Below are 1,153,433 nucleotides of genomic sequence, written 5' to 3'. Positions count from 1 at the left end.
ATCAGTTGATGGAGAAAAGACAAGAAGTTCTGTTTTAGAAAGATTTTGTTTCAGATATAAAGATGACATGATGTCTGAGACAGCAGAGAGACAGTCACTGGTATTCTGTAGGAGTGCAGGGGTGATGTTGGCGGAGGAGGTATAGAGTTGGGTGTCATCAGCGTAGAGGTGGTACTGGAAACCAAATCTACTGATTGTTTTTCCAATGGGGGATGTGTAGAGTGAAAAGAGTAGAGGACCCAGGACCGATCCCTGGGGAACCCCGACAGCAAGGGGAAGAGGAGAAGTAGAGCCAGAAAACGAGACACTAAAGAAGCGGCCAGAGAGATAGGAGGAAAACCAGGCAAGAGCAGAATCCTTGAGACCGATGGAGCGGAGACTACTGAGGAGGAGTTGGTGATCCACAGTGTCAAAAGCCGCAGACAGGTCCAAGAGAATCAGTAAAGAGAAATTGCCATTTGATTTGGCCGTCAGAAGATCGTTAGTGACTTTGGTTAGGGCCGTTTCTGTGGAGTGAAGGGAGCGGAAACCAGACTGTAAGGGGTCAAGGAGAGAGTTCTCGGAGAGATAGCGGATAAGGCGGGAGTAGACCAAGCGTTCCAGGAGTTTGAAGATAAAGGGGAGATTTGAGACGGGTCGATAGTTGGCTGCACAGGACGGGTCCAGAGATGGGTTTTTTTCAATAGTGGGGTTATGATAGAGTGTTTGAAGGAGGAGGGAAAGACCCAAGAAGAGAACATATCAAGGGTTATAGTGAGTACTTACACCTCACATGTTTTTTGAGCAGTGGGCTGTAAAAGTTAAAAATTTGATTTTTAACACTGAATTGCTGGTATTAACCAATATTTTTTTAGTTTTACAACTAGTAAGAGAAAGAAAGCTCCACAAAATTTGTAGCCCAATTTCTCCAGAATAAGGAAATATCCCAAATATGGTGGTAAAGCACTATGCGGAAGCAAAACAGGGCTTAGGAGTGAGACAGCACTGATGAGATTTGAGGCCTAAAGTGTTGATTTGCAATGGTTGAGGTTCTGACTTAAATAGGAAAAAAAAGAAACCCGGGCAAGTGACCACAATTTTGAAACTACACCCCTCAAGGAAGGTAACAAGGGGTTTAGTGAGTACTTACACCTCACAGGTTTTTTTGAACAGTGGGCCGTAAATTGAAATTTTTTATTTTTTATACACTAAAATGCTTGGGTTACCCAATTTTTTACAAGGGGTAATGGGATAAATTGGGTTACAAAGTTTGGAGGGCTTTTTCTCTAGACTATGGAAATATATCCACATATGGGGTAACGTGCTGGGCGGGCGGGCGCACAACGAGGCTCAGAGGTCTGTTTTCATTTGTGGCCTATGGCATATAAGTAGCTGACTATTACATACATTCAGAGGAAAATACAAAAATGAAACACCCACATGACACCATTACAGAAAGTACCCACCCTGAGGAATGGTTTGAATGCACGGGTATTTCCTAAATTTATTTTTCAGGAATGGATGAAGAGTAGCTTTTGAAAATTGCAATTTTCAACCTATGCTCTGCGTCATCTTTCTGGGAACAATTAACATGTAACTTTGATTTGTCTCTTGGAAATACGACAGAGCTCATGAGAGAGAACTCCGCATTTGAGGCCTATGACACCTACATGTGAGCCTATTACAAACAGTAGGTGTGTAGCAGTGGCGTTGCTAGGGTTGGTGTCACCCGGTGCGGTAGAAAATGGTGTCACCCCCATACCTACCCCCTCCCCCCAGTAAGTTTTTAGCCTGTTGTGACAGATACCACTAGTGTAGCGCATTGTGAGAAATTCCAGTATAATAATCAGATATACCAGTTGCCACAGAGTGGGAAAGTGTTAAAGAAGTTTTCACCATTTAAATATACAGCTACCAGAATTACTTAAAAGGGGTACTCCACTGGAAAACATTTACTTTTATATCAACTGGTGCCAGAAAGTTAAACAGATCTAAAATCTTAATCCTTACAGTACTTATAAGCTGTTGTATGCTCCACAGGAAGTTGTGTAGTTCTTTCCAGTCTGACCACAGTGCTATTTGCTGACACCTCTGTCTATGTCAGGAACTGTCCAGAGCAGGACATGTTTGCTATGGGGATTTGCTCCTACTATGGACAGTTCTTGACATGGACAGAGGTGTCAGCACAGAGCACTGTGGTCAGACAGAAAATAAATTAAAAAAGAAAAGAACTTCCTGTGAATCGCTTATACAGCAGCTAATAAGTACTGGAAGGATTAGGATTTTTAAATAGAATTAATTTACAAATCTGTTTAACTTTGTAGCACCAGTTGATTAAAACATATTTTTTTCCAGTAGAGTACCCCTTTGAGCAGTGGTGAGGTTATTTTGGGAGTTGTAGTTTCACTGACCTAACTATAGAACTGACAAGCGACTACAGCTCTGATAGGACACAGAGAGGAGAATGTACAATGATATCAGTGACTACAGGTGACATCTTCTCTATAGTGAGGACAATACACAATGATATCAGTGACTACAGGTGACGTCTTCTCTATAGTGAGGACAATACACAATGATATCAGTAACTGCAGGTGACGTCTTCTCTATAGTGAGGAAAATACACAATGATATCAGTGACTACAGGGGACGTCTTCTCTATAGTGAGGAGAATACACAATGATATCAGTGACTACAGGTGACGTCTTCTCTATAGTGAGGAGAATACACAATGATATCAGTGACTACAGGTGACGTGTTCTCTATAGTGAGGAGAATACACAATGATATCAGTGACTACAGGTGACGTCTGCTCTATAGTGAGGAGAATACACAATGATATCAGTGACTACAGGTGACGTGTTCTCTATAGTGAGGAGAATACACAATGATATCAGTGACTATAGTCTTCCCTTATCTAATTCAGATGGTACATACCGCCTGGTCCAGCTAAAACTTCTGTCTGTAGAATGTGACGCCCAGACGTCTCCTCACTATGTCAGCACATTCTCATCCTCTATATGAAAACAATTATTATTATAAACCTGCCAGACACTGTATCCTCTAAATATAATACTACTATACACTACACTCTTTGATTATAAACCTTCCATACACCATACCCACTGAATATAATACTACCACACACTGTACATTCTGAATATAATACCAACACATACTGTACACTCTGAATATAAATCTGCTACATACTGTACCCCTGAATATAATACCGCCACACACTGTACCCACTGAATATAATACTACCACCCACTGTGCCCTCTGAATATAATACTACCACACTGTACATTCTGAATATAATAACAACACATACTGTACACTCTGAATATAAATCTGCCACATACTGTACCCCTGAATATAATACCGCCACACACTGTACCCACTGAATATAATACTACCACCCACTGTGCCCTCTGAATAAAATACTACCACCCACTGCGCCCTCTGAATATAAATCTGCCACATACTGTACCCCTGAATATAAATCTGCCACATATTGTACCCCTGAATATAATACCGCCACATACTGTAGCCTCTGAATATAATACTACCACTCACTGCGCCCTCTGTATATAATACTTAGAGATGAGCTAACTACAGTAAATTCAACTCGTCACGAACTTCTCGGCTCGGCAGTTGATTACTTTTCTTGCATAAATTAGTTCAGCTTTCAGGTGCTCCCGTGGGTTGGAAAAGGTGGATACAGTCCTAGGAGACTCTTTCCTAGGAATGTATCCACCTTTTCCAGCCCACCGGAACACCTGAAGGCTGAACTAATTTACGCAGGATAAGCATCAACTGCCGAGCCGAGAAGTTCGTGACAAATCAAATTTACTGTAAGTTCGCTCATCTCTAATAATACTACCACAAACTGCGCCCTCTGAATATAATACTACCGCCCTCTGAATATAATACTACCACCCACTGCGCCCTCTGAATATAATACTACCACCCACTGCGCCCTCTGAATATAATACTACCACAAACTGCGCCCTCTGAATATAACGTTGCCATACAGTGCACCCTCTGAATATAATACCACAACCGCAGTAACACCCCTCAACATCAGTTAGCTGATGCTATTACCACGGGAGGGGGGTATTGGTGGTGTTGCTAGTGGATGATGGGGGTGCTACTACTGGGGGGGGGGTGTTGCTGGAGGATGATGAGGGTGCTACTGGCCATCCCCCCTGGCAGTATCACCCCCATCATCCATCGTCAGGATCATCCTCCTGGCAGGAGCACCGCCATCATCCACCATCAGGATCTGCTGATGGAGGTGCTGCTGCTGGGGGGGGGGGGGGTGTTGCTGGTGGATAATGAGGGTGCTACTGCCAGGGGGGGAGCATTAGGTATGCAGCAGTTCCCCCACATTAGGTAGGCAGCAGTTCCCCCACATTAGGTAGGTAGCAGTTTCCCCACATTAGGTAGCATCTTTTCCCCACATTAGGCAGCATAGATTCCCCACATTTGGTACCAGTTCCCCCACATTAGGTAGGTACCAGTTACCCCACATTACGTAGCAATTTCCCCACATTAGGTAGCACAGATTTCCCACATTAGGTAGCAATTTCCCCACATTAGATAGCACAGATTCCCCACATTAGGTAGCAGTTTCCCCACATTAGGTTGCATAGATTCCCCACATTCGGTAGCACAGATTCCCCACATAAGGTAGCACAGATTCCCCACATAAGGTAGCATAGACTCCCCACATAAGGTAGCATAGACTCCCCACATTTGGTAGCACAGATTCCCCACATTAGGTAGCATAGACTCCCCACATTAGGTAGCATAGACTCCCCACATTTGTTAGTAGTTTCCCCACATTAGGCCGCAGGTTCCCCACAATGGGTCAAAGTCTCCCCACATTAGATCGCTGGTTCAACCCCCCCCCCCCACACACACACACAAAACACATACAACACAGAGAGACACACACACAAACACACACACAGTCAGAGAGACACACAGACAGACACACAAACACACAGTCGCACAAAAACACACACACAGAGTCACACACACAGAGTCACACAGTCACACACACAGAGTCACACAAACACACAGAGTCGCACAAACACACACACAGAGTCACACACAAACTCAGAGAGTCACACAAACACACACAGTCACACACACACACACATAGAGTCACACAGTCACATACACACAGTCACATACACACACATAGTCACATACACACACAGTCACATACACAGAGTCACACACACACACACAGAGAGTCACACACACAAACATAGATAGAGACAGACAGAGAGACAGACACACACACACTCACCCATCCAGCGCAGCGCTCCTTCTCACCGGGCGCCCTGCGAGTGACTGACGTCCTCCTGCGCGGCCATGAGGTGTGACGTCAGGCCGGCGCAGACGTGGGAATGGAGGCCGGGCACAGTGCTGGTGAAGGTGAGGGGGGGGGGTGTGATGACGGACGGACGCACCGCACACACAGCGCAGGTGAAGGCGGGGGTGGGGGGTGTTGACGGATGGGAGGCCAGTCGGGCACAGATGGGGGGTGGGTGCTGCGGAGCATCTTGGTGTCACCCCATTAGGTTGGTGTCAACCGGTGCGGGCCGCACCCGGGTCACAACGCCACAGGTGTGTAGGAGTGAATTGGACATTTGGAACAGACGGGTGTTCCCTAAATTTATTTTCCAGCAATGGATGAATTGTGGTTTCGGGGAACTGAAAGTTGGAACTTTATTACTGATATGTCAATTATTTTCCCAGAATGATGACCCAGAGTATAGCCGAAAGTAAAAATTATGCCCGCCCCAAACCCTATGCTCTGAATCATCATTTTGGGAATGTGATGTGTGTTGCCGTCCCTATTCTGTTACCTCAAAAGCGCACCCCGCTCAGGTGGGAAGAGAGCGCTGCGCATTTGAGACAACTTGCAAACTCCCAATTTTGTACTCTGGACTGGTACATTGGAGTAGAATTCTGGGGAATTAAAATTAGGGAAAAGGATTAAACATGGGAGTGTGACACTCCCTGAAGCAATCTCTAATGCAGAGGCCCGGATGCTCGGGGCAACTGTCACACTGACTGGTAGTGTCCTTCCGAATACCCTCCTTTGACACTCTGCATTTTTTCTGGGATCATCGCTTCTTTCCAGTGTGGGAATCCTCACCTGGAAAGTGTTAGCTTGGGATGATCTGAGGGCCCACAGTTCCAGAGGTGCTCTGACCCGCTCTTTGGCGGTCACCAAAGATTAGGGCCTTTAGAACTTTAGAAAATGGCAACCTGTACCAAGTAAACCGCAACTTTTTGTACCATACACATGTAGGGCTGCAACGATTAATCAATTAAAATCGATAACGGGATTTGTTGTCGACAAATCCCGTTATCGAATAATTGCCCGATTCGTTGTCTGCCGTCAGTGGCGGCAGTGAATGAATGAAGCCGACATGTCCCGCATATAGGCTACATTCGTTTATTCACCGCCGCCCGACATGTCCCCGCAGCTGCCCTGCTCCTAGTGCAATCAGCGCAGCGCGGGGACGTGCTGCTCATCTCCGTCGGGTACAGAGATGAGCAGTAGAAAATAGGCATGTCCCGGCGGGGCGCTAGGAGCAAGGCAGTGGCAGTGACATACACGTAACTCCACTCCTCCCCTGCGCCCGGCGTAACGTTACGGAGGAAGCAGAGTGACGTGTATGTTACATGCTCCTCCATAGGACTACATGATGCGGACGCTAGAACTGTGCAGCAGAACTGCAGCCCCGACAGAGGAGAGCTGTAGGTGAGCGGTCTACAAGGGTGGGAGCTGCGGTCTAAAGGGGGGCCCTGCTGTCTACAAGGGTGGGGGCTGCAGTCTAAAGGGGGGCCCTGCTGTCTACAAGGGTGGGGGCTGCGGTCTAAAGGGGGGCCCTGCTGTCTACAAGGGTGGGGGCTGCTCTCTATAGGAGGGGCCCTGCTGTCTAAAGGAGGGCCCCTGCTGTCTAAAGGGGGCACCCCTGCTGTCTAAAGGGGGGGCCCCTGCTGTCTAAAGGGGTCTGTAAAAGCAATGGTCTGCAGTCTGCACATACACATGTGTATAGGAGTGCTATATTAAAAAAAAAAAAAAAGTAAAAAAAAAAATGTAAATTTAATGCTCCCCAATAAAAAATTAGTTCCCCTTTTCCTATTGCTATACAAAAAAAGTAAAATGTTTTTTGTTTTACATATTTGATACTATCGCATGGGTAACTGTCTGAACTATTAAAATATTATTGAATCATTAAAAAAAAATTTTTATAGTTCAGACAGTTACCCATGCGGCAATATCAAATTTACGCTGGTTTCTGTACAGGATCATTAAAAATGACAGCAACCGGTGTAAACGTAAAAAAGAAAAATCCAAAATTGCTGCTGTTTTGTCACATCACATGCTAGAAACTTTTAATATGGCCAGTGTACATAGTTTTTCAAGTAGAATCAGCTGAACCCCTTTTTTTTGGCATTTTGACATTTTTTTCAATTCATCGATTAAATAATCGACAACTAATCGATTATTAAAATAATCGTTAGTTGCAGCCCTAAACCCGTGTTTTCCGTATGGCATTCGGCTTGACGACTTGATCAGACAGATCAACTCCCCCATATACTGATTGTAGTCCAAATACAATTAGGCTTGAGGACCGGTCCCACTGTACCTCACACAGGGACAGGCGTGCTGCCCTTCCCATGAATTGTGGTAAGCATAAGGGCATCCCTCTTATCCTTATACCTGACCAGCAACAGGTTTTCATGGGAAAAGGCAAGAAACTCACCCCGGGGGTTAGGAGTCTGGAGGGGATAGGTAGGAAGGCCTCTTTGATTCTTCCACACTGTCCCACAAGCGACCGTGGATCTGGTGGCAAGGGATGTGAAAAAGAGGGATACTGGTATAAAAGTTATCCACGTTAAGGTGGTAACCCTTATCCAGCAATGGGTGCAAAAGGTCCCAAACGATTTTCCTGCTAACACCCAGAGGGTGAAATTCTGGGGGTTTAATACGGTAATTTCGTCCCTCATATACTCTAAACTTGCAAGTGTACTCTGTGGTACTCTTGCAAAGTCTATACATCTTCACACCATACCTCACCCGCTTGGTGGGAATGTACTGGCGGAAGATGAGTCTTCCCTTAAAGCTGATGAGAGACTCACCAGTAGTCTGAGCAGAGGGGGGATGTGTGGCAAGGAAAGGGTGTATTTCCCTTGCTAACTCTGGAGAATCCTCCACCTGTGGCCTAAATAATGAGGTATCAGAAAGGGGAGGTGTGTAAAAGGAAAGGAAACAGAATAATTGGGGCTCTACCTGGGAAACAGCATGTAGGGGGAGACACACAGACACTGTTGAGGAAACATACAGCGAGAGCTGTGAGTGGTCCAAGAAGTGGTGTGAACTGTGAGTAAATCAGGTTGCAGGTGGCACGTGTTTTGCTGGCTGAGGGTAGCTCACCAGTTAGTAGTCAGGGCATGCTTACATGTGTAGTCAGTGACCAGACAGTCTAGGACTTTGGTTTGTTCCTGTGTTATATTTTGTTTTACCTGCAGCCTGTGTAAATAAAGCTGGTGAGGTGCCAGACTTGTATGTTTAACGGTTGTCTGGTGAGTTATTGCGAGGAAACGTGTCCCGTGGTAAGTGACCAGGATGATCCCAGAGCTAATCCACAAGGAGGAATCCTTACTATATATATATATATATATATATATATATATATATATATATATATATACACACACACACAATACTAAATATTCACCGAACATTCTCTATTGATTCATTAGGCCTCTGGGGTTTCAATGTGGCAAGCTTAAAAATCCAATAGGATTCACGGTTAATTCGTTTTTGATAACGGTTCGGAGTTGTTTCCAGGATAGTTTCTAAGATGATAAGATGTAAATCATTAATGTCATTATTATGTACACTAGAAAAATGATGGGATACACTATATAATAAAAAGTTGTTTTTAATATTGGATCTGTGTTTGCACATACGTAATAGCACAGTTTGAATCGTGCGACCCACGGATCCACTTTTTTCTACTTCTTGAAGTCTTAGAGCAGCTACTACTGCAACTATGGTAAATGTATGTAGGGCCAAAGAAATTCCAAATGGGAGGGCTACAAAGGGAAAGTGTTTAAGAACTCCTCAGACTTGTACCAGGATCCTTAAAGGACATGTCCGGTGCTCACTTTTCTTATTGTATCCGTTCCGGGATGCAAAAAAAAAAAGAAAATAAGCTTTCTCTTACCTGCATACGCTCCCCCTGTGCTCCGGTACAGGCGTTCGGTCCCCGGGCTGTATTCTTCTTACTTCCTGTTAGCCCGGCACGTCACACGGAGCTTCAGCCTATCACTGGCCGAGGCGGGACATCGCTGCGGCTGGTGATAGGTTGAAGCTCCGTGTGACGTGCCGGGCTAACAGGAAGTAAGAAGAATACAGCCCGGGGACCGAACTACTGTACTGAAGCACTGGGGAAGCCTAGGCAGGTAAGAGAAAAATGTTTTCTTTAATTTTTCAGCCCAGAACGGATAAAATAAGAAAAGTGAGCACCGGACATCTCCTTTAAGAACTCCCTGGAAGAAGGATGGATAGGAACGTGGAGATAAGCATCCTTTAGGTCTAGGGTAGCCAGGTAATCCCCTGGCCATAAGATGTTAACCAACGACTGGATGGCTTCCATACGAAAGCGCTTGTGCTTTATGTACTGATTGAAATATCTCAGATCTATAATCATCCACCAGTCTCCTGTCACCTTGGGTACCAGGAAAACTGGGGAATAGATCATTGCCCCTGTTCTGAAGGAGGAACCTCTTTTAGAGCACCTTTCTGGATATTAGGGGTATGAATCGGCAAGAATTTGGCGATACGATTCGAATCGCTATACCAGTGTGGCGATTCGATATATTCCGATATATCACGATACCGTCTAAGTGACGATACATCGCGATATATCCCGATTCTAACTCAAAAACTGTCTTTTACACTTTTATTAAAACTTTATTTTTTAACACTTTATTAGACTTTTAGGAGGAATCATTAGATTCCTCAGACAGATGAATAGAGTTCTATTGAACTCCATTGATCTGTGATCCATTGATAGAGCCTAGTCAAGCCAGGCTCTATCAATGACAGAGCCACGGGACATCAGGAAGCAGAGGTAAGTCCTCCGGCTACCTCCACAGAGGATCCCCCGCCCGCGATCGCGCTGTGGGGGGGGGGGGGGCGATCCACCCCACTAGCCCACCAGGGAGCATTCACAGATCCCTTTCGACGCCGCTGTCAGCCTTGACAGCAGCAATCTAAAGGGTTAATAGCCAGCATCGGCGATCGCCGCATGCTGGCTATTAGCGCCGGCCCCTGGCTACTGAGAACAGCTGGGGGCTGCAGAGTACGGAGCGGGCAGGAGTCTGGAGCCCTCTCCATGCACCCCTCTGAGCGCCGCATGCTGGATATTAGCGGGGGTGATGCATCAGCGGCCCCCAGCTACTGAAATCAGCCGGGGGCCGCAGAATACGGAGCGGGCACGAGTCGGAGCCCGCTCCATACACCCAGAGCGACGCCACATCAGATCCGGCCTGCCCGACTCCACAAATGTGGAATTTGTATCTCCTGACGCCCGGGACATGCTGTTCTGGGCGTCAGGAGATAACAAATTCCACATCCCTAAAAGGATCGATTCAAAAATATTTTGAATCGATTCAGTATCGCCAAATGAAAAATCGCCATAATTGCGCTAATCGATTTTTTCTTACATCCCTACTGGATATATTCCAGAATATAAGCTTCTAAAGGCATCTGCTTGATTGGAGGAAGCACTCTTGTCTTCACAAACTTGCTGTGAGGAATAGACTCAAGATCTATGGAATACCCATGCCAAATTATCCTCAGGATCCTTGGGTTGACTGGATTCAGGCATCTAGAAAATGGTGTAGGTGACCGCCTACAGGCAAATGAGGTGGAAGGATGAAAAATTGGCATGGTCATAATGACAGGTATCCCAGAGCCTCGGGGAGGACCAAAGTCAGGACTTCTTGTCCTTGGTGCCACAGGTATGCTTGGTACTTCGGTACTGGTTCCCCCAATCCCTTTGGGAACCGGATTGGGGAGCATATCTACCACCATAACGTCAACTCAGCCCTCGGAAAGACTGCTGGGGAAGGGACTTGCCCTTTTTATCAGATAAACCCCTTTATTATCCAATTAAGCTTTGTGTCGAAGATCCTGCCAGGCTCAAAGGGGAAGGCATAGAGGGAATTGTGCTGTGGAGCAGCATCAGAAAGAAACTCCATTGCCAGATTGGCTGTTTTGAAGGCAGCCTGAATGTCAACCCTAGAGACCCCCTGGTCTAGATCCGTCTGGATTTGATTCAACCGGGTCTTCAGGAAGTTAGCTACTTCCGTAGATGCAATTGCCGAAGATGCAGAATACGTGCGTCTAAAATCAGAGTTTGCCGTCCTATCCATGAGGACCTGAAGACTCGACCTATCGTCTGCAGGCACCACCTTTCTCTTTGACGAGTTCACAATTGCTATATCGACTTTGGGGACAGGGCCCCAGGAGGATAATTGGAGGATCTTTGTTAAGACAGGACCTTTTTCTGGTTTCTTCCACTCTGTTCTTATTATGGAGATTAAGGTCTTATCCACTTTAAAGGCCCTAGGCCGCTTAAAGGCAGATGTGTAGGCTTCCCCTGCGTCAACATCCTGGTCCTCCAACTGTATAGACTTTAATAAATGCTGGGTCTTCTCCAGTAGGAAGTATTAATAGGAATCTTCTCCCTCAGAGCAAGAGGATTTAAACGCATCACAGGCAGCACCAGGATCCAGGGAGGTTTCCATTGGTCTTGGCGGATACCCCAGCCTTGTTAGCTTCTGAGCAAATGCTTGTTTAAGCTCCTCCACTGACACATTTATAAAAGACATGCTGGAGGATTCATAATCCCTGACCCACACATATATCTCTTGGCTTGTGGGTTCTTGCTGAATCTGACTTTTGGCTCTATACAATGGACTTCTGGAAAACTCATAGGAGTCTACCAATGGGGCACTGCGATCATGGCACACCAGGTTTCTTCATTTTGCCATAACTTTCCTATGCAGGTCACAGTCCGCAGAGCCGTTACGGGTAGACATCCCTAGGAAAGAGATTAGAAGGTGTAAATTGGCATCATTGGTGGCAAAAAAAAAAAAAGGCCATGCCCCTTTGGGGCAGGCTAATATCTGCAGAGTTTTTAATAACTGCAATATTTATATTGTGAACCCAGAAGAAACAACAGCTCCTGCACAGCCCTATATGTCTCCAAGTGAAAAATCCTAGTACAACGTGGTTTAATATGGCAGGTATGTCCTCTCCTATGGGTGGTGCTCTACACCAATAACACAGGTAAAAGTAATAAACACAGAAAAGAGTAGTAGTAGCGGAGCAACTCACCCGGTATGATGGAGGTGATTCAAACGAGGAACATCGCGGTCAAGCGAGGGTGCAGCGGGAGGCTGAAGGTGTTACGGGGGGGAAGTCAGGCGTCGGGCCACAGCCGTATCGCACCTTTTGGTGCTTCATCAGGCCCCAGCAACGTCATCATGTTCCCTCCGGTGGTTTTTATCTGCTGTGTCACATGATTGCAGGTGAGTAGGTGTGGGCGACCATTAACTCTTTGTGCGCTCAAAAGAAACAAAAGAAAAACAGTGAATTAAAAACTGTGAGAAGGGAACTTGATCCTGCATGTGAACAGGTACTAAGAGATTTTGATATCAAATTAGAGCACCTAACTCATTTTTATCGTTTAGACCCAATGGTCCTAATGCGTTAAGTCGTATAATCCATCTGGATTCTTTCTTTGATGTTTATTTTTACCTGGAATAGGAGATTCAGTTCTTTCTAATGCACCAACTTTTTAACACGGAACTATCACCTCCATGGACTTTAATCATATGATCTATAAATTTAGGAGATCCTTTTTTTTGTAATTAATGATCTAATGTGTTCGCGTATCCTATGAAATAATGGACGTTTAGTTTTTCCTATATAGTGACCCCCCGACATGCGATGGTCCCGACATATGATCAAATCGACATACGATGGCCTCTCAGAGGCCATCGCATGACGATGTCAGCATCGACATACGATGCTTTTATATGTCGGGGCCATCGCATTAACTGCTATCCGACAGTGCAAAATGCTTAAGCTGCTGTCAGATAGCAGTTTAAGCATCCCGGACAGGTTCACTTACTATCCCTGCTGCTCCGGGTCCACTTTGCGACCCTCCGGTGTCTTCTGCATCTTCTGCCGTGCTTTCCGGCGTCGTTATTACGTCGCTGTGCACGCCGTGCGTAATAACGTCACCAGAAAGCGAGGCCCGGACCCCGGAGAAGATGCAGAAGAAGCCCGAGGATCCCGAAGAAGACGCCAGAGCAGCGGGACAGCATCGGGAGCGGTGAGGACGCGGTCCGGAGCGGTGGGGACAGATGAGTATTAAATGCACTTTTTACATTGCACGAATCCCTCAACATACGAGGGATTCGACAAACGATGGGTCGTTTGGAACGAATTACCATCGTATGTTGAGGGACCACTGTATAGAAAAAGCCACATGGGCAAATTATACTGTATACAACATAACTCGATCTGCAAGTAATGGGTTGTTTAATGTAAAATGTATAACTCCCTAGTTTAATGATTTTGCTTTTTATATTCAAATGACAGTATGCGCAGGTGCCACATGCATGATTACCAATCAGTCTTGTATCTGTTAACCATTTGGATTTAGTTTGTTCAATATTTCTCTTGATGTTGCTTGAAGATTTTAAATAATCAGAGATAGTTTTATTTTGTGTATATGTAATGATCGGTTTTTGATAAAAAAAAGGTCATTTATATCTGGATCAGTTTGTAATATGTACCAGTTGGAATGAATTGCGTGATGAATTTTATTATTCATTGGAGTATTCCCAAAAAATAAAAGAGGCTCTTGGGGACTGTTTTTGGGTTTTACGATTTTTTGTTGATTCACTATTTATTAATGTTTCTCTTGGAATGTTGTCAATCCGTGCTTTTGCTTGAGTTATAATTTCTTTGGGGTAGCCCCTGGCAGTTAATCGTTCAGCTAAATCTTCAACTTGTTGGAAAAATATTTCTGGTTCACTGTTGATTCGCTTTAACCGGGCCATTTGGCTGTATGGGATACTATTCTTTGTTTTTACCGGATGGGATGATTTGTAATGTAATGCAGTATCCTTCCTGAAGCCCGATGTATGGATCTGATTATCATGTATTGTAATTCTCACATCTAAAAAATCAAGGGTGTCAACTCCAAAAGCAAATGTGAAAAACATATGCATGTCATTGATGTAATTAAGATACTGCATGAATTCTTTAAATTGACAGGATGTACCTGACCAGATAACAAAAATGTCGTCGACAAATCTGAGAATTTTTTCAATGTATTGTAAGAAGGGGTTGAGTGGTGTGAAGATGTAATTTTTTTCAAATATTGCCAAGTGTCACGATGCCGGCTGGCAGGAGGTGGATCCTCTGTGCCAGAGAGGGATTGGCGTGGACCGTGCTAGTGGACCGGTTCTAAGTCACTACTGGTTTTCACCAGAGCCCGCCGCAAAGCGGGATGGTCTTGCTGCGGCGGTAGTGACCAGGTCGTATCCACTAGCAACGGCTCAACCTCTCTGACTGCTGAAGATAGGCGCGGTACAAGGGAGTAGACAGAAGCAAGGTCGGACGTAGCAGAAGGTCGGGGGCAGGCGGCAAGGTTTGTAGTCAGGGTGGATAGCAGAAGTTCTGGTACACAGGCTTTGGACACACAAAACGCTTTCACTGGCACAAGGCAACAAGATCCGGCAAGGGAGTGCAAGGGAGGAGATCAGATATAGCCAGGGAGCAGGTGGAAGCCAATTAAGCTAATTGGGCCAGGCACCATGACAGCAGGGGACGGGAACGGGTAAGTGACCTGGGATGCGATTCGCGAGCGGGCGCGTCCCGCTGTGCGAATCGCATCCCCGACGGCCATGACAGTGCAGCGCTCCCGGTCAGCGGGACCGACCGGGGCGCTGCGGAGAGAGAGACGCCGTACGCGCTCCGGGGAGGAGCGGGGACCCGGAGCGCTAGGCGTAACAGTACCCCCCCCCTTAGGTCTCCCCTTCTCTTTGTCCGGTAACTGCCTCCCCTGGGATGAGGACACCGGGAAAGGATGGAGGGATTCCTCAACGGCAGGCAGTACAGCAGGAGTGGGAATGGGGAGGGAGAGCAGAGGGCGAGGCCTGGCACGGGGCAGTGTGACACCAGGACGAGGGCCATGAGGAGGCACCGAGGCTTGCCTGACTGGACTGGGAGGGGGGGAGAGGCACTTCTTATGACAGGCAGAGTCCATAAAGACCTTAGGGAGACCGGATACAGGGGGAACCACAGGGTCACGGCAGGGAGTACTGGGAACCGGTTTAAGGCAGTCCTTGAAGCAAGAGGTACCCCAGCTCTTGATCTCCCCTGTGGACCAATCCAGGGTTGGGGAATGGTGTTGAAGCCAGGGTAGTCCAAGGAGAATTTCGGAAGTGCAATTGGAGAGGACCAAAAACTCAATTTTTTCGTGATGAGTTCCGATGCACATTAGGAGGGGCTCCGTGCGGTAACGCACGGTGCAATCCAACCTGGCTCCGTTGACCGCGGAAATGTGGAGTGGCTTGACGAGACAGGTCACCGGGATGCGGAATTTATTCACCAAGGACTCCCGAATAAAATTCCCAGAGGCACCAGAGTCCAGGCAGGCCACGGTTGAGAGGGAAGAGCTGGCTGAGGGAGAAATCCGTACAGGCACCGTGAGACGTGGAGAAGCCGACTTAGCATCAAGAGACGCCACACCCACGAGAGCTGGGTGCGAGCGTGCGTTACCCAGACGTGGAGGACGGATAGGGCAATCCACCAAAAAATGTTCGGTACTGGCACAGTACAGACAAAGATTCTCTTCCTTACGGCGATTCCTCTCTTCCAGGGTCAGGCGAGACCGATCCACTTGCATGGCCTCCTCGGCGGGAGGCCTAGGCGCAGATTGCAAAGGAGACTGTGGGAGAGGTGTCCAGAGATCTAAGTCTTTTTCCTGGCGGAGCTCTTGATGCCTCTCAGAAAAACGCATGTCAATGCGAGTGGCTAGATGAATGAGTTCATGCAGGTTAGCAGGAGTTTCTCGTGCGGCCAGAACATCTTTAATGTTGCTGGATAGGCCTTTTTTAAAGGTCGCGCAGAGGGCCTCATTATTCCAGGATAGTTCAGAAGCAAGAGTACGGAATTGTATGGCGTACTCGCCAACGGAAGAATTACCCTGGACCAGGTTCAGCAGGGCAGTCTCAGCAGAAGAGGCTCGGGCAGGTTCCTCAAAGACACTTCGAATTTCCGAGAAGAAGGAGTGTACAGAGGCAGTGACGGGGTCATTGCGGTCCCAGAGCGGTGTGGCCCATGACAGGGCTTTTCCAGACAGAAGGCTGACTACGAAAGCCACCTTAGACCTTTCAGTAGGAAACTGGTCCGACATCATCTCCAAGTGCAGGGAACATTGCGAAAGAAAGCCACGGCAAAACTTAGAGTCCCCATTAAATTTGTCCGGCAAGGACAGGCGGAGGCTAGGAGTGGCCACTCGCTGCGGAAGGGGTGCAGGAGCTGGCGGAGGAGATGGTTGCTGCTGTAGCAGAGGCAGAAGTTGCGACTGAAGTTGCTGCACCATGGTGGACACTTCCGACAGCTGGTGGGTTAGATGGGCGATCTGTCGGGATTGCTGGGCGACCACCATGGTGATATCAGAGATATAAGGCAGAGGGACCTCAGCGGGATCCATGGCCGGATCTACTGTCACGATGCCGGCTGGCAGGAGGTGGATCCTCTGTGCCAGAGAGGGATTGGCGTGGACCGTGCTAGTGGACCGGTTCTAAGTCACTACTGGTTTTCACCAGAGCCCGCCGCAAAGCGGGATGGTCTTGCTGCGGCGGTAGTGACCAGGTCGTATCCACTAGCAACGGCTCAACCTCTCTGACTGCTGAAGATAGGCGCGGTACAAGGGAGTAGACAGAAGCAAGGTCGGACGTAGCAGAAGGTCGGGGGCAGGCGGCAAGGTTCGTAGTCAGGGTGGATAGCAGAAGTTCTGGTACACAGGCTTTGGACACACAAAACGCTTTCACTGGCACAAGGCAACAAGATCCGGCAAGGGAGTGCAAGGGAGGAGATCAGATATAGCCAGGGAGCAGGTGGAAGCCAATTAAGCTAATTGGGCCAGGCACCAATCATTGGTGCACTGGCCCTTTAAGTCTCAGGGAGCTGGCGCGCGCGCGCCCTAGAGAGCGGAGCCGCGCGCGCCAGCACATGACAGCAGGGGACGGGAACGGGTAAGTGACCTGGGATGCGATTCGCGAGCGGGCGCGTCCCGCTGTGCGAATCGCATCCCCGACGGCCATGACAGTGCAGCGCTCCCGGTCAGCGGGACCGACCGGGGCGCTGCGGAGAGAGAGACGCCGTACGCGCTCCGGGGAGGAGCGGGGACCCGGAGCGCTAGGTGTAACACCAAGAAGATGTTGGCGTAGGAACAAGAGACATCGGTCCCCATTGCGGACCCCTGTGTTTGCCTATGCCATTTGCCATCATGTTGAAAACAGTTATTGGTCAATATCAATTCCATCGAGTCCACAACAAATTTAATAAAATCCTCTGATTTATCAGTAGAAGATAGAAAGACACGGAGAGCCTCCACTCCCGCATCATGGGGGATGCGGGTGAAGAGGCTCTCCACGTCAATGGATGCCAGGCTGTACCCCTAGTTCCATTTAAATTCCTGTAGGGAAGTAATAAGATCACCACTGTCCCTCAGGAAAGTGGGTATCGATTTTAGTAGGGGGGAAATCAGCCATTCGACATAACTCGATAAGTATTGGGTGGGTGATCCAATCCCAGCAACGATTGGTCTGCCTGGAGGTGGGTTTATTTTCTTGTGGGTTTTAGGTAATATATAGATGTGCGGCTTAAGATTTTTTTCTCTACATTTTTTCTGAGTAGAGTTCTAACTTTTTCTATAATGTTTGAGGTCGGGTCTATTGTAAGTTTAATGTATGTTGATGTGTCATTAAGCAGTTTCATGATCTCATTTTCATAATCCACAGTCCACCATACAACAACCGCACCCCCTTTGTCAGCTCTAGACACCGTTATATCTGTACTATTTTTCAACCTATTCAAACCCTTTCGTTCCTGTTCAGTTATATTACTTTGTGCTGAGGGATATTTCGGATATTTCAATGCCCGCATATCTTTCAGGACGGCTTTATAAAAATAAATCAATAGGGCTGCCTGGTATAATAGGGGGGGGGGTAAAAGTTGATGGGTTCCCGCTATGAAAATAATCATGTGTATTGCTGTCATCTTCACTTACTGTAAATTCCCCTTCTTCCTCATCCAATAGACTGATTAAATCTCTAGTTACTGCATAGTCACTTGGTTCTCCTCTCTCAATAATCCAGAAACCCAATGGTTTGATGGTACATGGCGATTCACCCTCCAGAGGTGCATTGTGCCTGTTTTTATTTGATTTTTGTTTCTGCAAAGTGGCAAAGAATTTTTTTAAATTAATTTTCCTGATAGCTTTAAATAATTCTTCTTCAAAAATGGAAAAATGTAATTCTTCATTCAGTCCAAAATGTAACCCTTTATTTAATACTGTTAGGCATTCAGGAGGTAATTGTACATCCGTTAAATTGGCCACTAAGGTCTAGGTGGCATCAGCCAAGAAACGTCACTGCCTCAAAATGGCACCGGCCAAATGGAGATGCTGAAGCTAAGCCAGAGGAGTGCACAGAAGCAAGAGAGTGCACATAAATAAGGTAAGTCGGAGAAACCTGCCTGACAAAGCTCGGAAGCGCTAACTGAGCGCTACAATGTAAAATAGATCAGATAAACAAAATCATGTGTGAATCTATTAACAAAATAATCACAGGAGAACATGAACACCTAGGGCAGGAGTAATCAACTATTTTTAGTGAGGGTCCGCTTTTTCAGGTCTGTCATCCGGTAAAGGTCCAAGCTGAACACTAAGGCCTGGTTCACGCCTAGCAACCTCAGTGCCATAAAGAAAATAGCAAACCAGAGACTGAGGTGTGGAAGATGTGTGACCTGAATACTGCCACACACTGTACCCCTGAATACAATATTGCAACACACCGTACCCCTGAATACAATACTACAGCACACTGTACCCTCAGAATATAATAATGCCACACACTGAGCCTCCGGTATATTACTGCCACACACTGGGCCCCTGGTATATTTCAGTCACACACTGTGCCCCCTGAATATAATTCTGCCACACACTGCACGCCCTGAATATAATACTGCTACACACTGTTCCCCTGAAAATAATACTGTCACACTGTGCCCCTGAAATAAAACTGCCACACACTGTGCCCCGGTATATTACTGCCACACACTGTACCCCTGGATATAATACTGCCACCCACTGTGCCCCTGAAAATAATTCTGCCACACACTGTACCCCCTGAATATAATATTACCACACACTGTGCCCCTGGTATATTACTGCCACACACTATTCCCCTGCGATATTACTGCCACACGCTATTCCCCTGCAATATTACTGCCACACGCTATGCCCCCAAATACATTTTCGACAAACACTGTGCACTGTACTGACGATTTGTACCTCTGTGTCTCTAAAACAATTAATGACACCACTGTGACCCCACAATGAATGTTGCCACTGTGCCCTCACAATGAATGATGCCACTGTGCCCCCACAATGAATAATGCCACTGTGCCCCCACAATGAATGCCATTGTGCCCCCACAATGAATGATGCCACTGTGCCCCCACAATGAATAATGCCACTGTGCCCCCCACAATGAATAATGCCACTGTGCCCCCACAATGAATGCCATTGTGCCCCACAATGAATGATGCCACTGTGCCCCCACAACGAATGATGCCACTGTGCCCCCACAATGAATAATGCCACTGTGCCCCCACAATGAATAATGCCACTGTGCCCCCACAATGAATGCCACTGTGCCCCCACAATAAATAATGCCATTGTGCCCCCACAATGAGTGATGCCACTGTGCCCCCAGAATGAATGATGCCACTGTGCCCAAAATAATTAATGATGCCAATGTGCCTCCAGAATTAATGATGCCACTATGCCCTGACAATAAATGAGGCCACTGTACCCTCAGAATTAATGATGCCAATGTGCCCCAGAATTAATGATGCCATTGTGCCCCAAAGAATTAATGTTTCCACTGTGCCCCAGAATTAATGATGCCACTGTGTTCCACAAAGTTAATGATGCCATTGTGCCCCACAGAGTCAATGATGCCACTGTGCCCCCATATAGACTTTGTAACTGTGACTCTCCAGCTGTTGCAAACTACAAATCCCATCATGCACAGACAGAAGGTCATGATGGGAGCTGTAGTTCTACAAAAACTGGAGAGTCACAAGTGGGGGAACACAAATTTTTACCTGAGAGCTTGGCTCCCATCCCAGGTCCTGCGCTGCTCCACTGATCTGGCCTCTTCTAGTCAGGCCACAGCGTTTCCTTGCTCTGGGCCACAGCTATTCATTCGTATCTGCGTCTTTAAGACAGCTGCAAATTAATAAGGGGAGATCCGGTGGGTGGATGACTGGTGGCTGCGGTCCGGATCTGGACCATGGTCTGCCAGTTGAGTACCCCTGACCCCTGGGGGATAGAAAAATAAAATCCTCAGGCAAAGAAATAAAGAAAAAAGGATCCACTCAATCAGAGGGGATCATCGACCAGTCCTACTGTCTGGAAGACAGAAAAGGGACTGGAGGAGATCGCCTCCTTTATGGGGCTGTGTGGGTGTATTTTCACTTTTAAATAATTTATTATTTAATAAAGTTCCATCGGTCCTACTAGTTTGCAGGGGGTGGAATACCCCATCTGTGCTGCTGGTAGGATGTAAGGGAATGATTAATGTCTGATAAGAGACTAAAGGGGTCTGAGGATATAGTCATCACACCCCAGCATTATTCTTAACACATCTGAGGAGTGGTATTGTAGACTTTAGAAAAGTCTCTGCCTGGCGAATCCTCACCAAGAGTGTCTGGAAAAGAAATAAACACTTTTAAGTTTAATAATAGTTCTTATTACTGTGTGCGGTTAAATAGCTCCTGAATCAGATCATGTCCCTCTTCCACATGTTTTTGAACAGCAGGTTTTTATCCTGACTTTAGGAGCTAGTCATCTAAGTGAGAGACATTGAAAACTCTCATTTCTTTAAGAAAGGCCACTATTACAGAAAATGCCTTTATGAACACAAAGAGGGCAGCAGAAATCATGAAGTTCTACCGACTATTGATGTTTCACAGATTCCTGAATGAAAGCTACTATCCTTAAAGGGGTACTCCGGTGCTAAGACATCTTATCCCCTATCCAAAGGATAGGGGATAAGATGGCTGATCGCGGTGGTCCCGCCGCTGGGGACCCTTGTAATCTTGCACGCAGCACCCCATTAGAATCAGTCCCCGAAGCACATTCGCTCCGGGTCTGATTACTGGCGATCATGGGGGCCAGAGCATTGTGACGTCATGGCCCCGCCCCTGTGTGACATCACGCTCCGCCCCTGAATGCAAGCCTATGTGAGGGGGCGTGACAGCTGTCACGCCCCCTCACATAGGCTTGCATTCAGGGGGTGGAGCGTGACATCACATGGGGGCGTGACTAACCTCCGCAACGCGAAAACAGCGTTCGGAACATTTAGTTCCACGCTGGCCAGTGGAGTACACCTTTAATCAATAAGACATAGTACTGTTCTGCTTCTCATAGACTTGCATTGAGGGAGCATGGCCGTGATATCACAAGGGGGGCGTGGCCGACCCATGTAACACAAAAATAGCATTCGGAGCATTTAGTTCCACCCTGGCCAGTGGAGTACCCCTTTAAGAAGTGGGAGCTAGGACCAAACACAGTTTACACCCAGCACACCCAATAAGGAACATAGAGGGAGAGTCATCAAAACCTGTGCAGAGGAAAGGTTGAACCAGTTGCCCATATCAACCAATCAGATTGCTTCTTTCATTTTTAAAAAGGCATCTGAAAAATAGAAAAATCAATTTGACTGCTATGGACAACTTTACACAGGTTTTGATAAATCTTCACAATAGTTCCCACACAGAAAACCTCTTTAGGGTCCATTCAGATGGCTCGCATTATGCTTAAAGGGGTAGTCCAGTGCTGAAAAACGTATCCCCTATGCTAAGGATAGGGGTTAAGTTTCAGATCGCCAGGGGTCCGACTGCTGGGGCCCCACGCAATCTCCTGTAGAGGGCCCCGGCTCACTGGCCAGATAGTGGGTGTCAACCACCACACGAAGTGGCTGCTGACACGCTCCCTCAATACATCGCTATGGAAGAGCTGGAGATTGCCGAAGACAGTGCTCCGGCTCTGCCATAGAGTTGTATTGAGGGGGTTTGTCAGCAGCCACTTTGTGCGGTGGTCAACACGCCCCCTTCCAACGGGCTGCTGAGGCCCCGTACAAGAGATCACGGGGGGCACCAGCGGTCGGGCCCCCGCGATCTGAAACTTATCCCCCTATCCTTAGGATAGGGGATGCGTTTTTCAGCACTGGATATCTTATTTAAATCTTTTCTTTTACTCCAGCAACAAAGATATTAAATCCTGTGCATCAAATCCTGCGCATCAAATCTGCGCAGGATCCTGAATGCGTGAACATACCCTTATGGTGTATTCACATATACAGTATTCTGCACAGATTTGATGCGCAGGATTTTCTGCTGCAGATTTCAATGTAAACCAGGGGTCTCAAGCTCAAATTATCCGGGGGAGGTAGCACTGGAGGTAGCAGCTGGGTGAGGCTGGGCCGCATGGGTCCCTTACATATAATGCCCCCATCATACGCCCCTCACATATAATGCCTCTATCAAGCGCCCCTCACATATAATGCCCCCCTCATGTGCCCCCACATATAATGACCCCATCATGCGCCCCTCACATACAATTACCCCATCATGCGCCCCTCACATATAATGCCCCCATCATGCGCCCCTCACATATAATGCCCCCATCATGCACCCCTCATCATCCACCAGAAACACCCCCATCATCCACCAGCAACCCCCCATTCCCCCTACCCCCGTGTGGTAATAGCATGAGCTGACAGATGATGGGGGTGCTACTTCTGGGGGTTCCCCACATTATGTAGGCAGCAGGTTCCCCACATTAGGTAGGTAGTAGCAGTTTCCCCACATTAGGTAGCAGCAAGTTCCCCACATTAGGTAGTAGCAGGTTCCCCACATTAGTTGGTAGCAGGTTCCCCACATTAGGTAGTAGCATGTTTCCCACATTAGGTAGTAGCATGTTCCCCACATAAGGTAGTAGCAGATTCCCCACATTAGGTAGTAGCAGGTTCCCCACATAAGGTAGTAGGAGGTTCCCCACATTAGGTAGAGTAAGGTTCCCCACATTTAGTGGTAGCAGGTTCCCCACATAAGGTAGTAGCAGGTTCCCCACATAAGGTAGTAGCAGGTTCCCCACATTAGGTAGAAGCAGGTCCCCCACATTAGGTAGAAGCAGGTCCCCCACATTAGGTAGTAGCAGGTTCCCCACATTAGGTAGTATCAGGTTCCCCACATTAGGTAGAAGCAGGTTCCCCACATTAGGTAGAAGCAGGTTCCCCACATTAGGTAGAAGCAGGTTCCCCACATTAGGTAGTAGCAGGTTCCCCACTAGGTAGAAGTATGTTCCCCACATTAGGTAGAAGCAGGTTCCCCACATTAGGTAGTAGCAGGTTCCCCACATTAGGTAGTAGCAGGTTCCCCACATTGGGTAGTAGCAGGTTCCCCACATTAGGTTGCATTGTCGTTGCCCCCCCCCTCCTCGACTCCCACACACACAGACAGACACCCACACATGCTCACACACACAGACAACCTTACCTGTCCTGCGCTGTGCTTCTCTCCGGCGGCTGCCTGAAGAGTAACGTCACTGATGTCCTTCTGTGCGGGTCTGTGGAGGGACGTCACATGCGCGACGTCCCTCATCAGACTCGAGCCGGCCGACCAACCGAAGACAGATGGTGCGGGCCACAAACTTTCATTCCACAGGCTGGGAGTTTGAGACCCTGATGTAAACTAAATGACTGAACGCAGCTTCAAATCCTGCACATCAAATCTGCTCAAGATACTGTACGTGTGAATAGACCCTTAAGCATAGACATGTAGACATGAGCTGAAACTAAGGGCATTCCTGCCCCAATCTGCAGAATGTGCCTTTGATTGCCTAGAGAGGAGGAAAAAATGTTAGCTGCATTAGTGCAAATAACAAGCTAAAGCATGCAATAGCAAAAAGCAGCAGTGTTACAGCTTGAGAATCCAGCAAAGAGTTAACTTTGTCTTGTACCCCTTCAGCATAATTTAAAAAGTCCAGCCAGATAAATAAAATAAAAAAATAAAAAAAACTGAAACAATAAGCAAACAAACAGCAAACCATCTGTCCAAGACCACAAAGAACAGAAAAAAAACACAAGGTGGCATTGGCTGGACATCCTTTTGTAGGGTAGGAGCTGTAGTTTATTAGGGTTCATTTCATTACAAATCACATCTGTCCTATTAGTACGTAACCCAAAACTTGTCTGAGACTTGCTCGAAACTACAGTGATCAGTATATGGATGTCTAAAGTCTCATGCAAGTTTAAATCCTTCCGTCAGAATGTGATTGCAATTACGATTTAAAAGGGGTTATCCAAAATAGGGTGACTTTACTAATTACCTGTCAGTCAGTAATGTACTTGCTTACCAAGAATCTATGCTTTTGTTGGTGGTAAATGGCCATGTCCTGTGTCCCCCATTACGCTGCTGGCTTGTTTGTGTAGAATGGCTATTTCCTGTTTCTGTGCCCTTTCTCTAACTAGAGTCCGATGGATCCCTTGTTTCTAGGTGGAAGGTGACTTATGTCCCTCCTACACATCAACCACCCCACCAATTGCAGCACAGCTAGGCTCCCTTCCATGAGTGCTGTGCTTGAAACTACAATTCCCCGCAATCCTGTGGATCTCCCTCCTACCCACCGGTAGCTCCACCCATAACAGCACAGACACACTCCCTTTCAACACCTGACTAGTGATTGCACATGACTATTATAGAAGTACTTTGCTGACTAGAATTTTCTCGCGCCGCAATGCAACTTGGGAAGACCTAAGACAACACTCATTTTGAATGCTGCTAAAAATGAACATCAAGACAAAGATCACATAAGAATTGCGAGGCCAGCCATCAAACACAGGTACAGACACTATATTATCAACTACACTAACTCTGTACCGCAGTTTAATAAAAAAAAAAAAAAAAAACAGACTACCCCTGTGGAGACCATGACATCTCCTTGCTGAAGAGGAGGAAGGACCAAAAGAATAACTTCCATCGACGGTCTAGTTATCACAAAGAGCCTTCAATGAAACCTCGGTGCTTTTACTTGAGGAACTAATATGGAGATGCCCATGGATATTAATTCCAGAAGGAATTTAGTGTTTTACTGTGGAAATTATGGCTTTGAAAAGAACTCCTCCAAATGGACCTGAAGAAGCATATAGGTGTAGATAGAGATGAACGAACTTTTGAAAAATCTGATTCGGCCAATCTGCCGAATTTTTCAAAAAAATGTGGTTCGATCAGAATTTATTTGCGGCTAATCTATATTAAAAACGGCTATTTCTGGGTGACAGAGAGCCTCAATAGGGGTGTAGAACACTTTGCTGTGTTCTAACACGCATACGGAGTGTGCTGTGGTAGTGAAATTATACTGTTATTCAGTATGACATGCAGATTACAGGCATCGCTACTAGAATCACTGCCGCAGAGCGGCTCAATGACAGAGCCTGGAGGTGGCATCAGTATGAGGAGACCATATAGTGGCTGAATGACACAGCGTAGAGGTGTTGGCAGCATGAGGAGACCATATAGTGGCTGAATGACACAGTTTGGAGGTGTTGGCAGCATGAGGAGACCATATAGTGGCTGAATGACACATTGTGGAGGTGTTGGCAGCATGAGGAGACCATATAGTGGCTGAATGACTCAGCCTGGAGCTGGCAGCAGCATGAGTAGACACTAGGGCTTCGCAATCCCTAAGATTAAAAGATTAATTTTGAAATTTAAATTGAAGATTTATGGTAGCTTGTGCTACCATACTTTTTTTTTTTTTAGGTCCAGGCCCAGCAGCATCAGTAAACCATATATTGGCTGAATGAAACAGCCTGGAGGTGGCTGAAGCATGAGGAGACCATATAGTGGCTGAATGACACAGCCTGGATGAGGCTGAAGCATGAGTAGACACCAGGGCTTCACAATCTCTAAGAACAAAAGATGAATTTTGAAATTTAAATTGAAAATTTAGGGTAGTTAGTTCTGCCATAAAACATTTTTAGGCCCAGACCCAGGCCCAGCAGCATCAGTAAACCATATATTGGCTGAATGGCACAGCCTGGAGTGGGCAGCAGCATGAGGAGACCATATAGTGTCTGAATGGCATAGTCAGGAGTTGGCAGCAGCATGAGTAGACACTAGAGCTCCACAATCCCTAAGAATAAAAGATGAATTCTGAAATTTAAATTGAAGATTTTGGGTAGCTAGTGCTACCATAACAAAAATTTTATTCCCAGGCCCAGCAGCATCAGAAAACCATATATTGCCTGAATGACACAGCCTGGAGTTGGCTGAAGCATGAGGAGACCATATAGTGTCTGAATGGCACAGCCTGAAGTTGGCAGCAGCATGAGTAGACACTAGGGTTTCACAATCCCTAAGATTAAAAGATGAATTCTGAAATTTAAACTGAAGATTTTGGGTAGCTAGTGCTACCATAACAAATTTTTATTCCCAGAACCAGGCCCAGCAGCATCAGTAAACCATATTTTGGCTGAATGACACAGCCTGGAGTTGGCTAAAGCATGAGGAGACCATATAGTGGCTGAATGACTGCCTGGAGTTTGTGGCAGCATGGGGAGACCATATAGTGTCTGAATGGCACAGCCTGGAGTTGGTGGCAGATGAGAAGACAATAGGGCCTCACAATCTCTAAGAATAAAAGATGAATTTTGAAGATGTATGGTACTTAGTGCTACCATAAACATATATAGGTAATGTCCTAGGCCCAGCAGCATCACTAAGCCATGTAGTTGCTGAATGACACAGACTGGAGCTGGCTGAAGCATCAATAAACCATATATTGGATGAATGGCACAGCCTGGAGGTGGCTGAAGCATGAGAAGAGACCATATAGTGGCTGAATGAGACAGCCTGGAGGTGGAAGCAGCATCAGGAGTCCTGAAAGATACCCGGTGACAGAGTGGTGCGGTGGGTGGCAATACCAGTACCAGGTGACGAAGGTGGGTGAAAAAGGTGTGATGCGGAGGAATGTTTTTAACTGGGGAGCAGCGCCTTAAATCTGTTTGCCACTATCCATATTTGTGAAGTGTTGGTGTGACACCATGGTCAATCTACTCTCATTCATCAGGCATTGGTGGTTAGAAATCCTGGCTGATCCATGCCTGATTCATCTTCACAAAGGTCAGTCTCTCCACATTTTTTGTGGACAGAGGAGTTCTCTTTGGGGTGACTATGGCCCCGCCGCACTAAACACCCGCTCTGATGGCACACTACAGGTCAGGCAGGACAGCTTGTCCAGGGCAAACTCTGCTAGTTGCCACCACAAATCAAGTTTGGCTGCCCAGAAGTCCAGCGGATCTTCAAGGTGTGTTGGCATGGGCATGTCAAGGTATGCCACCACCTGCTGGATCAAGTCCTGCTCCAGGTGTACCTGCTGCTGATGAGTTGCTTCGCTATGCAGGTGAAGAAAGCTACTAATCAGCGACTGTAGACTCAGGATGCTGCTGATGGAGCGGGTACTGCTCCTGCCACCCCACCCCTTCACAGCAGCCATGGCAGTGGAAGGTGAGCGCCAGGGGGCCCCCGATTCAGAATTGCGAGAGGATGGACGATGGCGCCGATAGGCATCGGCCAACTGACTACATAGGATGCCTCTGTAGAAGGTCAGTTTATCCTCCCTCTCAGTGGGTGTAAAAAAGTCCCCTATTTTGTGGCAGTAGCGAGGGTCCTATAAGGTGGAAATCCAGAAGTCATCCCACTGCCGAATGGTGACAATTCGGCTGTCACTACGCAAGCAAGTGAACATGCAGCGAGCCATTTGTGCCTCCATCTCCACTGCATACTGCCACGGTGTGTCTGGGTCCTCTGTCTCACCTTCCTCATAACCCTCTAGCTCCTCTGGCTGCTCCTGCTCCTCCTCTCCTATCAGATTACTAGAAAAAAAGCCCATTTGGCGAAACCTAAATTGTGCTCCACTGTGCCCCTCCCCTCCTCCAGGTGAGCCCCCACAGTGCTCATGTGGCCGTGAGATGTAGGCGCCACATCTCTAGTGGCCTGACCAGCCATCGTTTCCAACACATGTTGTAAGAAACTAAGCAGTGGAATGACATTGTTCATCCCGTAATCCTGGCGACTTACTAATAATGCGGCTTCCTCAAAGGGCCTGAGCAAACAGCAGGTGTCACGTATGAGCTGCCACTGGTTCACATTGAAGTTACACAGGGGAGTCCCCCTATCCGCTTGGATCAACAAGAAATTGGTGATGGCTTTTCTCTGTTCGTATAATCGGTCCAACATACGGAGGGTGGAATTCCAAGGTGTTGCAACGTCACAAATAAGACTATGTTGGGGATACTGTTCTGATGCTGCAGCTCAAGGAGGGTGTGCTTTGCGGTGTACGAGTGGCTGAAGTGCATGCAAAGTTTCCTTCACATTGTTAGGATGTCTTGCAAATGGGGGAACACTTCAGGTACTGCATTTAGGTGCACTACTGTGGTAGATGTAAACAATGACATTGGCTAACCCTCAAAACTGATGTCAAAATTTAGACATTAGCCAGTATATCATTATATGAAGGACACCTGAGCCCACACACCAATGCCAAGGTTTCTCAAGTGGCACGGGACCTAACACTAACCTACCTCTGCATGTTGAGCAAAACCAGGGGCCAGTGGGCAATTACAGCAGCATTAGGTCCGACTCACAGCCTGCTCCCAGGTTACCTCCAGTGTGGCTGGGCACACATACAATGGGAGGAGGGAGGCAGACTATAAGCCCCACCCAAGTTGGCTGATATGTTGCCGGCCTCACAGGTGGACCTTAATGCTGCTTTAAAGGGGTACTCCAGTGGAAAACTTTTTTATTTTATTTTTTTATATGAACTGGTGCCAGAAAGTTAAACAGATCTGTAAATTACTTGTATTAAAAAATCTTTACCCTTCCTGAAATTTTTAGCAGCTGTGTGCTACAGAGGAAATTCTGTTCTTTTTCAATTTCTTTTTTGTCTTGTCCACAGTGCTCTCTGCTGACACCTGATGCCCGTATCAGGAACTGTCCAGAGCAGGAGAAAATCCCCATAGCAAACCTATGCTGCTCTGGACAGTTCCTGATATGGGCATCAGGTGTCAGCAGGGAGCACTGTGTACAAGACAAAAAAGACATTCAAAAAGAACAGGATTTCCTTGGTAGCATACAGCTGCTAAAAAGTAAAGGAAGGGTAACAATTTTTTAATAGATTAATTTACAAATCTGTTTAACTTTCTGGCACCGGTTGACTTATAAAGACCTATAAAAAAATGTTTTCCACTGGAGTACCTCTTTAATAGTGATCAAGGCACATTAAATGTGGAGTTTTTACACCTCCAAGTATAAGATTTAAACAACAACAAAGATGTGGTCTCAAATGGCAGGAGGTGCTCAACCCCAAATGCAGTTGTGCATTTATGCTGGGGGAGCAGATCCTGCACTTGTAGTCTGTTGCTAGGGGCAATCCCCAGCATAAAAATGCATACAATGAGGGATGCCTGCAGCAGACTACAAGTGCCACAATGGCATCCTACACCAGATAAACGGTGTGGATGTGTAACAATTAGAATAATACAATACAATAATTTAGGTGCATTACTGTGGTAGACCTCAAAACTGATGTTAAAATTGGGGTTTAGCACCTCCTGCCATTTGAGACCACGTCTTTGTTGTTGTTCACAACCAGATTGAACATGTGTGCCATGCAGGGTGGAGAAAGTAGTTTTCGTGGAGTAAGCCATGCTCCGATTTCTTTATGAATGACTTTTAGCAGTTCCTCCCTGTGTGACTCTTTTCGCCAAGGCTAATCATGTGAAGAACAGCATGACACCGCTGTGCCCTGTACACATGGTATGCTGAAGGGCCACTGAGCCTTGCCTGGGCAGTGGAGGCTGAGGACACGGTGGAGGATGAGGAGGCGGAGTGGCACATTGTCACACGACTAACAGCCTGAGAGCGTGGAGGAGGAAACGGTGTGACCTGTCCAAGTTGGTGTTGTGGCTGTGCAGGAAACACATTCACCCAGTGAGCCGTAAAGGACATGTATTGTCCCTGACCGTAGTTACAGCTCCAGACGTCGGTGCTGCCGTGCACTTTGGTACACACCGACAGGCTCAAGGAATGGACCACCTTCTCTTCCATAAAATTTTGCAGGGCTGGTACTGCCTTCTTTGCAAAGAAATGACGGCTTGGGACTCTCCACCTCGGCTCGGCACAAGCCATTAGTTCTCTGAAAGGTGTAGAGTCCTCTACATCACCAGCAACTTAGACAGGAGCACATTCAGCTTATGCGCCGCTGGATGAGTGGACACATACTGTTGTCTCTTGGACATGGCTTTGCCGATGGATTGTTGGCGGAATGACTGACTAAAAGTAGGAAGAGCAGGAGCATCTGGAGCAACAGAAGGAGGATATGACACACAGCTCCCTTCGGCTGAGGTGGTGGTGGAGCCTTGGCTGGCTGAAAGAGGAAGCGGCGTGCCACTGGGTGATGCAGCAGGCTAGACCATTACATCGGAGCCACGGTTCTCCCAGACCGCTTTATGGTGGCGAAGCATACGTTGACGCAGGGCTGCCAACATTGGGACCCTGGCCACACTTCACCTTCTGCCGACAAATCTTGCATGTGGCTATGTGAATCTCCTCCGGATGCTTGATGAAAAACTGCCACACCGCCGGGCACATTTGGCTCCAGAATTTCCACTTCTGCCACCATGCTGACTGCCAACCATGCTACCACCTTGCTGGCTCAGCTGCTGCCTTACGGGAAACCTGCAACTTCTTCTCCTGATGATGATGAAGCACCTTCTGCTCCCGGCTCCAAATTGCGATCGGCTTCATCATCATCATCAACAAGTGTCTGCACATCACTGATGTCCTCCTCAGATTCCCCAACAGTGTCCCAAACGCTGGCAACACCGGCTCCCACGTCCCTCTCCTCATCACTACTTGCCCGCATAGTGGGGGAAGCAGCACATGTCTCCTCTACTTCTTGGCTGGGCAGTAGCTGCTGACTGTCCTCTATTAGATCGTCCTCACTGAATAGTGGAGCTGAACCCACAGCATAAGATACTTCTTTAGGGGAGGGAACAGCATAGGACAGAGGCAATGGGAGGACAGAGACTGCTCTTGGGCCATGCGAACGGAGGGTTGTGTCTGAGGAAGCCACTGACTGTTGACTGGGAGTGTCAGATGTCACTTGTAACCAATTGACGACGACAGATGGGTAGCTGATAACGGGAGCTCAGGTGTCTCGCTGCGATGACTGCTGCCACTCGCCCATAGTCTGCTGCGACCTCTGCCTGAAGAATTTAGGCCTCTACCACTCATCTGTGCACGTCCTGGCACTTCCCTGTCTGATATACTTAGTGCGTATATGAGGGGAGTACAATATGATTCATAGTTACATAGTTACATAGTTAGTACGGTCGAAAAAAGACATATGTCCATCAAGTTCAACCAGGGAATTAAGGGGTAGGGGTGTGGCGCGATATTGGGGAAGGGATGGGATTTTATATTTCTTCATAAGCATTAATGTTATTTTGTTCCATAAATGTATCTAATCCTGTTTTAAAGCTGTTAATTGTTCCTACTGTGACCAGTTCCTGAGGTAGACCGTTCCATAAATTCACAGTCCTCACGGTAAAGAAGGCGTGTCGCCCCTTGAGACTAAACTTTTTCTTCTCCAGACGGAGGGAGTGTCCCCTCGTCCTTTGGGGGGGTTTAACCTGGAACAGTTTTTCTCCATATTTTTTGTATGGGCCATTAATATACTTATATACGTTTATCATATCCCCCCTTAAACGTCTCTTCTCAAGACTAAACAATTGTAACTCCTTTAATCGCTCCTCATAGCTAAGATGTTCCATGCCCCATATTAGTTTAGTCGCGCGTCTCTGCACCCTTTCCAACTCCGCAGTGTCCCTTTTATGGACAGGTGCCCAAAACTGAACAGCATATTCCAGGTGAGGCCGTACCAATGCTTTATAAAGGGGGAGTATTATGTCCCTGTCCCTTGAGTCCATGCCTCTTTTTATACATGACAATATCCTGCCGGCTTTGGAAGCAGCAGCCTGACATTGCATGCTATTCTGTAGTCTGTGATCTACAAGTACACCCAGATCCTTCTCTACCAGTGACTCTGCCAGTTTAATCCCCCCTAAGACATACGATGCATGCAGGTTATTAGTACCCAGATGCATAACTTTACATTTATCCACATTGAACCTCATTTGCCAAGTGGATGCCCAGACACTTAGTCTATCCAAGTCATCCTGTAACTTATGCACATCCTCTATAGACTGTACCGTGCTACAAAGCTTGGTGTCATCTGCAAAGATAGAAACAGAGCTGTTAATACCATCCTCTATATCATTGATAAATAAATTAAACAACAGCGGGCCCAGTACTGAACCTTGGGGTACACCACTAATTACCGGGGACCAATCAGAGTACGAATCATTGACCACCACTCTCTGGGTACGATCCATGAGCCAGTGTTCAATCCAGTTACAAACTAAAGTTTCCAAGCCCAAGGACCTTAACTTACCTGTCAGACGTCTGTGAGGGACAGTATCAAATGCTTTGGCAAAATCCAGAAACACTATATCCACAGCCATTCCTCTGTCAAGGCTTCTACTCACATCTTCATAAAAGCAAATTAGATTGGTTTGACAACTTCTATCCTTAGTAAACCCATGCTGGCTATCACTTATAATACAATTATCCTCTATGTATTCCTGTATGTAATCCCTTATAAGTCCTTCAAACAATTTACCCACAATGCACGTTAAACTTACCGGTCTATAGTTTCCTGGGGAAGACCTAGAGCCCTTCTTGAAGATTGGCACCACATTCGCCTTGCGCCAGTCCCTTGGCACAATACCAGACACAATAGAATCTCTAAATATCATGAACAGGGGTACAGATATTACTGAACTTACCTCTCTAAGAACTCTTGGGTGTAGTCCATCCGGCCCTGGGGATTTGCTTACATTTATATCACTTAACTTACCTTGTACCATCTCTACATTAAGCCAGTTCAGTACATTACATGATGTGTTACCAGCACTGACCTGGCCAATGTCAGCTCCTTTTTCCCTAGTATATACAGAACTAAAGAACCCATTCAGTAGCTCCGCCTTCTCTTGATCGCCTGTGACAACCTCCCCATTATCATTATTAAGGGGTCCTACATGCTCTGTCCTTTTTTTTTTTGCATTTATATATCTAAAAAAATATTTAGGATTAGTTTTGCTTTCTTTGGCCACCTGTCTCTCATTTTGAATTTTTGCTGTTTTTATTACATTTTTACAGATTTTATTAAGCTCTTTGTACTGTTTAAATGTTATCGCTGACCCATCAGATTTGTATTTTTTGAAGGCAATTTTTTTGTTGTTTATTGCTCTTTTAACATCATGTGTCAGCCATGTAGGATTTAATTTTAATCGTTTATATTTGTTCCCCTTTGGTATATATTTAGCTGTATAGTTATTTAGAGTTGATTTAAAGATGTCCCATTTACCTTCTGTATCAGTATTTGAGAACACTTCCCCCCAGTCTATGTCCTGTAGTGCAGCCCTCAGCCCAGGGAAGTTTGCCTTTTTAAAGTTATATGTTTTTGCCTTCCCCGCCTGTCTTTGTTTTCTACATTTTAAGTCAAAAGTAACTATATTGTGGTCGCTATTACCAAGGTTTTCCCGCACAGTTACATTACCAATCAGCTCTGCGTTGTTGGAAATGATCAGATCCAACAAGGCATCACTTCTTGTTGGGTCCTCCACAAACTGGCCCATAAAATTATCCTGCAATAAATTTAGGAATTGTCGCCCCTTTGTAGTTTTAGCCAACCCCGGACCCCAATCTATATCTGGATAGTTAAAATCTCCCATTATTACCACTGTACCTGCCCGGGTGGCCCTCTCTATTTGTTTATGAAGCCGAACATCTATCTCTTCAGTGATATTAGGGGGTCTGTAGATTACCCCAAATATTATTTTTTCAGTATTTCCCTCCTTTTGTAATTCTACCCACAGTGATTCCACCTCCTCAAAATCATCACACACTATGGCATCGTTCACACTGACTTTCATACCACTTCTTACATACAGACAGACTCCACCACCTTTTCTGTTCATTCTATCCTTGCGAAACAATGTAAACCCCTGCAGATTGACAGCCCAGTCATGCGAGGAGTCCAGCCATGTCTCAGTGACCCCAACTATATCAATATGTTCCTCCAGTATCAAGGCCTCAAGCTCCCCCATTTTATTTGCTAGGCTTCTGGCATTTGTGAACATACACTTTACATTTCCATCCTTTATGTTATTGGGGTTAATGGGATTCAAGGGTGTAAGTTTTATTTTCCTATGAAGCCTATTCCTATTAACTATTCTAACCCCTCCCTCCGGTCCACCCCCAGGTACATTTATAATTCCCACCTCTCTATCTACACTATCTTCCCCCTCTTTGCTGTAGGTTCCCTCCCCCCAAGTCCCTAGTTTAAACACTCCTCCACCCTTCTAGCCATCTTCTCCCCAAGCAAAGCTGCACCCTCCCCATTGAGGTGCAGCCCGTCCCTACGGTAGAGCCGGTAACCGACAGCGAAGTCAGCCCAGTTCTCCATGAACCCAAACCCTTCCTTCCTACACCAGCTTCTGAGCCACTTGTTTACCTCCCTGATCTCCCGCTGCCTCTCTGGTGTGGCTCGTGGTACTGGTAGTATTTCAGAAAATACTACCTTGGAGGTCCTTGCCTTAAGCTTGCGGCCTAAGTCCCTGAAATCATTTTTAAGGACACTCCACCTACCTCTTACTTTGTCATTGGTGCCAATATGTACCATGACTGCTGGGTCCTCTCCAGCCCCGCCCAGCAACCTGTCAACCCGATCCGCGATGTGCCGAACTCATGCGCCAGGCAGACAACACACTGTTCGGCGATCCCGGTCTTTGTGACAGATTGCCCTGTCTGTCCCCCTAATAATTGAGTCCCCCACCACTAGTACCTGTCTGGCCTGCCCTGTACTCCTCCCTCCCTCCTTACTGGAGCAGACACCCCCCTGGCGGTCAGAGGCGGTATCCTGCTGCAGTTCTGCTAGCTCTGTAATGGCATCCCCCTCATCTGCCAAGCGGGCAAACTTGTTGGGGTGTGCCAGTTCAGGACTAGCCTCCCTGACACTTTTTCCCCTACCCCTCTTTCTAACTGTAACCCAGCTAACTGCCTGACTGTCCTGCAACTCCGTCCCACTGTCCTCCCCCACCTCTATTCCCGAGAGTGCCTGCTCAGTGAGCACGAGACTCCTCTCCATGTTGTTAATGCTTCTCATTGTTGCCAGTCGCCCCTCTAGATCCAGGATCTGGGCTTCCAAACGGACAACTAGCACACATCTCGCACAACAATATGCACCCTCAAACTGTTGTTCAAGGATTGCATACATTGAACAGGATGTACATTGGACTGCATTTTCCAACATGGAGGCCATCTAGTTATGGGGATTTCACAAATGTATAGGAAAAAACAGACAGTCAAAATGACACTTAAAATTTTTTGTAGACCTTGTGGGTTCAGAAATTAACACTCACAGCGATCTCAACCTCCTGCTTTCAAACTCCTGTTTTTGTAACTCCTCTTTCACGCCCCCTCTTACACAGCAACACTCAGAAGAGCAAGCTCTCAATAAGAGTCCCAAGCTAAGATTTATACACCTGTGCCCAATCTACTCCTCCTCCCCCTAGAGGTGGAACAGAGAAAAAAAAAAAATGAAAAAGGGTGTTTAAACTCTAACAGTTATCCCACTATGTGCAAAAGAGAAAAACTTACCCAAAATATGAATGTAGACTATAGGCAGTCGCACCCACTCCACAGATTCACTCCGCACAACAGATAATCACAGTTTTTGTAACTCCTCTATCACGCCCCCTCTTACACAGCAACACTCAGAAGAGCAAGCTCTCAATAAGAGTCCCAAGCTAAGATTTATACACCTGTGCCCAATCTACTCCTCCTCCCCCTAGAGGTGGAACAGAGAAAAAAAAAAAAAAATGAAAAAGGGTGTTTAAACTCTAACAGTTATCCCACTATGTGCAAAAGAGAAAAACTTACCCAAAATATGAATGTAGACTATAGGCAGTCGCACCCACTCCACAGATTCACTCCGCACAACAGATAATCACAGTTTTTGTAACTCCTCTTTCACGCCCCCTCTTACACAGCAACACTCAGAAGAGCAAGCTCTCAATAAGAGTCCCAAGCTAAGATTTATACACCTGTGCCCAATCTACTCCTCCTCCCCCTAGAGGTGGAACAGAGAAAAAAAAAAAAAAAAAATGAAAAAGGGTGTTTAAACTCTAACAGTTATCCCACTATGTGCAAAAGAGAAAAACTTACCCAAAATATGAATGTAGACTATAGGCAGTCGCACCCACTCCACAGATTCACTCCGCACAACAGATAATCACAGTTTTTGTAACTCCTCTTTCACGCCCCCTCTTACACAGCAACACTCAGAAGAGCAAGCTCTCAATAAGAGTCCCAAGCTAAGATTTATACACCTGTGCCCAATCTACTCCTCCTCCCCCTAGAGGTGGAACAGAGAAAAAAAAAAAAAAAAATGAAAAAGGGTGTTTAAACTCTAACAGTTATCCCACTATGTGCAAAAGAGAAAAACTTACCCAAAATATGAATGTAGACTATAGGCAGTCGCACCCACTCCACAGATTCACTCCGCACAACAGATAATCACAGTTTTTGTAACTCCTCTTTCACGCCCCCTCTTACACAGCAACACTCAGAAGAGCAAGCTCGATTCACTATGCTTAAAACAGTATTTGTCTAGAACAGCAGCAGGTGTGCACTTTTGGCTGGCCTTTCACAGTATGTAGGCCCTTGACAGATTAACAGGTACAAAATAGTACACTACTTAGATATACGTATGCGGTATGCACTTATGAGGGCAGAAAAATGTGCTACAGTACCCTTAAAAAATGGACTGCTGGATATTATACCGTCTACAGACTAGTATAACCAGCAGATGATTTTTTGTGGAACAAAGAAACTGAATTGCGCTGAAAAATTATTCCTGCCTCCTCTGCTAAGGTTTATGAAGTTGAGGCAGCTTGTTGAAATGTATGAGGCAACACAGCTATGTGCCCCTCTCTGTAATACTATGTCGAAGAAAGTGATTGGGAGGTTAATGCCTGCAGCTGCAGTAAAAATCCTTTTCAGTGAAAAAAACACTGCTCTCCATCCACGAGAACACTGATGTGACTAGGATGTTAAACGCTGCTGGACTGCGCTTTTCTCTGCTGTAACACACACACAGGCTCTGCGTCCTACGATCCTTCTGCAGTGTATTGTAATGAAGTGAGGAGACGGAATTATGGCTGCTAATTATATAGGGCTGTGACATCACAGGGGTGACTGGCTGCTGATAGGCTGCATCCTGCATGTGATTCAGGGTCCTCCCTCCTACTTCCCTTCCCGCCTTCCTAGCATTCCTTGCCCCATGTACTGACATGTGGATCCGCCATTTTAGATGCCCTGGAGCCTGCATCACAGTAAATGGAGTTTAATGAAGTGATTTGCGCTATAGAATCGCGGCGATATTTGTATTTGTTGCAAATCGAATATTTCTGGAAATTTGTAACGAATTCGGGTTCATCAGCTTCGATTCACTCATCTCTAGTTGTAGATTTAAAATGCATTGACTATGCAATAGCAATAAAGTGAGTTCTTATTACAGGGAAACCTCACCAGAAGACCACCCTCTTAACCAGAACAGATTATGTATGACAGATTTTCTGTCTACAATACAGTATACATAGGTATTTTCTTTGAGGAGACCGCCCACATAGAAAATCACTTTTTGATGCAATTTTGGGTGGTCTTCTCAAAGAGGTTCATATGCATCTTGAACATGTCTCGGTAATTGGCTATTTGTGGCACACATTTAGTCAGTGTAAAAGTTTGCACTGAGTTATCATTTTGTAAAATGATAATACACCTTAACCCCTTAAAGGGGTATTCCGCCCCTAGACATCTTATCCCCTATCCAAAGGATAGGGGATAAGATGTCAGATCGCCGCGGTCCCGCTGCTGGGGACCCCCAGGATCCCTGCTGCAGCACCGCACTATCATTACAGCACAGAGCAAGTTTGCTCTGTGCGTAATGACGGGCGATACGGGGGACGGAGCAGCGTTCCCTTAATGCAAGTCTATGGGAGGGGGCGTGACGACCGCCACGCTCCCTCCCATAGACTTGTATTGAAAGGGGCGGGCTGTGACATCACGAGGGGCGGAGCCGTGACGTAACGATGTTCCGAACTCGCTCTGTGCTGTAATGATAGCGGGGTGCCGCAGCGGGGATCCCAGGGGTCCCCAGCAGCGGGACCGCGGAGATCTGACACCTTATCCCCTATCCTTTGGATAGGGGATAAGATGCCTAGGGGCGGAATACCCCTTTAAGGACCAAGCGTTTTTTCATTTTTGCACTTTAGTTTTTTCCTCCTTACCTTTTAAAAATCATAACTCTTTCATTTTTGCACCAAAAAATCCAAATGATGGCTTTTTTTTTGCGACAACAATTCTACTTTGTAATGACAAAGAGTAGTACGGCACTGCTACTAAATAAATCTCGGAAGGACTTCAGTTAAGATATTGTAGGAATCTGCTGTTCGTAGGTGCGGTGGTGCTCTAACTTGTTCAAGACCATAGGACACTTGCATATATAGAAGAAATTAAATAAAGTCGCCAACTCACCACGGTATCTTCTCTCTTCTAGTTTATTGAGAATATACACTCACATATACAGGTACAGATTACGGAAAGGGACAAGTGTGGGTGAGGGGAGGTACCACTAGGCAACAATAACCGTTTCGCACAGATCAGTGCTTCATCGGGCCTGATAAAGTACTGATCTGTGCAAAACTGTTAGTGTTGCCTAGTGGTACCTCCCCTCTCCCGCACTTGTCCCTCTCCGTGCCTGTTTATGTGAGTATATGTTCTCAATAAACTAGAAGAAATAAGATACCGTGGTGAGTTGCTGACTTTATTTCATTTCTTCTATATATGCAAGTCTACTTTATAATGATATCAGTCATTTTACCCAAAAATATACGGCGAAACGGAAAAATTAATAATTGTATGATAAAATGTAAGCAAAAACTCCATTTTGTAACTTTTGAGGGCTTCCGTTTCTACGTAGTAAATTTTTCGGTAAAAATGACACCTTCTGTTTATTCTGTAGGTCCATACGATTAAAATGATCCCCTACTTATAAAAGGTTTGATTTTGTCGTACTTCTGGAAAAAATCATAACTACATGCAGGAAAATTAATACGTTTAAAATTGTCATTTTCTGACCCCTATTACTTTTTTATTTTTCCATGTATGGGGTGGTATGAGGGCTCATATTATGCGCCGTGATTGAAAGTTTTTATCGGTACCATTTTTGTTTTGATCTAACTTTTTGATCGCTTTTTATTCATTTTTTAAAGTGACCAAAAATACGCCATTTTGGATTTTGGAATCAGCTTTTGAGCACACTTCACAGATCGGGAGCCGGCCACGGATGTAAATATACGTCCGTGGTTGTTAAAGGGGTACCCCGGTGGGAAAATTTTTTGTCAAATCAACTGGTGCTAGAAAGTTAAACAGATTTGTAAATTAATTCTATTTAAAAAAATGTATCCTTCCAGTACTATCCAGAGCAGGATAGGTTTGCTATGGAGATTTGCTCCTGCTCTGGACAGTTCCTGACATGGACAGAGGTGTCAACAGAGAGCACTGTGGTCAGACTGAAAAGAACTACTCAACTTCCTCTGTAGTATACAGCAGCTGATACTACAGGTACTGAAAGGATTAAGATTTTTTAATAGAAGTAAATTACAAATCTGTATAACTTTCTGGAGCCAGTTGATATGACATTTTTTTGTTATCTACCTGAGTACCCCTTTAAAGAGGACCAGCTCGTATTATAATCATGGTCCCCCGTACCTGACAATGGGACTATATCGTCCTTTATGTCCTCTCTAAAGGGAACCTGAGGGGAATTTATCATACCATATAGACTGCTTTTTTGTCTAAATTTGTTGCAGGAAAAGGCCGTCTGGCTCCCTGCAACTTTTTCTGCAACATTTCATCTAGACTGTATAAATTTCCTGACCATGACGTCTTCTTATATCACTTTGTGCAGTGGTCATTAATTTATCATGTATGACTTTTTGTGAAAAGTTTAACAAAAGTAGCACAAAACAAGACAGGGCCCCAACACACTGTAGTGTGACATGCGCCAGAATATTATCCACTAGAAGTAAACAATGGAGACTCCTATGATTGCAGGCAGAACAATGTTATTGTTCCAGGAATTGTTATTGATTCCAAATATATTGGGAAATGTTATACAATGTTTTATTGTAAATAAACAATCATTGTTTGCAAGAATTACCCATCTTTTTCTTCACAATATTTGTGAAATTTTTTATGTTTATTTCAGGCGTTCACAAAGAATACAGAAGCACATTGCACCATCTAGTGGTACTTTAGTGCAAGTACATGTTGTATTAGTAGTGATATTTTTTGAAGCAACAATTATATTGGAAGAGTCTATGTATGTAAAGTCATGTGGTGAATAAGAAATGTAAAAACGCAAATGCAGAGAGTTATCTTTTGTGCAGGTTCCTGGGCAGCTCAAAACAGCAACAGCTAGGGTTGGAACCTGCATAGGCAGCCATGTTAAAGACGCTTCCTCTGTAAAGACCTCATGGATTTCCAGAATGGTGGAAACTAGCTACATAAAACTTTGGGGTAAAATGGCAACTTCCCTCCTAGAAAAGCTTTATTTTTCTGAAGGGTACTGTTATTTTTTACATTGTGCAAGTAGCACCCTCACTTACTGGAATTTGTCCATGCTTGTGCTTCAGCTTGGACAAAGATTATGCTGCAGCCAGACAGGACTATGTTCTGGACAGTATGAGGACCCCTAGTGGTGTTTTTTTTTTATAAGCTATGATTTCTATAAAAAGGAAATAACATTTTTTTTATATTTCAACTTGGTTTTTATTAAAGGATTTTTAGAATGTAACAAAGGATAAACAAAAGACAATAAATGGAATAATAATGCTGCAGACATGACATATAATGGACTCACAATAACCGCACCGATCTGATGTAGCGGAAGGTCCGGACTGATCTCCAGTATGAACATGGTAATAGGGAAGATATAACCAGAAGAGTCGTCCAGTCTGTGGGGGAATATAATGGTGTATACACGTCCATATACACGATGATCTGTGAGATCCTGGGTTATGTAGGATTTGTCAGCAGTGTAAATAATGGGGTATAATAAGGGGTAATAGCAATACCACCTAACTGTATATCAACAAAGAACACAATGTTCAGTATGAGACCTTCATGTTCTAGTAAACAATAGATATGGAGATTTAGTACTACAATTATATTATAAACTATTATAGGAAACGCCACGAAATCAGAGTAGTTACTATTATTATACTCACTATTATTATTGATATGAATGGGAATATTCCGGATTCACCAGGTGCGTCCACATCTCCAGTTTTGCTATATTTAAGCTCAGTGTGTGATGTCATATGTAATACACGTAACTGTCCCTGATCCAGTATCCAGGTATTATATATTGGTCCAGCAGTGATGTCATGTGTGATGTCATATGTAATACACGTAACTGTCCCTGATCCATTATCCATGTCTTATATATTGGTCCGGCTGAGGTATAGAGCAGAATTTACGTGGAACCATCACAGAAGTTATTGGCCGATTGAGGGAATTTTGTAAACCAGGATTTCCATTTGTGTCTCATCTTTTCCCCACACCTTTGTTGATTTGCCAGAGCCCATTCATATGACCCATTGGTGGAGACGTTATCGATGACTTCTTGGATGTTTGGGATATTTGTAGTTTTCCAGCGCCTCGTAATGAGGAGTCTGGATACATGAAATATGTGGCATATGGGGATTCGCTGGGGGAATGGAATATTCTCTATGTCAATAAATAACAGGGCCAACTCAGGGGTTAATGAGATCGGGGAGATCGATAAATCATTAATCAATTAATTTATATTTGACCAAAAGTGCTTTAGCTTTGGGCAGCTCCATAGAATGTGTTTGATGGATCCGATTCCACCACAGTCCCTCCAGCAATCCATAGAAGCGGAAGGATACATTGTAGATAGACGGAGTGGCGTATAATGCCATCTCATTAACACTTTAGCGTACGATTCCCAGTGGGAAGCACATCGGGTAGACTTCTTAGCCCAGAAGAACGCTTTCTCCCATCTCATGGAATTCAACGTTAATTTGAGATCGTTCTCCCACTTTCCTAGATGGGAGAATTTTGCCTCATTACATCCGTTTTCATTGAAGACGGTTCCCTTCAAAAAGATCTGAGACATATTTTATTTGCTTATCTGACCTGGTGGAGACGTCCTGCAGGGAGGTGTATAGGACGAGGGAGGAGAGGGGAATATTACATTGGGAACCAGAATGGGGATTTCTCTCTGACTTGCTGTAATCTGCCCACAGTTTTAGCGTTGCTTTGACTGGTGGTAGAACAGTAAATCTTTTAATAGAAAGCAGTTTTCCTGTGACTAGTAATACATTTGACCAATTGTCCACATTTAGCGTCTCTTTCTCTACATGTTGCCAACCAATGTTGCCACGTTCTGGTATTAACCAGGCTTTGGTTTGGGATAATATGGTGGACTTCCAGTAAGCCTCTATATTTGGTAAACCAAATCCTCCATCTTTAATGGGGCCTAGTAAAATCTTTTGTGCGACTCTCGGAGGGGAACCCCCCCATATAAATTTCCGGAGTTGTTTCTGCAGAGCATTGAATATATATTTGGGAGTTGGGATAGGTAGGGCTCTGAACCTATATAAGATTTTCGGTAAGATAAACATCTTATATAAAGTCAACTTACTCAGCCAGCCTGTCTCATTCTTACTTATATCATCTAATTCTTTACCCAGGGATGTTATTAAGTTTGGGTAATTACTTTTAATAAGATTTCTTGGATTGTTAGTGATTTGGATACCTAAGTAGGTTAATGATTCTTCTTCTCATTTGTAAGGAAATTTTTGACCAATGATGTCCTTCTCCTCCCTTGACATATGTATACTCAATAAATAACATTTATTCTCATTTAATTTATAATAGGAGACTTTACCGAAGTCATCCAGAAGTTTTTGAGTTGTCAGGAGTGAGGAGAGTGGGTCTTATAGAAGAAGAACGACATCATCAGCGTAGAAGCTGATTTTATTTTCACTGATTGAATGATCAATTCCTTTAATGCTGGGGGATTTGCGAATTAGAGAGGCGAGGGGCTCCATCACTAAAGAGAAAACTATAGGGGAGAGGGGGCATCCCTGCCTTGTGCCATTTGATATTGGGAAAGGTTTAGAGAGGAGGCCATTTACAAATACCGAGGCTGAGGGGAATGAGTAGAGTGCCATTATAGCTGATTGCAGAGAAGAAGGGATATGAAATCTTTTGAAAACCTCCTTCATGAAAAGCTAGTTCACTCTATCAAACGCCTTCTCTGCATCTAGTGACAAGAGCAGAGAAGGCGTCCGTTTATGATCTGCTAGAGCCACTAGGTCTATTACTCGTCTGGTGCCATCATAGGTTTGATGGCCTTTAGTAAACCCAACCTGGTCCTCACCAATGATGAGGGGCATTATTCAATGTAAACGGTTGGCTATAAGCCTCGCATACAGTTTGATATCTTCATTTAATAATGATATTGGTCGTAGGGCTGAGAGCCAGGTGGGGCTTTTACCAGGTTTGGGTAATGTGACAACATGCGCTGACAGCATCTCTTTCGGAAACTTACCGGACCTCATAGCCTCATTAAAAACCTTTTCCAATAGAGGCACCAGGGTATCTGCAAAGGTTTTATAATAGAAAGCAGAATAACCGTCCGGGCCAGGGGATTTATGGAGTTTGGCTTGTCCGATTCCTCTATGAATTTCTTCTGAGGAGAACGGCCGTGATAAGAAGCTATGGAATTTGCCAGGAATTTGAGGGAGATCACATCGGTCTAGGAAGCTGTTAATTTCTTCTAGGCCTGGCTGATGAGTATTGGGGTCTTTATTCAGATTATATAAGTCATAATAATATTTACTGAATTCATCTGCAATTTCTTGGGGGTGATAAATTTTGTTTTTTGTGGAGGGATTTTCTAGGTGACTTCATCTAGTTTTAATTCGCATTTTATTTATTCTGTTTGCCATTAATTTTGATGATTTATTGAAATCATTATAATAGAGTATTTTAAGTCTCCTCGTTTGTTTATCGAATCTTGAAACTAATAATTGGCGTAGATGTAGTTTAATCTGTCTAAGTTCAGTCTCTACTTGTTGGGAGGGTTTCTGTTTATGAGATGCTTCTATTTGGGATAATTTGGTTAGAGTTTGATTTATTTCAGCCTCATGTAGTCTTTTTTGTTTTGAGGTGGCCTGAATGATGAGTCCCCTGATATACGCCTTACTTGAGTTCCACAAGAGGAATTGATCATCAGTTGAAGGAGAATTTATGGCTATAAATTCTGTAAATTTTTCCTTTATGAGCTTTACAGTTTGTGGGTTGTCCAACACAAAATCATTACATTTCCAGATGTACGTATTGCTAGGGTGGTTTGGAATATGAATTTTTTTAAAAATGGGGGCGTGGTCAGACCAAGTGATTTGAGATATTGAGCAGTCTTTGACATAATTTAAAGCGTCTTTTTTCAACAGAAAATAATCTATTCTAGTATAGATTTTATGTGCAGCTGAGTAAAATGTATAGTCTCTTTCGTTGGCATGAGTGCACCTCCATATATCCAGGAATTCGTGTTGGGCAAACCATTGTTTTAGTTGAGTAGGTGGAGTGGAGCTCTGTGAGGTGGTATCCTCTGAGCGATCAGCAATCACATTAAGATCCCCCACAACTATTAGCTTCCCCTTAGCTATACGGTTTATTTTTTTGATCAATTTGTTAAGGAAATTAACTTGTGAGTTGTTTGGGCCGTATGCGTTTACTATGGTGAACAACTGATTATTAATCTCACATACAATAATCAGATATCTCCCATTGATATCCCTTAGTATTTCTATTAGGTTGAAGGCGACAGAGTTTCTAACCGCTATTGCTACTCCGGCTGACTTCTTTTTTGAGTTGGCCAAAAATATGTTAGAGAAATTTTTGTTTAAAAAATTAGGATGATCGCCCTCCTTAAAATGTGTCTCTTGTAAACACAAGATGTCAACCTTATTTTTCCTCGCCTCTGTCCAAATTAAGGAACGTTTGAAAGGGCTGTTAAGTCCTTTCACATTTAAACTCATAAATTGGACTGTCATGGTGGATCAGTAGTGGAATGATGTGAGTGAGTAGTGTTTACCTGAACCCTTTTGAGGTTCTGAAGGAGCTCTTTGCCTTTCTCCACTGAAGCAATAGAATAGGTTTTCCCATTTCTGGTCAGTAGGATTTTAGTTGGGAACCCCCACTTGTAGGGTATGTTCTCCTGAAGAGCTCTGGTGATTGCTTGTAAGTTTCTTCTTGATTGAAGAGTGAATTGGGAGAGGTCGGTGTATAGAGACAGGTGCTGGAATGGTTCTGGTAGCTTTTTTAGTTTCCTGCATTCAGCGGGCAGTTGTTCTTTGACATGGAAGTAATGGATCCTGGTGATGATGTCTCGTGGTATCTCTTCCGGTAGATCTTTTGGTTTGTATAACCTGTGAGCTCTGTCCACAGTCAGTTCTATGGTGTCCACTGTGGGAATCAGTGTTGCTATGAGGTGTTGGACATATTTTTTCAGGTCCGCATCCTTAACAGTTTCGGGTACACCTCTGATTTTGACATTATTTCTCCTCCCTCTATCCTCCATGTCTGGCATTTTGATTTTCATGGCAGAGATTTCCTCTTGGAGAGAAATGACTTTGTCAGTGAGGCCGTTGTGATTGAATGCAACTTCTTCAATTCTCTCATCTATTTCAGTCACTCTTTCTTCTAAAGTGTCCAATCGGTCAGAGATTTTTGTTATGGCGTCATTGAGATCTTTTTTTTTTTATAGATTTTCTGAGGGACAGCATCATCTCTTTCATGAATTCTTCTGATGCAGGTGAGGTTTTAGATGCTTGAATTTGTGTAATGGGGTCGTCAGAGTCATCTTCCATATCAGATGGAGTAGAAATGTTGTTTCCGTCGTCCCATCTCCCTTTGTGTGTTTCTGGGCTCGCCGTAGCTGATTTATTGCCAGTTGTATTTGGTGCAACTGGATCTCTTTCTTTCCGTTTGGCGTAAGTAGATCTTTGAGGTAGTGCATCACTTGGTGTGACACTTTTTTTTAGGGGATTTGTTCCGAATTCTGTTACCTTGTTCTTTTTGAGAACCATGGGAGGTTCCCTGTTTTTGTGACAATTTATCAGATTGCAATAGTTCCATTTCAGTACGGCATACGCGTTAATTTTTAACGTAAATTTGTTTTCCCTTAGTCCTAACAGCAGCACAAGTGGGGTGTTCTGCCCCTGTGAAGCTGGCAGGACGGTGGAATTTTTAATTCCGCCCAAGTAATTAAACATTTAATTAGTACCCCATATAAGGCCTCCTCCCTTAGGCCACATTGCTTTATAACAAGTAACAAACAAAAATATATGGGCGGGAAATTTGTGTGCTGCTGTTAGGACTAAGGGAAAACAAATTTACGTTAAAAATTAACGCTTCCCTTACGTCCTAACCAGCAGCACAAGTGGGGACTTAGCAAGTAACAACACAAATAGGGAGGGACTACGGCAGAGTGGCACTTAGGATTGATTGCCCAAAGGCCAACTCTTCCGATCGTTTGGCATTGACCCTGTAATGACTAATAAACGTATTATGGGTGCCCCAAGAGGCAGCCGCACAAATTTGATCAAGAGGAACAGCTTTCCTTTCTGCAAAGGAAGTAGAGACTGCCCTAGTAGAATGGGCAGTAACAAAGGCAGGAGGAGTTAAGTCCTGGGCTACAAAGGCCTCCCGGATTGCCTCCTTAATCCATCTACTCAGAGAGGGTTTAGAGGCTTTAAGACCCTTGTTCTTCCCTGAAAACGAAACAAGAAGGTGCTCCGATCTTCTAAATTCTTCAGTTCTGGAGATGTAGACTCTGAGAATTCTTGAGATGTCCAGAGTGTGGTCAGCAACTTCCTCAGGAGAAGCTGGATTAGGGCACAGAACTGGAAGGGATATGACCTGGTTGGTGTTGGAAAACGTCAGAACCTTAGGAACAAAGGTGGGTAAATATCTCAACAGGACTCTGTCCTGGAGAAACAATGTATAAGGCTCAAGGGACGAAAGGGCCTGAAGCTCGCCAACCCTTTTGGCTGAGGTTATGGCCAACAAGAAGGTGACTTTAAGGGACAAATACCTAAAGTCGACCTCTTCTAGCGGTTCAAAGGGATGAGAGCATAATCCTTTAAGAACAGTAGGCAAATCCCACTTGGGAATGGGTCTGAGAACTGTAGGTTTAAGTCTTTCAGCTCCCTTAAGGAATCTTTTGATTAGAGATTCTTGAGATAAGGACCTGCCTAAAAAGGCAGAGAGTGCTGAGACTTGTACCTTTAGAGTGGATGGGCTAAGACCCTTGTCAAGGCCATCCTGAAGAAACCGTAGTATTGCAGAAAGAGGAGGATCTGAGGTTACTACTTCTTTCGTAGCACACCATTGAAGGAAAATCTTCTTTATCCTGGAATAGACCTTATTTGTAGACTCTGCTCTAGAGTGTGCAATGGTTCTCAAGACCTCCGCAGGAAGCCCACTACTTAGTAGGGTCCTGTCAATCTCCAGGCTGTCAGATTGAGTCTCCTCAGATCTAGGCAGGAGCCTGTGTTGTGAGACACAAGGTTCTGCACGTGGGGAAGCCTCCAATAACAACCCTGACTCATCCTCATGAGTTGGGTGAACCAGGACCTCTTGGGCCAGAATGGTATGATGGCAATCACTGAGGTCTGGTCTTGCCTGACTTTCATCAATACCTTCGGTATCATGGAAAGTGGATGGAATATGTAGGCCAGCCTGAACCTCCATGGAATGGACAGAGCGTCTATCGCCACTGGGTTGTCCTCTTTGTAAAGAGAGCAGAATTTGTTCACCTTGGCGTTCAGACGAGTTGCCATGAGATCTATCTCTGGCAAACCCCACCTTAAGGTTATCTTCTTGAAGATGTCTTCGTTCAGGGACCATTCTCCTTGGACCGGAAGCCCGCGACTTAGACGATCTGCCACTATATTGAGATCCCCCTTGATGTGGATCGCAGAAAGGTGGGTTAGATTGAGCTCTGCCCAAGAGAGGATCAGTCCGGTCTCCTTGAGGAGCACTTGGGACTTCGTGCCACCCTGTCTGTTGATGTAAGCCACTACCGTGGTGTTGTCTGACCGGACTCTTACCGCCTTCCCTAGAACAAGAGGCGTGAAGTGGAGGAGAGCTAGACGAACTGCCCTCAGTTCTCTCATGTTGGAGGAGAGAAGTCTCTCCTGAGGGGACCAGGTACCTTGTACCGGTATCTCGTCCAGGTGGGCTCCCCAGCCCAGAAGGGAGGCGTCCGTTGTCAAAGTGATCCAACGAGGTTGAATCAAGGACTTCCCATCTGTCAGATCCCTCCACCATCTGAGGGATGCTCGGACTTCGGGCGACAGGGTGCATTTTCTGTCCAACCCTCTGGGGTTGTGGTTCCAGACAGTCAAGACCTGATCTTGTAGAGGTCGTAGATGCCATAGGGCCCAGGGAACTGCCTCTGCAGATGCTGACATGTGACCCAACATCTTCATCAGAGTTCTGATGGATACCCTGCGAGGGACCATTAGAAACTCGGCGGCTCTTATGACTCGTTCTCTTCTTTCTGTAGTGAGGGACAAAGTCATCTGAGAAGAGTCGAGAACGAAGCCCAGAAACTTTCTGGAGGTGGCAGGGATTATTTCAGATTTTTCCCAATTTATAATCCAGCCCAGACGCTGGAGAAAATCTAGAGCCAGATGAAGATGGGAATGTAGTACGTCTAGAGTAGCGGCCTTTAGAAGCCAGTCGTCTAGGTAAGGTATAATCTCTAGACCTCTTAATCTGAGGGCAGAGACTACCGGAGCCACCACCTTTGTGAAGGTGTGGGGAGCAGAAGTGATGCCGAAGGGCAACACAGCAAACTGGAAATGCCTTACCACACCTCTTATGGAGAGAGCAACCCTCAAGAATTTCCTGTGGGCAGGAAAAATAGGAACATGAAGGTAAGCATCCTTCAGGTCGATAGTAACCATAAGATCTAGAGGAGCCAGAATGCTGATGACAGAGCGAATGGTCTCCATCCTGAACCTTCTGTTCCTTATGAACCGGTTCAAAAAACGCAGATCTATGATCATACGCCAATCGCCTGACGGTTTCGGCACCAGAAAGATCGGGGAGTGTACCCCTGAACCCCTTTGATCGGGGGGAACGTCTTCCAAAGCATGCTTTTCTATGTATTGGAGAACAGAGTTCTCTAGAATAGCCTGCTTTGGCTGAGGGAGTAGTTTTGTTAACACAAATTTTCTTGGAGGAAGGGATGTAAACTCTATTTTGTAACCTGACTGGATAACATCCAGTACCCAGGGATCTTGGATTTCTTTCATCCAAGCTGGAAGAAATAAACTTAAACGACCTCCTACCGGAGGGGGATCGGTAGATGACTTCTCTACCTGACATAGAAGGGAAGGGAGAGGGGAAACGTTGGTGGGTTCTAGAGGAGAGTCACAGCTCGGCTTTTCGATCTTTACCACGGCCACGGCCCCCTCCACGCTTCTGGTTGGACTGGCGCTTTTGGGATCTGGAAGGGCCCTGGTACCTCCCTCCCCTTGCTCTGCCCTTACCCCGAAAGGATTGGACAGGTAAGGATTTTCCTTTTCTTTCCGCATATCCTTCCATAATGCGGTCTAATTCGGACCCAAAAAGCCAATTGGGCTCAAGAGGCATACCACAAAGATTAAATTTGGAGGTATTGTCCGCCATCCAGGGGCGTAACCATAAGGGGTGCCTACTAGCCGAAGAGAGTCCCATAGACTTGGCCGCAAGCTTGAGGTGCTGTTGGGTCGATTCACAGAGAAAGTCCACTCCTAGAAGCAGTGTTTTAAAACTGTCCAGGATATCTTCCCTGGCAACATTTCCCTCAATCTCGGACTGGATCCGAAGAACTCTATCCTTCACGAATTCAGCAACTTCGTTAGAAGCAATAGCCACAGTAGCAGAAGCTGAAGCCGCAGTGTAACTGCGCCTCAATAATGAGTCCACCTTTCTATCAAGGGGATCCTGAAGGTTGCTTCCATCGTCCGCTGGAACAAGGACCCTCCTAGATAGTCTATTGACCACCATGTCGACCTTAGGTGGAGGGACCCAGGAATCTAATTCAGCCTCCGGCAATGGGTACATGAGTCTGAACCTCCGGGTGAGAACTGCTGGCTTGTCCGGATGTTTCCATTTAGTTTTCATTATTTTCCTGAGGGTATCATCCACCTTGAAAACCCAAGGCTCCCTAGCGGTGGATGTTGAGGCTTCCCCCCGATCAACATCCTGGTCCCCTGACCGGATGGATCTAAGTAATCTCTGAATTTTCTCTATTGGAAAAAGTGGTTGAGAGACTACTTCTTCTACAGATAGCTCCGACTGATCTCCCACTGACATGGCGGGGTCTTCTACAACCGAAGGAGGGCTAGATGAGGTTCTAGGCCTTTTGGGAGCTAAGGAACTCTTTATTTCTGAGATAGAATTGCCCATAAACTCTTTCATCCATACAAACATGTCATGGACAGTGGGCTCCGCAGGGTTAGCAGGTGGACGACACCCAGGACACCTATTGTACTCATAGGCATCCGGTAGCGGGGTGCCGCAATCAGCACATGTCAAATGACGCTTCTTAGAGGCGGATTTGCGACCTCCAGACAAATGATCACTCAAGGAAGGAGTAGACATTGTCTAAGAGAAAAGAAATCAAAGGGTTAGAAACAATTCTACCTAACCCTGTTGCAGAGCAACCTACAAATAAATACCTATTAGGTAAATAGTTTTGCTCTAGCAAAGAAAACTCAAGGTATAGCAGAGGTTTAACCAGTGCAAGTACTCCAGCTAGGGTAGCAGCAAGAGACACACTAATGGTCCAGCTGCTTTTTATAGGGGAATGGCGCCTAGATTTAAGTTAAGCCCCGCCCCCTACAGGATGTGATGTACAATACCGAACAAAACATCCAATTCATGGAGAAATGCAGATTATACAGGATGTGATCCTTCCCACCCTTGGAAGGGGCACATGCACAACAGGATTTGCGAAAAATCCTAGAAATTAAGGTAATCTGCGCTTTAGAAGCGCAGACGCCGGACCGGAAGTCGTCAGACGACGCACTTCCGGTCCACGGAGCTGCCGCAGCGATGGGGCGGCACAGACAGCGCTGCCAAATAAGGTAAGGGCGGACTTAGCCCAAACAGAGAGGCATCAGCGGACCCCTAACAGTTAGGAGGGGCGCACAGAGCTGCTCACGCCAACTCTCGCAACTTCGGTCAGAGACCGAAGTCGCGGACCGCTGAGCTTGGGACAGAACGCTGTCCCGCAGTAGAAAAAGATAAGAAAACATATATATATATATAAAAAAAACTCTCCCCCTAAGACTTGGGAAGGGAGAGGGATCCATGCAGGCTCTGCTAAAAAGCAGCAGAGCCTGCACCGTCCTGCTGTCCGCACAGGACAGAAAAAAAGCAATGTGGCCTGTTCTCAGATGTTTTTTTAATAGAAGGATTGTTGGAGGTTTTCCATTTATTTTGAAGATTGGAGGCCATTTTGGTGTAAGTAAGATGAGATATAAAGACTGTCCACTAGAGGGCGCAGTGAAGTTGTGACACTTCAGGGGTAATTGCACTTTAACCATCAAACAATGAAGCTTTATTGGTGATATGCATAAGAACATATTAAAATACAATGAAAGAGAACAATAAGCCCGTAGACCCAAAAACATATAACAATATCCAGGTACATAAGGTAAAATTACAATATAAGATTGGAATACACAATGGAAGCTATATAGGCATATGACACCACATTCTCCCGCTGGCCCCGATCACAGCTACAGGTAACAGAGAATATAAAACCCAATATTCCCCCCTAACGCCACATCAGTACAGTGTGAAGGCATGAGTCATATCTGGGCAATAGGTAGAAGAGAGCCAAGGCTCCCACACTCTAGTGAACAGGTCCACCGAGTCTTCCCTGATGGCTGACAGTTTCTCATTAAGCATAATGGTATTAATCCTGTTAATTACCCCTGCCACCAAGAGGTCCGTCCTTCTCCACTGGGAAGCTATGTAAATACGGGTAGCCAAGAATACGAATTGTAACAACTTAAACGTACGGAACGGCATCCTTGCAGGCTTATGACCCAGCAAACAGTACACCGGGTCCCTCGGGACTCTACCAGGGAGGATATTGGAAAGAATGCCCAAGACCTCTGACCATAGATCTGTTACCTTAGGGCAGCTCCACCAAGTATGATACAGCATTCCCCTGACAGTGCATCCTCTAAAACACAATGGAGATACCTCTGGGAAAATAGCGTGAAGTACCGTAGGAACCCTGTACGTCCGGTGCATTAGTTTGATAGAAGTCTCAGACAGGGAAACCTGCCCCTTGCTAATCACGGTACAACACTCCCTCCACTGTGACAAGGTAAGAGATATCCCTAAGTCCTCCTCCCATTGCGTCATATATTTAAGCTTAGCTTCCGCCGGTGGGGCATTAAAATGTGCGTATAATATGGAAAGAAGCCCAGTTCTTTCAGGAGTGTACAGCATGTGTCTTTCAAATGAGGTAGGATCAATTAATCTACCAGATATATTATGTGATCCGTAGAAAGACACTATTTGTCGTGCCCTAAATTGTTCTGAGGCTGGCACACTGAACTGTTGGTGTAGCTGTGTCAAAGTCGGGAAGGTGCGACCTACCAGAAATCTAGAAAGGTAAGTAAGGTTCTTGTCCGTCCACCATTGAAATGCAGTCGGTGAAAGGCCAGGAGGGAAGAGGGGGTGCGAGAGAAATGGAAGTAAAGGGGAGGGGGAAGATTGCAGTAAGAACTTAAAGCGAACCCAACGCCAAAGAGACAATGCATGTAGAGTTACAAGAGCTGAAGAAGGTAAGTACACTGAAATCGCCTGACCTGACCACATGAGCGCAGTCAGGGAGTATGGTAGCACCAGGGCCCCCTCCAATTCCACCCACCGTGGAGCGCCCGTTACAATATTAACCTGAGCCAGCTGAGCTATGCGCGCTGCGTGGTAATATTTAATTAAGTTGGGTACTGACAAGCCACCTAAACGTTTATGGTAATGCATTATAGGTTTACATATCCTAGGTCTTTTATGGGACCAAACGTAAGTCATAATTTCCTTCTGTAATGCCATTAGGTCACTTTTGGGAACAGGGATGGGCAGTGCGCGAAAAAGATACAGTATCCTGGGCAAAACCACCATTCTGACCACATTTATCCTGCCCACCCATGAGATATAAGGATAATCCCATCTCTTCATGTCAGCCTTAAGTGAGTTATACAATGGAACATAGTTTGCCTCGTAAAGCGACGAAAACCTTTCTGTCAATTTTATCCCCAGATACTGCAAGCCACCAATGGCGTCTCTAAATCCAAAGTTCAGTGAGATGAGGTGTCTGACTTGAGTGGGGACATTACAATATAACGCTTCAGATTTGGCCACATTAATGCGCAGACCCGATACAGAGGCAAATATATCCAAAATCCTCATCAAATTAGGCAAGGACACTAGTGGATTAGTGACTGTAAGCAAAAAATCATCTGCAAACAGACTACATTTATATTCCCCCCCCCCCCACCCTCACCCCCCGGATATCCTCCAGTTGCCTTATGTGTGCCACCAAGGGTTCTATCATTAGAGCGAACAGGGCAGGTGACAAAGGACACCCCTGTCTAGTGCCTCTACAAATATTTATAGGGGTAGGCTTGGTGGAAGGCAATTTAAGATAAGCTATGGGATTGGAATATATGTGTCGGAGTATATGAGGAAAGATCCCTGGAAACCAAACTTACGCAATACTGTAAACATATATGGCCAAGCTACACTGTCGAAGGCCTTCTCTATGTCCAGTGCTAGAGCCACTAGCGATGTAGATGTGGTATGAGACCAGTGCAATAAATTCACTATCTTGCGAACATTGTCCGGGGCTTGACGGCCCGGGACAAAGCCCACCTGGTCAGCTTGTACTAACGATGGAAGAAACCGGTTCACCCTCCGAACCAATATGGAAGTTAACAATTTGGTATCTAAATTCAATAATGGGATCAGCCAATAGTTGGAGACCTGAAGGTGATCTCTATGGGGCTTCGGGAGCACCGTGATATGGGCTTCTAAAAAATCATGGGAGATGGGATCGTTTTTACGTAGTGAGTTAAATAAGGCTGTGAGATAGGGAGCCAGGACGGTGGAAAATTTTTTGTAGTAAGCAGCCGTGAAACCATCTGGTCCCGGCGACTTACCATTCTTAAGTCTGCTAATGGCATCAGTAACTTCTTCTAGCGTGAATGGAGCATTGAGCGTCTCCAGGGCGTCGGGCTCTATAGAGGGAAGAGAAACATCAGAGAGGAAGGAGGCAAGAGTAGGAATATCAGAAGAAGAAGAAATAGGGCCAGAGTAAAGCGAGGAATAGTATATATGAAAAGCCTCATAGATTTTGTCAGGGTTTGATGTACGGACACCCGGGCGCAACTGTAGAGCATGTACTTTATTAAAAGAAGCCGTATTACGCAACATAGATGCCAACAGACGGTCCGGCTTATTCGCAAAGCGATAGTAAGTGTTCGTCCAACGAACCGCCTTCTCCACCGCACAAGAGAGTATAGCATCAATTTGCGTCCGGGTGTCACACAGTGCCTTATATAAGTATAGGGAAGGGGACTGTTGATGGGCAATCGTCAGTCTATGCAACTTAGCCTCAAGTGCCACTAGGGTTTTATTACGATCCCTCTTAACCCCGGTCGCCATGGAAATGATACGACCCCTCATGTAGGCCTTATGGGCCAGCCAAGTCCATCGAGGGTCACTGCCTGTGAGGAAAAATCCTGTCATCCAACTACAGATGGGAATCACCTGACAGGACACTACAGAGCGGAGTCTACTAGGCCGAAACTTTTGATCCACAATAAGTCTGTCAAATCTAACCAAATTTACTGGAGAGCTTCTCACTGATGTCCCAAAGGATTGTGAGAGGTTTGGATCCAAAATTCTCCCGGAGAAGTAGCTTTTTGTTGCTTTATGTGAGGAACCATAGAGGAGCTAACACAACATGCGACTACTCTCTCTCAGCGCTTGCAACATTTTTTTATGAGGTACATTGGAAAGGTCAAAGTTTTGACAATATGTACAACATATAAAAATATACTAATTGGTTTAAGGTTAAAGGGGTACTTCGGTCCTAGACATCTTATCCCCTATCCAAAGGATCGGTTATAAGATGTCTCATCAAAGGGGGTCCAACTGCTGGGACCCCGCGATCTCCGACCCGGCATCCAGGCATTCTGAAGATTTATGCCGGTTATGCTATGCTTCGGAGCGGCAGTGGTCATCATACCCACTTCATTCAAGTCTAGGGAGAGATGGAGATACAGCAAATGCGTATCTCCGGATCTCCCATAGAGATATATGGAGGAGACGGGGGGCGGCCACAGCTTCGGTCTTTTTTTACCAGAAATATTTATTACCACCTTTGAAAATAAAAACATTGGGGCACATAAGCTCAGCAGATATGTTAGTTGTTGGCTAAGATTTGTCGATGAAATAGTAATATGTAGTCATTTTCTCCACATGGGCTTAATAAGGCCTTTCTCTGTAATTTCTTTATTTAGTTTTCAGCTCGGTTTAGACCTTCCGATCAATCGATTACTGCCCATATCTTGCGTCTTCCGCCCAAAAATGTGCAATAATTGTGTTATATCGAGTGGAGGTTCTCTGTTATCCGACACCTTCTACTACATCTTTTTATATAGCCTGTTACCTGTTCACTATTGCACGGTCCCTGTATATATTGGATACTTTAGCTGTCTGTATCTATGAGTAGCCATTTAAAAAATATGGAGTCAATTTCAGTCGGATGTTGTTGTTCCACATACAGTAATGTACGCTAGCATTATATACTTATGTAAAACATCCCTCTTGGTATCCCAGTCCCTCTCGGTTATCTCTATGAGAAGTTTTCTAATACTTTCTCAGATGCCAGGAGATATATACTATGTGCTCTAAATTTCGTTTATTCCATTTTATTGGGTGACAATAGGGGAGATTTATCAAAATCTGTGAAGAGGAAAAGTGGAGCATTTGCCCACAGCAACCAATCAGATTGCTTCTTTTATTTTTCAGAGGCCTCTTTAAAAATAAAAGATGCAATCTGATTGGTTGCTATGGGTAACTGGTCAACTTTTCCTCTGGACAAGTTTTGATAAATCTACCCCAAACGCTTTTTCTTAACAATTGCTGTGTTCGTACTCTCTATTTGGACAGCATTCTGAAGGGCTGGCATTCATATGCTGGCTTGCATTTTCTCCTGTGCATGTTTTCTTGGTTACCAGGATGCTAGAGCCCGTAAGACCCGGAGCACAACATCACTTCCTGCATTTTACACTCAAACGGGGCCCATACAGGGTGCGTTTCAACACTGGCCAATGAGAGGTTGGGGGGTGTCATCCTCCAGTATTTAACCAGCCGGCATCTGTATCTTATGGCCACTACTCAGAACCTTATTGGCATTCTCTTCTGATGATCTCTTTACTGATAGAAACACATTGAGAAAATTGAAGCTTAATTACGTACTAAAGATATCCGCATATTACATAATACAGATATCCACATACCTGCTCTTTATATATCTGGTCACAGTGTACGATACCGATACCTGCGTCTTTGCACTCTATTTCTAAATGTGCATTTAGGCTGCGGCTGTTTCAGGCAGATGATAGGCAGATTATATTATGATGTCATTTGTCTGGTATGTACAAGATGTTACCATACACTTTGTCAACTTGGTGACTCATATTTTATTATTGTGTCAATTTGGTGACGTATGTTTGTTCATTGTGTATGGTGGCGCTGATGTCTGATATGACACAGCTATGTCTCCTCTGTGACTCATCTATATTGCACTAGTTTGATTGCTATTGTATTTAACTACTGTGCAGACAGATTTTATACTTACACTCTGAGTACATGCAAACTGTTGTCATACTGAGGAGATTCATCAAGAACTGTGCTGAGGAAAAGTTGCCCAGTTGCCCATAGCAACCAATCAGATTTCTTCTTTTATTTTTCAGAGGCCTTTTCAAAAATGAAAGAAGGAATCTGATTGGTTTCTGTGGGCAACTGGTCTACTTTTCCTCTGCACAAGTGTTGTTGAATACACCCCCCCCCCCCACTGTTTTTGGGATAAGCCTGACTAGATTTACCCCTATTATATTGTTCATGTTGCAGTGCAATACATGTTCTGACCTCATAGGGACTTTGTCCTCTATATACATCACCCAACTGCCTTCATTTTTTGTTTAATTTGGGGATCTGTGTAGGGTCTATGGGGGAGATTTTCCAAACCTGTCCAGGGGAAAAGTTGCTGAATTGCCCATAGAAACCAATCAGATTGCTTCTTTCCTTTTTAACAAGGCCTCTGAAAAATAAAAGAAGGGATCTGATTGGTTGCTATGGGCAACTCAGCAACTTTTCCTCTGGACAGGTTTTGATAAATCTCCCCCAATCTGTTCTTCCCCACTTTATGGATATTGAACAGGAGGATTGGGAATTGTAGGACTGGCCCTGATAGTTACCTAACATACATCCTTTGCTATTAAGTGAGTGTGTATGTAGGGATATTTGACTATGCTACAGGGCAGGGCTGGCCCAATCCATTGTGCTGCCTCGGTTGAAATGATGGCACAGGGGATGAGAGGGGGGGGGGGGGGAATGGGAATTGAAACGGCACAGGGGGATAAGAGGGGGGGATTGGGAATTGAAATAGCACAGGGGGATCAGAGCGGGGGTTAAATGGCACAGGTGGATGGGGGGGGGGTGAAATGGTACAGGGGGGATCAGAGGGGGGTTGGGAATAAAAGTGGAAAAAGGGGGACTGGGTGGGGGGTTGAAATGATACAGAGTGGATCAGAGGGGGGTTGGGAATTGAAATGGCAAAGGGGGTTCAGAGGGGGGATTGAAATGGCACAGAGAGGATGGGGGGGGGGGTTTGAAATGGCACAGAGGGGATCGGGGGGGGGGGGGGGTTGTCAGAGGCTGGGGGGATTGGGAATTGAGGTGGCCCCTTTGATCCTCCTGTGCCATTTAATTATCCCCCCCCCTTCTGATCCCCCTTTGCCATTTTAATTACCCCCTGTGCCGTTTTTATTACACCCCCCCAAAGCCAATTTAATTAACAGTCACATGGTAGGGCTCGGCCCTGCACAGGGGGATCAGAGGGGGGGGGGGGGAATTAAAATAGAACAGGATCGGATCGGATTGAAATGTCAGAGGGGGGATTGAAATGGCACATGGGGAAAAGAGGTGGGATTGAAACGGCACAGGGGGATAAGAGGGGAGGGGGGAAATGGGAATTGAAATGGTGCAGGGGGATCAGAGGTGGAATTGAAACAGCACAGGGGCATAAGAGGGGGATTGGGAATTGAAATAGCACAGGGGGATCAGAGTGGGGGTTAAATGGCACAGGGGGATCGGGGTGGGGTGAAATGGTACAGGAGGGGATCAGAGGGGGGTCGGGAGTAAAAATGGCAAAGGGGGGACTGGGTGGGGGGTTGAAATGGCACAGGGGATCCGAGGGGGGATTGAAATAGTACAGGGTGGATCAGAGGGGGGTTGGGAATTGAAATGGCAAAGGGGGTTCAGAGGAGGGATTGAAATGGCACAGAGAGGATGGGGGGGGGGGGTTGAAATGGCACAGAGGGGATCAGGGGGGGTCAGAGGGTGGGGTGATTTGGAATTGAGGTGGCCCCTCTGATCCCCATGTGCCATTTAATTATTTAATTACCCACCTTCTGATCCCCCTTTTAATAACCCCCTGTCCCCCTGTGTTGTTTTAATTACACCCCCCCAAGCCAATTTAATTAACAGTCCCATGGTAGGGCTCGGCCCTGCACGGGGGATCAGAGGGGGATTAAAATAGAAGGATCAGGGGAGGGGGGAATGGAAATTTAAATGTCAGAGGGGGATTGAAATGATGGGTTCAGAGGGGGGGATTGGGAATTATGGTGGCCCCTCTGATCCCATCCCCCTGTGCCATTTCAATTCCCAATCCCCCCTCTGATCTCCCTGCACCATTTTAATTACCCCCCCTGTGCCATTTTATTTGTTGCTTGCAGAACCCCTCCTCCCCCCCATCCCTCTGTGCCGTTTTATTTGTTGCAGCACCCAACCGCAGCACATGGGGATTGGGGGGGGGGGGTGCTGCTACTACAAATAAACTGCACATGGGGAGCAGGCAGCTTAATAAAAGTGGCCGTGGCGTAGGCCCAGCTGACTATTAAGCAGTACGGGCTGCGCCGTGGCTACTTTACATCAGCCAGGGGCCTGGACCGTGGTGGCCCAAACAAAAAAAAGTACGGCCTTGGACCAATGGTCCCACCTGGTCCCATGGTAGGGCCAGTCCTGCTACAGGGCCTGTAAAGTTAGTGTAGTTCATAGTATAGTGTTTGTATCTGAGTTGATGGTGGTCTAGCAATTCTTCTGTGATTTTAACCCCAGGGTTTATTTTTAACAGCATACAAAATGACTGTTTCAGATTTTCCCAGGTGCGGCTGAAACGTTACATCACTAGTCAGGTGTTCAGAGGGAGCCTGTCTTTGCTTCAGTGAGTGGAGCATCCGATGGGTGGGAGGGACATAGATTTAGTGAAATCTTCAGATTCATATACTGTAGGGGACAGACAATAGGAAATCAGGCGCTTTAGCCCCCATTGTCGGAGACAGGCTATAGTGACAGCCCAGTCAGCAATTTACAATATGACAGGCGTGGCCAGGGCACTGATTCAGCCACTCATTTGCCCAGTGGGCTGTCAATGAAACCCGTCTCCAAGGGTCAGAGCCAGAGCACACTGAGAAGTAGCTGGCCCCAAGTGAGATTGCGAGGGGCCCCAGCAGTTGGATATCCAATATCAGAAACCGTGGATAGTGAAAAAGTTGTATTTCCCTAGATTACCCCTTTAACCTCTGGAACTGTCCAGAGCAGCATATGTTTGCTATGGGGATTTTCTACTACTCTTAAAATGGACAGAGATGTCAGCAGAGAGCTCTGTATTCCAAAAAGAAAATAATTTCCTCTGTAGTATTCAGCAGCTAATAAGTACTGGAACGATTAAGATTTTTTTATAGAAGTAATTTACAAATCTGTTTAACTTTCTGGCACCAGTTGATTTAAAAAAAAAAAAGTTTTCCAATGGAGTAGCCCTTTAAGGAACAGGCCCATTTTGGCCTTAAGGACCAGGCCAATTTTTTTTTTGTTTTTTCCTCCTTACCCTCTAGAAATCATAACTTAAATCATAACAAATTTTGGAAGTTTTTTTTTTTCATGCTGTACACTTTACGGTAAAAATGACATGTTTTCTTTATTCTGTGGGTCAATACGATTAAAATGGTACCCATGTTATATACTTTTCTATTATTGTACCGCTTTAAAAAAATCTCAAACTATTTTAACAAAATTAGTATGTTTAAAATTTCCATATTTTGACCACCTATAACTTTCTAATTTTTACGTATACGGGGCGGTATGAGGGTAATTTTTTGCGCCGTGATCTGTAGTTTTTATTGGTTTCCCTTTTTGCTTTTATTTTACTTTTTAACCACTTTTTCTAAAAAAAAAAATTTGGAATAAAATGTGACAAAAAAAGCAGCAATTTTGGACTTTTTTTTTTAACATTTACACCGTTCACCATACGGTTTCACATACATTATATTTTCACATACATTATATTTTGATAGTTCAGACATTTACGCATGGGGCAATACCAAATATGTTTATTAATTATTTTTTTTTATGCTTTTTGGGGGTAAAATGGTAAAAAGGGACGATTTACATTTTTATTGGGGAAGGGATTTTTCCAAGTTTTTTTTATTTCTTTTTTGTACACTTTTTATGTCCCCATAGGGGACTATTTATAGCAATCACTTGATTGCTAATCCTGTTCAGTGCTATGCATGTGCTCGATCTCAGACCAGAGCAGAAGACCCCTGGAGACGGTTGGAGGCAGGTGAGAGGACATCCAGCCGCCATGCAGGATGATCAGATCCCTGCGGCAGCGCTGCGGGCGATCCGGTCATTCATTTTAAGTGCCGCACTGCCGCAGATGCCGTGATCTGTATTGATCACGGCATCTGAGGGGTATATGGCGGACATCAGTGCGATTGCTGATGTCTGCCATTGCCAGCAGGTCCCTAGCTGCTGATAGCAGCCGGGACCTGCCGTGCATGACGCTACCACTGGTCCAATGCTCGCGGTCATCACGGAGCATATACGTCAATGGTGCGTTAAGTACCACGGCACCATGACATACATTTACGTCCATTGCTGGTAAGGAGTTAATTGAAGAAATGAGAATTGATGTTCATAGTATAAATGGTGGTGGGTAAGTGCTGTTAACAGCAATGTTTCGGGGTCCTTTCCTTTCTTAAAGGGCTGCTCCAGGGTGTGGCTGTAAAGCCAGACAAGACAGAAACCACGTGGTGTTTGTCTTTGAGGAGGATGGGGGCTAGTCTCAGTGAGGGCTTTGTACAAAGACAAGGCTGATCTGATAATGACCTCTTTCTCTCACTCCCTGCATGTAAGTGAGAGCTGAAATAGGGAAACTGTTCTATATGAGAGGGAAAGGATGGGCTATGGGATTAGTTCCTCGGAGTTGGCCTTTAAAGGAGTATTCCAGGCAAAACCTTTTTTTATATACATCAACTGGTTCGGAAAGTTAAAAAGATTTGTAAATTACTTCTATTAAAAAATCTTAATCCTTCCAATAGTTATTAGCTTCTGAAGTTTTCTGTCTAACTGCTCAATGATGATGTCACGTCTCGGGAGCTGTGCATGATGGGAGAATATCCCCATAGGAACTGTACAGCTCCCGGGACGTGAGTCATCAGAGAGCAGTTAGACAGAAAACAACAACTCCACTTCAGAAGCTAATAACTATTGGAAGGATTACGATTTTTTAATAGAAGTAATTTACAAATCTGTTTAACTTTCCGGAGCCAGTTGATATATAAAAAAAGTTTTGGCCTGGAATACCCCTTTAAGCCAGCAAAGAGTCATAAAACTCTATACCCCTCTAGATAAAAGATCAGCAATATACCTTATGTGATCATGCTCTGGTCTCATCACAAGGATCCAGACAAGTGGAAGACACCCATGGAAAATCTGGAATGCATACAAGCTTGCTCGGCTATCAGGAGGATCTGAGACTCGATTGGGACAGTGCAGTGAAATGTTTTTGTATATCCGTATGGCATGAACTTTTTATGCTTTTTATTTTAAGAATTTCAATCATTAGCAAGTTTACTGTTGTTTACGTGTGCTTTCATATATTCTATTGGAGGGTTATTTTATGCTGTTTTACACCATAACTGGTCAACTGGTAGCATTCACCACTGTTAGATTGTAGTTAATAGGATTTGTGGTGTTTATAATACTTTTTTTTATTTTCTCCCATTATTGTTCATTTTTATCTAATGGTCAGCTATACTTAGGGTGCTATTATGGGGCAATTATTGGCCGAATAAGCCGATAAACACCCTGTGTAATAGGCCCAGTGATCACACAACAAGCAAGAACTCATTTGTAACATGTTTCAAATACAGTTTTGAAACTGGATAGTTTTACACTGAAACAGCATAACAGGAAAATTTATAAGGCTGCACACAATGGGTTTAATGGCCCTGTTGGACAGAACTCAACTTGAGGGATAGTGTGCTACAGGAAAATAAAATTTCAGGAGCAAATTGTCCTCTTCCTTGGTGTCCTTTGGCAGCACACATTGGAAATGCAAAACAATAACTCAGGGTGGGAGGTAGATCCAGCCCAAAATGCAGTAGTAGCTGGGTTAAATGGGCTTTTATTTGCATAGGTGATGGTTGGCTGTGCTCTTATATAGTTGTAGCAGTAACATATAAAAGCATTCATCCTTCCAACATGGATGACCAGGAGCAGAGCCAACGGTAATCCTTTACAAAAATGAAAGGTCCAGCGGACCTTTATTTGATATAAAATCACAGAAGTCCACACAACACTGTTAGATCTGACATGTTTGGTCATCAATGACCGTAATTATATGTCTGTATACTGCCCTGTTTTGGTGCTCTGACCGATGCTTTTGCGCTTCAGCTTAGGCTAGGGCCTATGGGCTATAGCAGTAGTTCCCCCGGATGGGGTGGCAGTGATCACAGCACTGAAGCTGATCAGGTGCGGAGCTTCAGGCTGTCCTGTCATTCATGCTCGTCCTTCTGCTCCATTACACAACAGTGACGTGCCTGTCCTTGCAAATTTAAAGTAGCCGTGGCAGAATAACTGTGACATTCCGGTGTCCTGTTTTTCGTGACACAGGGATGTTTCAGTTATACTTAAATCCTGCCAGCGGGAAGTGATCAACGTTGGTCGTGGGGCCCTGGCGCCCCTGGGAGCCCGAGCCTCTTACTGGGGTATTGCCTCTACCCCCCTAACGGCGGCCCTGGGTGGAAGTTCCCCTTATGATATGTGCTGGCAAGTGTCATGCTTGCCATATGGGATGCCTTATTTTTCTCAGTAAACTGCAAACAAGTGAGCACTGGAATGGAGGGGATACAAAAATATAGAAAAAGGAATAAAAGGATTGAAGTATGGGGAGCTGAGCTAGAAGCAAGAATGGGTAAGTATGCATTTTTTTACACTTCTCTATAATTGAAGGGTTAAAATGGTAAATTGATTTGAATCTAGAGTCTACAGTGGGGCAAAAAAAGTATTTAGTCAGCCATCAATTGTTCAAGTTCTCCCACTTAAAAAGACGGTATACCTCAACTATGAGAGACAGAATGAGAAAAAAAAAATTCATAAAATCACATTGTCTGATTTTTAAAGAATTTATTAGCAAAATATGGTGGAAAATAAGTATTTGAAAGCATACACAAACAGAGAACAATATATGCGGCGGCACCACTCACGGACCTCTTCAATACACTGTGATATATGAAAGTATGGTAGACTGACCTGGTTCCCGGTGCGGGGTGAAGAACATCCAGAAGCAAATGCAAAAACACTGAGTAGAGAGAGAGACGCACTCACCAGTCCAGGGAACTAAGAAGACTTTATTCAGTAGCATCAGCGTTAGCAGACAGCATGCCAGAGACAGTTCCTAACAGCCTCAGGTCAGAACAGCGGGGTGGGTGGAACACAGGTGTTGGGCATGTGAATCAAGGCAACTAGTCGTTTCACCTCATGACTGACGCTTCATCCGGCCTACCTGAAGGGGATGATCCCTGGGTTTTTATACATGTGCTTTGGTGGGGGGAAAAACCCTTAGCAAAAACAAAAAAAACTAGAACATAGCATGTTAATGCATGATTAAGATTAAAAATATCACAAAACAGGGAAAATATCACATTTCGTAAGACATGCATTGTCAGGCTTAAAAGTTACCATCTCAAAAAGAGATTATGTAAATTATAGAAACTGGCAGAAATCATGGGCGTAGCCTAGCCGCAAACCACAGCAGTCGCATGCTCGCTTAGCTCCGCTGTGAGACGCTCAGGGACTCACTTTAGAACCCTTTTAGCAGCTGAAAAATGGGCAAACACGATAAGGAGTACTTCAGAGAACCCACCGAGACCCCGAAAAAGGCGAAATCTCAAGGGGACTTGGCTAAATTCTTGAAGAAGAAAGGTGCGGGTTCCCCGGCGGGAGCGCCCAAGATGGCGTCGGCGCCATCTTCCCTACATGAAGCGGGAGATGATTCAGACAAGGACAGCACAGCAAGTGAATACAATGACCAGCTCACTCTGGCGCTGATGAAAGCGCTTATGAGGAAAACACTGACACAAGCTATCAAACCTGTCCTCGCAGAACTCGCGGAGATCAAGTCTGAGATGCAACATGTGGGCCACAGGGTTGAAACCCTTGAATCCACGTATACAGACCTCCACTCGTGCACCTCGGCACTGGCGACACGCTCAGACGAGCAAACCACGCACCTAAACAAAGCTTTCGCCATGCTAGAGGACCAGGAGAATAGGAGTAGGCGAAGAAACATCAGGATCAAGGGGCTCCCAGAAAGTTGGGCTGCTGCGACCTTACCTCAAGTTGCTTCCGAGCTCTTCGCATCTCTCCTGGGCGAGGAGAGAGCCTCCAAGATTACAGTGGAACGGATTCACAGAGCGATGAGGCCTAAATCCTGGCCGGGAGAGCCCCCTCGAGACATTATTTGTGGCATTTTGTCCTTCGTGGACACGTTGGCAGTCCTAACAGCTGCAAGAGAACAGAGACCCATCCGTTATGACGGTGCTGAGCTTCAGTTCTACCAAGATCTCGCTCCCTCAACTCTAGCCAAGCGCCGCATATTGAAATCCTTCCTGGAGGCACTCCGCGCTAAAGACCTACAATACGCCTGGCTGTACCCCTTCAGGATTTCAGTGTTGAAAAACGTCCGCCGCATCATCATACATACCCCTGACGACCTTGATGGTGCATGGTCCGTGCTGGACCTGGAACCGCTCCAGATCCTTTCATGGCTCCCGATCACGGAGGTATCCCCACTCCCGAACCTCCCACCGCAGGAACCCTGGAAGCTGCCTCGAAGGCCAAATCCTTGAAGGGTAACAACAAGAAGACTCCGGTGAAGGACCTACCGCCTCCGGTACAGTGAGTACTGTCTAGCCTTATACTGACTCTTGTTATGCACCTTCTTCGGTGAAGGGCTTTTCTGCTGATACCGCCCATCACTGTTGCATTACTTAGTGACTGTGCCGGGCTGCGGGAAATGGAAGTGCCCTGTTTTGCTTTGAAACTTTACTTCTAAGTTCTCCGTTACAGTATGTTGACTGTCTCATGCTCACCATCATAGCCGGCTGGACTATGTGACTTGTTCGCTCCCTGAAGTGCCTGACAGATACCCCCGGACGTCTGGCTGACCCTTGGAACTTTTGCTCCACTGACCCTGAGACTGTTACCTTCATGTCACCTCTCCTAATACCCCCCCCACCATCGACTCCCTTCCTACCCCTATGTGGATTTTCACTACTGTGATCTACCTTGAGATGTTGTTATGAGAAGATTCTGCCTCAGACTCCCCTGCTGTGAACCATAAGAGATCTGCACAGCACTCTGCCCCTCAGGTCTTGAGAACTCAACCACACACTCCCTACCTCGCCTTTCCTCCCCACTCAGCCTGGATACCATAACCCCCTATACCACAATCCCCCTTATCTTCCTTCTATGGCCCTTTGAGTTACAACCCTCCACCTGTGCCATCGGACTTCCTCAGATATTTTCCTATTGGTGTTTTTGATCAAGATCTATCTGTTTAATGCTTTATATATTTCTTGCTCTACGCATGCCCTCCAGATCGCACAGTGGATTGCTGTATGATGATTTTTGATTGCTTATGTTATTTTATGTTGCTCTCTTACTGCTCCCTCTCTCCCTTCATCTATGTTACTGTTTCTGATGCGCATCATACTAATTAAGCCCAAGCCGAAGGGCAATTTGTCTAGCCCTGTGTATGACTCCTATTTACCTTCCCGTTCAACCTGTAACCTGGGGCATGGGTATTTCCCTGTTATCCACACCAGACTTTGCTCCCATCCTTAGTTACTGCTCTATTGTTTGTACCTTCTACACATGAGGCTTCCACATCACACTGCACTGTCTCTCCCCTCTTCACTCTACATACCCCCCTTATGACCTATATACATTACCACGCCATGTTCTTTCCTTCCCTCTCCCCCCCCCCCCCTTCCCTCTTCCCCACTCTCCGGGTCCTCAGTTCGGCTACCTACTGGCCCTCCAGCTGAGTGTCCCTGAGCGTCATGGCTAGTGCATTGGTTTCTTGAAACTCCACCCCCGCTGATCTCTCTTACCTGTGCTGCACTGCAATTCGTTTGGTGCGGTACGGGACGGATTGATCTCTACATCTGTCTAATAAGACACTTTTGTGAATAGTTCACCCCCCCCCCTACCCCCCCCCCTTTTTATTTTTATTCCCCCCCACCCGCACCCCCCTCCCCCCCCCACGCTTACCCACTCCAGTTCTACATCCCGCTTGTTCCACCCTCTCCCTTACTCTCTCTCGATCCTACCTTCTCCTTTCTGCCTGGCTCCTTATAAGCTGCTTATTATTCCTATCCCCTTACCTTTCCCCTCTACTTTTCTTTTTCTTGCTCTTCTTCTCTCTCCCCTCTACATTTCCTCTCTAGATCTTTCACTTTACACTGTGGTCTTTTCTTCTTGCTACTACTCAGTAAATGATGTCAGATATTCTAATAACATCTTTTAATGTCAAGGGCCTCAATAGTCCCAGTAAACGTTCACAAGTATTTTCTATCCTCCGTAAATTGAAAACTTCTATTATCTTCCTACAGGAGACGCATTGGAAGGTCTCTAAAATCCCAAAACTACCCACATATTATTTCTCCCATTGGTACCACTCTGGAAGCGCGTCCTCGGCCTCTGGTGGTGTCTCCATTGCAATTCACAAGACGGTACCGTTTAAGCTTATTGGTGAGTACTCTGACTCGGATGGGAGATTCCTTTTTCTCAAAATTTCAATAGCATCACACATTTATACTCTAGCTAAAATATATGCCCCAAATGAAGGACAGATCCATTGGATCCTAAAAACACTAGATGATCTCTGTCTCTATGCTGAGGGACCCATCATATTGGGTGGAGACTTCAATATAGCTCTAAACCCGTTAGTGGATACTACACTCCGTAGATCTAATATTTCCCAGGCCGCCCTGCGCAAGCTCCACTCCACCCTACAAGACATGCAACTCCAAGACACTTGGAGAACTCTCAATCCCACTGCCCTGGATTACTCTTTCTATTCCAAAGCACATAATTCCTATCCCAGACTTGATTACCTCTTTACCCATAACTCATTGCTACCCATGATCAAGTCAGCAGGGATTGGTGTTATTTCAGCCTCAGACCATGCACCAGTGACCATATCTCTCACACTCTCTCAGCTTCCTGCAAGTGAGTAGAGGTGGGGACTCAATGAGAGCTTGTTGGACAGGACACTGGTGAATGAGGATGTTTCCTCTCACCTTTCTACCTTTTTCCAGCAGAACTCTGAGTCAGTCGCCTCCTTCCCCTTGGTATGGGAAACTCATTAGGCCTTTGTGCGCGACCTCTTTATCTCTTGGGGATCTCGACTAAAGAAGGCATCCCAAAAAGATACATACTCCATTATGCACCAGATAGCTGCCATTGAACGAGTCCACAAACAATCTCAGCTCATGACTATGCTTGACCAGCTCACCTCACTGCGCTCTAAACTGAAAGATATATTGTATGCTAAATCGACCAAAGCCTATCTACACTCACGACAACGCATATACACTCATGGAAAAAAGGGGGGGAGGATTATGTCTTCTCTCATCAAAAAAGCCAGAGAGAAAACTTTCATACACTCGGTCAGGACATCATCGGGCTCCCTGACCACTTCCACCCCTGATGTTGCCTTAGCCTTCCAACGTTTCTATTCGAACCTCTATGATCTCCAATCATCTGAGGGTACCCCCGCAACTGCTTCAAGAGCCACGCTGATTGCTGACTTTCTACAGTCTATACACCTCCCTACATTAACCCAAGAGGCGAGCTCTGTGCTCCTCTCGCCGGTGTCAGAGGATGAGCTCCTCAGGGTGATCCATAGTTTCCTCCCAGGTAAAAGTCCCGGCCCGGATTGGCTCCCCCTCTCCTACTACCAAAAGCTGAAAGGCACACTACTACCACACCTTCTCCGCACCTGCAATGCACTATTGTCAGGCGAGCCACTTCCCATACACACCCAAGAAGCCCATATAGCTCTCATACATAAAGAGGGTAAAGACCTCCTGCAATGTGGGAGTTACCGGCCAATTTCTCTCCTAAATCTTGACCTAAAGATTTGGGCTAAAATGCTTGCTTTGAGACTACGTGAACTTATTCCCTCTTTGGTCCAATCGGATCAGGCTGGGTGTGTCCTTGGTCGTGAAGGGAGGAACAATACGGCGAAACTGTTTCAGGCCATACATGTCGCTAAACTTAGGAAAATGCCAATGGCTCTCCTAGGGATTGACGCTGAAAAAGCTTTCGATAGGGTGGGGTGGGACTTTATGAGGGCCACATTGTTGGCGTTTGGCCTCCCCCCACCCTTCGTTCAGGCTGTCTTTCCCCTCTACGACCAACCTCATGCCAGACTAAAAATTTATGGCACACTCTCGCCTAGTTTTAATATAAAAAATTGAACACGACAGGGTTGCCCCCTATCCCCCACCCTGCTCATCCTAGTTATGGAAACCCTTCTACAGAAAATTAGAATGTCCACAGACATTTCAGGCATACGCATACGGGTCTACGGAATTGAAAGTACTGGCCTTCGCTGATGATTTGCTATTTCTAGTCACTGACCCAGCCTCCTCGCTACCCGCTCTCGAAGACTCATTATGCCACTATGGTTCATTATCGAACTTTAAGGTTAACCTAACTAAGCCGGAGGTACTGGATGTTTCTCTAGACCCACGCATTAAGTCTTCCCTGAGACAGAGCTTATCTTTCGCATGGGCGCAATCTAGTATCCGATATCTAGGTATCCGTGTCTCGGGGGATCTTCAGAACTTATTTCAACTAAATTACACAGCACTTCTAGCAGAGATTAATACACTTCTGAAGGACTACGACTTGCCCATCATATCGTGGTTGGGTAGGAAAAAAAACTACACAATGCCGAAAATACTGTACTTCATGACTATGGTCCCAATCACTCTCCCACAGTCTTTCTTTAAATCCGTACGCGCTCTTTTTTCAAAAATTTGTCTGGCGCAACAAAAGACCCAGGTTAGCCCACTCTCTGCTTATTAAATCTAAAGGAGGCATTGGATTACCTGACCCACACACCTATTATAAAGCTATCCAGCTTCAGAGATGGACGGAGTTGGTGGCTCCCACCCCTCCGTCTTTTCTTTGGGAATTGTTTACGTTATCACACCCTAGCTCCCTGATCAGAGACCTATGGTTCCTCCCACGCTGTACTTCCCGTAACACCGACCTCTCACCCATGCTTAGAGGTTTCTTTGAAGTATGGAAGACCCTTTCTACTACACTTGTCCCCTCTCCCTCACCCATTATGCCAGCATCATTAATACCCTGCATGACCAAACATGATACTCCTACTTTTCGATCAATGTGGGACAAGCTCCCGACACACACATTTGTCCTCCTTTGTCGACTCGAACAGACATGTAGACACCACCAAGGTTTCTCAGTCACTGAACACTGATTCACGATCATTCCTACACCAAGCTCATGTGAAGGCTAGCTGTGATGGATTGCACGCTACCCAGGCCTTGAGGCTTTCACTTACCCCTCTGGAATCACTACTTATTAGGTACACTACACGCAGGTTGAAAATCTCCAAGCTCTACCACCTCATAAAGGAACCTCACAAACTCATTAAACCATCTTTCCTCCTTGCCTGGGAGAGAGAGCTGGATATCTCCCTATCCGAGTCAGAGTCTGCACTTGTCCTGCGTAACAGTCATGGTTTTTCTAGGTGTGTTCGGCTCCAAGAGAATTCTTTTAAATTAACTTCTAGATGGTACAAAACTCCCGAATGGTTGTTTGCTTACAAACTGTCCCCTACAAATGTCTGTTGGAGGTGCGAGGCCCACCCGGGTTCCTATACCCATATTTGGTGGACATGTCCTCTAATCACTGCATTCTGGAAAAGAGTTGAGGAGATTGTGCGGGAGGTCACTTCAAGCACTGTTAAACTCTCCATGCAATTGTTGGCATTGAATATACCCACAGAGAACTACACTCCCTCTAAAAATGACATTGCCACCCACCTTATTGCTGCTGCAAAAACACTTATACCCCTCTATTGGAAACAAACATGCTCCCCCTCCGTAGAGGAGTGGAGAAATAAGATTAATCAGATCTGCTGTTTTGAAGAATTGATCAGCTGGACGAATGGAACTCATGATAGGTTCATGAGACCACGGTCGCCGTGGCGCGCTTCCAGATATTACACCTCTAAAATACCCCTACCGTTATCACCATAGGTATCTCCTTCGCCCTCCGAGACCGAGTTTCCTGTGTAAGCGATTATTGAGATGTTTTTTCTCTCTCCTTCTCCATTCCTCTCTATCTTACTCTTTAGCTCTTCTTTTTCTCCCCTCTCTTCATTCCTTCTCTCCTCTCTTTTCTTCCCTCTTTGCCGACCCCTTCGAGTCCCTCCCCTCCCCCTTCTGCCCACCCCCACCTCTCCCTATATCCCCCCCCACACCGTCCAATATTGGACCTACCTCTCCCAGACGCCTCCTATGGATTACCTAGGCTCATTAAGCACCACAGTATACACACTGTCACGTTTTACCCTCTTCGACTCCCCCCCCCACTCATGATTTCAAAATAGAGGTCTCCACTGTGCCAGCGGGTTTGTCTACATTGCCCCTTGTTGATTACTCTGACTTCAATGCTGGATCTGTTTGGAGGACCAAAAAAACCATCTATTGGTTTGTCTCCTTTGTATTTTGTCTCTGTTGCTTAAGCACTGTGTATGACCTTGTTGTTGTTATGAAAAAACTAATAAAAAAATAGAATAGAAAAAAAAAAGAAACTGGGAGAAATCCCTGCGCCCGTTTAACCCCAAAGCTCCAGTGGCATCCAATAGGATGATCCAAATAGAAAAGGATTTTCCTACGGCACTACAGATGGGCAGGATCACAGGTCCCTGGTCTAGAAAAGTGCTTTGCAGATGTCATGACGGTGGTGCTCTGGTTAAGAAGAGCGCAAAATACATTTAAGTGAAGAAAAGGAAAACCGGCCACTCACCATGTTCATCTTCTTTTATTGCATAAAATACTCACATACAGACATAAGGGAAATGGAAGAGGGGTACAAGCGGCAACAAGCTCCGTTTCGCACTAAGTGAAGTGCTTCTTCCGGCCAATTGGATGATCCACTTAGCTTCTTGTTGGAGCAAACTAGTGCTGCGGTCAATCCCAGCCTCTGGAAAAACTCTCTCAAGTCCCATGAATTTTAAGTCATCAGAACTACTGTTATGACTATCTTTGACATGGGCAATGAACTGAGTAGCTCCTTTATCCGTTCGCAGAGAATAAAAATGCTTGCGAATGTGCTGAAACAGGGGTCTAATCGTCCCCACATAAAACCTCCCGCAGGGACAAAAAAATGCAGTATACTACGTGAGTGCTTCTGCAGGTTATCAATTGGTTAACTTTAACCTCATATCCACCTATTCTAGGGTGACATTTCCCTGCATTATGCTGGCCAAAAGAGCAGCTTCTGCAGGGAAAATTCCCTGTGGGGACAGTGTTCTGTAACCAGTTGGTAGAGTTATTGTGGATTTTTTGTTTTTTCTTCTTTTTGATGTAATCACCTATGGTTCACGTTCTTTTAAAAGTAAGTATTGGTTTATGGATAGCAACAGACTGTAAGTCTGGATCATTCTGGACCATGAACCAATGTTTACTGATATAATTTTTTATCACTTGGTTGAGTGAAATAGAACATAAACAGATTGCTACCGAACTTTGCAAGGCTAAGTTAGAGTTACGCTCCCACACCACAGATGAAAAAACATTATCCAAGTTCTTTTAAAACATTGGACAAGAGGCTATTGCATGTTCAAACTGAAATTTAAAAGGTTAAAAAGGAAAAATTTGTACCTGATAAGAACGATTATGAGCATCATCACGAGTTTACTTGGGCTAAATTTAAGAATTCATCCACTGCTTACAAAATGAAGAATAAGTCTGTCACTACCGAGTCTGAGGGCAACACGTCTGATGACCAAGAAATGCGTTATTCTAGTACATCTTCTACTAATAAAGGGATGTACCCGCTGAGAGACAGTCAGCCCCATCAAACACGTCGTTCCAGCTTGGTCTTAAAGGAGTATTCCTGCTCCGTCCTGCCTGGGCTGCAAAAAAAATGAACCATCTCTCACCTTCTTGGGTTCCCGCGGAGCGCCACTACAACTGATCGGTCCTCCGGTCCATCCTCTTCATACTTCTGTGTGTAACAAATCATCACATGGCGCTCAGCCTATCGACGGCCGCCGCAATGTTCTGCCTCGGCCGGCGATAGGCTGAGCGCCATGTGACGCTTTGTTACACACGGAAGTATGAAGAGGATGGACCGGAGGACCGATCAGCTGTAGTGGCGCTCCGCGGGAACCCAGGAAGGTGAGAGATGGTTCATTTTAATTTTTTTTGCAGCCCGGGCAGGACGGAGCAGGAATACTCTGCACCAGAGTACTCCTTTAACTAATAGAGGTCCTCACCCTTTAGGAGGAGGAAACGGAGAGGAGGCCCAAACAACCGGAGAAAAGGGAAGAAAAGGAAATCAGTGTCATGGCACAAGACTTAGCAACAGACAATGTGATCAATTTTACTTCACTTACCCTTTCACCTGACTGCACAAAAGCACTATCCAAGGGACTCAAAGGGGTTATCCAGCATAAGGGGATTTTAGTATGTACCTGGCAGACAGTAATGGACATGCTTAGGAAGGATCTGTGCTTGTCTTGGGCTAAATGGCTATGATGTGAGATTACCATAACCACTGTGGCTAGCTTTGTATTTCCTGTTTTCAGTTTTCTTGTTTGCCTACAAATCCCATGATTTCATTTTCCTCCTTCCCACACATCAGCCACCCCACCCATTGAAACATAAATGAGCTGCAGACCTGTGGTTTTCAATCAGGGTGCCTCCAGCTGTTGCATTACTTGCAGATTGCTCTCTCCACCCATTGAAGCAGACAGGCTCCCTGTCATCAGCTGACTAGTGAGTCAGGTCTCGACCGCATTGCAAGCTGGGAAAAATCCAAGACAGCAGTCATTTTGTATGCTGTTAAAAATAAATATTGGGGTGAAAATCACATAAGAATTGTGAGAAAACCGTCACACACAGGTACAGACACTATATTATGAACTACACTAACTTTACAGCCCCTGTAGCATAGTCAAATAAACCAAATTCCTGGAATACCCCTTTAATTTTGGGTTAAATGAGGCTTTTTTGTTAGAGCATTTCAAAATAGTCCAGAGAAAAGAGAAAAGAAAACCAGGGCAACTCACCAAATACGTAAACTTCAAGCTTCTTTATTAATCCATGAAGGGTATAAACAGTGTAAGACACGGGTGGACAGAACACAGGGGGACGTTCGTTCGGGGCTACGGTGCCGTTTCGCAAGATATGCTTCAACTGGCCCACAGCCGGAAACACATTTAAATAACCCTCCCCTCCGTTGCCATAGAAATGAACCAAACAAAGGTAAGTGCAATTAAAAATGTTAAAAACAACTGTGTGATTCACACAAGATTTCCATTTATGTTAATAATGCACTGAGCTCAGTACGTTCATTAAGACCTAGAGGCCCCATTGCTTCTAAACGAAGAATCCATTTTGTTTCATTTCTTAATAGTATTTCTTCTCTATTTTTCCCAGCATAACCATGTTCGATCCTTTCCAGCCCGGCAAAATGGAATCCATATTTTTCTCTAGAATGAAATTCATTAATGTGTTGAATAAATCTAGTGGCTCCAATGCCGGTCCTGAGGGATCGAACATGTTCGCGGATTCTGTGAAATAAGGGCCTTTTTGTCTTCCCAATATAAAATAATTTACATTTACATACCAATGCGTAAACCACATGAGAGGATCTGCATGTAATACATTGTTTCACATTAATAATATTACCTGCTAATTCTACAATTCTACATTTCATATTTAGAGAGCAAAATGAACATGAACCGCAAGTAAAATTCCCTTTTGGGCGTAATTCAGACAGCCAATTCTGTTCCGATGCGTTTTTTCCTTTTTTCAATAAATCTCCAACTCTTTTAGTTTTTCTATATGTAACAATCGGTTTTTCATTAGTAATTACTGCTATATCAGCATCTTCTTGTAAGATATACCAATTATTCGTTATTGCTTTTTTCACTACATTATTAATAGGAGTATTTGAAAAAGAAAAAACGCAACGTTTGTTATTTTTTCTGTCTTTCGTTTTCAGCAAAACCTCTCTTGGTACTCGATCTATTTTCTTTCTTGCATCTAGAATTAAATTAAGAGGATAGCCTCTCTGTTCCAATCGATACTGTAAATCATCTGCCGGTTTTTGAAACAGTATGGGGCTGCTATTAATTCGTTTTAATCTGACTAGCTGACTGTATGGTATACTATTTTTAACCTGGGGGGGATGGGATGATTGATAATGTAACAATTAATTTTTGGCAATCGATTTTCTAAAACCAGATGTCACTATATTGCTATCCACAATATCTATCTGTACATCTAGAAATTCAAGATGTTGATCTCCAAATACATATGTAAAAAACATATTAACTCCATTCACTTGGTTAAGATACTCAACAAAGGCAGCAAATTCATCCTGTGACCCATCCCAAATAATAAAGAGGTCGTCCACATATCTGAGAAAAAGTTAAATTTTACCAATAAAGGGGTTCTTGGATGTGAACACCCACTTGTCTTCCAACATGGAGAGGAAAATATTGGCATAAGCACATGAGGTAGGAGACCCCATGGCTGTACCATGTGTCTGTCTATACCAATCCCCTACATATTGGAAGACATTATTACTCAACACGAATGTAAGGGCTTCAGTAACAAACTCAATAAAGTCAGATGACTTGCCTGTTTTCCGTAGGATAGAGGTCATAGCCTGCACACCCGAATCCAAAGGGATTCGGGTGTATGGGCTCTCCACATCCACGGAACACAGTTTTAAACCAGGTTGCCAATGGAAATTATTCAAAATTTTGATTAAATCTCCGGTGTCCCTGAGATATGAAGGTAATTCTCTCAATAAAGGTGACACTAACCAATCAACATAACTGGACAAATATTCAGTCGGTGACCCAATCCCAGAGACAATGGGACGCCCCGGGGGCTGGGTCACCGACTTGTGGACCTTAGGCAATATATACCAAGAGGGTTTTTTAATGTTCCTAGGGAAGAGACGTTCAGCACTTTTCCTAATGATAACCCCTTTTTCATGAAATTTCCGAAGTAACGATCTCAGGTTGTTAATTATCTGTGGACAGGGATCTTTTTTTAATTTACAGTAGGTGTTCTCATCTCCTAACTGTCTAAGAGCCTCTGTGTTATAGTCAGTGGTTTTCCAAAGAACTAACTAAATGTGTTTCCGGCTGGAAGACGATGTGGGCCAGTTGAAGCATATCTTGCGAAACGGCACCGTAGCCCCGAACGAACGTCCCCCTGTGTTCTGTCCACCCGTGTCTTGCACTGTTTATACCCTTCATGGATTAATAAAGAAGCTTGAAGTTTACGTATTTGGTGAGTTGCCCTGGTTTTCTTTTCTCTTTTCTACGGATTATTTGCATTGGACTTTGCTATTACCAGTGAGCACCATCAGACGTGGTTGAGCCAGCAGAGGCATTGGATGTCAGGTGCTAATAATTAGGCAAGCAGTGCCGAGTTTTTCTCTCTATTATTGAATATTGTCTATGGACTGTTGTTTCTAAACTCTGAGCACGCTACAGCCGCTATAATAGCACATTCTATTATGGAGATGGATTCTCCTAATACTGCCTCAGAGACGGCTATCAGTGCAGACCGGGTGGACGCGGGGATGTTCTTCGCGTCTTGTGAATACAAAGATGAAATTTCACTGTTAAGCACCAAATCACTGTTCAAAGTTCAATCCCTGGCTGAAAAAGAGACCAGGCTCTTTTGGACTATTAACTCATTAGAAGCCTACGTGACCAATGTACGTGTTCCCAGAGGATTGCGTGTATACAAAACTCCTTCACAGTATACAGATGATCCCGAATTTATAAAAGCATGGGATGAGTTACATCTGCAACATTCTCTGGAAATCCAGAAGCTAGTATTGGAGAGAAACAAAACTGAATATGAAATGGTAACAGCAGACCTTTGCAAAACTAAATGTGAATTAAGAACAAGACTCTCTGAACTGTTATTTAATATTTTCCTGCAAAACTTAGAGAAAAAATTGGGTCTAGTACAAGAGAAAATTAAGATTATAAAGCGGGACAAATTTATAAGAGACAAAAGAGACTTTGAGAACCACCAGGTTTTCACTTGGAATAAAATGTCTAATGCTAATCGAAAAGTCTCAAAAAATGTTCCGGCGAAGTCAAATTTAAGCAGGAATAAAAATAAAAGTTCGGACTTTATGACAACTGACACAGACAGCAGTGGTTCGATAGAGTCGACTGGAGACGCAGGGAACATCAAACAAAAAGCTGCCGGAATCCCTTTGGACCCAGAACCCGAAGAGGGAGAGGAAAATCAAAGAATTCTGAGAAAACGCGTACCCAAACGCAAGAATGTAACTTGGCGCAAGTAATTCCTGAAAATATAGTAGTGAACCTCACGGATGAGGATTTGGATGAGGACACGATCTCATTATTGAACAAAGGATTGAACTTTGGCCTTAGAGAAAAATTCGACTATGTCCAGTTCCAAGAGGACTTATTCAAGGGTGTCAAATTAAATTTAAAAAAAGTTTTTTCTGCAGTAAAAAATGAAAATAAAAATGTAATCGTACTCGAAGGTGAAACTAGCTGTAAAATAGGGCCTTTAGTGTTTTGTGTACCTAGTGAATTTAATGATGAGGAGCGGGAATTAATCACGTTCCTTGCTGATATTAGTGATCAGGTGTCTGATGGAACAGATAGTACGAGTGATAAGTTTTTTTCAGGAGGTAATCCCTCGTTGTTTAATCCTCCTGTTACACCTGGGAGTCCACTTGATATATTCCAGAAGTCAGTTCTAAAAGAAGTTAAAGCCCTCATTTACCCGAAGGTCCAGAGCAACATCTTAGATAGAGAACAAAGAGCCCTAGATAAATTAATAAAAAGGGAAGATATTGTTGTTACCAAGGCTGATAAGGGTGGGGGTGTAGTTCTTTAGAAAACCACTGACTATAACACAGAGGCTCTTAGACAGTTAGGAGATGAGAACACCTACTGTAAATTAAAAAAAGATCCCTGTCCACAGATAATTAACAACCTGAGATCGTTACTTCGGAAATTTCATGAAAAAGGGGTTATCAGTAGGAAAAGTGCTGAACGTCTCCTCCCTAGGAACATTAAAAAACCCTCTTGGTATATATTGCCTAAGGTCCACAAGTTGGTGACCCAGCCCCCGGGGCGTCCCATTGTCTCTGGGATTGGGTCACCGACTGAATATTTGTCCAGTTATGTTGATTGGTTAGTGTCGCCTTCATTGAGAGAATTACCTTCATATCTCAGGGACACCGGAGATTTAACCTCTTCAGGACATAGGGCGTATGGATACGCCCTGCATCCCGAGTCCTTAAGGACCGAGGGCGTATCTGTACGCCCGTGGGAATTCCGGCCCCCACCGCTAGCCGGTTGGGGACCGGAGCCGGATGCCTGCTGAAATCGTTCAGCAGACATCCCGGCATATCGCCCAGGGGGGTCATTATGCCCCCCCATGTCGGCGATCGCCGCAGATCGCTGGACAATTCAGTCCAGCGATCTGCGGCGATTCCGGGTCAATCGGGTCTCCAGTGACCCGATGACCCGGAATTACTGGCTGTTCGGGGCCGTCTCTGACGGCCCCGAACAGCCAGAGCCAGCAGGGGTGAGGTGGCACTGGTGCCACCTCACGATCGCCCTGATTCGTCGGCCGGATTACCGGCCGACCAATCAGGGCGCCTGCTGCGGGTGTCACTCCCGCACCCGCTCCGCCCCTCTTCCGGAGGACGTGAGCGGGTGCGGGACGTGCACCCCGGGTGCTGGGGACCCCGATCCCCGGCGTTAATGTTGGGATCGGGGCCCCAGGAGCAGCGGCGGCGGCGGGACTGACCTGCAGCGTCTGGATCGTTGGAGGTGAGTGACAGCCTCCTGCTGTTGCTTATCAACAGCTCCCAGCATGCAAAAAGGGCATGCTGGGAGCTGTAGTTATGCAACAGCAGGAGGCAGACCACCACAACTCCCAGCATTCCCTTATGGGCATGCTGGGACTTATGGTTTTGCAACAGCTGGAGGCACATTCTTTCTATGGAAAAGTGTACCTTCAGCTGTTGTATAACTACAACTCCCAGCTTGCACAAACAGCTAAAGTGCATGCTGGGAGTTGTAGTGGTGCATCTGCTGGTTGCATAACTACAACTCCCAGCATGCCCGTTGGCTGTCGGTGACTGCTGAGAGTTGTAGTTTTGCAACAGCTGAAGGCACACTGGTTGTGAAACTCAGAGTTTTTTTTTACCTAACTCAGTGTTTCACGACCGGTGTGCCTCCAGCTGTTGCAAACTACAACTCTCAGCAGTCACCGTACACCATGCACCGTACATGCTGGGAGTTGTAGTTTTGCAACAGCTGGAGGCACACTGGTTGTGAAACACTGAGTTAGGTCACAAACTCAGTGATACATAACCAGTGTGCCTACAGTTGTTGCAAAACTGCAACTCTCAGCAGTCACCGACAGCCAACGGGCATGCTGGGAGTTGTAGTTATGCAACAGCTGGATGCCCCCCCCAATGTGAACGTACAGGGTACACTCACATGGGCGGAGGATTACAGTAAGTATCTGGCTGCAAACTTTCTGCTGCAGCTCAAATTGCCAGCGAGAAACTACTGTGAACCCCCGCCCGTGCGACTGTACCCTAAAAACACTACACTACACTACACTAACACAAAAAATAAAATAAAAAGTAAAAAACACTACGTATACACATACCCCTACACAGCCCCCCTCCCCAATAAAAATGAAAAACGTCTGGTACGCCACTGTTTCCAGAACGGAGCCTCCCGCTGTTGCAAAACAACTCCCAGCATTGTCGGACAGCCGTTGACTGTCCAGGCATGCTGGGAGTTTTGCAACAGCTGGAGGCACCCTGTTTGGGAATCACTGGCGTAGAATACCCCTATGTCCACCCCTATGCAAGTCCCTAATTTAGGCCTCAAATGCGCATGGCGCTCTCACTTTGGAGCCCTGTCGTATTTCAAGGCAACAGTTTAGGGACACATATGGGGTATCGCCGTACTCGGGAGAAATTGTGTTACAAATTTTGGGGGGTATTTTCTGCTTTTACCCTTTTTAAAAATGTAAAATTTTTGGGAAAACAAGCATTTTAGGTAAAAAAAAAAAAATTTTTTACATATGCAAAAGTCGTGAAACACCTGTGGGGTATAAAGGTTCACTTAACCCCTTGTTACGTTCCCCGAGGGGTCTAGTTTCCAAAATGGTATGCCATGTGGGTTTTTTTTTTGCTGTCCTGGCACCATAGGGGCTTCCTAAATGCAGCATGCCCCCAGAGCAAAATTTGCTTTCAAAAAGCCAAATGTGACTCCTTCTCTTCCGAGACCTGTAGTGCGCCAGCAGAGCCCTTTTCACCCCCATATGGGGTGTTTTCTGAATCGGGAGAAATTGGGCTTCAAATTTTTAGGGGTATTTTCTGCTTTTACCCTTTTTAAAAATAAAAATTTTTTGGGAAAACAAGCATTTTTTTTTTTTTACATTAGCAAAAGTCGTGAAACACCTGTGGGGTATTAAGTTTCACTTTATCCCATGTTACATTCCCCGAGGGGTCTAGTTTCCAAAATGGTATGCCATGTGTTTTTTTTTTGCTGTTCTGGCACCATAAGGGCTTCCTAAATGTAACATGCCCCCCAAAAACCATTTCAGAAAAACGTACTCTCCAAAATCCCCTTGTCGCTCCTTCCCTTCTGAGCCCTCTACTGCACCCGCCGAACACTTTACATAGACATATGAGGTATGTGCTTACTCGAGAGAAATTGGGCTACAAATACAAGTAAAAATTTTGTCCTTTTACCCCTTGTAAAAATTCAAAAATTGGGTCTACAAGAACATGTGAGTGTAAAAAATGAAGATTGTGAATTTTCTCCTTCACTTTGCTGCTATTCGTGTGAAACACCTAAAGGGTTAAAACGCTGACTGAATGTCATTTTGAATACTTTGGGGGGTATAGTTTTTATCATGGGGTCATTTGTGGGGTATTTCTAATATGAAGAACCTTCAAATCCACTTCAAACCTGAACTGGTCCCTGAAAAATACTGAGTTTGAAAATGTTGTGAAAAATCGGAAAATTGCTGCTGACCGTTGAAGCCCTCTGGTGTCTTCCAAAAGTAAAAACACGTCAATTTTATGATGTAAACATAAAGTAGACATATTGTATATGTGAACCAAAAAAAATGTATTCGTAATATCCATTTTCCTTACAAGCAGAGAGCTTCAAAGTTAAAAAAATGCAAAATTTTCAAATTTTTCATCAAATTTACGGATTTTTCACCAAGAAATGATGCAAGTATCGACAAAAATGTACCACTATGTTAAAGTAGAATATGTCACGAAAAAACAATCTTGGAATCAGAATGATAACTAAAAGCATTCCAGAGTTAATAATGTTTAAAGTGACAGTGGTCAGATGTGCAAAAAACGCTCCGGTCCTTAAGGCCAAAATGGGCTCCGTCCTGAAGGGGTTAATCAAAATTTTGAATAATTTCCATTGGCAACCTGGTTTAAAACTGTGTTCCGTGGATGTGGAGAGCCTATACACCCGAATCCCTTTGGATTCGGGTGTGCAGGCTATGACCTCTATCCTACGGAAAACAGGCAAGTCATCTGACTTTATTGAGTTTGTTACTGAAGCCCTTACATTCGTGTTGAGTAATAATGTCTTCCAATATGGAGGGGATTGGTATATACAGACACATGGTACAGCCATGGGGTCTCCTACCTCATGTGCTTATGCCAATATTTTCCTCTCCATGTTGGAAGACAAGTGGGTGTTCACATCCAAGAACCCCTTTATTGGTAAAATTAAACTTTTTCTCAGATATGTGGACGACCTCTTTATTATTTGGGATGGGTCACAGGATGAATTTGCTGCCTTTGTTGAGTATCTTAACCAAGTGAATGGAGTTAATATGTTTTTTACATATGTATTTGGAGATCAACATCTTGATGTACAGATAGATATTGTGGATAGCAATATAGTGACATCTGGTTTTAGAAAATCGATTGCCAAAAATTAATTGTTACATTATCAATCATCCCATCCCCCCCAGGTTAAAAATAGTATACCATACAGTCAGCTAGTCAGATTAAAACGAATTATTAGCAGCCCCATACTGTTTCAAAAACCGGCAGATGATTTACAGTATCGATTGGAACAGAGAGGCTATCCTCTTAATTTAATTCTAGATGCAAGAAAGAAAATAGATCGAGTACCAAGAGAGGTTTTGCTGAAAACGAAAGACAGAAAAAATAACAAACGTTGCGTTTTTTCTTTTTCAAATACTCCTATTAATAATGTAGTGAAAAAAGCAATAACGAATAATTGGTATATCTTACAAGAAGATGCTGATATAGCAGTAATTACTAATGAAAAACCGATTGTTACATATAGAAAAACTAAAAGAGTTGGAGATTTATTGAAAAAAGGAAAAAACGCATCGGAACAGAATTGGCTGTCTGAATTACGCCCAAAAGGGAATTTTACTTGCGGTTCATGTTCATTTTGCTCTCTAAATATGAAATGTAGAATTGTAGAATTAGCAGGTAATATTATTAATGTGAAACAATGTATTACATGTGGTTTACGCATTGGTATGTAAATGTAAATTATTTTATATTGGGAAGACAAAAAGGCCCTTATTTCACAGAATCCGCGAACATGTTTGATCCCTCAGGACCGGCATTGGAGCCACTAGATTTATTCAACACATTAATGAATTTCATTCTAGAGAAAAATATGGATTCCATTTTGCCGGGCTGGAAAGGATCGAACATGGTTATGCTGGGAAAAATAGAGAAGTAATACTATTAAGAAATGAAACAAAATGGATTCTTCGTTTAGAAGCAATGGGGCCTCTAGGTCTTAATGAACGTACTGAGCTCAGTGCATTATTAACATAAATGGAAATCTTGGGTCAGGGGTGTGGAAATTTAAAAAAAAAACTACTTGTCCAAGGGACTAAAGCGGAACACAATCTACTTGTCCCTCAAGAAAATCCACTTGTCCTGGTAGATAAAATAATTTCATCCAAAATAGTACGATTCCCCCCCACTAGACCACCAGGGATGGATATAAGATCCCTTTAGACACTGCTGACAGCAGCATGCCGGGCTATTAGCGGAGGGAGAGCTGTAGCTCCTCTTACACCCGAGCCCAGAAAAGTCTAGATATAACTTTTTGATCACCATAAAAAAATTCTAATATGAAGTGACCAAAAATGAACAATTCTGGACTATTATTTACATTTACACCGTTCACCGTACGGTTTAATTAACAGCATATTTTAATAGTCTGGACATTTCCACATGCAGCGATACCACTTATGTTTATTTTTGTACATTATTTTTATTTAAAGAAAATTGGAAACTTTTATTAGGAAAGGGGCTTATTCACATGTATATGCACTTTTTAAAATATTTTAATCACTATTTTTCAGTCTCAATAGGGACTTATGTGTTACTGGGGGGGGGGGGGGGGGTTCTGCTTCTCCAGTTTATATGGTGCATTTTGTGTCAGAAAATGCTGGAAGTTGCATTTAGTTACTAGATAACTACAACTCCTAGCATGCCCTGATGCAGCCTATGGTTGTGTGGGTGTTGCAGCATGTTGCACTGTATAGTATTACAGTTAAGGTTATTTTGTAACATGCTGGGAGTTGTAGTTTTGGTTTGTGTCAGCTGAAGAGCCATAGGATGTGTCAAGGAATACAGGGAATTGCAGTTAGTAACTACAACACCCAGCATGCCCTGATGCAGCCTATAGCTCTGCAGCTGACCCGAACCAACACTACAACTCCCAGCATGTTACACTTTATAGTTCTACAGTTTAAGTTATGGTCCAACATGCTGGGAGTTGTAGTTTTGGTTCGGGCGTGTTTGCGTGCATCCGTGGGGCTCTTGGTTGGTGGGTGAGTATGAAGGGCGGGATTCTGGTGGTGCAATTTAGTGCGGGTGCCACTAAAAATAAATAAAATTAGATGGCACAACTGCCCTAATGCCCGACGTGACAGTCCGCTCATATACAAAACATTCATGCATACACATATCATACATGCACCAGCCACTGCCCCCATATCATTCATACACACACACACACACCCCCACCACTGCCCCCCCCCACATCATACATTACATATACACATACACTCACACCATACATATGCACACATCATACATACACCCACCGCTGCCCCCCCACACATCATACATTACATACATACATACACACATCACACATTACATACACATCACACATAGACAGACATCATACACACATTATCCATTACATACACATCACACATAGACAGACATCATACACACATCACACATTACATACACATCACACACAGAGACATCATACACACATCATACATTTCATACACATCACACATAGACATCATACACAGATTATACATTACATACACATCACACATAGACATCATACACAGATTATACATTACATACACATCACACATAGACATCATACACAAATTATACATTATACACACATCGCACACAGAGAGACATCACATACACATTATACATTACATACACATCACACACAGGCAGACATCATACACACATCATACATTACATACACATCACACACAGACATTATACACACATTATACATTACATACACATCACACACAGGCAGACATCATACACATATCACACATACACTCACACCATACATATACACCAGTGTTTCCCAACCAGGGTGCCTCCAGCTGTTGCAAAACTAAAACTCCCAGCATGCCCAGGGCATGCTGGGAGTTGTAGTTTTGCAACAGCTGGAGGCACCCTGGTTGGAAAACACTGAAATACACCATACATATGCACACATCATACATCACATACACTCACCATACATATACAACCACCCTTCCTGTCGCCTGCATTGTCGGTCTCCTCACCTGAGCCGCCATGAGTGGACATCAGAGCTGTAGTCCCGGCCGGTGTGAGGTGAGATTTCCGTCCTCCCCCTCCTCCTCTGTGTTTTCCCCGTGCAAACTAGCAACTGCCCCGTGGTGGATTAGGTCCTGTGAAGACAGAGCAGGGGGGAGGGGGAGGGATAGAGCTGTGTGCAGGGGATGGAGCTGTGCACGGAGCTGTCTACGTCCTTTCTCTCACCCTGCTGTGTCTTCTGAGCTGCGTCCTCCGGGAGGGGAGATAAGGGGGCTCTGCAGTCAGCTGGGGGCCGCCGCCGCCCCCTCCATACACTCTGAGCACCGGTGTGAGGTATAGACTTCCATCCGCTCCTGCGCCTCACACCGACAGTAAAGAAAAATAAGAGAGAAGTCTGTCTGTCCCTGCTAGCCCGATACAGGGCTAAATCTATAAACAATTCACCTGCCCGGCACCCAAAACTACTTGTCCCGGGCGTCGGGCGATAGAATTTCCACATCCCTGGAGTATCTTGTGTTATTCTAACAGACCACAAAAACACATATTTCCCTATATTACTTGCAGCCAGAGTAGCAAGCCCAACAGTATGTACCTGGACCACAACTGAGGGTTTGTTACAGTGTGCCAGGACGTGAGTGATTGCATCAAATTACCTTTCCTGCTAATGTACCCTAACCCTGATGAAAGCCACTGGGTAGACGAGCTCTGTCCGCAATATTAGCAGAGAAGGGTTTTGGGTTGATTGTCAGGTGCTGTCGCCGCGCTGACACAGTTTCCCGATCCTTACCAGCAAGCCTGGGCAGCAGGACCAGGTTCTGAGTGCAGCGCAGGCCGTAAGTGTAGCCAGGCTGGTTGATCAGCCTGCACCTGTCCATGCTGCTAATGCCCTCTCCTGTCCGGAAGGCAAAGCCATGAGATATGGGGACTCCCCGTGATCTCCTGTCCCGAACCGGACTGACTCTCCTCCTGCCTTGCCGAGTGCTGACCTAGCCACCGTCCATACTGGCGGCCGCTCAGCATCCTCACATCCCGAGCATCGAGGAGACGTTCCTGGACACCCTGGCTGCAGCTGACTTCCCCATCCCTCTATTCCCCCATTGTAAGACTATAATGCATAACTGTGGCAACCTCCGCACTGAAGGTAAGCCGCGGCCTTACCACCGCAGATGACAGGCAGGATCAAGTCCCGAGACACTGCCACATTGATATGCGGTAACCCAGCGAGGCTCCAAGAGGGCAAACGGCCATTGGAGCTTCCACGTTGACGGGAAATTCAAAGCACCTCCCCTTCTGGTAAGACAGACCGGCGTCTCGTAAAATGTACGACACGCCCCATGTAAGTAGGTGGGCATTTATATACTCTCGCCCCTCCCACAAACACAGCCTTAACAGTCTTACACATACCCCTGCAGCGCTATGAATGAAAAGTATTTCTATTATAGCAGCGCATTATGCCAGCAGCTGGCTGCTGGCACTATGCGCTGCTAATAGAACATTAGCCTGTTCCCAGTTCACTCCAGTGTGACTAAGCACACACACAGTGGGAGGAGGGAGGAAGGCTATGAGCCCCACCCAAGTAGGCTGATATGTTGCCGGTTTCATAGGTGCACCACATACAGTGGGAGGAGGGAGGAAGGCACCTGTGAGGCCGGCAACATATCCGCCTATTTGGGTGGGTCTTATAGCCTGCCTCCCTCCTCCCACTGTATGTGTGCTTAGTCACACTGTAGTGAACTTGGAACAGGCTGTGAGTTGGACCTAATGACGCTGTAATTACCCACTGGCCCTGGTATTGCCCATACGGCACAGGTAGGTTTAGTGTTAGGTCCCGTGCCACTTGAGAAACCTTGGCGCTGGTGTGCGGGCTCAGGTATGTCCTCCATATAAGGATATACTGGCTAATGTCTCAATTTTAACACAATTTTGAGGGTTAGTCATATGTCACGGTTTACATCTACCACAGTAGTGCACCTAAATTTATGTATTATTCTATATGTTACACATCCACACTTCATCGGCTGTAGTGCCATTGTGGCATTTGTGGTCTGCTGCAGGCATCCCCCATTGTATGCATTTTATGCTGGGGATTGCCCTTAGCAATGGACCACAAGTGCAGGATCTGCTCCCCCAGCACAAATGCAAAACTGCATTTAAGGTTGAGCATTTCCTGGCATTTGAAACCACGTTTTTTTCTTGTTGCTCAATAGCCAGATTGACCAGAGCCATAGGCAGTTCAACAGGCAGTAAGCGGTAGAGTTGGAGCTGGGACTTTGGTACCCTGCAGAACGATTTTTCATGCCCTTCTGGTATATCTATAGAGGTAATCCCAAAGTGAAATCTCACTATATTAATTATAATTTATATTATAATATATATATATATATATATATATATATATATATATATATATATATCCAAAGCAAAGTAGAAGCGGCACTCCAACATCACACAAAAAACGTTGTTTATTCACTCATCTGTTTACAGTGACCTTTCGGCTTATCAATAAAGCCTTTATTGATAAGCCAAAACGTCTCTGTACACAGATGAGTGAATAAACCACTTTTTTGTGTGACATTGGAGTGCCGCTTCTACTTTGCTTTGGATACTACATTGGGGGTAGGTCTGCTCCTGAAGCTGAGCACCCAAACGGATCCAGAATCCTTGTTCACGGTGCTTCTCCTTCCTCTCCTTTGTGTGTGTGTATATATTATATATATATATATATTATATACACACACACACACACACACACACACACACACACACACATACACACACACATATACACACACACATATGCACTGCTCAAAAAATTTAAGGGAACACTAAGATAACACATCCTAGATCTGAATGAATGAACTAATCATATGAAATGCTTTCGTCTTTACATAGTTGAACGTGTTAAAAACAAAATCACACAAAAATTAGCAATGGAAATTAAAATGTATTAACCCATGGAGGTCTGGATATGGAGTCACACTCAAAATCAAAGTGGAAAACCACACTACAGGCTGATCCAACTTTGATATAATGTCCTTAAAACAAGTCAAAATGAAGCTCAGTAGTGTGTGGCCTCCACGTGCCCGTATGACCTCCCTACAACACGTGGGCATGCTCCTGATGAGGTGGCAGATGGTCTCCTGAGGGATGTCCTCCCACACCTGGACTAAAGCATCTGCCATCTCCTGGACAGTCTGTAGTGCAACGTGGCGTTGGTGGATGGAGCGAGATGTGCTCAATCGGATTCAGGTCTGTGGAACGGGCGGGCCACTCCATAGCATCAATGCCTTCGTCTTGCAGGAACTGCTGACACACTCCAGCCACATGAGGTCTAGCATTGTCTTGCATTAGGGCCAACCGCACCAGCATATGGTTTCACAAGGGGTCTGAGGATCTCATCTTGGTACCTAATGGCAGTCAGGCTACCTCTGGAAAGCACATTGAGGGCTATGCGGCCCTCCCAAAGAAATGCCACCCGACACCATTACTGACCCACCGCCAAACCGGTCATGCTGGAGGATGTTGCAGGCAGCAGAACGTTTTCCACGGCATCTCCAGACTCTGTCAAGTTTGTCACATGTGCTCAGTGTGAACCTGCTTTCAGCTGTTTCGAGCACAGGGCGCCAGTGGCAAATTTGCCAATCTTGGTGTTCTCTGGTAAATGCCAAACGTCCTGCACGGTGTTGGGCTGTAAGCACAACCCTGACCTGTGGATGTCGGGCCCTCATGGAGTCTGTTTCTGACCGTTTGAGTGGACACATGCACATTTTTGGCCTGCTGGAGGTCATTTTGCAGGGCTCTGGCAGTGCTCCTCCTTGCACAAAGGCGGAGGTAGCAGTCCTACTGCTGGGTTGTTGTCCTCCTACAGCTTCCTCCGTGTCTCCTGATGTACTGGCTTGTCTCCTGGTAGCGCCTCCATGCTCTGGACACTAAGCTGACAGACACAGCAAACCTTCTTGCCACAGCTTGCATTGATGTGCCATCCTGGATGAGCTGCACTACCTGAGCCACTTGTGTCGGTTGTAGACTCAGTCATACTACCATTAGAGTGAAAGCACTGCCCACCATTCCAGTGACCAAAACATCAGCCAGGAAGCATAGGAACTGAGAAGTAGTCTGTGGTAACCACCTCAGGGATGTGGAGTTCCGGGCGCCGGGCAGGTGAATTTTTCCGGCCCTTAGCCCGGCTTCAGGGAAGCAGGGCCGGACCTGACAAGCAGCAGTCTGTATGGAGCGGACTCCTGCCCGCTCCATACTCTGCAGCCCCCGGCTGTGGAAACTTGCGTCCTCCGAATGCAGAGCAGGGAGAGGGGAGTTGAGAAGCTGTGTATGTCCTATCTCCCCTGCTCTGCCTTCTTTCTCCACGTGCAGACCTGCGTCCTCTGCCTTCGCTCCACACAACTCTAGCTTCAGAGAGCTGAGGGGAAGAGCTGACACAAGTCTGCACGGGGCGCAAGTTTCCACCTCACACCGCCGCTAATAGCCAGCATGCGGCAATCGCCACGGCTGGTTATTAACCCTTTAGATCGCCGCTGTCAAAGCCGACAGCAGCGTCTAAAGGGACATGTGAATGCTCCCTGGTGGGCTAGTGGTGTGGATCGCCCCCCCGCAGAGTGATCGCAGGGGGGCGATCCACTATAGAGGTAGCCGGAGGGCTTACCTGTTTCCTGCTGTCCCGTGGCTCTGTCATTGATAGAGCCTGGCTACACCAGGTTCTATAAATGGATCGCAGAGCACACAGATCAATTGAGTTCAATATAACTCTATTCATCTGTATGAGTAATCTAATGATTCCTCCTAAAAGTCTAATAAAGTGTAAAAAAAAAAAAAAGTTTTAATAAGAGTTTAAAAAACACAAATTAACCCCTTTTATGTTAAAAGTTCAAATCACCCCCTTTTCCTATATAAAAACATGCAAACATAATAAAAACATATTTGTTATCGCTTCGCGCGTAAATGTACGACCTATTAAAATATAACATTATTTATCCCATACGGTAAATGTAAAAAAAAAAAATACCAAACCACAGAATTGCAATTTTTATAATATCCCCAGAAAAAAAGTTAAAAAGCGATTAAAAAGTCAGATCAATACCAAAATAGTACCGATACAAAAAAATGATTATGGCACAAAAAATGAGCCCTCATACAGCCTGTTATGCAGAAAAAAAAAAGCTACAGGGGTCAAAAAATGGCAAAAAAATAAAAAAATAAAAAAAATTGAAAAAGTTCTGAATTTTTTTTAAATTAGTAAAACATGACGTAAACTAAAGAAATCTAAAGTGTGAAACTAACATGTTATCTGACCACAAGGTAAATGGCGTATAAAAGAAAAAACACCAAATCTGCAAAATATTATTTCAATTTCACTTCACCTAACATATATACATACATATATATTATATATATATATATATATATATATATATATATATATATATATATATATATTTGGTCCAGGAATATGTTATTGAAAAATTAAAAAGGTATCATTATACAGTGGTCCCTCAACATACGATGGTAATTCGTTCCAAATGAGCCATCGTTTGTCGAATCCATCGTATGTTGAGGGATTCGTGCAATGTAAAGTATAGGAAGTTATACTCACCTGTCCCCGCCGCTCCCGATGGTGACCCCGGCCTCCGCTGGGCTCTCCGCTGTCTTCTCCGGTCCTCTGCGGTCTTCTCCGGCCCTCTTCTGTCTTCCGCAAGGCCTTACTGGGCCTGCGTAGCGACGTCATTACGCCGCTGCGTACGCCATTCCTATTGGATGACGTGCGCAGCAGCGTATTGACGTAATCGGAGAGGGCCGAGAAGACACCGGAAGACCAGCGCTGGACCCGGAGGGCACCCCGGAGCATCGTGGAGGGGTAAGTAATACTTACAGCACCACACGGGGAACATTAAGCTGCTATCCGGCAGCAGCTTAAGCATTTGGCGCTGCCGGATAGCACTTAAAGCGATGGCCCAGACATAAAAAAGCATCGTATGTCGATGCTAACATCGACATGCGATGGCCTCTGAGAGGCCATTGTATGTCGATTTCATCATATGTCGGGGCCATCGTAGGTCGGGGGGTCACTGTAGTAGGTAATTATGGCTATTCTAGGGCGAGGAGGAAAAAATTTGAGCGCAAAAGCGAAAATTGGCCAGGACAAGTGGATCGTCATGAGGGACAAGTAGATTTTGCTCCATTTTAGTCCCGTGGACAAGTAGTTTTTTTTTTTATAAAATTTCCACATCTGTTGCACCTGCAGAACCACTTCTTTATTGGGGATGTCTTGTTAATTGCCTATGATTTCCACCTGTTGTCTGTTCCATTTGCACAACAGCATGTGAAATTGATTGTCAATCAGTGTTGCTTCCTGAGTGATTGACTTGGAGTTACATTGTGTTGTTTAAGGACCAGGGGTTTTTCCATTTTTGCACTTTCGTTTTTTCCTCCTTACCTTTAAAAAATCATAACCCTTTCAATTTTGCAACTAAAAATCCATATTATGGCTTATTTTTTGCGCCACCAATTCTACTTTGCAGTGACATCAGTCATTTTACCCAAAAATTGACGGCGAAATGGAAAAAAAAATCATTGAGAAACAAAATTGAAAAAAAAAACAAACACCATTTTGTAACTTTTGGGGGCTTCTGTTTCTACGCAGTAAATTTTTCGGTAAAAAGGACACATTCTCTTTATCCTGTAGGTCCATACGATTAAAATTATACCCTACTTATATAGGTTTGATTTTGTTGTACTTCTGAAAAAAATCACAACTACATGCAGAAAAATTTATACGTTTAAAATTGTCATCTTCTGAACCCTATAACTTTTTTATTTTACTGCGTATGGGTCGGTATGAGGGCTCATTTTTTGCGCCGTTTTAGCGTTACCATTTTTGTGTTGATCGGACTTGATCACTTTTTATAAATTTTTTCATTATATAAAAAGTGACCAAAAATACACTATTTTGGACTTAGGAATTTTTTTGCGCGTACACCATTGACCGTGCGGTTTAATTAACGATATATATTTTTATAATTCGGATATTTCCGCACGCGACGATACCACATGTTTATTTTTATTTACAGTTTTTTTTTTTTTTTTTTTTATGGGAAAAGGGGGGTGATTCAAACTTTTAATAGGGGTGGTATTAAATGATCTTTATTCACTTTTTTTTGCAGTGTTATAGCTCCCATAGGGACCTATAACACTGCACACACTGATCTTTTACATTGATCACTGGTTTCTCATAGGAAACCAGTGATCGATGATTCTGCTGCTTGACTGCTCATGCCTGGATCTCAGGCACTGAGCAGTCATTCGGCGATCGGACACCAGGAGACAAGATAGGAGACCCTCCTCGTGTCTAACAGCTGTTCGGGACGCTGCGATTTCGCCGCGGCAGTCCCGAACAGCTTCCTGAGCTAACCGGCATGGTTTCAATTTCACTTTAGACGCAGCGTTCAACTTTGTGGCCCCGCGTTATAGAAAGGGAAAGGACTCAGGATACGTCCTTGGTCCTTAACCCCTTCATGACCCAGCCCATTTTCACCTTCATGACCTGGGCATTTTTTGAAAATCTGACCACTGTCACTTTAAACATTAATAACTTTGGAATGCTTTTACTTATCATTCTGATTCTGAGATTGTTTTTTCGTGACATATTCTACTTTATGTTATTGGTAAAATTTCACTGATATTTGCATCCTTTCTTGGTAAAAAATCTAAAAATGTCATGAAAATTTTGAAAATTTAGCATTTTTCTAACTTTGAAAGTCTCTGCTTGAAAGGAAAATGGATATTCCAAATAAATTACATATTGATTCACATATACAATATGTCTACTTTGTGTTTGCATAAAAAAATTGACAAGTTTTTACTTTTGAAAGACACCAGAGGGCTTCAAAGTTCCGCAGCAATTTTTCAATTTTTCTCAAGATTTTCAAAATCGTAATTTTTCAGGGCCCAGTTCAGGTTGGAAGTGGATTTTAAGGGTCTTCATATTAGAAATACCCCATAAATGACCCCATTATAAAAACTGCACCCCCCAAAGTATTCAAAATGACATTCAGTAAGTGTTTTAACCCTTTAGGCGTTTCACAGGAATAGCAGCAAAGTGAAGGAGAAAATTCTAAATCTTCATTTTTTACACTCGCATTTTCTTGTAGACCCAATTTTTGAATTTTTACAAGGGGTAAAAGGAGAGAAATCACCCTAAAATGTGTAACCCAATTTCTCTCGAGTAAGGAAATACCTCATATGCGTATGTAAAGTGTTCGGCGGGCGCAGTAGAGGGCTCAGAAGGGAAGGAGCGACAATGGGATTTTGGAGAGTGAGTTTTTCTGAAAGGGTTTTTGGGGGGCATGTCCCAATTAGGAAGCCCCTATGGTGCCAGAACAGTGGACCCCCCCACATGTGACCCCATTTTGGAAACTATACCCCTCATGGAATTTAATAAGGGGTGCAGTGAGCATTTACACCCCACTGGCGTTTGACAGATATTTGAAACAGTGGACTGTGCAAAACAAAAATTTTATTTTTCATTTTCACAGACCACTGTTCCAAAAATCTGTCATACACCAGTGGGGTGTAAATGCTCACTGCACCCCTTATAACATTCCGTGAGGGGTGTAGGTTCCAAAATGGGGTCACATATGGATATTTATTGTTTTGCGTTTGTCAGAACTGCTGTAACAATCAGCCACCCCTGTGCAAATCGCCTCAAATGTACATGGTGCACTCTCCCTTCTGAGCCTTGTTGTGCGCCCCCAGAGCACTTTGCGCCCACATATGGGGTATCTCCGTACTCACGAGAAATTGCGTTACAAATTTAGAGGGTCTTTTTTCCCTTTTACCTCTTGTGAAAATGAAAAGTATAGGGCAACACCAGCATGTCAGTGTAAAAAATAAATTTTTTACACTAACATGCTGGTGTAGACCCCAACTTCACCTTTTCATAAGGGGTTAAAGAAGAAAAAGCCCCCCAAAATTTGTAAGGCAATTTCTCCCGAGTACGGCGATACCCCATATGTGTCCCAAAACTGTTGCCCTGAAATACGACAGTGCTCCAAAGTGAGAGAGCGCCATGCGCATTTGAGGCCTGAATTAGGGATTTGCATAGGGGTGGACATAGGGGTATTCTATGCCAATGATTCCCAAACAGGGTGCCTCCAGCTGTTGCAAAACTCCCAGCATGCCTGGACAGTCAATGGCTGTCCGGCAATACTGGGAGTTATTATTTTGCAACAGCTGGAGGCTCCGTTTTGGAAACACTGCCATACAAGACATTTTTTATTTTTATTGGGGGGGGGGGGGGGGGGGGGCAGTGTAAGGGAGTGTATATGTAGTGTTTTACCCTTTAACAGCTGGAGGCTCCGTTTTGGAAACAGTAGCATACCAGACGTTTTTAATTTTTTGGGGGGAGGGGGGCTGTGTAGGGGTATGTGTATATGTAGTGTTTTTTACTTTTTATTTTAGGTTAGTGTAAGTGTAGTGTAGTGTTTTTTAGGGTACAGTCACATGGGCAGAGGTTCACAGCAAGTTTGCCGCTGGAAGTTTGAGCTGCAGCGCAAAATTTGCGCCATCTCAAACTTGCAGCACTCACTGTAAACCTCCGCCCATGTGAGTGTACCCTGTACATTCACATTGGGGGGAGGGGGCAAACATCCAGCTGTTGCAAACTCGGAGCATGCCCTTTGGCTGTCCGTGCATGCTGGGAGTTGTAGTTTTGCTACAACTGGAGGAACACTGGTTTGGAAACACTAAGTTAAGTAATAAACTTTCAAGTGTTTTGCAACCAAACTTAGTGTTTCCAAACCAGTGTGCCTCCAGCTGTTGCAAAACTACAACTCCCAGCATGCATGGTCTGTCAGTGCATGCTGGGAGTTATAGTTTTGCAACAATTGCAACAGCTGGAGGCACTGAGGTAGGAAACGGACAATGTTTCCCAACTAGTGTGCCTCCAGTTGTTGCAAAACTACAACTCCCAGCATGCCCAGGCATGCTGGAAGTTGTAGTTTGGCAATATCTGAAGGATCAGATGTTGCCGAACTACAACTTCCAGCATGCTTGGGCAGTCTGGGCATGCTGGGAGTTGTAGTTTTGCAACATCTGGAGGTCCACAGTTTGGAGACCACTGTATAATGGTCTCCAATCTGTGCTCTTCCAGATGTTAGAGAACTACAACTCCCAGCATGCCTGGACAGACTGAGCATGCTGAGATTTGTAGTTTTGCAACATCTGGAAGAGCACAGATTGGAGACCATTATACAGTGGTCTCCAAACTGAGGACCTCCAGATGTTCCAAAACTACAACTCCCAGCATGCCCAGAAAGCCAAAGGCTGTCTGGGCATGCTGGGAGTTGCAGTTTTGAAACTCTCAGAGGCAGCAGTGAGATCGCTTTACGGGCATCTCACTGCTGCCAATGAAGATGCCGCACTGCTGCTGCAAACTCACCTCCGGGACGCATCGCCGCCGGGACCGCATGGAGGACGCCGGGACCGCTCGGGACACCGCTCGGACGGGTAAGTGACGCCGGGGGACGGATCAGGGACACTTAGCAGAGCGGTGTGTCCCCCGATCCCCGTGATCGGGACTCACACACCGCGCTGCTAAGTATTTTCATAGCGAAACGCTGCTATCAGCTAGTCAGATTTGACTAGCTGATAGCAGCGATCGCTGGGGGGGGGGGGGGTCGCATGGTAAGATGGCTGGCTATCAGTGATAGCCACCATCTTTCCGGGCGCTGCGGGATGCCGCGAGTAGCGGCAGTAATGTTCATGACGTACCTGTATGTCATGGGTCGGGAACACCTTGCCACCCATGACGTACAGGTATGTCATAGGTCGGGAAGGGGTTAAAGGGGTACTCCAATGAAAACCTTTTTTCTTTTAAATCAACTGGTGGCAGAAAGTTAAACATATTTGTAAATTACTTCTATTAAAAAATCTTAACCCTTTCAGTACTTATTAGCTGCTGAATGCTACAGAGGAAATTCCTTTCTTTTTGGAACACTGATGACATCACGAGCACAGTGCTCTCTGCTGACATCTCTGTCCATTTTAGCAACCATGCATAGCAGATGTGTAGCAGATGTATGCTAAGGGCAGCATGGTGGCTCACTGGTTAGCACTGCTGCCTTGCAGTGCTGGGGACTTGGGTTCAAATCCCACTAAGGACAACAATAAATAAAGCGTTATTATTATAATAACGTCAACAGAGAGAACTGTGCTCGTGATGTCATCAGAGAGCATTCCAAAAAGAAAAGAATTTCCTCTGTAGTATTCAGCAACTAATAAGTACAGAAAGGATTAAGATTTTTTAATAGAAGTAATTTACAAATATGTTTAACTTTCTGCCACCAGTTGATTTAAAAAGAAAAAAGGTTTTTTACCGGAGTACCCCTTTAAATGTTCTTTATTTTTCTGAGCAGTGTATATAACTCAACTTGTGTGTGTATGTATGTGTGTGTATGTTCCAGCATCACTTCCAAACTGCTAAAGATAATAACATGAAACTTGGTACACATGTTCCTTATATGTCAACTACAAAAACAGGACAGATATATTAATCCTAACCCACCCCTATTTGCGACAGTTGGGGCTTTTGTTTAAAGTACCATGCAAGTCTATGGAAAATGAATATTCCAGCAACTTCCAAATGGCTGGAGATATTTTGATGGAACTTTGTACACGTTAATTTTATGTCAAATAAAAATATGATAGTTTAATTAACCCTAACCTACCCTCTTACGTTAAGGATGGAAATTTTGTCTTAAGTCCCATGCAAGTATATAGGAGTTCCAGTACCTGACTCCACAAACTCTGCTCTTCATCTCCTGGTGAGTGCTTAAGTCAGGCCACACCCCTCCAGCATGCCACACCCCATCTCACAAAGCCACACTCACAATTTAAGCCACACCTTTTATTTTTCTAATCTTTTTGTGCATTGGTCCATCTTGCAAGTCATGCCCACTTCCACAAGCCCACGCCTCCTATTTTCGGCCTACAATCTCTTCATTACAACTTTGCCCCACCTGAGGATGGGATATGAGGATGAGATAGGACGGGATATAAGAGCGGGAGATGACGGGATATATGAGGTCAGGATATGAGGACAGGATATCAAGAAGCCTTTTGCACTGATTATACTTCCGTCACTTGGGCATCTGGGTCTAAACAACGCCACTTCCAGTCTCCCACACTGCTGTGCTAGAAGAAACACGCCAGGATGAACAGCTTAACACCCACACTGTTTATCAGACTATGCTGTGCCCAGACCCAGCCACATGACTGTCCAGAGGACCGTCAACTATGCTCCCCTCACTTAACAGGCACCTATGGCATTTTGGTAGCAGTGTGGCAGGGAAAACTGGAGCCAGGCTAAACTCTCCCCAATCAGAGGAGTCTGATGAGGATTCCAGAGCCCTGCTACTTCAGGGTGTATATCGCCAGCTGTGTATAGAAATCTGACCTGAGACATGGACTACTACCTCAGACCAGGCCTTCAAAAAGGGACCAAAAAAAAAAAAAAAACACTGAGGAGACTGTTTGCTTTTCGCCTCCAGGTTTTCTATTACTAGGGGCCCTCTTTTAGGTGGTGCTGTCATTGCTATCCAAAAGTAAGAGTACAAAATAAAAAGGTCCTATATGTCCCTACAGGGAATCTACACTGGGCCCTGAAGCCTAGGCGTGGTGGCCGCCCTAAAATGGGCAGTCCTGCACTGGAACCTCCTGTCATTTCCCTAGTGGGCCCTGTACTACAAGGTGACCACTAGCTCCTCGGGGCTGGCTACAGTGCTCCCTAACTTTGGGTGTACAGCCAAGAGTGTTCTGACTTGGGACCTAATCTCATTCCCATTTTTCTTTTGGTGCTGTCATTGTGAAAGAGAAAAATTGGTTCTTAACCTACACAAAACAAACCAACTGTGTAAGCTACATACATAGTGAACAAGTAAATGACTATTGATTTCTACAATCTAATTTTTGCATAAATAAAAAACATAAAAAACATATTTTGCATAGAAGAATAGCAGCTGAAGTGAAATAGAGGCAGTGCTGAGCAGCACAATTGATGTACAGGCTTTGCTTCTGGCATGGAGCCCAGTATGTCAGTCAAGGCATGCCTGATTTGGCTTGCCATCGCCTTTGTGGCACTTGAGCCATCAGCAAACAAAGGTATTTTTTTTTTATGTCCTTATGACCTATCCACTGAGGTCTGCAGCTCCATACATGGTCCAACAAAAAAAAAAAAAAAAAAAAAAACACTTTCCATATCCAAAGTCAAGCTTTTTGACTGCACAGCCCCAAGCACACAACTTTAGACAGAAAAAAGCTGAGAAAGGCTCTCCCCAATAGACACCTAAAAGAGGCACTATAAGGGTATGTTCACACGGGTGGATTTTTTAGCGGGTTTTCCGCTGCGTATTTGAAAGTGGGCGGGCTCTTCTCGGCTGTCCGCAGAAGATTTTCCACGGGGCAATTTACGCTGCTGAAAACCCGCCGCAGTCCCTACTGACTTCAATGGGGCTTGCAGCATATTTTCCGCAGCGGAAGTTCCGCAGCAGACAGCCGAGAAGAGCCTGCCCAAATACGCAGCGGAAAACCCACAAAAAATCCGCCCGTGTGAACGTACCCTAAAACCTGATTTTAGCAAAAAGAAAAGAGTTCATATAACAAAACACAAGAAAAACAGTCCAGATGTAACAAACTTTATTTACTTTTTTTTTTTTACATGTCGTTGTAAAACAAAGTATGGTATATCAACTTTCTACTGACCTGTTTAATTACTGTGAAGATTATTATTATTATTTTTTTTTTTTTTGTGAAAAATGGATAGTCAAAACAGGTTGTTTCATATAACAATCTTTATAATAAAAGCAGAGCCATCTTTAAAGAGTTATGTAAATTTCTTTTAAACTGCACATTTACAATAAATAAAAACTCCTTAGGGTACATTTCCACCTACCATATCTGCTGTGGCGTTGAACTATTTATATTGATTTAACAGCATCAATTCCACAGCAAATACAGTATGTGTGAATGTACCCTTAATAGGAATCCTCAAAAATGTGTAAGCCTAGGAATAATTTGTAACTTGTTCTTACAATATGCCTGTGTAAACCACAAGTAGCAGTATTGTATAAAGAATCACAAAGAAAGCCAATATATTCAGCGCACACCGCTACAAAATGCTGTCTTCAGTAAACTGGCTGTCAATATTAAATGTATTCAAGCTATTCAAGCAGACCATGAAGAGTCAGTTCTATTGAGATTGGACTCTTCACTTCTGTAGTATTTCTGTATCTGTATGGTTGCGAGAATTATAGTTACTAATTTACTTTAAATTCTATATTAGTACACCATCACACCGTAGGAAGGAAAGACAAGCATTGACTATGTTAGCCTATGATCCTTAAAGGACTATCTCAATGTTGGCAGCATACTGCTGTCCGGTTAACTGGGATCAACTACTGTTCCAACACCTTATTTTTAACAGATATTATATACAATGCTCTCCAAAAGCATTATGGCACAGAATTATTTATTCAGGAGATGGAGTCTTTAAATCTCAATATGCATTTGATAGAATTCCACCAAATTTTTGAGAAAAAGGCTGACTAATAGTAATTTTACTTGCAAACCAAACATTTGAAATTAAGAAAGGATTAACACCCCAAACAGAAAGTTGTCCATACGTTGCTAAAACACAAGACAAAGCAATAACCAACGTTTGGTAATTGCCTTTTTTGGTTTGTTCCATTTTTGCATATAGGGAACGGACAAAATAACTAGAACACCCCTAATATTACATAATCAGGTGGAACTCTTCCTGACAACTACCATCACATGTAACACATCCTATTTTCCTCCGTCATGAAGGTTATAATTCTGCTAATAGTGCTAGAAGTTTATCAACAGCGATATAAGCTACAAGACTGAAGGAAAAAAGGTGGCGTTACCTGTGATGGCAGCTGTGTCAGGTAGAATTCATCCTGACTATGTAAAAAGAAGAGATGACCTGTCATTAGTCAGTTAACACACTGACAATTTACAGCCAATATGACTGTTCTTTTGGTTACTTTTGCAAAAATAGCCAGGACAGGTAAATAGAAAAAGTTAACAGTTACCAAAGTTCTGGCTCTAACTTCTGATTTCCTTATACATGCCAATTTTTTGTGAAATTCTGATTATATAGATGAGCAGAATATCAATAATGACCAATTTTAACACTCCTATTAGTTACTCATCTCACCAAAAGCGGCAACCTTCTGTCAACCTGCCTTGAAGAGTGAACATAAAACAAAAAATGCTTCTTGGCAGAACTTTATTGCCTGTCATCCAATCAGTTTTCAATTCCAGTTTCTGGTTAGAAAGAGGTTGGATAAAAGGCCTGAGTCCAAACAGGATTTACATCTAGATGTAAGAGAGACAGATCTTTTGGGGGTATAATGTCCTGTGAAAAACAAAAATAAAAAACTTAATGAACAATATATGTCACTTTTATTTGGAAAATTAACGGAATGGCTAAGCCAAATCCAAAACTGCAGACTATCCATAATAATATAAACCGAAATATGGGGCAGTAATCTGAGTGGATGACTGGGACTACTGCTAGCATTTTCCCAGCTTATTTCCGCAATAGGAAAATAGGATATTGCCCAGGCAGATCTGCTCCAATGAACTATACATACTTCTAGAGCTCAACCACAAACTATTGGGGCGATAACCAGCAGCATCCACACAAGTATTGGCTTCAATAGTGTAAAACACATGTGTGCTGGACTATGGAGCATGGAGACTGTCTGTTTTTGCTTATACAAACCAATTACAGCTCGGCTTTTATTTCACCAGAGCTTGTTAAGATATGAAAGCAGAGCTGTGTTTAGTTATTGGAAAATCCAAACAGTTCTGGTTTCAGGTAGACTGATAAATCTGGGCGTTGAGAACTATGGCCATTTACTCGACTAGCATTTTATATACCATTAAATAAAACAGCCAATATCCACCAAATGTATGAAAAGGCATAGTTCATTTTAACTTATTGTAAAGTCATAAAACAAAATCTTATCTGCTATGAGCAGCGCTTTAACCACTGGACGACACAGGGTATACATGTATACTCTGATCGTGGCCAGGGGTATAAAGTGCGCTCACAAGCTGACAAAACATATCGCTAATGCCGGGCATTGGTGAACTCACCAATGTCCGGCATTAACCTTGCAGATGCCACAATCAAAGTTGTCTGTGGCATCTAAACTGGGTAAAAACACATCAATGGTCATTTAAGAAGGCTGATCTGGACCATGGTGCATTTGCGAGGTCCCATTCAGCCTGCATGAAGGCCTGAGGGTCCCCACCTGCCTCCGTGCTGTCCAGTTGATGCTCTGCTTCTTCAGCCAGCTTCTACAGACGAGAGAAGCAGAGCATCGATAACCCTGATCAATGCTGCGCTGTGCTTCCTCCAACGGGGCTCCTCTCCTCCGAGTGCTTCACTGACTGAAGCAACGGTGGAGGAGTTGACCCGCAACTGTCACTCCTTTTGGTCAGTCAGTACTGATGGACAAATAGGAGCAATCGGTGGCCAGGAAACATTTTGATTGATCCCTGGCCGACTTCAGGGATGCTTGGCTGGGCTGTAGAGCTGAGCTTACTAAACTCACACCGCTTGGCAGCGTGGTGCAATCCCTAATTTAGTCCTCAAATGTGCATGCCGCTCTCTCACTTCGGAGCCCTGTCTTAATTCACGGAAACAGTTTAGGGCCATATATGGGGTATTTCTGTACTCGGAAGAAATTGCACTACAAATTTTGGGGGTCCTTTTACCCCTTATGAAAAGGAAAAGTTGGGGGCTACACCAGCATGTTAGTGTAAAAAAAATTTAAAATTTTACACTAACATGCTTATGTGGCCCAATACTTTTTAATTTCACAAGCGGTAAAAATTTGTAACGCAATTTCTCCTGAGTACGGAAATACCCCATATGTGGGCGTAAAATGCTCTGCGGGCGCATAACAAGGCTCAGGAGTGCAAGCGCACTATGTACATTTGAGGTCTAAATTGGTGATTTGCACAGGGGTGGTTGATTTTACAGCGGTTCTGACAAACGCAAAAAAATAAATACCCACATGTGACCCCATTTTGGAAACGACACCCCTCACAGAACGTAACAAGCGGTATATTGAGCCTTAACACCCCACTCGTGTTTGACGATTTTTTGTTAAAGTTGGATGGGAACATTTTTCACTAAAAGGCAAAAAAGCCCCCCAAAATTTGTAACTCCATTTCCCATATGTGGATGTAAAGTGCTCTGCGGGTGCACTACCATGCTCAGAAGAGAAGGAGCGCCATTGGGCTTTTGAAGGGAAAATTTTTCCGGAATTGAAGGCCATGTGTAAAGCCCCCATGGTGCCAGAACAATGGACCCCCCCCCACATGTGACTCCATTTTGGAAACTACACCCCTCATGCAATGTAATAAGGGTTGCAGTGAGCATTTACGTCCCACAGGTTTCTGACAGATTTTTGGAACAGTGGTCCGCGAAAATGAAAAATTTTATTTTTCATTTGCCCAGCCCACTGTTCCAAAGATCTGTCAACCGCCAGTGGGGTGTAAATACTCACTGCACCCCTTAATAAATTCTGTGAGGTGTGTAGTTTCCATAATGTGGGGGTGGGGGGGTGGGGGCACAGTGGACCCTGACTTCCATTCCAAACAAATTCTCTTTCCAAAAGCGCAATGGCGCTCCTCCTCTTTGAGCATTCTAGTGTGCCAACAGAGCACTTGATATCCACACATGCGGTATTTCCATACTCAGAAGAAATGGGGTTAAAAATGTTGGGGGTATTTGAGGGTTTTCTCCTATTACCCCTTGTAAAAATGTAAAATTTGGGGAAAAACCAGCATTTTAGTGATTTTTTTTCCCCCTAATTTACACATCCAACTTTAACAAAAAGTCGTCAAACACCTGTGAGGTGTTAAGGCTCCCTGTACCTCTTGTTATGGTCCTTGAGGGGTTTAGTTTCCAAAATAGTATGCAATGTGTTTTTTTATTTTTATTTTTTTGCTGTTCTGGCACTATATGGGCTTCCTAAATGCGACATGCCCCCCAAAAACCATTTCAGCAAAATTTTCTTTCCAAAAGCGAAAGGTGACTCCTCCTCTTCTTAGCATTGTAGTTCGCCCGCAGATCATTTTAAGTCCTTACATGGGGTATTTCCATACTCAGAAGAGATGGGGCTACAAATTTTGGGGGGCATTTTCTCCCATTCCCCTTTGTAAAAATTGTAAATTTGGGGAAAAAACTGCACTTCATTTACACATCAGACTTTAATGAGAAGTCATCAAACACCTGTGGGGTGTTAAGGCTCACTCGACCCTTTGTTACGTGCCTTGAGGGGTGTAGTTTCCAAAATGGTATGCCATGCAGTTTTTTTTTCTGCTGTTCTGGCACCAAAGGGGCTTCCTAAATGTGACATGCTCCCCAAAAACCATTTCAGAAAAACTCACTCTCCAAAATCCCATTGTCGCTCCTTTCCTTCTGAGCACTCTACTGCGCCCGCCAGACACTTGACATACACATGAGGTATTTCCTTACTCGAGAGAAATTGGGTTACACATTTTGAGAGGATTTTTCTCCTTTTACCCCTTGTACAAATTCAAAAACTGGGTCTACAAGAACATGCGAGTGTAAAAAATGAAGATTTTGAATTTTCTCCTTCACTTTGCTGCTCTTCCTGTGAAACAACTAAAGGGTTAACACACTTACTGAATGTCATTTTGAATACTTTGAGGAGTTCAGTTTTTATAATGGGGTCTTTTATTAGGTATTTCTAATATGAAGGCCCTTCAAATCCACTTCAAACCTGAACTGGTCCATGAAAAATTCCGATTTCGAACATTTTGTGAAAAATTGGAAAATTGCTGCTGAACTTTGAAGCCCTTTGATGTCTTCCAAAAGTAAGAACATAGCAACTGTATGATGCAATCATAAAGTAGACATATTGTATTTGTGAATCAAAATACAATTTATTTAGAATGTCCATTTTCCTTACAAGCAGAGAGCTTCAAAGTTAGAAAAATGCAAAATTTTCAATTTTTTTCATCAAATTTTGGAATTTGGAAGCATCGACAAAATTTTACCACTAACATAAATTAGTATATGTCACAAAAAAAGAATCTCGGAATCAGAATGAAAGGTAAAAGCATCCCAGAGTTATTAATGCTTAAAGTGATAGAGGTCAGATGTGCAAAAAACGCTCTGGTCCTACAGTGAAAATTGGCCTGGTTAAGGGATAAGACCAACAACAGGGATTGTTTTTTGTAAAATTGTATAGGTATTCTACCATCACTCTGCTATACCATAGCAACTGAATAAAGTACAGCACTTGTCCATGCAAGTGAACAAAGCAGTAGTCCAGTATATGTGCTGCTCCTCTATACACTGAGGGTAAAAGAGATATCTGTTTTTTTGTGATCAGTGGGGGAAGTGTGTAGAAAAAAAGAGGCATTTTTTTATAATAAGATATAATACAAAATTTCTTAACTTGCTGTTCCTACCAGTTAAGGGAACAAACTGAAATGATTGTTATTCTACCATAAAAACAGAAGAACAGCAGCATACAAGAAATAATAGTCACAAAAAGGGTTATTAAAAATGCCCCATGTCATACCTGACCATTAGTTGTCACGCCATCTGCCTTTACGGGGAATCAGGTCTCTTTCGCTGTCTTTCTTCTCCTTAAAATGCTTATACCTCTCAGCCATATCTATAAGCTCCTGTGGAACTTCCTAATAAAACATATAGTTGTATTGTGACTTATGTGGAAAGCTATTCCTCCTCACACATATGCCGACTGGGCTCCTCCCCCCTCCCCAATATTTGCCATCAGGGGAAAATAAGGACATTCTCACACAAACATTGACCTAATGTTTATAGACACATTCAGGAAATAAAACAACCCTAAACTTATAAACATTTCTTTTCTTCAAAAAATAACAAACCTGATCTGAGCCTATTTTCAAAAAGTACCTACTTGTAGCTTTGCAATAGCTGGAGAGCCACAGATTGGAGACCACTGTAATAGATTATATTTTTTACTCTACAGCATATTTTTGAGAAATCATACTACTTTGACCAGTGCTAAGTGATGAGCAAGGGAAGAAGCATCCGCTTAGTGCCCCCCTACTGATTCTCACAGCCTGGAACAGCTTTAAAAAATATAATATTATATATAAAAAGTATTTGAAAAAATATATCCTTACTTGGTTTGCACGTTCCAAAATGGTTATCAGTTCTCCTGCAACTCTCCAGTCTTTTCTCGACACCAATGTTACAGATATACCTGAGCGACTGAAGGTAAAAGGTGAGATTACACACCAAGTAGGTTAGTGCTCCCCATGTATACACTGAAGGTATAACTGCATATGTACACAACTATATAGCATCCATACTTTGCCATTTGGCACTCACAATATACTGTGAAGTTATACATTTTTTGCACATTCACCCTGTGTGGAACACATAGTTGTAAAGTTAAACTTTTTTTTTATTGGAAATAAGTTAAAACCAGTGCAAGAAAAACGTGTAACCCATCGGAACCAGTGACGTATTAGCATTTACTTTTAAAGACCATATGGGTTCATTCTTATCCTCTTAGAGGTTTAGTTTTTATGGTTGGGCAACACCTTTACCATTTGGATAAGGGATAAGTGTGTGTGGAACTGACTGCAGGTACCAAAGGAGTAGCTATCATTAACTAAACTTTCCCTAATCCCCCTCCCCATCTGTCCCTGACACTAACTACCTCTATCCCTGTATTTATTTTTATCTAAAACCCCATTAAAATACCTTTTATATAGCCTCTTCGGTAGCTCAGTGTTGAGCTCTCTGCGGAGGGCAGGAAGTGGGCGTGGCCCCGCAGGAGCGACGTCATCTTAAGCCTAGCCCCTCTGTTCCCTGCACTGAGAAGAGGGAGATGCAGGGGGCAGGGAAATTAAAATTACAGGCGCCGCGCGTGCACAAGCTGAACGGAGAAGAGTGAGATGCAGGAGGCGGGGATATTTAAATTACGTGCGCCGCGCGTACGAGCACTGTGATCGCTCTCTGCCCGTTTCATATACAGGCAGAGAGCGAGCTGAGAACGAGCATTTCGGACCACGCTGCCCGGCCAGCAGTGGTTCGAACGTGCTCAACGTGAGGGGGGGGGGATGGGTGTTGGGTATTTGCGGCGGTAGGATTCCTGAGCCATATAGGGTGACACCTAGTGGCCAGCTTTTCCAATGTAAAAAAAAAAAAAACTGAAAACTTTTTTTATTAACATATATTAGAAAGATATTTATTTTGCCATAATCTTTTTAATAAAAAAAAAAATAAGTTTAATGAGATTAGCCATATAAAGTCTATCACCAGAATAAAGCAGAGGACACGAGTGCCCAATGCCACACCATTCACTAGTCTATGAGAGTCTTTTACAGCAGAGAGACTGTAAAAAGGTGATAAGTATTGATGTAATAGTAGTGTTTAGGATGTCACTAAAACATACAATTGGTCCCACAAAAATCAAGCCTTCACACTTCACTGTCAATGGGAATATAACAGGTAGAACAAAAGTTGGCTGGGTCATTATGGAGTTATAGACAGCTGCTTCACTTTTCTTTCATGTAACTGCAAATGGCCCTACTGAACAACACGATGACATAAGATAAAAGAATCTGTATGACAAGCATTGTTAACTGAGGTCATAGCTGAAGGTACATTGGGTACTAGATGGAAAGATAACATCAACTAACCCAGCTCGTCCAGTCCGACCAACTCTGTGGACATACTCTTCAATATTACGTGGAAAATCAAAGTTGAAAACATGGGTTATATCATGCACATCCAATCCACGAGAAGCTAAATCTGTTGCTATTAATATTCTTACGTTGCCTAAAAGAAAAAAAGTAACTTTGTAAGATTGTGAAGAAACATGGTTTCTGAAAGCATTAGCATTCCAAGACCCCCTGCCCACCTGTTTCATATAAAACCAGAATGTATAAACCAGTTACTAGTCTAACATTGTGTATCACACATATCTCATACCTAAAATAAGACTACATGTTATAGGTTTGAAATACCAAGTTTTTTTTAAAGTTTTTTTTATAAATCTTTATTATTTTTCATTGTACATATATATACAAAAAAAAAACAAACACAAAATTCTATTATTCCTTTATCCATTACAATTTTTATCCCACCCACCCCGTGAAAACGTCCAACTCCCGGGGAAATTAATTTATTTCTACTTTTCAGGATTCATATTTATTTATTTCTCTCTACTCTCTCATCCACCCATCCCAGATCTTCTTTAACCTTAATTCTTGTTTTTTTGTTTACCGTTACACGATAATATTTCAAATTTCTAAATTTTTTCTACAAAATTATACCAGTGCCCAAGACATGGGACCTTCGAGGACATCCTGACCCTCATAATAAGTAACTTAGCACAAAAAAAACCTCCTTGTTCCATACTGCCTTCCTGAATATCCAATAGCACCTGAAGGGGGGGGGGGGGGGGGGGGAGGAACTTGTTCTCCAGCTGCAGTCTAATTTTAATTTCCCCCAATATTACCTGCCAAAATTAATTCATCTCCAAACATGACCTACTATGAACAAAATCTGCTCTCTCTACCCTACATTTGGGACACTTATCCTCTCTCCAGTGACCTACTTTCTTTAAACTTACCGGAGTGAAATATACACCATGCTAATTTTTTTATTGAAATAACCTATAGGAATTATTTATTGAGACAGTATTAACATTCCTTAACGCTGCCTTCCATTGTGTCTCCGTGATTAACCCCAGTGAGTCTTCCCATTTCTTTTTAAACCTACCTTTTAAGTTTTTAGAGACTTCAAACCGTAATTTTTTTAATATAATCTAACCATACTTTTCTTATCTGAACAAATGTTCTTAGCGCATCAAATATAGTATATTTAATTGTGAAAAAAGCTAAATCTTTAGTGGATCTATGTGTACTTTGTATCTGAAAAAATCTAAATCTATTTCTCTTAGACCAAATTCCTCCTGAAATTCTTTAAAAGATTTCAAACCCTTCTCCCCAATACTGTGCCCCAATTCGTTAACTCCTCTAACTTCCCAAAACGCCAGGTCAGGAACAGTCAAAAATTCACTCAACCTTGGGTTATGCCAAATAGGAGTAAATTCCATGCCCCCTTTTATCTTACACATTTTTTTCAGATATTTCCACCCACTCATCATCATATTAGCATAGGAAAATGAGGGTGAGAGGGTGTCCGATTCTAATAGTACTCATAAATCCCCCTCTATCTCTCTATTTTTTGCATTTAGTTTTCCCACCCATTCCCATTTTCCCTGTTTTATAGCATAAAATACTCTGGCTATAAAATATAGCCGAAAGGACGGCAAGGCACATCCCATTTCCTCATTAGGGGCTACTAATTCCAAGTATTTTAATCTTGCTCTTTTCCATCCCCACAAAAATTAATTCATTAATCTTTTGATTCTAATGAACCATTTATCCACTATCCAAATAAGGAATGCATTTAAGAAAAAAAGACCTTGGGGCAAAACCCCCATCTTCAGTACCACCATCCTATCGGCCATATTCAATGGCAGTCTATTCAAGATTTCAAATTTTTTTCCGGTTTATTCAGCAAAAGTTTTAAAAATTCTCCTTAAAGTAATCTAAAGGATTAACCGTTCCTTTAATTCCCAAATATTCAAGGGAGCCCATTTCTCCCACCACTTGCATACCCAACTCTAACAGATATCAGCCTATAAATTTTCCACCTTAACGACAAAGGACGTATATTTACGTCCTGCGGCAGCTCCCGTGATATGGCGCGGGGTCACGCGGTGACCCAGCGTCATATCCGGCAGTCCCAGCGGCCATCAACGGCCGGGACCTGCGGCTAATACAGGACATCACCGATCGCGGTGATGCCCTGTATTAACCCTTCAGACGCTGCGACCAAAGCTGACCGCCGTGTCTGAAGCGAAAGTGAAACTATCCCGGCTGCTCAGTCGGGCTGTTCGGGACCGCCGCGGTGAAATCATGGCGTCCCGAACAGCTTACAGGACACCGGGAGGGACCCTACCTGCCTCCTTGGAGTCCGATCGGCGAATGACTGCTCTGTGCCTGAGATCCAGGCAGGAGCAGTCAAGCGCCCATAACACTGATCACAGGCATGTTAATACATGCCAGTGATCTGTGTAAAAGATCAGTATATGTAATGTTATAGGCCCCTATGGGAGCTATAACATTGCAGGTAAAAAAAAAAAAAAGTGTTAATAAAGATCATTTAACCCCTTCCCTAATAAAAGTTTGAATTACCCCCCTTTTCCCATAAAAATAAATAAATATGTGTGGTATCGCCGCATGCGTAAATGTCCGAACAATAAAAATATATATCGTTAATTAAACCGCACGGTCAATGGCGTAAACGTGAAAAAATTCCTAAGTCAAAAAAAGCTTATTTTTGGTCCCTTTTTATACCATTAAAAATGAATAAAAAGTGATCAAAACAAAAATGGTACCGATAAAAACTTCAGATCACAGCGCAAAAAATTAGCCCTCATACCGCCCTGTACGTGGAAAAATAAAGTTATAGGGGTCAGATGAGGGCATTTTTAAACATATACATTTTCCTGCATGTAGTTATGATTTTTTCCAGAAGTACGACAAAATTAAACTTATATAGGTAGGGTACCATTTTAACCGTATGGACCTACAGAATAATGATAAAGGTGTCATTTTTACCGAAATATGCACTGCGTAGAAACGGAAGCACCCAAAAGGTACAAAATAGCGCTTTTCTTTGATTTTGTTGCACAATGATTTTTTTTCCGTTTCGCCGTGGATTTTTGGGTAAAATAACTGATGTCACTGCAAAGTAGAATTGATGACGCAAAAAATAAGCCAGAATATGGATTTTTAGGTGGAAAATTGAAAGGGTTATGATTTTTAAAATTAAGGAGGAAAAAACGAAAATTGAAAACTAAAAAACCCTGCGTCCTTAAGGGGATCCTTATTCTTTTTAAGGATCAAACACCTCCCTAACTCTTTTATTAGGCTCAAATGGTAGACCATCTGGTCCAAATGCTGAACCCTAGGGGGAAGATCTTATAACTTCTACAATTTCTTCTAATGCTATGGGTAAGTACATGTACTTTCTTTCGGAATCTGTAAGTTTAGGGAGTCTAATTTGATCCAGATACTCCTCAATTCCTTTATCCAAAGCCTGCAACTCAGAGGTGTACAATTTGGGAAAAGAAAGAAACAACAATCTTTTCTACCTGTTGAGGGTCATTAATTACCTGTCCCATTTGATTCGTAAAACTACTTATTACTGGTCTCTCCGCTTGGGCTTTTATTACTGTAGCAAGAAGTGCCGAAGGCTTCCCGTTCTCAGCTAATTGTCTCGGACCTAAAGAAAACTACCGATTCTGTGCTTTTTCTACCTGATATCTAGCTAATTCCTCTTGTGCATTATTCAATTGGACAAAATTCTCATTCTTCAAAATTTTTATATTCCACCATTTGGGATTCCACCTTTCCTTGAACAAAACCCCCCGCATGTAGGCTTTAAGAGTATCCCACACCACTATTGTACTTGCCGATCCACATAGACGAGGCAGCTGTACAGGACACAAAAAAAAAAAAAAAAAAATCAACAATATAAACTAATTTAAACTATCCCCTGTTGATCTAACCATAAATCTTATCCTTAAATATCACTCTAAGTCTAGAAGGGAACAAATGTGAAAACGTAATATTGTCATCATGCAGTTGTTTCTTAACCATTTTGAACCCCGCCCGTTTTATCTGGGTATCTCTTGCAAAATCGGGGAACAAAGAAATTTTAGAGCCATTAAAACTAAGGTCAGGCATAAATCTTGCTCCTCTCAAAATGTTATCCCTGTCTTCTGATAGGAGCACTTTAATAAAAAATGTTCGAGGAGGGGCCCTCGGAGGGAGGGCCTTTCATGGAACCCAGTGCGCCCTCTCAATGGCAAAAAGTGATGATAGTCCCAGATGATTGAACTTCAACAGCCATTTCTGAATAAACCCCAATGGATCTGGCCCCTCAGCACCTTCAGGGAGACCTAGAATCCGAATATTCGACCTCCTCGATCGATCCTCTGAGTCTGTCAGCTTCTGCTTTAAAAAAAGAGATTTCCTGTTTTGCCTCCACCACCTCCTGTTTAAGTTTAGTCAGGTCTTGATTGATATTAGGGATGACTTTCTCTGTCTCCACCACTCTAGCACGTAAGGTATTCATATCTTCCCTAATTAGCATAATGTCCATAGACAAACCTCCGACTTGCATTTTTAGATCTTTCAGTCCTGCATTGCAAAGCTGAGTCTCTTTCAGGATATGACAAAAAAAGAGAATAACAGAACACACACTATGAGCTAAGAAGCACACCAAGATATACTTAAATAAATAACAATTTTATTTGATTTGAAAAAGAGAAAAACACACCAAATTCATGCCATACATGATAATGTGGAGAGATGCTCTAAAATCAATTAAAAAGACTCCTCAGCGCCACAACCCAGTCCTAGCGAGGGCCCATGAACCCCCTCAACTAGTGTGGTGCCCGTCCAGAACCTAAGATGTCACACATATGGAACAACCATCCGTACCGCAAGTGAGTTAAGATAGTAATAGATCTGAATAGGGATAGGCAAGTAAACACTATAAAATAGCTAGAAATCGTGAACCTTCTTACACAGAGTTAATAACATCAAAGAGTATAAATACATATAGACCAAAAATAGGATACACTGGTTGCGATTGCACAATCCCTATGTAAATAATATGTAACATGCATAAATACCTATGTGAACAATGCCAATCCCTCTAATAATACAACCTGTCAATCAACTCTTCCCTGCGGCCGGAATGGAGATGGTCAGACAAATTAATTAGGATAAAGCTGGACGGGGCCAGTGAAGCCCCACGCGTTCCGTCGATGCAAGGAGACTTCCTCAGGGGTACTGTGTTGTATGAGTTCTCCCCACCTTATATAACACCATGAATCAAAAACAAATACCTTGCAGGTGATATGGAGCCACTCCAAGCCCGAGCGCCATGGCCCGGCGTATACTTCCGGTATTCCTATCTCCACGAGTCGTGGAGCGCAACACATGACCCGTGGAACGCACCACCAGCCATAGTGCGCATGTCTCGTATAGTTCTCCTCTCTGCAAACGCCCTAATGGGGTTTGAAGTGGTCCTATAGCGCATGCGCTAGTTCTCACCTATTCATAAGGAGCATGCGTTAAACTCAGAATGATTCGTGCTCTCAAATACAGCTCTATTCCCACAGCGCATGTTCTGGTCACAAATGGTCGATAGGATACTGTGCACACGCGCGGAAAGATAGTTTGTAACAACGAGTAAATTCATGGAGAACTAACAAAGATGCAACATTCATTCAACACATCGCTATGCGCTATGGTTACCACAGATCACCTCGCACTGTGCTTGCTGTGCTGATCACAGCACAATCAGGAAAACAATTTTATAATATAAAATAAATTGGTCAAGAGCTCCTGTGCAAGGGATCTGCACACACATGTAAGAATATGTGTGCACACACACTATGCGCTCCACTTGGACTATGGCTCCCCTCCCATCCGCAAGGACCCTGCAATCTTAACCCAATATCTACGGTAAGTATTTATTCAAATTAATATGTTTAAATTTATCCTATAATACTGAACAAAATTATTATTAAATCATTCATTGATTGAATCCTAGTCAAATCCCAAAGTTCATATAGGCTGACCTCAGTCAGTCCCTTCATATCTGTTGATCGTATACCAGCAAGAGGATATGGGCTAGGATATTTATATTTTTTTCCGGATCCACTGTCTCCTCCTCCCAAAAACCTAGGATATTTATATTTTTTTCCGGATCCACTGTCTCCTCCTCCCAAAAACCTTTCTTCTGCAGCGTTAGAGAGTCTACAAAAGAGAGGTCTACAAAAGAGTCTACAAAAGAGAGGTTTCTCTTCTCTTTATTGTCCTTAGGCTTTACTCCACTCCCCGGGGAACCAATGTATTTATCAATTTTCCCAGACATTGATTTATCCTTGTGAGGTTACGATTTTTTTTGGCCCCATTTTAACTGCAGTTACACCTACCCCAGATTAATTGAGACAGGTACAAAAATTCAACCTGCAGCTTGAAGTAACAGTACTGTCCAGGGTCTGCAAAACAACCGAGGCCTACTATATTTCTGTCCGGGCTCCAATACGATATATATTGGGTTCAAAGATGCAATAAAATTGAGTTCAGTTACCCAATCTTACTGTGCTTCTGATCGTAGATAAGGTGAAGGCAAACAGGAAAATCCTAGTAATCAAATCAACCTTCGTCACCATCTCCTCCTGCGGCTGCACACCCGAATGGCTGGCATCTCTAGGGGCAGATCCGAACCTGTCCCTCTAGGGGCCGATCCCCACTGCGGCTTGTAAGACCCGGCATTCGCCCAGGGAGGGAGAGGAGGAGCCCCAGGGGAGCCGGAGCTCTGCGGCCTACGTCATGCTGCATGGAGGCTCTCCGCAATCATGACCCATACTTTGTTAAAGGACATGTCCGGTGCTCACTTTTCTTATTGTATCCGTTCCGGGCTGCAAAAACAAAAACAAAATAAGCTTTCTCTTGCCTGCCTACGCTCCCCCGGTGCTCCGGTACAGGCGTTCGGTCCCCGGGCTGTATTCTTCTTACTTCCTGTTAGCCCGGCACGTCACACGGAGCTTCAGCCTATCACTGGCCGAGGCGGGACATCGCTGCGGCCGGTGATAGGTTGAAGCTCCGTGTGACGTGCCGGGCTAACAGGAAGTAAGAAGAATACAGCCGGGGGACCAAACACCTGTACTGAAGCACCGGGGGAGCCTAGGCAGGTAAGAGAAAAAAATTTTATTTTTCAGCCTGGAACGGATAAAATAAGAAAAGTGAGCACCGGACATCTCCTTTAACATCAATTTTCTCAGTATTATTCCAAGCCATCATTTTTACAAAAAAAAAAAAGAAAAAAAAGACCCCACCAACTTCCACTGGATTTTTAAGATCACATCACCATCTATGACACCAAGTCATTTGTATGTTTGCAAAGAGTCAACAGCAGCAAGATTTGATGACCACAAATAACACCACAAACTGCCAGGTACTTACCTCTAATATTTAAAGGGGTATTCTGATGTTAAATTAGCAATGCCATATTTTCTAATTTTTTTTTAGCTATCTGCCCTGTTCTGAAACCACCAAAAATCCATTTGTGTTGTTGCTCTGTAGTTTCCCTCTTTACACCAGATCATAACTACTTCCTGACTGAGCAGTTGCTCAGTTAAGGAATTTTCTTTCTTTCTTAATTTAGTTTATCAATACATTTGTGGATTATATCAGTAAATAGTGGATTATGTATCTTACCCTTTTTGAAATCATCCAAAGCTTGTTCTCGATCACATTGCTCTCTATTACCGTGTAAAGCCTGCACAGGGATTCCCTGAAGGCTAAAGTCACTTGCTAAATCATCAGCGCTGAAATAAGATGAAAAAGCATTTATAAGCATATATTATATACACCTAAAGAGAGCATGCTTAAGCAGTTATGGTCATAAAATACTATAATAAGAAAATAAACATTGATGGCAAATCTTCATAATATCTCTGATTTGACCACTAACCTTGAATTCACATTGGGAGATATTTATCATTGTTGCTTTGGTAAGCAAGTTCTGAAGTGATTTTTCTTGCTTTATAGTTTAGCTTATGTGCTACATATTTATCATACTAACACAGGGGATTAATACATTTGGAGCACATAAGCAAAAAAATAAAAATAAAAAAAGTTGCAACTGAGACTTTTACAATTTGCTCACGTACGGGAGTTTTGTACGCCAGGTCAGACCTGGAGCAGACTTGAGACTTTTTGTAAGGGGTTTGCGACTTCATAACTACCTGACCAATGCAAAGTGAACATAGAAATTTGCTTAGGTAAGACGGTAACATTTTGGTTTCTCACAAAAGTCACACAAAAAAGTGCTTAGGTGCATGTGCAACTTTTTATGCGACTTTTGTAAGCAAAAAAAAAAAAAAAAAAAGGCTCTTAACCCCTTAAGGACCCATGACGTACCGTTACGTCATGAGTCCACTCCCGTTCTATAACGCAGGGCAACGGCCGGGCTAACCCACGGCTAATAGAGCGCAGCACTGATCGCGGTGCTGCGCGCTATTAACCCTTTAGACGCGGCGTTCAAAGTTGAACGCTGCGTCTAAAGTGAAAGTAAAGCAATGCCGGTTAGCTCAGGGAGCTGTTCGGGATCGCCGCGGCACCCCGAACAGCTTACATGACAGCCGGAGGGTCCCTACCTGCCTCCATCCTGTCTGATCGCCGAATGACTTCTCAGTGCCTGAGATCAAGGCATGAGCAGTCAAGCAGCAGAATCATCGATCAGTGGTTTCCTATGAGAAACCAGTGATCAATGTAAAAGATCAGTGTGTGCAGTGTTATAGGTCCCTATGGGAGCTATAACACTGCAAAAAAAAAAAAAAAAAGTGGGAAAAAAGTTAATAAAGATCATTTAACACCTTCCCTAATAAAAGTTTGAATCACCCCCTTTCCCCATTTAAAGAAAAAAAAAAGTGTAAATAAAAATAAACATATGTGGTATCACCATGTGCGGAAATGTCCAAATTATAAAAATATATAGTTAATTAAACCGCATGGTCAATGGCGTACGCGCAAAAAAATTACAAAGTCCAAAATGGTGCATTTTTGGTCACTTATCAATGCAAAAATGGTACCACTAAAAACTTCAAATCATGATGCAAAAAATGAGCCCTCATACCGCCCCATACGCAAAAGAATAAAAAAGTTATAGGGGTCAGAATATGACAATTTTAAACGTATTAATTGTCCTGCATGTAGTTATGATTTTTCCAGAAGTACGACAAAATCAAACCTACATAAGTAGGGTATCATTTTAATCGTATGGACCTACAGAATAAAGAGAAGGTGTCCTTTATATCGAAAAATGTACTGTGTAGAAACGGAAGCCCCCAAAAATGGCGTTTTTGTTTTCAATTTTGTCTCACAATGATTTTTTTTTCCGTTTCACCGTAGATTTTTGGGTAAAATGACTGACGTCATTACAACGTACAATTGGTGGTGCCATCATATGTATTTTTAGGTGCAAAATTGAAAGAGTTATGATTTTTTTAAAGGTAAGGAGGAAAAAACGAAAATGGAAAAACAGAAAAACCCCGGGTCCTTAAGGGGTTAATACCTTGTCCCCCATAGAAGCTAGAATCACAGGGTAATCACATAACCAATTATCAGTCCAGCTGGGGATCTTCACAATTCTTTTCTCCTTGCAGAAAAGCAGTATGTACATTCAGAATAACGGAGTATAGATGTTACGGAGTAAGTCAATTGTCACTTTGTGAGTTTCCTTTAACCCCTAGAGGACACGTGACGTACACGTAGGTCCCTGTGGCCTGGTATTTAGCGCACAGCACTGTACATGTACATCGGGAGGTTATGCGATGACCCTGTCTCCCAACCTGGTGATCAGACAAGCCGGCTGCTGTTATCGGCACCTGGGACCTCATTGATATTGGCAGACATCAGCAATCACACAGATTTCGGCAATTAACCCCTCAAAGGGGTACTCCACCCAAAGGATAGGGGATAAGATGCTAGGGGCGGAGTACCCCTTTAAGGACGCAGGTTTTTTCCGTTTTTGCACTTTCGTTTTTTCCTCCTTACCCTTTAAAAATCATAACCCTTTCAATTTTGCACCTAAAATTCCATATTATGGCTTATTTTTTGCACCACCAATTTTAATTTTCAGTGACAGTCATTTTCCAAAAAAATCCACGGCAAAAGGTAAAAAAAATTCATTGTGCGACAGAATTGAAGAAAAAATGGCATTTAGTAAATTTTGGGGGCTTCCGTTTCTATGCAGTGCATTTTTCGGTATAAATGACATCTTACCTTTATTCTGTAGGTCTATACAATTAAAATGATACCCTACTTATATACCGTAGGTTTGTTTTTGTCTTACCTCTAGAAAAAAAAAATCATAACTACATGAACGGAAATTTACCGTATATACTCGAGTATAAGCCGAGTTTTTCAGCACGATTTTTCGTGCTGAAAACACCCCCCTCGGCTTATACTCGAGTGAACTCCCCCACCCGCAGTGGTCTTCAACCTGCGGACTTCCAGAGGTTTCAAAACTACAACTCCCAGCAAGCCAGGGCAGCCATCGGCTGTCCGGGCTTGCTGGGAGTTGTAGTTTTGAAACCTCCGGAGGTCCGCAGGTTGAAGACCACTGCGGCCTTCAACATCATCCAGCCCCCTCTCACCCCCCTTTAGTTCTGAGTACTCACCTCCGCTCGGCGCTGGTCCGGTCCTGCAGGGCTGTCCGGTGAGGAGGTCGTCCGGTGGGATAGTGGTTCCGGGCTGCTATCTTCACCGGGGAGGCCTCTTCTAAGCGCTTCGGGCCCGGCCTCAGAATAGTCACGTTGCCTTGACAACGACGCAGATGCGTCGTTGTCAAGGCAACGGCTCTATTCCGGGCCGGAAGCGCGGAGAAGAGGCGCCCCCGGTGAAGATAGCAGCCCGGAACCACTATCCCACCGGACGACCTCCTCACCGGACAGCCCTGCAGGACCGGACCAGCGCCGAGCGGAGGTGAGTACTCAGAACTAAAGGGGGGTGAGAGGGGGCTGGATGATGTTGAAGGCCGCAGTGGTCTTCAACCTGCGGACCTCCGGAGGTTTCAAAACTACAACTCCCAGCAAGCCCGGACAGCCGATGGCTGTCCGGGCTTGCTGGGAGTTGTAGTTTTGAAACCTCTGGAGGTCCGCAGGTTGAAGACCACTGAGGGCGAATGATGAGAAGAGGATGATGAAGGGGGGGTGTGGGGATGATGAAGGGGGGTGGGGATGATGACAAGGGGATGATGAAGGGGGGGTGTGGGATGATTACAAGGGGATGATGAAGGGGGGATGTGTGGGATGATGACAAGGGGATGATGAAGGGGGGATGTGTGGGATGATAAGGGGATGATGAAGGGGGGATGTGTGGGATGATAAGGGGATGATGAAGGGGGGATGTGTGGGATGATGACAAGGGGATGATGAAGGGGGGGATGTGTGGGATGATAAGGGGATGATGAAGGGGGGATGTGTGGGATGATGACAAGGGGATGATGATGAGGATGTTAATGACGGGTCTGGATGATGACAGGGGGGGATGAGGTATTTCCCACCCTAGGCTTATACTCGAGTCAATAACTTTTCCTGGGATTTTGGGTTGAAATTAGGGGTCTCGGCTTATACTCGGGTCGGCTTATACTCGAGTATATACGGTATACGTTTAAAATGGTCATTTTCTGATCCCTATAATTTTTTTTTTCCACGTACGGACCAGTATGAGGACAAATTTTTTGCGCCATGATCTGAAGTTGTTATCAGTACCATTTTTGTTTTGGACTTTTTGATCTCTCTTTATTAAATTTTTTGTGCTATAAAAAGTGCTAAAAAATACATTTTGGACTTTGGAATTTTATTGTGTGTACACCATTGACTTTGCGGTTTAATATTTTTATAGTTTGGACATTTCCGCATGTGGCGATACCACGTTTATTTTTATTTACAGTTTTTTTTTAAATGGGATAAGGGGGTGATTCTTACTTTTATTAGGGAAGGGGTTAATTCATAATTAGTAACTTTTTTCTCACTTTTCTTTTTTTTTTGCTATGCTATTGCCCCCTCTAGGGGGATAGCGTAGCACTGATCAGTGTTCTCGGCACTCTGCTGCTCCATGGAGCAGTAGATCGCCGATCGGACATCGGAGAGGCAGGTGGTGACCCTCTCATCAGCCTGTAAGCTGATCGGGACATTGCGATTTTGTCGCGATAGTCCCCTTTCAGCCCCGCTGAGCTGCCGGGATTCTTTCACTTTTGTTTTAGATGCCATCAACTTTGATTGCAGTGTCTAAAGGGTTAATGCCAGGTGCTCGGCTTTAGCCGTGGGTCCTGCCTGAAGCAACTGGGACCCACCGGGTTTAACACATTCTCCACTGCTAAGCAAGGTTTAAACCCACTAAACAGGATCAGGGTTTACAGGTACGCCCTGAGTCCTTAACCACCACGGATGTAAATGTACGTCCTGGTTTGGCGGTACTTCGCGCACCAGGACGTACATTTACATCCTGTGTATGACTGCGAGTATCGGAGTGGTGCTCGCGTCATACACGGCAGGTTCCGGCTGCTATTAGCTAATAGCAGCCGGGGACCTGCCAGTAATGGCCCACATCCGCGATCGCGCAGATGTCCACCATTAACCCCTCAGATGCCGTGATCAGTACAGATCACGGCATCGCGCATGTTAAAATAGATGATCAGATCGCCTGCAGCGCTGCTGCGGGGATCCGATCATCTGTAATGGCGGACATGGGTCCCCTCGCCTGCATCCGTCCGTCTCCCGGCGTCTCCTGCTCTGGTCTGAGATCGAGCAGACCAGAGCAGAAGATAGCTGACAATACTGATCAGTCCTATGCATAGCACTGAACAGTATTAGCAATCAAATGATAAAAAGTGTAAAAATAAAAAGTTGAATAAAAAGGGAAAAATCCCCTCCCCCAATAAAAATTGTCAGTTTTCCCATTTTACTCCCAAAAAGCGCAATTTTTTTTATAAACATATTTGGTATCGCCACATGCATAAATGTCCAAACTATCAAAATATAAATGTTAAATGATCCGGTGAACGGCATAAATGTAAAAAATAAAAAAGTCCAAAAATGCTGCTTTTTTGTCATTTTATTCCCAAAACAATTAATAAAAAAATGTTCTAAAAGTTTTATATCTGCAAATGAGGTATCGATAAAAATGTACAGATGACAGCACCAAAAACGAGCCCTCATACCGCCCTATATACGGAAAAATGAAAAAGATATAGATGGTCAAAATATGACGATTTTAGATTGTATTGATTTTGTACAAAAAGTTTTAGATTTTTTTTTAAGTGGTACAAAAATAGAAAAGTATCTAGCCATGGGTATATTTAATCGTATTGAACCACAGAATAAAGAACAAATGTAATTTTTACCGTTAAGGGTACAGTGTGAAAACGAAACCCTCCAAAATGTGCAAAATTTAGGTTTTCATTTAAATTTTATCCCTAAAATTTTTTTGGGGGGGGTTTGCTGCACATTTTATGGTAAAATGAGGGGTTTCATTACAAAGTACAATTTGTCACGCAAAAAACAAGCCCTTATATGGGTCTGCAGATGGAAATATAAAAGTTATGGATTTTAGAAGGCGAGGAGGAAAAACTGTCAAAATGGACTTGGTCCTTAAGGGGTAAAAGGGGAGCTCCGGTGGAAACAAGTAGAAAACAAAATTTCAAATCAACAGGTGCCTGAAAGTTAAACAGATTTGTAAATTACTTCTAAGAAATAATGTTAATCCTTCCAGTACTTATTAGCTGTTGTATAAAACAGAGAAATTTGTGAATTTCTTTCCAGTCTGACTGCAGTGCTCTCTGCTGACAGTCCGTGTCAGGAACTGTCCAGATTAGAATCATAACCCCATAGAAAACCTCTCCTGCTCTGGACAGTTCCTAACACGGACAGAGGTCGGAGAGCACTGCAGGCTGGAAAGAACTTTACTAATTTCTCTATAGTATATCTGTAGCATACAACAGCTGATAAGTACTAGAAGGGTTAAGAATTTTAAATAGAAGTGATGTACAAATCTGTTTAACTTTCTTGCACCAGTTGATATGGAAAAAAAAAAAAAAAAAAAAAGTTTCCACCGGAGTACCCCTGGTACCAGGACATCAGGGCGTACCTGTACGCCCTGCATCTTTAAGGGGTTAACCCTTTAGATCAGCTTTTTTCAAGCGCGGTCCACTCAATAAACAATAATTATATTAACTGTGAAAGACTAAGGAAATCCAGAAAACATGACCTGTTGGGGGGTCTTGAGGACCGCACTTGAGAAAGACTGCTTTAGATGGAGTGATCAATACTGATCACTGCATTTAAAGAATTAGGGCCCCTTGCAGTCGTGCTGCAGGTGGTCCGATGAGTCTCACAACGCCCTCCGCGTTGCGAGACTCATCGGACCACCTGCAGCATGACTGCTGGGTTGCAATGAGTCAAGATGGCGGCAGGGGCTCTGCTAACCTGCTCCACACTGCTCTGCTGCCATCCACTGGTATGATCTGCCTTCTGGCAGATTATGAAAGTGGAACGCAGATATTACTGATCAGTGCTATGATTATGCATAGCACTGAACAGTAATAGCAATCAATAGATGCCCCAATAAAAAATTAAACCCCTTTTCCCCCATTCTACAAATACAACAATGTAAAAAAAAAAAAAAAAATAGGCATTGCCACGTGCAGAAATGTCAGAACATTTAACCTCTTAAGGACGCAGGGAGTACCTGGACCCAGGCTAATAACGTGCGGCACCGATTATTGTGCCGCACACATTAACCCTTTAGACGCGGCGAATAAAGATGATTGTCGCATTTAAAGTTGAAAAAAAATTACATCCCGGCAGCTCAGACGCGCTGATCAGCTAGGATCCTGGAGGAAGGTCCCCTACCTGCTTCCTCAGCGTCCTATCGGCGATTGACTTCTCCATGCCTGAGATCTAGGCAGAAGAAGTCAAAACCCGATAACACTGATCATCCACATGTACAGGGTGGGCCATTTATATGGATACACCTTAATAAAATGGGAATGGTTGGTGATATTAACTTCCTGTTTGTGGCACATTAGTATATGTGAGGGGGGAAACTTTTCAAGATGGGTGGTGACCATGGCGGCCATTTTGAATCCAACTTTTGTTTTTTCAGTAGGAAGAGGGTCATGTGACACATCAAACTTATTGGGAATTTCACAAGAAAAACAATGATGTGCTTGGTTTTAACATAACTTTATTCTTTCATGAGTTATTTACAAGTTTCTGACCAATTATAAAATGTGTTCAATGTGCTGCCCATTGTGTTGGATTGTCAATGCAACCCTCTTCTCCGAATCTTCACACACTGATAGCAATACCACAGGAGAAATGCTAGCACAGGCTTCCAGTATCCATAGTTTCAGGTGCTGCACATCTCGTATCTTCCCAGCATAGACCTTTGCCTTCAGATGACCCCAAAGATAAAAGTCTAAGGCGGTCAGATCGGGAGACCTTGGGGGCCATTCAACTGGCCCACGATGACCAATCCATTTTACAGGAAACTGTTCATCTAGGAATGCTCGGACCTGACACCCATAATGTGGTGGTGCACCATCTTGCTGGAAAAACTCAGGGAACGTGCCAGCTTCAGTACATAAAGAGGGAATCACATCATCATGTAGCAATTTCGCATATCCAGTGGCCTTGAGGTTTCAATTGATGAAGAATGGCCCCACTATCTTTGTACCCCATATACCACACCATACCATCAATTTTTGTGTTCCAACAGTCTTGGAGGGATCTATCCAATGTGAGTTAGTGTCAGACCAATAGCGGTGGTTTTGTTTGTTAACTTCACCATTCACATAAAAGTTTGCCTCAAACTGAGGGTTCTGTTCCAATTTTTGTTTTGCCCATTCTGCAGCACCTGAAACTACGGATACTGGAAGCCTGTGCTAGCATTTCTCCTGCAGTGTTGCTATCAGTGTGTGAAGAGTGGGAGAAGAGGGTTGCATTGACAATCCAGCACAATGGGCAGCACATTGAACACATTTTATAAGTGGTCAGAAACTTGTAAATAACTCATGAAAGAATAAAGTTACGTTAAAACCAAGCACATCATTGTTTTTCTTGTGAAATTCCCAATAAGTTTGATGTGTCACATGACCCTCTTCCTATTGAAAAAACCAAAGTTGGATTCAAAATGGCTGGCTTCAAATACAACTAATGTGCCACAAACAGAAAGATAATATCACCAACCATTCCCATTTTATTAAGGTGTATCCATATAAATGGCCCACCCTGTAGTTCTAGAGGGGGCTATAACATAGCATAAAAAAAAAAAAAAAAGTGAAAAAAAAAAGTTACTAGTTATGAATTAACCCCATCTCTAATAAAAGAATCATCCCCCCTCGGCCAATAATCACGATTTTGGGCATTATCGGTATCGGCAATTACCTTGCCGATAAGCCGATAATGCCCCGCCCCTCGCAGCGCCCAAAAAAACCTATATTGGTCGATCCCTAAAAAATATATAGTTAAATAGTCACATCCAACAAAAAATTTGTTTTTAATATATCACTCAGTACCTAATCCAGACCATGTGCATCTAATTTTTGTGTCCAGTACCTTTATTTTTTATTACACTTTTAATTTAGTTCACTAGTCTGAATTCCTCTCAAAGGGAGGGGGCGTGGCCTCACTGCAGGTCTCCGCCCCCTCGCTCAGTATGCCGTCTGCTCACATCTCCCCTAGCATTAGCAAAACTACAACTCCCAGCTTGTCCTCACTTACAGTAGTGGGACACAAGCGGACATTGGGAGAATTTTTCCTCCAGCTGTGAGCCCTGCGTTCACAGCTGTCAATCAAGGTAGAGTGTCCATGACGTAGGTGATGACAAATGGACACAGCAGGACTAGTATGTGTCCAAGCAGGCAGGGTGGGCAGTAGTTTGGCTTTTTCAGTATGAAATACAGAAAATTTTCGAATGAAAGCAATTGCAAAGCCTATTGGTTTTGCATGCTTTACAACATATCAAAAGTTTTTGTATCTGACAGTTTCCATTTATATAAATCGCATGGTCAATAACGTACACGCTAAAAAATTCCAAAGTCCAAAATAGCATATTTTTGGTCACTTTTGATAGCACAAAAAATGAATAAATGAATAAAAGGCTATCAAAAAGTCCAATCAAAACAAAAATGGTACCGATAAAAACTTCAGATCACGGCGCAAAAAAAATTAGCCCTCATACAGGCCCAAAGGCGGAAAAATAAAAAAAGTTATAGGGGTCAGAAGATGACAATTTTAAACAAATTTATTTTCGTGCATGTAGTTGTGATTTTTTTCTAGAGCTAAGACAAAATCAAACCTATATAAGTAGGGTATCATTTTAATCGTATGGATCTACAGAAGATAAGGCATAATTTTTTACCAAAAAATGCAATGCGTAGAAAAGAAAGCCTCCAAAAGTTACAAAATGGCATTTTTTCTTCAATTTTGTTGCAAAATTATTTTCCGTTTCGCTGTGGATTTTTGGGGGTAAAATTACTAATGTCACTGCAAAGTAGAATTGGTGGTGCAAAAAAGCCATAATATGGAATTTTAGGAGCAAAATTAAAAGGGTTATGAATTTTAAAATGTAAGGAGGAAAAAAAACAAAAGTACAAAAATGGAAAAAACATGCCTCCTTTAGGGGTTAATTAAGGATGAATAAGCACCTCCCCTAAAAAGTTTGAATCACCGTCCTTTTCAAATAAAATATTTTACACAAAATTAACATATTTTGGTATTGCCATGTGCTGAAATGCATTTAACTATAACAAAATATATAAATGCTATGCATAATGATCAGTGTTATCTGTGATCTATTTCTTTGGTCTGCTCGAAGGCATACCAGAAAAGAAGACCCCATGATGATGGCAGGAGGCAACTGAGGAGACCTCCATCCACCATCTTGGCTTATCTAATCCTCAATGTCGTGGCGCGGGTGATCAGATTAGCCATCGGAACCGCCATCACAGATGCTGTGATTAATGTTGATCATGGCATTTAAGAGGTTAATGGGGGACATCAGCATGATCACTGATGTCCACTATAACCGGTGCGTCCCTGGTTGCTGAGAGCAGCTGTGACCCGTGGTCTATGATGTGAGCGCTTTATAGCCACGACGAGACTTAGGACTTACAGATACATCCTGGTGAGCTAAGTCCCAGGCACCCAGGGCTTACCTATATGCACTGTGTCCTCTAGGGGTTAAGTCAGCTACATTTTCCAGTTTTCTGGAAATTTGTTAACAGCATAAACAGAAAAAATACCAAATGCAAGAAATACTAATTTCGCCAACAAATTTTCTGCAGGTAACTGTGCAAAAAATGAGCCATCATGAGCTATCACCTCAATAGACTAAAAAGTAAAAAAAGTGTTATAGGGGTCAGAAGGTAGTGATTTAAAGCATTTTTATTATTTAAGTTAAAATCTTTTAAGTTGTAAAACAAAAAATATATAAAAAAAAATGGGTATTGCTGTAATCATTGAACAGGCCAAAACTAAATTCAATTTCAGCTTTCCAATTTTTTTTCCGCAATACATTTTATAGTATAATGAAGGGTGTGTTTAGAAACTATAACTGACCATGAAAAAAACAGGCCCTAGTGTAGCTCTAAGTGGAAAAATAAAAATATATGGCTCTTAAAATATGAGAAGTTACAAACATAGCAAAAATGGTGGGGAAAGAGGTTATTGTTTTTTTCTACCTATCCTATACTTTGTGGATGAGCTGCTGCTGGAGTGTCTTTATTACCCTCTACTCCTGGAAAACACATGCATGCTTGGTGAAGTACAGCATCTAACGCAGATGTTAATGTAACTAAATTGAACACCGGTTTAAAATCAACAGCAAATCCTGTATATGTGAATGTGCAATGATCCATCAGTCTGCACAGGCTACAGTAATGCTACTAGAGCAATATTGTACACATGCTATTGTACAGTTTTTTCTTTGGCATACACGGCACAAATCAGCATTTGTCTGGTAACATGGTTGAACAAAACAGTTACAGGATTCAAAACATTTCTCTGACAGCAAGGCACATGCACACATCAATATAACAGTTTAACATTTATATATCAGAATAGGTTTAGTGCAGCACACATACATCAGTTTCTTTCCCACAAATATAATGACTTTATCATCAGGTTTTAAGGAATCAATGAAATTGAGAGTGAATGCTCTTTTCTCCTCTTCTGCAATAATTAGGACTTGCTGATCTACTGTATTAACAGCCTAGAAATAAAAATAAAGATGAATTCACTTTGAAATAATAAATGTTTTATATATATACACATACACACACAATATACACACACACACACACACACACACACAAAATTATAAAACAAAGTCACAAGTTTTATTCAGTGCCGAGACCTCTATTGACCAGGAGAAAGAGCAGGGAGAATAACACACATTAGCACAATTCACTTCCCGACTAGTAGCAAATTTTTTAAAACTTGTCTGGCCACATCATAAGTATGACATGGCAAAAGTAATTAAAGGGTACACTTCAATTCTACATTGTTTAAATCAGGCACATAACCCCTTAAGGACCAAGACAATTAGGTCTGTACGCCCTTTAACCCAGATAACAACCATGGACTACTATACTCGACCAATGGCAGTTACCGGGGTATGACGTGGGCTCCCGACTCGAGCCTGCGTCATACCGGCCGGCCCCCAGCTGATTCCTGTAGCTGGGCGCCGGCATTAATAGCCGACATGCGGCGATCGCCACGGCCGGCTATTAACCCTTTAGATCGCAGCTGTCAAAGTTGACAGCGGCATCTAAAGATGCCTGTATTCAGTCCCTGGTGATCGCGGGGGAGCGATCCACTACTGAGGTAGCCTGAGGGCTTACCTCTCCTGCTGCGGAGGCTCCGGGGCTCTGAATGATACAGCCTGGCAGGGCCAGGCTTTATCAATCGAGCGCAGAGCACACAGATCATTGTGGTTTTATGAAACCACAATGATCTGTATGAGGAATCTAATGATTCCTCCTAAAAGTCCCCTAAGGGGACTAAAAGTGTAAAAAAAAAGGGTTAAAAAAAGTTTTAAAACACACACATTAACCCCTTCCTTATAAAAAGTTTAAATCACCCCCCTTTTCCCAAATTCCATATTAAAAATACGTAACCATAATAAAAATAAACACGTGGTATCGCCACATGCGTAAATGTCCAAACTATAAAAATATATCATTAATTAAACCGCACGGTCAATGGCGTACACGCAAAAAAATTCCAAAGTTCAAAATAGCGTATTTTTGGTCACTTTTCATACCATATAAAAAGGAATAAAAAGCGATCAAGAAGTCCGATCAAAATAAAAATGGTACTGATTAAAACTTCAGATCACTGCGCAAAAAATTAGCCCTCAAACCACCCTGTACGCGGAAAAATAAAAAAGTTATAGGGGTCAGAAAAGGACAATTTTAAATGTATACATTTTCCTGCATGTAGTTATGATTTTTTCCAGAAGTACGACAAAATCAAACCTATATAAGTAGGGTATCATTTTAATCGTATGGACCTACAGAATAAAGTGTCATTTTTACCGAAAAACGTACAGCGTAGAAACAGAAGCCCCCAAAATTTACAAAATGGTGTTTTTTCTTCAATTTTGTCGCATAATGATATTTTTTTCTGTTTCGGAATAAATTTTTGTGTAAAATGACTGATGTCATTACAAAGTAGAATTGGTGGCGCAAAAAATAAGCCCTCATATGGATTTTTAGGTGCAAAATTGAAAGGGTTATGATTTTTAAAAGGTAAGGCGGAAAAAACGAAAGTGTAAAAACATAAAAATGCTTGATCCTTAAGGGGTTAAAGACCAAGCCTGTTTTTTCAAATCGGGGAGGTCTGACTATTATTTTTTGCTGTTTAAACACTAAGGCTGGGTTTACATCACGTTTTCAGCCATACGGGACCACATACGGCTGGGGGGAGCTAAAAACCGGGCGCTCCCCTTATCCCTGCCTTATGCCGCCGGTATGTTGACGGCGGTTTTAGGTATGGTGGGAAAACCGCATTCGGAGCAAAAATGAGCTGACCGGAGTCAGCGTTTCACTCCGGTCGGCTCATTGAAATTAATTGCATACAGGCGGCATACAACAGGGATACGGGAGTGCCCGGTTTTACCCCCCCCCCAGCCGTATGCGCTCCCGTATGGCTGAAAACGTGATGTGAACCCAGCCTCATATGTTGCAGATATCTATGCTTATTGAGTAAATAGTTTATGAAACTTATATTTTCAGATGTCTACTTTATTTTGAAAACCTATTTTTTTTATTAACATTTGCAATGAATTAGAAGCCTAACAATTTTACTTGAAATATTGAAAATGTTAGAAATTTAAAAAGTACATCTTTTTTATGCGCTATGCAAGGTTTGCAGAAACTTTGAGGTGGTAGAACATAGGACCCCCGCCCAAATGACCCCATTTTAAAAACTACACCCCCAAATGTATTCACTTTGGTTAAGGCCCCTTTCACACTACAAAAATTCTCTGTTTTTAAACATCTGTACGACGTTCCGTCTGAAAACCAGCTGAAAACGGCAGTAAAAAAAATCCTATACGTCCGTTAGAAAATCCCGTTAGTCTATGTGATTTTTCTAATAGCTGTTTTAACTTTTATTGATAACGGACGTTATTTTATGAGGAAGATAGTACGGAAGAAAATAGTTCATGAAGAGAGGAGCGCCATTTGGATTTCAGGATATCATTATACAAATTAAAGGCCGCACTTCATCTTGTAAAGCATTCTAGCTGTCAGAACAATATCGCACCCCCAGAAGTGACCCCATTTTCTAAATTAAACCCCCTAAAGTATTCACCTAGGGCAAAAGTGAGTACATTGAGACCTTATTGTGTGGCTGGAATTATTTCCAGAGGAAAAAAATTGGAAATCCCACAAATGCTTTATTTGTGGGACATCATTTTGGTACATTGCTTCTGAAATTGAGAAAATGCACCCCATATTTTATTACGCTATTCGTACCGGGCTGGCCAGTATCCCTACTTAGGCCATATTTGGTTCCCTGAGTGCCTGGTAGGACCCAGAAGGAAAGGAGCCCCCTTTGGCTTTCAGGGCATCAATATATGATTAATAGACCTCACTCCATGCCTGCAAAGGATCGGAGCTGTCAGAACAATACCAAACCCCTTCACGGACCACAAGATTTTTGTCTCGGAAAGAAATGGTATTAGCCGGACCAGGGATCCCGCTGATCGCTCCTTGGTCAGCTAGCAGTGACGCAAAGCTGTCATCCAACATCTGCACTTCCTGATGGATATATCAGTCATGTTGTGGGAACAAGCACCCGCTCATGACTAATCACACTGGGCGTTGACAGTCCCTATTCATACTGCATTTCTGCAGTATGTTACAGGTGTCCGATGTCGTGTCAAAAAAGGGATGCCACCATATACTGTAGCAGTCTCATTCGGAAATTAATGCGATAAATGGACACACAGAGCTACCCAGCCGCGGCATGGAGCTCATTATTGTGATTGCTGGTGAGGCATCCGCAGCATGTAATATGCTGCGGTGCGCTCTGTGTGACCTTACACATTTGTGTATTTTTAATTTTTTTGTATGTAAGAAATGTAATATGCAATTGAAGAAAGTGCTGTCCAGCGCTTGACTCAGGCGACCAATATTTTATTCAGATGCCATGGAGAACAAACAGGTACGTAAAAAGTGACGCGTTTCGGCTCAAGTCACTGAGCCTTATTCATACAATGTATTGGTTACACGAGTTGCCTTTTATGTGTGGGGTCATCAGGTAAGGAACGCCCACCGTGCGGCCGCACCTGATCCACACCACACATAATTACAAAGTAAGTCCACAAGAGAGCAGATTAATGGTCCCAGTACAAAAATAAACAGCATGTTCAGACCTAAGCTCTTTACAGAAAAAAACGCAATCATTAAACTGTGGATACCTTAGCTATGCATTAAAAAACCACAAACAATACGAATAGTTTACAGAGTGATCGGGCCCATACATCTCTATTGTTTCAAATTTGTACAATATATTCATGCTAAGATGTATGCCTGATCATGGCAGGGGAAGATAACTGTGCAAAATGTTAAAATCTATAGAGCCAATGAGCCTAAAGTAAATGGACGTAGCTAAAAGAAAAGAAGGAGGGGGAAACAAGTTTGTGTTTTTTTTAATGCATAGCTAAGGTATCCACAGTTTAATTATTGCGTTTTTTTCTGTAAAGAGCTTAGGTCTGAATATGCTGTTTATTTTTGTACTGGGACCATTAATCTGCTATCCTGTGGACTTATTTTGTAATTGTGGTCGTAGCTCCTGCCCGAGAAGCGTACCTACCTACCCTACTACTGCTGAATACTAACCCCTAACTAACCATGCAGTCTGAGGTGTGCCATAACTGCAATGTATATAATATGCCTTGAGAAAAAGAGGGCATACCCTGCAACTGAGTAAATGAAAATTAGGGGAGGGTGGGTGGGACCGAAGAACCCACAGCGTCCGGATGTGAGGTGGCCGTGAGTTCTTAAAGGCAGCCCGCTCCTCCCACAAATTCAGGCCAGCTGCGCAGGCCTTTATACTTGTGGTCGTAGCTCCTGCCCGAGAAGCGTACCTACCTACCCTACTACTGCTGAATACCAACCCCTAACTAACCAAGCAGTCTGAGGTGTTCCATAACTGCAGCGTATAGAATATGCCTGGAGAAAAAGAGGGCAAAACTATAATTGCATAAAAGTACATTTACAAACCAACATTTCAAAAGCATTAGCCATCTCTTTTCAACATGTAATTATGTAATCCCTACAAAGCTATTGTAACTACGGCCATGCCTCTGCATGTAATTCCCCTAACCTTAGGAAATCATGACAACTGAAAAACAGCGCGGCCTCTAACGATGAGCTGTCCTGATGTCCCGATGGGGAATTACCTAAGTGTCAGCTGACCAACTAACTAGGTCAGCTGCTAGAGCTGACGGCTGCTAGAGGGCTCGCAACCTCCCTATTCGTATGCGACGTACCCCTCCTGCAGGCGTGGCAGGCATAACAGGTATACTCCACCTATGTGTCATAATGTCGTTGCACTGAAGATGTGTAAGTAACAACAACTGCAATGTATCCCCCTGCAGACGAGGCAGGCATAATGGGTATACACCACCTATGTGTCATGTTATTGTTGTGCTGAAGTCGTGTCAGTAACAACAATAATGCAATGTACCCTTTCTGCAACGTGGCGGGCTTAATGGATAAATACCGCCTGTGTGTAATGTCAATGTAGTTCTGAAGACGTCAGTAACAACGATAATGCAACGTACCCCGTCTGCAGCGTGAACGGTTTAATGGGTAAACACCGCCTGTGCGTCGTGTAATTGTCGTTCTGAAGACGTGTCAGCAACAACAACTGCCATGCATCTCCCTGCCTTTATACAGATGTGTACAGAACGACTATGTGCCAAACTGACGTAAAACAGCTATGTGTGGCTGTACCACCAACTTGATGAACCTATACTCGGGCCAACTATATGCGCGTATGCACCACCAGCGAACGCATATATGGCTAACCACAACCAATGACAAAAAATATGCAAGCATGTAGCAACTATTATGACCAGATAACTGCATACAGGGCCACACACCCTTGCGCTGAATGAGCATGTGCGCTGCACAAACGCTGCGAGCGTGCGGACTTCACAAACACTGCAAGCGCATGTACAGAACACATGCCACGAGCGCACGCGCAGCATGATTCCCACGAGCACACATGTAATATAACCCTACAAACCTGCGCGATACAAGTCCTGCCACCGGGTGTGCCGCACAATCCTTATGAGTGCATGTTCAGTATTAATCCTACGAGCGCGAGAACCGTGTAATGCTATGAACGTGCGTACAGTATAACTTGTGTGAGCGTGTACCCAGTGTGATTCCTATGAGTGTGTGTACAACATGACTCCTACAAGAGCGTGTTTAGTATGAACCCTGCAAGCGTGTATACAGCGTAAAACCTACGAGCAAGTGTACAGTATGGATGCTACAATCGTATGTACCGCATGAAACCTACAAGAGTGTGTACCGTATGAACCCAACAAGCGCGTGTACAAAATAAATCCTACAAGCTTGTCCAAGCGAGTATACAGTATAAATGCTACAAGCGAATGTATTGTATAATCCTAATGTGTAAAGTATGAATCCACCAAGCGCGTGTACAGCATATCCTACCAGTGTGTGTACTGCAGAAAACCCTACAGGTGTGTACAGCATGAATCCTACAAGTATGTACACAGCACAATCCTACAAGCATGTGTATAGTATAAATGCTGCAAGCATGAACCCTACAAACGTGCACAAGCGTGAGTGCAGTATAAATCCTACAAGCAAGTGTACAGTATAAATCCTAAAAGGTGAGTGTACAATATAATCCTACAAGCGAGAGTACAGTATGAATCCTATAAGCGAGTGTACAGCATAAATTCTACAAGTGTGTGTACAGTATAAACCCTACAAGCATGTGTACAGTATGACCCTACAAGCGTGTGTACAGTATGACCCTACAAGCGTGTGTACAGTATGACCCTACAAGCATGTATACAGTATGACCCTACAAGCGTATGTACAGGATGAGCCCAACAAGTACAGCATGAATCCTACGAGCGTGTGTATAGCATAAATCCGACAAGCGTATAAACAATAAGAAACTCCTGAATCCTACAAGCTTGTACAAGCGTGTGTACCGTATAAATGTTACCAGCATGAATCCTACAAACGTGCATGAGCGCGAGTACAATATAAGTCCTACGAGCGAGTGTACGGTTATAAATCCTACAAGTGAGTGCACCGTATAATTCTACAAGCTTATGTACAATATAAACCCTACAAGCGTATATGCAGTATGACTCTACAAGTATGTATACAATATAACCCTACGAGCGTATGTCATACAAGTACTGCATGAATCCTATGAGCGTGTGTATAGTATAAAATCTACAAGCATATGAATAATGAGAATCTACAGCGTGTATATAGCATAAATCCCACAAGCGTGTGTACAGCAAAAATCCAACCAGCGTATGTACAGCATAAATCCTATAAACGTATGTACAGCATAAATCCTAGAAGCAAGTGTACAGCATGAATCCTACAAATGTGTACAGCATAAATCCAACCAGCATGTGTACAGCATGAATCCTACCAGTGTGTGTACAACATAAAATCTAAAAGCGTGTATACAGCATGAATCCTACGAGCGCGAGTACGGCATGAATCCTACCAGGATGTGTACAGCATGAATCCTACCAGCGTGTATACAGCGTGACTCCTATAAATGTGTGTATGGTATAAATGCTATGGACGTGTACAACAACACGGAATAACAATATGATCGAATGTGTAGAACAAATTATAAGAGCGAACAAATTATATGAGAATGTAAAGACCAACTACGTGCACAGACCATAACTTATGTAAATTAACTCATAAGAGCGTGTACACCGACAACTATATGAGCATATGCGTAGAAAAATGAAGCGTATGCCCGGCATAACTACATGACCATCTATGTATAAGAAATGTGTGCATGAAATGACTAAATGAGCGTACACATTTTATTTTTTTTAATAACATAGCGAAACGCATGAAAAGTGTAATTTGTGCAAATGACGTGTTGAATAAATAGAAATTGTGAACTGACAAGCCCCAAACCTAAACAATACACCTTTCCCGTTTATTAAGGACAGAACTCCCACCTGAATTGGCGCTTCAACTCAAATCGATTGCAGTATAAGTGAGAATTGTAGCTCCGCAACAGCCAGAGGCACACCGCCCGGAAACCCTGAAGTATAAATATATGAAAGGAAATCCCATGTGAATACCACACTATTAATTGTGCCCCCTCAAAATGTATAATCCCCAGGGCTGGACTGACTGAGGTTCCCCCCGAAGCTGCGGCTTGTCTCTGGAGCGAGGAGGTCGCCGCCGCACACCTCAGCCAGTCCCAGCCACTTACCCACACCGGCTCCGACTCCAAACGAGCTTCCGATCTGCTGACCCAACAGTCAGCTAATCGGGGATGACGTGAAGAACCCGCGGCGGTTAGGTGCGAGCGGGTTAAATGCGATTAGATGTGACCGAAAAAACTCATGTCACACACCTGGTGCCGCATTCCGTGGCCTCACGCCGTGCCCGCGACGCGGCCCCAGGTCCCCATAACATTGTTAATCGTGTGCCAAATAAAGCATATAAACACCAGGGCTGGACTGACTGAGGTCCTCCTGAAGCTGCTGCTTACCTCCGGAGCGAGGAGGGCGCCGCCGCATGCCTCAATCAGTCCCAGCCACTTACCCATACCGACGCCGACCAAACTTCCGGTCAGCTCAACTTCCGGTCAGCTGACCCGACGGTCAGCTGATCAGGGATGACGTAACAGGACCTGCAACCGAAGAACCCACAGCGTCCGGATGTGAGGCGGCCGTGATTTCTTAAAGGCAGCCCGCTCCTCCCACAAATTCAGGCCAGCTGTGAAGGCCTTTATACTTATGTGTGATGTGGATCAGGTGCGGCTGCATGGTGGGCGTTCCTTACCTGATGACCCCACACATAAAAGGCAACTCGTGTAACCAACACATTGTATGACTAAGGCTCAGTGACTTGAGCCGAAACGCGTCACTTTTTACGTACCTGTTTGTTCTCCATGGCATCTGAATAAAATATTGATCCCCTGAGTCAAGCGCTGGACAGCACTTTCTTCAATTGCATATTTCCTGGGGCAGAGTCCACGCCTTGTCCGTGCGCAGGTTACGAGGGTGAGCTGCTGTGAACGTTGCTCATATAAGAAATGTAATGTATTTATTTTATTTATACTTTTTTTTTTTTTTTTTACACACCTTTATTTATTTTTAACACTTTTTATGCTTTGGAATACTTAGTATTTCAAAAGCACTGTAGTTTTATGCTGCCTGCCTCTGGTACGTCCTGGCAGGCACTTACAGGGGCAGGCCTGGGAGTGTTTGTAAGACCCCTGGCTGCCCAGGTAACATGCAGCACCCAGTGATCATTGCGGGGTGCTTCTGGAGAGCGCGGCTGTAAAAGGGTTAAACTGCCGGGACCAAAGCTTACTTCAGTCCCGGCAGTGTGGCAGGCCCCCGCCTGCCGGAGATCACATGCAGCACCCTGCAATCGCGCTGCAGGGAAGACAGAGGGAGCTCCCTCCCTCTGTCAAAACACTTACAGCTTGCGGTCACTTCCGACCGCGACTGTAAGTGTTAAAACTGCTGGGATCGAAGTTTACTTCGGTCACATCAGTGTGGCAGGGTCCCGGCTGTGTGATACAGCCGAGTGCCTGCAATGATCTCGTGGGTACACTGAGCAGTACCCACGAGATCAATGGACATGTATACTCGTCCAGGTGCGGGAACGTGCATCCCGCCTGGATGTGTACACACGCCCATGGTCGTTAAGAGGTTAACGGAATAGTAAATAGTATGTAATCTTAAACTAGCTAATAGAGTTTACATACTTGTCTACTAAGCAAATGGAAAGTTACTGGCTAGCTAAATTGGCTATATTTTTTTTTTATCCTATGGTAGCAAAGGGGTTCACTGAAGAGCAGGAAAGAAGACCTATATGTCCCAGGCGCTGCCGTACTCAGCCAACATCAAGGATGGAATGACACTGGGTCTTTAGGGTCCAGGGCTGGACTGTTTATTAACAAAATAATAAAACAATAAAAGCAGGATGGCGTGTTTCAATAGGATCCCTCCATTCCTCAGATCAGTGCAAATTAGCATAGGCCCATTTCATTACCGTATATACTCGAGTATAAGCCGACCCGAGTATAAGCCGAGACCCCTAATTTCAACCCAAAATCCCAGGAAAAGTTATTGACTCGAGTATAAGCCTAGGGTGGGAAATACCTCATCCCCCCCCTGTCATCATCCAGACCCGTCATTAACATCCTCATCATCATCCCCTTGTCATCATCCCACACATTCCCCCTTCATCATCCCCTTATCATCCCACACATCCCCCCTTCATCATCCCCTTATCATCCCACACATCCCCCCTTCATCATCCCCTTGTCATCATCCCACACATCCCCCCTTCATCATCCCCTTATCATCCCGCACATCCCCCCTTCATCATCCCCTTATCATCCCACACATCCCCCCTTCATCATCCCCTTATCATCCCCACACCCCCCCCCTTCATCATCCCCACACCCCCCCCTTCATCATCCTCTTCTCATCATTCGCCCTCAGTGGTCTTCAACCTGCGGACCTCCAGAGGTTTCAAAACTACAACTCCCAGCAAGCCCGGGCAGCCATCGGCTGTCCGGGCTTGCTGGGAGTTGTAGTTTTGAAACCTCCGGAGGTCCGCAGGTTGAAGACCACTGCGGCCTTCAACATCATCCAGCCCCCCTCTCACCCCCTTTAGTTCTGAGTACTCACCTCCGCTCGGCGCTGGTCCGGTCCTGCAGGACTGTCCGGTGAGGAGGTGGTCCGGGCTGCTATCTTCACCGGGGGCGCCTCTTCTCCGCGCTTCCGGCCCGGAATAGAGCCGTTGCCTTGACAATGACGCAGAATTACGTTGGCAATGAACGCACCTCTGCGTCGTTGTCACGGCAACGTGACTATTCTGAGGCCGGGCCCGAAGCGCTTAGAAGAGGCCTCCCCGGTGAAGATAGCAGCCCGGAACCAGTATCCCAACCTACCACCTCCTCTCCGGACAGTCCTGCAGGACCGGACCAGCGCCGAGCGGAGCTGAGTACTCAGAACTAAAGGGGGTGAGAGGGGGCTGGATGATGTTGAAGGCCGCAGTGGTCTTCAACCTGCGGACCTCCGGAGGTTTCAAAACTACAACTCCCAGCAAGCCCGGACAGCCGATGGCTGCCCGGGCTTGCTGGGAGTTGTAGTTTTGAAACCTCTGGAGGTCCGCAGGTTGAAGACCACTGCGGGTGGGGGAGTTCACTCGAGTATAAGCCGAGGGGGGTGTTTTCAGCACGAAAAATCGTGCTGAAAAACTCGGCCTATACTCGAGTATATACGGTAAACAGAAGCAGTAAAAAAATGCAATATTATACAAACATTACACTCAAATACAAAACACAGTATAAAAGAGGTCTTACAATTATAACTATAAAATGTTGCAGATCCAGTAAAGTGAATCTAGTAGGTAGCATATAACGCACTGTCTGATGTAAACAAGTGGACCAGAATGTTATCGCGTCCTCTGCTTTCTGTAACTGGGGACGCGTCGCTAGGGAGCGAGATCACATGACAAGCAGTAGCGAATCCTATGGAAGGAGGCAGTTTTGAATGTCAGTGCTGAAAACCCTTGTTGAGAATTACTAGGAGAGAGGCGGTCACGTGCCCCACTCTCTCCATGGGCTGAAAGCTTTGGAAAATAGACTTGTATAGACAGGCCAAGAGGTTTAGTATTTAATATTTCAATTTTGCACCTAAAAATCCATATGATGGCTTATTTTTTGCGCCACCAATTCTACTTTGTAATGACGTCAGTCATTTTACCCAAAAATCTACGGCGAAACGGAAAAAAAAATCATTGCGAGACAAAATTGAAAAAAATCCAAAACCCCATTTTATAACTTTTGGGGGCTTCCGTTTCTACGTAGTAAATTTTTTGGTAAAAATGACACCTTATCTTTATTCTGTAGGTCCATACAATTAAAATGATACCCTACTTAATATATATAAGTTTGATTTTGTCGTACTTCTGGAAAAAAATCATAACTACATGCAGGAAAATTAATACGTTTAAAATTGTCATCTTCTGACCTCTATAATTTTTTTATTTTTCCGCGTGGTATGAGGGCTAATTTTTTGCGCCGTGATCTGAAGTTTTTGGTGGTACCATTTTTGCATGGATAGGATTTATTGATCATTATTCATGATATAAAAAGTGACCAAAAATTTAAAAGGCATGTAGTACGCATTGGAAACACAGTGGATGCATTAAATGGGCATGTCAGATAATGTATAAAAGGAGATTTTTTACACTTACCGTAAAATCTCTTTCTCGAAGGATCCATTGGGGGACACAGACCTTGGGTATATGCTGCTGTCTCTAGGAGGCTTGACACTATGGTAACCAAAAAGTCGGCTCCTCCCAGCAGGATATACCCGCCTCCAGGAGACAGACCGGTCAAAAGGAAAAAAACCTGAACTGTCCGAGAACCAGAAGAAAAAATAACTGAACACTCCCTCGGACAGATAACCGAATAGGAACCCCAGAAAAGAGCGGGAGCTGTGTCCCCCAATGGATCCTTCGAGAAAGATTTTACGGGAAGTGTAAAAAAAAAATCTAATTTTCTCTATCGGCTCCATTGGGGGACACAGACCTTGGGACGTACCAAAGCCGTCCCTTGGGTGGGCAGAGAAAAAGGGTCAGGCAGTCGGCTGTACCACCGCCGCCTGCAAAACTTTACGGCCCAGATCAGCATCAGTCGATGGTAGAATCTCGAAAAAGTGTGCAAAGACAACCAGGTGGCCGCTTTACAGATCTGCGAGGCCGAGGCCTTGTTTCGGAGAGCCCCGGATGCTCCCACAGAACGGGTGGAATGATCCAAAACTCTTAAGGGTGGGATCTTCCCCTTGCAGCGGTAAGCTTTCGAAATAGCACATCAGATTCACCGAGAAATGGTGGCCTTGGAAGCAGGCTGTCCCTTTCGACGACCTTCCATAAGGGCGAAAAAAGAAACGCACTGATGAAATTAAGAGGTGACAGAAAGACCGAAAGTCTGAACCGCCCGTACCACATCCAATTGAAGGAGCGGGACAAAAGGACGGAAGGACGATGTCCTCGTTGAGAGGAAAAGCCAAAACAACCTTAGGTAAGAAGGACGGATCTAGACGGAAAAAAACCTTGTCCTGATGAATTATCAGGAAAGGAGAACGGCAAGAGAGAGCTGCCAGCTCAGATACTCTCCTAAGGGAATTAATGGCTATAAGAAAAGCCACCTTCCAGGATAGGAGGCGAAGAGGAACCTCTTGGAGCGCCTAGAACTAAGTTCAAGTCCCAAGGGGGAGAAGGGGACCAGTACGGAGGGACAGAGTGTGCCACGCCCCGAAGGAAGGTCCGGACAAGCGAATTGGAAGCAAGAGGACGCTGAAAGAGAATGGAAAGGGCCGAAACCTGACCCTTAAGGGAGCTGAAAGCCAGCCCTTGTTCCAACCCCGACTGCAAAAAGGAGAGGAGACGGGGAATGGAAAAGGTCTGAGTTTTGCACCAACGAAAGTAAGACCGCCAGGTACGGTGATAAATTTTTGCAGAGGAGGGCTTGCGCATGGTGCGAATTACCTGGGAAGAGAAACCGCGGGCCCTTAGAACCGCGGTCTCAACCACCACGCCGTTAAATGCAGCGACTGTAAATTGGGGTGGAAAAAAGGACCCTGTGACAGTAGGTCTGGACGAAGTGGAAGACTGAACGGAATGTCGTCCAGGAGCCAGACCACGTTGGCGTACCATGCCCTGCGGGGCCAGTCTGGAGCTACCAGAATGGCGGAGACTCCTTCCGCCGTGAGCTTCCTCGGAACCCTGGGAAGGAGGGGAGGGAACAGATAGGGTAGGACAAAGCCCGACCACGGAATCACTAGGGCATCCACTGCTAGAGCCAGGGGGTCCCTGGACTTCGACACAAACGTTGGAATTTTCCGGTTGTGTCGAGACGCGAAGAGATCTACGTCTGGGGTCCCCCAGAGGTCGCAGATCTGTGCGAAAACCTCCAGAAGAAGAGACCACTCTCCGGGGTCGGCTGAGGACCGACTGAGGAAATCTGCTTCCCAGTTGAGCACTACTGGAATGTGAGTCGCCGAAATGGCCAGGACTTCGTGTTCTGCCTAGAGGAGGATCTTTGTCACCTCGGACATGGCTGCTAAGCGGCCAGTGCCGCCCTGCCGATTGATGTACGCCACGGACAGGGTGGCCCTGAAGCAGGGACTCCCAAATGCTTCAGACAAAGATATATCGCCCTCAGTTCCAGGATGTTTATGGAAAGAAGGGCTTCTTGGGGAGACCAGAGGCCTTGAACCGTCTGATCCCTGAAAACACCTCCCCGGCCTGACAGGCTGGCATCTGTCATGACCACCTGTCAGTGGAGGGGAAGGAACAAACGTCCCTGAAGAAGGGGGGAGCGGAGCCACCAGCGCAGAGACCGACTGGTCCGAAGAGGGAGAACAATCTTGCGATCGAGAGAAAGAGAGAGAGGAGACCTGTCCCACCGGGCAAGAATCGCAAAGTCCCTCTATGCCCCAGACTAAGAGGGACTTTGTCCTAAAAGGCTTAGGCTTATTTTAACCCATAATTACTTTGAAATCCGTAACAAAATTTAAACTCAACACACTGAAACAGCTATGGGGTCTAAAGTAGCACTCAGTTTCCCAACCTCTTTGTAGGTCTCTTTGAGGATAACTTTATCTATCCACATCCCATTTTTAAATATTGTGTATATATTAAGCATTTTATAGATTATATACATATTTTTTGGAGCTGGAATCCTAGCAAACTAGAAGATTTTCTGTCATATGACTACTAACACTTGGGGCCTTCATTGTGTTTTTATAAACTATGCTGAAGGTTTAGATGTGGTTGTTTATCCCAATACTGGAGGTAGTCTATGTACTTAAACCTTTTTAAAAAAAGATAGCAATAGTTACCTAGATTTTTCGAGTTTTAAAAAAAGTTATAAAAAAAACGGCTCTGCAACATACCTTATGGCGTATTAGGAGAAACTGTCCCTTTTAATGATTTTAAAGAACAAAGTATTAAATTAAAATCAAGGTTCAACGCCAAGAATTACCCAAAGGCAATTGTGGATTTATATAAGAGAGCATGTGTTCTTTTGCAGGCTGGAGTATAGTGACTAAGACCATGGGTATATGCTGCTGTCTCTAGTAGGCTTGACACTATGGAAACAGAAAAGTTGGCTCCTCCCAGCAGGATATACCCGCCTCCAGGTCACTGAACTAATCAGTTTTAGTCCCAGAGCAATAGGAGGAGACAGAAAGGTCAAAAGAAAAGAAAAAATAACTGTATACTCCCTCAGACAGATAACCAAAAAGGGTGGGAGCTGTGTCCCCCAATGGATCCTTCGAGAAAGAGATTTTACGGTAAGTACAAAAATCTCCTTTTCTCTATCGGCTCCATTGGGGGACACAGACCATGGGATGTACCAAAGCCATCCCTTGGGTGGGCAGAGAAACAGTCAGGCAGACCGCTGTACCACTGCCGCCTGCAGCACTTTACGGCCCAGACTAGCATTAGCCGATGCGAAGGTATGAACCTGGTAGAACCTCGAGAAGGTGTGCACAGACGACCAGGTAGCCGCTTTACAGATCTGTGAGGCCAAGGCCTTGTTGCGGAGGGCCCAGGATGCTCCAACAGAACAGGTGGAATGAGCCAAAACCCTGAAAGGTGGAGTCTTCCCTTTGCATGGGTAAGCTTCCGAAATAGCAGATCGGATCCATCGAGAGATGGTGGCCTTGGAAACAGGTTGTCCCCTGCGACGACCTTCCGTAAGGACGAAAAAGGAATCGCACTGACGAAAGGAAGAGGTAACAGAGATAGGGCCTAACCGTCCGCACCACATCCAGTTTGTGGAGTAAACGCTCCTTGGGATGAGAAGAAGCGGGACAAAAGGACCGAAGAACAATGTCCTCATTGAGATGAAAAGCCGAAACAACCTTCAGTAAAAAGGAAGGATCCGGAGGGAAAACAACCTTGTCTTGGTGAATTACCAGAAAAGGAGAGCTGCCAATTCAGACACCCTCCGAATGGAGGTAATAGCTATAAGGAATGCCACCTTCCAGGAAAGGAGGCGAAGAGAAATATCTCTAAGAGGTTCAAAGGGTGCGCCTTGCAGGGCACCTAGAACCAGGTTCAAGACCCAAGGGGAAGAAGGAGACCGATAAGGAGGGGCAGCATGCGCCACACCTTGGAGAAAAGTCCGGATATGAGAATTAGATGCCAGAAGACGCTGAAAAAGAATGGAAAAGGCCGAAACCTGGCCCTTAAGAGAGCTGAGAGCCAGCCCCTGTTCCAACCCCGACTGCAAAAAGGAGAGAAGACGGGGAATGGAGAAAGTAACAGGAGAAAAAGCTTGAGATTCGCACCAACGAGGATCGGCTGAGAAAGTCCGCTTCCCAGTTGAGCACTCCCGGAATGTGAATCGCCGAAATGGCCGGAACCTTGCGTTCTGCCCAGAGGAGAATCCTCGTCACTTCGGCCATGGCTGCTGAGCTGCCTTGCCGGTTGATGTACGCCACGGCCGTGGCGTTGTCTGATTGGACACGGACAGGGCGGCCCTGAAGAAGGGACTGCCAATGAAGCAAACAGAGATGGATTGCCCTCAGTTCAAAGATGTTTATGGAAAGAAGGGCTTCTCGGGAGGACCAGCGGCCTTGAACCATCCGGTCCCTGAAAACACCGCCCCAGCCTGATAGACTGGCATCCGTTGTGACCACCTGCTAGTGGAGGGGAAGGAAAGATCGTCCCTGAAGAATCAGGGGGGACCGGAGCCACCAGAGAAGGGACTGACGAGACCGTAGGGATAGAACAATCTTGCGGTCGAGAGACAGAGGAGACCTGTCCCACCGGGAAAGAATCGCCAGTTGAAGAGGGCGGTAATGAAACTGGGCAAAGGGCACAGCTTCCATGGCTGCCACCATTCGACCCAGGACTTCCATGCAAAGACGGATGGAGACTGGGACCGGCTTCCGAAGAGAGCGGACTCCCAACAAGAGAGTCAATCGCTTGTCCGGCGGAAGGCGAATACGAGCAGTGGCCGTGTCGAATTGAAGTCCCAGAAAGACCAGGGACTGAGTGGGGGAGAGCACAGCTTCCATGGCTGCCTCCTTAGACACTAAGCTAAAACTGATTAGTTCAGTGACCTGGAGGCCGGTATATCCTGCTGGGAGGAGCCGACTTTTCTGTTGCCATAGTGTCAAGCCTCCTAGAGACAGCAGCATATACCAATGGTATGTGTCCCCCAATGGAGCCAATAGAGAAAAAATAAGTTTTTTCCTGGAAAACCCCTTTAAAAACCACTCCTTACTCTATTTCCAACAAGACAGGCAAAAAATGTCATATCAAAACCTTCTTAAATTGTTTGTCTCAATTTATCATTTAACTCCTAGAGTGCTCATGTGGGCTACAGTATGTAGGACTATACGTTGCTTAAGAGAGAGAATGGGCTTCTTCTCCCCAGCATGTCAAGATATCTAATCGAGAGTCATAATCGAGATTTCAGCTGTGTAACAGTAATCCCAATTGAGGCATCCCTAATGAAGGTTCATTAAGAAAAATGGATAATTACTGAAAATGACTGAATATACAAACTCCAGACCTTAGCACCGTCAGGACTCAATGAGATGATTGAGTGCACCTCAATGTATATTTTAATGTATATTTGTAATATAGAAGCCCTATGCACTCTAATTATCTGGCCCGGTGCACCATGTAGTATATTTTGTAACTCTAGGGCTGCACATGCTTATTATATTTTTTGATCCACTCCTCTTTGCTTTTATTTGTCTTATCTGCATGTTGGCTACGGTTTTACCTTTTACTGACATTCTTACTAATATTTATGATACAGGTACCTATTCAGTACGCTTATTCGTTTTTTTTTGTCGTATTTTACATGTCTTTTCATTTTATATATGCACGTTTATATATTTATTCTAAACTTGTTATTGTACTCTACCTTGCCATGGGGGTGGAATTTTATATAGCCCCCACATACTCTGGGTACTTTCTCTTTATATATACATTAGAGATGCCAATTTTAGGTCTGTCTACTATCATCTTCATTACGATGAGCTGTGGATTATGTCTGTAATTAGTATATTACTTTAAATTATTGCATTTCTTCTATGGATTTCCTTAGTGACAAGCACACTGTAATAATTAGCTATTAGTCTTACAGTTATGTCATGTAGGTAATTCTTATGGTACTCTTTCTACATCTATTATTGTGTCCTCTGTTCATAGTCCAACTTTTATTGGTCTACATACTGTCTCTGGTACCCGGTCTCTATATCCAGATCTTATTCAATGCATCCACTGTGTTTCCAATACATACTACATGCCTTTTCTACTAACCCTTTTGGCCTGTCTATACAAGTCTATTTTCCCAGCAGGTCACGTGACCGCCTTTCTCCTAGTAACACATCTTTCTCAACAAGGGTTTAGCAGCACTGACATGGAGGCCTGCCTCCTTCCATATGATTGGCTACTGCAGGTCACGTAATCTCTCTCCGTAGCGACACATCCCCTAGTTAAAGGAAGAGGAGGACGCAATCGCATTTTGGTCCACTGGATTACATCATACAACGCATTATACGATATATACTGGATTCACTTTACTGGATCTGCACCATTTCATAGTTATAATTGTAGGACAACTTTTATACTATGTTTTGTATTTATGAATGTAATGTATAATATAGCATTTTTTTTTTTTTACTGCTCCTGTTTAATGAAGTGTGCCTATGCTAACATGCCAGATGGCTCATCCTGTGGGTATTTGGAGTCATTTTGTGTTCTATTTAAACCTTCACTTGTGTATGATTGTATACTGATCTGAGGAATAGGGGGATCCCCTCAAAACAAGTCATCCTGCTTTATTGTTTTATTATTTTGTTAATAAACAGTCCAGCCCTGGACGCTAAAGAATAATTCAGTGTCGCCCCATCCTTAATGTTGCCTGAGTACAGCAGCACCTGGGACATATAGGTCTTTCCTGCTCTTCAGTGTTCTTCTATTCAGGACAGGGTCTCCTGTTTCCTTTGACCGTACGCCAGCAGCACATCTCCACACACTAATTCCACTGCGGTGATAATTTAAGGTGAATGGCTATCCTTAGGGGACTTTTGTCTCCCCCGCACCACGGTCTTCATATTCTTATGGGGGAATAAATATATACACAAGGTGCCATCCTTTGCGGTCTTTTTCTACTTTACTACTAGCACAGGGGTTGGAACTCTGAGAATATCAAAAGGTAAAAAGATGATTGTTGCCTGCCCCTTATATCCAGCCAAAAGTACAAAAACTTACAGCTAAATCCAGAGTCCCCACGTATACCATCATTGGGTCTTTCAAATAAGATTTGGACAAACGACGGACTCCTTCTGGCCATGTGGCACTACAGTTAGGGAAAAAGAAAAAAAGCCATGCTTACACATTAATACCTAAACAATGTCATGATTTGAGCTATGCTTCTAGTAACCTTATGGCAATGCACAGAGGCCACACTGTACCCTAAAGTTACACTCCCATGTGCAGCTCCACAGACTCTGCTGCATGTGTGAAAAGAGATCCCGCCCTAGAAGCATGCAAATACACACACACACACACATTATATATATATATATATATATATATATATATATATATATATATATACACATACATATACACACACATATACATACATATATATAGCAGTTAAGTAAGGCCCAATACACTTCTTAAGGCACTGTTTGGCATGAAGTTCTTTACAACATGTTAAAGTAAGGGGGCCAAATGTTAGCAGTCACTTTTAAAGACATGTTACACCATGGATCTGTATGCCTACATACTATATATATCTCCATCTCTCGCTCACTCCATCTTTCTCTATGTATATTTATGTATTTCACATTCATTTTGAATCCAGTCTTGGATATCTATCTATGCTCAAAAATTGCAGTGGTGTTTAAAAAAAATAAAAAAATAAATAAACTAGTGTGTGTGACAACATCCTTATAGCAATTCTAGTATGATGGCTGGTTGTCAACAAGAAGCAAAAGCCAAACTGTACATACACCTGGATGGGGATCGACCGATATCGTTTTTTTAGGGCCGATACCGATAATCGGTGGAGGTTAGGGCAGATAGCCAATAACTTATACCGATATTTCGGTATAAGTTATCGGCTATTTATCCCCCCCCGCAACACCGCTGCAGATCATTGATTTAAAGCGGGCACTTTAACCCCTTAAGGACCAGGCCATTTTATACCTTAAGGACCGGAGCGTTTTTTGCAATTCTGACCACTGTCACTTTAAACATTAATAACTCTGGAATGCTTTTAGTTATCATTCTGATTCCGAGACTGTTTTTTTCGTGACATATTCTACTTTAACTTAGTGGTAAAATTTTATGGTAACTTGCATCCTTTCTTGGTGAAAAATCCCAAAATTTGAAGGAAAAAATGAAAATTTTGAATTTTTCTAACTTTGAAGCTCTCTGCTTGTAAGGAAAATGGATATTCAAAATAAAACATTTTTGGGTTCACATATACAATATGTCTACTTTATGTTTGCATCATAAAATTTATGAGTTTTTACTTTTGGAAGACACCAGAGGGCTTCAAAGTTCAGCAGCAATTCGGAAATTTTTCACAAAATTTTCAAACTCGCTATTTTTCATGGACCAGTTCAGGTTTGAAGTGGATTTGAAGGGTCTTCATATTAGAAATACCCCATAAATGACCCCATTATAAAAACTACACCCCCCAAAGTATTCAAAATGACATTCAATAAGTGTATTAACCCTTTAGGTGTTTCACAGGAATAGCAGAAAAGTGAAGGAGAAAATTTACAATCTTCATTTTTTACACTCGCATGTTCTTGTAGACCCAATTTTTGAATTTTTGCAAGGGGTAAAAAGGAGAAATTTTTTACTTGTATTTGAAACCCAATTTCTCTCGAGTAAGCACATACCTCATATGTCTATGTAAAGTGTTCGGCGGGCGCAGTAGAGGGCTCAGAAGGGAAGGAGCGTCAAATGGTTTTTGGGGGGCATGTCACCTTTAGGAAGCCCCTATGGTGCCAGGACAGCAAAAAAAAAAACACATGGCATACCATTTTGGAAACTAGACCCCTCAGGGAACGTAACAAGGGGTAAAGTGAACCTTAATACCCCACAGGTGATTCACGACTTTTGCATATGTAAAAAAAAAAAAAAAAATGTTTTCCCTAAAATGCTTGGTTTCCCAAAAATGTTACATTTTTAAAAAGGGTAATAGCAGAAAATACCCCCCAAAATTTGAAGCCCAATTTCTCCCGATTCAGAAAACACCCCATATGGGGGTGAAAAGTGCTCTGCTGGCGCACTACAGGTCTCAGAAGAGAAGGAGTCACATTTGGCTTTTTGAAAGCAAATTTTGCTCTGGGGGCATGCCGCATTCAGGAAGCCCCTATGGTGCCAGAACCGCAAAAAAAAACCCACATGGCATACCATTTTGGAAACCAGACCCCTCGGGGAACGTAAAAAGGGGTAAAGTGAACCTTAATACCCTACTGGTGTTTCACGACTTTTGCATATGTAAAAAATAAAATAAAAAAGGTTTACCTAAAATGCTTGGTTTCCCAAAATTTTTGATTTTTAAAAAGGGTAATAGCAGAAAATACCCCCCATAATTTGTAACACAATTTCTCCCGAGTACGGCGATACCCCATGTGACCCTAAACTGTTGCCTTGAAATACGACAGGGCTCCAAAGTGAGAGCGGCATGCGCATTTGAGGCCTAAATTAGGGATTGCATAGGGGTGGACATAGGGGTATTCTACGCCAGTGATTCCCAAATAGGGTGCCTCCAGCTGTTGTAAAAGTCCCAGCATGCCTGGACAGTCAGTGGCTATCTGGTAATACTGGGAGTAGTTGTTTTGCAACCGCTGGAGGCTCCGTTTTGGAAACAGTGGCGTACCAGACGTTTTTCATTTTTATTGGGGAGGGGAGGGGGGCTGTGTAGGGGTATGTGTATATGTAGTGTTTTTTACTTTTTATTTTATTGTGTGTTAGTGTAGTGTAGTGTTTTTAGGGTACAGTCGCACGGGCGGGGGTTCACAGTAGTTTCTCGCTGGCAGTTTGAGCAGCGGCAGAAAATTTGCCTCAGCTCAAACTTGCAGCCGGATACTTACTGTAATCCTCCGCCCATGTGAGTGTACCCTGTACGTTCACATTGGGGGGGGGGGGGGGAAGAAACATCCAGCTGTTGCAAAACTACAACTCCCAGCATGTAGGGTCTATAAGTGCATGCTGGGAGTTGTAGTTTTGCAACAGCTGGAGGCTCCGTTTTGGAAACGGTGGCGTACCAGACGTTTTTCATTTTTATTGTAGGGGTATGTGTATATGTAGTGGTTTTTTTACTTTTTATTTTATTGTGTGTTAGTGTAGTGTTTTTAGGGTACAGTCGCACGGGCGGGGGTTCACAGTAGTTTCTCGCTGGCAGCTTGAGCTGCAGCAGAAAATTTGCTGCAGCTCAAACTTGCAGCCGGATACTTACTGTAATCCTCCGCCCATGTGAATGTACCCTGTACATTCACATTGGGGACGGGGGGGGGGGACGGGGACACATCCAGCTGTTGCAAAACTACAACTCCCAGCATGTACGGTCTATCAGTGCATGCTGGGAGTTGTAGTTTTGCAACAGCTGGAGACACACAGGTTGTGAAACACCGAGTTTGACAACAAACTCACTCAGTGTTTTGCAACCAGTGTGCCTTCAGCTGTTGCAAAAGCTACAACCCCCAGCATGTATGGACAGCGGAAGGGCATGCTGGGTGTTGTAGTTATGCCACAGCCGGAGGCATACTACTTTGGCTGGGGATGCTGGGGATTGTAGTTATGCAACAGCTGGAGACACACTGGTTTGCTACTTAACTCAGTGTGCCTTCAGCTGTTGCAAAACTACAACTCTCAGCAGTCACCGACAGCCAACGGGCATGCTGGGAGTTGTAGTTATGCAACCAGCAGATGCACCACTACAACTCCCAGCATGCCCTTAAGCTGTTTGTGCAAGCTGGGAGTTGTAGTTACACAACAGCTGAAGGTACACTTTTCCATAGAAATAATGTGCCTCCAGCTGTTGCAAAACCATAAGTCCCAGCATGCCCATAAGTGCATGCTGGGAGTTGTGGTGGTCTGCCTCCTCCTGTTGCATAACTACAGCTCCCAGCATGCCCTTTTTGCATGCTGGGAGCTGTTGCTAAGCAACAGCAGGAGGCTGTCACTCACCTCCTGCTGCTGCTTGATCGCCACACAGGTCAAACCCGCCGCCGCCGTCGCTCCTGGGGCCCCGATCCCAACATTAACGCCGGGGATCGGGGTCCCAAGCACCAGGGGTGCACGTCTCGCACCCGCTCACGTCCTCCGGAAGAGGGGCGGAGCGGGTGCAGGAGTGACACCCGCAGCAGGCGCCCTGATTCGTCGGCCGGTAATCCGGCCGACGAATCAGGGCGATCGTGAGGTGGCACCAGTGCCACCTCACCCCTGCAGGCTCTGGCTGTTCGGGGCCGTCTCTGACGGCCCCGATCAGCCAGTAATTCCGGGTCACTGGAGACCCGATTGACCCGGAATCGCCGCAGATCGCTGGACTGAATTGTCCAGCGATCTGCGGCCATCGCCGACATGGGGGGGCATAATGACCCCCCTGAGCGATATGCCGCGATGCCTGCTGAACGATTTCAGCAGGCATCGGGCACCGGCTCCCCTCCGGCTAGCGGCAGGGGGCCGGGAAAGGACAGGACGTACTCCTACGTCCTCGGTCCTTAAGGACTCGGAAATGGGGGCGTAGGAGTACGTCCATTGTCCTTAAGGGGTTAAATCAATGCACTGCAGTGGCTTTTGCAATGCCATAGGCTGCCGCCGCCACCGCCACCCGCTTCTCACCCCCTGCCTGTCCGGGGGTCCTGAGACCTATCACCGCCACCGCGACCCCCCCCCCCCATTCCCGGTTTTATAATTACCTATTCCCGGGGTCCACTCCACATCTGGCTCCGGTGACGTCCTCCTGAACTGTCACTGTGCGCACTGACTGTGACGTCACGTTGCGCACGTCACGTCACTCGTCATTGCGCACAGCGTAACGCAGGACGCAGCAGGAGCAAGAAGTAGCGTGGGCTCTGGGAACAGGTAATTATAAAACCGGGGATGGGGGAGGCAATGGGGGCATTATCGGCAAGGTAATTGCCGATACCGATAGTGCCCAAAACCTGGATACTTTTTAATTATTTGTATTAAAAATTACAAATGTGTGGACAATTGAAGTGAGAACTAAGCCTAATAAATAACCAGTTAAAGGGAATCTGTCCTGTCTCACTACATGCCTCCGATCTGTCACATTCCCAGTTCTTTAAGGGAAAATAATCTGCTGGGTGCCTTAGGGGTGGGGAGTCAATCCTAAACTCCACTGTCACAGTAATGTCCGGCCGACATGTTCCTATTAATGCTACCTTCCCTGTGCTGAGCCTCTGCAGAGTGAAGCTCCATGCAGAAGTAGAGGCCCAGCATAAGAGGGAAGGTGGTAATAGAAGGATGCCGGCCGGATGTAACCATACACGTAGAGCCGCCTGGGAATGAAACCTCCTCCCGGAACGGAAGGAGGGTACCAGTAAATATCACTGTCATCAGTGTCAACCGCACTAAAAGCCTGTACAACATGTAAGTGAGGGGGATACTGATGACAGGTTCTCTTTAACTGTCAAGCAGAAGAAAGCGAGTGCAAAGCAAAGCAACTGAATGCATTAATAATAATGACATAACAAAAGGTAAATTGATGCACTTACCTAGTCATTACGGTTTGCCTATCAGGACGAATGTCAATAAGTATTTTCATAATTTGTGGTTCAAACCCCATATCCAGCATTCTATCTGCTTCATCTAAAACCTATTGGGTATGAAAAAAAAATTATAATAATTTTGTACATTGTCTGAAGCCTAGAAACATTTTGGAATACAAATTGCTAGAGCACAGAGAAAGTTTGCAAATATATAACTCACCATTAAAAGAATTAAATAAAATCTGTAACCAGAAGAGCAGCTTTTCATTAAAAGAGGTTATCTGAGCTTTTTTTTAGAATTGAAGGCCATCAATATTACATTGACATGGGTCTAACTGGACCCCCCATGATCTCCGTGCAGCACCCATGCGCACCCGGCATTCTAAACAGTATGTTTAGAACGATGGGTTTCCGCAGCCCCCGTGATCAGACATCTTATCTCCTATCCCAAGAATAGGGGATAAGATCTCTGTGGGCGGAGTACACCTTTAAGCAAACGCCATCGCATCTTAAAATGTTTACCAGCACTTGCAACTGTATCACTATACTATTGGTAGTGGTGGTGCAAGGAAGAGCACATGTAAAACACTAAAGAGGCAGTGGCACTCACCCGAGCACTTTAGCCCCTTCAATCTAATATGGATGTCCTGCCCTGAGGACAGGCCATCACATTTTAAAAACACAGATAGTCCCTTTATGTTTTATAGATTGTGACACTGATAAACAGATTAACAAACTCCGGATCACTCTACAAAACAATATATTATAGTAACATACATCAGTAAAATACAGTGGTGTTAAAATAGAACTGTCCAATATGTTTAGTAAGGTGTGCCAAATTAAGGAACCACATCAAACACTGATAACATTGGTAAAACTTGTGGTATTTTCGCAGTCCTATAGAATGATTCCTCTCAGACAATATTGATACGTCCTCACCTCACTGTCTTCAAAATGCAAAATGCTTATGGTGCGCCAAATTTCTTTTTCCATGCATATGTGAAAGAGGCGCACTAGTTGTTCTCTTGATGTATGTCTTATATATGTTGCTTTAGTAATTAATTATTTTCTGTTTTCAGCAAAGATGTCTCGTATAGCTTCTTTACAATTTTTTTTTTTTACTTACCAAGTAGGTTATACTTTTAAGAGTAACAAAGTTGTTCATCTGCAAATCATGTAGTCTCCCTGGAGTAGCAATCACAATATCCACTCCTTTTGAAACCACATTTATTTGGCTCTTACGATCACCACCACCATAAATGCAAATGCTAAAGTATAAAAAGTTGCAAAAATTGACAATCAGTAAAATTAGACAATTACGCTAGTTTCATGGCATAAACATAAAAAAATATATATATATATATATATATATATATATATATATATATTTATTAGTTTTGTTTTAACACCAAATAAAAATGTAACCTCGTCCTGAGATGGCAAGCAGTGTATGGCGCGGGATCATGACTCAAGCCCACGTCATACCGGCCGGCCCCAAGCTGATTCTTGTAGCTGGGGGCTGCCGTTAATAGCCGACGACGCGGCTATTAACAACGGGCCTCGGCAGGCTATTAGCCCTTTAGATCGCTGCTGTCAAAGCTGACAGCGGCGTAAAAAAGGGACCTTTAACTGCTCCCTGGTGGTGTAGTGGGGTGGATCATCGCCGCCACCCATACACCCTACAACAGTGTTCTGTATGAGGAATCAAATGATTCCACCTAAACATTTCCTAAGGGGACTAAAAGTTTTATAAAAAAAAAAAAAGTTTAATTAAAAGTTAAAAAATAAAAATAAAAATAAAAACACACACTCATTAACCTCTTCCATATTAAAAGTTTTAATCACCCCCCTTTTCCCAAATTCCATATATAAAAACGCTGAGTGCGTAAATGTCCGAACTATAAAAATATTATGTTAATTAAACCGCATGGTCCATGGTGTACACGTAAAAAATTCCAAGTCCAAAATTGTGTATTTTTGGTGACTTTGTATACCCAAAAAAAAAAAATTAATAATAATAATAATATGTATAAAAAGCAATCAAAAAGTCCCATAAAAACAAAAATGGTATCGATAAAAACTTCAGATCGCAGCGCAAGAAAATTAGCCCTCATACATCCCTGTATATGGAAAAATAAAAAAAGTTATAGGGGTCAGAAGATGACAATTTGAGACACTCATTTTGGTGCATGTAGTTATTTTTTCCAAGTAGTAAAATCAAAACCTATATAAAATTAGGTAACCTTGTAACCATATGGACCTACAGAATAAATATATGGTGTCATTTTTACAGAAAAGTGCACTGCATAGAATCGGAAGCCCCCAAAAGTTACAAAATTGAGTTTTTTCCCCAATTTTGCTCCATAAATATTTTTTTTTCTGGTATTGCCAAAAATGTTGTGGTGAAATGATTGATGTCCTTATAAAGTACCATTGGTGGCACAAAAAAATAAGCCCTCATATGGGTCTGTATGTGCAAAACTGAAAGAGTTATGATTTTTAGAAGGTGATGAGGAAAAAACAAAAGTGCAAAAACCCTTAAAGGGTTAAAAGCAAACCAGCAATCCTGCAATTTTTTTTTGTTAAATTGGTATTCTGAGCTTTAAAACTTGGATAAAAATTGTTAAATGCGGAAAGATTAGTCACCTTCTAATGTGATGTCCTAATAGTAGGACAGAATTGCAGTTCTACTTTATACTTTGTTTCAGAGAGGCATCCAGACAGCTGTAAACAGAGGCAATGTCTGTGAAAGGGAAGATATATTGTCACTGTAGGTGGTAATCCCACCCACAGCAAGCCCTGGCACCATTGAAACGGTGCTTTAAATCCCAGGGTAAGATAATAAATAATAACATCTAGTATATGATGGTAGTATCTGGTGACCAGATAAAATATATATTTTTTTTAGTATTTCTAATAAGGCTGCATGATATAGCGCAATCCCAATAAAATAGCGAAAATTGGGGAATGCGATATGTCGATGCAGCCAGTTGCAAAATTTTGTGATTAAGCACTAATGTGAGGAGAAACAGTGGGCCACACAATGGAGGGGCTGCGCCGCACTGGAGCAGACAATTAAACAAAGGAGTAGAGACTGGGGCACACTTTTCTTCACTACACCACCCGTAAGCTTCCATGCTCCGATGCAGCGCGGCCCGGCTTAGTCCCTTCAGTTTGCGGCCGACTGTCTCTCCTCCCAGCAGTGCCTAGCGCTGGGAGAAAAGTTAACCCCACCACGGCAGGCCACCGTTAATAAACGGCACAGCCATGAGGCGGGTGTGTGAAGAGAGCTCATGATCAGGATCCAAGTGATGTCCGGCATTAACCCTTTAGACGCCGCGATCAAATTGACTGAATCGTCTAAAATGCCAAAGTAATTGCCAGTAGCTCAGTGGAGCTGATCGGGACACTCGCGGCAGAATGCCTCCGGGTCCCAGTCAGCTGAGAGGACAGACTGAGGTTCCCTACCTTCGTCTGTCCTGTCCGATCGGCGCTCTAATAATGCTGGCAGCCTCAGAAGCCTCTAGTAATGGAGCAATGATAACACTGATCAATGCTCTGCCTATGGCACAGCATTGATCAGTGTCTGCAATCACAAGATTGCAGGTAGTAGTGTAGTCTCCCATGGCAGTTTTTTTTTTCCTAACAGGGTGCCTCCAGTTGTTGCAAAACTACAACTTCCAGCATACCTGGAGATCCTTTGGTTGTCCGGGCATGCTGGGAGTTGTAGTACTGGCAACAACTGGAGGCACACTGTTTGGCAAACTCTGTCCTATGGGGACTAAAAGATTTCAAAAGAAAATGTAAAAAAAATGTTAACAAGGCCCTCCCCTAATAAAAGGTTAAATCACCCCTTCCCCCCCATTTTTATATAAAAATAATGTTAATAAAAATAAACTTATTTGGAATCGCCGCACGCGTAGATTTTCGAACCAGGAATGCAAATTTTTGTCTATATACAGAAAAATAAAATTATAGGGGGTCAGAGATTCTGTGGTACAATGAGCAATGTCATTACAAAGTACAATTGATGGTGCATAAAACAACCTCATATGGGTATGTAGGGGGGGGGGGGGGGGTAGTTAAAAGAGCTATGGCTGTAAGAGGGAAAAAACCCACCCCCCTTGTTTCCCTCCCAGGTGGCACTGTAAAGCAAAGCAACAGCGCCGGAGAGTGTGCGGACCCACACTATACCTGGCCAGATATAAAATGCAGAAGAGGAATTGGGCTCTTTTCTTCCCATTTCGTATCCAATCCCTTCAATTTTATGTTCAGACAATGAATGTGAAATGGGGGTGCTATAGGAAATGAGGGGATTGGACATGAAATAGGAGGGAATTCACTATTTATTATATCGAAATCGCAATATTTATCTCCATAATTGCAATCGCAAATTTTCCCCAAATCGTGCAGCCTTAATTTCTAATAGACATGTAGAAACCCCTTTAAAATGGCTTAATCAGAAATAGAAATACAGAGCAAATTTATTCCAAAAACAGAGCCAACCCTGTTCTCAGGTTGTGTGTCTTATTACTTGGATTCTTTCACATCAATGAAACTAAGGTTTGGCGATGAACAGAAATTCGGCTCTGTTTTGCTATAGCTGGATAACCCCTCTTATCTTCCTCGCTGCATTGCCACTGCAGGAATAAGGAAAGTATTCCTTTTAACCCCTTAATGACGCAGGATGTAAATGTACGTCCTAGTGAGGTGGTACTTAATGCACCAGGACATACATTTATGTCCTATACATAACCGCGAGCATCGGAGCGATGCTCTGGTCATACGCAGCAGGTCCTGGCCGCTGATAGCAGCCAGTGACCCGCCAGTAATGGCCGACGTCCGAGTACTTTAAGTAACTGCCACAACGCACCCTCCCATAGACATGAATGGAGGGGGCGTGGCGTGACATCAAGTCTCCGTCTCGTAAGCTCGGCGGTTTCCGAAACTGCAGACGCAGCTATGTATAGAATGCGGGCTGCTGAAGGGAGATCACGGGGGGTCCCAGCGGCGGGCCCCCCGAGATCAGACATTTTATCTCCTATCCTTTCGATAGTGGATAAGAAGTTTTTTCCCGGAATAACCCTTTAACCCCTTAAGGACCGAGACCTTTTTTCACCTTAAGGACCAGAGCATTTTTTGAACATCTGACCACTGTCACTTTAAACATTAATAACTCTGGAATGCTTTTACTTATCATTCTGATTCAGAGATTGTTTTTTCGTGACATATTCTACTTTAACATAGTGGTAAAATTTTGTGGTAACTTGCATCCTTTCTTGGTGAAAAATCCCAAAATTTGATGAAAAAAATTGAAAATTTAGCATTTTTTCTAATTTTGAAGCTCTCTGCTTATAAGGAAAATGGATATTCAAAATAAATTTCTTTTTGGTTCACATATACAATATGTCTACTTTATGTTTGCATCATAAAACTGATGAGTTTTTACTTTTGGAAGACACCAGAGGGCTTCAAAGTTCAGCAGCAATTTTTCAATTTTTCTCAAAATTTTCAAATTCGATATTTTTCAGGGACCAGTTCAGTTTTGAAGTGGATTTGAAGGGTCTTCATATTAGAAATATCCCATAAATGACCCCATTATAAAAACTACACCCCCCAAAGTATTCAAAATGACATTCAGTCAGTGTTTTAACCCTTTAGGTGTTTCACAGGAATAGCAGCAAAGTGAAGGAGAAAATTCCAAATAATTTTTTACACTCGCATGTTCTTGTAGACACAATTTTTGCAAGGATTAAAAGGAGAACATTTTTACTTGTATTTGTAACCCAATTTCTATCGAGTAAGCACATACCTCATATGTCAATGTAAAGTGTTAGGCGGGCGCAGTAGAGGGCTCAGAAGGGAAGGAGCGACAAGGGGATTTTGGAGAGAACATTTTTCTGAAATGGTTTTTGGGGGGCATGTCACCTTTAGGAAGCCCCTAGGGTGCCAAAACAGCAAAAAAACTAAACAAAAACACATGGCATACCATTTTGGAAACTAGACCCCTTGAGGAACGTAACAAGGAATTAAGTGAGCCTTAATACCCCACAGGTGTTTCATGACTTTTGCAAATGAAAAAAAATATATATTTTTTTACCTAAAATGCTTGTTTTCCCAAAAATTTAACATTTTTAAAAAGGGTAATAGCTGAAAATACCCCCCATTTCTCCTGATTCAGAAAACACCCCATAAAGTGCTCTGCTGGTGCACTACAGGTCTCAGAAGAGAAGGAGTCACATTTGGCTTTTTTGAAGGAAATTTTGCTCTGGGGGCATGCCGCATTTAGGAAGCCCCTATGGTGCCAGGACAGCAAAAAAAAAAAAAAAAAACACATGGCATACCATTTTGGAAACTAGACCCCTTGGGGAACGCAACAAGGGGTAAAGTGAACCTTAATACCCCACAGGGGTTTCACAACTTTTGCATATGTAAAAAAAAAAAAAAAATGTTACCAAAAATGCTTGTTTTCCCAAAAAATTTACATTTTTACAAAGGGTTAAAGCAGAAAATACCCCACAAAATTTGAAGCCCAATTTCTCCCGATTCAGAAAACACCCTATATGGGGGTGAAAAGTGCTCTGCTGGCGCACTACAGGTCTCACAAGGGAAGGAGTCCCATTTTTTGCTTTTTTGAAGGAAATTTTGCTCTGGGGGCATGCCGCATTTAGGAAGCCCCTATGGTCCCACATGGCATCACATTTTGGAATCTAGACCCCTCCGGGAATGTAACAGTGTTACAGTGAGTACTTAATCCTCACAGGTTTTTTGAACAGTGGGCCGTAAAAATGAAATTTTTTTTTTTTTTGGCACTATTTTGATAGTGTTACCCCAAATGTTTCATTTTCACATTGGGTAATAGGGCAAAAGGCGCCCAAAATTTGTAGAACAATTTTGTCTGAGAAAAAAAAAAAAACATATGTGGATGTAAATTGCTCTGTGGACGCACTGCAATGCTCAGAATAGAAGGAGTAAAAAAAATTTTTGAAATTGAAGTCGGGGGTCATGTGCATTTATAAAGCCCCCAAAAGCAAAAATAAACCCACATGTGATACCATTTTAGAAACTACACCCCTCAATGAACGTAACAAGGGGTACAGTGGGAAATAACACCTCACAGGTTTTTTGAAAAGTGGGCCATAAATTGGAAAATTAGATTTTTTTACACTAAAATGTTGGGGGGGGGGGGGGGGTTACCCAATTTTTAACATTTTCACAAGGGGTAATATGAGGAATTAGGTTACAAATTTTGGAGGGCTTTTTCCCGACTATAAAAATACATCCACATATGGGGTAACGTGCTGGACAGGCGCACAACAAGGCTCAAAAGTCATAGAGGTCACTTTGTATTTGTGGCCTATGGCATATCAGCAGCTGACGGTTACATACATTCCGAGGAAAATACAAAAATGAAACACCAACATGTGACACCATTACAAAAAAGTACCCACTCTGAGGAATGGGTATAGGGGTAAAGAGGACATTTTGAACGCACAGGTGTTTCCTAAATTTATTTTCCAGGAATAGATGATGGGTAGCTTTTGAAAATTGCAATTTTCAACCTATGCTCTGCGTCATTTTTCTGGGAACCATTAACATGTGACTCCGAATTGTCGCTGGAAATACGACAGAGCTCAGCGAGAACTCTTCGCATTTTAGGCGGATGTTTGTTACGGACCTAATAGTTACATACATTCAGAGGAAAATACAAGAAAGGAGCACCCACATGTGAACCTATTACAAACAGTATACCCCCTAGGGAAGGTGTATAGGGTGAAGTAGAGATTTGGAACAGACGGGTGTTCCCTTCATTTATTTTCCAGGAATGGATGAAGTGTACTATGGGGGGGGAAGAAAATTGCAATTTTAGTACTGATATGCCAATTATTTTCCCAGAATGATGACCCAGAGTACAGCCAAAAGTGAAAATGATGTCCGCCCCAAACCCTATACTCTGAATCATCATTCTGGGAAGGGGATGTGTGGGGCCGTCCCTATTCTGTTACCTCAAATGTATACTACACCAGTCACCATCTACATCCGGGTCACAGGGTCACACGTGACCCTGATGACCCAGAACCGCTGCAGAACGCCGGTAAGTAGTTACCGGTGTCCTGCAGCGATCGCCGGTATAGGAGGTCCTCCGGACCTCCTCCGGCACACTGCCGGGATGTCTGCTGATTGAAATCAGCAGACATCCGGCTCCAATCCCCGCCCGGCGAGCAACGGAATCGCAGCACATCGCTCGTCTGAATTGACGAGCGATGCGATCGCCGACATGGGGGGTCATCATGACCCCCCTGGGCGATATGCTGGGATGCCTGCTGAATGATTTCAGCAGGCATCCGGCCCCGGCTCCCCTCCGGCTAGCGGCGGGGGCTGGGAATGCTCAGGGCGTATCCATACGCCCTGTGTCCTTAAGGACTTGGAAACGGGGGCGTATGGATACGCCCTGTGTCCTTAAGGGGTTAAGGCCAAATAAGGCTCAGTCCTTAAGGGGTTAAATAGAAGAAGATCACCGGAGTACCCCACTTAAGTTACTGATTAGCAAATACATGACAGATGGTACAATTCATTGTTTCAGAATTGCTGATCTTTAGTCATAGATGAGGGAGTACAGGAAAGGCCAGGAGTTGGGCCCACGCTGTAACCGGCAAATGCCCGCTGCCATCAGGACATCGGAGATAGCTATGATGTCTGTCATTTAAAAGGTTAAAAGGAAATCTGTCATCAGTATCACCCGCACTAACCTGTCATACAGGCTTGTATTGTGGGTGATCCCAGACATTTTTCCATTCAATTGCTTTTAAAATCATAAATATGTTTAAAATGTAATATAAAAAATGGCCATTAGGTGGCTTTGTTCTGTTCCCTTCCACAATTAATACGGTGAGTTTGGTCTCCTCCCGACCTGGCAAGAGTCCAAACTCAGTGCTTTTCTGCACAGAGCTTGATTGACAGCTGCACAGAAAATGAAAGCTCCACAGATTCTCCAAGAAAGCTGCACAGACTGAAAGCTGCAGAAGAACCTCACTGATAGCAACAAAGGCTGAAACATGCACAAAGCCTGAGGTCTTCTATTCATCACAGCACTGCAACCATGTGAGGGCGGAAGTGCTCCCCCAACAGGCTTCAGTGATATCATGCCTTCTGGGAAACACCCACTTTCTCCGGCTGGGAGATTGAAGAAAGGTTTTTAACGCTCTGATTTTTTTTTTTTAACCTCTTAAGGAAGCAGGGCGTACCTGTAAGCCCGGTCCCGGTATTTAAAAGGGGTCACGCCGTGACCCCACATGATACCGGGTATGTCCCAGCGGCTAATGATAGCCGGGAACCTAGGGCTAATAGCGTGCGGCACTATTAACCCTTTAGACGCGGCGATCAAAGTTGATCGCCGAGTCTAAAACTAAAGTAAAAGCTTCCCGGCAGCTCAGTCAAGCTGATCGGGACTATCGCGATAAAATGGCGATGTCCCGATCAGCTAGGACGCGAGCGGAGGTCCCCTTACCTTGCTCAGTCACGTCCGATCGGCGTTTGATTGCTCCAAGCCTGAGCTACGGGCTTACGCAATCGACCCCCTATAACTCTGATCCATGCAAAGCCATGGCTTTGCAGGGATCAGCGTAAAAGATCAGTGTGTGCAGTGTTATAGCCCCCTATGGGAGCTATAACACTGCAAAAAAAAAAAAAAAAAAGGGAAAAAAATAAAACGTTAATAAAGATCATTTAACCCCTTCCCTAATAAAAGTTTGAATCAAACCCCTTTTCCCATAAAAAAAAAACGAAATAAAAATAAACATGTGGTATCGCCGCCTGCGGAAATGTCCCAACTATAAAAATATATCATTAATTAAACCGCACGGTCAATGGCGTACGCGCAAAAAAAATCCAAAGTCTAAAATTGCGTATTTTGGTCACTTTTTATATCCTGAAAAAATGAATAAAAAACTATCAAAAAGTCCGATCAATACAAAAGTGGTACCGATAAAAACTTCAGAACACGGCACAAAAAATTAGCCCTCATACCGGCCCGTACACGGAAAAATAAAAAAGTTATAGGGGTCAGAAGATGAGAATTTTTAACGTATACATTTTCCTGCATGTAGTTATGATTTTTTCCAGAAGTACGACAAAATCAAACCTATATAGGTAGGGTATCATTTTAACCATATGGACCTACAGAATAAAGATAAGGTATAATTTTTACCGAAAAATGCACTGCGTAGAAACGGAAATTTTTTTCTTCAATTTGGTCACACAATGAATTTTTTTTCCGGTTCGTCGGGGATTCTTGGTAAAATGACTTACCGTATTTTTCGCCCTATAGGACGCACCGGTATATAATACGCACCCAATTTTAAAGGTGCAAAATCTAGAAAAAAAAAGATTCTGAACCCAACAGTGATTTTCAACCTGCGGACCTCCAGATGTTGCAAAACTACAACTCCCAGCATGCCCGGACAGCTGTCAGGGCATGCTGGGAGTTGTAGTTTTGCAACATCTGGAGGCCCGCAGGTTGAAGAACACTGGTATAGGAGGTAATACTCAAGTGTCCCCACCTCCCCGGACCCGTCATTGCTGCCCTGGATGTCGCTCCATCGCTGTCGCCGCGTCCCCAACGCTCCGGACGTCTTCTTCCCCGGGATCCACGCTCTCCGTCATCACGTCGCTACACAGCACGCCGCTCCTATTGGATGACGGGACGACGTGATGATGTCGAAGGAGAGCGCCGGCCATGCAGGGGATCTCGGCACGGAGCAGACACAGAGGAGGCAAGTAAGGTCCCTCCCGGTGTCCTGTAAGCGGTTCGGGACGCCGCGATTTCACAGCGGCGGTCCCGAACAGCCCGAATGAGCAGCCGGTTAGTGTCACTTTCGCTTCAGACGCGGCGGTCAGCTTTTATCGCCGTGTCTGAAGGGTTAATACAGGGCATCACCGCGATCGGTGATGTCCTGTATTAGCCGCGGTGTTTTTCGTACAAAGTTGTGTTTTACCCATTATTTGTGAGACAATTTGTGAGGAGGAAAAGAAAAACCAAAAGTTCAAAAATGTAAAATCCTGATTTCCTTAGGGGATGATTGTACATTTCTATTCACCTCTGCACCCAAGCCTTCTTGGATACAACTTTATTTCTAGAGACCAAAATTACAGTAGCTTAATCCACAACATACTCGCAGCACTATGTTAATACCTTTCAAACCCTTTATATCTGTATTTCGAACACTCTGCTTTCACTTGAAGAGCTAACTCTCGTGTTGGTGCAAGAACCAACATTCCAGGTCCTTCACGTTCATGTCTGGGACTACAATTAGAAGGTAAAGTATTGGAACATACAAAAGATCAACAATTAGTGGACATAATAAGTACATGCAATTGATCCTATAGTTATAAAACACAGTCTCACTCTAGTGTCCTATGGACTATGCATTTTTACAACACAAAGTTTTAGAAATTGAAGTAATACTTTTAAACAGCTACTGTGGGTGTTGCCTAGTTAAATATTTTAGAAACAATGATTCAACAAATAAGGATTCTATGTTCAGTAGCTTCTTCTTTTGGCCTGGTAACGTTGACCACCTCAGGTGGCAGCTACTTCAGACTTTCTAAATAGGTGATGTCCTTTTAGCATACATTGCATAAATTGATAGTACAAGCAAATAAAGGAGAGAAATTGATTATCAGCTCAACAAGGATCGGTTACATGTTAAATTCTGTAAAGAGTGGAAAGAAAAGTCCAATGAAAGACAGAAAAAGCTGCTTCAGGCTAGAGTAAAGTTTTCTACTATCACAAGTGCTGGCTTGTGCCTAAGAAACAGCTGTAAGAAGACTAATGCATGAATGAGCATTGTTACTTTAAGCCCAGCACTGGGGTGAGACAGTAAAACACTTTAATAGAGCCAGCCACATCTTTGTGTCACTGTCTCACTACACCTCCCTTCTCCGCCGCCCCTCTTCAGACTTTTATGGGTCTTATGTTACCTTGTATAGCCATTATTTTGTTATAGAAAAATGAATTACTAGTTATCACCAGCTTCCTCATGCATACCAAATGAATCAGCATGTGTCTGATAACTGGATCACTGATAGTAACAGAGGATTAAATGGTATATAAATCGCAAGGTGGGAAGGAGATGAGTTATAAATACTGAAACAAAATGACAGTCTACTGTTTGTTCTTGTTGAGCAAGGAGAGTAGGGCAGGTTAAATATGCAAAAGTAGTAATTTATAGTTATTAATATGACAGCAGTAACTCACACTGGTTGTAGATCTAAGTGTATGAATCCTGGCAATAAATATGCTAGTGTTTTTCCAGTGCCTGTTTGTGCAATCCCAATCAGATCTATTCCTTGAAGGATGATGGGCCATGCCTGAGACTTCAAAATAATATAAAGAGAAGAAGGAAAAGAATGTTACTTAACAATGACATAAACAAGCATTTAAATATAAAACCTTACTAAAAAGAAAAACCACATTTCTTTCATACAACGGAATTTTGGCTGCAGCAGCCTCCCATTGTTTTCAATGGGATTCTGCTGCACCATGCATAATTTCCAAAATATGTTTGCACTGCAGAAAATCAAATCCCAGACTCTGCTGTGTGAAAGGGCCCTAATAAAGAAAAAAGTTCAAAAGGCTATGGACACCTTCAGTTTTCTTTTGGTCCATATAAGGCTTTCTCCCTCCCAGTATTCCTGTATTGTCATCAATTTCTTCCCATTTCTGCTGCAGCCCTTTATTTCTTTCCTTAGACCATCAAGCTGCTGACCAGAAAACTACATGTCCTAATGCATATACATGAGTTCAGCCTATCCCACCCATCCTCTGCGTATTTATAGTTCTTTGCCGTCACTAGGACCTAAGAGAGAAGAATTATAAATATGAAGAAAATGGGAAGGCATAGCGCAGCAAATGACTCAGCAAGCCAGCTCCCGCTTCCATTATGCAAAATACAAAAAAATCCTATAAATGGCAGCAAAAGCTCGAAAATGTCTGGAGTACCGTATTTTTCGCCGTATAAGATGCACTTTTTCTTCCGCAAAAATGGGGGGGAAAAGTCGGTGCGTCTTATACGGCGAATACACCCCTATCGCGGCGGTCCCTGCGGCCATCAACGGCCGGGACCCGTGGCTAATACAGGACATCACCGATCGCGGTGATGCCCTATATTAATCCTTCAGACGCGGCGATCAAAGCTGACCGCCGCGTCTGAAGGGAAAGTGACACTAATCTGGCTGTTCAGTCGGGCTGTTAGGGACCCCGCGGTCCCGAACAGCCCGACTGAATAGCCGGGTAAGTGCTTACAGGACACCGGGAGGGACCTTACCTACCTCCTCGGTGTCTTCTCCGTTCAGGGATCCCCTGTATGGCCGGCGGTCTCCTTCCTCGTCATCACGTCGTCGCGTACGTGCGTAACGACGTGATGGCGGCGACGGAGAGCGAGGATACCCGGCCGGCAGCAGAGAAGTGACGGGGACGCGGCGACAGCGATGGAGCGACATCCAGGGCAGCGGTGACGGGTCCGGAGCGGCGGGGACACGTGAGTATTACCTCCTATGCAGTGGTCTTCAATCTGCGGACCTCCAGATGTTGCAAAACTACAACTCCCAGCATGCCCAGACAGCCAACGGCTGTCCAGGCATGCTGGGAGTTGTAGTTTTGCAACATCTGGAGGTCCGCAGGTTGAAGACCACTATTGGGTTCAAAATCTTTATTTTTTTAGATTTTGCACCTATAAATTGGGTGCGTCTTATACGCCGGTGCGTCCTATAGGGCGAAAAATACGGTAATTGCAATAGGTTCAACATCTTTTTACTCAGCTTTTGGTGGCTAAACTGGAGTCACACAAATATTGCTGGCGAGTTAGCATTATATGGACAAAAAACTAGAATGCATCTTTATTTTTGTTTAAATTGACACTTTTAAACTTAATCCACCTGAATTGGTGTAGGTCTCTCAAACCCAGCATGTTCTAGTGCAGCCATTACTTCTGGAAATGGTTGAAATGCTTCTTCAAAATTACGTACAGGATTGGGAATGTGTCTCTTTTGTCCTTCCTTTAAGTCATCACAAATAATGTTATTGTTATCCTTCCTGCAATAACAAAACCAAAATAAAATAAGGTTAACTAAACCTAAAGAGCTATATTTGCAAAACGATATTTTAGTTTTTTCTCCACCAGAAATAAGTCCCAAATAGATTGGTCTTCTGGAAACCAAGGGGATGCAGTCTTTTTAACCCCGTAAGGACATGCGCCGCAAGTGTTCGGTGCTGCAGCGAGTAGCTACGTGCACAGCGCTGTACATTTACGGCACAGTTACTGCTCTCACTTCATCCACGGCGGGTCTCAGCGGCTGTCAGTAGCCGTGGACATGCCGGTAATGGCGGACATCAGCAATAGCGCTGTTTTCCATTAACCCCTCAGATGTCGTGATCAATACAGATCACGGCATCTGCAGCAAAGTGGCACTTTAAATGACTGATCTGATCTCCTGCGACAATGCCACGGGGATCAGATTAGCCAAGATGGTGGACGGAGGTCCCCTCACCTGCCTCCGCCGGTCTCCCGGGGTCTACTGTTCTGATCTGCCTTTCAGCAGACCAGAGGATCGCCAATAATACTAATGAGTGCTATGCCCTATGCTATGAACAATATTAGAAATCTGATGATTGATGTACAAAGTTTAAGAAAAACAAAATGTAAAAAAAGGGAGAAAAATATAAAAAAGTGAAAAAGCCCCTTCCCCAATAAAGATTAAAATCACCCCTCCCCCCCACACATTTTAATCAAAAGAGCGTAGAAAATAAACATTTGGCGTTGCCACGTGCGTAAATGTCTCAACTCAAAAAATATAATTTTCATGATCCTGTTCGGTGAACAGCGTAAACGTAAAAAATAAAAAATTAGCAAAAGGCTATCAAAAAGTTATATACGCAAAAGTGGTACTAAAAAAACTATAGATCATGGAGCAAAAAGTGAGTCTTCACACATCCCCGTATACCGAAAAATTAGAATGTTGGAGGTGGTCAAAATAGGGCAATTTTAAACTTACTGATTTTGAAAAAAAAAAAAAAAAAAAGCTTGAGATTTTTTTTAAAAGCCGCACAATAATAGAAAAGTATGTAAATATTTTATTCGTATTGACCATCAAAATAAAGAAAACATGTCATTTTTACTATAAAGTGTACAGTGTTCAAAATTGTGATAAATATATATTTTTTTAGGGGGGTATACAATACATTTTAGGGTAAAATGAGTGATGTCATTACAAAGTACAATTGTTCGAGTGCCGGGGGCCGATCCACTGCTGAGGTACCCGGAGGGCTTACCTCTCCCCTCCACTGCCTGCTCCTCCACTCCTAATGATAAGGAATCTAATGATTCCTCCTAAATGTGAAACTAAAGGGGACTAAAAGTATAAAAATATAAAGTAAAAAAAAAAAAAGAAGTTTAAAAAACATACACATTAACCCCTCCCTTATTAAAATTTTAAATCACCCCCTTTTCCCAAATTCCTACAATTGTGGGCAAACGGCCAGGAGGATCCGGGTAAGGTAGGGATCATTTTAATCAGCGTCTCCCGCACTATCCACCACTACTGTGGATAGTGCGTGAGAAAATATCTGACAGTTTTTCTTTAATATGTTTAAAATGTGCTCTTCTGACCCCTATAAACTTTTTTTTATTTTTCCGCATACGGGCTCATTTTTTTTGGTATAAAAAAAAAAAAAAAAAAAAAAAAAAAAAGCTATTTTGGACTTTGGAATTTTTTTTTTTTTTTTTTTTTTTTTTTTTACAGGCAAGCCATTGACTGTGCGGTTTAGTTAACAATATATATTTTTAGAGTTCCGACATTTACGCATGCGGCGATACCACGTTTATATTTTTTTATTTACATAGTTTTTTTTTTTTATGGGAAAAGGGGGGTGATTCAAACTTATTGGGGAAGGGGTTAAATGACATTTATTAACACTTAATTTTCATTTTATTTATTTTTTGTGCAATGTTATAGCCCCCATAGGGGACTATAACATGCAATACTTTGATCTCTTACACTGATCAATGCTATGCCAAAGCATTGATAAGTGTTATCGCTGCTCGACTGCTCCTGCCTTGATCTCAGGCATGGATCAGTCATTCGGCGATTGGACACAGGAGGCAGGTAGGGACCCTGCTCGCGTCCTGCAAGCTGACCGGGACACCGCGGTGGTCCCAATCATCCCGACTGAGCTGTCGAGAAGAAGTTTTTAACATTTTAGATGCGGCGATCAAAGTTGATCAAACTTTGATCGCCGCGTCTAATGGGTTAATACCGGACATCACCGTGATCTGTTATTTCTGGCATTAGCGACGGTTCATGACGCAGGGTCATGGCATGACCCCACCTTATAGAATGGGAGCGGGCGCAGGGCATACAGGTACACCCTGGATCCTTAAGTGGTTAAAGGGGTACTCCGGTGGAAATTTTTTTTATTTTTATATCAACTGGCTCCAGAATGTTAAACAGATTAGTAAATTACTTCTATTAAAAATCTTAACCCTTCCTGTACTTATCTCCTGTATACTACAGAGGAAGTTGAGTTGTTCTTTTCTGTCTGTCCACAGTGCTATCTGCTGACACATCTGTCTGTGTCAGGAACTGTCCAGAGTAGGAGCTACTCCTCGTAGCAAACCTCTCCTACTCTAGACAGTTCCTGACATGGACAGCGGTGTCAGCAGAGAGCACTGTGGTCAGACAGAAAAGAACTACTAAACTTTCTCTGTAGTATACAGCTGCTGATAAGTACTGGAAGGATTAAGATTTTTAAATAGAAGTAATTTACAAATGTTTAACTTAAAAGGAATCAGTTCATTTGAATAAAAAAAAAAATTTATATATATATATATATATATATATATATATATATATATATATATATATATACATATATATATATATACATATATATATATATATATATATATATATATATACACACACACACACACATCTCCTACCTCCAAGCTGTTACCTCCTCTTCAGACATTGATGCAACACTTGCTGCTTCCTTGTAGAAAGCCTTCTGAATTGGAAGCATATCTTCGAAACAAAAACAAAAAACAACACTGCCAATATTAAGCAGCTTTAGCTGAAAGAGATGGTAGCAATACCTAAGCTCCAGAGCAACTAGAGAAGCAGCAACAAGGATTGGCTCTCTGACATTTCCCCTTAGATGGTTTCATCCTGTGTGAAATGCATGGACTTGGAGAGCATGCAGTGGACAAGGGCGCAGAGGCACTGCTATGGCTATGAAGACGTTATCGCTAGGCTAATTGATCAATATGTGATAGGTGTGTGGACATTTTCTATCCTAAAATTTAACAGACTCTGACACTCTCTAGGGTGCATTTACCCCTCAGCCTTTTTTCATAACAAACACTCCTGTCCATGATAATACATCTCAACTCCACAGACTTCTGCTATTTGTAGGTTGATGAAGTTGCACTACAAATAGAAGTTAAAAAAAAAATAAAGAGAAAAAGCATAATCCCTTGTTAGGTAAATCCCTGTCTGGCTACCAATCCAAGCACATCCGATCTATATGGGTCAAAAAAGTGTTTAGCCCATTGAGTCCATGGCAGAGCATCACATACTGGAGGACTAAAGTCTCATATTTATAATTTTTTGGGAACGTCCCAATACCATTTTTTTTTTTTTTTTTTTAAGTTCGAGTACAGATACTTTAATTCTAGTACTCGCTGATACCAGTTAAGAGTACTTTTATTTCAAAAGGGAATCTGACACCAAGGTGACCCGGTCTCTGGCGCTGCTTACCGTGCTGATATGTGGGTTCCTAGTTGTGTGCAATAGAGGCGGCTGCTGTAGTATGAGCCAAGATTTCTCTCTTCTCCATTGGGCAGAACAGAGAATTTGCATTGGTGGTAAGACCAATGTCTCCGAAGCGACTGCGCTAATGTTCACATGGTGAGCAGTGGTAGAACTGGGTCACCTGCACTATCTACATATAAATTGAAGTTAGTGCAGGTGACTCTGCTGTAAGATTGCCTTTAATAGTAGCCAGTATCCCCTTGTAGGTAGTATAGATAGTTGCAGACATTAGCAGCAGCTCCCAATAGACAGCGCTCACCTGCGGGTGTTGCCACTCCGATGTCCCGTTCTCCTGTCTGCATCATGGTGTTCTGAGGAGGATCATGCAACATACACATCACTCTGCTTCCTCCGTAGCATTACGCTGGACGCAGGGGAGGAGGTGGAGTTAAGTGTGTGTCACATGCTCCTCCATGGGACACCATGACGCGGACGGAACGACGGGGCAGCGGAGCCGGGCCGCACTGCAGCAGGTATCAGACATGGTATCGGGGACATTAAACGAGTCCCAGATACCATGCAATTGCTGAATTGCTGGGTATCTGCCCCGATACTAGTATCGGTACATCCCTACAATTTTTCTCATCTTATTTTTGTATTGTTCTATTTGACATAGTAAGTTGAAAGATTCACAGAACAAACATATAATAATACAAATATATACCAAAAACACAAACCTGCCCATTTCATTGCTTCATATTTATCTTTATTTTCCCGAAGTAAAGTCCAGTTTATTGCAGGTCGTTCTTCATCTTTACCCTCGACAGCACTAGAGGAGTAACTGTCCTTGTACCCCCATCCTGCATTTAGAAGAGATTACCTTTTTAGCAATGTCAAATAAAACAAAAAATAAATAAAAATAAAAACTAGAGTTTAAGATATTAAAGTTATTTAACAGATAGCATGTGGCACACGTCAAGAACCAGATTCTCCAGAAAAAAAAGCTATACTTTATGCAACACCTACAGCAAAGGCAAATAAGAGAAACCGTGTCTCATTCTGTTACCTCAGACCCAGGGCTGTGGAGTCGAGGAGTCGGACGAAATTTTGGGTACCTGGAGTCGGAGTCGGCAAACAATGCAGCGGCACCGACTCAATTTAGATTGGAATAAAAAAAAATAAAAAAAAGTTTAAATGTGCCAATTCACAAAAAGTTATAATTAATGACTTCTCTACTGTAAGACTAAAGACAAATGCATGCAGTGCCTCACGTAACCGCAAAACGAACACGTTAAGTGACCGTGAAGAAGCATACTTTTCATGTGCTTTACTATATGGCACACAACGCACAATTAGGAGCAGCAATACTTATACTTTCCATAGTGTTGTGTTCTGCTGTTACAGGGAACCCATGGGTAACCTAGCCTCTCACTGATAAGGGATTAAGAAAATATGTTTTTTGCAGTACTAGAGACACTTGTATAAGTGAAGGGAATGGAGGGTCAATAGTTCAAGACTGAAGCTGTAAACCATTGGAAAAACTGCTGCCATTCAGCTAAGGCTATAAAAACTTGTAAACTCGATTGTTAGCTTAAAGGGGTACTCCGCACCTAGACATCTTATCGCCAGATCGCCGGGGTCGCACTGTGCGTAATGAAGGGTGATACAGGGGCTGAAGCATCGTTACATCATGGCTCTGCCCCTCGTGATGTCACGGCCAGCCCCCTCAATACAAGTCTATGGGAGGGGGCGTGGTGGTCGTCAAACCCCCTGCCATAGACTTGCATTAAGGGGGCGGGCCGTGATGTCATGAGGGGCGGAGCTATGACGTTACGCCGCTCCGTCCACTGTATCGCTCTGTATCAGTCCCCCAAACTCGCTCTGTGTAGTAATGACAGAGCGGTGCCGCAGCGGCGATCTCGGGGATCCCCAGCAGCGGGACTCCGGCGATCTGAAATCTTATCCCCTATCCTTTGGATAGGGGATAAGATGTCCAGGGGCGGAGTACCCTTTTAAACTTTAAACATGACTATGGGATTCTACTAGGGAAATCATGTTTTATAATAAATGCCCCTTCCTTGATCCTCCCACTGCCCTATCTTCAGCAGCAGATCAGCACACAAACTGTTCAATACAGTAGACTGTTGGCTTCCCAGCCAGTAGTCCTGTGGTAATGACAGGTATGTTACCTTTCTTTCCTTCAAGGAATGTATAAAATACATTCGCATATTAATACAGAGGAGTCGGAGACCCCCCCCATTCCTGAGACCCCCCCATGTAGGCAATCACCGCAAATCTTCGGTCAATTCCGAACAGTAATTCCGGGTCATACGGGTCTCCGGTGATCAGGAAAATAAGGGGGATCGGGGCTGTGATTTGTAGTTTTGCAACAGTTGGAGATCACTAAGCAGTAGTCTCTAAACTGTGGCCCTCTAGATCAGGGGTCCTCAAACTTTTTAAACGGGGGGCCAGATCGTTGGAGGGCCGGACTATAGATAACAAAACATGAATAAATTCCTATGCACACTTATATATCTTATTAGTGGACTACCACTTTAAGTACACAGCACAGTTCCCCCCACATTAGGTTACATAGTTACATAGCTAGTACGGTCGAAAAAAGACATATGTCCATCAAGTTCAACCAGGGAATTAAGGGGTAGGGGTGTGGCGCGATATTGGGGAAGGGATGGGATTTTATATTTCTTCATAAGCATTAATGTTATTTTGTTCCAGGAATGTATCTAATCCTGTTTTAAAGCTGTTAATTGTTCCTTCTGTGACCAGTTCCTGAGGTAGACCATTCCATAAATTCACAGTTCTCATGGTAAAGAAGGCGTGTCCGCCCCTTGAGACTAAACTTTTTCTTCTCCAGGTTGGCAGTATAGATCCCCCACATTAGGTTGTAGTTCCCCCACATTAGGGTTGGCAATAGTTTCCCCACATTAGGGTTGGCAGTACAATTCCCCAACATTAGGTTGGCAGTATAGTCCCCCACATTAGGTAGTAGTTCCCCTACATTAGGTTGTAGTTCCCCCCCACATTAGGTGCAGTATAGTTCACCCACATTAGGTTGTAGTTCCCCCACATTAGGTGCAATATAGTCCCCCACATTAGGTGCAGCATAGTTCTCCCACATTAGGTGCAATATAGTCCCCCACATTACGTTGGCAGTATAGTTCCCCCACATTAGGTGCAATATAGTCCCCCACATTAGGCTGGCAGTATAGTTCCCCCACATTAGGTGCAATATAGTCCCCCACATTACGTTGGCAGTATGTTCCCCCACATTAGGTGCAATATAGTCCCCCACATTAGGCTGGCAGTATGTTGGCCCACATTAGGTGCAATATAGTCCCCCAGATTAGGTGCAGTATAGTTCCCCCACATTAGGTGCAATATAGTCCCCCACATTAGGTTGGCAGTATAGTTCCCCCACATTAGGTGCAATATGTTCTCCCACATTAGTTGCAGTATGTTCCCCCACTTTAGGCTGGCAGTATAGTCCCCCAAATTACGTTGGCAGTATGTTCCCCCACAGGCATACAGCCTCCAGCCATAAAGTATGGCTGGAGGCTGTATGCCTGTGTACTGCCCCATTTCAGTGTTCCGATCACCGCTCCTCGGGTCCGGCCATAGCAGGACCAGAGGATCGGTGGTCAGAACACCGAAGGGACGCGCCGCTGGTAAACACTTACCTACTACCAGCGCGCGCGTCCTTGCTTCTTCTCCGCTGCTCCGCGCTCGGTTGCTTCTTCTCCGCTGCTCCGCGCTCGGTTGCCTCTTCTCCGCTGCTCCCGGCGGTCCCCGCGTTTTTAAAGTAAACGCGGGCCGCAGGTACTTAACAGAGGCATCCTTGTGTTCCGAAAGCATCTTTCGGAACACAGGGATGTTCTAAGGCAAAAACACCCGGCAGGCCGGGTAAATGCGCTCCGCGGGCCGCATGTGGCGGGCCGTAGTTTGAGGACCCCTGCTCTAGATCCTGCAAAACTACAACTCCCAGCATGCCCACACAGCAGTTTGCTGTCTGGGCATGCTGGGATTTGTAGTTTTGCAACATCTGGAGGGCCACAGTCTGGAGCTCACTGTGCGGTGGTTTCTAAACCATGGCCCTCTAAATCTTGCAAAACTACAATTCCCAGCATGCACGAACAGCAAACGGCTGTCTCGCCATGCTGCGAGTTGTAGTTGCGTACCTCCAGCTGTTGTATAACTACATCTCCCAGCATGCCCTTCGGCGATCAGTACATGCTGGAGGCACACTGGTTGGAAAATAGAGTTGGGTATCAGAACCTAACTGAAGGTTTTCCAACCAGTGTGCCTCCAGCTGTTGCAAAAGTACAACTCCCAGCATACACGGTCTGTCAGTACATGCTGGGAGTTGTAGTTTTGAAACAGCTTGAGCATTGCAGGGTACATTCATTCACACGGGCGGGGATTTACAGTTAGTTTCAAGTTTGAGCTGCAGCAAATGTTCCGCCACAGCGCAAACTCCTAGCGGGAAACTCACTGTAAACCCCGCCTGTGTGAATTTACCCTAAAAACACTAAACACAAAGTAAGGGGTAAAACACTACATATACACCCCCTTACACTGTCCCCCCCAATAAAAATGAAAAACGTATCGTATGGCAGTGTTTCCAAAACAGAGCCTCCAGCTGTTCCAAAACAACAACTCCCAGCATTTTCGGACAGCCACTGACTGTCCAGGAATGCTGGGAGTTTAGCAACAGCTGGAGGCACCCTGTTTGGGAATCACTGGCATAAAATACCCCTATGTCCACCCATATGCAATCCCTAATATAGTCCTCAAATGCGCACGGTGCTCTCTCACTTCGGAAGCCCTGTCTTATTTCAAGGAAACAGTTTAGGGCCACATATGGGATATTTCCGTACTCGGGAGCAATTGCACTACAAATTTTGGGGGGCTTTTTTTTCTCATTTTACCCCTTATGAGAAGGAAAAGGTGGGGGCTACACCAGCCTGCTGGTGTAAAAAAAATAAATAAAATTTACACTAACATGCTGGTGTTGCCCCATACTTTATTTTCAGAAGAGGTAAAAGGGAAAAAAAAAAAAAAAAAAAAAGACCCTCAAAATTTGTAACGCAATTTCTCCTGAGTATGGAAATACCAAATATGTGGATGTAAAATGCTCTGCGGACGCACAACAAGGCTCCGGAGTGAGAGCGCACTATGTACATTTGAGGCTTAAATTGGTGATTTGCACAGGGGTGGCTGATTTAACAGCGGTTCTGATATAAACGCAAAAAAAAAAATACCCACGTGTGAACCCATTTTGAAAACTACACCCCTAACAGAACATAACAAGGAGTATAGTGAGCCTTAACAACCCACAGGCGTTTCACAAATTTTCCTTGAAGTTGTATGGGGAAAAAAAAAATGTAAAAGAAAAAGTAAATTTTTTACTTTTTTTTTTTTTACACTAAAATGTTGGCGTTACCCTCAATTTTTCCTTTTCACAAGGGAAAAATAGGAAGAAAAAAAAAGCCCCCCAAATTTTGTAACCCCTCTCTTCTGAATAAGAACATACCCTATATGTGGATATAAAGTGCTCTGTGGGCGAATGACAATGCTCAGAAGAGGAGCGCCATTGGGCTTTTGGAGAGAAAATTTGTCCAGAATTGAAGGCCATGTGTGTTTACAAAGCTCCCATAGTGCCAGAACACTGGACCCCCCCCCCCCCCACGTGACCCCATTTTGGAAACTACACACCTCACGGAATGTAATAAGGGATGCAGTGAGCATTTACGCCCCACAGGTCTCTGACATATTTTTGGAACAGTGATCAGTGAAAATGAAAAATGTAATTAAATGCCAGTGGGGTGTAAATGCTCACTGCACCCCTTATTAAATTCTGTGAGGGGTGTAGTTTCCAAAATGGGGTCATGTGGGTGGGGTTCCACTGTACTGGCATCACGGGGGCTTTGTAAATGCTCATGGCCGCCGACTTCCATTCCAAAATAAAATTCTCTCCAAAAGCCAAAATGCGCTCCTTCTCTTCTGAGCATTGTAATGCTGCAGCAGAGCACTTGGCGTCCACACATTTATTATTTATTTATTTATTTTATTTATATAGCGCCTACAGATTCTGCAGCGCTTACAATTATGGGGTACAAACAAAGACAAGTATCAGACTTAAAATTACACAATAATTATTCAAACAAGAGGTGTGGGGATATGTTGGGGAACCGATGCAGCACGAGTGAAGTCTTGGAGACGGGAGTGAGAAGTTCGGATTATAGAAGATGTTAGTGTGAGGTCATTAGCAGATCGGAGAGAACGTGTAGGATGGTAGACAGAGATGAGAGAGGAGATGTAGGGTGGTGCAGCATTGTGGAGAGCTTTGTGTGCGAGACTGAGGATTTTGTACTGTATTCTGGACTGAATTGGTAACCAGTGTAGTGACTGGCACAGGGAGGAGGCGTCGGTGTAGCGGCTGGAGAGGAAGATGAGTCTGGCTGCGGCATTAAGGATAGACTGGAGAGGAGAGAGTTTGGAGAAAGAAGAAATGGGGTTACAAATTTTTGGGGGCATTTTCTCCTATTACCCCTTGAAAAAAAAATGTTAAATTGTGGGGGGGACTGCATTTTAGTAAAATTTGTTTCTCTCTTCATTTACACATTCGACTTTAACGAAAAGTCGTCAAACACCTGTGGGGTTATAAGGCTCACTGTACCCTTGTTACTTTCCTCAAGGGTTGTAGTTTCCAAAATAGTGTGCCATGTGTTTGTTTTTGTTCTGTTCTGGCACCATAGGGGCTTCCTAAATGCAACATGCCCCTCAAAAACCTTTGCTTTCCAAAAGCCAAATGTGGCTCCGTCTCTTCTGAGCATTGTATTGCGCCCGCAGTGCACTTGAAGTCCACACATGAGGTATTTCCATACTCAAGAAATGGGGTTACAAATTTTGGGGGGCATTTTCTCTTATTACCCCTTAATAATTCATACACCGGAACTGGCCAGCACCGGTGGGTTATGTGTTACAGACAACACTGCCAGAATCGAAAATGGTATACTTGACAGTCAAGTTGGGATAATGCTGGACGGTATGACCATCACCGGGAGTGGGCCCTCAGTATAGTGTCAGGTGCTCGGGGGTCCTCGACATGGTACCCGGGGTCTCGGTCAGGCCACCTGGTAACTCACCTCCATGTCTCCGCAGTTCTGCTCGAGTTTCCCGTACCCGCCTGGAAGTCACATGCCCGCTGGGAGTTGTAGTCCCCTCCCAGCTCCTCAGAGTCAGTTCAGTGAGGCTCGGACTACACTTCCCAGAGACGCTGTGCAGCCGGACGGTTCTCTACACCATCAAGCATTGGAGTTGATTGCGATGAAACAGTATTGCGGTATGTGAAAAATTTGTATGTACAGATGTGAATAGCAGTGACTGCAGACTCAGAGGCCCTGGGTCACTGAACTATGCAATGCTCTGCACATAGCTGCCCTACAGGGATGTATGAGGACTATTTTTTTTTTGCCGTGGTCTGTACTTTTTATCGGTACCATTTTTGTTTTAATGGGACTTTTAGATAGCTTTTTAATAATTTTTTATGTCATATGAAGTGACCAAAAACACACAATTGTGGACTTTGGTATATATATATTTTTTACGTGTACACCATCGACCATGCAATTTAATTAACATTATTTTTTTAATAGTTCAGACATTAAACACATGCAGCGATACCACATACTTTTTTAGTATTTTTTTTTTTTTTACATTATCTTAGTTTAAAAAAAAAAATGGGAAAGAGGGGGGGGGGGATTAAAGCTTTTATTAGGGAAGGGGTAAATGGGAAAGAGTTAAAAAAAAATTTTTTACCATAATTTTATTACACTTTTTCACTTTTTGTTATAGCTACCATAGGGTATGTGCAGATTGCAGAGAATTGCACCCTAAGGTCTGTAGAAGACCCTACGGTGCAATGCTCTGCAGTCTGCACATACCCCCATGTGTATAGCAGTGTGTGTACATTCCTATAGAGGTGGGGGTATGTGCAGAGAATTGCACCCTTGTCTGATGTACAGACTAGGGTGCAATGCTCTGCACACATACTCCCACCTGTATAGAAATTTACACACACACTGCTATGCACATGGGAGGGTATGTGCAGACTGCAGAGCATTGCATCGCATCCTAAGGTCTGTAAAAGACACTAGGGTGTAATGCTCTGTCTGCAGTCTTCTCTGCACGTACCCCCCCATGTGTATAGCAGTGCAGAGCAGACTGCTGACACAGATGGGAGGATCGCCGACCTCCGGGGCCGGAGCATAGCGCACAGTGGGTGTGTGCTCTAGAAGATTTTTATTTTTACCTATTGAAAGGGGGTGGCAGCGTTGGCGGCTGAAGATGGCAGTCCAGGGCAGGCTGAGTGGAGGAAGGAATGGCTGCACTACGGTGGGAGGAGACCATTAGGAGGAGCAGCAGCCCCACCTTGGAGTGATTGGTGAATGTACTTTGAGGGCGGGGCTGCCACTGAGTCTGCTGCAGAGTCTGCTACGGGATTTGCGGGACCCACAAGCATAGCGCCTGACCGCCCCAGCCTCCTGACCGGTATATGAAAAATTATTGTTTATAAATTAAAATAAATAAATAAATAAATAAAAAATAAAAAAGTTTTCGGTATACCGCCCAGCACTAGGTTGGGGTATGTAGGCCTCATGGTGAGTGCTTAAACCCCTTAAGGACTGAGCCCTTTTCCGCAATTCTGACCACTGTCCCTTTACACATTAATAACTCAAACGCTTTTACCGAATATTCTGATTCGGAGACTGTTTTTTCGTGACATATTCTACTTTATTTTGGTGGTAAATTTTCGGCGTTACTTGCATCCTTTTTGGTGAAAAATCCCCAAATTTCATTAAAATGTAGCATTTTTCTAACTTTGAAGCTCTCTACTTGTAAGGAAAATGGATATTCCAAATAAATTTAATTTTTCTTCACAAATACAATATGTCTACTTTATGTTGGCATCATAAAATGGACATATTTTTACTTTTTGAAAAAATTAGAGGGCTTCAAATAGAGCAGCAATTTTCAAAAATTTCATGAAAATTGCAAAATCTGAAGGCACAGATGTTACAGAACTACAACTCCTAGCATGCCTGGGCAGTATAGGCATGCTGAGAGTTGTAGTTTGGCAACATCTGGAGGGCTACAGTTTGGGCACCACTGTAACAGTGGTCTCCAAACTGTGCATGCTATAAATTCTGCCGGGTGCCGAAACTTTTGCAGACGCCATTGTTTTGTTTTCTGTTATTTTGAAAGTGTAAATGATGGAAATAAAATCTAACTTTTGTTGACATATTATAAGAATGTTTAATCTGTAATTTGATGCCTTTTGGAGATTTTTCCATATTTCCTTGGCTTCTTTATGCACATTAATACAAATTTTTACCTGGGGTGCCAGAACTTTTGATCCCTACTGTATGTTGCTCAACTTCAAATCCCCATTGCAGCCCAATCAGACTTCCTTAAAGGACAACTGCAGCGGAATTACACTTATCCCCTATCCACAGGATAGGGGATAAGTGTTTGATCGCGGGGGTCCGACAGCTGGGACCCCCCCCCTCGATCCCCCTAATGGGGTGCCGGCATTAGCGCCCATGGTGACATAACGTCGACCTAGAGGTCGACTGTGATGCCCCGTCTCCTCCCCGTCCCCATACAGTTCTATGGGGGATGCGGGGAGGCACGAATGCTGCCTCCCCGCCTCTCCCATAGAGATGTATGGAGGAGGCGTGCCGGCCGCAACATCATGCTGCGGCTGGCACGCCCCCTGCACGGGAGAGCCGCAGCCCCGTACAGGAGATCGCCGGGGGCCCCAGCATTCGGACCCCCCGCGATCAAACACTTATCCCCTATCTTGAGGATAGGGGATAAGTGTTTGTACCGCTGTAGATGTCCTTTAACTCCTTAAGGACGCAGCTCATTTTCACCTTAAGGACCGAGCCATTTTTTGCAATTCCGACCACTGTCACTTTAAGCATTAATAGCTCTAAGATACTTTTACCGATTATTCTGATTCTGTGATTGTTCTTTCGTGACATATTCTACTTTATGTTTGTGGTAAATTTTCGTCGTTACTTGCATCCTTTCTTTGTGAAAAATCCCAAAATTTCATGAAAATTTAGAAAATTTAGCATTTTTCTAACTTTTAAACTCTCTGCTTGTAAGGAAAATTGATATTCCAAATACATTTTATATTGATTCACAAATACAATATGTCTACTTTATGTTGACATCATAAAGTTGACATGTTTTTACTTTTGGAAGACATTAGAGGGCTTCAAAGTATAGCAGCGATTTTCTAAATTTTCATGAAAATTTCAAAATCTGAATTTTTCAGGGACCAGTTAAATATGAAGTGGATTTGAGGGGCCTTTCTGTGAGAAATACCCCCTAAATGACCGCATTATAGAAACTACACCCCTCAAAATATTCAAAATGACATTCAGAAACTTTGTTAACACTTTAGGAGTTTCACAAGAATAGCAGCAAAGTGGAGGAGAAAAATCAAAATCTGCATTTTTTACATTAACATGTTCTTGTAGCCCCATTTTTTTTCCTTATTAAAAGTGGTATTAGGTGAAAAAAAATTGTATCCCAATTTCTCCTGAGTACGGAAATACCTCATATGCTGGCATAAAGCGCTCTGTGGGCTCACAACATGATTTAAGAGGGAAAGAGCAACAAATTTTGCTGTCATGGTTTTTGGGGGCCATGTTGCATTTAGGAAGCCCCCATGGTGCCAGAACAGCAAAAAAACACCCCACATGGCATACTATTTTGGAAACTACACCCCTCAAGGAACGTAAGAAGGGGTATAGCGAGCCTTAACACCTCACAAGTGTTTGACGACTTTGCGTTGAAGTTGGACGTGAAAATGGAAAATTTGATTTTTTACACTAAATTGATGGTGCTACCCCAAATTTTTCATTTTTACAAGGGGTAATAGGAGAAAATGGACCCCAAACCTTGAAGCCCAAATTCTCCCATTTTAGAAAATGCCCCATATGTGGACGTTAACTGCTCTGCTGGCGCACTACAGGTCTCAGAAGAGAAGGAGCAAACTTTGGCTTTTTGAAAGAGAATTTTGCTGAAATGGTTTCTGGGGGGTATGTTGAATTTAGAAAGTCCCCGGGGTGCCAGAACAGCAAAAAAATAAAAATAAAAAAATAAACACATGGCATACTATTTTGGAAACTACACCCCTCAAGGAACATAACAAGGGGTATAGTGAGCCTTAACACCTCACAGGTGTTTGACGACTTTGCGTTGAAGTTGGATGTGAAAATGGAAAATTGGATTTTTAACCCCTTAAGGACCAGGCCATTTTACACCTTAGGACCAGAGCGTTTTTGAACATCTGACCACTGTCACTTTAAGCATTAATAACTCTGGGATGCTTTTACCTATCATTCTGATTGCGAGAATGTTTTTTCGTGACATATTCTACTTTATGTTATTGGTAAAATTTTGTCAATACTTGCATTGTTTCTTAGTGAAAAATTCAAAAATTTGTAACTTTGAAGCTCTCTGCTTGTAAGGAAAATGGATATTCCAAATAATTATTTTTTTTAATTCACACATACAATATGTCCACTTTATGTTTGCATCATAAAATTTACGTGTTTTTACTTATGGAAGACACCAGAGGGCTTTAAAGTTCAGCAGCAATTTTCTACAAAATTTCCAAAATCACAATTTTTCAGGGACCAGTTCAGGTTTGAAGTGGATTTGAAGGGTCTTCATCTTAGAAATACCCCATAAATGACCCCATTAAAAAAAACTGCACCCCCCAAAGTATTCAAAATGACATTCAGTCAGCGTTTTAACCCTTTAGGTGTTTCACAGGAATAGCAGCAAAGTGAAGGAGAAAATTCACAATCTTCATTTTTTACACTTGCATGTTCTTGTAGACCCAATTTTTGAATTTTTACAAGGGGTAAAAGCAGAAAATGTATACTTATATTTGTAGCCCAATTTCTCTCGAGTAAGCACATACATATGTCTGTAAATTGTTCGGCGGGCGCAGTAGAGGGCTCAGAAGCGAAGAGGAGATTTTGGAGAGTACGTTTTTCTGAAATGGTTTTTGGGGGGCATGTTGCATTTAGGAAGCCCCTATGGTGCCAGAACAGGAAAAAAAAAAAAAAAAAAACACATGGCATACCATTTTGGAAACTAGACCCCTTGAGGAATGTAACAAGGAATAAAGTGGGCCTTAATATCCCACAGGGGTTTCACGACTTTTGCATAAGTAAAAAAAAAATAAAAAATAAAAATGTGTGTTTCCCCCCAAATTTCACATTTTTGCAAGGGTTAATAGCAGAAAATACCCCCCAAAATTTGTAACCCCATCTCTTCTGGGTATGGAGGTACCCCATAAGTTGACCTGAAGCGCACTACGGGCGAACTACAATGCTCAGAAGAGAAGGAGTCATATTTGGCTTTTTGAGAGCAAATTTTGCTCGGGGGCATGTCGCATTTAGGAAGCCCCTATGGTGCCAGGACAGCAAAATAACCCCCACATGGCATACCATTTTGGAAACTAGACCCCTTGATGAACGTAACAAGGGGTACAGTGAGCATTTACCCCCCACTGGTGTCTTTGATCTTTGGAACAGTGGGCTGTAAATTCTCACTGCACCTCTCATTACATTCCGTGAGGGGTGTAGTTTCCGAAATGGGGTCACACGTGGGGTTTCGTTTTTTTTGCGTTTGTCAAGACCGCTGTAACAATCAGCCACCCCTGTGCAAATCACCTCAAATGTACATGGCGCGCTCTCCCTTCTGGGCCTTGTTGTGCACCCCCAGAGCACTTTGCGCCCACATATGGGGTATCTCTGTAGTCTGGAGAAATTGCATTACAAATTTTGGGGGGCGTTTTTCCCTTTTAGCTCTTGTCAAAATGAAAAGTATGGGGCAACACCAGCATGTTAGTGTAAAAAATTATTATTTTTTTTTTACACTAACATGCTGGTGTAGACCCCCAACTTCACCTTTTCATAAGGGGTGAAAGGAGAAAAAGCCCACCAAAATTTGTTAGGCAATTTCTCCCGAGTACGGCGATACCCCATATGTGACCCTAAACTGTTGCCTTGAAATACGACAGGGCTCCAAAGTGAGAGCCCCATGCGCATTTGAGGCCTGAATTAGGGATTTGCATAGGGGTGGACATAGGGGTATTCTACGCCAGTGATTCCCAAACAGGGTGCCTCCAGCTGTTGCAAAACTCCCAGCATGCCTGGACAGTCAACGGCTGTCCGGCAATACTGGGAGTTGTTGTTTTGCAACAGCTGGAGGCTCCATTTTGAAAACCGTGGCATACCAGACGTTTTTCATTTTTATTGGGGAGGGGGGCTGTGTAGGGTTATATGTAGTGTTTTTTACTTTTTATTTTATTTTGTGTTAGTGTAGTGTAGTGTTTTTAGGGTACAGTCACATGGGCGGGGGGTTACAGCGAGTTTCCCGCTGCGAGTTTGAGCTGCCGTGCAAAATTTGCTGCATCGCAAACTTGCACCCTGATACTCCCTGTAAGCCCCCTGCCCATGTGAGTGTACCCTGTACATTCACAGGGGGGGACCTCCAGCTGTTGCAAAACTACAACTCCCAGCATGCACAGTCCATCAGTGCATGCTGGTAGCTATAGTTTTGCAACAGCTGGAGGCACACTGGTTGGGAAACAGACAATGTTTCCCAACCAGTGTGCCTCCAATTGTTGCAAAACCACAACTCCCAAACATTCTCAGGCATGCTGGGAGTAGTAGTTCGGCAACATCTTTAGAGCCAGATGTTGCCGAACTACAACTCCCAGCATGCTTGGAGTTGTAGTTTTGCAACATCTGGAGGACTACAGTTTGCAGACCACTAATACAGTGGTTCCCAATCGGTGTCCTTCCAGATGTTGCAAAACTACAACTCCCAGTATGCCAAAACTGTCCAGGCATGCTGGGAGTTGTAGTTCTGCAACATCTGAAGGGCTAGCTATTACAGAAATACAACTCCCAGCATGCCTGGACAGTAAGGGCATGCTGAGGATGTGTAGTTTTGCAACATCTGGAAGGGCACAGTGGTCTCCAAACTGTGGACCTCCAGATGTTGCAAAACTGCAAGTCCCAGCAGGGCTGTCTGGGCATGCTGGGAGTTGTAGTATACAGGGTCCCAATACAGCAATGCATGTCGCTTTACGGCGACGTGCATTGCTGTAAAGGGCCCGACCGCGGCTGAAGAGGAACTCACCTGTCGCCGCTGCCGCCGTCTTTATCGCCGGGATCCGGGTCTTCAGGGACGAGGTAAGTACCGGGGCCGAGCCCCAGCACTCCCCCGTCCCCCGCCGCGTCCTCCGGTCTTCCTCCCGTCCTCTCCGGACTTCCAGGGGCTGGGCAGGACGGGAGGAAGTAACCCCCCCCCCCCCCCCTTGCGATTGGTCGGTTAACTAATCGAAGAATCGCAGGGGATCGGAGGAGGTGGCAGGCTTGCCACTTCGCTCCTATACTTTAGCATGGTCCTGGCTGTCTGTGACAGCCGGGATCATGTAAAATTACCGGGCGATCGGGTCCCAGAGACCCGATCAGTCCGGTATCGCCGCAGATCGCAAGGGCGATTTCCCTTGCGATTTGCGGCGATCGCCGACATGGGGGGCCTACATGGCCCCCCTCGGCGTCTGCCCTGGATGCCTGCTGAAGTATTTCAGCAGGCATCCGGTTCCGATCTCGGCCCGGCGAGCGACAGAGACCGGAAAACACCATGACGTTGTGGAACGTCATTGGTCCTTAACCCCTTAACGACGCAGGACGTATATTTACGTCCTGCGCCGGCTCCCGCGATATGAAGCGGGATCGCGCCGCGATCCCGCATCATATCGCGTGGGTCCCGGCGCTAATCAACGGCCGGGACCCGCGGCTAATACCACACATCGCCGATCGCGGCGATGTGCGGTATTAACCCTTTAGAAGCGGCGGTCAAAGCTGACCGCCGCTTCTAAAGTGAAACTGAAAGTATCCCGGCTGCTCAGTCGGGCTGTTCGGGACCGCCGCGGTGAAATCGCGGCGTCCCGAACAGCTGATCGGACACTGGGAGGGCTCTTACCTGCCTCCTCGGTGTCCGATCGACGAATGACTGCTCCGTGCCTGAGATCCAGGCAGGAGCAGTCAAGCGCCGATAATGCTGATCACAGGCGTGTTAATGCACGCCAGTGATCAGCATAGGAGATCAGTGTGTGCAGTGTTATAGGTCCCTATGGGACCTATAACACTGCAAAAAAAAAGTAAAAAAAAAGTGTTAATAAAGGTCATTTAACCCCTTCCCTAATAAAAGTTTGAATCACCCCCCTTTTCCCATAAATAAAATAAAACAGTGTAAAAAAAAAAAAAATAAACATATGTGGTATCGCCGCGTGCGTAAATGTCCGAACTATAAAAATATATCATTAATTAAGCCGTACGGTTAATGGCGTACGCGCAAAAAAATTCCAAAGTCCAAAAAAGCGTATTTTGGTAACTTTTTATAACATTAAAAAATGAATAAAAAGTGATCAAAAAGTCCGATCAAAACAAATATCATACCAATAAAAACTTCAGATCACGGCGCAAAAAATGAGTCCTCATACCGCCCCGTACGTGGAAAAATAAAAAAGTTATAGGGGTCAGAAGATGACATTTTTAAACGTAAAAATTTTCCTGCATGTAGTTATGATTTTTTCCAGAAGTGCGACAAAATCAAACCTATATAAGTAGGGTATCATTTTAACCGTATGGACCTACAGAATAATGATAAGGTGTAATTTTTACCGAAATATGCACTGCGTAGAAGCGGAAGCCCCCAAAAGTTACAAAATGGCGTTTTTTTTTCGATTTTGTCGCACAATGATTTTTTTTTCCGTTTCGCCGTGCATTTTTGGGTAAAATGACTAATGTCACTGCAAAGTAGAATTGGCGACGCAAAAAATAAGCCATAATATGGATTTTTAGGTGGAAAATTGAAAGGGTTATGATTTTTAAAAGGTAATGAGGAAAAAACGAAAGTGCAAAAACGGAAAAACCCTGAGTCCTTAAGGGGTTAAAGCCCAGGGTGCCATGACGTTCCACAATGTCATTGGTCCTTAATAGGTTAACACTAAATTGATGGTGTTACCCCAAATGTTTCTTTTTCACAAGGGATAATAGAAGAAAATGGACCACAACATTTGAAGCCCAATTTCTCCCGATTAAGAAAATGCCCCATATGTGGATGTTAAGTGCTCTGCTGGCGCACTACAGGTCCCAGAACAGAAGGAGCGCCATTGGTCAATTTTGCTGAAATTGAAGTCGGGGTCATGTACATTAATAAAACCTCCCATGGAGCCAGAACATCAGAAACCCCCCACATGTGACACCATTTTGGAAACTAGACCCCTCCTGGAACGTAACAAGGGGTACAGAGAGTACTTACACCTCACAGGTTATTTGAAAAGTGGGCCGTAAAAGTGAAAATTTAGATTTTTAATACTGTATTGCTGGTATTAACCAAAAATTTTTTCGTTTCACAAGTCGTAAGAGAAAAAAGGCTCCACAAAATTTGTAGCCCAATTTCTCCAGAATAAGAATATGCCCCATATATGGCGGTAAAGCACTATGCGGGTGCAAAACAGGGCTTAGGAGTGAGACAGCACTGATGAGATTTGAGGCCTAAAGTGGTGCTTTGCACTGCAATGCTTGAGGTTCTGACGTAAAAGCTAAAAAAAATAAAATAAAAAAAACGCAAGTGACCCCAATTTTGAAACTACACCCCTCAAGGAAGGTAACAAGGGGTACAGTGAGTACTTACACCTCACAGGTTTTTTGAACAGTGGGCTGTAAAATGAAAATTTTTATTTTTTTTACACTAAAATGCTGGGGTTAACCAATTTTTAACATTTTCACAAGAGGTAATTGGAGATATTGGGTTACAAATTTTGGGGGGCTTTTTCTCCTGACTATGGAAACACATCCACATATGGGGTAACGTGTTGGGCAGGCGCACAACAAGGCTCATAAGTCATAGAGGTCTGTTTGCATTTGAGGCCTATGGCATATCAGTAGCTGACTATTACATACATTCAGAGGAAAATACAAAAATGAAACACCCAATTGTGGCACCATTACAGAAAGTACCCACCCTGAAGAATGGGTATAGGGCTAAAGAGGACATTTTGAACGCACGGGTGTTTACTAAATTTATTTTCAAGGAATGGATGAAGGGTAGCTTTCGAAAATTACAATTTTCAACCTATGCTCTGCTTCATCTTTCTGGGAACAACTAACATGTGACTCCGAATTGTCGCCTGGAAATACGACAGAGCTCATGAGCGAGAACTCTTCGCATTTGAGGCCAGTGTTTCTAACAGACCTAACAGTTACATACATTCAGAGGAAAATACAAGAAAGGAACACCCACATGTGAGAATATTACAAACAGTACACCCCCTGGGGAAGGTGTACAGGAGTGAAGTGGACATTTGGAACAGACAGGTGTTCCCTAAATTTATTTTCCAGGAATGGATGAAGTGTACTATTGGGGGGGATGAAAATTGCAATTTTAATACTGATATGCCAATTACCAGAATGATGACCCAGAGTATAGCCAAAAGTAAAAATTATGCCCGCCCCAAACCCTGTGCTCTGAATAATCATCCTGGGAATGTGATGTGTGTGGCCGTCCCCAACCTGTTACCTCAAATGCACACCTCGTTCAGGTGGAGAGAGAGAGCGCTGCCCATTTGAGGCAACTGCAAACCCCCAATGCTGTTGACCCATTTTTTGGGTGGAAAAAAAAATAATAATAATAATGATAACAGGGGTATTAGGAAAGAGGTTTTGGGAATTATTTTTTTTTTTTTTTTGGGGGGGGGGGGGGGGGTGTTTTGGCTTTAAAATTTGGAGGACAATGTACTCTGGACTGGTACATTGGAGTTGAATTCTGGGGAATGAAAATCAGGTGAAAGAATAAAAAATGTAGTACTCCATGGAAGTGTTATACTCCCTGAAGCAATCCTTAATGCAGAGGCCTGGATGATCGGGGCAAGTGTCTTATTGAGTGGTGATTTCCTTACGAATCCCCCTCTTGCGATACACACTGCATTTTTTCTGAGATCGTCCCTTCTTTCCAGTGTGGGGGACCTCACCTGGAAAGTGTTGGCCAGGGACGAACCGGGGGCCCACAGTTCCAGAGGTGCCTCTGACCCGCTCTTTGGCGGTCACGAAAGATGAGGGTCTTTAGAACTTCCTCTTAAAACTGCAGGAATGTCCCTGTGCTGCCAGCGTACTGGGACAGTACAAAAGCGTTGTACATGGCAACCTGTACCAAGTGGACCGCAACTTTTTTGTACCATACCCATGTTTTCCGCATGGCATTATATGGTTTCAGGACTTGATCAGAAAGATCAACTCCCCCCATATACCGATTTTAGTCCAGAATACAATCAGGCTTGAGGACCGGTCCCACGGTACCTCGCACAGGGACAGGGGTGCTGCCGTTCCCATGAATAGTGGTGAGCATAAGGACATCCCTCTTGTCCTTATACCTGACCAGCAACAGGTTTTCATGGGAAAGGGAACGGGACTCACCCCGGGGGATAGGAGTCTGCAGGGGATAGGAAGGAAGGCCTCTGATTCTTCCGGACTGTCCCACAAGCGAGCGTGGATCTGGCGGCGAGGGATGTGAAGAGAGGGAGACTAGTATAAAAGTTATCCACGTAAAGGTGGTAACCTTTATCTAGCAATGGGTGCAAAAGGCCCCAAACGATTTTCCCGCTAACACCCAGAGTGGGGGAACAATCTATGGGGGTCAATACGGGAATCGTCCCTCATACACCATAAACTTGCAAGTGTACCCCGAGGTACTCTCGCAAAGTTTATACATCTTCACTCCATACCGCGCTCGCTTGGTAGGGATGTATTGCCGGAAGCAGAGTCTCCCCTTAAAGCTGATGAGAGACTCATCAATCGCGACCTACCTTCCAGGGACATAGGCCTCCCAAAATTTGGCCCCGAAGTGACACCAGTGAACTTGGCCGGGGGGCTTTACTAGTATGAGCGCCAGGGGGACTCATACTAGCATGGGGCACAGGGTCAGGAGTAGAGGAGGTTTGCGGCCTCGCTTGGCGGCGTCTCCGCCGCTTTGGTGGCTCATCATCAGAAGATGATGGAGGATGAGGAAATAAGGAAGGTGGGATCTTCCTCGTCCTCTAAGACGCTTTCAGTGTCGGAGGCCAGTATGGCATATGCCTCCTCTGCTTAAAACACCCTGCGGGCCATTTCCCTACTCTAATGGGGGTTAAGTGTATATATGTGGGGGGAAAAACTTTATTCGTGCGTGTGCTGTGTGTGGTGTGGTGCGATAATACCTCCCTAGCCTAACCTAACTAACTCCGCCCTAACAGAAAAAATATAAAACTAAAAAGGGGGGGAAATGTAAAAAAAAAAAAAAAAAGGACTTCTAGCGCAAAAAAAGCCCTGCGCCAAAAAAAGAGCGTGTACCTAATCAGTGGTGTGCACACTGATTAGCGCTTGGTGGCGACAGGGAGCGCAGACATCAGTGGGGGGTCCAGCCACTCAGCCCAGAACAGTGGCTGGTGGCACGTACACAGACCCCCACACAAAATACCCGAAAAATTTAATAATAAAAATGCTTAACCCCGAGAAAAAGCACCCGCCTGAACCCCAAAAAAAAACAAAACGATGATCAGTGATAAATCACAGACAGCGGTGGGGCAGGCCTCACACAGAGGTACGGTCTGTCTACACAGCACAGGCCTGCTACCAGTGGCACGGACCGACTATAGGTGCAAAAATAAAAATGCCGCTATAACCCGAAAAAGTGCCTGCACTTAAAAAAAAAAACGCTGATCAGTACTACAGGACTGATCAGCGGCGGGTGGGCGGCTTTAACTAATGGTGGAGGACCGCTCTTTTATAGCTAAGAGGGTCCGGCCACACGTTAAGCAAAAAAAAAGGTCTGCGCAAAGAAAAAAAAAGAAAAATAAAACGTTGGCGGCAGACCGCAGCAACCCAGTAGGGCCGGGGTCACGCAGCTAAAGGTGCTACGGCCCCACGGACACGCTGCAAAATAAAAAACTTTGTTAACTCCTAACTGTCCCTACCTAATCTAAAGCTAACCCTTACGTCTTTCTGTGCCAAGGGGCCACAGAAACACGGCAAGGGGGCACTTTTAATTATTATTATTTTTTTTTTTTTACTTTTTTGTGTATGAGGGGGGAGATGGAGGAGCAGAGCTCCGTCCTGCACACCAGATGAGAAGAAAATGGTGGGCAGAACGGAGCATCGTGCTCCTGATCCCATCTCCCCCCCTCCCCAAACTGCAGTGATTGGTGCGGTCACTGCGGCCACCTAATCACTGCTGTACTGGGGGATAGCAACAGTGCCGCCCCCCCAGTACGTTATGGATGATGATTGGTGGTGTCTGTTACAGCGGTGACCGGATCACTTAAGATAGCACGGCCGGTCACTCACCGGCGTGCTTCCTCCTGCGGTCCTCCTGGTCCTGCGCTCCTCTACCTCTATGGTTGTAGGCACGTGACGTCACTGACGTCCCGTGCGTACAACCATAGAGACGGAGGACTGGACCGCAGGAGGACCGAAGGAGGATCGCAGGAGAATGGTAAGTGAGCGGCAGACATCCTTATGTCCCGAAAAGATTTTACGGGACACAGGGATGTCCGGCATAGGAATACCTATGATTATCTGCCCGAGCCGGTTCCCGTGTGTGGCTGCAGGCGGGGGCCGGCCAGAGCAAGTAAAAACTAATACTGTACACTAAAAACCAGGGGGCCTCCAGCTGTTGTAAAACTACAACTCCCAGCATGCCCGGACAGCCTTTGCCGTGCTGGGAGTTGTAGTTTCCCAACAGCTGGAGGCACCCTGGTTTTTAGTATACAGTATTAGTTTTTACTTGCTCTGGCCGACCCCGCCTGCAGCCACACACGGGAGCCGGCCTGGGCAGATAATCAGAAGTTTTCTGATCCCGGACCTCAATACCCGGCGTATAAGACGACCCCCCGACTTTTCAGAAGAAAATTCAGGGTTAAAAAGTAGTCTTATACGCCGGGATATATGTTATTCACCGGCGGACTGTGGCAATCGCCTGTATGAGGGGATCTCAGGATCCCCTTCGGCGATGAGACGGGATGCCTGCTGAATGATTTCAGCAGGCATCCCGGTCTGGTCCCCACCCTGTGAGCGGCGGGAACCTGAATCGCAGAAAATCGCATGTCTGAATTGACATGCGATTTTCTGCAATCGCCGACATGGGGGGGGGATTCTCGGGGACCCCCCTCTGCGATGTCCCGGGATGACTGCTGAATGATTTCAGCAGACATCCTGGTCTGGTCCCCAATGGCTAGCGGCGGGGACAAGAATTCCCAGGGGCGTATGCATACGCCCCACGTCCATAAAGGGGTTCTCCGGTGCTTAGACATCTTATCCCCCTATCCAAGGGGATAAGATGCCTGATCGCGGGAGTCCTGCCGCTGGGAACCCCCGGAATCTTGCAAGCGGCGCCCCATTTGTAATCAGTCCCCGGAGCGTGTTCGCGCCGGGTCTGATTACAAACGACCACAAGGCCAGCGTCGTGTGACATCACGCCTCCGCCCCCGTGTGACGTCACGCTCCACCCTCAATGCAAGCCTACGGGAGGGGGCAGGACAGCTATCACACCACCTCCCGTAGGCTTGCATTGAGGGGCGGACTTGACGTCACACTGGGGCGGAGCGTGATGTCACACTGGGGCGGAGGCGTGGCGTCACACGGGGGCGGAGGCGTGGCGTCACACGCCACCGGCCTTGTGGTCGTCTGTAATCAGACCCGGAGCGAACACGCTCCAGGGACTGATTACAAATGGGGTGCCGCGTGCAAGATCCCGGGGGTCCCCAGCTGCGGGACTCCCGCGATCAGGCATCTTATCCCCTATCCTTTGGATAGGGGTTAATATGTCTAAGCACCGGAGGAACCCTTTAAGGACTCGGGATGCAGGGCATATGATACGCCCTACGTCCTTAAGAGGTTAATGACTTGAATAGCCACGTGGAGGACCTGGATAATAGGGGCAAGCGCAACATCATCAGGGTCCGCAGGCATCCGGAGGCCACACAGGCAGAGGATCTTCACGCCACGCTGGAAGCCATCTTCAACCTGATACTGGGTGAACCTCCATCTCAAAAGATTAAGCTTGATCGAGCTCATAGAGCCCTTCGGCCTCGACCCACAAATGGACCTTCTAGGGACATTATATGCTATGTTGCTGATTTCCAACTAAGAGCGCGGATTATGATGAAAGCACGCTCTCTCAAACACTTTGACAGTGCCCCAATCCAGCTATATCAGGATCTTTCATGGATCACCTTGAGCAAGAGATGGATGTTGCAACCTTTATTATCTGTCTTAGGCTAAGCTCAAATCTCGTATAGGTGGTCCTTCCCGTATGCTCTCCAGGCCAGTTATGATGGGCGCTCTTCACTGACTTGCTGGCCTTTTTTGCTGCCACCTCTACCCCGTGTGGCTACCAGTGCGTGAAAAATGCCCTCGTTCCGGCTGGAAGCAGTCTTCCACGGGTCAGCGGAATGCTCAGTCTGACCCCCCCCCCCCCCCATGAAGTAACTATTTTGGACGGTTGCTATATTTACAACTGTTACTTGCTGGACTTTTTGTCTGCATTTCTTCCCCATTGTATTTTGCTAATTATTTACCAAGTTGCTGCATTCATTCAGAGTTCAAAAAGGGTCTGGATGCATATTTGGAGAACAACAACATCGCTGGTTATGTATACTAGATTTATGGGGACAGAATGTTGATCCAGGGATTTATTCTGACTGCTATATTTGGAGTCAGGAAGAAATTTTTACCTCTAGTATGAGGGTTTTTTGCCTTCCTCTGGATCAACTCAGTAGGGACTTATTAGGAGTAAAGGTTGAACTTGATGGACTCTGGTCTTTTTTCAACCTTATATACTATGTTACTATATTTTGTTATTGCTTAGTTATCTGTGTTTTAGGGCACCTCCCTTGCTTCGGCCTCGGTGTGGGGACCCTAGGGATCTGGGTTGTCTCCCTTCATGAGGCGTTCTTCTACTTCCCCCTTTGAGGCTTTGGTGTTGGAATGATTTTTGATGGGATACCCGATTCCTTTCTCGCACCCTAGTCTCCTCACTGGCCAATGTGCCAGTGGTACATTGTTGGTATTGTTTTCCCCATGCGTTCTCCCCTGTGTCCCTGTTCATTTGTCTTTAGTCCCTTTCTTCTGTCCGATGTGTCTTCGCTCTTCTCTCTGTTGCATTTCTTGTTTTTTTCTTTTTCTTCCCAGGTGCGGTCAGCTGTCGCCGCAGCCCTCTCAACCTCCAGTGTCTCCCTCGGTCTCAACAATTCCTCTGGTTATTTTGAGTGAGTACCTCCCTGCATTTGCGCCTTCTCTCTTTTTTTTTGGCCTCCCCCTTCTAGACGGCAAAAAGAGCTGGTGTCGCTAAGGGCTGACATAGTTTACCTTCAGGAGACTCATTTTGACTGGACGAGCACCTTTCAATTTCTTCACCACATGTACCCTCAGGCTTTTTGGCTTCTCCGGATAGAAAGGTAGCGGGAGTGGCTATTTTAATTTCTAGGTCCTGTCCCCTCAAAGTTTCTTCCTCCTATGCTGACCCCATTGACCGGTTCCTTATAGTTGAGGGATCTTTAGGGGGTAAGCAGTTGCTCCTTTGTAATGTGTATTCCCCCAACACCTCTCAGATACCTTTTTTTGCGGTGGGTACTGTATCAGTTACATAAGTATCCCCCCTCTGCTTGGCTCCTTGGGGGTGACTTTAATCTTGTTTTTTCACCCTCTATGGATCGCCACTCTGCTATAGGTGTGTTCCTCTCTCTCGCAGTTGCAACTGTCCTCGATTTTTCGATGCTTTATTTGCACCTTGTTGTATGACCTCTGGCGCATTAACCACCCCACGGATCGCTCTATTACTTTCTACTCTCACCCTCACAATCTCCATACTCGTATTGACTATTTCTCTGGTAATCTCCCTATGATTCGCATGCTCTACTGCTTCTATTAATCCTATTTCTTGGTCTGACCATTGCCCAGTCTTGCTTTCCTTCTCCCTCTTTTCTACCCACCCACGTCGCTATCATTAGCGTCTCAATGACTATTTGCTTAAATCTCCTCCCCAGAAAATCGGCATGTATACTCAAATATTTTGCTAATAATGAAGGTTCTGTGACCTATCAGGTGACTCTTTCGGAAGCACATACATCTGTTATCAAAGGTTATTGCATTGCCCTAAGTTTGCGCCTGAAACTAGATACGCTAGCTCGCTCCTGGGAATTTCATACTAAGATCTCTCCACTCTGACCTGAAGCTGAACCGCCTTTGTTGTTTTCTTACCGCCCTTGTGCATAAGGATCAAGTGGGATTTATTCTTTGCCGACAAGGCAAAAATACTACAAGGCGGGTAGTGGGTCTCATTGATTTGATCGGAGGTCATGTCAGGCCCTAATTCTTAGTTTAGACGCAGAAAAGTCCTTTGACAGGCTCGGTTGACCGTTCCTTTCTCCCACCCTCCAAAAATTTGGTATCTCTGGTAACTTTCTCACTACCCTGCGGGGTCTCTACTCCTCTCCCACTGCTTCTCTCAAACTTCCTCATGCTTCTACTTTTCCTTTGTTTAATGGCACTAGCCAGGGCTGTCCGCTATCCCCCTCTGATCTTTGCCTTATGAGTAGAGCCTCTAGTAGAGGTGATACTCTTCATGATAGGGAATTTAAGATTTGCTTATTTGTGGACAATGCCCTTCTTATACTTACTAACCTGAATAGGATCCTTCACTCTTATGGTCGTGTCTCGGGCTACAAGGTTAACCTTTCTAAATCTGAGGCTCCACCTTTGAATCTTCCTCCCCCTTTAACTTTTCTTTTGAGGGCAGACTATTCCTTTAGATGGTCTCCTTCTGCTATCAAATATTTGGGTATCCTATTCTCTCCTTGATACACTACTCTACAACTTTCCTGTCCTTTTCTGTGACTTGCGGGCCCTTATGGAAAAATGGAGATCAAAATATATTTCCTTTTTGGGTCGTATTGCAGCGGTGAAGATGACTATTCTTCCCAAATTGCTTTATTTTTTTGAAACTATACCAGTTTGAGTACCCTTGGCCGCCCTTCGATATTTTCAATCAGCTATATATTATTTTGGATACTAAACGTCACCATCTTCCTATGTCAGTTATGCTGGTCAGCAAGCACATGGGTCCCTGATGTCACCAAATATTGGGCAAGTCATTTGCGCTATTTGGCTGCTTGGTTAACCTATCATGCATACAGTAAGTGGATGGAACTGGAGAAATTATGGTTGGCTTCAGTTTACTCTAACACTCTCCTATGGTCATCACCACCCCATGCCCCTCCCCCCACCCCCCTACAGTTACATGAGCCAATGGGAAGAGAATCATAATATGTCTATAACACTTCCTCAATGGCAGATCATTTAGGAACGGGCTTCCAAGGCATCTATATGTAAAGCATATAAGAAGACCAAATTTAAAATGCTAATGGTATGTATCATACGCCGGTCCTGTTGAACAAATTGAATCCTGCCATTCCTCCCCAATGCTGGCGTTGTGGAGTAGGTTTGGGCACTGTTTTTCGCATATTTTGGTTGTGTCCGCGTATTGTGACCTACTGGATGGTCCAGCAACTCCTTTATGCTGTCTTGGTCCCCCTGATCTATCTTTTGCACCTTTCTATTAGAGTACTTTCGAAGAAGGAGTTTAAGCTCTCTTCCTCCACGTGACCCTGGCCGCTAAGACTCTTATTGCCAAACATTGGAAGCAGACTCTTCTGCCATTGGAGGATGACCTAATTGGTAGGGTCCGTGAGATTCACTCACTGGAATCTCTTACGGCCTCCCTGAATAATACGATCCCTCAATTCGTGTCTGTATGGGAGCCTTGGGATAGTTTTTAACTGATAGACAGCCTCAGTGACCTACCTTCAGTTGGATGTGCCCTTAGTCTCTGTTCTGCTTTCTCTTTTCCTTTTTTCTGACTCTCTGAATCTTCTCCCTCTTTGTTTCTTTGTGTTTGTCTTGTGGTTTGTCCCCTTACATCCCTTCCCTCCCAAACACCCTTTTTCTAAATTTATATGACTATTATTTGGTTGAGTTTTTGGGAGGTTTTCCCCTTACATAATGGATGAACCTTGTTTAATTTTCTATCTTACTACTCCCCTCGCGGGGGATTTGTTCTTCTCTAGTATTATATTTGTTGATTAATTTTGCTGATTTATATGATAGTTTGCTTATTATTGCTGTCTTTTGCAATTTTTCTACTGTGTATTTTGGTTTAAAATAAAAAATTAAAAACAACCCTTAATAAAAATTTACAGTTAAAAAACTGTGGGAGTAATTATTAGAAAATAGAAGACATACAAGCCCAATGATAATCTTCCTCAATCTAGGACTCCACGCAAGATCTCACCCATGGTGTCAAAATGATCACAAGAACAGTGCGCAAAAATCCCAGAACCACACGGGGGATCCTGGTGAATGACCTGCAGAGAGCTGGGACCAAAGTAGCAAAGGCTATCATCAGTAACACTACGCCGCCAGGGACTCAAATCATGCAGTGCCAGACGTGTCCCCCTGTTTAAGCCAGTACATGTACAGGCCTGTCTTAAGTTTGCTAGAGAGCATTTGGATGATCCAGAAGAGGATTGGGAGAATGTCATATGGTCAGATAAAACCAAAGTAGAACTTTTTGGTAAAAACTCAACGCGTATTTGGAGGAGAAAGAAAGCAGAGTTGCATCCAAAGAACACTATATCTACTGAGAAGCATGGGGTGGAAACCTCATGCTTTGGGGCTGTTTTTCAGCAAAGGGACCAGGTTGACTCATCTGTGTAAAGGAAAGAATGAATGGGGCATGTATCGTGAGATTTTGAGAGAAAACCTCATTCCATCAGTAAGAGAGAGGAATCGTGGCTGGGTCTTTCAGCATGACAATGATCCCAAACCGCCCGGGCAAAGAAGGAGTGGCTTTGTAAGAAGCATTTCAGGGTCCTGGAGTGGCCTAGCCAGTCTTCAGATCTTAACCCCATAGAAAACCTTTGGAGGGAGTTAAAAGTCTGTGTTGCCCAGCGACAGCCCCAAAAAATCACTGCTCTAGAGGAGATCTGTATGGAGGAATGGGCCAAAATACCAGCAACAGCGTGTGAAAACCTTGTGAACACTTAGAGAAAACGTTTGAGCTCTGTCATTGGCAACAAAGGGTATATAACAAAGTATTCAGATTAACTTTTATTATTGAGCAAATATTTATTTGCAAATTATGGTGGAAAATAAGTTCTTTAAAAATCAGACAATGTGATTTCATGGATTTTTTTCTCATGATGTCTCTCATAGTTAAGGTATAGCTATTATGAAAATTACAGGCGCCTCATCATAAGTGGGAGTACCTGCACATTTGGTGGCTGACTAAATACTTTTTTCCCCCCACTGTATGTTTATTTTTTGTCAATAAGTATACACAAGGGGTAGCGAGGAATTGCTTCAGCTGAACAAGCCACCCTAATTTACCACCTCATTTAGGTACCAACTCATTTCAGTACTTTAGATACTAGCCCAAATGCTTACAGCAGATCAGATTAAAACATACAACAACCACAGCAGTGTTCTTGGAAACTATTCAATATTTCACATGAACAAACAATTCTGAATTTTAGTGCAACATTTGTGTTTTATTTTCATGTTTTTGGTCACTAAATCTAACAAGAAAAATAGAATTTTGTTGGTGCTGTTGCAGAGTTGGTAAAATCAGATGTGTACCCCATTTGTAAAGTGCAAATGTGCATTTTTTTTTTTTTAAAGTAAAGTAGCTTACATTCCTGACTGTTTAGTTTCTATCTATCTATCTGACTATCTATCTATCTGGTGATCGTATCAGTGGTCACCAGCTTTAGGTGTTCATTCCTGATTTGTGTGGCTTATTGGTGGATCAAATGCTTTTATTTTAATTGACACTTTTTTTCATGAATTTTCAGCTTCGATCCTGTTTCTCTCTTTCAGACATAATTTTTATCCATCCTGAGGATTCTTCATATTTCAGAGTCTTGCACCCATCAAGTTATATTGTATATTCTAAGCGCTATATTTCATACCCTGGTACCCATTTTCCCTGGGTCTTCCTGCCTTGCACTTTGATACCATGGGGCACGTTTCATGCCCACAATTCTTTTCCCAGCTGTATGTTCCCCATTAATCTGGATATACCTTTTTTTCTGTGATATTTTACACTGCTCTATACTCAACCTGTTGGGGACGAAGGGCGTATGGAATTTCACCATAGACCCGTAATGATCCGGAATCGGCGCAAATCGCAAGTATGAATTCACACACACTCTGATGACCCCCTGGGCATTTGCGCGGGGTGCCTGCTGATCGATATCAGCAGTCACCCCAGTCCGGTCCCCGCCCGGCAGGGACCGGACCGTGATGACTGCTGATATCTATCAGCAGGCACCCCGCGTAATTGCCCAGGGGGGGTCATCAGACCCTCCCATGTCGGCGATCGGCGCAAATTGCAAGTGAATTCACACTTGCGATTTGCGCCAATTGCAGGTCATTACAGGTCTATGGTGACCCAGAATATAAGGGGGATCGCGGTTGTCTAAGACACCTACAATCCCCCTGAAGGGATAGGAGTGAGGTGGCAGGGGTGTCACCCCTCCTATCCCTGCTATTGGTCATCAGAAGCGACGACCAATAGCATATCGGGGGCGGGGGTTAACTTTCGTTCTCCCAGTCCTGCCCACCCACAATAGGCGGGGCAGGACGGGGAAGCGACAGAGGACCGACAGCAGAAGATCCACTTACCCATCCGGAGGCAGCGGGCAACGGTGATCGGCGGGCAGCGATGTCGTGCGGAAGAAGAGGACGGCTCCCTGGATCCTACGGAAGCCGGTAAGTTGCCTAGCAACATCTGGAGGGCTACAGTCTGAGATCACTATACAGTGGTCTCTAAACTGTATCCCTCCAGATCTTGCAAAACTAAAACTCCCAGCATGCCCTAACAGCTGTTTGCTGTCTGGGCATGCTGGGATATGTAGTTTTGCAACATCTGGAGGGTCACAGTTTGGAGATCACTGTGCAGTGGTCTATAAACTGTAGCCCTCCAGATGTTGCAAAACTGCAAATCCCAGCATGCCCAAACTGCAAACAGCTGTCACAGCATGCTGGGAGTTGTAGTTGCGTACCTTCAGCTGTTGCATAACTACATCTCCCAGCATGCCCTTCGGCGATCAGTACATGCTGGGAGTTGTAGTTTTGCAACAGCTGGAGACACACTGGTTGGAAAATACTGAGTTAGGTAAGGGAACCTAACTGAAGGTTTTCCAACCAGGGTGCCTCCAGCTGTTGCAAAAGTACAACTCCCAGCATGCACGGTCTGTCCATACATGCTGGGAGTTTTGAAACAGCTGGAGGTACAGGGCACATTCACACAGGCAGGTTTACAGTAGGTTTCCTGCTTCAAGTTTGGGCTGCGGCAAATTTTTTGCGGCAGCGCAAACTCCTAGCGGGAAACTCACCGTAACACACCAGTGCGAATGTACCCTAAAAACACTACACTAACACAAAATAAAGGGTAAAACACTACATAAACACCCTCTTACATTGTGTCCTAACATGGGGTATTTCCATAATCAGAAGAGATGGGGTTACACATTTTGGGGGGCATTTTCCCCCAATTACCAATTGTAAAAATGGTAAATTTGGGGGGGGAAAACTGCACTTTAGTGAAAAAATGTTTTCTAACTTTCTAACTGTGACATGCCCCTCAAAAACCATTTCAGCAAAATTCACTCTCCAAAATCCCATTGTTGCTCCTTCCCTTCAGAGCCCTCTATTGCACCCACTGAACACTTGACATACACATGAGGTATGGGTTACAAATTTTGGGGGGGGGCTTTTTCTCCTATTACCACTTGTAAAAATTTAAAAACTGGTCTACAAGAACATGCGAGTGTAAAAAATGAAGATTTAGAATTTTCTCCTTCACTTAGCTGCTATTCCTGTGAAACATGTAAAGGGTTAACACACTTACTGAATGTCATTTTGGGGTATTTCTAATATGAAGGCCCCTCAAATCCACTTCAAAACTGAACTGGTCCCTGAAAAATTCCGATTTTGAAAATTTTGAGAAAAATTGGAAAATTGCTGCTGAACTTTGAAGTCCTCTGATTTCTTCCAAAAGTAAAAACATATCAACTTTATGATGTAAACATAAAGTAGACATATTGTATTTGTGAATCAATATATAATTTATTTGGAATGTCTATTTTCCTTACAAGCAGAGAGCTTCAAAGTTAGAAAAATGCTAAATTTTCACATTTTTCATCAAATATTTGAATTTTTCACCAAGAAATGATGCAAGTATCGACGAAAATTTACCACTAACATAAAATAGAATATGTCACGAAAAAACAATCTCGAAATCAAAATTTATAAGTAAAAGCATCCCCGAGTTATTAATGCTTAAAGTGACAGTGGTCAGAATTGCAAAAAATGCTCTCGTCCTTAGGGTCATAATGGGCTCCGTCCCCAAGGGGTTAAAGCATACATGTCATATCAAAGAACAAAAATGTTTATATATATTATTCACTAGGTCATGTAGATTCTTACATGTACAAATAAATCCCTGTTCTGCTGCTGACTAATTCTGAAATTCATTGATCGGGCACTGAGCTTACCCTCACTTAACATGTATTCACTTCTTCCCTGAGTCTGCTGTGTTGCGCTATGCTTCTTCATCCAATTACTTCAGACTGCTCTGTAACCCCATCCTTTCTGCTTTCAGACAAGAGTCTGATAGGCAGTACAGGAGTGAGCACAGTGCTGTGATAGTTACACCTTAACTTTTTGGACTTTGTCCCAGCCTGTGCTTCAGCTGGGACAAAGATGATGCCGCGATCTATCACTTATGGGGATAAGTTATTTTGAACTACAGTATTCCCTTAAGTAAGTAGTCACCCTTCAGGTAGGTATGTCCCTTTATCATTATATTCCCCACCCTCTGATGCACCCTGCGCCATTATATCCCCCCCCCCGATGCCCTCTGCCCAATTATATCCCCCCTCTGAAGCCCCCTGCGCAATTATATTCCCCCCTCTGATGCCCCTGCAACATTATATTCCCCCCCCTCCTCTGATGCCCCCTGCGCCATTATAATCCCCCTCTCCGATGCCCCTGCGCCTTTATATTCCCCACCTGCGCCATTATAACCCCCCCCCCCCCCACCGGATGCACCCTGTGCCATTATATTCCCCCTCCCTTCTGATGCCCCCTGCATCATTATATTCCCCCCGAGTCGTCATATTCCCCTCCTGATGCCCCTGCATCATTATATTCCCCTCTCCTCCGATGCCCCCTGCGTCATTATATTCCCCCTCCCCTTCCCCTCTGATGCCCCTCGTGTCCTTTTATTTTTCAGCCCAACCCCCCCCCCTCCTCTCCTGTACCACATTATTTACTAAACCTCCCCTCCTCTCCGATCCCCTGCTACCTGTACTCCGGCCCCATGTGTGCTCCAGCAGGCTCACAGGCTCGGCGGTCCGAACGCGCAATAATTGACGTCATCGCACGCGCCTACACAGGCACGCTGTCATCCTGCGCGGCTTACTATAGGCTGCAGCGCACAGCTGCAGTCTATAGGAGTTTAGTTACGGGGCAAAACTGATTGCCCCTTTATATGTGAATTCTTTAGGCATTTAGCCCTGCTTGCCCAAAGCAGGGCAACATGCCTGAAGAATTCACCTGCCCGGCGCCCGGAACTGCATGTCCCAGGCGTCGGGCGATACAATTTCCACATCGCTGCTCTTTCATTTTTGAAAAAGCCTCTGAAAAATGAAAGAAGCAAACTGACTGGTTGCTATGGGCAACTCAGCAACTTTTCCTCTATCCAGGTTTTGATAAATCCCCCCCCTATAGGCTAGAATTCCACTGAGTATTTTTTTGCAAAAACGCCGTAAAAAAACGCCAATTTTCTCGCATGGCGTTTTTTCAGCAAAAAAAAAAAAAAAAAAAAACCCACGTCCATATGTTAGCTGCAAGTCAATAGTAAACTGCAAAATGGCAGATCCACTTGGCGTTTTTCAGTTTGTTTTTTTTTTTTTTTTTAATCCTTTTGGTGTTTTTTCAGCAATTTTGGGCTCAGAGGCTGGTTTTTCAAAACTCCCAAAGTTTTTTTTGCACAGAAATCGTGGCGTTTTTCCCCCATAGAAGTCAATGGGAGAGCAAAAAACACCAAGAAAAACACCATGTTGGTTTCAACTTTGGCGTTTTTGTCGGCAGTTTTTATTTTCTTTTGGACTTTAGCGATCCAAAAAAGTGATGGAGATACGGTACTTTTTTAATGAAAATTTCGTAGGGTACCATTAAAAAATAAAAAAAGATGGTGATGGAAAAAAAATAGTATTTAACAAAATGTATTTTTTTATAACAAAATTTTTATAAATTTTTAAATAGGGATGAATTTATGTGGGCGGGCAAAGCAATAAAAATGTAGCAGACAATAATAAAAATGTAGAGTGTGTGCGCTTTTCACTTATTTTAATTTTTTTTAGGTAGTACTACTACTCCCAGCATGCAACACTGTTCCGTGATGGGAGTAGTAGTACATGTACTAATTGACAGCTCGCCCTGGGTCCATTGCGATCCTTCTGTATAGATGCGGCTGGCTGCTCTTCTATGGTCCCCTGCAGAGATGCAGAGCGGCTTTCTCCTGCGCTCCGCAACTCTGCACTATACTCCGGCCTGTGCGAGATGGAAATTAGCGCCCCGTGCAGACTTGCCTCCGCTCCTCCACTCAGCTCTCGAAGATTTGCGAGGCTAGAGCTGGGTGGGAGGGCAGAGCAGGGGATGTACACGTCCCCCTCATCTCCCCTCCCCCTGCTCTGCCTATGTTCACTGAACAGCAGGATAACAAAGTGCATGCACTGGGGATGTATAGACTGCAGGGGCTGGGGAATAAATCCTGGACTGGGGATGATTTCTATGTGTGAAGGGGGGTGCTTGTGTTTCCCAACCAGGGCTGAGTTATATTAGTGTGTAGAATGCAGGTTTCCACCTCACACCGGCCAGTGATATGAATAGAATATCACTCATTCATATTTCCCTCTGAGATCTGCGATTGGCTACAACCATCCAGCCAATCCCCACTCTCGGCAGAAAATATGAATGAGTGATGTTCTATTAACATCACTGGCCGGCCGGAGTACAGAGCAGAGATGCGAGCGCCGTATCTCTGCTATATTATGGACGATCGCATCGGGTGTCAGGAGTGACACCCGAGACGATCTGTCCATTAGTACAGGAACTACTACTCCCATCATGGAACAGTCTGATTCATGCTGGGAGTAGTAGTACTACTACCTAAAAAAAAATTAAAATTGAGAAAAGTGAAACAAACTATTAAAATGAAATTAAAATTTTGTTCTAAAAAATAAAAATTTCGTTAAAGGGGTACTCCGGTGAAAACATTTTTTCTTTTAAATCAACTGGTGGCAGAAAGTTAAACATATATGTAAATTACTTCTATTAAAAAATCTTAATCCTTCCTGTACTTATTAGCTGCTGAATGCTAATGAGGAAATCCCTTTCTTTTTGGAACACTGATGACATCACGAGCACAGTGCTCTCTGCTGACATCTCTGTCCATTTTAGCAACCGTGCATAGCAAATGTCTGCTAAGGGCAACATGGTGGCTCAGTGGTTAGCACTGCTGCCTTGCAGTGCTGGGGACTTTGGTTCAAATCCCACTAAGGACAACAATAAATAAAGTGTTATTATAATAACGTCAGCAGAGAGAACTGTGCTCGTGATGTCATCAGAGAGCATTCCAAAAAGAAAATAATTTCCTCTGTAGTATTCAGCAGCTAATAAGTACAGGAAGGATTAAGATTTTTTAATAGAAGTAATTTACAAATATGTTTAACTTTCTGCCACCAGTTGATTTAAAAGAAAAAAAAGGTTTTCACCGGAGTACCCCTTTAAATAAATTTTTTCCATCTCTACTGCCTATTTTTTTTTATACCGAACAAATTTAAAAAAAAAAAAAAAATTTAAAAAAAACGCCAAAAGGGGCCAAAAAAAAGGCAAATTCCACACACAGGTAAAAATGCCCGAAACCCCCCCCACCACCAAAACGCAGGGTAAAACAGTGGCAGTTTTTCTGGCGTTTTTAAGCCTAAAAAAGCGCAGTGCAAAAACCTCAGTGGAATTCTAGCCTTATGTATGTTTTTCTTTACATGTAATATAATTTGATTCATTTGTTTGCATAAGTTTTGTGGTTGCAGTTTTAATTTCTGGGGTTTAACTAACATTCCTGTTTAACCCCTTAACGACGCAGGACGTATATTTACGTCCTGCGCCGGCTCCCGCGATATGAAGCAGGATCGCGCCGCGATCCTGCATCATATCGCGTCGGTCCCGGCGCTCATCAACGGCCGGGACCCGCGGCTAATACCACACATCGCCGATCGCACCGATGTGCGGTATTAACCCTTTAGAAGCGGCAGTCAAAGCTGACCGCCGCTTCTAAAGTGAAACTGAAAGTGACCCGGCTGCTCTGTCAGGCTGTTCGGGACCGCCGCGGTGAAATCGCGGTGTCCCGAACAGCTGACCGGACACCGGGAGGGCCCTTACCTGCCTCCTCGGTGTCCAATCGACGAATGACTGCTCCGTGCCCGAGATCCAGGCAGGAGCAGTCAAGCGCCGATAATGCTGATCACAGGCGTGTTAATACACGCCAGTGATCAGCATAGGAGATCAGTGTGTGCAGTGTTATAGGTCCCTATGGGACCTATAAAACTGCAAAAAAAAAAAAAAGTAAAAAAAAAAAGTGTTAATAAAGGTCATTTAACCCCTTCCCTAATTAAAGTTTGAATCACCCCCCTTTTCCCATAAAAAAAATAAAACCGTGTAAAAAAAATAAATAAATATACATATGTGGTATCGCCGCGTGCGTAAATGTCCGAACTATAAAAATAAATCATTAATTAAACCGCACGGTCAATGGCGTACTCACAAAAAAATTCCAAAGTCCAAAAAAGCGTATTTTGGTCACTTTTTATACCATTAAAAAAAATGAATAAAAAGTGATCAGAAAGTCCGATCAAAACAAAAATCATGCCAATAAAAACTTCAGATCACGGCGCAAAAAATGAGTCCTCATACCGCCCTGTACATGGAAAAATAAAAAAGTTATAGGGGTCAGAAGATGACATTTTTAAACGTATAAATTTTCCTGCATGTAGTTATGATTTTTTCCAGAAGTGCGACAAAATCAAACCTATATAAGTAGGGTATCATTTTAACCGTATGGACCTACAGAATAACGATAAGGTGTAATTTTTACCGAAATATGCACTGCGTAGAAACGGAAGCCCCCAAAAGTTACAAAATGGCTTTTTTTTTCGATTTTGTCGCACAATGATTTTTTTTTCCGTTTCGCCGTGCATTTTTGGGTAAAATGACTAATGTCACAGCAAAGTAGAATTGGCGACGCAAAAAATAAGCCATAATATGGATTTTTAGGTGGAAAATTGAAAGGGTTATGATTTTTAAAAGGTAAGGAGGAAAAAACGAAAGTGCAAAAACGGAAAAACCCGAGTCCTTAAGGGGTTAATTCTTCTCCCCGTGGATCTGTCAATTTCCTGCTTTCTTTACTGAACTTTGATCCAGCTGTTGCCATGCAATAGAGCCACTCTTACCCACAATCCCACTTGGTTACCAATGGTGTCAAAAAGTGTGAACTAAAATGGAAAAATTTGGCCACAGAAACCAATCACAGCTAAATATATATCTAAAACAAACCTTTCTGAAAATTTACTTTTAACAGAAAAGCAGAGAAACAGAAACCAATCACAGCTCAGCTTACACATCTTAAAGAGCTCTGGTAAAGTGAAAGCTGAGCTGTGATTGGTTTCTGTTTCTCTGCTTTTCTGTTAAAAATAAATTTTCAGAAAGGTTTGTTTTAGATATATATTTAATTTCACATAATGAATCAGGTCAGATCTATAATTTTTGTTAATTGGAAAAACCCGCTAAGGATGCAGTCTGTGTTGTTCTGACCTTTCTCTATAAAAGCAGTCTGCTTGCAGCCCACGCCTCCCTCTAAAATAGCAGTATGGCTAATGCAGTTTGCCTAGAAAATTCACAACAAATCCAAAGCCTGATGGCTGTTATTGGGGGCTTGTGTTATGGCAATGTGTAGTACCACCTAACATGCAGAACTGTTCAGATTATCATATACTAGGAAACAGACAAGGACTCCAGGTGACAGTATATTTAAAGGGAGTCTAACAACAAATCACCAATCCTCATTGTTAATATGCAAATGCTCCTGTTCCTTTAGCAATGTTCTTCCTGTCCCATTTAGTATGGGACAGGAAACTTATTTCCTCCTCCTTTATCAATATTCATATCCTTTTAACTCTCATGTCAGCGAGGACGTGAGAATCTATGCACAAGTGGCCATGGAGTTTAGTTCCCAATGCGCAGGTGCCACTAACTGCTATAGCCAGATGTCTGGTGCATAGACTCACGTCCTAGCTGACATGAGAGTAAAAAGGATATAATATTGTGAAGGGGGAGGGGCTATTTGGCCACAAGGGATGGAAGAACCAGAGCACAACTCCATTGCGTACAAGGGAATATTTGAATATTAGCAATAACAATATCTCAGAATGGCTGCATGCATTTTAATCAGGATCACTCACACTATAAACCTATATATTCAGGTATAAGTGCAGATGATCCTGCTGTCAGATTCCCTTTAACGCCTTAAGAACCAAGCGTTTTTCTGTTCTTTGCGCATTTGTTTTTTTTTCCTCCTTACCTTTAAAAATCATAACCATTTCAATTTGGCAACTAAAAAAAAAAAAAAAAACGAACATGAGGGCTTTTTTTTTGCGCCACCAATTCTACTTTGTAATGACATCAGTCGTTTTACCCAAAGTCGATGACGAAACGGGGAAAAAAAAATAATCATTGTATGACAAAATTGAAGAAAAAAAGCCATTTTGTACATTTTGGGGGCTTCCGTACATGCACGAAAATTTATACATTTAAAATTGTCCTCTTCCGACCCCTAAAAACTTCTTTTTTTGCGTACGGGGCTGTATTAGGGCTCATATTTTGCGCCATGATCTGAAGTTATTAGCGGTACCATTTTGGTTTTGATCAGACATTTTGATCAACTTTTATTCATTTTTTTAATGGTATAAAAAGTGACCAAAAATATGCTATTTTGGACCTTGGATTATTTTTTTCGTGTATGCCACTGACCGTGCGGTTTAATTAACAATATATTTTTATAGTTCGGACATTTACGCATGCGGTGATACCACGTGTTTATTTTTATTATGTTTTTATATTTTTTATATGGAATTTGGGAAAAGGGGGGTGATTTAAACTTTTAATAAGGAAGGGGTTAAAGGGGTACTCCGGTGCTTACACATCTTATCCCCTATCTAAAGGATAGGGGATAAGATGCCTGATCGCGGGAGTCCCGCAGCTGGGGATGCCCGGGATCATGCACAGGGCACCCCGTTTGTAATCAGTCCCCGGAGCGTGTTCGTTCCGGGTCTGATTACCGGCGACCGCAGGGCCGGCGGCGTGTGACGTCACGCCCCCGTGTGATGTCACGCTCTGCCCCTCAATGCAAGCCTACGGGAGAGGGCATGATAGCTATCACGCTCCGTGGATAGCGAACACGCTCCGGGGACTGATTACAAACGGGGTGCCCCGTGCATGATCCCGGGCGTCCCCAGCTGTGGGACTCCCGCGATCAGGCATCTTATCCCCTATCCTTTGGATGAGGGATAAGATGTGTAAGCACCGGAGTACCCCCTTAATGTGTGTATTTTTTTACACTTTTAGCCCCCTTAGACCAGTGGTTCTCAACCTTTTTTGCCTAAGAACTCCTTGACAGCCCATTCCCAAAAAAATTGTACCCCCATATTAGAGACATTTTGTAATGATTATATTATAATTCATATGCTTTACTTTCTTCTATACCAGGCCCCCTGTTCCTCTCCCTACTTATATAGGTTTGATTTTGTCGTACTACATGCAGGAAAATTTATACGTTTAAAAATGTCATCTTCTGACCCCTATAACTTTTTTATTTTTCCACGTACAGGGCGGTATGAGGGCTCATTTTTTGCGCCGTGATCTGAAGGTACGATTTTTGTTTTGATCGGACTTTTTGATCACTTTTTATTGGAATTTTTTTGCGCGTACGCCATTGACCGTGCGGTTTAATTAATGATATATTTTTATAGTTCGGACATTTACGCACGCGGCGATACCCCATGTTTATTTTTATTTACACTGTTATTTTTTTTATGGGAAAAGGGGGGTCATTCAAACTTTTATTAGGGAAGGGGTTAAATGACCTTTATTAACACTTTTTTTTTACATTTTTTTTGCAGTGTTATAGGTCCCATAGGGACCTATAACACTGCACACATTGATCTTCTACACAGATCACAGGCGTGTATTAACACGCCTGTGATCAGTGTTATCGGCGCTTGACTGCTCCTGCCTTATTCTCAGGCACGGAGCAGTTATTTGTCGATCGGACACCGAGGAGGCAGGTAAGCGCGACCCCGCTTCATATCGTGGGAGCCGGCGCAGGATGTAAATATACGTCCTGTGTCGTTAAAGGGTTAATAGGAGACAAAGAGTAGAAGTATCCTCTCCACTACTTACCGCAAAAGCACTTCGGTTAACTCAATCCTGTGTGCCCGCTCGTGTCACCCACCGCATGTCATTAAAAACATGCCGATGGGTGAGATGATACGGGCACGCAGTAATTGCACTACCGACTCGGATTTCCTTAAAGAGACGGATTCCATACAAACACAATTACGTTGTAGGGATTATCCCCAATGGTCCTTGGATAGGGCTAAACGTATTGCCCTAGGCAGACAACGATCGGATCTACTACATGGTCCAGCTGCCAAACAACCCAAAGTTGAGAATGCTAGGCCCTGATCTATGTCCAATCCCATTGTTTTTTCTACCTCCTATAGCACTGACTTCTCATCTATATGTAAAAATCATTAACACTCATATGCATATGATCACATCTGATCCTCAATTTCATAGTGTTAAGGAGTCAGGCTACAGATTTATAGCGAAGCGAGCACCCACGATTGGTCAAAATGTGTCCCCTAGTTTATTTTTCAGCTCTCGCCCATCGTCTTCCACATGGCTGTCACACCCCGGTTCCTATAAGTGCGGACATAGAAGATTTATCTGCTGCATGGTCATGCATGTAACCAGATCTTTTATGTCCTTTGTTAACAATACTACTTTTACTATTAAACAATACATTAATTGTAATACCACATACATGGTATATCTGGTTTCATGCATGACCTGCCGCCTACAATACGTCGGCTGCACAACTAATCCATTAAAGGTTAGACTCCGCAAGCACCTCTCTGACATTCCACATTTCTGTTCAAAAAATGTTTCAGCAGTATATAAACACTGCGCTGAGAAGCACCAAGGCAGTTTCTCTTCTCTTCAATTCACTGCCATAGAAAGGGTTAATCCATCAAAGAGAGGGGGAGACCATAGACAGAAATTGCTGAACAGGGAAATATTCTGGATTCTGAAGTTTTCAACTCCTGTACCTACTGAATTGAACAAACGCCAGGATGTTATATTACATTATTTAAAGAAAAAAAAAATGATTTACATATTTCTTGCATCCATGTTCATATATTGGGTTTCATTATCACCCTGAACAGGTTCTTTGTTTGATCCCGTGGGTTCCTCACCAGTGATATACGTTTCTCTATGCCAACTCATGTACATTGTCAATATCATTTTTTGTATTTATATTGATCTGTATATGGATAACTGAATTGTTTTTCCAACATGTTTTTTTTGGCATTTAAAGTGACATTATGTGCCTCCATTCATTCTTTCTTTCTGTTTTAATCTATTATGTCTTATTGGTTTTTAACCTGACTAATGTATTGTCCATTTACACATCTTGTGCAATTTGAAGACGTTTGTAAGGGGTTAAAATACCACCGGATTGCAGTTCCTGCACTCAGCTGGGATTACCCCACCTATATATACCAGTCATCCTTTAAGTGTTGTATGACAGAGCGTTTGACGCTTGAAACGCGTAACTGCCTTCTTGTTCCTGTCTGTGTCCCAATTAATTGGATTTTATTTGCATTTGAGCTGGATCCTACCGTCCTTGTTTTCTCCATTGTGTGGTGTTGTCCAGCACCTGGATCCGTGCTCCTTCTGTTCCAGGTTGGGTGAGCTGGCTGGAGTTTCCTCCTTCCTTTCTTCCATGTAGACAACGGTGCACTTCAGCAGTCACTTCGCACTAGCAGTGGGGTACCGGAACTTCAGAAGCAGATATAACAGCCCTTGGAGAAGCGACAGGCGGCAGAGGAGACCATGCAGACCACTGTGACTTACTGGTATGGGTCCACATAGACAACCGGTACTCCAGCGGTCACCTCGCACTAGTAATGTGGTACCGAAATACAGTCGCGGACGTGACAGTGGTGAGATGAGTGACAGGTGAGACTGGTCCGATTCCCCGTCCAGCAGCACGGCCGTCCGGCACCCGAGTATGGCGGAGCTATCTTTTCCACCCGCATAATGGCTGCTGGATGAGGAGATACAGAGAAACTGCCAGGTCCCACTCTAAAAGGAGAGAGGACAGGGGCTGAGCTACGCTCCGAGTCAGTGTCTCTACCAGGGCTGTGGAGTCGGTAGATAAATGTTCCGACTCAGCAGTTTTTTGTACTTCAGACTCCTCTGTATTAATATGCAAATGTATTTATAAACACTTACAGTTGAATCCAAGAAGCGGTTCCACCAAGTCCTTCTAAGCTCTTCTAGCAGAGAGAAGTAGTTGGGCAGAAGCTGCTGCCTTCTCCTTGCTGAAGATAGGGCAGTGGGAGGATCCAGGAAGGGGCATTTATTATAAAACATTATTTCCCTAGTAGAATCCCATAGTCATGTTTAAAGTTTAAGCTAACAATCGGAGTTTACAAGTTTTTATAGCCTTAGCTGAATGGCAGCAGTTTTTCCAATGGTTTACAGCTTCAGTCTTGAACTATTGACCCTCCATTCCCTTCACTTACACAAGTGTCTCGTCCTGCAAAAAACGTATTTACTTAATCCCTTATCAGTGAGAGTCTAGGTTACCCATGGGTTCTCTGTAACAGCAGAACACAACACTATGGAAAGTATAAGTATTGCCACTCCTAATTGTGCGTTGCGTGCCATATAGTGAAGCACATGAAAAGCATGCTTCTTCACAGTCACTTAAGGTGTTCGTTTTGCGGTTACGTGAGGCACTGCATGCATTGGTCGGTGAGGGGGGAGGGAACATACTCACCCATCTTCACATACTCACCTGGAGATGTCTTCAGCCAGCTTTTTAGTCACCTGCATCACGTCAGGCTGTGACAGTGGTATGAGCAGGTAAAATAGGGGGACCTGGACCCAAGGTGCAACCCCAGGTGCTTGCCGTTGGTGGGAAGGGGTTAACAGTGCATACTTTTATGTCCTGTGCCCCTTAGCCTTATATGGGGGAACAGTTGGCGCCATGCTCCTGAACCCCCAAATGAAAAAAAGGAAACAAAAAAAGGAGTAAAGAACCTGACTAAACAGCCCTTACTAGAAAATAATTTTAATCAAAAAAAAAAAAAAAGTCTGGGGAGCTCCCAGACCTGTGTCTTGCCTCCTGCTGACACTAGCTTTTTCTTTCTACCATCAGCGCCTCCTAGTGGCAAGAGCATATACCCATCAGTATAGGTGTCCCACCATGAAGAAGCGACCAAGAAATAGCTGTAGGCCCCCAAACTGCCCCCATATATAGATGTAGGCCACCATACTGTCCCGCTCCACTGCTCCTCTGGTCTGGGGTCCTATTGCTATGGCTCATTACTGATTTTTTTTTTCAAGCACCCCCTGAAGGACTGCTAAGTACCCAGGTTGAGAACCACTGCATAAGGGGAGTTTTAGGAGGAATCATTTCATTCCTCATACAGATCAATGTGGTTCCATAAAACCACATTAATCGGTGTGCTCTGCTCTCGATTGATAAAGCCTGGTCCTGCCAGGTTTTACCATTTTCGGCGTAGGAGCTGGCATACCCCGTTAAAGGCACACTGACGAGTATAGACGTCAATGGTTGTTAACAGGTTAAGCGTATTTGTTTTTTTTTTTAAGGTAACTGTCCATGAGCATGTTCATGTACAGTACTAGTCAATAGTTTAGCTGTTCTTAAAGAAAAACGGGAATTACTTTAACCCCTTAACCCCTTCAGGACCAAGCCCATTTTGGCCTTAAGGACCGGAGCGTTTTTTGCACATCTGACCACTGTCACTTTAAACATTAATAACTCTGGAATGCTTTTAGTTATCATTCTGATTCCGAGATTGTTTTTTCGTGACATATTCTACTTTAACATGGTAGTAAATTTTTGTGGTAACTTGCATCCTTTCCTTGTGAAAAATCCTAAAATTTGATGAAAAATTTGAAAATTTTGCATTTTTCTAACTTTGAAGCTCTCTGCTTGTAAGGAAAATGTATATTACAAATAAAAAAAAAATTTATTCACATATACAATATGTCTACTTTATGTCTGCATCATAAAAGTGACGAGTTTTTACTTTTGGAAGACACCAGAGGGCTTCAAAGTTCAGCAGCAATTTTCCAATTTTTCACAAAATTTTCAAACTCACTATTTTTCAGGGACCAGTTCAGGTTTGAAGTGGATTTGAAGGGTCTTCTTATTAGAAATACCCCACAAAAGACCCCATTATAAAAACTGCACCCCCCAAAGTATTCAAAATGACATTCAGTCATCATTTTAACCCTTTAGGTGTTTCACAGGAATAGAAGCAAAGTGAAGGAGAAAATTCACAATCTTCATTTTTTACACTCGCATGTTCTTGTAGACCCAATTTTTAAATTTTTACAAGGGGTAAAAGGAGAAAATGTATACTTATATTTGTAGCCCAATTTCTCTCGAGTAAGCACATACCTCATATGTCTATGTAAAGTGTTCGGCGGGCGCAGTAGAGGGCTCAGAAGGGAAAGAGCGACAAGGGGATTTTGGAGAGTACGTTTTTCTGAAATGGTTTTTGGGGGCATGTTGCATTTAGGAAGCCCTTATGGTGCCAGAACAGCAAAAAACCCTCACATGGCATACCATTTTGGAAACTAGACCCCTTGAGGTACGTAACAAGGAATAAAGTGAGCCTTAATACCCCACAGGTGTTTCACGACTTTTGCATATGTAAAAAAAAATATTATTTTTTCACTAAAATGTGTGTTTCCCCCCAATTTTCACATTTTTCCAAGGGTTAATAGCAGGAAATACCCCCCAATATTTGTAACCCCTTCTCTTCTGAGTATGGAGGTACCCCATAAGTTGACCTGAAGTGCACTATGGGTGAACTACAATGCTCAGAAGAGAAGGAGTCATATTTGGCTTTTTGAGAGCAAATTTTGCTCGGGGGGCATGTCGCATTTAGGAAGCCCCTATGGTGCCAGAACAGCAAAAAATACCCACATGGCATACCATTTTGGAAACTAGACCCCTTGAGGAATGTAATAAGGAATAAAGTGAGCCTTATTACCCCACAGGTGTTTCATGACTTTTGCATATGTAAAAAAAAAAATAATAATTTCCACTAAAATGTGTGTTTCCCCCCTAATTTCACCTTTTTGCAAGGGTTAATAGCAGAAAATACTCCCCAAAATTTGTAACCCCATCTCTTCTGAGTATGTAGGTACCCCATAAGTTGACCTGAAGTGCACTATGGGCGAACTACAATGCTCAAAAGAGAAGGAGTCATATTTGGCTTTTTGAGAGCAAATTTTGCTCGGGGAGCATGTCGCATTTAGGAAGCCCCTAAGGTGCCAGAACAGCAAAAAAAAAAAACACATGGCATACCATTTTGGAAACTAGACCCCTTGAGGAACGTAACAAGGGGTACAGTGAGCATTTACCCCCCACTGGTGTCTGACAGATCTTTGGAACAGTGGGCTGTACAAGTTTTCATTTTCATGGACCACTGTTCCAAAGATCCGTCAGACACCTGTGGGGTGTAAATTCTCACTGCACCCCTCATTACATTCCGTGAGGGGTGTCGTTTCCGAAATGGGGTCACATGTGGGGTTTTGTTTTTTTTGCGTTTGTCAAAACCGCTGTAACAATCAGCCACCCCTGTGCAAATCACCTCAAATGTACATGGTGCACTCTCCCTTCTGGGCCGTGTTGTGCGCCCCCAGAGCACTTTGCGCTCACATATGGGGTATCTCTGTAGTCGGGAGAAATTGCGTTACAAATTTTGGGGGGCTTTTTTCCCTTTTACCTCTTGTGAAAATTTAAAGTATAGGGCAACATCAGCATGTTAGTGTAAAAAATAAAAAATGTTTACACTAACATTCTGGTGTAGACCCCAACATTTCCTTTTCATGAAGGGTTAAAGAAGAAAAAGCCCCCAAACCTTGTAACGCAATTTCTCCCGAGTACAGCGATACCCCATATGTCGCCCTAAACTGTTGCCCTGAAATACGACAGGGCTCCAAAGTGAGAGCGCCATGTGCATTTGAGGCCTGAATTAGGAATTTGCATAGGGGTGGACATAGGGGTATTCTACGCCAGTGATTCCCAAACAGGGTGCCTCCAGCTGTTGCAAAACTCCCAGCATGCCTGGACAGTCAACGGCTGTCCGACAATACTGGGAGTTGTTGTTTTTCAACAGCTGGAGGCTCTGCTTTGGAAACAGTGGCGTACCGGACGTTCTTATTGGGGGAGGGGGGCTGTGTAGGGGTATGTGTATATGTAGTGTTTTTAACTTTTTATTTTATTTTGTGTTAGTGTAGTGTAGTGTTTTTAGGGTACAGTCACATGGGCGGGGGATTACAGCGAGTTTCCCAGCGCAAAATTTGCTGCATCTCAAGATGCGAGAAACCCACTGTAAAAGCCTCGCCCATGTGAATGTACCCTGTACATTCACGGGGGTGGCGGGGCGGGGGGGGCTTGCATCAGCTGTTGCAAAACCACAACTCCCAGCATGCATGGTCTGTTAGTGCATGCTGGGAGTCATAGTTTTGCAACAGCTGGAGGCACACAGGTTAGGAAACACTGAGTTAGAAACAGACAATGTTTCCCAACCAGTGTGTCTCCAGTTGTTGCAAAACTACAACTCCCAGCATGCCCAGACAGCTGAAGGGCATGCTGGGAGTTGTAGTACGGCAACATCTGAAGGGCCAGATGTTGCTGAACTAAAACTCCCAGCATGCCTGGACAGTCAGTGCATACTGGGAGTTGTAGTTTTGCAACAGCTGGAAGAGCACAGATTGGAGACCATTATACAATGGTCTCCAAACTGGGGCCCTCCAGATGTTGCAAAACTACAACTCCCAGCATGCATGGTCTTTAGTGCATGCTGGGAGTTATAGTTTTGCAACAGCTGGAGGCACACAGGTTAGGAAACACTGAGTTAGAAACAATGTTTCCCAACCAGTGTGTCTCCAGCTGTTGCAAAACTACAACTCCCAGCATGCCCAGACAGCTGAAGGGCATGCTGGGAGTTGTAGTTCGGCAACATCTGAAGGGCCAGATGTTGCTTAACTAAAACTCCCAGCATGCCTGGACAGTCAGTGCATGCTGGGAGTTGTAGTTTTGCAACAGCTGGAAGAGCACAGATTGGAGACCATTATACAATGGTCTCCAAACTGAGGCCCTCCAGATGTTGCAAAACTACAACTCCCAGCATGCCCAGACAGCCAAAGGCTGTCTAGGCATGCTGGGAGTTGTAGTTTTCAGACTCCTAGAAGCAGCAGTGAAGATCTTCACTGCTGCTTCTGAGGACCATATACTCACCCGTCGCTGCTCGTCCACGTGGCCGGTCCCGCGCTGCTCCTCGGTCCCGCCGCTGGATCAGGTAAGTCCGCCGGTCCCCACGTGTTCCCCCCGAATGCCGCAGGTCCCTGCAGCCATCGTCCCCCGTTCTGCCCGACTTCCAGGGGCGGGCAGTGCGGGGGATCTGAACTTTCACCCCAGATCACTGTGATTGGTCCACAGGGACCAATCACAGTGATCGCTGACCAGGACCATCAATTGATGGTCCTGGGGGTGAAGCAGAAGTTGTCCCCTGCTGGAAACAGCGGGACTTCTGCCAGTTAACCCGTGCGATGCTGCGCATCGCCGGGTTAACTGCATGTCATTTATAAACGCCGGGATGCGCGAACGCACTGCACAACCCGGCGTTTATATATGACATTCTGCGGGAAGGGGTTAAGGATATAGCCCATTTTGACCTTAAGGACACAGCCAATTTTATTTTTGCGTTTTCATTTTTTCCCCCCCTCGCCTTCTAAAATCCATATGAGGGCTTGTTTATTGCGTGACCAGTTGTACTTTGTAATGACATCACAAATTTTACCCTAAAATGTATGCTAAACCCCCCCCAAAAAAATTTATGTGAAGGAAATTTAAACAAAAATCATAATTTTGCAAATTTGTTATTTTTTTCGTTTCCAAACTGTACACTTTATGGTAACATTTTCACGTTTTCTTTATTCTATGGGTCAATAAGATTAAAATGATACCCATGGTTACATACATTTCTATTATTACACTGCTTTTAAAAAAATCCCAAACTTATTTTTTACAAAGTCAGTACGTTTAAAATTGCCCTATTTTGACCACCTCTAACTTTCTTATTTTTCCGTATTCAGGGATGTGTGAGGGCTCATTTTTTGTGCCATGATCTGTAATTTGTTTTAGTATCACTTTTCCATATAAGCGACTTTTTGAACGCTTTTTATAGAAAAAAATTAACTGTTTGATGTGACAAAATTTTTTTTTTAAATACGTTTACGCCGTACGTCATGAGGGATCATTAACCCCTTGCCGCAGAATACCGGGTTTTTATGGCGCTGCGGCATAGGAGGGTTATGATGTGAGCTCAGGAGCTGAGCTCGCATCATACCCGCATGGTCCCGCTGCCATCAGCAGCCAGGGCCCATGGCTAATGCCGGACATCGCCATTCCGGCAGATGTCCGGTATTAACTCTTTAGACGTGGCGATCAAAGTTGATCGATGCGTCTAAAAGTGAAAGGAAAACATCTTTAGTGATCACGGCATCTGAGGGGTTAATGGCGGACATCAGCACGATTGCTGATGTCCACCATTACCAGCGGGCCCCCGGCGACTGACAGCTGCCAGGACCCACAGTGAATGAAGATTGCGCAGCTCATGCACTCGCAGCAGAACCGCGCCGTAAGTGTACGCTAAGTAGCGTTATGCAGCGCCATACATTTACGGTGCGTGTCCTTAAGGGGTTAAAGAATCTAAAATATAAAACATTCTGGTTTGTTTACCGTTTCATTCCAGTCGAGAAAAAAAAAAGGTGTGTCTAAACTTTTGACTCTTACTGTAGATCAATATGTTTTCCCCAAAGAAGTAGAACACATGAAAAATAGAGATCAATACCAGAGCTTGTAACACCCCACTGCTACTAACTTTTTAACCTCATACCTATAAACAGTTTACTCACCCTTCTCTGGTCTATCACTTCTCTCTACAATTTCATCAATCAATGCTTTGGCTTTGATTTGTTGTTCACTATTTCCAAGTATTTTTACTAGTGAATCGTACTCTTCCTTCACAATCTAAATAGAAGTAAAGCATGACAAGGTTTTTTTTCATGCATAAACTTTGTTCAAAAACTAAATAATTAAAAACATTAATAATGCATTTTTTAAAGGGGTTGTCCAAGAATAAATAAAATAAAACTGTCAACATGAAAAAAAATAAAAAATAATAAAATAAAATAAAATGTAGCAGCAGCAAGCCATTCAAATAGGGGACAAACACCTTTATTGTCATCAATGACAGTCCCAGTGGTGGGGCACCCAGTGATCAAACATTTAAAGCCTAATCTATGGAAAGATTTGAGTGTTCTTCATGGGAAAAGCCCTTTGATTTTGGGACAACCCTTTCATACTCCCCAAAGATCTAAGGCATGGTGGCTCAGTGTTTAGCACGGTTGTCTTTGAGCACCTAGGTTAAAAATCCCACCAAGGACAACATCTGCAACAAGTTTGTATGTTCTCCCGTGTTTGCATGGGTTTCCTCCCGAACTCCAAAAACATACTGATAGGTGAATTTAGATTGTGAGCCTCAATAGGGACAGGGACCAATGTGAACATACAGCACTGCAGAATCTGTATGCACTATATAAATAAAGAGTTATTATAGTAGATATTTTTCTTAGTTATATAATATCTTTCGTAGCTTTAGAGCACCATACCATACATTTTGTAAATTGTACTTTGTGAAATTATTCTAGTCATTGAGCTTTAAAGGAGAAGTATCGTGCAGAAAAATGTATCCCATATCCTTTGTTTCAGATTGCGGGGGGGAGGGGTCCAACCGCTGGGATTCCCCATGATCTTCTGAAAGTAACTGCTGCGCTCCCCGGAAACGAAGCGTGACGGCCGTGCACGAAGAGGGGCAGACATGCCCACTTCATGTATCTCTATGGGAGAGCAAGAGATAGCTAAACACTATCTCCAACTCTCACATAGATTTATATGGAGGGGTGTGTCGGCCACAGATGGTGCGGGGGTTGACATGCCAGTTCCCAGTGAGACCCAGAGTCCCGTGAAGGAGGTTGATCAGACACTTATCCCCTATCCTTTGGGTAGGGGATAAGTGTTCATGCACAATAGTTCTTCTTTAAGTTTCCTTATTGTTCTTTCTTACAGTGGGGAGGGAGAGCAATAAACAGACATTTAGAGACCCAAAATCACTTTAATGCAAACTGCTGTCCAATTTCTGAATTCCATGTCTAGCAGCAGAGACAAGATGGGACACAGGAAGAGGGAGGTGCGGCCTAAATGCACAACATCACTACTTACCTTCGCCAAATGTACAGTATACAGCACTGAAAAGTGTGGCGCTGTATACTGTCCCTGCTTCTAGCAGGGCTCATCTGTGCCCACAGCTGGAGGCCCCCTGTTTGGGAAAACATGTCTTTATGCACTTTTGAGGCACTCTACTCTGTAAAGAGCACCATAATATACTGACCCATTTTTTGTGTTCTTTCCTTAGTTCAGATATGTGTATGTGGAGGACTACAACCATGACCAGCATTTTTTTTTAACAATTTCAATAATACTGTTAACAAGGGCTGTGGGGCAGGGATTTATTTTTATACATTTTTTTGTAATAAAGTTTTTTATTTTTTTTATTTGTGTTTTCATATATTTACGTTACAGGCTTAGAAGAAAAAGCCATCTCATAGACAGAGTCTATTACTAAGCTGGAGCCTAGTGCTAGCCCCCAAAACAGCTATTGCAACTTTACTCTTAATTCAGGGCTGGCACATAGCGCTGAGCCGAGAAAGAGGTTACAGTAAAGCAGGATCTAAAGAGATCAATGGTTTACTGTATGTCCCTGCTGGACAGTACTGTATACTCTACAGCTGGCAGAGGTAATTAGTGATGTAAAGCATCACTAATTACCTCCTTAGATGCTGCCATTATGGATTTATTTATTTTTTTGACTAATGCTGTGTTTTTTGGAAAAAAATCAAGTATGAAGAAGTTGGACCGGAGGACCGATAGCTCCGCGGGAACCCAGGAAGGTGAGAGTTGGTTTATTTTCATTTTCTTTGCAGCCCGGGCAGGACGGAGCAGGAGTACTCTGCACCAGAGTACTCCTTTAAGGACCAAGCCCATTTTGACCTTAAAGGGGTTATCCAGCATAAGGTGATTTTAGTACGTACCTGGCAGACAGTAATGGACATGCTTAGGAAGGATCTGCGCTTGTCTTGGGGCTAAATGTCTATGTTGTGAGATTACCATAATACTGTGGCTAGCTTTTTGTGAACTGGTATTTCCTGTTTGACTTTTCTTTTTTTCTTCCTCCCTCCCACACATTAGCCACCCCACCCATTGAAATATGAACGAGCAGCATCCATTCAAATCAGTGTGGTTTTCAATCAGGGTGCCTACAGCTGTTGCATTAGTTGCAGATTGATCCCCCCACGCATTGAAGCAGACAGGCAACCTGTCATCAGCTGACTAGTGAGTCAGGTCTCGGCCACATTGCAAGCTGGGAAAAACAGTCATTTTGTAAACTGGTAAAAAAAATATTGGGGGGAAAATCACATAAGAATTGTGAGAAAACCGTTACACACAGGTACAGACATTATATTATGAACTACACTAACTTTACAGCCCCTGTAGTATAGTCAAAAAAAAAAATTCTGGAATACCCCATAAAGGACCAGGCCAATTTTATTTTTGAGTCTTCTTTTTTCCTCCTCGCCTTCTAAAAATCATAACTCTTATATTTCCATCCACATACGAGTATGAGGGCTTGTCTTTTGCGCAACCATTTGTCCTTTGTAATGACATCACTCATTTTACCATAAAATGTATGGCGCAACCAAAAAAAATACTGTTTGTGTGGGGAAATAGAATTTTTTTTTTAAACGATAAAAATTACAATTTTCTTTGTTCTATGGGTCAATCGCAAAATTGCAAACTTTTTAACCAAATTAATACGTTTAAAATCCCTCTATTTTGATGACCTATAACTTTTTCAATTTTCCGTCTTAGCAGCAATATGAGGGCTCATTTTCTGCGCCATGACCTGTACTTTTTATTGATACCACATTTGTGAATGTAAAATTTTTTTCTTAAAGGGGTACTCCGTTACCTTGCTGTTGGAGCTCCGCTCTCCAGCATCCGGAAGTCATTGTTCCGAACGGTGTGGGCGCGGGCTTCCGTGTTCAGGGCCGCCCCTCGTGACGTCACGCCCGCCCCCTCTACGAAAGTCTATGGGAAGGGGGCGTGGAATAAAATGTGACAAAAAAGCAGCAATTTTCTACTTTTTTTTTGTTCACCGTATGGGGTCATAAACATATTTTAATATTTTGGACACTTACGCATGCAGCAATACCAAATATGTTTTTTCTTTTTTTTTCTTTAGACTTTTTGGAGGTAAAATGGGAAATCAGACAATTTTAACAATTACATTTTTATTGGGGGAGGGGATATTTCAAATTATTTTTTTTTCTTACACTTTAGAATAGGGAACAATTTATAGCAATCACTTGATTGGCAATGCTGTTCAGTGCTATGCATAGGGCATGCTTAGTATTATTGGCTATCTTCTGCTCTGGTCTGCTGGAAGGCAGATATGTGCAGAAGATGCCGGGAAGGCGGCGGAGGCAGGTGAGGGGACGGACCTCCGTCTGCAATGTTAGCTGGTGTGATCCCCGCGGCCGTGCCGCGGGCGATCAGATCAGTCAGAACTATAGCCACACTGCTGCGATCTGTATTGATCACGGCATCTGAGGGGTCATCCTCACGAAATGCCACGGGTGAACACAGCCTTAGGGAAGTATGAGGTGTGTTTACAGAATGCCAACTTGTGCTGAAGAGAGCAGATGGAATGGTAGAAGGCACAGACACCTCACAAATGCTATATGCTTCTGCAGTATTTCCCCCCCCCCCCCCCCTGATTTCAGGATATCCCTTTTAACCCCTTAAGGACCCGAGCTTTTTCCGTTTTTTCATTTTCAATTTTTCCTCCTTAACTTTAAAGAATCATAACTCTTAAAAATTTTCACCTAAAATTCTATATGATGGCTTATTTTTTGCGTCACTAATTTTACTTTGTAATTTTTTACCCAAAAATCTACGGTGAAACGGGAAAAAAAAATCAATGTGCGACAAAATTGATGAAAAAACACTATTTTGTAAGTTCTGGGGGCTTCCGTTTTTACGCAGTACATTTTTTGGCAAAAATAACATATTATCTTTATTCTGTAGGTCCATACGGTTAAAATGATACCCTACTTGTATAGGTTTGATTTTGTATCACTTCAGAAAAAAATCATGAATACATGCAGGAAAATTTATACGTTTAAAATGGTCATCTTTTGACCCCTATAACTTTTTTATTTTTCTGTGTTCAGGGCGCTACGAGGGCTCATTTTTTGCGCCGTCATCTGAAGTTTTTAGCAGTACCATTTTTGTTCTGATCAGACTTTTTGATCACTTTTTGGACTTTGGAATTTTTTTTTGCGCGTACGCCATTGAACGAGCGGTTTAAAAAGCAGTATATTTTTATAATTCGGACATTTCCGCACGCGGCGATACCACATATGTTTATTTTTATTATTATTTACATAATGTTTTTTTTATTCTTGGAAATGCCGGGTGATTCAAACTTTTATTAGGGGAAGGGATAATTGAAAGGGTTAATAATTTTTTTTTACACTTTTCTTAGGCAATATTATAGCTCCTATAGGGGGCTATAACATTGCATTAACTGATCTTTTACACTGATTGATTCATCTCCATAGGAATGGATCAATCAGTGTTTTCGGCGATTGAATGCTCAAGCCTGGATCTCAGGCTTGAAGCATTCATTCGGCGATCGGACTGCAGGAAGGAAGGTAAGAAGACCTCCTCCTGTGCTACAGCTGTTCGGGATGCCACGATTATACCGCGGCGATCCCAAACAGCTCCCTGAGCTAACCGGCAACTTTCACTTTCATTTTTAGCCGCGCGGCTAAAGGGTTAATCGCGCGTGGCACATCAATTAGTGCCGCGCGCTATTAGAGGCGGGTCCCGGCTTCACTATGACGTCGGGCCCGCCGCGATATGATGCGGGGTCACCGTGTGACCCCGCGTTTTATCGCAGGACCCATACGTCCTGGGTCCTTAAGAGGTTAATATAACCAACCATGCAAGTTTAAATTTTTTTGAAAGCACCTCTGTAGTCACTTTAGCTGAGACATCTCTGCAGTTTCATACACAAAATACGTACACATATTGCAAGAGAAAATAACACTGTTTACAAAACAAGTTTTAGTCTTGTGATCTTCTTTACCATCAAAACCTGTCAATATAGTATTGTATTTTGGTATTTTTGGTATGACTATGAGCGCTTGTAGCGCTTGAAACGCGTAACCCTTGTGTTCCTGCTTCTGTCCACTAATAAATCGGATTTTACTTGCAACTGAGCTGGACTCCATCTTCCATTTTCTACAGTACTGTATTTTGTTTGCTTACCTGTATCCTTGCACTAGATGCCTCTTCTAGCTCCCTGATTTTAGCACCTCCTCGCCCTGAAAAAGAATGTGAGAAAAAAGAAAGAAAACAGTTGCTGTAAGCAAATAAAAAATAAATTAAAAAATAATAGACCAGAGAAGTAGATCGCAGATAATACTGATCAGTGCTATGCATGCGTAAATGCCTGATCCTCTGATCCTTTGGATAGGGGATCAGATGCTTTCAGCGGAGTAACCCTTTAAGGAGTTAAACTTTTTTGGGGAGGGTGGAATTCACATTAAAATTATTTCCTTCACTTATTTTTAGTTCTTATAAGGGACTATTACATGCAATACACTGTTTAACGCTATCCAATAGGTGTTACTGGCGTTCTGCAATAGCATTGCACTTGTACAGCCCTACGGACTATACAAGGGGATCCCCAAAGACCAACATGGAGCAGGAGAGAAGACCTCCAGCTGCCATATTCACTTATCGGACCACTGCAATCACCACTTATCGCCCTGTAACTACATTAGATGCTGTGCTCAATACTGATCACTGCATCTAAAGGGTTAATGGTGGGCATCAGCATGATTGCTGTGATGACACCCACTGTCTATTTAGCCAGTGCAGCTCCTGCGCCTGCTTTACAGATTGTACATGCTGCAAATATATGTACGCCCTACTGCACTAAGTTACCAGGCGGCCAGAGCGTTCATTTATGTCCTGCATCTTCAAGGGGTTAATAATGGTAAAATGTTAATTTTTTCTCTTTTTAACTGCTGTGCAAGGGGCTCCATAAGAATGGCAGCCACAGGGAACTATGGGGGGGGGGGGGGGGTTAGTATAGCATTTTGGGGGACATTTATCAAAACTTGTGCAGGGGAAAAGTTGCTTATAGCAACCATTCAGATCGCTTCTGTGGTAGTGGGGTGTGATGAGGGCAGATGTTGTTACCCTAGGGGCAGATGGCATTAACCCCTTGTATTCCTGATGCCAGGGCATGGTTTAGCCTAAAACCACCCGAAGATATACCGCTGGATCCTTGGCTAGGCACGGGGGCAATAAAGACTCCAACACCAAGTTACGGACAACGGTAGCTTTACTGAGGGTAGACAGTTTGTAAAGTGTATACAGTTCAGCCAGGGCCCAAGGAGGTGACCAGTGACGCAGATACCTTAAGGGCTTGCTGGGACTTTTAGTAGGACTGGACAATTGAATGTAGATCGTGTTGACTTGACAGACTACAGGGACTGACTTGACTCATAAAGCTGTGACTTTAGCTTACTTGATTTGATGGTGGCTGCAGGACTAGACTTTGAGGCCTCCAACACTCTGGACACGGAAACACACACACGGACACACACACACGGACACACACACACACGGACACACACACACACACAAGGCACGACTGCACTGGACCTCAGCAGGAAGCAAGAGCTCTAAGCTCCAAGAGAGAGAAGCTAGCTCCACCCAGGGCTTGTATGGGGGGAGACTAGCAGGGAGCCCATAGGCCACTGGTACCTCCTGGGTAACAATCACATGACATAACTCTTAAAGATACAACACACTGCAGAACATATGCACAGGGGGAAACAGGTGAGAGGGGCCCTGGGGACACTGAAGGAGGCTGCCTGACAGGACAGCAAGGGTATGGGGTAACATTCCCTGTACTGGGCCACCACACTTTCATTTTTTTTTTTACAAGGTCTCTAAAAAAAATTTGATTGGAGCACAATCTACTTGTCCCTCATGAATATCCACTCGTCCTGGTAAACAAAATAATTTTAACCAAAATAGTATGTAAATAAGCTCTTTATTAGTTAATTTATTTTGTCTTTGCACTTGTTTCCTCCTCACCCTATAATAGCCTTACCGTATATACTCTGGTATAAGCCAACCCGAAAATAAGCCGAGGCCCCTAATTTCACCCCAAAATCCCAGGAAAAGTTATTGACTCGAGTATAAGCCTAGGGTGGGAAATACATAATCCCCCCCCTGTCATCATCCAGACCCCCGTCATCATCCCCCCTTCATCATCAGCACCGCCTGTCATCATCCCCCCTTCATCATCAGCACCGCCTGTCATCATCCCCTCTTCATCATCAGCACCGCCTGTCATCATCCCCGCCTGTCATCATCCCCCCTTCATCATCAGCACCGCCTGTCATCATCCCCCCTTCATCGGCATCATCCCCCCTTCATCATCAGCACCGCCTGTCATCATCCCCCCTATATCATCACCGCCTGTCATCATCCCCTTGTCATCATCACCACATGTCATCATCATGGTCTTCAACCTGCGGACCTCCAGATGTTTCAAAACTACAACTCCCAGCAAGCCCGGGCAGCCATCGGCTGTCCGGGCTTGCTGGGAGTTGTAGTTTTGAAACCTCTGGAGGTCCGCAGGTTGAAGACCACTGCGGCCTTCGACATCATCCAGCCCCCTCTCACCCCCTTAAGTTCTGTACTCACCTCCGCTCGACGGTGCTGCAGGGCTGTACGGTGGGGAGGTCGTCCGGTGGGATAGTGGTTCCGGGCTGCCATCTTCACCGGGGAGGCCTCTTCTCCGCGCTTCGGGCCCAGAATAGAGGCGTTGCCTTGACGATGACGCAGAGGGACGTTGGTAATGAACGTACCTCTGCGTCGTCGTCAAGGCAACGTGACTATTCCGAGGCCGGGCACGAAGCACGGAGAAGAGGCCTCCCCGGTGAAGATGGCAGCCCGGAACCACTATCCCACCGGACGACCTCCTCACCGGACAGTCCTGCAGCACCGGACCAGCGCCGAGCGGAGGTGAGTACAGAACTAAAGGGGGTGAGAGGGGGCTGGATGATGTCGAAGGCCGCAGTGGTCTTCAACCTGCGGACCTCCAGAGGTTTCAAAACTACAACTCCCAGCAAGCCCGGACAGCCGATGGAGGTCGCAGGTTGAAGACCACTGAGGGCGGAGAGTTCACTCGAGTATAAGCCGAGGGGGGTGTTTTCAGCACGAAAAATCGTGCTGAAAAACTAGGCTTATACTCGAGTATATACGGTAACTCTTGGCCAATTACCAATTGTAAATTGTACTGACATCTTTCATTTTTCCGTAACATATGCTCTGAAACAATAAAAATAATTTTTGCCGTGAAATTGAAAAAAAATTTAAAAAAAATGCAATTTAGCAGTTTTCTTTTTTTTACGCTATTCATCTTGTGGTCAAACTAACATGTTATTTTGATACTTTTGGTCGCCCTGATTACAGCAATAATAAATTTGTTTAGAATTTTTTTAATGTCTCTTCATCATTCCCCCTGTCTCATCATCCCCCCCCCCCCCCCCATCATGTTCCTCCTGAGTGGTCTTCAACCTGCGGAACTCCAGATGTTGCAAAACTACAACTCCCAGCATGCCCGGACAGTCAACTGCTGTCTTGGCATGCTGGGAGTTGTAGTTTTGCAACATCTCGAGGTTCGCAGGTTGATGACTACTCTTCCCCTTTCCTTACCTGGCGGCGCTTCAGCTGTCTTGCGGGCTGCGGTCAGTGAAGCAGATGAATGACGTCCTCTCCTGGCTCCTCTGCGCGGCATCAGGGATGTCACTTTTCGGCGGCGACTACAGGAAATGAAAAGTGATGTCACTGATGCCGCGCAGAGAAGCCGGCAGAGGACGTCACTCATCTGCTTCACTGGCCGCAGCCTGCAAGACCCGCCTGACCTGCCAATGCACAGCCAGGTAAGGAAAATAAACAAAACTATGAAAAGCGGGGGAAAAGGGGGAATGATGAGGGAGGGGGAGGTAGGCAAAATGAAAAGTAAAACTGTCACTTGTCTTCTCCCGCACTATCCACAGGTACTGGTGGATAGTGCGGGAGACGCTAATTAAAAGGTAGGGCAGATCCAGACAAGGTGGGGCTCATTTTAATCAGCGTCTCCCGCACTATCCACCAGTACCTGTGGATAGTGCGGGAGAAAACAAGTGACATTTTCCAGAGCGGGGAGAAGACTCCGCTGGTCACAGATTTAAAGTGGCTGCGGCCGTGCTGCTAATACTTAACAAGCAGCCGCTGCTGCAGCTGCTTTAATTAAGTGACCAGAAGATTTATCGGCGTATATCATGCAGGCAGGCTTTTTGCCTTAAATTTAAGATTTAAAAGTGCGTGTTATACGCCGATAAATACGGTAAGTTTCAAAATCTGTCCTGAAGTACATTTGAGGGTCTTTATGTTAGAAATACCCCATAATGGACCCCATTATGAAAACTGCACCCCTCAAAGTATTCAAAATGACATTCAGAAAGTTTGTTAACCCTTTAGGTGTTTCACAGGAATGGCAGCAAAGTGGGGGCAAAAATTCAAAATCTTCATTTTTTACACTAACATGTTTTTGTAGACCCATATTTTTTATTTTTACAAGGGGTAAAAGGAGAAAAAGCCCCCAAAATATGTAACCCAATTACTCTCGAGTAAGGAAATACCTCATATGTGGATGTAAAGTGCTCTGTGGGTGCACTAGAGGGCTCAGAAGGGAAGGAGCGACAATGCGATTTTGGAGAGCGAATTTTGCTGAAATGGTTTTTGCGGGGCATGTCACATTTAGGAAGCCCCTATGGTGCCAGAACAGTGAAAAACACCCCACATGGCACACTATTTGGGAAACTACACCCATCAAGGAATGTAACAAGGGGTGCAGTGAGCATTTACACCCCACTGGCGTTTGACAGATCTTTGGAACAGTGGGCTGTGCAAAATTACATTCTTCATTTTCAAGGACCACTGTTTCAAAAATCTGTCAGACACCTGTGGGGTGTAAAGGCTCACTATACCCCTTGTTACCTTCCGTGAGGGGTGTAGTTTCCAAAATGGGGTCACATGTGGGAATTTATTTTGCGTTTATGTCAGAACCGCTGTAACCAGAAGCCACCCCTGTGCAAATCACCAGTTTAGGCCTCAAATTTACATAGTGCGCTCTCACTCCTGAGCCTTGTTGTCGCCCACAGAGCATTTTACACCCACATATGGGGTATTTCCGTACTTGGGAGAAAGTGTGTTACATATTTTGGGGGTCTTTTTTTCCCCCTTTTACCTCTTATGAAAAGTATGAGGCAACACCAGCATGTTAGTGTACATTTTTTTTATTTTTTACACTAACATGATTGTGTAGACCCCAAGTTTACCTTTTCATAAGGGGTAAAAGGAGAAAAAGGCCACCAAAAGTTTGTAGCATGATTTCTCCCGAGTACGGAGATACCCCATGTGTGGCCCTAAACTGTTGCCTTGAAATACGACAGGTCCCTGAAGTGAGAGAGTGCCATGCGCATTTGAGGCTTACATTAGGGATTTTTATAGGGGGTGTACCCGGATGCAAGCGTTACACATGCCTCCGCCACCAAAAATACTGTACGTCAGTTTTCACCAAAGAGGGTGCCTCCAGCTGTTGCAAAACTCCCAACATGCCTGGACAGTCAAAGGCTGTCCGGCAATACTGGGAGTTGTTATTTTGCAACAGCTGGAGGCTCCGTTTTGGAAAAATGTACGTACTATATTTTTATTGGGGGGGGGGGGGGGGTGACAGTGTAAGGGTGTAGTGTATATGTAGTGTTTTACTCTTTATTTAGGGTCAGTGTAGTGTTTTTAGGGTACATTCACACGGGCGGAGATTTACAGTGAGTTTCCTGCTGCAGCAGAAAATTTGCCACATCTCAAACTTGAAGCGGGAAACTTGCTTTAACTCCGCCTGCATGAATGTACCCTGTACAATCACATGGGGGAGGGGTGGGGTGGACAAAACTAAAACTCCCAGCATGCACTGAAAGACCATGCATGCTGGGAGTTGTAGTTATGCAACAGCTGGAGGCGCACTGGTTGGGAAACATTGTCTGTTTCCTAACTCAGTGTTTCCCAACCTGTGTGCCTCCTGTTGTTACAAAACTATAACTCCCAGCATGCACTGACAGCCGAAGGGCATGTTGGGAGTTGTAGTTATGCAACAATTGGAGGAGAACAGTTTGGAGACCACTGTGTAGTGGTCTCCAAACTGTAGCCCTCCAGATGTTGCAAGACTTCAACTCCAAGCATGCCCAGACTGCCAAGGCATGCTGGGAGTTGTAGTTCAGCAACATCTGAAGGGCCAGATGTTGCTGAACTACAACTCCCAGCATGCCTGGAGAGTCTCGGCATGCTTTGAATTGACATCTGGAGCGCTACAGTTTAGACACCACTGTATAGTCTCCAAACTGTGCCCATCCAGATGGTGCAAAACTACAGTTCCCAGCATGCCGAGACTGTCAAGGCATGCTGGGAGTTGTAGTTCTGCAACATCTGGAAGGACAGTCGTCTCCAAACTGTGGCCCTCCAGGTGTTGCAAAACTACAACTTGCAGAATGCCCAGACAGCCATATCTGGGAGTCGTAGTTTGAAACTCCTAGATACAGCAGTGAAGATCACTTTACGGCGATATTCACAGCTGTATCTGGGAAACCGCCGCCGCCTCCACTTGCCTGCGCCTCCTGTCAGTCGCCGATCCCTGGTCCTCGGTCGCTGCGTGAGCCTAGGTAACCGGCGCCGGTAGTCCCCGTAACAGCCCCCACACATCGCCACCATCTTCCACGACATCCAGGGGAATGTCCTATCCTTTATAGGATAGCCACGAATCGCCGATCTGAATTGATTTGCAGCGATCGCCGACATGGGGGTGGTTCTCAGGACCCCCCAGGCATTTGCACAGGATGCCGGCTGAATGATTTCAGCAGGCATCACGTTCTGATCCCCGTCCGGGATCGAAATTCCCACGGTCGTACAGGTACGCCCTTGGTCCTTAAGTACCAGGACGCAACGACATATCCATACGCCCGTGGTCCCCAACAGGTTAATAACGGGTTAAAACGACTATTAGAAAAATCCCATAGACTATAATGGGATTTTCTAACGGCCGTTAGTGATTTTGTACTGGCCATATAACTGACGATTTCCAGGCTTTTTATAACGGGCGTTCATAGTGTGAAAGAAGCCTAAAAGTTATATGTACTCCAAAATGGCCACTAATATACAACACACAAAACAAGTCCAGGAAAAACAAAAAATGCTTTAGCCGACAGTAGGGGGAGCTCTAGTGCCTGGGCAGAAATTTAGCTGCCATGTTCTCACACCCTGTAGTCACTTACCGATCACTTGTCCGATCACCGAGCTGTCAAGGCGGAAACACATGGGATTAGACGTGGCGTCCTGCCCGCTCTCCCTGCTCCTCCTGAACTCCATGGCGCCTCTGCCCGCCTGTCTGTTGGAGCGGAAACCCTGGTTACTGACATCCTCTCTGCTCCATCTCCGAGGTTCTGGCCTCCTCCATGCTGGCTCACTCCAACTCCGGGCCGGCGGCGCCCATGACGCGCTCTCTGAGGCCCTCGGTACACTCCCGGCGCCTCCGCTGTCTTCGTCTTCCTCCCAGTCAGACATCTTCCTCTCATTCACCTAACCGCCCGTGACGTCACGCAGCGGCTCCAGGCGAAGTACGTAGGGACTTTTCCGCTCTTGGGGAGGCGGGGCTTATAGTCACGTGTGCGGTTCCCGCCTAAGCGGCGCTCTAGTATGGCGTCCAACCAGTACCGTAGACGAGGCCATCAGGAGCTGTATTTTTCTAGCAGCCTCTGCTGTCTGGATGTCAAAGCAGTTCTATAAGAAAGTAATTTATTCTATACAAAAATATACACATGTAACCAGAGCCACAAGCAATTGCTGTAAGATTTAAAGGGGCAGTCTGGTTCCTAAAAATGATGTCCTATTGTACTGGGTCTAGCATGAAATTAAAATAAATGTTATTAATAATAATAAAATAAAAACCATATACACGGCTACCTCGCTCCCTTCATACTGGCTGCAGCACATCAGGACATAATAAAAAAACAAAACAGAATACCCCTTTAAGCACTAAAGCCCGAAGAACTGTGACTGCAGCTCAGAACTATTCAAACCTGGCAGATTTTTTTAGTAGGAAGGTATGCTACTGCTCCAGTCAATTGAATTGGGTTTCTAGCAATCCATGCACAAGCTACAGAAATACCTCATTACAAAATCACCACTCTCTGCCATTGGCTGTCTGGGCATGCTGGGAGTTGTAGTTTTGCAACATCTGGAGGTTCACAGTTTGGAGATATTGGATAGTTAAAGTCATGACAAGGCTATTCAGCTTTATATAAACAATAGTCATATAGTGAAACACACACATATATATATATATATATATATATATATATATACATATACATGTTAGGGCTGCACGATATGGGAAAAATGTGCGATTGCGATTTTGGGCCTAAATATTGCGATTGTGACATGCAATGCGATATAATAAAAAAAATGGTGAAATCACCCCATTTCATGTCCAGTCGCCTCCATTACCCATTTTATGCCCACTGCCTATTTCACATTCTCTCCCCTTGTCACATTCTCCCCCGTCACATTCTCCCCCCCTGTCACATTCTCCCCCAGTCACATTCTCCCCCCTTTCACATTCTCATCCGCTGTCACATTCTCCTCCCATCACATCCCCCCTGTCACCCCCCCCCTTTGTCACATTCTCCTCCACTTTGTCACATTCTCCCCCGTCACATTCTCCCCCCATCACATTCTCCTCCCCTGTCACATCCCCCCCTTGTCACATTCCCCCCTTGTCACATCCCCCCTGTCACATTCCCCCCCTTGTTACATTCCCCCCCTTGTCACATCCCCCCCTTATCACATTCCCCTCTTGTCACATCCCCCCCTGTCACATTCCCCCCTTGTCACATTCCCCCCCTTGTTACATTTCCCCCCTTGTCACATTTCTCCCCTTGTCACATCCCCCCCTTGTCACATCCCCCCCCCCTTGTCACATTCTCCTCCCCCTTGTCACATTCTCCCCCCCCCCCTTGTCACATCCTCCCCCTTCTGTCACCCCCCCCCCCCTTCTGTCACATTCTTGTATTGTACTGCAGCAATATACCGGGTGGATTTCAAATCTTCTGCGGGACCCGAGAAACCTAGTGTATTACTGCAGAACAAGACCTTTCTCCATCAGCCAATCACTGGCTTGAAACGTGACACCACTGCGGCCAGTGATTGGCTGAAAAGGGAAAGGTCCTACTGTACTAAGAAGAGAGGAAACTCTGTAGCGCACGGAGACGAATCTGCAGGGACCGGGACTAGGTGAGTATAAGGTTTTTTTGTTTTTCTCCCTGCGCCCTTAGCTCAGTGTTTTTCTAGCAGGGTGCCTCCAGCTGTTGTGAAACTACTACTTCCAGCATGACCGGACAGCCTTTGCCGGTCCGGGCATACTAAGAGTTGTAGTTTTGCAACAACTGGAGGCCCCCTGGTTGGGAAATACTGACTGAGTATTTAAATTAGTTTTTACCTGCTCTGGCAGCCCCCCCCCCCCTTGTCACATTCCCCCCCTTGTCACATTCCCCCCACCTTGTCACATTTCCCCTCCTTGTCACATTCCCCCCTTGTCACATTTCCCCCCCCCCCCTTGTCACATTTCCCCCCCCCTTGTCACATTCCCCCCTTGTCTAATTTCTCCCCTTGTCACATCCCCCCCTTGTCACATTCTCCTCCCCCTTGTCACATTCTCCTCCCCCTTGTCACATTCTCCCCCCCCCTTTGTCACATTCCCCCCTTGTCACATTCCCCCCCTTGTCACATTCCCCCCACCTTGTCACATTTCCCCCCCTTGTCACATTTCCTCCCCTTGTCACATTCCCCCCTTGTCACATTTCCCCCCTTGTCACATTTCCCCCCCTTGTCACATTTCCCCCATTGTCACATTCCCCCCCTTGTCACATCCCCCCCGTTGTCACATTCCCCCCTTCTGTCACTCCCCCCCTTGTCACATTCCCCCCCCTTCTGTCACATTCCCCCCTGTCACATTCCCCCCCTTGTCACATTCCCCCCCTTGTCACATTCCCCCCCTTGTCACATTCCCCCTCCCCTTGTCACATTCCCCCCCTTGTCACATTCCCCCCCCCCTCGTCACATTCTCCCCCTTGTCACATTCTCCCCTTGTCACATTCTCCCCTTTGTCACATTCCCCCCCTTGTCACATTCCCCCCCTTGTAACATTCCCCCCCTGTCACATTCCCCCCCTTGTCACATTCCCCCCCTTGTCACATTCCCCCCTTGTCACATTCCCCCCTGTCACATTCCCCCTCCCCTTGTCACATTCCCCCCCTTGTCACATTCCCCCCCCTCGTCACATTCTCCCCCTTGTCACATTCCCCCCCTTGTCACATTCCCCCCCCCCCTCGTCACATTCTCCCCCTTGTCACATTCTCCCCCTTGTCACATTCCCCCCCTTGTCACATTCCCCCCCTTGTCACATCCCCCCCTTGTCACATTCCCCCCCTGTCACATTCCCCCCCTTGTCACATTCCACCCCTTGTCACATTCCCCCCCTTGTCACATTCCCCCCTGTCACATTCCCCCTCCCCTTGTCACATTCCCCCCTTGTCACATTCCCCCCTTGTCACATTCCCCCCCTTGTCACATTCCCCCCCTCGTCACATTCCCCCTCTCGTCACATTCTCCCCCTTGTCACATTCCCCCCCTTGTCACATTCCCCCCCTTGTCACACCCCCCCCCTGTCACATCCCCCCTTGTCACATTCCCCCCCCTGTCACATTCCCCCCCTTGTCACATTCCCCCCCTTGTCACATTCCCCCCCTTGTCACATTCCCCCCTGTCACATTCCCCCTCCCCTTGTCACATTCCCCCCCTTGTCACATTCCCCCCCTTGTCACATTCTCCCCCCCCTTGTCACATTCTCCCCCTTGTCACATCCTCCCCCTTCTGTCACATTCTTGTATTGTACTGCAGCAATACACCGGGCGGGTTTCAAATCTTCCGCGGGACCCGGGAAACCTAGTCTATTACAGCAGAACAAGACCTTTCTCCATCAGCCAATCACTGGCTTGAAGCGTGACACCACTGCGGCCAGTGATTGGCTGAAAAGGGAAAGGTCCTACTGTACTAAGAAGAGAGGAAACTCCGTAGCGCACAGAGACGAATCTGCAGGGACCGGTGCTAGGTGAGTGTTTTTCTCCCTGCGCCCTTAGCTCAGTGTTTTTCTAGCAGGTGCCTCCAGCTGTTGTGAAACTACTACTTCCAGCATGCCCAGACAGCCTTTGCCGGTCCGAGCATGCTAAGAGTTGTAGTTTTGCAACAACTGGAGGCCCCCTGGTTGGGAAATACTGACTTTTAGTATTTAAATTAGTTTTTACCTGCTCTGGCCGGCCCCCGCCACGGGAGCCAGCCCGAGCAGATAATCGGATGTTTTCCCGGGGGGGCCGTATCGCCATATCACAAAAAGCAAAAATCGCGATTCGATTGCTTTTGCGATATATATGGTGCAGCTCTAATACATGTATATATGTGGCATAGTGATGGTGTGGGCTGGAGATGTGCCAATACCGTACATAAACCCAGCTATTTTACCCCGTGTTATTGGCAACAATGTCTTTGGCACGTAAATACTTACACATAGGGGCTTGACTCCCTTGTCAGTACATCAGCCTATGCCTTTATCTGGTTGAAGGGTACAGGGAAGTTGCTTTTGTATTTGGGGGTCAGGACTACCGTCACAGGCATTCATGCATTGGAACACAGGTTTCAGAGGTCACACCTCCATTGATCATGTGATGGCAAGTCCTAGTGGTCTGGTATGACTTTACAGGGTATATTAGGGCTGGGCGATGTAATTAATTCACTATTTGAGTCCATCTCAATTGATATATATAAGAATCTTGAATTCTGCTTAAGCTCCTGTGGGCAGAATTAAAGGGGTACTCCAGTGGAAAACATTTTTTTTTTTTATTAACTTGTGCCAGAAAGTTAAACAGATTACTTCTGTTTAAAAATGTTAATCCTTCCAGCACTTATCAGCTGCTGTATGCTCCAGAGGAAGTTCTTTTCTTTTTTAATTTATTTTCTGTGTGTCCACAGTGCACAGTTACAAGGTAAACAATATTGTGCATTACTTCTATTAAAAAAATCTTAATCCTTCCAGTACTTATCAGCTGCTGTAAGTTCTAGAGGAAGTTGAGTTATTCTTTTCAGTCTGACCACAGTGCTCTCTGCTGACACCCCTGTCCATGTCAGGAACTGTCCAGAGCAGGATAGGTTTGCTTTGGGGATTTGTTTTTAGTCCGGACAGTTCCTGACATGGAAAGAGGTGTCAGCAGTGAGCACTGTTGTTAGACAGAGAATAATTTCCTCTGGAGCATACAGCATCTGATAAGTACTGGAAGGATTAACATTTTTAAATAGAAGTAATTTACAAATCTGTTTAACTTTCTGGCACCGGTTGATAAAAAAAAAAAAAAATTCCACTGGAGTACCCCTTTAAGCCTTTAACCCCTTAAGGACTCAGGGTTTTTCCGTTTTTGCACTTTCGTTTTTTCCTCCTTACCTTTTAAAAATCATAACCCTTTCAATTTTCCACCTAAAAATCCATATTATGGATTATTTTTTGCGTCGCCAATTCTACTTTGCAGTGACATTAGTCATTTTACCCAAAATTGCACGGCGAAATGGAAACAAAAATCATTGTGCGACAAAATCGAAAAAAAACGCCATTTTGTAAATTTTGGGGGCTTCCGTTTCTACGCAGTGCATATTTCGGTAAAAATTACACCTTATCATTATTCTGTAGGTCCATACGGTTAAAATGATACCCTACTTATATAGGTTTGATTTTGTCGCACTTCTGGAAAAAATCATAACTACATGCAGGAAAATGTATACGTTTAAAAATGTCATCTTCTGACCCCTATAACTTTTTTATTTTTCCACGTACAGGGCGGTATGATGACTCATTTTTTGCGCCATGATCTGAGGTTTTTATCGGTATGATTTTTGTTTTGATTGGAATTTTTGATCACTTTTTATTCATTTTTTAATGGTATAAAAAGTGACAAAAATACGCTTTTTTGGACTTTGGAGTTTTTTTGCGCGTACGCCATTGACCGTGCGGTTTAATTAATGATATATTTTTATAGTTTGGACATTTACGCACGTGGCGATACCACATATGTTTATATATATTTTTTTTTACACTGTTTTATTTTTTTTCTGGAAAAAGGGGGGTGATTCAAACTTTTATTAGGGAAGGGGTTAAATGACCTTTATTAACACTTTTTTTTACATTTTTTTTGCAGTGTTATAGGTCCCATAGGGACCTATAACACTGCAGACACTGGTCTTTTACACAGATCACAGGCGTGTATTAACATGCCTGTGATCAGTGTTATCGGCGCTTTACTGCTCCTGCCTGGATCTCAGGCACGGAGCAGTCATTCGCCGATCGGACACCGAGGAGGCAGGTAAGGGCCCTCCCGGTGTCCAGTCAGCTGTTCGGGACGCCGCGATATCACCGCGGCGGTCCCGAACAGCCCGACTTTCACTTTCACTTTAGAAGCGGCGGTCAGCTTTGACCGCCGCTTCTAAAGGGTTAATAGCGCACATCGCCGCGATCGGCGATGTGTGGTATTAGCCGCGGGTCCCGGCCGTTGATGAGCGCCGGGACCGAAGCGATATGATGCGGGATCGTGGCGCGATCCCGCTTCATATCGCGGGAGCCGGCGCAGGACATAAATATATGTCCTGTGTCGTTAAGGGGTTAAGGATGCAGGGTGTACATGTACGCCCTGCGCTTCCTCCTGTCCTATGACGCATGCTCATAGCAGGACATTGCCTTTCACTTTTTTCAAAAAAATTTTATGTTCTGGACTTGTGCCCCCTCCCCCCAATCATTCTGCACTCTATACCTCGTAATGAGAATCAAAGAAATCTTTTCAATTTATTGGAAAGAAAAATCTAAAAATACTGCTTTACATAATTATTCAGACCTTTTATTCTGTGCTTAGTTGAAGCCTTTTTGGCAGTGTTTACAGACTCCAATCTTCCTGGATATGATGTCACAAGGTTTGTACACCTGGATTTGGGGATTTTCTGCCATACTTCTCTACAAATCCTCTTAAAGGGGTACTCTGGGGGAAAACATTTTTTTTAATCAACTGGTGCCAGAAAGTTAAAAAGATTTGTAAATTCTATTTAAAAATATTAATCCTTCCAGTACTTAACAGCTGCTGTATGCTCCAGATGAAGTTGTATAGTTCTTTTCTGCCTGACCACACTGGTCTCTGCTGACACCTCTGTCCATGTCAGGAACTGTCCAGAGTAGGAGCAAACCCCATATCAAACCTATCCTGCTGTGGACAGTTCCTGACATGGACAGAGGTGTCAGCAGAGAGAACTGTGGTCAGACAGAAAATAAATTAAAAAAGAAAATAACTTCATGTGTAGTATACAGCAGTTGATAAGTACTGGATGGATTAAAATTTGTAAATTCAACTTTCTGGCACCAGTTGATTTAAAAAAAAAAAATTCCACCGGAGTACTCCTTTAACCCGTTAAGGACCGGGGCTTTTTCCGTTTTTTCATTTTAAATTTTTCCTCCTTAACTTTAAAACATCATAACTCTTTCAAATTTTCATCTAAAATTCTATATGATAGCTTATTTTTTGCACCAGCAATTCTACTTTGTAATGACATTAGTCATTTTACCCAAAATTCTACGGCGAAACGGGAAAAAAAATCATTGTGCGACAAAATTGAAAAAAAAATGCCATTTTGTAACTTTTAGGGGCTTCCGTTTCTACGTAGTACATTTTTCAGTAAAAATTATACATTATCTTTATTCTGTAGGTCCATACGGTTAAAATGATACCCTACTTGTATAGGTTTGATTTTGTATTACTACTGAAAAAAAATCATAAATACATGCAGGAAAATTTATACGTTTAAAATTGTCATTTTCTGAGCTCTATAACTTTTTCATTTTTCCATGTTCAGGGGGCTATGAGGGCTCATTTTTTGCGCCATGATCTGAAGTTTTTGTCGGTACCATTTTTGCATTGATCGGACTTTTTGATCGCTTTTTATTCATCTTTTCATGATATAAAAAGTGACAAAAAATACGCTATTTTGGACTTTGGAATTTTTTGGTGCGTACGCCATTGAACGTGCAGATTAAAAAGCGGTATATTTTGATAATTCGGACATTTCCGCACATATATGTTTATTTTTATTTACACAGTTTTTTTTTTTTATTCTTGGAAATGCCGGGTGATTCAAACTTTTATTATGCCATATTATAGCCCCCAGGGGGGGCTATAACATTGCATGTACTGATCTTTAACAATGATTGATGCATCTCCTTAGGAATGCATCAATCAGTGTTTTCGGCGATTGAATGCTCAAGCCTGGATCTCAGGCTTGAATCATTCAATCGGCGATCGGACTTCAGGACACATTTTACTTTCACTTTTAGCCGTGCGGCTCAGCTTTGAGCGAGCGGCTAAAAGATTAATAGCGCGCGGCGCCGCGATCGGTGCCGCACGCTATTAGCGGCGGGTCCCGGCTTCACTATGATGCCGGGCCCACCGTGATATGATGCGGGGTTACCGTGTAACCCCGTGTTATATCACGGGAGCGGGACCAAGGGCTTAAGTTAACGCCCTTGGTCCTTAAGGGGTTAGGCTCTGTCAGTTTGAATGGAGAGACATTTTCAGCTCTCTATGGAAATGTTTGATTGGGTTTGAGTCAGGGCTCTGGCTCTGTTCCCCCGCGTGCCAAGCGATCTGTAAATGTCTCATCTTCTAAAAGCCATAACTCTTTTTTTCATGCACAGCACAATATGAGGGCTTATTTTATGCGCGACCAATTGCACTTTGTAATGACACCTTTCATTACCAATGTAAAAAGAACAACCTTTTACACATTTTTAAAGAGTACCAGTCATCAAACCATATTTTCTAAACTAACTCAGATTATATTTCCTAACTACTCCTAACACCCCTCCTGCCCTTAATTTTTTTAAAAAAAAAAGCTCTGTATCATACCTTTCCCCTTGCTCACAATGTGGGAGCTCCCAGCAGGAGAAAGTGGGTGTTCCCCAGCAGGCATGACATCACTGAAGCCTGCGAGAGGTGTGCCTCGCCATGCCCCGCACACGCTTCCTGAGTTTGGTCTCCTGCCAGGCCAGGAGGAGAACAAACTTACTGTTTGACTTGTGCAGGGAACAGAACAGAGCCACCTAGTGGCCATTTTTTTCAATCACATTAAAAGCATATAAAGGTTGAGAATTTTAACAGCAAGTAAAAAAGCAAAGTGTCTTATAATTACATAAGGAACAATATATTAAAAGTTTAGTTTGGTGACAGGTACTCTTTAAGTCCCCATAAGGGACTATTAAAAGCTATCTTTTGACTGCTATTACTGTTCAGTGCTATGCATTGACATAGCACTGTTCAGTAATATCGGCAATCTACTTGTACAGCCTGCCTCTGTGGGCAGACTATACAAGAAGATCCAAAGGGCAAAGGGCAGGAAAGCTGAACTCCGACCACCATTTTCACTCACCAAACCCTGCAAGCATGCTGTGTGTGGTCAGATGAATGAATGCAAGCACTGCAACTGCTTTAGATACCATGATCAGAATTATTTTATTTTGTAGGTTTATGTGTTAAGATGTCTGATCGCAGAGGGCCCGCCGCTGGGACCCCCCCGCGATCTCCGTGCAGCACCCGCATTCTATGCAGGGCTGCATCTCCAGTCTCAGAAAGCTCAGGAATGGAGGGGGACATGGTGTGACGTCACGAGGGGGTGTGGCGTGACGTCACGTCTCCAGTCCCCGAAACAAAGAGCTTTCCGAAACTGGAGACGCAGCCCCGCATAAAATGGAGGTGTTGCTCTTTGGTCAGATAACCCCTTTAACATATACTGGTTATTAGAATTATACCATACAGGCTTGTAGTGCGAGTGATACTGATCAAAATTATACTTATGGCGACCGGAACCGCCACGCTGTTCCACTGTTATTACTCGTTTTCGAGGTGTGCAAATTAGGTCCTTGGGGCATGGGCGGAGCTTGGGCCCGAGCTCTGGAAATTCTCGGCTGGGCCGGCGCTCTTCCCTGCTCATCCATATGCATAACCCCCTCCCTTCATGTGCGGCCGTGCTACTGTACAGTGCATGTGCCTCTCAGTAGCATGGCCACATGATCAGGGAGGGGGTTATGCATATGGATGAGCAGGGCAGAGCGCGGCCGAAGATTACGTCACAGTGCACGGAGCTTGGGTCCAATCTCCACCCATGCTTCAAGGACCTAATTTGCATACCCCAAAAATGAGCAATAACAGCGGAACGGCATGACGGTTCCGGACGTGGTAAGTATAATTTTGATCTGTATCACACGCACTACAAGCCTGTATGACAGGTTAGTGCGGGTGATACTGATGACAGATTTGCTTTAAAGAGGATTTTGGGCTGGCTATCAATCACTGATCAACACCCCACATGTAAACAGGGCCAGAAGCCATGCATAGTTCATTGTGTAGTGGGGGTGTAACGTTAATGTAGCCTAGATTCTATTACCTTTAATAGGAGCCAAGCTGTAGTAATGCAGCACCACCAAGTTACAATGAACGGTGCTTGGCTTCTGTCTTTGTTTACTGTGTAAAGCCAAACTGCTGTGGGTGTCCGTACCTGGCTGAAATGCATTTAAATTCATTTCAGCCTGGATAACCCCTTTAAATAGTTACTATTTTTTCAAACAATGTCCCTCTATGATTACTAACTGTTTTGTAAAGCACATAGAGGGGCATTTATCAAAACTGAACTTGCTTTTAGTTCAGTTTAGATTTAAAAAAAAAGTTGCGGGCAAAGTGACGTCTGTCTGCCAAATTTATCAAATGGCTCACGGACATGAATTCCCACTGAACTGCTCTGTTGAAATGTCATGGGACAATTGTAGTAAAAGTCACACGGACCTTAATATAATTGTCGCATGGAGACATATAGGGTAGGTTAAATTAGTGACCACTGCACAAAGTCATCTAAATCAGATCATTTCGTGGTCATGAAAATTAAACAGTGTAAATATAATGTCGCAGGAAAAGTTGCACGGGACCAGCTTGCGACTTTTTCTGCAACAAATTTAGATGAAAAAAGCCATCTGAATTGTTTGATAAATTCCTCTCTTAAATGGGCACTGTCAGATATTAAAAACTGTTTATATGTTGTACAACTTGGCAAAACAATAGTTTTTCTAATATACTTCTTTAAAAAATGTTCACATGTTCTTAAAGAAAACTGCCTTTGAAAATCCCACCTCTAGGGGTCCCCATACTTACTGGGACACTGATGAGTTCCACAGCAGCATGAGTGTGTCCAAGGGTCATGGACACAAGATGATTCACAAGCCTGCATGAGGAACACAGCCTGCAGCAACGCTGCTGTAACACAGAGTTTTAACAAACATGTGCCTCCAGCTGTTGCAAAACTACAATTACAAGCATGCCTGGACAGTCAAAGGATGTCTGGGCATGCTGGGAATTAGTTTTTCAAAAGCTGTAGGCACACAGCTGGAGGCAACACTGCTGTAAAAACAGTTCTTCAAATACTGTACCTCCAACTACAAAAAAAAAACTACAAAACTACAAGTCCCAGCATTACAGGACTGCCAAAGGATGACAGACATGAATGACATATGAAGATCTAAGTTATACACTAACCTTATTGGGAGAAATTTATCAAAACCTGTCCAGAGGAAAAGTTGCTGAGTTGCCCATAGTAACCAATCAGATAACTTCTTTCATTTTTCAGAGGCCTTTTCAAAAATGAAAGAAGCAATCTGATTGGTTGCTATGGGCAACTCAGCATTTTTTCCTCTGGACAGGTTTTGATAAATCTCCCCTATTGTCTTTGGTGGTAGAGTACTGGCAATCTCCAATAATCATTGTGTGTGGGGAGGGGGGTCGGAGTCATCAGTGCAGGCAAGAGATAAACACACCCCCTCCCCTTGACAAGATGGAAAAAAACTTTGAGCAGCTATAATATGCTATTGTTTAGTGAAATATGGGTGACATAAAAAATTACATGTACATGATCAGGATGAGGTACTGAGTAATAGTGTTGAGCGGCATAGGCCATATTCGAATTCGCGAATATTCGCGAATATATGGGCGAATATTCGTCATATATTCGCGAATATTCGCATATTCGTTATATTCTCGTTTTATTTTCGCATATGCGAACATTCGCGTATGCGAAAATTAACATATGTGAATATTAGCATATACAAAATTAGCATGCACGACAATTCGCATATGCGAACATTAGCATATGCTAATTTTCGCATATGCTAATTTTCGCATATGCGAATTTTCACGCGCCAGTCTCACACAGTAGTATTACAGCCTTCTTTACACCACACAAGCTGGAAGCAGAGAGGGATGATCACTGTGATGTGTACTGTGAAGAAAAAGAAAAAAAAAAAACGAATTTTCGTAATTACGAATATATAGCGCTATATTCGCGAAATTCGCGAATTCGCGAATATGCGATATTCGCGAATAATATTCGAATTGCGAATATTCGCGAGCAACACTACTGAGTAACATATAACAGTTTTGTTTTATTTGTGGGATCTGACAGGTACGCTTTATTGTACAAAAAAATTACTACTCACCCCATCCTTCCCTGCAATCTACTGTCCACTGATTGTTAGGGGAAATTAGCCTCTAGTAATAGCCTCAGTAAGATGGATTACAGGATGTGGGCATTATTTGAAGGGAAAGTTGAACTCTAATTGGTTGCTATTGTTAACAAAGAGAATCCTACTGTTCAACAGCTTGACAAATCTCCCCGTGTACCTGCGTCGGTGAGTGTCCAGTGGATCTGCACTGTCCGTGCAAGGTAAATCAAGGCTTTCCTCTCATCTTCTCAGCAGCAGTGCTTAGTGTAACTCTCTCTTGCTTGGCTGCTGCTATTTCCTTTCTGCTCATAACACTTTGCAAAGCCAATACATCAGTAACATGGCCTAACTCCTCTTCAGCAGCAGCCTAGCTCCCAGTTGCCGGCTCTGGAGTGCACCTCCCAGCACTCTATAGTACAGCAGTGGAACCACATGGGAGGTACAATGCTGAAGCTGAGTACTGTATACATGAAATGGGGAAGGGTGAAGTTCATTCCTCCCCATTTCATATCCAATCCCCTCCATTTCTTGTTCATTGAATAACTATTTAATCGAAGGGACTGGACATGTATTGGAGGGGATTGGATATTAAATGGTAGGAATGGACATGAATGAAGGAACATGGACATTGAATGAGGGAGAATGGAAAGAGGGGGATAGATATGGAATGTCCCTTCTCCATAAAGCAGTCTTACATTCAGGCCTTTTGTTTTTTTCTTTCAGTAGCATCCAAAGTTTGGGGGTCTTCTTATAATAAGGATATATACAGTGGGGATCAAAAGTTTGGGCACCCCAGGTAAAAATTTGTATTAATGTGCATAAACAAGCCAAGGAAAGATGGAAGAATATCCAAAAGGCATCACATTACAGATTAGACATACTTATAATATGTCAACAAAAGTTAGATTTTATTTCCATCATTTACACTTTCAAAATAACGGAAAACAAAAAAATGGCGTCTGCAAAAGTTTGGGCACCCTGCAGAATTTATAGCATGCAATGCCCCCTTTGCAAAGCTGAGAGCTGCCAGTGTCATGGATTGTTCTCAATCATCATCTGGGAAGACCAGGAGATGTCAATTTCAAAGGCTTTAAATGCCCAGACTCATCTGACCTTGCCCCAACAATCAGCACCATGGCAGTCATCAAGAACAGTGGAAGTTAAAGCAAGATCTGGAAGACCAAGAAAAATATCAGACAGAACAGCTCGCAGGATTGTGAGAAAAACTATTCAAAACCCACGTTTGACTGCACAATCCCTCCAGAAAGATCTGGCAGACACTGGAGTTTTGGTACACTATTCCACTATAAAAAGATACTTGTACAAATATGGTCTTCATGGAAGAGTCATCAGAAGAAAACTTCTTCTACGTCCTCACCACAAAATTCAGCGTTTGAACTTTGCAAATTAACATATAGACAAGCCTGATGCATTTTGGAAACAAGTTCTGTGGACCAATGAGGTTAAAATTGAACTTTTTGGCCGGAATGAGCAAAGGTATGTTTGGAGAAGAAGGGGAACAGAATGTAATGAAAAGAACCTCTGTCCAACTGTTAAGCATGGGGGTGGATCAATCATGCTTTGGGGTTGTATTGCAGCCAGTGGCACAGGGAACATCTCACGAGTAGAAGGAAAAATGGATTCACTAAAATTTCAGCAAATTTTGGATGCTAACTTGATGCCATCTGTGAAAAAGCTGAAGTTAAAGAGAGGATGGCTTCTACAAATGGATAATGATCCTAAACACACCTCGAAATCCACGGGGGATTACATCAAGAGGAGTAAACTTAAGGTTTTGCCATGGCCTTCACAATCTCCTGACCTCAACATAATTGAAAATCTATGGATAGACCTTAAAAGAGCAGTGCGTGACAGACAGCACAGAAATCTCAAAGAACTGGAAGACTTTTGTAAGGAAGAATGGGCAAAGATACCTCAAACAAGAATTGAAAGACTCTTGGCTGGCTACAAAAAGCTTGTTACAAGCTGTGATACTTGCCAAAGGAGGCAGTACAAGATATTAACTCTGCAGGGTGCCCAAACTTTTGCAGACGCCATTTTTTGGTTTTCTGTTATTTTGAAAGTGTAAATGATGGAAATAAAATCTAACTTTTGTTGACATATTATAAGAATGTCTCATCTGTAATTTGATGCCTTTTGGAGATTTTTCCATCTTTCCTTGGCTTCTTTATGCACATTAATACAAATATTTACATGAGGTGCCCAAACTTTTTATCCCCACTGTAATTGAGCAAATATGGTATTTCCAAAAATCTTAAGCTTGATGTGCCATACATGTTTTACTTCCTTAGTTAGCTACATAAGCTAATAAATTCATATATTTTTTATTTATTTATTTGCTTTGTGTTCTGGGCATTATTGTCCAGCTCTATCCCTTTTACCACCATATGTGAGCTCTTGGTCAGGGATGCTTAATCTGTGAGTAATCAATCTTCTCTACCTTTTTTGATACATTACAGTTTGGCAGCAAGTATATAAGTCAGGATAACATCAAAAGTTATTCAAACATATACCATGGCATAGCCCAGGAGCTCAGTTGATTAAATGTAGTTGCAAAGGTTTAGCGGAGGTACTGCAGAGAAAAAAAATGTTTTCAAATCAACTGGTGCCAAACAGTTATACAAATTTGTAAATTACCTCTATTTCAAAATCTTAATCCTTCCAGGACTTATCAGCTGTTGTATGCTCCAGAGGAATTTGTCTAGTTCTTTCCAGTCTGACAACAGTGCTCTTTGCTGCCACCTATGTCCGTGTCAAGAACTGTCCAGAGTATGAGTAAAATTCCCATAGCAAACCTCTCCTGCTCTGGACAGTTCCTGACAGGTGGCAGCAGAGAGCACTGTGGCCAGACTGGAAAGAACTACACAACTTTCTCTGTAGTATAAAGCAGCTGACAAATACTGAAAGGCTTCAGATATGTAAATAGAAGTCATTCACAAGCAGTTAAACATTTGCTGCAATATAAGCCAGTTAACAAACAAAGGTTTGCTAAGGAAAAATTACCCTATTGAGGCAGCAAATGCTGGATATTACATAAAGTAATGAATAATTATTCTAAATTAAAAAATTTTTTTTTTTGATCATTGGGGGTCAAATCGCTGGGATGAGAATGGGGATTGTTTGGCAGCCCCAAACGTTCAGACCCCCACTGATCAACTTGTTATTCTCTGTCTTGTGAATAAGGGAAAACATCATAAGATGAGAATACCCTTTTAAGACCTACATAAAAGAAAATCATGCATAGTTTATAAGGCAACAGGTCTTCATAATCAGTCTTTCCTCTTCCTTTTAGTTCTGCATATTGCAGTGTACAGATTGTGCACTAATGTTGCATTAATTCTGCCCCCTACATTTACTTCATGTAATATTAGGTGTTAGCATATTCTACTGAAGAAAAATTCACTGCTAAAAAAAAAAAAGGGAACACAAAGATAACACATCCTAGATCTGAATGAATGAACTAATCGTATGAAATACTTTCCTCTTTACATAGTTGAATGTGCTGACAACAAAATCGCACAAAAATGATCAATGGAAATCAAATTTATCAACCCATGGAGGTCTGGATATGGAGTCACACTCAAAATCAAAGTGGAAAACCACACTACAGGCTGATCCAACTTTGATGCAATGTCCTTAAAACAAGTCAAAATGAGGCTCAGTAGTGTGTGTGGCCTCCACGTGCCCGTATGACCCCCCTACAATGCCTTGGCATGCTCCTGATGAGGTGGCATGTGGTCTTTTGATGGATGTCCTCCCAGACTTGGACTAAAGCATCCGCCAACTCCTGGACAGTCTGTGGTGCGTTGGTGGATGGAGCAAGACATGATGTCCCAGATGTGCTCAATCAGATTCAGGTCTGGGGAATGGGTGGGCCAGTCCATAGCATCAATGTCTCCCTCTTGCAGGAACTGCTGACACACTCCAGCCACATGAAGTCTAGCATTGTCTTGCATTAGGAGGAATCCAGGGCCATCTGCACCAGCATATGGTCTCACAAGGGGTCTGAGGATCTCACCTCGGTACCTAATGGCAGTCAGACTACCTCTGGAAAGCACATGGAGGGCTGTGTGGCCCCCCCCCAAAGAAATGCCACAACAACATGTGAAATTGTCAATCAGTGTTGCTTCCAGAGTGGACAGTGTGATTTCACAGAAGTGTGATAGACTTGGAGTTACACTGTATTGTTTAAGTGTTCCCTTTATTTTTTTGAGCAGTGTATTAGTCTAGAATCATGCCTAATGCTTCTGTAATCATGTTAATGGCTATTCTTCTCTAAAGTTGTAAAAATGTAAATGTCAGGACTTAATGGCCCTATCAGTAGAGGGTTTCTTTAAAGCAGGCTAACAAATCTGCTGACAGGCTCATAAATAGGTAAGAGAGTCCTTATATACGTTATGTCTTGATCGTGCAGCTTGCTCCCTTTAAGCGTTCGGATCACATTGACACCTTGCAGGACCTTATGCAGACTAAGGCTGCTTTCACACTGCAGTTGTGCCTAGTCCTTAAATGGTTGTCAGGCTCTTTTTGTTTTTTTCCAGCCTTTATCTTATCGGGACAGGGCACAATGGGCAATAAAGGATCCGGATGGATTTCATTTACTATAATGGGATCCATCGGGCGCCGTTATTTTGTAGTGGGACTAGTGGGAGAAAAAGACGGCAGGAGCAGTTATTTTTCTCCCGCTATTTCCCCGGGTTCCCCCGACGGCCATCACACTGCCATGTGCTAACGTCAGTGTGAAAGAAGCATAACAGTGATCATCAGAACCCTTGAACCTCAAGGGCAAACAATAGACCTGTTTACAATAAGTTTCAATTAGGGAGTTTTATCATAACCTGTGCAGTGAAAAAGTTGACCAGTTGGCCATAGCAACTAATCACATAGCTTCTTTTATTTTTAATAAAGCCTCTATGAATAAAATAAATAAATAAATGAATGAAGCGATCTGATTGGTTCCTATGGGCAACTGGCCAACTTTTCCTCTGCTCAGGTTAAATAAATCTCCCCCAAAGTTTCTATATTGCAGTGTCCAAGTTCCAAAAGAAATGTGAATGGCACCACCTCTCAATGAAAATAGCAAAAGTCCAGACGATTAATTAGAATCCCGCAGGAGATGTATCTCTGATAAACATAAGGTGTACTGGCTGGTAAGTCCATGACATAATACAGTAAGTGGTGATGAAGAAAGACATACTCACCCTTCAGTTTATGTTCATATGTGAAAGGATCCTTTATTTCATATCGAATCCTTGGGAAAAAGGCAGAATATGGATGAGGCCAGAGGCTGAATCAGCGACATTTCACACGGTGTGTGAAACGTCGCTGTCTTTTTCTCAAGGATTCAATATGAAATAAAGGATCCTTCCACATATGAACATATACTGAAGGGTGAGTGCGTCTTTCTTCATCTCTTACTTACTCAGTGCAGTGTGACTGCATTAAACCCTTCATTCCCTTTATATTAAACTGTAATACAAAAATATCAGGATTGTAAAAAACAAACAAACTAAAACATATTTGTGTTTTATTACGTCTTTCAGAAAAAAATATTCCATATATTATCTTATATATGATCCATAGAATTGCGCAGTTATGTGCACAAAATTTTATTAAATAAATTAAATTAAAACTAGTAAATTTCAAGCTCTTAAGCATTTCATTTAAGGCAAATACAGTATACCAAGTTATTTGTGATCATTTACCAATAAAATAAACTAAGGGTACCTGCATTGTCTAATGATGGAGAAAATGTAACAGAAACAATTTTTTTCTTTTTTCTTTTTAAATAAAAACTTGTTTTTATATTTTGCAATCATCTATTAATCAAAATGCAGACCTATGAGATATGGCAATGTACAATGAAATAAAGGCACGTGAAACATTGATTAAAATAAAATGAAAGGAAAACTTGTATAGTTGTATACATTGTACAATACTTTTCAATGTACAGAATAGTTATTTGGCTAAACGGATGCAGACATTCAAAATAAGTTATTTCTAATACGAGCTGAGATGTTGAGCTACCTTAGATAATGTCACAAAATTATTATTAGTAAACAAGCTTTAGTAAGAGCAAAAATGTTACTAATGAAATGGTACCCCGAAATGCAATCTGAAATGGCAAACAGTAATAAGGTTTTGTGCTTCAGACATCTTTCAGAATTGATCATTCAATCTTTGTTCATGTCGGAGAAACAGTAGAACACAATAATTCATTTGCAACAACGTCATCTCAGTATAGGGAGAGGACTTTCTGTCATCTACCCCTTAATAAAAGAATATATTTCAATATCTACTAAGAATGGCTTTGTCAGAACGTAGCCAACCGAAAAAAGAAATAATAAAAATAAAAGCAATATGAAATTGGCTTTAGTTCTTATCAATTTGTTTTCTAAATTGATGTCCCTTGAAGCAGGTTCCTTAGACATGGACACCATATATACAATATACAGTATGTAAGTACGTTCACATAACAAGCCTATCATTTAACATCCAAGAATACTTTAAAAAGAAATGTGGAGGCAGAACATTTTTTTCATAGTAAACAGGTCACGTCCTTCATGAAAGAGTTTTTACAGCATTTAGTATGGTTAAGACTGCAGTGATTTGTTTCATGTATTATAAATCTTCGTAGCAAAAGAATGTTCCTATGACAAGAAGAACCTGAACGTGATGTGCCAACTGTATGCTTGTCACAACACTATTTCACCCCAAAATATACAGAAATGAACATTCTTGTTATATGTGCATTAAATGACTGAAATGAATGAATGTGTATGTGTCATCTTGTCACAACTAGCAGCGGTTAAGGTCCAATGTTACTGTTTTCCTTGGTAAAATGCTAGCAGCTGTAACATCCTTTTCTTGTAAACACGACCATATATTTCTAGTTTTGGACAGATAAAATAGTTTTTCCATCTAGATTCAAAGTGCTTTAGATTATGCAATTTGTGAACAGTACCATAAAAATGTAGGGCTCCCAAAATATTACTTTTAAATCACATTAAAACATTTGGTGTCATTGACTTTATAGGTGAGTGGGCATTTAAACCAACCACTGTATACAGTATTCAATAGTTTATAGGGTTAAAGATACATACATATCTTCATTACATTTCTAGCCTTTATGTAAAACATGCATTTTCATGCAACCAGGAGAGATTGGCTCATAGAACTTCCTTTCAGGTTCTTTTTCCGATTCTTGCACTGCTAATTGTAAACGCGCTCCAAACAGATCATGCGGTGATATGAATGACTAAAGGAACTGTAAACTCTATAAAAACGTTATTTGTGTTTGACATGTGGAGGGCTAAGGGTTTGTGTACCATCCCTAGTTTTGCTAATGCTTTGAGATGATCTTGCTATTCCAGTTCTCAAAGAGTCAGATAACAATGTAGTTTGCACTGTTGGCTCAGAGGCAGCGTCAAATGTTTCAGTCTCTGTCTCCAACTCTTCATCTGCAATAAAAAGTTTTGACTCCCTCCATTGTTGGTATGTTTCCTGGCTGCCTCTTGAGACACTTGAGTCACTGCATGATAGCTGTTCATTTAGTTCTTCTGTGGATTGAATCAGATTTTGCACAGAAATTGATTTGCCAAAATCCTTGTGTGTAAAAGGAACTGAAGACAATACCCCACTATTTGTTTCAAGGCTTTTCCGCCTTATAAAATTTTTAGTTAAACTGGGTTGTGCAGGCTGTACGCTTTCTTGTGAGGCAACAAGGCAGGAGGTAACATCACAAACATCCTCTTTTGTAGTCATAGGAATAATATGAATTCGTTCTGGTTTGTTGATATGTTTCAATGGAGATACAGCTGGTATCTGTAGTGTTGTTGGTGCTGTTGGCTTTGAGGCCTGGCTTATTTGGTTTGATATATTGTTTGTTACCACAGTTACAGGTTCACTTACAGGTCCAGGAACAGTTACGTTTGCTGACAACTGCGTTGCTTGGCTGTCCAAGGTAGGACTAAATCTATAATAAGCAGGTGCATTAAATTCATTTGGTGTGAGTACAAACTGTAACCCCCGAGGGATGTTGGCACTAGCTGATCTGGTTATGTATCCACTGTTCTGTGCAGAATTTGACAGATCTTTGCTGTCTATTGGACTTTGATAATCTGAAGTTTGTTCACATTCAAATAGGGGCATCTGAAAGGATGCCAGTGTCAGTGCTGAGGCAGATCCTTTCTTTAAGACCTGTTGGTAAATATCAAGTAGGCTGTCTAATTTTGACTCAATCGACTGTACCTACAAAAGAAAAAAAAGATAATAATAATACAAACATATAACACATCAATACTTGTAAAACTAGTTATGGATCTACTGTATATCTTCATTACATGCCCAGGGACATAGTTAAGTGGCAACTAGGTAGCATTAGGAGGGTATACTACCTTGGTTAATGCTATCTTAGTATCCACTTGAGGCTTGGGGGCCCACTCGGGAATACAGGAGGGCCCAAGTTTACCCACAGATTTAAAGGGGTACTCCAGGGGAAAACTTTTTTTTTAAAATCAACTGGTGCCCGAAAGTTAAACAGATTTGGAAATTACTTCGATTAAAAAATCTTAATCCTTCAAGTACTTATTAGCTGCTGAATACTACAGAGGAAATCCTTTTCTTTTTGGAACACAGTGCTCTCTGCTGACATCACGAGCACAGTGCTCTCTGCTGACATCTCTGTCTATTTTAGGAACTGTCCAGAGCAGCATATGTTTGCTATGGGGATTTTCTCCTACTCTGGACAGTTCTTAAAATGGACAGAGATGTCAGCAGAGAGCACTGTGCTCGTGATGTCAGCCGAGAGTACTGTGTTCCAAAAAGAAAATAATTTCCTCTGTGGTATTCAGCAGTACTGGAAGGATTAAGATTTTTTAATAGAAGTAATTTACAAATTTGTTTAACTTTCTGGCACCAGCTGATTAAAAAAAAAAGTTTTCCACCAGAGTACCTGTTACGCCGAGCGCTCCGGGTCCCTGCTCCTCCCCGAAGCGCTCGCGGCGTTTCTCTCCCTGCAGCGCCCCGGTCAGACCCGCTGTCCGGGAGCGCTGCACTGACATTGCCGGCGGGGATGCGATTCGCATAGTGGGACGCGCCCGCTCGTGAATCGCATCCCAAGTCACTCACCTGTCCCGGTCCCCGGCTGTCATGCTCTGGCGCGCGCGGCTCCGCTCTCTAGGGCGCGCGCGCGCCAGCTCTCTGAGATTTAAAGGGCCAGTGCACCAATGATTGGTGCCTGGCCCAATCACCCTAATTAGTTTCCACCTGCTCCCTGGCTATATTACCTCACTTCCCCTGCACTTCCTTGCCGGATCTTGTTGCCTTAGTGCCTAGAGAAAGCTTCTTCTGTGTTTACCTTTACTGTGTTCCTGACCTCCTGCTATTACCATTGACTACGAACCTTGCCGCCTGCCCCGACCTTCTGCTACGTCTGACCTTACTCTTGTCTACTCCCTTGTACCGCGCCTATCTCAGAAGTCAGAGAGGTTGAGCTGTTGCCAGTGGATACGACCTGGTTGCTACCGCCGCTGCAAGACCATCCCGCTTTGCGGCGGGCTCTGGTGAATACCAGTAGCAACTTAGAACCGGTCCACCGACACGGTCCACGCCAATCCCTCTCTGGCACAGAGGATCCACCTCCAGCCTGCCAATTCGTGACAGTACCCCTCTAAAATTGTCCCAAAACTGATGTTTCCAATTACCTTGGCATAAGTGGTTAAAGTACCTGTGCATAACAGGTCACATGGCAATCTGTATGCAGGTCCTTTTACTGTTGAAATGGCAGAGCAGCAAGGCTAATGAGACAAGGGTAGCTGATTGATAAGGGTATGAGTTCTGGTGTGGGGAGCTTTATTAGCTTAGGGGATCTGGCATCTGTATCTAGATGTTCTTTTTTGAGTATTTATTTAGGGGTCTAAATGTATTTAGGGTTTCTGGGGTCTATATTTATTCAGATGTAGGTCCATCAAGTTCAACCTATAATCCTAATAAGTCCCTATTGAGTTGAGTTGATCCAGAAGAAGGCAAAAAACCCTCATACTAGAAGTAAAAATTCCTTCCCGACTCCAAATATGGCAGTCAGAATAAATCTCTGGATCAACCTTCTGTCCCTATAAATCTAGTATACATAACCAGTATTGTTATTACTCTCCAAAAATGCATCCAGCCCCTTTTTGAACTCTATTAGGCTGGGTTCACACTACGTTTTCTCCCATACGGGAGCGCATACGGCAGGGGGGAGCTAAAAGCTCGCGCTCCCGTATGTCACCGTATGCGCTCCCGTATGTCATTCATTTCAATGAGCCGACCGGAGTGAAACGTTCGGTCCGGTCGGCTCGTTTTTGCGCCGTATGCGCTTTTACAACCGGACCTAAAACTGTGGTCCCCGCGCTGCACTGACATTGCCGGCGGGGATGCGATTCGCATAGCGGGACGCGCCCGCTCGTGAATCGCATCCCAAGTCACTCACCTGTCCCGGTCCCCGGCTGTCATGCTCTGGCGTGCGCGGCTCCGCTCTCTAGGGCACGCGCGCGCCAGCTCTCTGAGATTTAAAGGGCCAGTGCACCAATGATTGGTGCCTGGCCCAATCACCCTAATTAGTTTCCACCTGCTCCCTGGCTATATTACCTCACTTCCCCTGCACTTCCTTGCCGGATCTTGTTGCCTTAGTGCCTAGAGAAAGCTTCTTCTGTGTTTACCTTTACTGTGTTCCTGACCTCCTGCTATTACCATTGACTACGAACCTTGCCGCCTGCCCCGACCTTCTGCTACGTCTGACCTTACTCTTGTCTACTCCCTTGTACCGCGCCTATCTCAGCAGTCAGAGAGGTTGAGCTGTTGCCAGTGGATACGACCTGGTTGCTACCGCCGCTGCAAGACCATCCCGCTTTGCGGCGGGCTCTGGTGAATACCAGTAGCAACTTAGAACCGGTCCACCGACACGGTCCACGCCAATCCCTCTCTGGCACAGAGGATCCACCTCCAGCCTGCCGATTCGTGACAGTACCCCTCTAAAATTGTCCCAAAACTGATGTTTCCAATTACCTTGGCATAAGTGGTTAAAGTACCTGTGCATAACAGGTCACATGGCAATCTGTATGCAGGTCCTTTTACTGTTGAAATGGCAGAGCAGCAAGGCTAATGAGACAAGGGTAGCTGATTGATAAGGGTATGAGTTCTGGTGTGGGGAGCTTTATTAGCTTAGGGGATCTGGCATCTGTATCTAGATGTTCTTTTTTGAGTATTTATTTAGGGGTCTAAATGTATTTAGGGTTTCTGGGGTCTATATTTATTCAGATGTAGGTCCATCAAGTTCAACCTATAATCCTAATAAGTCCCTATTGAGTTGAGTTGATCCAGAAGAAGGCAAAAAACCCTCATACTAGAAGTAAAAATTCCTTCCCGACTCCAAATATGGCAGTCAGAATAAATCTCTGGATCAACCTTCTGTCCCTATAAATCTAGTATACATAACCAGTATTGTTATTACTCTCCAAAAATGCATCCAGCCCCTTTTTGAACTCTATTAGGCTGGGTTCACACTACGTTTTCTCCCATACGGGAGCGCATACGGCAGGGGGGAGCTAAAAGCTCGCGCTCCTGTATGTCACCGTATGCGCTCCCGTATGTCATTCATTTCAATGAGCCGACCGGAGTGAAACGTTCGGTCCGGTCGGCTCGTTTTTGCGCCGTATGCGCTTTTACAACCGGACCTAAAACTGTGGTCAACCACGGTTTTAGGTCCGGTTGTAAAAGCGCATACGGCGCAAAAATGAGCCGACCGGACCGAACGTTTCACTCCGGTCGGCTCATTGAAATGAATGACATACGGGAGCGCATACGGTGACATACGGGAGCGCAAGCTTTTAGCTCCCCCCTGCCGAATGCGCTCCCGTATGGGAGAAAACGTAGTGTGAACCCAGCCTTACATAGTTCACCATGACCACCTCCTCCGGGAGAGAATTAAAGAACCCCCATCTGTGCTGGTGTAGAAACCTTCTTTCCTCTAAACGTAGAGGATGCCCCCTTGTTATAGATACAGTCCTGGGTATAAATAGATCATGGGAGAGATCTCTGTATGGTCCCCTGATATATTTATACATAGTTATTAGGTCTCCCCCTAAGCCTTTTTTTCTAAACTAAATAACCCTAATTCTGATAATCTTTCTGGGTACTGTAGTCCTCCCATTTCCCGTATTACTCTGGTTGCCCGTCTTTGAACCCTCTCCATTTCCACTATATCTTTCTTGTACACTGGTGCCGAGTACAGTACACAGTATTCTATGTGTGGTCTGACTAGTGATTTGTACAGCGGTAGAATTATTTCCTTGTCGTCAGCATCTATGCCCCTATTGATGCACCCCATGATTTTATTAGCCTTGGCAGCAGCTGCCCGACACTGGTCACTACAGCTAAATTTACCGTTAACTAAGACTCCTAAGTCCTTTTCCATGTCAGTCGTCCCATGTCTATGGTCTATATTTATTTAGTCCTTTTTATGGTTTTTATTTATTTAGGAGGGCAGGCCTGAGTTCTGTATTTATTGAGGGGTTTTATTCTATTCTGGTTTATACACAATATTGTGTAGTTAAGGCAGGGATCTATATTCATGTTGGTAGTCAAGTTTTGTTCTGAATTTATTTATGCTGCTATAGAAACTGTATGGAGACGAAAAACCTACAATCAGTATAGACACTCATCAGACCTCACCTGTAAATAAATGGATTTATAGAGGATCAGTTAGTGTTAGGCCAGTTGTATGGATAGTCTGCACCAGTGATTCCCAAACAGGGTGTCTCCAGCTGTTGCTAAACTCCCAGCATGCCTGGACACTCAGTGGCTGTCCGGAAATGCTGGGAGTTGTTGTTTTGCAACAGCTGGAGGCTCCATGTTGGAAATACATTTTTTAAATTTATTGGGGGGACAGTGTAAGGGGGTGTATATGTAGTGTTTTACCCTTTATTGTGTGTTAGTGTAGTGTTTTTAGGGTACATCCGCACTGGCGGGGGTTTATGTTGAGTTTCCCGCTAGGAGATTGCGTCGCGGCAGAAAATTTGCCGCCGCTCAAACTTGAAGCAGGAAACTCACTGTAAACCCGCCCATGTGAATGTACCCTGTACATTCACATGGGAGGGGAAAACCTCCAGCTGTTGCAAAACTACAACTCCCAGCATGCACACACAGACCGTGCATGCTGGGAGTAGCACTTTTGCAACAGCTGGAGGCACACTGGTTGGAAAACCTTCAATTAGGTTCTGTTATATAACTCAGTATTTTCCAACCAGTGTGCCCCCAACGGTTGCAAAACTACAACTCCCAGCATGTACTGATTGCCGAAGGACACGTTGGGAGATGTAGTTATACAACAGCTGTAGGTACGCAACTACAACTCCCAGAATGGTGAGACAGCCTTTTCCTGTTCGTGCATGCTGGGAGTTGTAGTTTTAGATTTAGAAGATTTAGAGGGCCAGGGTTTAGAAACCACTGCGCAGTGATCTCCAAACTGTGGCCCTTCAGATGTTGCAAAACTACAATTCACAGCATGCCTAGACAGCAAACTGCTAGAGGGCCACAGTTTAGAGACCACTGTGCAGTGATCTCCAAAGTGTACCCTTCTAAATCTTGCAAAACTACAATCCCAGCATGCCCAAACGGCTGTCTGGGAATGCTGGGAGTTGTAGTTAGGCAACATCTGGAGGGCTACAGTTTAGTGACCACTGTATAGTCGTCTCCAAACTGTAGCCCTCCAGATGTTGCTAGGCAACTACTCACCGGCTTCCGTAGTCTGTACCAGGGAGCCGCACGTCTTCGCCGCCACGATCACAGGTAAGGGACCTCCACCTCTGCCGCCAGTCACACTACAGTTCCCCCGTTCTGCCCAGATTACCGTCGGTGGGCAGAACGGGGGAACCAAACTTTAAACCCCCCCCCCGCCCCTGATCTGCTATTGGCTACTGACCGACCAATTGCAAGGAAAGGAGGGGTGGCACCCTCACTCCTATCCCTTTAGGGGGACCGGGGGCATCTTGGACACCCCTGATCCTCCTTATTTTCTGGGTCACTGGAGACCCGTATGACCCCGAATTGGCTAGCAGCGGGGAACGGAATTCCCACGGGCATACCCATACGCCCTACGTCCTTAAGGACTCAGGATGCAGGGAGCGTTTGCATACGCCCTGCGTCCTGAAGAGGTTAAAGGAATACTCACTTTAGTGCAAAATAACATATTCCCATAAGTGATAGATCCCAGCAGTCGGGATAAGTTATTTTGCGCTGCAGTATTCCTTTAATGGGGCGGACTTCCACCTAATGGGCTGACATACTGGTCTGCCTATTAAGTTTTTATTAATGAAGCAGAGAAACAACAAAGAGATAGATCAGCTCACCAAAGTCCATAGGTGTCAAGCATCAGGCAATAGTCCTGGAGCACGGAGGCAGGGAGCCGCCACTCCCCGTGAAACTGAAGAAAGAAAAGTGGAAGGGGTCCAGCTCCTGGGTAAAGGTATCCAATAAAACTTAACCTTTAATGGCAACTATTAAAACATTGAAAATCGCCACTAGGTGGCAAGTGACATGTCACTTAAAAATGAAAACAAAAAGAAGGTGAAACGCCGACGCGTTTCGAGCAGTTGCTCTTAGTCATGACTAAGAGCAACTGCTCGAAACACGTCGGCGTTTCATCTTCTTTTTGTATTCATTTTTAAGTGACATGTCACTTGCCACCTAGTGGCGATTTTCCATGTTTTAATAGTTGCCATTAAAGGTTAAGTTTTATTGGATACCTTTACCCAGGAGCTGGACCCCTTCCACTTTTCTTTTTATTAATGAAGACCTTATTTACATACTATTTTGGTTAAAATTGTTTTGTACCAGGACAAGTGAACCGTTATGAGGGACAAGTAGATTCTGCTCCATTTTAGTCCCTTGGACAAGTAGTTTTTTTTTATTTCCACACCCCTGTATGTAAATGATTACACTTGTGGTCTGATTAGATACTGGGTCTGCTTAAGAAAGGGTGTTAAAGTGCTTTACCTGCTGCCTGATAAAAAGGCTTTTAGAGGCTTCCTTTGGGTACTGTGCCTCTTGTTAAAAAACCATTGACTGCTAGACCTGTCTCTATGAAGGATAGGGTCACACGAAGCACACCTGCAGCGTATTTGACACTGCAGATGCGCTACTGCCCGTTCTTAAAGTGTGCCTCCAGCTGTGCCCATGTGTCCTGCTCGCAGCAGCAATCCGCCACTACAAGCAGACACAAAGGGAGCTGCGAGTCGCGTGTGGATGTGCAGCTCTTCAGACATCGCAACCACTCCCCCAGTTCCCTGAGCTTGGCCGAGAGTGGCCGCAATGTCTGGAGTACACTGCACATGCGTGCAGGCAAATAGCAGCTTCCTCTATGTGCCCCTGTGCTGCGAGCAGGACACATGGACAAAGCTGGAGGAACACTCTAGGGACGGGCAGTAGCACATCCGCAGCACCAAATACGCTGCGGATGCACTATGTGTGACTAGACTTTGACGGCGGCACTTCACTGGACAGAGATAAGCAGATGACAAATTGCCCACCACCTAGACTGTTGTGACCCAGCTGTTAGAAGGTGGTGGGAGCAGTGGTTACACAAGAGCACACACACACACACAGCGAACAGGCTTTGAACGGCCTAGACAGACCACCAGTAGAGAGGATTGTTTGATCCTCTGACAAGTATGAGTAGCTTTTACTTGTTTTACAGAGTCTGAGCCACATGTTGCATGGCTGTAAAAAAAAAAAAAAAAAAAAGCATTTGCCCCTTTCCTCATTTGTCACACTTAAATGTTTCAGATCATAAAACAAATTTTATTTTTACAAAAATAATCTATGTAATCCCAAAATGCAGACTTCAAGCGAACATTTATTATGGAAAAAAAATATCTGAGCCTTCATAGCCACCTATGTTAAAACATAATTGCCCCCGTATTAAATCATGAATTACTGTGGTTAATAACAGTGTTTTGAAAGGTAAGTACAATTTCACTATCCACAGCTAGGCCTGATAACTGATCACTTAAATAGAACCTGTCTGATAAAGTTAAGTAGGTCAAAAGATCTCAAAACAGCAAGACATCATGCCACAATTTAACAAAATTCAGGAACAGATACAAAACAACGTAATTGTCACCTATCTGTCTGGATATGGTTACAAAGCAATTTACTAAAGCTTTGGGACTCCAGCTTACCATGGTGGGAGTAATTATACACAAATGGAGATAATTTGGACTAGAGTGAGCCATGACAGGAGTGGCCTCTCTACCAAAAGTACCCCAAGAGCACAGAAAAGAGTCATCCAAGAGGTCATAAAAGAACCCACAACAACAAAGTACTGCAGGCCTGTTTTGCCTTAGTTAATGTTTAAGGCAAAAACTACTGCTGACCAAAAAGAACATGAAGGTTTGTCTTGCTTTTTCCAAAAAACATCTTGCTGATCACCAAGACTTTTGGAAAAATATTCTGTGGACTTTTCTGAAGATATGTGTTCCATTACATCTGGCGTAAAAGTAGCACAGCATTTTAGAAATAGAATATCATATCAACAGCTAAATATGGTGTTGGTAGTATGATGGTCTAAGACTGCTTTGTTGCTTCAGGGCCTGGATGATTTGATATGATTGATGGAACCATGACTTCTGCTCTCTACTAAGAAATTCTGAATATCTGGCCATGTGAGCTAAAGCTAAAACACACCAGCAAGTCCACCTCTGAATGGCTTACAAAACAAAATGAAGGCTTTGGAATGGCCTAGTCAAAGACGGGACTTGAATCAGATTAGGATGCTGTGGCATGACCTGTAAAACCCTCCAATGTGGCTGAATGAAAGCAATTCTGCAAAGATGAGTAGGCCAGCCAGAATTCATCCACAGTGATATGCAAGACTCTTTGTAAGTTATCGCAAACACTTGATTGCTGTTGTTGCTGCTGAGGGTGGCAAAATCTGTTATGTGTAGGGGCAATTACATTGTCACATAGGGTCAAGAAGTTTTTTCCCCATAATAAATTAAATTATCACTTGAAAATTGCATATGTAGAGAAAAACTTCAGCACAGCACTCACCCTTTAGTTGCCAACGAAGTGTAGTTTATCAACAAGAAATAAACTTTCTTGCGCTTCTGGTCTGGAAGAAGCGCCCGGAGCGGCGTGAAATAGCTATTACCAACATGATCTGTACCTGGTACGACGTGGCATGAAGATCTGCCCCGCTGCTGTAAAACCTTCTCAATAAAGGTCGGAATGGAAAAAGACTTGTGAGTGCCCCTTCAGTTTCTTTCTTGTTGATATTGTTGCCACTTTAGCTTCTATAGAGGGAAAGCACCTCAGGACACTTTCAGGACTATATCCACATCACAGCGCTGATTATTCTTACACTGTGCATTGCCAATGCCTGATTCTTAAGCCACTTGTGCCGGCAGCTCTCTCTTTTTGTACGGAAGTGTAGTTTATGATTCACTGTACTGATGTGTTCTTTTAAATAAACTACACTTCATTGGCAACTAAAGGGTGAGTGCTGTGCTGAAGTTTTTCTCTACATAAGTCATTTTGTACCCGTGTCTATAGCGCAACGCACCTCCGAGCTTACACTACAGTATCCCCGACACCATTTTAACGCAGACCACTCATCCCTCCATTGCCGAGTACTCGCTTCTCTAATAGTAATTTACACTTGAAAATTGAATCATGTGTTTACTTTGGTTATCTTTGTAATATTAAAATGTGTTTGATGATCTGAAATGTGCAAAAAAAATAGGACATCAAGAAAGGGGCAAATACTATTTCACAGTACAAAAGGTTTTATTTACATACAGCCTCTTTATTTGTAACAAAATAAAATACAAAACATTATTTATTAATCTTTACCTGCTTCTCCACTTTAACTACTCGGCCTAACATGCTGAGGTCATCTCCTGCTTCAATTTCCTGTACATTTTTTTCTCGACTTTTTTTATCTGTTGTTATTTGTCCTTTTCCAAGAATCTGATCAACCCTGTACATGAAAAATAAAGCATAACATAATTTATTCAGTATAATGGAAAATTAAAAGACAACAAAGTTTAACCCCTTAAGAATGCAGGGATTTTTCATTTAGCAAATTTGGAGGGTTTAGTTTTAACACATTTCATTTTGTAGTAAAAATGACTTCTATATTGAATACCTATATGTCCATATGATTACAACAATAACCAATTTATATAGGTTTTATTTTACTACTTTTAAAAAAATTATAACTTTTTGTAAGAAAATTTGTATGCTTAAAATTGTCCACTTCTGACCCCTATAATACTTTTATTTTTCTATATATGAGGCTGTATGAGGGCTCCATTTTTTGCTCCATGATTTCTAAATTTCAACGTTATCAGTATCAACTTTTTTTATGGAACTTTTTGAACACTTTTTATAAAAAAATTTTATTGGTATATAAAATGATCAAAATCAGCAATTCTGGACTGGTATTTTTTTAAGTTTACACAATTCACCACACAGTTTCATTAATGTTATATTTTAATAGTTTGGACATTGCTGCACATGGCTATGCCACAAATGTTTATGTTTATTTTTGTATACATTATTTTACCGGACCTACAGGGTATGAAGCGCGCTCAGCTCCTGCCTCGTCACATCTGCAGTTCTGTCAAGGGGAAGTTTGTCAGAGACACAGCACCGATAACGGAGACTGACTATGTTATTAGTCATTCTTGGCCCATTGCTAGAAAAAAGTTTTCATCAGACAACCCCTTTAACCTTTTAAGGATGAAAGGCATACTGGTACACCCTTGTGTCCTGGTACTTAAGGACCAAGGACGTATCTGTACGCCCTGAATCTTTAAAGGGGTTCTCCACTGCCTTAACCTACTTTTGGCAGTTACGGTAGTTAGTTCTGTGGCTATATGTTATTATGGCTTTTTTTCATGTTGCTAACGGTTCTGTATGTGGTGTTTTACTTACCTTTTTTCCAGACCCGGAAGCTGGTTTCTTCATTTGCTTCCTGCCTTGCATCGACCACTTTTTTTCTTTTCTTCCGCCGCCATCTTGCCATCGGGACGTCACCGTGGAGGGTGGTGTGTTGGAGACCGGCTTGCTCCACGCTTCGTACGTGCCCGCTTCCCGCGTGACGGAATCCTCTAAGCTGAATGCAGATTGAGCTGCTTTCGGAGAATCGGATGCCGTGATGGGCGCATGCGCAGTTGGTCCTCTTGCTCCGGAGGATCATCTGTGCATGTGCCATAGTGATGTCAGCATCGGGCCTGACGCGCTGGAGGATTGTTAACCCTAACCTGGCCAGAGGTGAGTCCCGGAGCGCTGGACAGCTCCTGAAGGTTTGTTATGGCAGTGTTTCCCAACCAGGGTGCCTCCAGCTGTTGTGAAACTACAACTCCCAGCAAGCCCAGACAGCCTTTGGGCTGAAAGTAAGGTGGGTGCGCGCTGATGATGACTGAGGATTCCGCCGCGCGGGAGGCAGGCACGTACGGAGCGAGGGGCAGGCCGGCCTCCAACACACCACCCTCCACGGTGACGTCCCGATGGCAAGATGGCGGCGGAAGAAAAGAAACAAAGGGTCGAGGCAAGGCAGGAAGCAAATGAAGAAACCAGCTTCCGGGTCTGGAAAAAAGGTACCGTATATACTCGAGTATAAGCCGAGTTTTTCAGCACGATTTTTCGTGCTGAAAACACCCCCCTCGGCTTATACTCGAGTGAACTCCCCCACCCGCAGTGGTCTTCAACCTGCGGACTTCCAGAGGTTTCAAAACTACAACTCCCAGCAAGCCAGGGCAGCCATCGGCTGTCCGGGCTTGCTGGGAGTTGTAGTTTTGAAACCTCCGGAGGTCCGCAGGTTGAAGACCACTGTGGCCTTCAACATCATCCAGCCCCCTCTCACCCCCTTTAGTTCTGAGTACTCACCTCCGCTCGGCGCTGGTCCGGTCCTGCAGGGCTGTCCGGTGAGGAGGTCGTCCGGTGAGGAGGTGGTCCGGGCTGCTATCTTCACCGGGGAGGCCTCTTCTAAGCGCTTCGGGCCCGGCCTCAGAATAGTCACGTTGCCTTGACAACGACGCAGATGCGTCGTTGTCAAGGCAACGGCTCTATTCCGGGCTGGAAGCGCGGAGAAGAGGCGCCCCCGGTGAAGATAGCAGCCCGGACCACCTCCTCACCGGACCACCTCCTTACCGGACAGCCCTGCAGGACCGGACCAGCGCCGAGCGGAGGTGAGTACTCAGAACTAAAGGGGGTGAGAGGGGGCTGGATGATGTTGAAGGCCGCAGTGGTCTTCAACCTGCGGACCTCCGGAGGTTTCAAAACTACAACTCCCAGCAAGCCCGGACAGCCGATGGCTGCCCGGGCTTGCTGGGAGTTGTAGTTTTGAAACCTCTGGAGGTCCGCATGTTGAAGGCCGCAGTGGTCTTCAACCTGCGGACCTCCGGAGGTTTCAAAACTACAACTCCCAGCAAGCCCGGACAGCCGATGGCTGCCCGGGCTTGCTGGGAGTTGTAGTTTTGAAACCTCTGGAGGTCCGCAGGTTGAAGACCACTGAGGGCGAATGATGATAAGAGGATGATGAAGGGGGGTTGTGGGGATGATGAAGGGGGGTGGGGATGATGAAGGGGGGGGGTGTGGGATGATTACAAGGGGATGATGAAGGGGGGATGTGTGGGATGATAAGGGGATGTGTGGGATGATGACAAGGGGATGATGAAGGGGGGATGTGTGGGATGATAAGGGGATGTGTGGGATGATGACAAGGGGATGATGAAGGGGGGATGTGTGGGATGATGACAAGGGGATGATGAAGGGGGGATGTGTGGGATAAGGGGATGTGTGGGATGATGACAAGGGGATGATGAAGGGGGGATGTGTGGGATGATGACAAGGGGATGATGAAGGGGGGATGTGTGGGATGATAAGGGGATGTGTGGGATGATGACAAGGGGATGATGAAGGGGGGATGTGTGGGATGATAAGGGGATGTGTGGGATGATGACAAGGGGATGATGAAGGGGGGATGTGTGGGATGATGACAAGGGGATGATGAGGATGTTAATGACGGGTCTGGATGATGACAGGGGGGGATGAGGTATTTCCCACCCTAGGCTTATACTCGAGTCAATAACTTTTCCTGGGATTTTGGGTTGAAATTAGGGGTCTCGGCTTATACTCGGGTCGGCTTATACTCGAGTATATACGGTAAGTAAAACACCACATACAGAACCGTTAGCAACATAAAAAAAGGCAAAATAACATATAGCCACAGAACTAACCAACTGCCAAAAGTAAGTTAAGGCAGCGGCGAACCCCTTTAAGCATCTTTTAAGCAAGCACAGGAGCTGTGCTCTCTTCAGAACAGTGACTGTCATCTACTATCTGCTAGTCACAGACAGTAATGATTCCGCCACTGCTGGTCATTAACCCTTTAGACGCCATAATCAATGCCGATCACAGTATCTAAAGTGAAAGTAAAAGCTCCTTAGTAACTCAGAGGGGCTCATGGAACCCCTGGATCATGTCTGTGAGCAAAAACGGAGGGTCCCATTACCTGTCTCCTGCCACCAATTGCCTATGGGGACTATTCAAGTGTAAAAAAAAATAAAAAAAAATGTAAAAGTAAAAGTTAAAAAAAAGTGAAAAATCCCCTCCCCCAATAAAAAAGTAAAACGTCAGTTTTTTCCTATTTTACCCCCAAAAAGCGTAAAAAATAAATTTTATAGACATATTTGGTATCGCCGCGTGCGTAAATGTCCGAACTATTAAAATAAAATGTTAATGATCCCATATGGTGAACGGCGTGGACGAAAAAAAAAAAGTCCAAAATTGCTACTTTTTTAATACATTTTATTAAAAAATAAATTATAAAAAATTTGTTAAAAGTTTTTTATATGCAAATGTGGTATCAAACAAAAGTACAGATCATGGCGCAAAAAATGAGCCCCCATACCGCCGCTTATACGGAAAAATAAAAAAGTTAGAGCTCATCAAAATAAAGGGATTATAAACGTACTAATTTGGTTAAAAAGTTTGTGATTTTTTTTAAGCGCAACAATAATATAAAAGTACATAATAATGGGTATCATTTTAATCGTATTGACCCTCAGAATACAGAACACACGTCATTTTTACCATAAATTGTACGGCGTGAAAACGAAACCTTCCAAAATTAGCAAAATTGCATTTTTCTTTTTAATTTCCCCACAAAAATAGTGTTTTTTGGTTGCGCCATACATTTTATGATATAATGAGTTATGTCATTACAAAGGACAACTGGTCGCGCAAAAAACAAGCCCTCATACTAGTCTGTGGATGAAAATATAAAAGAGTTATGATTTTTAGAAGGCGAGGAGGAAAAAATGAAAACGTAAAAATTTAATTGTCTGAGTCCTTAAGGCCAAAATGGGCTGAATCCTTAAGGGGTTAATGACGAAGGACATAAATGTACGTCCTGGTGAGGTGGTACTTAATGCACCAGGACGTACATTTACGTCCTATGCATAACCGCGAGCATCGGAGCGATAGCAGCCCGTAATGGCGGACATCTGCGATCGCGCAGATGTCCGCCATTAACCCCTCAGATGCTGTGATCAATACAGATCACGGCATCTGCTGCCGCGGCCATCCGATCATCCAGCATGGCGGCCGGAGGTATCCTCACCTTGCTCTGGCCGTCTCCCGGGGTCTTCTGCTCTGGTCTGCGATCGAGTAGACCAGAGCAGAAGATGACCGATAATGGTGATCAGTGCTGTGTCCTATACATAGCACTGAACAGTATTAGCAATCGAATGATTGCTATAAATAGTCCCCTATGGGGACCATTAAAGTGTAAAAAAAAAAAGAAAAAAAAAAGGAAAAAATTTTTTAAAACCTCCTCCCCCAATAAAAACGTAAATTGCCCCATTTTGCCTATTTCACCCTCAAAAAGTGTAAACAAAATATTTTATTTACATATTTGGTATTGCCGCGTGCGTAAATATCCCAACTATTAAAATAAAATGTTAATGATACTGTACGGTGAACAGAGTGAACGTAAAAAAAAAAAAGTTCAAAATAGCTGCTTTTTTATAACATTTTATTCCAAAATAAATTAATAAAAAAAAGTATTAAAAGTTTTATATAAGCAAATATGGTATCAATAAAAAATACAGATCACGGCGCAAAAAATGAGCCCTCATTCAGCCGCTTATACGGAAAAATGAAAAGTTATAGGTCTTCAAAATAAGGGGATTTTAAACGTACTAATTTGGTTAAGCAGTTTGCGATTTTTTTTAAGCGCAACAGTAATAGAAAAGTATATTTTGATGGGTATCATTTTAATCATATTGATTCAAAGAATAAAGAACACAAAGAACACATGTCATTTTTACGTAAATTGTACAGCGTGAAAACGAAAACTTCCAAAATTTGCTAAATTGCGGTTTTCTTTTTAATTTCCCCACACAAATAGTATTTATTTGGTTGCGCCATACATTTTATGGTAAAGTGAGTTATGAGTTATGATTTTTTGAAGGCGAGGATGAAAATAGGAAAACGTAAAAATAAAATTGTCTGCGTCCTTAAGGCCCAAATGGGCTTCGTCCTTAAGGGGTTAAGCCTTTAAATCATTTAGCACATATCCTTAACCAAATATTACAAAGATGTTTTGGAATATTGAAAAGGGTTGTCTTGATAACAATGTAATAACATTACAGTTTTAGATATATAATATTATTACTTGAAGACATTTTTAAAAAGGAAACATGCTTTTTACAAACCGTGTTTGGAGGCTCTTTATCCTGCATAACATATCCAAATGGCCAGCAGAATATTGCTCAATCACATCTTTCACATCATATGGGCGCAAAGTTTCCTTAAACTTCCTCTTTGCTACATGGAACTTCATGATTCTGTAGGAAAAATGGTAATGTTATTTATTTTTTTCACTAACTTTACTTGTCCCTCAAAGAGGTTATCCGTGAGAAAAAAAAACATATCCCTTATTTACAGTCTCCAAAGGTGGGGGCTGGGGCACTCAGGAGACTGGTAAAGTGAGTAGCTAGAACCTGCGGAGATCCCAGTGTTCAGGGTCCCAGTGGTTGGACCCCCAGCGATCAGACTATTATTCCCTATCCTGTGGATGGAGTTTAAGTTTTTCCCCTGGATAACCCTTTTAACCACTTAGGGACCACAGGCGTACAGGTACTGGTACAAGTACTGGTATTTAAGGACCAATGCCGTACCTGTACGCCTGTGGGAATTTTGGTCCCGCGCGCCGAGCAGGGACTGGTTCGGTATGACTGCTTATATCTATCAGCAGGCATCCCGTGCCAGTGCCCAGGGTGGTTTTAAGACTTCACACCGGCGATTTGTGGCGATTCCGGGTCATATGGGTCTCCGGTGACCAGGAAAATAAGGGGGATCGGGGTTGTCCAAGACACCCAGGATCCCCTTGAAGGGATAGGAGTGAGGTGGCAGGGGTGCCACCCCTCCTATCCCTGCTATTGGTCGGTCAAAAGCGACTGACCAATAGCAGATCGGATGTGGGGGGGAGTTAAAGTTCAGTTCCCCCGCTCTGTCCAGCCACTGTAGTTCCGGGCAGAGCAGGCCAACACATTTTGGGGGGCTTTTTCTCCTTTTACACCTTATGAAAAGGAAAAGTTGGGGTCTACACCAGCCTGTTAGTGTAAAAAAATAAAAAAATTTACACTAACATGCTGGTGTTGCCCCATACTTTTTATTTTCACAAGCGTTACAAGGAAAAAAAAAGACCCCCCAAAATCTGTAACACAATTTCTCCTGAGTACGAAAATACCCCATATGTGGGAGTAAAATGCTCTGCGGACGCACAACAAGGCTCAGGAGTGAGAGCTCAATATGTATATTTAAAGCCTACATTGGTTATTTTGCACAGGGGTGGCTGATTTTACAGCGGTTCTGACATAAACACAAAAAAATAAATACCCATGTGTAACCCCATTTTGGAAACTGCACCCCTCACAGAATGTAACTAGGGCTATAGTGAGCCTTAATACCCCACAGGTGTTGGACAAATTTTCGTTAAAGTTGGATGGGAAAATGAAAAAAACATATTTTTTTTTAACTAAAATGCTGGTGTTACCCTACATTTTTCATTTTACAAGGGAAAATAGAAAAAAAGACCCCCAATATTTGTAACCCAATTTCTTCTGAGTAAGAACATAACCCATATGTAAAGTGCTCTGTGGGCAAACTACAATGCTCAGAAGAGAAGGAGCACCATTGGGCTTTGGAGAGAAAATTTGTCCGGAATTGAAGGCCACGTTTACAAAGCCCCCATAGCGCCAGAACAATGGAACCCCCCCCCCCCACATGTGACCCCATTTTGAAAATGACACCCCTCACATAATGTAATATGGGGTACAGTGAGCATTGCTCAGAAGAGGAGGATCGCCATTGAGCTTTTGGAGAGTGAATTTGTTTGGAATGGAAGTCAGGGGCCATGTGCATTTACAAAACCCCCCGTGGTGCCAGAACAGTGGACCCCCCCCACATGTGACCCCATTTTGGAAACTAAGCCCCTCACAAAATTTAATGAGGGGTGTAGTGAACATTTACACCCCACAGGTGTCTGACAGATTTTTGGAACAGTGGTCTGTGAAAATGAAAAATGTAATTTTTCATTTGCACAGCCCACTGTTCCAAAGATCTGTCAAATGCCAGTGGGGTGTAAATGTTCACTACACCCCTCATTAAATTTTGTGAGGGGTTTAGTTTCCAAAATGGGGTCACATGTGGGGGGGGGTTTGTGCAAAAAGTTTTAGATATTTGGTATCACCGTGTGCGTAAATGTCCAAACTATCAAAATATAATGTTAATGATCTCGTACGGTGAACGACGTAAACGTAAAAAATGTAAAAATGTCCAAAAATGCACCTTTTTTTGTCACATTTTATTCCCAAAAAATTATAAAAAAATTATCTAAAAGTTGTTTATATGCAAATGTGATATTGATTAAAAGTACAGATGACAGCACAAAAAATGAGGCCCATACCGTCCTATATACGGAAAAATGAAAAAGTTATAGATGGTCAAAATAGGGCGATTTTAGATTACTGATTTTGTGCAAAAAGTTTTAGATTTTTTTTAAGAGGTACAAAAATATAAAAGTATCTAGCCATGGGTATCATTTTAATCGTATTGACCCGCAGAATAAAGAACACGTCATTTATACCGAAAAGTGTACAGTGTTAAAACGAAACCCTCCAAAATGTGCAAAATTTTGGTTTTCATTTAACTTTCCGCCCTAAAAATTTTTTTGGGGGGTTTGCTGTACATTTTATGGTTAAATGAGAGGTTTTATTACAAATTAACGCAAAAACGCAAAAAAACAAGCCCTTATATGGGCCTGTAGATGGAAATATAAAAGCGTTATGGATTTTAGAAGGCGAGGAGGAAAAAACGAAAAAGCAAAAATAAAATTGCCTCATCCTTAAAGGGGTATTCCAGGCCAAACCTTTGTTTATATATATCAACTGGCTCTGGAAAGTTAGACATATTTGTAAATTACTTCTATAAAAAAAAATTCATCCTTCCAATAGTTATTAGCTTCTGAAGTTTTCTGTCTAACTGCTCAATGATGATGTCACGTCACGGGAGCTGTGCATGATGGGAGAATATCCCTATAGGAACTGCACAGCTCATCAGAGAACAGTTAGACAGAAAACAACAACTCAACTTCAGAAGCTAATAACTATTGGAAGGATTAAGATTTTTTTAATAGAAGTAATTTACAAATCTGTTTAACTTTCCGGAGCCAGTTGATATATCAAAAAAAGTTTTGGCCTGGAATACTCCTTTAAGGTCAAAATGGGCTTGGTCCTTAAGGGGTTAATGCTTAAAGTGAGAGTGGTCAGATGTGCAAAAAATGCTCTGGCCCTTAAGGACGGAGGGTTTTTCAGTTTTTGCATTTATGTTTTTTCCTCATCACATTCTAAAAATAATAACACTTTCAATTTTGCACCTAAAAATCCATATGATGGCTTATTTTTTTGAGACACCAATTCTACTTTGTAATGACGTCAGTCACTTTACCCCAAAATCTACGGCAAAACGAAAAAAAAATCATTGTAAGACAAAATGGAAGAAAAAACTAATTTTTTAGTTTTGGGGGCTTCCGTTTCTACGCAGTACATTTTCCGGTAAAAATGACACCTTCTCTTTATTCTGTAGGTCCATACGGTTAAAATGATACCCTACTTATATAGGTTTGATTTTGTATTATTTCTGAAAAAAATTATAACTACATGTAGGAAAATGTATATGTTTAAAATTGTCATCTTCTGAGCCCTATAACTTTTTTTTATTTCTCCATGTACGGGGCGGTATGAGGGGGCATTTTTTGCGCCGTGATCTGAAGTATTTAGCGGTACAATTTTTGTTTCGATCAGACTTTTTGATCGCTTTTTATTCATTTTTTAATGGTATAAAAAGTGACCAAAAATACGCTATTTTGGACTTTGGAACTTTTTTTGCGCATACGCCATTTACCGTGCGGTTTAATTAACGATTTATTTTTATAGTTCGGACATTTACGCACACGGCGATACCACATATGTTTATTTTTATTTACACAGTTTTTATTATTGGGGAAAGGGGGGTGATTCAAACTTTTATTAGGGAAGGGGTTAAATGATCTTAATGAACTTTTTTTTTTTTCATTTTTTTTTTTTGCAGTGTTATAGGTCCCATAGGGACTATAACATGCAGTACATTGATTCAATACACTGATCACTGCCATTGCAGTTATCGGCGGTTGATTGCTCAAGCCTGGATTTCAGGCTTGGAGCAATCAATCGCCGATCGGACGCGCAGGGGGCAGGTAAGGCACCCTTCTGCTGCGTCCTAGCTAATCGGGACATCGCGATTTTACTGTGATCATCCTGATTAGCCCGACTGACCTGCTGGGAAGCTTTTACTTTCACTTTAGCTGCGGCGATCAACTTTGATCAACGCGTCTAAAGCGCTAATGCCGGACATCAGCCCGATAGGCGATATCCGGCATTAGCCACAGGTCCTGGTTGCTTATAACAACCGGGAGCCACCAGGTATGATGCGCGCTCACCTGCTGAGCGTGCGTCATACCTCAGGAGACGCTTATGGAGGTCCATAAATGTCCATATGCGTTAAGGGGTTAAAGGGGTACTCCGGTGGAAAACTATTTTTTTTAGGTCTTTATAAGTCCACTGGTGCCAGAAAGTTAAACAGATTTGTAAATTACTTCTATAAAAAAATCTTTACCCTTCCTGCACTTTTTAGCAGCTGTATGCTACCGAGGAAATTCTGTTCTTTTTGAATTTCTTTTTTGTCTTGTCCACAGTGCTCTCTGTTAACACCTGATGCCCGTATCAGGAACTGTCCAGAGCAGGAGAAAATCCCCATTGCAAACCTATGCTGCTCTGCACAGTTCCTGACACGGACAGAGGTGTCAGCAGAGAGCACTGTGGACAAGACAAAAAATTAATTAAATTAAAAAGAACAGAATTTTCTCTGTAGCATACAGCTGCTAGAAAGTACAGGAAGGGTAAAGATTTTTTAATAGAAGTTATTTACAAATCTGTGTAACTTTCTGGCACCAGTTCATAAAAAATTTTTCCAACTGAGTACCCCTTTAAGGTGAAAATGGGCTTGGTCCTTAAGGGGTTAAGTCATTCGCTGAGCTCACTTTAATTGGGACTTTTAGCATACATGCGCATTGAGCTCATAGTCAAATACAAGTAATATTCTATTCTTTTTTTTATATCACTGTGATGTTGATACATCCTCATCCTGACAATCTCTGTGACTTTACAAATATTGACAACATCATAATGCATATAATATATCACATAATATCATATATACTAATATCATAATTAATTGCATGTTTTTTCATTTTTCTATATTTTTTAGCATTTGCATTACAGACTGATCTGATTAATGTAATTTTAAACAAAACATTATGCAAATTCTGTACTTTATCGATTGCTTAGTTTGTTTTTTAAAATAAACTACCACAAGAGGGCAGCATACACAAGACAATATCTAACATCTCTAACAAAACCCAGCCTTGTAAGGAGTCACTGAATGACTGCAAACCAAATAAATGATGGCACAGTATTAGAAATGTCTTTACAGCCGGAAACACAGACATGGCTATGTTCAGAGTAGAAATAGAGGTTTGTATTTTATTCTGAATGCACAAATTGTGGTAAAGACCTCCTTTTTATCACCAAAGTGCAGTAAACATACTCCAAAATGTCATCAAAATGCAACATGGGAAGATAACCTTAAGACTTTAAATCTTAATAAAACCCCTCAGTTGTGATTATAGGTCAAATCACTTTAGCCTCATGAATGAGAAAACTCATCAATACTGTTAATAACATGAACTGACCCCACCCTACTGATAAATCTTAGGCTGCAGGAGTCTAGCCATGTAATTAGATCATCAGATGCTGTGCGGAGACTCCACCCCTTCTCTCTGCAAAGTTCAATAATTACGGATTTATGGGAAGTGTAGGCTGAATTAGAAAATCATTTCAGTTATAAATTAATATGGGATTAATATGGCTGAAAGTTCCTGCCTACCACATCAGATTGCTTCTTTAATAACCTGGGAAGGGAAACGGAAGTATTATATGCCGGGGTATACTATGTTAAACACAGATGAGCCCACCATAGCGTTTTTGAGTTCTCTATAGAATGAGATAAGGCCAATTGTCCATTTTGCTCCGCCGTCTAACAATCTGGCTCGGAACTTATTCCCGTCTTTTATATCTTGGATGCAGCATGCAGCTTAAATGGCTTTACAGTTAAATATTAGAGAAGATCACTTGCTTTCTCTAAATGATTCTGGTTAGAATCAATTATCGCCTATTCACTAAATAGGTATTAACAGCTGTGATAATGGGGGTTTGACTTTTAGGACCTCCATTGATCACCCTGATCCCGATTTCCATTCAGCCACAAGACCATGGCAAAGAGGAGTGGCGGTTAAGAATGCGCATTTTTTCCTCAGTGACATACACATAGATTGAAGCAAGAAGATGAATGCTCACCCGCTCTATTCAGAATCCCCCTAGATACAGTCTTACGGCTGGGGAATGGTCCCCAGGGTTTCCCGTTCCTCACCATTGTTACTCCCTTTTTAACAGCAGCACAACTTTGAAAGTGTTGTATTGAATAGCATAGATTTTTACTAAAAAAAAAATAAAAAAAATGCATGGTCTTCACTATCTTTACTTGTACTGTATATACAGTGATCCCTCAACTTACAATGGCCTCAACATACAATAGTTTCAACATACAATGGTCTTTTCTGGACCACCGTAAGTTGAAACCAGACTCAACATACAATGCTAAGGACAGTCCAGATCTGTGCAATGTGTCATTGGCCGGAAGAACCGACCAATCAAAATGGGCATTCACTGGTAAAACCCCTGTATTACTGAAGCGTATGCACTGACTGGTGTCTCGTAGCGCCCCCTACAGTACAGGTAGGTATTACATGTTCTGTATTCTTTACCTGTATTACTGAAGTGCATGCACTGACTGGTGTCTGGTAGCGCCCCCTACAGTACAGAGTGGTATTACATGTTCTGTACACTTTACCTGTACCAGGGTTAGCTGCTCCTTTGGACACCAGGTAAGGGCGACTCCACTACTTTTTTTTACTTACAGGACCCTGAAGAAGCTCCTGTCCTCTACATAGACCAGTGTTTCCCAAGCAGGGTGGCCCCAGCTGTTGCAAAACTACAACTCCCAGCATGCCCGGACAGCCAAAGGCTGTCCGGGCATGCTGGGAGTTGTAGTTTTGCAACAGCTGGAGGCTCCCTGCTTGGGAAACACCGATATAGACAGTGATTACAGCTCCCAGCAGATCTTTATTACTTTTATATGTAAGGATTTGCTTTATCTATATTAGTTATCTACTTATTTTTCTTTAATCCTCACTTTTTTTCTTATTTTTGGATGACATTTTGGGGCTTCAGAACCAATTACCAGATTTCCATAGAGTTCTGGTCTCAACATACAATGGTTTCAACATACAATGGTCGTCCCAGAACCAATTAATATTGTAACTTGAGGGACCACTGTAATGGGTTGCTGGCAGGCAAAGCCTCAAACTCTAAAATAAATCAGTGAAATGATCCTACTTAGGGGAATCTAAAATACTTATTTGTGATTATCTGTGCTCCTTCTTAATACTGTTACTAGGCTGGTGCTTTTAACGTTCCTATGCATTATGCTCATACTCAAACATATTATAGAATTTCCACCCAGTTATGAGTCAAATAGACAAATTACTATCTAACTAAACTGAAAACACACAAAGAGTTGTAATGGTTAAGTATTTTATTAAGCATCCTGACCAAACACCCACAGTGCAGGGGCACTTTAAAAATCTGTAGATCCTCCTTTAACAGCCATCACTTCTACCAAACACTTCCCATAACATAACAGTGGAATCTTAATTGAAGATAATGTGCATTAATATTTGTGAAATTACCGAATTTTAATATTTGTGAAATTACTGAATTTTTCCGCAGAATTCCCCACGGAATTTTTGCTATATGAACATAGTCTCACACTCTCTCTCCCTTAAAGGAGTACTCCGGCGCTTAGACATCTTATCCTCTATCCAAAGGATAGGGGATAAGATGCCTGATCGCGGGGGTCCCACTGCTGGGGACCCCCGTGATCTTGCACGCAGCACCCCGTTTATAATCAGTCCCCGGAGCATGTTCGCTCCGGGTCTGATTACTGTTGATCACGGGGCCGGAGCGTTGTGACGTCAAGGCTCCGCCCTGTGTGACGTCACGCTCCACCCCCCCCTCAATGCAAGCCTATGGGGGGGGGGTGACAGCTGTCACGCCCCCTCCCATAGGCTTGCATTGAGGGGAGGAGCTGTGACGTCACACGCTGCCGGCCCTGTGGTCGCCGGTAATAAGACCCGAAGCGAACACGCTCCGGGGACTGATTTTAACTGGGGTGCTGCGTGCAAGATCACGGGGGTCCCCAGCAGCAGGACCCCCGCGATCAGGCATCTTATCTTATAAGATGTCTAAGGGCTGGAGTACCCCTTTAATCGATCCTTTACTACCCTGCAAATATAATCCATCCCTTACTTTGTTTTTTTAAGTCATTGTCCAGCAAAGTTCAAATACTAACAATGACATAGAAAGTAGCCCACAGCCAATACCCTCATATAGTTCTGCCAAAATCCCCTAATCTCTCAATATTTCTTTCAAGCAACTGCTTGTTCCCTAATAAACCTTGTTTTCTGTCCCTCCTTTGTATTCTCCTTCCATCTATATCTCCAGTATGTCTCCAATGCATCCCACATTCTATGAAACTCACTAACCCAACACATGAGACTTTTTTCTACTATGCAAACTTTCAAAAGCAACTTGAGAACCAACCTCTTCCGAACAGTTGACAATCGGCAATAAGCTATGTCTGGACTACGCAACTACATTAGCAGCTTTTAACCCTCACCTGCTGTCTCCCTCCCTTGTCACTTATAATCCCACAATTGCATGGCTCTTTTCTCCAGCACTAGTTTGTTAATAAGTAGTCCGTAAATACAAGATATGCAAAATGTATGTGGCACTCACCACTCCTAAAGACTCCTTTATTCAGATCCTGTATTTATGTGAACCATCTGAATAATAAAGGAGTCTTCACGAGTGGTGAGTTCCACATTCATTTTGCATATCTTGTAATCTATACAGTGCAGAGCACCACCAGCGTGTAGAATGTGGACTCGATTTACACGTGTCCCATGTGCACACCGTGGCTATACCCCTACATCAGCGACAGACTCTTCCACTGTAAAGACTTGTTACTAAGTAGGCTCATGATTATTGTACAAATTGCCTAATTTATGGTTGGTGAACAATAAAACATGAAAACATGCAAGGGAGTAAATACTTTTTATAGGCTCTGTATACCAAGTCTCATTTCCTACCATATAAAGTATAGGTGCAAAAATCTTTATAGATCCTAATGCATTGTAACAATTTCTGTTGCTCTACATTGGGGTTTCCCAACAATGGTGCCTTGAGCTGTGGCAAAACTACAACTTCCGGCATGCAGGGAGCTGTAGTTTTGCAACATCTGGAGGCACCTTAGTTGGGAAACACTACTCTACAGAGTTAACATTAGAATAACGTAAAGGTAACCTTTAGAATATGAAATAGTGCCCATATAATGGATAATATGCTTACTGGGGAAAGGCACTTGTTCATGAAATCAGCAGCATAAAATGAATTATTTTAGAAGTAGTCACATGTGAGTCATATGGACCCTGATCAAAAATGATTTTTTAAATCAACTGGTGACAGAAAGTTAAACAGATTTGTAAATTACTTCTATTAAAAAATATTTACCCTTCCAGTACTTTTTAGCAGCTGTATGCTACAGAGGAAATTCTTTTCTTTTTGAATACATTTTTTTTCTTGTCCACAATGCTCTCTGCTGACACCTGATGCCCGTATCAGGAACTGTGCAGAGCAGGAGAAAATCCTCATAGCAAACCTATGCTGCTCTGGACAGTTTATGACATGGACAGAGGTGTCAGCAGAGAGCACTGTGGACAAGACAAAAAAGAAATTCAAAAAGAAAATCCTTTCCTCTGTAGCATACAGATGCTTAAAATTACTGGAAGGGTAAAGATTTTTAATAGAAGTCATTTACAAATCTGTTTAACTTTTTGGCACCAGTTGATTTAAAAAAAAAAAAAATGTTTTCCACCGGAGTACCCCTTAAATTGTGGTTGCATTGAGAGAATAAATGTATTTTCTACTGCAGTTTTTTTTATCCTGCTGATTTCTTCAACATCTCTTGAGGATGTGAATAGTGAGGCTTCTTTGTACTACATATTCTGTTGACAGTGAACCTATACCTTCTTTTCTAAAAAATTACAAGCGATTGTTTCTCAATGGAAACATCATTTTTTCTGAAAAGAATCAGTTCTTTTGTTGAATCATACACAATGGGGTTTATTTACTAAGAGTGGAGTGGAGTTTTCTTTGTGGGTTTTGATTTCCGACAGGTATTTTCCCAAGGTATTTACTAAGGTTTCCCTGCATTTTGCACTTTTCCCTACACTTTGCTTTTTTTTAGAACTGTTCTGATCGGTCGGGTTTTCCTCAGCTCAAATCCACCACATTTTCTGTGGAAACCTTAGTAAATATGTTGGGATTTTTCAAAACTGTTGGGGACCACGCCCCTTTTGTCAGGACCACGCCCACTTTCTCCCATAACCACGTTCCTTTTCTGGGTTTTCTTGTAAAAGAGAGGGTTTCGTTTTTTTTAGTCGCAAACTGCGTCACATGGAACGTGCGACACAATTTGGGTGCAAAACCCGAGAAAAAATAATCTGGATCACATTAGTAAATAAACTCCACTGGGTTTTATTTACTAAGAGTGGAGTGTAGTTTTCTTTGTGGGTTTTGATTCCCGAAAGGTATTTACCCAAGGTATTTACTAATGTTTCCCTACATTTTGCACTTTTCCCTACATTTTTTTTTTTTTTTTTTTTTTAAACTTGTTCTATCTGTCTGGTTTTTCCCAGCACAAATCCACCACATATTTCTGTGGAAACCTTAGTAAATATGTTGGGATTTTTCAAAACTGTTGGGAACACGCCCCTTTTGTCAGGACCACACCCCCTTTATCTCGTGGTTATGCCCCATTTTCAGTTTTTTTTCATGTAAAATGAAGGGTTTTGGCTTTTCTGGTCGCAAATGATGTTGCACAGAACGTGTGCCACAATTTGGGCGCAAAACCCCAGAAAAAAGAGTCGTGATCACGTTAGTAAATAAACCCCACTGAGTGTTTCCGTGCCTATGTTCACACAACAGATTTCCGTGTGGAATTATGCTAAAATGTACTGCCCATAGACTTTAATGGGATTCCATTGTCCCCTTTACACAGCATATTCTGCCTTCCGCAGAATTCCGTGACAGAATGCCATATGAATTTCAGCAGAATTTTGTGTTGCAGTTCAATTCAGCAACATTTGCTGAACGGAATTTGTGCAGGATTGGGGAAATTAATGCATAATGCAGTTACTCCATCCATTAAGCACAGCTTTACAGTTTGATGAGTACCAAATGTTTATTTACTTTACATTTTGGGCAAAAGAGATATTTTTTCCAGTCTAACAGTGCTAAGTGTGGCATATAATTTGATCTAATATTTTAGCATTATCTTGGAAGGATAGATAAGTATCAGATCCACATTTTCTTAATAAGTGACGCCAGTCTTGGCTCTAATATTTTTGGCCCAGTTTGGATACAATGGATAGGTGCTAGCTCTAGCATATTTAGTTGTGGCATCAAATCCAACATGTTAGGTTACTGTTAGTAAAAGAAAATAATAATATATTATATCAGGCATGCATTCTAACTGGTATTCACTTGTATAGTATGTATATAATATCTGCTTAGTTCTGTGTGAGGTTCTGTTCCATGGATTAAAGGAGATCTGCAGAGGTATATAACTTATCCCCTAAGTGTCTGATCGCAGGGGACTCCTACAATCTCCCATACGGGGACGCGGCACTGCAATGGCTCTGCGCGGCAAGTGCTTGTGTCGTCGACCTCACTGAGGTCAACAAACATGCCCCCTCCATTCAGCTCTATGAGAGAGGCGGGGATGTACGAACACTGCATCTCTGCCACTCCCATAGAGATACATGGAGGAGGCATGTCGGCAGCGGTGTCATGCTGAGGCCGACACGCCTCCTGCACAGGGAGAGCCACAGTAGAGCCGGGGCCCCGTACAGGTGATCGCAGGGGGTCTGACCGCTGGGGGATAAGTTATATACTGCTGCAGATTTCCTCTAGAAGCACTAATTCACATAGGGCATTACTACAAGACAGCTCACATGCACCCTTAAAGGTTTACTCTGCTCCCCATCGTCCGGAACATTGAGTTCCCGAACGCTGTGTGCGGCCTTCCGTGTTCACGCCCACCCCATAGTGACGTCACTCCCCGTCATGTGACGTCACGTCTCGCCCCCTCAATGCAGGTCTATGGGAAAGGGTGTGAAGGCCGCTGCGCCCCTTTCCCATAGACTTTCATTGAGGGGGTAGGCCATGATGTCACAAGGGGGCGGGCGTGAACACAGAAGCCCCCACACAGCGTTCAGAAACTCAATGTGAACATTGAGTTCCTGAATGCTGGGGAGCGGAGTAACCCTTTAAAGTGTTTACTCATATGGGTTTCATTTATTTCAAAATCATATTTTCTCAGTACATGGCAGAGCTTGAAGCCTTGGCTCTTTGCCCTACAGTTTGCTCCACAGGTCATTGACCACTTCAGACATGCGGCTTATGAGGCACTGAGACCATGGCACAGGCTGGTCATAATGTCCATCTATGCTATGCTGCTGGCATGCCAGAACACCTAACATATGAGAAAGTAGATCACCTGCCAGTACATTATTTGGAATGCTTTGTGTGGAATGGAGATCTCTAACAACTTAGTGACAAATAGCAAATTAGAAGTCATGAAAGCTCTGCTAATTTATCTTTAAAAAAAATGTAGCTGCTACGTGTACTACTATATTGCAGGTTGCATCTTTTATCAAGATGCAATAAGTTTTAATTACATCTATCTGATGTAATATTATTTGCGGCTGTTGGACAACACCTATGAGAAAGTGGATGCAGTATTCCAAAATACTATGAAAAGTAAATGTTAATTTTTTTTTCTTTTTTACTAACCTGATAGCTCGGATGACCGTTTTAAGAGCTGGGGTTAGATCTTCCACTGATACATCGCAGTGACACACTTTGTCATCATGTACTTCCTCTGTTCCAAGGTTGACATCGGCTAAAAAGATAAAGTCACACTCATCTAAGAAAATATTAATAGGAATTTCAAAGCTCTATCCTTTTATGGTTAAGGCCTAAAATAGCATGTTTGGTATATGATTCGGTTGTATGAAGTACCCATCTGATTGAATGCTGCTCACCAACGGAGATTTATATTTTGATGATTGCTGATCTAGTAAAATAATGATTTGATTACTTACTATTGTTACTAATTTTTGCATTGGTCCCTGTTATGTCTAATGAGAAACTTTGCCCCTGATCCACCGTCCACTTTTATCCCGGAAGACCGAGATCCCGTCAATGACATGGTGTCCTATGGAGGAGCAGGTGACCATAACATCATTCAGCCTCCTCCGTTGAAACACTCTCTATGAAATCAGTGCAGTCCCAATGGAAAAGGATGAGTAACATTTTGGTCATATGCTCCTCCATAGGACTCATTGTCATGGACTGGATTTCCATCTACTGGGGAGATAGAGAAGATAAAGGGGTGTTCCTATTTGCTATATAATTGATTCTCAGGCACTGGCACAAAGAACTGTTGCCTGTATACTTGCAAATCAATCAGAAAGTTATACAAATTTAGTAAATTGCTTTTTAAATACTCAAGCCTTCCAGCTGCTATATGACAAATAATTTGTAATAAAGAAAATCAAAAGCTTAAAGGGGTATTCCCCTGGAAAATATATATATATTTTTTAAATCAACTGGTGCCGGAAAATAAAAAGTGAAAGTACTTATCAGCTGCTGTTATGATGTATAGGAAGTCCTTTCCTTTTTGAATTTCCTTTCAGTCTGACCACAGTGCTCTCTGTGGACACCTCTATCCATTTTAGAAAATGTCCAGAGTAGGAGCAAATCCCCATAGAAAACCTATCCTGCTCTGGACAGTTCCTTAAATGGACAGAGGTGTCAGCAGAGAGCACTGTGGTCAGGCAGAAAGGAAACTCAAAAAGAAAAGAACTTCCTGTGGATCATAACAGCAGCTGATAAGTACTGGAAGGATTAAGATTTTTTGTTAGAAGTAATTTACAAATCTGTTTAACTTTCTGGCACCAGTTGATTTAAAAAAAAATGTTTTCCAGTGGAGTACCCCTTTAACCAACATATATACTTTACAACTGTATACTTTACTCGTCTTTTTTCTTTCTGTATTAGAAGCAATTCCGTTATAATAGAGCTTTTTTAATTTAGTTTTAGTGCATGTTCTAATATTTTTTGGAAAGCCCCATATGTTCCAAAGTGAATGCCATCTATTATCTTTATGAGCAAATCTGATTTCATCTTGCTATAGATTTTACTAACATGCAATGTAGCTAATTTATAATACAATATTAAACAGCTTTTAACTAACTAAATGTAGAGGAAGCTTTATTGCACTATTCTGCGGAGTATGCATGCTTAATCAGAAGCAATGGGAATGTGTCAGGTTTGGCAATATACTTCTAGCTGAAGTTTATCTATCGTAGGGCTGCACAATTTGGAGGAATTTGCAATTTTTTATGGAGGTAAATATTGCAATTTCGAGATGCAATTGCAATATAATAAACAAATGATGAAATCCCTCCTATTTCATGTCCAATCCCCTAATTCCATATAGCCACCCCCCCCCCCTCCCAATTTCATGTTCATTGACTGAACATAAAATAGAAGGGATTGGATATAAAATGGGAAGAAAAGAGCCTAATTCCTCCTCTGCATTTTAAGTGCCTGGCCCGGTATAGTGTAGTCCCTATTCTCTCCGGTGCTGTTGCATTGCTCTATGGAGCAGCACAGCCTCATGGGAGGGAGCACTGGGAGTAAGTGACTTCCTTTTAGAACCAGAAGAGGGGGAGGGGTTTCATTTTTTCCTCCTTGCCTTCTTATAGCCATAACTCTTTTCATTTTCTACCTGCAGACCCATATGAGGCTTGTTTTATGTGCCACCAGTTGTACTTTGTAATAACATCACTCATATAATGCATTATCTTTATTCTGTATGTCCATATGATTACAATCATACCCAATTTATATAGGTTTTGTTTTATATTACTGCTCTTAAAAAAATATATAACTTTTTGTAGAAAAATGAGTATGCTTAAAATTCTCCTCTTCTGACCCCTATAACGTTCTTATTTTTCTGTATACAGGGATATATGAGGACTTATTTTTGATCTGTAGTTTTTATCGGTTCCTTTTTGTTTTGATGGGACTTTTTGATCACTTTTTATAAATTTTCTTTCTGGTTTATGAAGTGACCAAAATCTGCAATCCTGGTATTAGATTTTTTCTTTTAAACGTTTACACCTTTGAATGCATGGTTTCATTAATGTTATATTTTAATAGTTCATTACTTCCAGTAATATGTAAATCCTTTTTAATACTTGTAAGGAACTGAAGGGTTAACTTGCACTGAGAGCTTTTGTTTGGTCTTGTTGCCTTGGTTACGCCTGTCTGCTGAGACTGGTCAGCTGACCTTGACTGAACAACTGGTCTGGACCTATTTAAAGGGGTACTCCACCCCTAGACATCTTATCCCCTATCCAAAGTATAGGGGATAAGGTGTCAGATCACCGGGGTCCCGCTGCTGGGGACCCCCGGGATCTACCATGTGGCACTGAAAAAATATAATTTCCAATCTGGAAGCCATAATCCTCTCCTTCCATCCTGCACCAAGAACCTAGCGTACTTCTTTTCTTTTTGGAACACAGAGCTCTCTGCTGACATCATGACCACAGTGCTCTCTGCTGACATCTGTGTCCATTTTAGGAACTGTCCAGAGCAGCATATGTTTGCTATGGGGATTTTCTTCTACTCTGGACAGTTCTTAAAATGAACAGAGATGTCAGCAGAGAGCACTGTGGTCATGATGTCAGCAGAGAGCTCTGTGTTCCAAAAATAAAATAATTTCCTCTGTAGTTTTTAGCAGCTAATAAGTACTAGAAGGAATAAGATTTTTTCATAGGAGTAATATACAAATCTGTTTAACTTTCTGGCACCAGTTGATTTAAAAAAAAAAAAAAAGTTTCAACCGGAGTACCCCTTTAAGGCGGACTCTTTTTCGACCCCATATTAATCTTCCCAGGACAATCTCAGTCCTTTTATACCATTTGTTGCTAATCCAGATCGGGAAAGCACTAAAAAAAATAAAAAAATGGTGGAGGAAATTAATTATTGGGGAAGATCAACCATTTTAATAATGGTTATATACATGTATATACAGTATTAACATGTTGTAGGGAATAAAGAACATCCCAAGAAAATTCATGAAAAACCTAAAAACAATCCCCAGTGACAGGTTAAAAACGTTAGAAAAACTACAAAAGTACGCCCATATCATTTCTGTTGTTTAGCTCTAATAGGCCCATTGCATTAGTTTCAATAACCCATCTAACCTCCTGTTGTAAGAGAAGCCTCTGACAGTCCCCTCCACTGGCTTCTCTTTCTAATCCAGCAAATGTAATGGATGCTATATCTCTTTTGTTAACCTCTCTAACATGTTCAATCAACCTCGGGCATCCCACTCCTGTTTTTATGGACCTCACTTGATCCCTGATCCTCACATATAAGCTCCAACTAGTTTTTCCTATTTAATAATGTCCACAGGAGCAAACGATTACATACACACAATATTTGGTTTTACAAGTGATACAGCTTTTTATGTACCATTCTGTCTTGTATATACCTAGCTTCCATGTTGAGACTACACTTTTGGTTTCCCCTTGGGGCTGCTGTGTCTAACCAATTTTCCTGGATACTCTGAACTCATTTGTGCCTAACACACTACCTAAAGTGTGATTCCTGTCATGTGACACTATATATATATATATATATATATATATATATATATACTTAGCTTCCATGTTGAGACTACACTTTTGGTTTCCCTTTGGGGCTACTGTGTCTAACCAATTTTCCTGGATACTCTGAACTCATTTGTGCCTAACACACTACCTAAAGTGTGATTCCTGTCATGTGACACTATAACCCTCATCATCCACCATTTACTGCTTATACAACCCTTCTCCTGGCATCACAAACTTTACATTTGCACAACTGAAAGCTAAGCCAAGTATCCTTCCACCAGCTGTTCAGCATCACCCTGCACTCCACATCTTATGTTCTTTAACCCCTTAAGGACCAAGCCCATTTTAACCTTAAGGACCAGGCCAATTTTATTTTTGCTTTTTCGTTTTTTCCTCCTCGCCTTCTAAAATCCATAACTCTTTTATATTTCCATCTACAGACCCACATAAGGGCTTGTTTTTTGCATGACCAATTGTACTTTGTAATGAAACCTCTCATTTTACCATAAAATGTTCTGCGAACCCAAAAACAAATTATTTTAGGGAGGAAATTTAAATGAAAAACACAATTTTGCACATTTTGGAGGGTTTTGTATTCACACTGTACATTTTATGGTAAAAATGACATGTGTTCTTTATTCTGTGGGTTGATATGATTAAAATGATACCCATGGCTAGATACTTTTATATTTTTGTACCGCTTATAAAAAATCTAAAACTTTTTGTACAAAATCATTAATCTAAAATCGCCCTATTTTGACCACCTATAACTTTTTCATTTTTCCGTTTATAGGGCGGTATGAGGGCTCATTTTTTGCGCTGTCATATTTACTTTTTTTTTATACCACATTTGCATATAAAAAACTTTTAGATCATTTTTTATAAAAACATTTTTTTATAAAATGTGACAGAAAAGCAGCATTTCTGGACTTTTTTATTTTTTACATTTACGCCATTCACCATAAGGGATTATTAACATTATATTTTCTTAGTTCGGACATTTACACACGCGGCGATACCAAATATGTTTATTTAAAAAAAAAAAAACGCTTTTTGGGGGTAAAATGGGAAAAACTGACAATTTACATTTTTATAGGGAGGGGATTTTTCACTTTTTTTTTACTTTTTATTTTTACATTTTCAACTTTTTTTTAACACTTTTTATGTCCCCATAGGGGACTATCTATAGCAATCATTTGATTGCTAATACTGTGCAGTGCTATGCATAGGACACAGCACTGCTCAGTATTATTGGTGATCTTCTGCTCTGGTCTGCCCGATCTCAGACCAGAGCAGAAGACCCTAGGAGACGGCCGAAGCCAGGTTAGGGGACCTCCGGCCGCCATGCTGGATGATCTGTAAATTACTTCTATTAAAAAGAAGAGCAGAGAGCACTGTGGTCAGACAGAAAAGAAATGTAAAAAGAAAAGAACTTCCTGTGGAGCTTACAGCAGCTGATAAGTACTGGAAGAGTTAAGATATTTTAATTGAAGTAATTTACAAATCTGTTGAACTTTCTGGCACCAGTTAATTAAAAAAAATATAGTTTTTCACCGGAGTACCCTTTTAAGTTCAGTCCAGGTCATTAAACAGCAATTTATTTATTTGAAATATTTGTAATTAAATTCTAAATAGCAACACCTTTGATGATTATTTTTGTACTATATTAAAGGGGTTATCCATCATAAGGTGATTTTAGTACATACCTGCCACAACTGGGTATTTCCTGTTGGATTTTGTTCTCTAAACTACACATCCCATAGTTCCATGCTTGCAAGTATGAAGTCACTTTCCTCCCTTCCACACATTAGCTACCCCACCCATTGAAACACAGTGTTTTCTAACCAGGGAGCCTACAGCTGTTGCAAAATTGAAGCAGGACTGGCTCCCTTTGATCATCTGACTAGTGATGTCCGGTCTTGACGCACTGCAACCTGGGAAATCCCGAGACATGAGTACTTTTGTATGCTTTTAAAATAAAGATTGTGGCGATAATTACAGACACTATATTATGAACTACACTAACTTTACAGCCCCTGTAGCATAGTCAAATAAAAAAATCCTGGAATACCCCTTTAAGACATGAATAAATATGTGTATACTCACTCTTGTGTTTAGTTGTATTCTAGTCTCATATAAGATAGGCTTTATTATCTGTCATGTTTGCTTAAGCATGAGGTCTAACTTTTCTGCACATTTTGTAATACCCCCTTCCCAAACCCCTATCCGTTTTTTGCTATATTTTGTACCCTTTACCCCTTCTGTTATGTTTGAGAAATCCTAAGTAAAGTATTTATTTTCTAAACAAACAAAGAAACAAACTGCATCTTGTTAATAATTTGTAATAAACTTCTAAACAGTACAGTTTGATCTTTTCAGAACTACTGAGACAGCTAATAGTATAATAGACATTCCCTATGATTTCCTACCAACCCCACTGAGCGACTTACAGGCTGCTGTCATTTTGACTATATCTATAGAAACAGGGGTAGCAGGCCCTGACCACGTTAGCACCAGCTAGAACAGCCTTTCTGACTGTAAGTGCCAGTCTGTGTCTCATTTCCATTTTCTGCATGTTCTGCTAGCTGGCTAGAACAAGGCTTGGGTGCTGCATATGTATATATAGCTTTTAACCTGGCAGCGTATGCAATAAAACTGTAGCTGTATATAGGTGGGAATGTTCTGTATGATGTAGTCCGTGCAGTAAATAGTCCCATTTTCTCTAATAAGAACCTTTTATGTCTATGAATGAGTTTAGTTATCAAGACTCTATGTAGTTAATTAGAATACTGGAACTATATTTTATGGGGCATGGACGATTTATGTATGCCTTTGGCATCTGCGTTTTACCAGCATTGCCTTATTCAGTAATGTTTTTTGAGTGTTTCTTGACAACACTCTTTGCAGGCAGTGGGACTATCACACCAGCCTAATCTTGCATGTAGTGTCGTTTTAACAGTATTTATGATATCTTCTGATTACTAGGGGAAACTAGCTGGCTTTTTCTTCTTTATGGTACTTGATAGTATATCCAAAGTAATCATATATATACAGTATAACTATAAAGTCTCATCATAAAACATTATGTGCGAAGTCTTATTTGCCATCAGTTGAGTTGTCAAATTTAATGAAAAATAGAAAACAATCCACACAATAGAGATGACAGAAGTAAAATCACAGTCTCCTTATGTTTTAACTACTGTATACTTCAGTGGTCGATCTAAACGTGAAGTTACAGTAGAAAGCATCTGGCAGTACAGATGAGAAACGTCACAGATCAGCAAGCTTGGAAACAAAAAGTACACTGAAAAGGAATAGCAGTACGGTAATTTAAGAAGATAATAAACCACAGTTTATATTAACCATATCCTAACTGTAGGCAAACCTCTCTTATGTTCATTAGGACAATTATTTATATTGGGTATTGAGAAGGCGTTTTTACAGAATTATTTTCCTGACAAAACACAAGGGCAGTATACAGTATGGACAAGGAAAGGGCAAAAAAGCACAGACCTCCAGCTGCTCCACTTGAGAGGTGAAAAATACGTAAAACTTGACTTTTAATCCATCAGGTTAAAAACATAGGATATCCATGGACATACAACACACAAAGAAGAAGAAACCGACGCATTTCGAGCCTAATCTGGCTCTTAGTCGTGGCACGACTAAGAGCCAGATTAGGCTCGAAACGCGTCGGTTTCTTCTTCTTTGTGTGTCATATGTCCGTGCTTTTTTTGCCCATTCCTTGTCCATTCCATTCCGGGACCCGGCCCGCTGTTTGCCTGCCCTGCTCTCCGCACCTTACAGGACTTCTGATCTTCCAGCGTCGCAGAGTGGTGAGCTGAAATTCTTCTTCTTCCTTTTTCTCGAGTATTCAGTATGTATGTTGTATTGCTGCACATTGGTCTGTAGGTAGATGGGTCCTCTAGATTTAGAATAGTATACTAATATAGATATTTAAGGCAACTTAATGAGAATGGAGAACATGGGTGACCTTTACTATCCATGTCTGGCCATAAAATCTTAAAAAACACGACTGCTGATTAAAACTTTTGAGAATTCAGCCAAACGCCATAAACAGCTAAAATTAGAAGTTAAAATTCTCCTGAAAGAAGGTGGAAACTAGCCCATATTTTTTGAGCATGCTAATATAACATTAAGAAGAGGGGCCTATAAGTAAAATAAAAATATTTCAATTTAAAAATGCTAATTTTCTTAAAGGGGTACTCCGGTGGAATTATTTTTTTTTCTTCTTCAAATCAACTGGTGCCAGAAAATTAAACAGATTTGTAAATTACTTCTATTAAAAAATCTTAATCCTTCCAGTACTTATTAGCTACTGAATACTACATAGGATATTCTTTTCTTTTTGGAACACAGTGCTTTCTGCTGACATCATGAGCACAATGCTGTCCAGAGCAGCATATTTTTGCTATGGGGATTTTCTCCTACTCTGGAAATTTCTTAAAATGGACAGAGATGTCAGCAGAAAGCACTGTGCTCGTGATTCAGTAGAGAGCTCTGTGTTCCAAAAAGAAAATAATTTCCTCTGTAGTATTCAGCAGCTAATAAGTACTGGAAGGATAAAGATTTTTTAATAGAAGTAATTTACAAATCTGTTTAACTTGCTGGCACCAGTTGAGATTAAAAAAAAAAAAGTTTTCCACCTAAGTACTCCTTTAACGACCATGGATGTAAATGTACGTCCTGGTTTGGCGATACTTCGCGCACCAGGACATACATTTATGTCCTGTGTATGACCGCGAGCATTGGAGCGGTGCTTGCGTCATACACGGCAGGTTCAGGCTGCTAATGGCCGGTAATGGCCGACAACCGCAATCTCGCGGATGTCCGCTATTAACTCCTCAGATGCCGTGATCTGTACAAAAACATATAAAAGTATCTAGCCATGGGTATCATTTTAATCATATTGAACCACAGAATAAAAAACACATTTCATTTTTATCGTAAATTGTACAGTGTGAAAACAAAATCCTCCAAAATGTGCAAAATTGTGGTTTTCATTAAAATTTCCTCCCTAAAAATATATATTTTTGGGCTCACCGTACATTTTATGGTAAAATCTGAGGTTTCAATACAAAGTACAATTGGTCACGCAAAAAACAAGCCCTTATATGGGTCTGTAGATGGAAATATAAAAGAGTTATGGATTTTAGAAGGTTAGAAGGAAAAAACTAAAACACAAAAATAAAATTGGCCGGGTCCTTAAGGTAAAACTGGGCTTAGTCCTTTAGGGGTTAAGCTAAGGGTATTGCTCTACTTATATAGATGGAAACTCCAACTAGGCCTGGAAAAATGGGTGCTACATCTTGTACTAGGCCAGGGCTGGTGCCCACAGTACTGGTACTTTTCCTAAGGTTCAGGACAAACTGTGTGTTACGCCGAACGCTCCGGGTCCCCGCTCCTCCCCGGAGCGCTCGCTACACTCCTCTCACTGCAGCGCTCCGGTCGGTTCCACGGACCCGGGGCGCTGCGATACCGCCTCTGGCCGGGATGCGATTCGCGATGCGGGTAGCGCCCGCTCGCGATGCGCACCCCGGCTCCCGTACCTGACTCGCTCTCCGTCTGTTCTGTCCCGGCGCGCGCGGCCCCGCTCCCTAGGGCGCGCGCGCGCCGGGTCTTTGCGATTTAAAGGGCCACTGCGCCGCTGATTGGCGCAGTGGTTCCAATTAGTGTTTACACCTGTGCACTTCCTATATCACCTCACTTCCCCTTCACTCCCTCGCCGGATCTTGTTGCCTTAGTGCCAGTGAAAGCGTTTCCTTGTGAGTTCCTAGCCTGTGTTCCAGACCTCCTGCCGTTGCCCCTGACTACGATCCTTGCTGCCTGCCCCGACCTTCTGCTACGTCCGACCTTGCTTCTGTCTACTCCCTTGTACCGCGCCTATCTTCAGCAGCCAGAGAGGTTGAGCCGTTGCTAGGGGATACGACCTGGTCACTACCGCCGCAGCAAGACCATCCCGCTTTGCGGCGGGCTCTGGTGAAAACCAGTAGTGACTTAGAACCGATCCTCTAGCACGGTCCACGCCAATCCCTCTCTGGCACAGAGGATCCACTACCTGCCAGCCGGCATCGTGACAGTAGATCCGGCCATGGATCCCGCTGAAGTTCCTCTGCCAGTTGTCGCTGACCTCACCACGGTGGTCGCCCAGCAGTCACAACAGATTGCGCAACAAGGCCAACAGCTGTCTCAACTGACTGTTATGCTACAACAGTTACTACCACAGCTCCAGCAACCATCTCCTCCGCCAGCTCCTGTACCTCCTCCGCAGCGAGTGGCCGCTTCTGGACTACGACTATCCTTGCCGGATAAATTTGATGGGGACTCTAAGCTTTGCCGTGGCTTCCTTTCCCAATGTTCATTACACTTGGAGATGATGTCGGACCAGTTCCCCACTGAAAGGTCTAAGGTGGCTTTCGTAGTCAGCCTGCTGTCTGGAAAAGCCCTGGCTTGGGCCACACCGCTCTGGGACCGCAATGACCCCGTCACTGCCTCTGTACACTCCTTCTTCTCGGAAATTCGAAGTGTCTTTGAGGAACCTGCCCGAGCCTCTTCTGCTGAGACTGCCCTGTTGAACCTGGTCCAGGGTAATTCTTCCGTTGGCGAGTATGCCGTACAATTCCGTACTCTTGCTTCTGAATTATCCTGGAACAATGAGGCCCTCTGCGCGACCTTTAAAAAAGGCCTATCCAGCAACATTAAAGATGTTCTGGCCGCACGAGAAATGCCTGCTAATCTTCATGAACTTATTCACCTAGCCACTCGCATTGACATGCGTTTTTCCGAAAGGCGTCAGGAGCTCCGCCAAGATATGGACTCTGTTCGCACGAGGCGTTTCTTCTCCTCGGCTCCTCTCTCCTCTGGTTCCCTGCAATCTGTTCCTGTGCCTCCCGCCGTGGAGGCTATGCAGGTCGACCGGTCTCGCCTGACATCTCAAGAGAGGACACGACGCCGCATGGAGAACCTCTGCCTGTACTGTGCTAGTACCGAACACTTCCTGAGGGATTGTCCTATCCGCCCTCCCCGCCTGGAAAGACGTACCCTGACTCCGCACAAAGGTGAGACAATCCTTGATGTCCACTCTGCTTCTCCACGTCTTACTGTGCCTGTGCGGATGTCTGCCTCTGCCTTCTCCTTCTCTTCTGTGGCCTTCTTGGACTCTGGATCTGCAGGAAATTTTATTTTGGCCTCTCTCGTCAACAGGTTCAACATCCCAGTGACCAGTCTCACCAGACCCCTTTACATCAATTGTATAAACAATGAAAGATTGGACTGTTCCATACGTTTCCGCACGGAGCCCCTTCTAATGAGCATCGGATCTCATCACGAGAGGATTGAACTTTTGGTCCTCCCCAATTGCACCTCGGAAATTCTCCTTGGACTTCCCTGGCTTCAACTTCATTCCCCAACCCTGGATTGGTCCACTGGGGAGATCAAGAGTTGGGGGCCCTCTTGTTCCAAGGACTGTCTAAAACCGGTTCCCAGTAACCCTTGCCGTAACTCTGTGCTTCCTCCAGTAACTGGTCTCCCTAAGGCCTATATGGACTTCGCGGATGTTTTCTGCAAAAAACAAGCGGAGACTCTACCTCCTCACAGGCCTTATGATTGTCCTATCGACCTCCTCCCGGGCACTACTCCACCCCGGGGCAGAATTTATCCTCTCTCTGCCCCAGAGACTCTTGCCATGTCTGAATACGTCCAGGAGAATCTAAAAAAGGGCTTTATCCGTAAATCCTCCTCTCCTGCCGGAGCCGGATTTTTCTTTGTGTCCAAAAAAGATGGCTCTCTACGTCCTTGCATTGACTACCGCGGACTTAATAAAATCACGGTTAAGAACCGCTACCCCTTACCCCTCATCTCTGAACTCTTTGATCGCCTCCAAGGTGCCCACATCTTTACTAAATTGGACTTAAGAGGCGCCTATAACCTCATCCGCATCAGAGAGGGGGATGAGTGGAAAACAGCATTTAACACCAGAGATGGACACTTTGAGTATCTGGTCATGCCCTTTGGCCTGTGCAACGCCCCTGCTGTCTTCCAAGACTTTGTTAATGAAATTTTTCGTGATCTGTTATACTCCTGTGTTGTTGTATATCTTGATGATATCCTAATTTTTTCGGCCAATCTAGAAGAACACCGCCAGCATGTCCGTATGGTTCTTCAGAGACTTCGTGACAATCAACTCTATGCTAAAATTGAGAAATGTCTGTTTGAATGCCAATCTCTTCCTTTTCTAGGATACTTGGTCTCTGGCCAGGGACTACAAATGGATCCAGACAAACTCTCTGCCGTCTTAGATTGGCCACGCCCCTCCGGACTCCGTGCCATCCAACGTTTTTTGGGGTTCGCCAATTATTACAGGCAATTTATTCCACATTTTTCTTCCATTGTGGCTCCTATTGTGGCTTTAACCAAAAAAAATGCCGATCCCAAGTCTTGGCCTCCTCAAGCGGAAGACGCCTTTAAACGACTCAAGTCTGCCTTCTCTTCGGCTCCCGTGCTCTCCAGACCTGACCCATCTAAACCCTTCCTATTGGAGGTTGATGCCTCCTCAGTGGGAGCTGGAGCTGTCCTTCTACAAAAAAACTCTTCCGGGCATGCTGTTACTTGTGGGTTTTTTTCTAGGACCTTCTCTCCGGCGGAGAGGAACTACTCCATCGGGGATCGAGAGCTTCTAGCCATTAAATTAGCACTTGAGGAATGGAGGCATCTGCTGGAGGGATCAAGATTTCCAGTTATTATTTACACCGATCACAAGAACCTCTCATACCTCGAGTCTGCCCAACGGCTGAATCCTCGTCAGGCCAGGTGGTCTCTGTTCTTTGCCCGATTTAATTTTGAAATTCACTTTCGGCCTGCTGATAAGAACATTAGGGCCGATGCTCTCTCTCGTTCCTCAGATGCTTCTGAAATTGAACTCTCTCCTCAACACATCATTCCTCCTGACTGCCTGATTTCCACTTCTCCAGCCTCCATCAGGCAAACTCCTCCAGGAAAGACCTTTGTTTCTCCACGCCAACGCCTCGGAATCCTCAAATGGGGTCACTCCTCCCATCTCGCAGGTCATGCGGGCATCAAGAAATCTGTGCAACTCATCTCTCGCTTCTATTGGTGGCCGACTCTAGAGACTGATGTGGTGGACTTTGTGCGAGCCTGCACTATCTGTGCCCGGGATAAGACTCCTCGCCAGAAGCCCGCTGGTTTTCTTCTTCCTCTGCCTGTTCCCGAACAACCTTGGTCTCTGATTGGTATGGATTTTATTACTGACTTACCCCCATCCCATGGCAACACTGTTATTTGGGTGGTCGTTGATCGATTCTCCAAAATGGCACATTTCATCCCTCTTCCTGGTCTTCCTTCAGCGCCTCAGTTGGCTAAACAATTTTTTGTACACATTTTTCGTCTTCACGGGTTGCCTACGCAGATCGTCTCGGATAGAGGCGTCCAATTTGTGTCTAAATTCTGGAGGGCTCTCTGTAAACAACTCAAGATTAAATTAAATTTTTCTTCTGCATACCATCCTCAATCCAATGGACAAGTAGAAAGAATTAACCAGATCTTGGGTGACTATTTACGACATTTTGTTTCCTCCCGCCAGGATGACTGGGCAGATCTTCTACCTTGGGCCGAATTCTCGTATAATTTCAGAATCTCTGAATCTTCCTCCAAATCCCCGTTTTTCGTGGTGTACGGCCGTCACCCTCTTCCCCCCCTCCCTACCCCCTTGCCCTCTGGTCTGCCCGCTGTGGATGAAATTTCTCGTGATCTTTCCATCATATGGAGAGAGACCCAAAATTCTCTCTTACAGGCTTCTTCACGCATGAAGAGATTCGCGGATAAGAAAAGAAGAGCTCCTCCCATCTTTTCCCCTGGAGACAAGGTATGGCTCTCCGCCAAATATGTCCGCTTCCGTGTCCCTAGCTATAAGTTGGGACCACGCTATCTTGGTCCTTTCAAGATTTTGCGCCAGATTAATCCTGTCTCTTACAAACTTCTTCTTCCTCCTTCTCTTCGTATTCCTAATGCCTTTCATGTTTCTCTTCTTAAACCACTTATCATTAACCGTTTCTCTCCCAAATCTGTTTCCCCCACTCCTGTCTCCGGCTCCTCGGACATCTTCTCCGTCAAAGAAATTTTAGCATCTAAAAAGGTCAGAGGGAAAACCTTCTTTTTAGTGGATTGGGAGGGTTGTGGTCCAGAAGAGAGGTCCTGGGAACCTGAGGACAATATCCTGGACAAAAGTCTGGTCCTCAGGTTCTCAGGCTCCAAGAAGAGGGGGAGACCCAAGGGGGGGGGTACTGTTACGCCGAACGCTCCGGGTCCCCGCTCCTCCCCGGAGCGCTCGCTACACTCCTCTCACTGCAGCGCTCCGGTCGGTTCCACGGACCCGGGGCGCTGCGATACCGCCTCTGGCCGGGATGCGATTCGCGATGCGGGTAGCGCCCGCTCGCGATGCGCACCCCGGCTCCCGTACCTGACTCGCTCTCCGTCTGTTCTGTCCCGGCGCGCGCGGCCCCGCTCCCTAGGGCGCGCGCGCGCCGGGTCTTTGCGATTTAAAGGGCCACTGCGCCGCTGATTGGCGCAGTGGTTCCAATTAGTGTTTACACCTGTGCACTTCCTATATCACCTCACTTCCCCTTCACTCCCTCGCCGGATCTTGTTGCCTTAGTGCCAGTGAAAGCGTTTCCTTGTGAGTTCCTAGCCTGTGTTCCAGACCTCCTGCCGTTGCCCCTGACTACGATCCTTGCTGCCTGCCCCGACCTTCTGCTACGTCCGACCTTGCTTCTGTCTACTCCCTTGTACCGCGCCTATCTTCAGCAGCCAGAGAGGTTGAGCCGTTGCTAGGGGATACGACCTGGTCACTACCGCCGCAGCAAGACCATCCCGCTTTGCGGCGGGCTCTGGTGAAAACCAGTAGTGACTTAGAACCGATCCTCTAGCACGGTCCACGCCAATCCCTCTCTGGCACAGAGGATCCACTACCTGCCAGCCGGCATCGTGACACTGTGATTCAGTTAGCTATATTTGGTTAGCTTAACTTACCTTCCTTACATACCTGAGTAATGTTTGGAAATACAATGGAAAGTGAATGCAGCGAAGACATGCATGCATGCTGCTAAATTCACTTGAGGGACAACAGATCTGTGGATAGATGATAACTCTCAATCTTGGGATCATCCCTGAATCTTGGGATTGAAACCCACTATCGGACGCCTGTCAGCTGCATGTATCAGCAGACAGCCCCCACTATTAGCTGGCATGGAGAGATCTCCGTAGCCCGCTATTAGTGATTTACATGCCACTGTCAAGACTGACAATGGCATTTAAATATTGTTCTCTGCTCATCATTGGTGGTGCATTGGCTGGATCTGCTCACCACTATGTGATAGTGCAGCTTGTCACTGGATTCAAAACTGGCTAAAAGACTTGTGGTGTCAGCGGGGTGCAATGTAGGGCAGATGTTGTAACCCTGGGGGCAGATGTTAATAACCCCTTCTTGTCGTGACGCCAGGGCATGGTTTAGCCTTAACCACCTGAAGGTAATACCGCTAGTCCTGGGCTAGGCACGGGGGCAATGAAGACACCGATGCCAAATTATGGACAACGGTAGCTTTACTGAGGGTAGACAGGTGACACAGTCTAGGCAGTACAGCCAATATCCCAAGGAGGTGACCAGTGACACAGGGGGACCTCGCAGGCTTTCTGGGACATGCAGTATGTAGAGACACTTTAGTGCAGGACACGGTGACTATATAGAAGACTTGACTTGACTGACTTGATAATTGACATGAAGATGAATTTGAGCTTACTTGAGCTGACTTAGGTCAATTGGGGGGTCACCTGGTCACTAATGCCTCCGTAACAATCACATGGTCATAGCAATTAAAGAAACTTTTAATGTATAACATATGTACACTGTGGGTAACACTGGAGGGGGGCCCTGGGGACATGAAGGGACACTGCCTGACAGGGCAGGAGAGGTACGGGGAAACACCATCCCGTACTGGGCTACCAAAGACCATGGTTTTCAGTCCAGCAATAAATGAGCAAACCAGAGCCTCTGTCTAACTCCATTCAGCTCATTCAAAACCTGGGCAAAAGGAAAGTGGACCAGTTGCCCATAGCCACCAATTAGATTGCTTCTTTTATTAAAAAAATAAATAATAATCTGACTTGTTTTTTATGAGCAACTGCTCCACCTTTCCTCTGCAGAGGTTTTGATAACTCTCCCCCATCATCTTGAACTAGAAAATGTGTGGCTCCTAGGGAACCAAAATTATCATTTTACAACTTTCTAAAGCACTAGTGGGATTAATATATCTTGAGTATTCAGTCTAATTTTGGACATCAGTTAATAAAGATATCAGAGAGCTGGATTGGGTTCAAAGAAAGGCAGCCACATTAATAGGAGGTATGACAGATCTTTGTTATAAACGCAAAGATTATCAAAACAAAACTAATTACCCTAAGAGACGGCTTAGGGGCATATGATAAATGTATGTCAATATGATAATGGCCCTTATGAAAACAATGCAATAAATTATTATGTAAGGAAGTACAGTTTCCCTAAAATTTTAAAGCATTACTTTACTGCGTGAACTGTTATGGAAATTGCTTCTGCAGGATTTGGCACAGGCTGAAGTGTGGCTAGTTAGATATCTTCCTTGTTAAGCACAACATACAGGGAGACTGGTATTAAAGGGGTACTCTGCTGTAAACATCTTATCCCCTATCCAAAGAATAGGGGATACGATGTTATATTGCGAGAGTCCCGCCGTTGGGGACCCCCGCGATCTCGGCTGCAACACCCCTGTCATTCAGTGCATGGAGCGAACTCCACTCTGTGCCTGATGACTGGTGATGCCTGCCGCCGCGACCCCTCCATTCACGTTTTTTGGAGGAGTCGTGACGGCTATGTACTTGCCATCACTCCCCTCCCATAGACATGAGTAGAGGGGGAAATGCGTGACATCATGAACGCGGAAGCTACAAACTTCCGTGTTCCGGACTCCACTAGATACCCCCACGATCTCCGGCCAGCAGCAGCGGTGCCCGGAACACAGAAGCTTGCTGCTTCCGCGTTCGTGATGTCACGCCGTGACCCCTGCGATCTTACATCTTATTTCCTATCCTTTGGATAGGGGATGAGATGTTTACAGTGGAGAACCCCTAGAACAGTGGTCTTCAACCTGCGGACCTCCAGATGCTGCAAAACTACAACTCCCAGCATGCCTGGACAGCCAACTGCCCTAGAATGTGAAGAATGTGGGAATGTAGAATGTGGGATCTGTCGAGCTGCTTGTAAGAGTAAAGGCAAATTCAATCTCTGCCTGGAAATGAGTTGTTTTATGTCTACCTCTAATTTGACAGGAGCTTGATAGGGTGTTATAATAACAAAATTAACTGTTTAATCCCAGCTCGTCACACGATCCTCCCAGTTGGCTTCATTTACTTTCCTGCACCGATGAAATGCTTGGGGTACCCTGAAGCTAAGACTAGAAATTGGCTGTGGAGTGCCCCAGAAAGATCATCAGAGAGTGTGTCATCCAAGAAATTACACCATTGACAGATGTAATTCTTAAGGCACTCCCTTTAACGACACACAAAAAAAAAAAAAAAAAATAGTGCCATTTGGTTAATCGTGACTAATAGATAATTCAATGGACTCATAATTTTCATGAAGGAAGTAATTTTCCTACTCTGCCAATCACCCTTAAAGGGGTACTCTGGTGGAAAACAAATGTTTTCATATCAACTGGCTCCAGAAAGTTAAACAGATTTGTAAATTACTTCTAATAAAAAAAAATCTTAATCCTTCCAGTACATATCAGCTGCTGTATGCTCCAGAGGAAGTGGAGTTGTTTTTTTCTGTCTAACCACAGTGCTCTCTGCTGACACTCTTTTTATTAGAAAAATACAAAACTTATCAAATACAAAACACAAAGCAAGCTTAACCAGCTATAACATAAATAAGAAATACTCTAGAACCAAAAACAAAACCTCATAAACAAAACCCTGCCTAACCGGCCAGCCCAGCTTTATTGAGATACTAAAATACTAAGATATTAAAGTATGCCCAAAATATCTAATCAAACACTCACACACTTACCGAAAATGAACATAAGAAAAATAAATAAATAAAATAGCACAACTTGGCTTGTCAAAATATAAACATAAAAGTTATCATTATCCGACTATAACTCAAAACCATCCATACTTGGGAACACGCAACAAGAAAACTAAACAGAAACGTAGCAAGCACACCTCAAAAAAAAAAAAAAAAAAAATTATTATATTTTTTGTACATATACATACATACAAACAAAAACTATAATAGTAATAATAATAATAATAATAATCATCAAAATAATCATATCACACATACATTCACTTACAAAACGTCCAAATTAACTGGATCCTCTATCCGGGACTAATGAAAATACCAAAGAAAACATAAAACAGACCAAATAACTGAAATAAACTAAATAAACCACATATCAACACAGCAACTGGTCCGGCTACCATAACGCTGAAACAATATGAAACAATATAGATATAACACAATATAGGTACAAAATTACTAAATATACTATATAAATAAAATATAATATAAACAAAATATATGCACTACAGAAAACCCCTACAAAATCAATAGAAAACCCTAGGAAAAACCCTACACTAAAACTGTACCCTCACCCACACCACCCCTCCTGTACATGGGTCAGAGTCCATACCGTTCTTACAGTTCACAAAGTCCAGTCCTTAACTGACCCATGTCAGGTCCCCCAAAGATGAACACCACCACCCACAAGCACACCCTCCCCACCTAGCACTCCTCCCAACCAACTTATACACAAACTTATACAAACTGAACCACAACCCACTTTAGGCCCAAGTTTGGTCGCCTGTAAGCCCTTCATACCATATCAGCTTAAAAACAAAACAAAAAACTAGCGTGCACATGCATCAGCCCACCACCAGGGAGAAGGATGGCAGATTTGATACATTCAAAATAATTTTACACTCTTTCCCTAACTCCCCCTACAATTCTCCCTAATCCTATCCCTTCATTCAAACTAACCCTGTTCTCATCCTATCTCTGTCCCTCTGACACTGTCCCCAACCAAAATAAAGGTACTCTACCCAAAAGGTCTAGTACCTAGGGCACATCAAAGGAAAACCCTCTCCATAGGAGAGAAGCCCTACTGGTACCAAGACTGCCATACTCCAAAGACCTGATCTTCCCAAGGTCACCGGTGATGTTCCTACAGACCTCCACCTCGGAGAGGATTTTCTGTTGGGTCGACACTAAACACCGTGCATTCCACGTGTAGTACCTAACCACTAAACTGACTAAGAATAAAGTGCCCCGATCTCGGCCACCCAGGTTCCTGAATGCCCCATAAGCCCACTCCTGATAGGTAAGGCCGGCAAGTTGACTCCAGCCGATGGAAGCGCCCACCCTGTTGTAAACTCCTATATTAAAGGGACAATGAAGCAGGAAATGGTCCATGCTTTCCAGCGTGTCCCCACACTCTTCTCGGGGACATCCCGGTCATCAGAGTTCCTACACTTCAAATTGTCCCTCACATATAGCTTCCCCTGAAAGCAGCGCCAGGCCAAGTCCCAAAACTTCTGGGGGATCCTTTTCATGTTTAAAAGGTACAATCCCGACCTGGGCAGTCCCTGAGCGCCAGAGGCTTCTGGAAGTGGGTCAACAGAACCCGTTTGTCAAGGAACTGCCTTGACTGGGTCCTGATCTCCCACACTCCCAGACCCCACCGACGTATCGCCTTCAGAGTCGGGGTAGCGTAAGCCGGAAGATATCCATGGGGCATACGGAGGTCCTTCACTTGCCCTCCTGTCTCCCATTCCTGGAAGAAAGGCCGAAACCATTCCCTACAGGAGAGTACCCACGGAGAAGCCCTCTCTGACCAGAGGTTTGAGATGTTAGCTTTCAAGAAGGTGTTGGTTAAGAACACCACAGGGTTTACCATAGATAAACCCCCTAGTCTCCTCGTGCGGTACGTAACCTCCCTCTTGACTAGGTTCATCCTGTTCCCCCATAACAGTTGGAAAAACAGGCTGTAGACCCTAGTGTAGTAAGCCTCTGGCAGGATACATACGCTGCCCAGATAGATAAACAAGGGGAGCAGGTACGATTTGATCAGGTGTACCCTTTCCCTGAGGGTCATAGACCAACCCTTCCACTGGTCCACCTTCTGAGTGGCATCCTGGAGCTTACCATCCCAGTTTTTGGTGGGATAATCATCCTGGCCGAATATGATGCCCAACACTTTTGCTGACTCTTGGGGCCCTGGAAGGGTGTCCGGGAGATCAAACGTGGGGTCTCCCCCTCCCAGCCAGAGACTCTCACACTTATCCCGGTTGATCTTAGACCCGGATGCCTCCGAGTAGCGGTCCACTTCCGACATCACCACATCGACCTCCTCTCGCGAGGACACGAAAATGGTGACATCGTCAGCGTACGCCACCACTCTCTGGGCGACATCCAGCTCTGCCAGGTTCATCCCGACTCCCGCCAACGGCCCACAATCTACCCTCCGGACGAAGGGATCGATTGCGAACACGTATAATAGCGGGCTCAAAGGACAACCCTGACGGACTCCGGACCCCACCTCAAAAGAGCGGCCAGACCAACCGTTCACCAGTGGGAAACTCTCTGCCCCTGCATACAAGATCTTAAGCCAATTCACAAAAGTACTCGGTAAGCCATATCTCAGGAGGACGGACCAGAGGTACTCGTGGTTCACCCGATCAAACGCTTTGGCCTGATCCAGGGACAGCAAGTACCCCTTCCAGAAACCCGCACTACTCCTCTCCACTGCCTCCCTGACACTAAGGACCGCACTTAAGGTGCTTCGGCCTGGAAAAGAGCAGTGCTGAGCTCCTGAAAGGAGCCGGGGTGCAAACTTCACCAGCCGATTAAACAGTATCTTGGCCAGAAGCTTCCTGTCCGTATTGAGAAGAGCTATGGGCCTCCAATTCTCAATACGGCTGGGATCTTTACCCTTTGATAGAAGAATCAGGGCTGACCTCCTCATTGACTTCGGCAGAGTGCCCGAGGAGAGACACTCATTGAATACCTCAGTCAAGAGGGGAGCTAAAGACTCCTTAAAGGTCCTGTACCACTCGGATGTTAAGCCATCCGGACCCGGCGACTTCTTAGGGGCGAGCCCCTCGATCGCCAGTCTCACTTCCTCTTCCCTGATTCCTTCTGCCAAAACATCAAGAGTGGGGTCTACCCCTGGCTCAGGAATGGTTTCAGCCAGGAAAGCCGACATCTTGTCTCGATCTAGATCCTTCCTCCCCAAGAGGTGCGAGTAGAAGGATCTGACGACCTCCAAGATCCCTGATCTGGACCGATTCAGAGATCCTGTACTATCAATCAGTCCTGAAATGACTTTACTACTCACTGACATCTTACAGTTTCTGTAAGGGTCGGGCGAGCGGTACTTCCCGAAATCCCTCTCAAAAACCAAAGATGCGTGCCTATCGTACTGACACCTCATCAGCAAGGATTTCACTCTGGAGATATCCTCTCGGCTACCTCCAGTCGAGACGAGAAGCTCGAGTTTCCTCCTCAGACCCTGATACAGGCGATACCTGTTCAGGGACCTGAGGCTCGAGAGCTGGCGGAAGAACCCCGCAACCCGCTTCTTGAATATCTCCCACCACTCTGACTTACTACTACATAGGCCCAGTAAAGGTACCTGACTCTGAAGAAAATCCTCAAAGGACTGTCTTATCTCCGCTTCCTCCAGGAGGGACGAATTCAGCTTCCAATAACCTTTTCCCATCCGGGGGGTCTCTGAAACATTCAGGGAAAACAAAATCATACAGTGGTCGGAGAACTCCACCTCAACCACGGACACTGCGGAAGAGACGGCTTCCTCCTTTAAATAAAACCTATCTATCCTAGACCTGCGACTACCTTGATGATAGGTGAAACCCGTGTGGCCTGAGGGGCTCCGGATGTGGGCGTCCTCTAGGCGAGCTTCTCTAGCTATGCTAATCAGTGCCACACTATCGCAAGTCAGCGGACCATTGGAGCCTCTCCTATCTTGGGACCTCGTGACATTATTGAAGTCCCCTCCAAAGATCACTTGCCGACTCGTAAAAAGAAAGGGCTTAATCCTCATAAAGAGATCTTTACGGCCCCGCTTAGTTTGTGGGGCGTAGATGTTAATGAGCCGGAGCTCTTGTCCCTTCATGAAGACATCTAAGATCAGGCACCTCCCCATTTCTAACTCAATAACCCGTCTGCATTCAACAGGAGCGGTAAAAAGGACCGCCACGCCACTATACGGCTCAGCCGCAAGAGACCAGTGGGAGGGACCGCGCCTCCACTCTCTTCTGGCTTTTACCAGGGAGGCTAAATCTGACAACCTGGTCTCTTGCAGATACAAAATGTCGGCTTCAACACGGCCGAGAAAATCAAAGGCTGCGAATCTAGCCGTATCAGACTTTATGCTGGCACAGTTAATAGATGCCAGTGTCAGTGGGGTGAGTGCCGCCATCCTGGGTGATTGAGTTAGATGGCCTCACCCTTTAAACCTTCTTCCTCTCCTTCCCTCCACCCCCATCTGAATCGGAGGAAGACCCTTTGCCTCTTTTTAAACTCAGGGATATATCCATCCCAGGATCTTTACCTCCAGCATCTGGTGTTACCTCTCCCCCTGAGGAAACTGCCCCAGAGGAAGGAGGGTCGGCACCTCCTGGAGGCCGCACTGCCTCCGGACCCTCGAGAAGAGGAGGGGAGATGGTATCCCCAAGGGCCTCATATCGATTTGAAAGGACGATCAGAGGGTCAGAGACTGAGTTGTTCCTTCTATGGTCTGAGGCTACAACTGAAGAGGAGGACGGCGCTGCCTTACTCTTACCCTTCTTCCTCCTCTTCTTCTTTTCCTGGCCACCATTTACTGTCTGCCCCTCCTTCTCCTCCTCATCCACAGTTTCGGATTCAGAGGCATGACTGGAGGAAGGAGCATCTTGACATTCTTCCCTACGCAGTCTCCCTATCTCCTCATCCAGTTCGGCCCCACCCAAAGCCTCAGAGTTATTCTGACCTCCTTCTGAGCCAGTGTCTGGAGTGGGACCCCGAGCTACCCCTGGCACCTGGGCATTCTCAAGGGCCCTCTCCAACCTGCGCTTCTCCTCTCGCCTCCGCATAGAGGGGGTCTTATGTTTTTCCTTCACTGGCTTTGGTGCACCCTCTCCTCCACCAGTCCCCTCCCCCGCTGGGGCAACCGTTAGGCTCTCCCCAGCTGGGGCGGTCACAGTGTTGGAGAACGAGCGTGGACACCGGCTGAACGGGTGACCTAAGTCACCACACAAGTTACACCGAATCTGCCCACAGGTGGCCGCCAGATGACCCACCCCACAGCAGAGGGCGCATATCTGCTGAGTGCAGTTGGCACTAAAGTGGTTTGGGTCACCACACCTGTGACACAGCCTCGGCTGCCCCTGGTAGAAGATCTGAATCCTGTCGCGTCCCAGAAAGGCGGCCGAAGGGATGTGGGTGACCGTGTTCCCTGAACGCCTGAGACGAACGGAAAACGTCCAGGCCCCAGACCATATATTGTGCTCGTCAAAGTTCTTCCGGGGGACGTCCGTCACCTCCCCGTACCTGCCCAGCCAGGTCATAATGTCATAACAAGAAAGTGACTCGTTACGGGTCAAAACGGTCACTTTCTTTACCATACTCTGGCGAGATACCGCTTTTACAGCGAAATCTCGCCATCCGGGCTCGTTTTTCATCAGCTCATAATTAGACCAAAAGAGATCTAGTCCTTCCGGCCTAACAAAGCTGACGTCAAACTCGGAGGAGCCGAAGGGGTGAATCAGGGCAAAGATGTCCCCAGCCCTGAAACCCATCTGGAAAAGAAGCTCCACCACCTTGCCCCTTTGGGGGCACGCATCTTCGCCTTTCCAGACCAAACGGGCCACATTCCTGCGACCTACCTCCTGCCCGTGTGTCTGGAGGGACCATACAGTCTCCCCATTCCTCTCTCGGAACGCTCCCAGACCATGTCTCTCCACCCAAAAAGACAGGTCCATCTCCTTTCCCTCTACCTGGAGCGTCCTTTCTCCTCTCTTTAGTGCCTCCAGGAGACGCCGTTGCAACTGACCTTCACCAGATGCAGGAGGTAAAAATCCTACTGAACCCCCAGCCGCCACACTTGCATAACTCCTGACGACCGGGGGGGCAGCCGGACCAGACACCGTCCCTACATCCCCGCCTAGGCCACCTGTACTGCCACAAAAGCCACTCTTATTCCTGCCATCCACACCACTACTACTACTACTCTCATTCACACAACTACTCCTCCCATCTGCACCACTACCACTCCTCTCATTCACTCCACTATCACCACTCTCATTCACACCACTACCACTCCTCCCATCTGCGCCACTACCACTCCTCCCATCTGCACCACTACCACTCCTCTCATTCACTCCACTATCACCACTCTCATTCACACCACTACCACTCCTCCCATCTGCACCACTACCACTCCTCCCATCTGCACCACTACCACTGCCACATACACCCCTCTCATCCACAGCACTACCACTCCCATCTTTCACACACCTTGTATTAACATTGCTTTTATTGACAGTATTTTTGGGATCAGCAGCTGCTTCACCCACTACCTCTGGGCTGGCCTGGACATGCTTTAGCTTGGCCTTTTTGTACATTCTCAGGTCGCCGGCGGCTGTCATTGTCGGCGACGCTGACTCCTCCTCCATTCGAGATGTCACCGCCGACATCACCTCCCGAAGCTGAGGCTGCCCCTCCAGGCGCACCTCCACCACTCCTCCTGCCACTGATGTGCAGGGACTCCCCTCTCTCACAGGGGAGATCCCTGCAGTGCCTGCGCCACACACTGTGCCCAACCGCACAGGCTCAGCAGCAGGTTCTGACACCTGGACGCTCCCCCCCCTCTCAGGGGAGTGCCCCGCAGCACCGACACTACTATCAGCGCCCAGGGGACCGCCCCCCAAGCAGAAGATCTCACCACACACCTCAGGCGCCTGGACACTCCCCCCCCTCTCAGGGAAGTGCCCCGCAGGGCTAGTAACATTGCCCACAATACTCGGGGAACTGCTCCCCTTGCAAACTGCCGCATAACTATTGCCCACTATTAGCCTGTCCTGCTCTTCCCTACCAGCAGGACGCGTGACTGTAGCACCCGCGGCCATGTTGGATGCAGCACTGTACCCCCCGTGCTGGTCCCGTTCCACAGCAGAAGCGGGATCTGGCAGGGTGGGGGGCCCAGCAGCCTGAACCAACTTTTCAGGTGGCCCAGACTGCTGGATAGGAGAGAAAACAAACTTTATCTGCTTCTCAGCCTTTTTCTTCTTCTTCTTCTTCTTCCTCTTCCTCTCCTCAGGGCCCAGGTCCTGGCCAAAACTGAAATTTTCCAGACGGGTGGGTGACTCCTGCATCACTATGGCCCGCAGGAGCCCCCCACAGACCAGTCCACTGTCACCGCCATCATTACTGTCACTTTCCTCAGAGGTGGCTGGTAGGGCGACTTGGGCAGGGTTGATGTAATCCGCACTCGGGGTGACAGAGGTCTTAGGGGTACACGGGGTATCACACACATCCCCCTCACTCTCATCACCCTCACTGCCGCCATCTCCCTCACCACCTTCCTCCATCTTCTCCTCCGTGACACACAAGCACTCTTCCTCCCCCTGACTATCCTCTTCCTCCTTCACAGGGGTCCGCATGGTTTTATAGCGGTCTTCATTCTTTAATTTTTCTTTAAACATGCCTGCTCCCTCTACAATCAGCATTCGGGCTCTCACCACCTCCTGCTCCTCTGCCTTCAGCTCACACACCCTGGCAGCAAACTTAGCCCTCATAGCCTTGGCAGAGTTATCTGTTTGGTAGCGAGCAAACTTCAGGTCTTCCCTTATGATTTTCAGCTTTTTCCCCAGCTGCTCATATTCTACAAGATTTACCTGCATGCGGGAACCGAAAGTAGCTAGCGACTCCCTGGGACCCTTCACCCCCCATTGCTGGGGTTCCATAGTATCAGACACAGTCCCCGAAGACATAACCATAAGCTTCTTACCGGACGCCTTGCGGTTTCCAGCGAAGGACGGGGGAGTGGGCTCCACATTACTGCGGAGCCTGCTGGATCTTCTCACCCTGTCCTTGGAATCGGCCGTAGCTCTCTCACTCCCACCCCCCTCCGGCCTAGTTCGAGGGGTGGAAGTCTGGGGCTCCATAGCAGGAGGCTCTCCCAAGGAAGCTGCCACCCTCCTGGGGAAAAGGCTGTAGGAAACACTGCTTCAATCCTCTCTCTCTGGAAGTCAGACACACCCAACAGCTGCTGTGTTCCACAGGAAGTGCTCTCTGCTGACACCTCTGTCTGTGCCAGGAACTGTCCAGGGTAGTAGCAAATTCCCATAGCAAAATTTTCCTGCCCTGGACAGATCCTGGCATGGACAGAGGTGTCAGAAGAGAGCACCATGGTCAGACGAAAAGAACTTCTCAACTTCCCATGGAGCATACAGCAGCTAAGTACTGGGAGGATTGAGATTTTTTAATAGAAGTAATTTACAAATCTGTTTAACTTTCTGGTACCAGTTGATTTGAAAAACATTGTTTTCCACCGGAGTACCCCTTTAATAGTGGCTGACAGCCTGCTGTGTATTTGCATGCATACATGGTAAACCAGTGGTGTAAAGGGGGGAGAGAATTGTTAGGCTCATGAATACAGAAGACCCATTACTATGTGTACACTATTTGGCTGTGACGTGTATAGGATACTAGTAGAGTGGCCCTTTGCTGCCTTTATATATGGCAGTATAGCATGATTACAGCTCCGCTATAAAGGGATCCTGTTAAGTCCCCAGAGCCTCACTTGCTGCCCCCAGTATCTTAAATAGGAAAAGAACAGTGTATGGAATGCATGCAGTATTCTAATTATTGTTAAATAGTCACAGGAGAAACAGTGCATAACAGCCATTAGCATGCAGTACGCCTACGGAACAAAATCATTTTTTTTTACAGATTGTGGCATCGCAGGCAGCATAGGAGGAAAGTCTCACAAAACTCTAGGGATCTAATCGCTTCTCCTTAAGGAAAATCTTGTTAGTGAAGCATTTTTAACTATCGTATTTTTCGCCGTATAAGATGCACTTTTTCTTCCCCAAAACTGGGGGGGGGGGGAAGTTGGTGCGTCTTATACGGGGAATACACCCCTATCACGGCGGTCCCTGCGGCCATCAACGGCCGGGACCCGCGGCTAATACAGGACATCACCGATCACGGTGATGCCCTGTATTAACCCTTCAGACGCGGCGATCAAAGCTGACTGCCGTATCTGCAGGGAAAGTGACACTAACCCGACTGTTCGGGACCACGACGATTTCACCGCGGCGGTCCCGAACAGCCCGACTGAATAGCCGGGTTAGTGCTTACAGGACACCGGGAGGGACCTTACCTGCCTCCTCGGTGTCTTCTCCGTTCAGGGATCCCCTTTAAGGCCGGCGCTCTCCTTCCTCATCATCATGTCGCCGCGTACGCGCGTCGGCGTGCGAAAAGACGTAATGGCAGCGACGGAGAGCGAGGATACCCGGCAGCAGAGACGTTCCGGAGCGACGGGGACACGGTGACAGCGATGGAGCGACATCCAGGGCAGCGGTGACGGGGACACGTGAGTATTACCTCCTATGCAGTGGTCTTCAACCTGTGGACCAACGGCTGTCGGGGCATGCTGGAAGTTGTAGTTTTGCAACATCTGGAGGTCCGCAGGTTGAAGACCACTATTGGGTTCAAAATCTTAATTTTTTTAGATTTTGCACCTATAAATTGGGTGCGTCTTATACGCCGGTGCGTCCTATAGGGTGAAAAATACGGTATATTGAAATCTACAATAATCATGGAGACTATATTAACAAAGATAAAATTCATATATTCCCCATTATTCTCTTTTCATGTAACTGGCACCTCATCAATATATCAGTTAAATTACTATATTTATCAGACAGGGCAAACTAAGCCATGATAGCTACTTACATGACAGATTTTTACAAAGCAAAAGTAGCTTAGCCATAGACAAAAAGATAAATACTCTACAAAAGATATAGACAAAGAATAAAAAGAGTAGAAATGGAGTAGGATGTCTACCTAACAGCTGCATTAAAGATGATACTGCTGCCTAGAGATGAGAGAACTTACAGTAAATTCGATTCGTCACGAACTTCTCGGCTCAGCAGTTGATGACTTATCCTGCGTAAATGAGTTCAGCTTTCAGGAGCTCCCGTGGGCTGGAAAAGGTGGATACATTCCTAGGAAAGAGTCTCCTAGGACTGTATCCACCTTTTCCAGCCCACCGGAGCACCTGAAACTGAACTAATTTACGCAGGATAAGTAATCAACTGCCGAGCCGAGAAGTTCATGATGAATCGAATTTACTGTAAATTTGCTCATCTCTACTGCTGCCAAAGAGTTGTACAGTGCTGAAGTTATAGCAGTCTGACCTCAACCAAAACCTTTAGAAGTAAAAGAAAATTGTGATTTTCCTTCAAGCCTTTCAGCAATCAGTATGAAACACTATCCATTGCTTGTCATTTTTTCTTCTATCCTTTTTTCATCATAATGTTCTGTTATAAAAAGACGCTACGATTATATCTTGATTACAGTAATAGTTAAATATATCCCACAGAACAAGTCTATGCACGTAGAAGAAATGTGATATATGCCTTTTATGAAGAAAAATATATATCTTGTATATACAGTGATCCCTCAACTTACAATGGCCTCAACATATGATAGTTTCAACATACAATGGTCTTTTCTGGACCATTTTAAGTTGAAACCAGACTCAACATACAATGCTACATACAGTCCAGATCTGTGAAACATGTCAATGGCCGGAAGAACTGACCAATCAGAATGGGCATTCACTGGTAAAACCCCTGTATTACTGAAGCGTATGCACTGACTGGTGTCTGGTAGTGCCCCCTACAGTACAGGGAGGTATTACATGTTCTGTACACTTTACCTGTACCAGGGTTACCTGCTCCTTAGGACACCAGGTAAGGGCGACTCCATGTTACTTTACTCCATGTTACAGTACTGCGTGTACTGTACAGGACCCCCAAAGAAGCTCCTGTCCTCTACATAGACCAGTGTTTCCCAAGCAGGGTGCCCCCAGCTGTTGCAAACCTACAATTCCCAGCATGCCCGGACAGCCTTTGGCTGTCCGGGCATGCTGGGAGTTGTAGGTTTGCAACAGCTGGAGACTCCATGCTTAGGAAACACTGACATACACAGTGATTACAGCTTCCAGCAGATCTTTCTTACTTTTATATGTAAGGATTTTCTTTATCTATATTAGTTATCTACTTATTTTTCTTTAATTCTCACTTTTTCCTATTTTTGGATGACATTTTGGTGCCTTTAGAACCAATTACCAGGTTTCCATAGAGCTCTGGTCTCAACATACAATGGTTTCAACTTACAATGGTCATCCTGGAACCAATTAATATTGTAACTTGAGGGACCACTGTATAGTAAAAGATATTTGGTAGACAGCGTGGGACTGCTGCCCCTTCCATGTGACAAGGGGTAGCATATTTGAGGGTGCTAGTGGGTGACTTTGGGGGGGGGGGGGGCATCCGTATTCTATGTAGGAACCAGTACGCACTTTAGGGCCCTTTCACGCTGCACATTTTTTTTAAGAAACCATCTTCAAAATTCCGCTAGGAAATTCTGCTATATGATTTCCGCTGTCCCATTCATGCAGCAGATTTCCTGCAGCACAATTTTCACTATGGTAATTCTGAAAAAGAATGAACATGTGAATTATTTTAGCAGAATATGCTCGGAAATGCATAGCCCGCCCAATGGCGATGGCGCATGCCCAAGCGGTTCCAGTGCCGACTGATATCGGCAGCTGCGTCTGGATACAGAAATTCCAAAAAATAAAAAAGGGCCCTTAGGCTGGGTTCACACTACTGAATGTCCTCCCAGAAAGATTCTGGGCCGGAAGTCTGTGCGCAAGGGCACTTTATTCAGTTGTGGCTAGGATTGATTAGATACATGCAGTCACCATTGACAGCAATGCATATCCAATCAGATCCACCAAACAGAGGACAGTTTCATTCTTTTGTCCAAATTCTGAATTTGAGTTTCCACAGGGGAAAGTCTGTAGTGTAAACCCAGCCTAAGTAATCTGATGCAGATTCCAACAGAATTTCCATGTGGAATCAAAGCTCAGTTAATGTCAATAGAAGTTCATGATGGGGATTATGTTTTGCTCAAGAATAGACATTTTAGTGCAAGTTGCGAATGTACAAGCCTTCTCCTGGTTTATCCTTACAGCAGTATCCCCTCAGAAATGCATTTCCGTCTATGGAGAATTTTCCCAGTGATCCTAGAACCAACCTAGCCTTAGCGCCATCTGCAATTTGTTTACAATGAGAAATAGTGTTGAGCAGCATAGGCCATATCCGAATTTGCGATATTTCGCGAATATATGAACGAATATTCGTCATACATTCACTAAATTCGCATATTCGTAATATTCGCGTTATATTTTCGCATATGCGAACATTTACATATACATAAATTAGCATAAACAAAAATTTGCATGCGCAAAAAATTTGCATAAGCGAAATTTTGCATAAGCGAAAATTCGCATATGCAAAAATTTGCATTTGCAAGTTTTACCATATGCGAAAATTCGTACGCCAGTCTCACACAGTAGTATTAGAGCCTTCTTTAGACCACACAAGCTGGAAGAAGAGAGGGATGATCACTGTGATGTGTATTGTGAAAGAAAAAAAAAACAATATTCGTAATTACGAATATTTAGTGCTATAAACGCAAATATTTGGGAATTCGTGAATATGCGATATTTGCAAATAAAATTTGCATTGCGAATATTCGCGAGCAACACTCCTGAGAATATGACGAAGAAAATCTGAAATCTACTTTTCCATGCAGGCTATGTTCACATGCCATAATTTCAATGCAGAAATGCTTTCAATTTTGCACCAATAAGGACTTGTTTTTTTTTTTTTGTGTCACCAATTGTATTTTTTTATGAAATAACTTATTTTATAACAAAATCTGCAGCGGAACAAAAAACAATTATATGTAAGGTGAAATTAAAAAAATATGCCATTTTGTAACTTTTGGGGGCTTCCGTTTCTATGCTGTGCATTTTCCAATAAAAATTACACCTTATCTCTTATTTTGTAGGTCCTTACGATTACAATGATACCCAATTTATATAGGTTTTTATTTTATACTACTTTAATTCAATTTGAACTACCAAAATTAGAATACTGAAAATTGTCCGCTTCTGACTCCTATAACTTTTTTTTTATTTATCTGCATACGTGGATATGAGGGCTAATTTTTTTTGCACTGTAAAGTGACCAAAAATGCAAAATTTTGGCCTATAGTATTTTTTTTTTTTTTTTACGTGTACGCCATTGTGCATTTTTATTAACATTATATCTTAATAGTTAGGACATTTACGCACATGGCGGTACCACATATGTTTATTTTTTATTACATTATTTTATTTAAAAAATAGGAAAAGGCTGATTCAAACTATTATTACGGAGGGGGTTCATTCACTTTTATTAACTCTTTAAAAAAAAACAAAAAAACTTTTTCCTTTTTTATTTTTTTTAAATCCCCATAGGGGGTTATAACATGCAATCTTGCGCTAGCTTGCAGAGCCTGGCTGGGACATTGGACGTTGAGGAGGCAGGTAAGGGCCTTCCCGCCATCCACTCAGCTGATCAGGACCTGGGATTTCATTGTGGATGTCCTGATCAGCTCCGCTGAGCTACTCCGCAATCAACTTTGATCTTTGGAAGGTTGGCCCAATGGGCGAAGTCCGGCATTAACTGTGGGTCCTAACTGCTGAAATCAACCGGGACTCACTGGATATACAGCTCGTGAGCACGCTTCAAAATATGGTACGGGAACTAGGGTATACAGGTATGCTCCTGGTCCTTAAGTACCAGGCGCAAAGACACCCTTCATCCTTAAGAGGTTAAAATGATTTGCTGCTTTAAAAGGGAAATTAAAGTTTCAAATTGTTTTGCAGTGAAATGGAATAATAAAAGACCTTTCACTGGTGAGTTTCATTTTGGCCAATTTTAGAACATGGTTTATGTGTTTGTGACAGAAATAATGTCGGACTATCTGTTCTTATTCTTTCAGATGACATAAAAAGCAAGAGAAGCTGAAGGGAATCATTTTCAGCATAGGAGCCATAGTAAATAACAATACTAAAAACAAATACTGGAAAGGTTTCATGAGATAAATCTGTATTTGTATTCATAATTATAAACCTACTCAAATAAGGTAAATGCACATGGGACAGGTTTGCAGAAAATTTCCCTAAAAAATCTCTAAGAAAATCCACAGTGACAAATTCATACTAAATCGTGTGGATTATGGTGCAGATTTACCATTGTTGGCCTTTGATAAAAGATACAACATTTTGACAAGAAGCTCATCAGAAAATTGCATCTTTTATAAACTTTAGTGATAGCAGACGGTGTAGAACAAATACTAACCTTTTAAATAAAGACTTATAGAAAAAGTGTTTTCTACCAGTAAAAAAACAAGAATAAGAAATGTTTTTCAAAGGTGTCCATGACCTTTAAAATCTATGGTGCTAAATAAATGTACTACGTACGGTATATTCATTTTGGTTTGTTTTTCTTATTACATATTTTGGGTCAGTAATGATTTGTTCAAAACTCAGCCTGCTCTTGGTATGCCATTTTTCTGATGTTTTTTTCCCATAGGACTGAAAAACTGCTGAAAAAATACATGTAGAAAATGACACTAAATAAAAAATTACACCAAATCTGCCACTTTTTAAATAGCCATAAAAGAATACTCTAAAAGAACCCTTAGAACATTTACCTACAGAGTAGATATATTCTATTGTAATTTGCTCAATAAACATGTGAATGCAGTATAATGCATCACTTAATGTATAATAATAATAATAATAATAATGTATATGTTTTACACTGCTATTATAGTTTTAGAAAAGCAAGTGTTCTTACGATCAGTCACTGGTTTGGGCTGTGAACTCTTCAATCTGAGAGAAGGTCTGAATCTTGTTCTGTCATTGAAGCTCCAGCTCTTCTGTACTTTTGTAGGGCTTGCTTCTGAGGTCACATCAGTACTAGGGGAACGTCGATCTCCAACTGATGTTTGTCTGCCCTTAATACTTTGACCTCTTGGGCTTGCCATGCGTACTCTCTCCTTGAAGCTCAATTTCTGGCTGCAAAAATGAGATTATAGTTATTCAAATTTGTTGCCAGATCCACCTAAGGCTTTCTTAGATGAACAATGAATAGTTAAAGGGGTTATCCAGGAAAAAAAACTTTTTTTTTATATATCGACTGACTCCAGAAAGTAAAACAGATTTGAAAATGACTTCTATTAAAAATCTTAATCCTTTTAGTACTTATCATCTGCTGAAGTTGAGTTGTTCTTTTATGTCTAAGTGCTCTCAGATGACACCTGTCTTGGGAACTGTCCAGAGTAGAAGCAAATCCACATAGCAAACCTCTTTTACTCTGTGCAGTTCCCGAGACAAGCAGAGATGTCAGCAAAGAGCACTGTTGCCAGACAGAAAAGAACAACTCAACTTCCGCAGCTGATAATTATTGGAAGGATTAAGATTTTTTATTAGAAGTAATTTACAAATCTGCAACACAAAAAGAGAAACACAGCCGCACATCCACCATTTGTAATTTGATCTACTTGCTTCTCAGCATAATTTCAAAAACTAACAGTTTGTTAGTATACATTTTGATCAAAAAGTACAAGCCCACTTGCCACGTCAAGGCCACCTCGCTAGAGTGGATCCCTAACCTGACACTGGCGTAACCCCCGGCGGCGACCACTGCATCCGAGACCCCTTGCCCAACAAGGGGAGCGACCCAGTGGCCAGGCAGCCCCACTACTGCCCGACCAAGCACCTGGCTCTGGGCCACTCCACCCCATAAACAAAGCATCACAGAAACAATGGCCTCCACAGAGAACCACACCAGCATGAAACCTACCATATGCTCCCTGCCAGAGGGCTGGGAGAATGGTAGGAGGAAACCCTTATGCAGTTTCCTGCTAATTAAAAACACCTGGGCCAAATGGGTGGAGTGGAGTGCTGGCTGTGGAAGAAGGTTAGGGACCCACTCTGGATAGGTGGCCTTGACGTGGCAAGTGGGCTTGTTCTTTTTGATCAAAATGTATACTAACAACCTGTTTGTTTTTAAAATTATGCTGAAAAGCAAGTAGATCAAATTACAAATGGTGGATGTGCGGCTGTGTTTCTCTATTTGTGTTGTACATTTGTAGTCTCTCTTTTCTTCCATGGCCAGCACTCAACTCCACCCATTTGGCCCAGACATTTTTAATTAGCAGGAAACTGCATAAAGGTTTCGTCCTACCATTCTCCCAGCCCTCTGGCAGTGAGCACATGGTAGGTTTCATACTGGTGTGGTTCTCTGTGGCAGCCATTGTTTCTGTGATGCTTTGTCTGTGGGGTGGAGTGGCCCAGAGCCAGGGGCTTGGTCGGGCAGTAGTGGGGCTGCCTGGCCACTGGGTCGTTCCCCCCCGTTGGACATGGGGTCTCGAAGGTAGTGGTCGCTGACGGGGCTACGCCAGTGTCAGGTTAGGGACCCACTCTAGCGAGGTGGCCTTGACGTGTTGAGTGGGCTTGTATTTTTGATCAAAATGTATACTAACAACCTGTTAGTTTTTGAAATTGTGCTGAGAAGCAAGTAGATCAAATTACAAATGGTGGATGTGCGGCTGTGTTTCTCTTTTTGTGTTGCCCATTTGTAGTCGCTCCCTTCTTCCCTAGCCAGCACTCCACTCCACCCATTTGGCCCAGGTGTTTTTAATTAGCAGGAAACTGCATAAGGGTTTCCTCCTAGCATTCTCCCAGCCCTCTGGCAGTAAGCACATGGTAGGTTTCATACTGGTGTGGTTCTCTGTGGTGGCCATTGTTTCTGTGATGCTTTGTCTGTGGGGTGGAGTGACCCAGAGCCAGGGGCTTGGTTGGGCAGTAGTGGGGCTGCCTGGCCACTGGGTCGCTCCCCCGTTGGACATGGGGTCTCGGAGGCAGTGGTCGCCGCCGGGGGCTACGCCAGTGTCAGGTTAGGGACCCACTCTAACGAGGTGGCCTTGACATGGCGAGTGGGCTTGTACTTTTTGATCAAAATGTATACTAACAACCTGTTAGTTTTTGAAATTATGCTGAGAAGCAAGTAGATCAAATTACAAATGGTGGATGTGCGGCTGTGTTTCTCTTTATGTGTTGCACATAATTTACAAATCTGTTTAAATTTCTGGAGCCAGTTGATATAAAAAAAAAAAGTTTTTCCTAGAATACCCCTTTAAATGGACACTGTCACTTTAAAACATGTCCTGGAGACATGTCAAAATACAGCCGGGAGAAGCACTCAACTAGGCGCTCCCCAGCTTGCTGCCTCGCTGAAGGAGATGGGCTTTATTGTAATTTTATCAAGACTGAATCAGAGCGAAAGAAGCGATTAGCTAAGCACTTTTTCTGGCTGTATCTAAGTAATGGTCTCTAGGACATGTCAAATTGACAGAGACACTTTAAAGAGAACCTGTCACCTTAAAAATTCTATCTACCCTATCGGCATTATGTTATAGAAAAGAAGTTAAGCAGACTGGTATACAGCTTTTCCTGCTCTATAACATGATGCCGATAGATTAGGTAACATTTTCATTGTAACAGGTTCCCTTTAATCTTACACGTAAATTTTATGACTTGATATGCTGAATTTATCCAATCAACTTAATAAAGAAATGAGAATAACTTTATTACAAACAAAATGAGTGAGTAGACACATTATAATCACAGCAATGTAAAGACAAATCCGGTTAAGACTCACAATGCAAAAAAAATATTTGTTACATGTATTACATGTAAAATTAGCAAATAAACATGCAAGTTAGTTCACAGCAAGCAAATTGTCAATTTACTGAAAACGCATCCTCATGCATGTGCACATCTTCACTATGCAGACAAGTTATATTTGTTGTCTTATATACAACTGGATCATACAACTTACAATATCTCACATAAGTGAGTACAGCCTTAACATTTTGGTAAATATTTTATTATATCTTTTCATATGACAACTCTGAAGAAATTACATTCTGCTACAATGTAAAGTAGTGAGTATACAGCCTGTATAACAGAGTTGAATGTTGCGTCCCCTCAAAATAACTCAACACACAGCCATTAATGTTCAAACCATGGCAACAAAAGAGAGTACACATCTAAGGGGAAATGTCAAAATTTGGGTCCAAGTAGCCATTTTCATTCCATTCATGTGACTTGTTAGAAGGTCTCAGGTGTGAATCGGGAGCAGGTGTCTTAAATTTGGTGTTATCGCTCTCATACTCTCTAATACTGGTGACTAGAAGTAAAACATGGCACCTTACAACAAATAACTCTAAGAGGATCTGAAAACAGGAATTGTTGCTCTACATAAAGGTGGCCTAGGCTATAAGAACATTGCTAAGACCCTGAAACAGGCCTCACCATGGTTGAGCAAAGAAATAGAGTGCATGTTCTCAGTGCCATATCCAGAGGTTGTCTTTGGGATATAAGTGCTGCCAGTATTGCTGCAGAGGTTGAAGTGGTGGTGGTGGTGGGGGGGGGGGGGTTGGTTCAACCTGTCAGTGCTCAGACCATACACCACAGTCTGCATCAAATTGATCTGCATGGCTGCAATCCCAGAAAGAAGCCTCTATTAAACATGATGCACAAGAAAGCCTGCAAACAGTTTGTTGAAGACAAGCAGACTAGGACCATGTCATGTGGTCCAATGAGTGAAGGCAACCAGTCACCTTGCCTACAGTCAAGCATGGTGGTGGGAGTATAATGGTCTGGGCCTGCATGAGTGCTGCTGGCACTGTGGAGCTACAGTAGTGGCATACTCATGTCCTTTCTCCCATACGGTTCATCATACCCTCAACATGCACTTACTTATCCATACACTGTACTATCAATTCATTTAGTCCTAAAGAACCTGTATTTTTATATATACAGTAGTACACCATGATAACAACCCTAAACACACCTCTAAGACTAATGCCTTGCTATAGAAGCTGAGGTGAAAGGTAATGGACTGGCTAGGCATGTCTCCAGACCTAGACACTAATGAGCATCTGTGGGGCATCCTTAAATGAAAGGTGGGGGAGCGCAAGGGCTCTAACATCCACCAGCTCCATAATGTCTTCATGGAGGAATGAAAGAGGACTCTAGTGGAAACCTATGAAGCTTTGGTAAACTCCATACCCAAAAGGCTAAAGGCAGAGCTGGAAAATTTTGGTGGCCACACAAAATATTTGGACCCAATTTGGACATTTCCACTTAGGGGTGTACTCACTTTTGTTGCCAAGGTTTAGACATTATTCACTGTGTGTTGAGTTATTTTGAGGGGACACAACATTATACCTTGTTAAACATGCTGCACACTCACCACTTTACATTGTAACAGAAAACCCTTTCTTCAGTGTTGTCACAGGAAAAGATATAATAAAATATTTATAAAAATGTGAGGAGTGGACTTATTTATATCAGATACTGTATTTCAAATGTATATATTTCCCCCCTAAAAAAGCTTGTAATATTTTCATGATTTTCAGTGGAAATTATGTTATTTATTACAGTTAGTAATGGTGTTCTTTAAAACAGAAAATATTTAGACATTTTGTATTGTCGTATGACATTTTCGTTAAATGGTTTTACAGGAATTAATGCATGGGAAATGTATCATATTTCGAATGTATGAGAATTCCTGAAAGCATATTGTTTGAAAGTTACATAATTACTGATCTCCGGTGTACCCGCTTTGCTTTGATAACTTGTTGCCCTAACCAACTAAGATGATTTCATTTGCTCAGTTCAGTTGCAATCACTTGATCTGTCACCTGGCGTTGGCCGGCAGTCTCCACTGATTATGCAGGAAAGTGGCATTGTGGGAAAGTGTTGAAGGTCCAATCCATGACCAAAGTTCAGAGAAGAAACTAACTTTGCTTAGTGGAAAATATCAAGACTTCCCGAAGCTTGTGCTCATATTTTACACTGCAAAAACTGGGATATTTTATGCTAGGTCTACAAGGAATTTCATGCTCTTGCTCATAGTTTGGATGGAAGTCTTGCCATGGCAATGTGCAATGATGCAACTTTAGAGGGACATCCTGTCACAGCTTAGGGTGTGGTGCACTGTGTTTAAAAGGAAACTGACAGCAGGGTCCAGCTCATTTACTAGAATATTCAGGTAGATAGTGTGAGTGATTCTGTTTCTAATGCATTTTAACACGTGAAAATCAGTAGAGTCAGTCAGGAGATATTCATCTTGTTGCTAATATTGTATTATGGTATTTTTTTTATATGTGCGTTCCTTTTTTTACACCCACTCCGGAAATAACCCGGCCCCTTCATAAATATTCATCCCTATTTCTTAACATGCATATGAACAGGCAGAGTTAATGGCAGAATGGGGTGGGGCTATCTTCCATAGAAATGTACAAACAGGGCTACCTGCATTTTCTACCTGCTATTGGTTTCCCAATCTGTCCAGTGGTTTCGTAGTACCAAGTAGGAGTTGGATTTATGAACTTCTGCTTCTTAGCTAAAGATTTCATGAGCAGCAAGAGACCACAGGTCAGGACTGATAACCTGAGAGCCCAGCATTTCCATCCTTATAGACCAGTGATGGCAAACCTATGGCACACATGTCACAGGTGGCACGCCGTGCCCCCTCGTGGGCACGCGGCCATAGTTCGCCATCAGCCCATTGGGGACATCCCTGTGTCCTGAAAGATCTTTTCAGGACACAAGGATGCCCTGGTTACCTTTCTGCGGCTGCGCGTTAAAGGGTTAGTCCAGTGGTGAAAAACGTATCCCCTATCCTAAGGATAGGGGATAAGTTTGAGATCGTGGGGGGGGGGGGGGTCAGACCGCTGGGGCCCTCTGCGATCTCTCTGTACGGGGGCCAGGCTCTCCGGCCAGATAGCGGGTGTCGACCACCGCACGAAGCGGCGGCCGACAGGCCCCCTCAATACATGGCTATGGCAGAGCCGGAGATTGCCGAAAGCAGCGCTCCGGCTCTGCCATAGAGTTGTATTGAGGGGGCGTGTCGACCGCCGCTTCGTGCGGAGGTCAACGCGCCCCCTTCCCGCGGGCTGTTGGGGCCCCGTACAGGAGATCGCTGGGGGCCCCATCGGTCAGACCCCCGCGATCTGCAACTTATCACCTATCCTTATGATAGGGGATAAGTTGTTCACCACTGGACTACTCCTTTAACTTTAAAAACGCAGGGGCCGCCGGGAGGTAGCGCATGCAGGGACGTCACTGACATCTTGTGCGGGCGCCCATAGCAAGAGTGCAGCAGAGCAGTGAGGAGGACGCACGCACGCATGGTAAGTTACCTGTATGTTGTACGTCATCTTCAGTGTTCCGACCACCACTCCTCCTGTAGGCCATAGCAGTTGATTGTGACCCCGGACCGGAGGAGCGGTGGTCGGAACACTGAAGTGGGGCAGTGCACAGGCATACAGCCTCCAGCCATACACTGTATATGACTGAAGGCTGTATGTCTGTGGGGGAGCTACACTGCACCTAATGTGCGGGAACTATACTGCACCTAATGTGGGGAACTATACTGCACCTAATGTGGGGGAACTATACTGCACCTAATGTAGGGGAACTATACTGCACCTAATGTGGGGGAACTATACTGCACCTAATGTAGGGGAACTATACTGCACCTAATGTGGGGGAACTATACTGCACCCAATGTGGGGGAACTATACTGCATCTAATGTGGGGAACTATACGGTACCTAATGTGGGGAACTATACTGCATCTAATGTGGGGGAACCATACTGCACCTAATGTGGGAGAGCTATACTGCACCTAATGTGGGGAGCTATACTGCACCTAATGTGGGGGAACTATAGTACCAACCTAATGTGGTGGAACTATACTTCACCTAATGTGGGGAACCTTACTGCACCTAATGTGGGGGAACTATACTGCACCTAATGTGGGGAACTATACTGCACCTAATGTGGGGAACTATACTGCACCTAATGTGGGGAACTTTACTGCACCTAATGTGGGGAACTTTACTGCACCTAATGTGGGGAACTATACTGCACCTAATGTGGAGGAACTATACTGCACCTAATGTGGGGAACTATACTGCACCTAATGTGGGGAACTATACTGCACCTAATGTGGGGGAACTATACTGCACCTAATGTGGGGGAACTATACTGCACCTAATGTGGGGAACTATACTGCACCTAATGTGGGGAACTATACTGCACCTAATGTGGGGGAACTATACTGCACGTAATGTGGGGGAACTATACTGCACCTAATGTGGTGGGAACTACAACCTAATGTGGGGGGACTTATACTGCCAGCCTAATGTTGGGGAACTGTGCTGACAATCTAATGTGGGGGAAATATAAACTATCAATAAAAAAATAAAATAAAATTTGGATCATTAAACTCTGTTGTGTTCTTCTTTTAAAACAAAAGATGTTAATTAGTTATGGCAACTGTATGAGTTGTTTTTTCTAAACTTGAACCTCAGTATTCTGATTTAATTGCAGTGCTGGCACTTTGAGGAAAAAAAAGTTGGTGTGCTTTACAGTTTGGGCTCAAAAAGGTTCACTATCACTGTTATACTGTCAATTGAATGCAGGAGAAAGAGGGAAGCAGCAATAGAGGATGGAAATACTGGGTATTTGAAGCAATTGATACTACCCTGTGTACCTTTTGCTGTACATTTGCATATATTAAAAAAAATGCTTGTCTTACATGCAGAAGTTTGTAAATCTAAAGGAATGTATTTGAATGTGCCTTGAACCTGGCTCTGTGCTTAGTTACACTACGTGAAATCCCCCAAAAGATTTCCTTATCATTGGGCCATGACAAGATGTCATATTCCAGCACGTCAAATGTTGCTGTGTATAACAATCTCAACAACCCAATTTCATCTAGCTACATATCTATGTACAAAACATAAGAATTGGCATCTCCAGTTTAATATAAGCAGAAACCTTTAACCTTTAACCTTTAACACAGTCCATTTTGGCCTTAAGCACACAGACAATTTTATTTTTACATTTTCATTTTTTTCCTCCTCGCCTTCTGAAAATCATAACTCTTTTATATTTCCAATCACAGACCCATGAGGGGGCTTGTTTATTTGTGTGACCAATTGTACTGTGTAATGAAATCAATAATTTTACCAAAAAATGTATGGAAAACTACAAAAATGTTTTTGGAGGGTTTCATTTTCACGCTGTACATTGTATGGTAAAATGGACATGTTTTCTCTATTCTGTGGGTCAATACAATTAAAACGATACCCATGATTTCATACTTTTCTATTATTGTACTGCTTAAAAAAAAACTCAAACTTTTTTTTTTTTTTTTTTACAAAATAACTATGTTTAAAATTTTTTGGGGATCACCTATAACTTTCTAATTTTTCCGTATACAGGGTTATACCGGGGGAAATTTTTTTTGCACCCTGATCTGTAGTTTTTTTTTTATACCATGTGTATATGTGATTGATATGGAGGCAGATGAGGGGACCTCTGTCCGCCATCTTGGCTGATCTGATCTCTGTGGCCGTGCCGCGGGTCATCAGATCAGCCATTACAAGTGCCACATTGCTACAGATGCCTTGATCTGTATTGATCACAGCATCTGAGGGGTTAACGGCGGACATAAGCGATATGGCTGATGTCAACCATTACCAGCGGGTCCCTGGCTGCTCATAGTAGCCGGGACCTGCTGTGCATGATGTAATCATCGCTCTGGTGCTCGGGTCATGTACAAGACGTATACATATATATATATATATATATATATATATATATATATATATATATATGTCCTGGTGAGATAAGTCCCAGCGGATCAGGGCATACATTTACGTCCGTTGTCCTTAAGGGGTTAACTGAGGAAGTACTGTCCATTGAGAAGCCATTAACTCTACATAAACTTGGATTTAGGATATTTTTACACAGGTGTAATTAATATTTTTCTTGGATATGGAGCCACAGACCCCAGCAGTTAGGAAATAGGGAGATAGGAAAGATGGTACCTATATTTACTGTTTGTAAACTTATAACACAGCTGTATTTGCGGCAGCATGCCTATTCCCTACCCTACCCTCCTCCCATGAATGGAGGCCTGTACAGGGTGGGAAGGAGCCTCAGCCCACCTTAACAACAGTTCCACTGAATCAGAAAACTGACACTTTATAAGTTAAACTGCTGCCAAAGTGACCAAAGGTAAGGTCTCTCTTACCTCAATATGCCTTAACTGCTGGGGTTTCCTTTTATATTTCCTTTTATATTTATTTATATATTTAATTTTATATTTATTTATAAAAAGTATATCAATACTGTTATTACGTGTAGTTGTTTATTATATTTATGTTAAAGGAGTTTTATCAAACTGACATTAATCAGCTACTCACATTATAGTAGAAATATGTCTGATCTCCAGGAGCACTACAGTCATTATAATGGAGGTCCTTAAGCATCCTTATCATCCATTCAGTGTGTATGGGGTTAATAGAAACAGCTGAGCACTGTATTTCCTGTCTTCATCGGTCCCATAGACTTTGAATGGAGTTGCATGCTCAACTGTTGCAGCATTCAAATGCATGACTGCTGCTCCATGCAGTGGAGAGGACAGTAACAGGGGCTCAGCATCCCTTTTTTCTATGATTAGTGGGTGGTCCCACCAGTGGGGACAGAAGTGATCAGTCATCATGTTGGATTATTTTATATTATTTTGTTTCCCAAGATACCAATGTTTCAATTAACAAGTCTCTTGATGGGGCCATGTTTTCTTTCAACACACAGTGTATTACAAAACACATGGAAATTTGTAGATCTGCTAGATTTTAAATACATAGGTTTTATTTTAAACAAACATTAAAGTGTACCTGTCATCAACAAGAATGTTTTATATAATGTAGATAATACCATTATATGTATATTTGTAATATACATTGGTTAAAAAATGTGTACATTTTTGTCCCTACAGCTTTTGTTTGTGTGTCTCAATGAGAAGTCCAAATACAGGAAGTGAGGGTGGACAAGCAGGGCTCTGTGCATTTAGGACAAGCAGGGCTCTGCACACTGAGGCTCTATGACATGCCCCTGGCTCACACAGCTGGATGATTAACAAGCCAGGAGTCTGCACAGAGCCCTGCTTCTCCTGTCCTCACTTCCTGTATTTGGACTCCTCATAGACACACACAGGCAATAGCTGCAGGGACAGCATTTTTCCCCCCAAAAATATACACATTTTTTTAATCAATGTATATTACAAATATACATATAATTATATTATCTACATTATATCAAAAGTTTTTGTTGGTGACAGGTACACTTTAAGATATTCTGCTCTAAAATGTGGGTTGTAGATGCTGTGAGCGTTGCTAGGTGGTACTAGACGCCTATGTATTTCTGAGCAAATTGGCCGAAAGAATGAACATTCATACGGCAGATCCGCTCAGAAATTCATTGCCGTCTATGGGGATGGCAATGCATTCCGTATGGTCCTAGCGCCGCCCTCATGAAAACTGGACAGAGATTCTGTTGTGTGAACCCCCAACAAATTCACATGTTTGCAGAGATTATACAGATTTTCTGATGACAACAATCTGCAGCATTTCTGTCCCATGTAGCAATACTCTTGAAGGACAACTATCAAGGGGTAACAAGAAACTAAGACAGACTACCTTATTCCAATGAGCAATTATTTAAATCATAGTTTTAAAACCAGGTCTCTCCCTATTTGTATATAAAGAGAGATCTATCGAGTGCAGCAGGGAAGGGAGAAGCCACCAGGGCAAGGACCCTACCAATAACCTTGAAACTCTGTTCCAAACCAGTTTAGGAAACTATGTTTTCTCTGAAATGACAGCTTATTGTAATGAAGGAGCCTGTTTCTGTTTCATGCTACCTATGGCTTGGGCAGCATGAAACCCCTGGCAAGTTCCCCTTTAAGTTGTACAGTGATCCCTCAACTTACAATGGCCTCAACATACAATAGTTTCAACATACAATGGTCTTTTCTGGACCATTGTAAGTTGAAACCAGACTCAACATACAATGCTACAGACAGTCCAGATCTGTGAAACGTTTCAATGGCTGAAAGAACCGACCAATCAGAATGGGCAATTTACTGGTAAAACACCTGTATTACTGAAGTGTATGCACTGACTGATGTCTGGTATCGCCCCCTACAGTACAGGGAGGTATTACATGTTCTGTACACTTTACCTGTACCAGGGTTACCTGCTCCTCTGGACACCAGGTGAGGGCGGCTCCATGTTACTTTTTTAGGACACTGTGTGTACTGTACAGGACACTGAAGAAGCTCCTGTCCTCTACATAGACCAGTGTTTCCCAAGCAGGGTGCCCCCAGCTGTTGCAAAACTACAACTCCCATCATGCCCGGACAGCGTTTGGCTGTCCGGGCATGTTGGGAGTTGTAGTTTTGCAATAGCTGGAGGCTCCATGCTTGGGAAAACACTGACATAGACAGTGATTACAGCTTCCAGCAGCTATTTCTTACTTTTATATGTAAGGATTTGTTTTATTTATATTAGTTATCTACTTATTTTTCTTTAATTCTCACTTTTTCCTATTTTTGGATGACATTTTGGTGGCTTCAGAACCAATTACCAGGTTTCCATAGAGTTATGGTCTCAACATACAATGGTTTCAACATACAATGGTCGTCCTGGAACCAATTAATATTGTAACTTGAGGGACCACTGTATTCCCCTTTAGGGTGCATTCCCACGTGACGTATTTTCCTGCGTATTTGCTGCTGCGTATTTTCCTACCCATTGACTTCAACAGAGAAAATAAAATACGCATCAGCAAATACGCAGCAAATACGCCGTGTGGGAATGTACCCTTAAGTTGTATTTAGTAGGGAAGCATTTGTTTTAGACATAATTTCCTGACTAATGTTTCCATACTTTCTGTTGTTTGTAACAGAACAATTACATAGACTGCCAACACACTGGAAATTTTACTTTGATTTGAGCTTTGAGAAGTTAATGTGGGACTCATTAAAGGAGTAGTCCAGTGTTGACTCAGTGGTGAGCAACTTATCCCCTATCCTAAGGATAGGGGATAAGTTGCAGATCGCGGGGGGTCCGACCGCTGGGGCCCCCTGCGATCTCCTGTACGGAGCCCTGACAGCCCGCGGGAAAGGGGCGTGTCGACCTCCGCACGAGGCGGCGGCCGACACGCCCCCTCAATACAACTCTATGGCAGAGCCGAAGCGCTGCCTTCGGCAATCTCCGGCTCTGCCATAGAGATGTATTGAGGGGGCGTGTCGGCCGCCGCCTCGTGCGGGGGTCGACACCCGCTATCTCGGCGGAGAGCCTGGCCCCCGTACAGAGAGATCGCAGGGGGCCCCCAGCGGTCGGACCCCCCGCGATCTCAAACTTATCCCCTATCCTTAGGATAGGGGATAAGTTTTTCACCACTGGACTACCCCTTTAAATAAGCCTATTATTATACCAGCCGGGACTCTAGGGACATGTAGCGGTCATATATGGGAAAGGTTTCACATACAAAACTGGGTAAAGAATGAATGTAACAATTTAATGACTTCATGGGGGTTTAAGCTATTGGTGACCAATCATTATGCAATACAATTATCATTAAAGTCATTTTGTATCAAACTGCCAGACTACAACAGTGACGTTAACATTGGCTCCACACAGTTTGCTTACTTTGCTTCTTGTACTGTTTCTTGCAATTGTAAAGTTTTATTTTAAAAATGTAAAAGCTAAAAACATTTTGTGCGGGTATATATAAGCCAGGCTTATACTACAGAGGTCTAATATTTATAATAAAGATGATGGATATACAAAATGATGATTGGCTATGTATCAGACTTTAACCAGACCAAACATTTCAATAAGATAATCAATGCAAACATATTTCCAATTCACTGGAAATGCAATAACCTTTGGTGTTAATTCAGGCAGTGGTAATGTTTGTCACATCGGTGCCTTGGATTTCTTTATTGTGTTTCTTTTTCAGTTAGGTGTCTTTTTACACCAAGTTAAGCACCCGTATTGGAAAGTGTGGTGCAGAGAACACACAATAGATCTATAGGTCAATCGATGAATTTCAGAACTTATCAAACTTTAATCAGCTATTATAATACAATGCTAAAGAAGTATCCCCATTAGAAAACACTACCCATTACTAGGGGTTTAAACTCCTGGGACCCCCACAGATCACAAAAACAAAGGGCAGATGTCCTCAAATAAAGGAAGCCGCATCACATCCAGCCCTTCATTTATTCTCTATAAGGCTTCCATACTTTGCTGAGTGCTGAGCTTGACAATGTTTGGAAGTACCATAGGAAATGAATGGAGTGCTGGCTGTGTGTTCGTGCTGCCACTTCATTTATTCACTAGATATCCCTTATCTTGTGGATAGGGGATAACTTTTCATAATGAAAATAACTCTTTATTTCCAGCTTTTGCTTGAATAGAGGTACTCACTTTACCCCTATAGTCTCACTTACATGGTTCCCACTGATCCAGAGATCCATAGGTGTATTCCCACAGGCCTCTCCTGCAGCCTGCCTGCATGTTCAGATCCTGGACAGCTTTTGTCATGGAACCTGTATAGGAAATAAGTTACAGTGTGCGCAGTGAGTTATTTCCTATGCAAGTCACACAGTGGGTCATGACAACCGCTGCCTGGGACTTTCATACAGACAGATGCAGAATGATCTGCTTAATCTGGGGGTCTCCTAATTGGTTAGACTTTGGGGCTGTTCACCTGCACATATATTCAGCTTTTGCCCACTGAATCATTTTAAAGAGCTTTTCCCATCTTTCATAGTTATGCCCTATCTACACGGTGGGAATAACTAGCTGATCACAGGAGGGCTGACCATTGGGGCCTCTGTGATCTCAAGAATGGGGATCCTAGTCTTCTGTTAGAGTGGAGCTACGGGCCTCAGTGGTTGGACCCCCTGATATCAGCTTGTTATGGCCTATCTTGTGAATGAAGACGATAAAGTCATTTAAGTCCTTTTTTTTTTTTTTTTTTTTTTTACTGGACATTTTACCCCATACACAAAATATTTCTGTTTTAAAATAACTTTTACTTACTACATGCATTGGACATGCACTTATAAATACATTTTTAGCATGCATACTATTACATTAGAAAAAAATTATGCTGCATGCTGCGATTATTAACGAAAAAAAAACATACAATTATACTAGATATGTGAAGTTGTTTATTTGTACTACTATTACCATGTTTGTCAATGTGAAATAATACCTTATTGTTAAAGGGGTATTCCGGCTTTAGACATTTTATCCCATAGGGGATAAGATGTCTGATCGCAGGGGGCCCGCTGCTGGGACCCCCAGCAATGTCCCTGCAGCACCCGCATTATGTGCAGAGCTGCACCTCCAGGCTCGGAAACCGGAAGTTTTCGGGACTGGACATAGACATGAAGGAAGGGGGCGTGACTTGACATCATGAGGGGGGCGTGGCGAGCCTGGAGACGCAGCTCCGCACATAATGCGGTTGCTGCAGGGAGATTGCAGCCGCAATGTCTATATGCACTGCACATGTGCAGCTGCTCCGCGATGTCTGAGTAGACTTGGCGACTTGCAGGCCCCCTGTGTGGCTGCTCATAGTGGCGGATTGCCACTGCAAGCAGGCCAGGGGCAGAGCGAGGCAGGGAAACGGGGTGGCAACAGCTGGAGGCACAAAATGGGTCGGGTCACCGGCGGATCTGCAGTGTAAAATATGCTGCAGATCCGTTATGTGTGACCCTACCCTTAAGAAGAACCTATCGCCTCCCCAACACTACCTGAGAAACACGATAACTAAATAGACGGTTAAAATCTAAAAGCTTTCTCAAATATATTACAAAAACTTTTAATTTAGTAATACAGCTATGGAAACTGGAGTCAGCAGCAGTAAAGGATCACTATCTTGACAGCTCTGAGAGACTTCCTGTTTCTAAGCTGAAACAGTCAATTGTATGGGGGGTTACTGTAAACTCTGGAGATTTTACTTCATACTACTTGCTAGTATAGAGCAAGCAGCACTGTAAGATGTAGGTGCTCTGTGTATTGTAGAGCAGAAGAATGAGAAGGTGGCTAGAAGTTAGAAATAAATTTGCATTAACAAACTTTCTACATGAACTATCTTTCGGTTCCTAACATGAATCTTGGTAATTTGAAATTTCATGTGATAATATTGAAATTAAAAAGTATCCAGGCATATAAAAATGCATTTAAAAATTGAACTTTCATACAATTCCTCTTTGACTTTCCTCAAAGTTATCTAAAAGGAAAACAGAAGGCGCTCCATGTGCGGGATCAGCAGGTCAGGCCCATAGGGAGGGGGAGTAGATCTATCCCACACCGCTTACCAGAGTTGGTTGTGTGCACACACACAACAATGGGAAGCGCCTGAAAGTATATGCGTCCTCATCCGCAGCCCTCCTTAGAAACGATAGATAGGCAGTTGGACCGTAATGGTAGGAGATGTCGGCCCTGGATGAAGGAACCAGGAGGAGTACAGCATAAAATCAAGGCAGGTTTATTGGATGCAACGGGTCCAGGAGGAGTACAGCATAAAATCAAGGCAGGTTTATTGGATGCAACGCGTTTCGCTGCGCATGCGCAGCTTCATCAGGCCTGATGAAGCTGCGCATGCGCAGTGAAACGTGTTGCATCCAATAAACCTGCCTTGATTATATGCTGTACTCCTACTGGTTCCTTCATCCAGCGCCGACATCTCCTACCATTACGGTCCAACTATCGTTTCCTTAAAGTTGGAAAGTATGGTTACATAACATTAACATAGTTTGTAACATAGTTTGTAAGGCTTGAAAAAGACATACTTCCATCCATTTCAGCCTATTACAGCCTCATTGATCCAGAAGAAAGCTAAAACCTTATGAGGTAAAAGCCAATTGTGCTCATTTTAGGGGTAAAAATCCCATACTGACTTAAAAACCTGGCCACCTGTACAAGTTGCAGTATCTTACTCCTTAGCTAGGCTACATAATACACAGGAAAAGCCTATTACTTCGCTGATGAATAATATTCCATATAAAGTAAAGTTCAGGTCTCTGGTGGGAGGTGAGGAAAATTCTCACCTAATTTCCTTTTCACTGATTTGCTGCCCCTTGGTATCTTTTGATGAATTAATTCAATAAGTTTATGACTCAATAAAAGGCAAAACACTAAAATTTATTTATTTACCCTAACTATCCACTCTGCCATTCTGATGCTGTATACAGTCAAGGCTGCAAATGTTGGCACCCCTGAAATTTTTCTAGAAAAAGAAGTATTTCTCACAGAAAAGGATTGCAGTAACACATGTCTTGCTATACACATGTTTATTCCCTTTGTGTGTATTGAAGAAAAAGCAGTCCAACCAGCTCACCCCGCCCGGACAGCCGGAGCACGAATCCAGGTGCTGGACGGCACCAAAGGCAAGTAGAAAACGGAGAATAGAATCCAGCTCTTGATGCAATAAAAGGTACCTTTCCTGTTCCTGACTATGTCCTTTGAATAAAGACGGTTTTATTGCATCAAGAGCTTGATTCTATTCTCCGTTTTCTACTTTGTGTGTATTGGAACTAAACCAAAAAAGGGAGGAAAAAATGCAAATTGGACATAATGTCACACCAAACTCCAAAAATGGGCTGGACAAAATTATTGGCACCCTAAACTTAATATTTGGTTGCACACCCTTTGGAAACCATCAATAAGCTTCTTACACCTCTCAGCCGGAATGTTGGACCACTCTTCCTTTGCAAACTGCTCCAGGTGTCTCTTATTAAAAGGACGCCTTTTCCCAACAGCAATTTTAAGATCTCTCCACAGGTGTTCAATGGGATTTAGATCTGGACTCATTGCTGGCCACTTCAGAACTCTCCAGCACTTTGTTGCCATCCATTTCTGGGTGCTATTTGAGATATGTTTGGGTCATTGTCCTGCTGGAAGACCCAAGATCTCAGATGCAAACCCAGCTTTCTGACACTGGGCTGTACAGTGCGACCCAAAATCCGTTGGTAATCCTTAGATTTCCTGATTTCTTGCACACATTCAAGGCACCCAGTGCCAGAGGCAACAAAACGACCCCAAAACATCATTGAACCTCCACCTTATTTCACTGTAGGTACTGTGTTCTTTTCTTTGTAGGCCTCATTCCGTTTTCGGTAAACAGTATAATGATGTGCTTTACCAAAAAGCTCTGTCTTGGTCTCATCTGTCCACAAGTTTACCCAGAAGGATTTTGGCTTACTCAAGTTCATTTTGGCAAATGTAGCCTTGCTTTTTTTATGCCTCTGTTTTAGCAGTAGGGTCCTCGTGGGTCTCCTGTCATAGCGTTTTATTAATTTAAATGTCGACCAATAGTTCGCGCTGACACTATGCTCCCTGAGCCTGCAGGAAAGCTTGAATATCTTTGGAACTTGTTTGGGGCTGCTTATCCACCATCTGGACTATCCTGCATTGACACCTTACATCAATTTTTCTCTTCCATCCCAGCCCAGGGAGATTAGCTACAGTGCCATGGGTTGCAAACTTCTTGATGTTGCGCACTGTGGACAAAGGCAAATCTAGATCTCTGGAGATTAACTTTTAACCTTAAGATTGTTGATATTTTTCCACAATTTTGGTTCTGAAGTCCTCTTCTCCTCTTTATGTTGTCCATGCTTAGTGTGGCACACCTAGACACACAATGCACAGACTAAGTGAACTTCTCTCCTTTTTATCTGCTTTCAGGTGTGATTTTTTATATTGCCCACACTTATTTCTTGCCCCAGGGGAGTTTAAAGGAACATAACATGCTTGAAACAATCTTATTTTTCCACAATTTTGAAAGGGTGCTCATAATTTTGTCCAGCCCATTTTTGGAGTTTGGTGTGACATTATGTCCGATTTCCTTTTTTTCCTCCCTTTTTTGGTTTAGTTCTAATACACATAAAGGGAATAAACATGAGTATAGCAAAACATGTGTTACTGCAATCCTTTTCTGTAAGAAACACTTCATTTTGTAGAAAAAATTCAGGGGTACCAACATTTATGGCCATGACTGTATAATCAGCACCCTCTCACAGTTGGTACCTCCCAAAGAAGAATCTCAACAGATTTTGATCTCACTCTAAAGCAAAACCTGTTGCTCAGTACTACTGATGGAATTCATTGGATTTGCTAATGATATGTATTTACGTTATAATTTCATCTACTGTCATTTATTGCATTTCTGGCAGGTCTGCTTTAGGGTACGTTCAGACGAGTGGATTTACAGCGCGTATTTCGCTGCGGACCCCCCACTGAAGGAACTCTGTATGCTGCATTTACATGTGCCTGCTCGGAGCGGCAATACGCCTCTAAGAGCAGACACCCTGCGATGAGTGAGTTGCTGTGCGCATTCGCAGTATACTATCACATCGCGGCAGCTCTCGGTCTAGCTCATAGAGGAGGGGGAGCGGCCGCGATGTGTGCGAGTACATCTCGCATGCGCAGCAACTTGCACATCCCTTCAGTGTCTGCACGTAGCGGGGTATTGCCGCTCCAAGCAGGCACATGTAAAGGCACCATACAGTGGTCCTTCAGCGGCGGATCCGCAGCGTAAAATACGCTGTAAATCCGCTCGTCTGAACGTACCCTTGAAGGGGTACTCCGCTGAAAACATCTTGTCCCCTATCCAAAGGACTTCTCACGAGGGGGCGGGGCCGTGACATCACGAGCCCCGGCGCCAGCTCTAAGTGTTCGGAACATTTTGTTCTGAACACTGAGCAGAGGAGTACCCCTTTAAAACTGCACATGATGTGAACTGACCTCAACCCACTTATGGGTGTAATAGGTTCACCTGTGTCAACTCTAGCACCAGCAGCCTTTTAGATGTCCAGGTGCATTGATTAAATGTTACACCCAAAGCCAGAGTTTTCATGGGAAATGTAGACTGCATTACAGAATCCCTTCAGTGTGGAATTGCAACCAACATGGAGCCAATCTTCTGCCTGCTACATCAACTAAAAGAAGAAAGCATAAAAAAGCACATCTACATTATTCTCTAATAATAGCCTATGCTGCACTATATAACAGAAAAAATGTGTTCTTCTTTAATAACTTATATGCACTGTTTATGGGGTAGTTTATTGCTTGTACTTTTTTCATCCAATCAACAAATTATCTGAGATAGATACAGGAAGCAAAGGCAAATGTAAGCAAAAAATTACAATAAGACATGAGAAATAGAACAATTGGAAAAGCAAGGAAAAAATGATAATACTAATAAATCCTAGGTAGGTTCGAGATTCAATTTAAAATGATCAGTTTACTAAGGCTGTATGTATTGTATGTGTTGAATTAGAGAATTAGATGAATTGGAAATAATCTATTGTTTCCAAACCAGTGGCTTGAGAGACCATAGTTGTGGCTTAGAATCAACATCTCATGTATTTCTATGGTAGAAATCTAAAGCTGACCTTTACATTTTCTGCTGTGGTTTTTTAGTTTGAATTCAGCGGGGCTAATCCTCAGCTTCCCCATGCAGAATCCATGAAAAAAAAAAATCATGCACATTTTTTCCAAAGTGATTCACGTTTATATAGTTAAATGACTCCTTAAGTGGTGGCGGGTCTAAATACACTTGTGAATTTAGCATCAAGGAGGTCATAATACAAAAACATGTCACTGGGCTCAAAACCGTATCATCAGCAATTACCCCTAAGGTATGATCTGTGTTGTATTTTTATTTTAGACTTTTTAACTTTCAATATTTAATGTGGCTGTCATATTTTATGATGGATCATGACCTAGGAAATGTTTGGGACTTTTTCTCCTGACTCACTCTATCTATGGTCTTCAATATGTCCATGAACAAAATCTAACAAGTCCCCATTTGTCTGCACTGTCTGTCAATATTATGCTCAAAGTCGAAGACATTTTATGTGATCTGTCACAAAACAATGTGTCTATTCCATATACACACTAAATCTCATGATGCACAAGCCCAGCTGAGCACATTTTGCTGTTTAGCATATTGCAAAAGGTCCATCCTGTTTTTAATCCCTCTTGACACCGGTCATTTTAATGATCCCTTTTCTTGAGTATCTGTTTTAGTCAGTACTATGAACGGGTGTTGTGTGTCATTACAAGGAAGGGCGATTCAGTATAGACAAGCCAGCATGTTCGGTTATTCATTTGAATGTCAAATTCTATTTTTTAAGACAAGAGCATGTCTGGGAAGTGGCAACAACAAACTGCCAGCGTACAATACGTCATTACAGGCAGCAAGCAGCAGTGAACGTTGCAAGCAGTTTGGGAGTACCACAAAATCCAAAATAATGCCACAGGAAGAATTAGGCAAAGACAAATTAGAGATTACAAAGCACAGGAAAGAAAATCACCCATCATGCACCTTCTATCAGCTGGCATTCTCAGATATCATATGAGCAGACAGGATGCTGAATACCTAGGGTTCCGAAAGCTGTATATCCTGAAGAGCTTCTGTTTATTACTACAAAGCTTACTAGGAGTGAGGGGAAATAGAGCATCAGATTACTAAGCATGGCACTCTCAGGAGACGTGTTAGGCCTATTATTACAGTACTATTATTACAGTTTATTAAAAGTCAACAGTCCAAGCAGAGACACAGTATACAAAGTCAAAACCATTGAAAACAGAAGGCAGATTGTGAGATTGTCATGTCCTGTGGGGAATGATCACATTGTTTTAACTTCTGTCAAAAAGCTATGACCCAAAAGTGAATGGATCTTTGTACATACATAAATGGCAAAACATAGTAATAGTGAGGGTCTAGAACTTAGACCTACTTTGATCACTAGAATTAATCCCATCAGCCTAGGAGCAGACTGAAACTAGTCATTAGTGTTTATGGCCCAAAAGAAACCGACAGGAGCCAACAGGACATCAATCTCTGAAGATGCCATTCCTTCTAGGAGTTATGTTCAGATCTTTACCAATTCAAGCTTAACACATGCCAAAGAAAAGTACACTATTTACTTTGGATTGTTGAAAATCTGCTATAATGTGTGAACCCAACATAACAAGGAAACTACTAATAACGTAACTTAAAGGGGTACTCCGCCCCTAAACATCTTATCCCATATCCTAAGGATAGGGGATAAGATGTCAGATCGCCGGTGTGCCGCTGCTGGGGACCCAGGATCTTCGCTGCGGCACCCGCTATCATTACTGCACAGAGCAGACTCGCCCCGTGCGTAATGACCAGCAATACAGGGGCCGGAGCATCGTGATGTCATGGCTCTGTCCCTCATGATATCACAGCCCGCCCCCATAATGCAAGTCTATGGGAGGGGGTGTGATGGCTGCCACGCCCCCTCCCATAGACTTGTATTGAGGGGCGGGCCGTTACGTAACGAGGGGGCAGAGCCATGATGTAACAATGCTCCGGCCCCTGGTCATTACGCACGGGGCGAGTCTGCTCTGTGCAGTAATGATAGCGGGGTAATTTTAAGAATGAATTTAGTAATTGCTAAATAATTTCTGTAATTTAAAAGATTAATTTCTTAATTAAGTTGTTAATTTCTTGCTATTGTTTTTTTACTGAAAATCTATTGCTTTATTTTTTCCGATTTTTTTTTTTGTAAGCTATTCACCGTACACTCAAACTAACGAGTTAACTTAATTCTGTAGGTTAGCATGATTACAACAATACCCTGTGCTACTTTTAAATTGACATTTTCTGACCCTATAACATTTGTATTTTTCTATATACCAGGCTGTATGACTGTTAATTTTTGTGCCTTGATCTGTAGTGTTTATTGGTAACGTTTTGGTATGGATCAGACTTTTTGATCGCTTTTTACTAAAAAATTTTGGGGAATATAATGTAATAAAAAAGGAATTCAATTCAAGGGTTTGGTACTATATTTTTTTCCATTTACGTCATTCACGTTGCGGGATGAATACAGTTATATTTTCATAGTTCGGACAATCTGCACCATGCTGCACCATGCGATAGCAAATATGTTTATTCTTATTATGTTTACATAATAAAAATAAACATTTAGTATGGAAGAGGTTAATGTATTTGTGTAAAACTTTTATTAGATTTTTTCTACAGATTTTAATACAGATCTATTCAGTTCTATTGAACTAAGTGACCTGCGCAATATTGTTACAATCTGCTCCAGACAGACTGTATCTATAGAACAGGATCCTCCAAAGTAAGCCATCCAGCTGCCAGAACAGTGGATTTCTCGCTGTCCAACCTAAAGAGTTAATAGCTATCAGCAACAATCTCCTCACAGCAGCTATTAGCAGTGGCCCCTAGCTACTGAAATTAGCTTGGGGCCACCCTGTATGGGGCTGGATTGTGCAAAGACCCAGTTTCATATACCCTAAATGACACCATGAGGAGAATATACATCATGAGTTGTTAAGGAGTTAAACATAATGGCCCTAATTTACTAAGCTAAAACCCACTATTTTTTTCAGGTTTTTCCAAGTTATCTTGGTGCATCGTGAGATGTCTCGTGTCTCAGACAGTGTCTCAGACAGTATGCACCAGGAAAATCTGACTAACCTGACATTGCATTGTGTAAACATCCGGGAAAAGGGGCATGGTCTGTCGTGCGTGGCCAGACCAAAAAGGGGCGTAGTTTCACAACCTAACCTATTTACTACTGAATTCACTAAAAATCAATGGCTGGAAATTTCCACCTAGAAAAAGCTGATCAGAAAATGTTCCTGACATGTAAATCTGTGAATCCCCATAGTGAAAGGGAATCCTGCAAGTCTGAAACAACATTTCACACTAGTAAAAACCCAATACCCTTAGTAAATGAGGACCAATATTGTTTGCATCTGTAATGCATCAGTTCACTGCAATTGGAAAGGCAAAAAGACAAAATATGACCATAATCACACAGTTCAGCAGCTAAAAAGTTAGCAAGGAGTAAGATAAAGAAGGAGGAGGAAGTAAAAATAAAAGGTCGATTAAAATGGGGAGTGTATGCTTTTTTATGAACTTTTTTTTTGGCACTTATACTACTGTGATCATATGCAGACAAATTAAAAGATGTAACAAGGCTCCAGACTGAAGAACAGCTATAAATATCTCCTCTGCTGTGTTTATTCAGTGATATTTGCTAATGATCAAGAGCATATTAAATGAGTTTACAAACAATAACTACCGCCAGCAGACATTATTAGAACTTATGGGCTCACTAATCCATGAGAAAAATCATATTCCTGCATTATTGTAATAGCAAAATAATGGCACAATAACTTAGTATGCTGAAATAACACATTTTACACTAGTTAACTTTTTTCTCTCTTTCTTCCCTTTTTTTTTCCCTTTCACAATTTCTCTTTTCAGGTTTTCAAGATAAATGCATTCTATATTACTTTACCAAATGATACTCTCCTTAAGGTTGGCAAGTGAAAACATTCCTTATCGGCTGCATCTACATTAGGCTAGGTTCACACCACGTTTTTGCAATACAGTTCCCTTATATGTTTTCAATTCAATACAGAACAGAATTGAAAACCGTATGTATTGACACTCCAATGAAAACTGTATGCCAAAAGATGCTGTAACACTTACGTTTCTGAAGACAAGAACCCTGGTGGATGTGGATCCGCTGGACCTGTGTGACAGATGACTCGGACCGTACCAGGGAGCGGAATCTAAGGTGCCGCTGGTTTTCACCAGAGCCCACCACAAAACAGGAGGGAGTTGCTGAAGCAGGCGGCACCCAGGTCGCTACCCCTGGCACGACTCAACCACACAGGTGGCTGAGGAGATGCGAGGCACAGGAGGGATAAGGCAACTCATAGTCTAGATAGCAGAAGGTCAGGGCAGGCGGCACAGTTGCGTAGTCAAAGCAAAGCAGGAGTTCAGTAAGCAAGGTCAAGTCACAAGAGCAAGAGATCTGATGCAAGGCAATACTGAGGAATGCTTTCTCAAAGGCACAATGCAACAAAGATCTGGCAGGGAACTGAGGAGGGTGGGGGACGGGGACACGCGTGTCAGAGAAGAGGGGCGGATGTAGGAGAAACACCCGGAGAGCGTGACGGACTGGGGCTCGCATGCAGCTGCATCCCACGATGCGGGTTCCAGCCCCATAAGCAGCAGAAGGTAAGGGGACAAGGCGCTCACAGCCAGCGTGTGTGGCCAGAATGCATAATGTAACAGTACCCCCCCCTTGGTCTCCCCCTCCTTTTACGAGAGAGAAAACTCCTGAGAAGGTCACGGTCTAGGATATTCTCCTCAGGCTCCCAAGATCTCTCCTCATGACCGTAACCCTTCCAGTTGACCAAAAAAAATTGTTTACCTCTCACAGTTTTTTGCAGCAAGAATCTGTTTAACTTTGTAGACGTCAGATGAGCCGGAGACAGGTGTGGGGACAAGATTCTTCTGAGAGAACCGGTTTATGACAAGAGGCTTGAGGAGAGAGACATGGAAGGAATTGGTAATATGTAACGTAGCAGGTAGACAGAGTTTGTAGGAGACAGGATTGATCTTTTGTACAATCTGGAAGGGACCAAGGTAGCGGGGACCGATCTTGTAACAGGGGATCTTGAAGCGGATGTACTTGGATGAAAGCCACACCATGTCACCAGGAGAGAAGGACGGAGAAGGTCTTCTACTTTTATCTGCTTGCACTTTCATGTGCGAAGAAGTCGGGGACAACGACTGTCGGGTCTGTTGCCAGATGGTGGAGAAGTCACGGACCAGCTCATCAACAGCAGGCACATCGGAGGGGACTGGGAGAGGAAGAGGAGAATGGAGATGGAGTCCATAGACAACAAAAAAGGGTGACGACCTTGTGGACTCGGAATCCTTATGACTATACAGAATTCAGCCATGGGGAGAAGGTCGACCCAATCATCTTGGCAAGCTGAAACAAAATGCCAAAGATAAGTCTCAAGGATTTGATTAACCCTCTCCACCTGACTGCTGGACTGAGGGTGGTAGGCTGAGGAGAAGTCCAGATTGATGTCCAGATGGTTACAAAGGGCTCACCAGAACTTAGAGACAAACTGTACACCTCGATCCGAAACGATATGCTGAGGAAGACCATGGAAATGAAAGACATGCAACAAGAAGTACTTTGCCAGCTGCGGGGCAGAAGGAAGACCTAGTAGAGGAATGAAATGAGCCATCTTGGAAAACTGATCTACAATGACCCAGATGACAGTGTTATTATGAGAAGGTGACAAATCGGTGCTGAAATCCATGGCGATATGGGACCAGGGAGTCTCTGGAATGGGTAAAGGCTGTAAGAGTCCTGCAGGTCTTTGTCGAGGAGTTTGGCACAGGCACTTGATACACAGGACCGAACAAAATCAGAAATATCACATTCAAGATGGGGCCACCAGTAGTGCCGGGAAATAAGAAGTAGAGTCTTGTGTATTCCAGTTTATCCTGCTGTCAAGGAACAATGACCTCATTTCAGGACCTTGTATCTCAATCTGACGGGTACAAATGATTTTCCTGGAGGAACTTACTGAATCTAGGCAGGAGCGGCAGGAATCAAACGGTCAGGAGGAATAATATGCCTAGGCGGGGAGTCCAAAGCAATGACGTCAGAGGACCTGGAGAGAGCATCAGCCCTGATGTTCTTGTCTACTGGACGCAAGTGAATGAAGAAGTTGAACCTAGAAAAGAACAGTGACTGTCTTGCCTGGCGGGGGTTCAAACGCTGAGCAGACTAAAGGTATAGAAGATTCTTATGATCAGAGTAGATGCTGACCGGATGAGAAGAACCTTTCAATAAATGTCACCATTCCTCCAAAGCTAGCTTGAAAGTGAGGAGTTCACGATCTCCAATGGAGTAATTCCTCTTGGCAGGAAAGAATGTCTTGGAGAAGATCCCACAAGTTACACTCTTGCCCTTGGTGTTTCTCTGAGTGAGAACGGCACCTGCTCCAATAAATGAGGCATCAACCTCCAAAGCAAAGGGCCTCTCTGGATCACGTCTTGTAAGCATTGGAGCAGAGGCAAATGCAGACTTTAAACGGGAGAAGGCCTCTTCAGCCTCTTGAGGCCAAGACTTAGTAAGAGCCACAATAGTAGCAACCAAGGAAGAAAAATGTGGGATAAATTGACGATAATAGTTAGCGAATCCCGGAAAGCGTTGAATAGTATGTCATGACTGACGAGGCCAATCCAATACTGCAGACAACTTATCTGGATCCATCTGCAGGCCCTGATGAGAGACAATGTAGCCAAGAAATGGAAGACTAGATTTCTCAAACAGGCATTTCTCCAGTTTGGCGTAGAGATGATTCTTCCGAAGTCGCTGAAGAACCAGACGAACATGAGTACGATGCTCCTCTAGGTTGGAAGAGAAGATCAGGATGTCATCTAGGTATATGAAATCACAGGTATAGAGAAGATCACGGAAGATGTCATTGATGAACTCTTGAAAAACGGCCAGAGACCAAAAGGTACTCAAAATGTCTATCACGAGTATTGAAGGCCGTTTTCCATTCATCTCCCTTGCGGATACGAATTAGGTTATACGCACCGCGTAAGTCCAACTTGGAGAAGACCTTGGCACCTCGTAGACGGTCAAAAAGTTTGGAGATAAGAGGTAGAGGGTAACAGTTCTTGACTGTTGATTTTGATTTTGTTAAGTCCCCTGTAGTCAATGCATGGACGGAGTGAGAAATCCTTCTTCTTTACAAAAAAGAAACCAGCTCCAGCAGGAGAAGAGGACTTACAGATAAATCCCTTTTGGAGATTCTCCTGGATATACTCAGCCATGGCTTTGGTCTCAGGAACTGATAGAGGGTATATCCTCCCATGAGGAGGAGTGGTACCAGGCAGATCAATAGGGCAATCGTAAGGACGAGGTGGAGGCAGAGACTCAGCCTGTTTCTTGCAGAAAACGTCAGAGAAATCTTGGTAAGGTGGCGGCAGGCCAGGTAAAGGAGGAAGACGAGAAACAACTTTACGCAGAACAGGTTGGAGGCAAAAATTTTGACAGAATTGTCCCCAGCAAATTATTTCTCCAGTTCTCCAATCCAGTTGCGGGGAATGGCGTTGCAGCCAAGGAAGACCAAAAAGAATCTCAGAAGTACAGTGTGGCAGAACATAGAATTCAATCTTCTCTTTATGCGATACTCTAACTTGCATGACGAAAGATTCAGTACGGAAGTGAAGCTTAGAGTCCAGATTTTGTCCATTAACAGAGGAGATGAACAAGGGCTTGGCAAGCCGAGTAAGGGGAAGATGATACTTGTGGACTAAAGCAGCATCATTAAAGTCACCTGCTGATCCAGAATCCAAAAATGCTGTAGCGCTGAAGGAAGACTTGGCTGAAGCGAAGACTTATACAGGAATATTTAAGCGTGGAGAGGCGTCACACCCAGTGACGCCTCTCCCATGGACCCAAGTGCTGTTGAACTGTACAGTCCTTGAGAAAGTGCTCCGGGCTAGCACAATACAAGCACAAATTCTCATTGCGTCGTCGTGACCTCTCCTGTTGCGTAAGATGGGAATGATCCCTTGTATAACCTCTTCGACAAGAGCCGCAAGAAACTGAAGAGGTGGACGTTGAAACACGGCTGTCAGGGGGGCAGGTTCCCTCTCTAAGCGCAATTCCTCCTGTCTTTCGGCAAAATGCACATCAATGCGTGTGTCAAAGAAGATGGAGGATCACGTGCTGAAAGGGCATCTTTAATCCTGCTTGACAGTCCTTTTTTGAATGTGGCACACAAGGCCTCATCATTCCAGGCAAGTTCAGAGGTTAGAATGCGGAATTGAACCGCATAGTCACAACAGTAGAATTCCCTTGACAGAGGTTCAGCAACGCAGTCTCAGCTGAAGAGGCACGTGCAGGTTCCTCAAAGACACTGCGAAATTCTGCAAGAATGTCGACAAATTGGAGGATACTGGATCATCACGGTCCCAAAGGACAGTAGACTAATGACAAAGGCCCCCTTACTACGTTCCGTCGGAAACAGTTCAGACATGAGCTCCAAGTGCATGGAGCACTGTGTAACAAAGCCTCTGCACGACTTGGAATCCCCATCATACTTGGAAGGCAAAGGCAGGCGAAGCTGGGAGCCAGAAGACACTGCTGGAGGTGGGAGTGGGCCAGATTGTGGTACCTGCTGCTATTGCAAGGCCAAAAGCTGTTGCATCATGGATGAAAGTTGAGAAAATGACTGCGCCTGTCGGGCCAACTGTTGCGACTGACGTACCACAACGGACGGAACATCCGCTACTTCAGGCAGGGGTACCTCAGCGGATCCATGGCCGGATCTTACTGTAACACTCACGTTTCTGAAAACAGGAACCCCGGTGGATGTGGATCCGCGGGACCTGTGTGGCAGATGACTCAGACCGTACCAGGGAGCGGAGTCTAAGGTGCCTCTGGTTTTCACCAGAGCCCGCCGCAAAGCGGGTTGAACTTGCTGCGGCAGGCGGCACCCAGGTCGTTACCCCTGGCACGGCTAGACCACACAGGCGGCTGAGGAGATGTGAGGCACAGGAGGAATAAGGCAACTCATAGTCTGGATAGCAGAAGGTCAGGGCAGGCTGCACAGTAGCGTAGTCAAAGCGAAGCAGGAGCTCAGTAGGCAGGTGGCAGAGGAGCAAGGTCAAGTCACGAGCAAGATATCTGATATACATCAAGGCAATACTGAGGAACGCTTTCTCAAAGGCACAAGGCAACAAAGATCTGGCAGGGAACTGAGGAGGGTGGAGGAATTTATAAATGAGCCACAGGTGGATTATACTAATGAGAGTGCTGGCCCTTTAAATCTTAAAGCTCCAGCGCGCACGCCCTAGGGGACAGGGACACGCGCGCCAGAGCTTAGAGGCAGGCGAAACACCCAGAGAGTGACGGACTGGGGCTTGCATGTGGGCATGTCCCGCGATTCGAGTCCCAGCCCCGTCGCCAGCAGAAGGTAAGGGGACCATGCGCTCACAGCCAGCGTGTGTGGTCGGTGCGCATAACGTAACAGATGCATCAGGTTGTGTTTGTTTTGCATCCTGTATGGTTTTGTCAGTTTTTGTCCCATACCCAAAACCGTAGCCTACCACAATTTTTGGTCCGGGTAGGCTACGGTTTTCATCATAAGGTTTTTGACTTTACACAGTTTTTTTTCTTGGAATTTCAATCAAACAAGTGAAGCTTTCTTCATAATGAAATGAAAAGTTAAAAACGTATACTTTTTTTCTTAAAAAACGGATGCAACCAGTCATCATTTTTCAAACCATATATGCTTTTCAATGGTATACGGATTAAAATTTGTACACACGTTTTGATACAGTTTAGAACAATTTTTTAGAATATTTTTTTTTTTTAATCAAAAAACCTGATACGGGAACTGTTTTGCAAAAATGTGGTGTGAACCCAGCCTTATTGACATATTTGTAGTGGACTTGTAGTTTTATTTATGTAAGTCTATCTAACCTAAACGTAGTGAAGATGAAAATGTATTACACATTGACATTTTAGATATCAGCAAACTAACCATAGTAAGTTCTTTTAAAACACCAAAATATACTGTCTCTTAAAGTTCATGTCATAAACAGAAAATATATAGAATGGCCTTCGCACTCAGGAGCTTAGAAAAGCTGTCCATAGATATAATGTTAAGAATGACTAATTGTGAAACCTTTTCCTGTTCAGCCATTAATCATCACAATTTTCCAGATATCTGCACATCTTATATAGGTAAAGAAGAGATTGGCATGGTTTGTCATAAAATACAGACTGAAATAAACTAATCCTGAAACCAAGATATAATGCTCGTAAATGTACACTATAATACAGTACATGTCAACATGTCTTGGAAGCAAAAATAAAGCAGGAGAAAAAAAAAAACAAGAGGCTTCAATTTATTTCCATTACGTTGTAACTGGACATCAACAGAAAACTCACCAAAATCAGACAGACTACACTAAAGTTCTATACCAAAGACTTGACCTGTAGTAGAAAATGGAAAATCACAAATTTTCTACTCAAGCATTGAATAAAGTTGGAAAGAATAATGGCATCAGGCAAAATGTAATTTGGTGAACCCACAGTCTATAAGAAAACCTTATAAACTTATATCAGATTGTAGACCTAATGGATAGAAAATCAGATAAATTGTCATCAAAGATAAATAAAAGATGAAAATGAGGGCAAAAAAACTGTAGAATGCGATAGAAAGCAGCCATGGCAGATAAAGAACAATATTCCAACAATAGAAATAAAGATGTCAAAGATGTTTGGAAACAAGAAAGAATAATAACATTTTCCCTGAGGATCTGTATGATCAATGAATAATATAGCCTAAGCTGCATAATGAAAAAATAGGATAAAATAACAAGGGAAACAAACCTCTACAGGACAGACGTCAATCACCACAATATGAGTTGAAAAACAACCTTTACTTATAGAAGACTTAGGTTGGCCTAAGAGATCAATTAAAAAAGGAATGGCCATGGGAGTAGCATTAAAAGTTATAAAGTGTTAAACAATGTTTTTTTCAGAGTGTTATTTGGAGTGGTGTACACCAGATATAACAAAATGTGATATAAAAATAAGAAGATTATTATATTCGTAACAACAATTTGGGTAAACAGCTGACATAGTGTGGAGTACCACTAGGGCTTATATTCCACTGGAGCTTATATAAAAAAAAAATCTGGCTTATACCGGTAAAAGCAAAAAAATATAAATAAATAAAGGAAGGAAGGAAAAGAAAAATACAGTAGTTGTTGATACACACTGTGTAATCGAAGCCAAGTAATATCAAAAGTATATTTCTTTTTTAACAAGCATGGATAACATGTTTGTGGAAAAAACTTAAACATTTCACTGTTGTTATGAAAAACATACAGTATGCTAAATATACTTAAACATTTCACTGTTGTTATGAGAAACATACAGGATGCTAAATATTGTCCAAAATAGATAAACCAGCTACTATTAGATTGGAAAATTAGAAAATAAAGGCTACATATGTTGAAAATGCAAGAGAAGTGGAACCTGAGAAAGATAACTGAGAGCTGAAAATTGGCAAATATACCATCAAAGTTATTGATATGTAGAGAATAAAGATTCTCATAAAAAATTGTGAAATTATGAAACCCTATTAGGGTACGCTTACACGTACAGGATCCGGCGCAGATTTGATGCGCAGGGTTTGTATCTGCTGATTAGAAGCTGTGCGCAGTCATTTAGTTTACATTGAGATCTGCAGCAGAAAATCCTGTGCATCAAATCTGCATACGTGTGAACGTACCCTTAACGTATCAAGGAAATACAAATATTATGACAATAGGCACCAAGACACAATTGGAGCTATTGGAGAAGCCATAAAAGGAGCAAACAGCTTTTGCTTAGGCTACTTTCACACCACCTTTGTGCCCTGTCCTTAACCCCTTAAGGACTCAGAGTTTTTCCGTTTTTGCACTTTCGTTTTTTCCTCCTTACTTTTAAAAAATCATAACCCTTTCAATTCTGCACCTACAGACCCATGTGATGGCTTGCTTTTTGCACCACCAATTCTGCTTTGTAATGACATCAGTCATTTTACCCAAAAATCTACGGCAAAATAAAAAAAAAATATTTGTGGGACAAAATAGAAAGAAAACACCATTTTGTAACTTTTGACGGTTTCAGTTTCTAGGCAATGCATTTTTGTACAAATGACACCTCATTTTTATTCTGTAGGTCCATATGATTAAAATGATACCCTACTTATATACTGTAGGTACTGTTGATTTTGTTTTACTTCTGGAAAAAATCATAACTTCATGCACAAAAATTAATACATTTAAAAATGTCATTTTCTGACCCCTATAACTTTAAATTTTTTCCACATACAGGGATGTATGAGGGCTAATTTTTTTCACTGTGATTTGAAGTTTTTAACGCTTACATTTTTGTTTTGATCTGACTTTTTAAAAAGCTTTTTATTCATTTTTTTATGGTATAAAAAGTGACCAAAATTATGCTATTTTGGACTTTGGAATTTTTTTACATGAACGCCAGTGACCATGTGGTTTAAATAATGATATATTTTTATAGTTCGAACATTTACGCATGCGGCGGTACCACATATGTTTATATTTATTTTTCTTTACATAAATTTCTTTTTTTTTAAAGTGGGACTAGGGGGGTGATTCAAACCTTTATTAGGGAAGGGGTAAAATCACATTAATTAACTATTTTTTTACCCTTTTTTCTGCACTGTTTATCCCATAGGGGACTATGACATGCAATAGTCTGATTGCAGATACTGATTAATAGTATACCATAGCATTGCATTGATCAGTGTTATCGGTGCTCCACTGCTCCTGCCTGGAGCAGTGAATCGGAGCACTGAATCGACGATTGGACAATGAGGAGACAGTTAGGGACCCTCCTCGTGACCTTACAGCTGATCGGAACATCGCGGTGGTCACGGTCAGCCCAACTGAGATGCCGGGAATACTTTTTTTTTTACTTTAGACCTGGCGATCAACTGTGATCGCCGCGTCGGAAGGGTTGATACCGGTCATCAGTGCGATCGGTGATGTCCGGTATTAGCCATGGGTCCCGGCTATCGTTACCCGCCAGGACTGGTCCAATATGACGCAGATTCACCCGACCCACTATATCACGGGAGTGGGAGCAGGATGTACAGGTATGCCCTGCTTCCTTAAGAGATTAAACAGCCGTTATGCTCTTTTTGTTTTTTTCAGCCTTTAAGGGCCGTTATCGGGATGGGGCACAATGGGCAATAATGGGTCCTGATGGATCCCATTTACTATAATAGGGTCCATTGGGTGCCGTTATTTTGTAGTGGGAACGCTATTCTCCCTGGGTCCCCCTGTCAGCCGTCACACTGCCGTGTCCTAACGGCAGTGTGAAAGAAGCCTTACCTGTATCAATAATTAAGTAAGGAAATTATCTGTCAAAAAATTCACAGGCATAGACAAGATCTTCAAATCTAATTTTGTAGTAATAACAACATATATCAGAATTGTTCCAGCTATATGAGGTGCTTGGTGGATTTTTATGGGTCTGAAAGCTGGAAAGTAAGGTAAAACAGGAAAATATCTATGTCTGGGAACTTGGGTAGTGGTTAATATTATATTATAAAAAAGACAGCAGGTTAAAACTTTTTTTATTGGCACGTAACTAAATAAAAAAAAATCACCATGCTTAAAGGGGTACTCCAGGGAGCTGAACTTATCAGACACTTTTCCCCAAGGATAGGAAATAAGTGTCAGATTGCAAGGGTGGGGAGGATGTGATAATCTAACCAGTGGGACCGCCCGATCTCCTGTACAGGGCTCTGGCTACTTACACGTCCTTGAAGCAGATTGTCCCCCACCTTCCTGGACAAATCCAAGTGACTGCCCACTCAGCCAATCACTGGCCACAGATATGTCCCACCTCAACCGGTGATTAGGTGAGCGTGCTTTCACTAGCGTTCGTCCAGGAAGGTGGCGGCCAGAGTGTGCAAAGGACTTATTAGTTCCTGAGGGCCCCTTACAGGGGATCTCAAGGGGTACCAGCGGTCCAACCCCTCTTCCACAATCAGACACTTGATTGTGGATTTTGTTTTGCCTGTGCAGTGCATAAGTGTACACCAGGTGCATCTGGTCAGCATTTATCAAAAAGCCTGTGCCTTTTGATAATGCCAGCTAAAGTTTATGCACGACTTGGACCTAATGTAGAGCACACTAGTCTCAACTGAACATTAGGGGTTACATTGACCTTAGTTTTTGTTATCTCCCTCTTATCTATCAGTAAGTGTATTGCTCCCTGATTGTCACATATATTGTTTTTGTTTTGTATCAGAAAAGGAGTGAGATGATGAGCACTTCTGTACTTATTAAGTTGCCTGTTGACACCACAACCAAGAACTTTTTTTCCCTCTCTGATATGCTGAGGTCAGTGTTGCCTATGGCTTCTAAATGGTTTCCTCTTGAAAAATGCTTTATTATTGGTTCTACAAAAAGACTAATAATTACACATAGTTGGTATAGCTCCATCTGCAACTGCCCAAGTTATAAAAATCTTTTTTTATCCTGCATAGTAAATGTTGCAAAAAATGCAAAACACCAAAAAAAGCTAAAAAAAAGCTATGTTATGTTATCATAAATGTGTATGCATCCCAAAAAAGTTATCACAGCACTGGGGTTTAACTGCACTGAAGGGACATGAATTATATACCAATTATATTCACTGAGACATAAATTCACAACACAAAAAGGGTCTCTTTCAGGGTTTCTTTCAATGTGACTGTTAGGGGGTTTATAAATATCATGTGATGCTAGTTAAATTTGCTGCAAAATCCAAAAACCTTACAAACAAGAATAGAGATGTGGACTAACCTTTGGTTTGATTGGGCAAAAGATATCATGTGATGATCTTAGGTAGCTGTTTCTACCAAAGTGTACATTGTCATTAAAATGGATATGTCCTAGGGACACTAGAAAGAGCAGGGGAGAAAAGCACATGGTGGCCCATAGACTTCCATTATGAGACGGTCTAGCTAAGCATGCCCTTCTCCTGGCCCATTCTACTGATCATACTGATATGTTTCTATGACATGAGGACAGTGCCCCTTTAAACTTGTTTTCCCATCAGTACAACCTACAAACCTAGAATGGGTCCACTGAGTATTGGCTTTGTGTCTAGTTGCAATATTCCATATAAAAACCTGTTGTTGCTGTGGGAAGATGACAGCATCTACACATTTTAAGGGATCTCCCTATAAAATCTTCATGGTCTATCACGTATATTGACAGGTATTGTCCTAGTTATACAGTTTCTTAAGATCAATGAATAAAACATACAGCTAGATTCTTCTAACTAAAAAAAAAGTATAAATATAAAATAATACTGCACCATCTAGAGTTATATTATCATGTAGTATTGCTCGGCATGGAAAGTTTCCAGACCATTTAACTTTTTTCTAATTTAATATTAAGGCTTTGTGGTTAAGAAAAAAAAAAAAAGTTTTCCCCCATCAATCTGCACTCAATACTCTATAATGAGAAAGTAAAAAAATTGTTAAAAAAAAAGAATGTAAAAACTAGAATTTCCGCATGAACACAAGTAGAAAAACACTTTGCTATGATACTTTTGTTTTGGGGTCCTCTGATTTCTCTCTCAGATCACTTTTAGGGTAAGGTCAAATGTGCCATATTTTGCTGCTGCATATTTTCCTACCCATAGCAAAATAAGCTGCAAAAAATACACAGCAAAATACACCGCAACAAAATACACAGCAGCAAATACGCAGCAAAATATGGCACGTGTGACCCTACTCATAGATATTTCTCCACCTTGATTGAAGTCACCTGTGGTAAATTCAGTTGATTGACCACAATTTGGAAGGACACACCCATGACTCTGCTAAACTGTACACTAAAGGTTCCCAAGCACAGTGGCCTCCATAATTAAATGCAAGAAGTTTGAAATAACCAGGACTCTCCCTAGAACTGGTTGCCCAACCAAACTAAGTAATTGAGGGAGAAGGGCATTGGTGTGAAAGGGGACCAAGAACAGTTCTCAATCTGGCTCTGGCTGAGCTCCAAATATACTCTGTGCAGATAGGGTAAACTTCCAGAATGTCAACTACCACTGCAGAGCTCTAACAATCACGCCTTTATGGCAGAGTGGCCAGAAAGACGCCTTTCCTCAGTAAAAGACACATGAAAGCCCACCTGGAGCTTGCAAAAAAAGACTCTCAGACTGTAAGATTCTCTGGTTTGATGAAACCAAGGTTAAAGTTTTTGGAACTGATTCTAAGCGCCATGTCTGGAGGTAACAATGCACTACTCATCACCTGCCCAATATCATCCCAAAAAAGAAACATTGTGGTGACAGCATCATGCTGTGGGGATGTTTTTCAGTGGCTAGGGTAGAGAGACTGGTTTGAGGAAAGGGGTTAAATAAAGTAAAATAGAGAGATATTCTTAATGGAAATCCTGATCCAGAGTGCTCTGGACAATGAGACAACCACACAGTCAACACAACACAGGAGAGACAACTCTTGAATGTACTTGAGTTGCTTAGCCAGAGCCATGACTTAAACACAAATGAACCTCAATAGGAGATCTGAAAATGTCTGTCCACCATTGGTCCCCATCCAATCTAACAGAGCTTGAGGAGATCTGAAAAGAATAATGGCAGAAAATTCCCAAATCTTGTGGCATCATACCAAAGACTAGAGACTGTAACCACTGCCAAAAGTGCTTCAACTAAGTAAAGGGTCTAAATATTGATGCTAATGCAATATTTTAGTTTTTCTTTTTCAATAAATTTGCAAAAATGTCTAACCTTTTGTTTTTACTTTTCTCGTATAATGGGGTAATGAGTGTAGAATGATGGGGAAAAGGTGATTTTTTTTTTACTTTTTTATTTTAACACAAGGCCGCATATAAAAAAAAAAGTGAATGGGTCTGAAGACTTTTCCGAATGCATCGTATATTAATGTAATTAGGAACAGGTAATGTAATGAAAAGTATCAACTCATTATTGGACTTGTTCTCTTTAAAGCAGGCTCTCGGGCTGTTTCATAAAGTCTATTCACAGACCATATACTGCAAAAAACCCTGCTTATTATAGCCTTGTAATACAATGTTTTTAGAGTTTATGCAGCCTCACATTTATAATATAGGAATGTAAAAATGTCAACAATTGTAATATATTAATAATTAATGAATCATTTGATATTTAGGCAAAGTAAAATCTATACTAAAACCAGCTGTTCAAGCATGTATAAAGTTACAATGTACATAAACCCTTAAAGGGGTACTCCGGTGGGAAAAAAAAAATCAAATCAAGTGGTGCCAGAAAGGTAAACAATATTGTACATTACTTCTATTAAAAAATCTTAATCCTTCATGTACTTATCAGCTGCTGTATGTTCCAGAGGAAGTTGAGTTATTCTTTTCAGTCTGACCACAGTGCTCTCTGCTGACACCTCAGCCCATGTCAGGAACTGTCCAGAGCAGTAGAGATTTGCGGATTTGCTCCTACTCTGAACAGTTCCTGACATGGACAGAGGTGTCAGCAGAGTGTCATACAGTAGCTGATAAGTACTGGCAGGATTAAAATCTTTTAATAAAAGTAATTTACAAATCTCTTTAACTTCCTGGAACCAGTTTCCACCAGAGTACCCCTTTAAAAACTTTTAAAAGTGTAATCTTTAGCAACCTATATGACTTTCATTGTGTTGACTGTTGACTCATTGGGGCTGAAAGTCTGCATCATGTACTATACTAATTTATTTAAGGTAAACCTGTCACTAGTTTCATGCTGCTCGAATTACAATGATCTGTCATTAACTCTGAGTGTCTGTGCTGTTTGAGAGTAATCATTAAGGTCTGATATATCTCCCACTATATGAATATAGATAGATCTGTCAGTCAGGGCTGGCCAATCGACCTCATAGTTACAACTAAGATTATTCTCAAATGGGCCAGCCTTTCAAAATAAACCATACAAACTTGTTTTGATAAAGGAGCTATTCAGGCAGCATGAAACTATTGACAGGTTCCCTTTAATAATTTCTGTAAAATGCTAGGAAGGAGCTGCAAGGTAACTTAAAAGTCACATTTGAGGCACATTAAAATGAAGGTTTCATTGACTTTAATTATTCATAATAGAGCAAAAAAATATAAAAAATCATGCACCCAGGTGACATAGTTTTTACCCATAAGCTGATTCTAATGTGACTGAAACTTGCATTGTGGCACTGCACAGCCAAAAAGACAAGTCTTTAGATTTGGAATTCAAAAAGGCAAAAATGGGATAAGAGATAAGAGTGTCCTTGTCATTGAAAAAAAAAAAAAAAATAATTGACATTTCACAGAGACTGTCAAAAGTTTGAATTGGTTGGAGTGCTGACAGCAATCTCAGTCCTGATTCACTAGATGGGCCTATTATAAGTCTATAGGGCCATATAGTAAAATAGCACTTCTCCCTGCTCATTCTAATGTTTGGTGGGGGTCTCTGACTCTGATTGGTGGGAGACCTTGACTGATCAAAACTTATGAAAAGTCTCTATGTGTGAAATGCTAGAAGTTTTTTTTTTTTTTTTTTTTTTAAATGACAGGGACTCTTTATAGGGGTTCTTCAGTATGTTACAGCATGTCCCCTATCAACAGAAAAGTGTCTAATCACGCCTATGCTCTCCTTGTGCATGTGGAGTTAACATGCTCCCTCTATTCACCTCTATGGATGGGAGTGCCAGATATACATAAGCACTATACTCGGCTGTCTCTGGTACTCCCATAGAGAATGCATGGGGAGAGTGTGTTGAAACCAATCTGTGAATGAGGAGAGCTGGGTGCCATTCAGGAGATAAGAGTTAAAATGCTTGAGTACCGTATCTCTTTAGGTTCTGTGACATATGTTAAACAGGACCTTCAATTTTATGTTTAAAATTTACATCCTGCATATAAAATGTAATATATATATATATATATATATATATATATATATATATATATATATTGTGTAGCCGTATATATATTTAAGTAGCCATATTAGTCCAGTGATGCAGATGCAAATCAAAAAATTTTGCAGTCTACAAAATTCTGTTAGTCCAATAAAAAAAAAGGTATTACAAGATACTGCAACATTTTTTAATTTGCCTCTATATATATTTTTACTTTTCACTTTTTCCTATTGAAAATAAATAATTTTCATACAAACCTTCCAGATGTCTCTCCTTGTTCTTTCCTTCAGGTATAAGTTAATGAAAAAGAATGGAAAACAATGTAATTAAGCAAACTTTATTAATGGTATGTTATCTAAACATTGTGTAAGACAATAGGAAATGCAACTGTTGTTGATTATAGGACACACAACATACAATGTGTTGTAGCTGAAACAGCAGCAACAAGGCTCTGAAGCAAACACACAACAGATATTTTCCCCACAGTCCTCATGCAGCATGCTCAGTACATATCACAGCAGACTGGCAAAGCACTCAGTGAGGCAAATGCATTGCTGACAAATACTTTACAGAAAGCTGTAAACTTTTACTAAGAATAAAAGTATCTGCAGTGATGAAGTAGATTTAAGACAATTAACAGTTGTCCTTTAAGAAACAATTTGGAAAATAAATGTATGTGGTTCATATATATATATATATATTATTTTTTTTGATCGTATTTAATTACACTTGGTATACTGTATACTGTATTTGTGTTTGTCCAACAATCACTCTCCACAGTACCTGATAGGTACTTTCCAAAGACCTGATATCCTAGGCTCCAAATTAATGTTTTTAAGATGTATTTAGTGTTGCTTTATATTATACTAAACTAAACATGTACATTATGGTCCTATAGAAAGCAATGGGCACCATATCATGGATCTGAACCACACAGATCTGTAATATGGTTGGGTGCATAAGTCCCTAAAGCGTACTTCCACCCAAAGCAGTTAAAATGAATGTAAATAGCATTGCTGCAATGACGTGTCATGCAAAATGCACTTGTTTGTGCTCTTTCTTGTTAACACAGAGGTCTATGGGTACATAAACACAAGGGTCATACTGAGAATTTTGAGAAGAAAACATTGTGGCCGAAATCCCATAAGCATTAATTGTTCATGTACCAGCTTTGATGCAATATTCCGATGATGCAATGTAGTGGATACAAAATAACAAAAGAGGAAGACTGATACTTCTCTTTTGTATCCACTCGTGTTGGAGTTGAAAAAAAAACCTGTAATATATGAAAAACTGTCACATAAGCTGCCACGACAAAGCATGTGTGATTCCGGCCTGAACGGCAAAAATGGTATTACTGATAGCATATATCTGGCCACAAAACTCTGGCAGTATAGTTTCCATTTTGCTCCCCCCTGTAAATATCACTTCTGTTAGTTTAATGGGGAAAAAAAAAAAAAAACAATGTCTGATTATAAATTATATATATAAAAAAAAAACTATGACAAAAGAATGTACTGTATTTATTACACAGATAGGTGATAGTTTCCGATGCATGTTATCAGAGGCTGGAAATCTTCCAGGCCAAAAATGCACAATGTCATGAGTAGAATAACAACGTCCAGTTGGTGTAAAAAAAATAAAAAAAATAAAATATATATATATATATATATATATATATATATATATATATATATACAAAACAACTTGATAACTCCTTTCAAAAAAGGGCCTACTGTCATAGGAGTGTCTGGTTTTGTATGCTTTCCCTGTGTCTGGCAGATTAACTAAACTAACTTCACTGAAAGACAAATCTGTGTTTGAAAATCAAATGTTTATAACCTTTCACAGTTTTTCGTATACCATTGACTCTTTGCAATGCACTCTCAAACCACATATATTTAAAGGTGTTCATGACAAGTCATAAAACACTGAACACCAATGCAATCCTTGTTTCCACACAATTTCTTTTACTGGGGTTAACTATTTTACTGCAACCTCAGCTATTCTAAGGTTAATAATCATGTAGTCTAGGGTATAGTCAAGATGTTAGGGTTCATTTTTAGATTTTTTGGTGGTATAGGATTTTTCTAATTTAAATGTTCCTGGAACTCTAAAATGTTTTTTAACAGTTAATATGACTGATAGTGTATGGTGTATTGAGGGTTAATATCTTTGGTGGTATATTGTGTGTTAAGGGCTAAAAGTCCCTGTGGTCCTTGGTGTATTGACATTTATTTACATTACCATATAGTGACATCTGGCAAGATTTGGCAAAAAATGTGCAGAAGAAAAGTTTACCAGTTGCCTATAGCAACCAATCAAATTGCTTCTTCTTGAAAAATAAATTAAGCAATTTGGTTGGTATGGGAAACTGGGCAACTTTTCCTCTGCTCAGGTCTTGAAAAATCTTCCCAATCCATTCAAAACTTGATATAGTATAATTGCACAACTATGAATCTACATCATGTCACCGCTAGGCACTATGGACCATGGATCATGAGATGGGTTGATGCTTGAACACAACATAACTCATAGTAAGTAGATATCATTGTTTTATCTTTGTTTGCCCACCAACTATGAGTTTCTTCCAAGATTCCTATAAATAATAAATTAATTCATTTATTGATTAGGGTTAATATCCCTAGTTACTTTCGGGAAAGGGAGAGTTGCTTGGATTGGAGAGTTGCAAAGCAAAATCAGAGAATGGCAATTTGTCCATTCACCTCTTTGTAGTGTGACTCGGTGATACGGCCATTATCGTAAAATTATTAGTTTTGAGCAACACTGCAAAAGTATACCCATCTATACTTGACTGTATCATCTGAGTGCACCATAATATCTGGAGGAGTTCTAATCCATTTTCATGTCACATCTCATGTGTTGAACATTTTACTAGTGTTGTGAAAAGGGTAATTTTCCTAGTGGTGCTGGGTAGCAAACAGTTTAATACACTTGGAAGTTTTGGTGTTTGGTAGTTTTTTTTTTTTGTAAACTACATGATGGGACTCTTTTACTGTATGTACACCACTAATGTTAATTCATAACATCAAAAGCACAATAAAATGTACTTGTTATTTCTACATAGCCATGCTCTGCCTTAAGATAGGTTCTCAAATTGGTTTTGTGGAGAGGTATGTGCAATGTGCAGCATCAAATAGTTAATGAAATCAGTTTGACTTACTAACATATAAGACTTGGATCTGTGTCTGGCAGAGAAAGCTGTGACAAAAATAGTCAGTCGTCTTTCCTGTTATTAAATAAAGGTCAGTGCATACTAATTTAGAAAAAGTGATATAGAGAATGATGATACTTATGATGCATATCTAATGACTGATATTCTATAGTGTTTGTTTAATTTGCTGAAGTGAGCTGCTTTTTTTTCCCCTCTAATAATGGATAAAATAATAATTATTATATTAGCTGTGATCATGGAAAAAACTGAAAAGCAATTAAAAAGTTCCATCTAACCAAAAAAGGAAAAATAAAAAAGTTATAGGGGTCAGAATATGCCAGTGCAAAGCAATTGAAAATATATATATTTTTTTAAAGTAATAAAACATGTTCAAAACTATATGAATTTGGTATAGTTGTAAAGTTAACATGGCATCTGTACAGTATGATGTGACCTATCCCCACAATCACTCAACAGCTTTTTTTTATTTTTATTTTACACAACAAACAATCTCCATCTGTTTGCAATACATTATATTGTAAAATGAATGGTGCCAAGAAAAAAAACTATTTGTCACCCAAAAAACAAGCCATCATATGACTCTGTTGATGGAAAAATAAACCATTATGGATTGTAGACTGTGAGGAGGAAATTTCTGTTCTTGACTGCTGCATCTCCCATTGCTGTGACAACACCTGGGCCAATCAGGGGACGAGGACGACACACCCTCCTCAAGCGGGTTATATAACTTGAGTCAGACCTTTATACATTGCCTGTGTTAGAGGTTACTTTATTACACACGCTCGTGTCTTGTACTTTGCTATATTTATCGCTGTAAATTCAGACCTTGGCTTGTGATCAGACCTACTTTGCTTTATAAATCTGTGCTGCTATCTTGAATTTGACTTAGCCTGTCTGACATCTCTTTATTTGTCTGTTCATTCTCTGTTTTGTTATTGCTCTTTGTTGTGTCTGTGTTATCCATTGTATCCTGACCTGCTCCCAGACTTTTGTACTTTGTACTACTGTTTTTGACTTTGCTAGTCCCAGCACTTTAGTAGGATAAGGACTGGCACAATTGTTAGGGCCATCCTATTAATGAGGTAGGCACTCCAAAGGCATTAGTAGAAAAAAAAACATTACAGTAGGATGGTATAGCGTAGGAGGGCCACTTTTTGAATAGTAGCCATCTCATTGATAAGTGTGTGGTATTGGTCTAGTTTCTCTAACACTTTGCTTAACAGCAGTTATTACCATAGAAAGGCACTTGGATGCTATTCGCATAAATTCTACATCTACCAGAATTGGAGCTTCTCTTATATAGTATACGACTATGAATTTTATTTTGAAACGCTCGTATAGACCATTCTAACAATATTAGGCCAGATTTATCAGCTTTGAGCTCTGTTGCAGAGTCAGTCCCTAACAACGGACCTGGACAGTCTGTTGCACAATGGACACCAATGGGACCTGACGGGTCTCATTGACTTTGAATGGGGTCCATTGGGTTTTGGTCTAGTGTCCATTGTTTCACAGAAGTTGAGAAAAAATTAGGACATGCAGAATTTTTCCTCCTCTTTACTCACATAATTTAATTGGACTCAGCTAGTAGAGCTCCTCTGAACGGCGCTCAATGCTGATGTGAACCTGGCTTTAAAGGTCATCTATCAATTTTAAAAGCAGAAAGTTTTAAAGGAAATCTGTTAGCTGCAAATTACATTCTAAACTACTGACACTGTCACATAGCTGTTAGGAAAAGAAGACACATGGTACATTTTATGTCTGTCTTTGTTTCCATAGCATAGAAAAATTTGTTTATTCTCTGGTGCAAAGAGTCAGAGAGCCTTTCCCATGCCCTTAAATTGCTGAACGCTGGAACACCTACTCCGTCCACCTCCTATCCCTTTCCCTGCTTAATTGAAAGTCAGCTGGAAGCCAAGTCCGGTTTCCACATCTCATTCCTGCGTTGTGCATACAGATTGTGTGTCGGTGTGAGATTTGGAAGCAAGGCGTGACTTCCAGTTGACTGTCAATCGAACAGGGAAGGGGGGAGGAACAAGGAGGCATTCTAGCTCTCAGAACTTCAAGGGCTAGGGAATGCCTCTTTGGCTAAAACCTTACACTAGGGATGTGTTATATGTCATAACACAGCTTTCATCAAGTGTTTAAAAAGAAACCGGTCCATAGTTTCATGCTGTCAGAACCATGGGCAGCAAGAAACACTGATGGACTTCCCTATTACAAAAATCTTTAATTCACTGCTGAGACTGTACCTTTTCAGAGTAATCACAGTTGTATCTTCAGCCGGGAGCATGGCTCCAAGTCATTGGTTTGGTCTGTTGGCCATAACTGACAGAACGCTCGCTATACACAGGTAGGGACAGATCAGGGCCAGGGACCACCCTAATGACTGGGAGCTCTGTTCCCAGCTGAAGTTACAGCTATGCTTACTCCAAAATGACACAGCTGTTCAAAGTGAATCATGGATCATTGTAATAGCAAAGTCTGTCAGTGTTTCATGCTTCCCATGGTTCAGGCAGCATGAAACTAGTGACAGGTTTCCTTTAACACACTGATAAACATTTTGTAAAATAAAGCAATACAACAAATAACAATATGTTGTAATACAAAAAAAGAAAGATATATTATTTTGTTATTATCTTTGAAAATTAGATTTTAATTTGGAGCCTGGAGATTATGGTCTGGTTTATTAGCATACATTATAATTTAGGACTGTCATGTAAAAAAGTCAAGAGACAAACCAACATAAATACTAGTGTTCTATAGGTTAAACAGACATCACGAACAACACCAGCTGCCATATTTGTACCTACTTTGTAGGGCTGCAGGTATGCAAGGCCTTCAAATGAGGCTTCCAGGTAGCAATGGAAACCGATTTCTCATCAGCCGCATAACTACGCCATACACACTACGTGCAGGATATATAATAAAAAAAAGGAAAACAAGGCAGAGGGGAGCAGGGGATAAAACAAAATTGAAAAGCAGATTAGTAAACCAGTACAAGTCATGGCTTTATTCATCATTCATAGCATTGATACATGCCTGAGAGGTGGAAGAATACTTTCATAATATCGCCAGGTGGCTGTCAGGTATGTTCGACTGGAATCAGTAGAATAAAACCGCCACGTAGCCTGGTATGAGGAAAAAATAAGAAGCACAAGGGAACCAACAAAACATGAAATGAAGGAAGAACCAAGTCCGGTAAGGAATATCAATACTTTGCTCACACCAACTGCATTGCCTGCTTGGTTAAATGTAAATTGTGTTTCATCTCAGTGAAACTTCTGCTGGAGGGGCATTACTAGGGATATACTCACATAGAAATTCTGTTCTGTTTGATTCAATATGTTACTTTATTAAGTAATACAGTGTATTGTGTAAAAACTGATGGACTACAAATATTACAATCTTCATTGTAAGTCATTTTAATTAACAAATATATAAAATCTGCTACTATCTATGCCTAAGAAATATATTATATATTGTATATTTTGTTAATTTTTTGCTTGAGAAAGTTCAGTAAATGCTCATTATTGGAAAATGATATCAGTTACTGTCACGATGCCGGCTGGCAGGTAGTGGACCCTCTGTGCCAGAGAGGGATTGGCGTGGACCGTGCTAGTGGACCGGTTCTAAGCCACTACTGGTTTTCACCAGAGCCCGCCGCAAAGCGGGATGGTCTTGCTGCGGCGGTAGTGACCAGGTCGTATCCACTAGCAACGGCTCACCTCTCTGGCTGCTGAAGATAGGCGCGGTACAAGGGAGTAGGCAGAAGCAAGGTCGGACGTAGCAGAAGGTCGGGGCAGGCAGCAAGGATCGTAGTCAGGGGCAACGGCAGAAGGTCTGGAAACACTGGCAAGGAACACACAAGGAACGCTTTCACTGGCACTAAGGCAACAAGATCCGGCAAGGGAGTGCAAGGGAAGTGAGGTAATATAGGGAAGTGCACAGGTGAAAACCCTAATTGGAACCACTGCGCCAATCAGCGGCGCAGTGGCCCTTTAAATCGCAGAGACCCGGCGCGCGCGCGCCCTAGGGAGCGGGGCCGCGCGCGCCGGGACAGAACAGACGGGGAGCGAGTCAGGTAGGGGAGCCGGGGTGCGCATCGCGAGCGGGCGCTACCCGCATCGCGAATCGCATCCCGGCTGGCAGCAGGATCGCAGCGCCCCGGGTCAGAGGACGTGACCGGAGCGCTGCAGCGGAGGGAGTGAAGCGAGCGCTCCGGGGAGGAGCGGGGACCCGGAGCGCTCGGCGTAACAGTACCCCCCCCCTTGGGTCTCCCCCTCTTCTTGGAGCCTGAGAACCTGAGGAGCAGACTTTTGTCAAGGATGTTGTCCTCAGGTTCCCAGGATCTCTCTTCAGGACCACAACCCTCCCAGTCTACTAAAAAAAAATTTTTCCCTCTGACCTTTTTGGCAGCCAAAATTTCCTTGACCGAGAAGACGTCCGAGGAGCCGGAAACAGGAGTGGGAGGAACAGATTTGGGAGAAAAACGGTTGAGGATGAGTGGTTTGAGAAGAGAGACGTGAAAGGCATTAGGGATACGAAGAGAAGGAGGAAGAAGAAGTTTATAAGAGACAGGATTAATTTGACACAAAATTTTGAAAGGACCAAGATAGCGTGGTCCCAACTTGTAGCTAGGGACACGGAAGCGGACATATTTAGCGGAGAGCCATACCTTGTCTCCAGGGGAAAAAACGGGGGGAGCTCTTCTTTTCTTATCCGCGAACCTCTTCATGCGTGAAGAAGCCTGTAAGAGAGAATTTTGGGTCTCTCTCCATATAATGGAAAGGTCACGAGAAATTTCATCCACAGCGGGCAGACCAGAGGGCAAGGGGGTAGGGAGGGGGGGAAGAGGGTGACGGCCGTACACCACGAAAAATGGGGATTTGGAGGAAGATTCAGAGACCCTGAAGTTATACGAAAATTCGGCCCATGGAAGGAGATCTGCCCAGTCATCCTGGCGGGAGGAAACAAAATGTCGCAAATAATCACCCAGGATCTGGTTAATTCTTTCTACTTGTCCATTGGACTGGGGATGATATGCAGAGGAAAAATTTAATTTAATCTTGAGTTGTTTACAGAGAGCCCTCCAGAATTTAGACACGAATTGGACCCCTCTATCCGAGACAATCTGCGTAGGCAACCCGTGAAGACGAAAAATGTGTACAAAAAATTGTTTAGCCAACTGAGGCGCAGAAGGAAGACCAGGAAGAGGGATGAAATGTGCCATTTTGGAGAATCGATCAACGACCACCCAAATAACGGTGTTGCCACGGGAAGGGGGTAAATCAGTAATAAAATCCATACCAATCAGAGACCAAGGCTGTTCGGGGACAGGCAGAGGATGAAGAAAACCAGCGGGCTTCTGGCGAGGAGTCTTATCCCGGGCACAGATAGTGCAGGCTCGCACAAAGTCCCCAACATCCGTCTCCAGAGTCGGCCACCAATAGAAGCGGGAGATGAGTTGCACAGATTTCTTGATGCCCGCATGACCTGCGATATGGGAGGAGTGACCCCATTTGAGGATTCCGAGGCGTTGGCGTGGAGAAACAAAGGTCTTTCCTGGAGGAGTCTGCCTGATGGAGGCAGGAGAAGTGGAGATCAGGCAGTCAGGTGGAATGATGTGTTGCGGAGGGAGATCAACTTCTGAGGCATCCGAGGAACGAGAGAGAGCATCGGCCCTAATGTTCTTATCGGCAGGACGAAAGTGAATCTCAAAATTAAATCGGGCAAAGAACAGAGACCACCGGGCCTGGCGAGGATTCAGCCGTTGGGCCGACTGGAGGTAGGAGAGGTTCTTGTGGTCGGTGTAGATAATAACAGGAAATCTTGATCCCTCCAGCAGATGCCTCCATTCCTCAAGTGCTAATTTAATGGCTAGAAGCTCTCGATCCCCGATGGAGTAGTTCCTCTCCGCTGGAGAGAAGGTCCTAGAGAAAAAACCACAAGTGACAGCATGCCCGGAAGGATTTTTTTGTAGAAGAACAGCTCCAGCTCCTACTGAGGAGGCATCAACCTCCAATAGGAAGGGTTTGGAAGGGTCAGGTCTGGAGAGCACGGGAGCCGAAGAAAAGGCAGACTTGAGTCGTTTAAAGGAGTCTTCTGCTTGAGGAGGCCAGGACTTGGGATCAGCATTTTTCTTGGTTAAAGCCACGATAGGAGCCACAATGGTAGAAAAATGTGGAATAAATTGCCTGTAATAATTGGCGAACCCCAAAAAGCGTTGGATAGCACGGAGTCCGGAGGGGCGTGGCCAATTTAAGACGGCAGAGAGTTTGTCTGGATCCATCTGTAGTCCCTGGCCAGAGACCAAATATCCTAGAAAAGGAAGAGATTGGCATTCAAACAGACATTTCTCAATTTTGGCATAGAGTTGGTTGTCACGAAGTCTCTGAAGAACCATACGGACATGCTGGCGGTGTTCTTCTAGATTGGCAGAAAAAATTAGGATATCGTCCAGATATACCACAACACAGGAGTATAACAGATCACGAAAAATTTCATTGACAAAGTCTTGGAAGACGGCAGGGGCATTGCACAGTCCAAAGGGCATGACCAGATACTCAAAGTGTCCATCTCTGGTGTTAAATGCCGTTTTCCACTCGTCCCCCTCTCTGATGCGGATGAGGTTATAGGCGCCTCTTAAGTCCAATTTAGTGAAGATGTGGGCACCTTGGAGGCGATCAAAGAGTTCAGAGATGAGGGGTAAGGGGTAGCGGTTCTTAACCGTGATTTTATTAAGACCGCGGTAGTCAATGCAAGGACGTAGGGAGCCATCTTTTTTGGACACAAAGAAAAATCCGGCTCCGGCAGGAGAGGAGGATTTACGGATAAAGCCCTTTTTTAGATTCTCCTGGACGTATTCGGACATGGCAAGAGTCTCTGGGGCAGAGAGAGGATAAATTCTGCCCCGGGGTGGAGTAGTACCCGGGAGGAGGTCGATAGGGCAATCATAAGGCCTGTGAGGAGGTAGAGTCTCAGCTTGTTTTTTGCAGAAAACATCCGCGAAGTCCATATAGGCCTTAGGGAGACCGGTTACTGGAGGAACCACAGAGTTACGGCAAGGGTTACTGGGAACCGGTTTTAGACAGTTCTTGGAACAAGAGGACCCCCAACTCTTGATCTCCCCAGTGGACCAATCCAGGGTTGGGGAATGAAGTTGAAGCCAGGGAAGTCCAAGGAGAATCTCCGAGGTGCAATTGGGGAGGACCAAAAGTTCAATCCTCTCATGATGAGATCCGATGCTCATAAGAAGGGGCTCCGTGCGGAAACGTATGGTACAGTCCAATCTTTCATTATTTACACAATTGATGTAGAGGGGTCTGGCGAGACTGGTCACTGGGATGTTGAACCTGTTGACGAGAGAGGCCAAAATAAAATTTCCTGCAGATCCAGAGTCCAAGAAGGCCACTGTAGAGAAGGAGAAGGCAGAGGCAGACATCCGCACAGGCACAGTAAGACGTGGAGAAGCAGAGTAGACATCAAGGACTGTCTCACCTTTGTGCGGAGTCAGCGTACGTCTTTCCAGGCGGGGAGGACGGATAGGACAATCCCTCAGGAAGTGTTCGGTACTAGCACAGTACAGGCAGAGGTTCTCCATACGGCGTCGTGTCCTCTCTTGAGGTGTCAGGCGAGACCGGTCGACCTGCATAGCCTCCACGGCGGGAGGCACAGGAACAGATTGCAGGGGACCAGAGGAGAGAGGAGCCGAGGAGACGAAACGCCTCGTGCGAACAGAGTCCATATCTTGGCGGAGTTCCTGACGCCTTTCAGAAAAACGCATGTCAATGCGAGTGGCTAGGTGAATAAGTTCATGTAGATTAGCAGGAATTTCTCGTGCGGCCAGAACATCTTTAATGTTGCTGGATAGGCCTTTTTTGAAGGTCGCGCAGAGGGCCTCATTATTCCAGGACAATTCTGAAGCAAGTGTACGGAATTGTACGGCATACTCGCCAACGGAAGAATTACCCTGGACCAGGTTCAACAGGGCAGTCTCAGCAGAAGAGGCTCGGGCAGGTTCCTCAAAGACACTTCGGATTTCCGAGAAGAAGGAGTGTACAGAGGCAGTGACGGGGTCATTGCGGTCCCAGAGCGGTGTGGCCCATGACAGGGCTTTTCCGGACAGAAGACTGACTACGAAAGCCACCTTAGACCTTTCAGTGGGAAACAGGTCCGACATCATCTCCAGATGCAGGGAACATTGGGAAAGAAAGCCACGGCAAAACTTAGAGTCCCCATCAAATTTATCTGGCAAGGATAAGCGTATCCCAGGAGCGGCCACTCGCTGCGGAGGAGGTGCAGGAGCTGGCGGAGGAGATGACTGCTGAAGCTGTGGTAGCAACTGTTGTAGCATAACGGTCAGTTGAGACAGCTGTTGGCCTTGTTGCGCTATCTGTTGTGACTGCTGGGCGACCACCGTGGTGAGGTCAGCGACAACTGGCAGAGGAACTTCAGCGGGATCCATGGCCGGATCTACTGTCACGATGCCGGCTGGCAGGTAGTGGACCCTCTGTGCCAGAGAGGGATTGGCGTGGACCGTGCTAGTGGACCGGTTCTAAGCCACTACTGGTTTTCACCAGAGCCCGCCGCAAAGCGGGATGGTCTTGCTGCGGCGGTAGTGACCAGGTCGTATCCACTAGCAACGGCTCACCTCTCTGGCTGCTGAAGATAGGCGCGGTACAAGGGAGTAGGCAGAAGCAAGGTCGGACGTAGCAGAAGGTCGGGGCAGGCAGCAAGGATCGTAGTCAGGGGCAACGGCAGAAGGTCTGGAAACACTGGCAAGGAACACACAAGGAACGCTTTCACTGGCACTAAGGCAACAAGATCCGGCAAGGGAGTGCAAGGGAAGTGAGGTAATATAGGGAAGTGCACAGGTGAAAACCCTAATTGGAACCACTGCGCCAATCAGCGGCGCAGTGGCCCTTTAAATCGCAGAGACCCGGCGCGCGCGCGCCCTAGGGAGCGGGGCCGCGCGCGCCGGGACAGAACAGACGGGGAGCGAGTCAGGTAGGGGAGCCGGGGTGCGCATCGCGAGCGGGCGCTACCCGCATCGCGAATCGCATCCCGGCTGGCAGCAGGATCGCAGCGCCCCGGGTCAGAGGACGTGACCGGAGCGCTGCAGCGGAGGGAGTGAAGCGAGCGCTCCGGGGAGGAGCGGGGACCCGGAGCGCTCGGCGTAACAGTTACCAGTATAATGTGTGCTAATTGTACAAACCCCACAGCCTCAAGTGCATGCACAGATGTGCATAGGTACCTGTTGTAGTTACTGAAGAAGGGGGTGAGTCAAGGTCAAGAAATGCACCCAGGTGATACACTGATAAAGCGACAATCGCTATTCAAAGTGCCTAGAACTCAATTAGCAAGATGTCTTATTTTGACATACTGAGCTCAGAGCGTGTTCGCTCCGGGGACTGATTACAAACGGGGTGCCGCGTGCATGATCGCGGGCGTCCCCAGCTGCGGGACTCAGGCATCTTATCCCCTATCCTTTGAATAGGGGATAAGATGTGTAAGCACCGGAGTACCCCTTTAACTTTGTGGCACCATTTGATAAAAAAAAATAGTTTTCTACCAGCGTACCCCTTTAATGCTGTGCAGGCTTCTGAGCAGGATAGACTTTCTTCAACTTTTAGTGCATATTAGAAGCTATTACGTTAATATTTTGTGAAGTTTAACTGCATGGATTTATTTATAATATGAACTTTTCTATTATATAAGCTATGTTATTTATTTACTTTATATTTTAACATGGTGGGTCAGCGGTTTTACTATTTGCCTATGTATTGTGATTTTATATGATTAAGGGAGTACATTTATGGTGTTTGTTTGCTAAGTATATTTTAAGCTCATGCTCTTTTAGCCTTTGCAAGAGCCCTGACCATTTATACCTATTACAATGTTTTACTTATTGACCTTATTTTTATAATAAAACTTTTATATTGACACATCTAAGAACGGTGTATGTCTAGAAAGCCAGATAGTTTTCAATTTATAAATATTCAATATCAATCTGCTCAGCTCCTCTTTGCCTATCACACGAAGCCTGCAGATTAGACTGCATTTTCAATGGAACATGTAACAGGTTATTCTTACTGAATCCTTGAATTTAACAGAATGCATACTACTGAAGAAAGTATTTGCCTAGTTATAAGGAAATGTAGTATCTCTTTGGTATAATAAAAAGTCATATAATTTTCTGATTTGTGTACTTGCAGAGACTGAGAATTTGTTGTACCCTACTTGTTAATATTCTGGAGAAAAAAAATAGACTCAGGCAAGGGATGAACATAAACAAAACAATACTTACCTTGGTTCCTTCCCCACAGCCGTCATTTTCCCACAGCTATGTCCTGATGTCCAGCACTTCCTGTGTTTGGGGTAGGCTGACCTCGAACACAGGAAGTAGCAGCTGTGGGGGAGCGGAAAAGGTAAGTATAAGTTTAATTAAGTTCACTACCTTCCTGAGCCTATTTTTTTTATGTATTTCCCTGGAATACCCCCTTTAAGTGTAAGTTTGTACACATTGAACAGTTGCAACATTTGAACAGGTGCTGCATTTATTGTATGGTGGAGCAAGTGAAGATATGGTTACAGCAGATTTTTGGAGGACATGGACCATAATTGATAATATAAAATTATTATTTTATTATTAAATGGGAATCAACCCAGTCCAGAAATATGAACAGTTCATACATTTTCAGCCTGGAGTACTTTCTTGTAATGCCCTTTCTCATCAGTAAGTGAATGCTAATAATGGACCACAGTAATCAATACCATACACATCATGTATTTTCCAGATTACAATGCAACAGCATTTGAACCATCAAAAAAGAAATGAAGGGTACACAGTAGTAATACAAGTAAACATTTATAGTTATACAAGTAATTTTTTGCACGCTTTGCACACAATTGATCACTGTAATTTCTTTTTGTTTTCAGTAAAAATATATACACATAAACTTACAATTATGTAAGTAAACATAAACTATACAATTAACTTGCACTCTGCTCTCTGTGGGCTCACCCGCGGCCTTCCTTAGCATATTAATGACAGGAGACGGGGCAGATGGGGAACATAGAGGAGGCATGGGAGTTGAATGAGCAGTTTCCCTTCCACTATTGCACGCTGGAGCTCAATGCAGCTGAAGATAACAGTGCCAGAACTCTACATATACTGAATGGATTTAAGTAAGTGACCCCTCATTGTAAAGCTGTTCACTCACACTATAACCCAGAATATTGGGTTAAGTGTGGGTGAACAGGGTGTCAGATTCTCTTTTAATATGGTCAATTGTCTACTGATCACTTTATAATGGATGTTTAAAGAGGTACTTTTTTTTTTTAATTAAAGTTGAATGAGTAAACTTTACAAAACATATCTCATTGTTTAGCCAACAGTTATTTAGATAACCAAATAAATAAGACTGGTTAAACAAATCAATTAAATAAAGTTAATTAAAGGATAGGGGATAAGTTATAACCCCTGGAGCACTGTGTCAAAACCCTCGCACAAAGCGGCAGCCGACATGCCCCCTCCATAAATCTCTATGGGAGAGCCATTTGAATAGAGGCTATTTTCGGCTCTCCCATAGAGATATATGGAGGGGGCGTGTTGACCGCTGTTTTTTACAGGAGTCCTGCCGAGCTGGTGCCTCGTACAGGGGATTGCGGGGGATCCGAGCGGTCGGATCCCCTGCCATCTAAAATGTATCCCCTATCCTTTAGAAAGGAGATATGTTTTTCAGCAGTACATCAAATTATGCATATAACTATAAAGTCATATTTGTAGCAAAAAAGGTTGTACTAAAATTTACAGTTACAGTAATTGTGAAATTGTCATGTTTCAGTGCATATATTTGCAACCTATCAAGCTGAAGGTAGTCTTATACTTGCTATGTACAGTCCATTTCTCAAAGGTTTCTCATTTCTGTGTGGGGGCTTATAAACCTGATCTGTCATGTTGTTGAGTCCCGCACAGAAATGGAATACATTTGGTAAACGGACCAAACATAGTCACAATTAAACTACATTTGGGCCATTGCAGTCAATTGGCCCACTGGGAAATTATTAGGCCATATATTGCAGCGGTTTAGTCTAACAGCAGCCAACACAAGCTCATAGAAGGAGGATTTCCAATTTTTTTGGCCTTTTTCTGGTGCCTTTACCATCTGTTGAGTTCAAAACTAACCCTGGAAGCGATGTCTGCATAAAATTCCTTTATCTACGCTTCACTGGTTTCTTAACTATAGTTAAGCAGCCAAATACAAATCAGAGATTATCAGCTTGTTAGCTGGTATATTATAAAGCACATTTAAATTTCACTCCGGATCCAAACAGACATCAATATCTTCCACTTTGCTATCCACTATAAAGTTTATTAGAGGAGGAAAATCATATAGGGCTATATTTTAGGATTGGGCCTGGGCCCCTTAGTTTTAATAAAGGGAAATAGTAATACTACAAGTTACTGAGAAATTCTGCAATCTTTATGGTAGCAATTAGGGAAAGCCTTTATCTGTTAAAATATGGAAAGCTCAATAAAATGAGTACTGACCTCAAACTCATAAAAGCAACAAAAATTTAATGTTAGGAATAAATTAGGAACTATGTGCCGGGGTTTGTCATCATGTGATGTTTCCCTCTCCATATGCATTAGTCATATAGATTATGTATTAAGGGTGAAAGTCTTGAAACACTCTTCTAAAACACTAAATACATTATAGTTAAAGTAATGCAAATTACTATTAGTCCTCTATTGTGGTTTGTTCATGTGGCATGTTTTAATTTATGAAAGAACTGCTCAGGCACATTTTTAGGGGTGGCTGGTGAGGCATGTGCCCCAGAAGCTAGGTACCGAAGGTGTCAACAAGTCACCCTGCTTTAGCCAGGGTATTTAGATTAAGGACTTAGGCAGGAAACTGATTCTTGGCCCAAAAGACAAAACACCTTGCTCCAATTCTGGAAAGTGCTATTTTAATGATGGCATTTTAAGGGGTTTTCCAAGCAAATTTAATTGATGGTCTATCCTTGGGATAAGCCATCAATATTTATTGAGGTTAGGCAAGCCAAGGAACCTGTACATTGTGTAGTGGCCAAGCTGGATAATTGTAGCACCCCTGCAAGCCTACCAATCAGCTATTGAAGGCCCATCCTAGACTAATGAGGATAGGCCATCAATTACATTTTCCTGCAAAACTCCTTTAGCTAGTGTTTTGTTATAATAAATCCACTGACTATGTGAATAAAAACAGAAAATATATTAAAAATGATGCTGGGGAGCCCTGTATGTTTGCAAAGGCTGCTTTATTTGTAAACCATTGCTTTCGTATTGAAGAACTGTGGATTTACTGTGTGCAACCATCTAAAAGCTATGAAGACAATTGTAAATATGTTTCAAAATCTAAGAATGCTGATGAATGTGCTCATGTCATGCCTTTGAACTTTGTACAAACTATGCCATGAAAGTCAATTTCTGTTAGTCAAGAATTTTAGAATTCTGGAATGATTTGCATTGAGGCAGAAAAGTGTGGAATAAACAGATAAAATAATGATATGAAAGAATGAGAAAACATTTGTGGAATAACAATGTATCCCAGTGTTTATATCGTTTACAGTCAAACTGCAGTCGAGTTATGAATCTTTTTATAAATATTATTGCTGCAGGTAAGATTTTAATTGGGACAATATTTTTGGTTCCTAGACTATCAAAATGCATCATTCTCAGTTGTGAGTATATTTAGGAAAAAGTGCTATGTTTAATAGGTTGTGTAAATATACTATAAATGGATGCTGTTGCCTAATACTTTTCTCAAAATGCTGTTTTTCATTAAATAGAAATATTTCATCTTTATTTGTTTCATACAGGCACCAATGATGTTTAAAGGGGTATTCCAATTACAGGAATTAAAAAAAAAGTGAGACAGAGTGGTCCCCATGCCAGAAGAAGCAAGGCCTTAGAGGTATCAGAACAGAAAAAGTAGGGAATCGATGCAGAGAAGTATGCTTTCTTTGGTAATTTTACAACAAGCGGTTTAATGATAAAATACTCATTTAAATGCTGATCTTGTGCACGCATTACATGTCGTAACTTCTACTATGAGACATATGGACTCAACAATGCATTTCTGCAAGTTCCATTAGTTGGGACACAGCCGTTTCCTGTGTCACTGTGCACTTCTTCGGGCCTCCCATAGTGACGCAGAAAAACAGCTGTTGCCGACAGGTGTCTACCCTGCTGTCTGTGTATCTCCCCGCTGTATTTATGTGATCTCTGAATAAAGAAGTTCTTAGCTCTACGTGACGGGTGAGTGCTATCTTTTTGTTTTCTATACTGAATAAGTTTAATAAAATTGTCATGTGTGAATTTTACCCCAAACGAAAACATCTTTTGTATTTTCCCTGTATGTATCTAAACAAAAAAGAAAAAAACATCCCAACAAAAAAAAGAAAAAAAAACTGCAATTGTGAAGCCTTTTCAAGATAGAGTAATACTGGCAATAGAGGCAAAAGAGACACGGCAACTCACCGGGTAGACAACTGTGAAGCGGCCTAGGAGGCCGGAAGAAGCACCATTCGACGTAAAACGGACGTTGTCTCCCTCATCCCTGTGATAGCGAGTCCTTACTGCATGTGATTTTGCTTTGCTGCCTGAATAAATCACAGCTTCACTGTTGTCTACCCGGTGAGTGTCTCTTTTGCCTCTATTGCCAGTATTATTATACCTGTTCACATTATGGACACTGAGCACCACATTGACCTGTGTTATGACCGCTATCTACATATGTGGCTATACAAGTGATATCTACTCCGTTGCTTTAACACTTGCAGTGCCTGGTTGCCATTTTCTCTACTGGATTTTGTTTTCAAGATAGAGGTTGGCTCTGATCACAGGCTCTCAGCAGTCATGATTGGGAGGAGGCAGCAAGAAGAACCCCCATGAACTTCACAGCACAGGATCCCGGATAAGTAAAAGATTGATGCTAACTAAGATTAAGTGTAGTCTTATTCCTGGAGTTGCAGTTGAATGATTTTTGTTCTTATTAAAATGAATCATCAGCTCACTGTGTTTACAGTAAGTTTAGGTGACACATGAAATTAATATTAGACAAGTCTTCCTGATAAGACTTTTTTTTTATAAACAAGAATTAAATACACATCATCTTATACCCATTTAATGAACAGATTATGCTAAACCAATCAATGTATTAAAAAAAAACCTTTGAAGATGGAAATGAATGTTAGAGATTTTGGCACTGCACATACAATGCATGTAGAAAGTTTTCAGACCCTTTCACTTTTTTGCATTTTATGTTGCAGCTTTGTGCTAAAATAAAAAACATATATTTATTTTTCCATCACTCTGGACTCAATACCCCAAAATAGAATTTCCGAAATTTCTGCAAATTTATTTTGAAACAAACACTAAAATTTTGCACGGACCTGAACTCTTTTACTATGGTGCTTAAATATTTAGCTCTGGGGGCCTCTCATTTATCTTGATAATTTTTGAGACTTTTTACACCTTGATTTAAGTCACCTGTGGTAAATTCAGTTGATTGGACCTGATTTGGAAAGAAGCATCCTGCTGACAATGCATATTTGGCGTCGGCCAAAGACTGTCTGTAGGGTTGTGCGGCACAGATCTGAAGAATAATACAAAAAGTTCTCAGGAGCACAGTGGCCTCCATAATTGGCAACTGGAGGAAGTTAACAACAACCAGGACTCTTAGAACTCGTCGCCCCAATAGAATAAGTAATAGAGGGAGAAGGGTTTGAAGACATAACAAAGAACATGGGTCACTCTGGCTAAGCTCCAAAGATACAGTGTGCAGATGGGAGAAACTCCCAGAAGGTAAATAAGGACTCCATTAATCTGGGGTGTATATCAGAGTGGTCACAAAGAAGATACTCCTCAGTAAAAGACACACGAAAACCTACCTGGATCTTGTGAAAAAGTAATTTAAATGCTCCCAAACTGTGAGAAACAAGATTATCTGGTCTAATAAAATCAAGTTAGAAGTATTTGGCCTCAGTTCTAAGCATTTGGAGGAAAACAAACAAGGCACATCACCTGCCTCAGGACTGATGCAAGGATTTTTGTCTACACAGGCGAAGGTGCATTTTGGTGCCCTCTCCTCCATCACTGATGTTGTGTGGGTTGGAAGCACCCAGGCAAAGCAAAATATTGTGCATCCCCCGGCCTGTGAATGTAAGAGAATGGCGTTGTGTACAGTGTACACATCACCACTCACCAGGGGCACAGGATTTTTTCATGGGTTGGGGTTTAGAAACATAATAAAATTCATCCACACTGAGATGACATACCACTGCAGTGACCAATACTATCATACTGTAAAAAACATAAACTGCCAGACAAACATATTAGGCTCTGCACATTTTCAGTACATTTCCCAACTTTTCCCTTCCCTCAGTGCCCCGAATAATGCCTCCACTGGTGCCCTGCATAGTATGAGTGAATAGGTCAGCGTGTTGAGGGAGGCCAGGGGGATTAGGAGGTGGTGGATAGGTAATTTGCTTCAATAAAGTAGATGCCCCAGTATGTAGGTAGGGAATCTCCCAGTAGGTAGGTAGATAATTAGATAATTCCCCCCAGTAGGTAGGTAGGTAATCCACTCCTCCCTCCATTAGGTAGATGCCCCCAGTAGATAGCTAGGGATTCCAAATTGTAGATATAAGATAATGCCCGATAGTAGGTAGGTAGGCCCCTCGTAGGTCTTGCCCCCTGGTAGATAGATAGCAGTGGTAGGTAAGTAGATAGTGTAGGTAGGTAGAAAGTGCAGGTAGTTAGGTAGGTAGCTAGTGCAGGTACCTGCCAGAGGTGCTTCACCTAAGTACATAAAGGGTCTGAATGCTGACTGTATGCCAATGTAATATATTTTTTTTTTCTTTTACATAAATTAGCAAATATTTCACTTTGTCATTATGGGGTATTGAATGCAAAATGATGGGGGAAACCTTGATTTTTACATTTTGAAATAAATCCGCAACATAAGAAAATGTGAAAAAAGTAAAAGGGTTTGAAAACTTTCCGAATGCACTGTATCATTTTATTGATGACAAGCGATAGTAGCAATGTGAACAAACAATAATGGCTCTATGCATTTTGAGAAAAAGCACACTTTTCAAAAGTTCAGAAATTAAATAGTCTTGATATTTATTTATTTTAATCTGTAGTTAGGATAATTTGTCATGTACCCTGAAAAAGGTTGGCAATATTTTTATAACTTTCATTTTTATAGAATGGACAACAAATATCGGAGTTACAGTGGATACAATTTTAGAGGCAAAGCTCAAAGCAACTTGGTTCAAATGCAATACTTCTAAATAACCACACGTTTATTTGCATCTATAGAAGCATACATGCTTTACACACATTTTTAAGGGGGTGAGAGTTCATTTTTTCTACTAATCATATTTTAGTGTTAAATAAATAAATAAATAAATACATGTGTAGGTTTAAACATGCATGGGATAGGCATAAGGCTATAAGATAGGGAAAGGGACTGGGCCAAATGGTTCTTATCTGCGGACACATTCTATGTTTCTAGGTAAATAAGTGTATGGAGGATCACGTTTACAGCTATTGTGGCCACCATTGTTTCTACCGGGGTACAACCCCTGGCAACATTTGTAGAATCTCCACACATAGAGGATGTATGCACAACTTGTTTAGTTTATAGCAAATCACAGATATGAACTAAAGCAGTTTGCTTAATAGTTAAACATTCTGACTTAAGGACCTCAAACAGTTAATTGCATTTTTTTTTCCAGATTAAGTAAAATGTTTAGGTAATAATTATTATTATATCATCAAAAACCAAAAGAAATCCCTATTAGTACTTCTTGCTGCTTCTCTGACCTCTATGAGGTCTAAATAATATAACTCATGGATATCACTCATGATAAACAATATTCTTTATATAGCTGGTTCCAGCATTTCTCATAGTATGGCTGACAAATCAGCATTGGATGATGACTTGTCATGGATCAAAAGGTTTTGAAATAACTGGATACACCAGTGCGCTGTCTCTTAACAATATTGGATGTAAATGTTTGCCCTGGTGCCCAGATACTTAAATGGGTACTCCTGTGGAAACCTTTTTTTTTTTTAAATCAACTGGTGCCAGAAAGTTAAACAGATTTGTAAATCACTTCTATTAAAAAATCTTAATCCTTCCAGTACTTTTTAGGGGCTGTATACTAAAGAGAAATCCAAAAAAGAAATGCATTTCCTGTGATGTCCTGACCACAATGCTCTTTGCTGACCTCTGCTGTCCATTTTAGGAACTGTCCAGTGAAGGAGAAAATCCCCATAGCAAACATATGCTGCTCTGGACAGTTCCTAAAATGGACAGCAGAGGTCAGCAGAGAGCACTGGGGTCAGGACATCAGAGGAAATGCATTTCTTTTTTGGATTTCTCTTTAATATACAGCCCCTAAAAAGTACTGGAAGGATTAAGATTTTTTAATAGAAGTGATTTACAAATCTGTTTTACTTTCTGGCATCAGTTGATTTAAAAAAAAAAAAAAAAGTTTTCCACAGGAGTACCCCTTTAATGCACTAGGACATGCTCCCTTCATACACTGTATGTGACGTCTGCTATCAGCATCCCTGCACTTAAAGTCAATGGCGTACATCAGCGATCCCGCCAATGTCTGACATTTACCTCTTAAGTGCCAAGATCAATAGCAATTACAGCACTTAAGAGTTTATCAATCAGTCCCCCTGCCCGATCAGCACCCCCACAACATATATGTAGAGGTCCAAACAGCTTCTCTGGCAGTCAGAGGTCCCCTCACCTATTTCGGGCAGGTCCTGTGGTGATTCCTGATAAGGTCAGCTGAGGCAGACTCCATCAGTAGCTTGCCGATAACACTGAGAAATACTATGCAATGGGGACTGCTATGCAAAGTGTAAATAAAATAAGATCATAGCACAAACATTTGCCCCCAATCATTCTTGTCATATTGACCCCCGAAAATAAAGATAACATGTCAGTTTTACTTTAAAGGACACTGCATAAAAATGAAACCACCCAAAAAAAATTTTTTTTCCCATTTCCCCCACAAATATTTTTTTTTGTCATTTTGTCGTACATTATATGGTAAAATGAAAGGTGTCATTACAAAGTACATTTTGTCCCGCAAAAGAATGGATGGAAAAATAAAAGAATTATGTCTCTCAAAATATGAGAAGGAAAAAAACTAAAACACAAAAGGGGAAACTGGCTTTGTCCTCAAGGCCAAAATGGCTGTGCACTTAAGGGGTTAAGGTAATGGTTTCCATTTTCTCTGGTCATGTAACCCTATATTATAAATCAGCAGGTAAATGTGATTGTTTATCTTCATAGATTTTAATAGAACAGCAACAGACAAAAGTTTCAGCATCATTTTCTTGGCCAATGCCGATTGTGGATTCATCACCGGGTATCACTTAGGCCACTGGAACTTTCTTCTGTTTGGGTGTTAGCGCTGGCTTTACTTGGCTTTCCTATATGTAAATTCCATCTCATTCATCCAATTTCTTACAGTTCTGTCATGAACATTGATTCCATTGTCCTCCCAGGTGTCTTTTGTTCTCTTGCATTTTCTATTTTGAAGGTATATTGCGCTGAGCTTCCTGCTCTGTTCTGTTTGACTTTCCTTTAGTTCACCTGTATTTTTTTTCTCTTTGCTTGCAACTCTTTTACATACATTTTTTTTTACCACACTCCATGTAAGTTTTCAATCTTAACCCCTTAATGGGGTACTCCGCCCCTAAGACATCTTATCCCCTATACAAAGGATAGGGGATAAGAGGTCTGGTCGTGGGGCCAGGCCACTGGGGACCCCCGCAATCTCGCATGTAGCACCCACCGTCCATCACGCCCCCTCCCATAGACTTGCATTGCGGAGACGGGGCGTGACGTCACATAGGGGGGAAAGTCGTGATTTCACGATACTCCGGCCCCGTAGTCGTAACCCGGCAGACTCAATGGCTGCGGCGCTGCATGCAGCCCCCACAGGTGGGTGCTACATGCCAGATTGTGGGAATCTCCAGCGGCGGGACCCCCACAATCAGACATCATATTCCCTATCCTTTGGATAGGGGATAAGATGTCTTAGGGCCGGAGTACCCCTTACGGACCAGGCACATTTTGGCCTTAAGGAGTACCTCTCATCAAAAAAACTTTTGATATATTATAGATTAATGTATGCAGAATAACTTTACAATTGCATGTTATTAAAAAATATGCTTCTTTCTATTAAATTTTCCACTTTGAAGAAATGACCACTAGGGGTCTCCCTACCAGTCCTGGCAGCAAGCATTTCAGACTCATGCTGGAGTCCTAAACACTACGAGCTGCCAGTCTGCTTTGTTCACAAAGGAGAACACTCAGAGCTGCCTGCCTGCTTTGTTCACAGCCTGTTTGGCTGTGAACAAAGCAGGCTGGCAGCTCTGAGTGTTTAGGACTCCAGCATGAGTCAGAAATGCGTGCTGACGGGACTGATCGGGGAAAATACAATAGAAAGAAGCATATTTTTCATTAACATGCTGTTGGAAAGTTATTCAACATTCATTAATCTAAAATATATCAAAAGTTTATTTGATGAGAGGTACCCTTTAAGGACCAGGCCAATTTTATTTTTGCATATTCATTTTTTCCTTCTTACCTTTATATATTGTTATACACAGACAAATATAAGGGCTTGTTTTTTGCATCAATTTTACTTTGTAATGACATCACTCATTTTACCATAAAATGTATGGCACAACAAAAAAAAAAAACATTATTTATGTAGGGAAATTGAAAAGAAAACCGCAATTTATGAAATTTTTGAAGGTTTTGTTTTCACGCTGTACACTTTACGGTAAAAATTACATGTTTTCTTTATTCTGTGGGTGAATACGATTAAAATGATACCCATTTTATATACTTTTCTATTATTGTACTGCTTTAAAAAAAATCTCTAACTATTTTAACAAAATTAGTATGTTTAAAATTGCCCTATTTTGACCACCTATAACTTTCTAATTTTTGCATATATGGGGTGGTGTGAGGGCTCATTTTTTGCACCATGATCTGTAGTTTTTATTGGTCCCACTTTTGCTTATATTTTACTTTTTAATCACTTTTTATAAATATTTTCTTTTGGAATAAAATGTGACAAAAAAGCAGCAATTTTTTTTTTTTTTTTTTTTTTTTACGTTTATGCTGTTCACCATACTGTATTATTAATATTATATTTTGATAGTTCAAAATAGTTCAAGATAGTTTATTAATATATTTTTAACTTACTTTACTTTTACTTGCTTTATGGGGGGTAAAATGGGAAAAAGGGACGATTTACATTTTCATTGGGGGAGTGGATTTTTTACATTTCTTTACTTTTTACTACACTTTTTATGTCCCCATATGTGACTATTTATAGCAATCAACTGATTGCTAATACTGTTCAATGCTATGCATAGGGCATAGCACTAATCAGTATTATTGGTGATCTTCTGCTCTGGTCTGCTCGATCTCAGACCAGAGCAGAAGACCCCTGGAGAAGGCCAAGGCAGGTGAGGAGACCTCCGGCTGCCATGCTGGATGATTGGATCCCTGCAGCAGCGCTTCGGTGGATCCGATCATCCATTTTAAGTGCCGCATTGCTGCAGATGTCGTGATCTGTATTGATCACAGCATCTAAAGGGTTAATGGCGGACATCAGCGCAATCGCAGCCGGGACCTGCCGTGCATGTAAGTACCACAGCACCATGACGTACTTTTACGTCCAATGTCGTTAAGGGGTTGAAGCAATTGTATAATCCTTTTTTATCATTTCAATTCGGGCCATGTTGTCTTTAAATTGCCATGTCCAAAAGTTTGTTAGGTCATATTTACATGGACAAAATTTGCATGGTTGTTAAGCTGAAAACCATTTTTTTTTTGTCTCTAAAACCATATTTTTTTTTGCGTGAAAACCACCTATCACTGATTTGAACTTGAACTTTTTTTGTGTCTTTTTTCTGTGCTTAAAAAATGAATGACACACTGGTGAGATTTTTCCAGCATGCTGAGTGTTTGTCTCCTATTAAAATCAATGGGAGAATTTTTGTGCATGTTGAAGTGGTCTTGGGTGCATAACTGTATTTTGTTTTGAGGCCCCAGCCTGGCTGAGCAGTAAAAAAAAAAAAGCCCCCAAAAACGCTCTAAAAATGGCTACAAAAATACTCCAAAGTAAAAATAAATCTAAAAAATCCACTATAAAAAATAGTTTTTGGAGTTGGTGTTTGATACATGTGAATGCACAGATTATATACACGTTGTTCTTGTCCATGTGAACACCTAAGGTTGGCACTTAAAGAAGATGTCCAGTGGTAAGGAACTTGTCCCCTATCAGCAGGATAAGTGTCTTATCGCGAGGGTCTGACTGCTGGGATTCCCCACGATCTCCCATATGGGGCCCCAGCTCGGCCTTGGCTTTGCTCTCTTAGAGTGCGTTTTGTACCCAGGTCGTCGGCTGGTAGAAATACGTCCCCTCCATTCATCTCTATGGGAGAGGTGGAGACACACAAATGCTGTGCCTCCGCCTCTCCCATAGAGATGAATGGATGGGGTTGTCTTTCGACCAGCCGACATGCTGTGTGAGCCGGAGGCCTGTGCAGGAGATCTCGGGAGGTCCCAGCAGTCGAACCCCCCCCCCCCCATCAGACACTTATCCCCTATACTGTGGATAGTGTATAAGTTTCCTACCGCAGGATATCTTCTTTACAAATAATCCACAGGAAAGGTATTAAATGAATTATTGCTGGAGGTTTCACTGTCTGGACCACCACCTAATCATAAGGGCAGGGTCTTTATGTCCCCTGTTAGAATGTTTTGGTAGTTGAGAATGCAAATCTGTAATTTGCTATAACATATAAAAGCTGGGTGAAGGCATCCTAAATGTGGTATCCTTGAGAACAAGCTGTACTGGACACACTTCATATTGTAATAGGCACATACAGTAAGTTGAAAGACACCCATCAAGTTATTTCAAAGGAAGCAAAAGTGTAGCTTTATTGCCTTACTGGAAAATAATTCTACACATTGCAATAAACTGCAAAATCTAGATCTCATTGATATTTAACTTTTGGAGGGAGATGTAAATGCACTTCCGAATATCTTCCAAACCAATGAAAATTTGTTTATATCAAGAAGTACTGTTTATTATATATGATATTTGACACTACTATCTTTGCCCCATTTTAGCAATATGTAGTGATCAGTAATGTGTTATGTCCATTTATATATATATATATATATATATATATATATATATATATATATATATATCACTATGTATCTCTACAACTTGCAAAAACTGCATAGATAAATGCAATATTGATAAATGCAATATTTTTTCATAGATAAACATGTTAAAGCATTTAGTATTTAAGTCATTTCCGATCTCTCACCTGAATTAAACTAGCTGCAGGATTTCTTCGTTTTTCAAAGTGCTTCTGTCGATGCTGTTCCTGAACTTTTAAGGCAAATCCTGAACCGAGAATTCCCTAGAAGGTACAAAATATTTAATATTTAATATTTATAACAGCATACTGGAAGTGCCTTATTGTCTGCAGAGAAGATCCAAGGAGATGTCTAAGGAACAATCGAGAAAGGAGGCTTTTACAGCGCTTCTTGCTATCACCACCAATGTAACCGATTCACCAATTTATCGAAATAACAACCAGATAATGCATTTTGAGGGTCAAGACACGTTGTCTGATTGGTATTTCAATCTTTTTTTTTTTTTTTTTTTTTTCTTTCTAAAGTTTCTTGGTCGTTCCTCAGATTTCTCCTTGTATCTTCTCTGCAGTATGGTGGATCATTCCAGCTCTCAGGTAACGGTTGGATGCTGGCAGCTCCTGAACATAATTATTACAAGACATTCTTTGGTGTTGTACCCACTTATACCAACTTAGATAATGGCACATATAGCACCCCTGTTGTTTTTCAGCTTTTTAAAAATGTTTCTGCAAACATTATTGTCTGACCTGCAGAACAGCTGGAATCACTATATTACCTGTGTACAAGAAGATTTGGGTGAGAAGACTGAGCTGCTAGACATAAAAAAGCACCGAATACATTATGTGGTATGCTTAAGAAACACTTAAAAAACACCATTGGATGTTATCAAGGGCATGCAACAACTATGGCGGACATTTATTATTGTTTGCTGTGGTAAGCAAGTTCTAAAGGCCTTAATTTTGCTTTTTTTCTACATATTTATCATACTTACACAGAAGCAAAACAAAAAGTCGCAGCTGAGACTTTTGTGAGACTTTGTTGCAACTTTTTTAATTTGCTTACGGACGTTTTGTACTCCAGGTCAGACCTGGAGCAGACATACGACTTTTTGTAAGGGGTTTGTAACTTTTTTGCCTGCGTGCTACTTTGGCACATCATAAATACCTGACCACAGCATACTGAAAACTGAAGTTGGCTTAGGTAAGGCTGTTTGTAACTTTTAGCTTGCCTACAAAAGTCACACAAAAAACTGCTTAGGCGCATGTGCGACTTTTTGTGTGCCTGGAGTAAGCAAAAAAAAAGGCTCTAAATGTTCTGGACAAATATAATATTATATTATTAGAAGGAAATTATTACAATTATACTACATTTTTAATGATCTTACACAGGAATTTTATAATACGGAGCCACCATTTGAACCTTCATAAAACTGACTGAACAGGTACTGCATTGTGTTCTCGGAGGAATTAAAGGGAACCTTCCAGTTAAGTTATGCTGTCCTTGTATAACATAGTGACAATCATTGTGATGTAGTTTAGATGTAAAGAACCTACACCTGAAAGCAGGTAGCACACATCCAGAGATTTCTTACAGTCACTGTATATGGAAAAATCTGTCTATTAAGAGCAACGGGACTGGAAGAAGCAGCAATGATTCTTTACTGGATATCCACTGACTGTTTTTAAGTGTGGATTCTCTGAGACTGCACTACATCCTGGCTTAAAGGGGTACTCCGGAGCTAAGACATCTTATCCCCTATCAAAAGCATAGGGGATAAGATGCCCGATCACGGAGGTCCCGCCGCTAGTCCCTGGAGCACGTTCGCTCTGGGTCTGATTTCTGGCGATCACAGGGGGCTGAAGCATTGTGACGTCACGGCCCCGCCCCATGTCATGTCATGCTCCGCCCCCTCAATGCAAGCTTATGGGAGGGGGCGTGACAGCTGTCATGCCCCCTCCCATAGGCTTGCATTGAGGGGGCGGAGCGTTACGTCCCACGGGGGCGGGGGCGTGATGTCACAATGCACCGGCCCCCGTGATCGCCGAAGTGCCCTTTTAAGGAAAATACAGCTGGAAACATGTCTGTCACTATGTTGTGCTGCATTGAATGAGACAGTGTTAAAATTCCCATTGAATCTGTGTTTTTCAAGTAATAGGAAACACGATATGCCAACCTTATAAAGGAACTTGACTTTGGAGATTGTCAGTAAAATAGATATGTTTTTGTTAAGGAGTTAATTGTCAAAAACCACCCACTCCTTCTTTAGAAAATGTAAAAGAAATTCACTGTAATGTAAAATTACATTTAGCATCATCCCACCTCATTGACTGACTCTTTCCAGTTTAACTGCAGTACAATATTTTGACTTCCATTTTACATTTAATTGGTCTCACACCAGCAAAATACACTGTAATATTGTACTTTTAACTTCTATCTGGTGTCCTCATTAAAGAAAAACATTTCAAATAGTCACTGATTTAAAAAATACATCCAAATACATCCTAATATTGATTAGAACACAATTGTTATTTGTTTAGAAAAAAAACATTTTTTTCCTTTTTAATTTAAAAAGTATTAAAATGTTTGTATAAATTTTAAAAGAAAAAAATATTATACTATTGTCATGCCATATGTGATGTATATTGTTTTGTATAGTATTATACTGTCCCATATACGAGATGGCAGGCCACTGTACAGTCATATATTATTGGGGTAGCTGGGCAGCAGCAGGGTTGCTAACCATTCGTAAACTCCTAGACAGTCCATAAAAATGACATGAAAAAAAATATATAGATTTGTGATTTGTTTGAGACTGTTGATACTTTACCAGGTCATTGTGAATGTAATTATCATTTTACTGTGCAAATGCTTATGATGATTGTATATAAGTATATTGAACTATATACACTGCTCAAATCACACTGTCCACTCAGGAAGCAACACTGATTGACAATCAATTTCACAGGCTGTTGTGCAAATGGAACAGACAACAGGTGGAAATTATAGGCAATTAGCAAGACACCCCCAATAAAGGAATGGTTCTGCAGGTGTGACTACAGACCACTTCTCAGTTCCTATGCTTCCTGGCTGATGTTTTGTTCCCTTTTGAATGCTGGTGGTGCCTTCATTCTTGTGGTAGCATGAGACTGAGTCTACAACCCACACAAGTGGCTCAGGTAGTGCAGCTCATCCAGGATGGCACATCAATGCGAGCTGTGGCAAGAAGGTTTGCTGTGTCTGTCAGCGTAGTGTCCAGAACATGGAGCCACTACCAGGAGACAGGCCAGTACATCAGGAGATGTGGAGGAGGCCGTAGGAGGGCAACAACCCAGTGGCGGGACTGCTACCTCCGCCTTTGTGCAAGGAGGAGGACTGCCAGAGCCCTGCAAAATGACTTCCAGCAGGTCACAAATGTGCAGAAACAGACTCCATGAAGGTGGTATGAGGGCCTGACGTCCACAGGTGGGCGTTGTGCCTACAGCCCAACACCGTGCCGGATGTTAGGCATTTGCCAGAGAACACCAAGATTGGCAAATTCACCACTGGCGCCCTGTGCTCTTCACAGATGAAAGCAGGTTCATACTGTGCACATGTGACAGAATCTGGAGATGCCATGGAGAATGTTCTGCTGCCTGCAATATCCTCCGGCATGACTGGTTGGCGGTGGGTCAATAATGATGTGGGGTGGCATTTCTTTGCGGGTGCGCACAGCCCCCCATGTGCTTGCCAGAGGTAGCCTGACTTCCATTAGGTACCGAGATGAGATCCTCAGACCCCGTGTGAGACCATATGCTGGTGCAGTTGGCCCTGGGTTCCTCCTAATGCAAGACAATGCTAGACCTCATGTGGCTGGAGTGTGTCAGCAGTTCCTGCAAGGGGAAGGCATTGATGCTATGCACTGGCCCGCCTGTTCCCCAGACCTGAATCTGATAGAGCACATCTGGAACATCATGTCTCGCTCCATCCACCAACAGACTGTCCAGGAGTTGGCGGTTGCTTTAGTCCAGATCTGGGAGGACATCCTTCAGGATGAGCATGCCCAGGCATTGTAGGGAGGTCATACGGGCACGTGGAGGACACGCACACTACTGAGCCTCATTTTGACTTGTTTTAAGGGCATTATATCAAAGTTGGATCAGTCTGTCGTGTGGTTTTCCACTTTGATTTTGAGTGTGATTCCAGACCTCCATGGGTTGTTAAATTTGATTTCCATTGATAATTTTTGTGTGATTTTGTTGTCAGCACATTTAACTACAGTATGTAAAGACGAAAGTATTTCATATGATTAGTTCATTCATTCAGACCTAGGATGTATTATCTTAGTGTTCCCTTTATTTTTTTGAGCAGTGTGTATATATATATATATATATATATATATATATATATATTAATCTTTATGATTCATTATGGTTTTCAGTTTTTCTATAAAAAGTGATGTCTGTCTGCCATTTCTAAGTGATTTCTGGGCACCAGAAAATATAGTTTTGTTGTTGGTAGCTTGCAGAAGGAGGTGCCTGAGTCAGTGCTGGCCCAGAAGGATTCCCATGCTGATGTGGTTGTGTGTGTCTTGGTATAGAAGTGCTGTGACATGTTGGCAGGAGAATAAAATAGGGAAATGAAGGTAGTGACTAGTGCCAAAACATGGAGTTTGTGGGGAGACCGCAAGAAGTGTCAAGGGAACATGTTGGCATGAGACAGTGGTAGAGATGAGGATGCACTATTGGGCTGGACATTTGAACAAGTGAAAGTGTACTTGAGTGGAAGCTGCACAGTAGGTCTCCTGAAGTTGGTGCAAAGGCTAAGAGGTCCACAACTACCAGCACTGTAACATGCAACAAGAATAGAGTGATGTTATGGATAGAATTTGGTGAACTGCCTTGGGAGTGTGTCTTGTAGACTGGGTAGGCAGTGTGAGACTTCAGTCTTGTGAGGAGCCAACTGTGAGATACTGTGTAGTCCATGCAGAATTTCAGCCCTGTGGGAAACCGTGTGGACTGTGTAAAACGTAACCCCTTAAGGACCAGGCCAATTTTCACTGTATAACCAGAGTGCTTTTTGCACATCTGACCACTTTCACTTTAAGCATTAATAACTCTGGGATGCTTTTACCTATCATTCTGATTCCGAGATAGTTTTTTTGTGTCATATTCTAATTTATGTTATTGGTAAAATTTTGTCGATACTTGCACCATTTCTTAGTGAAACATACCAAAATTTGATGAAAAAATTGAAAATGTAGCATTTTTCTAACTTTGAAGCTCTCTGCTTGTAAGGAATATAGACATTCTAAATAAATTATATTTTGATTCACATATACAATATGCCTACTTTATGTTTGCATCATAAAGTTGACATGTTTTTACTTTTGGACGACATTAGAGGGCTTCAAAGTTCAGCAGCAATTTTCCAATTTTTCACCAAATTTTCAAAATCGGAATTTTTCAGGGACCAGTTCAGGTTTGAAGTGGATTTGAAGGGCCTTCATATTAGAAATACCCCACAAATGACCCCACTATAAAAACTGCACCCCTCAAAGTATTCAAAATGACATTCAGTAAGTGTGTTAACCCTTTAGGTGTTTCACAGGAATAGCAGCAATGTGAAGGAGAAAATTCAAAATCTTCATTTTTTACACCCGCATGTTCTTGTAGACCCAGTTTTTGAATTTTTACAAGAGGTAAAAGGAACAAAATCCTCTCAAAATTTGTAACCCAATTTCTCTCGAGTAAGAAAATACCTCATATGTGTATGTCAAGTGTTCGGCGGGCGCTGTAGAGGGCTCAGAAGGGAAGGAGCGACAATGGGATTTTGGAGAGTGCGTTTTTCTGAAATGGTTTTTGGGGGGCATGTCACATTTAGGAAGTCCCTATGGTGCCAGAACAGCAAAAAAAAAAAACAACAAAAAAAACACATGGCATACTATTTTGGAAACTACACCCCTCAAGGAATGTAACAAGGGGTACAGGGAGCCTTAACACCTCACAGGTATTTCACGACTTTTTGTTAAAGTCAGATGTGTAAATGAAAAATAATTTTTTTTTCACAAATATGTTTTCCCCCAAATTTAACATTTTTACAAGGGGTAATAGGAGAAAATTACCCCAAAAATTTGTAACCCCATTTCTTCTGAGTATGGGAATACCCCATGTGTGGACGTCAAGTGCTCTGCTGGCGCACTACAATGCTCAGAAGAGAAGGAGCGCCATAAAGCTTTTGAAAAGGGAATTTGTTTGGAATAGAAGTCAGGGGCCATGTGTGTTTACAAAGCCCCCCGTGGTGCCAGAACAGTGGAACCCCTCCCCATGTGACCCCATTTTGGAAACTACACCCCACACAGAATATAATAAGGGGTGCAGTGAGCATTTACACCCCACTGGCGTTTGATAGATCTTTGGAATAGTGGGCTGTGCAAATGAAAACTTACAATTTTCATTTTCACGGACCACTGTTCCAAAAATCTGTCAGACCCCTGTGGGGCGTAAATGCTCACTGTACCCCTTATTACATTACATGAGGGGTGTAGTTTCCAAAATGGGGTCACATGTGGGTATTTATTTTTTTGCATTTATGTCAGAACTGCTGTAAAATCAGCCACCCCTGTGCAAATCACCAATTTAGGCATAGACATAGTGCACTCTCACTCCTGAGCCTTGTTGTGCCCCCCGCCGAGCATTTTACGTCCACATATGGGGTATTTCCGTACTCAGGAGAAATTGCGTTACAAATTTTGGGGTCTTTTTTTCCTTTTACCTCTTGTGAAAATAAAAAGTAAAGGACAACACCAGCATGTTAGTGTAAACATTTTTTTTTACACTAACAGGCTGGTGTAGACCCCAACTTTTCTTTTTCATAAGGGGTAAAAGGAGAAAAAGCCCCCCAAAATTTGTAGTGCAATTTCTCTCGAGTACGGAAAAACCCCATATGTGGCCCTTAACTGTTTCCTTGAAATACGACAGGGCTCCGAAGTGAGAGAGCGCCATGCGCATTTGAGGACTAAATTAGGGATTGCATAGGGGTGGACATAGGGGTATTCTACGCCAGTGATTCCCAAACAGGGTGCCTCCAGCTGTTGCTAAACTCCCAGCATGCCTGGACAGTCAGTGGCTGTCCGGAAATGCTGGGAGTTGTTGTTTTGCAACAGCTGGAGGCTCCGTTTTGGAAACACTGCCATACAAGACATTTTTTATTTTTATTGGGGGGGGGGGGGGGGGGCAGTGTAAGGGAGTGTATATGTAGTGTTTTACCCTTTATTTTGTGTTAGTGTAGTGTAGTGTTTTTAGGGCACATTCACACTGGCGGCGGTTTACAGTGAGCTTACCGCTAGGAGTATGCGATGCTGTGAAAAATTTGCCGCAGCTCATACTTGAAGCAGGAAACTTACTGCAAACCTGCCCATGTGAATGTACCCTGTACATTCACATGGGGGGGACAAACCTCCAGCTGTTTCAAAACTACAACTCCCAGCATGCACTGACAGACAGTGCATGCTGGGAGTTGTACTTTTGCAACAGCTGGAGGCACACTGGTTGGAAAACCTTCAGTTAGGTTCTGCTACCTAACTCAGTATTTACCAGCCAGTGTGCATCCAGCTGTTGCAAAACTACAACTCCCAGCATGTACTGATCGCAAAAGGGCATGCTGGGAGATGTAGTTATGCAATAGCTGGAGGTACACAACTACAACTCCCAGCATGCCGAGACAGTTTGCTGTTTGGGCATGCTGGGATTTGCAGTTTTGCAACATCTGTAAAGCTACAATTTAGAGATCTCCAAACTGTGGACCTCCAGCTGTTGCAAAACTACAGATCCCAGCATGCCCAGACAGCAAACTGCTGTTTGGGCATGCTAGGAGTTGCAGTTTTGCAACATCTGGAGGGCCACAGTTAGAGATCACTGCCAGTGATCTCCAAACTGGGTCCTCCAGCTGTTGCAAAACTACAAATCCCTGCATGCCCAAACTGCTGTCTGGGCATGCTGGGAGTTGTAGTTTTGCAACATCTGAAGGGTTAAAGTTTAGAGACCACTGTATAGTGGTCTCAAACTGTACCCTCCAGATGGTGCTAGGCAACTTACCGGCTCCCGTCGGATCCAGGGAGCCTGCCGCACGACATCGCCGGACTCCGATCTCCTCCACCGATGGTCCCCCGCAGCCTCGCCGGCGGGGTAAGTGGATGTTGGCGCCGGTCCTCTGTCGTTTCCCTGTTCTGCCACGCCTAATGGGGGTTGGCAGAACGGGGAAACCAAAAGTAAAGCCCCCCGCCGCCGATCTGCTATTGGTGGTCGCGTCTAGACCACCAATAGCAGGGATAGGAGGGGTGGCACCCCGCCACCTCACTCCTATCAGTTCAGGGGGATCGTGGGTGTCTTGGACAAACGCGATCCCCGTTATATTTCGGGTCACCATAGACCCGTATGACCCGGAATAGCCGCAAATCACAAGTGTGAATTTACTTGCGATTTGCGGCGATCGCCGACATGGGGGGGTCTGATGACCCCCCTGGGCATTTGCGCGGGCTGCCTGCTGATAGATATCAGCAGTCACCCCCGTCCGGTCCCCGCCCAGCGCGCGGCAGGGACCGAAATTCCCACGTGCGTACAGGTACGCCCTTGGTCCTTAAGTACCAGGGAGCAAAGGCGTACCTGTACGCCCTTGGTACTTAAAAGGGGTATTCCAGGAACTTTTTTTTATATTTGACTATGCTACAGGGGCTGTAAAGTTAGTGTAGTTCATAATATAGTGTCTGTACCTGTGTGTGATGGTTTTCTCACAATTCTTCTGTGATTTTCACCCCAATATTTATTTTTAACAGCATACAAAATGACTGTTGTCTCAGATTTTTCCCAGGTTGCAATGCGGCTGAGACCTGACTCACTAGTCAGCTGATGACAGGGAGCCTGTCTGCTTCAATGGGTGGAGAGATCGCTTGCTGGGAGAGAGATCAATCTGCAACTAATGCAACAGCTGTAGGCACCCTGATTGAAAACCACAGGTCTTTTGAATGGATGCAGCTCATTTATGTTTCAATGGGTGGGGTGACTGATGTGTGGGAGGGAAAAAATTGAATTATGGGATTTGCAGGCAAAAAAAGAAAACTCAAACAGTTTTACCAATTCACAAAAAGCTAGCCACAGTGTTATTGTAATCTCACAACATAGCTATTAAGCCCCAAGACAAGATCAGATCATTCCTAAGAATGTCCATTACTGTCTGCCAGGTACATACTAAAATCACCTTATGGTGAATAACCCCTTTAAGCCCCGTGGGTAGTTGAAACTGGTGTATCATGACTGTGTGAGACTCAAGCCCATAAAAGATAGGGAGAGAGACTTACTTCCCTATGGCCTGTAAAACAGCCTATGTGTTCCTGTCCTGGGAAGTCAATGAACTGATGGAGCCTGGAGGTAAAAGTTAGCCCAAAGGGATTTTGGAGATTATCCAAGTGAGGAAGAATTGTTCTTTCTTTTACATACAGTCAAGGTGCAACTTGTACATGTTGTATTATAAGCTGAAATTAAAGTATATGCTGACTATTAAAGGTCAAGAAGCATTTGATGCCTAGTACTGTGGCATAGAAAACACTAGGTTTATATGAAAGATATGATAACCAGCACTGTTATCAGTTATGATAGTTTTGTGCATATACTTACTGCAGGTAATGCAAAGAAGGAAATACCAAGCAGAGCAAAACCAGCTGAAAGAAGTCTCCCAAGCCATGTATGAGGAGTTTTGTCACCGTAGCCAATGGTTGTCAATGTGATCTGCAATACACATGAACAAGTGACTGTCTAAGAATACATGGAGCACTTAAACATTAGCCATCTCTGCATTTGCTAAAATAATATATAATAATATTCTAATATATATATATATATATATATATATATATATATATATATATAGTAATGGCTGTAAATGTTTGCACCCCTGAAATGTTTCTAGAAAATGAAGCATTTCTCACAGAAAAGGATTGCAGTAACACATGTTCTGCTATACACATGTTTATACCCTTTGTGTGTATTGGAACTAAACCAAAAAAGGGAGGGAAAAAAGCTAATTGGACATAATGTCACACCAAACTATATAAATTGGCTGGACAAAATTATTGGCACCCTTTCAAAATTGTGGAAAAATTATCCTTTAAACTCACCTGGGACAAGTAACTGGTGTGGGTAATATAAAAATCATACCTGAAAGCAGATAAAAAGGAGAGAAGTTCACTTAGTCTTTGCATTGTGTGTCTGTGTGTGCCACACTAAGTATGGACAACAGAAAGAGGAGAAGAGAACTGTCTGAGGACTTGAGAACCAAAATTGTGGAAACATATCAACAATCTCAAGGTTACAAGTCCATCTCCAGAGATCTAGATTTGCATTGGTGTCAACGCAGGAAAGTCTTTATGGTGGTTAAGCAGCCCCAAACAAGTTCCAAAGATATTCAAGCTGTCCTGCAGGCTCAGGGAGCATCAGTGTCAACTCGAACTATCGGTCGACATTTAACCCTTTTTCACCTTAACCCCTTAAGGACCCAGACCATTTATACCTTAAGGACCCTGCCATTTTTTGAACATCTGACCACTGTCACTTTAAGCATTAATAACTCTGGGATGCTTTTACCTTTCATTCTGATTCCGAGATAGTTTTTTCGTGACATATTCTACTTTATGTTAGTCGTAAATTTTTGCCGATACTTGAATCATTTCTTGGAGAAAAATTTCAAAATTTGATGAAAAAATTGTAAATTTAGCATTTTTCTAATTTTGAAGCTCTCTGTTTGTAAGGAAAATAGACATTCCAAATAAATTATATTTTGATTCACATATAAAATATGTCTTCTTTATATTTTCATCAGAAAGTTGACATGTTTTTACTTTTGGACGACATCAGAGGGCTTCAAAGTTCAGCAGCAATTTTCCAATTTTTCACGAAATTTTCAAAATCTGAATTTTTCAGGGACCAGTTCACTTTTGAAGTGGATTTGAAGGGCTTTCTTTTAAAAAAAAATACCCCATATTTTCTTTTTTTCCTCCCTTTTTTGGTTCAGTTCCAATACACACAAAAAGAAAAAACATGTGTATAGCAAAACATGTGTTACTGCAATCCTTTTCTGTGAGAAATACTTCATTTTCTAGAAAAATTTCAGGGGTGCCAACATTTACGGCCATGACTGTGTATCTCAACATAGCTATTAGTAAATGTAATTAGCTGTAAAGATGAGTCAACAATAACCTCATTATAAAGGGTAAGTATATTAGTAATATATTGGTACATGGAACATAGATCTCACTATTTCGGTTGCTGAGTCTGTGAAAGAAAAGGAAAACATAGTTAGCCATGCATCAAATGCAATAAATATAATACATAGTCCTTATATTACCCATTCTGGTCAAATGTATTTAAAGGATGCATATCTAGGTAGAGGAGAGAATGTTAAAACATTATTTTTTTTTTTAACGCATTTTGGATCCTTACTTTAAATATGTTGGAACTGAATGGGTTAAATAGGGACAGTGAAATCAGTCATTTATTGTAATTGATGCATGGCTAACAGTTTTTTCCTTTTCTTTCACAGACTCAGCAGCTAGAATAGGTTTTATCTTCCTGGAGCACTGTGAGATCTATATTTTGTACTAATAAATTACTAATACACTTAACCGCTAGAATGTGGTCGTTTGCATTAACAGTTTATTTATATCCGTGTATACTGCTAATTATACTTACTAATGGATATGTTGTTTAGGGGTCAAACCCCCTATTAACTATGCCACCACTAAAGTGTAACTATTTATATATATATAATGTCAAACATTAAACATATACATACAGTAAGTGACCTGCAAAAAATTGATAAAAGATAGGTGCTGGCGTGTGTCCCTGTAATGCGGGATTATCTCAATGGTAGTAGAGGGATAGTTAAAGGGGTACTCCAGTGGAAAACAATTTATTTTAAATCAACTGGTGCCAGAAAGTTAAACAGATTTGTTAATTACTTCTATTAAAAAATCTTAATCCGTCCAGTACTTATCAGCTGCTGTATGCTCCAGAGGACATTGAATAGCCCTTTTCTGTCTGACACAGTGCTCTCTGCTGACATCTCTATCCATGTCAGGAACTGTACAAAGCAGGAGCAAATCCCCATAGCAAACCTCTCCTGCTCTGGACAGTTCCTGACATGGACAGAGGTGTCAGCAGAGAGCACTTTGGTCAGACAGAAGAGAAATTCAAAAAGAAAAGAACGTCCTCTGAAGCATACATCAGCTGATAAGTACTGGAAGGATTAAGATTTTTAATAGAAGTAATTTACTAATCTGTTTAACTTTCTGGCACCAGTTGATTTAAAATAAATAGTTTTTCACCAGAATACCCCTTTAGGGTACATTCCCACACAACGTATTTGCTGCGTATTTGCTGCTGCGTATTTCATTTTCCCTGTTGAAGTCAATGGGTAGGAAAATACGCAGCACCAAATACGCAGCAAATACGCAGCAAAATACGCTGTGTGGGAATGCATCCTTAGGGTGCATTCCCACATGGCGTATTTTGCTGCGTATTTGGTGCTGCGTATTTTCCTACCCATTGACTTCAACAGGGAAAATAAAATATGCAGCAGCAAATACGCAGCAAATACGCCATGTGGGAACGTACCCTTAATTTGAGAGATTTTGACCCTAGGATTTAAATATGAGTTTATTGGTGTGTGTGTGTGTGGTCAATTTGACCTCTTACCTACCCTGTATAGGGTGATCAGAGTTTTGCAGATTTATGTTATACTACATCTGTGTATGTTTATAATTTCTGTCCGTCTGTTGTCTAGCCTTATATCCATGACAACATGATGTCACCTACTAGCTACAGAGATGTAATTTCTCTGAGACCCATGGGGTTTATTTAAAGGGGTACTCCGGCACTAAGACATCTTAGCACCCCGTTACCATCAGCCCCCGGAGCATGTTCGCTCCGGGTCTGATGACTGCCGATCACGGGGCCGGAGTATTGTAATGTCACGGCTCCGCCCCGTGTGATGTCACGCTTTGCCCCCTCAATGCACATCTATGGGAGGGGGCATGCTAAATAGTAGAAAAAATGCAACAAACCCACAGAAAAAACACACCATGTAAACACCTAATGGAATGTTTAAAGGGGCACTCCACCCCTAGACATCTTATCCCCTATCCAAAGGATAGGGGATAAGATGTCTGATCACGGGGTCCCGCCGCTGGGGACCCCCAAAGTATAGCATGCAGCACCCATCTGTATCTGCTTCCGGCAGCACTGGAGGTTCTGGCTCCCGACCACGGGAATGGAAGATCGGGATGTCACGACTCCGCCCCCGTGTGACATCACACTCCGCCCCCCCAATGCAAGTCTATGGGAGGGGGCGTGACAACTGTCACGCCCCCTCCCATAGGCTTGCATTGAGGGGGCAGAGCGTGACGACACACGGGGGGCAGAGCCGTGACGTCACAATGCTCCAGCCCTGTGATCGACAGTAATCAGACCCGGAGTGAACACGCTCCGGGGACTGATTTTAACGGGGTGCGGCATGCAAGATCACCGGGGTCCCCAGCGGTGGGACCCCCGCGATCAGGCATCTTATCCCCTATCCTTTGGATAGGGGATAAGATGTTTAAGCGCCGGAGTACCCCTTTTAATGCTAACATATAAAAGTAACAAGTCAATTCCTATTAAAAGTAGCATGCCTTAGAATCTATGGCTTATTATGGCAAAATAATCACTATGACTTAAAAGCTTATTAAGAAAAACAACTTTCTACACTTAACAGCTATTCCTATTAGTAAGTAGGAAACAACAACAATGGGGTCAGGTCGAAGGCTTAACACAGCTGTACTTGCCAGAAATTGATTTCTGCTAATGAGCGTTCCATCAACTGTCTTAAGATACTAAAGTGTATAATTGTGGACTCTGCAATTTTATTGGATTACTTCATATGGAAAGCTACAGTGCCCTTGTTTATTGCTTTTACACTGTTTTTCCTTGGCTGTCTGGTCTTTTCTAAGAATAGCTCCCTGATTACAAACATTTTTTCAGCATCCGCTCTGGAAATAAACTAACAGACACTGCCATTTGGATTGCTCAGCTGTTTCTAAATGTAGCCGCTTTGATTGGCTAATGTAGATAGTTTTACCGACCGTTTCTCTGTGATCCAGTCAGCACTTGGCCATTTGTGATTACACACAACCTAATTTAATTGTCTGCAATTGTCTATATTAAACTCTGGATATTAATTCTATGGTTCATCCAACATCATGGTAGCATAATCAATGGTTGATCAATCACATGTCCTATAGTTTGTATGAATGATCCAACAATCAACATGGTTGGATAAAAAACTGTCAGATCTAAGATGCAGTATAAAAAAATGTGACCCAACAGAGTGAGCTAGCACAAACCCTCACATCATAAATGTGTTATTTCAGCTGGCAACAGCCAAAAAATTAAATAAAAAAATCGAACAGTCTGCCATTAATCATTGTGAACAATGGCTATTATTTTTTAGCTGAAGTGGTCAATATCGGCTATTTCGATCAACTGTTATTTTATATGTATGGCCTGCAGTAAACTATACAATATGTCGCTCTTTGTACATCACATTGTTATATAAACTTAGTAAAAACTACTGTACAATGGAAATTAGTTGTGTGGTTTATGTCATATGGCATGCACATTAGACTGCTCTTGGTAGGGATACAAGATTTCTAGAGCGGTGTAGAGCAGAATATAATCTGTGGCTACCAACAAACCCTTAAAGGGGTTATCCAGGAAAAAAAAATTGTTTGATATATCAACTGGCTCAAGAAAGTATACAGATTTGTAAATTACTTCTATTAAAAAAAGTCTTTATGCTTTCAGTACTTATGAGCTTCTGAAGTTAAGTGCTCTTTGAGGACACGTGTCTCGGGAAACACCCAGTTTAGAAGAGGTTTTGCTATGGGGATTTGCTTCTAAACTGGGCGGTTCCCGAGACACGTGTCATTAGAGAGCACTTAGACAGAAAAGAAGAACCTTAACTTCAGAAGCTCATAACTACTGAAAGGGTTAAGATTTTTTAATAGAAGTAATTTACAAATCTGTTTACCTTTCTGGAGCCAGTTGATATATATATAAAAAAGTTTTTCCCTGAATAACCCCTTTAAAGTGCAAGCTATCATATGTTATGACAGACTTCAGTATTTATGGCCATTATATCCTGCATTTATCAGCAGATGTCTCCCTCTGTAGGCTCCATCTTTAAATGTCATTTTTATCTGAAGTCTTCGCCAGCCTTAACAGAGACTAGATGATTTGATGTCTCCCAAACATAGCACACTGAGAAAAGAGGAACTCCTGTTCCTATAGGGCACATTCACAATACAGTGGTCCCTCAACATACGATGGTAATCCGTTCCAAATGGACCATCGTTTGTTGAAACCATCGTATGTTGAGGGATCCGTGCAATGTAAAGTATAGGACAGTGGTCTACAACCTGCGGACCTCCAGATGTTGCAAAACTACAACACCCAGCATGCCCGGACAGCCAACGGCTGTCCGGGCATGCTGGGAGTTGTAGTTTTGCAACATCTGGAGGTCCGCAGGTTGAAGACCACTGGTATAGGAGGTTATACTCACCTGTCCCCGCCGCTCCGGACCATCACCGCTGCCCTGGATGTCGCCTTCCATCGCTGTCGCCGCGTCCCCGGGGTGTCCCCGACACTTCGGCAAGGCCTCTGCTTCTCCAGCATCCTCGCTCTCCATCGCCGCCATCACGTTGCTATGCACGCCGTTCCTATTGGATGACGGGACGTGATGATGACGATGGAGAGCGCCGACGATGCAGGGGATCCCGAAGAGGACGCGCCGGAGCCCCGAGGACAGGTAAGTGATCGTCAGCGGACCACACGGGGCACCGTAAATGGCTATCAGGTGGCAGCTGAAGCAGTCTGTGCTGCCGGATAGCCGTTTATGCGATGGCCCCGACATACAAAAGCATCGTATGTTGATGCTGCCTTCAACATGCGATGGCCTCTGAGAGGCCATCGTATGTTGAAATGATCGTATGTCGGGGCCATCGTAGGTCGGGGGGGTCACTGTACATATTTTCAGAGTGGAATTTCGCACTGGAATTTCATTGCAGAATATATGATACAGTGGCCTGCTATTGCTTTCTATGGGATTCTGCTGCACCATTCACACTAGATATTCATTCTATCATCAGAATCTGCTCAGAAATGCATTTCCGTCTGTGGAGACAGCACATGTCCAAGTAGTCCTAGCACCAGTTTGTACTGCCGGCAACCACTACAGATGGAATCTCTCTGGGGGCAGATTCCATAGTGTGAATGAGCCCTAACTCTTTCTCTAACACATTTGCAGAAGGATTGAAGCCATTATACGGCAATACTGAGCAGTGTTGCTTTGAATCCAGCACTGGTGTGAGATAAAACACCTACTAGAAACAGCAGCATATGTGTGTTCCTTGGTTTCTGTCTCTCCGAGCGTATCCCTCCTTCTCTCCTCCTCTATCAATAGACTTCTATAGACACCTGCTGTTAACGTTACTCTCAGTGAGTTCATGGTCCCTCTTCATCTCTACCTTTCTTTAGACTAATTTCATCTATTTTAAATTGAGTGTGAGTGCATGAGACAAGAAGAAACAAGCCTAATAAGTGGAGAATAAAACTATTGTACTTGTTATTTCTGGTACTATTCATATAAGGAGTATTCCAAGTTAAACCACTTATCCCCTATTCACAGAATAGAAGATAAGTGTCAGATTGTGGGAAGTCCGATCTCTGGGACCCCTGCAATTTTGAAAATGGGGAACTGAGTGTTTGTGTTGAACAGAGAGACGAGTCATGCATATATGCCAACACTAAGCTATCTTTTACAGATTCGTAGACAATACATGCGCAACTTGGCTCCACATTCTCACTATCACATTTAGTCCCAGTGGTTGGGCTACACATCTTAAAATCGATATATTACAAAGGAGCTAGATTTTACATTTACTGAGGTTAAAGGGGTGCTCCCATGGAAAACTTTTTTTTTTTTTTTTTTTTTTTTTTTTTATATATTCTACTGGTGCCAGAAAGTTAAACAGATTTGTAAATCACTTCTATTAAAATATCTTAATCCTTCCAGTACTTTTTAGGGGCTGTATACTAAAGAGAAATCCAAAAAAAGAAATGCATTTCCTCTGATGTCATGACCACAGTGCTCTCTGCTGACTTCTGCTGTCCCTTTTAGGAACTGTCCAGAGCAGGAGAAAATCCCCATAGCAAACATATGCTGCTCTGGACAGTTCCTAAAATGGACAGCAGAGGTCAGCAGAGAGGACTGTGGTCATGACATCAGAGGAAATACATTTTTTGGGGGGGATTTCTCTTTAGTATACAGCCCCTAAAAAGTACTGGAAGGATTAAGATTTTTTAATAGAAGTGATTTACAAATCTGTTTAACTTTCTGGAACCATTTGATTTAAAAAAAAAAGTTTTCCACGGGAGTACCCCTTTAAGGTACTGTTACGCCTAGCGCTCCGGGTCCCCGCTCCTCCCCGGAGCGCTCACGGCGTCTTTCTCCCTGCAGCGCTCCGGTCAGTCCCGCTGACCGGGAGCGCTGCACTGTCATGGCCGTCGGGGATGCGATTCGCACAGCGGGACGCGCCCGCTCGCGAATCGCATCCCAGGTCACTTACCCGTCCCGGTCCCCTGCTGTCATGTGCTGGCGCGCGCGGCTCCGCTCTCTAGGGCGCGCGCACGCCAGCTCTCTGAGACTTAAAGGGCCAGTGCACCAATGATTGGTGCCTGGCCCAATTAGCTTAATTGGCTCCCACCTGCTCCCAGACTATATCTGCTCACTGCCCCTGCACTCCCTTGCCGGATCTTGTTGCCTTGTGCCAGTGAAAGCGTTTAGTGTGTCCAAAGCCTGTGTTACCTGAACTTCTGCTATCCATCCTGACTACGAACCTTGCCGCCTGCCCCCGACCTTCTGCTACGTCTGACCTTGCCTCTGCCTAGTTCTTCTGTCCCACGCCTTCTCAGCAGTCAGCGAGGTTGAGCCGTTGCTAGTGGATACGACCTGGTTGCTACTGCCGCAGCAAGACCATCCCGCTTTGCGGCGGGCTCTGGTGAAAACCAGTAGCCTCTTAGAACCGGTCCACTAGCACGGTCCACGCCAATCCCTAGCTGACACAGCAGATCCACAACCCGTTAGCCGAATCGTGACAGTAGATCCGGCCATGGATCCCGCTGAGGTGCCGCTGCCAAGTCTCGCTGACCTTCCCACGGTGGTCGCTCAGCAATCGCAGCAGATTGCCCAACAAGGACAGCAGCTGTCGCAGTTGACCGCCATGTTACAGCAACTTCTGCCTCTGCTACAGCAGCAACCATCTCCTCCGCCAGCTCCTGCACCTCCTCCGCAGCGAGTGGCCGCTCCTAGCCTCCGCTTGTCCCTGCCGGACAAATTTGATGGGGACTCTAAACTCTGCCGTGGATTTTTGTCTCAGTGTTCCCTGCATATGGAGATGTTGTCGGACTTGTTTCCTACAGAACGGTCTAAGGTGGCGTTCGTAGTAAGCCTTCTTTCAGGAAAGGCCTTGTCTTGGGCCACACCGCTCTGGGACCGCAATGATCCTGCCACAGCCACAGTTCAGTCCTTCTTCGCTGAAGTCCGGAGTGTCTTCGAGGAGCCAGCCCGAGCTTCTTCTGCCGAGACTGCCCTGTTGAACCTGGTCCAGGGTAATTCTTCAGTGGGCGAGTACGCCATCCAATTTCGTACTCTTGCTTCCGAGTTATCATGGAATAACGAGGCTCTCTGCGCGACCTTTAAAAAAGGCCTATCCAGTCGCATCAAGGATGTGCTGGCCGCACGAGAGATTCCTGCCAACCTCCAAGAACTCATCCATTTGGCTACCCGCATTGACATGCGTTTTTCTGAGCGACACCAAGAGCTCCGCCAGGAAAAAGACTTAGATCTCTGGGCACCTCTCCCACAGTATCCGTTGCAATCTATGCCTGGGCCTCCCGCCGAGGAGGCCATGCAAGTGGATCGGTCTCGCCTGACCCAGGAAGAGAGGAATCGCCGTAGGGAAGAAAATCTCTGTCTTTACTGTGCCAGTACCGAGCATTTCTTGGTGGATTGCCCTATCCGTCCTCCACGTCTGGGAAACGCACGCACGCACCCAGCTCACGTGGGTGTGGCGTCTCTTGGTTCTAAGTCTGCTTCTCCACGTCTCACGGTGCCCGTGCGGATTTCTCCTTCAGCCAACTCCTCCCTCTCAGCCATGGCCTGCTTGGACTCTGGTGCCTCTGGGAATTTTATTTTGGAGTCTTTTGTGAATAAATTCCGCATCCCGGTGACCCGTCTCGTCAAGCCGCTCTACATTTCCGCGGTCAATGGAGTCAGACTGGATTGCACCGTGCGTTACCGCACAGAACCCCTCCTGATGTGTATTGGACCCCACCACGAAAGGATTGAGCTCTTCGTTCTCCCCAACTGTACCTCTGAGGTCCTCCTCGGTCTGCCATGGCTCCGGCTTCATTCTCCCACCCTTGATTGGACCACCGGGGAGATCAAGAACTGGGACTCTGCCTGCCATAGGAAGTGCCTCTCCCCCCCTCCCAGTCCCGTCAGGCAAGCCTCTGTGCCTCCTCATGGCTCCCGTCCTTGTGTCTCCCTGCCCCGTGCCAAGCTTCACCCTCTGCCCTCCCTCCCCATTCCAACTCCTGCTGTACTGCCTGCCGTTGAGGAAACCCTCCATTCTTTCCCGGTGTCCTCATCCCAGGGGAGGCAGTTACCGGACAAAAAAAAGGGGAGACCTAAGGGGGAGGGTACTGTTACGCCTAGTGCTCCGGGTCCCCGCTCCTCCCCGGAGCGCTCACGGCGTCTTTCTCCCTGCAGCGCTCCGGTCAGTCCCGCTGAACGGGAGCGCTGCACTGTCATGGCCGTCGGGGATGCGATTCGCACAGCGGGACGCGCCCGCTCGCGAATCGCATCCCAGGTCACTTACCCGTCCCGGTCCCCTGCTGTCATGTGCTGGCGCGCGCGGCTCCGCTCTCTAGGGCGCGCGCGCTTAATTGGCTCCCACCTGCTCCCAGACTATATCTGCTCACTGCCCCTGCACTCCCTTGCCGGATCTTGTTGCCTTGTGCCAGTGAAAGCGTTTAGTGTGTCCAAAGCCTGTGTTACCTGAACTTCTGCTATCCATCCTGACTACGAACCTTGCCGCCTGCCCCCGACCTTCTGCTACGTCTGACCTTGCCTCTGCCTAGTCCTTCTGTCCCACGCCTTCTCAGCAGTCAGCGAGGTTGAGCCGTTGCTAGTGGATACGACCTGGTTGCTACTGCCGCAGCAAGACCATCCCGCTTTGCGGCGGGCTCTGGTGAAAACCAGTAGCCTCTTAGAACCGGTCCACTAGCACGGTCCACGCCAATCCCTCGCTGACACAGCGGATCCACAACCCGTAAGCCGAATCGTGACAGGTACTCTGTATACCTTTTCTGTTTATGTACAGCTCTGTGAAAATGGGCACAGTGATTGTGCTTGCATAATCACCTACAGGTGTTGTGGTGGTCAAGTGTTATGACAGCTGCCATCCCATGGTAACAATAAGCACCAAAACGTTAATACCTCTTGTGATGCAATTATTCACAGCGATTGTTGTATAAAGAACCGAGAAACAATAGTAATTGTACAACTGCCCCAGTAAGCCAATAAATGGCAAGTGCCAAGGTATAAACCACAATCACCCTAAGAATTTCACCAAGTGAATTCCACTGGAATTGTTGAATTGTGCAATTAATATTGTTTATTAACACAGACATTAAGGCTTTCTGCAATCTTATACTTTATTGACTGTTTTTTGGGGTTGTGCATTTTTTTTTCGCACTTGGACTTTACTTGGATGATGCATTTATATATTATCATGAAATAAATACCATTAATATAATTAAATATTTATTTTTGCATATTCCTCCTCAAATGTTTCTAGTCCGTGCCTGCTTTTTAACATTTGCCTATGTATGGTACAATATCTAATCTACCTTACACTTATAGTTTGTGTATATTGTACGTATGTGCGCTTTTATCATGTGTTAATAAAGTATCTACCTTTTCAAGTATTTTTTGGTGTCAAACACTATCTTTCTTAGATATTTTATTTAGATATTTTGTAGATATATTACGGTCTGTCTAAATAAATGAACTCACCAGGGAATATTATTTATTACAGGTACGCAACGTGTTACAATGTACATGTTTTATTGAGCTGTTGAATTTTACATAGAATAATGAAGATATAAATCTTATAATGTGGCCATTTCAATCACTCTGATGTGCTTTCTTTTCCATTACTGTGTGAAACATATGACAGGAGCACTATAGAAATAATGACTCCACTATATCCCATTCATTTCTACTAGCCATTAATGCAAGAGCTCAAAAACTGATGATCTATTCGTTCTTCAAGAATAAATAACTGGTTATCTCCATTCATGTAAAAATCAATATTGCATTTTTTTTATTGAAACTTGCTTAACCTTCCTCTAAGCACTGTATATTTATAAATTGAAGATTGATTTTACTTACCGTACCCCACCATAAAGCATCTGCATATGTTTGAAATTGTGTGTTAGCTTCTTTCTCCACCAGATACACAAGGAACGATGAAAAGATGAGCACTAAAAATCCTATATACCAAGCTGTGATGAGTTCCTGTATGAAAAACATAATGTTTAAGAAATATGTCAATGGTAACAGCATTTTAGATATGAATATTTCCATTGGACTTTGGGATGGTAAATGACTGCAGAGGGTCTGGAATGGGAGGCACTGTAACATTAAAAAGTATAGACAAAATGTAGAACTTTGTATTTCTATCTTCTACAGCAATTATAAAATAATATTCTCTAGTGGGTAAAAACATAATATCTACCTTATAGGTATAAAGGCCAGAGAGGTCACAGCTTCCCTCTACAGATCTTTAAAGAAATATCTAGGTTTGATTATAGAGGATAGCAACTCAACTTTTCTTTCGAGACTATTTTCAGGTAATGAGCCACAGGAAAAAAAAGTATGTAAATGAGCTCTCTTCCTAAGGCTAGGTTCAGACTACGGAATTTCCGACAAAAGTTCCATTTTAAAATTTCCGTCTGAAATTCTGCTTGCTATAAAGTACATGCGAGTCAATGGGATTACCGTGCACCTGTTCATACTTCGGATTTTTTCACTCGGAATTTGCGTGTCTAATTTCCGCTAGAAAATTTCCAAAAGGGGCTGAACTTGGCTCTTAGGCTAGGTTCAGACTACGGAATTTCGGACTGTCTGCCTGCAAAATTTTCTGCGACTATTTTCCGCCTAAAAAAACGTTTTTCAGTTTCATGCGTAATTTTGGCGGAAAATTTAAGCGGAAAATAGCTGCGGAAAATTTTGCAGGCAGACAGTCGGAAATTCCGTAGTCTGAACCTAGCCTAAGAGTTATATGTTCATGCAACTCTCCGGAGCTTTTTATACAACTGTCTTTGTTATTAAAGCTATAAAATGAGAGATGTTAGTTTTATCATGGTCTTCAGTAGATATATTTCATTCTTTGAATATTTACTTAATTCCTTTAAAATCAGTCTTTTTTAAGAGACCAGAATTTACTAATTCAAGGTTCACCAGAATGCAAAAGATTACAATAATAATAATAATTAATAATATTTGTTACGCCGAGCGCTCCGGGTCCCCGCTCCTCCCCGGAGAGCTCGCCACATCCTCGCTACTGCAGCGCCCCGGTCAGATCCACTGTCCGGGTGCGCTGCGATACCGCCTCCAGCCGGGATGCGATTCGCGATGCGGGTGGCGCCCGCTCGCGATGCGCACCCCGGCTCCCGTACCTGACTCGCTCTCCGTCGGTCCTGTCCCGGCGCGCGCGGCCCCGCTCCCTAGGGCGCGCGCGCGCCGGGTCTCTGCGATTTAAAGGGTCACTGCGCCACTGATTGGCGCAGTTGTTCTAATTAGTGTGTTCACCTGTGCACTCCCTATGTATACCTCACTTCCCCTGCACTCCCTCGCCGGATCTTGTTGCCATTGTGCCAGTGAAAGCGTTTCCTAGTGTGTTCCTAGCCTGTGTTCCAGACCTCCTGCCGTTGCCCCTGACTACGATCCTTGCTGCCTGCCCCGACCTTCTGCTACGTCCGACCTTGCTCTTGTCTACTCCCTTGTACCGCGCCTATCTTCAGCAGTCAGAGAGGTTGAGCCGTTGCTAGTGGATACGACCTGGTTACTACCGCCGCTGCAAGACCATCCCGCTTTGCGGCGGGCTCTGGTGAATACCAGTAGTAACTTAGAACCGGTCCACTAGCACGGTCCACGCCAATCCCTCTCTGGCACAGAGGATCCACCTCCTGCCAGCCGAATCGTGACAGTAGATCCGGCCATGGATCCCGCTGAAGTTCCACTGCCAGTTGTCGCCGACCTCACCACGGTGGTCGCCCAGCAGTTGCAACAGATAGCGCAACAAGGCCATCAGCTGTCTCAACTGACCGTGATGCTACAGCAGCTACTACCACAGCTCCAGCAATCATCTCCTCCGCCAGCTCCTGCACCTCCTCCGCAGCGAGTGGCCGCTTCCGGCCTACGACTATCCTTGCCGGATAAATTTGATGGGGACTCTAAGTTTTGCCGTGGCTTTCTTTCGCAATGTTCCCTGCACTTGGAGATGATGTCGGACCAGTTTCCTACTGAAAGGTCTAAGGTGGCTTTCGTAGTCAGCCTTCTGTCTGGGAAAGCTCTGTCATGGGCCACACCGCTCTGGGACCGCAATGACCCCGTCACTGCCTCTGTACACTCCTTCTTCTCGGAAATTCGAAGTGTCTTTGAGGAACCTGCCCGAGCCTCTTCTGCTGAGACTGCCCTGCTGAACCTGGTCCAGGGTAATTCTTCCGTTGGCGAGTACGCCATCCAATTCCGTACTCTTGCTTCCGAATTATCCTGGAATAATGAGGCCCTCTGCGCGACCTTTAAAAAAGGCCTATCCAGCAACATTAAAGATGTTCTGGCCGCACGAGAAATTCCTGCTAACCTGCATGAACTCATTCATCTAGCCACTCGCATTGACATGCGTTTTTCCGAAAGGCGTCAGGAGCTCCGCCAGGATATGGACTTTGTTCCCACGAGGCGTTTTTTCTCCCCGGCTCCTCTCTCCTCTGGTCCTCTGCAATCCGTTCCTGTGCCTCCCGCCGTGGAGGCTATGCAAGTTGACCGGTCTCGCTTGACACCTCAAGAGAGGACACGACGCCGCATGGAGAATCTTTGCCTGTACTGTGCCGGTACCGAACACTTCCTGAAGGATTGTCCTATCCGTCCTCCCCGCCTGGAAAGACGTACGCTGACTCTGCACAAAGGTGAGACAGTTCTTGATGTCAACTCTGCTTCTCCACGCCTTACTGTGCCTGTGCGGATATCTGCCTCTACCTTCTCCTTCTCCACTAAGGCCTTCTTGGATTCCGGATCTGCAGGAAATTTTATTTTGGCCTCTCTCATCAACAGGTTCAACATCCCAGTGACCAGTCTCGCCAGACCCCTCTACATCAATTGTGTTAACAATGAAAGATTGGACTGTGCCGTGCGTTACCGCACGGAACCCCTCCTAATGTGCATCGGACCTCATCACGAAAAAATTGAGTTTTTGGTCCTCTCCAATTGCACTTCCGAAATTCTCCTTGGACTACCGTGGCTTCAACGCCATTCCCCAACCCTTGATTGGTCCACAGGAGAGATCAAGAGCTGGGGTACTTCTTGTTTCAAGGACTGTCTTAAACCGGTTCCCAGAACTCCCTGCCGTGACCCTGTGGGTCCCCCTGTAACCGGTCTCCCTAAGGCTTATATGGACTATGCTGACGTATTTTGCAAAAAACAAGCTGAGACTTTACCTCCTCACAGGCCTTATGACTGTCCTATTGACCTCCTCCCGGGCACTACTCCACCCCGGGGCAGAATTTATCCTCTGTCCGCCCCAGAGACTCTTGCTATGTCTGAATACATCCAGGAAAATTTAAAAAAGGGGTTTATCCGCAAATCCTCCTCTCCTGCCGGAGCTGGATTTTTCTTTGTGTCCAAAAAAGATGGCTCCCTACGTCCTTGCATTGATTACCGCGGACTTAATAAAATCACGGTAAAGAACCGCTACCCCCTACCTCTTATCTCAGAACTCTTTGATCGTCTTCAAGGTGCCCACATCTTTACCAAACTGGACTTAAGAGGTGCTTATAATCTCATCCGCATCAGGGAGGGGGACGAATGGAAAACTGCATTTAACACCAGAGATGGACACTTTGAGTATCTAGTCATGCCCTTTGGCCTGTGCAACGCCCCTGCCGTCTTCCAAGACTTTGTTAATGAAATTTTTCGTGATCTCTTATATTCCTGTGTTGTTGTGTATCTGGACGATATTCTGATTTTTTCTGCCAACTTAGAAGAACATCGCCAGCATGTCCGCATGGTTCTTCAGAGACTTCGAGACAATCAACTTTATGCCAAAATGGAGAAATGTCTGTTTGAATGTCAATCTCTTCCTTTCCTAGGATACTTGGTCTCTGGCCAGGGACTACAAATGGACCCAGATAAACTCTCTGCCATCTTAGATTGGCCACGCCCCTCCGGACTCCGTGCTATCCAACGTTTTTTGGGGTTCGCCAATTATTACAGACAATTTATTCCACATTTTTCCACTATTGTGGCTCCTATCGTGGCTTTAACCAAGAAGAATGCCAATCCTAAGTCCTGGTCTCCTCAAGAGGAAGACGCATTTAAACGGCTCAAGTCTGCCTTTTCTTCTGCTCCCGTGCTCTCCAGACCTGACCCATCTAAACCCTTCCTATTGGAGGTTGATGCCTCCTCAGTGGGAGCTGGAGCGGTCCTTCTACAAAAAAATTCTTCTGGGCATGCTGTTACTTGTGGTTTTTTTTCTAGGACCTTCTCTCCGGCGGAGAGGAACTACTCCATCGGGGATCGAGAACTACTGGCCATTAAATTGGCACTTGAGGAATGGAGGCATCTGCTGGAGGGATCAAAATTTCCAGTTATCATTTACACCGACCACAAGAATCTATCCTATCTCCAGTCTGCCCAACGGCTGAATCCTCGCCAGGCCAGGTGGTCTTTGTTCTTTGCCCGTTTTAACTTTGTAATTCATTTTCGCCCTGCCGACAAGAACATTAGGGCCGATGCTCTCTCTTGTTCCTCGGATGCTTCGGAAGTAGAGGTCTCTCCGCAACACATCATTCCTCCTGACTGTCTGATCTCCACTTCTCCAGCCTCCATCAGGCAAACTCCTCCAGGGAAGACCTTCGTTTCTCCACGCCAGCGTCTCGGGATTCTCAAATGGGGTCACTTCTCCCACCTCGCTGGCCATGCGGGCATCAAAAAGTCTTTGCAACTCATCTCTCGCTTCTATTGGTGGCCGACTCTGGAGACGGATTTTGTTGATTTTGTGCGGGCCTTTACTGTCTGTGCCCGGGATAAGACTCCTCGCCAGAAGCCTGCTGGTCTCCTTCATCCTCTGCCTGTCCCCGAACAGCCTTGGTCTCTGATTGGTATGGACTTTATTACAGACTTACCCCCATCCCGTGGCAACACTGTTGTTTGGGTGGTCGTTGATCGATTTTCCAAGATGGCACATTTTATTCCTCTTCCTGGTCTTCCTTCAGCGCCTCAGTTGGCAAAACAATTTTTTGTACACATTTTTCGTCTTCACGGTTTGCCCACGCAGATCGTCTCGGATAGAGGCGTCCAATTCGTGTCAAAATTCTGGAGGGCTCTCTGTAAACAACTCAAGATTAAATTAAACTTCTCTTCTGCTTATCATCCTCAATCCAATGGGCAAGTAGAAAGAATTAACCAGGTCCTGGGTGACTATTTACGGCATTTTGTTTCCTCCCGCCAGGATGACTGGGCAGATCTTCTACCATGGGCCGAATTCTCGTACAACTTCAGAGTCTCTGAATCTTCTTCTAAATCCCCATTTTTCGTGGTGTACGGCCGTCACCCTCTTCCCCCCCTCCCTACTCCCTTGCCCTCTGGTTTGCCCGCTGTGGATGAAGTGACTCGTGATCTTTCCACCATATGGAAAGAGACCCAAAATTCTCTTTTACAGGCTTCATCTCGCATGAAAAAGTTTGCCGATAAGAAAAGAAGAGCTCCCCCCATTTTTTCTCCCGGAGACAAGGTATGGCTCTCCGCTAAATATGTCCGCTTCCGTGTCCCCAGCTACAAACTGGGACCACGCTATCTTTGTCCTTTCAAAATCTTGTGCCAAATTAATCCTGTCTCTTACAAACTTCTTCTTCCTCCTTCTCTTCGTATTCCTAATGCCTTTCATGTCTCTCTTCTTAAACCACTCATCATCAACCGTTTCTCTCCCAAACTTGTTTCTCCCACTCCTGTTTCCGGTACCTCTGACATTTTCTCCGTAAAGGAGATACTGGCCTCCAAGACGGTCAGAGGAAAAAAAAATTTCTTGGTCGATTGGGAGGGCTGTGGTCCTGAAGAGAGATCCTGGGAACCTGAGGACAACATCCTAGACAAAAGTCTGGTCCTCAGGTTCTCAGGCTCCAAGAAGAGGAGGAGACCCAAGGGGGGGGTACTGTTACGCCGAGCGCTCCGGGTCCCCGCTCCTCCCCGGAGCGCTCGCCACATCCTCGCTACTGCAGCGCCCCGGTCAGATCCACTGTCCGGGTGCGCTGCGATACCGCCTCCAGCCGGGATGCGATTCGCGATGCGGGTGGCGCCCGCTCGCGATGCACACCCCGGCTCCCGTACCTGACTCGCTCTCCGTCGGTCCTGTCCCGGCGCGCGCGGCCCCGCTCCCTAGGGCGCGCCGGGTCTCTGCGATTTAAAGGGCCACTGCGCCACTGATTGGCGCAGTTGTTCTAATTAGTGTGTTCACCTGTGCACTCCCTATGTATACCTCACGTCCCCTGCACTCCCTCGCCGGATCTTGTTGCCATTGTGCCAGTGAAAGCGTTTCCTAGTGTGTTCCTAGCCTGTGTTCCAGCCCTCCTGCCGTTGCCCCTGACTACGATCCTTGCTGCCTGCCCCGACCTTCTGCTACGTCCGACCTTGCTCTTGTCTACTCCCTTGTACCGCGCCTATCTTCAGCAGTCAGAGAGGTTGAGCCGTTGCTAGTGGATACGACCTGGTTACTACCGCCGCTGCAAGACCATCCCGCTTTGCGGCGGGCTCTGGTGAATACCAGTAGTAACTTAGAACCGGTCCACTAGCACGGTCCACGCCAATCCCTCTCTGGCACAGAGGATCCACCTCCTGCCAGCCGAATCGTGACAATATTAAAGGGGTATTCCAGTCAAAAACTTTTTTTATATATCAACTGGCTCTGGAAAGTTAAACAGATTTGTAAATTACTTCTATTAAAAAATCTTAATCCTTTCAATAGTTATTAGCTTCTGAAGTTTTCTGTCTAACTGCTCAATGATGATGTCACGTCCCGGGAGCTGTGCATGATGGGAGAATATCCCCATAGGAACTGCACAGCTCCCGGGACGTGAGTCATCAGAAAGCAGTTAGACAGAAAAAAACAGCTCAACTTCAGAAGCTACCGTATTTATCGGGGTATAACACGCACTGGCCTATAACACGCACCCTCATTTTACCAAGGATATTTGGGTAAAAAAAGTTTTTTACCCAAATATCCATGGTAAAATGAGGGTGCGTGTGTGCGCGTGTATACCCCGATACACCCCCAGGAAAGGCAGGGGGGAGAGGCCGTTGCTGCCCGCTTCTCTCCCTCTGCCTTTTCTGGGGTCTAGAGCCCTGCTGCCGGCCCTTCTCTCCCCCTGGTTATCGGCACCGCTGCCCGTTCTGTCCCCCTGACTATCGGTGCCGGCTGCCCCGTTGCCTCCCCCCATCCCCGGTGGCATAATTACCTGGGTCGGGTCTGCGCTGCTCCAGGCCTCCGGCGTGCGTTCCCTGCGTCGTTCCCTGCGTCGTTGCTTGCTGACGTCATGCGCCGTGCAGCGCATAGCAACGTCGCCGGGGACGCACGCCGGAGGCCTGGAGCAGCACGGACCCGACCCAGGTAATTATGCCACCGGGGATGGGGGGAGGCAACGGGGCAGCGGCACCGGCAATGGGCGCCGCTGCCCCTTCTCTCCCCCTGGCTGTCGGCGCCAGTACCGATAGTCAGGGGGACAGAACGGGCAGCGGGGCCGATAGCCAGGGGGTGAGAAGGGCCGGCAGCAGGGCTCTAGACCCCAGGGAAGGCAGGGGGAGAGAAGCGGGCAGCGACGGCCTCTCTCCCCCTGCCTTTCTTGGGGCGGTATCGGCGTATAACACGCACATAGACTTTAAGCTAAAAATTTTAGCCTAAAAAGTGCGTGTTATACGCCGATAAATACGGTAATAACTATTGGAAGGATTAAGATTTTTTAATCGAAGTAATTTACAAATCTGTTTAATTTTCCGGAGCCAGTTGATATATAAAAAAAAGTTTTGGCCTGGAATACCCCTTTAATAATAATACAGCCTCTATCATATGCAGGATTTCCTCAGGAATTAGTATCTGTTTCTGTTTATTATTTTGGAGTAATACAACAGATTTGTGATGCACATGGGGGCAGCAGATGCTACTTTATTAATCTTTATGTATATACATGAAGGTTTGGATTCAGAATGAGTAACACGATGTTTACGTTACATCAGAAAGGAACTATGCATTAAATGGGATGGGATCATTTATAAATTGGTATTCTCTAATGATAAGAACACCTTTGCATTTATGTTGCAACCTGCCTTGCTTGGGGAGAATAGCACAGGATATCTATGTATGCAAACCTATGCTCATTCTGGGCCAAGTAGTCTGAGCAATGGTTTAAATGGAGGTTCAACTCAGCTCTCTTATATACACAGCTGTCAATCACTGACCAGAACTGCCCACGTTACTACTTTGATCAGAATGATCAGGGATTTACATACAGTTCTCAATGCATTTACCCTAATAGGACATATAGAAAGAATCTATTAATGAGAAAGCATATTTAACCCTCAGAAAAAGTATTAATGATATATTAAAAAAATAACTGTTATATATAACATATTTCAGACGTTAACACAACATCAATTCCCATCCTATTTCTAAGTTGGTCTAAAATAAAATATTATTTTATGATTATGCTTTACCTTGCTATGTGCATAAACAACAGAACCTAGTAATTTCCAAGTCCCCCCTCTCCGATCCATTCGCACCATACGTAGAATTTGTAGAAATCGAAGACTTCGGAGTGCTGATGTAGCAAAAATATTTCCCTGAGATCCAGCAGACACAACTGCCACAGAAGCAATAAGGACTATGATATCTAGAAAATAAGCAATTCAACACAATGATAGTTAGTTGGTTCATATGCAAGGTATATTGGATTACATATAGTATAAATACTGGCAAGCTACAACTCAGAGAGAGGGATCTGGTGTGACTGTGAACTCAAAATAAAAATGCACAACTTTTATTACAAAGAGTTGTGTTATCTTCTTCACATCAAGCATGCTTGTGCCTTCTAGGAACCAGTCCCCAGAATAGACCACAGATCTGTAGACTCAACTGTATTATTTCTAGCTCATTATTGGTAATTCAGGGTCACATTTAGTGGGCACAATCATTTATTAAAATATGGCTGTAATTTCAATGTCGACCCAAATCCTCTTTCGTTCTTTTTTTTTTTATAGAGGCCATAGATCCTCTTGGAAAAAGACATGTCAGCTCTTCTGACATCTATATTCTGGAACGCCATTTATTGGAATGCTGTGCTGGTTCTCTGTTGTTTGAATCTATTGAATATATTGTCATTAGGTTGTGTCCGTATATAGTTGTATATTGTTTAACCAGTGTAGTGTAGTCAGACTGCAGTGACACATCCTATTGACAAGAGGAATTGTAACTCTCCTTTTTCAATTTATTTGACACTTTCAGGAAGATTATCAGGAAAATGTAGCATCTTGTCAGAAGACACTCTTTACATAGAAATTATTTTGTTTCTGACTTTGTTCAAGATTTGATTCACAGAAATAAAAGGACAACATATATTTGTTGCATTAATGACACAAATATCTCCCATTCTGACTTATGAACACCATGTTTAGCATTGTGTTTATGTTCCATCAAGACCAACTAGATGCATCATGTACAATCTTCATTGATATTTATGTAAGCTCCCCTACAGCTTCCTTTTAATAAGCTTCTTCAGGATACAACAGCCAGGGATTCTCTATATTGCTGTGAGCAGCTTTTTTTGTTTTGTTTTGCAGCAACAACATTGATTTAGAAATATAAGACACTTTTAGAAAATAAAAATTTACAGATTTGCCTTTGACATGACATATTGATAAAGAGGAGCCTCTTATACTTAAATGTTTCTCTTTATCAGCTGCTATTTAGATGGATAAATAACTATGGACCACTTATATCTATTATACATATCCATGAAGCTAATAGCGAGCGACTTTCCACTATTCCTGCCAATTAGTTGTGAAGAAAGGGCTTACCTATTACACAAAATGGTTTCCGGGCATATCTTAACCTTCCCTGCCATCCTCGATAGCGACAGCAGCAACCGGCAGACCATATACGAATAATGTATTCCAAACCGAACACAACAATCATCACAAATTCCTGAAATGGACATAAGAACAAAATGCAAATAAGGAAACAAAATGAAGGGAAGAAGATGTATGTCATTTTGTATTTCAACTGCATACAAGAAAAATCTTGGCACTGCTAGTGACTCAAGCTGCCCCAAGGAGTTAATTCAGTGCTCCCGACAGCTCACCTGCCAGGTCGTGCTCACTGCTCCAGCGATAGACTGATCCAACATCCAGTATAGAAAGGAAGTGCAGGGCACTCACCATATGAATTCTTCTTTATTCCATATTCAAGAAAAGGTGCTTACAGACACAAGAAGGGATGGACAAAGGTGCGGGGATGACTCCGCGGGCAACGGTGCCGTTTCACGCAGCAAGCGCTTCGACTGGCCCTAGTGGCCCAATATTATATGTGCAGTCTAGCTGGTTATTTGACAAGTGTCAGGATTATGTTCTCATCATATGCATATACTGTATACCTCTTTTGATGCATGTCTTGATCTTATTTGCCTTGGCAACAGTTGCCTGCCACTGGTTAATGTAATTAAATTTACTATCATATTGAAACTAAATGTTATTTTCCATGTCAGCTTTACCAAGTGTTTACCCTAGTATTACATGGATTTTTCCAGTCCATGTGTATATCTTTAAATTCATCAGTGGTAGATCTCATTTGCCACTTTTCAACCCAATTCTTCAACTGTTCCAGACTACTGCCCTCTACCTTGTTAACTACACAGTGTAGAATCACCTGGCACAAAATGTTATACTGTAGGGTCTAGCACTAACCAACGTGCCCCAGTAAACATCGTTGATAACCACCCCCTCTTTTCTATCACTGACACATTTACTTACCTACATACTTACATACATTTTTTACAAAGCATTTTCATTTTATGTACGACCTTTTACATAGCATAGTATCTTATACTTTGGAAAAATAAAGAACTATGACAACCAACAACCTCATACAATCTTCAACTAACCTCCTCATACAAGCTGAACCCTTATAATCCCATTATGATACAGATTAATATATTTATGTCCTTTGATTAATATATTTTTTTCCTTTTATTTACATCTCAATATAGCAAGTCTATAGTTTCCAGACACCTTTTTGAATATTGGCACCACATTTACTATGCACCAGTCCTGTGAAACAGACCATGTTACTGTACAGTCATTAAATATTACAAATAATGGTAGGTTTATCCCATTATGGTACTTAACTCCCTTAGAACACAGAGGTGAATGCTTTCTGGACCTGATGATGTGTCTGTTGTAATCTTAACTTTTAGTTTTGACCTTTTGCCTTACAATTTCAGTACTTAAAGGGGTATTCCAGGAATTTTTTTTATTTGACTTTATTTGACTATGCTACAGGGACTGTAAAGTTAGTGTAGTTCATAATATTGTGGTCTCACAATTCTTCTGTAATTTTTGCCCCACTATTTATTTTTAACAGCATACAAAATGACTCCTGTCCCGGGATTTCCCAGGTTGCAGTGCATCAAAACCTGACATCACTACTCAGGTGATCAGAGGGAGCCTGTCCTGATTCAATTTAGCAACAGCTGTAGACCCCATGGTTAGAAAACACTGTGTTTCAATGGGTGGGGGTGGCTGATGTGTGGGTGGAAGGAAAGTGATCTCAAACTTTCAAGCATAGAACTGTGGGATGTGTAGTTTAGAGAACAAAATCCGACAAGAAATACCCAGGTCTGGCAGGTATGTGCTAAAATCACCTTATGGTGGGTAACCACTTTAAAGGATCTCCTGCTTATGTCTTGCTGCCAGAAACCTCAAGATGCCATGCCTGTTTCGGTGGTATAATGGGGACTTACACATATTAGGCAGGTGGTTTTAATGTTAAAGCTGATTGTTGTATATATATATATTTATGTTTACACTCATATGCACACATTCATTTGAACATAGAAACTTCCAACATTTACATAATACTAAAATCGAGCAGTAGGCTTTTAAGAAAACATTTTGTAGAACTTTTGGATAACAAAACATCCATTATTTTCTTGTTCCTGTGAAAAGGTTGTGTGTCTGTAAGAAATGTTCGCCTGCTATGGTAAAAGTGCTTTTCATACATTTGACACAGGAAATGCTTAGTGAGAATAGTCATCATGGTCACAATGTCTGTAAAAATGAACCCAACCTATTCAGAATATAAAGTATTCACATACTCAATTTTACTGTATATAGTAAGTAATATCTTTTGAGAGGTAGAACATTATCGGGCTGATAAGGTCTACAAGAATCACATAATGTCCCCCTGCAGGTGAATATTAGAGATGAGCGAACTTACAGTAAATTCTATTCGTCACGAACTTCTCGGCTCGGCAGTTGATGACTTTTCCTGCATAAATTAGTTCAGCTTTCAGGTGCTCCGATGGGCTGGAAAAGGTGGATACAGTCCTAGGAAAGAGTCTCCTAGGACTGTATCCACCTTTTCCAGCCCACCGGAGCACCGGAAAGCTGAACTAATTTATGCAGGAAAAGTCATCAACTGCCGAGCCGAGAAGTTCGTGACAAATAGAATTTACTGTAAGTTCGCTCATCTCTAGTGTATATCTTTGCTTATCTAATATAATTGTAAATATCATGAACACGTTATTATACTTGTCCACACAATGTACATTGATGTCACCAAAAATAATCCCTGTGTTAGGGGTATGGTTAAATAAAAAGTAGTACATATGCTTTTGTATTTCTTTATTTGTACACCTTTATTTGCCTTCATTTGTGTTATTCACACTTAAATGGGCACTGTCACAAATTTTTTTTTTGATATGTTGTAGTACACATGTAATACTCATATATGATTAGCGCCGCGGCCATAACAAATGTATTGTTCGGGGGGGCTGCACAGGGTGCCTCCAGCTGTTTCACCACTACAGCTCCCAGCATATAGGGAGAGATGGGCAATAGGCAGGGACAGAAAGAAAAAAAAAAAGATGGTGGGAGCTACCCTTTAATTTATATTAGTTTTTCCTTAACTATTTATTCAATTGCAATAATAATAAAAAACAGTCCACTCTTTACAAGTAGCCATTGTATTATATATAAGAAAGATTTTCAATGGTATGAAGCTATATAGATATAACTTTCCTAGAATATTTAAAATTAAGTAGACCATTTTCATCATGTCGCGTAAAACAATGGAACAATAGGGGAGCAGTTAACACAATTGTTTATTTTCCTTTAACTATAAAGCATATAGTAAATGTTGTTGCACAATAACTATAAGTCAGAGCTCTTATATGTGTCTCCAGGGCTTTTACATTTTCAGTAAGACCTTATATAATGAAAGCTGACCATTTTCATTGAGAAGACCACCATCCTCACTTATCATAATGTATAGAGTTAAATATTGACAAAATATCACCTCTTTCAGAGGACCACCCCTTATTCAGACCAGATGTTATGTGATGGGTTTTGAGTCCACCATACTTTATGCACAGGGGACATTTCCTTTGAGAAGACCCCACCATTGAGGACTGCTTTTCATTGCAATATGGATGGTCATCTCATAGGCAATTTATCAAAATCTATGTAGAGGAAAAGTTAACCAGCTGCCCATAGCAACCAGATTGTTTCTTTTTTCCATTTTTCAGAGGCCTTGTTCAAAATGAAAGAAGCGATCTGATTGGTTGCAATGGGCAACTGGTCAACTTTTCCCTTCACAGGTTTTGAAAAATCTCCCCCATATAATTTTCATTGTATTTGTACCTTTTGAAAACTACCTTTTATCATTTCTTTTCATTTCACTATCTTCTTATATGCAAGTAAGATTTTCTTAGGCTACTTTGGGGAAGTCAACTTATCCCCGGTCCACAGGATAAGTGTCTGATCGAGGGGGGGATGGGCAGATCGATGGGACCCCCCAATATCCCTTGTATGGGTACCAGAAACTCGGGGCCCCATACAGAAGATATTCAGAGCTCTCCAGCCCTCACCTTCTGACATGAGTGGGACTGATGACTCCTGCAGCCAATCACCAGCTAAGAAAGGGGTCCCATATTAGCTGGGGATTGGCTCAGTGGGCTATAACTTCTCTTGGGGGCCAGAGAGCTCTGAATATCTTCTGTATGGGGCTCCCAGTTGCTGGGCCTCATACAGGAAATATCTGGGGATCCCAGTGGTCTACTCATTTAGTGTTAGAATTTCTTAATATCACACTTAAATGGGTTATTCACCATAAGGTGATTTTAGTACATACCTGGCAGACAGCAATGGACATGCTTAGGAAGGATCTGCACTTGTCTTGGGGCTAAATGGCTATGTTGTGAGATTAATACTGTGGCTAGCTTTATGTGAACTTGTATTTCCTGTTTGACTTTTCTTTTTCTGACTATAAATACCACAATTCCATTTTCCTCCCTCCCACACATCAGCCACCCCACCCATTGAAACACAAATGAGCTGCATCCATCAAAAGACCTGTGGTTTTCAATTAGGGTGCCTGCAGCTGTTGCATTAGTTGCAGATTGATCTCTCCCACCAAGCGATTGCTCCACCATTGAAGCAGACAGGCTCCCTGTCATCAGCTGACTAGTGAGTCGGGTCTCAGCCGCATTGCAAGCTGGGAAAAATCCGAGACAACAGTCATTTTGTATGCTGGTAAAAATAAATAGTGGGATGAAAATCACAGAAGAATTGTGAGAAAGCCATCACACACAGGTACAGACACTATGTTATGAACTACACTAACTTTACAGCCCTTGTAGTATAGTCAAATAAAAAAAAAATTCCTGGAATACCCCTTTAAAAGTGTTTTTTTTTCAGACCTAACACCCTGGAGGGCTCACTTAAGGTGTGGGATTTCCAACTATTCGAAACTCCCCTGTAAACAGTTCAGGAGGTTTACATTGTATTTAAACACTTAACTATTTTAGTTAAAGGGGTATTCCAGGCAAAAACTTTTTTTTATATATCAACTGGCTCCGGAAAGTTAAACAGATTTGTAAATTACTTCATTTAAAAAATCTTAATCCTTCCAAAAGTTATTAGCTTCTGAAGTTTTCTGTCTAACTGCTCAATGTGATGTGAGTCATCAGAAAACAGCAACTCAACTTCAGAAGCTAATAACTATTGGAAGGATTACGATTTAATAGAAGTAATTTACAAATCTGTTTAACTTTCCAGAGCCAGTTGATATATAAAAAAAAGTTTTGGCCTGGAATACCTCTTTAATAATAGCAGACGTTAACTGCATGGGAATTTTTTTATTGAGTTATATAAGATTTATAGAAATCCCTATGCAAAGAGCCTTCTCTAGTGGGAGCTTCAGGAAGACAGAAACGTATAAAACTTCTCGATGAGACAAAAGGAGCTCCAAGTCCTGTAAATAATTATAAATATATTTGGATGTTATGAAAATGACAGGTTATTTTTCTGCCTGTGATCACCATCCTAAATGATACAGTAAAACCATGCAAAACCATATAATTAAATTATTTTTTAATATTAGTGGTCAGTCATCAAAGCACCATAGATTTCAAGAGACATTACATATTAACCTATAACTACCCTAGGGCACCATGTATTAATGTATCTTTACCTTATGCCAACAGATATAACGCAGGAACAAAATAAAATCCTAGACCGTCTGGTCACTGACTACACATATCAGCATGCCCTGACTACTAACTGGTGAGCTACCCTCAGCCAGTTAAACATGTGCCTCCTGCAACCTGCTACTCACATTGGACCACTCACAGCTTTGGCTGTGTGTTTCCTCAACAGGGCCCGTGTCTCCCCCTTACAGCCAGACTGCTGTTTCCTAGGGAGAGCCAAGATTACACTGAATCTCTTCCTTATAAACACTTCCCCTCTCTGCTGACTCATTCATTAGGCCAAAGGTGAAGGTTTCTCCAGGGTGAGCCAAGGGAATACACGCTTTCCTTGCCGCAGTGTTACAATATATATATATATATATATATATATATATATATATATATATATATATATAATTATTATTACCCATTTAAACCTCCCCAGAGCACTGTGAGTATAACAGAAATACTATTATTAACCCTTTAAACAACACTTTAAATGACATCGCAAATCTGTCTCATTGCTGTTTTTGTTGTAGACTCCAATGCAGATTTTCCTTTCAAAATCCCACATTTGCACTTGCAATTGCTTTGTCTTTTTTATATTTCATTTTTTTGCTGATGGGAGATGTAGATAATATAATGACAACATATGTATACCTACCACAATCTACACCAAAGTTCTTAATACTCAATGTACAGAGATTTACAGTGTAACTATTTTATTTTTGCAAAGTGATACTTTCATTGAAGAAGTGTTTTGGCCGGTGCAACAATCTTACTTCAGCATTAATGGATCATTACATCTGTTTAGGGAGTAGCTGGATCTAGGCAATTCTAAATAAGGATAATAGATAAGAGAAAAAAAGATCCTGAAATCCTCACTGGCCAATACCGTTAGCCATAATTGCATGTTTAAATGAATGTGTAGGGAGACAGCACTGTGTACATACAGTAGAAAGTACACTAGGGCAGCTAACCAAAACCCAAAACTTTATGAGTGGTCAGGGACGAGAGGGAAGCCATAATTGTGTAACATCCGCGCTCCGGCCAGACACGCTGGCCATGAGCGCTCTGTCATGTCCCCGCTGCCGGTGGGGCTGGGATTCGCATCGCGGGACGTGCCCGCATGCGAATCCCAGCCCGTCACTCACCTCCCAGTCCTCACAGTCCCGGTGTGCGTGCCCCCACCTCCTAGGGCGCACGTGCGTCAGAGCTCACACTCTTAAAGGGTCAGTGCTCATTTAGTCAAGTGTCTACACCTGCACCCTGGTCCTTGAATATCAGCTCCTCCCTTGATTCCCTTCCGGATCTTTGGTTGTCTATTGCCATAGTGAAAGTTCTGTGTCTCTGTTACTGTGTACCCGTTCCTTGCTACCTTCCTACCCTGCACCTGGGTTCCTGCCCTGACCTGCTGCCATCTTGCCCTGTCCTGCCAGTCTCCTTCTGTGCCACGCCACCTCCCAGTTTCCTGTGTGGATGAGTCGTGCCAGGGGTAGTGACCTGGGTTCTGCCCGCCGCAGCAAGATCATCCCGCTTTGCGGTGGGCTCTGGTGAAAACCAGCAGTACCTTAGACTCCGCTCCCTGGCATAGCTCACGTCATAATCCACACAGGCCCAGAGGATCCACCACCTGCCATGACCATAACAAATTGACCTTTTATTTACTCACATTTCTGTGTTTCCCTTTGGACTGTCTGTTGCTAGAGTTAGCCTTACAACAGGCATTGGAAAGCAGACTGCATAGAAGTAAGACATCCAGTGGCCAAGATTTTGGCAGAGGTGCCTGTTGATATGAAGGCAGCAAAACACAATATGGAGCTGCCTGGAGTTACTCCAACTGTATGAAAGATGATTTATTACAATGGAACACTCCAGTTTTCAACATTTTCCTTTAAGCTTCTGAAGCTTATGTAAATGAGCCTGTTTTAAATAAGAGTAACAAAACAGTGTTTTGTTGCTATTGATGTGGCAGAAGGTCGAGCTTTGAAATACAGTATTTACTGAAAATTGTTCACATTAAGTTTCAAATTGTTGCAGAGGTTACTTCATGAATTACTTGTTCATGATTTTCTTCTTCGCTTATTGTAGTGCTAATTGTAATTAATTGTAGAACATCACAAAGAATAGCTGACCTTTTAGAATGACATTCTCATATTTGATAATAATCATATGAAAGCAGTGGTACATTTCAAATAAGGCAAAACTTCATTTTATGCAGACAATATAACCACAAAGAGAGATGCTGATCTTTCCCCCAAACCACAGAGCTGTTTGACCATATTGAAAGGTAAACAACAGTCTATTCATAGGACTTATAAATAAAGATGTTTATTAGAAGGCAGCTTATAATATTGCACTGGTTCATTGTGATAGTTATACAGTACTATCTATTCGGCCTCTATGAGCCCATGTTCATTTTTCAAAAATGTGTAAATGACATACCTAGGGACATACAGTACTATGACAATATCATTATTCATAGTGCAGGACACAGAGTGCATGTCATCTACTCAATATGAAAATGGTTTAATAATTATCATGACATTGTCATGATGGAGCGGGGTAATCCCTTTTTTATTTTTTATTTTTTTTAGAATGGATGACTTTACATTTGAAGATATGCCCTGACCTCCCTTCCCAACAAAATAGACAAAAACAACATATTAGTACTGATTTGCTATTGTAAACCCGACCTGTTTTGTCGGGTTGTGTGCCAGAATTAGGCGCATTGAGCCATAAATTGTGTCTGCGCCAGAACTTGCGCTAAAAAAATAAAAAAACCCGCCCAACTCTCCATTTTACTTAGAAAACCAGAGAAAGGGGCGTGGCTGCTAGGGAAAGGGGGAGTTGTTGCAGAAAAGGGGGAGTGCCCCCACCATTTTAGAAAAATCCCAACATACTTACTATGGTTTCCACAGAAAATATAGTGAATTTGAACTGAGGAAAACCCCAACGCTCAGAGCATGTGTAAAAAAAGCCAAAACTTAGGGAAAAGTGCAAAATTCAGGTAAAACCTTAGTACATATTGTGGAAAAATACTTGTAGGGAGTTAAAACCCATAAAGAAAACTATACTCCACTCTTAGTAAATCAGGGCCATTGATTGGTGACAAAACTATCCATTTAAGTGTGGCATACCTTACCACTGACCATCTGCACTAAATAATACAATTATTAAATTGTATTTCAGTCCTTATTCTCATTTTTGTTTAGTTCAATTTATTTACCCCACCAATATGGGATTTTCCATAACCCCCAATACTGCAGCATAACTATATCAGGTCTATGCACTTAATTAGACAGTGGGACAAAAAAGTATTTAGTCAGCCACCAATTGTGCAAGAGGCAAAGATGAGAGAAGCCTGTAAATTTCATCAGAGGTATACCTCAACTAGGCGAGACATAATGAGAAAAAAAAAAAAAAAAAAAAAAAAATCCATAAAATCACATAAAAGACGTATAAAAGACACTTGTCCACAGCCTCAAGCAGTCACACTCCAAACTCCACTATGGCCAAGACCAAAGAGCTATTGTAGGACACCAGAAACAAAATTGTAGACCTGCACCAGGCTGGGAAGACTGAATCTGCAATAGGCAAGCAGCTTGGTGTGAAGAAATCAACTGTGGGAGCAATTATTAGAAAATGGAAGACATACAAGACCACTGATAATCTCCCTCGATCTGGGGCTCCACGCAAGATCTCACTCCATGGTGTCAAAATGATCACAAGTATGGTGAGCAAAAATCCCAGAACCACACAGGGGGGGGGGGGGGGGGAACCTAGTGAATGACCTGCAGAGAGCTAGGACCAAAGTAACAAAGGCTACCATCAGTAACACACTACACCAGGGACTCAAATCATGCAGTGCAAGACGTGTCCCCCTGCATAAGCCAGTACATGTCTGGGCCCGTCTGAAGTTTGCTAGAGAGCATTTGGATGATCCAGAAGAGGGTTAGGAGAATGTAACATGATCAGATGAAACCAAAGTAGAACTTTTTGGTAAATACTCAACTCATCGTGTTTGGAAGAGAAGGAATGCTGAGTTGTATCCAAAGAACACAATACCTACTGTGAAGTATGGGGGTGGAAACATCATGCTTTGGGGCTGTTTTTCTGCTAAGGGACCAGGAAGACTGATTTGAAAGGAAAGAAAAAATGGAGCCATGTCTCATGAGATTTTGAGTGTAACCTTCTTCCATCAGCAAGGGCATTGAAGATGAAATGTGGTCTTTCAGCAGGACAATGATCTGAAACACACAGCCCAGACAATGAAGGAGTGGCTTTGTAAGCAGCATTTCAAGGTCCTGGAGTGGCCTAGCCAGTCTCCAGATCTCAACCCCATAGAATACCTTTGAAAGGAGTTAAAAGTCCGTGTTGCCCAGCGACAGCCCCAAAACATCACTGCTTTAGAGAAGATCTGCATGGAGGAATGGGCCAAAATACAAGCAACAGTGTGTGAAAACCTTGTGAAGACTTACAGAAAACGTTTGACGTCATTGTCATTGCCAACAAAGGGTATATAACAAAGTAGTGAGATTAACTTTTGATATTGACCAAATATATGTTTTCCACCATAATTTGCAAATACATTCTTTAAAAACCAGACGGTGTGATTTTATGGATTTTTTTTTCTCATTATGTCTCTCATAGTTGAGGTATACCTATATTTAAAATTACAGGCCTCTCTCATCTTTTTAAGTGGGAGAACTTGCACAATTGGTGGCTGACTAAATACTCTTTTGCCCACTGTATAGTTCCCACAAGTGACTATGTTTGGTCTGTTTTCTGTACATATACTTTTTTTTTTTTTTGCAAGACTGTGGTATCGGACCATACCTTTCAGCCCCACAAGTAGTGTACAACGGCATACCCTTCATACTACAAAACAGTTGTTCACACTGGTGTGGTGCTGTGCCGTAGCCATTATTCCTGTGGCACTGTGTCTGTGGGGTAGCTGGGAGCTGTGTCTGGCAGTAGGGGAGCTGCCAGATGACAGCATTGTTCCTCCCATCGGTATTGGTGTTGCAGCGGTGGTGGAGGCTGCCCGGCACTATGGGATTTTAAGTTTGGGGTCCACCTGAATCAGATGGCCGTCAAGTAGCAAGTGGGCTTCTGCACATTAATAAATATGAATACTAATACTAATAAATATGAATGTGCGACCATGTCTTTTTTTTTTTTTTTTACCTTTGTGTCAAAATAGTCTTGGCTGTCATGGCAGAGCACCCACTAATACCATTTATGAAGTGATTTCTTAATATATAAATATATATATAAATACAGTGGTCCCTCAACATATGATGGCAATTTGTTCCAAATGAACCATCGCTAGTTGAAACCATCGTATGTTGAGGGATCCGTGCAATGTAAAGTATAGGAAGTTATACTCACCTGTCTCCGCCGCTCTGGACCGTCACCGCTGCCCTGGATGTCGCCCTCCATCACTGTCGCCGTGTCCCCGCTGCTCCGGACCGTCTCTGGTGGCCGGGATCGTCGCTCTTCATCGCTATTGGATGACGGGACGGCATGAGCGGTGACGTGTTGACGATGAAGGAGAGTGACGGAGATGCAGTGGAGCCCGAAGAGGATGGTCCGGAACGTCAGGGACAGGTGAGTGACCATCACCAGACCACACGGGGCACCTTAAACGGCTATCCGGCGGCAGCTGAAGCAACCTGCGCTGCCGGATAGCCATTTATGCGATGGCCCCGACATACAAAAGCATCGTATGTTGATGCTGCCTTCAACATGCGATGGCCTCTGAGAGGCCATCGTATGTTGAAATTATCATATGTCGGGGCCATCGCAGGTCGGGGGATCACTGTATATCTATCATCTATATATATATATATATATAGAGAGAGAGAGAGAGAGAGAGAGAGAGAGAGAGAGAGAGAGAGAGAGAGAGAGAGGGGCAAAAAAGTATTTAGTCAGCCACCAATTGTGCAAGTTCTCCCACTTAAAACATGAGAGAGGCCTGTAATTTTCATCATAGGTATACATCAAGTATGAGAGACATAATGAGAAAAAAAAAAATCCTTACCTGATTTTTAGGCTAAGTTTCCACTTTTTTTTCTGGCAGTTTTTGGAAAACTGACACTGCAGTTTTTAAACTAAAGCCAGAAATGTATTCAAAAGGAATAGGACATATAAAGGAAGGACTTACCCTTCTCCTCCCCTATGGATCCACTTCTGACTTTGGCTCAAAAACTGCAGTGGCAGTGGAAGTGGAAACTTACCCTTAAAGAGTTTATTTGCAAATTATGGTGGAAAATAAGTATTTGGTCAATAACAAAAGTTCATCTCAATACATTGTTATATACCTTTTGTTGGCAATGATAGAGGTCAAACGTTTTCTGTAAGTGTTCACAAGGTTTTCACACACTGTTGCTTTGCTGGTATTTTGGCCCATTCCTCCATGCAGATCTCCTCTAGAGCAGTGATGTTTTGGGGCTGTCACTGGGCAACACAGACTTTTAACTCCCTCCAAAGGTTTTCTATGGGGTTGAGATTTGGAGACTGGTTAGGCCACTCCAGGACCTTGAAATGCTTCTTACAAAGCCACTCCTTCGTTGCCCGGGTGGTGTGTTTGGGATCATTGTCCTGCTGAAAGGCCCAGCCATGTTTCATCCTCAATGCCCTTGCTGATGGAAAGAGGTTTTCAGTCAAAATCTCACGATACATGGCCTTATTCATTCTTTCCTTTACATGGATCAGACGTCCTGGTCCCTTAGCAGAAAAAAAGCCCCAAAGCATGATGTTTCCATCCTCATGCTTCACAGTTGTTCAGGTGTTCTTTGGATGCAACTAAGCATTCCTTCTCCTCCAAACACGACAAGTAGAGTTTTTACTGAAAAGTTCTACTTTGGTTATATCTGACCATATGACATTCTCCCAATACTTCGGAATCATCCAAATGTTCTCTAGCAAACTTCAGATGGGCCCGGACATGTACTGGCTTAATCAGGGGGACACACCTGGCACTGCATGATTTGAGTCCCTGGTGGCTTAGTGTTTTACTGATGGTAGCCTTTGTTACTTTGGTCCCAGCTCTCTGCAGGTCATTCACTAGGTCCCCCCATATGGTTCTGGGATTTTTGCTCATTTTACACCACGGGGTGAGATCTTGTGTGGAAACCCAGACATACCAAATAAATTATACATTGATTTGCATATACAATATGTCTACTTTATGTTTGCATCATAAAGTTGCCATGTTTTAACTTTTGAAAGACATCAGAGGGCTTCAAAGTTCAGCAGCAATTTCAAATTTTTCAAAAGTATTTTAAAAATTAGAATTTTTCAGAGACCAGTTCAGTTTTGAAGTGGATTTGATATATTAGAAATACCCCATATTAGAAATACCCCATAAATGACCTCATTATAAAAACTGCACCCCTCAAAGTATTCAAAATGACATTCATTAAGTGTGTTAACCTTTTAGGTGTTTCACAGGAATAGCAGCAAAGTGAAGCAGAAAATTAAAAATCTTCATTTTCTACACTCGCATGTTCTTGTAGACCCAGTTTTTACATGGGGTAAAAGGAGAGAAATCTTCCTAAAATGTGTAACCCAATTTTTTGTTCATTTTCTCATCCAACTTTAACGAAAATTCGTCAAACACCTGTGGGGTGTTAAGGCGCACTATACCCCTTGTTACATTCCATGAGGGGTGTAGCTTCCAAAATGGGGGAACATGTGGATATTCATTTTTTTGCGTTTATGTCAGAAAGCTGTAAAATCAGCCACCCCTGTGCAAATCACCAATTTAGGCCTCAAATGTACATAGTGCACTCTCACTCCTGAGCCTTGTTGTGCGTCCACAGAGCCTTTTACGCCCACATATGGGGTATTTCTGTACTCAGGACAAATTGGGTTACAAATTTTGGGGGTCTTTTTTTCCTTTTACTTCTTGTGAAAATAAAAAGTATGGGGCAACACCAGCATGTTAGTGTAACATTTTTTTTTTTTTTTTACACTAACAGGCTGGTGTAGACCCCAACTTTTCCTTTTCATAAGGGGTAAAAGGAGAAAAAGCCCCCAAAATGTGTTATGCAATTGCTCCTGAGTACGGAGATACGTATGCCCTAAACTGTCTATGTTGCCCTAAACTGTTTCCTTGAAATACGACAGGGTTCCGAAGTGAGAGAGCACCATGCGCATTTGAGGACTATATTAGGGATTGCATAGAGGTGGACATAGGGGTATTCTACGCCAGTAATTCCCAAACAGGGTGCCTTCAGCTGTTGCTAAACTCTCAGCATGCCTGGACAGTCAGTGGCTGTCCGGAAATGCTGGGAGTTGTTGTTTTGCAATAGCTGGAGGCTCCGTTTTGGAAACACTGCCGTATGATACGTTTTTCATTTTTATTGGGGGGGGGGGGGGGGCAGTGTAAGGGGGTGTATATGCAGTGTTTCACCCTTTATTATGTGTTAGTGTAGTGTAGTGTTTTTAGGGTACATTCACACAGGTGGGGGCTTATGGTGAGTTTCCCGCTAGGAGTTTGCGCTGTGGCTCATATTTGAAGCAGGAAACTCACTGTGAACTCGCCCATGTGAATGTACCCTGTACATTCACAAGGGGGGTGGGGGGGCAAACCTCCAGCTGTTTCAAAACTACAACTCCCAGCATGCACTGACAGACCATGCATGCTGGGAGTTGTACTTTTGCAACAGTTGAAGGCACACTGGTTGTAAAACCTTCAGTTAGGTTCTGTTACCTAACTCAGTATTTTCCAACCAGTGTGCCTTCAGCTGTTGCAAAACTACAACTCCCAGCATGTACTGATCGCCGAAGGGCATGCTGGGAGATTTAGTTATACAACTGCTGGAGGTACACAACTACAATTCCCAGCATTTGCTGTTCATGCATGTTCGGAGTTGTAGTTTTGCAAGATTTAGAGGGCCACGGTTTAGAAACCACCACACAGTGATCTCCAAACTGTAGCCGTCCAGCTGTTGCAAAACTACAAATCCCAGCATGCCCAAACAGCAAACAGCTGTCTGAGCATGCTAGGAGTTGTAGTTTTGCAACACCTGGAGGGCTACAGTTTAGAGACCACTGTATATTCTCCAAACTGTAGCCCTTCAGATGTTGCTAGGCAACAACTCACCGGCTTCCGTAGTCTGCAGCACGCCGCACCAGGGAGAGGATAACCGCCGATTGCCGGTGGTAAGGGACCTTCACTGCCGCAGCTAGTCACACTAAAGTTCCCCCGTTCTGCCCTGACTACCGTGGGTGGGCAGAACGGGGGAACTGAACTGTAACTTTTAAACTTTTTAACTGAACTTTAACTTTTGGACATCCCCGATCCCCCTTATTTTCCGGGTCACTGGAGATCTGTATGACCCGGAATCGCCGCAGATCATTGGTCTGAATTGACCGGCGATTTTCGGCGATTGCCGACATGGCACCCCCCAGGGGTTTGCACGGGATGCCTGCTGAACGATTTCAACAGGCATACTGGTCAGGTCCCCGCCCGATGAGTGGCGGGGACTGGAATTCCCACGGGCGTACACGTACACCCTGGGTCCTTAATTGGTTAAAGAAGAAGTTACAGGTCTGTGAGAGCCAGAAATCTTGCTTGTTTGTAGGTGACCATGTGATTTTATGGATTTTTTTTCTCATTCTGTCTCTCATAGTTGAGGTATACCTATGATGAGAATTACAGACCTCTCACATCTTTTTACACGGGAGAACTTGCACAATTGGAGGCTGACTAAATGCTTTTTTTGCCCCACTGTATATTAAATCATTATATAATCACTATATACTGAGCTTTGTCTCAATATTTGTTGCTTTGAGTATTTACAGAGGTGATATAGTCTATTACAAGCCTAAGCAATTATTTGCAATAATTAAGTAATATTGACAGAATGATCTAAACATACATTTCATTTTATGTGATAACCCTTGAGATACTGTCATTCAATAAGACATGCATCTTAAATGTGGCATATTATACAGTAATAAATAATGACTAGATACTGAAATATTGATTAACAATATATTTTCCTAGATACAAAGGATGGGGCTGAAGGGTCTCAAAAGAGCATTGTGTCGCTCTGTGACATTTTAATTCCCATTTACTTATTCCTCTGAAGTAATTAACAGTATCCTGCTTAGCTGTAATATTATTGATGTCAACCAGTCCATGAAAACAGAAAGCAGAAACCTTTAATCTTACTGATGCTCATTATCTCTGAGCTGATAATATACGGTAGGTCCCATTTATGTACAGTTAGTGAGGGTGGGAAATAAAAATTAACAATCTCCTTATAACCTTTATAGTAAATCCATTTGGTTAGAAGTACTTTAAGTTGAGAATATGAAGGATTTAATTAATAAAAATGCAAGTAATACTAGACACTTTTGGACTAGGTCCACACAGGGCAATAATGGTGCATGAAAATACAATATGTAAAAACTTGCAACATAAAAAATGTGGTTTACCTATGATTGTGGGGATCACATGTGCAGTACCATATAAAAGGATATGCAAAGCAATTCTCACACATCCTATTTAGAGGGTTTCCCTTCAAGTCAGGGTTTTAATCTAGAATTTTCAAAACTTACTAAGAATGTATGCCAGGCCAGAGATTTCTCCAGAGGAAAGAAAACTCATCTGCAGACAGGCATTTGATCCTCATTTGTATATAGCAAGAGGCCTATCATAGTGGGCCTATCATTGACCGTGTCATAAAGATGTGTTCAGACTTATAGGCCATTGATATGTGGGAGCTGCTTTGCATAGCCTTTCCTTCTTGAATACACAGTGGAGCACCATGCATCTTTATGACACATTAATTCAAGGGGTAGTCCAGACAACTGAACTTTTTAGACACTTCTTCCCTATCTGACTGCCCCCCCCCATATTCTCCTGTATGGGACTGCGGCTACTTACACGTTTCTAGAAGAATGCAATTAAACTTCCTACTCAGCCAATCACCAACCGAAGCAATGCCCTGCCTCAGCCAGTCACTTGTGTTCATCCACAAAGATGGGGCCGGAGTGTGTTGAGGACTGGTAAGTAGCCGGGTTCCCCGTGGATAGAGGAGAAGTTTCTAAAAGGTCCAGTCCCCCCCCCCATATTCTCCTGTATGGGGCTGAAGCTACTTAAACGCTTCTAGAAGAACACAATTAAACTTCCTATTCAGCCAATCACAAGCCGAAGCGATGTCCTGCCTAAGCCAGTCACTTGTGTTCATCCACATAGATGGGTCCGGAGTATGTTGAGGACTGGTAAGTAGCTGGGTTCCCCGTGGATAGAGGATAAGTTTCTAAAAGGTTCAGTTCCCTGGATTAACCCTTTAAGGAGAAACATTACTCCTTTAGTCCTACAATGATAGGCCTTGGATAGCCAGCCCCCCCCCCCTTGCTCTGTACTGGCAAATAGTAAATCTTCAAAATAGCTGTCTGCATATGGGTTTTCTTTCCTGCTGAAGAGATCTCTAGCTTGGCATGCATACCTGGTTAGTTTTCAAGACCCCTAGTTGAAGTGAAAGACTGACTCTGAAAAGATGGTGTCACAGCTGCTTTGCATATCATTTCTTCCCAGAATTCTCAGTGAAGCATCAATGGCCTAGTCTTCACACGTCTTTATGACACTTATGACAAAAACGTTTTACTGTGTGAAGTCAATGTGGAAAGGAAAACAATAGCATCACCTTAGAGTATGCGTCCAAAGATCACTTTATAGATGGTTTGAATATAATTCTCATTTAGTGTTGAGCACGAATATTCGAAATGAAAATTTTTACCGCGAATATCGTCACTTCCCAATTTCGAGAATATTTAGAATATAGCGCTATATATTCGTGATGACCAATATTAGTTCTTTTTTCTTCACACTACACATCACAACAATGATGTACTACGTACAAAAAAAAGTGATCATCTCTCCCTACTTCCAGCTTGTGGTCGAAAGAAGGCTCCTATATAATTTACTGGGTGAGTCGGTGTGGAGCGTAAATATTTCGTATATGTGAATATGCAAATATTCACGAATATTGGCACTTCCAGAGGACACTGATCCCTCCCTTCTTTTAGCTTGTGGGCCAATGAGAAGGATGCAAATACAGTTGTCAGAGGTTAGCAACATACCTAGAAACCAATCGGAAAGTTTCCCACACCTTTACTATATAATCTTGCATGCGCACTATACGAATATTACAATTTTGAATTAAGAAAAATTTACGAACATAGCGATTATGCGAATTTCGCGAACATAGGACGAATATTCGTCCATATATTCGCAAAATATCGCAAATTCAAATATGGCCCCTGCCACTCATCACTATTCTCATTTACCAATATTGAGCAGAGGCTGCCAGCTAACTACTCTCAATTCACACTGTGCTGCCAATTCTGTAGTACTGGCAAAAAAAAAAAAAAAAAATAGTAAACAGTATAGTAAAAGTATCATAATAGTAAAAAGATTTCCAAAAATGTGTACCAGAATAGGTCTAACAGAAACCCTCCTTGCTTTGAGCTGGTTCCCAGTATTAAATGACATCAGAGATGAATACATGATTTGTATATGGGAGATCACAATCTAGATGGTGGCTTCATTATTCATTAACATTATCCAGAAGAGGAAAGGTGTCTCTTTGATAAAAAATTGAATGTTTATCCCCAAAATGCATTACATTTGAAGCAATTCTATTTCTATATTCCTAGAAGAGCTTCCATTCTGACCTACATCTTTGAATCCTGACACCACTATATAGATTGCTCCCTCTGTATATTTCTCTTAATGGAATGTGATATTTACCTAATGATCAGAACAGAAGTAATAATCCAATAGTCCAAATATACCCAGTGTGACCATAGACTTGTTAAGTTATGGTCAGCATTACTGGCTCTCCTGAATACTAATTATATTATGAGGAAAAATATTTCCTCATATTTAATACAGAAAAGTGTACAACACAAAAATAAAAGTAAAACCTTTTCTTGCAAAAAAGGATACAAAATGGAATCAATGCCAGGACAAAATTAAAATAACCCCTTGAGGATGCAGTCAATTATAGATTTTTTGCTTTAGTTTTTTGCCCCTTGGTATGTATATATGCTGAAAAACTCTGGATCCAGTATGGAGGTTTTCAAATTGCTGCCAGAGGCCTGCTCTTTTTCTGCTCAGCCACAGCTCACAGTCGTTTGGCACCACAGTGAAGGGAAGGGCCATTGGAGGGAGGAAGGCAGGACTTTTAAAATGCAATCAAAAAGTATATTTTTTGTGCATTGAAACATATACCTTTAATTTTCAACACATCTATAGTATATTTGAATAATAATAATTAAAAGGTATAAATGTTAGTTATAGTGGGGAGAAGGACTTTTCTATACCTCTCAAAACTTACTGTACACATGTATAAGAGACACAACTTGAATTTGAGAGATTGAAGGAACAACTGAGAGCAGAAGTAGTGGATACTGAAAAAGAGTTTGCCAGGTTCTCAGCACAATATGACAAATTGAAAAAATCCCCAAATAATTTTACAAAATTTATGCAAGAGAAGGCTCAGCAAGAAGCATTCTTCCAGGGGCAAAAACTGTTTATTGAGGGGGCAAACAGAGTAGCTTACTGGCTACCGATGGTATTCCAGTGGGGATTTATTGGGAATGGGAGGGAGTTTTGCTACCCACACTATTAAACATTTTTAATGAATCCTTGCAGTTTGGCAATCTCCCCCTCCAGGAGGCAAATCTTATATTAATCCCTAAGAAAGAACAGTCTATAATTGAGCTTACATAATTAAGGCCAATTTCACTATTGAACGTAGATGTGAAGATTTTAGCAAAAGTTTTGGCGCGTGTGTTGGTAGGGGTGATTCCGTCATTAATCCATACTGATCAGTCAGATTTTATCCCTGACATCCTGAATTCAGGATAATATTGCAAAAGTGTTGGCTAATATGCAGTTGGACGGGAATCCTCTCCATTCCGCCCTGTCATTAGATGCAATGAAAGCCTTTGACAGGGTGGAATGGGAGTACCTCTGGCGAATCATGGTTCAGTTTGGGTTCGGTGAGGGGTTTATTAATTGGGTAAAATTTTTGAATAATAATCCAACCGCTAGTATTATAATAAATGAAAGGCTGACTGACTCCTTTTCCCTGTCTAGGGGAACAAGACAGGGGTGCCCCCACTCCCCGCTTCTTTTTGTATTATTTATAGAACCGCTGGCGGAAGCAATTATGAAGGCAGTAGATATAAAGGGTTTTGGTCTGAGAGGTGAAGATAATTCAATTATTCATTATGTGGATGATATGGTATTATTTTTAAAGAGACACATGTGGATGATATGGTATTATTTTTAAAGAGACACAACTTAGACATAGTAACATAATTTGTAAGGTTGAAAAAAGACAAGAGTCCATCAAGTTCAACCTAAAACCCTACTATGTTGATTCAGAGGAAGGCAAACCCCCCCCCCATGAGGCTGTTGGCAATTGCCCCATGACAGAGGAAAAATTCCTTTCAAACTACAATATGGGCATCAGAATAAATTCCTGGATCAATGTTTTTAAAAGTGCCCCCTATGTTTACTATTCAAATCATTCAAAGTACCATTCAAATCTATGGGAACATTGAGGGATATGTTTTAATTAGAGATGAGCGAACTTTTGAAAAATTCGATTCAGCCTATTAAAAACGACTATTTCTGGCCTACTCAGAGCCTCAATAGGGGTGTAGAGCATTTTGCCTTGTGCTAAAAGTTTGCCTTGTCCTAAATTTTAATTTAATTTAATTTGAATAACATTTTTTGAGTACCCATTCTGGTGAGCATCGAGTTGGCGGTCCTCTGCCAGGTGAGATAGCTCCTGTTCCAGCCCCGGCCTCTCATCGCCCCCCCGGACTATGAAAGTGCGAATGTTTCATTTAATCATTTATGGTTCATTGTTATAGCTCCAGGCTGTTTCATTGGATTCTTGTGATAATTCCACAGGTAATATGACATTGACGACCATAGGGCCTCAGTTTTGAAAAGATTACATTCATTTCTTTAAATTTAAATTTAAGATTTATGTTAGATTTCCAAGTTTTATGTCAGGTGTTTACTTTGAACTAATGCTGTATGACCACAAAACCCAATCTAACAAGCAGTCACATGGAGGCACAATGACAGAGCCTAGAGTTGGCAGCAGCATGAGGAGACCATATTCTGGCAGAATGACACAGCCTTGAATTGGCATCAGTATGAGGAGACCATATAGTTGCAGAACGACCCAGTCTGGGGGTGGCAATAGCCTGACAAGACCATAGGGCCTCACAATAGAGAAGATTAAAGATATTTTAGAAAATTTTAATTGAAGATTTATGGTAGCTAGTGCAACCATAAAATATTTTTAGGTAATGTGCCAGGCCTAGCAGCATCAGTAAACCATATAGTGGCTGAACGGCACAGCATGGAGCTGGCGGCAGCTTGAGTAGACAATAGGGCTTTACAATCCCTAAGATTAAAAGATGAATTTAAAAATTGAAATTGAAGATTTTTCATAGCTAGTGCTACCATAACATATTTTTAGGTAATGTACCAGGCCCTGCTGCATCAGTAAACCATATAGTGGCTGAATGGCACAGCCAGGAGCTGGCAGCAGCATGAGTAGATAATAGGGCTTCACAATCCCTAAGATTAACCCTTTAAATGGGCACTGTCACCAACTTTATTTTTTTATATGTTGTAGTACTTATGTACTACAACATATCTCTAATATACTTTTATAATTTTTTTTTTCATTAAAAAGGTTTAATTTACATTTAAAAACCGGCCACTGAAAAAGGACTGATTTTGGAGTGGCAATCAGTCCTTTTTCAGTTAGGCTGCACTCGCTCCCTGCCTGTCAATCAGACAGGCGGGAGCGAGCGCATTGGCTCCCCGGCCACTGGCTGGGAGGCCACTCCTCCCGCACATCGCCGCCGCCACCTCGTTGCCACCGCTGTCCATGCACGCCCGCTGCCGGACTCTGCAGTAACTGCAAGTGTAATGAGGGAGCGGGGTATGCGGGGGGGGGAGGAGGTTGCGGGCTAGTGCCGTAGCGGGGGGGGGGGGGGGGGGGGAACGGGCTAGCAAAAAAAAATAGGATGGTGGGAGCTACCCTTTAAGGACACAGGATTTTTCAGTTGCATTTAAATTTTTTCCTCATCACCTTCATAAATCATATTGCTTTCAATTTTGCACATAAAATTCCATATGATGGCTTATTTTTTGTGCCACCAATTCTACTTCTCATTTTACCGAAAAACCCACGGCGAAACGGAAAAAAAATTCATTGTGCAACCAAATTTAAGAAAAAAATTTCATTTTGTAACTTTTGGGGGCTTACGTTTCTACGCAGTACATTTTTTCGGTAAAAATAACACCTTCTCTTTATGCTGTAGGTCCATACGGTTTAAATGATACCCTACCTATATAGGTTGAATATTGTCGTACTTCGGAAAAAAATCATAATTACATGCAGGAAAATTTATATTTTAAAAATTCTTATTTTTCTGCGTATGGGCCGGTATGAGGACTCATTTTTTGTGCCCTGTTCTGAAGTTTTTATCGGTGTCATACTTGTATTGATCAGACTTTTCGATCGCTTTTTATTCATTTTTTCATGACATAAAAAGTGACCAAATATACGCTATGTTGGACTTTGGAATCTTTTTGTGCATACGCCATTGACCGTGCGATTTAATTAACGATATATTTTTATAGTTCGGATATGTCCGCACACGGCGATACCACATATGTTTATTTTTATTTTTATTTACACAGTTTTTTTTATGGGAAAAGGGGGGCGTTTCAAACTTTTATTAGGGAAGGGGTTAAATTACCTTTGTTAACTTTTTTTTTCACTTTTTTTTTGCAGTGCTATAGCACTGCACACACTGATCAATCTTTGAGCAATCAATCTTTGAGCAATCAAACCCAGATCGGACGCGGTGGAGACAGGTAAGGGGACCTCCGCTCGCGTCCTAGCTGATCGGGACAATGCAATTTTATCGCGATGCCCCGATCAGCCCGACTAAGCTGCCGGGAAGCATTTACTTTCACTTTCAGACGCGGCGGTCAACTTTGATCGCCACATCTGAAGGATTAATAGCGCGCGGCACAATGATCGGTGCCATCGGTGCTATGAATAGCAGCCGGGACCGACCCGGTGTGATGCAGGTCACGCAATGTGTGTCACGGTGTGACCCCGTTTTAAACACCGGGACCAGGCGTAGGTAGGCCCTACAGGTACGCCCTACTTCCTTAAGAGGTTAAAAGATGAATTTTAAAATGTTTATTGAAGTAAACCCTAGCAGCATGAGTAGACAATAGGGCATCAAAATCCCAAAGATTAAAAGATGAATTATAAAATTTAAATTGAAGACTTTTCGTACCTAGTGCTACCATAACATATTTTTAGGTAATGTACCAGGCCCTGCTGCATCAGTAAACCATATAGTGGCTGAATGGCACAGCCTGGAGCTGGTAGCAGCATGAGTAGACAATAGGGATTCGTAATCCCTAAGATTAAAAGACGAATTTCAAAATTTAAATTGAAGATTTATGGTAGCTAATGCTACCATAAAATATTTTTAGGTAATGTCCCAGCCCTGGAGTTGGCTGAAGCATGAGGAGACCATATAGTGGCTGAATGCCACACCCTGGAGGTGGCTGAACCATGAGGAGACCATATAGTGGCTGAATGGCACAGCCTGAAGTTGGCTGAAGCATGAGGATATCATATAGTGGCTGAATGGCACAGCCTGGAGGTGGCAGCAGCAGGAGTCCCGAAAGAGACCCGGTGACAGAGTGGTACGGTGGGTGGCCATACCAGTACCTGGTGATGAGGAATTTTTGTAACTGGAGAGCAGTGCTTTAAATCTGTTTGGCACTATCCATATTTGTGAAGTGTTGGTGAGGCACCATGGTCAATCAACTCTGATACATAAGGTATTCGTGGGTAGAAATCCTGGCTGATCCATGCCTGATTCATCTTCACAAAGGTCAGTCTCTCCACATTTTTTGTGGACAGATGAGTTCTCCTTGGGGTGACTATGCCCCCGCCGCATTAAACACCCGCTCTGATGGCACACTACTGGCCGGACAGGACAACTTTTCTAAGACAAACTCTGCTAGTTGCGACAACAAATCAAGTTTGGCTGCCCGGAAGTCCAGCGGATGTGTTGGCATGGTCATGTCAAGGTATGCCACCACCTGCTGGTTCAGGTCCTGCTCCAGGTCTACCTGCTGCTGATCAGCGCCTGTAGACTCAGGCTGCTGCTGATGGAGCTGGTACTGCTCCTGCCACCCAACCCCTTCCCAGCAGCCATGGCAGTGGAAGGTGAGCGCAGAGGGCCCCCTGAGTCAGACCTGCGAGAGGATGGACAATGGCGCCGATAGGCATCAGCCAACTTACTATGTAGGATGTCTCTGTAGTAGGTCAGTCTGTCCTCCCTCTCAGAGGATATAAAAAAGGCCCCCATTTTGTGGCGGTAGCCATAAGGTGGAGAGCCAGAAGTTATCCCGCTGTCGAATGGTGACAATTAAGCGGTCACTACACAAGCAAGTGAGCATGCATCGTGCCATTTGTGCAAGTGACTCGGAGGGACTCCCTGCTTCCATCTCCACTGCATACTGCCACGGTGTGTCTGGGTCCTCATAACCCTCTAGCTCCTCTGGCTGCTCCTGCTCCTCCTTTGCTGTCAGATGACTAGAAAAAACGCCCATTTGGTGAAACCTAAACTATGCTCCACTTTGCCCCTCCTCCTCCAGTTCAGCCCCCACAGAGCTCATGTGGCCCTGAGATGTAGGTGGCACATCTCCATTGCCCTGATCAGCCATGGTTTCCAACATGTGTTTTAGGAAATGAAGCAGTAGAATGACGTTGTTCATCCTGTAATCCTGGCGACTTACTAATAATGTGGCTTCCTCAAAGGACCTGAGCAAACAGCAGGTGTAACATATGAGCTGCCACTGGTTCACATTGAAGTACAAGTACACAGGGGAGTACCCATATCCGCTTGGATCATGAAGAAATTGGTTGATGGCTTTTCTCTGTTCATATAGTCAGTCCAACATATAGAGGGTAGAATTCCAACGTGTGGCAACATCACAAATCAGACTATGTTGGTGGATACCGTTCTGACGCTGCAGCTCAAGGAGGGTGTGTTTTGCGGTGTACGAGTGGCTGATGTGCATGCAAAGTTTCCTTCCCATTGTTAGGATGTCTTGCAAATGGGGGGAACACTTCAGGAATCGCTTGACAACCAGATTGAACACGTGTACTATGCAGGGTGCATGGCTCTGCTTTCCCTGTTGCAGCGCAGACAAGATGTTCTTCCCATTGTCAGTCACCATAGTTCCCATTTCCAGTTTTTGTGGAGTAATCCATGCTACGATTTCTTTATGAATGACTTTTAGCAGTTCCTCCCCTGTGTTACTCAGTGCGCCAAGGCAAACCATGTGAAGAACACTGTGACACCGTTGTGCCCTGCACACATGGTATGCTGAAGGGGCACTGAGACTTGTCTGGGCAGTGGAGGCTGAGGACACGGTGGAGGATGCGAAGGCGGAGTTGAACACTGTCACAGGACCAACAGCCTGGAAGCGGCGTGACCTGGTACTGGTACTGCTTTCTTCGCAAAGAAATGATGGCTTGGCACTCTCCACCTTGGCTTGGCACAAGCCATCAGTTCTCTGAAAGGTGCAGAGTCCACCACTTGAAAAGGGAGGGACTGCAGCAACTTGGACAGGAGCACATTCAGCTTCTGCACCGTTGGATGAGTTGGTGCATATTGTTGTCTCTTGGACATGGCTTCGCCGATGCATTGTTGGCGGAATGACCGACTAAAAGTAGGAGGAGCAGGAGCATCTGGAGCACCAGAAGGAGGGTATGACACACAGCTCTCCTCCGGATGCTTGATGAAAAACTGCCACACCCCCGAGTAGCTGATTTTCCCACCAACAGTCTGCACTAATTGACTGCTACTGCCGCCGTCTCCAGGAACCCCTGTTCCACTACTTCCCATGAAGGTAGGCTGCCGCGAAGAAGGTGGTCTCCAGAATTTACACTTCGGCCACCATGCTGACTGCCAACCATACTATTACCTTGCTGGCTCAGTTGCTGCCTCACAGGCAACCTGCAACCCTCTTCTCCTGATGATGGTGAAGCCCCTTCTGCACCAGGCTCCCAATTGCGATCGGCTTCATCATCATCAAGTGCCTGCACGTCACTGATGTCCTCCTGAGGACACAGAATTGCGCTGAAAAATTATTCCCCCATCATCTTAAGGTCCATCAAGATGAGCCAGCTTGTTGAACTGTATGAGGCAACACACAGCTCTCTGCCCCTCTCTGTAATACAATGCTGTAGAAAGTGACTGGGAGGTTGATGGCTGCAGTAAAAATCTTTTTCAGTGGAAAAAAGCACTGCTCTCTGTCCACCAGAACGCTGTGACTAGGAGGTGAAACGCTGCTGGAAAAAGCTTTTCTGTGTGACACACACACAGGCTGTCTGTCCTATCTCTCTGCAGTGAAAGGATGAAGTGACGATCCGGAATTTGGCTGCCGATTATATTGGGCTGTTCAGGGCCTGCCTTTGGGGTGTGTGAGCAGCGGCCGCACAGGGCGCCATAGCAACAGGGGCACCGGGCGGCCAACACAGCTCGCAGTGTAACAGGCTGGTGTGAGGTGGAGAGACGAGGTACACGCCCCCTCCCTCATCTCCCCTCCCTGAGCTCGGGAGGACGCAGGTCTGCACGGGGAGAGAGTACAAGCCCCCTCCCTCATCTCCCTGAGCTCGGGAGGATGCAGGTCTTTATGGGGAGAAAAAAGCCAGAGCAGGGGGAGGGAGGAGGAGCACGGCTCACCATCTCCCCTCCCCTCGGAGGACACAGGTCTGCACGGGGAGAAAGAAGCCATAGCAGTGCTCCTCATCTCCCCTGCCTGAGCTCTGTCTGTGTTTACTGAACAGGATGACAAAGTACACGGGCTGGGGATTCATACATTGCAGGGACTGGGGAATAAATCTCTGACTGGGGATGATTTCTATGTGAGAAGGGGGGGGGGGGGTCACATGCTGGGGGTTGTAGTCCCTGTTATGTGTGTGTGTGTGTGTGTGCTAGTGGTTCAGAACCAGGGAATGCTGGGAGTTGTAGTCCCTGTTATATGTGTGTATGCTAGTGTTTCCCAACCAGGGAATGCTGGGAGTTGTGGTCCCTGTTATGTGTGTGTGTGTATGCTGGTGTTTCCCAACCAGGGAATGCTGGGAGTTGTAGTCCCTGTTATGTGTGTGTGTATGCTAGTGGTTCCCAACCAGGGAATGCTGGGAGTTATAGTCCCTGTTATGTGTGTGTGTGTGTGTGTGTGTATGTATGCTAGTAGTTCCCAACCAGGGAATGCTGGGAGTTATAGTCCCTGTTATGTGTGTGTGTGTGTATGCTAGTAGTTCCCAACCAGGGAATGCTGGGAGTTGTAGTCCCATTTATGTGTGTGTGTATGCTAGTGTTTTCCAACCAGGGAATGCTGGGATTTGTAGTCTGTGTGTGTGTATGGTAGTGGTTCCCAACCATGGAATGCTGGGAGTTGTAGTCCCTGTTATGTGTGTGTGTGTGTATGCTAGTAGTTCCCAACCAGGGAATGCTGGGAATTGTAGTCTCCTGTATGTGTGTGTGTATGCTAGTGTTTCCCAACCAGGGAATGCTGGGAGTTGTAGTCCCTGTTATGTGTGTGTGTGTATGCTAGTGTTTTCTCACCAGGGAATGCTGGGATTTGTAGTCCCTGTTATGTGTGTGTGTGTGCATGGTAGTGGTTCCCAACCATGGAATGCTGGGAGTTGTAGTCCCTGTTATGTGTGTGTGTATGCAAGGTTAGCTCGCACAGGGCGCCTGAACTTCAAAGGCTGGCCCTGGGGCTGTGACTTCACAGGGGTGACTGGCTGCTGATAGGCTGCATCCTGCATGTGATTCAGGGTCATCCCACCTACCCGCCTTCCCAGAGTTCCTTGATCCAAGTACTCACATGTGGATCCGCCATTTTAGATGCCCTGGAGCCTGGACCGCAATAAATGGAGTTTAATGAAACTGAGTTTGCTCGATAGAATCACGGCAATATTCGCATTCGTTGCAAATCAAAATTTTCATGAAATTCGTAACAAATTCGTATTTGTCAGCTTTGATTTGCTCATCTCTAGTTTTAATACATTTTAAATGTATCTTGGATAGTTGTGAATTATCTTCATTCTTCCGGTCAATACAAATGCAGAGATTTTTTATTTTTTTTTAAATAAAAATACTTACATTGCCATATTTTAATCCCTATATCCTTAGGTTTTTGTATTTCCATCTACAGAGCTAAGTGAGGCCACTTTTTATATCATGGTGTGTGGGTTATATTGGCAGTATTTCGGGGTGCACAGGACTTTTTGTTTCATTTAATTTTTTTTTCTGGGATGTGAAGTGACACAATATCAGCACTTCTGGCATTGTGTATATATATTTTTATTTGTAGCATTTACTGTGGGATCTAAAGCATTATATATATTTTTTTTTTACAGTTCTGACATTTCTGTTTATTTTTTTGTTATATAGATTATTTTATATTTGCCAAATGGATATAGGGATTATTTAAAATGTACCTGTTGTTAACAAAAAACTTTTGATATAATGTAGATAATACCATTATATGTATATTTGTACTATACATTGATTAAAAAATGTGTATATTTATGGGTGAAAAAAAAATGCTTTCCCTATTGCCTGTGTGTCTTTATGAGGAGTCCAAATACAGGAAGTGAGGGAAGGACAAGCAGGGCTCTTGTCAATCATTCTGATGTGTGAGCAGGGAGCTGTCACAGAGTCCTGCTTGTCCTCACTGCACAGAGCCCTGCTTGTGCTCAGTGTACAGGTCCCTGCTTGTCCTCCCTGCACAGAGCCCTGCTTGTCCTCAGTGTACAGAGCCCTGCTTGTCCTCAGTGTACAGAGCACTGCTTGTCCTCAGTGTACAGAGCCCTGCTTGTCCTCAGTGTACAGAGCACTGCTTGTCCTCACTGCACAGAGCCCTGCTTGTCCTCAGTGTACAGATCCCTGCTTGTCCTCACTGCACAGAGCCCTGCTTGTCCTCAGTGCACAAAGCCCTGCTTGCCCTCAGTATACAGAGCCCTGCTTGTCCTCACTGCACAGAGCCCCACTTGTCCTCAGTGTACAGAGCCCTGCTTGTCCACACTGCACAGAGCCCCGCTTGTCCTCAGTGTTCAGAGCCCTGCTTGTCCTCAGTGCATAGAGCCCTTCTTGTCCTAACTGCACAGAGCCCTGCTTGTCCTCAGTGTACAGAGCCCTGCTTGTCCTCACTGCATAGAGCCCTGCTTGTCCTCAGTGTACAGAGCCCTGCTTGTCCTCAGTGTACAGAGCCCTGCCTGTCCTCAGTGTACAGAGCCCTGCTTGTCCTCACTGCACAGAGCCCCACTTGTCCTCAGTGTACAGAGCCCTGCTTGTCCTCAGTGCATAGAGCCCTTCTTGTCCTCACTGCACAGAGCCCTGCTTGTCCTCAGTGCACAGAGCCCTGCTTGTCCTCAGTGTACAGAGTCCTGCTTGTCCTCAGTGTAGAGCCCTGCTTGTCCTCAGTGTACAGAGCCCTGCCTGTCCTCACTGCACAGAGTCCTGCTTGTCCTCACTGCACAGAGCCCTGCTTGTCCTCAGTGTACAGAGTCCTGCTTGTCCTCAGTGTAGAGCCCTGCTTGTCCTCAGTGTACAGAGCCCTGCCTGTCCTCACTGCACAGAGTCCTGCTTGTCCTCACTGCACAGAGCCCTGCTTGTCCTCAGTGTATAGAGACCTGCTTGTCCTCACTGCACAGAGCCCTGCTTGTCCTCAGTGCATAGAGCCCTGCTTGTCCTCAGTGCATAGAGCCCTGCTCGTCCTCAGTGTACAGAGCCCTGCTCGTCCTCAGTGTACAGAGCACTGCTTGTCCTCAGTGTACAGAGCCCTGCCTGTCCTCAGTGTACAGAGCCCTGCTTGTCCTCACTGCACAGAGCCCCGCTTATCCTCAGTGTACAGAGCCCTACTTGTCCTCAGTGCATAGAGCCCTTCTTGTCCTCACTGCACAGAGCCCTGCTTGTCCTCACTGCACAGAGCCCTGCTTGTCCTCAGTGTATAGAGACCTGCTTGCCCTCACTGCACAGAGCCCTGCTTGTCCTCAGTGTATAGAGACCTGCTTGTCCTCACTGCACAGAGTCCTGCTTGTCCTCACTGCACAGAGCCCTGCTTGTCCTCAGTGTATAGAGACCTGCTTGTCCTCACTGCACAGAGCCCTGCTTGTCCTCAGTGTATAGAGCCCTGCTTGTCCTCAGTCTACAGAGCCCTGCTTGTCCTCAGTGTACAGAGCCCTGCTTGTCCTCACTGTACAGAACCCTGCTTGTCCTCAGTGTACAGAACCCTGCTTGTACTCACTGCACAGAGCCCTGCTTGTCCTCAGTGTATAGAGCCCTGCTTGTCCTCACTGCACAGAGCCCTGCTTGTCCTCAGTGTATAAAGCCCTACTTGTCCTCAGTGTACAGAGCCCTGCTTGTCCTCAGTGTACCGAGCCCTGCTTGTCCTCAGTGCACAGAGCCCTGCTCGTAGGGACAAAAATATACAATTTTTTTTAACCAATGTATATTTCAAATATACATATAATGGTATTATCTACATTATATAAAACGTTTTTGTTAATGACAGGTACATTTTAAATATTTATTAGAGGGGGGATTTTTCTTTGTATTTGTACAAATGTTTTTTTTTGTTAAACGTTTTAGTCCTTCTTTGGGACTTGTTTACACAATCTTTGGATTGCTTTTACAATACACTTCACTACTACAGTATTGTTTAGTACTGTAAGAATAGTGATCTACCAGTACAGTCTGCCTGTGGCAAATTTAACATTGTTATTGACTGTGGCTTCTAGAGGGTTGAATTGCAGGGATTGAACTGAGGTCTGGTGAATTTCGGCTGTAGTCTACTTTATATTCCCAGACTACACTAATCCCGTACATGTACATGATTTTGCAGGAAGGAGTTAATGGCCTATGTGTTCAGCTTGAAAGAAAGGACAAACTCTGTAAACAATACCAAAAGCCAGGTGACACAATAACAATACCCTACAAAATATCTGGATATATGCCCCAAATCATGTAAACAAAAATTGAGTAAAAATCTAATTTTATTTATCAAATAAAACATTTTTACTACATAGAAAAAGAATAATAGGAGAATTTTACAATTTTTACATACAGCAGAATCCAAGAGGAGAACTGTTCACAGTTTCACTTTTCTACAGATTCATGCAGCCTTTATTTTTGGGAAACAAAGAGCTCCTTATTGTAGGGAAGTATTTTTTCAGACTGCAGCTACCAGAATGATATATTTGAATTTACCTAGTCAGGCAGATTTAGTAAAACTGTGCAACACCTATACAGTGTAAACTAAGGCTAGACAGTCTATGAATTAGCCTAATTTATCACAGTGGTTCATGCTGTTTAATAACTTTCTACTATCTAGTTGTACCTACCCATCAGCTGGCTTGCTTTGACCAAAATTTAGCTGCAATTGTGGGTGCATGATTTCCCATCCCATGCCACACCTTATTTCCACAATGCAATGCCTTCCTCTCACTTATTCATGCTCCTTTAAAGGGGTTATCCAGGAAAAAACTTTTTTTTATATATGAACTGGCTCCAGAAAGTTAAACAGATTTGTAAATTACTTATATTAAAAAATCTTAATCCTTTCAGTACTTATGAGCTTTTGAATTTAAGGTTGTTCTTTTCTAAGTCCTCTCTGATGACACGTGTCTCGGGAAACGCCCAGTTTAGAAGCAAATCCCAATAGCAAACCTATTTTTTTTAATAGAAGTAATTTACAAATCTGTTTAACTTTCTGGAGCCAGTTGATATATATAAAAAATTTTTTTCCTGGAATACCCCTTTAATGAGTAGAGCACAAAATGTGTCTAAAACACAAAAAGAAACAATCAAAAAAAAATTACAAATGTGGTCCAAGACCATTTATTTGGATATATTGTGCCAGAATTCTTATGGAAATATTAAATATTTCCCAATTTATTGAGTATATTTTCTGTAGGCCAATAAAGTAAAATGTATTTGATGCAAATGTTATGGATTTACTATTTTAATAAGTTCTAAAAAAAAAATTTGAACTTTCGGCCTGGCCGACACATGGTGGCGCAAGTTGACTACTTTTAGAAAAATTTAGTCCTTTAAGGACAAACACTAAAATGAAGTAACCTTTTACTGGTATAGCTTTGCATTGACTATAGTTGCATTATGACATTAATTTGCTATCTTGGTATCCTTCAGGGTGACATTCTGTGACATTTCTTTTGAATATTAAGTGTTTAGAAGGTTGTTTTGTAATCAAGCTGCATTCTTAAACTATAAAAGATTAGCTATTTTTGGAGAAGATAAACATGTCTCCTTCTGAAACTGTCCACACCCTCACATTAAAGAACAATTCATTCCACTCATCCCCCACCTCCGTAAGCTGGGCAAGGTAGTGGCCTGCTGAAAAGGGATTAAAAAAACAAAAAACAAAAACATAGCTGACATGTGTAGTTATTTCTGTCCCCCTTTCCCTTTTAAAACCCAGCTTATGGTATTATAGGGGCACCTCCTGACCTGGGGGAGGGCTAATTATAGTAAACCCTGTTCTAGCAGTCCTTTACATTCCTCCCCTCTTAGCACAGGGCACCTGTAAGAAAGGGTTTTCCCTGCCTGCCTTACCCGTATTACCACAGTGGTGGTAATCTGTAGGTGATCTGTAAAGCGGACTTGGATGTCAGATATTTTTGTCAGGACATGACACTTATATCATAAATGGTTTTCAAATGATGGTTTGTAAATGATACACAATAAAGCTGTAGCCAATAACTATCCACAAATAACAAGGTGTTGTGTGTGTTTCATTTAATACCGGTGGTAGGTAAAGGAAGCATGGTTGGGTTTGTTAGTAGGGTCTGCAGGTAGTCAGAGTGATCAGAATATGACCATTAGTTGAAACTATCTAAAGATAGGAGGTGGAACTGCCCACTGGACTGAAAGAGAACCTATAACGAGATTCACCAAGCCTACCAGGTATATTTGCTAAAAAACAAAACAAAAAAACAGATACATTGACTAAGAAGGCGGGGTATAGGAAAGCACTAAGGAAAGGAGGAGTAAAAGGGGGAAGTGGTCAAAGGATGAAGAAGACAGAAAGAGAAAAAAGGCCTTCTATAGACATAACTCCAAGATGTCAAAGGCAGAATTTATCAGATTTTTCAGTTCCTCCATGCACACAATGTGATTACTCTCCTTATTCTTTTCAGTACAGTAGGAGGTTGTGTTTTATTATAATGTTTTTGGGTCACCGCTCTAGCAGCAGCTAAGGGATTTCTTAAAATATCCTTTTTAATGATACACCTAGATCCTGGTATGACTAACAGAATAGTCTGATGGACACTGGTATGGAATGTCCTGTGACTTTTTTTTGAAAAATAAATAAATAATAATAATCTTTATTTCAAAAGGATTTCAGAACTGGACAGCTCCACACTTGGTTCCATGGTACATGGTATCATGAATTTTCACCCCTCCCCCACTCAGGCAGTTCTTGGAGACAGAAGATTAAACACCTATGCCACCTATTAGCAGCTTATAGTTCTTTTCTGGACCTCCGCACACAAAAGACGTTTCAATGGACTGGGCAAGTGTCTTATCCCAGTCAGCATCAGAAACCAAGACTAATAGCACCCTTTCCTAAAAATGGTACATGCAAGCTTACCCTGAGGACCAACTGCCTAAGAGTACATTGGAAAAGAAATTGGGTCGGGGGGGGGGGGGTCGGGTTCTTTCTATTGGAGAAGGTTTTCCAGAGAAGCATTTGTGGAGTTGTAATAAATGTTTTAAAATTCACATTGTGTGAAGAATGTAAGGGGAGTGTAAGGTTTCCACCTATGGGATAGCTCTGGGATTGTCCTGGACACTGACACGGGATACGTTTCCTCTCAATAAATCGGCAGACAACAGTTCATGATGCAAGTCTGGCACCTCACCAGCTTTATTTATACAGGCTGCAGGAAAAAACAAGCATAACACAGGAACAAAATAAAATCCTAGACCGTCTGGTCACTGACTACACATATCAGCATGCCCTGACTACTAACTGGTGAGCTACCCTTAGCCAGTAAAACATGTGCCTCCTGCAACCTGTTACTCACAGTTCACACCAGTACTTGGACCACTCACAGCTCTGGCTGTATGTTTCCTCAACAGGGCCCATGTCTCCCCATTACAGCCAGCCTGCTGTTTCCTAGGGAGAGCCTAGATCACACTTAGCCTCTTCCTTATAAAGACCTCCCCTTTCTGCTGACTTATTAATTAGGTGACGGTTTCTTCAGAGTAAACCAAGGAAATACACCCTTTCCTTGCCACTTTATCACATATCTATCCCCCTTTGCTCAGACAACTGGAAAAGAGCACTTGTGTTTGAAAGGCCGAGTCCATCTGCCTTTCCTTCTTCTTGGACAACTTTTGTCCAACAGGCTCTAGAGTCCTTGACCTCTTTCTTCCAAATTCTCACCAGCCACCAAGTACTCGTCTCCCGGTCACCCTTGACCAACTCCCTGACAGGGGTTCCACTCCGGTCACCCCTCTTCACCAGGGTTCTTGCAACTAAGTAGGGAGAAGACAGATGCTCCCAACCTTTGTCTTCTTCTGTCCTCGGCTTGCCGGACCTCTACTGTTACGTTAGGTCTAGGCTCTGCTTCAAATAATCTTTCGGCCTCAGTGACTTCACTAACCACCGTCCTTATCTCTGTAGCTTCAGACGACCTCCCACACGGTTTCACCTCCGTCACAGCTTCAGAGGACTTCCCACACGGTTTCATCTCAGTCTTAGCTTCAGAGGATTTCCCACCTGGTTTCACTTCAGTCTTAGATTCAGAGGACTTCTTACATGGCTTCACAGTCTCAGCTTCAGAGGACTTCTCACATGGCTTCACCTCAGTCTCAACTTCAGAGGACTTCTCACACCGTTTCAGCTCATGGCGTTCAGACTCAGCTTTCAGCTACTTTTAGAGAAAGCATCCCTGTATCCAGTAGCTTTTGCCTCAGAAGCCTTTCTTTAGCCAATTCCACAATAGCTTGGTCTCTGCTTTCTGTTAGGACCTTCATGTCATCTTCCATCGTTAAATATTTCCGCTGCTCACTCTTGAGCTTAGCAGAGTTCATCATCTCACTGTCCAGTAACTCTGTCAAGTCCCTGACAGTATCTTCCAGAGTTAGCAATTGTTCTCTCAACTGCTCATTGTCCGCCAGCAGAGCCTCTTGTTCGAAGAGTTGCTTTCCCAGCAAATCCAGGGAAGCTGCGTGGAACCTACTGTGCGTTTCATTCTGCACTTCCAGGCTCTGCACTTTATGAGCCATCATCACTTTATCTCTCTCCAGCTCTTCCATGGTTACCAACCTAGCCTTATGGTCACACAGTAGAGCCTGACATGCACCATGCAGAACACTCACTTTTTCCGCCTGGAAGGAGATCTGTTTGGCCAGACTCTCCACTTCATTCTTCTTGCTGGTCACCAGACTCTGGGAGAGGAACAGTTCATCCTGCAGAGCCACAAACTCACTTTTGTGGTGCTCCATGACTTTTTCCAGTTTAAGCTTTGCTTCCTGCTCTTTCTTAAAGTCTGCAAGCATTTTGTCCCTCTCCTCTGTCAAGCGCTGTACCTCTTCTTTGTTTTCCGTCAACTTAACAGAAACCATCTGCAGGGTTTCTTCCAAATTTTGCATCTGCTCCGGTTTCTTCCCAAGTCCAGCTCATCGTTTCCGAGACATTTTACTCACAGCTGTCTCCTCACTCTCGCTGACATTCTTAGACATTCTCTTGTCCTCTGTCAGATACTCGACCCGACTCTTCTCCATCTCTAGGTGAGTCTCCCCCTTTTTTGGGGTTGCGGCCACTTGGGTCTCAGGGTGATTCCCAAACAGTTCCTCTGAACTGTTTCTCGGCTCCTTGGCAGACTTTTCTTTCGCCTTGACACAGTCTCTCCACGGCCTGACAGAAACGACTAGGGCTCCTGGGTCTGCAACAATATCTGGTCCAGCGGTTCGACCTTCCTGGTTACGACCCCTCTCTGGTCAAGACGCCACATTTCCTTCACTTAGGACTGTCTGTGACAGTAAACGCAGCACCCAGCTCCACCTGTACTCTCTTCCGTAGTTTTGGTTTTTCCACAGCCATCTCCATAGCTTCTTTTTGAGTCACCTTTTTAACTTGACTCATGGACTGTCCTTCAGCTCCCCTAGTGGTCTTGCACACTCCCACCTGACATATACCTAGGGTCTGCTGACACTCTCCGTCCTCAGCCTCTGCTGAGTTACCTTCCCCTGCTGTGTGGTGCAAGTCAAGTGTTGTGAGCCTATAAGGTGTTCCTGCTCTAGTCACCTGACAATCTTCCCACAACTGTTGAAAAAACAGGAAATCCTTCCCCAGTACTACATCATACTCCAAGGATGGCTCTATTGCAACCTTTTGACCTATAGTATCATAGGGAGTAGAAATACATAAAAAGAAAAGAGCCTTAATTTTTTGAACAATTGTGCTGCTGCAATCTTCTTTTTTTGTATACTCAGTAGAAATACATACATTAACCCTTTATAACCTCATACACCGGCTTGTATAGACATTATAGCGGAGTCTGGCTTTCTGCAGCTGGTCTTTACCAGACTTATTACACATCTAGGTTCTAATAAAACCATCATCTTTTTACCCTCTATTGCCTGCTCACACAGGTTTTCTTTTGTTCTGTCAGAGGCGGCAACAGTACTCTTTACATCCGAATACATCAACAAAAGTTTTTCAACAAAAACATTATCAGCCTGCATGGGTTCACAATATACAGCACCATTCACACAGTCCGGTAGAGATACCCCAGTCTTCACTAATTCCGGAACCCTTGTGTGCGGATTCTCTGGTGTACTCTTGGCATTCCACAACTGCCAGAAATACGGAAAGTCTCTGCCCATTACAATTTTCACTGTAAGTTAGGCACACTCCATCATATGGTTCACTGTCCCAAAACATGTGTCAAAGTCCGGTCGGGACTTCACAAATGGAATTACATCGGCATAATTCGAGACAGAGTCTGATAACAATCCAAGTTCACTTGCAGTGGGATTCCGCCCACCAATAATTCACGGGTCCTCTGCTCCATCCTGGCGACCATCGGATGTGGCCCCCGTCAGTTGCTCCCAGCAATGGCCTCCGATGTCGACCCATTTTCAAAATGCAATCCGTTGCCCCTAGCAACTTTACGCCACAGGCTCAGTCCTGAGTTGGACTCCTCTGCTGGGCTCATCCGAATTGCAACATGCAGGGGGTTGCTCCTAGCAATGGCTTGACTGCAACTCGTCGGTTGGTCGCCCTTAGCAACGTGATATCCACATCTGCCACCAAATGGAAGGTTTAATCCATAGGGATAGCTCTGGGATCGTCCTGGACACTGCCACGGGACACATTTCCTCTCAATAAATCGGCAGACAACAGTTTATGATGCAAGTCTGGCATCTCGCCAGCTTTATTTCTACAGGTTGCAGGAAAAAACAAACATAACACAGGTAAAAAATAAAATCCTAGACCATCTGGTCACTGACTACACATATCAGCATGCCCTGACTACTAACTGTGAGCTCCTGCAACCTGTTACTTACAGTTCACACCAGTACTTGGACCATTCACAGCTCCAGCTGTGTGTTTCCTCAACAGGACCCGTGGCCCCCCCTTACAGCCACACTGAGTATCTTACTTATAAAGACCTCCCCTCTCTGCTGACTCATTAATTAGGCCCCAGGTGAAGGTTTCTCCAGGGTGAGCCAAGGAAATACACCCTTTCCTTGTAGCTTTATCATAGAAGTTTCAGGGAAGGAGTGTAGTGATTCCAGAGAAGGTTATGATACAACTATCAGAATGCATCTAAGACAAGAATCTATTAGAGTTTAGTCCTAGTGAAATGCTGAGTTATGAAAAAGTGGACTCAAAAAAAATTTCACCCAAATATCCCTGGTTGGCTGGAAGCCATGGTAAAATTAACATATGAAAATATGTTATCTCATGTCGACCAATTGCCTGGACCTTTTATGAAAGTGACAGTCCAAAAATCTAAGTAAGAGCCTAGCTGTATGGTACAACTTAGGATTGGGTAGCTTTGCTTCTTCTTTTGACTTGGGGCCAGATAGAGTGTTATGTTGAATTCTTATATTTACACCTTCCTATCATAGATGGCAAACTCTTTCTGCCCTACTACCATGCTCCTGTACTCTGCCTACCAAGATATTTGCTGGTATATATTCTGCCTATTACTATAATATGAAGCCTGGATACATCAGCTTTTGCTTTTGAAGACTATAATAGCTGTAATTCATTCACAAGGTGCTCAATGACAAGAGTATACATTACTTTATATAAAAAAAAAAATACCATACATTTGGTTCTGGAGAGCCTGATACTATTTTGTGTAAACTATCCAATAATGTAGGATCTAAACTTAAAATCAATACAATGATTTCATTATATGCATTGTATTTATTTCCATTGGACAGGAGCATCCTCTACCTATTAGGATAAAAGTCTGTGATATTAGAACAATATTCTGGAACATTTGATAATTCAGTACTTGTCGATTGGTTCAGAAACAATTTTTTAGTGCAGTTAATCATATAGACATTGAATTTCTAATCAAGAAAAATATCTTTAAAAAAAAACAACATCATTCCACATTATGTATAGTATAATAGATCTCTAAGTACACATGGTTCTGCAAACTCATTAGGTTAACTTGTCCTTCCATATAGTAATGCTGTTTGTTTACATAATGTGTTCTGATATGAATGATTAATAAATAATAAAAAACAATTTGTATCTGCTTAGTGATACATGGCTATGCAGCTATACATGATGTAAGGCACAATCTATTTTACTGGTTCTGTTTGTATTTTTAACAAATACAAAACTCTACTTTTTTTTTCAGTTTTATTATTTTAACTCCTTAACGTTAACGACCAAGGACAAGTATACACGTCCAAGCAGGATGCACGTTCCCGCACCAGGACGAGTATACAAGTCCATGGTTCTCATGGGTGCTGCCCGGTCACATTGCCAGGACCAAAAAAAACTTCGGTTCCGGCAGTTTAACCCTTACAGCCGCGGTTGTAAGTGACCGCAGGCTGTAAGGGTATTGACAGAGGGAGGGAGCTCCCTCTTTCTTCCCTGCAGCACTCAGCAGCGCAATCACGGGGTGCTGTGTGTGATCCCCAGTGGGTGGGGGCCTGCCGCACTGCCGGGACCGAAGTAAACTTCGGTCCCGGCAGTTTAACCCTTATAGACACGGTCGGAAGTGACCGCGAGCTGTAAGGAGTTTTGACAGAGGGAGGGTGCTCCCTCTGTCTCTCTCCTGTAGCATTGCGCAATGATCGCGGGTTGCTGAGTTACCTGGGCAGCCGGGGGTCTTTACATGGCAGACAGCATATAGCTGCAATGCTTCGGAATACTTAGTATTCCAAAGCATAAAAAAAAAGTGTCAATAAATAATATTAAATAAATAAAAGTGTAAAAAATAGAATTTTTTTTAAAAAAGTGTAAAAAGATAAAATAAAAAATAAAAATCTATTTATTAAATAAATATAATGAAAAATAATAATGCATAATGTGTAGGATCACATGGCGCACATCTGCAGCATATTACATGCTGCGGATTCCCACCAGCAGTCACAATAATGAGCTCCCTGCTGCGGCTGATTTCCTGCCGGCAGTCATGAGTGGACACACTGAGCTACCCGCTCTATGTGACCCTACACTGCGTCCGGTTCATACTGCGTTTCAGCAGTATGTTAGAGGTATCAGTCAGCATCATGTCAAAAAAAGGGATGAGTGATGAGTCTGCTACAGTATACATTGGCATCCCTTTTTTGACATGACAATGGACACCTATACTGCAGAAATGCAGTTTGAATGGGGACTATCACCCAACAAAATACGTTTTTTCAAGATTTTTTTTTTAACGCCCAGTGATGGATATATTGGCCATGAGTCAGAACGGTCCCTGGTTCAGCCAATACACCTGAAGGGGTGCTGTATTTTTCTGACATTGTAGGCATGGGGTGGGGTCTATAATTCATATAATGATGCCCTGAAAGCCAAAGGGGACTCCTCTCCTTCTTGGTCCTACCAGGCGGTCAGGCAACCAGATATGGCCTAAGTAGGGGTACTGGGATAAACAGGGTGATAAAATTTGGGGTGTATTTCCTCCATTTCAAAAGCGACTTACCAAAATGATGTCCCACAGATAAAGAATTTGTGGGAAAAAAAGCTAATTGCTATTTTATTCCACTGACTTTGAAATAATTCTAGCCACACAATAAGGGCTCAACGTACTCACTTTTCCCCAGGTGAATACTTAAGGGGGTGTAGTTTCGAAAATGGGTTCACTTCTGGGGGTGCAGTATTGTTGTGACAGCTAGAATGCTTTGCAAGATGAAGTGCGGCCTATAATTTGTAGAATGATATCCTGAAAGCCAAATGGTGCTCCTCTCCTTTCCCATGTATCTATGCAACCAAATATGGCCTAAGCCGGGGTATTACCATACACGGGACGAACAGCGTAATAAAATATGGGGCGCATTTTCTACTTTTCAGATGCAATGTACAAAAAATATGTCCCACAAATTATGCATTTGTGGGAAAAAAAAGAAAATGTTAATTTTTCCACTGACTTTGTAACCATTCCAGCCACACAAGACTCACTTTTGGTCTAGGTGAATACTTTAGAGGGTGTAGTTTCCAAAATGGGGTCACTTGTGGGGGTTCTGTATGGTTCTGGCAGCTAAAACCCTTTGCAGGCATCAAGTGCGGCCTATAATCCATTCGGCCTAAAATGATGCCCTGAAAGCAAAATGGCGCTCCTCTCCTTCTGACTCCTACCACAGGGTCAAGGAACAAAATAGGTCCTAAGCGGGGGGTATTTCCAAACACGGGCCGAGCAGTTCAATAAAATATAGAGTGCATTTCTTTCCATATCAAAAGCGATGTACAAAACATATGTCCCACAAATGATGCATTTGTGAAAAAAAGCTAATTTCGAATTTTTAACAGACTTTGTAATAATTCCTGCCAAAAAACTGTGGTGTTAAAATACTCACTGACCCTCTAGCGAATACCTTGAGGGGTCTAGTTTTTAAAAGGGGGTAATTTGGGGGAGGGGGTTCCTATGCTTTACCACCTTCAAATTTCTGCAAACCTTGCATTGCACATAAAAAAAGATGCACTTTTAACATTTTCAAAATCTCCAGTTAAATTGTTAGGCTTCTAATCCTTTAAAATGTTAATTAAAAACAAAAGAAATGCTTTCAAAATAAAGTAGACGTCTGAAAGTATAAGTTTCATAAACTATTTGGTCGGAAAGTATAAATATGCGAACATGCAAATATGCAACCTATTACTGTTAAACTAGCAAAAAATCATTATTTTTTTTTGCAGGATTTTTTGCATTGTAAAAAAACCCTACAAATTATATTGGCTTACTTTTACATGTGTATATGTACATGAAGGACAACTTAAAAAACCAAGAAGAACAAAACGGAGTCACTTTTGAAACAAGTTATGTGTGACATAGAACACCAGGATTATTATTTCCCTAGAAAAGAGCAGTGCAAATACAATAAAAAACATATATTGAGATGAGGAATACAGCAACAAAACGGTGTTATCACCAGCTGTGTAAGGTGTAGGTGGTGTAGCTGTGCAGTGATGAAAGGGTGTTGGATTAAGCCTTAACTGTCATGAGGCCAGGGTGCGGGTTCTTCCTCTGTATATATATATATATATATATATATATATATATATATCCTACCACCACCCGTCCCAGGAACGATAGGGAGGAATAAAGGATTGTCCACAACTGGAGATTTAGTAAACTGTGGATAACTTTACTGCACCTTTATTATGCAGGTTGATAACGGCAAACAGTCTATACAGCAGAGTAGTCTGTAAGTTCCTCACAGTTGGTTGGGACCGTGTAGTATATAAGCTCTGAGTCTGGAATTACGCTGTTCTTCTGGATTTAGGGGAATTATTTAGGTCCAGCAGTCACGCAGGATTAACAGGATTTAGATTTGGTAGGCTCACGGTTAGTAAGCTGCTGAATTGGTAGGCTTCAGGCCTAAGTCCTCTTGCAGAATTGTACAGAGTGATGCTTTCTCTAGAGATGATCAGGAGCAAGAGAGCGATCATGGGAGACAGTGCCCTTATATAGAAAGGGGCAGGCTTAGAGCTTATTGGTTCCCACCAGCTGTCAGTCCTTTCACAAAGCATAATGGAACATCATGTGACAATATCCTGTGCCCTGGAAGGTCCTTAACCCCTTAAGGACCAAGCATTTTTCTGTTTTTACACTTTCGTTTTTTCCTCCTCACCTTTTAAAAATCATAACCCTTTCAATTTTGCACCTAAAAATCCATATGAGGGCTTATTTTTTGCGCCACCAATTCTACTTTGGAATGACATGAGTCATTTTACACAAACATTTATGGCGAAACGGAAAAAAAAATCATTGTGCGACAAAATTGAAGAAAAAACACCATTTTGTAAATTTTGGGGGCTTCTGTTTCTAGGCAGTACATTTTTCAGTAAAAATTACACTTTATCTTTATTCTGTAGGTCCATAGGATTAAAATGATACCCTACTTATATAGGTTTGATTTTGTCGCACTTCTGGAAAAAATCATAACTACATGCAGGAAAATTTATACATTTAAAATTGTCCTTTTCTGACCCCTATAACTTTTTTATTTTTCCACGTACAGGGCGGTTTGAGGGCTCATTTTTTGCGCCGTGATCTGAAGTTTTAATCGGTACCATTTTTATTTTGATTGGACTTCTTGATCGATTTTTATTCCTTTTTTTTTGGTATGAAAAGTGACCAAAAATACGCTATTTTGGACTTTGGAATTTTTTTGCGTGTACGCCATTGACCGTGCGGTTTAATTAATGATATATTTTTATAGTTAAGACATTTACGCACGCGATGATACTACATATGTTTATTTTTATTATGGTTACATATTTTTAATATGGAATTTGGGAAAAGGGGGGTGATTTAAACTTTTAATAAAGAAGGGGTTAATGTGTGTGTTTTTAAACTTTTTTTAAACTTTTTTTTTTTACACTTTTAGTCCCCTTAGGGGACTTTTAGTAGGAATCATTTGATTCCTCATACAGATGAATGGGATTGCATACAATCCCATTCATCTGTGTGCTCTGCGCTCGATTGATAAAGCCTGGTCCTGCCAGGCTTTATCATTCAGAGAGCCGGAGCCGACACAGGAGGAGAGGTAAGCCCTCAGGCTACATCAGCAGTGGATCGCTCCCCCGCGATCGCGCTGCGGGGGAGCGATCCACCCCACTGGACCACCAGGGACTGTATACAGGCACCTTTAGACGCCGCTGTCAACTTTGACAGCGGCGATCTAAAGGGTTAATAGCCGGCCGCGGCGATCGCCGCATGTCGGCTATTAACGCCGGCCCCCAGCTACAGGAATCAGCTGGGGGCTGGCCGGTATGACGCGGGCTCGAGTCGGGAGCCCGCGTCATACCCCGGTAACGGCCATTGGACGAGTATAGACGTCCATGGTCGTTATCGGGTTAAGCTTAACTTAACCTTAGACTTAGTAGTCATGTGACCTAAGGTCCTGGAAGTACTATACATATAATAAAACATATACACTTTATATACATCAAACACAATAAAATTAAAGAAGGAAGAAGTTATCCCACAAGGAGGATCCTACCGGTACATAGGAACTCTGACTTTGGGGACTTAGCACACAAGGTACGGTACAAGGTACGGTACCGGGACACCACACATGCAATATAAAGTGTGATATGTACAGATATGTCGTATCCCAGGGCAACTATAGGGTTAAATATATCATGTAAACATAGAAAGTAGTGGCTACAGCACATTTATTGTACATATAAGTTATTGCACATCATCATATAGATATCCTATAAATCTCGAGTGAGGATAAGGTGCTACAAATAATAAAGGTGCAAGGTGCATGTAAACAAAGACCACAATAGCAAGTTAGCGGGATACAGACCAATGTAAACGTGCTGAAAGGTAAAGCAAAATGGATAGCACCACTCCAACGTACGTTACGGTACATCATCTTCGACTCCCAGACGAAGGTGACGTACCAGTCTCTGACATTTTGCTTTACCTTTTAGCATGTTTACATTGGCCTGTATCCGCTAACTTGCTATTGTGGTCTTTGTTTACATGCACCTTGCGCCTTTATTATTTGTAGCACCTTATCCTCACTCAAGATTTAAAGGATATCTATATAATGTTGTGCAATAACTTATATGTGCAATAAGTGTGCTGTAGCCACTACTTTCTATGTTTACATGATGTATTTAACCCTATAGTTGCTCTGGGATGCGACATATCTGTATATATCACACTTTATATCGCGTGCAGAGCCGGTGATATCACTGTTTTGTTGCTGTATTCCTCATCTCATTATATGTTTTTCTTGTATTTGCACTGCTCTTTTCTACGGAAAAAATAAACCTGGTGTTCTATGTGACACATAACTTGTTTCAAAAGTGACTCAGTTTTCTTCTTCTTGGTTTTTTGGTGTTCTATTTATGGAGTTCACATATTTATGGCCCATACTTGTAACTGGGGTACTATTGGATATATGATATTCCCAATGCCACATTGCTGGCTTGACTGCATTTGCTACAATTTTCTCCCCAGGAGTGTGGTCCCTTTGTGTTTCATAAAGGACAACTTGTAACAAAAATTTTTTCAGAATTATCATGATTGGCAAAACGTTACCAGAGTTACTCTCTAATAAAGTCAGACATCCCCGATTTGAAAAAAGAGGCCTGGTATTTTGGGGGCGTACAGGTTTACTTGTATTGGTCCTTAAGAGGTTAAAGGGGTTATCCAGGAAAAAACTTTTTTTTATAGATCAACTGGCTCGAGAAAGTTAAACAGATTTGTAAATTACTTCTATTAAAAAAAATCTTAATCCTTTCAGTACTTATGAGCTTCTGAAGTTAAGGTTGTGCTTTTCTGTCTAAGTGCTCTCTGATGACACGTGTCTCGGGAACCACCCAGTTTAGAAGAGGTTTGCTATGAGGATTTGCTTCTAAACTGAGCGGTTTCCGAGACACGTGTCATCAGAGAGCACTTAGACAGAAAAGAACAACCTTAACTTCAGAAGCTCAGAAGTACTGAAAGGATAAAGATTTTTTAATAGAAGTAATTTACAAATCTGTTTAACCTTCTGGAGCCAGTTGATATATAAAAAAAAATTTTTTCCTCGATAACCCCTTTAACGACGCAGGACGTATATCCTGCATCATATCGCGTCGGTCCCGGCGCTCATCAACAGCCGGGACCCGCGGCTAATACCACATATCGCCGATCGCGGCGATGTGTGGTATTAACCCTTTAGAAACGGCAGTCAAAGCTGACCGCCGCTTCTAAAGCGAAAGTGAAAGTGACCCGGCTGCTCAGTCGGGCTGTTCAGGACCGCCGCGGTGAAATCGTGGCATCCCGAACAGCTGGCAGGACACCGGGAGGGCCCTTACCTGCCTCCTCGGTGTCCGATCGGCGAATGACTGCTCCGTGCCTGAGATCCAGGCAGGGGCAGTCAAGCGCCGATAACACTGATCACAGGCGTGTTAATACACGCCTGTGATCTGTGTAAAAGATCAGTGTGTGCAGTGTTATAGGTCCCTATGGGACCTATAACACTGCAAAAAAAATGTAAAAAAAAAAGTGTTAATAAAGGTCATTTAACCCCTTCCCATAAAAAAAATAAAACAGTGTAAAAAAAAATGAAAAAATAAACATATGTGGTATCGCCGCGTGCGTAAATGTCCGAACTATAAAAATATATCATTAATTAAACCGTACGGTCAATGGCGTACGCGCAAAAAAATTCCAAAGTCAAAAAAAGCGCATTTTTGGTCACTTTTTATACCATTAAAAAATGAATAAAAAGTGATCAAAAAGTCAAATCAAAACAAAAATCATACCGATAAAAACTTCAGATCACGGTGCAAAAAATTAGTCCTCATACCGCCCTGTACGTGGAAGAATAAAAAAAGTTATAGGGGTCAGAAGATGACATTTTTAAACGTATACATTTTCCTGCATGTAGTTATGATTTTTTCCAGAAGTGCGACAAAATCAAACCTATATAAGTAGGGTATCATTTTAACCGTATGGACCTACAGAATAATCATAATGTGTAATTTTTACCGAAATATGCACTGCGTAGAAACGGAAGCCCCCAAAAGTTACAAAATTGCATTTTTTCTTCGATTTTGTCGCACAATGATTTTTTTTCCCATTTCGCCGTGCATTTTTGGGTAAAATGACTAATGTCCCTGCAAAGTAGAATTGGCGTTGCAAAAAATAAGCCATAATATGGATTTTTAGGTGGAAAATTTAAAGGGTTATGATTTTTAAAAGGTAAGGAGGAAAAAACGAAAGTGCAAAAACGGAAAAACCCTGAGTCCTTAAGGGGTTAAGGACGCAGGACGTAAATGTACGTCCTGGTGCAGTGGTACTTAACACACCAGGACGTACATTTACGCCCTGTGCATAACCGCGGGCATCGGAGCGATACCCGTGTCATGCGCGGCTGATCCCGGCTGCTGATCGCAGCCAATGGACCCCTCGGCAATGGCCGACGCCCGCGATCTCGCAGGCATCCGCCATTAACCCCTCAGGTGCCGGGATCAATACAGATCCCGGCATCTGCGGCAGTACGCGATTTCAATGAATGATCGGATCGCCCGAAGCGCTGCTGCGGGGATCCGATCATTCAGAACGCCGCACGGAGGTCCCCTCACCTTCCTCCTTCCGGCTCCCGGCATCTTCTGCTCTGGTCTGAGATCGAGCAGACCAGAGCAGAAGATAACCTATAACACTGATCTGTTCTATGTCCTATACATAGAACAGATCAGTATTAGCAATCATTGTATTGCTATGAATAGTCCCCTATGGGGACCATTCAAGTGTAAAAAAAAATGTAAAAGAATGTAAAAGTAAAAAAAAAAGGAAAAATCCCCTTCCCCAATAAAAAAGTAAAACGTCCGGTTTTTCCTATTTTACCCCCAAAAAGCGTAAAAAATAAATCTAATAGACTTATTTGGTATCGTTGCATGCGTAAATGTCCGAACTATTAAAATAAAATGTTAATGATCCCGTACGGTGAACGGCGTGAACGTAAAAAAAAAAAAAGTCCAAAATTGCTACTTTTTTAATACATTTTATTAAAAAAATTTTAAAAAATGTAATGAAAGTTTTTTATATGCAAATGTGGTATAAAAAAAAAGTACAGATCATGGCGCAAAAAATGAGCCATCATACTGCTGCTTATACGGAACAATTAAAAAGTTATAGGTCATCAAAATAAAGAGATTATAAACATACTAATTTGGTTAAAAAGTTTGTGATTTTTTTTAAGCACAACAATAATATAAAAGTACGTAATAATGGGTATCATTTTAATCGTATTGACCCTCAGAATAAAGAACACACGTCATTTTTACCATAAATTGTACGGCGTGAAAACGAAACCTTCCAAATTTGCTAAATTGTGTTTTTCTTTTTAATTTCCCCACAAAAATAGTGTTTTTTGGTTGCGCCATACATTTTATGATATAATGAGTGATGTCATTACAAAGGACAACTGGTCACACAAAAAACAAGCCCTCATACTAATCTGGCGATGAAAATATAAAAGAGTTATGATTTTTAGAAGGCGAGGAGGAAAAAACGAAAACGTAAAAATTAAATTGTCTGGGTCCTTGAGGCCCAAAAGGGGTTAAGGACACAGCCCACTGAGGACATAGGAAATTTTCATGTTTGCATTTCCATTTTTTCTTTACCGCATTTTTAAGAGCAATGACTCTTTTATTTTTCCATCCACAGACCCATTAGAGTTTTTTTTATGCACAACCAATTGTACTTTGTAATGACACCTTTCATTTTACCATAAAATGTTCGGCACAACCAGAAAATAAAATGAATTCAAAAGTAAAACGCAATTTTGGAACTTTTGGGAGATTTCGTTTTTATGCTGTTAATTTTAAAGTAAAACTGACATATTTTCTTTATTTTGTAGGTCAATATGATTAAATTATACCTATTTTACATACTCTGTTATTGCATCTGTAAAATCTCCCACCCCACTGTGAGGTTTTGTTTCCACACTGTAAATAAACCAAGTACCTGACTTCATGGAGTGTGGAGTTGCTTGTTTCTTGGTTTATACTCTGTTATTGTTCTGCATTCAAAACTTTTTTTTTTTTACAAAATAAATGTCAAAGTTTATTGTTTATAATTGTCCTATATTGACCTCCTATATAGATATAGGGATCATTAACATTATGTTTTAATAGTTTGGACATTTCCAGGTGCAGTAATATCAAATATGTTTATTTATTTATTTATTATAAAATGTATTTTTTTTGTAAAATGAGAAAAGGGGGCAATTTCATTTTTATTGGGGGGGGGGGGGGGGGGGGCTTATTCACATTTTATAAATATTTTTATAGTCCCCATAGGGAAATATTTATAGCATTCTTTTGATTGCTAATACTGTGCAGTTCTATGTAAAGGCATATCACTGATCAGTGTTATCTGCAATCTACTTTTATGGTCTACAAGAGGACTTCTGCTTGGAATGTCTGCACTAAAATTCCACTGCAGCAGAGTCCTACTGAATTAAACAGGATTCTGCTGCACTGTGCCGTATGTTTCCGCCACAGAAATTCCATTTTCCATGTCTGCAGAAAGAATGAATTTGTTCATTCTTTCTGCGGACACCACACGGAATGCATAGCTGTCTATGAGACGGTGTATTACTGTGCAGTCCTACAGTCTTCGGAATGTCCTCACAGAGATTTTCCATGCGGACATTCCAACATGTGAACATAGCCTTACTACTTCTGCTCAGAGATTAAATCTGCATGTAAGTTGACAGGGGTACTGCCTATTACACAACTGTTGAGGATTTTAATGCATGTTATAGAAAAGCACACAGTTCTATCTGACATGGTGCTCCACCACTTTTCTAATATAAATATCAGAGCCCTGTTTACTTTTCCAACAATATTTCAGAATTATGTTGCTGTTGTGTGTCACTTTTTGTCCCTTTCCTGGTACTGTGTGTCTACATGTCCATTAGGTAACTATTATCTAGGAACTGTACATAGATGGCACAGATCGTGTCTCTAAGGCATCTCCCGCGGTTTTTAGTGGTCCTTTGGGTTAGTATGGTTAGGCTTTCATGGTAACTTATTGCAAAATATGTGCACTCACAATGGGTCTCAAAGGTCCAGCAGACTACAACCCTATTTGGAGCCATTAATCTTCCACTAATGCCTATTTCTAAAAGTAGATTTATAGAATCATTATTAAAATATACTGTGTGCTCAATAATTAAATCCGAACATTTCCTATGGTGGTTGCAGAAAAATCTAGTCTTACACCCCATATGAACTATATTTAAGGACAACTGTAGTGGAACACTTTTATATATTCCCGTGCCCGTGCCTGAAAAATAAAGAAAATAAACTTATACATACCTTCCTACGAGCCCCCGTTGGTCCGGCACAGGCCTCACGGTCCGGCAGTGCTGACCTCATTCCACTTCCTGGGGACGGGGATGCCGCAGAGCCGTCGGCGTATCACCGGCCGCAGTGATGTCCCGCCCCGGCTGGTGATAGGCTGAGCCCACTGTCATGTAAGAAGCCGGCCAGAGCTCCTTACATGACAATGGGCTCAGCCTATCACCAGCCGGGGCGGGACATCGCTGAGGCCGGTGATACGCTGACGGCTCTGTGGCGTCCGCGTCCCCAGGAAGTGGAATGAGATCAGCACTGCCGGACCGTGAGGCCTGTGCCGGACCAACGGGGGCTCGTAGGAAGGTATGTATACATTTATTTTGTTTATTTTTTAGGCCTTGGCACGGGAATATATAAAAGTGTACCACTACAGTTGTCCTTTAAGGAAAACACATATAGCCCTGAACATACTTGCTGTGGAGATGGGTTAAGATTATGTTTTTGTTATTCTACCTGCTAAGAAATAAAGTGAGTAAATTGACCATATTGTAAAATATTCAAGAAGGATTATTAGTTCTACAGAGTTTTCTGGAAGCCATTAACAGGCACCATGCAAATGGCTAGAACGAATACAAGTGCTTCCTTCAACCTAAAGTACGGAAAAATACCATTCTCCCTTCCCTTGACATATATCATATTTAATCATCATTTCCAAGCGCTGTGTCTGCACTGTTCTTACTGGAATGTCTGACTACAACAAACTCATATTTATGCAACAATCCTCAGAGTGGTGTTTAGAGGTGAACGCTTATCAATAGGAACTGTCTTGGCAGCTGTTCAGAGGTTGTCAGAGATCGGAGCAAGCCAATACATGTGCCAATTTTTGACATGTTATTATGTAATTTCCATTATATTATGGTGATCTGTCAGTTCAGGAGCAGTCTCTCTGAACTATATAAATTGTGTCTTGGGTTTAAAAATGTGTTAAGAGAGATAATTTATACAATGAATTACAGACTACAGAGTAACAAATACCCAATCATCTGAACCAGAACCAGTCTTATTTATAATAGTTCATATTGTCTGTCAAGCGTAGCTGTAGGAACAATTTCTATTCTATTCTGCAGAGGAACTTTTTATGTGAAACCAATGAGTGAAGGATAATAAGAGAGAAATAACATGTATAATGTATACAATATTCCATACTTAGGAATGACGTGTATATTGACTGAGATGACTGCAATTAACAGGTGGAGGGTGACTTGATAAGGATCATACACTAGAGGGCAACATTCACTGTTAACTTCCTTGCTACATCCCTTTTAAAGGGGTACTTCGTTGATTTTTTTTTTAAATCAACTGGTGCCAGAAAGTTAAACAGATTTGTAAATTACTTCTATTAAAAAATCTTAACCCTTCCAGTACTTATCAGTTGCTGTATGCTCCACAGTAAGTTATTTTCTTTTTACATTTTTTTTCTGTCTGACCGCAGTGCTCTCTGCTGACACCTCTGTCTGTCTCAGGACCTGTCAAGAGAAGGATATGTTTGCTATGGGGATTTGCTCCTACTCTTGACAGTTCCTGAGACAGACAGAGGTGTCAGCAGAGAGAACTGTGATCCGACAGAAAAGAAGTTTAAAAAGAAAAGAAGTTTCTGTGGAGCATACAGCAGCTGATAAGTATTTGAAGGGTTAAGATTTTTTTATAGAAATAATTTGCAAATCTGTTTAAATTTCTGGCACCAGTTGATAAAATAAATAAATAAATAAATAAATAAATAGTTTTTCACAGGCGTACCCCTTTAACCCCTTTCCTCTTTTCATTTTTGCACTTTTGTTTTTTCCTCCTCACCTTCTAAAAATCATAACACTTTCAATTTTCCACCTAAAAATCCATATGAGGGCTTGTTCTTTGCGCCAACAATTTTACTTTGTAATCCCATTAACAATTTCGCCACAAAATCTACTGTGAAACCAGAAAAAAATTATTTGTGGAGCAAAATTTTAAAACAAAAAGACATTTTGTGATTTTTCTACGCTGTGCAGTTTTCTGTAAAAATTGCACCTAATATTTATTCTGTAGGTCCATACGGTCGCAAGGATTCCCGATTTATATAGGTTTGATTTTATTTTACTACTAAAAAAGAATTATAACTACATGCAAAATTAATACATTGAAAAATGTCCTCTTCACACCCCTATAACTTTTTATTTTTCTGTATACGGGGCAAGTATGAGGGCTCATTGTTGCGCCGTGATCTGAAGTTTTTATCGGTACCATTTTTGTTTTGATCTGACTTTTTGATCACTTGATTAATGTTTTTAAGGTATAAAAAGTGACCAAAAATATGCTATTTTGGACTTTGGAATTTTTTTTAACTTTACACCAGTGACCAAGCGTTTTAATTAATTATATATTTTTATAGTCCGGACATTTACGCACACGGCGATACCACATATGTTTATTTTTATTTACACAGTTTTTTTTTATGGGAAAAGGGGGGTGATTCAAACTTTTATTAGGGGAGGGGATAAATTATCTTTATTAACTTTTTTTTTTTTTACACTTTCTTTTGCAATGTTATAGCTCCCATAGTGGGCTATAACATTGCAAACACTGATTGGATACACTGATCACTGTTATGCAATAGCATAACACTGGTCGCTGTTATCACCACTTGACTGCTCCTGCCTGGATCTCAGGCACGAAGCAGTCATTCGTCCTGCAAGCTGTTTGGGACACCTTGATTTCACCGCGGCAGTCCCGAACAGCACCGCTGGGCTAACCGGCATTATTTCCTTTCGTTTTAGACATGGCGATCAAGTTTGACTGCCGCATCTAAAGGGTTAATGTCGGGCATCAGCCTGATTCGCGATGTACGGCATTTGCCGAGGGTCCCGGTTGCTTATAGCAACCAGGACCCACTGGGTATGATGCGCGCTCTCCTGCTGAGCCATACCTTGGGTGCCGCAAATGGACGTGAATGTATGTCCATTTGTGTTAGAAGAGTCTTCTGAGGATGCCCATGCAGTTAAATACTATGATGGAGCATAAACTCTCTGTCTCCTTGCACCATCATACACTCTTGCAGGCTTCATGTTTAAAGTGTCTGCAGCCTACAAGAGTGCTTAGCAGAGCAAGGAATCAAAGGCTTTGTACTCCTCTATGGTATTCAAATGTACAATGTCCATATAGTTGCAAAAGGACAGCTTACAAAAACCATTAGAAGCACACCTCCCACATCTGACCTCTCCCAGGACCAAAGGTCACTAAAGTTCCTCTCAGCTTGCTCCACCCAGTGTAATTTATTATATTTGTAAATTTGCGGCCCCCTAGTGACTTTGCTATACAATACTGCCATAACACATGGACCACAGACTTTATGAAGCACAAAACACTCATGTGCATCAGGGTCAGGCTCTTGTCGGGTCTATGAATCTCCAATAGTAAGCTGGAAACCAATATTTTCACCGTTAGCTGCATAGCACAATCTGCTATCCCATGAAATCTTGGACCTCTTGGTGCACAGACCGTGCTGGGCACATTACTTGAAAGTACAACAACACACGCACACACACACACACACACACACACACACACACACATATATATATATATATATATATATTCGTCAAACTTACAGTATATGTACCAAACACAACACAGAGAAAAAGCATGGCATCTGGTCAACCAACAATGTTTGTGCATGTGACCCCCCCCCCCCCCCCCCCCCGATTATAGTCTTTGAAACAAATACAAAGAGTTTTGAAGTAATGTTGTTACTTAAATATTATGATTCTAGTTCTACTGTGTATATCTGGTTGTACTAAAATAGTCTTATGTTCACATCAACAGCTAAAGTAGCCTAATGCAAATCATATTACAGATCCAAATCTGTTTCTTTTCCTGCTATCTTCCTGCTACTCCGATGTCTGCCAAGAAACACAAACTGCAGAGAAACACTCTAGACTCCCCAGATATCTATCAAGTGAACAGAAAGAAAAATAATAACAAACCTCTTGGATTGGGCCTCTGCAGAGGGATTATGTATTACTGTAAATTATGAACATTTTTTAACATGTCGTTCAGACAGTTGAGATAAAAGTTTAGATCGAACCGGGTGTTAGTCCTGAGACCTGCTGCAATTGTGAGATATAGCTGGGTGCCCGATCGGACTGATCCACTCCATTATTGTCTATGGAGTTAAAAGGGAGTGACGTGAATGGGAGCTTTAGGCACAGCTTTGGAGAAACCACGGCGCAGCATTGCATACTGACAACGTTTTATCCCCGTGTGCACATAGCCGAACAAACTGTTCATCTGTGTATCCCGTGTGACTAAACAATGAATGTTCATATTAAATGTCTGCAAGCACTTGGAAATAATTGGGATTTAATACAGAAAATTATGACTTTATATCTACTAGCTGCTTAATAACCCCTTTAGTCTGCCAAATATTTATCTATGGACAAACTTAGGAAAGGGGAAATTTGTCACAGCCTATTTTACATTCCTATTAGTCTCAGAAGACCTTTGCTCATTATGTCTACATCCCGTATTTACAACAAATATACAGCAGGCATCACATGTGTGACTTCATTAATGCAGGGCACTATCTGAAAGAGCAGCCAGCACTCCCTGATGGTAAAGGAGTAATACCACATCTTTATGTTGACCTATATTTTCCTCAATTAAACTGATGTTACAATGGACACATAGAAGCAGAATACTGTAAAAACCTGTTAGTCACAATCCAAGTAAAAAATAGAACAGAATAAAATATGAGTTTTAGGAGCAGCTTAAAGGGAACCTGTTATCAGATTTTGCCATACTGTATATTATTAGCAATGTGTTATATATGGTAAAATCTTCTTCCTCACCATCCCAGGGAGACATTCCTGCCAGCAGGGAGGGTGAGGATATGATGTTAGAAAAGTGTCCCCTGCCGGCCCTGTAAGTAGTCCCCTGGGAGGAGAGCTATACTTACCTAGTCCTGCTGCAGATGGAGCAGAGTGGTGATGAGGGCTGTCAATTAAGCTAAGGGGGAGGGATTACAGCGAGAGAAAGAGGGGCTAGGTGAGTACAGCTCCCCAGCCAAGGAACTACTTACAAGGTCAGCAGAGGACACTTTCTTGACCATCCCTGCCAGCAGGAATGTCTCTCGGGGATGGAGAGGAAGAATTTTTGCCACACGTTATATATAGTAAAATCTCATGACAGGTTCCCTTTAATGGTGAGCAATCCTCTGACTTGGTTCAGATATTGTTTTGTTATAGCTAATAACCATGGTCACTAAAGGAGATTTAATAATTGATATACGGCACTGTGTGAAATGTATTCAGTTTGTTATATTTAATAAATATGGTCACTGACAGTATTTGCAACCCTAGTGGAAATGTTTAGGGAAAGCGGAATGGTAGAGCTTCTAGATGTGAAGCCTGGAGTTATTTCACTCTTCTATGAAAAAAGATAAAGTGACACCACAGTGGAAGGTACCCGGCCGAATTTTTTTGCATAAAAGGCAATCCCCAACCTTTACTCCATTGTGCAATTATGGGAAATTATGGCATATCTGGCACACAGTGTAGGGGCAAGGGTCCATCTGACCACTGATACCTGGTCTGCAAAGTATGCTCAGGGTAGGTATATCACCTACACTTCGCATTGGGTAAACCTGGTGACGGCTCCCAAGCATGGAATGCGTGGCTCTGCAGAGGAGTTGGTGACACCGCCATGACTTGCAGGCAGGCCACCTCCTTTACTCCTCCTACTCCATCCTCTTCCATAACATCCTCGGTCGAGTCCTCTTCCACTGCTGCGTCTTGCTCCACATCACCGGCACCCCCCCTGCTCCCCAGGTGCTATTCCACATCTCGGATATAGCAGTGTCACGCCATCTTGGGGTTGACTTGCCTCAAAGCAGAGAGTCACACCGCACCAGCGCTCCTGTCGGCCCTGAACGCACAGGTGGACCAGTGGCTGACTCCGCACCAACTGGAGATCGGCAAGGTGGTTTGTGACAATGGAACAAATTTGTTGGCGGCATTGAGGTTGGGCAAGTTGACACATGTGCCGTGCTTGGCACATGTGTGTAATCTGATTGTACAACACTTTATGCTCAAGTACCCAGGCTTACAGGATATCCTGAAGCAGTCCAGGAAGGTGTGTGGCCCTTTCAGGCGTTCCTACACGGCCATGACGCACTTGCCAGATATCCAGCGGCGAAACAACATGCCAGTGAGGCGTTTGATTTGCGACAGCCCGACACGTTGGAATTAAACACTCCTAATGTTCGACCACCTGCTCCAACAAGAAAAAGCCATCAACGAATATTTGTATGACCGGGGTGCTAGGACATCATCTGCAGAGCTGGGAATATTTTTTTGCCACGTTACTGGAGGCTCATGCACAATGCCTGTAGGCTCATGCATCCTTTTGAGGAGGTGAAAAACCTGGTCAGTCGCACCGAAGGCACCATCAGCGACATCATACCGTTTGTTTTCTTCCTGGAGCGTGTCCTGCGAAGAGTGCTGGATAAGGCAGTAGATAAGCGTGAAGAGGAAGAGTTGTGGACACCATCACCACCAGAAACAGCCTTATCAGCATCGCTTACTGGACCTGCGGCAACGCTGGAAGAGGATTGTGAGGAAGAGGAATCAGAGGAGGAATGTGGCTTTGAAGAGGAGGAGGAAGACCAACCACAGCAGGCATCCCAGGGTGCTCTTTGTCCCCTATCTGGTTCCCGTGGTGTTGTACGTGGCTGGGGGGAAGAAGATTATACCTTCCCTGACATCAGTGAGGACGAGGAAGGGGACATGAGTAGCTTGGCATCTGTCCTTGTGCAAATGGGGTCTTTCATGCTGTCGTGCCTGTTGAGGGACCCTCGTATAAAAAGGATGAAGGAGAACGACCTGTACTGGGTGTCCACGCTACTAGACCCCCGGTATAAACATAAAGTGCCTGACATGTTACCGCATTACAGCAAGGCGGAAAGGATTCAGCAGGTCCAAAATAAATTAAGAAGTATGCTGTACACAGGGTATAAGTAATCCTCCTCCTCCTCCCACGAACACACCGGCAAGGACAGAATGCTTTACAGACATGCTGTTGATGGAGGACATGCAGAGCTTTTTAAGTCCTACGCATCGCTACAGCCGTTCGCGGTCCACCATCAGAGAATGACTTGACCGACAGGTAGCAGACTACCTGGCCTTAACCGCAGATATCGACACTCTGAGGAGCGATTAACCCCTTGACTACTGGGTGTGCCGGCTTGACCTGTGGCCTGAGCTATCCCAATTTGCGCTCAAACTTCTGGCCTGTCCCGCTTCAAGTGTCCTGTCAGAAAGGACCTTCAGTGCAGCAGTAGGTATTGTCACTGAGAAGAGGAGTCGCCATGGTCAAAAAAGTCTGGATTTCCTCACCTTTATTAAGATGAATGAGCGTTGGATCCCAAAGGGACTGACACTGGGCGATACATTTGACTGAACAAGGCCTGATCAGATGAGCTGCCTTGGCCTAAAAATGGTCCACACGCTGCTGTATTTGAACTCTGAATGCCGGATGACTTGCGTCACTTATCCGCCACCAAGTAGGGTTCAAGCCGCAATGTTTTTGGGCACTTTCTGCATGGTGAAACAAACAGAAATGTTTCTGGCCGCTGCTGTAGACACAGCAGTGCCTGCAACAATACCAAATTTTCATCCATGTGTACATGCCTAATTTTTCTGGCCTCTGCTGCTGCACTTGTTATGGTGCTGCAATTTTTCTGGCCGCTGCTACAGCTGCGACAATACCAAATTTTCCAGCCAGGTGTACATGCCTAATTTTTCTGGCCTCTGCTGCTGCACTTTTTCTGGTGCTGCAATTTTTCTGGCCGCTGCTACAGATGCGGCTGCGACAATACACAATTTTTCATCCATGTGTACATGCCTAATTTTTCTGGCCTCTGGTGCTGCACTTGTTATGGTGGTGCAATTTTTCTGGCCGCTGCTACAGCTGCGGCTGCGACAATACCCAATTTTTCATCCATATGTACATGCCTAATTTTTCTGGTACTCTCTGCTGACATCTCTGTCCATTTTAGCAACCGTGGATATTAGATGTATGCTAAGGGTAGCATGGTGGCTCAGAGGTTAGCACTGCTGCGTTGGGGCCTTGGGTTCAAATCCCACTATGTGCTGCCTCAAGGGGGGCTCTAACTATGTGCTGCCTAATATGGGGGAATCTTATGTGCTGCCCAAAGGGGAGCTCTAACTATGTGCTGCCTAACATGGGGGGATCTAACTATGTGCTGCCTAAAGGGAGGCTCTAACTATGTGCTGCCTAAAGGGGGGCTCTAACTATGTGCTGCCTAATATGGGGGAATCTATGTGCTGCCTAAAGGGGTGATCTAACTATGTGATGCCTAAAGGGGGGCTCTATGTGTTGCCCAAAGGGGGCTAAAGTACGTTATTCCAAACCATTTAGGAATGTTAGGTGATTTATGACCTTTATGGATTAAAACCAGACTCTGCATCAACTATGTAATTTTCCATGGGAATTTTGCCATGGATCCCCCTCCGGCACGCCACAGTCCAGGTGTTAGTCCCATTGAAAAACGTTTAAATCACTATTGTGCCCAGAAAGAGTCCCTGTGGGTTTTAAAATTCGCCTGCCCATTGAAGTCAATGGCGGTTCGCCGGTTCGCAAACTTCGCGGGAGTTCGCGGTTCACAAACCGAAAATGTTATGTTCGCGACATCACTAACAGGCAGCTCCAAACTCAAATCACCTCAGACACAGGCAGCTCCACACTCAAATCACCTCAGACACAGGCAGCTCCACACTCAAATCACCTCAGACACAGGCAGCTCCACACTCAAATCACCTCAGACACAGGCAGCTCCATATTCAAATCACCTAAGACACAGGTAGATCCATGCTCAAATCACCTCAGACACAGGCAGCTCCATATTCAAATCACCTCAGACACAGGCAGCTCCACACTCAAATCCCCTTAGACACGGGCAGCTCCACATTCAAATCACCTCAGACACAGGCAGCTCCACATTCAAATCACCTCAGACACAGGCAGCTCCACACTCAAATCACCTAAGACACAGGCAGCTCCACACTCAAATCACCTAAGACACAGGCAGCTCCACACTCAAATCACCTCAGACACAGGCAGCTCCACACTCAAATCACCTCACACACAGGCAGCTCCACACTCAAATCACCTCAGACACAGGCAGCTCCACACTCAAATCACCTAAGACACAGGCAGCTCCACACTCAAATCACCTCAGACACAGGCAGCTTCCCACTCAAATCACCTCAGACACAGGCAGCTCCACACTCAAATCACCTAAGACACAGGCAGCTCCACACTCAAATCACCTCAGACACAGGCAGCTCCACACTCAAATCACCTCACACACAGGCAGCTCCACACTCAAATCACCTCAGACACAGGCAGCTCCACACTCAAATCACCTAAGACACAGGCAGCTCCACACTCAAATCACCTCAGACACAGGCAGCTTCCCACTCAAATCACCTCAGACACAGGCAGCTCCACACTGAAATCACCTAAGACACAGGCAGCTCCACACTCAAATCACTTCAGACACCGGCAGCTCCACACTCACATCACCTCAGACACAGGCAGCACCACACTCAAATCCCCTTAGACACGGGCAGCTCCACACTCAAATCACCTCAGACACAGGCAGCTCCACACTCAAGTCATTTCAGACACAGGCAGCTCCACATTCAAATCACTTCAGACACAGGCAGCTCCACACTCAAATCACCTCAGACACAGGCAGCTCCACACTCAAATCACCAAAGACACAAGCAGCTCCACACTCAAATCACCTCAGATACAGGCAGCTTCACACTCAAATCACCTCACACACAGGCAGCTCCACACTCAAATCACCTTAGACACAGGCAGCTCCACACTCAAGTCACCTCAGACACAGGCAGCTCCACACTCAAATCACCTCAGACACAGGCAGCTCCACACTCAAATCACCTAAGACACAGGCAGCTCCACACTCAAATCACCTCAGACACAGGCAGCTTACCACTGAAATCACCTCAGACACAGGCAGCTCCACACTGAAATCACCTAAGACACAGGCAGCTCCACACTCAAATCACCTCAGACACCGGCAGCTCCATGCTCAAATCACCTAAGACACAGGCAGCTCCACACTCACATCACCTAAGACACAGGAAGCTCCACACTCAAATGACCTTAGACACAGGCAGCTCCACACTCAAATCACCTCAGACACAGGTAGCTCCACACTCAAATCACCTCACACACAGGTAGCTCCACACTCAAATCACCTCAGACACAGGCAGCTCCACACTCAAATTACCTCAGACACAGGCAGCTCCACCCTCAAATCACCTAAAACACAGGCAGCTCCACACTCAAATCACTTCACACACAGGCAGCTCCACGCTCAAATCACCTCACACACAGGCAGCTCCACACTCAAACCACCTCAGACACAGGCAGCTTCCCACTCAAATCACCTCAGACACAGGCAGCTCCACACTGAAATCACCTAAGACACAGGCAGCTCCACACTCAAATCACCTCAGACACCGGAAGCTCCATGCTCAAATCACCTAAGACACAGGCAGCTCCACACTCACATCACCTCAGACACAGGCAGCTCCACACTCAAATCCCCTAAGACACGGGCAGCTCCACACTCAAATCACCTCAGACACAGGCAGCTCCACACTCAAGTCATCTCAGACACAGGCAGCTCCACATTCAAATCACTTCAGACACAGGCAGCTCCACACTCAAATCACCTAAGACACAGGCAGCTCCACACTCAAATCACCTCAGACACAGGCAGCTCCACACTCAAATCACCTCAGACACAGGCAGCTCCACACTCAAATCACCTAAGACACAGGCAGCTCCACACTCAAATCACCTGGGACACAGGCAGCTCCACACTCAAATCACCTAACACACAGGCAGCTCCACACTCAAATCACCTCAGACACAGGCAGCTTCACACTCAAATCACCTCACACACAGGCAGCTCCACACTCAAATCACCTTAGACACAGGCAGCTCCACACTCAAGTCACCTCAAACACAGGCAGCTCCACACTCAAATCACGTCAGACACAGGCAGCTCCACACTCAAATCACCTCAGACACAGGCAGCTCCACACTCAAATCATCTAAGACACAGGCAGCTCCACACTCAAGTCACCTCAGACACAGGCAGCTCCACACTCAAATCACCTCAGACACAGGCAGCTTCACACTCAAATCACCTCACACACAGGCAGCTCCACACTCAAATCACCTAAGACACAGGCAGCTCCACACTGAAATCACCTCAGACACAGGCAGCTTACCACTCAAATCACCTCAGACACAGGCAGCTCCACACTGAAATCACCTAAGACACAGGCAGCTCCACACTCAAATCACCTCAGACACCGGCAGCTCCATGCTCAAATCACCTAAGACACAGGCAGCTCCACACTCACATCACCTAAGACACAGGAAGCTCCACACTCAAATCACCTCAGACACAGGCAGCTCCACACTCAAATCACCTCAGACACAGGCAGCTCCACAAGCAAATCACCTCACACACAGGTAGCTTCACACTCAAATCACCTCACACACAGGCAGCTCCACACTCAAATCACCTTAGACACAGGCAGCTCCACACTCAAGTCACCTCAAACACAGGCAGCTCCACACTCAAATCACCTCAGACACAGGCAGCTCCACACTCAAATCACCTCAGACACAGGCAGCTCCACACTCAAATCATCTAAGACACAGGCAGCTCCACACTCAAGTCACCTCAGACACAGGCAGCTCCACACTCAAATCACCTAAGACACAGGCAGCTCCACACTCAAATCACCTCAGACACAGGCAGCTCCACACTCAAATCACCTCAGACACAGGCAGCTTACCACTCAAATCACCTCAGACACAGGCAGCTCCACACTGAAATCACCTAAGACACAGGCAGCTCCACACTCAAATCACCTCAGACACCGGCAGCTCCATGCTCAAATCACCTAAGACACAGGCAGCTCCACACTCACATCACCTAAGACACAGGAAGCTCCACACTCAAATCACCTCAGACACAGGCAGCTCCACACTCAAATCACCTCAGACACAGGCAGCTCCACAAGCAAATCACCTCACACACAGGTAGCTCCACACTCAAATCACCGCAGACACAGGCAGCTCCACACTCAAATTACCTCAGACACAGGCAGCTCCACACTCAAATCACCTAAAACACAGGCAGCTCCACACTCAAATCACTTCACACACAGGCAGCTCCACACTCAAATCACCCAAGACACAGGCAGCTCCACACTCAAGTCACCTCAGACACAGGCAGCTCCATACTAAAATCACCTAAAACACAGGCAGCTCCACACTCAAATCACTTCACACACAGGCAGCTCCACACTCAAATCACCTGGGACACAGGCAGCTCCACACTCAAATCACCTAACACACAGGCAGCTCCACACTCAAATCACCTCAGACACAGGCAGCTTCACACTCAAATCACCTCACACACAGGCAGCTCCACACTCAAATCACCTTAGACACAGGCAGCTCCACACTCAAGTCACCTCAAACACAGGCAGCTCCACACTCAAATCACGTCAGACACAGGCAGCTCCACACTCAAATCACCTCAGACACAGGCAGCTCCACACTCAAATCATCTAAGACACAGGCAGCTCCACACTCAAGTCACCTCAGACACAGGCAGCTCCACACTCAAATCACCTCAGACACAGGCAGCTTCACACTCAAATCACCTCACACACAGGCAGCTCCACACTCAAATCACCTAAGACACAGGCAGCTCCACACTCAAATCACCTCAGACACAGGCAGCTTACCACTCAAATCACCTCAGACACAGGCAGCTCCACACTGAAATCACCTAAGACACAGGCAGCTCCACACTCAAATCACCTCAGACACAGGCAGCTCCATGCTCAAATCACCTAAGACACAGGCAGCTCCACACTCACATCACCTAAGACACAGGAAGCTCCACACTCAAATCACCTCAGACACAGGCAGCTCCACACTCAAATCACCTCAGACACAGGCAGCTCCACAAGCAAATCACCTCACACACAGGTAGCTCCACACTCAAATCACCGCAGACACAGGCAGCTCCACACTCAAATTACCTCAGACACAGGCAGCTCCACACTCAAATCACCCAAGACACAGGCAGCTCCACACTCAAGTCACCTCAGACACAGGCAGCTCTACAATCAAATCACCCAAGACACAGGCAGCTCCACACTCAAATCACTTCACACACAGGCAGCTCCACACTCAAATCACCCAAGACACAGGCAGCTCCACACTCAAGTCACCTCAGACACAGGCAGCTCCACACTCAAATCACCTTAGACACAGGCAGCTCCACACTCAAATCACCTAAGACACAGGCAGCTCCACACTCACATCACCTAAGACACAGGAAGCTCCACACTCAAATCACCTCAGACACAGGCAGCTCCACACTCAAATCACCTCAGACACAGGCAGCTCCACAAGCAAATCACCTCACACACAGGTAGCTCCACACTCAAATCACCGCAGACACAGGCAGCTCCACACTCAAATTACCTCAGACACAGGCAGCTCCACACTCAAATCACCCAAGACACAGGCAGCTCCACACTCAAGTCACCTCAGACACAGGCAGCTCTACACTCAAATCACCCAAGACACAGGCAGCTCCACACTCAAATCACTTTACACACAGGCAGCTCCACACTCAAATCACCCAAGACACAGGCAGCTCCACACTCAAGTCACCTCAGACACAGGCAGCTCCATACTAAAATCACCTAAAACACAGGCAGCTCCACACTCAAATCACTTCACACACAGGCAGCTCCACGCTCAAATCACCTCACACACAGGCAGCTCCACACTCAAATCACCCAAGACACAGGCAGCTCCACACTCAAGTCACCTCAGACACAGGCAGCTCTACACTCAAATCACCTCAGACACAGTTATCCATTTTCCTGGCAGATCACCGAGTCTCCTGTCAGTTGGTTACTTCTCAGCTTCGGCAGCCAGAGCTTTCAGTCAGGGTTCAGCTCCATTAAAAGACTGCTGCCATCTAGTGTTCATTTTGGATAACTACATTCAATATATTATAGTAATTACCGTATATACTCGAGTATAAGCCGACCCGAGTATAAGCCGAGACCCCTAATTTCAACCCAAAATCCCAGGAAAAGTTATTGACTCGAGTATAAGCCTAGGGTGGGAAATACCTCATCCCCCCCTGTCATCATCCAGACCCGTCATTAACATCCTCATCATCCCCTTGTCATCATCCCACACATCCCCCCTTCATCATCCCCTTGTCATCATCCCACACATCCCCTTATCATCCCACACATCCCCCCTTCATCATCCCCTTGTCATCATCCCACACATCCCCTTATCATCCCACACATCCCCCCTTCATCATCCCCTTGTCATCATCCCACACATCCCCCCTTCATCATCTCCTTGTCATCATCCCACACATCCCCTTATCCCACACATCCCCCCTTCATCATCCCCTTGTCATCATCCCACACATCCCCTTATCCCACACATCCCCCCTTCATCATCCCCTTGTCATCATCCCACACATCCCCTTATCCCACACATCCCCCCTTCATCATCCCCTTGTCATCATCCCACACATCCCCTTATCATCCCACACATCCCCCCTTCATCATCCCCTTGTAATCATCCCACACCCCCCCCCCTTCATCATCCCCACCCCCCTTCATCATCCCCACACCCCCCCCCCCCTTCATCATCCTCTTCTCATCATTCGCCCTCAGTGGTCTTCAACCTGCGGACCTCCAGAGGTTTCAAAACTACAACTCCCAGCAAGCCCGGGCAGCCATCGGCTGTCCGGGCTTGCTGGGAGTTGTAGTTTTGAAACCTCCGGAGGTCCGCAGGTTGAAGACCACTGCGGCCTTCAACATGCGGACCTCCAGAGGTTTCAAAACTACAACTCCCAGCAAGCCCGGGCAGCCATCGGCTGTCCGGGCTTGCTGGGAGTTGTAGTTTTGAAACCTCCGGAGGTCCGCAGGTTGAAGACCACTGCGGCCTTCAACATGCGGACCTCCAGAGGTTTCAAAACTACAACTCCCAGCAAGCCCGGGCAGCCATCGGCTGTCCGGGCTTGCTGGGAGTTGTAGTTTTGAAACCTCCGGAGGTCCGCAGGTTGAAGACCACTGCGGCCTTCAACATGCGGACCTCCAGAGGTTTCAAAACTACAACTCCCAGCAAGCCCGGGCAGCCATCGGCTGTCCGGGCTTGCTGGGAGTTGTAGTTTTGAAACCTCCGGAGGTCCGCAGGTTGAAGACCACTGCGGCCTTCAACATCATCCAGCCCCCTCTCACCCCCTTTAGTTCTGAGTACTCACCTCCGCTCGGCGCTGGTCCGGTCCTGCAGGGCTGTCCGGTAAGGAGGTGGTCCGGTGAGGAGGTGGTCCGGGCTGCTATCTTCACCGGGGGCGCCTCTTCTCCGCGCTTCCGGCCCGGAATAGAGCCGTTTCCTTGACAACGACGCATCTGCGTCGTTGTCAAGGCAACGTGACTATTCTGAGGCCGGGCCGGAAGCGCTTAGAAGAGGCCTCCCCGGTGAAGATAGCAGCCCGGACCACCTCCTCACCGGACCACCTCCTTACCGGACAGCCCTGCAGGACCGGACCAGCGCCGAGCGGAGGTGAGTACTGTACAGAACTAAAGGGGGTGAGAGGGGGCTGGATGATGTTGAAGGCCGCAGTGGTCTTCAACCTGCGGACCTCCGGAGGTTTCAAAACTACAACTCCCAGCAAGCCCGGACAGCCGATGGCTGCCCGGGCTTGCTGGGAGTTGTAGTTTTGAAACCTCTGGAGGTCCGCAGGTTGAAGACCACTGCGGGTGGGGGAGTTCACTCGAGTATAAGCCGAGGGGGGTGTTTTCAGCACGAAAAATCGTGCTGAAAAACTCGGCTTATACTCGAGTATATACGGTACATTTGTTCAGATTACTTTCTTCAATTCACACTACTAATGTCATTAAATTAATAATAAATATATGAATAGCTAAAGTCAATAAATAAATAATTAATTTACTAATAATTAAATTATAAATAAGACTAATAAATAAATAAAAATTATTAAAATTAGTTCATATTTATTCCTAAACAATTAATTATATGCATATATTTTATAATTACTATACAATTATATTTATCCTTACATTTTTTTAGATTATTTCCTATAATTTCTCTCATATATTTTTTCTATTCATACATTGAGAACGGGGAAACAACTAAATTGTAAAATGTCTAACATTAGTAATAGATGAAAATCTATTACAGCCTATAGTGGACCAGACAGTCAGTAAATCTTTACAGACAGCAGTTCTTTCTGCTATGTCTTCCATACATAATGTAATTGCTAAATCCGTGGCTTCAGCAATGAACCATAACACATTTCATGGTTCCCCTCAAATGGGTCCAGCCACCCCCTCTGAGTTGTTTTGGTCCGCAGAGGATTCCACGTCTCACATGGCGGGTGGATTTAAACAGGGTAAATCTACCCAAAAACAACGTCACCTCATTACCGATCCTTTTGCTTCCAAACAAAAGAGAAGGGCATCATAAGCAGGGGCTCAGGTTTCTATAAAGGCTTTATATAAAGTTCAATTCAAGAGGTCTCTAAGTTACCTCATAGACCCTCGGCCCCAGAGGAAGTATACCATAAGCGGGCAGCTAAGACCTCTTCCCAGAGAAAGCCTACCTCCTTAGGTACTAGTCCCTTATAGACCCTCGGCCCAAGAGGAAGTATACCATAAGCGGGCATCTAAGGCCTCCTTCAGAAAAAGCCTACTTCTTTCCCTACTTCACCTGTTCATTCCTGCTCTGATGGGACTGATATTTCGGACTCAGTTGACGAATCACAATACGCTTTACAACAACCTTTAAGGGGTTGCCCCCTGTCAGGGATAACCCTTTACTAGAACTCCCCCTAAAATATAACCTTTATTGATATGTTAAAATAATACCCCACACAAAGATTTAAAATTCCAGTGGAATTGGTATGATGTGTACACTTGTTGCCAGATATATACTCGTTAGGGATATAAGGGTCCAATTGCGCACTTTTATATTCGTGTGCTTTATATCCGACACACGTCAGCTATTGGTACCCCATTCCTACCCTGTAGTTGTCCTCCGCTGTACTAAAAACGAACGACTACTAGCCTCCCCGACGTTTCGCTGAACGGATCAGCTTTGATCCTTAGGTCCTGTCATTCTGGATAGATCGAGGAATCCATACTTTGACCCGGGTGAGATTAAACACCCGCGGTCAGGGGAATGGATTCCCCATCCATAAATTTCTAAGTTTGTTAGCCTGTGGGTTCAGAAACCTTTTGACAAAACAGCCAGGGACAAATTAAAATTGGTGTGCCCTAGATCCTATTGATCTATTTACTCTTAAAGGTTGGGCACAATGTGCTTTATGCATGTTTGGAAATGCCAATGCCTCTATATGTATGGAGCAGAAGCGATCTACTCTAATGAAACTGGATCCACATTTAATCCATTTGGCATCTTCAGACTCTACCCCATCTGCCGATAATTATCTGTTTGGGGACTCATACATTGAAAAGATAAACAAATACATCAGACAACCATACAGAGGCCTTCATCCACCTAGACCAGATAACTTCTCTTTTCCACAGGTTTGTTATCAACCAACCCCCTTCTTTTGAAGCATAGGGCATCCATGGAGGGCTAGAAGCCATAGAGGCTTCTCACGATCGAGACCCCCTACAGGTAAGTGTTCCTCCATATTCTTCTCAAATACCCTTAGAAGGGAGAATAGCACATTTTTTCCATGTCTGGTCCACAATAACCTTAGACACTTGGATTTTGAACATGGTTCAAGGATATCAAATATAATTTATTTGTCCCACTGTTCAAACTCAAGTACCTAAACCACTGATATTTTCAAAATCAGACCGCAACCTCGTTCAAATAAAAATCAAGGAACTATGTTCCAAAGGCGCCATAATTCCAGTACCCTTCAATACTCCAGGTTTCCTGAGCATTCCTTCTATTCTTGTTGAAAAAGAAAGACAGAGGTCACAGACCAGTCATCAACTTAAAAATTTTAAACAATTTAGTCCCTTACCATAATTGCAAGATGGAGGGAATACATATTTTATGAGATCTATTATTAAAAAATGACTGGCTGGCCAAGATAGATCTGAAAGATGCCTATGCACCCTATGTCTCTACCATACCTCCTGTTTTTTATGGGAAGGTCAAAGTGGCAATTCACCAGGCTGCCATTTGGTCAATCCTCAGCCCCTTGGTGCTATACAAAATTATTGAATCCAGTCATCGCTATTTTGAAGGCTCGAGGAGTTCATCTTATAATATATCTGGACGATATTCTTATTATGGTCGATTCTTTAAATCTCATTCATCTTCACATACATTGGACACTAACCTTACTTACTAATCTCGGATTTCTAATAAATCTCGAGAAGTCAGTACTCGAACCTTCAACAGAAGTGGAATTTTTAGGATTCCTGGTCAATATTCAATATTCAGTATAATTAGATAATACATTTTGGATAACACTTGTCTGTGGGTGGGATAGAATTCAATATATTACCTTTTATAAAGAAAAGTGTAAAAGTTGAATCCATTCATAATCAATGTTTATTTGCTATGGCCTGTCATTGCATCTATGTGCAATACTCGGGTATTATCCCCTTTGTGACCAACGACGATTCTAAACCATCATGGTAGGGCTAAAGGTGTATGGAGCGTGCTCCTAATTCGAGCCTGCTCCATGCCCGGCGACCCCCGCTGCTAATAGCCAACATGCAGTAATCCCCGAGGCTGGCTATTAACACTTTAAATGCTGCAGTCAAATGCATGTTAAGGCCATCATTGGTGGTGTAGTGGGTCGGATCGCCAGGCCACAGCACTATTTCTGGTACCAGTTGATTAAAAAAAAAATATTTCACCAGAGTACCCCTTTAAGATCAATAAAGATAACATGTCAATTGTGGATGTGTGGCTATGTTTCTGTTTCTCTATTTTTGTTTTTACATGTCAGTTTGAGTGTAAATAGTGTAAAAAAAAGAAGCCCTTTTTTCAATTTTATGTAATGTAAAAATGAAGAAAGACATTACAAAGTTCTATTAGTCCAGCAAAAAATAAAAGAGTTATAGATGGATATTAATGGGCAAGGAGGAAAGAAAAAACAATACAAAAAAAAAAATTGCCCCAGTCCTTAAAGGGGTACGCCGGTGGAATTTTTTATTTTTTTTCCAGTTGAACAAGTGCTAGAAAGTTAAACAGATTTATAAATTACTACTTTAATTAATAAAAAAAATCTCAATCCTTCCAGTAGTTAACAGCGGTTGTATACTACAGAAGAAGTTGTATAGTTCTTTTCTGTCTGACCACAGTGCTCTCTGCTGATACTGCTGTCCATGTCAGGAACTGTCTAAAGCAGGAGAGGTTTGCTATGGGGATTTGCTCCTGCTCTGGACAGTTCCTGACACGGATAGAGGTGTCAGCAGAGAGCACTCTGGTCAGGCAGAAAAGAACTATACAACTTCCTGTGGAGCATACAGCAGCTGATAAGTACTGGGAGGATTAAGATTTTTTTTAATAGAAGTGATTTACAAATATGTGGTGGTCGCCGATTTAGAGTGGTGGTTGCCGCTCGGTGCTGCGCCATTTTATGCTAGGGACGTTAGGGACCCACTCTAAATAGGTGGCCTTGACGTGGCGAGTGGGCTTGTACTTTTTGATCAAAAATGTATACTAACAACCTGTTAGTTTTTGATATTAGGCTGAGAAGCAATCAGATCATTATACAAGATTGTAGATGTGCACCATGTCTGTTTTTCTACCCGAATTCACACTGTGATTTACAAATACGTTAACTTCCTGGCACCAGCTGATTTGAATTTATTTCCAATGGAGTACCCCTTTAAGGGACTAAACACTGATGGAAACATGTTTATAAGTTAAAACATTATGTAGTAGGATAGTAGCAAACAAGAATGAAAGTAATACACACATAAAAGGAGACGTGGATATGAACAAGCAGCCATAACACTATCCCAAAAAAATATAAATGGTAATGTTTTTTAATTGATAAACCCGCAGAGAAAAGCATGTAACCTAGGTCTTTGTGGAACAGTTCTCAGCTAATGTGATTTGCATTTGCACACACATTTATTAACTGCAGTCTAATGACCTGCTTTCCTTGGGTTATTTCAGAATACATTTCCCTTAATGAATGTGGAGTTAACCCAGGAGACAATAATACATTATTAAAGTAGTATTTCCACAATTTAAGGCTTTTCAGTGAATCATCCCCTAACTCTTGCTTTATTTCTACAGCAAATACGAAAACGAAAAGGGTTATATGTTTTACAATGTACGGTACTTTTCCCACTGAGGGTTCTTAAATTATGAATGATAGACTTAAGTTTACTATATTTATAAACACCTAGATGTAAAAATACAGTCTGATAAATGATTTTATAGGATCATATAGGGGTTTCCCCCACTGATTAAAACTGTGCAAAAAGAAATAAAAGACAAGCAATACTTATCCATTTAATCCTCATTAGGTCCAATGCCAATGCCCCCTTGTAGCTTTGTTTACATGTTGGCAGTAACCACAGGCTTGCAGTGTATCGCAAGAGACCAATGATTGGCTTCAGATATATATGGGCATGAATGAGAACCTGAGCAACAGCGCTAGATGAGGGAAGGATTAAATGGGTCAAGATAGCTTTGGTTTTTCCCTTTTTTTTTCCTGTGTTTTTTCCTGTGCTAAAACAAAGTGCCATGATATTATGTGCTGCCTGTGGTGTATAGAAACATAGTGCAATTCCAAGATTAAGTATTGTAAACAGTAGCAGAATACATTGTGGGCAAAAAAACAATGCAGACAAAGCCTGGATAAACACACACATACATTCCATGCCCTCATCCTACTGTGCTTACAGGAATCTGGCTTACTGTACCTGTTCATGTTGTTTTTAGAGATGAGCGAACTTACAGTAAATTCGATTCGTCACAAACGTCTCGGCTCGGCAGTTGATGACTTTTCCTGCATAAATTAGTTCAGTTTCAGGTGCTCCAGTGGGCTGAAAAAGGTGGATACAGTCCTAGGAGACTCTTTCCTAGGAATGTATCCACCTTTTCCAGCCCACCGGAGCACCTGAAGGCTGAACTAATTTACGCAGGAGAAGTCATCAACTGCCGAGCCGAGAAGTTCGTGACGAATCCAATTTACTGTAAGTTCGCTCATCTCTAGTTGTTTTCTAAGGGTTCCCCTGCAGTCCTGTCTGTTCAAACGGTGCCTTTCTGCTTCCCTTCCGCAGAAAACCCAATTTTTTTGTGTTAAAAGCAATGCTCACAGTCCTGTATTACTAATGTCTTAAAGGGATACTCCACTGGAAAATATTTTTTTTTAAACTACTGGTGCCAGTAAAGTAAACAGATTTGTAAATTACTTCTATTTAAAAATCTCAATCCTTCCAGTACTTATTAGCTGCTGTGTGCTCCACAGGAAGTTCTTTTCTTTTTGAATTTCCTTTCTGTCCGACCACAGTGCTCTCTGCTGACACTTCTGTCCATTTTAGAAACTGTCCATAGTAGGAGCAAATCCCCATAGCAAACCTATCCTGCTCTGGACAGTTCCTAAAATGGACAGCGTTGTCAGCAGAGAGTACTGTTGTCAGACAGAAAGGAAATTTAAAAAGAAAAGAACTTCCTCTTTAGGATACAGCAGCGGATAAGTACTGGAAGGATTATGATTTTTTTAAATAGAAGAAATTTACAAATCTGTTTCGCTTTCTGGCACCAGTTGATTTAAAAAAAAATGTTTTCCAGCAGAGTACCCCTTTAAGAGCAATAAAACCTGTATTAAATGGGCACTTTGAGAATGAAAAACCTTTCATATGTTGTACATCTTGTCAAAAGTTTAACCTTTCTAATATACTTCATAAACATTTTTTTTTTTTATCTATAGAAATCATGGTTTATGTCCTAACTGAAGCACAGGTGGGGGTAAAGTCCAGTAAGTGAGAGCAGGACTAGCTCTGTGCTCACTCCTGTCCTGTCTATCAGATTACTGTCTGAGAACATAGGAAGGAGTTACAGAGCAGCCTGCAGTGATCGAATGAAGAGACTCAGCACAACACAGCAGACTCAGGGAGGAAGTGAATGCATGCAGAGTGACCCTTCTTGAGCAGTGGATGACAGAATGAGTGAGAAGCAGTACAAATGGACTTGTGAGCCAAATACAGAAGCTAGACACATAAAATAAACATGCATAGAATTGCATGACCTAGTAAGCAACATTTTTAAGCATTATTCTTTTTTTTTGTGGTATGACAGATACACTTTAAGTAGTAGATTTCTTAAACAAACAGAATAACATTTGTAAAAAAAAAAAAATATATTTTGGGATATAAAATAATCATTGATTTTTCATAAACTGTGACAATCTATCTTTTATAGTATATGAAGTTTACACCCATGCAAACACTAAGCCACTTTATTAGTGGATTCTGTGAAGACACATTAAGGCCATTGTTTATACTTTCTGCAGATTTCGCTCAGAAATGCTTTGCTGTCTATGAGACATTTTTGGGCAGCCCTAATGCCCACTGGATTATTCAAATGTACGGAATGTCTTTTTCCGGGTGGACATTCCGCACATTTTCTGTTTTGTGAACCCAGCCTAACAATGATTTGTGTATTATGTATTGCTGCAAAGCGCTAAGTAAGGAGTTGTGTGTCAAAAGTTTAGCCTTATTCTGAAAATTATAAAAAAGTGAGGAACTTGCACACAACAGAGACAGCCAAAATAAGCAACAACATATTCAAAATGCGGAAAATCTAAAGATTTTACATTACCATTCGCAAAAAGTAACTGAGTTTGAGTAATGGTGTTGGCTGAATTCCGCTTGCAGCAGGTGTCGCTAAATACCTCGTGGACGTGAGCTGTATAGACAGCAATAAGTATGTATGAACATTCTCATTCCTTGGGTGGATGTTTTTTGAATCTGCAAAATCCTGCTGCAGTGATTCTGCAGTTGGAATGGAGCTTCTGAATACTTTTGAGAACAATGGGACTCTGCTGGAAGCAGATTTCCGCAACGGAATTCCGACGGTGAAATGTCCGCAATGTAGACTGCTTTTAGTCTTGAAAGTGCGACAAATTTGTAACAATCTGCCCAAAATGTTGTTACATTCTGGATGTTTAAATATCTTTTATAGTCTGATATCTCAAAACCTCAGGTGGGTGTTGAGAGATATATTCTTTTGAAGGTAAATCTATGAAAGTGATAAAAACCTATAGCTTATGCCTCTAGGACCTCACCAATGGTGCATATTGGTGTGGACAAAGATAGATGTAACAGCGTTTGTTCAAAAATAGCTTTTAATTCAGATATAAAATGTAATATATATATAAATAAAATAGAAGCAAAATATCACAATGCACTGGCATTAATCTAATGAACATCTCACTGGGCCCTAGTGAGGTATCAAAGAATGTGTGAATTAATATTTAAATAAGTCCATGAATCTGCAGATAAAAAAATATAAAAATAAAAATACCAATAAAAAAATAATTCCGTAAAAAACGTATGGATTTGTGACAAAATGATTGTAACATAAAGTCAATGAAAAAATTAATAAAAAAGTTGATGAATGAATGATACGGAGTATCTCTCACCACTGCTTCTGGCTTGATCTGTTGTAGTAGATGGGTCGCAGCCTTATATTCCTCATGTGCCCCAATGAGTGGAAGGGGGGCACAGATGGATAGATCTCCCTTAGCAGCCCCGTTGGCAAGGGGGCGCAAATAGATGTTGCGTATCGTGAGCTCCGATGGCAGGGGAGCAAGCGGCAGTTGCAGCGGTCGGACCTCGTTCGCTTACCGGCTTAGCACAGGCGGCACTAGTCTGGCACTCCGGCAGGAGTGTCAGTCGGCTCTGGTGCGACAACGGGTCTGCTGGTGATGGTATTCCGGAATATGGTGATGGTATTCCATCTACTACAACAGATCAAGCCAGAAGCAGTGGTGAGAGATACTCCGTATCATTCATTCATCAACTTTTTTATTAATTTTTTCATTGACTTTATGTTACAATCATTTTGTCACAAATCCATACGTTTTTTACGGAATAATTTTTTTATTGGTATTTTTATTTTTATATTTTTTTATCTGCAGATTCATGGACTTATTTAAATATTAATTCACACATTCTTTGATACCTCACTAGGGCCCAGTGAGATTTTCATTAGATTAATGCCAGTGTAATGTGATATTTTGCTACTATTTTATTTATATATATATTACATTTTATATCTGAATTAAAAGCAATTTTTGAACAAACGCTGTTACATCTATCTTTGTCCACACCATTATGCACCATTGGTGAGGTCCTAGAGGCATAAGCTATAGGTTTTTATTAATTTACATTATTGTTGCCGGTGGGGTCCGGCCTTAGCTTCAACTGCCTCGGTCCTTCTGTTGTGAGCTGCACCTTATTTTTTAGTTTTTTAAATCTATGAAAGTGGTCAGGAGAAGTGGTCTGGGTGTCAGATTTAAACCAAAAACATTTGGGTTTCATTTTAGGTTATTATATTAATGACGATACAACACAAATTTATTTCCTAACAGAAGAGACTTGATGGCACTCACCATTGAAGCAGGTAACATTTATTTTCAGGTTTGGTTTGAGAATGCATACAATGGCTGACAGGCCGTTTCAGGCATTGAATACATTTACAGTACTTTATCATTCTCATTCTTTTCAGTATGAGTTAAAATTTATTTTTCCAACAGAATAGACTTGATGGCACTCACCATTGAAGCAGGTAAAATTCATTTTCAGGTTTGGTTTGAGAATGCATACAATGGCTGACAGGCCGTTTCAGGCATTGAATACATTTACAGTACTTTATCATTCTCATTCTTTTCAGTATGAGTTAAAATTTATTTTTCCAACAGAATAGACTTGATGGCACTCACCATTGAAGCAGGTAAAATTCATTTTCAGGTTTGGTTTGAGAATGCATACAATGGCTGACAGGCCATTTCACGCATAGCGTGAAACGGCCCGTCGGCCATTGTATCCATTCTCAGACCAAACCTGAAAATAAATTTTACCTGCTTCAATGGTGAGTGCCATCAAGTCTCTTCTGTTATGATTTGGACCTGCAATTCCATAATAGAGCACCACTGTAGCAGCATAGGAAAAAAGAAGTGGGAGGTGTTCAGGTGTATTCCAGATGGTGTTCTGCAGATTAGGAGGGCAGTACCGGTAGTGCTTTTCTCTATCCATGGGTTAAAATGTATTTCCTTAGAACATTTTAGGCACTTGTTTCGGCTTGTCATCATGGATAACAGGACAACATGAGCAACAGCTGATACGGTTTAATTCTTAAAGGGGTACTCCATTGGAAAAAAAAATGTAATCAACTGGTGCCAGATAGTTAAACAGATCTGTAAATTACTTCTATTTAAAAAATATTAACCCTTCCAGTACTTATCAGCTGCTGTATGTTCCAGAGAAAGTTCTTTTCATTTTGAATTTCCTTTCTGTCTGACCGCAGTGCTCTCTGCTGACACCTATGGCCATGTCAGGAACTGTCCAGAGTAGGAGCAAATCCCCATAGCAAACCTATCCTGATCCAGACAGTTCCTAAAATGGACAGAGGTGTCAACAGAGAGCACTGTGGTCAGACAGGAAGGAAATTCAAAAAGAAAACAACTTCCTGTGGAGTATACAGCAGCTGAAAAGTACTGGAAGGATTAAGATTTTTAATAGAAGTAATTTACAAATCTGTTTAAACTTTCTGGGAAGAGTTGATTTAAAATAAATGTTTTCTAGGGGAGTACCCCTTTAAACCAGATTTAGGGTAGATCTTCCATATACGACCAACACACAAGAGACTCTAGGACAATGTAGTAGGTCAATTGATATACAATACAATCAAACCTGTTGACAAAAAAAAAAAAAAAAAAAAAAAACATTTGAAGAACATTACATTTTTAGACAGCATAAGATTGGCAGAGATAGCATGATCACTGGCGAAAAGAACACTAACATGACATGTGTTTATTCCTGTATTATGTGCCTTGGGGCTATCAAATGTTCACTGAAGTGTTGATATTACAGGAAGAGTGAACATGAACCTTTACCTGTCAAAGAGCGGAAAAGGTTAATTGATCCCACAAGACTCTAGCCTACTGAAAGAAGAGGTGGAATGCAGAGGAAAATCACTGTGCATCTGTGTTGTAAGTAAGCGCAAAACGGAGACACCATAAGCCAGTTTTATAGCGATTATAGAAATCCCCTCCACATATCAGTCAAGACTGAAAGTGTGAGTACTCATCTTGTCTTACAAGTATCATCCAGCAACTAAAAGAACCCAACATGCCTGCCTAATCTCTTCCTTCACGTTTCAAATACCTTTACAAAAATGGAAGGCACTTTGGCAGTCACTCAACCAGAAGAGAACACAACATAACCAGAGTATTAGCGAGCTACGTAAACATAGTTCTTGCCCTTATCTCAGGTAATACTTATCCGAACTTTCTCAGAAGGAATTGTTTTATCCACTTATATCCTTTGGGAAAACACTATGCACAACTGATATGTAATGATTTTTAAGGATTGCTTTTGATAAACTATGTGTCCTAACATAATATTATTAGGAATGTTGCTGTTTACAATAGTCTATATTTTTCCAAGGTAATGCTGACACAGGCCATGACAATATACATCACGACCGCTCATAAGAAGGCTTGATGATTAGTCCTGCTTGTAAGTTAGTCTCTATAACAATATTACAATGCAATAGTTATGCAATTCCCTAAAATAAAGCTTCAGATAAGGAATAAAACTACTACAATAAGTTGCCTTTATTCATAAGAGACTAAGAAAGTGCATTACAATGGGTTATCCTTTAATTTCTGAAGGATTTATGTCATGCTTGATATGGTAAATGAATGCCGGCCAGGCAGTGGGGCCCACCCCCTGAATTATATTTCCGTTGGACAATACTTAATATTTTATTAACTCCTTAATAGCCCCTAGACATCTTATCCCGTATCCAAAGGATAGGGGATAAGATGTCAGATTGTCGGGGTCCCACTGCTGGGGACCCCCGGGATCGCCGCTGCGGCACCGCGCTATCATTACTGCACAGAGCGAGTTCGCTCTGCACGTAATGACGGGCAATACAGGGGCCGGAGCATCGTGACGTCATGGCTCCGCCCCTTGTGACATCACATCCCGCCCCCTCAGTACGAGTCTATGGGAGGGGGCGTGTCGGTCGTCACGTCCCTGCCATAGACTTGCATTAAGGGGGCAGGCTGTGATGTCACCAGGGGCGGAGCCATGACGTCACGCTGCTCCGTCCCCTGTATCGCCTGTCATTACGCACAGAGCAAACTCGCTCTGTGCAGTAATGATAGCGCAGTGCCGCAGTGGAGATCCCGGGGGTCCCCAGCAGCGGGACCGTGGCGATCTGACATCTTATCCCCTATCCTTTGGATAGGAGATAAGATGTCTAGGGGTGAAGTACCCCTTTAAGGACACAGCCCATTTTGGCCTTGAGGGCACAGCTTATTTTCCTTTTTGCGTGTTTGTTTTTCCTCCTTTCCTTTTAAAAGGCATAACTGTCGAAACATAAAAAAAAGTATTATTGTTATTTGTGGGGGTAAAGTGATGAGAAAACAGCAATTCTTGCAACTTCTTGAACCTGGGGGGAGGGGGGGCGGTTAGTATTTACACAGTGCACTTTATGGGAAAAATTACATGCTCTTTTTTTTTTGTTCTTTTTTTTTCTTTTATTCTGCAGGTCAATGCAATTGAAATTATACCCAGTCTATATAGTTTATTCATTACTGTACTACTTTAAAAAGTCAATCCTTTTTTTTTTTTTTTTACAAGTTCAGTATGCCTAAAATTGTCCCTTTAATATTTTTATTTTTACATATATGGGGCTGAGGGCTATTGCATATACAGCGAGACAGGGGCTCAGTTAATTGTTGATCCACTAGCCAGAGGCAGGTTAAAAGACTCTTTGTCCCTATTTAACCCCTTAAGGACCAAGGACGTGCGCGTACATCCTAGCTACCTGGTAGCTAAGGACCAAGGACGTACGCATACGTCCGTGGGAATTTCAGTCCCTGCCGTGCGCCAGGCGGGGCCTGGACCAGGGTGACTGCTGATATCTATCAGCAGGCACCCAGTGCAAATGCCCAGGGGGGTCATCAGACCCCCCCCCATGTCGGCGATCACGGCAAATCGGTGAATTCACACTGGCGATTTGCTGCGATTCCGAGTCATACGGGTCTATGGTGACCCAGAATATAAGGGGGATCGGGGTTGTCCAAGACACCCACGATCCCCCTGAAGGGATAGAAGTGAGGTGGCAGGGGTTCCACCCCTCCTATCCCTGCTATTGATCATCAAGATGCGACCACCAATAGCAGATCGGGGGCGGGGAGGTTAACTTTCGGTTTCCCCGTTCTGCCCACCCACAGTAGGCCGGCCACAATGGGGAAACCGACGAGGACCGCGCCGAAGTCCACTCACCCATTGGCGGCAGCACCAGGTGGTGATCGGCGGCAGAAGAGGACGACGATGTGGCTCTCTGGATCCTACGGGAACCGGTGAATTGCCGAGCAACATCTGGAGGGCTACAGTTTGAGACCATTATACAGTGGTCTCTAAACTGTAGACCTCCAGATGTTGCAAAACTACAACTCCCAGCATGCCCAGACAGCTGTTTGGGCATGCTGGGATTTGCAGTTTTGCAACAGCTGGAGGGCTACAGTTTGGAGATCACTATGCAGTGATCTCTAAACTGTGGCCCTCTAGATGTTGCAAAACTACAACTCCCAGTATGCCCACACAGCAGTTTGCTATCTGGGCATGCTGGGATTTGTAGTTTTGCAACATCTGGAGGGCCACAGTTTGGAGGTCACTGTGCAGTGGTCTCTAACTGCAAATCCCAGCATGCCCAGATAGCAAACAGCTGTCTCGGCATGCTGGGAGTTGTATTTGCATTCCTCCAGCTGTTGCATAACTACATCTTCCAGCATGCCCTTCGGCAATCAGTACATGCTGGGAGTCATAGTTTTGCAACAGCTGGAGGCACACTGGTTGTAAAATACTGAGTAAGGTAAAAGAACCTATCTGAAGGTTTTCCAACCAGTGCGCCTCCAGCTGTTGCAAAAGTACAACTCCCAGCATGCACGGTCTGTCAGTACATGTTGGTAGTTGTAGTTTTGAAACAGCTGGAGATTTGTCCCCCCATGTGAATGTACAGGGTACATTCACACGGGCAGGTTTACAGTGAATTTCCTGCTTCAAGTATGAGCTGAGGCAAATTTTTCGCCTCAGCGCAAACTCCTAGTGGGAAACTCACTGTAAACCTCCGCCCGTGTGAATGTATCCTAAAAACACTACACTAACACATAATACACTAACACATAGTAAAACACTACATATACAACCCTTACACTGTCCCCAATAAAAATGAAAAACGTATTGTACGGCAGTGTTTTCAAAACGGAGCCTCCAGCTGTTGCAAAACAACAACTCCCAGCATTTCCGGACATCCACTGACTGTCCAGGCATGCTGGGATTTTAGCAACAGCTGGAGGCACCCTGTTTGGGAATCACTGGCATAGAATACCCCTATGTCCACCCCTATGCAATTCCTAATTCAGTCATCAAATGTGCATGGCGCTCTCTCACTTCGGAGCCCTGTCGTATTTCAAGAAAACTGTTTAGGGCCACATATGGGGTATTTCCGTACTTGGGAGAAATTGCACTACAAATTTTGGGGTGATTTTTCTCCTTTTACCCCTTATGAAAAGGAAAAGTTGGGGGCTACACCAGCCTGTTAGTGTAAAAAAATTAACATTTTTCACTAACATGCTGGTGTTGCCCCATACTTTTTATTTTCACAAGCGGTAAAAGGAAAAAAAGACCCCCAAAATTTGTAACGCAATTTCTCCTGAGTACGGAAATACCCCATATGTGGGCGTAAAATGCACTGCGGATGCACAACAAGGCTCAGGAGTGAGAGCGCACCATGTACATTTGAGGCCTAAATTGGTGATTTGCACAGGGGCTGATTTTACAGCGGTTCTGACATAAACACAAAAAAAAAAAAAAAAACACATGTGACCCCATTTTGGAAACTACACCCCTCAGAGAATGTAACAAGGGGTAGAGTGAGCCATAACACCCCACAGGTGTTTGACGAATTTTCGTTAAAATGCTGGTGTTACCCTAAAATTTTCATTTTCACAAAGGAAATTAGGAAAAAACTAAATTTGTAACCCCATTTCTTCTGAGTAAGAAATGGAGTGAATGGAGAAAAAAAGAGGGAATTGGGTGGAGCCCTTCTGCTAGAAATGACGGAACTCAGAACACCACGATAGCACAGGACGTTATTTATTGGAAGATTTCGAACAACGCATTTCGGCGCACCAATAGCACAGCCACACACCCCAGGATGCACCAACTTGATTGTTTTGTGGACCTGAGGAAGGCGTGTGCCTGCTTTTTTTTGAAAAATTGGAAAATTGCTGCTGAACTTTGAAGCCCTCTGATGTCTTCCAAAAGTAAAAACATGTCAACTTTATGATGCAAATATAAAGTAGACATATTGGGGAAGATTTATCAAAACTGATCTGAATGAAAGGTAAAAGCATCCCAGAGTTATTAATGTTTAAAGTGACAGTGGTCAGATGTGCAAAAAACGCTCTGGTCCTACAGAGAAAATTGGCCTGGTCCTTAAGGGGTTAAGCTCAACGGTCCAATGAACCCCCTAAACTCACCAGCATCTATGATTTAATGTTTCAGATGCTGGGATTGGCATTGATCACAGAATCTAAAGGGTTAAAGATGGGGAGCTACAAGATTGTCAATTTCCATCATTAACAGTGAGTGTCCGGCTGCTTACAGCCGACACTCACTGCTATGAAGGGAGTGCAGCTCCTCTGCTCTCATCAAAGTCAATTAATGCTCCAGGGCATACACTGACACACTGTTACTTTATGTCCTGGGCATCAAGGATGTTAACTGGTCCGATGTCCTTAAGAGATGAAAGGAGTTATCCAGAAATAATAATAATAATAATAATAATAAAATTTAAAAAACAGAGCTACTTTCCTTCAAAAACAGCTCCACGTCTGTCCCCAGGTAGTGTGTGTTATTACAACTTGACTCCATTCATTTCAAAGGAATTGAGCAGCAGAACCACACCGAACCAGGAGACAGGCAGGGAACATTTTTTTGAAAGAAAGTAGCTCTGTTATTCTATTCCTGGATAAACTCTTTATGGGGTTTGTTGGAACCTTGATATTGATGGACTATTTGCAGGGTTGGCTATCATAATTTGATCAATGTGGGTCCAACACCTGGCAGCATTACTGTTCAACTTATTGAAAAGGCCACAGTGTCCAGCTAGCACTGCATTCCTTTCATTGTATACCTGGCACAGCTCCATGCCTTTTGTAGTGGTTGTGCCTGGTATTGCAGCTCATTACTGGTCAACCCATTTAGGATTATGGGCTCATTCACATCACTTTTGTGACCTCCATGCACAAATACATCAGCAAAATCTCAAAATGGAATTTCAACAGCCATGGGTCCTATTAATTTCAATTCAAATGTTCGGGTCATTTTCCAAGTGTATACTAATTTTGTCTTGGACTCAAAAGCATATATTGTAACACTTTTATTTCTGAGGCAAAACTCATTTATGCATGAAAAATGACCTGAAAGTAGTCAATAGCTGATTATGTTGAGGCCATTGATAATAATGGGTCATACAGTCTGTACACAGATCGGCATCAAATGTTAACATTTTGCCAGGCATCCATGCCGTGAAGGACACAAATGTGATGGTAATCCAGCCTTAGTTGCAGTATCAGTCAAAGATGCTACAAATTGTATAGAACTATGAAGGTGCATCCAATTTTCTACAAGATGACCACATTAAAAAGCTGTGTTAAATAAACACTGTCCAGTGGCAGTTTTTTTTTTTGCACTTAAATGAAAAGGAAAACTGTTACCCTGATCACTGATACTAAACCCAATACACTACGTTATAGTGTGGGTGACCAGGAGTCCAAAGAGGGGTCACTTACTAGAATCGGTGCCGAGGTTCGTGAGATATTGGCCAGCAAAGTTCCCCTTCTGAATGAATCACCCGCCCCCTTTATTAGCATATTCATATTCTGCGACTCCACGTCCTAGTGACATGAGTCGCATGTTACGTGAGCGCTGTGCTCTGTCGGTAGAGCGTATGCGCTGACAGATTACATACAGCTCTTATGTCCTGATGACGTGAGAGTTCTGACTGCTGAAAGCTTAGTGACTTAGTGACCCCTCTTTGGACATATTGGGTTTAGTGTGGGTGATCAGAGTAACAGTTTTCCTTTAAAGGGGTACTCCAGTGGAAAACTTTTTTTTTAAATCAACTGGTGCCAGAAAGTTAAACAGATTTGTAAATTACTTCTATTAAAAAAATCTTACAGGGGTTATCCAGCATAAGGGGATTTTAGTACGTACCTGGCAGACAGTAATGGACATGCTTAGGAAGGATCTGCGCTTGGGGCTAAATGGCTATGTTGTGAGATTACCATAACACTGTGGCTAGCTTTTGTGAACTGGTACTTCCTGTTTGACTGTTTTTTTTTTTACTACAAATTCCATAATTCAATTTTCCTCCCTCCCACACATAAGCCACCCCCCCCCCCATTGAAACATAAATTAGCTGCATCCATTCAAAAGATATGTGGTTTTCAATCAGGGTGCCTACAGCTGTTGCATTGGTGCAGATTGATCTCTCCACCCACTGAAGCAGACAGGCTCCCTGTCATCAGCTGACTAGTGAGTCAGGTCTCGGCCGCATTTTCTTTTTGGAACACAGAGCTGTCTGCTGAATCACGAGCACAGTGCTCTCTGCTGACATCTCTGTCCATTTTAGGAACTGTGCAAAGCAGAATATATTTGTTATTGGGATTTTCTCCTACTCTGGACAGTTCTTAAAATGGACAGAGATGTCAGCAGAGAGCACTGTGCTCGGGATTCAGCAGACAGCTCTGTGTTCCAAAAAGAAAAGAATTTCCTCTGTAGTATTCAGAAGCTAATAAGTACTGGAAGGATTGAGATTTTTTAATAGAAGTAATTTACAAATCTGTTTAACTTTCTGGCACCAGTTGATTAAAAAAATAAATAAAGTTTTCCACCAGAGTACCCCTTTAATGAAGTAGCTGTGGGAAATGTTATTTAATGTTTTAAAAAGGTCAGTGAAGAACACTGGACCAATACCACAAGATAAATGGTGACTGATAAGATATAAGTATATCCTTCTGTAGACTATTGGGAAATCTTATTTCTTCTTATACAGGAAGATAAAAAAGTATGCTGTTTCTCACGTCAGTCATTTTCATAACCCATTCTTTTGAGACTCATAAAAATTTATACCTTTTTACTTATTAAATGAATTTATTTGAAACTGAATACATCAGTGCTTTATTTTTAACCTCTGATAAAGATGAATAATTGAAGAATAGCTAGCTACATGATTAAAAATTCCCATTTAGTATATTAAATAAGTTCATAGCTATAACTCAAATATCAAAATACAGTGGGGGCTCATTTATCAATTGCACTGCGCAATTTTTTTGGTGGGTTTTGCTATTTTTTAGTCTAGTCTTTCTGTGTCAGGCAGATTTATCAAATATTTGCACTTTTTTAACTGTTTGGTGCCTATTTTTAAAACATTTTTTTGTTCTTGGCTGAAGCAGGTGTGGTTTCTGATTTATTTGAAATATTTTTTGCACAGTGGCACTCCAGGGAGGGGTGGGCATAGAATCAGCTGGACAGTAGATTTCTTGGACAGAGATGAGATGCAGGTAAGTATATTGCATGTGATATGGCTATATTTATATTAGGAATGGTCAAATTTTTTTCGTCTGGTTGTCACAACCGCCAGTCTTTACAAGAACTGTGAACCTGTGTTCAGTATTACAATGGATCTGCATTTTTTCCTGTTTTTACTGGAGAGACCTGAGGGCTGTAAGTCAGTACTATTTAGAAGTCAGTGTGTGATGTGGTTTGGAAATGTGGCTGATCTGTCCCACACAAATCCCAATGCTTTTTCTCTTTGTCAAGGGAGAATCAACCTCTGTGTTGCCAAATGTAAGACTACAAATAGCTCCAAATTATCACTCAGGCAAATGGTCAGATCTAAGGATCTTTTTTGGAGCAAACGACCAAGGACGTATATTAATGACCAAGGGCGTATATTTACGTCCTTGGCCAGCTCCCGTGATATAACGCAGGGTCACGCGGGGACATATCGGGTCGGACCCAGCATGTATCTGAAGCCGGGACCCGGGGCTAATAGTGCGCGGCAGCGATCGCGGTGCCGCGCGCTATTAGCCCTTTAGACGCGGCGTTCAAAGTTGAACGCCGCGTCTAAAACGAAAGTGAAAGCTGCCCGGCTGCTCAGTGGGGCTGATCGGGACCACTGCAGTGAAAATGCGGTGCCCCAATCAGCTGGGACACGAGCGGAGGTCCCCTTACCTTCCTCCAGCGTGTCCCTTCGGCAATTGATTGCTCCAAGCCTGAGATGCAGGCTTGAGCAATCGACTGCCCATAACACTGATGAATGCAAAGCTATGGCTTTGCAGTGAACAGTGTATAAGATCAGTGTGTGCAGTGTTATAGCCCCCTATGGGACCTATAACACTGCAAAAAAAATGTGTAAAAAAAAAGTTAATAAATGTCATTTAGCCCTTTCCCTAATAAAAGTTTGAATCACCTCCCTTTTCCCATAAAAAAAACCATGTAAATAAAAATAAATATAAACATATGTGGTATCGCCGCATGCGTAAATGTCCAAACTATAAAAATATATAATTAATTAAACCGCATGGTCAATGGCGTACGCGCAAAATAATTCCAAATTCCAAAATAACTTATTTTTGGTCACTTTTTATATCATGAAAAAATGAATAAATGGCGATCAAAAAGTCTGATAAATACAAAAATGGTACCACTAAAAAACTTCAGACCACGATGCAAAAAAATTAGCCCTCATACCGCCCCATAAGCGGTAAAATAAAAAAGTTATAGGGGTCAGAAGATGACAATTTTAAACGTATACATTTTTCTGCATGTAGTTATGATTTTTTCCAGAAGTACGACAAAATCAAACCTACATAAGTAGGGTATCATTTTAATCATACAGACCTACAGAATAAAGATAAGGTGTCATTTTTACCGAAAAATGTACTGCGTAGAAACAGAAGCCCCCAAAAGTTACAAAATGGCGTTTTTTCTTCATCATTTCACAATGATTTTTTTTTTCATTTCGCCGTAGATTTTTGGGTAAAATGACTAATGTCACTGCAAAGTAGAATTGGTTGGTGCAAAAAATAAGCCATCATATGGATTTTTAGGTGAAAAATTGAAAGGGTTATGATTTTTAAAAGGTGAGGAGGAAAAAACGAAAGTGCAAAAACTGAAAAACCTGTGGTCCTTAAGGGGTTAAAAAATTGTGCTATTATATCAGGACTTCTCTGACAATTTCCCCACAGGAAACATCTTGTTTTATGTGTGCCAAAAACAAAGTCAAACAATGGGGATGATTTATAATTTTTTCATAATTTGTAACACAGTTTATAACTTTTCGATAAATTTGCCACAAAATACAACAAAAAATCTAGGGATAAGAAGAACTAGAAATTACTTCAAAAATATCCTTATGATAAACGAGCCCCACAATGCTCCATCTTGGCTGAATTTCCCAGTGACATTTTTCTGTCAGATTTCGCTTGGAAATTTTGTTGCAGCAGACTCCCATTGTTTTCTTTGGGATTCTGCTGCACCATGCACACAGTGGAATTTCCATGCAGAAACTCCAAATCAGAACTCTGCAATCCTTTCTGTGAAATCTGCTTGGAAATGCACGTCAAATGTCGTCTATGAAGATGGCGCATTTCCAAGTGGTCCTAGCAATATCCTGTTGTGTCGGCGCTTGCAGCCTGGGGAATGTCTACCCGGAAACATCATGATGTGTGAATGGGGCCTGAGTGACTTTAAATGGAATGTATACTTACAAAATGACCTAGGGAGATATTTATCAAAACCTGTCCAGAGGAAAATTTGCTGAGTTGCCAATAGCAACCAATCAGATCGCTTTCATTTTGCAGAGGCCTTGTGTAAAAAAAAAAAAAAAAAAAGAATCACTCTCATTGGTTACTATGGGCAACTCAGCAACTTTTCCTCTGGACAGGTTTTGATAAATCTCCCCCTTCTGTTTAAATCAAGTTTTTATGTAATTTTTAATTTTTTTAATAATTATTGGTGATGTTTTTTTTCTGTCAGATTTCGCTTGGAAATTTTGTTGTAGCAGACTCCCATTGTTTTCTTTGGGATTCTGCTGCCTCCATTCTCTCCTTTGGCTGCGAGGTCACCATCCTGGGCCTCCATAGTGTCAGGTTCAGCCTCTCCCCCCTCACCAGCCTCTGGACCCCCCCTGTCCCCTGCACGGGATACCCCTCTGGATTGCATCTCTCCTCCCTCCCCCCAGTGTGAGGCCTGGGCTCTTCTACCTGCTGCCCAGGTCCCTTTGGCGTCTCCTCCTCCCCCCCGCAGGGTCCTCGGCTGCTGCACCTGCCCTACTCTGCAGCCTCTCCCAAGCCTCAAAGAATGCAGGCCTAAAGTAGACTGTCTGTGGGGGCCTCCCACTCTCAGAAGGGACCTGCTCCTTCACCTGGGGCTCGTTCCGCGCCTCCTGCTGTTGGGGCCACACAGTCATAGGATGTTGTGCCTGATGCTGATCTGGACTGCTCGGGAGTCCCCGCTGCCTCCCCAACTCCCCCTGATTGGAGCAAAGTTCTTTCTCAAATCCCCACCAAGGAGGATTTTTGCTCATTGATATCTGAGGTGAAGGACACTTGCCGAGCTGAGATATCTTCGTTCCGGCAGGATCTCCAATTGGCCTCGGATAGAGTCGAGGGACTGGAGGAGGCTCATGATTCTACCATGTCCTATGTTGTTCAGCTGCAGGCTACCCTGACAGCTCAATCTCACTGACCTCCATAACCATGTTGAAGATCTGGACAATCGGGGGAGATGTAACAACATCAGGGTGCGTGGTCTCCCAGAGGTGATGAGGAATGAGGATCTTCAGGTGACCCTGGAGGCTATCTTCAACACCATACTGGGGGAGCCCCCTACACATAGAATAAAGCTTGATCATGCCCATTGGGCCCTCTGTCCTAAGTCTTCTACTGGTGTACTGCGGGACGTTGTGTGTTGTGTCCCTGAAAGAGGCCATGATGGCGAAAGCCCGTAACCTGCAGAACTTTGACGGTGCCCCTATACAGCTCTTTCAAGATCTCTCCTGGATTACCCTCAGGAAGAGGCGAATGCTTCACCTCTTCTTGCAACCCTATGGAGCAACCAAGTGGCCTACAGATGGAACTTTCCGTTTGCCCTTCATGCTCGCAAAGATGGACGCTCTGATGTGCTGCAGTTGTATTCGGACATCCCTACTTTTTGCTCGACCTTGGAAGTTCCTGTGCCTCAGATGGTGGACTGGGGCCTGTCTCTCCCCCCCCCCTCTCTTCCCCAGTGTGGCAGCCGGTCCGCAATTGGCGGTCGGGCTTGAAGCGCTCCCCTGCTTCCTCTGGCCGACCGGGCCTACTCTCTTTGCCGCCATGATGGGACTTTCCTTACTGCTGTCTCCATTGCCATGCTCTGAGACCATTGTGTCTCATTGACCAGGTGGAACTTATTGTATTGGATTCTCCCCTGAGCTGCCTTGATTACAGGACTTATCTCTTGTTTAACATTTATCTCCTTATTGCTTATTTTTTAGATGTATCCTGTATTCTATATTGTCACATTTCAGCATAATTATTTGGCATGGCCTGGGAGGGGCGGAGTTGGCCCTTTTTGGTCGTTCTCTTTTTTCAGGTAGTCTCTCACTTCCCCACCGAGGCAAGCTTTTTGACATGTTGATTTTCATATTTATATGTTTTTGGTTCTCTTGGCTTTGTTGGGTCTCCTTTCTGACCTCAGGCTCATTGGTTTGTTTAATGGTGTGTTCTTTATTTTTTTCTTCTTGTCTTTCTTTCTTTGTGTTGTCTTGTTCTGTGTTGTCCTCCCTCTCCTCTGACCTCTACTCCCACCCTTGTTTTCCTTCTCTCCATTTCTCTTCTTCCCTGAAGTTTGCGGTGAACGCTCTCCCTCTGGGACCGTCCTACCCTGCTTCCTAGGCCCAGTAGAGTGTACTGGTTTATCTGCGTCATCCCCCTTTTGGTGTCTATTATGGTCAAGTGCGTTATCTTGAATGTGAAGAGTCTCAACTCCCCCCCCTAAGAGGTGCCTACTACAGCGGGAGTTGACTGCGCTGAATCCTGATGTTGTATTTCTCCAGGAGACTTTGACCACTTTGACCATACTGGGTATTTCCAATTTCTCCAACATCTCTACCCCCAAGTTTTCCCGGCCACTGGCAACCAAAACAATGCACATGGTTTTGGCGGACAAGACGCTGATTGCTAAACACTGGAAGCAGACGCTCCCAAAGACGGAGAATGAGCTTTTGGCCCGAGTCCGTGAGATCCGATCCCTCGAGTCCCTGACTGCTTCCATGAATAATACTATATCACTCTTCTTCTCTGTTTGGGAACCGTGGGATCGTTTTACTGATCATCAGCCTCCATGAGTCTGTTAGCCTCCTCCCCCCCTCCCTCTTTTTCCTTTCTCCATGTGTCTCCCCCTCCTCCCTCCCCTTCTCTCTTTGTTTTACTGATATGTTGTTTGTTGTCTTGTGTTTTTTATGTTTGTCTCGAGTTCTTTGTTATGGTGCTTTGCTCTCCATTTGGAGCTGTTCTCTGAATCATCTTCTACGCTTGTTTTTCATTCTTTCTTGGTTGTAAATTGTGGAGTTCAGATACTATATGGTTGTTTTGAGTAATCTCTGCATTCTGCTTTGAATTCTGATTGCCTGTTGTACTATTGACCAGGTATATTTTCCGGGAATATCTGGTATGGTTTCTCTTGATGCTCCTTATGTAATGTGATTTTGTATTCTAGTTTTGAAAATCTTTAATAAAAATTACAGTAAAAAAAAAAAAAGAAGTGAATAGGGTCCCATCCAGTCTTTTGTAAGCAAAAATGGAGGAAGTCAGCTCACTGCCAAAAACAAATGTCTTTCTCAGGGACTATATAGTAGATATAGTAGATAAAATAACATTAATGCTTATGCAGAATTATAAAACTACATCCCTTTCCCTTATCCCCTTACATCCTTCCCTTCAATCCCCTGGTTGGACTTGATGGACGTATGTCTTTTTTCAACCATACTAACTATGTAACTATATAGTAGCAATAACAAAGGACACCTAATCTTGGGTGGATTCCCAGTATCAAATGGAAAGAGAAGTCATTATGTCTTCAATTTCCAGCAGATAAAAAAAAAATACAAAGCTTATTATTATGGCATTGTTTAAAAGCAGAAAAAAATCTTGCTTAATTCATAAAAACTTTGCAAACAAAACACTTTTTGAACTATGAACAGCTCTTATTCATGGCATAAGTTACATGCATAATAGTATATGCTTATATAGTAAGAAGAAAATGGAGCACTAAAAGCATGAAACATGCCTCACTGATGTCAGATGCAAGGCAGAAAAAACAACAAGAGGTAGGCAAAATCTGGTTAGAACACACAGGGCAAAACATGTACATGTTGCAGTTTTTTGTTCCGTGTTCCCTGTGTGTAATAAATAAGTCGTACTTACCTCCTGCTGCTTTGTCTTTTCGGCATCTGATGTCCGTAACATGTATCATGTTTTTAGTGCTCCATTTTCTTTTTACTATAAAAGCATGTCGTATAATGACTGTAACTTACGTCATGAATAAGAGCTGTTAACAGTTCAAAATATGTTGGTGTTTCATTTGTACATTTTAATGGATTAAAAAAAGATTTGTTTCTGCTTTAACAATGTCATAAGAAGCTGGAAGCTGAAGACATAATCTCTTTCTCTTTGCATCCAGTCTTTTGTGCCTTTGTCCATGTGGCTGCTGTAAAGCATATCTCTAAATGTTGTTAAAAGAAATTTAGACAAGATGGCTTAAACCATAATAACATCCTAAAAATAAAAACATATTTCAATATCTCTAATAAGCTGTAATCATTAAAAATACCTTGTTGAAACTTTCATTTTAACCAGTAAAGGGATTTAGACCAATGCATGGATTTTGATACCTTTGAGTAAATCATTTCCATTAAGAACATCACTTTATTTATACATTTAGCTCTGTTTAGGTATTCCTAGAAAGAGTCATAACAAATAATGTTCTACAGCATTTTGCAATTTCTGGTGTAGACACTGCCTGCACAATTTATCACCATGAATAACATTCATTTCTCACCTACCAGGACAAAGAGGCAATATGACGCTTGCTCTTGATGTTCAGGGATAGTGGAAAACACTGACAAAATTAAGCAGCTGAAGACAAGAAGAAAGCTGAAAAAGATAGAAACAAACAATTCTTTAGTTTTTTTTTCTTTCTTTCTAATACTTAATTTCAGATTAAATATTATAAATGCATATTATTGCATATTAGCATCCAAAGTACTCAACAATAAAATCAAATGCACAGGAGTTTAACTAAAATGTATAAGGTCTCATAGCATAGTCATAAATGTGACCTCCACCTTTTAGACTGTAGACTGAATTAGTAATGCAGCATAACAAGCAACGGATCTATTTTTCCAATCTAGCCAATCTATTTTTCAGATGTTTTGCACAAAGAATTCACAAAGTGGAGCCAGCCAACACCAAAATGTGTGAGTGTGAATCAAAAATTGATAAATGAACCACAAAAAATATATAATAATAAAAGAAACATTAGTTACTTCTTCAATCCATTGACAATCAATCTCAAATGCAGTCTCTGTTTACAAGCTGCCAGCCATGGCATGCCATACTGAGCTGCAATACCATTGTACAGTGATCACTCAACTTACAATGGCCTGAACATACAATATTTTCATCATACAATGGTCTTTTTTGGACCATTGTGACTTGAAACCAACATTCACAAAGGCACAGAAGCCGGCACTGGCTCACCGGGTATTCCGAATCTGAGACTGTAGCGGGACTCGAGCGGTGCTGCAGGTGTATGGGACACTGAACACCTAGCCGCGGTGCTCATCCATATAGATCCAGCATAAGAAATCACAAGAGAGAAAAAACAGGAGGCATTCACGGTTATGAACGGTGCTAGTGCATCTTCTTTATTTTAGGTGCATATAAAATGCTTTGGCGGGGCGCCGGACAGCAGTCAAGCAGGAGCCATGGATGTTATAGCCATAACACGCCAGACACGCCTACTCCAGAACCGAGGGTCAAGTAAATACCTGTCAGCCTCTGATGTCACGGAGGAGGCGTTACATACCAGGCAACAAACATTAAAAACAAAAATGCATAGCAGAACACAATCATGAGGTAAGGAACAAGTTACAGTTTTAATATTTATGAAAAGTGACTAATACTACACAGCATAGAGGTCGGTGTAGGCAATGCAATGGAGAAACGAAGATTATAAAAAGGCGCTCACATCTAAGCAGTCATTCAGACCTAGATTGCCTTGTGCAACAGCTCTAAAAATCCATCGCACCTCTTGTTGTAACAAAATCTTACGTTTGTCCGTGCCTTCACTACCTGTTACCTTTTCTACTCCAAGAAACTAAATTTTTAGGGGTCACCACCATGGCATTCCCTCATATGGTCCATCAGCCTAGGGGATCCTTTCCCCTTTCTCAAAGAGGCGGCATGCTCTCTGATTCTGGTGAACATGGCACGAATAGTGCAACCTATATTGAACCTTTTACATTCGCATATGATAGTGTAAACTGTATAATTACTTTTACAGCACATCACGTCTTTGAACGGTACAGTGGTTCCTCCGATATTGAAATTTTTATCTATGAGTAATGAATCGCACCAATTACATGAAATACAGTGATGGTTACCTGGATTTAAGGTTCTCCCTAACCAATTTTCATTATTCTTCTTGTCCTGTAGTTTACTAGAAACAAATTTGTCTCTAATATTTTTTCACTTTCTAAACGCTACCGGTGGGCCTTGACTAAAATATGGTTTAAATCGGGGTCATTTTGCAAGAGGAACCAATTATTTTTAATAGATTTTTTAATACATTCGGCCATTGGGCTGAACTAAAACGAAAAACACAGCTTCTGTGTGTCTCGCTGTACTTTGGATGTGTTGGGGTTACATGTTGACCTTCTACCTTTCAATAATGTTAGCCTGTTCTGTTTGCTAGCTCTTTCCATAGCTCTATCTATAACGTTAACTGGGTAGCCTCAGATTATTAAAAGTTTTTTCAGATCCTCTGCTTGTGTAATATAATCTTGTTCTTCACTATTAATACGCCTTACTCTTAGAAGCTGGCCGTGTTGACATGATTGGGTGGTAGCTTTCATAGTACAAAAGCGAGTTGCACGCTGTTGGTTTGCAGTATCCCTGGGTAACAAGCTGATTGTTTTCTATCCTCACTACAATGTCTAAAAATCCCAAGCTGTGTGGTCCTATCTTCCAAGTGAATTTTTAATTCATGTTATTGGAAGTGTTTAGGTGTGTAACAAAATCTACAAATGTGGATTCTGTTCCTGTCCAAACTATGAATATATCGTCAACAAAGCAAAGATAACAGGCAACGTGTTTCAGGTATGGATTCAGCTGTGTAAAGACAAAGAGTTTCTCAAAGTAAACCGCATACAGGTTGGTCGGGGTACATGTCACTGGTGTACCCATGGCCACACCTCCCGTTTTTGCATACCAGTCATTCCCGAACCTGAACACGTTGCCTGTCAAGATGTTAGCAGATCTCTAATGACTCCCACTTTTTGTTTTTAATGTTTATTGCCTGGTATGTAACGCCTCCTCCGTGAAATCAGAGGCAGACAGGTATTTTCCTAAATCTCGGTACCGGAGTAGGCATGTCTGATGAAGCACCGTGTGTGGCGCATAATGGCTATAACATCCATTGCTCCTGCTTGACTGCTGTCCGGCTCCCTGCCAAAGCAGTTTATATGCACCTGAAATAAAGAAGATACACTTGCACTGTTCATAACCGTGAGTGCCTCCTGGTTTTTCTCTCTTGTGGTAACTTGAAACCAGACTCAACATACAATGCTACAGACAGTCCAGATCTGCAAAACATGTCAATTGCTGGAAGAACTGATAAATCAGAATGGGCATTCACTGGTAAAACCCCTGTATTCCTGAAGTGCATGCACTGACTGGCTGTCTGGTATTACCCCCTATAGTACAGGCAGGTATTACATGTTCTGTACTACTCTTTACCTGTGCCAGGGTTAGCTGCTCCTTTGGACACCAGGTGATGGCGGCTCCAATTTACTTTTTTAGGACACTGTGTGTACTGTACAGGACCCTGAAGAAGCTTCTGTCCTCTACATAGACAGTGATTTACAGCTCCCAGCAGCTCTTTCTTAGTTTTATATGTAAGGACTTGCTTTATCTGTATTAGTTATCTACTTATTTTTCTTTAATCCTCACTTTTCCTATTTTTGGATGACATTTTGGCCTCAACATACAATGGTCATCCTGGAACTGATTGATATTGTAACTTAAGGGACCACTGTATAAGTCCAATGGCTGTGTGCAGAGGTCACATGCACCCATAGCATGATATCACTTGCAGATGGCATACAAAGAATAGCGGTGACATCTGCACTGGATCTGTAGAAGATTTTAGAGGTGGGTAGTAGGACCATGGAAGCCAAATTCTCCCCATTGCTATCATAAAAAACATCTGTCAATGCTATGATTCATGCACCCTCATGCTATCCATTACACATCATAAACAACCTTTAAATTGGTGAGGTGGTGAGAACCTGCTGATATTGTACTATAGGTTCCAATTTTTGTTGTGAAACAGACGACCTTAAGACCAGCACAAAGGGTCTACCGTAATATGCCATCACTGTGCTAGAGAAATCGTATCCCGTAAAAATAGGTATGATATTATAAATCAAATACATGTAAGCAGGTACAAAAAGTTACTAAACCAGCAATTTTTTCAAATCAATACTAGTATGGAATACTGGAATATTTGCAATATCATCCCTTATTTATACCACTTCAAATCCATCTTTTGGTAAAGCCATGGAAATGGGGTGTCATAGTGTGGCAAAAAGAGCACCTTCTTTTGATAATTTACTGTCACCTAACTTGTTCTATTCTGAATCAACACTTACATGGTGACTGGTAAGTATTAAATCCAGGGTACGGCTATTGCAGGTGTATGTGCTGTACTATCATGCAACCTGGTGCTGTCTTCTCATCTTATTTTACGAGAGAGACATTCCCCATAAAGCAGTATGTGAACTGCAATACTTCTCATGAAATATATCTAATATCTTAGAATTCATGCTAACTGCAATATATGACATTTACCACTACAAAATTGAAGATATGGGTTAGAAAACACTTTCTGATATCCTACACTTCAGTTCACACCATGTGTCTACAGTGTGTTACACTGTGTTCAATGCTTATCAGTTAGTTTTTCATCAATTAAACTGCAAGGGATAGAGAAGGTGAATCTCCCTATTAAAGGGGGTGATTTTCAGCAAAAAAGTATTCTCCAAGGAGCTATATAAGATTGTGATTTTATCCATTAGAGTACCGTCAGGTCTGAACAAGAGGCAGAATGTGCTCTTACATTACTGAGAACCAATTGTACTGACCTTTCTCTGTTGGTTATAAAAGTTGAATCTGTTGTAGATCTACACTCTGTTTTGATCAGTAACTTTTGGGGGTATTTATGTATTTTTTAATTAAGTATATGTCTATACAATTGACAGTATTCACACACGTATATCCTCATACAATACTTAGTATTTTCTTCTCTGTTATGTTGAGTCGTTTTGGATGTCGGAACAAGTGTTTCCACTTTTTCTGTCATGTGATCTCTTTTTAAGAGAATGAAATATGTGTATTTTTAGTATGACTAAAGATGATGCACACCTGAAAGACGTGACCTTGTACGCACATCATGTATTCATGATTTTTATGGAATACATGAGACTTATTCACTGCATTTATTCTGCACTTCTGAGACTTGATGCAATCAACAACTTTTCGTTTTCTACTGAGAATCTGCATTTTGTTTATCTTTTTGTTATTAATTTGTTGTTATTTTGTAATGAATATAAGTGTGTACAACTATGAAAAAAGTCCAAGCAAGAACAGAGCAGAAACAGCAACTGCCATGAGAACAGTGGAGAAGATCTCTGCTCACAGTGTATTAAAGATTCAGGAATATGATGTTTTAAGGGAAGGTCTAAGATTCTATTATCTCTTTTCCATCTTATTTGCCACCTTTCTTACACCCTCCCAAGCCCATCACACATTCTTCCTATTTCTCACGTAACTATCATTATTCTTCCCTATCTGATAAAGTACAGGGATATAAACATTGAAATGTATTCAGACCACTTAGAACATTTTAATGTTACGTTAGTGTCTGTAAGTCTTTGCTTTATGACTCATGTTCATTGTTTGTGCTGTTCATTGTCAATGTAATGCATTCCTTATGCTATATAATGGTAAAAGGACAGAGCACAAGTAAGGGTACCTGTAAAAATGAGGATGACACACAACAGAAAGGGAACTATAGTTGTAAGAATATGTATAAATTGTGCATACAGACTATCCACTGAAGTTATCACATCCAAAACCAGTAGATATTTCTCTAGGCTACCACTTGCAACTTTCTATTTAGGTTAGGTGCACATGTACATGGAAGGCTCTGTTCCTCCAGCGTAAATTCTGTTAAAGATCAGTAAACAGAGCAGGACAGTTTACTGCATGGCAGACACCAATGGATCCCAAGAGATCACATTTACTTTAATGTATGCCCTCTGGTTTTTATTTGGTGTCCATCATTTTATGTTTTTTTACCTGGAAGAAAAAATACTGCTTGCCATGTTTTTTTTTTTTTTTTGTCAAGTTATTCAAATGGATTCTTTAATGGGGGCCTGTGACACAAATATGAACATAGACTTACAGTGTCTTTATGCAGATATTCAAGGTGGAGCATAGCCTACATTCAGCTAAGGATGATGATACAGTACATAGTAAAGCTTGGTCACATGGCACATTACCAACCCGCAATTGTAACTTGGGAACCAAGCCTTGAAAACTTTATATATACATATGTTGTATTGGGTATTTAACATTCTAAAGAGAGACACCTAAAAACAATAAAAATGACGCCACAGGGTACAATTCTGCAGGCGTAAAATGAAAGAAAAGGACTAAATAAACTAGATAAAGCTGAAAAACTAATAATAATAACATATTAACAACAATATAATGCATTTCACAATCGTGTTCTTTTTATTTCATTTGTTTGAAAAAGAGAGATTTAAGGATTATTACCTGACATCACCTTGTATACACAATAAGTAACTGGCTGACTGATCTTAGAAAGCTCACAATTAAAGTCATTTGAAATGGAGCATTTTGTTACATTTCATTTTTTTCCAGTTCTGTATTTCAAACAGCTGATGCCTGTATAGTGTAATGTAGTCATAACCTCAATCTTTAAGATATTGCAATTTCTATTGGATATTGCTCTACATATTCTGTGGCCCATGTGGTTAGTTTCAAAGAACTGTATGTGCTCCAATAGTGTAACCAAGCACAGAACCTGAATAACAAACAATTGCAGTGCCTCCATCACAGTGGTAGGTGTACTGATATAAAAAAAAAAACTACAAAAGTGTTGTTGCTGTAAGGTTGTATATGGAGCAATAAATAAGCCTTTGTTTCTAGAGTAACTTGATATTCTTGCCCAGTCTGTCTATTACTATGATGAACTTTTATTTATTTATTTTTTAAAGGAGAAGTCCAGCCAAAAATAACTTATCCACTATCCAGAGGATTGGTGATAAGCTGATCATGGAGGGTCTGACTGCTGGGACCCCCAGCGATCTCTGGAATGAGACCCCAACTCTCTCAGTGAGGAGCATGTGTCGGCTACTGGTAGACTGTTCGCCCTCCATTCTGTTCTATGGGAGGGCCAATGATGTCCGAGTGCTGTACTCAGATCTCTTCCGCCGCTCCATGTTCATGACTTATGGCATGAAGACAGATGAATTACAGAGGCGGATAATACAACAGGGATAGCCGAGAAAAATAATTGAAGAGGCAAGAAAAAAAGTTGAATTGATTCCAAGGAGACAGTTGTTAAAACCAAAACTGAAAAAAACTAATGAAACCAGAATGGTGTTCTCTTTTGCAAATTCCCCGTTAAATAATACAATCAAAAGTACCATTTTTAACAACTGGCAGTTCTTGCAGGAAGATGAGGATTTAAAACAAGTAACAGAATTAAAACCCATTATAACATGTAAAAGGAACATTACTATTAGAGATTAAATAAAAAATGTAAACAGAAAAAAGAAAGAGAGAAACAAGATTGGCTTTCTGAACAGAGACCAATCGGCAATTACTGCTGCGGTTCCTGCTCATTTTGCCATCTGAACTTGAAAGCGAAAAATCTCACGCTAATGGGTATGATATAAATATAAACCAACTAATAACCTGCCAATCCACTTATATTGTATATGCTTTAACATGTAGTTGTCATTTGTTCTATGTCGGGAAAACAAAAAGGCCATTATTCCACCGCATCCGTGAACACGCACGATCCTTGAAAAACACAAAGGAGAAAAACATGCTTTCCAATTCACCGGCATTGAAAGGGTCGAGCGTGCACACAGAGGCACCACAAAAGAAGAAATTCTGAATAAAAAAAGAAGTAAGGTGGATTTTACGGCTAGAGGCTATGGGTACAGCAGGTCTAAATGATAGAACTGAACTAAATGTACTGTTATGAGTCTCTCTAGTGTTTTTAGATATGTATTATGATCACTTACCTGTCCGATGTTGTTTACATGTAACCATGGACACTCAAGGCAGGGATTATATAACGTGTCTCGGAACACAATCACGTGTGGGCCAGTCCAAGCACAGCTAATGCGCGAAACGGCACTGTTGCCCTACGAGACACCCCTGCATGGATTCTCGTCTGCACAGCACTTGATGTTATGAGGATCTGCAAATAAACCCTTCACTGAAGCATCCAATCATGTGGTGAGTGCCCTGTTTTTCTGTTCTTATGGATTATACTTGTGGACTGCCATCCTTCATACAGTGAGCACAGCCCAGTTTTCCATGAAGGGGGGATCTGTATACCTGCATTAGCGTCCTTAAACAGGTGCCCTAATTACAACAGTGCTGAATTAGTGTATGTTGGTGGATTCAAAATCAAAATAAAACATTACCTAGAATGGCAAGTCTCTGTTACCATCTTCTGTGTTTCCATAACCCCCCCCCCCCCCCCCCCTTAAAAATCATCTTCACAATATTTCTCATAAAGCAGATAGTGGCTTCCAGACAGGGTGGAAAATCATTGTTTAACAGTTTTGATAATACAGGCCATGCAGCTTATATTTTCCACCATTTATAGTTTTAGCTGGAGCTGTTTATGTAGGAAATGAGATATGGCAAAGGTTATTACCATTTGTTAGAAGTGTTTGACAAGTGCTGTATAGAAGACAAGAGTTCTTCCATAGATGAAGCCTAGTAAATTTACATTACAGGTCTTCTTTTGGAATGACATGTACTCTAGCTTTTACCAGTCTAATAGCACGTAACAGAGTTCTGACTTGTAGGAAGAAATAATACTGCACAAGCTTGGGAAATAGATATATTTAAAGGAATTGTCCAACAAAGCAAATTTTGTAAAATCAGATGTGCACTACATACGTATGTGTCAAGGAGTATAAATGTGCTGTTTTTATGTAAAAAATCATACATCCCTGTAGAGTTCTTCTTCTCCATATATCTGATCATTGCCTGGTTTCTTCTCTCACCCTGCCGCTTTACAACAGAGCAAACACTTTCCCACAATCCCCCTTGCTTACATGTCCTGCCTCAGTGGGTCGTAACTAAGGGCAACAGTTATCAAAACAAAGTAGGCACATTAGTAATCTCTCAAACATTACATTTTCAGAAATGCTTGTACATTTGAAATATGTTTAATTTTACAAAATGCATCAGTATAGACTATTTATAATATCAGTGAGAGAAGGAAAAACCATAACAAGAAATATAATATAATCACCATCGTTATTGTTATCTACACATACTGTAGCTAACAATTAGACAAACTCATTTTGTATCTGCAAATTTTGCAGTTTAGCGGCAACTGAATTGCATTTTTTCTGGCCACATCACCTCCCAGAAAAAATCCCCCATCCAAAAAAAAACAAAAAAAAAAAAAACATTTTTTTAATTTTACCTCCACACATTTTTTTCGATTTTGGGTGTATTTCATAAAAATAAAAAATAAAAAAAGATTATTACAAAGTATGATTGGTTAAGCTTTTTGGGCTCTGCAGATGGAAAAGTATATGGAGATAGAAAAAAGGAAAATGGATAAATGGAACACTATGTACACTCTACAGAATGTACTGCTGTTATCACTATAAAGTATATGATATGGACTCCTAAAAGCCTTACTCCACCTATGGTTCCATTCACTGTAGCTATGTTCTAGCTTTCAGATAGTAATTTTCTATAATCCTGAAGAAAAAACTGTGAAGTAACTAACAAAAATCTACAAGGCAAGAAAAAAGCCCCCCCCCCCCCCCCCCCCCAGATTTTTTTTTTTTTTTTATAAAAATAAATAAAAATAAGAAAATAATATTTTTTTTTGGTTGTATCTTGTATAAAACATTTGATATTAACAGTAACACCAAGTTACCATTAGCGTTAAGCTCTGCTGAGATGAGTGAAGAAAAATATCCTGCATGTCCTAATTCTTTTTACTACTGTGAAACAATAGATCCCAGATGAAAACGCGGCGGACCCCCATTCATATTCAATGGGACCAGTTGGGACCCAGCGGTGTCCATTGTGCTTCGACCCGTTCAGGGTCTGTTCAGTGCAACAAACAAAAATGGAGTAGGCCTTTATAAAGTAAAAGTGGTCACACAAAAATTTGCCCATATATGGGTCTGTAGATGGAGAAATAAGAGAGTTATGGCCATTAAAAGGCAAGGAGGAAAACATAAAAATGCAAAAATAAAAATAAGCTGCGCTTGGTCACCGACTGAGTTTTCCTCTTTGGTGCTGCCTTTTTATAGCTTCCAGAATATGGGAGAGGAGGGGTTAAATATAGATACAAGTAAAAAACAAAACAAAACAAAAAAAAACATTTAATGACATGAACCCTACCTAAAAGGATTTCAAATGCTGATGTGAACCTAGCCTAATGGTTACCAGTAAACGGTTACTAAATGTAACCATTATATTGCTGCAATTCAGAAATTAAGGATCTCTCTTAATAGTAAATGTTTGTTTATTCTTATGGGCTCATCGTCTGTCATTCATCATTGCTTTTATATAACCAATCTGTACTAGAACCTCCAAGGGCTTATAACTTGTGACTCATAGTTTATTCCAGGAACCTAAATGTGTCATCAGGTTTTGACATACAGTAAAGTCACAACTGATAGGCGGGAGTGACCAAAGCATTTGGCTCTGAGACTGCCTGACCCCAGCTCCAGTCACTGCACACTTTAAAATATATCCCTAGTAGTACTCTATAACATGCTAATATGGTAAGTACATGTTCAGGAGCTTAAACAGCAAAAAGAGGATGCTATTGAAAAAAATTAAGTCACTAGACCAATTCCATCTTTTAAGAGCTGGGGGTCTCAGTGTTTGTCCAGCTACACTTTAACCTAAACCCTTTTCTGTAGAGATGTTTGACACTCAGGCCCTCTTGGCTTGTAAAATGTTATTGCCTATGGTAAGGGGGGGGGGGGGGGGGGGGGGCTATGGTGATTTACACCACCAACTCATAAGGGGAATATGACAATCTGAGCTACAACCACCTATAGGCTTTAAAGAAATGGTATGGTTGTCTATATATATGTGTTTGTATATATATGGACTGTAACTGTTATACAGTGCGCTCCGGACAGACACACCGGCCGTGAGAGCATCTACCCGTTCTTGTCAGCAGCCAGCGGGGCTGGTATTCGCATCTCAGGATGCGCCCACATGCGAGTCCCAGCCCGTCACTCACTCGTCCTCTGCCTCTGTTGCTCAGCTCTGGCACACTCTGGCTCTTTAAAATTTAAAGGGCCAGTGCGCCCATAATTAGTCTCACACCTGTACCTGTTATAAGTTCCAGCACCTCCCTCATACCCCTGCCGGATCTTTGCCTCATTGCCTTCGAGAAATCGTTATTCTGTGTTCCTTGCCGTGTACCAGACCTTGCATTCCATGGTCTGACCTTGTTCCTTGCCGCCTGCCTATTGACCTTCTGCTACCCTACTGACTACGCTCCTGTGCCGCCTGCCCTGACCTCCTGCTATCCCGACTACGTCCTGTCTCATCCCTTCTGTGCCACGCTTCACCTCAGCAGCCTGTGTGGTTGAGTCGTGCCAGGGGTAGTGACCTGGGTGCCGCCTGCCGCAGCAAGTTCATCCCGCTTTGCTGCGGGCTCTGGTGAAAATCAGCAGCACCTTAGAATCCACTCCCTGGTACGGCCCGCGTCATCTGCTACACAGGTCCAGCAGATCTACTACCTCTCCAGCTCCTGACCACCATGGTACAGCGAATCTACTACCTCCTGTGTTTCAGTCGACTGCGGTGAGTCTAACAGTAACATTGTTGCCCTATGTCACAGTCTAACAATGTTTGGTTGGTGGAGGTCTGACTTCTGAGGCCGCCAAAAATCTGCTCCATGGCACCTTCATGTGTTAGTTAAAGGGAGAGAAAAAAGGGGACAGCGCCTTGTGTATTACCCAAGGTATCAGTGTCAGCAGGGACAGGGTAAAATCGTCTCTTCAAGATGGCCGTTCAACTGATGGCAGAAGAATATACGCATATCCCCCCAAAGGGGTACTGTTGATCATCTGGAGATGAACTGTTGAGCCAAAGGCGGAATGGGAAAGAAGGAAACTTTTCCCATACAGGATCTGGAGAGTATGGCGGAAAAAAGGACCTTTTGCGAGCGCTGTTCCTGTTTACAGTAAATTCAAGCAAATGTTAAGGTATACTTCAAGTGCTACAAAGCACTATATTTATTTAAATGATAATAAAACCAATGACACGTTTCGGAGGGACAGACCTCCTTCCTCAGATTGGCATACACAAACATCTCAAAGTGACTCTTACAGTGTAAAATGGACGTCAGGAATAAAATAGACGTAAGGTTGCATAACTGACAAAACAATCCTTAGAAAATGGTAGAAACAGTAAAAGCGGACCTTCATTCATACAATTGGTTAAACTAGACATCATGTAATACAATATAATTATAAAATTAAATACAGTTTTAAATACAGTTCATGTGCGTGACTATAGGTCAGAGCAAGACCCGTTCTCATGCTCAGGTAGTAGTGCATGAGAACGAGGCCCACCGCGTGCGCACAATAAATAAACAATGGTGTCAGGGATCATGCAGCGGCACTTCTGTATTATGTCAACAGAAGCCGGGCTGCTGGGGACGCGTCGTCACAGCCGTAGGTCACGCGACGGCTCCCGGCCAATCACAACAGAGGAACTCGCTCGTAATACGGAGAGATTCGGTGACCCAATATTAACAAGCCGCATGTTGCTAGGAGGTGGAGTCACGTGACCCAAGGCAGCCACTGACGACATTCCTATGAAAAGATTATGAATGGAGACAATGTATGAGTGTACTGAAATGGCCTACCGACACTACTATATCACCAACAAATAAAGCGCATAATGCTGAGTTATCAGAGATCTTAAAACCATATATTAGGCATAGACTTAAGAAGGATGACACTATATTACAGGGTTTTAGAATAGTAAACATATGGCGGCAGTATATAATAGCAGCTTTAGTATATATTAGCAGCAGTATATAGTAGCAGCTTTAGGAATAGCAATGAGCAGCATAGCATAAATAGACAAGGGATATCAATGATTATGGGCAATGCACAAATACATACATATACATATATATATATATATATATATATATATATATATATATATATATACACACATACATGTGGAGAATAAATGAAGAGGGAAATAAATGAACATAAAGGGACATAAGAAAGGGGGCCTAAATAGATAGATAACATTTATAAAATGAGAGTACACACATAAAAAACTATATGTAAATTATACAGAGAAAAGTATACATCCAAGCACAGGATAAACATGCACACATTAAAGTGCTATAAAAATATAAATACATTTTCTACATAAAGAAAATATATAGATAAGTAGAATATAATAATATATAGTATATACATGTAGATAGTTATATATAATAAATATAATTGATAAATATATAAATGAATAAATAAATGTTATAAATTACCCAAATGGTATTCCAATTCATAATCTGGAGTGAAAGAGCAATAGTAAAAAAACATAAAAGTTGCATCATAAAATCATATAGTCATATTTACGCTTATAAAATAGCAAAAAAATAATTTATAAATGTATAGAGTGTATATAAAATAGTTCACACAATAAAAGGGCCATAACTCCATACTAATAAAAACATAGAAGTAATGTGGTGTTAAAGTGACATTATAGAGAACTCTCGATCATTTCATTGAGACCCAGGGGCATGAGGGTGCATAGTTTACAGATCCAGTAATTCTCCCTTCTTTTTAACATGGACAACTGCTGGTGATTTTCTTTGGGTATCTCTTCAATAGGGGTGATCAAAATTACCCCAAAGTCGGAGTTATGGACCTCTACTATATGTTTAGAGACGCTATGCAGCAGAAATCCTAGTTTAGTGTTGCTCCTGTGTTTACTTGCTCTATCCCTTAAACATTGAATAGTGTGCCCAATATATTGTAGACCACAGGAGCATTGTAATAGGTATATGACATACCTGGAATTACAATTCAAAACATACTTGATTGGAAAGGATTCCATGGGGACTCTAGATGTAAACTGTTTCACTTTGTTGGAGATGCTTGTGCAACATTTGCATCTAGAGATGCCGCACTTGTGGCTACCAACTGTGTTTAGGAACGTGGTTTTAGATGCATTATCCTTTTTTAGCCTACTAGGTGCTATTATGTTTCTTAATGTGCGATTCCTCCTAAATGTCAAGCCTGGTCTAGAGGGGAGACATTGGCTGAGATATGGATCTTTTAGCAAAATATGCCAATGTTTGCATAGAATTTTTTTGATATCGTTGTTCTCCCTACAAAAATTCATGATAAAGTTAATAGACCATTCATGTTTGGGCTCAATTGACTAAGTAGGTAATGGGGCTACACTGGATTTCCTCATGTCTAATTGGGACAGTTCACTCGCCTTCTTGTAAGAGGATTTATTTAGTTTTTTTGCTAATGTTTGGTGCGGAATCTGGCTTTCTGGATGTTGCTTTTTTCCTTGAAATCAGACTCCGCAGAACAATTCCACCTAATCCTTTTGAACTGGCCAAATGGAATGTTAGTGATCCATTTTTTGTAATGTGCACTTTTGAATTCAAGGTAGCTATTACTAACAACTGTTTTAAAATATGTTTTGCTTTGTAGTATGCCAGAGTCATGATGGAAAACTACAATGTCTAAAAATTCTACATAGTTGGAAAAAACTGATTGTGTGAAATTAAGACCCCAGTTATTAGTGTTAAGAACCATTTAAAACTCACTCAGGTCAGACAAACTTCCACTCCAGATAAAAAAAATGTAATCTATAAATCGTTTATAAAACTGGCAATGCCTAAAAAGGGGGTGGGGATATGTTATTTGTTCTTTGAAAAGGCTCACGAACAAGTTAGCAAAACTTGGTTCCATCTTGGACCCCATAGCTGTACCTATGTGCTGCGAATAAATTTGCTGCAAAAATTTGAAATAATTATGGGTCAAAATGAATGGTAACCATTTTATTACAAAATCCCTTTGTGCTGGTGGAATATCATCATAAAGATCACGAAAATAGGATATTGCACTTAGCCCTAGCTCATGGTCTATAACAGTGTGTAACGAGGAAATGTCCATTGTAACCAAAAAGTAATCATTCCAAGGTCCTACTAAAATATTTTTAATAAAATCTGTGGTGTCGTTTAAATGTGATTTTTGTTTAAAAACATGCTTTTGCAATAGTGCATCAATATAATGGGCTAGATTAGCTGAAAGGGAATTGATCCCCGAAATAATGGGGCAACCCAGGGGGTTCTTTGGGTCTTTATGAACCTTATGAAGATAGTAAAAAACAGCGAAAGTAGAACCTAGTAGACTTAAAAAGGATAATGCATCTAAAACCACGTTCCTAAACACAGTTGGTAGCCACAAGTGCGGCATCTCTAGATGCAAATGTTGCGCAAGCATCTCCAACAAAGTGAAACAGTTTACATCCAGAGTCCCCATGGAATCCTTTCCAATCAAGTATTTTTTGAATTGTAATTCCAGGTATGTCATATACCTATTACAATGCTCCTGTGGTCTACAATATATTGGGCACACTATTCAATGTTTAAGGGATAGAGCAAGTAAACACAGGAGCAACACTAAACTAGGATTTCTGCTGCATCTCTAAACATATAGTAGAGGTCCATAACTCTTACTTTGGGTATCTCTTCAATGGGGGTGATCATAAATGCCCCAAAGAAAATCACCAGCGGTTCTCCATGTTAAAAAGAAGGGAGAATTACTGGATCTATAAACTATGCACCCTCATGCCCCAATGAATCTCAATGAAATGGTCAAGAGTTCTTTTTAATGTCACTTTAACACCACATTACTTCTATGTTTTTATTAGTATGGAGTTATGGCCCTTTTATTGTGTGAACTATTTTATATACACTCTATACATTTATAAATTCTTTTATTGCTATTTTAAAAGCGTAAATATGACTATATGATTTTATGATACTACTTTTATGTTTTTTTTTTTTTACTATTGCTCTTTCACTCCAGATTATGAATTGGAATACCATTTGGGTAATGAAATTTATAACATTTATTTATTCATTTATATATTTATTATATATAACTATCTACATGTATATACTATATATCATTATATTATACTTATCTATATATTTTCTATATGTAGAAAATGTATTTATATTTTTATAACACTTTAAGGTGTGAATGTTTATCCTGTGCATGGATATATACTTTTCTTTGTATAATTTATATATCGTTTTTGAGGCGCATGCGCGCGGCTCACTAGGCAGGACGTCTCCTCTGTGAGCTCCGCACCACGGGCCAGGATAAAGCTTTCTCAGCGCTGATCTCTCAGCTTCTTTGCTCTGAATCTGCTCCAGACAGCACCCGGAACACGCCAGGATGGACAAGAGCAAGTCCGGAGGATCGCAAAGGTCATTATCTCAGACGCTTCCAGAGATTTTCCGAACGGGGCCTAAATTCAATATGGCGCCGACTCTATCTCACGCCGTGAGTCCCCCGCCTCCAGAGGAGGAGGACATCTCGGACTCCACACCGCTCCTGCCTCTATCAACAGACCCGCTGAACCCCGCAGACCTATACCGCTCCATACAGCAGATGTTCAAGCTGGAGTTGGGGAAAGCAATAGCCGACTTCACCAAGCAGGTGGGTGAATTAGGCCAGAGAGTAGACGACATAGAACTGCGGGCTGATGACCTCGCGGACGCCATTGAAAGCGACCGCACTGTTATAGCGGACCACACTGACCACATAGACTTACTTGAACTTAAGATTGAGGACCTGGAAAATAGGTCTCGGAGGGCCAATATACGCATCCGGAGATGAGCGGAGAATGTTACAGACCTCCCCGCTTCCGCACTGGACCTGTTTTCTAAGCTTCTGCCACAAATGGAGGTGGCCATGCTGCGGATGGATCGCATACATAGAGGCCTGTGACGCCCCAAGGGCCCTGATGTTCCTAGAGATGTGGTTCTCAAATGACACTACCCTGAAATGCGGGACAAGATCCTACAAGCTGGCCGTAATGTTTCTCCTCTACTGAACCTCCCGCCCTCGGTTCATCTATATGCTGATCTGGCACCCTCCACCTTGGAGAGAAGACGCAATATGCGCCCAGTGACTCTACCATTGCAAAAAGCGCAGATACGTTATAAGTGGGGTTTCCCCTTTAATCTATAGTTTCAGATCCGCTCCCATCTGTATGTTGCTTGGACCCCCTCTGAAGCCATGGAGATTTTACACAAGGAAAATATACCGTTTGAGGAACACACTGGACCGTCATAGAAATCGCCCGCGTTGAAACGTATGTGGCAGAGAGCTGAAATTCCTCACAAACGGCACTGCACTCACACTCAACAACCTGGCTGACTCTTTCTTCAGGCTTGCCTTCTGTTCTCTTGCTGCATTGGAGTCTGACTGGACCGCCCAGGACCCCTACTAATAGGGGATAATACCTGTTTTCTCCTCCCTACCTGTTGCAGGTTCATTGCACTTATTATATGTACCGTTTGACACCAGTTTATTTTCTACAATCTTACCTGACTGTTTGCTCTGGACCACTGCTTGCTTGGACAGAACTGTGAGTACTTGATGTTTCGTCACTACACCCCTTTTATGGAGGGGTTGTGCTCACTTGACCACGAATTGCAGCTTTGCAATGGTGCATACCACTCCGTGGAACTGACCCTACAAAGGTACTTGACATACAGTGACCGAGCTTCCCCCTTTTTTTTTTTTACTGAGTTGGTCCCCAAATAGTCCATGGTTGCTGGACTCTCCTGTTTTTCTACGGGATTCAGATCCCATATTGACTTTTGTCCTGGCCTACTGGACTACCATGTTGCCTCCGAATTGTGGGTTTGGACTGGCCTTGAATGGTCTCCTGTTGCATATCCTTTTTTGGCCCTTCCACCCACTGCTTCATGTGATGTCTCTATTATCTGTCATGGTCTTACCTGTTTGTCCCTCTGGTATTGTATAGTGAGTCTAGTCTGGGTCCTGATGTTTATTGTAATCATAACATTTGTATTGCTGATACTTTGCTTTTGCTGACGGTTGGGGATATGGGGAATTCCCTCCCCCTGTTTGGGTCGTGTTTCCTAAGCTTTTCAGTACTGAGTGGGTATGTGTAGAATCCTGTCACATAATGTCAGGGGTCTCAATTCTCCAGAGAAAAGAAGAAAAGCGTTCATAGATTATATCAAACACACACCCGATATACTTAGTCTCCAAGAAACGCACTTTACTGTTAGTTCATTCCCTAAGCATTTTCACGCTAAATATACCCGTACATGGCCTCCTTCATTACTAAATCTAGAGGTGTTATTACCCTTTTTCATAATGATTTCCCGTTCACAGTGCAGTCCACCTTTTCAGATCCTGAGGGACGCTTTCTTATTCTGGAGGGCATCCTTCAGGACCGCAAGGTCTGCATTGTCAACTCATACGCCCCAAATGAAGATCCCCTCACGTTTTTTGTTACTTTGGTGGCCAGGTTGAAGTCTCTCAGCTACGATGTTTTGTTTTGGACGGGGACTTCAACATGGTGGTCAATGGTCTGCTAGACAGGTCTCACACTGCAGGCTTTAGGAGATCTGGTACCCAACAGCGTCTCCTTCTACAACAATTCACTGATCTTGAGGTGGCGGATGTCTGGCGGGAGCATAATTTAGCACAAAGGGGATATTCGTACTATTCTCCATCTCACTGTTTATATACCCCCATAGACTGGATTCTAACGAACACTTCTTCTCTCCCATCATTGTTATATGCCAGGCATATTTGGTGTGCATGGTCAGACCATGACATGGTGTATGCACAATTTCGGCTTGGGGCATCGTGTTCTACCCCCTACACTTGGCGACTTAATGAGTCTCTGTTGTGCCGACCCCATTTGCGTACCCAGATTGAGACTTCCCTGTCTGACTATTTTGTTCTTAACTCCACCCCTTCCGCAGATGAGGGTTGGGTATGGACGGCCCATAAGGCCTACATTAGAGGGAAAATTATTGCTCTGGCTTCTAAACTCAAGAGGGATAGGACAAAGGCGGAAGCCACCCTAGAAAATAAACTGGCCCGCTTATCTACTGCTCACCAATTGTCCCCAACCCCGTACCTACTCCAGGCGCTCAGGACCACTAGGCTACAACTTGATGCGGTGTTGTCTGATTGCACGGAGAGGGCACTTAGATGGACCCAGGCCACTTATTATAAGTGGGCCAATAAGCCTGACCGGCTTTTAGCCTCCATGTTCAAGCAAAAACAGACACTTAATAGGGTACACAAAATACTTCTCCGCCCTGGAGTCTCCACTTCGAACCCTTCCAAGATTTACGAGGTCTTTCACTCATTCTATTCTTCCCTATACAGGGCTCCTGCTGTTCCTCCTTCTTCAGCTACTATCTCTGACTTTTTGAACTCTCTACCCCTTCCTAAACTATCTCCCTCGGATAGAGACTCTCTTAATTCCCCTGTTACCGCTGAGGAGGTAGCTGACGCTATTTCTAGACTGAAAATGGATAAAGCCCCAGGCCATTTATTATAAGAAATTTGAATCTCTCCTCACACCACACATTGTCTCATATTGTAATAAATTGCTCTCTGGCTCTCCCATGCCCCCTGCCTTTCTGCAAGCCTCCTTAGTTGTCATTCCAAAACCACATAAAGACCCCCTCCTCCCCGGTAATTATAGACCTATTTCCCTCATTAATTTGGATTCCAAGATTTTTACTTCCATCTTAGCCACTCGCCTTAATGCCATGTTGCCGAGCCTTGTACATAATGACCAGGTGGGATTTATCCCTGGCCGACAAGCGCCCGACAATATCCGCAAGATCCTTAATGTAACCCACTGGGCTTCTGCTTCCAATACCCCACTCACATTGCTTGGATTGGACATAGAGAAGGCCTTTGATATGGTCCTTTGGCCTTATCTGTTTGGAGTATTGCAAGAAATGGGATTTTCGGGGGCCTTTGTTCAGGCGTTGCACTCACTATACTCCAATCCTGTGGCGTACCTCAAATTACCATCATCTAGGGCATCTCCTATACCCATAGGTAGGGGTACTCGTCAGGGGTGTCCCTTATCTCCAGCTTTGTTTGCACTAGTTATCGAGCCCCTGGCGAGTGCACTATGATCCAGCCCAGATGTTTCCGGGGCCAAAATTGGGTCTCATGAATACCTAGTTAATTTATTTGCTGATGACCTGCTCCTTACAATTACTAATCCGTTGATCTCTCTTCCGAACCTATTTTGCATATTGAATAGATTCTCTAAAGTTTCGGGCCTAGTGGTGAACAGAGCTAAATCTGAGATGTTGTTCTGTAATACTCCTCAGCGTGTACAGGATCTGATATCTTCTACATTTTCTCTTAAACCCTCTTCTTCTTACTTACCTTACTTCTCTCTCTTCCCTATATAAACTGAACTTTCTGCCTCTTTATAGGGCTATTAGAATGGACCTTGCCAAATGGGATTTGCCGCACATATCTTGGTTAGGTCGTATCCATACGGTTAAGATGGTAATACTACCTAGACTCCTCTACCTGTTTCGTACCCTCCCCATTCCTATCCGGATGTCTGACCTACATAAGCTTCAGGCCGAGGTATTTCACTTCATATGGCGTAACCGCCCCTCCCGCATTCTAAAATCCATTATGCATTACCATAAAAGGGTGGGGGGTCTCTCGGTCCCTAATTTTGCCAAATATTACAAAGCGGCCGGATTGGTGCAACTGTTGCTCTGTAATGCCCCTTCGGCCTATCCTAGATGGGTTGAACTCGAAGATGCCCTCTTGGTCCCTTACACCTTATCCTCGCTCATGTGGGTCACATAGCCAGTATCTTCTTATCTTCCCTATGCTGCCACCATCTCTCTTTATTCCCTCCTTCTGTGGTGATCTGTCCGCTTCAAGCATACTTTACAATCTCCTGTCTCCCCTGTTCTGTCGTTCCTCAGAAACCCCAAGTTTCTACCGGGTCTCCAACTGACAGACTTCTCCTGGTGGACTTCCCAAAGAGTGACACTCCTTCATCACTTTCTGGTGGGTAAGAGTCCGATGACCAAGTTCATTTTTCAGACTAGATATAATCCCCCACCAGAGGAATTGTTCCGTCTTTCTCAAATTCTCTCTTTCTTTCGCTCCCTCATCTCACCTGCTCAGCAAATCACACCTACCTCCTACGAAGCCATGGCAATATAGTCCCCCCTTCGTACAGGCACTCTTTCAATCCTGTACTCCTCCTTTAACCAGCCTCCTCCTGATTCCAAACTCGCATTCATGTCACAATTGGAGACGGATTTGCACATTGATGTCCCTCTCTCAACTTGGCATGACTGTTGCACACATCTGAGTAGAGGTAGCTGGCAAGTCTCTCTGTCGGAGACTGCCCTGAAGATATTACACCGCACTTATTATGTACCTGCCAGACTCCATGCCATATTCCCATCGGTTTCTCCTGTGTGTTTTAGGGGTTGTTCAGAGATAGGCGACATGCTCCACATATGGTGGACTTGCCCCAAGGTTGCCGACTATTGGCGTCAAGTGGTTGATCTCATATCATCATTGACACATAGAACACTCAGGTGTGAACCGGCGCTGTGTCTACTGGGACAACGTCCCAGTGGAATCCATGGTCATTCGCTTAAACTTATACAATTTATTCTGTTAGCAGCCCGGATCCATGTTGCATTTAAATGGCAGTCACCTGTTCTCTCCCTAGCAATGGTTATTTCGCGGGTGAACAATATTATGCTGATGGAAAGGCTGAATGCTCTGAGGGCCGATACAGTGACACTCTTTGAAAAGGTGTGTGACCCCTGGATTTCCTCACCACATGCTCCAGACATGACCTACTACTTTACTTTGTAGACCACTAGAATGTACTCAATGTTGACCCGTATCCGAAATCAGTAATTCCGGATTCAGACTTTCACCTTATGTTTCATACCCCACCCCCTTCCCCTCCCCACCTACCTCATGTGTCTAGACCCGGAGGATGCCCCAGCTCTATTCTAGATTGCTCAGAATGTAGTTATGTTCATGACGTCTTAATTGCTCTTCACTGTTCACTGTTTGCGTTCTGATATTTGGAATGTTACCCACCCTGGAGGGACGCTTGCTAGCGACTGATTACTTGCTTGTATTGAATGTATATTTTATACTTGTTTCAATAAACTTTCTCATTTTGACACTAATTTATATATCGTTTTTTACGTGTGTACTCTTATTATGCCCACTTTTTTTGTCCCTTTATGTTCATTTATTCCCCTTTTCATTTATTCTCCACATATAGGTATATATATGTGTATATATTTGTGCATTGCCTATAATCATTGATATCCCTTGTCTATTTATGCTATGCTGCTCATTGCTATTCCTAAACCTGCTACTATATACTGCTGCTAATATATACTAAAGCTTCTATTATATACTGTCGCCATATGTTTACTATCCTAAAATCCTGTAATATAGTGTCACCCTTCTTAAGTCTATGCATAATATATGGTTTTAAGATCTCTGATAACTCAGCATTATGCGCTTTATTTGTTGGTTATATAGTAGTGCCGAAAGGCTGTAGCAATACACTCATACATTGTCTCCATTCATAATCTTTTCATAGGAACGTCGTCAGTGGCTGCCTTGGGTCCCGTGACTCTGCCTCCTAGCAACATGCGGCTGGTTAATATCGGGCCGCCAAATCTCTCCGTACTACGAGCGAGTTCCTCTGTTGTGATTGGCCGGGAGCTGTCGCGTGACCTACGGCCGTGACGACGCGTCCCCAGCAACCCGGCTTCTGTTGACATAATACAAAAGGGCCACCGCATCATCCCTGACACCATTGTTTATTTATTGTGTGCACGCTGTGGGCCTCGTTCTCATGCATTACTACCGGAGCATGAGAACGGAGCTTACTGTGACCTATAGTCACCCACATGAACTGTATTTAAAACTGTACTTAATTTTATAATTATATTGATGTCTAGTTTAACCAATTGTATGAATGAAGGCCTGCTTTTATTGGTTCTACCATTTTCTAAGGATTGTTTTGTCAGTTATGCAACCTGATGGTAACTCAGCCCACTATACCTGGCATCCATTTTACACTGTATATAAAGAGTCACTTTGAGATGTTTGTGTGTGCCAATCTGAGGAAGGAGGTCTGTCTCTCCGAAATGTGTCATTGGTTTTATTATCATTTAAATAAATATAGTGCTTTGCAGCACTTGAGGTATACCTTAGCATTTGCTTTAATTTACTGGAAACAAGAACAGCGCCCACAAAAGGTCCTTTTTTTCGCTATACTCTCCAGATCATGTGTTAGTTAGCAAGGTTGGACACCGACAGTCAGATCCCACCAAACAAATATTAGGTAACATGCCACATGTGCTATTTATACAGTATATGAAACCAACATAAAAAGTACCTAATAATAGCTATATTATCTAGGAAGGACTGAATGAATGTTATAGCAGTGCATAAATACAGTCAAGACACTTGGACTGAATAAAGTAATTCATTTATAAATAGCCCGTAGATTTAAAAGATGGATAAGCTGAAGGCTGCAGCTTTAAACATGGGAAACATAATGAATTATAGATCCTTTGTACATTTACTGCTCTAAATTAGTTAACGTTACCGTGTTGAAAGTCTGCAGGTTTTTTTTCCCATCTACTAATCTATTCTGTTTTTTTCTGTTCTCCAGCCCAAGTAAAATGTAATTGAAACAGATCAGTATTTATACTCCAGAGATAGTGCTTTGCATCTCTTTATAGAGATGGCAACTAAATTGAAATTTCTCTTTATTGCTAGGTTGACAGCACAGCAGTGTTATTTTAATGGAGGAAGGAGGAGGCGGAGGAAGAAAATACATCTTTACAACATGTGGGATGGGAATCAGACATATGTTGTGTATGGAGGGTGACAATGCATTATCCAAATTTCATCTACAGAGCAATGATCGACAGGAAAGTATTTGTGTACATTGATAAAGATAGATTTGTATGAATGATATTACTTAAGCTACAGGAACAGTAATGTCTGCTTATGTGATAAAAAAAAACGATATGGGGTAGTTAACCAATAATAAATGCACTACATCAGTAGGATCTACTAGGGTACAGTATGGGAACAGTCTTCAGTAAACTCTATGTCTTTTCACTAAATACTGTTCATAAAGCAAATTACAATTCAAAAAGGATGTCAAAAACTTGGTTTCAAACAAAAAGCATATGCCTATGATCAGGGGTCAAGTCCTGGGAAAAAAGTGTGGGAACTCAACCAAGATTTCCACTTAAGGGCTGGTCCTGCAGGACTCCTGCTAATAGGAACAGTGTTTGAGCTGTGGAAAAAGGGCAAGAACTCCGAGCCCTGAGCCCTGCCTATGATCTGCCAGGGTAATACTGACCCAATATACCAGAGTGTGTGACCACCATGACTTACATTTGTAACACTATATGAAAATACTGTAATGCTGGACCTATCTGATAATGACACCCACTGACAGGGGAATGGGGGTGGGGCAAGGTTCCTGAGAGGGTCCATGACCCCTTTGCCACCAAAGAAGACATAATATTATAAAAGGCATATAGGTCATATTACAGCTTGTTCATCTGGGTCCAGAAATTTAAAAGGAAACTGACAGCAGGGCCCCCCATACTAACCTGCTGGTACTGGGTCCTATTTTTTTTTTCATATATAACGTTTCGCCATTTAGGAGATATGAAAGAAAAATATGAATATGCAAATTACCGTATTTATCGGCGTATAACACGCACTTTTTAGGCTAAAATTTTTAGCCTAAAGTCTACCTGCGTGTTATACGCCGATAAGCCGCTGCAGTTCAATGATTTAAAGTGGGCGCTTTAAATCAATAAACTGCAGCGGCTTTGCAGGTGCAGAGACCTGCCATCGCTGCCGGCTTCTCTGCCCCTGCCTGTCCTGGGGTCTAGAGCCCTGCTGCCGGCCCTTCTCTCCCCCTGGCTATCGGTGCCGCTGCCCGTTCTCTCCCCCTGGCTATCGGTGTCGCTGCACGTTCTCTCCCCCTGGCTATCGGTGCCGCTGCCCCATTGCCGGTGTCAATAGCCAGGGGGAGAGAAGTGGCGCCGACAGACAGGGGGAGAGAATGGAAAGCGGCACCCATTGCTGGCACCGCTGCCCCGTTGCCTCCCCCATCCCCGGTTGTATAATGTCCTGTTGCCGGGGTCAGGTCCGCGCTGCTTCAGGCCTCCGGTGTGCGTCCCCTGCATTGTTGCTATGCGCTGCGAGACGCAATGACGTCACTCGTCATTGCACCGCGCCGTGCAGTGCATAGCAACAACGCAGGGGACGCACACCGGAGGCCTGAAGCAGCGTGGACCTGACCCAGGCAACAGGTAATTATACAACCGGGGATGGGGGAGGCAACGTGGCAGCGGCGCCAGCAATGGGTGCCGCTGCCCCTTCTCTCCCCCTGTCTGTCGGCACAGCTGCCCCATTGCCGGCGCCGCTTCTCTCCCCCTGGCTATTGGCGCCGGCAATGGGGCAGCGGCATCGATAGCCAGGGGAAGAGAAGGGCCGGCAGCAGGGCTCTAGACCCCAGGAAAGGCAGGGGCAGAGAAGCGGGCAGCTCTCCCCCTGCCTTTCCTGGGGGCTTCTGCGGGGTCAGAAACAGTGTATCGGGGTATACACACGCACACACACGCACCCTCATTTTACCAATGATATTTGGGTAAAAAACTTTTTTTACCCAAATATCCTTGGTAAAATGAGGGTGCGTGTTATAGGCCGGTGCGTGGTATACCCCGATAAATACGGTAATATATTTTTTTCCACTGGAGGTATTCCCTAGCCCCTAAGAGCCCTGCTATGCCCACCTGGCAGGTCTAGTAAGGACGCTCCCTAATAAATATGCTGAAACTAAATTACATAGCTGCTAAGTCACTGCTGAGGAAACGTATGCATGCTCTTTAGGGGGCATTCTTATTGGCTAGGGAGCGCCCCTAGTGCCCCAAAAATACTAATTTGCATACTAATATATTCATTTATATCTCCAAAATGGCGTAATGTAGGCAAGATATGATTGCTGAATTTAATAATATATATGTACATTTTTAAGATATTAGAACACACATTTCCCATTTGAAAAAATATAATAGTTTCCCTCTGTTTTGTAGGTCGGAGAGTCATTCGGCTTCAGCTAAATATATCCAGTGTAATAAAATGTAATGGTAAAACGCCAGCATTAATGTGTGAAGTCACGAATGGATCATTCAGAGTTTGCCATGGTACACATATACACTATTAGACTTTTCTCCTGTGACACAATGTTTTCAGAGAAGTCTATTACACTGTCTGTATTGCTTTTACTACTAGAAAATTATTTGTTGTCCCTTGGCCAAGGCTAGATATTTAGTTATAAGGCATTTCTAAAAGTTCATGAGACTTGTCTTTAGTCCACATGACATTTGCTGTAGTACAAGATCAAACGAACAGTTGCTATTGCATTGCTATGCAGAAAAACATAAAAGAAGACTAAATAAACACAATATATGACAACAGTATTTACTATGAAAAATGAACTGTTCATTAATAAGATTCTAGTTTTCTGGCTTTGAAAAAATGAGAGAGGTACATGTCTTCGACTTAAATATTGTTTTCACATCAACTGGTATCAGAAATGTATATAGATTTGTAAATTTCTTCTTCTTTTTTTATTTTTTTACCCTTTCAGTACTTAGCTGCTGTATACTCCAGAGGAATTTGTGTAGTTCTTTCCAGTCTGACCACAGAGCTCTCTGCCATGTCAGGACCTGTTCAGAGCAGGAGATTTTCTCCTGTTCTGGACAGTTCCTGACACGGACAAAGGAGTTTGCAGAGAGCATTGTGGTCAGACTGGAAAGAACTACTTCCTCTGGAGCATACAGCAGCTGATTAGTATTTGAAGGTTTAGAGTTTTAAAATAGACGTATCTGTATAACTTTCTGGCACCAGTTGGTTTAAAAAAAAAAATTCTCTTCAGAGTACCCCTTTAAAGAGGTTGTACAGGATTAGGCTCGGTTCACATTGATGCTACTGGTATTCCCCAGAGCCCGCCGCAAAGCGGGATGGTCTTGCTGCGGCGGTAGCAACCAGGTCGTATCCACCGGTAACGGCTCAACCTCACTGACTGTTGAGAGTGGCGTGGGACAGGAGGACTAGACAGAGGCGAGGTCAGACGTAGCAGAAGGTCAGGGCAGGCGGCAAGGTTCGTAGTCACAAGCAACGGCAGAAGGTCTGGTAACACTGGTAAGGCAAACACAGAAACGCTTTCACTAGGCACTGAGGCAACAAGATCCGGCAATGCTGGGAAGGGGAAGTGAGGTATTATAGGCATGGGGCAGATGGGAGCAAGTACACTGATTGGGCCAGGCACCAATTAGTGGTGCACTGGCCCTTTAAATCTTAGAGAGCTGGCGCGCGTGCGCCCTAGAGAGCGGAGCCGCGCACGCCAGGACGTGACAGCCGGGGAACGGGACAGGTAAGTAGATTGGGATGCGACCCACGAGCGGGAGCGTCCCGCTATGCGAATCGCATCCCCGCCGGCAGTGACAGTGCAGCGCTCCCGGTCAGCGGGTCTGACCGGGGTGCTGCAGAGAGGAGAATGCCGCGAGCACTCCGGGGAGGAGCAGGGACCCGGAGCGCTCGGCGTAACAGTTGTCTTCCATCCTGTTCAGGGTGTCCGTTCGGCTCTTTTCTTTTTTTCTTAAGCAGAACGACAGAACGGTCAAACACAAACTCTGAAAAGGGTCAAACACAACGGACTCTGCCGGGACCTGACATACCCCATTCACTCGAACGGGGTCTGTCAGGGATCCGGTAGTTTAGTGGAGAAAAAGAATAGTGAATGCACTATTACACTACACTACACTATATGCAAATTTTCTATCCGGTTAACTCATGTTGTTCTTAGGGAATTGCCGACTGAACTGTGCATAGCGGAGTCCAATGGCAATGTGAATGAGGCCTTAGCAAAACATGGCTACTTTCTTCAGAAAACAATGCCACACCTTTCTATGGGTTGCATCTGGAATTAGAGCTTATTCATTTAAAGCATAAGTTCCAAGTTTCAAGACTTTGCGATCTACAGCTTACTTTTGGGAAGATGATGGCCATGCTGGGTGAAAATTTTGGTGTAGGGCACATTTACCTGTTCTTTCTACAAGTTTTTTTGTGGATATGTCACACTTTCTTAAGGAGCCATCTCAGCTGCCTCAAAGACCAGAGTCCATCAAGTTCAACCTATAACCCTAATGAGTCCCTACTGAGTTGATCCAGAGGAAGGCAAAAAAAAACCTCATACTAGAGGTAAAAATTCCTTCCCGACTCCAAATATTGCAGTCAGAATAAATCCCTGTCCCTATAAATATAAAATAAATAACCAGCAATGTTCTTACTCTCCAAAAATGCATCCAGACCCCTTTTAAATTCTTTTACAGAGTTCACCATGACCACCTCCTCCGGAAGAGAATTCCACAGTCTCACTTCTCTTACAGTAAAGAACCCCCGTCTGTGCTGGTGTATAAACCTTCTTTCCTCTAAATGTGGAGGATGCCCCCTTGTTATCGATACAGTCCTCGGTATAAATAGATCATGGGTGGGATCTCTGTACTGCCCCATGATATATTTATACATAGTTATTAGGTCTCCCCTAAGCCTTCTTTTTTCTAAACTAAATAACCCTAATTCTGATAATATTTCTGGGTACTGTAATCCTCCCATTCCCTGTATTACCCTGGTTGCCCGTCTTTGAACCCTCTCCAGCTTCACTATATCTTTCTTTTACACTGGTGCCCAGTGCTGTACACAGTATTCTATGTTTGGTCTGACTAGTGATTTGTACAGCGGTACAATTATATCCTTGTCGTGGGCATCTATGCCCCTATTGATGCACCCCATGATTTTTTTTGCCTTGGCAGCAGCTGCCCGACATTGGTCACTACAGCTAAATTTACTGTTAACTAAGATTCCAAAGTCCTTTTCTACGTCAGTTGTCCCAAGTGTGCTCCCATTTAATACAAAATCCCAGCCCAGATTTTTCCTCCCCATGTGCATTACCTTACATTTATCAGTTTTGAACCTCATCTGCCACTTCCCAGCCCAAACCTCCAACCTATCCAGATCCTTTTGTAATAGTGCACTGTCCTCTATTGTGTTTACCGCTTTACAGAGTTTAGTATCATCTGAAAAGATTGCTACTTTACTATTCAACCCCTCTACAAGGTAATTAATGAATTTATTAAATAGGACAGGATCCAAGACTGTCCCCTGTGGTACCCCACTAGTAACAGTCACCCAATCAGAATAATTACCATTAATAACCACCCTCTGTTTCCTATCACTGAGGCAGTTACTTACCCACTTACACACATTCTCCCCCAGCCCAATCCCTCTCATTTTATGCACCAACCGTTTATGTGGCACTGTATCAAATGCTTTGAAAAAATCCAGATATGTGACATCCAGTGATTCCCCCTGGTCCAGTCTGGAGCTCACCTCCTCATAAAAGCTGATCAGGTTAGTTTGACAGGACCGATCCCTCATAAAGCCATGCTGATATGGGGTCATTGTCATATACCATGGCAAAATATGTATCCATGTTGCAGGGGGATTGTTGTCATTTGTGATATATATCCTGTAAAATGTCCATTTGTATGTACATCTTGTAAATTCAATTACCCTTACCTGTGAGTTTAGCATTTCAACAATAATTAATTCTCTTTTGATCAGGGCACCATGGAGCCTACATGTCTATCCAGCCTGGGTATAGGTGTGACTAATCCTAGCAGGGGGTTCATTAACACAGCTGCTCTATTACAGGAAAGGTAACACCATTTTAGCCAGCAAGGCACCAGCCTGGGTGTCAACAGATGTATGAAGTTGACCCAATTGGAAAATCCTATATTTTTCAATATTAAATATGGGAGTCAGGGAAGTGCGTCCCTGGCCCAATCATATATGGTTTGATTCTCCATCATATTACCTTTAAAATGAGTCCTCACATGACCCTTGTGTGTTGATCCCTGCCCAATCTGCCCGCACTGGGTAAACCGTACACAATAAGGGGGTCATGTCAGGTACCCCTAGAAAGAGGATTTGATGGAGAATCCAAATTTAACAAAATGATGTGGGTGCCTGATCCATGATAAAAGTTAGGGGTAATTTTCTATTCTTTAGGCATAAAGTTATCATGAGGAAGTGGGCAGCATCTATCTCTCCTCCGTGTCCTGCCCAGGGGCTAAACATAGAGGTGTCACCTGTGTATAGCAGAGTATAAAACTATGGACCTGGGGGGGGGGGGGTTGTTAAGGTGCGCTTGCATGGGGGACAAGATCTAATTATGGATGCCAGACGCCATTTCCTACCAGACCCCATGAGATAGAACTCTGTAACTTTTTGTAAGTAAGGATTCTATGTTTTTCCCATTTATTTTATTTTCTGTATGGTGAAACTTTGTCTTGTTAACATCTATTTTCACATGTACTGTGAATATTTTTCTTTCATAATAAATCATTCATTTATTAAGTACCGCCTTATGTCTGGTAAAACGGACGTACATTGTCCTTGAAGAGATTGAAGTTATAGTCTTAAATTTACTTACCTGTTCGGCTACATTATAGATTTGGATTAATCTTTTTCCTGTTTTTATATACTACTGGGGATAGTAGATTATATTTGGGAATTGTAGCATATCCAGATTGGATTAATAGCTTCCTGTCGACTTGAAATTGACAGGTGGTGGCAGCGATACCTTTTAAATTGGGTGGCGTAAGAGGGATTTTTAATCATTATTTTCGGTCTAGTGTAGACAAATAGTGATTTTATAGATAACCCTACCACCCGCACGTCTCGGTTCGTGACAGTCATACATTTATTTTTATCCAGATATTCCAAAATAGCATCTCTTAGAAAACCCTCAAACAATTTACAAACAACTAACATTCCTTATAATTCCCTGGGTCACCTTTTGTCCCTTTTTAAATATTGGCACCACATTTGCTATGCGCCAGTCCTTAGGAACAGTCCCTGTTACTATAGAGTCCCTGAATACAAAAAAATAGGGGTCTGTCTATTATATTACTTAATTCCTTTAGAACACGGGGGTGAATGCCATCTGGACCTGGTGATTTGTCTATTTTGATAATTCTCTATAATTCCCGGGGTCACCTTTTGTCCCCTTTTTAAATATTGGCACCACATTTGCTATGCGCCAGTCCTTAGGAACAGTCCCTGTTACTATAGAGTCCCTGAATATAAAAAAATAGGGGTCTGTCTATTATATTACTTAATTCCTTTAGAACACGGGGTGAATGCCATCTGGACCTGGTGATTTGTCTATTTTGATTTTTTGTAGGAGGCACAGTACTTTTCCCTGGGTTAGACAGGTGACCTGTACAGGGGAGTTTACTTTATCTTGCTGTATGGCATTTCATTTTCCTTGGTGAATACAGTGGAGAAGAATTTGTTTAATATATTTGCTTTTTCCTGATCCCTGTTTATAATTTCTTCTTTATAATTTTTTAAAGGGCCTACACTTTCATTTTTGACCTATTTGCTATTTATATAGTTAAAGTTCATTTTGGGGTTAGTTTTACTCTCTTTGGCAGTGAGTCTTTCTGTCTCTATTTTTGCGGCTTTGATCTGTTTTTTTGCAGATTTAAAATTTTTCTCTATAGCTTTTTAATGCTTCTTCACTGTCGTCCTGTTTTAGGAGTTTAATTTTTGTCATTTATTGCCCCCTTAACATTTTTATTCATCCATATTGGTTTTCTTTTACTTCTGACCCTTTTATTCCCGTAAGGTATATACATCTTACAGTGAGAGTTTAAGATATTTTTAAAAGTCTCCCCTTTAGTGTCAGTATTCTTGTTTTTGAGGACATTATCCCATTTTATATTGTTAAGGGCTTCTCTGAGTTGGTGAAACTTTGCCTTCCTAAAGTTCATTGTTTTTGTGGCCCCTCGAGAGATTCCCTTATTGAAGAACAAGTTATAATGTATTATATTATGATCACTATTTACTATGTGTCCTTCTACTTGCATATTAGTTACTCTGTCAGGTCTGTTGATTAATATTAAGACTAGTAGGGCGCCCCCTCTGGTCGGGCCCTGCACCATTTGGGACAGATAATTGTCTTTAGCTATAGTCAGAAGCCTGTTTCCTTTATGAGATTCACAGGTCGCAGTCTCCCAGTTTATATCAGGATAGTTAAAGTCCCCTATTATTATTGCATCATTTTGATTTGCTGCCTTGTTTATTTGCCTCATTAATTGATCTTCTGCCTCTTCCATTATGTTTGGTGGCGTATAGCAAACCCCTATCATAATTTTTCTTTATCTCCATATATTTCTACCCATAATGACTCCACATTATCATTTCCCTCCCAAATATCCTCCAGCAGTGCGGCCTTCAGACTGGACTTTACATAAAGACAGACTCCTCCCCCTTTCCGTTTTGTCCGATCCTTCCTGAATAGACTATAACCCTGTATGTTGACTGCCCAGTCACAGGTATCATCCAACCAAATCTCTGTTATACCCACTATGTCATAATTCTCCTCAGACATCAACCCCTCCAGTTCATCAGTTTTATTGGTCAGACTTCTGGCATTAGTCAACATGCAATTCAATGGTGTATGTTTTTTCTTCCTTTGAAGCCTATCCCTATGAACTATTCTAACCCCTCCCTCCGCTCCACCCCCAGGTACATGAATAAGTAAAGTGTTCTACTTTACTATTCGAATACAGGGGCATAAACAAGTCTTTCCATTCAATAATCCAGGGCCTGTAGCAAACTCATGTGTATGTGCTTTTTCCTAGGTCAGGGTAACAAGTTTGGAAATGGGTTTGCAAGCTCCACTTGTCCAGGACATTACGTTCTCACACCCCTTAGGCCAGCCCAGGTCAGAAGTAAAGTATGCTGTAATAACTTTGTGCCTCTGTTCTGCACGTGTCCCTGGGATTGTTGTAACATCTGGTTACTGCGGTGAACTAGAAAGCAATGCATGAACTTAGACAGTACACAATGTACAGTATAAAGGCCCAGCATATATAAATATATCATTGCTAAATATCACATTTTAAATTGTTTACGCAAAACACATTTTTGTTACAATCTTGACATCACTTCATTCAGCTGTTGAATGATAGGAATAAAAAGACAAATTGTGGAACAAGAGACAGTTAAGATAATCTAAACAAGTATTTACGGCACCACGCGTGCTTTCATACTGGCCAATTTTCCATGATGCTACTGACTTAGAAGCCTTTGATACATGGTGCCAAGAGCCTTTTCATATCTGGAATAAGAAAACAAAAAAGGAGATCTTTACATAAGTTAAATACAAATCCCTAGTTAACAGGATCCAGATAAAAAGGTAATAGTGGAGGACAAGATTAATAGTGTAGACCAGCACACGCAGCCTTGGCAGCAGGTTTCCATCAGCTGTAGTTCTAAAGTCTGCCCCTTATTTCCAAGCTACATAGAGTTGTTTTAAGCAGATGTCGAACAATATTTTACTGTTCAAGTGCAGCCAAACATTCACAAGCATCTTTCAGTAATAATTCTTTTTTTAGATGCAGATACTACGCTGCATTTCATAAAAGCCAATTTGTGTAATCATCGCCTACTCGGAATTGAGCAACTCGATCATGAGAACTATTCCTGTAAAATAACTGAGACAATTATAGAGGAAATATTTTGAAAGAATGGTAATACAGGTTTTCCTGCTAGCCGTATGTATAGGAGTGAGACTTAAAGAAACAATTGAATTGGAATAAGAAGAGAAACATTATTTAACCACATGATGCATTGAAATATAAGACTCATTTGTACAGTAATTGTTTCAGTTTAGACGTTATAAGTAATATAGTGAATAATGTTTATTTCGATAAGTACACTTATATAGTCTGCAGTAGAGATGAGCAAATCATTTCTCCTGATCTGTCATTCAAGAGAATAGAATAGGAGAATCACTTTGATTCATATTCTCATAAATTCACCAAAACCAATTCGCATATCTTACAAATTATCTTAATCTCTAGTCTAAAAACAGCTATGAGAGATCATGGCTCAAAGTTTTCCTGTATTTGGATATGGAAAACTTTAGTGTCTTCTACATTCTCCATGTAAGGACAGACAAATAGACGAACACCAAAGTCCCCATATATGTGCATGGTCATTTTTTGAGAACATAGGTGGAATTAATCATTGTCTTTACAGCTGTTTTTGTGTGTATACTCGTCTCACCGTTGATGCTATGCAGCATTTCAGACTCTTTTTTTATGACTTTTTGGTTCACACTTTTTTTTAAAAGTATGTACAGACCAGCTGTTAAGGTTAATCTTGTGCAGTGGTAATACAATGACTCAGACTTTTTGAAAAATTCACACATTTTTTTGCAAAAAACACCAAAAAGTTGCCAAAATACACCAGCCCAGACTTAGTCTAGCTTTTATTTTGTGTGTGTGTGTAGCGGGAAATGTCAGAAAATGTGTACCTGCACAACATTTATCAAATGTCCTGCGACCATTTAATAAATTTAGTGCATCTAGACATTATCAGCACACAAAAAAGGTGTACAAAAATGTTTCACTTACACCTACAATGATAAATGCCCCCTCCCCCCCATAGTCCAGAGAGGAGCACTAGTTTGCTACATGCTGCAAATGTCAGCATTCAGCACACAAAGTGTTAGTGGACACTACACAAAAATCCACACAACCACCACTACAAATAAACACAGCCAATGCTCCTAGACCAGTAGTGCATCAATTGGGGGAAGCCATATAGTATTTTTTTTCCTCTGGATATGGTCAGTTTAAAGAGGTAATACAAACATTATGTTATCACCTATCTGCAGGACTTCCATTGTAATTTTTTATACCGCTCATTAGTACTGTACAGAACAGCGCGTGCAGCCATAAATTTTGCTCCTTATTCTAGGATTGTTGTGGGTCTGGGTGCTAAGGCACTATGATACATGTTATTTCATAGAGCAGGTGATACATATATCAATTTTGCTATATACATTTTTTGACTAAAATGTTTATCTTTACATAAAAAATCCTGAAGTAGTAGCCACTAGGGTCCACTACCTGTCATCAAGGCAAATCTGTCTCTAGAAACTACTAGACTGAGACAGAATGCAGGAAGTTTGGGCAGCCCTGTCATTCCACTGTGTGAACTTAGCTTTCATTGACAATACAACAAGAAGTAACAAAGTAAACTGTAAATCAATCCCTGACCTCTGACAGGCTGTCAAGCTGTCCCTGCTAAGCATGTTAAAAGGCTGCAATATGATTAATAACAAAGATAAACTTGACAGTGGGTATTTTATTTCTACATTTACATGCTCAGATTTCATCTACAATTTTTAATAAAGAAAAGGGCATGGGACAGTAATATGACAGTGTTGAAATGATAAATCTGTCTCATGTGAAGACTCAAATCATTTGCATGGTGAAGACTCAAATCAGTTTGGTAAGCATTGTACCAGCATGGAAATCATAATGGTGATAATTCCCCTTTATACTTGGTAAATATGGTAAAATACTTGTTCTCTGTGTTGCTATTTTAATACTTCATACTGTAAATTGTAGCAAGAAAATATGTAAATATATTGTTGAAAACTGAAGAATGAGTCAAATGAATCCTGCTGGCAGCTCAGGTCAGGAAAAGAACAAACAGTCATTTTCTCAGAAAAAAAAAGTGCCGCAAGCAGAGTAAGGCTGGGTCCACACTACGTTTTGTCCCATACGGGAGCGCATACGGCAGGAGGGAGCTAAAACCTCGCGCTCCCGTATGTGACCGTATGCGCTCCCGTATGCCATTCACTTCAATGAGCCGACCGGGTTGAAACGTTCGGTCCGGTCGGCTCATTTTTGCGCCGTATGGGCTTTTACAACCGGACCTAAAACCATGGTTGACCACGGTTTTAGGTCCGGTTGTAAAAGCGCATACGGCGCAAAAATGAGCCGACCGGACCGAACGTTTCACTCCGGTCAGCTCATTGAAGTGAATGGCATACGGGAGCGCATACGGTCACATACAGGAGCGCGAGGTTTTAGCTCCCTCCTGCCGTATGCGCTCCCGTATGGGACAAAACGTAGTGTGGACCCAGCCTTAGGGAGAAACATTTGTTTTCAGAAGTAACACACTGCGACACATGGAAGACTATAAGAGAAAACTTAAATCCTATGAATAATGGACTGATAATTTTCCAGAAATGTTCTACTTTTGACTAATTAAATATAATAATAATTATTATTATTATTTTTTTTTAAATTAAGCCATGTTTTCTATAGATTGCATTTTCCTCTCCAAATCATTCAGCAGTGAAAATCCCCATAGAGTTGTGCAGAATTTCTGCCCCTCAGTTCACACTGAGGAATTTCCTCAAGCAGAATTCTGATGAGGAAGTCTGTTCCGCTTGAAGAAAGAACATGTTCTTTCTTTCAGGCGGAATCAGCGTCGTTCTCCCATAGAGATCAATGTTATTTTTTTTTCAGTCAGAAGCATTTCCACGCAGATACGCGCGGAATTCGCGCGGAATTTCCACATGAAAAAAAAAGAGGAGTATTTATGAATAAAAAAAATACATATATTAACGCAAAATTTTCACCAAAAATTTGTGGAAACGCCCCTGAAAATCAGTCTGTAGAAATGGCAGCTGGAACTCCACCAACTCTTCCTCCCACTCTTGATGCTCCTCCTCTTCTCCTCCTCCGCATGAAACCTGCATTTCCACGCGGTATTCCATGCGAAATCGCTGCTAATTCTGAGCGGAAAAAAAACTATATTTTGGGGTGGAAATCTTCAGCGTGATTTCTGCCCCAATTCCTCAGTGTGAACATACCCTATGGTGGATAACTCCTTCAATATCCATTATTATGAGTCATGCTAATTTTTCTCTGTAAATCAACATGATGGCATGACAGTAAATACATATCTTGATACCAAGCAGCATACAGTAAATGTGCCCATTTCAATAACATGTTTAGTCTATGCAGTTAGCATTTTCCGACCTTTATGCCAAGTGTCTGGCACTTGGTAAATGCTATCAGTGCCTTAGGTTTAATTTTCTGTTTACTTCAGCAATAATTCAATTCCAACTCAGCAGCAAAAAAAAAAAACATGTCACAACTAATTTCCGCACAACGGCATCACAAACTGGTGGTAGGTACAAAGAAGTCAGCACAGGTTAATTAGAAAATATCTGGAGAAGATAACAAGCTGCTCAGTGAAGGTAAACCGAAACAGAACTCGGAATTATGGGTCATCTTGATAGGTTTACGATAACATTCCATGAAAAACAGTCTGTCAAGAGGTTTCTCACACTATTTTACAAGTTATACCTTTACCTATAAATAAGGCTGGTCTTATACGTTCTGGCCACAAAGTGGCCGTGCAATTATTTTGAGCTGACTGCAGCTAGCTGTGATAAGATGAATGTGATAAATGCAACTCACCTTAGTTGAAATGATTCATGCAACATGATCAGGGTATTTAGATGACGTATATACTCGAGTATAAGCCGACCCGAATATAAGCCGAGGCCCCTAATTTCACCCAAAACCCCCAAGAAAAGTTATTGACTCGACTATAAGCCTAGGGTGGGAAATACATCATCCCCCCCATGTAATCATCCAGACCCCCGTCATCATCCCCCCCCCCCTTCATCATCACCGCCTGTCAGTCCCTTCAGCCATTGGCTGTCCAGGCATGCTGGGAGTTGTAGTTTTGAAACCTATGCAGGTCCGCAGGTTTAAGACCACTGCGTCCTTCGTCATCATCCAGACCCCCCCTTTAGTTTTCTACTCACCTTCCCTCGGTGGGAAGGAATGATGAGCTGGTCCGGGCCATCTATGCTGCAGGGACCGTCCGGTGGGGAGGGTTAGTCATTCTGGGCTCTCCATTTTCACCAGGGGGGCCCTCTTCTCTGCGCTACGGGCCTGCCCCGGACCAGTGACGTTGCCTTGACAGCGACACACAGGGACGTTCATGTGCGTCCCTGTGCGTCGTCGTCAAGGCAACGTCACTAGTCACTAGTGAGTAGAAAAAACTAAAGGGGGGGGGGGTCTGGATGATGACGAAGGCCGCAGTGGTCTTCAATCTGCGGACCTCCAGAGGTTTCAAAACTACAACTCCCAGCATGCCCGGACAGCCGATGGCTGTCCGAGCATGCTGGGAGTTGTAGTTTTGCAATATCTGGAGGTCCGCAGGTTGAAGACCACTGAGAAGGGAGTGACAGGCGGAGAGTTCACTCGAGTATAAGCTGAGGGGGGCATTTTCAGCACGAAAAATCGTGCTGAAAAACTTGGCTTATACTCGAGTATATACGGTATATCACTTCTGTTATATTTTTAATATGATGACAATATGACGACCAGACAAGAGCGTAAGGCTTCCATGCAAGCTGGTGAAGTTAGCTGTATGGAACCACAAAGTCGTAAACTCCTTGAATAAATCTAACATTGTTACACTGTGATTTTCGTTATATAAAAAAAACACACACATTATCATCAAAGAGCTTTGAGAACATCTGCAATGTGCTTGAAACAAGAAGTTCCCTATTGTCCCTCACCATCTGCTACAGAACTCACAAACCAGACCAGGTGAGCCTATTGTGTCAATGTTATAGAAAGAGAGAATCCGTGATAAAACAATCAGCAGATGAGATTTATTAGACTGATTTACAAACTGCTGCTCTTTAAACAGTATGCAGATGAACCATTTTGTGCAATCTCTTCACATATGTGGAGTTTTATAGAAAGCGTAAAAGCAGAAAATAGTTCTAGTTTCTACAGTAATTGCTATTTCTGTATTTAAAGGGGTACTCCCGTGGAAAACTTTTTTTTTTTAAATCAACTGGTGCCAGAAAGTTAAACAGATTTGTAAATCACTTCTATTAAAAAATCTTAATCCTTACAGTACTTTTTAGGGGCTGTATACTAAAGAGAAATCCAAAAAAGAAATGCATTTCCTCTGATGTCATGACCACAGTCCTCTCTGCTGACCTCTGCTGTCCATTTTAGGAACTGTCCAGAGCAGCATATGTTTGCTATGGGGATTTTCTCCTGCTCTGGACAGTTCCTAAAATGGACAGCAGAGGTCAGCAGAGAGCACTGTGGTCATGACATCAGAGGAAATGCATTTCTTTTTTGGATTTCTCTTTAGTATACAGCACCTAAAAAGTACTGGAAGTATTACGATTTTTTAAAAGAAGTGATTTACAAATCTATTTAACTTTCTAGCACCAGTTGATTTAAAAAAAAAAAAAAAAGTTTTCCATGGGAGTACCTTTTTAATGACTTATCTTATGTGGTGTTTAGACTATATGTACATCTCTAACAGAATAACACGTCTCAAAAACCATATTAGAGAAGCTTTGTTATTTAGGCCTTAGGTATGTTTATAATAATTATTAATATTGTATTATTAGTGAGCACTATCTCATTGACAAAAATGCTGATGTAATCTGTTTGCAGAAGCTCCAGTAGGGTAGTTTGTATACACTAGCTACAGAACGCATGGCTTACATATCCATGACAGTAGATTATTTTTATGATGTTTATCTACCAGTATACACAAAGCCAGTGAAGTATGTGCTGAGAACTACACACAAATGATGATTCTATTGGATACATAGAAAATTAGAGGATAATTCCTATTGATATGCTTTAATTATTAACTGGTACGTTCACCTAAAGGGTTCCTTTCCTATATTGTTAAGTTTATATACAGTACAGGGTAGTGATCACACATTAAAGTACAGCTGTGACTGACAGCAGTTCTTTAGCCCTAATGGCCAGGATCAGAGAAAACTCAGATCATGGCTGTTTTGTCCTCTAAGCAGTGTGGTCAGCGCTAATAATGTATTGAACAAAAGGAGAGGTCTCTATTTGTGCTGACCCTGTCAGTCCCAGCAACGTAATCACTCAGGCTGTTTCAGTACCTGAGAAAGCCCTCGTCAGAGTGTCTGTTAGGGTACGCCTCAGGTACGTAGATGCCCAGGCAGTAATGTTATATAAATCAATATTATTTAATCAAAGCCACAAAACATCAAAACATTATTTTTATTAATACAATATACAGGGTGTATTGGTGGGCCATTTATATGGATACATCTTAATAAAATGGGAATTGTTGGTGATATTAACTTCCTGTTTGTGGCACATTAGTATATGTGAGGGGGGAAACTTTTCAAGATGGGTGGTGACCATGGTGGCCATTTTGAAGTCGGCCATTTTGAATCCAACTTTTGTTTTTTCAATAGGAAGAGGGTCATGTGACACATCAAACTTATTGGAAATTTCACAAGAAAATCAATCATGTGCTTGGTTTTAACATAACTTTATTCTTTCATGAGTTATTTACAAGTTTCTGACCACTTATAAAATGTGTTCGATGTGCTGCCCATTGTGTTTGATTGTCAATGCAACCCTCTTCTACCACTCTTCACACACTGATAGCAACACCGCAGGAGAAATGCTAGCACAGGCTTCCAGTATCTGTATACACTGCTATATACTACTATATACACCGCAGGAGAAATGCTAGCACAGGCTTCCAGTATCCGTAGTGTCAGGTGCTGCACATCTCGTATCTTCACAGCATAGACAATTGCCTTCAGATGACCCCCAAAGGCTTTGTACCCCATATACCACACTATACCATCAATTTTTGTGTTCCAACAGTCTTGGAGGGATCTATCCAATGTGAGTTAGTGTCAGACCAATAGCGGTGGTTTTGTTTGTTAACTTCACCATTCACATAAAATTTTCCTCATCACTGAACAAAATCTTCTGCGTAAACTGAGGGTCCTGTTCCAAATTTTGTTTTGCCCATTCTGCAGCACCTGAACCTACGGATACTGGAAGCCTGTGCTAGCATTTCTCCTGCGGTGTTGCTATCGGTGTGTGAAGAGTGGGAGAAGAGGGTTGCATGGACAATCCAACACAATGGGCAGCACATTGAACACATTTTATAAGTGGTCAGAAACTTGTAAATAACTCATGAAAGAATAAAGTTATGTTAAAACCAAGCAAATCATTGTTTTTCTTGTGAAATTCCCAATAAGTTTGATGTGTCACATGACCCTCTTCCTATTGAAACAACTAAAGTTGGATTCAAAATGTCCGACTTCAAAATGGCCGCCATGGTCACCACCCATCTTGAAAAGTTTCCCCCCTCACATATACTAATGTGCCACAAACAGGAAGTTAATATCACCAACCATTCCCATTGTATTAAGGTCTATCCATATAAATGGCCCACCCTGTATTTGTGCTCTCTAATAATTTTTAAGTGCAAACGTTGTAAAATCAGATAAAAGAAAAAAAAACAATGGTCAGATTGTTTTCTCTGCATTAATAGTAAAAATTATTATCACATAAATGCTATCCTATAGTTGCTAAAAAGGTAAGCCTTTAAAATGCAACTCATCTTCTAAAAAACAAGATCTCAAATAGCTATATGGCCTGAATAATAATAATGAAAAAATTATGGCTGTCAGAACGCAAGGAGACAAAAACTAAAACATTCTCTTGGTCATCAAGAAATAGCTTGGTTAAAGGGGTTAAAGATTTCTATAATGTCCTATTTAAAGTAACTTTGTTCAATCTTTTTTACACATGAACTTGACTCCTTTTAGTATACATGAATGAGCAACCCATGTAGTGGTAAGAACATGATCACTAAGCTTCTTAAAGACATCTTATGGCAGTCGTGTAACAGCTTTCAAGAGACATCAGCATCAGCTCAGTGTCATAGTAACTGGTGTCCATACTGACACCTCTTTTTTAATCCTCCGTGGCACAGTTCAACATCTAGGCCTTTAAAAAGTAGTAGAAATAAAAATAAGAGTGATTTTAATTAAAGCCTTCTAAAGAACTTCTACTCCCATCTAATCCAGAAGCTCTCTATTTTTAGGACATTTAGTTTTGCATATTTGAATATCTTTAGTATATTTGGAAGTGTATTTAAGCCCATTTTATAAAACTATTTTAATTAAACCTCAGGAAATTGTAAATTTAATAGAGGGGATGTTTCCTATTCAAGGCCATAGACTATTGCACAAAGCAGCTTTAAAAAGTGTGGACCAACCGACATATCCATGCATTACCCCTAAAGCACACTTACCCAGATTTACTAAAACTGTCTAATATTTAAACATAGACTAGACAGTTTAGGAATATGCAGATTTATGAAAATGTATCATGCTGCTTGATAATTAAGTTGAATTCTTGGACTGTTTAGTCCAAATTTATATGAATCACCAGATCCACAATAAAAAGAGAACCGTGGAGCACTCACCGCAGTCTTTTTTTTTTCTTCATCTTTAATTCATTTCAACAACATAGGTATGCAGCAGGGTGCGTTTGTGCAGGGGAGCAGGATGACACACAGGCAGGGGGGACAATCAAAAGGACTGTTGATCTCCCCTTCCCCTCGTCTATGTGTCATTTCGTTCCCCTGCACAAACGCACCCTGCTGAATAACCATGTTACTAAAATTGTGATATGAGACAATTGTTTGGTGCAATTTACACAAAAATTTGGGAACATTTGTATTAGTAAATCTACCCTATTGTTTTCAGTTACAAACATTAGATATTTGCTGCACTGCCACAATTGATAAAATAAAGAGTTACACATTGGCAAATTTCAGATTTTATATTTTTAAGGCATACTTTAGTAATGGATTTGCAAAAGGCTCTGTGAGAAAGCAGAAACATTACCCGATTTTGTACATGGATGAATTCATCATCATTGGAAATGAAGTCTATTTGTAATGCTGTGGTTCAAAAGGGTATATAGATGACAAACTGCAAATGAAAACTGTTAAAGGGGTGCTCTGCCCCCTAAACATCTTATCCCCTACCCAAAGATAGGGGGTATTGTGATGTCCCAGTACAGGACATGGTCCTGCACTACACTTAGGCCTTGTCAGGTTGAGTCCCTCAGTAACATGGGGCTCTCCTGCAGTGTCTCCCTTGCTGTTACTATACTGTCATTTATTGTAATAGAATTGTAGTCAGTGTATTTATGTATAGTTAGTATAAAGGACCTGTGAGAAGTCATCTAAAGGACCTGTGTGTCAGGGTCCGGGCTGGCAGCTGGTGAGGATACTGGAGGTGGATCCTCTGAGGTGATGATGTGGGCCGTACCGGGGGATCGGTTCTAAGGAGTTACTGGTTTTCACCAGAGCCCGCCGTAAAGCGGGATGGACTTGCTGCGGCGGTAACTCCCAGGTCGTATCCCCTGATAGCGACTCGACCTCTCTGGCAGCTGAGACTGGTGCGGTACACAAGGACAAGGCTAAGGGAAGACGAAGCAGAAGGTCAGGGCAGGCCGCAATGGTTCGTAGTCAGGGGCAACAGCAAAGGGTCTGGATAAAAGGCTAGGGATTCACACAAAATGCTTTCTCAGGGCACTAGGGCAACAAGATCCGGCAAGGACAGGAAGGGGGAGTGGGTTTTTATACGTTTTACACAGATTGGACCAGGCACCAATTAGTGGTGCACTGGCCCTTTAAATCTTAGTAAGCCGGCGCGCGTGCGCCCTAGGGAGCGGGGCCACGCGCGCCGGGAAGAAGCAGCAGGCGTGCGGTAAGTGACATGGGACGCGTTACGTGAGCGAGCACGTCCCATCCCGCGGATCGCATCCCCTCCGGTGACAGAGGAACAGCGCTCCGGGGAGGCAGCGGGACCCGGAGCACTCGGCGTTACACTGTGAAATGTCACATGTTATGTTTATGTTATCACATGTTGCCCAGAGGGCACCAGTTTAACATATGACCTGCAGCTCCCCTCTATATAAGGGAGCGGCCATTACAAATCTTGCTCTTATGCTCCCTGCTGAGGAACAGTCAAGATCAGAGATCTCAGTGCTAGTGTCCAGTACCTGGAAGGCCTCAAATCTGCAGTCATTCCAGTAAGTCAAGTCTATGTCTGCTGTGACTATCTACAGTCTACTTAAGTCAAGCTTAAAGTCAATTATCTAAAGTCTATTACAGGTATAATTGGTCCCAGCAAGCTGTGAGGTCCTTCTGTGTTCCTAGCCACCTCTCTGGGATTCTGGCCTAGATGTGAAGATTATAACACCTGTCTTACTTCAGTAAAGCCTCCGATAAACCATAACTTGGTTGTGGACTCTCCGTTCACAGGCCTAGCCATTGGAATAGCGGAGATACCGTTCGTGTGGTTCCGGTACCCAAAAACCACTCTGGCGTCTCGAACATTAGGGATTAATAACACCTTGTCCCTGGGGTTAATACCATCTTGCCCCCTCCACCTACACCGCTACACCCTGTGGTCCCGCCATCACCATCGGTCACCACAATAAGATGTCTGATTGGATAAGTTGTCTAGGGGGTAGAGTACCCCTTTAAGTATTAAAATATTACTGACTTAATATATTTTTTGGCAAATATTTTTCCTCTCCCTAAAACTTTAGGAGAATTACAAAAAAATTATAATAATAACTTGTAAATAGGATAATTAATAATCAAAGGAAATGGAGACAATAGAAAAAGATAATAGCGTCCAAACTGTATAATTTATCATTATAGAGAATGGATTTCCATATTAACAGTGAGAATGACGTTTAAAAGTAATATCTAATGAATAGTTAACATCTCCATTTAATTATAGTGAAATACAGGCAGAATGATATAATGCAATATCGAGTTCTCAACAGGTTGTGTACAGGTGGTGTTCTCTTTTTATCTGGTCCAGCTGCATTAAAGGTTTTTCATGATCAGATAAAAGCGATGAGTAGCTATTAGTCTTTGTTTTGAAAGGGAATCATGAATCATGTTCTGCCTTCCCTATTAGCAACCTTTGTTAGACCTCTATGTAGTATGGCATCTCTCCAGCTTCCTGTAAACTTATATTGCTGTTACAAAAACACAGGGACAATTGACTTTAATTGGCTCTTTAACTGCTATTCTCAGATGAGATAAAATAGGCAGGAGAACTAAAATCGACTTGTTTGCTCTTTTATGTGGCTCCTCCAGAGAACAGTTGATACCTCCAGCTAGGGTAGTGCAAGCCGGTGTACACAAACATATCAGAATGGGATTACTTGTTTGGTGCCAAGCATGATGTCTGTGCTGCTTGGTTTTGACTGAGTTACCAACCTTCAGATTTTGGAATTAAGAAAATATTATAGAAAAAAAATCTAAAATTTAAAATGTTATTTAATTCCTGAATGTTTTTAAGATATCTCCTTGCACCCACTGAATAAGAAAACGCATTGTTTGTTTTCAGTAAATGGAAAACAGGCCTAGACATGGGGTGAGAACAAAGTTTCCGGGCTCCTTAAAATACCAGGTGCTTCTGCGTCTTTAGTATTGATGGTCTATAATAAGGACAGGCCACCAATATCAGAATGGAGCACAGTATTTGGAGGACAGGGTAAATGAGCACCATGTCTTCTTTATACAAACTATTTTGTGTCCTCCAGATCACAACCCCCCTGTTTACACCAAGCACGGGGATAGGCAAGAAATGAAAGAGCCGGAGAGAGAAGAAGTTTCACAGCTAAAAGACTATCTGAGCTCCCTCCCAACTTGTCCTCTCATCTCCATATATCATACGCTTTTATGGCTGCTGAGTGTTGGACCAAGTTTGGACTTCAATGAAGGAAGTAGGAAATACAGTGACCTCCTGGAACAGCACTTGCAATCCGGGCTTTCTCTTTGGGTCCAAGATAGTTTGGAGATATGGAGATAGATAAAAAAATGTCTTAATGTAAGTAGCATAAAATATCTCTGTACTTTATATTGTCCATCTAAGGTTTTAGTCTCACTATTATATACACAGAGATGATCCTGTCAGGCTCCTCCTGTATCCTAAGATCTGTGTGCTTATCAGTAGGGGATCCAGGGCTCAAATTCAGTTTTATCTCTGGTCCATAAGACAGCAGAAGAGTCCATTGATGGCAAGGCTGCTACTATACAAAAAGTTTCTTGATGCACATGCTCCCATCTTTGAGTTAGAAGGTCTTACTGTATGCTTACTAAGGCATGCTCCAGCCTAGAGTTGGATGAGTTCTTAAAGAGTTAGGGTATATTCACACTGACTAAACACAGCAGCATGTACAAAAAGGCTTCTTTAAGGAAGGGGGAACATCAGACTATCTCTTGCTATATACCCACCGTATGTTATATATAACCATAAAAAATATTTATAGTCTAGCATTTAGTACTTGCCTTTTTTAAATACTAGATGGATAAATAAGTGAATTGGCCCCCTAATGCAATGTAGACTCCTAACAATAGAATATATACCAAAAGGAAAAACGGAGCTACTCAAAGAGTATAATAAATGACAATGTCTTTATTGAATTACAACATGAATAAAATACATTAAAAAGGAGGAAAATGGACATCAGAAAAGGGAAGCATACTCGGGACTATGATGTACCGAGCAACAAAGAATTCTAAAATGTGCACATACAATCATGGGTCTGATGACTGAATGCATAGGGGGAAGTAAGTAATATGCAAAGTCACTGGTAAGTGTACTGGGCAGTATAAAGCAGCATAAAGTACATGTGCAGTAACAAAAACTGTATACAATAAGCCATGTGCGAAATTACTAGTAATTAACTGGCCAGTATACAATACAATGTGGAAGTTAAAGTGCAAGGTGCAGAAAATTCCATATACGGACAATGCATACCATATGAAGCAAACAAATGTAACAGCAATACAGACCACGCTGATGGCCGTGGGTGTGGAATTGAATTTGTGGTCCAGAAGAGCAGGGGTGGGGTTTTGGGGTCCAGAGGTGGCGTGTGTGTATGTACTGTATGTATGATGTATGAATGATTTGTGCATGTACTGTTTGTCTGATGTATGAATAATGTGTGTGTATGTACTGTATGTATGATGTATGAAAGATTTATGTATGTAATGTATGTATGATGTATGAATGATGTGTGTATGTACTGTTTGTATGATGTATGAATGTTGTGTGTGTATTAGAGATGAGCGAACTTACAGTAAATTCGATTCGTCACGAACTTCTCGGCTCGGCAGTTGATGACTTATCCTGCATAAATTAGTTCAGCTTTCAGGTGCTCCGGTGGGCTGGAAAAGGTGGATACAGTCCTAGGAAAGAGTCTTCTAGGTCTGTATCCACCTTTTCCAGCCCACGGGAGCACCTGAAAGCTGAAGTAATTTATGCAGGAAAAGTCATCAACTGCCGAGCCGAGAAGTTCGTGACGAATCGAACTTACTGTAAGTTCACTCATCTCTAGTGTGTATGTACTGTATGTATGATGTATGAATGATTTATGTATGTACTGTATGTATGATGTATGAATGATGTGTGTATGTACTGTATGTATGATGTATGAATGATGTGTGTATGTACTGTATGTATGATGTATGAATGATGTGTATGTACTGTATGTATGATGTCTGAATGATGTGTGTGCATGTACTGTATGTATGATGTCTGAATGATGTGTGTATGTACTGTATGTATGATGTATGAATGATGTGTGTATGTACTGTATGTATGATGTATGAATGATGTGTATGTACTGTATGTATGATGTCTGAATGATGTGTGTATGTACTGTATGTATGATGTATGAATGATGTGTATGTATGTACTGTATGTATGAATGATGTGTGTATGTACTGTATGTATGATGTATTAATGATGTGTGTGTATGTACTGTATGTATGAATGATGTGTGTATGTACTGTATGTATGATGTATTAATGATGTGTGTGTATGTACTGTATGTATTATCAGGGATGTGGAACTCCTATCGCCCCATGCCAGGGACATGCAGTTCCGGGCACCGGGCAGGTGAATTTTTGAAAGCCCCCGACAAGCGCGGCGGTGCTCACAGTGGAGTATGGAGCGGGCCTTCCTCTGCAGCCCCCAATAGCCAGAATGCAGCGATCCCAATCACCGCGGCTGGCTATTAACCCTTTACATTGCCCCTGTCAAAGCTGAAGCCATCTAAAGGGACATGCGAATGCTCCCTGGTGGGCTAGTGGGGTTGACCGCCCCCCGCCCCCCTGCATAGGGCATAGCACTGATTAGTGTTATCAGTCATCTTCTGCTCTGGTCTGCTCGATCTCATACAAGAGCAGAACACCCCAGAACACCCACCATTACAGATTATCAGATCCCCGCGGCAGCTCTGCGGGCGATCCAATCATCCATTTTTCTGACCGCACTGACCCAGATGCTGTGATCTGTATTGATCACGGCATCTGAGGGGTTAATGGCGGACTTCGGCGCGATTGCTGATGTCCGCCATTATTGGCGGGTCCCCAGCTGCTGATAGCAGCTGGGACCTGCCACGCATGACGTGAGTGGCGGTCTGGTTCTCGCAGTCATGTCCATGATGTAAATGTATGTCATGGTGCATTAAGTACCACCGCACCATGACGTACATTTTCATCTGATGTCGTTAAGGGGTTAAAGTGCAGCAGGCCTTAGATATTGCTAAAGTTGCTATTTTGTATTCACCTACTGAGCAATAGTTCTTTAATTTTTATTTAGATTGATTAATTATGATAAAATACCTTTAATCCGACACACAAATGGCGTAATAGATCAGAATATATAGATTAAAGTCAGGTTCAATGCTGGAAACTTTTATTCTTCAAAGGGAATTTCACACCAGGTTTATGCTAATGTCTCTGACAGCAGCATAAAGAAGCAACAGAGAGGCTGTGTACCTTATTTTTTTCTGCAGTAGATTCTACCTAAATCACATGTTACTAGCTGTTATTTACAAAGCACTCTTGCACTGTGTAATACACGATATTCATGAGTGGCAGTTCCCCCTGCCTACTCACCACTCATTGACAAAGTATAGGCAGAAAGCTGTCAGTCAAAGGTAGGTCTGCTTGGGAGCAACTGCTTATAAATATCATGGACGACAGAGCTCCAGTGTACCCTGCACTTTGCAGCTAAAAACAGGTATTTTAAGAAATGTACAGAAAAAAAGTAACTGCATAGTGCTGGAATGAAGGGCTCTGTCGGTAATTTATGCTGCCTATTTTTCTTTAAAGGAGATATTCGGCAGAACCTTTTTTTATCCATTGTGCCCGGGCTGCAAAAAATAACAAACAAACAAAAAAACTGTAACTCACCTACTGTCACTCCCCTGATATGCCAAAACTGGTCTTCTATCTTCTGGCCCCAGTCTTCTTCCACATCTTGGAGCCTGACATGTTACATTGCAATCAGCTTATCGCCGGCCACAACAATGTCCTACCTCAACCAGTGATACGCTGAGTCTCATGTAACAAGCCTGGGCCCGCCTTTTCCCTGCTTCCCGGGGCATCGTTGTGACCGTTGATAAGCTGATCGCAGTATGACATGTCAGGCTCCAAGATGCAGAAGAAGACCAGGCTCAGAAGATAGAAGACTGATATCGGCACAACGGGGGAGCAAAGGTAATTGAGTTACAGTTTGTTAATTTATTTTTTGCAGCCTGGGCACAATGGATACAATTAAAAATTCCACCAGATAAATTTTTTAAGTTAAGTGCAGGCGTACAAAGGAGTATATAAAAAAAAGGACTTCTATGTTTTCATTTTTTTCTTGTTCACTTCTTGTTTGGGCAAAAAAAAAAAAAAATCCACCATAAGCCACTTGAGAAATCCATCATAAGCCACTTGAGAAACCTTGGCGTTGGTGTGCGGGCTCAGGTATGTCCTTCATCTAAGGATATACTGGCTAATGTCTCAATTTTAACCTCAGTTTTGAGGGAAAGCCAATGTCATTGTTTACATCTACCACAGTAGTGCACCTAAATTCATGTTTTGTATTATTCTAAGTGTCATTCATCCACACCTTTTTATCTGGTGTAGGAGGCCATTGTGGTACTTGTGGTCTGCTGCAGGAATCCTCCATTGTATGCATTTTATGCTGGGGATCGCTCTAAGCAACGGACCACAAGTGTAGGATCTGCTCCCCCAATATATATGCACAACTGCATTAGGGGTTGAGCACCTCCTGCCATTTGAGGCAACGTCTTTGTTGTTTTTGTTGCTAAAATTTATACTAATGCACCTGTATCATCACTATGGGTAGCACTGATTTGCACATGTGAGGCCGGCAACATATCAGCCAACTTAAGTGGGGCTTATAGCCTTTCTCCCACCTCCCATTGTATGTGTGCCTAGCAACACTGGAGGTTACCCGGGAACAGTCTGTGTGCCGGACTTAATGCTGCCGTAATTGCCCACTGGCCCCTGGTTTTGCTTATCATGCACAGGTAGGTTTAGTGTTAGGTCCCGCACCACTTGAGAAACCTTGGCATTGGTGTGTGGGCTCAGGTGTCCTTCATATAAGGATATACTGGCTAATGTCTTAATTTTAACATCAGTTTTGAGGGTTAGCCAATGTCATTGTTTACATCTACCACAGTAGTGTACCTAAATTCCTGTTTTGTATTATTCAGAGTTTTGAAGTGGCCAGCAATGAGTCGAGATCTGAATCCCATTGAACACCTGTGGAGAGATCTTAAAATTGCTGTTGGGAAAAGGCGCCCTTCCAATATGAGAGACCTGGAGCAGTTTGCAAAGGAAAAGTGGTCCCACATTCCAGCTGAGAGGTGTAAGAAGCTTATTGATTTTTATAGGAAGCAACTGATATCAGTTATTTTTTTTCCAAAGGGCGTGCAACCAAATATTAAGTTAAGGAGTTAAGGGTGCCAATAATTTTGTCCAGACCATTTTTGGAGTTTGGTGTGACATTATGTCCAATTTGTTTTTTTCCACCCTTTTTTGAGTAGCCGTATTAGTAAATTTGAGTAGCCGTATTAGTCCAGTGATGCAGATGCAAATCATAAAATGTTGCAGTATCTTGTAATACCTTTTTTATTGGACTAACATAATTTTGTAGAGACAAGCTTTCGGGATTCCTCCCTTTATCAAGTCCAAGTTGGACTTGATAAAGGGAGGAATCCCGAAAGCTTGTCTCTACAAAATGCTTTTAGTCCAATAAAAAAGGTATTACAAGATACTGCAACATTTTATGATTTGCATCTATATATATATATATGTATATATATATATATATATATATATATATATGTATATATATATATATATATATATATATATATATATATATATATATTGTAAGAAGGTGAAAGGTATTGTGGTGGATGGGCGATACGTGTCACCAATGCTCCTGGCTTTGGTTAAGTAAGAGCCGGTATTCATTCAGTGTCTGTGCTGTGATGCAGACTAGTATAGCTGGAACCCCAATCTGGGACGGCTCTTACTGGGAATGATCAAGTGTAGGGTGGGGGTCATTCCCCACAATCCAGGCCGGCTTTTGTTGGCCTTAAAGCTAGGCTGCCTCACCAGCTGAGGGGGCTTTGCTAGTTGCAGCTCACAGTGCCTGAGAAAGATGTGTGTGGAGTTCTTCCCTATGGTTACTCCAAGAGTGGAAACTGTTGAACAGCCTAGCTGGAGGCCTGGAAAAGTCTTACTTGATGCCGAATGGCAGGAACTCAGGTGTGAACAAACACCTAGGAAATACAGGTGGATTTTTGTTACACTTTCCTTTTGTTCTTCTTCTTGTTCTTTCCTTTTGTGCTTAGTGTAAATAAAACACTGAACTTTGATTTGAAAAGCACTGTCTCCTTGCCTCTATACTGCAACCGTACCTATCTGCAAGAGCGAGTCATCACAATATATATATCCAAAGGAAAAGATCGCAGCACACAGATAGTAGAAAATCCAGGTGAAATTTATTCCATCCTCAGCACAGTACAAAAGTACTGAGGATGGAATACATTTCACATGGATTTGCTACTATCTGTGTGCTGCAATCTTTTCCTTTGGATATTACAACTTTGGATCTCTAACCAAGGTCCAGATGATGGAGAGCACCTATTAACTGAATTGATGTGGACTTGGATGTGCTGTTCTTTTCTTTCTTTTATATATATATATATATATATATGCCCCTATAATACCCCCCCCCCCCAAAATACTACAATTTATGAAGAAGTTACAATTTTAACATCCTTTTCCATGTCTAAATGTTAAGCCTGCATTTTCCAGAAAGAAGTCCCTTGCTACCGTCTCGATAAGCCTCATACTTGGTCAATTTTACATTAACAATTAACTCACATGACCACCTGAGCCAAGCATTGACACCTCTTTTTTAAATAAAGTTCACGCCCACCTGACCACAGGTCCTCTTTAAAGGGGTTATCCAGCCAAGGATATCTTATCCCCTATCCAAAGAATAGTTGATAATATGACTGACGGCGGGGGTTCCCAGCGGCGGAAAGCTCTTTGATTCCAGGACTGGGGGCGGGACGTCACACCACGCCCCCTCCATTCATGTCCATACTCACATACTGACATAGACATGAATGGAGGAGGCGTGGTATGACATCATGAGGCGGGCGTGGCATAACAAAGAGCTTTCCGAGACTGGAGACGCAGCCCCGCATGGAATGCAAGTGCTGCTCTTTGGCCGATAACCCCTTTAAGGAACTGAAGCATACTCCTCTGATAGCATAGACCAAGAACCAATGTAGCATTCACTCTGATCTGCCACCGATGTGCCAGTATGAGTAAATAAGCATGTTTCATTTAATCAAATATTTTGACTTTTACCTTTAACATAGTAACACTTAAAATGCCAGAATGTTCTACTTTCACTAGGATTGCTTTGAAAGCAGTGTGGTGTTTAAGGCCACTTTTCATTATAGAATAAATCAGACATATGTTTCTAAATATAAATGTTGCCTAGATAAATACCATTGTATGACCATATTTTTTCTGTAAGTCTTGCTAAATAACAAGCATTGTAACAGATGGCATCACCACTTCAAATGAAGTTTTAAACAAACCTTTGTCACTGAAGGGTGTTTGTTTTGTGACTTCAGCTCTTAAAGCACATGATACATAGTGCAAAATAATGTGTCCATTTGGAGAAGAAAGTTTGCAAATAAACTGGTAAACCCGTGTATTTTAATAAATCATTTGATTAATTATCATGTAAATGTTGTGCAAAAAAAAAAACAATGCACGCAGACTGAATCCACAATGTGCTGACACTTCGCATTTAGGTCAAGGGAGCATTTTCTCCTGATAAAAATCTCACTCGTTAATTATCATTAGAGCTAAAAAGACAAAGACAGACATCTCCTACTAAACATACAGTGGGGCAAAAAAGTATTTAGTCAGCCACCAATTGTGCAAGTTCTCTCACTTAAAAAGATGAGAGAGGCCTGTAATTTTCATCATAGCTAAACCTCAACTATGAGAGACAGAATGAGAAAAGAAATCCATAAAATCACATTGTCTGATTTTTAAAGAATTTATTAGCAAATGATGGTGGGAAATAAGTATTTGGTCAATAAAAAAAAGTTCATGTCAATACTTTGTTATATACCCTTTGTTGGCAATTAAAGAGGTCAAACGGTTTCTGTAAGTCTTCACAAGGTTTTCACACACTGTTGCTCGTATTTTGGCCCATTCCTCCATGCAGATCTCCTCTAGAGCAGTGATGTTTTTGGGCTGTTGCTGGGCAACATGGTCTTTCAACTCCCTCCAATGGTTTTCTATGGGGTTGAGATCTGGAGACTGGTTAGGCCACTCCAGGACCTGGAAATGCCACTCCTTTGTTGCCCGGACATTTGTTTGGGATCATTGTCATGCTGAAACACTCAGACATGTTATCTCTTCAATGCCCTTGCTGATGGAAGGAGGTTTTTACTCAAAATCTCACAATAAATGGCCTCATTAAATCTTTCCTTTACATGGATCAGTTGTCCTGGTCCCTTTGCAGAAAACAGCCCCAAAGCATGATGTTTCCACCCCCATGCTTCATAGTAGGTATGGTGTTCTTTGGATGCAACTCTGCATTCTTTCTCCTCCAAACACTACGAGTTGAGTTTTTACCAAAAAGTTCTACTTTGGTTTCATCTGACCATATGACATTCTCCCAATCCTCTTCTGGATCATCCAAATGCTCTCTGGAAAGCTCCAAACGGGCCAGGACATGTATTGGCTTAAGCAGGGGGACATGTCTGGCGCTGCATGATTTGAGTCTCTGGCGGCATAGTGTGTTCCTGATGGTAGCCTTTGTTACTTTGGTCCCAGCTCTCTGCAGGTCATTCACTAGTTCCCCCCGTGTGATTCTAGGATTTTTGCTCCCCCGTTCTTGTGATCATTTTGACACCATGGGGTGAGGTCTTGTATGTCTTCCATTTTTAAATAATTGCTCCCACAGTTGAGTTCTTCACACCAAGCTGCTTGCCTATTGCAGATTCAGTCTTCCCAGCCCGGTGTAGGTCTACAATTTTGTTTCTGGTGTCCTTCGACAGCTCTTTGGTCTTGGCCATAGTGCAGTTTGGGGTATGACTGTTTGAGGTTGTGGACAGGTGTCTTTTACACTGATAACAAGTTCAAACAGATGCCATTAATACAGATAACGAGTGGAGGACAGAGGAGACTCTTAAAGAAGAAGTTACAGGTCTATGAGAGCCAGAAATCTTGCTTGTTTGTAGGTGACCAAATACTTATTTTACCGAGGAATTTACCAATTAATTAATTAGAAATCCTACAATGTGATTTCCTGTATTCTTTCCCCCCATTCTGTCTCTCATAGTTGAGGTATACCTATGATGAAAATTACAGGCCTCTCTCATCTTTTTAAGAGGGAGAACTTGCACAATTGGTGGCTGGCTAAATACTTTTTTGCCTCACTGTATATTGTACAGGCTATAGCTATAATACCAGCATGACTAAGAATAATTTTCCTCACTAAAACAACAACATTTTTTTTGCACCAATGGAAGGGCCTAATAGCTGTAAAAGTATGACAGACTTTAGCATCTGCTTAGGCCCCCAGCTGCCATAACAACCTTAATAATTAGTTGGCACAAAATGGGTCCTGGGGACAACTGCCAAGATATCGCAAAGGCTATATACTGAGCCATCTAAGAGGTAAATGGGCCAAGACTGGAATTATCCCCAATCCTAGCCATGCAGAAGGATGGCAATTGTATGTTACAGTTTGCATCTGCTGGTGATGGTAATGTTATGTACAGCTTTTGGCAGGAACTTCTTTCTGCCAATTGTTTATATAAATGAAGTTACTAAAAAGCTTAGTGAAGTTAATATAAAAACTGACAACAAAAATACCAAATAAAGTCCATCAACCAAATATTACTTGTGTAGAGACTTTCATTTGTTCTTCTATACCAGGGGTCCCAAAACGTATTCAGCCTACTGCCCCCTTTTCAGAAAAAAAAACCTGAATGCTTTCTTCCCTGGAAATCTACCTTCTTTATTTAAGAAGATATGTAGTAACTCAGCTCACCTTCCTGGCCAGATGCCTGCCGCACGGCACCGTGTGAACCAACACCAAAATAGCAATGAAGAAATTGAAGGTCCAGCGCAGGATAACGTGCAATAAAAGCCAAAATTTTTTGCAGATTCAAGCCATAGGACAGCAGGACACAAGGTTACGCGTTTCAGCCGGTAAAACCAGCCTTACTAATACAAAGATACAAAGGAAGTGGCCGTTCCTTTATGGGAAGTGGTGAAAGGGAACGCCCAGGTGTACACCTGGCGTAATCAAACCCACCAGATCCCATAGTGGAAATACAAAAACATATGCATACATTCAAAACTGAACACATTGTAAAAAAAACAGCATAGTTACAAAAACAATGCATAACAATGCATAATTCCATGCCATCATTATTTTTATAGCTGTAATTATGCATTGTCTTTGTAACTATGCTGTTTTTTTACAATGTGTTCAGTTTTGAATGCATACATGTGTTTTTGTATTTCCACTATGGGATCTGGTGGGTTTGATTATGCCAGGTGTATACCTGGGCGTTCCCTTTCACCACTTCCCATAAAGGAACGGCCACTTCTTTTGTATCTTTGTATGAGTAAGGCTGGTTTTTCCGGCTGAAACGCGTAACCTTGTGTCCTGCTGTCCTATGGCTTGAATCTACAATATATTTTGGCTTTTATTGCACGTTATCCTGCGCTGGACCTTCAATTTCTTCTTTATTTAAGAGAACAAACAGAAGCATGCAGTTACAAATTTAAGTATCAGCAAGGTAGATACAGGAGGCACTCACCATCAGATTATGTGATGCATAAATTCTTCTTTATTTTACGAAATGCAGCAGCAGACAGGACATGTGTCGACACAGCACACTACACCGCGTGTAGTGTGCTGCGTCCACACATATCCTGTCTGCTGCTGCATTTCGTAAAATAAAGAAGAATTTTATGCATCACATAATCTGGTGGTGAGTGCCTCCTGTATCTACCTTGCTGATTTCCATATGAACTTTACTTGAAGGACTGAGCACCCAGAACCGATACGTGCACGAGGTCCAAGTTTACTATACCAGCTAACACCTGCCTATAAACTGTGTGTGCAAGCTATACCTGTGCTTAAAGCTGTGCCGGCTTCTCTTGCTTCTCTATTTGTACAAATTTAAGTATGTACCTAAATTATTACCTATGTCCTACATATACACACAAATCTGTTACCCCCCCACACACACACACACACACACACACACACACACACTCATTCAACAACAACAACAAAAAAAAAAAAACACATTTGGCTAATGAAATTTATGAGCACATTACAGTGCATTACAGTGAATTCCTTTTATTGTTCAAAAGACAGATAGCCTTATGTCTGTAGGTAGAATGTAAACATTATAACATTTAATAAGTAACTTGTAGCAAATAAAATAAAAAGGTAAAGCTGAAAATCACAAAATGTCAATTTATGTTTATGTTGCTACTTCAAATGGCTGAAAAGGAATTTATTAGCAGAAGATAGGGGATTGGTGTTAAAAGCACCACTTTCCTTATATATACTATTTTTGCCCCCAGTCTAGTTTTTTACATGTCAAACAAGGTCATTTTTAAAACCAATAAAAAAGGAGCTGTGTTGCCTGGAGACAAAGTAGAGGAACGAAATAAACATATTTCTCCAACCTCAGTCACTCTCACTGCAAAACTCAACATAACAGGGAAAGCTAAAGAACAGTCATTTTACACCCTTCATAGTGAATTCGTACACTAATGTAGCTTGGCAGTAGTACCATAACAAAAAGTGAAAGCGATCGAGACTGATTTTAATATCAAGTAAAAAGTGTGGTAAATATAGAATATAAACAATAATAAAAAGTAATAATTGGAAAAATAAAATAAAAATATTAAACAAACTAATAAAACCTTAGGGTATATAGGTTTGTCAGTGGAATACCAGGGTAAAAACAATAGGGGACATTTATCATTGTTTCCTTTGGTAAGCGTTTTCTGTAGGTATTTTTTTCTTGCTTTGGGTTTGCTTATGTGGGACATATTTCTCATACTTTCACAGGAGGTTGATAAATTTGCCTCACACAACCAAAACCAATAAAATCCCTTTGGAATACCATTTTCTTAGCACAGATAAGCAAAAAAAATGTATGTGTGTTTATTACATTTCTTTACCACTTTTTCCCCCTAAATGTACTAACCCATTTTTAGTTTTTTCTTTTCATTTCACTTCATATTAACAACATTTTGTAACGAGGGCTTGTGAGGGAGTGTTTTTTGGTAGAAAAGTTTTTGAAATTTTATTTATTTATTTATTTACTTTACAGGCTTTGTAGTGGAAGCCGTCTTATAGACAAAGTCCATTACTAAGCCAGAGCTTAGCGTTAGCCTCAAAAACAGGTAGCGCTAACCCCAATTATTACCCGGTACCCACCGCCACAGGAGTGTCGGGAAGAGCCGCTACCAACAGGCCCGGAGCATCAAAAATGGCGCTACTGGGCCTAGGTGGTAACAGGCTTGCGTTATTTAGTCTGGGGAGGGACACTAACAATGGCCCTCCCAACCCTGGTAATGTCAGGCTGTTGCTGTTTGGTTGGTATCTGGCTGAGAATCAAAATACAGGGAACCCTATGCGTTTTTCTTTTATTATTTAATTATTTATGGAATAAAAAAGCATAGGGTTCCCCATAATTTAATTGTCAGCCAAATACCAACAAAGCAGCAACAGCCTGATGTTACCAGGGTGGGCAAGGACCATGGCCCTCCCCAGCCTAAATAATGCCAGCCTGTTACCGCCTAGACCCAGGAGCGCCATATTTGACACTCCGTGCCTGTTGGTACTGGCTCTTCCCAGCACCCCTGTGGTGTTGGGTACCGGGGTAATAATAATAAAGAAAAACATGTTTTAAAAAAATTTATTCCCAAAAAACTCCCTCACAAGCCCTGGTTAACCATTTTATTAACATAAAAAAAAACACTGGTCATCGTCATAGTCCACAGGAGATACAGATCTGAAATGAGAAGGTAAAAAAGAAAACAAGGAAAATAGGTTAGTACATTTATTGTAAACCACCCGCACATTTCCCACCTGCACCACACCGCATGACTACAACTCCCAGCATGCCCTTACAGTAAGGACATAAAGGGAGTTGCAGTCATGCAGCAGGCCTGGGGGGAGATGTGCAAGCAGTTGACAAGCTTGTCACCTGCCCCCACTGCATGACTACAACTCCCAGCATGCCCTTGCAGTAAGGACATGCTGGGAGTTGTAGTCATGCGGTGTGGGCGGGTGACAAGCTTGTCATCCGCCGGCCCATCTAACACACTCCCCACGTGTCGCACAACTACAACTCCCAAAATTTCAGTTGTAGTAGTGTTGCATGAGCGTGAGATGTGTGGGCGGGTGAGAAGCTTGTCACCCTCCTGTACATCTCCTACCCGCTCGTCCCACTGTGCCTGGGAAAATGAAAAAAAACTGCTCCCCGCCCACCCTCCCACATCTACCATCCACCCACTAGCTATTGCAGGACTACAACTCCCAGCATTCCCTTACAGTGAGGAAATGCTGGGAGTTGTAGTCCCAACAGCTTGCAGGCAGGTGATAGATGTAAGTAGGTGGCGGGGAGCCGACTTTTTGAAAATGTTGTCATAGGCAAGTTTATTAGCCTGGTCTGACCTTGCTTACACTTGCAACTTTTTGAAGGGGGTTTGCGACTTTTATTTGCTTATGTGCGACTTTTGCAATTATAAATCCTGGACCACTGCAAAGTAAAAACAGAAAATTGCTTAGGTAGGGCAGATTGGTATTTTTTGTTTACTCACAAAAGTCACACAAAAAATTGCTTAGGCGCACGTGCAACTTTTTGTGCGACTTTTGTGAGCAAAAAAAGCTGCTTAAATCCCTCGATAAATCTCCCTCAATGATTCAACACCAATTACATGATTGTTGTATTCTTATAGTAAAGGAATCCAAATACAAATAAATATATATATATTTTTACCTTGGCATTAGGTTGGGTTTTAGGCCAGGAACCTGGTCTACCTTCTGAAATAGTAAATATGTGTCCATGCAGATGCGAGGGAAAGCACTATTCAACAGCTTTGATCGGTTGTGAAAGGATGGGTTATGAACTTTTGCAGTCCTGTCCAATACATGATTTTTCTGATGATAAACTGACCCATGCCAACACCCCATGGATTATTCTTGATACAAGTGACTACTTATTGCCCATTTTCATTACAGCATAGATTATGCATCTGTGTAATACAAAGAAAAGCCATGTCCAATGAAATGAAAGATACTCTTTCCAATGGGTCTGCTTCTTTAGATATTGGTGGCATGGATTAATATGCCCAAATCTAACCTGAAAGGGTTCATTTATTATGAGCAGCAGAGAATCAAGTCTCCCACTATGACATGTCAATATGACATTTCAATGTGGCTGGTAAAATTGGAGAAACCATCATGCACATAATATAGCAACACATCTTATCCTATGTTTATCTATATAGTGTTTGCCAATCAGAAAATATATGCACAGTAAAACGTTCTTTTGAGATTTGATAACTAAGCGGAGGAGAAAATGGAGGCTGATCAACTATGGAACTCAATAAGGAAACATCCCTTGGAAAAGGAACAAGCCTAACTCTGTCATAACCACCAAATTCACCATCATTTACAACTACAGTCCTGAGAACTATACCTCTTAGGCTGGGTTCACATATTTCAGGCATCCGGCATAGTTTCCCTCTGGCGTGCACCGGAGGGAAACTGATGCTAGAACTGATCCCATTGATTTGAATGGGACAGTTCACAATCATCCAGTGTCTCAAGTTTGATGCTGGATGGTTGGACACTCCAGAGAGCACCGTCCAGAAACAATGGACGCTGGATGCCATACAACTGAGGACAACTTGTATAAAAAAATATGGATTTCTGCATCCAAAAAAATAAAACTTTTTCATGACTGTTGCTTGATTCTTCATAGTACTAAAAAAGAGTTCCTCAAAGGCTAGAGACAATTTTGCCATTTTTATTAGTATTTTTGCTTTTGTACGCATTATGGTGCAAAAAAAAACTACTTATTTTTTTTATAAAAAATGATGTCAACTTTTTCTTCGGCAGCCTTTACAATTTGCTGTGTGAGCCCTATCTTTTTTCCATGTTTGTACATAGCCTATATGTTTCTCCCCTGCAGCCTTTCCTTGTATCTGGTCTCCCCTCTGTCTACTCTTTGAACAGGTGTCTAACTCATTCCCCCGCCTGCTGTTATCTCAACAGCGAGAAAGTAGTCTCAGAATGTGTCTCAGACTCTGATAGACTTATCTTACTCTGACTAAGGGTTCGTTCACACGGCCTTCTGTCCCCGTTTTTTATTTTTCCCCTTTTAGGTTCAGTTGTTGCTGCTTGAAAACGAATTACAAACGGTTGTAAAATAATCCCGTTGATGTCAATGAGATTTTTTTCAATCCTTTCACATCCGTTTGCACCTGTCTGAACTCATTTCCGTTTTTTTTACGAGAGAAAAGATGGTGCATGAAGTATTTTTTCTCCTGTCAAAAAGACTGAAGAAAAAATGGATACAGTATAATTAACATTGAAGTCTATGGAAAATGGATGAGCCTTTAATGTCATCCGTTTGCATCAGTTTTTTTCAATCCGTTTTTTGATCCATTTTTACTTCTGAGCATGCTCAGAACAACAAAACATTTTTTAGGGGTTTATTAGCTGAACAATAACGTATCCAAATAGATAACATCCATTTGCATCCGTTATTTTCCGTTTTTTTTTTTTTTAAAGACAGTTTTTTTTTTTGACGGGAGAAGAACGGGATGGGTCTAGACGGCCGTGTGAACGCAGCCTAACAACCAAAAGGCAGAGATTTTTTAATGAAGACTATTTGGAAATTTGTTTAATTTTGCACTCAGGAAAAGTCAAGAATGAAAAAAACGTCTTAAGTAGTTTAAAGGCGTAGGACTTGAATGAATGTATTTTTTAAGGGAATCTGTCAGCTGTATTTATTGCTTAGAGCTTCAGACACTGTAGAATAGCTGTTAAGGTATAAAAGCAAACTATTACTTCTCCTGGAGATGCTGGTGGTTGTCAAACCTATAAGATCTCCTTTTTATTTCTCAGGAAAGTGTCAAGTAGGGGTTACCAAACTGCTCCTGTGCCACAGCCTGACATGCCTATCTGCTCACCCTCATCTTCCAGCCTCTCATTGACTGATGCACAAGGCTGGAAGGTGATGGCAAATGAGGAGGCATACCAGGTGTAGCACTAGAGAAGCTTTTCTCCGCCTCCTTGACACTTGGCTAACAAATAAAAAGGCAGTTTTATAAGTTTGGCAACCACTACGGGCTCTGGGTACAGTTTGCTTTTATGCCCTACAGCTGACAGGTTCCCTTTAAATTCTTGCTCTACACTAATATGGTATAATAAGCCCAAAACAAAAATGTACAATGCATCCAAAATATATCTGTAATGCTTTGTTTGTTATGCTGTAGATATAAATACACTAATTTTAAAATAATATAATGGTGTGTGGCTGTAATAATGCAGGATTTTTGTTTAATGATGTAGACATCCTGTTAGCTGGTTATTAATGAAATCCACACCACAAAGATTGCTATATTCTATATATCACACAGCAGTTCATGTACTGGAATTATGCCTATGTATTGATCATGCTCAAGGCATGTCATGTGATACCGGATCTACAGCACCATGTGTTAGTGGGCTGGATTGTAAATCATTGATCTAGAGATTCACTTTGTATTAATGGGTCAAACTTTAATATTTGTGCATTACAAGTCTAATAAAAACTATTGGAGGGTCGGATGGACTACACATTAGTAGCTACAATATACATAAGGTGATAGACCACCAAAAACAGGGATCACTTCAGTACTGCCCAGATTTCACATGTTGCTGAGTTTTTTTTTCCTGACATAATTCATTTTTTATGTTTCTTTCGTAAAAAATACAATAATAAAAAAAAAAAGATGGCAATGATTGTGGCACAAATGTAATGTGTAAATACAGCCTTATATTTAGCGTTAAAGAGCGATAGTACTTGAGTAGGTTGCACAGATTACACTAATGTTATGTTAATGCATCATATACATCCACCCCACAGAGATACAAGTACTACGCGCCACACATGTAAATATATGCCTGCATGCACTTCATTACTTAATAATGAAATTAGATGTTTAATTGTATTTCCACTGACACTTGGATCACATTCCCTTATGTTAGCCAGATGTTTCAAGTACAGTGATTATCTGCTTTATATCAGCGAAATGAAAACGAACAATAAACATGCCTTGTTTTTAGCGTTCAGCTCACTGCTTTATTATATAAGACGCCTCTCAGGAAACCACAAGTGATATCATCATGGGAAAAAAATATTTAGTGCACAAATAAACATGGGATGAAGATGACTGAGGTTCCCCTGTGATTAACTGCACTCGTGTATACATAGGTCCAGGGCTGGTGCAAGGGTTTTTGCCACCCTAGGCAAAAGCTAATTTTGCCGCCCCCTTGACTCTACCTATTAACTCCGCCCTTTGACACGCCCCACCTTCTTACTGGGGTGACACACTGTAACAACCCCCTCCTCATATATTAGAGTATAATACCTGATGTAAAGGTACATGCACACTACAATTTGTGCAGCAGGAACCAAATTAAGAATTTCAAAACCGTCGCAGATCTGTGCCATACCCCATTCATTTCAATGAGCCGAACAAAGTCAGCTAGTGACCATACCCAGCTTTTGACCCGGACTGAGAAATGTGGTCTACTGCAGTTTTCAGTCTGGGTCAAAAGTTGTTTGGCTCATTAAAATAAATGGGGTAAGACACTGATCCAACAGGGATATAGCAGCAGGCAGTTTTGAAATTCTACCCCCGGATCCAGCTCCCAAATACAGAAATTGAGATGTGCATACACAGTATAATACAGGATATCATTTAGGATAAGTATTGTAATGTATCTATACAGAACCCCACATCAGAATAGTGAGTACAGCTCTGGAGTATAATACAGGATATAACTCAGGATCAGTACAGGATAAGTAATATAATGTATGTACACAGTGACCTCACCAGCAGAATAGTGAGTACAGCTCTGGAGAATAATACAGGATATAATTCAGGATCAGTACAGGATAAGTAATGTAATGCATTTACACAGTGACCTCACCAGCAGAATAGTGAGTACAGCTCTGGAGCATAATACAGGATATAACTCAGGATCAATACAGGATAAGTAATGTAATGTATGTACACAGTGACCCCACCAGCAGAATAGTGAGTACAGCTCTGGAGTATAATACAGGATATAACTCAGGATTTGTACAGGATAAGTAATGTAATGTATGTACACAGTGACCTCACCAGCAGAATAGTGAGTACAGGATATAACTCAGGATCAGTACAGGATAAGTAATGTAATGTATGTACGCAGTGACCCCACCAGCAGAATAGTGAGTACAGGATATAACTCAGGATCAGTACAGGATAAGTAATGTAATGTATGTACACAGTGACCCCACCAGCAGAATAGTGAGTACAGCTCTGGAGTATAATACAGGATATAACTCAGGATTTGTACAGGATAAGTAATGTAATGTATGTACACAGTGACCTCACCAGCAGAATAGTGATTACAGGATATAACTCAGGATCAGCACAGGATAAGTAATGTAATGTATGTACACAGTGACCCCACCAGCAGAATAGTTAGTACAGCTCTGGAGTATAATGGAGGATATAACACAAGATCAGTACAGGATAAGTAATGTAATGCATATAGACAGTGACCTCACCAGCAGAATAGTGGGTACAGCTTTGGAGTATAATACAGGATATAACACAGGATCAGTACAGGAAAAGTAATGTAATGTATCAAAACCTGTTAAGAGGAAAACTTGTCCAGTTGCCCATAGCAACCAAACAGTTCGCTTCTTTCATTTCTCAGAGGCAATTTAAAAAATGAAAGAAGTGATCTGATTGGTTGCAATGGGCAACTCAGCAACGTTTCCTTTACACAGGTTTTGATAAATCTCCCCCAGTGACCCCACCAGCAGAATAGTGAGTACAACTCTGTAGGGTATACAGGATATAACTCAGGATCAGTACAGGTCTCTGGTGGGGGCTCACTGCAGTGCTGAGCGAGCAGGGCAGCCTTTCCTTTCTTCATTCCCCGGGATCCAGCATGATATGGGGAACTGCAGGCACGGGACTGCTGGGAGGAGTCAATAGAAGCCAACTGGCACATGTCATGTGATGAGCCTGCTCCTCATTGGCTCAGTGTGCCTGCTGACATCTATTGACACTGCCCAGTGGTCCCTGTCTTGTGCCTGTGAAGCACTTCCAGCACTGGTCTGCATCTATGAGGGGAACAGTCTTGTATTTAGTTACATCTGATCTGTGCTGGTCGATCTTCTCCTTACTGAGTGTCTCCTTCTATTTTCCTGCAGAGAACGGGACACTTAGTAAGAAGAAGAAAACGGCACAGGGCAGCTGGAGGTAAATGAGGTAGAATGGTTGGAGGTAGACGAAAAAGAGTTCATGGTATCAATGTGGCCTCCAAATTCCTCAGATCTAAATAAGATGAAACACCTGTCTGATTTGCTGAAATCTCAGATCTAAAAAAATTGATCCCAGATCAGACCATTCATTTACATTCCTTGCACCTGCCACATCTTCAAGTTGTTGTGTCACTGCACCTTATCCAAATGGGATGTGTGCACTACCTAAAGTTGTCACTGTTTTCCAAAACAATTAGTTACATATATCTGGAAATGTCCTATTTGTCAGTATCCAATCGATCAGTCTCATATACCATCTGGATTATGTCCTGACATCTCATCATTGATCTTGATGAGATTCATGGCAACTAGTATTGCTGAAACTAGCTCAGTCAGTGAAAAAAAATAGATATGACATAATTTCAGATATATAAATGAAAAAAAAGGAAATTAAAACAAGGAATAACTAAGTTAAAAACAGAGGAAGGGAGATATATAAAAGAGGATAAAGGACTAGCCGACTGCCTTAATAAATACTTCTGGTCAGTTTTTACAGAAGAAAATGAAGTTAAAGGACCTCAGTTAGGGAGGAAGACTAATGAATCTTTTGATGCATGTTTCTTTACAGAGGAAGAGGTTCTAAATCAGCTGTCTAAAGTTAAGACGTATAAGTCACAAGAGCCTGATGGGATACATCCAAAGGTTTTAAAAGAGATTAGCGGCATACTAGCAAAACCGTTAACAGATTTAATTAACCAATCACTGTAACAGGAATCGTCCCAGAAGATTGGAAATTAGCAAATGTTGTCCCCATTCATAAGAAAGGTAGTAGAGAGGAATCAGGCAATTATAGACCAGTAAGTCTGACATCAGTAGTGGGGAAATTAATGGAAAGCCTTCTAAAGGATAGGATTGTGGGACATCTAAAATAACATGGATTGCAAGATGAAAAACAACATGGGTTTACTTCAGGGAGATCATGTCAAAATAATCTTATAGATTTTTTTAATTGGGTGACTAAATAATAGATGGAGGAGGTGCAGTAGACATTGCATATCTAGATTTTAGTAAGGCTTTTGACACTGTCCCACATAGAAGACTTATCAATAAACTGCAGTCATTGAGCTTGAACTCTCATACTGTAGAATGGATTAGGCAGTGGCTGAGTGACAGACAACAGAGGGTTGTAGTCAATGGAGTATATTAAGAGAAAGGTCTTGTTACCAGTGGGGTACCTCAGGGATCTGTACTGGGACCCATTTTGTTTAATATCTTTATCAGTGATTTTATAAAAGGTCTCAATGGTAAGGGTTTTTTGCTGATGACACAAAGATTTGTAACTGGGTTGATGTTCCTGGAGGAATACGCCAAATGGAAAAGGATTTAGGTAGACTAGAGGAATGGTCAGAACTATGGAGGGTATTTATCAACAGATTTATGTGTCTTTTATTGCTTTTCTTTGGTGCAGTGTCTTTTTGCTCCAAAGTTTGGCACATACTTCCTCTGTCATTTTATAAACTTGCTAGAACTTTGTCTTGTGTATAATTTTTGCAGTGGTCAGTAATTTAGCAATTGCATCAATTATCCTTTGGCGCAAAAATGTCAGTATTTGCCGCATGTTTGACGCAAATCACCACCAACAATATTCTGACATTGAAAACACACATACAAAAGGGAGAATATGGAAAGGCTCAATCCTACTATTAAAAAGGTTGATGCTTTTAACACGATTGCATCTTTCAACAATTATTCCTTCGTCCATTGCTTAAATTTTGTGTACTTCATAAATAAAATTTGGGCTTTATGTTTGATAATGCGATTCCCTGTCCTTAACCATATTCATCGCCTTTACTTCCTCTGTTTTGGACATTTTGGAGATTATCGTGTGGAAAAAAAAGGTTGGTAAAACTAAGCAATTAACTACAAAAACCAAAAAGGAATTTAAAAAACATATCAACCGAATGCAAAAAGTACACTTCATTTGACTAGGTGGCTACAAACCACCTGAAAAAACCACTCACGTCGCTTGCTGACCAGCTGAAGGAGAGATTTCGGAATCGCTGCTCTTCACGACTCTGTCCTCTGTGGCAGCTATTTCTGTGTAAAAGGCGCTGTCCACAGCTGAATAATGCGTTTGCGCCAAAATTACTAAAGGACGTGTGCCAAATGATAAATTTGATACACGTCCGTAAAAACCAAAGTAAAAAATAAATGGGTAAAAAGAAACTAACAACAGGTTAAAAATTATAAATACACCACTATGTGTCTAAGTTTCTAACTCTCAAACTACTGCTTCTCCACAGTATCAACATGCATGGTGGAAGTGGTAGTATGACACGCTACCTACACTGTGCTCTTCTTAGTATTTTCTCACAGTGCAAGTAAATTGAGAGGGTGTAAAGCATGATTTTTGATTATTCGGTTGTAACATGCAGACTTTATCATGCAAGGTACTGTACTATGGAGCTCTGAGCATACTGCATGGTTTATGCTACATGGTATTTTAAAGATGGTCTCCCCTAGATGCATACCTCCATAATACTGCATCTGATGTGCATCTGTGGGATTAAGATGAAGTTTGCTTGATTCATACAGTACAACTCCATAGAAGTCTATTGGACATTGTTCTATTATTGTTTCAGTGGTTCAGTGGTTGTCACAAAACAACAATTTGCATTAGACATAAAGATGAGTAAATCTGTGAAAATATGCCTTCACCAGTGTCTCTATTCATCGATATGTAACTTAGACAACCAACAAACATATTGCTGCAATACTCAACTAATTCATAGTAAATAGGTGCCAGAGTCCCAGATCCGATCAGGATCCACTTAAATGGGTACACAATTGCGCAGCACTCCAGATAAGGTGCAAATTCAAAACGTGGTTTATTCAACATGCATTGAATGCATTACACCAATGTAAAATCCTTTATTTGTGGAGGTAATCACCCCACAATATGACGAGAGATATAAGGATGTGGTAGCTTGTTTCTATTCCATATATATAGGAGCCTACAGACAGTGTGGGCCAAAAAAACAACAGAGCTATACTTGCACTAAAAGAAAAAAACTGGTAGTGTCAGGATCTATGGAATACATATCAGTAGGGTGTCAGAGGAAATAGGAGTATATATTCAATAGGCTTTACCTGGGAGGACCCTCGTCTGCCTTGCCTATCTCTCTAAATCCTGCCTAACACTGCAAGGTTGCTGCCCTAAGAAGGGCAATCTCACATTCATACCTCCTATAAAGCCCTAAATCTGGAGGTAAATCCCTAATCCAAGTAAGATTGAAAAAAGAGCTAGACAAAGCCTACTCTGTTATATACAGGAAAATTGACATGGTATAGGGTTTTCTTTTTTTTTTTCTTTTTTTCTTTACTTTTAATTGTAACATACAAAATGACATAGCTTTGCAAACATAATACTTTCAATGACTCTAGTCCCCTCTATTTTAATCCCTACCCACCCTCCCCCTACGGCCACGAGGGAAAAAAATAAATAAAAGTAATAAATCAAGAGAAACCTTCCTACTGTCCAATATTGAATTTTAAATCCATCTTTCCCATTCTTTCTACACTTTCTTCATCATCTTTTTCCCTTTAAACCAAATTAAAGGGGTTATCCAGGATATCAACTGGCTCCAGAAAGTTAAACAGATTTGTAAATTACCTCTATTAAAGAATCTTAATCCTTTCAGTACTTATGAGCTTCTGAAGTTAAGGTTGTTCTTTTCTGTCTAAGTGCTCTCTGATGACACGTGTCTCGGGAACCACCCAGTTTAGAAGAGGTTTGCTATGGGGATTTGCTTCTAAACTAAGCGGTTCCCGAGACACGTGTCATCAGAGAGCGCTTAGATAGAAAAGAACAACCTTAACTTCAGAAGCTCATAAGTACTGAAAGGATTAAGATTTTTTTTTATAGAAGTAATTTTCAAATCTACGGACTATAGATACAGAAACCAGCACTGCTGTATATGCGGCAATTGCAAAGCTGCCAGGTGGATATCAGAAGCCACAACTATTCCATATGGTGCTCAGTCCAGATGAAGCAAGTATATCCAATAATCCAAGTAGTGAGAAAAGAGGACGGCACTCACCCAGGAAAGTAGCTTTAAAAGGGCCTCAGTGTTCCTACCCTTGCACCTATCTGACACTGCCACCGTGTTCATAGAATAAAGGACTTTTGAAGCTACTGTTCTGGGTGAGTGCCGTCCTCTTTTCTCACTACTTGGATAATTTACAAATCTGGTTAACTTTCTGGAGCCAATTGATATATAAGATAAAGTTTTTTCCTGGAATACCCCTTTAACTCTTATGGCTTATGACAGAACAAGAAAAGTTCTGCACAAAAACACAACACGTGTTTCGCTGTGCTATCTACAAGATAGCGAAGCTCAACAGCATATCGATTGGTCTATTAAAAAAGTCTATAAAAGTGCAAAATACACAATACTCACTTGTCAACTGTTTCCTGTGTTTAGCAAAGCTGTTTAGCAAAGCCTTTGGTCCTCACTGATGTTTTTTATTATTTCCCTGAAGCCATGACATTCTAGACAGCCAATTACTAGCCTTGGTCATGTTCTGACTCCTGCTAAGGCCAATGATTGGCTGTTGAGTGCCCCAGGGATCGATCAATCCATCTATCTATCTATCTATCTATCTATCTATCTATCTATCTATCCATCAGACAAACAAAATAACACCACATAAAACAGAAACCAACAGTACACCTGCAGTAGGCTTAAAATTAGATGGACAGATGGTAAGTCAGAATATGTACCGTATTTTTCACCGTATAAGACGCACTTTTTCTTCCCCAAAACTGGGGGGGAAAAGTTGGTGCGTCTTATACGGCAAATACACATTAAAACCGGAGGTCCCTGCGGCCATCAACGGCTGGGACCCGCGGCTAATACAGGACATCACTTATCGTGGTGATGCCCTGTATTAACCCTTCAGACCCGGCGATCAAAGATGACCGCCGCGTCTGAAGCGAAAGTGACACTAACCCGGCTGCTCAGTCGGGCTGTTCGGGACTGCCGTGGCGTCCCGAACAGCTTACATGACACCGGGAGGGACCCTGCCTGTCTTCTCGGTGTCTGCTCCGTGCTGGGATCCCCTGCATGGCCAGCGCTCTCCTTCGCCGTCATCACATCGTCGCGCACACCGTCCCGTCATCCAATAGGAGCGGTGTGCGTAGTGGTGTGCGTAGCGACGTGATGGCGGCGTCGGAGAGCGAGGATACCGGGCAGCAAAGACGTTCCGGAGCGACGGGGACGTGGCGACAGCGATGGAGGGCGACATCCAGGGCAGCGGTGACGAGCGGTGACGGGTCCGGAGCGGCAGGGACACGTGAGTACTACCTCCTATACCAGTGGTCTTTAACCTGCGGACCTCCAGATGTTGCAAAACTACAACTCCCAACATGCCCGGACATTTTCTAGATTTTTATGCTTTAAAATTTGGGTGCGTCTTATATGCCGGAGCGTCTTATATGACGAAAAATATGGTAATCTGAACTCATATAAAATATATAGAACATTTTTAATATTTTTGGGTAAGGAAGACAGCTTTAGTCACATTGCCATAAGACATTTTCAGGTCTGTGTTAAATTACAGGACGATAGAAATAAAAGCCTACAAAAAGATATTATCCATCCAAATTAAAAGAAGGCAATTGATCGAAGTGTGTGCATGATAACATTGTTTCTGATATAAAACATCATTGCATTCCATACAAAATATTTTGTTGTGTACTTATTAAGTACAAGCCACACAGACACTAAAAGTATCCCCAGTGGTATTTTGCGCTCTCTGGGTTTCTCAATGCCTCCTTTCAGTGAAGTATATATGCAAGAAAATACTAAAACAAATGTCAATTATAAAGCTTAATGACAGCTTCACATAGCCGTAGGGACATGAAGATTCTAGATGTAAAAGATAAATAGATTCAGTGTTTTATTTATTAATATTTTTTTATATTATTACTAAATAGGCCCAGCCATGCATCACACTGGATTGGTATTTAAAGGGAACCAAGCATGATATTTTACCAAATATAACACTTGGCAATGCCTTATAAATGGTAAAATATTAACCGGTGGGTGTTTTTGCCCCAGAAAAGGAAAGGATAAGAAGTTTGTAAGTTACCCTTGCTGTCCTGTTAAAGAGGTCCTCTGGGCCGGGAGCTATACTTGTCTGGTTACGTTGCTCCGGCCATAGTGACACCCCCCACGGCATGATCAACAGCCTGTGTCATCGCTCTGCTCCGTCTGCTTAGGGAGTAGAGCGATGATGTGGGCATCCCTGGGGATGGTGAGGATAAAGATTTTACCATTTAATGCATTCTCAAGCATTACATATGATCAAATCTAATACTTGGTTCCTTTAAAGAAACACTGCTCTATTGTATTAAGGGTATGATTTAATGGTAGACATTAGCTAAACATAGAAGTCAATGGCCCATAAAGTAAAAGTATACGCTCAGCAAATAGACCAAATGTCATCTATGCTCAGTCCATCCAATTGAATAAACCAAATTAGTTATGCCAATGTATACCGCAGCATTCTATGCTGCAGTATACATTGGCATACCTATATAAGAGTGCATATTGACAATGTACTATACAGCTCAAACGTGGTGTAAACCCAACTTTAGTTTTGGGAACCAATAAGAAAGCTTGTATGACTGCGAAACAGTCTGTTGCCTAAAGGACTTTGGCGGCCTCTGGGTCTGTTTTTTGTTCCATTACAATGAGAACGTTTTTAGAGTGAAGAATTAAAAGTTACGTTTCAACAGGGTGAGTGCCCATTTCTTTTTATTTACCTACTGGTTTAAATAACGCTGGACTGCACGCTAAGAGAGCACCCCTCTTATGGTCACGTTTCCCCTCCAATTCACGGCATTATATATTCGTTGCAACTCTCTTCGTATCTCCAGCATTTTGACAGTAGTGCCGTCCACCTATTCCTTTATGCCTTTTGTATACTATCTTCTAAAGACTAGTTTTCCTAACTTAATAATTCATGGCTTTTTGCTACCACCATCTTAATAAGTCATGGCTTATTGCTACCACAACCGTTGGGGCTCCACTAATTGATATACAGTAAGCATTGTGAGGTTTTAACTGCAAGGTAATAATGCAATTGAATATTCTTGGAGTTCAGTAGCATCTTTAGCAATAGAAACTAAATTATTGCATTGTATACAATGATACAAATAACATCTATAATGGAGTATAAAATTATTTCAAGCCTTAGTGTACACAACTACTTTTATACATCTGACTTTAATGGAAGGAGTTAAGTAGTATATATATAGCCTGGGATTTGCAAAGCATGGCTATATCATACCGACTCATTCCTGCTTCTTTCTAGACATGCTAGAATTCAAGCCTGTTGGAGTAGTATGACAAATATTGGCACAAGAAGAACACAGAGGTTGCCAATTGGATAACCTTTCTAAAACTCAATAGGTCAAGTAGGGATTTTACTCATGGGTCAGATATGTTGAATGAAAACATCAAAAGTATTCCTGCAAGGTAGAAAACATCAGGAACTACATCTCTTGTCATCCAGCTGAAGATATTGGTGACTATATCATATTAAACATGTAAACAAGTTTAGAAATTTGCACATAAGATAAATAAAGAGTAAGAACATTATGGTGAAGTCCTGTCCTCAGCTAGCTTTGCAGTTTCGTGATAGTACGAATGGGTCCAAGAGATTAGATGTTCTCACTTAGGACTGGCTCCAGGTTTATATAATCCCTTGGGTGACAGAGCCTTAGTGGGCCCTTGTAAAAGTAACAAGAGCACTTGAATGCATCTGAAGGATCCGGCTGTGTTGTAATAAGCCCAGTCCATGTGTCTTTAGATATGAACAATACAGCTGTGTACTACACTATTCTATGAAATGGTGGAACTACCAATAAAGGCTCCAAACCTCCAACGATAGTGAGAACACAGTGTAAGTCAATGGGGTCTGTCAAACTGTCAATGAACCTTGTTTGGCAGATACAGTACTTCTATCATGGTGATCCAGATCATCAATAGCAATATGAACAGAACTTTATGATGAGGGCTGTGGGGCTCTCTTGTTTTGGTGGAATGAATAGCAATGCATGCTGCCTTATTTTTATCAGCCAATTTTAAAAATGGGACATTATGGAAATACAAGAGAACAAGTGGCATGCAAAAATATTTTCTATGCTCTGTCCAATTATGTTACCTTACATTGCTGCTTCTTTTTCCCAGAGCCAAATAAAGGGTGTCTAGGGAATGGAACTGTTTATCTATTAGGGCCGCTCAACTAAGACTGGTCCTCTATCATCTCTAGACTCTAAATCTCCTAGTGTGAGATGGAAAAACACCTATGCCTTTTGAGCTATGTGCTAAACTATTCACATCAGAGGCATTTCTAAAGTCTTGAAAGATCAGGAGCAAAAGCTTTTTGTGCCCACAGGCACTGTGCGAGGAGTCATTGGCTCTGTTCTCGCTACGCTGTCAAGCTGACTTTGGGATGCACCTACATTTAAAAGGTCTAAGTGAAGCACCAGGCAGCCACATGGGCCCACCAGTAGCAAGGTTTAATAGGTGCTGACACCGGCCCTGCCTTCATTGATCAAACATAGCCTACTGTCTACCAAAATAAATTACCAACAAAAATGTGCAGAATAAAAACTGATATAAAATAATGCACATCTTTAGTAAGTTGATCAATAGAAAAATACACATTAAAATAGAGCGAGTAAGCAAGGCTAGTGCTGGCCAACTGTCAGGGTAAGTACAGGGCAGGGGTCATCCTTATCAGGGGAGGTGTTCTGCCATTTCTCTGAGCGAGCAGACCTGGATGTAGGGAGGAGGTGCACAACTTACATGCGCACCTGGTTCTCATTCATGTGGTAAGACAGTTCATGTTTGTCTAGATCGGAGCATGGTAGTATATGGCATTGAAACCTGTATGCATACTCACAATATACCCCTCCCTAGGTTACTTGGAACATCACTTTATGTAGTATGCACTACAAAGAATAAAGAATATATGAAAGGTTAAAATTTTACTGTATGAAGGATTAACCATATGTTTTACATAATTTAATATACAGAGGGTGAAATAAGTATTGAACACGCTACCATTTTTCTTGCTAAATATATTTCCAAAGGTGCTATTGACTTGAAATTTTCAGCAGATTAAAAACTCCATGAACCCAAGTAATCCATACACGCAAAGAAACCAAAACAAGCTCAAACATTAAGTTATGTGTAGTTATTTGAAATAACACAGGGGAAAAGTATTGAACACGCTTACTGACATTTATTTAATACTTTGTACAAAAGCCTTTGTTGGTAAAGACAGCTTTAAGATGCCTCCTATATGGAGAAACTAGTTTCATGCATTGCTCTGCTGTGATTTTCCGTGGGCCTCTTCTATGAATCATGATTTTCAGTTCTTTCCATAGATGTTCAATGGGATTTAAGTCACGTGACTGGCTGGACCATTCTAGAAGCTTTATTTTCTTCCTTTTAAACCATTTAATAGTGTCTTTGGCTATTGGATCACTGTCTTGCTGAAATGCTCACCCTTGTTTCATCTTCATCATTCTGGTAGATGGCAGCAGTTTTTGTCAAGAATTCACCTATTCATCCTTCCTTCAATTATGTGAAGTTTGCCGGTACCATTTGCTGAAAAACAACCCCACACCATGATGTTCCTACTTCCAAACTTTACTATTGTTATGGTGTTTTTAGAGTGATGCAAAATCACTCTATTTTGACAACTTATAACTTTCTCTTTTTTCCATATACAGGGTGGTATGAGGGCTCATTGTTGGCGCTGCGATCTGTACTTTTTATCAGTACCACTTTTGCGTATATACGTAACTTTTTAATCGCTGTGACCAAAAAGCAGCAGGTTTGGCCTTTTAATTTTTTTTATGTACACTGTACAGGATAATTAACATTATAATTTGATAGTTCGGACATTTACAGACGTGACGATACAAAATATGTTTATTAATTTTCTTTTTAACGCTTTTTGGGATAACAAGGGTAAAAGGGACCATTTACATTTTTATTGGGGAAGGGGCTTTTTCAATTTTTTTCGAAAAACTTAAACTTAAACTATTTTTTTTTTTACACTTTTTAAGTCCCCATAGGGAACTATTTATAGCAATCAATTGACTGCAGATACTGAACAGTGCTTTGCATAGGTATAGCACTGATCAGTATTATGGGTGATCTTCTTCACTGATCTGATTGATGTCAGATCAGAGGAGAAGACCCCAGGTGATGGTCAAAGCAGGTAAGGGGACCTGCGGCCCCCATGTTGGATGGTCAGATCCCTGGGGCTGTGCCGTAGGCTATCAGATCATCCATTCAAATGACTGCATTGCCACAGATGCCGTGATCTGTATTGATCACAGCATTTGAGGGGTTAATGGTGGACATCAGCACGATCGATGATGTTCACCATCACTGGTGGGTCCGTGGCTGGTCCGGTGCTCGCATCATGTACAGGACATAAATGTACATCCTGGTGCGTTAAGTACCAGGGCACCAGGACGTACATTTACGTCCTATGTCGTTAAGGGGTTAAATGAGCTTCAGCATGCTTTTTACTCAGCAATGGATTCTTTCAAGGTGAGCATGCATACATGCCATAATGGCAGAGTGCAACACTGTTCTCTTTTTTGTATACTTTTTCACTAAATCACTGTGATTGGCTAAAGGGAGGATATAGACGGGGCTCTGTCTACTCCCAGAATGCCTTGACAAAGCGTGTTTGCACGCGAAACCAGCGCTCGTTGGTGTCTTGGTCCAGTTCCCTGTAGACCTGCAATGATGCAATAAAGATTTTTTAACCGCAAAGCTTATCCAGTACCGTGGCTTCATTTCTTTGTATGCATTTGCTAATAGATTTTTGTTGTTGTCTTGGCTTACCATGCCTTTTTATACCTCCCTTTTTTCATATGTTCAATACTTTTTTCCCCTGTGTCATTTCACATTATTACACATTAATTTCTGAGCTTATTTGTTTTGGTTTCTTTGTGTGTGTGGGTTAATTGCGTTTTTACTAACATCTGGTAAAATGTATTGTCAATAGCACCTTTGGAAATATGTTTAGTAAGAAAAATGGTGACGCATTCAATACTTATTTTACCTGCTGCAATTAAAAATGACTAGATACTTGTTATGATTTTATCCCTGATTTTCCATCTTAATTAATTGGACATTTAACAGCTTTATAGACAAGTATTTATTTTTGTCTTCTAAGAAAGAGATGTCACATTCTGTTTGGTTATCAGTACCTAACCAGCTGTAACCTTCACACTATATTTCATCTTGTGTAAGCTATTCAGGAACAATAATGCCTGTGATAGCATGAGGCAGAATTTTTATTTTTATTTTGTAGGAATTGTTATAGATCTCCATCTCTGAAAGCAGTGACGTTGTGTGGGTTGTCAGCACCAGGGGAAACCCTACCATGGTGAAAAAAGACTATAAATTAGAGGGCACAAGACTTGTTTTACCACTCCAGTTTTAGAACCAATTCTTTACACTGCTGTTTTCCACCTTAACCCCTTATTTTTTTTACCTTTCCAAATGTGATTCCATACTATCCAACTCAACATAATAATAATAACAAAAATAATAATTATTATTATTATCATATAGTGCCAACATATTACTTTGCACTTATCAATTCCGAGAGTACAAATAAAGACAAATATCAGATATTACAAAATTATACAATAATTATTCAAACAAAAGGAGCAAGTTGGTAATGTACAGTGTCAAATTCTGTAGAAAAATTACTGTAATGTCTGTTTTTGTGTTTTTATTTCTTGGGATCTGTTCAGACAATGGTATCCTTGTTTGAGCAGTTTATGTTCTAATTCTTCCTGTGCTTGGAAGAGTTAATGCTCTGAGCCAATTACAACTCGGGTGTGGCTATTTAAACCCTAGCTTTTCTACACTCTGTTTGCTGGTGATTGATCTACTTTGACTATGTTTAATTATGCAGATTAGCTATTGTGCTATGCTGTCCATGTCTGCTTAATCATGAACCTTGTATTTATATTGTAATACTTCTGAGTTTTTAACCATTATTAATAGTCCTGTTTATTACAGATTTTAGTCTGTAGTTTTTTGGATTATGTATGTCCATTCAGCTGTAGCCTTGTATCTTAGTCTGTGTTCACACTGTGAGTCTTGTTTATAATTATTTAGTGAATATATACAAATATGCAATTATGCAAATATTCGCATATATAAGCACTTCCAGCCAAAGGAGACTGATCCCTCCCTTCTTTTAGGTGAAAGATATTATCGCCCATGTGCACTATGCAAATTTCATTACAAATTTTCGCATGGAGAAAAAAAAGAGAACAAAAATAGTGAATATGCTAATTTCGTGAACATATATTCACAAAATATTGCGAATTTGAATATGGCCCCTGCTGCTCATCGCTAATCTGGAGTTATTATTGCTGTCTACTCTTTTTGTGGAGTGGGTTGTCTAATTTGTTCTTTGTATGTGTCCAGAGTTGTTTGCTGATTTTTTGAGTTTATGGGACATGCACTGATCATAGAGTTCATGATTACTGATCTAGTGTTTCCTCTGTGCTTTTCCATTGGTCTTTCGTGTCCTCTGTGCTTACTCACTGATCTGTGTCCTCTGAACTTAATCTATTTATGTTAGTTATCTGAGTCCAGTGTGAACAGTGTCCTATGTTCCTGATCAGTTTGGTGTTTAGCATTCAGTTTCTGATGTTTACTCCTTCTATACCTTGACTAGTTCATTTATTCATATTTGCCGTTTATCTGGATTCTGGTTTTTGAACTGTTTGTTAGTACACTATATTCTGCCCAATTTGCCTGTGTATATTCTGTCTTGTACATCTGCTTGTTGGGTAGTTTTCCCATTATGTTTCTGGCCTGTGACCGACTATGTACAGTGGGGCAAAAAAAGTATTTAGTCAGCCACCAACTGTGCAAGTTCTCCCACTTAACCTCTTAAGGATGTAGGGCATACCTGTAAGCCCTGCATCCGGTCCTGGTGGCTAATGAAAGCTGGGACCCTGGGCTAATAGCATGCAGCACCGATCGTTGTGCCATGCGCTATTAACCCTTTAGACGTGGCGTTCAAAGTTCATCGCCGTGTCTAAAATGAAAGGAAAAGCTTCCCGGCAGCTCAGTCGGGCTGATCAGGACCATCGAGGTGAAATCGCGATGTCCCGATCAGTAAGAACGTGAGCGGAGGTCCCCTTACCTGCCTCCATTGCGTCCGATCGGTGACTCATTGCCTGAAATCCTGCCTCCATTGCGTCCGATCAGTGACTGATTGCCTGAAATCCAGGCTTGAGCAATCGACTGCCGATTACACTGATCTTTGCCGTGTCAATGCACGGAAATTATCAGGGTAGCAGATCAGTGTGTGCAGTGTAATAGCCACTAGGGCGGGGGGGGGGGGGGGGGTTATAACACTGCAAAAACAATGTGTGAAAAAAGTTAATAAAAATCATTTAACACCTTCCCTAATAAAAGCAATAATCACCCCCCTTTTCCCATTTAAAAAAAAAACCTGTGTATTCAAAAATAAACATATGTGGTATCGCCGCGTGTGGAAATGTCTGAATTATAAAAATATATTGTTAATCAAACCGCACGGTCAATGGCGTACGTGCAAAAAAAATTCCAATATCCAAAATAGCGTATTTTTCTGCACTTTTTATTTCATGAAAACATTTATAAAAAGCGAAGAAAAAGTCTGATCAATAAAAAAATGGTACCAATAAAAACTTCAGATCACGACGCGAAAAATGAGCCCTCATACCGGCCCGTACGCGGAAAAATATAAAAGTTGTAGGGGTCAGAATATGACAATTTTAAATGTGTAAATTTTTCTTCAATTTTGTCACACAATGAACTTTTTTTTCACTTCGCTGTGGATATTTTGGTAAAATGACTAATGTCACTGCAAAGAAGAATTGGTGGCGCAAATAATAAGCCATAATATGGAATTTTAGGTGCAAAATTGCCGCTTGCGGAAATGTCCGAATTATAAAAATATATCGTTAATCAAACCGCACGGTCAATGGCTAAGGGGTCAAGGAGTAAGTTATTAGAGAGATAGCAGATTAGGTATGAATGAAGCAAGTGTTTCAGAAATTTGGAGATTAGAGACTGGTCTGTAGTAAGCTGCACAGGAAGGTACCATATATATATTTTTCAGCAATGGGGTTATTAGAGAATGTTTGAAGGATGAGGGGAAAATATTAGGGGAAAGGGAGGGGCAAGAGGAAGAGAGGATTTATCAAAATCTTGTCCAGTGAAAAAGTTGCTGAGCTGCCCATATCAACCAATCAGGTCGCTTCTTTCATTTTTGAAAAGGCCTCTGAAAAATGAAATAAAGGATCTGATTGGTAGCTATGGGCAACTGGTCAACGTTTTCTCTTGACAGGTTTTGATAAATTTCCCCCTTTTATTCTCCCTTACTGGCTCAAAAATTTAGAACAATGAAAGGGAAATGTGGTGGTGAATGGGATCAGCACTGCTAGGATCTTGTGACATCTTTGAAATAGGTGGCCAGGCCTTCAGCACAGAGATTAGTGATAGGCGCCTATGCTTTAGGCCTAAGGAGAGAGTTAAATGTATGGAAATGTTATTTTGGGTTGTTGGATAGAGAAAAAATTAGGATGGTGAAATAGTTTTTTTTGACAATGGTGAAGGGCAAAAAAATAGATTTGGTTTTCCTCCATAGACCTTCAGCACACCTTGAGCACTGTTGAAAAAAGCGAGTTCTTTGCATGAGCCAGGGTTGCTGCTGATGGCCAAATGTAAGGGGCGCTGCTTTTCCAGGGTATTCCTGATGGTTTCATGGTAATTTGTGACCAATAGGAGGCAGGTAAAAATAAGGAGTGGAGGATGGGCCAAAGTTAGAAAAGATATACCCAGAAGTTAAGAGCAGGAAAATAAAGAGGGAGAGCACTTCCCTGAAGTGGCTCACTTGAAGGAGCAACTTTATTGCTGTACGATAGAATTAGAGGTTTTTGGGTGATTCATGAAGGTTATTTGAGCAACACATGGGTGAGGAAAGTAGAGATGGGCTAGTGATAAAGTCCATTGGAAGGTTGGAAGGTGTTAGGTATGAAAACAGAAAATTCAAGGAGAACTTCAGGTAAAACTAACTTATTCACCATCCACAGGGTGCTCTGTGGGTGGTCCAGCCGCTGAAACCCCCCGCGATCTCTGGAATGGGACCCGGCTCCAAGGGATGAACACATGCTGCAGACAGACCCCAGCTGTCATTCATTTCTATGGGAGCACCAAAAAGGCCCAAGTACAGCACTCGGCATCACCAATGCTCCTATAGAAATTAGTAGATGACACACGCTTCTCACTGACAGTTGGGGTCCCATAACATTCCCAGCGGTGGGACCCCATGTGATCAGCTACCTATCCCCTGTCCTGTAGATAGTGGATAAGTTAATTTTGGCTGGATGTAGACAAAGACTGTTAACATGATGTTTGTTTGTCAGTAGAGAAATAAAGCTCTACTTACTTCTGGGCCAATTCTTGCATAATTTTGAATGAAGCACTAAAAACTATGCTCCAAAGAAAGTGTAGCCATGGTAAACTTATGGCTTTGGAGAAAACAATAATATTCCCAAAAGAGAAAACTAAACATTTTTGCCTCACACCCAGTATTGAAATTATTGAAAGTATTGAAATTACACAAAACATTCTCCTGTTTTTTTTATTTTTATTTTTTTAAAGGCTACAAAATGTTTAACCTTCTCTTCAACCTTAATAATATGAAAAATGTGCACATCTCAATATAATCACATTTTGCATTAGGTAACCTTTAAATATCATTGTAAAATAGCTAGAAAAATGTTTACTCCTATGTTTTAGAATTTTTTGGATAAATAAACTGTATTTTTCCACTGCGTGTGGAGAGTCAGAATCCCATAGCAAAAGTTAATAAGGAGGTGCACATCATAAAGGATCCTAAAGGGTAGTATAATAAACTACTTGTATAATATTAGTGTATATCCGTATTTTTCGTCCTATAGGACGCACCGGCGTATAAGACGCACCCTATTTTTAGGGGCAAAATCTAAAAAAATTAAGATTTTGAACCCAATAGTGGTCTTCAACCTGCGGACCTCCAGATGTTGCAAAACTACAACTTCCAGCATGCCCGGACAGCCGTGTCCCCGTCGCTCTGGAACGTCTCTGCTGCCGGCCGTGTATCCTCGCTCTCCGTCGCCGCCATCACGTCGTTACGCACGCCGACGCACGTACGTGACGATGTGATGACGAGGAAGGAGAGCGTCGGCCATACAGGGGATCCCTGAACGGAGAAGACACCGAGGAGGCAGGTAAGGTCCCCCCCGGTGTCCTGTAAGCACTAACCCTATTCAGTCGGGCTGTTCGGGACCACAGTGGTGAAATCGCGGCAGTCCCGAACAGCCCGACTGAACAGCTGGGTTAGTGTCACTTTGCCTTCAGACGCGGCGGTCAGCTTTGATCGCCGCGTCTGAAGGGTTAATACAGGGCATCACCGCGATCGGTGATGTCCTGTATTAGCCGCGGGTCCCGGCCATTGATGGCCGCAGGGACCGCCGCGATAGGGGTGTATTCGCCGTATAAGACGCACCGACTTTTTCCCCCCAGTTTTGGGGAAGAAAAAGTGCGTCTTATACGGCAAAAAATACGGTACATAGTTTTTGCATCCCAGTCATGTCACAGAGACATGTTTAATGCTTTAATCAGTCAGGGTCTGTTGATTCAGACCCCCCACAGATAATTCTAATGAACCACGAGAAGGTAAAATTGTGAGCTTCAGTCCCCAGCTCGCTGTTATCTTCATCCAGCTCCATATACCCTATGAGGAAGTCTGTCTCCTGTAACTGAATGGAGATCCCAACAAGCTAAGGAGTGAAGCGCAGAGCCTTGCACTTCTCCCTGTTCATCTGGTGAACACTCAGGCCACAATCAAAACTTCTGAAGTTTCTGTGACATATCAAAAGGTTTGTTAAAAGACAGGGACTCTTTAAATTTAGCATTTTTATCACTTCATGGATATGTTTTTTTATTTTACTATTATCATCAACAGTGCATAATGGTTTGTGTTTCCTTTTTCCCATATGGATATATAGTAGCTATAACTATATTTCATCATGACGGGTAATTCGATTTTTTTAGATATTGCTGTTTTTTAACATTAGTAACTGTTTGAATTGATTTTAATAATTTGTTTTGGTTTTAACAGATATTAATAACATACTATAGTACTGTCAGTAAAAATGAGTAGTACTGATCTGCTAGTTTTCATTGTTGTATTACCAAAAACAAAAAAAGATCATAAAGCTGTGAATGTAGTCTAAATAGTCAAATACTCAGCTGCCCATTACACGGTGCATGTAATATGAACTGTACATCTTTTTGCTTTGTTTTCCATTTCATGAACAAGTAGAACAAAGGTCATGGAAAGGTTCAGAACATAGCTAATGCAAGAAAATACAGAATTTAATACATACAACAAGGTCAACAAAGACTGAAACAGGAAGGTATAAAAAAGGACTATTCCCAATGCTGTCAACTCCCTGCTATACAAATCACATTAATAGAGTTTTCGGTGTGGAAATAATGTCATTTTTCATTTGCCGGCAAACAGACAGCTGTCATAACTTTCTAAATGAAATACAAAATAATGATGACACTTTTAAGTGCTCATGTATTAGTAATGGTGCACTCTATAGAAAACACTAAACAAGCCTAAGATGTTACAGTACCTAAAACTATATCTCAATCTGATAATTACGCACAATTCTAAAGCCATTGTTTGTTTTTCTTTGGCTCTTTTCCCATTCAATCCTTTTAAAGCAAACATAACATAAAGTATAATTTACAGCACATGTAAAGGGAACCTGTCATGTCAATCCTGTAAGGCCACATGCTGTGAAGTTGAGAGGAGCTTAGACAATTAATATTAGGTTTGTGGGAAAGGATTCAGCATAACTTGTATTTTTTCAGTTTAAAGGGGTTTTCCACCCCCTAGACATCTTATCTCCTATCCAAAGGATAGGAGATAAGATGTCTGATTACAGGGGTCCCGCTGCTGCAGCCCCCCCGAGTCATCACTGCACGGAGCAACATTTTCTCTGTGCGTGATGACTCACAATATAGTGGCGGGAGTATTGTGATGTCATGCTCCGCCCCTCAATGAAAGCCTATGGGATGGGGCGTGGTGGCTGCCACACCCCCTACCATAGACTTGCAAGCGAATTTAGCAAATATTAGACGAATATTCGTCCATATATTCGCGAAATATCGCAAATTCGAATATGGCCTATGCCGCTCAAAACTATCCACAACCAGTTATGGTTTAACGGAGTCTTTACTGAGTTAAGACAGATGGAATTATCTTCCCAGTCACCAAGGGACTCAACCTGACAGGGCCAAACTGCAGTGAAGGACCATGTCCTGTACTGGGACATTACAGGCCCATATCTGTGTCTGTATAGCAGCAACAAATCTCAACTAGACCTAATCTGAGTTCTCACTCAACTTGTCTTCACTTCCTCCCTGAGATTGCTCTGCTCTGCTAGGTCTCTTCATCCAATCACTGCAGACTGCTCTGCAATCTACTCTCTGTGTTTAAACAAGAGTTTGATAGACAGGACAGGAGTGAGCACAAAGAGTGGTAGCCCTGTCCTCACTTCCTGGACCTTTTCCTCGCCTGTGCTTCAGCTGGGACAAAAATGATGCTGCAGGGCAATCTTTTTTTTTTTAAGCCATGATTCCAGAAAAAAGGAGATTTTCTTATGAAGTATATTAAAAAAGGTTAATGTTTTGCCAAGATGTACAACATATAAAAAACTTTTTGATTCTGACAGTGCCCAATTAAGGGGGGACTTAGTGAAGTGCTTCTACATTTGGCCTTTTCCATATTACTGGGTGGTTAATCCTATGTGGTATTTTAGTAGTCAAGACTATTTAGACACTTATAAATATAGGAGTCAGACAAGCTGAAAAGAGTCTGCTTGACTTTAAGTGACGCTAATGGTGTCAGAATAAAAATAACCTGGCCCCAACTTTCACAACACACTACACCCAGTAAGACAGTCCTTGTGGCAGCTCCTTTAATACATGCTGTATTCCTGCAATTTGTTAAAGGAGCCTTACTAATACGCTTTCCCTGCTAGTGAACAAGATTTTTTTTTTTATAGGTTGTGAAAAGTTCTGTTGTAAATTTGTAATGATTTGTAATGTAATGAGTTATATGTGAGGCTTTGTAAAGCTTAAGTGTTGTACTGTTAATACTCTCTACAGAAACAATTTGGCTGCTGGTAATATCTGACCTTTACCTAAATATGTACAATAAAAAATGTTTAATCTTTTCTTCATGCTGGTTACCTCAGTGAGATGCACTGTTGCAAAACTACAACTCCCAACATGCCCAGACAGCCAGCATTACATTGCCTAAAGGACTCCACATGCCAGTTTGGTGCTCTTCTTGTAAAGAAATATACACAAATTTGTGTAGAGGCCCCAGTGCAAAATCTATTAAAGGACCCCAAATAATAATGTTTAAAGGACCTATCCAGTGGAATTTTGTAATTTTCTTTTGTCTCCAGCCTGCCTAAAAAATTAATATACTCTTTAAATCCCATTTCTCCGGTCCCCATAGCTCTAGGAGCAGGACACCCCATCTCCAACTAGGTCTGCTTCCCTGGGGTTGACCGAACAGTAGACATGACATCACAGTGCTGCTCTGCCAATCCCTGGCCACAGCGGTGTCCTGATTGGTGAGCGGTCAGCGGTCAGTGATTGGTGAGCGGTACTGTCAGTTCTCCCAGTTGTAGACGCAGGCTGGGGACTAAAGCAAATTACAGAATTCAACTGGACAACCCCTTAATTTATAGTACTGGTCTCCTTATCTAGGGAAGAGAGAACGAATGGGCTCCCAAATGCTTTAATGCCCAGGTGCAACCACATAATCTGCACCCCCAATAGTTATGCTCCGGCTTATATGTATACATTCACTGATCAGCAAAACCGACCTAGTAATAAAGCAATAAAAAAATCTAACCCCTTGTTACATTTTTCCCAAAAAGATGCCCTTACCAAAGCTTCCAAAGGGACCATATATTCCAGGGAACCCTGGTTAGGAAACACAGTGATAGGTTATGAAGTTGTTAGGAAATATTCTTTTGTAGAAGAACATATTTCTAGTTATCTTTAAGAAGAAGGATATTTTGCATTAGAATACTAATGTGTTTTACATTTTGCACAACAATGAATAGCCCCAGATGTCAGTTATAAAATAGTTCTACTTGTTAAGAGGCTTGAGTTATCTGCTATCTGGTGAGGATCAGGAGTATTTGCATGTCTAAAGGAATAATAGTGCACTTTGGATTGGCTGCAATATTTAGCATTAATTAAATTGAATTGAATTGAATTTCATTTGTTTCGGCAGAAGAACAAGAAGAACTTGGGTAACTGTGAATACATATTAAAACAGTTGCAATTGTAAACTCTATTGAAATCAACCCAAGATATGGAGGTTGTCTAAATGATATTATTTTTTATTACAATGCATATTCTAGTACCATAAAGTAACATTGTAACACTTAATATACAATGCAATGTATAGACAGTTAGTGAAAGAAATAAAAAATATGGATAGGCTACCACTTCAACTTTCTTCGGTGGCATGGTTTAATGATTTTCTTTTGTCGGCATAAACTTTTTTGAAGTGGGTGCACAGAAGTCTGGAGCTGCACAGATGAATGTACAGCTACAGGAGGAAAGCTGCCTGCAGATCCCCACACCTTTTTATTTCTATGTCCCTTCTTCTTAAAGTGTACCTCTCATTAGCAAAAACTTTTTATATAATGTAGATAATACAATTATATGTATATTTGTAATATAATGGTAACATTTTTAAAAATGTGTATTTTTTTGGTTAAAGAAATGCTGCCACTAAAGCTAATGCCTGTGTCTCTGTGAGGAGACCAAATACAGGAAGTGAGGGCAGGACAAGCAGGGCTCTGTGCAGGCTCCAGGCTTGTCAATCATCCTGCTGTGGGAGCCAGGGCCTTCCAGTACAGAGCCCTGCTTGTCCTCAGTGTACAGAGCCCTGCTTGTTCTTAATGTACAGAGCCCTGCTTATCCTCAGTGCTTAGAGCCCTGCTTGTCCTCAGTGCACAGAGCCCTGCTTATCCTCAGTGCACAGAGCCCTGCTTGTCTTCAGTGTACAGAGCCCTGCTTGTCCTCAGTTTACAGAGCCCTGCTTGCTTACAATATTTTCTACATACAATAGTCTTTTCTGGACCATTGTAACTTTAAAACATATTCAACATACAATGCTACGGACAGTCCAGATCTGTGAAACATGTCAATGGCTGGAAGAACTCACCAATCAGAATGGGCGGCTCCATTTAACTTTTTTGGGAAATCATGTGTACTGTACAGGACCCTTAAGGAGCTCCTTTCCTCTACTTAGACAATGATTTACAGCTTCCAGCAGCTCTTTCTTACTTTTATATTTAAGGACTTGCTTTATCTGCATTAGTTATCTTTTTAGTTATTTTCTTTAGTTCTCACAATGGTCGTCCTGGAGCCAATTAATATTGTAACTTGATAGATCACTGTATTATTTTAAATACATGTACATTATTCTAAATATATGTCAATTTGTAAGTACATATTTCTGAAAGTCCTTAAAGCTGAAAATAAACGATACAAAATGATTATTATGGGAATACATTTTCTTTGCTTCCTGTCACTATTAACGTATGCTATAGTGTCTGATCCCTTCTCAACTTTGAAAGGCTGCTCACATCCAACAACAAATAGCATTCATTTCATAACAAAAAGATTTAACATTCCTTTTAAAAAATGTTGAATGAAGAAAATCTCATAAATGTGCTTCTCTCCCCTTATATTTTTCTCATATTATAATCAAAACTATAAGTAAGATGTACACATTCTTCTATGTATTTAGGAAAACTGCCATATCAATAAATGCAACAAAAGTCTCATCTATTTCTCCACGAGCACTAGGACCTGTCCCTTGCAAAGCCCTGCTATTTTACTCATCTCCCAAACAAAGGACTGTAGACCAAAGCCCTGTATTCTATACAAGATTTCCGCAATACTTCTTTGGGACCATGCAGAACATCCTGAAGATTGACATACACAACAGGCAAGTTTATCGCCTGTATACTTGTAACATTAGGTTCTAGGTTTAGTGCCCCTTTAAGTTGCATTGTATTTTTTTTTCCAAACACCATTGGTTTTAGATTGGCCTCTTGAGAGCGATAAGCAAGTTAAATAGTCTAAATGTTCTCCAAACCATGAAGCATTTCCCTGAAACATGAGGTTTGATTGAAATTTGTTGCTGGCGCTTGGTGTGATGCCACATTAGGTTGGGCCACTGGTGTTTCTCTCCAATAACTCCTGTGGCTAATGAATTCTCAAACAATTAGCATGTGGGAGATTTTTTTGTGTTATCTAATAATAGAATTTGTTTAAATTTTGTTAAGCAGTAATCCAAATCCCTTTGTTCATTAGGAGTTTGAAAAAACATTTTGAGGAGTGAAGAAAACATAACAAAAACATGTACTGTATCGCAGAAGATATTTTATGTATTCTGGCAAAAAAGGTGGTAAAGATGGCGTATCAAGAACAACTGAGCCTGATTTCACAATAAAGGCTGCACACTAATCACAAGTGTTAGAAGTTTCTGCTAATTACCTTTACTTCACAGTTGGGTGAATGGTGATTATGATCAGCGTTTACATGTTTACATCAAATAGCCCATGTTGAAAATGTTAGGAAGAAATTACCTGACATGGTTTGGATAACAAGTATAGGAAAAACAAAAATATGCTATTAAAGGAGTATTCTGGTTTACTAAAATGTATCATCTAACCAAAGGATAGTGGATGAGTGTCTGATTGCAGGGGTTCCGACCGATTGAACCCCCCACTATTTTCTGCATGGCACCACGGCTCTCTGCATGAAAAGAGCTGTGTCGACCATAGCATGAAGTGGTGGTCAACACACCCCCTCCAGAGAGCCGGAGATACACAAACGTGTCAGTGCTTTATGTTGTGGTTAACACCGCTCTTTTCATGCAGAGAGCTGGGACACCATGCAGGAGATCACAGAGGGTCCTAGCAGTCGGATCTCCTGCTCTGGACAGTTCCTGATACGGGCATCAGTACTGGAAGGGTAAAGATTTTTTAATAGAAGTCATTTACATATCTGCTTAACTTTCTGGCACCAGTTGATTTAAAAAATATGTATATATTTTCCACCAGAGTACCCCTTTAAAGCAAATGTCCACTTTGTAATGGGTCTGGGAAATAAAGAAAAAGAAGAGGCTCACTCCTAGTGGAATACTGTATTATGTTTGGGTATCCTGTGCTAGATAATGCACCTTACCATATGCTGAGAGCACTTTGATATGCTTGTAGACTCACTCGGAGCTGGTAGATCCAGATGGTTGGCTGCCTCAGCGTCCTTGACCGTGACCTCCAGTTACGGTATATTCAGATAAAGGCAAAAAAAAAGGATGAAAAAAGTGGACGTTTTTGATGGCGCCATCCCTATTATTGGGAAGGCACCCTCAAACACATCCACTTTTTTTCATCCTTTATTTGCCTTTATCACTTTGTTGAACCTACTATGTTTACCAAGTTATCTGATCTGTCAGTATTATGTTATAAAGCATTTGGCTGGCATTTTTTTTTTTTTTTTTACCAGCCAACAAATCTGTATAATTACAATGCATAATGGACTAAAAATAGTTGGTCATTGAGTGTCTGGCAAGGTAAATGATTATTGGTCAATAGTTGTAATTGATAATAAATGTATAAGTAAACAAAAAATAATATAAAAATGCATACATGACAGACATTGCAGAGTTGTACATAAGCAAAATTATAATTTGGTAGTAAGCAGATGTTATTGTCACATCAAACAAACGTATGAACAAACTAGATTATAGGCTAGAAAAATTGGAAATATCTATGGAGATAACTCCTAGAAGGTGACAGCACTTATGATAAGTTCTAGAAGGACCAACAATTCGATGGTCCTTTTATTTAACATTATAGGTATCCTTAATAGCAATTTTATTAGCTAACAACTAAAGGAACAGACTCCAATAGAAGAATAAGTCATGATAAATGAGTGTGCGATCTCCTAAGAATCTCAAGGTAACTAATTGTCAACTGAACAAAACTTATGTAGTGACCAGTGTCAGGCAGCTGCTGCCAGGGCATATACTATCATGGGGTGCATCAAAAGGGGAATAGCCGCACATGACGGGCAACCAGAGTAATATGGGGAATGGGAGGATTACTGTTCCCAGAAAGATTATCAGAATTAGGGTTATTTAGTAAAAAAAAGAAGGCTTAGGGACAACCAAATAACTTTATCTTCATTTATCAGAGAAGTACAGAGATCTCTCCCATGATCTATTTGTTCCCAGAACTGTATCTATAACAAGGGGGCATCCTCTACGTCTAGAGGAAAGAAGGTTTCTACACCAGCACAGATGGGGATTATTTACTGTAAGAGCAGTGAGACTATGGAACTCTCTGCCAGAGGAATATTCATGAGAATCACTTTTTATGTAATATTTTAAAGCTTGAATTTCATTAAACAGTTGCTTTACCCATTACCTTTAGCTTCAGACATATTAAGTAAATCTCAATGCCATAAACTCGAGAGAAATTAGAATCACCGCTCAACAAAATAATTAAACAAGATGTTAAATTTTTTAGTCACTAAATTGCACATTTCTTCCTAGGCTACTTCAAGCTTGAAGTAACAAGTCATACAATGTGAAAGTGACAGCAAAGTCAAATCTCTAGTGTAGCCAATGCGGAATTCAAGGTAAGGTCAAGGTCTATGAAATACTTGCAGTTAACAATATCACTAACATGCATGGTGCCCATTATATAAATTATTAATGGGTGTTTTCCTCAGGAGCTTTCACATTCTGAAGAGTCAAACATTTCTATTTTCAGTCAGTATATAGGTCTGTCACTTTGTGGACTACAGTAGGTCTTTTCAAGTCTTTCCTGACATGACCCCCTTAATGAAATATGATGTGTACTAATAGGAAAAGCAGTAGTGAAATAAAATAGTAAAATGAAGAACAAATGTGCATGGAGAAGTCTCCTCTGGTCACCAAAATATGACCATCAATGTTTACTGAAGGAGAAACATTGTACTAAAGTATTAATTTATTTTTAGTTCACTTTCCACAAGTTTTGGATTGTTGAAACTATCATGTTAAAGGGGTACTCCGCCCTTAGACATGTTATTCCCTATCCAAAGGATTTCTCCTGCATGCCTGATGACTCACAATACAGGGGCTGGAGAATCGTGATGTCAGAGCCCCACCCCCTTGTGACTCCCTCCCTCCTTCTCAATGCAAGTTTATGGGAGGAGGCACGGTGGCCGTCACACTCCCTCCCATAGCCTTGCATTGAGGGGGCAAGGCCGTGATGTCACGATCCTCTGACCCCTGTATTGTACTGTATTGAGTCATCAGGCGTGCAGCTGATGACGGGGGGGGGGGGGGGGAGGGGGCTACAGGAGAGATCGTTGGGGTCCCTAGCAGCAGGACCCCTGCGATCAGACATTGTATCCCCTATACTTTGGATAGGGAATAAGATGTCTAGGGGCAGAGTACCCCTTTAAGTAAAAATGTTTGGTTGCATGGCATTCCATAATGTTGACCATACAAGACTGTCCACAACAGACCTTTAGAAGAGGTCCCCAGAGCATATCTGCTTCATAAGGGTCATGGCTGGATTGTGGATCATGTAATAATAGCTGCTGGGCAGTAGTAATATAAATCCACTTAAATGCATGTAATATAGTTCTTATAGGAACCTTAAAAATATTAGATTCACCTCCAACATAAACAATTTACATTACTCAAATCTATTTGTCACTGTCTTTTGAATGTGGTATTAAACAATGCAGTACTACTTGGATTGACATGACACCTGGAATCTAAGTGTTACCTAACCAGCTGTGGAAAACCCACTGTACATATTAGATAAAGGTTTCCTCAACCAAGCAATTTCAGCAAGCTTAGCCGAAATCCACAGGACCTAAATCTGTTAAAGTACTGGTGTGAGTGAGTTAAGGGACCAATTGAGACTACCTCGGGGTTATCATGGAGTCTTGATCCGCTGACATGATGGCCAGAGGGTCCCTACCTGCGTCTGCGTGTCCCATCCTATCTCTTCACAGCTGTCATGCCCCCTCCCATAGGCTTGCAATGAGGGGGCGGAGTGTGACCTCACACAGGGCGGAGCCTTGACCTCACAACGCTCCGGCCCTGTGATCGACAGTAATCAGACCTGGAGCGAACAGGCTCCGGGGACAGATTTTAATGGGGTGCAGCATGCAAGATCACGGGGGTCCCCAGCGGTGGGACCTCCACGATCAGGCATCTTATCCCCTATCCTTTGGATAGGGGATAAGATGTCTAAGCGCCGGAGTACCCCTTTAAGTTCCAAGCCTGAGATGCTAAAAAGCAAAGCAATGGGTTAGGAAAAGCAAGCCCACCCCCATCTTTTTGTCTCTGCAGATTTTCTAGCTTAAGTTTAGGCTTCTGGCCATTCCATATCAACTCTCTAAATTGGCCATTAATCTTTTGAAAAAGACTAAAGGGGAGCTAGATTGGACAGTTAAGTATAGATAAGTATAGAAGTTGTGGCATATAGACCATTTTAATTAGATTAATTCTGATTATGACAGAAAGAGGTAATCTACGCCAAGCCAGTGATTTACGTTTCAAATTATTTAAACATGGAGTTATATTTAAGGCTTCATATTGGAATAAATTTGTAGAAATTTCAATAACCAAATATTTAAGATGCATCACACATTTTATGGAAGTATTTTCATTAACCTCAACAGAGGAAGCTTCCCGATCCAACAACATAAGGAAAGATTTATTCCAGTTAATACGAACACCAGACAGGGACCCATATTTATAATGCATTAGTGAGGGACCACTATCATTTAGAAATAATAACGCATCATCTGCATACAAAGCAATTTTATTCATATAAGAACCGTATCAAGGAAGCCAGGGGTTCCATCACAACTGCAAATAGCAGCGGTGATAGTGGGCATCCCTGTCTGGTACCAAGAGAGAGTAAAATTTGAAGAAACCTCACCATTAGCACAAATTCTGGCACTAGGGTTGTTTTACCCCCTAAGGACTCAGCGTTTTTCAGTTTTTTGGGAATATATGAAGGCTCAATTTTTGCGCCATGTTTTGAAGTTTTTATCAGTACCATTTTTATTTTGATAGGACTTTTTGATCGCTTTTTATTTTATTTTTTTATGGTATAAAAAGTGAAAAAAAATACGCTATTTTTGACTTTGGAATTTTTTTTACGTGTACGCCATTGACCGTGCAGTTTAATTAATGAAATATTTTTATAGTTTGGACATTTATACACATGAAGATATCACATGTGTTTGTATTAATTTTAATTTACATCATTTTTTTATGGGAAAAGGGGGTGATTCAGACTTTTTTTTTGCAATGTTATAGCCCCCATAGGGGACTATAACATTGCACACACTGATTTCCTACATTGATCACTGCCATGCAATAGCATGGCATTGATCAGTGTTCTCATCGCTCGACTGCTCTTGCCTGGATCTCAGGCACCAAGCAGTCATTCGGTGATCGTACGTGCAGGAGGCAGTTAGGGATCCTCCTTGTGTCCGTACAGCTGATTGAGACGCCACGGTTTCACCGCGGTTTCATCCCCTCTGAGCTGGCGGGAAGGTTTAACTTTTCGTGATCGGTGATGTCCTGTATTAGCCGCGGGTCCCGGCCATTGATGGCCACTGGGACTGACCTGATATGACGCGGGGTCACTGTTATGGGGTTAAAGTAACCTAACCCAAGATATAAATCTGGGTCCAAAACCCATTTCCTCCAGAGTCGCCCATAGGTAGGGCCACTCTACACGATCAAATGCTTTTTGCGCGTCAAGTGAGAATATGGCCCTATCTGTGGGAGAGTCCGGAGGAATTTGTAAACTTAAAAAAATTAAAAACGACGAATATTGATAGAAGTAGAATGACCGGGAATAAAACCTGTCTGGTCCTGATGGATTATTGACGAGATAACCTTATTCAAATGAGAGGCAAGTATTTTAGCCAAAGATTTTACATCCATACATAATCTCCAATAATTGACTGTATGTTTTTTTTATAGAATATTTACTGCGCAGCACTATAATCTTTCTTCCAGCAAGTGATCTAAGATTTGTTCCAAACATAATTCATTTACCAGACTCTGATCTTTAGGAAAATACTGGATATTTATTACACTGCTACAGAGAAGATGATAAAATATTGTAAGTCATAATTACCAAATAAGTTAGAAATTCTTTGCAAAGCAGTACATAGTAAGGATTTAAAGCAGGAGACTTAGTGTACTGTATGAATAATAATCCAACATGTATTTGCATGGCACTGCAGAATATCCACACAACGGTTAACCATATTATCATAAAAAATAAAGGCATCAAGGTTTGGAATGAGGGACCGGATTGGACACTGGATCCAGATGTTGCATAATTCACCTACAGCTAGAACTGATCATCATGTTTTGGAGCCATTCTACCCTGTCTGTTCTTTAAAGGAAGAGTAACCAATTTGAGGGTTTTGGACCAGGAGGCAGCAAAGAAAAAACTTTACCATATGCTGACAACATTTTATTGTTTGTCAAGAACACAGAGGAAGCTATTGCAAGGATAATGAATCAGGAATGAAAATCAACTACAGTAAATCATGCCATCTTACCTTGGCAGGTGATCTGGAAATTACAATGGGTGAGCTGAGAATTTTAGAACAATCTTAATATTGTGATATCTGGAAAATAAGATTTCTAGGAATATGACATGCTTAAAAGGAATACAATGAGGGTTTAAATAAAAAAAAAAAAAAAAAACAGAAAGGTGGCACTATCTAAGTTCTGTACGATTGTTAAAATACTGATGATATAGGATACATAGGAGAGAAAATGTGGTGGAGATACACTAACCTATTCATGTTGTGGTATCAGGCACAACCCTGTGAAGAGCATATAGGTGAGTATCTTGAGCTCCTTGGGTCCTCATGGCTGCCATCTATGACCAATCATCCAAAAGAACGGTAGTAAGTGTACACAAGTAGAGATGGGGATCCCATGGGGTCCCTAAAACAGGATGCAATAGTGGCGCCTGAAGTGCTTGGAACGTAGTTTGAGGGCCTGTTATCCTGTGAGGCACACAAGGGATTCTCCACAGAGGTAGTGAAATGAAGGTTATTTTTTATGTATAATGTAATAGGCTGTATGGCTATTTATTAATTGTCCCTGAAGAAGGAATGGAAGGCCCCCGATATGCGTTGGATATGTTTTTTTTTTATGTTTTTTAATACATGTTGTTTAACTGTAATCATTGAACAACATAAAATATTTATTGATGCCTTGTTTGAAGCGGAGCTATCTACAACAAAAGCTGGTTATAGAAGCAACAAAAAGGAGGGCTGATCACAGGAAGAATGGAGCGCAGCTGAAACACCCTATGGAAGGGTAATGATCCGGAGAGTAGTAAATTTGCTCACCTCATAGAAGTAATTTTAACCAGTGTAAATTCGACCTGCCCACTGTTCTCTAGAGTCTATCTTTTTGTTTGCAAAAATATCTGTTCACTGGAATACCCCTTTAAGGACATCTTCAGTCAATAAACAAACTTACTGATACATTAAATACAAGGTCTATTTTGAAATACAATTTCTTTAGGAAAGCAGTTCTGATTTCATCTGTCTGTTTATTCTTACAAAATCGATCATTGAAGCAGGAGCATTCAAATTGACCTTGCATGACCCAGCATCTTTTTATCTAATGCACTGAGATACAGTTTCCAGGTGCATCAGCTACTTAGTACAAGGAATGGTTTTAAGGCACATCAATGTCACTTTTCTAACTCTCTTCCAACCACTAGCAGATCCCAGTCTCCTACATCGGCTGCAGGGCAAGAAATGCGAGCAACATAGTAATGGCTGATCTATTCATCCACCAAAGTTCAAAAGAAAGCTAAAATTAGAAGCCTTTCATCCCTTTTTTCACATTACAAAGTAAAAGTTAAGTGCAAAATCTGTTCAGGCAACACATTTGAAATATGTTTAGAACAACAGACCATGCATGCCTAAGGATAAGCAATACTTGGTTCATGAAAAACTTGTTCTTTTCAAATATATAATCCTGAAAAGGTTATTAGAACCACTAAATAGTCTACTTATTATACTCATTTCCTAATTTTCTCAAGGGTCTCTGTAATTGTCAAAAGCCTAGTAAGAAAAGTTCATTTGCAATGAGCATTCATGAGGACTGGATCAAGGTCTATGTAGGACCCTACGCAAAACATAGTTAGGAACCCCCTCATCTTTTGTGGTAACAGAAAAGGGGATGAAGTTGTCATAAATCCACTATGATACTACAGTACCTTGGCAGTGGTGCTATGATGTAAGTGTAATGTCCGTTTGTCTGTGTTTTGCGTTTTTCTGCTTGAGGTCCTGTTCAGACAATAGGTTTGTGTCTGAACAGTTTCTGTGTTTATTCTCCCTGTTTGGGAAGAGTTAACCCTCCATCACTGGGGGGGATATATAAGGCCTCTCCAGGTGGTGCTCTGGGCTGGTAATTACACCCGTAACTCTGACCATGCTTGCAATATGTTCACTTTGTCTGTCTGAGCACATGTATCCTGAGTTTGTACCATGGTCATCTGTCCTGTTTGATATATAGATTTTAGCTTGAATTGTTTTAGTACCTTTTTCAGGTTTTAGTAGTCTTGTATTATTTGTTCTGCTTTGTGTCGCCTAGTTCCTTTTTGTCAGTCCTGTTTTGACCCTTATTTGATCCCGGATCTCCTAGAATAGAATCCTGTTCTGAGCCTTGTGCTAACCCGTCTATCTAGGAGGGAGTTAGCCTTGTATCTGTACCCATGTTTGCTTGCATTTAGGATTTTTGTTTCCTCCTAGGCTGGTATCCTGTTTCACTGTGGAGTGTGCTTACTAGCTAGGAGCATTTTTGGCTTTAGTATTGTTGTCCCTCCATGATTGGAGTGGGGTGTGCAGTGTGTTTCTTGTTCGGAGTCCAGTGTGAACAGTGCTCTGTATTTCCTGACCTGTTTAGTGTTCTGACATTCAGTTAACCTGTTCATCCCCTGCATCTCCTTGTTTTGTCTGCTGTATACTTATCCTCATATCTAGTCTTGTTCATTTAACGATATCTGTCGTTCATTTAACGAAACCTTGATCCTGGTTTTTGAACTGTTTGTTAGTATGCTATATCCTGCCTAGTATATTTGTTTGTAGCTTTGAATTATTCCAGTTATGTACCTGACTTGTTTCCCAACATGTACAGTTTGGCTTGTTTTGTTTGACTCTTACACTGCATTTTAGTGCAGGAAGGGACCGGCGCCCAGTTGTCATTCACCGCTAGGTGTCTAGGCAAGTAGGCAGGGAGAGTAGTCTTAAGAACAGCTTTAGGGTGTACTACTCTTTGTTTCCTGTCCCCATTCATAACAGTAAGTCTAAGAAGATTAAGTTTAGACAGAAATGCATGATGTAGGTGGGATCACAGCTAAATGCTTGAGGTAGTTCCTCCTTTTGCCCATACTATTTCTACTTTTCTTCTTGACAGTCATATATATATACAGTAACCCCCCGACCTACGATGGCCCCGACATATGATAAAATCGACATACGATGGCCTCTCAGAGGCCATCGCATGTCGATGTCAGCATCGACATACGATGCTTTTATATGTCGGGGCCATCGCATTAACTGCTATCCAACAGCGCAAAATGCTTAAGCTGCTGTCGGATAGCAGTGTAATGTGCCCCAGCAGGTTCACTTACCTATTCCCGATGCTCCGGGTCCACTTCGCGATCCTCCGGTGTCTTGCGCATCTTCTCCAGGGTCCGGGCCTTGCTTTCCGGCGTCGTTATTACGTCACTACGCACGCCGCGCCGGCGCAGCAGCGTAATAACGTCACCAGAAAGCGAGGCCCGGCCCCTGCAGAAGATGCGCAAGACACCGGAGGATCGCAAAGAAGACACCGGAGCAGCGGGACAGCATCGGGAGCCCCTGGAACAGCAGTGGGAGCGGTGAGGACCTGGTGCGGAGCGGCGGGGACAGGTAAGTACAGCTTCCTATACTTTACATTGCACGGATCCCTCAACATACGATGGATTCGACAAACGATGGGTCATTTGGAACGAATTACCATCGTATGTTGAGGGACCACTGTATATATATTTTTGGGGGGAGTGGCTTCCTCTGTAGCCGTGCATCCCCTCCCATTTTTTCACAGGAGGTGGTTTGGATCGTTAGTGGATCCAACATGTCACCCAGCCTGAGGTAGGTGAGTGTTTAGGGACCCATCCGATAAGAGGCCACCTCCGCGTGGTGGATGAGGGACACGTTTTGATCAAAAAGTGCGCTAAGAGCCTCCATTTTGTTGACCAAGTGTGCTGCTGCCATTTTCTTTTTTTTATATATATATATATATATATATATACATATATATATATATATATATAAAAACCAAAAACAGGCGCAGCACTCTCAAAAAAATGGGTGATTTAATATCTCATGTCAGCATTACAACGTTTCAACTCCTCCTGGAGCCATTTTCAAGCATAGTGATATACAAACACCACAGGGCTTTTATGCCCCAAACAATTAATTAGTGCAAAGCAATTCATAAAGTGCCAATCAAATAAGTATAATATAAAAATATAAACAGTGCATTATATAATTATATAGCACATAGTGCATCAGTGTAAATGAAGTGCTATAGTGCATACAGTGCATAAAAATATACAAAAAGTTAAAATACAGCTTGAAAATACATATCAAGATATGATTGCATATAATCATGCAATCATAAACACCTGTGTACATAATGAACATCATAAAATAGTACATACTGCATGGTACGGAGGAAACATCCACCTGCTCCTACAATGGCGCCGCGAGCGTGGGCTCCTAGCTACTGCGTCTGCGCAGACAGACTGTGAGTACTTCCGCATACACACTCGCGGTCATGTGACTCACACGCTCACGTGATCCGCTACCACGGCAACGGCCACCGCTATCTGCGAGGCAGTATACAGAGGCAGCCGGAGCACGATCGCAAGCAACAATCCAGACCGCGAGATGTGCATGTATAGAAATGAAGGAAACAAGAACACAGGTATCAGCAAAGAAGGAGGTACAAACAGGACCGTGGATCCAGATGCCAAAACAAGGGGGTTACACAGCGCATAACAGAATAGAAGAAGATTAAGAGCAAAAAGCATGAAAGAACAATTAATAAAAAGAAAAAATGATAATGAAAATAAAAAATGAATAAAAAAATAAATAAAAAAATATATAATCCATAAAGCATTGTTTCTTTTTTGTTTCTTTTTTACAATAGTGTTTTCACTGTTTTTATAGAATCTTAGTAGGGTTACACCTTGTTGGGCCAGGGATAGATAACTGACTTAACCCCTAATAGGGCCGAGGAGTCATCCATCAAAGGGGGGACGCCTGTGTTCAGGACCGTCAAGCCCTCACCCCACTGGATTCACCCCACCTGGGCTATATTCAAGGGCGCCCGCTTATCCAGCAGCGCTGAACCCTAGGCATACTGCCTAATTTACTTCCAAATAAAAAAAACAAAAGATAAATAATAAAAAATGAATAAATAAAAAATATACAAAACAATATAAAAAAATGAAAAAATATAAAAACAGAAATGGAAAAAATAGAAATTTTTGGAAGATACCCAGAAAGATGTACTATGCGCATATATACTCCACATGATGGAATCCACCAACCACGGTCCAATCAGTACCACAACAGTGCTCAATCTGTGTAACTTTATTTAATTCATATAATAGTAATGATACAAAATATATAATTTAAAGATATTGTAGAAATTTATCATAATTCACATATGTTGGAGTAGGTGATGTCTCCTCCGGCGGTTGAAGAAATCTAAAAATAAAAATAAAAAAACATTGTTAGAATCGTGACATTATATTTGTATATCACATTACATATGCATAGAGGAGGTAAGTATAACGATGGATAAATGGAATTCAGGGGCTATTTATAGGCCACCTCTGTTTGTAAGTTTTCTACATAATATTGAAATCCGCATTAAGGCCATAAGGACGTAATGTTTTAAGTTTATGTATCCACCATAATTCACGTCGTTTCAAAATAGCTAATCTATCACCCCCTCTCACAGGATGTGGTATATGATCAATTGCCATAAAACGTAGGTCCTTCTCCAAGTGGCCAAGCTCAGTAAAGTGCTTGGACACCGGGAGATCTAACCGACGTTTACGTATGCTAAACCTATGGTTATTAATTCTAGTTTTCAAATTCAAGGTAGTTTGCCCCACGTAGACCAAATTACATGGGCAAGTCAGAATATAAATTACCCAGGTTGAATCACACGTGAGATAAAATTTTAGAGGGTATTCCACCCTGGTCTCTGGATGTTTAAAGCTAGATCCCTTAATCATGAATTTACAATCCACACATGTTAAACATGGAAAAGAACCAAAATTTCGTATACTGAGTACAGTCTGTCTAAGGGTTTGGGGTGGGTCAATAGTAGATTTTACCAGTTTGTCCCTCAAATTTCTTGATCTTTTATAAGACATCAAGGGAAATGTGGAAAACTCCTCAATTCCCTTGAAACTTTTTTGTAATATGGTCCAGTGTTTATTAATAACACCCGCAATTTTGCCACTATGGTTATTATACACTGATGTGAAAGGAATTCTTTTTGTTTTTTGTGTCTTACTAACTTTAGTCAAAGTAGATTGTCTGTCAAGAATCTGTAATTTATTTCGCTGTCTATCAACTATATCTTTTGGATACCCTCTTTCCAAAAAATTGGAAGAGATGGTGTCCAAAGTAGAGTCCAGAATTAATTCGTCACTTACGATACGTTTTGCTCTAAGTAACTGACTGTACGGGAGTGATTCAATCATCCGTCTAGGGTGACAGCTCTTGAAATGCAATAGCGTATTTTTGTCTGTTGGTTTAGTGTACAGGGATGTAGAAATCTGTCCATTCTTTTTGCCCACCCAGACATCAAGAAAACTGATGCCCTCTAGGGAGGAAGTCATAGTAAATTCAATGTTGGGGTCAATAGAATTTAGAAATTGGTGGAATCGATTTAGTTCCTCCATAGAACCATTCCACAGGAGGAAGATGTCATCAATATATCGCCACCATGCCAGACAATGTCTGGCATGGTGGGACGGGTAGATGACATCCTCCTCCATTGTGGCGACATACAAATTGGCATACATAGGCGCGACATTCGTACCCATAGCGGTCCCGACTAATTGTAGATAAAATTTTTCTTCAAACATAAAGTAATTATTGGTAAGTATAAGTTCTAATAAATCTAACATGAACTGTCGGGCCGCTATGGGGAATTCGGATGTCGCTAATACTCTAGAAATTGCCATTAAACCTCGTTCATGACTAATCGAGGTGTATAGACTCGTGATATCAAATGACACCAAAATTGTGTCTTCTCGAGTCTGTACATCTTGGATCTTATTTAAAAAATCAGTAGTGTCTTGTATATAGGACTGGGTCCTAAAAACAAAAGGTCTAAGAACCCTGTCGAGAAAAATGGAAGCATTACTGAGGAGTGAATTGCGCCCAGAAACTATAGGGCGGCCTGGTGGATTGACCAGAGATTTGTGTATTTTGGGGAGAACATAGATGACAGGTGTAACCGGATTCTTAACTACAAGAAATTCTCTAAGACTCTCATCAATGATGCCTTCCACAAATGCTTGTTCTACAATAGACGTAAGTTTCCCCAGTATAACTTTTTTAGGATCAAACTCTAATACCCTATAGGTCCGTACATCTAATAATTGTCGATATACCTCTTTCTTGTAATCTGCTAGGTCCATAACCACGACCCCACCCCCTTTGTCAGCGGGTTTAATGGTGAGGCCGTGGTTATGGACGAGCAGATCAATGGCTTCTTTTTCCTTTAAGGAGAGATTGTGCTGCACATTACCAGTTTGTAAAATTTTTTCTTTCAATAACTCCATATCATTCCGTACTAGTGTAATAAATGTCTCCAATGGATGGGAAACAAGTGCTGGGTTAAAAAAACTTTTGTTATATAAATCAAACTTCTTAAGTTGTAGCAAACCACCAGCTACCTGTTCTCCATGCATTGTCTCCCCACTACTTCTTACATCATTAAACCAAATTTTTAATTTAATCCGTCTGAAAAAATCCTGTAAATCACACTCTAGTTCAAACCAATTAACAGGAGATATAGGACAAAACGACAACCCTTTAGCTAATAAAGCCAATTCGCCATCAGAGAGTACATGGGAAGATATATTTACCACAGTCTGAGTATCATTCAGGTCTTTCTCTTGCTGTCCTGGAATAGGGCAGGTGTTAATTTCCCTTGTTTCTGTCTTCTGGTTCTTCCTTGACCGATGTCTTTTTCGACCACCTCTTCTGGTGGGTTTCTTGTAAGGTTCACAGATGGACCCTCTCCTAAAAAATCTTTGGAAGGAGCAGGATTATTTGTAACATTCCTAGAAAAAGATTTATTAGATTTACCCCGACGGGGAGAAAAAAACTGACTGTCCGTATTATTGGACCACTGTTGATTCCATGTATAGACTCTGCCTTTAGTATAGTCCATCTGATCACGATACCATTTCCTTTTCTTTACATCCATTACTTCACTTTTAAATTTATCCATGATTTTCTTATTACCCTCCATATATGTGGAGTATTCCTCTCCCGACAACATTTTAGCCAAACTCTGTTCCAATTCATTGACTCTTGTTTGTACACCAATTAACTCATTCTGAAGATGATCCAAATTCAAAAGAATAATATCAAAAGCATATCTATCCGAAATTTCCTCAAACCTCTTCTTAAACTCTGCACTTTCTGTGTATACTGTAGGTCGCAACCGTGACCTCATTCCTCTAGGGATACGTTTGTTCTTATAATATTCTCCCAAAGTGGTAAGATGTAGTTCCATATTAATAAACCGCTTAGACTCATACTCAAAACTTCTTTTAACATCAATGATAGTAGGTGTAGCTAAAAAGGTGGCGTCCCCTTTAAGACCTCCCAAAATCCTGTCAACTTCCTCCTCAGCATATGAAGAGACATGAGAGTTAGTATTTCTATTCAAATTCTCCATAATATCAGTGTGCCAGCAAACAAATCTTCACATAAAGTCCCAAAATAATGCAGCACTACTTATCCAATCCAGTAAACAATGGTGGTGCCAGCGTCCAAAAAAAAGAGACTTGATCAAGGTCCTCCATAGACAAAAACCAAAAACAGGCGCAGCACTCTCAAAAAAATGGGTGATTTAATATCTCATGTCAGCATTACAACGTTTCAACTCCTCCTGGAGCCATTTTCAAGCATAGTGATATACAAACACCACAGGGCTTTTATGCCCCAAACAATTAATTAGTGCAAAGCAATTCATAAAGTGCCAATCAAATAAGTATAATATAAAAATATAAACAGTGCATTATATAATTATATAGCACATAGTGCATCAGTGTAAATGAAGTGCTATAGTGCATACAGTGCATAAAAATATACAAAAAGTTAAAATACAGCTTGAAAATACATATCAAGATATGATTGCATATAATCATGCAATCATAAACACCTGTGTACATAATGAACATCATAAAATAGTACATACTGCATGGTACGGAGGAAACATCCACCTGCTCCTACAATGGCGCCGCGAGCGTGGGCTCCTAGCTACTGCGTCTGCGCAGACAGACTGTGAGTACTTCCGCATACACACTCGCGGTCATGTGACTCACACGCTCACGTGATCCGCTCAGAGGCCATCGCATGTCGATGTCAGCATCGACATACGATGCTTTTATATGTCGGGGCCATCGCATTAACTGCTATCCAACAGCGCAAAATGCTTAAGCTGCTGTCGGATAGCAGTGTAATGTGCCCCAGCAGGTTCACTTACCTATTCCCGATGCTCCGGGTCCACTTCGCGATCCTCCGGTGTCTTGCGCATCTTCTCCAGGGTCCGGGCCTTGCTTTCCGGCGTCGTTATTACGTCACTACGCACGCCGCGCCGGCGCAGCAGCGTAATAACGTCACCAGAAAGCGAGGCCCGGCCCCTGCAGAAGATGCGCAAGACACCGGAGGATCGCAAAGAAGACACCGGAGCAGCGGGACAGCATCGGGAGCCCCTGGAACAGCAGTGGGAGCGGTGAGGACCTGGTGCGGAGCGGCGGGGACAGGTAAGTACAGCTTCCTATACTTTACATTGCACGGATCCCTCAACATACGATGGATTCGACAAACGATGGGTCATTTGGAACGAATTACCATCGTATGTTGAGGGACCACTGTATATATATTTTTGGGGGGAGTGGCTTCCTCTGTAGCCGTGCATCCCCTCCCCTATTTTCACAGGAGGTGGTTTGGATCGTTAGTGGATCCAACATGTCACCCAGCCTGAGGTAGGTGAGTGTTTAGGGACCCATCCGATAAGAGGCCACCTCCGCGTGGTGGATGAGGGACACGTTTTGATCAAAAAGTGCGCTAAGAGCCTCCATTTTGTTGACCAAGTGTGCTGCTGCCATTTTCTTTTTTTATATATATATATATATATATATATACATATATATATATATATATATATATATATATATATATATATATAGCAAATAGATAGAGACAGCACTTCAATAGTCCAAAGTAGAAAAAAGAGATGGGGTGTCCGCATTTTTGGAACTTGGGTCCACTGGTTCCATAATCCAGATAAATAAAGATGTTGCAGCACTCCACAAGTATGCAAAAGGTGGTTGTTTATTCCATCATGTGCAAAGACAACGTTTCGCCAGTCTCACACTGGGAAAGCCAGTGTGAGACTGGCGAAACATTGTCTTTGCACATGATGGAATAAACAACCACTTATTGCATACTTGTGGAGTGATATATATATATATGTATAGAGAGAGAGAGCGAGAGAGAGTCTTTTCAAGTACATATGTTTGTGTTATGAATGCAAAGACCATAATTTAGCATCATCCTTTTTGAATCACACTGTAATGCTCTCTTCTTATGTAGTCTTTGGGCCTCCTCAATCTTAAAGGAGTACTCCAGAACAAAATCTTTTTAGACCATGATAAACCTCTGCTGAAGTTATATAAGTTTGTCATTTACCTACATTACGATATCTGCAGTAATACCAGACTTCTCCGAAACCGGAAGTTCAGCCACTGATTCTCCTTGATGAATTTCGTACCTACTGCATTCGTTCTGCTGCGGCCATCTTGGTAACGAAACGTCACCATTTCTAAGATCCTCCCTGCTGTTTGCCGGCCACCCCAGCCTCCTGTGGGTCACTCCCACACTTTGCATATTCATATGATCTTCGTTTGCACAGCCCCGATTTGCTGGGCTGTGCAAACTCCTCTGTATGCCCCCAGCCTATCAACCACGTCCGTCCGCGCCTGCGCACTGATCTCATGATGTGTTAATATTAGCCAATCATCTCCCCGTTAGTTACGTTGCCGTAACTAACAGGGAGATTCGCAAAGGAATTTAGGGGCGGCTTTAGTGGCATGGGCTGCAGTGAGGGGTGTGTTTATTGAAATGAATGGGGAGGGGGGATGAGGAGGGAGGCACGGAGGGACAGGAAACAGATGTAAGGGAGCTTGGGGGATGACGATTTTTACGTCATCCTCCAGGGCTCCATAACCCGGAAGTGCGGGAAATTTGCGGCGATGTGGCAGAGGAACGGCTGAACCAATTTCAGAAAGGAAGACATGCGCATAAAGGTAAAGCAGAGAGGATCGTTAGGGTCTTAAAAAAAGGTGCATTATAGAACTCCTTTAAGAGCCCTGAGGCTAAAGTCTCTGCACTCCCCCTCACTACTATGACAGTGACACTGTTTACAAAATGACTTGTACGTTGCACTTTAAAGGTTTACTTTAAAGATGAAGCTGTTCTGTAGTTTTACATTAGCACACTGGTAAATGAAGATATGTGCTAGATGTATTTAATCCATATTCATTTATATATTCCACACATCGTTCGAATCACTGTTTTACCAGAAGCTCTCTTAGGGAAAAATGTTCCATAGGAAAATAAATAAACAATTCATGAGGTATATCATTTCACATAACTGGCAGCTCATCTATTGCTCTCCTGGATGAGAACCACTGTTGTGTCACATTTAATATTTCAGATCACTTCATCTCCTGCTATAATTCACTTTGGTATAAGTCTGCTGTGGTGAGAGGGAGATTTGCCTTATCCTTCTTAAATGTGAAATGTTCCATTGGCTAATCCCGTAACCCGAAAGTCATATTTAGTTATCTCAAAATGGGTGTACTGTATGTGTAATGTTTTTTTCACACATGTGAAGACTCAGACACCTCACAGAACTCCCAATAGATTGGAATTCGTCCATTGTTTTGCTCATAGCCAACGATCATTAGACACTTTTGTGAACTACTAACTTACAAAAGAGATGCTTTTTTCAGACTTATCTCTCAGCTCTCTCACAGCTTCAGCCCATTGTCAGATATGTTTTGTAGTGCTTGAAATCTGATAGGAAGCAAAGATGATTTGCTCATTGTAAACGGACGTTTTGAGGCTGTCAGCAGGGCATACATTATATAGTATCTATGGAACCTACAAAACAGCCACATTGGTCCCTTATCCTTGAAGTGCCATATACCGTATATACTCGAGTATAAGCCGAGTTTTTCAGCATGATTTTTCGTGCTGAAAACGCCCCCTTCGGCTTATACTCGAGTGAACTCTGCCTGTCAATCCCTTCATCAGTGGTCTTCAACCTGCGGACCTCCAGAAGTTGCAAAACTACAACTCCCAGCAAGCCCCAACAGCCATCGGCTGTCCAGGCATGCTGGGTGTTGTAGTTTTGAAACCTCTGGAGGTCCGCAGGTTGAAGACCACTGCGGCCTTCGTCATCATCCAGCCCCCCCCCCCTCCTTTTGTTTTGTACTCACTTCCCCTCGGCGGGAAGTTAGGGTGAGCTGGTCCGGGCCATCTATGCTGCAGGGACTGTCCGGTGGGGATGGTTAGTCGTTGCGGGCTGTCCATTTTCCCCGGGGGGTCCTCTTTTCCGCGCTTCGGGCCCGGCCCCGGAGTAGTGATGTTGCCTTGGCGACGACACACAGGGACGTTCATGCGCAACGTCCCTGTGTGTTGTCGTCAAGGCAACATCACTAGTCCAGGCCCGAAGCGCGGAGAAGAGGACCCCCCGATGAAAATGGACAGCCTGTAACGACTAACCATCCCCACTGGACGGTCCCTGCAGCATAGATGGCACGGACCAGCTCACTTTAACTTCCCGCCGAAGGGAGGTGAGTACAATACAAAAGGGGGGGGGGGCTGGATGATGATGGAGGCCGCAGTGGTCTTCAACCTGCGGACCTCCAGAGATTTCAAAACTACAACACCCGGCATGCCCGGACAGCCGATGGCTGTCCGGGCATGCTGGGAGTTGTAGTTTTGCAACATCTGGAGGTCCGCAGGTTGAAGAGCACTGATGAAGGGATTGACAGGCGGTGATGATGAAGGGGGAAGGATGATGACGACAAAGGCCGCAGTGGTCTTCAACCTGCGGACCTCAAGATGTTTCAAAACTACAACTCCCAGCATGCCTGGACAACCGATGGCTGTCCGGGCATGCTGGGAGTTGCAGTTTTGCAACATTTGGAGGTCCGCAGGTTGAAGACCACTGATGAAGGGATTGACAGGCGGTGATGATGAAGGGGGGGGGGTGATGACGGGGGTCTGGATGATTACATGGGGGGGATGATGTATTTCCCATCCTAGGCTTATAGTCGAGTCAATAACTTTTCCTGGGTTCTTGGGGTAAAATTAGGGGCCTCGGCTTACATTCGGGTCGGCTTATTGAGTATATACGGTACTTAAGTGTAGGCAAATGATTTTGCAGTGAAGTTTTATATTTTTCGATCACCAATGTAAAAATAATTTCTTAATTTTTATTCACAGGACCAGAGGACAGGCAGTATTGTTACCCTGACATTACAGCTACGCCAGTCATGTACATAGAGAATATGGAACCCATAGCAAAGATGGGGGCCCTTTTCAGGTCCTTCTTGAGAGGTATTAGCAGTAGAAAAAGGGAAGTGCTCATGCCGCTATACAGAGCACTGGTGAGACCTTACTTGGTGTGTGCACAGTACTGGAGACCATATATAAACACAGTACTGGAGACCATTATAGGATATAAACACTTTGGAGAGAATTTAGAGAAGCCCTACAAAACTAGTACAAGGATAGCAGGATAAAATTTACCAGGAAAGGACCTTATCATGTATAGCTTGGAAGAAAGATGAGACAGAATGATATGATAGAAACTTTTACGGTAAATACAGTGCATAAAGGGAATCAACACGGTAAAGGAGGAGAATATATATATATATATAAATATATATATATATATATATATATATATATAAAAAGACAAACTCCCATAAGAGGATATAAGTTTAAATTAGAGGTACAAAGGTTTCTGCAGAAATATTAGGAAATATTACTTTACTGAGAGAGTAGTGGATGCATGGAATAGCCTTCCTGCAGAAGTGGTAGCTACAGATACAGTGAAGGAGTTTAAACATGCATGGGATAAGCATAAGGCTATTCTTCATATAAGATAGGGATAAGCATAAGGCTATCCTTCATATAAGATAGGGATAATCATAAGGCTATCCTTCATATAAGATAGGGATAGGCATAAGGCTATCCTCCATATAAGATAGGGATAAGCATAAGACTATCCTTCATATAAGATAGAGATAGGCATAAGGCTATCCTCCATATAAAATAGGGATAAGCATAAGGCTAGCCTTCATATAAGATAGAGATAGGCATAAGGCTATCCTTCATATAAGATAGGGATAAGCATAAGGCTATCCTTCATATAAGATAGAGATAGGCATAAGGCTATCCTCCATATAAGATAGGGATAAGCATAAGGCTATCCTTCATATAAGATAGAGATAGGCATAAGGCTATCCTTCATATAAGATAGGGATAAGCATAAGGCTATCCTCCATATAAGATAGGGATAAGCATAAGGCTATCCTTCATATAAGATAGGGCCAGGGACTATAGATAGGATTCAGATTATTGAGTAGAAAAATAAAAATAAGCTTTGAACTAGTCTGGTATTACCATAGTTTGAGGTGACAGAGTTCCTTTAAACAGAATGTGTCATATTGATCAAGCAGTCTGATCTGCCAGCACCATGGAGCAGAGCTTACAGATATATAGTTTTATTAAAAAGATTCAGTAGAACAGCGCAGAACTCCTCTGTCCAGGGAACTTCATTGTCAGCAATTTAATGGGGGGATGGGGGGGGGGGGTCCTAGCTATATATTTAATAGATGGGACTCTAATGGCTGGTATTCTCTTCACAACTACTTGTACAAACGTGGAATAAAATAGTACCAATGAATAAAGCGAACAAGCAAAGCTTTCTTGTCTTTCCCGCAGACCAACCTCTTCTCATACATCATACTGTGAATGCAGAGAACACTGCAGTAGAGATAAATTTAGTAAATCAATGAATGGCTTTTTTAATAATTACATTTTCTAAATAAATATAATCATAATCCGCAATAATCCGCAGCACATAGGCAAGTACAGCACCCGGTGGTCTTCAGCAGGTTCCTTCCTTACTGTTATTTTTGGACAGGTATTACTAATAGTTTCCTCCCAAATCTATTTCAAGCACAATAGCATAAGTGTTCTCAGGCCAGACACTCATTTTAATAGCAATTGGAAAAGCTGGAGGAATGCTGGCAATGCAGCTCTGTGTTCATGCCATGGTTCCACTGCAGAATAGTGACGCTATCGCAGGATCTCATCATCATCCTCATTCATTCTGGAGACTGATGGGAGCTTTCTGATGCCGCACAAGAACTAGCTGACATCATGGCAAACCTTGCTTATGTATATAGCTTCAAAATAAGGGCGTAGATCATTTCTATAGGGGCAAAGGTGTGAAAAAGTTACCTATTTAAAGAGCAGTTCCACCTAAAATCGGTGTCCCCAGCTCCCTGACCATATGGCAGCTCACGTACTTATTGGCACTGCAATTTATTAACCATGAGTCATAAAAGAAGCATTAAAGGCAATTCATTTTTCTATACAAAATATGACCCAATAGAGCTATATTTATAGCAAACTACTGCATCTGGATTAAAGCAAGAAAGAGAAAGCAAAAAAGCTTACATGTGATGTGAAAGATTTATAACAATTCTAGGTGGTACGATCAGTTATGTGTAAGGGATCAGTTATTTAGAACATATAGGAATCTAATGGGCAGTTACATATTAATATGGGGGAAATGGCTGATTTCGTTGTCATATAACAAAAAGTTCCCCCTGACCCTTTAGCCTTGCCTCCTTCAGATTAAATTCTATAATATCTATGAGCTCTGGTGGGGTCTTCCCAGGCTGTTCCATAATTACCATATTGTAACCTGGTCTTGTCTATATGTAATGACCTTTGTTTATTATTCTACGTACTTATATTTTCTTTGCTGTCAACTATCTGTTTTAAAGAAAAAAAATTTAATAAAAAAAACCAGTTGAACAATAATCTTGACCCCTTCCCATGACATAACTCTAAATCCCTTCCTTACTGTGGTAGGTCTTGTAGTTTAGAACTATGTGCAACAGAAAAACATATGAAGCCATGTCATTTTTTGGTATCCTGTGTCATTGTAGTTCCTATTGTTTATTAAAAAGAAAACTGTTTACTCTTGAATAATGCTTTATAATACTCAGCAGTTTCCTATATAGTTGGTTATATACATTAGATAAACAAGCCCCCACTACCCCCATACAGACTTAGTGAAGCTTGCTTATATTCTGGACAGGGAAAGGGGAGGTACCGTATATACTCGAGTATAAGCCGACCCGAGTATAAGCCGAGACCCCTAATTTCAACCCAAAATCCCAGGAAAAGTTATTGACTCGAGTATAAGCCTAGGGTGGGAAATACCTCATCCCCCCCTGTCATCATCCAGACCCGTCATTAACATCCTCATCATCATCATCCCCTTGTCATCATCCCACACATCCCCCCTTCATCATCCCCTTATCATCCCACACATCCCCCCTTCATCATCCCCTTGTCATCATCCCACACATCCCCCCTTCATCATCCCCTTATCATCCCGCACATCCCCCCTTCATCATCCCCTTATCATCCCACACATCCCCCCTTCATCATCCCCTTATCATCCCACACATCCCCCCTTCATCATCCCCTTGTAATCATCCCACACCCCCCCCCCCTTCATCATCCCCACCCCCCTTCATCATCCCCACACCCCCCCCTTCATCATCCTCTTCTCATCATTCGCCCTCAGTGGTCTTCAACCTGCGGACCTCCAGAGGTTTCAAAACTACAACTCCCAGCAAGCCCGGGCAGCCATCGGCTGTCCGGGCTTGCTGGGAGTTGTAGTTTTGAAACCTCCGGAGGTCCGCAGGTTGAAGACCACTGCGGCCTTCAACATCATCCAGCCCCCTCTCACCCCCTTTAGTTCTGAGTACTCACCTCCGCTCGGCGCTGGTCCGGTTCTGCAGGGCTGTCCGGTGAGGAGGTGGTCCGGGCTGCTATCTTCACCGGGGGCGCCTCTTCTCCACGCTTCCGGCCCGGAATAGAGGCGTTGCCTTGACAATGACGCAGAATTACGTTGGCAATGAACGCACCTCTGCGTCGTTGTCACGGCAACGTGACTATTCTGAGGCCGGGCCCGAAGCGCTTAGAAGAGGCCTCCCCGGTGAAGATAGCAGCCCGGAACACTATCCCACCGGACCACCTCCTCACCGGACAGTCCTGCAGGACCGGACCAGCGCCGAGCGGAGGTGAGTACTCAGAACTAAAGGGGGTGAGAGGGGGCTGGATGATGTTGAAGGCCGCAGTGGTCTTCAACCTGCGGACCTCCGGAGGTTTCAAAACTACAACTCCCAGCAAGCCCGGACAGCCGATGGCTGCCCGGGCTTGCTGGGAGTTGTAGTTTTGAAACCTCTGGAGGTCCGCAGGTTGAAGACCACTGCGGGTGGGGGAGTTCACTCGAGTATAAGCCGAGGGGGGTGTTTTCAGCACGAAAAATCGTGCTGAAAAACTCGGCTTATACTCGAGTATATACGGTAAGCGGGGGAAGGATCGAGCGAGGCGTGCCAGACCGCTGCACTGATGCGTCTCTGACTCTTCATTGAGGATCTAAAGTGCAATGTATGCAGTTTTGACATGGACAGCTATCACAAAGGTAATATGCAATTTATTGTATAAACAGCTATATCCGAATCCTGACAGAATTCCTTTAAAGGGGTACTCCGCCCCTAGACATCTTATCCGCTATCGAAAGGATAGGGGATAAGATGTCAGATCGCGGGGGTCCCGCCGCTGGGGACCCCCGGGATCTCGACTGCAGCACCCACCTGTTGCGGATTCTGGCAGCGCTGGAGGCTCTCATCCTAACGCCTCACGACCATGGTGACGGGAGATCGTGACGTCACGACTTTGCCCCCGTGTGATGTCACGCCCTGCCCCCTCAATGCAAGTCTATGGGAGGGGGCGTGACGGCTGTCACGCCCCCTCCCATAGACTTGCATTGAGGGGCGGGGCGTGACGTCACACAGGGGCGGAGTCGTGACGTCACGATCTCACGTCACCGTGGTCGGGAGCCAAAGCCTCCAGCGTTTCCGGAAGCCGCAACAGGTGGGTGCTGCAGACGATCTGACATCTTATCCCCTATCCTTTGCATAGGGGATAAGATGTCTAGGGGCAGAGTACCCCTTTAATACAGCTGGTGCCAATGTTAAAATCTGGGGCACTCTTAGACTAAGAACTAGACATTTTTTTTATTTTTTTTAAATTTCTCCTTATAGTCATATCGTTTTTTTTTCTTATGGCTACAGAATATTGCCATACAAAGCTTCCTTTCTGCATACCAAGGTTTATTCTTTCCTAATGTCCTCAATGTGCATTATCCACTTCCTAGACACTAATTCTAAATGATCTGATCATGAACGGCTGCAATTATTTCATTCTTTTGCTATAGATTTTCTCAGTGTCTTTAGATTATGATGGATTAGAGCAATCCTTTCAATGCAAAACATTTTCTCATTTACCCACAAAAAAAGGAAACATTACAGTAATGCTTCGCCAATATGATTTCATGAAAAATATGCACAAATCAATATAGAAAAGATAAAACTAATCTCAATACCAAACTTTATGATTGAAAATTAAAGATGAGAAGTCATGGTTTGACTGATAGGGCCTATACAGAAATATATAATGCTGATCTAATAGAGACCTTGGAAAAAGGAAAAATGCTTAGTTGGAAAGTGATTAATCCTTTCACATGTACTGTGAAATGGGGGGGGGGGGGGGTGTCACTTAAATTTTTCTTCTGTGGCTTCTGTACAGAATTAGGGATGTTTATGCATTTAATCCTATTGCGGTCTAGCCTGCAATGGAGCCAGCTCTTAGCTCTCCTCTCCGCCCAATGGGCCCCCCTGGTCTTGAATATTCATATTCTTCACTCTGACGCCACTAAAATGTGAGAGACAAGGCGGGGGAGATGATTACTCTGCTCTGAAAACAGAGCACAGGTGACCCTGCCATGCTACACCCAGAATTAATGGGTTAATTTGTCTAATAGATTAGCCTATGGAATTAAAAGGGTTATTCAGGAATAGAAAAACAGAGCTAATTTCTTTCAAAGCTGCTTCCCGTCGGTCTCCAGGTTGGGTGTGGTTCTGCAGCTCAGTTTCATTGAAGTGAATGGAGCCAAGTTGTAATACCACACACAACCTGGGGACAGACGTGGAGCTGTATTTGAAAGAAATTAACTCTGTTTTTCTATTCATGGATAACCCCTTTAAGATCAATAACAAGATATAAAAACTTTTAACCAGTCCATAAACTGGATTCATACAGTCTTTGGGTATCGGAAGAGAACCACATTCATGAGGTCAGGTCCAAGCCTGAGGTGGGCAACCTTTGTTTTGCCCAACCTATAAAGAAGCAGAATAGGCTATAGGAATTGTAGGTGTTTAGATCTTTATGTCATTTCAAGCATTTGTACCTATTTAGTTACTTTCATTGTTGTATACACAATATACTTTTTACATGAAAGCTTTAAATTTAAATACAATGAGCACTTTTATGTAGGATTCACATGTAGCTTTTAATCAGTATGGTGAAGCAGAAAGTATTGTGGGTTTGGTGTTAGTATGTTACTGCAGATTTAGGTGTGGATAATGTTAAAGGGTTACTATCATAAAAAAACAACAACCTTTTGACATGTTGCCACAAGAGCGCATTGGGTCTCACTCTTGAGACCCTCTGTGAATGCTACTTATATGCCAGAAGATCTGACCTTTTTTCTGCAGAGACTTATAAACAGAAAAGGTTGGTTTTGATTGACAATGGGGGAGAGAACTTCCCCAGCTTATAACTAACCATCACTAACAATGGGTCTCAGGTGTGACACCCAAGACAATCATAACTGGGTAACATGGCAACAGTTTTTTTTTATGATAGTAACCCTTTAATATTTTAGAATAAAAAAAAAAAAGATGTTTAACGTAAAATCCCTGGTTGTGAACTTTGCTGATCTGCAGCATTTTCACTGAAAAATCCAAAGCAATTTTGTACCTATTGCATATTTTGACTCATGCATTGAAGACTATTTGGAGAATCAGCAACACTGATCAATTTATGTGCAGTTTTTTGTGCAGCATTTGGACAAGAATCCAACATATCCCATTCACTTTGCTACTGTAATACACTTTCAGCAAGTGAATCTGTTGCAGAGAATCCACAGCATATCCATTCCCTGCAAACGTACCATTATGATTTTATAGTGTGAGCATATTAACTGTTTAACTACTGAAGATCAGTATGAGAGCGGTATAACCTTCTGGCCTAGTACCTGTTAAGTGCTAGCAAGGAAGGCATTGATGCTCAATTTGCAATAGATGATTTCTATACAGTCAGTCCCACATCACATGCCATCAATGTCAGTGTATGATCACTCCCACTGTAGGGCTTTTTACTTTATTATACAACATAAGAGTATTGTTATGTAACGTTGTCTGTAATAAATGTAGCATCATTTTTCATATATATATATATATATATATATATATATATATATATAAACACACACATATATATATATATATATATATATATATATATATATATATAAAATATTTAAATTAGCTCACCACACCACCTTCACAGGTAGTGTGTCCTGCAAAACAGCTCAGGCTCCATATAAGAAGTCTCATAACTGATTGGGATTTATGCCAAGCCAGAACTCTCTCCAGAAGGAAAGAGGACCCATCTGCAGACAGCTGTTTCGGGGTATTTGCCTCTTTCCTTCTGGAGAGAGTTCTGGCTTGGCATAGATCCCAATCAGTTCTGAGACTTCTTAAATGGAGCCTGAGCTGTTTTGCAGGACACACTACCTGTGAAGGTGGTGTGGTGAGCTAATTTAAATATTTTTTTACCCAGAAGCCCGCGGAGTGCTAAATGGCCTAACTTGAATCTCCGTTACACCTGAAGAGGTGTACTCTCCCTGAGGAAAGTACTGACGCCGTATTATATATATATATATATATATATATATATATATATATATATATATATTAGAGATGAGCGAACTTACAGTAAATTCGATTCGTCACGAACTTCTCGGCTCTGCAGTGGATGACTTATCCTGCGTAAAATTAGTTCAGCCTTCAGGTGCTCCGGTGGGCTGGAAAAGGTGTATACATTCCTAGGAAAGAGTCTCCTAGGACTGTATCCACCTTTTCCAGCCCACCGGAGCACCTGAAAGCTGAACTAATTTATGCAGGATAAGTCATCAACTGCCGAGCCGAGAAGTTCGTGACGAATCGAATTTACTGTAAGTTTGCTCATCTCTAATATATATATATATATATATATATATATATATATATAAAACTCAAAGTGTGTGTGTATGTATGTATGTGTGTATGTTCCAGCATCACGTCCAAACCGCTAAAGATATTAACATGAAACTTGGCACACATGTTACTTATATGTCAACAACAAACATAGGATAGGTGATTTAACCCTTACCCACCCCCATTTGCCAGGGGCGGGGTTTATGTTTAAAGTCCCATACAAATCAATGGGAAATATATGTTACTGCATAACTTCCAAACGGCGGGAGATATTTCGATAATACTTGGTCACATGTTACTTATATGTCCACTTAAAATATAGTAAAGTTAATTTAACCCTTAACTACCACCATTTGTGAGGGTCGGGGTTTTTGTTTAAAGTCCCATGCAAATCAATGGGAAATATATGTTCCCACATAACTTCCGTACGGCTGGAGATATTTCAATAACTGGTACACATATTTTACGGGTCGGGATAGGAGGTCGACATAGGAGGTCGGGATAGGAGGACGGGATAGGAGGAGGGGATAGGAGGATGGGATAGGAGGACGCGATAAGAGGACCGGGATAGGAGGACCGGGAAAAGAGGTCGGGATAGGAGGTCGGAATAGGAAGTTGAGATAGGAGGACGCGATAGGAGGACGGGATAGGAGGTCGTGATAGGAGGTCGGGATAGGAGGTCGAGATAGGAGGTCGAGACAGGAGGTCGAGACAGGAGGTCGGGATAGGAGGTCGGGATAGGAGGACGGGATAGGAGGACGGGATAGGAGGACGGGATAGGAGGTCGGGATAGGTGGTCGGGATAGGAGGTAGGGATAGGAGATCGAGATATGAGGACAGGGTAGGAGGTCGTGATAGGAGGATGGGATAGGAGGACGGGATAGGAGGTCATGATAGGAGGACGGGATAGGAGGACGGGATAGGAGGACGGGATAGTAGGACGGGATAGGAGATCATGATAGGAGGACGGGATAGGAGGACGGGATAGGAGGACGGGATAGGAGGTCGGGATAGGAGGTCGGGATAGGAAGACGGGATAGATGGACTGGATAGGAGGACAGGATAGGAGGACAGGATAGGAGGACGGAAAAGGAGGACGGGAAAGAAGGTCGAGATATGAGGACAGGAAAGGAGGACGGGAAAGGAGGACGGGAAAGGAGGACGGGAAAGGAGGATGGGATAGGAGGATGGGATAGATGGACGGGATAGGAGGATGGGATAGGAGGACGGGAAAGGAGTACGGGAAAGGAGGACGGTAAAGGAGGACAGGAAAGGAGGTCGAGATAGGAGGACGGGAAAGGAGGTCGAGATAGGAGGATGGGAAAGGAGGATGGGAAAGGAGGATGGGAAAGGAGGTGGAGATATGAGGATGGGAAAGGAGGTCGGGATAGGAGGACGGGATAGGAGGACGGGATAGGAGGACGGGATAGGAGGTCGGGATAGGAGGTCGGGATATGACAACAATATATGAGGAAGGGATATGAAGTGAAAAGCTTCCTCCTTTGTTTATTTTCCTCCCCAACAAGGATTAGGAAGGAAAAGCCGGGCAACGCCGTGTACTCAGCTAGTAATATATATATATATATATATATATATATATATAGTTATTGAAATATAGGTAAAATAAGAAAAATTTTTGTACTTAAAAGCTAATTAGGCTGCAAATATTCAACAATGCCATTAAGAATGACATTACATAGATAACAGCACTGACTTCCTAACTGTGTGAGACAAATCTGCGTTACTGCTCCAATCTATTTGTCACCGAAGGGTCCGTGTATTTGATTTTGTCATTGATGTGGACAAGGTAGTTATAATTATCTAAAGGCCAATACATGCCATACAGATCCCTGTTGATAGTTAATAAGGATTTATAAATAGATAAAATACATACATGCCACTTAATCAATGAAATCTCAGATTAGAAAAAAATGTCTTAAATATATTAAAGATGTTTTAAAAATTTCAGTTAGGGCAAAAAAAGCTGCTCACATATGCAAATTTGTCTATATTAGCTGTAAGAAGTAGTTTCCTTGCTTTTTTATGTTTTATTTTATAATATCTTAATTCCTCTTATGTTTTTTCTAAACTAACTCTAGTGGTAAAAGTAAATGATAAGAGCTTATAAAGCAAAGAGATTGACTTGAAGGGGTTATGCACCATAAGGTGATTTTAGTACGTACCTGCCAAACAGTAATGGACAGGCTTTGGAAGGATCCATACTTGTCTTGGGGCTAAATGGCTATGTTGTGAGATAACCATAATGCTGCTACTTTCTTTTTGTGAAATGGCTATTTTCTATTGGAGTTCCCTCTCTCCAACTACAAGTTCCAGGATCCCTTGTTTGTCAGTGTGTGGTCACTTTTCTTCCTCCCACACATATGTCACCCCACCCATTGCAGCACAGCTGAGCTATGTGTGCTGTTCATGAAACTACAATTCCCTGCAGCCCTGTGGAGAATGATCTCTCTCATACCCAGCGGTCGCTCCACCAATTGAAGCAGACAGACTCCTTTCAACAACTGACTAGTGATGTAATGTCTCGGGCTGCACTGCAACCTTGGAAAACCAGAGACAACACAAATTTTTTATGCTGCTAAAAATGAACATCGGGGCAAAGATCAGATAAGAATTGCGAGACCAGCCATCAAACACAGGTACAGACACTATATTATCAACTACACTAACTTTACAGAACCCATTGTATTCACCAAACTATTACATTAGCCTATGCACTTCTGGCATTAACTTGCATTCATGAATGTACTAGTGACAGTAACCTACTTCCAACAATGCTCTACAGAAGAGACCGTACCATTGAAAGTATCCTTTCCTCTTACATTGTCCTGACAGGAAGAATAACTGCACAATTTGGTATTCTAAGAAAAGATAAGTATACTAGTATTTGGAAAAGCCCTTGCATTTTCTTGGAAAATTTCAAGACAAGATTACTTTAAGTTGAACCTGCACTTTATGGTGTTAATATTTTAAAAGATGCTTTGCTCCTGAACAATGCTTTTGGGATTTTGGGACCTTTTAACAATTGTTTCCTTATAAGAAGCTCAATTCATCTTATACTTAAATCCAAGCACAGGACAGATTGAGCTTCCTAAACGGAAACAATTTTAAAGTCCAAATCCCAAAAAAGCATCTTTAAAGAGAAATCCATCTAGTAATATCATAACAAAAAGCACAATAATGTGTAATATCTCCCACCGTCATTCATGCCATGTATAGATAAAGAAATTAGTATTTTCAGCACAAGGCTTTCCATCTTATACCGCCATCCATTGTTATCTATTATCTAGCATTAATAAGAAATGCTGCAATATGATTGTCTAAACTAAGACTAAAACCTTCAGGGTGAAGGTATATTTTTGTACGGACATTTCTTCACAAAGTATACATGGAATAGTTGTGAATTGTTGAGGTATTACTAGCTATTCGCACATTGCCCGAGGTGTTGCTGTCCAAGCAGAACAGCAAATCATAGACATTTACCCTTCCCATAATTGGCAGTGGAAATCCTCATGTCGTATTATATTAAAGTGTGATCCATTCAGCATATTTCAATACACGTGCCAATTAGACAGCATGGCATCAGAGCCAACACAGAGACTTGCACTGAAAGCTGCTATGCTGCTCCAAAATGCAAGTCATCATTTCTAGATATATGATGTATCATCTTTATTGTATCGTTGCTCATAGAGTTTACACTGCATTATACTCTATTAGTACTATAAAATATTCGCAGCTTCAACACTATCTGTCTATTTATTTGACTTTTATTTTTAAATACCAGTACAGTTGTTTACATCCATATTTATAAAAAAAAAAAAAAAAATGGTAAAAAAAATGTATTAATGTAGTGAAAATGTATTCACCGCAGTGAAACAACAAACTGAAAGGACCGATATAGGCATGTTTGGTGGCATTTTCTAAACAAGCCCCACATATGATAGTCTCTCTCATCATTGGATATATATATATATATATATATATATATATATATATATATGTTACCCAGTGTGTGAGTGTATGTGTGTATGTATGTTTCAGCATAACTTTCAAATAGCTGGGGATATTTCAATAATACTTGTCACGATTCGGCTTCCAGGTAGTGGATCCTCTGTGTCAGCGAGGGATTGGCGTGGACCGTGCTAGTGGACCGGTTCTAAGAGGCTACTGGTTTTCACCAGAGCCCGCCGCAAAGCGGGATGGTCTTGCTGCGGCAGTAGCAACCAGGTCGTATCCACTAGCAACGGCTCTACCTCGCTGACTGCTGAGAAGGCGTGGGACAGAAGGACTAGGCAGAGGCAAGGTCAGACGTAGCAGAAGGTCGGGGGCAGGCGGCAAGGTTCGTAGTCAGGATGGGTAGCAGAAGTTCAGGTACACAGGCTTTGGACACACTAAACGCTTTCACTGGCACAAGGCAACAAGATCCGGCAAGGGAGTGCAAGGGAGGAGACTAGATATAGCCAGGGAACAGGTGGAAGCCAATTAAGCTAATTGGGCCAGGCACCAATCATTGGTGCACTGGCCCTTTAAGTCTCAGAGAGCTGGCGCGCGCGCGCCCTAGAGAGCGGAGCCGCGCGCGCCAGCACATGACAGCAGGGGACCGGGACGGGTAAGTGACCTGGGATGCGATTCGCGAGCGGGCGCGTCCCGCTGTGCGAATCGCATCCCCAACGGCCATGACAGTGCGGCGCTCCCGGTCAGCGGGACCGACCGGAGCGCTGCAGGGAGAAAGACGCCGTGAGCGCTCCGGGGAGGAGCGGGGACCCGGAGCGCTAGGCGTAACAGTACCCCCCCCCTTAGGTCTCCCCTTCTCTTTGTCCAGTAACTGCCTCCCCTGGGATGAGGACACCGGGAAAGAATGGAGGGTTTCCTCAACGGCAGGCAGTACAGCAGGAGTGGGAATGGGGAGGGAGGGCAGAGGGCGAGGCCTGGCACGGGGCAGTGTGACACCAGGACGGGGGCCATGGGATGGCACAGAGGCTTGCCTGACGGGACTGGGAGGGGGGGAGAGGCACTTCCTGTGGCAGGCAGAGTCCCAGTTCCTGATCTCCCCGGTGGTCCAATCAATGGTGGGGGAATGAAGCCGGAGCCAAGGCAGACCGAGGAGAACCTCAGAGGTACAGTTGGGGAGAATGAAGAATTCAATCCTCTCAAGGTGGGGTCCAATAGACATGAGGAGGGGCTCTGTGCGGTAACGCACGGTGCAGTCCAATCTGGCTCCGTTGACCGCGGAAATGTAGAGCGGCTTGACGAGACGGGTCACCGGGATGCTGAATTTATTAACAAACGACTCCAAAATAAAATTTCCTGAGGCACCGGAGTCCAAGCAGGCCACGGCTGAGAGGGAGGAGCTGGCTGAGGAAGAAATCCGCACGGGTACCGTGAGACGTGGAGGAGCAGACTTGGAACCAAGAGACGCCACACCCACGTGAGCTGGGTGCGTGCGTGCGTTTCCCAGGCGTGGAGGACGGATAGGGCAATCCACCAAGAAATGCTCGGTACTGGCACAGTAAAGACAGAGATTTTCTTCCCTGCGGCGATTCCTCTCTTCCTGGGTCAGGCGAGACTTATCCACTTGCATGGCCTCCTCGGCGGGAGGCCCAGGCGTAGATTGCAACGGATACTGTGGGAGAGGTGCCCAGAGATCTAAGTCTTTTTCCTGGCGGAGCTCTTGGTGTCGCTCAGAAAAACGCATGTCAATGCGGGTAGCTAGATGGATGAGTTCTTGCAGATTGGCAGGAATCTCTCGTGCGGCCAGCACATCCTTGATGCGACTGGATAGGCCTTTTTTAAAGGTCGCGCAGAGAGCCTCGTTATTCCAGGATAATTCTGAAGCAAGAGTACGGAATTGTACGGCATACTCGCCAACGGAAGAATTACCCTGGACCAGGTTCAACAGGGCAGTCTCGGCAGAAGAAGCTCGGGCTGGCTCCTCGAAGACACTCCGGAGTTCAGTGAAGAAGGCCTGGACTGTGGCTGTGGCAGGATCATTGCGGTCCCAGAGCGGTGTGGCCCAAGACAAGGCCTTTCCTGAAAGAAGGCTCACTACGAACGCCACCTTAGACCGTTCAGAAGGAAACAAGTCCGACATCATCTCCATATGCAGGGAACACTGAGACAAAAATCCACGGCAGAGTCTGGAGTCCCCATCAAATTTGTCCGGCAGGGACAAGCGGAGGCTAGGAGCGGCCACTCGCTGCGGAGGAGGTGCAGGAGCTGGCGGAGGAGATGGTTGCTGCTGTAGCAGAGGCAGAAGTTGCTGTAACGTGGCGGTCAACTGCGACAGCTGCTGTCCTTGTTGGGCAATCTGCTGCGATTGCTGAGCGACCACCGTGGTAAGGTCAGCGAGACTTGGCAGCGGCACCTCAGCGGGATCCATGGCCGGATCTACTGTCACGATTCGGCTTCCAGGTAGTGGATCCTCTGTGTCAGCGAGGGATTGGCGTGGACCGTGCTAGTGGACCGGTTCTAAGAGGCTACTGGTTTTCACCAGAGCCCGCCGCAAAGCGGGATGGTCTTGCTGCGGCAGTAGCAACCAGGTCGTATCCACTAGCAACGGCTCTACCTCGCTGACTGCTGAGAAGGCGTGGGACAGAAGGACTAGGCAGAGGCAAGGTCAGACGTAGCAGAAGGTCGGGGGCAGGCGGCAAGGTTCGTAGTCAGGATGGGTAGCAGAAGTTCAGGTACACAGGCTTTGGACACACTAAACGCTTTCACTGGCACAAGGCAACAAGATCCGGCAAGGGAGTGCAAGGGAGGAGACTAGATATAGCCAGGGAACAGGTGGAAGCCAATTAAGCTAATTGGGCCAGGCACCAATCATTGGTGCACTGGCCCTTTAAGTCTCAGAGAGCTGGCGCGCGCGCGCCCTAGAGAGCGGAGCCGCGCGCGCCAGCACATGACAGCAGGGGACCGGGACGGGTAAGTGACCTGGGATGCGATTCGCGAGCGGGCGCGTCCCGCTGTGCGAATCGCATCCCCAACGGCAATGACAGTGCGGCGCTCCCGGTCAGCGGGACCGACCGGAGCGCTGCAGGGAGAAAGACGCCGTGAGCGCTCCGGGGAGGAGCGGGGACCCGGAGCGCTAGGCGTAACAATACTCAGTCACAAGTTACTTTTCTGTCAAATAAAAAATAGGATAATTAAATTAACCCTAACCTACCCCCTTACATTAGGGTGAGTTTTTTTAATTTTTTTGTCTGAAGTCCTATGGAAGTCTATAGGAACTTCCGGTACCTTATTCTACAAGCACCGCTCTGCATCTCCGGGTGAGTGCGTCAGTCCGGCTTGCAAGCCATGCATCTCTAGCAAAACCATGCTCCCTCTTGCAAAGCCACACCCCCTTCTCTTTTCAACCCTTTTTGAGCGTTGATCTGGATTGCAAGTCACGCTTACTCCCACGCGCCCTTCTATTTTACAATCTCTTCATCTAAACTCAGCCCCACCTGAGGATGGGATATAAGGACAAGTTATGAGGACAAGATATGAGGTTGGGATATGAGTTCGGGATATGAGGATGGGATATGAGGATGGAATATGAGGACAGGATATGAGGTTAGGATATGATGAAACAATATGATATCGTTTTATGAGATTGGGATTAGGTAGGAAAAAACAGACAACACCAGGTACTCTGCTAGTATGACATAAATGCAGAAGATATTGTAGTAAAACACAACTACAGTCTCAAACAGATGCCAACAGATGCCATATGGCCTCCATTTGTTTAACAGTTTGATACAATAACCAATACCATGGTTCTTCTACTATCATATGATATGATGTGTTATATCACTAGGCCTACTATAGTATTAAACTCTACACATCTCTGTATAATATGGCTCTACGTGAGGAAGCCCCACTGGAAATTTTGTAAAGAGCTAACTCTGTAAATAGTAATATAAAGTAAAATCTCTTCACATCTGACTGTAATTCCTGAGGCCACAAAACTAATGAGCAGATTGTTTTACCACTATACATTTGTGTGCAAAGGTTCTTTATAGAATTTCCAGCTATAACCACACAGATCACAGTCATTTCTACTGCAGGTTTAGCCATTTCAATATTGTATAAAATGTAATAAAGCACGCAACACAAAGCACTGTAAAATAGGAGTCAAATGAGGTGAAACCCAAAGAATCATTTGTGATTAGGAAAGAACAAAATGCAATGTATTAATACATATTGAGACCTTTGTTGGACATAAGTAGCTTTTCGTTGTGATCCTGTGCCCTACTGTATACCGAGGGTCATCTTGACAACATGACAAGCCTTTCGATTCCAAAACCTCCAAAACACTTTTACATGTTCTCCATCTTCACATGTGACCATAACCTCCACAAGATACAATAAGTATTTATTAGTTACCGTATACATATTCCATGCTGACACTTGAGGGAATCCCACTCTGAGAAATGTTTGGCTTCAACCCTGAAGCCAACTGAGTCAATAATTGTAAACTATCTCAGCGTCCCCTGCTTTGTTTGGTGGCTGGTTCTTAGTAAACGTAACACTTGGGGGGATTGGCATTTCATACCCTAGTCTTATGTAAGATCCTGCCTCAGTCAGTAGCCCCGGATTTGTTAAGAGGGTAACCTCTCAATATATTCGGTGCTGCTGTGGCTGCCTATGTTTCAGCCTTAGTTATCTACTATTTATAAGAAAAAATGGTATCCTGACCAAAGCCTCTACTGTTTTAGTAACTTCCATAGACTAAAATAGAGACTGCTGATGCCTTTTCATCTGGATGGATTGACTGACGGCTTTCTTGGTTTGTGGAACAGGGGTCAGAGGAATCCTGTTTATCTGAAAGGTGGGACCTATCAGACATCAATAGCGTATTGTATGAATATGCCATACATGTCTAAAGTGGAAGGACCCCTTTAAATTTTCATTACTATTTACCAATGCTATATTACAAGCACAACTATATATAACTATGTTTAATCCAATTTTGGTCTCTACCAAACTCTGTCAGTCAATGTAATGTAGACAGTAAATGGCCGTGAATGAGTTCTTGAGACTATTTAGTAGAAATTATTTGAAGTTGTTAGCATCTGATGGAAGCACACATTATTATTGAAATGTTCAGTGATCTCATTTCTCCATGAAAATGCATCTTGACGGATGTCATCCATGTCTACAGTGTCTTGGGCTAAGCATTTGTCTCCCCTTCCTAGTATTTAATCCGATAAAGATACTATAGATTACCCTACTAATGATCCATTTAAAAATCTGCTACTGAGACATTAGGGACATGGTAAATAATGACTTCCTGGATGTACATTCCTTGCAACACTGTATCACACATATACCTAAAAATATAACTATTCTGCTAAGTATTCATATTATTTTGAAATGTATTACGGTACAAAATATAGTGTACAGGAACTTAAGCACAAAAGACCTTTTACAAGAATGTAGAATCCTTTGTACAAGATTCCCTTTCAGAAGCCTAAATTAACCATTAGTGCAGATCCCTCAATGTTCATTATTAGACGGGAAATTATTCAAGCAGAGACTTTATTCATGAACATTTTAGGCTAGATTTGAGATAAATTTTGTACTGTGAAGGGTTGTGTTCTTAGGAGTTTATTAAATCCTTATAGCCGGGGGAAGGGTAATGGGAAAATTTTTGCTGTCGGAATATTATCCAGAGTCTATCCTAAAAACATCATCTACCGATTTGTGTTCCTGTCACTGAGAGGTTTCCCTTTTTTTCATTCACATTTTAATCAGATGGAATAATGTAACTATTATACTAAAAATAGACAAAATACATGTTGTTCATCTCTAAAACATTAAGCTCTCAAAAATAATTTGCTCAGCGTTCTGTACTATGTTGCCAGACACTGCTATTTAAAGGGGTATTCCAGGAAAAACTTTTTTTTATATATCAACTGGTTCCAGAAAGTTAAACAGATTTGTAAATTACTTCTATTAAAAAATCTTAATCCTTTCAGTACTTAGGAGCTTCTGAAGTTAAGGTTGTTCTTTTCTGTCTAAGTAATCTCTGATGACGCCCAGTTTAGAAGCAAATTCCCATAGCAAACCTCTTCTAAACTGGGCGGTTCCCGAGACACGTGTCATCAGAGAGCACTTAGACAGAAAAGAACAACTCAACTTCAGAAGCTCATAAGTACTGAAAGGATTAAGATTTTTGAATAGAAGTAATTTACAAATCTGTTTAACATTCTGGAGCAAGTTGATATATATATAAAAAAAAGTTTTTTCCTCGATATGCCCTTTAAAATACATCTCCTCTTTGTCCATTTTATATTAGAGTACTTTTTATAGATGAAAAACAAAGGCCGTTGGATAGATCCAAAGACTGTTGGATAGATACAATAAATTGACTTCTAATGTTCTGCCACGTGTAAGTTGTCTGTTTGTAATACAATATTCAATGTAAAGTGATTCATATAAGTTAACACTAAAGAATTTAATTATATGTATCATTAAACCAAATAGGTTTGGTTGTGTTTTTTTTAGATCCTCCAGTGCAGATTTCATCAAGCATAGGACTCCACAATGGAATCAGACGCCGATGGGGTCTGTCATACATCGAATGAGGCATTGCATGGCGGTTTCTGCTATAAGAATAAGTTACACGTGAACGAACTGAAAGTTCCCATCAAAAGACCAATAGTGTAAAACCCTTTTTACAGTTCAATTTCATTCGATAAACACAGTCCATGTCCTCTCCATTCTATCAAGCAATAGATGGACCTGAATACTGCTTGTAGGTTTTAGGTCTGATCACAGCATGAAAGGAAATGAGAATAGAGACTGTTACTTATAGTCATCAATGATCTCCAAGGGCAGATCTGTTCATGTTGATGGCTGCAGCTAATGCCAATGTCTCTTCCCTGAGGAATATTTTCTAGCAGACAAGTATCTCCTCATCTCCTGCACAAACTCAATGCAGTAAATAGGAAATGCAGTTATCCTCAAAAAAGGACTTCAGCTGTCTAAACACTACAGTATACACATACACATCTTATTATTGGCCACAATCATTTCCTGAGTCTCAGATTAGACTTTAAATTAATGTTTTAGTATTTAAAGGGGTACTCCACTGGCCAGCGTGGAACTAAATGTTCCAAACCCTGTTTTTGCGCTGTGAGTGTAAGCCACACCCCCTCGGGACCTTGAAGCCACGCCCCTCAATGCACATCTATGGGAGGGGCTGTGACATCACACACACCCCTCCTATAGACTCGCATTGAGGGGACGTGGCTGTGACATCACGAGGGTGTGTGGCTGACCCCCCCCTCTGCAGCACGATAACAGCATTTGGAATTCCATGCTGGCCAGTGGAGTACCCCTTTAAAGGGAATGTATCACCTTTAAGACATCATGGTGACTAAGTATTTGAGATGCTACTAGGCAGCTCTAAAGCCATTGTTTTGAACCTGAGTTGGTGTATTTCCCATGATCTTCATACAATTTGAATCATTTTCTAAATATATGCATCTCATGACACACTACAAAAGGATATTTATTTCTTATTTATTTCTTATTAAGCCTGAAAAATAAAAGCTTTACAATACGCATGTGATGTACAGTATAATGTGATAAGTTGTGGATCTGTCATGTTACACAATGGAACTGTATCCCAGTCTCGATCACTTTGTCTACAAGCGTTGTCACTCCAACGCTTTCACCTCCCGCTTTGCAGAAAGAAGAAGAAAGCCTGCTGAAATCATTGTAATACAGCAATTATGGGACTTTGTTAGCTAGCAAGTTCCAGATACATACTTTGTAATTCCCTGTTTGGGTATATATTAAAGTTGTTTTTTTTTATCTATATTTATATCTCTCTCTGCGTGGAGGAAATAAAGGTTGCAGTCATTCTCCACCCCCTCTGCCCCATACTGAAATGAATGGAGTGTTCAGACTGAAAGAAGAAGCAGCTCATAAACAACACAGACAGCTCAACTTTTAATTCCAGATTGTAAGCTTGAAAAATCCCACTGGGGTGCATCTCCTTAGAGGGTTCTAAGTGGGTCACTAAACATATACATTAAACATTACTGTTATACAATACCTCTAGAATTCATGACAAATCTATTACAATGTTTTACTGAATGTAAACTCCCTCATTGTATAATTATCAGCGATGCTAAATATATATTAAATTGAGTCCCATAAATGGATCCGGCAGCCACCCTGGAGCACCCACATAAAGTAACAGACATAACTTAATGTTTGCACTGTGACTGCACAAGTTATGAGACAATGTTTATTCAATAAATGGAAGCATTCCTAATTAGAGTACATCCAATCATTTCACAATTCATATGCCTAGATACATATATAGTACCGTACATACTCGAGTAGAAGCCGACCCAAATATAAGCCGAGGCCCCTAATTTCACCCAAAAAAACAGGAAAAAAAAAAAAAAAAAAAAAAAAAAAAAAAAAAGTTATTGACTCGACTATAAGCCTAGAGTGGGAAATACATCATCCCCCCTGTCATCATCCAGACCCCCATCATTAACACCCTCATCATCATCACCCTGTCATTATCCCCCCAGTCATCATCACCCTGTCATTATCACCCCAGTTGTAGTTTTGAAACATCTGGAGGTCCGCAGGTTGAAGACCACTGCCGGGCCTTCATCATCATCCAGACCCCCCTTTAGTTTTCTACTCACCTTCCCTCGGTGGGAAGGAAGGGTGAGCTGGTCCAGGCCATCTATGCTGCAGGGACCATCCGGTGGGGAGGGTTAGTCGTTCCGGGCTGTCCTCTTCTCCGGGCCGACCCCGGACTAGTGACGTTGCCTTGACGATGACGCACAGGGACGTTCATGTGCAGGCACGTCTGCTGCGCATGGATGTCCCTGTGCGTCATCATCAAGGCAACGTCACTAGGCCAGAGCTGGCCCAGATGGTCCCTGCAGCATAGATGGCCCGGACCAGCTCATCGGCTGTCCGGGCATGATGGGAGTTGTAGTTTTGAAACATCTGGAGGTCCACAGGTTGAAGACCACTGCTGGGTCTTCGCCATCATCTAGACCCCCCTTTAGTTTTCTACTCACCGGGGGTCTGGATGATGGCGAAGACCCAGCAGTGGTCTTCAACCTGTGGACCTCCAGATGTTTCAAAACTACAACTCCCATCATGCCCGGACAGTCGATTGCTGTCCGGGCATGCTGGGAGTTGAAGTTTTGCAACATCTGGAGGTCCACAGGTTGAAGACCACTGAGAAGGGATTGGCAGGCGGAGAGTTTACCCCAGTATAAGCCGAGGGGGGCGTTTTCAGCATGAAAAATCATGCTGAAAAACTTGGCTTATACTCGAGTATATCATATATGATATGTCAGTTACCAGTAGAGTGTTACTCCTATATACTCTCTGTATACACTTCCTGGAACAAATAGCAACTCCTAGGAAGTAAAGTGCCCCAGATGCGTCCAACTTTTTATTTTTAAATCCTTTTCATAAATTAAATCCTGTAAACCATCCCCTTTATTCGGGATTGTCATGTTTAGAAAATACTTCATTGTATGACTTCGGAGACTTCTAGAGATGTCAATGAAGAGCAGAGGAAAGGTGTTGGGGAGGGTTTGTATTCAAGAACCCAGGACACTTTGATGGCTGATAAATTCCCAATAGGCACTTCAATTCTCATTAGTATATGACAAATTAGTTGAAAACTTGATTTTCTCTGTTAAGCCAACAGTGTGATAAGCAACCTGGAAACAATGCCTTATGAACTATTTAAGAGCACTATATGGCTTGCTGTCTTGTTTTGTGAAGGAAGAGCATGTCCATCCTGAACTGTCACAGGCTAATCTACAATCTGCTCATAGACCATGTAGGAAAGCCTAACCTTTCATAAAAAGGACTACTAACATCCCTTCCCTTCCCTCTTTCTCCCTTCCCTCTTTCTCCTTCTGTACATCTCAACACCCTCTATAACAAGTCTGGCCGGAGGAACACACTGTGGGTCATAAACAAACCATAGAGATCTATGTAACTTGAAATCTCAGGCTATAAAACAAAGTCGGTAGAAGTTCATTTTAAAGGGAACCTGTCATCAGTGCCATCCACACTAACTTGTTGGTACATGCTGGTAGTGCGGGTGACACTGATTATATCCATACTGACTTACCCTCGAACCGTGGTCCTGTTCAACTGTTACCTTCTTTTATCGGGCAGCACACTTGGTGCATGGCAGGAGCACGCTGATGTCACCACTGCTGCTTCTCCTCTGGGTCACGCTGCCGGCAGGCTTGGGGAAGCAGCAGTGGTGATGTCAGCATAATCCTGGAGCGCCACCCATGCACCAAGCCTGCTGCCAGATTAAAGAAGATAACTGGCAAATGGGACCATGACTGGCAGGTAAGAATTGTTATAATCAAGGTCACCTGAACTACCAGCCAGTGCAAGTGACACTGATGACAGTTTCCCTTTAAAGCCAAGCTCTAGAATTTTTTCAATGGGTGCAAAACTGCTTCATTTAGTTTGTTGGTAGGAAGCCAGGTTCCGATAGCAGACAAGTGCCATTGAAATGAATGGAAATGATTTGTAATACATGTTTGCACCCACAGACAGAACTAAAATGTTTCTAGAAATAAAGACCACAGACCATTTTATAACATATCCCATATATCAGTCAAACTTTCCATTTAGGACTTCAATCAAATGTGTCTTTAAATGCTGATCCTAAAGATGTCTTTTTCTAGAGTGATTTTTGTTATGATCTCTGTGTTACTCTGAGGTATTTGTGTTGTGTCGAGGCTATGGTAACTGAATAGGGTCAAGTGGCCACAACAGAGACCATCTTGGATTGATTTCTTGTGACTGCTTGTGGCCATTTGTGGTTCAAAATGCGATCCCATTAAAGTACTACATTTTAGGCATGCAGACGCTACATAGAGCTATAGATATGCATACAGACTAAATATAGACCCTGTGTAGTCTGATTCTGCAGATATATGTTATTTCTTCTCTCTGTTCCTTCTTTCTACTAACTTATTCACCATATAGTACATAATTTTACATAGTGGGACAAGTACAAGCACATACAGTGATACACAGACCTCAATAGCGTATTTCATATATTGCATATTAAGAATTCAAGGGAAGCTTTCAGTCTAACCCCAACATTTATTTCACCAGGGGCATAATGAAAAGTGAGCTCTCATTCATTCATCACATACGTGATCCTAGGAATCTGCATGCTGGGAGTGCTAAGAATGATCTTAATATGATATCAGAGAGTACAAATCATCTGAATAATAACCTGTGTAGGGAAGTGTCCTATTTGATGGATGAACCTACTGCATAAAGCTATTTTTGTGTGTGTTTTCTTTTTTTTTTTTTACTTTAGATTAATGGCTCCAAGCTGTTCCTTATAGCATAAAACCACAACAAATGTCTACTTGCAAATATGGCAAGGTTGAAAGGTTAAATGGATCAGTATTAATAACTTCATAAGCATATGGACATGAAAACTGTGACTAAATATGCCAAGGCCTTCTGGTATGAAAAAGTAAATCAAATATATACTTTTGGATGCTATTTGCTTATAAAAAGTACATTTGATTGTAAATAAATTAAGGATCTATGGGAAAGGTATAGCTGTGAAAGTGTTAACTAAGTTTTATCCCAGGGGCCCATAGGTTTCAGATACTACATAAAAGAACAATAGAACTGTGAGAGGGCATAGTGGAGACTTAGTAATTACCGCAGAACATGAAGTTTCCATGTATTAGGGCCCTATTACATGGCCTGACACGATCTCTGTAAATAAACACTCATCTTGTAGATCAGCATTTAAAGAGCCTATTACATGGTGGGGAGGGCCACAAAAACTATTGTTGGATTGTTCATGTTCATGTTTTTTTTTTTTTTTTTTTTGCTTTAATCATTCATAAGCTGAAAAAACCCGACACAGGGAGATGTGTGACCAATGAACAATGTCTAGGGCCCTTGGTGGGTTGAGCCATAGCTTTCATAAGGACGTCACGCTACAGCATTGTGTTGGTCATAGATGTACACGTGCAGATCAAAAACCAATGAACTCAAAGACATTTAGTACTCAGGAACAGTCTTATGTACCATTCACTACTTTATAAACTATTTCCTGGACTATTTTACTGTATATATGTATGTTCCACTCCAACATTGCTTGAAAATACCGCCATGTAAAAGTGTCCAGTGGTTACATTTCTGTCCACCCTACAGTCAATGTTGTTAGCCTGACCATGGGTCTGACCTGACAATGTCATAGATATCATAAAACGCTCATTTAAAACTGCCATAAATGTAAAGGTTCATTTACTTAAACTGATAAAACAGAGAACCCCTTTAAAATTGCCACACACAATAATCTAAACACAACCTGTGGTTCAATTTGCTTTTTGTCAAACACATGAATAGCCACAATAGTCATGATTAAAGGAGGAAACATCTATTATATACTACAGTATATGATAACTGATTTTTTGTTTAAACATAAAACAAAAATCAGAGCACCTTTTTTTCAAAATAATCAATCCCCAAAGTGGAGCTCCACCAAAAGCTTGTTAGGATCTGAAGTGACGTTTTGGGGGTCTACTTCTGTACTCTTGTGTCAGATCCTGACAAGCACCGTGATGTTAAAGGGGTATTCCAGGGACATTTATATATCAACTGGCTCCAGAAAGTTAAACAGTTTTGTAAATTTCTATTAAAAAATCTTAATCCTTCCAATAATTATCACCTGCTAAAGTTGAGTTGTTCTTTTCTGTCTGGCAACAGTCCTCTCTGCTGACATCTCTGCTTGTCTCGGGAACTGCACAGAGTAGAAGAGGTTTGCTATGGGAATTTGCTTCTACTCTGGACAGTTCCCGAGACACGTGTCATCAGAGAGCACTTAGACAGAAATATACAACTCAACTTCAGCAGCTCATACGTACTGAAAGGATTAAGATTTTTTTATAATGGACTTCAATATATAACACATGCTTATTCAATAATACTTCTGGGATATCCCAAATATATTATATTTAACTATTCTATATTTTTAGTTTATTATTTTTGCATCAAAGTGCTTTCTGAGGATAAGAGGTCGAAGTATCAGCAACTTTTGGACACTGAAATCTAAACACTAAAACAATAAAGAAAGAAAAAAAAATCCTGTTTACTTAAAATCTGCTTTAGACATGGGAAGTGAGTATTTATTTACATGTTTTGGCCTTCTTGTTTTCCTTTTTTTCTACAAAAAACTTTAATAAATCAGCTATGGCATGAAGTTTAGGACAAATGATAAATGCCTGCTTTTGTTATTGCTAGAAAATATTTATGTCTATTGGATTTTGCTTTGTGTGCGTGTATGTGTGTGTGTGTATATATTTGCTTCTCACAAAGAAGCATACATGTTCCTATAAAAGCAGCCCAAGTATAAGCTTGTGGACAGAGACTGAAGTGAGTGAAAACAACCTTTAGGATTCCTTTATACTCACCAGATAAACCCATTCTTAGGACTTAACCTCCATCCATAAATAAATAAGATAATTTATAAAATATGAGTTTAAAGGGGAACTCTAAGTAACTAAAATATACCCTCTATCCTGCGGATAGGGGACAAGTGTCTGATTGAAAGGGGTCCAACTGCGGGACCAAAACCCCCCACCATCCAGTGCGGCGATCTGCTGTATATAGTTAAGTGACTTACTCAGCACCCTCTGGCCCCATCTTCTGAGACTAGCAGGCGAGATAGCCCGCTCAGAAAATCCCCAACTGAGGTGGAACCTCATCTCAGCTGGTGATTTGCTGAGAGGGCATGACTCCCACTCAGGAGGGTGCTAAAGACGCGTAAGTCTGAACCCTATACAGGAGAGCGGGGGAGGGAGGGGGTGTTCTAAATCTGGAACCCACAGGATAGGGGACAAGTTTAAGTTACCCGGAATACCCCTTTAACACAATAGCTAGATTCAGCACATTGTTTATTCCCTTTCTAGAAACAGTTTTGCTCCAATGCTTTGTTGTAAGGAGATTGTGATATAGCTGTATTAATGATATGTATTCTAATGTAAGCCTTCTAGGAACCCTAAAGTATCATTACTAAGTAGTAGAAGCTGAGAGGCTTGTTGACCATGTCCAATAATAATGCAACATGATATAACTACAGAACAAAATCCCCTTTAATGGTTTATAGATGGTAGAAATAAGACATTCATTAGGCCATATTTTTCATCATTTTTGAGAATTATGCACTAATACATTTATGGGTTGAAAGTTTACCGGCTCAACAATCAGTTTTCCTAATATCTTCCAAATACTTCTGCTAAAAATGGCCATGATATCAAGAGCCGAGAAGCAAGCTATCTTTACTGTATTATCATACTCTTAGCTGATACTCAACATTTTAGCTGACAGTCTGCAAATTACATTTTTAAAGGAGTTACAATCTTAAATATGCTGAACATATATCATGGCTAAAAAAAATTAACAGAACGTCTCCAGCTAAATATCTGCATGTGATTTATGTTAAGGCAGTTAACACGTGGCCAAGCTGCACCTGGTGCTGGAAGCCAACAACAAGTAACATCAACCAGGGGCCCTGTAACACATTACTATGGACAATATTTTACAATCAATATGGCCAAAGCTCACTTAGAGTATGGTGGAAACAATGCATTTCTTACACCATACCATTTCACAACGCAACATTTTATCAAAGTGAAGCTTTCCCCTTAAATAATCAGGATGGCACTCAGGACGCCAGTACAGGACCAGAGTAAGGATTCACTCAGAATGTATTTCATGTATCTATGTCTATACTGTATGTGAATTGTAAAGTTGTATTGGAGCCCGTGTTGTACCTCATTAAAGATGTCTCTGGCCCAGTCATAAAACCAGGCCATGAAACTAAGGCTCATTATGGTGACAAGAATCGTGGTCTAAATGCGATGCTGGGTGCCAAAAAGCACAAAAGTTTGTGGCACATTTTGGGCTTGAAAGTATGCCATCGTAAACATGGCCTTAACTTAGTCTAAAGATGTGCAAAATGTTCAAACAGCCTGGGCCACGTTTGAAATCTTTTAACACTGCCTGAGAACTACATGCTCTTTATTCATCTCCCCATTGTGTTTTTTTTAAAACTGTTACAGCCTGCCTTATAGCTCAGAGCTGTACAGAGCTCTACAGATTAGACATTCTTATAATATGTCAACAAAAGTTAGATTTTATTTCCATCATTACACTTTCAAAATAACAGAAAACAAAAATGGTGTCTGCAAAAGTTTGGTCACATATATATATATATATATATATATATATATATATATATATATATATATATATATATATAAAGGGCAACCACTTTATGGTAATGTTCACACTACATATTTTTGGCCTGAAAAATCTGTGGTAACATTTATGAGTGAACTGCAAAGCATTTCTTTGGATTTTTGCCATGGATTTGAGACTTTTAAGCTATGGATTTGGCCAAGGTTTTGGACAAATATTCAATGTATTCGATAGTCAATCTATGTCCAAGATACACAATGCTCTAACCAGGGAGCCTCCTGCTGTTGTTAAACTACAACCACCATCATTCCCAGACAGCCTTCAGCTATCTGGGAATGATGAGGGTTGTACTTTAGCAACAGCTACCCTCAAGCTGTTGCTAAATTATAACCACCATAATTCGGATAGATTTGGGGGGCTCGGTCGACTCAACACTATTGCTATATGCACAAAACTCCAGGAGGCCAGACAGCCCCCAAAGGACTAATCCCCTATTTAACTCCCTTTAAAAGCTATATGCTTTATTATATTCGCAAAGAGCTCCAATAAATGTGTGGTAAAACACAGACTGCATAGACTAGTGTTCATTTGTTTCCAAATAATAGGGTTGTAGATCACCACATAAGGGGGAAATTTATCAAAGCCTGTCTAGAGGATAGGTTGCTGAGTTGCCCATAGCAACTAGTCAGACCGCTTCTTTCATTTTTCAGAGGCCTTTTCAGAAATGAAAGAAGAAATCTGATTGGTTGCAATGGACAACTCAGCAACTTTTCCTCTGGACAGGTTTTGATAAATCTCCCCCTATATTCATGCACTGGAAGCCCAGAATAGACCTAAATGTAGGTAATTAGTTCCACTATTTATTCTTTAGCCATACAGTCTTGCTGTTAAAACAACAAAAGTACGAACTTCCCTGACATTTCGCTGGGCCACACAGGCTTTGTCAAGGGCTGAGGCGCAAAGTTCTATTGCTAAAAATGATATTGCAAAACATCTAAAGACACTGACATAAGTAAAGGCATTGTTATAGCAAACTTATTTTTCATTTTTCCCATTCACAGTGTCTGCTCTGAATGCATCACTTCTCCCAGTAGACAATCATTTGCAATGTAATGACATTCTTAGAATGTATTAATATATGTTTTCACCCAGAGGTATTTGTTTACCGCTTGTCTCATATTTCTGAGATAGAGATTTCACATTTGAAAATAAGATTTTATTTCATTAGTCAGAATTATGATTAAACATATATTAATCTTGTGGAACATTCACTTAAAACAGTCAAATTGATTGCCGAGGAATTAGAAAGAAATATTTTGATTTGTTGTAACACAATTAGATGCAGGCATCATTCATTAAGAGTTAGCAGCTAATCAAATTAAAAGTCATTTCATGTGTCGCAGGCATCTGCTTCCATTTGGTTTCCATTTAGTAAAGTGAAAATCATAAACAAAACCCAATGATTTAAAAATAGGCTATTCTATTTTACTGCAAAAGTACATTGTGTTATTAAAATTCAGTCCAAGCCTTTCCCGATAACAAAAAACAGGTCAATGGGGTGAATAAGCAAAAAAAAAAATACTTAAAAAAAAAAAAAAATAAAAAAAATCTACTTTTAAACTTTTTTTTTTTTTTTTTTTTTTACCAAATAACAAAAAATTACAGTAGAGGAATATTTTGGAAAGATACAGAATTATATATAAGTCCTATGTGGGTATTTAGTTTAAGGTGTAGTTGGATATATTTGATATTTTACTTGTATTGATTGATATTCTGTAATCCTGAGTAATCCCTATTCTTGGGAAGTAGTGGAGCAGCAGACACTAAAGTGATCTGGTCATGTGCTTTGACCATTATAGTCCAAGCTTTATATTTCAGGGTCCCAGTTATAGAGAGCAAAACAGGTGCAGTTTGTATAATTTCATTTTTTGGATCTACAGTCATACTAAGACTAATTTGTTTGGAGCTTTATTTCGAGTCCTCAGCTTGGTGCAAGGATGGCACTCCAGGAGTACACTAACGTCACCACTGTTGTTTCTAAAAAGCGTACCTGTCAGATCCCAAAAAATAAAAACCTATATTGCTTATAACAACCTATCTCATAACTGCTTTCCTAGAGAAGAATTTCACCAGGAATTAAAGGGGTACTCCGGTGCAACTTTCTTTTGTTTAATCAACTGGTGCCAGAACGTTAAACAGATTTGTAAATGACTTATATTAAAAAAAAAATGTATCCTTTCAGTACTTATTAGCTGTTATATTGTCCACAGGAAGTTCTTTTCTTTTTCAATTTCTTTTCTGTCTGACCACAGTGCTCTCTGCTGACACCTCTGTCTGTCTCAGGAACTGTCAAGAGTAGGAGTAAATCCCCATAGCAAACCTATCTTGCTCTTGACAGTTCCTGAGACAGAGAGAGGAGTCAGCAGAGAGCACTGTGGTCAGATAGAAATGAAATAAAAAAAAGAAAAGAACTTCCTCTGGAGCATACAGCAGCTGATAAGTACTGGAAGGATAAAGATTTTTAAATAGAAGTAATTTACAAATCTGTTTAACATTCTGGCACCAGTTGATAAAAAATAAAAAAAATAATAGTTTTTCACCAGAGTACCCCTTTAATGATCAATTACACCCAGTGCATTGGGCAAGTTTTGAGCAGAAACAACAGACAACAGAACCCAGTAGTCCTCTCCATTATGAGTTTGCTATTTATGGTATAGAATAAAACGCTAGTATATTTATTAATTGTTTTTGCGCCATATCACATTAACCCCTTAACGACGCAGGACGTATATTTACATCCTGCGCCGGCTCCCGCGATATGAAGCGGGATCGCGCCGCGATCCTGCATCATATCGCTTCGGTCCCGGCGCTCATCAACGGCCGGGACCCGCGGCTAATACCACACATTGCCGATCGCGGCGATGTGCGGTATTAACCCTTTAGAAGCGGCGGTCAAAGCTGACCGCCGCTTCTAAAGTGAAACTGAAAGTATCCCGGCTGCTCAGTCGGGCTGTTCGGGACCGCCGCGGTGAAATCGCGGCGTCCCGAACAGCTGATCGGACACCGGGAGGGCCCTTACCTGCCTCCTCGGTGTCCGATCGACGAATGACTGCTCCGTGCCTGAGATCCAGGCAGGAGCAGTCAAGCGCCGATAATGCTGATCACAGGCGTGTTAATACACGCCTGTGATCAGGATGAGAGATCAGTGTGTGCAGTGTTATAGGTCCCTATGGGACCTATAACACTGCAAAAAAAATGTAAAAAAAAAGTGTTAATAAAGGTCATTTAACCCCTTCCCTAATAAAAGTTTGAATCACCCCCCTTTTCCCATAAAAAAAATAAAACAGTGTAAAAAATAAATAAATAAACATATGTGGTATCGCCGCGTGCGTAAATGTCCGAACTATAAAAGTATATCATTAATTAAACCGCACGGTCAATGGCGTACGCGCAAAAAAATTCCAAAGTCCAAAAAAGCGTATTTTGGTCACTTTTTATACCATTAAAAAAATGAATAAAAAGTGATGAAAAAGTCCAATCAAAACAAAAATCATACCGTTAAAAACATCAGATCACGGCGCAAAAAATGAGTCCTCATACCGCCCTGTACGTGGAAAAATAAAAAAGTTATAGGGGTCAGAAGATGACATTTTTAAACGTATAAATTTTCCTGCATGTAGTTATGATTTTTTCCAGAAGCACGACAAAATCAAACCTATATAAGTAGGGTATCATTTTAACCGTATGGACCTACAGAATAATGATAAGGTGTAATTTTTACCGAAATATGCACTGCGTAGAAACGGAAGCCCCCAAAAGTTACAAAATGGCATTTTTTTTCGATTTTGTCGCACAATGATTTTTTTTTCCGTTTCGCCGTGCATTTTTGGGTAAAATTACTAATGTCACTGCAAAGTAGAATTGGCGACGCAAAAAATAAGCCATAATATGGATTTTTAGGTGGAAAATTGAAAGGGTTATGATTTTTAAAAGGTAAGGAGGAAAAAACGAAAGTGCAAAAACAGAAAAACCCTGAGTCCTTAAGGGGTTAATATTCACTGTTATTTGATTAATTGAGACATATCATTTTTAATTAGATACATATAAGGCATACATACGCCCCAACGATGCTGTCTTCTTCTTGAGGGACTTATCTTTAGTAATTTATATTACATGTTTAAGATAACGTCTGGGCACTTAGCTCATAAGTGTTCAATATGTTTGGGCTAGCCTGGTAAACTGCTGCACACATGGTTAGCAAATAATTGGCCACTTAGACAGTGACTTTTCTGATACAGCAAGCAATCCAACATTCTTAATTAACACAAAAGCTAATTAAATCATTTATTTAAATCAATTATGCAATGTAAAACTGCTATATGTCATGGTATTTAGAAAGTGCACATGTCTAACGCTCTAGTTATCACCGAGTTTCCCTAAAATAATATGGTTGGTCACAGTCAGGTCTACAGATAATCATTCAGACTGTATATATTCCATTAAATGCTACCTAATGAATCCGTCTCTCTGGTTACCCTTTAGCAAAATTCTTGCACTTCCCACTCAAAGATCTTTTGGTACCTGTCTAATTACAGAAATAAATGTCAATAACATTGTAGATTGGCGTTTACATGAATGACTCATCGGGACAGTAATAATAATGATAAAACTATTATTAATGGATGTTGGGTTACTAAGTTTTACAAGGGAATGATCTTCTACCAGTTTAAACTATTTATTAATTTCTAAAAATAACCCAATTGAAAAACAGCTGTATAATGTGGTTAAAATATGCATCACATGGTATTTAGCCTCCTACTACAATAGCAGAGAACAGGCAGGATAATTTAATCGACCTTGTAATATAAAGGGATGGGAAAACATATCAAACACACTTCTTTTTATGGCTATATTACACATATCATTATATTCCAGGGCACAATAAAACAAGATATTATTTATTTCACAATAAAAGATAATAAAAGGAATAAAGAAAAACATGAAATTCAACTATTGTGTACAGATAAGATGTTTTATTCTGCATTGTTACCAGGATTGTAATTCCGAGCTGCATGATGTAGAACGAACTGTACTTGTTTCATGAGGAGGTCTTGGTTACATTTAGAGAATTATTATGCCTCTCAGCGTGTACTGTGGGATGCAGAGCTGTACTCACACAATGCAGTCAAAGTATGCACGTGCATAAGTATTGTTTGGGGCCTGGAGTGACTTGGAATGGATCAGTTCTCTTTAGCTTGCACTAGAGAGCATACCTGAGACATCCTCTAGTAAGGCCTAAACAGAAAACAACACATAACTTATATGTAAACTCTAAATATTCCGAGATGTACTATATGGGGCAAGACTACCAACTTTTCACATCAACATGATTTCCAGACACTTTATCACTAAGTTTGTACACTGTGTTTGCATATGTATAGACACCCAAGGATTGTTATGTAAAAGAAACCTTGTATGTTTCTAATAGCATGTCCTCATATCGTGTTAGAAATTAAAATCCTTAACTAAAGTAAAGTAAAATATGAGCTAGACAGAGAGACGTATCTGTAGATTGCTTGAATGTAACTTCTTGGCTGCTGATATTGGAGGACACAACAAGCATAAAGGAAATCTGTAACCAGTGTCACCTGCACTAACCTGTCGGTACCGACAGATAGTGTAGGTGTAACTGATGACAACAGTACTTACCTTGTCCTGGTCCGTGGTGGGGATCTTCCGTAATCTCCTCTGTCAGATCTGCTCCGGGAACCTGCCTTGGAGCACGGGCGGAGGTTACTGACGTCACCGCTGGGGGACCCAGCAGAGGTCCGCCGTGGCCCAAGCCGGCTGCCAGGACTGGAGCTAACAAAGGAAATTACCGAAGATACCCGCCACGGAACGGGACAAGGTAAGTACCTTTGTCATCAGTGTCACCTGCACTATCTGTCGGTAATGACAGGTTAGTGCAGGTGACACTGATGACAGATTTCCTTTAAAGCACTGATAGCATTACTATGAGGCTGACACTATACTGACAGTATTATCTCTATGATATTATTATGAGCGGTGTAGAAGATATCACCAGAGTACATAAGAATCCCTCACATCTGAAAATAAATCTCAGACCCTTCCTTTACACAGGTTTCAAAAAATCTCCTTCAATAAGCCACAATCCAGTTCACTATGTTAAAGGGGTTTCCCATTAAGATAGACAGGTCTAAATGGATGATTTATATTAAAGGGGTATTTTGAGGAAGTCAACTTATCCCTTATCATGTGGACTTCCCCCGAGTTCCTCTTTAACCCCTTAAGAACCGGGCCATTTTTAATTTTTGCACTTTCGTTTTTTCCTCTTAATCCTCTAAAAATCATAACACCTACAGACCCATATTAGGGATTGTTTTTTGCGCCAACAATTTTACTTTGTAATGACATCAATCATTTTATCCACAAAATCTATGGCAAAACAAACAAACAAAAAAAAAAAAACTTTTGAGGGCTTCCAATTCTACACAGTGCACTTTTTGGTAAAAATGACACCTTATCTTTATTCTGTAGGTCCATACGGTTACAAGGATACCCAATTTATATACAAGTTATTTATTTTACTACCAAAAAACTAATTATAACTACATGCACTACAATTAGTATGTTTCAAATTGTCATCTTCTGAAACCCTAAAACTTTTTTTTATTTTTCCGTTTACAGGCATGTACTAGGGCTAATTTTTTGCGCCGTGATCTAAAGTATTTATCGGTGCCTTTTTTGTTTAGATGGGACTTTTTGATCGCTTTTTATACTTTTTTTAGGTTATACAAAGTGGCCAAAAATATGCAGTTTTGGGCTTTGGTATTTTCTTTTTTTTTTTTTTTTACGTAAATGCTATTGACCGTGCAGTTTAATTAATGTAATATTTTTATAGTTTGGACATTTGCACACACGCCAATACCACATATGTTTATTTTTATTATGTTTACATATTTGTTATATGGAATTTGGGAAAAGGGGGGGGTGATTCAAACTTTTAATATGGAAGGGGTTATTGGGTGTTTTTTAAAAACTTTTATTAAACTCTTTTTTTACTCTTTATTAGTCCCCTTAGGACACTTTTTGGAGGAATCATTAGATTCCTCATACAGATCAATATAGTTCCATAGAACTACATTGATCTGTGTGCTCTGCCATAGATTGATAAAGCCTGGTCCTGCCAGTCTTTATCAATTTCAGAGCTGCAGAAACACAGGAAGATCCACCCCACTGGACCACTAGTGACTGGTTAAAGGTCCCTTTAGATGCTGCTGTCAGCTTTGACAGCTACGGTCTAAAGGGTTATTAGCTTGCCGCGGCAATCGCTGCATGTCGGCTATTAACGGTGACCCCAGCTACAGGAATCAGCTGGGGGCCAGGCTGGTATAGCGCGGCCTCGAGTCAGGAGCCCGTGCCATACACTGGTTGCCATCTCAGGACGAGCCAGTTAACCCTTAGATGGCAACCGGTTAAGTTAAACATAATTTAAATGTACAAACATCTTGAAAGTATAATATTTAATAAGATATACTTATTAACCCCCCATGTGACTACTTTGTTTTGATAACCATTGGTAGTATCCACATTATAGAATCTACTAAGGTGATCTCACACGATTTAACTGAAATCACTTTGACTGTACTTTATGTATTATTTAATTATGTTCTGTCCACTAAAAAACAACTGAAATGCATTCTATATTTCCAAAGCACCTGCTCTTTGTCCATTCTGGTTCAGACTTAATACAAGAACTTATTATTCCTGTTCTCCAAGGATGCGGCATCAGGATGATAACCCTAACCTCTCAATTTAATGAAAGTGAAAGGAAAGGCTATATGCACTCTTCTGTCTACATCACGTACTGTCAAAAGAAAGAGACCGGCTCTACAATTTTATCACATCTGTCTGTATCAGTGTCCTCTAATATTACCATGAGATCGCAAGAATTGTACTTTCACTGGTGCCGAAATAAACATGGAAGACAGCTGAGGTTATTGAGAAACTAATAACTAAAGCGGTCAGCTTCCTAAGCATGGCACTAAATAGGGGTCTTATTTCAAAGACAGCTGCTTACGGAAATCCTAGCTTTTTCTTTTTACCATCTAAGTGGCATAAACCAGTCGCTCCCTGTTTATAGCTATTAAAGCTCTGCCAAGTTGCATGGGACTGTGAGTGAATTGCTATTTTGAAGTACAGCCACAAATTCTCAATTTCTCAGTTGAACTGAGATTTGAACATTCCTGCATAATGTTAAAGGGGATTTTTCCATGAAGATAAATCGGTCTATACTGATGCAGCATAAGAAAATAAACATAGTTCAAAGATACAAGCATTTCTAAAAATGTACTTTTTGATATAGGTATACAGTATTTATGTTATACACGGCTAAAACACTTGTGACTTTATGTCACTATACGGGTAACTTTGTTTTCCTGTTACAGGTTGTTTTAGAAGAATTATATGTATTTTGTTACATTATTCTACCTCTGCTTTTATAAGCTTTCCAGCATTTCTATGACATGAAATAGCCAACCAGGTACCTTATAATAATATTTAAGTATCTTTCTTTGTGCACAATCCCATTAAGCTACACCCAGTTCTTTTATATAATCCAGTACAATCCTATGACGGCCATGTAAACATATCACCATTTAGCGTTGTTATAGGTCTCTCCTTTGCTTTCCACACTTTCCTTTCCATTTGTCATGGAACTTGTCTCCGTACCAAGATAAATTCAGGCACTTATAAAGTTTGTTTCATCACCTGACTGACACTTTTAATAACCCTGCCAGTAAGTTGTTTGGGTTGTTCTTTTACCTTCAAGGTAATGTTTTTGCAACCTTTCATATACAAATGTATTCATTTTATAAAATAGTACTATAATATGATTCCATTCAACGTTTCTATTATGGCAAAAAATGGGATTTCTTAAACAATAGTTTTTTTTGCAGTGATAACTTATAAAATATGTGTCAAAGTAATGTGAGTGAATAACAGAATATACTCTATCATTAGAAAAATAAACCTTTAATAAAGAGCACCTTAAAGGGGTACTATGGTGGATTATTTTTAATTTTTTTTTTCAAATCAACTGCTGCCAGAAAGTTAAACAGGTTTGTAAATTACTTCTATTTAAAAATCTTAATCCTTCCAGTACTTATCAACTGCTGTATACTAAAGAGGAAGTTGTATAGTTTTTTTTCTGTCTGACCACAGTGCTCTCTGCTGACACCTCTGTCCATGTCAGGAACTGTCTAGAGTAGAAGAAAATCCCCATAGCAAACCTCTCCTGCTCTGGACATAGCTAGCCGGGAGTAGTTTACTTTCACTTTAGACGGGGCGATTAGCTTTGAATACCGCATCTAAAGGGTTAATAGCACGTGGCACTGCGATCAGTGCCGTGCGCTCTTTGGCATAGGTCCCGCCTGTTGTTAGACTCCAGGCCCGACCCGCTATGATGCTGGGCCACGCCGTGAGTTAACCTCTTTCAAGCCTTAAAGGGAACCTGTCACCCAAAATGTATCCCTAAATAATTGGTGGCAACATGTGATATAGGGTAAAATAAGTTTTCTTAACATGTCCAGATGTTGTTTTGCCCATTTACGATAGTAAAAAAAAAGGTGAGTTTTAAAAATTATCCCTTGCTGTATGCTGATGGGGCTCAACTAGTCATATTGGCGTATGGCATCCTACAGCAGTAACTGAGGTTGGCATGATTACAGGCTGGGCACTGCTCTCCTCACTGAAATCTTATGCAGACCCAGAACTGGAGCGATATCCCCCCTGGGCATGAGGTGGCTTCTGAACCAGCGTAGTCTTTAGGGAGCAAAGCAATGATGTTGAGCCATGCCTGGGCTGTCAATCAAGCCTAATCATGCCTAAAGCCTGAATAGGCATGACTACAGCCCAGGGCACAGTGACTACTTTGGGATGCCACATATAACTACCTGAGCCTTATTAGTATACAGCAAGGGACACTTTTAAAACTTATGGGCTACACTATCGCAGACGGACAAGAGGTCACAGTGAGAAACCTTATTATACCCTATGGGGGCTATAACATTGCAAAATAAAGTGTGAAAATAAAGTGTTAATAAATGTGATCACCCCCCCCCCCTTTTTCCCATAAAAAAAATTGTGTAATTAAAAATAAAAATAAACATATGTAGTATCGCCGCATGTGCAAATGTCCAAACTATAAAAATATGTTGTTAAACCGCATGGTCAATGGCGTACATGAAAAATAGCGTATTTTTGGTAACTTTTTATACCATAAAAAATGAATAAAAAGTGATCAAAAAGTCAGATCAAAACAAAAATGGTACTGATAAAAACTTCAGATCATGGTGCAAAAAAAGAGCCCTCATACCACCCCCTATACAGAAAATAAAATCAAACCTATATAAATTGGGTATCCTTGCAAGCGTACAGACTTAACGAATAAATATAAGGTGCAATTTTTAACGAAAACTGCACTGTGTAGAAACGGAAGCCTCTAAAAATTACAAAATGGCTTTTTTTTTTAATTTTGCCCCACAAATAATTTTTTTCTAGTTTCGCCTTAGATTTTGTAGTGAAATTATTAATGGTATTACAAAGTAAAATTATTGTTGCAAAGAACAAGCCCTCATATGGATTTTTAGGTGGAAAATTGAAAGTGTTATGATTTTGAGAAGGTGAGGAGGAAAAAACAAAAGTGCAAAAAAAAGAAAAATCGCCAAAGAGGAAATGGGTTAAAGGGGTATTCCCTGCGTAGATATGCCACCCTATTATAATCTGTGGGAAGTCCTACTGTATTTCAGAGACCAATCACGAGTCTAGAAATAAAGGGGCTGCAATGCCAGGGTCCTTTTTTTCCCTTGCATACTGATGTCACCGAGCAGTGAACGGATCTGCATCTGTTCCCATAAACTTGAATGGAGCTGTGCTACAGTTCCCTGCACCGCTTGGTGGCCCGGCACAGCTGTGCAGAAAAAGACTTGAGGCTAGAACGCTGAATCAGAAACTGTGGCCTTTCCATTCCCAGGATTGATATGGATCACAGAGGTTGGACTCTCATTAATAAGGTGGTTGCATAATCTGACAATATGCCATTACTTTCTGAGATGGGAATACAATAGGGAACAATAGATTATACCATACTATATGGACAATATACAAAATATACAATGGATTTAGTGTCTCGTTGAAATGATATAGTGCTAGAGTGTATACAACTCACAATATGGTAATTTGCCAAGCAGAGAGTTATTGTGTTTCTACAATTTTGTATTGTTACATATTGTTATGGTAATTGTTGTGATAATTTGATATTATAAATATAGTATAGGATAAAGGCCTTAGCTTCTGCTTTTAAAGGACAGTGGTGGTACAGGAAGGTCTTGTTATTGTGAGGATACTTGACATTCTTGAAAGTATATGGACATTGGGCACTATTTGCATTGTGTGGGTACACTGCTTGGTATTCTTGGAATGATACAGGAGCTCAGTAAGTTTTATCTTATGTGGGTACTTGGTATTCATGGTATTCCTTTATATTTTCTCTGTCACAAAGCATTAGTATTGTCTTTTGCAAGTGCAGTAGACTATGAACTGAACTACTGAATATTTGTATTTTACACAAACAAAAAGAAAAATAGAGTACATTATGACAAAAAAGCTGGAGAAAACAGGGTATAGAATTCTAGAATAAGAAATAGAAACCAAAAACCACTGTTGACATATTTGGTTGAATCCCAAATAAATTACTTTTATCTTGTAACTAAATACATGGTGATTTAAAAAGAATGGTGCAAAATGATAGCCTAGGTATTCACTGATCCTGGAGGCCCGCATGACATTGGCCAATGTTTGTTTCTGGCACAGCCTATCCAACACTCCGGTTAAGCCTTATTCAAGGTTTCGGCAAACATTCAAATGGAAATGTGGAGGTCATCCTGCTAATGACCCCTCCGATATCATCCTTCTCGTTCATCTAGGTCAATTATGGCTATAGTCGGAAATGGGAGGGTCTGGGCAGGCATAGTGGTGCCCCTAGAGATACAGCCATGCTCACAGTGCACCTAAGACTTCACCATAGACCTAATTTGTAATTTAAATAAATAATGTTTTCCCAGACAAAGGTGCAGTACATCAAGATACTAAAAGTAGCATTCATTACACCATTATGTCCTATATTCAGTAATATCACCAAAAAGTGGTGGTAGACTCCTTTTAAGAATACATATGAAAGCAGTTATGCCACTGCTATCTCATAGCTCCACCATAAACATGCATGTTTGGATTGGTCAAATAAGTCACTGCCACAGCTGATCTATATGGAATGAATGGAATGTTCCTTCATTCCATTCATTCAAAGGAATTAAGTCATGTAATAGACAGGACCCTATTTTTAATATTCAAGGACTCTATAGTGACAGGGACGGTTCCCCAGGACTGGCACATGGCAAATGTGGTGTCAATATTTAAAAAGGGGTCAAAAGGTGATCCCGGGAATTATAGGCCAGTTAGTTTAACCTCTGTTGTATGTAAATTGTTTGAGGGTTTCCTAAGAGATGCTATTTTGGAGTATCTTGATAAAAATAAATGAATGACTCCATATCAGCATGGCTTTATGAGGGATCGGTCCTGTCAAACTAACCTGATCAGCTTTTATGGGGAGGGGAGCTCCAGACTGGACCAGGGGGAATCTCTGGATGTCGCATATCTGGATTTTTTCAAAGCATTTGATATGGTGCCACATAAAAAATTGGTGCATACAATGAGAAGGATTGGGCTGGGGGAGAATGTGTGTAAGTGGGTAAGTAACTGGCTCAGTGATAGGAAACAGAGGGTGGTTATTAATGGTACTTATTCTGATTGGGTGACTGTTACTAGTGGGGTACCACAGGGGTCACTCTTGGTCCTATTCTATTTTATATATTCATTAATGACCTTTTAGAGGTGTTGAATAGTAAAGTAGCAAACTTTGCCGATGATACTAAACTCTGTAAAGTGGTCAACACAATTGAGGACAGTGCACTGTTACAAATGGATCTGGATTGGTTGGAGGTTTGGGCTGGGAAGTGGCAGATGAGGTTCAACAGTGATAAATGTAAGGTTATGCACATGGGGAAGAAAAATCCGGACTGGGATTATGTATTAAATGGGAGCACACTTGGGACGACTGACATGGAAAAGGACTTAGGAGTCTTAGTTAACAGTAAATTTAGCTGTAGTGACCAGTGTCGGGCAGCTGCTGCCAAGGCAAATAAAATCATGTGGTGCATCAATAGGGGCATAGATGCCCATGACAAGGAAATCATTCTACCGCTGTACAAATCATTAGTCAGACCACACATAGAATACTGTGTACAGTACTGGGCACCAGTGTACAAGAAAGATATAGTGGAGCTGGAGAGGGTTCAAAGACGGGCAACCAGGGTAATACAGGGAATGGGAGGACTACAGTACCAGAAAGATTATCAGAATTAGGGTCATTTAGTTTAGAAAAAAGAAGGCTTAGGGGCGACCTAATAACTATGTATAAATATATCAAGGGACAGTACAAAGATCTCTCAAATAATCTATTTAACCCCAGGACTGTATCTATAACAAGGGGGCATCCTCAATTCTTTATTGTAAGAGCAGTGAGACTGTGGAACTCTCTCCCAGAGAAGGTGGTCATGGTGAACACTAATAGAGTTCAAAAGGGGCCTGGATGCATTTTTGGAGAGCAATAACATTACAGGTTATGTATACTAGATTTAAAGGGACAGAAGGTTGATCCAGAGATTTATTCTGATTGCCATATTTGGAGTCGGGAGGGAATTTTTACCTCTAGTATGAGGGTTTTTTGCCTTCCTTTGGATCAACTCAATAGGGATTCATTAGGGTTATAGGTTGAACTTGATGGACTCTGGTCTTTTTTCAACCTTATGAACTGTTACTATGTTACTTATTCCCTCTATATCTGACTTATGAGCCCCCTATACACATAAGAGCAATTCTCTCAAAATCATTGGGTTCACCCAACTTCTATTTCATGTGAATGTCCATCTTAGGAGGCTCATCTCCACCTGATTTACTCTGTGGCACTATTTGTTCAGTCTGGCTGTTGTGTATAAGGGCATGCCCACCACAAGTATTTGAAACCTAAATAGTGAGACATTTTACGCTTTGCCCCATTTTGCCCATGAATCCCCCAAATGCCCCATAGGATGCAAAGCTACCCAAGGAGTTGGTAACCAATATATAATTTTACATGAAGGCATATGATATATCTTTCCTTTGCAAAACATCATGTCATCCAACTCCTTCAACACTTTGTCTTCTGTTTCATCAGAGGCAGGGGATATCTAATGAATCCTGAGAAATACTTTACACATCAGAATATATGATAATGATAGCAAAAATATTCCACCACAGAGACTGTGCATCAAGTATTATGGGAACCATGTGGCAACAACATTAATTTTGCAAACTAAAAAATCTGTTAACTAAAAGTATTTAAAGGGGTAATCCAGGATTTTTTTTGACTGTGCTACAGGGGCTGTAAAGTTAGTGCAGTTCATAATATAGTGTCTGTATGGTTGAGAGGGGAGGAGCATGTGAGAGGTGTGTGCACGAGATGCCGCTCTGACCACCCGGCCAGCTGAGCTGAGCGAATCTCGTGCAGCTGATGTGTACCTGACGGTAAGGGCGCCTACTGCTGTAATGGTGCTGGGGTCACTGTAGAATCCCTGCAGCACTGAGAGGAGTCCTGGGGGAGATGACATGAGAGGCCGGAATGAGGAGGACTGACAGGAGCGCGTGGAGGAATGAGGAGAAGCTGAGGAAGCTGCGGTGAAACTGCGAGCAGAGAGCGAGAGGAGGCTGAAACCTCGTGACCCACGTAGGATGCCGGGCTTCGGGGAGAGTGAGAAGTGGTGAGAGGAGCAGAGCTCTAGAATGCAGTTTATGAATCCTTGAGACCGAGTGGGACAATTAAGTGCTAAAAACCTTTCTGGATTTGGATGCTTTCTTTTTTGAGGGGGGGACTCTTTATTTGGAGGTGGAATGTAGGGCGTTGTTGGACTCTAGAGAGGGGGTTGCCCCACTATTAGCGTCCCTTTGCAAGTTCTCATAAGAGAAGCTGAATGTATAACTAGTTGTACTTTTTGGACACTTTTGCTTACAGTGAAAAACTTGACTTTTGCCTTTAGGAATATTAGCCTGTGATTAATTGTTTTTTTTTTTTTCTCCTGGGATGGACTCTGGCATACTAATATAAACTTTTGGCTATAATTTAAAATCCAAAAGCTGCATTTAATCGCTGAATTTCAGAACTGACGCATGGCAAGGACTAACTATTCTTTTTCAGTGCTCTAACATTAATAGACTCTGGCGCCTCCTATAAATAACCTTTTACTAGCACCAACTTTTGACTATAATCTAACATCTATATAAAAGCTGCAACTTGCTGAACTTTAGAATGGATGCATTCCAATGGTTAACTATTCTATTTCCGAGCTCTAATAGCTAACAACAGATTTTTTTTGACAAGTTTCTATTTCTTGGCTATAATGTTCTGCATATTGAAGATCAAAATTTATAATATTGTGTCACTAGGGACCTGTATTATAGAATTTCACCTCAGTACCTGAATATTTAATGTATGATTTGTATGATCTGGAATGATGTATGGTAACTGAGGCTAATCGCTGTGGTAAAATAACGGTGGGGTTTGACCGGTCAACCTGTCAGGGCAGTTTGGTAGAAAGGTGAGGGAGAGAAAGAATGTAAGTGAACAGCAAGTGTGACAAAAGGAAGGTAAAAAAAAGGGGGAAAGAGAGAGAGAGAGAGAGAGAGGAGAAAGGGAAAAGAAAAGGAAAAGGGAAGGAAGGGAAGAAGAAAAAAAAGGAAAGAAAAAAAGTCAGTTCTGGAGGTTAGAACAATGGGGGGGGAAGAAGAATGCAGGGAAAGACGCGGCACCCAACCGCATGTCGGGGGGGGGGGTTGAACATCGACCCGTCAGAAGGAGGAGGGAGATGGTGCGGTGAGCGGAGGCTCAATAGAAACATTTTTTAGATCTCCAGGGATAAAGGGAGGAAAGGTGAATCAACAAGAGCTGGAAAAAAAAAAAGACAATAGTAGCAGAAAATTCCAAGGAGGAGGTAGAAGAAGGTAATCAGGAGGAAGAAGGAACTAAAGCAATGCTCAATAAAATATTTGAGGGTCTACAAAAAACAAATGAAGCAATAAGGGAGGTCCAAAATCAGCTAGGAGAGGTAAGACAGGATACTGTAATATTAAGATAGGACTTTCAGAAAATTAAAGAAAGGCTGAACGAGGTGGAAGAGAAAGCCAAAGGGAGAGAAGATAAGGTAGACGAGACAGAGAGAGAGGTGGGCAAATTGTCAAGGATGTGTCAGGAATGGAGTGCCAAAGTGAGAGATCTAGAGGATAGAGGAAGACAATCAAATGTAAGAATAGTTGGGATCCCAGAAAAAACGAAGGAGAAGATTGTTGAGGCTTTGTAAAAAATTGGATACAATTTTTTTTTTTATAAATATGGTCTATCCAATCTATTCAAAGTAGAGAAGGTGCGCAGGGTGCCGTCAAAACCTCCTCCACCTGGGGCCCATCCAAGAACAATTTTGGTCAGGTTGCTGTCAGCGGCAGACAGAGATGTGATTTTGAGGGCAGCCAGAGGAGCAGACAAAGAAATTGATGGTAACAAAATAATGTTGTATCCAGATTATCTGAGGGCAACACAGCAGTCGAGGTTAAATTTTTTGCACCATAAAAAGAGGTTAAGAGAAGCAAATATCAGGTACTCATTACTATCTTTGATATATATAAAGATAGGTGGTGTTTTTTTTTGCCTCAGTAGAGGAAGTAAATGTATGGCTGGAATAGGAGAGGATCAAGTAAAATGTAATAAGTTAATCTCCCTTGCAAACAAATACTGAAACACAGCTATGTTGTTTGAGGGGAGAAATGGATAAGATGGCTGACCAGGTGGGGGGGCTCAAGATAGAGGAATTGTCAGAAATGTTCATGGCAATTTCAATGGAAGGGGGTGGGGGTAGGATGGCAGAAGGGGGTAGGGGTTATTCCCTTCTTTTTTTTTCTCTCTCTCCCTCTCTCTCTCTCCTAATACTTGAATGAGGGTACTGATATGGAATGTAAGGGGGCTGGCGGATAGGGTGAGGTGGACAGCGTTCTAAGTTCTAAGTGATAGATAAACATTTACCAGGTATTATTTGTTGGAGACACATTTAATAAAAGATAAAACCCAGATTTTACAGAGAAAGTGGACTGCAAAGCAATTTCATTCAACACATACCTGTTATTCTAGAGGTGTAAGTGTGTTAATACACAAAGGGTTGAAGGTAGAAGTGTTAAACTCAAAAGTAGACAAAGAAGGAAGATATGTATTCCCGGTATTGAATTGGGAGGAAAGAAGACTGCTGTTCCCCTTCGTCTATGTGCCACCCCCCTTTTCGACCGGAGTATTTAAGGAATTGTGTGGGTATGCTAATGATAAAGGAGGTATTCCAATCATATTGATGGGTGATATTAATGTAGTAATGAATGAAGGAAAAGATAGATTAGGGATAGGGAGACAATGTCTGATTGGTGGAACAACAGGATTTCAAAAAAATTGTGGAGGAATTAGGATGGGTGGATTACTGGAGAGAGAGAAACCCAGATTCGAGAGTATACTCATATTACAATAAATCCAAGAAAACACTATCCCATATAGATATGATTATGGGTGATAAGGAGAACATGCCATGGAAAGAGGATATAAAATATGAAGCATATCCGATCATGCACCATTAATGCTTCAAATGACAAACAAAAAGAAGATAAATATGAGAATAGACCCATTCTGGATAGGAATATGGGGAGAAGATAGTGAACTAGGGGATAAAATACAAGCATATTTTGAGATTAATGACGGAACAGTGTCAGAGGGGATTGTCTGGGACGCCTTTAAGGCGGTATTGCGAGGTATCTGTAAGGAGAAAATTGTGAGGATGAAGAAAAAAGCAAAGTTAGAGGAAGAAGAGATGAGAAGGAAAGTAGAGGAGGCAGAACAGCACTTTGCAGAAACAGGATTAGAAAAGGATAGAAGAGAATGGGAGGAGGCAATAGGGAGGTTTAAAGAGCTACTAACAGCAAAAGCTAAAAAAAATTATAATATTACAGTCTGAGCAGAAGAGATATGTAGAAGGGGAAAGCCAGGAAGATGGTTGGCTAAGCTTATAAAACAAGAAAAAGATAAAAATGTTGATATCCACTGTTAAAGATAAAGGGGGGCGGCTTGTAAGAGAACAGGAAGAAATTACTGAGGTTCTTCTGGAATTCTATAAAGAGTTATATACCTCACAACTAAAAGTAGAACAAGATGATATACAAAGATATGTTGATGAATGTGAACTACCAAAATTAACAAAGGAGGCTGTTGAATTGTTGGAGGGTGACATTCTAGAAAGTGAGGTATGGAAAGTGGTAAAAGAAGCACCCAGATCAAAAGCCCCAGGTCCAGATGGGATACCATTTGAACTGTATAAAAAATATGCGAGTGTTCTTGTCCCCAAAATTGGTGAAACTATTTAGAGATATTTTGAAGAGAGGAACTTTACCACCCTCAATGAAAGAGGCAGTGATAGTGCTTATTTTAAAGCCTGGGAAAGATGAATATGAACCCGATATATATATGCCAATCTCGCTGCTAAAAACAGATATGAACATATTGGCAAAGACCTTAGCAGCGATATTGGCCAAGGTAATGCTCCTGCTAATATCGAATGATCAATGTGGATTTATGAGTGATAGAACAACGGCGGATAGTGTGAGAAGTTTGTTTAGAAATCTGCGGATGGAAGGGGAGGGGGGGGGCAACCACTTCCATCCTGTTATTGGATGCAGTTAAGGCCTTTGACGGGGTGGAGTGCTCCTACCTCTGGACTGTAATGAGGGTATAAAGGTTCAGCGAAGGGTTTATGAAGTGATTATGTAAGGGGAGGTGTTAGAAAAGAGAAAAGAAAAAGAAAAAAAATATGTAGTGTCTGTACCTGTGTATGACGGTTTTCTCACAATTCTTCTGTGATTTTCACCCCAATGTTTATTTTTAACAGCATTTTTCCCAGGTTGCAATGTGGCCGAGACCTGACCTCACTAGTCAGCTTATGACAGGGAGCCTGTCTGCTTCAATGGGTGAGAGATCAATCTGCAACTAATGCAACAGCTGGAGGCACCCTGATTGAAAACCACAGGTCTTTTGAATGAATGCAGCTAATTTATGTTTCAATGGGTGGGGTGGCTGATGTGTGGGAGGGAGGAAAATGGAATTATGGGATTTGTAGGAAAAAAAGAAAAACTCAAACAGGAAATACTAGTTCACAAAAAGCTAGCCACAGAGATTTAAATTGTAATGTTTACTGTCTGTTTTTGGCTGTTAATTTGTGAAATCCCTATAACTAGTATGGCCTCCATGTTGTAAAATGCAATCCGGTGTACATCCTGTTCAATGTATGCAATCCTTGAACAGCAGTTTGAGGGTGCATATTGTTGTGCAGAATGTGTGCGAGTTGTTCATTTGGAAGCCCAGATCCTGGACCTAGAGGAGCAACTGGCAACACTGAGATGCATTGACAACTTGGAGAGGAGTCTCCTGCTCACTGAGCAAGTACTCTCTGGGGTAGAGGTGGGGGAGGATAGTGGAATGGAGGTGCATGACAGTCAGGCAGTTAGCTGGATTACAGTTAGAAAATGGGGTAGAAGGAAAAGTGTCAGGGAGGCTAGTCCTGAACTGGCACATCCCAACAAGTTTGCCCGGTTGGCAGATGAGGGGGATGCCATTTCAGAGCTAGCAGTACTGCAGCAAGCTGACCGCCAGCTGGGTGTCTGCTCCAGTAAGGAGGGAGGGAGGAGTGCAGGGCAGGCCAGACAGGTACTGGTAGTGGGGGACTCAATTATTAGGGAGACAGACAGGGCAATCTGTCACAAAGACCGGGATCGCCGAACAGTGTGTTGTCTTCCTGGCATTCGAGTTCGGCACATCGCGGATCGGGTTGACAGGTTGCTGGGTGGGGCTAGAGAGGACCCAGCGGTCACGGTACATATTGGCAGCAATGACAAAGTAAGAGGTAGGTGGAGTGTCCTTAAAAATGATTTCAGGGACTTAGGCCACAAGCTTAAGGCAAGGACCTTCAAGGTAATCATTTCTGAAATATTACCTGTACCACGAGCCACACCAGAGAGGCAGCGGGAGATTAGTGAGGTAAACAAGTGGCTCAGAAGCTGGTGTAGGAAGGAGGGGTTTGGGTTCATGGAGAACTGGGCCGACTTTGCTCAGTGGGGAGGTGCAGCTGTGCTTGGGGAGAACATGGCTGGAACAGTGGAGGAGTGTTTAAACTAGGGACTGGGGGGAGGGAACCAACAACATAGAGGGGGAAGATAGTGTAGATAGAGAGGGGGAACTTATTAATGTACCTGGGGGTGGCGCGGAGGGAGGGGTTAGAATAGTTAATAGGGATAGGCTTCATAGAAAAAATAAAAAAAAATTAATCATTGAATTGGATGTTGACTAATGCCAGAAGTCTGTCCAATAAAACTGGATATATGGAGATAAAGAAAAAAAAAATTCTGATAGGGTTTTGCTATAAGCCACCAAATATAACGGAAGAGGCAGAAGATCAATTACTGAGGCAAATAAACAAGGCAGTAAATCAGAATGAGGTGATAATAATGGAGGACTTTAACTATCCTGATATAAACTGGGAGACTGAGATCTGTGAATCTCATAAAAGAAACAGGTACTCTGTAGTATTCAGCAACTAATAAGTACTCGAAGGATTAAGGTGTTTTAACAGAAGTAATTTACAAATCTGTTTAACTTTCTAGCACCATTTGATTTAAAAAAAAAAATAGTTTTCCACCGGAGTACCCCTTGAACCTCTGTTTTATGTAAATTGAGATACTATTTTGGAGTATCTTGATAAAAATAAATGTATGACCCCATATCAGCATGGCTTTATTAGGGAACGGTCCTGTCAAACTAACCTGATCAGCTTTTATGGGGAGGGGAGCTCCAGACTGGACCAGGGGGAATCGCTGGATGTCGTATTTCTGGATTTTTCCAAAGAATTTGATACGGTTCCACATAAAAGATTGGTGCATAAAATGAGAAGGTTTTGGCTGGGGGAGAGTGTGTGTAAGAAGGTAAGTAACTGGCTCAGTGATAGGAAACAGAGGATGGTTATTAATGGTACTTATTCTGATTGGGTGACTGTTTCTAGTGGGGTACCACAGGGGTCAGTCTTGGGTCCTGTCCTGTTTAATATATTTATTATTGAATTGAATAGTAAAGTAGCAATCTTTGCGGATGATACTAAACTCTCTAAAGCGGTAAACACTATAGAAGACAGTGAACTGTTACAAATGGATCTGGATAGGTTGGAGGTTTGGGCTGGGAAGTGGCCGATGAGGTTCAACACTGATAAATGTAAGGTAATGCACATGGGGAAGAAAAATCCGAGCTGGGATTATGTATTAAATGGGAGAACACTTGGGACGACTGATGTGGAAAAGGACTTGGGAGTCTTAGTTAACAGTAAATTTAGCTGTAGTGACCAGTGTCGGGCAGCTGCGGCCAAGGCAAATAAAATCATGGGGTGCATCAATAGGGGCATAGATGCTGACGACAAGGAAATAATTCTACCGTTGTATAAATCACTAGTCATACCACACATAGAATACTGTGTACAGTACTGGGCACCAGTGTACAAGAACGATATAGTGGAGCTGGAGAGAGATCGAAGACGGGCAACCAGAGTAATACGGGGAATGGAAGGACTACAGTACCCAGAAAGATTATCAGAATTAGGGTTATTTTGTTTAGAAAAAAGAAGGCTTAGGGGAGACCAAATAACTATGTATAAATATATCAGGGGACAGTACAGTGATTTCTCCCTTGATCTATTTATACCCAGGACTGTATCTATAACAAGGGGGCATCCTCTACGTTTAGAGGAAAGAAGGTTTCTACACCAGCACAGAGCAGTGAGACTGTGGAATTCTCTGCCAGAGGAGGTGGTCATGGTGAACTCTGTAAAAGAGTTCAAAGGGGGTCTGGATGCATTTTTGGAGAATAATAACATCACCGGTTATGTATACTAGAATAATAGGGACAGAACGTTGATCCAGGAATCTATTCTGACTGCCATATTTGGAATTGGAAAGGAATTTTTACCTCTAGTATGAGGGTTTTTTGCCTTCCTCTGGATCAACTCAGTAGGGACTCATTAGAGACTCATTAGGGTTATAGGTTGAACTTGATGGACTCTGGTCTTTTTTCAACCTTATGAACTATGTTATTATGTAATGTTATGGTGGACTCACAACATAGCCATTTAGCCCCAAGACAAGAGCAAATCCTTGCTAAGCATGTCCTTTACTGCCTGCCAGGTACGTACCAAAATCCCCTTATGGTGGATAACCCCTTTAACTTACCTGATTTTTATCCACAACACCAAAGAAAAATGTCCTTAATTTCTCCCAGAACAGTATATATTTCACTGCTGAAGAAAAATGCAACTGCCATATACATGTGGAACAAATCTGGTCCCCATTAACACAGCAAACAATTGTATTGTAACACAACTTTTTCTCACAAATTAAAACGTCTAATCTTAGAACAAATAAACTAGCAAAGATTTATTTTACCATTAGTTCCCATGACATGTTCATTTAGAGGACCACAACAAACTACTATTGTGTTAATTACTATATATAGCTAAATTCCATTTATGTAGCCTTTTGTGTTGGGGCTAAAATGTGTTCAGAATTAATACAGTAGTTGAAAGCTATGGCCATTTGTTTTAAGCTTGTTTATCCATTTTCTTTGCATTATGTGAACTTGAAATACACATAAACGTAGACAATTGGTATAAAAGTCCATGAAATAAATAAATCAATTTGCCCAATTTCCTTGCCTGTTTGGTTTTCATCATTCAGTAGCTGAAGTACTGCTGTAATAGACTACTACACTATACGATATTTAATGGTTTCCTGTAAAATGACAGAATGTACAACAAAGTTTCTGAGCAAGCCTCCAATGCAAGCCTTAAAGGGGTACCCTGGCGCAAAACATCTTATTCCCTATCAAAAGGATAGGGGATAAGATGTTAGATCGTGGGGTTCCCACCGTTGGGTGTCTGTGGTGTCTGGAACACGGGAATGTGTTTGTGACATCATACCACACCCCCTCGATTCATGTCTATGGGAGGGGGCGTGACATTGAGTATTTAGCCATCATGCCTCCTCCCATAGACCTGAATATAGGGGGCGAGGCGCTGCAAGCCAGTCATTCATGCACGGAGCGCATTCCGCTCTGTGCCGGATGACTGGCGACTACAGCCACCGCACCCCCTCCATTCAGGTCTATGGGAGGAGGCGTGATGGCTACGTACTAGCCATCACACCCCCTCCTATAGACATGAATGGAGAGGGCATGGCGTGACGTCACAAACATGGGAGCTCCACGCTCCCCTGTTCTGGACACCAATGCTGCCAGTCCGGAGATCCCGGGGGTCCCCAGCAGCGGGACCCCCGCGATCTAACATCTTTTGATAGGGGATAAGATGCTTTGCACCGGAGTACCCTTTTACTTTCAATTCAGAGACTTATGTGGTGGTGTATGTTTATTAAGGAAGTGAGAGACAAGCTGCTACCAGACACTACTGAAAATGGTTTCTCTTTTGGCAGAACATAGAAATGACCATATTTAAAGGAGATGTGCAGCTGCATATAACTTATCCCCTATCCAGAGTATAGGGGATAAGTGTTTGACTGCAGGGGGTCCGACTGCTGGGGCCCCCTGCGATCTCCTGTAAGGGCCCAGCTCATCCACGGCTCTCCCTGCATAGGAGGCATGTCTGCTGCAGCATGACGCCGCAGCCGACATGTCCCCACCATGTATCTCTATGGGAGATGCATCATGCATCCCTGCCTCTCCCATAGAGCTGAATGGAGCTGGCATGTCTGTCAACCTCAGTAAGGTCAACAACATGAGCACTAGCCGCCCAGAGCCGTGGCAGTGCCGAGTCCTGGTATGGAGATTGCGGATAGGGGATAAGTTGTATACCTCTGCAGTACTCCTTTAAATCCATATAAACAACTACCTGACAGTTTTACCACATTAGCATGGTGTCATCAGGGTCATTACAATATACAGGTTCTGTATTAATCTAATGCCCTTGCTGACATCCCTAATATGGTGAAACATGTAGGGTGAGTGGGTGAAGTCTACAGCAGGGCTACTCAACTACTTTTAGTGAAGGTCCACTTACTGGAGTCTGTTGTCACGTGAAGGTCCGAGCTGAACACTAGCTGAACACTTGTTGTCTTATAAACTTTAGTAAACCAGTTCCAGTGAAAATGACTGTCACGATCACACCCTATCGGTCCAGCTAAGACGCTAGAGAGAGTGTGATGGTGCAAGGGTTAAAGCCGCCAGACCGCCGCCAGACCTCTGGGTATCCACTACTAGTCCCAGCAAGTCACCAAATTAACCCTTTGATAAACGTGTTTCACCAGAGTTTCCTTCAGAAAGGTGAGCTCCTATATTTAGAGATCAAAGAACAGAGCTGATTAATTAAACATTTAATCTGATAAAAGGTATCACAGTGCTATGCATAAAAATAAACCAATGACAAACAGTTACAAAATGAAAGATTGAAAGAGTAGCAAGGCGAGTTCAGAAAACAAAAGATGAAGTATCCTTACAGCATAATGGTATAGCAGTCCATGAGAGTGAGGTTCCAGCTCTTCTTAGGATAGTCTTGTAAGCCTATCCCCTGACCAGTATCTCCGTTCTTATAATGGCCTTTCTGGAGGGGTAAACCTTCATCCTCCCCCCCCCCCCCCCTCTCCCTTATGATCCCACCAGGTGGGGGCATCTCTTATCTCATATATGGTACCAGAGACCCCTTACATTCTGCTGCTTCAAAGGGCCTTTGACTTCAAAAGAGAACACAGCAGACCGACCCCAATTGACTGCAATACACAAACACACAGTCTGAATGATCCCCCCCCCAGGTCTTAGTTTATACACAGATACAATTATGAAACACATGTATGTTTCCATAATCAGGCCTTGGGCCTGACAATGACACGTTGTCTTGTAAACTTTTTTCAAACATTGTCTAACTATTTACATACAGAAGTATTGCTTATTTGTGGGAAAACTGGCATTTCTTCTGCTTCACCAGCCCTTTGAAATTAGGAACAAACAGCCATTTGAACAGACTGATGAAAATGTATTTCTCTGATCCGAGTGCGGTATTTGTTCTTCACCAGATTCATAGTGGAGAATGCAGATTCACACGTATATGTAGAACCAAACATAGTAAGAACATGGATTACTATTTTATGCAGCAGGGGATATTTAGCAGAAATAACCAACTTTGTCCAGAATGTAGCAGGGTCAAAATTAATAGTTGTGAGTAGCAGGGGTTCCTAGGCCAAACTATGCCATGACAATGTGGCAATAATGGACCTACAGCTCAGCGAGCTGCAACTAGGGTTGATGAGTACAAATTGGCCTCCTAGAGATCTAAAAAAGGTGGACAGCAAAGCAGCAATAGCCGCTGCTAAGTTTTCAGCTTATTGCCTAAACTGCTCTGTCTCTGATGCTTCCTCTGACAGCGCTCTGCTATTCTGATGTTCTGCTGTCTCCTCTGACAGTGCTCTGCTATTCTGATGTTCTGCTGCCTCCTCTGACAGTGCTCTGCTATTCTGATGTTCTGCTGCTTCCTCTGACAGCGCTCTGCTATTCTGATGTTCTGCTGCCTCCTCTGACAGTGCTCTGCTATTCTGATGTTCTGCTGCCTCCTCTGACAGTGCTCTGCTATTCTGATGTTCTGCTGCCTCCTCTGACAGTGCTCTGCTATTCTGATGTTCTGCTGCCTCCTCTGACAGCGCTCTGCTATTCTGATGTTCTACTGCTTCCTCTGACAGCGCTCTGCTATGCTGATGTTCTGCTGCTTCCTCTGACAGCGCTCTGCTATTCTGATGTTCTGCTGCCTCATCTGACAGCGCTCTGCTATTCTGATGTTCTGCTGCCTCCTCTGACAGCGCTCTGCTATTCTGATTTTCTGCTGCTTCCTCTGACAGCGCTCTGCTATTCTGATTTTCTGCTGCTTCCTCTGACAGCGCTCTGCTACTCTGATGTTCTACTGCTTCCTCTGACAGCGCTCTGCTATTCTGATGTTCTGCTGCTTCCTCTGACAGCGCTCTGCTATTCTGATGTTCTGCTGCCTCATCTGACAGCGCTCTGCTATTCTGATGTTCTGCTGCCTCATCTGACAGCGCTCTGCTATTCTGATGTTCTGCTGCCTCATCTGACAGCGCTCTGCTATTCTGATGTTCTGCTGCCTCATCTGACAGCGCTCTGCTATTCTGATGTTCTGCTGCTTCCTCTGACAGCGCTCTGCTATTTTAAAGCTCTGCTGCTCCCTCTGTCTGAGCCTTGGTGCTACAATCCCTCACTCAACTTAGGGCTGGGCGATATCGTCTAAAAATAATAGGGGAGATTTATTATTTTATGTAGACAATACTTTGCTCTAAATTTGTTGCAGTTACTTTTTGTGACTTTTTTGTAACTTTTCAAGTAGACAATTTTCATATGATTGTGTAGGTATGTCAAGTGTCTTTTTTGCAGTAGTCATGAATTTATCATGTTTGATTTTTGGCGAAAAATTGCACATTTTGATGCAAAGCCCTAAATATGTTGCAGGTCTACACCAGCACTGACCTGGCTAACAAAACTGGCAGTGGACAACATTTGTTAAAAAATCACATATTTTGGTACAAAGGGTTTAAAAGTCATGAAAGTCTGTTGCAGCAGAGGGATCATACAAAGTGGTGGCCTGAAGTGTTATTTAACCTGTTGAGGACACAAGGCATACATGTACGCCCTGCGCCCACTTTCCTTCAATGACACACACTTAGGAGCCAATCACAGTGATGCCTGACATTAACCCCTTTGATTCTTTGATCAAAGTTGATAGTGGCGTCTAAAATATTTAAAAAAAAAAACACTCCTGGCAGCTCAATAGGAGCTGATCAGGACCATCACGGTGAAGTTGCGATGTCCCAATCATGGTGAATGGTGGGGGGGTTCTTACCTGCCTCCTCATAGTCTAATCAATGCTCCAAGGCTCCAGTCAGCCATGGCAGGCTGGAGCAATGGAGCACTGATAACACTGATCAATGCTATGTTATGGCATAGCATTGTTCAGTGAATGCAATCTAATGATTGCATGTTATTGTCCCCTATGGGGACTATACAATTATGTAATTGGTGGTGCAAAAAACAATATGGGTGTGTAGGTGAAAAATTGAAAGTGTTATGATTTTTAGAAGGTGAGGTGGAAAAAATAAAAATGAAAAAACCCTGTGTCCTTAAATGGGCACTGTCAGATACAAAAACTTTGGATATGTTGTAAAGCATGCAAAACCAATAGGTTTTGCAATTGCTTTCACTAGAAAATTTTCAGTATGTCATACTGAAAAAGCCAGTCAACCAACTGCCCCCCCCCCCCTGCCTGCTTGGACGCAAACTAGTCCTGCTGTGTCCATGCTTCATGGACACACTTCCTTGATTGACAGCTCTGAGTGCAGGGCTCACAGCTAGAGGAAAAATCCTCCCACTGTCAGCTTATGTCCCACTACTGTCAGTGAGGACAAGCTGGGAGTTGTAGTTTTGCTAATGCTAGGGGACATGTGAGCAGACAGCATACTGAGGGAGGGGGCGGAGACCTGCACAGTGAGGCCACGCCCCCGCCCTTTGAGAGAAATTCAGACTAGTGAGCTAGATTAAAAGTGTAATAAAAAAATAAATAGAGGTGATAGACACAAAAATTTCATGTACATGGTCAGGATTAGGTACTGAATGATATATAAAAACATTTTTGTTATTGGATCTGACGGGTACACTTTAAGGGGTTAATTAAGAGGTCTTTTTATTTTTTATTTATTTTTTTTTACACTTTTCAAGTCCTCATAAGTGACTTATTAGCAAGTGGATAACTTTTACGGATCTATCAGTTCCATTGGCGCTCTGCTAGGACACCTCCGTGTTATTTAGTTATTTAAATGCCACAATCTTTAATGATTACAAAATTTAAAGGGTTAAATAACTGGCATCAGTGTGATTGCAGATGTTGATCATTAAAGTGTACATCAAACCCATGAGATCTTTAGCTCCAGCGTGGGAAGACGCAGATCATATTGGGCAGCACTGTTGCAGTTGCTGAGGAAACCGAACAAAGCTCAGCTAATTAGAAAAGGGATCGTGCACGATCTTTGCCTTGGCAACCATATAACTCAGCATGGCCTGCGTCTCCCCACAGTGGGGCTGAAGATTGCGCAAGTCTGAAACTTTGGATGTGTGCTAGTGTTGGCAACTTATAGCACCTGGTAACTACGTTTGGGCTGCTTCCAGCTGCTTTACGCTAATTTAATGGCGTACAATAAAGTGGTCTGCTGTGCTATTGTCTTAGTTAATTAGCATAAAGCAGCTGGAAGCACTGGAAGAAGCCTAAACTTAGTCACTGTGGGGGGGGGGGGGGGGGATTTATCCAAAACTGTGCAGAAAAAAAGTGGTACAGTTGTCCATAGCAACCAATCAGATCACATCTTTAGAATTTAAAAGAGCCTTTGAAAAATTAAAAAAGCGATCAGATTGGTTGCTATGGGCAACTTCTCCGCTTTTCCTCTGCACAGAATTTGATAAATCTTCCCCTAGGTGACTGCATCTGGGTCATGATGACTGGGCAGACCGCCACAGTATGCATCAGCATTGTTTTCTTGGTGGGATGCCAACGGATAGGCAGTGTGAACCTAGGCTTAGGCTGGGTTCACACCATGATTTCACTCTACGGTTGCTGGATCCGGTTGGGGGGATAGAAAACCAGGCGCTCCCATATCCCAGCCTGACCTGGTACATATCTAATTCATTTAAATGAGCTGACCGGAGTCAACGTTGTCTCCAGTCCGCACATTTTTGCCCCGTATCCGGTTTTCTGACTGGACCTTGGCAAACCACATTTTTTTTTTTTCGGTCTGTCAGAAAACCAGATACAGGACAAAATGTGCTGACCTGAGTCACCTTTTGACTCTGGTTGGCTCACTGAAAGAATTAGACCTTGGATAAGGGAGCACCTGGTTTTCACTTCCCCCAACCAGAACCAGCACCCATACAGTGAAATCATGGGGTACTTATCTTTGGGGCATGTGGTGGAACTAATGATTTACCTTCACTTGAGTGTCACTGTATTATTGTATCTGGCTGTAGCTACTGCTGCTGTGTGGTTCTGAGGCCACAAATCCTGAGAAAGGTACACAGACTACACAGTAACACACCTCTGTGGTACATGGTCTCTTTCCACAGTGGCGCATTCCCGTAATGCCTGTGTAGCTCTCTCAGACAGCGTCTGCCTCCCTCCCTCCTAAGGAGGAGCATTCGTCCCATTCAGCTACAAATATGCAGGCTAGAGGAGCGCATTGGAGGGGAAGGATTTTCCTCTTCCCCTTCATTAGCACTTTTCATGCTGTTGAGAGGAGGGATTTCCCCCCTCCCTTCCATTGGCATCACGCAACGCTGTTGAGAAGAGGGACTTCCCCCTCCGCTCCTCATCGCACAGCGCTGTGAAGAGGAGGGACTTTACCCCTCTTCTCCTTCTGTGCAGCGGCGCTCTGCTTGTTAGTTTGCCTTCTTCACTACATCGGCAATTGTAGGAACCGTGCAGCAGAACGTTGCACAGCTGTTTGCCATAATCTGTTGAGCAGCAAAGGTCCGGACAACTGGCGTCTGTGGCCCGGATTTGGACCGCGGTCCTCCTGTTGAGGACCCCTGGTCCAGTGTAGTTTAGGAGGTGGGGTGGCTAGGAAGAGTCCTGGTTGTTCCAAACTTTCTCGATTTAAAAATTGTGCAGGCCTTTGTATCCTTTGGAATTTTCAATGCAGTAAAAAAAAATTATTGTCATGGGAGAAATGGAAGGCTTCCGGAGCAAAATTTCAAAGGGTCAGAATACTTCTGTCCATGCAAAATTTAAGTTTTTACTTTTTAGTAAATTAGCTTATTTTTTTAAATTCTATTTTTACATTCACATTATGGGGTATTGATTGCATAGTGATTGGGAAAAACTTGATTTTTTATTTTAGGACAAGGCTTCAACATAACAAAATAAAAAGTGAAAAGGTTCTTAGAACTTTCCGAATGTATATTCTATTCACCTGGGAATAAGGTAATAAAACACTAACAAACAGAAGCTAGATTCTTCATTATCTTACTGACAACCCTATCCTTAGATATTCCAATAATATTTTCACTACATTGCATTACATAAACATTACAATCCTACATTACAAAGTTCCATTTTTTATATCATGTTATCCAAATAAATAACTGGTCAACTTGTTGAAATGTCCCTGTATGGCAGGCAGAGTCCCTGCATGTCTTCGGGGCTCTCCTGCAGCAAATCTTATTGAATATACCAGTTATGTATAGTTATGTGTATAGTTATAAGTGTAATATACCTTTAAATCTTTGTATCACATCATTGTTACCCAGAAAACCCCTCCAGTGACCAGGTGACCTCCTAAGTGACCTATGGGCTCCTTTCACAGCCCCCTGTATAACATGGGGAGGAGCTGCAATCTCTCTCTTAGCTCATTGCTACTTCTGCTGAGGTCAATCCAGTCAAGTGTTCCAGTGTGTGTGTCCAGAGCATTGGAGGCCTCGAGCCTAAATTTCTGCAGCCACCAGTCGGTCCTGAGTAAGTCAAGTCATCTCAATTATCTGTCATCATTCCAAGTCAAGTCAAATCATTTATAGTCAGTGTGGCCTGCATCATAGTCTGCCAAGTCACTGCAAGTCCCAGCAAGCCTGCGAGGTCTCCCTGTGTCACTGGCCACCTCTCTGGGATATTGGCTGAACTGCATAGACTGTACCATCTGTCTTACCTCAGTAAAGCTACCATTACCCTTAACCTGGCTTTGGACTCTTTATTGCCCCTGCCTAACCTAGGATCAGTGGTACAACCTTCAGGTGGTTATATAGGACAAACCACGCCCTGGCTTCACAACAACAAGAAGGGGTTAATACCATCTTGGGTAATAACATCTGCCCCGAATCTACCACCTCACACCCCGACACCACATTGTCATCTGGTTTTATCAGTTTTCTGCCTTTATTCCTTTTTTTTTGTTCCACAAACAGCCCCACACCTCTGCACCCTATTCAGGCCAAAGGTAGTGGTCATAATTTTTCATATGTACCTTGGAGTACTTCTGGGGGAAAGTCACAATGGAAATGTACATGCATAAATACATAGATATATGATATATATATATTATCTGATAACATGCACAGACTATAGAGATGTTCTGCATTAACAGGAGAATCAGCTGTTCTCTGCTCAGTGCAACATCACATCCAGGCTGAGGAAATTCCACAAATTCTTCCTCACAAAATAGATTTAGTCCCACTTTCCAGCCAAGCAGCTTATTAAAAGACGCAATGATTTACTAGCTTTGGTGCTGATTTACTTAGATGCAACTGCTTGGCTCTTAGTATAATATTTAGAGTTAAACTACCGTACTTCTACATATAAGTGATGACAAAATAGGGATGCCCTCTCTACATATTGGGGCAATGAATAAAAACTGTGAAAACAAAAACTGTATGGGGTTCCCAATAGCAACCTATTAGAACAAAGAGAAATAAAACCAGAGCTCTGATTGGTGGATGTTGGAAAAAACAGATAGTTTTAGTTTTCAATGTTTTTTTTTTTTTTTTACTTATTTATTCCTTAAATTGTGTGCACTGTGTAACTCATAGGAAAGATATCACCCAATGTACCTACAGTCCCTCTAACTAAACAGTTCACAGAATAATCTGAATACATCTGAATCTATATTTATAAAACTCATGTATGTATGTGTGTGTGTGCGTGTATGTATGTGTATGTGTGTGTGTGTGTATGTATGTATGTGTGTATGTATGTGTGTATGTGTGTGTATGTGTGTGTGTATGTTCCAGCATCACGTTCAAACTGCTAAAGATATTAACATGAAACTTGGCACACGTTACTTATATGTCAGCAACAAACATAGGATAGGTGATTTAACCCTTACTCACCCCCATTTGCCAGGGTCATACAAATCTATGGAAAATGTATGGAAATTACAGGATATGAGGATGGGACATAAGGACGGGATATGAGGACAGCATATTAGGACAGGAAATGAAGTCGGCATATAAGGACGGAATATGAGGTCGAGATAGGAGGATGGGATATGAGGACAGGATAGAAGGTCGAGATATGAGGACGGGATATGAGGTCGGGATATGGGGATGGGATATGGGGACGGGATATGGGGACGGGATATGGGGATGGGATATGGGGACAGGATATGGGGTGGGGCTAGGAGGACGGGATATGGGGTTGGGCTATGAGGACGGGATATGAGGACGGGATATGAGGTCGGGATAGGAGGACGGGATAGGAGGACAGGTTATGAGGACGTGATATGAAGTTGGGATATGAGGACGGGATATGAGGTCGGGATATGAGGACGGGATATGAGGTCGGGATATGGGGACTGGATATGGCGTCGGGATATGGGGTCAGGATATGGGGGCGGGATATGACAACAATGTATGAGGATGGGATATGAAGTCAAAAGCTTCCTCCTTTGTTCATTTTCCTCCCCAACAAGGATTAGGGAGGAAAAACCGGGCAACGCCGGGTACTCAGCTTATATATATATATATATATATATAAAAATAAAACTCAATGTGTGTACGTGTGTATGTGTTTGTGTGTATGTGTGTGTGTGTGTATGTGTGTGTGTGTGTGTGTGTGTGTGTGTATGTGTGTGTGTATGTGTATGTTCCAGCATCACTTCCAAATCGCTAAAGATATTAACATGAAACTTGGCACAGATGTTAATTATATGTCAACAACAAACATAGGATAGATGATTTAACCCTTACTCCCCCCCCCCCCCCATTTTCCAGGGTCAGGGTTTTTATTTAAAGTCCCATACAAGTCTATGGGAAATATATGTTACTGCATAACTTCCAAACAAATGGAGATATTTCGATAATACTTGGTCACATGTTACTTATATGTCAAATAAAAATATATAATAGTTAAATTAACCCTTAACCTGCCCCATATGTGAAGGATGGTTTTTTTGTTTCAAGTCCCATGCAAGTATATAGTACTTCTGGTGCCTTACTCCACAAGCTCCGCTCTGCTTCTCCTTATGAATGCGTCAGTCCGGCTGGTAAGCCACACCCTCTTTGCATGCCATGTCCCATCTCACAAAGACATGCCCACCTTTTAAGCCACACCCCTTTTATTTTCAGCTTACAATTTCTTTACCACAACGCAGCCCCACCTGAGGATGGGATATGAGGATTAGAAACGAGGATTAGATATGAGGACAGGATATGGGGACGGGATAGGAGGACAAGATATGAGGTCAGGATATGAGGACAGGATATGAAGATTAGAAATGAGGATTAGCTATGGGGATGGCATATGAGGACAGGATATGAGGACAGGATATGAGGATGGGATATGAGGTCGGGATATGAAGACGGGATATGAGGATGTGATATGAAGTCGGGATACGGGGACAGGATATGGGGACGGGATATGGGGACGGGATATGGGGACTGGATATGAGGTCGGGATATGAGGTCAGGATATGAGGTTGGGATATGAGGTCGGGATATAGGGATGGGATATCGGGACGGGATATGAGAACGGGATATGAGGTTAGGATATGAGGTCGGGATATGAGGACAGGATATGAGGATCAGAAATGAGGATTAGCTATGGGGATGGGATATGAGGACAGGATATGAGGTCGGGATATGAGGTCGCGCTATGAGGAAAAGATATGAGGATGGGATATGAAGTCGGGATATGAAGTCGGGATATGGGGACGGGATATGGGGATGGGATATCGGGACGCATATGAGGACGGGATATGAGGACAGGATATAGGGATGGTATATGAAGACGGGCTATGATGATGGGATATGGGGATGGGATATGGAGTTAAGATATTAAAATCAAAATATGAGGACAGAATATGAGATCGGAACATGAGGAGGGGATTTAAGGGTCAGGATATGAGGAGGGGATATGGGGTCAGGATTTAGGGACAGGACATGAGGACAAAAGCTTCCTCCTTCTTTGCTTTTCCTCCCCCACAAGGATAAGGTAGGAAAAACCGGACAGCGCCGGGTACTCAGCTAATTATAAATAAATTCAACCAGACATACCCGAGCTTTACTACAACCCGCTGTGGCAATTTTAGTTGTATTGCTAATGCTTTGTTTTTCTTTCCCTTCTAAGATGAAATTAAAAAGAACTACAATTATGCAATTCTGTGGTGGTTGGGGTTCACTGTGTGGTCCGATAGGGAACTATTACATGTAATATTTGCATACAATGAACAATGCTGCACCATAGCACAGCATTGATCAGTATTATCTGCACTCCATCACTACAGGCTGCTAAGGCTGCCTATAGTATTGGAGCGCCAATCACACAATCATGATAAACTGATAGGGACCCCATGATTTTGCCAAGGTGAACTTGATCAGCTCCATTGAGCTACCGGGAATTAACAAAATCAACTTGATGTTAATGCAGGATCTCATCCTGATTGGGGTTTAAACCATAAGAGCTAAAATGGTATGAAACGGTATACATAACTGTGGTAGGACCCAGATTGAACTGAAACCATGCCAAACTGTGCAAAACATTTTTAATCCTGCTGATCTATAGAAATTATATGGTCCTATATGGTTTTATAATATAAAGTTACCGTATATATAAACTGTGTTGTGAATGCACCCAAAGAGAGGAGGACATTATTGCTTGATGGCTATCATGTACATAATGCCTGAAATAAGGACTTTTTTTTACATATCATTTAGTCATGATACAATCTGATTACTCAGGAAAGTATATCCACCTGTCTTCAGGCATCTATCATATCCACATCATAAGTCTGTAAACATCTCCTAGCTGTGCCTTAGACCTTGACACAGAATACACTTCATAAATAAAAAATGTAAAATGAGATTTATATTACTTTTCAACTATTCTTCAGGACCAGAATTTAAAGTCAGAATTTAAATATTAAAGACAAACTACATCTATATAGACTTTTAAAATGTGGTAATCTCATAGCAAATGGGGCCTATTCATACTTAAAATGATGGAATATGAATAACAGAATCTGTCTAAAGCTGACTCCAGAATTGAAAACTCTATTCTTTACTGAAAAAGAATAGAGAATAAATTGTTCTTGTGTGGGATATATAGATAATGGATAACTATTACAGGAAATGGAGAACTTAGAAGAGCCATAAGTATTTCATGTATGTACTTAAAGAAAATGTATCCCAAGTTTTTTTTATTTATTGATTAGAGCCAAATACCATGAGTTTTTTTCATCTAATCTATTTTCATTATTTTAATTTTATTATAAATTTTTGGTACATTATAGAAGCCGCCATAGTTTCTGGGCTGCTTTTAACATTTAGAGATATGCTTTACCGCAAGCCCCATGAGCATAGACAAAATAGGCTACATGGGATCCTATTTACTTTTATGGAAGAGATTTAAAGGCATGCTCTGTGATCCGTGTAGATGTCCTTGTGCACAGAGGGGACGGCTGAGCTGTGACATCACCTATTGTGAAACGCCTGATCACATCTTAGCTATAAACTGGTGTTACCTTTCACTGTAATCCTGTCTGTGATGATACAGAGGACAATGCTGGAGACATATCTCTACAGAACAAGAAGTATAAGCTTATTGTTAGGCTTAGTGGCCAGAATGAAAAAGATTTCAAGATTACATGATTATACAGATTGACAAGTAGAAAATTTGAGGGGAAAAAATCCACAAAAATGTGTATGTTTATGTTAAACATAAAAATTTGATACAATCAATAGATCACTATCTGATGGTACATTCCCTTTACAGGATTTTCCATGAAATAAATGTTTACCTATCCACATGAATATATGGATATTAATGAATGTCTGACCACTGATGGAAATTAACTCATTACTGGGAACCCATTGATCACTAGAATTCTATCACAGTGAGTTGGAGTTTGAAAAGTAAGGCTGGATTCACATATATTAGTTTTCCAGCACAGTTTCTCTCCGGTATGCATTGGAGAGAAACTGATGCTAGAACTGATCCTGTTCATTTGGATGGGACAGTTCACAATCATCCAGTGTCTCAATTTTGACGCTGGATGGTGGGACACGCCGGAGAGCACCGGACAGGGAAACACAGCATGCTGCGTTCCCCTGTCCAATGTCCATAAACAATGGATGCCAGATGCCATATACTGATGACAACTTGTCATCATTTGTGTCATCAGTTGCGTCCAGATCTATGCTGAGTTCACCTATGCCGGATGCCAGACATATGTGAACCCAGCCTAAGGCAACCACGCAAGCATCCTGCTGCTCCAGTCAATGTCTTTGGGGCTGATGGTGATAGCCGAGTACAGCAGGTTGTACAAGAATGAGTGGCTTAGAACCTCTGTTCTAATAAACGTTCTGGGTTCCAATAAGCAGACATTTCCTATCTTGCGCATAAGGGATAAATGTCCTTGTCACGACAATCTCTCTGCTGGGTACTGTAGCTGTTGTATGGAGGTTCTCTATTTGTGAAATAAATACTACTACTGTAGAGAGGATTGAGAAATAACAGCGTAAGACATTTTATAGACTTGTACTTGCCTCAGAAATTAAATGAAATGTACTGTACAATTCTTATTAGAAAGTGTCCTGTTGTCCGGCAATAAGATGTCAAAACAAGCTAATTTAATGTATTCTATATTTCATTGAGACATTTCAGCCTTTAGAAAAGGGAGCAATTTTCTAATTAACTTCACAAATATGTTGGCTCTTACGTCTGTCACAAGTAAACAGGAAGGAGAACATTTCCTCCTGCTGCTGGCAAATGAGAGGAGGAACATGTACTATGGAATAAACAAAATCAATTATTTATTGAAGGGAAGGGACTTCTGTGTGGCAGTATTCTATGAGGAAACCAAACAGATTTGCTGAGCAAAAAAGTAATAGAAAGGCCATATAGAAAAGTAAAACATAAATGCCGTGTCCACCTGTCCTTGTTTTTTAGGGGATTATCTGTACAAAAATACAAAGCTGAATTAACCAAAAACATCTTGCAATAATGTATTTGAGATTCCTGTGCACAGTGAAATTGGAATCTCCTTATGTCTAATTTGCATGTATAAACAAGAGGTGCATGAGAGTACACAAAGTAGTCTATTTTTTTTACCTCAAAAACAACACCTCTCTTATCAATGGATTGTGCCGGATGTTACAACTATATCTACTAGAATAAGACTGAGGTGCAATGCCTGACAATGACTCTTTCCACAAATCTGTCATTTTTCATATGCATTTAAAAACAAGTTTTACCCCTTAAAGACATATTTTAGCCTTTAGGACATGACCCATTTTCCTTGCCTTTTAGAAGCCATAACTCTTATTTTTCTATCCAAAGAGCCATATATGGGGGCTTTAGTTTCTACCCAGTACAAAGTAAAAATGACACTTTATCTTTATTCTGTATGTCCATACGATTACAACGATACCCAATTTTTATAGGTTTTACTTTGTTTTACTCTTTGCATGAAAATTAGTATGCTTCCAATTGTCCTCTTCTGACCCATATAACTCTTTTATTTTTCCATATATGGAGATGCTCATTTTTTTGCTCTGTGATCTGTACTTTTTATCAGTACCATGTTTGTTTTGATGGGACTTTTCAATCACTTTTATAATATTTTATGATATATTAAGTGATTAACAAAAATCACAATTCTGGACATGGATCGTGCAGTTTAATTAATGTTACACTTTAATATTTCAGACATTTACGCACTGCAGTGATCAGTGTTTTCGGCACTCCACTGCTTCAGGCTGCCATGGCTTTCCAGCATTTGATCACCGATCAGACAAAGAGGTGGCAGGTAGAGATCCCCCTGCTGTCCTCTCAGATGATCAGGACCCCGTGATTTCATTGAGGTGGTCCTGATCAGCACCCTAAACTACCTGGCACACATTTTTACAGCTTTAAGATGCCACAATCAATTTTGATAATGAAATCTAAAGGGTTAATGCCAGATATCAGACTGGCAATCTAGCAGTGATGGCTAAACTTATAAATGGTCTTTTCTTTGGTTTATGAATGGCAACTCCCTGCCATGCCACATTTTGTATACCACATTGGGGTCTATGGGACAGTTACAGGGCATGCACAGTCACCCTGAAGCTGTGCCATGGAGCAGGAGAATTACAGAGCTGTTATCCAGGTAATAGTGCAGTTCTAGAAAAAAGCAGCTGTATAAGGGTATGTTCACACAGACAAAAACTGCACACACACAAAAAAAAAATCTGAATCAGCTAGAATTTGCTTTGCAGTATTTGTTTCAAATTTTTCTTTTCAACGTGAGCTTCCAAGAAGAACCACTCTGAAAAGTGACACATCCCTTCTTTTACAGTGGTGTTTTCTATAAAACCACTTGGTTTTTTGAACATTCCCCAATAAATTAGGAGGAAGATAGAAGCTAATATCACACACAATAGTCCTTATTTACTATTGTAAACTTGACATGTAAAATTTTTTAAAACCCAACCCGAAAAGGGGCGTGGACACTGGGAAAAGCAGGAATGTCGCCAAAAAGGGTGCATGTCACTGACAATTAAAAAAAAAATCCCAACATAGTTTTCCTGTGTAAAAAAAGAAAAATGTAAGGAATAGTACAAAACATAGGGAAATCTAAGTAAATACTGTGAAAAAATACTCATAGGGAGTTAAAACCCACAAAGAAAACTACACTCCATTCTAAGTAACTCAGGGCCAATATCTTAGATATATAGAAGATGAATGAAGTATATTCCACTGGGTACTAATCCCTTTATACCCATAGCAATGTGGACACCTTTCATCTCCTTTGGTGAAGGCATTTATTTATTCTTTTGTAAAAACATTGATCTCCTACATCAGAGGTGTGAGGTTTTCTTTGTTTTAAAATTGCTAGAAATAAATTTGTAAAATCCATTTTTTATATATTAAAGCTCTCTTTAAAGTATTACTGTGTACAAATAAAGGAAAAGGAGAAAATATGCCTCTCTTATAAAATATAGCCAAAAGCAGGGTAAAACAGCCAAAAGAAGAAAATTGCTGCACTATTTTATTTGATATTTTTGGTATAACTTGTGGTTGAAGCATTCAATGATACCTCCAACACATGTGTGAATCTTACTAGAGATGGGCAAATTCTTCAAAAATTCCATTCGGCCGATTCGCCATATTTTCTAAAAAAAATGTGGTTCAATCCCAATTAATTTGCGGCAAATCACCATTAAAAACGGCTATTTCCAGGCTACAGAGAGCCTCAGCAGGGGGTGTAGAACACTTTGCCTTGCCGTAACACGCATAGGGAGTGTGCTGGGGGTAGTGAAATAGTACTGTTCGACTTCTAAACTCTCTCTGCCTGCCTGCAGTGATGTGGGCTTGAGGTCAATGGATTTCTCCTGTGCTGATCTATATTGTCAGTAACGCTGATTAGTGATCACACAGTGTCTGCTTTCTCTCTCTAGCCAGAACGAATGCGGGCTTGAGGTGACGGGATTCGCCGCAGTAAAGATCTGTATTGTCAGTAACGGGGATTAGTGCGCACACACAGTCTCTGCTCTCTCAGGAAATGCCCATCTTTGGCAATGGTTGCCAAATATATAGGGCTGTGACATCACAGGGCTGGCTGGCTGCTGATAGGCTGCATGCCGTCCTGCGATTCAGGGTGATCCCGCCTACCCGCCTTCCCAGACTTCCTTGCCCCATGTCCTCACACGTGTAGCCACCATTTCAGCCCCCCGGCCTACACAAAATGGTGAATGGAGCCATTTGTTACCACGAAGTGCGAGGAAATTTGGATTAGTTCAGAATCTAATTTTTCATGAAATTTGGAACGAACTCGACTTCCTCAGCTTCGATTCACCCATCTCTAAACCTTACATAAGCAACCCTAACACCTTTTGGATATTAAGCAACAAGCTTCAGAATTTCAAAAGTTGTCTACAAATGGATTGGTTAGCATCTATGGCAGATCAAGTATTTAATGCAAAATAGGCCTACAAAAATGGGAAGCACTGGCCAAGAAGGTACATTTCTAAGTATAGTTCTATAGTTCTAGGGCATCAAGAATGAATGCTGAACTTCCTTCTCAAAATAAACTATTCACAAGCGTAGAATTAGAAACTGGCCCAGATGTCACAGAAGGCATGAAGAGGAAAAAACAATATTTCTTCAACAATCTTCTTCTGTGAAGTCTGGCACTATAATTAAACTGCCTATGGGACCTCCTCTTCAATATATGTCACAACTTGCTACTGCTATGTTTTAGTAGCTAACTTTTTATTTTAACGCATACCTGTTTCAGGTAACTTTCAGGGTGGGCTGTTGTGTTTTTACATGGTTATATGAGTAGTATTACTGTGGACTGTGTATATTATATATCTTGTATATGGCATTGTCAACCATTTTTGTCTCTGTAGGCTACACCTATAAATGTTAGTTGTTCCTGAGCTAGCAGTTGGAACTCAGCTGCTATGATGTCTACCACACACAGAAGAAAGGATCCTGTTATATGTCTATACCATAACCGCAGAAGCAGCAGCACCTTGGAGGGTGATATAGGCAGTACTCAGCAGTGTAAGCTGTGAATCAAGCTATGGGGTGAGATATAACACTAAAACTTTCAGCAGCTTCTCTGTCTATATGTTTCTTTCACTCCGCAGCTCACTCCTCCCCTTCCCCCTCTATAGACGTCTATGATTAACCTAAAACATGATGCTTTATTGAGCTAGTTCATTTCCAGATAGATTTTATCAGGTAAGGAGGGAGGGGCATTTTTCTCTAATAAGATATATTACAAAGTTTATTTTATTCACTTCTTATATTCATTAATGCAAAGTTTGTTGAAAGGTTACTGACCATTTAATTGGATGTTTAAAAATGACTATTATTCTTGAAAATACCTTTCTATTTTATATAAATCTAGCAATAACTTATTTTACTACATTGAGTTCAAGAAAATCTATTCTTTAATTCTTTATGGCTTCACTGCAACATTACGTTTATTGGTTCATTGGTACAGCTATTTAATCTGCAGACATGAAAAAAAATGGTTTAAAGAAAAAAAAGAAAACATTTTTGGAATCTGTCTCACAAAGGGTCAGAGGTTTTTTCATTGTGCCAAGAGCCATGGTGACCTTTGGGTGCACTTTATGTGATAACAGGCTAGATTTATTATTATGTCCATTTAGATTAAAAGCTTAACATTTTAAGATCCATTAAAAAGCACAAACAGCAGTGACTTTTTAACATTTCAGTATGAGATAGTGGTATGTTTTAAGGGTGGCTTGTTTACAAACTAGATTCTGGTTGCAATGTACACACTGTACTCATGAATTACCTTATACAATAACAATCAGATAGTAGCTATGAAAATGGCCATGATCTTTGCCAGCCAGCCATTAACCCCAATGATCACACATGGATAAATATTAAAAATAAATATATCTTGCTGTGAAAGGAACCACTGTGGGCATTTCAAAACTTCACAACAAAGCTCAAAGAATATCTACAATGACACTATAAAGTGGAACCTAAAAAATATTTGAAGCCTTCTGCCATATGTCTATATAGCTGTTACATTGAATACATGCTGGAATAACAATTTGCAAAGGTGTTTATGATGTATCCAACAAATTCCAGATGCAGCATCCAGGTAAGAGACTAAATAAACTTCATATATTTTCCAAGCAGACAACATAACAACACATGGGTCCCGTGAACAGCCAACACTTTTTTGGTGCATTAAAAACCCTTAGTCATGACTACTGACCCTAGTAACCATTTGCTACTGTTAAAGCACTATTTCTTGGGCATATCACACAGGTAACATGGTGATGTCAGATAGAGGGCTTTATTAATAACAACACATATTAATAAGCAGCGCATGTATAGAGATTATCTACATTTGTATTCCATCCAAATGTTGAAGATTTATCCTATTAACTTTTACATCTTTATTGTTTACAAGCCTTTCAGTCACTAATACAAATTAGAGCAACAAAAAACCATTTAAGAATGGAACTTTGCCCCATAGGTAAGTGTGTGTTTAATTTAAAGGGAACCAATCAGCAGATTTTAGCGTATATAATGCTTGACAACGTGTTATAAATGCTAAAATCATTATCCTCACCATCCCTGGAAGACATTTTTGCCCCCAGGGATGGTGAAGATATTGTTATAAAGTCTGATCCTCCCCTCCCCCCCCGGGCGTGGACTTCTACTTACCAGCACCCGTCGCTTCCCATTGCTTCGGCCGTTGCTCCGCCCCGTCTGCTTGATTGATGGATTGTGTCATCGCTCCGCTCCCTAAGCAGACGGAGCAGAGGGGTGAAGTGAGCCGTCAATCAAGACAAGGGGACGGGGCCACGGCGGGAGCGTCAGGTGCGGGATGACTTTATAACATAATATCTTCACCATCCCTGAGGCAAAAACGTCCTCCGTGGATCGTAAGGATAACGATTTTAGCATTTATAACGCGTTTTCAAGTGTTTTACATGCTAAAATCTGATGATCAGTTCCCTTTAAAAGATCCATTATGCCTTTTGATGTAATTACCTACATTATATAAACGTTCTCATCTCACACATACACATCCCCTTACACATATACTTACTTTCACGTAGACTCAACAGGCATTTAAAGAGCTACTATGTTCCTTCAATAAAAGTATACTGTAAAAATATGTTAGCCGGTCATAGAAAGAAAAAAAACTAAACAAAATAAAACCAGTGAATCTTGACATAAAAAAACGGTTGTAACTTGCTGTTAAAAATGCATGAAATCCTTTGTTAACAGAAGCTACATTTGGTCTTCTCTGCATAATTTTGCTGTGGAACTGATCCCTACAACGTCAATGCTCTTGGAAGTCGTCTATAAAATCCATCATACATTACTGTCTGATGCAATGTTCTGTCTTATAATGTATATAAGCCATCATAAAACATTGACAAGAGCACTAAAACATAGTCCCATTTTACAGGTGTCAAGTTGTACATGAGGAGACAATGAGTACCATATATATATATATATATATATATATTATTATTATTATTATTATTATTTTTTTTTTTTTCGTTCTCTTTATTTCTCTCCCTATTCATTCCTGATAAGTATTATTCATGATTCAGATATATTCTGGAGTGGCTAGAACACATTAGGCTCCATTGTTAAAAATATCTTGTAACAGCTTGTTCATCCATTTCTTATTTTCACATTTGGCACTCCTCTTTAGCACACATTATTAAAATCCTAAATATAATTTACAGAGTAAAAGTAGTGATGAATATTAGAACTTTTTAACCAGAGATATATTTACTGCCCTTTAGTATTACACCTGTTATGTTTTTATATCCAAGATCTGACACATGGCACAAATTAAATAGAACTCTACAGATGATTAATACTCCATAACTCTGGTTTAGTTTCACAGCACTTGACAGAAAAGGCTGGTCAACTTGTCTGAGATTTTGAAGAATTCTGGAAACCTTCTTCTTAATTCCAAAGTAAACATTTTTTTAAGTAAAAATGTGTCCCATTGAACGTGCAATTTAAACTGTCAGCATCATGTTACAGAGCAGGAGAAGGAAAGCAGAGAATATATAATTCTGTAAGAAAAGGTTAAATAAGTATAACTTCATTTAAATATTTGGTCCTGTGGGTGGTGCTGCTCACAGCTACCAGTGTGTGTACTCATACAGGAAGGCTGTCAGTCATTGAGCAGGACCATCCATTGGACTCCTAAGCCAAGAAAAAGGAGAGATTTGAATGAATAAATTACAGGTTATACTGGAAATTTTCTAACAAAACTATATATCAATCTGCTTAGCAAATGCTGCTATATACATGATAGTGACAGATTACATTACTTATTTAGTGTGACAAGTTCCCTTAAAGGAAAACTGTTACCTGCACAAACCTGTTGGTACAGGTGTGTAGGGTGGGTGACACTGATGACAACCATACTTACCTGCCCCAGTTCCGTGGTCCTGCTGTCCCGCTTTCTTCCTCCATATCTTCCGTTTCGGCTTGGTGCACAGGCAGAGATTCCTGACGTCATGTCAGGTGATGTCAGGAAATTCAGCCCATGTTCCAAACCCACTGCTGGAACGTAAGATACAGAGCAAGATAGCTGAACAACGGAATCTCGGAACAGGGACAGGTAAGTATGGTTGTCATCAGTGGCATGCACACAACACACCTGTACCAATATGTTAGTGCAGGTAACACTGATAACAGGAACCTCAAAGCAGACAAAATCATTGAAGGGAACCTGTCAGCGGTTTCATGCTGCCTGAAATATAACTAAGCTTCATTGACTAGTGTCTCCTTATGTATAAACAGGTTAATTCAGCCCAAAAGGTGAGGAGAACATGGGCGGAACCTCACAGGTGACTTTTTACTCACATTTACACTATAATCATCTTCTGCAGAGTAAATGATAAATGGTCATAAACGTGTCTGACCTTGTTTCATGCTGTCTGTGGTTCAGGAACTAAAGCCAATTCCTTTTCTTATGGAAGACCTAAGGTAGATTTCACCTGCTTGCTTCAGGCAAATGGACAATCTTATCACCTAATTTGTAAGACTGCTCCAGTCTTGGCAGCAACATAGCTGACGCAGTGCAAGTAAGGAAGAGAGTCTCCTTCATAGCGTTTCCATAGAAACTACTGTTTCCCACCAGGACAAGATTGTTATATGAGCTGGCAAGGGTGGACATTACACATACAAGAAGATGTTGCTAAATTTAAGTTGCCTGCAGGACTTTCAAGCCATGCTCTATGATCAAAACCTTAATCCACCTTTAAAGTGAAAAGACAGGTATACATTGTTAACTCGAAAATGTAACCAAAGTCCCTGCTTAACAAAAGTATTCGTAAAATGATGCACTATGCACTATAATAAATTACCATAAACTAAGTAAAGCAGAAACTCATAGCAACCAATCAGGTTGCTACACTGAAACACTACATCTAAAAACTATCTGGTTGCATATAAGGACTCTTTCACACTACGGAATCTTCACACGGAAATGTTTCAGGCGGAGATTCTATCTGTAGCGGGCATCGGCAAAACAAACCAGCATCAGAACTGCATTGTCTCAATAGAAATCAATACATTTCAGATTAGGCTGAAAGAATGAACATGAGTCTGGGATCGAGAATTTTTGTGGAGGAGGATCAGCTGCAGATTCCATGAAGGGTGCAGCAGAATCCCATTGAAATCAATAGGAGGCTGCTACATTGTAATTTCCTAGCAGAATTCTACTCGGAAAGTACATAGCGTAAATGTGCTCTAAAAGTCTCTGAACCCTTCTTTACACTTATTTCCTATGAACTATTTTGAACATGAATAAAAAAAAAATGATCAAACCATTGTAGCCACCACCAAAATGACCCCAGTGGTGCAACATCAGTTAGGCTGGGTTCACACTACATTTTGTCCCCTACGGGAGCGCATACGGTAGGGGGAGCTGAAAACTTGCGCTCCCGTATGCCTTTGCATGCCGCCCCGTATGTAATTCATTTCAATGAGCTGACTGGAGTGAAACGCTGACTCCTGTCGGCTCATTTTTGCCCCGTATGCGGTTTTCCACCGGACCTAAAATCATAGTAGACCACGATTTTAGGTGCGGTGGGAAAACCGCATACGGAGCAAAAATGAGCCGACCGGAGTCAGCATTTCACTCCAGTCAGCTCATTGAAATGATTACATACGGCACCCCATGACAAAACGCAGTGTTAACCCAGCCTTATCTGTGTGCATCAATACATCAATGCTCACTCACATTAGCGGGGCCGGGTGTTCTCCAACCAGGCTTAGCAAATTTACAGTTCAGTGAGCAGCATCACACACATTACATATTGTGTGCTGCTACTTACTACATTTGGGGGGGCTAGGCACTCTCCAATCTTCCCTATATAAGTACAGAAAAGTGAGTGGTGATGCACATAGTACTGTGTGCATCACTGCTCACTCACTACATTTGTGGTGCCAGGTGCTTTCCAACCAGGTCTGTCAAATATATGGTACAATGAGCAGCAACGCACATAGGCCAGCATTTATCATTGTAGGTGTAAGTGAAGCATTTTTTTACACCTTTTTTGTGTGTGCTAGTAATTTTCTGAAATTTCTCTCTTCACATACACCAAAAAGCTAAGCTAAGTCAAAAATGGTGTCGTTTGAGAAACTTTTCAGTGGCTTTGCGCCTTTTTAGCGCCTTTTAAGCAGAAATGTGTAAACCAAAAGGCGCAAAAAAGGCGCAAATAAACCCTGCTTGTGCCTTTTTATGCGTCTTTTGTAGACACAAAAACAGTCTAAAGACAATGATAAATATTGGGCATAGTACTTTTAATGTGCTTTCAGTATACACATAAAGGGCTACCCGATAATTGCACAAATAAGGTGATCAGAAGCAGCGTTTTCAGTTCACTTATTCTTTTTATTCATATTTCTTTTCACCTCTTCCAAGACAAAAAGTGCAAATGCAGAATAGCAGAAATTATTCCAACTGCGTCTCCCAGGCCATGGCATGATGTTTTGGGGGAGGAGCCTTACTCATGTGCCATTGTGCCATGGCCTAACGTCGTGCCCTGGTCTGGGAGACATAGTTGATGTAAATCATTTCTGCTATCTTGCATTTGCACTTTTTGTCTGGACGTGACGTGAAAAGAAATATGAATAAAAAGAATAAGTGAACTGAAAACGCTCCTGATTGTGAGTAAATCTTCACCTTATGTGTGCAATTATCGGATAGACCATTATGTGTATACTGAAAGTTGTGGCTATCAATCTGATGGAACTCCTAATACTGGGACTGTCCACACCTGGTTGAGAGATTTTATAAGGGATTTGTGCAAGATTGTGTTCTATAAAATACTTTGAGTATGCTGCCCTTTACCGCATTTGGTGCTGGGCACTCTCCAATCTGCCCTATATATGAACAGAAGAGTGAGCCGTGATGCATATAGTACTGTGTGCATCACTGCTCACTATAGTACTGTGCCTACAGGAAAAGGGAGCCCGGCCACTGACAGGATTCCTAGTCATGTTTGTACTTTCTATAGAGTACTAAGCCAATAGCCAAGAACACTGAGTATAAAGGGTAGCACAATGACCCATCAAGCTATACATCTATATAATATGCATATATAAGAATAAAAAATACTCAGCAACTAAGTGATATTGTTTGTTAAACACATACAGTACACTGTACTTATATATGATTTTTCTTTTTATGCTAAATCCCTAATCCACTCCTTTGCTTGTTATTATTAATATTAGGATCAGGCACTGCAAAATAACTACTGTACAGAGTTTAACAATCACAAGAATGAACTTTATTCTGAAGTATATATTTTAACACTGATGAAATATGGGAACTAAGGGCTTTACCATCAATACATTGCTCCAAGGGATGAAGATCCATCACAAATCAATCTCTTCTTTTCAAGTAAGACATTGTAGAATTATCAGGTATCACTCGCTCAATACAAAATTTCCCACAATGATGTAAACAGAGGTTCTGTTCTGTAATTTACTAGCAAAATATACAGCTCAGCTAAATATTGTTAATTAAACTCTACATTCACAATGGGAAAACCATATTGCTGAGAGAGAAGACTATCCTCAAGAAGAGTGAACAAAATAAATTGCAGTGCCTCACAGTGGACCTTAGGGAGTAGAAATATGAATAAATAAAAGCCTTTAGTAAACATAAAGATGTCATGACATTGCTGTTCCTAACATGGAGAAATTATGTATTATTTTAGTTGAGAAATAATTAATTGCTTTCCTGGAATCCTCCCACTCTACACAATCTCTCCGACTATTAATCATTGGCTTACAGAAAGGAGCTGAGGGAGGCAAAAGAGATGCTGCCTGCCTAATTGTCATCACAATATATAGCAGAATATTCCATATTAGCCAGTCCAACTCCATTCTACTGCTATCAGCAGATCTACGAGGAAGCTGTAAATCATATTCTGGTGCAGACACTCTTGTCTTGATACTTCAAATATCACATGATTATTAGTTACAAAGCAAATTAACTGGTATGGTGAAGTGTAATGAATTATAATGGGTCAGGAGATCATTGTCTAAAATACCAGTTAATCATTAAGTGGAACCTTTATGTAGACACCAAGGAAAGATGATTGAATGTTTCCTTATAGCCGACTTAGCAAAGAACCGAGGATGCAAGCAGAGCATGGGTAAGTAGGTCAATTTAGAGCTATGATAACTGGCTGGAAACCTGTGTAGGTCCACAGTTCAAGCATAAAACGCACCATGATCCAAAATTGACTTGGCACCATATAACTATATACCACTTTTTCTGCACTAAGGTAACAGAATACAGGCAACTTTAAAATCTTCTATTTACTATTAAATAGATCTGCTTGTGCTGCCAAAACAGCTAATGCCTAGATTCTATAAAGTCTCTAAAGGTGTCCTAAACTGGCACCAAGGTAAAATCCTGTAAGTCCTGTAAGATACATCAGACTTGCATAATTACTCAATTGGATTCAGATATGAGGAATTTAAAGGCAAAGTTAACACTCTTTGTCAAGTTCCCCAAACCCTTCTTGATTCATTTTTGCAGTGTAGCACAGTGCATTGTCTTCTGAAATGAGGGAGTACCGGTGCCATGAAGAGGTGGACTTGGTCGGCAACAATGCTTAGGTAAGTGGTACGTGTCAAAGTAACACTCTCATGAATGCCAGGACACAAGGTTTCCTGGCAGAATCTTTTCATGGGCATGACACTGCCCTCATTGGCCTTTTCCATTGTTGTTTGTTTGGGCCATCTTTTCCTAAGGTAAAAGATGCATTCACCTTCAGCTGTCCACATGTTATACAAGAAAACTTGATTTAACAAACCAGGTCCCAAACACAACAAGCTAGGGTGCACGTGGGTTCTCATACCTTTCTATCATAGACAGTATACTTTTTAGTAATTTGGGCTATAGTAGCTCCTCTGTGCCATCAGACCAGATGGCTTGCCTTTGCTTCCCACATGTAGCAGTGAGCATGGGAAGCCAGAATCCTGTCAACAATTCACTGGTTGTCATTCTAGGTACTTATCACAGTTTACCAGAAAACTCCTTCCCTGCCCCTTCCTATGCCTGATGTCCTGGAGAAGAGCTAACACAGTCATCTAACCATCACAACTTGACCATTACTAATAAAATAGCTGACTCTACAACTTATTTCATTGCCATGCATTCAAATAGTGGCCAAACTAACACACTGACACAGGATTTAATCTTAAAGGGATTCTCCACCCCTAGACATCTTATCCCCTATCCAAAGGATAGGGGATAAGATGTCTCATCACAGGGGTTCTGCTGCTAAGCACCCCCACGATCTTGGCTGCAGCATCCCAGACATGCGATGTATGCAGCAAGGAGATCGCGGGGGTTCCCATCCGAGGGACCCCCGTGATCAGACCTCTTATCCCCTATGCTTTTTAATAGGGCATGTCTAGGAGGGAAGTGCCCCATTAAATAGCTTCAAATCAATGACCACAGTATATTTTTGATTAACATACTTGTGATTGAAATTTAAAGGGGTATTCCAATCTCTGATATTTATTTATCCTAACTTGCTCAGCTGCACATGTGCAAAGCCAATATCATGTTCTGTCTGTGGTTACATAGAGCTGCTACCGGCTAGAACCCATCATTTTACTATAGGTAATTCTAGAAGTTACTGTAGGTTTAGTCCTTTCTTCTCTTGTATAACACAATGAAACTGCAGAAATATCACTTTCATCATTTATCTTTCCTACCACAATTGCTCCCATAACTACTTAAGTCTATAATCTGTGCTGTTTTCTTATATATTATTATAGGCATATTAATAAAGATTAGCTTTGGGATCATTTAGATATTTGATATGTAAGAAATTGCTTCATAAAAAGGATAAAAATCACAAAATTGTTATAAGTATCTGAGGATCAAAATCACATAATTGTTATAAGTATCTGAGCAGTAAACTCACAAAACAGAGCAACCCTTTATCATCTTACTGTGCCTTACCAACAGCAAATTATGCCTGGCAAAGGAGACTCCCCGCACAATTGCGTTTTCTGTCAGTACACTGCTGGATATTTATGTTCTATATCAGAACAGATAAAGAACAACTGTTGCAAGGCAAGGTCTTAAAAAGGATGAAAAATTGCCTTTTATTAGGACAACCAGCAGCCGATGCACAATAACATGGCAGCTCTAGATTTGAGAACACATTTAGCTTTCATTCACTACACCCACAGTCCTGTTTCTCAATGTAGTCATTGACAATGATTTAAAGGGGTACTCCGCCCCTAGACATCTTATCCCCTATACAAATTATGGGGGATAAGATGTCTGATAAGACCCCAGACATCCGGTGCACGGAACAAACTTCGCTCCATGCCAGATGACTGGTGATGCGGGGCAGAGGCTTGTGACATCATGGCCACGCCACGCTCGTGAAGTCTCGTCCATGCCCCCTCAATGCATGCCTATGGGAGGGGGTGTGACATCCATCAAGCCCCCTCCCATAGACTTGTATTGAGGGAGCGTGGCCATGAAGTCAGGAGCGGGGTGCAGCCGTGATGTCACGACCCTCCGGTGTAGCACTCAAAATCAAAGTGGAAGACCACACTACAGGCTGAGTCAACTTTGATGTACTTTCCTTAAAACAAGTCAAAATGAGGCTTAGTAGTGTGTGTGGCTTCCACATGCCCGTATGACCTCCCTACAACGCCTGGGCATGCACCTGATGAGGTGGCGGATGGTCTCCTGAGGGATGTCCTCCCAGACCTGGACTAAAGCATCCGCCAACTCCTGGACAGTCTGTGGTGCAAGTTGGTGGATGGAGCGAGACATGATGTCCCAGATGTGCTCAATCAGATTCAAGTCTGGGGAACGGGCGGGCCAGTCCATAGCATCAATGCCTTCCTCTTGCAGGAACTGCTGACACACTCCAGCAACATGAGGTCTAGCATTGTCTTGCATTAGGACGAACCCAGGGCACACCGCACAAGCATATGGTCTCACAAGAGGTCTGAGGATTCATCTCGGTACCTAATGGCAGTCAGGCTACCTCTGGCAAGCACATGGAGGGCTGTGCGACCCCCCAAAGAAATGCCACCCCACACCATTACTGAACCACTGCCAAACTGGTCATGCTGGAGGATGTTGCAGGCAGCAGAACATTCTCCATGGCATCTCCAAACTCTGTGATGTCTGTCACATGTGCTCAGTGTGAATCTGCTTTAATCTGTGAAGAGCACAGGGTGCCAGTGGCGAATTTGCCAATCTTGACGTTCTCTGGCAAATGCCAAATGTCCTGCACGTCCTGCGGATGTCAGGCCCTCAAACCACCCTCATGGAGTCTGTTTCTGACCGTTTGAGTGGAAACATGAACATTTGTGGCCTGCTGGAGGTCATTTTGCAGGGCTCTTGCAGTGCTCCTTCTGCTCCTCCTTGCACAAAGGCAGAGGTAGTGGTCCTGCTGCTTGGTTGTTGCCCTCTTACGGCCTCCTCCACGTCTCCTGATGTACTGGCCTGTCTCCTGGTAGCGCCTCCATGCTCTGGACACTACGCTGACAGACACAGCAAACCTTCTTGCCACAGCTCGCATTGATGTGCCATCCCAGATGAGCTGTACTGCCTGAGTCACTTGTGTGGGTTGTAGACTCTGTCTCATGCTACCACTAGAGTGAAAGCACCGCCAGCTTCAAAGTGATCAAAACATTGGCCAGGAAGCATAGGAACTGAGAAGTGGTCTGTAATCACCACCTGCAGAACCAGTCCTTTATTGGGGGTGTCTTGCTAATTGCCTATAATTTCCACCTGTTGTCTATTCCATTTGCACAACAGCATGTGAAATTGATTGCCAATCAGTGTTGTTTCCTGAGTGGACAGTGTGATTTCACAGAAGTGTGATTGACTTGGAGTTACATTGGAGTTATTTAAGTATTCCCTTTATTTTTTTGAGCAGTGTACAACACTATTCTATATACCCATAAAGTTAGTAATATCAACTTTACTATTAATCTATGTAGCTCTTTCAAAGGGGGTAGCAGGTTTTAGAGTATGGAAGATGAACAGTTAAGATGATTATTAACTTCTGTCTTTGTTCATGCCAAAATGACTTTACTGCACCTGGTGTAAAGAGGACACTTTACAAAAAGACTCTTTGTGCAGCATCTCAGGCTTTTTTTTTTTGCAACTTTTTGCTTTTTTTTTAAAACTATTTTTGAAAGTGTGTACAGACCAGCTGTTACTGTTAATGTTAGTTTTCTGCAGTGCTAAGGCATTTATCAGCTAAACCAAAAACCACCAAAAAGTCACAAAAATACACCAGCCCAGACTTAGCTTAGCTTTTTGGTGTGAGTGTGGAGAAATATTTCAGGAAATGCCTCCCGGCACAAAATGTATCAAATGCCCTGACCATTTTATAAATGTGGTGTACCTACACATTACCAGCACAAAAAAATGTGTACAAAAATGCTTCACCTACACCTACAATGATAAATGCCTCCCAACGGCCCATTTTTTCCTAAGAGTGTTGGGTTTTTATAAGTGTGAAATCTTCTTTTCAGACTTACAGGACTCCTATGTATTTACTATGGGCATTCACAGATTTACAGGTCAGGAAAGTTCTGACCAGCTTTTTAGAGTTTGAAAGTTTATTAGGCTTTTTTATTGCTATGAGCCAAATTGTGGCACAATGTGCCTCAATTTAGTGCACAACCTGACAAAAGCAGGTTGGGTTTATAATAGTAAATCGGGGCCACTATGTCTTCCTTATCTGGCACATCAACCCCTTAGGGACTCAGCCTATTTTCACCAAAGGACTCAGCAAATTTTCATTTTTGCATTTTCGCTTTTTCCTCCTTCCTTTCTAAAAAATCATAACACTTAAAATTTTGCACCTACAGTCCCATATAAGGGCTTGTTTTTTGTGTCACCAATTGTACTTTGCAATGACATCACTTATTTTATAATATAACCTGCGGTGAAACAAAAAAAAAAAATATTTGTGGGGTGAAAAAAAACACAATTTTGTAAGTTTTTGGGGGCTCCCGTTTCTACGCAGTGCAATATTTGGTAAAAATTACACCTTATCTTTATTCTGTAGGTCCATACGGTTACAAGGATAAATGTAATACTTTAAAAAATTATAAACTACATGCACCAAAATTAGTATGTTTAAAATTGGCATCTTATGATCCTTATAACTTTTTTATTTTTCCATGTACGGGGTGGTATGAGGGCTCATTTTTTACGCCGTTATCTTTAGTTTTTATAGGTACCATATTTGTTTTGATGGGGCTTTTTGTTCGCTTTTTCTTAATATTTTTATGGTACAGGAAGTGACCAAAAATGCACAATTTTGTACTTTGGTATTTTTTTACGTGTACGCCATTGACCGTGTGGTTTAGCTAACCTTATATTTTAATAGTTTGGACATTTACGCACGCGGTGGTACCACATATGATTATTTATATTCTTTCTTACATTATTTTATTTAAAAAGTGGGAAAAGGGGGTGATTTAAACTTTTATTAGGGAAGTGGTTAATGAACTTTTATTAAAAAAAATGTTTACACTTATATATTTTTTTTGCATATACCGATCAGTGCTCTGCCATTGCAAAGCACTGATCAGTGTAACCAGCACTCTGCTCAGGCATGGAGAAGTAGATTGCAGATCGGACAACGGAGGGGCAGGTGAAGACCCTCCCGTCGTCCGGTAAGCTGATTGGGACATCGTGATTTTGTCGAGATAGTCCCGATCAGCTCCGTTGAGCTTCCGCGATTCTTTTACTTTAGTTTTAGATGCCATGATCAACTTTGATTGCGGTGTCTAAAGGGTTAATGCCGGGCATCGGCCCGATTGGCCATGCCATAGCAACCAGGACCCACCTGTTGATGAGAACGGTTTAAACCTGGTAAACGGGACCATAGCGTACAGGTACACCCTGAGTCCTTAAGGATCGGGGATGCAGGGCATATGCATACGTCCTGCATCCCCAAGAGGTTAAAGGGTTTGGATATTCCCCTTTAGGGTGTATTCATACGTATACTATTTGACATGCAGTATTTCAAGCTGTAGATTTTATGCTGCAGATATCAATGTAAAGTAACTGACTGAACACAGCTTCAAATCCTGTGCATTAAAGGGGTACTCCGGTGGAAAAACTATTTTGGAAAACTGGTGCCAGAAAGTTAAACAGATTTGTTAATTAATATGTCCACAAAAGAAAGAGAAAGTATCCGACACTGCCACTTAAAACCTATGTGTGTTATACCTCCGTAAATGTAGCTGGTGCTTGCAATCTGTATTCTCCTATGGGTGGTGCTGCACGCCAGACTAAGATAAATACACAATATAAACACTGAAGAGAGGATGCGGTGCAACTCACCCATTCAATCGGAGGCAGCGAGGCACTTGACATCACGGGGAGAATCAGGCGTCGGGCCACAGCCGTATCGCACCGTTCAGGCCTGACGAAGCACCGAACGGTGTGATACGGCTGTGGCCCGACGCTTTATTCCCCCTTCCATCTGCCACCTCCTACTTCACTATCGCTCGACCGTGATGTTACAAGCCTCGCTGCCTCCAATTGAATGGGTGAATTGCTCCGCATCCTCTCTTCAGTGTTTACATTTGTTAATTACTTTTACTTTAATCTTAATCCTTCCAGTACTTATCAGCTGCTGTATGCTCCACAGGAAGTTCTTTTATTTTTGGATTTATTTTCTGTCTAACCACAGTGCTCTCTGCTGATACCTCTGTCCATGTCAGGAACTGTCCAGAGCAGGAGCAAATCCCCATAGCAAACCGATCCTGCTCTGGACAGTTCCTGACATGGACAGAGGTATCAGCAGAGAGCACTGTGTTCAGACAGAATAGAAAATTCCCAAAAAATAATTACTTCCTGTGGAGCATACAGCAGCTGATAAGTGCTGGAAGGATTATGTAGAAGTAATTTACAAATCTGTTTAACTTTCTGGCACCAGTTGGTTTAAAAAAAATTCCCACCGGAGTACCCCTTTAAATATGTGCAGGATACTATACATGTGAATAAGCTTTCTTCTGTACATACAAAACTCATAATGCTAAAGGTTTTTTGCTAGTAGAGAGTAATGTTTTTTGGGGAGTTTAAATGATAGTGTCAGGGACCGACCAGGGGACAACGAGAGTGAGCCCTAAACTGACCCAAAAAGTGCTCTCCCTGCTACTTGTCCATCCACCCTAACCGGGGAATCGACAACTGGGCACTGGTCCCTCCCTGAACTAAAAACACATGCTAATAAATAGTCGGTTACAAACCAAAAACATACAGGAAGATAGAACTCCATAGTATAAAAGTTCAGAGGGCACAGATCAGAGAGTTAGTACAGAGGACACTATTTCAGCGGACATGAACAAAGGACTCAGTGGTCATGAACAGAGGACACTATAGATAAGCGGTCATCAACAGAACTACAAAGATCTGAATAAAGAGCTAATAAACATATAAAGTTCAAAACACCAGACAGGAAAACAGTTAAGTCTGAACATACTCGATAAACAAAACAGGAATATAGTATAATCCCCTAGAAAAACCTCCGGTAAACACAGGAATAACAATACCCTCTGAGTCCCCACGGACAGGTAAACGGGATCTATCGCTAAACAGGAATTATCGCAATCCCACATAAAACCTCCAGTAGACACAGAGTCTCCATGGACAGGTAACAGGGATGCCTAGATATACAGGATATATTTATAGAACACTGTTCACACTAAACACAAGACAGGAATAATCACAATATCTTCAGAACACCTCCAGTAGATGCAGGAATAACAATACTCTCTGAGTCCCCATGGACAGGTAACAGGGATGCCTAAATACACAGGATATAATTATAGAACACTATTCACACTGAACACAAGACAGGAATAGCAGTCCCTCCAAACACCTCCAGTAGACAAGGAGTCCCAATTGAGCAGTAACAGGGATACAACATAGGACACTGTTCACACTGGACACACAAACTGGCCTCTCCACTCCACTAATGAAGTAGCCATTAATAATAAATCCAAATAGACTACTGGCCAGAGGCACACTCCACAGTGTGGACAGAAGCTGACCCAGTAGGAAAACAGAAATATAAAACACAGAACTTCATATAAACGGATATAAGAGAAAACTGTGAAAACAGACACATAGCAAAAAGAACATACAAACACTAAAACTGACTAAACAAACACAGCTTAAAATCTTCTAGCATGCCACATAACATAGGCTAAAACCAGAAAATACAAAGTGCATGCTAAAACAGAGATAGTAGATTAAAAGCTCAAACAAAGAGTGTTTCACCAAGAGCTCCATGCAGCATGTCCAGCATCATAGCAAATCTCTATGTAATCAAGTATCACCAGCCCATAGGCTAGACTGGGCTGACATTAAATAGACACATCCTAGGAGCTATTGGCTAGCAAGCCAAAGGCTATTAACTATTCCCTTAGCAGGGAACATAAAACTGTTCACACACAGCCAAACCAATAGCTGTGTGTGAACACAGGCCAATACAGACAAGACAGATATTTTGGGGAAAGATTAGTGACATGTGACATTCAACAAAGTGGGGATGAACTACGGAGAATGTTATTGTAGCTTTGGAAATGACTGGATATAAACACAAAATCAGTAGATTTAAATGTGAAATGTGGTGTGAACAGCGGTTATTCCTGAAATGTGCAGGAGGCTTAGACACAGATTAGCAATGAAAAGAAGTTGCTTTATCATTACAGCAAACAATAACCAATCTAATTATCTAATAGCATGATTATAAATCAATTAAAAGGATAAAATATTAGCATTAATTTGGCTAATGAAAATATTAAACATTTAAATAAGGATGATAAAGATTTACTAATATATTCAATTACAAATAAAAAATAAATGAACAGAAAGGCAAATGCTCAGGGCAGAAGAATATAAATAATCACATGTCTGGACTAGATAAACACTTCATCAGGGGCACAGAAGCAGAAGGATCTTAATTGAAATGCATAGTCTTACATTAACATATATAGCACATGGTGTACACTAATGTGTTTTATATTTCAATACATAAATTTGCATCATAACTTTCTTTGTATGGCAATCAAGTGATTTTTTAAAATCCTTTTAACACCTTAAAGGGGTACTCCGGTGGAAATGTTTTTCTTTTAAACCAACTGGTGCCAGAAAGTTAAATAGATCTGCAAATTACTTCTATTTAAAAATCTTAATCCTTCCAGAACTTATCAGCTGCTGCATACTACAGAGAAAGTTGTGTAGTTCTTTTCTGTTTGACCACATTGCTCTCTGCTGACACCTCAGGTACTGTCCAGAGCAGGAGCAAATCGCCAAAGCAAACCAATCCTGCTCTGGAAAGTTCCTGACATGGACAGAGGTGTCAGCAGAGAGAACTGTGATCAGATAGAAAAGAAATTCAAAAAAAGAAAAGAAATTCCTCTTTAGTATACAGCAGCTGATAAGTACTGGAAGAAATACGATTTTTAAATAGAAGAAAATTACAAATCTGTTCAACTTTCTGGCACCAGTTGATTAGAAACAAATTATTTTCCACCAGAGTACTCCTTTAAATTTTGGCCTTCAAGACAAAGAGCTGTCCTTGTAATGGTTACAAGTGATTTTGAGACAGTTTTTCATGACACATTTCTGCATATTTATCAAAGCCGGTGGACAGGAAAAGTGGAGCAGTTGCCAATAACAACCAATCAGATTGCTTCTTTCATTTTTAAAAAGTCTTCTATAAAATAAAAGAAGTGATCGCATTGGTTGCTATGAATATTTTACACATAGGCCACATTAGACAACTCTGAATATGGCTCTTAACACCTCAACGACACAGGACGCAAATGTAGGTCCTGGTGAGGTGGTACTTAATGCTCCATCGGAGAAATGCTTGGGTCATGCGCGGCAGGTCCCTGCTGCTGATAGTAACTATGGACCCGCTGGTAATGGCCAACATCTGCGATCGTGCGGATGTCCGCCATTAACCCCTCTGCAGTGCTGCGATCACTAAAAAGGATGATCGGATTACCCGCAGCGCTGCTGCGGCGATCCATTCATCCAGTACGGTAGACGGAGTTCCCCTGCCCTGCCTCCGCTGCCTTCCACGGGTCTTCTGCTCTGGTCTGAGATCGAGCAGACCAGAGCAGAAGATCACCAATAACACTGATCAGTGCTATACCCTATGCATAGCACTGAACAGTATTAGCAATCGAATGATTGCTATAGATAGTCACCTATGGGGACTATTAAAGTGTAAAAATAAAAGTAAAAAAAAGTAAACAAAAAAGTAAAAAAATTTTCAAAATCCCCATCCCCAATAAAAATGTTAATTGTCCCATTTTTCCCATTTCACCCCCAAAAAGTGTAAACAAAAATTGAATAAACATATTTGGTATCGCTGCGTGCATAAATATCCAAAATATTAAAATATAATGTTAATGATACCGTACGGTGAACGGGGTGAACGTAAAAAGAAGTCCGTAATTGCTGCTTTTTATAACATTTTATTCCCAAATTTTTTTATATAAAATGTATTAAAAGTTTTATATATGCAAATATGGTATCAATAAAAAGGACAGATCACGGCACAAAAAATGAGCCCTCATATCGCCACTTATACGGAAAAATAAAAAAGTTAAAGGTCTTCAAAATAGAAGGATTTTAAACGGACTAATTTGGTTAAAAAGTTAGTGATTTGTTTTAAGCGCAACAAAAATAGAAAAGTATGTAATCATGGGTATCATTTTATATGTCGTATTTTATATGTCGTATTGACCCAAAGAATAAAGAACACGTCATTTTTACTGTAAATTGTACGGCGTGAAAACGAAACCTTCCAAAATTAGCAAAATTGTGGTTTTCTTTAAAATTTTCCCACACAAATAGTATTTTTTGGTTGCACCATACATTTTATGGTAAAGTGAGTGATGGCATTACAAGGGTCAACTGGTCACACAAAAAACAAGCCATTATACTAGTCTGTGGATGAAAATATAAAAGAGTTATGATTTTTTGAAGGCAAGGAGGAAAAAACGAGTCCTTAAGGGGTTAAAGGGGTTATCCAGGAATAGAAAACAGAGCTAATTTCTTTTAAAAAAAAACAACAACAAAAAACGCTCCCCATCTGTCCCCAGGTTGTGTGTGGTATTACAACTTGGCTCCATTCACTTCAATGGTACTGAGCTGTAGAACCACACCCAACCTGGAGACAGACAGGGAGTTTTTTTTATTTTTATAGTTAAAGAAATTAGCTCTGTTTTTTAATTCCTGGATAACCCCCTTAAGCCACCTTAGACTAACAATCTACTATTATGAACTTCATAAAATACAGCATATATAAGTTGCACAGTTTGATATTTTTCATCAAAGCATTTAGAACTCGCCTAGATAAATCCTAAATTTGCCCTTAAAGCCCCTTCAGTTTTGCATAACAAGTTGTAATAAATTATAAATGGTTTCGATGACTATGCCGTGGTAAGCCTGATGACTAGAACAATAAACACTTGGAAAGATTTAGTAAGCTAAATGTGCCAGAAATCTGTCTCAATTTATATCTAAAAACTGTTGTACAGTCCTTGCACTACATTTATTAAGTGTTTTAGACATATTATGTGCCTTACTAGACAATTGGAGGGAAAGGGGCATAAAATGTACATAATTAATTTTAGCTCAAAATGTTGGAGTGAAATAGGTGAACCAATAGATCATGTAAAGTTAGGTAAAAGTGTCTAAAAAGCCTCAAAATATGTACTAAATTTATCATTTAGCATAAATTATTGTGATACATTTGTTACATATTCAGACTGCCTGGTTTAAGTTTATGTTATCTAAATATTAGACTGAATTAGTAAATCTGTCCTGTGAGCTTTTAGTATGTCTGTCAATAGCAAATTCAGTAACTACTTTTTAGAAAATTACCTTAAATTACTTCTTGTCTATGTGTTAATAAAATGTAAATCTACCAACAGTGATGTACATAGAGGAGAAGGGACCCAATAACAAATACTAAAATGGGCCCTTATTATACTTATTATATGTCTGATTATGCCCCCAGATTAGAAAACTCTATAGTTTATCTACCCTTTCTTTCCATGACCAATTGGTCATTACCCCCGCCATTAATTTGCTGACAATGCACTTCCCTGGAGAGTAGAGTTCCTTGCTTTCTTACCAATAGAAAAAGCAATAGGACCTAGCAGGAAAGGACCCCCTCTCCTCATGGGCCCCAATGCAACGGCATGGTCTAACACTATGGCACCTACACCCCTTGTCTACTAAATGGTAAATTTTTACGTATACTTTAGAATGTTCTCTGTGCTTCTGCTACTTCAGATGGTGTGCTATAGAGATAAAGGGAAGCAGGATCCCTCTTCTTTGTGTGTGCAGCATATGGAATCCCTTATAACATCTCAGCCCAGCCCACTAGCTCAGGAACAACTGAAAATTTAGATGGAGCTGCAAAGGGGAAAACTGGTGAAAATGCTACGAACAACATTGGATTTATTTTATTTATTTATAGTGTGGCAAGTGTTCTTCTGTAGACAAGTTATATAATGGTTAGAAACACCTACTCGCGTACACACACACATCACTGCTTTTCCTGCATCTGGAAATTCAAGTATGCTCAAAATGCTGAAAAAAGTAAAAGAAGGTAAAGATATTCTATGTATAGATGTAGGGGACCTTGAGATGCTGGATATTCTTTTTTGAGAAATAAGAATTCTAAATGGTTGAATTTGGACAAAGCAGTATGCATTTCTACTGGACTAAACAAGGATGGAAGCAAGTGTATACACAAAGACATGGATTTTATTGATATAAAAGGGATACTGCTACGCAAGCCTCAATGGCTTGTTGGTTTTACCATAGATCTAAAAGGATCCCACCGTCCTCAACTTCCCTGTGGTCATAAGGGAGAACATCTCTACAATTAGGATGAGGCTTTATAAAGGACACACACACATTTATGAACACCCTTCCATGAAGACTTCACTGAAGGTATGTGACAAGCAGATTTCTACTAGTTATTCAATGACAAATTAGGATTAGGGTGTTTATCAATAAAACACAGGGAAGCAGTGAGTTGAAAGAATCCACTAATGCTCCATATCCACTCTTTGTAATCCAGTCTGGTTGCAAAGGCTTATCTGGCTGAGAACAATCTCATTACAGCTCACTGAATAGAACCCACTATTAGTACTTCTGGCACCTTAATCCTATTACATTTACTTGTTCATACAATAATTTGATTATCTAATCATTTTACATCATTGTTGTTACTGTATTTAGCATCGATAATAGACGCCCAGATTTTATGACTGGTTATATTTAGCGGATATCAGAAGTCTTTATTATGCTGCCATGACATTGCCAGTGTCATTTCGATGGAATGATAATACTGACAAGCAGAATCTTAATGTATGAGCAGAAAGCAAAGTCAGATGGGGAATCTTAATCCTAACATTGCAATGAAGTAATGCTTTCTGTATTGATACAGTTAGCTCCCTGGCTTTTGCTTTTTGTGAGCACAATACTCAATGAGTCTTATGTTGTAGCATTTCGTTTACATAGGACTGTATGGCCATGTTAATTCTAGAAGTTATTCTGAATTAGTAGAGGGGGGTTGACTGAGTGTGACATTTACATTGGAAACCCCAGTGAATCAAATGGATTTAGTAAAGTATAATGTTGCTATAGAATTCTGTTCTAGAAGCTGGTGTAGGTAAATATAAGACTAATTTTAAATTTATGGTGAAAGTTTCTGGTCAGTGTAATATGTGGCTTTACTTGTATGTATTTTATGCCTTGTAGTTTAATCCCAATATTTCCCAGTGCAGTGTTATGTTTAGCCTGTGGGCTTGTAGGTTCCAGTTTTGACACAAACTTGCTCTAGCTTTGAGAATCCATTATACATACAATTTAAAATCTCAACATAAGTTAAATGGGCACTGTCAGATTCAAGAACTCTCTACTGTCTGGTATGACAGGGGAGAGCATAGAGGAGTCCTATCAGACAGTAGAGAGCACAGAGGAGTCCTATCAAACAGGAGAGAACACAGAGGAGTACTATCAGATAGGAGAGTGCACAGAGGAGTACTATCAGACAAGAAAGAGCACAGAGGAGTACTATCAGACAGGAGAGAGCACAGAGGAGTACTATCAGACAGGAGAGAGCACAGAGGAGTACTATCAGATAGGAGAGTGCACAGAGGAGTACTATCAGACAGTAGAGAGCACAGAGGAGTACTATCAGATAGGAGAGTGCACAGAGGAGTACTATCAGACAGGAAGAGCACAGAGGAGTACTATCAGACAGGAGAGAGCACAGAGGAGTACTATCAGACAAGAAAGAGCACAGAGGAGTACTATCAGACAGGAGAGAGCACAGAGGAGTACTATCAGACAGGAGAGAGCACAGAGGAGTACTATCAGATAGGAGAGTGCACAGAGGAGTACTATCAGACAGTAGAGAGCACAGAGGAGTACTATCAGATAGGAGAGTGCACAGAGGAGTACTATCAGACAGGAAGAGCACAGAGGAGTACTATCAGACAGGAGAGAGCACAGAGGAGTACTATCAGACAAGAAAGAGCACAGAGGAGTACTATCAGACAAGAAAGAACACAGAGGAGTCCTATCAGAGAGGAGAGAGCACAGAGGAGTACTATCAGATAGGAGAGTGCACAGAGGAGTACTATCAGACAGGAGAGAGCACAGAGGAGTACTATCAGACAGGAGAGAGCACAGAGGAGTACTATCAGATAGGAGAGTGCACAGAGGAGTACTATCAGACAAGAAAGAGCACAAAGGAGTACTATCAGACAGGAGAGAGCACAGAGGAGTACTATCAGATAGGAGAGTGCACAGAGGAGTACTATCAGACAGGAAAGAGCACAGAGGAGTACTATCATACAGGAGAGAGCACAGAGGAGTCCTATCAGAGAGGAGAGAGCACAGAGGAGTACTATCAAACAGGAGAGAGCACAGAGGAGTATTATCAGACAGAAGAGCACAGAAGAGTATTATCAGACGGGGAGAGCACAGAGGAGTACTATCAGACAGGAGAGAGCACAGAGGAGTGCTATCAGACAGGAGAGAGCACAGAGGAGTATTATCAGACAGGAGAGAGTACAGAGGAGTATTATCAGACAAGAGAAAGCACAGAGGAGTACTATTAGTTAGGAGAGAGCACAGAGGGGTGCTATCAGACAGAAGAGAGCACAAAGGAGTACCATCAGACAGGAGAGAGCACAGGAGTCCTATCAGACAGGAGAGAGAACAGAGGAGAACTATCAGACAGATGAGAGCACAGAGGAGTCCTATCAGACAGTAGAGAGCAGAGAGGAGTATTATCAGACAAAAGAGAGCACAGCAGAGTACTATCAGACAGGAGAGAGCACAGAGGAGTTCTATCAGACAGGGAAGAGCACAGAGGAGTACTATCAGACATGAGAGAACACAGAGGAGTACTATCAGACAGGAGAGAGCACAGAGGAGTCCTATCAGACAGGACATCGCACATAGGAGTGCTAGCCCACTCTCACTTACTGGACTTTGTCCATACCTGTGCTTAAGCTTGGACAAGGCCATGATTTTATAAGCCATGATTTCTATAAAAAAGAAATAACATTTTCCTATGAAGTTCATTAGAACGGTTAATATTTGCCAAGATGTACAACATATAAAAGGTTTTTCAATCTGACAGCCCATTTAACTTATGTTGAGATTTTAAATTGTATGTATAATGGTTTCTCAAAGCTAGAACAATTTTGTGTCAAAATTGGAACCTGCGAGCCCACAGGCTAAACATGACACGACACTAAGAAATATTGAGACTAAACTAAAAGGCATAAAATATATAAGTAAAGTGTAATGTTTTGCCATGATGTACAACATATAAAAAGTTTTTATATCTGACAATGCCCATTTAAAGGGGTTGTGCGCTGCCCATCCTTTCGGAGCTCCGCACGCAGCGTCCGGACGCTGTGTGCGGGCTTCCGTGTTTGCGGCCGCCGGGTGTGACGTCACGCCCGCGCCCCACGTGATGTCACACCCGTCCCTTCAACGAAAATCTATGGGAAGGGGGCGCGCCCGCTGACACGCCCCCCTTCCCATAGACTTTGGTAGAGGGGGTGGGCGTGACGTCACGAGGGGGCCGGGCGTGACGTCACGCCCGGCGGCCACGAACACGGAAGCCCGCACACAGCGTTCGGAGTAAAGAACTTCCGGACGCTGCGTTCGGAGCTCCAAAAGGATGGGCAGCGCACAACCCCTTTAAGGGTTATTCCAACCTTTGAATGGTGGAAGATTGTGTGTGTTGGGGGGGGGTTCCAATGACAGGAACCCCCCATGATCTCAAGAATGGGGATTTAAGAAAGCAGTGGCAGGTTGTGCGTGCGCAAGGCTGCTTTATTCATTTTCTATAGAAGTGCCAGAGATAATCAAGCAGTTTACTCCACTATCTCCGATGCTCCATTATCCAAAGAACAGATGGTTTTACTTGAACTTTTTGTACAAAAAATTTTTATGCTCAAAACTGTCCTTTTCCGACCCATATTACTCTTATTCAGGAGAATGAGGCTCATTGGTGGCATTGAGTAAACACACATTTTCAGGGTATAGTATCGCAATCACATATCAGCAAAACAAGTTTAACTCTCTGCTGAAACCTCTGTCCATGTCAGGAACTGTCCAGAGCAGAGAGGTTTGCTATGGGGATTTGCTCCTGCTCTGGACAGTTCCTGACACGGACAAGGGTGGCAGCAGAGAGCACTGTGGTCAGGATGGAAAGAACTACACAACTTCCTCTGGAGCATACAGCAGCTAGAAGTAATTTACAAATCTGTCTAACTTTCTGGTACCAGTTGATTTGGAAAGCCAGTACTCAGCTAAAAAATGTAATCTATCTATCCAGTTCAGCACATTATCTTGCACCATTTATCTACAGCAGTGGTCTCCAAACTGCGGTCCTCCAGATGTTGCAAAACTACAAATCCCAGCATTCCCTCCCAGCTCAAAATCTGGCAGCACGCTAGAGCTATATTCACACTTACACAGGCTGAGACCATTCAGGGTTTGTGGAAAGCCACTCGACAATCTATAAACAGTTCTCACAGATTCTCTGAGATAAGAAGCATTCTATTACATTTTCTACTTTAAATGTTCTTTGGATTGGTGTTGTAATGGAACATTTGTATAAACTGCATACAGACTCTCTTCATTTTTTTCTGTCGAACATCATTATTGTTACTGTCCTCGGTGGTCAGGCTTCTGAGAATATAAAAATATATACATTTTTTTCCATCATCAATTCTTCCATAGAGAAAAGCCTTTGCAGTGTTCTTTCCTGTCAATGTGTTTTTCTGTTTCCTGCCTGTTGCTATTCTCTACACTTGGCTTAATCAGGAAGGATTATCTGTCCTTTGAATTGAGAATGCCAACCTTCGACAATAAAAACTATTTCATAGGACAGATTTTCCACTCTTATATAGAATCCATAAAGCAATGGCTTTGACTTAAATGATTCTGCCCCCTGCTGTCCATTAAGGCTTTTCTTTCTCCTTCAATAACATGATGATTTATACTGGCCTAGAAGAAATACTGAAGGGCATACCCACATGACTGTGCCTTATACCACAAAGCTGCTGCCGGTATTTGCTGCTACATTTTAAATATGATTTTTAATTTTGATAGAAAATATGAGTTAAACAAAATACTATGATATGAAACATGAATGTTAAAGGGGTACTCCGGCGCTTAGACATCTTATCCACTATCCAAAGGATAGGGGATAAGATACCTGATCGTGGGGGTCCTGCCACTGGGGACCCCCCGTGATCTTGCATGCTGCACCCCGTTTATAATCAGTCCCCGGAGCGTGTTCTCTCCGCGTCTGATTACTGTTGATCACGGGGCCAGAGCGTTGTGACGTCAAGTCTCCGCCCCGTGTGTCCCACTCCGCCCCCTCAATGCAAACCTATGGGAGGGGGCGTGACAGCTGTCACGCCCCCTCCCATAGGCTTGCATTGAGGGGGGAGCCTTGACGTCACAACGCTCCGGCCCCGTGATCGACTGTAATCTGACCGGGAGCAAACACGCTTCAGGGACTGATTATAAACGGGGTGTGGCGTGCAAGATCACGGGGGTCCCCAGCGGCGGGACCCTCGCGATCAGGCATCTTATCCCCTATCCTTTTGATGGGGTATAAGATGTCTAAGCGCCGGAGTACCCCTTTAAATAAGTACATGTAGGAAGTGTAGTGTTGGTCATCGTCACCGATGTCACATCCTAAATAAACATGAATGCAATACCTGCATGGTTTCCACTAAGATTATCATATAATGCATGTTATATACTACATTCCAGGAATACAGTATCCAGTGTACCAGGGTAAAAAAAAAAAATCCCAATAATCTTTCCATTAATGCATATGCTCCCCTTCATTCACCATAACCTTTTCTTCCTTGGTTAGACTTGATAGACATGTCATTTTTTTATCATATTAACTAACTATGTAATTATGTCATGCCTGTGGTTTTGTTGTAGTGGTCTTGGAATGATATGATAAAATGCCTTAAAGGGGTGGGAATTATTATTTTTTAAATCAACTTGTGCCACATAGTTCAACAGATTTGTAAATTACTTCTATTTACAAAATCTTAATCCTTCCAGAACTTATCAGATGCTGTATACTACAGAGGAAGTTGTATTTCTTTCTGGAGTTCTTTTCTGTCTGACCACAATGTTCTCACCTCTGACACCTCTGTCCATATCAGGAACTGTCCAGAGCAGGATAGGTTTGCTATGGGGATTTGCTTCTACTCTGGACACTTCCTGATACGGAAAGAGGTTTCAGCAGAGAGCACTGTGGTCAGACTGAAAAGAATTCCAGAAAGAAATACAACTTCCTGTGGAGCATACAGCAGCTGATAAGTACTGGAAGGATTAAGATTTTTAAATAGAAGTAATTTACAAATCTGTTTAACTTTATGGTGCCAGGTGATTAAAAAAAATGTTTTCCACTGGAGCACCCCTTTAAAGAAGAACTCCAGCCACAATAAACTTATCCCCTATTTTCAGGATAGGCTATAAGTAGCTGATCATGGGGGTCCGACCGCCGAGACCACCCGTGATCTCTCAGTGAGGAGTGGGTGTCGTCTAACAGTAGACGGCACATGCTCCATTCATTTCTATGGGAGTGCCGATGATGTCCGAGTGCTGTACTTGGGACTTTTCTGCACTCTTTATGGATCAAGTGGGGCATGTGCCATCTGCAGCACATGCCCCTCACTGACAGCCGGGTCCTGTTCAGGAGATTGTAAGGGGTCCCCTATAATTGTAGCTGGAGTTCCCCTTCAAGGAAGAAATCCTCCATGAATAAAGATAATAGGGAAATTATTTTGATTTAAATGACATTTTTTAATTCCTTTAAAATCTAGCCACTTTCCAGTTACCTAACATGAGGACGTTGTTCTTTTAGGGCAATGGACATGTTGGGAAGGCCAGTATGGAACTACATTCTAGTACATTGGGACCTTGCTTGAACAAGTAATTCTTCGCATTAATAGCTTCAATCTTTGGGAACCCTATGGATTATGTAATGCTGCATTGATAATTGCCATGTACAGGGGTCTCCTAGAATAAATAATGTAGCAATGATAGCTATGATCTATCTATGATCTATATAGGCCTCCTGGTATCAGTAATTCTACAATGCAATCTATGGAGCCTTCCAGAAATTGCACTTTTAAACCAAAATGCTTTGCTACTGTTTCTTATAAAAGATAAAATTATTCATGTTCCATGACTTGTACTGCCTTAATCGAATAAAACCATTTTTACCCTTTTTCTTGATTTTTTATATAAATTTTCCAGTCATTTAACAGATTTGACAGCCAAATGAAGCCAAGAGGAAAACTGTCAAAAGTTCCCATACTCCTGTGTCGTGTCGTGATGTGCGCTGCGTGTTCTCCCATAGAGAAGGGAAGAATTTAGTTATGCAAGACTAAAAATTGATCAACAATATAGTTGACAAATGATATAAGATATGTGACTAACCAACATTACTTGTAACATATACATGTTTTAACATAAATATTAATGTAAAATAAGAAAAGATTACTTGTGAAATAAGTTTTATCTTATATTTTATTCTTAATTTTTATTGATTAAGTAAAGGTTTTATAATTGCCCATGGGGGCTCTAGCAGGATAGATCAGCAGATTACATATGATTTATTTGTCCATTCAGATGAATTGTATGGGAAAGGCTTCCATGCTTTATTGTATTTCATTTACAGTAGTCGCACTTTCCATCCGGATGTGTAAATGCCTACATTAGTGTTTAGTTCAATGGGATCTAGACTACAGAATGTTTGCTTTCTGCTAATAAATAGAAAAGGTGGGGGATTTCAATTTGGCCTGCAATATTTCCAGTTGCTTAAACATAGAGATAATAGAAGTAATTGGGAAATCCTTCATTAAAAGTTACCCAGGACTTATGACTAAGGCGTAACCCCTCCGAGACTTGTCATGAATTTTGTTCTTGTTCTATGATGTCTGCATTGTTGTTTAAATGGATCTTACATAACCTAAAATGTTTTCACACAGGACCCCTGACTGAGAGCTGAATTTCTTTCACTCTTGCAAAAAGTAACCCATAAGCCCATTCATGCTGCCATAACCACTGGCAGCATAATACAGTGACAAATGACTAACCATTGCCATGGGCCAAAGGTCAGCCAAAGGACAAGTACTCTTAAAGGGGTAATCTGGATAGCAAAGATTCTTAATGGCCAGATGAACTGTAGTCTAGTATACACTTATTACCAGTTCTGGGTTGTTTTCCCTTTTTGGAATATGCTGTAACAGGCAGGAAGTAGGGAAACCTACCATTCTCTGTCCACTTTGTCTCCTTTCTCCCCTCTCTCCCTCCCCAACAGAGACAGACATCATGTGACTCTTTATTCTGGTTTCAGCCATGCCACCTCCCTCTCTATTATAACTTGTCAAGCCACGTTTGCTTCTGACATCATACTAGCAAGCCACTCCCCTTTTTTGCTGGTCTAAGCAGTGAGGACATCTGGGAAATGTAGGGTGTGCAGGAGGAAACTGCTGAGAGAAAATGGAGCATTGGGGAGAGGAGGAAGGTGCCATAAACATGCCAGGGGGACTATGCAAGTACATTCCACACCATGTGAAATGCTTTTTTTAGATCCCCGGATAACCCCTTTAAGTAGCTTTAGTAAATGCCAGGCATGGGTAGAAGTGTCTGCTGGGCAGCTCCTGATAATCGCCGACATATCGAGCTTGGTTGACACCTCCATCTCTATGCAGAAAAAGAAACCCTAAAGAAGGCATATATTATAATATTTGACCATCAGAAGATTCTTCAGGTATATTAAGGAAGTGAAACCTATGAATTTATAGAAAAATAAAGTAGCAAATCCGGTCATCACTGATCTACAAATGTAAAATATCAAAAAAAATTGGTGGCTCACTGGTTAATGCTGTTGACTGGTACACTGAATTTAAATATAACAAATGGTAAGGACTTTGTCTACTTTCCTGTTGTTTTTCATGATGGGCACCTATTCAATATTTTATTGGGTCATGATATGCTTATATCCATATATTGTAATGTCTGTCTGTACTGAATCTTGAAAGGCTGAGATCTTATGTGGTTCCTAAATCCGATGACCAGTTTGTCTTATTCTCTACTCAAACTGCTATGACAATGCACATGCTCCACATGTTGTAGGCTGATAGGTCCAATGCATGTTTACCTAAGACAACATAATGATTCCGGAAATGTATCTTTTTTTTTTTTTTTTTACTTCCAAACAGGATTATAGGTGAAGGCTTGCAATGAAAATACAACATCTAAGTATTTCTAGTTATGGCTTGGCTTTAATACATGCATTTGTTTCCCTAAAGCACTTGTATTTTCAGCCACATATCAATCACAAAACTTTTTTTTTTTTTTTAATATAATTAACACTGACACAAATCCAAAAAAGCGACCCAAAAAACACTTCTAAATGATTGGGCTGACAGAGAAATGCAATGATAAAGCAATGGTGCAGGCAATATATCCAGGCAAGAATCAATAGAAACTTTTCCCAGTTTGAAAAATAGGGAGTCATTGTAAAAACAAAATTGTCTCCGAATACAGTTATACTGTAATACTGCATATATTTGTGTACATATTCAAGCTGGTATATTCAAAGAACGAACAGGAAGAATATATAATTGTCTGCGATAGGTGCAAGCCTCTGCTTTGCAAAACAAAATTGGCAACTTGACGCTTTGCTCACCGAATGGGTGGAGCTTGGTGCAGAGTGGACGCGACAGGAGACAAGGCTTCTTGCAATTTACACTACAGACAAGTGCAATTTACACTACAGAGGTGGCGTAAATCTGTGCTAGCTCAGAGCTATCATACATTTCAGAAGCAAGGTGCATGGCGCACTACACTGCCTGATTTATTAAGAGCGAGCGTCTCTTAATAAATAAGGAAAGTGGAAAGAAGCAGCTGTCATATTAAGCGTGTGAAACACTGGTCTTGACAACTTCCCATCTCCAATAGAGTAATGTATAAGATGTTATCACAGAATGTCTAAACAGGATTCAGCCTTTAGGGTCTTCTGCTTTCACATTGTATTCATACTTTAAATATTTGCTGCTCCTCTGGGATTTAAATATGTCAGTACATGTCTTAAAGGACTTTACCTTAAAGCTTGCTGCTGTCTTAGAGGGGAAGTAGCTATATTCGAGACAGTTTAAAATAATAGCAGATATAACAATAGGAATTCACTACCCTACTCACTACTAGAAGATGATTCTCTACTGTAAGAGCAGTGAGGCTATGGAACTCTCTGAATGAGGAAACTGCCATGGTGAACTCACTTAAAAGGGAATATATCAACTGTCCTGGGTCTCCTCCCTCCTTCACCTCCCTGCCTTGCTTATCGATATACAGGGCTCATCTTCCAGCATTGAGTAGTGCATGTCAATCAGTCAAAACAGGGGAGTGGTCAGAGAGGTACGAGAGATGCACCACATTTATAGGCTTGTGACTCCTTGTATATCTGCTGGATCTCAGGCTAGCCTTCTTTTACTTGAGACCAGCATGTGAGATGCTGTCTTAATTTAATCCCCTTATTGTCTTTTTGCATGTACTTGGATCAACACTGCAGGATAATAGGCAAAAGTGGATCAACATAATTTTTAGTCTCACAAACTGTGGGGTGGTCAATTAATAATATGTTCGACTTTTGGGTCTTTCCGCCAAAGTGTTGCGCTAGTGTGCACCAGGTGAAGCTAGTCGGCATTCATTGTGATGCCTGCACACTTTAATAAATGGTGGCCAATGTTTATGTGCAACTTGTAGTTGAATGGGCACTGTCAGATATAAAAACTTTTTATATTTTGTACATCTTGGCAAAACAATAGTTTTTCTACTATACTTCTTTTAAAAATGTTCACATTTTATTAAAGAAAACTGCCTTTGAAAATACCACCACTAGGGGTCCCCATACCTCCTGGGACACTGATGAGTCCTACAGCAGCATGAGCATGTCCAAGGGTCATGGACACAAGATGGCTGATTGAGAAGGCTGCAGGAGGAACACAGACTGCAGGAACACTACTGTAACACAGAGTTTTAAAAATCATGTGCCTCCAGCTGTTGCAAAACTACAATTCCAAGCATGCCTGGACAGTCAAAGATGTCTGGGCATGCTGGGAGTTGTAGTTTTGCAAAAGCTGTAGGCACACAGCTTAAGGCAACACTGCTGTAAAAAGAATTATCCAACACTGTACCTCCAACTATTCCAAAACTACAAGTCCCAGCCATCACACCCCCTCCCATAGACTTGCATTGAGGGGACCGGGCATGATGTCACACGGGGGAGGAGTCATGATGTCACGGATTTCCGTTCCCGTGGTCGCGACCCAGACCCTCCAGCAATTCCGGACAAGAAACAGGTGGGTGCCGCATGCTATATTACGGGGGTCCCCAGCGGCGGGTCCCCCACGATCCGACATCTTATCCCCTATCCTTTGGATAGGGAATAAGATGTCTAGGGGTGGAGTACCCCTTTAACAAGTGGGAATTATAATGCATTTTTGTGGAAGGCTGTCCAAAGACATGTCTCATCTTTACTCGGCCCTAGGATCTTACATAGTGAACTGAGAATTATCAGTCTTTCTATATACACTGGATATTAGACAGATGATTACATGCAAGGTGAATAGTGTACACATTAACAGTGAGCAGAAGAATTGTATATATAAACAGTAGAGCTAAGGGCCTAATGTAGTCTGGAATCTATCTGATCTTCCATGTTCTAGCTGCATCAAATCCTCTAAACACATCTTATTGCTAAACCCCAGAACAACGTGCCGTAGCACTTCATAAACCTATTTAGAAACTACAGTCTGTCGTCTGTTTTATTTTTAACTTGATATTTTAATGGTATTTTACATACCAGGTACCTCTCATGAATATGAACAAAGGCTAAGAATCAGCCCATTTTTTTACAAAACTGAATGAGCCAACAAATGCTTCCTCCAGGATGCTCCCTCAAAGCATCACTACTGTAAACTGTTCCATGACAAAGCTTCAAACAAAGGTTGAGTTGTTAGATCTGTGAGGCAAAATAACTCCAGTTGTTTTCATATCGTTTACATTATTCAGTGGTTATTGATAACACATAACCAAACTGAGATCTACCAATTACCCTTTGTGTTATATTGGGCCAAGAAATGGTATACCAAGGATCAGAAAAACACAGATTATGAAGCCCCTTCCCTTAAATATATATAAAGTATGCAGAGAAATATACTGTAGAAGTTGACTATCTCTTGCCTACCATCACTGTCTAATATGTATCTAACATAATAACACAATTTGCTTAAGACTTTAGTTTATATGTTCATTTTTATGATATGACATACTGGAATGTTAGGCAAGGTAAAAGGATAAAAAGAATAAAAAGTATACAGCAGATCCATTTTCCATTAACATACATTATAAAAAAAATAGCAAAACAATGTCACAAAATGGAAACAATTGAAATGTAGACAAATGGAAATATTCTGTTTCTTGTCAGGGATACTTTTGAAACTTCTCTCTCTCTCTTTTTTTTTAACACTCCTTATACTGTGTGAACATATCCTTATACTGAGTGAATATAGCCTAATGGAAATATTTTCATCTTTTTTTGTTGCTTGAATTACTAGTTTCGATGTAAAAAAAAAACTCCCAAAAAGTGCCAAAATAAGCAACAAAATGAGCCCCAAAATACACTGTGTGAACATAGACTTAGAGTAAATATACATTGTGCACAGTTGCTGTAGATTCACTAGCAGTAAGAAGCCATTTCAAAAGTGGCAACAAATATGCTACACTCACTTTTTGTTCAGAATGAATAAATAAAAATCTGTAAATAAGAAACACATATATGTTACAGTTTGTTGACTCCTTTATGCTTTTATATACTAATAAATTGTCATTTCCTAACAATGTGGACCGACGTACTCATTCACGGCCATGTCTGAGACCATGTTCACATAGCATAAAATGTACGGACTGTCCAGACGGAAAACTCGTGAGGACATTTGTCCAATCCAGCGGGTGATATGTCCAGCGGGCAGGATTCTACACAGACATTCAACCATGTGAACAGAGTGTAAGAGTCACAATTATCCCTTATTGTGTGCTGCAATTATTTCATAAAATCAGGTGCTCTGGACACAGCCATGAATGTGTACTACATCTTAATAGACTACTGGAAAATGACCACTTTGCTACATATAAATGAATTATAATTGAATCTTCTTTGAGCTTCTTGCCAATCTTTTCTTTCCCTGTGACGTTAATTCTTCTATGTAGAAATCAGCGGTAATGTATTGAAACATCTTAGTCACAGGTGTTTGTGCTCAACTCATGAGAGTCTTAGCACCTGGCTCTTAAGAATGCTCTTTCCTAATGCATGTGGGGTCAAGAAAACACTGGGGATGCAGTCATGAAGGGCGCAAGATTGTATGTGAAGTGCATACATGAAACATCACAAGTGATGAAAAAAACAACCAAAAAGAAAACTACAACCAAAAAGAAAACTACAGACAATAACAGACAAAAGGAAAATCTTACTGGTTTCCATCTCAGTGCAAACAGTTTGCAGCCACCTTTACAAAAGTGCCTGTAGCCCATATTAGGCTGGGTTCACATATATCAGGCATCCGGCAGTGTTTACCTCTGGCGTGCACTGGAGGGAAACTGATGCTAGAACCGATGCTATTCATTTGAAAGGGACAGTTCACAATTATCAAGCGTCTCAATTTTGATTCTGGATGGTTGGACACGCCGGAGGGCACCGGACCGGGGGAACCCAGCTTGCTGCGTTCCCCTGTCTGCCATCCAGAAAAAATGGACGCCTGATGCCATAAAACTAATGACAACTTGTCATCAGTTACGGCATCAGTTTCTTCGAGATCTAGGCTGAGTTCATCTATGCCGGATGCCAGACATATGTGAATCAAGCCTTCCTGCTTCTGCCTACAATATTTACTCCGTTGTCATACCCAAGAACAAAATTTCAACAACAGCACGATCTTGTAGCCATGCATACATAATATAAGATATATGACTACCTTCTCACCAAGTCTTACATATTGATAAACAGAAGACTTAGACCGAAAACTACTTCTGGCAATTTATACTTAATGTAAATGTGTCCAATAATTTAAAGGTAAGCCATTGAAAAATACAATAGAGGAGATTTACTGTTCTAAATGCTCCAGAATGTGCACCAAGAAACTGGATTACAAGACTTGTACCACAGTTATTATGTGTTTTAGACACTTTGTATTAGAAAATTCCCTCCAATGTCTGCAGTATTCATTAAAGGGGTTATCCAGAAATAGAAAAACAGCTATTAAAAAAAAACAAAAACAAAAAACACTGCTCCCCATCTGTCTCCAGGTTGGGTATAGTTCTGCAGTTCAGTTACATTGAAGTGAATGGAGCCAAGCTGTAATACCACACACAACCTGGGGACAGACGTGGAGCTGTTTTTGAAAGAAATTAGTTCTGTTTTTTTTATTCTTTAATATATTCCCTTTCATTTTATTTCTACTCCATAAAGTTATGTTCGCAGAGGAAACATTTCACGCAAAAATTTCTGTGACCAACAAGTAGTTCTGTACATGTAAATAATTTTGTGACTCCAGTATGTGCCTGACGTCTGCCAACCCCAGCCAGATGAATGGGACAGTAATGGCCACATAGCATCTGCAGCTTCTGAACGTACAGTCAGATTCTCTGTTATCATGGCCTATTTGGCATCATAAAATTCATCTCAGAGAAGCAGTATGTTTGTCTACTTTAATTTGCTCCATTTGCTTCATATGTAAATTATATTTAGTGCATTAGATAAATAAATACGTGAGTACAGTAGTTTTCACTGGGTTTGCTGGATATGACAAGGGCTGAGTAACTGTTTGTATGTGTGTGGGAGAGTGAAGAAAAAAAAGAGGATTTTTGAACCTATAATTGTCACCCACACACACTTTTTGTGAACAGCCTATAGTTACCATATGTACAATTGTCCTCTAGCCACTCTCAGTAAATGATATTCTGGAGATACACAGAAGAGTGAAAAAAAACAGGCCGGCACAACAAATAAATATATAGGTTATCTGATCACAAGAAATACTAACAATGCTTAATTCAATTGACACTATTCTAACGTCTGCTCTGGAGCATATTCACACTCATTAGTATCAATTTGTCTGAAATTGTTATGGCCTACATATTAACTGTATATTGACTTATTGATATTTTATATAATATGTTTCATTTATTAAGTATATTGATATTCAAATACTATATATAATTTATAAAATATATTGATATTTTATATACTATATATCATTTATAAAGTATATTGATAGTTTATACTATATATCATTTATAAAGTATATTGATATTTTATACTATGTATCATTTATAAAGTATATTGATATTTTATATACTTTGTATCATTTATCAAGAATATTGATATTTTATATACTATGTATCATTTATAAAGTGCATTGCTATTTTATATACTGTGTATCATTTATAAAGTATATTGATATTTTATACTATGTATCATTTATAAAGCATATTGCTATGTTATATACTATATATATTTTATAAAGTATATTGATATTTTATACTATGTATCATTTATAAAGCATATTGATATTTTATATACTATGTATCATTTATAAAGTGTACTGATATTTTATGTATAGTTTATAAAGTGTTTTAAATGTTGTATTAAGTAATCATAACCTCTGGTCACATACATGTCATTGTTTCCAGAGCCATGACAGCTATGAGAAATCCATTTTCAATCATGATTTATTCCATCAATTTTTGACCGCAAAAAAAGGCTGATCCACTCATTGGTTAAAAAGATCAGTATTTTCTTAGCCTGGAATAAATATTTGGTGATTTTAACCTTGTAGTGTCTATACATCATACAGTATACATTTTTAAAATGATGTGCCTATGTATCAAGTGGCATCCATCATAAATTTATGTTGACAGTATATGTTGTAAAAAAAAAAAATGTCTGCATGTCTTAAAGGGGTATTCCAGGATTTTTTTTTAATTTTATTTCACTATGCTACAGGGGCTGTAAAGTTAGTGTAGTTCATAATATAATGTCTGTACCTGTGTGTTATGGTTTTCTCACAATTCTTATGTGATGTTCACCCCAATATTTATTTTTAACAGCATACAAAATGACTGTTGTCTCTGATTTTTCCCAGGTTGTGATGCGGCCAAGACCTGACTCACTAGTCAGCTGATGACAGGGAGCCTGTCTGCTTCCTATGGGTGGAGGGATCAATCTGTAGGCACCTTGATTGAAAACTGCAGGTGTTTTGAATGGATGCCACTGATTTATGTTTCAATGGGTGGGGTGGCTGATGTGTGGGAGGGAGGAAAATTGAACTATGGGATTTGTAGGCAAAAAAGAAAAACTCAAGCAGGAAATACCAGTTCACAAAAAGCTAGCCACAATGTGATGGTAATCTCACAACATAGCCATTTAGCCCCAAGACAAGCGCAGATCCTTCCTAAGCATGTCCATTACTGTCTGCCATGTACGTACTAAAAACACCTTATGGTGGATAACCCACCTTATATGGTGGATAAAGTTCAAGGGGTTATCCACCATAAAGTGACTTTAGTACTTACCTGACAGACAGTAATGGACATGCTAAGATGGATCCATGCTTGTCTTGGGGCTTGTAAGTCCACTATAACACTGCTACTTTCTTTTTGTGAAATGGATATTTCCTGTTGTAGTTCCTTCCCTCCAACTCAAACAAGTCCCAGGATCCCTTGTTTGTAAGTGTGAGTGTCACTTTTGAGGTCACTTTTCTCCCTCCCACACACCCTTTGCAGCACACCTAAGCTACAATTCCCTGCAGCCCTGTGGAGAATGATCTCCTTCCCATCCAATGGTCGCTCCATCTATTGAAGCAGACAGACTCCCTGACTAGTGATGTAATGTCTTGGGCTGAACTGCAACCTGGTAAAACCTGAGAAACACTCATTTTGCATGCTGTTCAAAATAAACATCAGGGCAAAGAGCACATAAGAATACGAGACCAGCCATCAGAGACAGGTACAGCCTCTGTAGCATAGTCAAATAAAAAAAATAATAATCCTGCAATAATTCTTTATTATGTCCCTTTAAAAACTTTTATGCACACTAACGCGTTTCAGACAATGTACATATTTGCATATTCCAGTTTTTCTTTTGGTGTCTTTTGTATTTTTATGATTTTTTGTGATTTTCATAGGGTTTAATTAAGAATTTGAATTTTATAATAGAACTGCAGAAAAGAGCCATAGTATTACCCTATGTCTAATGTCGGTACTTACTTTCTTTAGTCTTACAATTTTTTTTTTTACTCTATTAGATCAGCTCCAAAGGTCCTTAATGACTGTCCATCTCATAGAATTTTCCTTAAAATGTGCTCATGTGGCACAAATACCAACTGAATAAACTAATAGATTAAATAGCTTTGCATAAGGGATTACCCATCTATACACAGTGTGATTTTGGACAGGAGTCTATGAAGAACCCTCCAAAGTGACCGAGGTGATCAATCATCAGACACTTTAAACAAATTCAAACTCGTATGTACAAACAATGAATAGACAGTATTTCAACAAATGGTTGTTTGAGGAATATCTTATCTTTGTTCATTCATGCTGGCTTTATTCTTGGCTGTAGTCATCTTAAAGTGATTGTAACAAAAAGGTGTAATTAGGACTTACCGATAATTCTGTTTTCATGAGTCCATCACGACAGGTTAAAAGGCCCCCCCCCCTTCAGCCCCTCAGTGTTTATAAATTACTAAGAGAGCAACAACATATAAATATATAATATACATAATAAGGGTGGTATTATTGTGATAGACTGAAAACAGAATTATCAGTAAATCATAATTCCACCTTTTCATTTCGTTCCCACGACAGCACCAACAATGAGACATACCAGATAAATGGTGATTAGGGAGGGACCAAAGCCCACAGCACTTTTCTACCAAAACTGAGGTCTTGAGAAGAGGCCACATCCATCTTGTAGTGCTTGAAGAACGTGTGAGGGGTAGATCCATCGCCACTCTGCAAATCTGATCAAGGGAAGCAGAAGCTTTCTCTGCCCAGGAGGCCATAGCCCTGGTGGAATGTGCTTTCAGAACTTCCAGAACTTCTTTGCCTGAAGATTTGTATGCTTCTCTGATAGCGGATCTTAGCCATCTAGAGAAAGTATTTTTTGACACTTTTTTACCTTTGTTCGGTCCTTGGAACTGGATAAATAAGTTAAAGGGGTATTCCAGGCAAAACCTTATATATATATATATATATATATATATATATATATATATATATATATATATATATATATATATCAACTGGTTCCGGAAAGGAAATCTTAATCCTTCCAATAGTTATTAGCTTCTGAAGTTTTCTGTCTAACTGCTCAATGATGATGTCACGTCCCGGGAGCTGTGCATGATGGGAGAATATCCCCATAGGAACTGCACAGCTTCCGGGATGTGAGTCATCAGAGAGCAGTTAGACAGAAAACAACAACTCAACTTCAGAAGCTAATAACTATTGGAAGGATTAAGATTTTTTAATAGAAGTAATTTACAAATCTGTTTAACTTTCCGGAGCCAGTTGATATATAAAAAAAAGTTTTGGCCTGGATTACCCCTTTAAGATCCTTACGCCAAGACCTTGTAACATCAAGATATTGCAGTACAGACCTTCTTACATCAAGGGAATGCAATTCCTCCTCCTTCTTGGGGTTATTACAGAAAGTAGGAAGAACAATATCTTGCGACCTGTGAAAGTCTGTAACTACCTTGGGAAGGAAGGCAGGGTTTAACTTAAGGATGATTTTATCCTCCAAAACTGTGAAGTAAGGACAAAGCTTTCTATGGACAAAGCTTGCATTTCACTGACCCTTCAGGCCAAGGTGATTGCCACTAAGAATACTGTTTTCAATGTAAGGATGTTGATGGAAGACTCCTGTAGAAGTTCAAAAGGTTTCTTGGTTAGAGCTAAAAGAACTAAGATTCCACAGGAGAGCAAGGTTAGATATTTTTGGTTTTAATCTAGAGATTGCTCTTAAAAACCTTTTAACCCACTTATGCTCTGCAATAGGGAAATAAAAAAAAACAACGTACAGCTGCTGTTTGAACTTTTAGTGTGTTTAAAGAGTGGCCTTTTTCAAAGCCCTCTTGCAGAAAGTCATGAATTTTTGGACTATCCGGGTTAAGTATATCAGGAGGGGAGTTACCACACCATTATAGAAATGTTTTCCATTGCCTTAAATAAATTGAAGTTGTAGAGTCCTTCTTACTTTTCAGTAAAGTGTTTATAACGTTTTTGACAGTCCCTTCTGTTCTAAAGTGTACCACTAGTACTATGCCGCTACTTGCAGCTTCCCTGGATCCTTGAATTGAAGAGCACCCTGAATTAACAGGTTGGCACACTGAGGAAGGAAGGAATAGGATCTGTTAGAGACAGTTCTATCAACACAATGATCCAGCTCCTCTTTGGCCACATTGGGGCTATAAAGATGACCCAGCACTCCCCGACCAAATTTTTTGCAGAGATCTCATTATGAGAGGTATAGGGGGGAAAAGCATATGCCAGATGGAATGACTAAGTTTTCTGAAGGGCGTCTATTGCTTCTGGTCTGTATAGAGGATTCAGGGAGAAAAAGAGAGAAACTTTCCTGTTCTGATGATTGGCAAACAGATCTATTACTGGGAGACCCCAGATCTTTACTAAGGACTGGAATACTAGAGGATTTAGCTCCCATTTGCCCGGACCTACGGTATGCCTGCTCAGGAAGTCTGCTTCTGTGTTGTCTACACCTTTCAGATGGACTGCAGATAGAGAGGTTACATTTTGTTCGGCCCAGAGGAGAATTTTTTCTGTCAGGGATTTCAGGGGGGAATGTCTTGTCCCTCCTTGATGATTTATGAAGGCTACTGTGGTTACAATGTGTGAGTAGACTTTTACATGGCAATTGCTTATGATATCCTTTAAAGCTTTTAATGCTTTTTGGACCGCCTTCAATTCCCAATAATTTGAGGAACGATCCCTTATGTCCTGAGACCCAACACCCTGTAACTGAAGGTCTCCAACATGGGCTCCCCAACCCCTTAGACTGGCATCCGTCGTTGTAGATATTGACGGCTGCAGAATCCAAGGAACCCCACTGTTCAGGTTTTCCTTTTTAAACCACCATTTCAGTGACCATTTTACCTGGAGCGAAATTGTCATTTTGTTCCCCAGAGCGAACTGAGAGCAATTCCAAATCTTCAGAATTTGAAGAGACCTGGAATGGCTCTGACACCAAGAAACCATTGGGATACAAGCAGTCATGGACCCTAATACAGATATTGCCTCCCTTATGGTAACTGTCTTCGCTAGAAAGAGCTTTTTATTTTTAGTTGGAGAGAGGAAATTCTTTCTGGGGAAGGAAGGTTCTTTGTACTCCTGAATCTAGGATCATGCCAAGACATTTTTTTTATTTTGATGGAGTGAGATCCGATTTTTGGAAATTTACAATCCAACCCAGATCTAGGAGACAGTCTAATGTCTGACAGACATGCATGGATAGGAGATGATGGTAATTGGTGACAATCAGGAGATCGTCCAAATAAGGGATTATAATAATCCCTTTCAATCTTAGAAAAGCTACCACCTGTACCATCACCTTTGTGAAAATCCTCAGGGCTGAGGAGATCCCAAAGGGCAGAGCTCTGAACTGATAGTGGATGACCGTCTTGTTCATATGTATTACAAACTGTAAATACTTGTGGTGTGAGGATGTATGGGCAGGTGAAAATAGGCATCTTCTAAATCTATAGTGGCCATCCAGGCATCTTTTTGAATGAGGGGAATGGCAGATTTTATGATTTCCATTTAGAATGTTTTGTATTTTATTACTTCTGTTTAAATTCTTTAGCTTTATGATGGTTCTGAAGGAGCCATTTGGTTTTGGAACCAGAAAAAAACTGGAATAATGGCCCTGACCCTGTTCTGACTGGGAAACCTGGACAACAGCATGTAAGGCTGGAATGTATTTTAGCCCTGACCAAAGATGTTTAGCTTTTCTGAGCCTAGATCTGTAATACAGAATCTTTGAGGTGGGAGGAATGCAAACTCTATTCTGTAACCAAACTCCAAGGTGTTCAGAATAAATGGATTTGTGGTAATATTTTCCCATTGGCGACAGAATAGAGAAAGCCTCCCCCCGCCTGAAGAATGTCATTGTTTTTTGTTGGAGGAGGAGGTGGAAGAGGGGTTGAGAAGGAAGTCCCTGCCTTTGCCCCCCTTAGGATAGCTCCATCTACCCGTTTTACCTTTCCCTCTATATTGCTTATTTCTGGGAAAGGGGTAGAAATTACTTTTAGGATTTTTATCCTCCGGAAAACCCTTCTTTTATCAGCAGCCTGTTCTAGAATTTTATCTAGTACAGGACTAAAAACCTGGCTACTCTGAAAGGGAATGGCACATAACTTGGTTTTAGAGGTAGAATCACCCTGCCAGCTCTTGAGCCATAAAGTTAGCCTAACTGAATTAGATAAGGCTGCCGATTTTGCAGCTATCCTGACGGACTCAGCAGAGGAGTCGACCAGGAAAGTGATGGCCAGTTTTAGCATAGGTATGGAAGCTAAAATTTTATCCCTAGATATTGTATTTTCTAAGTTGTTCTCAAGTTCTCCTAACCACATAAACACTGGTGGAAGCAATATTAGGGTTAATCAAGGCTGTGGAAGAATCCCAGGCATTCCTAAGTAATCCATCCATTTTACGTTCCATAGGGTCTTTGGTTTGAGAACTGTCCTCAAAGGTTAAAGAGTAGAGATGAGCTGATTCGCCGAATTCTTTGGCCGATTCGCCGAATGGCAGCAGCATAGGTAGACACTAGGGCTTTACAATCCCTAAGATTAAAAGATGAATTTTGAAATTTTAATTGAAGATTTATGGTAGCTAGTGCTAGGCCCAGCAGCATCAGTAAGCCATATATTGGCTAAATCACACAGCTTGGAGGTGGCTGAATCATGAAGAGACCATATAGTGCCTGAATGGCACAACCTGGAGTTGGCTGAAGCATGAGGAGACCATATAGTGTCTGAATGGCACAGCCTGGAGTTGGCTGAAGCATGAGGAGACCATATAGTGTCTGAATGGCACAGCCTGGAGTTGGCAGAAGCATAAGGAGACCATTGAAATTTAAGATTTTGAAATTTTAAGTTAAGATTTTTACATTTAAATTTAGGATTTAGAAATAGAAATGTTAATTTCCCAAGTTTTAGTGTCCCGGGCCCGGCATGTGGGTATGTGGGTACAAAGGATCAAATTTAACAAGGAGTCACATGTCATATGGCAGCACACTGACAGAGCCTGGAGGTAGCATCAGTATGAGGCGACCATATGGTGGCTGAATGACTGCCTGGAGTTCGTGGCAGCATGAAGAGACCATATAGTGGCTGAATGGCACAGCCTGAAGTTGGCTGAAGCATGAGGAGGCCATATAGTGGCTGAATGGCACAGCCTGGAGGTGGCTGAAGCATGAGGACACCATATAGTGGCTGAATGAGACAGCATGGAGGTGGCAGCAGCAGCATCAGGAGTCCTGAAAGGGACCCTAATGCAGAGGAATTTCTGAAACTGGGGATCAGCACCTTAATTATGTTTTGCAGTATCCATGGCAGCACAATTAGAGAGCCTGGAGGTGGTAGCATCAGCATGAGGACACCATAGAGGAGCACAATTAGAGAGCCTGGAGGTGGCAAAATCAATATAAGGAGACTATATGGCGCCACAATGACAATGCCTGGAGGTGGTAGCATCAGCAGGAGGAGACCATATAGTTGTACAATTACAGAGCATGGAGGAGGTAGCATTAGTATGAGGAGACCATAGAGCAGCACAATGACAGAGCCTTGAGGTGGCAACAGCAGCATGAGGGCCATGCCAAGTAAGGTTTGAGTCTGACGAACCCACCGACTGTGGAATGGGGGTGTTGGATGTCACTTGGGATGAAGTGGATGACCGAGTGAACCGATCAATCATGGCTGCTGGGTTGCTGGTCGAGACACGACTGCTAGCTGACACTGGTAGCTCAGACCTCTTGCTGCTACTCGGCTGCCACACGCCCCTACTCTGCTGCAATCTCTGCCTGCACCTGATGAATTTAGGCCTCTGCCACTCCACTGTGCACATCCTGGCACTACTCTGCCTGACATACTTATTGCGTATATCAGGGGAGTACAATATGCTTCACTATGCTTAAAACAGTATTTGTCTAGAATAGCAGTAGGTGTGTACTATTGGCTGTTTTGTCACAGTATCTAGGCCCTTAAAAGATTAATAGGTACAAAATAGTACACTAATTAGATGTAGGTATGTGGTATGCAATTGTGAGGGCAGAAAAATGCTCTACAGTACACTTAAAATAGTACCTGTTAAGGTTTAGGAAGTTGAGGCAGCTTGTTGAAATGTATAAGGCAACAAACAGCTATCTGCCCCTTTCTGTAATACAATGCTGAAGAAAGTGACTTGGAGGTTAATGGCTGCAGTAATATTCCTTTTCAGTGAAAAAAACACTGCTCTCTGTCCACCAGAACGCTGATGTGACTAGGATGTGAAACGCTGCTGGAATGAGCTTTTCTGTGTAACACACACACAGCGATGTCCGTCCTTTCTCTATGCAGTGAAATGAATGATATGACTAGCTGCAAAACGGCTGCCGAATATATAGGGCTGTGACATCACAGGGGTGACTGGCTGCTGATAGGCTGCATCCTGTATGTGATTCAGGGTCATCGCGACTTCTTCCCTTCCCGCCTTGCCTTTCCGCCTTCCCAGTGTTCCTTGCCCCATGTACTGACATGTGGACCAGCCATTTTAGATGCCCTGGACCCTGGACCACAGTAAATGGAGTTTAATGAAGCAATTCCCGCGATAGAATCGCAGCGATATTTACTTTCGTTGCAAATCGAATATTTCATTAAATTCGTAACGAATTTGAGTTTGTCAGCTTCGAATCACTCATCTCTAGTAAAGAGGTTTTTTTTGACCACTTTGGAAACTTGAGCATCCATTTTTGGAATTTCATTCCAAAGCTTTACTCCCTCATCATCAAAAGGAAATCTGGACCTAAATTCTTTAGGGATTTGTAATCTTTTTTTCTGGCTCTTGCAACTCTTCAAGGATAAGATTTTTAATGTTCTCATGCACATTAAAAACTTGTCTCTTTTTTGGTTTGAGGCCAGCAAACATATGATCCTGAACAGAGGATGGCTCTGGAGCACCAGGAATATTCATTGCACTCCTAACCGCAGTTAGTAATAAATTCACATCCTCAGAGGAAAAATAATACTTCTTATCCTCAATCTGTGAAGGGGATTCCACAATTTCGCCTTTTTCATTAGAGCTAGAATTAAGGGAGATTGCCTCCAAACCAGAATCTGAGTGCACAATAATTTTACACTTTTTAGCTGGAGGAGGATCCAATGGGTTAAGACCTGCTGAAGAAGGAGGATCTATATGCTGCTATAGATGCATACACCTCCTTGTTTATAACAGACCAGAGATCCTCCATAAAGGGACTCCTGTTGCACAATTCTCTCTGTACAATGCTCACATATGGGCTTAGAATAACTTTTAGGTAAAGTCCCTGAACAAATTCCACATTCCTTAAGCTTTGTTTTTGGTTCCTTGGAACCTTCCATAGAAACCTCTTTAAGTTTCTTCGGGGCCTCCTTGTCTCCCTGAAAGGAGAGAAGGAAACCCATATGAATAAGGGCTAAATATGCAACCCCCCCCCAAGTAAATGAACCCCTGGGGGCTGGTACTCACTTGGTTGCTGGCTTCCAAACACTCCAGAGATGCAGAGCGTGTGGAGGCAGATCCATCCATGGGAACAAAGGGATGGAACAGAGGAAAGGTACTTCCTTAAGTACCCTCCTACTTTGAACTAGGCACCCTTTCTTCCTCCCAGCATGTTGGAGGCGGGACTTCCGGGGGCCAGCAAATCACAGCGCACGTACAAGTGACATCACATGCACAGGCGACGTCGCCGAGCCCAGCCGCAAACCGGAAGAGACTAGGGGAAAATCGGGAGACCTTCCACAGCGTGCCAAACAATACAGGTCCCCCGCATAAACGCCGTGGAGGACCAAGGGGGCCGGAGAAGTGCCACCGGAGAGGTGCGATCTGGTGCAGGAATGGAAAGAGGGAGACCCTGAGGCGCCCTACTATCCCCTGCCTGGATACCACCTGGAAAAACAACTCCACCAACCCAGGATCTACAGAGGTAATGACCTCTCTGCATCACTGCTCCATACAAACAGAAAACACTGAGGAGCTGAAGGGGAGGGGCCCTTTTAACCTCTCTGTATTTTCTGTTCCTGTAGAGGCCTACGGGGGCAATCTCATTGTTGGTGCTGTCATGGGGACGAAATGAAAATTACCAGTAATCAAAAGAACCATGTAGTTACTGTACAGGACAAGGCTGGATCAATCTCAAACCACTACCAGATTTCAAACACACACACACACACACATATATTTTTATATACATATATATATAGAGAGAGAGAGATATGTGTCACGATGCCGGCTGGCAGGTAGTGGATCCTCTGTGCCAGAGAGGGATTGGCGTGGACCGTGCTAGTGGATCGGTTCTAAGTCACTACTGGTTTTCACCAGAGCCCGCCGCAAAGCGGGATGGTCTTGCTGCGGCGGTAGTGACCAGGTCGTATCCACTAGCAACGGCTCAACCTCTCTGGCTGCTGAAGATAGGCGCGGTACAAGGGAGTAGACAGAAGCAAGGTCGGACGTAGCAGAAGGTCGGGGCAGGCAGCAAGGATCGTAGTCAGGGGCAACGGCAGGAGGTCTGGAACACAGGCTAGGAACATACAAGGAAACGCTTTCACTGGCACGATGGCAACAAGATCCGGCAAGGAAGTGCAGGGGAAGTGAGGTGATATAGGGAAGTGCACAGGTGATAACACTAATTGGAACCACTGCGCCAATCAGCGGCGCAGTGGCCCTTTAAATCGCAAAGATCCGGCGCGCGCGCGCCCTAGGGAGCGGGGCCGCGCGCGCCGGGACAGGACTGACGGAGAGCGAGTCAGGTACGGGAGCCGGGGTGCGCATCGCGAGCGGGCGCTACCCGCATCGCGAATCGCATCCCGGCTGGAGGCGGTATCGCAGCGCCCCGGGTCAGTGGATCTGACCGGAGCGCTGCAGTGAGGAGAGTGTAGCGAGCGCTCCGGGGAGGAGCGGGGACCCGGAGCGCTTGGCGTAACAGTACCCCCCCCCCTTGGGTCTCCCCCTCTTCTTAGAGCCTGAGAACCTGAGGAGCAGACTTTTGTCTAGGATGTTGTCCTCAGGTTCCCAGGATCTCTCTTCTGGACCACAACCCTCCCAATCCACTAAAAAAAAGGTTTTCCCTCTGACCTTTTTAGATGCCAGAATCTCTTTGACGGAGAAGATGTCCGAGGAGCCGGAAACAGGAGTGGGAGGAACAGATTTGGGAGAGAAACGGTTAATGATAAGTGGTTTAAGAAGAGAAACGTGAAAGGCATTAGGAATACGAAGAGAAGGAGGAAGAAGAAGTTTGTAAGAGACAGGATTAATCTGGCACAAAATTTTGAAAGGACCAAGATAGCGTGGTCCCAACTTATAGCTAGGGACACGGAAGCGGACATATTTAGCGGAGAGCCATACCTTGTCTCCAGGGGAAAAAATGGGAGGAGCTCTTCTTTTCTTATCCGCGAACTTCTTCATGCGTGATGAAGCCTGTAAGAGAGAATTTTGGGTCTCTCTCCATATGATGGAAAGATCACGAGAAATTTCATCCACAGCGGGCAGACCAGAGGGCAAGGGGGTAGGGAGGGGGGGAAGAGGGTGACGGCCGTACACCACGAAAAATGGGGATTTGGAGGAAGATTCAGAGACTCTGAAGTTATACGAGAATTCGGCCCATGGTAGAAGATCTGCCCAGTCATCCTGGCGGGAGGAAACAAAATGTCGTAAATAATCACCCAAGACCTGGTTAATTCTTTCTACTTGTCCATTGGATTGAGGATGATATGCAGAAGAAAAATTTAATTTAATCTTGAGTTGTTTACAGAGAGCCCTCCAGAATTTAGACACGAATTGGACGCCTCTATCCGAGACGATCTGCGTGGGCAACCCGTGAAGACGAAAAATGTGTACAAAAAATTGTTTAGCCAACTGAGGCGCTGAAGGAAGACCAGGAAGAGGGATGAAATGTGCCATTTTGGAGAATCGATCAACGACCACCCAAATAACAGTGTTGCCATGGGATGGGGGTAAGTCAGTAATAAAATCCATACCAATCAGAGACCAAGGCTGTTCGGGGACAGGCAGAGGATGAAGAAAACCAGCGGGCTTCTGGCGAGGAGTCTTATCCCGGGCACAGATAGTGCAGGCTCGCACAAAGTCCACAACATCCGTTTCCAGAGTCGGCCACCAATAGTAGCGAGAGATGAGTTGCACAGATTTCTTGATGCCCGCATGACCTGCGAGATGGGAAGAGTGGCCCCATTTGAGGATTCCGAGGCGTTGGCGTGGAGAAACAAAGGTCTTTCCTGGAGGAGTTTGCCTGATGGAGGCTGGAGAAGTGGAAATCAGGCAGTCAGGAGGAATGATGTGTTGCGGAGAGAGTTCAACTTCAGAAGCATCCGAGGAACGAGAGAGAGCATCGGCCCTAATGTTCTTATCGGCAGGCCGAAAGTGAATTTCAAAATTAAATCGGGCAAAGAACAGAGACCACCTGGCCTGGCGAGGATTCAGCCGTTGGGCAGACTGGAGGTAGGAGAGGTTCTTGTGATCGGTGTAAATAATAACTGGAAATCTTGATCCCTCCAGCAGATGCCTCCATTCCTCAAGTGCTAATTTAATGGCTAGAAGCTCTCGATCCCCGATGGAGTAGTTTCTCTCCGCCGGAGAGAAGGTCCTAGAAAAAAAACCACAAGTAACAGCATGCCCGGAAGAATTTTTTTGTAGAAGTACAGCTCCAGCTCCCACAGAGGAGGCATCAACCTCCAATAGGAAGGGTTTAGATGGGTCAGGTCTGGAGAGCACGGGAGCCGAAGAAAAGGCAGACTTGAGCCGTTTAAAGGCGTCTTCCGCTTGAGGAGGCCAAGACTTGGGATCGGCATTTTTTTTGGTTAAAGCCACGATAGGAGCCACAACGGTAGAAAAATGTGGAATAAATTGTCTGTAATAATTGGCGAACCCCAAAAAACGTTGGATAGCACGGAGTCCGGAGGGGCGTGGCCAATCTAAGACGGCAGAGAGTTTGTCTGGATCCATTTGTAGTCCCTGGCCAGAGACCAAGTATCCTAGGAAAGGAAGAGATTGGCATTCAAACAGACATTTCTCTATTTTGGCATAGAGTTGATTGTCACGAAGTCTCTGAAGAACCATACGGACATGCTGGCGGTGTTCTTCTAGATTGGCAGAAAAAATCAGGATATCGTCCAGATATACAACAACACAGGAGTATAAAAGATCACGAAAAATTTCATTAACAAAGTCTTGGAAGACGGCAGGGGCGTTGCACAGGCCAAAGGGCATGACCAGATACTCAAAGTGTCCATCTCTGGTGTTAAATGCCGTTTTCCATTCATCCCCCTCTCTGATGCGGATGAGATTATAAGCACCTCTTAAGTCCAGTTTGGTAAAGATGTGGGCACCTTGGAGGCGATCAAAGAGTTCAGAGATGAGAGGTAGGGGGTAGCGGTTCTTAACCGTGATTTTATTAAGACCGCGGTAGTCAATGCAAGGGCGTAGAGAGCCATCTTTTTTGGACACAAAGAAAAATCCGGCTCCGGCAGGAGAGGAGGATTTACGGATAAAGCCCTTTTTTAAATTTTCCTGGACGTATTCAGACATGGCAAGAGTCTCTGGGGCGGACAGAGGATAAATTCTGCCCCGGGGTGGAGTAGTGCCCGGGAGGAGGTCGATAGGACAATCATAAGGCCTGTGAGGAGGTAGAGTCTCAGCTTGTTTTTTGCAAAAAACATCCGCAAAGTCCATATAGGCCTTAGGGAGACCGGTTACGGGAGGAACCACAGAGTCACGGCAAGGGTTACTGGGAACCGGTTTTAGGCAGTCCTTGGAACAAGAGGGCCCCCAACTCTTGATCTCCCCAGTGGACCAATCCAGGGTTGGGGAGTGAAGTTGAAGCCAGGGAAGTCCAAGGAGAATTTCAGAAGTGCAATTGGGAAGGACCAAAAGTTCAATCCTCTCGTGATGAGGTCCGATGTGCATTAGAAGGGGCTCCGTGCGGAAACGTATGGTACAGTCCAATCTTTCATTGTTTACACAATTGATGTAGAGGGGTCTGGCGAGACTGGTCACCGGGATGTTGAACCTGTTGACGAGAGAGGCCAAAATAAAATTTCCTGCAGATCCGGAGTCCAAGAAGGCCACAGCAGAGAAGGAGAAGGCAGATGCAGACATCCGCACCGGCACAGTAAGACGTGGAGAAGCAGAGTAGACATCAAGGACTGTCTCACCTTTGTGCGGAGTCAGCGTACGTCTTTCCAGGCGGGGAGGACGGATAGGACAATCCTTCAGGAAGTGTTCGGTACTAGCACAGTACAGGCAGAGATTCTCCATACGGCGTCGTGTCCTCTCTTGAGGTGTCAGGCGAGACCGGTCGACCTGCATAGCCTCCACGGCGGGAGGCACAGGAACAGATTGCAGGGGACCAGAGGAGAGAGGAGCCGGGGAGAAGAAACGTCTCGTGCGAACAGAGTCCATATCCTGGCGGAGCTCCTGACGCCTTTCGGAAAAACGCATGTCAATGCGAGTGGCTAGGTGAATGAGTTCATGTAGATTAGCAGGGATTTCTCGTGCGGCCAGAACATCTTTAATGTTGCTGGATAGGCCTTTTTTAAAGGTCGCGCAGAGGGCCTCATTATTGCAGGATAATTCTGAAGCAAGAGTACGGAATTGTACGGCATACTCGCCAACGGAAGAATTACCCTGGACCAGGTTCAACAGGGCAGTCTCAGCAGAAGAGGCTCGGGCAGGTTCCTCAAAGACACTTCGAATTTCCGAGAAGAAGGAGTGTACAGAGGCAGTGACGGGGTCATTGCGGTCCCAGAGCGGTGTGGCCCAAGACAGGGCTTTTCCAGACAGAAGGCTGACTACGAAAGCCACCTTAGACCTTTCAGTGGGAAACTGGTCCGACATCATCTCCAGGTGCAGGGAACATTGGGAAAGAAAGCCACGGCAAAACTTAGAGTCCCCATCAAATTTATCCGGCAAGGATAGTCGTAGACCAGAAGCGGCCACTCGCTGCGGAGGAGATGCAGGAGCTGGCGGAGGAGATGATTGCTGAAGCTGTGGTAGTAACTGCTGAAGCATAACGGTCAGTTGAGACAGCTGTTGGCCTTGTTGCGCTATCTGTTGCGACTGCTGGGCGACCACCGTGGTGAGGTCAGCGACAACTGGCAGAGGAACTTCAGCGGGATCCATGGCCGGATCTACTGTCACGATGCCGGCTGGCAGGTAGTGGATCCTCTGTGCCAGAGAGGGATTGGCGTGGACCGTGCTAGTGGATCGGTTCTAAGTCACTACTGGTTTTCACCAGAGCCCGCCGCAAAGCGGGATGGTCTTGCTGCGGCGGTAGTGACCAGGTCGTATCCACTAGCAACGGCTCAACCTCTCTGGCTGCTGAAGATAGGCGCGGTACAAGGGAGTAGACAGAAGCAAGGTCGGACGTAGCAGAAGGTCGGGGCAGGCAGCAAGGATCGTAGTCAGGGGCAACGGCAGGAGGTCTGGAACACAGGCTAGGAACATACAAGGAAACGCTTTCACTGGCACGATGGCAACAAGATCCGGCAAGGAAGTGCAGGGGAAGTGAGGTGATATAGGGAAGTGCACAGGTGATAACACTAGTTGGAACCACTGCGCCAATCAGCGGCGCAGTGGCCCTTTAAATCGCAAAGACCCGGCGCGCGCGCGCCCTAGGGAGCGGGGCCGCGCGCGCCGGGACAGGACTGACGGAGAGCGAGTCAGGTACGGGAGCCGGGGTGCGCATCGCGAGCGGGCGCTACCCGCATCGCGAATCGCATCCCGGCTGGAGGCGGTATCGCAGCGCCCCGGGTCAGTGGATCTGACCGGAGCGCTGCAGTGAGGAGAGTGTAGCGAGCGCTCCGGGGAGGAGCGGGGACCCGGAGCGCTTGGCGTAACAATATGAAGTATAAATATATGTATATAAATATATATGTATGTACGTAGATACATATATGCATGTGTGTGATATATATATATATATATATATATATATATATATATAGTAAAAAAATTGGACACTAAGAACTGACAATGCATACTGATAAAATGAGGGATAGAGGGGCCAGGCCAAGCGTGGAAAACAACTCTCTCCGGCATTCTGTATGCCAGGATTGAGGGATTAGATAAGTTTTGACTGCTTCACTTCAACAGCTTCTTTTTAAATGAGTTCATCTGTTATTTCTACATTTCAAAATGCAAAAAGCAGAATAATGTGCCACCCAAAAAAAGCACAAGCCTTTTGTATGTAATGATACAAAGGAAGCATATTCCTTATTCATGATACAAAAAAAACTAAACAATCTCTTATTATACTGAGCATGGCACAGTGCCAGGATGTAGCAGGTGGTGGTGATGCTGGTCAAAATACTTAGCTTGAAAAAAAAAATTCCTTGGCTGTACTAAATATATGTATATTAATGGAAATTCAATGCATATTCATAACAATCGGAAATCTGATGTGTTGACAATGGGAAATCCTTACAATCATGTGCTCAATAAAAAACTATCAATAATTATTTCAGCTTCAATTTCCTGTTATCGTGTTTGAATAGAAAGTGGCAATTTAGGGGGAAAAAAAAAAAAAGACAGTAAAAAGCAGCGTACAGATATTCTGTTACCTTTCCAAGAATGACCAGATAAGGAAAGGCTACAACAAAGAACATTATCAAAACTAAAGACCATCATATATGCAACTCTTAAAGCGTACCTGTCATATCCCACCCAAACAATGTTATACAGTCGTGGCCGTAAATGTTGGCACTCCTGAAATTTTTGTAGAAAATGAAGTATTTCTCACAGAAAAGGATTGCAGTAACACATGTTTCGCTATACTCATATTACTGGCACCCTTCACTTAATATTTGGTTGCACACCCTTTAGGAAAAATAACTGAAATCAGTAGCTTCCTATAACCATCAATAAGCTTCTTACGCCTCTCAGCCGGAATGTTGGACCACTCTTCCTTTGCAAACTGCTCCAGGTCTCTCTTATTGGAAGGCGCCTTTTCCCAACAGAAATTTTAAGATCTCTCCACAGGTGTTCAATGGGATTTAGATCTGGACTCATTGCTGGCCACTTCAGAACTCTCTAGCGCTTTGTTGCCATCCATTTCTGGGTGCTTTTTGACGTATGTTTGGGGTCATTGTCCTGCTGGAAGACCCAAGATCTCGGACCCAAACAGGAAATGGTCATTTCACAAAAAGAAAGCCACAGTGTTATAGTGAACTCATCACAGCCATTTAGACCCGAGACAAGCACGGATCCTCTCTAAGCATGTCCACTTCCCTCTGGCAGGTAAGTACTAAAATCCCCTTATGGTGGATAACCCCTTTAATGTTCTATGCCATGATATTTCTGGTTATGTAGCCCTTTAACATAATGTTATACACAGTAGTCTTATTTGACAATAACCACCACACATTTTTTTAACTCTCCATTTCATATGTCCTATTGAATGCTATAACTGGGGGCATACATATTAGCATTCAGACCTGATATACATGGAGATATACCCTATCGGTTTGAGTTACAAAACAACTTTTTCTATAACGGTTTATTCTTTAAACATCTAGCCTAAAGGTTAAAATATATAGTTGCCCAAGTACAACTACCTAACCCTCCATAAAAAATTCTGCTTCACATTAATGGTCCAATATAACACTGCTGTACTCTCTAATTAACAAATCCCAGGGACTATGTTAGTCAATAGGGACTAATAATAATTGACAACTAATAGGTAGAATAAAATAATACATAAAGTCTAACCAGGACTAAACTGCTCTAAAAAAGCAAAAAAATAAAAAATCACAAAGAAACGTATGTTGTGGAACTTGGAAGCCTTGTAGTGTAAAAGTGTGCATATGGGTAAGCAGCTAAGTTCTGTGTGGATTTTATGTACATTGGTCCCTCAAGTTACAATATCAATTGGTTCTGGGACGACCATTGTATGTGGAAACCATTGTATTTTGAGACCATAACTCTATGGCAACCTGGTAATTGGTTCTGAAGCCTCAAAAATGTCATCCAAAAATAGGAAAAGGTGAGGATTAATGAAAAAATAAGTAGATAGGTAATATAGATAAAGCAAATCCTTCCATATAAAAGTAAGAAAGATCTGCTGGGAGCTGTAAATCACTGTCTATGTAGAGGACAGGAGCTTCCTCAGGGTCCTGTACATTGCGCGCAATGTCCTAAAAAAAGTAAAATGGAGCCGCCTGTACCTGGTGTCCAAAGGAGCAGCTAACCCTGGCACAGATAAAGAGTAGTACAGAACATGTAATACCTCCCTGTACTGTAGGAGGCGCTACCAGACAGGAATTCAGTGCATACACTTCAGTAATTCCGATGTTTTACCAGTGAATGCCCATTCTGATTGGTCAGTTCTTCCAGCCATTGACATGTTTCACAGATCTGGACTGTCTGTAGCATTGTATGTTGAGTCTGGTTTCAAGTTACAGTGCTCCAGAAAAGACCACTGTTTGTTGAAACTATTGTATTTTGAGGTCATTGTAAGTTGAGGGATCACTGTACTATATCGTTCTACCTACTGACTGGGTATACATAGACACTCAAGGTGGGACTAAAGCCATCCACTAGAGCCAAGTGTCAATGGTACTATTTGGCTCCTGTGTTCATATTTGGCCCACTATAATCATTGGCCAGTACATGACAGCCTGGGAAAAATCAAATGGCAAATTAACAACTATTGCATTTGTCTCTTCATTACAGTGGTCAGCAGTGTTCACAGTGGAATAGGATATGCTGTATGCTACCAATATATTCTTTAATACCCATTTAAGATAAATCAACATAACTAGCAGCCAGTGACATAATTCCCTGAGAAGAAATGTAACACCATACACTGGGTTTAACAACCAAAAGTAGCTTTTCCATTGCACAATCTACTGCAAATACGCTGCACAGTTTTGTTCAAATGTCTATAAAAATGCAGGTCGGATATGAATTTTCTGTGAAAAAAAGAGCTATACAGCTGAAGCAAGAGGAACTAACATATTTATAAGCAGAACTATTACTGACACTTCCTCCATTTTCATGACTGTATCCTATTTTCCTGCTGCTGAATGCTTAGCCTTTACATGCTGTACTAGAAGTCTAGGCACAGGCTGCTCTTCATCTCTTTGTTGTGCACATGACATAGAAAGTGCAGATTTACATAGGCTCTACCATTTTTATTAGGAAGAAAAGAGAAACCTTTTACAGTAGCATTACTGCAGCTAGAAGTATAATGTAAATGAGCGACTATACAGTATGTTTGTAGGAAAAAGTCAAGAGAGCGGAAAGACAGCTACTGACGTCATTCGCAGGGAGACCAGTGGCTTGAAATGTGGGTAGGCAAACAGTGTAACAGCGTGACGCGTGTAAGTAAGCAGAACAGCTTATTATTCAGGGACCAGATGAATGCCTGCTGGAATCTTGAGTGGGAAAAAACGGCTAAGGAATAAACCTGATAAGTGAAAGAAACATGTGACACTTGTCAACTTACAAAAGCTTTAAATTATCCTGCTGCTTCGGGGCCGCTTTGAAATCAATGTGGAAACATTATGTTTCATGTACCTTGGGTGAAACAGAACATAAAAACAGCAGCAGGAAGCAACATTATGTAAAAAGCACAAAATTATCTAAGCCCTGCAAGTAAAATGAGCTTTTTCAAAGAATGGAATTATATAAAAAATGAAACATATTCAAAAAATAAAAATAAATAATGAATCAATTACTTTCAAGTAAATGTAAAAACGTTAAACCACTTTATGACTACGGATCTCCAGGTTGTTTATTTGTCAGATCATGATCTTTTTACTTAGCTTAAAAACAAAAAATATATATTTTATTATTATAAAAAAAAAACAATAGTTTTCTAATTATAAAAGTGCTGATAAAATAAATACAGTAAGTGTAGGGTCATACATAGTGCATCCGCAGAATGTTTCATGTGTTGGGAAATACACTGCAAATTCTGCTATGAGCAGACACACAGGACTACTCGGCCGCAGTCCTGTGTGTGCAGTAATCTTCATAGCATTAGTGCACCATGAAGGGCATTTATCATTGTCTTTAGAGCTCTTGTATGTATTTTTGTTGCAGTGCTGTGTCTCAGGCTATTTTTTGAAACTTTTTGCAGCTAAAGTGTATACAGACTAGCTGTGGTAAGGAATTTATCAATTGCGACTTTTTGCTAATTTTTGAGCAAGAACCACCAAAAAGGCACAAAAATACACCAGCCCGGACTGAGCTTAGCTTTATGGTGTATGTGAAAAGGGAAATTTCAGAAAATGTGTACCTGCACAAAATGTATTAAATGCCCTGCGACCATTTATTAAATTTGGTGCTCCTACACATTACCAACTCACAAAAAGTGTACAAAAAAGCTTTACCCCCTATGTTCTTTTGGTGGATTTTTGCAATAAAGAACTTTGATGAACACAGAGAGGGTGAGTGCCATGGACTATATTTAATAGTATGAAAATTTGTCTATACCGTTGCAGTCATTGAGCAACAACCACATAGTGAATCTGTGTAGCGTGTTCTTGGGGCGATTAGTGCTGGAGTTTTTCACACTGGCATAGTGCCAGCAATGCAGGATACTTTCTCTCATATACTGTGTGTTCAGTAAGGTTTGGAGGTGGTGTACCAGGACCAGCCTCCAAACATTACTGCACATACAGGGCTGCCGCAGGGTAGCCCTGTGTTTCTGCTCGTAGAAGAAGCTGCAGCATATTTCCCACAATGTGAAATATGTTGTGGATGTGCTACATGTGACCCTACCCTAAAGGAGCATTTCCATTTCAGTATGTAAACCTACAGGATATCATATTACATGCTGATTGGTGAAGATTCGACTTCTGGGACCCCCACCGATCTGTAGACCATAGGACCAATATCCCTTTCATCAGGCATGAAATGTGTTGCATATAAATTATCATTAGACTAAATATATATATATATATATATATATATACAACCTGATTGAATTATTGGCAGTGTGGATTACACTTACAGCCTTTATTTATTGTTGTTCTGTTGCATCAGCCACCAAGTTCTAGCTAGGATCTCGGACTGCTCTGACAAACAAACGTCAATGTCCTTGTAGGGGGCCACTACGCCACCAATGACACATGTAACAATCATGCGATCACTCTTGATTGCGGGATATGTCGGTCATTACTAACAGCTATAGATATCAGCCAACACTTGCCAGGTATAGTGTGGCACTGTCTCCGTTTGCTGATTCCGCTACAATGACCCTACAATGACCCTGCTCATCAGGTTTTTTTCTCTGCTAAAACGTGCAAAATAACGGACATCTAATGCAAACCCAGACATCCAAATTCAAGGTGAATGCGACCTGTTGGGTTCTGTTGAAGTCAGATATGACACCATCTGTACCAGCAATGTTATTTAGTTTTTCAGCTGTTCAAATGGAGCTCTACAAAGCTGATTTGAACCCAGTCTAAATGGTATTTAATTGTGGGGCTATACTGAGCCTGTGTTAGTGTCTTATTTCATATGGAAGCATACGTGTTTTTTTACTGATTTCTGATTTCATATTGATCTAAAAGAAACAAAAATGAAAAAATTGCATATTTTAGCTAATCTCTCCAAGAAGCATTGCAAAGGAAAATGGCCAAGCAATACTAGCATCCTTAAAGGGGTTTCAATCATAGTATATATGGCCATACAATCCTTTTTAACATTGGACTTATTTTACTATTATTGGACTTATAATTTTTGAAGTTATTAAAGTAATGAAAGTTTTTTTGGGATAGGACAAACTGTCCTTGAGTTTGCCTTAGTATTTATATGTGAAACATATTACACATCTTCAAATTGAAATATAGCTGCAAGCAGCGATACAGGTGGCCAAATATAGCACATGATTGCCTGGACTTCCTGTGGTGGAGAAGGTGATTGTGGATGTGTGTGCTTATTTTCACGTTGATCTGACCAGTATTTTGAGAGAAAACTAGATATGCAGAAAATGTGAGAACATGTGATCAATTCTGGTACAGAAAGTGATCACTAACATGTATACTAATTTTCACCCTATTCCGACCAGAATTTTCAGAGAAAACTCTTTGCAGATTATTGCACAATCCAATATGGCTGCCAAACGATGTGATCAATCGATCTCGTAAAACCATGTCTGAGTCAGTATCTCACTATAGACCTTTACAACTGCAACTGATTTTATGAATATTTAAAATGTATGAAATCCAAAATGGCCGCCTACCGTGGTAACATTCGCAAATGATCCAAGTTTAGACACAGAAGGTAGGCCTAGACATGTGTGTCAAATTGTTAATTATTCTAACAAAAGGTTAAAAAATATTGTGCAATTCAATATGGCAGACACATCATGTGATTGATAGACTAGTAATAAATATATATACAGTGGTCCTTCAACATACGATGGTAATTCTTTCCAAATGAACCATTGTTTGTTGAAACCAATCGTATGTTGAAGGATCCGTGCATTCTTAAATATAAGAAGGTATACTCACCTGTCCCTGCCGCTCCGGACCGTCACCCCTGCTCTGGATGTTGCCATCCATTGCTGTTGCAGCGTCCCCGTGGTGTCCCTGCCGCTCCAGAGCGTCTCCGCTGCCCGGGATCATCGTTCCTTATCGCCGTCATCACGTTGCTACGCGCGTCGCTCCTATTGGATGACGGGATGGCGTGCGTGGCGACGTGATGACGACGATGGAGAGCAACGGCGATGCAGGGGATCCCGAAGAGGACGGTCCGGAGCGTCGGGAACATGTAAGTGATCGTCACCGGAGCACACGGGGCACCGTAAACGGCTATGCGGTGGCAGCTGAAGCAGCATTTGCCATGAAACAAAGATGGCTGCCTGGTCATGTGACCTAAGACCTTTATGTAAAAAAAGATTAAGCACATAATAGCACTCTACCATTGTGCCAAGTTTCAAAAGTTTATGGTCAGCAGTGTGCATATTATGTGCTTATTGGCTTGCAGTGATTGGCTAGCAGTGGCCAAATTGTTTATGCAACCAGCTTTAACAAAAATGGTACAGGAGGTTACCATGAACATGTCAGCCAAATTGTGAATGATTCTAACACATGGCTTTTAGAGATGAGCGAACTTACAGTAAATTCAATTCGTCACGAACTTCTCGGCTCGGCATTTGATGACTTTTCCTGCATAAATTAGTTCAGCTTTCCGGTGCTCCGGTGGGCTGGAAAAGGTGGATACAGTCCTAGGAGACTCTTTCCTAGGACTGTATCCACCTTTTCCAGCCCACCGGAGCACCTAAAAGCTGAACTAATTTACGCAGGAAAAGTCATCAACTGCCGAGCCGAGAAGTTCGTGATGAATCGAATTTACTGTAAGTTCGCTCATCTCTAATGGCTTTCGAAAGGAAGATGTTTGTAGAATATTGCACAATCCAATATGGCGGCTAAACCATGTGACGAATTGACTTGTAATAAACAAATAATCTTGGTCATGCTGTTACCACATACAACAGTTAATACATCTATATCTTTAGTGGTTGCATAGAAGCAGATATATGAATATTTTGCAAAAACATGCCAAAAAATTAATGAATTATAATAATAATTAGTGAACATCGTGTTATACAAAGATTAAATACATCTAATCATATAATAGGGAAATTGCAGGCTAAAGGAAATATGTGACATCTGTTCAAAGGATTAAAGTAAGGACAGCATATATTAATATATACTGTATATAGAGATATAATGTAAGAAGAATCTCTATGTAAATAAGTGTTTCTTAACCCCTTAAGGACCAAGCCCATTTTAACCTTAAGGACCAGGCCAATTTTATTTTTGCGTTTTTGTTTTTTCCTCCTCGCCTTCTATAATCCATAACTCTTTTATATTTCCATCTACAGACCCATATAAGGGCTTGTTTTTGCGTGACCAATTGTACTTTGTAATGAAACCTCTCATTTTACCATAAAATGTATGGTAAACCCCAAAAAATAATTTTTTTAGGGAGGAAATTTAAATGAAAACCTCAATTTTGTACATTTTGGAGGGTTTCGTTTTCACACTGTACACTTTATAGTAAAAATGACATGTTCTTTATTCTGTGGGTCAATATGATTAAAATGATACCCATGGCTAGATACTTTTATATTTTTGTACCGCTTAAAAAAAAACGAAAACTTTTTGTACAAAATCAGTAATCTAAAATCACACTATCTTGACCACCATCATTTGTACTTTTTATTGATACAACATTTGCATATATAAAACTTTTAGATAATTTTTTATAGCTTTTTTTTTTTTATAAAATGGGGCAAAAAAAGCTGCACTTTTGGACTTTACTTTTTTTTTAAGTTTACGCCGTTCACCGTACAGGATCATTAACATTATATTTTGATAGTTTGGACATTTACGCATGCGGTGATACCAAATATGTTTATATAAAAAAGAAATTACGCTTTTTGGGGGTAAAATGGGAAAAATTGAAAATTTTCATTTTTATTGGGGGAGGGGATTTTTTACTTTTTTTTTTTACATTTTTCTACACTTTTTTTTTTTACACTTTTTATGTCCCTACTATCTATAGCAGTCATTTGATTGCTAATACTGTTCAGTGCTATGCATAGGACATAGCACTGATCAGTATTATCGGCTATCTCCTGCTCTGGTCTGCTCGATCTCAGACCAGAGCAGAAGACCCCGGGAGACGGGGCAGGTGAGGGGACCTACATCCGCCATTACAGATGATCGGATCGACGCGGAAGCGCTGCGGGCTATCCGATCATCTATTTTAACTTGCGCATTGCCACAGATGCCGTGATCTGTACTGATCACGACATTTGAGGGGTTAATGGCGAACATCCGCGCGATCGCGGATGTCGGCCATTACCGGCGGGTCCCTGTCGTGTATGACGTGAGCACCGCTCCGATGCTCGCGGTCATACACAGGACGTAAATGTACGTCCTGGTGTGCGAAGTACCGCCAAACCAGGACGTACATTTACGTCCGTGGTAGTTAAGGGGTTAATATTGTAACAACATTTGTATTTGTGTAATACAGTGATATGCCAGTGTTATTTTTGTTGTGAAATGGACAATTTGTTAAGGTTATATCTTTAGGAAAGCAAATAGTTTTATAACATAAGAAAAGGCCTTGGTGCAAAGAATTATTAGTACCAGATAGTCTTGAGTTGGTAGATTAATGATCTCTGTATTAGTCATAGTCTTACTACAGGGTCACTTAGGTTCAAACTACAATTTCACATGTCAGCCTTGTTGAATGGCTACAAACAACATGTGAAAATAATTATTTTATGATATGTTAAGAACTTAAAGATTTTTCTCTGTTACTTTATTTTTATGTTTGTGTTTATTTATGTTCAAATTAGACAGGAGACAAAACTCAGATTATTAGAGGATGCTGGTCATAATAAAAATATTTTGTATCTGTACTTTAACCTGTTGGGGACAAAGGGCATACCTGTACGCCCTTGGTATTTCTGATCACTGCCGCTTCTCAGACAGTGATCGGAACGGGATGACTGTTGATATACAGTACAGTCCAAAAGTTTGGACACACCTTCTCATTCAAAGTTTTCTTTATTTTCATGACTGAAGGCATCAAAACTATGAATTAACACATGTGGAATTATAGACATAACAAAAAAGTGTGAAAGTATATCATTTTCTAGGTGGAAAGGATCCCCAAGTGCAGTCACAAAATCCATTAAGAACTACAAAGAAACTGGCTCACATGCCGACCGCCCCAGGAAAGGAAGATCAAGAGTCACCTCTGCTGCGGAGGATAAGTTCATCCGAGTCACCAGCCTCAGAAATCGCAGGTTAACAGAAGCTCAGATTAGAGACCAGGCCAATGCCAAACAGAGTTCTAGCAGCAGACACATCTCTAGAACAACTGTTAAGAGGAGACTGGGTGAATCAGGCCTTCATGGCAGAATATCTGCTAGGAGACCACTGCTAAGGACAGGCAAAAAGCAGAAGAGACTTGTTTGGGCTAAAGAACACAAGGAATGGAATGGACCAGTGGAAATCTGTGCTTTGGTCTGATGAGTCCAAATTTGAGATCTTCGGTTCCAACCACTGTGTCTTCGTGCGACGCAGAAAAAGTGAACGGAAAGACTCTACATGCCTGGTTCCCACCGTGAAGCATGGAGGAGGAGGTGTAATGGTGTGGGGGTGCTTTGCTGGTGACACTGTTGGGGATTTATTTAAAATCGACGGTATACTGAACCAGCATGGCTGCCACAGCATCTTGCAGCGGCATGCTATTCCATCCATTTTGCATTTAGTTGGACCATCATTTATTTTTCAACAGGACAATGACCCCAAACACACCTCCAGGCTGTGTAAGGGCTATTTGACCAAGAAGGAGAGTGATGGGGTGCTGCGCCAGATGACCTGGCCTCCACAGTCACCAGACCTGGACCCAATGAAGGCAAAAGGGCCAACAAGTGCTAAGCATCTCTGGGAACTCCTTCAAGACTGTTGGAAGACCATTTCAGGTGACTACATCTTGAAGCTCATCAAGAGAATGCCAAGAGTATGCAAAGCAGTAATCAAAGCAAAAGTCATGAAAATAAAGAAAACTCTTTGAATGAGAAAGTGTGTTCAAACTTTTGGTCTGTACTGTATATCAGCCGGTATCCCGTGGCAATGTCAATTCTGACCGGCGAATCAAGTCATTTCTGGGCCATTTGCTGTATGGGCATGCTGGGGTTTGTGATTTTGCAAGATCCGGAGGGCCACAATTTGAAGATCACTGTGTAGTGATCTCTAAACTGTGGCCCTCTAGATCTTGCATAACTGTGTATGCATGGACAATCAAAGTGCAGTAGTAGTTGTGTGCCTCCAAATGTGGCAAAACTACAACTCTGAGCATACCCTTCTGCTGTCCGGGCATGCTGGGAGTTGTAGTTTTGCTACAGCTGGAGGTACAATGTTTGAGAAACACAGAGAAAGGGTCTGTTACCTAATTCAGTGTTTCCCAACCCGTGTCCTCCAGCTGTGGCAAAACTACAACTCCCAGCATATATGGTCTGTCAGGGGATGCTGAGAGTTGTAGATTTGCAACAGCTGGAGGTCATGAAGGCTGTGGCTGCCCGTCATTGAGTTGAGTTTGCTCCGTGCATGACTTGGGGGACCACATGATCATATATCTTATCCCCTATCATTTAGATAGGGAATAATATGTTTATGGGCGGAGTACCCCTTTAACTTTAAAAGGGTTATCCAGGAATAGAAAAACAGAGCTAACTTCTTTGAAAAACACTACCCATCTGTCTCCAGGTTGGGTGTGGTTCAGCAGCTCAGCTCCATTGAAGTGAATGCAGCCAATTTGTAATACCACGCGAAACCTGGAGACAGATGGGGAGTGTTTTTTGAAAGAAACTAGCTATGTTTTTTCTATTCCTGGATAACCCCTTTAATTATGAATATGACAGGATCTACTTTCTTGGATTGCTAACATCTACAATAGTGGCCAGCAAACCCATTCGTTGTTTATCCAGGAACATCAGCCAAACCAGTTGGAAGAGCAGACTTTTTATATAGGAAAGGCACATAACATATGTTCTTAACCCTCTTAGTCTTTTTCTACAGCAATTTCATTAAAATTCTTTAAGCTAAGGGAACATTATAGTGTCCCAATGAAGTGTCCGTCCTCTGCTCTCTTTCGACCTCACAAAGAATACACTTCAAAATGCCCCCCCTAACCTACAAAACCTTATTCAAGTCTGCCAAATTAAATTTTTCTAACTGACAGGTACCATTCCATAAGCAACCTCTGTTCTGCCAATGGAAAGCTCCTTTTTACCAATCTAATCCCCTTACCTCCAAATAAGTCTTCTTTTTTTACTCCTTTTTCTGGAACTTCCTACCTTAGTTCATCCAAATCTGTCTAACCCTCACAACACAGTGAAAACTTCCAACAGCCACATAACCTGGACTAAAGAGTCCCAAATGTGCTAGGCCAACACCTACACCTGATGTGTCTAAAGCTGCGTACTCTTTTCTTTGCCTTTATATTCATCTATTTCCTATTCCTATTATTGATTGTAAATTAACATGGAATGGTCTACCCCAGTCGGTTGATGGTGTTTTATAGATGAATAATATACAAAGAAAAAAAAAGATGTTTCTTTAGATTCAAAAGGTATAAATTTTATTGACACAAAAATGCAAAAAAAATATTGGTATGGTGGTGGTTTACCTGTCATCTCCTTCCCATTTGGTAAAATAACTACATTTATGCACTTTATTTTGTAATTTTTTTCCCCACAGGTTCTTGCTATTAGTATACACACACACAATTGTTATTACTCCTACCTGTATTTGGATATATTGGGAGGCTAGGGATATATTCCCTATTTTGTTTTATTACTGTGTATACCCTGTTGGTATTGCAAGCCCCCTTTTGCTCTGTTTAACGTGTTGCATGTCTGTATACTCTCTGTTCTTATCATGCGAAGCAGTGAGTCTTTTAAAGTGTACCTGTCTTCAACAAATTTTTTTTTAGATAATGTACATAATACCATTATATGTATATTTGTAATATACATTGATAAAAAAAAATATTTACATCTTTGTCCCTGCAGCAATTGCCTATGTGTCTCTATGAGGAGTCCAAATACAGAAAGTTATGGTGGACAAGCAGGGTTCTGTACAGTGAGGACAAGCTGGGCTCTGTACACTGAGGACAAGCAGGGCTCTGTATACTGAGGACAAGCAGGGCTCTGTACACTGAGGACAAGCAGGGTTATGTATACTGAGGACAAGCAGGGATCTATACACTGAGGACAAGCAGGGTTCTGCACACTGAGGACAAGCAGGGCTCTGTGCACTGATAACAAGCAGGGCTCTGTACACTGAGGACAAGCAGGACTGTGTACACTGAGGACAAGCAGGGCTCTGTACACTGAGGACAAGCAGGGATCTGTACACTGAGGACAAGTGGGGCTCTGTACACTGAGGACAAGCAGGGCTCTGTACACTGAGGACAAGCAGGGCTCTGTACACTGAGGACAAGCAGGGTTCTTTACACTGAGGACAAGCAGGGCTCTGTACACTGAGGACAAGCAGGGTTCTGTATACTGAGGACAAGCAGGGATCTGTACACTGAGGACAAGCAGGGTTCTGTACACTGAGGACAAGAAGGGCTCTGTACACTGAGGACAAACTGGGCTCTGGGCAGTGAGGTTCTCTGACCTGCTATGGGCTCACACATGAGGATGATTGACAATTCAGGAGTGTGCACAGAGCCCTGCTTCTCCTGCCATCACTTCCTGTATTTGGACTCCTCACAGAGACACACAGGCAATAGCTGCAAGGACAGCATTTTTTCAGCCAAAAATATATAAATTTTTTAACCTATGTATATAACAAATATACATATATTGTTATCATCTACATTATATAAAAAGTTTTTGTTGATGACAGGTACACTTTAAATGTTTTCAAATGTGTAGTTTTTTTCATTTTTGTGTCAACAAAATTTTTACATTTGCTTTTTCTCTTCATATTCTTCATGATTATACAGTAACCCCCGAACTACGATGGCCCCGACATATGATAAAATCGACATACGATGGCCTCTCAGAGGCCATCGCATGTCGATGTCAGCATCGACATACGATGCTTTTATATGTCGGGGCCATCGCATTAACTGCTATCCGACAGTGCAAAATGCTTAAGCTGCTGTCGGATAGCAGTTTAAGCATCCCTGGCAGGTTCGCTTACCTATTCCCGCTGCTCCGGGTCCACTTCGCGATCCTCCGGTGTCTTGCGCATCTTCTCCAGGGTCCGGGCCTTGCTTTCCGGCGTCGTTATTACGTCACTATGCACGCCGCGCCGGCGCAGATGCGCAAGACACCGGAGGATCGCGAAGAAGACACCGGAGCAGCCGGACAGCATCGGGAGCCCCTGGGACAGCATCGGGAGCGGTGAGGACCTGGTCCGGAGCGACGGGGACAGGTGAGTACAGCTTCCTATACTTTACATTGCACGGATCCCTCAACATACGATGGATTCGACAAACGATGGGTCGTTTGGAACGAATTACCATCGTATGTTGAGGGACCACTGTACTGCGTTAGATCTGTTACTCCTTTTGAGGGACTTTGTGTGTTATAAATTAATAATAATAATTGAAATGATATAAATATATATGCCAATGCCTAAACACAGAAGCAGCTGCTTCTATCTTTTTGCTCTATTTTGCATTTCTAGTGAGGGGGGAGGGGGGCGCTGATTTCTTTTGCATTCCCTACAAGGGCCAGGCTGTCAGGTTTACATGATGACGTATTCTGCTATCAAATATTGGATGTGCTCTTACATCCTCATGGAATCCGTTCATCTTGATGTTAATTTACACCTGCCAGATAGAGAGTGACTTTTTCTCCTATTGTGTCTAATAGGGACTTGTCAGAAAGTAGGTACGAAAATCTCATAAGATAAATGGCATAAAAAGGAAATGTTTCCTACACGAGTGCAGTTAAATATACATGCGACTGCTTGTTGATATTAAAAAGCAATAAAAGCCTGTTTTCGGCCGTTACGTCTTGTGCATGATTTTTTGTCTGGCAGCTCTCACTGATAATTAGCTAAAAAGAAATTACACAGATTTTCTTATATAACAGATTATAAATCTGGTGTGTAAAACTGGAGGTTATCATCTTAGAAACAATGCATTATTAAGTGTGCCGTCAATCACGCTGCTTGCTTCAATAACCCAAAGATTGGATCAGCCGCACTCCAGATGTTAATAACGTAATTACAGTCAACTTTGATATAGAGTGCCCATCTGTATGATACATCACTGAAGATGACAATGAACAGTGTAGCCGTAATACAGATGTAATAGAGATGGACCAGCTACAGCTACCGTAATTAGGTACCTTAGTAAGAATTGGCACATTTACTTAAATAGATAGATAAGGGATGGGCACAGTCTGCCAGGCCCATGCTGAAGACCCGCAACACCAGGAGCGGTTATGTGTCCCTACAACAAGCTGCAGTGGGTAAGTATGAGAGCGCCATGGGACCTCGTCCGGACTGGTGAGAGTCGCAACAGTAACAAAGCTAATTGATAAATTGTATACTTTCTACCATTATACAAGAAAGACTTTTGCCTATTGAGATACATAGTATCAAAACTAAACTATGTGTCTTCACAGGAGACTATAGTATAGTGCATACATAGCACTTACTGGACCTGTATTTTACAACAACATTGTGGACAATCTCTATAAGAAATTCATACATTACTGTTTTAATATCCGTGCGGGTGCTTGATAAATATTGCTATTAATAACATAAATATTCCTCACAACGAACAGTGAATATCATGTGGATCTAAACGACATATTGTCCAGTTCATTATGATGTTTACCACAAATCATTAAGCTGTACAGTAAATGTCTTTTAACCCCTTAAGGACTCAGACAATTTGGGCCTTAAGGACATAGACAATTTTATTTTTTTACGTTTTCCTTTTTTCCTCCTCGCCTTCTAAAAATCATAACTCTCTTATATTTTCATCATCAGACTAGTATGAGGGCTTGCTTTTTGTGCAACCAGTTGTCCTTTGTAATGACATCATTTTACCATAAAATGTATGGCGCAACCAAAAAAATGCTATTTGTGTGGGGAAATTGATAAGAAAACCGCAATTTTGCTAATTTTAGAAGTGTTGTGTCCCGTTATAGGACCTGGTCCTGTCCCTGTCTAAAGTCCCCTCAGCCAGAGTCCCTTCATTCCCATAGGGCTCTCCTGCAGGGCTTACCCCTGGTCGCCTCATATAAATTGTATATTGTTTAATATATAAAGATAATATAAATGTTTTGAAAATATATGTATAGGACCTTTCCCGGGTCACGTGATGTACAGTTGTAATGTATAATTGTTCAAGGACCTTCCAGGGTCATGTGATGTACCCAGAGTTCACTGGGTTCAAGACTTACAGGTTTGCTGACCAATGAGCTTAGTCCAGCCCCTTATCATATAAAGGGCTGTAGCCACTAAATTCTCTCTCTTAGTTCCTGCACTAAGTTCCGGATTACGAAGCACGCACAAACATCTCAGCAGAAATTTCAATTCATCTAGGCCAAAGCCTAAGAACCTGCAGCCACTAAACCATGAGTTACAAAGCTCAATCTATCTAATCCTGTGTAACTACTACCAGCTAAAATATTATAATTAGTAGCACAGTGGCCTGCATCAAAGCTCATTGCTTCAAAGTCCCAGCAAAACCTGTGAGGAACCTGCATTCCGGTTACCTCTTAAGAGACTGTTATGTATAAAGACTGTTGCATAAAATCTTCAAGTAAAGTTCTTCAGTTTATTCATAAAGTCTGCTGTGGACATTCCGTTATTTTCCCTACCGTTTCTGGGACGTTTGGCGGTAGGACCATTGACACTAAGGAAACCACACCCTGGCGTCACGACATCTAAGGGTTAAAGGAGTACTCCGGCGCGCACTTTTTTCCTTTTATCCCGTCCGGGCTGCAAAATAAAAGAAAACACACTTTCTCTTACCTGCCAACGAGCCCCCGAAGCTCCGATACAGGTGTTCGGTCCCGGGCTGTATTCTTCTTACTTCCGGTTAGCCCGGCACGTCACACGGAGCTTCAGCCTATCACCGGCCGAGGCGGGACATCGCTGTGGCCGGTGATAGGCTGAAGCTCCGTGTGACGTGCCGGGCTAACAGGAAGTAAGAAGAATACAGCCCGGGGACCGAACACCTGTACCGGAGTGTGACGGAGCTCCGGGGGCTCGTTGGCAGATAAGAGAAAGTGTGTTTTCTTTTATTTTGCAGCCCGGACGGGATAAAAGGAAAAAAGTGTGTGCCGGAGTACTCCTTTAATACCCCCAGACATACACACAGAAAATATTTCAGTATCTGCCTTGAAAAAATACAAACCCTTTAAGGCAGGATGCACAGAAAAAGGTGATACTAAATGGCTCTGATCATCGACAACGGGGATAAACCAGGGCAGTAAAAGACAGTAATGTTTATTTTTATTTGTAAGCACAGACATGTTTTGAAGAGATTCACCCATGTTTGTCAGGTCATCAGGACACACTAGGGAACACAAGTTCAATATAGGAATATGTTGGCACAATATAGGAATATGTTGGACGTGTTTCAGCATGGGAGCCTTCCTCAGCTGTCTGCCTATAAGCAGAGAGCTGAGGAAGGCTCCAATGCCGAAACATGTCCTTGTACTACACTATGGCATAATACATCTTTACTGTGCATTACTCGTGAGTGCTGGGTATCATCTTTCTTCTACCCTAGGGAACACAGCAGATAGTATAGACAGGTAGTGTGCATTAGGGGAGTTGTACAACAAACTATTGTAGGGACTCCTCTACTAAATCACTGATCTCCTGTTAGGGTAGAAATTATATCTTCCGGAGCACTCTATGCACGGAAACACATATGGTGGGAAACAGAGATGAACAGGGAGCTTTTAAGAGAGAACTAAGAGGTGGCCTTGTAGTTAACAGGAAGTCAACCTCACAGGACTGAGCGTGGATCACATAACCCAGCAGCAACAATGAGGAGTGCTCACAATGACTAGACGACTATTTTTGTATTTTCTATGTCGACAGATAGAAAAAGCAGCTCATTTGGCTCATCTAAATTCAAAACAAGTTGTGCCTATGCTGCTTTTAATATTTTACTGAAATAGTAGAAAACCTTTTATATGAAACAGAAAAAAGCAGAACTGTTAGGGTTATTTTTTTCCTAGTGGAGCACTACAAAGCCATTTATAGTAAAATTCTTCTTGTTTTATTTATTCCCAATTAGCAATATGCTAATAATCTAATAATTAGTTTGCACTCAGACATAGTAATGTTATAGCACTTTACAGGGAAATTATATGTCTGGCCATATTTGTGCTCAGCTTGAAATGAAGAACAGCGTTTCAGAATGACAAATGCATTATGCCACAAATAGGAAGCCACATTTGTCTGAAAATGACAGAAAATGTGTTTATTTTAGCTTTAAGATAAAACAACCGTTTCTCCAAATCTCTGTTGTATCAATGCCTAGAAACCATTCTTTATATTGCTGAAATATCCTTTTTTAATAGAAATAGCTTTGATACTATTCCATTTTTATATTTGTTGCTATTATACTGTGATAAGGTGTACCTAACATAACTCACGTAAAGAATTTCACTTCAAACTATAAAGAAGGTGTCATCATGATAATTGACTGTCATGTTACAGATACAGTAGAGCTGCAACCTGGTCACTGTCTGTACAATCTTGCTGGCTGACAATATACTTGTCACAGCCTCCCCTGTTAGTATACGGCAGAAGAACTCTAACTACTTGACTTAGTTCCAATGCTTCTGTGATCCCCAGAATTTACAGGAGTCTACACACACACAGACATCCACAGCTATCTGTTTCGGACGTGCTAACTCTACCGGAACTGCTCATAAGGCAAGCCAATGGAAGCAGCAGTGACCAACCTGCTTTGCCTAGTGGGCAGCTCCTGCAAGGTTTGCACATCATTGGAAGCAGTAAGAAATTAAAGGGGTACTCCACTGCCATAGTCTCCAGAATGTTTTGTTCCGAACGCTGGGTGCAAGCTGCGGGGGTAGTGACATCACGGCCATGCCCCTCGTGATGTCACGTAATGCCCCCTCAGTGCAAGTCTATGGGAGGGGGTGTGGCAACTGAACTCGCTCTGTGCAGTAATGATAGCGTGGTGCCGCAGCGGACATCCCGGGGGTCCCCAGCAGCGGGACCCCGACGATCTGACATCTTATCCCTTATCCTTTGGATAGGGGATAAGATGTCTAGGGGCGGAGTACCCCTTTAAGCAGTTGTTCTACGCCTTCTTGACACTTCAGCTGCTTGGAAAAACTGATTTTATATAACTCATCCTTTTAACATCTTAAAAGACAGTGGTATATAAGTACTGTGGTCTATATTAGGAAATATTCAGCTTACTTGCTGACAATAAGGTTCCCTAACATTGGTAATAGTTTTTTTTTTTTTGGCTATTTGCATTGCTTAACTTAACAAAAAAGGCATTTGTTTATGGTACAGTCCTAATAACCGTGCTTTATTGCTTTACATAAAATCACACTGTATACTGTACTTTATTATTTATATGGTTTTTAGCATCAATATAGAAATATTTCTAAGCACATTCTTTATAGCAACATTAATTCATTGTGACATTCACAGGTAACTGAAAAATAAGCCTATTAACCTTTACATATGACGAAAGTACAGTGCACCCCCATACTAACACTCACTTTAACAAATGTGGTTAAAAATAAGTGAATATTATTAAAGGTAATGTACTGTAAGTGGCACGCATTTAAGGTGAAGTATGTAATCACTGTGACAAATGTGTCTATATTATAGGCTGCTTTTACTTGGAAGACTTTTTTTTAGAGGAGACAAAAGGCATCTAACAAATTTTTTTTATTCACAAAAGGGAAATACACAATTTAATAGCAATTTTAAGAGGTTTCTTTATGATGATTGTGAACTATGACAGGTGTAATTCAACCATTCTAAAAGGCTGCTCAATTATCATCTCAAAGCATTGCTGTTCACAGCGTACAGAACATGAAAAAGAATATGGGTTTTATTATATATTGTTTAATGGCGCAAAATGACTGAATTAACTTTTCTTAAAACAAGTTCCCAATTTCACCAGGGAGCCATTCCTCAAAATATCCAGATATCACACTACAACTTTATCAGAAGGTACAGTACTCACTTAAGTTACAATATTCATTGGTTCCAAGACGACCATTGTATGTTGTAACCAAAACTCTATGGAAACCTGCTAATTAGTTCTAAAGCCTCTAAAATGTCATCCAAAAAAGAGAGGAATAAAGAAAGTAGTTGACTAATACAGATAAAAGGGGGGGGGGGGGGTATTTATGAAGCATTTTACCCCTAGTTTGCTTGGGTAAATTTGTCGTAATAAATTGGTGCAGTGTGTTTTTAGTAACTTTTCATTTACCTTTGTTTATGATTGTTGCAGTGGTAGACGTGTTTTCGGTAGATTTTTTTTGCAGTGGTCAAGGGTTTATGAAACTGACTCTTTTTTAAAAGTCTAATACTTTTGGCGCAACCCACCAAAAAGGGCGCTAATCACCACCAAATAAAAAGAGCTTACAAAATAACTGTGAACAACGTTATTAAAAAGTTACATAATTGTCGCACGGGATAAAAAGTCACATAAAATGTTGCAAAGAAAGCACCATACAAAGTAGAGTACTGATGTAAGAAATGTGATCAGCACCAGATTTATCACATCCTGCTAAATTTGGTGCAGGTACACAGTTTCCACTACATGAATTAATGGAGTAAAAAGACATTCACCAACCCCACTTTTCATAAATACCCCCCAAAATCCTTGCATATAAAAGTAAGAAAGATCTGCTGGGAGCTGTAATCACTGTCTATGTAGAGAACAGGAGCTTCTTCAGGGCCCTGTACAGTACACGCAATGTCCTAAAAAAAGTAAAATGGAGTCTCCCTTACTTGGTGTCCAAAGGAGCAGATAACCCTGATACAGGTAAAGAGTAGTACAGAACATGTAATACCTCCCTGTACTGTAGGGGGCACTACCACTTTAGAGGGCACTACTACTTTTAAATGCAGCATGCGTGAAGGCTAAGTTTCCACTTGTTTTTTTCTTTTTTTTTCTTTTCTGGCAGTTTTTGGATATCTGCCACTGCAGTTTTTGAGCCAAAGTCAGAAATGGATCCATAAAGGAGGAGAAGTGTAAGTTCTTCCTTTATATGTTCTATTCCTTTTGAATACACTTCTGGCTTTGGCTCAAAAACTGCAGTGGCAGATCTCCAAAAACTGCCAGAAAAAAAAAAAGTGGAAACTTAGCCTAAGTGTGTCATTTTTCAACCCAGTTTGTGGCATTTTTCTCTCATGGACCTATATGTGATTTGTTTTTTCCTGATGAAAAAAATAAATAAATAAATAAAATATGTGTAAATGTGTGTTGCATTTTCTAAGCAATTTTCGTGGCATTTTTTCACAATTTTTCATTTGAAATTCTTTAATCACTAGATCAAAGTAACTTGTAAATAAAAAGCTATAACAATGCATGTACTAAAACACAATATTTTGGGGAAAAATGCTACATAAACTGCATCAAAAATGCAAAAAAATTTAACAGTTTTTATGCATTTGAAGCCAAGGAAACACTATGAAAAAGAAAGTATGAAGAAGGCCTTAGAGAAGCCACTTTGAGAAGATGGACCCATGGTGACCAGTTGATCTGTTTTACAAAGATTTGGGGAGATTTATCAAAACCTGTGCAGAAACAATGTTGATCAGCTGCCCATAGCAACCAATCAGATCGCTTCTTTCATTTTTTAAGACAAGCTCTAGCCAATTTATTTTTTCTTTCCTCCCTTCTACCTTTATACTTCAGGTCAGGCTCATATAAAATTGCATAACTGCACTGTGTAAGCAAAGTCTAATAATGTAACGTTCTAATAACAAAATCATCACCCAAATGTGTTTGTAAAAGCTTTTTAAAGTAAGCTTGGTAAACACAGCCACCCGATAAGGTACAAAAGAGACAAAACATTTATGACTAGATAAAGTAGACTTGTTACCTAATATTTTATAAGACTGGGTTCACATATATCAGGCGTCCGGTGTGCACCGGAGGGAAACTGATGCTAGAACTGATCTAATTCATTTGAATTGGATAGTTCACAATCATCCAGTGTCTCAATTTTGATGCCGGATGGTTGGACACACCAGAGGGCACCTGACCGGGGAATGCAGCTTGCTTCATTCTCCTGTCCGCTGTGCAGAAACAATGGATACCGGATGCCATACAACTGGTGACAACTTGTTATCAGTTGTGGCATCAGTTGCATAGAGATATAGGCTGAGTTCACCTATGCCGGATGCCGGACACATGTGAATCCAGCCTAACTGTCCTATTGATCTAAACGGGGCTTGCAAATATCTGTGCACATTCTTGAGAAACAACCACATTCAGATGAGTGGAACGCATTTTTAAGAAAATTTCTTTAGTACAGTGCTTAAAAGAGGCCACGTGCCAATGTCAGGGCATCCTCTGTTTTTGACTAAACCTACCTTCACCATCTAGCAATTATCTATATAAACAGAATACTTGTTGATCTATTCATATAAATATCTATACGAAAGCAAGCAAAAATGTAGTTGGTAAACACTTTCACATGCTTAGTTGTTACGCCGAGCGCTCCGGGTCCCCGTTCCTCCCCGGAGCGCTCGCCTCATCTTCGTTGTTGCAGCGCCCCGGTCAGATCCACTGACCGGGTGCGCTGCGGTCCCGCCTTCAGCCGGGGTGCGATTCGCGATGCGGGTAGCGCCCGCTCGCGATGCGCACCCCGGTCCCCGTACCTGACTCGCTCTCCCTCGGTCCTGTCCCGGCGCGCGCGGCCCCGCTCCCTAGGGCGCGCGCGCGCCGGGTCTCTGCGATTTAAAGGGCCAGTGCACCAATGATGGTGCCTGGCCCAATCTTCCCAATTAGCTTAATTGGTAATCACCTGTGCACTTCCCTATATTACCTCACTTCCCCTGCACTCCCTTGCCGGATCTTGTTGCACTTGTGCCTAGTGAAAGCATTCCCTTGTCTGTTCCTAGTCCGTGTTCCTGACCTCCTGCCGTTGCCCCTGACTACGATCCTTGCCGCCTGCCCCCGACCTTCTGCTACGTCCGACCTTGCTTCTGCCTACTCCATTGTACCGCGCCTATCTTCAGCATCTTCAGCAGCCAGAGAGGTGAGCCGTTGCTAGTGGATACGACCTGGTCACTACCGCCGCAGCAAGACCATCCCGCTTTGCGGCGGGCTCTGGTGAAAACCTGTAGTGGCTTAGAACCGGTCCACTAGCGCGGTCCTCGCCATCCCTCTCTGGCACAGAGGATCCACTACCTGCCAGCCGGCATCGTGACAGTAGATCCGGCCATGGATCCCGCTGAAGTTCCCCTGCCAGTTGTCTCTGATATCGCCCGACAGATCGCCCATCTAACCCACCAGCTGTCGGAAGTGTCCACCATTTTGCACCAACATTCGCAACTTCTTCAGCAATCATCTCCTCCGCCAGCTCCTGCACCTCCTCCGCAGCGAGTGGCCACTCCTAGCCTCTGCCTGTCCTTGCCGGACAAATTTAATGGGGACTCTAAGTATTGCCGTGGCTTTCTTTCGCAATGTTCCCAGCACTTGGAGATGATGTCGGACCAGTTTCCTACTGAAAGGTCTAAGGTGGCTTTCGTGTTCTGCCTTCTGTCTGGAAAAGCCCTGTCATGGGCCGCACCGCTCTGGGACCGCAATGACCCCGTCACTGCCTCTGTACACTCCTTCTTCTCGGAAATTCGAAGTGTCTTTGAGGAACCTGCCCGAGCTTCTTCAGCCGAGATTGCCCTGCTGAACCTGGCCCAGGGTGTTTCTTCCGTTGGCGAGTACGCCATTCAGTTCCGTGCTCTTGCTTACGAGTTGTCCTGGAATAGTGAGACTCTCTGCGCGACCTTTAAAAAAGGCCTATCCAGCAACATTAAAGATGTTCTGGCCGCACGAGAGACTCCTGCTGACCTACATGAACTCATTCATCTAGCCACTCGCATTGACATGCGTTCTTCCGGATGGCGTCTGGAGCTCCGCCTGGATATGGACTTTGTTCGCACGAAGCGTTTTTTCTCTCCGGCTCCTCTCTCCTCTGGTCCTCTGCAATCTGTTCCTGTGCTTCCCGCCGCGGAGGCTATGCATGTTGACCGGTCTTGCTTGACACCTCAAGAGAGGACACGACGCCGCATGGAGAATCTTTGCCTGTACTATGCCGGTACCGAACACTTCCTGAAGGATTGTCCTATCCGTCCTCCCCGCCTGGAAAGACGCACGCTGACTCCGCACGAAGGTGACACAGTTCTTGATGTCAACTCTGCTTCTCCACGCCTTACTGTGCCTGTGCGGATATCTGCCTCTACCTTCTCCTTCTCTACTATGCTCTTCTTGGATTCCGGATCTGCAGGAAAATTTTTTTTGGCCTCTCTCTTCAACAGGTTCTACGTTCCTGTGACCAGTCTCGCCAGACCCCTCTACATCTATTGTTTTTACAATAAAAGATTGGACTGTCTCGTACGTTTCCACACTGAACCCCTCCTAATTTGCATCGGACCTCTTCACGGAAAAATTGAGTTTTTTTTTCTCAGGTTCTTTGGCCCCAAGAAGAGGGGGAGACCCAAGGGGGGGGGTACTGTTACGCCGAGCGCTCCGGGTCCCCGTTCCTCCCCGGAGCGCTCGCCTCATCTTCGTTGTTGCAGCGCCCCGGTCAGATCCACTGACCGGGTGCGCTGCGGTCCCGCCTTCAGCCGGGGTGCGATTCGCGATGCGGGTAGCGCCCGCTCGCGATGCGCACCCCGGTCCCCGTACCTGACTCGCTCTCCCTCGGTCCTGTCCCGGCGCGCGCGGCCCCGCTCCCTAGGGCGCGCGCGCGCCGGGTCTCTGCGATTTAAAGGGCCAGTGCACCAATGATGGTGCCTGGCCCAATCTTCCCAATTAGCTTAATTGGTAATCACCTGTGCACTTCCCTATATTACCTCACTTCCCCTGCACTCCCTTGCCGGATCTTGTTGCACTTGTGCCTAGTGAAAGCATTCCCTTGTCTGTTCCTAGTCCGTGTTCCTGACCTCCTGCCGTTGCCCCTGACTACGATCCTTGCCGCCTGCCCCCGACCTTCTGCTACGTCCGACCTTGCTTCTGCCTACTCCATTGTACCGCGCCTATCTTCAGCATCTTCAGCAGCCAGAGAGGTGAGCCGTTGCTAGTGGATACGACCTGGTCACTACCGCCGCAGCAAGACCATCCCGCTTTGCGGCGGGCTCTGGTGAAAACCTGTAGTGGCTTAGAACCGGTCCACTAGCGCGGTCCTCGCCATCCCTCTCTGGCACAGAGGATCCACTACCTGCCAGCCGGCATCGTGACATTAGTTCTGGCCTTCAGAGAACAGTTATTTATTTTTACAGAAAAATAAAACCAATGATTTGTCTTTTTTAAGGTCAAGGAGATCTGTGTTAAATAAAATAAAAAATAATAAGACAGTATTACAATACACTGTTACACACAACTAAAGGATATTTAATTTTTGCAAAAAAATTCACATTCAGAAATATCGGATGGACACTTCCAACATGCAGTAACAAATGTCTAAATCCTACTGGTCCTAAATGGACAGATATGAAATCCTCTTTTGTTTATAGGGACATGACTACATATGTCTATATTATGACATACAAATTTACACATGTCTCCAGTTACATGTGCCTATGTATATATATACATATACAAAGATAGTTAGAAATGTAGATAGGTAGGTAAAAAAAGTAAAGAAGGTAGCAGCATTCCTAGTGATGAATAGATGCTGGGTGCACGTCAGAGGGGGGACCCCTGGCCACGGGACCTCAAAACTGGATACAAGCAGTTGGCGTGCATAGACCATGTGCCCAATGCCGTTCTGTCTGTTTACATGGCATGCTGATCCCGCCCACTCTCCGGTCTCTGTAAGTGTATTTTTACTATTCCTCACTATTGTATACTCGCACTGATAACTGTACACACAGTATATGATTTCATATGATGTATGTAAATTGATTTTGTCCCACTATTGCAATGATGTTCTGATCACTGTTTTATATGTTTGCCCACAGGGTGGGCAATTTATATGGATACACCTTAATTAAATGGGAATGATTGGTGATATTAACTTCCGGTTTGTGGCACATTAGTATATGTGAGGGGGGAAACTTTTCAAGATGGGTGATGACCATGGCGGCCATGTTGAAGTTCGCCATTTTGAATCCAACTTTTGTTTTTTAAATAGGAAGAGGGTCATGTGACACATCAAACTTATTGAGAATTTCACAAGAAAAACAATGATGTGCTTGGTTTTAACGTAACTTTATTCTTTCATGTTATTTACAAGTTTCTGACCACTTATAAAATGTGTTCAATGTGCTGCCCATTGTGATGGATTGTCAATGCAACCCTCTTCTCCCACTCTTCCCACACTGATAGCAACACCGCAGGAGAAATGCTAGCACAGGCTTCCAGTATCCATAGTTTCAGGTGCTGCACACCTCGTATCTTCACAGCATAGACAATTGCCTTCAGATGACCCGAAAGATAAAAGTCTAATGGGGTCAGATTGGGAGACCTTGGGGGACATTCAACTGGCCAAGGATGACCAATCCATTTTCCAGGAAACTGTTCATCTAGGAATGCTCGGACCTGACACCCATAATGTGGTGTTGCACCATCTTGCTGGAAAAACTCAGGGAACGTGTCAGCTTCAGTGCATAAAGAGGGAAACACATCATCATGTAGCAATTTTGCATATCCAGTGGCCTTGAGGTTTCCATTGATGAAGAATGGCCCCACTATCTTTGTACCCCATATACCACACCATACCATCAATTTTTGTGTTCCAACAGTCTTGGAGGGATCTATCCAATGTGGGTTAGTGTCAGACCAATAGCGCTGGTTTTGTTTGTTAACTTCACCATTCACATAAAAGTTTGCCTCATCACTGAACAAAATCTTCTGCGTAAACTGAGGGTCCTGTTCCAATTTTAGTTTTGCCCATTCTGCAACACCTGAAATTACAGATACTGGAAGCCTGTGCTAGCATTTCTCCTGCGGTGTTGCTATCAATGTGTGAAGAGTGGGAGAAGAGGGTTGCATTGACAATCCAACACAATGGGCAGCACATTGAACACATTTTATAAGTGGTCAGAAACTTGTAATTAACTCATGAAAGAATAAAGTTACGTTAAAACCAAGCACATCATTGTTTTTCTTGTGAAATTCCCAATAAGTGTGATGTGTCACATGACCCTCTTCCTATTTAAAAAACTAAAGTTGGATTCAAAATGGCCAACTTCAAAATGGCCGCCATGGTCACCATCCATCTTGAAATGTTTCCCCCCTCACATATACTAATGTGCCACAAACCGGAAGTTAATACCATCAACCATACCCATTTAATTAAGGTGTATCCATATAAATGGCCCACCCTGTATATATGCTAATGGGTGTATTTGCATATTCAATTGATGACATCACTTCCTATGTCTTATAAAATGTATCACTTGCACTATGTACTTTGCTTGAGAAAGGCTGTATTGTAGCAGCTGAAACATTGTCATGTGTTTCTGGATGGAATAAACACTTTTTCACCTTAACCACCACTTTGGAGTGCCGCAGTTATCTTCCTGTGCTTAGATAGGTAGGTAGATAGATAGATAGATCTATATATATACCCCGGGGGGGGGGGGAGAGAGCGAGAGAGCGAGAGAGAGAGACAGTTACTGGCAATACAACACCTGTAAAACGTGAATTAAGTGTTCCAAACTCATTAAAGTGCCTAAATGCATCTGGTTGCTCCCAAGATGATGCCAAAAAAGCTGAGAAGTAGCTACTTTATTTTGATTATCTTGTGTGTATCTATGCAGCCCCTTTGTTTTAATGCTGCCAGGGCTTGCTGTGGGCAGTAAAGGAATAGAGTTCCCCTAATTCCTCTCATAGGAATTGCTTATATATACAGCTGCACGTATGACCCTCTAATATAAAGTGGAAGGTAACGCTAACATTTCTCTTTGCTTTCACAGAGAATGCACCCTCTATTAATAATACATTGTTTTTCTCTTCTGCAGCTACAGAAATTCCATACATTTGCTGTCTGCTGTCCTGTATGGCAAAGACAAGAAGGGGGGAGAACCAGAAAATAATAAATATATCAGGGTGACAAAAAGTACAAAAGGATTGTACTTTTTTTTTTTTTTTTGGGGGGGGGGGGGGGGGTCAACAATAAAGTAGTTAGAACAACACTAGCATGGTTACCTGACTGCACGCAATATTGGTTTATAGAAGTATTTAGGCTACAGACAGCACATTGTAAGTGATATATATAGTGACTAATCATACAGCACCCAATTCGGGGACACAAGAAACATTCTTTAATCGTCCATGCGAATTACACCAGTGATACATGTCCCTATTATCACATTACCGTATCCTGAAGTCACTTAAATAGAAGTCTGCTTGTAAACTTTCACTCAAACTGTTAAGTAATCACCAACTGTTCCTCTTAGACTTCAACAAAAAAACATAGCCATAAGCTAGGAATGGTCTCCAATTTTTTGCCTACATAAAGTAGAGGCAAAATGCGTCTTGTTTCGTTGAAGCATGAATCAGCCAAAGTTAGTCAAGCTCTCGGGACTCCCTACAAATCTGACACCTTCACAGCTTGGCAACTGGTTCATATATATAAAGCAGCTAAGCCAAAATGAGTGCTCCCTTGCTTTTCAATGTCTGCATATGCTGAGTAATTTCTAATGACAAGATTCCCCGGAAGATGCAACGTCTTTTTTAGGAATTCATTTATTATAAATTCCATCCGGCTCTATTTAAGATATTACTGGGGTCAGCACAGACATGCTTGTTGGTGTACTTGCTATTCTATGCCGCCTTTTGTTTTTCTTTGTTTGCCACAAGATTACTTAGTGTGAACAAGAAATACTGAATAATATATGAACAACTAAAGCTGCAGCCATCTGCAATGCTTTTATAATAGGTAATGTGCTGTATCATGAATAGGTAGTAAGATTTATCATTTAAACACTCGAGGTCCCTAGAATCCTAATACTGCATAGTGTAGTCCAGCAATTAGAATCAGCACTCGGCACAGCTGAATATCCGTAGAACTAATGCAGTTGAATAACAGGATCCCCATACACGAAAAGTACCAGTGTGGGGTGCCCAATTTGGGAAACACAGTCCATCGACAATCTAAATATATAAAAAAAACAAGAATGGCACTCACCCATCTGGCGATTAACTGTGACATTTATTGTGCAAGTACAGTGGTCCCTCAACATACGATGGTAATTCGTTCCAAATGGACCATCGTTTGTTGAAACCATCATATGTTGAGGGATCCGTGCAATGTAAAGTATAGGACAGTGGTCTACAACCTGCGGACCTCCAGATGTTGCAAAACTACAACACCCAGCATGCCCGGACAGCCAACGGCTGTCCGGGCATGCTGGGTGTTGTCGTTTTGCAACATCTGGAGGTCCACAGGTTGAAGATCACTGGTATTGGAGGTTGTACTCAAGTGTCCCCACCGCTCCGGACCCATCACCGCTCGTCACCACTGCCCTGGATGTTGCCTGTTGCCGCGTTCCCGGGGTGTCCCCGACGCTCCGGCAAGGCCTCTGCTTCCCCGGCATCCTCGCTCTCCGTCGCCGCCATCACGTCGCTATGCACGCTGCTCCTATTGGATGACGGGACGGCGTGCGCAGCGACTTGATGATGACGAAGAGCGCCGACGATGCAGGGGATTCTGAAAAGGACGTGCAGGGTGAGAGGGCTGTGATGAAGAGAAGAGGGGAAGTAGTGCATTCTGGTAATTGTAGTACTGCGCAACTGCTCAAACTGGAAGTACGGTGATGATCTGGCCAGGAAAGATAAACTACAGAGCAACAAAATAAATACATTTTCTGTGGTTTCACAACTGAAGCAGATAGGTAAGCCGGTCTCTCTCTCTCTCTCTCTCTCTCTCTCTCTCTCTCTCTCTCTCTCTCTCTCTATATATATATATACATATATATACACACACACATACATATATATAGATATATATATCTCAATCACACACATATTGATATACACATATTCAATCACACCACCTTCACACCACTTTTCCCGGAGTGTCCAGTAGAGTGCTAATGGTCTTTGAATCTCCATACACCAGAAATGATGCCTCAACACAGAGGGTACTTACCCCTTTTGCCTAGGCAACAGGCCTCTCACCATCCAAGTCTGAACACCCTGCTCTGTACTGACGAGGGGCAACACCCGAAACAGCGCTGTCTTCAGATGGGTCCTCTTCACTTCTGGAGAGATTTCTGTCTTGCCATTAAATTCCGATCAGCTTCTAAGATTCCATTACTGGAACTACAGTACTGGAGCTAAAAGCTGACACTTTGGGAACGCTACCTGAGATGGTGGTGTGATTGAGCCGCTTTACAAACGCAAACATTGTATTTGTGTACAGATATCCTTCCTTTCATAATGAAATATTTTTCTTATTGGGTATATGACATTTTGTACTATGCTTCTCTATCCTTAAAAGCTGAGCTTACCGATTCTTTACAGAAGCCTTGAAAAGCCATCATTATACTTTTTTTCTGACTTGCATCTTAAAATATCACAGTAAAAATGTGAACAGATTTAATGAATTCAAAGTAGGACTAAGAAATCCTGTATGCTCATTGTGGTAATCTTTCAGCCTAATAACATCAGTGTTTTTATTTTTAGTGCCTGTATTTAACAGAGAGGAGTCTGAAATTCTTCAATTCCTCAATTTTGTCAAATGAAAACATGAATTACCTAAATAGGAATCTGCCTGTCTTAATCTTGTCTGTTATCTATCATATGGAATCTGTACACACAGGGCTATCAATCATTCATGTTATAGTGATATTCAGCCGATGTGGAAGACCGCTTGCATGAACTGATTTATACATCACAGCTAGAAATCTGTCCTCCGCTTCAACTTGAGTCATTCATTGAATCCAGGTCACATAACCTATTTGTTACTAATAGAGTTAGCAAGGCTTCATTTCCATTGCATAATACAGGATTATTTCCGAAAGAATAATAGGTAAAACGGGGATAAAACACAGCAACCAAAGCTGGTAGAACTAGATATAATTGTAGCATTGTGATATGTTGTGAAAGTATAACGCAACATGTCTGCAATGACAGCAAATTACATATCCTAGTGACGTATTATGGTTATGCAACAAGTGCTTTTTAGGAATTGTGCCAGGGGGTTTCGGCTTTCAAGGTGGCACCATTAATAGTCAAACATGTGTGACCGTGATTGATAGATTGATAAACAACTCCCTTATCCTTTTCTAGAAAAGAAGAAGGTCTGCAAGAACTGTAGCTGCTGAAGAAGCTCTTTAAAAAAATAGGATAAAACACTACATGTCAGTCTGTAAATACAGCAGAAGGAACTTCTTACAAAAAGCAATTTGTGACACCGCACCTCCAAGAAAAGAAAACAATATAGTGCGGTGTTTGCATATGTGAACAGAACATTACCAGTAATGAGTAATGACCAACAGTCCAGCATCTCTGTTTCTAGATCTAAAGTTCAATATTTCCATTAGCTACAGAATGCAAATGATAAAATATGAAATGCAATATTCTAACATTACTTTACACCGTGTTTACAACTACAGGGCATCATCTTTAGTCATCCTTTAGGCACAAAGCAGATTCTGCTTTTAAAAACACATTGCTGATTCCACGGCCAAAACGATTTTACTGATTTATTTTGGATTACATTAAAAGTGTCCACTGATGTAAACAGTAAAAGTGGCTGTCACGATCATGATATTAAACTTAATCTATGCCGTAAAATGAAAGAAAAACATCTTAAATACGCACAATGAGCTTTTCTTAGCTATATATATCGCAGAGATTGTAGTCTACTAACATATTTAGAAAACCACTAAATGAAGAAGTCTGTTCTTTTTACATTCTTCCATTTAAAGGGGTACTCCGGTGCTAAGACATCTTATCCCCTATCCAAAGGATAGGGGATAAGATGCCTGATCGCAGGGGTCCCCCCGTGATCTTCCCTGCCGGACCCTGTTAGAATCAGCCCCCGGAGCGTGCTCGCTCTGGGACTGATTACTGGCGATCATGGGGACAGATGTCACGCCCCCTCCATATGCTTGCATTGAGGGGGCGGAGCATGATGCCACATGGGGGCGGAGCCGTGACGTCACTATGCTCCGTCCCCGTGATCGCCAGTAATCAGACCCTGAGCGAGCACGCTCCGGGGGCTGATTCTAACGGGGTGGGCGTGGAAGATCACGAGGGTCCCCGGCGGTGGGACCCCTGCTATCAGGCATCTTTTATAAGATGTCTTAGCGCCGGAGTACCCCTTTAACATAGGAAGGTAGCAGATCCTTGCAAAAGGAAAAAATGTAAAGAAGTGCATTAGATAAATAAATAGATAGATAGATAAATAGATAGATAGATATGAGATACATTCTCCATATCTAATATGTCCTCCTTATCTAATGGCTGCCAGTCAAATGGAGAAGGTGGATGCAAGCGGGTGGCGGGCAGTGAATAAGAATTACCTGGGCTGGAGAACGTCCCCTGGACAATTCATAATTTGCATAATAAAAAGGCTTATATATTGCCAATGTAGAGGTCTATGAAGATGAAAAAGGTGTTCTCTTCTTTGGACTTGTTAGAAGGGTCCCTTGACAATAAACAGTTCATAAATTGTCGCCGTTGGTTCCTGTAGCCACCCACTGCTGGTGAGGAAACTTGCCGATAAGTATGCTCTACACCGGCACATGGTAACTGATGCATTACTCTTTACTTATTCAATATGTGTTGCTGGTGTAATGTGGTAGGACAGATCCTCCAGAGTAAGGATGGTTTACCCTTTGGCTAAGAGTTAAGGATCCCAAATAAGGGATTCCTGTCTATAGACTTAGAAGTCCTAAGAAGGTACAAGAAAATGGGTTTTCTAATTTGAACAACCCCTTTATGCTTGGGCACTGCTCAGAGATTTCTGATTAGTACAGAGACCTGTCTAGTAATCTTATGATCAATACTGTACCTAGAACTTGGGAACATCTCTTATGAATGGATCAAAGAAGGTTTCTAAATGAACCTAGAAGGGGGTTCTTTACTGTAAGGACCATGAGACTATAGAACTCTCTGTCTGATGAACCTGTCATCAGGGTTGGTGCAAGGATTTTTGCCACCCTAGGCAAAAGTGACCCCGCCTATTGGTTCCGCCCTTGACACGCCTGACCTTACTACTGGGGTGACACACTGTAACAAACCCCCTCCTCAGGCAACGGTGGTCCTGGGTGGGCGCGTGCTTCGGATGAGCGGTGGGTGCTTCAGATGTTGGCTGGTTACTAACTTACTTGCAGCGGGCAAAGCAGTGCCCCCATCAAGATGGTGCTCTTCCTATAGGCAGAACTGGCCCTGGTTGTCATGGTGAACTCGCAGAGTCATATTTTTTTGTTGATTTATAGATTTATTCAAAATGCTGTATTGAATTATTAGTGACCTAAATCCCTGCACATTGCAATTAGGGTCTAAATGCTCCATTTAGTGCTAGAAATCAAGTCTGAGAACACAGACTTCAATAATGTAATTTCCTCACATGTATTGATGCCCATTTTCAGGGGACTTTTGCTCACCTAAAAACATTTTCGGAAAATCTTATCGACGACCACAACCATATATGGGCAGTTGCATGGTACAAACCATTTATTTGCTTTGCTTTCAGCTTAGTACTAATCAAGTTCCTATAGAAAAAGTCATCACTGTACAGAACAAAATGTAGTTTAAAAAGTGAGAAAAGAATGGAAGAAAAAAAAATGTTGCTCAATAAAAGTGCAGATTTTAAAAATCTTAATCTTCTCTATATATTGATACCTTCAGAAGAACATTCCTAGGCAATGGGCAATTTTCACTGCAATGTTTGGTGATCTTAAAGAGGGGTTGGTATATAAGAAATAAATGACAAACATCAAAGCAAAATAAAGTATCTACCATCGTATACTGGTCCTAATCTATATATATAAAACTCAATGTGTGTATGTTCCAGCATCACGTCCAAACCGCTGAAGATATTAACATGAAACTTGGCACACATGTTACTTATATGTCAGCAACAAACATAGGATTTGTCATTTAACCCTTACTAACCCCCATTTGCCAGGGTCGGGGTTTTTGTTTAAAGTCCCATACAAGTCTATGGGAAATATATTTTACTGCATAAGTTCCAAAGGGCTGGAGATATTTCCATAATACATTGTCACATGCTACTTATATGTCCACTTAAAATATTGGACAGTTAATTTAACCCTTAACTACCCCCATTTGCGAGGGTCGGGTTTTTGTTTAAAGTCCCATGCAAATCTATAGGGAATGTATGTTCCCACATAACTTCTGTACGGCTGGAGATATTTCAATAATATATTACTTATATGTAAAATAAAAAGATATGTTAAATTAACCCTTTTATAAAATATGGGTTTTTGTTTCAAGTCCCATGCAAGTATATGGGACTTCCAGTACCTTACGCCACAAGCTCCGCTCTGCATCTCCTGGTGAATGTGTCAGTCCAGCTTGCAAGCCAAACCCCATCTCACAAAGACATGCCCACTGTTTAAGCCCCACCTCTTTTATTCTCTACCCTTTTTGTGCATCGGTCTGGCTTGCAAATCACGTCCAGTCCCACACAGCCACGTCCCCTTCTATTTTCAGCTTAAAATATCTTCATCACAAATTAGATTAGGACAGAATATGAGGATGGGAAATAAGGATGGGATATGAGGACAGCATATGAGGACGGAATATGAGGTCGGAATTTGAGGACAGGCTATGAGGACAGCACATGAGGGTGGGATATGAGGTCGGGATATGAGGACAGGATATGAGGATGGGATATGAGGTCAGGATATGAGGACTAGATAGGAGGACGGGACATGAGATCGGGACATGAGGATGGGATATGAGGTCAGGATATGAGGACGGGATACGAGGACAGGATATGAGGTTGAGATAGGAGGACGGGATACGAGGTCAGGATATGAGGACGAGATTTGAGGACGAGATATGAGGTTGAGATATGAGGTCGAGATATGGGGAAGGGATATGGGGACGGTATATGGGGTCGGGCTATGTGGAACGGCTATGAGGACGGGATATGAGGTTGGGATATGAGGATGGGATATGAGGATGGGATATAAGGACAGGATATGAGGTCGAGATAGGAGGACGGGATAGGAGGTCAGGATATGAGGACGGGATATGAGGTTGAGATAGGAGGTCGAGATATGGGAACGGGATATGGGGTCGGGCTATGAGGACGGGATATAAGGTCAGGATATGAGGACGAGACATGAGGATGGGATATGAGGACATGATATGAGGTCGAGATAGGAGGATGGGATAGGAGGTCAGGATATGATGGCGGGATATGTGGTCGAGATAGGAGGTCAGGATATGAGGATGGGATATAAGGTCGGGATAGGAGGTCAGGATAGGAGATCGGGATATGAGGTTGAGATATGAGGATGGGATATAAGGACGGGATATGAGGTTGAGATATGAGGACGAGATATGGGGTTTGGATATGACAACAATATTTGAGGACGAGATATGAAGTCAAAAGCATCCTATTTTGTTGATTTTCCTCCCCAACAAGGATTAGGAAGGAAAAAAGGGGCAATGGCGGATACTCAGCTAGTATATCTATATATATAAAACTCAATGTGTGTGTGTGTATGTTCCAGCATCACTTCCAGACGGCTAAAGATATTAATATGAAACTTGGTACACATGTTACTTATATGTCAGCAACAAACATAGGATCGGTACCTATCCCCAGGGTCAGGGTTTTTGTTTAAAGTCCAATGCAAATCTATGGGAAATGTATGTTCCAACATAACTTCCATACGGCTGGAGATATTTCAATAATACTTGATCACATGTTACTTATATGTCAAACAAAATATATATAATAGTTAAATTAACCCCTAACCTACCCCAATATGTGAAGGATAGGGCTTTTGTTTTATGTCCCATGCAAGTATATAGGACTTTTGGTGCCTTACTCCACAAGCTCTGCATCTCCTGGTGAATGTGTCAGTCCGGCCACACCCTCCCCACATTCCATGCCCCATCTTGCAGAGAAACGCCCACCCTTTAAGCCGCACAACTTTTATTTTACAATATCTTTACCAAAACGCATCCCTACCTGAGGACGGCATATGAGGATTAGAAACAAGGATTAGATATGGGGATGGGATATGAGGACAGCATATGAGGATGGGATATGAGGATGGGATATGAGGTCGGCATATTGGGTCGGGATATGAGGACGGCATATAAAGTCGGGATATGAGGATGGGATATGAGGACGGGATATGAGAACAGGATATGGGGTCCGGATATGAGGAGGGGATATGAGGATGGGATATGAGGTCGGGATATGAAGACGGGATATGAAGATGGGATATGAGGACGGGATATGAGGTCGGGATTTGAGGACAGGATATGAGGACGGGATATGAGGAGGGATATGAAGACAAGATATGAGGTCGGGATATGAGGAGGGGATTTAGGGTTGGGATATTAGGAGGGGATATGTGATCAAGATTTAAGGATGGGATATGAGGACAAAAGCTTCCTCCTTTGTTGCTTTTCCTCCCCCACAAGGACATGATAGGGAAAAAAAAGTGCAATGCTGCGTACTCAGCTAGTGGAACATAAAGTACAGAGAAGAATAACATTAATGTTACTGGTGATGCATATTTAAACAAAAATATGGGCATGATGTTTGGGTGCTTATATAAATGGTCTTGTTATAAAAACACCTGGTTGATCCAGGGAAGAAACTAATGGCATATCCAAGCAATATACCATTGATGATGATCCTGAGACAACCTCTTTATGTACTAGGCTTGAAATGACTGTAGCAAACTGTGCTGCAGCTATACTTTACCTGGGTTTTTCTTTGATTTTTTTTGTCAAAGGATAAGTAGAAAATGCTTCTTATATGTAACTATTGGTAGACTTCATGCTGCTTTAGTCCACACAACTGATCTTGGAGGCAACAGATATTAATCTCCTGATGTGAACTTTGAAAACTTTTAAATTCAATATTTGTGTCTCCACTTTAAAGCTTAATATTGATCTTTGCTCAGGGTCTTTGCACTGGCCATTTCCAATTAATATAGAAATGCAAGTTACATTGCAAATAGGGAATTGTATGGCATCGGATCCCAATAGGTAATGTCACTTTGTAAAGTTTTAAGCATAAAGCACTTGTCTGGAAAGTTAGCAATTATAACACTGGATATATATAGCAAATATGAAATCCACAGGTAGCAAGAATACTCTCAGATCCTAATGAAAACAGTGTAAGGTAATGATTGGCAGCAGGTCATGGCTCTGTTCAGGCTACAGTTAAAGGGGTTGGCCGCCTTTAATAGAATAAAATAAAATCCTGCAATGTTTTATTTACACATGCAGTGAGGTTTCCCTACAGCCCCATTCTCTCACATCAGACTGCTCATCGTCCATATATGGCTGGCTATGGAGGATCACATAATCATTCATGTTACTGTGCCTCCTTTACTGTGCATTCACTTCTTGCTTCATTTCAGTATACTGCTATGGAGGAGGCACAGTGACATGTATCATCACAAGCTCCTCTATAGGAAGCCATGTATGGACGATTAGCAGTCCGGCTGCATACATTGATGAGGGACCAAGCAAGAGCGGAGCTCCAAGATTTGAGACAACAGAGTTGCACAGAAGCCTCACAGTATGTGTAAGTATAACATTATACGCCCTGCAGTGTCTTATTTAAAAAAATGATAAAGGTGGCCAACCCCTTTAAAGAGGACCTGAGGCATAGCCAAGGCATCCCCTGACAATAAAAGCTGATTGAAAAGCTAGGCTTGCTTCTATACAACAAAGTGTTGTATTCATAGATCGTTTAAAAGGGGTTATCCAGGACTAGAAAAACATAGGATATTACAGAGGGTAGGGCTGGGCGGTATAACGGTTCATACTGAATACCGAAATTTTTGCCCTGCACGATATGAATTTTTCCCCATACCGCAATACCAGTTGGGCCCCTCCCCCTCGGGAATGAATTATCAGCCCAGCACTGCGCTGTCCCCACATCGGGGAACTAATCATATGTGACCCCCAAGCGCTGTTCTGCCCCCTTCCCCAATTAATTATCAGCCCAGCACTGTCCCCATCGGGGTAAATACTCACATATCACCCGCAAGCGCTGCCCTCCTGGTCCTCCTGTTTGTTGCGGGCCGCCGGCACTGACACTCTATACTGTACGCTGTATCCCTATGCCCGGGCTGCAAAAGGTAAACACAATAAACTTTAATTCACCTCCTGTTGGTCTGGTACCGGCCTCACCTGCTTCCTGGGGACTGGAACGTCGCACAGCCATAAGCCTATCACTGGCCGCAGCATTGTTCTGCCTCGTCGAGTGATAAGTTGAGCCCACTGTCATGTAAGAAGCCGGCTTCTTACATGACAGTGGGCTCAGCCTATCACCGGCCAATGTCGAACATCGCTGTGGCCAGTGATAGGCTGACGGCTGTCCGAAGTTACCGTCCCCAGGAAGAGCGTAAGGCTGACGGAGGAACGTGTGTTAAAGTTTATTTTGTTTACCTTTTGCAGCCCGGGCATAGGGATACAGTGTACAGTATAGAACGTCAGCGCCGGCGGCCCGCAACAAACAGGAAGATGAGGAGAGCAGCGCTTGCAGGTGATATGTGAGTATTTACTCCGATGGGGAAAGCGCAGCGCTGGGCTGATAATTAATTTGGGGGTGGGGGTGGGAAATACTGTTATATACCGTGGAACCGCCATAAGTTACAAAAATACAGTGATACACATATTTGGTCATACCGCCCAGCCCTAACAGTGGGTATTACATTACTGTATGGAAATCTTTGCTAATCTGTGTAATAACACTTTAGTCAGTACAATTTGTGTACTCCGGTCTATGTAAAGGTACTAATAAGAAAATCCCATCTCCAAAATAGTTTTAGCTCCTGGCTCCTAGCATCCTCATTTGTTGCTGGGTTAGCTGTGTCTGACCACATTTCTCCTACAATGCACATTAAAATGAAGCAGAGTTTGACTGAGCAGTTGAACCTCATTCTATGACATCTACAGTAAATGTCCAAGCCAGGAGACAGGCCGGCATTTCATGACATCTTCTCTCTAAGTGGATCTTTGTCCACCACATGGACCAATGAGAACATGATAAGACCAAAATGATGGAGAAATTCTGAAATAATACTAATATGTTTCAGTCAGGGAGCCTGATGAAGCAGTTAATGGTGCAATTTGGTCCGTGACCCAACGTCTGAACTCCCATTTCCATCTACTGCCTCCCTGCTTGACCACCGACTTGCCGTGATCTTAGAAGCTCTGCTGCAGTCAGCTGACCGGGGGAGTGCTCCATTACTCTTCTTACCGTGAAGCTGTTTCAGTAAAATGTTAACATTTTTGTTTCATGTCGTGTCTTTTTTTGAATAATAAATATAAAGCAACAAACAGTCCAATGACATAGAAAACCAGGTCATTCACCTGTCACTTAATATATTTTCCACTTGGGCTCATTGTATATTTGTCCTTCGCCTCCATAAATATTATACATAGTAGTGTTAAAGAAAACCTAATCTTGTTGGTCTGTCTGACAGTCTGCGAAAAAGTCCATTACATAGAATATCTAATCCCGTAATTACAACTCATTGGAAAAGTGTCAGCTCTTGAAGCACTTCCATTAACGCCTCATTGCTGACAGCAGTGTATCCAAATTTACCTGGAGCACAGTGCAGTAAAGACATTGCACTTACAAAGCAATATAGTGTATGTACAGTCATTAAAATGGATACAGAACTTTATGATGCTCCAGGTCACCACGCAGCATTATCACTCCTGGTTATTACACTGGGAACAAACATCAAAAGCTAAAACCAATCCTTTCCCTCTTCTCTAATTGTCTATTATGGTTAATGGTGTTGACACAGCGTAGATGTAAACGGTCATGCATTCTTACATTCTCACTTATATATAGTGGACACTGTATAATTTAAAAGGGTTTGGATGTACTTGCGCGCAATATCTAGTAACAAGAAAATGTTAAGGTACTAAAATTGTCACCCCTTTAAGGTGTAACTTGAAGCTCTTGAGACACATTGCCATAATGGCAATGAGGTCCTCCATCATGTCTTCATGGACTGTACCACTATACGTTGTCAGCAAAAAGAAATTCTGATGTATACAGCAGTGTACACATGACATGCCCATTGACTTTAATAGATCGAACTTAGTCCACTATTATGCTATGTTCACACGGCGAAATGTCCATACGGAATTATACCGGAATATTCAGCACTGACATTCTGCTGCAGCAGAGTCCCATTGATTTTCTGGTGAAATATCCGCATGGAATCCTAATGCCGGCATCCCCAGAAAGGATAGATTTGTCTATTCTTTCTGCGTCTATGAGATGGCTCATTTCCGAGCGGTCCTAGCACTTGCTGGATTGTGCAGATCAGCGGAATGTTCACCTGTGTTTTCCAGGCGGACATTTCACACTTTTACAGCTGCGTAAACGTGGCCTTAGACTTTCACTTTAAAGCAATATACCCCAAAAATTTGATGTGCATTGGGAATTAAATTAGTTTAACCCCTTAAGGCATTTTTTTCTCATCACCTTCTAAAAATCATAACGCTTTCAAGTTTGCACATAAAATTCCATATGATGGCTTATTTTTTGCACCACTAATTCTACTTTGCAGTGACATTAGTCATTTTACCAAAAAATCCACGGCGAAATGGAAAAAAAATTCATTGTGCCACAAAATTGAAGAAAAAATTTCATTTTGTAACTTTTGGGGAGTTCCGTTTCTACGCAGTGCATTTTTCGGTAAAAATGACACCTTCTCTTTATTCTGTAGGTCCATATGGTTAAAATGATACCCTACTTATATAGGTTGGATTTTGTAGTACTTCTGAAAAAAATCATAACTACATGCAGAAAAATGTATACGTTTAAAATTGTCATATTCTGACCCGTATAACTTTTTTATTTTTCTGCGTATGGGCCAGTATGAGGGCTCATTTTTTGTGCTACATTCTGAAGTTCTTACTGGAACCATTTTTGCATTGATCGGACTTTTGATTTTTATTCTTTTTTTATGATATAAAAAGTGACCAAAAATAAGCTATTTTGGACTTTGGAATTTTTTTGCACGTACGCCATTGACCGTGCGGTTTAATTAACGATATATTTTAATAGTTTGGACATTTATGCACTCGGCGATACCACATATGTTTATTTTTATTTACACAGTTTTTTTAATGGGAAAAGGGGGGTGATTCAAACTTTTATTAGGGAAGGGGTTAAATGTCCTTTATTAACTATAACACTGCACACGGGAGCTATAACACTGCACACACTGATCTTTTACCCTGATCCCTGCAAAGCCATAGCATTGCATGGATCAGCGTTCTAGGGGCTTGATTTCTCAAGCCTGTAGCTCAGGCTTGGAGCAATCAAACGCCAATCGGATGCGACGGAAACAGGTGAGGGGACCTTTGCTAGCATCCTAGCTGATCGGGACATTGCGATTTTATCGCGATAGTCCCGATCAGCCCGACTGAGCTGCAAGGAAGCTTTTACTTTAGTTTTGTACGCGGCGATCAACTTTGATTGCCGCGTCCGAAGGGTTAATAGCGAAGGGTTAATCTGTGCCCAGCAATCTGTGCCCTGGGATTAGTCCAGGGTCCCGGCTATCATTAGCAGCCAGGACCAACCCGGTGTGATGCGGGGTCACAGCGTGACCCCATTTTAAACACAGGGACCAGGCGCAGGGCGTACAGGTACGCCCTGTGTCCTTAAGAGGTTAATACCAGGTGTTTTCTTATGTGGCAGTGGGCCTTAGTATCAACTCTGACACAAAGGCCTCAGTGTCACTTCTATCTCTGCAACCCCTCCATATGACCTAACAGGTAGTATAATAAATAGAAAAAAATTAGTAATAAGAACACTGATGGATGGTTTTGTATCCTATTTTTCCATAACTACTTTAATTATGGATACATAACAGTGATAATCCTGTGTACCTACAAAAAAGAAATCCATTTCTATGGAAGCAAGAGTAATTCCCCCTCTTCTCCTAGTGATTTTAATGCCATAATTACTCTTTACCCAATGAATACAAACCGGCATCAAATACAACCGCAATCATACAAGTTACTCCAGAAAATATATAATGTAATATAATACGGTACGCATACCTTAATTACAGCCGCCAAGTAAAATCTACATTACCTCTATAATTATTTAATGTCATTTACTTTTGCAGCAATGGGATGCATAACGTATTTCTTAAAAGCAAAACATGCATTTCTCATGATTAATCCATGACTGAGGACATAAATATAGTAGTCTTTAAAAATACATAAGATGAATTAAAAATAGTTGTGAAAGTTAATTTAGTGTATATAGCGGCAGTAAAAGTTCTCGGTATGAACTTGGACTCTAAAATTGGTTCATTGAGTATCTACATTATTAGGCTTTACTTGTTATAAAGGTACTGAACATCATACAACTGTAAGGGTGCATTCACACCACGTTTGTGCAATACGGCCGCCGCAGGCGGCCGTATTGCACAAGCGTGATGTGAATGCACCCTAAGTAACACACTGTTCACATGACTTTTAATCATAACAGAGCCATTGGAGGATTGATTCTAATGAAACCTGACAGATCCCATATACTTATAATGGAATCCATAGGATTACCACTACTGATGGCGTGCTACAGCCTATTATTCTTGCCTTGCCCTTAAAGGGGTTATCCAGGAAAAAAAACTTTTTTAGATATATCAACTGGCTCCAGAAAGTTAAACAGATTTGTAAATTACTTCTATTAAAAAATCTTAATCCTTTCAGTACTTATGAGCTTCTGAAGTTAAGGTTGTTCTTTTCTGTCTAAGTCCTCTCTGATGACACTTGTCTCAGGAAACGCCCAGTTTAGAAGCCAATCCCCATAGCAAACCTCTTCGAAACAGAAAAGAACAACCTTAACTTCAGAAGCTCATGAGTACTGAAAGGATTAAGATTTTTTAATAGAAGTAATTTACAAATCTGTTTAACTTTCTGAAGTCAGTTGATATATAGAAAAAAGTTTTTTCCTGGAATACCCCTTTAAGACTATTGGAGCCCTTGGCAGAGCCTAAGGTTAATGGAGATACTGAAGTCCTTGTTTACATAATTTTTGCACTTAGGTAGGTTTAGATTTTGGCCCTGTATGTATAAAGCTTATTTTTATGTTTCAATCGTAACACGTTCATGGTATCCCAGCACTATGAATTGACAAGCTGAGTTATTCTGGTTATATACTATTCTACTATCTATTGTATGGTCATTTTGTTCTCTGTTTTTATACTTAATTGTTCAGTTGTTTTTGTTCTATATTTCCGCTTTCTATGAGTTTACTAAGACCACCTTAAGTTTCAGGATTCCTGTCAGATCAGCTGGAAAGCAATTTGCACATCTGCCACCTCCAGGCAGGGGGCCATTTGCAATATTGTCCCTCTCTGCCACCTGAATATCTCTTGTTGCCATCTGCATTTTCCGAAATAAAAAGCATTGTAGCGAACATAAGAAAAAAACTAGGCAATATATTTTGTTTCCATTATTAGCAGGTCTTTGACTAAATTTAGTAGTTTTCAGAAAGCTTTATTTATAGCAGTTCCAGAACAGTAGTCCTAATCTCAGAGAACACATACTAGAGCTGTTAAAGGGAACCAATCACTACATTTCACCATATCATACGCTTGGCAATGGGTTATAAATGGTAAAATCTGTATCCTCACCATCCCCAGGGGACGTTCCTGCCCCCAGGAACAGTGAGGATATGAAGTTACAAAGTCCCCCCCCCCCCCCGGTCGCCCCATAAGAAGTCCCCTTGGCTGGGACTTATACTTACCAAGGTCGCTCTGCATCGCTCCAGCCATAGTCATGCCCCACTTGGCTTGATTAACAGCCTGCGTCACGGCTCTACTCCGTCTGCTTAGGGAGAAGAGTAATGACACAGGCCATCAATCAAGCCGAGAGGGTATGACTACGGCCGGTCTGATGGGACCCTGGTAAGCCAGTAGAGGACTACTTACTGGGAAGCCAGGAGGGACATTATACCTTCATAACTTCACCATCCCTGAGAGGAGTAATATCCCCCGGGGATGGTGAGAATACAGATTTTTACCATATATAACGTGTTGGCAAGCGTTATATTTGGTAAAATCTAGTGACTGGTTCCCTTTTAAGGAGTTTTCTGGGCATCTAACATGATGGTCTCTTCAGTGGAGCTATGGTCGGCAGGGTGCTTACACCTAGCACCCCCACTTATCAGCTGTTCCTCAGAGTGGAGGCTCAGAAACATATACAATAAATTCCTGGAGGAGATCAGCTAAATTCTGTAGTGGTGGAATCAGATTACTGTAGTGGACCTCCCATTAAAGTGAATAGAAGCCACACTGCAGAAACCCTGCACCAACTCTACACAATGATGCCAAGTCTTCTGGCCATTTACTGTGTATATGCCCGATCCAGGGGCTGCACAATGGGGGTACTGGGTGTTAACACCCCACCAATCAGACATTAATAGCCTATCCTGTGGATAAATGTCTAGATGTTAAATGCCCCCCAAAAATCTTTAAAACATTTTTCCATCAAAGAAAGTGAAATTTTTTGTATACAACTTGCAGTGATTTGAATTAGGATATGCTATTATTTCTTCTTCCTGCTTGGATCTCTGCTGATTCATAGGATAAAGGGGCCTCAAGGCTGGTGCTTTTGGCCACCTTCTATGCAAAAAACATGCATGGAGCTGTCATCCAGTTCCCTGTACACTGGCTAACACAGAGGCCATAATTGTCACGATGCCGGCTGGCAGGAGGTGGATCCTCTGTGCCAGAGAGGGATTGGCGTGGACCGTGCTAGTGGACCGGTTCTAAGTCACTACTGGTTTTCACCAGAGCCCGCCGCAAAGCGGGATGGACTTGCTGCGGCGGTAGTGACCAGGTCGTATCCACTAGCAACGGCTCAACCTCTCTGGCTGCTGAAGATAGGCGCGGTACAAGGGAGTAGACAGAAGCAAGGTCGGACGTAGCAGAAGGTCGGGGGCAGGCGGCAAGGTTCGTAGTCAGGGTGGATAGCAGTAGTACTGGTACACAGGCTTTGGACACACAAAACGCTTTCACTGGCACAAGGCAACAAGATCCGGCAAGGAAGTGCATGGGAGGAGGTCAGATAAAGGCAGGGAGCAGATGGAAGCCAATTAAGCTAATTGGGCCAGGCACCAATCATTGGTGCACTGGCCCTTTAAGTCTCAGGGAGCTGGCGCGCGCGCGCCCTAGAGAGCGGAGCCGCGCGCGCCAGCACATGACAGCAGGGGACGGGAACGGGTAAGTGACCTGGGATGCGATTCGCGAGCGGGCGCGTCCCGCTGTGCGAATCGCATCCCCGACGGCCATGACAGTGCAGCGCTCCCGGTCAGCGGGACCGACCGGGGCGCTGCGGAGAGAGAGACGCCGTACGCGCTCCGGGGAGGAGCGGGGACCCGGAGCGCTAGGCGTAACAGTACCCCCCCCCTTAGGTCTCCCCTTCTCTTTGTCCGGTAACTGCCTCCCCTGGGATGAGGACACCGGGAAAGGATGGAGGGATTCCTCAACGGCAGGCAGTACAGCAGGAGTGGGAATGGGGAGGGAGGGCAGAGGGCGAGGCCTGGCACGGGGCAGTGTGACACCAGGACGAGGGCCATGAGGAGGCACCGAGGCTTGCCTGACTGGACTGGGAGGGGGGGAGAGGCACTTCTTAAGGCGGGCAGAGTCCATAACGACCTTAGGGAGACCGGATACAGGAGGAACCACAGGGTCACGGCAGGGAGTACTGGTAACCGGTTTAAGGCAGTCCTTGAAGCAAGAGGTACCCCAGCTCTTGATCTCCCCTGTGGACCAATCCAGGGTTGGGGAATGGTGTAGAAGCCAGGGTAGTCCAAGGAGAACTTCAGAAGTGCAATTGGGGAGGACCAAAAACTCAATTTTCTCATGATGAGGTCCGATGCACATTAGGAGGGGCTTCGTGCGGAAACGCACGGTGCAATCCAACCTGGCTCCGTTGACCGCGGAAATGTGGAGTGGCTTGACAAGACGGGTCACCGGGATGCGGAATTTATTCACCAAGGACTCCCGAATAAAATTCCCAGAGGCACCAGAGTCCAGGCAGGCCACGGCTGAGAGGGAAGAGCTGGCTGAAGAAGAAATCCGTACAGGCACCGTGAGACGTGGAGAAGCAGACTTAGAGCCAAGAGACGCCACACCCACGTGAGCTGGGTGCGTGCGTACGTTTCCCAGGCGTGGAGGACGGATAGGGCAATCCACCAAGAAATGCTCGGTACTGGCACAGTACAGACAAAGATTCTCTTCCTTACGGCGATTCCTCTCTTCCAGGGTCAGGCGAGACCGATCCACTTGCATGGCCTCCTCGGCGGGAGGCCTAGGCGCAGATTGCAATGGAGACTGTGGGAGAGGTGTCCAGAGATCTAAGTCTTTTTCCTGGCGGAGCTCTTGATGCCTCTCAGAAAAACGCATGTCAATGCGAGTGGCTAGATGAATGAGTTCATGCAGGTTGGTAGGAGTATCTCGTGCGGCCAGAACATCTTTAATGTTGCTGGATAGGCCTTTTTTAAAGGTCGCGCAGAGGGCCTCATTATTCCAGGAAAGTTCAGAAGCAAGAGTACGGAATTGTATGGCGTACTCGCCAACGGAAGAATTACCCTGGACCAGGTTCAACAGGGCAGTCTCAGCAGAAGAGGCTCGGGCAGGTTCCTCAAAGACACTTCGAATTTCCGAGAAGAAGGAGTGTACAGAGGCAGTGACGGGGTCATTGCGGTCCCAGAGCGGTGTGGCCCATGACAGGGCTTTTCCAGACAGAAGGCTGACTACGAAAGCCACCTTAGACCTTTCAGTAGGAAACTGATCCGACATCATCTCCAAATGCAGGGAACATTGCGAAAGAAAGCCACGGCAAAACTTAGAGTCCCCATTAAATTTGTCCGGCAAGGACAGGCGGAGGCTAGGAGTGGCCACTCGCTGCGGAAGAGGTGCAGGAGCTGGCGGAGGAGATGGTTGCTGCTGCTGTAGCTGAGACTGAATCTGCTGTAGCTGCGACTGGAGTTGCTGAGTCATGGTGGTCAAGTACGACAGCTGGTGATCTTGTTGGGCAATCTGTCGGGCTTGCTGGGCGACCAGTGTGGGGAGGTCGGCGACAACAGGCAGAGGAACTTCAGCGGGATCCATGGCCGGATCTACTGTCACGATGCCGGCTGGCAGGAGGTGGATCCTCTGTGCCAGAGAGGGATTGGCGTGGACCGTGCTAGTGGACCGGTTCTAAGTCACTACTGGTTTTCACCAGAGCCCGCCGCAAAGCGGGATGGACTTGCTGCGGCGGTAGTGACCAGGTCGTATCCACTAGCAACGGCTCAACCTCTCTGGCTGCTGAAGATAGGCGCGGTACAAGGGAGTAGACAGAAGCAAGGTCGGACGTAGCAGAAGGTCGGGGGCAGGCGGCAAGGTTCGTAGTCAGGGTGGATAGCAGTAGTACTGGTACACAGGCTTTGGACACACAAAACGCTTTCACTGGCACAAGGCAACAAGATCCGGCAAGGAAGTGCATGGGAGGAGGTCAGATAAAGGCAGGGAGCAGATGGAAGCCAATTAAGCTAATTGGGCCAGGCACCAATCATTGGTGCACTGGCCCTTTAAGTCTCAGGGAGCTGGCGCGCGCGCGCCCTAGAGAGCGGAGCCGCGCGCGCCAGCACATGACAGCAGGGGATGGGAACGGGTAAGTGACCTGGGATGCGATTCGCGAGCGGGCGCGTCCCGCTGTGCGAATCGCATCCCCGACGGCCATGACAGTGCAGCGCTCCCGGTCAGCGGGACCGACCGGGGCGCTGCGGAGAGAGAGACGCCGTACGCGCTCCGGGGAGGAGCGGGGACCCGGAGCGCTAGGCGTAACAATAATATTATGAAATATCCTAACAATATGCCATAATATTTGTAGATGGTAATATTTGGTGTACGCATTCTGTTAAAGGGAACAAATCACTAGATTCTACCATATATAACGCTTGGCAATGTGTTATATATGGTAAAATCTGTATCTTCCCCGTCCCTGGGGGATGTTATTGCCCCTGAGGATGGTGAGGATATGAAGTTATAAAGTCTCCCCCCGGCCTAACCGTAAGTAGTCCCCGAGGGGGTGGACTTATACTTACCAGGGTGAGTTTTGGGTAACCCCCCAAAAAACATAAGATGAGCATAGAAAGAGTTATGGTTGTTCAATGTCAATGGGTTCAGGATTCTAAGGTTGCAAGGCAACAATGGCAACACAATTGTTTATGTGAATGGTGTCAGCACCATTCCATTTAGAGTAATTTTATCTATATATATATAAAACTCAACGTGTGTGTGTGTGTGTGTGTGTGTGTGTATGTATGTATGTATATATGTATGTATGTATGTATGTATGTATGTATGTTCCACAAAAACTTCCAAACGGCTAAAGATATTAACATGAAACTTGGCACACATGTTACTTATATGTCAACAACAAACATAGGATAGGTGATTTAACCCTTACTCACCCCCATTTGCCAGGGGCGGGGTTTATGTTTAAAGTCCCATACAAGTTAATGGGAAATATATGTTACTGCATAACTTCCAAACGGCTTGAGATATTTCGATAATACTTGGTCACATGCTACTTATATGTCCACTTAAAATATAGGTTAGTTAATTTAACCCTTAACTACCCCCATTTGTGAGTGTCGGGGTTTTTGTTTAAAGTCTCATGCAAATCAATGGACAATGTATGTTCCCATATAATTTCCGTTAGGCTGGAGCTATTTCATTACCTGGTACACATATTACGAGTCAGGATATGAGGACGGGATGGGAGGTCGGGATAGGAGGACGGCATATGAGGACGAGATATGAGGTCGGGATAGGAGGTTGGGTAGGAGGTCGGGATAGGATGTCGGGATAGGAGGTCGGGATAGGAGGACAAGATAGGAGGACGGGATATGAGGACTGGATAGGAGGTCTGGATAGGAGGTAGAGATATGAGGATGGGAAAGGAGGTCGAGATAGGAGGATGTGATAGGAGGTCAAGATAAGAGGTCGAGATATGAGGACGGGAAAGGAGGTCAGGATAGGAGGACGGGATAGGAGGTTGAGATAGGAGGTCGAGATAGGAGGTAAGGATAGGATGTCAGGATAGGAGGACAAGATAGGAGGACGGGATATGAGAACGGGATAGGAGGTCTGGATAGGAAGTTGGGATAGGAGGTCAAGATAGGAGGTTGAGATATGAGGACGGGAAAGGAGGTCGTGATAGGAGGACGGGATAGGAGGTCTGGATAGGAGGTCAGAATAGGAGGTCGAGATAGGAGGATGGGATAGGAGGTCAAGATAGGAGGTCGAGATATGAGGATGGGAAAGGAGGTCAGGATAGGAGGTCGGGATAGGAGGACGGGATAGGAGGTTGAGATATGAGGTTGAGATAGGAGGACGGGATAGGAGGTCGGGATAGGAGGTCAGGATAGGAGCTCGAGATTGGAGGACGGGATAGGAGGTCTGAATAGGAGGTCGAGATAGGAGAACGGGATAGGAGGTCGAGGACAGGATAGCAGGACGGGATAGGAGGACGGGATAGGAGGACGGGATAAGAGAACGGGATAGGAGGTCGGGATAGGAGGACGGGATAAGAGAACGGGATAGGAGGTCGGGACAGGAGGTCGGGACAGGAGGTCGGGATTGGAAGTCGGGATGTGGGGTTGGGATATGACAACAATATATGAGGACTGCATATGAAGTCAAAAGCTTCCTCCTTTGTTTATTTTCCTCCCCAAAAAGGATTAGGAAGGAAAAACCGGGCAACGCCGGCTACTCAGCTAGTTCAAAATAAATTCAGCGGGAGAGCTGTACTTAGATAACAATTAAAATATAATAAAACCATAAAACAAATATATAAAATACAATGGAAACCAATAAGACAATCCTAAAGCAGTACATGGGATTCTATTGATTGAGGAATGCCAATAATCGGTAGCGCTGTATGGTTTGCAAAGCACAATATATTCTGGAATTAGCTAAATGAATTTTATGCATGACAATGAAATTCTTGAGGAAATCACAAAAGTAAATGATCTGACTAGAACAGATGGTTGCTATTACTTTCTACATCAAATTAAATAGCTTATGGTAATAAAATAAATACAGTATGTGTAACACAGGATCTAGATTTATTCAGAAAGACAACAGTGGTCTATGTCCATAACACTATTCTTTTTATATTACATTATTTTAAAAAGTAGGTGTGTGATCATTGTGAATCCAGGTCCTCTATCTCCAGGCAAACAACTATTATCAGCAATATATAAAAAAAAAAAAAGGACTGTGCACTATGGAGAATCCACGTGAATTCCACCTTGCAGCAATCTCCTATTGATTTCAATTGGAATTCCAAAGCGGAACTTCTGACATGGAATTGGATTCCGGTGGAAGATTGAGCATGTTTAATGGTATATAAAATGCCAGTCTTAAAAGAATCGCCCCCGATGTGTTTCCGGAATATCTGCTTCATTTCTATAGGCATGTGTGGTTATTTGTAAGTGTAGTCAATAAAACTGTACTTGACCACGTAGTCCTTCAATGTACTATTGTGACTAAGTGAAATAAAATGTTAAAGCTTCACATTGTATTTTATGCAAAGTAATGATGTAGCTTTTATCCACAAAATGCCATTTGCAATCCTCTATAATCTGTATATAATGCATCATTCATGTATTAGGATACAGCACTTTAATGCTCACTGTACAGGCCATATTGCATAACACAATAAGAGCCATAGTAAACTAAAGTACTCTAACCGGTATATCTTAGTAATCCACTAAACAACTGAACTCTTTTTCCTTGCTGATCTTCCTTTTTATAAGCCTTACGTGTTGCCAAGTCTGCTTTATTTAGGAATACATTAATAATGTTGATTAAAATATAGCAGAATATTTTCTTAGCCACAAAACCACAGTGCTCCATTAACTGGGAAAAGTTCTGCTCCGCTGCAGACACATAGACATCAATAATGGTTAAAGATTGAAGAATGAAACTGGTAGAAAAAGGACAAGGTACAAAAAAGGAATCAAATGTACCATATATTTCGCCATATAAGACGCACCAGCATATAAGACGCACCCAATTTTAAAGGATGAAAATCTAGAAAAAAAAGATTCAGAACCAAATACAATGTATAGTATAGGACAGTGATCTTCAACCTGCGGACCTCCAGATGTTGCAAAACTACAACTCCCAGCATGCCGGGACAGCCGTTGTAGTTTTGCAACATCTGGAGGTCCGCAGGTTGAAGACCACTGGTATAGGAGGTAGTACTCACATGTCCCCGCCGCTCCGGACCCATCACCGCTGCCCTGGATGTCGCCCTCCATCGCTGTCGCCGTGTCCCCTTCGCTCCAAAACGTCTCTGCTGCCCGGTATCCTCGCTCTCCGTCGCCGCCATCAAGTTCCTACGCACGTCGCTTCTATTGGATGACGGGACGGTGTGCACGATGATGTGATGACGATGAAGGAGAGCGCCGGCCATGCACGGAGCAGACACGGAGGAGGCAGGTATGGTCCCTCCCGGTGTCCTGTAAGCTGTTCGGGACGCCGCGATTTCACCGCGGCGGTCCCGAACAGCCCGACTGAGCAGCCGGGTTAGTGTCACTTTCGCTTCAGAAGCGGCGGTCAGCTTTGTTCACCGCATCTGAAGGGTTAATACAGTGCATCACTGCGATCAGTGATGTCCTGTATTAGCCGCGGGTCCCGGCCGTTGATGGCCACAGGGACCGCCGCGATAGGACAGGGTTTTAATGTGTATTTGCCGTACAAGACGCACCAAATTTTCCCCCCCAGTTTTGGGGAAGAAAAAATGCGTCTTATACGGCGAAAAATACGGTAACAATTATACCAAATTTTTCTTTTCTAAACTAAGAGATCTTTTTAACCATGATATTAGGGTCTCATGCACATGGCCATTTCAAAATCTGTCATCTGGTATATAAAGTCCTTGGCATACCATGGGCCTATAATATATCTCTGCGTGCATTCCATTTTTTACAGGTGCCAGGCTCCCTTGCACTCCATAACATAGACATTTTCTCCCTAGGAAGCATTGCTTGTTTGTGAGAATACAAGGGCTCAGAGAGAAACCATCTGGCAGTACACAGAGTGCCTACGGCTCTGAAATATAGACCTGTAGGGATTCAATGGAATACTGTACAGCATTTAGCTGTACAGCATGAGCCCCAAGACATTGGTTGATGTCTTACAATTGCCAGTTAAAATGTATGTAACACACAGTTCTATGGAACCTAGTCCCATCATAGGTATAACTATAGCCGCTTCTATGGGCCCAGTGATTTCGGAGCTAATTTTTTTTAGGAAATAACGAGTAGATTTCTCCTATCTTAGCACTACTATGTGGGTTCTGTAATATTTGGCATTATTATATGTCAATTATAGATATCGTTATTATGATTTTGTTATGGGACCCTAATAATTCTAGCTGAATTCCGTTATCTGTAAAGAAACAGCAAGGTTATAATCTAGCACTTTTCTACGAACAGTGAACTCTTTGGAGGCTTTCATAATATTATCGAAGACAAACTTCACATTTGGAGTCATATAACAAAAATAGATGGGAAGTGGGCGTTTTTTCTTTATTTCTGGATAGTATCTTCCAATAAAATTTGAGGTGTTGAATAGAAATAAAATCGTTTTTTCGACAAAAGCCAGATGCCTTTTCAATAAAAAGATCAGGTATTTGAAATCCAACATGTCTGATCCTTTTTCACCTGACATTATACCTGTATCTCTGGGCATAGTAAGTTGGTCCCAATATCATATGAGGGTTGTAAGTATTTTAAGTGATGTATATAGACAAATGGAAAGTTTTGTGCATATATCAGTAGAATAAGTAAATTCATAAAACTATGTAATATCGGATTAGAGGAAAATAATCTAAAACTATCCAACCAAAGCTGTGTCAGACATCAGAAGGACATGACTCTCAACTGGTAACACCCAGTTGACTATTAAGTTATACATTTCTAAAAGGAATAACCGATGAATGGCACAACACAGAGATAAAAAAAAAAAGATGTTCCAGAATTGTTATTTAATGGGTAATGTTGCTAGGACTGCTGTAAATATACAGCTCCTTCCAGTACCCCTTTGCAGGACCTGCCCATTCAGCCAATGACTGGCCAAAGTGATGTCTTGATCAGTGATTAGCTATGGGGTCAGCAGAGGAAAGAGATAAGCAATGTGGGGGGCAGAAAGGAGCTCTATGGAAGCTGCAGGGGACTGGGCTATATACATTTTTTTTTTTTATACCAGAATAGAACTTTAGATATGGAGGTCTCTCAGGTTCAGAAATATACTGAGACATAATACTAACAATTACATAATCTTTCATGCATATACTTAACCTTTTGTTTGTTATGTTTTTCTAAAATATTAAATTAAGTCAATGAAGCAAAAAAGACTTTTTTTATGAGAGCTATTATCATACATAATGCAAGTTAATGTAGATTTATTCCCACTACATTACCTATCGATTAATCACTGGGGCTTCTTCTTAATGCACCCTTTGCCTCATCTGTAATAACTCCGGAAGATACATCTCTGCTGTGGGATTCAGCATTGATTAAGGCTAAAATAACAAAGGTGGCATTGTCTGGTCCTCATAACAGATCAATTCTTCTTTATCTACATTGTTTGTATGGTCCCATGATGCTGCAAATGCTTTATACTTGCAAAAAGATACTAATATAAAGGCTTTAATAGACTTCTTTAAATGGCTCTCACAATGTCTTAAAGGGAATCTGTCATCAGTGTCACCCGCACTAACCTGTTGGTACAGTGTGGGTGACACTGATGATAATGACACTTACCTATCCCCAATCTGTGGTCCCATTTGCCATTGTCCTCCTTGTTCGGGTGGAAGGCTTGGTGCATCGGTGGCACTCCAGGAGAACGTTGATGTGTTTCGGGAGCGCTAATGTCACCGCTGCTGCTTCACCAAGCCTGCTTGCAGTGCGGCAGAGTGAAGAAGCAGCAGTGGTGACATTAGCATGCTCCGCCCATGCACCAAGCCTGCCACCGGAACAGGGAAGATAACAGATGAACTGGACCATAGATTAGGGATAGTGTCACCTGCACTACCTGCCTGTAACAACAAGGTTAGAGCGGATGACACTGGTGACAGATTCCCTTTAAAGATGGGTAGTTATAAGCTGTCACATATGTCAAGCAATCCGTCAGTACTGAGCTGGATCACTAGTCACAACTGATGGCGAAGTGTATCAATTGTGTATGATCCGGAGCCCAGTTATTTCTGCATACTGAAGGGGGAAAGCACTGCCAGATGTGTTCCCCTGTCTGTCCTGTCCAGCAATCCAGCTTTCAATTTTGGACGTCAGATAAATCTGTACTGTCTTTTTCAAATGAATGGGATCAGTTCAATGATCAGACTAAGCCAAATTACCAGATATATGTAATAGCACCCTGAGACTATGAGGTTCACACACACTGCAAAACTTTTTATTCCACAAGGTGTAAATAGGAGTTTACAAAACTAAAAATTTTTTAATGAAAGGTGTTTTTAGTAAAGAAATACATACCCAAAAACAAGAGAACTTAGCTTGTCTTTGAAGCATGCAACTTCCCAGCCCTAAACTTGCACAAGGCTTCAGAGACGTGGATAAGAATTTGCCAAAAGTTCCATGCATGGGACTTCTGGAAAATCTGTATTATGATCCCTGAAGCTTTGCGCAAGACTTAGGCTCAGAAGTTGCCGTAATATTTAAACACATAACCTGCTGCAGGGACTACATCATTGGATGTATGCTTTAAATCAGAGCTTAATAGGGTATCCACACAAGGCGTGTGTTTAGAAGACAACCCATATATAACCCTACAGCTGGATGAGATAAATGTTATGGTAGATGAAGTATAATACAGTACCAGTCACTTAACGGAGGTCATTCTTAACATATTTGAAACTGATGTTAACAAAAGTCAACAGTCGGTTATATTGAAAGATGTTGTTACAATTAAATATAAAATAACAGACCGGTGGTATTAATATTTAGTATCGCTGCAGGCAGAATTGATTGATGACCGGTTAGTGAATGACATATATGGAATTGAATTTTTTTTGGTCACATGACATCCTAGAAAAAATGAAATAAAATATGTCCAAAAAGTCAGATCAAAATGCTTTGATCATGAAAACTATACAAATTGGATATAGTTGTAATTATACTGACCTGAAGAATCAAGATAACATGTCAGTTGAGCTATATATATATATATATATATATATTTTTTTTTTTATAATTTTTTTTAATTACATTTTTTAACCCATTAAGGAGGCAGGGTATATGGGTACACCCTTGCGTCCTGTAGATAAGGATGCAGGGCGTAACTGTACGCCCTGGTCCCGTTACTGCTGATTGAAACACGCTCATGAGCTGAGCGTGCTTCATACGCTGTGGGTCCTGACTGCTATCAGCAGCAAGGACTCAGGGTTGATGCCGATTTATGACACAAAAAGGAGTCCTGAGGGTTAAAACAAAAAAATAGTGATCATGTTTGATAAACTCCTAAGTAGTTGTATTGGAGGTGCAGAAGAAGCAGTAGCATCTAATGGATGGTGTCTAAGAGGGCACACGAGGACACTATCATCTGCAGCAATCCCATGTAAAATGATGCTGAGCTGTCATAGTATATAATAATACTTGTACAATGATGTATCATTGTAGAGAGAGTTCACCATGGAAATGAATACTCCACTTTTTAAACACACAGTATAATATATACAGTGTATATTAAGTGCATATGACTTTGGAATTGGGCTAATACAGATTATATATTAGGGTCAAGGAGCTTCAGGATACACATCTGCTGGTAATTCACAATATCCAATGATATGACAACTGTCAAATCCTGTAGATGCTGGATTATGGTATAGGATGGACTGATAGCAGGGACCTGCAGAGCATTATAATAACTCATGCACTGCCATCTTTGTGAAATTCATCATGAATACTATCTTAGGGATATGCTACCCAAAGAAATGCCATCACCGAGAACATGAAAGCAAGGCAAACTATTTCATATCCATCAAATGACTATCTTTATGGCAAAGAAGAGATTGTGTCATAGTTCAAGGCTTACTAGAAATCCTCAATATATTTCGGTTGCCATGGAAATAATAACAGCTTGTAGACGAAAAAGTAGTGCCTTCAGCTCCTCAAAACTCTGCATAATGCCCTAAAAGAGGCAGATATTAATATGTAACGAATGATAGGAAAACCAATTATATATAATGAATAATAATTTAAAGAGTACATCTCATGAGCTTGATAAATTTTATAATCCTCCCAATTCACTGCCCTATCCTGATAAACCACCCCCTGACTTTATTTTTATTATTTTAAAATTTTTCTACCTTGATATTGCTCTGTATTTTCTGCTCAGTCTCAGTCGGATTCACAGACTGGGAAGGGGTGTTATCCAGCAGACGTGACATCATCTGAAGCCATATAGGGGAGAACTTCCTCCCTCACTCTGCTACACACAGCCCAGAACAGTTCAGTGTGTTAGATTCGCTATGATTGGCTAAGGCTGCACAGACACCCCTCAGCATTTCCTGATTTTGGACTTCTGCCAGGCAAGCAGGAGTCCAAAGTCTGTGCCAAAGATGGGGGAAAATGTCGTCTGGACAAGTACGAAGACACCTAGTGGCAGCTTTTTTAAACATGAAAAGGGCTATTATGGTAACTGTGCAGCACAGCTGAGCTCAATAAACTGTCATCAGGTACATGTACATGGTGATGCAGGAAGTCATCCCTAATCACCACGTACATGTACCTGAATTTGGGGTTAAAGTACATTAGAAAGATTTTTATTTACCATAAGAAGTGCAATATTAAAAATATATATTAAATATAAATATATGAAAACCAAATTGGTCTCCAAATTGTCAACCTCCAGCATGCTGGGTAGTCCAGAGAACTGAACATATCAGACTCTTATCTCCTATCCACAGGATAGGGGATAAGTGTCTGATTGCAGGGGGTCCAGGATAAGTGTCTGATATGTTTGGTTTCCCAAACTACCCCTTTAAAAGTGCACTGTCAGATTTTAAAAATTTTTATATGTTGTACATCTTTAAAAAACATTAACTTTTTTAAACATAGCATATTATACCATCCAGAACATAATTATGGCTGGCTGCAGTATCAATTTTTGTCCCAGATGAAGCACAGGCATGGACAAAGTCTAGGAATTGAGGGCAGGACTAGCACTCCTAAGTGCTCACTCCTGTCCTGTCTATCAGACTCCAGTCTGAAAACAGAGAGGACAGGGTTAAAGTGCAGCCTGCAGTGATTGGATGAAGAGATGCAGCACAGCACAACAGATTCAGGGAGGAAGTGAAGGCATGGTAAGTGAGGGTGGGCTCAGTGCTGTCTCCGACATCGAAATATATATATTACATTTTTTTTCTGTGATATATCAGGTACGCTTCAATGGACAGTTTTATAATATATCTTTGTAGGCATTATAGATTGAAGTTACAGTTTCCTGATACAGTGCTGCAAATCTCTGCTTCCATTCACAGTCAAAGGGGTATTTATCATGGGCGATTTTTTTTTTATTTTTTTTCGAAAGAAGTGAAAACGATAAATAACTTCACAAATTTTGCGCAAGCTCCAGAAGTTGTGCAAATATTTGCTGTATCAACATGGCCTCACGGGCTGGTTTAATTTATTTAAAGGTGCGTGCCTCTACATAAATCCAGCGAGAACATGCACTGGCGGGACACTTCTAAGACAGGCAGAAATCTTGATAAATGCCTCCCTGGTTGCAGCCATCACAAGTGGTTGCCTACTGAAGTCAGATTTCTACAACTCCTATTAATCTGAGTGGAATACACTCTGCTGCCACCTCTGTCTGTCTTGGGAACTGTCCAGAGCAGGAGAGGTTTGCTATGGGGATTTGCTGCTACTCTGGACAGTTCTGGGACAGACAGAGGTGTCAGCAGAGAGCACTGTGGTCAGACAGAAAAGAACAACTCAACTTCAGCAGCTGTTAAGTACTGGAAGGATTAATATTTTTTTATAGAAGTAATTTACAAATCTGTTTCACTTTCTTGAGCCAATTGATATGATAAAAAAAAATGCTTTTTCATGGAATACCCCTTTATTGCCGTCACTATATAAAGTAGAGCAGGGGATTTGCATCTTTAACAGAAAAAATTGGAGCACTGACCCCTATAAAGATATATGACGAAAGGAATCTCCAAATTCCCTTCCTAAAAATGAAATGATCTTTAAAGTCGGGCATTCGCTTTTAGCGCTGGAGCAGGCAGCTTAGTGATATGACAAGTCTATAAATAAAATAGTAACATAGGATTAAACAAAAAAGGACAAAATCTATATAGATCCTTCTTCACTTTGAGCAGTATTTCCCAGCTGTTGCGAAACAACGGCTGTCTGGGCATGCTGGGAGTTGTAGTTTTGCAACAGCTGGAGGCACCCTGCTTGGGAAACACTTAGAGTATGGCAATTAGAATAAATCCCAGAATCAATTACAAATGTTAAGTAACCTAATAGAAATTAATTAACTAAACTAAAAAAGAATAAAAAACAATTTACAGGTAAACTGCCTGGCACTCTATAGCGGGTAAATAGAATAGCCATTAGCTTGTCTATATTGGAACCGGAAAAAAAAACATTTACTTGAATAGGTTTGAACAGTTCTATACTCTAGATAATCTCTCTTCTTTCCATCCTTTGATATTCGTCATTCACCCAGCATCATTTTCTGCAATTTAGTTCTTTATTTAGCTCAAAAAGAAGGCATTATTCTAAATAGGTAGGGCAGTCACCCACTGGCATCAGTTAGGTTGCCCTTAGCAACCACCAATTGAAGGGCAACTTATTATTATTATGTTTTTAATACGATAATGTAATAAAAGACTGAAGGGCCAGGCATTGAACGCTTGTTAATAGTATTCTTTAGCTTTTTAGCTCACTTATAATACATTATTTCTAATTTTCCAAAATCAGCAAATAAAGCAAATAAAAAGGACATTCAAACAGCTTACTTTTATGAGCGTGTACTATCTAGGACAAGGAATAAAGGATTGTGTCACCTGTCACCGACGTGCAGGGCATCTCTCTAGGGGATGCCACAAAGTTGTCTAGTTTCTGATTCCAAGCAAAATAATAAAAGGAACTAACCAATGCACAATAAGGTTACAACTGCAGCTCCGGTGGTCGTATCGAGGGAAATAGGAGCAAACTCTACAGTCACGGTGGTAAATGAATGTAACAATAAGTGACTTGTTAGGGGATGTTTATAGGGCACACTTAAATACGTATTACTTATATTTTGAATTGAAATACACATGAAGGGTAGGGTCACATGCAGTGTTTCCGCAGCGCGAAAATGGGCCGGCGGCAGTCACAAGAGAGAACTCCCTGCTGCGGCTCGTAGTGGCGGACATACCTGTGGTGAGATTGCTTCTTTCACTTTGCACAGGCCTTCATAAAAATGAAAGAAGCAAGCTGATTGGTTGCTATGGGCAACTGGGCAACTTTGCCACACCATAGGTTTTGATAAATCTCCCCCAATGCTCATTTGTAGCAGATGTGCAGTGTGAAATCCGCCGCTATGAGCGGACATACAGAGCTGCTATGCATAGGCATAGTACTGATTAGTGTTATCTGCAATCTACTTTTCTGGTCTGCTAGAATGCAGACCAGAGGAGAAGATCACAGCACACGGCCGGGAGCAGGTGAGCAAAGCTCTGGCGGCCATCTTTACTGATCAAATCCCTGCAGGATTTCACCAAGGGTTGTCCAATCAGTCTCTGTATGACCACTGCATACTTCAGATGCCCTGATCTGTATTGAAGAGATAATGGTGGGAGGATATAGCAGCAGAGACCCGCAATCTGTGCAGTTCCAGCGATTCCTGCATAGATCGTAAACGCTGCAGGGCGTAAAAGTACCAGGCAGCGAAGGCATACATTTATGCCCTGCGTCCTCTAGAGGTTAAAGAAGCTTTACATGATTGAAAGTTATCAAAATAAGTTGGCTGTCCGGGCATGCTGGGAGTTGTAGTTTTGCAACATCTGGAGGTCCGCAGGTTGAAGACAACTGGTATATGAGGTAATGTTCACGTGTCCCCGCCGCTCCAGACCCATCACCGCTCGTCACCGCTGCCCTGGATGACGTGGCGGTCAGCTTTGATCGCCGCGTCTGAAGGGTTAATACAGGGCATCACTGCGATCGGTGATGTCCTGTATTAGCCGTGGGTCCCGGCCGTTGATGGCTGCAGGGACCGCCACGATATTCGCCGTATAAGACGCACCAACTTTCCCCCCCAGTTTTGGGGAAGAAAAAGTGCATCTTGTACGGCGAAAAATACGGTACATCCAATGTAAAACGGGTTAAGTCACTATAACCTGATATAAATAAAATTAAAATAAAATCAATAAGCACATCAAATTGTGTCCGTAGCAAAGAACAAGTAAAATTCTTTAACAGTATTTGGTTTGTTTTTTTCCTGAGGCACCATGGATCTTGAGGTTTTACAGGCTTCTATCACATTCTCACAAATGTAATGTTTCCAAAAAAGAAGCCAAAAATAACCTCGAATTTCTTCATTCCACATAGAAATATGACTATTTCCCTAGCAATAAATTATACAACTGTGATCAACAAATAAGCCAGGAATTTCTTCTATCGTTGGACTTTTCATGAGAACCTTAGTAACAAATATCACTTTTAATACTTGTCAAATACAATTAGTTTACTTGCAACTGAATAAGAGTCTTAAAATAGAACATGAACTTCCCCTCCAGCAAAGGAAGACGGCGGCTGTTGTCTGTCTACCTGCATATGATCTTTTCTGTACCTGTAATGCACATTACAGCTATAATCCGTCATTAAGAGGAAAAATAATGGGCAGTAAATCCTGTTTGTACAGTACTTGTAAATCAGACCCATTTCCTCTAAGCATCACCTATTGGAGGATGTAGAGAATCCATCTTATAAAGCTAATGAGGCATAAAGACAGCTGTTTCATCTCGTTCATCTGCTTTATTGGATTTCTCTTAGCAAAATGTTTATTATGAAGGTTTCCTGCTTAGACAAAAAGTATCAGACCTTCTTAACTTGCTTGTACTAGAGCCGTTACTACAGTAGGCCTTAGGCAATGCATAGAATAATAATGTTTTTTTAATACCTTTAAAAATAATTAAATAATAATCATAAAAATTATCATCGTGATCATGACAATATGCATTTATTTTAGGATACCGAAACAGACTGATACATTTCTTTTTATCATGTGTATAATCCATTCGTTTGGCAACCACTTTTAATTTTCTGACTGTCATGGGTCTGGCAAAGAAGAACCCCTTAAAGGGATACTCCGCCCTTAGACATCTTATCCCCTATCCCCTGCTGCACCCGGCGTTCGTTTATAGCGTTGGGTGCAGTGCCGGAGGCTTGTGACGTCACAGCCATGCCCCCTCAATGTAAGTCTATGGGTGGGGGCATGACGGCCGCCACGCCCCCTCCCATTGAGGGGGCGTGACCGTGATGGCACGAGCAGGGTGTGGCCATGACGTCACGAGCCTCCGCCCTGCATCGCTAGTCATCCGACACGGAGCGAAGTTCGCACCGTGTAACAGATGTCTGGGGTGCCGCAGCCAAGATCGAAGAGGTCCCACGCGACAGGACCCCTGTGATCAGACATCTTATCCCCTATCCTTTGGATAGGGGATAAGATGTCTAGGGGCGAAGTACCCCATTAAGGATCAGCCATAGTGGCCACTGCTGTTGAGATGTGGTATAACATTCTATAGAATATGGTTATGGTAAGTGCACCACAATAAGATTAAGTTCAAATACTATAGTAGCGGTTTTAAAATTTCCATAACGTTACACTGTATTAAAATTAAGTTTTTGATGGTTTTTTTGGTAGCACTTAAAAAAGTTAAAAGAATACATACTCTTATGATGTATTTTTTAAGTTAATTTATCAGATTTTAACACATCTTGGCCAAATAAATCATTTCAGGGATCTTCATGTGAAAAATGTATTGTTAACAAATTCTGAAATGCTTAGAATACTTCAGAAATGTCCTCCTTACTCTTTTTATTGTTTTTCTTCATTTATTCATGGCTGTTGTAGTTCTTTACCGTGATGAATGTCAGGAAATGGCTGGATTATTGCTTACTGCACCAAAATTGAGCGGGCACTGCAATGTACCAGAATAGTAAATACAGTGAAAAACAGCAAATGAAGGGAAAGGCATTAAACTGAACAGAAAATCAACTTCTAATTGTAACTTAGGGCCCTTGTCTTAATGACAAAACAAAACACAGTGAGGCAAAAATCAAAAACTAACCAAATACACAAAAGCAGATTGTTAGTAAATGTCCTTCATTTATTATCTGTTCCTGGATTTGTATTTAATAATCACAATTAAATAAACCCTTATAGACCGAAATCCTTAACATGGGTGCTGTTTTTTCCCATCAATGTCCCCTAATAGCACATACGCCATCCTAAAGGTATACCCCTGTGACATACACAAATGTCCTTTTCTTTTTCCAAAACAAAAGCTTTGCATGGATTTGGCTGGTAAAAAAAAAAGGCAGTTCTGTCCACATTAAAATGAATTGGATCCATCAGTAGTGTTTTCTTTTCTACTTATTGTAGGCCTCAACAGGTATAAATGAGACTTATGTTGTATTCATAAGATTACATTAGTCTACAATCTTTTAGATGATCTCTGTATATCTTTAAAAACTGTCTTATCAAGGATCCTTCTCAGTTAAGATGCTATTGCTTCTTTATTGCCCAGACATGGACATTTTAGCTCTATGTTCTACATTTGTAGTCACAGTCTATTACCTACCAGAGTGCACTGGACTTATGTAATCTAATGTTACGCTCCTTCAGGCTTTTGATCCACAATGCTGGTGTTAGGAACAATCCAAGAGGTGACTGACATCTTCTAGTCCTCTTGAAAACAAAAGCACAACTTTCAATAAAAAAAACTCTCAGTGGAACAATTTAAAGGCCTCAGTCTAATGATTGTAAACAGGGATATTTTGTAACATAAAGTTCTATTATCTTGGAGCTATAGTAAACATTTCTACAACATAAAATATAGTTTATTATTTATTAAAATATTTAAAAAGTTATATTGAACATAACAGGGATGTGGAATTCCTATCGCCCGACGCCCGGCATTTGCAGTTCCGGGTGCTGGGCAGGTGAATTTTTCAGGCCCTTAGCCCTGCTTCGGGCAAGCAGGGCTGGACCTGAAAGCCCCCAACAAGCCCGGCGGCGCTCAGGGTGTATGAAGCGCGCGCCAGATTCGTGCCCGCTCCATATTCTGCAGCCCTCCTGCTGTTTTCAGTAGCTGGGGATCACGGCTGCCTATTAGCCCTTTAGATCGCCGCTGTCAAAGCTGACAGCGGAATCTAAAGGGACATGTAAATGCTCCCTGGGGGGCTAGTGGGTGGATTATCCCCCCCCCCCACGCAGCGCGATCACAGGGGGGAGACGATCCACTATAGAGGTAGCCGGAGGGCTTACCTCTGCTTCTCTGGTGTCCATTACTCTGTCATTGATAGATCCTGGCTGGACTTGGCTCTATCAATGTATCGCAGAGCACATAGATCAATGGAGTTCAATAGAACTCTATTGACCTGTTTGATGAATCTAATGATTCCTCCTAAAAGTCCCCTGAGGGACTAATAATTTTGTAAAAAAAAAAAAATATATATATATATATTAATAAAATTTTAAAATACACACATTAACCCCTTCCATATTAAAAGTTAAAATCAACCCCTTTTCCTATATAAAAACTATGTAAACATAATAAAAATAAACATATTTGGTATCCCTGCATGTGTAATTGTACGAACTTTTAAAATATAACATTATGTATCCTGTACGGTAGTAAATGACGTAAATGTAAAAAATAAATAAATAAATAAGCCACAGAATTGCAATTTTTATAATATCCCAGAATAAAAGTTAAAAGCGGTTAAAAAGTCAGATCAATACCAAAATGGTACCAATACAAAAAAATTTTTAAAAGCTACAGGGGTCAGAAATTGGCAATTAAATCCAGGACAAGTGGGTCGTCATGAGGGACAAGTAGATTTTGCTCCGTTTTAGTCCAGTGGACAAGTAGTTTTTTATTAAATTTCCACACCCCTGTATAATATTCAATGAAACCTTAACTACTTTACATGTAAAAGTTGCTGAGTTTTCCATAGCAACCAATCAGATCACTTCTTTCATTTTTCAGAGACCTTTTCGAAAATGAAAGAAGCAATCTGATTGGTTGCTATAGACAACTCAGCAACTTTTCCTCTGGACAGATTTTGATAAATCTCCTGCATTGTTTAATGGTAATGAATTAAATACATATATAAAAAACTCCCATACACACATAGCCCCATGCCTAACTAAAAGGAACCTGGGTGTCCAGAAAAGTAGGCGTTATCAGTGGCATACAAACACTTTAGTTATGATACTTATGTGTTGGCAATGGTGCATACAATTGAGAATATTGCACACATTTCTAGTTAAACATTAATTCTGATCATCAGAGGAAATGCTTTACACTTCTTTTGATACCTAGATGAGGAAGTAAGATGAGGAAAGCAGGCGTATGCAAAAAGAGTGGTCTTGAGTAGAAATAAGGGAATATATGAAAGATTTTTTTGTGTCGCATCTGCCAAATAAAACTCAGATTAGTTATGGATTCAGATACTGAGTCCCTGCTCCTGTATAGTACATTAGGTGGCCGTACACATGCCCAGGAATGAGGTGCAGAGTGAGTGTAAGCTGGAAGCATATATGAAGCTGACTTACCCGCAGGTTGCTCAGTGTACAGCAGCAGGGACTACTACTTTTGACAAGAGTCCCTATTTCTTTATGAGCACATCATACTCAGTACCTGCATAATGTAATGTAGGACATAATGCACATAATGTAATGTAGGAATAACTAACTTTCCTACTGGATTGTCAGGTGTTAGTAAATTTAGTTGATTGGACATGATCTGGAACTGAGTTCCTGCACTTTTCCCAGAGCAGAAACACTCTTTATATAAGGTATTACATCTGACAATGCATATCAGAACAAAAACCAAGCTATGAAGATAAATAGAACTGCTTGAAGAGCACAAAGACAGGATTTGGGGGAGGAACTGATCTGGGGAAGGGTACAAACCATTTCTGCTGCACTGAAAGTTCCCAGAAGCACAGCGACCTCCATAATTCTTAAATGAAAGAAGTTTAGAACAACCAGGAGTTTTCCTGGACCTGGCCACCCCACCAAACTAAATAATTGGGGAGAAAGGCTTTGGTAAAAAAGTAACCAAGAACATAATGGTCCCTCTGGCTGAGCTCCAAAGATCCTGTTTGCAGATAGAAGAAACTTTTAGAAGGTAACCATTATTGCAGCCTCCACCAATTAAGGCTGCAATAAGTGGCAAGAAAGAGGAATCTTCTCAGTAAAACACACACAACGCCTGTCTAGAGTTTACAAAAAAAAAAAACTAAATGATTATAAGACTGATTTGATGTTACCTATTTGGATGAGACCACGATTGACCTTTTTGGCCTCAATTCTAAGCTTTATGTCAGGAGGAAACCAGACAATGCACACCACCTGCCTAATATCATCCCTACACTAAAACATGGTGGTAACAGCATCATATTTGTGTGTGTGTGTGTGTGGGGGGGGGGTCAGTGGCTTGTACAAGGACACTGACCAGGGTTGAAGGAAAGGTAATGACGCACAGTGATATTCTTAATAAAAACCTAATTCAGAGTGCTCTGGACCTTAGATTGGGCTGATGGTTGACAAGATGTTCAAAGGTAACCATACTTATACCTCAAAACTTCACTAGGAGAGATAAGCAAAAACTCTTTCCTTCTTAGACAGCGTGAAGTATAGAATAGTCAGTGTGATTTTGCACATCTTTAGACTGTCTAGTCTAAATTTGCACCATCTTTTAGTTGGCTTAGTTTTATACCAAAAATGTGCAGCAAAAAGTAACAATTTAGGCCCAGCTTTATCAGACTGTGTGAGAGAAAAAGTGGAGGGATTTTCCAACAGCAACCAATCACAGCTCAGGTTTCACTTTACCTGAGCTTGTTAGCTGAGCTGTGATTGGTTGCTGTGGAAAAATCCCTCCACTTTATCTCTCACACAGTTTGATAAATCTGGGCCATAGTTTTTACCACATATAAGCCAGATCAACTTTCAGCAATGCCACACCTACATGTCAGTTAGTCATGTCCCCTATTGAGCGGGGGGGGGGGGATAAAAGTGTCCAAAACACCTGTGGAACAAGTCTCATTAGCCAGTGTTTGGTGTAAATTTCCCCATATTTTTGGTGAAGGCAGTTTTGGTTATTATTCTTATTGGGGGAGATTTATCAAAACCTGTGCAGAGGTAAAGTTGCCCAGTTGCCCATAGCAACCAATCAGATTACTTCTTTCATTTTTAACAAGGCCTCTGCAAAATGAAAGAAGCTATCTTTTAGAAGGTAACTTTTAGAAGGTAACCATTATTGCAGCCTCCACCAATTAAGGCTGCAATAAGTGGCAAGAAAGAGGAATCTTCTCAGTAAAACACACACAACGCCTGTCTAGAGTTTACAAAAAAAAAAAACTAAATGATTATAAGACTGATTTGATGTTACCTATTTGGATGAGACCACGATTGACCTTTTTGGCCTCAATTCTAAGCTTTATGTCAGGAGGAAACCAGACAATGCACACCACCTGCCTAATATCATCCCTACACTAAAACATGGTGGTAACAGCATCATATTTGTGTGTGTGTGTGTGTGTGTGTGGGGGGGGGGGGGGGGGGGGTCAGTGGCTTGTACAAGGACACTGACCAGGGTTGAAGGAAAGGTAATGACGCACAGTGATATTCTTAATAAAAACCTAATTCAGAGTGCTCTGGACCTTAGATTGGGCTGATGGTTGACAAGATGTTCAAAGGTAACCATACTTATACCTCAAAACTTCACTAGGAGAGATAAGCAAAAACTCTTTCCTTCTTAGACAGCGTGAAGTATAGAATAGTCAGTGTGATTTTGCACATCTTTAGACTGTCTAGTCTAAATTTGCACCATCTTTTAGTTGGCTTAGTTTTATACCAAAAATGTGCAGCAAAAAGTAACAATTTAGGCCCAGCTTTATCAGACTGTGTGAGAGAAAAAGTGGAGGGATTTTCCAACAGCAACCAATCACAGCTCAGGTTTCACTTTACCTGAGCTTGTTAGCTGAGCTGTGATTGGTTGCTGTGGAAAAATCCCTCCACTTTATCTCTCACACAGTTTGATAAATCTGGGCCATAGTTTTTACCACATATAAGCCAGATCAACTTTCAGCAATGCCACACCTACATGTCAGTTAGTCATGTCCCCTATTGAGCGGGGGGGGGGGATAAAAGTGTCCAAAACACCTGTGGAACAAGTCTCATTAGCCAGTGTTTGGTGTAAATTTCCCCATATTTTTGGTGAAGGCAGTTTTGGTTATTATTCTTATTGGGGGAGATTTATCAAAACCTGTGCAGAGGTAAAGTTGCCCAGTTGCCCATAGCAACCAATCAGATTACTTCTTTCATTTTTAACAAGGCCTCTGCAAAATGAAAGAAGCTATCTGATTGGTTGCTATGGGCAACTGGGCAACTTTTCCTTTGAACAGGTTTTGATAAATCTCCCCCATTGTGTTTGCACTGACCTAATATGTAGCACATGATAGACAAGTTCAATAAGAGATACTGCTCAGATGTTTTACCTGTGGGGACACTTATATAAGCACACAGGACATTGCACATAGAATCCTCTGCCATATGCATTCTGAAGCAGTGGCTGATAAGAATGTTTCGGATTGTGTTTCAGACAAATGTGGTCAGTAAAAGCCATTCTTCTCTGTGGATCATCCTCTGATTAAGGTCTTATCTGTAATTGCTTTTTTTTTTTATATAACAAACAATCTGCTAGATCTGGTAAATACCACTTGCTTAGTTTCTTTCAATAGACCTGAACTGATAGCTACTAAATCTCCTGACCTCCTGAATAATGATAGCTATCCTTGTCAGCGTATATATGATACCAACATCAGATCATCATCAGGTCTTATCTGTAATGGCTCATAAAACAAAATTGTGATCAATTAAGCAATAAATAAATTGTTGAAAATGAAAAAGAAGACAATTTTATCAGTTTGGTCATTACATTACAAACCAGCACATATACTATAGGGTACTATACTTGGGCGATCCAATTGATAATGCTATGAATTTAGCAGAGTGGAAATAGAGTGAATGCAGCAATCCTTATCGCTTGGATATTCTTACTGACAGAAGTCATTTGACAAAAGAAATGATAGCACTGTTGATAAGAAGTAATATCATAAGAACACATCAATCTGTTTTATATACTGTAGTTCCCAAGAGAAGTACATACCAGCAGGCACACAACTCATATGAGAGCATACAGTACATTATGTGCAGAGAACTGCAGAATAACTAGTGATATATAAATAATAGTAAATAAAAGTAAAAACCCATCTATACATCAAACACATTCCACTCAAACTACTGTTAGAAAATCCCCTATATTTACAGCCAATCTACAGCTATTATATACCTGCAAACTATAATGTTTAGCTTTATTTGTAATGGAAGACAGATATACACTGGTCCTTAATAGATCAGTTCACTTCTCTGGGGGTTTGCAGTGCTGTTCCTGTCAATTTAAAGCATATCTGTCATTTCAGGTAATGCTTTCGAATAAGCTGTCATGTGTACATGAGGAGTAGAACAACTTCTAGCTATTACAGTATATCACTTGTATCTGGCATTTTTCAGCAGGTTTTCTCTCTGCAATATCTATATCTATTTATTAGTTTTCACTGAGCTCACTTCTCACTACATCTTCACCCACTCTCTCTATAGACTTATTTAGGCAGCATGTAAACCAATCCCTCAGTGAGCTGATAATCCATCATGTATCAAGATGGATTTTACCAGTGAATTGCAAGTGAATGCTAGCAAGGGGGAGAGATGGGGTGCAGCAGGTAATGGGGACAAGATGTGGTCAAAATACTTTTTAGTATAATTAGATAAACAACATCTATAAATTAAGTGTATTATATTTTCTTGTACAGAAATGTCACTACATTTCCTTAAAGTGTCCCTGTCACCTTACAGAAACTTTTGACATGTCCTAGAGACATGTCAAACGCTTTAATCGCTAGAATGAGGGGGAGAATAATGGCCAGGCGCTTCACTTCTTGCTCTCAGTCAACGTTCCTATAAACTTGCATTATGAGCCTTTTTTGGTTAGGTGGCACAGAGCCTGGAAGGAGCACACTTTGAACACTGACAATAAGAAGAACGAAACTGATCACTCACCACGACTTCAGATGCTGAGTACTTTATTCAATCAATGTTGACAATGGCTGTACAGACGTAACGGCAGGGCAGTTGGTTTTAGGGAGCCCCATCCGGCGCTCCGGACGGGGCTCCCTGAGACCAACTGCCCTGCCGTTACGTCTGTACAGCCATTGTCAACATTGATTGAATAAAGTACTCAGCATCTTAAGTCGTGGTGAGTGATCCGTTTGGTTCTTCTTATAGTCATTGTGGATGATTGCCTTGCTGCACCTTTCAGCATGAGCACTACCAGCGCATCGGATGATGCGAGCAAACGCCTGAATTACTGACAGCCCTCCGCACCTCACTAGATACCCTCTAGGTGTACTCTTTATTTGTGCTTCTTGAATACACTATGAACACTTCTGCCTTCTCTATCTAACGAATCTTTGGGGTCTGAACATATCAAAATCTTGTGTTAATGGAAGTTTCCATTTTAAGGGGTAACCCAAATCTAAATAGATAAAAAGAAAAACTGTATCACTTTGGTCAGTATTATCTGTGTATTATTTTTTAAGTAAATCTTTTTCCAACTTAACCTTATTCAATATCACATTGCAATTGTTTACATGAAAACACTGCCATGTGATTAAGTAAATACTAATGACATTTCAGCTACACAATTCATCTTCTGTTAAAACTTTTTGAAAAAAGCATTGCTAATAATACCTTAGTAATTCGTGGGCCACAGTAGTAGTGAAATGATAGAAACACTTATGTAATAGTTTTTTGTGAGAACCTTCTGTTTATATCCAAGGAAACATCTAATCTTCAAGGTTGTAATAGTCTGGCTCCTGAGTGTCATGTGATATGGTCCATCTTGCTCAATAGCCTCTAGAACTATGCAATGCTTTAATGTCAATGTTGTATAGTATTGTGAAGCAAATGCTTATTTGAATGTCTAGCATTCTTAGCAAGTCATTAAGAACCTTGAATGGGCACGTATACGCTTACGTTTCCTAGATAAGCTTCTTAGATAAAGCAAAGTATACCTTTGTATGTGACATTAGAAAACATAAAATGGGCCAGAGCAAGGAGCCACTGTACAGGGCAGTCTTACTATGGTGTATACAGTCTGTCCATGTTTTGTATAACAACCCATTCATTTGAATGAAAACCAATACGACATTTGTATGTAGCTGCACAGATTAGTTATCATCTGGGGGTTATGTTCTATTCATTATAATAATTCCTTATTACTAGCAGCTACAAAGAATGTTTTGAAGGCTCAATATTTATCAATAATATAAAAGTTTTCTGCCGATTTTCTAAACTAGAGAATGCTTAGCACAAAGACATTGCAGATAACTTTATGTTTTTGGATTGTATTTTGGATTTCCAGGTGTTGTTTTGACAATTCTGGGAATTAAACTAATCAAACATTGTTTTATGCCATCACTTCACTTCATTTTCTAAAGCTATAAATAGAAAACCATGAATTACAATGACAGAACCCTGTTTAATATGCACTTTCTCATTGTAAACACTTTGTCACAGAAAGTTCACAACCTCAGGGAATTTAATGAAGCCGAAAGAAAGGTTCCTAATTTATTGTAGCTACACATTGGTATTTCCATTTTTTTTTTTTAAACTAATAACAAAATAAACATTTCTAAAATATATAACATCACCTCCATCTATCTATCTAGACTACAAATGACTATAAATGTTTTATAAATATTTTTAGAAACTAAACAAGAACAAGGGGGCGTAATCTAAAATTATTTGGGGGAAGATAACTAGCAATGATGAATAATAATACTAGTTCAGAGAAAAAATAGTAGAAGAAGTAGTTGAACTTTTTGTTAATTAGTTTTCATTTTCTTATCCTCCCTTCTAGCTTTTGAGCCCAAGACATATTGTCAAAGGGTACATGTTCGTCCCCGAGGGGTTCAAGGGGTTATCCAGGCAGCAAGTACCGTATTTATCGGCGTATAACACGCATTTTTTAGGCAAAAGTTTTTAGCTTAAAGTCTATCTGCGTGTTATACGCCGATAAGCCGCTGCAGTTCAGTGATTTAAAGCGGACGCTTTAAATCATTGAACTGCAGCGGCTTTTGAAGGTGCAGAGACCTGCCGTCGCTGACGGCTTCTCTCCCCCTGCTATCGGTGCCGCTGCCCCTTCTCTCCCCCTGGCTATCGGTTTCGCTGCCCCATTGCCGGCGCCAATAGCCAGGGGGAGAGAAGCGGTGCCGGCAATAGGGCAGCGGCGCCGACAGACAGGGGGAGAGATGGGGCAGTGGCACCCATTGCCTGCACCACTGCCCCGTTGCCTCCCCCATCCCCGGTTGTATAATTACCTGTTGCCGGGGTCGGGTCAGCGCTGCTTCAGGCCTCCGATGTGCATCCCCTGCGTATAGCAATGACGCAGGGGACACACACCGGAGGCCTGAAGCAGCGCGGACCCGACCCCGGCAACAGGTAATTATACAACCTGGGATGGGGGAGGCAACGGGGCAGCGGTGCCGGCAATGGGTGCCGCTGCCCCTTTTCTCCCCTGGCTATCGGCGCCGCTGCCCCATTGCCGGCACGATTCTCTCCCCCTGGCTATCGGCGCCGGCAATGGGGCAGCTGCACTGATAGCCAGGGGGAGAGAAGGGGCAGCGGCGCCGATAGCCAGCAGGAGAGAAGCGGCGGTAGCAGGGCTGTAGACCCCAGGAAAGGCAGGGGGAGAGAAGCGGGCAGAGACGGCCTCTCTCCCCCTGCCTTTCCTGGGAGCTTCTGTGGGGTCAGAAAGAGTGTATCGGGGTATACACATGCACACACACGCACCCTCATTTTATCAAAGATATTTGGGTAAAAAACTTTTTTTACCCAAATATCCTTGGTAAAATGAGGGTGCATGCTATAGGCCGGTGCGTGGTATACCCCGATAAATACGGTAGTTTTTTAACTAACAGGTGGGACGCAGTGCCGGACTAGTATCTGTATCTGTCTTTTTTTAACTTCCAACAACATGAGCAAATGCATGATAATCTTGCTGATTGGATAGCCCCTTTATTGCTATTATTATTTAAAGCCCCATTCACTTCAGGGCACTGTACAGGGGGTTAGAAGAGGGGTTTAATACATAAGACAAAAATAAATACAAGAAACATGAATTTAATAATTGACACACTGGTACAGAAGAGAGGACTCTGTTCATAAGGGCTTAAAAGCTACAAAGAGAGGGGAGTCAGACAGTAGGCGAAGAAAGGAGCTGTTCATATAGCAGTGCAGTGGCGGCAGGGTTATTGTAAACTATAGACTTTTCTCAAGAGGTGGGTTTTCAGGGTGTTGTTTTAAAGCTTTTGAAGTTTGGGGAGAGTCTGATAAAGATGTTTCAGCGTATGAGAAGCATTAGAGATATCTTGGAAATGGTTGTGTTAGGAGCGAACAAGGGGAGAGAACAGAGAGATATTATGAGGATAGGGATAACATGAATTAGTGTAAAATTAGAGATGTTTAGAGGGAACAGTATGTCAATTCTGTAATTATTTAGGCTGAATTTGATTAACAGTAAGTAGCCGGTAAGGGGATGGGCAGAGGCAGAAATGGACTATGGCAAGGGCAGGAGAGGACTAAGGGGAGATGTGGATTATTCAGATAAGGGAGTCCAGGAAGGATTGTAGGGGTCCAAGAGTGTTTGATTGGAGGCCAGAATGAAGCATGTTGCAGTGGTATAGGTGGTAAAATGATGAGATAAAAATGGATAAGATATATATCTATAATATTCTACAACAAAAAGAAGATAATAAAAATGAAATTTATACAGAAAATGTGTTATTTTTCTGCAGATAATCTTCTACAATTACTATATTTCCAGTTAAACATCACCATCACAGGTGGCTATGACTTTCAGCCTTCACTTAGATCCTCCCAGCCTTAGTTTAGATTCTTCCATTGTACTTACACATTGACAAATACGGTTTTGATCTCCATTAGTTGTCTGAACTGAACAAAGCTGGGTAGACATGGTCAATAAGTTTGTATTGTTTATTGAACCTTATACAAGATATACAGTAGCTTAAATTAATTCTCAAGGTAGTTCAAAAGAATACACCGATACGCGCCCTTATTGAAAATAAAATGCTTCTGGAGCTTGGTATTCACACTGTAAAGTTAACAGGGACGGAACTAGCATATTCTATTTTTTTTTTTTTTTTTTTGGGGGGGGGGAATTAACTATTCCTTATGCGTCTCGTGGACAATGATGTATGAATACAGGTTGTGGAATACCCATTTGGGTGATTCCACATGTATCAGATTTTTTTCATTCAGATCTTTTACAAATACAAAGCAAATATCACGTAAGTTACCAGATTCAACATAGATCTTACCCCATATATACAGTGGTGAAATGAATCACAAATCTACAACATCCACAACCTTCAGGTAATATAAGGAGCAGTTCTGATTCTTGTGGATTCAACCAAAGGGGGTATTTTACTTATTTACTGCAGGTAACATCAAGGCAGCAGCAGCTACCTTAGAAGTACCGTATTTATCGGGGTATACCACGCACCGGCCTATAACACGCACCCTCATTTTACCAAGGATATTTGGGTAAAAAAAGTTTTTCACCCAAATATCCATGGTAAAATGAGGGTGCGTGTGTGCGCGTGTATACCCCGATACACCCCCAGGAAAGGCAGGGGGAGAGAGGCCTTTGGTGCCGGCTTCTCTCCCCCTGCCTTTCCTGGGGTCTAGAGCCCTGCTGCCGGCCCTTCTCTCCCCCTGGCTATCGGCGCCGCTGCCCGTTCTGTCCCCCTGACTATCGGTGCCGGCGCCCCATTGCCGGCGCCGATAGCCAGGGGGAGAGAAGCGGCGCTGACAACCAGGGGGAGAGAAGGGGCAGCGGCACCCATTGCCGGCGCCGCTGCCCCGTTGCCTCCCCCCATCCCCGGTTGCATAATTACCTGTTGCCGGGGTCGGGTCCGCGCTGCTTCAGGCCTCTGGTGTGTGTCCCCTGCGTCGTTGCTATGCACTGCATGGCGCGGCGCACTGACGTCATGCGCCGCGCCGTGCAGCGCATAGCAACGCCGACATCGATAGTCAGGGGGACAGAACGAGCAGCGGCGCCGATAGCCAGAGGGAGAGAAGGGCCGGCAGCAGGGCTCTAGACCCCAGGAAAGGCAGGGGGAGAGAAGCGGGCAGCGACGGCCTCTCTCCCCCTGCCTGTTATATCTATTATTGCCCACACCATTATGCACCATTTGTGAGGTCCTAGAGGCATAAGCTATAGATTTTTATTATTAGATTTGTAAATTACTTCTATTAAAAAAATCTTAATCCTTCCAGTACTTATTAGCTGCTGAATACTACAGAGGAAATTATTTTCTTTTTGGAACACAGAGCTCTCTGCTGACATCATGACCACAGTGCTCTCAGCTGACATCTCTGTCCATTTTAAGAACTGTCCAGAGTAGAAGAAAATCCCCATAGAAAACATATGCTGCTCTGGACAGTTCCTAAAATGGACAGAGATGTCAGCAGAGAGCACTGTGGTCATGATGTCAGCAGAGAGCTCTGTGTTCCAAAAAGAAAAATAATTTCCTCTGTAGTATTCACCAGCTAATAAGTAGTGGAAGGATCAAGATCTTTTTTAATAGAAGTCATTTACTAGTCTGTTTAACTTTCTGGTACCAGTTGATTTAAAAAAAAAAAAAAAGTTTTCCACAGGAGTACCCCTTTAATAAATTACCCCTTACAGTCTTTTAAATATTTTGAATGAAAATGTTTTCCATATATTTAAACTAGGGTCTGGTAAACTTATTTTGAAGAACCCAAAGAACCCCAAAAGCTATTTAAAATTAAACATTAATGTTGGAGCATAAATTCATTTTGTCATCTATTTTTTTCCAGCATGAAATTGTAACATTATGCTGAACCAATTTTCTTTGGACAAGTTAAAATAGATGACAAATTGTGTTTTGAAAGACAGTGTGTACTGGATGGCTTCCCTCCATGTGATTCGGAGAATGTAAAGCCTACACTCATTCTGTTACATGGAGGGCAATTAGGACATTGAACACTTTCCAGTCTAGAGCTAAGGAAATAAACCTTCAACTCCACATTTAGTTTGTATTTTTCTTTTGTATTATATGTATATACTGTGGAACAACCAATGAAAGATTTTGTACTGTTCCACAATCATATATTTATGCCACAGCTGCCATCTGCGCCTCCAGAATATTCAAGCATGGCCAAGAGTAGGGTCATGAACGCCTGGGTGCAGGTTTGTTTTGGGGGGCGCTGTTATATAATTAACTCCTTTCCTTTACCGAACTTCTATTTTAATGGAAAACAGGCAAGCTAATATGTAAAAATCCAAGTGTAGTGTATGAAAAGGATGATAAGGGGGGGAGGGGTAACTTTATACTGGAACTAAAGCAAACACATCCTCAATAAGTAAGTAATAAGTAAGTTAAAAAAAAGTAAGTAAGTCAGTAAATAAAATGGTGACTAGGCACCACAAACTTTATTCAGAGGTTAAGAATGGGGACAGAATATACTTCATTTAAGTTAAGGATGCATAAAGATGTTGGGAGGGGAGAATAAACTTTATTTAGGAGGGGAACGAATAGTAATAATAACTAATACTTTGAGCCAGTAACACTTTAATAAAATCCTGCGGGGAGATTTATCAAAACCTGTCCAGCGGAAAAGTTGCTGAGTTGCCCATAGCAACCAATCAGATCGCTTCTTTTCTTTTGCAGAGGCCTGTGAAAAATGAAAGAAGCAATCTGATTGGTTGCTGTAAGCAACTCAGCAACTTTTCTTCTGGACAGGTTTTCATAAATCTCCCCCCTGGTTTGGTTGGTTACTTGGCTGAGTTGAGTCTGGACACTGACTGCCTGCCACTTGGACTCCTGCTGCCACGCTGGTCCTTTCCTGTGCCCTGCTGTAAAAGCCTCAGGTCTTCCTCAAATGGACACTGTCAGATTCCAAAACTTTTTATATGTTGTACATCTTGCCAAAACATTAACCTTTCTAATATACTTAATAAGAAAATGTATTTATTGAGAGAGCCCAGAGGAGTCCTATCAGTCAGGAGAGAGCACAGAGGTGTACTATCAGACAGAAGAGAGCACAGAGGAGTACTATCAGACAGGAGAGAGCACAGAGGAGTGCTATTAGACAGGAGAGAGCACAGAGGAGTGCTATCAGACAGGAGAGAGCACAGAGGAGTCCTATCAGACAGGGAAGAGCACAGAGGGGTACTATCAGACAGGAGAGAGCACAGAGGAGTACTATCAGACAGGAGAGAACACAGAGGAGTCCTATCAGACAGGAGAGAGCACAGAGGTGTACTATCAGACAGGAGAGAGCACAGAGGAGTGCTATCAGACAGGAGAGAGCACAGAGGAGTACTATCAGACAGGAGAGAGCACAGAGGGGTACTATCAGACAGGAGAGAGCACAGAGGAGTACTATCAGACAGGAGAGAGCACAGAGGAGTGCTATCAGACAGGAAAGAGAACAGAGGAGTACTATCAGACAGGAGAGAGCACAGAGAAGTCCTATCAGACAGGAGAGAGCACAGAGGAGTACTATCAGACAGGAGAGACCACAGAGGAGTGCTAGCCCACCTTCACTTACTGGACTTTGTCCATGCCTGTGCTTCAGCTTGGATAAAGCCATAGTTTTATAAGCCATAATTTCTATAAAAAGGAAATAACATTTTCTTATGAAGTATATTAGAAAGGTTAATGTTTTGCCAAGATGCACAGTATATATATATATATATATATTTTTTGTATCTGACAGTGCCCATTTATGAAAGTATAGAAAATTACATGCATTTTATTTTTTAGCCTTGCTAAGACACATGAGAGATTTATTAATACCCTACTGGCATTGATCTGACTTTTTGATTGCTTTGAATTCCATATTTTGCAGTATGGAATGTGAATCAAAAAACACAATTCTGGGAAAAACTGTATTTGTTGCAGTTATAACTTAAAGCTCCTTTGCCTCAATGAAAATGTTTTAACAGGGCCCACACCTACCCTGAATCCTCTAAAATACCTACAGATGGGTATTTAAAGGGGTACTCCCGTGGAAAACTTTTTAATTAGCTGGTGCCAGAAAGTTAAACAGATTTGTAAATCCCTTCTATTAAAAAAATCTTAATCCTTTCAGTACTTTTTAGGAGCTTTATACTAAAGAGAAATCTAAAAAAGAAATGCATTTCCTCTGATATCATGACCACAGTGCTCTCTGCTGACCTCTGCTGTCCATTTTAGGAACTGTCCAGAGCAGCATATGTTTGCTATGGGGATTTTCTCCTGCTCTGGACCTCTGCTGTCCATTTTAGGAACTGGAGAAAATCCCCATAGCAAACATATGCTTCTCTGGACAGTTTCTAAAATGGACAGCAGAGGTCAGCAGAGAGCACTGTGGTCAGGACATCACAGGAAATGCATTTATTTTTTTGATTTCTCTTTAGTATACAGCCCCTAAAAAGTACTGGAAGGATTAATATTTTTTTATAGAAGTGATTTACAAATCTGTTTAACTTTCTGGCACCAGTTGATTTAAAAAAAAAAAAAAGTTTTCCACGGGAGTACACCTTTAAGTACCTTAGGTTCCAGAGCTTAGGTGTAACTGCTACCTCTGTACCCCCATTATCTATACCCTTGCCTCCAAGTCTGCAAAGATCAATTTTGTCTCTATCGATATGGTTGCACAATTCTTTTAGAGCTGTTTAATATGCAGACAAAGCAGTTCTGAAAGATTGGTGCCAACCTTAACAGAAGACCTACCTCCCACAGAACGACTCTGCCAGGTAACACAAAAAATGTTTTCATTCAGCTTCCATAAGATAGTATGTCACAATATATATATATATATATATATATATATATATATATATATATATATATATATATATATATATATATATATACCGTATATACTCGAGTATAAGCCGACCCGAGTATAAGCCGAGACCCCTAATTTCAACCCAAAATCCCAGGAAAAGTTATTGACTCGAGTATAAGCCTAGGGTGGGAAATACCTCATCCCCCCTGTCATCATCCAGACCCGTCATTAACATCCTCATCATCATCCCCTTGTCATCATCCCACACATCCCCCCTTCATCATCCCCTTGTCATCATCCCACACATCCCCCCTTGTCATCATCCCACACATCCCCCCTTCATCATCCCCTTATCATCCCACACATCCCCCCTTCATCATCCCCTTATCATCCCACACATCCCCCCTTCATCATCCCCTTATCATCCCGCACATCCCCCCTTCATCATCCCCTTATCATCCCACACATCCCCCCTTCATCATCCCCTTGTAATCATCCCACACCCCCCCTTCATCATCCCCACCCCCCTTCATCATCCCCACACCCCCCCTTCATCATCCTCTTCTCATCATTCGCCCTCAGTGGTCTTCAACCTGCGGACCTCCAGAGGTTTCAAAACTACAACTCCCAGCAAGCCCGGGCAGCCATCGGCTGTCCGGGCTTGCTGGGAGTTGTAGTTTTGAAACCTCCGGAGGTCCGCAGGCTGAAGACCACTGCGGCCTTCAACATCATCCAGCCCCCTCTCACCCCCTTTAGTTCTGAGTACTCACCTCCGCTCGGCGCTGGTCCGGTCCTGCAGGGCTGTCCGGAGAGGAGGTGGTCCGGTGAGGAGGTGGTCCGGGCTGCTATCTTCACCGGGGGCGCCTCTTCTCCGCGCTTCCGGCCCGGAATAGAGGCGTTGCCTTGACAATGACGCAGAAGTACGTTGGCAATGAACGCACCTCTGCGTCGTTGTCACGGCAACGTGACTATTCTGAGGCCGGGCCCGAAGCGCTTAGAAGAGGCCTCCCCGGTGAAGATAGCAGCCCGGAACCACTATCCCACCGGACCACCTCCTCACCGGACAGTCCTGCAGGACCGGACCAGCGCCGAGCGGAGGTGAGTACTCAGAACTAAAGGGGGTGAGAGGGGGCTGGATGATGTTGAAGGCCGCAGTGGTCTTCAACCTGCGGACCTCCGGAGGTTTCAAAACTACAACTCCCAGCAAGCCCGGACAGCCGATGGCTGCCCGGGCTTGCTGGGAGATGTAGTTTTGAAACCTCTGGAAGTCCGCAGGTTGAAGACCACTGCGGGTGGGGGAGTTCACTCGAGTATAAGCCGAGGGGGGTGTTTTCAGCACGAAAAATCGTGCTGAAAAACTCGGCTTATACTCGAGTATATACGGTAGGTACGTGCTGATTTGCCATTGGTTTTATCCACATTCCGGGTAAGAAAAATAGTAGCTGATTACAGCATAAACAGGCTTAACGTGGTCCAAATATTTGACACTTGTATTGCACGCACTTAAAACAATTCCCAAAAGGTCTGATGACGTTATCACCATATGAACCTTTATTTAGAAAATTACCAAGGTCGGGTCCCCAGTGTGTGCCAACAAACTTAAGTCAATGGATTATAGAAATGATTAACTCTATCTATGCATCTCTGACATGCACAGAGCTAGCAGTCAAGCCAAAGCCATTCAACATGCTTGTTGTGAACTAAAAGCTGAAGATTATATGATGAGTATTCTAGTGCCAGTTCTGACAGATGAAAAGGACCAAACCAGGTCCTGCTGACATCAACGATGAAGGAAAATAGAAATTCTCCTGGATCCAAGTCTCTGACACTTCCAAAAGGTATAAGACCTATGTGAAATCAAACCAACATTCAGCATCAAAGGGCTACTCACACCGGCAGAGAAGTAAATTGTTAGAGGTGGGTAGTAATGAATCCTCTACTGGACACCACTGGACACATGAGTGGTGACAGGGTGGGAGGGTGACAGTCGGTAAAGCACCCAGGACAGAATATAAGAAAGATGTACAGGCTTTGTTTACAGCAGTGATCATGTGAGGGGTCCTAATCATGGGGGGAAGAGGGGGGGGTTGTTTGTGCATACAGCTCCTGACTAGTGTTGGGCGCGAATATTCGCATTTCAAATTTTTATTGCAAATATTGCAAATTTGCGAATATTGCGAATATATTCGCTATATATTCAAAATTACGAATATTCGCTTTTTTCTGTATATTCGCATATTCCTTCTTTTAACTTGTGGGCAAATTAGAATGATGCAAATACACTTGTCAGAGGTTATTAACAACATCCCTTGGAACCAATAGTAAAGTTGCCCACCCCCTCACTGTTTTCTTCCTCGAATACGCAAATATGCAAATATAACGAATACGCGAAATTCACAAATATAGGAGAAATATTTGTTTATGTAATCATGAAATATCGTGAATTCAAATATGGCCAATGCCGCTCATCACTACTCCTGACCTTAAAACCATAGTGGGTGTTGGTATTAAAGAGTATTCTTCACTTAATTACATGTCATGAACCTGATTCTTAAGCACAAACACCAACTTGCATCTATTACATCTCATGAAAAGAGGTGCAGGCACCAAGCAGTCACAAACTAAACATAAACAGTCTCTCGGACAATAGTCTTGACATTATTCATTTGAATTAGGGGTTGTGCCTTCCGCCATACTGCTTAGATAAGATACTGGGTGCGGGACAGAGTTGGGATCAATCAGTTTCCAGTTCACAGTTTTAGGTATGTTGTTCTTTCACAAAATAAATTGCCTCTGGAAAAGTCTGTTCACAAGTTGTAGTTTGAACTCTACCAAAAGCACATGTGCCCAACAGTCTTAGTGCACTCATCTTCCCTGGAATGGGACCCTCTCTGTTTTCTTCAGGGCCGTGGGAATTGTTTACTACAATTCAACAAAGTGTTCTGCTGTCTTTCACACCAACCTTTAACTTTTGACCACAGCTGCTTCTGTCTGCAGTTGTTTTGCTAGTCTTTGTATACTGAGATGAGATCAAGGATACAGTAGACCTCGACACAGCCTTCCTTTAGCAACTCAGGCCACAGACTCTCATATCAAGCACGCACCAACAATGAGTCCCCTTTGGAACTCTGTCAGGTTTTTCGAACAGCACAAGTAACAGTTTACCCACAGTGGTTTATAGTTTATCCACAGTGATACATGTACAATGTGATACAGTGATACAAATAAAGGGCATTATGTGCTGGCAGGTGTGCCAGGAAGAATTCAACTTCACTATGTAAAAATAGGGTGTTCTAGTTATTTTATTAAACCAGTGTAGCTGCTTTTACTATGCCATTTTAAAGGGGCTATCTAGGGATAGAAAAACACAGCTACTTTCTTTCAAAAACAGCTCCAAGTCTGTCTCCAGGTTGGGTGTGGTTTTACAACTTGGCTCAATTCACTTCAATGGAACTTAGCTGCAGAACCACACCCAACCTGGAGACAGACAGGAAGCAGTTTTTGATAGAAAGTAGCTGTGTTTTTCTATCCCTGGATAACCCCTTTAAGGATTGATATGAATAAGTATAACAAGCACAAATAATTATGAAAATTGTTATGAAAACCTTTACATTGTAGAGTCATTTACAAAGACATGTTTTTCACCGTTATCTATTACTGGATTTTGCTACGGTTATGACGCTTGACAGACATCGAGTGATTATTATTTATCCCTTATGCATAATAATGTATATAAAAATAATAAACTTAAGATCAGAACCTAAACCTTTGTGTGTGTTTCTAGTTTCTTGTGTTCACAATATTATGCTGAGAAGTGAACCAGCTGTTGGCTGAAAATATCTGTAACATATAAAATATAATGAAGCAAAAATGTATATTGTAAGAGTGTTGTTAGGTACTTTAAATGATCTTGGCTACATACCAATACAATTGTTTGCTTATTAAGTAGACAATATGGAAACTCTGGTCTTAATGAATCTCCAGGCGGCACATAAGCACGCTGGTCTTATGTAGAGTGCATCATTGCGCCCTTGCTATAATCTTCATTAGCTCTGAGCCGGTGGCTGGTGTAGACTTCAACTACAGTTTATGCTTGCTTGCAGGTAGTACCCATATAAAATATGTTGTGCTGTTGATTACATAAATTTTGTGCAAAACCACACTTCCTGTCCACTCAGTAGAGAATGTGAAAAAGTCACAAAAGTCTTCAAAGCTGGTGCTTGCACAAAAAAAAATTGATGGAACTTTTTGCCAGTGTTTTCCAAGCACATGCATAATAATTGCCATCTTATATGCCAAGTTCAATGCAAGATTTTATCCATGGGTGGCTTAGATACCGTATTTTTTGCCGTATAAGACACACTTTTTCTTCCCCGAAACTGGGCGGAAAAGTTGGTGCATCTTATACGGCAAATACCTGTCCTATCGCGGCGGTCCCTGCGGCCATCAACGGCCGGGACCCGCGGCTAATACAGGACATCACCGATCGCGATGATGCCCTGTATTAACCCTTCAGACGCGGCGATCAAAGCTGACCGCCGCATCTGAAGCGAAAATAACACTAACCCTGCTGTTTAGTCGGGCTTTTCGGGACCGCCGCGGTGAAATCGCGGCGTCCCGAACAGCTTACAGGACACCGGGAAGTACCTTACCTGCCTCCGTGCCAGGATCCCCTGCATGGTCGGTGCTCTCCTTCGTCATCCTCACGTCGTTGCGCACGCCGTCACATCATCCAATAGGAGCGGCATGAATAGCGGCGTGATGGTGGCAACAGAGAGCGAGGATACCGGGCAGCAGAGACATTCCGGAGTGAAGGGGACATCGGCGACAGCGATGGAGGGCGACATCCAGGGCAGCGGTGACGAGCGGTGTCGGGTCCGGAGCAGCGGGGACACATGAGTACTACCTCCTATACCAGTGGTCTTCAACCTGTGGACCTCCAGATGTTGCAAAACTACAACTCCTAGCATGCCCGGACAGCCAACGGCTGTCCGGGCATGCTGGGAGTTGTAGTTTTGCAACATCTAAAGGTCCGCAGGTTGAAGATCACTGTCCTATACTTTACATTGTATTTGGTTCAGAATCTTTATTTTCTAGATTTTTATCCTATAAAATTAGGTGCATCTTATATGCCGGAGCGTCTTGCATGACGAAAAATACGGTACTTGCCTAACACATGCAACAGAACTAATCCACTGGATAACAACCGCTAAGAACAAAACCTGTTCCAAAGGGGTCACAATGGGAAAGACATATCAACACTAAATAAGCAGGGAAAGTACATAACTACTAAGAAACAACTGAGAAGATTGGGTACCAAAAACTAGACATTAAAAAAAGTTATAAAGAACTCTAAAGTAGGGGGATTATGAGAATATAAAACAATAATTACCAACCAAGGCATTATTGTTTATTAGTCATAATGTGCTTAATGTACACTTTATAAGCATATTGCCACCTTACATAGATATCCCATTTATCTATAGTAGATGCAGGCCCCATCTGTACATATCTCTAGATCGGGGGATCCCTGATTCATGAGTTGGCCGCCATTTTCTGTGTCCTGCTGGAGGTTGGACTGAGAGGTGTATGCATTCTGCTCCAGTTCTTGCAGTGTTCACTGATATTTGGTTAATTAGAATTTGTCATGAATCAGAGTCAATGTTGAGACACAACGCGACTAATCTCTAAATGTCTGATGACTGGCTACAGAATAGCAGCTCTGAGTGTATTTTCACTCAATTGATTTGTTGCCTTGTGAATAAACAAAGCCTTTAAAAGTTCTTACTGATCTAACATCCAGAGATTACGCCGCCCTTGTATAAATCTATTTTTCCAGTTTTTTTTATCCACATAACATTTACACGCTGTCAACTTTCTGTCACATAACAGCTTTCCTGTCATTAAATCAAGCATCATTCTCAGATCACTTGTGATAAGGTATCCTCGAATATACAGTAATACATATGGACAGCACAATACAACAAACATAACTCTGAAAACCGATACAAAGGGACTGGCATTGAATCTGCAGCACTGGAGGCACTTGAATCTGCCCAGGAAAACAATTCAGCTGGCATATGTTCTCTGCTTTACATCTTTTCCTCATGGTATCAAAGCTTTCTTCAGCAGTGCACTCCTGCAACATGTTTAGGTCATTTGAGGAATTCTTAGGACAATTCCTGTGCTATTGTTATTGGAATGGATATGTAATTGTGATTAGCGCGTAGAATGCGAGAGGACTCTGTACATCACTGTATATGGATAAGTCTACATAGGTCAAACTTGCAGCAGAACGTTTCCACAAACTGCAAATAATACACTGAAAACTTGCAAGACAAATCTGCACCTATAGTTTTATGCAGGGTTTCCTAAAGTCTCTGAGTGGAATATTTTCTGGATAATTTCTCTAACTCTATTGGAAGACATGGTCATGTGGAATGGTCTTCTCTCTCACCAAACCATAGCCCAATTGACTTCTGGGATATGCTAAAGGTGTACTTCAGATATGAGTTACCTGAAGGGTGTTGTGGAAATATTAAGTTGTCACATTGCCTTCATGGTGGGTTTCATATTGTGCGATATAACATAGATTCATGTGTTGTCAACTGGGCACCATAGCTGCAGATGTGGTGGCTATTGATGGCAAATGGAGGTGTGCCATGTCTTCTGTAGGCTGAATCAATACCTTGTAACCTAATGTTGACTGTATGTATGGTTGTGGCATTGTAGGTGGATGTGGGAGTGGCTTTGTACACCATCCCTTTGTGCTAGGAATAAATAGACATAACCCACACTAGCAAGGGGGATTCTTTCTGAAGCTGGTGGGAGTGTTGCTGGATCACAATATGTTGTTTGTGCTTCTTCAACTATGGCGAATTCGCTATCCTGGCAGACCACCCTGAGCCCGAATTATTACATGTCTGGATTCCTACAACAAGGAATGCATCATGAATGAATGTGCTCAAATTGATAAAAATGGGTAGTTACTGCATCAGATTCAAATGCACATTGGCACCGAGGAAAAAGTAAGAGGTGGGTGGAGGATTTTTTGAAATTATTTAAGGGATTTAGGCAATAAGCTAAAGGCAAGGACTACTAAGGTAGTATTTTTTACTGTTACCACTTCATACACCAGAGAGGTAGCAGGAGAATAGGGAGGTGAAGCGTTGACTCAGAAACTAGTGTAGCAAGGAGGGGTTTGGGGAGAAATGAGCCGACTTCAGATACAGGCTCTATGGACAGGCTGCACCTCAATGAGGAGGGTGCAGCTGGGCTTTGGGAGATGATGGCTAGAAGGCTGGAGGAGTGTTTAAACTAGGGACAGGTGAGAAGTTCATGGAGAACTGAGCCGTCTTCTCTGTCAGCTACAGGCTTTATGGTAGGGATTGACTGCACCTCAATGGGGAGGGTGCAGCTGGGCTTTGGAAGAAGATGGCTAGAAGGTTGGAGGAGTGTTTAAACTAGGGACAGGTGAAAGGGTACCAGAAGGGTTAACAATGTGATTGGAGAGATGTAATGACCTTAGGGGTGGAGCTGAGAGAGGTGTTAGATCAGACATAACTGATAAAATAACAGCAAACATGGATAAAACAATAAGGTGTATGTATACTAATGCCAGAAACCTTACTTATAAGATTGAGGAACTAGAACTAATAATGTTGGGGGGGGGTGGGGGGGACTATGATACAGTGGGGATAAGCAAGACATAACTAGATGAGAGCTATGATCTTGACTCAGAAATAAAAGTATACAAGCTAAATGGGACATTCTAAATAAATCTTGTAAATTACCCATATACTACAGGAATAAATGCACTAGAAATAGGAGAAAACAGGAAAAAATTTAAGTTAGATGACACAACTGCTTAACCAAACAGAAAATGCACAAATCACAATCACCAGGGGAAGATGGCATCCAATTCTGCAGGAACTAAGTACTGATCGAGATAGATATAACTCCTACAAATGATTGGCCATTGTGTGTAACATCAAAATCTTTATTAAATAATAAACAATAACAATACAATGCAGATAGCCCTCCCATGAAATGACCCACCCTTAAAAACACCCAACAAGCAAACCCAGCTGGGGAAATCCCTCAGGAGTATGTTTTCATACATAAAGTGCAAGCTCAAGTTGTGCAAATACCAGCTATTATATCAGCATGATTGTTACGCCTAGCGCTCCGGGTCCCCGCTCCTCCCCGGAGCGCTCACGGCGTCTTTCTCCCTGCAGCTCCCCGGTCAGTCCCGCTGACCGGGAGCGCTGCTCTGTCATGGCCGTTGGGGATGCGATTCGCACAGCGGTACGCGCCCGCTCGCGAATCGCATCCCAGGTCACTTACCCGTTCCCGTCCCCTGCTGTCATGTGCTGGCGCGCGCGGCTCCGCTCTCTAGGGCGCGCGCGCGCCAGCTCCCTGAGACTTAAAGGGCCAGTGCACCAATGATTGGTGCCTGGCCCAATTAGCTTAATTGGCTTCCACCTGGTCCCTGACTATATCTATCCTCCTCCCATGCACTTCCTTGCCGGATCTTGTTGCCCTTGTGCCTAGTGAAAGCGTTTTGTGTGATTAAAGCCTGTGTACCAGTACTTCTGCTATCTCCCCTGACTACGAACCTTGCCGCCTGCCCCCGACCTTCTGCTACGTCCGACTTTGCTTCTGCCTACTCCCTTGTACCTCGCCTATCTTCAGCAGCCAGAGAGGTGAGCCGTTGCTAGTGGATACGACCTGGTCACTACCGCCGCAGCAAGACCATCCCGCTTTGCGGCGGGCTCTGGTGAAAACCAGTAGTGTCTTAGAACCGGTCCACTAGCACGGTCCTCGCTATCCCTCTCTGGCACAGAGGATCCACCTCCTGCCAGCCGGCATCGTGACAGTAGATCCGGCCATGGATCCCGCTGAAGTTCCTCTGCCAGTTGTCGCTGACCTCCCTACGCTGGTCGCCCAGCAAGCTCGTCAGATCGCCCAACAAGATCACCAGCTGTCGTACTTGACCACCATGACACAGCAACTCCAGTCACAACTACAGCAAGTACAGTCACAGCTACAGCAGCAACAACCATCTCCTCCGCCAGCTCCTGCACCCCTTCCGCAGCGAGTGGCCACTCCTAGCCTCCGCCTGTCCTTGCCGGACAAGTTTAATGGGGACTCTAAGTTTTGCCGTGGCTTTCTTTCGCAATGTTCCCTGCACATGGAGATGATGTCGGACCAGTTTCCTACTGAAAGGTCTAAGGTGGCTTTCGTAGTCAGCCTTCTGTCTGGAAAAGCTCTGTCATGGGCCACACCGCTCTGGGACCGCAATGACCCCGTCACTGCCTCTGTACACTCCTTCTTCTCGGAAATTCGAAGTGTCTTTGAGGAACCTGCCCGAGCCTCTTCTGCTGAGACTGCCCTGCTGAACCTGGTCCAGGGTAATTCCTCCGTTGGCGAGTACGCCATACAATTCCGTACTCTTGCCTCTGAACTATCCTGGAATAATGAGGCTCTCTGCGCGACCTTTAAAAAAGGCCTATCCAGCAACATTAAAGATGTTCTGGCCGCACGAGAGACTCCTGCTAACCTGCATGAACTCATTCATCTAGCCACTCGCATTGACATGCGTTTTTCTGAGAGGCATCAAGAGCTCCGCCAGGAAAAAGACTTAGATCTCTGGACACCTCTCCCACAGTCTCCACTGCAATCTGCGCCTAGGCCTCCCGCCGAGGAGGCCATGCAAGTGGATCGGTCTCGCCTGACCCTGGAAGAGAGGAATCGCCGTAAGGAAGAGAATCTTTGTCTGTACTGTGCCAGTACTGAACATTTTTTGGTGGATTGCCCAATCCGTCCTCCACGTCTGGGAAACGCACGCTCGCACCCAGCTCTCGTGGGTGTGGCGTCTCTTGATGCTAAGTCGGCTTCTCCACGTCTCACGGTGCCTGTTCGGATTTCTACTTCAGCCAGCTCTTCCCTCTCAGCCGTGGCCTGCCTGGACTCTGGAGCTTCTGGGAATTTTATTCGGGAGTCCTTAGTGAATAAATTCCGCATTCCGGTGACCCGTCTTGTCAAGCCACTCCACGTTTCCGCGGTCAACGGAGCCAGGTTGGATTGCACCGTGCGTTTCCGCACGGAGCCCCTCCTAATGTGCATCGGACCTCATCACGAGGAAATTGTATTTTTGGTCCTTCCTAATTGCACTTCTGAAGTTCTCCTTGGACTACCCTGGCTTCAACACCATTCCCCAACCCTGGATTGGTCCACTGGGGAGATCAAGAGTTGGGGCCCCTCTTGTTCCAAGGACTGCCTTCAACCGGTTCCCAGTACTCCCTGCCGTGACCCTGTGGTTCCTCCTGTATCCGGTCCCCCTAAGGTCATTAAGGACTCTGCCTGCCACAGGAAATGCCTCTCCCCCCCCTCCCAGTCCCATCAGGCAAGCCCCTGTGTCCCCGCATGGCCCTCGTCCTGGTGTCACACTGCCCCGTGCCAGGTCTCGCCCTCTGCCCTCTCTCCCCATTCCTACTCCTGCTGTTCTGCCTGCCGTTGAGGAATCCCTCCATCCCTTCCCGGTGTCCTCATCCCAGGGGAGGCAGTTACCGGATAAAGAGAAGGGGAGACCTAAGGGGGGGGGGTACTGTTACGCCTAGCGCTCCGGGTCCCCGCTCCTCCCCGGAGCGCTCACGGCGTCTTTCTCCCTGCAGCTCCCCGGTCAGTCCCGCTGACCGGGAGCGCTGCTCTGTCATGGCCGTTGGGGATGCGATTCGCACAGCGGGACGCGCCCGCTCGCGAATCGCATCCCAGGTCACTTACCCGTTCCCGTCCCCTGCTGTCATGTGCTGGCGCGCGCGGCTCCGCTCTCTAGGGCGCGCGCGCGCCAGCTCCCTGAGACTTAAAGGGCCAGTGCACCAATGATTGGTGCCTGGCCCAATTAGCTTAATTGGCTTCCACCTGGTCCCTGACTATATCTATCCTCCTCCCATGCACTTCCTTGCCGGATCTTGTTGCCCTTGTGCCTAGTGAAAGCGTTTTGTGTGATTAAAGCCTGTGTACCAGTACTTCTGCTATCTCCCCTGACTACGAACCTTGCCGCCTGCCCCCGACCTTCTGCTACGTCCGACTTTGCTTCTGCCTACTCCCTTGTACCTCGCCTATCTTCAGCAGCCAGAGAGGTGAGCCGTTGCTAGTGGATACGACCTGGTCACTACCGCCGCAGCAAGACCATCCCGCTTTGCGGCGGGCTCTGGTGAAAACCAGTAGTGTCTTAGAACCGGTCCACTAGCACGGTCCTCGCTATCCCTCTCTGGCACAGAGGATCCACCTCCTGCCAGCCGGCATCGTGACAATGATCATAATCAAACATACACATAGGAAGTAAGTACTGTACCTAATTGTGACATACTGGTGTCCTGGGGATCCCCTGGCATCTTGACACATGTTTCGGGACAATCCCTTTCTCAAGTTGGTACCTCTTGAGAAAGAGATTGTCCCGGAACAAGTGTCAAGGTGGCAGGGGGTCCCCAGGACACCAGTATGTCGCAATTAGGTACAGTACTTACTTCCTATGTGTATGTTTGATTATGATCATGCTGATATAATAGCTGGTATTTGCACAACTTGAGCTTGCACTTTATGTATGAAAACATACTCCTGAGGGATTTCCCCAGCTGGGTTTGCTTGTTGGGTGTTTTTAAGGGTGGGTCATTTCATGGGAGGGCTATCTGCATTGTATTGTTATTGTTTATTATTTAATAAAGATTTTTGATATTACACAATGGACAATAATTTGTAGGAGTTAAAGGTGTGTTGATTGGTTGCTGGTCTATAGGTAATTGTACTGTTCTAGACAGACCCTTATTCCTTATATTTAAAGACTCTATTATGACAGGAATTGTTCCGCAGGACTGGCACTTAGCATATACGTGGTGCCTATGTAGTGGATTCATATAAACTAATATAAATACCGTATATACACGATTTTTCGTGCTGAAAACACCCCCCTCGGCTTATACTCGAGTGAACTCTCCACCCGCAGTGGTCTTCAACCTGCGGACCTCCTGAGGTTTCAAAACTACAACTCCCAGCAAGCCCGGGCAGCCATCGGCTGTCCAGGCTTGCTGGGAGTTGTAGTTTTGAAACCTCCGGAGGTCCGCATGTTGAAGACCACTGCGGCCTTCGACATCATCCAGCCCCCTCTCACCCCCTTTAGTTCTGTACAGTACTCACCTCCGCTCGGCGCTGGTCCGGTGCTGCAGGACTGTCCGGTGAGGAGGTGGTCCGGTGGGATAGTGGTTCCGGGCTGCTATCTTCACCGGGGAGGCCTCTTCTAAGCGCTTCGGGCCCGACCCCAGAATAGTTACGTTGCCTTGACAACGACGCAGAGGTACGTTCATTGCCAAAGTACTTCTGCGTCATTGTCAAGGCAACGCCTCTATTCCGGGCCCGCAGCGCGGAGAAGAGACCTCCCCAGTGAAGATAGCAGCCCGGAACCACTATCCCACCGGACCACCTCCTCTCCGGACAGCCTGCAGCACCGGACCAGCGCCGAGGTGAGTACTGTACAGAGCTAAAGGGGGGTGAGAGGGGGCTGGATGATGTCGAAGGCCGCAGTGGTCTTCAACCTGCGGACCTCCGGAGGTTTCAAAACTACAACTCCCAGCAAGCCCGGACAGCCGATGGCTGCCCGGGCTTGCTGGGAGTTGTAGTTTTGAAACCTCTGGAGGTCCGCAGGTTGAAGACCACTGAGGGCGGATGATGAGAAGAGGATGATGAAGGGGGGGGTGTGGGATGATGACAAGAGGATGATGAAGGGGGGGGTGTGGGATGATGAAGGGGGGTGGGGATGATGACAAGGGGATGATGAAGGGGGGGGGTGTGGGATGATTACAAGGGGATGATGAAGGGGGGTGGGGATGATGACAAGGGGATGATGAAGGGGGGTGGGGATGATGACAAAGGGATGATGAAGGGGGGGTGTGGGATGATTACAAGGGGATGATGAAGGGGGGTGGGGATGATGACAAGGGGATGATGAAGGGGGGTGGGGATGATGACAAGGGGATGATGAAGGGGGATGGGGATGATGACAAGGGGATGATGAAGGGGGGATGTGTGGGATGATGACAAGGGGATGATGACAGGTGATGATGATGAGGGTCTGGATGATGACAGGCGGTGATGATGATGAGGATGTTAATGACGGGTCTGGATGATGACAGGGGGGGATGATGTATTTCCCACCCTAGGCTTATACTCGAGTCAATAACTTTTCCTGAGATTTTGGATTGAAATTAGGGGTCTCGGCTTATACTCGGGTTGGCTTATACTCGAGTATATACGGTACTTATATAAAATGTCTATTTTCCTAATCTGCTTACTAAGATCCTCGCTGAGCTAAACTGCTCCCCCCTCCCATCGTGCATCGAAGATGGCACCCCAAGTTGGAATGTAGCAAAGATAAGAAGAAATTTATCTAGAGAAGAAAGACGTAGCTGCTTTTAACACCCAATTCACGCAACCTTTTGCAGACATAAAATAACCTAATACAGCGCCTACATGGGTTAATGCAAGATCGGTCCTGTCAGAATAATCTGATCAGCTTCTATGAGGAGGTCAGTAAAAGGTTGGACATTATTTTTTTAATTAATATCTTTTCCTTAGAATAATAATAATGAAAAAAAAACTTATCTAAAGTATACCTTATAAGTTTTCCCATGATACTATCACCCTATGGACCAGTGGTGCAGCTACTTGATGCAACTGATTGATTGTTAGCCATAAAGGTGTTCATCCGAGGTCTTCAGTCAGGCCACAAATTCAACCCCCAAAAAACCTTTAGAGGATTAATTGAGACAAGCTAAATGTTTTTTATAGGATTACGGTACAATGTCAAATCCTCTTAGATTGCCATTGAGAATTTACACTGTGAAACCATCATATTACTCTTGAAAAGGTAGAATAGAAATAGAAGGATGTATTTATTATACAGATACAAGATGCATTGATCCTCCTAGACAAAAGAGCAGAAAAAGAGGCCTCAGCAGCATTGTATATTGTATAGCCATGTCTGCGAAGGTTTACTTTGAATAGCAGTTACTCTATTAGGAAATAATTTATTGCAATGGAAATTGGTTCATTTCAAGCCTCATTTCACTCAGTAGTCTCAAATGCCTACATGTGAGTTTAATGGCTTTTATCCTATTCTGTGAACAACTGATTAGAAGGATTTTCTTTTATTGAATCAATACTTACTAAGGATGTATTTACAAGCAGGAGCGTCACTAGGGGGCTAACGGGGCTATAGCCCCGGGTGTCAAGCAGTCGCCCATTTTTAAATTTTTTATTTAGATATAGTCATTGCCACCGCTGCTTTATACAGTGGTGGCTTTTGAGACATACCGTAGCGTGGCATGGTGTGACGTGCCGCATGTAGGCTCGACATATGCAGCGTGTACTGGACACCGGGAGATGGGGCAGGAAGGAAGGCTGATGGGAACACACGTGCTGCACGGAGGCACGCACGTCTGCTCCTAGCCCCACCTGCATATACCTTTACATGGGCACCGAGTGAGGAGAAAGTGAAAGAGAAAGTGTCACAGTAGGCTGTTAGCGCTGCTGACTAGCGCTATATCCCCTGCCACTGAAGCTGCTGAGAGACGCTGATAGGTCAAAAATGGCAAGAGGTGGGTGAGAAGGGGGGTGAGAGGTGGGTGAGAAGGGGGTAAGAGGTGGGTGAGAAGGGGGTAAGAGGTGGGGGAGAGGTGGGTGAAAAGTGGTGAGAAGGGGGAGAGGGGGAAATGTGTGTGAGAAAGGGGGAATGGGGGGGGGGGAGAAGGGGGGAGAGGTGGGTGAAAAGGGGTTAGAGGTGGGTGAGAAAGGGGAGACGAGGAGGGGGGGTGTATAATAATGTATGCATGTATGATAGAAGTGTGCATGCATGATAGAAGTATGTGTATGTATGTATGATGGATGTATACATGAGTGCATGATAGATGTATGTATAAGGTCAGGTTTACACTTTGAAATATCCGAACGTAATTTCCGCTGTAGATCCCATTGGCAGCTTAAGGACCATGCATACTGCATTGCAGTCCCCAAAGACGGCAATGGATTTCTATTTATAAACAAATCCGTTAAAAAATGCATTGCCTGTATGGGGACAGCAATGAAGTAGTGCCGCCCATGGTATCTCCGGCAGAAATTCTGTCTGGAGATCTATGAATAATGGATGTGTGCATTCCTAGTAAATGTATGTAGAACAGATGTGTGCATGCATGGTAAATGTATGTATAGTAGATGTGTGCATGCATGATAAATGTATGTATAATAGATGTGTACATGCATGATAAATGTATGTATAATAGATGTGTGTATGCAAGATAGGTATATGTATTTATGCTAGATGTATGTATGATGGATGTGTGTATGTATAGTAGATGTATGCATGTATGTTTGATTTTTTTTTTATTGATCTTTAATGTAAAAGGTGAGGTTTTAACACCACAAGGACGAAGGGCATACCTCGTACGCCATTGCCATAAAAAAGCAGTGTCCCGATCAGCTTAGAGGACGGCGGGAGGGCCCTTACCTGCCTCCTCATTCAATAGTTGCTCTGAAGCTCCAGTCAGCCATGGCAGGCTGGAACAGCAGAGCACTAATAACACTGATCAATGCTATGCTATGGCATAGCATTGAACAGTGTATGCAGATACACTAAACAAAAAAAAACTGTCTAAAAAAACTGTGTAAAAAAGGTGGGGACTAAAAAAACTGTGTAAAAAAGGTAAGAAAAAAAAGTTAATAAAAGTATTTAATCCCTTCCCTAATAAAAGTTTGAATCACCCCCCTTTTCCCATTACATTTTCTTTTTAAACAAAATAATAATAAATATATTGTTACGCCGAGCGCTCCGGGTCCCTGCTCCTCCCCGGAGCGCTCGCGGCGTTCCTCTCTCTGCAGCACCCCGGTCAGACCCGCTGACCGGGAGCGCTGCACTGACATTGCTGGCGGGGATGCGATTCGCATAGCGGGATGCGCCTGCTTGCGAATCGCATCCCAAGTCACTCACCTGTCCCGGCCCCCGGCTGTCATGTCCTGGCGTGCGCGGCTCCGCTCCTTAGGGCGCGCGCGCGCCAGCTCTCTATGATTTAAAGGGCCAGTGCACCAATAATTGGTGCCTGGCCCAATCAGCCTAATTAGCTTCCACCTGCTCCCTGGCTATATTACCTCACTTCCCCTGCACTTCCTTGCCGGATCTTGTTGCCTTGTGCCAGTGAAAGCGTTTAGTGTTGTCCAAAGCCTGTGTTCCAGATCTTCTGCTATCCACATTGACTACGAACCTTGCCGCCTGCCCCGACCTTCTGCTACGTCTGACCTTGCCTCTGTCTAGTCCTTCTGTCCCACACCTTCTCAGCAGTCAGCGAGGTTGAGCCGTTGCCGGTGGATACGACCTGGTTGCTACCGCCGCAGCAAGACCATCCCCCTTTGCGGCGGGCTCTGGTGAAAACCAGTAGCAACTTAGAACCGGTCCACCGACACGGTCCACGCCAATCCCTCGCTGACATAGAGCATCCACATCCAGCTAGCCGAATCGTGACAGTAGATCCGGCCATGGATCCCGCTGAGGTGCCGCTGCCAAGTCTCGCTGACCTATCCACGGTGGTTGCTCAGCAATCGCAGCAAATCGCCCAACAAGGACAGCAGCTGTCGCAGTTGACCGCCACGTTACAGCAACTTCTGCCACTGCTACAGCAGCAACCATCTCCTCCGCCAGCTCCTGCACCTCCTCCGCAGGTCCAAGTCCTTAAGGTCCAAATGGGCTGAGTCCTTAAGGGGTTAAAGGAGTACTTCGGTGGAAACCTTTTTTTTTTTTTTTTTAATCAACTGGTGCCAGAAAGTTAAACAGATTTGTAAATCACTTCTATTAAAAAATCTTAATCCTTCCAGGACTTATTAGCTGCTGAATACTACAGAGAAAATGTACTGACATCATGACCACAGTGCTCTCTGCTGACATCTCTGTCCAGAGAAGCATATTTTTGCTATGGGGATTTTCTCCTACTCTGAACAGTTTTTAAAATGGACAGAGATGTTAGCAGAGAGCACTGTGCTTGTTGTTCAGCAGAGATCTCTGTGTTCCAAAAATAAAAGAATTTCATCTGTAGTATTCAGCAGCTAATAAGTACTGGAAGGATTAAGATTTTTTAATAGAAGTAATTTACAAATCTGTTTAGCTTTCTGGCACCAGTTGATTTAAAAAATTAAAAAAATTCCACGAAGTACCCCTTTAACCCTTAAAGCGCAACTGTCATGAGTTTTAACCCCCATAAACCAGCCCCAGCTTGACAAAGTTGTTAGAAAGAACAGTTAAATCATACCTTTTGCTTCTCTCTAGCAGCTTTAATGATGCTAAAAAATGCTTTTAACGATAGTCAGCAACAGTGGGATAGGCGTTGCTATGCCCGCAGCCGCAACGCCTATCCCCTGTATGTCAGTGCTGGGGACGCTATGTGATTGGTCCACAGGTCCCAGCACTGAGAGCCCTTATTACTGTACTGTACTGAAGAAGAATTAATGGCGCCCGTTCACCTATGCATTCTGGTGATGCAGGCAGTCAGCACTTACAGCAAGCACTAGCTCTCTTTCTGATAGTACTTGCTCCCTATAGCCCAATGCGCGGCGTAATGCTGTAGCGGAATGATCTGGCCGCTCGCATTGCATCACAGCAGTAGATGAGACCGGATCCTCACGCCCCCTCCCTTAGACATGAATGGAGGGGGTGTGGCGTGATGTCACGTCCCCAGTCCTGGAAACCCGGAGATTTCCGAAACTGGAGATTCAGCAGCCGCATATAATGCGGGTGCTGCAGGGAGATCGCGGGGGTCTCAGCAGTGGGCCCCCCGCGATCAGACATCTTATATATAAAATGTTTTTGCCCGGAATACCCCTTTAATATTCCTTTAATCTGTCAATGCTCAGAAACTGTAAGGCTAAAGAGGAACTGTAAGGCCCCCTTTCCTCTGTATTCCCCTGAGAAAAAGAATGGTACCTGGCACTATGTCTTAAAGCAGCTAAATCTAGCTTCACATTTAATTGAATACATAAAGGAAGGATAGCTCAGAATATACACAGGCTAATGTTATCTAAGAAAAATGATAAGGCAGAAAAGTCAATAGTTTTCTGGAAAGCTTCTAAAAAAGAGCGTAAATCACTCCTAATAAGTCATGCTTTTAATGCTTTCTTGCTGTCTGATTAACAGTCTACTTTGTTAATTGAAACAAGCGTTTTTATTCATCTGCAAAGGCAGCTAAAATGACATACAATTTTTCAACTATGGGTGGAATTTATCAATATATGTGCTGTTAAATGTACGCAAGTTATCTCTGCTACTCGCCAAATGTGCTGAAGGCCATATAAATGGTCTTTCCAAGCTACTATAGCTGCTGCACTTTAATTAGTGTGTCTAATATACTTGCTTTTTTACCACTGTTCTCAAATGCCAAAGATTATGTCCCTGTAATTTTCACATTTTTGTAAAGGTTTTCAATGTAAAATCTCTGTATTTCCACCTACGGGAATAAAAGGCAATAATAAGATGAAAGGGAATCAAAATATATGAAAAGGCGAATATATAGATATCAGCAATAAAGACACATAAGTCAAACATGCTACTTTCTAGGAAATATGTTAATGACATGAATGTAAGTATAATATACAGTGGGGCAAAAAAAGTATTTAGTCAGCCACCAATTGTGCAAGTTCTCCCACTTAACAAGATGAGAGAGGCCTGTAATTTTCATCATAGGTATACCTCAACTTTGAGAGACAGAATGAGAAAAAGAATATATAAAATCGCATTGTCTGATTTTTAAAGAATTTATTTGCAAATTATGGAGGAAAATAAGTGTTTGGTCCTCTAGAGCAGTGATGTTTTGGGGCTGTCGCTGGGCAACACACAATTTCAACTCCCTCCAAAGGTTTTCTATGGGGTTGAGATCTGGTGCCTGGCTAGGCCACTCCAGGACCTTGAAATGCTTCTTACGGAGCCACTCCTTTGTTGCCCGGGCGGTGTGTTTGGGATCATTGTCATGCTGAAAGACCCAGCCACGTTTCATCTTCAATACCCTTTACACTGATCAGTCGTCCTGGTCCCTTAGCAGAAAAACAGCCCCAAAGCATTATGTTTCCACCCCCATGCTTCACAGTAGGCATGGTGTTCTTTGGATGCAACTCAGCATTCTTTCTCCTCCAAACACGACGAGTTGAGTTTTTACCAAAAAGTTCTACTCTGGTTTCATCTGACCATATGACATTCTCCCAATACGCTTCTGGATCATCAGAATGCTCTCTAGAAAACTTCAGACGGGCCCGGACATGTACTGATCCAGTAAAATGACAGATACACGACACTGCAGCTGCCGATCCATGCTGAAGCTGCAGTGTCGTGTATCTGTCGTTTTACTGGATTAAAAAATAGTCCTTTGTATGGAGCTATAGTGATATGGCATGAAGAGTGCTCAGTCTTACACCACTTTCTGCCTATAGGTGTGAACTAAATATCTGGATATCATTAGCAATAGTTGTATCACACACAGGGCATTGTTTGCCTCAGAGGACCTTTGTTTACTGTTCCTTTGGGAGTATTGTAGTTTGGAATCCATGTATCCTGTGAAGATTTAATGTACGCCCTGTTGAGGCATATAGCATCTTTCTGACCATCTGACTTTTATGGTGTCATGCCCATCATTTCTAACAGAATTTTTTGTCCTAATCTACTGCCGTTTGGAGGACTTCCAGATTTTGGAAAGCCAGAAAGGACGCTTCAAGCTATCTATAGAGGCCCTTGATTTGGGGCGCACCAAGTGTCATATGTAACATTTTTCTCCTGCTGTAACTGTCCATAAATACACATTGTTTGCCTGCATATGTTGCTGGCTTGTGCTATATGGTTACACCTAGCTCCATATATATGTATACTTTCTTTTTGGAGAATCCCTGATCCTTTATGTAAATTCTTATACTGTGTTTTTTGATCCACTGATGAACCGTTGTATACTATAAGATACACAGGGAAACTCGTAGGGACATACAGGTGTTCATCATTGGAGAATTATATATATGTTTTTTCTGATAAATTAATGTTTAGGATTCATGCTGTAATAAGGTTTTTACACTTTAATAAATTGTTACATTAGCTTCATGTGGTTGTTTCTATTAGGTTTAAAAACCAAGTATACCAATTGCCACAGAATGGGAAAACGCTAAAGAAGTTTTCACCATTTAAAACTACAGCTGACAGTATGACTTAAGCAGTGGTAAGGTTATGCTGGGAGTTGTAGTTTCACTCATCATAACTTCAGAACTTACAAGTGACTCCAGCACTGATGGGACATAGTGAAGAGAATACACAATAAAATCAGTGATTACAGGTGAAGTCTTCTCTATAGTCTTTCCTTATCAAATTCAGTTGTACATACCGCCAGGACTTGTTCCAGCTAAATTTTCACTCTGTAGAACTTGAGTAGAACCCAGATGGTTCCTCACTATGTCAGCGGATTCTGAGCCACTATATGAAAACAATAATTAATATAACCCAACCAGACAATGTATCCTCTAAATCTAATACTACCACACACACTACGCTCCCTCAGAATATAACCCTGTCCCACACTGTACCCTCTAAATAACCCCCCAGCCCCACAACGCAGCACCTCCTCATGTCAGCCTCATCACCATGATGGGGGTTGTAGTTTAGCAACAGTTGGAGGCTCCTTGTTTGGGAACACACTGCCAAAATGTACTAACCAATTTTCTGTGGTTTTCTTCTCATTTTAGATATGTGTATGCTGAGAATTACTATGGATTTGGTGGACTACATCGATGACCAGCATTTTTATGAAATGTTAACAAGGACTTTTGTAATAAAATATTTTTTCTGTGTGTTGTTTTTTTAATTTACTTTTCAGGCTAGCCCCAAAACCAACTAGCGCTAACCCCAAATTATTATCCTGGTACCACCCCAGGGGTGCCATGAAGAGCTGGTACCAACAGGCCCAGAGCGTCAAATATGGCACTCTTGGGCCTAGGCGGTAACAGGCTAGAGTTATTTTGACTGGGGAGGGCCAGAAACAATGGTCCTCGCCCACCCTGGTAACATCAAGCTGTTGCTGTTTGGTTGGTATCTGGCTGAGAATGAAAAGACGGGGAACCACACACGTTTTTATTTATTTTTGAAAAAATAAGACGGCTTGAACTACTAAGCCTGTAAAGTAAAAAAAAAAAACACACAACACCTCAAGGAAAAAAATAGTTTATTACAAAAAACACTCAACCCACAACCTGCCCTCGTTAACAATTTCAATTACATTTTTCAAGAACTGCAGGTCAACGATGTAGTCTACAGGATACATGTATCTGAAACAAGAAGAAAAGCACAGAAAATGGTACAATACATTTTTTGGGCGCTCTCCACTGGGGAGCACCCATTAAACAGTGTGTTCCCAAACAGCCTTTGTCTGTCTGGGAATGATGGGAGTTGTAGTTTAGCAACAGCTAGGGGCTCCCTCTTTGGGAAGACACTGTAAAAAGAAAGGGTCCGTTCACATTATATATTTTTAACATGCCATTTTAAAAAAAAAAGGCATGCTAAAACATATAATGTGAACAGAGCTATTCTTACCACCGACATTGCAGGTTGTGAGTGTCTTCTTGCATATAGCCAATGCTATTACCACAGGGGGAAGGGGGGGGGGGGATTGGTGGTGTTACTGATGGATGATATGGGTGCTCCTTCATCATCCACCAGCAACCCCCACCCCCGGCATAAGTAGCACCCCCATCAGCAGATACTGCTGACAGATGATGAGGGGTGCTATTACCAAATGGAAGGGGGAGGGTGCGATGCTGATGGATGATGGGGGTGCTACTTCCAGGAGGATGATCCTGCCGATGGATGATGAGGGTGCTACTGCCCCCCCCCCCCCCCCCACATTAGAACCCTCATCATCACCTTTTTCCATGGCAGTAGCCTACCTTGGCTGGCTGGCTTGCTGGCTGGCAATACTGCATGCACAGGTACATGAAGGGTGGCACCGCTCGGTGGCGCAGCTGAGGCGGGGGTGCTTGCATACATGACACCGGGCTGCACCTGGTAGGACGGGGGGGGAGGGATTCAAGGGAAAGTGCAAGACGTACCGCCGGCCGGCGCAACTGAGGAAGGGGGGTGGGCGTTTGGTGCTAGTGGAAGGGTCGGACATGCCAACAACTGAGGAGCAGGGGGGGTAGGGGTGCTAGGGAAAGTGCAGGACGTGCCGCCAGGCGAGTGCCATGGGGCTGCGCAACTGTGGAGCCGGGGGAGATGTGCAGAGCAACTGAGGAGTGGAGGGGGGAGCTAGAGGAAGAGCCGGACGTGCTGCCGGGTGGCGCAACTGAGGGGGGTGCTGGATGTACCTGGTGTCACCCCATCAGGCCGGGGTCACCTGGTGTGGCCTGCACCCCCCGCACCCAGGTCGCTATGCCATGTCTATTGAGAGTAACATCTCATCTTGTAAGGTTGGCTACAAGTTCTCTTTCAGGTCATTGTGGTATGTTAGACTCCCCTGTAAGAGCAGGGTGTTGTCACTCATAACAGTATTCACAGGCAGGTTACACTAATATCACAAACATGTCTGGCTATCTGTACTGGTAATATACGAGCTGCGCCTCATTCTTTGTTTTGCTTAAAGAGCAATACACGATGCTAGGAAAGTATTTATATGCTAGGAGGGGAAAGCTTCATTAAAGTGTGATTGCTGCGATTACACCAAGATTACACATTATGTACCATTGACTTGAAAGGCAGTTGAAGGGCAATTGCAGCATTTACGATTAAATGAATTTCACACACAGATGCTAAAGGAATGTTTAACTATTTTAGCAGTTCTTTTTCTAGTGCTATTTTTCCATCCTCTCAAAAGTGTGGGACTTGCTACACCATTAACCTAACAATGTAGAATTTGAACCCATAATTCTGTCTCCAGGGCCGCCTTCAGGGGCGTACAGCCAGTACTCCAGTAAGGAGCCCGAGCTCCCAAGGGGCCCGGCCCACTGCACCCCCTGCAGCAACCAGGGTCAGAACATTGGCAGTGGCTGGAGGCTCGGTGTCCCGACACACATATTGATCAGTCAGCCTGAGAACTCAGGACCTGTATGCACTGCAGCTGCAGCATCACACACAGGTCCTGAGACTGACAGCTGACACAGTGACCGGAGGACCAGAAGCTACAGAGTCTGTACTGCATACTGTACAGACAAGATCCTCACTGCTGCCTCCTACTGTCTGCCCTCTCCTCACTGGTTCTGGCTCCTCCTGCTGACGGCACACAGGAACAGCTGCTCAGGGGAAGATCTGCTACATTGGGTAAGAGGAGAACCTGATCTTATTACTATGTGAGGAAGGGGGGCTGAGAGTCCTGCTGTGTGGGGAGGTTGGAGAGGGGAGACCTGTTATAAGGGGGTCTGGAGGGGGGAACCCTGTTATAAGGGGGGGGGCTGGAGAGGGGAAACCCTGTTATAAGGAGGGGGGTTGGAGAGGGGAGACCCTGTTATAAGGGGGGGGGGCTTTAGAGGGAAGACCCTGTTATAAGGGGGGGTCTGGAGAAGGGAGACCTGTTATAAGAGGGGGGGCTGGAGAGAGGAGACCTATTATAAAGGGGGGTGTTGGAGAGGGGAGACCCTGTTATAAAGGGGGGTCTGGAGAAGGGAGACCTGTTATAAGAGGGGGGGCTGGAGAGAGGAGACCTATTATAAAGGGGGGTGTTGGAGAGGGGAGACCCTGTTATAAGTGGGGGGGGGCTGGAGAGGGGAGACCCTGTTATAAGGGGGGCTGGAGAGGCGAGACCTGTTATAAGGGGGGGGCTGGAGAGAGGAGACCTGTTATAAGGGGGGGGGCTGGAGAGGGGAGACCTGTTATAAGGGGGGGGGGGGCTGGAGAGAGGAGACCTGTTATAAGGGGGGGGGCTGGAGAGGGGAGACCTGTTATAAGGGGGGGGGTGGATGGGGGGAGACCTGTTATAAGGGGGGGCTGGAGAGGGGAGACCTGTTATAAAGGGGGGGGCTGGAGAGAGGGGACCTGTTATAAGGGGGGGGCTGGAGAGGGGAGACCTGTTACAAGGGGGAGGGGGGGCTGGAGAGAGGAGACATAAGGGGGGCTGGAGAGGGGAGACCTGTTATAAAAGGGGGGTGCTGAAGAGGGCAGACCTGTTATAAGGGGGGGCTGGAGAGGGGAGATCTGTTATAAAGGGGGGGCTGGAGAGGGGAGACCTGTTATAAGGGGGGCTGGAGAGGGGAGACCTGTTATAAGGGGGGGCTGGAGAGAGGAGACCTGTTATAAGGGGGGGCTGGAGAGGGGAGACCTGCTATAAGGGGGGGGGGGCTGGAGGCGACCTGTTATAAGGGGGGGGCTGGAGAGGGGAGACCTGTTACAAGGGGGAGGGGGGGCTGGAGAGAGGAGACATAAGGGGGGCTGGAGAGGGGAGACCTGTTATAAAGGGGGGGTGCTGAAGAGGGCAGACCTGTTATAAGGGAGGCTGGAGAGGGGAGACCTGTTATAAAGGGGGGGGGCTGGAGAGGGGAGACCTGTTATAAGGGGGGTGCTGGAGAGAGGAGACCTGTTATAAAGGGGGGGCTGGAGGGAAGACCTGTTACAAGAGGGGGGGGCTGGAGAGAGGAGACCTATTATAAGGGGGGGCTGGACAGGGGAGACCTGTTAAAAGGGGGGCTGGAGAGGGGAGACCTGTTATAAAGGGGGGGCTGGAGAGGGGAGACCTGTTATAAGGGGGGGCTAGAGAGGGGGGATCTGTTATAAAGGGGGGGCTTGAGAGGGGCGACCTGTTATAAAGGGGGGGGGGCTGGAGAGGGGGAGACCTGTTATAACGAGGAGGGGCTGGAGAGGGGAGACCTGTTACAAGAGGGGGGGGCTGGAGAGAGGAGACCTATTATAAGGGGGGGCTGGACAGGGGAGACCTGTTATAAGGGGGGCGGAGAGGGGAGACCTGTTATAAAGGGGGGGCTGGAGAGGGGAGACCTGTTATAAAGGGGGGGCTGCTGTTACTACTGTATTAGGGAGGGGACACTTTGTTTCTCTTTTTTTTTTTTTTTTTTTTGCAATTCAAGTTGTTTATTGTTTTTTAAGTATATTTTAATATAGTTACCTACAGTTAAAGGAAACCTGCAATCAGTTTTATGCGGCCAAAACCACGGCCAGTATAAAGCAGGCATTGTGATTGCATGACACTATGATATACCGTATTTATCGGGGTATACCACGCACCGGCCTATAACACGCACCCTCATTTTACCAAGGATATTTGGGTAAAAAAAGTTTTTTACCCAAATATCCATGGTAAAATGAGGGTGCGTGTGTGCGCGTGTATACCCCCATACACCCCCAGGAAAGGCAGGGGGAGAGAGGCCGTCGCTGCCCGCTTCTCTCCCCCTGCCTTCCCTGGGGTCTAGAGCGCTGCTGCCGGCCCTTCTCTCCCCCTAGCTATCGGCGCATAGCAACGACGCAGGGGACGCGCGCCGGAGGCCTGCAGCAGCATGGACCCGACCCAGGTAATTATGCCACCGGGGATGGGGGGAGGCAACGGGGCAGCGGCGCCGACAGCCAGGGGGAGAGAAGGGGCAGCGGCACCCATTGCCGGCGCCGCTGCCCCGTTGCCTCCCCCCATCCCCGGTGGCATAATTACCTGGGTCGGGTCCGCGCTGCTGCAGGCCTCTGGCGCGCGCCCCCTGCGTCGTTGCTATGCGCTGCACGGCGCGGCGCATGACATCAGTGCGCCGCGCCGTGCATAGCAAGGACGCAGGGGACGCACGCCGGAGGCCTGCAGCAGCGCGGACCCGACCCAGGTAATTATGCCACCGGGGATGGGGGGAGGCAACGGGGCAGCGGCGCCGGCAATGGGTGCCGCTGCCCCTTCTCTCCCCCTGGTTGTCGGCCGATAGCTAGAGAAGAAGGGGAGAGAAGGGCCGGCAGCAGCGCTCTAGACCCCAGGGAAGGCAGGGGGAGAGAAGCGGGCAGCGACGGCCTCTCTCCCCCTGCCTTTCCTGGGGGTGTATCGGCGTATAACACGCACATAGACTTTAGGCTAAAAATTTTAGCCTAAAAAGTGTTTGTTATACGCCGATAAATACGGTATATCCTGTGTATAGGGGATAAGAAGTAAGGTAGAGGAGTACCCCTTTAAGCTCTGTAGTATACAGAATTAGGTCAGTAACAGTATGATGGTAATTTGTGTGGTGATATTTCCTCTTTCCTTCCTTCCTCATTGACCTCACAGGCTCTTGTTTTTCTTGTACTGTGTTTAAAAATGTTTTTTTTTATGGATGATGGGGAAGATGGCAGTCGTGCCCTGGGGGCGGCTACAAGAGATCGGGGGCCCAGGCTTTGAGCTGTGTAAGGAACCCCAACATTTCTGATGGCAGCCCTGTCTGTCTCTTTCTTATACATGAATCTTTAGGTAATGGTAAACAGGTCAACTATTAGGACTACTTGCATTTTAAACCAACAGAATGTCCTCTTCTTCCACCCTCGATACAAGAACATCACGGGCATATCTATCTATGTCACTGTTAAACATGTCAGCAGACAAAGAATGTTGCACAAGAAAAGTCTTTATATCTCATTGCTCAAATTGTAGCCTGAGGTGTGTGATATCCCTCCAGAGTTGATACTATTAAAATCTATTGTGGCCCCTGGCAGAAAGCAGCTTGTCGCCCCCAATTTATTAGCTATTTCTCCCTTTTTATGTTTTTCCTCTTTTTTCTCTCATATTATTTTGTTGTGGATATCTGAATATCTAAATCCATTTGAACCAAACAAGTGACACGTGTGAGCAAAGCAACCAGTCTACAGCCTAGTGGAATAGCACTGATGCCAGCGTCCAGGGCAAGGCATTTATTCCCCCCCCCCCCCCAAGCTGAGTAGTACACGTGTCCAGTAAATGGCTTGGAACAGAGGCTGTAGACTGGTGCAGTCGCCTTGTGGCCACTTTTTCTGAATACTGCAGTAATATTACACTTGCTATAAATATACACTGCTCAAAAAAACAAATAAAGGGAACACTTAGGCTAGGTTCAGACTACGGAATCTCCAGAAAATTTTGCCCGGAGATTCCGAGTGCGGCCAGCGCCGGCTGAATCAGTCGGCGCTAGGACCGCGCGGACACTGCAGTCTCCAAAAGACTCCAATGTGTTCCGCGAGTATTTCTGTCTGAAGAATGAGCAACGCCATTTTTCAGGCGGAAATTTCTAAGCGGATTTTCAAAGCGGATTTTCCGCTTCACAAATTCCGAAGTGTGAATTTGTGAACGGAAACCCATTCACTACACTAGACATTTTAGCAAGCGGAATTTCGGACGGAAATTTTATGACTGTCGGAAATTACGTAGTCTGAACCTAGCCTCAGACTACGGAATCTCCGGGCAGAAAGTTTCTGCCTGGAGATTCCTAGTGCGGCCATGGACGCTAGGACCGTGCGGACACTGCAGTCTCCAATAGACTCCAATGTGTTCCGCGAGTATTTCCGCCTGAAGAATGACCATTCTTCAGGCAGAAATTTCCAAGTGGATTTTCCGTTCACAAATTCCGCTGCACAAATTCTGAAGTGTGAATTTGTGAACGAAAACCCATTCACTACACTATACATTTTAGCAAGCAGAATTTCTGCCTGCAATTTCAAAGCGGAATTGCAGGAGGAAATTCCGTAGTGTGAACCTAGCCGAACATGTTCACTCTTCAAGCGGAATCTGCAAGCAGAATCGAATAGAAGCCAAGGGCTAAAAAAAATTCTGCCTGACTTCGTTTTCAAACGGAATTCAAGCGGAATTCAGAAAAGTAGATTAAATAGCCTCCTCCTTCATTCCCCTTCATTTCCGTATGGAAATTCCCCATGAATTCCGCTTGAATTTCGCTTGATGGATAAAATGACAGAAGGCAACAATTTCCTGACCGAAATATTCCTTGTGAATTCTTCTTGAATTCCTCAGTGTGAACACACCCTTAAGCAACACAATGTAACTCCAAGTCAATCACACTTCTGTGAAATCACACTGTCCACTCAGGAAGCAACACTGATTGACAATAAATTTTGCATGCTGTTGTGCAAATGGAACAGACAACAGGTGGAAATTATAGGCAATTACCAAGACACCCCCAATAAAGGAGTGGTTCTGCAGGTGGTGACCACAAACTACAACCCACACAAGTGGCTCAGGTAGTGCAGCTCATTCAGGATGGCACATCAATGCGATCTGTGGCAAGAAGGCTTGCTGTGTCTGTCAGCGTAGTGTCCAGAGCATGGAGGCGCTACCAGGAGACATGCAGGAGGCCGTAGGAGGGCAACAACCCAGCAGCTGGACCGCTACCTCCGCCTTTGTGCAAGGAGCAGGAGGAGCACTGCTAGAGCCCTGCAAAATGACCTCCAGCAGGCCACAAATGTGCATGTGTCCACTCAAATGGTCAGAAACAGACTCCATGAGGGTGGTATGAGGGCCCAACGTCCACAGGTAGGGGTTATGCATACAGCCCAACACTATGCAGGATGTTTGGCATTTGCCAGAGAACCAGGATTGGCAAATTCACCACTGGCGCCTTGTGCTCTTCACAGATGAAAGCAGGTTCACACTGTGCTTGCCAGAGGTAGCCTGACTGCCATTAGGTACCGAGATGAGATTCTCAGACCCCTTGTGAGACCATATGCCTGTAAGGTTGGCTCTGTGTTCCTCCTAATGCAAGACAATGCTAGACCTCATGTGGCTGGAGTGTGTCAGCAGTTCCTGCAAGAGGAAGGCATTGATGCTATGGACTGACCCGCCCGTTCCCCAGACCTGAATTCGATTGGACACATCTGGGACATCATGTCTCGCTCCATCCACCAATGCCACATTGCACCATAGACTGTCCAGGAGTTGGCAGATGCTTTAGTCCAGGTCTGGGAGGACATCCCTCAGGAGACCATCCACCACCTCATCAGGAGCATGCCCAGGCATTGTAGGGAGGACATCCCTCAGGAGACCATCTTCCACTTCATCAGGAGCATGCCCAGGCGTTGTAGGGAAGTCATACGGGCACATGGAGGCCACACACACTACTGACTCATTTTGACTTGTTTTAAGGACATTACATCAAAGTTGGATCAGCCTGTAGTGTGGTTTTCCACTTTGATTTTGAGTGTGCCTCCATATCCAGACCTCCATGGATTGATAAATTTGATTTCCATTGATCATTTTTGTGTGATTTTTTTGTCAGCACATTCAACTATGTAAAGACGAAAGTATTTCATACGATTAGTTCATTCATTCAGATCTAGGATGTGTTATCTTAGTGTTCCCTTTATTTTTTTTGAGCAGTGTATAAAGCCTTTCTATTCAAAGCTCAGTTATCAGGGTTGCCAACCGCCTGTAAAATTGGGCCAATATCTTCAGTATACATGAAATAAAAAGACATGCATCTGAGGATTTTTTTTTATTCATACATAATATTGTACTTATGGTTTTCTAGTTTGTCTGTAAAAATATTAACTGTGTGTCATTTTTTTTTTATATATATTGCCAAAATAGGTAATTGTCAGATATGCAACTCCATATACCTTTCCTGTTTCCTAGTGTACAGTAAGGAAGTGGCTGTATTGTCCCCAGCTCACCAGGGCTTCACCTCCCATCCTGCCCTTCTGATGTGAGCCACAGGGGGAGTTGCTTCAGTGTATCACACCACACCACTGTGTGAAAGGTCCAAGAGGGACAGTAGTCAAACAACAGAAATGAAATATTTGTTAAGAAGAAGAAGAAGTTAATGGTTGTATACACAGTAATATTTTCAGCAAACATAGTGATCTATTGTAAACATGTTATACTTATACTGGCAGTTTCCTGTTATAGTCACTGGAGTGAAACAATTTTTTTTTTATGTATAGACAGCACTTATGCCTATTACTATAGAAGTGATTCTATTCAGTGTATTTGGGTCATTTCTGTATCTATAGGGAGTCACCATCAGCCATAATTTTTATATGCATATATATTTACAGTGGGGCAAAAAAGTATTTAGTCAGCCACCAATTGTGCTCCCACTTAAAAATATGAGAGAGGCCTGTAATTTTCATCATAGGTATACCTCAACTATGAGAGACATAATGAGAAAAAATATCCATAAAATCACATTGACAGATTTTTTAAGAATTTATTTGCAAATTATGATGGAAAATAAGTATTTGGTCAATAACAAAAGTTCATCTAAATACTTTGTTATATACCCTTTGTTGGCAATGACAGAGGTCAAACGTTTTCTGTAAGTCTTCACAAGGTTTTCACACACTGTTGCTGGTATTTTGTCCCATTCCTCCATGCAGATCTCCTCTTGAGCAGTGATGTTTTGGGGCTGTCACTGGGCAACACAGACTTTCAACTCCCTCCAAAGGTTTTCTTTGGGGTTGAGATCTGGAGACTGGCTAGGCCACTCCAGGACCTTGAAATGTTTCTTAAGAAGCCACTCCTTCATTGCCCGGGCAGTGTGTTTGGGATCATTGTCATGCTGAAAGACCCAGCCACGTTTCATCTTCAATGCCCATGCTGATGGAAGGAGGTTTTCACTCTAAATCTCACAATACATGGCCCCATTCGTACTTTCCTTTACACTGATCAGTTGTCCTGGTCCCTTTGCTGAAAAACAGCCCAAATCATGATGTTTCCACCCCCATGCTTCACAGTAGGTATGGTTTTCTTTGGAATCGACTTAGCATTCTTTCTCCTCCAAACATGATGAGTTGAGTTGTTACCAAAAAGTTCTACTTTGGTTTCATCTGACCATATGACATTCTCCCAATACGCTTCTGGATCATCAAAATGCTCTCTAGCAAACTTCAGATGGGCCTGGACATGTACTGGCTTAAGCAAGGGGACATGTCTGGCACTGCATGATTTGAGTCCCAGGCAGCGTAGTGTGTTACTGATGGTTGCCTTTGTTACTTTGGTCCCAGCTCTCTGCAGGTCACTCACTAGGTCCCCCCATGTGGTTCTGGGATTTTTGCTCACCGTTCGTGTGATCATTTTGACACCACGGGGTGAGATCTTGAGTGGAGCCCCAGATCGAGGGAGATTATCAGTGGTCCTGTATGTCTTCCATTTTCTAATAATTGTTCCCACAGTTAATTTCTTCACACCAAGCTGCTTGCCTATTGCAGATTCAGTCTTCCCAGCCTGGTGCCAGTCTACAATTTTGTTTCTGGTGTCCTTCGACAGCTCTTAGGTCTTGGCCATAGTGGAGTTTGGAGTGTGACTGCTTGAGGTTGTGGACAGGTGTCTTTTATACTGATAACAAGTTCAAACAGGTGCCATTAATACAGGTAACATGTGGAGGACAGATGAGACTCTTAAATAAGTAGTTACAGGTCTGTGAGAGCTAGAAATCTTGCTTGTTTATAGGTGACCAAATCCTTATTTTCCACCATAATTTGCAAATAAATTCTTTAAAAATCAGACAATGTGATTTTATGGATTTTTTTTTCTCATTATGTCTCTCATAGTCGAGGTATACCTATGATGAAAATTACAGGCCTCTCTCATCTTTTTAAGTGGGAGAACTTGCACAATTGGTGGCTGACTAAATACTTTTTTGCCCGACTGTATATTTGTGGGGGGGGGGGGGGGGGGGGTAGTTTGCACAAATTAGAGCCAAAATACTGAAACTAGTTTCCAATCTGTTTCTATTTTCTGAATTAATTTTGTAGCGGCCATATAACAATAGCTGTTTTAATAGTATTTAGAGATGTGTTTTCCAGCATGCCCAATGAGCATAGACAACAGTAGAAAGGCCAAGACCCTATTTGTTAGAAGAGGTATGTGGACATGCTGTGTCATTCTGCAGGGAGGGCTAGGCTAAGCTCTAAGCATCATCTTTTGTGAACAGATGTCTTATCTATATACTAGTGTCTCCTTTCACAATAATCCTATCTGTAATGATAAGGGAGGACACTGCTGGACTGTACAGAAGAGGAAGTCTCATCTTAGCCTTAGGCTTAGTGGTCAGGTTGTAAATTGGAAGATTTCAGGATTGTTTTAAAATATAGATAATAAAAGGAAAAATCTGAAGAAGAAGAAAAAAAATGAGAAAAACCAAACCAAAGACTTCCCCAAAGATTCTTTAAAAAAAAATGTTTTAATATAGTAATTTGATTTAAACAATAGGTCATTTTCTGTCTTGCTTGCCTACAGTTAGGAAGGTAACAGGTAGCAAGAAGAGTAAAATTTAAATTAGAATTAAGAGAAAACAGCATAAAAATGGTAAAAAAAAAAAAAGATATAATACAAGTCTGTTAGATATTACATGACATATTTAGCCAGAATAAATCAAAGGCGGAGTGTGTCTTTACATACTGTAGTGCTGCTGCCCAGTCCACATTAAAATCTCCTTTCCTATTTTAAACAAACTTGCCTTGTGCAACCTTTGTATTATGGAGAGAAAAATGTCAGTATCTTTAAAGTTTCTGAAACAAAGCCAGAGAAAAGAATTGGTTTTTCTACCTGAAGCAATGTGAGGCCACAAGATTTCATTAACTTGAGCAAAACTGTATCTTAACAGGCAACACCTTGTTAGCAAACAGTCAATATTGGACAGGTTTTCCTCATCTGATATTGAATATATAATTTGTTGTACAAATATCACATGGAAATTGGGGCCCAATCCAGCCATTATAATCACTTCTTTCTCCTACACTTAAGGAGTAATCTTATCTCTAACATTAACTCCACACATAGATCTTTTAGATCATGTCTTCCATAGTAATAATCCCTTCCATAGGAAGCAGCAGGTACTTTTCCTTTGAAGGTAAGGTTCTCTTTGATCTTAATTTGAATACATTATGTTTGGTTCTAAAATTGTACATACATTTTTAGACTAACAGTTTCACTGGAGAATCAGAATTTCATGCGTACATTGAGTAAAGAAAATACAGGACATGGAAATGAAAAACCACTAAATAAGCACTACTGAGGACAGTGAGCAGCTGCAACACTACGGCTTTTATTGTACATAAAAGTAGTGGTAAGAAAAAGTGGTTGAAAAATTTTTAAGAATTTATTAAAGAGAATATTATAGCACCTCAGATGTGTCTGTCATAGCCTACTCTTTTAATTTAACTACTGTATATGTTTCTTTTTTCTTGGAATGCTGTCTTTTGCTGTTCCACTGATATTTCTACCAAAAACACTTTTGGCATTGTGGTGACCCACGGTGTATGGTGAGACCATGGGTTCTAGCGGTATAGATGGAAGGGCAAGATGGTATTAACCACCGGGGCCAGGTGTTGTTAAGCCCTAATGTTTGTGACGCCAGAGTGGTTTTTGGGTAGCAGAACCACACGAACGGTATCTCCGCTATTCCAATGGCTAGGCAGTGAAAGGAGAGTCCACAACCAGTTATGGCTTAATGGAGGCTTTACTGAGTTTAGATAGATGGTATTAAAATGTGACAAAAAAGCAGCAATTTTGCGCTTTTTTTTATGTTGAAGCCATTCACCATACGAAATCAATAACATTATATTTTAATTGTTCAGACATTTATGCATGCGGTGATAACAAATATGTGTATTATCTCTTTTTTTTTACACTTTATGGGGGTAAAATGGGGGAAAAAAAGGACAATTTACATTTTTATTGGGGGAGGGGATTTTTCTATTTTTTTTTTACTTTTTTTGTATTTAATTTTTTTACTTTTATTAAGCAGAAGACCCGTGGAAGGCGACGGAGGCAGGTGAGGGGACCTCCATGCGCCGTTCTGGATGACCGGACCGCTGCGGCATCGCTGCGGGTGATCCGATCATCCATATTTATGACCACACTGCCACAGATGCCGTGATCTGTATTGATCATGGCATCTGAGGGGTTAATGGCAGCCGCGGATGTTGGCCATTACCGGCAGGTCCCTGGCTGCGATCAGTAGCTGGGACCAGCCGTGCATGATCCAAGCATCGCTCCAATGCTCGCGGTCATGTACAGGACGTAAATATACGTCCTGGTGCGCTAAGTACCGCAGCACCAGGATGTCAATATACGTCCTTGGTTATTAAGGGGTTAAAGGAGGCTGCTGATGTAGGGGGCTGCTACTACTATATATGGGGGGCTTCAACTTAACAACAGGGGACTGCAACTATATAAAGGGGGGCTACTATCTACAATGGGACCTACCTAGAGGGAGTACTCCCTACCTATAGGAGGCTGGTATTGCTCATAGGAAGTAACTACCTACAGGGGGCAGCTATCTACATGGGGACCTACCTACAGATGGCACCTACCTAGTCAGGGCATGTCTGTAATGGGAGAAACCACATGAAGGGACCTGTCTACCTATAAGAGGGACCTATCTACTTAATGTGGGAGGACCTACCTACTCTTCCCCAACCCGCTTATCTACGCACTCTACTGTGGGACACTAAGGTGGTTATTATTACCATATAGAGTGCTATAGGTGGTGGAATAGTGCAAAGCCTAAAATGTTTGCCGTGCAGGTTCTGTGGAGACGAGTTTTGGCTGAAAGAGATCACCATGAAGGTGATATGTATGGTGATAATATTCCTCCTTGTATACTGGTATTATTGGTTATATTGGTCTCAGTATACAGGAATTGGTCAGTATCAGTATGATGGTAATATGTACAGTGATAATATTCCTCCTTGTATACTGATATTATTGGTAATATTAGTCTCAGTATGCAGGATTTGGTTAGTATCAGTATGATGGCAATACGTATGGTGAAAATATTCCTCCCTGTATAATAGTATTATTGGTTATATTAGTCTTAGTATACAGGATTTGGTCAGTATCAGTATGATGGTAATATATATGGTGATAATATTCTTTAATATATAAAAACATTTTGGTGACTTTTTTATCTAGATAATTTAAAAGTTCTCAAGGTATTCAGATCGGATGGAGCCCTACTCTAGGCACCACCACCGAACAGCTGTTTAAAGGATCCACATGTGCTTAGGTTAAATTGCCCATATTCTTGCATACCATACAGAATACTGAGAAAATTGTTAAAAAATAAAATGCCACAGAGGCCAGGATCCCTATAAAAAGGTAGAAAAGTGGAACTAATCTAATGGGAATGATATAATGTTTTGTTATGTTTTTTTCATTTTTTTTGCATAATTGAAAGTATAAATGAAATGTATAGTTCCACAGTGGAAGTGCACAGGGTGTAGTATTAGGACCTGGTGCTGATAATCCAGTCACATGTGGAGCTATACTATAAATTGCACATTACAGTTAGTTGGACCATGGAACAGATTTAGCTATGCCTTGGGTTACACAACATTCTGCAACAAGGCAGCGGATGTATATGGTTCTGTTATTGGTTGTAGGTTCAGTTTACTGAGAACTCAATAGTTCTCAAACATCATCAGTGCATTATTTCTGAGACAGCTATATATTGCCACAGAAATTTTATAAATATGTATAAACTAAACGGTATAACATAACAGTGCACATCCTTTTCTCTTTTTTTAACATTTTATGGAGCAACCTTGTACTAAAATAAATAAAAAGTTCCCCTTCGCCATTATTCTGCACTCAATACCTTTAAGTGATAACAGAATGTTAGAAATCTTTGCAAATTAAAAAAAAGGAGAAACCAACTATTGCAGTGACAGAAATATTCAGACCCATTACTCAGTACTCAGTTGAAGCACCTTTGGCAGCGATTACAGCCTGAAGTCTTATTGGGTATAAAGCCACAAGGTTTGCACACCTAGATTTGGGGAATTTCTGCTATTCCTTTTGCAAATCCTCTCAAGCTCTGTCAGGTTGGACAGGTAGAGTCAATCACTAGAAGCCATTTTCTGGTCTCTACAGAGATGTTTAATAGGGTTCAAGTCAGGAGTTCAGTGGTCAAGGGTTCGATAGGTCTCAAGTCAAGTCAAGTCTGGCTGGGCCTCTCAAGGATATTCACAAATATTCACAGGATATTCCTGTGTTGTTTTGGCTCTAAGTTTAGGGTCATTGTCTTGCTGGAAGGTGAAACTTCAGCCCAGTCTCTGAATCAGCTTTTCATTAAAAGTATCTCTGTACTAGCTCCATTCAGCTTTTCCTCAACGCTGACCAGTCTCCCTCTTTCCATGCTTCATTTTAGGGATGGTATTAGCCTGGTGATGAAGAGTGCCTGGTTTCCTACAGACATTACGCTTAGAACTAAGGCCGAAAACTTTCATCTTGGTTTCATGAAACCAAAGAATCTTGTGCCAATGGGAAGTTTTCTACTTTTTTCCATTTCGATATGCCACAAATTCTTTCTGAACTTATTAGAGCAACCAATAAGTCGATATTCATTTTCAAAACCAACATCTTTGCTGCTAAATATATGAAGCAAGCTGCTGTTCAGTGTGTAGTGGTAGATGCTGCAGGGCATCATAGCTACATATGCTAACGTTACTTCTCACCTGCTTTTGTCCATTGTGTACCAGAATGTATAAAAAAAAATACAGAAAAAAAGAAACACACTTGACTAGTCAGAGACAGCTCCACGGGCAACTGCAGGTGTTTCCCCAGTGATCTTTGACCTGAGATCGCCATGATAATAATAGGAAAAAAATCCCCAAATCTGTTCATTTTCTGCAATGATAGGTCATGCAGTGTATTCTCTATTGAAGATACTTGGGTTCAAGTTCTGATCACTATAATGAATTACTAGATAGGGAGATATTTATTTTCATGTAGTGCTCAGTATCAAGTCTATTACGTAAAATCTAGCAGGCACATTTAATCCTGTAACAAAGACCTTACAAGGTGTTATTTGGCACAATAAGTCAATGCGGCATGAAACCATGGAAAAAGGACATGCTAATCCTTTTATATTTAACCTAGAAAAAAAAATGGTCAGGTTAGCTAAATGCTTTCTTGTGCTTGTAGCTTTCTATTTAACAAGTTGCTTGTTCCAAGCGATCTTCATTGAGAGTTCTGTATTCCATTAAAGAAGACTTCCATGATTCTGGTGACACGAGGGACAGGAATATAATTTGCTGGTACACTATATATATAACTCCAGTCATGACAAAATGTTACTGCAGATTTGTGGTGGACTTCACTGTGACTTTGGCTTCTTTCACACTGGCGTTAGTGCACGGCAGTGTGACGGCCACCGGGAGAGCCAGGCAGAATAACGGGAGAAAAATTACTGCATGTGTCGTCTTTTTCTCCCACTATTTATAACGGCGCCCAGAGGCCCCCATAATAGTAAATGGGAGCCACCGGGACCCGTTGTTTGCCGTTGCTCCCCATCATGAGAGCGCTGTTAAAGTCAGGAGAATAAAAGAGGCTTTGATGTCCATTCTCGACGGGGAGCATTGGCAGTGTGTAAGGGGCCTTTCACATTAATTGAGTAACATTTATGGTGAAAATTTGCACTATAGGAAAAAATACACACACGTGAATGTACCCTGCAGGTCTTACCATTTGTAGTGTGTAGATGTGAGTTATAAAAATCTTCTTTACCTCCATGGTAATAGGATGTTGATATTTTATGCAAATATCTATATGGAAAATCCACAGCATTGCTGCTATAAGTTCATTAACCCTATTTTTGCCCAAAATGCTGAAAAAATAAATTTGTCAATGTAATAACTATTCATTTCTCTTTTCTATTGGTCTTTTGCTGCTGTTTGGGACACCATTGGCATTTTCTTACACTTTCATCTGCTGCATGTCACTTGAGCACTCAGTTTTGAAGTGATGTATCAGCCATTGTGTGTGCTGCCACAACAGTGAGGACCACGTGAAGTACTGTCCCTATTGAAAACATGCTATCATGCAGAAGTACAAAGAAAAAATACATTGGTGGCAAGTAGAGAACTGTGAAGAATTCTAAAGGTAAATATATTGAGAAATGTATTAGTCCATAGATGGCAGTGTCTGTGGAGGGGAGATTCGCCACAACCTTGAACGAGTTTGCCTCTAAATCTCTGCAGTGCGAACAGTGCAGGGGGGGGGGGGTTACCATTTCTAGCAATGGGACTGCACTAGAATTTCCGAGTAAAATTTTAAAACGCATTTCTGCTCGGAAATTCTGTAGTGTCAAGAGTAGGAGCAAATGTCCAGAGTAGGAGCAAATCCCCATAGAAAACCTCTCCTGCTCTGGACAGTTCCTGACATGGACAGAGGTGGCAGCAGAGAGCACTGTGATCAGACAAAAAATAACTATACAACTTCCTCTGGAGCATACAGCAGCTGATAAGTACTGGATAAGTACTGGATTCAGATTCTTAAATAGAAGTAATTTACAAATCTTTTTAACTTTCTGGCACCAGTTGATTTAAAAAAAATGTTTTCCACCGGAGTTCCTCTTTAGGATATGTATGGATGAAGCATGAGCTTATGTGGATAAAGCCTATCACAAACCTTAAAAAAACTAAAATACATAAACTGCCTTAGTCACAATCACTGTATGTGAACAACTGTGCTAGACCCTTCAGTTGTCAACTCAAACAAGACAAAGTAGCTCAACAAATGACCTCATTCTCCTCTGACATCAGCTACAAAACACTAATATACATAAACCAGCTTCTTATTCAGATACAACGCATTAAAATTCTTTAACCCAGACAGCCCCAAAAGGGAATTAACCATGCGGACAGGTCATTCCTTACCTGATCACTTGCCGCACTACTTACGTGGTCTATGCCCTTAATACCACTTAGTTGGTCTATAGCCCTACTCTTTTACATAGGGAAGACAAAAAAATGTCTATTTGTAAGAATAAGAGAGCACATACGTTCCATTGCCACTGGACATGGCGCTCCTAGGTTCATATCCCATATTAAAGAATTCCACAGAGGGAATGGGCGATGTATCAAATTTGCCGGGCTAGAAACAGTTAAAATACCGAGACAAGGAGGAGACAGACATCGTATGCTGCTGCAAAAGGAATCTAGATGGATTGTTAAGCTGAATGCCTTGGGACCGGCTGGTCTCAATGATAGACTAAGTGTCTTTTTATGAACTTTTGATATTTTTTGTGTTTTTTTTTTCCGCTATTGAAACTGTTGTATACCGGTATGTGGCTCTGCCCCTCCCTCCCTTCCTTTCCCCAGTATTCCCACTCACCTGTTCCATTAATAGGTGTACTTGGTGCATCAACCGCTTGTGTGGCTTGAGGAAGTGCCAGTAAGGCACGAAACTGCGCTGTTCCACGAGTACCCCCTGCCTCCCCACTTTCCCTCCCCTGCCACGATGTGTGCCATGAAGCAAGCTTTGGAATAAAGCCAACTTTTTTCCAAGTAGCAAAGATGAGTTTTTCTTACATTTCCGCATTGCCTTTGTATGGACTCTGTGCTCTGAGCACCGCCAGGCTGCCAGTATATTATCCGAATAGCATTCTTCCACGACTTGTATGCTACATATAGGTTCAGTAGTGCCAGTCTGTACGTTCTTTTCATGAGCTGTACTTTTTATTGGTACTATTTTTGCAGTACATGTTATCTTTTAGAATTATTTTTTTTTGTGCTCACCATGCAAAATAATTAACATTATCGTTATATGGCACGATAAAGATATTTACTTACTAAGTCATTACGAATGTCGCAATACCCCCTCCCCTTTTCAATCCTATAGATGCTGTGATCAGTACTGACCAGAGTAACTATGAGGTTAACACTGCCAAGACTATGATTGACAGCAGGGTCGTGCCCAGGGGTCAAGTCCTGGGAAAAAAAAGTGTTGGAACTTGCCCAATATTTACACTCAAGGGCTGGTCCTGCTTATGGCAATGGTGTTCCTGCTGTTCCTGCAGAACTTGAGCTCTGGTCCTGCCACTAAAAGAGCAGAAAAAGCGATCGTTGGTCGCTTTCTCTGCTCGAATTACTGCGTCACTGATCCATCACATGTCGGGAAGAGGTTAACTAGAGCATTACAATTTTTCCTAATACCACCCACTCTAGAAATACGCTTTATGTCCTTGTGGCATGCCCCACCACAACAGTCTTTAGCAGAATTTACTGTAAAATCATAATTATTAATCAAAATATATTTTGTAAACTTTTCCATGAAGACATCACTTTATTGTTAGGCAGAATTAAAAATAGTCTTCTATTCGTACTGGCCATCTAGGAATTTATACACAGATAGCAACCTTCTCTGTATGTGCACAGAATAATATATGTAAAATGGATATTTATATAAGGTAATGATGTCATGATGCTGATCTCATGATACTACAGTGCATAATGATGCTGTAGTATACTCTACTAATGTATAAGTACTCATAAGAAAATATTTCATTATTATAAGCACTATGAGGGGAATTTATTAATGCTGGTGTGGGTAAACTCTTTTTGTACATTTTCTTGTTTGTGTGTACATGTGCCAAATTTAATTAGTGGGTGCTAGTAGACATTTTTTGAGTGTTCCTTCTCTGCACAAAAATCTGCAACTTTATAAAAATGCTGCCCATAGAAGTTTTGTAAGCCAAGTACAAAACTTCAGTATAAGAATATTTCAGATCTAGAGCTGTTGAAAAGTCACAAATTTGCACAAAACTTTGTAACACCAAAAAAAGCTCTAAACCTATTAATATATTCCCCCCTATGTGTGAACTTTAGATTTACCTTAAAGGGGTACTCCAGTGGAAAACATTTTTCATATCAACTGGCTCCAGACAGTTATACAGATTTGTAAATTTCTTCTATTAAAAATCTTAACCCTTCCAGTACTTATCAGCTGCTGTATACTCCAGAGGAAGTTGAGTTGTTCTTTTCTGTCTGACCACAGTGCTCTCTGCTTACACCTCTGTCCATGTCAGGAACTGTCCAGAGTAGGAGCAAATCCCCATAACAAACCTATCCTGCTCTGGACAGTTTCTGACATGGACAGAGGTGTCAGCAGAGAGCACTGTGGTCAGACTGAAAAAGAACAACTCAACTGCCTCTGGAGCATGCAGCAGCTGATAAGTACTGGAAGGGTTAAGATTTTTTAATAGAAGTAATTTACAAATCTGTAGAACTTTCTGGACCCAGTTGATATTAAAAAAAAATTTTCCACTGGAGTACCCCTTTAAGTTACTAAGCTTTTTGTCTTAAATCTTTTGAGTAAAATGTATGTCAATTCTATCACCCTATCCGGTATCACAATAAGTATACGGGAACAGGCAACAAAATGACATGCTGTTCTGTCCCATAGAGGACTGTTAAGAAATGAATCATTTAATGCTAATTAGACACTTTGCTTCACATTCTTTGACAGTCCACCCTCACTGTAAAAGAGACTTGTCATATTGTTAAAAGATCTGCCACTGTAATGTTAATGAAGCAGAAAAGGGAATTCTTGTGATTGTAGGCGATTGATTTGCATTGTTTACATAATTTTGCCGTATGGGAAATAAGAGTTTTTTTTTCTTTTACATAATTTCCATAAAATCCAAAATTTTATTTTACACACAAAAAAAAAAAAAAAGGAAAGGAAAACCCAGACACTTCATTATGTAGTACATTGGATAAGATTGGTATAATCCATTTCTTTGCATTGTTTGAGCTGACAAGTGAAGGGTCTAGTACTCTTGTTCACATAGAATTGTTGCAGCTAGGCTGTGGATTTTAACTTATCTCCTATAGTGGTATTTTTTCTGTAAGCGATATTTGGCTTCCTCTTTACTGTATCTTTTAGATCAGGATCAGATTCCAGAATGAACCAGCTTTTATAGATAGCAGTTTTGATGATCTGGTTCATGTTGGAATTCGGAAAAGAAAACATAAAACGTTACTGTTCTGAAGTTGGTTTTGTTTTTTTCTTCTGAGTGAGGAGAGTATTTCGATCAATTTTCTGTGCTTTGTCAAAATCTTTATTGACAATATTACTAGGATAACCTCTGTCTTTTAACCTGATTTTCAGCTCATTTGTTTGTTCTAGATACCCAGTCTCTTTGGTGTTGTTACGCTTAAGTCTAAGGAATTCTTAATTCTGGGAATATGGGATGTCGTTTTTGCATTGGGAGGTTGGGAGCTGGAATAATGGAGAAGGGCATTCTTAGCTGTGTTTTTACGGAAATTGGAGGTGGTGATGGAATTATTGTCTATGGAGATCTGGATGTGTAAAAATTCTATGGTGTCTCCTCCGAAACTGTATGTATATAGCATGTTCTCTTTGTTGTTAGTATTTAGATACTGTATAAATTCCTTAAAGGTATCCTCCGAGCCCTCCCACACCACTAAAACGTCAGTTTAAGGACATATGGTATCGGCAGGAGACCGACACGGTGATGGGCACGCCGGTCTCCTGCACATATGCCAAACTGTTCCTTGACTCATTTGAGAGAAAATGAATAATCTCCAAATCCAACCCCTACGTATGCCATATTAAATCTTTTTTATGTTATGTCGATGACGTCTTTTAGTGGTGCGGGAGGGCTCGGAGGATATCTTTAAGGAATATATACAGTATCTAAATACTAACAACAAAGAGAACATGCTATTCACGTACAGTTTCGGAGGAGACACCCTATAATTTTTCGACATCCAGATCTCCATAGTCAATAATTCCATCACCACCACCAATTTCCGTAAAAACACAGATAAGAATGCCCTTCTCTATTATTCCAGTTCCCACCCCCCACAATGCAAAAACGGCATCCCATATTCCCAGTTCCTTAGTATTAAGCGTAACAACACCAACAAGGCTAGGTATCTAGAACAAGCAATTGAGCTGAGAATCAGGTTTAAAGACAGAGGTTATCCTAGTGACATTATCAATAAAGCTTTTGACAAAGCACAGAAAATTGATCGTAATACTCTCCTCACTCAGAAGAAAAAAAAAACTCACTTCAGAACAGTAAACATTTTATGTTTTCTTTTCCAAATTCCAACGTGAACCAGATCATCAAAACTGCTATCTATAAAATCTGGTTCATTCTGGAATCAGTAAAAATTAAGCCAATTATCGCTTACAGAAAAAAAATACCACTATAGGTGACACCAGGGACCGGATGAAACGCCTTATGGCGTGAAATAGCAGCTGTCGTCCGGGTGCAGGCTCCTGTTACTCCAGCTCTGCTCGGATCACGGGTGATGGGATGTCTCTGTTCTGCTAATGAACACTGAATAAACCAAAACAGCAGGACCTACAGGTGTGTGCTCCATTTTTCCTTTCTTCAATATTGGCCATTGTTCACACACACTTCTATTATCTTGTAGCACCACTGCACTGGACTGCAATTTGACACCCACCCCAGCTTTGAATATAGCCGTATTACTCCTGGAAGCTATTCACCCAGGCAGTGCTGAATCACCTCTTCCTTTGGACTTGTCTTTTTGTGAAATTTTAAACATTTTGTGTGATTTAGGTGTCAGCAGAGAATACTGTGGTCAAGGAAATTCAGGGAAATTCAAAAAGAAAAGAACTTCCTGTGGAGCATATAGCCACTGATAAGTACTGGAAGGATTAGGATTTTTAAATTGAAGTAATTCACAAATCTGTTTAACTTTCTGGCACCAGTTGATTAAAAAAAATAAAAAAATAAAAAGCTTGTATCCATGCCAGAAGAGACCCAACAAGGTACTAGAGCCTCCATTTAATTGGACAGTTTTTCCCCAATAAATTTATTGTTTCCATTTAATATTGTAGTTACATATAGCATCATTATATTCACACATATAAGGTTTCATTCAATTCCAACAACTCCTTCTCATTGCATTATTTTTCTTTTGTCAAGGACTGTAATGAAAAGATGAGGGGGATAAGTAATGGGTCTGTAAAATCAGTTTGGTTCAGTAGAAATTGGAGTCAGTGGAACTAGCTAGGTGTGAACTTGTAAGGTTGCAGCTTCTTTAGCTCTTTCATTACATGACCTGTATTGTCAAGGGTATATTCTCTTCTGACTATAAAGGATTCCATTCACTTATAAAGACTATACAGTACAGACACAATTCTGGCTGCTGTCTTTGTAAAAGAGTTAGATTTTAGTAATACACTTGGGTGATTTGTCCTTGGCCATCTGTTTTTAATCTGGTTATACAGAAACCATACATTAAATTAAGGCCAATCCATCCTTCAGTAAATCTATTTTAAAATGTGCAATTATCTTCTGAAAACCTGTCGAATGATGAGTAGCCATGCAAAAATAACTGTTCTGAGCTCCGTAACCTGGAATAGATTTCTGTCAGTATATACAAGGAGCTGTGACACAGCAAAGCCAGTGAAACAAGATGTTCCTCTAAATACATATAACAAATCACCTGAAAGTAAACAATTCCATTGACCTACACATCTATATATAACCCAGACTGACTACAAATGATTTCACTAGGAGAATTATAGGCTTATTGATGGGCCCACAATACTTTGCAGTAAAAAGTGGCACAATATGTTTGGTTTTATCCGGCCTGCTTATGAACCACACATTTTGTGGGGTCAATTGCCCTAAGTTTTTATGTTTTAAAGTGAGACGGTCATCACTCCCTGAATCATGCTCAACCAAAAGTCATCAGGGCAGGGTGATCCATGAAGTGTTTTTCCCCCGACCACCCCCTTCCCCCTGTGAGGGTATAAGAAGAGATCGATCAATCAAAGCCAGCAGTTTAAAGGGGTTCTCCGGTGCTTAGACATCTTATGCCCTATCCAAAGCATAGGAGATAAGATGCCTGATCTCGGGAGTCCCTTCGCTGGGGACCCCCGTGATCTTGCACGTGTCTGATTACTGTCGATCATGGGGCCGGCGGCGTGTGACGTCATGCCTCTACCCCGTGTGACATCACGTTCCACCCCTCAATGCAAGCCTACAGGAGGGGGCATGATAGCTGTCACACCCCCTCCCATAGGCTTGCATTGAGGGGCGGAACATGACATCACACGGGGGCAGAGGCGTGACATCACACGCTGCCGGCCCTGTGGTCGCCGGTAATCAGACCCGGAGCGAACACGCTCCGGGGACTGATTACAAACGGGGGGCCGCGTGCAAGATTACAGGGGTCCCCAGCGGCGGGACTCCCGCAATCAGGCATCTTATCCCCTATCCTTTGGATAGGGGATAAGATGTCTACGAACCGGAGAACCCCTTTAAGCAAAGTCACCAGAGACCACTTTGATTACTCCTGGTTCAGGAAGCATGAAAAAGATGACAGGTTCCCTTTATTCAGGACTACAGAAGAAAAGGGGCTATGAGTACGAAAGAAACATACTGTTAGGTTGGGTTAAAAACTGAGGAATCTCTGGACTGAGGTATCAAAGGGCAGGTGGAACCGACAAAATGAATCGGCGCTATGACTGCACAGATATTGTCGTCCCCATAGGTAACAATTTAGCAATAGGGTTCTACTGCATTTTCGTGCAGAATTTTAAAACAGAATTCCTCAGTTTGAACCTAGCCTTGAAGTTTTCTGCTTATCGCAATGAAAATGTGTGTTTTCTATGAGAAACCAGTGATCAATGATAAAGATCAGTGTGTGCAGTGTTATAGGTCCCTATGGGAGCTATAACACTGCAAAAAAAAAGTGAAAAAAAAAAAGTGATTAAAGATCATTTAACCCCTCCCCTATTAAAAGTTTGAATCACCCCCCTTTTCCCATAAAAAAAAAACCAGTATAAATCAAAATAAACATATATGGTATCACCGCATGCGGAAATGTCCGAATTATAAAAATATATCGTTAATTAAACCTTTCGGTCAATGGCGTACGCGCAAAAAAATTCCAAAGTCCAAAATAGTGCATTTTTGGTCACTTTTTATATAATTTAAAGTATAATAAGTCCTATCAATGCAATAATGGTACCGTTAAAAACTTCAGATCACGGCGCATAAAATGAGCCCTCATACCGCCCCAGACACGGAAAAATAAAAAAGTTATAGGGGTCAGAAGATGACAATTTTAAACGTATTAATTTTCCTGCATGTAGTTATGATTTTTTCCAGAAGTACGACAAACCTATATAAGTAGGGTATCATTTTAATCGTATGGACCTACAGAATAAAGATAAGGTGTCATTTTTACGTAGAAACGGAAGCCCCCAAAATTTACAAAACAGCGTTTTTTTTTTTCAATTTTGTCGCACAATGATTTTTTTTTCACCGTAGATTTTTGGGCAAAATGATTGATGTCATTACAAAGTAGAATTGGTGGCGCAAAAAGTAAGCTATCATATGGATTTTTAGGTGCAAAATTGAAAGAGTTATGATTTTTTAAAGGCAAGGAGCAAAAAACGAAAATGCAAAAACGGAAAAAACCCCGGTCCTTAAGGGGTTAAATAGGGGATAAGATGTCTTAACCCCTTAAGGACCAAGCCCATTTTCACCTTAAGGACCAGGCCAATTTTCATTTTTGCACTTTCATTTTTTCCTCCTCTCCTAAAAATCATATTGCTTTCAATTTTGTCCCTACATACCCATAGAAGGGCTTGTTTTCTGCACCACCATTTAAATAACAAAATGTACAGCAAAACCAAAAAATATATATTTGTGGAGTGAAATTGAAAAAAAAAAAACAATTTTTTAACTTTTAGGGGCTTCTCTACACAGTGCATTTTTTGGTAAAAATTACACCTTATCTTTATTCTGTAGGTTCATATGGTTACAAGGATACCCAATTTATGTAGGGTTTATTTTATTCTATAACTTTTTTATTTTTCTGCATACGGAGCTATATGAGGGCATTTTTTTTCCGCTGTGGTCTGTAGTTTTTATTGGTGCCATTTTCGTTTTGATGGGACTTTTGGATGAATTTTTATTAATATTTTTATGGTATATGAAGTGACCAAAAATGCACAATTTTGGACTTTGGTATTTATTTACGTGTACGCTATCAACCGTGCGAATTAGCTAACCTTATATTTTAATAGTTCTGACATTTACACACACAGTGGTACCACATATTATTATTTTTTATTACATAATTTTATTTAAAAAATGAGAAAGGGGGGGGGGTGATTTAAACTTTTAATAGCGAAGGAGGTAATTCACTTTTATTAACTATTTTTTTTTTACACTTTTTTTTTTTACACCCACAGGGGGCTAAAACATGCAATCTTCTGATTGCATATATTGATCAATGCTATGCCTTAGCATAGCATTGATCAGTGTAACCGGTGCTCTACTGCTGTAGCCTGCTGCACAGGCATGGAGCAGATTGCCGATAGGACAACAGAGAGGCAGGTGAGGATCCTCTCATCGATTATGTCACAATAGTAACGATCAGCTCCGCTGAGCTGCCAGGACAGTTACACTTTCATTTTAGATGCTGAAAACAACTTTGATCGCGGCGTCTAAATGGTTAATGGCATTGCCGGGCATCGGCCCGATCGGTGGTGCCCGGCATTGCCGTGGGTCCTGGCTGCCCGTAGCAACCGGGACCCATGGGATTTAACCCATTCTCCGATGGTGTGAACAGTTTAAACCCTGTTAACGGGACCAGGGTGTACAGGTACACCCTTGGTCCTTAAGTACCATGGTCCAAGGGCGTACCTGTACGCCCTCAGTCCTGGACGGGTTAAGGTCTCCAATTTCTCATAACAAAAATTCATAACAACACTGTGTCGTACTAGAAAACCCCTCCACAGGCCACAAAGCACATATAGCATATACATTTCCCAACAGAGTATCCCAAAATCTTTTTTTTTTTTTTTTTTCCGGCTAGTCATCTTGTGACTCATATTTTGGGATATTGTGAACCATGAGCAAAGATATGGACAGACATGTCTATAGCAAAAAAAAAAAAAAGTCTTGACTATAATATAAATTCTCAATGGAAAAATAAACTGAAACCCTTTAGGACCATTTCTTATTTGCCAATAGTAGGAAAGTTCTTTATGGTTTCACCCAAAACTGTCTTCACTGTGTTTAAATGGCAGGTATACTTTTATATTTATAGTATCAGCACCTGCTTAGCAAATTATTCAACTGCATTAGAGTTCCTTTAGAATCTTGTGTACATGATGATATTTTTTACAGAAATGTATTTTATAACCTAAGAGGTGCAGCTCTCTATTTTACTGAATAAATATACATGCCACAAAAGATTACTAAAGCTAAGAGTCTAAAACATGTCAATACACAACCCTCCCTTTTTTATAAATAATGTGAGTTCACTGGCTTGTGAGATATATTTTAAAATTTGTCAAAGCAAAACCAGTTTTCCCATAAGAACAGACAACACAGGTTTGCAGAACAGTATTTGCATCTACGGGAAGCAATGCCAGACCGGACTGATCTAATTTACAAAGAAAACACAAATATTCAAAGTGACTACAATGCCTTTGACTGTGCCAAACTGATTCACTCTTATTTTCATATTGTAAGGGAAGGCTTAAAAGGGTATTCCAGGATTTATTTATTTTTTTATTTGAATATGCTACAGGGCCTGTAAAGTTAGTGTAGTTCATAATATAGTGTCTGTACCTGCGTGTGACGGTTTTCTCACAATTCTTAAGTGATTATCGCCCCAATATTTATTTTTAACAGCATACAAAATGACTGTTGTCTCAGATTTGTCCTAGGTTGCAATGCGGCCGAGACCTGACTCACTAGTCAGCTGATGACAGGGAGCCTGTCTGCTTCAATGGGTGGAGGGATCGCTTGGTGGGAGAGAGATCAATCTGCAACTATTTGTATTTTTGCAACAGCTGATTGAAAACCACAGGTATTTTGAATGGATGCAGCTCATTTATGTTTCAATGGGTGGGGTGGCTGATGTGTGGTAGGGAGGGAAATGGAATTATGGGATTTGTAGGCAAAGAAGGAAACTCAAACAAGAAATACCAGTTCACAAAAAGCTAGCCACAGTGTTATGGTAATCTCACAACATAGCCATTTAGCCCCAAGACAAGAACAGATCCTTCCTAAGCATGTCCATTACTGCCTGGCAGGTACGTACTAAAATCACCTTATGGTGGATAACCCCTTTAAAGAGGATCATTCAAGTACATTCCCTTATTTATAGTTAACCCCCCTTGACAACACAATGGCTGTAAATTCACTCACTATATTATGAGATAACTGCTATGGAAACAGCTTATTCAGAGCGGCCATCTTGATATTTTGTGGACTACACAGCAGTCGCAACTTCCTATCAGTAGCAGGGTCAATGTTTTAGGCTGTATATTTTCTCCAGTGTATCTCAGCCTGTTATTTGTGATACTCTCTGCTGAAAAGGTGTACCTAAGCCTAGAATATCTGAACATTGGTACTATACTTCTCAGCCTGTGCACATGATTGAAAGGTAATTCTGATACTGCTACTTATCTGTTATATTAAAGACTATCATGTTTGATACAGTGTTCGTAAGCCAGTGTATCTAAACCCATGGGATTTTGGACTTTGCATCTGTCATGTGTGAAACTGTCTGCTGAACATGTGTATCTTTGCTTTTTATGTGTGATACTATCTATTGAGCCTATTGAAGTCTATTATGTTTGATACAGTTCCTCTGTGCCCGTGCATCTAATCTTTTAATAGTGATAATAACTATTTCTGATATCGCTATTTATCTTTTATATCTAGGCCTATCAGAATTATCATAGGATTAGATAAACAGGCATAGCAGTATACTATAAAAGATTGTTGTCTTATGTGCATAGGCTTGGCAGCACACTAACAAATAGCACAAGATTAGATACATCTGCTCAGCCAACAGTATCACACATGGCAGGCTTATGTTTATAAGAGATAGTTCATTCCGAAACATCATGGGCTCAGATACACTGGCTAACTAACATAACATAATATAAGATATAAAAGTGTGCCCTATACGTTACAACTAAGCCTATCATGTATAATACTGTGTTAATAAGTATTCATATTATATACAGCAACATAAAAAGCACTTTTTCCTTTTCATATGTCCTCACACATAACAAAATCTAGTCTTAGACATGGGCTTCTACAACGCTTCAGCATTTCATCAGTGTTTGCCAGCTTTTTAAACCCAATCCAGAAATAGATACTAAATATAGAAAAATATAATGGAAACATTTCAAGTTCTTCTCTTTCTCCAATATAGTTCTGATCTTGGCTTCTAAAAATGGATAAAACATAGGATTGAGTCCAATTGAGGTCAAAGTAAGTTTCATTTTATTTCACATGATCCAATATAATTGAAAAAATAACATTTTGGTAACTTAACACAACCAGGCTTATAGTGAGCCTTGACAACTTTAAGTATGACTTTAATTTTAATGTGATTTTAATGCAATTTTTAATTCAGCTCATTGAAGTCATCATGTCATAGTGTTACCCCAGAATAAGCTATTGCAGATTAGTGTTGATGACACCCCCAAAAAATCAGAGCAAAGATTGCAACCATGAGAAAACAACAAAGTAGAAACCACTCACTTCCCACAATAACATAAATGAACAATATATAAGAAAACAACAATAACTTGATGTCCTTTGAGCCATGTGACATCATTTACTAGGAACAGGTGAATCAAGTGGAACTTTTTTGAACAATACAGGTAATGTTATGTCTGACATAAAGCATGTACAGCATACGATATCATACCAATGGTCAACCACCAAATTAGGAAACATAGAAATAAAAATTCAGATTGAAACCTAAAGTATTTCTGGATTGCAGCAGGTTGAAGGAAATCTGTCATCAGTTTAACCTGCACTTATTTGTCCTTACAGACAGGTAATGCAAGTGACACTGATGACAACAATACTTACCTGGACCCATTCCGTGCTCTGGCTCTCCTGCCATATCCTCTGTCCCGGGGCCAACTTGGAGCATGGGTGGAGCTTAGTGAAGTCACTGCTGTTTGCTAGCAGCGGACCCGGGAGAGAAGCAGGAGTGGTGACGTCACTAAGCTCTGCCTATGCCTCAAGTCGACCCCAGAACGGAAGATACTATAGAGATTAGCCAAAGAACCGGAGCATGGAACGAGAACAGGTAAGTATCGTTGTCATCAGTGTCACCTGCACTACCTGTCTGTACCGACAGGTTAGTGCAGGTGACACTGATGACAAATTTCCTTTAATCGAGAGGTTAGTTGTTGACATTGGTGATATGGTTAGTGAATAACTTGACTCCATAAATGAATGCACTAAAAAAATTAAATAACCCTTAGTCCGTTTGCCTTCAAGTTCTATCACATTTTGTTTAAAAGTCACAAATAATTCAGGGTGACAAACTGTAATAATACTTTCTTTACAACTCTATGAATTTGATTTGTTACCAAATAATGTTACTTTCCCTTAGAGCAAAGGTTTTGTCTTTTTGTTATAGTTTTATTTATTTTTTTGTATTTTTTTAATTAGCTGTACAATGTTTTATCTATGTGTTTTTTATGTTGTTTTAGAGGGCTTCTAGTCTCCTATGTTCTTTATTTATTTTATATTTGTTATCTATGTGAAGCTGTATTTCTGGCAATTACATAACTTGTATATGGCATTTCTGCTCTCTAAACTTCATCTTTCATTTTCAGTTGCCCCTAAGCTAATGGGGAGAATCTTTAAGCTTGAAAAGAAAAGAAAGAAGCACTTTTCTCGGATAAGATATATTAGAAAGTCTGTTATATTCGCTCATACTATTTATTTATGCAAATTCTGTTGTAACAATGGTGACCATTTAAGGTTATGGTGCATCTTAGCAGTGCCCACTCTTTTTTTTCTTTATAAAAATGCCAGAAACCTGCATTAAGGAAATTACAAATACTAAAAAAAGAAATCTACATTTTACGCACCACATGCCTCTCTAACCCCTTTTGTTTGTGCTGTATTATGTCTTTACATGATGTAATTTCTTAAGATGTTGTATGTACTGATCGTGCTGTGTGCTTGAACGTGAGTGAGTGGGTGTTTTGTGGTACACACCAAGGAAGTGAGACATACACAAGAACATGTTTCTAAAACGCCTGCATATGTGAGACTATGTTGTAGACATTTAAACAAAAGCTTAAATATAACACTAAATGCTTTAGGGCACAATGCACAAAAACCTATATACCTGGGATTTTCTATGCACAATGTCATTGCTCTAAGGAGTTCATGCAGCTGTAATATACCAGGCAATGCGACTGTAATGCACAAATGAAATGTTACTAAGAAAATAGCAAATGTCTCAATAATCTATTATGTAAAGTAACTACCGTATATATATATTTCGCACAGTATAAAAATACTTATCCAGTAGTTAAAAGTATGTTTTATACGTGGTTCTTGATCATAGTCCACAAATAAGCGTGGGAGTCATTCCTCATTATTAGAGTTAGGCATTGGACTCTTTGAACTGTAAACTTATTGTTGAAGTGACTCATAATAGGCACATTCAACTGTAAGTCTGCTAATGTCTGTAAAACAGTGTATAAGGATGATAAAGTTGTTTATTCTCTAACAGTGGTTTATAACTTGTAGATTCATACATATCTGGAGTATATAAAGGTACCGTATTTTTCGCAGTATAAGACGCACTTTTTCTTCCCCAAAACTGGGGGGGAAAAGTTGGTGCGTCTTATACGGCGAATACACACCTATCGGGTCGGTCCCTGCGGCCATCGACGGCCGGGACCCGCGGCTAATACAGGACATCACCAATCGCGGTGATGCCCTGTATTAACCCTTCAGATGCAGCGATCAAAGCTGACCGCCGCGTCTGAAGCGAAAGTGAAAGTAACCCGGCTGCTCAGTCGGGCTGTTCGGGACCGCAGCGGTGAAATCGCGGCATCGCGAACAGCTTACAGGACACCGGGAAGAACCTTACCTGATTCATCGGTGTCTGCTCCGTGCCGGGATCCCCTGCATGGCGGAGCTCTCCTTCGGAGTCATCACGTCATCGCGCACGCCGTCCCGTCATCCAATAGGAGCGGCGTGCGTAGCGACGTGATGACGGCGACGTGATGACGGCGACGGAGAGCGTGGATCCCGGGGAAGAAGACGTCCGGAGCGTCGGGGACACCACGGGGACACGGCGACAGCGATGGAGCGACATCCAGGGCAGCGGTGACGGGTCCGGAGCGGCGGGGACACGTGAGTATTACCTCCTATCCAGTGGTCTTCAATCAGCGGACCTCCAGATGTTGCAAAACTGCAACTCCCAGCATGCCCGGACAGCCGTTGGCTGTCCGGGCATGCTGGGAGTTGTAGTTTTGCGACATCTGGAGGTCCGCAGGTTGAAGATCACTGTTGGGTGCGGAATCTTTTTTTTCTAGATTTTGCCCCTTGGGCGCGTCTTATATGCCGGTGCGTCCTATAGCGCGAAAAATACGGTATATTTTAGACTGGGGCTGGTTCAATATCTGTGACCCTCACCAATGTATATCATTATATGGTACATACACCATGAACTCCTGCACTAACATATTTTAGTATCAAGATATTAATATTCCCATCCATTAGAAAGAAGAATGTAAAACTTTTACTACACTAGTTAGGAGAGCCAAGAAATGTTTGCATTGTTTACACAGGCGAAATATAGGGCTGGGTTCCAGCATCACTGCAGGAGGTAGGTATTTGTTAAGTATACAAATGTAGAAATATGGAAACAAAAATAAAACAAGGAGCTGTATTTCGGTTCATTGCTTTATGGTTCATGCAAGTTATGGTTAACCATATTACCCAAGTTAAAGGGGAATGCGATGGGAAATTTTTTTTTTTAAATCAACTGGGGCCAAAATTTAAACTGGTTTGTAAATTACTTCTAATTAAAAATCTTAATACTTTCAGTACTTATCAGCTGCTGTTTGCTCAACGGGAACTTTTTTTCTTTTTGAATTTATTTTCAGCCTGACCACGGTGCTCTCTGCTGACACCGCTGTCCATGTCAGGAACTGTCCAGAGCAGGAGAGGTTTGCTATGGGGATTTGCTCCTACTCATGACAGTTCCTGACATGGGCAGAGGTGTCAGTAGAGAACACTGTGGTCAGACAGAAAAGAAATTCAAAAAGAAAAGAAATTCCTGTGGAACATACAGCAGCTGATAAGTAGTAGAAGGATTCATATTTTTAAATAAAAGTAATTTACAAAATTGTTTTCCACCAAAGTTCCCCTTTAAAGATTATTTTAGAAAGATGTGGGAAAAAAAGTGAATTAAGAAAGCTCCGCTATCACTTAAATCTATACAATTTCTAGTACTTCAGCAGGTTATTTTTAATAGTTCCTGGAACTTCAAATAAAACGCAAAACCCTAAACGGACATACTGAGGAGAAATCTGTGAAAGGATTTGTCAATAAAAGGAGCTCTGAAGAACATCTCTTGTCAGTTATTAGAACTTGTAAATGAAAGGTGCCCACACACATTATTTTAGAGTTGATAAAAGTGGAGAATTTCTATCAAAACAATAGGTCAGGTGAAATGTAACAAGAAAAGTTCATTTTAGCTGACCGATGGCATACTAAAGATATTTCCTTCATGAACTATATTTTAAGAAAAAAATATTCCCTAAATGTGCTCAGAACATTCTTTGCCCTCCGACTAATTGCATTGATCATATATGGCCAATCTGAACAACAGTAATGGCCAAAATAGAATAAAGACATAATAGTGCCTGTACAACTTCAATAGCTGTGAGCCAAACTCCTCCGGCAATGACATAACTCCCTGAGAACAAAAGAAATGGGCAATTAAACTCCAACATGCCCAATCCTTTTACCTGGTTCGAGTATGCTCCCCCTGTGGCTGTCAAAAGTAAATAAGGCAGGCTCTATACCCCCTGGCACCCGGCTGCTTTCATTAGTCGAGATTCAATGCTAGTGGCTCACACAGAGATCCCTCTTAATTGGCTATTTTAACTGTTTAGATGTCACAACATTGGTGGTTTGGTGGATTGGATCTGCTCCCCATGCATTGAGTTGAATTAAATTGAATAAGCAATCGAATGATTACTTATATGATTGCTAATAGAAGTCCCCATAGCGACATTAAATATTAAAATATATATATATATATATATATATATATAACCCCCTAATAAAATTTCAAATCACCCCCTTTTTCCATATTTTGTTTAACCCCTTAAAGACCAAGGACGTACCGGTACGTCCTTGGTCCTGCTCTTCTGATATAACGCGGGGTTACACAGTAACCCCGCGTCATATCACGGCGGGCCCGGCGTCATAGTGAAGCCGGGACCCGCCTCTAATAGCGTGCAGCGGCGATCGCGGCGCCGCGCGCTATTAACCCTTTAGCCGCGCGCTCAGAGCTGAGCCGCGCGGCTAAAAGTGAAAGTGAAAGTTCGGGATAGCCGCGGCTAATCGCGGCATCCCGAACAGCTGACAGGACAGCGGGAGGGCCCCTACCTGCCTCCTCGCTGTCCGATCGCCGAATGACTGCTCAGTGCCTGAGATCCAGGCATGAGCAGTCATGCGGCAGAATCGTTGATCACTGGTTTCTTATGAGAAACCAGTGATCAACATAGAAGATCAGTGTGTGCAGTGTTATAGGTCCCTATGGGACCTATAACACTGCAAAAAAAAAAAGTGAAAAAAAAAAGTGAATAAAGATCATTTAACTCCTCCCTTATTAAAAGTTTGAATCACCCCCCTTTTCCAATAATAAAAAAACACAGTGTAAATAAAAATAAAAATAAACATATATGGTATCACCGCATGCGGAAATGTCCGAATTATAAAAATATATCATTAATTAAACCGCTCGGTCAATGGCGTGCGCGCAAAAAAATTCCAAAGTCCAAAATAGTGCATTTTTGGTCACTTTTTATATCATTTAAAAATGAATAAAAAGCAATCAATAAGTCATATCAATGCAAAAATGGTACCGTTAAAAACTTCAGATCACGGCGCAAAAAATGAGCCCTCATACCGCTCCATACACGGAAAAATAAAAAAGTTATAGGGGTCAGAAGATGACAATTTTAAACGTATTAATTTTCCTGCATGTAGTTATGATTTTTTCCAGAAGTACGACAAAATCAAACCTATATAAATAGGGTATCATTTTAATCGTATGGACCTACAGAATAAATATCAGGTGTCATTTTTACCGAAAAATGTACTACGTAGAAACGGAAGCCCCCAAAAGTTACAAAACAGCGTTTTTTTTTTTCAATTTTGTCGCACAATGATTTTTTTCCCGCTTCACCGTAGATTTTTGGGCAAAATGACTGATGTCATTACAAAGTAGAATTGGTGGTGCAAAAAATAAGCCATCATATGGATTTTTAGGTGCAAATTTGAAAGAGTTATGATTTTTTTAAGGCAAGGAGCAAAAAACGAAAATGCAAAAACGGAAAAACCCCCGGTCCTTAAGGGGTTAAATGAAAAAGTAAAGGAAAAAATATATATTTAGTTTTGCAACATGCAGAATAGTTCGAATTGGTTAAATATGTTAATGAAATAATGGCGTAAATATAAAAACCAATGCCATATGCCATATTTGTAGGTCACAAAAAGTCATATCAATGCCAAAAAGGTACCAATAAAAATGGCAGATTATGGCACAAGAATGCCTCCTTACACTTTTGTAGACAGAGAAGTAAAAACAAAGTTATAGGAGTCAGAAAATGAAAATTTAAATATATTTTTTTAAGCTATTAAGACGTGATGAAAATTATACAAATTGGGTATTATTGAAATTTTACTAGTCTGAGGAAGGAATACAGATAACATGTCAATTTTACCGCATGGTGATCAGCATAAAATGATATGTTTACTTCTAGAAGATAATAATCTGTCCTGGTCATCTGAACTGGTCCTCAGCTATTAGGCTTGAGTCTACGGAATACATTGAAAAATGGAGGAACATTGTTTAACTTTTTATTATACAATGTGTATAAACTTAGTTTTTCAAAACCCTAGTACCCCTTTAATTCCTAGTACATCTGACTAGATTCTATGAAGCAGAAAATATACTTGAATATACTTGAAACAGAAAATAGTGCTAAAGCTTCCACATAAAAGCTCCTTGTCTCTCCCTCGCTTCCCCTGCACTCTGCTCATTGCTCATCAAAAGGTTACAAGTCCCTCTTTTGAAGTAAAGTCTCTGTTTCTAAGTGAATTCTGCTTCCAACTACTGAAAACAACCAGAGCTCTGCAACGTCTAGAGATCTCAAGCTTGTACATGGGCAATATGTTTTAGTAATACAGGGTGATTCAAAAAGGATGTTGCAAAATGATAGCCTCAGAATTCATAACAAAGAGAACAATAACACTCACATGGACATTTATGCAGGCGGCGGTACAACATATGAATATTTTTATTTTTCATAACATTATTTTATTTAAAAAATTGGAAAAAGGGGGGGCGGATTTTAACTTTTATTATGAAGGGGTTAAAAATTTACACTTGATTTACTTTTTTATTTATTTTCTAATCCCCATAGTGGGCTATACCATCTTTTGATTACATATACTGTTGTGCCATAGCATAGCATTGATCAATGTTATCGGTGCTCTGCTGCTCCAGCCTGCTGAAACTTCCTGGAGCAGCAAAGGACTTATCGGACGGCGAGGAGACAGGTAAGAGCCCTCCCGCCGTTTTACCGCAATACTCCGCTGAGCTGCCGGGATCGTTTCACTTTCAATTTAGATGCCGATCAACATTACCCATGGTAACTAAAAGCTTGCTAATGCCGGATATAAAAAGCTTCACTACCCTGTACTCAAACATGAAGGTTCTGCTGCTGCTGCCTCTTGCAGGGGTAGCACTGGTAGGGGGAGTGGAGCATTGACTCAGATGGTAGTGGAGACTGGATTCCTACTTGGCAGGTTTTGCTTTTGGAAAATAGTGGCATGCTGGCTGTGTAGCTGGTGCTTATAAAAATACAATTTAGCCACCTCGGAAGGTGAAAACATATTCACCCATTCTGGTTTAATACCAAGGGTCTAAGAATGGGACTATCCAATACTCTTCATGCACAGAATATGCTTTTCAGTGTCAGCAGGCAGGATTGGTGTCTCAAAATAGTGAAGAAATATCCTTTTTAAACACTGAAAAGTTGGAAAATGTTTCCAGATTTCTCCTTTTTGATAGTCGCAACATATTTTGTGGCTGGCAAGTTCCTTGCTTGGCTATAGCTTTCACCTCTACCACCTCTGCAACACACTGACACTGCTTCTACAACTACCAGGAGGCAGTGGATTGCTGCTGCTTCCTGTACTGGGCCTAGGAATAGTGACAGAGGACATGGCAGAAGTGCTGTTTCCTCTACCCCTTTCTCTGCCAACCATTCCTTTGTTGTTGTTTTGAAAAAATGTAGGCAATTTTTAATGTTTTGAGGTTATTGGGTACTAACCAAATAGTCAAATGGCCCAGAAACTGCCAGTCAAATATATGTAAAACATTATGTTTGTTTAAACCCAGAAAAGTCACATAACTTGGCTTATTCTTAGCTTATTCTGCATTCACTCTTAATGCTTTCAATGCATATTGATGTTAAACCAAGGTAGAAATACTATATATTTGATTAAAGGGGCAATCCAGGAATTTTTTTTATTGACTATGCTACAGGGGCTGTAAAGTTAGTGTAGTTCATGATATAGTGTCTGTACCTGTGTGTGACGGTTTTCTCACAATTCTTCTGTGATTTTCACTCCAATATTTATTTTTAACACCATACAAAATGACTGTTGTCTCAGATTTTTCCCAGGTTGCAATGCGGCCGAGACCTGACTCACTAGTTAGCTGATGACAGGGAGCCTGTCTGCTTCAATGGGTGGAGAGATCAATCTGCAACTAATGCAACAGTTGTAGGCACCCTGATTGAAAATCACACTGATTTGAATGGATGCAGCTCATTTATGTTTCAATGGGTGGGGTGGCTGATGTGTGGGAGGGAGGAAGATGGAATTGTGGGATTTGTCATCAAAAAAAGAAAAGACAAAGTTCACAAAAAGCTAGCCACAGTGTTATGGTAATCTCACAACATAGCCATATAGCCCCAAGACAAGTGCAGATCCTTCCTAAGCATGTCCATTACTGTCTGCCAGGTATGTACTAAAATCACCTTATGCTGGATAACCCCTTTAAACTCAAAAAATAAACATAACTAAAATGCAAATTCCACATACACAATGCAAGCTGATAACTTTTCTTTATTAGGCTTGTTCTGCAGTGACATTGCTGGGACCGATAGTGCACCAATTGAACACAGTAAGCAGGTGAAGGGATGTTACTGTGTGAGGTCAGCACATTGACCAATGCTTTGCTCATCTTGCTTTCTATTGGATTTATGAAGGCTTTCTGGGACCACTAGTTGTCTGCTTTCTTTCAACTTTCTCTCCAAGGTGGCGGTGGCAAAGCAGTGCATAGGGTTTTGTCAGCCTCTTAAGCCCATCCCTATGCTGTCTCCTGATTGCCCTGAGAACTGTATGTCACACAATGAAAGCAATTATTGGACAACCTGGGGTCATGTGAGCACATACTTTTTATGTACAATTTCATCTTGAAAAATACAGTTGTGCCACTCTCATAGACTTGCATAGGATACAATTAAAGGGGCACTCTGCTGCCAGACATGTTATCCCTTTCCGAAGGATAGAGGATAAGACGTCTAGCAGCGGAATACCCCTTTAATTTTCTACATCTGGCTTTCTAAATTGTAATTATTGTCTGTGTCAATGAGTTTAATAGGTTTTAAAAGGTTGTACTTAGCAGGACAGATACTGACCCATGGGGAGCAGAAAAGAACTGTCAAAAGACCTGCATTGCAAGGTAGTGGGATATAAAAAAAAAAATCCCAAACTTTGAGAATACCAGCCAATGCTGTTCAATCACTTAAGAAGTGGAAAGAAAGATTTCAGCTACAACTGTCAGAAGAATTGTTTGGGATACAAAGAAAAAACTACAGGAGAAATATAGGCTATCCCGGAAAAATTTGGTATGGTTGTTTTAAGAAGCACAACGCAAAGAAAAATTAGCTGTATTGTTAAGTTGGTAAAAACAAGCTTTTACTGCACCAATGTCACACAAAATGGTTACACTATGCCCAATAACACCTTGTCAAGCCTCACACCTTTTATCACACTGTAATTAGGAATTACATGACCAAAACAGAGTTTTATGGTCACATAAGCGCGATCTTTGCAGCAGGGGCAACAAGGCCTATAGTGAAAAGAATATCCCACTATGAAGCATAGTGGTGTCTCACTAATATTTTGCTGGTGTGTGAGCTTTAAAGGGATACTCCACTGGTCAGCGTTCTGAACTAAATGTTCCGAACGCTGATTTCACTATGCGGGGGTCGACCATGCCCCTCGTGACATCACAGCCATGCCCCCTCAATGCAAGTCTATGGGAGGGGGCTTGAAAGCCATCACGCCCCCTCCCATTGACGTCACAAGGGGCGTGGCTGACCCCCGCAGCGCAAAAACAGCATTCGGAACATTTAGTTCTGAACGCTGGTCAGTGCAGTAAGCCTTTAAAGGCATGGCAGAAAAAAGCTCTGCATAGGACACTCTTGGATTTTCCAGCATGACACTGACCCTAATCATAAGTGGCCCTAAGCACTCTCTACTGGTTACTCTAGATCAGTGGCCCTCACAGTCTCTTGACCTTAATATCATCAATCGTGTAATTCATGCAAGATAACCAAAGACTTTTCCTGACCTAGAGGGAGATTTCCAAGGCGAATGAGCAGCTATACCGCCTGTAAGAATTCTGGGTCTCATAGACAACTAATACAACAGACTGTCTGCTGTCATTGATGCTAAAGAGGTAATACACAACTTTAAGAACAAAGGATATGAAGACTTTTCAACTGGGGTCATTACATTATTTTATTTGTTGCCATGTTTTGTTTTATAATTGTGTCATTCCATTTTAACCTAGAGTTGAATATAAATCCCAAAAGATATATAGTTGGTCTGTTCAGTCACGTTTTCTTTAAAAGTAATTTATATATTACCAATTCTCCAAGGGTATGCAGACTTTGGAGCACAACCGTATATACCGTATCTTATAAATTCTAGGCTTTAATCTAACTGTATTTACCAGTATAGAAGTGTACTTAGATGAAAATGACTGCACCGCATGGCCCTCTGTACTGCGCTTATTACTTCAAACATTTACTTTTCTACCTGCTGTTGCCTGGAGTGGAAATAAGGTTGTCCAATGCCTAGAAAATGGTTCATACTTGGTGGGAAGATCAGAGGGAAAAAACAGAACTCAAGTTTGGGAGTTGCATGGCAACTACCCAACTGTAATTCAAAGGGCGAATAATATAAGGATGAAGGGATTTACGTACATTTTCATTTACAAAAGACAGCATGGGACCTTTTATCTACATGTGTTATTCCATTAAAAGCTAAAAAGTGGTAATTTCAAGCCTACACACTATGTAGAAAATAAGCTTCCCTATTGAAGTATGCCCTTAAGAATTCATCTGTTTTGCAGAACCTTCACCAACTTTCTTTCAAATAAATAAATAAATATATAGAAAGACAGACTAGACAGACAAATTGAGATATACACCAATTAGCCATAACATCAAAACCACGGTAGTGGACCACGGTTTTAGGTCCGGTGGAAAACCGCATACAGGGCAAAAATAAGCCAACCGGAGTCAGCGTTTCACTCCGGTTGGCTCACTGAAATGAATTACATACGGACGGCATATGGCATGCAGTTCACTGAGGGGGAATTCCCTTGCTTGCACTTACATTTCATGAGGGTACTTCTTCCTCACTCTTCAGAGCTGATGACTGGCTGTGCTGTGATCTGTGACAAGCAGGCTCACACAGCAGGCTGATTGACAAGCCCGAAGCCCTGCTTTTCCCATCTACACTTACTGTATTTTGTCGTGGCAATAGCTTCAGAGACAAGACAGAAAAGTAGTTTAAAGAAAGACAACCAGTAAATTAACAACAAGGTTATGGGCACCCAATTCCCATTATCATCCATGGAAAATTAAGGCTAGCTCTCCTAGTCCAAACACATTGTATATTACATTGTATATTACAGCTTATGTATGGGGCAGAATACCCGACTGGTCAAAGGGCACATGCAGATCCCCGTAGTAGGTAGAGTGTAGTAGGTGGTGTTAAAGTTATGGCTTATTGTTATGGCTTTTGATTGTACAGTACAACGCTACACTGTGCTTTAGCAATAGAGGGCCTTTGGAAAATAGAAGGAATTTTCAGCAGTAAGTTTACAAAAAGAGACTTTTAAGACTCCCTTATGGTGCATTCACACCACGTTTTTGCAAAACAGTTCCCGTATATGTTTTCAATTTAAAAACAGTATGGAACCGTATTGTAAACCATATGCATTGACTTTCCATTGAAAACCGTATGCCAAATGATGCATCAGGTTGCATCTGTTTGGTGTCTTGTACGGTTTTGTCCGTTTTTTTCCCGTAACCAAATCGTAGCCTACCACGGTTTTTGGTCCAGGTGAAAAAACGTATTGAAACTGTATACGTTATTTTTAATATGGAAGTCAATGGGAACCGTAGAGAACTGTATGTGTGTATGCTTCCATTCGGTTTGCACCATACGTTTTTTGACTTTGCACAGTTTTTTTCTTGGAATTTCAATCAAACAAGTGAAACTTTATTCATAATGAAGTGAAAAGTTAAAAACGTATACGTTGCAACTGGATATCATTTTTCAAACCGTATACGGTTTTTAAACATATACGGGTTCAAATTTGTACACACATTTTGATACAGTTTAGTACGGTTTTGAGGAATCTGTTTTTCATCAAAAGCCTGATACGGGAACTGTATTGCGAAAACATGTTGTGAATGCAGCCTAAGGCTGTCAACACACAGCAGGTTTTTTTTTGTGCAAACAGGGCCCTCAATCCTCTTGCTTAAATATTTAGTGTGTATTGTAATGTCTTATATTTGTTCTTATTTTACCCTCAGAACTGTAGAGTGTTGTGGAATTAATCTTAATTACCGCAATAGTGTTTTTGCATTCAATTTAGATAAGGAACAGGCTACTCATACGCTATACACATCTACTCTTTTATGTATAATCATTTATAGTTGGGTTATATAGGGTTTGTTGTTCTGGACAACGATAAATGAGAAAGTAATTTGGTGCAATCATTTACTACCAAAGACTTTCCTAGGGTGAGAATAGTTTTCGTTCCATGGCACTGAAACGATCAATAGACCTGTTAGCTTTTTTCAATTGTAAATACTTCCCGATTCTTTCTTTTTGTCACAGGAAATAACATGGCAGAGAAACTGGAGGAACCAGGGCAATGTAGGCACCAGAAAGCAAAGGTAGGTAAGTAAAGGTTTATTCCCTGTTCAGCCATTTAGGTGCTGATTTAAAAATGGATTATATTTGCACAAATGACTTACTGCACAATAGTCATCCGTGAAAAAAGTAGGGAAGCACCAAAAGGGAAACCAAAAATGTAGGCTGTGTTTGGCCGAAAATGCTTTGCCATGCCCCCTTTTTTTTATATAGTTTTTATTATGTTTTTTGGGATGTGATGTGGCCAAAATCAGCAATTTTTGCTTTTGGATTTTATTTGCGTTTACGCTGTGCAGGATCAGAAACACAATAATGTAATATTTTTATTTTTATAATTTTTTCAATTTTATTTATGGAAAAAGGGAAAAGGAGGGTGATTTAAACTTTTAATATGGAAGGGGTTAATGGGTGTTTTTAAACTTTTATTTAACTTATTTTTACCACTTTATTAGTCCCGTAGGGACTCCTGCAACACGCCACCCCACCCCCTACGCGCAATCAAGCTGGGGGGGGGGGGTTGATCATGTCCGCTCACCCGACCCATGACATACATGTATGCCATGGGTAGTGAGGGGGTTAAGCTAGGCCCACCTAAATTATCGACTGAAAATTTCCTTGGCCGAAAAAGCCGAAAGGGACATTTTTGGCAGCTAATTTTCGGCAGCCGAAATTTCGGTGCACTTCAGAATGAAATGCCATAATGCTGTGATATGGAAATATATAGCTTTATATTCATTTCACTGTCTATTTGCTTGCTAACTACATCTCGCAGCCATGCCCTGACTATTGTAGGTTAGATAAAGCTCATATACTGACGTGCTCTCTAGTAGCCCCAGTTTAGTCCATCTGGCAGATAATATTTAAAGCAAGGCCTTAATCTTCAGTACTGGAGCTGGTCATTGGGAATAGAGAAGTATATTAGTAATAGCCAGTTGTACTGGCATGGCTGAGGTATTGGAAATCTGCCCACTGAAACATAGACATGTTGTCTACTTGGCTCTGCTTTTCCTCAAGCTCCTCTACTAGATGACTACTACTGCAGCATTCGTAGAATTAGGATATATACTTTCCACCAAAATGAATATCAGAGTAAACTAGTCCTTATTCAATTGTACTTTAGTTCCAGCATAAAGTTTTCCTGCTATAATGCCCATCACCTAGGAAAAACAACAGGATATCATACACCTACTATCCACATTTCAAGCAAATGCATTAAGAAAGTAAGCTGCTTTTCTCAGCTCTTTTGCCATTTCTACTTGCCAAATATGCTATTTGCAATTTAATATTGGCACGCTTTCCCTATAGACAATTAGTTAAACGCAGTTGGCGATTACCCTTGTTTACCATGCTGTAATCTGGTGCATAACACTTTCTATGCTCACCCCCTTCATGTTTATCGCCTTTTCTAATGCTGTGTGTGGGTTTGTACAGATTATCTACAAACACGTTGAATCTGATAATAATATTAAAAGTAATACAGTTCCCTAAACAGATTATTGCTGGAGTTATCATTTAGGGAGTTATGAGCTCATCACACTTTTTGCATCAAGCAAGCAAAAAGCTGCTCTTGTATAAGACTGCAATATCACACACAACCTGTGGACATGAGTGGCACTGTTTCTAGAAATATCCTTTTTTGCACTAAGAATGAACCCATAAGATCTCCCGGGTTAACAGGTAAGTTTGCTTTGTGTGTGTAAAATACTTCTTAAAGGGTACCTCTCATCAAATAAACTTTTTATATATTTTTGATTAATGGATGTTGAATAACTTTCCAATAGCGTGTTAATGAAAAATACGCTTCTCTCTATTGTATTTTTCCCGATCAGTCCTGTCAGCAAGCATTTCTGACTCATGCTGGAGTCCTAAACACTCAGAGCTGCCAGCCTGCTTTGTTCACAGCCAAACAGGCTGTGAACAAAGCAGGCTGGCAGCTCTGAGTGTTCTCCTTTGTGAACAAAGCAGACTGGCAGTGTTTAGGACTCCAGCATGAGTCTGAAATGCTTGCTGCCAGGACTGGTAGGGAGACCCTGTCACGCTGCCGGCTGGCAGGAGGTGGATCCTCTGTGCCAGAGAGGGATTGGCGTGGACCGTGCTAGTGGACCGGTTCTAAGTCACTACTGGTTTTCACCAGAGCCCGCCGCAAAGCGGGATGGTCTTGCTGCGGCGGTAGTGACCAGGTCGTATCCACTAGCAACGGCTCAACCTCTCTGACTGCTGAAGATAGGCGCGGTACAAGGGAGTAGACAAAGCAAGGTCGGACGTAGCAGAAGGTCGGGGCAGGCAGCAAGAATCGTAGTCAATAAGGCAAGCAGGAGGTAAAGTACACGGTATGGATAATCACAGTAACGCTTTCACTAGGCTCTAAGGCAACAAGATCCGGCAGGGGAGTGCAGGGGCAGAGGTAAGATATAGTCTGGGAGCAGGTGGAAGCCAATTAAGCTAATTGGGCCAGGCACCAATCATTGGTGCACTGGCCCTTTAAGTCTCAGGGAGCTGGCGCGCGCGCGCCCTAGAGAGTGGAGCCGCGCGCGCCAGCACATGACAGCAGGGGACGGGAACGGGTAAGTGACCTGGGATGCGATTCGCGAGCGGGCGCGTCCCGCTGTGCGAATCGCATCCCCGACGGCCATGACAGTGCAGCGCTCCCGGTCAGCGGGACCAACCGGGGCGCTGCGGAGAGAGAGACGCCGTAAGCGCTCCGGGGAGGAGCGGGGACCCGGAGCGCTAGGCGTAACAGTACCCCCCCCCTTAGGTCTCCCCTTCTCTTTGTCCGGTAACTGCCTCCCCTGGGATGAGGACACCGGGAAAGAATGGAGGGATTCCTCAACGGCAGGCAGTACAGCAGGAGTGGGAATGGGGAGGGAGGGCAGAGGGCGAGGCCTGGCACGGGGCAGTGTGACACAAGGACGGGGGCCATGAGGAGGCACCGAGGCTTGCCTGACTGGACTGGGAGGGGGGGAGAGGCACTTCTTATGGCAGGACGGCAGACCGGTTACAGGGGGAACCACAGGGTCACGGCAGGGAGTACTGGGAACCGGTTTAAGGCAGTCCTTGAAACAAGAGGAACCCCAGCTCTTGATCTCCCCTGTGGACCAATCCAGGGTTGGGGAATGGTGTTGAAGCCAGGGTAGTCCAAGGAGAATTTCGGAAGTGCAATTGGAGAGGACCAAAAACTCAATTTTTTCGTGATGAGGTCCGATGCACATTAGGAGGGGCTCCGTGCGGTAACGCACGGTGCAATCCAACCTGACTCCGTTGACCGCGGAAATGTAGAGTGGCTTGACGAGACGGGTCACCGGGATGCGGAATTTATACACCAAGGACTCACGAATAAAATTCCCAGAGGCACCAGAGTCCAGGCAGGCCACGGCTGAGAGGGAGGAGTTGGCTGAAGGGAAAATCCGCACGTTCACCGTGAGACGTGGAGAAGCCGACTTAGACTCAAGAGACGCCACACCCACGAGAGCTGGGTGCGAGCGTGCGTTTCCCAGATGTGGAGGACGGATAGGGCAATCCACCAAAAAATGTTCGGTACTGGCACAGTACAGACAAAGATTCGCTTCCCTACGGCGATTCCTCTCCTCCTGGGTCAGGCGAGACCGATCCACTTGCATGGCCTCCTCGGCGGGAGGCCTAGGCGTAGATTGCAACGGAGACTGTGGGAGAGGTGCCCAGAGATCTAAGTCTTTTTCCTGGCGGAGCTCTTGATGTCTCTCAGAAAAACGCATGTCAATGCGAGTGGCTAGATGAATGAGTTCATGCAGGTTAGCAGGAATTTCTCGTGCGGCCAGAACATCTTTAATGTTGCTGGATAGGCCTTTTTTAAAGGTCGCGCAGAGGGCCTCATTATTCCAGGATAGTTCAGAAGCAAGAGTACGGAATTGTATGGCGTACTCGCCAACGGAAGAATTACCCTGGACCAGGTTCAGCAGGGCAGTCTCAGCAGAAGAGGCTCGGGCAGGTTCCTCAAAGACACTTCGAATTTCCGAGAAGAAGGAGTGTACAGAGGCAGTGACGGGGTCATCGCGGTCCCAGAGCGGTGTGGCCCATGACAGGGCTTTTCCAGACAGAAGGCTGACTACGAAAGCCACCTTAGACCTTTCAGTAGGAAACTGGTCCGACATCATCTCCAAGTGCAGGGAACATTGCGAAAGAAAGCCACGGCAAAACTTAGAGTCCCCATCAAATTTGTCCGGCAGGGACAAGCGGAGGCTAGGAGTGGCCACTCGCTGCGGAAGGGGTGCAGGAGCTGGCGGAGGAGATGGTTGCTGCTGTAGCAGAAGTTGCGACTGAAGTTGTTGCACTATGGTGGACACTTCCGACAGCTGGTGGGTTAGATGGGCGATCTGTCGGGCTTGCTGGGCGACCACCATGGTGAGATCAGAGATAGAAGGCAGGGGAACCTCAGCGGGATCCATGGCCGGATCTACTGTCACGCTGCCGGCTGGCAGGAGGTGGATCCTCTGTGCCAGAGAGGGATTGGCGTGGACCGTGCTAGTGGACCGGTTTTAAGTCACTACTGGTTTTCACCAGAGCCCGCCGCAAAGCGGGATGGTCTTGCTGCGGCGGTAGTGACCAGGTCGTATCCACTAGCAACGGCTCAACCTCTCTGACTGCTGAAGATAGGCGCGGTACAAGGGAGTTGACAGAGCAAGGTCGGACGTAGCAGAAGGTCGGGGCAGGCAGCAAGAATCGTAGTCAATAAGGCAAGCAGGAGGTAAAGTACACGGTATGGATAATCACAGTAACGCTTTCACTAGGCTCTAAGGCAACAAGATCCGGCAGGGGAGTGCAGGGGCAGAGGTAAGATATAGTCTGGGAGCAGGTGGAAGCCAATTAAGCTAATTGGGCCAGGCACCAATCATTGGTGCACTGGCCCTTTAAGTCTCAGGGAGCTGGCGCGCGCGCCCTAGAGAGCGGAGCCGCGCGCGCCAGCACATGACAGCAGGGGACGGGAACGGGTAAGTGACCTGGGATGCGATTCGCGAGCGGGCGCGTCCCGCTGTGCGAATCGCATCCCCGACGGCCATGACAGTGCAGCTCTCCCGGTCAGCGGGACCGACCGGGGCGCTGCGGAGAGAGAGACGCCGTAAGCGCTCCGGGGAGGAGCGGGGACCCGGAGCGCTAGGCGTAACAGACCCCTAGTGGTCATTTCTTCAAAGTGGAAAATTAAATAGAAAGAAGCATATTTTTTAATAACATGCAATTGTAAGGTTATTCAGCATACATTAATCTATAATATATCAAAAGTTTTTTTGATGAGAGGTACCCTTTAATATTCCTCATATAAGCAGAAATGTAATTTACAGTCGGTAAGTGGAGTTATGTTGGTTTTATAAGAGCATATTTGTAAATATGCAAAATAAAGATCTGCTTCACGAATGTATGAGAGATGATAATCTGTATTTATATGACAACAATATACTGTATTTCACAGCACAGTACTACTAGGGAGATTACCGAACAGTGAGGCTAACGTGAGAGACTCTATCTATTAAAGCTTACAATCTAAATGGAACAGTGACACATATGAGGTACATGGTGTTAATTTAATTTGGGAGCTGGCCCCTTGTGTTAGCAATGCTCCATGGGAGTTTACATTAGCCATACCAGAGTCTTCTACAAAAGGAAGTATACACTTATTTGTAGACAGCTGTTTCGGGGTTCTTCCTACTTGTCAGTACACAGTATAGTAGAGGTTAAGTACAGAAATACCTTAAATGCAGCTTCAGAAATACTCATTGGGAGAGATTTATCAAAAGCTGTCCAGAGGAAAAGTTGCCCAGTTGCCCATAGCAACCAATCAGATTGCTTCTTTCAATTTTAACAAGGCCTCTGCAAAATGAAAGAAGCGATCTGATTGGTTGCTATGGGGCAACTGGGCAACTTTTCCTCTGGGCAGGTTTTGATAAATCTCCCCCATAGTCACTGAAAAAAACACTACTGGTGTACAAAGATGTATTTTAAAGGGATATTCCAGCCAAAGACATCTTATCCCCTATCCAAGGGGATATAAGATGTCTGATTGTGGGGGGCCTGCCGCTGGGACCCCCCGCGATTTCCCTGCAGCACCTGCATTCTATGCTAGGCTGCTGCTCCAGTCTTGGAAACCTCTGTGTTTCATGGACTGGAGACGTGATGTCAACCCACTCCCCCTCGTGACGCCACGCCCTCTCCATTCATATCTATGGGAGGGGACATGTCTTCCCAAATACATGAATGGAGGGGGCGTGTCATGACATCACGTCTCCAGTCCAGGATACAGAAAGTTATATAGATTTGTAAATTACTTTTTAAAAAATCCAAGCCTTCTACTACTTTGCAGCTGCTGTTTATCTGTGAATATCTATTTAGTTCTACCCAGTGCTCTCTACTGCCAACTGTGTCTGTGTCAAGAACTGTCCCAAGAAGAAAAATGAAAAAGTAGTAGAACGCTTGGACTTTGTATAATAAAAGTAATTTACAAATATATATAACTTTCTGGAACCTTTTGATTTAAAAACAAATTTTCCCTCCGAAATACCATATTAAGCTCCCAAGAAATAATAAAGTAAAAGACTATACTAGACCATGAAACTGTTCATCAGTCAATTGTCCAATTACTTTTGAGCCTGTAAAAGTGACAAGGCTATGTGAAAAATGTGTTCCGTTTCTCTAGACAAGACAGTAGATTTTAATAACTAAAATTGTTTTGCCCTTGCTAGACTGGGGTGTAAGTCTAAGGGATCCCATCATTATCATCCTTAACCCTTCCCATTCCCAGGTTGCGCTACCCAAAATAGTCACAAGTGCAACAAACGCACAAGTAAATCTGTCAACTTCGCCCGGATTTGTAGATAGGATTTCCCTGTGACTTTAAAGGGGTACTCCTGTGGGGAAAAAATTATTTTTATCAATTGGTGCCAGAAAGTTAAACAGATCAGTACATTTCTTCAGTTAAAAAGTCTTAACTCTATCAGTACGTATCAGCTGCTGTATGCTTTACAGGAAGTTCTTTTCTTTTTGAATTTATTTTCTGTCCGACCACAGTGCTCTCTGCTGACACCTCTGTCCATGTCAGGAACTGTCCAGAGCAGGAACAAATGGCAATAGCAAAGCTATCTTGCTCTGGACGGTTCCTAACATGGACAGAGGTGTCACCAGATAGCACTGGGGTCAGACAGAAAGGAAATTAAAAAAGAAAATAACTTCCTGTGGAGCATACAGCAGCTGATAAGTACTGGAAGGATTAAGATTTTTAAATAGAAATAATTTACAAATCTGTTTAACCTCTTAAGGACCCATGACGTATGCATACGTCATGAGTCCCGGTCCTGCGATATAACGCGGGGTCACACGGTGACCCCGCATTATATCGCGGCGGGCCCGGCATCATAGTGAAGCCGGGACCCGCCTCTAATAGCGCGCGGCACTGATCGGTGGCTAAAAACGAAAGTAAAAGTGCCCGGCTAGCTCAGGGAGCTGTTCGGGATCGCCGCGGTATAATCGCGGCATCCCGAACAGCTGTAGCACAGGAGGAGGTCTTCTTACCTTCTCCTGCGCTGTCCGATCGCCAAATGAATGCTTCAAGCCTGAGATCCAGGCTTGAGCATTCAATCGCCGAAAACCCTGATTGATCCATTCCTATGGAGATGGATCAATCAGTGTAAAAGATCAGTTAATGCAATGTTATAGCCCCCTATAGGAGCTATAATATTGCATTAAAAAAGTGTAAAAAAATCATTAACCCTTTCAATTATCCCTTCCCCTAATAAAAGTTTGAATCACCCGGCATTTCCAAAAATAAAAAAAACATTATGTAAATAATAATAAAAATAAACATATGTGGTATCGCCGCGTGCGGAAATGTCCGAATTATAAAAATATACCGCTATTTAAACCGCTCGTTCAATGGCGTACGCGCAAAAAAATTCCAAAGTCCAAAATAACGCATTTTTGATCACTTTTTATACCACTAAAAAGTGAATAAAAAGTGATCAAAAAGTCTGATCAGAACAAAAATGGTACCGCTAAAAACTTCAGATGACGGCGCAAAAAATTAGTCCTCAAAGTGCCCTGAACACAGAAAATTTAAAAGTTATAGGGGTCAAAAGATTACCATTTTAAACGTATAAATTTTCCTGCATGTATTCATGATTTTTTTCGGAAGTGATACAAATTCAAACCTATACAAGTAGGGTATCATTTTAACCGTATGGACCTACAGAATAAAGATAAGGTATCATTTTTGACAAAAAATGTACTGCGTAAAAACAGAAGCCCCCAAAACTTACAAAATAGTGTTTTTTCATCAATTTTGTCGCACATTGATTTTTTTTCCCGTTTCACCGTAGATTTTTGGTAAAATGACTAATGTCATTACAAAGTAGAATTAGTGACGCAATAATTAAGCCATTATATATAATTTTAGGTGAAAATTTTTAAGAGTTATGATTTTTTAAAGTTAAGGAGGAAAAATTGAAAATGAAAAAACGGAAAAAGCCCGGGTCCTTAAGGGGTTAAAGGGGTACTCTGCCCCTAGACATCTTATCCCCTATCCAAAGGATAGGGGATAAGATGTCAGATCGCCGCAGTCCCACTGCTGGTAACCCCGGGATCGCCGCTACGTCACTGCGCAATCATTACTGCACAGAGCGAGTTCGCTCTGCACGTAATGACAGGCAATACAGGGGCCGGACCATCGTTACAGCATGGCTCCGCCCATTGTGATGTCATGGCCCGCCCCTTTCAATACAAGTCTATGGGAGGGGGCGTGGCGGTCGTCACGCCCCCTGCCATAGACTTGCATTAAGGGGACGGGCCGTGATGTCACGAGGGGCGGAGCCATGACATCACGCTGCTCCATCCCCTGTATCGCCCGTCATTACACACAGAGCGAACTCGCTCTGTGCAGTAATGATAGCGCAGTGACGTAGCGGCGATCCCCGGGGGTCACCAGCAGCGGGACCGCGGCGATCTGACATCTTATCCCCTATCCTTTGGATAGGGGATAAGATGTCTAGGGGCGGAATACCCCTTTAACTTTCTGGCACCAGTTGATTTAAAACAAAAAGCTTGTATCCATGCCAGAAGAGACCCAACATGGTACTAGAGCCTCCATTTAATTGGACAGTTTTTCCCCAATAAATGTATTGTTTCCCCTTAATATTGTAGATAAATAAAGCATCATTATATTCACACATATAAGGTTTCATTCAATTCCAACAACTCCTTCTCATTGCATTATTTTTCTTTTGTTTTCCACCGGAGTACCCCTTTAACCTCACATTCTCTTCATTAGTCATACTGCAGTATTTTATCCTGGATTGGAGTAACTTAATATGTCAGGCTTAAAATGCGAGTTGTTTTGATAACCTGACTTTTTACAAATGGCAAGTGTTTCTCTTGATGGGAGACTAAGCTATTTATTTGTGATTTGCTAAAATTAAAAAAAGAAGAAATGCATGTAAAAAGGAAGCAATTCCAATAAAAATAAAATTACCACTCCAGAGTCACTAAGGACATTAATTCTAACCACAGACTACATAACATGACAAGCAAACATTGTGGGAAAACAGTAGCACCCCTTCGAATCACTGGAAACATTTGTGTCTTCAGGGCAAAGCAAACATTTGTTTTCAATCAGTGGCTCATTATTTCTCGGTTTGATCATGGAGCCTTTTCTACCAACATCACTCCAACGACTCTCAAACCCTCATTCCGTTTACACAGGTTTAACCAAGCATTTTCTTTGTAAAATCTCCACGGTTTGATAGGAACCAATGCACTAACATTACAATTACAGCTCAGCCATAGATTCTTGGCTGTGAGAGAGAAGGCCTGTGGCAGCCAGGAGGTGACATTAACTATGGGTCATCATGCATACTAACACCCGGACTAGAGAAATTCTACCTTACGGAAGCAGCAGCTTCACAAAACAAGAACAGATAAAATACAGTAACTCACTACATTACCTATCCTTAGAATGTTACACATATGAGACGTACTAGTGTACAGAGCTGAAGCTGCTGTTTAACTCTTTTGTGTTAACAGGGTACTCCGATGAAAAAACATCTTATCCCCGATCAAAAGGATAGGATGGGACCCCCGCAATCTCCGACTTGGCACCCCAGTCATCAGCACACAGAGCGAACTCCGCTCCATGCCGGATGACTGGCGACTACGGCTGCTAGCCCCCTCCATTCATGTCTATGGGCGGAGGCGTGACGGCTACGTAGTAGCCGTCACGCCGCCTCCCATAGACATGAATGGAGAGGACGTGGCGTGGCGTCACGAACACGGAAGCTCCAATATTCCATTTCCGGACGCCGCCATTGCAGACCTGCAGATCACGATCAGACATCTTATCCCCTTATCCTTTGAATAGGGGATAAGATGTTTTTCGGCGGAGAACCCTTTTATGTACACATTTAGTGTTCTGTTGTTATGGTTTTGCTCCAATTGCTTACTGGAAGCTTCCTAGTAGCTTCTTAGAACTGCTTTACTGAAACCATAATTGGGTACAGCATAGAAAAACAACATTTCCCCTATAGAATTAATATAGCTCGTGCACATGGCCATATTTTAGCTCAGTACAACCTCTGAATTGAATGGAGAGTCTGACTTATGCATCTCTGCTCTACCTGTACCCATTCAATTGTGCCTGAATCAGCCACTGACATGTGAATGCATATGATTGTTCCAGAGGCAGCAACAATGAGAATCAGATTGAAAATAACTAACACATGGTAAGAGAAAGTAATTAGACGTCATTATTTCTTGTAAACAGGAAATTCCTCCTGACATAGATAAACTATAGTGTTTGGTAAACAACATCCACAAAGTACAGCACTATTATACCTGAGCCTGTGTGAGTGATTCCCCATGAGCCTTCTATATGACAGTAAGCACATGATTTGCTAGTGCTCTCTTATATTTTCTAAACTAATCAGGTTCAGCTTTGTCTTTTTTCTTTATAAAAATCTAGAAATCTGCTAAAAATGTAATCTAGCCCATTATCTCTAGACCATGGCAGTAACTTTTATCTCCAATTTACAGAAGGCTTCAATAGGTTATTGATAGTAAAGAATGTTGAGACAATAAACGATCTAAACAATCGGATATCTTCAATCCATTTTCTTTCAAAATGAAAAGACTGCCCCATGCCCCCTCACACAGACTGCCCCATGCCCTTTCACACAGACTGCCCCATGCCCCCCCACACAGACTGCTCCATGCCCCCTCACACAGACTGCCCCATGCCACCTCACACAGACTGCCCCATGCCCCCTCACACAGACTGCTCCATGCCCGCTCACACAGACTGCCCCATGCCCCCTCACACAGACTGCCCCATGCCCCCTCACACAGACTGCCCCATGCCCCCTCACACAGACTGCCCCATGCCCCCTCACACAGACTTCCCCATGCCCCCTCACACAGACTGCCCCATGCCCCCTCACACAGACTGCCCCATGCCACCTCACACAGACTGCCCCATGCCCCCTCACACAGACTGCCCCATGCCCCCTCACACAGACTGCTCCCATTCCCCTTTCCAAACAGACAGTTTCTTTTGCCCATCCTTTTCACAGAATGCTTCTCCCCTTCACACAGCCTGCTGCCTATGCCCCCAATACATTTCTTGGTCCATAACAGCAAGCTGAGTATTGATGATTTAACTTCTGTGCAGCCATAACTGTATGGTTGCACAGTTCTCTATGCCCAATCATAAACCCAGGGGAGCTGCATAGCCATAATGCTTACAAGCTTAAAGAGTACCTGTCATTAAAAAAAGTTTTTAAATGGTGTCGATTATTGTGTTACAAACAACTTTCTGTTAGGATGTCATTAAAAATAATGTGTATTTATATCTTTAATTTCACTTTTAAAAACTGACCACTAGGGGTCTCCCTACATGTCCCAGCCGCAAGTCTCTAATAGAGTTCGGACTCATGCAGGCCTGGCATGAGTCCGATCTCTCATAGTACAGCCGCTGACAAGCACAGCGCAGCTCCCTGCCTGTCAATTAGACAGGTGGGAGCGAGTGCTGTTCCCCTCAGCACGGTGCTCCTGACATGGCAGGCAGGTTCCTCCTCTCTGTATAGCACATGCAGTGCTAAACAGAGAGGAGGAGACGCTTCCTAGAGGGATCGCAGAATAGAGGAAGAAGGGCAGATGTGAGTGAAGGCAGGCTTCAGATGACGTTGCGCCTGCCAGGCCATGCCCCCTTCCTCCCTCACACATGGACAGCTGCATGAGCAGCCATACAGGGACAAGATAAGGTATTTAGAAGGTGTTTTAGGGGGAAGAAATGCAGGGATAGTGTCAGTAAGTCAGGAACAGATGGGGGGGGGGATTAGGGACAGTTTAGTTCATGATAGGTACTCTTTAAAGAAAGCACTGCTGGTTTCCTTGGGTAGCTGCCCAGATTGCACCCCATTATGTAGGTCCTCCTTACACATCTGCCTAGTAAAGCAGTGATAAAGTGAATCACACATATATCTGTATAACTAGTTAACTATACAGAATTGTTATTTAGGCATCATCTATGTGTAACAACCCTAGTGGTAGCAGCAACAACAGGCATATTGGCTGTTATCTAGATTTCCTACAAGCAAATACAGATTAAATAAACTTTTATATACGAGGACAGCTTAGAGATATTTAAACACCTTTACAAACAATTTCTTTTATTGTCCGAGTCATTTTTAAATGAGAAATGAAGTAACTTTTTTAAGATGTCTTAATTAAAAAATGTTCTATTACTTTGTTTCTACGGCTCCTATGCAGACTAAGCGTCTCCATGGGAACAGACAGCAAACAAGTTCTGTGTAGTGTAATCTTGCAGTCTTGTAGTCTCATACTTGCTTCCATTTGGGTGCAGTGAGATGTGGTGGATTTGTACTGTATATATGCTGTGGATTCCACACCCCAAATATTCAGCAATTTACAATACTATGCATGCAGGAAAAGGGTTTTCACAACTTGTGGAGATTTTCCACCCATAAAAACTAGCAGGCTGTGGATTTTGAAGTTATATTGTGGAAGTAATATGGATTTGTAATCCCCCCCAATCTTGTGCTGCAGCGCCATATGTTGACTGACATACAGAGCTGAAAGCTGAGCCCTGTACATCAATCATGCAGGACAGGGTGGAGTAGAGAAAACTCTACAGCTGCTTAAAAAAAGGCTATTTTATAACTTTACAAACAGAGATCAGCAAAACTAAAGGTATGTTTAGTTGTATCACTCCAGCACCTAACTGCCGGGATCTGCAGCTTCATACCTGGTACAGAGCGGATGGATTTCTTCTAACAAACCTATTGCAAAGCTGCTACAGTTACAGATGTATGACATTTATTAGACTATTAAAAAACATGTTGGCAAAGGTGTACCTAGTCTTTAAATCTTAATATTAGGAAAATGTACTTATGCATGTATACAAATTTAGTTATGTGTGTCTAAACCCCACCTCATGCAGACAACCCCTTTTTCTAAATGTCTTATCAGGGCATATGTGGGTCATAGATTGGTGACCTCCCAGCTAGGATCCTTTCACTATGAGTCCGAGTAGAAAAAGGCAGATTTGGCCCGTCTGTATAACTGTATAACATGGTTGGCCTTATATTTCTATGGTCGACATTTCAGGCACAGGATGTGTATGGCCAGAAATTGTATCATCCAGTGATAACTACTGGTCGCTGGTGGTAAGAGAAGCTAAAGAATCAGCTGATCACTGAACTTTTTTTGGTTTAAAGGGGCACTCCACCCCTAGACATCTTATCCCCTATCCAAAGGATAGGGGATAAGATGTCTGATCGCGGAGGTCCCGCCGCTGGGGACCCCCGCAATATAGCATGTGGCACCCACCTGTTTCTGCTCCGGAAGCGCTAAAGGGTCTGGGTTCCGACCACGGGAACGGAAGTCCGTGACGTCAGGACTCTGACCCCGCGTGACATCACGCCCCGCCCCCTCAATGCAAGTCTATGGGACTTGCATTGAGGGGGCGGAGCGTGGCATCACATGGGGCGGAGTCGTGATGTCACAAAATTCCGTTCCCGTGGTCGGGACCCAGACCCTCCAGCGCTTCCGGAGCAGAAACAAGTGGGTGCTGCATGCTATATTCCGGGGGTCCCCAGAGGCGGGACCCCTGGGATAAGATGTCTAGGGGTGGAGTACCCCTTTAAAAGGGTCTAACAAGACAACTGCTTAAATTTTACACCTGTTGGCAATAACTGGATTTTTTTGCATCCAATGTCCCATCCAGAGCCCCATAGGTTCCATTGGTCACAGTGCCTGGTGGAGCTTCCCCTTTGCCTTTGACATGAGCTATCTGCAAGTGGAATATCGATCATGCAATGAGCTGACATTACAGCACTAACTTCATGACTTGGGGATGCCAACAGACCACCCTAGTGACTTTAGGTGGGCAATGTACATACAGCACCCATGTCAATAAAGATAGATTATTCAGACAGACATGGTATGGGCATGTCTGGAATGCATTTTAAAAGATCTACACCATGGTGACTGCAGTTTAATGTCTGAAATACCGGTCGCAGGCTCCCTTCAAGGTTCCATTATATACCAGTAATAACATACGTTCTTCCAGTCTTCACATTGTAATTGAAATTTAGTCATAAGCCTGGCCTTGTTTCTCCCATGTACTGTATGAATCAGTCAGGGCTAAGCATTTGTGAAGGGATGTGTGCTCATGCATAACAACAATTTATCCAGGATATGAATATTGCATATGTTTCAGTGTTTTTCTGAACTTGTAACATTATATATTTAGCAAGACCTCCTTTTGGCAGTCAGTTCACTAGACAGTTTCTAGACGCAGTCTTCCAAGGATTGTACTCACATATCAAGTAGGATAGTTATCAGCAAGGAATATACAAAAATGTCTACCGTATATACTCGAGTATAAGCCGAGTTTTTCAGCACAATTTTTCGTGCTGAAAACACCCCCCTCGGCTTATACTCAAGTGAACTCTCCGCCTGTCAATCCCTTCCTCAGTGGTCTTCAACCTGCGGACCTCCAGATGTTGCAAAACTCCAACTCCCAGCATCGGCTGTACGGGCATGCTGGGAGTTGTAGTTTTGAAACATCTGGAGGTCCGCAGGTTGAAGACCACTGCGGCCTTCGTCATCATCCAGACCCCCCCTCCCTTTCGTTTTCTACTCACCTCCCCTCGGTGGGAAGGAAGGGTGAGCTGGTCCAGGCCAACTATGCTACAGGGACTGTCCGGTGGGGAGGGTGAGTCATTCCAGGCTGTCCATCTTCACCGGGGGGCCCTCTTCTCCACTCTGCACCCGACCCCGGACTAGTGGCGTTGCCTTGATGACGACGCACAGGGATGTTCATGCACAGGGACGAATGTCTCTGTGCGTCGTCGTCAAGGCAACGTCACTAGTCCGGGGCCGGGCCTGGAGCCGAGAAGAGGGCCCCCGTGTGAAGATGGACAGCCCGGAACGGCTAACCCTCCCCACCGGACAGTCCCTGCCGCATAGCTGGCCCGGACCAGCTCACCCTTCCTTCCCACCGAGGGGAGGTGAGTAGAAAACTAAAGGGGGGGGGGTCTGGATGATGACGAAGGCCTGACAGGCGGTGATGATGAAGGGGGGGTGTGGGATGATGACAGGGGGATGATGACAGGCGGTGATGATGAAGGGGGGGATGATGACAGGTGGTGATGATGACAGGCGGTGATGATGAAGGTGGGGATGATGACAGGGTGATGATGACGGGGGTGTTAATGACAGGGGTCTGGATGATGACAGGGGGGATGATGACATGGGGGGGATGATGTATTTCCCACCCTAGGCTTTTTGGGGTGAAATTAGGGGCCTCAGCTTATATTCGAGTATATACGGTAAGTAATACTGAAAACCACCAGTAGATTATAAATAGCCATACAAAGGATTTGTGGCATTATTTGTTTAGGAATTTGGGTTGTACTCAAATCATTATAATTCAAGATCTGAAGACAGGAGGCAAAATGGTGACTGATGGTAACACACACAATAGCTGGAGCATACGACATTTACATAGCAGGTGTGTGCACTGTAGGATAAATCAAGTGTACAGAACATAAATACGGCACTTATACACGTAAATAATGGCATATTTATTACTGCAGACAGTGATGGCAGCGATTTTCATGGCTGGGTTATGTTAACATGTATTAGTGCGTTGTGGCATTTGTTTATTTATTTATATACACTCTTTTCCTTAAACTGAAAACCGCAAATGCACAGATAAATATAAACACTAACAACAGGCCGCGCAAAGATAAATATTGTATGTCACAGATTCAGCACCATCGCAATAAAATAAAAAAAAAGTGTTGTACAACCAACACTGATGATGAAAGCCTGACAGTGTATGAGCTTTACAGTAACATGAGAGCAGTGATAATGAAAGCTTTAGTGTTTCTAGACACTTTAAAAGTAGAATGTGAGTCACACAGAAGAGCCCATCAGCAACCGTCAGTGGTTTCCTCCTTCTCAGCCAGAACAGAAATCGAATTATGGATAATAACACGTCCATTACTATTTCAGAAACTTATCTCACTTGTCTCACACAGGTGACAGAGCTTCCACTCCAAATACACATGTCTGCAGTAATCTCCATTCATCTGGTGCACAGTCAGCAACCTTCAAGCTGGTGCCCAAATTTAGTGGGGGGGCAGAACTGGAGTTCAGTAAAATAATAGATTTTTTTTCATATATATACTATACAGAATAAGACTATACAATGTATACAGAAGAAAGATGACAGTCAAATTGAGAGAGAGAGAGAGAGAGAGAGGAGAGAAATGGATGCATAAAAGAGACAGTGCAATGTGATGCTACAGTATATCAAAATGAACAAATTATCACCTTCTGCAAGAAAGGGGCTAGAACGAGTAACACTGAAGGACCCTTTTAAGAAATGACCATGGTAATAGTGTTCATTTTACACAGTGTTCATCTCTTGAACCAATTGCCAAGCTCCTCAACAGTCATTTGAGACAGATGTTATTCATGTAAGTGCTTATTTTCCATTATGGCCAGTGGGTTGAGCCACTGTCAGAATAGTCGAAGCAAATGACTGGTGACCATAAAATTACACATATAAATGAATACCCAACCGAAAAATAGTTTGTTTAAAAAAAACAAAAATTCACAGAATATATGAATGACCATGTTAAGAAGCTTCGCTGGCAGATACTTATCTTCTTTCTAAAGTGTGACAGTGCACGATTCATACATAAACTTGGTACTTGACTTGTTGAGGCAGCATTCTGGCAGTACTGTATAGTGCCCTGGGAGATGATGACATGATTCATCAATGGGAAAGCCCATAACTGCCCTCACTTCCCAATTGTATAGAATACCCTGTAAGGTGCCAAGACTTTCTCTAAATACCTTGTGTGTAAACATGTTATAATGCTTCTCTCTTTTCAGATCTATAAAGTATACTGTTAAAATTATATACAGCTTTCCACACTATAAATCACATGGTACAAAACATAACACAGCGCACAGAACTACATAGTTTCCTATAGAATACCAGGATTCTCTACCTGATCATTTAACTAAATACATAGAAATTAATACAGTTATAAATAATACACTATAAGATGCCAGGACTGTGTCTATATGTGATCCCATGGGACTGCAGATTAAAAGGGTTTCACATGCATTATATCTTATTGGATTTATTTACCAGTTTATTGGTTATTATAGAGCATAACACTTCTCTCCTGATACACAAAAACCCATTAGATGCCAGGGCTGTGCCTATAGCTCATGTGACTATTCTCGTTGTCAGGACTCAGTGATGCATTATGTACAATTCATTTACTTTAAATGTTTACATAAACAGTGTAGCATTTATAGAGTATAGAACAGCTCTCACTGATATAAAATGCCCTTTTAGATGCCAGGGCTGTGCCTACATGTGAAAACCCATGTGACTGTGCAGATTGTCAGGGCTCCATGATTCCTTATACAATACTTGTTTTCTTTAGAAGTTTTTATAAAGTATGTAGTAAATATAGTGCATAACATTGTCCTCACTGATACATAATGCCCAATAAGATGCCATGACTGTGCCTATATCTGAAAGTCCATATAAAGGTGCTAGTTGTCTGGGCTTCACCGTGCATTATATGCCACAGGTTTCCTATAATATATAGTAAGTGCACAGCACATCCCTCACTGATACATAATGCCCAATAAGATGCCATGACTGTGCCTATATGTGAAAGTCCATATAAAGGTGCTAGTTGTCGGGGCTTCACCTGCATTATATGCCACAGGTTTCCTTTAGAGGTTTTCCTATATTATATAGTAATAGTGCTCAGCACAGCCCTCACTGATACATAATGCCCAATAAGATGCCATGACTGTGCCTATATGTGAGAGTCCATATAAAGGTGCTAGTTGTCTGGGCTTCACCATGCATTATATGCCACAGGTTTCCTATAATATATAGTAATAGTGCTCAGCACAGCCCTCACTGATACATAATGCCCAATAAGATGCCATGACTGTGCCTATATGTGAGAGTCCATATAAAGGTGCTAGTTGTCTGGGCTTCACCATGCATTATATGCCACAGGTTTCCTATAATATATAGTAATAGTGCTCAGCACAGCCCTCACTGATACATAATGCCCAATAAGATGCCATGACTGTGCCTATATGAGAGTCCATGTGACTGTGTAACTTGTCAGGGTACCACCGTGCATTAAATACTATAGGTTTCCTTCAGAGGTTTACATAAATGATCTAGTAATACAGTGCACAACATAGACCTTCCTGGCATATATGCCCTGTTAGATGCCAGGGCTGTGCATTCATGTGCAGGTGGTCGGAGCTCCATCAGACATAGTATCATGACATAGTACAGAACAGTGTCTCGTACTCACACGAAGACGTGGTAGACGAATGCCCAGCCCCGGGGTCTCTCCAGCACGTTGTACAGATAGTTCTGCAGTTTTCGGTACTTGACGTTTCTCCGGCAGCTTTGGCTGCTGTTATAAGACAGCGGCTTCCCCAATAAGCTCATGCGAGCGCCCTGTTTCCCCCTGCGGCTGTCCGGCAAGCCCCCTCCCGGCCCCGCACCGCCGCCTCTGCCAGTGTCACTTGTGCCCAGGAGAAGCAGTCCGTCCCCTCTACTGGAGTTCAGCAGCACCCTACTACTCCGACCCGACTCCACATCCTTCATGCCGTAGTAGCGGTCCCTGCCTCTGCCTCTCCCTCTGGAGCTGCTTTTCATCCAGAGCCCGGAGCCTCCCTCGTCGCCTCCACTATGGTTGCGGGGCATGGCATCACCGGCGTGGGCACAGAGGGCAGAGCGAGGCGCTCCGGGTGCATGCACAGAGCAGACCTGGGGACAAGGTGGCAGCGCTTTCCGTTTTCAGACTTGACGACTGTCAGATCAGATCACAACTTGGCACAAGACATCTATAGAGGAATAAAGGTCTGTGTGCAGGATGCCAGGGGGTGTATCTGTCACTTGGAGATGTTAGGGGCAGAGCTCGAGTAGACAGGACATATCCTCAGCGACACCACAGTAGTAGTTCCACTCTGCTATGCGATCACGCTGCTCTGTCACATGAAGCCACATATTCTCCTCCAGACTCACAGCCAACCTCAGTCAGTCTGATTCCCTGCTATGTGTGGAGGCACCATGCCCAGCAGATCGGATGTACAGCACTGTGACACCAGGTTAGTCCCAGCCCCTGCCAACCTGTGTGACACCCCTGTCACCAAGTGCCACCTCCAGCCAGAGCCCCTGCCATCAGCTGCTCCAATCTCCTTGCTGTGATGAATAAACAGGCATGTGATGGTCACAGATCACCAGCTGCTGAGTGCCCATGTAACACAGATCCCACAAGATGATCTCCTCAGCTGATGTCACTCCTGGAGCTCAGCACTGTGGAATTCCCTTGCTGCTCTTTGTACAGGAGGGGCCAGTGATCACACAGCTCTGTGCATCCAGCAGGCTGCTGCACCTCCACACACAAGAGATCACACAGCTCTGTGCATCCAGCAGGCTGCTGCACCTCCACACACAAGAGATCACACAGCTCTGTGCATCCAGCAGGCTGCTGCACCTCCACACACAAGAGATCACACAGCTCTGTGCATCCAACAGGCTGCTGCACCTCCACACACAAGAGATCACACAGCTCTGTGCATCCAGCAGGCTGCTGCACCTCCACACACAAGAGATCACGCAGCTCTGTGCATCCAGCAGGCTGCTGCACCTCCACACACAAGAGATCACACAGCTCTGTGCATCCAGCAGGCTGCTGCACCTCCACACACAAGAGATCACACAGCTCTGTGCATCCAGCAGGCTGCTGCACCTCCACACACAAGAGATCACACAGCTCTGTGCATCCAGCAGGCTGCTGCACCTCCACACACAAGAGATCACACAGCTCTGTGCATCCAACAGGCTGCTGCACCTCCACACACAAGAGATCACACAGCTCTGTGCATTCAGCAGGCTGCTGCACCTCCACACACAAGAGATCACACAGCTCTGTGCATCCAGCAGGCTGCTGCACCTCCACACACAAGAGATCACACAGCTCTGTGCATTCAGCAGGCTGCTGCACCTCCACACACAAGAGATCACACAGCTCTGTGCATTCAGCAGGCTGCTGCACCTCCACACACAAGAGATCACACACCTCTGTGCATCCAGCAGGCTGCTGCACCTCCACACACAAGAGATCACACAGCTCTGTGCATCCAGCAGGCTGCTGCACCTCCACACACAAGAGATCACACAGCTCTGTGCATCCAGCAGGCTGCTGCACATTCATCCATATTAAGGTTAGGGGCTGAGAGGTCCCCAAAACTGTCACTCCTAGCCTGCTGAACCTCAACACATCATAAGAACAGTAGAAGCTATGAGAAGCAGGGAGCCCAACACTTTAAGGCAGCTGCACTCCCACCACTCTCCAAAAACTTTTCCAGGAGAATCCAGTAACTCTGAAGAGGTTGCTATCACTTGTCCCTGTGCCGCTTGCATCTACAATACTTCTCCCAGTGCTGCTGCTGACATACAGGCTGATGTGGGAGTGGAGGAGGGGGTATAGGGAAATGAACAGAAGCTGTTAACACTGTACTGTGGGGGAGAAGCAGCTGGCCGCATTCCTCCTTACCCAGACAGCAGCAGCTCTTTCCTTTTTTCCTTTCCCTTTTCTTCTTCACAGGCTATATACAGTATGCTCCTCACTGTGCGACTACATGTCTGCGCTGGCGTTCTGAGGCACAGGTGCAACCACCAGTCTAAAGTTGGGGGTGGAGATCTTTGTGGAGTGAGCAGCTTCTACATCAGTGTTTCCCAACCAGGGTGCCTCCAGCTGTTGCAAAACTACAACTCCCAGCATGCCTGGACAGCCTTCGGCTGTCCAGGCATGCTGGGAGTTGTAGTGTTGCAACAGCTGGAGGCACCCTGGTTTGGAAACACTGTCTGTCCCACGTACACGTTTTGGAGGCAGAACCAAAAGCAGCTGCAAAAACTGCAACTTATATTTCACATACGTACATATTCGGCTGTCCAGGCATGCTGGGAGTTGTAATTTTGCAACAGCTGGAGGCACCCTGGTTGGGAAACACTGTCCCACGTACACGTTTTGAAGGCAGAACCAAAAGCAGCTGCAAAAACTGCAACTTATATTTCACATACGTACATATTCGGCTGTCCAGGCATGCTGGGAGTTGTAGTTTTGCAACAGCTGGAGGCACCCTGGTCAGGAAACACTGTCCTATGTACACGTTTTGGAGGCAGAACCAAAAGCAGATGCAAAAACTGCAACTTATATTTCCCATACGTACATATTCGGCTGTCCAGGCATTATGGGAGTTGTAGTTTTGCAACAGCTGGAGGCACCCTGGTCGGGAAACACTGTCCTATGTACAAATTTTGGAGGAAGAACCAAAAGCAGCTGCAAAAACTGCAACTTATATTTCACATACGTACATATTCAGCTGTCCAGGCATGCTGGGAGTTGTAGTTTTGCAACAGCTGGAGGCACCCTGGTCGGGAAACACCGTCCTATGTACAAATTTTGGAGGAAGAATCAAAAGCAGCTGCAAAAACTGCAACTTATATTTCACATACGTACATATTCGGCTGTCCAGGCATGCTGGGAGTTGTAGTTTTGCAACAGCTGGAGGCACCCTGGTCGGGAAGCACTGTCCAACGTACACATTTTGGAGGCAGAAACCAAAAGAAGCTGCAACAACTGCGCCTTATATTTCACATACGTACATATTCGGCTGTCCAGGCATGCTGGGAGTTGTAGTTTTGCAACAGCTGGAGGCACCCTGGTTAGGAAACACTGTCCTACGTACACATTTTGGAGGCAGAACCAAAAGCAGCTGCAAAAAGGGCAACTTATATTTCACATACGTACATATTCGGCTGTCCAGGCATGCTGGGAGTTTAGTTTTGCAACAGCTGGAGGCACCCTGGTCGGGAAACACCGTCCTATGTACAAATTTTGGAGGAAGAACCAAAAGCAGCTGCAAAAACTGCAACTTATATTTCACATACGTACATATTCGGCTGTCCAGGCATGCTGGGAGTTGTAGTTTTGCAACAGCTGGAGGCACCCTGGTCGGGAAGCACTGTCCAACGTACACATTTTGGAGGCAGAAACCAAAAGAAGCTGCAACAACTGCGCCTTATATTTCACATACGTACATATTCGGCTGTCCAGGCATGCTGGGAGTTGTAGTTTTGCAACAGCTGGAGGCACCCTGGTTAGGAAACACTGTCCTACGTACACATTTTGGAGGCAGAACCAAAAGCAGCTGCAAAAAGGGCAACTTATATTTCACATACGTACATATTCGGCTGTCCAGGCATGCTGGGAGTTGTAGTTTTGCAACAGCTGGAGGCACCTTGGTTGGGAAACACTGTCCTATGTACACATTTTGGAGGCAGAACCAAAAGCAGCTGCAAAAAGGGCAACTTATATTTTAAATACGTACATATTCGGCTGTCCAGGCATGCTGGGAGTTGTAGTTTTGCAACAGCTGGAGGCACCCTGGTTGGGAAACACTGTCCTATGTACACGTTTTGGAGGCAGAACCAAAAGCAGCTGGAAAAACTGCAACTTATATTTCACATACGTACATATTCGGCTGTCCAGGCATGCTGGGAGTTGTAGTTTTGCAACAGCTGGAGGCACCCTGGTCGGGAAACACTGTCCTATGTACAAATTTTGGAGGAAGAACCAAAAGCAGCTGCAAAAACTGCAACTTATATTTCACATACGTACATATTCAGCTGTCCAGGCATGCTGGGAGTTGTAGTTTTGCAACAGCTGGAGGCACCCTGGTCGGGAAACACTGTCCTATGTACAAATTTTGGAGGAAGAACCAAAAGCAGCTGCAAAAACTGCAACTTATATTTCACATACGTACATATTCGGCTGTCCAGGCATGCTGGGAGTTGTAGTTTTGCAACAGCTGGAGGCACCCTGGTCGGGAAGCACTGTCCTACGTACACATTTTGGAGGCAGAAACCAAAAGAAGCTGCAACAACTGCGCCTTATATTTCACATACGTACATATTCGGCTGTCCAGGCATGCTGGGAGTTGTAGTTTTGCAACAGCTGGATGCACCCTGGTTGGGAAACACTGTCCTACGTACACATTTTGGAGGCAGAACCAAAAGCAGCTGCAAAAAGGGCAACTTATATTTCACATACGTACATATTCGGCTGTCCAGGCATGCTGGGAGTTGCAGTTTTGCAACAGCTGGAGGCACCCTGGTTAGGAAACACTGTCCTACGTACAAGTTTTGGAGGCAGAACCAAAAGCAACTGCAAAAACTGCAACTTATATTTTATATACGTACATATTCGGCTGTCCAGGCATGCTGGGAGTTGAAGTTTTGCAACAGCTGGAGGCACCCTGGTTGGGAAACACTGTCCTACGTACACGTTTTGGAGGAAGAGCCAAAAGCAGCTGCAAAAACTGCAACTTATATTTCACATACATACATATTCGGCTGTCCAGGCATGCTGGGAGTTGTTGTTTTGGATGTGTGGATATTCCGCCTGGACATTTCACCATGTGAACATAGCCTTATTGTCGGCCTCCCTGGTCGTCTAGTGCATTCCAATGGTCAAAGGCAGAAAAGGAGTTGACACAACTACATCGGGTAGTCTAGGACGCTGAGGAGTTATTGTCAGTAAACCTGGTAGTCTAGGGCACAGAAATAGTTAATATCAGTATACCTGACAACCTAAGGCAGTGAAAGGGTTAGTCAATCTACCTGGTAGTCTAGGGCACGTAGTGGTCATTAAGAGTATACCTGGTGGTCTAAGGCAGCGAAGAAGCTAGTTAGTATACTGTACCTGGTAGTCTAGGGCACAGACGGGGCCAATGTCAGTATACTGGGTAGTGTAGGGCACAGAGGGGGTCAATGTCAGTATGCCTGGTAGTCTATGGCACAGAGGGGGCCAATGTCAGTATGCCTGGTAGTCTAGGGCACAGAGGGGGTCAATGTCAGTATGCCTGGTAGTCTAGGGCACAGAGGGGGTCAATGTCAGTATGCCGGGTAGTCTAGGGCACAGAGGGGGCTAATGTCAGTATGCCTGGCAGTCTAGGGCACAGAGGGGGGCCAATGTCAGTATGCCTGGTAGTCTAGGGCACAGAGGGGGCCAATGTAAATATGCCTGGTAGTCTAGGGCACAGAGGGGGCCAATGTCAGTATGCCTGGTAGTCTAGGGCACAGAGGGGGCCAATGTAAATATGCCTGGTAGTCTAGGGCACAGAGGGGGCCAATGTCAGTATGCCTGGTAGTCTAGGGCACAGAGGGGGCCAATGTCAGTATGCCTGGCAGTCTAGGGCACAGAGGGGGCAAATGTCAGTATGCCTGGCAGTCTAGGGCACAGAGGGGGCCAATGTCAGTATGCCTGGTAGTCTAGGGCACAGAGGAGGCCAATGTCAGTATGCCTGGTAGTCTAGGGCACAGAGGGGTCCAATGTCAGTATGCCTGGCAGTCTAGGGCATAGAGGGGGCAAATGTCAGTATGCCTGGTAGTCTAGGGCACAGAGGGGGCCAATGTCAGTATGCCTGGTAGTCTAGGGCACAGAGGGGGCCAATGTCAGTATGCTTGGCAGTCTAGGGCACAGAGGGGGCCAATGTCAGTATGCTTGGCAGTCTAGGGCACAGAGGGGGCCAATGTCAGTATGCTTGGCAGTCTAGGGCACAGAGGGGGCCAATGTCAGTATGCCTGGCAGTCTAGGGCACAGAGTGGGCCAATGTCAGTATGCCGGTTAGTTTAGGGCTATTGTTCTCAACCTGGGGTGCAAGTACCCCCAGGGGTACTAAGCAGTTCTCCAGGGGGTACTTGAAAAAAAATCAGTAAAGGCAGCCACAGCCACTGGTCACTGGCCTGGACCACTTATAAAGAAATGGAGGGCTGACGTCACTGCACTGAGGAGCGGAGCAGGAGGACAGCAAAGGAGAAGCGCAGGCACTGGGCTGCTGTGGGTAGTAACTACAATAAGCTTTGTTGTTCCACTGTCCCTGCAGACCGGGGACCTACTGCTATGAGCCATAGCAATAGGTCCCCAGACCAGAAGAGCAGTGGGGCACCAAAGCAGGACAGTATGGTGACTGACAACTATATATGGGGGCAGTTTGAGGGCCTACAGCTATATTTGGGGGCACAGAGGTGGCTAACTTTATGGGGAGGCAAAGTGGGTATTATTACTGTGTGTGACGATAAACATGGGGAGTTTATAAATAGGTGGGTATTGTACGGCAGAAAGAAGCCTAAAATGTTTGTTTGGCTGGTTCTGTGGAGAAGTCTTGTACAGGAGAAATCTTAATGGCGGTCTAGGCCAGATAGTGAAGAAAAGAAAAGTGACTACAGTTAGAGAAGACGTCATCGGGGGACTGGGGAGATAGGGAGAGGAACAGGGGGCCTGGTATAGAGGAAAGTAAAGCATATGAATTATACTATAATCATTACAAAATGTCTTTAATATGGGGGGGTACAATTTTTTGGGAATGGGCTGTCAAGGGGTTCTCAGGCAAAAAAGGTTGAGAACCACTGGTCTAAGGGGACAGAAGTGGTTATTGTCAGTATATACTTGTTGGTCTCGGAAAATATGAGGGTTTATTTCAATATCCCTGGTAGACCATGGCAGTGATAGGGAAAATGTAATGATCCCTGGTGGTCAAGGGCAGTTAAATGGTAAATCTGATAATTCCTTCCGGAGTGCACAGGTAGGGTTAATGCTGAATTCCCAGCGTATCGTTGTTAGTCATCTCTATAGTTTATTGTTACACTGTCTGTATCTTCCTATTGCCTCCCTGTGCAGATGGAATTGTGTGGCTTTACAGTTCTCTCTACATTTGGCAGAGTGATTTCCAGAGTGATGATGGTTTTCCGTCATGAACATAAAAGCCAGAATAAATTTGGTGAGGAGGTCATGTCTATGATACTGATACCAGGACCCAGTTCAGATGTTTTTGTGTCATTATGCCCAGGCAGCCAGCATCTAAAACAACAAACTGGACTCACATGCCCCTGCTTCCTCAGTACCCTGCTATCACTAACTTCTTCTTCCTGGTTGTTGGTGATCAACGCTTCACACTGTCCCTTCAGTACCTGACATTTGACTTGCCCGTTCCACTGGGCCGCCTACTATCCCCACCAAGACCACTCTTGAGGTGGCAACGTGGTTCCCCCCTTCCACATCCTGCTTAGATTCCACTTTCAAGTTTGGCTCAAAGTAAAACCAGTTGGGTAGCACAGTGAATCCTCACCCATTGCCTATTACAATAATTCCTATGTGTAGCCATTTGGTCTCATGTCGAGTTTGTCATTCTTCTTTCCACACATTAGAGTTCCAAAGAAAACCATTAGGCTAAGTTTCCACTTTTTTTTTTTTTTTCTGGCAGTTTTTGGATATCTGCCACTGCAGTTTTTGAGCCAAAGCCAGACGTGAACTCAAAAGGAATAGGACAGATAAAGGAAGGACTTACACTTCTCCTCCCTTATGGATCCACTTCTGACTCTGGCTCAAAAACTGCAGTGGCAGATCTCCAAAAACTGGCAGAAAAAAAGTGGAAACTTAGCCTTAGGCTCCTACATGTGTATAACTGGAATAAATCTAGGTCATAATTAACTTTTAAAACACATCAAATTCAGATATCTCTTGGAGTCAGTGGGGATGCGAGGAAGGGGAGTATATATATATATATATATATATATATATATATATATATTTTTTTTTTTTTTATGTTTTTTATCACCTGTCTGGGCACTATTTAAAGGGGTACTCCAGCAGAAAACATCTTACTCCCTATCCAAAGCATAGGGGATAAGATGTCTAATCACGTGGGTCCCACCGCTGGGGGCAGTGGTGGTGTCCGGAACATGGAAGCTTGGAGCCATCACGCCTCCTCCCATAGACATGAATGAAGGGGGCTTGCAGCTGTAGTTGCCAGTCATCCAGCACGGACCAGAGCTCACTACGTGCATGGTTGACTAGGGTGTCGCACCAAAGATCGCTGGGGTCCCCAGTGGTGGGTAGAGGATAAGATATTTAATCAAGGGGGTTCCTCCGCTGGAGACCCCAGTGATCTTTGGTGATGTTTTTTGCCGGAATAACCCCTTTAAAAATAAGTTACTCATCAGAATTTCCAGTCTAGATAGATACCATTGCTTTTAATGGGACATTTTTTCTACCTCGAAATAGCATAAAAGGTTCAGTATACTTTCTGCCTAACAGGAAAACATTCCAAGACACTTTTGTCTTTTCATCGGGGAAGGTGAATGTGTATAAAAGTGGAAAGAGCTGCATTATTTTCAACTCTAAAAGAGTCATCGAATGAAGAAAGCCTTATAGACATGAAGCAAAGGTAGTAACATGGATGTGCCCATAGCCAACTAGATAGCTAAGAGTGCATAGTTAACTTATTATGGGATTTAATGGGGCAGAATAAGTGCAAGCGTAGATAACAGTGAAGCATTCTCACAGATATTTGCTTATAATTAAAACAGTAGATCAGCAGGCACATTGTGTGCAGATAGAATGACCCTTGTATTCCGGGAAATGCCCATAGAGACCGGACCCAATAACTGCGAAGACATATCACAGCAGACACAGCACTACATCTCCATCCTAGAAGCTCCGTTTCTGTACAGTCAAATGCTTTGCCTTCCTGCAGATCAATTAGACATTTTTAACATCGCCTGCTATTTATAGGAAAAGCTGCCTTTGTTCTAAAAGCAATTTAAATTAACCTTATTTAATAGGATAAAGACATTATACACTGTAACGGAATAAAGTATTCTGGTGCCCAAGGGAAAGCCAGTGAGCTTCATCCGTATATCTGGACCCATTTAACGTTTAAATTGTATTATTACTCTTCATCTGGAATCTTTTATGGGCTTGAAAAGTATGTTATGTCGACCACTGATAGCTGAGGGGATTCTAAGGCACAATGTTAGGATACTATGTCCACTATGTCCACTACTACTATGTGAACCACTGTAAATGCCAAATTTCTATTGTGTCGGGGGACTAAACATTCTGAATGACTGAAAATGGATTTTGCTCTCTGGGTGGTCTGGCAGAAGACAACTTATCCCCTATCCACAGAATAGCAGAAAAGTTTCTGATTGCGGGGAGTCTGACTGCTTAGACCCCTGAACGGGCCCCTGCTCTCTGTATGGAGCATGTGCAGCAGACAGCATGTGCTTCATTCATTTTCTATGGGAGCGCCAAAGACACCTGAGTGCTGTACTTTGGTCTCTTCAGTGCACCCATAGAAATGAACCCCCCTCCCCACCCACCCATGACCAGACACTCATCCCCTATTCTATGGATAGGGGATAAGTTGTCTTCTGCCAGACTACCCCTTTAATGCCAACCTGCAAAGCTGCACAACCTAGTTCTTGTTGTCCACTTTGGTCCTATAGCTCTGGCAGATAAGCTTTCCCAAGAAATGTAAACTTCTACAATGTAGGAAACCTCAGTGATGCCCCCAATAAATCTAAATTCTGCGTATTTATAAACTGTCTTTCCACTTTCTTCCCTAAAATGTAGAGGCTATGATTTTTTCCTTTATCTAAACAGTGGTCCCAGGTAAATACGGTGATAAAGTCCTCACAAATTTATACTAAAGAAAAAACACAGGCCAGCAGAGTTTCTTCACCTGTTTGTACGCATTTGGCCAAGTTCACCAAGTTCAGTGGGTCATTTTCCACTGTGTTCTTCGCAGCAGACAGATCTTAAATTAATGCAGATGGGATTTGTCAATTTATTCAGTTTTGCATTTTCAGAACATTACTATGAGATATCAAGACTGACACATACGTCCTGGTTGTGCATGAACGAATATTGACAGGTCTGGAGGAAACATTGGAGAGAGACAAACTCACTACAGATTTTGAAGCATTGTAAGATTTTCACCTCTGTCTTTAAAGGGTCCCACAGGTGCAAATCAGAACAAAAACCAAGCCATGAGGTTGAAAAAAATGCCTGTAGAGCATAGATACTGTGTGGATTTAGGATTGTGTGGTGGCACAGAGCTGAAGAAGGGTACAAAAAAAGTTCGTAGAGAGACAAAATTACTACAGATATATATTCCGGAGTATTATAAGGTTTTCATTTTGGGCTGTAAGTATGGTTTAAGAAATTATTTTTATTTTTTTATCAAATAATTTAGTGCTGCATTTCCCTTAAGAATGTTGCAGCTGTGATATGGTCAAGGTTATAGCTCGAGGCATGGGCAAAACTCTGTTGACAAGACAGCACAGTTTTCAAACGTTTCTGAAGACCTTCTAAAACTATTTTGTAGGAATAATAGGCAAGCTCGATCAACAATATTCTTTGATTCCAATGCATTTGGAAAATTGTCACACCGTCTGACAAAAAAAAGGAAAAACTTAAAATTTGTATGGACATAAATATTCAGACCCTAATAAACTAAGTGCTTCTGTCATATACTGGTTAGAGATAGATCGATCATCAGGCTCAACTCTTAGCTTATCATGTCCCTTCTCAAAAACCACAATAAACACCTATATAAGGTATCCAATAGGTGTACTTTGCCTGAGACACACATTTATGTTCTCCAATGCTGACGTAGTACCTGCATGACCTCATTTACTTGAGCATCATAAGTACCTATACAATGGATGGTGCGTTCGCCCGACTTCCGGATAGGGTTTTCTCATAAAACAGTATTGCTGCCACTCTGACATGCCCTATTATAGGCTTTTTTTAATGGTATTTTTTGGATAATCCCTGTCTCTGAATCTACAACACGAGGTGTAAACTTCATTCATTTTGGAAGTGTTGTTTACTGCCTTGCCCATAGGTAGTGTGCAATTGGTATGCCTTGGCGTAAAGGCTCTGGATGCCAACTTTTTATGAAAATTGTTGGTTTGTATAATCAAATTATTATCTATAAATATGGTCAGGTCCAGGAAATTGATTGCTCTCCTATGTATTCCATGGGTAAAGTGCATCCCGATTTCATTAGTGTTCAAAATGTCATCAAGTGATCCGAAAAAGTAAAAAAGGGAAAAGGTGTGTGCTCTTGTGTAGTACATTTTGTTAGTGAATGTAGATGCCAAGTAGAGGACTCCTTACCAGATCATGTTTCCCTGAGGGTACAACACCTGGATAGGCACATAGTATAATGAAAGATAATCATCCGCCAACAAATCTCACGTGGATCCACCTCGGAATCCCCTCAGGAACAATATAGAAAGGCACTGGACAGTCCTAAAAAAAAGACCGATGTCGGGCGCTTTTTGGTAATGACAATATCTCAGGTAAGTATGAAATCCTCATACAGGATTCTTACACAAACACAGACAAAGACACCATTTAAATAGCCAAATTCACTACCAGGTCAGTGTAGGTCAATAGGAGACATCATCAGCCCATCAGTAAAGTAAAATGTCATCAAATCAATGCCATCTATAAAACATCTGGAAAATAAAATGTGACTTGTGATAAAAAGTAAATCATCCTTGAAAACATGTTCAGACACCTACCACTCTAAAGAAAGACTAGCATAAGTAGGTGCACTTGTGCTCCCCATCACGATTCCTTTTTATTGGTGGAAGGAATTGCCTTGAAATTGCTCCAGTGAACAACATTTCCCAAAAAAATTATTCTAACTTGTATTGTAAATTCAGAGATACCCCCAAAAAGACCCTCAAAAAGACCTATAGTAGGTCATGTCAGAGGGAAATAATACTCTTTTACAAGAAAACTCTGTCCAGGAATCCAGAGTGTGCAACATCCATTGTATGTCCCTTTGATGCTCAAGTAAGTGACGTCATGCAGGTACTTCGTAAGCATTAGATGATATCAACATTAAAATACGTTTTCAGCTTTTGACCAAATGTGACATTTAGGAGACGTCAAAGTCTCAGGGACATTCTAGTGCACAGCCATGTGTAGATAGATCGACCAATGACCTGGCTGAGGTCAACATGGAGTCACACTGATGTGTAGTTTCTACCAATAACAAAGAAATTTACTAACCCAGGGTATAGAAATAAATACGAGGACAGACAGTTTATAAACTGTTGAAGTAAGGGAATAGTAAATGTTGCGAAAAGGTTTTCCCAACTATATGTTGGGAAAACCGTACAGGAGGTACAGAGGAAAATATACAAACATTTCAGGTGTGTCAGAACACATGATGATACTCTGCTATCCTGATGTGTGTGGTTCCATCATGGAGGTCATACTTATAATGTGACTTTTTGGAGTATTAGTCAGATCAAACTGGGCCCTCACAAGGGCAACTTAGTTAAGCTGCTTCTAAAATAGGAGGCAAGGTGGATTTTTCGCTTAGCCAGCCTTAGCCCAAATTTTCTTTTACTGTTTTGTTTTATATGTGTATATAGTCCGTGTTATTTATTTATACTTGTGATTATTGAAGAGGTGTAACCCTCTATGGTATATGATGGGAAATGTATTATTCTCTTACAGTTATATGGCATCTATTTCTGATCCTTTAATGTAATACTATATTTACAGTATGTAAGGCCCTATGTTATATATGGTCCCACTTCTAGGACTGAGCTATTGGTCTTTTTCACCTTTTTTTATGGATCAGTATATTTATGTTCCTATGTAGGACACTTGTGTAGTTCTTCTATCTCTCTATGTGTACACCAAACAAAGAACCAATTGGAGTCACTTTATCATAAAATATAATATTTATTGGTATACATTAAGAGCGTGTTCACACTGAGTAATTCGAGAGGAATTTACTCGAGTAATTCCTCTTGAATTCTTCGCTCCATATTAATTCACATCTCCTCTGCCCATTGACTTTTAATGTTATTTCTGCTGTCCTGTTCACACTGCGGAAATTCTGCTAGCCGAATTCCGACGCTGAATTCCTTTCCGCTTGAAGAAAGAACATGTTCATTCTTCAAGCGGAAGCCGCTAGCAGAAATCAATAGAAGTCAACGGTAAAAAAAAATTCTGCCCGACATCGTTTTCAAGAGGAATTCAAGCGGAATTCGAGCGGAATTCAGAAAAGTTGATTAAATAGCCTCCTCCTTCATTCCTCTTCATTTCCGCATGGAAATTCCACTTGAATTCTGCTTGATGGAGAAGGCAACAATTTCCTGACCGAAATTATTCCTCATCAATTCCTCTTGAATTCCTCAGTGTGAACGCTCCCTAAAAATCAAAGAGTTAAAAAAGGGGGGAATAGCATCACAAAAATTCAGCGACATCACTAGCACATCTGCCAATCATAGATGGTAGTGGATGGGTATATTACTAACAAAAGTGCATGTTATGTAGATAGCATCAATATGGAACAAAATTTGTGCAACAATTAATCATAATGTAATATAAGTGCCATATGCATAAAGTGCCTTAAACATGAGAAAACTGCATCAGTGTAATAACATGATACATATCAATACCCACAAGAGAAAGATGCCAGGCAAAGACTAGGATGGCGCCACTCTCTCTATGTGACACAGCTCAATGTTGAGGGTTAGGTCAAGCACTACTAGGGCCGCTAGGCCACTGGGTCTTCTTCCCTATGGGCACTGGTGTCACGGCTGTGGTGCTCACCACCCAGTACTGTGCCATTCTAACTTAGAGACATTAGGGACTCACTGTATCCAGGTGGCCATGACATGACTTGCATATTTTAATCAAAATACTTATGTTCAGGTAAAATTTGGGTTTTTCCTTTTTTAATACATTTGCATACATTTCTAAAATTTAACTTTCCTATTCTCATTATAGGGTATTGAGAGCAGAATGATGAGAGAAAACTTGAATTTTGCTTATTTTAGCAAAAGACCCTAACAAAATATTATGAAAAAAGTTAAAAGATCTAAAGGCTTTTGAAATGCCCTATAGGTCCAATTGACTTTTTTAAGGTATGCCCCCATTGCAGTGGTGCCAGCATAATTAAACCCCTTCACGCAAATGGATGTACATGTATGTCCCTTTGAAATGCTCTAAAGTGTGCCAAAGTGCAACTTCTCTGAAAGTAAAAAATCACATCCTGAAAATATGTCAAAAACTGTGTGAAAATTGTTATAAATTACCTGAATTGTGGAAAAAAAAAAAAAACTCAACTACATTTTGGAAAATAAGCATAAAGTGATGTATTGGTCAGAAAAAAAACTCTACTTTTTGGTGCAAGTTTGGCGCATGCCACTGTTAATAAATAGAGGTAAATGTGGTTTCCCATTTTTCCACCAAAATTTTAAGGGAATCACAATAGCACATGAGGCCCATCATGTGAATGGGAAGATCTGCTCATTATACAATTTACGCTTAGGGTTTACATACATTGGGGATATACAGGAAGCTGCAAAGCATTTCAAATAGTCTATTAAATTTTTAAGCCAGAGGAAAAAGATTGACTCTTCCTCTTTATGCTGGGATACCAGGTCAAGAAGTACTACTCTTAAAGCAATTAGAATGTTTTCTTTAGGATCAAATTTTCCATTTTTTCATTTTTCTCAGACCTCTCCGAATGCTAAGCTGGACATCTGCAGAATACATATATATGAGTGTAGGCGAAAAGTAAAGGGAAGTATGTTTAAAAAGTTAGGACAATAACATTTGTTTATGGGATATATGGGAATATTGCAGTTTTGTCAAAAAATATTTGCATGAGGGAAATGTAAAAACTAAACAAGCAGAATCAAAATGCAACATACATGGTCTGCTGGATGGCCTGATCACACACAATGCAGCATATGGGTTTTAGTGGAGTGGCAGCCACAAGGATATAAAATATGACTGTCAATTGTGAGATTGCTTCATTAAAAAACAATATGCCATAGTAAACTTCCTTTGGGCAGAGGGATTAAAACATGTAGAAATTCACCATTAGATGAGCAATGAAATGAACTTTAAAGGAGAGCTATTGTGTACAAAAAGTTTTATTTCCCAGGGGTCTGACCGCTGGGACTTCCTGCAATCTACTGCTCGGGACCTGGCTCTCCCAGAAAATGGAGCATGCCAACCCCTGCATGAAGTGGCAGCTGACACGCCTCTTCCATGTGTCTCTATAGAATAGCATGCCATAGCTGAATGCTGGATCTTCAGCTCTCCCATAGAGATACATGGAGGAGGCATGTCGGCCGCTGCTTCATGCGGGGTAGACATGCCCTGTTCCTGGGCAGAGCCTGTGTCCTGTGCAGGGGATCCCAGCGGTCGGACCTCCCGCAATCTACTGCTCGGGACCTGGCTCTCCCAGAAAATGGAGCATGCCAACCCCTGCATGAAGTGGCAGCTGACACGCCCCTTCCATGTGTCTCTATAGAATAGCATGCCATAGCTGAACGCTGGATCTTCAGCTCTCCCATAGAGATACATGGAGGAGGCATGTTGGCCGCTGCTTCATGCGGGGTAGACATACCCCGTTCCTGGGCAGAGCCTGCGTCCTGTGCAGGGGACCGAAGGGGATCCCAGCGGTCGGACCTCCCGCAATCTAAAACTTATCCCCTATCTTTTGAATATGAAATACATTTTTGTGCACAATAGTTCTCCTTTAACCTGCCCTTGGCAAAAAAAAAGTAATGCTGTCCAGAGCAGTCTTGCTGCACCATGACAATGCATGTCTTTACATAGTAGCTGCAACAATAGAGACAGTTTGGGTTGGAGTGTCAACTACATATCCTTACAGTTCACCAGAGGAGGCACTGCATGGCAGAAGAGTCATCTTTAAAGATGAAGTTAAGGAAGCTATGTTCACCCGGCTTTCAAAGCAGCCAAAAAAGCTCAGTTACTAAAGTCAATAAAGGAATAGCCTGTTGAACTTTCCCCTACAAATTGATATAGTAAAACATATATATATAAACATTTATATATTTTACAATGGGAGTCAGTAGCCACTAGTGATGAGCGGCAGGGGCCATATTCGAATTTGTGATATTTTGCGAATATATGGACGAATATCCGTCCTATGTTCGCGAAATTCGCATATTCACTATGTTCGTTCACTTTTTTTTCCAATGCGGAAATCGTAATGAAATTCGTATAGTGCGCATGCGCGATTATATAGTGAAGGGGTGGGCAACTTTCCTATTGGTTGCTAGGGATGTTGCTAACCTCTGACAACTGTATTTGCATCCTTCTCATTGGCCTACGAGCTAAAAGAAGGGAAGGATCAGTGTCCTCTGGAAGTGCCGATATTTGCGAATATTTTCAGGGAGGGATGATCACTTTTTTTTTTTTACACAGTACACATTATTGTTGTGATGTGTACTGTGAAGAAAAAAAAAGAATATTCGTCATTACGAATATATAGCGCTATATTCTAAATATTCGAGAAATATGGACACCTCTCACGAAATAATCATGGCATGCAAATTGTTTGTATAAGTCCCCCAGGGGGACTAAAAATGTATAAGGTATGTTTACACAGGCGGGTTTCTCACGAGTGGGGTTTGAGCCACAGTAGCTATAACCTGCAGCTGGAAAATTAACAGGTAACCTACTCATGTGAACATACCTTTAACCCCTTAAGGACGCAGGGTTTTTCCATTTTTGCATTTTCTTTTTTCCCTTATTACCTTTAAATTTTGCACCTAAAATTCAATATTATGGCTTATTTTTTGCACCACCAATTCTATTTTGCAGTGAATTAGTCATTTTACCAAAATATCCAAGGAGCAGATGAAAAAAATTAATTGTGCCACAAAATGGAAGAAAAAAAGGCATTTTGTAAGTTTTGGAGGCATCCGTTCCTACGCAGTGCATTTTCCGGTAAAAATGACATCTTATCTTTATTCTGTAGGTCCAAACGGTTAAAATGATACCCTACTTATAGGTTTGATTTGGTATTACTTCTAAACAAAATCATAACTACATGCAGGAAAAATGTATACGTTTAATATTGTCATCTTCTGACCCCTATAACTTTTTTGTGCCGTGATCTGAAGTTTTTATCGGTACCTTTTTTATAGTGATCGGACTTTTTCAGCGCTTTTTATTCATTTTTCATGATATAAAAAGTGACCAAAAATACGCTATTTTGCGATGCCACATATGTTTATTTTTATTTACACAGTTTTTTTTAAATGGGAAAAGGGCGGGGGGGGGGTGATTCTTACTTTTATTAGGGAAGGGGTTAAATGATCTTTATTCACTTTTTTTCCCACGCTTTTTTTTTTGCAATGTTATAGCCCCACCTAGTGGCTATTACACTGCACACACTGATCTGCTACACAGATCATTGGTGTGCATTGACACGACAAAGATCAGTGTTATCGGCGGTCGATTGCTCAAGCCTGGATTTCAGACTTGGAGCAATCAATCGCTGATCGGACGCGACGTAGGCAGGTAAGGGGACCTCCACTCACATTCTAGCTGATTGGGACATCGCAATTTCACCGTGATGGTCCTGATCAGCCCGACTGAGCTGCCAGGAAGCTTTCACTTTCATTTTAGACATGGCGATCAACTTTGAACGCCACGTCTAAAGGGTTAATAGTGCGCGGCACAATGATCGGTACCGCAACCTATTAGCCCAGGTACGCCCTGTGTCCTTAAGAGGTTAAAAAAATGGTAAAAGTTGTTTTAACCCCTTAACGACGCAGGACGTATATTTACGTCCTGCGCCGGCTCCCGCGATATGAAGCGGGATCGCGCCGCGATCCCGCATCATATCGCGTGGGTCCCGGCGCTAATCAACGGCCGGGACCCGCGGCTAATACCACACATCGCCGATCGCGGCGATGTGCGGTATTAACCCTTTAGAAGCGGCGGTCAAAGCTGACCGCCGCTTCTAAAGTGAAACTGAAAGTATCCCGGCTGCTCAGTCGGGCTGTTCGGGACCGCCGCGGTGAAATCGCGGCGTCCCGAACAGCTGATCGGACATCGGGAGGGCTCTTACCTGCCTCCTCGGTGTCCGATCGACGAATGACTGCTCCGTGCCTGAGATCCAGGCAGGAGCAGTCAAGCGCCGATAATGCTGATCACAGGCGTGTTAATGCACGCCAGTGATCAGCATAGGAGATCAGTGTGTGCAGTGTTATAGGTCCCTATGGGACCTATAACACTGCAAAAAAAAGTTAAAAAAAAGTGTTAATAAAGGTCATTTAACCCCTTCCCTAATAAAAGTTTGAATCACCCCCCTTTTCCCATAAATAAAATAAAACAGTGTAAAAAAAAATAAAAATAAACATATGTGGTATCGCCGCGTGTGTAAATGTCCAAACTATAAAAATATATCATTAATTAAGCCGTACGGTTAATGGCGTACGCGCAAAAAAATTCCAAAGTCCAAAAAAGCGTATTTTGGTAACTTTTTATAACATTAAAAAATGAATAAAAAGTGATCAAAAAGTCATATCAAAACAAAAATCATACCGTTAAAAACTTCAGATCACGGCGCAAAAAATGAGTCCTCATACCGCCCCGTACGTGGAAAAATAAAAAAGTTATAGGGGTCAGAAGATGACATTTTTAAACGTAAAAATTTTCCTGCATGTAGTTATGATTTTTTCCAGAAGTGCGACAAAATCAAACCAATATAAGTAGGGTATCATTTTAACCGTATGGACCTACAGAATAATGATAAGGTGTAATTTTTACCGAAATATGCACTGCGTAGAAACGGAAGCCCCCAAAAGTTACAAAATGACGTTTTTTTTTCGATTTTGTCGCACAATGATTTTTTTTTCCGTTTCGCCATGCATTTTTGGGTAAAATGACTAATGTCACTGCAAAGTAGAATTGGCGATGCAAAAAATAAGCCATAATATGGATTTTTAGGTGGAAAATTGAAAGGGTTATGATTTTTAAAAGGTAAGGAGGAAAAAACGAAAGTGCAAAAACGGAAAAACCCTGAGTCCTTAAGGGGTTAAGCATATCTTAAAAATCTCTTTATAATAAAAAAATACTTTTTTAAATAAAAACTAAAGTACAACAAAAATAACATGATTGTAAATTTTATTAGAGAATTTACATGCCAAGGGATCTGCTATAGTCTCACCAGGCACTTCTTGATAAATATTTATTACTAGGGATAAGCGAGCAGCATCCTGCGAATACAACCTTTTTCAGAACTTTCAGGTGACAGTGATTTGCCGAGCTTTCGAACATTGCCAGGCTCAGATTGCGCAAGCATCAGTCATAATAGCAGAAGGGAGAAGCAAACAGCGTTTTTGTACCTGAATACAAGGAGAAAGTACTGGGAACACTGAGATAACATCAGGGTAGCCCAGCATACCTTGTAGCTATCAGTAAGATCACATGACCCAAGGTTATCCAGTCACTTCTTATATTGCTTATTATGTGTCATACAGCTCCAAGAACAATGAGGGCACAGCATAGGGGTGGGTTTGAGAGGCTTATAAAGCGCTATGCATAGCACTGCAGCTGCCATTTTGGAGACAGAAAGCTGAAAGAGAGAGGGAGATGGAGAAAAAGGACTACAAATCCCAGTCAGCAGTAAACAAGCCCATAAAAGCTATTATATTTCAAGCAGAGCATTGATCAGTGGACTGGCCTCAGATATTGACCTCCTGTCACCTGCATTTCTGTGTACAGCTGGTGCACTACTAATCCCAACCAGCAGTGAAGGATCCCTTAAAAGATATCACATTACAAGCAAAGCATTGAGCAGTAGGCTGATTTCAGACAGTGACCTCCTGTCACCTGCAGTGCTGTGTCTAGTTTGTGCACTAAAAATCCCATCCAGCAGTGTTGTAACATAAATGACCTGTGTTGTAACATAAATACGCATTAAATGCGATGTGAACATGGAATACGCATTTCAGGCCAGGTTACGTGTATTTCTGCGTTTAATGGAACATATAGGGGGAGATTTATCAAAACCTTTCCAGAGGAAAAGTTCACCAGTTGTCCATAGCAACCAATCAGATTGCTTCTTTCATTTGTAACAGGCCTTGATAAAAATGAAAGAAGCAATTTGATTGGTTGCTATGGGCAACTGCACCACGCAGGTTTTAATTAATCTCCCCATAGTATTTATTCCTAAGTTTAACATACCTATGCATTAAAAAAAACATTGCGAGTGAATGCGGCATTGCCATCTAAGGTCAATTTATGTGTATTTTTGGGGGTTTAATCAAACATATAGCATTTTTACCTGGGTTTAACATAAATACGCATTTAAATTTGTTCCAAGTAAACGCAGCATAGCCATCTAAGGACAAGTTAGGTGTATTTTCTGGGTTTAATTGAACATACAGTATTTCTACCAAGTTTTAATATAACTCTGCATTTAAGAGAGTTGAAAGTAAACGTGGCATAACCATATTGGGCTAGTCCACCACTGCCTGCTGTTCGTTGACTACTACAGTTTTCACCAGTCCACCACTGCCCTCTATCTGTTGGCTACTACAACTCCCACCAGTACACCACAGCCTGTTGTTCGCTGCATGTTTCAATTACCACCAGTTCACCACTGCCTGCTGTATGCTTGCTACTACGATTTCCCCACCAGCCCACCAATGCCTTCTCTTCCCTGGCTCTACTACCAGCCAGGCCTACACATACACAACCAATGATCCCCAAAAAGGGATTATTTCTTCAACTTTTGATACTAAAAACTATTTCTTCTTTACTATTTTGGAAAACCAATCCTATTTCCAAGAGGTAGACTGTTTGGAACACTTTTTTTATTTTCAACTTTGCAATGTTTACAAAAGCTATTTCTTCACTGTTTACAGTTTCTTCAATATTTTGATACATTTTAACTTATCTTATTGCAACTCCAAAATAGGAAAAACATTTTTTTTTTTAAATATTTACAGCAATTTCTTCACTATCTACAAGTTCTTCACTATATCAAGACGCCATCATCAATCCTGTTGCAATTCCAAAGAGAGAATTTTAAGAACGCTTGGAAAAAGCCATTGTGTCTTCAGATATGTTGTGTTTATTTTAAAGGGGTACTCCACTGGAAAACAATTTTTTTAATCAACTGATGACAGAAAGCCTAACAGATTTGTATATTGCTTTTATTAAAAAATTTTAATCCTTCTAGTACTTATCAGCTTCTGTATGCTCCACAGGAATTCTTTTCTTTTTGAATTTCCTTTCTGTCTGACCACAGTGCTGTCTGCTGACACCTTTTTCCATGCCAGGAACTGTCCAGAGCAGGATAGGTTTTCTATGGGGATTTGCTCCTACTCTGGACAGTTCCTAAAATGGACAGAGGTGTCAGCAGAGAGCACTGTGGTCAGAAAGAAATGAAATAAAAAAGAACTTCCTGTGGGGCATACAGAAGCTTATAAGTACTGGAAGGATTAAGATTTTTTAACAGAAGTAATTTACAAATCGGTTTAACTTTCTGGCACTAGTTGATTTAATTTTTTTTTTTATTTCATCTGAAGTACCCCTTTAACACTGGCAGGCATCTGCCAATAAAAGGAAATACTTTATACAGCTTTATTTTAGCTACTTACCATATGTTACCTCATGTCACCATAACTTTGACCTTAACCTGTGTGGGACGAAGGGCATATGCATGCGCCCTTGCATCCTGGTACTTAAGGACGAAGGGCGTATCCATACGCCCGTGGGAATTTCGGTCCCCGCCGCGCACCGGGCGGGGACCGGACCGGGGTGACTGCTGATATCGATCAGCAGGCACACCGTGCAAATGCCTAGTGGGGTCATTAGACCCCCCATGTCGGCGATCGTCGCAAATCGCAAGTGAATTCACACTTGCGATTTGCGCCGATTCCTGGTCATACGGGTCTATGGTGACCCAGTGACCAGGAATATAAGGGGGATCGCGGTTGTCTAAGACACCTACGATCGCCCTGAAGGGATAGGAGTGAGGTGGCAGGGGTGCCACCCCTCCTATCCCTGCTATTGGTGGTCTAGACGTGACCACCAATAGCAGATCGGGGGTGGGAGGGTTAACTTTCGTTTTCCCCGTCCTGCCCACCCACAATAGGCGGGGCAGGATGAGAAAACTGGCGGGGACCGGCGCCGAAGATCCACTTACCCATCCTGAGGCTGCGGGCGACGACATCGTGCGGCAGAAGAGGACGGCTCCCTGGATCCTACGGAAGCCGGTAAGTTCCCTAGCAACATCTGGAGGGCTACAGTCTGAGACCATTATACAGTGGTCTCTAACCTGTAGCCCTCCAGATGTTGCAAAACTACAACTCCCAGCATGCCCAGACAGCTGTTTGGGCATACTGGAATATGTAGTTTTGCAACAGCTGGAGGGCTACAGTTTGAGACCATTATACGGTGGTCTCTAAACTGTATCCCTCCAGATCTTGCAAAACTACAACTCCTAGCATGCCCAAACAGCTGTTTGCTGTCTGGGCATGCTGGGATTTGTAGTTTTGCAACATCTGGAGGGTCACAGTTTGGAGATCACTGTGCAGTGGTCTATAAACTGTAGCCCTCCAGATGTTGCAAAACTGCAAATCCCAGCATGCCCAAACAGCAAACAGCTGTATCGGCATGCTGGGAGTTGTAGTTAAGTACCTCCAGCTGTTGTATATCTACATCTCCCAGCATGCCCTTCGGCGATCAGTACATGCTGGGAGTTATAGTTTTGCAACAGCTGGAGGCACACTGGTTGGAAAATACTGAGTTAGGTAACAGAACCTAATTTCAAGGAAACAGTTAGGGCCACGTATTTCAAGGAAACAGTTTAGGGCCACATATGGGGTATTTCCGTACTCGGGAGAAATTGCACTACAAATTTTGGGGGGCTTTTTCTCCTTTTACCCCTTATGAAAAGGAAAAGTTGGGGGTTACACCAGCCTGTTAGTGTAAAAAAAAATAATTATATTTACACTAACATGCTGGTGTTGCCCCATACTCTTTATTTTCACAAGCAGTAAAAAGAAAAAAAGACCCCCAAAATTTGTAACGCAACTTCTTCAGAGTACGGAAATACCCCATATGTGGGCGTAAAATGCTCTGCGGGCGCACAACAAGGCTCAGGAGTGAGAGCGCACTATGTACATTTGAGGCCTAAATTGGTGATTTGCACAGGGGTGGCTGATTTTACACCGGTTCTGACATAAACGCAAAAACATAAATACCCACATGTGACCTCATTTTGGAAGCTACACCCCTCACGTAATGTATTAAGGGGTGCAGGGAGCATTTATGCCCCACAGGTGTCTGACAGCTTTTTTTGGAACAGTGGTCAGTGAAAATGAAACATTTTATTTTTCATTTGCACAGCCCACTGTTCCAAAGATCTGTCAAACACCAGTGGGGTGTAAATACTCACTGCACCCCTTATTAAATTCTGTGAGGGGTGTAGTTGCCAAAATGGGGTCGCATGTGGGGGGGTCCACTGCTCTGGCACCACAGGGGGGCTTTTTAAATGCATATGGCCCCTGACTACCATTCCAAACAAATTCTCTTCCCAAAAGCTCAATGGCGCTCCTTCTCTTCTGAGCATTGCAGTTCGCCCGCAGTGCATTTTACGTCCTAACATGGGGTATTTCCATACTCAGAAGAGATGGGGTTACAAATTTTGGGGAGCATTTTCTCCCATTACCCTTTGTAAAAAATGGTAAATTTTGGGGGGAAAAACTGCACTTTAGTGAAAAAATTTTTTTTTTCATTTACACATCCGACTTAAACGAAAAGTCGTCAAACACCTGTGGGGTGTTAAGGCTAACTTGGACCCCTTGTTACATGCCTTGAGGGGTGTAGTTTCCAAAAGGATATGCCATGTGGGGTTTTCTGCTGTTCTGGCACCATAGGGGCTTTCTAAATGTGACATGCCCCCCAAAAACCATTTCAGCAAAATTCACTTTCCAAAATCCCATTGTCGTTCCTTCCCTTCTGAGCCCTCTACTGCGCCGGCCGAACACTTTACATACACATATGAGGTATTTCCTTACTCGAGAGAAATTGGGTTACAAATTTTGGGGGGCTTTTTCTCCTATTACCACTTGTAAAAATTCAAAAACTGAGTCTACAAGAACATGCGAGTGTAAAAAATTGAAGATTTTGAATTTTCCCCTTCACTTTGCTGCTATTCTTGTGAAACACCTAAAGGGTTAACACATGTACTGAATGTCATTTTGGATACTTTGAGGGGTGTAGTTTTTATAATTGGGTCATTTATGGGGTATTTCTAATATGAAGGCCCCTCAAATCCACTTCAAAACTGAACTGGTCCCTGAAAAATTCTGATTTTGAAAATTTTGTGAAAAATTGGAAAACTGCTGCTGAACTTTGAAGCCCTCTGATGTCTTCCAAAAGTAAAAACATGTCAACTTTAAGATGCAGATATAAAGTAGACATATTGTATTTGTGAATCAATATATAATTTATTTGGAATGTCTATTTTCCTTACAAGCAGAGAGCTTCAAAGTTAGAAAAATGCAAAATGTTAAAATTTTTCATAAAATTTTTGAATTTTTCACCGAAATGATGCACGTATCGACAAAAATTTACCACTACCATAAAGTAGAATATGTCACGAAAAAATAATCTCGGAATCAAATTTATAAGTAAAAGCATCCCAGAGTTATTAATGCTTAAAGTGACAGTGGTCAGATTTGCAAAAAATTCTCACGCCCTTAGGGTCATAATGGGCTCCGTCCCCAAGGGGTTAAAGGGGTATTCCAGGAAAAAACTTATATATATATATCAACTGGGTTCAGAAAGGTAAACAAATTTGTAAATTACTTCTATTAAAGTGTTTTAATGCTTCCAGTAATTATCAGCTGCTGAAGTTGAGTTGTTCTTTTCTGTCTAACTGCTCTCTGAATACACCTATCTCAGGAGCTTTCCAGAGTAGGAGCGAATCCCCTTGGCATTTGCTATGGAGATTTGCTCCTACTCTGGACAGCTCCTGAGACAGGTGTCATGAGAGAGCAGTTAGACAGAAAAGAACAACTCAACTTCAGCAGCTGGTAACTATTGAAAGGATTAATATTTTTTAATAGAAGTAATTTACAAATCTGTTTAACTTTCTGGAGCCAGCTGATCTAAAAAAAAAAAAAATTTTTTTTTCCTGGAATACCCCTTTAACTTAGCTTTAAATACCACTTTAAAAGTACTTGAATATACTTCTAGGTGACCCCAGCAGTGTTAGGCCATGTTCATGTGGCAAAATTTCTGAGCAGAATCAGATGAAACAAATGAGTTTTAAATTTTTTTACTTTTTTATGAATATGCTAAGAGAGTACTTTTTATTAAACCATTTTTTTTCTAAAATAACTCAAATTATATTCCCTAACTAGTCCTAACACACCTCCTGCCCATAAAACACATTTCTGAGCTTTAAAAAGCTCTGTATCATACCTTTCCCCTTGCTCACAGTGTGTGAGATCCCGGCAGGAAAAAGTGGGCGTTCCCCAACAGGCACAACATCACTGAAGCCTGCGAGAGCTGTGCCTCGCTATGCACTGCACACACTTCCTGAATTTGGTCTCCTGCCAGGCTGGGAGGAGACCAAACTAACTGTTTGACTTGCGCAGGGAACAGAACAGAGCCACCCAGTGGCTGTTTTTTAATCACATTAAAAACATATAAAGGTTGAGAATTTTAACAGCAAGAGAACAGCAAAATGTCTTATTAATACATAAGGAACAATTTATTAAAAGTTTAGTTTGGTGACAGGTACTCTTTAAAATTGCTCTGTTCTGACCCATATAACTGTTTATTTATTTTCCACCTAAAGAGCTGTGTTGGGGCAAACTTTTGGGCACTGTTATCTCTAGTTTCTATCAGTACCAATTTGACATAGATCAGACTTTTTGATAGCTTTTTATTAAAAAATGTTCCCCGGTCTGAAAGAAATTCAAATACCAGATTCCAATGCAATTCCAGAATTTGGATTTTTCTTTTTTCAGTTACACTGTTTGCTATCTGTGTTCAATAATTTTTTATTTAAATAGTTCGGACGATTCTGCATGTGGTGATACCAAATATGCTTCTTTTTTATTTTCTAACTTTTTTTGTTTGTTTTGAAAAATAAGAAAAAGGAGTTGATTTGAAATTTTTTTTTGTATGGGAGTTTTTTTTATATTTCTAAAAACATTTTTTAAATGTATTTATTTTTTCACACTTATTTAGTCCCCCTAAGAGACCTGTATGGGCAATAGATAGATTGATCATACAGATCAATGCAGTATGTACTGTATTGATCTATGGGATCTGTGTTCTATTGATAGAGTCTGCCACAGGCATACTCCATCAATAGAAGAGACTGGCTGTCACAGAAAGCTAGGTAAAGTCTAGGGCTTCCATGGCACTAGGTCAGCTCCCTGTGATCACTTCCCTACCACTGAACAAACACAGATCAAATATGAAACCTCATACATCCCTGTATACGAAAAAATAAAAAAGTTATAGGGGTCAGAAAAGGCCAAAATTTGCATTTTTTTTTTAAAGTAGTACAACAATAGAAAAACTATATAAATTGGGTATCATTTTATTCACCTACAGATTAATTTCTGCCCGCAAATGTTTTTTGTTTTTGTTTCATGGTACATCTCAATGTACAATTGCCCTTGCAAAAAACAAGCCACATATGGGTCTGTAGGTGAAAAAATAAAAGTGTTAGGGATTTTAAAAGGAGAGCAGGAAAAAACACAAACTCAAAATTGAAAATTTGTCTGGTCCTTAAGGTCAAAATGGGCTTCGTCCTTAATGGGTTCATCCCAAAGGATAGGGGATAAGATGTCTATGGGTGGAGTACCCCTTTAAGAGGTTAAAATATTATCATTGGTTCACTATATATTGAGTTTGCCCTCTACATGGCTTATATAAACACATCCTTTATTATTGAGTGGAAACCAGTGGTTTCTGTTTCACATCTTGTTTATTTTCTTAATGAAGTGTTAGAAAACAACACTTAGAATTACCACCTGTAACAAAAAAGTTGCAACCATCATCTCTTTATATACATGAAGATAAAACAGTACGCCTTTTCATGTGAGAGTTCTTTGGAAACTCGCTACATGCTTCATGGGGAGGTGGAAATTGAATTGGACCTGAAAGCAGAAAAACAGTGTAAATCACATGACCAGATAAAGTTTATTATCAGGATTCTGGACAAACCATTTTTTTTTACATTAGAAAGAAATGAGCACTCCATATAAAGTGTATGCTTGATGTGCTAAAATTACATTATCCATATCACTATGTATAAGCCATATGCTTAGTACGGATACACAGGCAAACTCAGTACAGTCAGATGCACACGTATGTGGCTGTGCATGTCTCTGCTCCTAGTGTACATGTTTCCCTGACTGTACAGAACATGTATGTGTCTCTGTAGTAAGCTTATGTATGCACCTGACTGCACTGGGTGTGCATGTGTCTCTTAGTCTACTGTGCATGTATGTGTGTGTCTCTGTATTGAGTGTACCTGTTTAACTAACTGAACTGAGCATGCCTGTGTCCATGACTGTACTGAGGTTTTGTATGTACCTGACTGTACTAAGCGTGCATGTGTGTGTCTCTCTATTGACTGTACATGTGTATCTGACTGTACTGAGCATGAATGTGTGTGTCTCTGTATTGCACGTACAAGTGTTCCTGACTGTATGTCTGTCCCTAATTGGGTCGCTGCAGACTGACTGTGGTGGGAGAAGTTTACACTAGACTGTGAACCATAGATTAGATATTTACAATGTTAACATCTTTGCTGGCACTGTAACATGCTGCAGGTTTTTACCTGGAAAATTCAGATGGAAAATCTGAATTTACCTATAGTCTGTAGCATCTGCACTTTACCACTGTGCAGACACCAACAAAATGGCACGGCACCGTGGAATTTCTCCCCCTCCTCTTTCACAGACACAAGAAGTAGGGAGGTGTGAGGTTACCAGCAGGGAGAGGGGTGAGGCCAAATTTGCAGCAGCCATGTTTCAAATTACTTGCTCGCCACATTCTCATTTTAGCTCCCTCTACTGGTCAGTGGGAAAAAATAATTTGGTGACACATTACCTTTAAATGTTCAATATGTTCAACAACAATAACAACGTTTTGGGCTAGACCCTTCTTCAGGCTTGGGTGAAGAATTTGTGTAGGGTACACAATGCCACAGGATTCCTGAGAGTCGAGCATGAGAGACAAAACACCTAACCGGTATGTGTATGTAGGACTCACGGTAGCTTAGTGGACAAATGGAGCCCAATGCATTATAAGAACAACCAAGTCTTGCTGCCCCATTGATAATTAGAGGTTGTCAGCTAAACAGGGTAGGTGAATTCAAGCAAGTGGGTGTTGATAAAGAGGACATGGGTTAGATTTACTTGGGCTCTTGCCATGCTGGAGAATGCCACCTGTGCACTTTAGCCTCCTTTGCATAATAACAAAAATGCTTATATCTCACTGATGGAGAGGACTTTGGACCTAATAAAAAAAAAGATATGTCCAGAATCTTGATGACTAGATCTCTGGATTTCAAGGTTGCCTTCATATCATGTGGACTCGAAATCAAAGACTGCAACTTTAAATCTTATATTTTTTGTTAGATTGAAACATAGGCTTTTCTAGTCGGAGCGTGACGTAGTTTGTATTGATTACAAGACTCTATGGACAGATAGAAAACCAGGAGGGGGATATTTACTCGGCATAGTTCTAATAGGAATAGCCTTGTCTTTGGAGTTATTTGTTCATAAGGACAGTGTGTGCCTCAAATAAAGAATAGCTAATGTCTCATAGAAGGAAGCTAGCTTATTTTACTACCGTGATACAGCATCATCCAAACAAAAAATGTGATCTATGGGACTTTATGCACAAAAACAATTTTTTTCTACCTACTGCCTTTGTGCCTTTGGTAGAACAGCTTCATGCATCAATTGAGATTTTCTTATTTTAATATATTATTTCAATACAAAGCTTCATTTCAATAATGAAATCAATTGGAATGCTCTCTGGCAGTTTGTGCAGATGGAATGAAACACCCTGTCTTATAGCCACATTACAATCTATTTATAATGTGCACTGTCTTTGGTTAGACACAGGAAATCTTGTACAGCGTTTGACAGTGTATAAACTACAAATATTAAAATAAGTCAATTAAGCTGTAGAGAAATGCAATGAACTTGTGTTTGGAAGCTAAAAATACTGTGCATTAAATGCAAAGGAATGTTTAAAGTGTACCTGTCATCAGCAAACACTTTTTATATAATGTAGATAATATAATTATATGTATATTTGTAATATACATTGGTTAAAAAATGTATATATTTATGGGTGAAAAAGTGCTGTCCTTGCAGCTATTGCCTGTGAGGAGTCCAAATACAGGAAGTGAGGACAGGACAAGCAGGGCTCTGTGCAGACTCCTGGCTTGTCATTCATCCTGATGTGTGAGCTTGTAGGATGTCACAGAACCTCACTGTACAGACCCCTACTTGTCCTCACTGCACAGATCCCTGCTTGTCCTCACTGCACAGACCCCTGCTTGTCCTCACTGCACAGAGCCCTGCTTGTCCTCACTGCACAGACCCCTGCTTGTCCTCACTGCACAGACCCCTGCTTGTCCTCACTGCACAGAGCCCTGCTTGTCCTCAGTGTAAGGAGCCCTGCTTGTCCTCAGTGTACAGAGCCCTGCTTGTCCTCAGTGCAGAGAGCCCTTCTTGTCCTCAGTGTACAGAGCCCTGCTTGTCCTCAGTGTACAGAGCCCTGCTTGTCCTCAGTGTACAGAGCCCTTCTTGTCCTCAGTGTACAGAGCCCTGCTTGTCCTCAGTGTACAGAGCCCTGCTTGTCCTCAGTGTACAGAGCCCTTCTTGTCCTCAGTGTACAGAACCCTTGTCCTCAGTGTACAGAGCACTGCTTGTCCTCAGTGTACAGAGCCCTGCTTGTCCTCAGTGTACAGAGCCCTGCTTGTCCTCAGTGCACAGAGCCCTGCTTGTCCTCAGTGCACAGAGCCCTGCTTGTCCTCAGTGTACAGAGCCCTGCTTGTCCTCAGTGTACAGGGCCCTGCTTGTCCTCAGTGTACAGAGCCCTGCTTGTCCTCAGTGTACAGAGCCCTGCTTGTCCTCAGTGTACAGAGCCCTGTTTGTCCTCAGTGTACAGAGCCCTGCTTGTCCTCAGTGTACAGAGCCCTGCTTGTCCTCAGTGCACAGAGCCCTGCTTGTCCTCAGTGTACAGAGCCCTGCTTGTCCTCAGTGTACAGGGCCCTGCTTGTCCTCAGTGTACAGAGCCCTTCTTGTCCTCAATGTACAGAGCCCTGCTTGTCCTCAATGTACAGAGCCTTGCTTGTCCTCACTGCACAGAACCCTGCTTGTCCTCCCCCACTTCCTGCATTTGGACTCCTCATAGAGACACACAGGCAATAGCTGCAGGAACAAAAATATACATATTTTTTAACTAATGTATATTACAAATAAACATATAATGGTATTATCTACGTTATATAAAAAGTTTTTGTTGATGACAGGTACACTTTAAGGAATAACTCTTTGTATACAGATGAACAGTCCCTTTTTATATTTGCTTTGTCAGTCATTAAAAAAGTTAACTAACTTTGCAAATCTTAAAAGGAGTACTCCGGTGGAAAATAAATGTTTTCAAATCAACTGGGGCCAGAAAGTTAAACAGTTTATTAAATTACTTCTATTTAAAAATCTAAACCCTTCCACTACTTATCAGCTGCTATGTGCTCCAGAGGAAGACCACAGTGCTCTCTGCTGACACCTCTGTCCATGTCAGGAACTGTCCAGAGTAGGAGCAAATCCCCATAGCAAACCTCTCCTGCTCTGGATAGTTCCTGACATGGAAAGAGGTGTCAGCAGAGAGCACTGTGGTCAGACTGGAAAGAACTACACAACTTCCTCTGTAGTATACAGAAGCTGATAAGTACCGGAAGGTTTAAAGGAGCGCTCCCGGATGTAAAAAATTTGTTCCAGACTGCCAGCAGTAAAAAAAAAAGGCATACCTACTTGCCACCGCTCCCCCGGTCCCTTAGGTAACCCGCTCCGGCCTCCACTGCGATCCTCTTCCGGGTTGCCGGTGGTCGGTGAGTCATTCTGCACTCAGCCAATCACAGTGTGACATTTTCAGCCCCAACACCAGGAAGAAGACAAGTGGCTGGGCCAAAAACATCACGCTGACGCTCAGCCGGCCAAGGCAGGACTTCATTGCGATCGGTGTTTGACTGAGTGCAGTATGACTCACCGACCACCAGCAACCAGGAAGAGGATTGTGGTGGAGGCTGGAGTGGGTTACCAAAGACGCTGGAGCAGCAGCGGCAGGTATGTATCCTGGTTTTTTTTCACTGCCGGCATTCTGAAACAAAATTTTTAATTCTCATAGTACTCCTTTAAGATTTTTAAATATAAAAAATTTACAAATCTGTTTAACTTTTTGGCACCCGTTGATTTTTTTAAACATTTTTTCACAGGAGTACCCCTTTCAGTATCTGTCCATCCATGCCCTCTGATCTTCAGTGACCAGCTGTCAATGATGTGAAACTATAAATCTAAACCCTCTCTCTCCCAGTTTATATTATGGTATTGATGAGCGGCTCATGTTTCATGTGCAGAAGAACGATTATAAATTTATAACGTTAAATTTGGCCCTTTATGTTGTTGGTTTCGATATGCTAAAATAATAGCACCATCTCTCATAAAAGGAACTGAAGACAAGGTCAGAGTCACAGTCGTTTCTAAGTAGCAAGGAAGCTATGATCGAAAAGTATGAAGAATGATTCTATGTAAATGATACTGTAGCTTTAAAGTTGAAGTATACATTTGACAGACTGAAAATCTTACATTTAAGGTTCCTTGAGGCTTTAATAGTATTCCCAGATCTGCAGGGTATGCTATAAATGTCTGAGAGATGCATATCCTACCCAGACCCCATCCTGTCCAATAAAGTGACTATCGCAGCCAGTTAGATAGTGAATGGTGCACCACATGCATGGCTCTTTCCATTTATGCATGGCTCTTTCATTGGAATTACAGTAACAGCTTGTTATGAAAACAGCTTATTAAGCTTGTTTTGTAACTCAAATAGATTAGAATGGAAAGAGCCACACACATGTGCAATGACATCTGCATTCTTTCCTTGGCCAACCTATCACACGGTATTGAGGTCTGGAGACATATGCAATACATGTCTGAGTGTCTGAGATGGAAATCTATCCCTTAAAGGGGTACTCCAGCGCTTAGACATCTTATCCCCTATCCAAAGGATAGGGGATAAGATGTCTGATCGCAGGGGTTCCGCCACTGGGGACCCCCGCAATATAGCACGCAGCACCCACCTGTTACTGCTTCCGGCAGTGCTGGAGGTTCTGGCTCCTGACCACAGGAACGGAAGATTGTGACATCACGACTCCGCCCCCGTGTGATGTCACACCCCGCCCCCTCAATGCAAGTCTATGGGAGGGGGCATGACAGCTGTCACGCCCCCTCCCATAGGCTTGCATTGAGGGGGTGGAACGTGACGTCACAATGCTCCGGCCCTGTGATCGACAGTAATCGAACACGCTCCGGGGACTGATTATAACGGGGTGCGGCGTGCAAGATCACGGGGGTCCCTAGCGGCGGTACCCCCGCGATCAGGCATCTTATCTCCTATTCTTTGGATAGGGGATAAGATGTCTAAGTGCCGGAGTACCCCTTTAAATAGTTCAGGGATACAGGCAGATTCAAGTAGACAGTCTGTAAGTATTTATTAACAAGGATATAGATTCCAATCCTGTCTACACCTGCATCAGGCAGATGACCAGCATCTTTACCTGACATGAATTCTCATAAGCAATATTGTAACATTTGATCAGGTTTGGATGTACTTTAGCAGCAAGAAGAAAGTAACAAAGGAAGACACATTCGATATAGACGGTTTGGTGAAATTGATGATTCTTGATCTTGTAAAAGTGTAACAATTCTCTGGGAAATGGCTGTAGTAACCTGGCAAAAGTGAACATATGGCCAATACATCTTCTACATTTCCAGCAATGATGCTTTTTGCAATTATTTGCAATTTTGGAATATTAAAGTGCAGGATACTCGTTCTCATGTATTAAATGTCTAACTTCAGACAATATTGGCATCTGGATGTTGCTCTATTTCCTTATCATTGATAGATGAGGAAAAATGTCATGGACAAGAGGAGTAAGAATATTCTGAGAAATGACACATGCAGGTCAAATGCGCACTTTCTATAGAATGTGTCAGTGGAAAGATATACATTACATTATGTAACACTAATAATTAAAATGTAATTGATTACAGCTTATAATACCCACAGCTTTGACAAAGAATAGAGAAGGTCAAGACTCAAGTATACTATTATTTATCTCCCTGAATAATGGTCTTGCAGACAGGAGCCCAACATTACTCTAGATCCAGCTTGTAAAAGCCACTGTCACATTGTATTCGCTCTGTACTCCAGTGCTGCTGTCCTCTTGTGTCCTCTAGGTGGCCATCCTGCATTGCCAGGCAAATTACATGCACAGTACCTATATTGTGGTGCCTTGGTGGGGTGTAGGGTAGTTGGGGTGTTGCTGTTCGGGATAATAAAGGGCGCTGTTAACCCTTGTCACTCGTGACGCCAGGGTGAGGGTTAAATACTGTAATGTTGCTAGGGCCTATCGCCACCCTTCCCAAGAGCGATAGGTGAGTGCGAAATAAATGGATTGTCCACAACCACTGTTTAACGGAATATTTGCAGGAACTTTTACTGAAGATTTTCTGAAGCAGGCAATAGCAACAGTCCAGATAACAGTCTATTTCTAGTTGATCAGCAATTGACAGTTGGTTGGGATCAGATAAGCTCAATTTAGCTATTAGAAGATTCTGTAGCATAGATCCGCTGGATTTAGGGGTGCATTTACATCCAGTGATCTTGTGGAGAGTAGCGGGGAATTATTGAAGTATAACCGCTTGGTATAGGCCGAGGCCGTAAGGCTTTGGCCTAGTAAACGTACTTGAAAGTTGTGGAGGTCCTACCTCGTTCAGTGACAGCAACCCAAGAGAGTGAATATATCGGCAGGGGCTGGCCATTTTGGATTGGTCCATAACAACTGTCACTCACCATTACACGGCATTGTGGGTGAACATGTGACACAAGAACCACCTAAGGTCCTTCAACATACCATAGAGTTCTAAGTAAAGGGTCACATGACCTAAGGTCCTGCGACGCCAAACAAGTGAGTAATGCAATAAACATATTTACAATGATAATGGTTATAAATATTAACTTACTAAGGGGTGACTAGAGGCTAACTAGGGAAGCGGACCCCGATAGTCCTAGGGACTCTGACTTTGGGGACCCCCCCCCTACCAAGGCAAAGTATGAAATACGGTGCCGGGACACCACAATATCATCTAGTAGCCAATACAACTGTAAGCCATTTGATCCTTAAAGCCTATTTAAAGGAGTATCCCCTATCTACCTGCAGCAAAGTCCATACTTTCTTGTCAGGTTAAGGGTAAAAATAAGGGGACCATTTAGATTCCACACCGCACTTTAGCCAGCAGGAAATCAGTAGCAGCCTATGGAAGAACTCTTCAAGTCACTAGAACTGTAAAAGCCCAACATTGGATTCCACTTCTTTATGTACATGACACCAAATTGATCTAGCAGATAAGGACATATGTCCATCAGTCCCCATGTTTGTAATTCACTTAAATTAAATCAAAGAGAAAAACACTGAGAATCTCGTTATCCTTATTGACTTATCATATCTCTGCTAAAGAAGGCAACTGGGTATTTTATTTTAACCAATATTTTGTAATGATGCGCTCCTGTTGACATTCCACATGTTTAGGCTCTATGCTGTTTAAATCTGTATATAGCACAGTATTCACTCCAGTGATTGATAAATTATTTATAAATGACATAAAGTCACTCAACCCTAGGTTTTGTACTTCACGCTATCAAGTTAATATCTATTTTTTTCTGCAGTTTCTGCATTTTCACTTAGAATGTGCTGACTAAGAGAGGAAAGCATTTCTAAGAAAATTTATTCCACAAACTAAGCATATTATTTTACTGTATACTACACATAGAGATCTAGGCTGTACATGTTTTGTCTATTTGATTGAAATGCAGATCAACCTTGATCTCTGCTGAACCTACAGTACATATCAGTAAAGTAAGGTATTAAGCAGATCCAGCCGCTTTAGGAGGAAAGAAAGAAACTTGCTCCCCCTAGTGATGTATAATATGTATTCATCACTGACAAATTTTACAGTGCTACTAGTTCTCTATATTTTTTGTTACAACCTTTCAGCATATTATACCAGGAAAAATAAGCCCAAAATAACGTAAAAGAAGAAATGAGTAGTCATGTACAAGTTTTATAGGTTATTTAAACAATGTTTAACCCCTTAGGGACTCAGACCATTAGGACACAGCCAATTTTATTTTTGCATTTTCATTTTTTCCTCCTTGCCTTTTAAAAGCCATAAAGCTTTTATATTTCCAACTACAGATCCATATCAGGGCTTGTTTTTGCATGACCAATTGTACTTTGTCATAACATCACTCCTTTAACCATAAAATGTATGGCAAAACCCCCATATAATTTATGTGGGAAAAGTAAAAAGAAAACTGAAGTTTTGCAAATTGAAGGGTTTTGTTTTTAGGCTGTACACTTTACAGTAAAAATGACATGTTTTCTTTATTATGTGGATAGATACAATTAAAATGATACCTATGTTGAAATGCGTTACTATTATTATACTGCTTTAAAAATAAAAAACCTTAACTTTCTTTGGTTCAGAAAAGAACTATGTTTAAGGCTGCATTCACATCTCGGTTTTACACTACGGGTGCCGGATCCGGCTAGGGGAGGGGCAAACCGGGCTCTCCCGTACCCCAGCCGGACCAGCGCTGAACTCCATTCACTTTAATGAGCCGACCGGAGTCAAACGGTGACTCCGGTCGGCTCTTTTTTGACCCGTATCCAGTTTTGTGACCAGACCTAAAACCGTAGTATATGGTAGTTAAAAAAAAGTTTTAAAAAAGTGTGAAAAATCCCCTCCCCAATAACCCTTTTCCCCCATATTAATACATAAAAGCGAAAAAAAAAAAAAATAAACATTTTTGGTATTGTCGCGTGTGTGAATGTCCGAACTATAAAAATATAATGTTAATGATCCCCATGCGAATGGCGTGAACGTAAAAAAAAAAAAGTCAAATGAGCCCTCACAAATCCCTGAACACGGTAAAATAAGAAAGTTAGAGGTGGTCAAATTAGGGCAATTTTAAACATACTGAATTAGCAAAAAAAGTTTGAGATTTTTTAAAAGCAGTACAATACAAGTATGTAACCATGGGTATAATTTTAATCGTATTACCATAAAGTTTACAGCACAAAAACAAAGCCCCCCCCCCCCCCAAATTAGCAAAATTATGATTTTCATTTAAATTTCCTTACACAAAAAATAATTTTTGGGGTTTACCATACATTTAAGGGTAAAATGAGTTATGTCAATACAAAGTGCAACTAGTCATGCAAAAAACAAGCCCTCATATGGGTCTGGGAATGGAAATATAAAAGAGTTATGATTGTTAGAATGCGAGGAGGAAAAAACAAAAATGCAAAAATAAAATTGGCTGCATCCTTAAGGTGAAAATCATTAAGGGGTTAAAATTGCCCCATTTTGACCACCTTTATTTTTCGTATATGGGGCTGTATGAGGGCAAAATTTTTGCACCGTGATCTATAGTTTTTATTACATATATGTGACTTTTAATGACTTAACATTTTTTTGGAATGTGTACTACAGACACTAGGGTGCAATGCTCTACACATACCCCCATGTGTATAGCAATGTATAATGTTAGCGAGAGAGGCTGGTATTGGGCACAGATGTTAGCGGGAGCAGGCGGGATATGACAAATATGTTGCAGGAGCGGGCAGGAGTTGAGAACAGACCCTGCGGGAGTGGGTGGTAACGGACAGAAATTCACCAGAAGCGGGTGGGAGCGGAATTTAAAATAAAACAGTCCCGCGCAGGGCTCTAAATGAAAATTGGCCTGGTCCCTAAAGGGGTACTCCATCCCTGGACATCGTATCCTCTATCCAAAGGATAGGGGATGAGATGTCTGATCGAGAGGTCCCGCCGCTGGGACCCCCCGCAATCTTCCTTCAGCACCCGACGTTTGTTTAGAACGCCAGCTGTGGCACTGGAGGCTCATGACATCACGGCTGCACCCCCGTGATGTCACACCATGTCCCCTTAATGCAAGTCTATGGGAGGGGGCATGGCTGTGATGTCACGAGCCTCCGGCACCACAACGCCAGTTATCTGGCACAGAGTAAAGTTCGCTCCATGTCCCAGATGACTGGGGTGCCGCAACGGATATCATGGAGGGTTCAAGCAGTGGAACCCCCACAATCTGACATGTTATCCCCTATCCTTTGGATAGGGGATATGATGTATAGGGGCAGAGTACTCCTTTAGAGCCAAAATGTGCTTGGTCAATAAAGGGGTACTACCCCCTAGACATCTTATCCCCTATCCAAAGGATAGGGTATAAAATGTCTGATTGCTGAGATTCTGCCGCTGGGAACCCCTGCGATCTCTTCCGCAGCACCCTGTGTCATCTGCTGCATGGAGCGAACTTCGCTCTGTGCCAGGTGACAGGCGATACAGGGGCCAGAGTATCATGACGTCACGGCCCAGCCGCCTTGTGACATCCCCTCAACGCTATCTATGGTCTATATGGGCGTGGCCATGACATCACGGTACTCCGGCCCCTGTATCGCCTGTCATCAGGCATGGAGCGAAGTTCGCTTCATGCAGCAGATGACACAGGGTGCTGTGGGAGAGATCGCGGGGGTTCCCAGTGGTGGGACCCCGCAATCAGACATTTTATCCCCTATCCTTTGGATAAGGGATAAGATGTCTAGGGGCAGAGTACCCCTTTAATGGGTTAAATGCACATCCTGGTGTATTAAATACCAGGATGCCAGGGCATACATATATGTCTTGTGTCCTTAAAAGGGTACTCCGCCCTTAGATATCTTAGGCCCTATCCAAAGGATAGGGGATAATATGTCAGATCGCCGCGGTCCCGCTGCTGGGGACCCCCGGGATCGTCTCTCTGCACATAATGACGGGCAATACAGTGGCCGGAGCATCGTTATGTCATGGCTCCGCCCATTGTGATGTCACGGTCCACCCCCTCAATACGAGTCTATGGGAGGGGGCGTGGCGGTCGTCATGCCCCTGCCATAGACTTGCATTAAGGGGGCGGGCCATCATGTCATGAGGGGCGGAGCCATGACGTCATGCTGCTCCGTCCCCTGTATCGCCCGTCATTACACACAGAGCGAACTCGCTCTGTGCAGTAATGATAGCGCAGTGCCGCAGCAGCGATCCCGGGGGTCCCCAGCAGCGGTACTGCGGCGATATGACATCTTATCCCCTATCCTTTGGATAGGGGATAAGATGTCTAGGTGCAGAGTACTCCTTTAAGGGGTTAAATAGTAAAGTTAGAGTTCACAGGAAAAATTTTTGTAGATTGCTTCATTATAGTTCAGTATTCAATACATTTACAGAATGTGTGATCAAAATACATCTAGTCTATGCTCACTGTAATCATTAAAACAGGCTGCAAATAGCAAATGCAACACATGGGAATATAAATGTTACTTTTATAAATGTGGTTAAACACAAAGAAGACACAATGACTAATATATAGGAAACAATATAGTGTACAATGTGTATGTCCTTTTGCTTGGGGGGAAAAAAACAGGCCGCCTTCTGCTTGTGCCTCCTCAGCGTCATCTGCATGTGCCTATGTTATTACATTGTGAAAGACATAGTAGTGTCTTTCAAGAACTCCTACTCAACAGACCCACTTCCAATATTTCTTTGCAAAATGAGCTCACAACAGATGTACCGATGGCCGCAAATGCTGTTTAGCATTAGTGTTGAAGCGAATATTCGAAATGCTAATTTTTACCGTGAATATCGGCACTTCGCGATTTTGCGAATATTTAGAATATAGCGATATATATATATTCGTAATGACGAATATCATTTTTTAAATGCGAATATATGCAAAAAATATGCAAATATACGAAAATATGCAAATATTTGCGAATATTCGCAAATATGCGTGAATATCTGCAATTCCAATCAAAGGACACTGACCCCTCCCTTCTTTAAGGTGAAAGATATAATCCCACATGCGCATTATGTGAATTTCATTACGAATTTTTGCATGAAAAAAAAAAAGAGAATGAACATAGCTAATATGCGAATTTTGCGAACATAGGACATATATTCGTCCATATATTCGCGAAATATCGCGAATTCGAATATGGTCCCTGCCGCTCATCACTATTTAGCAGACTGAGCTAAATGGATTTGCAGCTTCTTTAACTAGGTTCAGGGAAAGGTATTACATTTGCCATTATATTCTTAAAAATAACTTTGTTTTTTGAAATGACCAGACCTTAATGCATTCAAGGTGAAGACTACAATATTAAAAGAAGTATTATAAATGTAGATGCCTTGCTGGATCATCATGGGGTCATATTACTGACAGCCCTGCCGACCAATCGGGCGATGGAGGTTCTAGGCCAATTAGCTCAGTGCTGGCACTTACCTCTTCTAAGGGAAGGGGTATTTTAACCTGCATTTGCACTGCTGCCTGATTGGTCTTTCTTAGCCTTCGCCAGCATTTTGTTTATTATTCTGCTTTCCCTGGATTCTGACAATTTGCCTGTTCGCTGACCTTGCTCTTGTTTTCTGTTTTTGATTGACATATACTCCTGACATGCCCTCATTCAGTTGCTCAGTCTGATTTTGTACTAGGCTCCCCACTAGGTTCTGGCTTGTTTTTGGTTTTACCCCTTGTCTGCTGATTTTGTGCTTAGTCTGCCTGTTTGTCTCCCACCCGGCCTTTCTTACCATCCTGACGCCCATGCACTCACTTCTGAGTAGAAACTGTCACCCGATTAGAGCCCGCCATGTATGGTGGATTGTAGTAATGGAGAGTGGGTGAGGTGAACATTAGTGTATAATGTTCCCTATCAAGACATGACAGGTATCATCAGGGCAAAAAATGCATTTAGTTATGCCTAATGCAGGGCCTGAAAATATTAAAATTGATTTAACTATATGAGGATGAGTAATATATCCCAATTATACCATTTACTGCACCACAATATCTGGCCCAACATTTAGACATACGTATAGGACCTCTTATACTAATTAAGATAAGAAAAAAGTATTGCAGGATTGCATTTCACTTTATTACTTAAGGTTTTTTTATTCCTGAAACTCCCGGTTTTCCATTTCAGCTAGTTTCTACACCCTGTTCCAAATTATTATGCAAATTCAATTTAAGTGTCACAAAGATTAAATATTTTGTTTTTCAGTTTTAAAACAATCTCGGACACCTGTGATAATTAGAGGTGAGCTCAATTTAAGAAAAACTACTAATGGTGGGTGTTCCACATTATTAAGCAGAGCACCATTTTCAAGCAATATGGGGAAGAAAAAGGATCTCTCTGCTGCCGAAAAAGAGTGAAATAGTTCAATGCCTTGGACGAGGTATGAAAACATTAGATATTTCACAAAAACGTGAGTGTGATAATCGCACTATTAACCCCTTAAGGACTCAGGGTTTTTCCGTTTTTGCACTTTCGTTCTTTCCTCCTTACCTTTTAAAAATCATAACCCTTTCAATTTTCCACCTAAAAATCCATATTATGGCTTATTTTTTGCATCGCCAATTCTACTTTGCAGTGACATTAGTCATTTTACCCAAAAATGCACGGCGAAACGGAAAAAAAAATCATTGTGCGACAAAATCGAAGAAAAAACGCAATTTTGTAACTTTTGGGGGCTTCCGTTTCTACGCAGTGCATATTTTGGTAAAAATCACACCTTATCATTATTCTGTAGGTCCATACGGTTAAAATTATACCCTACTTTTATAGGTTTGATTTTGTCGCACTTCTGGAAAAAATCATAACTACATGCAGGAAAATTTTACGTTTAAAAATGTCATCTTCTGACCCCTATAACTTATTTATTTTTCCATGTACAGGGCGGTATGAGGACTAATTTTTTTCGCCGTGATCTGAAGTTTATATCGGTAGGATTTTAGTTTTGATCGGACTTTTTGATCACTTTTTATTCATTTTTTAATGGTATAAAAAGTGACCAAAATACGCTTTTTTTGACTTTGGAATTTTTTTTGCGCGTACGCCATTGACCGTGCGGTTTAATTAATTCATTATATATTTTTATAGTTCGGACATTTACACACTCGGCGATACCACATATGTTTATTTTAATTTTTTTTTACACTGTTTTATTTTTTTTATGGGAAAAGGGGGGTGATTCAAACTTTTATTAGGGAAGGGGTTAAATGACCTTTATTAACACTTTTTTTTAACATTTTTTTTGCAGTGTTATAGGTCCCATAGGGACCTATAACACTGCACACACTGATCTTTTACACAGATCACCGGCGTGTATTAACACGCCTGTGATCAGTGTTATCGGCGCTTGACTGCTCCTGCCTGGATCTCAGGCACGGAGCAGTCATTCACTGATCGGACACCGAGGAGGCAGGTAAGGGCCCTCCCGGTGTCTTGTCAGCTGTTCGGGACGCCGCGATTTCACCGCGGCGGTCCCGAACAGCCCGACTGAGCAGCCGGGTCACTTTCACTTTCACTTTAGAAGCGGCGGTCAGCTTTGACCGGCGCTTCTAAAGGGTTAATACCGCACATCGCTGCGATCGGCGATGTGTGGTATTAGCTGCGGGTCCCGCCGTTGATGAGCGCCGGGACCGACGCGATATGATGCGGGATCGCGGCGCGATCCCGCTTCATATCGCGGGAGCCGGCGCAGGACGTAAATATACGTCCTGCGTCGTTAAGGGGTTAAGAGATTTGTGGCTGATTCAGAGCACAGACGGGTTTGTGCAGATAAATGCACATTGAGGAAGATTTCTGCCACATCCATGGATCGGATCAAGAGAGCAGCTGCTAAAACACAATTACATAGCAACAAACAGATATTTGAAGCTGCTGGTGCCTCTGGAGTCCCACGGTCATCAAGGTGTAGAGTCCTCCAGAGTCAACTGTGCATAAACCTTCTGTTCGGCCACCACTAACCAATGCTTACAAGCAGAAACAGCTGCATTGGGCAGAAAAATACATGAAGACTAATTTTCAAACAGTCCTGTTCACTGATGAGTGCCATGCAACCTTGGATGGTCCAGATGGATGGAGTAGTGGATGGTTGGTGAACGGCCACCCTGTTCCAACAAGGCTGTGCCGTCAGCAAGACAGTGGTGGAGTCATGTTTTGGGCCGGAATCATGGGAAAAGAGCTGGTCGGCCCCTTTACGGCCCCCAAAGGTGTAAAGATGACCTCTGCAAAGTATGTTGAGTTTCTGACTGACCACTTTTTTCCATGGTACAGAAGGAAGAACTATAATCTTCATGCATGACAATGCACCATCTCATCTGCAAAGAATACCTCTGCATCAATGGCTGCTATTGGGATAAAAGGAGAGAAAGTCATGGTGTGGCTTCCATCCTCCCCTGACCTCAATCCTATTGAGAACCTTTGGAGCATCCTCAAGCAAAAAATCTATGAGGGTGGGAGGCAGTTTACATCCAAACAGCAGCTTTGGGGGCTATACTGACATCTTGCAACAAATTCGAATATAAACTGTCCAAAAACTCGCAAGTTCAATGGGTGCAAAACTTGTGAAGCTGAACATAAAATAAGGGGTCCTATGTGAAAGTGTAACATGACCTGTTAAAATGTTTAAAAAGTTAAAATGTTGTTAAAAGTTTGATTGAAATAGCTTTTGATTTCAGTAAATATGCTGCAAACACAACATATGACAATTTTCAGTTCTTTACAACCTATAAAGTGTTTTGAAACTTACTATGCTTAATAATTTGGAAAAGTGGATTATAGGTTTTTTATGTTTAAAAAAAATACTGTTATCATTAGAAGGTTTGTTCAATAAAATTTGAATTGTACTCTTAATAGTTGATAACATGAGAATTATGCTGACATACATCAGTTATTTAGGTAAATGAGAAAAATATCATTTGCATAATCATTTGGTACAGGGTGTATTGTTTTTTCAGGCTGTAATTTTTCCCTTTAAACCTCTTGGGGACACAGGGCGTATGTATACGTCCTGCATACCCGATCCTTAAGGACTCAGGGCGTACCTGTACACCCTGAGCGTTTCCGGTCCCCGCTGCTCACCGGACCGGACCGGGATGCTTGCTGAAATCATTCAGCAGGCATCCCGTGCAAATGCCTGGGGGGGTCCACAGACCCACCCTATGTCGGCGATTGCCGCAAATCGCTGATTCAGATCGGCGATTTGCTGCGATTCCAGGCTGATCGGGTCTCTGATGACCCGATCGCCCGGGAAATAAGGATAATTGGAAATGTCAGTGACAGCTCCGATCATCCTAAGGGATAGGAGCGAGGTGGCAGTGGTGCCACCTCGCTCCTATGCCCTGCCAATGGTCAGGACTGACTGACCAATGGCAGTTGGGGGCAGGGGGGTTAAAGATAAAATCCCCACTCTGCCCGCCCCTGGATGTCGGGCAGAGCAGGGGAAGAAGATGGCAGCGGTACCTGAAGGACTTACGGCAGGGACCGGCGACCATCGGCGGGATGAGCGGGGGATCAGCGGCGGCGGCGGCGGGGGATCAGCGACAGCGGTGAAGGTAGCAGTCAAGATCGCCGTAAAGCAATCTTGACTGCTGCCTTCTAGGGGTTGCCAAACTACAACTCCCAGCATGTCCAGACAGCCAAAGGCTGTCTGAGCATGCTGGGAGTTGTAGTTTTGCAACATCTGTAGGGCCACAGTTTGGAGACCACTATACAGTGGTGCCCAAGCTGTAGCCCTCCAGATGTTGCAAAACGACAACTCTAAGCATGCCCAGACAGTCCAGTCCTGCTGGGAGTTGTAGTTCTGTAACATCTGTCCCTTCAGATGCTGCAAAACTACAACTCTCAGCATGCCTGGACAGTCTCAGCATGCTGGGAGTTGTAGTTTTGCAACATCTGCAAGAGCACAAATTGGAGACCACTATACATTGGTGTCCAAACGGTAGCGCTCCAGATGTTGCAAAACTACAACTCCAACATGTCCAGACTGCCCAATGCTGGTAGTTGTAGTTTGGCAACATCTGGAGGGCTACAGTCTGGACACCACTGTATAGTGGTCTCCAAACTGTGTCCTTCTAAATGTTGCAAAACTATAACTCCCACCATGCCGGAGACTGTCCATGCATACTGTGAGTTGTAGTTCTGCAACATCTGAAGGGCCACATGTTGCCGAACAACAACTCTCAGCATGCCTTGACAGTCTCAGCATGCTTGGAGTTGAAGTTTTGCAACATCTGGAAGGCTACAGTCTGGACACCACTGTATAGTGGTCTCCAAACTGTGTCCTTCCAAATGTTGCAAAACTATAACTCCCACCATGCCGGAGACTGTCCATGCATACTGTGAGTTGTAGTTCTGCAACATCTGAAGGGCCACATGTTGCCGAACAACAACTCTCAGAATGCCTTGACAGTCTCAGCATGCTTGGAGTTGAAGTTTTGCAACATCTGGAAGGCTACAGTCTGGACACCACTGTATAGTGGTCTCCAAACTGTGTCCTTCCAAATGTTGCAAAACTATAACTCCCACCATGCCGCAGACTGTCCATGCATACTGTGAGTTGTAGTTCTGCAACATCTGGAAGGGCACAGATTGGAGACCACTGCACAGTGGTGTCCAAACTGTGGCCCTCCAGATGTTGCAAAACTACAACTCAAAAAACAAAGAGACCCACAATACTAATAATATTTCAAAAAAATATGACAATCTTTATTAGACAAAATAAGACAAACAATTAAAATGATTAAAAAGGCAGAGGATAGCCTTAGGCAGGAGACAACAAGTGCCAGTGAATCTGGTATGGGTAATGTAGGTATTCAGTAGAGAGCATATACAATAAAAAAACTGACAAAACTGCAAACTCCTAGCATAGTACAATGTAGATATAACATCTAACATACATAAATATGAGATAGGGAGCAGCAATACAGTATTATAGACAAAATGGAAACCCAAAAATTGGAAACGGGAAATACCTAAAGAAACTACCTGTCATATACCCACAAGCCAGGAACACCAAGTACCAACACCCCAACGCACGTTTCGCGTATGGGCTTCGTCAGGGGGCGTATGGGCTTCGTCACACGCCCCCTGACGAAGCCCATACGCGAAACGTGCGTTGGGGTGTTGGTGCTTGGTGTTCCTGGCTTGTGGGTATATGACAGGTAGTTTCTTTAGGTATTTCCCGTTTCCAATTTTTGGGTTTCCATTTTGTCTATAATACTGTATTGCTGCTCCCTATCTCATATTTATGTATGTTAGATGTTATATCTACATTGTACTATACTAGGAGTTTGCAGTTTTGTCAGTTTTTTTTATTGTATATGCTCTCTACTGAATACCTACATTACCCATACCAGATTCACTGGCACTTGTTGTCTCCTGCCTAAGGCTATCCTCTGCCTTTTTAATCATTTTAACTGTTTGTCTTATTTTGTCTAATAAAGATTGTTATATATATTGGTACCCCTGGGACCTACATACGGCGCTTAAATGTTTGCCGTGTTGTTGTTTGGCTAAACCAAAACTACAACTCACAGCATGCCCAGAAAGCCAAAGGCTGTCTGGGAGTGCTGGGAGTTGTAGTTTTGAAACTCCTAGAAGCAGCACTTTACAGCGATCTTCACTGCTGTCTCTGATGTTGCCGCCGCTGCCTCCACTTGCCTGCGCCTCCTTTCTGCCGCCGGTCCCCGCGTGTCCTCATTTTGGAATGATCAGGGCTGTCTCTGATAGGGCAATCAGTATGGAATCGCCGCAAATCGCTGATCTGAATTGATCGGTGATTTGCAGTGATCGCCGAGATGGAGGGTCTCAGGAGGGTCTCTGGTCCGGTCCCCGCCGCGTGCCTTAAGTACAAGGGCATCAGGGTGTACCTGTATGCCCTGGGTCCCTAAGTGGTTAAGGACTGAGCGTTTTTCCATTCTTTCACTTTTGTTTTTTCCTTCTCACATTTTAAAAATTTAGAGTCTCTGTGCATTTGAGAATGTCCATACATGCTCTGTAACTTTCGCAAACAGGATGGAACAGGAAGATAAGGAATAGACTTTTTCTTAAGACTCACTAAATATTAACATTCCTCAATAACATGACTATTATGTTATGTTTTATCTTTTATCTTTAGTATAGGCATACTTATTTTATTTGATTATGCACCTCTAATGACTATGCATGAATTATGAATAGCTATCACCTCTGACTATAGCTAACAATCTTACTGACATTGTACTATGACTGATATTTGACATTTGACTATGAATGACATTTGACATTTGACTGCTATATATGGTATGTATAATGACTACAATGCTACTACATACTTTACATTATCTCACTGTTACTTATTATTTATTTATTTTCATTGATATGCAGTTGATATTATACCACTCATTATTTCCTTTGTTATACACTGGTTGCAGATTGGGTTGCCTGAGGATTTCTGCCCAATGCCTTAGCTTTTAGGGTCTATCGGTACCACACACTTACCCCTTGAACTCTTTATTTAGATAACATTTACACATACTGTTACCTTTACTGAATGCTTGCGTTTTTAGTTAGCTACAGGAATATTTTCTGGCCACAAAAGCATCCTGAACACGTGGAGACAAAAAGAACACTTTAGTACACAACATTTTGTGCATAACAGTGGTATTGACTGGTATAGCACAGGTTACAGTCCCTAATACACCTTGACTTGTGTGCTGGTGAGATAGATATATTAATTTAGTAAATTATGTGTACTAGACTTTGTAGATGTACACTACTTGGATTTTGTATGTACTGAATTTTATGTGTACTGAATTTTAAGTACATGTATGAAGTCAGTCTTGATATCTAACTGGTATTTGGCCCAGTGTCGACCTTTGAGACCGATGCAACACCACCTCTTGGGTCTCAGGAGTGCCTTCTTCTTCTGGAACTCTTGTTGCTTCTGGTAGGTCCTCTCTGAGGGACAATTTGATTCTGTTCCAACTAACCACCTGCAGTTCAAATCCAGTCTTCTGAACCTCGTAGACATCTGAGTCCGGGTATGGCATGGCGGTTATAGTATAAGGTTCCGTCTCCCAGATGGAATCCAACTTGTGTGTTCTCGGAAATTTACTTAGCCAAACTCTGTCTACCAGTTGTAACGGCTTGCCAGAGGCATGGCGGATGCAATCTCTCTGCTGTCTTTCTTGGGCCTTGCCCATCTTCTTCCCTAAAATCACCTTAGCTTCCTGAATTCTCCTCTGATGATCAGAGACCCAGTCTTGCGAGACTTGAGGATAGTTGTTGAAGGGTGCTTGTAACCCAAACGCTCAGTCTTTTGGAAGTTGTCTATGCTGTCCCATCATTAGGAAGAAGGGAGTGTACCCTGTGGAGCAGTGGATGGTGTTGTTGTATATCTCCAACAGTTCAGGCAATAGCCGAGGCCACTCTTCATGCTTGGATACTGATGCTGCTCGCAACATATGTATGAAGACCTGATTGATGCGCTCACATAATCCATTCCCCTGGGGGTGGTAAGCTGTGGTCCGGAGCTTCTTGCAGTCATGAATCTGACACAATTCCTGGAACAATTGAGCTTCAAAGGCTGTTCCCTGGTCCGTGAGGACCGATTCCGGACATCCCAGGGTCTGGACTCAGTTGGAGTAGAACATCGGCGCAGCCGTCTTTGCTGTGAGGTCCTTGGCAGGTACTACCACCACCCACTTGGAGTAGTGATCTACCAAGGTGAGGGCATAGGTGTATGCAAACCGAGTAGAGGACAACTTGACATGGTCCAAGACGACCAGCTGGTTAGGCATTTCAGTTTGGATGGAATGAAGGGGTGCTCTTGCGTCCTTGCGGAGATTCTTGGTGACATTACAGACAGTACTTTTGCCGCACCACTTTTCAATGTCTCCTCGCATCCCGATCCAATAGAACCTCTGTCTGATGGTGGCTTTGGTCTTGTGGATTCCAAAGTGTCCCGACTGATCATGGTAAGCATTCAGGACCATTGCAGCATCTCTTCTGGGAATCAGGATCTGTTGGAGTCGTTTACCAGAGACTGGATCCAAGGAATTCCTGTACAGCAGTCCTTTATGTACAAACAGTCGGTTTCTTTGTCGCCACAACCTTTTAAGTTCAAAATCACATTGAGACCGGTGTAGACGGGTTGGTACCTTCTTCATTAGTAGGTAGTCCAACAGATCCCCCATGACTTGACTTTCGTCCTGGAGAGTCTTCCAAGTATAGAGGTCTTCTTGAACCCTCGTAGACCTGGGCTCTCCGTCTTCCCGTGTAGGCAAGACATTCTGACTCACGAACCTCTGATAAAATTGGGGCACCTCCACGTCTTCCCACTCGTCCTCAACAGGTGGTTCCTCGTCAGGGGCTATGTGGGATAGCACATCCGCATTCACATTTGACTTGCCGCTCCGGTATTTGATGTTGAAGTCATAGTTGGCTAGCCTGGAGGCCCACCGCTGTTCAATGGCTCCCAGCTTGGCCGTGTTCAGATGAGCCAATGGGTTGTTGTCTGTGTAGACGGTGAAGGAAGTAGCGGCTAGATAGTCCTTGAACTTTTCAGTCACTGCCTAGACCAGGGCGAGGAGCTCCAGCTTGAATGAACTGTAGTTGGAGTCATTCTTCTCCGCTCCTCTCAGATGTCTGTTGGCATAGGCTATCACCCTTTCTTTACCTTCTGTACAACCTGAAGGGCTGACCATAGTCGGGATACGCCAGGATAGGCGGTTCAGTAAGCAGGTACTTCAGAGCCCGGAACGCTGTTTCCTGCTCCTCGGCCCACTGGATAGGCAGTCTTCCATTATAGTTTTTCTTTGTGGTACCCAGGAGGAGAGCTGTAAGAGGTCCAGCAATCTGTGCGAAGAGAGGGATGAAGCGGCGGTAGTAACCAGCAAATCCCAGGAAGCTCCTGACGTCCTTCACCGTGCGTGGGGTAGGCCGGTCCTTGACAACACTCACTTTTCCTGGATCAGGCTGAACGCCCTTCGTGCTGATGACATGGCCCAGATAGTGGACCTATGGCTTCAGCAGATGACACTTAGAGGGTTTAATCTTCAGTCCATGCTGAATCCGAGTTTAAACACCTCCGTCAAATGGTCCAGATGCTCTTGATAAGTCTTGGAGTAGACAATTTCATCATCCAAATATAGTAACACGCTTTGGAAAGGTAGCAGGGGCGTTGCATAGCCCAAAGGGCATATTCTTGAATCTGTATAACCCCATCAGGGTCACAAAAGCCGTCTTCTCCATGTCTTCTTCTGCCATCGGCACTTGCCAATTTCCACTGGTCAAGTCCAGAGTAAAGAAGTATGCGGCTGATCCCAGTGCAGTCAGAGACTCTTCACTCCGAGGTAGACGGTATACATCTTTGTGAGTGACGTTATTCAGCTTCCGGTAGTCCACGCAGAAACAGATAGTCCCATCTTTTTTCTTGACAAGGACCAAAGGAGCGACCCAGGGACTTTGGCTCTCCCAGATGACGTCAGCCTCCTTCATCTCGGTCAGCATTTTCTTGACTGTCTGGTACATACCCGGGCCACCGGGCGGTGCCTCTCCTTGATTGGAGGACTATCACCTGTTAGGATCCGGTGCTGGATCATCGTGGTCTAGCCAAAATCGGTGGGTTGCTTGCTGAAGGCCTCCTGGTATTGTTTGGCCACTTGAATGACTCCACCAACCTGGTCTCTTGGGGTATTCTCATCCTCTATTGGCAGCTGGGTCCACCATGGTTCTGGATGGCTGCTGTCAGCTCCATGGATGGTCTGAGCGGTCCGCTGTCAAGCTACTTGCGAGTTGGTCAGTATGTCCTTAGGCCCAAGATGATATAGCTGAGCGACAGGAGTATATTTGGCAGCCTGGTGGCAAAATCCGACAAGTTAACTACCCGGACCGGGACTCTTCCGTTAGACACTGTAACTAGGCTCCTAGGTGCACAGACCAAGGGGTAGTGATAATCCAGATTCTTCACTCCTGGTCGGGCACAGCACCATATGATTGTCTCCATTTGAGGCTGTAGGATTACGGACCGTATATCTTAAATCCTCACTCGGCAGATTTCCCCTTGGCGGTTGACAAATTTCTGTTCTGCTTGCAGAGACTTCAGATGGTGTTGCGCAGCTCGCCGGCCTGAGGGTGACATGTGAGGGAGAGATGCATGCAAGGACCCTACTATCTCCTCAAAACAATGTCTCATAATGTTCATACCTAGGATGAACTCCGATGCCCCTTTATCCATTACATTAGTTACAATTACACCTTGTCCCCGGAGGACATACTCTCCAACTTGAATGGTGGGCTCCTAGTACCCATGCCTGGGTACTGGTTTCCCGTTCCCTGCCATCACTTTTAAGTCCACATCATCAGGTTCACATAATACTTTGGGACCTCAGTATCTCTAAAAAAACATCTTTAGGTGTTGTAGACACCTGGGAACCTGTATCAATGATGGCCTCTAACTGCACTCCTTCCACAGCAACCTTTACATAGGGGCATAGGGCGACGTACAGGGAAAGTCCTGACTTGGTGTATGTTGCATCTGGACCTGGTGACGATGCTCATGAGGGCCGGTCCTGCAGAACCGCCTTTGAGTCCCTGGAGGCCTGACAGGGGGTAATTAGGTGGATTAGCATGACGGGGAGCAGGTTTTCTGGGTGTCTCTTGGCTAGATTGGCTAGATGAGCTAGTTCTTTAACGGCCTTAGTAAACTGGTCAATGTTCTGTCGTACACTTTTTAATTTGGAGGCCGCAGGGATTGTAGGGGCAGGTAATGGTGCAGGAGCAGGCGGTGATGGTGGTACTGGCCTAGCAGATGCTCCTAATGTTTCAGTGGAAGAGACACTAACTTCTTCTGCCTCGGGCCTTGACTCAATGACTTGTATGGCCAATCTCTTAAAGGCAGAGAAAGACAAGCTAGGATTCTGCACCGCGAGCATTCTAAGTTGTGCCTTGTCCCACTTATTTTGCACCCCGTCTATAAATCTGTCCATGAGCACTTTGTTACCCTGCTTGGGCATGATGCCTTCTAACCTTTGGACCATCTCTAACACATTTTGCAAAGCTACAGCATAGGCCCGAAGAGTATCACCTGGATTCTGCCGTCTTTCATACAGGCGGAGACTGTACAGATGGGGAGTGAGACTCGAACACTTGATATAGTCCCTCAAAGATCTGCTCCACTGTTGCCTTGTCAGAGGCTGGCCAGGTGCGGACCTCTTCCAATGCTGATCCCTGTAGCTGTCCTGTAAGTAACTGCACATGCTGGTTAGGGGGAAAATAAGAAAAACCAAAAAGACTCTGTATCTTCTTCTTGAAGTCTCGAAGGGTGAAGGGGTCCCTGTTATAGGTAGGGAGCACGGGATTCCCCAGGAAGACAGGTGTGGCTACAGGGGCTCCCATGCTGTAGTGTGGAGCTGGAGGTGAAGAGGGTAACATTCTTCTTGCGGACTGTGGTGACCCCCTTGGCGGGGTCGCAGGAGCACCTTCATCCTGTGGGTCAGGTGGTGGACTGGGTGCTGACATCTTGCAGACTTGATTAGGTGCGCTGGCCCGTAGACTGGATGGGGTGCGCTGTCCTTCAAGCAGGTTGAGTGCACTGGCCCGTAGACTTGATGGGGTGTGCTGTCACTGCTGGGCAGTTAGGGTACGCTGGCCCTTTAAGACAAGTTGAGGTGTGCTGCGGCGGGTCGTGCGGTCTGCTGCTGAAGTACCTGGTAGCAGCTGCACTATCTGGATCCTTCTTCGGGTCACTGCAGGGTCTGTGCAGCGGAGGTTTTCTATAGCAATGCAGGTGCAGCTGCCAGAACTTAAGATTTTTTGCTGCGCCCGGAGGACTCTTGGTTTGGTCTGGGCAAGAAATCCTTCCCCCCAACAACACAGGAGGGAACTTTTTGCTCCTTCCGGCCTGCACTGGAGGCGTGACTTCGGAGGATCAGCAGGGCAGAGCGACGGCTGTTCGCGCGCAGGAAGGTCTGTAACTGACTTTAACCCTTTCAGGTATCCCAGCAAACACACAGTATTCTTCACCTCCCCCCTTACTTTTTCCAATGACACGGCAAAGTACAATTTCAGCAACAATGTCCTGTAAACTTGTCGGTGCAATTTCAGTCGCGGCACGCGACAATCTTGGACAGTTTTGCAAACACTGTTCTGAATAGGGGGTGGATTAGTGGCACTTGCAATAACGGTATACACCCATTTTTCGTTGCGGGTGGTCTGGGTAGCTGAGTTATTAAAGGAACACACCCGTATCCTGTTTGTAGGATGCCAAAAGCTATGTGGTGACTGGGGTGTTGCAGTATGTAGCAGGGTCTGGTGGTATTAACCCTGGGGGGCAAGATGTTATTAACCCCTTAGTGTTTGTGATGCCAGGATGTTGTTATTCCGGTATGGTAATCGCCGTCAACCAACCCAAAACGGTTTTGTAATGAAGGAATGTCCACAGCAGGGATTATGAATAAACTGGAACTTTTACTTGAAATGCTTAGGAAACAGTCTTTACAATTACGCAGTTCCTTCAGAGGTAACGGGACACAGGATACCTCACAGGCTTGCAGCGACTCGTAGTGAACGGTGATGTCTGGCATTAGCCATGGGTCCTGGCTGCTGATAACAGCCTGGACCGTGTGGGTATGATGCGAGCTCAGCTCCTGCCAGCACATGGGTTTATGGCCAGCACACAGGAAAATCTGAACACGACACTATAAAAGTGAGTATTATACTTCTCTTACAACTACAGCGATCTCTTAACTAACCACATTGATACCTCCCCCTGGACATACTCCAGCTCCAGAGCCTATCAAAAGCAGTTCTCTATTTATTTTACCTTGGGTCTCCAAACGACCTGGTTTATATATCACTGGTTTATATATCACTTTCAATGGGCTTTACGTACCTTGAATGGACACCATACCATTTCAATGGCATTTTTTTGTACTATAACTTCTTTTATTCCATTTCCTTTATTTTTATGTACTTATGTACCTTTTATTTGTATTCATTTTAAACATGTATACATGTGCATATTTTTACAGTTATCTTTGTGGACCTGAGGAAGGCGTGAGAACATGCTGAAACACAATGTCCAGTTGTTACTTTGATCTATAATAAAAAAGTTCCTGTATACCTTTGGCATCTTGGTATAATTTCATGATAACAGTAGCGCTAGGAGGTCAGAATCCCTGCATTTTCTGTACTTCCTTTTTATATTGGCTTTTCCTTACCCCGGTTGGGTCGATGGACAAGGGGGAACCGAGCAGCAAGCTGAAATATCCCACCATTAACCAACATCTCCCTCAGAGCTGTGCTGCATCCTACGCACAGCTCCCAGAGGTCAGTACCACTACATAGGCTTGGTGGTGGGCATCTTTCCTTCTCTTTCTTATTTTCCATCAAGAATAAACCTACTACGCCAGAGAGGGCCCAGTATCTTTTTTCCTTTGTTTCCTCCATTTCTTAAAGAAGAAGTTACAGGTCTGTGAGAGACAGAAATCTTGCTTGTTTGTAGGTGACCAAATACTTATTTTCCACCATAATTTGGAAATAAATTCTATAAAAATCAGACAATTTGACTTTACAGATTTTTTTCTTTAAAAGAAAAAGAAATATTCTGTAAGGGACACTTAAAAGTGTGGGAAACAGCAATAACCGTTGAAGTAAGAGGCTGACCCTGATCCTAAGAGCCTAACTCCTCTACAAACTTCCTCCGACCTGTAACTATGCTTACCGCTCCATCTAATAGGTGGGACAAGTACACCATCTCAGGCACCATTAAGTTAACCCTTTCCTGCCACTCAACGTCTACATAGTCTGCCTTACCAAACCCAATACAGCTCGGTACCCTACACAGATTTTTAATAAAAGTAGATAATCCTAGCAATATAAATTGGTATCCCTATAATCATTCTAACCCACAGGACAAAGTTGACATGTAACCTTTGCAGCATAGTCAATGTTGTAACAGTAAAAGGAAACAGTAGAAAATGTTATTTTACACCAGGTTGTTTCAATCTGTTTATTACAGTTAAAAATATTCTATAATAAATTATATTTGAGGGGATTACTTTAAAAGGATTTTATACCTAGTGCAACATGTTCCATAGCTGTTCTGTGCTTGTCAAATAGGAAATAAATCTAAGTGGTCACACTAGTGATAGCTTCATTTGAGAATAAATAGGACACTTTGTCATGATCGGACATGACATTATAGTGGCCAATAAAAAAAAACATATGGCTTTTGTAAATGTGAAATTATAATATAGAAAGTGTCTTCAGCCTCTGAATACTCCTCAGGAGGTGTTATATGGAGACTCTGCATGTGGCGGCCATAGAAACTATTGCCCATGTGTAACTAATAAGGGCTTCTTATACTCCGTTCAATACGCTGTCCTGTTACTTGTCCAGATGTGAAACTATCAATGTGCATAAAAGCATTTTCTCCATATGCTTCTACTAAAAAGCAGAAGATGTTCTTTTAAGAAACCTAACTTTGGTTATAACTTTATTCTCAATCTCCATGTCAACAAGCCAATATGAAATAATTTCTACCCTACAATGAGTTCAGCAAGTTGCTGAGTCAGCGAAAATGTCATTATATTCTTTACCATTTGCAGACAAGGCATTATTTTTCTTAAACTCCCTGGCATCGTGTATTGCAATAACAAAAGTATGAGATCATTCAGACCTGAACAGAGGTAGCCAACAAAGACACAATAGTCAAAGGCTCGAGGCTGAGAAATACTGAAGTATTTTCTTACAGCTCTAAATAGACTGGTAGACGTCAATGGAGAGCTGCATTATCATTTTAATAAAGACTGTTTACTCTTGTCTTTAATGTTTACACTTCTTATAGAATTATATCACATACCAAAGCACTGTGTGTTGTAGAGGTCTTAATGTGTCAAGTCGCTCAATTTTTATATGTGGATCTGGATCCATGCCTGTTCTTCAATGGGCACAGACAAGTAAAGCCCTATAGTAGTGTGTGTATGTGTAATTTCTCTTCACATAATATTAAAATGACATCTACTGTATATTATTCCAGAGGTGTAACATGTTCTTGGACCCAATGCACAATTTGTAAGAGGGCCCTCCATCTATCAGGTATAATTCATAGTATTACAGTAGCAACAATGTGGAGTGAATTTGTAGAACTCCCACCCACATATGACAAACAATTCTGAAAACTTGTGCATACATTGACCTTTTAAATCCTCAGCATGTCAATTTATGATGTGGAACTATTACAGATTATATTGTGCATTTTCCCCATAGACTTCAATACTGCACAAATGTGTGTGTATGATCATTCATGTATCTTTTTTTTTTGCGACATCTGCTGTGAGTTTAGGGTGGCTCATGAGCTGAACACACTCCAAATATTGCATTGCTGACTCTTGCTGTAAGTGACCGGCATAAAAGTCACCTCTGGACTTAGTCAATTAACTCATTAGATGCTGTGGGCAATAGTATAGATTGTGACATGTGGGTGGTTAGTTGTAACTTATCCTTGTCCCCGATGGAACATTATTTTTGGAGTTGTGGATGATTAGAAGACCACACAGTGCAATCACAGTGTGCTGATCAGTTGTAATGGCAGCTGGGGGGTCTTCTGAAGGCTTCTGTGGCTGACATAATTACAAAACTACAAATCATGGCATAAAAAGTTAGTCACTAAACAGCTTCATAGACAGAAAAATAAAAAAGTTATTAAGGTCAGAATTGGGCGATAGAAAGAAAAAGAAAAAAAATAACAACGACACATAAAGAAAGTATATACCGTAAGTTTGGTAGCTTATATCATGCTGAATAGAACCAAAGTGTCCAGAATTACGAAAAAAGTTGGCCGTCTGTACTGGATAGAAAAGGAAAGAATATGTCCCTTTGAGTCACTGGATGTAACTGCACAGTAATAACTTATGTGGTCTGCAGAGCCTTTGTAGAGCTGGTATATGCTAATTTAAAGCCATTGTATGGGGGTCATTGGAAAATGGTTTATTAGTATCAGTATGAAGGTATTAGCCAGACTTTGGGGTTTATTTACTAACGTGATCTCGACTCTTTTTTGGCGGGTTTTGTGCCCAAATTGTGTCACACGTCCCTTGTGACACAATTTGCGACCAAAAAAACCAAAGCCCTCCATTTTACTAGAAAACCAGAAAAGGGGGCGTGGCCACGGGATAAAGTGGGCGTAGTCTGACAAAAGGGGCGTGGTCCCGACAGTTTTGAAAAATCCTAACAATCCCTTTACTAAGGTTTCCACAGAAAGTGTTGTATTTGAGCTGAGAAAAACCCGACAGATCAGAGCAGTTGTAAAAAAAAGCAAAATGTAGGGAAAAGTGCAAAATGTAGGGAAACCTTTAGAGATGAGCGAACTTACAGTAAATTCGATTCGTCACGAACTTCTCGGCTCGGCAGTTGATTACTTATCCTGCATAAATGAGTTCAGCTTTCAGGTGCTCCGGTGGGCTGGAAAAGGTGGATATAGTCCTAGGAAAGAGTCTCCTAGGACTGTATCCACCTTTTCCAGCCCACCGGAGCACCTGAAAGCTGAACTCATTTATGCAGGATAAGTCATCAACTGCCGAGCCGAGAAGTTCGTGACGAATCAAATTTACTGTAAGTTTGCTCATCTCTAGAAACCTTAGTAAATATCTTGGGAAAATACCAGTGGGAAATCAAAACCTACAAAGAAACCTACACTACACTCTTAGTAAATAAACCCCTCTATGTTGTAATGTGTGATCATGGTGTAGTGGTATTATTTATTCCTGGTAGTACAGTGGTCCCTCAACATACGATGGCAATTCGTTTCAAATGAATGTTCGTTAGTTGACACCATCGTATGTTGAGGGATCCGTGCAACGTAAAGTATAGGACAGTGGTCTCGAACCTGCGGACTTCCAGATGTTGCAAAACTACAACTCCCAGCATGCCCAGACAGCCAACGGCTGTCCGGGCATGCTGGGAGTTGCAGTTCTGCAACATCTGGAGGTCCGCAGGTTGAAGACCACTGGTATAGGAGGTTATACAGTACTCACCATGTCCCCGCCGCTCACCGCTGCCCTGGATATCAATCTCCATCGCTGTCACCGGACCGTCTCTGCTGCATCTCTTCATTGCCGTCATCACGTCGCTGCGCAAGCAGGTCCTATTGTATGACGGGACGGTGTGCACAATGACGTGATGATGACGATGGAGAGCGCTGGTGATGCAGGGGATCCCGAAGAGGACGGTCCGGAGCGTTGGTACAGGTGAGGGACACCCACCTGACCACAGAGGGCACCTTAAACGGCTATCCGGCGGCAGCTGAAGATAGCCGTTTATGCGATGGCCCCGACATAAAAAAGCATTGTATGTTGATGCTGCCTTCAACATGCGATGGCCTCTGAGAGGCCATCGTATGTTGAAATGATCGTATGTCGGGGCCATCGTAGGTCGGGGGAGGGTTACTGTATTGGTAATATTGGTCTTAGTATACTGGATTGGTTCAGTAACAGTATGGTGGTTATATGTATAGATAATAATACTTTCTCCTTGTACAATGGCATTATTGGTAAAATTGATCACTATACAGGATTTGGTCAGTAACAGTATGATGGTAATATGAATAGTTATAATATTCCTACTTGTATACTTGTCGTATTGGTAATATTGTTTTCAGTATACTGGATTTGGTCAGTAACAGTATGATGGTAATATGTATGATGATAAAATTTTTCCTTGCATACTGGTATTATTGGTAATATTGGTCTCAGTATAGAGGATTTCAGGATTTTGTCAGTTACAGTATGATGGTAATATGTATGTTGACAATACTTTTCCTTGTGTATTAGTCATATTGGTAATATTGGTCTCAGTACACAGGATTTGATCAGTAAATTTATGATGGTAATATGCATGGTGATAATACTTCTCCTTGTATACTAGTCATATTGGTAATATTGGTCTCAGTATGCAGGATTTGGTCAGCAACAGTATGATGGTGATATGTATGTGATAATATTCCTCCTTGTTTACTGGCAATATTTTTCTCAGTATATAGCATTTGGTCATTAACAGTATGAAGTAATACTGTATGTATGGCGATAATATCATTTCTTGTATACTGATTCCTCTTACCATGAATGTTTCCTTTCTAAACAACGATGAAACGTTGACCACTCAGAGTCACCAACTATGAAGTAAAGATAAATGTCTTAATCTAAAGTCTGCTAAATTATAAATAGTGCTGGGAATTCTATCAGATTCTTGCTATTAGACATTGAGTCTGTACTCTTCTCAATCTTAATAGTTTTGCAGATAGAATGTACTTTGATATAAGGGTGCTATGACTACAGGAGAGCAGGGAATTGTATTTGTACTGATGGCTTTATCCGTTAATGGTACATTTAATCTTGATACCCAATGAAAATGTTTTTTTAGAGAAGAGACTTATTTATTGCATAGCTTATCACAAACAAAGAACACATTTCTCTGGAGCACCGAGTACACACAGACAGAAGGTAGTTTATAGTGTTATCCGCACTCTCTCTGTCTAACGCAATTACTGCTGTGGGATTATTTAAGGATTCTATCAAGTTCATTTTTGCACGAACACCAGCCTTTGAGTTCCTATCTGCATTTCTCACCATATGTGATGATCATGGAGGTCAGTTTAATGATGCATATGCTGGCATATTAACCAGTTGTCCAATCTCTCCTTGATATAACAGAACATATGGTCATTAATAAAGAAATATTGTCTTCTTCCAATAACAAAAAGATGGTCTGGAACCCAAAAGCCAGAAAACAAAAAGTATAAACATTCAAAATAACTGTAAAGACAGCCTGCTACCATCAATAGAATAGCTCTCATCAATGGACTGAGAAATCTGCCAAGTAACTGAGAAACATATGTGGCATGTCGTACACAGTGATAATGCCCAAGGTAATCCCAGAAATTCAGTCATTTTTATGTCATCAGAACAATTGTCATGGTTTCTATATATGAATTCCTGTCATGTATTCCACCCAGGTGACCCCGAACAGTATAAACCCGAACCTACAGTACTTTGTTATTCTCTGTAGACATAGAATTTCACAAGGACAAGATTGTAAAACAGTGACATTACATTGAATTACTTTCATGATACTATTTTATAAGGTATTTATGTTGGAACGGTTTATTGCTGTGTTATATCTAATACTAATGCCAACCGGCTGCTCGAGTGACATTTTTGCTTCATTAAAAACATGGCTAAAGTGTAAATACAACAACCACCCATCTATTTCTTCACAAGCCATGAGAAGCATGTCCGCCTTGATTTATTTATGCTGAGACTACAATGAACACAGCTAACAGCACTATTTTATGTCATACTCGGTTGCAGCCCTAAGGAGTTGTGTGTGCTGTTAAGCAATACTATTTAAAATCTTTCGAGACAACATCAATTTTATGTGCGCAAGCACCGCATGATTTATAGATCAGTTTGCTGCAAGGAAAAATTGAAAGCATTGAAATCTTGATCAGTTCAGATGTCAAGAAAATAAGACTTTATAATTTGTTGTAGACAAGGTTCTACGACTTCCTTCAGTTCTGTGTAATATGTGAAATATAATGTTATATATCTATTATTAACCTATTATTTCTGAACTGAAATTCTAACCCTTGATTCTAATTTTGAACTTCATATTATAAGGTGGATTCATTTAGTAATGCTGGTAAATTATTCTATGCGGTGTCCTAGAGCAGGAACACCTAGTTCTATTCAAACTCTGTTTGGGTTGCTGTTGACTGTCATGTCTCTGGCTCTGACTCTGGTCTTTACTTCTAATATGTCTTGTTATTAAAATATATTGCATATGCATTCATTTGTTCTACCAAATTCTATCTGTCAATATAGTGCAAGTGTTAACCGTGTGCAATCTGGAATTCTCTGTAAATGCCAGTAAGAGGTTACATGTCACCCTTCAGCCAACAGAGGTCGAAGGAGAGTTTTGTCTCCACCCCACTTTCCAGGAACAGAAAGGAGACCCAAGGGCACGTGTGAGAGAGTATGCCCTAATCCAGAGAAGTAGCAACAACTCACTACTGCAGTTGCTAGACCTTCTGTGGGAATCAGCCTTAAAGCACAAGATTTGAGTTCCAGACATAGCTGCAACCTCACTGGCAAGTTTCATTGCAGGCATAGAACCATCTCAAGTGGAGCTATAGGGAAAACAGTAAAGCTGACAGGCCCTTCAACCAATACAGACTAGGTCAGGAATCCTCTGGGCTAGCCTGTCCAGATGATGGACTAGCATCTGGGGTCTCTCTGCTGGATGCCTCCAGGTCAATGGTGTCACAGCTAAACTCAAGGAAATGTAGGTGATAGAGACTCTGCAAGTATACCATGGACCACCCTTACGATAAGCACTTGCACTGGTTGACCGCCATCATAGTAAGTCCGCTCAAGTGACTAGTTACTCTGTTTGTGGTGACCCAGTATGGAATACCATATCCTGCCCATCCTGTCAGGCAGATGTTGCCCTCAGTGTCCGCCTTGGACCCACTACTCAGGACTCAATATAATATATTGTTATGCCATTGTTGTTATTTTTTTTATATGTTATTGTTTCTTTAAATCTGTTAGCAGAGAAAGTACAGAGTGGATCAGGTGACCTGTCTGCCCCAATGGGAGTACTCCAAATTGCCCTGTATTAGTGAGGGGGGTAGGAGCTGCCCAGACTAGCTCCAGTGCAAGTTATGAGCTGAACCTCTGAGGTACAGTGTGGAAAAGTCAAAGAGAAGTGTGAGGTGATCTGAGGAAGCCTCAAGCTAATCAAAAGTCTAATCCGGCAACCATGCATCTTCTAAGGAAAATCTTCTACGCTCAGGTGAATGTCAAAGCCTAGCAATAAGCACTAAACCCTGGGGGGGGGGGGGGGGGGGAGTAATAGTCTTCAGTCAGTCTGCAGCACCAAAGTCAGCGTGGGTTGCCATTCATCACAGGTCCGTCATCATACAGCACAGCACAAACAACTACAAGTCCCAGCAAGGCGATAGGCTTACAAGGTTTACTCTGCACCTTCCTTTGCACCGATCTATGCTGTAAATGAATTACCATCTATCCTGCCTCAGTAACTCAGTATCCTTAACCATGTATCAGAGTATTTATTGCCCCGTGGCTGGCCCAGGAGAAGCTGTCTCAAACATCGGACCTGTATAGGCTAACAGTGCCCTGGCATCACAAAAAGGAAAATTTCACGTTATCCACCTCGTAGACACAACATTAGTCTAGTCAGTCTAGTCTGTCAGCAATCAAGTCTCTCTACAGTCAATTTAAAGTCCGGTAAGGCAAGTCAGACATCAGTATAGTTAAAATCAAAGTTACCAAGAAGTACTACAAGTCACATAGCTAAGCAAACTTAGTCTGTACTAAGTGTAAAGTCTGTACTAGTGTAAACCAAGTGTCAGCTATTTCTGTCTACATCAACTGTACTGTATGCTGTACATTGGACCTGCAACTACAGTTAAGTTTAAAGCTGTTATCCAACTTCCTGTCTTTTAAGGTGGTTTATTTTTCCAGGGCTTTGATGTGGGCAAACGCAATTACACTTTCAGACGCGGCGATCAACCTTGATCGCTGCGTCTAAAGAGGTAATGCCGGACATCTGCCCGATCGGTGATGTCCGGCATTAGCATGGGTCCTGGTTGCTAATAGCAACTGGGACCCAGCGGCTATGATGCGCGCTCGCCTTGTGCCCCCACCCAGGGGCCGCCACCCAGCAGCAGCCACCCAGGGGCCGCCACCTCCAGAGACGGAGGGGACAACAGGTGGGGGGAAAGGAGACGGAGGGGACTGCACAGGGGGGGGGGACAGGAAGGAAACCAGAACATGCTCATAAGGAGCACGCGTGGGGAGAGGGATCAAGGTACAGGCAGGGGAGAGGGCTCGGGGCAGGGAAGAGGGCAAATGGAACAGGTGGGACAGGGACTACAGGGGAAAGGAGAGCGGGACTGAGGAGAGGTCCGCCAGCCTCCCGAACCCAATGCCGACGCAACAGGAGGGGAGGCCAGCTCAGCCACAAGCGAGCATGCCAGCCCTCACCCTCCTGCTCCATCCGGGCCATAAGGGGGCAGACACTTACCAACTGGCAGCAAAACTCCGGGTCCTGGGCAGATTGAGGGGGGAAGGGAGGCACCACAGCTATAAATACCCAGGGGAGGGCCCCTGAAAGCCCGGGAAACTATTAAACCCCTGATTGGTGCACTCCTTCCCCCCCACCCATGGGACATACCACTATAGCCACTGACAAGTTTTACAGGTGGGGGAGGGGGCTAAAAACTTTGCCTGTATATTTCTTAACCCCTTAACTGCTCACCAGTCAGGGGGCAAGCTAGTTATGCACAGCTTGCCCCTCCATTACTATGACATTTCCGACTAGAATTCCACTTAAGAATTTTGGGTGGAAATTCCGCTGCTTGAAAGGTAACATGCAGGTGAATAGGTTTTCGGTTAATGCATTCGCACTGCAGAATTTTCTGGGCATAATTTACCTCAGAAAATAAAAAAAATTCTGCCAGAATATGAAACCTGCTCAATGTTCTGGAGAGATCTGCGCTGCAGACATTGCCGTCAATCAGAACGGCATTGTCTGTGTGGTCCTAGCGAGAATGGAGTCATCCTGCCCTGGCCGCACTCGGAATCTCTGGACGGACAAAATCTGAAGTGAGAACCCAGCCTAACTGCCAATACTTCCAAGAAAGACTGTATATAGCAGTTGAGCAGAGTATGCATGAACTTCTTAGTGGATGCCATAGGTTATCAAACAAAGCAAGGGAATTGGAATGCTGGTTACATTTTGGGTATCTATGGTTACACTGGGCAGAGGGTTTCTATGACTTAAAGTCATCTGTGCTTAAAATGTGTTAGATTCAGGGGTTTCCACAGGTACTCCTCACCCTTCTTGAGCTGGCACAGTGAAAGGAGGGTTGCACTAACTAAAAGCGGTCTGACAGTTTGCTATGTCACAATTATAGACAACACATTTTAACCAAACGAATAACACACAAGCAGATTATGTCATTTATTGAGCACATTGAGTAAACATTCATACACAAATAATGCAATAATCCAGGTTCACTTACTTTTCCTTTGCAACGGTGCATTCCAATAGTTTAAACCTTCTAAAAGCATTGGTATCTTAAAGGCATGTTTTATTGTATTACCACATGGATTAAATTATTGTTGCGAATGGTCCAAGTCAATTACAATTGGGAATAATTGCCATGCTTAGCCTTTTCATTAAGTTATAATGTGACAACTTAAATACATGACATTTAAGTAGTGGGAAAAGAAACAAAAAATTGTCTAAGAACAACTATTACCCCTGAAGTTCAAGCATATCAGAAATACTCACACAGTATCATTTTTACTGGCAAAAACATTGTTTTTCCTTTACTGATCTCATAGGAAAACTCAATGAACACTATTTTGGGTCAGTTCCAAGTTACTTGCTTTCAATATTTAATTGAGGACCATTAAGGTTTTAAAATGGCCTCAGGGCATAGTTCAATGGCCAAGGGACTGAGCAAAATGTGAAACTCTTATGTCTATGTGTATATGGATGTACTCTAAATCAACTAAGTTAGCTGAATCAGCATCCAAATAAGAACGTAAATGAGTAAATAGCTCTCCACCTTCGGCGGTACGGACAGCTTCACTCAGTACATCTGGCTAGCAGCCTCGCTGACAATCATATTTGGCACTGGCATTCCAAGCTTCCTGAAGACCACTGATTTAACCCCTTAAGGACCAGGCCATTTTACACCTTAGGACCAGAGCGTTTTTTGAACATCTGACCACTGTCATTTTAAACATTAATAACTCTGGAATGCTTTTACTTATCATTCTGATTCTAAGATTTTTTTTTGTGACATATTCTACTTTAACATGGTGGTAAATTTTTGTGGTAACTTGCATCCTTTCTTGGTGAAAAATCCCAACATTTGATGAAAAAATAGAAAATTTAGCTTTTTTCTAACTTTTAAGCTCTCTGCTTGTAAGGAAAATGGATATTCCAAATACATTTTTTTTATTCACATTTCCAATATGTCTACTTTATGTTTGCATCATAAAATTGACAAGTTTTTACTTTTCGAAGACACCAGAGGACTTCAAAGTTCAGCAGCAATTTTCCAATTTTTCACAAAATTTTCAAACTCACTATTTTTCAGGGACCAGTTCAGGTTTGAAGTGGATTTGAAACTACACCCCTCAAAGTATTCAAAATGACATTCAGTAAGTGTGTTAACCCTTTAGGTGTTTCACAGGAATAGCAGCAAAGTGAAGGAGAAAATTCACAATCTTCATTTTTTACACTCACATGTTCTTGTAGACCAAATTTTTGAATTTTTACAAGGGGTAAAAGGAGAAAATTTATATTTGTATTTGTAGCCCAATTTCTCTCGAGTAAGCACATACCTCATATGTCTATGTAAATTGTTCGGAGGGCGCAGTAGAGGGCTCAGAAGGGAAGGAGCGACAAGGGGATTTTGGAGAGTACGTTTTTCTGAAATGGTTTTTGGGGGGCATGTTGCATTTAGGAAGCCCCTATGGTGCCAGAACAGCAAAAAAAAAAAAACACATGGCATACCATTTTGGAAACTAGACCCCTTGAGGAACGTAACAAGGAATAAAGTGAGCCTTAATACCCCACAGGGTACGACTTTTGCATATGTAAAAAAAAAAAATTTTTTTTCACTAAAATTACAATGCTCAGAAGAGAAGGAGTCATATTTGGCTTTTTGAGAGCAAATTTTACTCGGGGGGCATGTCACATTTAGGAAGCCCCTAAGATGCCAGGACAGCAAAAATAAAAAAAAACACATGACATACTATTTCGGAAACTACATCCATCAAGGAACATAACAAGGGGTACAGTGAGTCTTCACATCCCACAGGTGTTTGATAAATATTCATGAAGTGGGATGTGAAAATGAAAAATTGGATTTTTTTACACTAAAATTCTGGGGTTACACCAAATTTTTCATTTTCACAAGTGGTAGAAGGAGAAAATGTCACCGTAAGTTTGTAAATACATTTCTTTGGCGTAAGGACATACCTCAAGTCTGGGCGTAAACAGCTTGCACACTGGTCTAAGAGGAGCAGGTCCCATTCAGGGGCCTTGAGCTTCTGCGTTGCGGCCTATGGAGCCAGAACAGTGGGACCCCCCCTCAGGGGGCATTACATGGGGTAAATAACTTGGGTACACTAAATAACTAAAATGGGGTACAGTGGGACATAAAATTATAAAACAGGTTATGTTCCCAGAATGATGACCCAGAGCATAGCCAAAACTAAAAAATATGCCCGCCCCAAACCCTATGCTCTGAATCATCATTCTGGGAATGTGACGTGTGTGGCCGTCCCTAAACTGTTGCCTCAAATGCGCAAACCCGCTCAGGTGGAGAGAGAGCGCTGCGCATTTGAGGCAACAAAAAAAGTCCCCCATGATAGTGACTCAGTGACCCATGACCCAGAGAAAAAAATACCCCCAGAGGTCTCATCAGTTTTGTTTTTTTAGATGAGTTTTTTTAGGCAATTTAGTGGTTTTATGGTGTTAAAATTTGGAATGTACTCTGGACATGGTACATTGGGGTCAAATTAAGGAAAATTAAAATGAAAAGGGAAAATTTTGTACTGCATGGAAGTGTGATACTCCCTGAAGCAGTTTTTAATGCAGAGGCCCGGATGATCGGGGCAAGTGTCACATTGAGTGGTGGTGTCCTTCCGAATCCCCCTCCTGTTACACACTCTGCATTTTTTCTGTTATCGTCCCTTCTTTCCAGTGTGGGGGACCTCACCTGGAAAGTGTTGGCCTGGGACGATCCTGGCACCTATAACTCCAGTTCCTTGGGAAGTCCGGCCTGCTCTTTCCCGGTCGCCAAAGATCAGGACCTTTAGGACTTCTTCTTGGAACTGGAAGAATGTCCCTGTGTTGCCAGCGTACTGGGACAGTACAAAAGCGTTGTACATGGCAACCTATACCAAGTAGACCGCAACTTTTTTGTACCATACCCGTGTTTTCCGCATGGCCACGTATGGCTTCAGGACTTGATCAAAAAGATCAACTCCCCCCATATACCGATTGTAGTCCAGAATACAATCGGGCTTGAGGACCGGTGTTGTGGTACCTCGCACAGGGACAGGTGAGCTGCCGTTACCATGAATAGTGGTCAGCATAAGGACATCCCTCTTATCCTTATACCTGACCAGCAACAGGTTTTCATGGGTAAGGGCACGGGACTCACCCTTGGGCATAGGTGTCTGCAGAAAATTTAGAGGGAGGCCTCTCTGGTTTTTCCGCACAGTCCCACAAGCGGACGTGGATCTGGCGGCAATGGATGTTAAGAGAGGGATGCTGGTATAAAAGTTGTCCACGTACACGTGGTAACCCTTATCCAGCAAAGGGTGCACAAGCTCCCAAACGATTTTCCCGCTAACACCCATAGTGGGGGAACAATCTGGGGGTTCAATACGGGAATCTCGTCCCTCATACACTCTAAACTTGAGAGTGTACCCGGAGGTACTCACACAAAGTTTATAGAGCTTCACGCCATACCGCGCCCGCTTCGAGGGAATATACTGGCGGAAGATGAGTCTCCCCTTAAAACTGATAAAAGACTCATCAACCGAGAGCTCCCTGAGGGGTACGTAGGCCTCCAAAAATTTGGCCCCAAAGTGATCGATGACCGGCCTCACTTTGTAAAGCCAGTCATGGGCGGGATCACCTCGGGGCGGACATGCCGCATTATCTGCATAATGCAGGCATTTCCGAATGGCCTCAAACCGCCTCTGTGCCCTGACCATCCTGTAAAGCGGGGTCTGGTAGAGGATGTCCCTGCTCCAGTACTGTCTGACACTTGGTTTTTTGACCAGGCCCATATGCAGCAAGAGGCCCCAAAATGTCCTCATCTCTGCTGCATCAATGGCGTACCATTCATTGGGCCTGGCCAAAACAGAATCAGGGTGGTGGGCGATGAACTGCCTGGCGTACAGATTCGTCTGCTCCAGCATGTGATTGACAAAACTGTCACTGAAAAAATAACTGAAATAGTCAATTTCATTGAATACAGAATTGTCAATCCGGATTCTGGAGTTGCCAACAAACTCCGGAACCCGTGGCTGATAAGCCTCTGGGGGTCTCCAGACAGGTTCACCGGAAGGGGGCTCCGGTAAACTTGTCTGGGGGGTCGGACTCCTAGTACGAGCAGCATCACCACTCGCACTAGTGCGAGCCACTGGGCCACTATCATGGGGGGTGCGTGGCCTCGCCTGGCGGCGTCTCTGCCTCCGTGCAGGGGGCTCATCATCAGTACTAGATGATGAGGAGGACGATGAAGAACACAGGAATGTTGGATCTTCATCGTCCTCACTGACAGATTTGGAGTCGGAGGCAAGAAAAGCGTATGCCTCCGCTGACGAAAATGCCTGGCGAGCCATCGCCTTTTTTTTACGGTGGTGGGGGGGGGGTGGCGGGTGTGTGTGTGTGGGGGGGGGGGTGAGTATGTAGTGTGTGTGATTGGTGTAACTAACTGTATGGGGGGGAAAAAAGTGCTGCGTCAAAAAAAAAAAAAAAGGCCAAATGCAGCGCCCTGAATCCCTAATAGGGCCCGGGTCACACTAAAAAAAATTGTGGCGGACCCTATAAGGGGGTCAGGGGGGGAAAAAAAATGTTAACTTTTTTTTTAAACTTTTTTACTTTATTTTACTGGTTAACCCTACCTGTCCCTGGCGCTGTACTATCTCCCTGCTCTAAGGGGGGTCTTCCTCTGTGAGGGGCTCCGATCTTCACAGAGAGGGGGTCCCTGGCTCTTTCTCGCAGCTCTGGCCGCTGAATGAACTCAGGGAGCAAGCAGAGCCGCGAGAAGGGGCTGTTAACCCCTCCCCTGCCGGCTGCTATCGTCCGGCCAATAGCAGCGATCCTGGGGGGGTGACGAAATTGCCACCTCCCCATAGATACAGAAGGTGATAGGGGGTGTATCCTACACCCCCGATCACCTTGTATCTCCGGGTCAGCGGGTCACATGTGACCCGCATCGCCGGAATAGCCGAAAATCGCAAGTGTGAATTCACTTGCGATTTTCGGCGATCGCCTACATGGGGGGGTCTGATGACGCCCCTGGGCATTGGCGCGGGGTGCCTGCTGATCGATATCAGCAGTCACCCCGGTCCGGTCCCCGCCCGGCGTGCGGAAGGAACCGAAATTCCCACGGGCGTACAGGTACGCCCTTGGTCCTTAAGTACCAAGGAGCAAAGGCGTACCTGTACGCCCTTGGTCCTTAAGGGGTTAAACAGGCATCTTCTGGCCACAGACGCCTGTGATTAGTATTACTATAAGTATTATATATCTTGTTATTGTGTCTTGACCCCCTGCCTGACTACCTTGGTTTCTCCTCTTGTTTCTTGATTCTGGTTTTGTTGTTTCCTCCTGGCTATCTAACCCAGGTATCTGACCCCTGGCTTGGCTCCTGAACCTTCTATAGTTCAGAGTTAGAGTTCTATCTAACTCTGCTGCTGACTTTACCTCTTTGCTTTTGACCTTTCTTTGAGGGCAGCATAAACTAGTGACAGAGACACTGGTTACAGCAAGGAATTACTTTCATTGCTTTGTGGTGTCGGGGTGTGAGGTGCAGGGTAGATGCAGGACAGATGTTATGACCCAAGGGGCAGATGGTATTAACCCCTTCTTGTCGTGATGCCATTGCATGGTTAAGCCTTAACCACCTGAAAGTAATACCGCTGATCCTGGTTTAGGCAGGCACAATGAAGACACCAACGCCAGATTTAAGGATAATGGCAGCTTTATAGAGGCAAGACAGCTGATATAGTCTTTGCAGTACAGCCAAATATCCCAGGGAGGTGAACAGTGACACAGGGGGACCATGCAGGCTTGCTGGGACTTGAAGTAGTTAGACTGACATTAGTGCAGGCCACGGTGACTACAGATGGACTTAACTTGACAGAGATGGTGACTGACAATAAGATGACTTGACTTACTGATGACCGACTTGTAGCTGCAGGACTTTAGGCTTGAGGCCTCCAATGCTCTGGACACAGACACTGAGACGACTTGACTGCACTGGACCTCAGCAGGAAAGAGAGAGATTGCAGCCCCTACCCTGGTTATATAGGGGGCCTGTACAAGGAGCCCATAGGTCACTTGGGGGGGTCACCTGGTCACTGGAGCCCTCTAGATAGCAATGATGTGATACAAATATTAAAGCAACAGTAAATTAAATGAGGCAAACCTATATACATAATGGGGGGTATGCTGCAGGGGAGCCCTGGGGACATGCAGGGACTCTGTCTGACATGGCAGGAGGACAGTACGGGGCCGTATCTTGTACTGGGACATCACAACTTCATGCAGCTGTTTTTATAAAATGCTAGATATGAACCAAGAGCCATACCATTTTCCTGACCAAACCACCACTGAATGACAATCTTTTGTCTCTACATAGTGTTGTCAGTCAGTATCAGATGGGTAGGGGGATTGGCAACTAGTGCACATAATGAAGAGGACCAAGAGCCGAGGGACCAAGGGCATATCCACCATAGTGGCAGTTCATGCAGCTGCTATGGAGCCCATGGATAAAGAATTCCTCATCCTGGTTGGATGAAAAACACAGCAGAGTTTAAATAGCCCACCCAGGAGGCGTGCATACAGCACTCCTGCAGCAGATAGGACAGGAGGAGCTATCATTTACCCGTGCACAGCTCTGTATAGTTCAGAGCTGCTACCACAGTGGCCCCTGATGCTGCTGCCTCTGGGCTCAAAGAGAGCAGGCTGTACAAATGAATCGTGCTGGAACGTGACCTTAACTCTTTCTCAGCCTTTCTTGTGGTGATCTTTTTTAGAGCCTGTTTCATCATAATGTTTAACAATTTCTAGACTAGAAAGTTCTTGTAATTTTCTGAACTTGACCTGCATTTCTTAGTAGTAATGATAGTTTGTGTTTGCTTTGCTTTGGTTGGTTTTTAGGGTTCAAGCACTCTGTTTAGGACCACTTTTACTTTTGGGGGACACTCAAAGTTATTTTGGGGGACATATATGGCATTATTAATGTTGAGAGAAAATTGCACTAGACTTGTCAGTAAAAGCAGAAAAGGGAAGAGACCACTGTGGTACTCAGCAGAAGTGGCCAAAATCATATAAAAACAAAAAAAACTAGCATTTAGTAATTATAAAACAACCCAGAGCAATGAAGATAGGGAAATCTACAAGACTAGGCAGAAAGAGGCCAAGCAAGTTATAAGAACTTCTAAAGCACAGGCAGAAGAAAAACTAGCTCAGTCTGTGAAAAAAGGGGATAAGACATTCTTCAGATATATAAATGAAAAAAGGAAATCAAAACAAGGAATAACTAAATTAAAAACAAAGGAAGGAAGGTATGTAGAAGAGAATAAGGGGCTAACCGACTGCCTTAAAGAATACTTCTGTTCAGTTTTTACAGAAGAAAAAGAAGGAAAATGACCACCATTAGAGAGGAAAACTAAGGAATTGTTTGATGCATGTGTCTTTACAGAGGAAGAGGTTCAACGTTTGCTTTCTAAAGTAAAGACAAATAAATCACAGGGGCCTGATGGGATACACCCAAAATTATTAAAAGAGTTTAGTGGTGAGCTAGCAAAACCGTTAACAGATTTATTTAACCAATCAATGGTAACAGGAGCCGTCCCGGAAGATTGGAAATTAGCAAATGTTGTGCCCATTCACAAGAAAGGTAGTAAGGAGGAATCAAGCAACTATAGGCCAGTAAGTCTGACATCAATAGTGGGGAAATTAATGCAAACCCTACTAAAGTATAGGATTGTGGAACATCTAAAATCCCATGGATTGCAAGAGGAAAAACAACATGGGTTTACTTCAGGGAGATCATGTCAAACATGTCTAAAATAATAGATGGCGGAGGGGCAGTAGACATCGCATATCTAGATTTTAGTAAGGCTTTTGACACTGTCCCACATAGAAGACTTATCAATAAACTACAGTCATTGAGCTTGGATTCCAATATTGTTGAGTGGATTAGGCAGTGGCTGAGTAACAGACAACAGAGGGTTGTACTCAATGGAGAATATTCAGAGCAAGGTCTTGTCACCAGTGGGATACCTCAGGGATCTGTACTGGGACCAATATTGTTTAATATCTTCATTAGCGATATTACAGAAGGTCTCGATGGTAAGGTATGTCTTTTTGCTGATGACACAAAGATATGTAACAGGGTTGATGTTCCTGGAGGGATCCCCCAAATGGAAAAGGACATAGGCAAACTAGAAGAATGGTCAGAACTCTGGCAACTGAAATTTAATGTGGACAAGTGCAAGATAATGCACCTGGGGCGTAAAAACCCTCAGGCAAAATATAGATTATTTGACACAGCCCTGACCTCAGTATCTGAGGAAAGGGATTTAGAAGTATTTATTTCAGAAGACTTAAAGGTAGGAAGACAATGTAATAGAGCAGCAGGAAACACTAGCAGAATGATTGGATGTATAGGGAGAGGTATAAGCAGTAGAAAGAGAGAAGTGCTCATGCCGCTGTACAGAACACTGGTGAGACCTCAATTGGAGTATTGTGCGCAGTACTGGAGGCCATATCTCCAGATGGATATAGATACTCCAGAGAGAGTTCAGAGAAGAGCTACTAAACTAGTACATGGATTGCAGGATAAAACTTACCAGGAAAGGTTAAATGACCTTAACATGTATAGCTTAGAAGAAAGAGACAGAGGGGATATGATAGAGACTTTAAATACATAAAGGGAATCAACATGGTAAAGGAGGAGAGCATATTTAAAAGAAGAAAAACTACCACAAGAGGACATAGTTTTAAATTAGAGGGGCAAAGGTTTCTGCAGTAATATCAGGAAGTATTACTTTACTGAGAGAGTAGTGGATGCATGGAATAGCCTTCCTGCAGAAGTGATCGCTGCAAATACAGTGAAGGAGTTTAAACATGCAAGGGATAAGCATAAGGCTATCCTTCATTTAAGAAAGGGCCAGGGACTATTCATAGTATTCAGATTATTGGGCAGACTAGATGGGCCAAATGGTCCTTATCTGCCGACACATTCTATGTTTCTATGTAGGACTAATGCTTTACATGGTTATTTTGGGACAAAACAGTCAATGTTACTGTTGGGGGTATGCTGTTTTATAGTGTGTGTGGCTACTCTGACTTTTAAGCAGTATAAGGCCACTATGATTAGTACAATTATTTTTGTAGTATCTGCATGGTTACTACAGAGATCTTTCCTGACATCTCTTTTATACCAAGGCCTATAAGCATGACAAGTGGGCAGTCTTTTACTCTAGAGGAAAGAAGGTTTAACCATTATCATAGAGGAGTACTCTTGGTATCCCAGCCTCTTGTATCCCAGTCTCTGTTGTGATCCTCTTCCTTGTTCTGGTGTCTGATATTCCACAGTGCAGCTCAGTGAATTGCTATGTGACATATATTGGGCGTTTGCTCTGATCTTCTTCTTCCTGTTCTGAGGCCCAATATGTCACATTGCCGCTCAATCAATTTTCGAAGCAGGACGGCGTTGCAGTCAGTATTCTAAATGCATTCAACATGGGCATATTGATAAAAAAAGATTTTTGCTGGAATACCCTTTTAAAGGTTGAAATTGATGGACTGTAGTCCTTTTTCAATCTTATAAACTTTGTATCTATGTAATTACATGGGCACTTCTACTGGTACTATGCTTATGTGGGTACTATGTAGGCACTATTATCGGTTGAGGACAGATTTATGAGGGAGAGGCACTATTACTATTAGGAGGATAAATCTGTGTGTCATGGTCAATGGTATGGTTATTGTTGGGAGCACTATTGATGTGTGACTAGCAAGCAAACTGAAGAAGAAACAGTAGCCGGCACTCACCATTCAGGGGTCTTTATTGTGGATATTAGAGAGGAGCGAATCGAAGTTGACGAACCTGAATTCATTACGAATTTCATGAAAAATTCGATTCACAACTAATACGAATATCGCTGCGATTCGATAGCGCAAAACGCTTCATTAAACTCCATTTTACAGCGTTCCAGGCTATCGGAGACCTAAAATGGCGGATCCACATGTGAGTACATGGAGCAGGGGATTATGGGAGGGCGGGAAACAGTGGCGGGAATGAAGGTAGGCGGGCTGACCCTGAATCACATGTGAGATGCAGCCTATCAGTGTTCACTGACCCCTGTGATGTCACAGCCCCTATATAATCGACGGCCATCTTGTCTCTCTTCATTTCATCTATGCACTCAGATGGAGAGGACGGGACTGTGTGTGTGTGAACAGCTCATACCACAGTGTTACACTGCAACTGCTAGTCACCTCAGCATTAGGGAAAGGCAGGAGTGCAGAGTGCTTTGCCGTTCACACTGAGAAGGATCATTGATAAACCTCCTATTCACGTTATTGATCATTGCAGCAGAGAGGGGCAGATACCTGTCAGCTGCCTCATACAGATCTCCAAGCTGCCTGAACTTTCTGAAGCATCTTACCACCTCATTTTTCAGCCCAATTTAATATTTTTTCTTTTGCTCCACAAATCTTCTGCTGCTCAGAATTGTGTGACAGAGTGCAATTTAGGGTTTAATCCCTGTATTTTTAGTTTTTTTTGTTGTGTTGCACTGTTGGGTCCTGCTGCTGTTCAGAAATACATGATTGTTCAGTGGACTGTAGTGCATTTCTATCATTTTGTACCTGTTAATCTGTCAAGGGGCTACATACTGTGCAAGTCCAAACAATAGTATTCACCGTTTTTCTTTTTTTTTCTTCTTTTTTTAATACAGAGTTTTTTCTGCGTATAGTTACGCATATTACTGCCCTCATCAGTGCATACCGCCTAGGTACATCCAAGTTTTGTAACATTAAGTACCTGTTAATCTGTCAAGGTGCTCCATACCATCAAAGTCCAAACAATAGTATCCACCGGCTGGTATTTTTTAAAAATACAGAGTTTTTTCTGCATATAGTTACGCATATTACTGCCCTCATCAGTGCATACCGCATAGGTACATCCAAGTATTGTACCATTTAGTACCTGTTAAGCTGTCAAGGTGCTCCATACCGTCAAAGTCCAAACAATAGTATCCACCGGCTGGTGTTTTACAAAAATACAGTTTTTTCTGCGTATAGTTACGCATATTACTGCCCTCATCAGTGCATACCGCATAGGTACATCCAAGTATTGTCCCATTTAGTACCTGTTAAGCTGTCAAGGTGCTCCATACCGTCAAAGTCCAAACAATAGTATTGACTGGCTGGTGTTTTACAAAAATACAGAGTTTTTTCTGCGTATAGTTACGCATATTACTGCCCTCATCAGTGCATACCGCATAGGTACATCCAAGTATTGTACCATTAGTACCTGTTAATCTGTCAAGGTGCTCCATACCGTCGAAATCCAAACAATATTATTAACCGGCTGGTGTTTTTAAAAAAATACTGAGTTTTTTCTGCCTATAGTTGCGCATCTTACTGCCCTCATCAGTGCATACCGCATACGTACATCCAAGTAGTGTACCATCTCGTACCTGTTAATCTGTAAAGGGCCTACATACTGTGAAAGGATAGCCATAAGCAATCACCTGCTGCTGTTCTAGACAAATACTGTTTAAAGAGTAGTGTAGCGTATTGTAACACCCTCATAAAGGCACTAAGTATGTCATGCAGAGAAGAGCCAGGACGTGCACAGAGGAGTGACAGAGGCCTAAATACTTCAGGCAGAGATGGCAGCAGACTTGGGGCGAGTGGCAGCAGGAGTCGAAGCGAGAAGCCTGAGCTCCCGTTATCAGCCAACGGTCGTGTCTCCACCAGCAACCCATCTGCCGTCGTCGATTGGTTAACACGCCCATCCACATCATCACAAGTGACATCTGACACCCCCAGTCAACAATCCTCAGGTTCCTCAGACACAACCCTCAGTTGGCATGGCCCGGGAGCAGTCCCTGTCCTTCAATTGCCTTTGTCCTATGCTGTTCCCTCTCCTAAAGAAGTATCTTATGCTGTGGGTCCAGCTCCACTATTTACTGAGGACGATCTAATAGAGGACAGTCAGCAGCTACTGCCCAGCCAAGAAGGGGAGGAGACATGCGCCTCTTGCTCTGCTAGGCGGCCAAGTAGTGATGCGGAGAGTGACGTGGGAGGCGGTGTTGCAAGTGTTCAGGGTCCTGAAGCAGACATTGTTGGGGAACCTGAGGAGGACATCAGTGACGTGCACACACCTGTTGATGATGATGAAGCCGATCACAATTGGGAGCCGGGTGCCGAAGGGGCTTCATCATCATCAAGAGAAGAGAGTTGCAGGTTGCCCTTGAGACAGCAAGACGGTAGCACGGTTGGCAGTCAGCGTGGTGGCAGGAGTGGAAATTCAGGAGCCAAACGTGCCCGGGGGAGACCAACTGCTTCGCGGCAGCCTAACTTTCCGGGAGGTAGTGGAACAGGGTTTCCTGGAGACGGCGCCAGTAGCAGTCAATTAGTGCGGACTGCGGGTGGGAAAATCAGCTACTCGGCGGTGTGGAAGTTTTTCATAAGGCATCCGGTGGAGGTTCACGTAGCCACATGCAAGATCTGTCGGCAGAAGGTGAAGCATGGCCAGGGTCCCAATGTCAGCACCACGGCCCTGCGTCAACACATGCTTCGTCACCATAAAGCGGCCTGGGAGAACCGTGACTCCGATGTAGTGGTCCAGCCTGCTGCATCACCCAGTGGCCATCCGCTCCCTCCTTCATCCAGCCAAGGCTCCACCACCTCAGCCGAAGGGAGCTGTGTGTCAAACCCTCCTTCTGTTGCTCCTGCTTTTCCCGCTTTTAGTCAGCCATTTCGCCAACAATCCATCGGCGAAGCCATGTCCAAGAGACAACAGTATGCACCCACTCATCCAACGGCGCAGAAGTTGAATGTGCTCCTTCTCAAGTTGCTGGTGTTGCAGTCCCTCCCTTTTCAAGTTGTGGACTCTGCACCTTTCAGAGAATTGATGGCTTGTGCCGAGCCGAGGTGGAGAGTCCCAAGCCGTCATTTCTTTGCGAAGAAGGCAGTGCAAGCACTGCATAAGTTTTTACAAGAGAAGATGGGCTAGTCCTTGAGCCTGTCGGTGTGTTCAAAAGTGCACGGCAGCGCCGACGTGTGGAGCTGTAACTACGGGCAGGGACAATACTTGTCTTTTACGGCCCACTGGGTAAATGTGGTTCCTGCCCAGCCACAACAGCAATTTGGACAGGTCACACCGCTTCCTCCTCCACGCTCTCGCTCCCAGGCAGTTGGTCCTGTTACAGTGTGTGACGCCGCCTCCTCATCCTCCACCGTGTCCTCAGCCTCCATTGCACGTCCAAATCTCGGTGGCCCTTCATCGTACCATGTGTGTAGGGCACGGCGGTGTCAAGCTGTTCTTCACATGGTTTACCTTGGCGAACGGAGTCACACAGGGGAGGAACTGCTAAAGTTCATTCGTAAAGAAATCCGAGTATGGCTTACTCCACGAATTCTGAAAATGGGAACCATGGTGACCGACAATGGGAAGAACATCGTGTCCACGCTGCGACAAGGAAGTGTGAAACATGCGCTATGCATGGCACACGTGTTGAATCTGGTTGTCAAGCACTTCCTCAAGTCTTCACCCCATTTGCAAAACATCCTGAAAATGACAAGGAAACTGTGCATGCACTTCAGCCACTCGTACACCGCCAAGCACACCTTCCTTGAGCTGCAGCGTCAGAACGGTATCCCACAACATAGTCTTATTTGTGGCGTTGCCACATGTTGGATTTCCACTCTCCATATGTTGGACAAACTATACGAACAAAGAAAAGCCCTCACTGATTTCTTGATGATCCAAGCAGATAGGAGTACTCCCCTGTGTAACTTCAATGTGAACCAGTGGCAGCTCATATGTGACACCTGCTGTTTGCTGAGGCCCTTTGAGGAAGCCACATTATTTGTAAGTCGCCTGGATTCCGCCATGAATGACGTAATTCCACTCCTACATTTCCTACAACAAATTATTGAAACCATGGCTGGTCACGGCAATGGAGACGTTGCACCTACATCTCAAGGCTACATGAGCCCTGTGGGAGCTGAACTGGAGGAGGAGGATGATGAGGGGCAGAGCGGAGCACAGTTTAGTTTGGATGAGATGGCCGGTGTTTCTAGTCATTGTAGAGGAGGAGCAGGAGCAGCCAGAGGAGCTGGAGGGTTATGAGGAAGGCGAGACAGAGGACCCAGACACATCGTGGCAGTATGTAGTGGAGATGGAGGCAGGTAGTCCCTCCGAGTCACTGGCACAAATGGCACAATGCATGCTCAGTTGCTTGCGTAGTGACCCCCGAATTGTCAAAATTCGTCAGCAGGATGACTTCTGGATCTCCACCTTATTAGACCCTCGCTTCCGTCCCAGAATGGGGGCATTTTTTACACCCACTGAAAGGGAGGACAAACTGACCTACTACAGAGACATTCTACGTAGTCAGTTGGCCGATGCCAATCGGCCACATGGTCCATCCACTCGCAGGTCTGACTCAGGGGGCCCTCTCCACTCACCTTCCACTGCCATGGCTGCTAGGGAGGGGAGGGGTGGCAGGAGCAGTACCAGCTCAATCAGCAGCAGCCTGAGTCTACAGTCGCTGATGAGTAGCTTTCTTCACCCGCATAGTGAAGCAACTCATCAGCAGCAGGTAGACATGGAGCAGGACCTGAACCAGCAGGTGGTGGCATACCTTGACATGGCCATGCCAACAACCATTGAAGATCCGCTGGACCTCTGGGCAGCCAAACTTGATTTATGGCCGCAACTAGCAGAGTTTGCCCTGGAAAAGCTGTCCTGCCCGGCCAGTAGTGTGCCATCAGAGTGGGTGTTTAGTGCGGCCGGGGCCATAGTCACCCCAAGGCGAACTCATCTGTCCACTAAAAATGGGGAGAGACTGACTTTTGTCAAGATGAATCAGGGATGGATCAGCCAGGATTTCCAGCCACCAATGACAGATGCCTAAGAGTAGATTGACCATGCTGCTACACCAACATTTCCCAATTATGGTTGGTTATGAAACCCTCTGGGGTTATCAATTAGGGTTATGGAACCCACTTTGATACTGCCATTGCCTGCTCCTGGCTCATCCTGTGTCTTTCAGGAACTACTTGCCTCACTGATGCTTCTGGCCTTGGGCCTTTCATTTTTGGAAGTTTAGCAGAAGCTAAATACATACTTAATGCAAATGTCAACATTGATCTTTAAATGTAAGGGGTTATGAAACCCTCTTGGGTACTGCGAATGCCTGCTCCTGACTCATCCTGTGTCTTTCAGGAACTACTTGCCTCCCTGATGCCCCAGGCCTTGGGCCTTCAATTTTTGGATGTTTAGCAGTAGCTAAATACATGCTTAATGCAAATTTCAACATTGATCTTTAAATGTAAGGGGTAATGAAACCCTCTTGGGTACTGAGAATGACTGCTCCTAACTCATCCTGTGTCTTTCAGGAACTACTTGCCTCCCTGATGCCTCAGGCCTTGGGCCTTCAATTTTTGGATGTTTAGCAGTAGCTAAATACATGCTTAATGCAAATATCAACATTGATCTTTAAATGTAAGGGGTTATGAAACCCTCTTTGGTACTGAGAATGACTGCTCCTGACTCATCCTGTGTCTTTCAGGAACTACTTGCCTCACTGATGCTTCTGGCCTTGGGCGTTTAATTTTTGGAAGTTTAGCAGTAGCTAAATACATGCTTAATGCAAATGTCAACATTGATCTTTAAATGTATGGGGTTATGAAACCCTCTTGGGTACTGAGAATGACTGCTCCTGACTCATCCTGTGTCTTTCAGGAACTACTTGCCTCACTGATGCTTCTGGCCTTGGGCGTTTAATTTTTGGAAGTTTAGCAGTAGCTAAATACATGCTTAATGCAAATGTCAACATTCATCTTTAAATGTAAGGGGTTATGAAAATCTCTTGAGTACTGCGAATGCCTTCTCCTGACTCATCCTGTGTCTTTCAGGAACTACTTGCCTCCCTGATGCCTCAGGCCTTGAGCCTTCAATTTTTGGATGTTTAGCAGTAGCTAAATACATGCTTAATGCAAATTTCAACATTGATCTTTAAATATAAGGGGTTCAGAAACCCTCTTGGGTACTGTGAATGCCTGCTCCTGACTCATCCTGTGTCTTTCAGGAACTACTTGTCTCACTGACACTTCTGGCCTTGGGCCTTTAATATTTGGAAGTTTAGCAGTAGCTAATACATGCTTAATGCAAGTTTCAACAATGATCTTTAAATTCTCGGCGCTCTGCCAGGGCCTTCTCCTACCCCGCCGGGGACGATCTGAAGACCTCCGAAGAACCATTCAATCGGTAGTAGAGACATGCGGTGTGTACAAAGGGCAGGGACTTAATGAACCCGAGCTTATGACCCGCACTTAGTTGTGATTCTTCTTTCCTGGCAAATAATTGCAATCCCTGATCCCTATCACGAACGGGGTTCAGCGGGTTACCCGCACCTGTCGGTGAAAGATAGACACACGCTGGTCTGTTCAGTGTAGCGCGCGTGCAGCCCCAGACATCTGAGGGCATAACACACCTGTTATTGCTCGATCTCGCGATTGATCGTGCAATGTAAGGGGTTATTAATGCCTCGTGGGTACTGCTGATGCCTACTCCTGACTGCTCCTGTGTCTTTCAGGATGCTTCTGGGCTTGGGCCTTTAATTTTAGGATTTTTGAAATACATACATACATGCTTAATTTAAATTTTAACATTTATGTTGCAATGTATGGGGTTATTAAACACTCTTGGGTAGTGTTTTTTTTCACATTTTCTGATAATTATCACTGTAATAAACTTGAATTTTCCAGAATAATAACCATTACACTATTGAACGCTTGTTGCGTGTGATTTTTTAAGTAAAATTTTCCCAAAAAATACGGAGGGATGAACTCTGCTTCTTTATTTCTTAAAAATTTTTTTTATAGAAGAATGTCTTTTGGTGGTCCACCGTCCTGCATTATAGAGTCTTCTGGACTCTTGGATATGCACTTGTTCTTAAACAAAGGTACAAAAAACAAAAGTGGCCGGTCAGGGCTATGGAGACGTTGTGCCTACATCTAACGGCCACATGACCCCTGTGGGTGCTTGTGAGATTAGGTCCTTTGTACCCACACGGCGGGCTCCGGGATACAAATTTTGATTTAAATTTCAAATAAAAAAATCACACATGGTCTCCTCATGCTGCAGCCAACTCCAGGCTGCGTCATTCTGGTAATATATAGAGAGCACTCGCTGTCCTAAATTTTCGTTTAAATTTTTATTAAAAAATGCTTGTCTTTTTTATTAGGGATTGTGAAGCTTTGGTGCGTACTCATGCATTAGCCAACACCAGCCTGTGTTATACAGGCAATAAATGGTTTACTGATGGCGCTGCTGCACCTGGGTCTGGGAATTTCAAATTTTCTCATAGGTAGCACCCGCTATCCAGAAGTCTTCTTCAGAAATTTCTACAATTGTTGTGTTTTTGGGGGGGATTGTGAAGCCCTAATGTGTACTCATGTATCAGCCAACTACAGGCTGTGTCATTCAGGCAATATATAGGTAGCACCCGTTGTCCTTAATATTCTTAAATTTTTTTTTTAAATGGTTGTTTTTTCTTTGGGATTCTGAAGCCCTGGTGTGTACTCAATGCTGCTTCCTGCTACACTCTGTCAGCCCGTTGGTCCTGTGACAGTGTGCTACTCCGCCTCCACATCCTCCACTGTGTCTTAAGCCTCCACTGCCCGGAAAAGTCTCAGTGGCCATTCAGCATACCATGTGTGCAGGTCACGGCGGTGTTCACCACATGGTTTGCCTTGGCGAGAAGTCTTGGAAACAATGGCCGGTCAGGGCAATGGAGACCTTGTGCCTACATCTCACGGCCACATGAGCCCTGTGAGGGCTTCTTGTATTTGGCCCTTCCTACCCACACGCTGGGGTCTGGGACACGCAAAGGTTGTTTTAAATTTAAAATAAAAAAATGATGACGCTGCTGGGCCTGGGTCTGGGAATTTCAAATTTTCTCATAGGTAACACCCGCTATCCAAAATCTTTTTCAAAAATTTCTAAAATTGTGGGGTTGTTGGGGGGGAATTGTGAAGCCCTGCTGTGTACACGTTCATCAGCCAACTCCAGGCTGTGTCATTCAGGCAATATATGCTTAACTTATGTTGCTGTTGGGGCTTGTTGGATTTGGTCCTTTGTACCCACACGATGGGGTCCGGGACACTAAAAGTTTGTTTTAATTTTCAAATAAAAAAATGATGGCGCTGCTGGGCCTGGGTCTGCTAATTTCAAATTTTCTCATAGGTAGCACCCGCTATCCAAAATATTTTTCAAAAATTTCTAAAATCGTGTGTTTTTTGGGGGGGGATTGTGAAGCCCTGGTGTATACTCATGCATCAGCCATCTCCAGGCTGTGTCATTCAAGCGATATATGGGTTACTGATGCCACTGTGGGGCCTGGGAATTTAAAATTTTCTCATAGGTAGCACCCACTATCCAAAATATTTTTCAAAAATTTCTAAAATTGTTGTGTTTTTTCGGGGGGATTGTGAACCCCTGCTGTGTACTCGTGCATCAGCCAACTCCAGGCTGTGTCATTCAGGCAATATATGGGTTACTGATGCCGCTGTGGGGCCTGGGTCTGGGAATTTCAAATTTTCTCATAGGTAGCACCCACTATCCAAAACCTTTTTCAAAAATTTTTAAAATTGTGTTGCTTTTTGGGGGGAATTGTGAAGCCCTGCTGTGTACTCGTGCATCAGCCAACTCCAGGCTGTGTCATTCAGGCAATATATGGTTAACTGATGACGCTGTGGGGCCTGGGTATGGGAATTTTAAATTTTCTCATAAGTAGCACCCGCTATCCAAAAATCTTCGGTTAAAATTTCTTAATTCATATTTTAATCTTAGGGATTGTGAAGGCCTAGTGCCTACTCATGCTGCTGGCAACTCCAGGCTGTGCCATTCATCCACTATATGGTCTCCTCATGCTGCCAACACCTCCACGCTGTGCCATTCAGACACTATATGGTCTCCTCATGCTGCCAACACCTCCATGCTGTGTCATTCAGCCACTATATGGTGTCCTCATGCTTCAGCCTCATCCAAGCTGTGTCATTCAGCCACCATATGTTGTCCTCATGCTGCCAACACCTCCACGCTGTGCCATTCAGCCGCTATGTGGTCTCCTCATGCTGACAACACCTCCACGCTATGTCATTCAGTCACTATATGGTCTCCTGACACTGATGCCACCACCAGGCTCTGTCATTGTGCTGCTGTGCGGCAGTGATTCTAAAAGCGATGCCGGTAATCTGCATGTTATTCTGAATAACAGTATTATTTCACTACCCCAGCACACTCCATATGCGTTTTAGAACACAGCAAAGTGTTCTATACCCCTATAGAGGCAGTATGTAGGCTAGAAATAGCCTTTTTTAATATAGATTCGGCGCAAAAAAATTTGGATCGAAGCGAACTTTTTCGGAAAATTAGGCGAATCGGCCGAATCGAATTTTTGAAAAGTTTGCTCATCTCTAGTGGATATCAGTGCACATACATGACTTCGGCGGGCAGGGTCAGGAGGCAGGGGTCTTGGGAAAGCACTGTTTCGCGCACCACAGGCGCTTCCACTAGCCGTCTATATGCACTTTAAATGGGTGTAAAGGTGGGGGTGCTGGGTGGGAAGAACAGCAGGCACCAGGATTGAGAGTTTGAGGTTAAGATGGTAGGATGCAAAAAAAAAGAAAAAAGTGAACAGGCAAAAATGTACTCTCTGCAGAGATAAGTTGTGGATAGAAGTACAGTTCTTGATGGTGTGAGCTAAATGGAAAAGTTCAGGAAAGGAAAATCCTACATTCATGGAAAATATCACCTGTGAATCCTTGCATTTTTGTGCACTGTGTTTTGCCTGTGACTTTATCTGAAGAGAATTGTATTCTTTTGTATGGTCAGTAGAGCTGAATTTAATTAAAAATGGAATTGTTCATTCAGGGGCAGTGTGCATTTAGGTCTGTCATGTAAAATGTCTTTCACCTGGAGGAGATTAGGAAATATTCACTAAACATTCAATAATGTTAAGCAAGCCTTCAGACCAAATGTATCTGCTGGTGTGTCAGGTGTGTCCAAACCTTTGATTGATATTGTATATCAGCTTTAAGACAGCTTGTAAGACATAATAGAGAATCATTTACAGTTGCAGACCAAAGTAGGTTAAAACACAAAATGTACTTTCCTCCTTTGTCATAATACAGAGTGGACAGTATGCTTTTGTGGTTACAACTGTCACTGATGACAAACATACTTGATGGTTGCAGTTCATTCTAGAGGGTGCCGATAGTTGACTGTTTCGGAATCCCCTTGAACAATTTATAACATTTTATTGTTAGAACTCTAACAGAACACTGGTCAATGCTGTTATTACATGATACCATGAAAAGTGTTGGTTTCACACTGCTCCACTGAACTCCCCAGAATCAATCAGCTACTTAACTTTAACTTAACTTTAAGGTGACATTTTCCACATGACGCCTACTTGGTATGAATCTGCTACATTTAGCCTAGCATTGGCTTATCATGTTTCAGGACCAAACCAAAAAGTTTTGAAGATCTGAGAGTAGCCAGCCATACACTACATTCTATGTACCAACGAATCTAAGACTGATGCCTCCAATGATTGTTCTTCATAGCGGAATTATTTTTTAGGTCAATGGTTAAACAACCTCTGAGCATGCGATTACCTGAAAAACAATTGTTTTACATATACAGTAACCCCCTGACCTACGATGGCCCCGACATATGATGAAATCGACATACGATGGCCTCTCAGAGGCCATCGCATGTTAATGTCAGCATCGACATACGATGCTTTTTTATGTCGGGGCCATCGCATTAAGTGCTATCCGGCAGCGCCAAATGCTTAAGCTGCTGCCGGATAGCAGCTTAATGTTCCCCGTGTAGTGCAGTAAGTATTATTTACCCCTCCACGATGCTCCGGGGTGCCCTCCGGGTCCAGCGCTGGTCTTCCGGTGTCTTCTCGGCCCTCTCCGATGACGTCAATACGCTGCTGCGCACGCCATCCAATAGGAATGGCGTACGCAGCGGCGTAATGACGTCGCTACGCAGGCCCAGTAAGGCCTTGCGGAAGACAGAAGAGGATCAGAGAAGACAGAAGAGGACCGGAGAAGACAGAAGAGGACCGGAGAAGACAGCGGAGAGCCCAGCGGAGGCCCGGGATCACCATCGGGAGCGGCGGGGACACCATCTCGAGCGGCGGGGACAGGTGAGTACAGCTTCATATACTTTACATTGCACGAATCCCTCAACATATGATGGATTCGACAAACGATGGCTCGTTTGGAACGAATTACCATCGTTTGTTGAGGGACCACTGTACAGCCTTACATATTTTAGTCCAGTCATGGCCATGGTCAATGTCACCAGGTAAAGGACAAGCAATCTTTCTAAGGATATTCTGGAAATATTCTGGGAAAATTCTGAGAATAGTTTGAGAATATTCTTTTCTAGAAGATCATTTTTAATGAAAGAGCTTTCTTGAACAAACAATTTTCTGTCTGACTATTGTTTCAAAATGTGCAACATGACCAACTTTTCAGGTGATAACACTGCGATCAGCTGGCAACAACAATCCTTCATTGTAAAATTTCACCCAATGAATAACTGTTTTGGTTAAAATTGTTTATCTTTTATCAACGTTCTTCAGGTTTATTTTTATTCTCTCAAAGCCCCAGAAGAATTCCCAGAATTGACCCCTACCGGGGTTAACAAGTGTGGTCCGCCACACCACCTCAGTGTCAGCCCAGACATGCCTGGTTTGAGGGTCTGTATTATAGAGGGTTTGGTTTGGGGCTTTTATAGGGATTTACTATATATTTGGAAAAAATATGCTACATTATGCCATAACCTCTGTGTAGGATCCAGCCTTACTGTCTTGTCTTAAAATAAAAAAGTAAAGAACAGATATGGTGCATACAAAAGGAAAACAAATGATATTATTAAAGTAATAAATCTCTGTCTGTATCCAAAGGAAATAAGCAAATTCTACCACTGGAAATAACTTCAAAATTAGAAACTGTCAAAACCTATTTTGAGAGTGTTATTCATATTTCTATTCATAAACTACTATTAAATGTACGTTAAATTTGGAATATTTATGCCAGGGAACAAATCCTGTAGAGAAAAAAGAAAAAACACATGTAGCTGTTGCCTTAACCCTTCAGGAAAATTAGTTCCTTTTTACACAGTGCACCTCTGTCCTCGACAGGGGCTGGAATTTGTCCTTGAACATAAATAGTAGCACTTTACAGGGCAACAAGTCAAAATTGTGAAGTATTAAATGGGAAGAAATAAACGTAGAAAATTAGGCCATCTAACCCTGTCTCTGTTCATGAATGCCCAATGCTGCCCAGTTTAGTGTATGTGCAGGAAGGGTATACAGGGCGACAACAGTAGTACTTACTTTTTTCGGGGATCGAAGACATACAGAGTTTTTCTCTTTCAAATTCTGCATGAATTAATAGGATAATAATATGGCTAGTTCTATTGGACTTCATAAAGTAAGTAGGGAAAACATCTCAGCATGGGCGCACCCAAAAATTTTTTCAAGGGGGCATAATTTTTATGTCATACATGCTTAGGCTCTTCTTGACAATGCCATACTGTTATTCAATTATTTATTTTTTATTTTTCGGAGTAGACAGTTTAAACAAAAAGAAAAGAAAAAGTATGAAACCTGCTAATGAAACTTTTTCTTTTTTTTTCTCAGGAGTCAGACACTATTTTTACTCACACAAATTCCCATCTACTGAGCCATATGTGGGCATGTTTTATGCGAGAGCGATTGTATTTTGTAATGACTCCATTCATATCACTGTACAATTACAACAATATCCAATTTGAATAGTTTACATAATGTTTTACTACTTAAAAATAAATAGACAAATAAATACATTTTCTAACAGCAACAGTATGGTTCCAATCACCCTGTCGGGCGGCGCACTGATTGCAGAATGGCGTAACGTACATGTACATCGCTGTACGCTAAGTTCCAGGGCACAGCGATGTACAGGGTGGGCCATTTATATGGATACACCTTAATAAAATTGGAATGGTTGGTGATATTAACTTCCTGTTTGTGGCACATTAGTATATGTGAGGGGGGAAACTTTTCAAGATGGGTGGTGACCATGGTGGCCATTTTGAATCCAACTTTAGTTTTTTCAATAGGAAGAGGGTCATGTGACACATAAAAACTTATTGGGAAATTCACAAGAAAAACAATGATATGCTTGGTGTTAACGTAACTTTATTATTTCATGAGTTATTTACAAGTTTCTGACCACTTATAAAATGTGTTCAATGTGCTGCCCATGGTGTTGTATTGTCAATGCAACCCTCTTCTCCCACTCTTCCCACACTGATAGCAACACCGCAGGAGAAATGCTATCAGAGGCTTCCAGTATCTGTAGTTTCAGGTGCTGCAGAATGGGCAAAACAAAAATTGGAACAGGACCCTCAGTTTACGCAGAAGATTTTGTTCAGTGATGAGGCAAACTTTTATGTGAATGGTGAAGTTAACAAACAAAACCACCGCTATTGGTCTGACACTAACCCACTTTGGATAGATCCCTCCAAGACTGTTGGAACACAAAAATTGATTGTATGGTGTGGTATATGGGGTACAAAGATAGTGGGACCATTCTTCATCAATGGAAACCTCAAGGCCACTGGATATGCGAAAATGCTACATGATGATGTGTTTCCCTCTTTATGCACTGAAGCTGACACATTCCCTGAGTTTTTCCAGCAAGATGGTGCACCACCACATTATGGGTGTCAGGTCCGAGCATTCCTAGATGAACAGTTTCCTGGAAAGTGGATTGGTCATCGTGGGCCAGTTGAATGGCCTCTAAGGTCTCCCGATTTGACGCTCTTAGACTTTTATCTTTGGGGTCATCTGAAGGCAATTGTCTATGCTGTGAAGATACGAGATGTGCAGCACCTGAAACTACGGATACTGCAAGCCTGTGCTAGCATTTCTCCTGCGGTGTTGCCATCAGTGTGTGAAGAGTGGGAGAAGAGGGTTGCATTGACAATCCAACACAAGGGGCAGCACATTGAACACATTTTATAAGTGGTCAGAAACTTGTAAATAACTCATGAAAGAATACATTTACGTTAAAACCAAGCACATCATTGTCTTTCTTGTGAAATTCCCAATAAGTTTGATGTGTCACATGACCCTCTTCCTATTGAAAAAACAAAAGTTGGATTCAAAATGTCCGACTTCAAAATGGCCGCCATGGTGGTCACCACCCATCTTGAAAAGCCCCCCCCCCCCCCCCTCACATATACTAATGTGCCCCAAACAGGAAGTTAATTTCACCAACCATTCCCATTTTATTTAGGTGTATCCATATTAATGACCCATCTTGTATATATATATATATATATATATATATATATATATATATATATATATATATGTTGCATGTCCTCTAGGGGTTAACAATGTTCTTGTAAAATATATATTTGGTTAGGCAAAATAAAAAGAGATCAAAAGCTCAGGAAAGTATGGCAATTCCTGACCTGGGGCTACATAACATGTTATTACTCACCAGATAAATGTGTAAATAGCTTTAATACTACAAGAAATACACTAACCTAGAATAGGAGCAAGGACTAGTAAATACTATCAAAATTACAGGCCTTCCATATTCCAGACAAACTGACCTAAATAAAGCCATAGGGGGACTTTTATCAAGCTTTTACACTGCTTTTTGGTGTAAATCTGTCACAGATTTGACGCACTTGCACATAAAGTGTGAACATTTTTGTGGACAGAGATTTATGAAGTGCGACTTATATTTGTTGCTTAGCCCTTGATTACACTACAAACCCGCAAAGAAGAGATCATACAAAGTGGTGTCCTGAAGTGAAATGAAAAAAGAAAATGTGTACTAGCTCCTTAAGTATCACGTCTTGTACCATTTAATAGATGTGGGTCATGTATGCTCCAACTACATCATCAAAACCTGTGGATAGCATCAGTGCACCTACACTGACTTTGATAACCTCCCCTATTACCATTTAATAATATTTATTGACATGTAGCCTAAATCGGCCATATATTGTATTCTTCCCTACGCATATGTAAAGCTAAATTCAGACTATTCCAATTTTGGTCTGCAGGAAGCAGTGTATAGTTAGAGCCAGCATCATGGCTTCCATTTAAATGCAAAAACAATTATGCCGGATCTATTCTCAAATATATACAGGCAGCTTAGACCGGTTATGGGATCTATTGGGTTTTTAATATATATTTTTTTAATAATCTTAAAATTCTAAACAACACATGTCCATAAATAAATAATATGACACAACTTAGACAGGAGAGGAGCCAGAGTGATGCAGTTACTACACCGCACTAAGAGGGAGGTAATTAATTGGGTGGGTAGCGACTCAGCTACTAGCCAGGAAGCGGGTGTGAGTGGTAGTGTGCATTGCACATCAAGAAGGCATTTACTTCTCTTTATCTGAACACCATCACTTGAGCTGCTGCAGATCTCTACCACACCTCACTACTGACATCTGGTGGTCCTGTGCAGCCAACTAAAGAGCACTTTAACATCTCCCCAGAAGCACTTTTCAGTTGTCTACATTTCTAAGTTGTCTACATAGGCCCCACCTAACACACTGCTTTGTTTGCTACTTTATTGATTGAGGAGACTGTGGTTTTAAAAAGCAATCTCCATGCAGTAAACAGATTTAAGAGAGACAGTGATACCTTCTGGCTCTTCTAAACCCTTAAACTGTTTTTCAGCTCAGCAATGTGAAAGTGATGAAGACTAAGAATGAATCTTGTTAGGGGACTGCTACACAAAAATGCAGGAGCTTGGTGCACAGCAGGAGCATACTGACATCACCGCTGGTGCTTCAGTATCGCGATCTCGTTGATGTCCGTTAGAAATGAACGAATCGAAGATGATGAACGCGATTTCATCCCGAATTTCATGAAATATTAGATTCTCAACTAATGCGACTATCGCCGCGATTCTATCGCGCAAATCGCTTCATTAAACTCCATTTACTGCGGTCTAGGCTCCAGGGCATCTGAAATGGCGGATTCACATTTCAATACATGGGGCAAGGAACGCTAGGAAGGCAAGGCGGAAAGGGAAGTAGGCGGGATGACCCTGAATCACATGCAGGATGCAGCCTTTCAGCAGCCAGTCACTCCTGTGATGTCACAGCCCTATATATTCGGCAGCCATTTTGCGGCTCATTGTATCATTCATTACACTGCAGAGAGATAGGACGACATCGCTGTGTTTGTGTGTTACACAGAAAAGCTCATTCCAGCAGTGTTTCACATCCTAGTCACATCAGAGTTCTGGTGGACAGAGAGCAGTGTTTTTTTTTCCACTGAAAAGGATTTTTACTGCAACCATTAACCTCCCAGTCACTTTCTTCAACATTGTATTACAGAGATGGGCAGATAGCTGTGTGTTGCCTCATACATTTCAACAAGCTGCCTCAACTTCATAAACCTTAGCAGAGGAGGCAGGAATAATTTTTCAGCGCAATTCTGTGTCTTTGTTCAACAACAAATCATCTGCTGGTTATACTAGTCTGTAGACTGTATAATATCCAGCAGACCATTCCTAAATGTCTTAGAAAGAATGCAATTATGTGTTTAGTACACAACTTTTTTGTGCTGCAGCACTGTTGTGTACTGCTGGTGTTGTGCAAAAATAAAAAACATTTTAAGCGTACTGAAGCGCATTTTTCTGCCCTCATAAGTGCATACCTCATTCGTACATCTAAGTAGTGTACTATTTTGTACCTTTTAATCTGTCAAGGGCCTAGATACTGTGAAAGTCCAGGCAAAAGTAATCACCGGCTGGTGTTTTACAAGAATACGTTTTTTTAAGCGTACAGTAGCGCATTTTTCTGCCCTCATAAGTACATAGATACATTTAAGTGGTGTACTATTTTGTGCCTGCTAATCTGTCATGGGCCTACATACTGTGAAAGGGCAGCCAAAAGTAATCACCGGCTGGTGTTTTACTCCAATACGTTTATTAAGCGTACTGTATCGCATTTTCTGCCCTCATAAGTGCATATCACATAACTACATCTTAGTGGTGTACTATTTTGTTCCTGTTAATCTGTCAAGGGCCTACATACTGTGAAAGGACAGCCAAAAGTAATCACCGGCAGGTTTTTTTCTCAAATACATTTTGAAGCGTACAGTAGCGCATTTTTCTGCCCTCATAAGTGCATACCACATACCTACATCTAAGTAGTGTACTATTTTGTACATGTCAATCTGTCAAGGGCCTACATGCTGTGAAAGGACAGCCAAAAGTAATCAACTGCTGGTGTTTTACTCTAACACGTTTATTAAGTGTACTGTAGCAGATTTTTCTGCCCTCATAAGTGCATACCAGATAACTATTATAAGAATGTCTAATCTGTAATTTGATGCCTTTTGGAGATTTTTCCATCTTTCCTTGGCTTCTTTATGCACATTAATAAATTTTTTTACCAGGGGTGCCCAAACTTTTGATCCCCATTGTATGGTCTCCTCATGCTTCAGCCATGCATCCAGGCTCTGTCATTGTGCTGCCATGTGACATGTGACTCCTTGTTAAATTTGGTCTTTTGTACCCACACGCTGGTGCCCGGGGCACTAAAATTTGGGAGTTAAAATTTCAATTTCCAAATCCTCAATTTCAATTAAAAAATTTAAAAGTCTCCTCGTGCATATTCGAATTTGCAATATATTGCAAATATTTAGATGAATATTCGTCCTACCATAAATCTTCAATTTCAATTTCAAAATGTATCTTTTAATCTTAGGGATTGTGAACCATAGTGTCTACTCATGCTGTTGCCAGTTCCAGGCTGTTTCATTCAGCAACTATATGGTCTCCTCATGCTACCAACACCTCCACACTGTGTCATTCAGCCACTATATGGTCTCCTCATGCTGCCTACACCTCCACGCTGTGTCATTCAGCCACTATATGGTCTCCTTATGCTTCAGCCACATCCAAGCTGTGTGACTTAGACCACTATATGGTCTCCTCATGCTGCCAACACCTCCACTCTGTGTCATTCAGCCACTATATGGTCTCATGTTGCCAACACTTCCATGCTGTGCCATTCAGCCACTATATGGTCTCCTCATGCTTCAGCCACATCCAAGCTGTGTCATTCAGCCACTATATAGTCTCCTCATGCTGCCAACACCTCCACGCTGTGTCATTCAGCCACTATATGGTCTCCTCATGCTGCCAAAACCTCCACGCTGTGTCATTCAGCCACTATATGGTCTCCTCATGCTGCCAACACCTCCGTGCTGTGTCATTCAGCCACTATATGGTCTCCTCATGCTGCCAACACCTCCACGCTGTGTCATTCAGCCACTATATGGTCTCCTCATGCTGCCAACACTTCCACGATGTGTCATTCAGCCACTATATGGTCTTAAGTTCGCTCATCTCTAACTACAATGGTACAGATAAAAACTATTAGACCTCATAGAGCCCGGTAACCAAATGTAAAAAAAAAAAAAAAAAAAAAAGTTATAATGGTCAGAAAATGGAAATAAAAATATATATTTTTTAAAAATAAGTTTAGAGTTTTTTTTAAATTAGTAAAACATGAGGCAAACTATACAAATTTGGTATTGTTTAACCCCTTAAGGACCAAGCCCATTTTGACCTTAAAGGGGTATTCCAGGATTTTTTTTGGACTATGCTACAGGGGCTGTAAAGTTAGTGTAGTTCATAATATAGTGTTTGTACCTGTGTGTGACGGTTTTCTCACAATTATTCTGTGATTTTCACCCCAATATTTATTTTTACCAGCATACAAAATGACTGTTGTCTCAGATTTTTCCCAGCTTGCAATGCAGCCGAGACCTGACTCACTAGTCAGCTGATGACAGGGAGCCTGTCTGCTTCAATGGGTGAGGGATCGCTTGGTGGGGGAGGATCAATCTGCAACAGCTGTAGGCACCCTGATTGAAAACCACATTGATTTGAATGGATAAAGCTAATTTATGTTTCAATGGGTGGGGTGGCTGATGTGTGGGAGGGAGGAAGATGGAATTTTGGGATCTGTAGTCAAAAAAAGAAAAGTCAAACAGGAAATACTAGTTCACAAACAGCGAACCACAGTGTTATGGTAATCTCACAACATAGCCATTTAGCCCAAAGACAAACGCAGATCCTTCCTAAGCATGTCCATTACTGTCTGCCAGGTACGTACTGAAATCACCTTATGGTGGATAACCCCTCTAAGGACCAGGTCAATTTTATTTTTGCATTTTCATTTTTTCCTCCTCGTCTTCTAAAAATCGTAACTCTTTTATATTTTCATCCACAGACTAATATGAGGGCTTGTTTTTTGCGCGACCAGTTGTCCTGCATAATGACATCACTCATTTTACCATAAAATGTATGGCACAACAAAAAAAATACTATTTGTGTGGGGAAATTAAAAAGAAAACCGCAATTTAGCAAATTTTGGAAGGTTTCGTTTTCACGCCGTACAATTTACGGTAGAAATGACATGTTTTCTTTATTCTGTGGGTCAATACAATTAAAATGATACCCATGATTAGGTACTTTTCTATTATTGTTAATTGAAAAAAAATTGCTAACTTTTTAATCAAATTGGTATATTGAAAATCCTTCTATTTTGATGACCTATAACTTTTTCATTTTTCCGTATAAGCGGTGGTATGAGGGCTCTTTTTTTGCGCCATGATCTGTAATTTTTATTGATACCACATTTGTGTATATAAAACTTTTATTAAGTTTTTTTATAATTTTTTTTTAATAAAATGTGACAAAAAAGCTGAAATTGTGCGCTTTTTTTTAAAAAAAAATTACGTTCACGACATTCACTGTACGGGATCAGTAACATTATATTTTAATAGTTTTGGACATTTATGCATGCGGCGACACCAAATATGTGTATTATTATTATTTTTTTTTACACTTTATGGGGGTAAAATGGGAAAAAAGGAAATTTTACATTTTTATTGGGGGAGGGGATTTTTCAAATTTTTTTCCTTTTTTTTTTTTTTTTACTTCTTTTACTTTCATATTTACACTTTATTAGTCCCCATAGGGACAATTCTTTGATTGCTAATACTGTTCAGTGCTATGCATAGGACATATCACTGATCAGTATTATCGCTCATCTTCTGCTCTGGTCTGCTCGATCTCAGACCAGAGCAGAAGACCCCGGGAGACGGCCAGAGCAAGGTGAGGGGACCTCCAGCCGCCATGCTGGATGATTAGATCACAGATGCAGTGATCTATATTGATCACGGCACCTGAGGGGTTAATGGTGGACATCCTCGCAATCGCGGATGTCCACCATTACTGGTGGGTCCCTGGCTGCTGATAGCAGCCGGGACCTGCCGCGCATGACACGAGAACCGCTCCGGTAAATGTACGCCATGGTGCGAGCACCGCTTCGGTAAATGTACGCCATGGTACCACAGCACCATGACATACATTTACGTCCTTTGTCATTAAGGGGTTAAATGACGGCGACCTTATAGGCCATTTTCACCTTAAGAACCAGGCCAATTTTATTTTTGCGTTTTTATTTTTTCCTCCTCGCCTTCTAAAATCCATAACTCCTTTATATTTCCATCTACAGAACCATATAAGGGCTTGTTTTTTGCGTGACCAATTGTACTTAATTTATTTACTCTTATTTTACCATAAAATGTACGGCGAACCCAAAAAAAAAATTTTGGGAGGAAATTTAAATGAAAACCACAATTTAGAGCATTTTGGAGGGTTTTGTTTTCACACTATACACTTTACGGTAAAAATGACATGTGTTCTTTATTCTGTGAGTAAATACGATTAAAATGATACCCATGGCTAGATACTGTTATATTTTTGTACTGCTTTAAAAAAATCTAAAACTTTTTGTACAAAATCGCCCTATTTTGACCACCTATAACTTTTTCATTTTTCCATATATAGGGTGGTATGAGAGCTCATTTTAGACGTCAGGGCAAGCTGAGAGTTGTAGTGGGGAAACAGCTGGAGGGACGCTGAATAGGTGAACTAAGGGGGGGTGGGGAGGGAGTTGCGCAACGGGGCCAGGGGGTGGGGCGGTTGCGGGCTGCGCGTCGGGGAGCGGGATGTGCGGCCATCACAGTGTGCCTCCAGTTGTTTCCCCACTACAACTCCCAGCATGCCCTGACAGCCAGTAGATGTCAGGGCATGCTGGGAGTTGTAGTGGTGAAACAGCTGGAGGCACCCTGTTAGGAGAACTAAGGGCGGAACACTACCAGGCAGACTAAATGCCATTTTTAAAATAGTAAAAAAATAAAAATAAAGGCAGGGAGGGTGTTAGGGATAGAAGGGCAATAGGCAGGGACAGAAAAAAAAATCATGATGGTGGGAGCTACCCTTTAACAGCTCAGTGTAAATGTCTTCTTGACACTGAATAATAAAACTTTTGGTGGCACTAGTTTTGATGAAATGATACATTTTCCATAGTACAAAATTGAATGCAGCTATTTGAGTGCATAGAGCCATCAGCAGGAAGTTACAATTTCCTATGGGCACAAACTGGTTTAACTGCCACCGTAGTTTTTGATCCAAAGCCAGAACTGGATTCATGATGAAGGAGGAGAATATGTCTTTTTATTATATTCCTCATTCCCTTTGAAGCCACTTGTGGCTTTCGGTCAAAAACTGCAATGGCAATTTTCCAAAAAAACTACCTTGTGGAAATCTAGCCTAGTGGCCATAGTAGTGCTGCACACAGATTCATGGAGTTGCAGAAGATACATATTTCTTTTGCACATTGTTCTAGTATAATCCTACCCTGTACAAAAAAAAAATATTACACGTAGAGAATTTACCACTCATTGGCCCAGATTTACTATTCACATCCTGACAGTTAAGTGGCAGCTTTTGCAACACAATAATTTTATTTAGAAAAACATGACACTTTACAAGCAGAAATCCCATTCGCTTTTGTGAGTATGTCCACTGTCTTTTCTCTAAACTCTACAGATTTTTTTTTACAACTAAGGTGGTCAGAAAAATCCAACAGAATTTTGTAGGTAGAAAAATAACTGTATTCTTGTATTTTTTGGGGTTCTTGTCTAATTTTTCTGTTAGTGGTTTGTTTAAACCAAATTGGAGTGCAATGCGCCACTTATTATCTGTATGACATAATTTCCCGAAACATCCACAAAACTAGTAAATCTGGTGAAGAAAAACTCAGCCGGATAAAAATCAAAAAGGTAAAAGAAAACCTACAACAATAGTAAATCTGGGCCATTGTGTTAAACCATTAGTTACATCAGGGTATAGTCAAATGAGGCAGATTTGTTACAAAAACTTATGAAACTATCTCAATTATCTGTAAGGCAGTTGCAAAACAACATGTTCTTGTAAAAAAAAAATACATTCTGATGAATAGAACTGATATTAATTTGCAGAATTCTCTGTATGGGTACGGTCCCACGTGTTGCTTACATCTGCTGCACAGTGGGAAATACGCTGCGTAGTCGCTAATCAGCATAGACATAGGGCTACCTAGAAGCAGCCCTGTGTGTGAGGTTTGGAGGTGGGGCTGCCGTCACACTCACGCTGGCGGGCAGCTCTGCCTCCAAACACACAGGGCTGCTGCCAGGTAGCCTTGTATGTATGCTGATCCGAAACTATGCAGTTTATTTTCCGCTGCGCAGGAGATTTTGTGCAGCATGAAATACGCTGCGGAAGTGCTACCGCTATGTGGTACCGTATCCTAAGGGTATGTTTACACGTACAGGATCTGCTGCATATTTTTGCTGTACATTTTCTGCAGCTGATTTTGCTACCCATTGAAGTTGATGAGTAGCAAAATTAGCAGTACGTGTGAACGCACTCTAATACAGTACATTTTCCATGTAAGTGTCCCCTTATAGGTTATCTGTGTATGGCTAGCTTTAGTTTATACCTTTAGATAGTGTGTATTCTGCTGACTAGTCTCATGTTACTGTGTACATCATGTTCCTAAAGGAATTATTTCTGATATTATGTTATATTATTGTCACACAGTGCGCTCCAGCCGCAAGCACTGGCCATGAGCACTGGCCGCATGGTTCCATAAATCCATGACTGCCGGCGGGGCTAGGATTCACACCGCAGGACGCGCCCGCATGAGAATCCCAGCATGTCACTTACCCTACTCCGCTGCTGCCTCCTCCTCTGTGTCTCAGCCCTGGCGCGCGCGCCCCTCGTCTCCTAGGGTGCGCACATGCCAGAGCTCTGAAATTTAAAGGGCCAGTACACCCATGGTTAGTTGTTGCACCTAACACTACATTATAAAGTCCCTGCACCTCCCACACTTCCCAGCCGGATCTTCAGTGTCCCCAGCCTGAGATTAAGTGACCCTTATAGCCTGTTAGCCTTACCCATGTATCCAGACCTTCCGTTATTAGACTACGCATCTTTGCCGCCTGCCTTGACCTTCTGCTGCGTTTGACTACACTACTGCCTTATCCTTCGGTACCTCACCTAGCCCAGCTACCTGTGTGGTCGAGCCGTGTCGGGGGTAGCAACTAGTGTTGCTCACGAATATTCGCAATTCGAATATTATTTGCGAATATCGCATATTCGCGTATTCGCGAATTTCGCGAATATAGCGCTATATATTCGTAATTACGAATATTCGTTTTTTTTTTTTTTTTTTTTTTTTCACAGTACACATCACAGTGATCACCCCTCTCTGCTTCCAGCTTGTTTGGTGTAAAGAAGGCTGTAATACTACTGTGTGAGACTGGCGTGCGAAAATTCGCATATGCGAAAATTCGCATATGCGTATTTTCGCATATGCGAAGTTTCGCGCTTGTTAATTTTGTATACGCTAATATTCGCATATGTTAATTTTCGCATATGCGAATTTCCGCATATGCGAAAATAAAACGAAAATATAACGAATATGCGAATATTCGCGAATATATGACGAATATTCGTCCATATATTCGCGAATATTCGCGAATTCGAATATGGCCTATGCCGCTCAACACTAGTAGCAACCTGAGTGTCGCCTGCCACAGCAAGCCCATCCTGCCTTATGGCAGGCTCTGGTGAAGACCAGCAGAACCTTAGATTCGGCTCCCCGATATGGTCCGAGTCATCAGCCACACAGGTTAAAGGATCCACATCGAGCTTTGCTACAATTATGAAACTGCCTGTCTCCTAACATTAACTACATTTTATTAAAAACACGCATAATAAAAACCTTACCTAAACATACAAGGATTTTATTACTTTTTAACTGATGTAAGTCATATACAATACAGATCCCTTGGAAATCCATAGAGAGTATGAATGCTTCGGTGCACCATTTATAAATCACAAGGTATGAACTTTAAGTCCACATGCATCCAATTTTTCTGCTGTGTCACGAATCCTCTGCATGTGTTCTGTGCTGAGGTGGCTGGATATTTTGATGCAGCTTCACCTTAAATTTAACCTATTTACAATGAAAAGGTTGAAATCTGCGACAGAAATTGATGTGGTGCGAGTCATAAATAGATGTTTTATCCACATACCTGGTCCAGTAATCTACAACAAACGACAGTTTATATCTGCTGAGAATAGTGTGAATTTACCCAAACAGTATCTGCCAACCTCTCTTGTATTATGTAGTCAGATGAGATGACCTTTATATTTAAATAGGAAATTCACTGAATAGTCTCTTGATTTCTTGAGAAACAAAAATGATGTAGAGTCCTAGAAGAGCAAAAAAAAAAAAAAAAAAAACAGATAATGAACTATGTAGACGTATGAACCAAGAGTTTTTTTTCTTGTTAATTATCTTGGCTCCTACTGTCATGTGCTCCAGTTTTATTCTGTGTCAGTTATTAAAGGGGTTCTCCAGTGGAAAACATATTTTTTTTAATCAACTGGTGCCAGAAAGTTAAACAGATTTGGATATTACTTCTATTTAAAAATCGTAATCCTTTGAGTACTAATTAGCAGCTCTATGCTACAGAGGAAATTCTATTATTTTTGAATTTCTTTTTTGTCTTGTGCACAGTGCTCTCTGCTGACACCTGATGCCCGTATCAGGAACTGTCCTGAGCAGGAGAAAATCCACATAGCAAACCTATAGTGCTCTGGACAGTTCCTGACACAGACAGAGGTGTCAGCAGAGAGCACTGTGGACAAGACAAAAAAGAAATAAAAAAAGAATAGAATTTCCTCTGTAGCACACAACTGCTAATAAGTACTGAAAGGATTAAAGGATTAAGATTTTTAAATAGAAGTAATTTACATATCTGTTACAAAACTTTCTGGCACCAGTTCATTTAAAAAAAAAGTTTTCCACCGGAATACCCCTTTAACCCCTTAACCATGCAGGGTTTTTCCGTTTTTGCATTTTCATTTCATAATGCTTTCAATTTTGTACATTAAATTCCATATGATGGCTTATTTTTTGCACCGCCAATTCTACTTTGCAGTGACATTAGTCATGTTACCAAAAAATCCGTGGCGAAACGGACAAAAAAAATCATTGTGCGACAAAATTGAAGAAAAAAATGACATCTTATCTTTATTTTGTAGGTCCATACGGATAAAATGATACCCTACTTATATAGGTTTTATTTTGTCGTACTTGTGAAAAAAATCATAACTACATGCAGGAAAATGTATACATAAAAAATTCTCATATTCTGACCCCTATAACTTTTGACCCCATTTTATTTACCTGGACCGGGCATAGGACGTGCAGGTATGCCCTACATCCTTAAGAGGTTAAGGACTGAGGGCTTATACATACGCCCCCGTTTTAGAGACCTTAAGGACTGAGGGCGTATGGGTACGCCCGGGGAAATTTTAGTTCCTGCCGCTAGCCGGTTGGGGACCGGACCAGGATGCCTACTGAAATCATTCATTCATCCCTGGCACATCGCCGAGGGGGGGTCCTAAGCCAGTCAATTCAGACCAGCGATCTGCGGCAATTCCGGGTCAAATGGGTCTCCGGTGACCCAGATAAATAAGGGTTATCGGGGCGGTCCAAGTGTTACACCTTGTGCTCCGGCCATTTCCCCTGGCCGTGAGTGCACTGTTCCCCTGTCTCCTGCATGCGAATCCAGGCCCGTCACTTACCTCTCAGCTCTGGCACACGCATCCCCATCTCCCAGGGCACGCGCACGCCGGAGATCTGAAATTTAAAGGGCCAGTACGCCCATAATTATGTGATACACCTGAAGCTTTTTTATAAGTCCCTGCACCTTCAACTCTTCCGTGCCGGATCTTCAGTGCCATTTGCCTGAGATTAAGCGTTCCATACTGTCTGTTTGCCTTGCCCATGTTCTGACCCTTCCGCTACTTTATTTGACTACGCACCTTTGCCACCTGCCTTCCCTTCTGCTAAATCCGACTACGCCTCTGCCTCATCCTACTGTAGTTCGCCTTGCCCAGCTACCTGTGTGGTCGAGTCGTATCGGACGTAGCGACCTGGGTGTTGCCTGCCACAACAAATCCATCCTGCCTTGTGGCTGGCTCTGGTGAAGACCAGCAGCACCTTAGACTCTGCACCCCGATACGGCCCGTGTTATCAGCATTCCAGGATCCAGCATTGTTACTCCAAGACACCCCGATCCCCCTGAAGGGATAGGAGTGAGGTGGCAGGGGTGCCACCCCTCCTATCCCTGCTATTGGTCGGTCAGAAGGGACCGACCAATAGCAGATTGGGGGAGGGGTTAAAGTGTTCTGCCCACCCAAAACAGTACGGGCAGAATGGGGGAACCGATGGTGATAGGCGCCGGAAGTCACTTACCATTGGCGACAGCAGCGGGCGATGATCGGCGGGCGTTGATGACATGCGGCTGGCTCCCTGCTGCAGACTGCGGAAGCCAGTGAGTTGCCTAGCAACATCTGGAGGGCTACAGTTTAAACTGTACAGTGGAGACGTAGTTATACAACAGCTGGAGGTACGCAACTACAACTTCCAGCATGGCGAGACAGCCGTTTGCAGTTTGTGCATGCTGGGAGTTGTAGTTTTGCAAGATTTAGGGGGCCACAGTATAGAAAACACAGCACAGTAGTCTCTTAACTGTAGCCCTCCAGGTGTTGCAAAACTACGTTTCCCAGCATGCCCAGACAGCTCTTTGCTGTTTGGGTATGGCTGGGATTTTTAGTTTTGCAACAGCTGGAGGAATGCAGTTTGGAGATCACTGTGCAGTGTTTTCTAAATCGTGGCCCTCTAAATCTTGCAAAATGACAACTCCCAGCATGCACGAACAGCAAATGGCTGTCTCGTCATGCTGGGAGTTGTAGTTGCGTACCTCCAGTTGTTGTATAACTACATCTCCCAGCATGCCCTTCGACGATCAGTACATGCTGGGAGTTGCAGTTTTGCAACAGCAGGAAGCACACTGGTTGGAAAATACTGAGTTAGGTAACAGAATCTAACTGAAGGTTTTCCAACCAGTGTGCCTCCAGCTGTTGCAAAAGTACAACTCCCAGCATGCACAGTCTGTCAGTGCATGCTGGGAGTTGTAGTTTTGCAACAGCTGGAGGTTTGCCCCCCCCCCCCCCCATGTCAAAGTACAGGGTACATTCCCCCGGGCGGGTTTACAGTGAGTTTTCTGCTTCAAGTTTGAGCTGCGGCAAATTTTCCTCCGCAGCTCAAACTCCTAGGGGGAAACTCACTGTAAACCCCCACCTGTGTGAATGTACCCTAAAAACACTACACTAACACATAATAAAGGGTAAAACACTACATATACACCCCCTTACACGGTCCCCCCAATAAAAATTAATTCCAGACAGCCACTGACTGTCCAGGCATGCTGGGAGTTTAGCAACAGCTGGAGGCACCCTGTTTGGGAATCACTGGCATAGAATACCCCTATGCAATCCCTAATTTAGTCCTCAAATGCGCATGGCACTCTCTCACTTCGGAGCACTGTCGTAATTCAAGGAAACAGTTTAGGGCTACATATCGGGTATTTCCATACTTGTAGCAATTGCACTACAAATTTTGGGGGGCTTTTTCTCCTTTTACCCCTTATGAAAAGGAAAAGTTGGGGGCTACACCAGCCTGTTAGTGTAAAAAAAAAAAATGACACTAACATGCTGGTGTTGCCCCATACTTTTTATTTTCACAAGAGGTAAAAGGAAAAAAATTTGTAACGCAATTTCTCCTGAGTACGGAAATAACCCATATGTGAGCATAAAATGCTCTGCGGGCGCACAACAATGCTCAGGAGTGAGAGGCCTGAATTGGTGATTTGCACAGGGGTAGCTGATTTTACAGCGGTTCTGACATAAACGCAAAAAAATACCCACATGTGACCCCATTTTGGAGACTACACCCCTCTCAGAACGTAACAAGGGGTATAGTGAGTCTTAACACCCCACAGGTGTTTGAAGAATTTTTGTTAAAGTTGGATGTGAAAATGAAAAAAAAATTGCTGGTGTTACCCTAAATTTTTCATTTTCACAAGGGAAAATAGGAAAAAAGCCCCCCAAAAATTGTAACCCCATTTCTTCTGTGTAAGAACATACCCCACATGAGGATGTAAAGTGTTATGCGGGCGAACTACAATGCTCAGAAGAGAGTGAGCGCCATTGGGCTTTTGGATACATAATTTGTCTGAAATTGAAGGCCATGTGTGTTTAGAAAGCCCCCATAGTGCCAGAACAATGGACCCCCCCCCCCATGTGACCCCATTTTGGAAACTACACCCCTCATGTAATGTAATAAGGGGTGCAGTGAGCATTTACTCCCCACAGGTGTCTGACAGATTTTTTGGAACTGTAGTACATGAAAATGAAAAATTTAATTTTTCATTTGCACAGCCCACTGTTCCAAAGATCTGTCAAACGCCAGTGGGGTGTAAATACTCACTGAACCCCTTATTAAATTCTGTCAGCGGTGTAGTTTCCAAAATGGGGTCACATGTGTAAACGCACATGGCCCCCGACTTCCATTCCAACCAAATTCTCTCTCCAAAAGCCCAATGGCACTCCTGAGCATTGTAGTTCACGCACAGAGCACTTTACATCCACATATGGGGTATTTCCATACTCAGAAGAAATGGGGTTAAAAAAATTAGGGGGCTTTTTCTCCTATTACCCCTTGTGAAAATGAAAATTTTGAGGTAACACCAGCATTTTATTGAAAAAAAAAATTCCCAATTTTATGAAAGTTCGTCAATCACCCGTGGGGGGGGGGTCAAGGCTCACTGTACCCCTTGTTAGGTTCCTTAACCCCTTAAGGACTCAGGGTTTTTCAGTTTTTGCACTTTCGTTTTTTCCTCCTTACTTTTTAAAAATCATAACCCTTTCAATTTTCCACCCAAAAATCCATATTATGGCTTATGTTTTGCGTCGCCAATTCTACTTTGCAGTGACATTAGTCATTTTACCCAAAAATGCACGGCGAAACGGGAAAAAAAATCATTGTGCAACATAATCGAAGAAAAAACGCCATTTTGTAACTTTTGGGGGCTTCCGTTTCTACGCAGTGCATATTTCGGTAAAAATTACACCTTATCATTATTCTGTAGGTCCATACGGTTAAAATGATACCCTTCTTATATAGGTTTGATTTTGTCGCACTTCTGGAAAAAATCATAACTACATGCAGGAAAATGTATACGTTTAAAAATGTCATCTTCTGACCCCTATAACTTTTTTATTTTTCCACGTACAGGGCGGTATGAGGACTAATTTTTTGCGCCGTGATCTGAAGTTTTTATCGGTAAGATTTTTGTTTTGATCGGACTTTTTGATCACTTTTTATTCATTTTTTAATGGTATAAAAAGTGACCAAAAATGCGCTTTTTTTGACTTTGGAATTTTTTTGCGCGTATGCCATTGACCGTGCGGTTTAATTAATGATATATTTTTATAGATCGGACATTTACGCACGCGGCGATACCACATATGTTTATTTAAATTTTTTTTTACACTGTTTAATTTTTTTTATGGGAAAAGGGGGGTGATTCAAACTTTTATTAGGGAAGGGGTTAAATGACCTTTATTAACACTTTTTTTTTCCTTTTTTTGCAGTGTTATAGGTCCCATAGGGACCTATAACACTGCACACACTGATCTTTTACACAGATCACAGGCGTGTATTAACACGCCTGTGATCAGTGATATCAGCGCTTGACTGCCCCTGCCTGGATATCGGCGCTTTGACCGCCACTTCTAAAGGGTTAATACCACACATCGCCGCGATTGGCAATGTGTGGTATTAGCCGTGGGTCCCGGCCGTTGATGAGCGCCGGGACCGACGCGTTAAGGGGTTAAGGGGTGTAGTTTCCAAAAAAGGATGCCATGTGGTTTTTTTTTTACTGTTCTGGCATCATGGGATCTTCCTAAATGTGACATGCCCCCCAAAAACCATTTCAGCAAAATTCGCTCTCCAAAAGCCCATTGTCGCTCCTTCCCTTTTGAGCCCTGTAGTGCGCCCACAGACCACTTTACATCCACATATGAGGTATTTCCTTACTCCAGAGAAATGGGGTTACAAATTTTGTGGGAATTTTTCCTATTACTCCTTGTGAAAATGAAAAGTTTGGGGTAGCACCAGCATTTTAGTGTTAAAAATCTAATTTTGAATTTTCACGTCCCACTTTAACTAAAGTTGTGGGGTGGGGTGTTAAGGCTTACTATACCCCTTGTTACGTTCCTTGAGGGATGTAGTTTCCAAAATGTTATGGCATGTGTTTTTTTTTTTACTGTTCTGGCATCATGGGGGCATCCTAAATGCGACATGCCCCCCTAAAACAATTTCAGCAAAATTCGCTCTCCAAAATGCCATTGTCGCTCCTTCCCTTCTGAGCCCTCTAGTGCACCCAAAGAGCACTTTACATCCACATATGAGGTATTTCCTTACTGGAGAGAAAATGAATTGCAAGTTTTGCAGTGCCTTTTTACCTTTTACCCCTTGTAAAAATGAATAAAATGGGGCTACGATAACATTTTAGTGTAAAAAAAAATTGAGATTTTGATTTTCCTCCTCCATTTTGCTGCTATTCCTGTGAAACACCTAAAGGGTAAACAAACTTTTTGAATGTCATTTTGAATACTTTGAGGGGTGCAGTTTTCATAATGGAGTCCATTATAGGGAATTTCCAACGTAAAAACCCTCAAATTCACTACTAAACTTAACTGGTCCCTAAAAAAAATTCTGATTTTGAAATTTTCGGGAAAAATTGGAAAATTGCTGCTATACTTTGAAGCCCTCTGATGTCTTCAAAAAGTTAAAACATGTCAACTTTATGATGCAAACATAAAGTAGACATATTGTATATGTGAATCAATATGTTATTTATTTGACATGTCCCTTTTCCTTACAAGCAGAGTGCTTCAAAGTTAGAAAAAGGCAAAATTTTTGAATTTTTCACCAAGAAATGATGCAAGTATCGATGTAAATTTACCACTTTCATAAAGTAGAATATGTCACGAAAAAACTATCTCGGAATCAAATTTATAAGTAAAAGCATCCCAGAGTTATTAATGCATAAAGTGATAGCGGTCAGATTTGCAAAAAAAATGCTCCCGTCCTTAGGGTTATAATGGGCTCCATCCCCAAGGGGTTAAATACATTATTGCATCGGTTATCCAATCTATACCCATTACTTATTTTTCCCATCTCACTTTCTAAGGGCCATAGTTTTTAACCCTTTCAGGACCGGGCCTTTTTTTTTTTTAGTTTTTTTTTTTTTCCTCCTCACCTTATAATAGACATAATTTTTTTATTTTTCCATCTAATGATCAGTATAAAGGCTTGTTCTTTGTGTCACCAATTGTACTAATTATAATGACAAAAAATTATTTGTAGGGCAAAATTGAAAAGTAAAAACCCACCATTTTGCTAATTTTGGGGCTTTCTACCCAGTGTACCTTTTGGTAGAAATTACACATTATCTTTATTCTGTAGGTAAATATTACCCAATTTATATACAATAGGTTTTGTTTTATTTAACTACTTTTAAAAAATTCTAACTTTTTGTACGAAAATTAGTATGCTTAAAATTTACCAATTCTGACCCCTATAACTTTTTAATTTTTATGCATATAGGGATGTATGAGGGCTAATTTTTTTCACCGTGATCTGTAGTTTTTGTCGGGACCATTTTTATTTTTATGGCACCTTTTTCGCATTTTATAAATATTTTTTCTTGTATATGAAGTGACCAAAAATATGCATGTCTGGACATTGGAATTTATTTACGCTTGCGCCTTTACCCGTGCAGTTTAATTAACATTATATTTTTATATTCCGTACATTTATGCATGGGGCGATACCACACATTTAGGTTTTATTTTTTGTAAATATTTTTTATTTGAAAAATGGGAAAAGGAGGGTGATTTAAACTTTTATTAGGGAAGGGGTTAATGCATATTAATTATTACTTTTTTATATATATATTTTTTACACTTTTTTTAGTCCCATAGGAGACTATAACATGCAATCTTTAGATTGCATACACTGAACTATCCATAAAGTACAAGAGAAAAGGCTTGCACTCAGCTTTCCTGTAGAAATACTTCATACAACAATTCTGTTCCGGCAAGGAGACTCCGGTGATGCGGGATGCTCAGAGGCAAACAGCCATTTTAGCACACAGTTGTGTGCTTCTTCCGGCCTCCATTACGTCACTGCACCCATGTGTTTAAATTAAGAGTGGGAAGCTGTCACCAAGGGAACATGTAAACAAAAAATCCCAGGTGTATTAAAACAAGTTAAAAAACTACAGCAAAGAAATAAGAATAGCATACTACTACAGACAGCAAAAATAATATGGGAATAACTTTACAGAAATGGCAACAGGTCTACTCTGTCATTTAATCCTGTAGGACCCTGTGCATCCACCTGAAGGATCCAATGCACCTCCCGTTCAAGTAGGAGATCATGTTGATCACCACTAGGTGGGGTATTAACTTTTCTAAACCTCCGAATCTCATTACTTCGGCGTTTCTACCATGTTCATTCCTAACATGCTCTACAAGCCTAGTAGCACTGATTCCCATTTTATTGAATACATATGTTCTCTAAATCGCAGTGCCAGTTGTCATTTTTTTTCCCTATATAATACCTGTGGCAGGGACAGATAATATAATACACAACATAGTTAGATTTGCACGGGATAAGTTCCCGTACCATGTGTGAATAACCTCCTAGATTACACCATGCGTTATTCACATTAAAACGGCAATAGTTGCAGTGTCCACATTTTTTATTTCCTTCAGGGAAGTTTTTAGTGAGCCAGTTTTCTTTCTTTTTTTTGCTTTTCAAGTTGTTCTTCCTGTTGTTAATATAATCCTGAATAGTTTTATTTCTTCTGTATGTTACTATAGGTTTTCTTTCTGCGACTTGTTCTATCATATACCAGTTTTTTTTTATTGTTTTGTTAATATAATTATTCATTTGTGTGTTCTTAAATGAAAAAAATTACTTTTTTTCATGTTCTTGTGATTTGCTTTTGGATCCTTGTAAAAGTTCTCCCCTTGTCATGCGTTACACTTTATTGTAGGTTGTTTTTATTGTTGCGTCAGGATAACCTCTTCTTCCCAACCGTTCTTTTAATTCTATTGCTTGTGTTTGATAAGTATTTTCATTGGTATTATTCCTTTTTAACCTGATGAATTGACTAAATGGTATGCCATTCTTCACATGGATCGGATGTGAACTTGCATAATGTAATATGGATTTTTTTTATATCGGTTTTCTGTATCCTTATATTTCAAGACAGTTATCATTAGCTGTTAGTTCAATATCCAGGGATTCTAATTCTTTATTACCATAGATGCTCGTAAAGATCATATTAACTTTATTCACTTCATTTTGGTATCCAACAAAATTGTCAAAATCTGATTCTGTGCCCTCCCATATTAAAAACACATCATCCACGTATCTGTGGTATGACTTGATGTTGCAAACAAAGGGATTTAGTTCTGAATAAATGTACTCTCTTTCCATTATTGCCAAAAAAAGATTTTCATATGTGCATGATATCGGTGATCCTATAGCACATCTTGATATCTGCTTAAACCATTGCTCCTCATATCTGAAATAATTGTTATTGAGTATTAGCAAAACGGCATCACATATTAAATTGATACAATCAGGGCTTTTATCTGTTGAGGTAAGGAGGGTACGCATAGCCTGTACACCCGCATCATGTGGGATGCGGGTGTACAGGCTTTCAATGTCACTAGATGCCAATGTGAAGGAGTTCTGCCATGCATAATCTTCAAAAGAAATGTATTACATCCCCTGTATCCTTTACATAGGAAAGCATTGTGTTGAGTAATGGCCGAAGCATCCAGTCAATATATTTGGATAGGTTCATAGTCGCAGAGCCAATCCCAGCCAGGTAGGGCGGCCAGGAGGCTGGCTCTGAGACTTATGCACCTTGGGAAGCAGATACCACTTAGGTTTTGCCGGATGCAATGGGATCATATTCTCTGCTTTCTTCTCACTAATCACTCCTTTGCTGACAATGTCTCTCAAAAATGAACGTAGCTGAGAAAGCATCTTACTTGTGGGATCAGTCTTAATTTTTTCATACACTAGAGTATTGTTTAGTTGGCGTTCTGCTTCTACATTATATTTCAGAGCATACCAAACCACCACTCCTCCTCCTTTATCTGCCCTACTGACTAAAATATCTTCCTGATCTGCTAGCCATTTAACTTCTTTCAGTTCTTGTACAGATAAATTATTGGGGCATTTAGGGTAAATCTGGCATTTTAACTCTTTGAATATTGCTTTATTGAATAGATCCAGAGAGCTCCCTTGTTGTTTGGGAGGGTTAAACTTTGAGGGCACTCCTCCTATGAATACATTCGGTTTCTTTTCCATCACTTCAATTTCTTTTTCATCTGCAAGATGCGCTAATGTATGTATATTTTCTAAATCCTGTGGATCCTCATCTTGTATGACTCTAAAGCCTAAAGGGCCTATATGGCATTGTGCCTGACCTGCTTTTTTGGGAACGGATTCTTGTTGTACATGTTTTTTCCTTGGAAAAATTTATACCAATTAATTTTCCTAATGGACTTAAACATATCAATCTCAAATTGTGTATAATCAAAACTCTCTGTCATCCCGAAGTTAAGGCCTTTTGCTAAAGCTCCAATACAAGTGGGTGACAAGGGTACAGTCGTGAGATTAATTACATTGTTATCTATCTCCAAGAAACGCTCTTGCGCTTCTGGTACCTCTTCCCTTCATACTCTCTTTTTGCGTTTTCCTCTCCTTGTCTAATGCCCAAAGGGGGTAACGACTCACTAATTTCCATCTGATCCCTACAAGATGCGGTTTTGAAATTATCATCAGACACATTGGTATCGGAATCCGTTGTCTAATAATCATTACTTCTTTTTTTTGTTAAAACATGTTCTTCTATTCCCTTTATTTCTATTTCTGAATGGTATATTTCTTTCCATAAAAAAATGGCTCCTGTTTCGTAATCTTTCTTGTCACGTAAAAACTTGTCGCGTTTTTTCTCTTTTTCTTCTGCTTGAACTATTGCGGTCTTCTTCTCCAAACTTTAAAACATGGCTTATATTTGAAATATGAAAGTAAGGGGAGTGAGTAAAACGTAACTTTAATATATCACTAAAAAGTAATAAACATATAAGTGATTACAAGATCTTGACGATAGAGAGATGTTACTAGTTTCTCTCCATGATGCAATCACTTATATGTTTATTACTTTTTATATTAAAAGTTAAGTTTTATTCACTCCCCTTACTTTCATATAAGATTATTGACAGGGAGCCGTCTATTGTATGTGGTGGGTAGATACCCGATACCTTTCTACAAATATTTCTCATATTTGAAATACAAAAAAGGTGATACCTAATGATACTTAAAATAGAGCAAAGTGAAGCAGCAATCTAATTAAAAAGGACCCCAGAAAAACAAAACTTATCTCGGGCAATCTCGGGTTCTCCCATAGAGTTGCATTGAGGAGGCATGTCATCTGCCACTTAGCATGGTGGTCAAAACGCCCCATTCAGGAGGAGACCTAGGGCCACGTACAGGAGATTGCGGGGGGTCCCAGCAGTCGGACGATCTGACACTTATCCCCTATCCTTAGGATAGGACATACCTTTTGCTATCCCAGAGTTCTCCTTTAACCTCTTGGGGACGCAGGGCGTATGCATACGCCCTGCATTCCCAATCCTTAAGGAGCTTAAGGACTCAAGCCGTGACCACGCATCACACTGGGTTGGTCCCGGCTGCTAGTCATAGCCGGGACCCTGCGCTAACAGCGCGTGGCACTGATCGTTGTGCCGCGCGCTATTAACCCTTCAGACGTGGCGGTCAAAGTTGACCGCAGCGTCAGAAAGTGAAAGTAAACGCTTCCCGACAGCTCAGTCGGGCTGATCGGGACATTGCGATAAAATGACGATGTTCTGATCAGCTGGGACGCAGGCGGAGGTCTCCTTACCTGTCTCCGCGGCGTCCGATCGGGGTTTGATTGCTCCAAGCCTGAGCTACAGGTTTGAGCAATGGAGCCCCTATCTCACTGATCCGTGCAAAGCTATGGCTTTGCAGGGATCAGCATAAGAGATCAGTGTGTTCAGTGTTATAACTCCCTATAGGAGCTATAACACTGCAAAAAAAAAGTGAAAAAAAAAGTTAACAAAGGCCATTTAACACCTTCCCTAATAAAAGTTTGAATCACCCCCCTTTTCCCATAAAAAATTAAAGTAAATAAAAAATAAACATATGTGGTATCGCCGCGTGCAGAAATGTCCGAACTATAAAAATATATAATTAATTAAACCACACGGTCAATGGCGTATGCGCAAAAAAATAGCGTATTTTTGGTCACTTTTTATATCATGAAAAAATGAATAAAAAGCGATCAAAAAGTCTGATCAATACAAAAAAGTACCAATAAAAACTTTAGAACACGGCGCAAAAAATGAGCCCTCATACTGGCCCGTATGCGGAAAAATAAAAAAGTAATAGGGGTTAGAAGATGAGAATTTTTAACATAGAAGTTTTCCTGCATGTAGTTATGATTTTTTGTCCGAAGTACGACAATATCCAACCTATATAAGTAGGTTATCATTTTAACTGTATGGACCTACAGAATAAAGATAAGGTGTTATTTTTACCATAAAATGAACTGCGTAGAAACGGAAGTACCCAAAAGTTACAAAATGAAATTTTTTTCTTAAATTTTGTAGCACAATAATTTTTTTTATCCATTTTGCCATGGATTTTTGGGTAAAATGACTAATGTCACTGCAAAGTAGAATTGGTGGTGCAAAAAATAAGCCATCATATGGAATTTTATGTGCAAAATTGAAAGCGTTATGAATTTTAGAAGGTGATGAGGAAAAAATGAAAATGCAAAAACGGAAAAACGCTGAGTCCTTAAGGTGAAAATAGGCTGAGTCCCTAAGGGGTTAAGACCAACAAAGTCAAATAGGCCAGGGAAGTAACCTTCTACGAAACATCAACAGGCACAGTAGCTTTTGTGACCCCTGACCATGCCACTATCTTGTTTTTTTTATTAGTAAGCATATAGAAAGCTCATTTGTCTGCTGTATTTTATGTACCCTGTAACCTGAAGAAGGGTTTTTTTTTACCCCGAAACGCGTTATTGCTATAAATAAACAAGAAACTTTATTTTCACATCTTTGACCTGGTTGTGCTATTTCCTTGGATGTCTAAGCGCCTGGCTAAGGTAATTTTCACTTTTGCCTACAATGAATTCCTAATGGGCAATTTGAAAGTAATTTTCTTAGGGCCAGGTTTATAAATAATAGTGGCTGTAAGGCCCTGTTCCACCTTTGAATGTCACTAATTCATACTCCAAAACAAAATCTGTAGCAAAAAATCTGTAGTCCAATACATGGCAGAAATCTAAGTGCATGCTGTATGTTTTATGGTCATTTTTTCCAATGAAGAAAACCTGTGGAAACGTAACACAAAAGCAGATATGTACAATGTATTGTTGTGTCCTAATTTATCAAACTCCAACTTGATCTGCAGAAAGCAACCTCCTGTTTGCAATATCGACATGAACAGCTTGAAAAGTTTAATTGCTGGAAATTATCCGCTGACATTTAATATCTATTAATATCTATTCTTCATTACATATTGATTTTTATGATAATTATTTGAATAGGAACATTTAACCACTTAATGTGCAAAAAAGAGCTTTGGGGCTTCAGGGCAGCTCTGCACTTAAAGTATTTAGTGTTATGCAAAAAAAAGAGTAGCAGCAAAAGAAATGTGAGAAAAAATATTGATGGGCTCATGCATATGGCCTTCTTAGATCTAAGGACAGGACTGGTATCCATCTTCCTCTGAGATCAGGAAAGCTTTTTCCAAAGTGTGCTATAGGAAAGGGTTTCTTGGTCTTCCATTATTAGATTGATGTAGCTAGACTCAGTTCTGTATTTGTTGGCTTTGTATGTTTAATCAAAACCTTATCATTATTAAGATCTAAGAGATTAAGGAAGTAAATCAAATTTAATTGGATTTTTGAATTTTTTTAGGCTTTTATTATACACAGCAGTTTTTTTTTTCAAAACGCCAACTACCATTTTGGAGCCAAAGAGAGAAGTGGATCCGTGAGAAAGAAGATGTATAAATCCTTCCTTTATATTTCCTGTTCCTTTTGAATACGCTTCTGGCTTTGACTGAATAACTGCAGTGGCAGTTTCTTGCTAGATCAACTTCCAACTGCCTAAAAAACTGGTGTGGTATTTTCCAAAATACTGCGGTTTGTGAAACCAGCTTTAATAAAGGAGCTATGTATTAGGGAAAAGAAATAGGTCCAGATGTAATAAAGTCAATTATCAGCATAGATTGTAAAACAGTTATGTGGCAACCTGGGTTGCATAGCCATTGGGATGGCTGGGGACTGAAGGATGACAGATGTTGTTGGTGCACATCACAAATGGAACACTCCCTTACCCTGTCGATTGGCATAGTGGCATGGAAGTGCATAGTGTAGTGTAGGTATACCCTATGAAGTGTCTAGTGGCAAATAAATGGAGGGCCCTTTGAAGTAAATGTGCAGTCAGTTAGACACCAGGTTAGACAAAAGTAACATGGTCCTTTATTTGCTGAACTTAATTAATCTTCCACAATATACATATATATGGTCTTTTATAATGTTACAAGTACACAATGGCAAGAGAGAGGAAGCACCATTTTGGGTACAAATTAGAAAGTTAGGTGGGGTTCTTGCAACAAACTATGTTCTCCTTCTTTTGAGTTAAATGCACTAGTAGTGAGAAAATTTATGGAAGTATATTCACTTACTAGTTGGTTCCAAGTGGGCTGAAGAGCAGGGTAGGTTGTCAGCACCTGCGGCAAGGCAAAGTATTGTGCTCCCACCCTGTAAATGTAAGAGAGTGGTGATACACATGTATGCATTGCCACTCACCAGGCACACACATGATTTTCTAAAAGACTGGGATTTGAAAAAATTAAATAAAAAAATATTACTACTGCAGTGAAAGAATAATACCATCGTACTGTTATTAAATGAAAACACTATATGCAGCTTAATATTACCATACAAGGGATACAAAATACTGCCATACAATGACTACATATTATCCCAACATAATAACTGGGCAATACTACCACGTATAAAAGGTTATGTCGCAGTTGCATGCATCATGTTCTTTCCTTTTCTATTCTAGCTGACTCAGAACACCATGAGAACTTTTTCCGATCATGGCTCATCTCCACAGAATGTGCCAGACAAACATCTTAGGCTCTGCACTTTTCTAGAACATTCCTTGCCTCCTCCTCACCCTCAGTGTCCCAAATAATGTCCCCCTTAATACCCTGCATTGCATAAGTTAGTAGATAGATAAGTGTGTTCGGTAGGGGTAAGGTGATTGGGTGGGGATGGGTAGGTAATTCCCCCGAGTCCAACAGTACTGGAGTCCCTGCTTCTGTACATATATTTTGTAGTATGCTAAGCTATTAACATAGAATGTTTCGGATTGTTTGTAAAGGAGCAGGGAGTCCTGTCTACCACCGGAATCACTCCTCCTGTACAATACCGAGTGGCAATGCGTACACTCACCTTACATTCTTAGGGGAACAAAATGCACACTGGTTTGGATACTGGATTTTGTATTGGCTTTGATGTATATTCTGACTTCCTGGTATTGACCCTTGGCTCATATGTTTCACTTTTATCTATCATCTCTACCAGTCAGAGACTACTATGCAGGTGCAACATTCTCATTGTCTCTTCTAAAGAGAGTGGCCAGAGCAAAGACTGATTATGAAAAGGCAATTTCTCGACAGGTTATTTTCTCCATTCTCCATTACGATAGCTTTATATGTTATTTCAGCATGTTAGTAGGTATAATCTTTACTGATCACATAATTTATAACATTTCATTGCAACTTTTATATAACCATATATGTGTCATACAGCTACAGCCTTATGTAACAATCATGAACGTGTAGCCAATTTTATCAGTTCAGGTGTTAATAATGTCATAAAGTGATGTAAGAAGTCATATCAACATACGTTTGATTTGCAAAGTACCGTAAGAATACTCTTTTTATAAAATTTTATAGAATTCTCAAAAACTGAGACCATTTTCTCTAGAAATCTGGTCAGTCCACGATCACAGGCCCCACCATCTATGACATATGAGAAGATCACTGGATTTTATCATAGATGATCATACAGATAAACATTGTAAGGATATTCTTTATATCTGTGATTGAAACATGTCAGGAGCCATGGCCACTCTATAACAACCAGTGCATAGAAGATAGAAGTCTGGATGTGGAGAAAGAACTCTAAAAAGGGAAATACATTGTGTCAAATACATGTTTCTATCTCTTGAAGAACTATGTTATATTGGCAGTGAAAAAGTATTTAAAAAAAACAAGAAACTAAAGCATTGAACTAGACTACCAGGTATATGTATTGCCTGCCAATCAATATAGTATTCATCAAAGCAGTAATAAAAAGCTTTCATGTAATCTTTGGCTGCTGTTACCTATTATAAATCAGGGCAGGATTTGCCTGATATAGCAAAAAGTACCGTATATACTCGAGTATAAGCCGAGTTTTTCAGCACGATTTTTCGTGCTGAAAACACCCCCCTCGGCTTATACTCGAGTGAACTCCCCCACCCACAGTGGTCTTCAACCTGCGGACTTCCAGAGGTTTCAAAACTACAACTCCCAGCAAGCCAGGGCAGCCATCGGCTGTCCGGGCTTGCTGGGAGTTGTAGTTTTGAAACCTCCGGTGGTCCGCAGGTTGAAGACCACTGCGGCCTTCAACATCATCCAGCCCCCTCTCACCCCCTTTAGTTCTGAGTACTCACCTCCGCTCGGCGCTGGTCCGGTCCTGCAGGGCTGTCCGGTGAGGAGGTCGTCCGGTGGGATAGTGGTTCCGGGCTGCTATCTTCACCGGGGAGGCCTCTTCTAAGCGCTTCGGGCCCGGCCTCAGAATAGTCACGTTGCCTTGACAACGACGCAGATGCGTCGTTGTCAAGGCAACGGCTCTATTCCGGGCCGGAAGCGCGGAGAAGAGGCGCCCCCGGTGAAGATAGCAGCCCGGACCACCTCCTCACCGGACCACCTCCTCTCCGGACAGCCCTGCAGGACCGGACCAGCGCCGAGCGGAGGTGAGTACTCAGAACTAAAGGGGGTGAGAGGGGGCTGGATGATGTTGAAGGCCGCAGTGGTCTTCAACCTGCGGACCTCCGGAGGTTTCAAAACTACAACTCCCAGCAAGCCCGGACAGCCGATGGCTGCCCGGGCTTGCTGGGAGTTGTAGTTTTGAAACCTCTGGAGGTCCGCATGTTGAAGGCCGCAGTGGTCTTCAACCTGCGGACCTCCGGAGGTTTCAAAACTACAACTCCCAGCAAGCCCGGACAGCCGATGGCTGCCCGGGCTTGCTGGGAGTTGTAGTTTTGAAACCTCTGGAGGTCCGCAGGTTGAAGACCACTGAGGGCGAATGATGAGAAGAGGATGATGAAGGGGGGTGGGGATGATGAAGGGGGGGGGGGTGTGGGATGATTACAAGGGGATGATGAAGGGGGGATGTGTGGGATGATAAGGGGATGTGTGGGATGATGACAAGGGGATGATGAAGGGGGGATGTGTGGGATGATAAGGGGATGTGTGGGATGATGACAAGGGGATGATGAAGGGGGGATGTGAGGGATGATGACAAGGGGATGATGAAGGGGGGATGTGTGGGATAAGGGGATGATGAAGGGGGGATGTGTGGGATGATGACAAGGGGATGATGAAGGGGGGATGTGTGGGATGATGACAAGGGGATGATGAAGGGGGGATGTGTGGGATGATAAGGGGATGTGTGGGATGATGACAAGGGGATGATGAAGGGGGGATGTGTTGGATGATGACAAGGGGATGATGAGGATGTTAATGACGGGTCTGGATGATGACAGGGGGGATGAGGTATTTCCCACCCTAGGCTTATACTCGAGTCAATAACTTTTCCTGGGATTTTGGGTTGAAATTAGGGGTCTCGGCTTATACTCGGGTCGGCTTATACTCGAGTATATACGGTAAATGTAATATATTATTGCTCCAACACTAATGTTCATGCATTATTGAACCATAAACCATAGTGTATTTAATCAAATGGAGACTGTAGCATGGACCTCTATACATGGATTGTATACAGATACTTAAAGGGGTACTCCACCCTTAGGCCAAAAGATAGGGGATAAGATGTCTGATCGCGGGGTACCGCCGCTGGGGACCCCCGTAATATAGCACGCAGCACCCACCTGTTACTGCTCCGAAAGCGCTGGAGGGTCTGGCTACCGACCATGGGGACGGAAGATCGTGACATCACGACTCCGCCCCCCGTGTAATGCCATGCCTTGTCTCCTTAATGTAAGTCTATGGGAGGGCCGTGGCGGCCGTCAACCCCCCCCCCCCCCCCTCCCATAGACTGGCATTGATGGACGGGGCGTGACATCATGTGGGGCAGGACGGTGATGATCTTCCTGCCCCTGCATCGCAAGTCATCAAGCACGGAGTGAAGCTCGCTCCATGCACCAGATGACAGGGGGTGCTGCAGGAGAGATCGTGGGGGTTTCTAGCGGCAGGACCCCCGCGATCAGACATCTTATCCCCTATCCTTTGTATAGGGGATAAGATTTCTAGGGGCAGAGTACCCCTTTAAGAAAGCAGCTCAGCTGCAAAGTGCCCATGGAAATGAAATCATGCTGGCTGTATAGAAGCAGTAGCATCCTTGTTTATATTAAATATCATTACTTCCAACTCTGCTCAGTTTTTACCATTCTGTAAATGTACATTTCAAATGCTTGGTAGAACAATAAAGCAAGTAAGGTATTATATAATGGTAAGCTGCTTGGGCTGTTCCTGCCACAAGATGACAAGATCAGCAAGCGCATAGTCTCTACTTCTGTATATTGTAATGATTATATGCTAGCTGACAGAGACATACAGCACACGTCACAATTCCAAAGACATAGAACAAATTCTGTCAGCACAGTGACAGTTTAATAAATAATAGGACAAGGGAACTGATATCTAAAAGCTTGTAAATAAGAATACTATAGCAACCTTGGCATCTTGTGAAACTTGTGTTCTTTATTCTGTGGTGTCCCGGTACCATATTGCATACCGTACCTAGTGTAGAGGTCCCCAAAGTCAGAGTAACTACATTCAGGTAGGGTTCCTCAGGTGGGACAGCCCCTAGTCGCCTCTCCTCAAGTCTAATTCTCTAATGATAATACATGTATATATTTAATAATTATATATATTTTATGATAATGTATAGTACTTACCTTGTTTAGTGTTGCAGGACCTTCGGTCATGTGACCATGCTAGTAACCTCTATGGTATGTTGGAGGACCTTTGGAGGTCCTTGGGTCACGTGTTACCCACAAGTCTTTGTAATGGTGATTGACATCAGTATGGACCAATTAGCACTAGTCCAGCCCCTGCCCATATAAGGGAACTGCATCCAATTATCGCTCTCTTGGGTTGCTGCTCTCGTGGATGCCGGACTAACAGGACGGTTCTGTGCAACTTTCAAAGACACGCTAGGCCTGAAAACCTACGGCCTCAGCAGAATCAAAAATCGTGAGTTCAAATCTAAATCCCTGCTAATGCTAGCGTGACTACTGGACCGCAACTACACCCCTAAATCCAGTGGAACAGCGCACAATACTAAAAGACTCTAAATGCTAAAGTCCCAACCTTTGTCAATCTCCAAGGAAAGCCGTTGTTATGCTTAGAGACTGTTCTGTTATTGAAGCTTGCAGAAATTCTTCAGTTAAAGTTAATCCTGTTCCAGAAAACTCTCCAGTTGTGGACAATCTATTATTATATACCTCCCTATTGCTCTTGGGAAGGGTGGCGGTAGGACAAGCGTTACTGAGTAGCCCTCAACCTGGCGTCATGAATAGCAAGGGTTAACAAGCGCCCTTTAATTACTGCACAGCTACACTCCCCATACCCTACATCCCCCTGGCTATAATAGAATTTCTAAAAATAGAGCATTTTGTTAACATTCTTAAGCTTACAAATTCATTTTAATTGATCTAGAATTTTTGGGCCTGAAACTTCTTTGTGTAAATTTTGAAACATAATCTAAAAATGTTGAAGAAAAGAAATAAAATAAAATAAAGTACATTGTCACTCACATTATACCTCCACTGTGCCCTCTCCAGAGTAGGCACCCTGAACTGAGCGATCCTGTGCAACTACTCTGACACGAGCGCTATGACAGCTCTACACATACTGTAAATTGCATTAACTAGCATACACTTAGTCTGTAGATAAAAGGGAAATGTCTGACAGACATTACTGAACTGTGGGCTTAGCTCATTGAAAGAAAACATCCAGAAACATCCTTGCTGTCACGATGCCGGCTGGCAGGTAGTGGATCCTCTGTGCCAGAGAGGGATTGGCGTGGACCGTGCTAGTGGACCGGTTCTAAGCCACTACTGGTTTTCACCAGAGCCCGCCGCAAAGCGGGATGGTCTTGCTGCGGCGGTAGTGACCAGGTCGTATCCACTAGCAACGGCTCACCTCTCTGGCTGCTGAAGATAGGCGCGGTACAAGGGAGTAGGCAAAAGCAAGGTCGGACGTAGCAGAAGGTCGGGGCAGGCAGCAAGGATCGTAGTCAGGGGCAACGGCAGAAGGTCTGGAAACACAGGCAAGGAACACACAAGGAACGCTTTCACTGGCACTAAGGCAACAAGATCCGGCAAGGGAGTGCAGGGGAAGTGAGGTGATATAGGGAAGTGCACAGGTGAACACACTAATTGGGACCACTGCGCCAATCAGCGGCGCAGTGGCCCTTTAAATCGCAGAGACCCGGCGCGCGCGCGCCCTAGGGAGCGGGGCCGCGCGCGCCGGGACAGAACAGACGGAGAGCGAGTCAGGTAGGGGAGCCGGGGTGCGCATCGCGAGCGGGCGCTACCCGCATCGCGAATCGCATCCCGGCTGGCAGCGGAATCGCAGCGCCCCGGGTCAGAGGACGTGACCGGAGCGCTGCCGCGGGGAGAGTGAAGCGAGCGCTCCGGGGAGGAGCGGGGACCCGGAGCGCTCGGCGTAACAGTACCCCCCCCCCTTGGGTCTCCCCCTCTTCTTAGAGCCTGAGAACCTGAGGAGCAGACTTTTGTCTAGGATGTTGTCCTCAGGTTCCCAGGATCTCTCTTCAGGACCACAACCCTCCCAGTCCACTAAAAAAAAATTTTTTCCTCTGACCTTTTTGGCAGCTAAAATTTCTTTGACCGAGAAGATGTCCGAGGAGCCAGAAACAGGAGTGGGAGGAACAGATTTGGGAGAAAAACGGTTGAGGATGAGTGGTTTGAGAAGAGAGACGTGAAAGGCATTAGGGATACGAAGAGAGGGAGGAAGAAGAAGTTTATAAGAGACAGGATTAATTTGACACAAAATTTTGAAAGGACCAAGATAGCGTGGTCCCAACTTGTAGCTAGGGACACGGAAGAGAGCCATACCTTGTCTCCAGGGGAAAAAACGGGGGGAGCTCTTCTTTTCTTATCCGCGAACTTCTTCATGCGTGATGAAGCCTGTAAGAGAGAATTTTGGGTCTCTCTCCATATGATGGAAAGGTCACGAGAAATTTCATCCACAGCGGGCAGACCAGAGGGCAAGGGAGTAGGGAGGGGGGGAAGAGGATGACGGCCGTACACAAAAATGGGGATTTGGAGGAAGACTCAGAGACCCTGAAGTTATACGAGAATTCGGCCCATGGGAGGAGATCTGCCCAGTCATCCTGGCGGGAGGAAACAAAATGTCGCAAATAATCACCCAAGATCTGGTTAATCCTTTCTACTTGTCCATTGGACTGGGGATGATATGCAGAAGAAAAATTTAATTTAATCTTGAGTTGTTTACAGAGAGCCCTCCAGAATTTAGACACGAATTGGACGCCTCTATCCGAGACAATCTGCGTAGGCAACCCGTGAAGACGAAAAATGTGTACAAAAAATTGTTTAGCCAACTGAGGCGCAGAAGGAAGACCAGGAAGAGGGATGAAATGTGCCATTTTGGAGAATCGATCAACGACCACCCAAATAACAGTGTTGCCACGGGAAGGGGGTAAATCAGTAATAAAATCCATACCAATCAGAGACCAAGGCTGTTCGGGGACAGGCAGAGGATGAAGAAAACCAGCGGGCTTCTGGCGAGGAGTCTTATCCCGGGCACAGATAGTGCAGGCTCGCACAAAGTCCACAACATCCGTCTCCAGAGTCGGCCACCAATAGAAGCGGGAGATGAGTTGCACAGATTTCTTGATACCCGCATGACCTGCGAGATGGGAGGAGTGACCCCATTTGAGGATTCCGAGGCGTTGGCGAGGAGAAACAAAGGTCTTTCCTGGAGGAGTCTGCCTGATGGAGGCAGGAGAAGTGGAGATCAGGCAGTCAGGTGGAATGATGTGTTGCGGAGAGAGTTCAACTTCTGAGGCATCCGAGGAACGAGAGAGAGCATCGGCCCTAATGTTCTTATCGGCAGGACGAAAGTGAATCTCAAAATTAAATCGGGCAAAGAACAGAGAGCACCGGGCCTGGCGAGGATTCAGCCGTTGGGCAGACTGGAGGTAGGAGAGGTTCTTGTGGTCGGTGTAGATAATAACAGGAGAACTTGATCCCTCCAGCAGATGCCTCCATTCCTCAAGTGCTAATTTAATGGCTAGAAGCTCTCGATCCCCGATGGAGTAGTTCCTCTCCGCTGGAGAGAAGGTCCTAGAGAAAAAACCACAAGTGACAGCATGCCCGGAAGAATTTTTTTGTAGAAGAACAGCTCCAGCTCCCACTGAGGAGGCATCAACCTCCAATAGGAAGGGTTTGGAAGGGTCAGGTCTGGAGAGGACGGGAGCCGAAGAAAAGGCAGACTTGAGTCGTTTAAAGGCGTCTTCTCCTTGAGGAGGCCAGGACTTGGGATCAGCATTTTTTTTGGTTAAAGCCACGATAGGAGCCACAATGGTGGAAAAATGTGGAATAAATTGCCTGTAATAATTGGCGAACCCCAAAAAGCGTTGGATAGCACGGAGTCCGGAGGGGCGTGGCCAATCTAAGACGGCAGAGAGTTTGTCTGGATCCATCTGTAGTCCCTGGCCAGAGACCAAATATCCTAGAAAAGGAAGAGATTGGCATTCAAACAGACATTTCTCAATTTTGGCATAGAGTTGGTTGTCACGAAGTCTCTGAAGAACCATACGGACATGCTGGCGGTGTTCTTCTAGATTGGCAGAAAAAATTAGGATATCGTCCAGATATACAACAACACAGGAGTATAACAGATCACGAAAAATTTCATTGACAAAGTCTTGGAAGACGGCAGGGGCGTTGCACAGTCCAAAGGGCATGACCAGATACTCAAAGTGTCCATCTCTGGTGTTAAATGCCGTTTTCCACTCGTCCCCCTCTCTGATGCGGATGAGGTTATAGGCGCCTCTTAAGTCCAATTTAGTGAAGATGTGGGCACCTTGGAGGCGATCAAAGAGTTCAGAGATGAGGGGTAAGGGGTAGCGGTTCTTAACCGTGATTTTATTAAGACCGCGGTAGTCAATGCAAGGACGTAGGGAGCCATCTTTTTTGGACACAAAGAAAAATCCGGCTCCGGCAGGAGAGGAGGATTTACGGATAAAGCCCTTTTTTAGATTCTCCTGGACGTATTCGGACATGGCAAGAGTCTCTGGGGCAGAGAGAGGATAAATTCTGCCCCGGGGTGGAGTAGTGCCCGGGAGGAGGTCGATAGGGCAATCATAAGGCCTGTGAGGAGGTAGAGTCTCAGCTTGTTTTTTGCAGAAAACATCCGCGAAGTCCATATAGGCCTTAGGGAGACCGGTTACTGGAGGAACCACAGAGTTACGGCAAGGGTTACTGGGAACCGGTTTTAGACAGTTCTTGGAACAAGAGGACCCCCAACTCTTGATCTCCCCAGTGGACCAATCCAGGGTAGGGGAATGAAGTTGAAGCCAGGGAAGTCCAAGGAGAATTTCCGAGGTGCAATTGGGGAGGACCAAAAGTACAATCCTCTCATGATGAGATCCGATGCTCATAAGAAGGGGCTCCGTGCGGAAACGTATGGTACAGTCCAATCTTTCATTATTTACACAATTGATGTAGAGGGGTCTGGCGAGACTGGTCACCGGGATGTTGAACCTGTTGACGAGAGAGGCCAAAATAAAATTTCCTGCAGATCCTGAGTCCAAGAAGGCCACTGTAGAGAAGGAGAAGGCAGAGGCAGACATCCGCACAGGCACAGTAAGACGTGGAGAAGCAGAGTAGACATCAAGGACTGTCTCACCCTTGTGCGGAGTCAGCGTACGTCTTTCCAGGCGGGGAGGACGGATAGGACAATCTCTTAGGAAGTGTTCGGTACTAGCACAGTACAGGCAGAGGTTCTCCATACGGCGTCGTGTCCTCTCTTGAGGTGTCAGGCGAGACCGGTCGACCTGCATAGCCTCCACGGCGGGAGGCACAGGAACAGATTGCAGGGGACCAGAGGAGAGAGGAGCCGAGGAGGAGAAACGCCTCGTGCGAACAGAGTCCATATCTTGGCGGAGTTCCTGACGCCTTTCGGAAAAACGCATGTCAATGCGAGTGGCTAGGTGAATAAGTTCATGTAGATTAGCAGGAATTTCTCGTGCGGCCAGAACATCTTTAATGTTGCTGGATAGGCCTTTTTTGAAGGTCGCGCAGAGGGCCTCATTATTCCAGGACAATTCTGAAGCAAGAGTACGGAATTGTACGGCATACTCGCCAACGGAAGAATTACCCTGGACCAGGTTCAACAGGGCAGTCTCAGCAGAAGAGGCTCGGGCAGGTTCCTCAAAGACACTTCGGATTTCCGAGAAGAAGGAGTGTACAGAGGCAGTGACGGGGTCATTGCGGTCCCAGAGCGGTGTGGCCCATGACAGGGCTTTTCCGGACAGAAGGCTGACTACGAAAGCCACCTTAGACCTTTCAGTGGGAAACAGGTCCGACATCATCTCCAGATGCAGGGAACATTGGGAAAGAAAGCCACGGCAAAACTTAGAGTCCCCATCAAATTTATCCGGCAAGGATAAGCGTATCCCAGGAGCGGCCACTCGCTGCGGAGGAGGTGCAGGAGCTGGCGGAGGAGATGACTGCTGAAGCTGTGGTAGTAACTGTTGTAGCATAACGGTCAGTTGAGACAGCTGTTGGCCTTGTTGAGCTATCTGTTGTGACTGCTGGGCGACCACCGTGGTGAGGTCAGCGACAACTGGCAGAGGAACTTCAGCGGGATCCATGGCCGGATCTACTGTCACGATGCCGGCTGGCAGGTAGTGGATCCTCTGTGCCAGAGAGGGATTGGCGTGGACCGTGCTAGTGGACCGGTTCTAAGCCACTACTGGTTTTCACCAGAGCCCGCCGCAAAGCGGGATGGTCTTGCTGCGGCGGTAGTGACCAGGTGGTATCCACTAGCAACGGCTCACCTCTCTGGCTGCTGAAGATAGGCGCGGTACAAGGGAGTAGGCAAAAGCAAGGTCGGACGTAGCAGAAGGTCGGGGCAGGCAGCAAGGATCGTAGTCAGGGGCAACGGCAGAAGGTCTGGAAACACAGGCAAGGAACACACAAGGAACGCTTTCACTGGCACTAAGGCAACAAGATCCGGCAAGGGAGTGCAGGGGAAGTGAGGTGATATAGGGAAGTGCACAGGTGAACACACTAATTGGGACCACTGCGCCAATCAGCGGCGCAGTGGCCCTTTAAATCGCAGAGACCCGGCGCGCGCGCGCCCTAGGGAGCGGGGCCGCGCGCGCCGGGACAGAACAGACGGAGAGCGAGTCAGGTAGGGGAGCCGGGGTGCGCATCGCGAGCGGGCGCTACCCGCATCGCGAATCGCATCCCGGCTGGCAGCGGAATCGCAGCGCCCCGGGTCAGAGGACGTGACCGGAGCGCTGCCGCGGGGAGAGTGAAGCGAGCGCTCCGGGGAGGAGCGGGGACCCGGAGCGCTCGGCGTAACACTTGCATTGTTAACTGCGGGTCACCCGGATGTTTACAGTCACCAGGCAGTGCGCAAGTCATAACAGGGGTTGTCCGGGGGAAAAAAATTACATGGGTTGTAGTGTAGTAAAAAACCTCCATGTCTATTTTGCTTGGGGGCCCCAAATTCCTTCAAACGGCCCTGTTCACCCACCCTGTTTCCCAACCACTGCAGTCACAGTGACTCCCTTTTTGCATTAATTTAAGTTACGACCATGCAGGAACTGCCCCACTCTGTCAATTAGTAGTCACAATGGTGTCCCACCTCAGCAGTTTTGGCATAGTCTTGAAGTCACAAGAAGTGGGAAGAAGCTGAGAGGACAAGAGAATAGAAGCCGCCATGACTACAGTGTCAGGGGAACAGGAAGAGTGTTTATAGCATGTTTTTATGTTTACTACATCATAAGCAATGGAGAATTTTTTGTCCCTTGTTTGTTCAAGGGTCTACTCACACGTACAGTATCCTATGCATTTGATGCGCAGAATTTTATGCTGCAGATTTGATGCTGTGTTTGGTCATTTAGTTTACATTGAGCTCTGCAGTATAAAATCTGCAGCTTCAAATCCTGCGCACCAAATATGGTGATACTGTACAAGTGAATAGATCCTCACAGATATGTAATTTTTATATGTCATATATGTGATTTATTTTCCACACACAGTGTTTGCTAGAGATTTGTTGCTTTGTATAATCATTTAGTTACATTGATTTACAACGCATCAAATCTGCAGCAAACACTATACATATGCATGTAAAGTTCGCTGAGACTCAGTTTTTTTTTTTTATCTCTTCTCGTCCTGTTCTAAACATACAAAATGAAGGCACTTTGGGTGAGTGCAGTATCCTCTGCACAAGTGCAACTCTTTCCAGACAATATATATAAGCGTTTCCCAACCAGGGCGCTTCCAGTTGTTGCAAAACTATAACTCCTGGCCTGTCCAGGCATGCCGGAAGTTGTAGTTTTGCAATAGATGGAGGCACCCTGGTTGGGAAACACTGATATACCGTATATACTCGAGTATAAGCCGACCCGAATATAAGCCGAGGCCCCTAATTTCACCCCAAAAACCCAGGAAAAGTTATTGACTCGACTATAAGCCTAGGGTGGGAAATACATCATCCCCCCATGTCATCATCCCCCCTGTCATCATCCAGACCCTTGTCATCATCCAGACCCCCGTCATTAACACCCCCGTCATCATCACCCTGTCATCATCACCCTGTCATCCCCCTCGTCATCATACCCCCTTCATCATCACCGCCTGTCAATCCCTCAGTGGTCTTACACCTGCAGACCTTCAGATGTTGCAAAACTACAACAACTCCCAGCATGCCTGGACAGCCATCGGCTGTCCGGGCATACTGGGAGCCGTAGTTTTGAAGTATCTGGAGGTCCGCAGGTTGACGACCACTGCGGCCTTCGTCATCATCCAGACCCCCCTTTAGTTTTCTACTCACCTCCCCTCGGTGGGAAGGCAGAGGGAGCTGGTCCAGGCAATCTATGCTGCAGGGACCGTCCGGTGGGGAGGGTTAGTCGTTCCGGGCTTTCCATTTTCACCGGACTAGTGAAATTGCCTTGACGACGATGCACAGGGACGTTCATGTGCAGGGACGTCTGCTGCGCACGGACGCCCCTGTGCATCGTTGTCAATGCAGCGTCACTAGGCCGGGGCTGGCCCGAAGCGGAGAAGAGGGCCTCCCGGTGAAAATGGACAGCCCGTAACGACTAACCCTCCTCACTGGACAGTCCCTGCAGTATAGATGGCCGGGACAGCTCACCCTTCCTTCCCACTGAGGGGAGGTGAGTAGAAAACTAAAGGGGGGGTCTGGATGATGACGAAGGCCACAGTGGTCTTCAACATGCGGAACTCCAGATGTTTCAAAACTACAACTCCCAGCATGCCCGTACAGCCGATGGCTGTCCGGGCATGCTCGGAGTTGTGGTTTTGTAACATGGTCCGCAGGTTGAAGACCACTGAGAAGGGATTGACAGGCGGATAGTTTACTCGAGTATAAGCCGAGGGGGGGGGGGGGGGGCGTTTTCAGCATGAAAAAGCGTGCTGAAAAACTCGGCTTATACTCGTGTATATACGGTACATGATAGTGCATAAATGCCGAGTACAGCAGAAAAGAAGGAGAAGCTAGCATGGCTGAGTGTGCAGAGCAGACTGTGCAGCGTTGTATGTCAGAAATTGTCGTTTTCAGTGTCATGTTAAACCTACAGACATGCCCTACAACAACAGCAAGATACTAAAAATAAAGTTGAACCATCTCAACAGCAATAAGGGAAAATAAGGAAAGTTTTGATTGAAATGGCTTTAGCTTAACATATAAGGGATAATAAACAGTATTTTTTTTATAAGAATAATAGTTTGTAGTGTCTTTTTATAAACAAAGTATTCATACAACCTTATTCCAAAGCTGGAATGGAAATTCTTTCTGGGCTTTAATATTAATCATTCTATTTTACTTTGACACTATGTTAAACTTTTTTATGTTTCCACCTCTATGAGATACAGCGCCTTGCCAGACAAAGCAGATTTACGGCAGGGAAGGCTCCTTGTCACACATGATATAGCTGTCATCTTTCCTGAACCCTCCATACTATAAACAAGTAAGTGCTGGCAGTGGATCATAAACAGAAATGTAATCTCTATGCCTCGCTTTTCCACATGTCTCGCCAAGAAAGGTATCTCTCCATGACATCATTTCATCTCGTCTACTTTCCTGTATATCTTCCCTTCAATTCATTTTAATTTACTACCATTATTATTGTTCTTCCCGGAATGATTGACTATTATTAAAACTATTACAAGGAAATGATATTCCTGACTAAAGACATATTTTTATTTACTTTGTAAATGCTGACTGGAAAGAGAAGAGTAAGAAAAAAGCAATAAATATATAGCCATGAATCCTATGTCCCCATCACACTGCTGGCTACTTCCTTTTTCTGTGGCCTCCCTTAGACTACTATCCCCAGGATCCTTGTTTCAAGGTGTTAGAATATGCTCTAGAGGTAATAGAAGGTGCTAAATTTAATTAAAGGAAAGCGGTCATCCCGTTCACCCACACTAAACTCGATACACTGGGTTATAGTGTGAGTGAACAGGAGACTTATGCAGGGTCTCTGACTAACACATGTACCTGTAGCCCTAAGCTGTGTCCCTCTGAAGGTCCACTGCTTTCTTCAGTGAATTGCGCACTGGATGCGGGCTCGATGAGCGAAATTGAATATTCATGGGCGCTGGTCACATGAGCACTCAGTAGGCACAAGCACTCATGTGACCAGCGCCACATGAATATTCAAATTCACTCAGCAGGTCCGCCTCCAATGCGCAATTTGTTAAAGAAAGAAACGGACTTTCAGAGTTATACTTGGCATGCCAAGTAAGTCCCAAGAACTGTCCAGAGTAGGAGAGGTTTGCTATGGGGATTTCCTCCTACTCTGGACAGTTCCTGACACGGGCAGAGGTGGCAGCAGAGAGCACTGTGATCAGACTGGAAAGAACTACACAACTTCCTCTGGAGCATACAGCAGCTGGTAAGTACTGGAAGGATTAAGATTTTTTAATAGAAGTAATTTACAAACCTGTTTAACTTTTTGGAAAAAATATATATATATTCCACCGGAGTAGGGGCTTTACTAAAAAGACAGATAAGTCTAAACTGATGCATTATGTGAAATTAAACATATTTGTATATACTAAAGTAATTATCAGAAATCAACCGTTTTTTTATTTTTTGTTTTTGTTTGTTTTCAAAGGCTGCCCTACCAATATAGGCTGGATGCTCTCTTGTTGTTCTTGTGTTTTTGCTTTTTATGCTTGTTGTCATGGGATATGTCTTGATATGTCTTCTGGTCAGGCATGCTCAGTTGCTTCGTTCTCCTCACACAAAGTGAATATTGAGCCAAATAGACTTCAGCAAACAGCTGCTACACTGGTCTATTAGAAGCTTCTAGAAGTACAGAACTGCAGTAAATATGTATAAGTAAGTCTGGCTGACCAGGATTAGGTAAATATGTATTATGTATGGCTATAATTGTCTATTACATTCTGGTATGTATAACGGACTATATTATGTATAACTATAAACTTCTGTTAAAGTATGTTATGTATAATGGACTATATTATGTATGGCTATTACTGTCTATTACATTCTGGTATGTATAACGGACTATATTATGTATAACTATAAACTTCTGTTAAAGTATGTTATGTATAATGGACTATATTATGTATGGCTATTACTGTCTATTACAGTCTGTTATGTATAATGGAGTATATTATGTAAGGCTATAACTGTCTATTACAGTCTGTTATGTATAATGGACTATATTATGTATGGCTATTACTGTCTATTACAGTCTGTTATGTATAACGGAGTATATTATGTATGGCTATAACTGTCTATTACAGTATGTTATGTATAATGGACTATATTATGTATGGCTATAACTGTCTATTACAGTATGTTATGTATAATGGACTATATTATGTATGGCTATTACTGTCTATTACAGTCTGTTATGTATAACGGAGTATATTATGTATGGCTATAACTGTCTATTACAGTCTGTTATGTATAATGGACTATATTATGTATGGCTATAACTGTCTATTACAGTATGTTATGTATAACGGACTATATTATGTATGGCTATAACTGTCTATTACAGTCTGTTATGTATAACGTACTATATTATGTATGGCTATAACTGTCTATTACAGTCTGTTATGTATAACGGACTATATTATGTATGGCTATAACTGTCTATTACAGTCTGTTATGTATAACGTACTATATTATGTATGGCTATAACTGTCTAAAACACTAAAGCTAAGTTTCCACTTTTTTTTTTTTTTTTTGCAAAACACAAAGAAAAACGCAAATTCTGCCACATGGCGTTTTTTTGGTCAATAAACGCTGCGGCCAGATGTTAGCTGTAAGTCAATGAGAAATCGCAAATTTCGAATTTCACTTTGCGTTTTTTCACTGTGGCGTTTTTTTAATCCTTTTGGCGTTTTTTTCACTTTTTCTGCGTTTTTTTCCGCTCTTTGGCATTTTGAAAAAAACGCTGTAGTTTGTCAAAATCGTGGCGTTTTGCCCCAATAGAAGTCTATGGGAGTGAGAAAACACCAAGAAAAACACTATGTGGATTTTAACTTTGGCATTTTTGCAGGCGGTTTTTAATCTTTTTTGGACTTTAGCGATGCAAAAAAGTGATGTAGATAGCTGTTTTTAATAAAATTTCGTAGGGTACCATTAAAATTTTTTTTCCAAAAATATACAGTAGTGAAGGAAAAAATTGTATCTAATGAAATGTATATTATTGAAAAAAAAAACTATTACTTTTTAAACAGGGATCAATTTATATGTGCGGGAAAATAAAAATGTAGCCGACAATTATAAAAATGTATTGTGTGTGTGTTTTTCCCTTTTTTGCTTTATTTTTTCCTTTTTTTTTAGTTAGTACTACTACTCCCAGCATGGAACACACTGTTCCATGATGGGAGTAGTACTACCTGTACAAATAGACAGATCGCTCGCCGTGATCTTTCTGTATAATATATAGATGCGGCGGCCGCTCTTCTATGGTCTCCTGCCCTGACGTATATTTACACTTATTCATATTTCCCACAGAGCTGTGATTGGCCAGATGGTTCCAGCCAATCACAGCTCTCTGTGAGAAATAGGAACATGTGTATATATACGGCCGTGCAGGGGACCATAGGAGAGCGGCCGCCGCATCCATACATTATACAGGAGCATCGCAGCGGGTGTCAGGAGTGATACCCTCTGTGATCTTTCCATAACTGCAGGTAATACTACTCCCAACATGGAGCACACTCTGCCTCATGCTGGGAGCTGTAGTACCTGCATTAATAGACAGATCAAAGTGGGTGTCAGAAGTTACACTCACTGCGATCTGTCTATTAATACAGGTACTACAGCTCCCAGCATTGAGCAGAGTGTGCTCCATGTTGGGAGTAGTAGTGCCTGTTTAAGGACACATCGCAGTGGATGTCACTACTGACACCCTCTGTGATCGTCCTGTCTATAGCAGAGATGGAGCGGCTGTTTACATCGCTCGCATCCCTGCTCTGCACTATACTCCGGGCCGGCCACTCATTCATTCATCTTTTCCTCAGAGCTGTGATTGGCTGAAACCATCCAGTCAATCACAGCTCTGGGTGGGAAATATGAATTTCTGTTGACATCAGTGGCCGGAGTATAGTGCAGAGAGGCAAGCGATGTATAGACCCGCTCGCTTCTCTGCTATATTATGGATGATATATGTCTATAGTACAGGTACTATCACTCCCAGCATGGAACAGTCTGTTCCATGCTGGGAGTAGTAGTACTACATAAAAAATGTTAAAAATGTATTTAAAAAAAAAAAGTGAAACACACACTTTATTAAAAAATAATAAAAATTGGGTTATAAAACATATACATTGTGTTTAATTAAACAATTTTACATCACTGCTGCATCCTTTTTTTTTTTTTTGGTACCAAGAAATTTTGGGTACCAAAAAAAAACTGGCAAGGTGCAATTTCCACACAAATGAAAAAAACGCCGGAAAAAACGCCAGAGAAAACACAAGAAAAACCGCATGATGACGTCACTTGCACTGGCGATTTTTCTGGCGTTTTTTTAATCCCTAAAAACGCAGTGCAAAAAACCAAGTGGAGACTTAGCCTAAAGAGGGGATGTTACACACTATAATAACGCTGTATGCTGTGTGAGGAGTGAAGAGATACAATAGCTTTACTATTATAAATATTAGATTCTCTATGGATAACCAACATTATGCAGCACATGAATGAGTATCTGCACTAATGACTGCTGGGAAATGAAGTTCAAAGCAAATAATGTGATGGTCTGAAGCTCTACCCACCACACAGAATTTTATATGAATAGGGGAGTGGATAGAAAGAAGACAGCGAAAATAAGCATCATTTTTCAGCAGCAGCAAAAGTGAACAATGGTAAAATCCCATAAGCCTGCCTGAACTTACCATACTGGTGTATCAGTGTATCAATATGTCTTCAGAACACTTAAAATCATGAAAGTGTTTCTGTCATTGTACACATAGAACAATTATTTCATTATAACCTCAAATTATCTTCTCAATCCCCAGATTCTTAGCAACAAGTAAAAGTAAACAGAAATATAAAAATTGCAATTCTGGAGAACATGTACAAGTTATGACTCCCATGGTATTTATATTAATATTGAGGATTTAATATATGGAAATAATTTGTAAGAATTTTTTATTTTCTCCATCAACATATCTTTAGCTATTAAATACACCATGCCTGGAAATGTATTGTGCTATTCATTGCATAAACAGAGCAATAAACACTAGCATAGTAAGTTATTTCTCAGGGAGATGGAGGACTACATACATGTTGCAAGGTCTTTTTTTATTTTTCAAACAACTGTTTTTCTTAATTTTAATTTGCTACGTTATGCGCTCCGGCCGCACACGCTGGCCGTGAGCACATGGTCCCGTTACCTGCTTCTGCCGGCGGGGCTGGGACTCGCATCGCGGGACGCACCTGCATGCGAGCCCCAGTCCGTCACTCACCTAGTGCTTCTCCTGCCCCCACCTCTGCCTCTCTGCTCTGGCGGGTGTGTCCCCGTCCCCTGGGGCGCACGCGCCAGAGCTTTAAGATTTAAAGGGCCAGTGCACTCATTAATGTAATTCCCCTGTGGCTTATTGATAAATTCCTCCACCCTCCCCACTTCCCTGGCAGACCTGCTGCAGTAAGTCCATCCCGCTTTGTGGCAGGCTCTGATGAAAACCAGCGACACCTTAGACTCCGCTCCCTGGTACGGTCTGAGTCATCTGCCACAAAGGTCCAGCGAATCCACATCCACCAGAGTTCCTATCTTCTGAAACGTGAGTGTTACAGTAAGATCCGGCCATGGATACAGCTAAGGTAACCCTGCCTGAAGTCGCTGATCTTTCCTACGTCAGTCTCTGCAATTGGCGTGACAGGCAACTTACCCAACTGTCTGCTATAATACAACAGCTTTTGGCCTTGCAACAGCAGCAGCACCCACATCCTGTTCCACTCCCTCCAGCTCCTGCAGTGTCTTCTGGCTCCCAGCTATGTCTACCATTACCCTCTAAATATAATGGTGATTCCAACTCATGCAGAGGCTTCGTTACACAGTGCTCCATGCATTTGGAGCTCATGTCTGAACAGTTTCCCACGGAACGTGCTAAGGTGGCCTTTGTTATTAGCCTACTGTCCGGAAAAGCCCTGGCCTGGGCTACACCCCCTTGGGACCACGGTGATCCAGTAGTTTCCAACTTGACGGCTTTCTGGCAGAATTTTGCTGTATCTTTGAGGAACCCGCAAGTGCCTCTTCTGCTGAGATGGCTTTGCTGAACCTCTGTCAAGGTAATTCTTACGTTGGTACGCGGTTCAATTCCGCACTCTAGCCATAGAACTTGCATGGAATGATGAGGCCTTGTGTGCCACATTCAAAAAAGGACTGTCAAGCAGGATTAAAGATGCCCTTGCTGCACGTGATTCTCCCTCTTTTCTGAATGAACTTATCCACCTGGCCACACGTATTGATGTGCGTTTTGCTGAGAGGCCGGAAGAACTGTGATTAGAGAGGGAACTTGCTCGAACATGGAGATATCCTTGCCTGGCACTCATGTTTCAACGTCCCCCTCTACAGTTTCCTGCGCCTCTTGCCGAAGAGGCTATGCAAGTGGATTGTTCCTGTCTTACGCAACAGGAGAGATCACAACGACACAGTGAGAATTTGTGTTTGTATTGTGCTAGCCCGGAGCACAGTATCTGGGAATATGCTCACACCTAGGGCACGTAGGAGAGGCGTCCCTAGGTGTAAATACCACCTCTCTTCGCTTGACCATTTCTGTACAAGTCTTCACTTATGCCAAGTCTTCCTTTAGCGCTACAGCATTTTTGGATTCTGGATCTGCAGGTGACTTTATTGATGCTTCTTTCGTCCACAAATATCATCTTCCTGTTACTCAGCTTGCCAAGCCTTTGTTCATCTCCTCTGTTAATGGACAAAATTTGGACTGTAAGGTGCTATTCTGTACTGAGCCTCTCGTCATGCAAGTGGGTGTCTTGCATAAAGAAAAGATTGAATTCTCTGTACTGCCTCACTGTACTTCTGAGCTTCTTCTTGGCCTTCCTTGGCTCCGATGTCACTCTCCGCAACTAGATTGGAGAACTGGAGAAATTATTCACTGGGGACAGTTCTGTCAAAATCTTTGTCTAGGTCCAGTCCAGCCTAAAGTTGTCTCTCGTCACTTCTCCTTTGCCTGGTCTGCCTCCACCTTTCCAAGATTTCTCTGATGTATTCTGCAAGAAACAGGCTGAGTCTCTGCCTCCACATCGTCCTTACGACTGCCCAATAGATCTTCTGCCTGGTACCACTCCTCCTTATGGAAGGATATACCCTCTATTGGTTTCTGACACCAAAGCCATGGCTGAGTATATCCAGGAGAATCTCCAAACGGGATTTATTCATAAGTCCACTGATATCTTCCGGGATCTTCTCTACACCGGTGCTGTCGTATACCTAGATGACATCCTGATCTTTTCTTCCAACTTAGAGGAGCATGGTACTCATGTTCGTCTGGTTCTTCAGCAACTACGGAAGAATCATCTTTATGCCAAACTGGATAAATATTTGTTTGAGAAGTCTAGTCTTCCTTTTCTTGGCTACATTGTCTCTCATCGGGGACTGCAGATGGATACAGATAAATTGTCTGCAGTGTTGGATTGGCCCCATCCTTCGGGCCTACGTGCTATTCAATGCTTTCTGGGATTTGCTAACTATTATCGTCAATTTATCCCACATTTTTGTCCTTGGTTGCTCCAATTGTGGCTCTCACTATGAAGGCTTCTAATCCTAAATCTTGGCCTCAAGAGGCTGAAGAGGCCTTCTTGCATATAAAGTCTGCATTTGCCTCTGCTCCTGTGCTTACAAGACCTGATCCGGAGAGGCCCTTTGCTTTGGAGGTTGATGCCTCATCTACTGGAGAGGTTGCCGCTCTTACTCAGAAAAACGCCAAGGGCAAGACTGTTATTTGTGGGTTCTTCTCCAAGACATTCTTTCCTGCTGAGAGGAATTACTCCATTGGAGATTGTGAACTCCTCGCTATCAAGCTAGCTTTGGAGGAATGGCGACATTTATTGGAAGGTTCTTCTCATCCAGTCAGCATCTACTCCGACCATAAGAATCTTCTATACCTTCAGTCTGCTCAGCGTTTGATCCCCCACCAGGCAAGGTGATCACTGTTCTTTTCTAGGTTCAACTTCTTCTTCCATTTCCGTCCAGCAGAAAAGAACATCAGAGCAGATGCTCTCTCCAGGTCCATTGATGTCATTGGTTTGGACTCCTAGGCATATTATTCCTCTTGAGCGTTTGATTGCTGCCACTCCTGCTAAAATTCAGCAAGTTCTTCCGGGAAAATCCTTTGTGCCAGCCAGATTGAGACGCAAGGTACTGATATGAGGTCATTCTTACTTGACAGCAGGACATCCTGGAATACGCAAGACTCTACTTCTAATCTCCTGGCATTACTGGTTGGCCCCATCTTGAACGTGATGTTTCTGATTTTGTTCGCTCCTGTGAAACTTGTGCCCGTGACAAAACCCCTCGACAGAGACCTGCAGGACTCTTACAGCCTTTGCCCATTCCGGAGACTCCCTGGTCCCATATTGCCATGGATTTCATTACAGATTTGCCACCATCTCATAATAACACTGTCATTTGGGTCGTTGTAGATCGGTTTTTCAAGATGGCTGATTTCATTCCTCTACCAGGTCTTTCTTCTGCTCCACAGCTGGCAAAGTACTTCTTGCTGCATGTCTTTCATTTACATGGTCTTCCTCAGCATATCGCTTTGGATCGGGGTGTGCAGTTTGTCTGTAAGTTCTGGCGAGGCCCTTTGTAACCATCTGGACATCAAGCTAACTTCTCCTTGGCCTACCACCCTCAGTCCAACGGTCAGGTGGAGAGGGTTGATCAAATCCTTGAGACTTATCTTCGGCATTTTGTTTCAGCTCGCCAAGACGATTGGGTCGACCTTCTCCCCTGGGCTTAATTCTCTTATAATCATAAGGAGTGCACGAGGTCGTCTTCCTTTTTTGTTGTCTACGGACTCCATCTCCCTTCTCCTCTTCCTCTCCCAGTTTCCTCCGGAGTGCCTGCTGTTGATGAGCTGGTCTGAGACTTCTCCACAATCTGGCAACAGACCCGAAAGTCGTTATCCAAGGCATCTTCACGTATGAAGGCTTCAAGCTGATTAAAGTAGAAGACCTCCGTCCTTCTCTCCTGGTGACATGGTGTGGCTTTCATCAAATTCAATCGCTTCAAGATCCCGTTAACAAGCTCGTCCTCGCTGCCTTGGTCCCTTCCAGATTCTATAAAAAATCAACCCTGTCTCCTACAAACTGCCTGTCTACCTGCTATGTTACATATTCCCAATTCCTTCCACATCTCTCTCCTCAGGCCTCTTGTCATAAACCGGTTTTCTCAGAAGAATCTTGTCTCCGGCTCTTCTGACATCCTCAAGGTTAAAGAGATTCTTGCTACAAAACTGTGAGAGGTAAACAATTTTTCTGGGTCTCGGAGGTTTACAGTCCTGAGGAGAGATCTTGGGAGCCTGAGGAGAATATCCCAGACCGTGACTTTCTCAGGAGTTTTCTGACTCATAAAAGGAGGGGAAGACCAAAGGGGGAGGTACTGTTACGCTATGCTCTCCAGCCGCAGACACTGGCTGTGAGCGCCTGGTCCCGTTACCAGCTGCTGCCGGCGGGACTGGGACTCGCATTGCGGGACGCGCCCGCTTGCGAGCCCCAGTCCGTCACTCACCTGGTGCTTCTCCTGCCCCCCGCCTCTGCCTCTTTGCTCCGGTGCGTGTATCCCTGTCCCCTGGGGCATGCACGCCGGAGCTTTAAGATTTAAAGGGCCAGTGCGCTCATTAATGTAATTCACCTGTGGCTCATTGATAAATTCCTCCACCCTCCTCACTTCCCTGCCAGATCTTTGTTGCCTTGTGCCTGAGAGAAAGCATTCCTGAGTATTGTCTTGACGTGTATCTGATCCTTTGCTCTGTGACTTGACCTTGCTCCTATGCCATCTGCCTATTGACCTCCTGCTATGCCCTGACTTCGCTACTGTGCTGCCTGCCTTGACCTTCTGCTATCCTGACTACGAGCTGCTTTATCCCTCCTGTGCCTTGCATCTCCTCAGCCACCTGTGCGGTCGAGCCGGGCTAGGGGTAGCGACCTGGGTGCCGCCTGCAGCAGCAAGTCCATCCCGCTTTGTGGCAGGCTCTGGTGAAAACCAGCGGCACCTTAGACTCCGCTCCCTGGTACGGTCTGAGTCATCTGCCACACAGGTCCAGCGGATCCACATCCACCGGAGTTCCTGTCTTCTGAAAAGTGAGTGTTAAATAATTGTGCTGTATATATTGGAAACCTTACATACAGTATTTTGTTGTTTTTCTATATTCAGTAAGGTTATATGACTTATCCACTGGGGACATCATGATTAGGCTGCATAATCAATTGGTAAGTTTCCATATACATATTCAAAATAATAACTTGTAAACAGGAAATCAAAAACCTCTTGGCACATGAACAACATTAAAATCAAGGCAAAGACTAAAGGAACAAATTACAGGAGAATGTTCAGTTTCTTTATGATGAAAATGTCCCTATTCATCAAGGCAAACATGGTACTTTTCAGTGTTCATCTTTTACAATAATAATAGTTTTATCAAGTCTAAAATAAAATAAGCGTACTAAAGTGAGGTTCAGACATGCCAAGTCAAAAACACACATATATTCCAATGACAGAATCAAAATACAAAGAGGAAAACTAAAAACAAGGCAGAGGGTCAAAACCAGGAGGACAGTACAGTACAAATTTTTAACCAGAATCAACATAATACAAGCACGAGTCAAACCAGGAGAGTTAGGGTATGTTCACACTACGGAATTCCGTGGTGTGAACTTAACATTAGTGTGAATGGGTCTCCGCGAGACCCATTCACACTGCGGAATTTCAGCGGCGGACAATTCCGCCGCTGAAATTGTTCCGCGCAAAGAAAGAACATGTTCATTCTTTGCTCGGAAGTCCGCGAGCACTGTATAGCCGTCAATGGTGACGGCGCAGTGCCGCTTGGTCCTACCGCAGCCGCCGGCTGCCAGTCTGAATCTCCGCTTGCTGAATTCAGCGAGCGGAGATTCCGTTCACACTCCGTAGTGTGAACATACCCCTAGGGTCAGGTTCAAATTAGCAGGCAAGAAGCAAGGTCAGAAGACAATAGTCAAGGTGTAATGTCCGTTTATGTGTCTTTGCATTTTTCAGTTTTTGGTCCTGTTCAGACATTGTTTCTGTCTGAAGAGTTACTGTGTTAATTCTCCCTGGTTTGGGAAGAGTTAATACTTGCAGCCTATGGCATCCTGGATGGGGTTATTTAGACCCTAGCTATGCTGGAACTCTCTACTGGTAATTAGACCTGTACTCTGTTCATGTCTTGTTTATTATGCACCTTAGCGTTGTCCTGAGTTTTACCTTGGTTATCTGTCCTTAACATGTAGATTTTAGTACTTTTGTCTGGTTTTAGTATTTGTGTGTTCAATCTGCATTTGCTTAGCGTTGCCTTATAGTGTTGAGCGGCATAGGCCATATTCGAATTCGCAAATATTCGCGAATATATGGACGAACATTCGTCATATATTCGCAAAATGTGCATATTCGTAATATTTGCGTTTTATTTTCGCATATGCGAAAATTCGCGTATGCGAAAATTAGCATATGCGAAAATTCACACGCCAGTCTCACACAGTAGTATTAGAGCCTTCTTTACACCACACAAGCTGGAAGCAGAGAGGGATGATCACTGTGATGTGTACTGTGAAAAAAAAAATACTGAATATTCGTAATTACGAATATATAGTGCTATATTCGCGAATATGCGATATTCGCGAATAAAATTCGCTTTTGCGAATATTCACGAGCAAAACTATTGCCTTAGTCTCTATTCCCACTGTGCATTTAGTCAGTCCTGTTTTGACTTTATTTGATTCTGCAATTCTGAGGATAGAATCCTGTTATGAGCCTTGTGCTAATCCGTCTATCTAGGAGTGAGTGAGTCTTGTTCCTGTACCTGTATTTGCTTGTATTTAAGATTTTTGTTTTCTCCTAGGCCAGTATCCTGATCACTCAGTGGAGAGTGCTCACTGGCTAGGAGCCTATTTGGCTTTTGTATTGATGTCCCTCCATGCTTGGAGTGGGGTGTCTAGTGTGTTTTTTGTTCTGAGTCCAGTGTGAACAGTTCTCTTGATTTCCGGACCCATTTAGTGTCCTGACATTCAGTTTACCTGTTCATCCCCTGCATCTCCTGGTTTTGTCTGCTGCTTATCCCCATATTGTATTTAGATATCTGTTTGTTGGTTATTGTATTCCCATTATGTTCCTGACTTGTTCCCCACTTTGTACAGTTCCATTTGTTTAGTTGATTTTGACGCCCAAGCACTTTAGCGCAAGGAAGGGTCCGGCTCCAAGTAGGGTGTTTGGGCAAGTAGGCAGGGAGAGTGGTTTCTAGGGACAGCTTAGGGCTCACACAGGGTCTAGGAATGTAGATATACAGAATAACTCCAGTAAGGTTAAAGACCATAATCACAGATGTCCATGACAACCAGAGGCCTGTGTAAATGTCCTGTGAGTGCCAGCATCTCATCTGATCAGACCGGAGTTCTCATCTCCTGATAGGTCGGTCCAGAATGTCTCACAGTATTTCTCACACTAACATAAACACTTGCTTACATCCCACTCAGAGTAGTCCTTGAGTTTATGGTAATAGCAAGTAGTAGCAATAAAGGGTAGCACTCCTTATTAATCAGTGATCCAGCGTGTACATACTGTAGGTATATGTCCTTTCATTTTCATTTTATAATAAGGATCTGATTCTTGCCATGGCCAGTGGTGCAGAGCCATAGTTGCAAGTTCGTACTTAGATCCAGACATTACTTTGAGTTACATTGCTTGCTTTTGGCTCCAAGCATGATATCTACTGTAGTTTCCTACACTTATGACACATGGCTGCCTTCATCAGGGTTAATCCACCATGTCTTCCAGCTCCTATTTCTGCAGTAAGGCACAATCTTTGGTGTGTCCAGAACTTACATACAGTCATGGCCGTAAATGTTGGCATCCCTAAATTTTTTCAAGAAAATGAAATATTTCTCACAGAAAGGGATTGCAGTAAACAATGTTTTGCTATACACATGTTTATTCCCTTTGTGTGTATTGGAACTAAACCAAAAAAGGGAGGAAAAAAAGAAAATTTGACATGATGTCACACCAAACTCCAAAAATGGTCTGGACAAAATTATTGGCACCCTTAACTTAATATTTGGTTGCATACCCTTTGGAAAAAATAACTGAAATTAGTCACTTCCTATAACCATCAATAAGCTACTTACACCTCTCCGCCAGAATGTTCTTCCTTTGCAAACTGCTCAAGGTGTCTCTTATTGGAAGGGTGCCTTTTTGCAACAGCAATTTTAAGATCTCTCCACAGGTGTTCAATGGGATTTAGATCTGGACTCATTGCTGGTCACTTTAGAACTCTCTAGCACTTTGTTGCCATCCATTTCTGGGTGCATTTTGCAGTATGTTTGGGGTCATTGTCCTGCTGGAAGACCCAAGATCTCTGATGCAAACCCAGCTTTCTGACACCGGGCTGCACTGTGCAACCCAAAATCAATTGGTAATCCTCAGATTTCATGATGCTTTGCACACATTCAAGACACCCAGTGCCAGAGGTAGCAAAACAACCCCAAAACATCATTGAACCTCCACCATATTTCACTGTAGGTGCTGTGCTCTTTTCTTTGTAGGCCAAATTCCATTTTCAAATGCATTTCCTGGGATGTCCTGACCACAGTGCTCTCTGCTGACCTCTACTGTCCATTTTAGGAACTGTCCAGAACAGGAGAAAATCCCCATAGCAAACATATGCTGCTCTGGACAGTTCCTAAAATGGACAGCAGAGGTCAGCAGAGAGCACTGTGGTCAGGACATCATAGGAAATGCATTTCTTTTTTGTATTTCTCATTAGTATACAGCCCCTAAAAAGTACTGGAAGGATTAAGATTTTTTAATAGAAGTGATTTACAAATCTGTTTAACTTTCTGGCACCAGTTGATTTAAAAGTGTATCTGTCAGATCCCACAAAAATAAAAATATATCAGTACCTATTTCTGACTATGTACATCTAATTTTTATGCATCTATCACCTACATTTATTATAGAAATATCTCTTTTCATTAGCTTACAGTGATAGAAATCTCTCAGGGGAAGGGGGCATGTCCCTCCCTTGTGGTGGTGGTGGGAGGTGATTGGTGTGTGGTGGGAGGGGACGTGTCCCTCCCTTGTGGTGGTGGGAGGTGATTGGTGTGTCTACTCATGCAGCTTTGTCCATGAGTCATCTCTTGTCCATAACTCATGGACAAGCCTGATGCTGCTGCAGCAATAGTTAGTGTCCAAGAAGGTATAGGGACCCCTAGTGGTCGGATTTTCAGGAACCATTTTCTTTATTAAATATTTTAAAAAAATTAAACAACCATAGTATGAAAGGTCTTTCATTTTCATCAGTTACAAAACATGCATTGTGTTTAGATCTGACAGTGCCCATTTAATACCTACAGACAACATATTTATAAAGCTCTATATATATAATGCTATTCTGAGAGTTGTTTCCATACAATTAAAATTTGATATTTATTCTAAATAGTTTAAAAATACATATTATCCAAAAAAGATGAAATGCCACATAAAAAAATAATGTAAGCAATGTATAAAACTAATGCATAAATTATGTAGTTATTAACTTGTGCCTCACTGTAACAAAAACATGCATTAAAAAGTTATAATGCTCTTTTGCTGACCACTAAAATGCAGAGAGCTCTACTACACTATTGAGACCCTAAGGTAATAGCACATATGAGTTCAAACCCATTTAGATTCACACCTGGACATTCTACCCTACTCTGCCTTCCTAAATATAAATTTCCCATTCATAGGGTGTCACGATGCCGGCTGGCAGGTAGTGGATCCTCTGTGCCAGAGAGGGATTGGCGTGGACCGTGCTAGTGGACCGGTTCTAAGCCACTACTGGTTTTCACCAGAGCCCGCCGCAAAGCGGGATGGTCTTGCTGCGGCGGTAGTGACCAGGTCGTATCCACTAGCAACGGCACACCTCTCTGGCTGCTGAAGATAGGCGCGGTACAAGGGAGTAGGCAAAAGCAAGGTCGGACGTAGCAGAAGGTCGGGGCAGGCAGCAAGGATCGTAGTCAGGGGCAACGGCAGAAGGTCTGGAAACACAGGCAAGGAACACACAAGGAACGCTTTCACTGGCACTAAGGCAACAAGATCCGGCAAGGGAGTGCAGGGGAAGTGAGGTGATATAGGGAAGTGCACAGGTGAACACACTAATTGGGACCACTGCGCCAATCAGCGGCGCAGTGGCCCTTTAAATCGCAGAGACCCGGCGCGCGCGCGCCCTAGGGAGCGGGGCCGCGCGCGCCGGGACAGAACAGACGGAGAGCGAGTCAGGTAGGGGAGCCGGGGTGCGCATCGCGAGCGGGCGCTACCCGCATCGCGAATCGCATCCCGGCTGGCAGCGGAATCGCAGCGCCCCGGGTCAGAGGACGTGACCGGAGCGCTGCCGCGGGGAGAGTGAAGCGAGCGCTCCGGGGAGGAGCGGGGACCCGGAGCGCTCGGCGTAACAGTACCCCCCCCCTTGGGTCTCCCCCTCTTCTTGGAGCCTGAGAACCTGAGGAGCAGACTTTTGTCTAGGATGTTGTCCTCAGGTTCCCAGGATCTCTCTTCAGGACCACAACCCTCCCAGTCCACTAAAAAAAATTTTTTCCCTCTGACCTTTTTGGCAGCTAAAATTTCTTTGACCGAGAAGATGTCCGAGGAGCCAGAAACAGGAGTGGGAGGAACAGATTTGGGAGAAAAACGGTTGAGGATGAGTGGTTTGAGAAGAGAGACGTGAAAGGCATTAGGGATACGAAGAGAGGGAGGAAGAAGAAGTTTATAAGAGACAGGATTAATTTGACACAAAATTTTGAAAGGACCAAGATAGCGTGGTCCCAACTTGTAGCTAGGGACACGGAAGCGGACATATTTAGCGGAGAGCCATACCTTGTCTCCAGGGGAAAAAACGGGGGGAGCTCTTCTTTTCTTATCCGCGAACTTCTTCATGCGTGATGAAGCCTGTAAGAGAGAGTTTTGGGTCTCTCTCCATATGATGGAAAGGTCACGAGAAATTTCATCCACAGCGGGCAGACCAGAGGGCAAGGGAGTAGGGAGGGGGGGAAGAGGGTGACGGCCGTACACCACGAAAAATGGGGATTTGGAGGAAGACTCAGAGACCCTGAAGTTATACGAGAATTCGGCCCATGGGAGGAGATCTGCCCAGTCATCCTGGCGGGAGGAAACAAAATGTCGCAAATAATCACCCAAGATCTGGTTAATCCTTTCTACTTGTCCATTGGACTGGGGATGATATGCAGAAGAAAAATTTAATTTAATCTTGAGTTGTTTACAGAGAGCCCTCCAGAATTTAGACACGAATTGGACGCCTCTATCCGAGACAATCTGCGTAGGCAACCCGTGAAGACGAAAAATGTGTACAAAAAATTGTTTAGCCAACTGAGGCGCAGAAGGAAGACCAGGAAGAGGGATGAAATGTGCCATTTTGGAGAATCGATCAACGACCACCCAAATAACAGTGTTGCCACGGGAAGGGGGTAAATCAGTAATAAAATCCATACCAATCAGAGACCAAGGCTGTTCGGGGACAGGCAGAGGATGAAGAAAACCAGCGGGCTTCTGGCGAGGAGTCTTATCCCGGGCACAGATAGTGCAGGCTCGCACAAAGTCCACAACATCCGTCTCCAGAGTCGGCCACCAATAGAAGCGGGAGATGAGTTGCACAGATTTCTTGATACCCGCATGACCTGCGAGATGGGAGGAGTGACCCCATTTGAGGATTCCGAGGCGTTGGCGAGGAGAAACAAAGGTCTTTCCTGGAGGAGTCTGCCTGATGGAGGCAGGAGAAGTGGAGATCAGGCAGTCAGGTGGAATGATGTGTTGCGGAGAGAGTTCAACTTCTGAGGCATCCGAGGAACGAGAGAGAGCATCGGCCCTAATGTTCTTATCGGCAGGACGAAAGTGAATCTCAAAATTAAATCGGGCAAAGAACAGAGACCACCGGGCCTGGCGAGGATTCAGCCGTTGGGCAGACTGGAGGTAGGAGAGGTTCTTGTGGTCGGTGTAGATAATAACAGGAGAACTTGATCCCTCCAGCAGATGCCTCCATTCCTCAAGTGCTAATTTGATGGCTAGAAGCTCTCGATCCCCGATGGAGTAGTTCCTCTCCGCTGGAGAGAAGGTCCTAGAGAAAAAACCACAAGTGACAGCATGCCCGGAAGAATTTTTTTGTAGAAGAACAGCTCCAGCTCCCACTGAGGAGGCATCAACCTCCAATAGGAAGGGTTTGGAAGGGTCAGGTCTGGAGAGGACGGGAGCCGAAGAAAAGGCAGACTTGAGTCGTTTAAAGGCGTCTTCTGCTTGAGGAGGCCAGGACTTGGGATCAGCATTTTTTTTGGTTAAAGCCACGATAGGAGCCACAATGGTAGAAAAATGTGGAATAAATTGCCTGTAATAATTGGCGAACCCCAAAAAGCGTTGGATAGCACGGAGTCCGGAGGGGCGTGGCCAATCTAAGACGGCAGAGAGTTTGTCTGGATCCATCTGTAGTCCCTGGCCAGAGACCAAATATCCTAGAAAAGGAAGAGATTGGCATTCAAACAGACATTTCTCAATTTTGGCATAGAGTTGGTTGTCACGAAGTCTCTGAAGAACCATACGGACATGCTGGCGGTGTTCTTCTAGATTGGCAGAAAAAATTAGGATATCGTCCAGATATACAACAACACAGGAGTATAACAAATCACGAAAAATTTCATTGACAAAGTCTTGGAAGACGGCAGGGGCGTTGCACAGTCCAAAGGGCATGACCAGATACTCAAAGTGTCCATCTCTGGTGTTAAATGCCGTTTTCCACTCGTCCCCCTCTCTGATGCGGATGAGGTTATAGGCGCCTCTTAAGTCCAATTTAGTGAAGATGTGGGCACCTTGGAGGCGATCAAAGAGTTCAGAGATGAGGGGTAAGGGGTAGCGGTTCTTAACCGTGATTTTATTAAGACCGCGGTAGTCAATGCAAGGACGTAGGGAGCCATCTCTTTTGGACACAAAGAAAAATCCGGCTCCGGCAGGAGAGGAGGATTTACGGATAAAGCCCTTTTTTAGATTCTCCTGGACGTATTCGGACATGGCAAGAGTCTCTGGGGCAGAGAGAGGATAAATTCTGCCCCGGGGTGGAGTAGTGCCCGGGAGGAGGTCGATAGGGCAATCATAAGGCCTGTGAGGAGGTAGAGTCTCAGCTTGTTTTTTGCAGAAAACATCCGCGAAGTCCATATAGGCCTTAGGGAGACCGGTTACTGGAGGAACCACAGAGTTACGGCAAGGGTTACTGGGAACCGGTTTTAGACAGTTCTTGGAACAAGAGGACCCCCAACTCTTGATCTCCCCAGTGGACCAATCCAGGGTAGGGGAATGAAGTTGAAGCCAGGGAAGTCCAAGGAGAATTTCCGAGGTGCAATTGGGGAGGACCAAAAGTTCAATCCTCTCATGATGAGATCCGATGCTCATAAGAAGGGGCTCCGTGCGGAAACGTATGGTACAGTCCAATCTTTCATTATTTACACAATTGATGTAGAGGGTCTGGCGAGACTGGTCACCGGGATGTTGAACCTGTTGACGAGAGAGGCCAAAATAAAATTTCCTGCAGATCCTGAGTCCAAGAAGGCCACTGTAGAGAAGGAGAAGGCAGAGGCAGACATCCGCACAGGCACAGTAAGACGTGGAGAAGCAGAGTAGACATCAAGGACTGTCTCACCATTGTGCGGAGTCAGCGTACGTCTTTCCAGGCGAGGAGGACGGATAGGACAATCTCTCAGGAAGTGTTCGGTACTAGCACAGTACAGGCAGAGGTTCTCCATACGGCGTCGTGTCCTCTCTTGAGGTGTCAGGCGAGACCGGTCGACCTGCATAGCCTCCACGGCGGGAGGCACAGGAACAGATTGCAGGGGACCAGAGGAGAGAGGAGCCGAGGAGAAGAAACGCCTCGTGCGAACAGAGTCCATATCTTGGCGGAGTTCCTGACGCCTTTCGGAAAAACGCATGTCAATGCGAGTGGCTAGGTGAATAAGTTCATGTAGATTAGCAGGAATTTCTCGTGCGGCCAGAACATCTTTAATGTTGCTGGATAGGCCTTTTTTGAAGGTCGCGCAGAGGGCCTCATTATTCCAGGACAATTCTGAAGCAAGAGTACGGAATTGTACGGCATACTCGCCAACGGAAGAATTACCCTGGACCAGGTTCAACAGGGCAGTCTCAGCAGAAGAGGCTCGGGCAGGTTCCTCAAAGACACTTCGGATTTCCGAGAAGAAGGAGTGTACAGAGGCAGTGACGGGGTCATTGCGGTCCCAGAGCGGTGTGGCCCATGACAGGGCTTTTCCGGACAGAAGGCTGACTACGAAAGCCACCTTAGACCTTTCAGTGGGAAACAGGTCCGACATCATCTCCAGATGCAGGGAACATTGGGAAAGAAAGCCACGGCAAAACTTAGAGTCCCCATCAAATTTATCCGGCAAGGATAAGCGTATCCCAGGAGCGGCCACTCGCTGCGGAGGAGGTGCAGGAGCTGGCGGAGGAGATGACTGCTGAAGCTGTGGTAGTAACTGTTGTAGCATAACGGTCAGTTGAGACAGCTGTTGGCCTTGTTGCGCTATCTGTTGTGACTGCTGGGCGACCACCGTGGTGAGGTCAGCGACAACTGGCAGAGGAACTTCAGCGGGATCCATGGCCGGATCTACTGTCACGATGCCGGCTGGCAGGTAGTGGATCCTCTGTGCCAGAGAGGGATTGGCGTGGACCGTGCTAGTGGACCGGTTCTAAGCCACTACTGGTTTTCACCAGAGCCCGCCGCAAAGCGGGATGGTCTTGCTGCGGCGGTAGTGACCAGGTCGTATCCACTAGCAACGGCACACCTCTCTGGCTGCTGAAGATAGGCGCGGTACAAGGGAGTAGGCAAAAGCAAGGTCGGACGTAGCAGAAGGTCGGGGCAGGCAGCAAGGATCGTAGTCAGGGGCAACGGCAGAAGGTCTGGAAACACAGGCAAGGAACACACAAGGAACGCTTTCACTGGCACTAAGGCAACAAGATCCGGCAAGGGAGTGCAGGGGAAGTGAGGTGATATAGGGAAGTGCACAGGTGAACACACTAATTGGGACCACTGCGCCAATCAGCGGCGCAGTGGCCCTTTAAATCGCAGAGACCCGGCGCGCGCGCGCCCTAGGGAGCGGGGCCGCGCGCGCCGGGACAGAACAGACGGAGAGCGAGTCAGGTAGGGGAGCCGGGGTGCGCATCGCGAGCGGGCGCTACCCGCATCGCGAATCGCATCCCGGCTGGCAGCGGAATCGCAGCGCCCCGGGTCAGAGGACGTGACCGGAGCGCTGCCGCGGGGAGAGTGAAGCGAGCGCTCCGGGGAGGAGCGGGGACCCGGAGCGCTCGGCGTAACATAGGGCGTGAATTGCCAATAATTCCATGCTCACAAAGAAAAGAGCTATACTCATTTACCATTCCCTGTGTACTTTGTAACAATGACAATATTTGCAAAGTCTTTCTCCACTACATTGTCCTCCTTCTTTTCCTCTTTTTTCCTCTTACAAGCTATTCACTATCAATAGCCTCACATATTCTTTGACCTCTCCTACTATACTTTTATTATAGGCTTTCATTAGGAATTGTTGTCCTAATTTATACGCCTCCTAAAAGTAGTTCCCCACACGTGGAAGTTCCATGAATTGACCCTTTGGAATATTTTTGGACCATATTGGAATTTGGCAGCTACTCCTCTTTATATAGGTGTAAGAATCAACCCATTTCTGATAACTTCTGGTTAACAATTGCTTATCATCCACAAATATGTTTTTAGTTTTCTTCATCGATTTAGAGGTTTAACCCGTACAGGACTCAGGGCGTATGGATACGCCCTGTGTACCTGGGTCTTAATTTCGGTCCCCGCCACACGCCGGGCGGGGACCGGACCGGGGTGACTGCTGATATCGATCAGTAGGCACCCCGCGCAAATGCCCAGGGGGGTCATCAGACCCCCCCATGTTGGCGATCGGCGCAAATCGCAAGTGAATTCACACTTGCGATTTGCACCGATTCCAGGTCATACAGGTCTATGGTGACCAGGTGACCCGGAATATAAGGGGGATCGCGGTTGTCTAAGACACCCATGATCCCCCTGAAGGGATAGGAGTGAGGTGGCAGGGGTGCCACCCCTCCTATCCCTGCTATTGGTGGTCTAGACGCGACCACTAATAGCAGATCGGGGGCAGGGGGTTTAACTTTCGTTTTCCCCGTTCTGCCCACCCACAATAGGCGGGGCAGGACTGGGAAACAACGGAGGACCGGCGCCGAAGATCCACTTACCCGTCGGTGGAGGCTGCGGGATGGGATCGGCTGCGGTGATCGGCGTGGGCGGCGATGTCGTGCGGCAGAAGAAGACGGCTCCCTGGATCCGACGGAAGCCGGTAAGTAGCCTAGCAACATCTGGAGGGTTACAGTCTGAGACTGTAGCCCTCCAGATGTTGCAAAACTACAACACCCAGCATGCTCAGACAGCTGTTTGGGCATGCTGGGACTTGCAGTTTTGCAACAGCTGGAGGTCTACAGTTTAGAGACCACTGCCCAGTGATCTCTATACTGCCCTCTAGATCTTGCAAAACTACAACTCCTAGCACGCCCACACAGCAGTTTGCTGTCTGTGCATGCTGGGATTTGTAGTTTTGCAACATCTGGAGGTCCACAGTTTGGAGATCACTGTGCACTGGTCTCTAGCTGTAGCCCTCCAGATGTTGCAAAACTACAAATCCCAGCATGCCCAAACAGCAAACAGCTGTCTCTGCATGCTGGGAGTTGTAGTTGCGTACCTCCAGCTATTGCATAACTACATCTCCCAGCATCAGTACATGCTGGGAGTTGTAGTTTTGCAACAGCTATAGGCACACTGGTTGGAAAATACTGAGTTAGGTAACAGAACCTAACTGAAGGTTTTCCAACCAGTGTGCCTCCAGCTGTGGCAAAACTACAACTCCCAGCATGCATGGTCTGTCAGTGCATGCTGGGAGTTGTAGTTTTGAAACAGCTGGAGGTTTGTCCCCCCATGTGAACTTACAGCGTACATTCACATGGGCAGGTTTACAGTAAATTTCCTGCTTCAAGTATGAGCTGTGGCAAATTTTTCGCCACAGCGCAAATTTCTAGCGGGAAGTTCACTGTGAACCTCCACCAGTGCGAATGTACCCTAAAAACACTACACTACCACAAAATAAAGGATAAAACACTACATATACCCCCCCATTACACTGTACCCCCAATAACAATGAAAAACCTACTGTACAGCAGTGTTTCCAAAACAGAGCCTCCAGCTGTTGCAAAACAACAACTCCCAGCATTTCCGGACAGCCACTGACTGTCCAGGCCTGCTGGGAGTTTAGCAACAGCTGGAGGCACCCTGTTTGGTAATCACTGGCATAGAATACCCCTATGTCCACCCCTATGCAACCACTAATTTAGTCCTCAAATGCGCATGGCGCTCTCTCACTTCGAAGCCCTGTCGCATTTCAAGGAAACAGTTTAGGGCCACATATGGGGTATTTCCGTACTCTGGAGAAATTGCACTACACATTTTGGGGGGCTTTTTCTCCTTTTACCCCTTATGAAAAGGAAAAGTTGAGGGCTACACCAGCCTGTTAGTGTAAAAAAATACAAAATTTTACACTGACATGCTGGTGTTGCCCCATACTTTTTATTTTCACAAGTGTTAAAAGGAAAAAAAGACCCCCAAAATTTGTAACGCAATTTCTCCTGAGTACTGAAATACCCCAGATGTGGGAGTAAAATGCTCTGCGGGCGCACAATATGGCTCAGGAGTGAGAGTGCACCATGTACATTTGAGGCCTAAATTGGTGATTTGCACAGGGGTGGCTGATTTTACAGTGGTTCTGCCATAAACGCAAAAAAAAAAGAAATACCAACTTGTGACCCCATTTTGGAAACTACATCCCTCACGGAACGTAACAAGGGGTATAGTGAGCCTGAACACCCCACAGGCGTTTAATGAAAATTCTTCAAAGTTGGATGGAAAAATTGAAAAAATAATTCACTAAAATGCTGGTGTTACCCTAAATTTTTCATTTTCACAAGGAAAAATAGGAAAAAAGCCCCCCAAAATTTGTAACCACATTTCTTCTGAGTAAGAACATACCCCATATGTGAATGTAAAGTGCTCTGCTGGCGCACTACAATGCTCAGAAGAGATGGAGTGCCATTGGGATTTTAAAGAGAAAATTTGTCCGGAATTGAAGGCCACGTGTGTTTACAAAGCCCCCATAGTGCCAGAACAATGTACACCCCCCCATATGTGACCCATTTTGAAAACTGCACCCCTCACGTAATGTAATAAGGCACACAATGAGCATTTACGCCCCACAGGTGTCTGACAGATTTTTGTAACAGTGGTCCGTGAAAATGAAAAATTTAATTTTTCATTTGCACAGCCCACTGTTCCAAAGATCTGTCAAATGCCAGGGGGTGTAAATACTCACTGCACCCCTTATTAAATTCTCGGAGGGGTGTAGTTTCCAAAATGGGGTCACATGTGGGGGGTTTCCACTGTTCTGGCACCACAGGGGGCTTTGTAAACGCACATGGCCCCCTACTTTTATTCCAACCAAATTCTGTCTCCAAAAGATCAATGGCGCTCCTCCTCTTCTGAGCATTGTAGTGCACCAGCAGAGCACTTGACATCCACACATTGGGTATTTCCATACTCAAAAGAAATGGGGTGACAAATTTTGGGGGTCATATTCTCCTATTACCCCTTGTAAAAATGTAAAATTTGGGGGGAAACCAGCATTTTAGTGAAAAAAATTTTTTTTTTTCATTTACACATCTGACTTTAACAAAAAGTCGTCAAACACCTGTGAGGTGTTAAGGCTCACTGTACCCCTTGTTACGTTCCTTGAGGGGTGTAGTTTCCAAAATAGTATGCCATGTGGTTTTCTTTTTTGCTGTCCTGGCACCATAGGGGCTTCCTAAATGTGACATGCCCTCCAAAAACCATTTCAGCAAAATTCGCTTTTCAAAAGCCAAATGTGACTCCTTCTCTTCTGAGCATTGTAGTGTGACAGCAGAGCACTTGACGTCCACACATTGGGTATTTCCATACTCAGAAGAGATTGGGGTTACAAATTTTGGGGTGCATTTTGTCCTATTATCCCTTGTAAAAATAAAAAATTTGGGGGAAAACTAGCATTTTAGTGAAAAAACTAAATCATTTACACATCCAGTTTTAACAAAAAGTTGTGAAACACCTGTGGCGTGTTAAGGCTCACTGGACCCCTTGTTACGTGCCTTGAGGGGTGTAGTTTCCAAAATAGTATGCCATGTGTGTTTTTTTTGCTGTTCTGGGACCATATGGGCTTCCTAAATGTGACATGCACCACAAAAACCATTTCAGAAAAACTCACTCTCCAAAATCCCACTGTCGCTCCTTCCCTTCTGAGCCCTCTACTGCGCCCGCTGAACATTTGACATACACATATGAGGTATTTCCTTACTCGAGAGAAATTGGGTTACACATTTTAGGAAGATTTCTCTCCTTTTACCCCTTGTAAAAATTCAAAAACTGGGTCTACAAGAACATGTGAGTGTAAAAAGATGAAGATTTTGAATTTTCTCCTTCAATTTGCTGCTATTCCTGTGAAACACCTAAAGGGTTAACAAACCTTTTAAATGTCATTTTGAATACTTTGATATTTTGAATACTTTGACCCTTCAAATCCACTTCAAAACAGAACTGGTCCCTGAAAAATTTCGATTTGGAAATATCTGCTATACTTTGAAGCCCTCTGATGTCTTCCAAAAGTAAAAACATGTCAACTTTATGTTGCAATCATAAAGTAGACATGTTGTATATGTGAATCAATATATAATTTATTTGGAATATTAATTTTCCTTGTAAGCAGAGAGCTTCAAATGTAAAAAAAAAATGCTAAATTTTCAATTTTTTCATCAAATTTTGGAATTTTTCACCAAGAAACGATGCAAGTATCGACAAAATTTTACCACTAACATAGAGTAGAATATGTCACGAAAAAACAATCTCAGAATCAGAATGAAAGGTAAAACCATCCCAGAGTTATTAATGCTTAAAGTGAAAGTGTTCAGATGTTCAAAAATTGGCCGGGTAGTACAGTGAACATTGGCTGGGTCCTTAAGGGGTTAAAGGAGTATTCCAGCCATAGATGTTTTATCCCCTATCCAAAGGATGGGGATAAGATGTCTAATCTCGGGGGCACCCGCATTCTATGCTGGGCTGCTGCTCCAGTCTCGGAAATCTCTGTGTTTCTGGGATTGGAGACGTGACATCACATCATGCCCCCTTGTGACAAATGTGGGTGCGGCACAGAGATCGCGGGGGATCCCAGCAGTGGGCCCGCCGTAATAAGACATCTTATCCCCTATCCTTTGGATAGAGGATGAGATGTCGTCTATGGCCGTAATACCCCTTTAATGTTCCTTTAACTGTTTAGGGTGCTAAGAAAGAATAATACCATATGCAAGCAGTTCTTGCTACTTTTATTGCATAAAAATCAATACATTTAAAATTTCAAATACCCTTTTAAAAACCCTGATAAACAGCTTTTACCTCTTTTATGGATATAAAATACCAGTGTAAGCCTTTTGCTACAAAGTACTTCATAATTTATATTATTGCTGATGATTTTGTGGTCAGAAGTTCATCAAATTTGTTTCAAACGGTATTTAAATGTGTTTTATTCCGTACAGAATACAGTGACTGCACCTGCACTTAGCTGGAGTAAGTGTTTGATGGAATTTTTGATCCATTTTCATGCCCTTTCCATCTGGAAAATTCATATAATTACACTTCTGTACAGGTTGTACATCTACATCATGTTCATGTGCATTTATTGGATGTTCCATTTAAGCCCACAACACAAATAATACAATACAACAATTTATTCTAAATACTGCAAAGCACTTTTTGTTACTGTAGTGGAAATAGCTTGGCTTTGACTTTTGTATTTTTGCATTCTTCAATCGACATCTAAAGTTCTTTTAATATAAACCTGCATCATAAAGAAGTTTGCTGTTTTTAAGACACGTGTTATTTTTTATATTCTAGTATAAAGAAACAAAAGGCATCCAGCACTCACAGCAAGGCTTCAGTCTGACGACTCCGCTTCACCTCTTCCACCAGATCTGGCTAGCGACTTCCTGCGGTTTCAAGGCTGGTGTGCGCTTCTTCCGGCCTTCTTTCCATCATAGCGCTGTGCACGTGATAAATGGGAAACAAGTGTCATGTGATTGGTCCGTGCTGATGGAGAATGAGAAAGGACAAAAAGGCTACCAATAAGGAAGCAAAGCATATGGAAACTAACATCTACTCTGTAAGGCAGTTAAACCAGAGGAATGAGGAGAACATTTCATACAGGTAGAATCTATCATACCTAGGGGTGGATCAACTCCTTATAAAAATGATGACATTTCGATTCTATCATTGAGACCGATCGGACCAAGCGCATTCATGTGCATAATCCAATATGTCTCGGCTCTGAGAAGTAAGGTTTTTCTATCATATCCAAACTTGGCTTCTTTCACCACCTCTAAGTCACCAATGCCAATGTAAAACTTTTGGCAATCTCATATGATGTAATACACTAAAAACGACACTCGGCAGGTAATCAACTCATTGACTGAAAAAAAGACACCTCCTAATCTTCCCATGTTCAAACAGCTGTTCTACTTACATTGTGGGCAACTACCACATTTTTGTTGCCCTTCGGGATTGCTTGCATCAGCCAATTACTGTGTGACTGCATACTTGAGATCTGTTTTTTACGCTCCTCCTTTTTACCATTCAATAATTCACCGATGGAGCTATTTCTCCTATACGTGATAATAGGGCCCCTAGATGCCACCCCACTCAGTCCTGGTTCTTGTTGCAAGAGGTGCCAGTTGTTATAGATCACGACCTTAACTCTTTTATTCATGGCACTATTCTTGAAAGCAAACACAAATTTTTGCTCTTTAACACTCTTGCATGAAGCCCCCCCCCCTCCCAGTCGCCCTATTGTGGCCGGGAGGAGGAATGTCACCGAATTTCTTTCCAAGTTCGTGGACTGGTCACTGAGACTGCTTCTTTCTGCAATGCCCTCCTTTTAGAAGCACACCGGGGACGTGTTACGGTTTGTCCAAGATTTTCAATGGAGGGAAGGATATTACCTTGCCTCCATGGAAATCGAGAGCCTGTACACCCGCTTCCCTCATGATGCGGATGTACAGGCTGTAAGGACGATGATGCAACTATTAGACAAGTCACCAATATTCGTGGACTTTATTTGTAATGCCCTTCAATTTATACTCACACATAATACCTTTTGTTTTGAGTCCGAGTGGTGCAACCAGTCAACTGGGACCGCCATGGGCAGTCCTACTTCTTGCTCCTATGACAATTTGTTCTTGGCAGCATTTAAGTCTGAGTATGTATACAGTGTTGGCGAACTCCTACGTACAATACGACAAGGCATACATGAGATATGTGGACGACATTATTATAGTGTGGGAAGAAGAGGAGAGTGAATTTATCAAGTTTGTTGACTACCTCAACAATATCAATCGAGTGAACATGACTTTCACCACTCAATTCGGAGGTGAATGTCTCAAGTTTTTGGACCTTATGCTGTATGTCAAAGAAGGGAATCTTTGCACCAAGGGACATAGGAAGATGATAGCCAAGAATTTCATCCTACAATATGGAAGCTCACATCCTGTTCAAGTCAAAAACGCAATCCAATTCAGTGAGATCCTCAGACTGAAAAGGAACAATCGTGATGAAGCCACTCTTCAAGTACAGGCAAATGAGATGACATCTAGATTAAGAAGGAGGGGCTATCCACACAAAGTGGTAAATACAGCCTTCTTAAAAGTGAAGGATGGAAAAAGAGAGGAATTACTAGTAGAAAAACGCAAGAATGTTAAAGAGAAAAACATTTGTGTTTGCTTTCAAGAATAGTGCCATGAATGAAAGAGTTAAGGCCATGATCTATAACAACTGGCACCTCTTGGAACAAGAACCAGGACTGAGTGAGGTGGCATCTAGGGGCCCTATTATCACTAGTGATGAGCGGCAGGGGCCATATTTGAATTCGCAATATTTCGCAAATAAATGGACAAATATTTGTCCCATGTTCACGAAATTTGCATATTCGCTATGTTCGTTCTCTTTTTTTTCCATGCGAAAATTCGCAATGAAATTTGCATAGTGCACATGCGCAATTTTATCTTTCTCCTAAAAGAAGGGAGGGATCAATGTCCTCTCCTGGAAGTGCCGATATTTGTGAATATTTGCATATTTGCATATTCACATATTTGCAAATAAAAAAAGGCTAATATTCGTCATTACGAATATATAAATCACTTTATTCTAAATATTCGCGAAATCGCGAAGTGCCAATATTTGTGGTAAAAATTTGCATTTCGAATATTTGTGCTCAACACAGCTGTATCAACATGGGGCGACTAGGAGGTGTCTATTTTTCCATTAATGAGTTGTTTACCTGTTGCACATCGTTTTTAGTGTATTACATCATATGTGATTGCAAAAGGTTTTACATAGGCAAAACCATACAACAACTTTTAATAAGAATGTGTGAACATCTGCACTCAATACAAACTGGGGTAGGAGCCCCACAATTAATAGAACAAGTCAAGGAAGCATATGCTGGTGACGTATGTACCCTAAAATTTGGTGACTTAGAGGTGGTGAAAGAAGCCAAGTTTGGATATGATAGAAACACCTTACTTCTAAGAGCGGAGACATATTGGATTATGTGCACGAATGCGCTTGGTCCGATCTCAATGATAAAATCGAAATGTCATCATTATTATAAGAAGTTGATCGACCCCTAGGGGTGATAGTGTGGTGTCCCAGTACATAACATGGTTCTGTACAGTCCTGGGGTCCCCTAGGGTGGAGTCCCTCAGGTCCACAGGGCTCTCCTGCAGGGTCCCCCCTAAATCATTTTATGGTATTGTATTGTATGTTAAGTATGTACATCTATAGTATGTATTGTAAAGTAAATGTAAGTAATATATGAAGGTTGTTAGGATGTTTACCCTGTATAGGACCTTCCTAAGGTCATGTGATATGTCATGTGCTATGTGATCACATGATTTACCCAGAGTTCCAGAGGCACAGGTAACCCCAGGCAACCAGCTACCAATGGGCTTAATTCCAGCCCCCTGATATACAAAGCGCTGTAGTCTCCACATTCGCTCTCTTGGTTCCTGCTCTTACTACCTGGACCTTAAAGCAAGCACAAGTCCTGTACAAGTCAAGTCCAGCAAAGCTAAGCCAAAGCCTAAAAACCTGCAGCCACATCAAATCTGTGAGTACAAGTCAGGTACAATGATGGTCTGCATCATTATTATAGCAACTACAAGTCAAAGCAAGCCTGAGAGGTTACCTGGGTCCTGTCACCTCTGTGGAAGTTGACTAATTCTAAAGACTGTTATACTTCCTTCTTCAGTAAAGTTCCAGTGGCATCAAAACCCTGCTTTGGACTCTCATTGCCGTTTTGGGTTGGTTGTCGGCGGTGCCCTTCACAATACAACCACATCCTGGAGTCACGAATACTAGGGGTTAACAACATCTTGCCCCAGAGGTTAATACCATCTGGCCCCGCTACCTACACCGCTTCACCTCGTGGTCCCACCATAACATCGGTGGCTCACCACATATTTTGGCATCAACGAACAGGATACGGGTGTGTGCCTTTAACTATTCCACCAGGCCACCTGCAATGAGATACGGGTGTATACCATTGCCGAAAAAGCCACTTGTCCTCCCCTATTCAGAACTGTAATTACAGAATTGTCCGGAGCTGCGACATGGATTGCGAACACAAGTGTACGGGTCATTGTTAGTGAAATTGCGCTTTGCCAGGGCACTAAAAAAATTAAGGGGGGAAGTGAAGAGTACTGCTGTTACCAAGGTTGAGCAGGGCAGCAAGGTACTGATGTACAGATTTATTGATGGGGCTCACAACAAATGGGACAAAGCCCAGCTTAGAATGTTTGTAGTACAGAATCCTAGTTTGTCATTTCCCGCTTTTAAGAGACTAGGCATCCAAGTTATTGAGTCTGGGGCCGAGGCCGAAGAAGTTAGCGCCTCAGAGAAACTAGGAGCATCTGCTAGATCAGTGCCACTATCACCACCTACTCCTGTACCCGTATCACCTCCTGTAACCGTATCAACCCCTGCGGCCTTAGAATTGCAAAGTGTTAGACAGGACATTGATCAGCTGACTAAGGCCGTCAAAGAACTTGCTAGCCGGACCAATCCGCATAGCCGGGAAGAACCTCCGCCTAGAAAACCTGTCTCTGCTCCCCATCCTGCTAATTCCCATAATTTCCCCTCCAACAGACCTGCAGGGACTCAGAGGCCCTTCTGTAATCATTGTAATAAGACTGGATATATGAGAACACAATGTTTGTCTTTAAACGGGAATCCCCTGAGGTCGAGGATTGGCCCTCAGGAGAATCGTCACCTGGTCCAGATTTAGCATGTTCCAAGACAGGACTCTCCCTTTACATTGCCCCATGCCCCTATGTAAAGGTTATTGTGGAAGGAGTACAGTTAGAGGCCCTAATTGATACGGGATCACAGGTGTCTACCATACCCAAGGATGTCTTTAATAAGTATTGGAGTGCTGATTTGTTATGTGAACCTGATGATGTTGACTTTAAAGTAATGGCAGGGAATGGGAAACCAGTACGCAGACATGGATACTGGGAGCCAACCATTCAAGTGGGAGAGCATATACTCAGGGGACAGGGAGTGATTGTAACCAATGTATCCGAAAGGGGGGCGGGAGAGTTTATATTGGTGATGAATATCATGAGACACTGTTTTACTGAAATAGTAGGTTCTTTACATGCCTCTCTCCCCTCCATGTCACCTTCAGCCAGCGAGCGGCACAACACCACTTAAAGATTCTTCAAGCGGAGCAGAAGTTTGTCAACCGTCAAGGACAAGTTTGCCGAGTATGAATTCAGAACATCCGGTCAGTAGACTTACAGCCTCATACGGAGACCATCCTCTGGTGCCATGCCCAACCTGGAATTAGGAATAATGATTACCAAGCATTGCTGGAGCCGATACAGCTGGAAGATTATCCTTTAGTCCGGGTGGCAAGAAGTCTAGTCACTATCTCCGATGGGAAAGTCCCAGTCCGTCTAGTCAACCTATCTGACACTGCCACCATCCTGCCGAAGTATACTCCAGTTGCCCAGTTGTATCTCATCGGGACAAAAGACATCCTCACTGGGGCATAGGTGGCCCAGCAGTCGACAGCCCAGGCAGCCCGGGGCCTAGCACAAGTCATCCTGAACCTTGGTGGACCCAGCTCCAACTGGGGGACGAAAACACCCCAAGAGTACAGGTAGTGGAGTCATTAAAGTGGCCAAACAGTACCAGGAAGCCTTCAGCAAGCACCCCTCCGACTTCGGCCCGACTACTATAATACAACCGGCGACAGTCCGCCAATCAAGGAGAGGCACTGCCCTGAAGCACTGGGTATGTACCAGAAAATCAAGAAAATTTTGGCTGAAATGAAGGATGCTGATGTAATCCAAGAGTGTCAGAGTCCCTGGGGTGCTCCTCTGGTCCTCGTTAAGAAGAAGGATGGGACTATCCGTGTGGACTATCGGAAGCTGAATAACGTCACACATAAAGACGCCTTGCCTCTACCTAGGATTAAAGCGTCCTTAACTGCCTTAGGTTTGGTCACATACTTCTCCACGTTGGATTTAACCAGCTGATATTGGCAGGTATATAGTTATGGATCCAGTCTCTGGTGAGAGACTTCATCAGATTCTGGTTCCTCAAAGAGACGCTGCGATGGCCCTTAAAGGAGATGTCCGGTGCTCACTTTTCTTTTTGTATCCGTTCCGGGCTGCAAAAAAAAAAGAAAATAAGCTTTCTCTTGCCTGCCTACGCTCCCTCGGTGCTCCGGTAGAGGCGTTCGGTCCCCGGGCTGTATTCTTCTTACTTCCTGTTAGCCCGGCACGTCACACGGAGCTTCAGCCTATCACTGGCCGAGGCGGGACATCGCTGCGGCCGGTGATAGGTTGAAGCTCCGTGTGATGTGCCGGGCTAACAGGAAGTAAGAAGAATACAGCCCGGGGACCGAACACCTGTACTGAAGCACCGAGGGAGCCTAGGCAGGTAAGAGAAAATGTGTTTTCTTTTATTTTTCAGCCCGGAACGGATAAAATAAGAAAAGTGAGCACCGGACATCTCCTTTAATGCCTACCATGATCAGTCGGGACACTTTGGAGTCCACAAGACCAAGTCCACTGTCAGACAAAGGTTTTATTGGATTGGGATGCTGAGGGACATTGATAAGTGGTACAGTGAGTGTGCTGTCTGTAATGTCACCAAGAATCTACGCAAGGATGCAAGAGCGACCATGTCAAGTTGTCCCCTACCCGGTCTGGGTGCACTTACGCTCTCACCATGGTGGATCACTACTCCAAGTGGGCAGTAGTAGTGACTGTCAAGGACCTCCCAGCCAAGACTGCTGCCCAGATGTTCTACTCTAACTGGGTACACACCCTGGGTTGTCCGGAATTAGTCCTCACGGATCGGGGAGCAGCCTTTGAGGCCCAACTGAACCAAGAATTGTGTCAGTTCCACGACTGCAAGAAGCTACGGACTACAGCTTACCACCTCGGGGGAATGGATTGAGTGAGCACATCAATCAAGTCTTCATCCACATGCTGCGAGCAGCGTCAGTGTTCAGGCATGAAGAGTGGCCCCAGCTGTTGCCAGAATTGTTGGAGATCTACAACAATACCATCCATTGCTCCACTGGGTACACCCCATTCTTCCTGTTAATTGGTAGACATGGGCAACTGAACGGAAGTTCCCAAGGACGCATAAGTTGGACTCCATTTGGGAAACGGAACCCTACACTATCACCGCAATGTCCTATCCGGACTCCGATATCTATGAGATTCAGAAGATTGGTTATAAACAGCAGGTGGTACATCAAAATTGCATTAAATTTTGCCTTAGAGAGGATCTGCCTAAACCTCCTGCACCTTCTCGCACAGCTGCCAGACCCGTGAGGGAGTATGTACCTGGAGAGGGGATTCACCCGTCAATGGATGTACCGATGTTCTCCCCTAGCCAGCCTGCAGTCTTCTGTGCTATGCTGTACCAAGGAGCGGTGCAGCCATCCCTGGTCTCCTCACCAGCTCCTGTCTCCCATGGAATCTGCTTACATTCCGAATTCCAGTTCATCAGTCCATGTGGATCCAGCAAGTCCAGGACGTATTCCAGTTCCAGAGTTCAGTCTGAAAGAGTGTCCTGCTACTCCAGAAACACCAAGAGCTCTGGAAGCTCCTGAATATATTCTACCTGTATGATATGTTCTCCTCATTTCTCTGGTTTAACTGCCTTACAGAGTAGATGTTAGTTTCCATATGCTTTTCTTCTTTATTGGTAGCCTTTTTGTCCTTTCTCGTTCTCCTTCAGCACGGACTAATCACAACACTTGTTTCCCATTTAACACATGCACAGCGCTATGATGGAAACGAACCCAGAAGAAGCACACACCAGCGTGAAACCGCAGGCAGTCGCCTCTGAGCGTCCTGCATGAAGTCGCTAGCCGGATCTGGTGGAGAATGTGAAGCAGAGTCGTCAGGCTGAGGCCTTGCTGTGAGTGCGGGATACTGTTTGTTTCTTCATACTAGAATACTACAGTGATTTGTGTACATTTCTTGTTCTCAGCACCACCGTAGCCACGTATCCAGAACCTTTGTCTCCCTACGTGTGCTAGAAACTAGGGTGTTAGAAGTTCTTTCAGTGCTGATAGGAGTAGTGCCACTTATTTGTCTTCCTGTTTTTAGTTATTTTTTATATAATAAAGCACACAATACACCATTTTCCAATATCATTTTGGTATTTGTTTCTTATGATTTTCAAAATCTTCACTTGCAGGTAAAAGATTACAAGGATCTTTGTTAAGGCCCTTTTACACAGGCTGCCTATCGGGCAAATGAGCGTTCCTAGGGACTCTCATTCCTGATAATCTGCCCATGTAAAAGGACCAGCAATTAGCCAAACAGCAAGTTAATGCTCATTTCACGTCTTTTAAGTGGCTATTTAAATTATTGTTATTAGCTTCACATCGCCCTGTCTGAACAGGGAATCTGTGGCTGATAATGATGTGGCTGATAGTTGACAAATAAGGGCTTTTTGTTGAATATTCATTATTGACCTACACCAGTGGTTTCCAACATACATCAGCTCAGCTGTTGCAAACAACAACTCCTAGCAGAGTTACATATTTGATAAGAGTGAAAAAGACCAGAAACCATAAAGATCAACCTAAAACCTTACTGTGTTGATCAAGAGGATGGCAAAAAATCCTTATAAAGCAGATGCGAAATGCCTCATACTAAGGGAAAAATAACCTCTAAGTATGGTAATCAGAATAAATCCCTAGATCAGCAACTCTCCTATAAAAATCTAGTAGCTGTCACTTTTAAAATGTTGTTTTTCAAGATAGGCATCAAAGCCCCTCTTGAGCTTGTTCAGGAAATCATCCATCAAAACATCATGTGGCAGAGCATTTCAAAGTCTCACTGCTCTTACAGTAAAGAATCCGGGGAGTATTTATGAAAAGTGCGGTAGGTGAACATCTTCTTGACTGGATGGGATTTTAGATACATCCCTTCCCTTCTAATCCCACTCCCAACTGAATATAACCCCCGTTTCCCCAAAAATTGGGCCGTGGGGCCCGTTTATTTAACAACCAAAATAAATAACAGTTAAATATCTTATACATATAAACATAACCAAAATTCACTGGAGGGCACTCCCCTCTCCCAATCAGACTTGGGCACCATGCTCTTACCCCTGACCGCGACCACCTGGCCCAGGGGCACCCAGATAGCCTTCTGCACCCTCAAGCTCCTGATCCCTCAAACTCCTGAGGCCTAGAACCACCACCAGGAGGCCCAATTGAACAATCTCAAACAAGCATTTATATTTCAAACTACTACCTGCCCTTACACACGTTACAACACCTATCAAAACCCAACCAACCAGATAACAACAAAAAGAGGGCAGGTGGGTAGGACCTTCTTCCTGCTTCCACATGCCGACTGGAGTACCAACCCCCATAGTACCCCCTTATATACACTCCCCCTTCCCCTCCAGATGACCTCCCTGTCACCTCACTTACAGGCCACCTGCTGCCGACCCTTAAAGGGGCAATAGTAAATTAACCCCTTATACCCCCCATTACCTGCCATCCCTCCTGTAACCCAAATTATCCCCTATTCCATATGGAAAGGGCCACTAAAACCCTCTTCAAGGAGCCACTATGCCAGGGGTTCCCCCCGCTCCGTTTGCTCCCACACTCCATTAATTCATGTAGTGGAAACTGTGTACCTGCACCAAATTTAACACATATGCAGGACATGTGATAAATCTGGTGCTGATCACATTTCTTACATCAGTACTCCACCTTGTATGGTGTTTTCTCTGTGATTTTTTTGTGTGACTTTTTAACCTGTGCGGCAGTTATGCGACTTTTTAATAACGCTGTCAACAGTTAGTTTGTAAGCTCTTTTTTATTTGGTGGTGATTAGCGCCCGTTTTGGTGGGTTGCGCCAAAGTATGCAACCTTTCAAAAAAAAATTAGCAGTTTCATAAATCCCTGACCCCTGCAAAAAATCTACCAAAAGCATATCTACCACTGCCACAATTAAAAACACAGGTAAATGAATCGCAGGAAAAGTCACAAAAAACACACTGCTCCAAAATATTGTTACTAATTTACCCAAGAAAACCAGGGTAAAATGCTTCATAAATACCCCCCTCCCAGTCTGTGATGATGGTGAAATCTTCTTTCCTCTAAACGTAAAGAATGCTCCCTTGTCATTGTTACCGGCCTAGGTATAAAAAGATCACTAGAAAGATCTCTGTACTGTCCATTCAATTATTTGTACATTTTAATCTGATCGCCTCTAAGACGTCTTTTCTCCAAATGGATTGACCCCCAAGTCTTTGTTCAAAACTCCCCCCATTACTGTACTCTCATCAATCACCCTCCTGTGCACTCGCTCTAGTTCAGCCATGTCCTTCTTATATACAGGTGCCCAAAACTGTACATAATACTCCATGTGTGATTTGTATAGAGGCAGTAGCTGCCAGGAACTGGCCACTAAAGTTGTATTTACTGTCTGTACATCAATACCCCTAAGTCTTTTTTAGTGGTAGGTTTACCCAGCGTTTTACTATTTAGCGCTTAATTGTACATTTGTTATTTCTCTGCTTGTGTATACAGCTTGCTCAAATTCCCTTGTAGTATATTGTACTTTTCTGTGTAAGTCCTCCTACATAGCTTAGAATGTTTTGCAAATAATGCAATTCTATTCTGTAAGTCACCTACATGGTTCTTAGTAAAGATAATGCAAAGAAGAAGGCCCAATAAAGCTATATGCGGTACCTCCCTTGTAACTGTGACCCAATCAGCATATGTTCTATTCATAACCACCCTTTGTTTCCTATCTCTTACTGACCACTGCATGATGTCAAATGAAATCACAAATTAGCATGTTTTTATTGAAAAACTTTCTAAAGCAAAAGTCGCATCTGAGACAAACTGTGCAACAAATGTACACCACAAATCCAGGGAAAAACCAATGATAAGTCCCCCCCCCCCCCCCCCCATGTCTCTATGTGAGCAAATAGAGCAGCATCACAAAGCTGTGAAAGCTGGGACAGTCGAGGCACCCTACAATGTGAAGAAAACCTTGTCCCTGCTACTGCAGCTGTTCCTCAAATTCCTCTGTGCACACTATGGAAGACACAGTGTGCGGTAGTGTTATTTTTAGAGGGCATGATGATTGACAGTGTAATATTTAGGAAGCACAGTCTCTTGAAGGGTTATAATGATTGTTGTCTTTATACAGAGGATCAGGATCGTTTGGCAAAGTGAGGAACCAATGATGTCAAGGCATCAAACTTTACAGAGGAAGATGGAGGTGGAAAAAGACATGGCGTCTGGGCCAGATGAAGAAGAAAAGGAAAGACAACAGAGAAGATGTCTCCTGTGAGTCATTTTATGTTTGTGTATTCTCCTGACTGTCCCGTTAAATCTCTCGTCACTTCTAGGTTTTGCAGTAATAATGGATGAAACTGTACCCTAACTTGAGGCTCTAGTTGTTACAAAACTACAAGCTCTCCAGACATAATGCGGTATCTTTTTTGTCGGGTTTTGCGCCCAAATTGTGTCCAAATTGTGTCCCTTGCGACACAATTTGCAACCAAAAAAACCAAAACCCTCCATTTAAAAAAAAACTGGAAGGGGGCGTGGTCATGGGATAAAGTGGGCGTGGTCCCAACAAAAGGGGCGTGGTACCGACAGTTTTGAAAAATCCCAACATATTTACTAAGGTTTACACAGAAAAGTGTTGTATTTGAGCTGAGAAAAACCCGACAGATCAGAACAGTTGTAAAAAAAAGCAAAATGTAGGGAAAAATGCGAAATGTAGGGAAACCTTAGTAAATACCAGTGTGAAATCAAAACCCAGAAAGAAACCTACACTCCACTCTTAGTAAATAAACCCCAATGGGTGTTGTAGCTTTGCAACAGCTGGAAAGAGTGACTTGAACAGAAGTGATTTTAGACTGTGAAGCCCATTTTATTTTGGGCCTGACTCCTGTAACATCCACCAAAAAAAAGGGCGACATAGTCTAATATGTTCAGGCCTATTTTTGGTCTCAGTCTATTCCTTACTAGACAGGCCCGCAACATGTCTCAGTGGAAGGGAAGGGGGACTGTCGGGGGGCATCATAATGAAGTGCTCCGTCTTCTAGGCAGCCTTAATCTGGCCCTGCCTAAATGATTTTATAAGTAATTCTACTTACATCTAAAAATATTACAATGATTTTACTGTACAGTTTGGATGTATAATGGTCACCGAGATCTCTGGTCATAAATGATCTTTTTGCAAAAGAATCAAAATAAATTTTATCAGGTCTTACTAAGAGTGTAGTGTAGGTTTCTTTGTGGGTTTAATTCCCTACAATTTATTTTCCACGGTATTTACTAAGGTTTCTCTAAATTTTCCACTTTCCCTACACTTTGCTTTTTTGTTACACATGCTCTGATCTGTCTGGTTTTCCTCAGCTCAAATCCACCACATTTTATGTGGAAACCTTAGTAAATATGTTGGGTTTTTGTGAAAATGTCCCATTTCCAAGACCATGCCCCCCTTTCCCAGCGACCACGCCCCTTGTTCATTTTTTGGGGGGGCAAAATGGAGAGTAAATCGTGTTTTTTCAATTCTGGCGCAAATTCTGGCGCAGACTCTGGCACAGACAGAATTTCTGGCGCAATGCGACAGAATCTGGCGCAATAGTGAATGAGGGCCAGTGTAGTAATCTCAGTACGGGAACTGATGACATCATTTCATTCATTAGCCAACACCTTTACAACTAATGTTCAGTCTGCTATTGAGTCTGCATAGTAGGTCTGATTGGATCAGTAGTAGTAGCTAGTGTTGAGCGGCATAGGCCATATTCGAATTCGCGAATATTCGCGAATATATGGACGAATATTCGTCATATATTCGCGAATATTCGCATATTCGTTATAGCCTCGTTTTATTTTCGCATATGCGACAATTCGCGTATGCGAAAATTTACAGATGTGAAAATTAGCATATACAAAATTAGCATAAGCTAAAATTCGCATATACGAAAATTAGCATATGCTAATTTTCGCATACGCGAATTTTCGCACGCCAGTCTCACACAGTAGTATTAGAGCCTCCTTTACACCACACAAGCTGGAAGCAGAGAGGGGTGATCACTGTGATGTGTACTGTGAAGAAAAAAAAAACAAAAAAAAACGAATATTCGTAATTACGAATATATAGCGCTATATTCGCGAAATTCGCAAATTCGCGAATATGCGATATTCGCGAATAATATTCGAATTGCGAATATTCGCGAGCAACACTAGTAGTAGCCACTAATGAATTGAAGAGATATCCTATATAACAACACGAGCTGTTATCATTAGCGTTCAACTGCCATCAGAGTCGTACATAGCAGAAAAGCTATGTACAAGTAAAAACAACACCGGGTATCTTTTAAAAAGGAAGCTGCATCCCGATGCTCATGTGAAGGAAAGCAAAACAAAGGTTCCTGATGAATTTTGGCTAAAGGAACCGCATTAACAACCTACTAGATGTCTGAATGGACTTGTAACATTGAGAAGCCATCAGGCTATTCTTCATATTATACACGCTGGATAATGTGCAATATGGTGATTGAACTATAGTTTTGCTAAGGGCACATGAGAGTTGCATACTCTGAATAAATGTCATAAGAAGGAGCACTTTAAACTAACACTTGAGAGGGAAAGGAACAGCTAATGTGCTTTATATCTTACGCATCTAACCCTGAAGAACTGTTCAATCTAACTTTAAGGAATCATGTAAAAAAAATTTTATAATAATTCACACAATTGCGTTTTTTCCGCTTAACACACACAACTATCAATATTGGCTAACTGACCATTTGCGGAGGTGATATATATGTATGGACAGTGTTGCAATACCACTGCTCCAATATTCACACTAAGGAATTGTTAAAACACACAAACATCGAAATTGACACTATTCCGGGATCCTTTGGGCATGTTGCCAATAATGCACGGAGATCTGTAGGTGAATTCTGACTAACTGAATATATAATGAACTGACATTGACACACGTAAGGACATTGCTACAATGCTCAGGATTTAATGTGCAATATATCCAAAAAGACAGTACTAAGGCAAGCAAGTGTTGAGAACATATATGCACAAGTATTGCATTTCTGATCAAAGTGTGAATATAAGTTTATTATCAGTACCAACGTAAGAAGTGTTGATATTGCTCGACAGTATAAAATAAACTGTGTCTCCATTAACAGTATTGCCTGCTGCACGTTATGTCTCTCTAAACGGACACTGCTACAGGATTTGGACTAGCGGCTAGCATTGATAATGTGAATATCGCGGACCACAGATGGGAATTTAAGACTGCTGATTACAAAAGTCCGCAATTTGAGACAAGAAACTATGAGAAACAGATACTTTTTGCACAATACTCACCATTGTAACAGGAGGGTGTTGTTTAAGATGCTGCAATACACTCAAAGACTCTATTGAATGGTGATCAACAGTAAGTGTATTTTTGATACAGTGTTTTTTTCTTTATAAGTTTTTTCCATATATTTTTTCATATTTTAATAGGAATCAATAAAGAGTATTTTTAGAAAGGTTCCCTGATATTTCAGTTTTTGTCAGACTCTGGATGTACTAAGTATTAACCACAGAGGTGATACCACCACTCCACTGGACCTATACCATGCTATGATCAACGTTAGTGCATAACTACATATGGTGCCAAAGTATTCTCACCCATTATGCTGGTGCCTTACCGCTCCACCACCCAACAGCTACTGTTTCGGCTCCTTCCTCAGGGGGCTCTAAAGATTTATTTTGTGCATACAGTGAGATAACCTCTTAACAATCAAAACATTTACCATAAGGAATCATGTCTTACTGATACAAATAAAGCTAATTACTTTCTCTAACCTAAAACTTCCATTCCCTTTATGAATTTATAGTACCAGACGCTGGTTCCTTTCCAGCTTCATAACATCTTTTCCATGAAATGGTGCCCGGATTGTAAGGTGATATTAAATGAAGGGTCTGATTATTGATTTGAGTAAAATAATACATTTCATTATTGTATTTATACAGTGAGAACATTCCCTGCCTGCAGCAGTAGAGCAAGAGAAAATTTAACCATTTAACCATGCACGGTACTAAAGGAGAGACAAATTCTAAAAGTCTGTTTATGTATGTGTAATATTGGGGCATGTACTATTTAAGTCCTGAATAGTGTTGAGCGTGAATATTCGAAATGTGAATTTTTACCGCGAATGTCAGCACTTAGATTTAGAATATAGCGCTACATATTCGCATAAAGACGAATATACGTTTTTTTTTTCTTCACAGTACACATAACAACAATGATGGGTACTGTGTAAAAAAAAAGTGATTCCAACTTGTGGTTCAAAGAATGCTCCAATATTATTTACTGTGTGAGTCAGCGTGGAGCGCGAACATTTTGCATATGCAAATATGCACTTCCAGAGGACACTGATCCCTCCCTTCCATTAGCTTGTGGGCCAATGAGAAGGATGCAAATACAGTTGTCAGAGGTTAGCAACATCCCTAGCAACCAATAGGAAAGTTGCCCACCCCTTCACTATATAAGATTCTTCCCAGCAGCGTTTTTTTTGCAGTTTCATGAGGTAGTGAGAGGAGATTGAACACTGTCGGTGCTGGGCAAATAAAATGATATACTGAATCGATAGTTACTGTTAGATAGGGTAGGTTAGTTTAGCAGATAGGTTCTAGTGTAGCGTATAGTGTTAGTTAGTTGAAAGATATAATCGCTCAAGCGTACTATACAAATTTCATTATGGTTTTCGCATGGAAAAAAAGTGAACGAACATAGCGAATATGCAAATTTTGCAAATTCGAATATGGCCCCTGCCGCTCATCACTAGTCCTGAACTTTATCCATTAATTCAGCAATTATTAATGCATTTTACCCTAGGACTGGAAACCTGCTAAGAACTGATCAACATCTGTTCCTAAAAAGGTAAAGTGGTTATTTCACGAAGATAACCTCTTTTAAAAGGGTCCAGCCACACATTTCCCCTTCAGCAGAAGAAAATAAAACATAGCATGATGGACAGGCAGATGAATAGCTGTCAATTTAATTCTTGGACACAAAAATGGAGGAAAAAGAATTGCTTGAGAAAGGTTCCCTGAGACCTGAATCATTGCATGGGCCAACAAATGATCTCCATTTGGAATGCTGCCTGGATCTCCATTTCTGTATACATATGGGATTTTGGGATTATATTTTGTGAGGCATACACCAATTTTATTCAATTCGTTTTATGCTACTGGCTTCTGTGTTTAATGCACAGACAAGCGGAGTCTGCTAAAGTGTCAGGATTATGTATTTGTTTTTCAGAATTGACCACTAGTTTCAATAGGTTTATTAAATTCAGATAGATGCTGGCATTGTGGCTCAGGGTTGGGGACTTTGTCTCATATATTGTGCAATTGCCTATCAATTATTCAATATTTGAATGAAAATGAAGCACATATAAATAGGCATTGCCAATCTCATCTTATTTTGACTCCCCAATTAGTAATATTGGCAATGCCAGATAAAAAATCTTCAACCCTTGAGACATTCTCTGGCAACGCATCTTATAGCAGCAGCCAAGCTTCTAATACAGTTGCTTTAGCTCCAACAAGTTCCACCAATGATCACTTGGGGTTGATAAAGTTAATGAAATAGTACGCTTAGAGGAGCTCACTAGCTGGATACCAATAGATATGAGCTATTTATAAGAAAATAAGAACCCTGGTTCTTAGCTTAAAGGTGTACTTCATGATAGAAAGGATAAGGGATAAGGATAAGACTACGGGTGTCTGGCCGCTGGGACACCCTTGATCTCCTGCATGGCCCCGGGCTCTCCTCCTAAATGGAGCATGTCAACCACTGACAAAGTGGTGGCCGACATGCCTTCTCCAAGCAGCTCTATAGGAGAGCCAGAGATACTCGAGTACAGTGCTCCGGCTCTCCCATAGAAATGCATGGAGGGGTGTATCGGCCACAACTTCGTGCGGTGGTGGACATGACCCATTCAGGAGTAGAGCCAGGGTGCCAGGAGGGAGTTATTGTGTTAACAATTTGCTTTTCCGATTTAGGGTGCGTTCACACTGCGGAATCTAAATTCAGTTAGCGGAGATTCTGTCTGGCAGCCGCCGCCAAAAATACTTTGTCGCTAGGGCCGTGGGGCACTGAGCCATCACCATTGATGGCTGTGTAGTGCTCGGGGAATCCGCGCAAAGAATGAACATGTTCTTTCTTTGCGCTGAACAATTTCAGCGGCGGAATGGTCTGTCGCTGAAATTCCGTAGTGTGAACGGGTCTCGCGGAGACCCATTCACACTAATGTTAAATTCACACTGCGGAATTCTGTAGTGTATATATTGTATGAACTTTCACATGCCAAAATGTGCAACATTATGAGATATGCTTTACTGCAAACCCCATAGACATCTCTCTGGCCACAATATTAGGCACACCTGTTCAATTGCTTGTTAATGCAAATATCTAACCAGCCAATAACATGGCAACAACTCAATTCATTTAGACATGTTAATATGGTAAAGACAACTTGCTAAAGTTCATACCAAGCATCAGAATGGGGAAGAAAGATGATTTAAGTGACTTTGAATGTGGCATGGCTGTTGGTGCCAGATGGGCCGGTTAGAGTATTTCAGAAACTGCTGATCTCCTGGGATCTTCAAACACTGGGGTCTTTACAGAGAATGATCCAAAAAAAATATAATATATAATATATAGTATAATAGTATAATAGTAACTTAAATAATCACTTCTTATAACCAAGGTATGCAGAATCTCTAAATGTGCAACACCAAATCCTTGTAGCAGATGGGCTACAGCAACTTTGCCTGGTCTAATGAGTCTTGATTCCAGCTACAACATTTAGATGGCAGGGTCAGAATTTGGCATAGACAACATGAAAACATGGATCCATCCTGGCTTGTATTACTGGTCTAGGCTGGTGGATGTGGTGGTGTAATGGTGTGGGGGACATTTTCTTGGTATACTTCGGGCCCCATAGTACCTATTGAGAATCACTTAAAAGTGACAGCCTCCTGAGTATTGCTGATGACCATGCCCATCTGTTGCTGACCATAACCGCCCTCGCCCCTCCCCCCACCCCCACCCTCAGCATGATCGCGGGGGAGCAATCCACTTTTGAGGTAGCCGGAGGGCTTACCTCTCATCCTGTGCTGGTCCCGGCTCTGTGATTGATCGAGTGCAGAGCACTACTAATCAAGTGTAAACAAAAGTTGAATAAAAATTAAAAAAAAAAGCCCCCGCCCCCCCCCTTTCATAAATTCCATATAAAAATATGTTAACATAATAAAAATAAACATATGTGATATCTCCGTGTGCGAAAATGTCCAAACTATAAAAATATCAAAAGTCACCAGTAGACCAACCAGTGTGGAGAAGGTGCTCTTAAAACTTAACCTTTAACATGTCACTTAAAAGGACTACCAATTGTGATACTATAATGAGTATTCAGGTTGTACTCCAGTGTTCACCCCAACAACAAGTGTGCATCATTGGATGTACACGAGTGAATAACACATCTCTCAGCGTGTTTCTGTCACTAATTATCATGACGTCATCAGGGGAGTTATAAACATAGGGGATTATATATTATAGTAATCCGGCTTCCATGCAGAGTGGGTTGGGGAATTTCACCCCCTCCATAGGATGCATATGAGTCGATCCGTGAAAAGAAGATGCCGTCAGTGCACGCCTGCAGTGGCAGACTGGTCGGCACCGTATTGGGTCTGGCAATACAGTGACAACCAAACGCGTTGGAAGATGTGTTTTTTACTTTTTTACTTATTTTTTTACTTTTGTACATCCAATGATGCACACTTGTTGTTTGGGTGAATGCTGGAGTATAACCTAATACTCATTATAGTATCACAATTGGTAGTCCTTTTTTAACTGTGCATTATCGAATTGGCTGCAGACGGAACATCTGCTGCAGATGATTTCTGTTTATGATACGACACAATAACATTATTTTTATACTTTTTAAGTGCATATTAAAGGTTAAAGGGGTATTCCAGGATTTTTTTTATTTGACTATGCTACAGGGGCTGTAAAGTACGTGTACTTCAGAATATAGTGTCTGTACCTGTGTGTGACGGTTTTCTCACAATTCTTCTGTGATTATTGCCCCAATATTTATTTTTAACAGCATACAAAATGACTGTTGTCTCAGATTTTTCCAAGGTTGCAATCCAATCAATAGAAAAATAAGCCTTCATACCGCCCTGTACGTGGAAAAATAAAAAAGTTATAAACGTATTCATTTTCGTGCATGTAGTCATGATTTTTTCCAGAAGTAAGACAAAATCAAGCCTATATAAGTAGGGTATTATTTTAATTTTATGGACCTACAGAATAGAGATAAGTTGTCATTTTTACCGAAAAATGCACTGCGTAGAAAATGGAAGCCCCCAAAATTTACAAAATGGCATTTTTTCTTACATTTTGTCGCACAATTAATTTTTTTTCCATTTCACTGTGGATTTTTTGGTAAAATGACTAATGTCATTGCAAAATAGAATTGGTAGTGCAAAAAATAAGCCATAATACAGAATTTTAGGTGGAAAATTGCAAGGGTTATGATTTTTAAAAGGTAAGGAGGAAAAAAAAACGAAAGTGCAAAAATGGAAAAACCCTGAGTCCTTAAGGGGCTAAAGGAGTAATCTAGTGCAGACTACTCCTATTCCATTGTGCACGAGCTGGAAAAGAAATGAAAATAAACTTTCACTCACCTTCCTGCGTTCCTGCAGAACGCCGCTACAGTTGATCGGTCCTCCGGGCCGTCTTCTTCCTACTTCTGTGTACACGGATCATCACATGCAGCGATATTCCACCTCGGCCAGTGATAGGCTGAAGCACCGTGTGACACACGGAAGTAGGAAGAAGACAGACCGGAGGGCCGAACAGCTGTATCGGCGCTCCGCGAGAACGCAGGAAGGTGAGTGAAAGTTTATTTTCATTTTTTTTTTCAGCCCTGGCACAATGAAACAGGAGTAGTCTGCACTAGACTACTCCTTTAAGTTTACACCAACTATTATTTTGCACAAACATGCACCAGTATTTGTTGCACTTTTGTGTGTTTCTAAAGCAATGCCCTGTTTCCACAAAAGCACGCCCCCTTTTACAAAGGTCACACTCCTTTGTCGGACAAGACATAAAACTAACAAAAAAGATTAAGAAAATCCATAGTAAACGTGATGAAAGTCCTCAAAGACAATTTTTGCTTGATAATATGCAAAAACTGCACAAAAATGCTGGCGCTTTTGGAATGGTAAATCTGGGCAAATATGTTTAACATTAGAAAAAGTATTTAAGCATCCAGATTTCCTGTAAGGCAAGTCATATGGTGTGGCATTTTTTTTTTTTTTTTTTTTTGTTTGTTTTTTGCCTATGGCACCAAAATATCGTTTCCCAGCCATATCTATGAAGAGTATCTTAGGCATGCCTTATGCATACCTAAAGAAAGGGGGGGGGGGGAGGTAAGCTGTGACCATCACCTATTGTTGATAATGTGATCCAGTGTCCTCTATATACAGTATAGGTGTTACTTTTCTGAAAATTGATCACTATAGGAAAAACATTGTTATCTTTGAACAATATGTTTAGCATAAAAACATGATAATAACAATAGGACTAATTTTCTAGATATTGTCTAGTTTTCTGCAGTCTATAGATTCTTAACCATACAAATAAAGATAAATACTTAACTATGGAATTGTAGTGATGGTAATTTTGTTACTTATTTCTTAACACTTAACAGACATTTGTTGTCACAATGTAATCTTAAAGGGGTACTCTCCTGCAGCACCCTGAGTCATCAGCTGTATGGAGCTAAGTTTGCTCTGTGGCTGATGACTCACAATACAGGGGCCAGCAGTTTGTGACATCCTAGCCCTGCCCCCTCGTGATGTCACTCCGCAGTGGCCCCCTCCCATAGGCTTGCATTAAGGGGGCGTGGTGTGACATCACGATGGGGCAGGGCTGTGACATCATGAACTGCTGGGTCCTGTATCGTGGGTCATCAGCCAGGGAGCAAACTTAGCTCCGTACAGCTAATGACTTGGGGGGGGGCCTTCTAGCAGACCAGAGAAGTAGATTGCCGATAACACTGATCAGTGTTATGCCTATGCATAGCACTGATCAATATTTGCAATCAAAATATTGCAACAAACAGACACCTGTGGGTACTAAAAATGTGTAAAAAAAATAAAAAAAAGTCAAAAATATAAGTGAATAAGCAAATCCCCAATAAAAAATTGTATTCCCCTTTTTTTCCATTTAACAAAAAAAAATATAATGATGTTAATAAACCCATACAATAAACAGCGTAAACGTAAAAAAAAAAAATATATCAGTTTTCTTTTTAATTTCTCACCATAAATGTTAGTTTTTTTGCACCATGCATTCTGTGGTAAAATGAAAGATGTCATTACAAAGTACAGTTGGTCACACAAAAAAACAAGCCGTCATATATGTCTGTGGAAGGAAATATAAAAGAGTTATGGCTCTTAGAATGTGAGGGGGGTGAAAACGCAAAAAGAAAAATCCTGTGTCTTCAAGAGTGTTGCTCGCGAATATTCGCAATGCTAATTTTATTCGCGAATATCGCATATTTGCGAATTCGCGAATATTCGCAAATATAGCACTATATATTCGTAATTACGAATATTGGTATTTTTTTTTCACAGTACACATCACAGTGATCACCCCTCTCTGCTTCCAGCTTGTGTGGTGTAAAGAAGGCTCTAATACTACTGTGAGACTGGCGTGCAAATTTTTGCATATGCTAATTTTTGTCTATGCTAATTTTTGAATATGCTAATTTTCGCATATGCGAAAATAAAATGCGAATATTACGAAAATGCGAATTTAGCGAATATATGACGAATATTCGTCCATATATTCGCGAAATATCGCAAATGCGAATATGGCCTATGCCGCTCAACACTAGTCTTCAAGGCCAAAATGGGCTCTGAGCTTAAGGGGTCAAAATGCAATGGGCTTTTTAGCTGAACAGAACTATACATGAATAATATGAACACATGAATGTAACAAAGAGTGTTTTGCTTAAAAGATATTCTGAAAATCAACAATGACTTTCTGTTTTACAGGAATGGCTAAGTGATGACACCTAGTGGCATCAACCAATGAGTAATAACAATAATTTTTTTTTTAATAACACATTAGAATATTTAGAGGAATATCTAAATATCTAATTATAATGGAATAAATACTGTCAAGTTATATAACAAGTCTACAGTTTAACATTATCCCGCAGCTTGTCAGATAATCCTGGAGCTGCTATAGTAAACTGAAGTATTCACCAGTTAAGATTACTAGTATTTTATTGTCATAGATATGATGACATGCCATGTTTTTATAAATAGAAAAATATTTACCATTTCTATAATATTCCTTAAGTAGATTTTAAAAGAATTTCCCATTTTTTATTTTAAATGATTTCTGACATTTTTTTTTTTTTATGTTTTATTGCTTTAAGTTGGGTAAACTTTTGAACAGTTTGGTTTGGCTTGGTCTGACTCGAACAGGCAATGAAATAAGCCCCAAAACACATTTAAAACACTGCCTAACAGCTCTAAACCCCTGTCTAACACTGATAGGAATGTATTCAAGTAGTTTTAAAGTGTTTCTAAGGATCAGTTATGGCGACATGCGGTAACCCATGGCAACTATTCCAGCTCACCAATTTTTTTGGGCTTATTCACATAAAAATAAAGTGGCATAAAGTATCCCTAGCTGTTGGTAGATGCCTGCCAGTGTTAATAAGCACACAGAGGCATGGGAGGACGCTGTGACTTTATCTCAGAGTGCCAACCATTATTCCTTTTTTGGGAGTAGTAACAGAATTGGCAATGTAAAATAGTGGAGACTGAAGATGGTAGCCCACATACAGCAGGAGGTGGCTGACTGATGTTAATAGCGTACAGCATGAGATGGATGACAAATGTTTATAGTGTACAGCACAAGGTGGCGGACTGATGTCACTAGGGCACAGCATGAGATGGCATTCTGATGTCACTAGCATCCAGCAGGGGTGGTGATTGTACTGCCTAATCAGTGGCATTTGACACAGGAGGTTTAAATTCCTCACTGATCCATGACTGATTCATTTTAGTAAAAGTCAGTTTTTCCATGCTGCTGGCTGACAATCTTGTTCGATTCAAGGTGACCACGCCACCTGCTGCGCTGAACACTCTCCCTGAAGCCACTCTAGAGGGTGGACAAGACAGAATACTCATGGCAAACTGGGAAAGTTCTGGCCAATGATTAGACACAAAGGTCCTTTTGGACAGAAAATCTCAATATGCATTTCTATTTTTCTGTCTACATTACTGCCATAATAACAGAATCCTCTATTCATAACATTGTATACTAAAAAACACAACTAGAGTTTATGATTACATATAATTATCAATTTTAATACATATAAAATCTATAAACAACACATTATATAAAATATTACAGGCAGGAATTCCTATATAATGCAGAGCCAGAAAACACAGAAGAAAATCTTACTATTTATAATACATATGCAGAGTTGAAATAAACCACAATGTGCAAAAATATGGTGAATATTTATATCCCACTGTTGCCAAAATATGTATACCCTTATGTAAACTATGTGCTACTCATGAGCCTATAATGGTCTATATAAGCCCAACTCTAGTAATAGTAACTGGGTAACACATAGTGAACTAGTAAACATATACACTGATATTGCAACATCCAACTTGCTAAATGATTGGTGTCTTACCTATAATGGATATGTGTTCACTCGCCACCGCTATCCCTACAGCTGTTTCAGCTCTTTCCTCAGGGGGCATGCCTGGCCAATGGTCTAATCTGGTTAATAAGTCTGGCTGGAGGGAGCAGGTTTGCCAAAAATTCGATTTTATTTTGGCCAGCAGTCCTGGCTGGCCGCAAGGGGATTGCAAAAGTAAAGGCAACAAATTTGAATTTGGCCAGCAGCCCTGGCTTGCCGCAGCAAAAGCAAACACAGTTAATTTGAATTTTGCTCCAGCCAGGCAGCCCAGGCCTAGCTGGGAAATCCCACTGATACAACAGAAATGGAGCAAGGCTTTTTTCGGCAATGTATTGCCCCTTGCCGTAGGTACTACTCCCTATATCAACTGTGGCATGCATGGTATGGCTGTCTCAGCAAAATAGTGGCGATCAGATACGTGCCACCTTGGCTGGGCAAACCCCATTAGTTGCCTAAAGGCCATGGAGTCCACAAGATGGTATGGGAGGCCTGTGCCACCAACAACTTGGCCAAGTAGGAATTGAAGCACACTACAACAGGGCGACTGAGAGAATACTGTTGTCTGGAGGACATGGATTTCCCATTTCTTTACCAGACATACTTTTTTAAGGATGGTTTTCTTTTTTGGGCTTTTTCACCAACCTACTTGTCAACTTTAAGTTTCAATGCTTTGAACTGTTTTTATCTTACAACAAGGTACGTATAAGACAAGGTTAATAAAACCAACATTTATCAAATACAATCGCTCTAGAAGCTCAATGTGTTTGGAATGCACAGGCTTTTTAGTATAATCCATGTTTGCGTGTACGCAACTAGAAAGATTTAGGGTGTGTTTGCATTAAAATATGAAATTCAACAAAACTGTGTGAACAGGTCAGATATGAGTCAGAGGAACACACTTTTGCATGCCAAAGATGACAGCACAATGAGTACTGACAGTGTTTGTGAAACTATATGAAATGTACCAGACCTGTATGAACACTGCAGGCTAGATATGTATAACATTAACATGTGTTTCGACTGGCAGAGATGACTGCACAATACACACTGAGAGTGTTTGTGAAACAATATGAAATGTACCAGATCTGTATTAACACTAAAGGCTAGATATGTATTACTTCAACACGCTTTTTGATTGGCAGAGACTACTGCACAATGCGTACTGACGGTGTTTGCGGAACTATATGAAATGTAACAGACCCGTATGAACACTACAGGCTAGATATGTATTACTTCAACAGCTTTTTGACTGACATAGATTACTGCACAATGCATACTGACTGTGTTTGCGGGACTATATGAAATGCAACAGACTTCTATTAACACTAAAGGCTAGATTCGTATAGCTTCAACATGCTTTTTGACTGTAGAGATTACTGCACAATGCGTACTGACAGTGTTTGCGGAAATATATGAAATCCACCAGAACTACAGGATAGATAGAGATCACGGCACTGGCTACTGTAGCTGGTTGAAGAACACTATTCAATTCGGGTATTTTCAGGTATGAGCCTTGAAAAAGGCTTTGGATTTGTGGTAGCAAAAGATGAGCCCTTCAGAAGCTGTGAGAAGGATGTCCCCTTATCTGCTGTATAGGAGCCCCTATAGGTTTCTTGTATGGGGATTGACTCCTGTTCACACACACACACACACAAGGTCTCTCTTTCTAATCCGTATCTATCTATCTATCTTTCTCTCTCTTTCTAATCTGTATCTCTATCTTTCTAACCACTAACTGTCCCTATGTCTGGCTCTCTCACTCTCTCTGTCTCCTCTCTACAGAACTTCCGAGCGCTCTGAACATTGTGAGTGCTGTCAATGCCCTTTTATCTGTTTCCCTGGCTGTGTCCTTTTGGCCTTTGTGGTTGATTGACACAGTAAATAACATGATAGACCTGGACTATCATGTGATCTGCTGCTTTCCCTGCATCATCTCACCATCCCTCGCACCCTGAACCCGCAAAAGCGTGTGTGTTCACTGAGCCGGAAAGATCCAAAAGTTTGGGTAATTATTATTACAGGAGAAAAAATGTTGTAAAGTTTTGTTCAGTCCACCTGATATTATCTCCTTTTTCAGCAGTCCAATAGTCAAAATGAACTTAAAGAGTCTGAAAGCAAAAATATTTTTCAATTTTATGGTTTTAACATAGTGGCCCTCATTTACTATTGCAAACCCGACATGTTTTGTCAGGTTGTGCGCCAGATTCTGCCGCATTGTGCCAGAAATTCTGTCTGCGCCAGATTGTGTGCCAGAATTTGCGCCAGAATTGAAAATAAAACCCAGACTAACTCCATTTTGCTAAGAAAACATGAAAAGGGGGCAAGGCTGCTGGTAAAAGGGGGAGTGGTCTCCAAAAAGGGGCGTGTTCCCGACATTTTCACAAAAAACAACATATTTACTAAGGTTTCCACATAAAATGTGGTGGATTTGAGCTGAGGAAAACCAGACAGATCAGAGCATGTGTAAAAAAAAAAAAGCTAAGTGTAGGGAAACCTTAGTAAATACTGTGGAAAATACATTGTAGGGAATTAAAACCCACAAAGAAACCTACACTCCACTCTTAGTAAATGAGAGCCAGTATGTGTAATTTTGAAAAATAATGTATTAGTCTGTCGCCACTATAGCCACAATAAGCACTATTAAGATTGTGCTCATTATATGTGCTCTTTTGCCTGAAATATGCATGTATAAGCTGTCATTGAATGGCTCAGAAGGTTAATAGGTACAGTCATACTAGGCAAACAGTATAGAATATAACAGGATTCATAAAGGTTGGCCTTGTCAAATTAGGAACGCTATTACTATGCAGCTCAATTACCTGACCTTATATAGTCTAGATCCAAGCGGTGTTGACAGGACATTTGACCTCTTTGTATTTTTCCCTATGCATTTTCAGTAATGTCGATTTCATTGAAGACAGTCAATTAAAAAATAGCACTCCAGAGAACATCAAGTAACCTACCTCAGAAAGCTTGAGAGTTTATACAGACAATATTCAGGTATGTATAATACATATCTAATACAGCAGAAAAATACATTTTCACATAACAAAACTAAAACAAAGAAAGTTTACTGTAAGTGTAACATTAGGTGGGTAATACCCAAAGCTACACAGTCACTGCTGGCACCACCTAATTAATTCCTGTCACCCTACACTGCCAGGAAACTGTGTGTATCCAAAATTCCCTAGACAGGCAACAATATTCAGGCACAACAGTAATGTCAGATCTGTTAAAAAAAAAAAAAAAGGAAACAGTGAGTAAGTAAATCTACTGACAGGTTTCACTTAGTCATAATACTGCTGGGGTATTTTATCATTGCAAACAAAAAGAACTTATAGCAGACAATGCATTGTACAAAAATGAACTCATAAAAGTCACATGGGTGGTACCAGTCTTTCAAGGAGGCAGGCAGTCCTGGAGTGTTAATTCTGAGTTGTCAGATCTCAGTGATGGCAGGAGCCCGCTTAGTCATGGCTAGTGTTGAGCGGCATAGGCCATATTCGAATTCGCGAATATTCGCGAATATATGGACGAATATTCGTCATATATTCGCGAATATTCGCATATTCGTTATATTCTCGTTTTATTTTCGCATATGCGAAAATGCGCGTATGCGAAAATCAACATATGTGAATATTAGCACATACAAAACTAAGATACGCGAAAATTCGCATATGCGAATTTTCGCACGTCAGTCTCACACAGTAGTATTACAGCCTTCTTTACACCACACAAGCTGGAAGCAGAGAGGGGTGATCACTGTGATGTGTACTGTGAAAAAAAAAAAAACGAATACTCGTAATTACGAATATATAGCGCTATATTCGCGAAATTCGCGAATTCGCGAATATGCGATATTCGCGAATAATATTCGAATTGCGAATATTCGTGAGCAACACTAGTCATGGCACCAGCATACACTTCACTTTCACTATTCTGAGCACACACCTCAAAGTGCCCGTCCTTCTGGATGAAATCTTTTGGGATGGAACATTTATAGATCTGGCCAGATCCTGGGGCCATAATGGGGTTATCCAGCATTACAAAAATTAGCTACCTTTTTCCAGAATAAGCACCACACCTGTCCACAGGTTGTGTGTGGTATTACAACTTGGCTCCATTAACTTTAATGGAACTGAGTGACAATAACAGACACAAACCAAAGACAAGAGGGGCACTGTTTCTGTATGAAAGAAACTAACTGCTGTGCCCCTGTGGGAAGTCCTTATGGAGGTTTAACCCCTTAAGGACCGGAGGTTTTTCCGTTTTTGCATTTTCGTTTTTTGCTCCTTGCCTTTAAAAAATCATAACTCTTTCAAATTTACACCTAAAAATCCATATGATAGCTTATTTTTTGCGCCACCAATTCTACTTTGTAATGACGTCAGTCATTTTGCCCAAACATCTATGGTGAAGCGGGAAAAAAAATCATTGTGCGACAAAATTGAAAAAAAAACGCTGTTTTGTAACTTTTGAGGGCTTCCGTTTCTACGTAGTACATTTTTCGGTAAAAATGACACCTGATATGTATTTTGTAGGTCCATACGATTAAAATGATACCCTACTTATATAGGTTTGATTTTGTCGGACTTCTGGAAAAAATCATAACTACATGCAGGAAAATTAATACGTTTAAAATTGTCATCTGCTGACCCCTATAACTTTTTTATTTTTCCGTGTATGGGGAGGTATGAGGGCTAATTTTTTGCGCCGTGATCTGAAGTTTTTAACGGTACCATTTTTGCATTGATAGGACTTATTGATCACTTTTTATTCATTTTTAAATGATATAAAAAGTGACCAAAAATGCACTATTTTGGACTTTGGAATTTTTTTGCGCGCACGCCATTGACCGAGCGGTTTAATTAATGATATATTTTTATAATTCGGACATTTCCGCACGCGGTGATACCACATATGTTTATTTTTATTTACACTGTGTTTTTTTTTTTATTGGAAAAGGGGGGTGATTCAAACTTTTAATAGGGGAGGAGTTAAATGATCTTTATTCACTTTTTTTTTTCACTTTTTTTTTGCAGTGTTATAGGTCCCATAGGGACCTATAACACTGCACACACTGATCTTCTATGTTGATCACTGGTTTCTCATAAGAAACCAGTGATCAACGATTCTGCCGGATGACTGCTCATGCCTGGATCTCTGGCACTGAGCAGTCATTCGGCGATCGGACAGCAAGGAGGCAGGTAGGGGCCCTCCCGCTGTCCTGTCAGCTGTTCTGGATGCCGCGATTAGCCGCGGCTATCCCGAACAGCCCGACTGAGCTAGCCGGGAACTTTCACTTTCACTTTTAGCCGCGCGGCTCAGCTTTGAGCGCGCGGCTAAAGGGTTAATAGCGCGCGGCGCCGCGATCGGCGCTGCGCGCTATTAGAGGCGGGTCCCGGCTTCACTATGACGCCGGGCCCGCCATGATATGACGCGGGGTTACTGTGTAACCCCGCGTTATATCAGAAGAGCAGGACCAAGGACGTACCGGTACGTCCTTGGTCCTTAAGGGGTTAAGGGAGTTGTGTGTGGTCATTAGGTTTTTCTCCTCCCTACAACCCAAGTTCTCTGTATATAGAGGCCAATCAGTGTCTGCCCTTTTGTCCTGGACCCTTGTGCATATCTCAGGCTCTTAAAAGTAATAAAAAAAATAGTCCTGGCTCAATTGATATCCCACAGACCAGGATACATCATTACAAGCCAGCCTCGGAAAATCATTTTAAGGGTGGGTTGACCACGGTTTTAGGTCCGGTTGTAAAAGCGCATACGGCGCAAAAATGAGCCGACCGGACCGAACGTTTCACTCCGGTCGGCTCATTGAAGTGAATGGCATACGGGAGCGCATACGGTCACATACGGGAGCGCGAGGTTTTAGCTCCCTCCTGCCGTATGCGCTCCCGTATGGGACAAAACGTAGTGTGAACCCAGCCTAACATAGAGAGGTGAGAAAGGTAAGCCTGCCTGAGCTCCAAAGATGCTGTATGCAGATGGATCAAACCTGGAGAAGGTCAGCCATCATTGCAGCACTCCACCAATGGCCAGAAAAGGTTTGCATAAAAGGACCTAAAGGATTTTTAGGCTGTGAAAAACAAGATTCTCTAGTCTAATAAAACCAAGATTGACTTTTTTGGCCTCAGTTCTAAGCATTATTTCCGGAGAAGAACAGGCACTGCTCATCACCTGCCCAATATCTCCCTACAGTGAAGCATAGTGATGATAGCATCTTGCTGTGGGGGTGCTTTTCAGCGGCTAGGACAGGGAGACTGGTCAGGGATGATGGAAAGCTGAATGGAGTACAGGTACTAAGTACAGGGAGGTTCTTACAACATACAACAGGAAAATGACCATAACTCCTTAAAGGGGTACTCTGCCCCTAGACATCTTATCCCCTATCTGATAGGGGATGAGATGTCTGATCACTAGTGTTGCTCGCGAATATTCGCAAAGCAAATTTTATTTGCATATGCGAAAATTTGTTTATGCGAATTTTCGCATATGTGAATTTTTGAGTATACGAAAATAAAACGAGGATATTACGAATATGCGAATATTCGCGAATATATGACGAATATTCGTCCATATATTCGCGAATATTCGCGAATTCGAATATGGCCTATGCTGCTCAACACTACTGATCACTGGGGTCCCGCTGCTGGGGACCCCCACGATCTTGGCTGCACCACCCCAGACATCCGGTGCACGGAGCGATGCGGGGCGAAGGTTCATGATGTCACAGCCACGCACCACTCATGATGTCACGGTCACACCCCCGTCAATGCAAGTCTATGGGAGGGGGCGTGATGTCAGTCATGCCCCCTCCCATAGACTTGCATTGAGGGGGCATGACATCATGAGCCTCTGGCACTGCACCCAATGCTCTAAGCGAATGCCGGGTGCAGCAGGGAGGTCCCGCCGATGGGATATGGGATAAGATGTCTAGGGGGGAGGGAATGCACCAATTTTTCGTTTTGCGTTTTTATTTTTTCCTCCTTGCCTTTTATTAGCCAACTTTTTAAATTTTCCCTCACAGGGCCATATGAGGGCTTGTTTTATTATTTTGCAATGGCATCACTCATTTTACCACAAAATATCGAATAAACCCCCCAAAAATTACCAAATTTAAATAGGGTTTGTTTTAGTTTATTACTTTAAAAAATTTTTTTTTAACTTTTTCTAAGAAAATAAGGATGCTCAAAATTGCCCTATTCTGATCAAAAAAAAATTTTTATTATTATTTTTTTTGTCTTTTTTGGTTTATTAGGATTTTTTTTTCTTTTTCCGCCTATGCCATTCACCATGCGGGGTCATCAACGTTATATTTTAATAGTTCAGACAATTTCACATGCTGCGATACTGTTTAAAAACAACATACAGAAATCCTTGATTGGAGATACCTTCTTTATAACCTAGACAAAATTCACACCAGGAAATCCATATACTTACCTGCATTAAAAGACACTATAAACGTTTGGCTAGAACAAAATAAAAATGGTGAAATGGAAATAACTAACTACACAGCTTACCCTTCAGCACATTATTATTATCATCATTTCCAATGTTGAAGACACATGTATGGGTTAATTCAGGTTTAACCCCTTAAGGACACATGACGTTCTCATACGTCTCCATTTCCGAGCCTTTAAGGACACATGACGTATGAGAATGTCATGCACTTTCCCAGCCCCCCGCAGCCATCTGGAGCAGAGCCGGTGCCCGATGCCTGCTGAAATCGATCAGCAGGCATCGCGGCATATCGCCCAGGGGGGTCATGATGACCCCCCATGTCGGCGATCACAGGGCACCGCTCGTCAATTCGGACGAGCGATTCGCTGCGATTCCGTTCCCCGCCGCTCGCTGGGCGGGGATCGGAGCCAGATGTCTGCTGATTTCATTCAGCAGACATCCTGGCAGTGTGCCGGAGCCGGACCTCCTATACCTGCGATCGTTGCAGGGCCCGGGTAACTACTTACCGTCGTTCTGCAGCGGTTCTGGGTCATCAGGGTAACGTGTGACCCTGTGACCCGGATATAGATGGTGATTGGTGGTGTAATATTCACCACCAATCATCATCCGTGCTGTACTGGGGGCTGGCATTGTGGCCACCCCCCTCAGTACAGTTGTGATTGGGTGGCCAAAGTGGCCACACCAATCACAGTGTAATAGGAGGGGATGGTGGGGGCTAGGAGCATGTTGCTCGGTTCTGCCCGCCATTCCACAGAGATCTGGTGAGCAGGACGGAGCCCAGTGCTGCCCACCATCCCCTCAGTTAAAAAAAAGGGCCCCTTGCCCCCTTTCTGTGGCCCCTTGGCACAGAAATCCCCCAGGGTTAGCTTTAGATTTAGGTAGGGACAGGTTAGGTTTATTTTCTGTTTTTCTTTTTTTGCGTACCTCAGTGGGTGTCCATTGGTCTGTAGCCCTTTTAGCTGCGTGACCCCGGCCCTGCTTGGTCGCTGAGGTCTGCCGCCAGCCTTTTTTTTTTTGGCGCAGATCTTTTTTTTCCTAAGCGTGTGTGCGGACCCTCTTAGTCATAAAAGAGTGGTCCGCCACCGTTTGTTAAAGCCCACCCGCCGCTGATCAGTCCCGTAGTACTGATCAGCGTTTTTTTTTTTGTGGTGCCGGCACTTTTTTCACGTTTTCTATCGCTTTTTTTGCACCCATAGGCGGTCCGTGCTACCAGTAGCAGGCGTGTACTGTGTGGCCGGACCTTACCTGTGTGTGTGCGGCGTGCCTCACAGCTGTCAGTGATTTATCACTGATCAGCGGTTTTTTTTGTGGTAAAGGCACTTTTTTCGGTTAACACGTTTGTTTTTTTTGCACCCATAGGCAGTCCGTGCTACCTGTAGCAGGCGTGTACTGTGTGGACGGACAGTACCTGTGTGTGCAGCCTGTCCCACCGCTGTCAGTGATTTTTCACTGATCAGCTTTTTTTATTTTGTTCAGGTGGGTGCATTTTTTGGGGGGGTAAAGCGTTTTTTTTTATTTCATTTTTCGTTTTTTTTTATGTGGGGGGGTCTGTGTACAAGCCACCAGCCACTGTTCTGGGCTGAGTGGCCGGACCCCCCACTGACTTCTACGCCCCCTGCCGCCACAAGAGCTAATCAGTGCGCACACCACTGATTAGATAAACGCTTTTTTTTTTGGCGCAGGGGTTTTTTTTGGGCTAGAAGTCCCCTTTTTTTTTTTTTGCTTTTTTTTTTTTTAAAGTCCCCTTTTTATTTTATATATTTTTCTGTTAGGGTGGGTTAGTTTAGTTAGGTTAGGGAGGGTTAGGGAGGTAGTCTTGCACCACACAACACACAGCACACACACCAATAAAGTTTTCCCCCACACACACACACACACACACACACCCATCCCCATTAGAGTAGGGAAATGGCCCGCAGAGCGTTTTCGGCGGAGGAGGCATATGCCATAATTGCCTCCGACACCGAGAGCGGCTCAGAGGACGATGAAGACCCCACCTTCCTTATTTCATCGTCCTCCTCATCATCTAGTTCAGATGATGAGCCACCAAGGCGGCGAACTCGCTGCCATGCGGTGCCACAAACCTCCTCTGCCCTTGACCCTGTGCCCCATGCTAGTATGAGTCCCCCTGGCGCTCATACTAGTGAACCTCGTACCGGAGAACTTGACTGGGCTGAGCCAGCGGACCTGAGTTTCCTGAGTTTGTTGGCGACTCAGGAATCAAGATTAACATCGCCGGGTTCACTGAAAAGGACTTTTTCGGTAATTTTTTCAGTGACGACTTTGTTAATTTGATGGTTACACAGACGAATCTGTATGCCCAACAGTTCGTCGCCGCTAACCCGGGCTCACTTTTAGCTAGACCCGGCGGCTGGACTCCAGTCGATGCAGCCGAAATGAGGACCTTTTGGGGCCTCGCGCTGCATATAGGTATAGTTAAAAAACCCAGTGTCAGGCAATATTGGAGTGGGGACGTCTTTTACCAGACACCCCTCTACAGTATGGCCATGGCACGTTCCCGGTTCCAGGCCATTCGGAGATGTTTGCATTATGCTGATAATGCGGCATGTCCCCCCTGAACTGATCCCACGTATGACCGCCTGTATAAAATCAGGCCGGTCATCAATCACTTCGGGGCCAGATTTTGGGAGGCCTATTTCCCGAGGCAGGAGGTCGCTATTGATGAGTCTCTCATCAGCTTCAAGGGGAGACTCAGCTTCCGGCAATACATCCCTACCAAGCGAGCGCAGTATGGAGTGAAGATGTATAAACTTTGCGAGAGTACCTCCAGGTACACTTGCAAGTTTATAGTGTATGAGGAACGAGATTCCTGTTTGAAACCCCAGAATGTCCCCCCACTCTGGGTGTTAGCGGTAAAATCGTTTGGGGCCTTTTGCACCCATTGCTAGATAAAGGTTACCACCTTTACGTGGATAACTTTTATACTAGTATCCCTCTCTTCACATCCCTCGCCACCAGATCCACAGTCACTTGTGGGACAGTCCGGAAGAATCAAAGAGGCCTTCCGCCCCATCATTCCCTACATGCTCCTATCCCCTGGGGTGAGTCCCGTGCCTTTTCCCATAAGAACCTGTTGTTGGTCCGGTATAAGGACAAGAGGGATATCCTTATGCTCACTACTATTCATGGAAACGGCAGCACCCCTGTCCCTGTGCGAGGTACCGCGGGACCGGTCCTCAAGCCCGATTGTATTCTGGACTACAATCGGTATATGGGGGGAGTTGATCTTTCTGATCAAGTCCTCAAACCATATAACGCCATGCGGAAAACACGCGTATGGTATAAAAAGGTTCCGGTCTACATGGTACAGGTTTCCATGTACAACTCTTTTATACTGTACCAGAACGCTGGCAACACAGGGACATGCCTGCAGTTCCAGGAGGTAGTTCTAAAGGCCCTCATCTATGGTGACCGCCAAAGAGCGGGTCAGAGCACCTCTGGAACTTCAGGTCCCCGGATCGTCCCCGGCCAACACTTTCCAGGTGTGATCCCCAACACTGGAAGGTCGGGACGAACCCAGAAAAGATGCAGAGTGTGTCACAGGAAGGGGAGATGGAGGGACACCACCATTCAGTGTGACACTTGCCCCGATCATCTGGGCCTCTGCATAGGCTGCTTCAGGGAGTATCACACTTCCATGGAGTACTACATTTTCCATCCTTTGCCCTAAATTTCATTCCCCAGAATTCGGCTCCAATGTACCAGTCCAGGGTACATTGTCTTCCAAATTTTATACCAAAATACCCTACCCCCAAAAAATCTAACCCAAAACCTCTTTCCCAATGCCCCTCATAATATCGTTGTCCCCCAAAAAACGGGTCATGGGACACAGAGTCAACAGCATTGGAGGTTTGCAGTTGCCTCAAATGCGCAACGCTCTCTCCCCACCTGAGCGGGTTGCGCATTTGAGGTAACAGAATAAGGGTGGCCCAACACATCCCCTTCCCAGAATGATGATTCAGAGTATAGGGTTTGGGGTGGGCATCATTTTTACTTTTGGCTGTACTCTGGGTCATCATTCTGGGAAAATAATTGGCATTTAAGTAAAATAAAATTGCAATTTTCTTCCCCCCATAGTACACTTCATCCATTCCTGGAAAATAAATGAAGGGAACACCCATCTGTTCCAAATCTCCACTTCACCATATACACCATCCCTAGGCGGTGTACTGTTTGTAATAGCTTCACATGTGGGTGTTCCTTTCTGGTATTTTCCTCTGAATGTATGTAACTGTTTGGTCCGTAACAAACATCCGCCTAAAATGCGAAGAGTTCTCGCTGAGCTCTGTCGTATTTCCAGGCGACAATCCGGAGTCACATGTTAGTTTTTCCCAGAAAAATGAAGCAGAGCATAGGTTGAAAATTGCAATTTTCAAAAGCTACCCTTCATCCATTCCTAGAAAATACATTTAGGAAACACCTGTGCATTCAAAATGTCCTCTTTACCCCTATACCCATTCCTCAGGGTGGGTACTTTCTGTAATATTGTCACATGTGGGTGTTTCATTTTTGTATTTTCCTCAGAATGTATGTAACCATCAGCTACTGATATGCCATAGGCCACAAATACAAAGTGACCTCTATGACTTCTGAGCCTTGTTGTGCGCCCGCCCAGGACGTTACCCCATATGTGGATGTGTTTTTATAGTCAGGGGGAAAAGCCCTCCAAAATTTGTAACCCAATTCCTCATATTACCCCTTGTGAAAATGTTAAAAATTGGGTAATCCCAGCATTTTACTGTTAAAAAATCAAATTTTTCCAAATCATGGCCCACTTTTCAAAAAACCTGTGAGGTGTTATTTCCCACTGTACCCCTTGTTACGTTCATTGAGGGGTGTAGTTTCTAAAATGGTGTCACATGTGTTTGTTTTTTTTGCTGTTATTGTACAATGGGGGCTTTATAAATGCACATGACCCCCGACCTCAATTACAACAAAATTTTCACTCCTTCTATTCTGAGCATTGCAGTGCGTCCACAGAGCAATTTACATCCACATATGGGGTATTTTTTTTCTCAGACAAAATTGTTCAACACATTTTGGGGGCCTTTTGCCCTATTACCCAATGTGAAAATGAAACATTTGGGGTAACACTATCAATATAGTGCAAAAAAATCTAATTTTTCACTTTTACGGCCCACTGTTCAAAAAACCTGTGAGATGTAAGTACTCACTGTAACACTGTTACGTTCCCCGAGGGGTCTAGTTTCCAAAATGTAATGCCATGTGTTTTATTTTTATTTTTTTACTGTCCTGGCACTTACTGTCCTGGCACCATAGGGGCTTTTTTTTTACATATGCAAAAGTCGTGAAACCGCTGTGGGGTATTAAGGTTCACTTTACCCCTTGTTACGTTACTCAAGGGGTCTAGTTTCCAAAATATAATGCCATGTGTTTTTTTTTTTTGCTGTCCAGGCACCATTGGGGCTTTCTTAATGCGGCATGCCCTCAGAGCAAAATTTGCTTCCAAAAAGCCAAATGTGACTACTCCTCTTCTGAGACCTGTAGTGCGCCAGTAGAGCACTTTTCACCACCATATGGGGTGTTTTCTGAATCGGAAGAAATTGGGATTCAAATTTTGGGGGGTATTTTCTGCCTTAACCCTTTGTAAAAATGTCAAATTCTTGGGAAAACAAGCATTTTAGGTAAAAAAAAAATTTTTTTACATATGCAAAAGTCGTGAAACCCCTGTGGGGTATTAAGGTTCACTTTACACCTTGTTACTTTCCCCAAGGGATCTAGTTTCCAAAATATAATGCGGTGTCAGGTTTTTTTTTGCTGTTCTGTCACCATAGGGGCTTCCTAAATGCGGCATGCCCCCAGAGCAAAATTTGCTTCCAAAAAGCCAAATGTGACTACTACTCTTCTGAGACCTGTAGTGCACCAGCAGAGCACTTTTCACCCCCATATGGGGTGTTTTCTGAATCGGGAGAAATTGGGCTTCAAATTTTGGGGGGTATTTTCTGCTTTAACCCTTTGTAAAAATGTAAAATTTTTGGGAAAACAAGCATTTTAGGTAATTTTTTTTTTTTACATATGCAAAAGTCGTGAAACCCCTGTGAGGTATTAAGGTTCACTTTACCCCTTGTTACGTTCCCCAAGGTGTCTTGTTTCCAAAATATATTGCCATGTGTTTTTTTTTGCTGTCCTGGCACCATAGGGGCTTCCTAAATGCGGCATGCCCCCAGAGCAAAATTTGCTTCCAAAAAGCCAAATGTGACTACTCCTCTTCTGAGACCTGTAGTGCGACCGTAGAGCACTTTTCACCACCATATGGGGTGTTTTCTGAATCAGGAGATATTGGGATTCAAATTTTGGGGGGTATTTTCTGCTTTAACCCTTTGTAAAAATGTCAAATTCTTGGGAAAACAAGCATTTTAGGTAAAACACATTTTTTTTTACATATGCAAAAGTCGTGAAACCCCTGTGGGTTATTAAAGGAGAAGTCCCATGTAGAAAAAGTATTGTGTTTTAAATGCAGAAGCAAAAGTTATATCACTTTGTAAATCACTGACTTTACCCATCTTGTAAGTAAAACCTGTTTTTCTAGCTTCTTTGTTCAGAGAGGAAGTTCAGCAGCTCCCTGTTCTGATGACTTGCGACCCCCCATTGAGCTGCATTATGCTGGGGGCCGTGATGTCACAATTTCCCATAGTTCTGCAGCTTAGCCAGCTCTGTGCACGGCAAGGGAACCTCCCATGTGCAGCTTCAGCCAATCATAGAAGCCCCAGTGAGCTGAGCTCACGTGTCTTCATCTCCTTGGCAGGGAAGCATCTGACAGCCAGCTCAGTGTTTATAAGAGCAAGAACGATGTCCCAATGTCCCGAGAAGAAGCAGAGGGGGAGGGGGAGATCCCTGCTTTGCCCTGCACTGATCACAATCTGACAGCAGGTCAGCAATGTCCTGAGAATAGAAGCAGGGGGAGGGGAAACACTGAGCCTGCTGTTAGGAAAGTGATCAGTGTCTAGGTCAGTGTATCCCAACCAGGGTGCCTTCAGCTGTTGCAAAACTAAAACTCCCAGGCATGCTGGGAGTTGTAGTTTCACAACAGCTGGAGGCACCCTGGTTAGGAAGCACTGGTCTAGGCTGGGCTACTTCTATGATGAACTGAAAGGCATTATGGGAGACAGGAAGTCAGGGACCTCCATGGACCAGGAAGTAGCGATCTTTCAGAGGGGATTGCAGGAGAAGGGAGAGGGTGAGATACATGAGGAGCAGATTGTCAGAATGATGAGCTCATGCACTTTCACATGATAGAAAAAAAAATTGTGACTTGGTCCATGATACTTCTTCTTTAAGGTTCACTTTACACCTTGTTACGTTCCCTAAGGGATCTAGTTTCCAAAATATAATGTGGTGTCGAGGTTTTTTTTGCTGTCCTGTCACCATAGGGGCTTCCTAAATGCGGCATGCCTTCAGAGCAAAATTTGCTTCCAAAAAGCCAAATGTGACTACTCCTCTTCTGAGACCTGTAGTGTGACAGTAGAGCACTTTTCACCACCATATGGGGTGTTTTCTGAATCGGGAGAAATTGGGCTTAAAATTTTTGGGGGTATTTTCTGCTATTACCTTTTTTAAAAATGTAAAATTTTGGGGAAAACAAGCATTTTATGTAAAAAATTTTTTTTTTTTACATTTGCAAAAGTCATGAAACACCTGTGGGGTACTAAGGCTCACTTAATTCCTTGTTGCGTTCCCCGAGGGGTCTAGTTTCCAAAATGGTATGCCATATGTTTTTTTTTTTTTTTTGCTGTTTTGGCACCCTAGGGGCTTCCTAAAGGTGACATGCCCCCCAAAAACCATTTCAGAAAAATGTTCTCTCCAAAATCCCCTTGTCGCTCCTTCCCTTCTGAGCACTCTACTGCACCCAACGAACACTTTACATAGACATATGAGGTATGTGCCTACTCGAGAGAAATTGGACTACAAATGCAAGTGAAAATGTTCTCCATTTACCCCTTGCAAAAATTCAAAAATTGGGTCTACAAGAACATGCGAGTGTAAAAAATGAAGATTTTGAATTTTCTCCTTCACTTTGCTGCTATTCCTTTGAAACACCTAAAGGGTTAAAACACTTACTGAATGTCATTTTGAATACTTTTGGGGATGTAGTTTTTATAATGGGGTCATTTATGGGGTATTTCTAATATGAAGACCCTTCAAATCCACTTCAAAACTGAACTGGTCACTGAAAAATAGTGAGTTTGAAAATTTTGTGAAAAATGTGAAAATTGCTGCTGAAATTTGAAGCCCTCTGGTGTCTTCCAAAAGTAAAAACTCAATAAAATCAATTTTATGATGCAAACATAAAGTAGACATATTGTATATGTGATCAATTTTTTTTTATTTTAAATATCCATTTTCCTTACAAGCAGAGAGCTTCAAAGTTAGAAAAATGCAAAATTTAAATTTTTTTCATCAAATTTTGGGATTTTTCACCATGAAAGGATGCAAGTTGCCACAAAATTTTGCCACTATGTTAAAGTAAAATATGTCACGAAAAAACAATCTCGGAATCAGAATGATAACTAAAAGCATTCCAGAGTTATTAATGTTTAAAGTGACAGTGGTCAGATGTTCAAAAAACTCTCTGGTCCTAAGGTGTAAAATGGCTGGGTCCTTAAGGGGTTAAATCACATAGATACAATAGACTTAGCAACATACACCAAATTACAATAGAAATCCAACATTTCTGAGTCTTAAAAAGAGATATAAATGCATCTCCACCCATCTGTGCAGGTATCCAAACAAATGTATTATACTCCCCAAATGTTTGAATGATCCTGTCACAGGTACATATATATATATATATATATATATATATATATATATATATATATATATGTGTGCCTTGGGGGAGTGTATGGCAGTTGGAGTGTTGCTGTGAGGTATATCACGGTTATAATTAACTCTTGTCAGTCGTGACGCCAGGGTGAGGGTTAAATGCTGTATGGCTTGGCCTATTGCCACCCTTCCCAAGAGCGATAGGTAGATGCAGAATAAAGTATTGTCCACAACCAGAGCTTTGCTGAAAACTTGCGTAAACTTTACTGAAGATTTTCTGTAACATGCGAATACAGGAACAGTCTTTATATGTACAGCTTGGCTGAGTCTATGTACAGATTAGCTGAGATTTACTTTAGTAAGTTCTGTAGGTTAGTAGGATTTAGTATGTGCAGATCCGCTGGATTTAGGGTTTTATTTAGGTCCAGGGTCCTTGCTAGAAGTAGCGGGGAAGCTTTAAGAACTCACTGTTTCGTTTCAGGTCAAGGCCGGCAGGCTTTGGCCCAGTAGCGGTCGTTGTAAGTTGCGGAGGTCTTTCCTCATGAAGTGTCAGCAACCCAAGAGCAGAGAGATGCTGCTTGCTTTGCAGCGCAGGAACAAGAGAGCAAGAGAGCTTCTATTGGCTGTAGCTCCCTTATATGGGCAGGGGCTGACCGTTTTAGGATTGTTCGCCACCATCTGTCAATCAGCTTTACAAGGCATTGTGGGTATCACATGACCCAGAACCTCCAAAGGTCCTTTTACCTACCATAGAGACTAAACCACAGTCACATGACCCGCAGGCCCTGCGACGCTATGCAAGGTAAGTATACACTTTCTATACAGTATTTACATTTATTTTAGCAATATATTAACTATATGAGGGGTGACTAGGGGATGACCAAAGAAGCGGAACCCCACAGTTACTAGGAACTCTGACTTTGGGGACCCCTAACCAAGGTCAGGGGTATGCAATACGGTACCGGGACACCACATATATATTTATATAAATATATATATATATAGTAATAAAGGCATGAGCCCTGTCTATGCATTGTTTAACAATGATTGTGATATAAGAAAGCTTCTGTATAAGACTAAGTGGGAAAGAGACCTGAACTAACAGTTCTATACGATTTAATGGCAAAAAGCTATTGCATGCATCAGGGGGTCAACCAAGAATGTTTCCTCATGGAAACAACCTCCCAAAACCATAATATATACCCAATGTATAATCTACCCCAATGTATCAGTCAGACACTAGAGAGGCTACGGGGAAGCTGGGAAAAACTTTAAAATCTGTGGAATCCAATAAAGAAACTCACAAGTTCACTATCTGACAGCATGTACACACTGAATATTTCTAGAGTTCCCATTTTCCACACATTTCTAAGCTCTGGAAAACTGATAAGATACCTATGTTTGAAGAGATCATTAAAGGGATACTCCGGTGGAAAACTTTTTTTTTTTTTAAATCCACTGGTGCCAGAAAGTTAAACAGATTTTTAAATGACTTCTATTAAAAAATCTTAATCCTTCCAGTACTTATCATCTGCTGTATGTTCCAGAGGAAGTTCTCTTCTTTTTGAATTTCTTTTCTGTCTGTCCACAGTGCTCTCTGCTGACACCTCTGTCTATTTTAGGAACTGTCCAGAGTAGGAGCAAATCCCCATAGGAAACCTATCCTGCTCTGGACAGTTCCTGACATGGACAGCGGTGTCAGCAGAAAGCACTGTAGCCAGACAGAAAGGAAATTCAAAAAGAAAATAACTTCCTGTGGAGTATACAGCAGCTGATAAGTACTGGAAGGATTAAGATTTTTAAATAAAAGTAATTTACCAATCTGTTTAACTTTCTGGCACCAGTTGAGGTAAAAAAAAAAAAAAATGTTTTCCAGGGGAGTAACCCTTTAACATTGTGACATTAAGTATGAAGAATTTCTAGCCTATTGTGCCAATAGAGGGGATAGATGTAAAGCATCATGGAACGTTTGACATGAAATGAAACACCTGCCGTAATGGTAATGATAATACATGTTACCACAAACTTCAAATGTACAGCATGTCTATGGCTTACATTTTGGCTACATACACATACATTGCATCTCAGTAAGATGGAGGTCTAGAGAGGAGGAAATGGGGGAGATGAGAGAGAGACGCACTGTGGAATACCCAAAGACTGACAAATGGCGGTCCAAGGTAAATTTACACTATGGTACTAGATGCTTTATTTTCATAGCTAAGCCATCCATGCATTACTCCTCACAGTGAAAGAAGGGGATAGGGGCACGGTGTCTGTTAACATAATAAGGCCAGGTTCACACTGAGGAAGCTCCGGACTGAATTTTTTTCTGAATCAGTTGGCGGTAGTGCCTCACGTCTGTCTTCGGCTTGGATTCAGCCTAAAGAACAAGCAATATCCTTGTCATGACGGCAGAATTTCAGTGGCAGAATATCCACCACTGAAATTCTGTACTGTGCACTGTGCAGTAGAATCCTATTGCCAGCAATTGGATTCTGCTGCACCAGAATTTTCGACTAAAATTCCTAAGTGGAATTCCAGATGGAAATTCCATAGCATGAACCTAGGCTAAAACAGGGATGCCGATTCACGCAAAGCAACATATTCTATTCTTGCTATCACTAAGATATTTAGTTAAAATGTTTAGTGACTATTGTATACATCAATACATGACAATAATGGAGTACCAGACTGTTCCAAACAATATAGCTTCTCCACATACAGTAATATCTCCTGCTCTAAAATTTGCAACAGCAAATCTGCATCAAAATCTGCACAATTTGGCAATCCACAGAAATTCCATCCCTGGTCACCTTTCCCTAAATGTGAAGATCATCGTTTGGAATCCTGCATGATGGCTTTCAATATATTACAGCAGACATGAGCTTATACTCATTATTAACCCTTTCCTAGGAATATTGACAACTAATCCTGCAAATACTGGCCCTAGAGATACAATTAAGCAAATTCTGGGAATTTTGTATGAATCAGTAAACAAATTAAGCATATGACAGTAAAATACAATGTAAAGTTGTAGGAATCATAACAATTCCATGACCTCTAATGGATATACAGTGTCAAAGTTTCCCTACTGTATGTAAGAAATTGCTGATTGTAATGCAGGCAGCATTTTTGTTGCAATGTATACTTATAACCAGTTAAGTATAACAATAGCCCCCAATATATCATTTCATGAGCTATACATCACACTCTACAGCAGCCTCCGTAACCATATTGAAACTATACCCAACGCACATACTCAATCAGGAATCCCCCTACAGTCAAATGGTTTATCATTAGCTGCATTGCAAATAGATCAATTCAGTAATACAATTCACATTTCTATTGACATTTTTGAAAATATGTTTAAGAGAAATTCTACCTGTAAGATCCAACTCAAAAGTAAAAGTACAATAAAATAAATTATAATATTATACTTAAAGGAGTTATCCAGGATTAGAAAAAAAAGAGTGGATTTCTTTAAAAAAAAAAAAAAAACTACACCACACCTATCCTCAGGTGAAGTGTGGGATTGCCAGCTTAGTGTCGATGAAATGAATGGACCAAAGTGGTAAAATCAAGCACAACCTGAGGAGAGGTGTGGAGCTGTTTTTGGAAGAAATGAGCTCTGTTTTTATATTACTGTATAACTCTTTTACAGCTGCATAATGAAAAGAAAAGAAAGACTAAGGCCTTTCTATCCGGCAATGTTCGGTGGCAGATTTTCTGCAGTGGAAAATTTGCAGCAGATTACATTGACCTCAATGGAGCTTGCTGCGGATTTCAAGCAGTATAAAATCTGCCACAAAACACCCTCAAAATCAGCTTAAACTCATGGCAGCTCAAACTCGCAATAGGAAACTTGCTGTGAGCCTGCCCATGTCAACATACCCTAACTTATTCCATGCAGTGTTGATCCAGAGCAAGCCAAAAGATATGCGATGATCTAGTTCCTGAGGGCAGTGGATGAAATAGTTTCAAAGAGTGCGCCATAGTTTTTTATTACTTTTACATGTTGTCTATGTCCCTTGATATATTACAGCCCAAAAAAATTATTGGACTGATTTTTGTATTGACTATTGATACATTTATAAACAGTAAAAAACGAAATAACCTCCTTTTTAAGAATGTTTCTTGGTACTACAATCTACCTTTCCGTTTAGTAACTTTGATTAATTTGTACTGAGTGTTTTGGCTGCATAGTTTGTGCCGATTTTTAACATTCTTTCCTTGTATAGACTCTACAAGCAAAAATGCACATTGGGAAAATTCATACCAACGCACTATAAATCTGCACACTAATGTGGCCTAAAGAGGTAGTGGAAGCAATCTAGGCTCTTTGGATATTCTGTACCCCACAATTTTACCTGCCTTTGCAGTAGCTGTCTTCCATTGAATATTAAAGCTAAATGTATGTACATCACGTTTTTCAAGTTTCTTTTGATACCAGTCTTAACCAGTGTTTAATGTGTGTCTGCCATTTTAAGAAATTTTTGACACGTCCTAGAGACAAAAGTCAAAAGTTTTTGTTTGTTGGGGTTCAACTGTTAAGACCTCAACCGATCACTAGAACAAGTGGTAAGAAGCGCACAGTCCCGTGTTTCTCTCCCTACACTCTGTGAGTGAGACAGTCCCATAGACTTACATTATGAGACAGCAACACTCACGTGACATAGAGCCTGAATAGAATGTGCCAAGCGTCCACTACTCCCGGCTTGTGCTACATATCAGTTGGGGTCTAATCTTTAGACTAAAAGAAAGACGTCAGCCACAAGAAACGCTTATCACCTGAGTGCCCTCGTGCATCTTTAAGCAGCTCCTCCACAACATCACCTAAAGAAGTAAAGATCCACTCAATATCTTAGCATCAGTGAGTGCTGTGTATTTCAGCTTTTTTATTTTTATTATTTTTTTTGCTTTTTTTTGTAATTAAAAGTCTATATCTTTAATTTAAGACACTAAGCACTACATGCCTGTATATTAGTTTTAGATATTCGTTCCAACACAATATCTACACTACAGCTGCATATCGGCAGTGTGTGTCAGTGTGTCATGTAGGGAATCAGCCAACAGAGCTCTGAACATTGATGTAAACCCAGACTTAGTAGGGAATAGCGTCTGGTCCAGACAACTGTGTGTATGTCTATGGGACTTGCTGTAAAGCACATCTCTAAATGCTGTTAAAAACAGCTCAGGCAATATGGCTGCCTCTGTGGGGTCCCAGTACCGGAGTGCTGTCAGGTAAACATTGCTTCAGGTAATGCTTTAATATTCATTGTAATATTTGTTCTGTTAATTTGTATTATGTTGCACTGTACATTTAAGGAGGAATGTTCTGGATATCTGTGAGGAGCTATGATGCAGATTACCCATGTGACCCTGATTGCCCAATGGTAACCCCCAAATTACCCTACATTTAGTGTCGGGGGGGGGGGGGAGAACAGCTTTTCAGTAAGTGTTTAGTTTCAGTTTCTGCTGTGTGCAGAGCTCCATGTGAGCTGCAGTGTGGGAAGGAGTCGGAAGAATTGTAATGTAATTACAAAATATCTTATCAAATCAACCCCCCACCATTCTGCAAGGGTTCCCCACACAGGAGTTAGTGAGTTCATACCCTGGTGATGTCAGTAAATTGGACCTTAGCAGAACCCTAGTCAGTGTGGGATACCTCCCAGTTTCAAGTCTCAAGTCTGTCATATCTAATAGCAAGTCAATTCAAATGGGTGTAAAGCACAATACGTCCCAGCAAGGTCACAGGGCTCCCATGCTCTGTACTGCGAGTATTGTACCATCTGCTCCTGCCTCAGTAAAAAGACAGTTATCTGTAACCTGACATCGGTGTGTTTATTGACCTGCGCCTGGCCCAGGAGAAGCTGTCTATACCTCTGACCGTGTAGGTTAACGGTGCCCTAGTGTCATGATTTGACAAGTATATCTTGCACTCCCATGTCACCACACCTTCATAATAATGTACAAAAATAATTAAATAAACTTAATTCAGAAAACAGAAATCCGGAATTTTAGAAGGCAGCATTTTTTTAGTACTGCACAGACAAGCATAGAAGTCGTTGACTAAGGATGTAAGTGATTGCAATGGGCTTTAACTACAGACCTAAGACAGGACCAGATATATCTATTATCGTTCTGCTTGCTCCTGTGCTTTCATGTCCACTTCTACAGCAAAATAGCCTTCCTTTCAAGAAAACAGTACTCTAAGCAAACAAAATGTCCTGGAGAATGTGGATTCATATTGACATATATTTATTCTATTAAGAACTTAAAATTCCAGGTAAAACAGTTCACTTAAAGGGGTTATCCAGCATAAGGTGATTTTAGTACGTACCTGGCAGACAGTAATGGACATTCTTAGGAAGGATCTGCACTTGTCTTGGGGCTAAATGGCAATGTTGTGAGATTACCATAATACTGTGGCTAGCTTTTTGTGAACTAGTATTTCCTGTTTGACTTTTCTTTTTTTGACTACAAATACCACAATTCCATTTTCCTCCCTACCACACATCAGCCACCCAACCCATTGAAACATAAATGAGCTGCAAAAGACCTGACCTTTCAAAAGACCTGAGGTTTTCAATCAGGGTGCCTACAGCAGTTGCATTAATCTCTCTCCCACCAAGCAATCACTCCACCCATTGAAGCAGACAGGCTCCCTGTCATTAGCTGACTAGTGAGTCAGGTCTCGACCGCATTGCAACCTGGGAAAAATTTTGGGACCTGGGACAACATTTTGTATGCTGGTAAAAAAAAATTGAAGTGAAAATCACAGAAGAATTGTGAGAAAACCATCACACACAGGTAAATACACTATATTAGGAACTACACTAACTTTACAACCCCTGTAGCATAGTCAAATAAACAAAATTCCTGGAATACCCTTTTAATGAAAAAACTGATCGTTGAAGAGGTTATGCAGGATTCGAAAAACAGAGTGGATTTCTTCCATAAACAGCACCACATTTATCCGCAGGTTGTGTGTGGTATTGCAGCTCAGTGGTAATACCTCAAACAACTTGAGGACAGGTGAACATAGTCCATAAATATCAACAAGATGTATCAAAAAGATAAAACACTTATCGTTCACCCAGGGTGCACCAACTAAATACACCTGACACTCCTCTTTTGCCGGAACATTTTCACCCACATTCGGGCATCCTGCAGCAGAGGCTCCTTCCTCTCATGAAGGAGAACAGCTGAGACCGTGTCGAACACTGACGACGTTTCAGAGGTCACACCTCCTATCCATAACGTGCTCCCACCACCACATTACATAGAACATCAACTCTCACAAGACATCAATTCTGTAACAAGAAATTCACATTAAAATCATATAGACTTACAGTCATGGCCATAACTGTTGGCACCCTTGAAATATTTCAAGAAAATGAAGTATTTCTCACAGAAAAGGATTGCAGTAACACATGTTTTGCTATGCACATGTTTATTCCTTTTGTGTGTATTGGGACTAAACCAAAAAGGGAGGAAAAAAAGCAGAGTGGACACATGAAAAATGGGCTGGACAATATTATTGGCAACCTTTCAAAACTGTGGAAAAATAACATTGTTTCAAGCATGTGATGCTCCTTTAAACTCACCTGGGGCAAGTAACAGGTGTGGGCAATATACAAATCACACCTGAAAGCAGATAAAAAGGAGAGAAGTTCACATAGTTTTTGCATTATGTGTCTGTGTGTGCCACACTAAGCATGGAAACCAGAAAGAGGAGAAGAGAACTGTCTGAGGACTTGGAACCAAAATTGTGGAAAAATATCAACAATCTCAAGGTTACAAGTCCATCTCCAGAGATCTAGATTTGCCTTTGTCCACAGTGCGCAACATTATCAAGAAGTTTGCAACCCATGGCACCGTAGCTAATCTCCCTGGGCGTGGAAGGAAGAGAAAAATTGATGAAAGGTGTCAACACAGGATAGTCCTGATGGTGGATAAGCAGCCCCAAACAAGTTCTAAAGATATTCAAGCTGCCCTGCAGGCTCAGGGAGCATCAGTGACAGAGCAAACTATCCATCAACATTTAAATGAAATGAAATGCTATGGCAGGAGACCCAGGAGGACCCCACTTCTGACACAGAGCCATAACAAAGCAAAACTACATTTTGCCAAAATGAACTTGAGTAAGCCAAACTCCTTCTGGGAAAACATCTTGTGGGCAGATGAGACCAAGATAAGCTTTTTGGTAAAGCACATCATTCTACTATTTACCGAAAATGGAATGAGGCCTACAAAGAAAAGAACACAGTACCTACAGTGAAATATGGGGGAGGTTCAATTATGTTTTGGGGTTGTTTTGCTGCATCTGGCACTGGGTGCCTTGAATGTGTGCAAGGCATAATGAAATCTGAGGATTATTAACAGATTTTGGGTCTCACTGTACAGCCCAGTGTCAGAAAGCCGAGTTTGCGTCTGAGATCTTGGGTCTTCCAGCAGAACAATGACAACAAACATATACATCAAAAAGCACCCAGAAATGGATGGCAACAAAGTGCTGAAGAGCTCTGAAATGGCCAGCAATGAGTCCAGATCTAAATCCCATTGAACACCTCTGAAGAGATCATAAAATTGCTGTTTGGAAGAGAGGCCCTTCCAATAAGAGAGACCTGGAGCAGTTTGCAAAGGAAGAGTGGTCTAACATACCGGCTGAGAGGTGTACGAAGTACGGGTGCCAATAATTTTGTCCAGACCATTTTTGGAGTTTGGTGTAACATTATGTCCAATTTCCTTTTTTCCCTCCTTTTTTCTGGTTTAGTTCCAATACACACAAAGGGAATAAACATGTGTATAGCAAAACAGCAAGACAAGGAAATAGGGGGAAAAAGAAAAATAATAAAAAAGATGATGGTATTCTCTTTATCTCCACGTATGATAAACATGCCCAAATTATTAAAAAGACAGTGGCAAAATACTGGGGATTACTTAGGGGAGATCCCAAATATGGTAAAATGTTTGAGAAGATCCCTAGATTTGTATACAGGAAAGGGAAATTGCTGGCAAATCGCTTAGTGTGAGCAGACATCAAGAAAGAGGAGTTGTCTAAACAGCAGTTCATTGGTTCCAAAAAGAAAGGAACGTTCCCATGTCTATCCTGCCGCAATTGCAATAGTATTATTTAAAGTGATCATGTAGTGCACCCAATGCGGGGAACAAAATTTCCGATTAATGGATGGTATAGTTATGATACTAAACAAGTAGTGTACTTACTTAAATGTCCGTGAGGCAGGATATACAAGGGACAAATGTTGAGAAGTGTGAAGTTCCAGATTAATGAACATCGGGGTGCTACTCACTTAATCTTGTAATGACAAAGAAAAGATAGAGGTGACTAGTAAGTACGGTGCGACAGGAGTGGCCAGACACTTTGCGGAATGTGGCCATCAGGTCAGTGAATTGCGGTGGATGATCATTGAGCAGGTCAGGTACAACAGAGGAAGGGATTGAAACTTTAAATTCATTAAGTCCGGATGGGCTGAATGAAGTTTGTGACTTCAGTGTTTTTCTGTGAGATAACATCATTGTATTACTCTTAGTATTGTGTAGAACTTGAAACTTACCTTATGTAAAGCAGATTTAAGTCTGTATGATTTTAATGTGAATTTCTCTTTTCTCTTGATGTCTCGCGAGTAGAGATGTCGCGAATTGTTCGCTGGTGAACAGTTCCCGGCGAACTTAGCATGTTCGCGTTTGCATCGCCGGGCGAACATATGTGAATTTCGATTCGCCCCCTATACTTTAACATTGCAGTAAACTTTGACCCTGTGAGTCAGAGTCAGCAGACACATTAACCCCTTAACGACGCAGGACGTATATTTACGTCCTGTGCCGGCTCCCGCGATATGAAGCGGGATCGAGCCGCGATCCTGCATCATATCGCTCCGGTCCCGGCGCTCATCAACGGCCGGGACCCGCTGCTAATACCACACATCGCCGATCGCGGCGATGTGCGGTATTAACCCTTTAGAAGTGACGGTCAAAGCTGACCGCTGCTTCTAAAGTGAAACTGAAAGTATCCCGGCTGCTCAGTCGGGCTATTCGGGACCGCCGCGGTGAAATCGCGGCGTCCCGAACAGCTGATCGGACACCGGGAGGGCCCTTACATGCCTCCTCGGTGTCCGATCGACGAATGACTGCTCCGTGCCTGAGATCCACGCAGGAGCAGTCAAGCGCCGATAATGCTGATCACAGGCGTGTTAATACACGCCAGTGATCAGCATAGGAGATCAGTGTGTGCAGTATTATAGGTCCCTATGGGACCTATAACACTGCAAAAAAAATGTTTAAAAAAAGTGTTAATAAAGGTCATTTAACCCCTTCCCTAATAAAAGTTTGAATCACCCCCCTTTTCCCATAAAAAAAATAAAACTGTGTAAAAAAAAAAAATAAACATATGTGGTATCGCCGCATGCGTAAATGTCCGAACTATAAAAAATATATCATTAATTAAACCGCACAGTCAATGGCGTACGCGCAAAAAAATTCCAAAGTCCAAAAAAGCGTATTTTGGTCACTTTTTATACCATTAAAAAAAAATGAATAAAAGTGATCAAAAAGTCCGATCAAAAGAAAAATCATACCGATAAAAACTTCAGATCACGGCGCAAAAAATGAGTCCTCATACCGCCCTGTACGTGAAAAAATAAAAAAGTTATAGGGGTCAGAAGATGACATTTTTAAACGTATAAATTTTCCTGAATGTAGTTATGATTTTTTCCAGAAGTGCGACAAAATCAAACCTATATAAGTAGGGTATCATTTTAACCGTATGGATCTACAGAATAATGATAAGGTGTCATTTTTACCGAAATATGCACTGCGTAGAAACTGAAGCCCCCAAAAGTTACAAAATGGCGTGTTTTTTTTCGATTTTGTCGCACAATGATTTTTTTTCCATTTCGCCGTGCATTTTGGGGTAAAATGACTAATGTCACTGCAAAGTAGAATTGGCGATGCAAAAAATAAGCCATAATATGGATTTTTAGGTGGAAAATTGAAAGGGTTATGATTTTTAAAAGGTAAGGAGGAAAAAACGAAAGTGCAAAAACGGAAAAACCCTGAGTCCTTAAGGGGTTAAAGCCAATCAGCAGCAGTCCCTCCCTTCCAGACCCTCCTACCTCCTGCACGGACGCCATTTTACCCTCATTCGGCATGCTGCAGGCTTAGAAAGTGGAGGGACAGAGAAGCTGCTCCTGCTGTATAGGGAAAGTGATAGCTAGGTTGCTGCTAGGTGGTGTATTCAGGGTCCACTTTACTCCTAAAGCACTAGTCTAACATCTGCTTTAAGGACAGCCCTTTTTAGGGCTCAAATATCAGTCCGTGTCTTGCAACAGCTGGAGGCACCCTGGTTGGGAGGGAACCACTGGTTAAAAGGTGTACTCCAGTGTAAAACTTAAGTTCCTTCAAGCAACTAACTACAGTATTAAAAGGGCTATAAGTTCAGTCCGTGTGTCTTGCAACAGCTGGAGGCACCCTGGTTGGGAGGGGACCGCTGGTTAAAAGGGGTACTCCAGTGTAAAACTTAATTTCCTTCAAGCAACTAACTACAGTATTAAAAGGGCTATAAGTTCGGTCCATGTGTCTTGCAACTGCTGGAGGCATCCTGGTTGGGGACCTCTGCTTAAAAGGGGAACTCCGCTTGCAACCTTTTTTGCTCATTGTCACACTAGTGCAAATCACATTTGGTGTGACAGTTGTTCAAATAAAAATTTAAAAAATACCTTTCTTGGCTGTGAAATAAAACCAGTGCTGCCTAAAGGGGGGCTCTAACTATGTGCTGCTTAATATGGGGGAATATATGTGCTGCCTAAAGGGGGGATCTAAATATGTGCTGCCTAAAGGGGGGCTCTAACTATGTGCTGCCTAATATGGGGGAATCTATGTGCTGCCTAAAGGGGGGCTCTCTGTGCTGCCTAAAGGGGGGCTCTAACTATGTGCTGCCTAACATGGGGGAATCTATGTTCTGCCTAAAGGGGGGGATCTAACTATGTGATGCCTAAAGGGGGGATCTAACTATGTGCTGCCTAAAGGGGGCTCTATGTACTGCCTAAAGGGAGGCTCTACCTATGTGCTGCCTAAAGGGAGGCTCTACCTATGTGCTGCCTAAAGGGGGGCTCTAACTATGTGCTGCCTAATATGGGGGAATCTATGTGCTGCCTAAAGGGGGGATTTAACTATGTGATGCCAAAAGGGGGGGCTCTATGTGCTGCCTAAAGGGGGCTAAAGCACATTATTCCAAACCATTTAGGAATAATAGGTGATTTATGCCCTTTATGGATTAAAACCAGACTCTGCATCAACTATGTAATTTTCCATGGGAGTTTTGGATCCCCCTCCAGCACGCCACAGTACAGGTATTAGTCCCCTTGAAACAACTTTTAAATCACTATTGTGGCCAGAAAGAGTCCCTGTGGGTTTTAAAATTTGCCTGCCCATTGAAGTTAATGGCGGTTTGCCCGGATCGCCGGTTCGCGAACATTTGCGCAAGTTTTATGTTCGCGACATCACTACTCGCGAGTTGATGTTCTATTTAATGTGGTGGAGGGAGCACGTTAGGGATACTTGAGAAAGGAGGCGTGACCTCCGAAACGTCGTCAGTGTTCCACACGGTCTCAGCTGTTCTCCTTAGTGAGAGGAAGGAGCCTCTGCCGCAGGATGCCCGAATGTGGGTGAAAATGTTCCGGCAAACGAGGAGTGTCAGGCATATTTAGTTGGTGCACCCTGGGTGAACAATGGGCAAACGAGGAGTGTCAGGCACATTTAGTTGGTGCACCCTGGGTGAACAATAAGTGTTTAATCTTTTTAATACATCTTGTTGATATTTATGGAGTATGTTCATCTTTTTTAAAGAAAGAAAATACTAAAATTGCATAAGAAACAGAAATGAACTGTGTGGTGTGTAGTGTTGCTCGCGAATATTCGCAATGCGAATTTTATTCGCGAATACCGCATATTCACGAATTCACGAATATAGCGCTATATATTCGTAATTACGAATATTGTTTTTTTTTTTTTCACAGTACACATCACAGTGATCATCCCTCTCTGCTTCCAGCTTGTGTGGTGTAAAGAAGGCTCTAATACTACTGTGTGAGACTGGTGTGCGAATTTTCGCATATGCGAGAATGTGCATATGCTAATTTTCGCATATGCGAATTTTCGCCTATGTTAATTTTTTTATATGCAAATTTTCACATATGTTAATTTTCGCATACGCGTATTTTCGCATATGCGAAAATAAAACGAGAATATTATGAATATGCGAATATTCGCCAATATATGACGAATATTCGTCCATATATTCGCGAATATTCGCGAAATTCGAATATGGCCTATGCCGCTCAACACTAGTGGTGTGAAGCTTTTTACTATTTGCTATATGAAGTTAATGAAGTGGAAGCCTCCAGTATTATTCCCACTGTAGACACCCGGGTGCGACAAAGTGGTCACTGTCATTTTTCTATTGAACCCGGGGACAGGTGTGGTGCTGTATTTGGAAGAAATTATCTCTGTTTTTCTATTTCTCGATAACCCCTTTTATAACCATTAGTTAAAGCTTTACATAATAAATAGGATAAACATATATTTAAAAAAAAATCTAAGCACTGCTTAAAAATACAAACCCCAAATATGAGGCTATGTATAAGTTCTGTTTTTAGATTCCAAGTAAACAAAATAAAGCTTTGTGCAGTTGTTGTCATAGTAACACATTACAGGTCAACATAATTCTTTATCAGCTCCAAGCAAAAAACATGAAATGAATGAAACAAACCATGCTATACTAGGAACTATAAAAAGCAGTAGTATTTTTCCATTGCTAAATAAGTTCCCTGTAAGGTGATTTTAGTTTTCACTCACTTTTACCCTTTTTAGGCTGAAGGCAAGTCTTTGGATCATATGCAGCCCTGGTACAAAATAAAAAGTAAGGCTGAAAATATTGAAATATGCCAACATCATAGTCACTTACTGTATACTATAGTAAGTCACTATACAACTAGTATTACCAATAATACCACTATATAAGCCCAAAATAATACAAGTAATATTATACATCACTTTACACCATACAGTGACCTTATAGCAGTAGACACCAGTTGTATACAGGCACTCTGCAGACCATAGAAAACATTTAGGGGGAGATTAAAGAAAAGTTGACCAGTGCAGAATAAAAGTTGACCACTTGCCCATAGCAACCAATCAGAACGCTTCTTTTTTCATAGGCCTCTTTAAAAATGAAAAAAGAAATCTGATTGGTTGCTATAGGCACCAGGGCACTCCTCTGCACAAGTTTTGATAAATCTCCACTCAGTGGGGGTGATTTATCAAAACCTGTGCAGAGGAAGAGTGGTGCAGTTGCCCATAGCAACCAATCAGATTGCTTCTTTCATTTTCCACAGGCCTCTAAAGAGGCCTGTGGAAAATGAAAGAAGCAATCTGATTGGTTGCTATGGGCAACTGCACCACTCTTCCTCTGCACAGGTTTTGATAAATCTCCCCCAGTGTCCATATAGTGGTAGATACCAGTTCCAGTAGATACACAGTACAACTGATCAGAGGTGACATCTTCCCTGATGTTGTTCACTTTTCCAGCTTCTCCATCCCACCCAGACCACCATAATGACTTCTTCTAGCAATAACAAGCATCTTAGGCTCCTTACTTTTTCAACACCTTTCCATCTTTTTCCCACCTATACAAGCTTTTCATCCATAATACTCTTAATGGTAATAATACCCCCATTGATGTCCTGCACTGTAATACACCCCCTTTGTGCCCCACATATTAAGACTAGTTAGGTAGATAAGTTAGGTGGGGGTATGTAGGATCTTCCTCATTAGGTAGCTTTTTCCAATTTGGTAGGTAGGTTGCCCCCTCATTCATAATCTTGGTAGGTAGGTCCTACCCATAAGGTAGGTCTCTCCAGCAGGTATGTACCCCAATTAGGAAGGTAAGGCCTCTGATAGGTAGGTACCCACAATTAGGTAAGTATAAGCTATTATCCAAGTATTGTAAATGTGTCTCTTTCCCCTTCTGACACCAGTACACACAGGTCTGTTTCTTGATCCCAGACAGCCAATTATCTCTGCTGCTTTTTGACTTTTGCTAGCATACTTTCAGTCGAACTATACATCAGCTTTGGCTCTCTTTTAGCCCACTGGCATTCTCTCATTGTTACTTCAGAGACTTTACTGTATATAATTCCTTGATCTTACAAAACCCACAGGGCCCACCTCCAGCATGAACTGGGAATCTCATCACAGCTGATTATGGACCTCTTCCCTGCACAGGTTCCCACTATCGCACTTTTTTTTGCCTTAGCCCAACTGCTCCCCAGAGATTGGAATACAGGCCTTCTTTCTGCACACCTTTAGAGCAGGTTAATTCCAAACACCATACCTTCAAAGACTCTTCTCTGCTCCCTCTAATTCAGATTGTGGTGCAATGTTAAGTATAACCATCATGTCATGGCTGAGCTCTAAGTAGCAACCCCCACTAAGGTAACTCCCGCTGCCCATTTTCCTGTGGTGAGTCAGCCTGTACTACCATGGGCTATACAAAAAATATATTAAGTGTGTCTTATCTCACCACAATAATACAAGTCCAAGCACAGTTTTCAGGAAAGACACAGGACATTGGCTTAAACAGGGGTTCCAAATGTAGCAAAAACATATTGCTTGGCACCCTCCCGTAAAATTCAACTTCTTTGGAAGAACAACATTAAAATACAAACAATTGGCATCTTGTAGCTAGGTCACAGAACACACTGGCGCATTTCTAGAAACGAGTGCTATTAGTCATAGTCTGAAATTATGACTAAAAGATATATTCTGTAATACAAAATATTGTCCGTATTTCTGAACAAGTACTGAATTGGGATTACCACTGATCCAGACATAACTAAATACGCTTCTATTTGTATTTCTTTCTCCCTTATCTTAAAATAAAACACAGTAGCCTCTTGTTTATATGTCAATTATGAAGTAACAAATAAGACCAGCTTCCTGTTATTTGCCACATTATTCTGAAATTGTCCACTTCAGGGAACTTCTGTCCTCACACACAAGATGCCACATGCATTAGGGTTCTTGATGGTCAAGATCAAGGTCAATGACATTTACCCCTGTGAAAAATTTGTCAACAAAGTATAGAGTTTGGGCTGCTGTGAGTTTTTGTCTCAAAAGAACGTCTATATAAACAGGCATGGCTTCTGCTCAAGTCGTGTGATTGAATTATAAACATTATTTTTAATGTTGCAGTGAGTACAACCTGGATCAGGAGTTCTCTCCATATTTCCACATACAGTATTTAGTTAGCAGCCCAGAATAATTCTAATAAAACTTCCCTACAGTATTTTATGTAGTGCGAAAAATATCAGATTATTCCAGAGGAAATTGTGCCTAGTGTAACACTCACGTTTCTGAAGACAGGAACACCGGTGGATGTGGACCTGTGTGGCAGATTACTCTGACCGTACCAGGGAGCGGAGTCTAAGGTGCCACTGGCTTTCACTAGAGCCCGCCGCAAAGCGGGATGGACTTGCACCCAGGTCGCTACTACCACGGGTGGCATAAGGCTGATGCGAGGCACAGGCGGGATAGGGCAGCTGGTAGTCAGGATAGCAGTAGCAATAGGTCAGTAGGTAGGCGGCAAAGGAGCAAGGACAGGTCACAGGGAAAAGGATCAGATACACGGCAAGGCAAAAACAGGAATGCTTTCACTCAGGCTCAAGGCAACAAAGATCCGGCAGGAAAGTGAGGAGGGTGGAGGAATTTATCAATGAGCCACAGGTGAATTACACTAATGAGCGCACTGGCCCTTTAAATCTTAAAGCTACGGCCTGTGTGCACCCTAGGGGACGGGGACACGCGCGCTGGAGCAGAGAGGCAGAGGCAGGGGCAGAAGAAGCACCAGGTGAGTGACGGACTGGGGCTTGCATGCGGGCGCGTCCCGCAATGCTAGTCCCAGCCCTGCCAACAGCAGCAGGTAACGGGACCATGCGCTCACAGCCAGTGTGTGCGGCCGGAGCGCATAACTTAACACCTAGCATTATTATTGTGCATAGCATTGCACTGTTCTTTCTTCAAAAAAAAAAACATAACATTAATACCATGTTCCCATTTGGTGGAATTGATCAAAACCTATACAGTAATTTAAAGGGAACCTGTCATACTGACAATTCAGGCCAATCTGCAGGCATCATGTTATATAGAGCAGGAGGAGCTAAGCATATTAATCTATAGTTTTTTGGGAAAAGTTCCAGGATAACTTGTAATTTATTCATGTACATCGCTGCTCATTCTGGGCTAAGTAGTCAAGTGGGTGGTCTTAATCAGTGATTGACAGCTATACACAGAGCTGTAAATCACTCAGTAGGAGTGATTTACCGACTTAACTACTTAGACCAGAATGAGCAGAATACAAATACAATACATTTACATGAATACAAAACAAGTTTTCTGGAACTTCTTCCACAAAGCTATATATCATTTTGCTCAGCTCCTTCTGCTCTATAACATCATGCAGATTGGACTGTATTTTTAATAAGACAGGGGTTGTGGGATGCCAGCACCAATGGTTGTCCTGTGGGCTAAAGATTGCCTCAGGCATCCCTGCTGTCTCTATGTTGGGTCCACTGTTCCATTGTTATTGTTACGCCGAGCGCTCCGGGTCCCCGCTCCTCCCCGGAGCGCTCGCTACACTCTCGCTCCCGCAGCGCCCCGGTCAGATCCACTGACCGGGTGCGCTGCGATACCGCCTCCAGCCGGGATGCGATTCGCGATGCGGATGGCGCCCGCTCGCGATGCGCACCCCGACTCCCGTACCTGACTCGCTCTCCGTCGGTCCTGTCCCGGCGCGCGCGGCCCCGCTCCCTAGGGCGCGCGCGCCGGGTCTCTGCGATTTAAAGGGCCACTGCGCCGCTGATTGGCGCAGTGGTTCTAATCAGTGTGTTCACCTGTGCACTCCCTATGTATACCTCACTTCCCCTGCACTCCCTCGCCGGATCTTGTTGCCATTGTGCCAGTGAAAGCGTTTCCTTGTGTGTTCCTAGCCTGTGTTCCAGACCTCCTGCCGTTGCCCCTGATTACGATCCTTGCTGCCTGCCCCGACCTTCTGCTACGTCCGACCTTGCTTCTGTCTACTCCCTTGTACCGCGCCTATCTTCAGCAGTCAGATAGGTTGAGCCGTTGCTAGTGGATACGACCTGGTCACTACCGCCGCAGCAAGACCATCCCGCTTGCGGCGGGCTCTGGTGAACACCAGTAGTGACTTAGAACCGGTCCACTAGCACGGTCCACGCCAATCCCTCTCTGGCACAGAGGATCCACCTCCTGCCAGCCGGCATCGTGACAGTAGATCCGGCCATGGATCCCGCTGAAGTTCCTCTGCCTGTTGTCGCCGACCTCACCACGGTGGTCGCCCAGCAGTCACAACAGATAGCGCAACAAGGCCACCAGCTGTCTCAACTGACCGTGATGCTACAGCAGCTACTACCACAGCTTCAGCAATCATCTCCTCCGCCAGCTCCTGCACCTCCTCCGCAGCGAGTGGCCGCCTCAGGCCTACGACTATCCTTGCCGGATAAATTTGATGGGGACTCTAAGTTTTGCCGTGGCTTCCTTTCACAATGTTCCCTGCACTTGGAGATGATGTCGGACCAGTTTCCTACTGAAAGGTCTAAGGTGGCTTTCGTAGTCAGCCTTCTGTCTGGAAAAGCTCTGTCATGGGCCACACCGCTCTGGGACCGCAATGACCCCGTCACTGCCTCTGTACACTCCTTCTTCTCGGAAATTCGAAGTGTCTTTGAGGAACCTGCCCGAGCCTCTTCTGCTGAGACTGCCCTGCTGAACCTGGTCCAGGGTAATTCTTCCGTTGGCGAGTACGCCGTGCAATTCCGTACTCTTGCTTCAGAACTTTCCTGGAATAATGAGGCCCTCTGCGCGACCTTTAAAAAAGGCCTATCCAGCAACATTAAAGATGTTCTGGCCGCACGAGAAATTCCTGCTAACCTACATGAACTCATTCATCTAGCCACTCGCATTGACATGCGTTTTTCCGAAAGGCGTCAGGAGCTCCGCCAGGATATGGACTTTGTTCGCACGAGGCGTTTTTTCTCCCCGGCTCCTCTCTCCTCTGGTCCTCTGCAATCCGTTCCTGTGCCTCCCGCCGTGGAGGCTATGCAAGTTGACCGGTCTCGCCTGACACCTCAAGAGAGAACACGACGCCGCATGGAGAATCTCTGCCTGTACTGTGCCGGTACCGAACACTTCCTGAAGGATTGTCCTATCCGTCCTCCCCGCCTGGAAAGACGTACGCTGACTCCGCACAAAGGTGAAACAGTCCTTGATGTCAACTCTGCTTCTCCACGTCTTACTGTGCCTGTGCGGATATCTGCCTCTACCTTCTCCTTCTCCACTAAGGCCTTCTTGGATTCCGGATCTGCAGGAAACTTTATTTTGGCCTCTCTCATCAACAGGTTCAACATCCCAGTGACCAGTCTCGCCAGACCTCTCTACATCAATTGCGTTAACAATGAAAGATTGGACTGTGCCGTGCGTTACCGCACGGAACCCCTCCTAATGTGCATCGGACCTCATCACGAAAAAATTGAGTTTTTGGTCCTCTCCAATTGCACTTCCGAAATTCTCCTTGGACTACCCTGGCTTCAACACCATTCCCCAACCCTGGATTGGTCCACAGGGGAGATCAAGAGTTGGGGTACCTCTTGTTTCAAGGACTGCCTTAAACCGGTTACCAGTACTCCCTGCCGTGACCCTGTGGTTCCCCCTGTAACCGGTCTCCCTAAGGCCTATATGGACTTTGCTGATGTGTTTTGCAAAAAACAAGCTGAGACTCTTCCTCCTCACAGGCCTTATGACTGTCCTATTGACCTCCTCCCGGGCACTACTCCACCACGGGGCAGAATTTATCCTCTGTCCGCCCCAGAGACTCTTGCTATGTCTGAGTACATCCAGGAAAATTTAAAAAGAGGCTTTATCCGCAAATCCTCCTCTCCTGCCGGAGCTGGATTTTTCTTTGTGTCCAAAAAAGATGGCTCCCTACGTCCTTGCATTGACTACCGCGGTCTTAATAAAATCACGGTAAAGAACCGCTACCCTCTACCTCTTATCTCTGAACTCTTTGATCGCCTCCAAGGTGCCCACATCTTTACCAAACTGGACTTAAGAGGTGCTTATAATCTCATCCGCATCAGGGAGGGGGATGAATGGAAAACGGCATTTAACACTAGAGATGGACACTTTGAGTATCTGGTCATGCCCTTTGGCCTGTGCAACGCCCCTGCCGTCTTCCAAGACTTCGTTAATGAAATTTTTCGTGATCTCTTATATTCCTGTGTTGTTGTGTATCTGGACGATATTCTGATTTTTTCTGCCAACCTAGAAGAACACCGCCAGCATGTCCGCATGGTTCTTCAGAGACTTCGTGACAATCAACTTCATGCCAAAATGGAGAAATGTCTGTTTGAATGTCAATCTCTTCCTTTCCTAGGATACTTGGTCTCTGGCCAGGGACTACAAATGGATCCAGACAAACTCTCTGCCGTCTTAGATTGGCCACGCCCCTCCGGACTCCGTGCTATCCAACGTTTTTTGGGGTTCGCCAATTATTACAGACAATTTATTCCACATTTTTCCACCATTGTGGCTCCTATCGTGGCTTTAACCAAGAAGAATGCCAATCCTAAGTCATGGCCTCCTCAAGCGGAAGACGCATTTAAACGGCTCAAGTCTGCCTTTTCTTCTGCTCCCGTGCTCTCCAGACCTGACCCATCTAAACCCTTCCTATTGGAGGTTGATGCCTCCTCAGTAGGAGCTGGAGCGGTCCTTCTACAAAAAAATTCTTCCGGGCATGCTGTTACTTGTGGTTTTTTTTCTAGGACCTTCTCTCCGGCGGAGAGGAACTACTCCATCGGGGATCGAGAGCTTCTGGCCATTAAATTAGCACTTGAGGAATGGAGGCATCTGCTGGAGGGATCAAAATTTCCAATTATTATTTACACCGATCACAAGAATCTCTCCTATCTCCAGTCTGCCCAACGGCTGAATCCTCGCCAGGCCAGGTGGTCTCTGTTCTTTGCCCGGTTTAATTTTGAAATTCACTTTCGCCCTGCCGATAAGAACATTAGGGCCGATGCTCTCTCTCGTTCCTCGGAGGCCTCGGAAGTAGAGCTCTCTCCGCAACACATTATTCCTCCGGATTGCCTGATCTCCACTTCTCCAGCCTCCATCAGGCAAACTCCTCCAGGGAAGACCTTCGTCTCTCTTCGCCAACGCCTCGGAATCCTCAAATGGGGTCACTCCTCCCATCTCGCAGGCCATGCGGGCATCAAGAAATCCGTGCAACTCATCTCTCGTTTCTATTGGTGGCCGACTCTGGAGACGGATGTTGTTGATTTTGTGCGGGCCTGCACTGTCTGTGCCCGGGATAAGACTCCTCGCCAGAAGCCCGCTGGTCTTCTTCATCCTCTGCCTGTTCCCGAACAGCCTTGGTCTCTGATTGGTATGGACTTTATTACAGACTTACCCCCATCCCGTGGCAACACTGTTGTTTGGGTGGTCGTTGATCGATTTTCCAAGATGGCACATTTTATTCCTCTTCCTGGTCTTCCTTCAGCGCCTCAGTTGGCAAAACAATTTTTTGTACACATTTTTCGTCTTCACGGGTTGCCCACGCAGATCGTCTCGGATAGAGGCGTCCAATTCGTGTCAAAATTCTGGAGGGCTCTCTGTAAACAACTCAAGATTAAATTGAACTTTTCTTCTGCTTATCATCCTCAATCCAATGGGCAAGTAGAAAGAATTAACCAAGTCCTGGGTGATTATTTACGTCATTTTGTTTCTTCCCGCCAGGATGACTGGGCAGACCTTCTACCATGGGCCGAATTCTCGTACAACTTCAGAGTCTCTGAATCTTCTTCCAAATCCCCATTTTTCGTGGTGTACGGCCGTCACCCTCTTCCCCCCCTCCCTACTCCCTTGCCCTCTGGTTTGCCCGCTGTGGATGAAATAACTCGTGATCTTTCCACCATATGGAAAGAGACCCAAAATTCTCTCTTACAGGCTTCATCACGCATGAAGAAGTTTGCTGATAAGAAAAGAAGAGCTCCCCCCATTTTTTCTCCCAGAGACAAGGTATGGCTCTCCGCTAAATATGTCCGCTTCCGTGTTCCCAGCTACAAATTGAGACCACGCTATCTTGGTCCTTTCAAAATTTTGTGCCAGATTAATCCTGTCTCTTATAAACTTCTTCTCCCTCCTTCTCTTCGTATTCCTAATGCCTTTCACGTTTCTCTTCTTAAACCACTCATCATCAACCGTTTCTCTCCCAAACTTATCTCTCCCACTCCTGTCTCCGGTTCTTCGGACATCTTTCCTGTAAAGGAGATACTGGCCTCCAAAAAGGTCAGAGGAAAAACCTTCTTTTTGGTTGACTGGGAGGGCTGTGGCCCTGAAGAGAGATCCTGGGAACCTGAGGACAATATCCTAGATAAAAGTCTGGTCCTCAGGTTCTCAGGCTCCAAGAAGAGGGGGAGACCCAAGGGGGGGCGTACTGTTAAGCCGAGCGCTCCGGGTCCCCGCTCCTCCCCGGAGCGCTCGCTACACTCTCGCTCCCGCAGCGCCCCGGTCAGATCCACTGACCGGGTGCGCTGCGATACCGCCTCCAGCCGGGATGCGATTCGCGATGCGGGTGGCGCCCGCTCGCGATGCGCACCCCGGCTCCCGTACCTGACTCGCTCTCCGTCGGTCCTGTCCCGGCGCGCGCGGCCCCGCTCCCTAGGGCGCGCGCGCCGGGTCTCTGCGATTTAAAGGGCCACTGCGCCGCTGATTGGCGCAGTGGTTCTAATCAGTGTGTTCACCTGTGCACTCCCTATGTATACCTCACTTCCCCTGCACTCCCTCGCCGGATCTTGTTGCCATTGTGCCAGTGAAAGCGTTTCCTTGTGTGTTCCTAGCCTGTGTTCCAGACCTCCTGCCGTTGCCCCTGATTACGATCCTTGCTGCCTGCCCCGACCTTCTGCTACGTCCGACCTTGCTTCTGTCTACTCCCTTGTACCGCGCCTATCTTCAGCAGTCAGAGAGGTTGAGCCGTTGCTAGTGGATACGACCTGGTCACTACCGCCGCAGCAAGACCATCCCGCTTTGCGGCGGGCTCTGGTGAACACCAGTAGTGACTTAGAACCGGTCCACTAGCACGGTCCACGCCAATCCCTCTCTGGCACAGAGGATCCACCTCCTGCCAGCCGGCATCGTGACAGTTATACTGTGATACATTTGTGTGTTATTTTATGTACTAATTTATGCACTAATTTATGGGGACACGTTTTGATCAAAAAGTGCACTAAGAGCCTAAATTTTTTGACCAAGAGAACTGCTGCTGCAACCTTCTTTTTTGTATACTTTATATACATACAACTGAAATTATATTGTTCATAAAATGGTGTAAATCTCTTTTATTGAGTAAAGAAAACTGAGATTGGGAACCTTTTCAAAAATTTCTTTTATTTCTTTCCTTATTAAAAACTATATTTAAGCAGCAGTGTGCGCCGAACAAAACTCTGCACAATAGTAAAATCATAAATATTTATAAAGTACACAGAGGGGAGATTCTCAAAGAATTTTGCGGCACAAAAAAATAAATTTTGCCCCAAAATTTTGGCACAAAAAGTATCGAACACATTTTCAAAGAGCTTTGTGCCGCGGTTTACACCGTTCGCGTCAGTTTTGTAAAAGTGGGCGTGTCCATGTATATTTTCTGCTTTACATGATATTTTCAAAGGGGTGAGAGTCCAGTTTACATCAAAAATTTCACACCAGAAATCACAGAAATTGTGTTCTCGTTTTACTGTTTTTTGTTTTTTGTTTTTCTTAGTTTTTTGGGGAAAAGGTGTTATTTAAGTATTTATAAAAGAAAAGAAAAAAAAAAGAAACAATTATTAATGAAAAATGGTATTAAAAAAATATATATATATATATATTTTTTTTTTTTCTTGGTCAATGCACCTGCACTCACATTTAAGCTCAAAATTTTTTTATTTATACAGTTATCACTGGGCACTAGTAACCATGGAATATTTTGTATAATTTGGCACAAAAAAAATCCAATATGGCTGCAAAAAAAAATTTGGGCTGCGAAAATGAATTTTCACTTATTTTCAAAGCAGCACAAGAGACCTTTGAAATGTGAGGAGAAAAAAAAGTGTGAATAATATCGCTGGAACAGAAATTACATTCGTTTTTGAGAATCTCCCCCAGAATGTCTGGGTTTAAAAAATATGTAATTTTGCTGAACAATCTGTCCCCTTACCTCTATATCAGTGTTTACCAATCACAATGTCTCCAAGTGTTTGGCATGCTGGGAGTTGCAGTTTTGCAAAAGCTGGAGGTACCCTGGTTGGTAAACACTGTGTACATGTACCAGAGCTGAGTGTGTGATCATGTACATGTAGCAGATATTAGTGTGCGCAATGTGTATGGAGCAGAGCTGAATGTGTGATTATGTTTAAGCATGACCACGCACACACTCAACTCTGCTACATACACCTGATCACTCACTCAGCTCTGCTGCATTTACAAAATCACACACTCAGCTCTGCTATATATACACAATCACACACTCAACTCTGCTACATACAACTGATCACCCATTCAGCTCTGCTGCATTTACACAATCACACACTTAGCTCTGCTGCATAAACACAATCACACACAGCTCTGCTACATACAACTGATCACGCACTCAGCTCTGCTACACATACACATACTCACACTCAGCTCTCCTGCATATACACAATCACACACACAGCTCTGCTACATACACCTGATCACACACTCACCTCTGCTGCATATACACAATCACACACTCAGCTCCTGCTACATATACACACACTCAGCTCTACTGCATATACACACACACTCAGCTCTACTACATATATACACAATCACACATATACATTGGGGGAAATTTATCATTGTTGTAGGTACAAGTATTTAGTAGATTGTTTTGGTTGGTCAAAATTTGGTACAATTGCAAGGCACATGATACATTTTGTGCAAAGTTCTAAATCTCCACACAGTTCTAATTGTACACCTGAGCTGCACCTCACAGGAAAAGTGGACGTAGGGATTTTGTTCTATTGCTTTGAGGCTTGGATTACATTGAGGTTTTTTGTTCACCAGCAAAAACGCCAGAAAAACTGTCACAGCTTTTTCCTGCGTTTTTTCAGTTTTTCTTGTGTTCTTTTCTTGCGTTTTTGCTGGTGTGTAGAAACAATAATTTTTGTATCAGTTGGCAATTTTTTTACTGCCTTCAGGTACCACTCCATGGGTCGGATGCAGAGCGCCTAGTCCACAGAGTGTAAGGAGGTGAGGAGTGATATATAGCATATACAGGGTGCAGAGCATCACTACTTACCTACGCCAGCTGTATAGAAGACTGAGGTGCATAATGTACCCATGTATACCATTCAGGAGCCCAGCAAGGAAAGAGTTAACTCACACTGCTGAGCAGCAGAACTACGGTTCCAAGTCCGGTCAGGAAACCGCATGCGGGTCAAAAATGAGCCGACCGAAATGTAAAAATGAAGTGTGAATGCAGCCTAAGATAGATCAAATGTTCTCATAGCCGAGGGCTCAATAATCTTAATACTAGTTCTAGGCCCTCGTAGCAGGGGCAGACTATTATAATATAACCTCTTAATCTCTCTCAGATGATCCTACTTCAGGGTTAAAGGGGTACTCCGGTGCTTAGACATCTTATCCCCTATCCAAAGCATAGGGGATAAGATGCCTGATCGCGGGAGTCCCGCCGCTGGGGACCCCCGGGATCTTGCCTGCAGCACACCGTTTGTAATCAGTCCCCGGAGCGTGTTCGCTCCGGGTCTGGTTACCGGCGACCACACGGCAGTCGGTGCGTGACGTCACGCCTCCGCCTCCGTGTTATGTCACGCTCCGCCTCTCAATGCAAGCCTATGGGAGGGGGCATGAAAGCTGTCACACCCCCTCCCATAGGCTTGCATTGAGGGGCGGAGCGTGATGTCACAAGGGGGCGGAGGCGTAACATCACACGCCGCCGGCCGTGTGTTCGCCGGTAATCAGACCCGGAGCAAACACGCTCCGGGGACTGATTACAAACGGGGTGCCGCGTGCAAGATTCCGGGGGTCCCCAGCGGCGGGACTCCTGCGATCAAGCATCTTATCCCCTATCCTTTGGATAGGGGATAAGATGTCTAAGCACCGGAGTACCCCTTTAACACTCTGTAGTCCCTGTGCTGCTTCAGCAATTCTCATTCAGGTGCTATTCATATCACGGATGGTACTTGTCTGTCCCCCGGCTCCAGCTGTCACCTCTGCTGCCCTCTCTAAACTAGTGTTTCCCAACCAGGGGTGCCTCCAATTGTTGCAAAACTGCAACTCCCAGCATGCCGGACAGCCAACAGCTGGGAGTTGCAGTTTTGCGACAGCTGGAGGCGCTCTGGTTGGGAAACACTGGTGTAGTATATGGTGCAATATTCCGGGAATCTGATTGGTTGGATCCATTCCAGGATTCGGATTGGTTGGATAAATACCGACCATTGCATTGCCAGTATCTTTAATATAAAATACTGGCCTGGTGGCTGATGTCGCTCCATGTGACTCTATGGTGGCTGATGTCGCTCCATGTGACTCTATGGTGGCTGATGTCGCTCCATGTGGCTCTGTGGTGGCTGATGTCGCTCCATGTGACTCTATGGTGGCTGATGTCGCTCCATGTGGCTCTGTGGTGGCTGATGTCTCTCCATGTGACTCTATGGTGGCTGATGTCGCTCCATGTGGCTCTGTGGTGGCTGATGTCGCTCCATGTGACTCTATGGTGGCTGATGTTGCTCCATGTGGCTCTATGGTGGCTGATGTCGCTCCATGTGGCTCTGTGGTGGCTGATGTCGCTCCATGTGGCTCTGTGGTGGCTGATGTCGCTCCATGTGACTCTATGGTGGCTGATGTCGCTCCATGTGGCTCTGTGGTGGCTGATGTCGCTCCATGTGGCTCTGTGGTGGCTGATGTCGCTCCATGTGGCTCTATGGTGGCTGATGTTGCTCTCACATGTCTCCACCAGTGGTGTGTCCTCACACAAGCCACGAATGCTGATGTCTCTCTCAACAAGTCACAGCTCACACCGGCAGTACACAGTCATCACTTTACGCCTATTTTAAAATAAGCATATAGACCGGGGGTCTCAAACTGGTGGCCCTCCAGATGATGCAAAACTTCAACTCCCAGCATGCCTGGACATGCCCAGACAGCCATTTTCTGCAGCTAATGGCTGTGGGGAATGCTGGGAGTTGAAGTTTTGCAACATCTGGAGGGCCACCAGTTTGAGACCCCTGATGTAGACCCAACAATGTAATAGTCATAGAATAAGTTCCTCATGCTATTGCCTGTTTTGTACCAAATAGCCTCATGGTCAGACTTCCCTGCCACCGTGTTTTGTTAAACAGCCCGCATACCCCAGCAATAAACCACATATACGTTGTGCACAGTACTTTGAAGGGGTATTCTGGTGGAAAACTTTTTTTTTTTAGTCAACTGGTGCCAGAAAGTTTAACAGATTTGTAAATTTCGTCTATTAAAGAAAATCTTAATCCTTCCTACTTATTAGCGGCTGTACTCTCCAGAGGTTCTTTTCTTTTTGGATTTCTTTTCTGTCATGACCACAGTGCTCTCTGCTGACACCTCTGTCCATGTCAGGAACTGTCCAGAGGAGGAGAAAATCCCTATAGCAAACATAATCTGCTCTGGACAGTTCCTAAAATGGACAGAGGTGTCAGCAGAGAGCACTGTGGTCATGAAAGAAAAGAAATCCTAAAAGAAAAGAATTTTCTCTGTAGCATATAGCCGCTAATAAGATTTTTTAATAGAAGAAATTTACAAATCTGTTTAACTTTCTGGCACCAGTTGATAAAAAAAAAAAAAAAGTTTTCCGCCGGAGTACCCCTTTAAACGTTTTGTATATAACAGTCTGAAATCTTTCCTGCAATGACCCGAATGGTTAACTCAAATGTTCTATTTCTTGGCATTGCAACAAATAAGCTTTTTGTATGGAAGGCACCTGTCAATACAAGGGGTTCTTGCACATTTTGCTGCCCCCCCCCCCCCCTCCTGACATTTCTTCCTCTCTAATGTTCACTGTCCGCAGTGGTCTGTTGGTGATAGCTGGCCCTTGATTGTCCCTCACCCTGTCCTATCTGGTCACCAGTGCTCTCTCTGACGTGCCCACTGGCAGAAACCCTGACAGACAAAATAGGCCTCCAGGTTCCCCCACGTTGACTGCCCCATTGCTCAGTACATTTTCCACCAACACAAACTGTACTCTTTTGGTTGGTAGCATGGTAGACATAAAGATAAGGCATAACCTCCCATGGACACACATAAGTAACTGTGCTTCTCCCATAAAGAACTTCACACCCTAAAGGGGTATTCCACTGGAATTTTATTTTTATTTTTTTTTTTTATCAACTGGTGCCAGAAAGTTAAACAGATTTGTAAATTACTTCTATTAAAAAATCGTAATCCTTCCAGTACTTATCAGCTGCTGTATACTACAGAGGAAGTTCTTTTCTTTTTGAATTTCCTTTCTGTCTGACCACGGTGCTCTCTGCTGACACCTCTGTCCATGTCAGGAACTGTCTGGAACAGAAGCAAATTTCCATAGCAAACCTATCCTGCTCTGGACAGTTCCTGACATGTAAGGAAAAAAGAAAAAAAACTCCAATGGTGGCGCTATCCCATATATAGGTAACAATGACTGGTAAGGTGAACACAGTCGTAATTTTCCCCACCTGCACCATCTGTGATAACCTGATAGAAGGTTATCACAGACGGTGCAGGTGGGGAAAATTTGCCACAGATCCCGGTCAAGCTCCTGCAGCCTGCAATCCCTGATTTATACCCCAGATATAGGGGTGATATGCCTGATACCTGATTTTACCAGGTGAGAATTTATAATGTAGAAGCTCACCTAAACCATATATACTCGCAGGATTACACGAGGCGCTGTTCTCCTTCCTTTTTTTCTTTTATCACTTCTATATAGTTCCTGACATGGACAGAGGTGTCAGCAGAGAGCACTGTGGTCAGACAGAAAGGAAATTCTAAAAGAAAAGAAATACTTCTAGAGCATACATCAGCTTATAAATACTGGAAGGATTAAGATTTATAAATGGAAGTAATTTACAAATCTAATCCGATGCAATCCACAAAGAGGTACCCGACACTGCCCGGCTCAAGCACTGATTCAATGCACGCTGACACCTTCCTACAGATCCCGTGATTAATATTCAGCATATAGGTGGTGCTCACCGTAATCCAACAAACAGTTCACTTCTATAAAACTTCCAAGATGAGAAAGAAATCCACAGGGCACTCACCAATGCTGCAAAATATGTCCTTTATTTCACGGGTCCATAGATCAGTGCGGAGACGCTCATACAGGTGTGTTTCTACAAACTACGGTCTGTTTCTCGCGATACTTCTCGCTTCAACAGGTTTACAAATCTGTTAAACATTCTGGCACCAGTTGATTTAAAAAAAAAATCTAGTTTTCCACCGGAGTACCCCTTTAATGGAATGAGTAACCTCATCTTTACAGAGAATTGCAGTGACCATACAATGTGAGAAGAAATGGTAAAATATTGTCAGAAGGTTCCTCAGTAAGATTGTAAGAAAGCTCGGCTAACATCTTAAAGGGGTACTCCGGCCCTGAGACATCTTATCCCCTATCCAAAGGGTAGGGTATAAGATGTCTCCCCGTGGGAGTCCCGCCGCTGGGGACCCCGCAATCTTGTATTCGACATCCACCTGTTTGAGCTGCACACTGCGGTGCCAGCTCATGGCAACCATGGGGTCGGAGTATCATGACATCATGACTCCGAACCCCGTGTGATGTCACCCCCCCCCCCCCCCCCCCCGCTCCCACTTTGCAAGTCTATGGAAGGGGGGGTAGAGGACTGTACATGGGTCTAGAGGAGTGTACATGGATGACTAGTGTGTAGAGGGGTGACAGAGGAGTGTACGTGGGTGAGAGAGGGGTGTAGAGGAGTGAACATGGGTGACAGAGGGGTGTAGAGGAGTGTACATGGATGACAGAGGGGTGTAGAGGAGAGTACATGGGTGGCAGAGGGGTGTAGAGGAGGGTACATGGGTGACAGAGGGGTGTAGAGGAGGGTACATTGGTGACATGAAATCGTTCAGCAGGCATCCCGGCATATAGCCCAGGGGGGTCATTATGCCCCCCCCCCCCCCCATGTCGGCGATGGCCACAGATCGCTAAACAATTCAGTCCAGCGATCTGCGGCGATTCCGGGTCAATCGGGTCTCCAGTGACCCGGTGACCCGTAATTACTGGCTGATCGGGGCCATCTCTGACGGCCCCGAACAGCCAGAGCCTGCAGGGGTGAGGTGGCACTGGTGCCACCTCACGATCGCCCTGATTCGTCGGCCGGATTACCGGCCGACCAATCAGGGCGCCTGCTACGGGTGTCACTCCCGCAACCCGCTCCGCCCCTCTTTCGGAGGACGTGAGCGGGTGCGGGACGTGCACCCCGGGTGCTGGGGACCCTGATCCCCGGCGTCAATGTTGGGATCGGGGCCCCAGGAGCAGCGGCGGCGGTGGCGACGACGAGGGACTGACTTTCCGGCTTGGATCGTTGGAGGTGAGTGACAGCCTCCTGCTGTTGCTTAGCAACAGCTCCCAGCATGCAAAAAGGGCATGCTGGGAGCTGTAGTTATGCAACAGCAGGAGGCAGACCACCACAACTCCCAGCATTCCCTTATGGGCATGCTGGGACTTATGGTTTTGCAACAGCTGGAGGCACATTTTTTCTATGGAAAAGTGTACCTTCAGCTGTTGTATAACTACAACTCCCAGCTTGCACAAACAGCTAAAGTGCATGCTGGGAGTTGTAGTGGTGCATCTGCTGGTTGCATAACTACAACTCCCAGCATGCCCGTTGGCTGTCGGTGACTGCTGAGAGTTGTAGTTTTGCAACAGCTGAAGGCACACTGGTTGTGAAACACAGAGTTAGGTCACAAACTCAGTGATACATAACCAGTGTGCCTACAGCTGTTGCAAAACTAAAACTCTCAGCATGTACACTCTGTCAGCGCATGCTGGGAGTTGTAGTTTTGTAGATGTCCCCCCCCCCCATGTGAATGTACAGGGTACACTCACATGGGCGGAGGTTTACAGCAAGTATCTGGCTGCAAGTTTGAGCTGCGGCAAATTTTCTGCCGCAGCTCAAATTGCCAGCGAGAATCTACTGTGAACCCCCGCCTGTGCGACTGTACCCTAAAAACACTACACTAACAAAAAATAAAATAAAAAGTAAAAAACACTACCCAATAAAAATGAAAGCGTCTGGTACGCCACTGTTTCCAAAATGGAGCCTCCAGCTGTTGCAAAACAACAACTCCCAGTATTGTCAGACAGCCGTTGACTGTCCAGGCATGCTGGGAGTTTTGCAACAGCTGGAGGCACCCTGTTTGGGAATCACTGGCGTAGAATTCCCCTATGTCCACCCCTATGCAAGTCCCTAATTTAGGCCTCAAATGCGCATGGCACTCTCACTTTGGAGCCCTGTCGTATTTCAAGGAAACAGTTTAGGGTCACATATGGGGTATAGCCGTACTCGGGAGAAATTGTGTTACAAATTTTGGGGGGTATTTTCTGCTTTTACCCTTTTTAAAAATGTAAAATTTTTGGGAAAACAAGCATTTTATGCAAAAGTCGTGAAACACCTGTGGGGTATAAAGGTTCACATTACCCCTGGTTACGTTCCCCGAGGGGTCTAGTTTCCAAAATGGTATGCCATGTGTTTTTTCTTTTGCTGTTCTGGCACCATAGGGACTTCCTAAATGCGGCATGCCCCCAGAGCAAAATTTGCTTTCAAAAAGCCAAATGTGACTCCTTCTCTTCCGAGACCTGTAGTGCACCAGCAGAGCACTTTTCACCCCCATATGGGGTGTTTTCTGAATCGGGAGAAATTGGGCTTCAAATTTTTAGGGGTATTTTCTGCTATTACCCTTTTTAAAAATGTAAGATTTTTGGGAAAACAAGCATTTTAGGTGAACATTTTTTTTTTTTTTTTACATTTGCAAAAGTCATGAAACACCTGTGGGGTATAAAGGCTCACTTTATCCCATGTTACATTCCCCGAGGGGTCTAGTTTCCAAAATGGTATGCCATGTGGGTTTTTTTTTTTTTTTTTGCTGTTCTGGTACCATAAGGGCTTCCTAAATGCAACATGCCCCCCAAAAACCATTTCAGAAAAACGTACTCTCCAAAATCCCCTTGTCGCTCCCTCCATTCTGAGTCCTCTACTGCGCCCGCCGAACACTTTACATAGACATATGAGGTATGTGCTTACTCGAGAGAAATTGGGCTACAAACACAAGTAAAAATTTTGTCCTTTTACCCCTTGTAAAAATTCAAAAATTGGGTCTACAAGAACATGTGAGTGTAAAAAATGAAGATTGTGAATTTTATCCTTCACTTTGCTGCTATTCGTGTGAAACACCTAAAGGGTTAAAATGCTGACTGAATGTCATTTTGAATACTTTGGGGGGTGTAGTTTTTATAATGGGGTCATTTATGGGGAATTTCAAATATGAAGACCCTTCAAATCCACTTCAAACCTGAACTGGTCCCTGAAAAATACCAAGTTTGAAAATTTTGTGAAAAATCTGAAAATTGCTGCTGACCTTTGAAGCCCTCTGGTGTCTTCCAAAAGTAAAAACTCATCAATTTTATGATGCAAACATAAAGTAGACATATTGTATATGTGAACCAAAAAAAATGTATTCGTAATATCCATTTTCCTTACAAACAGAAAGCTTCAAAGTTAGAAAAATTTACGGATTTTTCACCAAGAAAGGATGCAAGTATCAACAAAAATTTACCACTATGTTAAAGTAGAATATGTCACGAAAAAACTATCTCGGAATCAGAATGATAACTAAAAGCATTCCAGAGTTATTAATGTTTAAAGTGACAGTGGTGACATGTGCAAAAAACGCTCCGGTCCTTAAGGCCAAAATGGGCTTGGTCCTGAAGGGGTTGATATTGGAAGACATCAGAGTGCTTCAGAGTTCAGCATCAATTTTCCAATTTTTCACAAAATTTTCAAAATCGAAATTTTTCAGAGACCATGTCAGTTTTGAAGTGGATTTCAAGGTCCTTCATATTAGAAATACCCCACAAAGGACCCCATTATAAAAACTGCACCCCTCAAAATGACATTCAGAATGTTTGTTTACCCTTTAGGTGTTTCACAGGAATAGCAGCAAAGTGAAGAAGAAAATTCAAAATCTAAATTTTTTACACTAACATGTTCTTGTAGACCATGTTTTTGAATTTTAACAAGGGGTAAAAGGAGAGAAATCTCCCCAAATGTGTAACCCAATTTCTCTCGAGTAAGGAAATACCTCATATGTATATGTAAAGTATTCGGAGGGTGCAGTAGAGGGCTCAGAAGGGAAGGAGCAACAATGGGATTTTGGAGAGTGAATTTTGCTCAAATGGTTTTTGGGGGGCATGTCACATTTAGGAAGCCCCTATACTGCCAGAACAGCAGAAAAGCCCCCACAGGGCATACTATTTTGAATTCTACACCCCTCAAGGCACATAACAAGGGCGGGGGTTTACATAACAAGGGCGGGGGTTTACAGCAAGGAAACTTGCTGTAAAACCCCACCCATGTGAATGTACCCTGTACCCTGTACATTCACATGGGGGGGGGGGGGGGATTCAGAGGCAGATCTCTAATTAGGCGATTTAGGCGGCACCTAAGGCCTTGTGCTAAATGGGGCCTCGCTGCCACCTAAATCGTATAATTAGAGTAGTGCTTTCCCTCCCCGGCGCCGCAGGGGAAGGGAAGTTTGTGAGCGCTGGCCTGAGGCTGTAACAGGACCTGCCATGATGTCACCGTCATCACATGGAGGAGGAGGAGCCACACGATCAGCACTGTGCAGGTATTCAATCACTGCAAACATTGAAGCTAATGGCCGGCTGCCATCACTTTTATTTTTTTAATTATCTGGCCGGCAACAGTAATTACACATGAGATATTTACTTATGAGGGCTGTGTGTATGGAGGGCTGTATATATGGGGATAGGCTATGTGTATGGAGGGCTGTGTATATGAGGATAGGCTGTGTGTATGGAGGGCTGTGTATATGGAAATAGGTTGTGTGAATGGAGGGCTATGTATATCGAAATGGGGCTGTGTGTATGGAGGGCTGTGTATATGTGTGTATGGAGGCCTGTGTATATGGGGATAGGCCGTGTTTATGGAGGGCTGTGTATATGTGGATAGGCTGTGTGTATGGAGGGCTGTGGATATGGGGATAGGGCTGTGTATATGGGGATGGGGCTGTGTGTATGGAGGGCTGTGTATATGGGGATAGGCTGTGTGTATGGAGGGATATGTATATGAGGATGGGGCTGTGTGTATGGAGGGCTGTGTATATGGGGATGGGGCTATGTGTATGGAGGGCTATGTATATGGGGATGGGGCTGTGTGTATGGAGGGCTGTGTATATGGGGATAGGCTGTGTATATGGTGGGCTGTGTATATGGGGATAGGCTGTGTGTATGGAGGGCTGTGTGTATGGGGATGGGGCTGTGTGTATGGAGGGCTCTGTATATGGGGATAGGCCGTGTGTATGGAGGGCTGTGAATATGGGGGATAGGCTGTGTGTATGGAGGGCTCTATATATGGGGATAGGCTGTGTGTATGGAGGGCTGTGTATATGGGGATGGGGCTGTGTGTATGGAGGGATATGTATATGAGGATGGGGCTGTGTGTATGGAGGGCTGTGTATATGGGGATGGGGCTATGTGTATGGAGGGTTATGTATATGGGGATGGGGCTGTGTGTATGGAGGGCTGTGTATATGGGGATAGGCTGTGTGTATGGAGGGCTGTGTTTATGGGGATGGGGCTGTGTGTATGGAGGGCTGTGTATATGGGGATAGGCTGTGTGTATGGAGGGCTGTGTATATGGGGATGGGGCTGTGTGTATGGAGGGCTCTGTATATGGGGATAGGCTGTGTGTATGGGGGATAGGCTGTGTGTATGGAGGGCTCTGTATATGGGGATAGGCTGTGTGTATGGGGGATAGGCTGTGTGTATGGAGGGCTCTGTATATGGGGATAGGCTGTGTGTATGGAGGGCTGTGTATATGGGAATAGGGCTGTGTGTATGGAGGGCTGTGTATATGGGGATGGGGCTGTGTGTATGGAGTACTATGTATATGAGGATGGGGCTGTGTGTATGGAGGGCTGTGTATATGGGGATGGGGCTGTGTGTATGGAGGGCTATGTATATGGGGATGGGGCTGTGTGTATGGAGGGCTGTGTATATGGGGAAAGGCTGTGTGTATGGAGGGCTCTGTATATGGGGATAGGCTGTGTGTATGGAGGGCTGTGTATATGGGAATTGGGCTGTGTGTATGGAGGGCTGTGTATATGGGGATGGGGCTGTGCATATGGGGATAGGCTGTGTGTATGGAGGGCTGTGTATATGTGTGTATGGAGAGCTGTGTATATGGGGATGGGGCTGTGTGTATGGAGGCCTGTTTATATGGGGATGGGGCTGTGTGTATGGAGGGCTGTGTATATGGGGATGGGGCTGTGTGTATGGAGGCCTGTTTATATGGGGATGGGGCTGTGTGTATGGAGGGCTGTGTATATGGGGATGGGGCTGTGTGTATGGAGGCCTGTTTATATGGGGATGGGGCTGTGTGCATGGAGGGCTGTGTATATGGGGATAGGCTGTGTATGGAGGGTTGTGTATATGGGAATAGGCTGTGTGTATGGAGGGCTGTGTATATGTGTGTATGGAGGGCTGTGTATATGGGGAAAGGCTGTGTGTATGGAGGGCTGTGTATATGGGGAAAGGCTGTGTGTATGGAGGGCTGTGTATATGTGTGTATGGAGGGCTGTGTATATGTGTGTATGGAGGGCTGTGTGCGTATATGGGGGGCTGTGTGCGTATATGGGGGGTTGTGTGCGTATATGGGGGGTTGTGTGCGTATATGGGGGGTTGTGTGCGTATATGGGGGACTGTGTGCGTATATGGGGGGCTGTGTGCGTATATGGGGGCTGCGTGTTTGTGTATGGAGGGCTGTGTATATGTATATGGGGGCTGCGTATGTGTATATGGGGGCTGCGTATGTGTATATGGGGGCTGCGTATGTGTATATGGGGGCTGCGTGTGTGTGTGTATATGGGGCTGTGTGTGTGTACATGGGGGCAGCGTGTGTGTGTATATGGGGGCTGCGTGTGTATATGGGGGCTGCGTGTGTGTGTATATGGGGGCTGCATTTGTGTGTATATGGGGGCTGCATTTGTGTGTATATGGGGGCTTCGTATGTGTGTATATGGGGGCTGCGCATGTGTGTATATGAAGGCTGCGCATGTGTGTATATGGGGGCTGCATATGTGTGTGTATGGGGGCTGTGTATGTGTGTATATGGGGGCTGCATATGTTTGTGCATGGATGGTTGTGTATGAGGGGGCTGCATATGTTTGTGTATGGAGGGCTGTGTATATGGGGGCTGCGTATGTTTGTATATGGAGGGCTGTGTATGTGGGGGTGCGTATGTTTGTGCATGGAGGGCTGTGTATATGGGGCCTGTGTATGTGTTTGTATGGAGGGATGTGTATATGGGGGCTGCGTATGTTTGTGTATGGAGGGCTGTGTATATGGGGGTTGTCTCGGCATGCTGGGAGTTGTAGTTATGTGAAACCATATTCAACTGCGGCTCTTCATACATTTGGGGTACCTTACTCCGAGATATTTTTGTTTCTCACTGACATATAAAACACTGATTTATAATAAATTCCCTATTTTGTCTATTATAACAATAATTACAACTATTGGAATATTTGTCAAATAAAAAGGTTTATTCATCTTTTCCAGTGTTCATACATACAGGTTGGTGGTGAATACCCATAGTATACTGGCGATGATGGTAATGACACCTTTAATCTCGGGGATATTGACAATTAGGATGGCAACGGTGACCCGTCCCAGGAACTGTCTGACCGAGTTAATATAGTTCATCGGTCCGGTGATGCTGGTCACTATCCCCCTTGGCATAACCCACGTCAGAAGCTGGAGTGTGATGGCGATCCAGGTGAGCCTGTCACTGAAGAAGCCGATCCAGCTGATGGCGGTGGGGTTACAGATCACGTAAAGAAGCTCTATAGTGCTGTTGGTGGTAATCCAGGTCACAAACTCATTGACTGGGTTCATCCAGGCAAGCAGGGAGCTGCTGGTGATGGTGGGGATCCAGAATATCAAGTCAGTGGTGGTGTCTATCCAGGACAGCAGGTCACTGATGATAGTAGCAAACGAGATCAGATCGTCAACAGCATCTATGAACCGGTCCAGCAGGTTGTTATTGATGGGGATATAGCATAGCAGGCAGATGATCATGTCACCATAAGTGCTGATCCAGCCAAGATAGTTTTTGATGATGGCTGCCCCGCTCTGCAGGTTGTTGGTAATGGAATCCCAGCTGATCGTGTCGTTGCTGGCAGTGGTGTCATTACTCCCCAGGACAGGGGGGATCTTTCTGATCCTGGTCCTGGTCCAGATGGGACACTTCATGTCGCTGCTGGCAGAGGTTTGATTACTCACCAGGACAGGGGTGATCTTTCTGATCCTGGTCCTCGTCCAGATGGGACACTTCATGTCGCTGCTGGTAGTATTCAAGCTGGGCAGATCTCTGATGGTATTGTTCTGCCCTTGCAGGTGGCTGGAGGTGATATTCCGGCTCGGTTGGTTGCTGGTGATTTCAAACCAGAAACTCGGGCCGGTGGTGAAGAGGGAACCCAGGAGGATGGTAACTGTCCAGCACATGCTACAGGCCAAATTGACCTCATCCCTGCTGATGTGGTCCCCTCGAATCATGATAAAATAAAATAAAAAGCGCAAGGAAACAATATAGAAACACTAGTGCTCGCTAGATTGCAGTCCTCAGAATAAGGCCTCTGGGGCTCTGCACCTCTTTTTCCAGCTATCACCATTTGTGAAGTCACATGTGTGATGTCATACGGAATGTCACTGCTCTGAGGACAGGTGTAGACATGGACATTTACATCCATTTGTTTTATAGGGTGAAATAAGCTTTTTATTATTAAATAAAGGAATAGAAAACTCTGGGTGAAGGGTGTTTTTTTTGGGGGGGCAGTGACTTTATAAGGAGGACTGGGTATTTGGGTGGGAAGGAACGTCACTTTATAACATAGAAGACAAACAAATATAATATATAATAATATACAAATATAAATATTAATAAAATTCTGACAAAAAGTCCAACGTTATCTACAGATTTGGGTATTCTGGCAGGAGGATTCCTCATTTTTGAGAATAGGAGGAGGAGGAAAGTGATGGTGGGGGAAGAATACACAGCTCCCTGATTGATCAGAACACTACAGCCCTGCTTCATTGGGCGTAGTCACCTGCACTCCAACCCCCATGTTTCTTTTTTTCCCCTATATATTGCAACTTATCCCTTCTAAATATATACCTACAAACACCAAAAGCGTAACACATTGTAACCCTGACACCAAATAAAGTACAAATCGATTTATGGAAATACATATTTTTTTTATTAATAAAAGAACATGATTCAAAAAATGTACATAATAGATAGAATAAAATAAATATATATCAAAATATGTTAAAAATGTGGCTGCAAATAATGGCTACAGGTACGGTATTTATATAATAGTGACCCAATAGAAAAGGAATAACACACCTGCCGCTGGGTCGGAAGTGACGTTGGACACAGCGGCACTCGTGTGATGGAGCACGCAACGCGCATTCACATTATAAAGCATGTGCGGCCACGAAAACATGGCCACAGTCACTCATACTGCGCATGTGTGCACGAAAAAATTCTAGGGAGAAAGACAAGCTTCCCCAAAATGGCCGCAGATCGCTGCTAATAGAGGGATATACAAAATAAGCTGAACATCGGACCCAGGGCTAAATAATACAAAGAATGAAAATATATAGTGGGAGAACTGACTGTGGACTGTGAAGGCAATAACATGGCTATAAATAATACATATACCTTAGAGATAATAGCAATAATGATTATAATAATAATCCGGGGGCAAATGAAAGCATAAAAAAAATTACAAGGATGTGATCACATGCATAATGTAAAACAAATAAATAGTGCATGCAACATATACAAAAATGAGAAAAATATTTTTGTAAAAAATTTTGTAAAAAATTTTGTAAAAAAATATATTTATAGAAGTGTATAAATGAATATTGATTAGTGTGCAGGAATGATGTATACTAAAACCAAATGGATAGGAGCAGTGCCTGCAGAGTGCAAGAATATATAGAGCATGCAATACAATACATACATATACAAAAGATATAAAAAGTGCAGAGATATAGTGCATATGGTACAATGCATATATATATATACATATATATATATATATATATATATGTATATATACAAAACATGCATAATATAAAAGGATCCTGCATGTCAGAGGCCATATGCCCAGCAGAGGGGAGTGGATTAGGCATGTTAGGGTCTCATCCGACAAGAGGCCACCTCTGTGTGGTGGATGGGGACACGTTTTGATCAAAAAGTGCACTAAGAGCCTCTATTTTTTGACCAAGAGAACTGCTGCTGCAACCTTCTTTTTTGTATACTTTATATACATACAACTGAAATTATATTGTTCATAAAATGGTGTAAATCTCTTTTATTGAGTAAAGAAAACTGAGATTGGGAACCTTTTCAAAAATTTCTTTTATTTCTTTCCTTATTAAAAACTATATTTAAGCAGCAGTGTGCGCCGAACAAAACTCTGCACAATAGTAAAATCATAAATATTTATAAAGTACACAGAGGGGAGATTCTCAAAGAATTTTGCGGCACAAAAAAGTCAATTTTGCCTCAAAATTTTGGCACAAAAAGTATCGAACACATTTTCAAAGAGCTTTGTGCCACGGTTTACACCGTTCACGTCAGTTTTGTAAAAGTGGGCGTGTCCATGTATATTTTCTGCTTTACATGATATTTTCAAAGGGGTGAGAGTCCAGTTTACATCAAAAATTTCACACCAGAAATCACAGAAATGGTGTTCTAGTTTTACTGTTTTTTGTTTTTCTTAGTTTTTTGGGGAAAAGGTGTTATTTAAGTAATTATCAAAAAAAAAAAAAAAAGAAACAATTATTAATGAAAAATGGTATTAAAAAATATATATATTTTTTTTTACTTTTTTCTTGGTCAGTGCACCTGCACTCACATTATACTCAAAAATGTTTTATTTATACAGTTATCACTGGGAACTAGTAACCATGGAATATTTTGTATAATTTGGCACAAAAAAAAATCCAATATGGCTGCAAAAAAAAATTGGGGCTACGAAAATGAATTTTCACTTATTTTCAAAGCAGCACAAGAGACCTTTGAAATGTGAGGAGAAAAAAAAGTGTGAATAATATCGCTGGAACAGAAATTACATTAGTTTTTGAGAATCTCCCCCAGAATGTCTGGGTTTAAAAAATATGTAATTTTGCTGAACAATCTGTCCCCTTACCTCTATATCAGTGTTTACCAATCAGAATGCCTCCAAGTGTTGCAAAACTTGGCATGCTGGGAGTTTCAGTTTTGCAAAAGCTGGGGGTACCCTGGTTGGTAAACACTGTGTACATGTACCAGAGCTGAGTGTGTGATCATGTACATGTAGCAGAAATTAGTGTGCGGCATGTGTATGGAGCAGAGCTGAATGTGTGATTATGTTTAAGCATGACCACGCACACACTCAACTCTGCTACATACACCTGATCACTCACTCAGCTCTGCTGCATTTACAAAATCACACACTCAGCTCTGCTACATATACACAATCACACACTCAACTCTGCTACATACAACTGATCACTCATTCAGCTCTGCTGCATTTACACAATCACACACTCAGCTCTGCTACATTTACGCAATAACACACTCAGCTCTGCTGCATAAACACAATCACACACACAGCTCTGCTACATGCAACTGATCACGCACTCAGCTCTGCTACACATACGCATACTCACACTCATCTCTCCTGCATATGGACAATCACACACACAGCTCTGCTACATACACCTGATCACACACTCAGCTCTGCTGCATATACACAATCACACTCAGCTCTACTACATATATACACAATCACACATATACTTTGGGGGAAATTTATCATTGTTGTAGGTACAAGTATTTAGTAGATTGTTTTGGTTGGTCAAAAGTTGGTGCAATTGCAAGGCACATGATACATTTTGTGCAAAGTTCTAAATCTCCACACAGTTCTAATTGTACACCTGAGCTGCACCTCACAGGAAAAGGGGACTTAGGGATTTTGTTCTATTGCTTTGAGGCTTGGATTACATTGAGGTTTTTTGTTCACCAGCAAAAACGCCAGAAAAACTGTCACAGCTTTTTCATGCGTTTTTTCAGTTTTTCTTGTGTTCTTTTCTTGCGTTTTTGCTGGTGTGTAGAAACAATAATTTTTGTATCAGTTGGCAATTTTTTTACTGCCTTCAGGTACCACTCCATGGGTCGGATGCAGAGCGCCCAGTCCACAGAGTGTAAGGAGGTGAGGAGTGATATATAGCATATACAGGGTGCAGAGCATCACTACTTACCTACGCCAGCTGTATAGAAGACTGAGGTGCATAATGTACCCATGTATACCATTCAGGAGCCCAGCAAGGAAAGAGTTAACTCACACTGCTGAGCAGCAGAACTACGGTTCCAAGTCCGGTCAGGAAACCGCATGCGGGTCAAAAATGAGCCGACCAAATTTGTAAAAATGAAGTGTGAATGCAGCCTAAGACAGATAAAATGTTCTCATAGCCGAGGGCTCAATAATAATTATTATAATATAACCTCTTAATCTCTCTCAGATGATCCTACTTCAGGGTTAAAGGGGTACTCCAGTGGTTAGACATCTTATCCCCTATCCAAAGGATAGGGGATAAGATGCCTGATCGCGGGAGTCCCGCCGCTGGGGACCCCCGGGATCTTGCATGCGGCACCCCGTTTGTAATCAGTCCCCGGAGCGTGTTCGCTCCGGTTCTGGTTACCGGCGACCACACGGCAGGCGGTGTGTGACGTCACACCTCCGCCTCCGTGTGATGTCACGCTCCGCCTCTCATTGCAAGCCTATGGGAGGGGGCATGATAGCTGTCACGCCCCCTCCCATAGGCTTGCATTGAGGGGCGGAGCGTGATGTCACACGGGGGCGGAGGCGTGACATCACATGCCGCCGGCCGTGTGGTCGCCGGTAATCAGACCCGGAGCGAACACGCTCAGGGGACTGATTACAAACGGGGTGCCGCGTGCAAGATCCCGGGGGTCCCCAGCGGCGGGACTCCCACGATCAGGCATCTTATTCCCCTATCCTTTGGATAGGGGATAAGATGTCTAACCACCGGAGTACCTCTTTAACACTCTGTAGTCCCTGTGCTGCTTCAGCAATTCTTATTCAGGTGCTATTCATATCACAGATGGTACTTGTCTGTCCCCCGGCTCCAGCTGTCTCCTCTGCTGCCCTCTCTAAACCAGTGTTTCCCAACCAGGGTGCCTCCAATTGTCGCAAAACTGCAACTCCCAGCATGCCGGACAGCCAACGGCTGGGAGTTGCAGTTTTGCGACAGCTGGAGGCGCTCTGGTTGGGAAACACTGGTGTAGTATATGGTGCAACATTCCAGGAATCTGATTGGTTGGATCCATTCCAGGATTCAGATTGGTTGGATAAATACCGACCATTGCATTGCCAGTATCTTTAATATAAAATACTGGCCTGGTGGCTGATGTCGCTCCATGTGACTCTATGGTGGCTGATGTCGCTCCATGTGGCTCTATGGTGGCTGATGTCGCTCCATGTGGCTCTGTGGTGGCTGATGTCGCTCCATGTGACTCTATGGTGGCTGATGTCGCTCCATGTGGCTCTGTGGTGGCTGATGTCTCTCCATGTGACTCTATGGTGGCTGATGTCGCTCCATGTGGCTCTGTGGTGGCTGATGTCGCTCCATGTGGCTCTGTGGTGGCTGATGTCGCTCCATGTGGCTCTATGGTGGCTGATGTTGCTCTCACATGTCTCCACCAGTGGTGTGTCCTCACACAAGCCACGAATGCTGATGTCTCCCTCAACAAGTCACAGCTCACACCGGCAGTACACAGTCATCACTTTACGCCTATTTTAAAATAAGCATATAGACCGGGGGTCTCAAACTGGTGGCCCTCCAGATGATGCAAAACTTCAACTCCCAGAATGCCTGGACATGCCCAGACAGCCATTTTCTGCAGCTAATGGCTGTGGGGAATGCTGGGAGTTGAAGTTTTGCAACATCTGGAGGGCCACCAGTTTGAGACCCCTGATGTAGACCCAACAATGTAATAGTCATAGAATAAGTTCCTCATGCTATTGCCTGTTTTGTACCAAATAGCCTCATGGTCAGACTTCCCTGCCACCGTGTTTTGTTAAACAGCACGCATACCCCAGCAATAAACCACATATACGTTGTGCACAGTACTTTGAAGGGGTATTCTGGTGGGAAACTTTTTTTTTTAAATCAACTGGTGCCAGAAAGTTTAACAGATTTGTAAATTTCGTCTATTAAAAAAAATCTTAATCCTTCCTACTTATTAGCGGCTGTATTCTCCAGAGGTTCTTTTCTTTTTAGATTTCTTTTCTGTCATGACCACAGTGCTCTCTGCTGACACCTCTGTCCATGTCAGGAACTGTCCAGAGGAGGAGAAAATCCCCATAGCAAACATAATCTGCTCTGGACAGTTCCTAAAATGGACCGAGGTGTCAGCAGAGAGCACTGTGGTAATGAAAGAAAAGAAATCCTAAAAGAAAAGAATTTTCTCTGTAGCATATAAGATTAATAAGATTTTTTAATAGAAGAAATTTACAAATCTGTTTAACTTTCTGGCACCAGTTGATAAAAAAAAAAAAGTTTTCCGCCGGAGTACCCCTTTAAATGTTTTGTATATAACAGTCTGAAATCTTTCCTGCAATGACCCGAATGGTTAACTCTAATGTAAGATTTCTTGGCATTGCAACAAATAAGCTTTTTGTATGGAAGGCACCTGTCAATACAAGGGGTTCTTGCACATTTTGCTGCCCCCCCCCCTCCTGACATTTCTTCCTCTCTAATGTTCACTGTCCGCAGTGGTCTGTTGGTGATAGCTGGCCCTTGATTGTCCCTCACCCTGTCCTATCTGGTCACCAGTGCTCTCTCTGACGTGCCCACTGGCAGAAACCCTGACAGACAAAATAGGCCTCCAGGTTCCCCCACGTTGACTGCCCCATTGCTCAGTACATTTTCCACCAACACAAACTGTACTCTTTTGGTTGGTAGCATGGTAGACATAAAGATAAGGCATAACCTCCCATGGACACACATAAGTAACTGTGCTTCTCCCATAAAGAACTTCACACCCTAAAGGGGTATTCCACTGGAATTTTTATTTTTTTTTATTTTTATCAACTGGTGCAAGAAAGTTAAACAGATTTGTAAATTACTTCTATTAAAAAATCATAATCCTTCCAGTACTTATCAGCTGCTGTATACTACAGAGGAAGTTCTTTTCTTTTTGAATTTCCTTTCTGTCTGACCACGGTGCTCTCTGCTGACACCTCTGTCCATGTCAGGAACTGTCTGGAGCAGAAGCAAATTCACATAGCAAACCTATCCTGCTCTGGACAGTTCCTGACATGTAAGGAAAAAAGAAAAAAAACTCCAATGGTGGCGGTGGCACTATCCCATAAATAGGTAACAATGACTGGTAAGGTGAACACAGTCGTAATTTTCACCACCTGCACCGTCTGTGATAACCTGATAGAAGGTTATCACAGACGGTGCAGGTGGTGAAAATTTGCCACGGATCCCGGTCAAGCTCCTGCAGCCTGCAATCCCTGATTTATACCCCAGATATAGGGGTGATATGCCTGATTTTACCAGGTGAGAATTTATAATGTAGAAGCTCACCTAAACCATATATACTCGCAGGATTACACGAGGTGCTGTTCTCCTTCCTTTTTTTCTTTTATCTCTTCTATATAGTTCCTGACATGGACAGAGGTGTCAGCAGAGAGCACTGTGGTCAGACAGAAAGGAAATTCTAAAAGAAAAGAAATACCTCTAGAGCATACATCAGCTTATAAGTACTGGAAGGATTAAGATTTATAAATGGAAGTAATTTACAAATCTAATCCGATGCAATCCACAAAGAGGTACCCGGCACTGCCCGGCTCAAGCACTGATTCAATGCACGCTGACACCTTCCTACAGATCCCGTGATTAATATTCAGCATATAGGTGGTGCTCACCGTAATCCAACAAACAGTTCACTTCTATAAAACTTCCAAGATGAGAAAGAAATCCACAGGGCACTCACCAATGCTGCAAAATATGTCCTTTATTTCACGGGTCCATAGATCAGTGTGGAGACGCTCATACAGGTGTGTTTCTACAAACTACGGTCCGTTTCTCGCGATACTTCTCGCTTCAACAGGTTTACAAATCTGTTAAACATTCTGGCACCAGTTGATTTAAAAAAAAAATCTAGTTTTCCACCGGAGTACCCCTTTAATGGAATGAGTAACCTCATCTTTACAGAGAATTGCTGTGACCATACAATGTGAGAAGAAATGGAAAAATATTGTCAGAAGGTTCCTCAGTAAGATTGTAAGAAAGCTCGGCTAACATCTTAAAGGGGTACTCCGGCCCTGAGACATCTTATCCCCTATCCAAAGGGTAGGGTATAAGATGTCTCCCCGTGGGGGTCCCGCCGCTGGGGACCCCACAATCTTGTATTCGACATCCACCTGTTTGAGTTGCACACTGCGGTGCCAGCTCACAAACAGTCGGCTGGCAACCACGGGGTCTGAGTATCATGACATCATAACTCCGAACCCCGTGTAATGTCACCCCCCGCTCCCACTATGCAAGTCTATGGAAGGGGGGTAGAGGACTGTACATGGGTGTAGAGGACTGTACATGGATGACTAGTGTGTAGAGGGGTGACAGAGGAGTGTACGTGGGTGAGAGAGGGGTGTAGAGGAGTGAACATGGGTGACAGAGGGGTGTAGAGGAGTGTACATGGATGACAGAGGGGTGTAGAGGAGAGTACATGGGTGGCAGAGGGGTGTAGAGGAGGGTACATGGGTCACAGAGGGGTGTAGAGGAGTGTACATGGATGACAGAGGGGTGTAGAGGAGAGTACATGGGTGGCAGAGGGGTGTAGAGGAGGGTACATGGGTGACAGAGGGGTGTAGAGGAGAGTACATGGGTGACAGAGGGGTGTAGAGGAGAGTACATGGGTGGCAGAGGGGTGTAGAGGAGGGTACATGGGTGACAGAGGGGTGTAGAGGAGAGTACATGGGTGACAGAGGGGTGTATAGGAGTGTACATGGATGACAGAGGGGTGTAGAAGAGAGTACATGGGTGGCAGAGGGGTGTAGAGGAGGGTACATGGGTGACAGAGGGGTGTAGAGGAGGGTACATGGGTGGCATGAAATCGTTCAGCAGGCATCCCGGCATATCGCCCAGGGGGGTCATTATGCCCCCCCATGTCGGCGATGGCCGCAGATCGCTGGACAATTCAGTCCAGCGATCTGCGGCGATTCCGGGACAATCGGGTCTCCAGTGACCCGGTGACCCGTAATTACTGGCTGATCGGGGCCATCTCTGATGGCCCCGAACAGCCAGAGCCTGCAGGGGTGAGGTGGCACTGGTGCCACCTCACGATCGCCCTGATTCGTCGGCCGGATTACCGGCCGACCAATCAGGGCGCCTGCTACGGGTGTCACTCCCGCAACCCGCTCCGCCCCTCTTTCGGAGGACGTGAGCGGGTGCGGGACGTGCACCCCGGGTGCTGGGGACCCTGATCCCCGGCGTCAATGTTGGGATCGGGGCCCCAGGAGCAGCGGCGGCGGCGACGACGAGGGACTGACTTTCCGGCGTGGATCGTTGGAGGTGAGTGACAGCCTCCTGCTGTTGCTTAGCAACAGCTCCCAGTATGCAAAAAGGGCATGCTGGGAGCTGTAGTTATGCAACAGCAGGAGGCAGACCACCACAACTCCCAGCATTCCCTTATGGGCATGCTGGGACTTATGGTTTTGCAACAGCTGGAGGCACATTTTTTCTATGGAAAAGTGTACCTTCAGCTGTTGTATAACTACAACTCCCAGCTTGCACAAACAGCTAAAGTGCATGCTGGGAGTTGTAGTTGTGCATCTGCTGGTTGCATAACTACAACTCCCAGCATGCCCGTTGGCTGTCGGTGACTGCTGAGAGTAGTAGTTTTGCAACAGCTGAAGGCACACTGGTTGTGAAACTTAGAGTTTTTTTCTTTTTTTACCTAACTCAGTGTTTCACGACCGGTGTGCCTCCAGCTGTTGCAAACTCCAACTCTCAGCAGTCAATGTACACCATGCACCGTACATGCTGGGAGTTGTAGTTTTGCAACAGCTGGAGGCACACTGGTTGTGAAACACCGAGTTAGGTCACAAACTCAGTGATACATAACCAGTGTGCCTACAGCTGTTGCAAAACTAAAACTCTTAGCATGTACACTCTGTCAGCGCATGCTGGGAGTTGTAATTTTGCAACAGCTGGATGTCCCCCCCCCCCCCCCATGTGAATGTACAGGGTACACTCACATGGGCGGAGGTTTACAGCAAGTATCTGGCTGCAAGTTTGAGCTGCAGCAAATTTTCTGCCGCAGCTCAAACTGCCAGCGAGAAACTACTGTGAACCCCCGCCCGTTCGACTGTACCCTAAAAACACTACACTAACAAAAAATAAAATAAAAAGTAAAAAACACCACATATACACATACCGCTACACAGCCCCCCTCCCCTCCCCAATAAAAATGAAAGCGTCTGGTACGCCACTGTTTCCAAAACGGAGCCTCCAGCTGTTGCAAAACAACAACTCCCAGTATTGTCAGACAGCCGTTGACTGTCCAGGCATGCTGGGAGTTTTGCAACAGCTGGAACTTTTTATTAGAAAAATATAAAACTTTTACAAAACACAAATACAATGCTTAATCAGCTGAAACATAAGCAATGAAAAAGTAACAAATATAAACTCTTTGTCACAGAATAAAAGGACCTACCTAACCGATCAGCCCAGCTTAACTCAACTAACAAATAATGCCTGATACTACTAATTCTTACCTATTATCCTTCCAAACACACACACACACACACATTAATTACCAACAAAACATAAATATAGCTTTCCTTAATTAAGTTTTAACTGAAAACATCCGAATAGGAAACTTATCCCCACATACCATACACAAAATGCATTAAACAAAAATAAATAGGGCTAACTGCCATAAAAATAATAAGGAAATAAATAAAATAATTCCATCTTGGAAATACCATTAATTTTACACACATACAACAATAAATACTCACATAACATATTATATCATAACAACGAAAAAAATAAAAAAAAATAAATAAAATAACTTATAATAAAAAGAGGGCTTATTGCCATAACTAAAATTAATTCCAACTTGGAAATTTTTTCTTGTTTTTTTTTTTCTTTTCTTTTTTCCCTTCTCTTTAAACTATAGTAACACACACATGCATGGATACATTACCATAAGGGGGAAAAAACCACGATAATATCAACTAAAAGCTGGTCTGACTGCCTTTACCCTACAATGAGGTATAACACTATACAAAAATACATAAAACTATTTATACTTATGAAATACATGTAAACAAGAATAAAACCTAAAGATAAAGAACCTACACAATGAACTCTCCCATCACACACACCACCACCACTGGACATGGTGAGAGTTCGTGTATCACAGTTTTGTTTTTTTGTTTGTTTTTTTTAACTGAAACAGTCATTGTCCATAAACTGACCCAAGTCAGACCCAAAACATCACCCCCTCCCCCCAACAACCCCCATCCAACCTGAAATTAATCCCCCCCACTATTATTAACTAACTCAACTATGTACTAACTCACTACAACCACAGAAATAATATGAAAAACAAAGTAATACAGTACTACAAATTCCCACCAGGCCCAAGATTGGTTGCCTGCAAGCCCTTTACATTCAAATTACAGAAAACAAAACAAAAAGCTAGAGTGACATGCATAGCCCACCACCAGGAAGAAGGATGGCAATCCTGATAAAACTAAGTTTCAAAATGCTTACCCTATGAACCTTACTTCTAACCCTATCGCTATCCCTTCATAAAACTGACCCTATACTCACCCTAACATCTATATACTGTCCCTAACCAAAATTAAGGTACATCAAAAGAAAAACCTCTCCATAGGAGAGAAGCCCTACTGGTACCAAGACTGCCATACTCCAAAGACCTGATCTTCCCGAGGTCACCGGTGATGTTCCTACAGACCTCCACCTCGGAGAGGATTTTCTGTTGGGTCGACACTAAACACTGTGCATTCCACGTGTAGTACCCTTCCACTAAGCTAACTAAGAATAAAGTGCCCCGATCACTGCCACCCAGGTTCCTGAATGCCCCATAAGCCCACTCCGGATAGGTAAGGCCGGCAAGTTGACTCCAGCCGATGGAAGCACCCACCCTGTTGTAAACCCCTATATTAAAGGGACACTGAAGCAGGAAGTGGTCCATGCTTTCCAGCGTGTCCCCGCACTCTTCTCGGGGACATCCCCGGTCATCAGAGTTCCTGTACTTCAGGTTGTCCCTCACATATAGCTTCCCCTGAAAGCAGCGCCAGGCCAAGTCCCAAAACTTCTGGGGAATCCTTTTCATATTTAAAAGATACAACCCCACCCTCAGATCCCGACCTGGGCAGTCCCTGAGCGCCAGAGGCTTCTGGAAGTTGGTCAACAGAACCCGTTTGTCAAGGAACTGCCTTGACTGGGTCCTGATCTCCCACACTCCCAGACCCCACCAACGTATCGCCTTCAGAGTCAGGGTAGGGTAAGCCGGAAGATATCCATGTGGTGTACGGAGGTCCTTCACTTGCCCTCCTGTCTCCCATTCCTGGAAGAAAGGCCGAAACCATTCCCTGCAGGAGAGTACCCACGGAGAAGCCCTCTCTGACCAGAGGTTTGCAATGTTGGCTTTCAAGAAGGTATTCGTTAAGAACACCACAGGGTTTACCATAGATAAACCCCCTAGTCTCCTCGTACGGTACGTAACCTCCCTCTTGACTAGGTTCAACCTGTTCCCCCATAACAGTTGGAAAAACAGGCTGTAGATCCTAGTGTAGTAAGCCTCTGGTAAGATACATACACTGTCCAGATAGATAAACAAGGGGAGCAGGTACGATTTGATCAGGTGTACCCTTTACCTGAGGGTCATAGACCAACCCTTCCACTGGTCCACCCTCTGAGTGGCATCCTGGAGCTTACCATCCCAGTTTTTGGTGGGATAATCATCCTGGCCGAATGTGATGCCCAAAACCTTTGCTGACTCTTGGGGCCCTGGAAGGGTGTCCGGAAGATCAAACGTGGGGTCTCCCCCTCCCAGCCAGAGACTCTCACACTTATCCTGGTTGATCTTAGACCCGGATGCCTCCGAGTAGCGTTCCACTTCTGACATCACCACATCGTCCTCCTCTCTCGAGGAGACGAAAATGGTGACATCATCAGCGTACGCCACCACTCTCTGGGCGACACCCGGCTCCGCAAGAATCATCCTGACTCCCGCCAATGGTCTGCAACTCACCCTCCTAAGGAAGGGATCGATCGCAAATACATATAAGAGCAGGCTCAAAGGACAACCCTGACGGACTCCGGACCCCACCTCAAAAGAGCGGCTAGACCAACCGTTCACCAGCGGGAAACTCTCTGCCCCTGCATACAAGATCTTAAGCCAATTAACAAAAGTACTCGGTAAGCCATATCTCAGGAGGACTGACCAGAGGTACTCGTGGTTCACCCGATCAAATGCTTTGGCCTGATCCAAGGACAGTAAGTACCCCTTCCAGAGACCCGCATTACTCCGCTCCACTGCCTCCCTGACACTGAGGACAGCACTTAAGGTGCTTCGGCCTGGAACAGAGCAGTGCTGGGCCCCCCAAAAGGAGCCGGGGTGCAAACTTTACCAGCCGATTAAACAGTATCTTGGCCAGAAGCTTCCTGTCTGTATTGAGAAGAGCTATGGGCCTCCAATTCTCAATACGGCTGGGATCTTTACCCTTTGAGAGAAGAATCAGGGCTGACCTCCTCATTGACTTTGGTAGAGTGCCCGAGGAGAGACACTCATTGAATTCCTCAGTCAAGAGGGGAGCTAAGGACTCCTTAAAGGTCCTGTACCACTCGGATGTTAAGCCATCCGGACCTGGCGACTTCTTAGGGGCAAGCCCCTCGATCGCCAGTCTCACTTCCTCTTCCCTGATTTCTTCTGCCAAAATGCCAAGAGAGGGGTCTACCCCTGGCTCAGTAATGGCTTCAGCCAGGAAAGCCGACATCCCTTCTCGATCTAGATCCTTCCTCCCCAAGAGGTGCGAGTAGAAGGATCTGACGACCTCCAGGATCCCTGATCTGGACTGATTCAGAGATCCCGTACTATCAATCAGTCCTGAGACTACTTTACTACTCACTGACATCTTGCAGTTCCTGTAAGGGTCGGGCGAGCGGTACTTCCCGTAATCCCTCTCAAAAACCAAAGATGCGTGCCTATCGTACTGACACCTCATCAGCAAGGACTTCACTCTGGAGATATCCTCCCAGCTACCTCCAGTTGAGACAAGGAGCTCGAGTTTCCTCCTCAGACCCTGATACAAGCGATACCTGTTCAGGGACCTGAGGCTCGAGAGCTGGCGGAAGAACCCCGCAACCCGCTTCTTGAATATCTCCCACCACTCAGACTTACTACTACAAAAGTCCAGTAAAGGTACCTGACTCTGAAGAAAATCCTCAAAGGACTGTCTTATCTCCGCTTCCTCCAGGAGGGACGAATTCAGCTTCCAATAACCTTTTCCCATCCGGGGGGTCTCTGAAACATTCAGGGAAAACAAAATCATACAGTGGTCGGAGAACTCCACCTCAACCACGGACACTGTGGAAGAGACGGCTTCCTCCTTTAAATAAAACCTGTCTATCCTAGACCTGCTGCTACCTCGATGAAAGGTGAAACCCGCGTGGCCTGAGGGGCTCCGGATGTGGGCATCCTCTAGGCGAGCTTCCCTGACTATATTACTAAGGGCCACACAGTCATAAGCCAGACGATCATTGGAACCTCTCCTATCTTGGGACCTCATGACATTATTGAAGTCCCCTCCAAAGATCACTTGCCGGCTAGTAAAAAGAAAGGGCTTAATCCTCATAAAGAGATCCTTACGGCCCCACTTTGTTTGTGGGGCGTAGATGTTAATGAGCCGGAGCTCTTGTCCCTTCATGAAGACATCTAAGATCAGGCACCTCCCCATTTCAATGACCCGTCTGCATTCGACCGGAGCGGTAAAAAGGACCGCCACCCCACTATACAGCTCAGCCGCAAGAGACCAGTGGGAGGGCCCGCGCCTCCACTCTCTTCTGGCTTTCACCAGAGAGGCTAGATCTGACAACCTGGTCTCCTGTAAAAAGAAAATGTCGGCTTCAACACGGCCGAGAAAATCAAAGGCTGCGAATCTAGCCGTATCAGACTTTATACTGGCACAATTAATAGATGCCAATGGGGTGAGTGCTGCCATCCTGGGTAATTGAGTTAGACGGCCTTACCCATTATTTTTTCTTGCCCTTCTTCTTCACCGCCTCATCCCCTGAAGAAGAAGGAGCATTCTTACTTTCTTTAGATCTCTTTTTTGACTCAGATTGATCCATCTGGCTCCCATCTCCATCTGGCCCTGAGTTAGCCTTGCCCTCCGAGGAAGATGCCTCAACAGGACAGGACCCAGTTCCCCCCGGAGGCTCCAATCCCTCAGGCACCCCATCCTCGCCACCCCCCTCCAATGAGGGGGAGGAGATGGTATCAAGGACAAGGTACCTGTTCGATAGGTCAATCAGAAGGGGGGCAGGTAAGCTTCCTTTTAGGACCTGGCCTTTAGCACCTGAAATAGAGGACTGAGACTTCCCCTTTACAACTTTTTTGCCCTTGTCTTTTTTCGGCCTTTCCCTTCCCTCCTCATCCACACTTTCATAGTGGGAGGAATCAGAAAGATCAGCCTCTTTGCCTTCCTCTCCGCGAATCCTCCTAATCTCCTCATCCAACACATCATCCCCCAGGGTCTCAGCAACATCTGGTCTAGTGACAGGAGCAGGGCCAGGAGCTACCCCCGCCACCTGAGAACTCTCCAGCTCCCTGCTCCTTCTGCGGTTTTCCTCTCGCCTTAGTTTGGCAGGCCCCTTCTTGCTCTTCATTAACCCTGTTGCTCCTTCACCCATGCCCGTACCCTCCCCAGCCAGGGCAACCCTAAAGCTCTCCCCAGCTGGATCGGCCGCCACACGGGAAAAGGTGCTGGGGCAACGGCTGAAAGGGTGTCCTAGGACATCACACAGATGACACCGGATCTGCCCACAGGATGCAGCCAAATGACCAGCCCCACCACACAAAGCGCAAACCTGCACAGTGCAGGCTGCGCTAAAATGGGTAGGACTACCACACCTGTGGCAGACTTTAGGCTGCCCCTGGTAGAAGACTTGGATTCTGTCACGTCCGAGGAAGGCTGCCGATGGGATGTGGGCAACTGTGCTCTCTGAACGCCTAAGTTTGACGTAAAACGTCCAGGCCCCAGACCAGATCCCGTGCTCATCAAGATTTTTCTTTGACATGTCCATCACATCCCCATAACGACCGAGCCAGGTCATGATGTCGTAGCAAGAGAGCGACTCGCTACGGGTCAAAACGGTCACTCTCTTGGTTTGGTTCTGCCGGGATATCGCTTTTACAGCGAAATTCCGCCAGCCGGGCTCCTTCTTCACCATCTCGTAATTCGACCAGAAAAGTTCAAGACCCTCTGGCCGAACAAAGCTGATGTCGAACTCAGAAGAACCATAGGGGTGAATCAGGGCAAAGATGTCACTCGCCCTGAACTCCACCTGAAGGAGGAGCTCAACCACCCTTGCATGGGGCGGGCACGCATCTTTACCCCTCCAAATCAGATGGGCCACATTCCTACGGTTACTATCCTGCCCGGGTGTCAGGAGGGACCACATCACCTCCCCATTCTGTTCTCGGAAGGCACCCAGACCATGGCTCTCTATCCAAAAAGACAGGTCAACCGAACCCCTCCCTTCTACCTCAATTGACCTATCACCCTTACGCAGAGCCTCCAGGAGGCGCCGCTGCAAGTGACCCCCAGAACCAGATGGAGACGGGGACCCTCTTGATTCCCCGGCAGCGACGCTGGCATAGCTTCTAGCAGTCACCACCGGGGGGCAGCCGAACCAGCCCCTACTTCCTCAATACTCTTTACTGATCCAGTGACATCCCTTTGCCCGCCTCCAGCACTCTTCTCTTGCACACTGCTAGCATCCCTCTCTTGCACACCGCTAGCACCCCTCTGTCTCACACCTCTAGCACCCCTCTCTCGCACACCTCTAGCACCCCTCTCTTGCACACCGCTGACACCCCTTTCTTGCACACCGCTAGCACCCCTCTCTTGCACACCGCTAGCACCCCTCTCTTGCACACCGCTAGCACCCGTCTCTTGCACACCGCTAGCACCCCTCTCTTGCACACCGCTAGCACCTCTCTCTTGCACACCGCTAGCACCCCTCTCTTGTACTCCTCTAATGCCCCACTCTTGCACACTGCTAACATTTTCATGCAACATTCCATCACCAAAATTTTCACTCTCTTTTGCACTCTTTCCTTTCACACTATTATCCTGGCTAAACTTTCCTGAGCTGGCCGGGTTATTTGTGTATGCCACGGGGGTTTGTGCTGCTGGTCCCGCCCCCGATGACCGCTTTTTCGGTTCTGGCGATGTTACTTCCAGTTCCAGTGATGTCACAGTGTCAGTGCAACCTTCAGGAGCCACCTCACTGACCGCCCGGGCTTTTCTACCAATCCAGATGCATGGACACTCCCCCCCTCACAGAGGAGTGCCCTGCTACGCCCAGATCGCTCGGGGGACCGCCCCCCGAGCAGACAGCAACATCACCAAGCTCCGGCACGAGGACATGCCCCCTGCCCACCTGTGGTGGTCCTGCAGCATCGGAGTCGCCCACCTTAAGCCTGTCCTGCCCTTCCCTACCGGCAGGACAGACGGGCTCCTTGGCGTCTGCAGCCATCTTAGTAACCTTATCCACCATGTACCCCCCATGCTGGCCCCGCTTTACAGCAAAAGTGGGGTCGGGCAGACTGGGGGGCCCACCAGCATGAACCACCTTTTCAGATGGCCCAGACTGCTGGAGAGAAGAATAAACAAATCTGGTGACCTCTCTTTTTTTCCTTTTATTTCTCCTCTTCCTCTTGCCCTTCACCTCAGTATCTGGGCCCAAGTCATTTCCAAATGAGAAGTTCTCAAAATGGGTAGGTGACTCTTGGAGCACAATCGCCTTCAGCAATCCACCACCAATTAACCCATTGCTGCTGCCGCTGTCGTCCCTGCTGTCATCTGACGTTACAGGCAGGGCTACCTGAGCAGGATTTATGTATGAACTCTGGGTTGTGTCCTCCTCCATTTCACTCTCCTCTGCACCACCATCTTGCTTCTCTTTAGCACCTTCCTCAGCACTGTCCTCTCTTTCTCCACCACCATCTTCCTCCACACCGTCCTCCTCAGCACTGTCCTCTATTTCTTCTCCACCATCTTCCTCCACACCGTCCTCCTCAGCACTGTCCTCTCTTTCTCCTCCACCATCCACCTCCACACCGTCCTCCTCTGCACTGCTTTCGATGTGACTTACCTCCTCCTTTCTGGGTCCTGCTGGCCTGTGAACCGACTTTCATTGCAGAGTTTTTCTCTGAAGATACCAGCCCCTTCCATGATCTCCATCCTCACCCTTTCTACCTCCTCAACCTCTTTTTTCAGGGTGCGCACTTTAGCCGAATACACTGGCCTTAGATTTTTCGAGGTGTAATCAGCCTGGTAACGGGCAAATTTTAAGTCCTCTCTTAGCCCACAAAGCATTTTGCCAAGACGCTCATACTCCGCCATTTTTGCTTGGAGTCGGGACCCAAAAGTGGCCAAAGACTCCCTGGGACCCAATACCCCCCATTGCTGGGGTTCAGAGGTACCTTGCCTCCCCATGTTTCTCCTCAACTCCTCACCTTCATGCAGGCCTTTACCTGCAGCCTTGCTTGTAGCCTTACTTGCAGCCTTGCGGCTTCCAGATATGGACGGTGGAGTTGGTTCTGCATTTCTGCGGATCCTGGAGGATCTCCGTACCCCATCCTGGGAGTTGGCCGTTGCAATGTCACCTCCACCTCCCGCCGGCCTGGAACGGGAGGTGGGGCGTTGGGGTTCATGCAGGGAAGCCCTTCCCCGAAGGCTGCCACAAACCTGGGGGGGGGGAGGGCTGGTGAAAATCCTGCTGCTCTCTGGTTCTCCCGGAGCTGACGATCACACAACCACACCCTGAACAGGAAGTAGTGCAACAGCTGGAGGCACCCTGTTTGGGAATCACTGGCGTAGAATTCCCCTATGACCACCCCTATGCAAGTCCCTAATTTAGGCCTCAAATGCGCATGGCGCTCTCACTTTGGAGCCCTGTCGTATTTCAAGGCAACAGTTTAGGGTCACATATGGGGTATCGCCGTACTCGGGAGAAATTGTGTTACAAATTTTGGGGGGTATTTTCTGCTTTTACCCTTTTTAAAAATATTAAATTTTTGGGAAAACAAGCATTTTAGGTTAAAAAAATTTTTTTTTTACATATGCAAAAGTCGTGAAACACCTGTGGGGTATAAAGGTTCACTTAACCCCTTGTTACGTTCCCCGAGGGGTCTAGTCTCCAAAATGGTATGCCATGTGGGTTTTTTTTTTGCTGTCCTTGCACCATAGGGGCTTCCTAAATGCGGCATGCCCCCAGAGCAAAATTTGCTTTCAAAAAGCCAAATGTGACTCTTTCTCTTCCGAGACCTGTAGTGCGCCAGCAGAGTACTTTTCACCCCCATATGGGGTGTTTTCTGAATCGGGAGAAATTGGGCTTCAAATTTTTAGGGGTATTTTCTGCTATTACCCTTTTTAAAAATGTAAGATTTTTGGGAAAACAAGCATTTTAGGTAAAAATTTTTTATTTTTTTTTACATTTGCAAAAGTCGTGAAACACCTGTGGGGTATAAAGGCTCACTTTATCCCATGTTACATTCCCCGAGGGGTCTAGTTTCCAAAATGGTATGCCATGTGTTTTTTTTTTTGCTGTTCTGGCACCATAGGGGCTTCCTAAATGCGGCATGCCCCCAGAGCAAAATTTGCTTTCAAAAAGCCAAATGTGACTCCTTCTCTTCCGAGACCTGTAGTGTGCCAGCAGAGTACTTTTCACCCCCATATGGGGTGTTTTCTGAATCGGGAGAAATTGGGCTTCAAATTTTTAGGGGTATTTTCTGCTATTACCCTTTATAAAAATGTAAGATTTTTGGGAAAACAAGCATTTTAGGTAATTTTTTTTTTTTTTTTTTACATTTGCAAAAGTCGTGAAACACCTGTGGGGTATAAAGGCTCACTTTATCCCATGTTACATTCCCCGAGGGGTCTAGTTTCCAAAATGGTATGCCATGTGTTTTTTTTTTTGCTGTTCTGGCACCATAAGGGCTTCCTAAATGCAACATGCCCCCCAAAAACCATTTCAGAAAAACGTACTCTCCAAAATCCCCTTGTCGCTCCCTCCATTCTGAGTCCTCTACTGCGCCCGCCGAACACTTTACATAGACATATGAGGAATGTGCTTACTCGAGAGAAATTGGGCTACAAATACAAGTAAAAATGTAGTCCTTTTACCCCTTGTAAAAATTCAAAAATTGGGTCTACAACAACATGTGAGTGTAAAAAATGAAGATTGTGAATTTTCTCCTTCACTTTGCTGCTATTCGTGTGAAACACCTAAAGGGTTAAAATGCTGACTGAATGTCATTTTGAATACTTTGGAGGGTGTAGTTTTTATAATGGGGTCATTTATGGGGTATTTCTAATATGAAGACCCTTCAAATCCACTTCAAACCTGAACTGGTCCCTGAAAAATACCGAGTTTGAAAATTTTGTGAAAAATCGGAAAATTGCTGCTGACCTTTGAAGCCCTCTGGTGTCTTCCAAAAGTAAAAACTCATCAATTTTATGATGCAAACATAAAGTAGACATATTGTATATGTGAACCAAAAAAAATGTATTCGTAATATCAATTTTCCTTACAAGCAGAAAGCTTCAAAGTTGGAAAAATGCAAAATTTTCAAATTTTTCATAAAATTTACGGATTTTTCACCAAGAAAGGATGCAAGTATCGACAAAAATTTACCACTGTGTTAAAGTAGAATATGTCACGAAAAAACAATCTCGGAATCAGAATGATAACTAAAAGCATTCCAGAGTTATTAATGTTTAAAGTGACAGTGGTCAGATGTGCAAAAAACGCTCCGGTCCTTAAGGCCAAAATGGGCTTGGTCCTGAAGGGGTTAATATTGGAAGACATCAGAGTGCTTCAGAGTTCAGCATCAATTTTCCAATTTTTCACAAAATTTTCAAAATCGAAATTTTTTACACTAACATGTTCTTGTAGACCATGTTTTTGAATTTTAACAAGGGGTAAAAGGAGAGAAATCTCCCCAAATGTGTAACCCAATTTCTCTCGAGTAAGGAAATACCTCATTTGTATATGTAAAGTGTTCGGAGGGTGCAGTAGAGGGCTCAGAAGGGAAGGAGCAACAATGGGATTTTGGAGAGTGAATTTTGCTAATGAAATGGTTTGGGGGGCATGTCACATTTAGGAAGCCCCTATACTGCCAGAACAGCAGAAAAGCCCCCACATGGCATACTATTTTGAAATCTACACCCCTCAAGGCACATAACAAGGGCGGGGGTTTACATAGCATGGGCGGGGGTTTACAGCAAGGAAACTTGCTGTAATCCCCCACCCATGTGAATGTACCCTGTACCCTGTACATTCACATGGGGGGGGGGGGCATTCAGAGGCAGCTGTCTAATTAGGCGATTTAGGCGGCACCTAAGGCCTTGTGCTAAATGGGGCCTCGCTGCCACCTAAATCGTATAATTAGAGCAGTGCTTTCCCTCCCCGGCGCCGCAGGGGAAGGGAAGTTTGTGTGCGCTGGCCTGAGGCTGTAACAGGACCTGCCATGATGTCACCGTCATGTGATCAGTCACATGGAGGAGGAGGAGTCACACGATCAGCACAGTGCAGGCATTCAATCACTGCAAACATTGAAGCTAAGGGCCGGCTGCCATCACTTTTTTTTTTAATAATCTGGCCGGCAACAGTAATTACACATGAGGTTTTTACTTATGAGGGCTGTGTGTATGGAGGGCTGTGTATATGGGAATGGGGATGTGTGTATGGAGGGCTGTGTATATGTGTGTATGTACTTTTAAGGGATTGTGACAGAGTGACCTGGTGACCCTGTCACCCCAATGGGGGGACCCCCAAACCTAGCCCTAATGTAGCGTAGGGGGAAGGAGCTGTTTAGTTAGGAATAGAGATCAGCGAATTTTTGAAAAATATGATTTGGCCAATTTGCCGAATTTTTCAAAAAAATATGTTTCGATCCGAATAAATTCATGGCAAATTTGTATTAGTAATGTATTTTAATAATGTGTGAGTGTGTGTTTCTAATTTTTTTTCCTCTATTTTTTAAATTGTTTAGGTAGTACTACTACTCCCAGCATGGAACAGACTGTTCCATGATGGGAGTAATAGTACCTGTTCTAATAGACAGATCGCCCTGGGTGTCACTCCTGACACCCGCTGCAATCTTCCTGTATAATGTATAGATGCGGGTGGCTTTCTTGAATCTCTGCAATAGATAGGACGATCGCATCGTGTGTCAGGAGTGACACCCGCTGTGATCTGTCCTCAACTGCAGGTACTACTGCTCCCAACATGGAGCACACTCTGCTCCATGCTGGGAGCTGTAGTACCAGCACTAATAGACAGATCACAGCGGGTGTCACTTCTGACACCCATTGTGATCTGTCTATTAATGCAGGTACTGTATATGCAGATGTGTATATGCCATATATATACCTGTTATTCATATTTCCCGCAGAGAGCTGTGATTTGCTTGAACCATCTGGCCAATCACAGCTCACTGTGGGAAATATGAATAAGTGATGTGAATTTTATTTACCTCTCTCTCTTTCTCTCTCTCTCTCTCTCTCTCTGTATATATATATATATATATATATATATATATATATATATATATACAGAGAGAGAGAGGTACATATAGATATATGGCTAGCTATATATATTTATTTATTTACATATATAACAAATACACATATATATATATATATATATATATATATATGTGTGTGTGTAAATATATATATATATATATATGTAAAAAATGTTTATGATCTAATGTGAAAGTTCACATCTACATATATCTACAGTACATATTATTACATATTATCCATATGGTACATATATTCGATATGCTGGATCCTGCAACAGTATTGAGATATGCTGCGGGACCCACTGACAGTCAGTTTGTAAACAGTGCAAAATATATTTTGGCTTTGGTGAAGTAAGAGCCGGTATTCATTCAGTGTCTGTGCTGCAATGCAGACTGACACTATGGCCATGGTATGGCTGGAAAGCCAATCCGGGACGGCTCTTACTGGGAATGACCAAGTGCAGGGTGGGAGTCATTCCCCACAATCCAGGCCGCCTTTTGTTGGCCTTAAAGGCAACCTGTTTCACCAGCTGAGGGGGATTTGCTAGTTACAGCTCACACTGCCAGAGAAAGCTGAGAGGGGAGTTGTTTCCTATGTTTGCTCCAAGGTTGGAAGCTGAACCTGGAAAAGACTTGCTTGATGTCGCATGGCATGGTCTGAGGTGTGAACAAACACCTAACGAATGCAGGTGGACTTTTTGTTAAGTTTTCCTTTGTTCTGCATTTAAAGACTGCTTGCTGTGTGACAAGTGTGAATAACACTGAACTTTGATTTGGAAAATACTGCTTCCTTGCCTCTATACTGCAACTGCACCTATTTGCAAGAGCGATTGTCATCATAATATATATATATATATATATATATATATATATATATATATATATATATAGCTGCAAGTAAAGGAGAGTATCCTACCATGAGGCAATAAACACTTTGTTATTCACCATCTTGGAGTGCTGTGGGACAACTTCTTTGCTTTGCATCATCACTGCTGCCAGTAACCCGGGCTGCGACTGGGCCCACTTGCACCCGCCTCATCCATACACCTGGTGTGCTGCTTCTCTCCTTTACTTGAAGCTATACAGTGGTCTTGGAGCCTGCACCCGCTACCTACCTTGACGCCTCTACCAAGGTCCAAGGATGGATTTTTCCACGTCCACTACCTTTTCTCCGGAGCCTCAGGTGTTTGCATACACTGAAAGTGAGATCGACAGGATCATGGGGGCTGTAGATGAAGATGCCTCTTTATTACATGCCCCGTCAGCACTGGATCTACAGAGGCAATACGAATTCGAGACCAAGAGATTGCTTTCTTTAAAGTTACACCTTACAACTCTCAGCGAATACTACAAGTCCCAGAAGATCCCTAGAGGGATGCGGGTGACACCACCAGACAACGCATACAAAGGGGACCGGGACTTTCGCATCAAGTTTGAGAGCATCGCTAACAAGTTCGCCTTAGATGTCTTAATCCTGAACATTGAATTCCTGCAAAAAGACATTGTGGTAACCAGTGAAAAAGTTAAAACCCTGGAATCCGCCTTGGGAACCACACTAACAAGTGAGGAGTTTTCCAAACTACAGTCCAAAAAAAAACACATTTCTGGCTTAACTCAAAACTGAACAGGAGAACACTAAACGCCATAAATGGTTTTGTGATTCACAGGACTACCAGAATGGACGCGTTTACAACTGGGGTACGGTCTCTACAAGTTCAAGAAGAACCAGAAAACCACGGGAACAGCCGAGCACCTCTCACCAGAATACGCATCTAAATGAAGCTACACCAAGTTCGCCTACTGCACCCAATTTTTTAGGGGCGCGACAGACTCATCAGCACGACCCACCAGAAGGGGAGGCCACAAGTGGAAGCGACTCCTCAAGAAACAGAAGCCGAGGAGCGAAGAATCCACAACAGAAAACGAGACCTCTGAGAAAACAGTGGTAAATATTTCCTCCATTTCTTTGACAGACACTCAATGCATGTTACTTGCCAATGGTTTAAGTTTCTGCCCCATGAACCATACAAACTGGTTTCAGCTAGAGTTGGACCTTATTCAATTTTTTAGGAAACTTAAATTACATATTTGGTTTAATAACCCTGCACAGCAGAATGCCAATGTTGTTGATGTTGTTAATCATGTTCAATTTCGTGCATATGATTACACCTTAACTATACCAAGTAATTTTTCACCACAGATGCTGGTACCAGCCATTGACACCTTTTACACATTGATCAAAAGAGAAATAGACAAATTGCGTCATACAAACAATACCCACTCATCCCACAACATCCCCCGTGAACAACTTCTGGCTATAGACGAACTGGTCCATGGTCATAACTTGATCATTAAACCCGCCGACAAGGGGGGAGCGGTGGTAATCATGGACCGTTCAAAATACATAGCCGAAGCACTACGACAGCTGGGGGATGGTAATACATATGCTCCACTTCACAAAGATCCGAAATTTGACTTACAGAGGAGGACCAACACTGTCTTGGTAGATGCACTAACCACACAAATCATAGACCGCCCCCTTTTCAATTTTCTACCGGTTTTGAACCCCAAGACACCGATGATATACTTTCTTCCAAAAATACACAAGAGTCTGGTGGACCCTCCTGGGAGACCGATAGTCTCTGGGAGGGATTCGCTCACCAGCAACATATCCATCTTTCTTGATCAAATTCTTCGCCCATACGTTCACAGGGCCAAATCATATATCCAAGACACATCTGATTTCCTCCGCAAAATCCAACAAGTCTCAGCACCACACAATAGTATACTAGCATCTTTAGATGTCACAAGCCTCTACACATCAATCCCACATGACCTTGGTATTCAGACCATACACAAAGTGATTTCCACTGACTTCTCTCCCACACAGATTTCATTCATCCTTCAGTTGCTGGAATTGGTTCTACAATGCAATTACTTCACATTCAATGACCGCTTTTACCTGCAGACGTCTGGGACCGCCATGGGGATCAGCGTGGCGCCCAGTTACACAAATTTAGTCATGACGGAACTGGAGGAGGCATTCGTCTATGTGTCCCACCACGCCAGACATGTACTGGCGTGGTGACCATACATAGACGACATCTTCCTCATCTGGACGGGCACGGTCGACCAACTACACGATTTTTTGACATACCTGAACAACATCAACGACCATATCAAATTCACTCTCACACCACACATTCCAAACATTCAGTCCAATTTCTAGATACACTCGTGACAATCCATGATGGCAGACTTAACACAGACCTATATGTCAAACCCACAGACAGTAACTCCATCTTGCGCTACAACAGCAACCACCCACGCCCAATGGTAAAGTCTCTCCCTAAAAGCCAGATGCTCAGGGCACGACACATAGTGAGTACTGATGACAAAATAGAACCCACCCTCAACAAAATGATCAACAACTTCACACAAAGAGGGTACACCAAAGCACTGACAGAGAGGAGCAAACACGAAGTTCTAACCCTGAAACGTGAGACACTCCTACAACCACCCAAGGCCAAGGAACCTAACAAACGCATCAGCTTTGTCTCCACCTATAATGACAGATCCACATCTATAGCCAGAATAATCAATCGACATTGGCATATCCTCAAAAACAGTTTTCCCCAAGTGGAAGAATTCCAGAACCACCCTATGATGTCATATCGTCGCCCCCCCCCCCCCCCCCCCCCCAACCTCAGAGACAGATTAGTGAAAACAGAGGTCTCGAAGGGTCTGGGAGGGCGACAACGTTACTTTAGCACACAAAACAAGGGGAGTTACCCATGCCGAGGTTGCATTAACTGCAACCGCATGGATAAGGGCCCACATTTTCAACACCCCAGTACCAATAAAATCTATAAACTCAAATGGTACCTAACATGCACCTCTGAATACGTTACTGTATGTGCTCATCTGTCCATGCCACCTACTCTATGTAGGTGAAACCACACTTGAATTTCGTACGCGATTTAATCAGCACAGGTACTCTATCCGGAAAAAATGGTTAGATTTACCTGTGTCCAAACATTTTACTGAAGCTGGACACCAAGAACACAAACTCAGATTTACTCTACTGGACCATGTACCAGTACCCAAAAGGGGAGGCGACAGAGTGAGCATACTCAAGCGATGTGAACTACGCTGGATCCATGAACTGGGCAGTCTTCGCCCCCCATGGACTTAACGTAGATTTTACAGTCACTGCCGGCATCTATAAATTATCTAGATAACCTGTCGTGTACTGACTTCGTGTGTATATAATGTGTGACACACCATAACTCTCTTAAGTTGCATTTTCTTCCGATTTTTGTATATATTATACATTTACTCTGATTTTGTTTCATGCAGATTTTCCGGGGAGACCTAGATCAAACACTACCATCTACCTCCATCAAGTTCGTGTACATCTACACCCCCCTGCCAGGGCACAGCCAACCAGGACAAGTGACTCATGTGTCATTTTTTTGCCTGCTGCTTTACATTCCGTAATACTACAGAGTATCCAGTCGTCTTTGTAGACTTTTACCACTACTACAGGTCTTATACTGCCCCCGGGCATTCATATTTCCTATGTGCATAATTTTTTGATTTTTCCCCATTTTCTTCCATTTTTAATTTCTATTTTTAACTAAATTTTTCACTTTTTGTCATCTCCTCCATATAATCACCATATTTTCTTCACTATTCACTTCATCCCACTACACACTGTACACATATACTTTCATCCCCCTCCACTCCTCTCTATCCCCCACACTTATTCCATCCCTTCAACCCTCTACCCATTTCCATGAACTTTCCCTCCCCCCCTCCCTCTTACCCTCCCTCCCCCCTTGTCCTTCCCTCTCCCCACTTTCTTTTTCACATATAGTTCACTCAGATCACATACACATCCTTTGCCCACATCACAGTATTACTCCCCCACTGTACATTTGTACTATTACATATACGCCCCACACATATGTTCACCAGTTCTTACACTCTTTATTTACACATATTATGACCATTCTCAGGTACACACTTTTTCACCCACCCACAGATCCTCATACATATACAGCCCCCCGCTCAGCATCTACACATGCATCGGGTTTACTGCCCGACACCTACATGGCCGCCGTAACTTCACCACCCTCAGACACGCATGCGCGCCTGTACGCGCATGCGCACATTTCGGGCATCACCAGCCCTCAAGCAACATGGCGCACACGGCAGCCGGAAGCACAGTGAGTGTGCGTGGACCGTGCAACGCAGCGGCGTTGCCCAGCAACGCCATACGCGACCCTGTGATTGGCTGTGCTCCTGTCTAGCCTGCGGAATCCTGTACAGCCGTGTACACACACGGCAGCAGGTAATGGCCGCCATTGACTGCAGATGGGTGAGTGTTTGATCATCAGGATTTCTCCTTGATTGCTTTTAACCATGCACCTGCACAGCAATTATGTATTTAACACTGTACACGACATGGGACACTTATGTATATACTGTACAGCAGCTCTGCCACTGTATTATCTGTGCACTAGAAACAGCACTCACCGTGATATGTTCCCTCATATGTTTTTTGCATCAATACTGTTATGTATTTCACTTACTTTGCTTTATTGTTCACTGATTGTAATTTGTGTGTAACCCATATAAAAATGGGATGTGTGTGTCACATTGCATGCTTGAAAAAGACTGTGGTGATGGTCGAAACGTTGTATCCTACCATGAGGCAATAAACACTTTGTTATTCACCAAAAAATGTATCCTACCATGAGGCAATAAACACTTTGTTGGAGTGCTGTGGGACAACTTCTTTGCTTTATATATATATATATATATATATATATATAAATATATACACTTACAATATATATATATATATATATATATACATACAGACATACATATATATATATATATATATATATATATATATATCTACATACACTCACACATACACACACAGGGTATATATATATATATATATATATATATATATATAATAACCCCCTATCCATGGGGAATATATACTGTATGTAGATATATAAAATGTATCAGTGTTTACCAACCAGGGTGCCTCCAGCGTGCTGGGAGTTGTAGTTGGTTGAGAAACGCATTTATATATATATATATATATATATATATATATATATATATATATATACACGCCATGGATTGATGCAGGGATTACATATATACCCTGTGTGTGTGTGTGTATATATATATATATGGCTTGCTGTGAAAAATACTTTTTTATGGAATAAAACAGTAGTCTTTTCTCACAATCATCTGTCTGCTGCGGAGATATTTCGTTTTTTGCTATATATATATGTATATATATATAATCTATCACTACGATATTACAGCAGGGGAAAAACTGTAAAACTGTTTTTCTGTCATGGTATGGTGGTATTGTTCTGTTCTGTTATAGCGGTGTTATTCAGTCATGGTATGGTGGCATTGTTCTGCTCTGTTATAGTGGTGTTATTCAGTCATGGTATGGCGGTATTGTTCTGTTCTGATATGGTGTTGTTATTCAGTCATTATATGGTGGTATTGTTTAGTTCTGGTATGGCGTTGTTGACCATTCACTGTATGGCACTATTGTTCTGTTCTGGTATAGTGGTATTTTTCTGTTCTGTTATGGTGGTGTTATTCAATCACGGCATGGAGGTATCGTGCTGTTATAACCTTGTTATCCAGTCATGGTAAGGTGGTATTGTTCTGTTCTGGTATGGCTGTGTTATTCAGGCACAGTATGGCGATGTTGTTCTGTTCTGGTAAACCCTATATGTGTATGTCTGTAAATATACACTGCTCAAGAAAATAAAGTGAACGCTTAAACAACACAATGTAACTCCAAGTCAATCACACTTCTGTGAAATCACACTGTCCACTCAGGAAGCAACACTGATTGACAATCAATTTCACATGCTGTTGTGCAAATGGACCAGACAACAGGTGGAAATTATAGGCAGCTAGCAGGACACCCCCAAAAAAGGAGTAGTTCTGCAGGTGGTGACCACAGACCAATTCTCAGTTCCTATGCTTCCTGGATGATGTTTTGGTCACTTTTGAAAGCTGGCGGTACTTTCACTCTAATGGTAGCATGAGATGGAGTCTACAATCCATACAAGTGACTCAGGCAGTACAGCTCATCCAGGATGGCACATCAATGCGAGCTGTGGCAAGAAGGTTTGATGTGTCTGTCCGCGTAGTGTCCATTGCATGGAGGCGCTACCATGAGACAGGCCAGACATCAGGAGACATGGAGGAGGCCGTAGGAGGGCAACAACCCAGCAGCAGGACCGCTATCTCTGCCTTTGTGCAAGGAGGAGCAGGAAGAGCATTGCCAGATCCCTGCAAAATTACGTTCAGCAGGCCACAAATGTGCATTTGCCAGAGAACACCAAGATTGGCAAATTCGCCACTGGCGCCCTGTGCTCTTCACAGATGAAAGCAGGTTCACACTGAGCACATGTGACAGACGTGACAGAGTCTGGAGACGCCATGGAGAACGTTCTGCTGCCTGCAACATCCTCCTGCATGATCGGTTTGGCGGTGGGTCAGTAATGATGTGGGGTGGCATTTCTTTGGGGGGGGGGGGGCGCACAGCTCTCCATTTGCTTGCCAGAGGTAGCCTGACTGCCATTAGGTACCGAGATGAGGTCCTCAGACCCCTTGTGAGACCATATGCTGGTGCAGTTGGCCCTGGGTTCCTCCTAATGCAAGACAATGCTAGACCTCATGTGGCTGGAGTGTGTGTCAGCAGTTCCTGCAAGAGGAAGGCATTGATGCTATGGACTGGCCCGCCGTTCCCCAGACCGGAATCTGATTGAGCACATCTGGGACATCATGTCTTCCTCCATCCACCAACGCCACGTTGCACCACAGACTGTCCAGGAGTTGGTGGATGCTTTATGCCACCTCATCAGGAACATGCCCAGGAATTGTAGGGAGGTCATACGGGCACGTGGAGGCCACACACACTACAGAGCCTCATCTTGACTTGTTTTAAGGACATTACATCAAAGTTGGATCGGCCTGTAGTTTGGTTTTCCACTTTGATTTTGAGTGTGACTCCAAATCCAGACCTCCATGGGTTGATAAATTTGGTTTCCATTGATAAGTTTTGTGTGATTTTGTTGTCAGCACATTCAACTATGTAAAGATGAAAGTATTTCATACGATGTGTTATCTTAGTGTTCCCTTTATTTTTGTGAGCAGTGTATATATATATATATATATATATATATATATATATAGATAGATAGATAGATATGTGTGTATTTATATACAGTGTATATATAAAAAGCAAAATCATCGGTAGTTGCAGTATCTTGTAATACCTTTTTTATTGGACTAACAAGATTTTGTAGAGACAAGCTTTCAGGATTCCTCCCTTTATCAAGTCATAAGAATTTCTGAGCTCACAAGGAGAAAACACACGTTCTATCTCACAAAATATGCAGGGGTGAAAACAACATATGTGGAGAATGGACATTAAGTTGGGCCATAAATTGTATAGCTATAGGACAATGGACAGCAACAAGAGAATACAGCAGCACACTGCTAGCACAAAGATATAGATAAAACATGAGTATATAGATGAAACATGAGTATATAGATAAAACATGAAAAGCTATATAGCTGTAGTGCAATAAATGAAAATATGAAATTACGAAATTATGAGGTACTTAGTTTGCAAATTTGGCGGCCAAATAGCTTGGACCGTCCCACTACGGTAAGGTTACCTCATTTTGGGACGGACCCTACACTAGGAATATGCCTCTGTGTGAACAGTTCATGCAAGCATTGGATGAGGAGGGGGGGGTCTGGAGAGCAGAGGTGAGAATGGTGATTACACTGGACAGAGGAGAAAGGACAATTTTACTACAGAACCATAGACTGAAGATAAGACTTAGACAGGGGAGGGGGAGCAGGGGTGTAATGGTGCTAGAGCAGGGAGAGGGAAGACAGTTTAGCAAAGGTTATAGGAAATTTTGATAATGGGATAAGAAGCTTAAATCCACATTAAGTCCTCTGTTCTTGGAGTCATAAAAAACTATCATTTTGGCTTCAAATGTCTTTCTTTCCTGGGTGTTCTTGAAGTTTCCTTTCAGGATCTTGATTTTGAGGTCCTGTAGGGAGTGACCTGTTTGGGTGAAATGGTGTCCAACTGGGGTGCAATAGTCCTTTTCTCTATGGTTGTTGATGGACGATCTGTGGAGGTTCATCCTTTTATTGAGTGGCTGACTGGTCTCACCAATGTAACATCCCAGGTCACACTTGGTGCATTGTATCATGTAGACTACATTCTCTGTGGTGCAGGAGTATTTTCCCTTAATGTTGTATGTCTTGTTGTTGTGGGAGGCCTCAGAATTTGTGCAGATGTGTTGATAGAGTTTACAGCGCGGTTTGGTGCAGGGTTTGGTCCCATTGTCTGTATCTGATGTTTCTGTGGATAGTTTCCTATTGACCAGTAGTGTTGAGCGGCATAGGCCATATTCGAATTCGCGAATATTCGCGAATATATGGACGAATCTTCGTCATATTCGCGAATATTTGCATATTCGTAATATTCTCATTTTATTTTCGCATATGCGAATATTCGCGTGTGCGAAAATTAATATATGCGAAAATTTGTATATACAACATTCGCATATGCGAAAATTCGCATATGCAAATTTTCGCATGAGCGAAAATTTGCACACCAGTCTCACACAGTAGTATTAGAGCCTTCTTACACCACATAAGCTGGAAGCAGAGAGGGATGATCACTGTGATGTGTACTGTGAAAAAAAAAAGAATATTCGTAATTACGAATATATAGCGCTATATTCGCGAATATTCGCGAATTCGCGAATATGCGATATTCGCGAATAAAATTCGAATTGCGAATATTCTCGAGCAACACTATTGACCAGCTTTTGTTTTAAGTTGGGTGGTTGCCTGAAGGCCAAGATGGGTGGTTCAGGAAAGATTTGCTTTAACACCTCATCTTCTGCTAGTATTGGCTGCAGGTCCTTGATGATTTCGCGTATTTCCTCAAGGGTGGGATTGTATGTGGTTACCAGTGGTATGCATGATGAGGTTTGTTTCTCTCTGTATTGCAGCAGGTGTTCACGTGGTGTTTGAAGAGCAGAGTGGATTTTCTTATGGATGGTCCTTGGTTTGTAACCTTTTTGTTTAAATTTCTCAGCTAGCGTTTGTAGATGTGTGTCTCTGTGGTACCTGATGGCTTGGCTGTATATGATGCCTTTCTTGGTGTGGGACGGATGGGAACTTGAATTGTGTAGATAGCTGGATCGGTCTGTGGGTTTTCTGCATACAGATGTCTGTATTGTGTCCTTGTTTATAGTTACAGTGGTGTCCAGAAAGTTTACACTTTCTGTAGAGAAGTCCATTTTGAGTTTGATGGATGGATTAAATGTGTTGAAGGCATCATGAAATTGTTTGAGTTTGTCCTCTTCTTCAGTCCAAACAATGAAAATATCATCAATGTATCCTTGTGAGCTCAGAAATGCTTATGACTTGATAAAGGGAGGAATCCCGAAAGCTTGTCTCTACAAAATCTTGTTAGTCCAATAAAAAAAGGTATTACAAGATACTGCAACTACCGATGATTTTGCTTTTTGCATCACTGGACTAATACGGCTACTCCTAACTACTCTACTATGGAAGATACCGCATACAGCCGCTTAACAATGCAAATCTTCAAGCTCACCAGAAAGGAAACACAGCTTCACAGCGATATATACTTCTTGTCTCACTGTAAGAAAAGAAGACTCATCCCCAAAGGACTAAGGATCAAAAATCCAGTTGCTACAACGCATAACTCGCAATATGCTCAAGATCTCTGCCAACGCACCAGCGAAAAACTTAGGAACCATCTTATCCACCTTCTATACAGGAAAATACAAGACATTCAAAATACAAAACAATCCCTACTTCAGGTTTTACAAGAACAGGATCAACACATGGCCAAACAAGTGGGAATGGATATGCAAAACTTCCACAACCACCAAATGAGAGATCTTTTCGTGAAGAAAAATAAAAAACTGGGCAAACTCTCCCAATATTTCTACAAGCACCAAACAGAGAGAAATTTTAGGATCACTACAAACAATAGAAGGGCTGAAACAGCCAATGGTCCCACAACTACGCCTGACATCAATGCAGACAACTCTGGAATTATAAACATTTCAGATTATGAACTTTCCAAGCCTGAGAGATCTGTTCTCTCTATAGGACTCTCATTCTGTCCAAGCACAAAACTAGATGACATTAAACTATACTCAGACTTGGAAGAATTCTTTAGAAGACTACGACTTAAAGAATTCTTTCATGACAAAAGGGGCACAACCACTACCACCTTGGATTACAACATCAAGAAAAATAATTCCCACTTCACCCCAGCACCAGGACGTAACAGCAAACTGGACAGCTACATTGCAAGCTTCAGACTAACAACAGCATCCTTAGTCACTAAACACCACAATAAAACCTACTACAACCTCTCAGTATTGGAAAGAGAGGCCATCAAAAACTTAAGAAATAATCAAGCCATCACAACCAAACCAGCAGACAAGGGAGGAGCAGTAGTGATCATGAACACCCAAGACTACATCAAAGAGGGAAACCGACAATTGTCAGACACTACATACTACAAGAAACTGACAGAAGACCCCACCAAAGAATACACCATGGAACTAAGAAAATTGATTCAATCCTTCCCAAAGGACTCACAAAAAGGATTAGAGACACTTATACCCACCGATCCCAAAACAGGGACATTCTACATGCTCCCAAAAATCCACAAATCTAGAAACCCTGGCAGACCAATAATAACAGGTATGGACACACTAACTGAACAGATATCTGGTTTGGTAGAAAACACACTAAAACCCTTTGTTACACGCACCAGCAGCTTCATACAGGACACCACTGACTTTATTAACAAACTGAGTCAGATTACAAACTTGCCTGCCAACTCCATATTGGTAACAAACAATGGATGTAGAATCTCTGTATAGTAACATCCCACACAGAGATGGAATTGAGGCCTGCTCACTGTCCCTCTCCTCCCAGACCCACAACCAGAAATACAGCCCTCAGATCATCACCAAACTTATAGAATTCATTCTCACACACAACTACTTCAGCTTCAACAGTGAAATATACCTACAGATGATGGGAACTGTTATGGGGACCAGGATGGCACCACAATATACCAATCTGTTCATGGCTGACCTTGAAGAGCGATTCCTGAATACCCAAACTCACGAACCCTACAGATACTACAGATACATTGATGATATTTTCATTGTTTGGACTGAAGGAGAGGATAAATTAAAACAATTTCATGATGCCTTCAACACATTTAATCCATCCATCAAACTCAAAATGGAGTTCTCTACAGAAAGTGTAAACTTTCTGGACCCCACTGTAACTATAAACAAGGACACAATGCAGACATCTGTATACAGAAAACCCACAGACCGATCCAGCTATCTACACAATTCAAGTTCCCATCCGTCCCACACCAAGAAAGGCATCATATACAGCCAAGCCATCAGGTACCACCGCATCTGCTCCTACCCTGATGACAGAGACACACATCTACAAACGCTAGCTGAGAAATTTAAACAAAAAGGTTACAAACCAAGGACCATCCATAAGAAAATCCACTCTGCTCTTCAAACACCACGTGAACACATGCTGCAATACAGAAAGAAACAAACCTCATCACGCATACCCCTGGTAACCACATACAATCCCACCCTTGAAGAAATACGCAAAATCATCAAGGACCTGCAGCCAATACTAGCAGAAGATGAGGTGTTAAAGCAAATCTTTCCTGAACCACCCATCTTGGCCTTCAGACAACCACCCAACTCAAAACAAAAGCTGGTCAATAGGAAACTACCCACAGACACATCAGATACAGACAATGGGACCAAACCGCGCTGTAAACTCTGTCAACACATCTGCACAAATTCTGAGGCCTCCCACAACAACAAGACATACAACATCAAGGGAAAATACTCCTACACCACAGAGAATGTAGTCTACATAATACAATGCACCAAGTGTGACCTGGGATGTTACATTGGTGAGACCAGTCAGCCACTCAATAAAAGGATGAACCTCCACAGATCGTCCATCAACAACCATAGAGAAAAGGACTATTGCACCCCAGTTGGACACCATTTCACCCAAACAGGTCACTCCCTACAGGACCTCAAAATCAAGATCCTGAAAGGAAACTTAAAGAACACCCAGGAAAGACATTTGAAGCCAAAATTATAGTTTTTTATGACTCCAGGAACAGAGGACTTAATGTGGATTTAAGCTTCTTATCCCATTATCAAAATTTCCTATAACCTTTGCTAAACTGTCTTCCCTCTCCCTGCTCTAACACCATTACACCCCTGCTCCCCCTCCCCTGTCTAAGTCTTATCTTCAGTCTATCGTTCTGTAGTAAAATTGTCCTTTCTCCTCTGTCCAGCGTAATCACCATTCTCACCTTTGCTCTCCAGACCCCCCCCCCCCATCCTTATCTGTAGTCTATCGTCCTATTGCTATACAATTTATGGCCCAACTTAATGTCCATTCTCCACATATGTTGTTTTATCCCCTGCATATTTTGTGAGATAGAACGTGTGTTTTCTCATTGTGAGCTCAGAAATGTTTATGACTCTCTACGACTTGTTAGTCCAATAATAAAGGTATTACAAGATACTGCAACTACCGATGATTTTGCTTTTTGCATCACTGGACTAATACGACTACTCCTAACTACTCTACAGTGTGTATATATATATATATATATATATATATATATATATATATATTAGGGATGCACCGATATATCGGCGGCCGATACATATCGGCCGAAAATAGCTGTTTCGGGGAAATGCCGAAACAACTAAAAATGTGCCGATAATGAACCACCTCCCCTGCCCGCCCACAGCACAAGTTGCAAACACTGCCAGTGGCAGAGGCACTCATGGGCGGTGCAGGGGGGGCCGGCCGCAACATCTGAGGGGGGGGTGTCGCGCTCTCCGGGATAGGAATACTTCTTTTTATGTGCCCGGGCCGGCTCCCGTGTATGGCTGCAGGCGGGGGCCGGCCAGAGCATATAAAAACGAATACTGTATACTAAAAACCAGGGGGCCTCCAGCTGTTGTGAAACTACAACTCCCAGTATGCCCGGACCGGCAAAGTCTGTCCGGACATGCTGGGAGTTGTAGTTTCACAACAGCTGGAGGCCCCCTGGTTTTTAGTATACAGTATTAGTTTTTATATGCGCTGGCCGGCCCCCGCCTGCAGCCACACAAGGGAGCAGGCCCGGGCACATAAAAAGAAGTAATCCTATTCCGGACATCCCTGTGTCCCGAAAAATCTTTTCGGGACATAAGGATGTCCGCCGGTCACTCACCATTCCCTGGCGTCCTCCCGCGATCCTCCTTCAGTCCTTCGCTTCTCCGCCTCTATGGTCGTACGCACGGGACGTCACTGACGTCCCGTGCGTACAACCATAGAGACGCAGGAGGACCGCAGGATCGCCGCAGGAGAACGCGCGCTGGCCGGGGCCTGGTAAGTGATCGCGTCATCTTCTTCAGTGTTCCGGTCACCGCTCCTTGGGTGGGGCTTATAGCCTGCCTATAGCCAGCTTGGGTGGGGCTTATAGCCTGTCTCCCCCTTCCATTGTATGTGTGCTCAGTCACACTGGAGGTAACCTGGGAGCAGTCTGTAGATCGGACCTAATATTGCTGTAATTGCCCACTGGCCCCTGGTTTTGCGCACTGGTAGGTTTAGTGTTAGAGCCCATGCCACTTGAGAAACCTTGGCGTTGGTGTGCGGGCTCAGGTATGTCCTTCATATAAGGATATACTGGCTAATGTCTCAATTTTACATCAGTTTTGAGGGTTAGCCAATGTCATTGTTTAGATCTACCACAGTAGTGCATCTATATTCCTTCATATATTATTTTGATTATTTCACATCCACACCTATTTATCTGGTGCAGGATGCCATTGTAGTACTTGTGGTTGTTTGCAGGCATCCTCCATTGTATGCATTTTATGCTGGGGATCACCCATAGCAATGGACAACAAGCGCAGACTCTACCCCCAGTATCTATGCACATCTGCATTCAGGGGTTGAGAACCTTATGCCATCTGATTCAGTTGTTTCAGTAAAGATAGTTATCCGTAACTTCGCATTAGTGTATACATTGCCCGTGCCTGGCCCAAGAGAATCTCATCCTCAGAAACTTTATCTTACACCCTACCATCAATGATGATGCCATAATTGCAGGTCAGAAATTCTGTAGGAAGTGGGGTGGTCATAATAGATTTAGCTTAGTGAATAATGAGAGACGTCATATCTTCACACATAGGGTTTGTGACAAGCTGAGTATAGCTACCAGCTGAGCATCATCAAATGAGGAAAGTCTCTATCAACATCAACCAATGCTAACTGATTGTAACAAACAATTGTGTGCAGCTAACAATAATCCTTAATCAGAAATGCTGAGGTTTACGCACAAACACCCTATGTGCAGAAAGACTGAAAATAGAGAAAACTAAGCGAACCGATCGCGGCGATGTGCGGTATTAACCCTTTAGAAGCGGCGGTCAAAGCTGACCGCCGCTTCTAAAGTGAAAGTGAAAGTGACCCGGCTGCTCAGTCGGGCTGTTCGGGACCGCCGCGGTCAAATCGTGGCATTCCAAACAGCTGACCAGACACCGGGAGGGCCCTTACCTGCCTCCCCGGTGTCCGATCGGTGAATGACTGCTCCGTGCCTGAGATCCAGGCAGGAGCAGTCAAGCGCCGATAACACTGATCACAGGCGTGTTAATACACGCCTGTGATCTGTGTAGAAGATCAGTGTGTGCAGTGTTATAGGTCCCTATGGGACCTATACACTGCAAAAAAAATTTTTTTTTAAAAGTGTTAATAAAGGTCATTTAACCCCTTCCCTAATAAAAGTTTGAATCACCCCCCTTTTCCCATAAAAAAATAAAACAGTGTAAAAAAAAAAATAAATAAACATATGTGGTATCGCCGCGTGTGTAAATGTCCGAACTATAAAAATATATCATTAATTAAACCGCACGGTCAATGGCGTACGCGCAAAAAAATTCCAAAGTCCAAAAAAGCGTATTTTGGTCACTTTTTATACCATTAAAAATGAATAAAAAGTGATCAAAAGTCCGATCAAAACAAAAATCATACCGATAAAAACTTCAGATCACGGCGCAAAAAATTAGTCCTCATACCGCCCTGTATGTGGAAAAATAAAAAGTTATAGGGGTCAGAAGATGACATTTTTAAACGTATAAATTTTCCTGCATGTAGTTATGATTTTTTCCAGAAGTGCGACAAAATCAAACCTATATAAATCGGCTATCATTTTAACCGTATGGACCTACAGAATAATGATAAGGTGTAATTTTTACCGAAATATGCACTGCGTAGAAACGGAAGCCCCCAAAAGTTACAAAATGTCGTTTTTTCTCTGGTTTGAGTCCTGGGG

The 1,153,433-nt window shown here is 42.8% G+C and overlaps 2 protein-coding genes and 3 long non-coding RNA genes across 11 annotated transcripts; 1 reads left to right on the top strand and 4 right to left on the bottom strand.

Moving 5' to 3' along the window:
• Positions 1–99,341: 99,341 nt before the first annotated feature.
• DDX43 (DEAD-box helicase 43) lies at positions 99,342–229,533 on the bottom strand. 2 transcript variants are annotated; one of them, XM_056565872.1, is made up of 17 exons: positions 229,129–229,525; positions 222,002–222,057; positions 216,463–216,577; positions 169,546–169,668; positions 167,998–168,079; positions 164,936–165,092; positions 163,257–163,375; positions 162,192–162,302; positions 152,127–152,268; positions 151,007–151,107; positions 145,512–145,599; positions 126,549–126,676; positions 115,115–115,224; positions 107,438–107,576; positions 105,911–105,998; positions 105,319–105,436; positions 99,342–101,102 (listed from the first exon to the last, which is right to left on the bottom strand). In XM_056565872.1, exons 1-16 carry the CDS (start codon positions 229,415–229,417, stop codon positions 105,326–105,328), a joined length of 1,959 nt encoding a protein of 652 aa, XP_056421847.1. In that variant the 5' UTR covers positions 229,418–229,525; the 3' UTR covers positions 99,342–101,102; positions 105,319–105,325. The 2 variants fall into 2 exon arrangements, 1 of the variants encoding a protein (XP_056421847.1); XR_008891247.1 differs by lacking the exon at positions 99,342–101,102 and adding an exon at positions 106,497–106,609 and having other exon boundaries at positions 229,129–229,533.
• A 17,533-nt stretch (positions 229,534–247,066) lies between these two features.
• KCNQ5 (potassium voltage-gated channel subfamily Q member 5) lies at positions 247,067–885,183 on the bottom strand. Of its 5 annotated transcripts, XM_056565866.1 has the most exons (16): positions 884,081–885,183; positions 497,707–497,797; positions 407,773–407,899; positions 406,414–406,589; positions 397,825–397,950; positions 385,893–386,003; positions 376,413–376,508; positions 355,780–355,874; positions 350,028–350,054; positions 331,838–331,894; positions 324,894–324,992; positions 311,299–311,519; positions 278,291–278,399; positions 265,313–265,444; positions 259,440–259,566; positions 247,067–249,800 (listed from the first exon to the last, which is right to left on the bottom strand). In XM_056565866.1, the coding sequence occupies exons 1-16, from the start codon at positions 884,476–884,478 to the stop codon at positions 248,838–248,840; spliced, it is 2,955 nt and encodes a 984-aa protein (XP_056421841.1). In that variant the 5' UTR covers positions 884,479–885,183; the 3' UTR covers positions 247,067–248,837. The 5 variants fall into 5 exon arrangements, with proteins under 5 accessions (XP_056421841.1, XP_056421842.1, XP_056421844.1 ...); XM_056565867.1 differs by lacking the exon at positions 331,838–331,894; XM_056565869.1 differs by lacking the exon at positions 324,894–324,992 and having other exon boundaries at positions 884,081–885,182.
• Positions 785,998–789,894, bottom strand: LOC130362024 (uncharacterized). The gene is made up of 3 exons (XR_008891246.1): positions 789,738–789,894; positions 786,733–786,839; positions 785,998–786,069 (listed from the first exon to the last, which is right to left on the bottom strand). It is a non-coding gene; the product is annotated as an uncharacterized LOC130362024 (long non-coding RNA).
• Positions 885,184–982,163: 96,980 nt separating the features above from the next.
• LOC130362022 (uncharacterized) lies at positions 982,164–997,126 on the bottom strand. 2 transcript variants are annotated; one of them, XR_008891245.1, is made up of 3 exons: positions 997,087–997,126; positions 982,367–982,547; positions 982,164–982,287 (listed from the first exon to the last, which is right to left on the bottom strand). It is a non-coding gene; the product is annotated as an uncharacterized LOC130362022 (long non-coding RNA). The 2 variants fall into 2 exon arrangements; XR_008891244.1 differs by lacking the exon at positions 997,087–997,126 and adding an exon at positions 984,601–984,673.
• A 42,788-nt stretch (positions 997,127–1,039,914) lies between these two features.
• Positions 1,039,915–1,050,747, top strand: LOC130362021 (uncharacterized). The gene is made up of 4 exons (XR_008891243.1): positions 1,039,915–1,040,013; positions 1,044,213–1,044,350; positions 1,047,617–1,047,756; positions 1,050,630–1,050,747. It is a non-coding gene; the product is annotated as an uncharacterized LOC130362021 (long non-coding RNA).
• The last annotated feature ends 102,686 nt before the right edge of the window (positions 1,050,748–1,153,433 follow it).

The sequence above is a fragment of the Hyla sarda genome, chromosome 3 (genome assembly GCF_029499605.1).
Source record: "Hyla sarda isolate aHylSar1 chromosome 3, aHylSar1.hap1, whole genome shotgun sequence".
In the NCBI taxonomy this organism is placed as follows: domain Eukaryota; kingdom Metazoa; phylum Chordata; class Amphibia; order Anura; family Hylidae; genus Hyla; species Hyla sarda.
This window is presented reverse-complemented; position numbering and strand designations above follow the sequence as displayed.

Excerpts from the sequence above, each read along its gene's own strand:
- KCNQ5 (XM_056565866.1), bottom strand. The coding sequence starts at position 884,478 with ATGCCCCGCAACCATAGTGGAGGCGACGAGGGAGGCTCCGGGCTCTGG. Across the intron at positions 497,798-884,080 it reads TTCGTCTACCACGTCTTCGT|CTTTCTTCTTGTCTTCAGCT; the intron begins GTGAGTACGAGA and ends TATCTTTTTCAG. Across the intron at positions 259,567-265,312 it reads ATAAAGAGCCTCCAAACACG|GGTTGATCAGATTCTTGGAA; the intron begins GTTTGTAAAAAG and ends TTTCATGTACAG.
- DDX43 (XM_056565872.1), bottom strand. The coding sequence starts at position 229,417 with ATGTCTGACTGGGAGGAAGACGAAGACAGCGGAGGCGCCGGGAGTGTA. Across the intron at positions 151,108-152,126 it reads TTAAAAGTATAACCTACTTG|GTTTTAGATGAAGCAGATAG; the intron begins GTAAGTAAAAAA and ends CATACCCAATAG. Across the intron at positions 107,577-115,114 it reads TTTGGATGATTTCAAAAAGG|GCAACGTAAGAATATTAATA; the intron begins GTAAGATACATA and ends TTTTTCTTTTAG.